Source organism: Homo sapiens, chromosome 15 (assembly GCF_000001405.40).
Source record: "Homo sapiens chromosome 15, GRCh38.p14 Primary Assembly".
Taxonomy (NCBI): domain Eukaryota; kingdom Metazoa; phylum Chordata; class Mammalia; order Primates; family Hominidae; genus Homo; species Homo sapiens.
The window spans coordinates 90,143,239-91,087,104 of record NC_000015.10 but is presented as its reverse complement, the minus strand read 5'-3'; the positions used below and the strand labels follow the sequence as shown (position 1 = coordinate 91,087,104).

The window sequence follows — 943,866 nt, the reverse complement described above, 5'->3', positions numbered from 1 at the left end:
AAACCCCGTCTCTACTAAAAATACAAAAATTAGCCGGGCACGGTGGTGGGTGCCTGTAATCCCAGCTACTCAGGAGGTTGAGGTAGAGGAATTAATTGAACCCAGGAAACAGAATTTGCAGTGAGCTGAGACACGCCACTGCACTCCAGCCTGGGTGACAGAGCGAGACCTAGTCTCAAAAAAAAAAAGAGAGAGAAGGTGGTAAGAGGTGTTCATCCCCATCCCCTTTATTATGCATATGAGTAAAATTTTGAGGAGGAAAATGTCTGAGAGAGAAAAGGGGGATCCAGAAGGAGATGGGGAAGAGAATGAAATAGAAAAAGTCATTGGATAGGTGTTGAGAGGGGCATTTGATTGGGGAGCAGTTGCAAAGTGTGAAAGAGACAGGTAGAAATTGAAAGAAATATAAGTTATGAATTGAATCCACTTTAATGTTAATCAATTGTCAAGTAAAGATTGGAATTACTTTTAATGACCTTCAGTTGTGTTTCTGAGACACCTTTCTTGAAATACACCACCATGCAAAGATGGGACCATATGGGACTCAGTATACATAAGTTACACAGGTTTACATTGCATGAAACTTATAATGTTTAACACATTTGAAAGTGATTTTAAAATATTTTTGCTCATTGATTTTTTTTTTAGTATTTTGCTCTGACGTATACTAAGTACCAACTCCTGCAAAGAAAATTAAATAGATGGCAATTTAGGTATGAATTGAATAAGCATCGTGATCAGAGTCTCAGCAGATAGAATGTAGTTTAGAAATTAATTTAGCTAAGTTTGGACTTCTCACATTCATCATTTCATAATTCATATTTTTTAATTTGTACAGTTCAGTGCACAAGCCCATTTTCTTTTCCTGAAAGAAGAGGTTTGGTTCTTAAGGAACCCTGTGGTTTAATAAGGAAAAGTGTGTGAAGTAAAGTATAAACAACATGTGATTCTGAAGGCAAGTTTTTGTGGCTGGGTTTGCCTCTTTTCCAGACTCAGTGGAATGATGAAGTAGAAGCAAAACTGGATGACCAGTTGGGCAGGGAGCACTGGATGACCTCCTTGTTCAAAAATATTGGGGACAACAAATTCTGCCTTTCAAATGCAGGTGCACTCAGAGTGTGAACTCCATCACACCTCTGTGTGAACACAGTGGTGCCTCAGTTATTGAAGACAGGGGGCAATGGAGCACTAACAAACAACAGTAGGGGAAGTCCTAAAGACCTAGATTCAGGGAACCTGGGTTCTGGCCACATCTCTGCTACTATCCATGTGGCTCTAAGAAAGTCACATTACTTCAATAAATGGTATTGAGAAAACTGAATGTCTGCATGCAAAAGAATAAAGTTCAACCCTTACCTTACTGTATACAAAGAGGAACTCAAAATAGATCAAAGATCTAAACATAAGAGCTAAAACTATAAAACTCTTAGAGAAAACAATGGAAAACGCTTCATGATATTAAATTTCACAATGATTCCTCGTATATATAACACCAAAAGCACAGGCAACAAAATAAAGATAAATTGCTCTACATCAAAATTAAAAGCTTCTGTTCATCAAAATACACAATCAACACAGTGAACAGGCATCTCACTAAATGAGAGAAAATATTTTCAAACTATATATCTCATGAAGGGTCAATAGAAGAACTATATAAAGAACTCCTACAACAACAACAAAAAAAAACAGGCAAAGGGTTTAAATAGACATTTTTCCAAAGAAGATATACAAATGCCAATAAGCCCATGAAAAGATGCTCCACATCACTAATGATTAGAGAGATGAAAATCAAAACCAAAGTGAGATAGCACCTCACATCTATTAGGATAGCTGCTTATTAAAAAAAAAAAAAGCACAAATATGCACAGAAAATAACAAGTGCTGGCAAGGATTTGGAGAAACTGGAGCTTGTATGCATACTTGGTAAGAAGCTTTGTATACTGTTGTTTGGTAAATGGTGCAGCCACTGCGGAAAACAGTGTAGTGGATCCTCAAAAAACTACAATTAGAATTATCATACGATCCGTTATCTACATGATATGCTTATAGGTATGTAAAAAAATTGGAAGAAGGGACTTGAGATATTTTTAGATTCGTATTTATAGCAGCATTATTCTCAATAACAAACAGGTAGAAGTGTCCAAGTTTTCATCAACAGAGGAAGAGATAAACAAAATGTGGTATATGGTATATACATATAGTATATATATACACATACATATATATATACATATGATGGGATATTACTCAGCTTTAGAAAGAAAGAAAATTCTCACAGAGGCTACAACATGAAAGAACATTAAAGACATTAAGCAAAGTGAAATGTCAGTCACAAAAGGGCAAATACTATATGATTCCACCTATATAAGGTACCTAGTGTAGTTGAATTCAGAGACAAAAAGAAGAATGTTGGTAGCCAGGGGCTAATGGGAGGGAGAAAGAGGTTATTGCTTAATGGGTACAGAGTTTCAGTTTTGCAAAACCAAAAGAACTGTGGAAATAGATGATGGTGGTCCCACAACAATGTGAGTGTGCTTAATGCCACTGAACTGTGTACCTGAGAATAATTAGTGTAGTAAATTTTATGTCATATGTAGTTTACAATTAATTTTTTTTTTTTTTGAGACAGAGTCTTGCTCTGTCTCCCAGGCTGGAGTGCAATGGTGCAATCTCGGCTCACTGCAACCTCCGCCCCCCGGGTTCAAGCCATTCTCCTGCCTCAGCCTCCCAAGTAGCTGGGATTACAGGCGCCTGCCACCATGCCCAGCTAATTTTTGTATTTTTTAGTAGAGATGGGGTTTCACCATGTTGGCCAGGCTGGTCTCGAACTCCTGACGTCAGGTGATCCACCCGCCTCGGCCTCCCAAAGTGCTGGGATTACAGGTGTGAGCCACCATGCCCAGCCTACAATTAAAATTTTTTTTTTTAGATGAAGTCTCGCTCTTGCCCCCCAGGCTGGAGTGCAATGGTGCCATCTCGGCTCTTTGCAACCTCTGCTTCCCAGGTTCAAGTGATTCTGCTGCCTCAGCCTCCCCAGTAGCTGGGATTACAGGCATCTGCCACCATGCCCAGGTAATTTTTATATTTTAAGTAGAGATGGGGTTTCAGCATGTTGGCCAGGCTGGTCTTGAACTGCTGACCTCAGGTGATCCGCCCGCCTCGGCCTCCCAAATTGCTGGTATTACAGGCGTGAGCCACCACACCGGGCCAGTTAAAATTTTTTAAGATAATAAATAGAAAATGCATTCACAGTGTAGGATACACAAAAAGTATTCCAAAAGTAATGAACTTTATATTTGTTATTATTTTACTACGTTTTCATGAATGGAGGACCAAGATGTTCCTATTATGTTGAGTTCCTCTCTAGGCAAAAAAACACATCATGGGATAAAATCATCAGAATTTTTAGAAATGCCTGAGAAATTATTCAGTCCCACTACCCTGGGAAATTTACAATCCCTTGCCAACTCTTTGAGGGCCATGTCTAAAATCCAAGGTTTGGATGTTTCAGTTAAATCTGTCAGTACTTTCACCCCTCATAGTCCTCCAATCTACTTCAATAGTTTGTAAATTACATACTGCAATTTTAGGTTCTTCAGGCAAAGGGGCATGCTGAGTGGTTTGAGCTCTGGATGCTTCTGTACACACACACACACACACACACACACACACACACACACACACACCTTCCTTCAAGCAGAGGTGCTACACTTATTTTTGTTTTACATACTTGATTGTGTTCAAGATTTACTTTTTTTTTAAAGTCCTTCTAATAGAAAAATTGAAAGCTATATTTCTTTTTTATAAAGCCAAGTAAGTGAATTTTTCGGGTAAATAACGTTTACCCCCTTTAAGTCACAAAACTTATTTTAAATTCTCACTATGTTTGATACAAAGCCTACACAAGCTGACTCTGTCTTTTTTTCTAAAATAGGATTTCTTGAGCACAGTCCAATTAGTAAGGCTTGGCTTTGCCAGAGATTGGCATGTGATGGACTCTATACTACATGTATAAGTTTCTGTTTGCTATTCAAGAAAAATACGATACTTTGAGACCAAAATGAATCTAATAACTAAGAAGTAGGTTGGTCCCTCCTATCAAACAGCTTTTGGGTTTTCCTATGTCAATGCACCTGAATCTTCATTTGCCACCCAGTATCAATTCAGGTTCCACACCACCAGCTCCACACACGTTGTTACCTCTATTTAGGACACCTGCTCTTCCTTTCCTACACCGAGTCTTCATCTGGCCGAATTCTTGTCATTGCTAAAAACTCAGCCCAGCTCTTGCCACCTAAAAAGCCACCAAAGCTGGGTAAAATGCTTCTCCTCTCATCTCCCAAACACTCTGTCCATATGTATACCATGTACATGCATGTACCCCATAGCACTTCCCAACTCTTATTATTATTGTCTATTTGTCAGTCTTTTTCTTATGTAGGTATATGCCCCTCAAGCCAAAGTCTGCATTCTATTTATCTCTGTAACCACAATGCAGGTGACAGGGCTGGAGTACTTAATATGTATTATTTAACTGAACTAAAATAATTTTATGTCAACTTAAAGGTTCACAGATGATCAACACTTTTTTAATTACCAACTTCTCTTGACTTCACAGGTAGTATTCTGCTATACTTCGTCTCTTAGTTATATCAGATAATTTGAATATCAACTGCTGTTAACAAGATTATTTAATGACATAGAAAAATACAAATGGAAATTAAGACAAAAATCTAAATACAAAGCTGTGCAAACTTAATCAAAATTTTACGAAAGCAACTACAAGACCGGATGCGGTGGCTCACGCCTATAATCCCAGCACTTTGGGAGGCTGAGGCGGGTGGATCACAAGGTCAGGAGATCAAGACCATCCTGGCTAACATGGTGAAACCCCCGTCTCTACTAAAAATACAAAAAATTAGCCAGGCGTGGTGGCAGGCACCTGTAGTCCCAGCTACTCGGGAGGCTGAGGAAGGAGAATGGCGTGAACCCAGGAGGTAAAGCTTGCAGTGAGCCGAGATCCTGCCACTGCGCTCCAGCCTGGGAGAAAGAGCAAGACTCTGTCTCAAAAAAAAAAAAAAGCAACTACATATATTGTATTTATATGTATGTAGGACATACTTGCATACACTGTATACATATATGTATATTACTGTGTATGCAAATAAGTCCTACATACATATAAAAAACTATAATATATATCTGCTTTCATATATAGATGCACATGGAAATGCACTGAAATAGTTAATAGCATCTAAATCTTTTAGGGATGTCTACAGGCATTTTTAAAAATATCTCTTAAAAAATTCCAGTCTGACATATGTTTGGAAGTTGCCACTTCATCCTAACAATAAGAAAAAACCTGAACAAACTGAAAAATCAACAACTCTTTTTAGGTGAATCAGAGAAGTGAGGTCACAGAGCAAACCATTGACCCCAAAATTGGAGAGATGAACAGGCAGATATGGAGAATCATAACATACTGGAGCAGAAAACCCCATGGGAACCAGTACTCGGGTAGAAAAACCCGACTTGGCCGGGCACAGTGGCCATGCCTATAATCCCAGCACTTTGGGAGGCCGAGGTGAGAGCATCACTTGAGGTCAGGAGTTCAAGACCAGCCTGGCAAACATGGTGAAACCCGTCTCTACTAAAAATATAAAAATTAGCTGGGCATGGTGGCTTGCACCTGTAGTCCCAGCTACTCAGGAGGCTGAGGCAGGAGAATCACTTGAACCCAGGAGGTGGAGGTTGCCGAGATCACACCACTGCACTCCAGCTTGGGCAACAGAGTGAAACCCTGTCAAGATAGAAAGAAAGAGAGAGAGAGAAAGGAAGGAAGGAAGGAAGGAAGTAGGGAAGGAGGGAGGGAGGGAAGGAAGGAAGGAAGGAAGGAAGGAAGGAAGGAAGGAAGGAAGGAAGGAGGGAGGGAGGCAGGGAGGGAGGGTGGGAGGGAAGGAAGGAAGGGAGGGAGGGAGTGCAGGAAGGAAGGAAGGAAGGAAGGAAGGAAGGGAGGGAAGGAAGGAAGGAAAAGAAAGGGACCTAACCTATAAATGACAAATTGCTGGAGGCTCAGTATGAACAAGTCTGTCACACCAAAACTCCAGGGAGATGTAGTTATTGAGGGGCTTTCGTTAGTTTTAAGTCCAGGAGCTCAACCAGGTTCCCACAATGAAGACTGAAGAAAAATCTTATGTTTCCAGCAGGGGAAAGAGAAGAGAGGAAAAGTGGTTACTCTGAAGTACACCAAAGCATTATTTTCTTCTGAACAAGGTCTGCCTTCAAAAGAAACTATTAATATTTTAGGGTCACACCTGTAATCCCCACACTTGGGAGGCTGAGACAGGAGGACTCCTTGAGCCTGGGCAAGAAAGCGAGACCCTCATTTCTATTTTTAAAAAAAATTAAAAATTCATCAGGTTTGGCTGGGCACAGTGGCTCATGCCTGTAATCCAAACACTTTGAGAGGTCAAGGTGGGAAGTTTGCTTGAAACCAGGAGTTCAAGGCCAACCTGTCCAATATAGTGAGATTCTGTCTCATAAAGTGAGAGAGAGAGAGAGAGCAAGAGAGAGAGAGAGCAATACTATTTTACCAGAGCATAATTTATTGGGGTTTTGTCAGAGCCTAACCAACCTAGGGGAAGTGATATATCTGACTCCAGTCCCTTCCACCCATCCTGTCCTACCTAAAGCAGGGTGGAGCGGGAGGGGGGGAATTTAAAGGCACCTGTGAAGTGCATAGTCAAGGGACACAAGCTCACTAAAACCCCTCATCATAGGACTATAGAATGTTTCCCCTCCCCTACTCCTTATCACCGCATCACTAAACGTCTATTTACCAGAGTTCCTTTCTACAGTACATAATGTCTAGCTTTTAACAAAAAGTGAAAGGCATACTGAAAGAAAAATAACAGTTTGAAGAAATAGAGCTGAGATGCCGGAATTATCAGATCATGAATTTAAAACAACTATAATTAACACGGTAAGGACTCCAGTGGAAAAAAGTAAACATGCAAGAACAGATGGGCAATGTAAGTAGAGAGATGAAAATTCTAAGGTCAAAAAGAAATGCAATATATCAAAAAACACTGTAAGAGAAATGAAGAAAGCCTTTGGATGGGCTCATTAGATTAGACATGGCTGGGGAAATTATCTCCAAGCTTGAGGATATGTCCATAGAAACATCTAAAACTAAAAAGCAAAGAGAAAAAATACTGAAAAATAGAATAGAATATCCAAGAACTGTGAGACAAATACAGAAGGTGTAACATAAATATTGTGAATATCAGGAAAAGAAGAAATAGAGAAAAAAACAGAAGAAATATTTAAAGCAATAATAACAGAATTTCCCAAAAAATAAATGTGAGACACCAAATCGCAGATCCACGAGATTTAAAGAACACCAGGAAGAATAAATACAAAAAAATTACACTGAAGCATATTATTTTCAAACTACAGAAAATCAAAAATAAAGAAAAAATTCTGGAAAAAAAATACAGGACAAAAATACCTTACCTGTAGAGGAGCAAAGATAAGAATTACATCTGAATTCTCAGAAACATTGTAGGCAAGAGGAAAATAGAGTGGAATATTTAAAGTGTTTAGAGAAAAAAGCCTCAACTAGAATTCTTTATCCTGTGAAAGTATATTTCAAAAGTGGAGAAATAATTTCTTAGACAAACAAACATTGAGGGAATTTATTGCCAGTAGACCTTCCTTTCAAGGAATATTTTTAAAAACTTCTTCAGAGAGAAGAAAATTGATAAAGTCCAGAAACTCAAATCTACATAAAGAAAGGAAGAACATTTGAAAAGGAATAAGTAAAAGAAAATAAAAACTTTTATGTTTCTTATTCCTGATTGGTATAACAGAGAATGGTTTGTTCAAAATAACAATAGCAATAATATATTTGATTATGTATGTTCATGTGCATGTAAATATATACAGACTGTCCATGATGTCTGATGGTTCAACTTATAACTTTTTTGACTTTACAATGGTATGAAAGGAATGCACATTCAGTAGAAACTGTACCTCTAGTACCCATCCAATCGTTGTTTTTCACTTTCAGTACAGTTTTTAACAAATTATATGAGATATTCAACACTTTATTATAAAACAGACTTTCTGTTAGATGATTTTGCCTATATGTAGGCTAATGTAAGTGTTCTGAGCACATAGGCTAGGCTAAGCTATGATGTTTGTCAGCCTAGGTATATTAAATCCATCTTTCCCTTGTGATATTTTCAATTTATTAGGCTGTAACCCCAATGTAAGTTGAAGAGCATCCATATACACTTACGTGTGCTTATGTATATATGAAATGAATAATAGCAATGATATAAGGGGTGAGAAGAAGGAATTAGGCTTATTTGTTTTTATAAGGTATTTGCACTACTTGTGAAGTGGTATGGTATTATTTGAAGGTAGATTGAATTAGTTGTAACTGTATATTGCAAATTGTATCTAGAACAACCACTAAAAAGTTTTAAAAGTATACTTGATATGCTAAGAAAGAAGAAAAAATTGAGAAAATTTATATAATGGTCAATTAAAACCACAAATGGCCTAAAAAGAGTGGAAGGCAAAAGTGAAATAAAGAAAAAGGCAACAATAGAAAACAGTAATAAGTATGATAGATATCAACACAACTAAATTAATAATCACTTTAGACATTAATGGCCTAAATCTACCACTTAAAAGACAAATTGTCAGCGTGGACCAAAAAACAAGAGCCAACCATATATTTCCCACAAGAAACTCACTTTAAACATAAACATATATATTAAAAGTAAAGGGATGAAGCCAAGCACAGTGGCTAACGCCTGTAATCCCAACACTTCAGTAGGCCAAGATGGGCAGATCACCTGAGGTCAGGAGTTCGAGACCAGCCTGGCCAATATGGTGAAACCCCGTCTCTACTAAAAATACAAAAAGTAGCCAGGCGTGGTGGCAGGCGCCTGTAATCCCAGCCATTCAGGAAGCTGAGGCAGGAGAATCACTTGAACCCAGGAGGCGGAGGTTGCAGTGAGCCGAGATCGTGCCATTGCACTCCAGGCTGGGTGACAAGAGTGAGACTCCATCTCAAAAAAAAAAGTAAAAGGATGAATAGGCAAAGCACAGAGTTTTTAGGGTAACAAAACTATTCTGTTATGATATTATAGTGGTAGACACATGTCATTATACATTTTCAAAACCCTTAGAAAGTACAACACCAAAAGTGAACTCTAATGAAAACCATGGAGTTGGTAGATAACTAGGTATCAACGTAGTATTAAATAAAATTTCTTTTTGCTTTTTCTTGGTTTTTTTTTTTTTTTTTTTGAGACGGAGTCTTGCTCTGTCGCCAGGGCTGGAGTGCAATGGCGCAATCTCTGGCTCACTGCAATTCCTCTACCTCCTGGGTTCCAGCAATTCTCCTGCCCCAGCCTCCCAAGTAGCTGGGACTACAGGCATGCGCCACCACACCCAGCTAATTTTTGTATTTTTAGTAGAGACAGGGTTTCACCACGATAGCCAGGCTTGTCTCAAACTCTCTACCTCAGGCAATCCGCCCGCCTCAGCCTCCCAAAGTGCTGGGATTACAGGCATGAGCCACCGTGCCCAGCCGTGTTAAATAAAATTTCTAAGAGGCCATTGATGGAGATCCTGCACAGGCCCCAGCAGGACAACCTGAAAGGGAGTCACTCATGCTAAGTTTTCATATTACCAAACTAAAACATAAGCTGTTTACTTTTAAGATCTGGCCTTCTGAGAAATCAGGAGAGATGTGATAGCCAAATCCCCAAACAGGCAAGTTTTAGCCAGCATAAGTAAGCTACCTCTGCATTAACTCATACAAGGAAAGTAGCCTGAAGTAACCTGATGTTAACCAATCTGCTTTTTGCACTGTGCTACTTCCTTGTTCCTGCTCAACCTACCTTGCAAAAACCATGCCATGTCTAGCCTAGTGCCTTTCTATTTCATAAATGAGATGCTGCACAATTCATGAATCACAAATAAAAGCCAATTCAATCATTAAACTCAATTTGTTGAAATTTTGTTTTTTAACAGTAACTTCATTGACTGTAACAAATATACCATCCTCATGTGAAATATTGATAGTGGAGGAGGCTGTGCATGTGTAGGGGGAGGGGGCATGTGGGAACTTTTCACTCAATTTTTCTATGAACCTAAAACTATGCTTTAAAATAATGTCTATTCAGGCCAGGCACAGTGGCTCACACCTATAATCTCAGGTGTTTCAGAAAGCTGAGGCAGGAAGATTGTCAATAATTGAAGACCAGCCTGGACTACATAGCAAGACCTCATCTCTGTGAAAAACAAAAATTAGCTGGGCATGATGACACACACCTCAAGTCCCAGCTACTCAAGAAGCTAAGGTGGGAGGATCAGTTGAGCCCAGGAGTTCAAGGCTGCAGTGAGCCAAGATTATAATACTGCACTCCAGCCTGGGTGACAGAGCAAGACCCTGTCTCAAAAAATAAATATAAAAACAGAAATAAAATAAAAATAATATTAAAATTAAATGGGAAATTTTAAATTTAATCTTTCTACATTCTCCAAATTTTTTAGAATAAATATGTATTCCTTCTAGGTAAGCAGAGACAAAATGTGTTAAAATTTTACCATTTCCCTCTCCCTACTGCCAAAGAGGGAGATAAATCAAAGTAATCTATTGGGCTACTTCAAACATTATACTTCCAAATCTTGAGTTGTTGGATGAATAAGACACTCTCTTTCTCTGGAACCAATTGAATTTGTTCTACAGTAAATATATAGAGAAGGGATTGTGACCATCTCTGATTAGCATCTTCCTCAGGTATCTGCTCCTAGTCCCCCCACCACTGTAACCCAAAGGATAGTAAGTGTGACTTTGTGGCACTGCTATGCATAATTTACAGGATATTGATTAGGAAGGGACTGATGCTTACTAAATGTTTGCAGCAGAGTCACTAACAAGGCATTAATATTTCATGGTTTTTCTGTTCATGTGTGAGGACAACTCAGACTGGACTTCCTGTCTGAGGCAGAAGAGGAAGGACAAAGGCTCCTGGGAACTGCAGTCTCCTCTGAAATGCTGAGCTCAAAGCAGGACCTCATTTCATATATGCAAGTCATCATAGACTCTGAGATATGGGTTAGATACCAAGATGTGTATTTAGCCAGGAAGCATGTTTCCATGGCAATTTTATATTCCTATGTTTGCCTTTCTTTCTCCAACCAGTGTGTTAATTCGATTCAGAGCCTCTGCAGGCCTTGCCCATCTGCAAAGCAGGTGGGGCCTCAGCTGCTTCAACAGCTGCCAATAATCCTAGAAAATTAAGCCAAAACCCAGACAATCATGATCACCATGGTTATCTTGTGATCGCCTGCCATATTTTAAGCATTTTTTTTTTAATTCAGAGACAGTCACAAAGATTTAGGACAATGAAGGTCATTGTTGCATTATTAGTAGCAGCAAAATACTAGAAATCATTTTAAAGTCCAACAAGAGGGGATTTTTAAAGTAAATCATGGTACCTTTCACGTGATGGGATATTCTGAAACCATTAAAATCACTCTGGGAGACTATTTCATCATGAGGGTAAAGTACATGATAGAATATAAAGTGGAAAAACAGGGTCTCCAAATAGGCCATACAGTATGATCCCAATTTGGAATGTCTAAAAGGTGAGGTGTGTGCTCCAGAGAGCTGATTTCACACAGTTCCACCAAAGTACCAAAGCTGGCTCTTTCCTTGTGACCTCACCACTGCCCATCCAGGTAGTGTATGGGCTCACAAGTGTACTTGACCTTTCAAGAGAGGCACTGGCCACACAAAGTAATTTGCAGCAGCATCTCAGGGAACGGAGGGCCAACACTTGTGTCAGTTGGTCCATGTGCCAGAGACTCACTGGCTGGCCTCCATGGGCACTCCTAGCACAGTGGCAGGGAGGGAACTGCAGACTTAGTTCCCCAGCACCAGTAATACAAACGCTTACCTACACTGGGCAAGCGGGCAATGGGGCCTGTGGCAGCTCCCCTGGGGCTCTCATTGCCAGCAACAGATGGTGCTCACTCAGTCAGAGGCAACTCAGTACTGGTCCCCTCAGGTGGGTCTACATAGTTCCCCTTAAACCCACCAATTTCTTTCTCTAGGCAAGTGTTCTGTGCCTTCCATTCCCCCCACATGACTTTCCCCATAAGGAGATTCTTCATCTCCCCTAGGAGATGGGGACCTGGCTCCACTTTCCTTCTTGTTTTGTTTTGGTTTCGTTTGGTTTCTTGTTTTTGTTTTGTTGTTGTTGTTGTTGTCGTTGTTGTTTTTGAGACAGAGCCTTGCTCTTGTTGCCCAGGCTGTAGTGCAGTGGCGTGATCTCAGCTCTCTGCAATGTCCACCTCCAAGGTTCAAGTGATTCTCACACCTCAGCCTCATGAGTAGCTGGGACTACAGGCACGCGCCACCACACTCGGCTAAGTTTTTTTGTATTTTTAGTAGAGACAGAGTTTCACCATGTTGGTCAGGCTGGTCTCAAACTCCTGACCTCAAGCGATCCACCCACCTCGGCCTCCCAAAGTGCTGGGATTACAGGCGTAAGCCACCGCGCCTGGCCTTCCCTTCTTGTTTACCTCATTCAATTTTATGCACTTAATTATTCAGGACATGGACTTTCAGAATATTCACATCCCAGAGCTTGACTTTCAACGCTTTTAATTCTGATATAAGCACCAAAAGGCAATGTTGAACCTTTAAGAAGTGATGGGGTGGGCCTACGGGTGGGACTGTTAGAAATGCCACAGGACAGAGCACAAGGGAATGAGGTAGGGGGCGAGGACCTAGGATAGGATCTCAAAGTTGTATCCTACCACATAAATATTTGCATAGAATTAAGTATTGAAGAGACATACACCCTTAATAATCATTACAATTATCTCCATATAGAGGGATGAGGGATGACTTTTATCTTCTGCTATATTTTTTCAAATTTTCTGCTATGAACATATATTACAATAGAAATGTATTTTATGCCAGGATTCATTTCCAATGACAGTTTGTAATGTGAAAAATTATGTATAGTCAATGTCAAATTCATTTAATTGTCTACTATATATGGTACTCAGACACATATTTAATCAACCCAACCAGTAATTCCTGTTGCACTGGAACAGATAGCTGTTTCTTTAGCTAAGCACTAGATGAGGTAGTCAGCTTGCATTTAAAGTTCATGCTGTATGAAAAATAAGCATCTTTAAACCCTGGAATCACATACATTTAGCTGACTTTGCTTACGTTGAGTACATTTATAATGCAATTGCCCTGTACCCATAAAATCAGAAAAAGAAGCTATATTAAAAATGCATTACACAAAAAAAAACTATTGAAGGAAATAACTTCAATACCCAACAACAAAAAAGACCCTGGGTCTTTCAGAGTGGCTCATGCCTATAATCCTGCACTTTGGGAGGCCAAGGCGGGAGGACCACTTGAGTCCAGGAGTTCGAGGCTGCAGTAAGCCCTGATCATGATCATGACACTACTCTCCACCTTGGATGACAGAGCAAAACCTGTCAAAAAAAACCAAAAACAAAACAAAAAAACACAACAACAGAAAAAAAACCTGATTACTCAAGAAGCTATGTAATCCTTTTTAATTCCCAAAAAATAATGCCCTGCTATTTGCCAACTATGACACTTACTAGATATAAATCAAATAAATCATTCTCCTGATCTGCAGGGCATAACTGGACAGAGTAAATACTCAATGAATACTATTCACAGTTAGTCTGGATGTACAGGGACTTACTGGAACTGGCCAGCCTGGCTAGGATGGAACTAGTCAGATAACCATGCAGAGCATATGTAAATATCAGATCACAGAATTTCAGCGATGGACAAGACAAGACAGAGAGGATCTGAGCCAAGCCCTTGTTTAACAGATGCAGACTCAGAGGGTTAGAGAAGCAATGCATTTGGGCTAACAAGTTCACAGAGCTGCCTAGGAAAGTGGAAACCAGAACTCGGGTCTCCTGACTGTCCATCCTGAGGGCATCCTGAAGCTCCCTTTTTTTCAGAAAGGAGAAAACAGAAACAGAGAAAGCGGGTGATTTGAAAATATGTGGTGGGGAAACATCCTTAGACACAGAGCATACAAGCAAACTGGTATGCAGTGGAACTCACCGAACATTGATTGAATAACATTCACGATATGCTAATGACCTTTTTTTAAATTTGAATTTTTAAATGAAACATGATACATGCATATAATATAAATAAATAAATAAATAAATAAATGCTAAATTTTACAAAGAAAAAAATTAAAACTCTACCCCCTCATTCCCCCCATCTGAGGTAACCACCATTAACCATTATTGACAATTTGAAGACTGACTTTCCAAATTTTTTTTGTACAGATATAAATAATTATTATACAAAAGTTGATTCATAATACATGCTATTCTGCACCTTCTTTTACTTCATATGAGAGACATTTTTCTATGTCAGTACATGTGGATTGCCTTATGTGTTATAACGTTTGAATATTATTCATCCAGTAGTCTCATAATAACATCTCCCTTGAAGAACAGAGTGCGAAAAATGTTTAAAGCACTGTGGGGAAAAACATGGGCATTTTATAAATGGTGTTGGGAATTTGGATAGTCATCCGGGAAAATGCAAAATTAGATCTATTCTTCATGCCATACACTAGAATAAATTTCAAATGTAAATATGAAATCATACAGAAGAAAACATGAGTGAAGTTACGCAATCTGGGAATGGGGAACTCTTACTTCTAACCATTACACCAAATCCGGAAGCAATAAAGCAAAAATGGATAAGCTTGACTACATAAATGTTTTTCCCATTGATCAGGCAAGAGAAAGAAAAAGAGAGGGTAAGAGAACCTAGATTTAAAAGACACTTAAGAGCTAAATCAATCAAATTCAGTGTATGAACCTTATTTGCATCCTTACTCCAACAAGCCAAGTATAAGCACACACACACTCAGACATGTGTATAAGACAATTGGGGAAATTTGAACACTGACCAAATATTTGAGATTAGAGAGTAGTAATTTCTTAAGTAGTTTAATGATATTGTAGGTTATATTTTTTTAAACAGCACGTATCTTTTAGAGATCCATACTGATAATATTTACGGATGGAATAGTAAGTTTTGGATTTGCTTTAAAATAATCCAGGGAGTGGGGCAGGAAGAAGTAGTTGGCACACAGATGAAATAAAAATGGCCACAGATTTAATAATTGATGCTGCTGTGTAAAAGTAAACGGTAGCTCATCATACTATTTTCTTCTTTTTGGATATGCTTAAAATTTTCCAAATTAAACACTAAAATTATAAAATATCACTGACACAGTGCCACAGTCAAGGAAACCTGCCCTGACTTTAGTTCTGCCACTTAATTTATTGAGCAATCACAGTCAAATACAAATTTCCTTGTATAATTACAATTTATACACTGCCTTATCATTCTGCTAATTTATGTATATGTTCATCTCCCAGTTAAACTCCAAACCTTGACTATCAGGAATAACATGTTTTGCTCATCTTTTTTTCCCCAGTGCCTATCTTGGTGTAGGATTAGATGGGGTTATGTTTCTCAAATTTTTCCATGGGTGGAGAGGTAAGTGCTTGCTCAACACAAATGTGGTCTGCTGGCTTTAAATAAATTAGATAAAAATTAGTATTAATTTTTAAGTATGTTGATTAAAAATATTAACGTTCAGAGTAATCACATTTTATCAATGACAGTAAAAATTGACAGAGAATAAGTGGTTATCAGAAGTGGGAGGTAGTGGGGGTGGGGGTGGAAGACATAGGTCAAAGGGTACAAGGTTGTAGTTAGGTGGGATAAATAAATCCGGACATCTAAAGTACAGCATGAGGACAAAACAAAACTATTTTTGTTTTGTTTTTTGAAGACAGGGTCTCACTCTGTCGTCCCCCAGGCTGGAGTACAGTGGCACGATTTCAGCTCACTGCAACCTCTGTCTCCCTGGCTCAAGACATCTTCCCACCTCAGCCACCAGGGTAGCTGGGACTACAGGCATGCACCAGCACGCCCAGCTAATTTTTGCGTTTTTTGTAAAGACGGGGTTTTGCCATGTTACCCAGGCTGACCTTGAACTCCTGAGCTCAGCCTCCCAAAGTGCTGGGATTACAGGCGTCAGCCACCATGCCTGGCTGAAGACTGTAGTTAATAATATCGTATTGTATACTGGAGATTAGCTAAAAGAGTAGATTTTGGGTGCTCTTACCACACACACAAAAAAGGTAACTATGTGAGATGTGAAATAATGGATATCTTAAGTTGCTTAACTGTAGAAATCATTTACTATGTATATCAAAACATCATGTTGTAGCCCTTAAGTTTATAAAATGCAATCATAAATGAAAATAAATTTTTAAAAATAGAATTGGTAGACAATAAGTGATAAAATATTTAAAATTATATTTTAAAATTATAAAAATAAAATAATTAATATTAATAGACATTTTATCAGCTGTAGAAATATCCTTTGTAATCTTTCACCAGGGTTGCTGTATCTGGCTTAGTGTTCTATAGCTTGAGCTATAGGTTAGGTTCTATATCCTTCCTCCTGTTAAAGTTTATTTTCCTCCTCTGTATTTTTACTAAATTAGAAAATTTCATCTCAGAGTTCAGGTCATCGGGAACGTCAGTGAATGTTTGGTGTCTCTTTTACACAAATTTGGGAAATCGAATGGAAAATAAAAGTGTTTCTTACTGAATACAACTTTCTCCACCCTGTCGGACGCTACATTGACAGAAATCATATCTAAAAGACAAGGGGCAAATGTTTCTGTTCCGGGACGACTTTGAAGACAGACTTTCTCACTCTTTCATTGACTGTGGCTCTAGAAAGTATTGTTTCGTGTTCTGTTGCAGTACTTGGATGCAGATGTGGATTTTTAAATATGCAACACTGTTACAGAAGGTAGCGACCCAGACATGAGCAGGGCAGGAGAGCCCCCCCTGACCTCCCTGCACCAGGCGACCACCAGGTGATAGTCTGGCAGTTGTTGAGCTCTCTCTCCAAAACAATAATTGGATGCAGCCGGGATCAGGGAAAGGCAGTCTCCCAATAGGCAGAAACACCCAGAACTAAGATCTCAGGAGTTGGATGAGTGGGCTCACGCAGGGGCACTAAGAGGCAAACCAGCAGAGTTTCACAGGTATATGACCTTCTGAGAGCATTCTACTGGTGAGGGAACAATGCTTCAAGGGAGCATGTGTACAACTCCAGGAAACACACGTGCATGCGTACAGCCCACCCCAAGGGAAGAATGCGGGGGCAGGGGAGGGACGCAACAGCCTGGAAGCGTGCCAGTGTATAAAACCCCAAGTCAAAGGTCAAACAGCACACTTGATCTCTCAAGGCATCCGCTTGGCCCTCTTCCAAGTGCACTTCTTTCGCTCCTGCTCTAAAGATTTTTAATAAACTTTTACTCCTGCTCTAAAACTTGCCTCAGTCTCTCCTTCTGCCTTATGTCCCTCGGTCAAATTCTTTCTTCTGAGGAGGCAAGAATTGAGTTTTCTGCAGATCCATATGAATTCGCCACGGCTAACAGCATTACATCTTGGTTTTCTTAATTTCCTTCTCTAGCAAATGAAAAAAAACAAAAACAAAAAACATTAACTATTGGTAATCTATCAAATTCCCAGAAATCAAATTCTTTGCACCATCATTTAGCCTACTGAAGAAATTCTGATATCGTCTCCTGAGCATATGGGGTATTCTGTCCCTAATGTGAGAGCTTAGACCCCTAGATTACACCATTCAAGATACTAAGATTCCTGAATTAAGGTTAAAAGCAGCATTATGAAAAACATGTATGTTAATTTCATTCCTTATTTAAAGACAAGAGTGTACCATTCCCACCCACAACAACGCCCTCCACTGGGGAAAAGCAGGCTGTTGCTCTAACTGCCTGTTTCTCCAGTCGGCATGCCAAAAAAATATGCACATAGAGGCCACCGTTTGTTCTTACAATTTGCAGTATTTCTGTCAATGCTAAATCAAGATTAGGAAGCATATAGTTAAGTGCCAATTATTCTTTGTGAGAAAGCATTTTGTGATTTGACACTCAAGAGCTCAGGAGTTTGAGAGCAGCCTGGGCAACATAGGCAGACCCCACCTCTACAAAAAAAAAAAAACTTTAAAATTAGCCAGGTGTGGTGGCAAACACCTGTTGTCCCAACTACTAGGGAGGCTGAGGCCAGAGGCTCATTTGAGTCCAGGAGGTCAAGGCTGCAGTGAGCTGTGATCACACCACTACACTCCAGCCTAGGTGATAAAGCAAGACCCTGTCTCAGAAAAAAAAAGAAGGCAAACTTTTTCATCTACACATGCACTATCAGACATGAACAACAGTGTTCACGCAGCATGATCTGTAAAAGTAAACCAACTGGAAACAAGCCAATTAGAATGACCACAGACAACATATGAGTTAACTGCAGTCTAGTCATAAGTTCATTCTATTGTATGAACATGTTCAGCAGTGAAAATAAATGAATCAGAGCTAAGTACAGCAACATGGGTGAATCTCAAAAACATATTGAACAAAAGAAGCAAGTCACGGGAAAACATATGTGATTTCATTTATAGAAAGCAAAAAAAAGGTAAAAGTAAACAATAAGTTATTTGGTGATACATACGCAGGTGGTAAAGCTAGAATGAAAAGAAAGGGAATTAAAGATAGGAAAGTTAAGAACACGGTAACGGAGGGAGATAAGGAAGAGAGAGGGGCGCCGCTGCGAAAAGTGGATGTGGGGGCCTGTAAAGTACTGGCAATGTTCTAGTTCTCCCAGGTGTTCGTTACACAACTACTCATTTTACTGACTTTTGTTTTGTTTTTTGGGGGACTGAATCTCGCTCTGTCACCCAGGCTGGAGTGCAGTGGCACGACCTCAGCTCACGGCAACCTCCACCTCCCAGGTTCAAGCGATTCTCATGTCTCAGGCTCCCAAGTAGCTGGGATTACAGGAATGTACCACCACACCTGGCTAATTTTTATATTTTCAGTAGAGATGGTGTTTCGCCATGTTGACCAGGCTGGTCTCAAACTCCTGGCTCAAGTAATCTAAGCGCCTCGGCCTCCCAAAGTGCTGAGATTACAGGCATGAGCCACAGTGCCTGGCCATTTTTCTGTTTTTCTTAAACGTGTAAATATAAGTTTATAGCTTATATTAAGATATAATACCACCTCTCTGAATATATTATATCACACAGCCACACACAAAACTATCTGAGTCATTGATGCATTCACGTGACTTATGTCAACAAAATAATACAGTAACTATAGATTAACAAAAACATATGCAAATGATATAGAAATATTCATTAAAACAATATTAGTTACAACTCGGCCTGGCACAGTAGTTCACGCCTGTAATCCAAGCACTTTGGGAGGCCGAGATGGGCAGATCACTTGACGTCAAAAGTTCAAGACTAGCCTGGTGAACATGGTGAAACCCTGTCTCTCAAAAAATACAAAATTAGCCAGGCGTGCTGGCATGCACCTGTAGCCCCAGCTACTCTGGAGGCTGAGGCATGAGAATTGAACCCAGGAGGTGGAGGTTGCAGTGAGCCAGGATAGTGCTACTGCACTCCAACCTGGGCAACAGAGTAAGACCCTGTCTCAATTAAATAAAATAATAAAATAAAACAACATTAGTTATAACTGAATGTTAGCTGAGACTGACCAACACAATCCTTTGATTGCAGAAAGTAGCTTCCAGCTGTGCCTCCACACCTTCAGCAGGATGAATCACTTTCCTCTGACCTGCTCTCTTTCATCATTTCCCTTGTCTTCATAAGTCTTTCTTAATACAATGAACCAAAAGTTGATCGGATTTATGCCTTGGGAGGAGGCTGACGTAGTCAGTGAGTCAGGGCACAAGCTCTGGGGAGAGATCTGGTACATTGACATCTCACCACTGTTAGCTATGTGATTTTGCTTCTGTGGCTTACTTTCCTATTCTGTAAAATAGGCATAAGAATAGTGCCTCACAGTGTGGTTGAGTTAATACACATACACCTGCATTGACTCCAGTGCCCACTGTGTGGGAAGTGCTCCCACAAATGTTGACAGTTCTTTTTCAAAATTGCAGTCACATCCAGTGGTCCCACCTCCTTCAAACTGTACCCTAATAACCTTAGTAATGAAGATGGTGTTATTGGTAACAACCTTTTACTCATTACCTGCGATGCACCAGCATTGTCCAAGGTGCTTTGGATATAATACCTCATTTACTTGTTTCAATAAATTCTCTACTGTCCACTTGATTGGAGTTTGGGGTGTCCTCTAACTCTTTGCTCAAATATTTACACACAAATAATCTTATGATTTATTCCACAGATAGCTAATCCCATCCAGCATGTACTTTCCTATTCCATTTTCTGACTACAACCTCATTCCCTTTATTTCCTAATTTACAGGTTGGGCGGCTACCTTAGTGCAAGCCCCCTTGAAATCGCTTAGGGAATAGAGAAGAAAACAAGCAAGAGAAAGAGAGTGTGTGTATCAGAATGAGCCTTCAGAAACAAATTAATTTTCTTGAAAAAGGTCCATTTTCCTAGAAGAGAGTGAAACTGCTTGTGCGTGGAGCCCCCAAGTTGTAAGCAAGCTAAGAATTTTGAAGATTAAAAATAGAAATCCTTGGCAACACCCTCATCAATCAAGCAATGAAGCCTCTCCGGCAAGTGCCATGACACTGAGCATCAGATTGAAATTTGTCCATTGAAGACGGCTTTGTCAGTTCCCCAGATTTAAGATCCAGACCCACAACTTCCCTCTGCACATTGTAGTTAAATGATCAAGGAAGAAAAGTAGCCTAAAGGCCCCTTCATGTGTTTTCTGTTTACTTGTCACAGATGCTGACCCATTCTCTAGATTTCCAGAGTTACCGACCCATAGGAGAGCTTGACTTTCACAGAATCTGCACCAGCTCAGAGCCCTACTTACAGATCAAGACACCTGGGAAAATGCTACTGAGTAAAAGAGCCACAGAGGGGCGAGCAGATAATAGGCACTGCAGTGTCCCGTGACAAGTCCTAATGGGCTAAATTGGAAGGCCTGGTCCCTGCTTTGAAGAAATATTGGGGAAGCCAATAAAATTAAAATAAAATGTAATTAACATAGCCTTTAAAAGCATTTCCCAGTACAGTCTTCTTCTGTCCTTCCCCAGGACTCTTGGAAGCAGATACTATTTTTCCTATTTTACAAAAGAGGTCCCCGAGGCTCTGTCCAGGGTGACAGGGCAGTTACTGTGGCAGCTGGGGTCTGAGTCAGACTGAATGTCTCTGAAACTTCCCCTGTTACTGCAGTGTGCTCCAGTGCATTCTGTACACAGAGTGCATTCCAGCTATCTGCCAGGTATTGTGCTAGGTGCTGGGAGAAAGTAGAGACAGGACAGAGTCCCCGAGAGCACAGTCCTCTGATAGATACTGACAAATACACAAGCACATCAAGTCCTGGGCAGTGACTGCCACATCTTGGCACAGAGAAGAGGCACCTCCACCATGGGGCCTGAGAGATAACCAGGAATTGGTCAGACAAAGGAGAATGTTCCATGAAGCCCTTGTTCCCGGGACCCACCTTGAGCAATCTTCAATTTGTCAGCCAAAACCACAGTGTTCTTCCACTCTTTAGGGCTCACGGAATTCATGTACTTCACATTTTTATACTGTCAGGCAAATATTTTTAAAAGAACCATCTACTCTAGAAAAAAAATGGATATATAATACACACATATTTTGTATACGTATTTTGTATACATACATGGATACATATTTTGTATACATATTTTGTATATATACATGTATCCATGTATGTATGTATGTATGTATTACATTGGCACAAAAGTAATTGCAGTTCTTGCCATTAAAAGTAATGGCAAAAAACGCAATTACTTTTGCATCAGTCTAATATATATATACACACAAACACACACAGAGATAGATTTAGATAATTACATACAGGACAAAAATTCATTAAATTCATTGAGCATCATTTTTCCTTGTATAATGTTACCTAATCAGCCAGTTGTTTCAGTTATTCATTTATTCAATTATTTGTTTAAGAGACACTTTAAAAGTACTTACTGGGTCTAGATATGCCTCACATAGTGTTAGTCACTGACACAAGGCCCCTACCCTCATGGCACTCACATTCTACTGGGGGAGGCAGACACAAGTAAATCTAAATAAATGAGATATTTGCAGACTGAAATAAGTCTTACAAAGTAAATACAGTAATGAAAAAGAGGGAGACAGGAGAGGTCACTTTAGATAGGAACATCAGAGCAGTCTGTTCTGAGGAAGGGATATCTGAGCTGAGGCCTGGCAATTTCAAGAGCTGGGAATAGCATTCCAAGTGAGCGGACGTGAAAAACAAAGGCCTAGAGGCAGTAAGAGCTTGTGGTGTCTGACCTGGTTCTCAACCTTGGCTGTCCATTACATTAACCTGCCACCCTCCTGGCACATCAATATGTATCACCAACCAGGGAAGCTCACCTGAGCCCTGGTGTCCAGAGTTTTTACTGGAGTTTCATTGTGTAGGCATGACTGACTGAATCATTGACCACAAAATTGAACTCAACTTCCAGTTCCCTTCCCCTCTCCATCGTTCAGTTTGATATCACCCAGCTCAAAGCCCCAGTCCTCTAATCACATAGTTGGTCGTTCTGTCATGGTAGGCCTCTGTCCTGAGTCATCTCGTTAGCGGAAACTCAGATGTGATCCGAGGGGCCCACCATGAATGGTAAAGACACTCCTATCACTTGGGAAATCCCAACAGTGTAGTGATTCCCTCCCAAGAACTAGAGACAAGGACAATTCTTCAAGGCTAGTGACTGAGCTGGAGGAGGGCAGGCTTGATGAAGGTTGAGGCTATAATCAGGAGTGTGGTTTTGGATGTGTGAAGTTTGGATCACCTCTTAGACAGCCAAGTGGAGATGTCAAGTAGACAGTTGGGTGGACCTGACTGGCCTCTCGGGGGAGGTCTGGGCTGCTGATACAAATCTGAGAACCATCAGCAAGTTAACGGCATTCAAAACCAGCAGACAGGATGAGATCCCTTAGCAAGCTGACAGTAAAAGAGAAAATAAATGATCCAGGCCTAAGCCCCAAAGCAAACCATCATTTGGAATTATTATGACCTACAACTCTGATTTTCCTGCTCTTTCATCTTTATCTGCTCAGGCAGCAAAAAATGAAAGGTTGTCCCAGTTGAGGTAAGTCCCATCTTTTAATATGCATAAACCTCCTCAAAAATCATGTTTTTGAACATGAAGCAAAGCCAGGAGCTTCCCACAGTGGATAACAGATTCAATCCGGGGAGGACACATACTGTTTATTATCTTCTAACACAGACAGTAATATAGAACAAGAAAAAGGCAGAAAGCCAGAACATTTGAAATAACACTCGGGTTATACAAAGACATATTCTTTTCACCAATGTAAAACTATAAAAGGATAAAAATGATGTATTTTTCATTTCAACAGCAGTTTCCCCTTATTTATAATGTTCAGTTTCCCTACAGTAAATGTAGCACAAATGATATTGTTTGAATTTTTTAAAAAAAAGAAAAGAAAAGCTTTAGACATGGTAGCCCCAGCTACTCAGGGGGCTGAGATGGGAAAATCACTTGAGGCCAGGAATTCAAGTCCATGCTGGGCAACACAGGGAGACCTCATCTCTAAAAATAAAAAAGAACTTGTTCATTCCTTATTGCAAACAAAATTTACTTATTCAGCTTCTTTTTTTTTTCTTTCTTTTTTTTTTTGGTGGGGGGATGGAGTCTTGCTCTGTCACCCAGGCTGGAGGGTAGTGGCACCATCTTGGCTCACTGCAACCTCCACCTCCGGGGCTCAAGTGATTCTCCTGCCTCTGCCTTCTGACTAGCTGGTATTATAGGCACGCACCACCATGCCCAACTAATTTTTGTATTTTTCGTAGAGACGGGCTTTCGCCATGTTGGCCAGGCTGATCTCAAACTCCTGACCTCAAGTGATCCACCCACCTCAGCCTCCCAAAATGCTGGAATTACAGACATGAGCCACCGTGCCCAGCCTACTCGTTCAGCTTCTAAGAGTTAATGCAGAACTACTGTAAGTCCAATACAGGAACTATCCTTAAGAGCACTGCCACTTCAGTCCAAGATTATTAGGGAGATATTCAATAAGAACTTCATCCACAGCCATCCCAAGGGTAATGATAATATTTAATAATAAAAAGAGCATTTAACATTCACGGAGCTCTTAGGATATGCTAGCCCTCAGCTAAGTGCTTCAGAGACATTATTGTTATATAGTAATATATTTAATATTTATTTAATAGATGCATTTAATTTTTATTTAATAATAAGCAATAACACTGAAAAACAGATATGATTTCTATCCCTAATATACAAATGAGAAAACTAGGGCTTACAGAGATCAAGTAACTTGCTTCTCGACAAGCCACAAGACATTTAACCTAGATAACAGAGCCACCAAGTTAGGAAGCAACAAAGCCACGATACTAACCCAGTTCTGTCTGAAGCTGAAGCAGTAAGAGGCCCAGGAGTTAAAGGAGAGATCGTCACTGGTGCCCTTAAAATACGTCTGGGATGCATGAGTGCTTCACTGATGGAGTTTTTTTCTGCTAGAAGTAATTTAGTTCAATGTGCAGGTCCTGTGAGGTTCCTGTGCTTTCTTGGCCAGCAGGAGTGAGAAGAGGCAAGACAGTCTTTCTGCGGCACTGAGGTGGCTGCTGGGTGAGGGGAGTTCAACAGTGGAGTCAGGCATTCCGTTGTTCAGCTTCAGGTTAATTGACTTTCAGGCTTTTCTTATTTCTCCCCTTTCAATCATGGAGGCTGTCTGGATTAGAGGCACTCTCCCTCCTCTATTCTAGGCCAGAAACTCACCACAGCTGTCTGTGAATGGGGGCGGGAACTTGCCTCCCCAGGTCAGGCCACTGGGATTGTGCCAATTACCTTTTACCTGCCAAGTGGCAAGGTATCAGAACGTCTAGACCTCAGGACACCAGATTATCGATAACAACTATTATTTATTAATCATTTGCTCATTACTACATATATTATAAGTATAATATAGTTCATATTTTTATTATGAATATGAGGTTGTTTATATTTTTATTATAAATATAAAGTTGTTTATATTTTTATCATTATATAAATATAGTTGTTTATATTTTTATCATTATATAAATATAAAGTTGTTCATATTTTTATCATTATGTAAATATAAAGTTGTTTATATTTTTATCATTGTATAAATATAAAGTTGTTTTTATTATTAAAGTTGTTTATATTATTATGTTTATAAATTATTTATCACTTACTATAGTAATAAGAGCCATTAATTATTAAGTGCCTTCTATGCATCAGGCATTTAACAAATATTTTTATTTTGTCTTCATAGCACTCAGCATGGAAGATAATATAATCCCCTATAGAGACTCAGAAGATTTCAAATTTGCCCAAAGTCACACAGTGGCAGAGCCGGGACTGGACCCAGGTGTCTAGGACTCCTAAATGCATGTACTTTGCCACATAAATTCTGCCTCTAATACACTGGATTGCAGTCCCTTAGCTCCAGGCAGAAGTCAGAGGTATCTGTTTATCAAGGATGTCAGTGTCTGCTAGACTCAGCCCTATGGGGCTGCAGGTAATAAAAATCTCCCATCTATTTTATGAAACTGAATATATTAACATTATTCAGACAGCCATTACTACTCAGTGCCCTGATATGGCAATAGCCTCAGGGGTTATTGACACGCATGGAGTTCTTTCCCTCCATGCCAATGGTGCCACACTGATGTGCTTTTGTAAATTTAATTTTTTAATTCATACGTTTGTTGTTATAACTTTTTCTCCCTCCTACCTCACTATTAGGTTGTAAGCTACCACGTACGTTTCACTGATGTCCTTGTGACTGCTAGGGTGTCTTACTAGGGTGGCACACTGTTGACCTTTGGGCTGGATAGTTCTTTGTTGGGTAGGGGTCATCCTGTGCATTATAGAATATTTATCAGCAGCCCTGGCCTCTACCTTCTAGATGTGAGTTGTAACTCTCCCTTCCTCCCCAGGCATGCCTATCGAAGATGTCTCTGGACGTTGCCAAATGTCCCCTATTGTGGAGGGGCAAAATCACCCCCATTTAAGAACAATTGTTCTAGGTGAGCACACACCCACACAAATGCACACAGACACATTTCTTTTTTTTTTTTTATACTTTAAGTTCTAGGGTACGTGTGCACAACGTGCAGGTTTGTTACATATATACACATGTACCATGTTGGTGTGCTTCACCCATTAACTTGTTATTTACATTAGGTATATCTCTCCTAATGCTATCCCTCCCCCCTCCCCCCCCCACCCCACGACAGGCCCCGGTGTGTGATGTTCCCCACCCTGTGTCGAAGCGTTCTCATTGTTCAATTCCCACCTATCAGTGAGAACATGCGGTGTTTGGTTTTTTGTCCTTGCAATAGTTTGCTGAGAATGATGGTTTCCAGTTTCATCCATGTCCCTACAAAGGACATGAACTCATCCTTTTTATGGCTGCATAGTATTCCATGGTGTATATGTGCCACATTTTCTTAATCCAGTCTATCATTGATGGACATTTGGGTTGGTTCCAGGTCTTTGCTATTGTCAATAGTGCCACAATAAACATACCTGTGCTTGTGTCTTTATAGCAGCATGATTTATAATCCTTTGGGTACATACCCAGTAATGGGATGGCTGGGTCAAATGGTATTTCTAGTTCTAGATCCTTGAGGAATCACCACTCTGTCTTCCACAATGGTTGAACTAGTTTACAGTCCCGCCAACAGAGTAAGAGTGTTCCTATTTCTCCACATCCTCTCCAGCACTTGTTGTTTCCTGACTTTTTAATGATTGCCACTCTAATTGGTGTGAGATGGTATCTCATTGTGGTTTTGTTTTGCATTTTTCTGATGGCCAGTGATGATGAGCATTTTTTCATGCACACAGACACATTTCTAATATGCTACATCTTACAGTGCTGCTCAAAGGAGGAAAGAGCTAGCCAGGCTTATCAGACAAAAACATAAGAAAATAAATAGAAAATAAGCTTGGCGTGATATTTTGAGGAAATCTCACAGAAGCCTTCATAAGTTCAGCTCATAATGTCTGTGACATATTTCTGTTGCTCAGAAGCCTATTTTATTTTCTATACGTTTGTACTTCTGAAGAGGGAAAGTTCTCAGATAAGTGACAATATAAAACAAAATTTGCTACATCTGCCACGATGGTGACCCCCTGTGTTCCTATCATGTCACTCAAATAGCCAGTCTGAGAAGCAAAATATTACCTACAAATCTCCACTTTTCCTACAACAGATACATTCTACAACATTTCCATTCTACTTGAATCAATACTTCTGTTGATAAAAATATATAGATACTGGTTAAAATATCACTGTAAAGTTGATTCCTTCTCATGTTTTCCATCCCATGAGACTACGTGAGATAGTACTGCATTGATTCTTCTTTGCACAGATACCTTTACCTGATCAAATTCTGACTTTTGAATAGACTTGCTCAGAGAATGTCCGTGAGGCAAACAGCGTGATGGTCTCCATCATTTAGAACTTGCTGCCAATGTGCATGTTCAGCTACTGATAGCAGCATGCTGGAAGAATTTATTTCTCTCTCATAAGAACTTGGTCGATTTTTTCCTGCTCTTAAGATATCATCTTGTCAAAAAAATGAAACCACTCGGAGTCATTCATACACGCAGTTGTTTGCATTATTTGGTCATCCAGGGTTGCTGATTGGGAAAAAAAAAATCCTTATCAATGGTACAGATGGAATTGCTGGGTCATAGGATGCCTCCATTTTCAACTCTAAGATATGATGCCAGTGTGTTCTCTCAATGGCTAAACCAATTAAAAATTCCACCAGCAGCATATTAAAAGTATAGCTACTTCTCACACAAATGGGTGTCCAATTACACTAACAATATTTGGAAACATATATTACATTTGCGTTACTACAATCCATTGAGGAATTTTACCTTTTTAAAGAATTTGTTGACAGATAGATATGCTTCTGCCTGCTCTCTGACCAACCTGCTGAGGAGATACTGGGTCTGGAGATAGTTTGCTTGTGCAAATACAAACAGGAAGCTCCAGAACGCCTGATCTGAATCTCGACCTTCTCTCTGAGTGGACTCCAAATGACCTCTCTTTCTTGCCATTTTCACTGCTGAAGTTGGAAAGTGACTTTGAGGACATTAAAAATTACATTTTTCCAGAATCGTTGATTTGAGTCATGAGTATACCCGTGTAGAAACGATTGGCTGACCATCAAAGATAACTGATCCCTTCCACCGTGCACAGTCGTTGTGGGAAGGGGCTGCCCAGCCCCAGTTCTAGGCAGGACTAGCTCTCACCAAGGGAATGATGCTGTGCTGTTGTCTCCTGCAGGTCAAAATGACTAAGAAACATACGTGTCTTCCACACAGTCACTCTCCCTGACCCATCTGCTGAATGAAAATAACTCTGGGAACTTAGCAGAGGGCAGAGCCACAGGATGAAGGCACCTGGGCTCTGAGTAGCCAATCAGTATGGACCAGGAAACTAAGAGAGAAATATGTTTGTTCGTGTTAATCCTTGAGAAGTGGTGTTAATCTACTATAGCAGCTAACATCACCCAATTAATACAGAAAACATATGCAGCTAAAATAGACTTGAATATATATTTGGAAAAATTTGAATTCTTCCCTTCCATAAAGAAGTATACATATTTGCAGTTCCCAAGTTCACAGATGCAGGATCCAAGGGTCAAGTGTCTTCAAAAGCCAACAGCTTTGAATTTGCTCTTAACCCCTCTTGGACATAGGCTTCTGCGCCATAAAGGCAGTAAAGTCACTGGCCCAGTGCTCAGTACCAGTTGATATTCATTAAATGTCAATTTCCTTCATCTCTTCAGTTTTTAATCTCTAACTAAATAGAGAGATGCTGCTCAGACGCTCTACATTGTGGAGGCATAATCAAATATAAACCACTTGATCAAAAGTAAAAACAGAAGAAGGAAGCCTACATGAAAAGAAAGCACAGAAATCTTTCTTGGCCACAAGTACATAGAAACACCATTTGCTCTTGCCTGATTCTGCTGTTGTCCTTAGTGTATGGTTACTGTTAGACCTTGATACTGGTGTTTTCTTTTGTTTTGTTTTGTGTTGTTTTGTTTTGTTTTGTTCGAGACAGGGTCTTGCCTGTCACTCAGGCTAGAGTGCAGTGGCACAATCTCAGCTCACTGCAGCCTCGACATGCCAGGCTTCAAGCGCTCCTCCTGCCTCAGCCTCCTGAGTAGCTGAGATTACAGGCACACACTACCATGCCCAGCTAGTTTTTTTATTTTTTGTAGAGATGGGGTCCCACTGTGTTGCCCAGGCTGTTCTCAAACTTCTGGGCTCAAGCAATCCTCCCACCTCAGCCTCCCAACGTGCTGGGATTACAGGCGTGAGCCACTATGCCTGTTCCTTGAAATTGTTTTGATCTCTTCAGAAATCATTTTAAGGAAGCAAAGGCCAGCTCACAATATGCTTTTATATTACCTTATCAATTTTGTTTTGTGCTGATTTAAAAGATAATTTTGTCCCAGCTACTATGGAGGCTGAGGTAGGAGAATTGCTTGAACCTAAGAGGAGGAGTTTGCAGTGAGCCGAGATCGTGCCACTGCACTTCATCCAGCCTGGGTGACAGAGTGAGACTGCAGAAAGAAGGAAAAGAAAGGATAGGGAAGGGAACAGAAGGATAGGGAAGGGAAGGGAAAGATAGGGAAGAGAAGGGGAGGGGAGGGGAGGAGAGGAGAGGGGAAGGAAGAGGAGAAGAGAAAGAAAGGAAAGAAAGAAAGAGAAAGAAAGAAAGAAAGAAAGAAAGAAAGAAAGAAAGAAAGAAAGAAAGAAAGAAGGAAAGGAGGGAGGGAGGGAGAGAGAAAGAGAGAAAGAAAGAAAAAGAAAGAGAAAGAAAGAAAAGAAAGAGAGAGAAAGAAAGGAAGGAAGGAAGAAAGAAAGAATCTTTTAAAATTTGATTCTGGGTCATATATCACTAGAAAAAATAATTTTGATGATTTTTCAATTTTTCCAAAAGCAATACTGATAAAGACCCCACATTATCCCCCTACTTTTTTCTTTCAGTTGAAGCCTCTATTTCCAACCAACTTGCTGGCAGAATAGGGTGGTTTTTTAAATCTTTGTCATGTTTTCCTATATGTAAAACTAATTCATACACTTTGTAAAATACATTAAATTCAGACAATAGAGAAGTGCAAAAGAAAAAACAGGGAAATGGGATCATGTTATACATCTAGTTTGCCAATTTGTTTTCTCGATTAAACCATTTATCTTGGGTATCTCTTCATGCCCCTCCTTCCCATGGCAAACACCCTCAATGCATTTAAAGTCCTGAGATTTGGTTAAAAGGTGAAAGTGGACGAGTGATGTTTACGCCAACATTCCTTCAGCGCTGACAGCTAATTCCAGACCAGGTTTCATGAGTGTGGGCAGAAACATGCAGGTCCAAGGAACTCATCTGGGCAGAGATGTGCCCAGGGAGGTGTGAGTTTTCCAAGCTTTATTCAGAGCTGGTTCCCTACAAGGGCGTCTTTGTGGCAGGAACCTGCACGTGAATACTGCCAGAGAGGAGAATGCGAATTACTTGAGTATGACGGTAGCTGTCTGCATGGAGAGAAATCACTTATCATGGAGCTTCTGGATGTGTCAACTCAAAGCTCAGAGCAATTAAACAAGGAAGTGGGACTGAGTCTCAGACACGGGCGGGTACACCAGGGTGAGGATCCCTCCTGCACACACAATAGGCTTGCAGGTCTGTTTCCATCACAAGCCGTACTTAAATAAAAGTGATCTCTCCACAAGGCTGAGATGGGCTGTAGCAGCTGCTGCCGGATCTCTATATTCCACGCAGGTGCCTGCCTGGTTCCCTAAGATCCCTGGGCATTGTACCGGGAGGATGGCACCCAATGGCAAGATTGCCTGTTTCAACAGTGCCATCGTGTGTTAGGACAAGCAACAACAGCCAAAACTCTGGGACACCCTTGTCTTCCGGTTTTCTCTGCTGGAGGAGACAGCATCCAAGAATCAAGGAATATCCCTGAGGGAGGAGAGACGTTGGAGTTATCACAGAAGAAAGGATAGCAGGGGAAAAATACATTCTCACTACAAATGGTATGGGATAATAAAGTGAGCTAAGTTAAATATTAAGATAAATATGTGTCTCAAGGTGATGAATAATAAGAATAAAACGAGCTATCTTTTGTTATGTGCTCTCTATGACTCAGGCATATGAGATGCTTTGCTCATTGACTCTTCACAGCAGAACCTATTAGGCATTTATTTATTTTCCTTATTTGAGGAAACTGAAGATCAGAAACATTAAGGAACTTGCCCAAGTTCCACTTGCAAAGTCATGGTAAAGTGGCCGCTCAAATGTAAAACTGTCTACTCTCAAATCCAGGTTCTTTTCATGATTCCAGAGAATATGGGGGAAATAAAGGAATGAATGTCCGCAGAAGGGAAGGGTCCCTCATTACACTCTCTGGCCCATGTAGGTGTGGAGGGGTCAGGAAAGATCTGAGATTCCTCAAACCCAAGGATAGCATTCCTACCAATTGAGAATTCCAGGTTCCAACATCACCATCTCCAGCCTAAACCTTACAAAATATCTACTCGTTTTCACCTCCAATTTTTTATTATATGTGTTAAAAAAAAATTATGGCAAAGTGTGTCCATCGAGAATATCCTTCTTGTTAAATGTCACACTGATTTCCTGGGCATAATGCCGATCTTGGTTTAATTGATCTTTGTTAATGAAGACAGAGCCTTGTAAAGTACAGTAGTTACATTAAATTGATGTGACCTATCCATCTGCTACTAGCACAAATGTTTGTGACAATAGAAAGAGTTGTCAGAGAGGAAACATCCCAGGGTTTTATTACCGCAGCTAACAACCCAACATAACTCAATGCAAATAAGTCTCATCCTGCCGTTCTGTCTTACTGCTGCTGACATTTTGGTCCCCAGGAGCTTTGATGGGACTGAGGGTATACTAATCTGGGATGATTTGGTTGCAAGGAAGGAAAACACACTAAACTAGTTAATGGGAAATTGTGGGTTTTCTCTGAAAGAATCTTTTGTCAATTTTCCTCCATGGAAACCTTATGGACTCAGAAAGCACCAGGTGTCCAAAAATTCTGTTACAAAGCAAAATGTTAATTAAATCAGACGTCTCTGTGTAAAAGCTAAGATGTAGCTGACAAAAATCAGCTGTTGGAATTTCCTGATGGAAATCAGCTGTTGGAATTTCCTGATGAAATCAGGAAAGTGGTGAGTGGAGGTGGAAGGAAGAGGAGTGAAAATAAACTTATGATACAAAATGGGGAGAGAAGAGATACCATCAATAATTAATGGAATGAGAAAGGTCAAACTGGTAACAACTGAGGAACAAAAATGATGATATAACTGGAGAAGGAAGAGGGGGGCTGGGAAGGTAGATTGTGGTATGTATTGGTTAGCTACTGCTGCATCACAAAGTACCCAAAAATTCAGTGGCTTGATACAACAGTCATTTATGATTGTTCATCCATCTGCAGACATACTATAATTCAACTGATCTACGCTGGGTCTGGCCAGATTGCTTTGCTTCTGTATATGAGTCTATAAGTGACTGGGATGGTGTTGCCCTACATTTTCTATGCTCCTCCCAAGACCAGCAGGCTAGCCAGATGATGACAGAGGTACAACAGAACAGACCCTACTGCACAAGCACTTTTCTTTTTTCTCTCTCTCTTTTGTTTTTGAGACAGGGTCTCACTCTTTCACACAGTTGCCCAGGCTGGAGTGCAGCGGCGCAATCATGGCTCACTGCAACCTCTGCCTTTCGGGTCCAGGTGATTCTCCTGCCTCAGCCTCCCAAGTAGCTGGGATTACAGGCATGTGCCACCATGCCCGGCTAATTTTTATATGTTTAGTAGAGACAGGGTTTCACCATGTTGGCCAGGCTGGCCTTGAACTCCTTGTCTCAAGTGATCCACCTGCCTCGGCCTTCCAAAGTGCTAGGATTACAGGCATGAGCCACCGCACCTGGCCCACAAGCACTTTTCTAACCCCTACTTACATCATACCTGAGAACATCCCATTATCTAAAGCATATCACGTGGCTAAGCCCAAAGTCAAAATCTGGGGATACACAAGTGGGCAGGGCTGCAAAGTCACATGGCAGTGGGCCTGGGGTTAGGGAGGGGTGAAGGCTTGGAACCAGTTGGAGCAGGAAAGGTGGGTGGTGGTACAGGTGAACTAAATTCTCATCAACCACAGCAGAAACCAGTAGATAAAGCCCTACAGGGTTGGTGGTGTAGTAGTACAACTTTACTACTTAGAGAAGCTAATTAACACTCAGAGTCAGAGGACTAAAAATTGAAACAGAGGTGTTTCCTTCTGAAGAGCAGTACTAAGACTAGGAGGGGGAAGTTAAGGTTTATAAACCTTTTATTTGTTTGACTTTTTTTAACTGTATATAATTATTAAAATTTGGTGATTTTTTTGTGTGTGTTTTTTTGTTTTTGTTTTTGTTTAGACAGAGTTTCACTCTGTCGCCCAGGCTGGAGTGCAGTGGCACGGTCTCGGCTCACTGCAACCTCCACCTGCTGGGTTCAAGCGATTCTCCTTACCTCAGCATCCCGATTAGCTGTGATTACAGGCGTGCACCACTATACCCGGCTAATTTTTGTATTTTTAGTAGAGACAGGGTTTCACCATGTTGGCCAGTCTGGTCTTGAAGTCCTGGCTTCAAGTGATCTGCCTGTCTCAGCCTCCCAAAGTGCTGGGATTATAGGGGTGAACAACCACGCCCGGCCATTAAAGATGTTGTTTAAATTAACTTAAAATTTGAAAACAGACACTGTTCACTATGTACAATACAGCAGATCAAAGACAAAGCACAATCTTCTCCCTCAAGGGGTTCACAGTCTCATGAGGAAGATGGACTCTAAACAAAAGCAGCAACACTGCACCTGAAGAGAACACAGTGGACCCGCAGTGAAAAGGAGACGGGCACTCAGTCACTAGGGATTGGTCAGGGAAGACAACAGAGACAGGGACATTTGAACTGAGTCTTACAGTCCAGGAGTCTGAGAACAGACTCTTTACCCTGCCCAAAATCTTTAGAAATGGAGAACCATTTATTTAAGCCTATAGCTATCCTAGAAAGGAAAAAGGAGTGCCCTTGGTGGGTGAGTGTATTAATCGGTTCTCACACTGTGATAAAGAAATACCTGAGTCTGGGTAATTTATAAAGAAAAGAGGTTTAATTGGTTCGTGGTTCTGCAGGCTGTACAGCAAGCATACTGGCTTCTGTTTCTGGGAAGGCTTCAGGAAGCTTCCAATCGTGGCGGAAGGTGAAGGGAGACAGAGGCACTTCAAACAGCCTCTGGAAGAACAGAGATGGGGTGGGGGACGGGGGTGCTACTTACTTTTAAACCACCAGATCTCGTGAGAACTCTATCACCAATACAGCACCAAAAGGGTGGTGCTAAACCATTTATGGTACAAAATGGGGAAAGAAGTGATAGCGTCAATAATTAACGAAATGAGAAAGGTTAAGCTGGTAACAACTGAGGAACAAAAATGGTGATATAACTGGAGAAGGACTGATATAACTGGATATAACCCACCTGCATGATCCAATCACCTCCCACCAGGCCCCGCCTCAAACACTGGGGATTACTATTTGGCGTGAGATTTGTGCAGGAACATTCAGTCCAAACCACATCAGTAGGTAACCATGGTAAGTAGCCAAAATGCAAGGGGTATTCAAATGAAGAAAACACCCACAGCCTGAAATGTACTCAGGAAGCTGCTGCAGCACTTATGGGCATATACCCCAAAGAATGGAAAGAAGGAATTCAAAGAGATACTTGTACACCTATGTTCATGGCAGCCTTACTCACAATAGCCCACAGGATGGAAGCAAACTAAGTGTCCACCAACAGGAGAATGGATAAACCAAATGTGGTACATGCATACAATGGAATATTATTCAACTTGAAAAAAGAAGGAAATCCTGGCACAGGCTACCACATGGATGAGCCTTCAAGACATGATGCTGAGTGAAATAAGCCAGTCACAAAAGGACAAATGCTGTGTGATTTTACTTACATGAAGCACCTAGAGTAGTCGAGTTCATAAGACAGAAAGTAGAAGGTGGTTTCCAGAGGCCTGGAGAGGGGAACGGGGAGTTATCGTTTAATGGGAATGGAGTTTCAGTTGAGGAAGATGAAAAAGTTCCAGAGATGAACAATGGTAATGGTAGCACAACAATGTCAATGTACTTAATACTACTGAACTGTACACTTTAAAATAGTTAAAATGGCAAATTTTTTGTTATATTTATCCTGCCACAATATTTTAAAAAGCGGCAGGCGCGGGTAGAAGCAAGCTATGAAGAAGCTGGGCCAGAGCTGTGGGGACCTGGCAGCTGGGGGGCATGGCATGGGAGCAGGAGGGCACTGAGGACGTCTGTTCTCAGGGGATAACGTGGAACTTCCCAGGAGCGGCCCTGGACAAGTCAAAGCGTACCTCCCACTGAGTCAGGGGAGTGTGGGCCGCTCAGAGGGAGAGGCAGGACAGTACAGCAAGATCCCATTCATGTAAGGGAGATAAAACACTAAACAAGACTCTATGCTCCCATAGGAACACTCATATTTCCTAGAAGATCTGGAAGCATACTCCTGACTGTGGTTTTCATTGAGAAAAGGCTTGGAACTTGCAGTAAAGGAAAAGTTTAGCATTACCTGAATGTTTGATTTTTTAACACCAAGACTATATTTGGGTATTCATATCAAAATAACTTAAGTTTAAATGAGAAAAATTGGCTAGGTGCGGTGGCTCACACCTATAATCCCAGTGCTTTGGGAGGCCAAGGCAGGAGGATTCCTCGGGCAACATAGTGAGACCTCGTCTCTACAAAAATAAAAAATAATCAGCCAGAGCTGTGATCTCACCACTGCACTCCAGCCTGGGTGACAGAGTGAGACCCTGTCTCAAAAAAAAAAAAAAAAAAAAGAGAGAGAGGTAGAAAGAGAAAAGGATGGTGCAATAGTTTCTTAGTCTTAACCAGACTCATTAACAAAAATAGTAGGGTCTATTTTGTTTGACAACATCCACCAAAGGTTCAAGTTCTATTAGTTTTCATATACTTAAAAAAAAATCCCTCAGAAACATCCCCTTGACACATCTTTGGGGAACATGGAATGTGGAGAATTGTTTCTGTTCCTCTCCCACACCCCACCCCACCCCACCCCACCGCACCCCACCCCACCCCATGCCAACATTCTGCATCTCTGTACATCAGGGAGCCACTGGCCTTGTCAGCCTTCACACTAGGCCCACCCTGTCTCTGCTGCGGATCAGCAGCCAGTCTCCGCCTGTTGGAACTGTCTCTTGTTGTGTTTCAGATGTTAAGACGTTGTGAGAAAAGTGTGGAACTAGGAGTCAAGGAAGCTTCAGTCCTGGCTCGGCCACTTACTTATTGTTCAAAGTTGGCTTTTTATTTAAATCTCTGTGTTTCTGTTTTCTTGCTTAGAAATTGTTACAATCTATGGCTATCATAAGGTTGATAGGAGAATACAGATATTTAAGGTAGTCTGCATAGGCCAGGAATAGTGGCTCGCGCCTGTAATCTCAACACTTTGGGGAGCCGAGGTGGGAGGCTCTCTTGAGCCCAGGAGGCCAAGGCTACACTGAGCCGTGTTTGTGCCACTACACTCCAGCCTGGAGCCTGGGTGACAGAGCCAGACCTTATCTCAAAAAAAAAAAAAAGAAAAAAGACATTTTGTCTTTGGGAAATAAACACTGAAGATTAGCTTCAAATGGACAGTGGTATGGATGTGACACTTGCTTCTCCAACTAAGTTATAAGCTTATCCAAGGCATTGTCCACTGTGGCTCCCGTAGTTTTTAGACTTGTCTTCCTTGGTGATCTTGCTTTGATGTGCTATGAAAGGCTGTCCCAGCAGATGGCAGAAGAGAACTGAGTCAGGAAAAACCAGCCTGGGTGTTTGAGTGTGCACTGTGAACTGGGTAAAGCTTCTGCACCTTAATGTCCCTGCTGCAGTAGCGCTCCATATCGACTTAACCATCACTACCGAACTTCCCTAATAAAGGTGGGTCAGCAAAGGCGTGAGGGTTACCACTCAATCAAAACACCATGTCACTGAGACTCACTTAGGAAGAACTTTCATTTCCTGAGCACTTCCGTAGTGCTGGAAACAGGGATGAATACAAAATAGTCCCTGTCCCCCGAGTTCACAGTCCAGCTGAGATCAAACGAGGACAGAACAATTTGCATTTTGCCGGGCCGTCCTATAACGACAATAATTTCCTGGATGTTTTCAGGTTGCCTGCTTTAGCCATATGTTCTACACTGCCCGCTTCTCTCCAGCCCCAGTCTCAAGTCCAACTCATCATCTCTGGCCTGGGCCACAGCAACAACCTCCTAAGGGAGCTGCCTCTGCTCTTATCCACCTCCAGTTTATTCTTACCATATAGACAAGGTAATCTTTTAAAAATGCAAATGCAATTACACTGCATACCACCTACTCAAAAGATCTAATGGCTTTGTATTGACCTCATAATAATAACCCTACCCTTAATCTTACTTACAAGGCTTTTTGTGATCCGATCCCTGTTTTTCTTCTTCTAACTTTTCTGACCCTCTCCTCTTGCAATCAACTCAAGAGACTGACTTTCAGTTTCCCAAATGATTTTTATCCCCTACTGGATTTGCCCAAATTGCTTTTCTCTCTACCTAGAATGCCTTAAAACTTAAACTTACTCCCTCCCACCTACCCATCTTCCTTAACTTGGCTAACTAGTATTTATTCTTCAGCTCTCAGGTTAGATGTCCTTTCTTTTGGGAAACTATCCCTGACAGTACAAGGCTGGGAGGCATAACTCTCCTGGGTACTCCAGAGCACCCTCTGCTTCCATTCCCGTCGCATTTACCGTATTTCTTCATAATGGGTTTGTGTGTCTTCCCCTGTCTACTGTAAGCTCCTGGCACATGAGGACTTCCTCTCGCACAACAGTGTATCCCCATTTCTTGACACACATCTTGGTACAGAGCAGCACTCGATCAAAACTTATCGAGTAAATGAATAAATACATCATAAAACACAATTGATACCATCCAAGAAGTCATAAAATTCTTGGGGTACAAGATCTTAGGAGAGTAGATCATTCTGTGTGTATCAGCCATATCCCTTTTTTTTTTTTTTTTTTTTTTTTTTGAGACAGAGTCTCACTTTGTCACCCAGGCTGGAGTGCAGTGGCACAATCACGGCTCACTGCAACCTTTGCCTCCCAGGCTCAAGTGATCCTCCTGCCTCAGCCTCCCAAATATCTGGGACTACAGATGCATGCCATCATGCCAAGCTAATTTTTGTATTTTTAGTAGAAATGGAGTTTTGCTCTATTGCCCATGCTGGTCTTGAACTCCTGGAATCAAGCAAGCCACCCACCGCCCCCTTGGCCTCCCAAAGTGTTGGGATTACAGGTGTAAGCCACTGTGCCCAGCCCTCCAAAAAAAATTAATTAGCTGGGCTTGGTGTTGCACACCTCTAGTCCCAGCTACTCCAGAGGCTGAGGAAGGAGGATGGCTTGAGTCCAGGCTACAGTGAGCCGAGAATGCACCACTGTACTCCAGCCTGGGTGACAGAGCGAGACCCTGTCTTAAAAAGAAAGAGAAGAAGAAGAAGAAGAAGAAGAAGAAGAAGAAGAAGAAGAAGAAGAAGAAGAAGAAGAAGAAGAAGAAGAAGAAGAAGAAGAAGAAGAAGAAGGAGGGGGAGGGGGAGGGGGAGGGGGAGGGGGAGGGGGAGGGGGGAGGGGGAGGGGGAGGGGGAGGGGGAGAGGGAGAGGGAGAAGGAGAAGAGGGAAAAGAGGAGGAGGAGGAGGAGAAGGAAGAGGAGGAGGAGAAGAAGGAAGATGAGGAGGAGGAGGAGGAAAAAGGAGGGGGAGGAAGAGGAGGAGATGCAACTAAAACAATAAGAGGAGGAGGAGGGTAAGGGGGGGAGAAGTGGGGGGAGAAGGGGAGGGGAGAAGCGGAGGGGGGAAGGAAGAGGAGAAGGAGAAAATGCAACAGGAGGAAATGCAATTAAAACCACATGAGGAAGGAGGAGGAGTAGGGAGGACGGAGGGGAAGGAAATCCAACTAAAACCACAGGAGGAGGAAGAAGGAGGAGGAGGAAGCAAAGAGGAGGAGGAGGAAGGAGGAGGAGGAAATGCAACTAAAACCACAGGAGGAGGGAGGAGGAAGGTGAAGGGGGAGGAGGGAGGAGGAGAAGAATAAGAAATGCAACTAAAACCACAAGATACCTCTTTTTGCCTGCTGAATCGGCAGAGATCAGAAAGATACGGTAATAATGACAGCTGGACAGGGGAGAGTTTAAGTAAACAGACACTCATCCACTGCTGGGGCTGTAAATTGGAACAACTGTTCTGTAGGGCTACAGCCCTAAAAATGTCCCATGTGTTTCCACCAGAAATTTTATTTCTAGAAATGGATCCTGAAGAAATAATCCAATGTGCAAAATGAATGCATCAATATGCATTGCAGTGGCACTCATACATGGAATATGGAAATTGCCTAAAAGTTCACCCATGAATCCAAACAACTTTCCTCTTGCTCACCCATCAGTCACCTAAGTCCTTCAGGCAAGTGTTAAAAAACAAAGCACCTCTCTGATGGCCAGTGATGATGAGCATGTTTTCATGTGTCTGTTGGCTGCATAAATGTCTTCTTTTGAGAAGTGTCTGTTCATATCCTTCGCCCACTTGTTGATGAGGTTGTTTGTTTTTTTCTTGTAAATTTGTTTGAGTTCTTTGTAGATTCTGGATATTAGCCCTTTGTCAGATGAGTAGATTGCAAAAATTTTCTCCCATTTTGTAGGTTGCCTCTTCACTCTGACGGTAGTTTCTTTTGCTGTGCAGAAGCTCTTTCGTTTAATTAGATCCCATTTGTCAATTTTGGCTTTTGTTACCATCGCTTTTGGTGTTTTAGTCATGAAGTCCTTGCCCATGCCTATGTTCTGAATGGTATTGCCTAGGTTTTCTTCTAGGATTTTTATGGTTTTAGGTCTAACATTTAAGTCTTTAATCCATCTTGAATTAATTTTTGTATAAGGTGTAAGGAAGGGATCCAGTTTCAGCTTTCTCCATATGGCTAGCCAGTTTTCCCAGCACCATTTATTAAATAGGGAATCCTTTCCCCATTTCTTGTTTTTGTCAGGTTTGTCAAAGATCAGATGGTTGTAGATGTGTGTAGATTGTAGATGGTTATAGATTATTTCTGAGGGCTCTGTTCTGTTCCATTGGTCTATATCTCTGTTTTGGTACCAGTACCATGCTGTTTTGGTTACTGTAGCCTTGTAGTATAGTTTGAAGTCAGGTAGCGTGATGCCTCCAGCTTTGTTTTTTTGGCTTAGGATTGACTTGGCAATGTGGGCTCTTTTTTGGTTCCATATGAAATTTGAAGTAGTTTCCAGTGTGGTGATTCCTCAAGGATCTAGAACTAGAAATACAATTTGACCCAGCCATCCCATTACTGGGTATGTACCCAAAGGATTATAAATCATGCTGCTATAAAGACACATGCATACATATGTTTATTGCAGCACTATTCACAATAGCAAAGACTTGGAACCAACCCAAATATCCATCAATGATAGACTGGATTAAGAAAATATGGCACATATACAGCATGGAATACTATGCAGCCATAAAAAAGGATGACTTCATGTCCTTTGTAGGGACATGGATGAAGCTGGAAACCATCATTCTCAGCAAACTATTGCAAGGACAAAAAAAACCAAACACCACATGTTGTCACTCATAGGTGGGAATTGAACAATGAGAACACCTGGACACAGGAAGGGGAACATCACATACCAGGGCCTGTTGTGGGGTGGGGAGGGCAGGGAGGGATAGCATTAGGAGATATACCTAATGTAAATGATGAGTTAATGGATGAAGCACACCAACATGGTGCATGTATACATATGTAACAAACCTGCACGTTGTGCACCTGGACCCTAGAACTTAAAGTATAATAATAATAATAAAAAGAATGGCTAAAAAAACAAACAAACAAACAAACAAATAAAGCACCTGTGATTTAGCCTAAGGAGCCCATCCCAGCCTTTCCCGGGCTTAAGCCTTGCTTTGCCCCATTGTGCTGCACAGGCAGGGCCAGATTGAGCTCTTCGCAGTGGAGCAGCGTGTCCCATCCAGGACCAGAGAAGTGAGCACCTGCTAAGGATGTAACTTGTGCTTTGTTTCTTTGTGTCCAGGAGGAATAGAAAGCATTTTCTGTCTCCCCAGGGACCTGTTTTTTCCTCTAAAATCTGGCTTCTTACCACTCTTGGACACTCAGAGCCTGACATGGTTGGCTCCACCCCTCACCTCCTCACCACCTAGGAAGCCTCTTTTGAGTTGCAGCCACTCAGGCCTTCTTTCAACTCCTCAAACTCTTCATGCCTCCTCTGGCCACACAGTCTTTGCAGATGCAAAGTCTTTGCCCAAAACACTCCTCCCTTCCTCTCCTGCCTGGTTACTTCTGAGCTTGGACGTTTCTGTCTCAGGAAGCTCTTCCTTGGCCTGAGTTTTTACAGACAACCTTGTGCTCTGCATTCCATTTGCAATTTTACATTAATTTATGCAACTGTTTGGTTTCCATCTCTCTCTCCCAAGATTCTTAGCACCACGTGGCAGGAACATGTGTCAGTTGTAGCCCCAGTGTCCTCATGGTGTGTGACGCATGGCTCCAGCCTGGGGTGACACAGCTGAAAGGGGTGGAGTGGTGCTGGCCTGAGTTCCTCCACCATCTTCCTTGGTCCTCCTGCTCTCCAAACCCAGGGGCAGGTCCCCTGTCTCTTACCTTTGTCTCTGTCCACTCTGAACTCTGGGATCCCAGGAGTTGGTTCTCTATTCACCTGTGATCAACATGTTCCTCTCTGACTCTCATCTCCTCAACTGTAGTTTGGAGAGAATAGGAACCACCTCACATGGTTGTGGTGACAATTAAATGAGTTAATATGTTAAGGGCTTATCATGGTGCCTGGCACGTAGTAAGCACTCAATTAATGTTATCTGTTAGTATTGCTGTTGCTGTTATTGTTACTACAAAGCAGGAACAAACAACAGAGTATGGCTGACAATGTAGGGGCACGCGGTAATGCAGTGGTATATGTTATGAGTTGAACGGTGGCCCCCAAAAAGATATGTCCATTTCCTAACCCCGATACCCTGTGAATCTGCCATTATTGTAGATGTAATCAAGGATCTCAAGATGAGATCATCTGAGTGGGGCCTGAATCCAGTAAGTGTCTTTATAGGAGACAGAAAAAAAGACCCCTGAAGACAGAGGCAGAGGTGGGAGTGATGCAGCTGTGAGCCAAGGAATGTCTGAGGCCTGCACGAACTGGAAGAGGCAAGGAGGGACTCTGCCATAGAGCATTTCGAGGAAACGTGGCCCTACCAGCACCTTGATGTCAGACTTCTGGCCTCTAGAACTGTGAGCAAATTTCTGGCATTTTAAGCCAACCAGTTGTTTCAATTTGTTCCTGCAGCCACAGGAAAGCCACCTTCAGAGCAAAATGTTGCTGGCTAAAAATATCCCTGGACCAGGACAGTTGACCTATTAGCCGCACCTTAGGGAAGGGGGGAAGGGCAGGGGGTAGTGGCCCAGCACTGCCTTGTGTTGGTGCTACAGGGGAGCTCAGGCCTGAGGACCTTCTGGAGGCCAGGCGCTGGAGGTGCCCTCTTCACTGTGGAGGCCTCAGCAAGTTCCTTCCCCTCTGTAGGCCTCACCCCCACCCCCCACTTGGTGTTTTGCGTGTCTCTGTGAGTCTCAGGGATACAACACCCCCATGTGACCAAATCCTCTGAGGTCAGGTCTGGCAAAGCCAGGAGCAGCCTCTGGGGTGAAGCAGATGCTCACCTGCCGCTCCCTGCGCTGCCCAGGACTTCCCGGCCCAGACCTCCGGAGCTAACGGCTAACAGCTAATGTAGCCAGAAAATGAGCCCTCTCACTCTGCGTTCCCCTCTCCCCAGATAGACTTGAGGAGAATGGGATCTAGTGGCTTCCTTTCTGTGGGGTATTTCCAAAGCTTCCCTGCGGTCAGCTGAGGGGCACCAGGCAGAAGCATGTGTCTGGGCAACAGGTCCCTGTCTGTTGCCAGGCAAGCCTAAGGGGGTCCATGGAGGGCTTTGTGTCCAGGACCTCTGGGTGGCAACACCAGCAGGGCCAGCAGTTTCTGAAGGGGCTGCCCTCCCACACCTCCTCATTCCCACTCTAACCACATGTATGTGGTTATGGGCATGTGTGTGAGCAGGGCTGGGGAGGCAGGAGCAGCTGCTTGAGTGACACCAAGAACAACTTTGTGAACATGGACACGCCAGCTGAAAGGAAACCCAGGTTCATTAAGTCCAGTACTCTCATTATACAGCCAGAAAACTGAGGCCTGGAGAGAGGAGGGACTAAGGTTATACCTTGATCACCAGCTAAGCTGAGCCGGGAATCCAGGCTCCCTGTCCGCCCCTGGGAAGTGTGCGTTTACAATGCGCATGCTTGGGATAAGGCTGCCCTATGTGTAGGTTGAAGGGTTGCCGTGAGCCTATCCATGCAACAGTCCGTGCCTGACAGCGCTGGGTGTTCATTTGGGTTCACCCTGTGGGGACTATGTTTAACCTGATGGTTAAACCTTGAGAGCTGAGGAGGAGGAGGAGGAAGAGGAACAGGAGGGGTGGGCGAGGAGGGAGTTCGCAGCTGAGCAGGATCAGGAGAGGACCCTGGAGGACTGTTCTTCAGTAGATGGGCAAGCTCTGTTCTCTCGTGGGGACTTTCAGTTCTTCCCCTTGGGAAATTATTCTAGGCTCCTAACATGCCTCAGACCACAGATCTAAGACATACCTACAAGAGCACTCCAAGGAGAGTAGCGCCAACTCCCTCCCACCCCGGTGAGCACCGCCGGGTCAGCACTGTGGGGCGAGTGCTCAGAGCCCCAGACCAGATGAAGGACCAGCATCTGCTGGACGATGGACTCAAGTGTGCAGAATACAGTGCTAGGCCCTACAAGGAGTTCAGTAAAGGGAGTAAAGAAAACATAATTTACCATTTCTTTTTAATTTTTTTATTTTCTTTTTTTTTCTTTTTTTTTTTTTTTTTGAGAAGAAGCCTTGCTCTGTCACCCAGGCTGCAGTGCGGTGGCATGATCTCGGCTCAGGGCAACCTCCACCTCCTCAGTTCAAGCAATTCTGCCTCAGCCTCCCGAGTAGCTGGGATTACAGGTGCGCACCATGCCTGGCTAATTTTTGTATTTTTCATAGAGATGCAGTTTCACCATGTTGGCCAGGCTGGTCTCGAACTCCTGACCTTGGCCTCCCAAAGTGCTGGGATTACAGGCATGAACCACTGCACCCAGCATAATTTACCATTTCAATGCGTTGAGACTCCAACCCCGTGGGAAACTGCCTGATATGAAAGCCTTTTCAGAAAGCTGGTAAATGTATACAGAGCTTCATGGCCTAAGTAATTTTCTGATAAGGGGTGAAAACACAGCGAGTGGTTTGGGTGAGGAAGGAGGAGGCAGGCTTGAAGCAGGACCTTCAGGAAGGGGAGGGGGAATGCCTGACCTTAAAGAGAGGGAGGGTTGTGCCTGGAAAGTACAGTGGTGAGTGCCAGGGGCCCAGGCCCTGGAGCCCCCAGCCTGCTCCACAGTCTGTGATCTCCCTTGGAGCTGCGAAAGCCTTTACTGGTCTCTACTGCGAGCCAGTTTTTTAAAAGGGACACATTGTCATTGTACATATTGTATGTACAAATTGTACCTACTGTATGTACAATTTGTACCTACTGTATGTACAAATTGTACATACAATATGTACAAAGTGTACATATTGTATGTACAAAGTGTACATAGGGTACAATTTGATGTTTCAATACAGATATGCTTCGTAATGATCAAATCAGGGAGGTAGCACATCCATCCCCTTATGCATGGGTCATTTCTTATAGGCAATGAAGTACTATTCAGCCATAAAAAGGACAAAATCCTGTCATCTGGAACCACATGGATGAACCTGGAGGACACCATGTTAAGTGAAATAAGCCAGGCACACATAGACAAATAGCCCATGATCTCACTCATATGTGGAGTCTTTAAAAAAAGTGAACTCAGGGCCGGGCGAGGTGGCTCACACCTGTAATCCCAGCACTTTGGGAGGCCGAGACAGGAGGATCACTTGAGGTCAGGAGCTCAAGACCAGCCTGGCCAACATGGCGAAACAGCATCTCTACTAAAAATACAAAATTAGCTGGGCGTGGTGGCGTGCACCTGTAATCCCAGCTACTCAGGAGGCTGAGGCGGGAGAATCACTTGAACCCGGAGGCAGAAATTGCAGTGAGCTGAGATCATGCCACTGCACTCCAGCCTGGGCAACAGACCCCATCTCAAAAAAAATAAATAAATAAAAATAATTTTTAAAATGTGAAGTCAGGAACCACCGGAGCATTCAGTGGTACCCCGTGGAGTAAAGCAGCTGTCACAGACCCTCCCCTGTGGCTTGACCTGTGCTGCCTCCCCTATTCCAGGATGTTTTTCCAGAAACAACTCCTTTTATCATTTGGTTCTGTCTTGTTTCTTGGGATGCTGTCCTGGAGTGGATTCTCAGTCACTCTCTACACTGCGTGTAGCTCCCCTCTTAGACTGGGTGAAGGAGGCACAGAGAGAGAAGGAAAGAAGCAAAACAGACTCCCAGCAGTGAGACCTTTTTCTATACAGGTTTTATGTATTTGAGTCCGGGAGCTTTCTTTTTTAATTGTGGTGAAATACATGAAACATAAAACTTACCACTTCAACCATTTTCAAGTGTATGATTCAGCGGCATTAAGTACACTCACAGTGCTGTGTAACCATCACCACTAATCACTGCAGAACCTCTTCATCCCTCCAAAAGAAACCCCGTACCCACGAAGCAGTCACTTCCAATTCCGCACCTTCCCCAGGCGCCGGTTGCCACTCATCTGCTTTCTGTCTCCGTGGATTTGCCTGTGTGTCAAGATGTTTTGATCTTTATGTTCCACTTAAAATGCAAATAACCATAGGAGAACCCACAATCTACACTTTCAATTCCATTAATTTCGACAATACCCACCCTTACCCACCTCCATAGTTTAGAAATTACTATTATTATCGTTTTAGAGACACGGTCTTGCTCTGTCACCCAGGCTGGACTGCAGTGGCTCAATCACAGCTCACTGCAGCCTCGAAGTCCTGGGCTCAAACAATCCCCCTGCCTCAGCCTCCCAAGTAGCTGAGACTACAGATGTGTACCACCACGCCTGGCTAATTTTTTGATGTTTTATAGAGACAGGGTCTCAAACTGCTGCCCAGGCTTGTCTCAAGCTCCTGGTCTCAAACAATCCTCCCACTTCAGCCTCTAAAAGTGTTTGGATTACAGGCATGAGCCAATGAGCCCAGCTAGAAATGATGGAATCCCTATGTGTTATGGGGAAAACACTAGCGTGGAAGTTCAGAGACCAGGGTTCTAGCTCATTCTGTCCAAAATTATGTGCTCTTTTGTGGATGAGGGTCCCTGACTCGCTTTAGGCCTTAACATCCCCATCCTGAGGCATGGGAGGTGGACTTGGCTAATCAATTCCAGGGCCCTCTGCGGCTCTGACCCTCTAATGCCATAGCAGCAGTCCCCTGACCTGGCAGAGCACAGGGTGGGTGGGACCTGCAGGACTGGGTGCCAGAGGAAGCCAGGCCTGGGGATGGGGGCAGCACTGGGGAGGGCTCAGACTTGACCTGCCTCCCCCACCACTAGGCCCGGGGCCAGCCCTGTCCACATGAGCTTCCTGGCTGGTTCAAAGCCCCAGGCAGACTCTGCAGGTGGGATGTGGGAGTCCCCATCATAATGCCTGCTCTGGGGTGAGCCTCCTGGGGGCCTCAAGCAGAGGCCTTCCTGGGCAGGCTGAGGCAGGACAGGGCAGAGCAGGCCTGGGGGCACAGGAAGGAAGGGACAGAGGTTGGGACAGGGCAGCTGCAGAGTGGGGTGCAAGATCCTCAACCCAGAGGCTCCCTAGGCCCCACTTGCCCCAGCTCTTGAAAGCCTGGTTCTGAGCTCTGCCAGGACTGGGGCTCAGCACTGCCCATGGAAACAGGCATGGCAGCGAAGAAAATCATAACCAAATATTTGTAGTCACCTCTCTCCTCCCTTCTGGAAAGGGAGGGTCCCTGGTTTGTGGGCTCTTGGCCTCCTGGACATTATTCTGTAGTGAAGGGAGAAAGGTTGAGATGCAGAGTTGGAGAAACTAACAGAGGCCAAACTGGTCCATTTGAGGAAAGATGGGGGATCCCAGGAGGGGAGGAGGGGACACCCTGGGGAACCGGGGGCCTTCTCAGGTGGTCCAAGTAGGGGAGGGCAGGACACAGAAAGTCAGAACATGGTTTTGAGTTTTGGAGACAAGAGAAAAGAGGGAGTGATTTGGACAACTGGAGAAGATCAGGCTGGGGAGAGAAATGTTTAGAGATTTGGAAGATAGTGTGTCGTGCGATGTATTGTGAAAACCCCTTCTTCATATCCGTAAAAAACCACCACTGATGATGCGTGATACAATTCAGTGCTTTTGCAGACGGACTGGTGCCTTTTTAAAATAATAAGAATGCATTGGCTTGGCTCCATCTGAATTAGTAGAGACAGACATCTTGAGCAGGTTTTATCAGTGTTCCATTAGCTAAATATTGGGTTTCCTATTTTGTGGCTTGGCTTAAACCACTTTGTAGGCCCTTCTGCACTGGAAGGCACCTCAAAAATCACCTCTTTGGCCTGCAGCTCCATGTCCCCAAACTCTTGGCTTTCCTAAATGAGTGGCCTCATTCAGAAGATAATACAGCATCCCTCATCTGAAAATCAAAATCCAAAACTGTTTGAGTGCCGACATGATGTTCGAAGGCCAGGTTCAAAGGAAATGCTCATTGGAGCATTTTCGATTTCAGATTTTCGAATTCCAAAATCTGAAAAAATCCGAAATCCAAAATACTTCTGTAATTGTAACCTGTAATAGCCATTGGGTCCTGACCTTCCAGCTGAGGCAGCCAGCAGTCAACAGAGGCTCACCATGCACCCATCCTGCCCCTCACCCTCCCACGGGCTTGTGCCTCACCCCCCAGCCTCCCTTGCATCTGCTGGGAAGGGGACACAATGCTTCTGCCCTGCCTTCTTGGATCTCAGACCACTGTGACAATTGCAGGATTCCAGCCAGGGAAAGTGCTACAGGTAGAGGTACTTAGTACTCTCCATAGAAAAGGTTCCAGCAATGGCACAGCAGCCCCGGAAGGGTCTGTGACAGTCTCCACTCCTCCAGCTCTGGTCCCTGCCTCTTAGGGAGCTTCTCAGCACTGCCCTCAGAGTCGGAGGGGGAGGTCCAAACCTCAGACTGAGGTACCTGCTTCTCCTCCTCCCCCATGACCTCCCTGTGGCCTCTGACCCCGCTGTGAAATGAGGGTGGTAATGTCTCCTTCAGTGGGCTGTTGGGAGGTCAGAGAGAATGGATACAAAGTGCTGCACACAAAACCCAGCACTGGGAGGTGCCCCATCCATGACACCGTGAATCCCTGTCCACAATGCAGTGCATGAGAAATTTCATCCTAAAGTCCTTGATTTTAAATGCAACACTTGAGTTTCTGAATTCAAGGTCCCTTTCCTGGGCAGTCAGCTGTGCCTCAGTGCTCTGGTTCTATGTGAAGTCAGGGGATTGGGATGCAGAGAGACACCTCGTCCTCAGTCATCCTTCCACCTTGATCACCACTGAGATATCCATCTTTTCTAGCCATTGTTTCTGTTCTGTGGCAGGCCTGGGATCACCCAGACACACCACACTGTTGCTGCGGGTGGCAGGAAATGTCATGGGAGAGGGTCAGGGTCCCCCTGGTGCCCACCATCTCCTCCCTCCCTCCTTCCCCTCTACTACTTGCTCCCCAGCAGCAGTGAAGTTTGGAGCTGCTGCTGGCTACAATGATGGGGAAGGGCAGGGAGGAGAAAAAAAGGGACAGCATTAGGAGATATACGTGATGTTAAATGATGAGTTAATGGGTGCAGCACACCAACATGGCACAGGTACACATATGTAACAGACCTACACATTGTGCACATGTACCCTAAAACTTAAAGTATAATGGAAAAAAAAAAAAAACCTCTCAGCTGGACGTGGTGGCTCACGCCTGTAATACCAGCACTTTGGGAGGGCTAGGCAGATGGATCACCTGAGCTCAGGAGTTCATGACCAGCCTGGCCAACATGGTGAAACCCCGTCACTACTAAAAATAAAAAAAAATTGCCAGGCATGGTGGCGGGCATCTGTCATCCCAGCTACTAGGGAGGCTGAGGCAGGAGAATCGCTTGAACCTGGGAGGTGGAGGTTGCAGTGAGCCGAGATCATGCCACTGCACTCCAGCCTGGGCAACAGAGCGAGACTCCGTCTCAAAACAAAAAATAAATAAATAAAATAAAAATGAAAAATAAAAGGAAGATGGGGCAGCTTTGTGTACTGCACGTCCCGAAAATGGGCAGACTGACCTCAAGAGGCAGAGATTCAAGCTCTCTAGCCTACGTGGAAAACATACAGGAGAAAAAAGAAGAAAAAGAAAAAATATATAAATATAAATAAATGAAAATAACACTTCTCCCTGATTATAAAGGAAATCACATTCCTTTTGTAATAATTTGGATGACAAAATATAAAGAAAAATTTTTAATTTTGCCACTCAAAACATTCTGGTGTGTTGCTTTTTACACTTTTGTGTGCACATAAACATTTTAAAAAGTAGAATCATAATATATAGCCTTTTGTCACTTACTATATTTTGGGCATGTCTCTATGGCAGAAATATATCCTGGCATCATCATTTTTAATAGCTGGCTGTTAATTCCTGGTGAATAGCTGGTGAAATTCCTTCTATATACATTTTTAATAGACTTGAGCAAGCATTTTTGGACTGAATTCATAGAAGAAGAATTTCTGGAGGAAAATAACATAAAACAGTTTTAGGGTTTTTAATAGAAATGTTCAAATTATCCTGTAGGAAAATTGGTTCAGTTTATAATCCCACCAACAGAGACAGAGCTCCAGGTTCCCCTTCTATTTGTCATCTTTGCTGGTCTTTAAGCAGAAAATCTCATTGTTTTCATGACATTTCTTTGATTTCTAGTGCTTTTTAATCTTTTTCATATGCTCATTGGCCATTTTTATTCTTGTGAGAAGTTCCCGCGTCTCCATTGCCCACTTTCTGTTAGAAATCATTCCTTTTTTCTGAGTAATTTTTTTTTTTTTTTTTTTTTTTTGAGGCAGAGTTTTGCTCTTGTTGCCCAGGCTGGAGTGCAATGGCGCCATCTCAGCTCACCACAACCTCCGCTTCCCAGGTTCAAGGTGGAAAAAACTCAAAACTTAAATTTCCTGTTGAATGCAATTTGAAAATATAGCCAATGATTCCACTTTTCTTCTCTAGTAAGGTTGGACATTCTGATCTACTTGGTGTTTTATTATAGAACTCCTAGTGTGCCTGAGTCTTACATTGTGAAGATACTTTTCTGAAACTTTACATGTAAGAGAATATATATGATATTGGATGAGATCAGGCTGGATGAGAACTGATACCTGTAGATATACTTTTTAGACAAAATCTCCGATTGCCACTCGTTTTCTTATTTAACTCATAAAAATAAAACACATTGGATGGAGGGTAGGAGTAGGAAGGATATTTATATGTTTTAATTGCAAGTCATTGTTTCATATCAATACAGAACATATGGTATCCCTGGCTTTGGACCTACAGAAGGAAACACATTTTTCTACCTGGCGTATGCCAGAGGTTCTTGAACACCTGGAGGGATTACTGCAGCCCTGGGGTGGTGAGAGCCCCATCCAGCTGGGGCCATGGCCTAGGGATCATGCCGGGTATGGGGAGGCTCCAGCCAAGAGCCGAAAAATTTGAGTCCTTGTTCTTCTCCTGCCATAGAATCCTCTAGAGACTGCTAAAAATCTACAAATTGAGGCCCTGCCATGGACCTGGGGAATCAGAATCTGAAGGTTAGGGCTTAAAATTTTTTTTCATAAAGCATCATGGATGAAAACCATTATTTTATAGATTACATTTATATGGCTAGCTCATGAGTCTGTTTATTTCCTTCTGAGGTTCAAGCCAACACTTTCACTATTTCCTGGTAATAGAGTTGTGATCTTTTTTTTTTCTTTTTTTGAGGTGAGGTCTCGCTCTGTGACCCAGGCTGGAGTGCGGTGGTGCTATCTCAGCTCACTGCAACCTCCACCTCCCAGGCTCAAGCTATTCTCCTGCCTCAGGCTCTCAAGTAGCTGGGACTACAGGTGCGTGCCACTGCACCTGGCTAATTTTTGTATTTGTAGAGACGGGGCTTCGCCATGTTGCCCAGGCTGGTCTGGAACTCCTGAGCTCAAGGAATCCACCCGCCTCAGCCTCCCAAAATTTTGGGATTACAGGCATGAGCCACCATGCCCAGCCTGAGATCTCTTTAAAATTATTCAATTTTTTGTATCTAAAGCAAAGCAACTTGACAGAGACCTTATTGACTGAGTTGTACATTGAGCCTAGCCCTAGCCCTTTTAAAGGCGCTGTGTGGAACAGTCCGGGCTCCCCAGATAGAAATGTCTCCTGTTTCACCATCCAGTTGTCTAGATGCTGCAAAGCCCTGGATGCTAACCAGCAGTTACAGCAGGCCATGGAGGAGCGGGCACAGCTGGAAGCATACCTGGGGCACGTGAGGCTTTGCAGAGGGAGGGACGTGGAAGGAAGATGACCCCAGGTGGCCAGGAGTATGTGAGGACCAGTGACAGCCCTTCCTAACTTCTGTGTCAATTCTCGCAGGTGATGGAGTGGCTGCAGTATCTACAAATGGAGAGACGAGTACGCTGAGTATCTCCATGGAGAGCATGCCGCGTGTGGCAGAGGATGCAGGAGATGTTGGAGCAGGTGAGACCTGACGCTTCAGTCCCCGCCTTGGAGAGGTCGCTTGATCGTTCTGACCATCTGTGCAATGGGAAGAGCACAGCCAGAGGTGGTCATCGGTCTGGGCTTTGTGGAGGTGGGGGCAGAGAGGGAGATGGTAGCCTGTCCAGCCACCAGCCCCTCTCTCCAGGGCCCTTTCCCCCTGTATTTTGGGCAGGTTCACACATTGAAGGAGGAGAAGAAGCATGACATGCGTCAGGTAGAGGAACTGGAGACAAGCTCAGCTCCACTGCTCACCACTGAACGAAGAACCAGATGGGTGAGCTGGGGCTGGGGTGACCTCGAAGCAGGACTGGCATCAGAGGGCTGTGGGGGTGGCTTAGAATGCCCCAGGGAGGTGGGTAAATGGAAGGGCTTTGAGGCACAGGGAAAGAGGTGGGGACATGGCAAGTCTTGTCATCTCCATGAGCCTCAGTGTCCCCATCAGCAAAGAGGGAGGAGTGCTGATTGTCAGCCACCCACAGTGCTATCTAAAAGTGGCTTGGAAGATTGGCTACCACCCGGGTGCAAGGAATCATTAGCAGGGAGGCCAAGTTTGGGGAGCCTGAGAGGAGCTGTGCACCAAGAGGAGGGTTTTTTGAGAATCCAGAGGCCCTTATTGTCTGCTTCCTTTCTCAGCTGAACCCCTACACCTGGAGCCCCCAGCAGGACCCTTGGAGGTGGAGCAGCAGCTACAAGCGGAGATCAAGCACCTGCGGAAGACGCTGGAGAGTCTGGCAGGACAGCTCCAAGCCCAAGTGGAAGCCAATGAGGGCTCGAGTCACCTGAACCGGCAGCAGGACGAGAGGCTGCGGGAGTGGAAAGCAGAGCTCTGGGAGGAGCAGGGGGAGACGGGCAGGTCCTCCGTGCAGAAAGACCGCACCACCATCAGCCACGCGCTCTCCCAGAATCACCAGCTCGAGGAGCAGCTGGCCAAGGTGAAGCAGATGGTAACCCCCGCCCCATCGAAGAAGGGCTAGGAGGCGGGCACCAGTCTCTGGGGAAGGGAGGTGCGAGGCCAGAGGCAGCTCTAGCCTGGGGGACAGGTGACCCCAGCACCCTCCAGGGCAGTGCTGTGATTGTTTCTTGCTTCCTGCCCTCTGACTTTTAGAGGTGGGTAGCCCTGGGCTCCTCCCAGGTCTGGACGTCATCATCCCAGCTAGAGGCATGGAGCCCCCCAGTCATAGGGAAAGAGGCAATGGTATAAGAGCCTCCTTAGATTCAAACTGAATTCTGGCCTCGGATCCACTGCTCACCATTGAACTACTTTGCATCTCTAAGTCTCAGTTTATTTCACTTCAAAAGGAAGTGAGCTTTTTCTTCGCAGAGGTGCTGAGGGTTAAATTAGATAATACGTGGAAACATTAGGCATGTAGCACACTTAGCAGATGGTGGTTGGCTCCCTCTGCTTTTCCTCCAGTCTGTGGCCTGCAGTTTAAATGGTGAGAAAAGGGTGTGAGATTTGAGGCTGGGGAAGGAGGCATGGGGCTCTAGGCAAGTAGGGGCAGTCACTTAGGCCTGGAGCAAGGGGCCAGGGACCTGGGCAGGTGACAGAGCCCCACAGTGCCCTCTCTACCCTATTAATGGGCCCAGAATCTGGAAGCCAGCCACCAGCTGCCCTCATGCCCAGGGACTTCCTGCAGGTGGAGCTGGAGAGCCAACAGGCTCAGAGTCTGCAGCGGCCTCGAGGCCAGTACCTGGGTCACCTGCAGCAGTACGTGGCCACTTAGCAGCAGCAGGTGGCAGCCTATCAGCAGCTGACCTCTGAGAAGGAGGCGCTGCACAGGCAGTTACTGCTGCAGACCCAGCTCATGGACCAGCTGCAGCAGCAGGAAGCTCAGGGCAAAGCAGTGGCCGAGATGGCCCACCAAGAGCTCAAGGAAACTCAGGCAAGGGAGTTACTGAGGGCGGGGCCCCGAGGGGGACGACCTGCCAACCTCTGTGCCTTCTCATTCTCTTTCCTGGCCCCTTAGGAGCGCCTGGAAGCTACCAGCCAGCAGAACCAGCAGCTACAGTCCCAGATGAGCCTCATGGCTCTCCCTGGGGAAGGTACGGGACACCACTCAGAGGAAGAGGAGAGAGCCCCAGGAGGAAAGGGGGACTGTTAGCACTGTAGGATTGAGGAGTTGGAAGAGACCTTTAAGACAGCTGGTCATTATGCTGACCGGGTGTCTGCACTAAGTTTGGCATCAATATGGTGACCTCCTGGGAGCGGGGACCACCAGGTTGCCTAAGGATGGGATCCAGGTCAGAAAGGGAGCAGGTCAGAACTCCCGCACCGATGGCTAGTGGGACTGTGCCTGGGCAACATAGCGAGACATTGGCTCTTAGAAAAAAAAAATGAAAATAGAGAACAGCTGCTCATTCCTCTCTGGGAAGGGGCCGGCCCAGGGTTACACAGTGAGGGTGGGGACAGAGATGGCCCACTGTACCTCCCTTGTTGAGTTGTCCGAGGACCCCTCTGGCCACCCCTCACAGGCGATGAACTGGGCAGTAAGGAGGAGGAGGAGGCGCCTCAGCCCATGCCGAGCATCTTGGAGGACCTGAAGAGCCGGGAGGCCATGGTGAGCCTGACTCCCACTGCCCCACCTTTGCTGCCTCCCTCTGTGGTCCCTCCCAGACCCCCTTTTGCTCTTTGTTTCCTGCCCTCTGATTTCTCTGGACCCTCGTGCCTTCCCTGGGAGCCAGTGATCAGACATCATTTCACCTGTGACCCACAGGTGCACCCTCTGAGGCCCCAAAGGAAGACCTCCTCTCCCCCTCCCTGCCGCGTTTGTCCTGTGTATCCCCCTACAAGAATGCATATGTCTTGCCTGCAGGTGGCCTTTTTAAACTCAGCTTTAGTCAGTGCCGAGGAGGAGCAGCAGGCACAGCTACATGGGCAGCTGAAGGAGCAAAGGGTGTGTTGCCAGCACCTGGCTCACCCAGTGGCCTTGGCCCAGAAGGAGCCAGAGGCGGCAGCCCCAACCCCAAGGACCGGGGGCGATTCCGCGTGTGGGGAGACCCACCGGGCTTTCTCCATGTTGGCCAGGCTGGTCTTGAACTCCTGACCTCAAGTGATCTGCCCTCTTCGGCCTCCCAAAGTGCTGGGATTACAGGCCTAAATCACCACACCCAGTCCAATGAAGACTTTTTTACAATTTGCAGTTCAGGCTGTGGAAAATTTGAGCTACAAATTAGCAAGAGTTTACTCTTCACATGAATGTTGTCAGATTCATCTTTTAATAATTGGTGTTTATATTTTCATTTAATGTCATCCACTTTTCTACAGGGTATGGACAGTGGATTTGCAGGTGGAGAAGACAAAATTTATAATGTTTACGATCAAGCCTGGAGAGGTGGTAAATAAAGATATGGCCCAGAGTATTTATAGGTCTGGTAAAAACCTGGACAAGGATATGTATGGTCATGACCTAGAAGCCAGAAGAAAGACCAACAGGTATCAAGCCATACAACTCTGTTTCAGTGTTTACACCAGTGAAAATAAAGTAGTTCATAGTCTTTTCTCTTGTTCCCTAGATTTGTTCCCAACAAGGAGTTTTTCAGACCATAGACAGAGAAGCCGAGAGGCTGAGAAGGACCAGTTCAGTTTGAGGAAGATTCTTTTGATTTGGACACATTTTTGGAAGAAGCCAGACAGCATGGTGGCCCTCAAAGACCCTCAGCAGCTGCCCCAGAGAACATGAGCATGAAGGCAAGAAGAGGAGGAAGGAGCAGACACACGTCTCTTCAAAGCAAATGAACTGTGATCATCCATAACCCTAATGATGCAAGTGCTGTGGCACGACACTTTGTGAATGGTCAGGATACAAACCAAATCTGGATTCTACTTTTTATTATTGGAGAAGGCAAGGGTGGGGAGGGGGCGGGGATAGAAAATTTTACTTTGAATTATTTAGTTTTTTTAAAGAGTGGGTTGTATTTGTGCTTCTCCCACCTTTCAGCATTTGTAGAACATGCTGGCCCACATACACAATCAAGACCACTTCCTTCTGTGTGACACTAGCAGTTCGGGTTAATATTTTGTGTAAGAACAGCTGCTTATGAGTCAAGTCACCCCAACGGCAGTGAGGAGGAGGATGTTCACATATTGGTACTGTCCTGCCAAATAAATGTGGCCCCTGTTGCGCTGTGTTTTAATTCGGAGTGGGGAAAAGAAGCTCTTGCTTTGTTTCAAATGAAAACCTTTAGACAAAATTCTCGGTTATGTTTCCTTTATGTAATAGGCTGGGAGAGTCTCAAAAATCTTCCTCTTCACCAGATGTTTGCAAAACTTTAGGCCTTTGAGCTTGAACCTGGAGCTGGAAAAAAATAAGCACTGTAAGGAAGGAAAGGCAATGTCTGCAAAAACATTCGATCTGAAAATCGCCTTTTTATGAGGGAGTCAGTGAAAAGAACTCAGGCAGTTTTTATGTGCACCTTGTTCTTTTATTTGTTTTCTCCTCAAACTCCCTTTACCATCTTTGTTGTTCCTATGACTCCCTCACCCTCCATTAAAAATTGTAAATTGGGCAAGTCACAGTGGCTCAGTCCTATAACCCCAGCACTGTGGGAGGCTGAGGCAAGAGGACAGCTTGAGGCTAGGAGTTCAAAACTAACCTGCAGCATAGAAAGGCCCAGTCTCAACGAAAACAAATAAATTAAAAAATAAAATATAAATCAATCTGGCCCAAGATCGCATAATAAGCAGGAAAGGCAAGATTTCAGCCCCAGCTTACCTGACTTGAGAAGTGCGCTGCTGTGTGCACTGTGTTCTGTATATCTTGCTAACAATTACAGGTCTTCTTGTACTTCTCCTTTAAAACTGGGAACTCTTCCACCCCAGCATTCTAACAAGCATGAAGGCAGCTTCAGTTACAAATCTCTCAAAGTCCCCATCGTTCCACATTTATGATCTATTTAATTGATACATAATCAGATAGTAGCTGCATGTATATCATAGATGTATCTGGTATACAAACAGATTGACTTGACTCCATCTAGAATATGATTTTCCTGTTGTAGTGCATTCTGAAGTTCTTCTGAAGAAAACTGAACCCAACCCGAACCTCTGTGAAAGCCAGTCTCCTTGTCCTAGAACTTCAAAATATGGGAAAAGATTAATCATGAACTTGAGAAAGTTTCCATGAGCTCCAAATCAAACTGCCAAATTTTTCATCGGCCACAATCGGGTTGATTATTTATTGTTTGAGACAGCGTCTCGCTCTGTGACCCAGGCTGGACTGCAGTGGTGTGAACATGACTCACTGCAGCCTCAACTTCCTGGGTTCAAGGGATCCTCCCACCTCAGCCTCTTCAGTAGCTGGGATCATAGGTGCGCACCACCATGCCTGGCTGATGTTTTGTATTTTTTGCAGAGATGGTGTCTTGCCATGTTGCCCAGGCTGGTTTCAAACTGCTGGGCTTGAGCAATCCTCCCACCTGGGCCTCCCAAAGTGCTGGAATTACAGGTATAAGCCACTGTGCCCAGCCTCAAATCAGATTCCAGACATTTAGAAATGTCAGCAACCTTGCTTCATACCCTTCCTCGTTACCCAAGGCTAAATCCCTATGTTCATGAACTTACTCTGTTTTCCTCACTGCCATAGAAAAGATATGGGTAATGAGTTTCTGTGTCATTCTAGATGCAAACCATATTAACAGTAATAGCCAAGGGAGATTTTGATCAGAACTCTTGTTTCTAACCTCATTTCTAGAAACTAGAAAATTAGGCCTCAAAACCTAGGCGCACCTATGATCATTTCTGAGCCCAGTCACCCTCAACACCAGCACTACCATCATCACATGTTCCTAATGATAAACAAGAAACGACAACATTTAGCCCTTACTTAACCTCGTTACAGACTTCTGGTTAATTTAAACAATTTTTTACTTTCCCTTTGTGCAAACGGAAGACTTCTTTGCTTTTCTGAGATGGAGTCTCGCTCTGTTGCCAGGATGGAGTGCAGTGGCGCGATCTTGGCTCACTGCAACCTCCAACTCCCTGATTCAAGCTATTCTCCTGCCTCAGCCTCCTGAGTAACTGGGATTACAGGCATGCACCACCATGCCCAGTTAATTTTTGTATTTTTAGTAGAGACGGGGGTTTCACAATGTTGGCCAGGCTGGTCTCGAACTCTTGGCCTCAAGTGATCTACCTGCCTTGGCCTCCCAGAGTGCTAGGATTACAGGTGTGAGCCATCGCTCCCAGCCTTCATTACCACAGCCCTTACAGTGCCGCAAAGAAAAAAACAGTTTCAGTGAGGTATGTGTAAACTCTGTGTACTCACATCCCACCCTAGAAAGCCCACAAAAAAATACAGCCCAGGATAAATGTATAGACTGACTTCTAAACCCTCACAAGAAAGCTAAGGAAATGTAATTAATGTAAAAATAATGTTTCATTAGTTATCAATCTAAAAAAGGTACTCAATGAAGATAAAACTGAAAATATTCTCTGCTGATTATTAGACATCTATTAGAGATCATTAGCATACTATAGTAGGCAGAATTCTAAAGTGGGTCCCGTGATCTCCACACATTCCCCATGTTACACCTTATACACTCCCCTCGTTTTGAGTGTAGGCAAGACCTGACTTGTTTCTTGTTGTTGTTGTTGTTGAGATGGAATCTCACTTTGTCACCCAGGCTGGAGTGCAGTGGCGCGATCTCAGTTCACTGCAGCCTCCACCTCCCGGGTTCAAGTGATTATCCTGCCTCAGCCTCCCTAGTAGCTGGGATTACAGTTGGTGGGATTAGCCACCACGCCTGGCTAATTTTTTTTGTACATGTTTAGTAGAGATGGGGTTTCACCATGTTGGCCAGGCTAGTCTCAAACGGTTGACCTCAAGTGATCTGTCTGCCTCGGCCTCCCAAAGTGCTGGGATGGGAGACCTGACTTGTTTCTAACCAAAAGAATATAGCAAAAGTGATGGGATGTCACTCCTGTGTTATGTTCTATATAAGATACCATCTTAGCAGACTGGAGAAGCCCTTGCTGGCTTTAAAGAAGCAAGCTGCCATGTTGTAAGACAGTCTACAGATAAGCCAGGCAACAAGGAGCTTCAGGCAGTCCCTAGGTGAGAGCAGCTCCCAACTCAGAGCCAAAGGTCATCAAGGAAACAGACTTCAGTCCTACAGTTAAAGATGAATTCTGCCAAACACGCTGAAGGAGCTTGGAAGTCAGTCTTTTTCCCCAGTTGGCCCTTTGATGAGACACACTACAGCCCCAGCTGACACCTGGATTATAGTGCTGTGAAACCCTAAGAAGAGGACCCAGCTCAACTGTGCCCAGCTGTGAGATATGTGTTATTTTCAGCCATTATGCTTGCGGTATTTTGTTATACAACAATAAAAAAGCTAACACAAATACCTATAAAACTTTTTTATTTTTTAATAAGTATCACTCAAAATGTTATCAATAGACTTTAGACCACACACAGTAGCTCACGCCTGTAATCCCAGCACGTTGGGAGGCCAAAGCTGGAAGATTGCTTGAAGCCAGCAGTTCAAGACCAGCCTTGGCAACATGGCAAGACCCCCCCCATCTCTATAAAAATAGGCCAGGCACAGTGGCTCACAGTTGTAATGCCAGCAGTTTGGGAGGCCAAGGTGGGTGGATCACTTGAGTCCAGGAGTCTGAGACCAGCCTGGGCAACACAGTGAGACCCTGTCTCTATAAAAATAGGCCAGGCATGGGCCAGGTGCAGTGGCTAGTGCCTGTAATCCCAGCACTTTGGGAGGCCGAGGTGGGCGGATCACGAGGTCAGGAGATCGAGACCATCCTGGCTAACATGGTGAAACCCCGTCTCTATTAAAAAATATAAAAAATTAGCCAGGCACGGTGGCGGGCACCTGTAGTCCCAGCTACTGGGGAGGCTGAGGCAGGAGAATGGCATGAACCCAGGAGGCCGAGCTTGCAGTGAGCCGAGATAGCGCCACTGCAGTCTGGCCTGGGCAAAAGAGTGAGACTCCATCTCTAAAAAAAAAAAAAAAAAAAAAGATTGCAATATATGATAATCATTTTTAAAGTATTTGATTAAACCTGATAGGTTTTCCGGAAATGGAAAAAAAAATCCATTTTAAAACCAAGCTGATTTTTAGAAAATTTCAAAATGTAAATCAGCCCTATCCAGAATATAATTTATTTAAAACTTTATCTTAAGGAGTCATTTTATAATAGTATAACTATTAAAAAAGTAACTGTTATTTTAATGTTTTGAAATAAAACATTTTAAAATATGAATACTGTAGCTTAAAAGAAAGAAACTGGAGAAGGAAAAGTAGAGAAAGAAATGCCAATTCCAGTCCAAAGTTTTATTTGTCAAGTTTTCTTAGAATAACTTTTACCTATTTACGAATTCTTGTAAATAGAATTTATAATGGAAATACTGAAAGACTTTTGCCTAAAGTGTCATTATCGAATACTGCTGTGATGTTACTGTAATGTAATAAGTTATTGTTGCAAAGTGCTGTTTTTGACTTAAAATTTTATTTTGTGTGTCTTGAAAACCATAGTATTAAAGGTATCGAGATTGTGCAAGTGCTGGGCACACTTGGCATGGGATAATGTTTTTATTTTTACAAAATTGTAATATAACTATGCAAGTGTTTATTAAAAGAACACAAACTGAAAAGGTTATGGGATTAAAAAAAGTAATGGGATTAAAAAAGTTATGAGATGTTCTGCACGGTGGCCCACGCCTGTAATCCCAACACTTTGGGAGGCCGAGGCGGGCAGATCACCAGGTCAGGAGATCAACACCATCCTGGCTAACACAGTGAAACCCGTCTCTGCTAAAAATATAAAAAATTAGCCAGGCATGGTGGCACACCCCTGTAGTCCCAGCTACTTGGGAGGTTCAGGCAGGAGAACTGCTGGAACCCAGAAGGTGGAGGTTGCAGTGACCCGATATCGCACCACTGCACTCCAGCCTCGGCAACAGAGTCAGACTCCGTCTCAAAAAAAAAAAAAAAAAAAAAAAAAGTTATGAGATTAAAAAGTTATGGGATTTTTAAAAAGTTACATTATGGGATAAAAAATGTTATGAAAAAAGACTGAGGAAAAAAATTGTGGGAAAAAAGTTGTGGAAAAAGTTATGAAAAAAAATTATTCCAAAAAAAGTTTTATGAAAAGCTATGGGATTAAAAAAAAAGTCATGTGATAAAAATTAAATAAAAGCAGGCCACTGTCAGCAAAACCTGGGGAAGTGTCCAATGGGGGAAACAGGTGCAGATGAGATGAAGATTACTGTCATCCAAAAGCAGGGAACTAGGCCCGGCGTGGTGGCTCGCTCCTGTAAGCCCAGAATTTTGGGAGGCCGAGGTGAGCGGATCACCTGAGGTCAGGAGTTCGAAACCAGCCTGGCCAACATGGCAAAACCCTGTCTCTACTAAAAATACAAAAAATTAGCTGGGCATGGTGGTGCGTGCCTGTAGTCCCAGCTACTCAGGAGGCTGAGGCAGCAGAATTGCTTGAACCCGGGAGGTGGAGGTTGTAGTGAGCCCAGATGCACCATTGCACTCCAGCCTGGGTGACAGAGCAAGACTCCATCTCAAAAAAAAAAAAAAAGTTATGGAAAAAACTTAGGAAGAAAAAGTTATGGGATAAAAAAAGTCATGGGATAAAAATAAAAATAAGGCTGGGCGCGGTGGCTCACGCCTGTAAGCCCAGCACTTTGGGAGGCTGAGGCAGGTGGATCACCTGAGGTCAGGATTCGAGACCAGCCTGGCCAACATGGAGAAACCTCATCTCTACCAAAACTACAAAAATTAGCTGGGAGTGCTGGCGCATGCCTGTAACTCCAGCTGCTCCAGAGTCTGAGGCAGGAGAATCGCATGAGCCTGGGAGGCGGAGGTTGCAGTTAGCCAAGACAGCACCACTGCCCTTCAGCCTGGGCAACAGAGTGAGATTCCGGGGGGGAAAAGAAGGAGTGTAATGTAATGCCTCACTCATCTTCTTTAAGCAGCAGTGGGAGTAAATCCCACCACTTTAGGGCAACCTCCATCTCCCACTGCAGCCAAGATTCAATCTAAGGGCGTTAGTGGGAAGAAAGGCTCAGCATAAAATACCATATGAGCTCTCAAAGTCCAGTGTGAGCATAGCGTGTTTTTTGTTTTTTGCTTAACCTTGTATTATACAGCTTTTCAAACATAGAAACGTAGGGAGAAGTTCAGCAAAGTGGCATGTGCCTGTATTCCAGCTATCTGGGGGGCTGAGGTGGGAGGATCACTTGAGCCCAGGAGCTCAAAGCTGCTGTGAGCTATGACTATACCTCTGCACTCCAACCTGGGCAACAGAGCAACACTCCATCTCTAAATAAAGACGTAGAATACTAAAATGCAATAAACCCCCATGTACCCATCAGCTTTAACAATTAACAAATGGCCAATCATTTTTTAATTTTTTTATAGACATGGGGGTCTTACTGTGTTGCCTAGGCTGGTCTTGAACTCCTGGGCTCAAGCAATCCACCTGCCTCGGTCTGGGTTCACAGGCGTGAGCCACCGTGCCTGGCCCAATCTTTTTCCTGAATGTTCCTACATCTCCCCCTGGGTTATTTTAAAGCAAATCCCAAACATATTTTAGTTTTTTTTTTTATTTTTTAAGAGACAGATCGGGCCAGGCATGGCGGCTCATGCCTACAATCCCAGCATTTTGGGAGACTGAGGCGGGAAGATCACCTGAGGTCAGGAGTTCAAGACCAGCCTGACCAACATGGAGAAACTCTGTCTCTACTAAAAATACAAAATTAGCTGGGTGCGTGGCACATGCCTGTAATCCCAGCTACTCAGGAGGCTGCAGCAGGAGAAACGCTTGAACCTGGGAGGTGGAGGTTGCAGTGAGCTGAGATCGTGCCATTGCACTCCAGCCTGAGCAACAAGAGCGAAACTCCATCTCAAAAAAAAAAGAGACAGAACATATCACTGCACTCCAGCCTGGGTGATAGATAAAGCCAGACCTTGTCTCAAAAAAAAAAAAAGAAAAGAAAAAACAAACGGTGTCTCACTCTGTTGCCCAGGCTGGGGTGCTGTAGCATGATCGTAGCGCACTGCAGCCTCAAACTCCTGGGCTCAAGTGATCCTCCTGCCTCAGCCTCCCAAGTATCGAGATTAAAGGTGCCCACCACCATGCCTGGCTATTTTTTATGTGTTGTAGTTGACCAATCTTATCTCAAACTCCTGGCCTCAAGCAACCCCCCGACCCCGACCTGGACCTCCCAAAGTGGTGGGAATTAGAGACATGAACCATTACTCCTGGCCAAATTATTTCACCTGTAAAAACTTCAGTATGTATCTCAAAGAGATAAGGACTTGTTTTTAACAGAAATACAAGCCTGTATGACATAGAAATACAAAAAATAATAATAACATAGAAATACAATACCTGGCCCAACGTTGTGGCTCACGCCTGTAATCCCAGCACTTTGGGAGGCCAAGGCAGGCGGATCACTTGAGGTCAGGAGTTCGAGATCAGCCTGGCCAACATAATGAAACCCCGTCTCTACCAAAAATACAAAAATTAGCCGGGCATGGTGGCACTCGCCTGTAATCCCAGTCTACTCGGGAGACTGAGGCAGGAGAATCTCTTGAACCTGGGGCGGCAGGGGGGTTGTGGCGCGGAGCTTGCAGTGAGCCGAGCTCCTCCACTAGGCAAAAGGGCGAGACTCTGTCAGGAAAAAAAAGAGAAGAAAAGAAATACAATACCCGAAAAGTTTTAGTAATTCCTTAAATCAGTTATCTTTGAATTATTATCCAAAAAAGATCCACACATTGAAACATTTTGTTGATACATCTCTTAAATCTCTTTTATTCTGAAGTGTTTTCCCCTCCCACATTTCCCACTTTGCCATTTTTTTGAAGACGACAGATCATTTGTCCCATATAATTTCCTACATTTTGGATATGGTTGATTTCATACCTTTGGTGTCTTAACATATTCCTGCTAATCTCTATATAGCCTATAAACTGGTAGTTAGATCTTGAGGCTTGATTAGGTTCAATTTTTGGCAATAGGTGATGCTCTGTATTTCCTATGCATCTCACCAGGAAATGATATGATGGTATGATTGATCAGAGTTGAGGTATTGTTAGCTAGCCTGATGCATTCATTATGTCTTTTTTTTTTTTTTTTTTTTTTTTTTTGAGGCAAGGTCTAGCTTTGTTGCCCAGGCTGGGGTGCAGTAGCGCGATCGCAGTTCACTGCAACCTCCGCCTCCCTGACTCGAGCGATTCTCCCACCTCAGCCTCTGGAGTGCTGCGACCCCAGGCGCCGCCACCTAATTAATAGACGCGTTGCCTCCGTTTTTCAAATGTCCCTTTCAGGACGCCGTCCCCTTCCTGGTACGCGAAGCGCTGGGAGCGAAAGGGACTTCCGGGAGATCTAGGAAGTCGCTTCTTTTTCTGGTAGAAGGCGGGGTTCTCCTCGTACGCTGCGGAGTCTCTGCGGGGTGTAGACCGGAATCCTGCTGACGGGCAGAGTGGATCAGGGAGGGAGGGTCGAGACACGGTGGCTGCAGGTCTGAGACAAGGCTGCTCCGAGGTAGTAGCTCTCTTGCCTGGAGGTGGCCATTCATTCCTGGAGTGCTGCTGAGGAGCGAGGGCCCATCTGGGGTCTCTGGAAGTCGGTGCCCAGGCCTGAAGGATAGCCCCCCTTGCGCTTCCCTGGGCTGCGGCCGGCCTTCTCAGAACGAAGGGCGTCCTTCCACCCCGCGGCGCAGGTGACCGCTGCCATGGCTTTTCCCCATCGGCCGGACGCCCCTGAGCTGCCTGACTTCTCCATGCTGAAGAGGCTGGCTCGAGACCAGCTCATCTATCTGCTGGAGCAGGTCAGTGCTTGCCTGACGCCTTTATCGCATCTACAGTTTAGCACTCATTGGATGCACATTTCTTCCTTGCCGTGCCCCTTTGATCTTGTTCTTGGCCCCTGGTATTGTCCTTGGCGCTTCCCCAGCAGGTCCAGAATGAATCCAGGGAGTAGTAAGAGCTGTTTGGAACCTGGCCAGAGAGTTAATGGAAATCACCCCCCAACCCCGCATACAGGCAAGGGAGACACCATTAGTGCCAGGCATCCCTAGGGACGGAAAGATGGTTAAGACATCTTTGCCATTAGGGATCTTACCACTCCAGTAGGAGCTGTATGAAGCACAAATTATCACACACAGGTGGTAAATGAGTGATAGAGCTAGTGTACCCGAAGAGTTCACAGTAAGTGATCATTTCTAGTTGGGGTGATGATCTAGGAGCTTCAAGGAAGTGAGTGTGAGTAATAAGCATATTTTCTTTGGAGACTAAGCATGCTCCAGGCAGATAGATTGGTAGGAGCAAAGTTGGCAAACCAGGGAAAGACAAGGCATGTAAGGGAAGACACCCATCAGCAGTTACACAGTAGCCACTGAAAAAAATTTTTTTTCCATTTGTGGCATGAGACAATACTTGATGATTCTAATAGTGATGTGTGTGGTGGCGTAAATGGGCAACAAGAAGGCCAGTTAGGAGACCGTAGATCAGACAAGAAATAAAGGCCCACACAAAATTGGTAGCAGTGGGAATGAAGGAAAGTGATGGATTTTTAAGTTATGGTGAAAGAAAACTCAAAGACTTACTGATTGGTTATAAATGTTGAAGGAGAAGCAAAAATGAGTGAGATTTTTAACCTGGGTTATTAGGAAAATAATACTGCCACTGTGATTTTAATGGATTACTTGTGTAATCATTTAGTTATTCATTTTATGTCTGTATTCCTCATTAGACTGGAAGGTGGGCAGGGATCATGTTTGTTTTGTTCAACACTACCTAGTGAGTACCTAGCTTAGAGTCAAGCACACACCATGTGCTTAATAAATATTTGTTGTATTAACATTGAATAGAAATGAGAAAAATAATTAGAAAAAGGAACAGGTTTGATGGGGGAAGTTGATTTGTTTGGGTTTGGATGGGGGAAGTTAAGATGCCCGTAAGAAATATAGCTTGTAACATCCAGCAGATAGAAATGTAGAACTGCAGCTGCATTGTGAGGACTGGAAGGAAGATGGATCAAGATGAGAACTGCAGGGCATCTTAGACCAGATTTTATTTCTATTTTATTTTATTTATTTTTTTGAGACACAGTCTCACTCCGTTGCCCAGGCTGGAGTGCAGTGGCGCGATCTTGGCTAACTGCAACCTCCACCTCCCGGGTTCAGGCGATTCTTCTGCCTCAGCCTCCCCAGTAGTTGGGATTACAGGCGCACGCTAGCCCACCTGGCTAATGTTTGTATTTTTAGTAGAGATAGGGTTTCACCATGTTGGCCAGGCTGGTCTCAAACTCCTGACCTCAGGTAATCTGCCCGTCCCAGCCTCCCAAAGTGCTGGGATTATAGGCTTGAGCTACCACTCCCGGCTTCTTTCTCTTTAATACTTAGTGCTTGCACAGTGACATGCACATAAAAGACTTGCAACAATGTCTGAAGAATTTAAAAGAGGTGCTAGTTAAAGCCACTAGTTCAGGTGAGATCAAGTAGAGGAGACCAAGAAGAGAAACTTGAGCCCACTGGGTGATTCAGCATGGCCAAAGTGGATTTCCAGGCAATAACGTCCTCTCCTAACTAACTTCTGACTTAATTTTTGTTAATGTGCACTGCTATTCAGCTTGAAATATCAGAATCATCTTTGCCTCTCCTTCACCCTGATACTTAACTGAACCAGTTGCTGAGTTCCATGGATACTTCTTTACACATAACTTTTTTATGGTGATTATAAAATAACACTTGCACATTATAGAAAATGTAAGAAGATTAAGGAAAGTAAAAAGGAAAAGAAAACTACTTATAGCCCTACCATAAGTTATAAACACTACTAACACTGTTAATTTCTTTCAAGTATTAAAAAAAATATTAGGCTGGGTGCGGTGGCTCATGCCTGTAATCCCAGCACTTTGGGAGGCCAAGGCAGGCAGATCACCTGAGGTTGGGAGTTCGAGACCAGCCTGACCAACATGGAGAAACCCCATCTCTATTAAAAATACAAAATTAGCTGGGCATAGTGGCCCATGCTTGTAATCCCAGCTACTCAAGAGGCTGAGGCAGGAGAATTGCTTGAACCCAGGAGGTGGAGGTTGCGGTGAGCCGAGATCGCGTCATTGCACTCCAGCCTGGGCAACAAAAGCGATACTCCATCTCAAAAAAAAAAAAATTATATTACACATTCCATGTATCTCTTAATCTATGTTTGCTCACACCACCACCAGCCTAAATCAGGCCTCTTTCATTGCCACATGCTTGCGCTCTGTGGATGGTTTTATTAACTCCCTAAGTGGACTCCCTGCCTCCTGTTTCTCTGGTCTTCAGATTCCTCTAACATTTCCAGCTGATTGGAATGCTTCAATACACAAAAGCTTTATTTTTCCCTGTTAATTAGAGGATCAAGGCCACACTCCCCTAAGCTGGCATTTGGAGCCCTTCCTGCTCAATTCTAACCAACTATTTTGGTCTATTTTTCACCATTCACCTACCTCAAGATTTCCTACCCTCTGTTGACCATTTTGAGTTTGGGAAACTAAAAAATAAATAAACATTTAAAAAGGCCAAACGTGGTGGCTCACACCTATAATCCCAACAGTTTGGGAGGCTGAGGCAGGTGGATCACCTGAGGAGGTCAGGGGTTCGAGAACACCCTGGCCAACATGGCGAAATTCCATGTCTACTAAAAATACAAAAATTAGCCAGGTGTGGTGGCATGCGCCTATAATCCCAGCTACTCGGGAGGCTGAGACAGGAGAATTGCTTGACCCTGGGAGGCAGAGGTTGCAGTGAGCTGAGGTCGTGCCACTCCAGCCTGGGCGACAGAGTAAGACTCTATCTTTAAAAAAAAAAAAAAAAAAAAAAAAACAGGCCAGGAGCAGTGGCTCACACCTGTAATCCCAGCACTTTGGGAGGCCGAGGCAGGTGGATCATGAGGTCAGGAGTTCAAGACCAGCCTGGCCAAGATGGTGAAACACCGTCTCTACTAAAAATACAAAAATTAGCCAGGTGTGGTGGCAGGCACCTGTAATCTCAGCTACTCGGGAGGCTGAGGCAGAGAATTGCTTGAATCCGGGAGGCGGAGGTTGCAGTGAGCCGAGATCACGCCACTGCACTCCAGCCTGGGTGTCAGAGGGAGACTTCATCTCAAAAAACAAACAAACAAAACAAAACAACAAATAAGATTTAAAAAAAAAGATTTCCTGCTCTCTATACTGTTGACTTTTTGGGCTGGATCATTCTTTGTGGTGGGGGCTGGCCTGTGCATTGTTGGATGTCTAGCAGCACCCCTGGCCTCTACCCACAAGATGCCAGTAAAACCCCTACCCTGAGTCAGATAACCAAAAATGTGTCTGGACATTGCCAAATGTCCCTCGGAGGGCAAAATCGTCCCCTTACTACACAGCCTATGCTCTCTTTCTGATCTTTGCTGGACTGTCCTCTTCATCCATCCATGTCAACACCCTACTCATTTGTGAAGGCCTGGGTGAGAGGAAACTCCCAGTGACTTTCCCCTCCCTGTCACTAACTGTGACCTCTCCTTCCTCTGAACAGACATTGAGATCGGTGTCAGGAGTGGTGGTGCAGGAATCGTATGACAGGGATTGTGGGGTGGGGGAGTGGAAGGGTGATGGGGTGAGGACTGTCCTGGGTTTGCTAAGTTTTCTGCAGTGAACGTGTGCTATTTTATTTTGTACTTAGGAGAAAAATGCAAGGTGGGGTTCTGTTGTGTTTGGCTTTGTTCAGCAGGAGACCAGGGGTGGTTAGGAGCCAGAGTGGAGGAGGCAGCAGAGAAGGGGAGTGAGGTGCAGACCAAGGTCACAGGTGAGCAGAAGGGTTGAGTGACAAGGAGTTAACCTGAGAAAGAAGGTGGGATGTCTTCTTCCCACTGGTACAGAAAACGAGAAGGCAAAATAGGTAAATATACAGAGAAGTGTCAACTGTGGATACAGATAATAAATAAGGTGACGGGCTAGACGATACTTAGTGCCCTCCCACCTCAGAGACTGTTTCTGTTAGATGGGTGGCTGGGCCACTTCTCAGCTGCGGAAGCTCATGTGACCTGTGAGTGACCCAACATATTGTGTCTCCTTCAGCTTCCTGGAAAAAAGGATTTATTCATTGAGGCAGATCTCATGAGCCCTTTGGATCGAATTGCCAATGTCTCCATCCTGAAGGTACTGTCCCTTTCCCCTGGGGGCCATGCCCCTCTTTAAGCAGTTTTTCTTTTGATGAACAATACAAACTACTGAAGAGTGACTACTCTTGTAGGGCAAATATAGGGTAGCTTAATTGGGTAGAAAAGGGAGATTGATGCTGTTCGTATTTTTTTGTTTTGTGTTTTTTTGCGGCGGGAGACGGAGTCTCTCTCTGTTGCCCAGGCTGGAATACAGTGTAGTGACACAATCACAGCTCACTGCAGCCTTGACCTCCTGGACTCAGGTGATCCTCCTGCCTCAGCTTCCCAAGTAGCTGGGACCACAGGCATGTGCCACCACACCTGGTTAATTTTTAAATTTAAATTTATTATTTATTTTTCTGAGTCTGTTTACTACAGAATATATATATATATATATATATATATATATATATATATATATATATATATATATATTTAATTTTGTAGAGATGGAGTCTTGTTATGTTACCCAGGCTGATCTCAAACTCCTGGGTTCAAGTGATCCTCCTACCTTGGCCTCCCAACGTGCTGGGATTACAGGCATGAGCCACCACACCTGGCCCATACTGTTTTTATATTGTTTTATTTTAGGTTTTTCTATTGACAGTTTGAGGAAAATTCAGTGGGATGGTCGTCAGGGGAGCATAATTAGCATAATTAGGAAGCCCTCAATAATTAGCATAATTAGGAAGCCCTCAAGAAGTCCCCTATCTTCGTGTCACACTTTGTGCTTTTCAGGCACTCTTATGTCCATTGTCTTATTGGATTCTCTCTGTAGCAACACGAAGTAGACAAGCTATACAAGGTGGAGAACAAGCCAGCCCTCAGCTCCAATGAACAGTGAGTGTCTGGGAGAGTCTGTCCCTACTCCAAGCTGGAAGAGGTCCCTAGGGGCACGTCTGCCTTTCATCTGTCCTTGGCTGAGATATATGGTTCACCTCCCTGAACTTTACAATTTCATGGCTAGGTTAATCTTCTGTTGTTTTGTTTTGTTTTCTGTAGTTTCCTTTCTGTGGTTTCTTGTCCTCTTCCCTCTCTAATTTATAATACAGTCTATAACCAGATTGACTAATCTTTCAAAATTATTTTCATCGTGCTTTTCTCAAGAACCTGCAAGGCAGCTGGGTGCGGCGGCTCATGCCTGTAATCCCAGCACTTTGGGAGGCCGAGGCGGGCGGATCTTCTGAGGTCAGGAGATAGAGACCAGCCTAGCTATCATGGTGAAACCCCATCTCTACTAAAAATACGAAAATTAGCCAGGTGTGGTGGCGTGTGCCTGTAATCCCAGCTACTCAGGAGGCTGAGCCAGGCGAATCGCTTGAACCCGGGAGGCGATGAGTTGCAGTGAGCCAAGATCGCGCCACTGCAGTCCAGCCTGGGTGACAGAGCAAGACTCCATCTCAAAAAAAAAAAAAAAAAAAAAAAAAGAAGAATCTGCAAGGCCTCTTATTACTTGCTGAAGATTGTCCACATTATTTGTCATAGACTTCAAGGCTGTCTGCAGCGTGGCCTCCCACGTTACCTTTCCAGCCTTGTCTCGTGTGTCCCCTTCAAGCCTCTGTTGACATGTGCTTCCACCTGCCTCTCAGCCTGTGCCTTCACCCTTTTCATCACTCCATTCGCTCTGCCTGAAATTCTCTCCTGTCCTCACTGCTCCTATAAAGAATGTCCATCCTTCAGAGCCCGGCCACCTCCTCCATGAAGCTCTCTGTTGCCCTTCCAGTCTAGAGTGATTTTCTCCTCTGGATTTCCATGGCATTTTGTATTTGTCCTGTTCGCTCGGCATGTAGTCATGTACAGCTGTTGTCTTGATTTTAAAGTATTTCTGAAACTTAATTAATGTACATGCTTTCTTAGAAGAAAAAATTCTCCTGGATACATGGAGAATATATCCATGTACCCCAGTTTGAAAAAAAATATTTTCTATTACTTTCTTATATTTAAATTTTTTTAATTAAATTTATTTATTTTCAGAGACAGGGTCTCACTCTGTTGCACAGGCTGGAGTGCAGTGGTGCAATCATAGCTCACTGCAGCCTTGAGCTCCTGGCTCAAGGGATCCTCCTACCTCAGTCTCCTGAGTAACTGGGATTACAAGTGTGCAGCACTGCATCCGCCTATAGTTTTATTTTATTTTATTTTTTTGAGTAGGAGTCTAACTCTGTCACCCAGGTTGGAGTGCAGTGGCGGGATCTGCCTCCCAGGTTCAAGCAATTCTTCTTAGCCTCCCAAGTAGCTGTGATTACAGGCGCCTGCCACCTTGCCCAGCTAATTTTTGTATTTTTAGTAGAGATGGAGTTTCTCTATGTTGGCCAGGCTGGTCTTGAACTCTTGACCTCAGGTGATCCGCACTCCTTGGCCTCCCAAAATGCTGGGATTATAGGCATGCACCACCTCGCCAGGCCTTATAGTTCTTTTATTTTACTATTATTATTTATTATTATTTTATTTTATTTTATTTTTTTTGAGACGGAGTTTAGCTCTTGTCATCCAGGCTGGAGAGCAATGGCGCGATCTGGGCTCACTGTAACCTCCACCTCCTGGGTTCAAGCGATTCTCCTGCCTCAGCCTCCTGCGTAGCTGGGATTACAGACATGCGCCACCATGCCCAGCCAATTTTTGTATTTTTAGTAGAGACGGGGTTTCACCATGTTGGCTGGGCTGGTCTCAAACTCCTGACCTCAGGTGATCCACCCGCCTCTGCCTCCCAAAGTGCTGGGATTACAGGTGTGAGCCACCATGCCCAGCCAATGTTTGTATTTTTAGTAGAGACGGGGTTTCACCATGTTGGCTGGGCTGGTCTCAAACTCCTGACCTCAGGTGATCCACGCGCCTCTGCCTCCCAAAGTGCTGGGATTACAGCACTATTATTATTTTTAATAGAGATGAGGTCTCACTGTGTTGCTGAGGCTAGTTTCGAACTCCTGAGCTCAAGCAATCTTCTCACCTTGGCTTCCCGGAGTGTTAAGATTACAGGTGTGAGCCACCATGCCCAGCCTTTATTTTTAACTGACAGATAATAATTGTATATTTTTATGGGGTATTCTTATATTGTTTTTCAGCACTGATTGTTAATATACTCCATATCTGCATCTTTTTTTGCCCACTGGATTGTAAATTATTTGAGAACAGGAACTTTTGGGTCCACCATAGGGCCAGTAATGTACCCAGCTCATCACATTATACCCATTGTGTTGAGAGGTATCTTCTGTGGTTGGTATATGGTGGACCAAGAGAATAGCATAGCTTTGGCTAGGATGAGACCTGTAGGGCAAATGGCAAAAGAGTTGGTATTGTTTCAGTTTCTTCTAAGTTGCTATCCAACTTGATAATTCTTCTTCACTGTTTTTTTTTCTTTCTCTCTCATAGATTGTGCTTCTTGGTCAGACCCCGCATCAAGAATATGCGATACATTGCCAGTGAGTGTGCCATGGTACTATGTGTAACTGTGGGAAAGGGCGGGCAAAATCTAAGGGCCTTGGCCATAAGGACCCTCTAATAAGAAAATAATTGTTTGAGTTGGCCGTAGCACTTGTGGAGGATGTCTGCTTCCCCGCTTCTTTTTTTTTTTTTTTTTTTTTTTGAGACGGAGTTTCACTCTTGTTGCCCAGTCTGGAGTGCAATGGCACGATCTCGGCTCACTGCAACCTCCGCCTCCTGGGTTCAAGCGATTCTCTTGCCTTAGCCTCCCAAGTAGCTGGGATTACAGGTGCCCACCACCAGATCGGGCTAATTTTTTGTGTTTTTAGTAGAGACAGAGTTTCACCATGTTGGCCAGGCTGGTCGCAAACTCCTGACCTCAGGTGATCCACCCGCCTCAGCCTCCCAAGTGCTGGGATTACAGGCGTGAACCACTGTGCCCGGCAGCTTCCCTGTTTCTAGCATAACAGATGGCCCATGACTTGCTGGGCTGCATTCCTTCTCTCTGTAGGTCTTGTCAATGCTGACAAATTGGCTGGCCGAACTCGCAAATACAAAGTGATCTTCAGCCCTCAAAAGGTGAGTTTGGATCCTGGAGGAAGTGGGATAAGGTAGAACAGGACTGAGGACCGGGCAGGGGTAAGGGGCCAACAGCACTACCTCCCTGTCTCCGTTCGTTTTCTGTTGCTGTAACAGAATACCTGAGACTAGGTAATTTATAATGAACAGAAATTTATTTAGCTCATGGTCTGGGGAGGTTGTGAAATCCAAGACTGTGGGGCTGGCATCTGGCGAGGGTCATCCCATGGCAGAAGGGTGGAAGGTGGAAGCCAGCACATGAGACCAAGAGACACCCAGGGGCTGGACTCGCCTTATAGCAACCCACTCCTGCCATAAGGACATTAATCCATTCATGAGGACTCCTCCCTCATAACCCAATCACCTGTTATTAGGCTGCACCTCCCAACACTGTTGCACTGCAGATTCAGTTTCCAACAGATGAACTTTTGGGAGACACATTCAAACCATAGCACTCCCTCAAAGCAAATTATGTGTGATTGAACCTAATACCTGTCACTAACGCATCCTCAATTCATTAACATATCCTCATTTGTTTAGCAGAGGGTCTGTCATCATACTGTCCCAAATAAAGTATTGTGGAATTGTGCGAAGAGGCCTCTACGTAGATTTTTTTAAATGAAAAGCTTCACGCTTGCGAGGTAGAACCTGCTCTGTATCCCTAACACAAACTCTAGTATAGTAATGGTGCACAATGTTACGGCTTTCCAGTGACTTTCTCCCTGTATCCCTTTAAGAATAAATACGATAAATCATCACCCTCCCTCTTCCCATCCGCTATGCTTATAAGGATGTGGCTGGGCTGCCCCTGGGTTACTAGAACCATGCCACCATATATTGGAAAAGCCTTTTCTTGCACAGGAAAGGAACCTTAGAGACTGTTTTACTCCACCCCAACTTTGAGCAGCTGAGGGAACTGAAGCCCATGCTCACACAGTGAGTTAGCACAGCCAGAGTAGAGCTCTTCCATCTTTAACTCAATAATTGCAGTACATATTTGGAGGTCCATCATAGTCTGTCCATTTCTTGATTCCATTGAGCTCCCCTCTCACCTCCACATCAGCTACGTGCATCCTCAATCCCAGTGATTGGGAGGAATGACGTTCCAGGCCTTTACCTTGCCAACCATAGGCCTCTAAAGCTACAGCAAGTAGTGCATGCATACTTACAGAAGGTAGAAGCTAGACTAGGAAGAACAGGGATTTATTCCTTTTCAATCTTTCTAAGAAAATTCTAGAGAAAATAGAGGCAGTAACTAAGGACTGAAGCCTCTGAAACCAGGCTGTCTGGATAAAATCCACCCTTGAGGCCTTATTACCTGTGTGGTCTTGGGTTAGGTACTGAGCTGCTCCGTGTCTCGGTTTTCTCATCTGGAAGATAGAGTTGATAATAGTACTTATCTTTTAATTTAAGTGAGATGACTTTGAGTCTCTGTTGAAATAAGAAATCAAGTGGGACCCTAGGCTTATATTGTTTTCTCCTTCTGTAAAAGGAATAAGAGGAAAGAGCCAGTGACCTTCCTTTGAATGTCACCTGAACATTGATAGCACAATCTTACAAATATTTATCTTAGGATAATATGCTTAGGAATACAAACGTGAAGTATTATTACCAGGGCAAGAAATTATTGAGTAGGACAACCACTCAGAATTATAGGTACTTTTGAATGTTACTAAAGGAGTCATGGCAATAATTTCTAGTTCTTGGACTCTTACAAACCTTTTTTTTTTTTTTCTTTTCAAATTATGCTTCCAAGGACAGCTTTGGTGTTTTGTCTTGTCTTGTTTTGTTTTGTTTTGTTTTGTTTTGTTTTTGGAGACAGTGCATTGCTCTGTCACCCAGACTGGAGTGCAGTGCCGCAATCTCGACTCACTGCAACCTCCGCCTCCCAGGTTCAAGCAATTCTCCTGCCTCAGCTTCCCGAGTAGCTGGGACTACAGATGTGCACCACCGTGCGTGGCTAATTTTTTATATTTTTAAAAGAGGTGGGGTTTTGCCATATTGCCCAAGCTGGTCTCAAATTCCTGAGCTCAGGCAATCTGCCCACCTCTGCCTCCCAGAGTGCTAGGATTACAGGCATGAGCCACTGCGCCTGGCCAAGGACAGATTTGTATTAACAGGGAATAATCCTACAAGTTAAAATAATCCTACAAGCCTCTCTATTACACAGAAAAACAAAATAGTTATTTTTATGAGTGTTCTCCACTTAACACCTTATCTAATCAAATTCTTTGACCTAATTTTATATTAGGAGGCATCTCTCTCTCTTCTTTGAGACTCCTTTGTTAATTATGAAGATTGGCAGTTTTCAGACCTGGCTCTGGAATTCCATTACTTAGCATTAAAAGTTAAAAGCAGGCCTGAAGATTTCAGTTTTCCTGGCAGAAATGAGTGAGGGAGGAATAGGATTCTTCTGTGTAACAGTAAAATAAGGAGCACGTAGCATTGATCTACATCTCACAGAGCTAGTATGAAGATGAAGACAAGTGATTCCTGTAAAACACTAAGAACAATGCCTAAACCATTTTAAGGGCTTACAACATTAGCTGTTAATAATGTCAACTCATTATCAGATGTGAGTGCCCTCAGCATTCTTTCTCATTACTTTAAAATATTCACCCTTTCCCCACTTACCTCAAAGGAGGAAGAGATCGTGGCCTTTTCCCTCCTAAGATGAGCTGTTCCATGCCAGTTCTTGGCCCCATTTCTGCTTTCCTTCTCCATTATCTTGCTTTACCAGGTAGACTTTCTCTTCTGCCTTCACCCATGTCTATGCCTTCTAAACAATGTCTCCCATTTCATCTCTTTTCCCTTTCAGAGCTCCCCCTTCTTTCAGGGCCAGGCTTCTGTGAAGAATGTTCTATTGTCACTGCTTCTGCTTCCTCATCTCCACCTTCATCGTTTCATCTAGTCTCCCTCAGGTCTCCGTTGTCAAATCCACTGGTGTCTATTTAATGTTAATCCTACTTAACTTCCCTGGCATTTGACACTGTTGCCCACCCTTCCTTGCAACTCTCACCTTTCCTGCCTTGACTGTTGCTGTTTTCTCCTGCCCCTGCTTCTCTGAGTATTCTTTCTCAGTCTTCCCTGCCAGGTCCTGTACTCTGGCCCCCTTTCATCTTGTGTTCCCTAGAGTCCTGTCCTTAGCTCTCCTCTGCGTGTTCTTTTCTCTTGGACAGACCATCTACTTTATTTATTTATTTGAGACAGGGCCTCACTCTGTTGCCCAGGCTGGAGTGCAGTGGCACAATCTCAGCTCAGTGCAGCCTTGACCTCCTGGGCTCAAGTGATCCTCCCACCTCAGCCTCCTGAGTAACTGGACTACAGGCACACACCACCATGCCCAGCTAATTTTTGCATTGTTTTGTAGAGATGGGGTGTCACTATGTTGCCCAGACTGGTCTAGAACTTCTGGGCTCAAGCGATTCACCTGCCTCGGCCTTCCAAAGTTCTGGGATTATAGGAGTGAGCCAGTGCACCCAGCCACATCATCCACTTTAAATACAGCATATATGCTACTTAATCCCAAGTCCTTGTCTGTGTCTCCCAAGGTCCCGTGGGCATGTCCTAAACAGAACTCACTCTCCCTTGTACAGATCTTTTCCTCCCATCTGCTCCTCCACAATTTCCAGAGCACTTCATGCCATTGCTCTCATCTCTGTCTGTACAACTTACCTTTTGAAGACAGCTGAACTCCTTCTCCTTTGTAAACCTCTTCCATTCTCTCAGGGAGATAAGAAGCAATTTACTCAAACATAAATTAAATGGATGAGAAAGAACTGAAGTGCTGGGCTGAATGATTCTAATGGTTCTTTCTAGATCTTAAGAGTCTGGGTTCTCTTGTCTTTCACTGGGTTCGGCAATTATTGTCCTCATCAGTGACCACAGAGGAACTCCAGAGAAATGGAGAGAACAGAGAAGAAGGTAGTTACTAATCAATTTCCTTTTCTCTTTCAGTTCTATGCGTGTGAGATGGTGCTTGAGGAAGAGGGAATCTATGGAGGTGAGAGGAGATGAATGTGAGTGGAAAGGGAAAGAGAACATACAGAAGAAAAAACTGTTGTTGTTCTCCAACCCCCCCACCCCACCCCCACCACCAGCTCCTTCTTTTCCTGGTCTTATTCCTGTTAGTGTAGCAGGAGGAGAGGTTCCTGAGAATGGGAATGGGAATAGGACCACGAATTAGAACACTACTGGGGGCTGGGCGCAGTGGCTCATGCCTGTAATCCCAGCACTTTGGGAGGCCGAGGGGGTGGATCACCTGAGGTCAGGAGTTTGAGTCCAGCCTGGGCAACATGGTGAAACCCCATCTCTACTAAAAATACAATAATTAGCTGGGCGTGATGGCGCACGCTTGTAATCCCAGCTACTCGGGAGGCTGAGGCAGAAGAATTGCTTGAACCCGGGAGGCAGAGGTTGCAGTGAGCCGAGATCACGCCATTGCACTCCAGCCTGGGCAACAAGAGTGAGACTCAGAGAAAGGAAGGAAGGAAGAAAGAAAGAGAGAGAGAAAGAAAATAAAAGAAAAGAGAGAAAGAGAGAGAGGGAGGGAGGGAAAAGAAAGGATAAGAAAAGAACACTCCTGGGGTAGTATGAAAGGAACACCAGGGCTTAGAGTTGGAAATGACCAGCCACTCTTTTCTCACCTTCCAAGGCTCCCACAGGAAAAACTGGGCCTCCCCTCTGTGTATTCCTCCGCTATTCTCCACACAACCCAAACCTGATCACAGCCCTCCCTGCTGGAAATAGCAGCGGCTCAATATAAAGCCCAGAATCCCCAACATGCCTCCTATCCCTTGCACAGTCTGGCCCCTCCTGTCCCATTAGCCTCATCGTGTGCTGCTTCCTTCTCCTGACTCGCCACCCTCCAGCCAGAGAGACTTTACCCATGCTTTTCCAGGTACCCAGAACGTTCTCCACCCTATAGCTTTTTGCCTTCCCGAGTCTTACCCAAATTCTAAGCTTGATTTTCTCTTCTTGAGGGAAGTCTTTCCTATACCCCCAGTTGTGGTTACATCCCTTTAATATATGTGCTCACAGCTTGCTGTTTGACCTCTTTGGAGCACAACCGTGATTTAATAGTTTGTGTCATAATTTGTCTGGTGTGTCTCCCTCACTAGACTGTAAGCTCCAGAAGGTTGGGAGCATGTCCATTTTGCTCACTGCTGTATCTCTGGTGTTCATACAGTCCTACATGTAGGCAGCTTTCAGTAAATATATGCTGAATAATGAATGAGTGAGCTGGGCGTGGTGGCTCACACCTGTAATCCCAGCACTTTGAGAGGCCAAGGCAGGCAGATCACCAGAGGTCAGAAGTTTGAGACAAGCCTGGCCAACATGGCAAAACCCCGTCTCTGCCAAAAATACAAAAATTAGCTGGGCATGGTGGCGTGCACCTGTAATCCCAGCTACTTGGGAGGCTGAGGCAGGAGAATTGCTTGAACCCAGGAGGCGGAGGTTGCAGTGAGCCGAGACTGCACCATTGCACTCCAGCCTGGATGAAAATTGCTAAACTCCATCTCTAAATAAATAAATAAATAATGAATGAATGAATGTTTTCTCGGCACTTTTGGTCAGCCCTCTAGTAAAAACCCACCACTTATCACATTGTATTACAGGCTGCTGTGGACACATCTCCTTTCCTTATCAGACTGTGAGCTCCTTAAGGGCAGGGACTGTGTCTTATTCTTCTTTGAGCCTCCATTGCTTAATGCAGTACTGGCATGTGGCAGGCACTCATATATTTGTTGCACGCACTCAAATATTTGTGGCGGACCTTCCCTCTTAACGTGGAGCTAAGTACCTTCTGCAGGGAGGCTGATGCTCTCTGTCCCCACAGATGTGAGCTGTGATGAATGGGCCTTCTCTTTGCTGCCTCTTGATGTGGATCTGCTGAGCATGGAACTACCAGAATTTTTCAGGGATTACTTTCTGGTAAATGCAGAGGCCCTTGTGTCTTGGCATCAGGGGATGGGGACAAATGTGGGATGCAGAGGGCTAGAAATACCAATATAACCTTTGTCCAACGCAAGTAATTTATCACAAGTGATAGTGATGTGGTGATTGAGTGCTACAGATTGGTCTCTGTGGGACTTCCTGTGGAGCCAATGAAAACCTTTCAAGCATCCCCCAGGCCCTGCCACCCTGCTCCAGGGCTTCTAGGGCTAGCCACTTTCCAGGTGGTCCTACTGGGTTGATTCATATCTTTGTGGCTTGTGTGGTCCCTGCAGGAAGGAGATCAGCGTTGGATCAACACTGTAGCTCAGGCCTTACACCTTCTCAGCACTCTCTATGGACCCTTTCCAAACTGCTATGGAATTGGCAGGTGCGCCAAGGTAAGAGCACTAGCAGTACTGTTGTCCCAGCAGACGCTGTTTTCCCTGTTCTGTACCCTCCTGGGGTTATCCAAGGGCACCTGTGATATGAGGTGTATTCTTTACTTTGCTTTCATTGTTCTGGAATAGATCCTCAGAGAGGAGAACTTGTGTGGCTAACAGAGAAGCAAAAGCCAGGATCTCCTGGGTAGCATTCCTAAATCTCTTTTTATTTTGGGGACAGAGTAACACATCTTCTCATCAGTAGGAAGAGTGTTGGGGAAAGATAGACACAGACGGGAGTAGATAGGGCCATATTGTGAATAATTAGCTCCTGTCTCGGGGACAAGAGGAAGTATCACGTGGAAAGGGCTGACTTCTGTAGGTATGGGGCTGCAGTAGGGACCTGGACACAAGACTGAGAATGTCTTGGGCCCTGGCAGATGGCATATGAATTGTGGAGGAACCTGGAGGAGGAGGAGGATGGCGAAACCAAGGGCCGAAGGCCAGAGATTGGACATATCTTTCTCTTGGACAGAGGTAAATTATGCCCAGCGTTCCTGTCATCTTTCAGCCCTAGAAGACACGGGAATATGGAAGGCGTGGTGGCAAAGTTAAAATCCTAAAGTTAGGGCTGTGAATCCCAGCTTTGAGGAGCGTGGGTCCTTGGCCCTATGGAAAGTATCAAAGCTGCCCTTGGACATGCTGTGTAGAAGGCTGGGTCAGGGAGAACCTTCATGGTCAGGGATCTCTGTTTCAGATGTGGACTTTGTGACAGCACTTTGCTCCCAAGTGGTTTATGAGGGCCTAGTAGATGACACCTTCCGCATCAAGTGTGGTAAGTGCTATGGTCCTCTGCATCTTGGCAAGATGGACGGGTCATCAGCCTTGGCACCTCCCACGTGGGGCAGGGTTTGTGGGAGAGACCCAGACCCTGAATGAACTGCTGGCTTCCAAATAGTTTGAGGACCTTTATGGCAGTTCAGGGAATGGTAGGAGAAGTCCTCATTGGAGATCCTAATAGCTGTCCCTCTGCTCTCAAAGGGAGTGTCGACTTTGGCCCAGAAGTCACATCCTCTGACAAGAGCCTGAAGGTGCTACTCAATGCCGAGGACAAGGTGAGGGTGTGGGTGCTAGCAATGGGCCCACCTAGGGCCACTGCTTATACCAGGCTGTGGGCCCCCTGCTTATACCAGGCTGTGGGCCCCAGCTCTGAGAGGGGAGGCTGAGTCTATGGGAGAGAGGGTTTCCCCACCAGTTCAGAGCATCTCCTAGAACACGGTGTAGGCATTTGATATGGACTTACAGATCCCAGCTCAGCTTTCTTTGTATTTCTGCCAGAACACCTGAGTACCCTTCCTGTACTGTCATTCTACTGCTAAGTTATGGTTCTGACAGAGTAAGCTGTTCTTGTCTTACTGTCCTCACAGGTGTTTAATGAGATTCGGAACGAGCACTTCTCCAATGTCTTTGGCTTCTTGAGCCAGAAGGCCCGGAACTTGCAGGCCCAGTATGATGTGAGGCTCCAAGCCCTGCTCCTCTGTTTTGTTGCCTCAGTGGCTTCCCAAGGCTGCTGCCCTTGGGCTCCCCTTCTAATACTATGACAGGTTCCCTGTCCTTTCTCATGGATGGATGGCAACTGAGGGAGGGTGGTGGTTTCTCGTGTCTGAGGTTGGGGGGTTCACCTTTGGGAATTTTCCCACAGCGCCGGAGAGGCATGGACATTAAGCAGATGAAGAATTTCGTGTCCCAGGAGCTCAAGGGCCTGAAACAGGAGCACCGCCTGCTGAGTCTCCGTAGGTTTCAGCTTGAGGGGCGTGAGGGGAAGTGACTGTGTCCCTCTGGGGAAAGCTCCAGAGGACCATTACTCCCGAGGAGGAGATCCCTGTTCATCTGATGCATATGGTCTTACTTGGTGTAAAGTGGGAAGAAGTGCTTTCGGATTTTGCCTTAGGAGGTTTTTTATTCTTCCGGACAATAAAGGGACATCTTTCTAGAACCAGGAGTATGTCAGCTCCCTTTGTCCAACCTGCAGATATTGGGGCCTGTGAATCCATCATGAAGAAGAAAACCAAGCAGGATTTCCAGGAGCTAATCAAGACTGAGCATGGTAACTGCCGCAGCCTTGCTGTGCTACTGCCCACGCTTCTACTTCCCCAGCTCCCAGCCCCGTCCCACCCTTAAAAGATGTTCTCTGGCTCTTTCCAGCTGACACTGGCTATGTGGAATGCTGGTTCCTGCTAGAAGTCCTGGGGGTCCCTTAACCCACCCCAAGGATGGAGAAAGAGATGGGGAGACAGACACCTGTTAGCATAGATGGCAGCAGCTGAGCTGGCCCCCAGTAACAGGCTCTCCTCTGATTACTCACAGCACTGCTAGAGGGGTTCAACATCCGGGAGAGCACCAGCTACATTGAGGAACACATAGACCGGCAGGTGCGCAGGTGGAGGGCTGGGGGTGCCAAGAATGGCATTTAGAGGTGGGGTCGGCCTTAAGCAGAAGGAAAAGAACACGTGTTGTGAAGCTTCAATTCTCCTTGATTCTTTCTTCCTATGCAGGTGTCGCCTATAGAAAGCCTGCGCCTCATGTGCCTTTTGTCCATCACTGAGAATGGTGAGCCCAAAAGACTGAAGATGAGAATGTCAGATTGAGAAACTATGCCTTAGGGACAGAAGAAGTGATTTTGAAAGGCTAAGGCAAATGTCTTAGCAAACAGAATGTTTCCCTGTAATTTAATGGATTCTTTTTTGTTTGGGGTGAATTATCACCAGGACACAGGGTAATTTATTGCTTTAGCCCTCAGCGGGACCACATCCAGGCCACCCTAGAGCCTTGTCATATCTTAGGACTGCAGGGGTGCAGAGCTGAGTGGCATTTCTCTCATCACTCCATCTGTCCTTATTTTCAATAAGATAAAGATACATTCCAGGAAAAAGGGACAGCAAGTTAATTTCATGAACATTTATTTTATTTATTTATTTTTTTGAGACAAGAGTCTCGCTCTGTCACCCATGCTGGAGTACAGTGGTGCGATCTCGGCTCACCACAACCCCCACCTCCTGGGTTCAAGTGATTCTCCTGCCTCAGCCTCCTGAGTAGCTGGGACTACAGGTGTGCACCACCACGCCCAGCTAGTTTTCATGAACATTTCTAAAATTCCAGATTGTGCAACCTTCATGGCAACTTGTTTTTACTGTTGAAGTCTTCTAGTTGGTGAATATTCTTGAAGGTTGCCTTCTTTTTCTTTTTCTTCTTTTTTTTTTTTTTAAGACAGAGTCTTGCTCTGTTGCCTAGGCTGGAGTGCAATGGCACGATCTCGGCTCACTGCAACCTCCACCTCCCAGGTTGAAGCGATTTCTCACCTCAGCCTCTCAAGTAGCTGTGACTACAGATGCACGCTATCATACCCAGCTAATTTTTGTATTTTTAATAGAGACAGGGTTTTGTTATGTTGGCCAGGCTGGTCTGGAACTCCTGACCTCAGGTGATCCACCTGCCTCGGCTTCCCTAAGTTCTGGGATTACAGGAGTGAGCTACTGTGCCCGGCCAAAGGTTGCTTTCTACTCAGAGAAGTATTTGCTTATTCTAAATCTCATTTACTGCAGTTAGAATCCCAGTTATTATTACCTCTATGGAGAAAAACATATAAGACCGTGCTTTTGGAACTCATTTGAACACTTTTCCTATTTCTCAATAGTTGTGAAGCAGTTCCTAGTAGAACTGCCCCTTAGCCAGAAAGAAATGCATGAGTCTGCCAGGTGCGGTGGCTCATGCCTGTAATCCTAGCACTTTGGGAGGCCAAGGCAGGCGGATCTTGAGATCAGGAGTTGGAGACCAGCCTGACCAACATAGTGAAACCCTGTCTCTACTAAAAATACAAAAATTAGCCAGGTGTGGTGGCGCATGCCTGTAATCCCAGCTACTCAGGAGGCTGAGGCAGGAGAATGGCTTGAACCCGGGAGGCGGAGGTTGCAGTGAGCCAAGATCGCACCACTGCACTCCAGCCTGAGTGACAGAGCAAGACTCCATCTCTAAATAAATAAATAAATAAATGCATGAGTCGTCACTTCTCCTCCCTCCTGCTGCATCCTCCCCACATCCCACTACGATCACCGTTAGTTCCAGTGTCCCCTCCTCAGCACCCTTATGTTTCACAGCTCTTCTTGGGAGCTCCCAGACCAAGGCTTTATCTTTCAATAAGCAAGCTTAAATTTAGAACCAAATGTATACTCTGCAGGGTTAACATTTACTGAATCCTTCCTCCTGAAGAAGGCGTTCGTTGCTGGTTGATCTGTACATTTTAGGGTGCCTCTGCCGGCCTCTTTCTCATGCACCTGTCTTATTTTCTTCACTCTTAGGTTTGATCCCCAAGGATTACCGATCTCTGAAAACACAGTATCTGCAGGTAAGGCCTGGAGAATGTATTCTTGAGGGAACTTGATGGAGGGCAGTTATTGGGCATTTTTGAAAGAGGCAAGAGAAGTGGCCCCTTTCCTGCCTCCATTACCCTCCTGTTTCCATTCAGGCCTCCCTCTTAGAGCTACTAGGGAGAGTCACCTTTCAGCACGCCTCTCTGCCCTCTACCCTTGTTTCACCCCACACACTGACGGCGCATGGCCAGTGCTGAGAATTAAACATTTCAGTGCTGGCCCCAGTGTGAGTTCTTTCTCCTGGGAGTCTCCCTCATTTTAGCACCGTGTGAGGCATTGATTCAGCTTTCCTTCCTGGTACTTCTCAAGTCTTACTTCATCCAGGAAGCCTTTCCCATACATCCATGGGTCTCTAAAGTCTCATGCTGCTTTTTATTCTTCTTTGTTTGGTGCTAATTATTTCTTTTCTTTTTTTTTTTTTTTTTATTTCGAGACGATGTCTCGCTCTGTTGCCCAAGCTAGAGTGCAGTGGCGCGATCTCCACTCACTGCAGCCTCTGCCTCCTAGGTTCAAGCATTTCTGTGCCTCAGCCTCCTGAGGAGCTGAGACTACAGGCACGAGCCACCATGCCCATCTAATTTTTGTATTTTTAGTAGAGATGGGGTTTCACCATGTTGGCCAGGCTGGTCTCAAACTCCTGACCTCAAGTGATCTGCCTGCCCTGGCCTCCCAAACCCAAAGTGCTGGGATTACAGGCATGAGCCACCGCTCCCAGCCCTGTTTGGTTATTTCTGATGTGAAAATTTATCTCAACAAAGTGTGAGCTCCTTCACACTGCAGCAGAGGCTTCATAGTCCTTCTGCTCAACTCTGTAGTACCTGACAGTACTAGATGCTCTTTGGACACTCAGTAAATAGTCTAATTGCATCTTCTTCAGAGCTATGGCCCTGAGCACCTGCTAACCTTCTCCAATCTGCGAAGAGCTGGGCTCCTAACGGAGCAGGCCCCCGGGGACACCCTCACAGCCGTGGAGAGTAAAGTGAGCAAGCTGGTGACCGACAAGGCTGCAGGTAAGCAGGGAGCACAAGTGACCCCTGCTCCAGCTGTTGTCCTGACTTCTCTCAACACGCAGCATGCTGGGAGGGACAGAATGAATTGGAGAAGGTGGACTGATTCCTTCCTATTAATGTCATTACTATTATTACTACTACTTCTGCTAGTAAGAGCAGTTTCCACATAGTAAACACTTACCATGTGCTGAGCCCTTTAGTTTCTCATTTAATCTCACAAAGACTGTGAGATAAATTTTCTCATCCTCATTTTATGATGAAACTGAGGCTTAGAGAATTAAGTGATTTGTCCAAGGTCCCTTAGTTAGTAAGTTAGGTCGGTTTAACTCCCAAAGCACATACCAATAAACTCGGGTTACCCTGTGGATTGCATTTAGTAGAGAGCTGGTACCCCGTAGGAGGGGGAAGACTGTGGGTGGGGAGAAGGGTGGGGAGTATATCTTGATTAGTTCCAGGGAATTATAGTTGAACAGCTTCCGAGAGTTTTTGGATGTGATTGGTGCTGTCGTGTCCTGAATGGTGTTATCTGTGGCAGTGTCATGAATCCATAGACCTTAGGTGAAACCTGACACAGATTTCTTCCCCAGGAAAGATTACTGATGCCTTCAGTTCTCTGGCCAAGAGGAGCAATTTTCGTGCCATCAGCAAAAAGCTGAATTTGGTATGTGGAACAGGGATGGTTAGGGGAGACAGTGGGTTCATTCCATTGTGGAGTACTTTTCTTTTTTTTTTTTTTTTTTGAGATGGAATCTTGCTCTGTTGCCCAGGCTGGAGTGCAGTGGCACAATCTCAGCTCACTGCAACCTCTGCCTCCCAGGTTCAAGTGATTCTCCTGCCTCAGCCTCCCAAGGGATTACAGGCATGTGCCACCACGCCCAGCTAATTTTTGTATTTTTAGTAGAGACAAGGTTTCCCCATGTTGGCCAGGCTGGTCTTGAACTTCTGACCTCAGGTGATCCGCCCACCTCGGCCTCCCAAAGTGCTGGGATTACAGGCATGAGCCACTGCGCCCAGCCCATTGTGGAGTACTTTGAATCCACAAAAACCTTTTTGTCATTTCATGTGTATAAAGATTCTTTTGTTTGGTAGTCTTATAGCATGGTAGATTCATTCATTTAATCAACATGTAACAAGCACCTGCCAATGCCAGAGAATATTCTAAGTGCTGCTTCAGTGACAACCATATCCTGTGTCACTTAAGGGTAGGGAAAGGAGAAGCCATCCCTCCAGCCCCTTTACATTATTCAATAATGGCGCATGGGAACTCATTCCAGAGAACTGGCAGTTACTGAACAAAAACTGCCATCTTCCGTTATGGATTCTCTTTTCAGGGCTATTGCTGGTTCTCCCTTTAGTTGAAATAAGAATTGTTCCTTGGGCCATGCCACTTTATCTGACCCTTTAAAGGGTTAGGGAGCTGAGCTGTCACTTGCCTAATGAAGTCCCTTTGTCTTACAGATCCCACGTGTGGACGGCGAGTATGATCTGAAAGTGCCCCGAGACATGGCTTACGTCTTCGGTGGTGCTTATGTGCCCCTGAGCTGCCGAATCATTGAGCAGGTGAGAGCATGTAATTCTTGCTCCCATTCATATTTCATTCTCTCTGCTTTCTCTTGGTCCCTGGCGTGTCTCAATGTTTTTTTTTTTTTATTTGAGATGGAGTCTTGCTCTGTCACCCAGGCTGGAGTGCGGTGGCACGATCTTGGCTCACTGCAACCTCCACCTCCCAGATTCAAGTGATTCTCCTGCCTCAGCTTCCGAAGTAGCTGGGACTACAGGCATGTGCCACTGCACCCAGCTAATTTTTGTATTTTTAGTAGAGATGGGGTTTCATATAGACAGGGCCAACTATATGTTGACCAGGCTGGTCTCGAACTCCTGACCTCAGGTGATCCCCCCGCCTCAAACTCCTAAAGTGTTGGAATTACAGGCGTGAGCCACCACACCTGGCCCTGTCTCAACTTTTTGCTACTTGAGTAATGAGCAAGAAATGTGACAGTCTGGCTGCTGTGCCCTTCCTTTCCTAAGCCTGATACTGTCTGTAGCCTTAAAAACAGTGCTTACACCTTCCCAGGTGCTAGAGCGGCGAAGCTGGCAGGGCCTTGATGAGGTGGTACGGCTGCTCAACTGCAGTGACTTTGCATTCACAGGTATGTGGCATTAACAGTGGGGTAGGCTGGCAGTGAGAGGTGGGCTGGATGCACCACTCAGGACTAGCATGTCAGGGAAGGGCTGAATCTGGTCTGATCCTCACAGATATGACTAAGGAAGACAAGGCTTCCAGTGAGTCCCTGCGCCTCATCTTGGTGGTGTTCTTGGGTGGTTGTACATTCTCTGAGATCTCAGCCCTCCGGTTCCTGGGCAGAGAGAAAGGTAAGAGAGAGCAGAAAGGTGAGAATTGGCCTGCATTGTATCTGGGTAACAAAGTGTCAGCTGGGCACGGTGGTTCATACCTGTAATCTCAGCACTTTGGGAGGCGGAGGCGGGCAGATCACCTGAGGTCAGGAGTTAGAGCCTAGCCTGACCAACATGGTGAAACCCCATCTCTACGAAAAATACAAAAATTAGCCAGGCATGGTGGCCGGTGCCTGTAATGCTAACTACTCGGGAGGCTGAGGCAGGAGAATTGCTTGAACCCGGGAGGTGGAGGTTGCAGTGAGCTGAGATTGCACCATTGCACTCCAGCCTGGGCAACAATAGCAAAACTCCATCTCAAGAGAAAAAAAAAAAACACGCAAAGTGTCCTGCACAGGAATATTTTTCTCCTGGCCTCAGAATACAACTTGCCATAGCCTTAACTCTGGGCTGCCACAGCAGGGAGCCCAGTTATACCAGTCATAGAAAGCAGTGGTGCCCAAGAGCATGGCACTCACGTCTCTGTCTATAAACTGGTGCTGTGATCCCGTGGGGACTGTGGAACTGGAGAGGCTCTATGGGTTGCCGTTGGGGCCTAAGATCTGTGCTGTCTCTTCTGCTGCTGCATTTGACTCCTTAGGCTACAGGTTCATTTTCCTGACGACAGCAGTCACAAACAGCGCTCGCCTTATGGAGGCCATGAGTGAGGTGAAAGCCTGATGTTTTTCCCGGCCAGTGTTGACATCTTCCCTGAACACATTCCTCAGTGAGATGCAGGCATCTGGCACCCAGCTGCTATAACCAAGTGTCCACCAACTACCTGCTAAGAGCCGGGAGCATGGAACGTGTTGGGATTTAGAGAACATTATCTGAGAAAAGAGTTCACTTCCTGCTCCCAGGATATTTCTCTTTTCTGTTTATGAAGTACAACCCATGCTGCTAAGATGCGAGCAGGAAGAGGCATCCTTTGCTAAATCCTGTTTGAATGTCATTGTAAATAAAGCCTCTGCTCTCAGATGTAATACGTTGGTCGTTCTGGACACGCACTTCCATCTTTATTAGTGAAAGCCCATTGGAGCTTGCTACAGGGGCTTCCTGTGCTTCTTGGCCTGGACTTTGTAGTGGCTCCAGGCCTGGTCTGGTTCTTCCCTGTAAAAATCACTCTACCACTCTGTACCTGAGTTTCCTCTACCATAAAATGAGGGAGATGGCTGAGGTGACCAGCAAGCACGTTTCCAGTTCTAAAATGTTGTGATTCATTACATTTTTGAGAAAATGACTTTGTTGTTTTAATTTAAGGAGGCACTTCAATTTTAAGCGTTTGTTTCTTATTGCAGAATGAAAGATTGTGTGCCATTAGAGCCATTTCAGGCATCAGCAAACAGTGCTCCTATAAATGTGCCAGCACCCTCCTCATTACTGATGCTAGTAGCCTTTCTCTCTCTCTTTACCTTTTAAAAATGATGAAATATAGGCCAGGTGCTGTGGCTCATGCCTGTAATCACTGCACTTTTGGAGGCCGAGGCAAGAGGAACGCTTGAACCCCGGAGTTTGAGACCAGCCTGGATAACATGGGAAGACCCCGTCTCTACAAAAAATAAAAAAATTAGCCGAGGGTGGTGGCACACACCTGTATTCCTAGCTACTGGGGAGGCTGAGGTGGGAGGATCCTTTGAGCCCAGGAGGTCGAGGCTGCAGTAAGCTGTGACCTTGTCTCAAAAAAAAAAAAAAAAAGAAGGAATTACAACCACCTATATTAGTGGCCTCTTTTCAGGCCTCTTCCAACTTGATCTCACTGATGACTATGCTTTCCTTGAAATTGTCTTATTCAGCTTCCATAATACCCTTTCTTTGTCCTCCCACAGTCTCTTAGGTTGTTCTTTGATTACTCCTCTCTGCTCATCCCATTTGCTGACATCTCCCCTCTCTCTGTCCTTTGTTGTCATCCACTTCCAGATCTCAAGCCTTCATCTCACTCCTTAGCGCCACACAAGTATTTCCTACCTGGTCATTCCACAGGCACTTCAAACTCAGCATGTACAAAATAAACTCATGAGTGGAAGCTCCTGTCCCTACTTGAATCCTTTAATCTGCTCTTCTTCCTGTATTCCCAAACTTTGTTCAAATGAGCAAAAAATTGTATTCTTGACCTCAGATTTTTTCTTTCTATGCCCCACCTTCAGCTGGTTCCCTTGTGCTATTGGTTCTTATTTCTAAATGTCTCTAGTTCATCTTCTCCTCACCATCCCTACGACAGAGGTCTTTATTGTCTCTTGCCTGGGTTTTTGCAAGAGTGTGCCTCCCAGCTGCTCATTCTTCCATCTGTTCCCCATTCCACAGTGCTGCCACTTACTAAAAGGAAGAAAGAAAATCAAAACCTGAGTTACTGGATCATCAAAAGTATTCTTCCTATAGAATAATGATCATTCTGGGCCCCGCACGGTGGCTCACACCTGTAATCCTAGCACTTTGGGAGGCCGAGGCAGGCAAATCACTTGAGGTCAGGAGTTTGAGACCAGCTTGGCCAGCATGGTGAAACTCTGTCTCTACTAAAATATAAAAATTAGCCAGCTGTGGAGGCGCGCACCTGTAGTCCCAGCTACTCATGAGGCTGAGGTGGGAGAATCGCTTGAACCCAGGAGGCAGAGGCTGCAGTGAACCGAGATCATGCCACTGGACTCCAGCCTGGGCAACAGAGCAAGACTCTGTCTCAAAAAATAAATAAATAAATAAGAATAATGATAATTCTGTATAAGAATATATTCCAAGGAAAAGGCATTCCTCAAGCATCTAGCTAGAATTTTGAGTGTTATGTCAAGCTAGTGTGCAAGACCAAAGACACTGCCAACAGGGCTGTTAATTCACAGAAAGAATAGGTGGCATCAGAAAAAGATTAAACAGTGGCAAAACATTGCACTTCCATCCAGTAGAAATATATGACCCTGTAATAGGATTTTTTTTTTTTTTTTTTTTTTTTTTTGAGAAAGGGTCTTGCTTTGTCGTCTAGGCTGGAGTGCAGTGGCGTGACCATGCCTCACTGCAGCCTTGACCTCCTGGGCTCAAGTGATCCTCCCACCTCAGCCTCCCAAGTAGCTGGAACTACAGGCTCATACCACCACACCTGGCTAATTTTTGTATTTTTTATAGAGACAGGGTTTTGCCACAGTGCCCAGGCTAAGGTCATATATTATAAACGCGTATTACACAGTGTTTTACATGCTGCGTTTATGCTCTGAATGGATATCTTTGCATCAGTTCTATGACTTTGTTAGCCTCAGCACCTCAGTGTAAAGGACAAGAGAGAAAAAATTGCCTTTTCTTTGGATACTTCATAATGCTGGTGCTAAGAACAAGTATGAAGATCACAAATTTGTGAAGCTTTCTGAAAAGCTCTCCTGTTAATTTAATCAACAAAGAATGCAAGTAAATTTTAAAAGTAGTGCTACCATCTACTCTATTAGTGGTGTCAATGTTAATCACAGAGTGCAAGGAAATTGAAAAAGTGGTGCCTGTCGCCCACTGTGTTGGTGCTGTGAATGTTTGGCATGCTGCTGACAAGTTAAAAAGAACATGGAAGCCGGGCGCGTTGGCTCACGCCTGTAATCCCAACACTTTGGGAGGCCGAGGCAGGCGGATCACCTGAGGTCAGGAGTTCAAGACCAGCCTGGCCAACATGGCAAAACCCCGTCTCTATTAAAAATACAAAAAAAAAAAGTATCCAGGCATGGTGGTGCGTGCCTGTAGTCCCAGCTACTCGGGAAGCTGAGGCACAAGAATTGCTTGAACCCAGGTAGCGGAGGTTGCAGTGAGCTGAGATTGGGCCACTGCACTACAGCCTGGGTGACAGAGCGAGACTCCGTCTCAATTAAAAAAAGTAAAAAGAACATTGAAAGCACTAATGAAGTTTTTCTGAAAATAAGAAAAATATGGTTCTGAAGGTGAAGCAAACAAGCATCCTTTACCTTTAGGGAAAAGGCATATGAAGAGGATTCACTTAAGTTACAGTTGGCCAATAAACACGAAAAATGTGCAATTTCAATTATAATCAAGTGCCAAACAAGGAAATGCCAGTATTATTATTTTACCTACAAAATGAGCAAAGATGTTTAGAAGTACAATAGAATTCAGCCCTGCTGAGGGTAACAAAAGGAGGGTACTTTTCCGGTGAGGCTTTGTGCAGAAGGCAAATTAATAAAGGGAGCATTCAGTAATTACACCTCTAGGAATCAGCCGTACGAAAATGCAGGATGCATTTATAAATACATACATACACAAAGATTTATGTATGAAGATATTCAGCCCAGCCTTATCTTTTAAATTATCATCTAAATATCAATAGCAGAATGGGCGAGATATCTACACACCAGGATTCATGCCACCATGCCACCATGAATCACTGGGAAAAAACGGTGATATATAAGCATTTAGGGATGTAACATGTTCATCGAGGAAAGGAGGCTACAAAAGTAATGTCTATTTTGAGTTTTAAATTTTTCATGTAACGATTTAGAAACTCATCTAATTTGATAACGTGACTTAGGCAAATCATTCAAATCTTTTTGCGTTTCCTCTGCAATGGCGATTGTGGAGGTTAAATGGGATAACTGGCGTTGAAACGTTCCAGGCCCATGAGCAGGACTCAATGTTCCTTCCCTTCCCCTTTAGTGTATGGCTTCTTACATCTGGGGAAGAGTCCCACCAAAGATCGATTCCAAGCTTCGCTTCTTGGATGAGCGAGGGAAACTAGGCGCTAACTTACCTATTCACCCCCGCGCCCGTTCCCGGCAGCCGGGACTCAGGGAAGCCAGGTAGCCGCGGTGCTCTCAACTCCCTCCCCGCCCGCGCACTTCGAATCCAAACTGCGCGGGGCGAGGCGGGGCGGCGCTCCGATGAGGTAGCTGGCTTGGGAGAGGAGTCCCTTGAGGCTGCCGCCAAGCCAGGGAAGCGGGAGGCGCAGGCCACGCCCGGCCACTCACAGACAGTGACGTCATCCCCCGCCGCCACTCCGGCGCTTCCCAGGCCCTGCTCGCGAGTCCCCACCCCGATTGCGCACCCGCGACTTCAGCCCGAGGGGCGGGGATTTTCTTGGAGCGACGGGACGCGACGCCAATCGCGACGAGGCTTCGCCCCGTGGCGCGGTTTGAAATTTTGCGGGGCTCAACGGCTCGCGGAGCGGCTACGCGGAGTGACATCGCCGGTGTTTGCGGGTGGTTGTTGCTCTCGGGGCCGTGTGGAGTAGGTCTGGACCTGGACTCACGGCTGCTTGGAGCGTCCGCCATGAGGAGAAGGTGCGGGTTGCGGGGAAATCGAGGGGACGCGGGAGGGAGCGACGCTCGTTTCGGCTGCGGGGCCTGTTCAGGGGTGCGGGACCCGTGCGGGGTCCCGGGCCTAGATCGTCACGGCAGTCGGCGCCGAGGGAGGCCGGGGGCGCTGAGGGGCAGGGTCTGGAGGCGGCGAGCCAGTGCGAGGGCCGCGGCGGTGAGACCTGACGCGCTGTCCGCCGGCGGCCGCAGGTGCCCGCAGGCTCAGACGCCCGGGTGGGAGCCGAGCGCCGGTGCCCGGACGCGGCAGGGTAGTCGAGGCCCGGGGCCCGGGGCGGCCTCCACCCAGGCGGTCAGCGCTGGCGCTCGGACCCCACCCTCCCCGCCCGCAGCGTCTCAGGTGCCGCTGCTTGGCGCAGATGACTCGTTGTAAACCTTCTGTGGTCGTGGCTTTTCTTTAAAGCTGTTAAGTTTATTTATCGTTGTTTTTCTTTGTTTTATTCTTTTTTTTTATTTTTGTGGAAACGCGGTCTATGTTGGCCAGGCTGGTCTCGAACTCCTGGCTTCAAGTAATCCTGCCACCTCGGCCTCCCAAAGTGTTGGGATTACAGGCGTGAGCCACCGTGCCCGGCCCGTTGTTTTTCTTTATATCTGGCCAGCGGTGTTAACGTTTTGTTTGAATTGGAAAGATAGCTTTGTTTCTTTGCAAGTTAAGAAACGGATTATGGAATTCTTTTCCGGTCGTTTTAATAACTTCCTAGGCGGTGTTGGGGAGGGACTGTCCGACTTGAAATCGGGACCAGACGGTGACACTGCCACTTACCAACCTTGTGACTTCCAAATATTAACTTTATTTTCTAAAAGTTGTGGATGCAGTTTTCTGATGATACAGCGTTAAATAATGTGTAGTTTTTGGTGGAACTGATTGTTCTAAGGCTTTGTAAGATTCTTCATTTCATGATCACTAATTCTGATCAGTCTTTTTAAAATGCTTGCCCTCAGAATAATGAGAATTGAGTGCCAACATGGTAAAACCTTGTCTTAACTAAAAATACAAAAATTATCTGGCCCTGGTGGCGCGCCTGTACCCCCAGCTTTTCAGGAGGCTGAGGCAGGAGAATCGCTTCAGCCTAGGAGGCAGAGGTTGCATGAGCCGACATCTCGACACTGCACTCCAGCCTAGGCGACAGAGTGAGACTACGTCTCAAAAAAAAAAAAAAAAGTCCATTAACAGTTTATGAATTATGTAGGCATCTCCTCTATCAAGGGATTGAATGAAGCAGGAGAAAACTTACCCTTTAATGTTGGTTCCAGGCTAATGGATATAATTAACTTTTTTTTTTTTTTTTTTTTTTTTTTTTTTGAGACGGGGTCTCACTCTGTCGCCCAGGCTGGAGTGTAGTGGCGAGATTGCTCACTGCAGCTTTGACCTCTGAGGCTCAAACGAAACTCTGGCCAGAATTAATTATGGTTATCGATCCCCGAAACAGGTTGAACTGGAGATCAACAAAGCTCCTTCTCTGGAATGCTAAGAAAAAATAGGGCAGTGGATCAGTGAAGGCTGCCTGAAGGTAGAAAATAATTTAAGGACCACTGTGAGATACCTTCCAGTCCAGTGATTTATGTTCAAGACTGGAAAAACTGACTCATTTTACAACCTTTTTGTCCTTGAGTGGTAGTCTTTGTATGCACTCTTGATTTTTTTCAGTGAATCTAAAAAAAAAACTCAGACTTGCTGCTTTTAGGGGATTATCTGAAACAATTTAGCCAGGGAGTATTTAAGTGTATCATGATAATTGTTCATAATGATTGCTCTGAAGCATCTTAAGATCATACAACTTTTTTGAAATGTCACGTTATTCATTCAAAAAGACTTCTTGGGCCTGGCACAGTGGCTCACACCTGTAATCCCAGCACTTTGGGAGGCCAAGGTGGGAGGATGACTTGAGCCCAGGAGTTCAAGACCAGCCTGGGCAACATAGCAAGACCCTGTCTCTATTTAAAAAATAATAATTTATACTAAAAAAGAAAAGAAAAATACTTCTTGAATGTTTGTTATATACAAGGAACCATTGCAAGTGTTGGGGATATAGCAGTGAGCAAAAGTGACATCCCTGCCCTCACAGAGTTTATATTCTAATAGCAAAAGAGGAGTGTAATAAATAAGTTAGTCTTAAATGGTGGTAAGTGCTATGTAGAGAAATCAAGAGGTTAAGAAGTACTGAAGGTGTAGGAAGGGGGGTTGTGGTTTTAAAGAGATGGGTCAGGAAAGGCCTCCCTGAGAAGGTGATCTCTGAGCAAAGACCTAAGAAGGAAAAGGGTGAAGCCATGCAGCATGGGGGAAAAGAGATCTAGGTAGAGGAATCAGCAAATCCAAGTGCCCTAAGGGGAGATAGCGCCTGGTATGTTCCAGAAAGAGCAAGGAGGTCGCTGTGACAGGAATAGAATGAGCACTGAGGTCAAAAGAAATGGCTTTCAGATGGAATGGGGCTCCATAGGTCTTTGGAAAGTCAGAGGCTTTTCCTTAGAGTGAGATGGCAAGTCGTTGGAGGGTTCTGAGTAGAAGATTAGGACTTGGGGCTCCTGTGTTGACAATGGACTTAAGGAGGCCAGCTTCGAAGCCGGGAGACCAGTTAAGAGGCCCCTGCCATACAGCAAGAAGTTGGTGGTGGTGACCTGGACCAGGGTGGGGGTGGTAGTGGTAGCAGCAGAGGTCAGGAGGAGTGAGATTCTGCCTGTCTTGTGTAGATAATGCTAATGGCGGGCATATAAGAAAGAAGTGTCAAGGATGATACAAGATTTAAGTTTAAAAAAAAAATTAAGTTCAGTACAATTTGAATGTTAGGAAGAGTGAGAAATGTTAGTTTTTAATTTGAAAATGATCCTCTTACAGGAAGTGTCTCTAACTAGAATAATAATAATGGGTGTTTGGTAATTCCAAACACCCATTTCCAACAGGCCAAATAAAATACGTTATATATTAGTAAAATTTTTATTTCTTTTTTTTTTTGGAGACAGTCTTGCTCTGTTGCCCAGGCTGGAGTGCAATGGCATGATCTCAGCTCACTGCAACCTCCGCCTCCTGGGTTCACCGGGTTCAAGTGATTCTCCTGCCTCAGCCTCCTGAGTATCTGGGATTACAGGCACCCACTACCACGCCCAGCTAATTTTTGTATTTCTAGTAGAGATGGGGTTTCACCATGTTGGCCAGGCTGGTCTCGAGCTCCTGATCTCAGGTGATCCGCCCGCCTTGGCCTCCCAAAGTGCTGGGATTGCACACGAGCCACCGCGCCCGGCCATAGTAAAAATCTGTAAGTTTTTCAATTAAGTCACAAATCAAAAACATTTCAGATTATGGGCCGGGCACAGTGGCTCACGCCTGTAATCCCAGCACTTTGGGAGGCCGAGGCGGTCGGATCACGAGGTCAGGAGTTTGAGACCAGCCTGACCAACATGGTGAAACCCCGTCTCTACTAAAAATACAAAAATTAGCCGGGCGTGGTGCCGTGTGCCTGTAGTCCCAGCTACTCAGGAGGCTGAGGCAGGAGAATCGCTTGATCCCAGAAGGCAGAGGTTGCAGTGAGCTGAGATCACACCATTGCACTCCGGCCTGGGTGCCAGACTGAGACTCTGTCTCAAAAAAAGAAAAAAAAAAGAAACCAAAAATGTTTTAGATTATGTGCCAAGATGTTTTTAATAACAGCTTTGAGGTATAATCCACATACCATACAATGTACTTAAATTGTATATTATAATTCAGTGATTTTTAGAATATTCAGAGTTGTGCAATCATCACTGCAATCAATTTTAGAACATTTTTATCACCCCTTTAAAATCCCATTAGCAGTCAATCCCCTTTCACCCCATGGTCCAAATTCTCCCCAGCCGCAACTACAAATCTACTTTTCGGCTAGGCAAGGTGGCGCACACCTATAATTCCAGCACTTTGGGAGCCCAAGGTGGGAGGACTACTTGAGCCCAGGAGTTCAAGAACAGCTTGGGCAACATAGAGAGACTCTACCTCTTAAAAAAAAAAAAAAAATTATTTATTTATTTATTTATTTATTTTATTTTTTATTTTATTTTATTTTATTTTTTGAGATGGAGTCTCACTCTGTCACCCAGGCTGGAGTGCAGTGACGTGATCTCAGGTCACTGCAACCTCCACCTCCCGGATTCAAGCAATTCTCCTGCCTCAGCCTCCCGAGTAGCTGAGATTACAGGTGCCCACCACCACACCCAGCTAATTTTTGTATTTTTAGTAGAGACGGGGTTTCACCATATTGGCCAGGCTGGTCTCAAACTCCTGACCTCGTGATCCGCCGGTCTTGGCACCCAAAGTGCTGGGATTACAGGAGTGATCCACCGCACCCGGCCTAAAAAAAAATTTTATTGTTTAAGTTAGCTGGGTGTGGTGGCTCACATCTGTAGTCCCAGCTACTCCGGAGGCTCAGGTGGGAGGATCACCTGAGCCTAGGAAGTTGGGGCTGCAGTGAGCCATGATCATGTTACTGCACTCCAGCCTAGGTGAAAGAGGGAGACCCTGTCTCAAAAAACCATACAAACCCCAAATCTACTTTTTACCTATTCTGGATATTTCATAAAAACGGAACCGTAGCTCTGGTCTTTTGTGACTTGCTTCTTTGACTTAACATAATGTTTTCAAGGTTTATTGCCAAATAATATTCCATTGTATGCCTATATACTACATTTTATTTACCCATTCATAAGTTGATGGCCATTTGTATTTTTTTTTTCACTTTTTGGCTATTATAAGTAATGCTGCTATAAACAGTTGTGTAGTTTTTGTATAAATGTGTTTTCATTTCTTTTGGGCAAATACCCAGTAATAAAATTGCTGAGTTGTATGAACTCTGTTAAACTGAGGGGCCGGGTGCAGTGGCTCATGTCTGTTATCCCAACACTTTGGGAGGCCGAGGTGGGAGGATTGCTTGGGCCCAGGAGTTCAAGACCAGCCTGAGCAACATGGCAAACCTTAAAAAAAAAAAAAAAAAAAAAAATTAGCCAAGCACGATGGCACGTCTATGGTCCCAGCTACTTGGGAGACTAAGGTAGGAGAATTGCTTGAGCCCAGGGCGTTGAGGCTGCGTTGAGCTATGATCACACCACTGCACTCCAGCCCAGGTGACAGTGAGGCCCTGTCTCAAAAAACAAAAAATCAATTGAGGAACTACCAGACTATTTTCCAAAGAGGCTGTACCGTCTTGCATGCCCACAAGCAGTGTCTGAGGGTTCTAGTTCCTCTAGATTCTCACCAATACTTTTTGCTATATATTTTTTTTTATTATACCATCCTGTTGGCTATGAAGTGGTTTTGATTTGCATTTCCCTAATGACTAATATTGAGCATCTTTTCATGTGCTTATTGGCCATTTTTATATCTTCTTTGGAGAAATGTCTATTCAGATTCTTTGCCCATTGTGCTAGATTTTTTTACTCAGAAAAACGATCACTTTACCTTCTAGATGTGTTACAGAGATAGGCAGCCCTGCTTGTAAACCTTCGTCAGGATCCAGAGTGCATAATACCTCTATTAGGTTAGGTAGGTTAGGAGCATAGGACCCTTTGGGAGGAATTCAGGGCCATTCATTTTATATCTATTGAACAACTACTGTGAGTTAGGGTGTGGTAAAATGAAGATGAATAAGATGTGGTGGTCCTTGCCCTTGAGTTTATGGTCTACTAGGGGGCTTGGGGGGAATGGTGAGTGACAAGTCCACAGCTCTCCAGAGGAGGTGGTGGCATATAGACGGAACTGAATGTACAAAGCGCGGTGGCATCAGAAAATGAGAGTTGCATGTGGTTTATTGAGGGGCATTGTTCAGGAAATGCCCGGGAAGTTCAGCTGGCCAGAGACCTGGGGAGTGTCAAGTGGGAGAGATTAGCAGACAGACTCGGAGAGAGGTTTTAGAAGGCCTTTCTACAGAAGGTGGTTGAACTATTTCCTGAGGGCAGTGGAGCCTTTGAAGGGGAGTAGTTAAGCGGGGATCTGATGGGATTTATTATGAACAACTAGCTGTTATGTGGAGATTGGCTGGGCAGGGGTAGGTCTGTCAGACTGAGGAGACTGGGATACTTAAGTAATGACCTTCAGAGCAGTGCCCCTGGCTGGCCTGTCTGGAAGCCAGGGTTTTGCATCCAGATCGAATATTGGCCACAGATTGGATCTTAAAAGTTATTTTTAATAAAATGGTAATATTAGGATTTTAACTTGTGCATTCTTTTGTCTTCAAAATGAAGTGCAAAAGGAGTGTTTGCCTGGGGAAGCTCTTTAGTTGGACTTTAGTTGAGATTATGTTAAATAAATGCCTTACTTACTGTTAACATTTCTCTTTTTTTCCTTTAAGTTCTGTTGGACTTGAACTGTTAACATTTCTAAAGTGAAGGGAGTACCGTAAATTCTTTTAAACGTTTGTCAGTATTTGGGTATTGGTATGGCCATCTGGTATAGGCAACAGGTATTTGTGTAGAAATGTTTCTTCAACAAGGACGGGCAACCTCTAAACTAGGATTTCGTGGCTGGAGATATTTTGGATGTGAATGTATTAACAGCTTTGGAGAGACACATTGTTAGAGATCCAGGCTGGTGACTTGTAGAACCACCGAAAGCTCTGAGACAGAAAGGGGCTAATGAAAGTCTCTAGTTGCAGTTGGGTGTGGATGGCACACAAAGACCTTAAGTGTTTAGGTGATTTGCTGCAGGCTTCTCGGCCGACTGGAAGCAGAGCACATCTAGATTGTAGTTTCTCTGGTGCCAGGGCAGTCTTAGTTGTCCTGTTATACCTAAGAAAAGGGAGAAAAATTTCTATTCTTTAAATGTTCTGTAAAGCAGACTAATTGTGATAATTTTTAAAGTAAGCTGTTCTTAAAAGATAAGATACAGAAGCCAGTTAAATTTGTATTTTAGATAAATAATTTTTTGTTAAAATAAGCTTTTGGTAATTGAAGAATAACATACATTCAGAAACGTACAGAAATCAAGTGTAAACTCAGTGAATTGTTCACAGTTGATGCACCTGTGTAAGCAGCAACCCAGAAGCCCTCTACCAGTCACTGCCTCCCCTGAGCCAAAAGAACTACTATCCTGACTTCTGAAAGCATTGATTAGTTTGGCCTGGTTTTGTTTTTGCTTTTTTTGTTTTCGTTTTTGAGATAGGGTGTTGCTTTGGAGTGCAGTGATCATAGCTCACTGCAGCCTCATCCTCTCAGGCTCAAGCAATCCTCCCACCTCAGCCTCCTGAGTAGCTGGGACTATAGGCATACGTCACCGTGCCCGGCTAATTTTTTTTTTTTTTTTTTTTTTAAGACGCAGAGTCTCACTATGTTGCCCAGAATGATCTGAAACTCCTGGGCTCAAACAGTTTTCCTGCCTCGGCCTTGCAAGGTGCTAGGAATACAGGCGTGAACTACCGTGCCTGGCCAGTTTTGCCTGTTTTTGAACTCTCTGTCAACGGAATCACATAGTGATACACATTTGCATATCTAGTGGCATTTGCTCAGCCTAAAGTGTTTTTTTTTTCCTTCCTCTTCCCCTTACAACTATTTTTTAGTTGTTTATTTTACTTCATTAAAAAAATGAAAAGATTTGAGGTATAATTCATACACAGTAAAACAGACTCGCTTTACAGGTAGTTTCAATTGTATACTGTTGTATAATCGCCATCAAGATCTAGAACTATTTCATCACCCCAAAAAAGTAAAATAAATAAATAAATAAAATAGAAATATAATAATTTGAGCTTTATCCATATCATGTGTAGTGTGTTCATTTTCTTTTTTGACAGTTTCGCTCTGTCGCCCAAGCTGGAGTACAGTGGTACAATCTTGGCTCACTGCAACCTTGGCTCACTGCAAACCCTGCCTCCCGGGTTCAAGCGATTCTCCTGCCTCAGCCGCCCCAGTAGCTGGGATTACAGGCGCACCACCACACCCAGCTAATTTTTTGTGTTTTTAGTAGAGACAGGGTTTCCCCATGTTGGCCAGGCTGGTCTCCTGACCTCAAGTGATCTGCTCCCCTCGGCCTCCCAGAGTCCTGGAATTACAGGTGTGAGCCACTGCACCCAGCCAGTTTGTTCATTTTCATTGCTGCATTAGTGCATTGTAGGAATGTACTATTCATTCTGTTGATAGACATCTAGGCTGTTTCTGTTTCCCTGCTATTATGAGTAGTGCTTCTCTAACCATTCTCATATATGTCTTTGGTGAACGTATGTGTTCATTTCTGCTAGGTATGTATGTAGAGGTAGAACTGCTGGGTTCAGCTTTAGTAGATAGACTGCCAACAGTTTTTAAAATAGTTGTACCAATTTACACCATGCCAGCAGCATATGAAAGTTCTCACTTTTCTATATACTCACCAACACTTAATGCTGTCTTTTTAACTTTAGCCATTCTTTGAGCTGCTAGTTGTAATTTAAGAAGAATAGGCCAGGCATGGTAGCTCACGCCTGTAATCCCAGCAATTTGGGAGGCCGAGGCAGGTGGATCACTTGAGGTCAGGAGTTCGAGACCAGCGTGGCCAACGTAGTGAAACCCCATCTCAATGGCTTTTTAACTTTAGCCATTCTTTGAGCTGCCGGTTGCAATTTAAGAATACTAGGCCCGGGCGCAGTGGCTCATGCCTGTAATCCCAGCACTTTGGGAGGCCGAGGTGGGTGGATTTTTGTGTTTTTGTAAAAATACAAAAATTAGCTGGGTGTGGTGGCACACACCTGTAATCTGAGCTACTTGGGAGGCTGAAGCAGGAGAATCACTTGAACCTGGGAGGCGGAGGTTGCAGTGAGCTGAGATCTCACCACTGCACTCCAGCCAGGGCAACGGAGCGAGACTCTGTCTCAAAAAAAAAAAAGAAAATAAAAATAAATAAATTAATTAAATAAAATGGCAAGGCACAGTGGCTCACATATGTAATCCTAGCACTTTGGGAGGCCGAGGAGGGCGGATCACTTGAGGCCGGGAATTCAAGACCCACCTGGCTAACATGGCGAAACCCCAACTCTACTAAAAATACAAAAATTAGCTGGGTGTGGTAGCACCTGCCTATAGTCCCACCTACTCGGGAGGCTGAGTCAGGAGAATCATTTGAACGCAAAAGGTAGAGGTTGCAGTGAGCCAAAATTGCACCACTGCACTCCAGCCTGGGCGACAGAGCAAGATGCTGTCTCAAAAAAAAAGAAAAAACAAAAAAAAAACACCAAAAAAATAGTAATAAATTGCCAAACATTTTGCAGGAGTTTCTCACCAGCAAGTTCTTGTGTTAGTTTATTTTACCAACATCTTTTGTCCGGTTTTTCTTTAGTAAAAGTATTTATAATTCTGTATTATACTTCCATAGGTAGATCATTGTTGAAAGTCCAGAAGGTTGAGCTTCCATGATGTAATATGATATGAAATCTTGTATTGCTAGTGGCATTTGGTAGGAAAAGGGATGGGGAGTGGTTAAAGGTGAATTAAGCTGAATGCTTGTTTTCAATTTGTTTTTTTCTCGAGGCCACTGAGAAGCTAGTCTTTTTAGTTCTCGAAAATAGTGCTTTTAGTCCAGAGGCTGTGACTGATGTAACTAACAGGCCTTAGTTTTTGGTTTTCAGTGAGGTGCTGGCGGAGGAGTCCATAGTATGTCTGCAGAAAGCCCTAAATCACCTTCGGGAAATATGGGAGCTAATTGGGATTCCAGAGGACCAGCGGTTACAAAGAACTGAGGTGGTAAAGAAGCATATCAAGGTGGGTTGAATAGTACTGGTCTCTGCATTGGACCAGGGTAAGGATGTTGGTGTCTCACCCGAGATAGCATACAGAAGGGACATGTGATCATCGGCATTAGGATAGCACAGGCTCTTCCTGTTTGGTTTGGTTTGGTTTTGAAGTCCCTTCTTGAAATTTGAGGAGGCTGGGTGCGGTGGCTCATGCCTGTAATCCCAGCACTTTGGGAGGCCGAGGCGCATGGATTGCTTGAGGTCAGGAGTTCAAGACCAGCCTGATCAACATGGTGAACCTCCGTCTCTACTAAAAATAAAAAAATTAGCCGGGCATGGTGGTGAGCACCTGTAATCCCAGCTACTCAAGAGGCTGAGACAGGAGAATCTATTGAACCCGGAAGGTAGAGGTTGCAGTGAGCCGAAAGCACGCCATTGCACTCCAGCCTGGGCAACAGAGCGAGACTCCATCTCAAAGAAAAAAAGAAAAAGAAAAAAGAAATTTGAGGAGTTTGGTATTGGTGTTGGGAGTTTTTTTCCTCCATTGCCCCAAACTTATGGACTGTTTTCCCTCTTGTAGGAACTCCTGGATATGATGATTGCTGAAGAGGAAAGCCTGAAGGAAAGACTCATCAAAAGCATATCCGTCTGTCAGAAAGAGCTGAACACTCTGTGCAGCGAGTTACATGTTGAGCCATTTCAGGTCCGTGGCAGCCCACAGGGTCTCTGGTGATCTGTCTGGGGCCTGAGACTTAGAAAGCAACGTTGACTTGGGCCTGCAGATGGAAGGCTTCCTCGTAGGGATGGAGCTAGACGTAAGAAGTGGGGAAAACATGCTGTGTAGTTAATTAGGCCCAGCAGAGTAATTCTCACCTCTGTAGAGAGTTGCCCTGGTAAGAGGTGAAGCAACTAATAGATGATCAAAAAGAAGCTGCTGCTTACCATAGTTTTGCTTTGTAGGGAATATGAATTTTTTTTTATAAACGCTGAGAAAAAGGTAGGCATAGATGGTGCTGCAGTGTTCTTTCTCTGAAAGAAAATGAAAACAGGAACAAAAGTAACTAATGATTAAAAGGAATACTATGAAAACACCAACCTTTGTGGGTTTTATCATACCCAGAAGCTGCATACCACTGAACCAGCCAAAATGGCTTCTTCAGAAGAAATGTCTCAAAAGCTGGAATACTGGGAGTGCATAGTCCATTTCAGAGCATGCCATGACATCCATCTGGGTATGGAGCTGAGAAGTGGCTATATTGTGGTCCACTGCAAGTCAGGGACTTGAGTGAGGACACAGCAAGGATGAAATGAATAACAGATGGGGTCCTGAAAATCTCTGCTTAGAACCAGTAAAAATAGTGCCAGGATCATAAAAATTAGGACAGATGTGGAGCTTGGAAAGACAATGAGTACACCCATAAGGTTCTCAGGTCCCTCTTCCTGTTACAGGAAGACCTGCCTGGATATCTATTTGGAGTTAGCTTAGGAGGGAGATCACCTTTAAAGGGCAAAGGATAATTCATACTTGGTAGCCAAGAGCAATCAGGCAGAAGAGAACATGAAGTGGAGCTTCCTGGAGTCAACATAAATGTCATAAATATAATTGATTTTGGACATAGTTTCTCTTTCTTTTTTCACATTCCATGTGAAATTGGGCGAGAAGTGAGGTGTACAACGATCATCTCCCTTAAGTTACCTGATGTTCCTAGTTCACAATGTTAAATGAAATTGTGTAAATGTATAGGACATTTAAGAAAAATGTATATGTCCTATAAAAAAATGCCACTTTTTTTTTTCTTGTTAACCAGTTAGGAGTAGAGCAGGGACTACCAGATGGGTTTTTGTTGCTAAGGTGAGACGATGTTCATAGGATTAGCAGGATGAGTATTTAGATATGAGCTAGGCATGCCACCCTATAGCTAACCCAAAGCAAGCTTTCCAGCCAATTTACACTGTTATTTCTTTATTTATTTAGAGACAGAGTCTCGCTGTGTTGTCCAGGCAGGAGTGCAATGGTGTGGTCTCGGCTCACTGCAACCTCCGCCTCCCGGGTTCAAGCGATTTTCCTGCCGTAGCCTCCCGAGTAGCTGGGATTACAGGTGTCCGCCACCATGCCTGGCTAATTTTTCTATTTTTAGTAAAGACGGGGTTTCACCATGTTGGCCAGGTTGGTCTCAAACTGCTGACCTCGTGATCTGCCCACCTTGGCCTCCCGAAGTGCTGGGATTATAGGCGTGAGCCACCGTGCCTGGCTGCCAATTTACACATTCTATAAAAGTGCCTGGTGCCTGGAGTAGTCTAATCATAGAGACAAAAGGTAGAATGGTGGTTGCCAGGCTTGGAGAAGGGAAAAAATGGGGACTTATTTGTTTGAGTATGAAGTTTCACTTTTGCAAGAGGAAATGAGTTTTGGAGGTGATGGTTATGATTGCACAACAATATGACTGTACTTAATACCAATGAACTGTACACGTAATGGTTAAGATGGTAAATTTTATGTTATATGTGTTCTACCACAAGTTTTAAAATTGGGGGGAAAAGTACCCTGGTACTTACTCACTTTTCCTCACTGGGACCTTCCTTAGGAGACCCTCTTTGTGCCATATTCTGTTGACCATGAGTTGACTTACTTGTTAGTTTAACTGAAAGTCTGTCATCCACGCCTTCTTATGTTGTCCTTCTCTTCCTCTGAAGGAATTCACTTGGAATCTTATAACAGTGGTACGTTGTCTTATTCAGGAAGAAGGAGAGACGACCATCTTGCAACTAGAAAAAGATTTGCGCACCCAAGTGGAATTGATGCGAAAACAGAAAAAGGAGAGAAAACAGGAACTGAAGCTACTTCAAGAGCAAGATCAAGAACTGTGCGAAATTCTTTGTATGCCCCACTATGATATTGACAGTGCCTCAGTGCCCAGCTTAGAAGAGCTGAACCAGTTCAGGCAACATGTGACAACTTTGAGGGAAACAAAGGTACACTGCCTACATTTGTTCTTCCTAAAAGTCACTTTGGTTTTCCTCTAGGTATCTTGTAATTGCTTTGTTTTAAAGGCTTCTAGGCGTGAGGAGTTTGTCAGTATAAAGAGACAGATCATACTGTGTATGGAAGCATTAGACCACACCCCAGACACAAGCTTTGAAAGAGATGTGGTGTGTGAAGACGAAGATGCCTTTTGTTTGTCTTTGGAGAATATTGCAACACTACAAAAGTTGCTACGGCAGGTACTGTCTTCTCAAATTATGCCCTAGGATCTCCGTAGTATATAGCAGTTTGAACAAAACTGACAGCTGTTTCTTCAGTCTTAAATAAGGAGACAATGTAAGGTAAGAGAATGAGGGAAGCTAAGGATAGTAATATATGATATACAACCTTGATTTTTGTTTAACAGTTAAAAAACCTTTATATGGCTCCAAGAAAATGAAATTATAGATGAAATAATATTAGTCATTTGAATTAGACTAGTGTTTAATTAAAATTTTTTTCAGTTCTAAATTTGAATGCTAATTCTTGGGGTCTGAGATCCCGACAGCCTTACAGCTCGTGTTTAGGAGGCATGAAAACATGCTACTTTGAACTCTCATGAAAGTGCCTCCTCCTCTACTCCAGACATTTCTTTGCGGGAGGCTAGAGGGCTAGCCTCTGTGCTGCTGCTTTGCCGTGAGTGACACTGGCTTTCTATGCTGTAGCTGGAAATGCAGAAATCACAAAATGAAGCAGTGTGTGAGGGGCTGCGTACTCAAATCCGAGAGCTCTGGGACAGGTTGCAAATACCTGAAGAAGAAAGAGAAGCTGTGGCCACCATTATGTCTGGGTCAAAGGCCAAGGTCCGGAAAGCGGTAAGAAACCCAGTGGGTACTGGGTCAGCAGTCTTCTCTTAGCACTTCTGTGTTAGTCATAAAGACTGTTGTTGATTTGGCCAGGCTCAGTGGTTCATGCCTCTAATCCCAGCACTTTGGGAGGCCGAGGCAGGTGAATCATTTGAGGTCAGGAGTTCGAGACCAGCCTGGACAACATGGCGAAACCCTGTATATACTAGCCAGGTGGTAGTGGCGTGCGCCTGTAATCCCAGCTACTTGGGAGGCTGAGACAGGAGAATCGCTTGAGCCTGGGAGGTGGAGGGTTGCAGTGAGCCAGAATCGCGCCACTGCACTCCTGTCTGGGCGAGAGAGTGAGACCCTGTCTCAAAAAAAAAAAAAAAAAAAAAAAAGTGTTGATTTATAATACCTTTGTGGCTTTGCATTATAATTTTACTTAAAAGGGGGGGATCTTTTGCAAACCTGAGTGAATATAAAACTATGGCAGCCACCCTTAACAAGTTTCTTTCTTTCAGCTGCAATTAGAAGTGGATCGGTTGGAAGAACTGAAAATGCAAAACATGAAGAAAGTGATTGAGGCAATTCGAGTGGAGCTGGTTCAGTACTGGGACCAGTGCTTTTATAGCCAGGAGCAGAGACAAGCTTTTGCCCCTTTCTGTGCTGGTTAGTACAAGAGTGAGGTCTTTGGTTTGTTTGTTTGGAGACAGGTCTTACTCTGTTGCCCAGCCTAGTCTCAAGTTCCTAGGCTCAAACAATCCTCCCAACTTGGCCTCCCAAAGTGTTGGGCCACCACACCCAGCCAAAAGTGGGGTCTTCATGTGGCCTGCTCACTAGTTTTTAAGACATCCAGACATTCAACAGGAAGTATATCCTTTTCTGAACAGATAAAGCCACCTTTTCAAGACATTTAGCATAATTGCCATTCCTGTATGAAAAAGCATTTGCAAATTTTATTGGGAAATATTGGTCTCTTGCTTTCTGAAGCAATATGTCACTGTAGCCTCTAGCTGTGAAGCTTAAGTTTTTATCAGGTGCTTACTTTTTGCCAGGTGCAGTGTCAAACCCTTAATATTATTTCACATCCTCATGTCAAGAGGTGAGGATACTAAAGCACATAAATGCTGAGTCATTTAACCCAGAGACATATAATGGTAAATGCCAGAGCCTACGTTTGAGCCAAAAGGAGCTTGACTCCTGGAGTCCAGTTGAATGCTAGTCTGAACTGCACTGAATATAAAGATGGAGCTACCCCAACTAAATTCAACAGATGTTTTTGCACATTTTCTGTGATCCACCCCTCTACTGGCTGGGCAAGACAGAAAAGCAGAATATGAAAGAAACCGAAGACAAGGCAAGAGATGATGCAGATTTTTGACAACATTATTTTAGTCTCTATCCTAGTCTCTTAGGCCCTACTCCCCCAGGCTGATTGTGACAAAGCTGGTTTTTATTAACCACTATATATCTATTACACACACACACACGCCTCTTCCTGTATCAGTTTACTATAAGGAAAGAATCTATTTCCATTTTAGGGAATCGGGGATTCGTAAAATTGGATACTAAATACTAGAGGAATTGTTTTAAACTACTGGGCCTATATTTTGCAGAGGACTACACAGAAAGTCTGCTCCAGCTCCACGATGCTGAGATTGTGCGGTTAAAAAACTACTATGAAGTTCACAAGGAACTCTTTGAAGGTGTCCAGAAGTGGGAAGAAACCTGGAGGCTTTTCTTAGAGTTTGAGGTATTGTCCTAGTTTTTGTGTTTTTAACTGTTAAGAAAGCATGCCATGTACGGAATCAATCCAGTTAGCTTTGTTCTTTGCCAGGCTTTTGATACCCCATCTTTATCATTAAGTCTCTCTGAATTTCTGCTGACCGCCTCTGTTTGATAAGCTTATCTACAGGGTCTTTTAAGAGAAAAGCCCAAAATTAATGGCTTAAATAAGGTAGGCATTTCTTGCATGAATGAGGTTCAGAGGTGGGCAGTGTGGGGCAGGCATGGCAGATCTGCACAGTGAGCAGGACCCCAGGCTTCTCCGGCTCAGGGCGCTCCCCCACCACTAAGGGTGGACCTCATCTTCAGGGCCAGGATGGCTGCTAGAGCTCCCACCCTGATGGCACTTTTTTTTTTTTTTTTTTTTTTTTTGAGGTGGAGTTTCGCTCTTGTTGCCCAGGCTGGAGTGCAATGGTGCGATCTTGGCTCACCACAACCTCCACCTCACAGGTTGAAGTGATTCTCCTACCTCAGCCTCCCAAGTAGCTGGGATTACAGGCATGCACCACCACACCCGGCTAATTTTTTGTATTTTTAGTAGAGATGGGGTTTCACCATGTTGGCCAGGCTGGTCTCAAACTCCTGACTTCAGCTGATCTGCCCACCTCGGCCTCCCACAGTGCTGGGATCACAGGCGTGAGCCACCACGCCTGGCCTGATGGCACATGTCATACAGTGTGGTGGAGGAAGGAACAAAGAAGGCATTGCCCCTCACTCCTTCAAGAGCTCTTCCCGGCTCTCTTCACAGCACCGTGGCTCACATGCTCTGTCACCTGCTGGTGAGGCTGGGTGAATTGCTGCCCCAGGTAAATTCTGGTTCTGTTAAACTAAGGAAGGAGAGAAGAATGGATGTTGGGGCAGGCAACTAACATTCTCTACCATTCCAACTTTTGCTATACTTAGAATATTGCATGGGTATTGATTCCTTTTCTTCTGATAGGCAACATGGTGGGTTCCTTCAGAGCATTTTAGAGCTCAGGGACTGTGGTAAAGCAAGTGAGGTGTGTAGGGCACAGATGGAAGGAGACCTTGTTCTCGGGTTCATGCTGGCCCTGTTAGAGCTCAGAGGGCCTTCAGAGAATCTGAATTCAACTCCTTCAAGTTTACAGGCAGCAAACTAGGACTCAGAAGTGGAGAGAACTATGGGATATCTTACAGCTGCTTAAGAACAGATGTCTTTGTCCTCAGTTATTCTTTACTTCTGGTTACAACAAGAAGAGTAAACATAAATAAGGAGGCCAGGTGTGTGTGGTGGCTCACGCCTGTAATCCCAGCACTTTGGAAGGCCGAGGCAGGCAGATCAGGAGGTCAAGAGATCGAGACCATCTTGGCTAACACAGTGAAACCCCGTCTCTACTAAAAAAATACAAAAAAATTAGCCGGGCATGGTGGCGGGCACTTGTAGTCCCAGCTACTCGGGAGGCTGAGGCAGGAGAATGGCGTGAACCCGGGAGGCAGAGCTTGCAGTGAGCCAAGATCGCACCACTGCACTCCAGCCTGGGCGACAGAGCGAGACTCTGTCTCAGAAAAAAAAAAAAAAAAAAAAAAACGTAAATAAGGAGCTAAGGCAGCAACCTTTGTTGACATGCCAATATTTAAGAAGAAAACAAGAAATGAATTACCTACCATCCTCTCTAGTAACTATTGGCTGTCACCAATCAAGCAGTATGGAAGGGAAACAATTTAATTTTCTAGAATATCTTCTAAATTTTTCTGCCTGTGTGCCCCTATTTTTGAGTATACACACCTAATTTATAATTACAAGCTATATACTTGCATTACTGTTCTGATATACCTTATATGTTCTAAAAGAAAACACATGCTGGTCCGAGTGTAGTGGTGTTTATAAGTCAGTGATCACAGCCAGTTACAGATTTGTTCCTCTCCCACTCCCACTGCATTACTTGACTAGAAAGAAGACAGTAAAAAACAGAAAAGTTAACAAAAAGAAAAGTTAAAAAGAATGAGAAGCTTTAACAATTGACTTTTTTTTTTTTTTTTTTTTTGAGCGTCTCGCTCATTGCTCGGGGTGGAGCACGGTGGCGCAGTCTCGGCTCACTGCACGCCACCCAGGTTCAAGTGATTCTCCTGTCTCAGCCTCCTGAGTAGCTGGGACTGCACGTGCGCACCGTCATGCTCGCTAATTTTTTTATTATTAGTAGAGATGGGGTTTCGCCATGTTGGCCAGGTTGGTCTGGAACTGTCGACCTCAGGTGATCCACTCGCCTCGGCCTCCCAAAGTGCTGGGATTACAGGTGTGAGTCACCACGCCTGGCGAGAACAAAGAATCTTAGCAGAAGTTATTGGTCTCATGGTGCCAGGTTTTCCACTAATTAAAAATGTATTTTTCACAGAGAAAAGCTTCAGATCCAAATCGATTTACAAACCGAGGAGGAAATCTTCTAAAAGAAGAAAAACAACGAGCCAAGCTCCAGAAAATGCTGCCCAAGGTAATAATGTTGCTAAGGGTTTTTGATGCTTGGTTACAAAGATACCTCACTATTTGTATGTCTTTTTCTTTCTATTGTTTAGCCCCAAAACTATTTTCTTCAAAGCTTAGGCAGAGATAATAAGTTATATATTTAGTATAAGCAACTCCATATCAAGGTGTATTCGTTTGCTAGGACTGCCATAATAAAGCACTACAGGCCAGGTGTAGTGGCTCACGCCTGTAATCCCAGCACTTTGGGAGGCCTAGGCAGGCATATCGCGAGGTCAGGAGTTCAAGACCAGCCTGGTCTTGATCATGAGGTCAGGAGTTCAAGACCAGCCTGGTCTTGATCATGAGGTCAGGAGTTCAAGACCAGCCTGGTCTTGATCATGAGGTCAGGAGTTCAAGACCAGCCTGGTCTCTACTAAAAATACAAAAATTAGCCAGGCATGGTGGCGGGCACCTGTAATCCCAGCTACTCAGGAGGCTGAGGCAGGAGAATCACTTGAACCCAGGAGGCAGAGGTTGCAGTGAGCCAAGACCGCGCCACTGCACTCCAGCCTGGGCAACAGAGTGAGACTCCATCTCAGAGAGAAAAACAAACAAAAAAACAAAACACTACGGACTGGGCAGTTTCGACAACAGCAACTTATTTTCTCACAACTCTAGAAGCTGTAAATCTGAGATCAACATGTCGTTGGCAGAGTTGGTTTCTTCTGAGGCCTTTCTCCTTGGCTTTGTAAATGGTTGTCGTCTTCTCCGTGTGTTCACATGGTTTTCCCACAATATGTGTGGCCTAAACACTCCCAGTCGTATGAGATTAGGGCCCACCTAATGACCTCATTTTAACTTAATTCTTTCTTTTTTCCCCCCGCAAGAGATGGGGTCTCGCTGTGTTGACCAGGCTGGTCTTGGACTCCTGGCCTCAAGCATTCCTCCCATCTCGGTCTCAGGAATGCTAGGGTTACAGGAATGAGCCACCATACCTGGCCTTAATTCTCTTTTTAAAGACGCTGTCTCCAAATACAGTCACATTCTGAGGTACTGGGGGTTAAGGCTTCAACATTTGAATTTGGGGGAAACACAATTCAGTCAGTTACATGAGGAAAGCTTTTGAGAGAGAGTCCTGTGGGCTCCATTACCATTTTCCACTTTGATAATAATAATACCATTTTTTGAGTTAAGTCAGGGATATCATTTCAAAACGCTCTCATTTAGTGATTCGTCTAATCCTTACAACATCCTTATGAGGTCGGTATTCTTTCCATTTTTACAGACGAGGAAACTGAGGTACTAAGAAATTAGGTAAATCTGGCCGGGCGTGGTGTCTCACTCCTGTAATCCCAGGGCTTTGGGAGGCCGAGGCAGTTCGAGACCAGCCTGGCCAACATGACGAAACCCCATCTCTACTAAAAAATACAAAAATTAACCAGGTGTGGCGTATGCCTGTAATCCCAGCTACTCGGGAGGCTGAGGCACAAGAATCGCTTGAACCCGGGAGGTGGAGGTTGCAGTGAGCTGAGATCGTGCCACTGCACTCTAGCCTGGGCGACAGAGTGAGACTGTCTCAAAAAAAATGTAAATTTGCTCACTGCTTCACAGCCAGTAAAGAGGGTGATTCCAGATTGAACCCCATTAAGTCTGATTTCAGAGTCCTGCTCCTAATGTTCACCGCCTATTTCATATTGCTGATCTTCCCTGTGCTGCCTCCAACTTCAGGCACCAAAACCTTAGTGGTCAAACTTTGGGTTCTTGCCATTTTCCACTCTTGTGTGTTGTGTGAATGAAATGTCTCCGGGCTTTGATTTCTGGTCACTCTGACCTGTACCCATGTGGGCCCAGCTACCTGAAATGAGGCTAATGATGCTCTGGGGAGGAGGAGTCACTCTCTAGGGAAATCATTTCATTTGGGCTTTGCACTAAAGAGTTGAAGTAATTAACATGTCCTTGTTTCTGGTCTCAGCTGGAAGAAGAGTTGAAGGCACGAATTGAATTGTGGGAACAGGAACATTCAAAGGCATTTATGGTGAATGGGCAGAAATTCATGGAGTATGTGGCAGAACAATGGGAGATGCATCGATTGGAGAAAGAGAGAGCCAAGCAGGAAAGAGTAAGTGTGAACGTGAACGCAAATTGGGAAAAGACGAAGAAAGTAATCTGAGCAGCCCATAGTCTCTGCCGGGGACCAGGGTTTGTGGAACAGGGAGCCGGGGACCGGGGCTTGTGGAACGGGAAGCCGGGGACCGGGGCTTGTGGAACGGGGAGCCGGGGACCGGGGCTTGTGGAACGGGGAGCCGGGGACCGGGGCTTGTGGAACGGGGAGCCCGCGGCAGCTCTTTAGCTCTGGCTGTAGAGACACGGGCCTAGATTCCCGGCCCTGCTGCTGTTGCCATCCCAGACCCGCTCTCTTCCTGAGATTTATCACTGTTGCTTCTGACTTTCACACAGCAACTGAAGAACAAAAAACAGACAGAGACAGAGATGCTGTATGGCAGCGCTCCTCGAACACCTAGCAAGCGGCGAGGACTGGCTCCCAATACACCGGGCAAAGCACGTAAGGTAAACACAAGGCTTAGGGAAACACTGATTTCAAGGGAGTGGGTGAGGGTAGTCCCAGCCACCTCTTTGAAGGGGGCCAGCCCCTCCACACCTGTGGGTATTTCTCATCAGGTGGGACAAGAGACAGAGAAAAGAAATAAGACACAAAGTATAGAGAAAGAACAGTGGGCCCAGGGGACCAGCACTCAGCATACAGAGGACCTGCACCAGCACCGGTCTCTTGAGTTCCCTCAGTATTTATTGATTACTATTTTCACTATCTTGGCAAGGGGAATGCGGCAGGAGGACAGGGTGATAGTGGGGAGAAGGTCAGCAGGAAAACGTGAGCAAAGGAATCTGTGTCACAAATAAGTTCAAGGGAAGGTACTGTGCCTAGATGTGCACGTAGGCCAGATTTATGCTTCTCCCCACCCAAACATCTCAGTGTAGTAAAGAGTAACAGAGCAGCATTGCCGCCAGCGTATCTCGCCTCCAGCCACAGGGCAGTTTTCTCCTATCTAAGAATAGAACGAACATAGGTACGTACGATCGGGTTTTACACCGAGATATTCCGTTCCCAGGGGCATGCAGGAGACGGAGGCCTTCCTCTTTTACGAATCCTCCTGAGCACAGACGACGGGTGTCGGGCTGGGGGATGGTCAGGTCTTTCCCTTCCCACGAGGCCATATCTCAGGCTGTCTCAGTGCGGGGAAATACCTGGACAATACCCAGGCTTTCTTGGGCAGAGGTCCCTGCGGCTTTCCGCAGTGCATCGTGCCCCTGGTTAATCGAGAATGGAGAATGCAGATGACTTTTACCGAGCATACTGCCTGTAAACATATTGTTAACAAGGCACATGCTGCACAGCCCTAGATCCCTTGAACCTTGATTCCATACAGCACATGTTTCTGTGAGCACAGGGTTGGGGCTAAAGTTGCAGATTAACAGCATCTCAAGGCAAAACAATTTTTCTTAGTACAGATCAAAATGGAGTTTATGTCTTCCTTTTCTACATAGACACAGTAACACTCTGATCTTTCTTTTCCCTACCTCTTGCCCTCTGTCCTGCAGAGATGGGAAAGGGTTTTTCTGTCCCTGCATGTCGAGTCCACTTGAGTGGATGGAAGGCTGAGTAGCGGCCTATAGTGACAGTCACGGAGTGGCCAGCTTTGGTGTCTGTGCTTGTTGCGTCCTTGCATTAAATTCGGGGTGCGGTGGGGGAATGATTGCCAACATTCTGGTAACGATGAAAAGAAAGCTTCAGCAGTTTTCCTGAAAACCTGTAATGCCATTTTCCCTGTAAGACCAAGAGATGGCCTTGTGGTACCATGTGAAAAACAACGTTCACGCTTACTAAATGGAAGATGTAATAATTCTTCATCTCTACAGCACAGTCAGAGAGGACTTTTTTTTTTTTTGAGATGGAGTTTCGCTCTTGTTGCCTAGGCTGGAGTGCAATGGGTGATCTCAGCTCACTACAGCCTCTGCCTCCTGGTTTCAAGCAATTCTCCTGCCTCAGCCTCCCAAGTAGCTGGGATTACAGGCATGTGCCACCACACCCGGCTAATATTGTATTTTTAGTAGAGACAGGGTTTCTCCATGTTGGCTAGGGTCTTGAATTCCTGACCTCAGGTGATCCACCCACCTTGACTTCCAAAGTGCTGGGATTACAGGCGTGAGCCACTGTGCCTGGCCTACTTTTTTCTTTTTGATAAATAAAAGAGTATTATTTCTTCTCTCTACTGCTATTTTATAACATTAAATTTATTATTTTTAGACAGTGTCTTGCTCTATCACCCACACCGGAGTGCAGTGGCGCCATCATGGCTCACTGCAGCTCAGCCTCCTGGGCTCAAGTGATTCTCTAACCTCAGCCTCCCATGTAGCTGAGACTTACGGGCACATGCCACCATACCCGGCTAATTTTGGGGTTTTTTTTTTTGTTGGTGGTGTTTTTTTTTTTTTTTTTTTGAGTTTCAGTAGAGATGAGGTCTCACTAAGTTGTCCAGGCTGGTCTCAAACTCCTGAGCTCAAGTGATCCTCCTGCCTCAGCCTCCCAAAGTGCTGGGATTACAGGCATGAGCCACTGTGCCTGGCCTAAAATGTGTTTTTTTTGGTTTTGTTTTTTTGAGACGGAGTCTCGCTCTGTTGCCCAGGCTGGAGTGCAGTGGCGCAATCTCAGCTCACTGCAACCTACACCTCCTGGGTTCAAGTGATTCTCGTGCCTCAGCCTCCTGAGTAGCTGGGACTACAGGCCCGCGCCACTATGCCCACCTAATTTTTGTATTTTTAGTAGAGATGGGGTTTCACTTTGTTGGCCAGGATGGTCTCAATCTCTTGACCTCAGAAGATCTGCCCGCCCCAGCCTCCCAAAGTGCTGGGATTACAGGCGTGAACCTCCACCTCCCGAGTAGCTGGGATTACAGGCATGTGCTACCACACCTAATTTTGTATTTTTAGTAGAGACGGGGTTTCTCCATGTTGGTCAGGCTGGTCTCATACTCCCGACCTCAGATGAGCCACCGTGCCCGGCCCCCTAGAATTTTTTTAATTAAAAAAAAAAAAAAAAAGTGTTGGCTGGGTACAGTGGCTCAAGCCTGTAATCCCACTACTTCGGGAAGCCAAGGTAGGGGGATTGCTTGAACTCAGGAGTTGGGAGACTAGGAAACATGTTGAAGCCCCATCTCTACTACAAATACAAAAATTAGCTGGTTGTGGTGGCACACGCCTGTGGTCCCAGCTACTCAGGAGGCTGGGGTGGGAGGATTGCTTGAGCCCAGGAGGTCGAGGCTGCAGTGAACCAAGATTGTACCACTGTACTCCAGCCTGGGTGACAGAGTGAGACCCCATCTCAAAAACATTTACAGCTCTTATCATTAGCATATAATAAGTTTTGACATATGTAGGTTTATACAATGAAACTGTCACCATAATTTAGATAATGAACATTTCATGGTCCCCAAAGTTTCCTAGTGCCTCTTTGTATTACCTCCCTCCTTCCCTGGCTCCTAGTTTGCCCCCAGCCTCTAGCTGTGGCGAGTAGGGATTTAGTCTTTAACTAACTATAGATTAGTTTTCATTTTGAAACATTTTACATAGAATCCCGCAGTACATATTCTTTTTTGTCTGGCTTCTTTCATTTAGTGTAGATTCATCTCTGTTGCTGTATGTATCAAAAGGTCACTCCTTTTTATTGTAGATCAATATTCATTCCACTGTATGAATTTACCACAGTTTGCTTGTCCACTTACCTGCTGATGGGTATTTGGCTGTTGCCAGCTTTTGGCTGCTGCAGGGAGCTGTTGTGAACATTTACGTCTAAGTCTTTGTATGGATCTATGCTTTCATTTCGTTTGGGTAGAAACATCTAAGAGTGGAATGGCTGGGTCATATGCTAGATGTCTTGTGCCACAGTGGTTGTACCATTGTACACTTCCATTTGCTGGATAGCAATAGGCTTTGAAAATTTTTCACAAGTTACTTCAAATCTATGCAGTATTAGACACAGCAGGCCCTTCACCATGTAAACCCGTCTTCCCTAGACTGCCTCCTCCCATAGTCATTTCTCTGTAGGGTAGACAGGTTGCTAGAAATGCTGAGGATGTTACTGCACATCAGTTACCCACGTGCTCTTCTCCCTAGCTGAACACTACCACCATGTCCAATGCTACGGCCAATAGTAGCATTCGGCCTATCTTTGGAGGGACAGTCTACCACTCCCCCGTGTCTCGACTTCCTCCTTCTGGCAGCAAGGTTAGTATGCCCTGTGTCTAAGCACATCCTCACATGCGTCCCTAGCCTGTTCACCCAGAGGCCCCACCTACTTGTTCTAGATTCTAAGATCCCTGGATTTGGTTCTTATTGAGATGCTGAGAGTTGACAGATATAAGCTAGCTCACCATTAAATAATGGTCCAAAACTAACGTGCAAAAAAAGAGAACAGTCACTCTGAGCCCCACTGGTACCATGGGAAGCACTGGGATGTGTCTGGGAAACTGAAGATCAGGCAGGGTCGCTGTAGACTCAATTCCAAGCCCAGTCCTCAGCTGGTATGGAGATAGGTCCCCTACATGTGGGTTCTAGCCCAGTGAAACCAGATCACTAGACATGCCAGGTACTCAGTAGAGATGTGGAAAGTATGTGGCAAAACACATTCAGTCTTTCAAATATTTTATTAGACTATGCTCAAGATAGGTGTTCTGTAAATCAAGAATTCATATTTAAAAAAAATTTTTTTCTAGAGACAGTGTTTTGCTATGTTGCCCAGGCTGGTCTCGAACATGTCGCCTCAAGCAATCCTCCTGCCTTGGCCTCCCAAAGTGTTGGGATTATAGGCATGAGCCACACCCAGCCCCATATATATATATATATATATATATATATATATATATATGTTTTTTTTTTAACTAAAAAGTATAGGATTATAGACATGAATATAAAGATAGTCTCAGCCTTTGACCAGTGCAGGTATTGTGTGTGCGTGTGCACGTTCATTAGAAGGATGATACATGGATCTCTTTCCTTTCTCTGCAGCCAGTCGCTGCTTCCACCTGTTCAGGGAAGAAAACACCCCGTACTGGCAGGCATGGAGCCAACAAGGAGAACCTGGAGCTCAACGGCAGCATCCTGAGTGGTGGGTACCCTGGCTCGGCCCCCCTCCAGCGCAACTTCAGCATTAATTCTGTTGCCAGCACCTATTCTGAGTTTGCGGTAATTCACCTTTTCTAATATCTACCAGTCTCTGGGGAGCACACAGTTGGGGCAGAGTGGGTATCTTCCCAGGGGCACCCAGGCTATTAGCTAGGGCAGCTACCTTGGAGGCTGAGAATCCCTTTCCTGCTTTGACCATGGCAGGGTGGGTGTGATTTAAGGGGGGGTTGTGTAGGAAGGAAGTTGGCAGCAGCAACTAGACATTTAACCTGGATCCTTCTGCTTAATACATACCATTCCCTGGCTGCAGGAGGCAACCCCTCTATCACTGTCCTGGTGCTCTCTTGGTGGAGTTCTTGGTAATTGTCTTAATTCTTTGTTCTTAGAAGGATCCGTCCCTCTCTGACAGTTCCACTGTTGGGCTTCAGGTCTGTATGGCAATCCCTGCATGTCCCTTTTCCAAACTGATCTGTCATCTGCTGGCTTCATTCATCTGGGCACAGGGCTACACTAACTAATAATCTCAGCAGTGTTACAAAGGAAGCAGGAATTCCTATCATGGACTCAAAAAAACACATCTGATTTACATTCACAACAGATTAATTAATAAAATTTGTTCAGACTTGAATTGGATTCTCAGCCCCTAAAGTCAGGCACAGTTTTAAATCACGTTTAACAGAAAACCTTGACCCTCCCCAATTGTGACATCAAAGGCCTGCAATAGCTGGAAAGAATAGAGGCCCCCAATCACATGGGGAAGGGAGCCCCAGCTGTGTGCTGCCTACAATGAGGCTCTTGGCCTGTGTGCTGATTATTTCCTGGAGTATATGCCTTCCTAACCCCTCAGGGCTTAACCGCCAGCTCTATTCTCAGCTAGCTAATGCTGATTTCCTCACCTTTGCCTCTTTCCATACATTGAGCTACTGAAGCATAGATGAAGCACTGGAAGCAAGTTTTTCCAGAATGCTCTTCACTTCCTAGTATCCTACTCTATATTTGCTAACACCTAACTACACTGCCTTTTACTTAATCTGTGATTTCTTCTCTCAATATTTTACTAGCAAGAGGAGAGGATGTTCCTCACCCTTGAGGGGATATTGAGTTAAACCCCTAGCCTGCCTCCCCTCTTAATTGCTGCAGGGATAGAGAATGGAACAGTTGGCCAAGGCTGCAGCTAGTTTTGATCACTGAAACTGGCTTCCTACTCCAGCATGTTTTTCAAATTACGTGGCTGGTGGTGCTTCTACCTTTAAAAGTGGGTGTGTGTCACTCTGGCTGATTGCTGGACAGAGGTCCAGCTTTCTCTTTTTCGCTTGTTCAACCAAGGCCCATTTTATCTGAGGCTTAAATGTACCTGCCTATCTGTGTGGCTAGTCCTAGGTAGGTTCGTCTGGTTTGGGTTGCTATGGCTGATAGACTCCACCAGGCAGCACCAAAGCCGGTAAACTAACCTCTGCTAATATCTGTCTTTCTCAATAGCCATTCATGCTTTATCTTTTGCTGCTCTACCATGTGCTCCAGCATGAGATCAAATCACCAGCAGGTTACAAGGCCTCAGCCCCAGGGATTGGTAGATATATGTTCTGGCCCATTGTTTTATAAAGGGCTCAAGAGACCAAAGCTTGTTGCCTACTTACCTTGACAACTCTAAAGTAGCTCTGTGAAGTAGAGTCATGCCTCGCTTAATGACAGGGATATGTTCTGAGAATGTGGGGCAATTTCATTGTGCACATATCAGAGTGTACTTAACAGTCCTAGACAGAACAGCCTACACACCTAAACTATATGGTATGGCGTTTTCCTCCTAGGCTACAAACCTGGGCAGCATGTTACAGAAAGAATACTGTAGGCAATTGTGGGTTTTTTTGATTCAGGCTATTCCTGGGATACTGTAGGCAATTGTAACGCAATGGTAAGTATTTGTGTATCTAAACATAGAAAAGGTACAGTAAAAATATGGTATAATCTTATGGGACCACCATAGTGTATGTGGCCTGTCGTTAACTGAAACATCATTATGCAGTGCATGACTGTATGAAGGATTTCTCTTCTGTGAGGTGTAACAGAATGGACTGGCTGAGGAAAAAGGGGTCACGGGCATGCGTGCACATGCACTCTGTCTGTGACTAATAGAATGGTGCTCAGAGTTCCTCACCTTTTACTCCTAACGCAGCCTATTGCAGGCTAGGGATCTCAGAGAAACTACCTTCAAGGGACCTTTTGCTGACACTTAACCAAACTTAGAAGGGTGGGCCATGTGTAAGAGAGGCAGTATGGCCACTGATGTTATTTATTTTTCAACAGCGAGAACTTTCAAAGGCTTCCAAATCTGATGCTACTTCTGGAATCCTCAATTCAACCAACATCCAGTCCTGAGAAGCCCTGATCAGTCAACCAGCTGTGGCTTCCTGTGCCTAGACTGGACCTAATTATATGGGGGTGACTTTAGTTTTTCTTCAGCTTAGGCGTGCTTGAAACCTTGGCCAGGTTCCATGACCATGGGCCTAACTTAAAGATGTGAATGAGTGTTACAGTTGAAAGCCCATCATAGGTTTAGTGGTCCTAGGAGACTTGGTTTTGACTTATATACATGAAAAGTTTATGGCAAGAAGTGCAAATTTTAGCATATGGGGCCTGACTTCTCTACCACATAATTCTACTTGCTGAAGCATGATCAAAGCTTGTTTTATTTCACCACTGTAGGAAAATGATTGACTATGCCCATCCCTGGGGGTAATTTTGGCATGTATACCTGTAACTAGTAATTAACATCTTTTTTGTTTAGGCATGTTCAATTAATGCTGTAGCTATCATAGCTTTGCTCTTACCTGAAGCCTTGTCCCCACCACACAGGACAGCCTTCCTCCTGAAGAGAATGTCTTTGTGTGTCCGAAGTTGAGATGGCCTGCCCTACTGCCAAAGAGGTGACAGGAAGGCTGGGAGCAGCTTTGTTAAATTGTGTTCAGTTCTGTTACACAGTGCATTGCCCTTTGTTGGGGGTATGCATGTATGAACACACATGCTTGTCGGAACGCTTTCTCGGCGTTTGTCCCTTGGCTCTCATCTCCCCCATTCCTGTGCCTACTTTGCCTGAGTTCTTCTACCCCCGCAGTTGCCAGCCACATTGGGAGTCTGTTTGTTCCAATGGGTTGAGCTGTCTTTGTCGTGGAGATCTGGAACTTTGCACATGTCACTACTGGGGAGGTGTTCCTGCTCTAGCTTCCACGATGAGGCGCCCTCTTTACCTATCCTCTCAATCACTACTCTTCTTGAAGCACTATTATTTATTCTTCCGCTGTCTGCCTGCAGCAGTACTACTGTCAACATAGTGTAAATGGTTCTCAAAAGCTTACCAGTGTGGACTTGGTGTTAGCCACGCTGTTTACTCATACAGTACGTGTCCTGTTTTTAAAATATACAATTATTCTTAAAAATAAATTAAAATCTGTATACTTACATTTCAAAAAGATATAGTGTGGTGTTTCCTTTTTTTCCCCAGTCACTTTTTAGTTGGTTGGTCTGTGTGTGAAAAACAAACACAAAAAACTAAAAGGACCTCCTGGAAATTTTTAGTCAGGAGTGTGATTTTTTTTTTTGAGTCTCACTCTGTCGCCCAGGCTGGAGTACAGTGGCACTATCTTGGTTCAGTGCAACTTCCACCTCCCAGGTTCAAGCGATTCTCCTGCCTCAGCCTCCCGATTTGCTGGGATTACAGGCACGCACCATCACACCTGGCTAATTTTTGTATTTTTAGTAGAGACAGGCTTTCACCATGTTGGCCAGGCTGGTCTTGAACTCCTGACCTCAGATGATCTGCCTGCCTCCCAAAGTGCTGGGATGACAGGCATGAGCCACAGCACCCGGCCGAGTGTGATTTTTAAAATATTCTCTGGTACATTTCTAAATTAAGAATATCTCTTACTCTAATTTTTTGGTGAGAAATATAAAACCTAACCCCTGATGTGTAGAGAGCAAAGGGAGTCCTAGGATGCTTCTGGCTTCAATGCCGTTTGTCTCAATATGGGGAGGCTGCCCAACTTCAACAGCGTTACTGAAGGAGGATGGACATAAACTGCACACATGTGAAGCGTAAGAGAAAAACCATCGCCACAGTCCAGTTAACCAAGTCTCTCTACCCCAGCAGTTCTTCCCACCCCTTTCTCACTCCTCCTTCCCAGCCTCACCCTGCCGAGCAACCACTGATTTTTTTTTTTTTTTTTTTTTTTTTTTTTGAGATGGAGTCTCGCTCTTGCCAGGCTGGAGTGCAGTGGCACAATCTCAGCTCACTGCAATCTCTGCCTCCCAGGTTCAAGGGATTCTCCTGCCTCAGCCTCCCGCGTAGCTGGGACTGCAGGCACGTGCCATCACGCCTGGTAAATTTTTGTATTTTTGGTACAGACAGACAGGGTTTCACTGTATTAGCTAGGATGGTCTCGATCTCCTGACCTCATGATCCGCCCACCTCGGCCTCCCAAAGTGCTAGGACTACAGGCATGAGCCACTGTACCTGGCCCACCGATTTGTTACTACAGATTAGTTTGCGTTTTCTACAGTTCGATGTAAGTAGAATCATACAGTATATATTTTTTTGGTCTGGTTCTTTCACTACTTTCAGATTTACCCATATTGTTGCTTATATCCATAATTCTTTTTTTTTTTTTTTTTTTTTTTTTTTTTTTTTTTTGCTTAGTATTCCATGGTGTTGATATACCAGTTTATTCGCCTGTTAGGTTTATTTTTCACATTTGGCTTTTCTCCAGTTTTTGGCTATTAAAAACAAGGCTGTTATAAACATTCATGTACAAGTCTTTGTATGGATATATTTTTTTTTCTGGATAAATACCTAGGAGTGAAATGGCTGGATCACATCTATGGTATGTGTACACTTAACTTTTTAAGAAATGCCAAACTGGGCCGGGCATGGTGGCTCACGCCTGTAATCCCAGCACTTTGGGAGGCTAAGGTGGGCAGATCACGAGGTCAGGAGTTCGAGACCAGCCTGGCCAACATGGTGAAACCCCATCTCTACTAAAAATACAAAAATTAGCTGGCTGTGGTGGCACACACCTGTAATCTCAGCTATTCAGGAGGCTGAGGAAGGAGAATTCCTTGAACTCAGGAGGCGGAAGTGGCAGTGAGCTGAGATTGCACCACTGCACTCTAGCCTGGGCAACAGAGCAAGACTCCATCTTAAAAAAGAAGAAATGCCAAACTGTTTTCCAAAGCAGTTGTACCATTTTACATTCCTACCAGTAATGTATGAAGGTTCCAGTTTCTCCACATCTTCACCAACAGTTGGTATGTTCAGCCTTTATGTAATTCTAGTTATTCTGTGTATGGAGTGGTGTCTCACTATGGTTTTCATTTACAACTCCCTAATGACTAATGATGTAGAGCATCTTCTCATATGCTCACTTGCTATCCTTCTGTCGTCTTTGTTGACTTTTGTCCATTTTAAAAAATGGCTTGGCCAGGCATGATGGCTCATGCCTATAATCCTAGTACTTTGGGAGGCTAAGGCAAGTGGATCGCTTCAGCCCAGCAGTTTGAGACCAGCCTGGGCAATATGCAACAACCCCATCTCTACTAAAAATACAAAAAACTAGCCAGATGTGGTGGCACGTGCCTGTAGCCCCAGCTACCCGGGAGGATGGCTTAAGCCCAGAAGGTGGAGGCTGTACTCCAGCCTGGACAACAGAGAGACCCTGTCCAAAAAAAAAAAAAAAAACCCACAATGAAATACCACTTCACACCCATTAGGATGGCTGTTAACCAGAAATAGAAAACAAGTGTGGACGCGGATGTGGAGAAATTAGGATTTGTGTGCACTTCCAGTGGGGATGTAAAATGATGCAGCCTCTGTGGGAAACAGGGCAGTTCCTCAAAAAAATTTAGAATTACCACACAATCCAGCAATTCCACTCTGGGTATATATCCAAAAGAACTGAAAGCAGAGACTCAAGAGAGTTGTACACCCATGTTCCCAGCAACATTATTGACTGTAGTGAACAACTCAGATATCCACCAATGCACGGATGAATAAAACGCAGTGTATACATACAACAGAATCTTAGCCTTTAAAAGGCAGGAAGTCTAGATACATAAGCTACATCATGGATGAACTTGGAGGACATGCTGCTAAGTGAGATAAGCCAGTCATAAAAAGACAAATACTATGGGATTTCACTTACATGAGGCACTTACAGTATCATAGGAACAGAAGGTTAGGACTGTGGTTGCCTGGGGCTGGGGAAGGGGAGACTGACGAGTTAAGTGTTTAATGCACAGAGTTTCAGCATAGAATGATGAAAAAGTTCTGGAAATGCATAGGGGTGACGGTTGCACAACAGTGAATGCATATAATGTCACTGAACTATGTACTTAAAATGGTTAAAAACAATTTTTGTTTTTTATTGAACATAAATTTTATGTTCAGTATATTTTACCACAATAAAAAAGACCCCATGGGTGGGAAACATTTGCTAAACCACAGACACACACATGCACAAATAGAATTTAACTATAAAGAAAACTACTGATAAGCTTATTTTATCAAAATAAGTTGATACTTGTAAAGCACTTTGAGCCTTACCTGGCATGGAGTAAGCATCACCTAAGTATTAAAATTGGTAATACCAAGAGAGACTGAAACAAACTACATTGTAGCAGAAGATACTCTGAATACTAACTCTCAAAAGACTTGTATCTGAAATATCCAAAAGAAAAATCACTAAGGAAAATACAGAACATTTTAAAAGGCCAGAAAACTTGAACAGGCACTTGACAACAGAAAAACTCCAAGTGGCCAATAAACATATGAACTCTTCGCCTCAAGCAATCTCCCTGCTTAGCCTCCCAAAGTGCTGGGACTACAGGTGTGAGCCACCATGCCCAGCCATCCAAAACAAATGAAAAGCTACTCAACCTCATCAGTATCCAGGGAAATGCCAATTAAAACCAGTGTGCATCTACCTGACATTTTAGCCACAGTAGACCCCACCCTGCTGGGGGCAACAGTTATCTAGTAAAATTAAAGGTATCTCCTGACTTAGCAATTCAACTCAATGTTCTGCAAAGGAACTTGTGCACATGTGCAGAAGACTGCACAAAGAATTATGTGGAATGACCAAAATCAGAAACAATAAAAATGACCATCAACAAGGCTGTATCACTTGAGGTATTATTCATACAACAGAACACCATATAGCATTAAAAATGAACTCCAGGACCCAACAAGGATGGATTATACAATGCTGAGTGACAAAAACGACACAAAAGCACATACACAGGATTCCATTTATCTAACACTCAAAAGCAAACACAACTATGTCGTATAAGGCTGCATACAAGAATGGTAAAATTCAAACGAAAGCAGGGAAATGACTGACAGAAGACGATGACCTGGAATGTGCCCCAATCTCAGCTGCACATCAAATGTACCTGGGATGAGGTGGGTGGAGCTTTGAATCTACCACTATCCAGGCCACACACCTAGAAGCTCTGGTTTCATTGTTTCATTGATTTCATTGTTTTGATTGATGCTGACCTTAGGCAGCAGAGTTTTCAATGCTCTCCAGGTGTTTCTAAAGTGCAGACAAGTTTAGGACCGTGCTTGAGGGTGAAGGGCAGGACTGTGATGGGGAGGGGCAAATATGGGGCCCTTGGGGTGCAGGCAATGGTTTTCCTTGACCTGAATGGGGGTCTCACAGGTGTTGCATATACATATACGTACACATGTCAGCTCTTCCCTTTCTCCACAGCATACACGTAGGTGTTCCACGGCCCACAGGTGACAGCCTTTACTTGGAGTTGCTTATCTACAAAGTATTCCACACGGCGAGGCCGATCCAAGCTGGTGGTGTCCTCGTGGCCCAGCTGTCCATATTTACCTAAAGTGAAATCAGCCCCTTTGCCATCGTCTCCACTGGGTCTTGCTGCTGCTTTCCCTCCAGGAAGGGGCCCAGACTATCAAATGAAGTGCTGGGATTATGCCCCACTGCTCTGTGAATCCAAGAGACCCAGAGCCAGGCAACCTTGGGGATCCCCAAGAGGCTAGTGGCGACCAGCCACTCCAGGCAAGACGCTCCTCCAGACTTCCCTGCTATCCAAGCTAAGATGTTCAGAGCACACACTTCCATCGAATCTTTTTCTCCACCCAGTGTCACATCCACAAAAAGCTGCTTTGTAAGTGCTGGTTGGATACTCCCTTAAGACAGTCTTTCAGAGAGGTAGGCGGGTGGTACCGATATCCTCTCCATGTCTCCCCTGTCTGGCCTCGGACTGAGCGCGCCTATGTCTGTTCCAACCCCAGGGAGGGAGCAGTCCTGTTCCTCCCAGTGACCTGGCCGAGGCCCCTGCTTCCTCCAGTCTTGTTGGCTTTGTCACCTGCCCTGTACTCCCAGGTCTTTCTTCTCCTTGGTTTCAGGGTCACAAAAACAATCCTTTTACTTACCCCAGCCCCAGGTGTAGAGCTCCCCTGTTCCTGAAAGCAAAAGGACAATCGATAGTTGTCACTACGGTTCTTTGGCAAGGCATCTGTCCAGCCCAGCTTGGCACAGCCCACAGCTAGCATATTACAATCCTCATGAGATCTGCCTGGCATGGAACAACATATTCTCTTAACAACTGGCTGATCACACGTGGCATGGCAGAGGATCCCGAGGGAAAAAGTGGCGGATCTTCCTGTGTGCCATGCTACCGAGCGCCGCAGTCTTCCATGCCAGACTGGACAGTCCCTGCTGTCAGAGGCGGCGGCGGGCAGGGAATGTGTCTGTGGCCGTGCAGGGAGGACAGAAAGCATCAGCCTCCCACCAGAAGGAAGAAACTTCTGGGCCTGACAGGCTGGGGAACTACTGTGAAACAACAAGGGGGTTGGGGCTTATCCACTGAGCAAGGTAGCTGCTCTGTATGAGCCACAGAAGCCTTAAGACAGAAGTTTTTCCGTCGACCACACCCCCTTCCGTAGGCACCAGCTCGAGTGGAGCAGAGTGCCTCCCAGCCCCACTCACGTGTCACCACAGCTGTGTGCCGGGATCCACAGCTGGCCTTGACTGCATCTGAGCCCATGGGGAGATCCAGTAATGCCGGGAAGGGCTGGACAGCTATGAAGGGGGCAGGGGCTCCATCCTCAGCCCCACCCGTTCTCTTCACCTGAGAACCATCTTCATTCAGTTCTGTGGCTTCAGAATGATAATAATGATGTGAACACCAACTGAGCCCTGAGCTAAATCTTATTCATGCAGTCACTTATTGCCACAACAGCTCTGAGGTACACGACTGCCTAGCTCCAAAGCTGGTGCTCCCAACCCCTACATTCTGCAGGCAGGGCTGGCACTGCTGCACAAGTGTGTTGTGCCAAGACCGGCATCAGCCTTGCCAATGCTCCCTCCCATAAGGGGCTCACATGCTCCATCTGAGCAGTGTAGCTCTGAGGCCAGCATACAGCCAGGAGTTAGGAATGACAGCCACATCCTGGGGAGACGGCTGTGGGAGCCGAGATGACCCTCACCTTCCCTTGCGACAGTCTCTCCATCCTCTGCCAGGTTCCTGGTGGGCAGGGCCAGCTGCCCTGATTCATTCCAGCCCCAGATATAAATATCCCCAGTCTCTGAAAGAGATCAAGGGGACACATGAAACAGACTGTGAAGCCCCTGCATCCATCCAAACTCTCCTCCCCATCGCATCCGCTCCTGGGGACAACTAAAGCCTGCCCTGCCCAAGGTAGCACTCCAGGCCAAGGCGCTTCCCCTCGGGCCCCAGGGGCTTGTCTTAGGTTCACATCCCCTCAATGCCTTCAGATCACCCTTTAAGTCCCTTACTGGACCTTCTACTTCCATTCTTATGCTGCCAAATAGCCCCTCATTTCAGAAATGTATCCCTAGAAGTACCGCAGTGGTCTCCCTTTCAAAACCACTGGGCCAGGGCCAGGTGCATTGGTTCATGCCTGTAACCCAGCACTTTGGGAGGCTGAGATGGGTAGATCACTTGAGCTCAAAAGTTCGAGACTAGCCTCAGCAATATGGCAAAATCCCTGTCTCTAAATAAGTAAATAAAACAACCACTGGGCCGGCCTGTGCCCCTTTTTCAACTGCACCCACAGCCGGTCCTGATGAAAGCCACGTGCAGCTCTCCCCTTCCTGGCCTCCCACAACACTGGAGCTTTTTGGTTGGAACAGCTGCCTAATTCTAAAAATTTCTAACAATAGCTGCTTTATGAAGTGCTTAATCCATGCTGATGTTTCACATGCTTTTCAAATATAATCACTTAATTCTCACAATAGCCCTACAGGTGGTTTTATGACAATATCACCATTTACGCAGGATCCCTATTTTATTCACAACTGAGGCACAGAGGGGGTTAAGTACCAGGCCCGAGGTCCCAGGGCCCGAGCAATGATCTGAAACTAGGAAGTCTGGTGGGATGTGTCCGTGCTTCAGCCTCTACACTAAACTTAAGGCCTCAAACTCCTTCTGGACCTTGAGTGCAGGGCGTCCCACTGGGCTGTTTCCAGCCCTCTGGTCTCTCCAGCCCAAGGTTGGGGTTTTTTTTTTTTGTTTTTTTTTTTTTTTTAGACAGACAGAGTCTCACTCTGTCACTCAGACTGGAGTGCAGTGGTGTGATCTTGGCTCACTGCAACCTCCACTCACGCGTGGCTCAAGTGATCCTCCAGCCTCAGCCTCCCGAGTAGCTGGGACCACAGGCACGAGCCGCCACGCCCAGCTCATTTTTATATTTTTTGTACAAAGACGAGGTTTTGCCACGTTGGCGAGGCTCAGCCCAGGGTTTCCTGAGCTTGGCAACCAGCCCAGGCCCATTCCATGAGAATATGGTGTGGAGGAAGGCACTGGTAGCTTTTCTTTTTTTTTTTTTTTTTTTTTTGAGACTGAGTCTCGCTCTGTCGCCCAGGCTGGAGTGCAGTGGCACGATCTCGGCTCACTGCAACCTCTGCTTCTCAGGTTCAAACGATTCTCCTGCCTCAGCCTCCCGAGTAGCCAGGACTACAGGCGCACACCACTGCACCCAGCTAATTTTTGTATTTTTTTTTAGAGACGGGGTTTCACCATGTTGGTCAGGCTGATCTCGAACTCCTGACCTCGTGATCCACTCACCTCGGCCTCCCAAAGTGCTGGGATTACAGGCATGAGCCACTACGCCCGGCCCCCTGGCATTGGTAATTTTTTAAGCTTCCAGGTGATCTACGTAGCAGCCAGAATGAGAGCCCCAGACACAGACAAAGATCATCTGTTCCCAGCCTCACCCTCTCTGCATGGGCTCTAACAGCCTAGGAAGGAGCTACACCTGGATCACCAAGTGAAACTCCTCACTCTGGCCAGCTGTGGCACCACCACAGGGACACACTCATCACCATCCTGGTGCCTGGTGGGCACCCCAGTGTCCACCCTGTGCCACACATCATGGCCCCCTAGGCAACTGCAGCGTTTCTGCGTTTTCCTTGGCTCAGCTGCCCCCTCACACTCCATACTCCCTCGGCAGCACTGTTAAGAGACAGTCCTGGCTGGGAGCAGGTGGGGAGAGGAGGGGAGGGGCAGTGAGACCAGTAACAGAGAAGCTAGGAACAAATGCCAGAGTCCAGGCGTGAGTGGGCCATGGTGCAGGCAGAGGAGGCCGAGGGTGAGAGGCATTTAGGAGTCATAACTGACTGGGCGATGGATGGATGAATTTGGAAGGAGGCCTGGGTAGGCCCCCACCCAAACTGGAAAACGAGGAGGAAGGTTTGCACAAGATCATGAGCTCGTCTGGAGAAGCACTAAGTCACTCACCACTCACACACACAGAATGCCAGCCCCCCGCGGCCACCTCAGCCATGACTAGGCCCTGCAACGCCTCCAACAGCCGTGGCTCCAGCTCTGCCTCCAGGGTCCCATGGCCCAGCTGTCCATGCCTGAGCAAGGGAGACCGTCGTCAGCTACAGTCGCATTAAGGGGTCCCGCTCCGCTTGCTTCTCCAATCAGCAGCCCTCACCTGCCCCCGCCTCCGCTCACCTGCCCCCGCCCCAGGAGAACACCTGGCCAGCAGCGTCCAGCAGCAACGCGTGCTCGGCGCCCAGCTCCAGCTGGCGTGCCCGCAGCTCCGGAGCCAGAGGCCGGTAGAAGGGCGCCCGCGGGCTCACGTAGGCACGGGCGCAGGGCAGCAGGGGTAGCCTCCCAGCCTGGGCCTCACCGGCCGGATCGTCTTCCCCTTCGGCCTCGGGCACCACATTCTGGGCCCACAATGGCTCCCCACGCAGCGCCGATTCGGCCGCCCAGACCTGCAGTAACGCCTCCGGCCCCGGCCCGGCGCGCAGCACCGCGAGGAGCCCCTCCGAGGCCCACGCGTCCTTGCAGCGGCCCGCCGCGCCGCTGGCTGAGCCCGACAGCTCCAAGCGGCCTCCACCTGCGGGGCGGATTGGAGCAGGGTGGCCAGAATGGAGGCGGCGGGGATGGGGGGAGCGGGGTGTTCCTGGGAAGGGGTCGAATTGGGGACCAACCCAGAATGTGGGGCTGGCGGCCTGAACGGGGGAGACAAACTGGACTGGCCACAGCGGTGCGGGGAGGCGACTGGGGAGCGCGGCTGGAATAAGTGGGGACGGGGCGGGGAGTGCTCACGGGTCACGAAAGCGGTGTAGCTCCAGCTCGCGCTCACGCGGCAGATGTCGACGCCCGCCCGCAGCGGACTGGGGCTGTGCACCTGGCGCCCGCGTCCGGAGCCCAGCTCCTGCCCGAAGCCGCAGAAACCGAAGCCGAACCAGGCCCCCGGCCGCTCCTCCGCCATGCCCGAGCAGCGCCCTCTGCCGGCCGCCGCCTGGCTGCGGCGGGCCCGGGGGGATTCTTGCGAAGAGCCCGCTAGTGGGACACTGGCAAGTCTCTGGCCTTCCAGGGGCTGGAGCTGCCTTATCTGTAAAATGGAGAAACTATCATTCTCCCGACCACAAAGGCAGAGTCCGTGCCACGAAGGTTCGCTGAGCAGGCGCCCTGACTAATGCCCTACCGGATTTACAAAGATGCTCAAATATTTAGAGGCACTTTCCCTGTCCTCCCTTTTGGCTCAAGCTCAGCGTGCCACAAAGTGGGTACGAAGTGGCCTGTCCTTTAGGCATTGGACTAGGATCCGAGCGCCCCCGACACCCCCACCCCGTCCCGCAGCTTCCCAGCATCTGGCACTTTATCCCATGTAATCTTGGGAACCAAAATGGTCGTTTTACAGAGGAGATTCTGAGACAAAGTAACCCTTACACACTCATACAGCCAGACAGAGAGGGGCAGAGCGCTGAAATCAGGTCCCACCAACTCCACACACAGTGCTCTGCCCCTCTCCCCACAGCGGAACGCAGAAGAGCGTTTGGGAGGCAGTGCCTCTGCAACTCAGCGGGGCCTTGGGACCGCAGCCAATCCACCTGAGTCCAACTGCGTTTCTTCAGTTTACAAAGGGAGGTGGGGGCGGTGCTGTTTGAACCTTCCTCACAGAATTGTAATAAATGCAAATAAAGGGTTTGGTGCGAGTACATGCCATGATAAACACACAGTATTAGCTTACTGAATCCAGTATTTAGTGTTGACAAAAAAATTATCCCTGGACATCTTACTGGTTTTGAGAAACTTATACAGACAGAATTTCAACTGTACCTTATCTAGCCATTTATTCGTCCAGCGAGCATTTACTGAGCGCTCCTCCTCTGCCAGTGAGGACAGCTGTCTGCTCCCAAGGAGCTAACCGTTAAATGGGGAGACAAACAGTCTGGTGGTTACAACAGCAACGCCAACTTCAAGCAGATTCGGCTGGAGCGGGTTTGTTTTTTTTTTTTTTTAATATAATAGAGACAGGGGTCTCGCTATGCTGCCCAGGCTGGTCTCAAATTCCTGGGCTCGAGTGATCCGCCCGCCTCGGCCTCCCAAAGCGTTGGGATTACAGGCGTGAGCCGCTGCACCCGGGCTGAAGCAGAATTGCATGGGCATTTTCAGGCCTCTTAAGTCAGATCCTGGGTCTCTCCTGAGACCCCAGTTCCTGGGCTCCTAACCCCTTCCGTGTCCTCTCCCAACCCAAGGGGGCCTCTGACCTTGATCTTGACCCTATGCCCTCTACCCTCTCGGGCAGGTCCTTCTGGTGGGCAGCCTTGGAGGAAACGCCGAGGCGCAGAGCGGCCGCCTCCGGAAAGGCCTCCCGCCCAGCGGGCGCCGACAGCCACGGGGAGAAAAGGTTTGAAGGGCGCGCGGCGCGAGGCGGCCAATCACCAGCAAGGGCGGTGACGTCGCCGCCCGGGGCGCGGCGGCCGCAGCCCTGTTCAACTCCCCTTGAGGGCCTCTCCGGTCCCGAGGCCTACGCCGGGGCCCTGCGGCCCGGTCTGTGAAATGGGCTGAAACCTCCGAGGGGCGTTGGACCAAGGCCCTGGAGGAAACCGGGGGCGTTGGACCAAGGCAGAGGTTGGGCCAGGTGGTCCCGCCCCTGCAGGAACCCGTGGGGCTGGAGCTCGGATTAGAACCACAGAGAGGACATTCATTAAGACTTGAGCTAAAGGTTTGGCGAGGAGTGACGCCCAAGACGGGCGGACCCCGCCACCCACCTCAGTCCCGGGACCGCGGCAGCTCAAAACCCGACACGCGCCGGACTCATGCCCCAACAGGAAGCAGCTTTTACCTTCCACGGATTGGCTCAGGACCCGTCACGTGCCTCTGTCGAGCCAACGAGCCTCACGCTGGGCTTAGCCCTCCTCGAACGTGCTGGGGTGGTGGGCGGGGCCCAAGCCGCCCTTCAACCAGGCTCAGCTGGCCACCAACCCCAACCCCCGCCCCAGCGCCCTCAGCGGAGGCCACAGAGGACTCCCAATATAAAGACAAACGTACTGAAGGCCCAGCATATGGGAGTCTCTACCCTAAACGACTTATTTCTTGGGATAGTTTAATATTTTTTGAGATAGGGTCTCGCTGTGTCGCCCAGGCGACACTTTGGGAGGCTGCGCTCTGGGCTCACTGCAACCTTCGCCTACCGAGTAGCTGGGATTACAGGTGCATGCCGCCACACTCTGCTCTTTTTTTTTTTTTTTTTTTTTTTTTGGTATTTTTATAGAGAAAGAGTTTTGCTTGTTGCCCAGGCTGGTCTCGAACCCCTGACTTCAAGTGATCCACCTGCCTCAGCCTCCCAAAGCGCTGGGATTACAAGCTTGAGGCACCGCACCTGGTGAGTTTCTTATTGATTAGCTTCCTAGGCTTACCCTTTGTCCCTCCAGTAGGATTAAGAAGCAACTCAGTGGGCCCTGGTTGGGGAATCCATTGGATTCCTTCCATGGAGGTGGGTCTGCCACTGTGAAGCTCCGTTGCACACTCACCCACGCCCAGCTCACACCCATACTCACCCACACTCACCCACTCAGAGACTCCCACTCACAGCAGCCCTCCCTGCCCAAGGACAGGGCACACAGTGGAGTTCTACACACTTTTATTGGAGGGGCAGGCCTGATAGCAGGCTCACAGCTGGTGAGGCTGCTGATGTGTGCGCCCTTCCAGATGCCCCAGGATCCACAGGCTGTGTTGGGATGCACCTTCCCCATTCCCAGCTGACTACAGTAGTACAGAAAAAGGGCCCCTCTGAGTGAGGCTGCAGGCAGTGCTGGCCAAGCAGGGCTGTGTGACTGAACGTGGCCGCTGACTCAGAACAGAGGACATCCTAGGGCAGCAAGCGAGGATGGGCAAGAGTATTGGGCATGCCAGCCACCACCAGCCAAAGCTGCTTCCGTCCTTACTCTCCGTGCCACAATAGGTAGCGTGTGCATGAGCCTTGGGCCCAGGGACAACCCCCTCACTCTCCATCTTGGTTGGGTTGGATAAGCCCATATTCCACTGCTTTGTCCAGGCAGGCTGCAGCAGCCCTTGTGACAGGGCTGTGGTCACCCTTAGCTAGCACTGACAAGATCTCCATCATCTCACTCTCCATCAGGGTGCTGGCAATCTCCCTCGAGGCCTCCACCATGTTCAGCACCACCACAGCACCCCGGTGCTGCAGCTCCTGGTTGGAGCTCAGAAGCAGGGCCTGCAGGATCTCCAGCCAGTGTGTGGTCTGTGAGAAAAACAGGGTAGATATGACCCCTGGGCAACAGGCTCAACCTTGGCAAGGGACACACCCACACACCCTAGGACTGCCCCCTTCAGCTGCTGCTGGGAGTTCCTGGTCCGTCCCTCCTCCCCCACTGAGAAGAGGCACTGACCACTTGGGGAATGCGGCTGCAGAGCGTGGGCCGCATGGAGGTAAGCATGGCCAAGCCCCCGGCAGCTGCCCGCTGTAGCAGCTCATCATCCTCTCCACTGTACAGCACCAGCAGCTTCAGTCGGTCATTGCCCTGGGCTTCGAAGAGGTCCTGCACCTGTGGCCAGATGTGAGGAGTGGACCAAGTCAGTTGGGTGTAAAGCCCAGCCAGGGCACAGGTACCTCTGCATCCCCGCCTGTCATGAGCACCCAGACCAACCCTCACCTCCTTGCTCATGGCCAAGTTACACATGCACTCCGTGGCTGCCCGGCGGATCATCTCATGCTCCTCAAACATGTAGCCTTCTATCATGGGCACAGCCTTCTCCTTCAGGATCTTCTGCCTGCAGGGCCACAGGAGGAAGCAGCAGGGATACGGTTTGGATGTTTTCCCTTCTAACCCTCATGTTGAACTATAATCCCCAATGTTGGAGGTAGGGCCTGGTGGGAGGTGACTGGGTCATGGGATGGGTCCCTCATGGCTTGGTGCTATCCTCGTGATAGTAAGTTCTCGTGAGATCTGGTTATTTAAAAGTGCGTGGCATCTCGGCCGGGCGTGGAGGCTCACGCCTGTAATCCCAGCACTCTGGAAGGCCGAGGCAGGCAGATGACTTGAGGTCAAGAGTTCGAGACCAGCCTGGCCAACATGGTGAAACCTTGTCTCTACTAAAAAGACAAAAAAAAATTAGCTGGGTATGCTGGTGCGCGCCTGTAGTCCCAGCTACTCAGGGAGGCTGAGGCAGGAGAAGCGATTGAACCCAGGAGGTGAAGGTTGCAGTGAGCCAAGATTGCGCCACTGCACTCCAGCCTGGGCAACAGAGGGAGACTCCATTTCAAAAAAAAAAAAAGTGTGTGGCACCTCCCCCGACTGTCTCTTGCTCCTACTTTCACCATGTGATGTGCCTGCTCCTGCTTTGCCTTCTACTATGAGTAAAAGCTCTCTGAGGCCTCCCCAGAAGCTGAGCAAATGCCAATGCCATGCTTACACAGCCTGTAGAGCCAGGAAGCAATTAAATCTCTTTTCTTTATAAATTACCCAGTCTCAGGTATTCCTTTACAGCAATGCAAGAACAGACTAACACCGGCAGCATCATCAGAGTTTCTACATCTGCTCCACCCCTGCACCCACACCCTCATGCAATCAAGTCCTGGGCTGAGGATTTCCCTTGGCAATGTCCAAGGACCCTCTTGCACCAGGTATGAACTACAGTGCTTCTTAGCCTTCTAACCAGGCCTAGGAAATAGCATAGGATTGTGGGAAATGCTCAAAATTAGGATGTAGAAGACCAGGGTGGTCGTGATGGTGAGGCTAACACCTAACATTTGAGGGTTTTTGTTTCTGTGTTTTTTTGAGGCAGGATCTCACTCTGTCACCTAGGCTGGAGTAAAGTGGCATGATCACAGCTCACTGCTGTAGCCTTGACCCCCCCAGGCTCAAGTGATCCTCCTGCCTCAGCCTCTCGAGTAGCTGGGACTACAGGTGCACGCCACCACACCTTGCAAATTTTTTTTCCAACTGTTAAGTTCAGGGGTACATGTGCAGGACGTGCAGGTTTGTTACACAGGTAACCATGTGCCGTTGTGGTTTACCGCACAGATCATCCCATCACCCAGGTATTAAGCCCAGCATGCATTAGCTATTCTTCCTGATATTCTCTTTAATTTCTTTTTTAAATAGGGACGAGGTATTGCTACACTGCTCAGGCTGGCCTGAACTTCTGGGCTCCAGTGATCCTCCTGCCTCATCCTCCCAAATTGCCAGGATTACAGGTGTGAGCCACCACGCCCGGCCTCATTTGAGTATTTACCCTGACCAGGCACCTGGATCATCTTACTTAATTCTCACCATGGCCCTATACTAAAGGTGCAAGTGTGATCATCATCACTACTGTTTTGCAGAATAGGAAACGGGCTAAGTAATGAGTAATATGTTCAAAGTCACAGTTAGTAATAAAACTAAAACATGCTGGCCAGCTGCAGTGGCTCACACCTGTAATCCCAGCACTTTGGGAGGCTGAGGTGGGCGGATCACGAGGTCAGGAGATCTAGACCAGCCTGACCAACATGGTAAAGCGCCATCTCTACAAAAATACAAAAATTAGCCAGGCGCGGTAGCACGTGCCTATAATCCCAGCTACTCAGGAGGCTGAGGCAGGAGAATCGCTTGAACCTGGGAGGCAGAGGTTGCGGTGAGCTGAGATCATGCCACTGCCCTCTAGGCTGGGTGACAGAGCAAGACTCCGTCTCAAAGAAAAAAAAAAACTAAAATATACTGATATGGCACAATGCTAGGGGCCAGGTACCCATGTAGTAAGTACTTTTAGGTGTATTTTCTCATTTTATTCTCCTCATCACTATGCCATGAGGTAGGTACTATAATCATCCCATTTCACAGAGGGAGAAACTGAGACAGAGCAGTTAAGTAACTTGCTTGAGGTTGCCCATTTGCAATCAGGGAAGCGAGGCAGTCTGACTCTAGAGTCTGCCGTGCCGTGCTGCCTCTTGGCCTGTCGCCTCCTCTCTAATGATGCGGAGCAGTCACTGTGAGGCTCACAGAAGCCCATGACCAAGGAGTGTTTCCCAATGTGTAAACTGCTGTGGGGGATATTCCGAATCCCGATGCCTGGTCCAGGCCCCGCAATCCCAAGGGACCTTACCGGAGCCTCTCGCTGATCCCAGCCAGGTTTGTTAGGGCCATGAGCGCCTCGAAGTTCTGCAGGCCTGAGCAGTTGAGGTGCAACAGGGAGACGAGGGGCCGGACCACCTCATAGATCTGCAATGTGCACCCCACCTGTCAGGGGTACTTGCCGCAGCCCCCACAAGCCCCACCAACCCTGCAGGGAGAAGCCCACCCCCAAGAGAGTACTGCTGTCTCAGGCTGTCCTCCCTGCCCCAGGCCTTGACAAAGCTGAAACTTCCTGCTGGTCCCAAAGGGGAGCTACAGCCCAGCCCACAGGCCATCAGGGACAGAGGGAGTGGAAAGGCCGGGGCAGGAAGACACGTACCCGCTCGCCAGGGAAGGTCATCTCCGGGTTGGAGGTGATGGTGAGCTTGGCAAGGGCCTGGGCTGCCTTTGTCTGCCCCACGTCCGTGCCTTCCAGGGCCAGCGGGATCAGCGCCTGTAGGAACAAGCCCGTCACTGCTCAGGACATCCCTGGGAGTAAGACCCCGACCATCGGGCTCCCCAGCCCTGACCGTGCCACCCTCACCTTCCTCCCTCTCCCCAGGCTTGACTCCCTGTGCAGACCCTCTGCATCCAAACACTTCCTGAAACACCTAATAAGGGCTGGACATGGATTGTGCTGAGCACCAGGGCCATGGGGGTAAATGAGACAAAGGAACAGTAGAGCCTAGGACCTTCACAGGCACCAGTGTGGAGGGGCCAAGGAGCTTGCCTGCTTCCGCGTCACTCTCTCAGCGGGACGGTGTTCCTCTGGCCATTAATGTTTTTCTGTTCCATATCTAACACCCAGCTCTGGCGTGGCAGCTGCTGAGTCATGTTTTATAGGCTGATGGCTCAGCCATCAGGAAGGGGTGTGTAAACCAGCTTACCCTGCCGCCTCCCTGGGCAACCACAGTGCCTCGGTCCTCTACCTCTTCCACTAAAGCCAAGAAGACCCTGTGGGGAGAAGGCGGTGGTGGGCAGGCAGCTCTGGGACTCTGGCAGGCAGACGCTGCACTCCTAGGCTCAGCAAAGACGGCAGCCACGCAGGCAGCCCCCGTCGCTCTAAGAGGCCCACAGCACTGGAACCTGCACCCTCTGGAGCCACATCTGCAGCCCTGAGGCTCAGGAGTTGGGAAAGGTTGGCTCCTACCAAGGCTGGCTCACCTGGAGAGCAGCTCTCTGCAGGAACTGGTCAGCACAGGGCTCTCCGTCTTCACCATGCACACCATGGCCGACACCACACCCGCTGCCAGCAGCTTCTTCACCCGAGCCCGCACGAAGCTTGGCTTGTCCTGGGGGAGGAGGCAGCTTAGGAGAGGGGCCTAGGCTGACTCACAGAGAAAGGGGGACCCTTCTCACAGCAGTAATTGAGGAACTGGGAAATAAAACAGCCAGACAAAAGGAAACAAACTGGCTTAAAAGGGAGGCTGTTGGCTGGGCACGGTGGCTCACACCTGTAATCCCAGCACTTTGGGAGGCTGAGGCAGGCGGATCACGAGGTCAGGAGATCGAGATCATCCTGGCTAACACGGTGAAACACTGTCTCCACTAAAAATACAAAAAATTAGCCAGGCATGGTGGCGGGCACCTGTAGTCCCAGCTACTCGGGAGGCTGAGGCAGGAGAATGGCATGAACCCGGGAGGCGGAGCTTGCAGTGAGCCGAGATCGCATCACTGCACTCCAGCCTGGGAGACAGTGAGACTCCATCTCAAAAAAAAAAAAAAAAAAAAAGGGAGGTTGTTCTGCTGTGGATGCCCTGGGTTAGCTGTCCCCATGGTGGGGAACCCTCTAGCCCCTCTGGCGGCCCCTCACCTTGGGGTGCTGCTCGGGCACATGCTGCTTGGCATACTTGGCCAGCTCCACCATCTTGGGGTCGGGCTCCTCGTAGTCATAGCTGTTGGTGCAGTTCACCAGCGCTGAGGCCACCGCAAAGAGCACTGACCTCTCCTCCAACTGCCAGGACACAGAGGAATTCACATGGGCATCCCGGGGCAGAGCAGTACTCAGATAAATGCTGCCCAGGCCCAGGCCCCCAATTCCACCCTCAGCTGGGACCCTTGGGTACAGGATGAATTCGGGAAACTCCCAGGCCCCAGACTTTGGGAGCTTACAAACTTGACCTCCCCAGCTCCTCCAAGAAGAACGTCCTTGCTAACACCACTGGTGCTGGCCAACATGCCCACACTACACAGAGCAGCCACTCAGCCACCAGCCCTCTTCCCTGGGGTCAAAAGACCCCATTGGCCAAGCCCTGCCGAGAAAGCCTGGTAAGGTCTAATCCTAGACAGTGTCCCCAGGCTGACGGCAGGAACCACAGAGCTACCCTGCTGAGCTGGAACAGAGCTTTCAGAGCAGCCGCATCCTCCACAAACTCTTCCTTCACGTCGGCATCAAAGGTCAGGTAAGCCAGGCCCTCCACTGCCCAGCGCCGAGTGCCTGCGTCGATCTGGTCATTGCACAGCCACCTGGGGACACGCAGGATAGTGGACGACCCTCAGGATTGGGGGTACGGAGGGGTACACCAAGGCCAAGGGGGAAAAACCAAGGGTTTGGGCATCCCCTCAATGTACAGAAGCAGTTCACGTACCAGGATCCAGACTGCAGCCCCTGCCTGAGCCAGAGAGCAGGACGGAGGAGGCCCCAACCCCCACCCAGACCCCTGTGTCTTGAGATCTACCCCACAGGTGGGGAACCACAGCAAGGCCAGATGACTCACTTTCGACACTGCTTAGCCAGTTTGAGAGTGGAGCCTTCAGCAAACTGCTTCATGCTGAAGTCAGTCCCTCCAGCCGAACCGAGCTTACAGAGTCCCTGGAGGAAGAGGGCAAGACCAGTTGGCCTCTGGGGAAGGAGGCAGGAGCTGAGCTCCTCCACACCTGGCTTGGACTCCCTCCCTGGCACTCTGCCATGGCCCCCTGGAAGCTACACAGACAAATCAGCACCCTCTCCCTCCAGACCACCACCTAGAGCATGTGGCAAGAAAATCAGCTACTGGGGTGGCCGCATGACACAGCATCTGCAGACACTGATGCGCTGGCCGCTGGACAGTCGTGGGCCCCACCCCTTCCCAGGCCACACTGAGAATGGCTCTGTTTCCTTCCATGTCGCACAAAGAAGCCCTCTGCAGGTGGAGTTGAGAGGCATGTGGGGAGAGGACAGGTGCTTCAGCCACAGCCAAATCCTTATGGGATGGAGAAATCCAGGACTGAGTGCCCCAGGGAGGAAGACCAGCTTCCACAGGGTGCACAGCCACAACAGGCTCATGGAGGGCCAGGTAGTCCCCAAACCCCCAAACCACCAGCTCCCAGGAACACTGCATGACCCCTGCAGGCCCAGTCTTAAGCCCCATGGAGGGAGGAGCCATGCCGATGTCTCTCACCACAAGAAAGCCCAGAATCTCGTTCATTCATCCATTTATTTTAGAGAGGGTCTTGCTGTGTTGCCCAGGCAGGAGTGCAGTGACATGCGTGACTCACCACAGCCTCAACCTCCTGAGCTCAAGTGATCCTCCTGCCTCAGCCTCCCAAGTAGCTGGACCTATAGGCATGCACCACCAAGCCTAGCTAATTTTTTTGGCATTACAGTATTCCTTATTTTCATCTGGAGTGTGCTGGGGCCACACCCTGCAACACCGGCTGGACCAGGACCCCTGCCTGGCTGCCTGCCCACCCACCCCAGGCCCACCGTCTCACCACTAGCGCCCGGATGCGGATGCTGTCCTTCTCGCTGCACTTATATAGGTCCTTCAGCAGCGAGACACCATTGGCAGTGATGAATGAGGCCCGCTTAGCCTTGCCGGCTGCATGGATCAGAGCCTCCACGGCCACCAGCTGCTCCTCCTCCTGCTCAGAGGCACACAGAGCAATCACACTCTCCATGACACCGCTCAGCTCCAAGGCCCGGTTGCCAGCGTCACATGGGCCCTGCAGGAGGCAGGACACCGTCTGGATGGCCCGTAGCTTCCCGGCCAGCCCTTGGCCCTCAAACCAGCTCCTGAGGGGCACAGGGTGACAGCCGTCACACCAAGGCCAACATAAAGGGACTCTTCTTCCCTCCCTTCCCCTCCACTGGCCAGGCACCTGCACTACTTGGGCAGAAACAGCAGGAAAGCTGCCAATGGGAGGACTAGGACGTTTCCACCTGGACAATAATGGCTGATTTTCTTTATCGACTTTCACTCAAGCCTTCCCTGACATAGTATCTAATACAGGTTACTCCCATACCACCAGTGATGTCCCTTCCTGGACTTAAGCTCTGAAATGATTCGGCTTATTTCATAATTTATCATCAGTTTTCTCCCCAACAGCTGTAAGCTCCTTTAATTTTTTTTCTTTCTTTTTTTTTTTTTTTTTTGAGACAGAGTCTCACTCTGTCCCCAAGGCTGGAGTGCAATGGCGTGATCTCGGCTCACTGCAACCTCCACCTCCTGGATTCAAGCGATTCTCCTGCCTCAGCCTCCCAAGTAGCTGGGATTACAGGCACCCACCACCACACCTGGCTAATTTTCTGTATTTTTAGTAGAGATGGGGTTTCACCATGTTGGCCAGGCTGGTCTCGAACTCCTGACCTAAGGTGATCACCCACCTGCCTCCACCTCCCAAAGTGCTGGGATTACAGGTGTAAGCCACCACACCTGGCCTATAATCTCCTTTAAGAACAAGGACTGTCGCCTGGACGCGGTCCTCATGCCTGTAATCCCAGCACTTTAGGAGGCCAAGGCGGGCAGATCACCTCAGGTGTGAGGTCAGGAGTTCGAGACCAGCCTGGCCAACATGGTGAAACCCCATCTCTACTAAAAATACAAAAATTAGCCAGGCGTGGTGGTGGGTGCCTATTATCCCAGCTACTTGGGAAGCTGAGGCAGGAGAATTGCTTGAACCTGGGAGGGTGGAGGTTGCAATGAGCCAAGATCATACCATTGTACTCCAGCCTGGGCAACAAGAGCGAAACTCCATCTCAAAAAAAAAAAAAAAATCCCAGCACTTTGGGAAGCCAAGGCAGGCGGATCACCTGAGGTCGGGAGTTCGAGACCAGCCTGACCAATATGGAGAAACCCCGTCTCTACTAAAAATACAAAATTAGCTGGGTGTGGTGGTGCATGCCTGTGATCCCAGCTACTCAGGAGGCTGAAGCAGGAGAATCGCTTGAACCCTAGAGGCGAAGGTTGTGGTGACCTGAGATCATGCCATTGCACTCCAGCCTGAGCAACAAGAGTGAAACTCTGTCTCAAGAAAAAAAAAAAAAGGACTGTCATGTTTCATCTGTGTGGGAACAGAAGCGTAGGAAGTGTTTGGTAAACCCAGTACGTGCTTGATGGCGTTTGTTGCATTATTGGAACATTGACTTGAGAAAGAACCTCCCTGCGGAGGCCACTTTGGAGCAGGAAGTGGGCCTTGGGGCCACTTTCCCTTTGTTCAGCCTCCAACTAGTCCTCCCCAAGATTACTGTTTCTGCTGGAAACCTTTCATTTCTGCCCCTCCTCAAGGAGTCAGAACTTTTTCGCTAGAATCCCTGGCAACGGGAGGTGAAACAGACTTCCTTACTTGATGTAGTTTTCACAAAGTCTGTGGAAATTCTCCCTCTCCGCATCACACTTGAGGTCATCAAAGAGCTTGCTGAGGAGAATAGAGGCGCTCATGCGGCTGTTTGCGGTCACTGCGAGCTCCCCAGGAGGGTCCTGTAGAGAGCCCCCCACTTCCAAAATCTTTTTCAGACCTGTAAAGACACCCCGCTTAGACAGTAGAACACTAGTTCCAACCCCTACAAGTAAAAGAAACAGGCTTCCTAGGAGATGTGGAGAAAAGCAAGACAAGAAGGCTACAGAGTTCTGACAACTGTGTCCAGGGCAGCCCGGAGAATCTGCTTAGCTGATCTGCTACCTAAGGGAGGCGGCTGTAGGATCGGGAAGGACCTCAGAAGTGAGGCCTGCATGCCAGCCCTGCCCCTGGGGCCAAACGCTCTGGAGCTTTTGAGGTTCCTCATCTGTAAAACTAAGGGGAAAAGAATATCCACACCTCATAGGACCATTGTGAACACGATACCCACACCTCGTAGGACCACTGTGAACACAATAGACACACCTCGTGGGACCACTGTGAACACGATACCCACACCTCGTGGGACCACTGTGAACACGATATCCACACCTCATAGGACCATTGTGAAAGGCCCTGCTCATGCAAGGCCTTTGCAAAGCTTTTCTTATTTATCTTTTTTTTTTTTAAGACAGAGTCGCCCTGTTGCCCAGGCTGGAGAGCAATGGCGCGATCTCGGCTCACTGCAGCCTCCGCCTCCTGAGTTCAAGTGATTCTCCTGCCTCAGCCTCCAGAATAGCTGGGATTACAGGTGCATGCCAGCATGCCTGGCTAATTTTTTGTATCTTTTAGTAGAGACGGGGTTTCACCATGTCGGCCAGGCTGGTCTCAAACTCCTGATCTTGTGGTCTGCCCACCTCGGCCTCCCAAAGTGCTGGGATTATAGGCGTGAGGCACCACGCCCAGCTCTTATTTATCTTTTAGGGGAAAAGAGAGATGAATTGATATATCTACCGTTATTTTTTCCTCTGAGTATAGAAGTAATACATGCTCACTCAAACAAAAAAAAAAAAAAAAAAAAAAAAACAGGGCACAATGGCTCATGACGGTAATCCCAACACTTTGGGAGACCAAGGTGGGTGCATTGTTTGAGGTCAGGAGTTCGAGACCAGCCTGGCCAACATGGTGAGATTCTATCTCTACTACAACTACAAGAATTAGCCGGGCATACTGATGCGTGCCTATAATCCCAGCTACTCGGGAGGCTAAAGCAGGAGATTTGCTTGAACCCGGGAAACGGAGGCTGCAGTGAGCTGAGATCGCGCCACTGCACTCCAGCCTGGGCGACAGAGTGAGACTCTGTCTCAAAAAAAAAAAAATACAGAAAGCTAATCCAGCCTCTCTGCTAACCTGCTTGCAGGCCCGCTCAATGTGCATGTATGTGCACACGCATATGATAGAAGAGTCTAACTTTGAGCCCCCTAAGGGTAGCTCTTGTGTCTAGAAGGTGTTGTAAGAGCTGAATCCCATTGCTCTGGAAGATCTTCTCAGCTCCAGCATCCTCCTGGGCCACAGGACGCACTTCAGTGCAGACACGTGGCTGGAGATAATCACAACTTTTCTTTCTTTTTTTTTTTTTTTTTTTTGAGACAGTCTCCCTCTGTTGCCCAGTCTGTAGTGCAGTGGTACAATCACAGCTCACTGAAGACTTGACTTCCCAGGGTTAAGTAATTCTCCCACCTCAGCCTCTGGAGTAGCTAGGACTGCCGATGCACACCACCATGCCCAGCTAATTTTTTTTAATTTTTCATAGAGACAGGGTCTCGCTATGTTGCCCAGGCTGATCTCAAACTCCCGGCTTCAAGTGACCCCCTGCCTCTCAAAGTGTGTCATCCACCATGCCTGGCCCCACTCACAACTTTTCTTATTACTCCTAAGAATAAACAAACTTCAGCTGCTGAAGCAAGTTTTTGTGAACTATATCACCTACCTTGGTCGATGACCCAGAGGGTGAGGCTGTTGTTGGGGTCCTTGAGAGACTTCCGGGGCACCGCTTTAATCAGGAGGGTCAGGGCATTGTCTCGGCCTTGGCCAGAGACCCCCACCTCTGTCAGCAGATCTAAGAGGTTACTGATGAGGACCTTCAGCTCCCGGGCAGGATCTGGCAACAACAAGAAGACATCAGTGGGCTCCACAGCAGCCCAGCCCAGTTTGACCCTTCAACTTCTCCAACAAACCAGGGAGACACAGGGAAGGGGGGATCCGCATCCCAGGCTCCAGACTGAGCTCCAGCTTTGTCCTGAGGCACCTTGGTTGCTGAGAATCTAGAGTAAAATAATGTCACCAAACCGTATTCCAAACAACCTGCAGCTGCAAGTCTGGTCCCCAAAAAACTGGCCTGGCTGGCTCAGCCCCATCCCTTCCATGACAGTAACGTCCAAAAGACCCCAGACCTGCTTCCACTCACCCACAATGATGGCACCTTCTTTGCCTCGGAAGCCTTTTTTGACACCTTCCTTGAGGGCATCAAACATAACCTGCAGCAGGTGGCAGGCAGCCAGGGACACAGCCTGGCTTTCCACGCCCAGGATGGAGACTACTCGCCGAGTTCCCAGTATGCTCAGGGTTGCCACTGTCTGGGGTGGGAGAGGTAAACAGAAGGAAGCTTCCAGTTGTTGAAGGGCAGCCACAGAGATCCCTAACTGTGAGTTAGAGGATACGGCCAGAAGGAGAGAATTGGGTGGAAGGCCCAGCTCCAGGTGAAAACAACACAGAATGGATGGCATGACCCAGGGTAATGGCAGGATAATTTTGTTAGAAAGATTTCCTAAAGGAGACATTACACGGCAATGCCCTACTACCTCTCCTTGGTGCCAGAGAAGACATAGTATACTGCAGCCCTGGGAGCAGCTGCCTTAGCTCATGCCTCCCCAAGAAAAAGACCTATACCTAGACGAAGCTACCTGACCACCAGGCTTAATGGTCTAGTTCTTCCCCAGTCTAAACCCTGAGGTTCTTTCCACACCCTGGGGATGTGGACGTCACGTACACGGAATGGGCCCGTGAGACCTCTCCACCCAGTTTCTTTCTTTTTTCTTTTTTTTTTTTTTTTTTGAGACGGAGTCTTGCTCTGTCGCCCAGGCTGGAGTGCAGTAGCGCGATCTGGGCTCACTGCAAGCTCCACCTCCCAGGTTCACGCCATTTCCCTGCCTCAGCCTCCTGAGTAACTGGGATTACAGGCGCCCGCCACCGCACCCGGCTAATTTTTTGTATTTTTAGTAGAGACGGGGTTTCACCGTGTTAGCCAGGATTGTCTCAATCTCCTGACCTCGTGATCTGCCCGCCTCGGCCTTCCAAAGTGCTGGGATTACAGGCATGAGCCACCGCGCCGGGCCCTCTCCACCCTGTTTCTAAGCTGGAGAACCCTAGAAGGCCTGCTTGGTCCACTGAGCCCAAATCCTGACTGCTTCCACTTAGCAGCTAAGTGTCCTTGGCCAAGACTGTGAACTGGAATGGACCGGAAGGCAGGAGGGAACAGAATGCACATGCTTTTAACAGTCTTAGCCTTGGGAGACCCAGAATGCAGCCCAAGCTTAGCCTAAAGAGATTTCATTGACTATTTCACAGTTTCACCCCTATCTAGGAATTGTGGGCTCCTCTAAAAGCAACCAAGGGCCTAGTCTTTGGTCCCCTCTCCCCTGGAGCAAGCCAGCTCAGGTAAGAGCTGGGGGCATGGACTTCACCACACTGGCCCAGGAGCAGGACTGTTATTGCTGCACTGTCCATGCTGGGCCACCACCATCCATGCTGAGAATCATGTCGGGATCAAGCCCTACGTGTCCGGTCACTGTCTCGATGGTAGATGCTGTGGTGGCCAGGCACATTCTGGGCCATGAGCTTGCTTGTGCCATATGGACATTGAAGGAGTCAGTGACCAATGTGTTTTTGTGAGTTGGCTGCAGGAAAGCTGGGGCTCACACTTGTAAGCCCCCTACAAAGCAAGTGCTTGGGGTACCCCAAGGCTGTTTTTGCTCTTTCTACCCCACTTCATCCTAATTTATGTTGGTCTTTTTCACGCCATTTTTATTTTTTCTCTCTTGTTACATGTATCTCCTTGTACTCTGCCTTTTCTTTTTTTGTTGTTTTGTTTTGTTTTGTTTCTGAGATAGTCTCGCTCTGTCACCCAGGCTGGAGTGCAGTGGCGCGATCTCAGCTCACCACAACCTCCACCTCCTGGGTTCAAGCAAGTCTCGTGCCTCAGCCTCCTGAGTAGCTGGGATTACAGGCGTGCACTACCATGCCCGGCTAATTTTTTTATTTTTAGTAGAGACAGGGTTTCGCCTTGTTGGCCAGGCTGGTCTTGAACTCCTGACCTCAAGTGATCCACCTGCCTCAGCCCCCCAAAGTGCTGGGATTACAGGTGTGAGGCACCATAACCTACCTAAGTTCTTTTTAGAATAAGGTAAGGGGTAGAGGGTGGAAGAGTGGATGGATGGATGGACGGGCAGATGGGCGGATGGACAGATGGGTGGATGGAGGAATGGATGGACAGACAGACAAAGGGACTGAAGCTGTAACCAGCCTCTCCACTCCACCTACCCGTGACTGATGCTCAGAGCAAATGCCAACCAGCGTACGCAGAGCCGCCAGCATGAGGTCAGTCTCTCCCATGTCCAGTAAACGTTGCAAGAGCTGAACCCCATTACTCCGGAAGATCTTCTCCGCTCCAGCATCCTCCCTGGCCAGCACCACCAGGTTCTGAGAAGCCTGCGTCAAAGGAAGCACATTATAATGTTGACACTGCACACGGCATAGGATGCAGCACTGGTGAGCAGGGGCCCCGAGCCCTGGACCTCTCTGCTTCCACTTCACAGTTGAGTGACCACGGCCAAAAAATAACCTCTTTGAAGTTTAGCTTCCTCTGTAAATAGAGGGAAGAGCCTTCTCTCGGGATTGATGGTTAGAGCAAATGAGTCCCCAGCAGAGCCTGAGGGGCTGGGACAGTGCCTCAGTTACCTCTGTACACCCAGTTCCTGGCACAGGGCGTGGCCAACAAGGTACTCTGTGAACACTGGTTCTCTTTCCTTGGTTCACGCTAAAGCCCCAGACCCTCAGAGCTCCCATCCAGGCCCCGTGAGCCCAGCTGCACGATTGGAGGAGCGGCAGAGCAAGGCAGCAGTGGCTTCGGGGGCCTATGGATGGGTGGCTCTAGTGGGAGCTCACTCACTGACTCAGCCCAGGGCCTATACCTTTTGCTTTTTCTCAGTGCCCTTCTCTTCTGGGTCCAACAGTATCTGAAACATCTGTTCCACTTTGGCATCCGTCGAGGACATGTATCGCACCTAGACAAACCAACAAAGCATGGAACAAATCACGGCTCTTGGCCAGAGACATCACACTCCCTATTCATTTGTCTCCAGCTCCTCACTCTGGGAGGCACAGTAAAGATGTCCAGGCTCAGGGCTAGCACCTAGCTACCCTGGGCAGGAAGAGACTTGCCTGGCAGTGCCTCCTAAATTTCCCGCACCTGTTTTTCTTTCTGAGCTATTTCCTGCTTGGGCAGCAGGGGCTGCGCCGATGCTGGAGTGCCTTTTCGGAGGGGAGGTATCCTGTCAGCTACGAGGCAACCCACTCCCAGTGGTGCCATCTACATTGTGGCAGCGTGAATGGGCTTCCCATGGCACTGAACTCAGCATTTATACCTCCTGCCAGGGAGCTGGCAGATCGTGAGGTAGTTGCTAACACTTCCTTTAGCTCCAGAATTCTCTTTTCACTGTTTTAAAAATAATCTGAGCTGGGCGCAGTGGCTCCCGCCTGTAATCCCAAAACTTTAGGAGGCCAAGGCAGGTGGATCACCTGAGGTCAGGAGTTCAAGACTAGCCTGGCCAACAAGGTGAAACCCCATCTCTACTAAAAATACAAAAAATTAGCCGGGCGTGGTGGCAGATGCCGGTAATCCCAGCTACTCGGGAGGCTGAGGCAGGAGAATCACTTGAACCCAAGATGCGGAAGTTGCAGTGAGCCGAGATCACGCCACTGCACTCTAACCTGGGCAATAACTGTGAAACTCTGTCTCAAAAAAATAAATAAATAAAATCTGAAGCCAGGCACGGTGGCTCACGCCTGTAATCCCAACACTTTGGGAGGCCGAGGTGGGCAGATCACCTGAGGTCAGGAGTTTGAGACCAGCCTGGCCAACATGGTGAAACCCCGTCTCTACTAAAAATATAAAAATTAGCCAGGTGTGGTGGCGGGTGCCTGTAATCCCAGCTACTCGGGAGGCTGAAGCAGGAGAATCGCTTGAATCTGGGAGGTGGAGGTTGCAGTCAGCAGAGATCCACTGCACTCCAGCCTGGGTGACAGGATAAGACTGTCTCAAAACAAACAAATAAATAAATAAATAAATAATCTGAATGGGGAAGATCATCCTAGGCCTACTCCCCCACCCCCCAGAGTCCTGGGCATAGATGGTGGCACAAGCCTAGCATGTGGACCACCCGCCTTCCTCTCTTGCATCCATGGCAGCCATGACTAACCAGTCATGGCACGTTCCCCTGCTTGGCTCAGGCAATCTGCTTCCTAATTCTTCTCAACATAGGACTCTGGGCAGCCACTGCCAATCAGAGTTGGCATTGAGAGAGGAAACCTATTTGCTTTCCCAGGCTTCAACATTTCAGTGAGGTGTCTGCCATCATGTTATCTGCTTCCACTGTGTCAGCATTTTAACGTCAAATTATCTGGCGAATTTGAGCTTGGTTGTAGCTCATAATGGTCTTTAGATTCTTTTCTCCTAATTTAAAAATATACGTATTTTACACAATTTCTCTTTATTAAAAAAATATGAACAGGTGATGCAGTCTCCTTTGGAAAGCCCTCTCAATCCCATTCCTTTCCCCAGGGGTCACCGTGTTATCATTTTGATGTATATCTTTTAAAATATTTTCCTGAAAAAATAAAGAAACAAAAATGCATATTTGGCCCAGTGCCATGGCTCACGCCTGTTATCCCAGCCAGTTGGGAGGCTGAGGTGAGTAGATCCCTTGAGCCTAGGAGTTCAAGACCAGCCACCTGGGCAACACAGTAAAACCCTGTCTCTACAAAAAATATAAAAATTAGGCGAGCGTGGTGACATGCATTTGTCCCAGCTACTTGGGAGGCTGAAGTGGGAGGACTGCTTGAGCCCGGGAGGAAGAGGTTGTACTCCAGCATGGGTGACAGAGTGAGACCCCGTCTCAAAATACATAAATAAATAAAAATAAAAATAAATTTAAAAAATAAAATATTTTCGGCTGGGTGCAGTGGCTCACACATGTAATCCCAGCACTTTGGGAGGCCGAGGCAGGCAGATCACAAGGTCAGGAGCTCCAGACCATCCTGGCCAACACAGTGAAACCGCATCTCTACTAAAAATACAAAAAATTAGCCGGGCGTGGTGGCAGGCCCCTGTAGTCCCAGCTACCTGGGGGACTGAGGCAGGAGACTCACTTGAACCTGGGAGGCAGAGGTTGCAGTGAGCCAAGTTCGCACCACTGCACTCCAGTGTGGGCGACAGAGCAAGACTCCGTCTCAAAAAAAAAAAAAACAATTATTTTCCTTTGTATTTACATACCCAAGTGTACCCACAGAAAAAATATAGCATTGTTTTGCTATGTAGGGGATCATTAACATAAATGATATTATACTATATGTGTTATTGTATATTTTTCTTCTTCTTTTCTTTTTTGAAAGAGACAGGGCCTCACTCTGTCAGCCAGGCTGGAGTGCAGTGGCACGATCATAGCTCACTGTAACTGCAAAATCCAGGGCTCAAAGGACTCTCCTGCCTCAGCCTCACAGGTAGCTGGGACTACAAGGGTGTGCCACCACACCCAGCTAACTTTTTAGGTTTTGGTAGCAACAGGGTCTCACTATGTTGCCCAGGCTGGTCTCAAACTCCTGGCCTCCAGTGATCATCCCATCTTGGCCTCCAAAAGCACTGGGATTACAGGCATGAACCACCATGCCCTGCCTATTTTGCTTTGTTCATTCAACAAGTGTCCCAGAGCTTCCCATTTCAATATGTGTGTATCTACCTATTCTCAGTAACTATATAAGAGTCTGTAGTAAGGACATTACCCATTTATTCAGCCATTCCTCTATGGCTGGGCATTCAGGCAAGTTCCAAGTTTTTCTTACTACAAAAAAGGCTGAAATAAACATACACATGTCTACTTGTGCACGTGGACAAGGTTTCTCTGAGAGAAACAGCAAGAAGTAAACATATGGGATCACAAGATACGCTCATTTGAAATTGAATAGATATGCTAAAGTACTCTCGAAAAGAGCTGTACCAATTTATACCCCTCCAGCAGTCATCAGAGAGCCCTTGGCCCCCAGCCTCACCACTGATGTGTCTGCCTCTCTCCTTCTCGAAAAGTGTACAAACTTTTAAATATCTGCCAGACAGACCTCCAAATCAACAGTAATGTGCTGTCATCTTAATTTGCTTTTCCCTGGCCACAGGCAAGGTTCACTTGCCACCGGGATCTCGTCTGGAGAACTGTGTCTACACCCCTGGCCCAGACCCCTTCACCACCAGTCAATGCTTCCACCTCTCTGGGTCACTCACATACCTTCTCCTGAATCTGGCCCCCGATGTTCCGCAAGGCCTCCTGGAAAACTTTGTTCTTGGGCTCCAAGCTCACACATCTCTGCAGGTCAAGGACAGCCTGGTCCAGGCGGCCCAGCTTCTCTAGGGCTTGGCTCCGCCGGTAGAGTGCTTTGACATCCCCACCATCCTTTTCAATGGCTGAGCACAAACAGGAGCGCTGTCAGCACCCATGAGGCCACTGTCTCCAGGCAAGAGCAGTAGGGAAAGATCTCGAGGAAAGGCCAGAAGAAGGTGGGGGGGACGAATGTGGGGCTCGGTGCTTCAGCCTCAGAAAAGGTGAGGGTAGCTGCAGAAAAGGAAAGGCCCGAGGCAGTGGGAAAGAAAGAAGGCAGATGTGTCTCTGGGGCCAAAGGAGGAGAATGTGACGGTGCAGCGGTCCCAGAGTCCTTGCCCACCACAGAAGCCCTACAGCTCCACACCAGGGCCCACCATTCCCCTACCTTTGGATGCCTCTGTTTCTGCTTTGTCGTAATCTTCCTGTAAGAGAAAGACAGGAGCCTGAAGGAATGGTCATCTCCCTCTCGGGGCACTAACCAGGCAGCAGGGGTACTCTCGCTCTCCAAGGTCACCCGATCCCCCACCACCCTGAGGTGCAAAAAACATCTGGCAAGCGGGGATGGCCTGGGAGCGTGAATGTCCAGCTGGGGCCCAAGCATCAGCTTAGATGGGCGAACCGGGGCCCGGGCGGGCGAGGGGAAGAGCGCCAGGCTCCCTCACCAGCTTGAGGTGGCAGGCGGCCCGGTTCCGGTGCAGAACGGCCTGGTCCTGGGGCGTCGCGTCCAGACCCAGGGCCTGAGTGTAGGCCGCCAGGGCGCCCCCGTAGTCTCCACATTTGAACAGCTCATTGCCCTCCTTCCGCAGCTGCTCCACTGAGCTGGCCTGTAGAGAGAAAGGGGGCGGAAACGTCGGAGGGGGTTCGGGGCAGAGCCCGGGAGCTAAGGGGAGAGGAGAGGAGGGATCGGGGCGAGCCTCATGGATGGGGAGAAGGAGGCCAGGGATGGTCAGGGCGGGTGCGAAGGGGTGATGGCGCGGGGGTTGGGTACGCACCCCGGGGGTGGCCGGCCGGGGCTCGGGGGTCCCTGGACCACTCACAGTCATCGCGGAGAGGTTGTCTCGTGCCCGCGCAGGCGCAGTCTCTGGGGCGGGGCGAGTCTGGGTTCGGGACGCCACCGGCAGCTGCCCCGCCCCACTCTTGCGTCGGAGGTGGGGTCAGAGAGGGGCAGGGCTAAGGAGGGAGCGCGCCCGGGCAGGGGCGGGGCGCTTGGCTCTGGATCGCAGGTGCAGGCAAGCTCCGGGCGCACCTAAGCTGTCCCCGCAGAGACCTGCAGGGAGCTCGCGGCGGAGGACCCAGAGGGAGGCCTGCGGTGGCTCCAGCCCAGACTCCGGCCCCGACCGCAGCAGAAGTGCACGAGGTCTACGGTCATCAGGGTCACAACCAGTAGGTTGTAGAGGCCCAGCACTAGGAGCGGGCCTGGGCCCCTGCGGGAGAGAAAAAGTATCTGGATCCCGGCCCCGACCGCGCTCTCGCTGCTGCGCTCTGTGGGGGGTACAGAATCCCTGGGAGTCCGGAGAAAGCTCAGGACTCCCTCCCCAAATAAGTGTCGTCTTACATACACACATTTGCATACGAATTTAGGAGCTCATCCTAGAGCCACCCATGGGCAGATTCAGGATGGCTCCCCATTACCAGCTTGCACAGCCCCCTGAACTTCTCCTTTGTAATTGTAATCATGATCTACATGATTTTCTGTTGCGGTCTGTCCCTTCACTAGTCTGTAAGTTACAAGCCTACCACCCCATAATTTAGGAACAGAGCCCCAGATACTGGAACACCCTGTCGATGTTCCAGTGGCTCTGGGGTTGGAGATCTCACCTGAGGATGGGCGGGGGCGGAAGAGCGGACAGATTGACTTGGTACAGGGCCTCAAATTCAGCCCGGGTGCAGCAGGAGCCCCCTGCAGCCTGCAGGTGGCAGCAGTAGGCTTCCTCTGGAGAATCAGACAGACGAGGGCAAAAGAAACCAGGGTAGTGACGGCCATGGACATCCCGGGTGGTCTGGCACAAGTGAGGGTGGTGGACCAGAGCTGAAGAGAGAGGTGGGGGTGCTAGAGACAAGCAGGAGGGGCCTTTCCACAGCTCACTCCACCCCTACTGGAGAGTAAAAGAGATCAGCCCCTACCAGAAGAAAAGATGCCCTTCCACCCATCCCCATCAGTTCCAGTTCCCAGGAATAGCCCATAGCACCAGAGGCAGGTGGGCCACAGGGGTAAGTGCTGTACCTGAGAGAGAGGTTGGCTGGACAAGGGTCACCCAGCTGAAGAGCAGCAGTAGCCCCACAGATAGGCCTGTCAGCAAGGGGCCTGACCTTCTCTGGATGCCCATGAGAGTTCACTACCACCTCTGTCCTGGTCCTGGGAACCCCAACATCTCTCTTTCTAGGCCGTGACTGCAGACAATAAGGAAATAAAAGTCAAAGCCCCAAGGCCCTTGGGCACCATTAATACGAGCCTGAAGCTTCTCTATCACAGGCTTTTAGAGAGAGATGACAGGGACTGGGTTTCTGTCTCCTGTTGGAAAACGTGGGGCCTGCATTGCCAAACTGCTGAAGGAGAGAAGGCTCAAAGGACTAGAGGACAGAATGAGGGATGAGAGAGCAGCTGAGCCATTAGTATGAAGAACAAACAAGCATTTACAGCCAAATATGTTTCTACCCATTCTCCAACTTCCAGGCTGCCATGGAAGCTCTGGGAATTCTGACCCTCCTATTTCAGGTCCCAGAGACCTCAGTTCCAGCATGTGGGGCTTCCCTCCCTAACCTCTGCTACGTGGCAACCACCAAGACTAGCTGAAAACCAAGGGTGACTCCTTTCATTAGCCTTTCCCCTGAGCCTTATCTGCCCCAGCTACCAGCCAGAACACAAAAGCTACATGTCTGATTAGAGTATACTTAGCTAATAGGGAACCCCCTCTCACAGAGAAGTTCTATGGGGATCACCAGGTCTCTCTTACCCCTCAGCTGCCCCTAAGGCAGGGAATTTCTCCAGAAGGCCACCAGCCAGCAGAATTAAGTGTTATTCCAGTGCCTACCCAGGCCTGACAACATCATGCTCCCAGGACAGCAGTGACAACACTCATCACCCCAGGGGCCCACAGAAGATGCCTAGAGACTGAAATAGGAGCTCTCATAGCATAAGAAGACAAGGCAAATTTCATCTGCAACACTGAGGACAAACAAAGGCAGTTCCTGCAGAAACGTCACAGCTACCTGGGAGCCTAAGTCTGAAGCAATTAGGCAGGGCTCCCAGGGAAGGCTCTGATTTTTCAGGTCAGGCCCTAGGGTCTCCTGGAGGGTCCAAAGGTAGACTCCCCTGCCCACAGAACCTGGCCCATCCCTACAGGGAGAACTATTTTTAGAACACTTGGAGAATTTTCAGAGCTTTTACAGGTTGAAGATGGTTCTTGGGGGGAGCTTCTGGGAGAAGCTGTCTCTGACTCTGAGGGTGTGGGGATTGTTCTTTCTTCCCGCTCCCATAGTCCCCTGAGCCTTGGCCACCCTGGATTCAGAGCACTGTGAGGCCACTGCCTTATTTCTTGTCTGTCTTCCTCTTTTCCACAGACTGTGGGCTCCCAAAGAGCCAGGCTTATGTTCTTCTTGCACCCCCAACAGAGCACACTGAGCTGGGGGCTGCGATGCTGAAGGCAGCTGTCCACATCACTTGCTCTCTGCGCGGGCCGGTCAGCTCCAGAGGAATTCATCTGGGGCAGGCCCAACTCGGCCCGCTGAATTAGCCTCCACGATCCCCGGGCCTCCCCGGCGCCAGGGGGCGCTGTAAACGTTCCGTCCCTGCCCCTGCGGCCGCAGTCGTCGGCCCCATCCGCGCGATGGGCTCTGAGGCGGCGCAGCTGCTGGAGGCTGCCGACTTCGCGGCTCGCAAGCACCGGCAGCAGCGGCGGAAGGACCCCGAGGGGACCCCCTACATCAACCACCCCATCGGTGGGCGCGTCGGCCGCGGAGCGCCGGCTGCGGCACCTGGGTGGTGGGGACTGGGAAGGAAACGTGGGGGGCGTGCACCTCATTGAGCACCTGTTTTGTCCCAAGCTTAGTGCGATATACCGTTTAAGCCTCATAACAATTGGAACGGTAGGCATGATCGTTCCCTTTGTCGGTTGGCTCCCAGAGGGTAAGGTACTTGACCAAGGTCACCCAGCTAGTCAGAGTCCACAAGGGGCCACATCTGGCTCTCCAAAACCCACAACACACCGCCTTGGGACTACCTCCGACCTGACTTCCTGCTTTGCCCCTCCCCGTCAGGTGTGGCACGGATCCTGACCCACGAGGCGGGAATCACTGACATTGTGGTGTTACAGGTAACTTTCCCCCTTCTCTGCCAGGAGCCTGGGATGGGGATTAGGGGCCCCATTCAGCAATGGGCAACCCTTGGCTGACATCTCAGGGCTGAGTGGGAACTTGTCCCCAGGCGGCCCTGCTCCATGACACGGTGGAGGACACAGACACCACCCTGGATGAGGTGGAGCTACACTTTGGGGCACAAGTGCGGCGCCTGGTGGAGGAGGTAACAGATGACAAGACTCTGCCCAAGCTGGAGAGAAAGAGGCTGCAGGTGGAGCAAGCGCCCCACAGTAGCCCCGGGGCCAAACTGGTGAAGCTGGCAGACAAGCTGTACAATCTGAGGGACCTGAATCGCTGCACCCCAGAGGGTACGCTTTCGTATGGGCTGTAAGGGAAAAGGGAGGGGGATGCCGCCTTCTGAAGACACATGTTGGTCAGTTCCCCTGAAAAACCCTGGGCATTCTTAATTCCCAAATTAATCCTACTGGACCACTCTTTGATCTTCTTTCATACAGTAAAAATACAATAGCTGGGCCAAGGGGAAGTTTTCAGGACAGCTCATTCCATCAGGAACTCATGGCCTTGAACCAAGCTTGCCAGGAAGTGGGGAAAAGGCAGTGCTTTCCTTGACATCACGCTAGCAAGTTTCTGTCGACTCTTATGCAGGATGGTCAGAACATCGAGTCCAGGAATACTTCGAGTGGGCAGCGCAGGTGGTGAAGGGGCTTCAGGGAACAAACCGGCAACTGGAAGAGGCTCTAAAGCATCTGTTCAAGCAGCGGGGGCTGACAATCTGATCAGTGCTTGAAGCTATCCAGAGGCACAACTCCAGCCTCGTTCAGGCCGGACAGGATTCATACGCCATCTTTTCTGTGTCTCCTGAGCTCCCTCCATCCTTCCCAGATATTAGAGGCCAAAAAAAGACTTGCATTTTTTCTCAGTCTGAAGGTCTCCTGCTAACTAAGCTGAGCCCCGCGTGGTGGGAATCAGATGTACCCATCCATTTCTGATGCACTCACCGCCTCTCCCCAAGTCTTGGGTCTGTTTGCTATTTTGCATGGTGGGATCTCTGGCCCCTCAGGGACTTGAGATTATTTAAGTACTAGTTCCTAACACGTTCTGGAAAATAAAAATAACTCTGGGTTAAGGTTTAAGCTGCTGCTGCTCCTTCTCCAGCCTCCGACTGGTGGGCTGCATATCTTTCCTTCAGCAAAGCAGGACTAATTGTGTGTCCCGGAGTCACCTCCCTCAGGTTGCGGGCCTCAACCCCTCCGAACCTGGCTTCCTTGTCAGTGACATGGGTTGTGTAATTATCAGGTTAGACTGTGACGTGCCTGATGGAGCCTGACACATAGGTGCTCAAGAAATGGTAGCAGCCTTTCCCGTTAAGAAAGTTGGAAGGGGGCCAGGCGCGGTGTCTCTCGCCTGTAATCCCAGCACTCTGGGAGACCGAGGCGGGCGGATCACTTGAGGTCAGGAGTTCAAGACCAGCCTGGCCAGCATGGCGAGGCCCCGTCTCTACTAAAAATACAAAAAAAAATTAGCCGGGCGCAGTGGCTCGCGCCTGTAATCCCAGCTACTCAGGAGGCTGAGGCAGGAGACTCGCTTGAACCCGGGAGGCGGAGTTTGTACTGAGCCGAGATCGCGCCACTGCACTCCAGCTTGGGTGACACAGCGAGACTCCGTCTCAAAAATGAAAAAAGAAAAGACGTATCGGAAGGGAGTGCCGCCCGCTTACTGACAACCACTGCTGGGCACCGGAGAGACCCCAGCAGCAACATGATTGGGCCGGTGGGGGATTCCGGTTCCCCAGTACCTCAAGCCGCGCGGGAAACTCGGTGACTCGCAATCCCCTCGCCCTTCCGCATTGCGGGTTACTTCGGTTGTTAAGTGACAGGGACTTCCGGGAAGGCCCGGAAGTGGCCCGGGGCTGTCCGACCCCGGGAGCCCGGCGGTCGGCGTAGGGGAGGCGGTGGAACTTTGCTCGGTGGCCATGGGGAGGGATTGCCCGGTGGTGGTTTTTCAGTCGTTGCTGAGCAGCTGAGGTTTATTTTTATGTATTTTATTCTGCATCCAGTCATCCATTAAAGCCAAAGTTTATTAAGTTGTCTGGAAAAGCGATCATCTTGGGTACGAGGAAATTGTTAGGTCAAAGCTGTTCGACTACGATAGTTGTTTGCCCAAGTGAAGGCCCCAGCGGAGGGCTCTGCGAAAAAGTAGGTGAAAGGCAACCAAAAAAGCCGAATTAAAAGAAAACAAATGAACAAAGTTCAGAGTAATCCCCAGGGTATGGTACATTTTGGAGAACTTTGAACTTAATTTTTTTAAATAGTTTTGCGGGAGTAAGATAACGAGATTTTTTTAAGAAAAGATGACTTTGTTGTAGTCCACTTTATATATTTTGTTGCCTGTGTTTTTAGTGTCATATCTAAGAAATCGTTGCCAAATCTAATGCCATGAAGCTTTTCCTGTTTTCTTCTAGGAGCTTTCGTTTTAGCTTTTTTTTTTGAGACGGAGTTTCACTCTTGTTGCCCAGGCTGGAGTGCAATGGTGCCATCTCTGCTCACCATAACCTCCGCTTCCCGGGTTCAAGCTATTCTCCTGCCTCAGTCTCCCGAGTAGCTGGGATAACAGGCGTGCGCCACCACGCATGGCTAATTGTTGTATTTTTAGTAGTGACGGGATTTATCCTTGCTGCCCAGGCTGGTCTTTAACTCCTGACTTCAGGTGATCCACCCGCCTTGGCCTCCCAAAGTTATCGTTTTAGCTCTTACAAGTAAAGTTTTTGATCCATTTTGGGTTAAATTTCTTTTTAAATCAATTTAATTTGGTATAAGGTATACATGATGTTATGAGGCTACATACAGGTAGTAAAAAGGTTACTATAGTGAAGCAAATTAACACATCCATCATTTCACGTAGTTACCCAATTTTTTGTTGTTTTTGTGGCAAGAACATTTTGGGTTAATTTTTGTATATGGTGTAATTTTTTTGTATATACACCATATACAAAATATATGATGTATGGTTTTGCTTGTGGATGTCCAGTTTTCCTAGCACCATTTGATGCAAGGTCTGTCCTCTTAGTACCTGTTTTTGGATTTTTTTATTTTTTATTTTTTAGTAGAGATGGCGTTCCACTAAGTTGGCCACACTGGTCTCGAACTCCTGACCTCAGGTGATCTGCCCACCTCAGCCTCCCAAAGTGCTGGGATTACAGGCGTGAGCCACTGTGCCCAGCCTTGAATAACTCTTCACAATATTGCTTTCTAGAATTTTAGTTCCTGCCTCTTTTTAAACTATAAACTAGTATTACATTTATAGCCAGTATTTAGGTGTACCCTCCCTCTCATTAGTTTATGCCCCTAGACAAATTCTCTTTTTGCTTAAGTACACCTACTTTCTTCCACTAAAGTTTTGTACATTGCAAACTGTTGAGTCTTTGCATGTCTGAAAATGTCTTCATTTCCCCCGTGCTCTTGAATGGTGTAGCTGATAGCAAATTCAAGGCTGAGTTTTCTCTAGGTTTGAATGGACTCCAGGTGTCTACTGTAGCTAACTAGATGTCTGCTATCACTGTGATTGTCTTTCCTTTGTAAGACTTTTCTATTTTTTTTTTTTTGAACAGCATCTCCAATTTGCATTCATAAAATTATTAATCCAAATTGCGAAAGTAGACTTTTACAGAGTCACAGGTCAGTAACAAAACAGGAAATGAAATGTTCCAGAGCCTTTTTTTTTTTTTAAGATGGATTCTCGCTCTGTCACCCAGGCTGGAGTACAGTGGCGCAATCTCGGCTCACTGCAACCTCTGCCTCCTGGGTTCAAGCGATTCTTATGCCACAGCCTCCCTAGTAGCTGGGATTACAGATGTGTGCCACCACGCCCGGCTAATTTTTGTATTTCTAGTAGAGACAGGGTTTCACCATGCTGGCCAGGCTGGTCTCAAACTCCTGACCTCAAGTTATCCGCCTGCCTTGGCCTCCCAAAGTGCTGGGATTACAGGCATGAAGCCATCGTGCCCGGCCTCCAGAGACATTTTGATAAGTTCCAAAGAAACACACTAGGCAGGCTGGGTGCAGAGGCTCACGCCTGTAATCCCAGCAATTTGGGAGGCCCAGGCGGGTGGATCACGAAGTCAGGAGATCGAGACCATCCTGGCTAACATGGTGAAACCCCGTCTCTACTAAAAATACAAAAAAATTAGCCGGGCATGGTGGCGGGCACCTGTAGTCCCAGCTACTCGGGAGGCTGAGGCAGGAGAATCACTTGAACCCAGGAGGCGGAGGTTGCAGTGAGCCAAGGTCATGCCACTGCACTCCAGCCTGGGAGACAGAGCAAGACTCCGTCTCAAAAAAAAAAAAAAAAAAAAAGGCCAGTGTGGTGGCTCACGCCTGTAATCCCAACACTTTGGGAGGCCGAGGCGGGTGGATCATGAGGTCAGGAGATCAAGACCATCCTGGCTAACACGGTGAAACCCTGTCTCTACTAAAACTACAAAAAATTAGCCAGGCGTGGTGGCGGGCGCCTTTAGTCCCAGCTACTTGGGAGGCTGAGGCAGGAGAATCACTTGAACCTGGGAGGCAGAGGTTGCAGTGAGCCGAGATCACGCCACTGCACTCCAGCTTGGGCGACAGAGCTAGACTCCGTCTCAAAAAAAAAAAAAAAAAAAAAAAAGCTAGGCTAAAAATCTACAGTTAAACCATGGTTGTACAACAGGTTATATTCATTCCTGCAGTTTCTCAATAAGTTCTTATATTTGCCTTTCTCTTTTGAGAGTGAATCCCACTCACTCTATTGCCAAGGCTGGAGTGCAGTGGCATGATCTCAGCTAACTGCAACCTCCACCTCCCTGGTTTAAGCTATTCTTCTGCCTCAGCCTCCTGAGTAGCTTTGACTACAGGCGCATGCCACCAGCCCAGCTAATTTTTGTATTTTTAGTACAGACAGGGTTTTGCCATGTGGGCCAGGCCGATCTCAAACTCCTGACCTCAGGTGATCCACCCACCTTGGCCTCCCAAAGTGCTGGAATTACAGGCGTGAGCCACCGTGCCTGGCCTTTAGGTTTTATCTTACGTAATTTGCAATATATCTACACGAGGTTTTTTAAATTGTTTTAATTTTTTTGAGACGGAGTCGTGCTCTGTCGCTCAGGATGAAGTGCAGTGGCATGATCTTGGCTATTTGCAACCTCCATCTCCCAGGTTCAAGCGATTCTTCTGCCTCAGCCTTCCAAGTAGCTGGGATTACAGGCTATAGGCACACACCAGCATGCCCCGCTACATTTTGATTTTTCTGGTTTTTGGGTTTTTTTGTATTTTTAGTAGAGACAGGGTTTCACCACGTTGGCCAGGCTAGTCTCAAACTCCTGACCTCAAGTGATCTGCCCACGTTGGCCTCCCAAAGTACTGGGATTATAGACATGAGCCACTGCACCTGGCCTGTTTATTTATTTATTTGTTTGTTTGTTGTTGTTGTTGTTGTTTTGAGACGGAGTCTCACTCTGTCGCCCAGGCTGGAGTGCAGTGGCGCGATCTCGGCTCACTAAAACCTCTGCCTCCGGGTTCATGCCATTCTCCTGCCTCAGCCTCCCAAGTAGCTGAGACTACAGGCGCCCGCCACCATGCCCGGCTAATTTTTTGTACTTTTAGTAGAGACAAGGTTTCACCATGTTAGCCAGGATGGTCTCGATCTCCTGACCCCATGATCCGCCCGCCTCGGCCTCCCAAAGTGCTGGGATTACAGGGGTGAGCCACCGCGCCCAGCTATCTATTTTTTTTGAGATGGAGTCTTGCTCTGTCACCCAGGCTGGAGTGCAGTGGTGCGATCTCGGCTCACTGCAACCTCTGCCTCCTGGGTTCTCGCCATTCTCCTGCCTCAGCCTCCTGAGTAGCTGGGACTACAGGCGCCTGCCACCTGGCCCAGCTAATTTTTTTGTATTTTTTTAGTAGTGACGGGATCTCACCATGTTAGCCAGGATGGTCTCGATCTCCTGACCTCATGTTCCACCCGCCTCGGCCTCCCAAAGTGCTGGGATTACAGGCATGAGCCACCGCACCCGGCCTGGCCTTTTTTTTTAAATGTACCTTTCTTGGAACTTAATGAGCTCTTTGATTCTGAGATCTCACATCTTTCTTCAGTTCTGAAAAATTCACCGTCTTTGTTTTCTCATCCCTGTATTCTCACTAGTCTTTTTTTCTAAAACTGCTATGAAACATTATGCCAAAGCTTCTCAGTCTATCCTCCATCTGTCTTAGCTTCTTTTTTATATTTCTTTTATCACTGTGGTGCATTCTGGGTGATTCCTCAGTTGTTTTCCAGACCTGCTAAATTTTTATGTCATCTGCCTCCAGTCTAGGGCTTATACCATACATAGAGTATATTTCAATAATTGTATTTTTACATTTCCAGCATGTATAATTTGTAAAATCTTATTTGCTTCTTTTCAGTCAGTTTCTCATTGCAAGACTGAATATCTTTAGCTCTTTGGTGATTGCACATATATATTTTTTAAAGTATTTTTTTAGATTGCTTGCATGTCATCCTGTTTTTGTTTGCAACTTACATTTTTCCTGCCTGTGTACCTCTCAGAGTCTGGTTCTGGTCCCTTGACGTTCCTAGGTTACACTTGGTTACCTGTCCCACGTGGACTTTGAAGTCCCAGCACCTACCATCCTGAACTAGTCTCTACTTCTCTCAAGCTGTATAGCCTCAGCCTCTGCTAATGGCTGTATTATTCTCTCCATTCTTTGTCAAAGAAGATTTCCTTTATTTTGAGTTTGACAGTTTTTGCTTTCTTTTTTTTTTTTTTTTTTTTTTTTTTGAGATGGAGTCTTGCTCTGTTGCCCAGGCTGGAGTGCAATGGCAAGATCTCAGCTCACTGCAACCTCTGCCTCCTGGGTTCAAGTGATTCTCGTGCCTCAGCCTCCCAAGTAGCTGGGATTACAGGCGCCCACCACCACACCCGGCTAATTTTTGTATTTTTTAGTAGAGATGGGGTTTCGCCATGGTGGTCTGGCTGGTCTGGAACTCCTGACCTCAGGTGATCTGCCTGCCTCGGCCTCCCAAAGTGCTGGGCTGTGCCCGGCCTGTTTTTACATTTTTAGTATTTATTTAGCAATCTCTGGCATTAGGAGTTGAGAGGGCAGAATTATAGGTGTGCTTGCGCCTCTAGTTGGAATGCAAGTCTCTAGGTATGTTAGTCTGTGCTGTTATGACAAAAATACCTGAGACTGGGTAATTTATAAAGAACAGAAATTCGTTTTCTCACAGTTCTAGAAGCAGGAAGTCCAAGATGAAGGTGCTGGCAGGTTCGGTGTCTAGCGAGGGCTGCTTTTTGCTTCCAAGGTGGTCACTGCATCCTCACACAGTAAAAAAGGCAGGCTGTGTGAAGCCTCTTTCATTAGGGCCTTAATCCTATTCACGAGGGAGAAGCTCTCATGACCTAATCACCTTCTAAAGGCCCCACCTCTTAATATGCTGCATTGGAGGTTAAGTTTCAGTATGAATTTGAGAGGGACACAAATATTCAAACTTGCGGGAGGCATGCTGACTGGGAAACCCCAGTCCTTCCTACTCCACTGAGGGGCCTTCTCTAGGTCTCCACACTCAATGCTGTGTCTCAAATCTTCAACTCTGTCACATTCAGAATGACAGAGTCCGCATCTCCAACCCCACTTTGGTTTCCTGTGCCCAGACTACCTAACTACATGGATTTTTAGTTCAGGTTTATTCTCAACTAGGGAGGTCCAAAGTCAGGAGCCAGAATGTCAGGAGTCAGGAGCCAACTGCAGACCCAGCTGGTCCTGGGTACTGTTACCATCTGAATTGATTTCTCACTGACCCTAAGTAAAATTGAGGGTTGTTGCGAAGGATCTGGTCTCTGTCTTATCTCTTCTCACTATGAGAATGAGAATGAGAATGAGCCCTTGAAGTGTTTGTCCTTCACACACTTTTTTGTTAGGGAAGAACAAAGATTTTGTTCAGAGATCTCTATTGTGGATGGTAAGCCTCATTCCCACCATCCTAGACTGATTTTCCCCCTCCGTGAGTGCACAGATGCCCCAGTGACAGAGCAAGGTAAGCAAGTCAGGTTCAGGTCAAATTAAAGATGCTGCTCTCTCTGCACAAGTGGTCGAGGTTTTATGTTTTACCTACCCTGAGGCAAGCCATATGAGGACACTGTCTGGGCTGGCTCGCCCTGCATGGGAGGACCAGCTCTTAAGTGGTTCAACTGGAGCCTTTCTCTCTGTGGTTCCAACTGGCCATACAGCCCTTCCTTCTTCATGAAAGCTGGATGGTTCCAAGTAAATGTAGGAATAGAATCCGATCCGTCTCCAGTGGTTGAAATGGCTTCTGTCATGTCCTGGTTCATTTTGATGGTAACCCTCAGAACTGTGAGGCTGGCCGGGCGCAGTGGCTCACGCCTGTAATCCCAGCACTTTGGGAGGCCGAGACAGGCGGATCACTTGAGGTCAGGAGTTCAAGACCAGTCTGGCCAACATGGTGAAAACCTGTCTCTACTAAAAATACAAAAATTAGCCAGGCATGGTGGTGCACGCCTATAGTCCCAGCTACTTGGGAGGCTGAGGCATGAGAATTGCTTGAACCCAGGAGGCGGAGGTTGCAGTGAGCCGAGATTGTGCCACTGCACTCTATCCTGGGCAACAAGGCAAGACTCTGTCTCAAAAAAAAAAAAAACAAACAAACAAACCGTGAGGCCTCAGTACCACAGCTCTGTGGTAAAGGGTTGCTGCTTGCTTTAAAAGTTGGGCCATTTCCAAATTATGCATGCACAAGAATCACCTGGGAGCTTGTTAAAAATGCAAATTATTTGGCCTCTACTCCCAGAAACCAGTTCAAAGGTTGTACCCAGGAATCTGCCTTTATCCCCCTGTGCACTGAAGTCAGCTTTTGTTTCTTGCTCCTATCTCCTATGACACAGCAGTCTCAGGGCAGCTGTGGCTCTGCCCTACGCATCTGCACTGCAGCCTCCAGGCTGAAGAAGCCCTAGTCAGAACAGAAACCTGTACTTTCAATGGCAGTTCTGGTGATTCTGAATCACACCTTGAGCCATGCTGCCTTAAGTCATTTTATGTTTTTTTTTTTTGTTTTTTTGTTTTTGAGACAGAGTCTCGCTCTGTCACCCAGGCTGGAGTACAATGGCGCAATCTTGGCTCACAGCAACCTCTGCCTCCTAGGTTCAAGTGATTCTCCTGCCTCAGCCTACCGAGTAGCTGGGATTACAGGCACACACCACCACGCCCGGCTCATTTTTGTATTTTTTTGGTAGAGATGGGGTTTCGCCATGTTGTCCAGGCTGGTCTCCAACTCCTGAGCTCAGGTGGTCCACCCACCTTGGCCTCCCAAGGTGCTGGGATTACAGTCATGAGCCACCGTGCCCGGACTGCCTTAAGTCATTTTAAAGGCTTAAGTAAATAGAATTCAGCATTCGTTTCTGTCAGACAAATAATTTCATTGCACATCTAAGACTTCCAAAGATAATATCCTTTATTCTGCTCATTTTCTAGGCGTTCACAGATTCCCCTCCTATTGTTTGATTACAAATTCTACTAGCAAATGACACCTGCCACAGTGGAACTGCTTAGCATCCTTTACTAGTAGGATTATAGCTCACATTTGTGGAGCTCTCGTATATACCAGGCACCATGCTAAGCAGTTCACATTGATAATCCTATTTCTTCTGCTATGATATAAATGGGGTTCCACTGTGTGGCCTAATACGGGCAGCAACAACTCTGATGACCTGGAAGAACTCAGCCCTCTCACTCTTGTCTTTAGGTGGCAGCTTGGCAGGCCCCAGTGACTTTCTCTAAGGACCCTGAAGCAAGCTTTTCTCCTAAAGTAATTGTACTCGTTGATTTTTTTATGTGCTGCAAATATTTTCTTCCATATCTGTCATTTGTGTTTTAACCTTGATGTTTTCCATCACACAGAGACTTTCGATATTTTTTGGTTGCGAAATCTGCTTATCTTTTCCCTTATTATATCTTTTAAGTCTCATGTTAAAGTTTAGAAAAGACCGTCCCACACCAGAGGTATAAAAATTTTTGAGTAATTTTGTGGTATATCTTCCCTCTGGAACTAATTTGTATGGACACTGTGAGGTAGAGATCTAACTTAGTGGTTTTTTTTTTGGCTGTGTCACCCAGGCTGGAGTGCAGTGGCATGGTGGCATGATCTAAGCTCACTGCAACCTCCGCCTCCCAGGTTGATGTGATTCTCCTGCCTCAGCCTCCTAAGTAACTGGGATTACAGGCGCGCGCCACCATTCCTGGCTAGTTTTTGTATTTTTAGTAGACACAGGGTTTCGCCATCTTGGCCAGGCTGGTCTCGAACTCCTGACCTCAAGTGATCCACCCACCTTGGCCTCCCAAAGTGCCGGGATTACAGGCGTGAGCCATCGCACCCAGCTGAGATCTAGCTTTGATAGCTAGTTGTCTAAAAGTGCTGTTTATTAAATAATCCACCTTTTTCCCCACTTAAAACATCCCTCTTACCATATACTAAATTCCTGTAGCCCTGGGTCTGTTTCTGGACTCTCCCGTCTGTCTGACCCCCTCCAGGTCACACTGAGTGAGGTAATGGTGGCGTGAGAATCCTCTGGGAATCTGGCAGGATCACCCCCGAGCAGTCCACCCCCCAACTCATTATCATCGTTCAGAGTGGTCTTAGTGTTCTCACACATTCACTCTCCCAAATGCACTTTAGAACTGTCAATTCCAAAGTTTCAATCTCATTGGAATTACACTGAATTTATCAGCTGATTTGGGGAAAACCAGTATGTGGACAGGAACATGATGTGTATCATTGGGTTGACTTACAGAATACTCTTAACAGGTCTTCAGTTGATTCTTAGGTTTTACAGGTAGGCAGTTTTATTGTCTACAAATAATGACAATTATAATTCTTCCTTATGTTCCTCATCTGGCTTGTTGCAGGGGTTAGTAGTGCCGGGACACTGCTGAATAATAGCTTGCCCTTGGCTAGTTTCTGACTTTAATGGGAATGCCTGTGGCGTCTGACTCTTTAGAATGCCATCACTGTTGGTTTCTGAAACAGACCTTTATCTAGATTAGGGTGTTTCTTTCCAGACTTAATTTACTAAGAGTTTTAATAAGGGATGGATTTTAAATCTTACGAAATACCTTTTCAGCATCTATAGAGCTATCATAAATTCTTCCCTATTAATTGAAGCTGAAATGAAGGCTCCTGCACAGCCATACTGCCTCCTCATATACTCTACATGCCCCTAGTCCCCTGTGCCAGGAACTGAATACCTCTGCAGATAGACTAAAGGTGAGGCTTCAAGGTCTGCCTGCTAGGCGTGGTGCTGAACGCCTTCTCAAGCTGCCCAAGCACATGGAGTCTTGGAGGCTTTCCTTTCCAGAGAAAGAAAGTAGGACCAATCCCCACTCCCTGCCATAATAAGAAAGAGCCCTTGGGGACAGCAGCATACAGAGCACAGAAGCCAAAGAGAATTCAGGCAGGGTGAAGGACCCCACACCCCTGCCACCATCCCACAAATCAGTACATAGGCCAAGTGCCCAGTTTGCCAGGGGTCTTGCTACCTGAAGTGACCTATGATCTCTGGCCATGACAATCTCTAGCGAGTCCTTCCTGCCATTCTGCAGCCTGTTAGCCAATGCATGCAGGCCAGGCGGCACTTACTGCAAAGCCATCACAGAAAGCAGCGAGGCCTTCAGACTCCTAGGAGAAACAGTGATTCCTTCTACTGCTCCATCCCCACTGCTAACTCTGGGTCCCCACCCCTGTCCTCCCAGAGTCACTCTGATCCTGCTCATCACACCAGGACATGGAGTCTCTACATAACCACAGGATTCCCCTAGAGCCTGCTGTTGCCACAGTGACCCTGATGCTGGGCTGTTACCCACTTAGCCTCCCTTACCTCTTCTGTCTGCTTCCACCACTTCTATATCCCTGTTTGGAAAAAGGATGGGTGCCTGAGCCTGTGCCCAGTTGGGTGTCCACTCACAACCCAAAGCAGAGCCTGGCACTGCCCACTCTGACCAAGGGCCTTCTCTCCCTGATCTCACTGGCGTCTGCCCTATTTACCCATCACTGGGTTTGTGGGTTGCGCCGAAAACACAGCAGCAGCAATAAACAGAAAATGAGGGCAGAGCCCAGTGTGTCACAGTTCTGGGAGGCAGATCGGGATGGGATACCCGTGTGGCTTGTCCAATGATCTTCATGTTAAGAGGCAGTCTCTGTGAATGAACTTTCTCTTCAGGCCACAAGAAGCCCTAACCCAAGCGGAGGCGAAAGGTAGCAATCTCCATGGGCTCCAAATAGACGTCAGTGCTGTTGGACGGGGAGGCCAGAGGGTACAGTAACGTCAAGGAGGTTGGCTGAAGGAATACCACATCCAGGCCATGGAAAAGGCTGCCCAGGGCTACCTGTGGAGAGCAGAGAAGGGGCAGGGTTGTGCTAGGTGCCGAGACACTAAAGAATGTGGCTGTTCATCTACAATTTGGTACCTCTTTAAGAATCTCAGCCAGGGGCAGTGGCTCACACCTGTAATCCCAGCACTTTGGGAGGCCAAGGCGGGTGGATCACCTGAGGTCAGGAGTTCGAGACCAGCCTGGCCAACATGGCGAAACCCCGTCTCTACTAACAATATAAAAATTAGCTGGGCGTGGGGGCAGGCGCCTGTAATCCCAGCTACTCGGGAGGCTGAGGCAGGAGGATCACTTGAACCAGGAGGCGGGGGTTGCAGTGAGCTGCGATCACGCCACTGCACTCCAGTTCCGGCTGGCCCCTCTCAGCAACACCATGCCTTCTTACACATGAGTGTGCATCCAGTCTCACGGGCTTGCTGAGATTTGCTCAACCCTAAAGCCTGCCTACAGATCTCTGGGTAAGAACCGTTCCACTGAGCTGTGAGCTCTGTGAAAACAGTGACCATGTCTTGGTTCACTTCTGAAACACTGGAGCCCAGCAGAGGACCTGGCACCCGGGGACATTTATCAGTGCCGGCTGATATGAGCTTACAAAGTAACAACAGGATGGGTTCTGGTTTTCTATTTCTGGTGTTTTCCACTTTGCTTGATAGAGGTCCCTGCTCAGGGAACAAAAGTTCTCAAGCGATCTACCTTGTCTGGAACTCCCCCTGCCAGGCCTCCGGAGCTCTGAAAACATGTCTACAGCTTCCCCCCTTCTCTCCAGAAAGCCCTGGAGTGACACTTTCTTCTCCCAGCCTGTCACCGAATCTCAGCCCAGTCTTACCAAGCTCATGCCTGCCATTCCTAGGTGCTCTGTTTCCCCACCCTACTCACCTTGCCTTGGCTTGTGGTGCAGTTGAAGCCCAAGTTCTTGGCCTCCAGGCCGCAGTCAAAACCCTTGCGGTGTAAGATGAGTGCGGTCTCCGCCGAGGGTAGGGTGTCCTCCTGGATGACAGACAGTGCCCAGGGAAGTGGGCGCAGGGCTTTCAGAGATCGGAGATGCAGCAGCGCCTCTGCCCAGAGGCAGTGCTGGCACAGGGAGGCGTGTGGGTAAGGAAAGGCCAAAACCTGGTCCTGGAGGTTTGGAGCCGAATACCTGCTAAGGGGTCTGGACCTCATCCTGGAGGCTAAGGAAGGAGCTGAGCAGGGAGGGACACCATCAGAACTCTGCTCTCAGCATGTCACGCTGAGGGACACTCACCTCAGCCTGGAGCGTACGTAGGTTGAGCAGGTGGAAGTCACAGGGCAGTGAGGAAGCCAGAGGATGAAATGAGCGCAGACCAGGGCCTGGGAGCTGCATCCTGGCTACAGGCAGAGCGAGCGCCGGGGCGTTCAGGTACATGGAGGTCAGGTGGCTGAGGAGGGATGGGTAGCTGGTAGAGTGGCTATCTTGGACCTGCAAAATTGACCCGAGATATTGGTGAGGGACCAAAGCCAGGCTGAGGGGAGAGGACGAGGCAGGATAAAAGCACACCCAGGTCAGTTGTTTTGGAAAGACCTTTCCTGGTGTGCCTGGACTCAAGGGCACGCCTGGCTCCAGGCGAGGTTCCGCTAACCCTTCAAGTGTGGACATTTGCCGTCTCCCCTAACGCAGAGGGCTACTTCACTAAGCTGTTTCTTCTCTACTTTTTAGTTCCTTGCTCACATAACACTATCATGAGCAACCCACTCCCATCAGCCATGTCTCCCCTCACACATGGATCCACAGTGCAGGGAGGATGGCAGCCAGGCAGACGCAGGCCTCACCATGGAGCACGGACCTCCAATCCAGAGTGCTCTGGGTAATCTGCGGCTTCACGAGCGATGCCACATCCACAGTGCCAGCCTGGCTCTCAGGCCCAGCGCGGCCGGGGCTCTGCCAGCAGGGCTACTCCTTAGCAGCTCACCTGGACGTCAGACTCACAGGCCTGGGCTGAATATTCTGGACTTCTGTCCCTGGCATCCCCCTTCTTCCAAGCGCCCAGCATCTCTCACTTCCCTCTGCATTCCCAGGTAATGCTAAACCCTCTTCCGTCGCACCTGGGCAGTGTCCTCATAGCCACCGGCAACTTCTCCAGCCTCTGGCCTAGTTCAAGCAGCCAGCATGTCCTGCCTGAACAGCCTCCCGCTGTCACCCTCCTCCAGTCTCCCTTCCCACAGATCCAACCTGCTCCGTACTGTCAGCGTGACATGCTGAGACCAGAGTTCTGACGGTGTCCCTCCTTGCTCAGCTCTTTCCTTAGCCTGGACCTTTCCTAGCCAGGATAAAGTCCAGATCCCTTAGCAGGCACTCAAGGTGCTCTGCCGTCTGCCCTGATCTCCCCCTAGCACTCTAGCCCAGCACCAGCCAAGAGGGCATTCTGCAAGGATGGAAATATCCGACACCACATGGTCTAATACGGCAGCCACTTAGCCACTTGAGTACTTGAAGTGTGGTCAGTAGGAATAAGAAAGCAAATTTTTTACTTGATTTAGTTGTAATTTAAATAGCCATATAGGGCTACTGGCCACCGTACTGGATAGCATAGCTCCAGCATAACTAAGGAACTCACTGCTATTCCCCAGCCTGTTGTCTTTCCTGCCTCCTATCCTGTGCCCTGGTTCATATCTTCAAATCACACCCCATTCATCAAAGCCACACCTGGGTGACACCTCCTTGACCTCGATCTCCTTAGCCCACATTATTACCTTGCTCCTCAGGATCAGTGAGACAAAGCCCTTTCTACCTTGCATTTTTACACACATGGCTTCTCTGCCACCCCTACTCACGAGTAAACTCCTGGGAGAGTCAGCACTGTCTGCACTTATGTCCCTCTGGGTCCTCACAGTAAAGCAGGTGCTCAATATCTATCTGATGCACGAGTGACTGAGTGGCGGGCTCTGTCACCTGGGCTCTGGCGCAGCTACACCTTGCTCGTACTAGTTCCCCGCTCCCAGAGCCGACCCTTACCTCTCGGTTACCGCTCCTGCTGCTGTGAAAGATCAAGCCCCTAAACATGGCTGCCAGTTTGGAGAAAAAGTCAGGCTGGTGGGGCAAAGAAAGCCATGAGATGAGCGGGGTTGGAGCACAGGCTTAGAGAATGCTGGGACAGGGCAGAGGAGGGCAGCACAGAGGAAAGTGGGAGACGAACATGAGGGGCACAGGTGACAGAGCGCTGCTGGGAGAGGAAGGTGCCAGGCTGCGTGAGATGGGACACAAAACGCCAGACTGCCTCCCCCCACCCCAGGAATTCAGCCCTACTCTCTCTCTCTTGCCCACCTCCAACTACGCTCCTCGAGCCCTAGGCTGGACCCCCCGGCCACCCCCAGGGACTAGCCAGACCTGGCTCCCTGGGCGTCAGCCCCAGATGTTACCTCACTGCCCACGGTTCGCCGCTCTAGCAGGAGGCGGAAACGGTTGCAGGTTCTCTTGTTGTCCTTGAGCCCTTGGCCTAGGCCCCGGTTGTCATCCTGCATCAGCCGCCGGTCCAAGATCACCTCCAGCTGGCCTGGGGAAGCAAACAGTGAGTGCTGGCCCGCCCCCACCCCCAAGCAGGCACTGACCTTTCAAAGGAGAATCCCAAGCCACAGGCCCTGACGGAAAAGCGCAGCTCGAGAGACAGAAGCTGAGTCACTCAGGAGAGGTCACGGGTTCCCACGGCTGGGAGGGAACCTGATGAGGGGCTCGTCCTGGGCCGTTATTTTGCAGATGAGGAAGCATGAGGTCCAGAAAGGGGAAGGCTGGCCCTGGCAGTTTACCCCCCACGCTCTGGGACTCAGGAGTAGGGAACGGGCCTAGGGGCCCAGGCAGGAAACCGAATCAGGACGGGTTACATACAACAAAATAAACCAGAAATGAAAAACTTAGATCAACAGCCATCGGTAGTGTTGCTGCACACCTCCGTAATCTGGGGCAGGTTTGCTCAGGTTGGGCAGGTTGTGACTAAAACACAGGCTCTCCTGCCCTTGTTCTACACTGGACAGCCAGACAGCCCCAGCAGGTCAGACTCAAGCTCTGACTGTCTGTGTGTTAAAAGTAGGGCTCTGGAAAGGACAGCCAGATGGCAAGTCAGGCAGAGGCTCATATTAAGTGTCATCTGGGTTGCCCTGGAAAAAAGATATGGCAAGTGACCACCTTTGCTCTGTTTTCTAGAGTATGCTTGGAGCAGGGGCTCGGTGCATGGCTGATGTGTTGGGGACAGAGGCCCCAGTGTGTGCAGGTGTTGGAGGTGGGTGCAGCTGTTCTTGTACAAGATCTCGAGGGAAACCACACCAGCTGCCCCTACATTCCACCGGGACAGATGGCCTTATTCTCCCTTTCACCTCTCCAGTCCTTACTGACTTGTGTAGTTGCTCAGTCTTTTAACCCAGAACAACCACAGAAAGATGTCTGAAAACCCTAAAACGGATCCCTTGTATAGAAGACAGTCATTTTTTCAAATACCATATCCCAGAGGGGGAGAGGAGAAGATCCAGTGAGGGATATTGGGCTGCAGTTAGGAGTCATGACACAGATGGACCAGGGGCTGCTCCTGGCAGAGAAAGGCACACTCCTCCCAGCAGGGAGTCAGGCCCCCGAACTTGCCAGCCATTGGGCCACGCCTAGCCTTGACTGGGTGCTCTCGGCTCAGCCCTTCACAAGGGCTCTTCCCAGAGACAGATCTCAAGGGCCTCAGATGCCACCAAGTGCAAACTGTTCGTTTTGCCCTGAGGATATGGGGGCCACACAGAGCTGCCAGCGTGACCAGCTACCCGGGTCTGACTCCAGGCCAGTGCTCCCCATGCCCGTCTTGATTCTTAAGAACGTCAGTCTTGGCCGGGCGTGTTGGCTCACACCTATAATCCCAGCACTTTGGGAGACCGAGGCAGGCAGATCACAAGGTCAGGAGTTCCAGACCAGCCTGGCCAACATGGTGAAACCCCATCTCTACTAAAAATAGAAAAACTAGCTGCGCATGGTGGCGGGCGCCTGTAATCCCAGCTACTCAGGAGGCTGAAGCAAGAGAATCGCTTCAAATCGGAAGGCGGAGGTTGCAGTGAGCGGAGATTGCACCACTGCACTCCAGCCTGGGCGAAAGAGTGAAACTCCGTCTCAAAACAAAAAAACAAAAAAAAAGAACGTCAGTCTGTCTTTTAATGATCACTGGAAGGAAAACAGTATGTAATTTTCTCATTTCCTTAATATTTCATAACACTGAGTGCACTTTACAAGCTGTCCCTACTCTCAGCCCCGCCCAGAAGAGGGTTGCACACCTCAGCTGAGAACCACTGTTCAATACCCTGATGCTTCTTGCCTTTTTTTTCAGACTGGGTCTTGCTCTGTCACCAGGCTGTAGTGCAGTGGCACAGTCTTGGCTTACTGCAGCCTCCAGCTCCTGGGCTCAAGCAATCCTCCCATCTCAGTCTCCTGAGTAGCTGGGACTATAGGCACGTGCCACCAAATCCAGCTAATTTTTAAATCTTTTTGTAGAGCCTGGGTCTCGCTTTGTTGCCCAGGCTGGTCTCAAACTCCTGGCCTTCTGCCTTGGCCTCCCAACAGTGCTGGGATTACAGGAGTGAACCACTGTGCCTAGCTTTGCTTTTTGACATTTTTTTTCCTTTCTTTGGCCCCAAGAGTTGTAACCCTGACGGTTCTTCAGGGCATCCAGTAGGACACTCCACCCAGTTGCCTACACTGCTGCCTCCACCAGGGGATGGGGACAGCAGATGCCTGCCTCCTGTGCCAAGAGCTCTGAATGGCTTGCCCCCTCTCCAAGCATGGAGGTGATGCAGTCCAGAAAGAGGCAAGGGAGGCCAACAGAGCGGGGAGCCCTTGAGGGTGGGGACGGGCTTCTTTTTGTCTGATACCCTCTGCAGAACTCCTGGGCCCTACTCACCATCTTTGAGGCTAGAGACACCCAGGGCCTGGGCAGTGTGCAGCGTGAGGCGCTTCTGTGCGTCCTGGATATAGGCCATGACTGGCATGGGGTAGAAGTTGGCCTGGAGGGGGAGCTTCTTCAGATACCGTCGGGGCTGCACCTGTGGGGGCAAGGCCAGCAGATCAAGGGCACCCGGGCACCATGTGGGCCCAAGCGGTCCCCAGACTGAAGGAGTCCCCGATAACTCTTCGCCTCTCATTCATCTTTCTCCATCAGGGCAGATCATCCCCCAGGGCCTGTGACAGGGGCAAAAGCAGAGTCCAAGTTCTACTCTGTGGGGTCTCCGAGACCCAGGCCCAGGAGTCACCTGAAAGCCATTGAGGTCTGTGAAGAAGATACCCTGGCTGTCGATGTCTGTATGGATGTGCAGGGCCAGCTCCTTGTTGACGTAGTCCCGGATGTCCACCAGGGATGATATGTCCAGAGACAGCCCCTCCACCCCTGGGTACAGGAACAAAGTGGGGGCATGGACAGGTGTGAGGCTGAAGCACAGCTAAGAGGCTGGGCTGGGGGATCAGAGCCGAGCTGGGGAGAGGCTCTGTCCAACCTCCCAAGAAATCCCCAGGGCATTTCTGGATGACTTTTTCTCCAAGAGAATGGAGCATCCCTGTCTCAAATGATACGGAACAGAGGTATGAACAGAGAAGCAGCAGAAGGAAGAATACGCCACAGTTGTGGAGCCCACACCTCCTTCCAGACCCTTCCTCATATGCAGGGCTCACCTGGCAGATTGTAAAGCCGGACCGCCTGGTGAATGTGCTCATAGTACGCAACCACCTCTGAGAAGAAAGGGCCTTCAGTGACACGCAGCACGGGGGGCTCCTTGGGGACGTAGGGCTAGAGAAAGAGCAGATTGCTGTTGAAACTACAGCACAGAGGGCAAAGCAGGAAGGTGCCAGCCCAGGGCTGGGCAAGAGAGCACCTATTCCCAGACACCCCTGGGCTGAACAGGAAAGACAAGGCCCCTGGCAGGCAGCAATAAACCTGTGGGAAGGCCTGTGCCCCCTCCTGCCCTCCCTGCCAGGTTGTTCAAGGCATCTTTAGGATACCTTGGCCTCGCCATCGGGCAGGAAGAGGTAGGCTCCACTCTTGTCTTTGGACGTACGGGTGCCATAGACAAGGACCTGCATGTCCACCTGCTGCTCGTGCTCCTCATCCACCCTTCGGATGCTCTGCCAAAAAACACAGCCCTGACCCCTGGCCCCACACCAGCATGTCAGGCCTGCCTCCTGGGAGGACACGGAATAGCTTCCCCAAGGAGCCGTGCCCTGCTTCCCCATGCTGTCAGGCTGGAGCTGAGATGGCCCAGGCCCCGGTCCACTGTGGGTCAGGTGGCAGAATGCTCACAGGGCCGGGAGGCCGCTCTGCACAGTGCCACCACCACACACGCCCTACTCTGGCCCCTGGCCCTTCCCCACCACCCTGGCCTTTTACCTTGAGGAGCCCAGTAAGGCCTGAGAACCAGACCTGCATGTAGCGGTTGCTGAGGGCGAAGTCGCTGGTGCCAGAGTCAATGACACGGAGAGGAAACGCTTCGTGCCTGCTGACGGACAGCTGCCGGCCGTGCAGGTAGATGCGCACAGAGGAGGGCAGCGTGCGGTGCCCATCCAGGCCCAGCTGTAGCTGCAGCACGCCCAGGCCCAGGGCTGGCAGGCGGACAGGCACAGACACCTGTGGGCACAGGAGGGGTGAGGAAGTGGGGGCACGGCTTTCGCCACAGGGGTGCTGAGGCATCCGCTTACTAACAGAGGGCTTGAGCAAGCCCCTGCACCCGCTGGGCCTCTGCCCCTCCTCCAAAGTGGAGGTGATCTGATTTGCCCTTTCTTCCTCATCAGACTTTATGATTCTCAAGTGATATTTGAAAAAGTATGAAGCGGTAACAACACATTAAGCTTTCGATAAACATTGAATGACTGAATGATGGGGCATTATAACTGCTATTTTTACCATTACTATTACCATACCAACCTTCCCCTTCTTTTCAAGGACACGCTCAAATCCCAAGAGTGCCTGTCTTCTGGACAACCCCCTCCCCAGGACACTTGTCCTCAGCCTGGAGAGTAGCAGGGCCACAAGCAGGAGGGTGGGAGGCTGGCGTCGCCGGGCGGGGAGGGGCCCACGACGGGCAGAGGGCCAGGCCCACCTGACAAGCCCACACCTCACCTGGTAGACGTCAGGGACCGCCTCGGTGGCAGAGCTCCAGTGTGCGCTGATCTGCACGGCCAGGGGCTGACCCTCCTCCGAAAGGACACGCACGCGGGGAGAGTTGACCAGCAGGGACACCATGCTGAATCGCTCCTGTTCCAGTGGGTTGAATAGGACCACAAACCTGTGCGTAGAAGGTGGGCTGACCCAGGAGGCTGCTGCTTCCGACCAGGGCAAGCGCCCTGCACTGGTTCAGCACATGCTGGGGCAGAGGGGCCTGAGAGCCAGGGAATGGCTCTGCCTCTCTGCACATGGCGTAGTCCAGGTTACCTGGGCGAGGAATCCAGCTGGATCACCGTGCGCTCTGGGAGGGCGTCGTGACTTAAGCGAGTGTCATCCTGGAATTCAGTGAGCCGGAAGGGAAGAACCATCATGGGCTCAGCCTCCTCCCACCCCACCTGTCCCAGGTGTGGACCAGCGGCTGCACTGGGCACAGAACTCATCCGGATGGGGAAGGAAAAAGAGAAGCGGCACCCCCATCCAGCAGCTCTTGGGATGGGACCTGCACACACCAGAGGGTCCCCATGCAGACCCAGGAGGGGCTCACCACTTGGAGGAAGGGCGCCTCAGGGTCAAAGTGGTAGGTCTCCTTGTCCCCCAGCACCAGATAGTGGGCTGCATGAATGATGACCTGCTTCAGGTTGACAAGGGAGCGCAGAAGCCTGTGGGTGGCGCAGGAGAGGGAAGGAGAGAAGATGACCATAGGGAAGCTGTCTGCCTTGTCAGCAGGACAAGCCCTAGGCCGGCCTACCCCCTGACCACCCAATGTCCTTTCTTTGGGACAGTGAGCAGGGGAGCTTACAAGGGAAAAGAGAAGGCTCCCACCTGACCCCATAGTCCACCACCACAGCCTCCTTGGCCGTGCCAGTGATGGCATCGTGATGCTGGAAGAGCCCCAATGTGCGCCGAGCTTCCGTCAGGAGGGTGAAATCAGACAGTGGGTACCGGCCAGCCAGACCAGAGCGGCGAGCGTGAGCTGCAGCCAGGCTGTACAGAACCTCTGCCCCCCTGCCCAGAGAGAGAAGTTAGCTGCCAGCCTGCACCACTAGCCAGGGCCCACCCACACTCTGCCAGTGCAGCCTCCTTCCTTCCCACCCCTCCTCTACCTGCCCTGGCCTCTGGGCCTATCTATTCCCTTCTGAGCCAATCCAGCCCCTCCTTAAACCCCAAAGGCTGACTCTCCCCCTCCAGCCTGGAAGCGGGGACAGGGTCTCACCGCAGGTGGGCTTCCAGGACTCGGTCTAAGCTCTTGTAGAAGGGCCGGGAAGTGTAATAGCCTGTCCAGTAATGATCCTCCCGGTCCGCATAGGAGAAGAAATCCCCGCTCAGCACAGGAAACCCTGGAGGCCGGGCCCCTGGCTCCACCCCTGTCCTCTTGTACAGGGCATCAAAATAGTCAGAAAGAGTGCCAAACTGGGCCTGTGGGAACCCCAAAAACCCACTCCCATCAGTTCTAGAGCCTCCTGCAAATTGTGGCCACAGTGCTGCAGTTGGGGGTGAGGCAGGGGCTCTGGCCTCAGAAGCAGGAACTGTACATCCTGCCATTCTAGACTTAACAGAAGTAGGGGAGCCTGGGAATTAATTCTGACATAAAAGGGGCACCTTCGGCTGGGCGCGGTGGCTCACGCCTGTAATCCCAGCACTTTGGGAGGCCGAGGCGAGTGGATCACGAAGTCAGGAGATCGAGACCACCCTGGCTAACACAGTGAAACCCCATCTCTACTAAAACTACAAAAAATTAGCTGGGTGTGATGGCAGGCACCTGTAGTCCCAGCTACTTGGGCAGCTGAGGCAGGAGACTGGCGTGAACCCGGGAGGCGGAGCTGGCAGTGAGCCAAGATCGCGCCACTGAACTCCAGCCTGGGCAACAGAGTGAGACTCCATCTCAAAAAAAAAAAAAAAAGGGGGGCACCCTGCCCGAGTTGGGAACCCAGGGCACGGTCTCACGGGAAGGGATGGGCTGCAGCACTGTGAGGCCCCTCCCCAGTCAAGTGCCCCTCACACCTGCACATGGAGGTTAGGCCTGCTGTTGAAGAAGTCAAAGAGCCGTTGGTAGTTGAAGAACTGGGCATCCCACTCCTGGGGCTTGTCATATCGGAAGTCATCTCCAAGAGGCACCAGGAGGACGTTGCTTCGGAACAGCTGGGACTTCTTCCGGTATTGGTCCAGAAGCAGGGCTGCCCTGGGGCAGGAAAAAAAACATGGGCCCACCACGAAGTCTCATCAGTAAAAGAGCACCACGCACAGCCATCCCGCCAGCAAGCCCCTAGAAGACATCCCATCCACCAAGGAGTGGTTCAGCGCAAACAGACACCTCCTGCACATGAATCCCAGCCCCAGGGGAGTCCGGTGCTCTCTGGGCAGTTCTGACAGCTGACATGTTATTTTTTATGCTAGGCTGTTGAGATCTTTTGGGATCCTGGTTCTGACACTCCCGCCTCATTTTGCCCACCAGTTAGCGATGCAGCACCAAAGTGAAGGGTCTGGACCCCGGAGCCATATCACACCAGCTCCACAAGTACTAGCTCAGTGACTGTGGGCAAGTAACCTCTCTGAGCCTCCATTTCTAGCAAAATAAGGATAACATCCGTAGGTACCCATATAATGTTATGAGAATTAAAATGGATTGAATGGGCCGAGCGCAGTGGCTCACACCTGTAATCCCAGCACTTTGGGAGACCGGGGCAGGCAGATCACCTGAGGTCAGGAATTCAAGACCAGCCTGGCCAATATGGTGAAACCCTGTCTCTACTAAAAATACAAAAATTAGCCGGGTGTGGTGGTGCACATCTGTAATCCCAGCTACTCAGGAGGCTGAGGCAGGATAATCACTTGAACCCAGGAGGCGGAGGTTGCGGTGAGCCGAAATTGCACCACCGCACTCCAGCCTGGGTGACAGACTCCATCTCAAAAAAAAAAAAAAATTAAATTAAATAAATAAAATAAAATCAATGAATGAATATTTGTTAAACACTTAGAATAGTGCCTGGTACATAATGGGAACTATATATAAACATTTCTTTTCTTTTCATCCAAATTATTGGCAAAATCAGTAGAAAAACAGCCCTGTGGCACATCAGCAGAAGCCCTTTCCTACTTTAATTGGCATGTTATAAATATCACAGTCCAAAGAGTCAACTAATCTACTTAGCGGCGCTGGCCCAGCTTGTACTTTTCTACTCTGTTCTCATGAGAGGATTCCTCAAATACCACTTTCCCCTAACTTATCAGTCTAGTAAGCCTTTCAAAGGAGAAAATGGTTACCTTTCAGGGCCTGTTCTTGTAAACCTAGGCCAGCCTCACTGATCACAACTGCTGCTTTAAGAAAAGTCACGCCCTCATAGCCCTAGATTCTTGCCTGGAATCGCCATTTAGACTTCTGGAAACAAAAGACCACTTTATTTCCCTTTTGGTCACGTTTCAACTCTTGGACATCAGGGAGAAATCAGAGCATTGCAACATAAAAACCAATCCAACTTGTCGTATTCTTAAGGTTCTGACTAAATTGCTGTTTGGATCAACTCTTACCTAACACTTTCCCCCGGGGCCTGATTTCAGCAAGAGTGCTATCTTTAGGGGTCCCTAAATTCTCTCAAAAGGGACAGGTCTGTTTTCTCAGAGGCTGGAGGCTATCTCGTGGGACTGAATGTGGATCTGAACAGGATTCTCGTGGTTGACTTAAAGCCAAGTCAGAACACTGGCACTAAGTGAAGGCACATGAGCCTGAAGTTTGTAACATACATCTAACCTGGGAATCCTTCACCTCTAAGTTGTCAGCTGGCCCTGGCAGTTTGTTAGGGCATCAAGAAGTACTCATGTGAGAACCTAAAAGCATTCTGTGAAAGGTGGTTGCAAGAGCCATTCCAGTTTTTCAGGAGACTTAGTAAGGAGCTGCTGCTGCAGAGGCTAGGAGCCTCAACTCACCACCTGAGCCCACCCTCCACGTGGCACGGCCCAGACCAGAGCCAGGCCTCCCGATTCCTCTGTGAAGTGAAAGGGCTGGAAGCAGATACCTCTCTGCCACGTTGGCCTCTGTGATGGCCCGGGGTGGCACCTTCCAAGGGCAGTTGATGCGCCCACCAGGCAGGCGTTTGAAATCAAATTGGCAGCAGATCTTGGGATCTGGGCCACAGGTATGGGGGACGTCATAGCTGTAGAAGGGCATCATGTGACAGAAGATGTCTGTGCTGGAGTCCGAGTCTGCAGGAGACACACCACGTGGTCACCACCAGCAGGCAGCCTCTGGACGCCAGGGGGGCAAGGATCTGTTCAGGCTAAAGGCAGCCCTGATAGACCGCGAGGCTGTAACTGGACCTAGGGCTGGAGAGAGTGTGTAGGCCAGGGAGAAAGACATGAGGGGCTCCCTCAGGGGACGGGCACACAGGGCACGCTGAAGCCCTTGGGACAGCAGGCCCTGTAGAGGCCAGAGGTCAATATGGCCCTCCCCTAACCAGAGGGTGCGACCATTTCTGGCAGTCCACACCAGTGCCTGCAGGTCTGCTCTGAAGAACAGTGGGGGTCTTAGTTCTGATATCCCTGCTGTTCCCCAGTGAAGACTATGCTGCAGTAACCCCCTCTACCCTACCCGGCCTTACCCCATGTCTGCCTCCACATGAACTCTAGGCTGTGGGTGGCAGCAAAGTGCTTCTTGATGGCATAGTGCACTCTCTGAATCAGCATGCTGGTGAGGTTGGCACGGCGCAGCAGGTAAGGCATGGTGGAGCTGTATCCAAAGGGGTCCACTGCCCAGCCAGAGCGGGGGGTTGCACCTGGGCAGGGCATGGAAGCCAGAGAGGCCCTGAACACACCTCAGGGGCTGGCCCCCCGGCCTTCCAGGTGCTGGGACCCCAGCTCTTGTCCTGGTAGTGAGTGGAGAGATGATATCACACCAGGCCCACATGGTGGGATCTGCCTAGAAAGGAACCACCCCCTGCCGATCCCTGTGCCTTACAGCCCCTGCCTGTGCCTTACAGCCCAGGGGGCAGACCCCCATGCCTGGGCCTGGACTTACCAAGATTTCTCTCCAGCCACTGGTGTCCTTCGATGAGCTGGTCAATCAATGCAAAGTAGTGGGAATTGGCCTCATCTGGCATCACCCAGCCTCCTGTCGCAATCTCCAGCTGCCCGTTTCCCACCAGCCTATAGTTAAGGACTCACACTCAGGACGGAGCAGGACACTCTGCCCAGTCCTGCCAACCAGCAAATGTCAGGGCCTGTGTGCACTGGCCTCACTGGACCAGTTCTCCCAATCCCAGGACCAAGAGAACACACACTTGCCCTCCTTTCCTTACAGCCAACCTCCAGGCTATCCTGGCCCCGCTTATCTCGGAACCTATCTGTTTTTGCCTTCCCTCCCTCCACCATCACTCATCTCTTCCACAGCTCTCTGGGCCTCTCCCTGCCACCTTGGCACCCATAGCTTAAGGTAAGACCCGTCCACCCAGCCTGGGGCTCAGACAATGCCCTCCCATGCCTCCCCGCCTGGTACTGGCCTTCGGACTGCCGCTCTCTTTTGGACATTGATGTTGTCCCACCACTTGGCGAAGAAGGAGACCTCTGCCCAGAGGAAGCGCCGCCGGGGGTCCTCCTGCAGCTTAGACACCATGCTATTGAGGATGTGTTGGGTCTGCTCTGTGTAGTACTTGTCAAAGGTCTTGATCCAGCCTAGGGAGCCAATGTAGGGTCCCCTGAGGATGCCACCATCTTCTTCGACGTCCCTCCCTTGTATTGGCCATCAGAAATCCCACTCCACACTCCAGCTCCCAGGAGTCTGCAGGGCCCTCACCTGGGTCATTGTGAGAGTGGGGCACCACAAACACCTGCAGGTCTTCAGCATCCCAGTCGTGCGGGTCGTAGGAGATGTCGAAGCCTTGCCTCCACACACCACCATCCACGTTGTCAAACGGCAGCTCCTCCGACACAGTGAGCATCTGCCAGGTGAACTGCAGCTCAGTACCCCAGTCGTGGCCACTGTACGTCCCTGCCAGCTCTGACTCTTACCTGCAGCTCTGGCTTCTGACCCCGGCCCCCCAAAGCAAACTGGCAGTCCTGCGGGGAGATGGAGAAGAAGCTGGGCCGGGGCTCCGGTGGCACCACCCAGGAGCCATTGACCGTGTAGTAGGGCAGCATGGCGGGCGGGCCCTCTGCGTTGGCTGTCAGCTCCAGCACGGAGTCCTTGATATGGCTGATAATCTCATGGTTCTCCTCCAAAAGCTGCTCCAGCTGCTCAATGCGGTTCTGCAGCACAGAAATTTGGCTCTGCCAAAAAACCAGAAAGCAATCACACACAGCTCCTTATGCCACAGGGAGGGTCTCTGCTTGGGGTCTACCAGCTGAGGCCTGAGTACAATTCTTCCCTCATCAGTCAAAGCCAGACCATGAGCCTAGAGGGATAGATGACACCGTTCAGATAAAGGGAGCTGTGCAGATCACCACTGAGGACTACACTCCACTTGGGTTGGGAGAACCATCACTCTCTAGCTCAGGGATGGCAAAGATTTCCTTTCACCTACCTATTCTCAACAATCGGTGTTGCCTGTGCTGAGGATTTCAGCGGGGCTTAATGGCAAAGAATGCTGCAATCAATTAGCAATGTCTGCCAAGAATTCAGGAGGGGCTGGGCGCGGTGGCCCACACCTGTAATCCCAGCACTTTGGGAGGCCAAGGTGGGTGGATCACCTGAGGTCAGGAGTTCAAGACCAGCCTGGCCAACATGGCGATACCTCGTCTCGTCTCTACTAAAAATACAAAAATTAGTCGGGCATGGTGGCAGGCTCCTGTAGTCCCAGCTACTTGGGAGGCTGAGGCAGGAGAATTGCTTGAACCTGGGAGGCGGAGGTTGCAGTGAGCCAAGATCGCGCCACTGCACTCAAGGCTGGGCGACAGAGCGAGACTCTGTCTCAAAAAAAAAAAAAAGAAAGAAAAGAATTCAGGAGAACAGAGTGACAATACTCATTGCCATTGACATTTTTTCTTCCTTCCTTCTTTTCGCCATCACTGTTTTTAGCTGAGGGTTTCTACAAAACCTGACTATTGGGAAGGAAGGCTCCTGTCCTGTACTGACATTACCCTCCAGCGGGGGGTGGGAGGGGAGGCGGCGGGGTGGGAGGTGCATACCCTGAGCCCAGGTGACTTGTATACAAAGAAATTAGCAACCAGGCACGACTCACCCGGGGGAAGTTCCCACCATTCTGGTGTCGGGTGGGATCGTGTTGCACTCGGTCCAGCATGAGGTAGAGCGAGAAGACTGCCACACAGAAGATGGCAGCCCCACACACTGTCACCTGCTTTTTCAGCTTCATACTGGCCTCCACACACACCTGGCAGGAAGGACACCATCTGTAGCTCCAACATGCAAAATGCCCGTGGCAGTCTTTCCACCAAATACCCCAGTGAGTTCCTGAGGGCTGTTCCAAAGGAACACCCATTTGCCTGGCTCCAAGTAGCACAAGCAGCACATCTGAGGCTGGCCCACCTGGTCCTGGTAGCAGCTCTGCCGCTAGGGTGGAGAGGACGCTCTCCTTTGGCTGGTGCTATGAAAAACGGGCCCAGGATAAGAGTCCCAGCTCCGACTGGAGCGCACCACACAAGCTCCTGATTACACAGCTTCCCTGCCTAGATAGGAGGTGCCTGTTCAGGCTCCTCGGCCATGTGCTTCTAGTTTCAGGTGAATAAGCTAGTCTCTATTTTGTTTGATTTAAAAGTTTAGCCAGAACCCAAAGAGACTGATAGGAAAGCCTTTCTCAGTGCCCTTTCGGGTCAAACTGGCACTCACCAGAAACAGTGCCTGGCACGATCCTTTCTCAGAAACACAGAATGAGTTTCTTTCTAATAAAGAAGAAAGATGCTTGTGTTTCTAGCATAAAGCAAGCCCTGTGTGTTCTCCCTGTTTCTCTACTGTTCACTGCAGTGGGAAACTTCCAGCCGCGGTTTGCAGAGCACTTAGGGGACCCCTAGGAAGCCTGCAGTGACGCCGAAGGCCCCCTGGGAAGGGAGAGACGGGGCCCAGTGCTCAGCTGCGAGGCAACTTCAGGGGACCCGTGCCCCCCGCCGCCACCGCCCTCGGGCTCCGCTTGCCTGCTCAGGAGGAAGGAGGACGCTAACTGCGGAGCCGAGCGTGGGCGGGACCGCGCTCCGGAGTCTGCTCCGCGGGCCCTGGGGCCGAGGAGCTTTGTCGCCTCTGCGTTGTGCCCTACTTAGCGCGATCTGATTCTGCTCGGGAGCTTCCGGGCAATATTTTCAGCCCTTAGAGACTGGGTCTAGGCCAATGTGGGTGGAGCTGGGGAGAGAGTTGGATCACAGAGGGCAGGCACCTGCCGCCAGGTCTCTGGCCGCCCGCCCGGCTCCCTCCCCACCCGCTCCGACTTCGTCGGCCCCGGGGACCGCAGAGACAGGCGCCAGGTACGGGCCTCAGGCAGCCTCCTGTCCCTTCCTGGCCCCTCTGACGCCGCAGTGGCGCTCGCACTCCCGCCGCCCGAGCCCGGCCTCTGTCGGGGCAGCCGGAGCCCTCCCGCGCGCGCACCCGGCCCGTTACCGTCAGCGCCCGGCCTCCGCGCCGCTCCGGGCCCAGTCGGCCGAGCTGCCGGCTCTCACACGCCCGGGGACGGCGGCCCGCGTGCAGGCAGCGACGCAGGCGAAGGCGGGCGCCCGCCCACCCGTAGCCCCCTGCTCCGCGCGCCGCTGCCGCGCTCCCGCTGGGCCCCGGGCCGCCGGCGCGCTCCGCTGCGCCGGCCCCGCGCGGGTCCGCCAGCCTCTGAAGCTGCCGGGCCCAGCAGCGTGCGGGGCGGGGACAGCCGCGCCGCCCGCCCCGGCCTGCGTGTGCCCGGCGGAGCTGACAGGAGCTCTGGCCGCCGCGGTCCCCGCCCGGCTCCTCCCGGGCCCGCTCCGCTGGGCTGCAGTGCGCAGCCGCACCAGCCCGGGCCGGGCCTGGCCAGCTGCGGAACCTCAGGAGGGACGCGCGACTGAATTTTTTCGGAATCCTACTTGAGTAAGCGCATGATCGGGCAGTGGTCGAAACGCCCGCCTCCGTCTCGGCAGACGCGTAGCGGGGTGCGTTCTCCGCGGCCTCACCCGGCTCCGGCCCAGGTAGCCTTAGGTCTCTGTCGTTGCGCCCCTCGGGCAAAGGGGTGCTGCCTCCTGTCGGTACAGCGCATTCCTCGAGTCCCTTTCCTTTCCGTGCCTGCTCTATGTTTCCTGCCAGCGAGTGAACAAGACACAGACTTTTCTTGGCTGTTTCCCTTTTACTGGGCATCTAGGTTGTTTACAGTTTTTCAGTGTAATCCATACTGCAATGAACATCTCCATGAATTCCACATTTTTGTTCTTTTTAAGTTATATATAACATTATCTGAATGTGACCCCCCAAATTCATGTTCAAATCCTAATCCCTCAAGGTGATGATGGTATTAGGAGATGGGCCTTTGGGGGTGAACAGAGTTTGAAGGGAGAGCTCTCATGAATGGGATTAGTGCCGGTATCAAATGACCCCGAGAGTCGGCCCCTTCAACCACGTGAGAACACAGCTAGAAGGCACTATCTGTGCACCACAGGCAGGCCCTCACCCGACACTGAATCCGCTTATGCCTTATCATGGACTTTCCAGCCTCCAGAACTGTGAGAAAATACATTTCTGTTGTTGATAAACTACCTACTTTATGGTATTTTGTCCTAACAGCCCGAACAGATTAAGACGTTATTTTATGATGAATTTGCAACAGTGAAGTTACCCGGGCAAAAGATAAGGACAGAGATGACTGATGACACTATCGCTCCCCCAAAAGACTGTACCAGTTTACACCATCAATAACAAACTGCTGGATATTGCTTAAACAATGTTTTAGCTGATTAATGAGATATATAATGCCATCTCATTTTTAAAAATTTTCCTTTAAGTTCTGGGATACATGTGCAGAACATGCAGATTTGTTACATAGGTATACATGTGCCATGGTGGTTTGCTGCACCCATCAACCCATCATCTAGGTTTTAAGCCCCACATACATTAGGTGCTCTCCCTCACCTTGCCCCCAACCCCCGACAGGCCCCGGTGTGTGATGTTCCCCTCTCTGTGTCCATGTGTTTTCATTGTTAACTCCCACTTATTAGTGAGAACATGCGGTGTTTGGTTTTCTGTTCCTGTGTTAGTTTGCTGAGAATGATCAATGCTATCTCTTATTTAACGACCATTTCTTTTTTTTGAGACAATATCTCACTGTTTCCCAGGCTGGAGTGCAGTGGCACCATCTCAGCTCACTGCATCTTTGACCTTCCAGACTCAAGCCATCCTCCCACTTCAGCCTCCTGAGTAGCTGAGCCTTACAGGTATGTGCCACTACACCCAGCTAATTTTTTTATTTTTTAATTTTTTTATTTTTATTTTTTGAGACGGAGTTTCGTTCTTGTTGCCCAGGCTGGAGTGCAATGGCGCGATCTTGGCTCACTGCAACCTCCGCCTCCCAGGTTCAAGCGATTCTCCTGCCTCAGCCTCCCAAATAGCTGGGACTACAGGCACGTGCCACCATACCTGGCTAATTTTGTGTTTTTAGTAGAGATGGGGTTTTACCATGTTGTCCAGGCTGGTCTCGAACTCCTGACCTCAGGTGATCCACCTGCCTCAGCCTCCCAAAGTGCTGGGATTACAGGCGTGAGTCACTGTGCCCGGCCCTAATTTTTTTATTTTTTGTGGTGGGTGGGAGGGTCTCACTGTGTTGCCCAGGCTGTTCTCCAACTCCTGGGCTCAAGCGATCCCCCCACTTTGGCCTTCCAAAGTTCCAGGATTACAGATATGAGCCATAGTGCCCAGCTCTTTTTATTTTTTTATTGTTTTTGACAAGCTCTTGTCTGTCACCCAGGCTGGAGTGCAGTGGTGTGATCATGGTTCACTGCAGCCTCGAACTCCTGGCCTTGATCCTCCTGCCTCAGCTTCCCAAAGTGCTGTGATTACAGGGATAAGCCACTGCACTCGACTGCCACTTCTTTTATCACCATCAGGAACAGCTTTCCAGGTTTGTTTACTCACTGGAATGCCTGTTATTAGGGTGTTAGACCTAGACTGGGCTCATCATCCTCTTTGTCTTTTCATATTTTGCCTTGTGTTCTGGGAGATTTATTTTCCAGCCCTTCTATTGAATTTTCCATTTTGGTAATTTTTTTTTTTTTTTTTTTTTTTTTGAGACAAAGTCTCACTCTGTCGCTCAGGCTGAAGAGTGGTGGCGTGATCTCAGCTCACTGCAACCTCTGCTTCCCAGGTTCAAGTGATTCTTGTGCTTCAGCCTCCCGAGTAGCTGGGATTAGAAGCGCGCACCACCATGCCCAGCTAATTTTTGTATTTTTAGTAGAGATGGGGTTTCACCATGTTGGCCAGGCTGGTCTTGAACTCCTGACCTCAGGTGATTTGCCCACCTCGGCCTCCCAAAGTGTTGGGATTACAGGCGTGAGCCACCGTGCTCAGCCTCATTTTGGTGATAATCTTCTTTTTTCCTTCGTTTTGAGAGGGAGTTCTGCTCTTGTTGCCCAGGCTGGAGTGCAATGGCGTGATCTCCACTCACCACAACCTCTGCCTCTGGATTCGAGTGATTCTCTTGCCTCAGCCTCCTGAGTAGCTGGGATTACAGGCATCTGCCACCACGCCTGGCTAATTTGGTATTTTTAGTAGGGATAGGGTTTCTCCATGTTGGTTGGACTCGTCTCGAACTCCCAACCTCAGGTGATCTGCCCACCTCAGCCTCCCAAAGTGCTGGGATTACAGGCATGAGCCACCGCGCCCAGCCTGATAATCTCAATTTTCAAGAATTCTTGTTTGTTGTCTGGTGGTTCTTTTTTAAAAATTTAGGTACAGTTTACACTGTGTGGCACAAATCTTAAGTGTACAGCTTGATGGGTTTTGATAAATACATACACAAGCATAATCACCACCCAGATCAAAATGCAGGACATTCCCATCTACCCAAAATGTTCCCGTGTTAAGTGGCCAAGCAGTCCCTAAGCACACCATAGTGGCTGTCAGACTGTGGTCCAGCCTTGCCTATGTGGCCCATGTAGAGACACACATGGTTGTAAGGGCACCATGGTGAACCTTTTCCCCTCCATCTTCACACGCCTTTCCATCAGGACCCTCCAGACATAAGCACTGCTTTGACTTCTCTGTAACTTAGTTTTGCCTGTTCTTGAACTTCATAAAATAGAATCATAAGTATGAACTCTTTTCATGTCTGGCTTCTTTACTCAGTATGACTTTTTTTTTTTTTTTTTGAGACAGTCTTGCTGTCACCCAAGCTGGAGTGCAGTGGTGCGATCTCAGTTTACTGCAACCTCCGCCTCCTGGGTTCAAGTGATTCTCATGCCTTGGCCTCCTGAGTAGCTGGGACTACAGGCATGTGCCACCACACCCATCTAATTTTTGTATTTTTAGTAGAGACGGGGTTTCACCATGTTGGCCAGGCTGGTCAACTCTTGGCATCAAGTGATTTGCCCACCTTGGCCTCCCAAAGTGCTGGGGTTACAGGCATGAGCCACTGTGCCCAACCACGTCTTTGACATTCATCAATGTCGGTGCATATATTAGTGGTGTTTTGTTTGTTTGTTTTTATTGCTGTATATACGTTTGGGTCATTTTCCAGTTGTTCTGGACCTAATTTCTCTCTCCACTTCTTCTGTAACTTGAATTATTCATATAGTCCCATGTTTCTTAGCTTCCATTCTCTTTTTTCCTCTCTGTACTTCAGTTTAGGTACCTCCTTTTAACCTATTAAGTTCACTAATTCTGTTTTCTGATATGACTTAATTTCTAAATTCGATTGTGATTTTATCCTTTACTTCTATCAATGTTTATGAAATCCATCCAATGAGTTTGTAATTTCAGGGGTATTTTTCAGTTCAATAGCCTCCTTTCATCCTCTTTTAATAGATTCCAACTCTGTTGACATTCTCTACATTTGCTTCTTTTTTGTCCATCTTCTTCTCTATTTGACATATTAACCAAGTTATTTAAAAATCTTTGCCAGTTCCAATGCCTGGATCACATGTGGGTCTGCTTTTATTTATTTTTTCTTTTATGTATTAGCCCCACATTTCTCCATTTTTTGCATGGTTTATGATTTTTAATTGTATGTCACATATTGGGTATAAAAGAAGGATAGGGGCTTCAAATCTTGTTATTCCCTACAGGAGCTAGTCACTTCGATGCAATTACGTACTGAACTGGGTTGGGGCAGTGTTGGAATTGCAGTAAAATTCAATCCCCTCCTGGTTGTCCTTGTTCCTTAGGAATGGCCCTCTTGGATTTTGGATTGAAAGCCTAGTCAGTCTCTGTCTCTCTCAGATCTTAAAGTTCTGCTCTTCAGAGATTTAAAGGGAGCTCTTTAGCTTCCCAACCCACACAGGCGCAAAACCTGGCAAATACCTTATGTTGGGGAGACCAGCTATTTGTTCACTCCAGGCCTCCTCTCTAAACACTGCAAGACTGTGGGACTTGCCTTCTCAGTCTCCTGCACTGCCTCAGAACTCAGCAAATGTCCCATGGGGAAAACACTCTGCATTTTGTGCTCCTCTAGGTCCTAATCCATAGCAAGTCCTTGCAACTACCAAAAACTGTTCCTTTCTCTCTTCCCCAGTAGAGTCTCTCTGCTTGGGCCAAGTCTGATCCTCATGTCCCAAATGGGCAAATGTTTCAGGGAAGAAAATAGCTGCCTATCACTAGTTCAACTCGGAAGGGCTCTTCCCTCCTTGAAATTTTAGTCCATTCAGTCTTTATTTCTGTGACCACTCTTCATTCTTTTTAAAAATAAGACATTTCGGCCAGGCGTGGTGGCTCATCCCTGTAATCCCAACACTTTGGGAGGCCGAGGTGGGCGGGTCACTTGAGGTCAGGAGTTTGAGACCAGCCTGACCAACATGTTGAAACCCCGTCTCTACTAAAATTACAAAAATTAGCCGCTCGTAGTGATGCGTGCCTGTAATCCCAGCTACTCAGGAGGCTGAGGCAGGAGAATCGCTTGAACCCGAGAGGCAGAGGTTGCAGTGAACTGAGATCGCGCCACTGCACTCCAGCCTGTGCAACAGCGCGAGACTCCATCTCAAAAAAAAAAAAAAAAGAAAAAAAAAGACATTTTCATCTTAGCTGTTTTTTCCCTAGCGGTTGCAATGGGAGTGGTGGCGTGCAGAGACCTACCATATCCTACCTAGCAGAAGTTTTTCAGTTCTGCTTTCTACCATTTCCATTGGAGGTATTATTTCACTTCCTAGTATTTTCATTTAATTACACGACAACACAACTTCCTTTTGTTTAAACAAGTTATATGGCTCACTCTCATCTCTTTCAAAATAGATTTTTGTTTGCTGTGTTTTGTTTTTTTGAGACATAGTTTTGTTCTTCGCTCTTGTTGCCCAGGCTGGAGTGCAATGGCGCGGTCTCTGCTCACTCCAACCTTCATCTCCCCGGTTCAAGGAATTCTCCCTTCTCAGCCTCCAGAGTAGCTGGGATTACAGGTGCACACCACCACGCCTGGCTAATTTTTTTTGTATTTTTAGCAGAGACGGAGTTTCACTATGTTGGCCAGACTGGTCTCGAGCTCCTGACCTCAGGTGATCCACCTGCCTCAGCCTTCCAAAGTGCTGGGATTATAGGTGTGAGCCACTGCACCCAGCTGATGTTAACTATTTCCTGAACTTTCTTGAGGGATGGCCATTTTACTTCAAGGTTTTCATTGCCCTGTTCTGTATTACAAATGTTTCCCACTTTGTTTTTTAGTTATGTTCATACTTCCTTATCTTCTCAAACTTCGCTTTTGGTGATGTTAATATTTCAGATGACTTTTTAGGTTTCACTGGGACTTAGGGGAGGAGGTGAAGGCTCCCCAGTCTGCCATCTTATTCCTCAATAAATTCATCTTGAGAAACAACTCCCTCAAAAGCATTTTCTTCCTCATCAGCCACATCAGTCTTCTTTGAGTGGAACTCTCTTCTCATCTCCTCCTGAATTTTATGCGAGTGTTATACGCATCCATAGTGTCAGCTACTCTCTAATATTCATAAGCCAATGATTCACACATCTATTGCCAGCCTTCATCTCCATCTGGGCTTCCAGACCTATTCATCTACATTTTAAATTAATTATTTATTATTTTTATTTACTTATTTTTGAGACAGGGCCTCGCTTTGTTGCCCAGGCTGGAATGCAGTGGTGTGATCACAGCTCACTGCAGCCTCGACCTCCGAGGCTCAATTGATCCTCCTACCTCAGCCTTCTGAGTAGCTGGGACTATAGGTGTGTGCCACCACGCCTGGCTAATTTTCTTGGTTTTTTGTTTTTTGTTTTTTGTTTTTGTAAAGATGGAGTTTTGCCATGTTGCCCAGGCTGGTCTCAAACTAGGCTCAAGCAATCCACATGCCTTGGCCTCCCAAGTACCTGGGACTACAGGTGTCTACCACCACACCTGGCTTCACCCACACTTTTATCTCCAATAAAATGCAACATCTCTAAACTCAACATCCTCCTCGAAGCTCTGATCCTCTTCCTATAATCCTATTTCAGGGGATGACACCGCCATCTGGCCATAGCCTGTATATCATCCTGATCTCTCCCCCGCCTTCCGCATGTCTCACATCCAGCTGCTACTAAATCATGTCAGCTCTGCCCCATGCATACTGCCTGTCCTCCTCCTTCCCCAAGGCCACCATACCGGCACTTGTGCCTTCTGAGACCTGCCTTCCAGAGGAGTGCACATGCCAGGAGTGTTCAGTGGGCACAAGTGGTTTTATTGTTTCTGCCCGGAAGAGGAAGCCCTGGCAGCAGCAGGGACACAGAGAGGACACGGCGCTGCATCCTGCCGGCAGTGTGGATGCTGGTGGCAGGAGTCCAGGACTGTGAAGAGCTGTCAGCATATGAGCTGGAGCCGCTGAGGAGCTGCACCTAGGCCTGCAGAGGCCACCAGCTTGAGAAGGGGGTCCCAGCCTCACCGATGCCGCTTTCGGATGCTCTGCAGCTCCTGGTAGATGGTGCTGAAGCTGGGCCGCTGCCCAGGCTCATAGGCCCAGCACTGCTCCATGAGCCTGAACACGGCATCAGGACACAGCTCTGGGCAGGGCAGACGGCCCCCTGTGAGGAGAGGCACAGCACACCAGGCATGAGGAGGGAGTTTGAGGGTCCTCGGCAGACTCTGGGGGATACCATGAGCCATAGGAGCTGCTTAAGATGCACTGTTCTGAAGGATGCACTGTTCTCCACCAAGGGCCCAAAGGACAAAGAGGCCTGGCTTCTGATCCTAATCCTACCACGTGCTAGCTGTGTCCCCTCTGCCAGCCTGTTTTTCCATCTGAGAAAGGGACATATTAATCCCTACCACACATGTAGTGATGAGCAAATGAAATAACATGTGACCTAGCACAGACCAGGTGCTCACTCAGTAGTAGCTACAGGGATATTCTATTTTTTTTTTTCTTTTTCTGAGATGGAGTCTTGCTCTGTCACCCACGCTGGAATGCAGTGGTGTGATCTCAGCTCACTGCAACCTCCACCTCCCAGGTTCAAGCGATTCTTGTGCCTCAGCCTCCCAAGTAGCTGGGATTACAGGCTTGCACCACTACACCTCGCTAATTTTTTGTATTTTTAGTAGAGACAGGTTTTGCCATGTTGGCCAGGCTAGTGTCAAACTCCTAGACTCAAGTGATCCACCTTCCTCAGCCTCCCAAAATGTTGAAATTACAGGCGTGAGCCACTGCGCCCAGGTTTTTTTCTTTTTCGAGTCAAGGTCTCTCTCTCTCTCTGTCACCCAGGTTGGGGTGCAGTGGCATGATCTCAGCTCACTGCAACCTCCACCTCCCGGGCTCCAGTGATCCTCCCACCTCAGCCTCCCGAGTAGCAGGGACTACAGGCGCATGTCACCACACCCAGCTAATTTTTGTATTTTTTGTTTTTTGGTTTTTTTTGAGATGGAGTTTCACTCTTGTCGCCCAGGCTGGAGTGCAGTGGCACAATCTCGGCTCACTGCAGCCTCCGCCTCCTGGGTTCAAGCAATTCTCCCACCTCAGCCTCCCAAGTAGCTGGGATTACAGGCACGTGCCACCATGCCTGGCTAATTTTTGTATTTTTAGTAGAGATGGGGTTTCACCATGTTGGTCTGGCTGGTCTCAAACTCCTGACCACAGGTGATCCACCTGCCTCGGCCTCCCAAAGTGCTGGGATTACAGGTGTGAGCCACCGTGCCCAGTCTATTTTTGTATTTTTTGTACAGATGGAGTTTCACTGTGTTGTCCAAGCTGATCTTGAACTCCTGGGCTCAAGTGATCCACCCAGCTCAGCCTCCCAAAGTGCTGGGATGACAGGCGTGAGCAACTGGCCAGGTTATTCTTATTCTGCCTGGTGGGAAGGTTGGCATTAAGGGAGTTAGAAGAGTCCGGCTGGAGCATCTGGAAGAGGGTGCAGCCTGAGGCTGCTGTCATCACAGGGTGCTTACCCTTCTCCACAAACTCCCGTGTCTGCTGATTGCTGAGGTTGGGATAGGGGGAGGCCCCCAGGCTGAAGGTCTCCCAGAGCAAGATGCCAAAGCTCCACACGTCGCTTTCGGAGGAGTAGCGGCCTGCAGAGGAGGCGAGGAGGTGAGGCAGCGTGAGTGCACCCTCCCTGGGGCCAGGGCGAGGCAGCCGGCAGGACCCAGGCCTGGCCTCTGGCCATGGAGTCCAGGGTAGACAGGGACTAGGTACCGTAGTTAAGGGCCTCAGGTGCGGTCCACTTCACGGGGACTTGTCTGAGGCCCCCTGAGGCTGCATAGACCCCATCGGCTTCCTCTCGGGACATCCCAAAGTCACTGATCTTCAGGACATTCTTCTCTGTCACCAGGCAGTTCCGAGCAGCCAGGTCCCTGGGTGAGACAGGGCAGGGGCTCATTTGGCCAACAGTCGCCTGCCCAGCCCTGGCTGAACACTCTAGGAAAGCCAAGGACAAAAGCTGCTCCCGGCCCTGGGCACCCCTGTCTACCACAGAGGCCAACTCCCCCTCTGGAGCTGATGCCTGATGGTCCAGCGGGGGGCCCTAGGGGTATAGGTACCTCTTGACTCTGGTCGGGGGTGTTGGCAGGGCCCGTGGCCACCGCCCACTCACCGGTGGATGCAGCACTTGCTCTCCAGGTACTCCATGCCAGCAGCTGCATCCCCCACCATCTGCAGCAGAGTCTTCACCCGCAGGCGGGCCCCCTCCGTGCGGAGGAAGGTCAGGAAGTCGCCCCCTGCAGGTGGGGAGGACCCCTGCTGAGCCTCCTGAGGTAAGGCTGCCACCTGACCAGGCTGCGCGCCCTACCTGGAGCTCAGCGCCCCGCGCTCACCCTGCACAAGCTCCATGACGATGTAGATGGGCTGCTTCTGGGTGCAGACACCAATGAGACGCACGATGTTGGGGTGGCTGTACTGCTTCAGGATCCTGGAGGGCACTGCTGCTCAGGATCTACGTGGCCAGGCCCGCCTCCCCAGGGCCCCCCAGGGATGATGGGAGAAGAGCTTGGCCTCCAAGGCCAGCAGACCCGGACGTGTGACCTGGGGCAGCCTCTACCCTTCGGCACTATAAGGGGGTACTACCCGCAATGGGGGGCCTCGAGGACTAAACACCACCACGGTGGTCAAGCACTTCACACTGTGCCATGCAGTGTAACCTCTGTGTATGCGGGACCCGTGGTGATCATTAGTTTATCACCCACCTCGCTTCCTGTAGAAACTTGGCCTTGAGGTCAGGTGGGAGCGTCTCTCGACAAGACTTCACCGCCACCAGGGTGTTGTCGGCTCGCAGGCGTCCGCTGAACACTTCGCCAAAGTTCCCCTGAAACGGTCTTGGGCTCCTACCACGGCCTTCCCAGTCCCGCAGTTCTCTTCTCCGCTTCCTACCCATTCTGCTTCCTACCCCTGGGTGAGGGGCCCCCGTGTTCGGACCCCTCACCCAGGCTCTCTGGGAGTTTGACCCTCGCTGGGGAACCTAGAGAGCACATGGGGCAGGCAGGGAAAGTTGCCTCCGATGTGCCACCCTTCCTGAGAGAAGTGACATGGAAATCCAAAAATCACTCTCCCTTGGGTTTGAAAAGCATTCTGATTTTTAGGACAGTGACTTCTTCCCTAAACAGGTATCTTATGGCTTACAGTAACAGGGTGTCTCCCTGCGTGCACACAAGAGCTCGATGGGGGCGGCCTGGGTGGGGGTGATGAGGTCAGGGTGCTGGCAGAGCTGTCTGCTGGGAGTTTTCAGGGTAGGTACTGTCCCGTTTCCTGGAGGATGGTGTGTGGTGGGGGCTGGGCAGGGAGTCGGGGTACAAGTGGGGAATCAGATGGGGCAGGGAGGTCTCTGGGTGGTAGGGCAGGGGGCCCAGGCGCGACTCAGGAGAAGTCGCCAGCGACAAGGAGGCCAGCAGAGGCGCACTCACCCGTCCAATCTGCTCACCCAACACCAGGTCCTCATGGTTCAGCACCCACTTGTCCTGGGGAAGAGAGGAGACAGGGGATCAGAAGTCTGAAGAAAAGGGGTGCTGGGCCCTTAGAAGGGCTGTGTCCTCCATTTTTTGGCGCCTCCATATGTGACCAGGGGTGGGACCACGTGGGGAGCACACTGAGATGACTACGGGGTCCAGGCAGGTGCCCTGACCAGGTAAGCACCAACCTGGTGTGTACAGCCCATGGCATAGGAGTGGCCCTGACATTCCAAACCTAGAGCAAGGCTGGCCCTGAGGGTCACTCACTCTGCATCTTGTATGTAGACGGAGGGCCTGGAAAGCCCTTTCTGCTCAGACGCTGGGTGGGCCTGACCCACACTCCCCAAGCCCTGCCACAGGTGGCATGGGCCAGGCTGGGTGCAGGCTCACCTTGGGCACAGCCCTGTGCAGGACAACACCACTCTTCTTGGTGAGGGGCTGCTGGGTGCTCAGTAGGTGGTCGATGAGCAAAGGAATGCTAGGAAAGCCTTCCCCTTCCAGTCGGTACAGGTTCTGCAGGGCAGGGGACCCGGGGTCAGCAGCCTCCATTCTGAGGGGGCGTGAGCCCTGGGAGGGGGAAAGGGAGAGCAGCAGGGGAGAAAGGGCCTGCCCAGGACCAGGGGCAGAGAGACCTCCAGAAAAGATGCCATCTGATGGCACATGACATCCTGCTGCCCCACCAGGGGAGGACTCACACTTAAGCCTCTATTTTGTTGCAGGGACAGGGTGGTCTCTGTGGCCCCTTCCAGCCAGCCCTGCTAGGGAGGCATCCAAGACCTGGCAGCTACCCCCTACCCTGAAAGGCCATTTCCCTTGGGGAAGGGAAGGGAGGGGAAGAGTGAGGCCTGGAAGGCTCGGGTCCCAGCCCCACTCACATCCAAGGACTGGATGATGAAGTGCCGGGGCAGACCATCCCACAGCACCGACAGCACGTACTCCTGCTTGCCCTGGCTCTCCCGCACCAGGAAGTCCCCAGAGTGCACCAGCAGCTCAGCCACCTCTGCCCTCGGGATGGCCCCGTGGTACCACAGCTGCTCATGCAGGGGCTTCTGCACCTCCGGAATGAGCTGCAGCGGTGGAGGGAGCTGGGCAAGGGAGGATCGAGGAGGAGTCACTTAACCACCTTGTTGAAGAGGCCGTGGGGGCAGCCGGGGGTCTCTCTCTCCCCCCTATATGCCCTCAGCCCTTACAACCATGGAGTGGCATGCAGAGCCATCCACAGGCCCCTGGAGTGGGCACTGGACTGGCCCAGGCTCACGCTGGGCAGAGCTGGGAAGGGAAGCCCAGGCAGGAAGACCCCAAACCAAGCTGGTGCCTCCTCCTCCAGGCCACAGGCCCCCAACCCGCTCCTGAAGCAGGGAGAGCCATGGAATAGTCGAGGTTGCTGGTCCCTTTAGCACACTGGGGCGATGGAAAGGGAGGGGTCACAGGGGCAGGGTCTGGGGACATCTGCAGCCTGGAATCCCAGGGAAGAGAGGAACTTCCCAATACAAGCAGCCTGGGCAGAGCCTCCTCTCTAGGACATCCCAGTGATTAAACTCGAAACACAACAGTAGGGGGGCCCAGGCTGGGCGCCACTCACCGAGAACTTGGGGCGGAAGATTCCTGAGATGTGGCTCTTAAGGATCTCCAGCGTGGGTGTCCTTCCCCCCTCTCGCTCCTGCTCCTGAGGCCAGGGACAGACGTCAGCGGGTGGCCAGGCTTAGGGAGGGGGAGGGCGAAAATGAGGAGCGCAGCCCCAGGTGGGCAGGCCGGTGGCGGGCAGCGGCCGCGGATGGGGCAGCTCACCGAGGACGACGTGGAGTGGCGGTCATCCTGCAGGAGCAGCACAGGCGGGGGCTCGCCGGGGCCCAGGTGCTCCAGCTTGGTCTGCAGCAACTCCTGCTGGGCCTGCAGCTTGGCCTGGCTGCACAGCGCTACCTGCAGCCCCTGCAGTGCTTCTTGCAGCACTTGCCTCTTGCCCAGCAGCTGCACCCTGCAGGCAGGGGCGGGTGGGAGGGTGGATGAGAATAAGGGCTCGGTCTGCGGCGGGTAGCCAGCAGCAGTTAGGGTAGGTAGGAGGGAGGGAGGCCCAGGAGGCTGCTGCAGGCAGGGGCCCACTCACCGCTCCCGGGGGTGGGTGTTCTCCTCTTCATTCCGGAGCTCCTGTTGCAGCTGCGTAACCATCTCCTGCCGCCTGAACACCATCTCGGTGGCCACAGCCAGCTCATCTGTCACTGAGGTCAGCCTGCACCCAAGAGAAGGGCAGCATTAGAACCGAGCCCTCCTGCCCCCTCAACCCAGGTCCAGTGCATCCCTGTAGAGCCAAGCAAGCCCGGCCACCTGGTGACAGCTCTGTGTGGACAGTCTCCACGACCTAGCCCTGCCTACATAAACACTCGTGGTCTGCTGGGAGCCCCGCCGCAGCCCAGGTGCAAAGCCACCACCCACGTGTGCTGCACGCTCTCCACAGTCAGCTCGTTCAGCTGGAGCTCCCCAGGCTCCAGCGGTTCACCCTCCTCAAGCAGTGACTCATCGAACGTGACACAGGGTGGGACGTCAGGTGCGGACCTGTGGGGGACAGCGCCCCGTCAGTGGACAGGCCAGCAGCCCTGGGCCCAGCAGGAGCAAGGACGGGGCTTACCCATACTGTCGCAGGAAGCCTTGGTACTCAGCCTCAGGCTGGATGCGGGCAGCAGCTGCAGCCATCTCCCGGTGAATGGCCACCACCTCATCCTGCACCAGGCTGCTAATCTCCAGGTATTCCTGCAGGATCTCCTTCCTGCCCCCGAGACGGGATCCCCAGTCAGGGGAGCCTCAGGCTGGGCAAGGCTGGGCAGTTCAGGCCTAGGACCCTGGGTTTGGAGTCAGGGCTGGGGTTGACCCCTGCCTCACTTCGAGCTAGCCATGCCACTCTAGGCAAATTATTTAACCTCTCCCTAATCTTCTATTTCCTGATATATATAAGAGGGACACTGGCAGTTGTAATAAGGATCCAGTGGGCCAGGCACAGTGGCTCACGCCTATAATACCAACACTGGGAGGTCGAGGCGGGTGGATTGCCTGAGGTCAGTTCGAGACCAGCCTGGCTAACGTGGTGAAACCCCATCTCTACTGAAAAAGCAAATACAAAAATTAGCCAGGCATGGTGGCACATGCCTGTAGTCCCAGCTACTTGGCTACTCGGGAGGCTGAGGCAAGAGAATCGCTTGAGCCTGGGAGGTGGAGGTTGCAGTGAGCCAAGATCGCGCCACTGCACTCCAGCCTGGCGAAAGAATGAGACTACATCTCTAAATAAATAAATAAATAAATAAATAAATAAATAAATAAATAAATAAATGAACTGCTATCCTTGTCTCCTAAACCTCTTCTTCCCACAGCCTTCCCTACATAAGTTAACAGCCACTCCATCTTCCAGCTGCTCCAGGCCAAATCCCCAGAGTGACCCCTGACTCCTCTATTTCACGCCCCACTTCCAATCCATAGGGAAATCCCACTGGCTTCACCTTCCAGGACCTGACCGCGCCTCACCTCCATTGCTACCTCCCCGTCCTAGTGGCCAAAAGCTTGGATCTGGATTATGGCAAGAGCCTGCTCTCTGGCCTCCCAGCTTCTGTCCTTGCTCCCTGAAGTCTATTTGCAGCACAGCAGCCAGAGTGGCCTTATTAAAACAGAGGTCAGGGCTGGGCATGGTGGCTCATGCCTGTAATCCCGGCACTTTGGGAGGCAGAGGCAGGCAAATCGCTTTGAGCCCAGGAATTAGAGACTAGCCTGGGCAACATGGTGAAACCCCATCTCTACTAAAAATACAAAAATTAGCTGGGTGTGGTGGCGCATGCCCGTAGTTCCAGCTACTCGGGAGGCTGAGGCAGGGGAATCACTTGAACCTGGGAGGCGGAGGTTGCAGTAAGCCGAGATCATGCCACTGCACTCTAGCCTGGGCGGCAGAGCGAGACTCTGACTCAAAAAAAGTTAAAACAAAATGAAACAAAAAAACAGAGGTCAGATCATGCCATTCTTGTTCACCCAGAGCCAAAGTCCTCACCATGGCCCTGCTAGACCCTCTATCACCCAGTAGCCCTTGACGCCTGCCTCCTCCAGCCTCGTGTATGACTCTCCCCCTCCCTCACTCTCAGAGGCACCACTGGTTCCTGGCTATTAGTCCCTGGTACTCTCCTACCTCAAGGCCTGTGTAATTGCTGTCCTCCTTTCTGGAATGGTCTTTCTCCAAATAGCCCCATGATTCACTCCCGTACCCCTCTCAGGGGCCTCTTTGAATGTCACCTCTCAAGAGGCTTTCCCAGATCACTCTATGGACAACTGTCACCTCCTCCCTTGCCTCCGTGCTCCCAGGTCCCGATCCACTTCTCTTGCTTTATTTTTCTCCATGGCTCTTAGTGCTCCTCACATCCTCACTCCACTAACACGAAAGATCCCTGAGGACAGATGTTTTTGTCTACCATCGTTCTCTGGTATAATCCAGAGCCCAGAACAGTGCTCAATGAATGTAATAAAACCCTGGAATAATGAGACCCTGGAATAGTGTAATTCAGAGGTAAGTTGCCTGTTTCCAATCCTTGGCCCAGGTCCCGTTCTCATGTGGTTACATGGCCAGCACCTTCCCAGCAATGGATTTTCTGGGTCCTGCCTCTGGGCCTGATGGCTGGGCTTAGGGCTGCTCAAGGGTGGGGGCCAGGGGACGGGGCTGCGGGCTTACAGGATGCAAGCCATCTCCTCGTGCAGGTCCTGCAGTGACCGCAGCAGGCCGGGCAGCAGGAGCTGGTGGTGGTGCTGGTGGTGTAGCTGCGCAGCCCGCACGCCCAGCACATAGCGGTTGTGGTGAGCAAAGAGCTTCCACAGGCTGCGCACATACTTGTCCTTAGCCTTGTCACGGTCCTTGTCTGCCAGAAGGGGGGCAAGGGGTATAGATGACAGCATGGAGGCCCAGGCAGCCCCCACTCTCTGGGTACCCAAGGACAGGTCAGCACTGGCTTCGGATTCCCTCCCTGCCAGCAAGGGAAGCCACGAACCTTTGCTGGCCTCCTGGTACTTGCGCTTGGCTTGGGCACTGTCCCGTGCCAGAGCTCGGTACTGGCTCTTCAGCTTCTCAATGTCCTGGCTGTGGGTCTAGGGAGAGAGGAGAGGCCAGTGTGGGGCAGCAGGTCCCCAGTTGTGGAAGATTCTTGCCTGGGGTGAAGCCCTGGAAAGGTCCTGTCGTCAGGCAAGGAGCACCTGGAGACTTCTGGGAAAGCTGGCTGCTGACGTGAGAGTCAAAGATCAGAGAGCCTGTTAAAGACAGACCCCTTGGGGAGGCAAAGAGGTAGACTACAGGCTACAATGGTCCCTCCTTGGACTGACAGTGGTAGCCTGGTGGCAGGCAGGGCCAGTTGCAGGTGTGCACGGCCTGTGCAGTCACACGGGGCTCCACATGTAGAAGGGCCCTGTGCTTGGTTTCATTCTCCATTATTGCCACCTGGAAATTCCTAGCAATCTTTTAACAAAGACCCCCACAATTTCACTTTGCACTGGGTCCTGCAAATTATGTTCTTGGCAGTAGGAATAGATGACAGCCCGAGATCAGTGTTCTCGTCCCAGTTCTCCTGTTTATGTGCTGGGATATGTTGGGCAAGCGCCCAACCTCAGTTTCCCCATCTGTAACTGAGCTAGATTCCTCGACTAGATCAGTCTTTTTCTTAAAGGGCCAGATAGTAAATAAATATTTTACGCTTGTAGGCCATAGAGCCTCTGTCACAATTACTCAACTCTGTCATTGTAGTCACAGACAATATGAAAACAAAAGGGCATAGCTGTGTTCCAGCAAAACTTTATAAAAATGGGCCCACCCTTGAATCAGATGATCTTTTGGGGCGAGGAATGGGGCCAGGGTGGCCACCAGGGGCCGCTGTGGGTCCATGGCAAGGCTGGGCTCTGCACTTGAGGAAGGGGTGTGGTGCAGGGAGGGTGACCAGCACACTGAATGGGGGCACTAGGCTCCCAGATAAATAGTTCCAAATCACACAGCCTCTAGACTGAGGAGCTGGGTGGGATTCAAACCTAGGCAGGCTGACTTCACGGCCCGAATCCTCGACCTTCGGGGGGCCATGCTGCTGCCCAGTCTCTGGGGCCCTGAGAGGAGGCTGCCTAGGTCGAAGGCAAACAGACTGACCCTCATTCCTCTCCCTGACTCTCAGAACCCAGAGCCAGATGGCACAGTGTGGAGGCGAGTACCGATTCTGAGCTTCTCCCAGGCACGTGACCGGTCACTCATCCTTACACTCCCAGCACTTTGCCCAGGCACAGAAAAAGCACAGAGAGGCCTTGCTGCAAGCCAGCTCAACGTAGGGGAAGGAAGAGAGGAAGCTGCATCAAGGTTAGAGCAAGCCAGGCCTGCGGTCAGGGACTTACACTTCCCCAGTGAATCCAGGGCCTCTTGTGCAAAACAACCCCTTCGAGGCTCAAAATTTAGACAGAAATGACCGAAGCCCCAGTGCTGCCCGCTCACCTTGGTGAGCTCCTGCTGCAGCTGCTGCCACTGCTCGCTGTAGGTCTTGCGAAGCTGCTGCCGTTCCCGGATGAGCAGGCTCAGCTTGCTCAGGGGCCCTGAGTTCAGATCCTCTGCGTGCTGCCGCAGCAAGCGGCTCAGGCCCTCAGTTTGGCTGGTGATCTCAGCCCAGGACTATACAGCACAGATGGGGGAGGCAGGGAGGGGGGCACAATGGCTCCCAAGCATTGGCCTGCCAGATCTCCAGCCACTGCCCCAGAGGGCCCCCAGGAGAGGAAGGAGAAGGCAGATACAGCCAGCACCCACCAGAGTCCCATAGAGACCCACCTGACTGATGGGGCTGTCAGGGCTGATGGCCCGGCTCTGGCCCCCACTGTCCTGCAGGGACATGTGGTGAAGCAGTCCTGCATACTCCCTGTCACTCTTGACCCGCTGGGCCATCCACTTTCTCATGCCCTCCAGTAGACGAAGCTCGGCCTCCTGCATTTGCTGCAGGACCCCGTGGCCCTGGGGGCTGCACAGCTCGGAAGAGAAGCCCATAGTGCTGTTCTGGGGACAGAAAAGGGGCCATCCCTGGAGGCAAGGCAGCAGCTGGAGACGGAGGCATGGGACGAGGAGACTGGGGACTGTAGGGTCAGGATGGACTGCAGACGGGGAGGAGGTGGGGTCCTGCCTCGCTCACACGCAGCCATGGGTACCCAGCAGCAGCCTGGCCTGGGGACTGGCCCTCATTGCTTCCTTAGCGTCAGGGTCTCCTCCGCACGTTCGGGAACAGGAGCCAACCTGGAGCCTCCCTCCCCAGGCCCTTCCACCCACCACCCCTTACAGGGACACCCTTGCCCAGGTCCTCGACAGGCCAAGCCTGCCCCAGCTGAAGCCTCAGGCGCCCACAGCCTGAGCCCTGCCCCTGCGGCCATCCCCGCCCTTCCGCGGCCCCTACCCCCACCTGGGTGGGTCTCTGGCCCTCGGAACGCCTGCTCTGCCCCTGCCTGCCGCGCCCCCAGCTCCCACCGCTCCTCCAGGCCCCGGGGCTAGAGGTACCCGCACGGGCAGCTGCTCCTGGGACGGCCTCGGACCGACTCAGGCCCGGTGCGGACCCCGGCCAGTTCCTGATTCCGCGCTTCCTCCTCCCGCGGTTTCAGTTGGCCCAGGCCCCGGGGCGGGCCTGTGGAGGGGAAGGGGCGGGCGGGACCGGCCCGACCGCCCCGACGCCTGCCAGCCCCCCTGCTCCGCGCTGGGCCGCAGCCTCTAGCCGGCCGCACGGCCACGGAAACGGAAGGGAGGAGGGGGCCGGGAAAGAATGGCCCAGCCAAGAGCCGCCCGCGCCCCGCAGGCCCCAGGGCCCGGCAGCGCCCCGGGAACACCGGGAAGGGGCGCAAGGTGGGGGTCAGGAGGGGGAGCCCAGGGCGAGGCCCCAGGCAGATGCTGGGCCCAGGGAAGCCCAGGGTGTCCGCGGGTACTGAGGGGAGGCGCGCAGTCCTAGCACCAGGCCAGGGCCACCGCAGAAGAGAAAGAGGGAACCCTGGTCCCAGCCCTCCCCACCTCACGGAATTCCCTAAGGAGAGGCTCAGGCGCCAGCTTCCATTTGAATAAAATTTCCAAGTAAATATCCCGAACAGAGACTGCTTCTCGGATACAGATCCTAGTGGTTTTGTCCCCATCCTCCTACCCCCAGGCAGGGGCTTCCTGTCCCAAGGGAGACCTGGGGAAATCAAGGGGCAGGGGTTGGGGAGCGGACAGGCGTGGAGTTTTCCATTTGGGACTCAGGCTCCCCACAAGAAGTCATCTTGATTCAGTCAGGCCTCCCTCCACCTTAGGCCTCAGCCCTATAGCCTGTGGCGACCAGATCACTTCAGCCCAGGAAGACACAATAGGCCCAGTTCTTCACACTGCTGGAAACCAGGACTTTGGGAGTTTAGTGCTCAGCTCCTGAGGACCAGGGGTCACCAGCCCCACCCCAGGGGCACCAGCTCCTCCACTAGGGGCTGGCGCATCCTCCCGCCCCTTGGAGGACTTTGGCCTTCTGACTTGGGCCCACATCCAGGCAGGCAGGCCACTGTGTAGGCCTAACTGGCCCCCTATCCTCAGCTGCGATGCAGGAGCAACGGTACCACACTGGAGACTGGGCCTGGTTTGCATAGTCTGCACGTTTAATCACTTTAAAACCTCTAACATTATCTCATGTCCATTAAATAGAACCAGCAATGCTGGGCCTGTTTAAATTACAAGAAAAAAATCACTGTGCACCAACCCAGCATCTTACAAAACCAGCCGGGCTGGCCACGAGGGCAGGGGGATGGGAGAGGAGGGGGCACCCCTGGGCAGATGGCTGGGTACCAGGAATGGCTAGGGTAGAAAAGAAAAGGGGACTCCCAGATGGGAGGGGACTGATTGTCCTAATGGGAGGGGTGCAAAAGGCACGTCAGAAGAGGAGGTTTGAGGGGGGCATGACAGGTCAGTGCTTTCTCCACCAGGGCACAGTGTTGGGGGGGCTCAGTGCCACCACCTGCCCACCTCTGGCACTTGGAGAGCCAGTGACCTATGAACCCCCGGCATGGCGAGCCCCACTTGAAACACAGATGTCAGCCTGCCCCTCCCACTGGGACCCCCTTTCCTTGAGCCCGCCTGGCTGGCCCGCCTCTTCAGGACTTGGGGCTCAACTATTCCTCACTCCTCAGCAACATGCTGCAGCCCCCACACCTCAGGGCCAGGGCAGCCAGGGAGGAGCAGGGCGGACGGTGGGTGTGAGAACGTGGGTAGTCCAGCTGCTACCCCCATTAAAAATACAAAAACAAATCATCAGCATCTAAAGTGAAATAATCACAAAGTGAAAATATATCCTCAAACAGCCCCTGAGATCCCCACAGGGGAAAGCAGCATCGGGTGGGAGGCCAGAGAGGCCGGCTGGGCCAGCGCCCCTCCCCACCACCCACCCAGGGGCTCCAGGTCTGTGAGTGCCAACAGCCCAGGCAGCCCGGGCTCAGAAAACAGGGACTTGGGCCCTGACGGGAGAGGCGGGTGCAAGAGAGGGGAGGGTGGTCAGGACACCAGCACAGGGTTCAGCCAGAGCTTCGGCCTTGGCTGCGCCAGCCTGGTGGCCAGTGGTGGTGGAGGCACGGAGCACAGGGGTGGGTCATGGGACACAGGCCACAGGCCACATGCCACGTGCACACCTGGAGGCACCTGCCTTGCCTTGGTCCCTTCCTATGATGGCTGCTGCCGCCAAGACTCACCAGAGCTGGGGGACAGGGTGGAGGGTGCAGAAGCCCTTGGAGAGGTGGCCTCCTCCCTCAGATATCTCCTAGGCCAGCCCCCGACTGCCTGGATGGGACCATTATTGCTTTAGAGGGACAGGGAAGGGCAAGAGCTGCGGCCTGGGTCAGGAATCCCAACAAGCAAGGGCTGCCCCTCTTCACTCCGCAGGAACTCTGGCTGGGGCCGGGGCCGGGGCAAGCTGCCCTAAAGGTTTCACTCCTTTCTCCACATGGAAGGGGTGCTGAGGGTGGGGTACGGCCCTCCCCACGCCCCAGCTGGTCCTGGGCCCACCTCAGGTGGCCAGGTGGGCCCGAGGGTAGGATGGGAAGCAGTCTCCACCCCTCTTGCCTCCCAGCTGGGGTCCAAACCCAGTCCCAAGATAAAAAAATACTTTGGTGAATTAAAAAGTGCCCAAGGAGGGGATTGGCTTGAGGGGGTGGGCAGTGGGCTCATCAGAGGGCGCTCTGGTCTTTGATAAAGGCGGTCCTCTCGCCCCGGCCCTCGTCCTCTTCTGAGTCAGACGGGCACTCCTCCTGCCAGGCTTCAGGGGGCAGCCCCTTGTAGGAGATGAGGCCACGGTCCATGGTGTACACCTTCACCCCCCGAAAACTAAAGCCAGAGCGCAGCTGCAGGACCAGGAAGACAGTGACGAAGACCAGCACGATGAAGGCGCAGCTGAGGCCGGCCACCACCTCAGGCAGGTGTGAGGGCAGCAGCCCTGCCCGCAGCCGTTGCCCCGCCTCCACCTCCGGGGGCAGCCGAGGTGGCTGCTGCTGTGGCGGGGACTCTCGGCTGCTCTGGCTTTGCCGGGAGCAAGTCTGCTCCACAGGGTCCAAGGAGGCGTGGCTGGGGCAGCTGAGGCAGTCTGTCAGGGCCGGCCCCTGGCATGTGGCACATGAGGCGTGGCAGGGGGCGCAGACGCTGGCCCGGATGGTCTCCACGTCATTCTCGGTGCTATAGTGCGTATCGAGGACTTGGGGGGCGAACCCTGGAGGGCAGTGCTGGACACAGCTCTTCTGGTGCAGGGAGAAGCCTTCCTCGCACACTGCCGGCGTGGGAGAGAGGGCAAGTGTGTGTCAGCTAAACAGACTGTAGCCCCAGGACCACAGCAGCCCCAAGCCAAGTCACCACATCCCCAGGATCCTCCAGCCCCAGGACTGTGGTCATCCCAAGAGCCCCAGGGGCCCTAGGTCTCTTGAGACTTTTTTCTGTTAGAGCTGGGCTTCAGGACAGGCACCCGCCTTACCCCCAGACTCAGGCCCCCAAAGCCCAACAGCACCCACTACTGACCCACACAGGCCTGACTGGACGTGAGGGTCTTGCAGCCACTGCTTTCTGGAGGTACGGGCAGCCCCTCAGGGGCGGTGCCATAGAGTACGAGGGTGAACTTGGTCAGCGTCCCTGTTCCAGAGCGGGGAGGAGGCAAGAGTTAAGACAGTGCTGGCACCACACCCAGTGCTCGAGATCCTGCCAGCCCTCCACCTCGTACCCCTACCCCTCAAGTGCCCCCAGTACCATAGTTGTTGGCTTCGCTGGTGTTTTCAATCTCTAGGACCCACTCGCCAGAGGGATCCTCATCCCAGGAATGAGTTGTCATGAAGGCCCAGTCATTAAACCCATCTGCGGAGTAGTCATGTGGCCTGGGGAGGGGAGTGCACACAGCCCTGAGGCCTCTGCGGGACCCCAAGCCAGGGACATCTAACCCACAGCACATGGGCCACACACCCTTCCCCCACGCAGACCAACCCCATGGGGCCAGAAGTGCCTGCTGGCTTGGCTGTTTCTCAGTGAGCCAGACGTGCTCAACTGGGGGATTCTAGAAAGGTACACAGGCACCGCACAAGGTGGGGCACACTACTGACATTAAATGGTTGCAAGCCAGGGATTCCTGCAACATGGGACAGTCCCACAGGACAAAATTGTCCCTCCCAAAATGCCAAGAGTGCCCCACTGAGTAGCACTCAGTGCCCCCTGGGCCGTGTGAGCGAGCAAAGGCAAGCACGCGGGCTGTGAGAGGCGGCGGCGCTGGGCAGGGCGGGCAGGGACAGAGCAAGCACCTGGCTGCCAGCAGGGTGGAGCGGGTGCCCATGGGGCTGACCAGGTGGATGGCCAGGTCGCCACGGCGATTATAGGACAGGGTGAGCCGCGCCTGAGCGTGCTCCAGCCGAGTGATGTGGTTGGGCTCGCCCAGGCACGCGGTCACGGTCTTCCGCACCTCGAGCCGTTTCCCGATGTCTCTGTGCAGGAGAGCACCATGATGGTCAGCCTGGCCCAGAGGGACCAGCGGGCACCCCCTGCGACTCTCAGGTCCCACTGGCCCCCTCCCAGCCTGGGTCCAGCCCTCACTTGGGCTCGGTGAGGATGTCGATGATGCACTTCCGCTGGGGGGCCACTGTGGTCCAATTCTGGGCCAGGGCCACCATGGCGCCTGCGTCCAAAAGCCCGTAGCCATATGAGTGGCTCACTGTGGGGACAGGGAAGGTAGGGTCAGCTGTCAGGCACAGAGTGCCTTCTACCTAACTCCACATCCAGCCTGCCGGGCCAGCCTGCCCTCACCTTTCCGGCCCACACCATTGGTGGCCCAGTCGTTGGCATTGAGGTGGGCTGGCTTCGAGGTCTGTACCACCAGGTGTTGCATGTCCCGCCATGTGAGGTTCTTACTGCAAAGAAGGAAGGGAGAGGCTGGGGATCAGTCTTTTTTGGGAGCAGCTCTCCAGCTGCCCTAAGGGCTGCCCTACAGAGAGTGCTGGTAGGGACAGGGTTGCCGCTGGCCCCCACCCACTTACTTGGCCTCCAGGGTGAGAGCAATGATGCCGGCTGCTAAGGGGGCAGAGGCTGAGGTGCCCGTGTGAGACTCCGTGCACTTCTGCCGCAAGTCAGTCGTCACCTGCCAGGAAGAGAATCATATTGGGGCCTGTGATGGGTGGAGGGGGCTAGAGGAGCCACCTGCCTACCCTCCCTCTGCATACAGGCCCTGGGCACCACAGATGGTATGGGGAGCCAGGGCCAAGAACCCCAGGTCCCAGCTGCTGCCTTGCTAACTTGCCGTGGACATGCTAATGACGAGCCCCTCCTGGGCCTCATTTTCCAAAGGAATAAGGGGGTTCAACTAGAGGGTGGAGATGAATAAGAACAAAGTATGTTTTTAGAGAGAGTCTAGGCTTTTCAAAGTCTTCAGAGATGGCTCCATGGCCTCCAAGAACCTACAGAGCCCCAGAGTTCATGTTGCATGATGCCTGAGCCACTATCACCCAGCCACATGGGGGTGGAGGCAGACAGCCTCCAAAAGAGGGTGCTGGACAGAGCCAGCCAGCAGCCCCATCTCCCCAGCCCCCACCCCCAGGTAAGACTCACGATCTGCTTCTCATTCTGGTTGCCACTGCTGTAGGTCGTGGCCAGTGTGGACGAGCAGGCCTCGCTGTACCACGGCACGTTGCCAAACTGCGTGGCGCTGCTGATGGACAGCGTGTAGATACTGTTGGTGTAGCCGTCGCAGTTGCAGCTGTCATGTTCCCGGCCCCCGTTCCCCGAGGCCCAGACAAAGATGGAGCCCAGCCCCCCTCGGCCCTGTGGACAGAGTGGGCTGGGGTCATTCAAGATTGGGACTTGAGGGAGGGCTGGCAGGAGGACACTGCTGGAAAACTGGGAAGGCTGGAGCCTCATTCTCTGGGAACCTCCTGTCCCCTGTGAGATCCCTGGTGGATCAAGTATGTATCCAAATATGTCTATCTAGGCACACAAAAAATCAGACCAAGAGGCCAAGGCGGGAGGATCGCTTGAGGCCAGGAGTTTGAGACCAGCCTGGGTAACACAGCAAGACCTCATTTCTAAAAAAAATGTGTTTTTTAATTAGGCAAGTCCAAGTGGTATATGCACTCTACTCTTCTTCTGTCCCTTAATGTTTCAATAAACATGCTTTGTGTAAAGTTAAACATGAGAATAAATAAAACAAACCAAAAAACACAAGATAGGTACGGAAGACAGCACCCAACCTGCCCGCAGGGGCTGGACAGATCCCCACCTCACCTGGCTAACCCCACGGAAGAAGGCCTCCTCGGCGAGGCGGGCTGGCCCATCCACTGTCTTGCCGTCATCCTCGGGGCCCCAGCTGGCACTGTAGATGTGGATGTGGTTGGGGTTCAGGCCCAGCGAGCGTGCCTCCACTGCATCTGTCACCTCGCCATCCAGCATGCGCACCCCTGGCCGTGAAGGGGGGGCACGAAGAGGGATGCTGCATGGGTCCAGCTGTCAGGGCCCCCACCCCAAGGAGCACACCCAGCCCTGCACCCCAGGGGATGAGTAAGGGAAGGGTGGAGGCTGATGCTGAGAAACCCTGAACCCCCAACTACCTGTTTGCCTCTGCCTTTCAAAGACAAGACCCAGAGAAGGAAAAAGAGAACACCTCCTGCCCCCAACCACACATTCAGGACTAGAAAGAGTCTCTGGTTCCCAAAAGAGCCTGGTGATCAAGGATCTGCCACGTGAGGACTCACAGTGGGTCGTGAGGATTTCAGGAGACTCCTGCTAGGAAACCCTCACTCCACAGGGGTCCAGCTCTTTCAGTCTTTGACCCTTTGGGAACCCTCCATGGAACAGCCACGTGATCAAAGGATCCACAGTGGGAAAGTGGCAGGCATTGGCCAGATGGGAAGTGGGCGGGAAAAATTCCACTGAAGGGCCCTCCTGAAGACAGGGTGGCCCAGGCCCACACTCACCTCCAATGCGGGCGTTGTAGGCCACACCTACACCACAGACACCGTTGTTGGCCACCGCAGCCACTTCCCCCGCACACCGTGTGCCGTGCCTGCCAGGGCCAAGCACGTAGCATGAGTAGAACAAATGGGGTGAACAGGGCCCGGCAGATGTGGCCTGAGGAGCACGAGGGATCCGCACATCCGACACCCATCATCCCCTGAGTACCCAGCCCCCATCTCCCACACTCCACTGGGCCTGTGGCCATCTCCACTCTGACCGAGCCCTCCCTCAGAGCCCCAGGTGGGCCAGGACTGTGGGAAAAGCCTCAGCCTTTTAGGCAAGGCACATCTCACCCAGGCTCAGCCCTGTTCCTTAGTGGAAGAAAGGAGAAGGGAGGCAGAGACCGGGGCCTGCCACTTCTTACCTGTTGTCATTCATCTGTGTGTACCGAGGCTGGGGGTCAGGGTCCTGGTCATTGACATCAAAACTGGCCCCAGGATCCTAAGAAGGATTTGGCCACCATCAGGAGAAGGCTGACCTCACTGATAGAACAAGACAGCCTCTAGACACACCTCAGCAGGGATCACGGCCTCCCTCCCCGACTTCCTCACATAATTGCCTGCCAAGTCCGGGTGGTTCTTCTCGATGCCATCGTCCAGAATGGAGACCACAATGCCGTGCCCTGTGTAGCCCTGCGCCCAGGCCGCCTTCACATTCAGGTCCCGCTGAGTGACACCAGACTGTGGAGACACCCACCCCATCACTTATGAGACATGATTGGTTTTGTGAGGCTAGGAGCATCTTGAAGAATCCCTTTGCCCCCGTAAAACCTCCTCCTGTACCATCCCTGCTCCTGAAAGGCCGCCACTGGCTGTCTGGACTCCATGGGAATGTAGAGGACTCTGGGAGGGCCACCCCCAGGCTTGCTTATTAGGATGGGCCAAGGAGAGACTGCCCAGCAGGAGGAAAGGAAACGAATCAGAGGAGGCCTCGAAGACAGCCTCCTCCATCCAAGAGCTCATAGTGGGTGGATGGTGCATCTGGGGAGGAGGTCCCAGCAGCGAAGAAGGCCACGTACCAGGTACCACTGCTGAGGAAACTTGGGGTCTGTGGGCTCCTGGTACACGTCCCGTTTAGTCCGTCGCTTTGCCACCTGCTGTTCCAGCCACTGTACCTGTGGGGGAGTGAGGGAGAGATGGTGTGGGTGGAGCAGGAGGCGAGAGGGGCTCCTGAGAGCAGGAGGGGGAGGGTGGCAGCAGGAGGGGGCTGGGGCCACACTCACTTGAGGCTCCCTCTGCAGCCGGCTGTGCCGCGGGCGGTGAGGCGACAGGGACCGCTTCGTCACTCCTCGATGCCAGAAGTGGTAATAGTCCCCGAAGATCTGCAATAGAGCAGGGAGACTGAGCTGGGCTTTCCATCTGTCAGTCCCCGGGAGGCGGGGGACGGGGGTGGACAACGGCTTCATGGGAGGCTCGCCACGGTCGGGGGTGCGGGGCATCTGCTCCCTGTCCGGGACCCAGCAAAATGCGGGGACCATGAGGACTCACTCTCACTGGGATATGCTGCTTGCCTGAACCACCTGTGCTTTGCTCATGGCCACCCAGAACATGCCGGCTACCCAGATGCCCCTGAGCAAACAAGGCCAACAGCTCCTGCTCCCAGAATCCCTGTCTTCTCTGGTCCCACCCCCTGGCAGTGTCCTGTGGGGGAACACCTACCTGGCCCAGGTTGAGGAACCCATGCTTCCGTGCCACACTGTTGGCCACCGCTGGGCCTCCAGGGATGCGCACAGCCCACGTGTTGGTGAAGACCTTCTGGCCCTGAGCATCAGCTGCTAGCAGGACCAAGGTTCCTGTTGCTGCTACCACCCATAGCAACCAGGGCCTCAGCTCCATGGGGGGGACAGGTGGCTGGGACCCTGGAGCGCCCGTCTCCTTGGCCTGGTCACAGGGCCTCGGCTCCCAGGTGCCTGCTCACTGCCTGTGGCCCGGGGCTGACTGGTGGGGGCATGGGGCCGAGACGGGCAGGGCTCGGGAGGGTGAAGAGTGCCGACCCTGAGAGGAACAAGAGGGGAAAAGGGGAGAGAGGGTCAGTTCCTCCCCTGCTACGCACTAAAGCTGCCCTGCCCACCCCAAGTTTCAATTGGGGCCTGAAATGAGATCTGGGGGAGAAGGGTAAAAAAATTAGTCCTCCCCAGAAGAAATCTAGCCCCCAAGGCCAGCCACATAGATGGACAGATGGATGCCCTCACAATCCCCCCCAATCCTTTCTCCATGCAAGAATATAAGAAATGTAACAGAAGGGCCAGGCATGGTGGCTCACTTCTGTCATCCAGCACTTTGGGAGGCTGAGGCGGGTGGATCACCTGAGGTCAGGAGTTCGAGGCCAGCCTGGCCAACATGGTGCAACCTCGTCTCTACTAAAAATACAAACATGAGCCAAGTGTGGTGGCGGGTGCTTGTAGTGCCAGCGACTTGGGAGGCTGAGGCACAAGAATTGCTTGAGCCCAGGAGGTGGAGGTTGCAGTGAGCCAAGATCGCGCCACTGCATTCCCAGTCTGTGCGACAGAACGATACTCCCTCTCAAAAAAAAAAAAAAAAAAAAAAGTGTAACAGAAGAAGCAGGATGAAGACTATCAAGCCCTGAGTCACTCAAAATCAGAAACAACAAATGAATAAATGTTCACCATGATCAAGGTAAAGAAGATGCATTATAAAGCAGTATGTACACATAATCCCATTTTATTTTTTAAAAACTATTTATACATGTATATTTATACAAACTAAAGCGAAATCTGGAAGGATACACACGCTAAAAAATGTTAACGGTGGTTCTCTCAAGATGGTGAGAATTACAAGTAATTGTTATTTTCTTCTTTGTGTCACTGTATTCTCCAAATCACCTAGGTATGTTTTACATGGGAATAAGATGTTGGCTTTTCAAGGTTCTTAAATGAATGGCATCTATACAACTCACTAGGGTTTCCTAGTTCAGCAAAGCAGATTCAGCCATAGGGAGTTATTCGCAAAGCCCCACAGCTCCTAGGAAGAAAATGGGTGACCCTAAATGGGATGGTGCTTTTAGGGGCCATGTCCTGAGGGGGTGCGGGGGTGGAGATCACAGAGGCTTCACCTCCCTCTATGGCTGAGATGGCCGCTATCAGCAAAGTCAGGGCCCCAGACTCGTTTTTACAGTTTCCTGGGGAACGCTGGGGCCGCCAAGCCCTGCCCTGCCTGGGCCTGGAGGCCCCCAGCTGCCCCCTTGCTTGCTCCACGCCCACCAGCCTTGCGTAATCCGAGCCCAGGCAGCCAGGGCAAACACTGGCTGCTGAGCCAGGAGCGCCAAGGTGAGACTGAATCAATAGTCCGAGTGTTGTTTTTCCTCCTTCAGCAAACAGACGGCGGGACCTCTCTCTGCCCGGGGCCACATAACTGTCCCCACATAGTGCCCCTGACTAGCCAGAAGCCAAGGCCCTGGAGGAAGGGGGGGAAGCTAGGGGAGGTCCCAGCAGTGCTGCTGGGGGTATCCCATATCAGTGCCAAGCTCCCTGAGCAGCAGCAGGGCCCTGGATGCCCTTAGCACTTCCATAGCCAAGGCCACTCTGCCGGATACCAAAAGGAAGGCACCCCAGCTCACGTAGGCCCTGGGGAGCTAGAGAGGCAGGCTCACCACAGAAAACTCCTTGCTTCTCCAGAAGCTGCCCTTAGACACAACCGGCCTCCCTGACTGCTGCAGTCCCACCCTGCAGGCTGGGGGTACTCCACACACAATTCCTGGAGTATTTTCAGTTTGGACCAAAATAACCTGACAGCTGATGGCAGGAGACATCTACAATACAGCTCCTGCACATCCCTGCGGGCAGACTCCACAGGACTTCCAGGGCAGGCCTCGGAACCACAGCCCCATGGTGCTTTGGGTGGTTGGTTCCAGAAAGCTGGCCTGATCAATGGCTGGGCAGCTAGGCGCCCCAGCCCTAGGGGATGGAAGGACCGCCCCCCCCACCCCAAGTCCCTCATTTAACAGAGGATGTGGGACCCTGGGAGCAGAGCCATATAGGAACGGGGCCTCATCTCTCTCCTCTCTCTTGCTGCCACAACAGCTGCCTCTTGGGTCCAGATGTCATGCAACCACCCCCCTGCCCCCACCACCACCAACCACCGTGCTGTGAGTCCTGCTGGAGCCCCCAAATCGAGGCTGGGTTCATCTGGGTCTAGCCCAGATTCCAGCACACTGTAGATGGAGCCGCAGCTGTTTGGCGTTAAAAGTGATTAACCAACTATTTAATTACCTTGCAGCACTCGGAAAGAAAGCAGGCGTCAGGCGCAACTGAACAGTCCCCCCAAAGAAAGAGGGCCAGCCTCCCTCTATCCAACAACCCCAGCCATGGTGAGGGGTGGGGATGGCTTCCAGAAAATGAGACCCCCACAGACGGCTCTGCCACAGCATGTGGGACAAGGGAGGATCCCCGAAAAGAGTAAGAACTGAAAACAATGAATGAATGGGTTTCTCCCCACCCCCATCCCAGACTCTGACTCACCCTCTAGTCCCAGTTTGTCTCAAACCTGGAGGCTTGCTGTATTTCTCATGGTCTTGTTTCACATGGGACTCTGTTCCAGGCTGTGGCCAGAGAGAGCTGTGGGTGCTCTTCCTGGCTGTGTTCTTGGGCAAAGCCCTTTTCTCCAGCACCAGAACCTCCTGACACAGAGAGCCACTCTGGGCCACTCAAATTGCGCCTCACCCCAGGACCGACTGCTGTTTCCCAGACACTGGGGGTCTGGCTCTGACACAGCCACAGAGCAGGCCACGGGAGGGCCACTCGGACACCCAATCAGTCTCTCCCTCTAGCAGAGACACCACGCGGGGTCCTGTTACCAGCCCTGGGAGGCTCCCGTGAATTTATCGCTCCCAGTCCCTGCCCACTATTTGCTGGATGATCTTAACAAGTCACTTCCTCTCCCTGGGCCTCAGTTTCCTTGGTGGTAAAAACTGCTGGACCAGCGGCTTTCAAACTTTTTAAAAAGCCACAGAATCCTTTTTAAAAATCAAATGCTCCGTAGAAGCCCAATATAGGAAATAGTAAAACGAGGGCTGCCCTGCTTGAGAAGAGGTCAGGCTTGGCTAATCTCCTATGCTGTGTCCACACCTGCTCAGCACCCGCCCTCACCAGGCCATATCACCCGGGTTCTCCTCGCACTTCCCAAGTCAGAATAGGAATCCCAACACTCTCCGGTGGATGAGGGTCTGCACCCCAGGGGCCAGGGGGTAGAGGATGATGGGAAAGCGGGTTCTGACCAGACAAGTGACTGCCGTCAGACCTGTCTGGCAAGCAGGCCGCCCCTTGGTCCAGCCACACAGCGGGGGCACAGGGGCCTCGGCCAGGCCGCGGCAGAAGGCAGCCCAGGGACCTACCTGCGCCGGCCGCCGGCGCCCGCGGATCCCGCACCCGAGTCCTGGCCGCACAGGTGTGCGGGCGGGGGCGAGGCCCAAGCGAAGGAGCCCCCGCCTCGCCCCCGGCCGCTCCTCCCCTCCCCGGGCGGAACGCAGGCCCTCCTCGGCCGCGGAGTGGGCGAGCCGGCGGCAGCCCCGGTGGCGGCGGGGAGGCTGGAGCACCCGGCGCCTGCGGAATTTTCTCCCCATCCCGCCCCCAGCAGGGGCCCCGCAGGCGCTTCCTGAGGTCAGAGGGCTCGCCCTGGCCCCACGCGGAAAAGTACCAGCCACGGCCGGGGGGCCGAGACGGGCCCGGCGCGCTCAGGTGGGCTGCGGAGCGCCCTGTCTGCTCCCGGCAGCTCCACCCTCGGGGCCGGCCCCGGGGCCAGTTCCGGAAAGCCGGCGGGCAGCCGGGCCCCGGGGGACCCGGGTCAGGGCTGCACCGGCGCCAGTGCCCCGACCCTCCCCGGCCCGAGCACCCGGGCCGCGGAGCCCGCTCCTGGGGCAGAGCTCCACGGCCCGGCCCGGCCGGCTCCCCTCGGGCCCGGCTCCCAGACGCGCTTGCCTTCCCCGGGCCCCGGGCCCCGCGCCCTCGCTACTTACCCTGGGGAGCCCTGGCGGGGAAACTTTTCCAGGCGACCGCCGCGGCGGCTCGGGCGCCCCTCGGCCGCCCATGCCGCCCGGGCCCGACTGCGGGCCCGCGTTCCCAGCGCCGTGGGCCCCAGCGCGTCCGGCCCCGCGCGGCGGCCCTGCGGGGCCTTCTGGGGCGCCCGCTGCCTCCGGCTCCTGGTAGGGGCAGGTAGGAAGTGGGGCAGGCGATCCCAAAGTCCTCGCGGCCGCCCGGCGCGTCCCTCAGGCCCCGCTGCCGTGCCCCCGCCCCCGGGCTCGGCTCTTCGCCCCGCGAGCTCCCCGGGAAGACGGCCGCGGAGACCCGAACTCGGAACCAAAGGGAAAGGCTTGGGGGAGGCACTCCGAGCCCTGCCTCAGCCGGACTCTTGGGGGACTGGCCCTCTCCGTCCCCCGCTTCCCCACTCCTGGGCGACGAATTTGAGCCTGACCGGGTTAAGTGCCCAGGGACGGCGGACCTGGGGTCCTCCACTCCCAGGTCGAGGGAGGACTGCACGGCGGCAGGACCAGCCTCCTCTTGGCCTACTGTTAGAGGAGTCACGACTTCGTCTGCATTTGTATAGACAGGTGGATATATGAGCAGAAGTAGCCCACCTCCTTTTAATATTTTTAGCTTTTTTTTCTTTTTAGACACCAACCGCTTGCCAGGCACCAGGCCAGTCACTTTACATTATCTCCTTCTTATGTACATGATTTAATCCACATAATCCTTTCAGGCTGAGATTATTAATCCCATTTTACAGATAAGGAAACTGAGGCGCACAACGTTTAAATAATTTGCGCAAAGTCCCACAACCAGCAGACCTCAGATCCTGCAAGAGACTGGGGTGTTTGGCAGAGCCTGAATCCAAGCTACTTGCAATATACCAGCCGGAGCCTCTCCCTCCCTGGGCCCTAGAAAACGTTTGTGCTACTTGGCTGAGGCCGACGCTGCTTGAGCTGAGAAAGAAAAGAAGGAAAATGTGGCCAGGAGCTTCCCAGGCTGGGTTATTCCAAGGTCGCAGAGTAGCCTGTGCCCATCTCTTCTCGCTCCCTGTGAGATAACCTGGCTGCACAGGATCAGCCTGTGGCCTCCTTAACACAGGTTCCCGGGTAATGGGAAAAAAAAAATCCACTGAGTGTTTTCTATGAGCCAGGCACCATTGAGAGCTCTTTTCCTGTGTCAACCCGTTTTATCCTCACCACATGCCCCATGAGGTGGGTACAGTACATTTTCCTTTAAGTACCTTTGATGTATCACTGTCTGCATTTTATAGAGGAGGAAACTGAGGCCCAGAGAGGTTAAATCATGATAATTCTTAAGGCAACTGGTGAAAAATCAATCAGCAAACCGGTTCAAATCCCTGGGGCACTATTTTTTGCTGGGACACCTTAGACAAGTTAATTTCTCAGGGACTTCCTCAATTTACCCCTCTATAAAATGGAGATAATATTTAGTGAATGGGATCAGGTACGATTCGGGCACCTTTACAAACACTGCAAGAACTGGAAACTGGAGGAACAATGCTGGGTCCTCAAAGTTGAGCGGGAAGATAAGTCCAGTTGGCCTTGTCCCAAAGTGGGGACTTCCCCTCCGCCAAGGAACTAAGACTTGTAGGGGCCACACTGGGTAGCGCCAGCCACAGTTGGGAGAACAATACTCCAGCAGTCAGACTGAGGCAGGAAGTGACTCACGCTTCTTCCTTAGGCTGTGAGCAAGAGAACTCCATTGAGGGGAAACAGGGACAGGGCTGGCCCCACCTACCCACTTGTCCTCAGGCCTAGAAGAAAGGTCAGCCCAGAAAAATAGCAATACTTGCTGCTTCAGGTGCCCCACCCATCCTGGAGACTGGCCCCAGGGGAGCCCGCAGTGGGTCTTTGGAGGGGGAGGGGCTAGCCTAGGCTCAGATGACTGCCACCCAGGCAGAGGCGGTGGGAAGTGGAGCTTCCCAGTTTCTTCCAGCCAGCTTGCCTCTTCAATCTGCATAAGGCAAAATTCTTTAAAGTGGGTTCTCAGAGGTGCCTCCCTGAGAGGGAGGAATGAGGACAGGATTGGGCAGTTGAGCACCTCTCTCTGCTTCACCCAGAGTGTCTCACATTTTAGGGTTTCACATGAGATTGTATTTTACAACAATTCTGCTGCTAAAAAGAATTTGAAAGCCACTCTCTGTGAGACTTCTCTGGAAAAAAATCCCATTTGACCACAACTGGTGACTTCTGCCTTTATCTCATTGCAACAAGTCCTGTGGGCAGGTATTGTTCTCTTTATCACTCTCAACTGGCCCTGGAGCCCAGGTCTCCTGACCTGGGGCCCTAGGGGCCCAAGGTCCTCTGGATCCCACCTTACCAGTTTTACACAGCAGTTAGCAGGACTTGGGCATGTGACAGAAGTCTGGAGATGAGTGAGAGGAGCAGGGCCTGATGGGTAAGTGGGGGCTGTAAAGGGGCTCCATTTTCCCAGCAGGGCTCTGGGAGGAAGAGTCCAGCTAGGCCTCTCTTTATCCTTGATTTGGGGCTAATCCAGAGAGGCTCCTGAGAATCACATAGTCCTAAATCCACCCAGTCATCCTGACTCCAAGCACTCCTGTTGTCTCCTTGGGGTGCTCTGGGAGTCTTCTCTGAAATCTCTGGTCCACCTCAGGCACAGCAAATAAAGCCTTCGGCAGCAGCACCCACACCTAGTTGTAAGCAGAATGTCTACACAACATTCAGACGTGCATAGAAGGGTGCACAACAAAATTCCATTGGTGTTCTCTCCGAATGAAAGGGTCACATTTGCGATCTTTGTTTTCTTCTTTTTGCCTACCTGCATTTTTCAGGAATGTCTACAAGAACTCCTAAAATAATTAAACCTTTAAGTCAATGCAAAATCGAATAAAGCATGTCCATACTTCACCATCCAGCTCCAGAGCACCTGGGATTCATCCTGGCCGCTGCTGCTTCCCCGCCACTCACTGCAGCTGCAACAGTCAGGCTCCTATCCCTTCACAGGGCGGGGCCCTTCCAGTTCTGGCTAAACCACTTTGGGAAAACCTTCTTTATATGACAGGCAAACAGGGTGTCTGTGGGTGGGGGGAGGAGCTAAAAGTGATGTGGTGGTGACATATCTGGTCGCACTGGAACTGGATCCTAACATGGCCAGCCAGCCCTTCTCATTTTCCTCATTTATTGGGGTGGGTCTGCACTTACCTTCTGCCTGGCTTTGCTGCATCCCAGCCACTGGCTGACTTAATGACTTCCTTCCGCCAGCTCCAGCTCCTTGTGTTCTGCCTTGCCTTCCATGGCCAGCCAGTGCTGCCACAATTATGTACCTAATAAATGCTTTGGGTGCAGTCTCGCCTGGCAGACATTCATTGAGCAGCTGCTGAACGCTGGGCTCTGGTGCCCCATAGCTGGGTCCCTTAGAGCTTGTCCATAGGAAGCCAGAGACCACCTCTCTAGTAGGGTTGCATGGAGGTACCTGGGACACACCAGGGTCTTCCTCAGTCTGCGACCTCCCTGGCCTTCCAGCTTCAACAAGCCTGCTGCCCATCCTTCTCTCTCTCGATTCAGAAATGTGAATCACTCAATCCTCATAGTTTTTTTTGTTTGTTTGTTTTATGGGTTTGTTTTTTTTTTTTCTAGACAAGAGTCTCGCTCTGTTGCCCAGGCTGGAATGCAATGGCCTGATCACAGCTCACTGCAACCTCTGCCTTCTGGGTTCAGGCGATTCTCATGCTTCAGCCTCCCAAGTAGCTGGGATTACAGGCTTACGCCACTCGTATTTTTTTTTTTTTTTTTTGTATTTTTAGTAGAGATGGGGTTTTGCCATGTTGGCCAGGCTGGTCTCGCACTCCTGACCTTAAGTGATACACCCACCTCGGCCTCCCTAAGTGCTGGGATTATTAGGCGTGAGCCACCACGCCCGGTCCCCTTGTTGAGTTTTCAATCAGTTTGTCATCCTGAACAGGGTTTCTCAACCTTGGCATTATCAACATCTTGGGTCGGATAATTCTCTGTAGGGGACACTGCACTCTACATTGCAGGATGTTCAGTCGCATCCCTAGTCACTAAACATTAGCTGCTAGTAGCATTCCCGCTCCCATGATGACAACCAAAAAGATCTCCAGGTATTGCCAAATGTCCCTTGGGAGACAAAAATCTCTCCCAGCAAAGAACCACTGTCGCAGAATGAGGAGTGGGAACGTCACAGGATGGTGGTTAGTGTGCCAGGGTTCGAGGCAGCAAGAGTTGTCTGCTGGGAACTAAGCTCTGAGACAGCTAGCAGTGAGGGAGAAAACTCCCAAACTTGAAACTGCCCAGTATGCCAGCACAACAATGGGCCGTTTAGTGATCAGGGCAAACAATCATGCATCCTCATGACATCTGAGATCACTTTCCATCGTGTTGGTGATAATGCTGAATCAAGGAAAGGATCAATCATGTTGATCATACTCCATTTTCTAAGGTGGGGAGGTGTGTGAGCCCTTGTAGCATTAAAGACGTATTTGGAAAACAGATCAGTGCTTGCTTGGGGAAGGGGGCAGGGAGGGGCGGGAGGAAACTTTTGGGAATGATGGACATGTTCATTATCTTGATTGTGGTGATGGTTTCATGGGTGTGTCCATATATCAAAACATATCAAGTTGTACACTTTAAATCCATGCCGTTTATAGTGTGTCAGTTATACCTCAGCAAAGCTGTTTTGAAGATGTGTTGTTTAAAGTTTTAGTGCTTGAAGGGCATTATTTTGAAAATTCACTACTGTGGAGTAGTCCATTTCTTTGCTGAATAAATAAGGGGTCACTGTAGTACTTAAAAAGAAAACAGGAAGAAAAAACAAACAGAAGAAGAAGAAGAAAAGCGATCATGGGCTGTAAGGTCGTCCTAGGCAGGGAAGGAAAGGAATGGCGTGAAGAGTTGGCTCAGTCGCCCCTGAGTGTGGCCCGGAGAGCCTGTCCTCTGGCCTACGGCAGGCCCCAGAGAGTCTTTCCGTTGACTGATGCCATCAAATCAACATGTCTGGAACGGTATTATCAGGGACTTGGGAAAAATAGAATGACAAATGTGCTGGCTGCCAGGAAAGGAACAGATGAGTCTGGAAATTATAGGCTCCTCCACAAACTTTAATCCCTAAAACAAACATTGCTGGGGAAAAAGTCAGTTAATACCTGGAGGAGTGTGAGTGCTGTCCTTCAATGGGGCACGGCACACCTGGGAGCAGAGAGCATTTACAGAAGCCAGACACCGTGTGCCAACCTGTGTCAACAGGCTCATGCTCAAGGGGCTGCACGTGGCAGCAGGGAGCACTGCGAGCGGCAGTGAGGGGCCCTCTCTGACGGTGCAGATGCTTTTTGGCTGATGGAGACCTCTACGGAGGTTCTCAGGAGCCCCTCAGCGAGGCGGGTGAGCAAGGAGAGGGGCTGTGATAGCGATGAGTTATATGTGAAAAGAAAAACTGCTTTTGTGGAGGTTGATTGTGCACTGGGCATTTCATTCACTCATTCCTCAGATACTCATTGAGTGCCTGCTGGGTGCAGGACCTCTTCCAGTGCTTCAGTTATAGCGAGGGAAGCAGGCAGTTCACAGGTGAATAAGCCAGTTTATGAGAGAAGTTCAGATCATCCTAAGAGCTCTGGAAGAAAATGATAAAGAAGGTAATGTGGGAGTGCCTGGGGAAGCGGGAGGGCTGCTATCCCTGGGGTGGTCAGGGAAGACCTCTGGGAGGAGGTGATGTTTGAGCTGAGGCTGAAAAAAGAGGCAAAAGTGTAAAGATCTGGAGGAAGAGTGTCCCAGGCAGAGGGAGAGGCAAGGACATGGGCCTGGGGGCATGAGCTTATGCACTTGGGGAGCAGACACTTCTTGGAGCATGGCCGAGAGATGAGATGAGAGGTAGGTAACGGGCTGGATCACAGAGCACTTGCCAAGCTGGGTCCAGATGTTGAATTTAATTATCAGAGCAATGGGCTCTGGATTCTCAAAATTCTTTTGGAAATTTGACTGATTTACCCTTTAATAAAAATTATTTATTTATTTATTTAGAGATGGAGTCTTGCTCTGTCGTCCAGGCTGGAGTGCAGTGGCGCAATCTCGGCTCACTGCAACCTCCACCTCCCTGGCTCAAGCAATTCCCCTGCCTCAGCCTCCCGAGTAGCTGGGATTACAGGCACACACCACCACACCCGGCTAATTTTTTTGTATTTTTAGTAGAGACAGGGTTTCACCATGTTGGCCAGACTGGTCTCGAACTCCTGACCTCAGTCAGTCCACCTGCCTCAGCCTCCCAAAGTGCTGGGATTACAGGCGTGAGCCACCGCGCCCAGCCATTTTATTTTTATATTTTTAAATTTAATTTAAAAGATGGGCTCTCACTCTGTTGCCCAGACTGGCCTCAAGCAATCCTCCTGCCTCCCCCTCCAGAGGTGCTGGGATTACAGGCGTGAGCCACCGTGCCCGGCAAATTTACCCTTTTTAAAGGCTCCTCTGACTACCATGGGGAGTAGAGATATGGGGGTTCGTGTGGGAACCCACCACAGCCCGACGCAGGAGGCACCATAGGTGACCCTCCTGATGTGAAATGTAGGGGACTGGCTTGGGGGAGTCCAGTGACTTTTTTTTTTTTTGAGACAGTGTCACTCTTGTCACCCAGGCTGGAGTGCAGTGGTGCGGTCTCAGCTCACTGCAGCCTCTGCCTCAGCCTCCCCGAGTAGCTGGGATTAGAGGCATGTGCTACCACGCCCAGCTAATTTTTTGTATTTTTAGTAGAGACGGGTTTTCATTTGCTACGTTGGCCAGGCTGGTCTCAAACTCCTGACTTCAAGTGAACCACCTGCCTCGGCCTCCCAGAGTGCTGGGATTACAGGTGTGAGTCACCGCCTTGAGTGACTCTATAAGCGCCCAGCCCCTGAATGACTTACAAACCAGTGAGCAGGTGGTAGGCTCCTGCGCAGGCCTGGGAAGGCTGGACAGGAGGTGAACCACACATCTGACCTGCGAAGTGGGGGCCTCTGCAGGACAAGAGCTGGCGGAGCAGCCAGGCGGGATCCCCCAACCCAACTGCTTAGGTGGGTTCAGGTGCTTCTCTCTAGACCATAGCCCTTGGGCATCTTTAGCCAGCGACTTGGCAACAAAAAGCTGCTTTGAGTTAACAGCTGAAACTCACAGTGAGTTTACGGGCTCATACTCTCAGGCTCTGTGCTCAATGCCTTATAATGATTGCTTCATATATTGCTCACAACAACCCTTGAGGCAGGTGCTGTTATGATCCCTGTTTCACAGATTAGGAAACTGAGGCCTGGACTCGCAGTCACTAAGGAAAATAAAGACCCAGGATTTGAACCTGGGACATAAGAATAGAAAGCCTACACACACTTCAACCGCTCTGCTTTCTGCCTCTACAAGAGAGCTGAACTGTGGCTAAATCAGACACAGATTCACTCAGCCATCGTGATGTGGGTGGCTCAGCTGTGATTCACATTTGACTTTTTCTTGGACAAGAATTGTTCACCTATGTTCTCACAGTAGTACATGCTGATTTTTCTGGTTTCTTTTGTTTTTGTCTGAAACAGTATTGTTCTGTTGCCCAGGCTGGAGTGCAGCAGCTCTTCACAGGTGCCATCAGATCATACTACGGCCTTGAATTCCTGGTCTCAAGGAATCCACCCACCTCAGCTTCCCGAGTAGCTGGGACTACAAGCACATGCCACCATGCCTCCTGAAATTTTTTATTCTTTCGTAAAGACAAGGTCTCACCATGTTGTCTAGGCTGGTCTAGAACTCCTGGTGTCAAATGACCCCTCCCTCCTCAGCCTCCCAAAGTGCTGGGATTACAGGCATGAGCCACTGCGCCTGCCCTGATTTTTTTTTTGTAATATTCATGCTACTGAAGTGCTGAACTGCCCTTCCCCTCTGCAAACTTGTTGGGAGGCTGCAGTGTTGGTGATCAGCCCAGCCCTCGATTCAGATTCAGCTCTGAAATGCTCTTGTATGTCCCTAGGCAAATTACTCAACCTCCCAGGGCCTGAGTTTCCTCCTCTGTAAAATTGGGTAAGAGCAGTACCCCATCATCAGTGACAGCTGTGCCAACCAGCAACAAGGGCTGCTGGGGTTGTGTTCTACCCTCCCTCCTCCTGAAGCAGGAATGCTCTCCCGGTTGGCTGGCCTGCAAGGCTTTTCTGACCCTTCTCTGTTGGCTTAGTTTCATGGCTGAGCCTCTGCTCTGATGGCAGCTTGGTGCTAGCAGGTGATTTTTCTCTTGGGAGAGAGCTGCCAGTCCCCTTGCATGGCTGTGTACTTTCAGTGCAGCCTTTGGTGTGGCCTGGTTCCTGGGTGGCCCACGAGGTGCCCTTGTACCCATTTTGTAAGATTCCTGCTCCTTTGACCTCTTGCCCTGAGGTCAGAGGTCAGCAAACAGTCCTCTGAGGCCAGTACTTCCCAACTTGTTCACATGATGCCACACAGACTACATGGGCAACCCCCTGGGGCACATGGACCAGGCTGACTGAGGCTGGCAGGGCCTTGCTGGCATTGGTCGCCCTGGGACCTGGTGCCTGCTTGGGGGAGGAGAGGATCTATAGCCCATTTCAGGCACACTAGTGGGCAGTGCTCTCTAAGGGGCCTTGGTGGCCTGGCCACATGGGGGACAGGTGGGAACACTGCTTCCCTGCGACAGCCACCTCACTGGGCTTGCTAAGTTCTCTCCTCAAGATATCCTGGCAGGGCCGATCTCCCTGATCTTGTCAGCTTTAGAGAGAAGGAATAATTTCTAAGTAGTGCTCTAGGAAGATTATTTTCCTGAGAACCAACAGGGCTCTATCTGGCTGAGGCAGTCAGCCCCCAACTCGAGCCATGTACGTTCTTTACGGGAAAGAGACTCCTGCAGCTCCCCACCCCTACTCCCGCCCCAATATGCTGATGTCAGTTATTTTTGTGACGTCAGGTATACATTCTCCTTATAGCCCCTATGCAAACATCAATCCAAGATGAATAGGCAATATATGACTTGAAGGTCAAAACTACATGGAAAAATACACGTAAGACAATCTTTCTTCTACCTCCATTCCTTCTGTGTAATCCCTCTCCATAACCAAGTACCAATTTTTATTGGATCTGATTGATCCCTCTGTTATTTCTTTTTGCCAAAAGAAAAAAATATATAGACACATACATATACACACATATACATTTATCTGTATTTTCATACTCCTTATTTTATTTTTGAGATAGAGTCTTACTCTGTCACCTGGGCTGGAGTGCAGTGGCACGATCTCGGCTCACTGCAACCTTCATCTCCCAGGTTCAAGCGATCCTTCTGCCTCAGCCTCCTAAGTAGCTGGGATTAGAAGCGTGCACCACCAAGCTCAGCTAATTTTTGTATTTTTAGTAGAGACGGGGTTTCACCATGTTGGCCAGACTGGTCTCGAACTCCTGACCTCAGGTCATCCACCCGCCTCAGCCTCCCAAAGTTCTGGGATTACAGGCATGAGCCACCACGCCCAGCCTATACTCGCTCATTCTTTTTTTTTTTTTTTTTTTTTTTTTTTGAGACAGAGTCTCCCTGTGTCACCCAGGCTGGAGTGCAGTGGCAAGATCTCAGCTCACTGCAACCTCCACCTCCCGGGTTCAAGCAATTCTCCTGCCTCAGCCTCCCAAGTAGCCGGAACTACAGGTGCGTGCCACCACACCAGGCTAATTTTTTGTATTTTCAGTAGAGACAGGGTTTCACAGTGTTAGCCAGGATGGTCTTGATCTCCTGACCTCGTGATCCCGCCCACCTTGGCCTCCCAAAGTGCTGGGATTACAGGCATGAGCCACCACGGCTGGCCTATACTCCCCTTTTTAATCAAAAGGCAGCATACTACAATTTCTTTTTTACTTAGCAGTACATCTACATCGGAGAAACGTACCTAGTAAATATAAACAAAACTGCAAACCCAATAAAATTTAAAGTAACAATATCTGTTTAATGAGAAGGATGATGTTGTTTGCCTGAAACCACATTGCTACTTTTAGCGATATGGGACTGACCACTCAGAGCGGATCTGCTTTTGAGCTTGACATGTATACAGATGCTGCCATGCTCTGGGGAATGACTCAATTCTCCCCAACCTTTCTCTATTTGAATTACTGCAATACTTTTGTTTGCACAGCGGGCTGTTACATCATTTGGCCTTCACTTGGCTTCAACGCATCATTTACGCATTAAATCCGCCTCTGTTCTTTTCTTGTTAGCCAGCAGCAATTAAACAGGACTACTCGATGCCAGCACAATCATAAACACAAATGCAAACTTGGGCAGTGAAATCCTGTGTCAACAATAAATTGTAAGGTGGTCAAGCCGACGATGATGCGAATGAAAATAATCGTAATGGCCAACTTGCTATGCGCTGGCACCATGCTAAATGTTTTAAGTGCAAGGTTTTATTTAATTCTCCCAGCAACTCTATAATAAAATAAGCACTACCCATTTCACAGATAAGAACATTTAGTCTTAGCGGGATTAAATAACTTGCTCAAGGTCACATGTATCGGAAGTGGTAGAGGCAGCATTTGAACCCATGTCTGTCTGACCCCAGGGATCAGTAAGGGTTTGTGATGGGAGCATGGACCTCACTAAGCTTTTTGCCATCAGTTCCTGGCCATAATTGCCCACCTTGGCCAGGCCTGCTGGGCTGGGCAAGGAAGGTATGTGGAGCCTGGGGCAGAGAGTGGAAAGGGAGTGTGGTGGTCACAGTCCCTGTTGAGACCTGGACTCCTAAGGGCCCCTCTCCCTGAAGTCCTGGGAGAAATTGCACCAAACCTGGCCTTATGACCCTGATTCCTCTCACCCAATATCAAAGTGAATAAATACACACACGCCAAAAATACCACTTGGAAGATAACGATCTATGTCCAGGACTGTAACAATGCCACTCTGTCAGGTCTTGGCGAAGGACTAAGAGTTCCGCATGTTCCTGCGGTGTCCCTGGCTGGTCACCCTAGGCTGGAGCTGGGCAGTGTTCAAGATGAAAGCACAGGGCCAGGCATGGTGGCTTCTGCCTGTAATCCCTGTGCTTTGGGAGGCCGAAGCAGGAGGATGACTTGAGGTCAGGATTTCAAAACCAGCCTGGGCAAGAAAGCATGATAATGACTCCTCTATAAAAAATTTTTTTAAAAAGATGAAAGCACATGCCGGGCGCGGTGGCTCACACCTGTAATCCCAGCACTACAGGAGGCCGAGGCAGGCAGATCACCTGAGGTCAGGAGTTGGAGACCAGCCTGGCCAACACGGCAAAACCCCGTCTCCACTAAAAATACAAAAATTAGCCTGGCGTGATGGCATGTGCCTGTGATCCCAGCTACTCGGGAGGCTGAGGCAGGTGAATCACTTGAACCCAGGAGGCGGAGGTTGCAGTGAGCTGAGATGGAGCCACTGCACTCCAGTCTGGGCAAGAGAGTGAGACTCCATCTCAAAAAAAATAAAAATAAAAAAAAAGAAAAGATGAAAGTGCAGACTTGTGGCCAGTATCTCCCTCTGGCCTTTCACCCTCCTCCCATCCTGTCCTGTCTTACTTCATCTCCCACTTCCTCTCCTGTCACTGCCGTTTGTTCTTTCCCTGTCCTGGGCCTGTCGTTAATCCCCGTTGGAGCTGGAATCTGCAGCTCCAACTTTGTTTAATGAGAAGGGTGAGATAGGGCGGCCAGGAAGGCCTGGAGTCAGAGGCTCAGCCCAAGCTTAGTTACCAAGTCATGGAACAGGTCTGAGCTTCCCATACTGCTGGGGCAACAGATGTGTTAAGTGTACCAGCCCCAAAACGATGACCCGGGGTGTCCTGTGGGGACCTGGCTGCCACCCTCCTTAACAACAGCTCCAGGGTGGGAGTCTGGCCCTCAAAGATCAGGGCAGCTGAGGCCAACCAGGCTCCTGGGGACTGACTCACACTAAGGCATTTACACAACAAATGCCCAAACCCTCTCTAATGCACAGGTACTTCCAGGCCTGCCAAAGCCCCTGTCTTGGTAAGGGTCCCCAGAGAAGGTACACAGAGACCCAAGCCAGCAGCCAGGGATGGTGCCATTGCATCTCTGCACCCACTTCCTCAGATCCAGGCCTGAGAACACAAGCACCCTTCCTCCTCCCCACCAGGACCAGATAGCCCAGCACTTTCCGGTAAGCCTCTTGCCCCACATAGTAATTTGGTTTCAGTTTTCCTAGATCAATACAATTGATTGTGAAAACCCAGTTCCCCTGTCCGTTTGGCTCTAGGTGCCAGGAACTGTTAGAGCTCCAGCTGTGTGCTGCCATCATGCGGCTCCCAGGATGGCCTTCACTTGGCTCCCTATGATTGGATTTGGGTATTCGCAATCTTTTTATCTGGGTTTCAGCTTCTACTAGAATTCAACCCTTCCCTATTACAAAAAAAAAAAATCTAGTTTCTTACATTATGAAAGACATTTCTTTTTTTTTTTTTTTTTTTTTTTTGAGACGGAATCTCGCTCTGTCGCCCAGGCTGGAGTGCAGTGGCGCGATCTCGGCTCACTGCAAGCTCCGCCTCCCGGGTTCACGCCATTCTCCTGCCTCAGCCTCCCGAGTAGCTGGGACTACAGGCACCCGCTACCACGCCCGGCTAATTTTTTGTATTTTTAGTAGAGACGGGGTTTCACCGTGTTAGCCAGGATGGTCTCGATCTCCTGACCTCGTGATCCGCCCGCCTCGGCCTCCCAAAGTGCTGGGATTACAGGCGTGAGCCACCGCGCCCGGCCTATGAAAGACATTTCTATCTTTCTTTTTTTGGAGTCTCACTCTGTTGCCCAGGCTGGAGTGCAGTGGCACGATCTCAGCTGACTGCAACCTCCACCTCCCAGGTTCAAGCGATCCTCCTGCCTCAGCCTCCCAAGTAGCTGGGATTACAGGCATGTGCCACCAAGCCTGGATAATTTGTTTTTTGGTTTTTTTGAGACAGAGTCTTACTCTGTCACCCAGGCTGGAGTGCAGTGGCACGATCTCAGCCCACTGCAGCTCTGCCTCATGGGTTCAAGCGATTCTCCTGCCTCAGCCTCCTGAGTAGCTGGGATTACAGGCAAGTGCCACCAAGCCCAGCTAATTTTTGTATTTTTAGTAGAGATGGGGTTTCACCATGTTGGCCAGGCTGGTCTCGAACTCCTGACCTAGTGATCTGCCTGCCTCAGCCTCCCAAAATGCTGGGATTACAGGCATGAGCCACCATACCCAGGCAAAATCCAGTTTCTTGTGTTATGAAAGACATTTCTAGGTAAGCTCCATCGGCCTTCATTATACATTCCCACGGTCCACCACCTGGCACATCCAGCTCAGCCACACTGGCCTTCCTGCTGTTTCCCCCTCCCTCCCACTACGCTCCTGCCACAGGGCCTTTGCACTGGCCACCCCTCTGCCTGGACCTCTCTTCCATGACACCTGCTTGTCCCAGCTCCCTCATCTCTTTTGGGACTTTTCTCAACTATCACCTTTGCTGACTGCAGGATGTTGAAATGCAAACATAGCACTCCCCGTCCCTCATCCTCACGTCATTTCTCTACGTAGCACTTTTTGCCACAGGACGTCCTCAGTACTCTCACTTGTTTATTGCCTTTCTTCCCCCATGGGAATGTCAGGCCTATGTGGTGGGCAGGGATTTCTGTGTTTTTCTCACTGCTATATCTCTGATGGCTAGACAGTGCCTGGAACCTAGTCGGTGCTCCATCAACAGTTGTGGAATGAATGATTTCACTTTGGAAAACTTGAGTTTACATAATAACACGAAGAAACACACAATATCTATAACCTCCATCCTTTCCAACTGAGCTCCCCGTCTCTGGAGGCATTCAAGTGGAAGCTGGCGAGCCATTTGGTGAGGGGCTGTGGAAAGGATATGTGCACTGGGCAGAGGTGGGATTACGGGACCTCCAATTTTCCTGCTTTCAGGAAAATTCTGGGATCCTGAGGAATACTTTTTGTCTTCCCCCGCAGCCATTGTCTGGGAGTTTTGGAACCACTGACTGACTCTTCGAGCACCAGGCTTTTCCCTTGGTCCTCAGCACTGGGTGGGGAGCCCTACATCCCAGAAGTCTTGGGAAACAGGGTGGAGCGGAATCGCCTATCACAGCCAAACAAGACTCTCCAGGAGGAAATACAGCAGAGACCTGCTCAGGGCTTAGCAAACAGTGACAAAGGTGAGGTGAAGCCAGTCTGGACGCACACCAGTTCGGGATGATCTGAGGAATGTCAGGCAGTCCCTATATCCTCAGATGTGTCCCCATCCACCTGGCACATGTCTGGAACTTCGCCATTACAGAGACTTCAGTGTCTGCTTTTTTTTTTTATTTTTAAATTAATTAATTATTTATTTATTTTTAAAATAGAGATGGGGTCTTGATAAGTTGCTCAGGCGGGTCTCGAATTCCTGGGCTCAAGCGATTCGCCCACCTCAGCCTCCCAAAATGCTGGGATTACAGGCGTGAGCCACCGCACCCAGCCCAGTGTCTGCTTTTAAGATGCACTGTTTGGAAAGTCAGGTGATTCAACATTGCAGCCACATAAACCAGGTCTGAGTTTGCATGTCACCCCTGACTGGGTCAAGAGTGGGTGTGTTTTGGTAATGGGGGCATTTAGAAGCAGGGGCACTGCCAGGAAAGGAGGCAGCCTGAGAACGCTGTTCTATGTGACAGGAATCCTCAGGATCAAAGGCCTTAAGACAACAGTTGTGACCTCACAGATAAACCCCAGAGCAGACACTGGGGCCAGGTATCTGGGACAGGAAGTGGCTGTGAGAAGCAGGAACCAATGTAAAACCCCTCAACAGCCTCAGCATTTCCAAGGGCTCAGTCTTCATAGAAATGGGTTACTAGGACATATCACCTATGGGTAGCATTTGGGGAAATCCTTCAGGGTCCATGTGGACAGGATGTTTGGGGGTTCACATTTATAGCAAACACACAGCACAGAAGCCACTACTGCTGCCTCCTAGCCCATGGCAGACACTGACATTGCCAATCTATCACCATACCGCTGCGGAGCCCTTCTCCCCACAGTGATCCAAAAAGTCACTGCCAATCTATCAGAATTAGCACGAGGCCAGGTGCCATGGCTCATGCCTGTAATCCCAGCACTTTGGGAGGCTGAGGCGGGCAGATCACTTGAGGTCAGGAGTTCAAGACCAGCCTGGCCAACGTGATGAAACCCCATCTCTACTGAAAATACAAAAAGGAGCTGGGCGTGGTGGCACATGCCCATGATCCCAGCTACTCAGGAGGCTGAGGCAGGAGAATCCCTTGAACATGACGGGAGTCAGAGGTTGTAGTGCGCTGAGATCGCACCACTGCACTCCCCTCCCACCTGGGCAACAGAGTGAGACTCCGTCTCAAAAAAAAAAAAAAAAATTAGCACAAGAGGTGAAATGGTGTGGTGGCATGCACCTGATGCCCCTGTAGTCCCAGCTACTCAGGAGGCTGAGGCGGGAGGATGGCTTGAGCCCAGGGGTTCTGGGCTATAATGCACTATGCTGGTCCACACTAACTTCAGCATCAATATGGTGACCTCCCAGGAATGGGGACCACCAGGTTTTCTAAGGAAGGGTAAACTGGCTCAGGTAGGAAACAGAGTAGGTCAAAACTCTTATATTGATCAGTAGTGGGATGGTGCTGTGAATAGCCACTGTACTCCAGCCTGTGCAACATAGCCAGATTCTCCTTTTTTTTTTCTTTTGAGAGAGTCTCTCTTTGTCACCCAGGCTGGAGTACAGTGGCACGATCTCGGCTCACTGCAACCTCCGTCTCCCGGGTTCTAGTGATTCTCCTGTCTCAATCTCTCAAGTAGCTGGGACTACAGGTGCCTGCCACCACACCTGGCTGATTTTTGTATTTTTAGTAGAGACACAGTTTCACCATGTTGGTCAGGCTGGTCTCAAACTCCTGACCTCAGGTGACCCACCTGCTTCAGCCTCCCCAAGTGCTGGGATTATAGGCATGAGCCACCACGCCCGGCCGCCAGATCTTCTCTCTTAAAAAGAAAAAGAAAAGAAAGAAATGTGTCTTTACTGTCCCTCCCCTTCAGGAATCACAGGGTTAGGATTCCACAGAAGAGAAGAACAACTGGGACTCAGGGAGGGAGTGAGACCGGGTCCAGGTCACACAGGGCATCAGTGGGGAAGGCAGGTCTGGAGCTCTGAACTTGCCACAGACCCAGATGCTGTCGCCTGTGACTGGACAGTTGGGCCGGGAGACAGAGCACATGTGTCCATTCCCACGCCCACATACACGCCCAGTGGAAGAAGCCATTCCAGCCCCACATGTCAGCCAGCGCAGAGTGCGAAGTCCCAGGGCGCTTGGGGTGACCTTCTACAGTTTGGACTTTCTGGACTCCAGGAGTCAGCTGGGTGCATTGGGAAGATGTTGGGGAGGCCTAGAGCCCAGGATCTGGCAGCTGACTCGACATGTCCATGTGAGCCTTTGCCCCTAGCCTGTGTCCAGGGCAAACTCCCCAGTGCCCTCTGAGAGAGGCAGCCGGGCCTGGCCCAGCAGGATAAACCTTGCCTTGCGCTGGTCCCCAGTCTGGACAGGCCATGTCCACTCTCTTGGCTTCAGATGCTTGATCCATCCATGAGGAAGTTGGCCTGTGGCTTAATTTTGCAGGGCCTCCATTTCTTCATCCATTAAATGGGGGTACTGATACCTCCCCTGCTGAGGTGTCACAAGAATGGGATGAACTAATTCATAAAATGTTTGGCATGGCATCCTGCACACAGCAGGTGCTCAGGGAGGACACCTGGGATTCTGACTTGGCCTAGGGACTTTCCCAGTACTAAGAGCCCAGCCTGTGACCCACACCTTCCCATGGGAACCATCCACCCCACACCAGCTCTGTCGTCACTGGAATTGAAATTTCTTGGCTGAGCTTGGAAGGTGAGAAACTTGATTTCTGCTGATTCTGGAGAAGGACAAGGAAGATGAGAGTGCTCTCTTTATCTGAGAAGCAGCTCAGAAATTTTCAAACAGTTGCCCACGGTGCCCATGTTCTCTCTGTGGTCTCCGTGTGTGTGTGTGTGTGTGTGTGTGTGTGTGTGTGTGTGTGTGATAGAGGCTCCTCCCGTTCATGGAGGGGATTCCCAGTGTGGTTGGGGACCCGGGGTGGGTAGATCAGTGAGTCTCCTGCTTGGAAATGTGTACCCGTGCCCATTCTGGCTTCCCAAGGGTCATTCCATGAGTCCTCAGCCTCGCTGTGTGCCCCCCCACTCCCCATCACACAGGTGATGTGGGGAAACAGGCAGAGGGAGCACTGCATGGGAGGAGGAAGAGTTGAGTTTGCTTGGTCTACAGTGGTTTTTGTTTTTGTTTGTTCTTTTGAGATGCAGTCTTGCTCTGTCGCCCAGGCTGGAGTGCAGTGGCACAATCTCAGCTCGCTGCAAGCTCCACCTCCCGGGTTCAAGCGATTCTCATGCCTCAGCCTCCCAAGTAGCTGGGATTACAGGCGTGTGCCACCACACCCGGCTAATTTTTGTATTTTTAGTAGAGACAGGGTTTCGCCATGTTGGCCAGGCTGGTCTTGAGCTCCTGACCTCAGGTGATCCACCTACCTTGGCCTGCCGAAGTGCTGGGATTACAGGCATGAGCCACTGTGCCCAGCCTGTGTTTTTTTTTGTTTGTTTGTTTGTTTGTTTTTGAGACAGGGTCTCACTCTTGTCACCCAGGCTGGAGTGTGATGGCATGATCATGGCTCACTGTAGCCTCGACCTCTCTGGGCTCAGGTGATCCTCCCATCTCAGCCTCCCAAGTTGCAGGGACTACAGGTGCATGGAACCATGCCTGGCTAATTTTTTTATTTTTGGTAGAGACATGGTTTTGCCATGTTGCCCAGGCTGGTCTTGAATTCCTGGGCTCAAGTGATCTGCCCACCTCAGCCTCCAAAAGTGCTGGGATTACCGGTTTGAGCCACCACACTTGGCTGGTCTACAGTGTTTTAAAACAAAAAACAGCCCATCATTTAGAATTAAAAGAAAAAAAGCAGCTGGCTATAAAATAATATATATAAATAAAGTTTATATACATACACTGAAAAAAAGACTGGAGGGAAATACACCAGCCAACTAGAGTGATTGTTCCTGGGTGACAGGCTTGAGGCTGGATTCTTATTTTCCTTTTTTTTTTTGTTTTTTGAGACGGAGTCTCGCTCTGTTGCCAGGCTAGAGTGTAGTGGTGCAATCTTGGGGCTCACAGCAACCTCTGCCTCCCGGGTTCAAGCGATTCTCTTGCCTCAGCCTCCCAAGTAGTTGGAACTACAGGTGCACGCCACCATGCCCATCTAATTTTTGTATTTTTAGTAGAGATGGGGTTTCACCATGTTGGACAGGATGGTCTCGATCTCTTGACCTTGTGATCCGCCTGCCTCGGCCTCCCAAAATGCTGGGAATACAAGTGTGAGCCACCGTGCCCGGCCGCCTTTCAAACTTTTTGATAGTGAATATGACTTGCTTTTACCATCAGATGCAACAATAGCAAACATTGTCTTTATCAAGGGGAAATGAAACCTGTGGTTTGGGCTCCAGCGGTGAGCAAGGCCAACTTTTCTCACTTGTCCCGCCATGGGTGGTGACCCGCAGGCTGGGGTGGGGCCAGGTCCATCTTTCCTGTTCCCCAATCTTAGAGGTGGCAGAGGCCCTTCGAGTCACCTTGCTGGCCCACTGAGGAGCTGTGGCTGAGGAATACACCCATCAGGGCCGACTCCTTGCTGGGAACTTGGTGAGGCAGATGGACGTGGTGATGAGCCACAGTGAGGTTTCCCCCACATCCTTTTGCCTGCCCTGCTGCGTCTGCTGCTGAGTCAGAATCCATCTGGGGAGCCACCGTGGGATGTACTATGATGCACTGGGCAGCCTCCGAGGGCCAGGCAGGCTTTGAAGAGAGGCAAGAAGGTCAGAGGAAAATCAGAGGCACTCTGTTTCCACCTGCATCCACTGCTCAGTCCCCGGGGTCATTCTTTGCCAGTCTCAGACCTTGCCACAGTGCTCTGGCCAAAGCGCCCCTTAGGCACGCCTTGGGGACCCCAACATGTGCTCATGCCAGGCGCTGGCCTGGGCACATCCCCATGCTCCCTGGCACAGCCCTACAAGCTGGATGTGGCAGGAGTGAGGGCTGGTGCCTGACCTGCATCTGTCTCAGCCCTTCCCTACTCACTGCCTCCACTTACGGAGGCTGGAGCTTTTCAGTGGGGCACAGACATTTTGGCATTTGGGTGGGACATTTTTTTTTCTTCTAGGGCAGGACAATTCTTCATATAAGACTGTTCTATGCATTGCAGCTAAATCATTGTGACAACCCAAAATGACTCCACACATTTCCAAACATCCCTTAGAGGTGTGAGTTTGACCCAGGCTGAGACCCACAGAGCAAATGTTGGATCCGTGCAACCGGCAGCCTGGTTGCAAGGCTTCCCTTTGGCAGTGACATTGAGGGGAAGTCTTCAGGTAAACAGGTTTTTCTAAGAAAAAAGACAAAGATGATGAATCCTCTCTCTGACCTCCTGAACCAAAACCAGCAACCGCACATGGCTGAGCTTTTCAAGATGAAATGAACAAAGCTGCTGTTTTGCGGGAGGTTGGAGCTCTGCAGTTACCTGCAGCCAAATGCATTCCTAACTGCTACAGGTGAGGAAACAGGCACAGAGTGGTCAAGCCACTCGCCCAAGGTTGCTTCACTGGAAAGGAGGGAAGCCAGGATTCACACCCAGACATTCTATGATTCTGCCCTGACTCATTCCAGCTTTTCTTTCTTTCTTTTCTTTCTTTCTTTCTTTTTCTTTCTTTCTTTCTATTTCTCTTCCTTCCTTTCTTTTTTTTTTTTTTTTTTTTTGACAGAGTCTCACTCTGTCACTCAGCTCTGTAATCCCAGCACTTTGGGAGTCTCAGATGGGCAGATCACCTGAGGTCGGGAGTTTGACACCAGACTAGCCAACATGGTGAAACCCCATCTCTACTAAAAATACACAAATTAGCCAGGCGTGGTGGTGGGTGCTTGTAATCCCAGCTACTTGGGAGGCTGAGACAGAAGAATTGCTTGAACTCCCACAGGCAGAGGTTGCAGTGAGCTGAGATCACAGTACTGCACTCCAGCCTGAGCAACAGAGCAAGACTCTGTCTTAAAAAAATAAATAAAAATAAAAATGGCCACAGAAACATTTCCAGTCCCATGTGTTACTCCAGAACCTTACCACTCTCCCATAGGGGAGAGTGTCCCACGGTGGCTCCCCAGATGGATCCTGACTCAGCAGCAGACGCAGCAGGGCAGGTGAAAGGATGTGGGGGAAACCTCACTGTTGCTCGTCACCACGTCCATCCACCTGACCCAGTTCCCAGCAAGGAGTCAGCCCTGATGGGCGTGTGCCTCGGCCACAGCTCCTCAGTGGGCCAGCAAGGTGCCTCAAAGGTCCTCTGCCACCTTCAAGATTGGGCAACAGGAGAGGTGGACCTGGCCCCACCCTGGCCCTGCTTGGTGTATCTTATGATAATTCACTTTGATGTTGTTTCTTTCATTTGTCCGGCCATTTTCCATTGTATGAGTGTATCATACCTTGTGTATCTCCTTGATGACGTTTCCAATTTCTTCCTCCTGGGATGCTCATAGAGCTTCTGTAGAGTCTCTGCCTGGAAGAGGAATGCTCACAGATGTTCTCACCTTCACCCTGATCTTGACCTGACCTTCAAGCTGCCATTTTGTGTCACTTCCAAGTGGCTTTACCAATCTTCTCCAGAGCTGGTGGGTTTTTATTTGTTTGTCTGTTTGTTTGAGACGAAGTCTTGCTCTTTTGCCCAGCCTGGAGTGCAATGATGTGATTTTGGCTCACTGCAACCTCTGCCTCTGCGGTTTAAGTGATTCTCCTGCCTCAGCCTCCCGAGTAGCTGGGACTACAGGTGCGTGCCACCATGCTGGGCTAATTTTTTGTAGTTTTAGGAGAGATGTGGTTTCACGGTGTTAGCCAGGATGGTCTCCATCTCCTGACCTCGTGATCCACCCATATCGGCCTCCCAAAGTGTTGGGATTACAGGCATGAGCCGCCGCGCCCAGCCCAGAGCTGGTGTTTTTAAGGAGTCTCATTTGGGTCTACATTTAATAATATCAGCTTTTATGTTTTCTTCCATTTTAAATTATCTGATGGGTGAGACATAATATCTCCTTGTTGTTTTAATTTACCTTTCTCAGCCAGGCGCAGTGGCTCACGCCTGTAATCCCAGCACTTTGGGAGGCTAATGTGGGTGGATCACTTGAGGTCAGGAGTTCGAGACCAGCCTGGCCAACATGGCAAAACCTCGTCTCTACTAAAAATACAAAAATTAGCCAGGCGTGGTGGTGCACACCTGTAATCCCAGCTACTTGGGAGGCTGAGGCAGGAGAATTGCTTGAACCCAGGAGGTGGAGGTTGCAGTGAGCTGAGACTGCACCAGTACACTCCAGCCTGGGCAACAGGGTGAGACTATCTCAAAAAAAAATTTACATGTCTCTGATACTATTGAGACAGAGACTTTTTCTGTTTTTGAGGCAGGGTCTCACTCTGCTGCCCAAGCTGGAATGCAGTGGCATGATCATAGGTCACTGTAGCCTCCATCTGCTGGATTCAATCCATCCCCCTGCTTTAGCCTCCAGAGTAGCTGGGACTACAGGCATGCACCATCATGCCCGGCTAATTATTTTGTTTTCTGTAGAGACGAGGTCTCACTTTGCTGCCCAGTCTGTTCTCCAGCTCCTGGACTCAAGTGATCCTCCCACCTTGGCCTCCCAAATTGCTGGGATTATTGACATGAACCACCATGCCCAGCCCAGAGCCTCTTTTTCATATGATTATTGGCCATCTAGGCTTTTTTTTCCTATAAGGTTCATAACCTGTGCCAAATTTTCTGTTGGGTTGGTTGTCTCTCTTCTTGATTTGCAGAAGACCTTTACATATTCTGGATACCAATTTGCTGATTATATTGCAGATATTTCCTCCATATTGTGCATATCTGTTATTTATTTATTTATTTATTTATTTATTTATTTATTTTTGAGACAGGGTCTTGCTCTGTCACTCAGGCTGGAGTGCAGTGGCCCAGTCTCAGCTCACTGCAACCTCTGCCTCCCAGGTTCCAGTGATTCTCCCACCTCAGCCTTCCAAGTAACTGGGACTACAGGCATACGCCACCACACCTGGCTAATTTTTGTATTTTTTGTAGAGACAGAGTTTTGCCATGTTGCCCAGGCTGGTCTCAAACTCCTCAGCTCAAGTAATCTGCCTGCCTCAGTCTCCCAAAATGCTGGGATTACAGATACGAGTCATGGTGCTCAGCTGTACGTATCCTTTAATCTTGTGGCATTTTTTTTTGTTGAACTTAAGATTTAAATGTCAATATCATCAGACTCATCAATTTTTTTCCATTGTAGCTGATACCTTTTGTGCCTAAGATACTCTTTCCTGTCAAAAGGCATGAGGAGCTGGGTGCCGTGGCTCACACCTGTAATCTCAGCACTCTGGGAGGCTGAGGCAGGTGGATCACTTGATGTCAGGAGTTCAAGACCAGCCTGGCCAACATGGTGAAACCCTGTCTCTACTAAAAATACAAAAATTATCTGGGCGTGGTAGAACACACCTGTAATCCCAGCTACTTGGGAGACTGAGACAGGAGAATCGCTTGAATCCGGGAGGTAGAGGTTGTAGTGAGCTGAGATCACGCCATTGCATTGCACTCCAGCCTGGGCAACAGAGTGAGACTCCATCTCAAAAAAAAGAAAAGAAAAGAAAAAAAAGGCTGGGCACGGTGGCTCACGCCTGTAATCCCAACACTATGGGAGGCTGAGGCGGGAGGATCACCTGGCATCGGGAGTTTGAGACCAGCCTGACCAACATGGAGAAACCCTGTCTCTACTAAAGAAAAAAAAAAAAAATTAGCCGAGTGTGGTGGCGGATGCCTGTAATCCCAGCTACTGGGGAGGCTGAGGCAGGAGAATCACTTGAACCCAGGAAGGGGAGGCTGCGGTGAGCCGAGACCGTGCCATTGCACTCCAACCTGGGCAACAAGAGCAAAACTCCGTCTCAAAAAAAAAAAAAAAAAAAAAAAAAGAAGGCTGAGTGTGGTGGCTCACACCTGCAATCCCAGCATTTTGGGAGGCTGAGGCGGGTGGATCATGAGGTCAGGAGATCGAGACCATCCTGGCCAACTGGTGAAACCCCGTCTCTACTAAAAATAAAAAAAGAATTAGCCAGGAATGGTGGTGTGTGCCTGTAGTCCCAGCTACTCAGGAGGCTGAGGCAGGAGAGTTGCTTGAATCCAGGAGGCGGAGGTTTCAGTGAGCCGAGATCATGCCACTGCACTCCAGCCTGGGCAACAGAGCAAGACTCCGTCTCAAACAAAAAAAAAAAAGAAAGAAAAAAAGAGGCACGTGGGGGCTTTGGAAGGCACTGGCTATGTCCCATTTGTTGTTGTGTTTTTTATTTTTATTTTTTTTAGACGGATTCTCGCCCTTTCGCCAGGCTGGAGTGCAGTGGCACGATCTCGGGTTACTGCAAACTCCGCCTCCAGGGTTCAAGCGATTCTTCTGCCACAGCCTCCCAAGTAGCTGGGACTACAGGTGTGTGCCACCATGCCGGGCTAATTTTTGTATTTTTAGTTGAGACGGGGTTTCACCATATTGGCCAGGCTGGTCTCAAACTCCTGACCTTCTGATCCGCCCTCCTCGGCCTCCCAAAGTGTTGGGATTACAGGAGTGAGCCACCGTGCCTGGCCTTACATCCCGCTTGTTGATCTGGATGCTGGCTACACAGCTGGGGTCACTGTGAAATTTCATCAAGCGGCACCCTTATGACTTGTACACTATGCATGTTGTAATCAAACAAAAAGTTTATTTAAAAAAGAAATTGTTCCTTACCCTGAGGTCATAAAAATATTCTTCTATATTTTCTTCTAAATGTGTTAAAATTTTGTTATTCACATGTAAGTCCTGAATCCACCTGGAGTTGTGTGTGTGGTGTTAGGTGGGGATCTAATTTTACTTTCCCATATGGATCACCACTTGTCCCAACGCCATTTATAAAAGAGTCTATCTTTTCCCCACTGGTTGGTGATGCTTCTCTGTCATACGGCAAATTCTCATTTATGCAAGGTTCTGTCTCCGGGACTCCTGTTCTGTCCTTTTTTTTCCCTTTATTTTTCATTTTTAAATGGGCTCTCACTCTGTCACCCAGGCCGGAGTGCAGTGGCATGATCTCAGCTCACCGCGGCCTCAACCTCCCAGGCTCAAGTGATCCTGCCACCTCAGTCTCCCAAGTAGCTAGGACTACAGGCATGTGCCGCCACACCCAGCTAATTTTGTTTTTGTAAAGACAGGGTCTCTCTGTGTTGCCCAGGCTGGTCTCGAACTCCTGGGCTCAAGGGACCCTCCCACCTTGGCCTCCCAAAGTTCTGGGTTTACAAGCATGAGCCACCGCACTCGGCCCCCCCTACCCTTTTTTTTTAATAGCCAGATGCCAAAGCCATTCTGTCTTAATTTCTTTAAAAATTGTTAATATCTGATAGGACCCTTTTGAGGACTTTAAGATGAGAAATGGTCAGAATGATGCTGGGATGAGGTCACTCTGATGAGAGGAGAATGGGTTTTAGAGACCAAGGCCAAAGGGTCAGGAGGAGCTGGTGGTAGCTATGGTGACCTGGCAGAAGGTTAGCAGCCCAGCGTGGGAGGTGGCTGGGAAGTGCACTGAGCGCACTGATGATGTGCCGAGGTAAAGCAGACGGGACTCGCCGAAAGATTGGATGTGGGGGTGAAGCAAAAATTGGGATCCAAGATGACTCTGTGGTTTTTGGCCAAAGTAGCTAGAGGAGAGTGGAGCCACGGGCTGAGATGGGAAAGCCTGGGGTGACGCTGACAGGTGGGCACTTAGAAAGTGCTCGATTTGGCAGGGCACGGTGGCTCACATCTGTAATCCCAGCACTTTGGGAGGCCAAGGTGGGTGGATCATGAGGTTAGGAGATCGAGACCATCTTGGCTAACACGGTGAAACCCTGTCTCTACTAAAATACAAAAAATTAGCCGGGCGTGATGGCGCGTGCCTGTAATCCCAGCTACTTGGAGGCTGAGGCAGGATAATCGCTTGAACCTGGGAGGTGGAGGTTGCAGTGAGCTGAGATTGGGCCACTGCACTCCAGCCTGGTGACAGAGCAAGACCCGGTCTCAAAAAAAAAAAAAGAAAGTGCTCAATTTGCCAGGCGCAGTGGCCCACGCCTGTAATCCTAACACTTTGGGAGGCCGAGGCGGATGGATCACCTGAGGTCAGGAGTTCAAGAACAGCCTGGCCAACATGGTAAAACCCCATCTCTACTAAAAATACAAAACTAGCCGGGCGTGGTGGTGGGTGCCTGTAATCCCAGCTACTTGGGAGACTGAGGCAGGAGAATCACTTGAACCCGGGAGGCAGAAGTTGCAGTGAGCCGAGGTCATGCCACTGCACTCCAGCCTGGATGACAGAGTGAGACTCCATCTCAAAAAAAAAAAAAAAAAAAAGAAAAAGAAAGAAAGTGCTCAATTCACCAGGCGTGGGCCACGCCTGTAATCCCAATACTTTGAGAGGCCGAGGCAGGAGGATCGGTTGAGCCTGGGAGGATGAGGCTGTAGTGAGCTGAGATCATGCCACTGCACTTCAGCCTGAGCGACAGAGCAAAACCCTGTCTTTAAAAGAAAAAAAAAGAAAATACTCAATCCACGCTTGTCTGAATGAATGAGCAAATGGGTGGGTGGGCATGAGTGAGAGGCAAGGCTACCCCACTGCCTGCAGCCCACCTGTCTGAGTCCTCAGGGAGGATTAAGTGAACCCCCCTTGCTCACAGGGTTCTGTGTCTCAGTGAGTCTGTACCACGTCCCCCCAGCGGGACTGTCATTGCTGGCAGCACTCCCCGCTCCCCACCAGGCACATCACTAGGCCCCCCATGCTCTTGGTCCCAGGCCACAGGTTCATGGAAGGCTCCCAGGCCCAAGGGAGCTAGGGAGGGCACAGCCAGGCCCTTGAGGCTGCAGGTCTGGCCCTGTCACTCATCTGCCTCCTCAGTTAAGGAGCCTCCAGGTCATTTTGGGGGCCTGTGCTATTTGCCAGCACAAAGCAGCACCAGTGTGGAGAAGCCACAGCCTCAGAGGCCCTGCTTGTGGGTGGGGGCTGAGACCTGAGTGTTCAGGACCAGATCACCGCTCTGTTTATAGCCCGCCTCTGGCTCATCATCACCAGCTGTTATGAAAGCACCTTCAGTCCATAAAACGTGGAAGTTGCATCTGAGTGCTCAGGCTGAGTCATTTCTCTGAGAAAGCCTTCAGCTGGAGCAGCATTTTTTTCGACCAGGCCTGGAGTGGGGCTCCGTGTGGGTCTGTGTTTACCCTGTGGGCAGCCCCAGGGGGCCTGGCAGGCCCTGGGCACAGGCTTCATTTACTCACTCATTGAATCAAGACCATTTTTAGGCTGGGCACGGTGGCTCATGCCTTTAATCCCAGCACTTTGGGAGGCCAAGGCAGGAGGATGGCTTGAGCCCAGGAGATTGAGACCAGCTTGGGCAACATAGTGAGACTCCATCCCTACAAAAAAAAAAAAAAAATTTGGCCAGGCATGGTGGCACGTGCCTGTGGTGCCAGCTACTCAGGAGGCTGTAGGGGAAGATCGCTTGAGCCCAGGAGGTCAAGGCTGCAGTGGGCAGTGTTTGTGCCATTGCACTGCAGCCCGGGGGACAGGACAAGGCACTGTCTCAAAAAAAAAAAAAAGGAACCAGTTTTAGCCAGGCGTGGTGGTATGCGCCTGTGGTCCCAGCTACTCAGGAGTCTGAGGCTGGAGAATTGCTTGAGCCCAGAAGTTCAAGGTTACAGTGAACTATGATGACATCCAGCCTGGGTGATGGAGTGAGACCCTGTCTCTAAAAAAGAGTTTTAAAGAATTATTTTTTCTTTTTTTTCTTTCTTTTTTTTTTTTTTTTTTGAGACAGAGTTTCACTCTTGTTGCCCAGGCTGGAGTACAATGGCATGATCTCGGCTCACTGCAACCTCCGCCTCCTGGGTTCAAGCGATTCTCCTGCCTCAGCCTCCCGAAGAGCTGCACCACCACGCTCAGCTAATTTTGTATTTTTAGTAGAGACGGGGTTTCTCCATGTTGATCAGGCTGGTCTTGAACTCCCAACCTCAGGTGATCCGCCTGTCTTGGCCTCCCAAAGAGCTGGGATTACAGGCGTGAGCCACTGTGCCCAGCAAAAAAATTATTTTTTCAAAGGATCATTTTAAAGCCCCTTTTGTGTGTTGAGAGTCAAGCACTATCACCAGGATGGACAAGGAGAAGTAATAAGGGAGGGAACCCTGAGTTCTTACATCCCCAAATAACGCGGGGGTGTGCAGAGAGGCCAGGTGCAGGTTCAGGAAGACTGGGAAGAGAAAGGGGAGGGAGGAGCTGAACTGCAGGGTGGAAAGATTGGGCTCAGCCTGGGTCTGCTCTGTACATCCACCTGGGGGTCCTTGGCCTGGAGCTCTGTCTGCCCTGCCAGAACCTCTGGGCTGAATGGGAAGGAGGGAGGAGGGAGGCATGGTAGAAACCAGTCTTTTTTTTTTTTTTTTTTTTTTTTTTTTTGAGACAGTCTTGCTCTGTTGCCCCGGCTGGAGTGCAGTGGTGCGATCTTGGCTCATTGCAAAGTCTACCTCCCAGGTTCAAGCTATTCTCCTGCCTCAGCCTCCCGAGTAGCTGGGATTACAGGCACGCGCCACCACACCCGACTAATCTTTTTGTATTTTTAGTAGAGACAGGGATTAGCCGTGTTGCCCAGGCTGGTCTGGAACTCCTGGGCTCAAGTGATCCTCCTGCTTCAGCCTCCCAAAGTGCTGAGATTACAGGCATGAGCCACTGCGCCTGGCTAAAACCAATCTTTATTAAGCACCTACTTCATGCCAAGCCCTGGGCTAGCTTGTTCTCTTAAGGCCTCACACCTGGTCCAAGAATTCTGACCACTTGCCGGCTGCAAGGATTTGGGTTAGTGACTTCACCTCCTACGTGTTATATCCTCTTCATCCCCTGCCTCATCTTCCTCACCTGGCCTTATGGCTTTGCCAGTCAAGCGAGATGACACAAGAAAGGCATTTACTCCATAAATGCAGCTGGTGCCTTTATAAAGAATCATGCTATGGCTGGCGTTTATGAAGCACACACGATACCAGGCACGATGCTGAGTGTCTTCCTCACAGTAACTCCATGAATCCATCGTCTCTGGTCCATTAAAAAAATTGTTTTATAGTCAGATAAGGAAAACATGGAAACATTGCATTCTCCCTCCTGGGGTACTTTAATATATTAAAGGCTGTTAGCCTGGGCACAGTGGCTCACGCCTGTAATCCCGGCACTTTGGGAGGATGAGGCAGGAGGATCGCTTGAACCCAGGAGTTCGAGACTAGCCTGTGCAACATAGAGAGACCCTGTCTCAACAAAAAATACAAAAATTAGCCAGGCATGGTGGCGTGTGTCTGTGGTCCCAGCTACTCGGGAGGCTGAGGTGGGAGGATTGCTTGTGCCCAGGAGTTTGAGACCAGCTTGGGCAACATAGTGAGATCTTGTCTCTTAAAAGAATTTTTTAAAAATTAGCTGGGTGTGGTGGTGCACACCTGTAGTCGCAGCTACTCAGGAGCCTGAAGCAGGAGGATGGCTCGAGCCCAGGAGTTCGAGGCTGCAGTGAGCTGTGATTGTGCCACTGCACTCCAGCCTGGGCAACAGAGCAAGACTCTTTACTATATATTACAAGGACTCAGGAGTCCTATGGTTAAAAGGAAATAAAAGCAAAACCCACCTGTTTGTGTTTAGCCATCATTTCCCATGTTTGTTTGCTTCCTGAGCTTCATTTCTGAGGAGCCCTTATTAAGATTGAGATTGAAGCCTGTCTGTGTTCACAGGTACACATGCAGACCTTCAACAGCTGTCTCGTCAGTCTTTTACGGGTTTATGGGGGCCCTGTGGACCACTTTGGCTTAGGACCCTGTATTGTTCATTTTTTCTCTCATTCATTCATTCATTCATTCAACCACGTGTCCCTTGATTCTCAAAGGCACAGTGAGAGGTGGGTAAGACACAGCTTCTGTTTTAAGGATCTCATAGATCAGGCCAGGCACAGTGGCTCACACCTGTAATCCCAGCACTTTGGGAGGCCGAGGCAGGCAAATTGCTTGAGCCCAGGAGTTCGAGACCAGCCTGGGTAACAAAGCAAGACCTTGTCTTGACAACTTAAAAATTAGCTGGGCATGGTGGCATACACTTGTAGTCCCAGCTACTGGGGAGGCTAAAGATCCCTTGAGCCCAGGAGTTTGAGGCTGTAGTGAGCTATGACTGTGCCACTGCACTCCAGCCTGGGTGACACAGTGAGACTCTGTCTTAAAAAAAAAAAAAATCTCATAGATCTGATGAGGGAGACGGAACAGTGTGATCAGAAATTCAAGGCACTGAGGGAGCCCAGGGGCTGGCACTTAACCCAGTCTTGGGCATCAGGGATGGCTTCCTGGAGGAGGTGTGGGTTAAGTTGGCCAGGTGAAGGACATCAGTGGTCAGAGTTGTACATATTTGTACATCTTTGAAAACAGTTGTACATCTTTGAAAAACTGTGCATTATCTAGACTCTCCAGGACCTCCCTTGGATTATCTGACTCCATTCTATGAAGACTACTTACAACTCTTTAACTTGTAGGTTAGTGATAGCAATGCAAAATTTTGCTTCTCTACAGACCTGCAGATTCCAAACTCCAGTAGGAGACCAGTTGACTCTCCCCTCCCTAGCTTTGCCCCCATTTGCGTGTTTTTGTTGTTGTTGTTGTTGTTTTTTGAGATGGAGTTTTGCTTTTGTTGCCTAGGCTGGAATGCAATAGTGCAATCTTGGCTCACTGCAACCTCCACCTCCCAGGCTCAAGCGATTCTCCTGCCTCAGCCTACTGAGTAGCTGGGATTACAGGCATGTGCCACCATGCCCAGCTAATTTTTTTTTTTTTTTTTTTTTTTTTGGTGGAGACGGGGTTTTACCATGTTGGCCAGGCTGGTCTCGAACTCCTGACCTCAGGTGATCCACCCACCTCGGCCTCCCAAAGTGCTGGAATTACAGGCATGAGCCGCTGTGCCCAGCTCCCATTTGCATGTTCTTTTCCATATTCCTGATTATTAAATGTGTCTGTTCTTAGGATTTCATTTGAACCAGTTGTAACATCTGCCTGGTTTCCTTAAATTGGTTTAGGAGTAGAATAAAATATTTGACACATATTCTTTTTTTAATATATGTATGGAAGGCATGATTTTGCCTCTTTTTGAAGTGTCTTTTAGAAGGACGATAGTGAGAGGCTCACCGGGCAGAAGGCACGCGTGCAGAGGCCTGGAGGCTTGCTCTTCTCGGCTGCTGAGTAGCCAGTAGCCTGACGCAAATCCTTATCAGAGCAGACCACATTTTCCAGCCCCCGTTCATGAAGGGTGGAGGGAGCTGGAGAAAAATGAAAACATGCTAGTGACCAGTGGCTAGGCACTGATGAGTCTGCACAACCAGGGATTTCAGGACTTGTGTCACCTTCCAGTTATGTTTGCATTTGAGTTAAATGCACTTCTGCGGTGGAATCCATTGCATCTGGGTCAGTGCAATTGAAGTGGTCATTGTAGGGAGCCAGCACTGGGCAGGGGCCACTGCTGTGTTTAATGAATTCACCTCGTTCACAAACACAAGCAAAACTCACCAAGAACAGAAGTGAGTTGGGACATTCACAGCCTTGGTCTGAAACCAGGGAGATTCCGCAAAAGCTTATTAGGATTGCTATTCCTAGGCACATGAGCCCTTCAGTCAATTAGCTTAAAAAATTCCTGAAGTGCATACACAAAAAAAGCAAAAGAAACTGGACTTTCCATCTAAGAATGCTGGGTAATATATGCAGCATTGGAAGGAAACTGGCTTTGGGCTCTTCCAGGCTGGCCTGGAGCATGAGGCCCAGCACGGCCTGCATTAGCCTCAGGCTCTGGCGGGAAGGATCTCACTTCTCTCCCCCGTCTTTCTTGTCCATTTTGTTGGCTGGCCTAACAGCAAAACCCCCGTTCCGTCATCCTCAAGAACAAGTCCGAGCCAGGCACGGTGGCTCACACCTGTAATTCCAGCACTTTGGGAGGCCAAGGTGGGTGGATCACCTGAGGTCAGGAGTTTGAGACTTGCCTGGCCAACATGTGAAGCCGTCTCTACTAAAAATACAAAAATTAGTCGGGCATGGTGGTGCACGCCTATAATCGCAACTACTCAGGAGGCTGAGGCAGGAGAATCATTTGAACCCAGGAGGTGGAGGTTGCAGTGAGCCGAGATTGCGCCACTGCAATCTGGGCTGGGTAACGAGTGAGACTCCGTCTCAAACAAAAGAACAGGCCCTGCGTGGGTGCCTCAGCCAGGCACCACTTTGTTCCCTGAGGCCTAGCTCCCCGTGGATGTGGTGCTGTCAGGGGAGTTCGTTGGTGTAGGAGCACGGGGCATCTATGATGTGCCAGGCACTGTGCCGGGCACTGGGGAGACAACAGTGACCTGGGCACACCCTGCTCTCATGGAGCTCACGGCTAAGGAGACAATACAGTGTGGAGGGGGCTGGGCTGAGAGGAGGCGCCCAATGGGGCATGGGCACAGAGACGCCCCAGGGGACGTCCCTGCAGTGGGGGGAGGGGGGCACAGTGGTAAAGGGAAGGAAAATGGCCATCGCGTCACAGTACCTGTTGGGACCGGTTCTGAGCTCCCATCAGATCCTCTGGAGAACTCCTAGGAATGCAGGAGGTGGAGCTGAGGGGCAGAGGCCAGAGCTGGACTCCTTTCCCTGCACTGGATGGTCAGCGGGCCCTTTCCTGAACGCCAGGCCTCTTGCAGGGCCTACGTAGGGGCTCCTACTGCGGCTTCTTCCCTGGCAGAGCCCAGCAGGAGCTCCTCGGCTCCCCTAGCTCTGCTTCCTCTTTTGATTTGCATAACAATCTGCCCAGACGAGCTTTGTACCTCTGCATCAGGGCTGGAGCCCAGCGCTGTGCTCTGCCAAAGGAGGAAAAAAAAAAAAAAGCTCTTACAATAAGAAAGCCCGACGGACGGTGGTTCCTGGGCAGGCTTCCCAGGGAATCAGCTCTGGATGACCTGCTGGCTTTGGTGTGGGTTTGGGTCAGACCCAGGTGAGGGGCCCTCTTTGAATCTTCCCCCTCCTGGCATAAGGCCCAGAGTCCTGTTCGTGGGGCCTGCTGGAGCCTGGTGCCCAGAACATTTATCCTACACACACCCACATGCCAAGGGATGTAGGATAGTGTAGTCATCACAACACTGCTTGTCTTAGCAAAAGACTAGAAATAACCTGCATGTCCAACAGTAGGGGATTGGTGATTCTGGACGTCCATACAAAGAATGACCCCATAAAAAGAATGAGGTTTGGGGCTGGGTGCAGTGGCTCATGTCTGTAATCCCAGCACTTGGGGAAGCTGAGGCAGGCAGATCACCTGAGGTCAAGAGTTTGAGACCAGCCTGGCCAACACGGAGAAACCCCATCTCTACGAAAAATACAAAAATTAGCTGGGCGTGGTGGTGCATGCCTGTAATCCCAGCTACCTGGGAGGCTGAGGCAGGAGAATCGCTTGGACCCAGGAGGCGGAGGTTGCAGTGAGCCAAGATCATGCCACTGCACTCCAGCCTGGGTAACAAAGTGAGGCTCTGTCTCAAAAAAAGAACGAGGTTCCATGGGGTGTACTCACAAAGTGGGGGGTGGGGGCATCAGTTCTTGCACCCCCATGTGGGCACTTTGCCTATTCCATGCCCCTAGAGGCTGCAACAAATGCGTCAGCTGGGGATGCCCCAAACGCCCCAGGGACTCAGCGTCCCTGCTTTCCATGGCTCTAGTCCTTGCCTGGCACTGGGGCTGAGGAGTCCGCTGACGACAATGGGCCTGCCAGTCCCCGCTCCGTGGCCACGAGTGGCCCCTTCTGCACGCCCTGCCTCCGCTCCCTCATCTGTAAGATGGGGACAATCCACCGACCTTGTATGTGTGATGAGCCCCTGGCGTACAGAGCGGCTGTGCAATAAAGGTGATTCTGACCGAAGTTTGGCCCCGTGGGAACTGTAGGGTGGGGGAGCGTGCAGAGCAGGGAGAGCAGGAACACAGTCCCAGAGATGCCCTGATAGGTCTTCAGGGAGGAGCGGGGACTCCAGTGCTTGGGCCCTACCTGTCACCTGCTATGTGTGTGTTGGGGGCCTGAGCCGCCTTCACAGCAGACAGCGCTCTGGAGGGGAAGAGTTCACCTCACAATTTCCTGAGCTGGGGAGGAGGGTGCGTCAGGCAACACCGCGGTGACAGCCCCCGCCCTCGCCCCCGCCTGCTCCGAGATTTACCCAGCCCTGCTGGCAGCGGCGGGTGACCTCAGCTCACCCACCAGTCTCAGGAAGGGGTGAGGTTGTGCTGGGGGATTGCCCTGAAGCTGCTTTTGCTGCGGTGCCTAGAGGGTATGATTTGGGGGTGCTTTCGTAGGAGCTGGTGGAGTTGGTGTGGGGTGACACTTCCCAAGGCTCTGCAGGGGCAGGGGGGCCTGAGCTGAAAGAGAAGGGGGCTGAACCGGGCGCGGTGGCTCATGCCTGCAATCCCAGCACTTTGGGAGGCCGAGGCGGGCAGATCACCTGAGGTCAGGAGTTCAAGACCAGCCTGACCAACATGGTGAAACCCCATCTCTACTAAAAATACAAAAATTAGCCGGGCGTGGTGGCACATGCCTGTAGTCCTGGCTATTTGGGAGGCTGAGGCAGGAGAAGCGCTTGAACCTGGGAGGTGGAGGTTGTAGTGAGCCGAGATTGTGCCATTGCACTCCAGCCTGGGTGACAGAGTGAGACTCCGTCTCAAAGGAAAAAAAAAGAGAGAAGGGGGCTGAGAAGGGAGGTCCCACTGGGCCTGGAGGCCTGGACCCAGCCCTGTCCAGCATCTCCCACAGTGTCTGACGGTGCCCCCATGACCCCCACAGACCCTCAACTGGCTCCACAAGGAGCCTCCGTCCTCCCAGAAAAGTTAGGTTTTTTAAATTTCCATTTAAGCTTTTTATCACATTCTTCCCTTACTGACTTGATTTCCCCCTTTCATTCCCCCTTCCTGTAAGCTCGTCTCATTGTCATTCTTTCCAACAAACCTGAAACTAAAAATAGCTAACATTTCACACGTTATCTTCTTGATTCCTATCAAGCAGCTCATGATGCCCCTATCTTTCCGATGAGGAAAGAGAGTCATCCAGGGCAAAGGACTTGGCCAAGGTCACCCAGTAGGCAGGGCCCGTGTGCCTTCCTGCCTCCCGGGTGCAAGGCCCCAAGGCTTCGCCGGCTCTGAGCCTCTGAGTCACTGGAACAAGGCAGAGCCAGGTGGTCTGGACTGTCACGGAAGCCTTCCAGAAAAGGAGGCCTCGAAGCCTAGGGGCGAGGAGGAGATTCTGGTGGAGGTAAAAGCACCTGCAAAAGCCAAGCAGTGGTCGGCTGGGTGTGGTGGCTCACGCCTGTAACTCAGCATTCTGTGAGGCCGAGGCGGCAGATCACTTGAGGTCAGGAGTTCGAGACCAGCATGGCCAACATGGTGAAGCCCCGTCTGTACTAAAATACAAAAATTAGCCAGGCATGGTGGCACACACCTATAGTCCCAGTTACTCGGAAGGCTGAGGCAGGAGAATCACTTGAACTTGGGAGGCAGAGGTTGCAGTGAGCAGAGATCGTGCCACTGCACTCCAGCCTAGGTGACAGGGTGAGACTCTGTCTCAAAAAAAAAAAAAAAATAGGCAGTGGGCAGGCCTGTGTGGCCAGAGTGAGGGCACAGTGGACGGGGCAGGAGTCAGGGCCCTGCTTAAGAGATAGGTGGGTGATGAGGGGGAGGAAGTGGATGGGGCTTACGGGGCTCACCAATGCCAACGAGGCAGGGGCTTAGGATCAGGACTGGGACAAGCATCTCTGGCAAGAGCGCCTCATGAGATAGCCTGGATGGTTGTTCCTTCCAAGAGAGCCTAAAAACCCAGGGGAACCAGCTTCCCTTTTCAGCTCTTCCCAGGGTCAGCTGCTCCGCAGGGAATCTTATCTTTAGCTGGGACCTCCAGAGACTCTGGGTCCCCACGCTGTCTTCCTGAAAACCCTGTTTACACAAGAGTGTCAATGACTCATCCAGCTTCAAATGTAGTGCTTCCCAACTCCAGCTGTTCAGAAGAATCATCCTCCGTGGATGTGTTTTATGTGTGTGTGAAGGTAAATTGTTTTCTTTTTTCTTTTTTTTTTTTTTTTTTGAGATGGAATCTTGTTCCATCACCCAGGCTGGAGTGCCATGGCATGATGTCGGCTCACTGCAACCTCCTACACCTCCTGGGTTCAAGTGATTCTCCTGCCTCAGCTTCCCAAGTAGTTGGGATTACAGGCGCCCACCACCACGCCTGGTTAATTTTTGTATTTTTAGTAGAGACAGGGTTTCCTCACGTTGGTCAGGCTGGTCTCAAACTCCTGACTTCAGGTGATCCACCTGCCTAGGCCTCCCAAAGTGCTGGGATTACAGGCAGGAGCCACCGCGCCCGGCCTTTGTTTTTATAAAAATGATATATGGCCTGGCACGGTGGCGCATGCTGTCTCTACTAAAAATGCAAAAATCAGCCAGGCATGGTGGCGCGTGCCTATAATCTCAGCTACTTGGGAGGCTGAGGCAGGAGAATTGCTTGAACCCAGGAGGCGGAGGTTACAGTGAGCCAAGATCACACCACTGCACTCCAGCCTGGGCGACAGAGTAAGAGTCCATCTCAGGAAAAGAAAAAAAAAGATGTATGCTGGCTGGGTGCAGTGGCTCACGCCTGTAATCCTAGCACTTTGGGAGACCGAGGCAGGTGGATCACTTGAGGTCAGGAGTTTGAAACCAGCCTGGCCAACATGATGAAACCCTGTCTCTACTAAAAATACACACACAAAAAAATTGTCTAGGCGTGGTGGCGTGCACCTGTAATCCCAGCTACTCAGGCACCTGAGGCAGGAGAATTGCTTGAACCTGGGAGGTGGAGGTTGCAGTGAGCCGAGATCATGCCACCACACTCCAGCCTGGGCGACAGAGAGAGACTCTGTCTCAAAAAAAAAAAAAAAAAAAGATATATGCTAACTCTCAAACAAAACAAGCAATTCAGAAAAGTACAAAGAAGGAAGTAACAAACTCCTCCCATTAGAATGATATCTTCAGGCCGGGTGCATTGGCTTGCACCTGTAATCCCAGCACTTTGGGAGGCTGAGGAGGGTGGATCATAAGGTCAGGAGTTCAAGCCCAGCCTGGCCAAGATGGTGAAACCCCGTCTCTACTAAAAATACAAAAATTAGCTGGGCGTGGTGGCGGGTGCCTGTAATCCCAGCTACTCGGGAGGCTGAGGCAGAGAATTGCTTGAACCCAGGAGGTGGAGGTTGCAATGAGCCGAGATCGTGCCACTGCACTCCAGCCTGGGCGACAGAGTGAGACTCCGTCTCAAAAAAAAAAAAAGAAAGAAAGAAAGAAAAAGAATGATATCTTCATGAAGGCAGGGGTTTCATCGGCTCTGTTCTCTGCTGCACCTAAAACTTCTGGTGCTCAGTACATGCTTACTATAGCCCGTTATTCGTGTTAACCTTGGGGAATGCCACCTACACAGAGAAGTTTGGAGAGATGAAGAGGGATAGGAAGGTTGGGGCTCAGAAAGTGATACCCCAGACTGGGGCTCTGACATGCTGAGGACTGCAAAGCTGCCTAACCTTGTCTTGTACCCTCCCTACCCCCGAGTGGAGGGAGGGACTCTTCCTGGAATTCCTTATCTGACTAAGAAAGTTTCTTTCCAAAAGAATTGCAAAACCAGGTACAGCAGCATGCACCTATAATCCCAGCTATTTAGGAGGTTGAGACTGGAGGATCACTTGAGCCCAGGAGTTTGAGACCAGACCAGGCAACATAGGGAGACTCCGATCTCAAAAAACAACAACAATAAAAGAATTGTGGTTGTCTCGGCCGGGCGCAGTGGCTCATGCCTGTAATCCCAGCACTTTGGGAGGCCGAGGCGAGTGGATCACCTGAGGTAAAGAGTGTTTGAGACAAGCCTGGCCAACATGGTGAAACCCCATCTCTACTGAAAATACAAAAAATTAGCCGAGAATGGTGGCACGTGCCTGTAGTTCCAGCTACTCGGGAGGCTGAGGCAAGAGAATTGCTTGAACCTGGGAGGCGGAGGTTGCAGTGAGCCGAGATCGCACCATTGCACTCCAGCCTGGGCAACAAGAGTGAAACTCTGTCTCAGAACGAACAAACAAACAAACAAATCCAACTTTTGTTCCTTTGCAGTTCCGCCCTCACCTTCCCATAACTTGTCCCACTCAGCTCCCAGTCATTTGCTAACCACTGTCTGAGCACTGAGCCTATTCATTTCTCCATTTTTCCTCTCCTCAACCTTCTGGCCCCTCTTTGAGTTCATATTTTGCATGTCTCATGTGCATGTAATAAGCCTGTTCTTTTTTCTCTTGTTAACTTGATTTTTGTAATAGAGGTGCCGGTCATGACCCTTTACATGGGGAGAAAAGGGATCACCCTCCTTCTGCCCCTGCAGTTCAGAGAAAGGTAAGTCCAAACAATTTTAGATTAGATTGCACCGTACCAGTTCTATTTTAAACTAAATATATTCTATTTTACTTGAGTTTAACAGAAAAAAAAAAAAAGGCAGATCAGGTGCTATGGTTCACACCTGTAATCCCAGCACTTTGGGAGAACAAGGTGAGAGGATCCCAGGAGCTTGAGACCAGCCTGGGCAACATAGTGAGACCCCTGTCTCTACAAAAAAATTTTTAAAAACTAGCTGGGTGTCAGCTGCGTGTGGTGGTTCACACCTGTAATCCCGGCACTTTGGGAGGCCGAGCCAGGCAGATCACGAGGTCGGGAGTTCGAGACCAGCCTGGCCAATATGGTGAAACCCCGTCTCCACTAAAAATACAAAAAATTAGCTGGGCATGGTGGTGCGCACCTGTAGTCCCAGCTACTCAGGAGGCTGAAGCAGAAGAATCGCTTGAACCCGGGAGGCGGAGGTTGCGGTGAGCCGAGATTGTGCCACTGGACTCCAGCCTGGGTGACAGAGCCAGACTCCATCTCGAAACAAACAAACAAACAAACAAACAAACAGACAAACTAGCTGGGTGTGGGAACATGTGCCGCCTGTAATCCTAGCTACTCAGGAGGCTGAGGCGGAAGGATCACTTAAGCCCAGAAGTTCAGAGCTGCAGTGAGCCATGATTGTGCCACTGCACTCCAATCTGGGCAACAGAGTGAGACCCTGTATCTGAAAAAAAAAAAAAAAAAAGGCAAAAAAACCCAGAAAACTTGCTGAATCTTAGATAAATATTTACTTTCCACAAGAGCTATTACTTCATAATGAATTCCTCATGGTTAAGAAAAAAGATTATGAAATTAATTAAGACATTGGAGTCTTGGGGTAAAAACTCAGATGTTTCACTTTGAGCAAGATCAGTCATTTCTTGCGATAAAAAAGGCGACCACTCCCCTCAAACATCCTCCCTCTTCCTCTTGCCCACCCCAGCTCTGATTTTGATGCTGATATTTTTACTTTGTCAAGGTTTATTTATTTTTATTTTTATTTTATTTTATTTATTTATTTTTGAGACAGAGTCTAGCTCTGTCACCCAGGCTGGAGTGCAGTGGCGTGATCTCAGCTCACTGCAACCTCTGCCTCCCAGGTTCAGTCTGGTCTCAAACTCCTGACCTCAGGTGATCCACCTGCCTTGGCCTCCCAAAGTGCTGGGATTACAGGTGTGAGCCACCACGCTCAGATTTTGTCAAGGTTTGTAACACTTTTACTTTAAAACCATAATTCTCCCAGTATTTAGTCTTTTTTTTTTTCTTTTTTGAGAAGGAGTTTCACTCTTTCTGCCTGCAACTTCTGCCTCCCGGGTTCAAGTGATTCTCTTGCTTCAGCCTCCTGAGTAGCTGAGATTACAGGCGCACGCCACCACGCCCAGCTAATTTTGTATTTTTAGTAGAGATGGGGTTTCACCATGTTGGCCAGGCTGGTCTTGAACTCCTGACCTCCAGTAATCCACCCACCTCAGCCTCCCAAAGTGCTGGAATTATAGGCGTGAGCCACCATGTCTGGCCGCCTTTTTTTTTTTTTTTTTTTTGAGATGGGGTCTTGCTCTGTCGCTCAGGCTGGAGTGCAATGGTGTGATCTCAGCTTACTCTAACCTCTGCCTCCCGGATTCAAGTGATTCTCCCTACTCAACCACCCCAGTAGCTGGGATTACAGGCACTGGCCATCATGCCTGGCTAATTTTTGTATTTTTGTACACAGAGTTTCGCCATGTTGTCCAGGCTGGTCTCAAACTCCTGAGCTCAAGTGATCCACCCATCCTGGCCTCTCAAAATGTTGGGATTACAGGCATGAGCCACCATGCCTGGCTATCAGCATTTAGCCTTATAATGAAATTGAAATAGATTCCATTCCATTCTTTTTTTTTTTTTTTTTTTTTGAAGCAGAGTTTTGCTCTTGTTGCCCAGCCTGGAGTGCAGTGGTGTGATCTTGGTTCACTGCAACCTCTGCCTCCCGGGTTCAAGTGATTCTCCTGCCTCAGCCTCCCAAGTAGCTGGAATTACAGGCATGCACCACCACGCCTGGATAATTTTTGTATTTTTATTTTTAATGTATTTATTTATTTTTGAGATGGAGTTTTGCTCTTCTTGCCCAGGCTGGAGTGCAATGGCGCGATCTCCGCTCACGGCAACCCCTGCCTCTGGGGTTCAAGCGATTCTCCTGCCTCAGCCTCCTCAGTAGCTAGGATTACAGGCATGCGCCACCACGCCCGGCTAATTTTGCATTTTTAGTAGAGAGGGGGTTTCTCCATGTTGGTCAGGCTGGTCTTGAACTCCTGACCTCAGGTGATCTGCCCGCCTCAACCTCCCAAAGTGCTGGGATTACAGGCTTAAGCCACCACACCCGGCCTTCCATTCCATTCTTTAATGACATTTTGTCCAGGTGCCTGAAGAGTTTTTTCTTTATCCTTAAAGTTCAGTAACTTGGCCGGGCGCAGTGGCACATGCCTGTAATCCTAGCACTTTGGGAGGCCGAGGCGGGCTGATCACCTGAGGTCGGGAGTTCGAAACCTGCCTGACCAACATGGAGAAACCCTGTCTCTGCTAAAAATACAAAAATAGCTGGGCATGGTGGCACATGCTTGTAATCCCAGCTACTCGGGAGGCTGAGGCAGGAGAATCGCTTGAATCGGGGAGGCAGAGGTGGTGGTGAGCTGAGATCTTGCCATTGCACTCCAGCCTGGCAACAAGAGCGAAACTCTGTCTTGAAAAAAAAAAAAAAAAAAGTTCACTAACTCAGCCAGTATGTTCCTATGTTGGTCATTGTGAATTTGCTTCCCTGGAGTAGTCATGCCCTCGCAGTCTGTAGAGTTGGTTCTTCGTTTCAGGAAGACTTTCTCTAAATAGCTTTTTGTTTCAGTTGTTGGATAATCTACTTCAGGGAGTGCAGTCACCCTGATGTTGGAAGGTCTGGGACCCATAATGGTCATTTTCTCTCTAATTGTTTTAATTTGTCTTTTTCTCTAAATTCACTGCAATTATTTCAAGTTTCTCTCCCACACTATTCCCTTGCTTTTCAGATGCATGTACTATGTTGTAACTCTGTTTTTAGATGTGTCATGGTCCTGTTTTGGTTAATGCGTTTCCTCCCCTCTGCAGTTTCTTTGCATTTCCTGATATATATATTTTTTTTGTCATCTCTCCTTTTTTTCTTTTCTTTGAGACAGAGTCTCGCTCTGTCACCAAGGCTGGAGTGCAGTGGTGCAATCTTGGCTCACTGCAACCTCTGCCTCCTGGGTTCACACCATTCTCCTGCCTCAGCCTCCTGAGTAGCTGGGATTACAGGCGCCCGCCACCACACCCGCCTAATTTTTGTATTTTTAGTAGAAACAGGGTTTCACCATGTTGGCCAGGATGGTCTCAAACTCCTGGCCTCAGGTGATCTGTCCGCCTTGGCCTCCCAAAGTGTTGGGATTACAGGCGTGAGCCACCGTGCCTGGCCTGTCATCTCTTCTTTGTGCTCTTTTCATTCAACTTTTTTTTTTTTTTTTAAGAAATGGGGCTTCACAAGGTTGCCCAGGCTGGTCTCAAACCCCTGGGCTCAAGTGATCCTCCCACTTGGCCCCCCTAGCAGGTGGGCCTGACAGGCGCGCACCACTGCACCCGGCTCGTGCTTTTTATACCTGGTTCATATTCTCATTCACTTTTGTCTAGCGCGAAGCTATCAGTTCCAAGAAAGCCACTCAGGTCCTTGGCTCTGCTGGCTTTCAGCTGTGCCCCTGTGTGATTTCCTTCCCTTTCCTGGCACTTGCGTGTAGGGAGGCGTTGCAAGTTTTTTTCATCTTGCTCGGTTAGCTAACTCCTGACGTTTTACTTGTTCTGCTACGGGAACCTTCCTGTCTTCCCCGAAGAAGGGCAGTTTTGAGGCTGCATTGTTTTCAGTTGGGTAGCCTGAGTGCGCAGAGGTGGGTGGGAAAGTCCCCCCGGCTGAGGCCACCCTGCTGGGGGCCACAGGTCTTCTCTGTCCTGTCATCCCCTAAACATCCTGTGCCCAGCCTTCTGCCCTACTCCTCACCCCAGCAGCTGAACACGATAGCCTTGGAGGTCCCTTCTCACTCTGTCACCCAGACTGGAGTGCAGTGGCAAGATCTCGGCTCACTGCAACCTCCGCCTCCTGGGTGCAAGCAATTCTCCTGCCTCAGCCTCCTGAGTAGCTGGGACCACAAGCGTACCATCACAGCCAGCTCATTTTTGTATTTTTAGTAGAGATGGGGTTTCACCATGTTTGCCAGGATGGTCTTGGATTCCTGACCTCAGGTGATCCACCCACCTTGGCCTGTTGGCTCACTCTTTTCCCAAAAATTTGTCATTGTTGTGCATGTGGTCAGGTATTGGGGTTGGGGAGTTCGCCCCTCATTCTGCCTTCTAAAGTCTGAACTCCCCTCCTCAGGAGGCTCTGCAAAATGCCAATCTCCAGGGCCTGTCCACCCCAAGAGCAGAGGTCCGTGGGTCTGGGTGGGACCTCTCCCTCCCGCCCAAGTGATGCACCTGAGCAGGCTTGGGGTTGAGAAGTGCAGACTCATCCACCAGGAGCATTTGCATTTTACTCAAATTAAAGAAATGCAGCCCTGCTTATGTAAGTCTATATGGCACTGAAATTGAACAGTCCTGGAATGTCCAAGTGGGTGGGCGGACTTGATTATCAGCTTCCAGTGAGGGTCATTCTATTGGTGAGGCCTCGAGGCACAGAGAGGCGAAGTGACTTGCCCAAGGTCACCCAGCATGTCGGCAACAGGCAGGTTTGAAGAACTGGAAATGGTGACTCCAGACCTGGGGGCTGGGATCAGGGTGGCCCACTTCAGGGAGCAGGAAGGTCTTAAAAATTTAATTTTAATTTTTTTTTTTTTAAGACGGAGTCTTGCTCTGTCGCCCAGGCTGGAGTGCAGTGGCGCAATCTCAGCTCACTGCAACCTCCACCTTCTGGGTTCAAGTGATTCTCCTGCCTCAGTTTCCCAAGTAGCTGGGACTACAGGCATGTGCCACAACACCCTGCTAATTTTTTCTATTTTTAGTAGAGAAAGGGTTTCACCATGTTAGCAAGAATGTTCTCGATCCCCTGACCTCGTGATCTGCCCACCTCGGCCTCCCAAAGTGCTGAGATTATAGGCATAAGCCACTGCACCAGGCTAAATTTTAATATTTTTTTTTGAGACAGAGTTCACTCTGTCCCCCAGGCTGGAGTGCAGTGGCATGATCTCGGTTTGCTGCAACCTCCACTTCCTGGGTTCAAGCAATTCGCGTGCCTCAGCCTCTCGAGTAGCTGGGACTACAGGCATGTACCACCACGCTCGGCTAATTTTGTATTTTTAGTAGAGATAAGGTTTCACCATGTTGGCCAGGCTGGTCTCTAACTCCTGATCTCTAGTGATCCGCCGGCCTCGGCCTCCCCAAGTGCTGGGATTATAGGCGCGAGCCGCCGCACCTGGCCAGGAAAGTCTTTTAGTATGAGGAACCCATTATCATTTCCGGGCCTCACAGAAGAAATGGTTGTGGCCTTCCCATGGGAACTTTTGATCTTGAACCTCACGGAGGGAGAATGGCCAGACCAACGGCTCACTGCCACTCCCAGCCCTCCCAGGAGCAGTGACCTCTCCACCTCCCCTCGTCCCCGCCCCGCCCCCATCCACGCACGGTCCAGGCAGCAGTGTCCCAGCAGAGCTGAGCCCAGTGGTGAGTGTGGGCCGGGCAGCGGGTGGAGAGGTCCAGGTAAGGAAGCAGTATCAGAAAAGGTGGGGAGACTGGGATTAGGTCGGGTCAGGCCTTTCTGGGAGGATCCCACATCCATCCGGGGAAGAAGCTACAGGCTACTTGGGCCATGACTAGCAGCAAAGCTTGGCCCTCTGACCGGGACCCTGGAGGGCAGTTGGGCCAGGATGTCCTGCTGGGGCGCCCTGGGTGTCATCAACCCCTGGCGCTGTTCTCATCTTGCCCCACTTTGCAGTGATCTGGAGGGGCCAGCCTGGTGAACATCAGGCAGATCCTCATTCGTTTCATGGCCTTGGTGATTCAGCTGCTTTGGCTGTGAAAAGGGAAAAATTACTGGACCCCTCCGAATCCCCTGCGGTTGTGAGGATGAATTCGTGTGAAGAGCTGAGCTGAGATACAAAAATCGCAAGGCCGGGCGCGGTGGCTCACACCTGTAATCCCAGCACTTTAGGAGGCCTAGCTGGGTGGATCATTTGAGGCCAGGAGTTTGAGACCAGCCTGGACAACACAGTGAAACCCCCACCTCTACTAAAAATACAAAAATCAGCCAGGCGTGGTGGCGTGCACCTGTAATCCCAGCTACTTGAGAGGCTGAGGCAGGAGAATCACTTGAACCCGGGAGGCGGAGGTTGCAGTGAGCCGATATCATGCCACTGCACTCCAGCCTGGGACGACAGAGCGAGACTCCATCTCAAAAAAAAAAATGACTTGAACCCGGAAGGCAGAGCCTGGTGCACTCTAAACACAGGAGCTCAGGAACCGCGAGAGAGCTCAAAATAGATCCATGACACAAGGTGACAAAGATAGTATTGGAATTTTTTGGTGAGGATATGGGAAAAAGGATCCAGCTGTTCACCACAAAACTGAAATTTAATTTCTCTGGGACGTTTCTGCTCTTTCCTTGCTAAACTTCCCTCCTTCTCCTTTCCCGCCTCCCACCCGGCCCCAACATCCCCTCTATTGTCCAGCCCCAGCCTTCTGCTGGCACAGCCCTGACCAAAAGCGGGGTGTGGGGGGTTGCCCACAGCGGCCCCCAAGTGTCCCTGGGACGCGTGAATCACGACAAGGGTTACAGCTTGCCAGGCTCCCACTGCACACGAAGCACATTTGGACATTGCAGACTCTGCATCTCTGTGGCAAGGACTGCCACAACCCCCTTGGACCCAGGAACCCCCAGGAGGAAGCGCTAGTACCGGGTGTCAATGTGGCTACCCAGCGCCCGCTGCTTCTGAAGCTAACCTCGAATGCGTCGCCCACATCCATGGCTTCTCTTCTGGGCGCTTCACAGTAACCGTGGAGTAAGGTGGGTAAGTTACCGCTACTCATTTTCCTTGAAATCCCATTTCTCAGGTGAGAGAGAAAAGCTCAGAGAGGCCAAGGGCTCGGGGCAGCTGTGGTGCCACGCCCAGCCCTTTGGTCTGAACTGCCCCATAGACTGCATACAGGTCCCATTGTGTCCGGACTTGGTGGGTTCTTGGTCTCACTGACTTCAAGAATGAAATCGCAGACCTTCACGGTGAGTGCTGTAGCGAGTTCTACAGTTCTTAAAGGCGGCGTGGCCGGAGTTTGTTCCTGACGTTCGGATGTGTTCGGAGTTTCTTCCTTCTGATAGGTTCGTGGTGCGGCTGGCTCAGGAGTGAAGCTGCAGACCTTCGCCGTGAGTGTTACAGCTCCTAAGGCGGCGCGTACTGGAGTTGTTTGTTCCTCCCGGTGGGTTTTTAATCTCACTGGCTTCAAGAGTAAAGCTACAAACCTTCATGGTGAGTGCTACAGCTCATAAAGTCAGTGTGGACCCAAAGAGCAAGCAGCAGCCAGTTTTACTGCAAACAGCAAAGCTTGCATAGTGTGTAAGGCAACCACGGCTGGCTTCGGCAGCCCGCTTTTATTCTTTTATCTGGCCCCACCCGCATCCTGCTGATTGGTCCATTTTACAGAGAGCTGATTGGTCCGTTTTGACAGGGTGCTGATTGGTGCGTTTACAATCCCTGAGCTAGACACAAAAGTTCTCCACGTCCCCACTAGATTAGCTAGATACAGAGTGTCCATTGGTGTATTTACAAACCCTGAGCTAGATATAGAGTGCTGATTGGTGCATTTACAAACCTTGAGCTAGATACAGAGTGCCAATTGGTGCATTCACAATCCCTTAGCTAGACATAAAGATTCTCCAAGTCCCCACCAGATTAACTAGATACAGAGTGCCGACTGGTGCATTCACAAACCCTGAGCTAGGCAGAGGGTGCCGATTGGTGTGTTTACAAACCTTCAGCTAGATACAGAGTGCTGATTGGTGCATTTACAACCCCTTAGCTAGACATAAAGATTCTCCAAGTCCCCACCAGACTCAGGAGCCCAGCTGGCTTCACCCAGTGGATCCCCCACGGGGCCTCAGGTGGAGCTGCTTGCCAGTCCCGCGCTGTACGCCCACACTCCTCAGCCCTTGGGCGGTCAATGGGACTGGGCGCCATGGAGCAGGGAGCAGCGCTCGTCTGGGAGGCTCGGGCCTCGCAGGAGCCCACGGTGGGGAGGGGGAGGAGGCTCAGGCATGGCGGGCTGCAGGTCCCAAGCCCTGCCCTGCGGGGAAGCAGCTAAGGCCTGGCGAGAAATCGAGCACAGCAAATGCTGGCCCAGGTGCTAAGCCCCTCACTGCCCCGGGCTTGCGGGCTGGCCGGCCGGCCTCTCCGAGTGCTGGGCCAGCCGAGTCCACGCCCACCAGGAACTTGCGTTGGCCCGCAAGCGCCGCGCGCAGCCCGCACCTCTCCCTCCACACCTCCCAGCAAGCTGAGGGAGCCGGCTCCGGCCTTGGCCAGCCCAGAAAGGGGCTCCCACAGTGCAGCGGTGGGCTGAAGGGCTCCTCAAGCACGGCCAGAGTGGGCGCCAAGGCCGAGGAGGCACCGAGAGCGAGCGAGGGCTGCAAGGGCTGCCAGCACGCTGTCACCTCTCACCATGTCCTGTCCGCTGCCGACCGGCCGCCTCCTGAACCCCTTGCTGTCTGTGATGACGCAGAACCACTGTGCGTCCTAAGATCATAGGCAGCCTGTCGTCACGGCTAATTGTAATGATGCTTCCTCGCCAGGGTTTCATGCTTCTGAGTGTGCACTGCCGTCCGATTTTGTTGTTTTCTCTTGGCTTTGGAGAGGGCTTGGCTCTCAGCAAAGGAGATGTGGAGTGAGCCACTCTCATCTTTGCCCCAGTGCTTTGGTGCCTGGGGTGCCCGGGGTGTCCCTGGGAGTGTCTGTGCTGTTGAGGGCACCTGCTGAGGCCTGCATCATCTTCCCTGAGGCAGAATCTTACAACTTTCGGGGGTTGCTGGCTCCTTTGACAACCTGAGAAAGATGGTGGTCCCTTTCCCAGAAATCTGCAGAGACACACAAGAATAATACATGCACTTGAGGGGTTTAGATACCCTCTGACATCTATTTCAGGATTTTCCAGGGGTTCCTAGAGCCTGGATTGAGACCTATATTATGGGGTGTTGTCTACCTGTTCTGCCAATTTCTAGAGCTCCAAAACCTGGATGCTTACATTATGATTGGATAGCTGGGTGTAGCCATGCCTGAAGAAGGCTTCTTTTTTTGAGACTGATTCCATAAAAGGATTAGTTTGAGAATGGCTGAGACCCACTGAGTGAAAACGATGTCCTGTTTATTCACCAATCAACTTCTGCACAAATATATGCGGCAAACAATGAGTACATATAGTGTCTACGTATTACAGTACAATAACCTTCACTGAGATCCAGACACTCCGTTATGGGCTGAGCAGGCATTATCCTATTAGTCTTCATAATCCCCCAGTCGACCCTGTGGGGGATCTGTCAGAGTGGTGGGAAAAACTATAGGGAAAGGATGCAAACCTTCCGAAAGGTCAGAAGGTTTTGCAGAGCCCTGGGGGAGAATAACTGAAGGCAGCTGTTCTATAACCCTGAGGCAGAGGGCAAGGAGTAGGTACAAGGGAGTGTGGGGGAATTTATCTTAAAAGGCTTGTTTGTTTATGTTGTCCAGGAACTGACCTTTGATCATGCGGGTGTGAGGTTCCCTGAAAGGGGAACAATACCTTTTTTTTTTTTTTGAGATAGAGTCTCACTCTGTCACCCAGGCTTAAGTGCAGTATCACTGTCTCTGCTCACTGCAACCTCTACCCCGGCAGGATTCAAGCAATTCTCCTGCCTCAGCCTCCCGAGTAGCTGGGATTACAGGTGCGTGCCACCACTCCCAGCTAATTTTTGTATTTTTGGTAGAGACGGGGTTTCACCATCTTGGCCAGGCTGGTCTTGAACTCCTGACCTCATGATCCACCTGCCTTGACCTTCCAAAGTGCTGGGATTAGAGGCGTGAGCCACCGTGCCTGGCCACAGTAATTGTCAGTTACCTGCAGGTCGTGTCGGCTCCAGGTTTTCCACATTGTGCCTGCACTGAATAAAAGCAAGCAGCTCCAGCTTCTTGGGGCTGCTCTCTGGCCACTTGAGCCAGGCAGTCACCCAGCTGCTCTTATGCTGTATGCCTGTGTCTGAGAACTCATTTCATCCGTTGGCCAGGGTCTATGAGACAGATCTGGCACCACCCCACAGTATAGTGCTGTTATGAGCTCCCTGAGGCACAGAGAAGTTAAATAACTTGCTCAAGGGCTGAAGGTCACACAGCAGGTGGTAAAAGTGGCCTTTGACCCCAAGCAATCTGACTCCAGGGCCATTCAATAGTCTAAGAAATTGCAGGCCTGGCATGGTGGCTCATGCTTGTAATCCCAGCACTTTGGGATGCTGAGGCGGGCAGATCACCTGAGGTGAGGAGTTCAAGACCAGCCTGGCCAACATGGTGAAACTCTGTCGCTACTAAAAATACAAAAATTAGCTGGGCGTGGTGGCTGGCACCTGTAGTCCCAGCTACTTGGAAGGCTGAGGTACATGAATCGCTTGAACCCAGGAGGCAGGGGTTGCAGTGAGCCAAGGTCGCGCCATTGCACTCCAGCCTGGGTGACAGAGCGAAAGCCTGTCTCCAAAAAAAAAAAAAAAAAAAAAGAATGGAAAGGAAATTGGTAGGTGAGGCTGTCCCCCATCCTGTTCTGGGACTTGAATCTGTTCCCCGCTCAGGCCACTGGATCCTGCTGGGGCCCAGGCAAGAAAAGCGGGCTCTAGACCAACCCTGCAATTGCATTTTTCTAGAAAGCCTTCATCACACGTTGCAGCTTAAGGTCCCAGTCTAGGGGTTCTCAACGGACTGTATCTTGAAGTGGCATTTGCCTGGCCCGGCAGGGAGACAGGACTCTGTTCTCAGGCAGATTTGGGTGGTAACATGACCTCATTTGACTCCCAGGCTGGCAGGGCCTGGGAAATATCAGTTTATGCTTGTTTCCAGAGTTTTAAAGGAGGTTTCCTTTGCCTCTCATACACTGCAAAATGCCTGCTTGGAGTGATGCTTTGCTACTTGCTTCCTGGTTGCCGAGTCTCCCTTTAAGTTCTGAGTCTCTCTCTAAGAGGCCCTTTGGTGTTGGAAGGGGCTTAGAACCCTGGCTTTGTCATGAGTCCCTTTCCTGAAAACAGCTCCCGTGCAAGGCTGTTCCACTTCCACATTCTCAAACACCCTCCCTCCCACAGATCCCCAGCCCACCCCGACAGTCTTGTCCAACTTGAGGATGGAGGTGACAGCCATCACGGAGTCTAATGCCCTCACTTTTTTTTTTTGAGACAGGGTCTCACTCTGTTGCCCAAGCTGGCGTGCAGTGGTATGGTCATGGCTTACGGCTCACAGCAGCCTCAACTTCCCCAGGCTCAAGAGATCCTCCTGCCTCAGCCTCCTGAGTAGCTGGGACTATAGAAGCACATTACCAGCTGGGCTAATTTTTAAATTTTTTTGTAGAGACCGGGGTCTTGCTATGTTGCCCAGGCTGGTGTCAGACTCCTAGGCTCAGGTGATCCTCCCACCTTGGCCTCCCAAAGTGCTGAGATTACAGGTGTGAGCCACTGCACCCTACTCCCTCACTTTTGCAGATGGGAAACCAAGGATGAAGGAGAGGAGAATGCCTTGCCCAAGACCTCAGTGCTAAAATTCTCGGCAGCTGTGGTTTGTATTCACCTGGGGCTGGCAGCATCGGGACCACCAGGAGACCCGGTGGAAATGCACACCTCTGGGGCGCACTCCAGACTTGCTGCATCGGAAGCCATGGCACAACCAGCTCTCCAGGTGACTGAGGCTAACACAAGTTTGAGAACTACTGCCCTGGCCCTTGCTTTCTCGGCTGGGACTGACGTTCTGCACAGGTAGGACCCAGTGACAAACTTTCACCTCCCAACTGCTCCATGTACCTTGGTCCCCACAAAAGCCTTCCTCACACACAAGTAAACTCCAGAAACAAAGGATAGGAAAGAGCTAGAAGCAGACACTGGTGGTTATGAACATCTTCACATGATAGACAATGCAGCTCCAAAGTGAGGAAAACTGGCTTGCTATTTCAGCACAAACAAGACGCCAACCAGCCAAAAACATTGGTACACAAGCAAAAGAAAACCTAGGCCAGGCACGGTGGCTCACACCTGTAATCCCAGCACTTGGGGAGGCCGAGGCGGGTGGATCACCTGAGAGGTCAGGAGTTCAAGACCAGCCTGGCCAACATGGTGAAAACCCATCTCTACTAAAAATACAAAAAATTAGCCGGGTGTGGTGGCCCGCGCCTGTAGTCCCAGCTACTCGAGAGGCTGAGGCAGGAGAATTGCTTGAACCCAGGAGGCGGGGGTTGCAGTGAGCCAGAATCCCACCATTGCACTCCAGCTTGGGCCACAGAGCAAGACTATCTCAAACAACAACAACAGCAACGAAAATAAAAAACAGAAAGGAAAAGAAAACCTAGGCTGGGCATGGTGACTCCCGTCTGTAATCCCAGCACTTTGGGAGGCTGAGGCGGGCAGATCACCTGAGGTGGGGAGTGTGAGACCAGCCTGGCCCCCATGGTGAAACCCTGTCTCTACTAAAAATACAAAAATTAGCCAGATGTGGTGGTGCACGCCTGTAATCCCAGCTACCTGGCAGGAGAATCACTTGAACCCAGGAGGCGGAGGTTGCAGTGAGCCAAGATCATGCCACCACGCCACTGCATTCTGGCCTGGGTGACAGAGTGAGACTCTGTCTCAAAAAAAAAAAAAAAAAAGAAGAAAATCTAAGTGAAAACTGCTGAAGCCAGCTGGAAAGCGGCTTCTGTTTGTCCAGATGAAGCCAGCAGAAGTAACAAGGGAGCCTTCAGTGACCTGGGGCTCCGTCCCCACTGCCTGGTGCTGGCCGTGGGGCTGCAGGATTTTAAGGCCCTGCCAGCCTGAGGCCCCGTCTCCTCCTCCTATCTTATCCTCCCATGAGAAGGCAATGAGACAGATGTCTTCGCAGCGCCCCTTCACCCACTCACCCGCCCATCCGCTCATCTATCCATCCAACAAGCTGTTATTAGGCACCGGCTGTGTGCCAAGTCCCTGGGGCTGGAACCCAGATCTGGGGCAAAGGTACAGACCCTAAGCTGAGGCCTGTGGAGGGAGTGGCAGGCCCTGTGGGGCAGGGGTCCTGGCAGGTGTGCTGGGGTCATCCCCATTGTGCCGCTCGCTGGGCTGGGGCTCATACAGCCAGGTGGCCCAGCCTAGAGTGTGCATATCCTCACAGTGAGGCGGTGGCCAGGCTGGCACAGGGCACTTTCTGCTCAGGAAAGGGGTCCCGCGGGTGGGTGCTGTGTCCTTTCTGCTCTTCCTAGGTGAGGAGGGACCACAAAGGAGAGCACAGGGTGGCTTCAGCGGGGGTGGCTGGACACTGGGATGGTCAGCCTGGAGGTCACTTGGCCGTTTCAGCCTCCTGGGCACCCTCCCCAACTCCTGCTGGCCCAGGTGCCCTGGGGTCTTCACCCTCACCCCACTTACTCCAACACTGCTCTCTCCTTCCCCCGGGGCGTTTCCCTCCCTGCCTGTGCCCTGGTTGAAGGCTGAACCATGCCTGGAGCTCTGCTCTGGTTAAGAAATGTTTGTGGAATATCTGACCAAAAGGATGCTGCAGCAGCCCCGGAGGCCAGGACCAAGTGGCATGTTGATGGTGCAGATGAGACACTGGGACTCTGAGAGGCCACAGAACTTGCCAAGGGCACTCCATGGCTGAGGAAGGGGCCAGGTCCCGCCCATTCCAGACTGGCTCTCACTGGGTGCAAGGGACCTGGTGGCGACGGTGGCCGCACGGGTCTCTGTCCTTATATGCACATCCAGCCATGCAGGCGGGTGTCTGTGGTGGGGCTGGCGTGGGCTGACCTCCGATCTCCCTGGTGCTGACTGCTGAGTTCATCTTTGAGGTTAGCAGTGTTAACTGCCTCCCTGTCACAGCGTCTCAACGCTCCCACAGTGGTGGGGGCCACAGCGCAGGGGGCCACCCCTCTCTGAGCCCGAGCAGGGCTCTGGGCAGAAGTCCAGGAGTCTCTCAGTGTCTCTGATGTCCTTCCTTCTAGGCGGGGGTTTCAGATCTGGTAGTGGTGGCTCTTCAGACCCTTACTCCGCATCAGCAGTTCCCGGGGCACCATTGCCACCTCCCACCCCAAGAGTCCCTGCTCCAGGTTCTATCCTACCAAGGAAAGTCTTCCCTACAGGAAGCAGGGACCTGAGCTCTCTGCTCCACTCCTGGCCCAGGCATAGTGCCAGGGCCTGACCTTCATGGGGCCTTGTGGCTCCTGGCAGGGACTGAGTAGATGGGGCCAGGACAGGCAGATGCCTGTGGCCTGTGTGTGTGACAGGCCCTGTGTGTGGGACCCATGGGGACAGACAGGCTCTCTGGGGTGAACTCCCACATCCTGAATAGATCTGAGCCTAGAGACCATCAGAGTGCCATCCTGGCACCTTCCCAGGCGTCACCGAACCCTCTGTGGGGCCGTGGATCCCGGCACCTTCCCAGGCGTCACCGAACCCTCTGTGGGGCCGTGGAACCCGGCACCTTCCCAGGCGTCACCGAACCCTCTGTGGGGCCGTGGATCCCGGCACCTTCCCAGGCGTCACCGAACCCTCTGTGGGGCCGTGGAACCCGGCACCTTCCCAGGCGTCACCGAACCCTCTGTGGGGCCGTGGAACCACACAGTTGAGGTGTGGCGATGCCAAAACCTCGACCTTGACCTTGGCTAGCTGCAGGGACAGCCTCAGGCCTGTGCGGGGACGCCTCACCATGGCTGGGGCTTTCTGGACTCTACTTCGGGCTTCTGTCTACCTTCTTGTCCTGTCCTTCTTCCCAGTGGTGACCCTGTGGGGCAGGGTACACAGCCCACCCCAACCAGGGAGGGTTTTCTCCCTTCCTCCTTCGTCTCCTGCCAACAGGGAGCGTGGGCCAGCCGAGAAGCCTTTCCGAGAAGCAGAGTGAGTGCGTTTTGGAAAGCAGGAGCCTACTGCATGCCGAGGGGCTTGTCCCCGAAGTCCTGGGTCTGCCCTGCACAGCTGCAGAGTTGAGCCCCTGCCTCCTAGTGGTTGCTGCACTCATGAACTGGAGCACCTAGCAGGGTCTGGGCCAGGCTCGGGGCCCCTGGGTGCGCCCCACCAGCTGGCTTCTCTGAGCCCTGGCTTTGAGGACACACGGGGCTGTGCCAGCTGCACGGAGGGAGAAGTGGCTGCTGGAGCCCCTGGGGATTCCTCCCCAGCTGCCACAGAAGACCCATCGCCCATTGTCTCTGCCCAGAGGCCTCTGCCAGCGGCGGGTCCCAGGCTGGGGGAGGTTGACAGCTGCTGCCTGCTGCTCCCCACCCAGGCAGCAGCTCCCAGCCAGAGAAAGAGCCGGGCTGGGACTCTGGGAGCCTCCAAAGGACAGGGTGGGCCTCGGGGCCTCAGAGCAGTTCCAGACGGCTGCAGGAGTGGGAGAAGCAGCAGTTTCTCAAGAAGAGCGAGAAGGCTTGGACCACAGCCTCCGCTTCCTCTTCTGGAGAAAAGCCACAGCTCAGCGATGCTGGCTGATAATTCTGCAGCCTCTGTCCCTGGAGCCTGCAGCAGAGGCTGGGAGTTTCGAACAGGTGACAGCAGGTGGCCCCTGAGGCTCTGGGTGGAAAGCGGGGTTGGGAGAAGAGGTTGGATAGTTCAGGGAAAGAGCTCAGATTCTTGATGCCACTGAACTTGTTGTCTGAACTGGAGCACTTTTGAGAATGAAAATAAACTGTGTTAATTATCACACCAGGACAATGGATGTAAACTGGGACTCCAGGGCAAATCGAGATGTGTGTTACCCTACTTACTACCACCTCCCAGCTGCGTGGATTTGGGCAAGTTACATAACCTCTCTGAATTCTGGTTTCTGCATAAAAAAGGCCAACATCATGTGCCTGCCTCCCAGGGCTGCGGGAGGGATGGAAGAAGTGAATTACCTGAGTTCCCAAAACAGCCCTTGGCATGGAGCCGGTGGGGTGAGGGGCTCTCCGTGCTTGTTCTTTTCCTCTGAGAGTAGTGGGTTCTCTGTCCCTGGAGGTGAGCAAGGGCCTGCCTGCCAGCGTTCTGTAGTGTGAGGGCCTCAGCAGGGCATATGTGCAGCTACAGAGCCAGATTCCAATCCTGCCTGTGCCCTCCAGAAGGATGGCAAGTGAGTGTGGGAGAGTCAGGCCTTCGTGTACCTAGGGGAGGATGGGCCCGTGATGGGTCCCAGGCTGGCACTCCTTGGTGGACTTGTGCCCTCTCCTATCCCAGGTGGTGGCGATTTGTGCCATGGAGGGCCACCAGCAGGGCCCAGCCCAGAGCAGCTTTGCTGTATCATGGACCGGTCTTTGGCTTCAAAGCCTTGGCATCAGTTCAGGGAAAGTTTGCCTGCTCCTGCCCTCCTGGGGTTGCGCTGGGCGAATGCAGAGCTTCCCTGGGGGTCTGAGAGGACTGGAAGATGAGCTGGAGGAAGGAGGCCGCTTGCATTTTCTGTGCCTGCTCCCGGGTCCTGAGAAACTGAGCAGAGCCTGTTCCAACCTAGAATGTTTTCAAGAGTTGGGTGTGGGGCCTGGCTCTGCCACCTGTGGTCATTTGAGCTTAGGCAAATCAGAGGTCTCTAGGCCTCAGGTTCCTTGCTGGGAGGCAGGGGTGGGTCAACCTATCATCTTCCCAGGACATGGGGAAGGGCTGTAGGTAGTGTGGGCCCCACATGGCTCTGCTCTCCACCTTCAGGCCCCATGCACGTTATTTTCATCTGTTCCCCCACAGCCCTGGGAGCTCCTGGAGGCACAGCCTGCGACCCTGAGGGATAAGCTCCATCTCCAGAAGGAACGAGTGGATGAGGTCAGAGCCCAGCAGTGACCTGTCTGTGCCAGAGTCCACCCCCACCACCAAGGCCAGAGCTGCTGCAGCAGGTGGAACGGACATGCCTCCTGCCAGATGCCTTGGCTGGATCAGCAACTCTCCAAGGTGGCCTCATGCTGGGGACATTACCCCAGGGGTATCAACTTCTGGCTACTTTGTCTCCTTTCCACTTCTCATGCACAGAGAAGGTTCTTCTGGCCAGAAGGATGACCTCTGAAAATGTCAGATCCGGAACGCATCCGTGCTAATGGCACTCAGCCCTCAGCAAACTCGCCTGGCCAGTCCCCCCCATTAAACACGGAGCCAAAAGCCCACAGGCGGCAGTTGGGGCTCACAGGCAGCCGAGGAGGCAGGAAGTCAGTGTGCTACCACAAGGGTGGGTCCTCAGGGTGGGTGCAGGGTCCCTCTCAGGACTGAGTCCCCAGGCAGAGGCCACACGGCTTCCCATCAACCCCCTCTTCACACCTTTGGCTTTGGCACAGGCAGGGTCTCCCCAGCTACACTCTCCTGAGTAACGTCACAGGTAACACCACACAAAGGGCAGGCCGAGGTGTGTGTTTTGTCTTATGCCACTTCCTCGCTGTGTGGCACCCAGACAAAGGTGACCTACAGCTGAGAAACGCATGTCTCCGAAAATGGGGCCACTGGAGTTCAGGCAAGAGAGGCCAAAATCCTACCAAAGATGCTGGGGCCAATTGGCCCATTATGGAGCATCCTGAAAAACGAGGCCACCACAATACCAAAGGACTACAGCAACTGCCACACACGTCCACCCAAACAATCTGCCAATCTTTCTCGCTGACCCCAAATACTGGGATATTATCCAGTGTTGATAATTTGTAGGCAAAAGAATGGTCTCACATGGTTTTATCATATTTTTATTCATGGAGATTGACCTTTTTCACATATTTGCAGAGCATGTATATTTCTTTTTTTTTTTTTTTTTTTGAGACGGAGTCTTGCTCTGTCACCCAGGCTGGAGTGCAGTGGCACGATCTCGGCTCACTGCAACCTCCGCCTCCTGGGTTCAAGCGATTCTCTTGCCTCAGCCTCCTGAGTAGCTGGGACTACAGGCGTGCCTGTACACCACGCCTGGCTAATTTTTGTATTTTTAGTAGAGACGGGGTTTCACCATGTTGGGCAGGCTGGTCTCAAACTCCTGACCTCGTGATCCACCTGCCTCGGCCTCCCAAAGTGCTGGGATCCCAGGCGTGAGCCACAGTGCCGGGCCATGAGCATGTGTATTTCTTCTTCTGAGACTAGCCTGTTCACATCCTTGGTCCACCTGCCCCCTGGGATGTTTCTGACTGGTTCACGGGTATTTGGTATGATGGATACTAATCCTTTGTAATATATTTTCTCCTCTTTTCCCCGTCATTTGTCTTTAAATTTTGTTTGTGTTGTCTTACACGAAAAGCTTTAGTTTCACAAGGGCCCACGCGTGGCTCTTCCTTTGGCTTCTGGGTTTCGTGTTATGCTCAGAAGCTCTTGCACTGAGATGATTCAGCTGCTGCCTCAGACGTTCTGAGAAACAACGGCCACAACACTTGCAGCGGCAGCAAAACATGCTTATTCAAAAGAAAATGTTTATTTTAAAAAGAAGAACTATCACCCCCCAGCATTTATTTAAATATTAATAGAGACGAGTAAAAACTTCAAATGGTATAACAAGAATAACAGCTTTATAGTCACAGATGGTCAGATGCTGACAAACAAGAAAGAGGGTCTATGTACATTGAGATTCGGTTGTTATGAGAATGCATATGAAGGCTTAAGAAACGGTCTATTTATAGGCTTCGGTGGAGCCATAATCCCCAATTTGCTATTGGCTCCTGATGTCGCTTGAGAAGTATGTGAGGCTGAACTGGATCCAATGATGCTGGAGGATTTCGTTTTGGAAGATATCTTTCTACATGTGGCAGACCCCCTGAAATGTGACAAAGAAAAAAATCAAAATGTTAAATGAAACCAAAAATGAATGACCTTCCTCTCAACCTGCACAGAGCTACAATACCACTTCCCTGGGCCTAATGTGTCCTTGTGCATTTTCTGCCTACGAGCCCCCTAGGTAAGGTAAGTTTCCTTTACTACTTATGGAATAAAGGACCGCGGCCCTTCATATAAATTTGTTCTGGATTTGTCTTTCTGAAATGTGCAGGACTGTTTCTTAATTTTCTGACTTGTGACCAACCCACCGCCCCTCTCTCCACCCACACCTTCGGCAGCCTACAACCAGAGCCTGCAAGAGGAGCTGAGGTCCACATGTCCTCATCTATTCTGACCAAATAAAAGAAGTGAAACACCTTGCTGTAAGGCCCCAGCTCCCTGCTGACAGGCACCCCGGAATGACTGGACTTGCACAGTCCAGAGCAAGGCAGCTGTGGGGTGAGCATGCATGGGGTGGAGCTGGGTGGCCAGGAGTGGCAAAGCTGGGCGTCTTCCTGGCCAGCCCCAGGAAGCCCCAGGAAGGCTGCAGATGCGGCCTTCTGTTAGGACCGTGTCCAGCAGCTCCCTGGCTCACCTGCCTACACCCAGAGATCTGCCAGCTCTCCCTCCCACTCGCTGCCTTCTAAAGCCAAGGAAGAAGCCGCCAGAGCCGATTACCAAGTCCTTCCAGCATCTCACTTTCCTTGCAGACCTTAAGATAACAGCTCCCTTCCCACCCTTAAGTAAAATAAAAACAAACAAAACCATGGGGCCGGCATGTTTACAGTGATGGCTGTGGGCAGCATTACCCGCAGAAGCCTTTCCTGCTGCTCTGTAACCGGCTGATGTCAGGCCCCACACTAATTCCACGGCACCAGGGCATACAAGTAGCCTCCCGTCTGAATTGAGGGTATAGGGCCACAGCCTGTGGGTAATGACATTCTGATGGAGCTCCATGACTTAAACTCTGGCTCCAAGGCAGTTTTACTGCAGAACTGGCAGAGATCTGCTAGACTGGCAGAGATGCAGCCTGAAGTTTCCCTATGCTGATTTCCTGCTGAGAAATTAAGCCCAGAGAGAAAACCTGCTGTTTATGTTGATTTACAGAATGAATCGGCCAACAGCAGCCTCCATTTCACCTGGGCCATCCATTTACTCCCACTCAGAGAGCCCAGAACACAACTGGTTCATTGTGTGTTGTTCTGAAGATGTGAAACTCTGAGGGTAGGGTGGGGAGGTGAGGTTGCTGGCAGAGAGCCACATTTATTCTTTCACTGCACAGGGACTCTCAATCCGGGGAGCACACTGGGTCGGTGGAAAGGAGAGTGGAGCAAAAAGAGGCTGCTCCAAGGGTAACACAAAGTCACACAGTGCACTGGCTTTAGCTGGTAGGGCTTAAAAAAGAATCCCATCTTGGCTGGGCACAGTGGCTCACGCCTGTCATCCCAGCACTTTGGGAGCCAAGGTGGGTAGATCACCTGGGGTCAGGAGTTCGAGACCAGCCTGGCCAACATGGTGAAACCCCATCTAAAAATACAAAAATTAGCCCAGCGTGGTGGCGTGCACCCATAATCCCAGCTACTTGGGAGGCTGAGGCAGGAGAATAGCTTGAACCCGGGAGGCAGAGGCTGCAGTGAGCCAAGATGGTGCCACTGCACTCCAGCCTGGGTGACAAGAGCAAAACTCCATAACGACAACAACAACAACAAATCCCATCTTAAACACCCAGGCTCACTGAAAACAAGCATGGAAATGGGTACAAGTGTGAGCTTTACTGCTTCTTATCAGATTAGGTTCCAGATGATGCTGCAAAGTGCTTCACTCTTACAAACAAAAGTTGTGAAAATTAAATAAGGGAGCCAATAGCAATATGGTTTGCTTTGTTCTAATACATAAAGATGAGATGGAAGACCATGCGTGTTTTTTAGGAGTCTCCACAGGCAACATGCAGAAGTGAACGTGCTCTGGGCAGGTGTGGGCAGGCCAGTGTCCGCTTCTACCTTTGAAATCGAGACCAGGCAGGGTTGTCCTCCGATAAGCCCTCCCCAGGCCAGGCCTAAGCTTCCTCTTCAAAAACCCTGGGTGTTGAGCCAGATGCCTTTTAAGGTCTCCGGCTCTGTGTGAGTTACTGAGGAAATGAGTATTTCCCAAAGTGGAGGAATAAATGATGGAAATAAGAAAATGTTCTCACTGAAGAGCACTTACTGATCACTTGCGCACTCAAAACCACAAAATTAAACTAACGTTTTCTAATGCCTTTAATTTCGGTACTCTGGCAGGAGGATTAGCACATACAAGATTTTGTTTATGGACTTAACAAGAAAATGACAATTTGGTAATGTCTGCCTTCCTTTCTCTTTCCCCACTCAGTTCTTGTTTTTTATTACTCAGAAGGACAAGAGGTAGAAAAACTGCAAAAGAAAACACAACAGCTTGCAAAAGTTGACTGTGGACTTTTTTTTGGTTTCTTTTTTCTGCAAGCAACTCTGTTACAATATACAGTTACTTTGGGGTCAAGTTCTCAAGACTGATGGAATGGTCTCCCTCCTGCCAGGCCTAACCTACTAGCCAGAAGGCAGAGGGTGCCCTGGCAGAAAATCAAAAAGCGGCTGTCAGAAACAATGCAATTATGAAGAAAGAAGGAAACTGCCAAGATCATCACACATATCAGACCATGCTGTCTTTGTTGTTCCCCTGGTGTGCAGAAAGCGCCCAGAACAGACATGTCCCAGACGAGCGGCCCAGGAAAACATGGGAAGGGGAAGACAGAAGCCATTTACGCAACCCCTAAAGAGGCCTGGCTTGACTGAACTTTTGGTTTCTCTGTTGTGGCTTCTTCTTGCTACCCCTGCAAAGGCTGGGAGGTCGATTCTCCCAGGTGTTAATGAAAGGCAGGGAGTGTGCACGTGCTTCAAGGTGGAGATCCATGGGATTCTGCAGCAATAAAAGCAGCGGAGCAAGTACTGACAGAATAGTAAAAGCCACGAGGACACAAAACCCTTTGTTATTTATTCAGCTAGTGTATGATTTATAGTATTGTAGGTGGAAAAGTCTCTTAAGAAGAACAATCATCCCAAACAGGCAAACAAATATCTAAGGGAAGATCAACATGGAAGACATCTTTGCAAACAAGAAACATTAGTCAGGCTGAGTGCGGTGGCTCACGTCTGTAATCCAGCACTTTGGGGAGACCAAAGTGGGCTGATCACTTGAGCTCAGGAGTTTGAGACCAGCCTGGGCAACATGGGGAAACTCCATCTGTACAAAAAATACAAAAATTAGCCAGGAGTGATGGTATACACCTGGAGTCCCAGCTACTCAGGAGGCTGAGGTGGGAGGATCACTTGAGTACAGGAGGCAGAGGTTGCAGTGAGCCGAGATTGTGCCACTGCACTCTAGCCTGGGCAACAGAGTCAGACTTTGTCCTCAAATTAAAAAAAGAAAGAAAACTTTAGTCATAACTATTAGTCAGTAGATGTTTTAAACATCTGAAGCAAATATTTTTTGTTGTTTCTTGAAGCAAATATTTTTGTTTTGGATCAAACCTTAATTGTCACTCCATTAACAACTGTCATTCCATTAGCAATATTTAATAATGGCTTATTTTAATAAATCCTTCAAAGCAAGGCAGAGCTGTTGCACTTTTGTCCTTTCTTCCCTTGTTCCCTATATTGAAAAAGATGTCACAAAACATACCCCTTTGCCTTGGAACCACTGGAAGCAGTTTTTCTCCTCTTAGACCTTTGGGAGGCTGGCATCTTTTTCCTCTTCCTTTCATTTCTGGTTTTACTTGCAAAGTAGTGGGAAGATACGGGTATTTCCTCGTCGAGCTCCTCAGCGGCACTTCTTCCGGGGCCTCTGCTGCTGGACAGGCTTATCCCTGGGGAACTGTCTTCAGCTACAAATGGAAAATGCAGATGTTTACAGGTGATGTCGCACTGGTCCACGTGTTTTTAGTGTATATGAAGAGACACGCTGCAGGGGCCCATTTTAGCAGATACCTAGCTGCTTCCCTGCCATATGGATTCAACAATTCAGCAAGAACCAAACCTTTTTTTACTGCACAAAGCCCCAAAGTGTTCAATGGCAATTCATTTTTAACAAAAGAGAATCAGAATTCATTAAAAAAATTTGTGATAGTCTTGAAGTTAACTAGAGACATGAGGTTTAGCTCATACTGTCGCATATGGCCTGTGTTCCTGTTGTTGATTGGGCAGTTAGTTCTGGTAGGCAATTCAAAAAGTATCAACTGCTATAAAGATGGCAGGCAATTTTACTTATTTTAAATGTGCTGAAAAAATCAGCTCAATATAAGGGAAACAAACGGTCCTGTATCTCATCTTTGAACAATAGTTTCTTAGTAAATGAACATAAGAAAATTCTAGATCCTATTTTACTCTTTACAGACAAAAAAACTTGTCTTTGCACAATATGGCTGAACATGTCACATATTATGCGGGAGGTGAGACCGCATGAAAGCACACATTTGCAAAGAAGATGGTAATTTCCATAAGTATTTGCATCCCAAGGCACCCAAAAAGCATGAAACCTCCCTATAGATAGCTCACACGGGGACCCAGTCTCCATTTCCTGGCTGGTCTGCCTTGTCCTACAGGCCACCCTACAGGAGCAGCATGGAGGGCACAGGACTCCACCATGGCTGCTCCAACCCTGGCTCACTGTCAAAATGTATTCGGAACAAGGCTTTTAATGGACTAATTACCATATAGAAGAATTTAGGAGAACCTGACCAGGTGTGGTGGCTCATGCCTGTAACCCCAGCACTTCAGGAGGCTGAGGCAGGTGGATCACTTGAGGTCGTAAGTTCAAGACCAGCCTGGCCAACATAGTGAAACCCCAACTCTACCAAAAAAATACAAAAATAAGTCAGGTGTGGTGGTGCATGCCTGTAGTCTCAGCTACTGGGGAGGCTGAGGTGGGATAATTGCTTGAATCTGGGAGGCATAGTGAGCCAAGATTGTGCCACTGAACTCCAGCCTGGAGTGAGACTCTGTCAAAAAAAAAAAAAGCGACTAGGTAAAGAGAGAACTTGAACTATCTCATCCTGCTCATCATTTCCATCATCCTTGGGAAGACCCCCACACTGCCTGTCTGGAAGCAGGAAGAACACTGAACCGGGCCTGTCTGTTGTGTCCTATTACGTGGTGATGTTATCAGAGGGCAGAAGACTTCTGTGCTCTCAATATTTCCTACAACAAAATGCTTTGTTGTTCTCATTTCCCCCAGGTCAATGATTTCTAAAGCTGTAATGATGATGAAGCTCATGATTAGAAGTGCCACAGGACAGGCCTAACGTGACTCCGGGAACGTCTGATAATGATGCACTCAGGCAGGTTCTATCAATGACTAACAATAATAACATTCTAGCTGCATGCTCATTTCTCCAAAACATTTAAACACTAGTCTTAAATTTTATCTTTAGACATGTTTGTCAGATAACATGTTCCTTCCTTGGTGGAGGAACCTGATTCACAAAGAGGCTATTGGTGGCCTGCTAGAGACCACACAGCATGACGTGGTGGCAGATCTGGAACTGGTACCCAGGGCTCTGATCCCTTGAGCACTTGCATTACGGGAACCAGCAACCCCTGGGCCCAAAGGTCCCCTTTTGGATCCTATGAGTAAGTTCAGAACTGGCACTCACAGGGGGCATAAGCACTAGTGTCCTCTCAGAGGTGACTGGCACACCACTGGGGGCTGACTTGGATGTCAGTGTGACGAGGTGTAGGAAGCATTCACACAACTGCATCCTTCTAATTCAGTGAGACGCGTCGCTTCACATTAAACAGGCTTTTAGAGAACACACATGGCTGTGTACTAACCTGGCGATGTCCATTCAGAGTATTTCTGTAATACTGAAATCACTTCCGCACCATATTTTTCCAGTTTGTCTTCAGTAACACCATCAATTTGAAGCAAAACCTCAGGATCAGAAGATAAAGATTCTGTGCAAAGGCATAAAATTAGGAATTTAAATTATCACCCATAGAAAACCCACTGAATTCAGGCTCATTCACGCATTCAGCACACGTCTGCTAAGTGCCAACTAACTGCAGGGTACTGGGAACACAGGCCAATTTTGTAAAAGGCAAAGTTAGCACCTCAGAGGCAGCAGACAGGCACAGAGGGCAGGAACCCACCATCCAATTCCAGCGGCATAGGCCAGGGCAGAGCAAGGGCAAGAGCCAGGGCAGGAGGAAGCTGAGGGTGGGACCTGTGCCATGTGCGTGGAGTGGAGCAGATCTGCTCTTGCCCACTGTTCCCATGGCCAGTACTCATCTAGCTGAGACTGGTGTGCCCTCTCTTTACTGAGAACGCTGCATTTCTATTTCCAGCTCCAGCCTCTTCTCTGCACTCCAGACTTGTACACCCCACCCTAGACGGCATAACCAAATTGTTACTTCCTCCAGCACAAACTTTTCTTCCTCCACTCTTTCCCCATGTGGGTTGAGGCAACAAGCAGCCAGCTGAGTCCTCTGCATAGAGGTCGCATATCAGTCTTGCAGCTAGACAAGCCTGTCATTTAAAGGCCACCCTGGCTGCTGTTTAAGAACTTGACTGTAAAGGAAAGAGTAGAATCCGGGAGCCTGGTGGAAGCCATTGCAGGAGCGAGTGAGGATGGAGTGAACTGGAATGCAGTAGTGGAGACACAGTGAAGCAAGCTTGGGTGAGTTTTGGAGGCTGGCTCTGTAGGACTGACTGATGCACTGGCTCTGGGTAGTGAGGGAGTAACCATTCCTATGTATTTGAGCTGAGCAAAGAGTGGATTTCAAATCCTTTCCCATCTGTGATTTTCACATCATTCCCATGTTTAGAGGAAAAGCAAGAGACTGTGGACAGAACAGAAGGTTTATGAAGGGGGTTTAATGAAAGATAAAGTAGGAGAGGCAGGAAGAAATGTAGACCCTTGATAAAATGTATACTTTATCTGGGAAGCTGTTGTAGTTTTACTAGGTTTTGAAAGATTAAAATGTACATCACATTCACAGCTGGAGGTAAGGAGGACAGTTAAGAAACTACACTAATCGCCTAGAAATAACATATCATAAAATACCAAATTTCATCAATTCTAAGACACACACCTTTTCACAATTTAGCATTCCTGAGGTCAAGATATGTCTTAGAACTGCTGATGGCTAAATGGCAGCTGCCTTGCGGTTGTTACTGCTCATGCTTGTGAGAACTTAGTCATAGCTATTAGTACTGTCAGCATGTCAACAAAGTCACTGCACTGTTTGTACCTCATGTATTGAGTCTAACTGCCATGACATGTCTTCAAAAAGACTATACTGTGATTAGCATTAAAAAAGTGATTGTGAATGCAGAAAAGTTCTGAAACAGAGTAGCAGGGAATACATTTGGTATTAAGAAAAGCACTATCTGGCTGAGCGTGGTAGCTCATGCCTGTAATCCCAATACTTTGGGAGGCTGAGACAGGGCGGATTGCTTCAGCCTAAGAGTATGAGACCAGTCTGGGTAACAGTGAGGCCCTGTCTCTGCAAAAAAATAAAAAAGCTAGCCAAGCATGGTGGTACATGCCTGTAGTTCCAGCTACTCAGGAAGCTGGGGTAGGAGGATCACTTGAGCCCAGGAGGTCTAGGCTGCAGTGAGCTGTGTTCAACCACTGCACCCAGCCTGGGCGACAGAATAAGATCTTATCTCCAAAAAAACAAAACAAAGCAAAACAAAAAAAACCCAGGCACTATTTGTCTCTGAGGACACAGGCCCCCAATTCCATAGTTTCTCGCAAGTACAACCAAGTGCTTTACGTGACCTAAGAAAGAAGATGCCCAAAGTAGATGAGGCCGCACTACATTTTTGTTACTGAGAGATGTACAACCTTCTGTTGACACCTTCTGGTATCATCAAGAAACCACCACCTTCAAAACAGAACTGATAACAGAGATTTCGATTAAATCCTGGGGAAAATAGTGGAACACTCTGGAAATGCCTTATGGCTAATGAGAATGTTAGTGATGACATAGGGAAAAACAAAGACATGGACGACTCAGTCAAAAAGTGACTCAGAAGAGTCAGGCTTTGAATGTGAACTTTTATAAGTACCTACGGTAATTTGATTATATGTATTTTTCATACAGGCACACAGCTGTGGATAATAAAAATCAATGTCTAAATCAGTAAAACACAATTTTTTCAATAAAAGCACTGTGTCATAGTTTAATTAGCAGAATTTTTTCTTCCTTAATAGTCCATAAAGTAACAGTATCTTAATATAGTTGGCATCTTAGAGTCAGTGAAATATTGTAATGACCGATTATCGTAGGAGAGGGAATGAAGAAGAGAGAAGGTGATGATTATGAGATTTTATGAAGAAGAATATGGAAGGTAATATAGCCCAGCTGGCCAACTATATGAAGACGTTGTTTTCCAGGAACTCTACTACTGAAATTCTGGGTTGGGCTATCTGCCCATGGAAATAACTCAGACCAGTAAGTATTTATTAACTAAAGACATAGCAGTGTGCTAGATCCAGATTCAAAGAAGCATAAAACATAATCTCTTCATAAGGAAACTAGCTCTTCATTGCAGACTTTTTTTTTTTTTTTTTTTGAGATGGAGTCTCGCTCTGTCGCCCAGGCTGGAGGGCAGTGGCACGATCTTGGCTCACTGCAACCTCCACCTCCTGGGTTCAACCAATTCTCCTGCCTCAGGTTCCCAAGTAGCCGGGATTACAAGCGCCCGCCACCACGCCTGGCTAATTTTTGTATTCTTAGTAGAGACGGGGTTTTACCATGTTGGCCAGGCTAGTCTCGAACTCCTGACCTCAGGCAATCCGTCCACCTCAGCCTCCCAAAGTGCAGGGATTACAGGCGTGAGCCACGGCCCCCAGCCCATTACAATATTACAATTGGTCATTACAATATTTCATTGGATCTAAGATGCCAACTATATTAAGATACTGTTATTTTATGGACTATTAAGGAAGAAAAAATTCTGCTAATTAAACTATGACACAGTGCTTTTATTGAAAGAATTTTTTTTACTGATTTGGACATTGATTTTTATTATCCACAGCTCTGTGCCTATATGAAAAATACATATAATCAAAGTAAATGGTGGGCGCATGCCTGTAATCCCAGCTACTCGGGAGGTTGAGGCAGGAGAATCGTTTGAACCCAGGAGGCGGAGGTTGCAGATATTTGTACATAACACAGCTAAACACTACAAAGCAGGCAAATAATCAGCACAAATAATGAAGTAATGTCTCGTTTTAGAAATTACAATAATCCGGCCGGATGCGGTGGCTCATGCCTGTAATCCCAGCACTTTGGGAGGCTGAGGCAGGGGGATAACCTGAGGTCAGGAGTTCGAGACTAGCCTGGCCAACATGGTGAAACCCTGCCTCGCGGGTTCAAGTGATTCTCCTGCCTCAGTCTCCCAAGTAGCTGGGATTACAGGCACCCACCACCACACCTGGCTGATTTTTTGTATTTTTAGTAGAGACGGGTTTTGCCATCTTGGGCAGGCTGGTCTTGAACTCCTGACCTCATGATCCACCTGCCTTGGCCTCCCAAAGTGCTGTGATTACAGGCGTGAGCCACCGTGTCCGGCCAGATCATTGTAATTTCTAAAACCAGACATCACTTCATTATTTGTGCCGATTATTTGCCTGCCTTATAGTGTTTAGCTGTGTTATATACAAATATCTGCAACTTCTGCCTCCTGGGTTCAGGCTACTTTCCTGCCTCAACCTCCCGAGTAGCTGGGATTACAGGCATGCACCCACCATTTACTTTGATTATATGTATTTTTCATATAGGCACAGAGCTATAATTAAAATTATACCATATATAACATACATAGGGTACCATTATACCATATATAACAAAGTACTATATATATGTTAAAGAACATATTTTATCTTAAGAATGAGTTTAATATTCAATGGTCTTCAGATGTCCTTAAAAAAAAAAGAATAAGTTTCGGCCGCGCATGGTGGCTCACGCCTATAATCCCAGCACTTTGGGAGGCCGAGGTGGGTGGATCACCTGAGGTTGGGAGTTTGAGACCAGCCTGACCAACGTGGAGAAACCCTGTCTCTACTAAAAATACACAATTAGCCGGGCGTGGTGGCACATGCCTGTAATCCCAGCTACTTGGGAGGCTGAGGCAGAAGAATCGCTTGAACCTGGGAGGCGGAGGTTGTGATGAGCTGAGATCGCGCCACTGCACTCCAGCCTGGGCAATAAGAGTGAAACTCCGTCTCAAAAACAAACAAAAAAAGAATAAGTTTCAATTGTTTCTCTGAGATTTTAATCCAGAGATTAAATAAAAATAATTAAAACAACTGAGGCCAGGCTCAGTGGCTCATGCTTATCTGTAATCCCAGCACTCTGGCAGGCTAAGGCAGGAGGATTGCTTGAAGCCAAGAGTTCGAGACCAGACTGGGCAACATGGTGAAACTCTGTCTCTACGAAAAAATACAAAAATTAGCTGGGCATGCTGGTGTGTACCTGTAGTCCCAGCTACTTGGGAAATTGAGGTGGGAAGATCACTTGAGCCCAGGAGGTTGAGGCTGCAGTGAGTCATGATCATGCCACAGCACTCCAGCCCGGGTGACACAGCGAGACCCCGTCTCAAAACAAACCCCAAAAAGAAACAAACCACTGAGATATATTTATCACTTAAGGAGTTCCCTAGCAAGATTAACTTTCGGCCTATTAATCTGTGCCACGTAACAAAGGATACATGTGTACCCACCTGCAAGCTTCTTGAGAGTGACGGTATTAAAAATATTGAAGTAATGGACACCAAAAACTTTCCCCAGAGATTTGCAGACTTCTGTAAGTTCTCCAAGACATTTTTTAACCATCTCTTCCCTCTGAGACACTTTTGCTACTAACGCTTTTTGTTTTTTCACACTGCTGGAATTTTCTGTTTCCATAAAGTCTACCTTTATGAGAGAGAAACAAATCATAGGAGTGGGTATATGTGCACTTGTACCCATACAGGGGCTTTATTTAATGCTTAATTGCATTTTTGGGGGGCAATTCTATTCTGTCATGCAGATAGTGAGCCCACTGGGAACAGGGGCTGTGCATTCTCCATCTTTGTATCTCCAGTGTCAAGCATAGAATAGCCTCTTGATAAATGCTTCTTTAATGAATATATAAAGATTTAGTGACCTGATAACCCATTAAATTACTTTTGACAGGTGTCATATTACTTGGGTTGAATTTTAAGATCTCTTTCCAATTTAAGAAAAACAGAATATGTTCGTATAGAACAGTATATATAAATTCAGTATCTATAAGCTTGGACAAAGACACTATACTTCACAATAATATATTTTGGTTCACTCATTGTGAGATAATAAAATAAACATGAAAAATACTATACCTTTAAATTGCCATTTAGTACAGTTTGGGCTTTATTTCCGAGCATCACATAAGCGATCGCCTGGTCATTGGCATTGATATATAAGTCTTCATCCAAAATCTTGTCAAGTATCAGCTTTTTAAAAAGTCTTTCGGCATTGTGTCGTGAATAAGCAGATCCTTTTCCAAATATACCTGACTGGATTTTTGCACTCTTACTCCCTGATAAGAAGATACAGGAAGTAAGATGAGTAAATGTACGTATATCATCACCCTCAAATAGAAGAGGCTAAAAAGTCATTTATGGACAGGTTTGGACAGATGGAATAGATCACAAACCCCGGCACAGACACTCATTTCTGTTAAATGAGAGTATTTGAGTAGAACGCTAAAATTTCTATGGTTGTATGTACTTTTCCTTATCTTTTTACAATACACATGGACAAAAAACAGCAGCAAAATTATATTGGAGCAAATAAATCAAAGAAAGAGTTTACATAAACCATAATAGCTTCCTATCACTGTGCTATGTATTAGGATAACTGTGCATTACTTATCTACATTTTTTTTTTTTTTTTTAGAGACAGGGTCTCACTCTATTGTGGAGGTTGGAGTGCAGTGGTGCAATCATGGTTCACTGCAGCCTCAAACTCCTGGGCTCAAGTGATCCTCCTGCCTCAGCCTCCTGACTAGCTGAGATAACAGGTGCAGGCCATCACACCCACCTAATTTAAAAATTTTAAATATTTAAGTGCATCTAGTATTTATTAATTTTTAAATTTTTGTGGGTACATAGTAGGTGTATATATTTGTGTAGTACATGAGATATTTTGATACAGGCATACAGTGTGAAGTAAGCACATCATGGAGAATGGGCCATCCATTCCCTCAGGTATTTATCCATTGAGTTGCAAACAATCCAATGACACTCTTTACATTATTTTATAATATTTAATTTTTTTGTAGAGACGAGGGTCTCACTACATTGCTCAGGCTGGTCTCTAACTCCTGGCCTCAAGCAGTCCTCCCACCCTGGCTTCTCACAGTATTGGGATTACAGGCATGAGCCACTGAGCCTGGCTACAAACAATTTTTGACAGTCAGTTTTCTAAATATGATCCCTGGCCCTGGTTATCAAAACTGCTACTAGTTTATAATCCAAGTATTTAAGTCTATTCTTTTTGTCACCCTCACTAATGAAGCCTATTCAAATTCTAAAAGAAAAGCACAACACCCTATAAGATGCTCAAGGGGAGAGATGAAGACAGGAATATGTACACACACTTCCCTCTTTCTCTTACTAGCCGAGAGCCACAGTTGGCTGGATCCTTTGTTTCATTCATAAGCTGCTGTGACTGCTAATGTCTTCATTATAAACACAACTTTATTGTAACAATCTACTTAAGAGACCTTGTGACATTTATAAAAATCAGAATTAATGGTTATTACGTAAAGCTTTAGCTCTGTTTTAAAGAGTTCCAAATAATTATATTATTGTCCATTTCAAATGGCTTCTGGCCATATATCCTGAATTATTCAAAATTTTCTTTAAGTAATTTGTATCCCTGAAAGGCCACATTATAGAAACAGAACTACCGTTCTGCTAATGATAGGCTGAATGGTATGGACCAACCTTACTGCTGAGGACAACTACGAAAGCTGGCTGAAATACAATTTTTTTTTTTTGAGTCAGGGTCTTGCTCTGTTGCCCAGGCTGGGGGTGCAGTGGCGGGATCACAGCTCACTGCCACCTCGATCTCATGGGCGCAGGTGATCCTCCCACATCAGCCTCTGGAGTAGCTGGCACTACAGGTGCGTGCTACCATGCCTGATTAATTTTTGTATTTTTGGTAGAGACAGGGTTTCGCCAGGTTGCTCAGGCTGATCTTGAACTCCTGGGCTCAAGCAATCCGTCTGTCTTGGCCTCCCAAAGTGCTGGAATTACAGACATGGGCCACTGTACCCAGACAGAAAGGTTTATAATTAAAAGCAACATTCCCCTGACTCATCCTTCCCTTCCCCAAGGGAATCGCTTTTTAAACAGTTTTTGTTTTCAGCTCTTCAGGTGGCTACCTACACACAGAAGGACCTGAAATCTTGCCTTCTGTCCAAAAGCCTGACATTTATCTATTGTCCTTGCCCCTTTATTATGAAAGATGAGGTTTTATCTCATTCATACCACCCCCACTTTGTTTTATTCTTCTCTGAATTTTGCTAGTTATATGATACTGTTGGGTCATGTACTAATTATGTTTCTAACTTTCAATAGAACTTCTGACCACTACCCCTTCCCACATGTGAGATGTCATTAGTACCCAAGCCTTCCCTGTATGCCTTCTTTTACTTTTAGCGATTGTACTTTTACTTTTATATCATCAATATTAACATTTACATCTTGTTCTGTCCTGTAACCTTGTTTAGGTCTGTATGTTGATTTCAATCGTTGTTTACATGATGACAAATTTCCTTCCCTAATTGGAACAATGTCATGACTCTTATGGAACCAAAAGGAGAATGTTTACCCATCATGTCAAATGGATGACTTTTTTGTACATTTTACCAACTTTTTTTTTTTTTACAACTTTTTTTTTTTTGAGATGGAGTCTTGCTCTGTCACCCAGGCTGGAGTGCAGTGGTGCGATCTTAGCTCACTGCAACCTCCGCCTCCCAGATTCAAGTGATTCTTCTGCCTCGGCCTCCTGCGTAGCTGGGATTACAGGTGCACAACATCAGTCCCGGCTAATTTTTGTATTTTTTTGTAGAGATGAGGTTTTGCCATGTTGGCCAGGCTGGTCTCAAACTCCTGACCTCAAGTGAACCACCCACTTTGGCCTCCCAAAGTACTGGGATTACAGGCATGAGCCACTGTGCCTGGCCACAACTTCCTTTGTTTTATATTTGATCTTGCTCTCTTGTATAATCTTTTCCCTGGAGTTTCTAAGGGCCTCTCTCCTTTTTTTTGGTTGAGAAGTAACATTTGCATTCTTCACTGTTATCAATAAAACCATTCCTTTCTTACTCTCTCTCTACGTTGGGTGGGCCCTGTTCCTTCTTTTTTTTTTGAGATGGAGTTTCACTCTTGTTGCCCACGCTGGAGTGCAATGGCACGATCTTGGCTCACTGCAACCTCTGCCTCCCGGGTTCAAGCAATTCTCCTGCCTCAGCCTCCCGACTAGCTGGGATTACTGGTGTGTGCCACCACGCCCAGCTTATTTTGTATTTTTAGTAGAGACGGAGTTTCTCCATGTTGGTCAGGCTGGCCTCGAACTCCTGACCTTGTGATCCGCCCGCCTCAGCCTCCCAAAGTGCTGGGATTACAGGCGTGAGCCACCGTGCCCAGCCTCCTCCTGACTTTTGTTAGTCTGCATAGATTGCTTACTGGCCCTGCTGCCTGACTGTGACTATGGGTTTTCTTCACTGGACCCATGGGTGGGTTCCACCACTTATCAAATCACGACCTGTGCTCACTTTCTTTGCCTGCTAGTCTCCAGGATTGCTGATATTAAGCTGATGTCAGTCTGGTTTGGGTTCCTGTTTTCTTTCCAGAGCTTTCAGAATTGTCTCTGAAGGGGTCCAGAATATGCCACTGTGGCATAAAAATTATTTTGAGCAGAAGGCATCTGAAATCTCTTATCTGCCAAAAAGCAGGGCCTCCCAAAAGAACTCAGTTGTCATAAATTGCCTCCCTGGGAAAAACCAGGGAAGGCTGACCCTTTTAAACAGAGATAAGACTTCACACCACACTTAAACAGACATTGTCATAAAAACTTTGTATCTCCCATCTGGTCTCCTAACAGTCCATCTGTCTTTCCTAACAGTCATTTGTTTTTCCATAAGTGCCCCCCTCCTTCTCCCCTTCCTCTATTAAGATGGTATATAAGCCCCACATTCTAACTGCCCCTTTGAACCACATTTTTCTGTGAACTCCTATCCACACATGACTAAATCTGTCTTTTCCCTTGCTAATCTGTTTTTTGTTGGTTTAATTTGCAGGCCCCATCACTGAACCTAAGAGGGTTGAGGAAAAGTTTTTCCTCTTTGACATGTCTTTAACTCTTAGTATTCTCAAATCTCGTGGCCATATGTCTTAATTTTTTTTTTTTTTTTTTTTTTTTTACAGGCATCTTATTTGGCATTCAGTGAGCATTTTAATCCAAAACTTTTATCTCTTCCACTCTAGGAAGTTTTCCTAGATCATTGGTTTGATAATTCCCTTTATTTTCTATTTCCAAAATTTTTGTCAGATTTTACATCTACTGAGGATTAATCCTTTCTATGCTTTCTCTATTTTCCATATATCATTTTGATCAGTTCCTAAATTTTCTTGACTTTATTTTCCAACCTCTCCACTAAATTTACTTTGTCAATCATTTAAAATTGACAGCTCTTTCTCATTTTTATTTCTTTTCCATTATTCAATTATTATTTAAGTATTTATTTTAAAAACTCTTTAAGACGATACTAAGGAGTCTTCTCTCCCCTCTCTCCCAAACTACTATTTTCAATTATTTCTATCACCCAGGGTCAAATATTCTATTTATTTGGTCTTCCTCTTTACTGTCCATTTCTTTCTTTTTTTGAGATGGAGTCTCACTCTGTTGCCAGGCTGGAGTGCAGTGGCGTGACCTCGGCTCACTGCAACCTCCACCTCCCAGGTTCAAGCGATTCTCCTGCCTCAGCCTCCCGAGTAGCTGGGATTACAGGTGCCCACCACCACACCTGGCTAATTTTTGTGTGTGTTTGTTTATTTATTATTTTTGAGACACAGTTTCACTCTTGTTGCCCAGGCTGGAGTGCAATGGTGCGATCTCAGCTCACTGCAGTCTTCACTTCCCGGGTTCTAGCGATTCTCCTGCCTCAGCCTCCCGAGTAGCTGGGATTACAGGTGCATGCCACCATGCCTGGCTAATTTTTTGTATTTTTAGTAGAGACAGGGTTTCACCATGTTGGCCAGGCTGATCTCAAACTCCTGATCTCAGGTGATCCGCCCGCCTCGGCCTCCCAAAGTGCTGGGATTACAGGTGTGAGCCACTGTGCTCAGCCCCTGAGAGATTTTTAAGGCACTAATCTGATAATAGTCTCTCTCCTATTCTCTATGCTGTTATGGGTCTAATCCTCATTTTATTTCCTTACTGACATTTTAATAGTTACATTCCACCCACTCAGATGAACTCGCATAAGCTTTATTATTTTCTTCTTTGTATGTGAAACCATCTCAACTTAGTGACATATACATTATATAAAACAGTATAATAATTGACTTTCTTTTGTTACTTAAAAGTTTTATTCAGAAACTCAAGTTTTATAAGAAAATAGACAAAAAGTTTTTCTATGTACTTGTAATAAATTCTTTAGATGTTCAATTTCAATTGAAGTAACTCAAACATTCAAAACAGATGACTTACCCAAGAAAATGTCGACCAGCATATTCATAGTAAATCTTCCAGAAGGACCTACATGTTTTATATTTCTCATTCCTTGTGATGAACTATGTTCTTGAACAAATCTTACAATACTTTTCACATCGTCAGTCACATCTCTTGTTTTATAATCCTATGAATAAAAAGAGAATACTTTCTGCTATAATTAAGGTAACAATGCCTAGATTACTAGGGTTTAATATTAACTATAGTAGATTCATCATAACCCATTTCCAGACCAATACCGAGACCAAAACCTACGGAAATTTCAAATGTTCATTCTTATCTAAGTTCTAGAACAACTACCACTCGATGTTGTTACTGTTTCACAGAGATACGTCTTGTCTTTCAACTACCTGATAGCACTCTGTGGGTAGAAACACATATATAACACACAGACACACACACAAACACACAATTTAAATCCTCCATGCCTCCTAGAATAGTGCTCTGTTACATACTGGGTGGGAACCTGTGGGGTGCCACGTAAATCCACGGATTCTAACCCCTCTGGGGTCTTTGGTGCCATAGTCAACGCTCTTTTCATCATCTCCTGCTAGTTTCCTTTCTCATTTCCTTCAGCTATCCCCAAACTTTGCCCACTTTTTAGAGTCCCCGTTACTAGATGACTTTTTGCCTTTCTCTCCCCTAGTTCTCTCTACCATCAATACTGACCACTCACAGGTGTAAAAAGCTGCATCATGCTTGGTGCTTCTGTGTATGCAGCCCTCCCTACCTTCTAATCCTTGTCATTTGCACACACCAATAACCTGGAGATGAACAGGTTTCTGGTCTTACACTAACAACTGCAAGTGATTCTGAGGCCCTATCTAGAGTCATCAAGAAAAAGTGCCCTGTCACTCCATTCCTATCTTAATTTTTTTTTTTTTTTTTTTTTTTTTTTTTTTGAGATGGAGTTTCGCTCGTCGCCCAGGCTGGAGTGCGATGGCGCAATCTTGGCTCCCTGCAACCTCCACCTCCCAGGTTCAAGCGATTCTCCTGCCTCAGCCTCCTGAGTAGCTGGGGTTACAGGCACCTGCCACCATGCCCGACTAATTTGTCTGTATTTTTAGTAGAGATGGGGTTTCACCACGTTGGCCAGGCTAGTCTTTAACTCCTGACCTCAGGTGATCCGCCGGCCTCAGCCTCCCAAAGTGCTGGGATTACAGGTGTGAGCCACTGCACCTGGCCATCTACCTTAATTCTTGGTGATTAGGTATACAGAGCTGATCCTCTTACTTTGGTCTTTTGGTTCTTGATCTCCTCTGCTCCAATGATCCTGTCCTCCACATACATCAGCCGCTCACACTTCCTACCTTAAGCTTACTAATAATGGCAACTCCTCCATTCTCAGACCACCACATCCTATCTTTCCAACTCATACCATGTGGTATTCTGACTCCAACAATCCCCTGGGAATGCCCATCTGCTGATCCTCAACCTCAGATGTCCTCCTAACTCAGCTGAAATTCCAGTCGATCATTATAATCACTACCTCTCATAGACCCTCAGCTCTCTTGCCCTTAGATCACTTCAACATATTACCTGGCAAAACATAATGGATCCAATTCTCCATCTCCATAGGTCCCTGTACCTATGTGGCTGAACTTGGCATTTTCACTGTCACTACGTGGCCACAAAGCTCGAATGGACTGTTAATGCTGTAGGCAATCATTATCTTTATACTTCCCTAGCCTATCATTCCTCCATTCTCTCACAACAGAAGTCAGCAAACTATGGCCCAGGAGCTGGATGCCTGTTTTTGTGCATAAAGTTTTATTGGAACACAGCCATGGAAGATGACTAGAAAATTGGTGTATTTATTATTTATGTCTGCATTTAGACTACAATGGCAAAGCTGTGAGTCGTTGTGACAGAGACTATGGCTGCGAAGTGTACAATATTTATGCTGTGGCCCTTTAAAAGCAAGTTTACTGACCCCTGTCCTAGACAACTATTTCATACTTTCTCCTTTCTCTTCCGTCCCTTCTCTTATCCCGACTGTCAGCTGATGGCCATGCTTTAAATATCACCCATGTGCCACCAGTCTGTTTTCAGAATTTTTGAATCTTAATATGTAATTCAATATTAGATTCCCAATTTAGGTAACCCAAACCAAACTCCTGATCTTCTCTGCCAACCAGCCTTCTGCATCTTAGCCAAGGATAACTCCATCCTTCCAGTTACTCAGGCCTCCAGTTACTCTGGGACTCTAGCCCTCAACTGACTGCTCTGGCTCTCCATCACCTCTTCCCCTCACTGGCTCTTAATCCTGCTCAGCCACATGGGCTCCCTTGCCATCTCTCGAACACACCAGGCACACCCCCACCTTAGGGCCTTTGCTCTAGCCAAAGCTTCTTGCAGGAAAGCTCACATCCAGGGAGCTGCCAGCTAACTCCCTTCTTCAAGATTTTCCTCAGCTCCCATCTTCTCAGTTAGACTTCCAAGGACCACCCCGTCTAATACTGCATCCTGCACTCTACCCATTCCTCCTGTCTTTTTACTCTGCTGTGCCATTCACCACAGCTCTTATCCTTTCATGTATATTTATTGTGTATATTGTTTGTAACTGGCCTCCCTCTGCTAGAGTGTAAGCTCCACAAGGGCAGGGATTTTCATTTTGTTTAGTGATGTATCCCAAATTCCTACAACAGTGCCTGTTACACAGCCCAACAAATATCTGTTGAATGAGGGAACTGATAGCAATGTTTAAGGGATGGGGTGGGGTGGGAGGAGATGGCATGAATTTGCCAGTTCCACACTGAGAGAGACTACCCTCTGTTCTGCCCTGTGCTCTGTATTTTTTAACTATACTTACTGAGAGTACTAAACTTTTTTTTTTTTGATGGAGTTTCGCTCTTGTTGCCCAGGCTGGAGTGCAATGGCATGATCTTGGCTCACTGCAGCCTCCACCTACCAGGTTCAAGCGATTCTCCTGCCTCAGCTTCCCAAGTAGCTGGGATTACAGGCATGGGCCACCACAGCCGACCAATTTTGTATTTTTTTAGTAGAGACAAGGTTTCACCATGTTGGTCAAGCTGGTCTTGAACTCTTGACCTCAGGTGATCCTCCTGCCTCGGCCTCCCAAAGTGCTGGGATTACAGGCATGAGCCACTGCGCCAAGCCAGAGTGTTAAACTTCTATGAACACATGTATGTCGGTCTCCACTCCAGTCTATGAATTGGTCCATACCATGGTCACTTGTGGCTCTCCAGCATCTTGCACATATAAGTCTAATACTCCCAGATAGGTAAATAATACACCAAACGTGAAAATGCTCAGTAAGCAGTAGGTTACAGTAGACATTAAAATGTAGAATTACCAAGATAGGTAAAATAAGTACCTAATGACTGAATTTAACAACCTTCCAAGGGTATTTTAGGACAGATAATAGTGAATTTATCCACAAGCAGTTACTGTTATTCTTTATAGTTAAAAAAAAAGAGTAATGTAATTGATTTGAATTCAAACATACGGTACACTAGTTATTACTCTTTTGAGAATGAGATTTTTAGTATATTAATTAAATATTTAAAATATTAAATATTAATACGTCAATTTTAATATATTTAATTTAATCAATTAAATTTTTAATATAATGTATTATATTAATAACATTAATATATTAAATTTAAAATATTCTACCTGCCCATGTTGGATCTTTTTGGATGTTTGCATATTAATATTTCTAAAATATTCTGTAATCATCAGTGCACATATATAAACTCAATATTCTGGATATGCTGATGTCCATTATATTTTTTAACAGGGTTCTAATTATAAAGAAAAGATACCGCATGAAATTACTTTTTAAATGTTTCCATTCCAAATTACTACTGGAAGGAAGCTGTCTTTCCCCTGTTAATCTGTCGGAGACCACCTTTTGCAATCTAATTTGTATCTACATTTTTAAAGTAAGAGAAAAAAAATTTAATTATAAAGAATTTTAAAACTTCTTTTTTTACCTTTGTTTTACAGCAATTATCACAAGAAACATCTGGGTGTTTCTTACAAAAATCAGGATTAAATCCATTTTCACCAAAGTAGGCCAAAAGCTGTATTCTCCTGCATTCCGTTATATTTTCACAGTAATGTACCATGCTATACAAATTATTGAAGTGAGTTTCTCTTGTATGATGGTTTCCATCTTTTTCCACTAAAAGAGATGAAGACTATAGTAAGACATACTTATAGGGGAAAAATAGAGCATATCATAGAAATATTTAGAATAGATTCATATAACTTTAAATATTAAATAAGAAAATTACTGTTAACAGCATTGTCAACATGGCATTCTATATTATAATTAACTGAGTATTAATGTTCATCCTCAAGATTTTAGTACTATAGGAATAAATGTTAGGTTTTTTTTTTTCAAATCTTCATTATCCCCAATGATGATGGTTTGACTTATATTTGCTGTATTTATCAGTCGAGCATCCACCGAACTGAACATCCTGAGGAAGCAGAGCCTGAGATTACGGCAGTGGCCATGCACTTCTCTGAGTATCTGAGGTCAAAGTAGTTACACCAGTGGTTCCAAAATTGTGTGCCAACAAGCCCGGGGGTGCTGTGGTGAACTCACAGAGACAGAATATTTTACATGAAGGGAAACACAGCAATGCCTAACATCTGTTGAACATCACCCAAATTATTAGCTTGAGGTAGTTAATGGTATTAACATTAGATTGTGCTACATTCCTATTAGCAATATCTCATCTTTGCAAAGCTGGGTTTTTCGCAGTTGCTATGATAAAAAGAAGTATCTCAAGAAAATCAATGTGAAACAGGAAATGAGGGTGGCAGTGTCGGATTTGATTCCAATGTGTGAGAACAGCAGTGGCATACTTTCCATCAGTAAGCAACTGTTGTTACTTAAGAATTTTAACACCAGGTACGGTGGCTCACGCCTGTAATCCTAGCACTTTGGGAGGCCAAGGTGGGCGGATCACCTGAGGTCGGGAGCTTGAGACCAGCCTGGCCAACATGGCAAAACCCTGTCTCTGCTAAGAATACAAAAATTAGCTGGGTGTGGTGGTGCGAGCCTGTAATCCCTGCTAGTCGGGAGGCTGAGGCTGAGAATCGCTTGAACCCAGGAGGTGGAGGTTGTAGTGAGCTGAGATCGTGCCATCACACTCCAGCCTGGGTGACAAAAGCGCAACTCCGTCTCAAAAAAAAAAAAAAGAAAATAATTTTTAAAAAATATTATTTTTTTCTTCCAGTTTATGAGTATTTTTCCCCCAAATAGTTGCTGCTATCAGGACTTAAATATCTATTAAATTGTTTGGGCCTAAATTTTTTTTTTTTTTGGCCTCGGCCTCCCAAAGTGCTGGGATTACAGGTGTGAGCCACCATGCCTGGCCATGTTTGGGCCTAGCTTTAATATAGATTTTAAAAAAAACACAAATGGGCAAACCAAGTGTAAATATTTAATTTTCTTCACTGAGAATCACTTTGGTATAGTGCAAGGAACATGGACTTTGGAATCAGACGAACTTGGGTTCTGTCAGGGCTCTACCATTTACTAGTTCTGCATTTCATTTTCCTCCTCTGTAAAATGAGGAAAGCAAAGGTTTTATCTCTGAGGGTTATTGTGAAGATGAAATTAGTTGATGATACATGTAAGGCATTTAGAATGGCACATAGGAAGGGCTAAATAAACACTTATCTATAATAATTACCATTGTTATACTACTACTACAACGACTCTTATTGCTCCTGCCATATCAGTGATCCTGGGGAAAAGTTACAAAACCTTTCCGAAGCTCACTTTTTATGGGAGTACCTCTACATCACAAGTTAGTTGTTTTGAACAAATAAGGTAATGAGGTGATATATGCAGTGTTGGGCACAGTGCTTGGTAAGTGCCATTTCCTATGCACTGTACTTCTGCCAGAGTTAATTTAAAAGTGGTCTCGGCTGGGCATAGTGGCTCACGCCTGTAATCCCAGAACTTTGGGAGGCTGAGGCGGACAGATCACTGGAGGTCAGGAGTTCAAGACCAGCCTGGCCAACATGGTGAAACCCTGTCTCTACTAAAAATACAAAAATTAGCTGGGTGTGGTGGTGGGAGCCTGTAATCCCAGCTACTCAGGAGGCTGAGGCAGGAGAACTGCTTGCATCTGGGAGGCAGAGGTTGCAGTGGGCCGAGATCGTGCCATTGCATTCCAGCCTTTGCACTTCAGCCTAGGCAACAAGAGCGAGACTCCGTCTCAAAAAAAAAAAAAAGAAAAAAAAAAGTGGTCTCAGAAGAAATACATATATTTAGGAAATATATTTAACTCTCACAACCCAGGAGAAAAATGAGCAAAGAATGTAATAAAATTCTAAAATATGTATTCACTTTCACCCAGCAAGTTTAACTCTAGAAATTTATCCTATAAGGCCGGGCGTGGTGGCTCACACCTGTAATCCCAACACTTTGGGAGGCTGAGGTGGGCGGATCACCTGAGGTCAGGAGTTTGAGACCAGCCTGGACACCATGGTGAAATCCCTGTCTCTACTAAAAATACAAAAATTAGTTGGGCATGGTAGCACATGCCTGTAGTCCCAGCTACTCTGGAAGCTGAAGTGAGAAAATCGCTTGAACCCGGGAGGCGGAGGTTGCAGTGAGCCAAGATTCTGCCACTGCACTGCAGCCTGGGTGACAGAGTGAGACTCGGTCTTGAAAAAAAAAAAATCTTATATAAGTAACTGCAAAAATGCCCAAAGATATTTGTATAGGGAGGGATGTTCAATACTGCATTGTTGATAACAGTGAAAAACAATAAACAAGATCTAGTAAGAGGGGATTAGTTTAATAACCATGGAATAACCATACTACGGAATTCTAGGTAGTCAGGCTGTATGTATTCATTGGAATGATAATTACATCCTACTGTTGACTGAAAAAAATCGGGTCATTATATATATAAAGTATGTATAATATAATCCCATTTACATTTTAAAATATGTGCATTTGGAAAAGGTACATACCAAATACAAGATATTTGCCTGCCTCTAATGGGAGAGGACGGATGAGACAAGAGAGGCTATGGGGTGGTGGGGAGGGGTTCAGCTCGATTGATTGTGTTTTATTTCTTAATCCAGATGGTAGTATATGACAGCTCATTATTTTCTCCTTTTTATCTTCCTGCATGTTTGAAATATGTGTTACATGCAAGAATGCATGCAGAAATAGGGTCTGAAAGGATACAAAGGAAACCAATAACTAGAGTTATTTTGGGGGCAAAACTACAAGGCATGGTTTGTAAATTTTCTGCCTTGTACACATCTGTATCATTTGAGTTTTACAAAATAAGCACTTACCACTTTTATAATAAAAATGAACTAAAATAAAATTGCCAATCTGTATAAACTCCTCTATTTTTCTACGATTATTTAAGGAAAACTGGACCAGAAGTACCACAATAGCAGGAGTAGACTACTATCATGAGGCTGAAGATGACAGAATGTCTCTACAATGGAGCCCAGCTTACTCATTATAAGTCTTTTCAGTCTGGTCACATCATGATAGGTATAGAAAAGCAGGCAGTGAGATATTTCCCCATCTCTTCCAGCTCTGCCAGATTCTTGGTAGTAACCCTCCACAGATTTAGGGAGAGATGCATGAATCACAAATCGCACGTCCGGTTTGTCAATCCCCATTCCAAATGCAATTGTAGCACAGATAACCTGATATAAAAGCAAAAGCTTATTAGATTCATAAGGCACAGACTTGAAGGAACATTTTCATAATAGATGCTTCTAAAAGCTCTATCATTTGTTTTACTTTAAAATGCACACTACATAACAACCTAATATCTTAACTTGGTCCAACTATTTAGTATAACTAATATGAGTTTTTATACTGATAACTTGCAATGCCATTAAAACCCAAGAAGGTAAAGAGAAGCTCAGCATGGCAGGCACTTTCTTGTATGACTTGGCATTCTCATGTAAGAGAGCCAGAATCAACTGCAGTCAGCCCACGATGTGCTGCCACTGTTCTCTGTTTTTGCTACTGAGGTGTGGGGGGTGTTGCTCACACAGTCATGATATCCAGGTCAGTGATCACAAGCAACGTGTTGCTCAGGAGCTCCAGGGTGTTCCCAGGGCTCCTCAGAGGTCACTGCTGCTAGTTCCTCCAATGGTTCAGGAACAATACGTTCTTACCTGCTCCACTGCTTATCATCAGTTTTCCCAATAGCACCAGCTGATCACACATCAACTCCTTCTATTCATCAGCTGATTTAAAGTCAAAGCTTGTACAATTTTAATGGAAACTCATGTGGGTAAAAGTCTGAGAGCTACTTATACCAAAAAAAAAAAAAAAAAAAAAAAAAAAAAAAAAAAACACCAGGGACTGCGGATCTTAGACCTTACAAATTACTTAGTGGAAGCAAGGTGATAGTTCACTCTCAGGAGCTTGATAAATCAGTTTTCAAGGATATCCATTTCAGTTGAGAATTTAGGAGCTATTTAACCCAGACCAAAATGTTATATCTCCAGGCAAAATTACACTTCACAAATAAAACTGCAAGTTTTTTTTTAGCACTTAAAAAAATGAATTGCTACTGCAAGAACAGTATTTCAAAGGCATCTGAAATATCTGGCAGGCAGACTGAGACTAATGACATGATTTCAGTAACTGTGAGTACCAGCGGAAGGAACTGCAAGCTCTGGAGTATGTGGACAGTAAAGGGGTACATTTATCAACACCAGGAATGGCGGTGAGTGGCCTGCGCTCTCGGTTAGTCATCCATCTACATTTATGGCACTCTGATCAAAGGCAAATCTCCTTGGAAACAGAAAGACTATTGTAGCTTCTAGTGATGGAGAGCAGGTGGAGAAGCTGCACAGCAAGATGTGTCAGCCGACAGGTCCGGAAGCATGACCCACAGGGTTCCATGAAGTCCAGGTGCATCTCCCAGTATCAGGGCGGGCACAGGGCTGTGAGGCACCGCCTGCAGCCTCCAGATGAGGATGCAAGGCTGCCAACTCTTTCTGAAAGCTCTTATTTCTTGAAATTGGGAAAAGTGGCTTTGTTTAATTGTGATTTCCTTCTTTATTTCTGCGCTTTTAAAACTTCAAGCCACAATCATTCTTTGTGAAGAATAATGGCCAAGTTTTATTCTATCTCATGAATCTAACGAGATCAAGTCTGTCGAGCTGGTGTAGGCTAATATTACATGCTGACTGTAAGGATTAATTAGTCTGAGAGCAGAAATAATTAGGTTTTTATAAACCCCTATTGTTTAACCATATTTTTTATCAAAGTTATATATATATATATATATATCTCCATTGTAGATTATTTATACTATACATAACCATTTAAAGCACTTGAAAAAAATCATTTTTTTTTTTTTTTGAGACAGTCTCGGTCTGTTGCCCAGGCTGGAATGCAGTGGCGTGATTTTGGCTCACTGCAACCTCCACCTCCAGGGTTCAAGCTATTCTCCTGCCTCAGACTCCCGAGAAGCTGGGACTACAGGTGTGCACCAGCATGCCAGGCTAATTTTTGTATTTTTTGTAGAGATGGGGTTTCGCCATGTTGCCTGGGCTGGTCTTGAACTCCTAGGCTCAAGTGATCTTCCCACCTTGGCCTCCCAAAGTGCTGGGATTACAGGTGTGAACCACCATGCCTGGCCCTTTCATGCAAACTTTTTCCTTATCATGTATTGTTTTTACATGTTTTCCTGTTCCACTGATCTGCCTATAATGTACTGCAAACTAGTGTTCCTGTATTATTAGGTTTTTTGCCAAACTCTCTTAGTTATTTTCACTTGAATATTCTTCCAGGCAAACTTTAGAAAAAGTTTATCAAAGGGAAAAGAACAAAAAACCAAAAAAAAAAAAAAAAAAAAAAACAAAACACTGGCATTTGGGTTAAATATATAAACTAATTTGGGAAGACTAAAATCAGTATTTCAGTGAAGACAAATGAGTGATGTATTTCTAAACTTTTTGCATATCTGAAAATGACCTTTTGTTGGTTTCAACATAAATGACAGTGAGCTGGGTACGAAATTCTTCAGTCCCAGTCTTCCTTCTTCCAATTCTGAAGACAGTCTTCTATTATTTTTGTTATATATTTGTTATGTATTTATTTATAACACACTTATCTGTTTCAATTATCCTGCTTTCTTGCTTGGGTACACTTACTATTCTTAGGCTGAATCCTTACCTCCTTTTGTCAACAAAGATAATTTCCACCCCACCCCATTTTAATCTCTTTTTTCCCTTGCATTCTCAAGCTACTCACTACATCACTGATTCTATTGTCTCCACTGAGACTGAGTCATTCCATTTGTGTCTTAATATATAATTCTGCTCTTAGTTTTGTTTTTCTTACTTGGATAAGCTGAATTTTTCTTTCTTTTTTTTTTTTTGACATAGAGTCTTGTTCTGTTTCCCAGGCTGGAGTACAGTGGCACGATCTCGGCTCACTGCAACCTTCGGCTCCCAGGTTCAAGTGATTCCCCTGCCTCAGCCTCCTGAGTAGCTGGGACTACAGATGCCCATCACCACGTCCGGCTAATTTTTGTATTTTTAGTAGAGACAGGGTTTCACCATATTGGCCAGGCTGGTCTCAAACTCCTTGATCTCAGGTGATCCGTCCACATCGGCCTCTCAAAGTGGTGGGATTACAGGGGTGAGCCACTGCACCTGGCCATAAACTGGATTTTTATTTCTCCCTTCATCTCACCCTGTGATCTTATGGAAGTTGTTACTAGTTCACGTATATTAAGTCTTCTTATATCTTTCTCGGGATACTAAACTGATATCCTCTAAAATTTTCTGTTTTCCCAGAGAAAACAATTTTGAGAGATATTTTTCCTCTGAATCTTCAAAGTAAATACTTTTTCCTGAGCTGAAACTTTTCATTGGCTCCAAGTAATTATTAGTTGTTTTGCTGAAATTCATCCTTTCATTTAGAGGGATCTATCCAAGGCTGGCATTTACCACAATAAGAGATGCCTAAAGTAGGCTGGGTGCGGTGGCTCACGCCTGTAATCCCAGCATTTTGGGAGGCCGAGGCGGGCGGATCACGAGGTCAGGAGATCGAGACCCTCCTGGCTAACGTGGTGAAACCCTCGTCTCTACTAAACATACAAAAAAAAATTAGCCGGGCGTGGTGGCGGGTGCCTATAGTCCCAGCTACTCGGGAGGCTGAGGCAGGAGAATGGCGTGAACCCGAGAGGCGGAGCTTGCAGTGAGCTGAGATCGCGCCACTGCACTCCAGCCTGGGCGACAGAGTGAGACTCCCGTCTCAAAAAAAAAAAAAAAAAAAAAAAAAAAAAAGAGATGCCTAAAGTATTTTCAGCTTTCCTCCCCACCCACCTGGGTGACGGCAAATTTCTCATCTCGGAAACAGATGCCCAATATTGTTAGTTACTAGGGAAATGCAAATCAAAACCACAAAGAGGGCCAGGCGTGGTGGCTCACACCTGTCATCCCAGCACTTTGGGGGGCTGAGGTGGGCGGATCATGAGGTCAGGAGTTCACGACCAGCCTGGCCAATATGGTGAAACCCTGTCTCTACTAAAAATACAAAAATAAGCTGGGTGTGGTGGCATGTGCCTATAGTCCCGGCTACTTGGGAGGCTGAGGCAGGAGAATTGCTTGAACCAGGAGGCGGAAGTTCCAGTGAGCCAAGATTGCGCCACTGCACTCCAGCCTGGGTGACGTGAATTCCTTGCTTGAATTATTCACGTGTGTGGTCTTCCATGTAAATAAAAAAAAACCCACAAAGAGATACCATTTCCCACACACAAGGATGAATACATTAAAAAAGCTGGACAATAAAAAATATTGGTGAAGACGTGGAGACACTGGCACCTCATACATTGCTGGTGAGAATGCAGAACTGCAGAGCCACTTTGAAAAGCAGTTTCACAGTTCCTCTAAAAGTTAAACAAAGAGTTGCCATTTGACCCAGCAAGTCCACTCCCAGGTGTCTACCCAAGAGAACTGAAAACATATGTCCGTGGAAAAACTTGTACGTGAATGCTCACAAAGCCATTATTCATAGTAGCCAAGAAGTAGAAACACATCGGGGATGGTGGCTCACACCTATAATCGCAGGAATTTGGTAGGTTGAGGCAGGATTATCACTTGAGCCCAGGAGTTCAAGACCAGGCTGGGCAACACAGGGAGACCTCGTCTATACAAAAAATAAAAAAATTAGCCAGGCATAGTGGTGCGCCTGTCGTCCTAGCTACTTGGGAAGTGGGAGGATTGTTTGAGGTACGGTCTGCAGTGAGCAGAGATCATGCCATTGCACTCTAGCCTGAATGAAAGAGTAAGACCCTGTCTCAAAAAAAAAAAAAAAAAAAAAAAGAAAGAAACGAAACAAGCCAAATGTCTAACCAGCTGATGAGTAGATAAACAAACTGTGTTATATCCATATAACAGAATATTATCTGACCATAAAAAGGTATGAAGTACTCATATATCCTAAAATATGGATAAATCTTGAAAAAATTATGCTAAATAAAAGCAAACAGGCCAGGCGAGGTGGCTCATGCCTATAATCCCAGCACTTTGGGAGGCTGAGGCAGGTGGATCACTTGAGGCCAGGAGTTCGAGACCAGTTTGAGTCTCCACTAAAAATATTAAATACAAAAATCAGCTGGCCATGGTGGCGCACATCTGTAATCCCATCTACTCAGGAGGCTGAGGCAGGAGAATCACTTGAACCTGGGAGGCGGAGGTTGCAGTAAGCGAAGATCTCTCTACTGCACTGTAGTCTGGGCGACAGAGTGAGACTCTGTCTCCGGAAAAAAAAAAAAAAAAGAAAAGTCACAAAGACCACATACTGTATGATTCTATTTACATGCAATGTACAGAGTAATAAACTCTAGAAACAGGTTAGCAGTAGTTAGTAGATTTGTGGTTTCCAGGCATTAGGGGGTGGGGGAAGTGACTGGGTATGAGGTTTCTTTTTATGGTGATCAAAAATTCTGGAATTAGATAGAGATGATTATTGTACAACTTTGCAAATAAACTAAAAAGTACTAACTTGTTTGCTTTGAAAGGATAAATTTTATGATATGTGAATTATATCTCAAGCAGATTTTTTTTATGAAAGAAAAAGCAACTTTAGAAGTCTCAAAGAAAATCTGTTTTTTAAATTTCAGTCTTATTTTGATGTTTACTACCTTCAAGGTAAAAACAGTTTGCATTCTACATGTGCATGTTTGGTTATATGCTATAAAAGATTATTTCTATTATTTGTTTATCTTTAAAAATGTTACCTGACAGCCATCCTGATTAATCCACTTCTGCTGCACTTCATCTCTGGCAGAATCACTGAGGCCAGCATGGTAAGCAAGAGCAGCGAGCCCATCTCTCTGTAACGTGTCAGCCATGGTGTCACATTCTCGCCTGGAGAGGCAGTAAATTATCCCTGAATCATCTGCCAAGAAACCAAGAGTACTGAGAAACAAGAATTTTTAACATAAACAAAAACACAATTTACACTACATTTTCAGAAATATATGAACCATAAATAGATCTCCCGTAGTGTTCTTATACTGCTGGAAGACCACACACGTGAATAATTCAAGCAAGGAATTCATGTGTGCTGGAAATGAGATGTGGCTTTTAATCCTGTCGCTGCTAATGACTCGTGAGGTGGACCTGGATGAACTCTGGGCTCTACTTCACACTAGATACATGTGGGTATAAAAAAGCCATCCTTGGCCGGGCGCGGTGGCTCATGCCTGTAATCCCAGCACTTTGGGAGGCCAAGGAGGGCAGATCATTTGAGGTCGGGAGTTCGAGACCAGCCTGGACATCATGGTGAAAAGCTATCTTCACTAAAAATACAAAAAAAATCAGCCAGGTGTGGTGGTGGGCACCTGTAATCCCAGCTAGTCAGGAGGCTGAGGCAGGAGAATCACTTTAACCCAGGAGGTAGAGGTTGCAGTGAGCCGAGATCGCACCACCGCACTCCTGCCTGGAGATAGAGTGAGACTCAGCCTCAAAAAAAAAAAAAAAAAAAAAAAAGAAAAGCCATTCTTGCACAAACTTTGTCAAAAGCATATGGCAGTATGTATCAAGAGTCTTAGAAATACCTTTGACTCAGTTTCTTTCTGGGAAATTAGGAAATAAAGTGATACAAGGACATAAACAAAAGTTTTACTTCAAACTTTAAAAATTACAAAGATTTTACTGAGCAACATTAGGGAAACAAATACAGGGAACTGTGAAATAAAATATACTATAACTATCAAAAGTGTTTTCTAAGTTTTTAAAAGACATGGGAAAATGCTCATGATATATAAAGTAGATTAACGGTAGAAACGTATATAGTATGCTAGTAGAAAAAAATGCATAGAAAAATACTAGAAATTAATAATAACATAACAGTGATTTTGCTCATTGAGTGATGTTTGTCTTTTGTTTCTTCTTTTTGTTGCTTTCTAAATTTTCTTTTTTGTTTTTTGAGACAGTCTTGCTCTGTCGCCCAGGCCGGAGTGCAGTGGCACGATCTCAACTCACTGCAACCTCTGCCTCCCGGGTTCAAGCAGTTCTTCTGCCTCAGCCTCCAGAATAGCTGGAATTACAGGTGCGTGCCACCACGTCTGGATAATTTTTGTAGAGATGGGGTTTCACCGTTTTGGCCAGGCTGGTCTTGAAATCCTGACCTCAAGTGATTCACCCACCTCGGCCTCCCAAAATGCTGAGATTACAGGCGTGAACCACAGTGCCTGGCCATATAAATTTTCTTTAATGAGCATATATTATATTTATTATTATGTGTGTTATTTTTAGAAATGGAAATTAAAAGATATTAAAGGAAAAGTCATCTCTCTGTGACTGAGCCAAAGGTCTAGATATACACATGAAGCTATTGACATTAGCTGCCTGGGGGAGGTGAGTCTGAGCGGGGAAATCACTGACTTTTTCTTGGTAGATCTCTACTGACTGATTTGTCCACACAAATATGTATACTAATTTCTAAAAAATAAAATAGAAATACCAAAAATATTCTCCATGGAAAAGTGGAAAGGGGGTTACATGGAAAACTACTATGAATTTCAGAATCTCATTTTAGTTAACATAATGCAAAGGCAGACAGGCTTGGGACAAGGCACTAAAACAAAAAGCTGTATAATTCAAACACTGATAGAAGCCTGAGGAAAGACATTGAAACCAAAAGTTATAATATACGTGTGTAGGAGGGAGTATTTAATATATTTTTGTTAGAATTTATTGTTATTAAACCAAATGAGATTTTATAATTTCCAGAATTGAGAGAGTTGCAATAGTCTGCTCTATAAAGAGCAAGTTAGTGCTGTCATAATGCAAAAAGGAATGTTTAATATGCAATTTTATATATCTTATTGTGGTACTAAAAAGACATTTGTTACTTCTAGACAGCTAATCACATGGCTGTACTCACATGGGTGGTGCTTTCTGATCCATTCTAGGCAATCAAATGCCACCTTTTTAGGCTTTTTCGGTAATACATAGTATTTCAGATTATGTCTGTTAAAGCTCATGCTAAACCTAAAAAAGTCCCAAACATAAAATTTAGTTATTATGAGAAAATATGACTTTAGGTATTGTTATAGACTACATGTGTCCCCCCTAAAATCCTAACCCCCAGTGTGATGGTATTAGGAGTTGGAGCCTCCGGGAGATAATTAGGTCATGAGGGGTGGAGTTATGAATGAGATAAGTGCTCAAAAATAAGTAGAGACCTTGCTGGCTCTCCCCACCCGCATATGTCAGTATGCAAAGAGAATACTACCACTTGCAAACCAGGAAGAGGGACTTCATCTGACTTGGGATCTGCCAGCATCTTGATCTTGGACTTCCTGGCTTTCAGAACCAAGAGAAATAAATTTCTGTTGTTTAAGCCACCCAGTCTACAGTATTCTGTCATAGCAGCCCAAGCTAATATCAAGTAGTTTTTGTTTTGTTTTGTTTTGTTTTTTTTTGAGACAGAGTCTCACTCTGTCGCCCAGGCTGGAGTGCAGTGGCACAATCTTGGCTCACTACAACCTCTGCCTGCTGGGTTCAAGCCATTCTCCTGCCTCAGCCTCCCAAGTAGCTGGGATTATGGATGCCCACCATCGCGCCCAGCTAATTTTTGTATTTTTAGTAGAGACAGAGTTTCACCATGTTGGCCAGGCTGGTCTCGAACTCCTGACCTCAAGCAATCCACTTGCCTTGGCCTCCCAAAGTGCTGGGATTACAGGCATGAGCCACCGGGCCCAGCCTACCAAGTAGTCTTAAGTTGAATATTGTCGCTAGCAGCTTACACAATAGAACACTGAAATGGAAGTAAGGCTAAGGGTTAAAGAAAAGAATGGTGATAAAGAGGGAATGTTTATGGGACTAGATGACAAAAAATTAGGATTGTGGAAGAGAAAACATATAGAAAGACAAAGTAAGTCAGGAGCCCAGTCTCTTGACTCCAAGATGAGGCTGACTAAAAGCAGAGATGGTTAGAACATTATTTAAAATATTAAGGAAATCACACAGGAAATATACGTATTTTTAGGCCATCAATGTTCCCAAATTTTGACCAGGTACTCAAGCTCATCCAACCCGCAGCCCACGGGCCACATGCAGCCCAGGATGGTTTTGAATGTGGTCCAACACAAATTCATAAGCTCTCTTAAAACAGTGAGATTTTTTATGATTCTTTTATAAAGCTCATCAGCTATTGTTACTGTTAGTGTATTATTATTTTTTTGAGAGGGAGTCTCGCGCTTGTCACCCAGGCTGGAGTGCAAGGGTGCGATCTTGGCTCACTGCAACCTCTACCTCCTGGGTTCAAGCAATTCTCCTGCCTCAGCCTCCTGAATAGCTGGAATTACAGGTGCCCGCCACCACACCCAGCTCATTTTTGTTATTTTTAGTAGAGATGGGGTTTCACCATGTTGGCCAGGCTGGTCTCAAACTCCTGACCTCAGGTGATCTGCCCACCTTGGCCTCTCAAAGTGCTGGGATTACAGGTGTGAGCCACCATACCCGGCCAGTTAGTGTATTTTATGTGTGGTCCAAGACAATCGTTCTTCTTCTAGTATGGCCCAGGGAAGCCAAAAGATTGGACACCCCAGGATACATAAAAAGCTAACTGCAGGACAGCAGAAGGAGTTAAAGCCCTACTGATTACAGTCACTTTATTTTTGTTCTTGGCCCCAAATAAAATGTGGCTGACTCTGAGACAGATGTGCTCCTCCTCTTCCTCTGGTCTACTATTCTTGCCCCATTTCCTCCCGCCCACTTCCTCAGTGAGCTTGTTCTCTCCATTATCTCCTCTCTTGTCTTTTCAGTCTGTTCTGTGAATCTTAAACAAATTCAGACCCTCAATTTTCACATCCCTTGGTTTCCCATGGGGGATTGGTTCTAGGGCCTCCTCGGATACCTAAATCCAAGGATGCTCAAGTCCCTGATATAAAATGGTGTAGTATATGTATATAACCTATGCACATCCTCCTGCACACTTTAAACCATCTCTAGATTACTTATAATACTCAATACAATGTATTAAATAAATGCCATGTAAATAGTTGCTACACTGTACTGTCAGTAACTATGTGACATTTTTCTTCTGTCCTGGCGGGAGGATACAGCAGAGTATGCCTACACATCACTTCATTCATGTGGACACAGCATAGCGCTTGGTGCTCAGCAAATTCAAATCTTGCTTTTTGAAACTTTCAGAAACTATTTTTCTTTCAAATGTTTTTGATATACAGTTGGGTGAATCTGCAGATGCAGAAACTGCAGATAGGAAGGGCTGGCTGTCCTTTTTCATAAGACTGATCTGAGAATGCTCCCACAGACAAGAAATTCTGGCCAGGGGTGGTGGCTCACATCAATAATCTCAACATTTTGGAAGGCCAAGGCAGGAGGATCACTTGAGCCCAGGAATTCAAGACCAGTTGGGCAACAAAGTGAGACCCTCGTCTCTAATTAGAAAAAAGACATCCTGGACGGGCGCGGTGGCTCACGCCTGTAATCCCAGCACTTTGGGAGGCCAAGGCGGGCAGATCATGAGATCTGGAGTTTGAAACCAGCCTAACCAACATGGTGAAACCCTGTCTCTACTAAAAATACAAAAACTAGCCAGGCATGGTGGCACGTGCCTGTAATTCCAGCTACTCAGGAGGCTGAGGCAGGAGAATCGCTTGAACCTGAGAGGCGGAGGTTGCAGTGAGCCGACATCACACCACTGCACTCCAGCCTGGGCGAAGAGTGAGACTCTGTCTAAAAAGAAAAAAAAAAAAAAAAAGACATCCTGCTTGTTTCGCCTTTCCCATTTTTCCCTTTTACGATTGCCTCACTTCCTGAAAACAAACAAACCAATCCTACTTTTCATCCATTCTGAATTTTACCACTGTGCACTGTTCCAGGATGTAAAAACCTCCAGGACACCAAACAAAGCAAACTGAAAAATAGTATGAGTGTAGGTGAAATTTTCTTTAATTAAAGCACTAGAAATCCTTGGTAGGAGGGCCTCATATCTTTCGGTGTTTTACTTATTTCTGTTAAGGGTGAAGAATAACTAGGAACAAAGTATTTTGGTCCTTATTAGGATGTTCTGATTTCAGATATACTGAGAATAAGGTGGTGGGAATGAAGATGACCTTCACTTTATGATGTTGTTTCTTTCATCTCTATAATCACAGAATGCATTACCCTGAAAGTCTTTGAGACTACCGTTAAACAATACTTTGATACCACCACTCTTATGACAGCATTTCTTTGCAAAAAACTCCTAGAGTCCTTTTAGTGCTTGAAAAGGCAGAATGTGTAGCAGATTGTGGCAAAAAAGGTAGTAGATTAAAGAATTGTCTAGGAATACAAATGATGAAGAAAATCTTAAAATGCATTTGAGTTGATTTGGGCTTAAGTTGGAAACGGTGCATGAGTCTCTCCACCGATAGGAATGCTATGGTGACTGGGCATAACAATGGCCTTATTGCTTTTTCCCACATTAAAAAAATATATTTATTTTCAGAAAAGTGTTTTATTAATTTAAAAAAATCTTTGGGTCAAAAAGAGAGACAAAAACAAGTGTTGGTGAGGATATGAAAAAATTAGAACCCTCATACATCGCTAGTGAAAATGTAAAATGGCACAGCCACTTTGGAAAACAGTGCGACAGTTCTTTAAAACGTTAAACATAGGCTGGGCACGGTGGCTCATGCCTGTAATTCCAGCACTTTGGGAGGCTGAGTTGGGCGGATCATGAGGTCAGGAGTTCAAGACCAGCCTGGCCAATATGGGGAAACCCCCATCTCTACTAAAAATACGAAAATTAGCTGGGCGTGGTGGCGCACACCTGTAGTCTCAGCTACTCAGGAAGCTGAGGCAGAAGAATCACTTGAACCTGGGAGGTGGAGGTTGCAGTGAGCCAAGATCGCACCACTGCACTCCAGCCTGGGCTACAGAGTGAGACTCCGTCTCAAAAAAAAAAAAAAGAAAGGGTTAAACATAGAGTTTCTATATGACCCAATAATTTCACTCCTGGGCATATACCTAAGAGAAATGAAAACATATGTCCACACAAAAATTTATACATGTATGATTATACCAGCATTATTCATAATAGTAAAAAATAAAAATGGAAACAACCCAATATCAACTGATGAATAAAATGTCGTAGACGTCTACAATGGAATATTATTCACCAATAAACCGTGAAAACATTATGCTAAGTAGACAGTCACAAAAAAGATCACATATTGGATGATTCTATTTACACGAGATACCCAGAGTAGGCAAATCTATACATAGAAAGCAGATTAGTGGTTGCCTAGGGCTGGCAGGATGGGGATGTGAGGGGAAAAGGAGATTGAACTGCAATGGGCATGGGTGTTTTTGGAGGGTGATGAAATGTTCTAAAACTCTGGCAATGGTTGTACAATTCTGAATATACTAAAAACTTTGAATTGTACTTTTTAAATATGGGAATTGTATGGTATGTGGATTATACCGCAACAAAGCTGTTACTAAAAACATCTGGCACATAATCTGAATTTCTTAAAATTTGTAGACACAATTGAAAAAGCTCAGAACTGTTTACCAGTTAATTTAGTCAAACAAATTACTTTTACTAAAAATAATAAAAATGACATGAGATTAGAACATAAAGTTGTAGATCATGAATCCAATTAAAACCAAGACAACTATCTCTACTGCAAAAGGACTGTGGGTAACTAACTGAAAGCAATATTTACACAATTTGTTATAATGAAAAAGTTAATAGACCCTTGGAGTTTATTACATGTAACAAATCTTACTCTGCCTGTTGGAAAATAAGATGTTTGGAATTACCAAATACCTAGTTACAGACAGTTCCCATCAATTGATAAATGGATAAATAAAATGCAAAATACTGATACACTGCAATATTATTCAGCTATAAAAATGAATGAAGTACTTACTGACCAATGCTACAACATGGATGACCCTTGAAAACTACGCTCAGTGAAAGAAGCCGGGCACAAACAAGAGGGAGAAGATGCGGAGCAGCTGCTAATGGGTACCAGGTTTCTCGCTGGGGTGATAAAAATGCTGTAAACTTAGATATTGGGGATGGTTGTACAATTCTGTGAAAATACAGAAAAAAAGCAACCCACTAAATTGTACCCTTTAAATGGATGAATTTTATAGTGTGTGAATTACATTTTAATAAAGTTTTCTTAAAAGTTAGATTCTACTGTTTCTTGTCTAAGGTTCTGCTGGATATTACCATTAAAATGGTAAATATTATCCTGTTTGGGGTGTCAAACTCATGTCTTTTCAAAGTGTTGTGTGAGGAAACAAAGTCAATTAGAGCTCAGCTTGTTGCTTTTGGAATTGACAATAGTTGTCATGGGATGTGTACTAAATAGTTTATGTGAATTGAAAAATGAGGCCAGGTGCAGTGGCTCACGCCTCTAATCCCAGCACTTTCAGAGGCCGAGGCGGGCAGATCACCTGAGGTCAGGAGTTTAAGACCAGCCTGCGCAATATGGTGAAACCCTGTCTCTACCAGAAATACAAAAAATTAGCTGGGCATGGTGGCGGGCGCCTGTAATCCCAGCTACTTGGGAGGCTGAGGCAGGAGAATCACTTGAATCCCGGAGGTGGAGGTTGCGGTGAGCTACTGTACTCCAGCCTGGGCAACAAGAGTGAAACTCCATTCCCCCCACCCCCCTCAAAAAAGAAAAGGAAAATGAAGCCAGCCAGGCATGGTAGTATGTGCCTGTAGTCCCAGCTACTCAGGAGGCTAGGGCAGGAACATCACTTAAGCCCAGGAGTTCAAGACCAGCCTGGGCAACATAGTGAGAGTAAGACCCCATCTCCAAAACAAAAACAAAAACAAAACAAAACAAAACAAAACCCACAAAGAAAAGAAGTCTAATTTAGCAATAAAGACTGGCTTTACCAATTAGGTTATATGGTGGTCATTTCCCATTTTTGGAAAGAGCTAATCTATAGCCACAGTTTTGACAAAACTCTATTTAAAAGTATGTCACACAATATGGTTGGGAATGGTGGCTCACGCCTGTAATCCCAGCACTTTGGGAGGCCGGGGCAGGCAGATCCTTTGAGCTCAGGAGTTCGAGACCAGTCTGGGCAACATGGTGAAACTCCGTCTCTACGAAAAAAACAACACAAACAAAAAACATAAAAATTAGCCAGGCATGGTGGTGCACGCCTGTAGTCCTGGCTACTTGGCGGGTTGAGGCAGGAGGATAAATTGAGCCTGGGAGGCAGAGGTTGCAGTGAGCCGAGATCGCACCACTGTACTTATTCCATCCTGGGTGAAAGATTGGGACTCTGTCTCAAAAAACAACAACAAAAAAGTTATTAGAAAAGCGTATCACACAATAAAAGTATTTTGTCAAAAATATCATATTGGAAAGGTATACTGAAACTAACAGTATTTTGATTTCCCCAACTCTTCCATACATATTGGATACAGGGAACAAGATTCTTGTTGAAAGAATAATAAGACTACTTAATAGTCATTAGGTAAGTATTGGTAAAGCTTTTTTTTAGGGTATTTTTCCTAGAAAAAGTAAAGTGAATAACGATTGATCTTGCTTATTTTCCCAGAGAGTTTCCAATTCTTTGCTTACCACAAATTTGAAAGACCTAATTGAGTTGTCAATTGACAGATAATTAAAAATAATTTTTGATGACTGATCATTACGTAATCTTGGCATATACATCAGAAGGAATTCAAATAATTGTTACAGCTACAAAAAATGCCTTCCATTCCCATCTACATGTTTATGTGAGCAATATTTCTTAGTGCTTACATCCATAAAAATAAGAAATATAAATGGACCCAATTCATCCAGATATGTCAACTAAGTGAACAACAAAAGTCCTAGCTGGGTGTGGACCTGTAGTCCACACTATTTAGAAGATTAAGGTGGGAGGATCACTTGAGGCCAGGAATTCCAGACTAACCCGAACAATATAACGAGACCTCATCTCTTAAACAAACAAACAAACAAAAGGCCTATCTCATTAAGAGATACATTCTCAATCAAAATGTATGCTTATGGCCGGGCGTGGTGGCTCAAGTAATCCCAGAACTTTGGGAGGCTGGGGCGGGTGGATCACCTGAGGTTAGGAGTTTGAGACCAGCCTGGCCAACATGGTGAAACCCCGTCTCTACTAAAAATAGAAAAATTAGCCGGGCATGGCGGCAAGTGCCTGTAGTCCCAGCTACTCAGGAGGCTGAGGCGGGAGAATCACTTGAACTCGGGAGGTGGAGATTGCAGAGATCGTGTCATTGCACTCCAGCCTGGGCGACAAGAGTGAAACTTGGTCTAAAATACACACACACACACACACACATATATATATAAAAAATAAAAACACACATATATATAAAATACATATATATTATATATATATTTAAAACATATATGTATATATGCAGGAGGTACATAGTTTTCCAGGATTTTTTCAGGAGGTACATGTGACCAAAGAAGGTATGAAGATGGCTATCGTGGTCATCCACTCATCCCTTAAACATCCCAGGCATCATGCATCTAAAATCAAATTTATTACTCATCTTCCTTCCTCCATTCCATTTATGGTCAATGGTTCTAGGCACCTGCCCCAGGAACTAGTATAAACTTCAACCGTATCCACTCTTCTCATTCCATTTAGTTACCATTCCTGCCCTCTCTCTTGACTCTGTTTCTTCCTTCCACTTCTGCTGTTTCCACCAGCATCATCTCTCCTCAATGACTGCAATAGGCAATAAGTTCCTGAAGGGCTGCTCTACCTCTAACTTTCTGTTCTCTCACTCATCCTCTCCTCTATTCTCTTGCCAGGGTTATCATTCATCCACACAGTTCAGATCAAGCCACTTCCCAGGTTAAAGTGCCAAAAGAATAAAGTCCAAACATTTTACCATCGTTATATGCAAGATCCTCCATGATCTGGCGTCAAGCCACCTTGTCAGGGTCATCCCTTCTCTATGTTTCTCCACTTATCCAATGGATTATTCACCATTCCTTGGGCCTGACCTGTACTTTTTTTTTTTTTTTTTGGCTGGAGTGTAGTGGCATGATCTCGGCTCACTGCAACCTCCACTTTCTGGTTTCAAGCAATTCTCCTGTCTCAGCCTCCCGAGTAGCTGCGACTATAGGTGCATGCCACCACGCCCGGCTAATTTTTGTATTTTTAGTAGAGATGGGGTTTCACCATGTTGGCCAGGCTGGTCTCCAACTCCTGACCTCAGGTGATCCACCCGCCTCGGCCACCCAAAGTGCTGGGATTACAGGCATGAGCCACCGAGCCTGGCCTGACCTGTACTTTTATAACAGAAACTTCAGCCCTGAATTTTCACTCTTTGCCTGCTAAAATGCCGTTCACCTACCACTTCATATAGCTGTAATAAAAAAAGACAGTAACAAGTGTTGATAAGCATGTGGAAAAACTGCAACCCCCACACACTGCTGAAGGTAATATAAAATGATGGAGGCGGTCGGGTGCAGTGGCTCACACCTATAAGCCCAGCACTTTGGGAGGTCGAGATGGGTGGATCACCTGAGGTCAGGAGTTTGAGAACAGCCTGGCCAACATGGTGAAACCCCATCTCTACTAAAAATACAAAATTAGAAAAATACAAAAATACAAAAATAGTCCCAGCTACTTGGGAGGCTGAGGCAGGAGAATCGCTTGAACCCAGGAGGTGGAGGTTGTAGTGAGCCGAGATTGCACCACTGCACTCCAGCCTGGGTGACAGAGTGAGACTCCGCCTCAAAAAAAAAAAAAAAAAAAAAAAAAAGACGGAGGCACTTTGAAAACTAGTTTAGTAGTCCTTGAATTGAAAAGGTTAATCATACAGTTACCACAGACCCAGCAACCCAAGAGAAATAAAACTGATGACCACAGAACAACTTCTACACAAATGTTCACAGCAGCATTATTCAAAAAAACCAAAACACTGAAACAGCTTGAACATCCATCAAATGATGAATGGGCAAATAAAACAGAAAGTAGGATCCATAAAATGGAATATTATCTGAAAATAGAAAGGAATGAAATACTGAAAACAGGCTACAACATGGAGGAACCTTAAAAACATGCTCAGTGAAAGAAGTCAGTCACAAAAGGCCACATGTTATGTGATTCCATTTATATGAAATGTCCAGAATAGGCGCAAACCTACAGAGACAGAAAGTAGATGAGGGGTTGCCTAAGAATGGGGAAAGTGAGAAAGTAGGAATTGACTGCTAATGGGTATACTCTCCCTTTCAACAGAGACAAAAATGTTCTAAAATTAGATAATGGTGATGGCTGCACAACCTTATAAACTAAAAAAAAAAAAAAAAAAAAAAAAGGCCATTGAAGTGTCAACTTTAGGTGAATTTTATGGTATGTAAATTTTATTTCAATACAGCTGTTTAAGCCTTTTTTTGTTTGTTTGTTTTTCAGATGGAGTCTCGCTCTATCACCCAGGCTGGAGTGCAGTCGTATGATCTTGGATCACTGCAACCTCCGCCTCCCAGGTACAACCAATTTTCCTGTCTCAGCCTTTCAAGTAGCTGGTATTACAGGCGCCCACCACCACACCTGGTTAATTTTTATATTTTTAGTAGAGATGGGGTTTCAACATGTTGGCCAGGCTGGTCTTCAACTCCTGACCTCAGGTGATCCGTCTCCCTTGGCCTCCCAAAGTGCTGGGATTACAGCTGTGAGCCACTGCGCTCGGCTGCTGTCTACGCTTTTATCTTTTTTTTTTTTTTTTTTTTTTTTGAGACAGTCTCGCTCTTGTTGCCCAGGCTGGGGTGCAGTGGTGCAATCTCGGCTCCCTGCAACCTCCGCCTCCCGGGTTCAAGTGATTCTCCTGCCTCAGCTTCCCCAGTAGCTGGGATTACAGGTATGCACCACCAGGCCCGGCTAGTTTTGTATTTTTAGTAGAGACGGGGTTTCTCCTTGTTGGTCAGTCTGGTCTTGAACTCGTGACCTCAGGTGATCCGCCCACCTTGGCCTCCCAAAGTGCTGGGATTACAGGCGTGAGTCACCATGCCCAACCTATGCTTTTAAATAAACTACTCCTCCTACAATGCCCAGTGCCTTTACAAAACTTGATCTGACCCCTCCTTGTAACAGCTGTTACTGGGGGTTCTAGCTTATCTTGTCTTCTTCAGTTCCTGCAGCTGTAATTTACATCTCAAATCACTGCTTTCTTCTTTCTGCAATTTGACCTAGTATTTAAAGGATTCTGAAACCAGCTATCTGGTGTTTTAAGTTCTCACTCCAACCCTTGCTAGGCATATGAAGTTATATAATCTCTTTGTGTCTCAATTTCCTCACCTGTAGAATGAGGAAAATAGGAGTACCTACCTTGCTTTTGTGTGGACAAGGAGGTAAATACACTTAAAATGACAACAGTGCCTGGCACACTGAGTAGGCTGGATATGTAAGTGTTAGCTATTATTATTGTTCTATTATAGTTAACTCTATGTGCCTGTCTCTTTGCTCTCTTCCAGTTCATATTTTAAGGCCCTAAGGAAATGGAATAAAGCCTTTTTTGTGTGCCTTATATTTCCCAAAGAGGAAGAATATTATTACAGACTGGCGGGAGGAGAGCAGCACAGGGGCTGTGGCTTCAACCTTAGGAATACCTGACTTCGCCAGGGCCACGACATAGCAGCAGTTGAGCAAATTTAATCCAAACCAGGGCCTACTGGCAGAAAAGATCAGGAAACAGAGTCCCAGAAAGTATTCCTTAAAATTTCCTACTTCCAAATGCAGAGAAGTGCCAAACACATTAAGGAGTCAACAGACATGCCTACATTTTTACATTTACCCAAATTCCTTCACATTTTTCATTTATTGATTATTACTGAGTGCCAATTATGTACCAAGTGCTGGAGACTGGAAATCCACAACCTTGCTTTCCCAGGCAGATCTCTTCCCCACAGTACTAAGAAAACAGATTCAAGGTGCCTGCCTCTAAATAAATAAATAAATATGTACACTGTTTACTCAAACATAAATCACAAATCCTATACTTACAAAAAGTCATTCAAAAGGAAAAGAAATTTTTTTTATCATTTAACTATAGGCATTTGCCATTGATGTAACTGATCTAAAAGAACAGTAGATTGCATCCGGCGTAAGAGGACAGAAGAATCTCAGCACTTAGGAAGGCTGAGATGGGAGGACTGTTTAAGCCCAGGAGTTCGAGACCAGCTTGGGTAACATGGCAACATGGTAAGACCTGTCTCCAAAAAAAAAAAAAAAAAAAAATTATAGATCAATGTAGTACTTACAGAAGTACTTACTTGCAAATAGGTTATTTATTAGAATCTAAAGTATAATATGACATCTTTTTTTTTGTTTTTTGTTTTTTGTTTTTGAGACAGGGCCTTACTCTGTTGCCCAGGCTGGAGTACAGTGGCGTGATCTTGGCTCACTGCAACCTCCGCCTCCTGGGTTCAAGCAATTCTCCTGCCTCAGCCTCCTGAGTAGCAGCGATTACAGGCGCACGCCAGTAGGCCTGGCTAATTTTTGTATTTTTAGTAGAGATGGGGTATCGCCACGTTGGCCAGGCTGGTCTCGAACTCCTGACCTTAGGCGATCCACCTGCCTCGGCCTCCCAAAGTGCTGGGATTACAGGCATGAGCCACTGCACCCAGCCTAATACGACATCTTAAATATAGCATTATAATGCATATCAATTATAGACGCAAAATATTTTTCCCCAAATTTAATACAAATACTCCTCTGCAAGTGAGATTAAATTACAATATTCCATTCCAAACTTTGTGATCACACACACAAAATTCTGAGGACTCTAAAATCCTTGCACTTGAGTATGGTCATTTGTGCTATATAACAGTGCTACTAGCAATAAAATAATTCTAGGCTGGAACCAAACAACTTAAAGGCTGGAAGAAACCCAAAATGCTTGAATTCCTTGATTTAGATCAGATAATTTAGAAGCTGCCAGTTTAACCTGCAAAAGCTTTTGTAGCTATCTTAATCACATGACCCATTCATATCCTTCATAAGGAACCTTCAGTTCTTCTCATAACCCTCTAAGAGATACTGTTGCTATTCTTACTGCTTATAATATTTATAGCACCAGCTTGTCTTTATTTTCAAATGAACAAAAGCCGTGCTTTAAAAATTCACCTCAATATCCAATTCAGTCATTACTCCTTCAGGCATACCATGTTAATGTTTACATCTGAAACTAAAGTGCACACTAATAAATCAGAAGAAAAAAATACTTTAAACTCGGCACACAACAGTTGTTAAATAAATATTTGCTGAGTGAATAAACCTACCAAAGAATCCATATCTCTACAAACTCAGGTAGAAGTATAAAATAATCCAGTACAGCCTAGATAAATATGTGGGGATTGGCCGGGCACGGTGGCTCACGCCTGTAATCCCAGCACTTTGGGAGGCCAAGGCGGGCGGATCACGAGGTCAGGAGATCGAGACCCTCCTGGCTAAGACAGTGACACCCCGTCTCTACTAAAAATACAAAAAAAATTAGCCTGGCGTGGTGGCGGGCGCCTACAGTCCCAGCTACTCGGGAGGCTAAGGTGGGAGAATGGCGTGAACCCCGGGAGGCAGAACTCGGAGTGAGCCGAGATCAGGCCACTGCACTCCAGCCTGGGCGACAGAGCGAGACTCCATCTCAAAAAAAAAAAAAAGGGGGGGGGGATTTCTTTTATAGTAGATTTTGTTACTGAAGAATTATGGATTTGGTGGCAACAAGAAGCATTTTGTTGTTGAGAAGAAAACAAAGTAAAAAAGCTATTCGACATAGTATCTGGACTATTTTCAACATCCTGGATTCAACTGGGACCTTAGGGGGAAATGACAAAGCAGGGTCATCTTTCATTTCAAGAAGTATACTCTAGGATATATGGAAGCCAAAATTAGATAAGTAAAAATTAATTTATTACTGGGACTATACCAGGGATGATAGATATGGCATGCAATTTATCCCTACTTCTAAAGTAGGTACTGAAAAGGAGTTTTAATTTCAGTAAGTGAAGAAAAGCCCTAGGACTCTGGTTCCCAAACTCTGCTGCACATTGTAATCACTTGGGGATTTTTAAAAAAATACTGGCTCTCAGCCCCAAACGTTCTGATTTAGCTGCCATCGGGTTACAACTTGGGCATGGGGGTGGGGTGGGGGTGGGGTGGTGGCGTTAAAGCGCCACAGGTGATTCTAACATGTAGCAGCTCTGGCAGTCACTGCCCCAGGGTTCTCAAATACGTGACGTGCAACAACTTACACCTGAGGTCTGAGAATCTTCAGCTGAGTCAGGATGTCCTTCTGTACCCTGGGATTAGCTGTGGCCGTAAGAGCCATCACCGGAACAGAAGGAAACTTCTGGCGAAGCATATTCATTCTTTTGTAATCTTGACGAAAATCATGTCCCCACTAGTTGGAAAAAAAAATACTGCTTTTCAGACTACTTGGAGCTTCCTTCTATAAAAAGCCAACACTGCTCAATGTATTAAGAACTACCTTATTCTTCAGTAAAATAGGAGACTCGTTCACTCAGTGTGGGTTTTTATTCAGTAAATACATATATTGTTGGTAGTATGTATTTATCGGTATTTCCGGATATAAAAAACAGTATTTACCTGACTGACACAATGTGCTTCATCAATAACAAAACGTGCCAAGAGCTTCCTCTCATAGAGATTCTCCAGAGTAGAAATGAGTCTGTTACTTGCACAGATCTAGGCCAGAAATACATTAGACATGTAAAAACACTGAAACACATCACCTCATGATTCTGTGGTCTTCAAATTCCATCACAACTTAAGCTGTATTAAAACCTCTATAAGGCCGGGTGCGGTGGCTCACGCCTGTAATCCCAGCACTTTGGGAAGCCGAGGTGGGTGGATCATCCGAGGTCGGGAGTTTGTGACCAGCCTAACCAACATGGTGAAACCCCACCTTTACTAAAAATACAAAATTAGCCGGGCGTGGTGGTGCATGCCTGTAATCCCAGCTACTCAGGAAGGCTGAGGCAGGAGAATCGCTTGAACTCGGGAGGTGGAGGTTGCAGTGAGCCAAGATCGTGCCACTGCACTCCAGCCTGGTAACAATACCGAAACTCGGTCTCGAAAAAACAAAAACAAAAACAAAAACACCTCCATATAAAATTGGTTCTTATTTCAATCTATGAAGAGAACAGCAGAAGTAATAGAAAATAGCAGATCAAATTTTAGAATGTTCACCAACATTAAGCAAACAGCTTATTTAGCAGGTTAGTGGTTCTCAAACTTTTGTCTGCTTCAAGACATCTGAGGGCCACCATACATTTACATTGGCAACAGGGTTACATATCTGGGTTATATGGATGCGTGTTGGCTGGGGGAAAAATTATATATTTTATAGCTCTCTTCATAACAGGGCCTAGAAGCAATGACATCTCAGTAGCAACGAGCACATGTAGCACTCACATCTTGACCGGGACATGTCAAAAGGACAGAGAAGCCAGCTTGAGAGAGATGTCTCACTGGTCACATGTAGGACAATTAGAACATCAAAATACTTGATAATTGAATGTAACTCATTGAATAAATTAAGAAGTCGAGTTCATGCTAGTATCAATAAATATGTGGGCTGGGCACAGTGGCTCACGCTTGTAATCCCAGCACTTTGGGAGGCCGAGGTGGGCAGATCGCCTGAGGTCAGGAGTTTGAGACCAGCCTGGCCAAGATGGTGAAACCCCATCTCTACTAAAAATACAAAAATTAGCCAGGTATCATGGCACACACCTGTATTCCTAGCTACTTGGGAGGCTGAGGCAGGAGAATCACTTGAACCCAGGTTGCAGTGAGCCGAGATTGCAGTGAGCCGAGCACTCCCACCTGGGTGACAGAGTGAGACTCTACCTCAAAAAAAAAAAAAGAAAAAAAAAGTGTAACCAACAGGAAAACTCTTCCTTATGGCAAAACACCAACTACATTTAAAAAATAATTTTATATCTATCATAGTAATAACTGATTTGGGGAAGAATCATCAATGGATACTAAAACTTGTGGGTAAAATTCTGATCACTAGCAGGGTATTTACGTAGTCTCAAAGCATCCCACAACAGGATATCTACTAATTACAAAGGCCAAAAAGAAATGAGTAACTTTACAGCGGAGAAGTCTATCAGACACTACCATAACCAAGCGATCAGTTAACTAACATTGTCAGTAATGGGACGAATCGACATCAAGTGCCTCCTGACAGTGGGCATGAGAACATATCACTGTTTCTGTGATATTCAAGGAGTAACAGGAATCTAAGCAGGAGGAAGCAAGATAAACTCAAATTGAGGGACAATTCCGAAAACGACTGGCCTTCAAAAACTTCAAAATCACGAAAGATATTAAGAGAGAGAAACTGTTTACAAGATTACAGAGAAGCACAACGGAATGCATGCATGATCTGGGATTTTCTTTTGCTATAAAGGACATTATTGGGACAACTAGTGAAACCAGAATAAGGTTTACAGATTAAGTAATAGTACTGCATCAATGTACATCTCCTAATTTTGATCATTGTACTGAGGTTATATGAGAGAATACGTTGTTTTTAGGAAATGTACAGTGAAGTACTTAGGGCTTAAAAGGATACCATGTCTGCAATTTTCAATCAAATGTGTCAGGAAAATATATGCAGAGAGAGAATACAAAGCAATTATAGTAAAATGTTACCATTTGGGGTTTCTGGATGAAAGTTGTACAAAAATTCTTTGCACTACGTATACAAAATTTTGTTAAAATCTTAAAAATATATGTATTCTAGTGGTCTTTAATATATTTTAAAATAATGATATAAATACAAACCTTTTCTGGAGTGACATATAGAAGTTTTATGATTGGGTCTTTTTTTGATAACTGGAGGTAAATATTTGTAGCTTCTGAGTCAGTCTTATCACCTGTCAGATATGTAGCTGGAATCTAAGTATAAAAGTAGTAAACAATTTCAATTTTATACATTAACCTGACAAAATTACATTTGTCCTTAGGTTTTATAAATATTTTATTAGTCACATATCAAACCTATCAAAGGAAATACATATCTCAACATAACAAGTATGTAAGTACATACATTTTAAAAAACCCTTATTAAGCATAACTCAGGCAGGGCGTGGTGGCTCACGCCTGTAATTTCAGCATTTTGGGAGGCTGAGGCAGGTGGATCACTTGGGGTCAGGAGTTCAAGACTAGCATGGCCAACACGGAGAAACCCCATCTCTACTGAAAATACAAAAATTAGCCTGGCGTGGTGGCAGGTGCCTGTAATTCCAGCTACTCAGGAGGCTAAGGCAGGAAAATTGCTGGAGCTTGGGAGGCAGAGGTTGCAGTGAGCCAAGGTTGCACCACCGCACTCCAGCCTGGGCAACAGAACAAGACTGTCTTAAAACAAAACAAAACAAAACAAAAAAAAGCATAACACAAAATGGTCTTCTCATTATTTATTTCCTTTTCTTGCTTTATTTTTCATCTTTGTAAATAAGATAAATATGAATTTGGTATACAAGATATTCCAGTCCTACTGTATGGCATCTTTTTTTTAGATAAATGTATTTCAGGGTTTTAAAGATTAATGACAATGAAGGGGCCATAATATGACAAATGGTTGAACAATGGCTACCACCACTGCACTAAGACATTCTTTGGAAGAAAACCAAACTAGTGGTCTTATTGAGGGGTGGTGACTCATAACTCTTAAAACAGTTCTTTTTAATCACAATGTGATTGAGTCGGGGTCTCGCTTTCACCAAGGCTAGATTGTAGTGGCATGATCATGACCCACTGCAGCCTCAAACTCCTGGGCTCTAGCGACCCTCTTCCCTCAGCTTCCTAAGCAGCTGGGACCACAGGTTTTCACCACCATGTCCAGCTTATTTTATTTTTCTGTAGAGAAAGTCTTGCTGTGTTGCCCAGGCTGGTCTTGAATTCTTGGCCTCAAGCAATCCTCCCACCTTTGCCTTCCAAGTCACTGGGATTACAGGCATGAGCCACCACCCCCAACTACATTGTGAAGAGTTAAGTAGAATGCATTCATTTACTTCCTTAAACTCAGCCATGAGAAAAAAAGATATATGTGTGCAGGCATGCATGTGTGTATGCACTTTAAGATATAAGGGAAAGAGAACTATGCCGACCTGGCAGTACTGAAAAAAGAAATGATTTTCTATTCGTTAAAAAAATTTACATCAGCAAAAAATAGCATTGGTTAAAAGTTCTTACTAAGATACATTCTTGTAGAATAAAAACAGATTGAACTAGAGGTTATCTGTATCAAATTTTCAGACTTCTGTTCAACTGCAAATTTAACTGCTGTGCTTTATTTTTTACAAATCACGAACTATTTAATAAAAAGGTTATCCAGAGGACTGAAATTTAATTGTTTCTAAGGCGTGTTTTTATTAGTATTTTTATAACTTACATCCAAGGAAGTCAGCTTTTGGACTTGATCTACGATAAGTGATCTCAAGGGAGAAATGACAACAGTGACCCCAGGAGAAACACAGGCAGGGAGCTGGTAACACAAACTCTTACCACCTCCTGAAAGAGAACAATGAAAAAATATCTGTCAGGTTCTGTCTTCAGAGCATGAATGTAAAAGTTACAAAAGAAATCATATCATTAATAGGACACCAAGGCATATTGTCCCTGGTGCCAACAATTTGCCATACTCAAATGACTCAAACTATTATATTTAGGCAATTTAAATAATGTGTAAAAATGATCTTTAAAAAAAAAGTGTTTTTTTTGTTTTTGTTTTTGTCTTTGAGACAGAGTCTCATTCTGTTGCCCAGGCTGGAGTGCAGTGGTGCCATCTGAGCTCACTACAATCTCCACCTCCCAGGTTCAAGCAATTGTCATGCCTTACCCTCCCCAGTAGCTAGGACTATAGGCATGCACCACCACATCCTGCTAATTTTTGTATTTTTAGTAGAGACATTGGCCAGGCTGGTCTTGAACTCCTGACCTCAGGTAATCCACCTGCCTCAGCCTCCCAAAGTGCTGGGATTATAGGCACAAGCCACTGCGCCCGGCCTAGGACATCTTATATAGACATATATAATAGCAAAGGCAAGAATTAGGGCAGGAAACTTAAAATGTAGTGGAATACAGTAAAGTTTTTATTTCTAGTAGTAGAAGAGTCTCTAAAAATGACACTAGGATTAAAATAATTACTTTCTATATAATGTTTATTTACTTTTATTATTTATAAATCCCATCACTTTGGGAGCCTGAGGCAGGTGGACTGCTTGAGCCCAGGGAATTTGAGATCAACTTGGGCAACACAGTGAGATCCCATCTCTACAAAAAATTTAAAAATTAGCCAGGTGTGGTGGCACATGCCTGTAGCCCCAGCTTCTTGGGAGGCTAAGGTGGGGGGGATTGTTTGAACCCAGTTGAAGCTGCAGTGAGCTGTGATAGCACCACTGTATTCCAGCATGGGTGACAGATCAAGAGACCCTGTCTCAAAAATAATAAGAAATAAAAATAAAATAAACCTTATTTGGAATATTTACACACACACTATATATTATAATTATATATAATAGACATATTATATACAATACAATATACATATTATATATAATTATATATTATATATATCTCTCTCTCACAAGTGGTTGAAATTGGGGTGGAAGGACCTTAAAAATGCCGTCTTGAAACCCTAAAGGACAATGGGAAGCCCTGGAAAAAAAAAATCAATGGATTAGATCATTGCCAAGGTTTTTTCCAGCGTTAGAGTTCTGAAACACCAAAATAGGGTTGAAAGGAAGGCACAGAGTGATTAATAAATTAATAAAAATTGAAATGCTGATTATTAAGCCAAGGCTATCTAAATCTAAAAACCAGGATGAAAAAGTTCAGATGCCCAGTCAACATTATACAATAATGACAGCACTAGCTAACTTGCTAAAGGTCACAAGTCAGGTGATAGACAGAGGGAGGACTACACATAGGTACTGAAACTGCAAATTCTCCTTGCGCTCTGCCCTGTTGATTTAATATTCTCATGTGAATGACTATAAATCATTGAACAGCTGTCATAAGCTTTAACAGCACAATGAATGTCCTAGACTCTTTAAAGTGGGGCCAACACAATATCGTGCTAAATGATTTTCATTTAATCCTCATGCCACTCTGTGAACCAGGTACTTTACTGCTATCACCATTGCACACATGAGAAAATGGGCCCAGGGAGTAAAGTGCCTTGCATGTGGCCACACTGCTGTGAGCAGCAGAGCTGTTCTTTAAGTCCAGGCCTTTGGTCCATAGCTGATGGACCACTATGCATATATGCATATATGATTTAACCACTATGCAACACCAGATTGTTGCAAATAAACTGCCAGAAATGGTCATGGTCTCTGACAGCGATTTTTCTGTTTGATTTCCAAAACTGCTTAGACTAGAAAAAAGAAAAATTCCCAAAGAAAAATTCTAGATCAGTTCAACACAATGAGCTTCGAGTTGAAAATCTTACAGGGCTATAAACTTCATGATGTCAACAACCAGAACAAAGGATATAAAGTAATATGCTTTCTCACTATGGTACAGGAGGTTTAAGAGGTCCCTAAATGATAGAAATACTGTGTAGGTGGTCTTTTTATTTCTATTAAAGAGCTTTCATTTAACATCTGCCAATGGATTCCTGCCAATTCACTTCTAAAAATACATACCAGTCGGCATCAGGATAAAACAGTCTTCACCAAGCAGTGCAGCATTGATCGCCTCTAGCTGATTAGTTCTAAAATTATGCAGGCCAAATTTTTTATGAAAAATCTTCATCATTTCCTTTGTATGAGGAAAACTAAGACTTTGGAAACGCTCATGTTTCAGATTTCTGGATGCTAAATTTTGTGCTGACTTGTCTAGGAAAATAATCAACGTTAAGAAAAATCAGTACATGAATACAGTGAAAGTACAGCTTTAGCATTTCCCTTGCCCTGCAGAATCACTGGCACACGTTTCCCTGCAGCACAGTTCTTAAACTCTTTACTGGCTTTCCTTCCCTACAAGTCTCAAAGCCACCAAAAACTTGCCAAAGTCCCAAATCAAGTATTTCCTTGACTTTTTCTACAGCACCTACCACTACTTTTATTCTTTCCTTCCTCTTCTCCCTTCCTCCAACCATGACCACCAAGACAATCATGGTTTTCTACTCATTTTAAATTCCCTTTCCTGGCTCTACTACCTCCATCTGCCCCATAAATAGGGGAGGGAGTCTTTCAGATATTTGGGACTGGGCTCTGTAGACATTCTTTTTTGGAGCTTTCCTAGTCCTATGATCTTAAACATGACCCGTGTGCAGCAAATGCCTACACCTCTCTTAAGACCCAACTGACACCCTCCTAAGTTCCAGTCCTGCACACAGCTCCCGTTGTCTGCAAGACATTGGTACCTGAATGACTTACCAGCACTTTAACCTCTAGACTTAAACTAGCCCTTCTCAGCTTTTCTCCAAATCTGACTCCGCCTCCTGACTCCCCTGTTTGTGTTACTGGTGTCACAGTTTTCCCAGTCATCAGTGTCTGAAACCTTGGAGTCATCTGAGCTTCCTCAGGCTCTTCTTTCATAACATCTCTCACACGTGCCCCTGCTCTGCAGCCTGGCTGTCGCAACTCTGGTTCAGCACAGAGAACAAGAGGTACTCACGGAGCTCTGGCAGTTACGCTAACCCCAACACTCAACTGTCTCAAGATAATTGCAAACATCAAGTATGACACATTCTAACATGATACAAAAATAAATCCATTAATCGTTGTTTTAAAGGTCAGCAGCGTAACTGTAAGAAAAACCTCCGTGGTATTAAGTCATCAATGGCAAAAATAGGGAGGGCTGTACTTTATAAACTTATTTCAGCTAAAAAATACTTTTGATAACTTTATAGGGTTGATGTAAGGTTTTAAAATTATTTTTGGCTTTTCTCTGGAGCCTTCAGTGGCTAATTTCATTCCTCTCAAAACTTCTCTCTCACTAAGCTGTGAGCTCCAGGAGGGCAGGAACTACTTAGTATTTGTTATTCATCTTTAAATGATCGGCGCCCAACATAGCACATGGCATGCAGTGAGCCCTTAGACCCAAAGAAGTAGTTTGACTGATTTAAGACACTCCTGACTTCATATCCTTTATAGACTACCCTATATTTTAACATTTTAACACATAAAACATGCTTCTCTACTTTGTATTAATCGATTCTCATCAGTACAGAATTCTAAAATACATTTTTAGCATGCGAATCCATTTTTGCTTTTGCCCATCCCAAAATCATTAAAAACTTGGCCCTCATGAGTTTGTTTTAGGAACTAAAAAATGTTAATTCAAAGGCACATCACATTTGTAATGACTTTAGAGCCGTACTACAATAGGTTATAATTACACATTTTATAAAACTACAGCTGCTATAGAGACAAAAGAGCAACTTGCTTTTGAAATTGTGATTTGTAATTCATATCATCAGTAGAAATTTGCATAGCAACAATGTTTTCAGGCAATGATGATTTGCTATGGTTTTTCTTATATAATTCCTATTTTGGGACAGTTTTGTTTTCATATAAGCATTCAATTTATTTTAAACTTACCAGTATAATTCTGAATTGACTCTGAGAAGTTTATATTTTGAGCAGTAGATGACACTGGAAGACAGTCTGTCTTGGCTGAGGAAAGTCTTTCTGATACTGATTTAATTGGCCGACCTTCCTTGATGGGTTGATAGGCAGCTGTGGAAGATTTGCTGGCTGCTAAATTATGCATTATGTCTTCCCAGTCATCATCATCATCAAAGTCATCTATGTCAAAATTATCAATATCATAGGAAGGTTGGGTTTCTCTTTCTAAGTCATTTATTGAAGCAGTATGTTTATTCTGATCTTTCACAGCAGTGCTTGTGAGAACATTTCCTGGGAAATAAGAGCTTTCATTTTTTTTTCCTAGTCTTGGTGTTTCAGCCCAGTTGCTACTTACAAAGGACTTCTGTAAATGGGTATTGAATAAAGGCCTTTCAAAAAGATTCTTCCTGGTGGCAGAGAATCCTGTCTTTCCTAGGGTGGTAGTCAGTAAACAGTCCCCAGGAGAAACAGAATTTGAGGGAAGGTGTGAAAAATTTAACTCCTTCATAGAATTCCCTGTAGGGCAGGAATCACCCTCCATAGGGCCATCAAGTGAATCAGGCCTGTATCTCCACAATGAGCCAAGAAGACTGGCATCACTTTTATTAAAATCTACTTCCGTTAGAAGTTTCCTTCTGAAGAGAGAAAAGAGAACAACGTATTAAATATAAGTAGTTTACTCTGGTAGGCCACAAAAGCAAATCTGTAGTTTTCATACCAAATAGAAATTGTAGCAAAATATATTCGCTTTTTTCCCAATCTTAAAAACATGAATACGAATGTTAAAGGAGTGGTTTGAAAAGTAAACAAATCAAAAACATAGTGGCATGATGATCATCCTTATGCCATTTCCAGGCCAGAAAGCCTGAACATTTTGCCCTGTCCATTTTTCACTTAGAGTGGTAGAAATATAATCAGATATATTCCAGAAGGGGGAAAATTAAGATACCTTATGTTCCGCTGCTGAAGCAGTTCGTTCCCACAATCCAAAAGTTTCAGTTTATCATCAGGAATAGTATCAATTAATTTACAGATGTGCTCCATCACATGAATAAGCTGCTGCTGTAAACTTATCTGTCTAGCTATAAAATAATTATGTTGTTAATATTTTTCTTTGAGGGAAAAAAAAAAAAGTCTTGGCTAGGCATGGTGGCTCATGACTGTAATCCCAGCCCTTTGGGGAGGCCAAGGCAGGAGGATTGCTTAAGTCCAGGAGTTCAAGACCAGCCTGGGCAACACAGTGAGACCCTGTCACTAAAAAAAAAAAAAAAAGTCTTAAGATCTTGATTTCTTTTTCTTTTTTTTTTTTTTTTTTAAAGTGGGGCTGGGCACGGTGGCTCACGCCTGTAATCCCAACACTTTGGGAGGCCAAGAAGGGTAGATCACCTGAGGTCAGGAGTTCGAGACCAGCCTGGCCAATGTGGTGAAACCCCGTCTTTACTAATAATATAAAAATTAGCCGGGCATGGTGGTGCGTGTCTGTAATCCCAGCTACTCGGGAGGCTGAGGCAGGAGAATCGCTTGAACCTGGGAGGTGGAGGTTGCAGTGAGCTGAGATCGTGCCATTGCACTCCAGCCTGGGGGACAAAAGTGAGACTTTGTCTCACAAAAAAAAGAAAGAAAGAAAGAAAGAAAGAAAGGGGGTCTGGCTCTGTTGCCCAGGTTAAACTGCAGTGGTGCAATCACTGCTCACTGAACCCTCAAACTCTTGGGCTCAAGAGATCCTCCTGCCTCAGCCTCCCCAAGTAGGTGAGACTACAGGCCTATGCCACTGTGCCCAGCAACACAACACATCTTCTTCTTTTTTTTTTTTTTAATTAATTATTTTTTGTAGAGACAGGGTCTTGCCATGTTGCCCAGGCTGGTCTCAAACTCCTGGGCTCAAGTGATCCTCCCGCCTTGGCCTCCTAAAGTGCTAGGATTACAGGTGTGAGCCACTGTGCCCAGTCAAGTCTTAAGATTTTGAAAGTCACATATGTAAAATATGAAGCAGTGTAAAAACAAGATCATAAACAACCATATATTGTCCTATTATCTTCCTGTGAATTAACTTGAAATTGGGTTGTCTCTACGCTTTATCATAAGAGCTCATAACTGTTTTCATTTAATTTCATAATATTTAATAAATAATATTTCTTGGGGTAAGCAAGGTCATTGGCTGGAACAAAGGTTTATCAGTTAACTATGATTTTATTTTTAACTAACTTCATGTGCAAAGCTCACTGTGCCAACACAAAGTGTATTGTTAAGCGTTGGACAGGCAAGAGCCCTACCTGTTGTTTTGATCTGCCTGGAATCCAGGCTTCCCTTTAATGGTAACATATACTGTTACCAAGATTTCCTATTAGACCTACCCTTCCCACTCCCTCAGTAGGCATCTGACACAAGGCAGCCCAGTGAAAATTAACTCTGGAAATACTTAGGGCTGACTGGGAAAAAGTACCTCCCTTTTTCCAAGCTTAATATGATTCTGGTGGCCATTTCTGTCACCTTATAAAGAAAGACAGATTTCAAATAAGATTGATACAAAGGAAAAGTAGAAAGCACATAGAAAGAAATGGAGGTTTGACCCGGAGAGATGGGACAGAAGAGAGGAGAGAGAAGGGAAGTGAGAGACAGAGCAACTCCTGATATGATGTTTGAACAACTGAATCCTGCCAGCCCACTCCCATTTTAAAAATTAAGCCATAACTAATAAATAGAATTTCAAAGCAGTAGAGGTTTTATTTTATTTTATTTTTTGAGACAGATTCTTGCTCTGTCTTCCAGGCTGGAGTGCAGTGGTGCAATGTCGGCTTACTGCAACCTCCGTTTCCCCGGTTCAAGTGATTCTCCTGCCTCAGCCTCCTGAGTGCCTGGGACTACAAGCACACGCTACCACGCTCGGCTTTTTTGTATTTTTATTAGAGATGGGGATTTGCCACATTGGGCAGGCTGGACTCGAACTCCTAAACCTCAAATGATCCACTCACCTCGGTCTCCCAAAGTGCTGGGATTACAGGCGTGAGCCACCGTGCCAGCCCTTTCCTTCATCTAAAACCTCAGCTGCGCCTGGGTATGGTGGCTCACGCCTGTAATCCCAGCACTTTGGAAGGCTGAGGCTGGAGGATCACCTGAGATCAGGAGTTTGACACCAGCCTGGTCAACGTGGCGAAACCCTGTCTCTAATAAAAATACAAAAAAGCTGGGCATAGTGGTGCATGCCTGTAGTCCCAGCTACTCAGGAGGCTGAGGCAGGAGAATCACTTGAACCTGGGAGGCAGAGGTTGCAGTGAGCAGAGATTGCGCCAGTGCACTTTAGCCTGGGTGACAGAGCGAGAAAAAAAAAAAAAGATGAAAAAAAGGAAAAAAAATGGCAATAGGAAGCAAGGACAACAGATGCCTTTGCCACCTCTCAGGCCTAAAGTCTGTGAGAGTAAAAAACAGTTTAGGTGGGCTGCAGGGGAAACAGTACATATCCTCAGAAAACAATTAGAGAAAGAAGGGGAAGAAAATGATCAGAGAAGCGGATGAGGCTACAGGGACATTGCTGACAGAGCAGTCAGTTAAATGGTTTACAAGCCAGGAAGGACAGGAAGTGAGGACAGAACAGGGAGTGAAGATGGCAGGGTGAGGAGGGGCATCTGCACAAGAATGGCCTGGGAAATTTGGACTTCTGGTGACTGAGAGAAATGTGAGGTATGAGATGTAAAATGGAATTGCTGAATTCCTATCTTACTTCTGTTTTCTCTGCAAGGAAAACAAGCATCAGATTGGAAAGAGAATACACAATGGTCGGATGGAACTGAAAGCCAAGACAGGCTCAGAGGGAGATAAAAGGGGGTACCTAGCTATCAGAGACTAGCCCAAGACTCCTTGTCTAGACAGATTATACCTCAGAGTACAAAGGAAACCTGCAAACAGGATCTCAGAGCCCCTGTCACTGACACGTGTGTGAGGCATCTAGTGAATAAGAGAACTGATGGAAAGTGAGGACAGACAAACATTGTTCTAATTTTCAAAAAATTTGAAAGTGATTGCCAAAAACTACAGGCTGGTGATTTGATGTAAATTCAAAGCAAAATTCTAGAGCCTGTTATCAAATAGCTGCTTTGTGAGCTCTAAGGGGGAGGAAACAATAATAGAGTTAGCAAAAGTTCATAAAAACAAACCATCCGTCTTAATGTATTTCCTTTTTTAAAAGGATTACTAGACTGGCAGATAACAATAGTTATCATTTATGAAAGGCCTGCAGTGTACTAGGCACTTTATCTTGAATCCTGACAACTACCCAGCAAGGTAGATATCATTCTCCTCATTTTATAGAAGAAAAAACTGAAGTCCAGAGAAGTTTAACTATTTGCCATAGTCACATAGTCAAGAGTAGGAGGAGACAGGTTTCTATTACAGGTCTGTAGGACTCTAGAGTCAATGTCCCACCCATTCCTTCTTGCTGCCTCACACCTCTAACTTTTTGGAGTCACATAGTCAAGTCTTTTGTGTCTCCATGGATAAAGAACAGAAACATGGTCTGAAGACAGATATGTAACTAGCTGAACAAGAAGTGGTGATGAATGGACTGTTGTAAGCCAAGAGGGAAGCCTCTATTGACATGCTGTAGAACTCTGTCCTTGCCCCTGTTCTAGCTAACCATTTTATTAGTGAAACTTAATGATACAGAGACAGTATAATGCAGTTGTTATCAATGAAAACTCAAAAGCCTCAAGACTGCTGTGTTCAGATCCTAGCTCTGAGGCTAATTCTATGACGGTGTGTAACTATTTAACGCTCCTGTACCTTAGTTTCATTATCTGTTAAATGGGGATAACAGAAACTACCTTAAAGTGGGCCAGGCGCGGTGGCTCACGCCTGTAATCCCAGCACTTTGGGGGGCCGAGGTGGGCGGATCACAAGGTCAGGAGATCAAGACCATCCTGGCTAAAATGGTGAAACCCTGTCTCTATTAGAAATACAAAAAATTAGCCAGATATGGTGGTACACACCTGTAATCCCAGCTAATCAGGAGGCTGAGGCAGGAGAATCACTTGATCCTGGAAGGCGGAGGCTGCAGTGAGCTGAGGTTGTGCCACTGCACTCCAGCCTGGGTGACAGAGCGAGACTCCGTCTCAAAAAAAAAAAAAAGGAAACTACCTTAAAGTTTGAGGTAGTTTATGGTGATGACTGAATTAGTTAATATTGTAAGGCACTTTATAAGAGCGCCCAGCACATCAGTCACCTCCTGAATATCTCTAAAATAAATTGAGTCCAAAATAAACCACAAAAAAACTGGAGGAAACAAAAACAACACACAGAGAACACTACACACATGACCCGCACATGCATGCAGACGTCGCTAAAAAAGCCCAGCAGCCCTCAGACTCGAATGCACGACAGAGATATCCAGAGAACAAAGAAGAGCTCTCGGAAATTGCCTTGATAGAAATTTAAAAATTCCACAGAAGAGTTAAAGATAAAATCAAGGAAATATCCTAAAAAGTAGAAAATCAAGAGATGAAAAATAGAAAAGATAATTAATGGAAGTCTAACATGCAAATCATAGAAGTTCCAGGAAGAGTGAAAAAGAGAAAAAGAAGGTAAAAAGAAATAATGCCAGAAAAATGTCTACAAGAGGATGTATATTTTCAGACTGAAGGTGCCTCTGAGCAGCAGACACCAAGAGTGGGAAGGGGGACTGTCGTTTATCAAAGTCTTGCACTGCTATCTGATTATTTACACTAGATATTTAATAAAAAATAAAAAATGAATTAGAAACAAAACAAGCAAACAAGTATTTAGCTTTAAATGAACATCAAGACCCAGACCTAGACTCAGAGTATATACAAGGGAGAACCGGAGGATGAAAGGTCAAGAAAGCAATTTCTAGCAAGGAGAGTTAAAAGACCTAATAATATTTAGTCAAGGAGGGGGAGGGAAACTCTATTATGATGAGATTACGCTCTGTGGTCCGTGTTTCTGAAACACAGGATTTTGTGGAAGTTCTCATTTGTAAATAAAAATTTAAAAACCTCCTAGAATTAAAGTTGCAGATCTTGGCTCAGTATGAGAGATGATTTCTAACAAGTAGCATTTTCAAAATGGGGAATGAACGCCCTTGTGAGAGCATGAGTTCATGAGTTGTTCAGGCAAATGCTGGCTAACCAGTAAACAAGGTTATGACATTAGAAGAAAAGAAACTACAAATCTGCCATTTTATAACATACAGCCACAGGTTCAAAACACAATCTTTGTGTTACGTTGTTTTCAAAAGTAAGTAGTTGAAATACATGGTATGTCTAAAATATTGCTTGTACCGTCACAGTCTGTGCTGGTTTCTGGATTCAGCTCCTGCATACTCATTTTCTCAGGTTTTGACAAAAGATCTTTTGATGTGCTAAGAACATCCTCTTTTCTGTCAGAGGTGTCAAGGTCCTTTAACGTACTGCAAATAAAAAAAATGTTAAGCCAATCATACTATAGGCTAGACTCAATAAATGTATAATTTTGAAACCCTTAATATTTTTCTACCACTGATCAGACAATATATAACAGAAAAGAGAAGTAGTTTTTTAAATTTCCTCAATTATAAAACTTCTTTAGCTGGTCCTCAAAGTTGTCCAGAAAGAGCCCTTTTCAACATTATCTCCGATTATGTCCTTTCAGTAACACAAATCTTCAGTCATACTGTACCACTTACATTCTTCATATAAGCCCTGCATTGCCTATTTTGGGGATTTTGCCACTGATCCTCTCAATTTGGAAAACCTGCCATTCCAATCTCTTCGTACCCAAATCACACCTGTTCTTCTAGCCCCAGCCAAAGCATTACTTCTCCAGCAAGTGATTATTAATGTCTCTTTTTTCTGAGATTTCAAAGCACTTTTTCTGGACTTCTCTTATTATGCAAATATATGTACATGTGTTTTTGTGTGTCTGCATATATAATTACCTCACCACACAGATTATACAAAAACATATTAACATATAAACCTGGTCAGTCTGATTACATAGAAAAAATACTTTACAAATAACAAAATAAATTAGTACTGAATGAGTGTTAAAGAGAGGATACTGTGGAAATCCAAAGAAAGGTAACATTTTTTGGAACTTTAGAAGGCTTTGCCAAGGAGATAAGATTTAAGCAAACTGAATGACAAGTATGGGGAAAGTGTCAGACTATGAAAGAAAGATTTTAAAAAGGACATTTCTATTTGCTTGACATCTGGGAATCAACTGTATTTTCCTAAAGAATAATTTTGGAATGCAACTTTCTAACTAAATCAAAACAGTGTAACTTTTTAATATTATTTTTTAAACAATAACATTATAATTAAAGAAAATGATATGCTTTCTAGATTGTTGGTTTGACTCATTAAAACCACTGGGTTATTGCAAGGGCATAAGTGGAGATAAAGCTGAAAAAGGTAAATTGTGGCCAGAAGATGGAGAATCTTGAGGGCCAGCTACAGAGGTTTTGGAAAAGAGGAGTTTGAAAAACAGGTCTCTCTTCTCTGTTATATACTGTCTGACCACTTGACTTCTGAAATTCAGAGGTTACAACCAGTATTTTTTAAAACTGAAATAAAATGTAGCATAGAATTTAAGCTGTGCATTGCACAAAAAATATTGTGAAAATTCTATTTCAGTTTTATAATATATACACATATGTATACTAAGTTACAATGGGAAATGTACAAAGAGAGTCTACCTTGGAAATACTTTGTAAAACAAGCTTTTTTAATTGCTAAGACTCTAGGTAAATTTATTTATGATATGACAATTTGATAAATTATGTAGCCATTAAAAGGAATTAAATATGTAGCAATTGGAAAATGATTTAGAAATAATGCTAAGAGAAATAAAGTAGAATATAAAATTATAATTACATGTTGATTACAACAATGCAGAAATCAAACACACATGTATCAAAACTGAAGATGGATAAAGAAAACAGTCAGAATTGTGGGACTACTAGTATTCCTTCTCTCTCTCTTTTTAATTTTTTAGAGATGAGGGTCTCGCTATGTTGCCCAGGCTGGAGTGCAATGGTTACTCACAGGCATAATCACAGCATACTACAGCCTTGAACTCCTGGGCTTAAGGGATCCTCCTGCCTCAGCCTCCTGAGTAGATGGGACTACAGGCCACTACCATGCCACCGCACCCAGCAGTGCTCCTTCCTTCTTATTTAGAATCCTTGTTAAAATGATTATATTATTTGCGTAACACACATTTTTAATGAGTAAAGAAAAAAGCCAGGCATTCAACAAGGAATCAGTATGACACCAGGGAAGGCACTACACTGGATCTGAGTCCATTTGTCATTCATTGTATCAACCTGGGCAATTCCTTGCTCCTCCCTGGGCCTCAGCTGTTTCACCTGGTAAATGAGAATGCTGGTTTAGAATTGAGACTCTATATAAACTTTTGCTCAGTTTAGTATATACTATACTCTACCACTCAACTGGTCTGAGAGTGAGACTGGGATGAGGACGAAGGTAACATTGACACTTAGCAATTTAAGCTGTTGATGAGTCGTGTGGAGTATCTATTTTTCTCGTAATACTACCAATTAACAATAATCATGTCACCAATTTGCTAAAATTGAGTGAATAACAAATACAATGGCCAATTCTATCCTGTAGGATTTTTTTAAAAAGTACTAATGTCCTAATTCACTTCCCATATAATGGGTTAGCTTTGTGTCATTTCAGGTCAGGTTTGGAAATATAATATTTTTAGAAATATATTCCTTATGTCAAAATCAACTATATAAGGCCAGGCAAGGTGGCTTATGCCTGTAATCCTAGCACTTTGGGAGGCCAAGGCGGGCGGATTGCCTGAGCTCAGGGGTTCAAGACTAGCCTGGGCAACATGGCAAAACCTCGTCTCTACTGAAAATACAAAAAATTAGCCAGGCATGGTGGTGTGCACCTGTAGTTCCAGCTACCTGGGAGGCTGAGGCACAAGAATCACTTGAACCCGGGAGGTGGAGGCTGCAGTGAGCCAAGATCATACCACTTCACTCCAGCCTGGGTGACAGAGCGAGACTGTCTCAAAAAAAAAAAAAAATCAGCTACCTAAAATTGTTTGAAGTTTCATGTAATTAATCATAATGGGACTTCATCTTTAGAATGCAACCAATTAAATGTATAAACAGGGTTTTTTTTTGAGGCTTTCACTTGAATGTAAAATAATTGTAGAAAGCACAAAATACTTTTATATAGAAATGATATTATAAACTAAATTAAACAATTTAAAGTATCCCAGAAACAAATAATAATGCTAATTATTTAGCTAGTTTACCTAAGGCATTTTGAAGAGGAAGAAGAAGCAGAAATAATTTCTTCTGGAGAAGGTGGAACAAAATCCGTATCATAATCATCATCATCAAATTCAATACATGGAACTTTCTCAGTTGAATGTAATTCAGCTTCTTCCAAATTCTTCTTCTTTTCGCTATTATCTACAGTAAAACAGTTGATAAACATAGATTTGTTAACCACTAATGAGACAGAAAGAACAGGGCATGAGCGATTAAGAATGAGTGCTTCTGGCAAGTCACAAACAATCACACCACTTTGTATGGATCCTCTCCCTTTACATGCTAATGCTGGCTTATTTATTCATAAATGATTACTATTGAGTCAAGTGGATTAAGTCCAGTGAATGCTCGACTGAGGCCGAAGATTTGCTTAGGGATTTTCATGTCTGTCTCTGGTTAATTACGAAACACGTATTTGCTATTGACGTTTCTAGTTTTTAACTTTTCACTCATATTTAAATAAGGGTAAAGTGCAACAGATAAGTCTGATAATAACACAAACACGGCTGCTTGTACAAATCATCTTTAACACAAAGTTTCCCAGTTATTTAAGTCTCTCTTTTGGACTATGTGGGAAAACACAACCCAAATTGTTGCTGTCTATCTTTTAACAAATTTTCCCTTCAGAAACAGAGGCATCATTGATGAGACTATAGTTTTGCTTATCGTCAATCACTTTTCAGTGCTCTCTCACCCTAGAGTAACCTTAATGGGATTCAGGGGTTTAAAAATTTTACTCTCATATTTGCAACTGCTTCATAAGGTGAGTTACTTCCCCATGTGGGTAATCTCAGTTACTCAATTTTGGACATTAAATAATTACAAGATCTAGCCAGGAAAAACTTTGAATGTAATTTATAATACTTTAATAGTGCAATTAGAGCACATTATACATCAATATTAGGTGGCAACAAGCCATAAAGGAATTACAGTAGAAAGGCTTAGTTTCATTTTCCAATTTACCACTAACCACCATTTTAACCTCTATGGATCTTACGGCAGCAACCCCCTTATCTTCAGGAAATATGTGACAAGACCCCGGTGGATGCCTGAAATCTCGGATAGTATCAAACCCGATAAGTACTATGTGTTTTCCTATACATACATACCTATGATAGAGTTTAATTTATTAATTAAGCACAGCAAAAGGTGAACAACTAATGAAATAGCACAATTATAACAATATTCTGCAATAAAAGTTATTTGACTGTGGTCTCCCTTGCTCAAAATATCTTACTCTACTCACCCTTCCTTTGTAAAGATATAAGATGATAAAAAATGCCTATATGATGAGATGAAGAGAGGTGAATGATGTAGGCATTGTGATGTAAATGGAAAATCCCAGAAATAAATTAATTCATAAGTGTTCAGTTTCAAGCTGTTTTGAGTATAGTGTGATAAAATCTTGCCCCGACCTGATCTGTCCACCTGGGTTGCTGTTAATCACTTAGTAGTGGTCTCAGTTATCAGATTGACTGTCGCGGTATTGCAGGGCTTGTGTTTTCTTAATAATGGTCCCAAAGCGCAAGAGAAGTGATGCAATATTTTCAGACCTCAGCCGGCTGCGGGTAACTGAAACCTCAGAGAATGCAAAGCTGTGGACAAGGGGAAACTCCTGTATTTTCTTCATGTATAAAATCACAGAGCTATCCTGGAAACTATATTAGCAGACTAAAACCTTCCATTTCATCAGTACGTCCTGCCTCAAAAATGTGGCCAACAGATTATTCAAAAAGCACCACTAAAGACCCTAACAACCTTAAGGACAAAAGCTCTATATATTCATGACTATTCCCAATGGCTAGCTTTGAATAAAAAAGTACAATGAACATACTAAAATGAAGATAAAATAATTGTTACCTCTTTCATCTTCCAAATGAGTTTTCAGAGAGTCACTTTCCTGAGCATCTTCATTTATATGCACTTCAGCAATGGGGCCATCATCGATGCAAATCACATCGCTGCTTAACCATTCTGAGTCATCCTTCTGTTCCTCAGTCAAATCTATTTGCTCGCTTTCAGAGGAGGGTGGAGGCAAATCAGTCTTTACTGTGTTTGTTGTATAAAGCTGTGCTTTAAAAAAGTTTCTCTTACCCTTTTTTGATTTCTGAGCAGTGCTTACTCTTACAAAGTGACTTTGGGGTGGTGTAACAAATGATTTTGAAGTCTCAGAAGTATCAAAGTCATCCATATCATCCCAATCATTGATGGTACTTAAAGAATCTGGTGAAGAACTAAATTCTAATTTCTTGAGAGCAGTATCCCGGGATTTCTTTACAGTTGGTGTGTTTTGGGTAGTGCATACAACTTCCTTCGGAGTCTGCAAGAAATCTGGCAATAATGATTTTGATCCACCTCTCTGTGTTTCCTGTCCTGCTGGAGCATTTTTAAAGAAGTCCTTGACCCTTTGCTGATTTGTGGTGTTGGGTAGAGGTTCACTGAAGGAAAAGTCTTCGGTAACATTAACATCTTTATTTCTTAATACAGGTGTTTTTGCTACTGACACATTAGTTACAGATACATTGTTATCTGAAGATGTTTTCTTTTTAAAAGTGAAACCTCTGAAAAATAATGGAAAAACTAGATTAGATGGATCCATTTTAAGAAACCCCCCAACTCTACAAAACTAATTTTTTAAACTAATTCACACAGGTTACATTAATTGTATCCCAACTGAGCAAAGAATCCATCTCTCTCGATTTTAAATTTATCAGGTAACTTAAATTGTATTCGTTCTCTGGTCCTTCCCATTCAGAGGCTAATTATTTGGCTTTGAGAGGTCATTCCCACTACTTTATTTCTCAGGCTAGTAGTCCTTAGTTAATAGCATCTCCAGAGCGGGGTGACAGCATAAATGAAAAAGGGAAGAGGCCGGGTGCAGTGGCTCATGCCTGTAATCCCAGCACTTTGGGAGGCCGAGGCAGGTGGAATGCTTGAGGTCAGGAGTTCGAGACCAGCCTGGCCAACATGGTGAAACCCCACCTCTAATAAAAACACAAAAAATTAGCCGGGCATAGTGGTGTATGCCTGAAGCCCTAGCTAGTCAGAAGGCTGAGGCAGGAGAATAGCTTGAACCCAGGAGGTGGAGGTTACAGTGAGCCGAGACTATACTGCCGCACTCCAGCCTGGGTGACAGAGCGAGACTGTCTCAAAAAAAAAAAAAGAAAAAAGAAAAACGGAAGAGATTCAAATATGGCTACTTTTTGCTACTCTGATAAGAACTTAAAGGGGAAAAAGAGTTAAAAACTGCTAACTCTGTTAAAATCTGCAGGACAAGTAAAAGACGCAGGAATCGTGGCTATCTGCTGGATTTAATGATCTCAAAGTCAGTGGTGACTTCAAAGCCAGGCACCCAGAACAAAGTCTACAACCTGGTAAAAGCATCACTTATAATATAAATTATTATTAGATATCATTAGAAGGAGTCTGGAGTATAGCTTAGAGGAGAGGCAGAACTGGAGAGCTGTAGTTTCCTTATAAACTGTTCTTCGAAAGTATATAAAATTATATTAAAATAATTGGCCGGGCGTGGTGGCTCACGCCTGTAATCCCAGCACTTTGGGAGGCCAAGGTGGGCGGATCACTTGAGGTCAGGAGTTTGAGACCAGTCTGCCCAACATGGACAAATCCTGTCTCTACTAAAAATACAAAATTAGCCAGGCATGGTGGTGCATGCCTGTAATCCCAGCTACTTGGGAGGCTGAGGCAGGAGAATCACTTGAACCCGGAAGACGGAGGTTGCGGTGAGCTAAGATTGTGCCATGGCACTCCAGCCTGGGCAAGAAGAGCGAAACTCCGTCTCAAAAAAGAAAAAAAAAAAAAGGCTGGGCACGGTGGCTCATGCATGTAATCCCAGCACTTTGGGAGGCCGAGGCAGGTGGATCATGAGGTCAGGAGATCGAGACCATCCTGGCTAACAAGGTGAAACCGTCTCTAAAAAATACAAAAAAAAATTAGCCAGGCGTGGTGGCAGGTGCCTGTAGTCCCAGCTACTCGGGAGGCTGAGGCAGGAGAATGGCGTGAACCCAGGAGGCGGAGCTTGCAGTGAGCCAAGATCGCGCCACTGCACTCCAGCCTGTGCGACAGAGCGAGACTCCGTCTCAAAAGAAAAAACAAAACAAAACAAAACAAACAAAAAAACCCCCCAAAACTTAAAAAACACTTATTTGCCCAAATTTACAAGATCAATTATTCATTTACTCAACAAATCTTTATTGAGCAAATATTATGTGCCAGGAACCATGCAAAGATGAGACACAATCTCACCTGGTGCTGCTAAAACATACTCTACCATTAATTGGCAAAGTGGGAAAATCAATGAATCTCTCAGCTTCATTTCCTCATCTGTACAATGGGGGAGTTTAAAGAGAAGATATCTCATGTGTACAATGTGGTAAGTTAGTGCCTATGTGACAGCAAACCAGTCAAAACACTTACGAAAATTTTGGTTTTGAAAGACTTAATTTATTATTAAGTGTTCTGGCTGAGTGACGTTCTAGTTGCTCCTGTAGATTATTTTGAGGAACAGCAGCCATAATCCTAAAAAGTGAGGGAAAAAGAAATCAGTGGAGTTAGGTACTTTGCATTAATCACAATGTTTTTTGAGGGGAGGAAGGACTTGATTCAAACAGGCATTGTTCCAACTGTGCCCAGAGTAATAGGACTTTTTTTTTTTTTTTTTTTTTTTTTTGGTCAATAGACTGTTTTGACATTTACAACTAGTGACACTTGAAATATATAATCTTCAACTAACTGAAGGCTCACTTGAATAACAGAATAACCAGGTTCCCCCTCTCTTCCTCCACAATGCTAAAATAAGTACAAAAGACATTAGGGAGGGGATTATTAGGAAAGGGCTTTTAGAAAAATGGGACCTGGCCTGGAAGGATAAATGAAAGCTGGAAGGGAGCGAGGTGGGAGGAAATGATCAAAGCACACGGAAAGCCCAAAGAACAAATGAATAACTGAATTCTGCACAAGGGCAGAACTGGGGAAAGGAGGAACACCACCACCAATGAGAGCAAAGGTTTACCAGCAAGATACTATGCTTCATAATCATCTAGTTTCAACCTGAAAGAATACGTTTACCAAGCACATTTATATCTCTGTGTAACAAGCTGTGGTAACGCTGAGCTATAGCCCAGGATAACAAACAGCTTAAACCACCTTAAAATTACTGGGGCTAAAGGAAGATCCTAGCTGTAATCCATGCATAGTTAAAAAAATCCTCACTTTAGCTGATAGTTATAACCCCATAAACCCTTTTCCCTACCTTTACTAGACATCTATTTTTATTTTATAGCATATATCTTAGGAGGCAGGGTTAACACTAGATGATATTTCTAGAAATATGAAGTTTCGCATAAGCCGTGTTCCACTCATTAACCCATATCTATCAACCATCTTGACTTTAGATAACAGTGAAAATCAGAATTTAGAAGAAACTAAGTTACATCCAATTGAGAAATCTTCATGTTTATAAGCATGATCATAATACAGCTTTTGTCCCACTTTCTCCAGAAGGAATTATTTCTGCTTCTTTTCCCTCTTTAACATGCTTTAGGTAATATAGCTAGTTATTTAATAAACATTGAATAATTCACACTGGCATGTGAATTATATCTTAATTATTACCCCCAAAAAAGTAGATGGAAGGAATGAATCCCTACATACCTATCACCCAGATTCAACAATTATCAACTCATCCAATATTGTTTCAGCTATACATACACCCTGAGGTCCTTACTCCACCATTTTGGAAGTCCACCTCCAAAATGGTGACATTTCGATTCTGTTATTACTTCTTTCACTCATTAGCAGGAATACTTTTTGTTTGTTTGTTTTCTTTCTGAGACAGGGTCTTGATCTGTTGCCCAGGCTGGAGTACACTGGCTCAATCACAGCTCACTGCAGCCTCGACCTCTTGGGCTCAAGTGATCCTCCCACCTCAGCTTCCTGAGTTATCTGGGACTACAGGTGTACACTACCACAACCCAGCTAATTTTTAAATGTTTGGTAAAGACAGGGTCTCACCATGTTGACTAGGCTGGTCTCGAACTCCTGAGCTCAAGTCATTCTCCCACCTCAGCCTGCCAAAGTGCTAGGATTACAGGTGTGAGCCATGCGTAGCCAGCTGTAAGACTTTTATCGTAAGTTTCAAAATAATGATGCAGTACACTAAAAGCCCATACTTCACTACTATACAGTATATTCACGTGGCTGGCAGCAGTGGCTCATGCCCATAGACCCAGCACTTTAGGAGGCTGAGGTGAGCGGATCGCTTGAGCCCAGGAGTTTGAGACCAGGCTGGGCAACATGGCAAAACCCTGTCTCTAAAGAACTATAAAAAAATTAGCCTGGCATGGTGGTGCGGGCCTGTGGTCCCTGCTACTCAGGAGGCTGAGGTGGGAGGACTGCTTGAGCCTAGGAGGCAGATATTGCAGTGAGCTGAGATTGTGCCACTGCACTCCAGCCTGGGCAACAGAGCAAGACCCTGTTTCAAAAAACAACAAAAAAGAAGTCTACACTTGTATCCCTTACATACATTAACAATAATAAATAAAAAATGATATTCATTCTTTCACCACCTTCAAATAGTGATGAATTTTTTTTCAGTATCATTATGAACTCATGGATTAAACATATTAGGTGTGTTTCAATCCAATACAGTGATCATCCTTATTGATTCTCAAATTGATTCATGTTTGGCCAGTGGGAGTCTTTTCAGGCGGGCTCTTCAGTCCTTATGACTTAACCTTATGAGTCATTGAGAGCTTCTTTCCTCTCAAAAGATGTTCCAGGCATACCTTATGCATTTTTTTGCACCAGATTTGGAATCGGCCATTTCGTCAAGCATCCCTAATTCTTGTTTTCTTTTTCTTTTTTGAGACAGGGTCTCACTTTGTTGCCCAGGCTGGAGTGCAGTGGTGACTCACTGCAGCCTCCGCCTCCCCAGCTCAAGTGTTCCTCCCACCTCACCCTCCCACACAGCTGGACCACAGGTGCACACCACCATGCCCCACTAATTTTTTTGTATTTTTGGTAGAGATGGGGTTTCACCATGTTTCCCAGGCTGGCCTCGAACTCCTGTGCTCAAGGGATCCTCCTGCCTCCGCCTCCCAAAGTGCTGGGATTGCAGGTGTGAGCCACCGCGCCCAGCCTCCCTGATTCTTTTTAATGGAGAATATTTTAAGACCTTAATCTCTGCATTTCCTAGGGCACTTCACCATTTGGAATCCAGTTTAAAAGTATTGATCTTGGCTGGGCACGGTGGCTCACGCCTGTAATCCCAGCACTTTGGAAGGCCGAGGTGGGCGGATCATGAGGTCAGGAGATCAAGACCAACCTGGCCAATATGGTGAATCCCTGTCTCTACTAAAAATACAAAATTAGCTGGGCATGGTGGCATGTGCCTGTAATCCCAGTTACTTGGGAAGCTGAGGCAGGATAATTGCTTGAACCCGGGAGGCAGAGGTTGCAGTGAACCGAGATTGTGCCACTGCACTCCAGCCTGGTGACAGAGCTAGACTCTGTCTCAAAAAATAAATAAATAAATAAAAAATAAAAGCCTTGATCTTTTGTTGAGGCGTCCCCTCTTCAAGGTCCTGTACAATGTGGGAGTCTTTCCCACATGAATAAATACGAAGTGATAAAGAGTGAAGTCAGACTATTGCCCTCTAAGAATTTCAACATCAACAAAGTAGACTACTGACAAGGAGGCAGAGGTACACAGATCTTCAGTCTTAATGACACTAAGCAGAACAAAGTGGTCTATGGCATCATTACTTACCCTTTTCCCACATTCCTTCCATAACTTACTTATTTTTGGATCAAAACTAGCCATGATATTTTAATAAGAGATTTCCTACATTACTCCACAGCATGGTTTTATATGTCTACTTAGCCATCCCAGGAGTACAATTGTTTGATTAACTATTTTATAACTGTAGTGATTACACTATGGATTCACAGCTAGCATGCAGTCAACCTTAACTCCAGGGGACCTCTTCCTGCTTTTAAAATGCACTGCTCTTTGGTTATTCCTCACGAGGTAGCACCCTCCAGCCAGAATCATATTCTGAAGTATGGTAATGAGTACATAATTTTCTTACTCAAAATCCTCAGTGGGAATGCTTTCAGGAAGTTGGTGAGTACTAAGAACCATAAGGGTGTCTCTTCTGTACATACTCCATCAAAATATCGATACAATTGTTGGACACAAAAAGAAAATTGTTCACCAACATGCCTGTAGTCTCAGCTACTCAGGAGGCTGAGGCAGGAGGATTGCATGAGCCCAGGAGTTCAGGGCTGTAGTGCACTATGATCACACCTGTAAACAGCCACTGCACTATAGCCTGGGCAACACTGTGAGACCCCATCTCTTAAAAAAAATTGTTCATCCACAATAACAAAGACCAGTGATAAAGGAGAAAAATTAACTGAAAACAAATAAATTGAGGCTAGTGAAGTTTCACAATATTAAAAAAAGGAACAATTTCTGGGTGCAATGAGCAACCAGAAACTAAAAAAATAAACCTATGAATTAGAATGACCACAAGAATCACAAGTTCAATCTGGAAAATGATTAAAATTTTCTCCTACATATATGAAAGAAGTTATCATGCCATTACAAAAGAATATAAATAAGCAGGCCAGGAGCGGTGGCTCACGCCTATAATCCCAGCACTTTGGGAGGCTGAGGCAGGGGGATGGCTTGAGCCCAGGAGTTTGAGACTAGCCTGGGCAACACAGGGAGATCCCATCTTTAGCCAGGCATGGTGGCACACACCTACAGTCCCAACTACTCAGGGAGGCTGAGGTGGGAGTATCCCTTGAGCCCAGGAGTTCGAGGCTGCAGTGAGCAATTCTGTGCCACTGCTCCAGCTGGGGTGACAGTGAGACCCTGTGTTTAAAAAAAAAAAAAAAAAAAGTCACAGGAAATGTAAGCTTCAAGCATTACCTTTAAAACTGGCTATTAAGAATTTTTCAAATAGGCTGGGCACGGCGGCTCACACTTGTAATACTAGCACTTTGGGAAGCCAAAGCGGGAGGATCGCTTGAGCCCAGGAGCTGCAGAGCAGCCTGGGCAACAAAGTACGACCTGTCTCTACAAAAAAACACAAAAATTAGCTGAGTGAGGTGGCACATGCCTGTAGTCCCAGTTACTCAGGAGGCTGAGGTGGGAAGGATCATTTGAGCCCGGGAGGTCGAGGTTTCAGTGAGCCATGATCACCCCACTGCACTCCAGCCTGGGCAACAGAGACCCTGTCTCAAAAATAAAAAAAGAATAAAAGTAAACACAATAAACCTTTAAAAAAAAAAGAGAGAGAGAGAGAGACATGGGATGGAGAAAAACACAGCAGAAAAAAAGAGTGCCTTTTCTTTGAAATAAGTGACACTAAAGTTACTGGTTGGGGATCTATCAAAATTAAGACTAGGTCAAACCTTACTTTTTATTCATTTTGTTGTCAAAGATGGCTATTTCAGTCTATCAAGGGATAGACTGCCAAAAAGACTACTCCAAGACATTCAGTGCCAAGTAACATTTAGATGTTTCTGTTTCCAGTCTTCTGCTAAAAGTGGAGATTTTAGGGGGTGGTTCCTGAAAAACAGAGCGTCGCTCTGTAAGCCTCACTCAGTGACTGTTCAAAGGGGAGGAGTTACTTTCCCTGGGGCAAAGGTGGTGAGCCTAACTAAGAACGATCAAAAAATCTACTTTTTGTATTTTTTTAAGTTGAGGTATTTATGAACCTCAGCTTTACCTTAACTGGGGCACTGGGGCAAGCAACTTTCTGTTCTCTGATAAAATTAAACATCAAACACAATTTCTAGACAAAGAGAGATTTTTGACAGAATTTTATGTCATATGTTCTCTTCGTTCATGGTTTCTTAAACTTCTTGATTCATATATATAGAATCACACAGTATGTATTATCAATGCATTTTTGAAAAGGCACCTAATAAAACTCAAACCATGTCTAACAAACACATTAAAACACAAAATTACAAGTGTTTAAAATCTAGAACCAACAAATACCATATATTTTACACTAGGGGTGAATCCATTAAAAACAACAGCAAAAACAATATTGTTCTCTCATTTTCACTCCCATATTGGATGCTCTTGCCAATGCAAAAATATTCGAAAAAGGAAATACTAGAAGAGATGAGATTATCATTATATGTAGACAACTTGATAATATACCAATACAACCCAAAGAAAATCAGTCATAACAATAGATAATTAGAACTTCAGAAAAGTGGCTAAAGATAAATATAGCTATAAATGTAGGGTAAAATCTCAGACCCTTCATAGTTTTTGACTTAATAGATGCACACACAGAGAGATAGAGAAAACAGATGGAAAATATGAGAAGTTAGGAGACATGGAAGACAGAGTAGAAAGTCTAACATAAATCTAGCCAGAGTTCCAGAAAGAAGAGAAAATAGGGAAGAATTAATATTTGAAAAGATAACAGCTGGGACTTTTCCAGGACTAATTAAAGACACTAACCTTCAGATTTGAGAAAGCCAAAAAATTCCAAGCAGAGATAAAAAGAAATCCACACCCAAATATATCAGTGTACCATATGGACAAAAAATTGATTTCTCTTTAGCAAAAATGAAAATCAAAAGACAGTGGAATGATATCTTCGATGTGCTGATAGAAATTAACCCAGAATTCTTTTCCCAGAAAAAATATCTTTCACAAATCAAGGGCAGTGAATTGTACACTAGGTTTTTAAAGGTGAATTTCATGGTATATGAATTATATCTCAATAAAGCTGTTATTTTTAAAAAGTAGCTATAATAAAAGCAACAGATAAGTGTTGGCAACAATGTGGGGAAATCAGAACCCTCATACACTGCTGGTAGGACTCTAAAATGGCACAGCCACTTTGGAAAACAGTCAAGCAGTACCTCAAAAAACGAAACATAGTCACCACGTGTTCTAGTCCATTTTCATACTGCTATGAAGAAACACCTGAGAGTGGGTAATTTATAAAGAAAAAGAGGTTTAATGGACTCAGTTCCACATGGCTGGGGAGGCCTCACAATCATGGCAGAAGGCAAAGGAGGGGCAAAGGCACATCTTATATGGTGGCAGGCAAGAAAGTGTGTGCAGGGGAACTGCCTTTTATAAAACCATCAGCTCTCGTGAGACTTATTCACTCTCACAAGAACAGCATGGGAAAAACCCATGATTCAATTACCTCCCACGAGGTCCCTCCCATGACACATGGGGATTATGGGAGCCACAGTTCAAGATGAGATTTCAATGGGGACACAGGCAAACCATATCACCATGTAACCCAGCAATTTCACTCCTAGCTATATATGCGAAAGAGTGAAAAATGGGTACTCAAAATAAATACTTGTACACAAATTGTTCACAGGAGCATTATTCACAATAGCCAAATTCAGAAACCACTCAAATGTCCATCAAGTGATGAATGGATAAATAAAATGTGTATATCCATTCAACAAAATGTTATTTGGCCACACAAAAAAATATAGTACTGATAAATGCTACAGTAATGACGAGCCTTGAAACCATTATGTTAAGTGAAAGAATCCAGCCACAAAAGATGAACTAGTGTATGATTCCATTTATATGAAATGTATAAGAATAGACATATCCATGGATACAGTGTAGACTACTGATTGCCTAGGGTTGGGAAAGATGAGAGGATTTGGGGATGATGGCAAGGGGTATGCAAATTTCTCTGTGGGCTGATGAAAATGTTCCAACATTGATTGCGGTGATGGTTGCATAACTGTGAATATACTCAAAGCCATTGGATTGTACAGTTTAATGGGTGAATTTTATATGTGTAATGTATTTCAATAGACCTGTCATTCAGGCCAGACACAGTAGCTCATGCCTGTAATCCCAGCCCTTTGGAAGGCTGAGGCGGGGGGATCGCTTGAGCCCAGGAGTTGGAGACCAGCCTGGGCAATATGGTGAAACCCCATCTCTACAAAAAATACAAAAGATTAGCCAGGAATGATGGTGCATGCCTGTTGTCCCAGCTACTTGGGAAGCTGAGGTGGGAGGACTGCTCAACCAGGAAGTCGAGGCTGCAGTGAGCTGTGATTGCACCACTGCACTCTAACCTGGGCAACAGAGCAAGACCCTGTCTCAAAAAAATAAACAAATAATAATTTAAAAACAATACAGCTGTTATTTAAAATGCCACAAGAAATAGAGACACTTCCAGATTATCAAAAAAACAATAGTTTGTCATCAGCAGACTCATACAGTATGGGAATCATAATGTATTCACACTGTAAGTGGAATCATACAGTATTTGCCTTTTCGGGACTGGCTTATTTCACTCAGCACAGTGTTCTCAAGCTTTATCTATGTTGTGAGACATGTGTCAGAATTTCCTGTGTGCAGAGCTCGCTGCAGCCTCAATCTCCTGAGCTCTAATGATCCTCCCACCTCTGCCTCCGGAGTAGCTGGGATTACAGGTATGAGTCACCATGCCAGGCTCCTTCCTTTATTATTATTAATATTTTTTGAGATGGAGTCTTGCTCTGTTGCCCAGGCTGGGGTGCAGTGGCGCAATCTCAGCTCACTGCAACCTCTGCCTCCCGGGTTCAAGTGATTCTCCTGCCCGAGCCTCCTGAGTAGCTGGGATTACAGGTGCGTGCCATCAAGCCCAGCTAATTTTTCTGTTTTGTATTTTTAGTAGAGACGGGGTTTCACCATGTTGGCCAGGCTGGTCTTGAACCTGTGACCTTGTGATCTGCCTGTCTCAGCCTCCCAAAGGGCTGGGATTACAAGTGTGAGCCACCGCGCCTGGCCGCTCCTTCCTTTTTAAGGCTGAATAATATCTAACTGTAGATACATACCACATTTTCTTATCCATTCAAGGACGTTAGGGTTGCTTCCACCTTTTGGCTATTGTGAATAATGCTGTTATGAACATGGGTGTACAAATATCTTTTTGAGAATTGCTGAATCATATGGTAATTTATGTTTAATTTTTAAGGAACCACCACACTGTTCTCCACAGTGGTTGCACCATTTCACATTGCTATAAATAATGCACAGGGCTTCCCATTTTTCCACATCCTAATTTCTCCACATCCTCAGCAACACTTGTTATTTTCTGGTTGTTGTTTTGTTTTATAACAGGCATTCTAACAGGTGTGAGGTCTTATCTCCTGGTTTTGATTTGCCTTTCTCTAATGATTAGTGATAATAGGCATCTTTTCATTTGCTTATTGGCCATTTGTATATCTTCTTTGGTGAAGTGTCTATTCGAGTCCTTTCTCTATTTTCTAAATGGGTTATTTGTTGAGCTGTATGAGTTTTTGTTTTGTTTTGTTTTGTTTTGTTTTGTTTTGTTTTTTGAAACAGGGTTTCACTCTGTCACCCAGGCTGGAGTGCAACAGCTCACGGCTGCCTCGACCTCCCGGGCTCAAGTGGTCCTCCCACCTCAGCCTACGGAGTAGCTGGGACCACAGCAAAGTACCATCACACCTGGCAAATTTTTAAATTTTTTGTAGAGCCAGGGTTTCACCATGTTGCCTAGGCTGGTCTCCAACTCCTAGGCTCAAGAAATTCTCCCGTCCCGGCAGCCTCCCAAAGTGCTGAGGAGTTCTTTATATATCCTGGGTATTAACCCTTTATCAAATATATCATTAATTGGAAGAGCTTGAGGAAAATTGGACTTAATTCTTCTTTAAATATTGGTTAGAAATGACCAGTGAGGCCATCTGGCCCTGAGCTTTTCTTTGTTGGGTGATACCTGATTACTAACTCAATCTCCTTACTAGTTATAGGTCTGTTCAGATTTTCTGTTTCTTCATGATTCTGTCTTGGTGGTTATGTGTTTTGAGGAATTTATCCATTTCATTTATGTTATCAAATTTGTTGGCATACATTTGCTCACAATATTCTCTTATAAATCTTTTTACTTCTGTAAATCAGTTATAATGTCCCCTTGTTCACTTCTGATTTTAGTAATTTGTCTTATTTTTTCTTAGTCCATCTGGCTAAAGTTTTATCAATTTTTTTATCATTTCAAAGAATCAATTCTGTTTTGTCAATTTCTCTACTGCTTTTCTAGTCCCTGTTTTGTTTATCTCTGCCCTAATATTTATTATTTCCTTGTTTCTGTAGCTTTGGGTTTGGTTTGTTCTTTTTACTGTTCCTTTAAGTGTGAAGTTAAATTGTTGATTTCAGATCTTTCTTTTTTAATGTAAGCATTTGTAGCTATAAATTTCCTTTCTAGTACTGCTTTCACTGTATTCCATGAGTTTTGGCATGTTGTGTTTTCGTTTTCATTGTCTCAAGATATACTCTAATGTCTCTTGTTTTCTTCTTTAATCCATTGGTTCCTCTGTCCTTTAAAGTGTTCCCATCAGGCACTTTCTTATTACCTGGCACAACATTCATGGTCTTCATTTACTTTTCCTGCTTCAGCCATAGAATCACCATTTCCTCAAACAGCCTTCATTTATTTTAATGAGGAAAAATCTTTAAAATCTAAGACCTGGCCATTAGATATGATCTGCTACTTGCATATCATTGCTCCTAGGCCCTTTTAGTAGACAGATCTAGGAAATATAAACACTTCTATCTATTTCTGTATCTACAGCTATACATCCATTGATCTATCCATCTATCTTAAAATTCATAGAAAAAACCATCATATATTTATTCATTTATTCAATCTGAAACTATAGGAAGTAATTTCAAATTGCTACACTCCTGTCACTAAAAAAAAAAAACCTACTAAGAAGAGTTCAAAATTCAGTTGCATTTCTTTCTTCAGATTAAGGGTACATAATTAAAGTACTATATTCAAAAGTTACTTGATTGGTCAGTCCCACCTCACCTTCAGGGTGATTACATTCATCATTTGAATTAGATTAGTTTGTGTTTGTACTGTTCTTGTGGATTTGATTTTTGAATATATAAAACATTTACATAGTTCTAAAAGTTAAAACTACATAAAAGACTGTTTTTCCCCACAGAGAAGTGTTCTTCCCTCTCCATCCTTTGCCATCTACTTCCTGTGGGTTATCAATTTCAATAATTTCTGATTTATCTTTCCTGTTTTTCTTTTTGCAAAATAAGCAGACATTAGAGTCTCATATTTTCCCTTCTTTCTTACATAAAAAATAGCACACTGTATGTACGCTTTCCATTCATGTTAGAAATCACTCTACACCCGTTTGCAAAGATTTTCCTCATTCTTCTTTACAGCTGTACAGTACTCCATTGTGTAGATATTTACCAACAAATTTCCTGTATGGACATTTAAGGTATTCCCTGATATTTTACAATTACAAATAATGCTGCAACAAATAACTTTGTGCATTCATATTTCCCTACTGTTGAAAACGTAAGGCCGGGCACGGTGGCTCACACCTGTCATCCCAGCAATTTGGGAGGCAGAGACAGGATTGCTTGAGTCCAGGAGTTCAAGACCAGCCTGGGCAACATGGTGAGACTCCGTCTCTATAAAAAAAATTTTTAAATTAGTAAGGCGTGGTGGCATGCACTTGTGGTCCCAGCTACTCCAGAGGCCAAGGTGGGATCAATTGAGCCTGGGAGTTTGAGCTGCAGTGAGCCAAGATCACACTACTGCACTTCAGCCTGGGCAACAAGCAAGACCCTGTCTCAAAAAAAAAGGAAAGAAAGAAAAGAAAATGTATCTTTAGGGAATATTTCTACAAGTGGAATGGCTGGGTCAAAGGGCAAATGCATGTGTAGTCTGCTGGATTGCCAACTTCTCCCTCAAAGGAGGTTTTACAAGTTTGCATTCCTCACAGCCTCACCAATGGGGCTTCTTGTGAAGCTTTCTAATTAGTGCAGAGCTGATAGGTGAGAAACGGTATTTCAGTGCAGCTTTAAATTTACACTTCCTGTTTAGGTGAAATTGAATATTTTCTTCACATATTTAAGGATGGTTTTTGAATCTTTTTAAAAAATTGTATCTGCTCATGTATTCTGCCTTTTTAACCAAATTTTAGTATTTTTTTCTCTCAATTTAGACTAGGGATAGTAGGTCTTTAAAATGTATTTTGCAGATTTTTTTCCTGGTTTCTCATCTATCTTTTAAATTTGCTTATGGTGTTTTTCATTTTTGTAATCAAGAATTTGCTTTTCAATGTAGCCAATTTTTCCCCCTCTTTTATTGCCCTTCTCCACATCCAGGTTACAGAAAACTCATCTATGTATTCTTCTAGTAGGTAATTTAAAAAAAATTAGATTTCTGGTTCATTTGGAGTTTATTCCTGTGTCTGATATAAAGTATAGATATAATTTTGTTTTTTCAAGTGGCTAACAAGTTGTCCCAGCACTATTTATAAAGAGTCCATCTCTGCCCTAATAATTTCAGAACTACCTTTATCATACACTAAATTCTTCATGTGTTTAGGAGACTAATTATTGACTTTCCATTCTATACCATTGGTCTATACCACAATATTATCATGATAGAAGCTTTGCAACATGTTACAATATCTGGAAGTCTACTTTCTCTTTGTAGCTCTTCTGTTTTCCTATTCTTATATGTTTATTTTTCTATATGAACTTTAGAATCAACTTGTCTAGTGCCAGAACTCTGTTGATATTTATATTGAGATTGCATTAAATTTATATATTAACTTAGGTATATGTATTAACTTAAATATATATATATATATATATATATATATATATATATTAACTTAGGCACTTTTATGATGTTGTTGTCCTGTCCTAGAACAAAAGATTTCATTTGTTTAAGGCTATTTTTGTTATTCAGAAGTGTTTTAAAGATTTCTTCACCTAGGTTTTACATGTTTTTAAATTCCTAAATATTTTCTCTTTTTCTTGTTGCTGTAAATGGGATTTTACCCTTCATTATATATTCAAACTTGTTGTGTATATGAAGACTACTGATTTTTGCATATTCTTATAAAATTCCTTTTCTGTTTAGTTAGTTTCATTATTGATTTTCTGCAGTATTCCAGACACACTACCATATCACCTGCAAGTAGGGACAATATTACTTTTTATTTTCCAAATCTTGTGCCTCTAATTGATTTATCTAACTGCATTGGCTAAGCCCCCAGTACAATGTTAAATACAAGTGGAGTTGGTGAGTATCTCTATATTTTTCTCAATCTTAGTAAAAATGCCTCTAGTATTTTCCTATTAGATAAAATACAGGATTTAGGAATAAAGTCTCTCTCTCTCTCTCTCTCTCTCTCTCTCTCTCTCTGCGTGTGTGTGTGTGTGTGTGCGTGCGTGCGCGCGTGTGTGTGTATGTGTGCGTGAGAGACAGAGACAGAGAGAGAGAGAGAGAATACCATCATTAAGAAGTATTGATTGGCCAGGCATGGTGGCTCACATCTGTAATCCCAGCATTTTGGGAGGCCGAGGTGGGCAGATCACCTGAGGTCAGGACTTTGAGACCAGCCTGGCCAAGATGGTGAAACCGCATCTCTACTAAAAATACAAAAATTAGCCAGGTGTGGTGGTGGGCGCCTGTAATCCCAGCGACTTGGGAGGCTGAGGCAGGAGAATGGCTTGAACCTGGGAGGTGGAGGTTGCAGTGAGCTGAGGTCATGCTACTGTACTTCAGCCTGGGCGACAGGGTGAGACTCCATCTCAAAAAAAAAAAAAGAAGTATTGATTACAATATAATTTCTTAAGAGTTTTTACTATATATTGGTGTTGAATCTTGTCAAAGGCTTTTTCAGCATATATAAAAGTAAATATATGACTGTTCTCCTTAGGTTAATTAATATGGTGAATTACATTGATGATTCTAATGTTAAACCATCTTTGCATTCCTGGTATACATCTTGGTGATGAGCTAATAGTTTTGTAATAGAGTGCTGGATTCTGTTCTGTTTGGTAGTATTTTATTTAGAACTTTTACATAATTTTTATACATAATATTCATCTGTAATTTTCTTTGTGCTACCTTTAATTTTTATGTTAAATATTTGTTTTATACTTGCTTCATAAAAACCGATATAAAATAATTATGCTGTGTAAAAGAAGTGAGATACAAAAGAATACACACTGTATTATAACATTTATTAAAAGTCCTAGAACATGCTAATTATTCTACAGTGACAGAAACCAGATAAGTGGTTGACCGGCAAGAAGAGAGCAAGAAGGCAGAATTAAGGGGGATGAGGAAACTTTTGAGAGTGATGGATATGTTCATTAACTGAATTATGGTGATGATGTGTGTATGTCAAAACTGAACAAATTGTATACTTTAAATACGTGCAGTCTATATCAATAAAGCTACTTTAAAAAAGAGGGTCTAAGAACTAAAAAGTGTTTTAAGATGTTTTACTTTATTTCACTTCAGCCCTTCAACAACTGGAGACAGACAACTAAATCAGCATTTACAATACCAAGCCATTTGGAAAATAAAGAATTTGGAAGTTTTCCTTCTTTTCTACGTTCTAAAACAATTTATTTAGCATTAGGATTATTTGGACTCCATAAATGTAGTAGAATTTTCCTGTTAAACCATTTGGACCTCATGTTTTTTATTTTTCAGTGAGACAGTTATTTCATAACTTTAAAAACTTATTCAATGGAAATTGAGCTATTTAACTTCCAACATCTACTTGAGTCAATTTTGGTAAACTAGATTTTCACACATAATTATCCATTTCATTTTAGTTTTCAAATTTGTTTACGTAAAGGTACATAAATTAATCCTGTTATAAAAACTATCCTGTGTCAGTGGTTACTTACCACTTACCATTTCTTATTCTGTATATTTGTAATTTCTATTAGGCTAATTTATTTGCTTCATTAAACAATTCAAGATACACATCTTTTTTTTTTAATTTTTTTGAGACATAGTCTCACTCTGTCACCCAGGCTGCAGTGCAGTGGCACGATCTCGGCTCACTGCAAACTCTGCCTTCCAGGTTCAAGCAATTCTCCTGCCTCAGCATCCCGAGTAGCTGGGATTACAGGTGCATGCCACCACGCCTGGCTAAGTTTTTGTATTTAGTAGAGACGGGGTTTCACCGTGTTGGACAGGATAGTCTTGATCTCCTGACCTCGTGATCTGCCTGCTTCGGCCTCCCAAAGTGCTGGGATTACTGGCATGAGCCACTGCGCCCAGCCAAGATAAAAATCTTAATTTTTGAATCAGATGTTTTCCTGTTCTCTTACTAATTTCTCTTTTTATCTTTATTATTTATTCTCTTGTGCTTTCGATTTACTTGTTTTTCTTTTCCTAACTTTCTAAGTTTGGAATTTATTTCATTATTTCCCTTTCTTCATTTATAATATGTACTGAAGATTATAAATTTTCCCCTGACTAGTGCCTTACCTTTTTTTTTTTTTTAAGAATCTGATATGCTGTGTTTTCATTTCGTTAATTTTCAGAAATCCTTTATTTCAGTTTCTGTTTTCCTTACATCCAATAGTTGTTTTCAATTTTCCAGATGGAAGGGCCTTTCTGCTTTTTTATAAATTTCATTTTTAATTTCTAGTTTTGTTGCATGGTGATCAGAATTATAATATTTCTACTTTATGAAATTACTAATGTTTTCCTTGTTACCTAATATATGAACTATTTTTATGAATGTAAATTGTTTACTTGGGAAGATGATATACTGCACTAATTCTTCAACTTTTCTGTAGGTTTTCTTTTCTGTAGATTTTTAAAATTTCAAAATAAAGAAAATGAGATCTAGAAAATCCCTTTGTATTGAAAATCAAGAAATATACTTGTGAATAAGCCATCAGTCAAGTAAGATATCATAGTGAGTATTCAAATATACTTTAAACTGAATAATGGAAATCTACACATAAAAATATCTAATATGCAACTAAAGAAGTAGTTACAAGAAAATGGATGACCCTAATTATTAGAAAAGAAACTGAAAAAATAAGCCTGATGAAAATAGAAGGGAGGCAGTTTTAAAGAGAAGAGGGTCAGACGCATTGGCTCATGCCTGTAATCCCAGCACTTTGGGAAGCCAAGGCAGGTGGATCACTTGAGGCCAGGAGTTCAAGACCAGCCTTGGCAACATGGTGAAACCTCATCTCTACCAAAAATACAAAAATTAGCCAGTTTCATAAACCGGTCTCAAAATAAATAAATAAATAGATTTTTAAAAAAATTTTTAAGAGTAAAAAATAATAGATATATAATAGAGAGGATCAATAAACCAAGTTTGTTCTGTAAAAAGACAAAAAAGAAGAGATTGAAAGACGAGATTTAATTACATATGCTATAGACATTAAAAGATAACATTAGGCTGTTATGAACAACTTTGCATCAATAAATTTTAAAATTTAGATGAGATGGACACATTCCTTAAAAATTAACTTATCAAAACTCACTCAAAAATAAACAGAAAACCTAATAGCCTTATAACCATTAAAGAAGTCCTATTGATGGTCAAAAATCTACCCACAAAGATAGCATCAAGACCAGAGTGGCGCAGGTGAGTTCTTCTAAGCACTTATGGCAGTAAAATATTCCAGTTTTACATAAACGATTCCAAAATATAGAAAGAACCAACTCCCCAGCTCATTCTGTGAGGCTAGCATAACTCTGATACTAAGTCCTGTAAGGGCAACTCCTCAGTGAAAAACTCCAGGCTAATTCTTTTTCATAAATGTAGATGCAAAAGTCCCAAACAATATGTTAGCAAAGTAAATCTAGCCATGTATAAAATACACCAAGAGCCACGGGCATGATGACTCACACCTATAATCCCAGCGCTTTTGGAGGCCAAGGCAGGAGGATTGCTTGAGCCCAGGATTGAGACCAGCCTGGGCAGTGTGATTAAATCTCATCTCCACAAAAATTTATAAAAATTAACTGGGCATGGTGACACTTGCCTATAGTCCCAGCTACTTGGGAAGCTGAGATGGGAGGATGACTTGGGAGATCAAGGCTGCAGTGAGCTGAAGTCACACCACTGCACTCCAGCCTGGGTAACAGAGTGAGACCCTGTCTAAAAGGATAAATAAATAAATAAAATAAAAAATACCGAGACCAAGTTGTGTTGTCTAAAAAATGACTCAGAAGTGGTTCAACATTTAAAAATCAATTAATATAATTCACCACAACATTAAAGCTGAACAACCATATCGTCTCAAGACTTCTAGAATAAGCATATGATAAAATCAAACATCCATTCACAGTGAAATCCATTCATAATGAAAACTCTTATCACGCCGGGCATGGTGGCTCATACCTGTAATCCCAGCACTTTGGGAGGCTGAGACGGGCAGATCACAAGGTCAGGAGTTCGAGACCAGTCTGGCCAATATGGTGAAACCCTGTCTCTACCTAAAATACAAAAATTAGCTGGGCGCAGTGACGCAGCCTCTAGTCTCAGCTACTTGGGAGGCTGAGACAGGAGAATCACTTGAACCGGGAGGCGGAAGTTGCAGTGGGCCAAGATTGCGCCACTGCACTCCAGCCTGGGTGGCAGAGCAAGACTCCACCTCAAAAATAAACAACAAAAAAAAACACAACTCTTATCAAACAGGAATAGAAAGGAACTTCTATAACCTGACAGAGAGAATACAGTAAGGTGAAGTTTAGGAAACTTTTCTTTTTAGATCAGGAACAATTCCAGAATGCCCACTATCAATACTTTTATCAGATATATACTGGAAGTCCAAGCCAGAGCAGTAGATCATGAACAATAAATAAAAGGCGTGTTAACTGGAAAGATGTAAAATCATTAATATTCACAAAGGCTATAATTTTGTGTGTGGAACATCTAAAAGAATCTTCAGATTAAATTATTAAAATTCTTGGCTGGATGCAGTGGCTCAAGCCTGTAATCCCAGCACTTTGGGAGGCCGAGGTGGGTGGATCACGAGGTCAGGAGTTCGAGATCAGCCTGGCCAACATAGTGAAACCCTGTCTCTACTAAAAATAAAAAATAAGAAAAAAATTAGGTGGTCATGGTGGCGCGTACCTGTAATCCCAGCTACTTGGGAGGTTGAGGCAGGAGAATCGCTTGAACCCGGGAGGCGGAGGTTGCAGTGAGCCGAGATCACGCCACTGCACTCCAGCCTGGGCGATAGAGCGAGACTTCGTCTCAAAAATAAAAATAAAAATAAAAATAAAAATCTTAAGTGAATGCAGGAGGCAAAATAATGTGACCACCACCACTATCCCCATCTCCCATACCCATCCAAAGATGTCTATATCCTGATCCTTGGATGTTGTGAATATGCTTGGTTACATGACAAAGGTGAATTACTGTCATACGGAATTAAGACTGCTAATAAGCTGACCTTAAAATAGGAAGATTATCCTGGACTAACCAGATGGACCCAATGCAATCACAAGTGTCTTTTTAAGTGGAAGAGGAAATAAGATGACAGACCAGAAAGATGGCAACTTCAGGAGGACTCAAAGTTGCTGGCTTTGATAATGGAGGAGGAAAGCCAAGAGTCAAGGAATACGAATAGTCTCTAAAAGCTGAAAAGGGGAAGGAAATGGATTCTGCCCTTGAGCCTCCAGAAGGGAACTCAGCCTGCCAACACCTTGACTTTAGCCCAATGAAACCCATTCAGACTTCTGAACTACAGAACTATAAGATAATAAATCTATGTTGTTGTTGTTTTTATTTATTTTATTTATTTATTTTGAAACTGAGTTTCTCTCTTGTTGCCCAGGCTGGAGTACAGTGGCGCGATCTCGGCAAACTGCAACCTCTGTCTCCTGGGCTCAAGCAATTCTCCTACCTCAGCCTCCTGAGTAGCTGGGATTACAAGCGCGTACCACCATGCCTGGCTAATTTTTGTATTTTTAGTAGAGATGGAGTTTCGCCACGTTGGCCAGGCTAGTCTCAAACTCCCGACCTCAGGTGACCTGCCCGCCTCGGCCTCTCAAAGTGCTGGGATTACAGGTGTGAGCTACCGTGTGTTATTGTTATTTTTAAACAGAGACAGGGACTCACCGTGTTGCCCAGACTGGTCTCGAATTTCTGGGCTCCCGCGATACTCCCACCTTGGCCTCCCAAACTGCTGAGATTACAGGCATGAGCCAATGTTCCCGGCCTCTATGTTGTTTTAAGCCACTAAGTTTATGGTAATTTATTACAGCAGCTATAGAAAACTAAGACAGTGTGTTTAGGAAGACTGCTGGAGACAAGGTCAATATACAAAAATAAATTGTTTTTCTATATCATCAATAAACAAAAAATAAAATGTCAGAAAACTTTTTAAGATGACATCAAAAATTTAAATACCCGGCCGGGTGCAGTGGCTCATGCCTGTAATCTCAGCACTTTGGGAGGCCAAGGTGGGTGGATCATTTGAGGTCAGGAGTTCGAGACCAGCCTGGCCAACATGGTGAAACCCCGTCTCTACTAAATATATAAAAATTAGCTGAACGTGGTGGCAGTAGTGGCACGTGCCTATAATCCCAGCTACCCGGGAGGCTGAGGCAGGAATATTGCTTGAGCCTGGAAGGCGGTGGTTGCGGTGAGCTGAGATCACGCCACTGCACTTCAGTCTGGGTGACAGAGTGAGACCCTGTCTCAAAAAAAATTTAAAGAAAATAATATATACCTAAAAATACATCTAACAAATTATGTCCTTGATATCTATTCAGAAAATTGGGCTGGGCACAGTGGCTCATGCCTATAATCCCAGCACTTTGGGAGGCCAAGGTGGGCAGATCACTTGAGCCCAGGAGTTTGAGAGCAGCCTGGGCAACACAGCAAAACCCTGTCTCTACAAAAATACAAATATTTGTTGGTCATGGTGGCATGTGCCTATGGTCCCAGCTACTTAGGAGGCTGAGGTGGGAGGATCACCTGAGCCCAGGAGGTTGAGGCTGCAGTAAGCTGTGATTGCACCACTTGCTCTAGCCTGGGTGAGAGAGCAAGACCCTGTCTCAAAAAAAGAAAAGAAAATTGAAAGTCGTTAAGAGAAGTCAAGGAGGGAGGAAACAATCATATGAACCACATTCACATTGGAAGACGATATGGAGATGCTAATTCTCCTCAAATTCATCTATAACTTGATGCATTTCTAATCAAAATTCCAGCTTTTTTTTTTTCTGGAGGAACTTAACAGCTAAGTTCAATATTTTGCTGGAAGAACTCATGGGACTCAGTGTACAGTTGTACTCACAGCTAACATTTATTATATCATCAACACTTTAAGGATACACAACCAGATCAGCAAGGGAAAAAAAAACACATCAGGTAGTGTCTGTAGGAATTCACGTGCAGGCTTCCAATGCTCTCTAACCCCTGAGAAAGTGCATGTTCTCTCAGTGAAAATGCAGCTATGTGTGTGCAATGTTTCTGCCCAAAAGAAGCTGGTTAGAGACTCTGAATCTAGGGGTTTTATTGAGGGCTGGTCACTTAGGCACCTTCCTCCCACCAAAATTTCAGACTCTCAGAAGGAAAACAGGTATTAGTAAAACAACCTGATCAGTGTAGGAAAGGTTTCAAAAGCCAAGTTCTCAGACACAGCCAGGGACCAATTTTGCAAGCAGGCTTTTCTGAAGGTAACAGTTTCAGGCCTACTATATTAGCTCATTCACGTACAAGTTATATCTATGAAATATAACATACAATAATTCACAATAAAAGATGTTAAAAAAAATAGTGCAAATCAAAACCACAATTAGGGCCAGGCACAGTGGCTCATGCCTTGAATCCTAGCACTTTAGGAGGCTGAGGCGGGAGGATTGCTTGAGGCTAGGAGTTCAGGACCAGCTTGGGCAACACAGCAAGACTCCGTCTCTACAAAAAATTTTAAAAATTAAAAAAACAAAAACAAAAACACAATGAAGTATCATCCTACCCCAGTTAAGAAAGCTATTATCAAAAAGACAGAAAATAACAAATGCTGGTGAGGATGCAGAGAAAAGAGAACTCTTACACTTCCACTGATGGTGAGAATATAAACTAGTACAGCCACTATGGAGAACAGTATGGAAGTTCCTCAAATAACTACAAATAGACCTACCATATGATTCAGCAAACCCACTACTGAACACTTATCCAAAGGAAAAGATGTCAGTATATCAAAGAGACATCTGCACCCCCATGCTTACTGCAGCACTATTCACAATAGCCAAGATACGGAATCAACCAAGGTGTTCAACAAGCGATGAATGAATAAAAAAATTATAGTACATTTATACAACAGAATACTATTCAGCCATAAAAAAGAATAAAATCCTGTTATTCACAGCAACATGGAACCTGAGGACATTGTGTTAAGTGGAATAAAGAACAGAAAGTTAAACACCATATGTTCTCACTCATATGTGGAACCTAAAAATCGTTGCTCTCATAGAAGTAAAATCTAGAACAGAGGACACTGGAGGCTGGGAAGGGTAGGGGCAGATTTGTTAAAGAATACAAAATTGGCTGGGTGTGGTGGCTCATGCCTGTAATCCCAGCACTTTGGGAGGCCGAGGTGGGTGGATCACCTGAGGTCAGGAGTTTGAGATCAGCCTGACCAACATGGAGAAACCCCGTCTCTACTAAAAATGCAAAATTAGCCAGGCATGGTGGCGCATGCCTGTAATCCTAGCTACTTGGGAGGCTGAGGCAGGAGAATTGCTTGAACCCAGGAGGCAGAGGTTGCAGTGAGCCAAGATTGTGCCATTGCACTCCAGCCTGGGCAACAAGAGTGAAACTTCATCTCAAAAAAAGGAAAGAAAAGAATATAAAATTACAGCTAGATGGGAAGAATAAGTTCTGGTGTTCTGTAGCACTACAGGATGACTACAGTTAACAATAATGTACTATACAGTTTCAAATAGCTAGAAGGAGGATATTGAATGCTCCCAACACAAAGAAATGATAAATGTTTTAAGATGATAGATATGCTAATTACCCTGATCTGATCATTATACAGTATATGTATCAAAATATCACTATGTACCCCATAAATTGTTGGGGTACAATTATGTCACTTTAAAGAAATGTAAAAATAAAAAAAGTCATTGACTAAAATTATGTTAAATCCACTTAAAAAGCCAAAGTAGAAGATATCTGCTACACCTATGTAAATGTGTATGTACGTATATATAAAAATGTAGATAACTATATATAAATATGTTTATATGTACATAAAACAGAGACAACTTAATAGAGAAGACAGAAAAAAAGGGACTGTAGGCTGGGCGCGGTGGCTCACGCCTGTAATCCCAGCACTTTGGGAGGCCGAGGCGGGTGGATCACGAGGTCAGGAGATTGAGACCACCCTGGCTAACACAGTGAAACCCCGTCTCTACTAAAACAATCCAAAAAAAAAAAAAAATTAGCCGGGCATGGTGGCGGGCGCCTGTAGTCCCAGCTACTTGGGACTTGGGAGGCTGAGGCAGGTGAATGGCGTGAACCCGGGAGGCGGAGCTTGCAGTGAGCCGAGATGGTGCCACTGCACTCCAGCCTGGGCAACAGAGTGAGACTCCGCCTCAAAAAAAAAAAAAGGGACTGTAAAAAAGAGGAAATAGCCCATAAACACATCAGGGTACTCATCTTCACTAATAATCAGAGAAATGAATGCTACCAGAAAATACTACTATACATGAATATACCAGATTGGAAAATAAAAATGTAAATATAAAGTATTAGCCAGCATGCAGAGCAACGGAAAATCTAATACATTGGTGGGAGTGCAAGCACTTTTGAAAACAATTTAGTATTACATAGTAAGGTAAAACATACACACTCTTTGACCTATCAGTTTGTAATTAATTCAATAAAACCTTCCTCTGGGGGCCGGGCGTGGTGGCTTATGCCTGTAATCCCAGCACTTTGGGAGGCCGAGACGGGCAGATCACCTGAGGTCAGGAGTTTGAGACCATCCTGGACAACATGGCAAAACGCTCTCTCTACTAAAAATACAAAAATTAGCCAGGCATGATGGTGCACACCTATAACCCCAGCTATTCAGTAGGCTGAGACATGAGAATCTCTTGAACCCAGCTGGTAGAGGTTGCAGTGAGCCAAGATCATACCACTGCACTCCAGCCTGGGCGACAGAGTGAGACTCCTTCTCAAAAAACAAAACAAAACTTCCTCTGGGTAGGACAAAGGGGCTGGGGAGTGACTTAATCACCAATGGCCAATTATTTAATCAATCATGTCTAGGTAAGGAGGCCTACGTAAAAACCCAGAAGGATAGGGCTCAGGGAGCTTCTAGGTTGGTGAGAACATGTAGAGATGGTGGGAGGCTGGTGTGCCTGGAGAGGGCATGGAAGTGCCACACCCCTTCCCACATACCTTGTCCTGTGTATTTCTTCCAGCTGGCTGCTTCTGAGTTGTTTATAATAAGCTGATAATCTAGTAAGGAAACTGTTCTGTGACTGAATGTGGAGGACTTACCACTTGTGCTTGTAGTCTGAAGTGGGGGGTCTGGAATGCGGGTGGACAGGGAGGACTTAACATTTGGGGTCTGCACTAACACCTGGCAGTTAGTGTCAGACCTGAGCTAAATGTAGGACACCCAGTGTCTGCTAAAGAACTGAACTATTGTGGGGAAAAAAAACACCACACATTTGGTGACAGAAGTGAGGAATTATTATATGGGTACAGAGTAGAGAGGAAATGGAGTTTTCTTTACAGTGGTATACGCATAGAATGAAATATTCAGCCTTTAAAAAGAAAAAAATTGACTAGATGAAGTGGCTCATGCTTGTAATCCCAGCACTTTGGGAGGCCAAGGCAGGAGTATCGCTTGAGCCCAGGAGTTTGAGACCAGCCTAGGCAACAAAGCAAGACCCAGTATCTACAAAAAATAAAAAAGTTAGCCAAGCATGGTGGTACACTCCTGTAGTCTCACCTTCTCGGGAGGCTGAGGCAGAAGGATCATCTGAGCCCAGGAGTTAGAGGCTGCAGTGAGCAACGATCATTCTACTGCACTCCAGCCTGGATAGCTGAGCAAGACCCTGTCTGAAAAATAATAAAATACAATACAATTAAGTTAAATAATAAAAAATTAAAAAAAAAATCCTGCAACATGAGATGACACAGATGAACCTTGAAGCCATTAAGCAAAGTGAAGTAAGCCAGTCACAGGACAAATACTACATGATTCCACTGCAACGAGGTATCTAAAATAGGCAAACTCATAGAAGCAAAGAGGGGCACAGTGGTTGCCAGGGTAGGGGCTTTCAGGAAATGGGGAGTTGTTAATCAAAAAGTATAAAGTTTCAGTAATGCAAAATGAACGCATTCTAGAGATCTGCCATACAACATTGTGGCTGTGTGGTACTATACATGTAAAACTCTGTTAAGAGGTTAAGAAAAACAATTTAAAAAAATTTTTTTTTAGAGACAAGGTCTTGCTCTGTCACTCAGGCTAGAGCGCAGTGGCACAATCATAGTTCACTGCAGCCTCAGACTCCTAAGCTCAAGTGATCCTCCTGCCTCAGCCTCTGGAGAATCTGGAACTACAGGTGCATGACATCATGCTCAACTAATTTTTTAAATTTTTTATAGAGACAAGTCTCCCATTGTTGCCAGACTGGTCTTGAACTCCTGGCCTCAAGAGATCTTGCTTCCTCAGCCTCCCAAAGTGCTGGGATTACAGAAGTGAGCTACCATGCCCAGCCAAAATTACTATTAAAAAAAAAAAAAAAGAAAAGAAAAACTATATCTACAACGTGGAAGAATCTCACAAACATAATAACGCAAACTAGAAAGACTCAGTAGAATGCATATAGTATTATCCCATTTACAGAGCTCAAAACCAGGCAAAACTGAGCTATATTATTTATAGATGTATAGATCAGGGCAAACTATGAAGACAAGAAAAGCATTATCACAAAAATTGGGACAATAGGGCCAGGAGCGGTGGCTCATGCCTGTAATCCCAGCACTTTGGGAGGCCGAGGCAGGCAGATTACCTGAGGTCAGGAGTTTAAGACCAGCCTGGCCAACATGATGTAACCCCGTCTCTACTAAAAATAGAAAAAATTAGCCAGCCATGGTGGCAGGCGCCTGTAATCCAAGCTACTTGGGAGGCTGAGGCAGGAGAATTGCTTGAACCCAGGAAGCAGAGGTTGCAGTGAGCCGAGATCGCGCCACTGCACTCCAGAATGGGCAACAAGAGCAAAACTCCGTCTCAAAATAAATAAATACATAATTGGGACAATAGTTATCCCTAACATAGGGAGGAGGTATCAGAAAGATACACTTCTGGGGTCCTGGGATCCTGGTAATATTCTATTTCTTTCTTGATCTAGATGATAGTTATGTGTAACTATAATTTTATAATGAGTCTTCAATTTACCATGAATACAATATAATTTTTATGCATAACTAAACTTTGTAATTTCTTTGTAACTATTCTTTAAATTATGTAACTTTTTTTAAATTATTTTATTTTTTTGAGACAGAGTCTCATTCTGTTGCCCAGGCTGGAGTGCAATGGCGTGATCCTGATCTAGGCTCACTGCAACCTCCGCTGCCCAGGTTCAAGTGATTCTCCTGCCTCAGCTTCACAAGTAGCTGGGATTACAGACATGGGCCACCATGGCCAGCTAATTTTTGTATTTTAGTAGAGATGGGCTTTTTGCTGGGCACGGCGGCTCATGCCTGTAATCCCAGCACTTTGGGAGGCCGAGGTGGGTGGATCATGAGGTCAGGAGATCGAGACCATCCTGGCTAACACAGTGAAACCCGGTCTCTACTAAAAATACAAAAAATTAGCCGGGCCTGGTGGCAGGTGCCTGTAGTCCCAGCTACTTGGGAGGCTGAGGCAGGAGAATGGCATGAAGCTGGGAGGCGGAGCTTTCAGTGAGCCAAGATTGCGCCACTGCACTCCAGACTGGGAGAGAGAGTGAGACTCTGTCTCAAAAAAAAAGAGATGGGGTTTCACCCTGTTGGCCAGGCTGGTCTCGAACTCCTGCCCTTAAGTGATCCACCTGCCTCAGCCTCCTAAAGTGCTGGGATTACAGGCGTGAGCCACTTTAACTCTTGGTTTCCAGCGAAATTATGTATATTTTTACAAATGTATCTTGGTTGTCATAATAAAGAAAATTTTTTTTTTTTTGAGATGCAGTCTTGCTCTGTCGCCAGGCTGGAGTGGAGTGGTGTGATCTCGGCTCACTGCAATCTCTGCCTCCTGGGTTCAAGTGATTCTCCTGCCTCAGCCTCCCAAGTAGCTGGGATTACAGGCATGTGCCACCATGCTCAGCTGATTTTTGTATTTTTAGTAGACACAGGGTTTCATCATGTTGGCCACACTGGTCTCGAACTCCTGACCTCATGATCCGCCCACCTAGGCCTCCCAAAGTGCTGGGATTACAGGCGCGAGCCACTGTGCCCGGCCAATAAAAATATTTTTAAAAGAAAAATTAGGCTGGATGCAGTGGCTCACACCTGTAATCCCAGCACTTTGGGAAGCCAAAGTGGGTAGATCACCTAAGGTCAGGAGTTTGAGACCAGCCTGACATGGTGAAACCCCATCTGTACCAAAAATACAAAAATTAGCCGGGCGTGGTGGCGGGTGCCTGTAATCCCAGCTACCCAGGAGGCTGAGGCAGGAGAATGGATTGAACTCGGGAGACGGAGGTTACAGTGAGCTGAGATCACGCCACTGCACTTCAGCCTCAGCAACAGGATGAGACTCCATCTCAAAAAAAGAAAAAAGAAAAGAAAAATTAGCAACAAATAACAGATAAATGATTAATATTAAAAACACATAAAGAACATCCAGTTCCAGTGAACAAATGTTCAGGGAATATAAACACAACAGCTCACCAGAATATACAGACACTAAGTAAATTTATGAAAAAATTGTGAAATTTTTCTAATAATAACATGGAGCATCATTTCATACCTATTAAACCAAAGAGAGAGGAATATTGCGAAAATTTATAAGACAAATGACAAGCATAAAGACTGATTCACTAAAATAAATAATTTATTTAGATTTTTATTTTATTTTTTGGTAGAGACGGGGTTTTGCCATGTTGCCCAGGCTGGTCTTGAACTCCCAGGCTCAAGCAATCCCCAACCTTGGCTTCCCAAAGTGCTGGGATCATAGGCATGTGCTACCGCGCCCAGCCAGGAAATAATTTAATATTGAAAAAAGCAGGCCAGGTGCGGTGGGCTCAAACCTGTAGTCCCAGCACTCCGTGGGCAAACTGCTTGAGCCTACGAGTTCGAGATCAGCCTGAACAACACGGCGAGACCCTATCTCTACAAAAAATCAAAAGCCCATCTCTACAACAAATACAAGAATTAGCCAGGCATGGTGGTACACCCCTGTACTCCCAGCTGAGGTGGGAGGATCACTTGAGCCCGGGAGGCTGGAGCTGCAGTGAGCCCTATCTCAAAAAAAAAGAAAAGAAAAAAAAAATTCCTCAAGTGTCAGGTTTAAAAAGAAAGAAAAAAGAAAAACACTAAGTTATGAATACATTAAGGCTACAGCTACCTAAGAAATCTGTATAGCTAAATCTGTATAACTAATTTTATAGCTGAAATTTGGAAAGGACTCATGGAAAATAAAAATAGTTCAAGTGTTTGAAAGATAGGATTATGACTGGAATATTTTTCTTGACATTGAGAATATGTTTCAATAAAATACGGGAATTTTTAAAGAAAGTAAACTCAATAGTTCCCTGTCATTCCAGAGAACAAAGTCCATATGTCATAACTCCAAGAACTTTCACTCTCTGTCTTCAACTTGTATTTTTCATTCAGCTAATATCTACAGTGACTACTCTGTGCCAGGCATCATGGTAGGCACTGAAGTACAGAGATGGGAAAGACATTATTACTGCCTTCAAGGAGCTTATAGACTAGCAGAAAATAGACATGTCAACAAATAATTACAATGCAACGAGATAAGTCTGACAATCAAGTCTTTTCTTAAAAGACTATGGCTTCCCAGATTAAGGAAAAACAGGCAAATGATAGAGAAGCTTTTCAAAGAACACTGAATTGGATATTGAAGGACAAGTGGAACTTTACAGACAGGACTGAGGTTGTGAAGAAGAGTAGTCTATGAACTAGTGGTACAAAGGCTGAGGTAGAATAGTATGTGTTAGCGATACAGAATGCTCAAAAGCCTCTGGTATCATGCCAAGGAGTTTAGATTTTATCCTACAGGTAGTGGAGACCCTTAGGGGCTTTCAGCACTGAAGTCCTAGGATTATTCTACGATTATCTTGGACCTCTTTATTCTATCCATTTTTCTCTTAGAAAAAAACACATATATATGTAAATTAAAATATATATGTATATCTTTTAATTTTTAATATTTCTTACATAAAGATACAGAAAATAGAATTACACCCATGTACCCACCAACCAAATTTAAAAAGTTAAACTCGGCCCTATTCTCTCTCTTTTAAAGGCATAAAACATTTCAGGTAGATTGACTGACGGACTCTCACTCTGTCACCCAGGCTGGAGTGCAGTGGTGCAATCTTGACTAACTGCAGCCTCCTGGGTTCAAGCGATTCTCGTGCCTCAGCCTCCCCAGTAGCTAGAACCACAGGCGCACACCACCACGCCCAGATAATTTTGTATTTACTATAGAGAGGGAGTTTCGCCATGTTGGTGAGGCAAGTCTCGAACTCCTGGCCTCAGGTGATTCGCCCGCCTCATCCTCCCAAAGTGCTGGGATTATGGGTGTGAGCCACTGTGCCTGGCCTCATTTCAGATATATTTAAAATCTCACTCATGGCCGGGCGCGGTGGCTCGCCTGTAATCCCAGCACCTTGGGAGGCGGAGGCAGGCGGATCACGAGGTCAGGAGATCGAGACCATCCTGGCTAACACAGTGAAACCCCGTCTCTACTAAAAATACAAAAAATTAGCTGGGCGTGGTGGTGGGTGCCTGTAGTCCCAGCTATTTGGGAGGCTGAGGCAGGAGAATGGCATGAACCCGGGAGGCGGAGCTTGCAGTGAGCCAAGATCGCGCCACTGCACTCCAGCCTGGGCGACAGAGCGAGACTCCATCCCCCAAAAACAAAAACAAAAACAAACTCACTCATTCCAGGAATGACTATGAAAAAGGAAAAAACAGATAAAAATTTAAAAATCAAAACAATAAACTATCACTCATTCCCCTTACCTTTTTCCCTTCCCTTCCTGCTCATAGGTAATACCACCTGTCCTGAAGCGGATGTGTAGAACTTCCCAGCATGATGATGTTCTACTGCACATCTAACACTTTTCCTGATTTTTTAACTCTTGGTTTCCTCAGTAAAACGAAGGAAATAACTACTTCTCCAGGTTACTGATAGGACTGTAAACTATACTTATAAGGTACCTGTCATGGTGAGTGGCATTGAAAGTGACACAGGACCCAGAAATTTCATTTCTTCCCAGTAGATTATAAGCTACTGTCTGACAGTATAAGCAGCCCAGCTAACAAAATGTTGATTTAATTAATTCTATTTACTATTCCCCAAACAGAATACTTTTGCCTACCCGCTTCTTCATCTTCTGATCTCTCATGCAGTCTCTCGAATTCCTGTCCCTTAATCTTGACAGTGACACACCAGTGTTATTTATCTGCATGGGTGGCACAAGGAGCTGTCAGTCACCTGCTCCATCTCACGCCATGAGGTACCTAAAGTTCTGTGTGACCTAAGGACAGGTGAGGGCTATAGGAGAAAGCCTAATGTTGTGGGACATACTTTAAAATCAGGCGCTTAGTTCAAATCCTGTATCTCTAGCACTTAATCACCAAATGCTCTTTCTGTACGGAGACAACCTCTTTGTACTTCAGATTCTCCATGTCTAAAATGGGGACAATTTCATCCGCTTCTCTGGGTAATGATAACAGAACCCTTACTGTGTACTATGTAACAGGTAGCCTTCGAAGCATTTATTATTGCATATATTAAGTCGTTTAATCCTAACAAAAACGCCAGGAAGTAGAAGAGACCATTTCCCCCATATGACAGACGAAAACCAAGACACTTAGTGTTTCAGTAACGTGCAGTAGACACAGAGCTAAATGTGAAGGAGCCAGAATTCGAACCCAAGCAATCTGATGCAGTATTCTTAAGCACTTCGCTTTGCTGGGATATCGTAAAGCTACAGTTGTAAGATCAAGGGTGCCAGGAACATGGCACACAGTAGACACTCAAAAACAAGAGTAGCCCAGCTCGTGATTATGGAAGGCCACAGAAAAAGTACAAAGTGTTTTCGTTGTTCCTCAGGAGGGACACGGAGGTAGTAGTGCCAGAGGTCTGGGCTGGGATTACTCTGTGCAGGGCATCATGTTACGCACTGGAGTATATGGGCAACAACATGCCAGGTCCTAGCCCATGCTCGGCCTCCGACGCCCCGGGAGACCTTGGCAGAGTTCGCCCCCGCCCCGGGCCTCTGTTTCCCCATTTGGGAACGTATTTATGTATCTGCTGTCCTCCCAGGATGTTGGCCAGACTAGAGGACTCAGCGGGCCGAGGCGAACCAGTGCAGGAAACGGAAGAACCCGAGCGGCCTCCAGCTCCGGGCCGGGCCGCCAGAGCAGGGCTAGATCAATGCGGACCGACCCGTAGTTACGCGCGCGGTACTCACCTCGCACGCAGACTCCTAGCGGACGGAACCAGGATCCAAACTTCCCGCGCCGCAACCACGGCCGCCGCGCCAAGCCCTGGCTCACTTCCCGCCGGAAGCTTGCCTATTCCGATTGGCTGCTTCCTGGGGAAGCCGACCAATACTGTCGCACTCGGACATCTGTTCCCGCCCCCTCAGGCTGCTGGGGCGGGGTCGCCGTACAGCGCCGGGAGGGACGCGTATCTCCAAAGCCCAATCAGAGTCCGGACGGGAGGGTCAGATGACTACGGTTACATCTCGGGCTTCCGGAGCTAGTTGGGTCTTTGTTTTTGGTGTTTTAGAGTCGGTGAAGGCTTTAAAGGAAGTAGGCAGCTGGAACCCGGCTGTGGCGGGTTGAAAAGCCCGGGCGTTTGAGAGCTGAGACTTGCCAGTTCCCACAGGCCAAGCCAGGCGTCTGCACCCCATTCTCTTGGTTCCGACGGTGTGTCTCTGCGATGTTTTGGCGGTCTCTCCTCTCCATCCCCTTAATAATACTGGTCTCTGTTTCACCCGTACCCCTCTACACGAGCAGGTGCAAATTGTCATTGAACCGGGAAAGTGGGCACACACTCAGATGCCTCCATGGACACGTGAGAAACCATGCTTCTGTTTCAGCCTATTGCTGACACGCGGGAATGTGGGCCCTGTGATGCCAGATCTTACTTTCTTTCCTTTCTTCCTCTCTTCTCCCCTCTCTACTTCCTTCCCTCTCTCCTTCCCTCCCGCCCTCCCTCCTCTTTGTGTGTGTGATAAAATCTATCTAACATAAAATTCACCATTTTTAAGTGTACAGTTCACTGGCATTAAGTACATTCACATTGTTGTGAAACCATCACCACTATCCATCTCCAGAACTTTTTCATTATCCCAAATAGAAAATCTGCCTGTTACACAGTAACTCCCCGTTACCCGTTTCTCACAACCCCTTATAGCCGATATTGCACTTTCTGTCTGTAAGTGCGAGGTACCGCATATAAATTGAATCATACAATAATTGCTCTTTTCTGATTGGCTTATTTCACTTAGCATAATGTCTTCAAGGAGCATCTATGTTGTAGCATGTATCAGAATTTCTTCCTTCTTGAGGCTAAATAATATTCCATTATACATGTATACTACATTTTGTTTATCCATTCATCCATATAAATGGATGCTTGGTTATTCCCACCTTTTGGCTATTGTGAATAATGCTGCTATGAACTTTGGTATACAAATAATCATTCTCCACATAATACGCAGAAAGAGTTTTCTAAAATGTAAAAATCTGTTCAAGTTACCTCCCTCCTGAAAATCTTCTATGGTAAATTGAAACCAAAATATGATACTATTAAACACTCCATAGAATAGCTGAAATGAAAAGACTGACAATTCCCTTAGTTGCAAAGATGCAGAAATGGGACTCTCATACAGTGTTGATGGGAGTGTAAAATGGTACAACCACTTTGGAAACATCAGTCTCTACTGAAATCAAATTTACCCCTACCCTATACCCCAGAAATCCCATTTCTAGATATTTACCCCAAAAAATGAATGCCTTTATTCACCAAAAGACTCATAGCAGCTTTATTCATAATAGCCAAAGGGAAAAAACCCAGATGTCCACCAATAGATGAATAGATAAATTGCAGCTTATTCATATAACTGTATACTACTGTTGAAGAATAATTTTAATATCAAATATAATACAGATATAAAATAAATGTTAGAGATTTTATTTAACTCATTAATGAATGAGATATCCAGAAAGATTACAACTGCTTCAATGGAAAATTCAAAGTACCACACACATAGTCAAATGAGGAATAATGAAATAACTACAAATATATACAAAAACTGGCAGAACTGATGAAATCCACAGCTTAGTAATCAATTGCATTCTACTGAAAACAATTTGCATTTCTTTTTTTTTTTTTTTTTTTGAGACGGAGTCTCACTCAGCCGCCCAGGCTGGAGTGCAGTGGCGCAAGCTCGGCTCACCGCAACCACCATCTCCCAGGTTCAATAGAGTCTCCCGTCTCAGCCTCCCGAGTAGCTGGGATTACAGGCACCCGCCATCATGCCCAGCTAGCTTTTTGTATTTTAGTAGAGACAGGGTTTCACCGTGTTGGCCAGGCTGGTCTCGAACTCCTGACCTCAGGTGATCCGCCTGTCTTGGCCTCCCAAAGTGTTAGGATTACAGGCATGAGCCACCGTGCCCGGCCACAATTTGCATTTCTATAGACAAGAAGTGTCTATAGTTTGTATAGTTGTTCTGTAGCTCAAAGACAGTGAAAGGTTTAGAGTCTTCATAGAATCAGACATCCTAGAAAAGTAAGCTGGACAGCTGGGCACCTTGTTTTTCAATGACACCCAGTAATCATTTTTTTGTTGTTTGTCTTAGATGGAGTCTTGCTCTGTCACCCAGACTGGAGTACAGTGGTGTGATCTCAGCTCACTGCAACCTCCACTTCCCAGGTTCAAGCGATTTTCCTGCCCCAGCTTCCCGAGCAGCTGGGACTACAGGTACGTGCCACCACGCCTGGCTAATTTATTGTATTTTTAGTAGAGATGGGGTTTCACCATGTGGTCCAGGCTGGTCATGAACTTCTGACCTCAGGTGATCTGCCTGCCTTGGCCTCCCAAAGTACTGGGATTACAGGCTTGAGCCACCATGCCTGGCCCCAGTAATCTGTTTTAGACCATTTCAAAGCTTTTCTCAGTTTTTTTCTGTATTACAAAGTAATAGGAGGATGAACTACTGGTACATACAATATAGATGAAGCTCAGACACTATGCTGAGCACAAAAAGAGGTAGATAAAAGAGTATATAGGGCCGGGCGCAGTGGCTCACGCCTGTAATCCCAGCACTTTGGGAGGCCGAGGTGGGTGGATCACGAGGTCAGGAGATTTGAGACCATCCTGGCTAACACGGTGAAACCCTGTCTCTACTAAAAAATACAAAAAAATCAGTCAGGCATGGTGGCGGACGCCTGTAGTCCCAGCTACTCAGGAGGCTGAGGCAGGAGAATGGTGTGAACCTGGGAGGCGGAGCTTGCAGTGAGCCGAGATCACGCCACTGCACTCCAGCCTGGGCGACAGAGCAAGACTCCATCTCAAAAAAAAAAGAGAAAAAGAGTATATAGTGCATACCAGGTTACCCCTGGAGGCAGAGGTAGATGAGGAAGCTCCCAAGGAAATCTTATGGAGTGCTGGAAATTACATATCTGTCTTATATAGACATTTAATATAGATAAAGTAATATATAAATCATTTATATATAAAATCATTATATACATACAATCATTGAGATATGTATTTTTTCAATTTTTTAAAATTTATTTTTATTTTTTGAGACAGGGTCTGCCTCTGTTGCCCAGACTGGAATGCAGTGGTGCCATCTTGGCTCAGTGCAACCTCCACCTCCCAGGCTCAAGTAATTCACCCACCTCAGCCTCCTGAGTAGCTAGGACCACAGGCACATGCCACCACGCCTGGGTAATTTTTGTATTTTTAGTAGAAATGGGGTTTTGCCATGTTGCCCAGGCTGGTCTCAAACTCCTGGCCTTAGGCGATCTGCCAGCCTCAGCCTCCAAAAGTGCTGGGATTACAGCCGTGAGCCTCCTTGCCTGGCCAAGGTATATATTTAAGATTAAGATGAGTGCACAAGCCTTTCACCACCCTACGCTAACATCTACCTTCCAGGTGGGAGGTAAAGGTTGCAGTGAGCTGAGATCACACCACTGCACTCCACCCTGGGCAGCAGTGAGAATCTGTCTCAAAAAAAAAAAAAACACAGAATCCTTCCAGCAGCTCCCATTTGCCTTCAAGGTGAATACCAAACTCCGATTGAGTCCCTGCTTCCTCTCATATGTCATCTGTCCCTCATCCCCATTTTCCTGTCATTTCCTCAAGGTGTTTTATAGTCTTTCCAGTTTCCTGGCCTTTGCCTCCAAATCATACCTCTCATTCATCTCTCAGGTCTCAGGACAACTTCTCTGCAAGTTGTTGGAGAAGTTGGGAAGTTGGAAAGCCTTACCTAATCCTCCAAATCTGCCTGTGTATCCCTCCTAGGTTTTCCCATAACAGCAGTCAGCATTTGTATTGGTTGTGTTGATACTATTAGTGTGCCTGTCTTCCTCTACAGAATATGCTCTCCATGAGGGTGTTCTTCAGGGCCTACCACAATGGCTGGCACTAGAGAAGGGCACAAAATTGAAGAACAGTGAAGACAAAAGCAATAAGATGATTAAGGCCATGTGAGACAGCAACAATATCAGGTGAATGTCACCCTTTATCGAGTTGTGAGTATCCAGCCTCTCACTTTGGGGGATACTGTTTGAGCCTAAGTAACATTAGTGGCTTTATTCATTTGGTAGATTGTTTGTATCTTTGCGTTGTCTCTATCCTGCTTTTTCCTTGGCCATTTTGCTATTAAAAATCTGTTGATTTACTCTGCATTTTCCCATAGAGAAGGGTAGCCTGAGGAGTTATTTAACAATGATGTGTTTTGGCCAGGCGCGGTGGCTCATGCCTGTAATCCCAGCACTTTGGGAGGCCGAGGCAGGCAGATCACGAGGTCAGGACATTGAGACCATCGTGGCTAACATGGTGAAACGCCGTCTCTACTAAAAATACAAAAATTAGCCAGGTGTCATGGCACACGCCTGTAGTCCCAGCTACTCGGGAGGCTGAGGCAGGAGAATGGCATGAACCTGGGAGGTGGAGCTTGCAGTGAGCCGAGATCGCGCCACTGCACTCCAGCCTGGGGCACAGAGCGAGACTCCGTCTCAAAAAAAAAAAAAAAAAAAAAAGGTGTGTTTTGTTTTTGCAACAAGTAAAAATTGACATATTTCACCCACATGTTCATTAACAGATGAATGAATAAACAAAATGTGGTATATCTAATAAGCTGGGCACAGTGGCCCACACCTGTAATCCCAGCAGTTTGGGAGGCTGAGGTGGGTGGATCACTTGAAGTCAGGAGTTCCAGACCAGCCTGGCCAACATAGTGAAACCCTGTCTCTACTAAAAATACAAAAAAGTTAGCCGGGCATGGTGGCGTGTTCCTGTAACCCCAGCTACTCGGGAGGCTGAGGCAGGAGAATTGCTTGAACCTGGCAGGTGGAGGTTGTAGTGAGCCAAGATCGTGCCACTGCACTCCAGCCTGGGCAACAGAGCGAGGCTCCATCTCAAAAAAAAAAAAAAAAAAAGTAGTATATCCATACAGTGGAGTATCATTCGGCCATGAAAAGGAGTGAAGCTCTGACACATGCTACAACATTCTGAGTCAAATATGCCAACACAAAAAAACAAATACGATCTGACTCCATTTATATGAAAGATTTTGAATAGGCAAATTCATAGAGACAGAAAGTAGATTAGAGGTTTCAGGAACTGAGAGTAGGAAGGAGGGAAGAATGAGGAATTATTGCTTACTGGGTTCATAGTTTCCATTTGGGGGGATGAAAAAGTTTAGAAATTGTGGCAATGGCTGTACAGCATTTTGAATGTAATTAATGCCATTGAGTTCTACTCATAAAAAGGTTAAAATGGCAGTTTATTTCATACATATTTTACCACACACACAAAAAGCAGTTGCTGTGGAAAAAAAAAACACACACACAACATATTTTACACACACACAAAAGCTCCAATCAAAACAGAAATAGATTTTCAGTTTTTCTTAAAAAAGAGGAAAGAAGAAAGGGAGGGAGGGTGTGAGGGAAGGAGAGAAGGAGGGAAGGAAGGAGAGAGGGAAGAAGAGAGGAAGGTACAGAAAGAAAAGAAAGATCTAGCATCATCACAGGGCCCACATTCCCTCAAGAGAACAATAGGCTGAAACAAGTGTGGCTTCTCACGTGTCCCTGGAGGCATCTGAGTTTGTTTCATGTTTCCCCCATCAGTGACAATTTGCACCTGCTCGTGTAGAGAGGTACCTGTGAAACAGAGGCCAGCATTAATAAGGGGGTGGAGAGGAGAGACTGCCAAAGCCTTGCAGAGACAGAAAAAAAAAGTGTGGTTTTCCAGGACTGAAAACTCAGTCGCAGCAGCCCCTCTCTCAGTTGTACCTGTAGGATTTTAATTTATAGAAGCGACTGACTGATGACAGAGAGACTAGTGGCTTTGAAGGAATAATTTATCCACATTTCCTGAGAGGAGGGACACACCACGCCATGCAGGGCCACATGGAGAAGAAGCACCAGGTTTGGTCAGGAGGCAGAAGGGAGTGAAGGGAAAGCTTAAACGAGAACCTTTATTAGCGTTTCAGCAGGGAAGGCAAGGCAGTGCAGGGAAAGTTTGGGACTGGGTGGTCTGAATAATTCTGGTGGGTTTTGGAGATTAGCGGTATCTCTAGGGGTTCTGTAGTACCTAGCCTTGGGTTAATTTAGGGCAGGGGAAATATTGGCTTTGTGTTAGAAAAAGGGGGTAGTTAGAGGTATGGACTTGGGACTAGTTGGAGGGTTTGTAATATAATTTTTTGGGCGCCCACAAAAACAAGATCATAGGAAAGATGTAAACAACTTTGGCTTTTCGTTTGGTCCTGTATGGCCTGAGCCACAGATGCGTTTGGCATAATAGCAGCTTCCTGGCATGAAAGAGCCAAAAAAAAAGACATCAAAAACACTGCCTTTTGCAGTAGACATCTGTAATCTTTGCCTGGGGAAAATCATCCACTTACAGCAGCCTGACACGGCTTTGGAGAGCCACTTTTCTCAATTCAGCCAGGAAACTCATGCCAATGTGGGACTGACTTCTCAAGCCTGGAACACCAGGGGTGGCCCTGCCACGTCAGCCTGGCCAATCAGTATATCCTACTGGCTTGGCCTGATGACTCCAGCTGGGCCAATGAGAGCCCTCCACAGGACTTTGGCTAGAATCTACCGGGAATGTGGTAATAGGTGTGCCCTTTCTGTTGGAGTTCCCAAACTGTTAAGGTGTCATCCTGGATGTGGGACTAGGAGGGGAGCCTGCCTGAGGATGCAGCCACCGGAGAGGAGAGTGCAGGCAAGAGAAGGAGAGAAGCTGGGTTTTGGTGGAATTAATTGTCTGAGGCCCTGGATCCTGCTGTACTGGCAGCCACGTCCTGGACTTTGCAGTCATATAAGCCAATTAATTCCCGTTTATACTTAAAAAAAAAAAGGCGAACTGCAAAACAGTAGCCATAGGATGCTATGTTTATTTAGAGAATGGGGGAAAATGATTCGGATATGTGTCAGCTAGCATATTCATTTAAACTTTTCTAATAAATAAGAAGCTAATAATCATGAATACCTGTTGGGAGTGGGAACTGGGTAGATGGAGGAATGAGTCATAGAAATACTTCACTGTGGCCAGGCGTGATGGCTCACACCTGTAATCCCAACATTTTGGGAGGCCGAGGCCGGCGGATCACTTGGGGCCAGGAGTTCGAGAGCAGTCTGGCCAACATGACAAAACCCCATCTCTACTAAAAATACAAAATTTAGCTGGGCATGGTGGCATGCGCCTCTAGTCCAAGGCTGAGGTGGGAGAGTTGCTTGAACCCAGGAGGCAGAGGTTGCAGTGAGCCAAGATGGTGTCATTGCACTCCACCCTGGGTGACAGTGAGACTCTGTCTCAAAAAAAAAGAAATACTTCACTGTATACCCTTTCATATTTTTTGACATTTGAACATGTGAGAATGTTACCTATCAATAATATTAAATACAGACATTTTATTTTTATTTTTTGTAGAGACAGTCCTGCTGTTGTCCAGGTTGGTCTTGAACTCCTGGCCTCAAGCAATCCTCCTGACTCAGCCTCCCCAAGTGCTGGGATTACAAGTGTGAGCCACTGTGCCCAGCTCAGACTTTTAAAAATACAAAAAACTCGAGGTTTATTTTATAAAGCCCTTAGGAAGAACAAATCCTATTATAGCAAATACATTGAATTTTCAATGTACTGTGCTAGTAAGATATTTACACTCCTAACCACTCAGGAGCAAAGTAAACAAAGAACACTGTTAAGAGACCAGGTAGGTGGAGAAAGATCTCAATTAAACTTAAAGTTATACATAGTCTGCCTTTTGTTATGTTTTCTAAGAATATGTTAGAAGCAGTCTGAGATATTCAGTGGTAAGAACAACGCTCTTCTGAGAATATACGTTGTTATTCACAAGGAAGGATGTAGTAGGTATCAGTAGGTTGTCACTCCTGCTACAACAACCAGAAAAACAAAAACGCACACATACAAAAAAAGGATAAATTATACAAATCACACACACATGTGTATATATTTATAGACAATCTCACTCTTGTCACCTAGGCTGGAGTGCAGTGGCGCCATCTCAGCTCACTGCAACCTCTGCCTCCTGAGTTCAAGTGACTCTCCCACCTCACCCTCCCGACTAGCTGGGACTACAGGTGTGTGCCACCATGCCCAGCTAAATTTTGTATTTTTAGTAGAGATGGGGTTTCACCATGTTGGCCAGGCTGGTCTTGAACTGCCTTGGCCTCCCAAAGTTCTGGGATTCAGGTGTGAGCCACTGCGCCTGGCCCAAGTCCTATTTTTAAAGACATAAGAACATCAGAGAGCAGTGGGATCAGAGAAAGAAGAGCCCATTGCTAGGTGAACTGGGATTGCTGGTCATTTTTCTCCCTGGGTGCATTTGTCAAAGCTGAAGATTGAGTGTGGTTTACACTGAACTTTTGATGGCCTCTCAGGCTATTGTTAACAGATTAGAGTCTAAAGGAGCCTAGATAAGAGGCTTTTTTTCCCATGGGATATTTGCTGAGTGCTGGGGTAGACTGGGGGCCAAGAGCTGCTAAGCTCGAGACCTAGGCTGGAAAGGCAGAGTAAGATCTGCAGTCTCTTAGTTTGGAATGTGGAGTCCCTCTGAAGGGAGGGGCCTGCAAAAAATACATGACAGGTCTCACTCTCTCAAGATAATTAAAAACAGAGGTGGACCACATCTAAGTAAAGCCGTAACTCTTCCAAAATCAGCTCAATTTCTGATTGGATAGAATTATCATTCTTTTGAGGTACATGGGCCAACAGAAAATAGAGTCAACCATTCAGAGAAAAATATTATTAACTTCGACCTTTAAGGTTATTTTATACACAGTATTTGGCATACAATAAAAAAGTATTAGTCGGCAGGGCACAGTGGCTCATACCTGTAATCCCAGCACTTTGGGAGGCTGAGGCAGGTGGATCACTTGAGGTCAGGAGTTCGAGACCAGCCTGGGAAACATAGTGAAACCCCATCTCTAATAAAAATACAAGAATTAGTCAGGTGTGGTGGCGCATGCCTATATTCCCAGCTACTCAGGAGGCTGAGGCAAAAGAATCGCTTGAACCCAGGAGGTGGAGTTTGCAGTGAGCGGAGATCGCACTACCGCACTCCAGCCTGGGTGACAGAGCGAGACTCTTGTCTCAAAAAAAAGAAAGAAAATGTCTGTAAGTACAGAAAGATAAAACAGAAAGAACAATGTTAACTACAAAGTTCTTGTTTAATGTCTCCCTAGAATACAATATTTAGCCGAGAAGTTTACTCACATAATCTTAGCATGTTTGTTGTAGAAAATAAAAGGGAATTTTGTTTATTTAAATTATAAATAAACTCATTTTGTAATCATATTATATAAATTCCTGTTAGAATCTTGGATCTAGTTTTTTCTTCACAGATTGCAAGTAACATAAAATAAAGCTTCCACCAGATTTGAATCTAAATACCACACTCACTTTACAATTCTGAATTTTGGTTTCTACATTTGTAAAATAGAAATAGTAATACATGTCTCATAAGTTTAGTATGAAGATTAAGTGACGTAAGGCCCTCGGTATAATGCCTGGTATAGAGTAAATATACATTATTATTGCTGTTATTACTTTTGGAGACAGGGTCTCATTCTGTCACCCAGGCTGGAGTGCAGTGGTACATTCATGGCTCACAGTAGTCTTGAACTCCTAGGCTCAAGTGATCCTCCTGCCTCAGCCTCTTGTTTAGCTGGGAGTACAAGCACATGCCACCATGTCCAGCTAATTTAAAAAAATTGTTTTTCCAGAGACAGGTTCTCGCTATGTTGCCAGGGCTGGTCTTGAACTCCTGGCCTCAAGCGATCCTCCTGCCTTGGCCTCCCAAAGTGCTGGGTTTATAGATGTGAGCCACTGCACCCAGCTATGAAAAATTAATTTTTCCTCAGGCATGCATATCTACCATGTTACAGGAATCATCACAGGGAGTATGAGGGAATAGACTCCCATTAAATGAGATGAGATTAAATGAGACAGTGGATGTAACTCAGTAAAGTCCTTCTAAATGGTGACCTTTATTATTATAATAACATAATCTCAGTCTGCCAAATCAGGTGTGCAACAAACTATTTTAACGTAATGACTTCACGTGTGTTTTGAGTTCCCAGTCTGCTAGATAACAGCAAATTAATCTTAGATATGTGAGGTTTGTTTGTTTGTAGAGGTCTCACTGTGTTGCCCAGGCAGGTCTCAAATTCCTGGCCTGAAGCTGTCCTCCCGCCTCAGCCTCCCAAAGGGTTGGGATGACAGGCGTAAGCCACCATGCCTGGCCCAAAATTTGGAGTTTTCTTTCCTTCCTGCTGGATGGTGCGTGAGTTCTAGGGTCTTACCTTGTGCCAAGATGTGAGTTGGAGGGCAATTTTTCCTTATAATCATCTTTCCTCATAGGTCACACAGAAGTGGCCTGTTCTTGTGCCTATGCCTTCTTCAAATCTGGGGCATCCTCCCTCCACTTCTATTTACAGCCTGGGGGCCATGGGAATCTTTCTGTTGCTTCAGTGTCAAACAAGGGCATGGACATCTTAGAGTGCCTGTGGCGTTGCCAACCAAAACACCCTATACGCAGTGCCATCTCTGGGGTCCTGCTGTTCCCTGGCATGCAGCCCAGGAATCAGGGCCTCAGGCCTTTCTTCCTTGGAGCCACCTTGTCACTGCTCTCTCATATCAGTGCCTCACTTCTGTCTCCCACTGCTTAAGGGTCTTTTAATCTGGTCTCCCTAAAGAACTTTACCTATTATTACCTATTATTAAGAATAGGTTTAGTTTCTTTCAGAAACTATTGTTTCGGAGTGTTTTCCACTTTTGTTACCATTTCATCTCTCATCTGAGCCAATAGACACATAGATTGCTTAAATGGCTGAAGGCGGGGGGAAGGGAGGATACTAGAAGAAAATAAAAACAAGGCCGGCGCAGTGGCTCATGGCTGTAATCTTGGCACTTTGGGAGCCCAAGGCAGGCAGATCACTTGAGCCCAGGAGTTCAAGACCAGCCGGGGAAACGTAGGGAGACCCTGTCTCTACAAAAAATAAAAAATTAGCCAGGCATGGTGGTGTGCACCTGTTAGTCCCAGCTACTCCAGAGGCTGAGGTTGGAGGATTGCTTGAGCCCAGGAGGTCAAGGCTGTGGTGAGCCAAGCTCATGCCACTGCACTCTAGCCTGGGCCACAGAGCAAGACCCTGTCTCAAAAAGGGAAAAGAAAGAAAGAAAGAAAAGAAAAACATATCAGGTAAGGGTTCCAACTGTAATACAATTTTCTTTCTTTTTTTTTTCTTTTTGAGACAGCATCTCACTCTGTTGTCCAGGCTGGAGTTCAGTGGCGCCATCTCGACTTACTGCAGCCTTGACCTCCTGGGTTCAAGTGATCCTTCCACTTAAGCCTCCCAAGTAGCTGGGACCACAGGCATGTGCCACCACGCCCAGCTAATTTTTGTATTTTTTGTAGAGACGGGCTTTCACCATGTTGCGCAGGCTGGTCCTGAGCTCCTGGTCTCAAGCAATCCTCCTGCCTCAGCCTCCCGAAGTGCTGGGATTACAGACGTGAGCCATCAGGCCCAGCCTATAATGGAATTCTTATTATCAGATTAGCCTTTCTGCCTTAAACAACCATGAAACTGCCCAAAAGCTATGAGCAACCATTTTCAAACAATAGACAACAGGCAGTGCATGACAGTAATCCCCAAGATCACTGATGAGATGTTTCCCACAATTTCTCTGTCTCTCTGCTGGCGACAGCTTTCCAATTGCAGCATAGCAAGCTGGAATTCTGGCAGAGTAGGGATGCCCTGCTGTGTTGAGAAGAGATCAGAGTGAAGGGCTGCCGAAACCGCTGCAGTCCATAAGTCGTGGCCCTGGAGAGAATGGAGCTGCTTATGTGGGAGGCAGAGATCCACACCATGGCTTTCTCATGAGTTCTTAGCTGAAAACTGGGCTGTACATGTGTAGGGAAGACTACCTGAGGGTTACCAGAGAGAGGCTGCTACCCAGTTGAGAGCAAAGCAGATAATAGAGGTCAGGCAGATAACAGAATCCAGAGCCTCTACAATGTATCATCCAGTGTCCTTGACACAATCTACAATTCCTAAACATACAAGGAAACAGAAAAATATGACCCATAGCAAAAACAACAATCAATAGAAGCTGACCACAAGGTGGTCCAGATGCTGGACTTAGCAAAGACTTTAAGGAAATTATTATATGTTCAAAATTCTAAAGGAAAGTGTGTTTAAAGAATTAAAGGAAAATATGTTTAAATAATTAGGCCAGGCGCGGTGGCTCAAGCCTCTAATCCCAGCACTTTGGGAGGCTGAGGTGGGTGGATCACCTGAGGTCAGGAGTTCGAGACCAGCCTGACCAACATGGTGAAACCCCATCTCTACTAAAAATACAAAAAATTAGCCAGGCTTGTTGGTGCGTGCTTGTAATCCCAGCTACTCGGGAGGCTGAGGCAGGAGAATCTCTTGAACCTGGGAGGCGGAGGTTGCAGTGAGCCGAGATCGCGCCATTGTACTCCAACTTGGGCAACAAGAGTGAAATTCCGTCTAAAAAAAGAAAAGGAAAATATGTTTAAATAATTAAAGGAAAATATGGTCTTTTTTTCTTTTTTTAAGAGACGGTGTCTCACTGCATTGCCTAGGCTGAACTTGAACTCCTGGGCTGAAGAGATCCTCTTGCTTCAGCCTCCCAAGTAGCTGAGACTACAGCCATGTGCCCCCACACCCAGCAGGAAAGGTGTTTTCTTTTGAGGCAGGTTCTAACTCTGACACCCAGGCTGGAGTACAAGTGGCATGATCTTGGTTCACTGCAGCCTCAACCTCCAGGGCTCAAGTGATCCTCCCACCTCAGCCTCCCAAGTAGCTGGGACTACAGGTGCACACCACCATGCCCAGCTAATTTTTGGTTTTTTTTTTTTTTTTTTTTTTTGGCAGAGACAGGTTTCACCCTGTTGCCCAGGCTGGTCTCAAACTCCTGGGTTCCAGCAGTCCACCCACCTCGGCCTCCCAAAGTGTTGGAATTACAGGCATGAGCCACCACACCCAGCCAGGAAAGATCTTAATGAGTGAATGAATAGAAAACCAAGCAGACAAGCTGGTGGCTCCTGCCTGTAATCCTAGCACTTGGGAGGCCAAGGCGGGTAGATCACTTGAGGTCAGGAGTTTGAGAACAGCCTGGCCAACATGGTGAAACCTCCTCTCTACTAAAAATACAAAAATTAGCCGGGCATGGTGGCGCATACCTGTAATCCCAGCTACTGAAGCTGAGGCAGGAGAATCTCTTCAACCTGGGAGGTAGAGGTTGCAGTGAGCCGGTATTGCACCACTGCACTCCAGCACAGGCGACAGGACAAGACTCTTTCTCAAAAAAAAAAAGAAAAAAAAAAAAAAACCACCAAGCAGATAAATGTCAATTATAGCAAAGTACCATCTAGAAATTCTAGAACTGAAAAGTATAATAACTGAAACAAAAAGTATTTAAGATGGACTTGACTTCTTATAGAGAAGGCCGAAGACAAAGATAGGCAACTTAAAGACAGATCAAGAAAAATGATCCAGTCTGAAAAACAGAGAGAAAAAGGACTGAAGAAAAATACGGCAAGCCTCAGAGATCCGTGGAACAATATCAAATATCTGGATATATTTGCTTGTCTTATCATTATAAGAGAGGGACTAAAGACCAATGGGAATTTGGGTAGGGCTTACGAATTGTGCTTGTCACTATCATGTGCCCTGGGGAGGCCCTATGTTGGGATACCTCCAGGATCACTTTATTTAGGTGTTTCAGGCCGCTTGGATTCCCCAGAGAAGCCTCTTTAAATGTTCCAATCTCCTGGTAATGCTCAGGGAGCCCAGTGGGAGAATAGAGCTGGACTCAGCATCTAACATTCAATAGCAGTAGTCACTTAAACCCTTATTTTTGGTACAGTACTCACATCCTCAACTATGCCTGGTTTCCTCAGTCCACAGACCTTTATTTTACCATCTGTAGGTACTAATGCCTCTTCTTGGAGACAAGGGAGGGGCAGTTGCTAATAAGTATGGAGTGGGTGAGGGGATCTCAGGATCTAGCTGCATCTCAAACTGCTTTCACCCAGTTCTCATTATTTTGGACCTCCTTTCACTCCCAATTCCAGAGATGCCTGGGTTCTGTCAGTTTCTGTGCCTTTTTAGGATACTGTGATGGTTAATATGTGTCAAATTGACTGGGCCAAGTGCCCAGATATTTGGACAAACATTATTCTGGGTGTTTCTGTGAGGGTGTTTTTGGATGAAATTAGCATTTAGGTGGGATCTGGTGGTTCATGCCTGTAATCCCAGCATTTTGGGAGGCCATGGTGGGAGGATTACTTGAGGCCCGGGTTTTGAGACCAACCTGGGCAACACTGCAAGACCCTGTCTCTACAAAAACAAAATAAAAAAGAAATTCGCATTTAAATCAGTAGACTTGAGTGAAGTCAATTGCTCTCTGTCTCGGTCTGCTCAGCCTACTATAATAAAATACCATACACATGCTGGTTAAACAACAGAAACATTTCTCACAGTTCTGGGGGCTGGAACGTCCAAGGTCAAGGTGCTAGGCAGTTTACCTTCTGGTGAGGAGCCTCTTGCTGGCTTGCAGATGGCTGCCTTCTCACTGTGTCTTCCTCACGTGGTGCAGAGAGAGATCTCTTGTGTCTCTTCTTACAAAGCCACTAATCCCATAATGAGGGCTCCCATATGCCCTTGTTGCTCCCAAAGGCCCCATCTCCAAATACCATCACCCTGAGGGTTAGGGCTTTAATGTGATTTGGGGGGGACACAAGTGTTCAGTTCATAACATTCCCCATAGTGTGGGTGGTCTCATCCAGTTAGTTGGAGGCCTGAATAAAGACTGACCTTTTGCCCCAGCAAGAGGTATTTTACAGCTGACTTACTTGGTCTGCTGAAAAATACCTCTTCATCCACACTACAGATTTTGGATTTACCAGCCAAATAATCATGCGAGCCAATTCCTTTTCTCTCTCACTGTCTTTGTCTTTTTCTTTCTGTCTCTCCTACATATGCGCTCGCACACACACACGCGCACACACACACACACACGCACACCCCTTATTGCCTCCTATTGTTTCTCTGGAGAACCCTGCCCACTACTGGCCCAAGAATGGTTCCTTCTTAGGTCAGCTAAGACAGTCACCACTCTTCTGCTTTCTAGGTTCCAAAAGCTTGCTGCTGTTGTCTCTCTCTCTCTTTTTGTTTGTTTGTTTGTTTGTTTTTCTTTTTTGAGACAGGGTTTTGTTCTGCCTGCCAGGCTGGCGTGCAGTGGCATCATCTTGGCTCACGGCAACCTCCGTCTCCCAGGCTCAAGTGATCCTCCCATCTTAGCCTCCCGAGTAGCTGGGACCACAGGCATGTGCCACCAAGCTTGGCTAATCTTTTTTTCTTTTTCTTTTTTTTTTGTTTTTGTTTGTTTGTTTTTGAGACAGTCTCCCTCTGTGGCCCAGCCTGGAGTGCAGTGGTGCAATCTCGGATCATTGCAACCTCTGCCTCCCAGGTTCAAGCAATTTTCCTGTCTCAGCCTTCCAAGTAGCTGGGATTATAAGTGTGTGCCACCATGCCTGGCTACTTTTTTTTTGGCATTTTTAGTAGAGACAAGGTTTCAACGTGTTGGCCAGGCCGGTTTGAACTCCTGGGCTCAAGTGATCCACCCGGTTTGGCCTTCCAAAGTGCAGGGATTATAGGCGTGAGCCACCACGCCTGACCTGCTGTCATCTGTTCTGTTCTCATTGTTGTAGACTTATTGTAGTTTTTACTATATATACAGTCACTTTACTATAGTAGGTTTTTGGGGGAATGGATCTAGATGTGCATGTTTAATCTGCAATTTCAGCCCAGAGCTCCTGGACTTCCTAATTCTTAAGAGTGATTTAAATAACAGAACGTTTCCTGGAAATTGTGTTCTTATGCAATATGTTAGCAGCCTTCTGTTGGTCTCCCCCTCATTAAAGGGCCTCAAAAGAGATTTCTTCTTTTTTTTTTTTGGCAGGGCCTTGCTCTGTTACCCATGCTGGAGTACAGTGATGCCATTATGGCTCACTGCAGTCTTGACCTCCAGGGCTCAAGCCATCCTCCCACCTCAGCCTCCTGAGTAGCTGGGACTACAGACATGCAACACCATGCCCAGCTAATGTTTAATTATTTTTTAATAGAGACCCAGTCTCATTTTGTCGCCCAGGCTGGTCCTGAACTCTTGGGCTCAAGCAATCTTCCCACCTCCCAAAATGCTGGTATCACAGGCTTGAGCCACCATACCCTGCCCTCAAAAGAGAGAAATTAATTAATTAATGTATTTATTTTTGAGACAGAGTCTCACTCTGTCGCCCAGGCTGGAGTACAGTGGTGTATCTTGGCTCACTGCAACCTCTGCCTCCTGGGTTCAAGCAATTCTGCTGCTTCAGCCTCCTGAGTAGCTGGGATTACAAGTGCACGCCACCATGCTCAGCTAATTTTTGTATTTTTAGTAGACACTGGGTTTCTCCATGTTGGCCAGGCTAGTCTTGAACTCCTGACCTCAAGTCATTCACCCACTTCGGCCTCCCAAAGTGCTGGGCTACATGCGTGAGCCACTGTGGCTGGCCAAAAGAGATTTCTTAATCTACCTTCCTTCTTGTGTACAAAAGGGCCACAAAGCTATTAAAATAAATCATAATTATGTCTGTTCCAAGTCCATTACTTGAACATGACAAATCAGTAAGAGACACTCATTTTCTTCTAGAGAAGTAGGTATCTTCAAGGGCCCTGGGCTCACCACAAGTTCACAAATGCATAGCTTCTTGGACATGTCTGGCCTTAGCTGACAGTAAATACTAAAATATACTTCAGATACAAAACATCTACTACATCTAACTCAAGCTAGCAATGTCAAATGATTACCTTGGTCTTAACATCTAAAAGGCTTTTTCTTCCCTTAAATGAGTCCTAGCATTAGGTATCCCTGATTACAGTAAGCAGTTCACTCTTCCATTAAAAAAAACAACCTTCATTATACAAACACAGACTAATGGAGACAACGCCCTAGTGCCTGTGATCATTCTTCTTACGCTGGAAAATACCTGCTTTGCCTCCAGCCTGTGTTCTGTGGCCAGGACAGCTGTCTTGGTAGAGGCTTCTTGTGTTTTCATCCTGGTGTCCCTCTTTATGGGGCTGCTCCACCTCAGCACTCCTTCTAAAAACCAAAATGCAATTCCTATCAACTGTCGAATATGTAAATATTACATTTTACTCATCTCTGCTGGTCATATTACCCTTATGCTTTGCCTCCCAGTAAACCCAGCATCTTTTTTTTTTTTTTTTTTTTTTTTTTTTTTTTTTGGAGATAGGGTCCTGCTCTGTCACCCAGGCTGGAGTGCAGTGACGCAGTCACAGCTCACTGCAGCGTCAACCTCCCAGGCTCAAGCTTTCCTCCCACTTCGGCCTCCTGAGTAGTTGGAACTAGAGGTGCACTTCACCATCCTGGTAATTTTTTTTTTTTTGAGACAGAGTCTCCCTCTGTTGCCCAGGCTGGGGTGCAGTGGCGCGATGTCAGCTCACTGCAACCTGTGCTTCCCAGATTCAAGCAATTCTCCTTCCTCAGCCTCCTGAACAGCTGGGATTACAGGTGCCTGCCACCACGCCCGGCTAATTTTGTATTTTTAGTAGAGACGGGGTTTTGCCATGTTGGCCAGGCTGGTCTTAAGCTCCTGACCTCAAGTGATCCACCCACCTCCAAAAGTGCTGGGATTACAGGTGTGAGCCATCATGCCTGCTTGTATTTTTTTTTTTTTTTTTTTGAGACGGAGTTTCGCTCTGTGGCCCAGGCTGGAGTGCAATGGCACGATCTCGGCTCACTGCAAGCTCGGCCTCCCGGGTTCACGCCATTCTCCTGCCTCAGCCTCCCGAGTAGCTGGGACTACAGGCGCCCGCCACCACGCCCGGCTAATTTTTTGTATTTTTAGTAGAGATGGGGTTTCACCATGTTAGCCAGGATGTTCTCGATCTCCTGACCTCATGATCCACCCACCTCGGCCTTCCAAAGTGCTGGGATTACAGGTGTGAGCCACGGCGCCTGGCTGCCTGCTTGTATTTTTTTGTAGAGATGGAGTCTATGTTGCCCAGGCTGGTCTCTGAACTCCTGGCCTCAAGCAATCCTACCACCTCAGCCTCCCAAAGTGTTGGGACTACAGACACGAGCCTCTGTGCCCAGCCTCCAACATCTTTATTCTACCTCCAGTCTACTAAAAACCTCACAATTGTCTTGCAGTCTTTTTCATACACCTTTGCCTTCACAAAGCCTTTCTTCCCTCTTTTCCGTTAGCAGAATCTTGGTTTTTGTAGGCACATCTATGCTCCCCTCCGCCAACCAACACCTTCCCCAGCTCAGGGGCAAATCTTGATTAGCTGGGTACCTTTTCCCTGGATGAGGATTGGCCCAGCATGGACATGTGATACAGTTCTGGCCCATGAGACAGATTTCATGGGGAGGCTTCCAAGAAGTTTCCTCATTCTTTAAAAGAGACCCCCAGGAAGACTCATTCTCTTTTGCTAATCCTTGCTGAGGCTGACTGTGGCATCTGGAGCTGCAGCAGCCTTCTTGTGATCAGGATGGAATGAAGAGAAAGACAGAAAGACTGAGGGCCCTTCACAACGTCAGCAAATCCACCAACCATGGGGCTTAGCTGCCCTACTTCAGGAAATGTTGTTTAATGAAATAATAAAATGCCCTAACTTTTTTTTTTTTTTTTTTTGAGATGGAGTCTCACTCTGTCGCCCAGGCTGGAGTGCAGTGGCGTGATCTCAGCTCACTGCAAGCTCCACCTCCCAGGTTCACGCCATTCTCCTGCCTCAGCCTCCTGAGTAGCTGGAACTACCAGCGCCTGCCACCACACCTGGCTAATTTTTTGTATTTTTAGTAGAGACGGGGTTTCTCTGTGTTAGCCAGGATGGTCTCGATCTCTTTACCTCATGATCCACCCGCCTCGGCCTTCCAAAGTGCTGGGATTACAGGCGTGAGCCACTGCACCCGGACTAACTTTTTTTTTTTTTTTTCAGAAACAGTGTCTCACTCTGTTGCCCAGGATAGAGTACAGTGGCCGCATCATGGCTTGCTCCAGCCTCAACTCCTGGGCTCAAGGGGGAGCCCGACTAATTTTGTATGTTTTGTTGTGTTTTGTTTTGTTTTGAGACAGGGTCTCACTCTGTCACCCAGGCTGGAGCTCACTGCAGCCTCCACCTCCCCAGGCTCATGTGATCCTCACACGTCAGCTTCCAGAGTAGCTGGAACCACACGTATGTGTTGCCTGGCTAATTTTTGATTTTTTTTTTCTTTTTAAGTTTTGTATTTTTTGTAGAGATGGGGTTTCACCGTGTTGCCCAGGCAGGTCTCAAAATGCTAGACTCAAGTGATCCTCCTTCCTTGGCCTCTTTAAAGTGTTGGGATTACAGACTTGATAGCCACCATGCGAGGCTTTTTTTTTTTTTTTTTTTTTGAGATGGTGTTGTGCTCTGTCACCCAGCCTGGAGTGCAGTGGTGCCATCATAGCTTACTGCAGCCTCAACCTCCGGGTCTCAAACCATCCTCCCACCTCAGCCTCCCGAAGCTCTGGGATGACAGTCATGAGCCACCATGCCCAGCCAAAATGCCCTAACTTTTTAAAGCCAAATTGAAGTTGGATGTACTAGATCTTTTTCTGATTGGTCCTTCAGACTCATTTCTCTCTGTCAATCAGGAGGCTGGGTTTGGCCTGTGACATGTATCAACAGATCAAAGGGTGGGAGTACAGAGCCAGGTCCTGGTTCACTGGTGGCTGCATCCTTTGCCCAAGGTCATAACCCCTGTCAGGTGGCTTTTGTGCTGTAGCTATACATCAGATTTCAAGAACCTCTCCTTCCTTTTGCCCTCTCAACTAAAAAGTGTGGTGGTGGTTTCCTTCTGTTGCTAGTTTCATTCTTTGTGGTTCCCTGAACCCTACCTATACTTTAGTAAGTAATTGCTTCATTAGCATCTCTTAAATATCCTCTTTTGGCTGGGCGCAGTGGCTCACACCTGTAATCCCAGCACTTTGGGAGGCCGAGGCAGGCGGATCACGAGGTCAGGAGATCAAGACCATCCTGGCTAACACGGTGAAATCCTGTCTCTACTAAAAATACAAAAAATTTTTGTAGTCCCAGCTACTCGGGAGGCTGAGGCAGGAGAATTGGCGTGAACCCGGGAGGCAGAGGTTGCAGTGAGCCGAGATTGCGCCACTGCACTCCAGCCTGGGTGGCAGAGCGAGACTCCGTCTCATAAAAAAAAAAAAAAAAAAAATTCTCTCTTGCGTTTGCCAACTCTTTTCCGCCAGGACCCTGACTAATACTTGGGTTTGCAACTGTTGCAATTACTGCCCACCTGAATGAACCCTTACTATCCTTAAAGACATTTTACTATCATCTTTCATGTAGATGAGTCTGTTCATTGGTTTTAGAGCATGAAGTGGTGTAATGTGCCCATTTTGATTTTTGTCTGACGTTCTGATAGGTGATTAATTGATTGTTTTTATCAAAACGTCTACTCTCCTAATAAATCTGTCAATTTTTTTTATTCCACCTATAACTTTTGTTTTTTATTTTTATTTTTTTGAGACGGAGTCTAGCTCTATCGCCTAGGCTGGAGTGCAGTGGTGCGATCTTGGCTCACTGCAACCTCTGCCTCCAGGGTCCAAGCAATTCTCCTGCCTCAGCCTCCTGAGTAGCTGGGATTACAGGCATGCGCCATGACACCTGGCTAATTTTTGTATTTTTAGTAGCGACGGGGTTTCGCAGTGTTGGCCAGGCTGGTCTCGAACTCCTGACCTTAAGTGATCTGCCTTCCTTGGCCTCCCAAAGTGCTGGGATTACAGGCGTGAACCACTGCTCCTGGCCCATCTATAACTTTTGGGTTGTTCACATTTATGGGAAAACAATGAGGAGAAATAAATTTCCAAATGTTTTTAGATTAATGACTTTTACATGCCTTCCAAGTATCTTCTAAAGAAGTGTTATGAGATGTTCCAGCCGGGCACGGTGGCTTACGCCTGTAATCCCAGTACTTTTGGAGGTGGGCAGGTCACCTGAGGTCAGGAGTTAGAGACCAGTCTGGGCAACATGGTGAAACCCTGTCTCTACTAAAAATACAAAAATTAGCCAGGCATGGTGGCGCATGCCTATAATCCCAGCTACTCAGATAGCTGAAGCAGGAGAGTTGCTTGAACCTGGGAGGTGGAGGTTGCAGTTAGTCGGTGATGACTGTTGAGATGTAACACCAGCAGCATGATCCGTGACAGAATTAATAAGGTGGACTTTATTAAAATTAAAATTTTCTGCTTTACAAAAGACACTCTTAAGAGAACAAAAAGACAAGACAGACTAGAAGAAAATGTTTGCAAAAGATATATCTGATAATGGACCATTATCCAAAATATACAAAGAATTCTCAAAACTTAACAATAAGAAAACAAACAACCTGATTAAAAAATGAGTCAAAGGCCTGGCATGGTGGCTCGTACCTATAATCCTAACACTTTGGGAGGCTGAGGCAGTAAGATTGCCTGAACCCAGAAATTCAATACCAGCCTGGGCAATATAGTGAGACCTCGTCTCTACAAAAAATATAAAAATTAGCTGGGTGTCGTGGTGCAGGCCTGTTGTCCCACCTACTTGCTAGGCTGAAATGGGAGGATGGCTTGAGCCCAGGAGGCGGAGGTTGCAGTGAGCCATGATTGTGCCACTGCACTCCAGTCTGGGCAATAGAGCAAGACTCTGTCTCAAAAAACAAAAGCAAACCCAAAAATATGCCAAAGACCTTAACAGACACCTTACCAAAGCAGATAAACAGATGGCAAATAAGCATATGAAAAGATGCTCCACATTTCCCTTTCATCAGGGAAAAGCAAAATAAAACAACAATAAGATGTCATTGCATACCTATTAGAATGGCCAAAGTCCAGAACACTTACAACATCAAATGCTGGCAAGCATGTGGAGCAACAGGAACTCTCATTGCTGATGGGAATGCAGAATGGCATAGCCACTTTGGAAGACAGTATGGTAGTTTCTTACAAAACTAAACCTACTCTTGCCATATGATCCAATGTTGGCTTTGAAAACTTATGTCCATACAAAACCCTGCACAGGTATTTATAGCAGCTTTATTCATAACTGCCAAAACTTGGAAGTAACTAAAATGTCCTTCAGTAGGTGAATGGATAAATTGTGATACATTCAAACAATGGAATATTATCCAGCATTAAAAAGAAATGAGCTACCAAGCCGTAAAGAGACATGAGGAAAACTTAATTCCATAATGCTAAGTGAAAGAAGCCAGTCTGAAAAGGCTACACACTGTATTATTCCAACAATATGGCATTCTGGAAAAGACAAAACTGTGGAGATGGTAAAAAGATCAGTGGTTGCCAGGGGCTGAGGGCAGGAAGGGATGAATAGGCAGAGAATAGAGGAGTTTTAGGGCAGTGAAAATACTCTGTATGATACTATAATGGTGGACACATGTCCTATATATTTTTCCATTTGTCCATAGATTGTACAACAACAAGAATGAACCTTAATATAAACTATACACTTTGAGTGATGATGTGTCAATGTAGGTTCATCAGTTGTAATAAATGTAGCACTCTGGTGGGGGATGTTGTTAATGGGGGGGATTGTGCATGTGTTGGGGGGGCATATGAGATATCTCAGTGCCTTCCTCTTAATTTTGCTATGAACCTAAAACTGCTCTCAAAAAAATAAAGTCTGGCCGGGTACAGTGGCTCACACCTGTAATCTCAGCACTTTGGGAAGCCAAGGCAGGTGGATCACCTGAGGTCAGGAGTTCGAGATCAGCCTGGCTGACATGATGAAACCCTGTCTCTACTAAAATTACAAAAATTAGCTGGGTGTGGTGGCGCGCGCCTGTTATCCCAGGTACTCGGAAGGCTGAGGCAGGAGAATCGCTTGAACCCAGGAGGCGGAGCTTGCAGTGAGCCGAGATTGCACCACTGCACTCCAGCCTGGGTGACAGAGTGAGACTCTATCTCAAAAAAAATAATAAAATAAAATAAAGTCTTTAAAAAAATAATCTTTGGCTACTTCAGCCATTTTCTCCCTTCTCAGGCCATGGCTTTGGTTTCATCCTCAACCTCCAACTAGGTTCCTCTGACAACTTTTTTTTTTTTTTTAACATTTCTCTGCTCCAAAACCAGACCCCAAATTCAGGGAGGAAATTATGTAGAGGCTGATGGTCTTACACCCAGATCACCTGTGGTTTTCCCCAAATGGCCACTTGATGGCACTCAAGAATCTTCTTCTTGTTCACATGATTCCTGGAATGGCTCATGTGAAATAAAGGGGGTATGATGAATGAAGGACTTTTGATAAAAGTCATTAGATGCTATGGATATGTTCCAGTGTGTTCCATTGTAGACCACAGTACTATCATGTCTGCCTTTTTTTTTTTTTTTTTGGTAGAGATGGGGGTCTCACTATGTTGCCCTGGCTGGTCTTGAACTCTTGGGCTCAAGCAGTCCTTTTGCCTCAGCCTCCCAAAGTGTTGGGATTATAGGTATGAGCCACTGCACCTGGCCTGTCTCTGCCATTTTTTGACAGATAATGGAACGGCATGATTCACAACAGTATTATTCTGTTAATTTCATCCAGATGAAAAAATACTGATCACATAAATAGAAATATATGTTTAGAGATGTGTAGAACTATCACCATATACAAAATATACTACACTGTCATCATCAAAGAGTTGTTAAAAGTTTTCCTACTCAAATTTGAAATATCTGCCAGGCATGGTGGCTCACACCTGTAATTCCAGCAATTTGGGAGGCTGAGGCAAGCAGATAACTGGAGCTCAGCAGTTCGAGACCAGCCTTGGCAACATAGCAAAACCGCGTCTCTACTAAAAAATTAAAAAATTAGCCGGGCATGGTGGCGTGCACCTGTAATACCAGCTACTCAAGAGACTGAGGTGGGAGGATGGCTTGAGCCCGGGAGGTTGAGGTTGCAATGAGTCAGGATCGTGCCACTCACTCCAGCCTGGGCAACAGAGCAAGAGTCTATCTCTAAAAAAAAAAAAAAGAAGAAGAGGTCGGGCGTGGTGGCTCACGCCTGTAATCCCAGCACTTTGGGAGGCCAAAGCATGTGGATCACTTGAGGTCAGGAGTTCTAGACTAGCCTGGCCAACATGGTAAAATCCCGTCTCTTCTAAAAATACAAAAATTAGCTGGGCGTGGTGGCAGGCACCTGTAATCCCAGCGGGGCCGAGGCAGGAGAATCACTTGAACCCGGGAGGTGGAGGTTGCAGTGAGCCGAGATCGCACCATTGCACTCCAGCCTGGGGGACAAGAGCGAGACTTCGTCTCAAAAAAAAAAAAAAAAAGAGAGAAATATCCTTGTCCTTTAATACAATGAGACACAAACCTCATAGGTCAAATGGGAAAGGAAGTCTGTGAAGGCTTTCAGATGCAACAAGACTTTGACTACTGACTTTCACTATAGAATCAGCGGGTGGGGGGGTATAAAATGACAAAATAGAATTTCAGAAACTAAATTGGTCAAGATGTGTGCAGAAACCTGATTCAAATGGCCTAGATAGTTCCCAGAGTTCTTGCAAGTATAAGATGCACAGCTGTCAAAGAGACATTCTCATCTTGAAATATTAATGGGTTGGCCCATGACACGTCCCTCTATACTCCCAGGGGAACCCACTTAAAAGCAATAATATATTAAATGATATCCTCCTAAATTAGTACAAAGCATTCTATAAAAAGCGTGTCAAGGCCTTCTTTTCACATGTCCTACCGTGGCAGATGCTGTTGGTGCTTCACCTGTATCCCCCTGGATCCCTTTTACCATTTCTGTCCTGTTATCCTCCACTTTCTGTGACCTTTGTTTCCAGTGGCTTGTACCTGAGGGCATCACACCTGGTCTGCTGGGGTTGCTGTGCACACCAGCATATAAAGGGAGTGAGAATGGCCTGAGAGTTTATGTGTCCTTCCTACCTGTGTTCATAACCACTGACTGGTGCAGGAAAGCCTGCACTTTCACTGATGTGAAAGCCCAGCTCCCTCACTGCAGTGGAACAAAACTATAAAGTGTAATTTCCCCTTCAGAACTCACCTCTGCATCAGGCTGAGGCTGGGACATGGCCAGCATCAAAGCCTTGCTTGGCATCTTCCTCTTCCTTTACTTCTTTTCTGCATTCCTTTAATTGTTTCTCCTGGGAGCACTTCCTTAATAAATCATTTGCACATTGCTTCTGTCTCAAAATTTGTTTTCGGGAACCCAACCTAAGAAACCAACCATCCCTGATAAACCATGCTGCCATGTGCAGCCTAAAATTGGGATACACATCCTAAAATTGGGATACACATCCTAAAATTGGGATACACACCAGAAAAAAAACTTCGTTGAAACATTGCTAATAGGGGCCTTTGGCCTTGAATCCATGACTGCAAAAATACTTCTCTAATGTGGGCAGGGAGGGGAATGAAGAGACAGAGCAATGCTGCTTAGAGCTTTGCCCTTGACACAAAAACAGGAGCTGCCAGGGAAACAACCACTGCAATCATTTGTGCTTCATGAGGAGCAGCCACCAGGGGCTGTTGGTTGTGATTCTGTTCTTCTTGCTATGGAATGATCCTGGATCTCTGTTTGTTTGTTTGTTTTTTGTTTGTTTGTTTTTAAGAGTCTTGTGCTGTCGCCCAGACTGGAGTGCAGTGGCGGGATCTCAGCTCACTGCAACCCCTGCCTCCTGGGTTCAAGCGATTCTCCTGCCTCAGCCTCCCGAGTAGCTGGAATTACAGGCGCCCACCACCATGCCTGGCTAATTTTTGTATTTTTAGTAGAGACAGGGTTCGCCATGTTGGCCAGGCTGGTCTCGAACTTCTGACCTCAAGCGATCTGCCCACCTCGGCCTCCCAAAGTGCTGAGATTACAGGCTTGAGCGCCCGGCTTTGGATGTCTGTTTTAACTTCCTCTTCAGTTGAAGGAGATTGGCAATCCCAAAACAAAGATACTTCACCAATCCAAACAAGTTTGTAAAAACCCACTGCCTCCTGAAGTCTTTGGCACTCACTTGGCTATAACTATAATTTTCTCATTCATCATCTCACCAGACTAAGAAAACAATGCTATTCTTTGACCCAGCAACATGCTAAGAACTTGTGTGTCTTTTCTTGTCAGTTATGCTCACATGGGACTCACAGTTACTGGAAGACATAACATGAAATATAGACAATTTCAGATGAGCAAAAGCTGAGAGAATTCATTTTCATCAGATTTGCACTACAATAAGCACTAAAGATTGTTCATCAGGCTGAAAGGCAAAGATATCCAGTGACGGCACTCCTTGGTATTTACCCAAAGGAGTTGAAAACGTATGTCCACATAAAACCCTGCACAGATATTTATAGCAGTTTTATTCATAACTGCCAAAACTTGGAAGCAACCAAGATGTCCTTCAGTAGGTGAATGGATAAATAAATTATGGTACATTCTACAGAAAGGAATGAAGAACATCTTATATGGGCTAATATAAAAGCCTATATTTTTTTAATTTTAAAAATAATTTCTTTAAAAAACAACTGACCAAACAAAAACAATAATAATTTATTGTAAGATTTAAAACATGTAAGGCCAGGCACAGTGGCTCATGCCTGTAATCTCAGCACTTTGGGAGTTTGAGGCAGAAGAATCACTTGAGCCTAGGAATTTGAGACCAGTCTGGGCAACGTGGTTAGACTCCCTCTCTACAAAAAATACAAACAAATTAGACTGGCATGGTGATGTGTACCTGTAGTCTCAGCTACCTAGGAGGCTGAGGTGGGAGAATCACCTGAGCCTGGGAAGTTGAGGCTGCAGTGAGCCGTGATTGTACCATTGCACACCAGCCTGGGCAATAAAATGAGACTCTATCTCAAAAATAAATAAAAATAAAACATGTAAAAGTAAAATATATGACAATAATAGCAGAAGGACAGGTAGGGTAAATGAAATTATTCTCTCTTTAGGTTATACATTTTATGGATAAATTAATTCTAAGCAAAATGTAATAAATTAAGAATGTAGGCCGGGCACAGTGGCTTATGCCTGTAATCCCAGCACTTTGGGAGGCCGAGGCGGGCAGATCACGAGGTCAAGAGATCAAGACCATCCTGGCCAACATGGTGAAACCCCGTCTCTACTAAAAATACAAAAAATTAGCTGGACGTGGTGGTGTGCACCTGTAGTCCCAGCTACTTGGGAGGCTGAGGCGGGAGAATCACTTGAACCCAGGACATGGAGGTTGCAGTGAGCAGAGATTGCATCACTGCACTCTAGCCTGGTGACAGAGCGAGACTCTGTCTCAAATAAGTAAATAAATAAATAAATAAATAAATAAATAAATAAAAATGCATACTGTAATCACCTAGAGCTAAACTGAAAATACTATATAAAGAGGTAGAGCTAGAAACCAATAGAAGAAATAAAATGGACTAATAAAAATATTTGATTAATTGAAGGCAGGCAAAGAGAACAGAATGAAAAATAGGTGGCACAAATAGAAAACAAATAGCAATATAGTAGATTTAAACACAATCATTGCAATCATTACATTAAATATAAATGGACTAAACACTTCAATGAAAAGGCAAAGATTATTAAACAGAATAAAAAACGACCCGAATCTATGCTGGATTTTATTTTGTTTTGTTTTGGCTTCGGGGATTTTTTTTTTTTTTTTTTTTTTTTTTGTGACAGGGTCACATTCTGTGGCCCAGGCTGGAATGCAGTGGCATGATCACAGCTCACTGCAACCTCTGCTTCCTGGACTCAAGTGATCCTCCTGCCTCAGCCTCCCAAGTAGCTGGGATGACAAGCACGTACCACCACGTCTGGCTAATTTTTTTATTTTTTTGTAGAGGTGGGGTTTTACCATGTCACTCAGACTGGTCTCAAACTCCTGGACTCAAGCAATCTGCCTGTCTTGGCCTCCCAAAGTGCTGGGATTACAGGCATGCGCCACCACACCTGGCTATGCTGTCTTAAGAGACACACTTTGAATATATAGAGACCAAAAAAGTGAAAATAAAAGGATAGAGAAATATATATTTAATACAGATAAGAAGGTGAAATATAAACAAGAATAAGAACAAACAAGAAAGCTGATGTGGTTGTATTCATATCAAACAAAGTAGGCATCAAGATAAGGAGTACTAGTAGATACAAGAAGAAAAACTTTATAGAAGAATCAATTCATCAAGAATACTTAACAATCCTAAATGTGTGCACTTAGTAACTATTAGTTTGCTAGGGTTGCCATAGAAAGCCACCACAGACTGATGGTGTCAATAACCAAAATTTATTTTCTCACAGTTCTGGAGGTTAAACATCCAAGACATTGGTGTCGACAGGGTTGATTCCTTCTGAGGGCCATCTTCTCCCTTTGTCTACATATTATCTTCCCTCTTTCTGTGTCTGTGTCAGAATTTCCTCTTCTTATAAGAACACCAGTCATATTGGATTAGGGCCTACCCTAATGACCTCATTTTAACTTAATTATCTCTGTAAAGACCCTAGCTCCAATTACAGTCATGTTCTGAGGTACTCAGAGTTAAGACTTACACATACAAATTTTGGGGGAGGACACAATTCAGTCCATAACAGTAATGGGGCTTCAAAATACATGAAGGAAAAGCTAATAGAACTAAAGCAATAACTAGGCAAATCCACAGTTATGATTAGAGATTTTAATATCTCTCTGTCAGTCACTGATAGACCAAGAAAACAAAAATCACTAAGTATGTGATTTTATTGAATGACACAATTAACCAACCTTGCCTAACTGACATTTATAAAACACTGTGCCAAATAACTACAGAATACACTTTTTTTTTTCAAGGACACATAAAAAATTCCCCATGATAGACCATATGCTGGACTATAAGTAGGTCAATAAATACTAAGAGGCTGATATCTTATAGATGATGTTCTCTGACCACAATGGAATTATATTAGATAGAATAACAAAAACAAATCTAGAAAATCCCCCAGTAATTGGAAATTAAACAACATACTACTAAGTAACTCATGGGTCAAAGAATAAATCACAAAGGAAATTTAAAGATATGTTAGGCGAGGCATGGTGGCTCATGCCTGTAATCCCAGCACTTTGGGAGGCCGAGGCAGGCAGATTGCTTGAGATCAAGAGTCCAAGACAAGCCTGGGCAACATGGTGAAACTGTCTCTACAAAAAAATACAAAAATTAGGTGGGCATGGTGGTGCATGCCTGTAGTCCTGGCTACTCGGGAGGCTGAGGTGGGAGGTGACCCTGGGAGGTAGAGGCTACAGTTAACCCATGATTGTGCCACTGCACTCCAGCCTGGGTGACAGAATGAGACCCTGTTTCAAAAAGCCCACAAAATTTCATTCTTTGAAAATATTAATAAAATTGATAAACTCCAGCACTTAGAAAGAAAGAGAGAAAAAAAATGGGGCCAGAGTAAAAGTTATAGCGTTTCTTATACTGTGCTTATGGGATTTCTCTATGTTTGAACTTAACAGTCAGCCCTCCATATCCATGGGTTCTGCATCTGTGGACTCAACCAACCTTGAATCAAAAGAAATGTTTTTATTTTCTGTAGTGAACATGTGCAGACTTTTTTTTCTTGTCCTTGTTCCCTAAATAATACAATATAACAACTATTTACATAGTATTTATACTTTATTAGGTATTATAAGTAATCTAGAGATGATTTAACATTCTGTATATGGGAAAATGTGCATAGGTTATATGCAAATACAACCCCATTTTATATCAGAGACTTGAGCATCCATGGATTTTGGTGTCTGAGGGAGGTCCTGGAACCGATCCACTATGGATATCCAGGGATGACTGTATATCAAAATAAAAATTTAAACAAGGTGGGTGAAATGTGCCAAATGCTACTATTGTAGGCCTCATATTTTGGTCAAGAGAGATTGTCTTTTTCTGCTGAAATGAAGACAGTAGTGGGAGAGGTGTGGAAAGGAATAAAAGTTATGGTTGAAGGAATGGGAGGGCTGAGTCAGTCCTTAGATGGAATATGACAATGGCCTTTACAAATTAGGCTCCTGTGCACCTGCCCTTCTGACCTGGATGCCTACATAAGCTGTGTGGTATCTTTGTCATATGGAGTTTTCTGAGCCACATGAGGTTTCCAAACTAGTTTTCATTCTCTCAGTGTTTCTTGTAATCAGCACTTAAGCTCCTCTTACAGATCTAACCTAAACAGCATGTAAAGCCAAGTTTTTTTTTCTCCTTCAATGTTATGGGGAAAGAGGATTATGTTTTATAGGGGGAGAAGACAGGTGTTTGAATTTAGACCTCATGGATGAAAACAAGCCTCATGTTGCATCTGAATCAGAAACAAGGCAGAGTCATTTCTTTATTCTAAAAGCCAACGGCTGCTCAGAGACAAGCAGATTGAACCACTTCCTCCCTGCACAGAAATTCTCAGGGTATACACACGCACACATTTACACACACATATGGTTAGAAGAACAAAGAAAAGAAGCAAAAAGAAAACTAATTCACTAATGATGTCATTTGCAACTACAGGGCATAGTTATATGTCTCATATCACCTAATTTCCTCCAAAAAGCGTGTTTCATGAGTCCAAGCAATTCTCTCATAGCAGTAAGTTTAAGAGTTACATTGTAGACAAGCACTAATCAAGTAGCCAAGACAGGCTAAAAGAAAAGAAAAAAAGAGACATTGTTTCCTTTTAGATTTTTATTATGAAAAATTTCAATATGCACAAAAGAGAAGTGTAATGAAGTCTTCATATACCCATCACTCAGACTCAGCAATCCAATTACAATGAGTTGGCAAAAACTATAAAAGAGGAAGCATGCAATTTGGAATCTAGAGCAGGCCACAGTTAAATTTAGCTTTACTGGGACCTTGTTTCAACATGATTAATCAACTAATCAAAGCTCGTTTGACTTCGGTTTCCTTATCGGCATAAAGAAAGGCTAGTCTCAGCCCACCATCTGCGTCAAGTGTATAGGTTCAGGTGGAAGGCTCAGGCTCTGTTCAAGATTCTGTGTCTTCGTTGATTTATTTTTAATCAAGTTTTTGGGGACAAAAAGGCTTTAGCTTATTTTTAATTTAATTTTTTTTAAGAGACAGAATCTTACTCTGTTTCCCAGCCTGGAGTACAGGGTGTGACCATAGCTCCACGCGGCCTTAAAACTCCTGGGCTCAAGCGATCCTCCTGCCTCAGGCTCCCAAGCGGCTGGAACTACAGGTGCATGCCACCACACCTGGCTGCTTTATGTTACTTTCTACATTTTCTCAGCGAAAGTGAGACTTAACATTTTCTAACTCTACAATCTGCTGTGTTTAAGATAGTGAGCAGGGTATCTGTGTGAAGATGATCACTGGGCAAGGAGATCTCTGAACCTGGGTCTCAGGGGAGAGTTCTGGGACTGGAGATCTGTTAGAAGTGACAGTCTAATGTGGGAGACGATGTCAAGAAAAAGAGTTGGGAAGGGGAGTAAGGCCTGGGTAGAGCTCTGTAGAACATTCACATTCAGGTCAGAGGAGGCACATGCAAGAGCTCGGGCATGACAGAGTCCTGGGAGAAAGAGAAATAAAAGGGTCGACCACATCAAGGGAGTGGAGGATGCTAAAGTCCTTCAGAGTGAGGCAGGAGAAAGGCTTGGCACAAAGGCTGAGGGGCAGAGAGAAAAACCTAATTTCAGCCGGGCACAGTGGCTCACGCCTGTAATCCCAACACTTTGGGAGGCTGAGGCGGGCGGATCACCTGAGTTCAGGAGTTCAAGACCAGCCTGGCCACCATGGTGAGACCTTGTTTCTACTAAAAGTACAAATAAATTAGTTGGGCATAGTGGTGCACACCTGTAGTCCCAGATACTCAGGAGGCTGAGGCAGGAGGATTGCTTGAACCCCAGACGTGGAGGTTGCAGTGAGTGTAGATTGTGCCACTGCGCTCCAGCCGGGGTGACAGAGCAAGACTCCATCTCAAAAAGAAGAGAAAAATAATTTCTGTCCAGCTCTCCCCACCCCTCCCTACTTGCTTCCTCCTGGTCCTTTTCAATTCTGGAATCCCTGGCTTCTTTGTCCCCAAGAGACACCTTTCCCCCAGTCTTCTATCATCTCTTTCTCCCCATTCCTCCCGGACTAGCTAATTCCTACTCATTGGTCAGATCCCAGCCTGAAAATCTCTTCTTGACCTTTCAGGCTAGATCTGATCCCACAGTAATACACTCTGTACTTCTCCATCAAGCATCTCGGTCGTCTTTGTGTATTTTCATGACTCTGACCAATGCCCAGGCAGTTAGCTCCATGAGGGTAGAGACCAAGTTTATAACAGGTGCCTACCTCAGGGTCTGGCCCAAGTGTGCTCAGTAAAGAGTTATTGAATGGATGAATGAATCAATGAAGGTAAGTAGGTGTTGGCATAGCCTCAGGACTCAAGGCCAGATATTCTTTCTGGAACTGCACAGAAGTTCTAGTTTATCGTCTGCAGTTGACATTGACAACCCTGGGTAACACCAACCACTGTGTACCCTACTGCTGCTCCCATGGCCAAGGTCCTGCCCGGGCCAGGCCAGCTTACTGCTCTCCAGGCTCAGCCTGGCGGTCTGAGCATCGCTGACCATCTTAGGGAGAGATGCTTCTGGGGACTGATGAGGGGGGAAGCCAGACTGGAATGCGTGGGAGGTGAGGAAAGGGAGATTGTGGATGCAGACAGCTTTTTCACAAGTTTGGCTTTGAAAGGGAGGAGAGAATTAGGAGGTAGCTGCAAGGAGATTTGGGGTTTTCAAAGCAGTTTTTTGTTTGTTTTTTTAATTTCAGGAGAGATTTAAATATGTCTAAATGTCAGTGGGCAGGTTCTAGTTAGGAGGGAGAGGTTGAGTAAATAGGAATGGGAAAGAATCCTGAGGCGAGGAGAAGAGGGGCCTCGAATGAGCACCTGGATGGTAGTTAGCAGGCTCCTTCTGCCTCAGGCTTGGCTGAGGCCCCAGACAGGCAGGGCAGCCCCTCCCAATCCCAGCATGGGATGCTAGACCACCTATGCAGGGCTGGGAGGGAAATGTCTGAGAACTGGTAGTTCTGAGTCACTGTATTGACCACCCACATCCAACTTATAAAGCGGTTGGACAGGCCGAGAGAGAGGAGCCAGAGACTAGGAAGCAGGTTTATTTTTTATTTTTTTAATTTTTTATTATTTTTATTATTATTTTATTTTTGAGACAGAGTTTTGCTCTTGTCACCCAGGCTGGAGTGCAGTGGCATGATCTCAGCTCACTGCAACATCTGCCTCTTGGATTCAAGCGATTCTTCTGCCTCAGCCTCCTGAGTAGCTGGGATTACAGGCATGTGCCACCACGCCTGGCTAATTTTGTATTTTTAGTAGAGACAGGGTTTCACCGTGTTGGTCAGGCTGGTCTCAAACTCCTGACCTCAGGTGATCCAGCCGCCTCAGCCTCCCAGAGTGCTGGCGTTACAGGTGTGAGCCACCTGCCCGGTGGAAGCAGATTTCTTTAGCAGAGGCTTGTACTGTGGAGCCCGCCCCCAGCCACACCCATGGGGGAGGGGTGAGTGCGTCCTGCTTTCCTCAGATCAACTGAGGGGGACACTGGAACCAGGGAGACACAGAGGTGTCCGAATCACACCTCGAAATCTACAGGGGCGTGTGTATGTATGTTGTCTGCCTGTCAGTCCACTGGGCTTTGGGGTTTTTTTAGTTATTATTATTTTTAATTAAAAAAAATTGAGATGGGTCATCTTGCTGCGTTGCCCAGGCCGGTCTAGAACTCCTGGGCTCAAGCGATCCTCCCACCTTGGCCTCCCAAAGTGCTGGGATAACAGGCGTGAGCCACCCGCCTGGTGTATGTACTCTTCCCTCAGCATTATGTTTTTGGGATTCACCTATGTTTCATGTATCAGTAGTTCATAATATTACACTATTAACTTTTCTTTTTTTTCTTTTTTGAGACGGAGTCTTGCCCTATTGCCCAGGCTGGAGTGCAGTGGCGTAATCACAGCTCACTGCAGCCTCCACCTCCTGGGTTCAAGCAGTTCTCCTGCCTCAGACTCCTGAGTAGCTGGGATTACAGGTGCCTGCCACCATGCTCAGCTTATTTTATATTACACTATTAACTTAAAGCTTATGATAAATATTGTTAAATTCCCCTCCAGAAAAATGTGATCAAGTTTTTTTAATTTTTTTTTTTTTTATTTTTTAAGAGATGAGGTCTTGCCATATTGCCGAGGCTGTTCTTGAACTCCCAGGCTCAAGCAATCCTCCTATCTCAGCCTCCTGAGTAGCTGGGACCACCTGTGCATACCACCACACCCGGCTAATTTTTGTATTTTTTGTGGAGATGGGGTTTCACCATGTTGCCTAGGCTGGTCTCAAACTTCTGAGCTCAAACAACCCTCCCGGCTTGGCCTCCAAAAGTGCTGGGATTACAGGCGTGCGCCACCATGCCCAGCCATGCTGGGCTTTGAAAAAGGGCTGCATCAAGAGACAGATGAAGGTCAGTCAAATGTGTGCATTCCAGATGTGGGTCACAAGCATGAGAGAGAGCGGCTGGCTGTTGGTCTAGATCAGTGGTTCTCACTGAGGGTGATTTTCCACCTGAGGGGATGTTTGGCAACGTCTGGAGACATTTTTGATTGTCACAACTAAGGGGTATTACTAGTGGGGGTCCTCTAGTGGGCAGAGGCCAGAGGTGAGGGGGGGATAGGAGGGCCTTGGAAGTTTGAGAGAGTGAAGAATTGAAGTAGTCATCCCATAAGTAGGGGAGCTAGGTGACACACAGTAGGTTGCCAAGTGTGGTGATGGCTACAGGCAAGATGTAAGAAAATGAAGGTTCCAGAGGTGGAGCCAGGACAGATTCCTGGAGGCCATTCGGGGGAGGGGGCTTCGATAGGATCCCCTAGTAGAGCCTGTGTACACTGGGGTCCATGACCCCGGCCCCTCAGCAGAGCTTCGCTGAAACCTGGAGTGGCACTGAGGATCTCTGGGAACAGTTCCTTCTTTTTTTTTTTTTGAGATGGAGTCTTGTTCTGTTGCCCAGGCTGGAGTGCAGTGGTGCAATCTCAGCTCACTGCAACCTCTGTCTCCCAGGTTCAAGCAATTCTCCTGGTTCAGCCTCTGGAGTAGCTGGGATTACAGGCACGTGCCATCACACTCAGCCAATTTTTGTATTTTTAGTAGAGACAAGGTTTCACCATGTTGGCCAGGCTGGTCTTGAACTCCTGACCTCAGGTGATCCTCCCACCTCAGCCTCCCAAAGTTCTGGGATTACAAGTATGAGCCGCCGTGCCCAGCCAGTTCCATTTTCTCTATTGCTGAAGGTCCTAGTGGTCACTCGTCCAACCTCCACATTCCTCAATGGCCCACATCAGATGAGTCAGTTCCTTCATCAGTGATGGCAGTGATTGCAGGGAACGCTCAGCCTCCTTGGCTCTGATTCTGCCTTACCAGAAGGGAGCCCTTCTGACTTGACCTCGTGGGTGCCATCGAGTGTGGTTCCAGCTCCGCATGTTCCTGACTACTCCTGCACAAGTCTGGGAGGTGAGGGATGTGGGAGGCGCAGCTCTCAGAGCCTCTTACAGAAACAACCAGCCTGGTGCTGCGGTGGCAAGAAACAGACACTGACCCCCGACCCCAAGGGAAATTCACAAGAAGGCTATGGAGTCCCTCACAACATGGAAGGGGAAATTGAAGAGCCTGGTCTGGAAAAGACAGAAAACAGGGAGGCCGTGGGGACCTAGAAGCTGGAACCAACTGAGAGTCTCATCTGGCCACACTGTAAAGATGTGTCAGCCCCAACCTCTTCTTGGCTTTTGCTTCCTCCATTCAAGGGTCAGAGTCTGAGTGCCTAGGTGGGCCCAGAGCCTTCCCTCTCCAGCCTCCCTGCTGCCCCAGAGAGGACAAACACCATTTCTGACTCCCCTACATACTCAGAGTGCATTCTCAGGATCACAGTAGAGGAAGGACTGAGAAAATAAGTGCTCATGAGGCTGATGGGCTGCCTTAGCTTTATCAGCAGCAGAAGAATTCTGGGATGCTCACCTCCCAGAAGACCCTCCACAGTTCCCAAGAGCCTCTTCATCCATAATGAGGGTGACAAAACTTCTCTGAGTCACAGACAGCTTTGAGACTGGGATGGAAACAGAGGATTGCATAAGTTTCAGGGGGCTGCTGGACCCCCATTCCTGAATCCTAACTCTGGGACACCTTCTCCAGCCCGTGTCTGCCTGGCTTAGCTGCAGGCCTCATACACTGTCTCCCTAGGACCTGCAGTTGAACCATTCCATGCTCACGGACACGTGGATTACATGAGCAGGGCCCTAGGCCTCCTCCTAACCTCAGATTTTTTTTTTTTTTTTTCTAAAAGGGCAAGGCACTATTTTAGTCACTGTTTTGCAGGGAGAAAAAAATCCTGTTTATCCTTATGATTCATTTTGGTGGTTTTTGGATAATGTTGTATTGATTCATGACGACTCACTCAGCATCTGGTATGAATTAAATGAGACTTTCTCTTTTTGACAGTAAAATGAAAGATCTTAAACAACGCTAACATTAAAAAGAGGCCTGGAGGGAATACAAGAGTTGGAGCAATCCTGGGGACTTGAGTCAGTTCAGTGGGATGCCCTACCACCTTGGCAAAGCCAGCACAGTGCCATGCAGTTCCAGGGCAGTGCTGCTTGTGACCTTATGTCTGCTCCTCATGAGTACCACGATGACTCCTTGCAGGTCCCATTGCTTCCCACCATATGCTGTTTTATCTTGTAGTCATGATCCCAACTGGACAAATGGGGAAACAGAGGCAGGAAGCTGGCATGGATGTGACATCAGGAGTCAGATTTTCTCTGGTTTGTTCCAGGAAGTTTTCCGTAGAATCCCAGAGGACATCCAGTGATTCTTAACGGGGGATGATTTTGGCACCCCCAGGGGTATTGGGCAATGTCTGGAGGCATTTTGGTTGCCACAACTAGGGAGGTGCTACTGGCATCTACCTGCAGTGTCAGAACAGCCTCCAAAGAACAAAATGATCCAGCCCACATGTCAATAGTGCCGAAGTTGAGAAACCCTGCTCTAACCCAAAGGGACTCCAAATCCCAAGTGATGTGGTGGTTGTCAGGGCATTAGCAGACTTAATGCAAAGGCCTCTCAATATGGCAAAACAGATTGTCTGAAAAATTATGTAATTTTTGTGTTTAAAAAGAGTAGAACCTGGGCAACATAGCAAGACCTTGTCTACAAACATATTCAGGCTGAGAAAATGAAAAATAAAAAAAGACCCTGTCTTGGCCGGGTACGGTGGCTCACGCCTGTAATCCCAGCACTTTGGGAGACGGAGGCAGGTGGATCACAAGGTCAGGAGTTCAAGACCAGCCTGGCCAGTATGGTGAAACCCTGTCTCTACTAAAAATACAAAAATTAGCTGGGCGTGGTGGCACGTGCCTGTAGTCCCAGCTACTCAGGAGGCTGAGGCAGGAGAATCACTTGAACCTGAGAGGCGGAGGTTGCAATGAGCCGAGATCGTGCCACTGCACTCCAGCCTGGGCAACAGAGTGAGATCTGTCTCAAAACAAAAGACCCTGTCTTTACGAAAACAAACAAACAAACAACAACAAATATATATAGAGAGAGACAGAGAGAGAGTGTCAGGTATGGTGGTATGTGCCTGTGGTCCCAGCTGCTCAGGTGACTGAAGCTAGTGGATCCCTTGAGCCCAGGAGTTCAAGGCTGTTGTAAGTCGTGACTGCCATGCACTCCAGCCAAGGAGACAGTGAGATCCTGTCTCAAAAAAAAAAAAAAAAAAAAAAAGTATATATCTTGCCTAGATCATGGTCTCTGTATGTCATTCTCTGCTAAAAGAAACTAGGGCTCCTGCCAAATGGCCAGTCCAAGGTTGGGGCAGCTGAACAAGGAAGGTATCATCACTATGGAGTCTGATTAAAAGGACACAGGGGTTCATGTGAAAAGGCTCTCTCTGACCAAATACAGGATGATTTGAGCAACAAAAAGAACAATGCAAGTATGTTAAAATTCGTATTTGTAAGTTGAAAGAGGAGCTTGTGATCAAAAGATGAAAATGTTCCTTGGCCGGGCATGGTGGCTCACACCTGTAATCCCAGCACTTTGGGAGGCCGAGTCGGGTGGATCACCTGAGGTCAGGAGTTTGAGACCAGCCTGGCCAACATGGTGAAACCCCATCTCTACTAAAAAATACAAAAAATTAGCCAGGTGTGGTGGTGGATGCCTGTAATCCCAGCTACTCAGGAGGCTGAGGCAGGAGAATCGCTTGAACCTGGGAGGTGGAGGTTGCAGTGAGCCGAGATTGTGCCACCGCACTCCAGCCTGGGCAACAAGACCAAAACTCCGTCTCAAAAAAAAAGAAAAGAAAAAAGAAAAGGTACCGCCAAATCATGTGACTTCTAGAGGTTTCCTTTATGAAAAAAAAAAAGTGGTGCTTCCATTACCTCTTAAACCCAGATGTTCTCATTTCCTTTAGTGTCAACAGTGGCGGAAAGGGAAGTTTGTATCACCTGTGTTAATGCTGCTCTGGAAAGGGAGCCAGAATGAGAGTGCACAGTGATCACACAGTCACCATCAAATAAACCATGACTACGCACATACTCTGGGATGGCTGCATCTCTCCTGTGGGAAAGAGAGAGATAGAAAGAGAGAGCAACATGTCATCCGATGACTGCAGCCTAGATGGATATGGCTGTGATAGAGTGCTTCAATTGGAATCTGCCTCTTGTAACTGAAAATTACTTTAAACAATAAAAAGAAGTTATTGACTCATAGTCAAGAAAGCTTGACAGTGCTGCAGTGCAGTCCTTGGACTACAGTGGTCCACAAACTGTTATTGGTCCACGATAAGATATCTATGTGGCTGCAAGATCCACGTGCATGACCCTTCTTTCCTACCTTGTTGATGATGCTACAGGATAACGAGAACACCTGGGTTTAAGAGGCATAGAAGAACCACTTTTTATAAAGGATACCTCCAGTGGATGAAGCTATATGATTCATCTTTATTGTGTGTTACAAAAGTATCAGTCAATAAAATAACAATAAAACTGAAAATGAAACGGAAAACTGCTGTTATTACAGACAGTTCGAAAAACAGTGGCCTAGAGTGGTGATTCCCAGTCCTGGCTGCTCAACAGAACTACCTGGTGAGCTTTGACAACTCCCAGTAATGAGGTTCATTCCCAGGGATTTTCATTTAATTGGCCTGGGGTGGGGCCAAAGCATGGCTAGTTTTAGAAGCTTGCCAGGTAGTTCTAATGTGTAGTGAGCGTTGAAAACTAGTGGTTTGGATTCAGGTTGGCCTCAGCTGAGGCTTTATCCAGTGGTCAGGAATGTCACCAAGGCCTGGTGGTCTCATAGCACTAAATGGTCATATTAGAAAAGGAGAAAGAACTCAAATCAATGACCTCAGCTTCTACCTCAAGAAACTAGAAAATGTTCAAGTTCTTCTGCTCTGACCTAAAAGGTGTAAAAAAATAAATGTAGGGGCCGGGCGCGGTGGCTCAGGCCTGTAATCCCAGCACTTTGGGAGGCCGAGGCAGGCGGATCACCTGAGGTCAGGAGTTTGAGACCAGCCTGGCAAACATGGAGAAACCCCGTCTCTACTAAAAATACAAAATTAGCCAGGCGTGGTGGCGCATGCCTGTAATCCCAGCTACTCTAGAGGCTGAGGCAGGAGAATCACTTGAACCTGGGAGGCAGAGGTTGTGATGAGCTGAGATCACGCCATTGCACTCTAGCCTGGGCAACAAGAGCAAAAACTCAGTCTCAAAAAAAAATTAAAAAAAAAAATTTTAAAGAAACTAGAAAAATAGAGCAAATTCATTCCAAAGTAAGCAAATAAAAGGAAATAATAAAGATCAAAGGGGAGAAATTAATGAAATGGAAAACACAAGAACAATAGAAAAAGTCAATGAAACTGAAAGCTGGTTCTTTGAAAATATCAATAAAATTGATAACTTCTAGCCTGACCGATTATGAAAAAAACAAAACAAAACAAAATACAAATTGCTGATATCAGAAATGAGAGAGGAGACATCACTACAGATTCCATAGATATTGAAAGGATAACAAGGGAACATTATAAACAACTTTATGCCAACAGATTCAATAACTTAGATGAAATGGATAAATTCTTGAAAAACTTAAGAGCTTACTCATGAAGAAATAGGTCATTTGAATAGCCTAATGTTAATTAAAGAAATTGAATTTATAGTTAAAAACCTTGTCACAGGCTGGGCATGGTGGCTTACACCTGTAATCCCAGCACTTTGGGAGGCCAAGGTGGATGGATCACTCAAGGTCAGGAGTTCAAGACCAGCCTGGCCAACATGGTGAAACCCTGTGTCTACTAAAAATACAAAAAATAATTAGCTAAGTATGGTGGCCTTTGCCTGTAGTCCCAGTTACTTGGGAGGCTGAGGCAGGAGAATTGCTTGAATCCAGGAGGCAGAGGTTGCAGTGAGCTGAGATTATGCCACTGCACTCCTGGGCAACAGAGTGAGACTCTGTCTCAAAAAAGAAAACAACAACAACCTTGTCACAAAGAAAACTCCAGGCCCACAATCTAAGACAGTAAACTGTGCCCAGCACAGGGTGGGAGGAGAGTGCTAGCAGCACAGCTTGGAAGGCAGGCAGCTCCTCTGGCTATGAAGTCGAGTTCACTTCCAGGCTAACTTGGACATATTGCAAAGAGATGTTTGATAAATTTGAAACTACAGTTAAATGGCAGCTAACAGCCTCTCACCCATCTTTCCCTAAGGAAGTACTTCAAGATGTCCAACAATCCAGTAGGGCTTTCATTTTATTTTCTTGACTCAAATGTGAGCCTGGTGGGTAGACGCATCTGAGCATTGACTTGTTAAGAAAAACTAACCTGGCCGGGCGCGGTGGCTGATGCCTGTAATCCCAGCACTTTGGGAGGCCGAGGCAGGCAGATCATGAGGTCAGGATATCGAGACCATCCTGGCTAACACAGTGAAACTCCGACTCTACTAAAAATATTAAAAAAAAAAAAAATAGCCAGGCATGGTGGTGGGTGCCTGTAGTCCCAGCTACTTGGGAGGTTGAGGCAGGAGAATGGCGTGAACCCAGGAGGCAGACTTGCAGTGAGCCGAGATCGCGCCACTGCACTCCAGCCTGGGAGACAGAGCGAGACTCCATCTCAAAAAAAAAAAAAAAAAAAAGAAAGAAAGAAAAAAGAGAAACTAACCCACACGGTAAAATAGACTTCTGCAGCTCACCAGCCAGCTAATACCAAACCTGATAACAACACACTGGTGTGGCCACAACTTTACTCCCGTTTTAAATGGCAATCCCTCCTCACCTGAATATTGGTGAAACCTTGGCTAGGAACAGCTTGGAGGCGTCAGTCCTAGTCCAGGCCCCTTTGTCATTATCCTGTGGTTTGTTCACTGACAGGTTTCTGTGTCCTAAGATAGCCACCCATTGGACTTGTCACCGTGTCTACGCTAACATATTAATGACCTAAGCTTTTGGTCTCGGTCTCTGCAATTGCTTGTATTTGTATCTCTAAAGTACAGTTCTCATCTCTCTTTTGTTGCTTTCATGATTTCTCTATTTGTTACTGCAATGTTGCAGTGCAGCCTGTTCACCCACCTGCAATGCACTGCACCACGGAACGCCCTCCTCTCTGGGCCAGCATGGTGGGAGGCGTGGGAAGGAAAGATCCCAGACTCAAGGGAGCAGGGAGCAGGTACTTAAGGGCAGGGAGAAGGGATGCAGTCAGAGATGAATGCTCTTAGTAATGTTTTCTTTAAACTAGATGATAGGGACATGGGTGTTTTGCATTATTTATGCCTTTTTGTATATTATATTTAATAATCACTTTTTTTTTTTGAGACGGAGTTTCGCTCTTGTTTGCCCAGGCTGGAGTGCAATGGCGCGATCTTGGCTCACCACAACCTCTGCCTCCCAGGTTCAAGTGATTCTCCTGCCTCAGCCTCCCGAGTAGCTGAGATTATAGGCATGCACCACTACGCCCGGCTAATTTTGTATTTTTGGTAGAGACGGGGTTTCTCCATGTTGGTCAGGCTGGTCTCAAACTCCCGACTTCAGGTGATCCGCCCGCCTCGGCCTCCCAAAGTGCTGGGATTACAGGCGTGAGCCACCGAGCCCAGCCCACTTTTTTAATAAAAAGAAAAGTCAGTATACATGAATATTAAAAACATAGTGCTGGGCAAAATTCACACCATCCTGTAGTGCAGAGCCCCCCTCTCCTTCCAGGGTAGCCATGAGATGAATAGTGACACCTTAGACTGGGCCCTTCACTGCTGCTGGACTCTTTTTGCAAATGGGGTCAGAGTCCTGGGAAATGCAGCCTTGGTGCAGAGAATAACGCTTGGGCATTTTGTGTGTATTCTCAGGTTGCAGATACCACAGACTCTGTCAAGAAGTGTGTTGGGGGCCAGGCGTGGTGACTCATGCCTGTAATCCCAGCACTTTGGGAGGCTGAGGTGGGAGAATTGCTTGATCCCAGAGGTCAAGTCTGTATAAGCCATGATCATGCCGGTACTCCAGCCTTGGAGACAGAGTGAGACCCTCTCTCAGAAGAAAAAAAAAAAGAAGTATGTTGAGGCTTCTCATTGCTCTGAAAAGGGAGTTCATGATAAACATGTTTGGGCTGGGGAAAAAAAAAAACAAGCACATAAACAAAATAAAAAACCCAACCCTTGTCCCTTGGTCTTTGAGTGACCAGTGATATTCCATCGCCGTGGAAGAAGAGAAGATGAATACTGGGGGAACACCCACAGTGCCTGTGACGCTTCCTACCAGCCTGCTCTACCTCCCTGGCCGGCTCTTTCTCCCTTCCTCCTACCAGCTTTTCTAAACCTTCTGTCAGCTCAGCATCCCTCCCATCCCTCTGCCATCACTAACCCCTCTCTTCCTATTGCACAGAACAAAGAGAATCCATCAGATGAGAGTTCCTTCAACTTCCTGATCTCTCCCTCCCAGCCCTCACCAGACACCCTGCTTGAATGCTCACCCCTTTCTCTCGAAGGCCAGTCCCTGCTCCTGGGCTCTCAATCCCACCCCTCCTATTGGCCTAGAACCGCAAAACCAGGTCTCTCCCACTGTCTCCAGACTCTCTGCCCACAGTGTGTCAGCATTTAAATATGCTCGTCTTTTCCATGAAAGGTGTTCCCTGGGGCCAGGCGCGGTGGCTCACACCTGTAATCCCTGCACTTTGGGAGGCCGAGGTGGGCGGATCTCTTGAGGTCAGGAGTTCGAGACCAGCCTGGCCAATGTGGTGAAACCCCATCTCTACTAACAATACAAAAATTAGGTGTGGTGGCACACGCCCGTAGTCCCAGTTACTAGGGAGTCTGAGGCGGGAGAATCGCTTGAACCCGCGAGGTGGAGGTTGCAGTGAGCTGAGATCATACCACTGCACTCCAGCTTTGGCGGCAGAGCAAGACTCTGAAGAAAGAGGGAGGGAGGGAAGGAAGGAAGGAGGGAAGGAAGGAAGGAGGGAAGGAAGGAAGGAAGGAAGGAAGGAAGGAAGGAAGGAAGGAAGGAAGGAAGGGCGGGCTCCCTGGACTCCATCTCCCCCTCCTGCCACCTGTCTCTCCGCTCTCCTTCGGCGTAAGCCAGGAAGCGCTCCCTTCTCTATGTCCACCACTTTTTCAGTTTCTTTAAAATAAGAAATGTGGTGGAAATGTCAAGACACCAAGAAACCTATACACCAGTCCTAAGGGTTCATTCTACTTTCCTTTTTCTCTCTACAACATCATACAGCCCTGGTTATTTCTACAGTGGCTTTAGTCCTCTCCTTTGGTGTACTTTACAAAAATATATCCAGGGAGAACTGGATTCTCCATCCTCTTGGGGAACCGACAGAGTATCCACAACCAGTCTATTTCAAAGGGAGGGGGTTGGGCTTGATGAGGTGGCTCACTCCTGTAATCCCAGCACTTTGGGAGGCTGAGGCGGGAAGATCCATTGAGCCCAGGAGTTCAAGACCAGCCTGGGGAACATGGCGAAATCCCATCTCTACAAAAAAATACACAAATTAGCCAGGTGTGATGGCGTGCACTTGTAGTCCCAGCTACTCAGGAGGCTGAGGAGGGAGGATCACCTAAGCCTGGGAGTTCGAGGTTGCAGGGAGTTAAGCCATGATCGTGCCACTGCGCTCCAGCCTGTCTGAGACACTGTCTCAACAAACAAGCAAACAAATGAAACAAAAGGAAGGAACCTGAACCTCTTTACATCTTCTTTTGGGAGCAGCGATAATCAGCAATGACGTGTTCCAATCATAATTCCATTTCCTCATTTAAGGCAGAACCCTCTCTGTTCAGTAATTGGCACAATTTGAGGACAAGAGTTATCCTAGGAACTTTCAGAAAAAGAACCCATATTAATTTTGTAACAAAGATGTAAAATGTGTCTTTGTGAGAAAGGGGCATACAGATTTTGGTGGGACTTTGAATCATACGCAGTCATAATTTGTTTTATCCTTTTTTCCAGAAAAATATGCAAAACAAAATAGCTGTGTGATGGTACTACAGGGTCTTTGGGCTTTTGGAGGAGAATATAACCAAAGGGCTCCCAGGACAGCGTCATGTTCAAGTGTCTAGAAAGTTTCATATGCACTCTGTGCTTTACTTTCTCATCACCTATTTTAGTCCATTCAGGTTGCTTTAGACTCCCATAGGCTTATAAACAACAGAAATGCACTTTCTCACATTCTGGAGTCTGGAATGAGATTGTGGTGCCAGCATGGTTGAGTTCTGGCAAGGGATGTCTTCTGGGTTGCAGATGGCCGAATTTTCTTTGTATCCTCATGTGATGGGGAGAGAGAGACAGAGTGAACTCTCTGGGGTCCTTTCATGGGGTAGTAATCTCACTGCTGGGGGCTCTTAGCTCATGACCTAATCACCTTCTAAAGGCTCACCTCCTAATACCATCACCTTGGGGGTTAGGATTTCAACAGATGAATCTGGGGAGGGGATACACATATTCAATCCACGGCACCTGTTCACTCTTCCCCCATCTGCAGTCCGACATCTGCCATCTTCCTTGTCACTAGACCCAGTGGACTCCCCATCATACTTGGCTTCCCAGCACCACCTGGCGTTTGGGGCCTCTTCTTCCTTGAAATCTCCCTTTACCCCACGTCTGTGACCCACACTTCCCAGGCAGCTCACACCCAGGCCTTAGCGGGGGTAGGCCCTCTTCCCTTCTCCCTCCACCCCAGTGTGGGACTTCATTCACTCCGTCATCTTTTTGGACAGTTCAATTAGGGGCTCCCAAGCCACTGGAAATCCAGGTGAGCCATGGATCTTGGAATTCCAAGGCCTCCCTGGGGTTTTGCTGTGATTCCCAGGGACTCTGGCCTCGTCTCCTCTTGGGATCTGACTTCCTGTGTGCTGCCTCTCTGTCTACTCCAGGTTCTGAAGGAAAACTCAACTTTGTCTTTGGTTCCCCCACAACATTTAATCACACCCCACTGTGGGGTCATTAGACTTTGCCAGAGGTCTTGGGGGCTGTCTAGGCAGGGGTCTTACCAGGACTGGCACAGCCTCTGCCATCTTGCTTCTTGCCTCCACCTCAGCTCCTCTCCCACTTTACCTTTCATTTTACTGCTGCAACTCCAAAGTCCTCCCTATTGTCTGAAGCATCTTCCCTCCTCTGAATCTTGAGATCGGCTGACACCCCGGCCCTCCAGAAGTGGGCGTTTCACCTTCCAAAGCAAGCTCTTAGCACGATTTTTTTCCCACACAAAGCCAATTTTTTAACAGAAATTTTACAGCCATAAAAAATTATATTTTTTTAATACAATTTAAAAAATATATATTTCTCCACCTTGTTCCTGGCCTTTTTCTCCTAAGCTTCAGCCCCACAGCTCCCACAGGCATCTGAAACTCGACGTGCCCAGATGAGAACTCATCTTTCTCCCTTCTAAGCTGGGCTGTTCTTTTTTTTTTTTACACAGAGTTTTGCTCTTGTTGCCCAGAGCTGGAGTGCAATGGGGCTATCTCACCTTACCACAGCCTATGCCTCCCAGGTTCAAGCGATTCTCCTGTCTCAGCCTCCTGAGTAGCTGGGATTACAGGCATGCGCCACCACGCCGGGCTAATTTTGTATTTTTAGTAGAGACAGGGTTTCTCCATGTTGGTCAGGCTGGTCTTGAACTCCCGACCTCAGGTGATCCACCCGCTTCAGCCTCCCAAAGTGCATGGATTACAGACGTAAGCCACTGCTCCCGGCCTGAGCTGTTCTTTACTCTCATGGTTGGCATCCCCATCCAACCAGGTCCCTGGGTGGCCTCTGACTTCTGACAAGTGACACTTCTTGCCAGAGGACTACCCCGAACTCACTGGTAGCTCACTCATGAGGCTCAGCTGGGGTAGGCCCAGCTGTACCTCCAGTCACCCCTGTGTCCATGTTCATCAGGCACCACACAGGCATGTTCCTCAATGCAAATCTGATCTGACACTGCTCTGCACTGAACTCCTTGGCGTCTCCCCCTGCTCCCCACCCCTCCAGCCCCTCCCATTGAGCGCCTCTCAGTTTCCCTCATGCCTCCAATTCCCCAAATGTCTTTCCACCCAAGCTCCCCGTCTCCTTGCTACCCTAGGCGTGTTCTTCAAGTCTCACTTTATCTGTTAACTTCTGGAAATCTGTGCCCGATCTCACACTTGGAGTTAGGCATTCTTCCTATCATGGGCAGGGTGAATAGTACCTTCTACAGTCATCATGATATAAACACTTATGAGGGCCGGCCGCGGTGGCTCACACCTGTAATCCCAGCACTTTGGGAGGCTGAGGTGGGTGGATCACGAGGTCAGGAGTTCGAGACCATCCTGGCCAAGATGGTGAAACCCCGTCTCTACTAAAAATACAAAAAATTAGCTGGGTGCGGTGGCGGATGCCTGTAATCCCAGCTGCTCGGGAGGGTGAGGCAGGACAATCACTTGAACCTGGGAGGTGGAGGTTGCAGTGAGCTGAGATCACGCCTTTGCACTCCAGCCTGGGCGACAGTGCAAGACTCTGTCTCAACAAATAAACAAACAAACACTTTTGATTTCTTTGAACATTGTGATGTAACTCTCTGGGGAAGATCAGCAGGGGGAAATGGTGTGTTTGTGTATAGGTGTTGAGGGGTATGGTCAGAGAGCTTAGTCTCCATTTTTCAGAGTAGGAAGTTTGAAGTCAGTAGATGGTGGTTCAAATTGAAAAAATCAATAGACATATAAGCTTTATTATTTAGAATTAGAAATGTAAATATTTTTAAAAACCCAAGAGTTTGACAACTACAGGGCTGGATTAGGGGGCTGTTGCTATATAACTGATGTTTAATGTATAACTAATCAAACAACAACTACATTAGGAAAATAAGTAAAACAGATCAAATCAGAGCTGCTCTGTGTGGGGTAGGAGGGCAGCTCCAGCCCATCCCTGGGACTCTCAGAGCACAATTTGAAACTAGACGCAGGCCAGGTCTGGTGGCTCATGCCTGTAATCCCAGCACTTTGGGAGGCCAAGCCCAGAGGATCTCATGAGGCCAGGAGTTCAAGACCAGCCCGGGCAACACAGTGACACCCCATCTCTACAAAAAAGTTAAAAAGTTAGCCAGGCACAGTGGCATGTGCCTATATTCCCATCTACTCAAGAGGCTGAGGCAGGAGGATCGCTTGAGCCCAGGAGTTCAAGGCTGCAGTGAGCCATGATTGTGCCCTGCACTCCAGCCTGCACGACAGAGCAGGACCCCGTCTCTTAGAAAGCAAACCCACAAACAACAACAACAACAACAAAAAACAGAAGCCAGGCAAACCATGGTTTCACGAAACTCCCTGGAAATGAGAGAACTGTCTAACACCTTGGATGAGAAATAGCCATTTGAACAATTAATTTGTGATTCAGGATGGGAGAATTTTGCCACATTTAGTTTCTACAAAGAAGCAAATGCTGCCATTTCTCTTTTGAGGTTTATTCAACATTTAGAAAGCCTGGGCAATATGGTGAAACCACGTCTCTACAAAAAAGTTTTAAAAAAAATTAGCCGGGTGTGGTGGCATGCACCTGTAGTCCCAGCTACTTGGGAGGCTGAGGTGGGAGGATCACTTGAGCCCAGGAGGCATAGGTTGCAATGAGCCAAGATCTTGCCACTGCACTCCAGCCTGGGAGACAGAGCCAGAACATGTCTCAAAAAAAAAAAAAAAAGAATCTAGAAGAATAAATCTACCAATCATCACTGGCCCCACATCTAAGCAACTGTGTCTTTCAGAGATGGTCTCTCTTGGCTGGTGAGGTACCTTCCTGGTCCTTCACTGAGATTCAAAGGGGGTGTCTTGAGAAAGAGCGACAGAAAAAGCTCTGTTCCCAGAGCTATCTCTGAAAACATGTAGAATTTTTTTGGCAAAATCTTGGCCATATTAAATCAAGGAAACTGCATATTTTAATTAGGTTCTTCCTGGGCCAAGTTTTTACATAGATTTTCAGCAATGTTAATGCATGATATATAAGCATAGAACCTTGATGTCAGGAAGAGGCTGTATGAAGATACTAATGCAACATACTGCATTTAGAAAGCCTTTCACCCTGAATCATATAGAACAGAAACATCTTTTTACGATCTCATTTCACAGTCACATGTGAAATTTATCTTTAAGCCTTAGGAATGTACATATATTTCTATATATTTGTAAAATCTGCAGAAGGGAGCACAAGGCATTAGGAGAGTTACATTCAGGCTTTTCTGCAGGATTTCCAGGAGCACCTCTTTTTGTGGGGTTTCCTTAACATAGAAGCGTTTTATTTTCTTTTTCCCCTTTAAGAAAAATTTAATTTTTTGTTTTGTTTTGTTTTGTTTTGTTTTGAGATGGAGTTTCGCTCTTGTTGCTCAGGCTGGAGTGCAATGGTGCGATCTCAGTTCACTTCAACCATCCGCCTCCTGGGTTTAAGTGATTCTCCTGCCTCAGCCACCCAAGTAGCTGGGATTGCAGGCACACACTGCCATGCTTGGCTAATTTCTGTATTTTTAGTAGAGACGGGGTTTCACTATGTTGGTCAGGTAGGTCTCAAACTCCTGAACTCAGGTGATCCATCCACCTCGGCCTTCCAAAGTGCTGGGATTAAAGGTGTGAGCCACTGCTCTTGGTCCTTGATTTTTTTTTTTTTTTTTTTTTTTTAAGACAAGGTCTTCCCTGTTGCCCAGGCTGGAGTGTGAGTGGTGTGATCATAGCCCACTGTAGCCTTGACCTTCTGGACTCAAGCCTCCCGAGTAGCTGGGACTACAGTGTGTGCCACCATGCCTGGCTAATTTTTTAATGAAATGGGGGTCTCACTTTGTTGCCCAGGCTGATCTTCAACTCCTGGGCTCAAGCGACCCACCCCCTTCAGCCTCCCAAAGTGCTAGGATTACAGGCATGAGTCACTGCACCCAGCTAAAATTTTTTTTTAAGACTTAATTTTTTTTAGACCAGGTTTATGTTCACAGCAAAAAGGAAGGTACAGAGAGTTCCGGTGTACTCCCTGCCAGCCTCCCCGATGATTAACATCCCCTCAGAGCAGTCCATTTTTTACAATCCATGAACCTACACATCATCATTGCCCAGAGTCCACAGCGTACATTAGGGTTCACTCTGCTGTTGAACATGCTGTGGGTTTGGACAAATGTACAATGACATGCATCCATACAGAGTATGGATGTATCATACAGAGTAGTTTCACTGCCCTAAATAGAAGCCTTTTTTTTGAGGTGTGTCCCCAGGTTTTGCCCTTTAGCTGAGAACTCTCACACTCACTGCCACTCCCAAGAGTGGACTGTGTCCCCATTCCAACCCCACGTGCTCACACAACCACAGGGCAGAGGGGGCAGCTGCCCCGTGGGGAAGTGCCCCAGAGACTGAGCCCATTGCTCAGTCTGCCCTGGGGATCTGGATGGGGACATCCAGAGACAGGGTCAGTTAGTGTAATCACCAAACTTGTTTGGATCATGGAAAGACCCACGTGTTTCAGCAGAGGTGAGGGAGCAGCTCTGCACAGCGGGGAGAGGGGAAAAGTAGGTGAGCTGGGGAAACAGGGAGAAGAGATTTCTGTCCTGAGGCAGGGACAGTTGGAGACAGAGTCAAACAGGATTCAAGTGATGGCAAGATGGAAAGACAGAAACAGGGACACAGTCGAAAAAAGATGCCACCGAGCAACAGAGGCGCAGACAGAAAGGAAGGCAAGCTGGGCCTGCTTTGGCTCCCCCTGGACATCCCTGCCCCCAGGCCTGGCTGCTCCTCAGCGCAGATTCCCAGGAGCTGCCTGGCCACCCTCAGATAAACCCCCCTAAAACCACGTGTTTCTTCTCCTTCCTCGTCTCCTTTTTTTTTTTCTAGACAGGGTCTCACTCTGTTGCCCAGTCTGGAGTGCAGTGGCACCATCTCGGCTCACTGCAACCTCCGCCTCCCAGGTTCAAGCAATTCTTCTGCCTCAGGTGCCACCATGCCCGGCAAATTTTTTTGTGTTTTTAGTTAAGACGGGGTTTCACCATGTTGGCCGGGCTGGTCTTGAACTCCTGACCTTAAGTGATTCGTCTACCTCAGCCTCCGAAAGTGCTGGGATAACAGGCATGAGCCATAGTGCCCAGACCCCCTTTTCTTCTTCACCTGGTGGAAGGGGCTCTTCTTTGCATCCACGAAATGCCAGGTGAGTCAGTCAGCAAACTGCTTGGGAATGATGGGAGCTAGGGCTGCTGTTTTGGGTCTGTTTTGCTCACTTATTTTTATCATTTTGAGGGGTTTCGGGGGTGAGGAGTAAGTGCTCCGCCCCCCACGCCCCACAAGGGATGGGAATTAGGCATGTCAGTCAGTATAACACAATTTTCTAAGTATGTCTCTTTGTTCAGACACCAGTATTTTTTTTTATTTTTTTTTATTTTTCTATCTCCAGTTATTAAGTCACTGCTGCTGTAGGAGTGCCACTTAAGTGCCTGGGTTTTTATTTTTGTCCCCAAGGTACAAAAAGTACTACCAGCCGCGCACAGTGGCTCACGCCTGTAATCTCATCACTTTGGGAGGCCAAGGCGGGAGGATCGCTTGAGCTCAGGAGCTCAAGACCAGCCTGAGCAACGTAGTGAGACCCCATCTTTACAAAAAGTTTAAAAATTAGCCGGGCGTGGTGGCGTGCGCCCGTAGTCCCACCTACTCGGAAGGATGGCTTCAGCCCGGAAGTTCGAGGCTGTGGTGAGCCGAGATCGCTCCACTGCACTCCAGCCTGGGCGACAAAGCGAGACCCTGTCTCAGAATAAGAATAAAAATAAAAGTACTGCCTACTTTCTGAACGCGCTCAGGCGGTGCCGCCTCAGGCGCTGTGGTGGGGCCGCGCACAGGCTGCCTGGGTGATCTCAGGAGGGCGAAGCCCCACGACGCAGGTTTGGGGCGGTCCTGTCCAACCCCCTGCGCATCCCGGGTGTCCAGAAACGCAGGCTGAACGCTGGAGCCCGGGGCGTCCTCGGTGCCGGAAGCGGCCGTGCGGCCGGAGCTCCGGGGAGGGACAGCCGGGCAGAGGAGCCGGGCTTTGGGGTCTCAGCCGTTTGCAGGGGTCCCCGGGCCCCCGTCCTTCCACGCGGAGGGCGTGAAGCGGCGGGGACGCGGCTGGGGAGCCCCCCCCGCGGCGGTGAGGACGCGGCGCCGCTCCCTTCCGGTGCTGCTCACCTGGAAGCCGGAGGCCGCTGGGGGTTTGGGGCGGCTGCACGCTCCGGGGTGGGGGGATGCGGGAGCCCGGTCAGGCCCAGCCGCCTTTCCCGGTGGTGAGGAGCGCTGTGCCGGGCTCCGGGGGTCTTACGCTTTCAGCTGCCGGGCCTGCCCCCGGCCACAACAAGGCCCTGACCCAGCTCTGTCGGGGGACGCTACCCGGCCCTGTCCCACTCCGGCCCAACGCTGTGATCCTAGGGTTCTCAGGCAACGGCCAGGCCGAGGGGCCTGCCATGTCCAGCTCGGGGCTGGGCTGTCACCGCCAAGTTAGATCCGGGCCAGCGCTGTGCTCGCGTTGCTTCACTCATTTGCTCACCCATGCATTGACTGACCGACTCCCCCACCAGGACCTAAGGGTCCGCTGCACCGGGCCAGGGGGCCCATCACCGTCAGCGGATTGATGAATTGCGCTCCCTTTTCAGGGCTCCGTTAGTTTTTGTTTTGTTTTATTTTTAAGACAATCTTGCTCTGTGGCCCAGGCTGGAGTGCAGTGGCGTGATCTTGGTTCGCTGAAGCCTCGACCTCCCAGGCTCAAGCGATCTCCCCGCCTAGGCCTCCAGGGTAGCTGGGACCACAGGCACGTGCCACCACACCTGGCTATTTTTCTGTTTGTTTTGTTTTGTATTGTTTTGTTTTGTTTTGTAGAGACAGGGTTTTGCCATGTTGCCCAGAATGGTCTCTAACTCCTGAGCTCAAGGGATCCTCCTGTCTGGGCCTCCCAAAGTGCTGGGATTACAGGCGTGAGCCACCACACCTGGCCTTTTTTTTTTTTTTTCTCTCAAAATCGCATCACACGCAGCACAGGGGTCCCTTAGTCTCTGCATTTCACCGAAGGTCGGAGATTTTCCTTGATTGTCTTTTCCCGTGGCCAACATCAGGGCTGGTGGCTTTAAGAGTCCTGGGGGACACTTTTCTCTTAAGGATCTGGTAGCTTTCACTCCATTGTCTCAGGCATTGACGGTTGCATGAGAAGTTCACGGTTGTCCTGATTATTAAGATCTTCGGAAATCATCTAAGTTTGAATTTTTTCTGCATGAAATTTGGGAGAAGTCTTTATTTATTTATTTATTTTTGAGACGGAGTTTCACTCTTGTTGCCCAGGCTGGAGTGGCCATCTTGGCTCCCTTCAACCTCTCACTCCCGGATTCAAGTAATTCTTGTGCCTCAGCCTCCCGAGTAGGTGAGATTACAGGCATGCGCCACCACACCCAGCTAATTTTTGTATTTTTAGTAGAGACTGGGTTTCACTATGTTGGCCAGGCTGGTCTTGAACTCCCGACCTCAGGTGATCCACACGCCTCGGCCTCCCAAAGTGCTGGGATTACAGGTGTGAGCCACCACGCCTGGCCAGAAGTCTTTATTTTTGTACCAAGTTTAAGAGTTTCGCCAAGAGATAGCTTAGGGTCAGTAGTCTCGTTTTAATTGGTACAAGATGACCCATCTCAGTTCATTTTAAAGTCTTGCATTCATTTATTTGACAAATATTTATTGAGTGCTTACTATATGCTAGGTAGGCACTGTTTTAAGTTCTGGGGAGAGAGCAGTGAAGAAAATAGACAAGCTCTTTGTCCTTAAGGATTTTACAATGGGGTGTGTGTGTGTGTGTGTGTGTGTGTGTGTGTGGTGTGAGTGAGAGAGAGAACAAGTTTTTGATTATTGATTTCCTTCCACCTGATTTATTTTATCCAGAAACTTAAAGTGTTTTTCCCTCATACTATATCTTCACACTTTATCCTAAATGCCTGGCATTTTCCCTTGTTTTCTTTTCATCTCTCCATTAATTTCCCTCACTTGCCACATAGGTTTCTCTTGTTGATCTTCTGCTTAATAATCCAATTTCCTGTAAGCCTATTTATTTCCGCTTCCAGGGACAATCTGATATGATGAAGCACCCAGTTCCCCCTGCACTGTCCCTGTCTAATCTCCCTCAGAATAGGTAATAGCTGTTTTCTAAAATCTCCTTACATTTCATATGAGAGATCTATTTCAGGAAATAGGATTATCAATACAATTTTGCTGCTTTCTTCTTTTACATCTGTGCTCAGGGCTTTCTCACTGGGATCAGATTAATTTTCTTCCTCTTATATTCAGACCTCCATGCAATTCATGTGTAAATCCAACAAGAGCAAGTGGATGTTTAAACCCTTGTAGCATGTATGTGTAAATAAAGAGAAGAAAGGAAGGAGGAATGGAGCGGAGGGGAGAGGACAATTTAAATAGTGCCAGCGAGTCTACCTATCATTCTACTCAGAGTGTGTGCCCAGAATAAGCAGAGATAGATGCGATGGGAGCCTGTTACTCTCTCAGTGGGTCTCACAAATGCCTCTTACACTGTGAGCATCTCATTATGAGGACTGTGACTTTCATGTCTAAAGATGTGTATTTTTTGGCCAGGCACGGTGGCTCACGCCTGTAATCCCAGCAATTTGGGAGGCTGAGGTGGGCGGATCCTCTGAAGTCAGGAGTTCAGGACCAGCCTGGCCAACATGCTGAATCCCCGTCTTTACTAAAAATACCAAAAAAAAATTAGCCAGGCATGGTGGTGCATGCCTGTAATCCCAACTACCCGGGAGGCTGAGGCAGGAAAATCACTTGAATCCGGGAGGCAGAGATTGCAGTGATCGCGAGATCACTCCAGCCTGGGCAACAGGGCGAGACTCTGTCTCAAAAAAAAAAATAAAATAAAATAAATAAATAAATAAATAAATAAATGTATGGGTAATTTAAGGGATTTTCATGAGTAACTCTGTATGGGATAAAGTCTTACGTAGAGATTTTAGAATCACTCCTCCGATAAGATGTGACCCTATCATACTAGACTTGTCAACCACAGTGTCTGAGCGGCCATGGGACTTCTAATTGACTAAGGTAGGCAGACACATCTCCCTGAAGCTTCCAATTTATAGGCCACCTGGCAATCTATGGCATGGCTTGGTACAGACAGATAAGATGAGCCAATCATATTCCCCTTCTCTGGAATCTGAAATTGGGAATAACCAAAGGAAGAGGCACTTAGCCATGGAAACTGAGGCTTCATGAAATGCACTGTCATTTTTGCAATACCCTATTGGCTACACAGGTCAGCTCTATTCAATATAGGAAGGAACTTCATGGCACAATTCATTAATTTAACATTTGTTGAGCACCTATGATGTGCCAGGCACTGTTCTAGGTCCTGAGGATATGGTGATGAACAAGATCCCCACTCTCATAGCTTACCCAGCAGATGCCCTAGGCAGGCAATGAATAAATATATGAGCAAGATGAAAAGAGAATGCCAGAAAGCCCTGAAGTTTTGGAGCAAAGCCATGAACTCTTTTCACAACTATTTCCTTTTTGAAAAACATCTCTCCACTTGCTGTTGGGTTCTGTTGTTTGTGAGTGCAAGGATGGAAGAAGGCAGATGACGATGTTAAGCAGCCAAAGGGGTGGACTGTTCAGGCCATGGAGTTAGTGTAGCAGGAGATTAACAATAATAACTAAGGCTGGGCGCAGTGGCTCACGCCTGTAATTCCAGCACTTTGGGAGGCTGAGACAGGCAGATCATCTGAGGTCAGGAGTTTGAGACCAGCCTGGCCAACATGGTGAAATCCTGTCTCTACTAAAAATGCAAAAATTAGCCAGGCACAGTGGTGGGTGCCTGTGATCCCAGTACTTGGGAGGCTGAGGCAGAAGAATTGCTTGAACCCAAGAGGCGGAGGTTGCAGTGAGCCAAGATTGCACCACTGCACTCCAGCCTGGGCGACAGAGTGAGACTCCATCTCAAAAATAATAATAATAACTGATAATAATATAGAACAATTCTAACAATATACTGTGATAAAACTGATGTGAATGTGGTTTCTCTCTCTCTCTCTCTCTCTCTGTCTCTCTCAAAATGCCTTATTGTACTGCACTCACCTATTTTTAGATGGTGGTTGACCGCAGGTAACTGAAACCACAGAAAGCAAAACTGCAATGTGGGGGGGCTGCTTGCATGCTCCTTTCAGACCTGTTTGTGAGAGAGTTTTAACTGGAGGGTATCTAAATAATCAGAGAGTGGGAAGAGAAAGGGGTACTCACTTTTTATAGTTTTGTATTGTTTGTGAATGTTTTCTATTTCATATGTTTTGTAATTAAAGCCAAAAAGGGTAATGACAAAAAGGAAAAAAAATGCTATGTGTCTGGCTTTTGGGAAGTTATTAGAGGGAGTGGAAATTCTACCACCTCCTATTGCTAAATCTCATTAAAGTGCCCTTGAAATCAACCCAAACCAACTCTCAGGCACGGCCAGAACAACGGAGGCAGAGCAGAGCTCAGGATCCTGAATCCACACCCCCCGGCCACTCCTGGTGGGAAGAGAAGAAGGGGGCTCGTTTCCTGTGGTTCCCACCCTACCTGGCTGGAGAGGCTGATGTGGGGCGAGGTGTGACCACCAGTGCATGTAGGAGGCGGAGAAGGCAGTTTCTCCCACTGGCCGGTGCCCTGGGCCCAGCCCAGGACGGGGAACTAGGACAAGAGCCCAGCCCTCCAGCATCAGGTCTGGCGTGGCTCTGGGAGGAAGGAGGAAGAAAACTCACCCATGTCACCCCAAGTCATGGGGCATTTCCAGTGAGCACATACAGACTTAGGAACCCGGGAGAAAGCCTGGAGGCTAGAAAAGCTGAGACCACAGTCAGCTGGGCTGCAGATCTTTGCTCCGCCTTCCTCCAGACAGCACAAGTGACTCAGCCCTCCCCAGGGTGCTGCTTCTCGCTCTGACACCACGATTTGGCCTCCTCTCACTCACAACTCTATCTCCTCTCTGTGTCATTCCTCCTACTCAGGGCCGATAGTCAAAATATCAAACCACTAATAAAGCATGGGCACCTGCCAGTCAGACTACACACCAGCTGGGAACAATGGCTAGAGGTAGCAAATTGCCCCAAAACTTAGTGGCATGAAACAACAAACATTTGTTACATAACACACTAATGGGTCAGGAGTTTGGGTGGTTCTGGCTCAGGGCCTCTCATGAAGTTGTCAGCATGTCAGAGTTGGAACCATTTGAAAGCTTGGCTGGGGCTGGAGGATCCTCTTTCAAGGTGTCTCATTCACAAGGCTGTCGGCAGAAAGCCGCAGTGCCTCCCCAGTGTGTGGGCCTCTCCATAGGGCTGCTTGAGTATCTTCACAACATGGTGGCTGGCTTCCCCAGAGGGAGACATTTGAGAGACCAAGGCAGAGTCACAATGTCTTTTATGACCTATCCTTGAAAGTTATATACCGTCACATTGCAGCATCCTATTGGGTCAGCCCTAGTCAATGTGAGAGGGGCTACACAAGAGTGTAAATACAAGGATGCAAGGATCACTGGAGGATGTTTTGGAGGCTGGCTACCCCAGGTACTATATTATGTCCTGTTTAAAACTCTCTAATGGCTTCCCACTAACCTCAGAATAAAATCCAAATGTCTTACCATGATCTGCAAGGCCTGGCATGAACTGACTCCTACCTACTTTCCAATCTCATTATGTTCCTCTTTATTCACCTGCACTAAACTCCAAACACATCAACCCTCCCTACATCCATCAACATCTGAAGCTCATCCTTTACATTTTCTGCTCCCCGTGTCTAGAAGTCTCCTCGCCCAGATCTTTCTATGGCTAGTTCCTTCTCATTGTTTGGGTCTCAGCCTAACGTCACCTCCTCAGAGAGGCTTCACTGACCCCTTATCAAGTGTAGCCCTCACCCCACCTGTCACTCTGTCTTACATCACCTTGTGCTGACCTCCTCCTAGCACTGATCTCTATCTGAAAGTAATTTATTTGATTATTGCTTTTCTCCCTTCGTGTACTGGTAGGAGTCCTTAATTACAAGCAACAGACTGCTCTTTAGCTGCTTTTAAGCTACAGAGGAACCTATTAAAGGATAGGAGGTGCCTCATAAAATCTTAGCGAAATCAGAGAACCAGGCTCAAAGGCCATTTACCTGCACTGGTTCTTTCTGCTGCTGCCTCTGGGATCTGCTGTCATCCTGACAGAAAGGACTCCAGTCATCTGCTTCTCAGTGTCACTTAGCCTCATGCAGGAGCAGCCAACGGGTGGTGTCTTAAGTTGTATGCTGTGCCCAATCTTCAAGAGAGATGGGGAAAGGTTCTGGCTTCCATCATAAGCAGGTGTGAGTTCATAAGGTAGGAAATTCGCAAAATAGGAAGACTGTTCCATGGGCTGGGGAAGCCAAAGAGAGCTGATGCTATTTGGCCTCGACAGTCCACGCCTTTAGCTGCTTAATGTCATCAGCCAGCCTTCCTCCATCCTTACGCTTACTAACAGCAGAACCCAACAGCAAGCTGAGAGATGCTTCTCAATAAGAAAATAATTGGGAAAAGAGTTCATGGCTTTCGGGCCGGGCGCGGTGGCTCACGCCTGTAATTCCAACACTTTGGCAGGCTGAGGCTGGTGGATCACGAGGTCAGGAGTTCGAGACCAGCCTGACCAACACGGTGAAACCCCATCTCTACTAAAAATAGAAAAATTAGCTGGGTGTGGTGGCACGTGCCTATAATCCCAGCCACTCGGGAGGCTGAGGCAGGAGAATCGCTTGAATCCGGGAGGCAGACGTTGTGGTGAGCCGAGATCGCACCACTGCACTCCAGCCTGGGTGACAGAGCAAGACTCTGTCTCAAAAAAAAAAAAAAAAAAAAAGAGTTCATGGCTTTACTCCAAAACTTTAGTGCCTTCTGCTATTCTCTTGTCATCTTGCTCACATATTTATTTATTGCCTGCTTAGGGCACCCACTGGGTAACCTATGAGAGCAGGGATCTTGTTCATCACCATATCCTCAGGACCTAGAACAGTGCCTGGCACATCATAGGTGCTCAATAAATGTTAATGAATTGTGTACATGAAGTCCCCTCTGTGGACTGATGGCCAAACCTCGCCCCACATCAGCCTCTCCAGCCAGGTGGGATGGGGATGGTGGGAAGCGAGCTCTCCTCTTCTTCTCTTCCCACCAGGAGTGGCCGGGGGGTGTGGATTCAGGATCCTGAGCTCTGCTCTGCCTCCGTTGTTCTGGCTGTGCCTGAGAGTTGGTTTGGGTTGATTTCAAGGGCATTTTAATGAGATTTAGCAATAGGAGGTGGTAGAATTTCCACTCCCTCTAATAAATTCCCGAAAGTCAGACACATAGCATTTTTTTTCCTTTTTGTCATTACCCTTTTTGGCTTTAATTACAAAACATATGAAATAGAAAACATTCACAAACAATACAAAACTATAAAAAGTGAGTACCCCTTTCTCTTCCCACTCTCTGATTATTTAGATGCCCTCCAGTTAAAACTCTCTCACAAACAGGTCTGAAAGGAGCATGCAGGCAGCCCCCCCCCATCGCAGTTTTGCTTTCTGTGGTTTCAGTTACCTGCGGTCAACCACCATCTAAAAATAGGTGAGTGCAGTACAATAAGGCATTTTGAGAGAGAGAGAGACCGCATTCACATCAGTTTTACCACAGTATATTGTTATAATTGTTCTATTTTATTATTAGTTGTTAATCTCTTACTGTGCCTAATTTATAAATTAAACTTTATCATAGGTATGCATGTATAAGAACAAACATAGTCTACATAGCGTTCAGTCCTATTAGCTGTTTCAGGCATCCCCTGGAGGTCTTGCAACGTATCCCCTGAGGATAAGGGGGGTGCCTATTGTACTCGTTCATGTCCATGTAGGGTTGAGCTGGCATTTCCAAAGGACAGATTCCTAGAAGTTTATCTGCACATTTGCAGTGTTGATAGGTTCTTCCAAATGGCCCTTCAAAAGATTCTACAGCATATAGTGCCCACAGTTTACGGAGCACTACTTTCCCTTTGCCAACTCTAGATATTATCTGTTTTAAAATTTGCATTTATCTCATCCCCAGGGAGCATCAAGGTCATTTCTCAACTCCAGGCTATCTGAATTTCTTCTCTTGCAAGTTGCCTGTTCTTATCCATTGACCATTTATATATTGGAATATAAAGTTTTATCCTCTGATATGAAGGGGCTGTTTGCATTTTAGTGCTATTTTGCATGTTGCACATATTGTCTATTATTTGTCTTTTATATTTGTCATAGTCTCTAGCCCTACAGTTTTACATTTTTATGAGGTCAAATCTGTTCATTTTTTCCTTTAGGGCTTCTGGATTTTGTGTCTTGCTTAGGTTTTTCCCTTCTCCAAGAATATAGAAATATTTTATCATATTTTCTTCTAGGATCTTAGTAATTCTGTTTGAGGCTGGGTGCAGTGGCTCACACCTGTAATCCCAGCACTTTGGGAGGCTGAGGCGAGTGGATCACTTGAGCCCAAGAGCTGGAGACCAGCCTGGGCAACATGGTGAAACTCTGTCTCTACAAACACTACAAAAATTAGCCAGGCGTTGTGGTGGGCCCCTGTGGTTCCAGCTACGCAGGAGGCTGAGGTGGGAGAATCACTTGAACCCAGGAGGCAGAGGTTGCAGTGAGCAGAGATAGAGCCAGTGGACTCCAACCTGGGCGACAAAGTGAGACCTTGTCTCAAAATAATAACAGTAATTCCCAGCTACTCGGGAGGCTGAGGCAGGAGAATGGCGTGAACCCGGGAGGTGGAGCTTGCAGTGAGCTGAGATCGCGCCACTGCACTCCAGCCTAGGCGACAGAGCGAGACTCCGTCTCAAAAAAAATAATAAAATAAAAATAAAAATAGTAATTCTGTTTGACAGCTAATGCCAAATTGTCCTCTAGAAAGGTTGTTCCAATTTACATCCCGTCAGCTGGAAGAACCCTATTTCCCCAACACCCTCCTCAGCCCTGAAAATTAGCAATCTTTAAAAAGTTTTGCCAGTGGTGAATATGTATTGTTCAGCGTTGTTGATGTTTTAATTAGCATTAATTTTGAGTGAGATCCAAAATCTTTTCATGATATTAGTTACTTGTGTTTCTCTGTGAACCGCAGGATCCTCTCCTTGCCCCTCTTTTCTCTGTTGGGCTGTTGGGCTTTATCTTATTGATAAAGGGCTGTTTATGAAGGAAATGAGCCCCCGTGTCCTCATCTGTAGGGTAAATAATTTCCCCAGTAGGTCTCTCTGCCACCTCCTGGCAGTAGGGGCGGAGCAAGTCCTTGCCACACCCACCGGTCGCCTACAGCTGCCTCCTCCCCTGGACTCAGCACATCTCTAAGTTCTTAAGCTGGCCCTGGACTCAGCACATCCCTAAGTCCTTAAGCTGGCCCTTCCCTTCCTTCCCTTCACAGGTGTTCTCTTCTGCTTTTTTTTTTTTTTTTTTTTTTTTGAGATGGAGTCTCACTCTTGTTGCCCAGGCTGGAGTGCAATGGCACGATCTCAGCTCACCGCAACCTCCACCTCCTGGGTTCAAGCAATTCTCCTGCTTCAGCCTCCCGAGTAGCTGGGATTACAGGCATGCACCACCACGCCTGGCTAATTTTTTGTATTTTTAGTAGAGACGGGGTTTCTCCATGTTGGTCAGGCTGGTCTCGAACTCCTGACCTCAGGTGATCTGCCCTTCTCGTCCTCCCAAAGTGCTGGGATTACAGGCGTGAGCCACTGCGCCCGGCCTTCGGGTGTTCTCTTCTGAACACATCTTATGGCTAGAGTTTTCACATTCAATTCGGTCCTCACAACTTCTGATAATGAGGACATCCCTTTGTAGTTTCTATTCTTATTGCAGATTTTAAAATACATGTTGTTTCAGTCATGTTTAGAAACTTGGGTTGGGACAGGGAAGCTGGAACAAGTGCTCGGGCTGCCATATCTCCAGTGTTAAAATCTTTTTTTTTTTTTTTGAAACAGGTCTGGCTCCGTTGCCCAGGCTGGAGTGCAGTGGTATGATCTCGGCTCACTGCAAACTCCACCTACCAGGTTCTAGTGATTCTCCTGCCTCAGCCTCCTGAGTAGCTGGGATTACAGGCACCTACCACCACACTGGCTAATTTTTGTATTTTTAGTAGAGATGGAGTTTCACCATGTTGGTCAGGCTAGTCTCAAACTCCTGACCTCAAGAGATCTGCCTGCCTCGGCCTCCCAAAATGTTGGGATTATAGGCGTGAGCCACTGCGCCTGTCCATGGATCCTTTCAAAGTCTTTAAATCTCTCCCACATCCTGGCTTCATCCTCCCCTGCCTGTCTCCATGCCTTTCCGGTGTGCCCCACAGAACACCAGCCCCATGAGATGTTCCAGACAAAAGATTCAGGGGACAGTTTGAGAAGTGCTGACTACCACGCCGACCTCTTGGAAATGGGCTGGCGTTTCAAAGATTTGAAGAAGTCCTTCAGTGCAGACATGTCTTCACTGTTTCTCCAGTAGCCAGTGCCCCAGGCTGGTCTGAACACTGAGGTGTGCACCCCTTCTCAGCATTATGCAGAATCAGCGCTTTCCATGCCTTGCTGGGGGGCATGCTGGCTTTCAGGAAAGGGCATCACTTTCAGGGAAGCGATGAGAGGGTATTGTCTACAGTGGCTAGAGATGCATGAAGGGGTCACGGTCACATAGGAAGCTCCTCAGAGCTGGGCCAGGGACAGGAAGTGACACATTTCACCAGCCCCCACTGCTACCACCCGCTCCAAAAGAGAAGGCAGAGCCAGCACTAGGAGCCTGGATGGGAGGCCAAGAGCCTGGATTCCAGGCCAGGATCCCAGATGGGAGTCCAGGAGCCCTGATGGGAGGCCAGGAGCCCAGATGTGAGGCCAGGGGCCCAGATTCAAGGCCAGGAGCCTGGATGGGAGGCCAGGAGCCCAGATGTGAGGCCAGGAGCCTGGCTGGGAGCCCAGGAGCCCAGGTGGGAGGCCAGGAGCCCAGATGTGAGGCCAGGAGCCCTCATGGGAGGCCAGGAGCCCAGATGTGAGGCCAGGAGCCCAGCTGGGAGCCCAGGAGCCCAGCTGGGAGCCCAGGAGCCCAGATGTGAGGCCAGGAGCCCTCATGGGAGGCCAGGAGCCCAGATGGAAGCCCAGGAGCCCGGCTGGGAGCTCAGGAGCCCGGGTGGGAGGCCAGGAGCCCGGGTGGGAGGCCAGGAGCCCAGATGCGAGGCCAGGAGCTCGGATTTGAGGTCAGGAGCCCGAATGGAAGGCCAGGAGCCCTGATGGGAGGCCAGGAGCCTTGATGGGCGGCCAGGAGCCTTGATGGGAGGCCAGGAGCCCGGATGGAAGTCCAGGAGCCTGGATGTGAGCCCAGGAGCTTTTACCTGGGAGCACCAGGGAGAACAGTGGCCACTTTCCTGGCCAAGCTAGTACATGACAACAGGGAGAAGAACCTCGCAAGTACAGGTAGGGGTTGGCGTCAGGGAGAAAAACGAGCTCTTTGTCAAAATATAAACAAAGAGCCCTGGAGTAACGGAAATCCTGGAGGTCTGCTCTGGGAAGTGCCCAGGTATCCAGGGTCAACCAGGGCTGCCTCATTAACACAGTGTGGAACTGCCCCGGGAGAGTGAGCCCTGAATGCCAGAATTCTGGGACAGTGAGGGACAGCTGTCAGCTGGGTTTCCCAAACTCTGCCCACCAACATCTTGCTATGATAATGTAGGCTCTACCTAGCCTTAAAATTTGTCAGCCAAACAAGACCCTTTTGAAGACCACTTGAGCCCAGGAGGCAGAGACTGCAGTGAGCTAAGATCGCGCCACTGCACTCCAGCCTGGGTGCAGCGACCAGGGTGCAGAGCGAGACCCCGTCTCAAAAAAACAAAACAAAAACAAACAAATGAACAAACAAAAAACACCTCAAACCAGGACCCTTTTGAGGATGAAAGGAGGCACCATTAATAATCGTGCCAGGACAACAGACAATCAACAGGGACACAGGGCCGTGTGCATAGGAACGAGGCCTAGAGGCAGTGCTACTTAAGAGCCAAGTGCATGGGCCCTGGAGTTACAGAGACCTGGGTTCAAATGTGATCTCCACCCTTCCTAGCTGTGACGATGGGGCAAGGCAGTGGCCTCTCTGTGCCTCAGTCTCCTTATCTATCAAATGGGAATGGTGGTGCCTATCTCATGGGGTGTGCTTGCCCCTTGGAAGCAGTTCCTAAATGTTAGCTATCATTTTCCTTACTGTTCTTTCTATAAAATGGGTTCTTTATTGCTAGAAATCATAAATAAAACAAGCAGGTTTGTTGAGAAGGACAAAGCCCATACTCTGAAAGGGGCATTGAACAGTTTTCTGAACACAGAGGGTTCCTGCCCAGGCCTCCGCCCCCCTCTCTGATGGGTCTGGCCAGGGCACCAACACCCATCCTCAATCTTCTCAGGACACCAGCTCTGCAGCCCAGGAGTCCCCAGGACTAACCTGATATGATTCCTATCCTCACCTGCTCAAAGCCTGGCTTGTTTAAAGTACGGGATCCTCCTCAGCTGGCTTCTATATAAGCGCTGCTTCCCTCTAACAACCTCTGCAACCTCCCAGAGACCGTCTTACTGGCTGCAAACGAAGCCACGCAAGCTGTGGCTGCCGGGCCCCTCTCCTTCCAAAAGCCAGGCCAGTGTAACCCGGTCCCCATGTCATGCTGGCTGGGTCAGTGTTCTCTCCTAGGAATCTGAAGCTTGAATGGGGGAGAAACAGGAGTCCAGGAGTCGCTGCAAATGAGCCATATGGACAGTCATGGGAACCAAAGCTCAGGGCTTTTGAACTTTCTTGCCCAAACTTGCAGGTAAGTCCTGGAAACAGAGACCTTTGCCTCTCCATCCAGACTGGGCCTTCCGGAAACAGAGACCTTTGCCTCTCCACCCGGACTGGGCTGTCCTGGAAAGGTACAGATGGAAAGGATGAAAAGAATGGCATTGGCCGGGTGTGGTGGCTCACACCTGTAATCACTTTGGGAGGCCAAGGCGGGCAGATTACTTGAGGCCGGGAAGTCAAGCCTGGCCAACAGGGCGAAACCCTGACTCTACTAAAAATACAAAAATTAGCTGGGTGTTGGGGTACGTGCTGGTAATTCCAGTTACTTGGGAAGCAGAGGTTGCAGTGAGCCAAGATCATGCCACTGCATTCCAGCCTGGGCAGCAGAGCAAGACCTTGTTTCCAAAAAAAAGAATGACATTGGCTGCCATTTAATTGGGTGCTGGGGAGTCAGAATCGAATCAGACGTAGTCCTTATGTCACGTTTCTTATAGACCAGTGGGAAGGCAAACGCTCTACCACAAAATCAGCTCTACAGTTAAAACAGTAAAGCTGGCCAGGCATGGTGGCTCACGCCTGTAATCCCAGCACTTTGGGAGGCCGAGGTGGGTGGATCACGAGGTCAGGAGATTGAGACCATCCTGGCTAACATGGTGAAACCCTGTCTCTACTAAAAGTACCAAAAAAAAAAAAAAAAAATTAGCCAGGCGTGGTGGCGGGCGCCTGTAGTCCCAGCTACTCGGGAGGCTGAGGAAGGAGAATGGCGTGAACCTGGGAGGTGGAACTTGCGGTGAGCTGAGATTGCACTACTGCACTCCAGCCTGGGTGGCAGAGCGAGACTCAGTCTCAAAAAAAAAAAAAAAAAAAAAAAAAGTAAAGCCGTGGAAATCAAGTGCAACTCAAGCACAAAGGGAAATGAACAGAGGTGGTGTATCAGTCAACTGTTGTCACATATATGCTGTGTAACAAATGGCCATAATTCAGTGGCTTACTACTCTCAGCGTTTATCTTTGGCTCACGTGTCTGTAGATTTCTGGGGCAGCCCTGCCGATTTCAGCCGGACCTGGCTAGATGGCTCCTGGGCATGGGTTTGGTTAAGGTCTGTCCTGTCTCTCATTCTTCTGGGACCAATGGGCTACCCAGGGAGTAGCTGTGCTAGTGGCAATGGCAGAAGCACAAGAGGGTGAGCCGTGTCACCGAGCCCATGTCAAGGTGCAAGGGCCTGAACCCAGTGGGCCGGGCTCCAAGGCCTCCTGACCCCATGTCAAGGCTTTGCTGTTTGGTCGTATCTCCAGCATGTCACCGGCCAAAGCAAATCACGTAGCCGAGCCCGAGGGCAAAGGGGCTTGGGGGCAGCTGGCAAGGCCTGCCATTAGGTCTGCGGGTGCCTGTTTTCTGGGCTTGGGGGTCAAGTAGATGGGAGACACCTAGACGGATGGGAAATCTTTTTAAAAATGGGGGGGTAGAGCCTAGAGATCCCACAGTAGGAGGGGAGGGAAGTAAATATTTGCAAATGAGAATCCAAACCTCACAGAAGGCTTCACAGAGGAGGTGTCACTTGACCTAGGCCTGGAAGGAGAAGTTAGATTTTTCTAAGTGAAGATGGGTGTTGCACGGTGAGCAGGTGTATGCAAACCTAATCCCAAAGGCCGAGGGAGCTGAGAGGCTGAACACAGAGGCTGACAAATCCAGTTGCTTAGGAACATTTAATAGGGACTTAGAAACAAAAGCCATGTCTCGGGCAGCCAGGAGATGGTGGATCCCCACATTGTTGCCCCCCCGAGACCCAGGGCATATATACCATAGGGTTATGATAACATATTTATAGTGTTTACAGCACCACAGTTTTATGATACAGATTTACAGTGTTTATAATAACATATTTACAGTAAGTGTGTGCTCTTAACAGTAGATAAAAGTAGAAATCTTAAAGGCATTCCTGGAAGTGGGGTTAATCAGAAGTCAACATGACGCATTAGCACCCAGGAGGGAGTTGCTTTGGCCTCCAAGGTGGGATAGGGCACAGCTGTCAAAGGGTTGATGGGGAGGAGGCATTGAGGTCCCGCAGCCTGGCATGTCCTTTCCTTGAACACAGTACTTGGGACCCCACCCCAGTCATTTTATTTCCAAATTCTAAAACTTCAACTCTGTGTCACCAGATACAAGTTCAAGACACAGTGGTTTTTAGCAAGTCATCGTAATGGAGGGTACAGTGCTTTGTCCCTTTCCTGTAAATTCCATCGAGCCTGAGTCAGTTATATAGCCCACTCACTCCCATTTCAGAGTTCAGTCTCCAACCTTGCAGTCCAGCAGTGACATCCCTGTGACTGTGACCAACTCAGACCTTGAAAAGACTCCTTGATGACAAAGTCAAGGTAGCCATGAGGTGAAGGAAAATAACCCAAGAATGGAAAAACCCATTCTAGAAGGACAGGCGGTGGAACAGGGAATCCATACACACACAACAGGCCAAACAATGGTGGGAACGATGGTTACAGGACAGGATGTAAGTAGTATAAACCTTGACAATGTAAAAACACGAACTCACAAAATTTGGGAGGGGGAAGGAGCTAGGAAGTGGTGGTGAGCTCATTTCCTTATCCTAAATCGTAGGTTGTCAAGAGATGCCATCTATAGTTGAAACATGCTGAAAGAATGAATCCAGCTGCTTAATATTTTTCTTTCCTTTAGAGAAATAATTTAGAACCAGAAGAAGCAGCGTCATTATTTGCAGCTTGGTAATTTCTTTAGTTACATTTAAGTTGCCTTTTGTTCTGTTAAATTTAAGTATGGCACTTTTTCTAAAAAGAGTATGTATTGTATGAGCCCATTTTGGTTAAAAAAACTCCTTTGAATATGTGCGTAGAGAGATGTCTCCATCCATGTTTCCTGGGTGTCAGCCATGATTATTTCTGGGGTGCTGGATTTCCGGACCACTTGAAATTTTTGTTTTTGGTACTCTTCGGTGTTACTTGAATTTCTTATAATGAGCATGCACTATTTTTATCAGAGCAAAGCTTTTTTAAAAAATTAAAATACATGTCTGGAAAAGAGAGAGAGAAAAAAAAAACACGTGTTCCTTTGCCAGGCTTCTATCTCACTGGGATCCGTGGGGACCCTTCCCAGAGGGGCTGCTCAGAGCCCACCTCTGCAGGGTGAAGGGTGCGATTCATTTCCGCACCCCTCACCCTGGTGATGGGCGTAGTCGGGGGCCGGGGGTGCACAGGGGAGGGAAACTTGTGAGCAGATCCTGAAGGATGCACTTTGGAGCCCTGGGTTCTGGGCTGGTGAGGTCAGGAGGCCTTGATGTGAGGCCCACTGGGTCCAGGCTTTGTGCCTTCACTGTTTAGTTGGGTGACAGAGCCTCTATGGGCCTGTTTCCTCTTCTGTAAACTCAAGAAGTCATCCTTGGCTAGGGGCAGTGGTTCACGCCTGTAATCCCGGCACTTTGGGAGGCCGAGGCAGGTGGATCACCCGAGGTCAAGAGTTTGAGACCAGCCTGGCCAACATGGTGAAACGCTATCTCTACGAAAAATACAAAAATCAGCCAGGTGTGCTGGCACATGCCTGTAATCCCAGCTACTCGGGAGGCTGAGGCAGGAGAATCACTTGAACGCGGGAGGCGGAGGTTGCAGTGAGCGAAGATCACACCACTGCACTCCAGCCTGGGCGACGGAACGAGACTCTGTCTCGGAAAAAAAAAAAAAAAAAAAAAAGAAGTCCTCCATGCCCTGCCTCGTTTTCAGGTTGATGTGAGGGATGTGTGTGGTGCTGTCACAGGGTTCAGCCTGGGAGGCCACATGGATTCCTGGCTTCATGCAGGAATTCAAAAGTAAGCTGACAAAGTGATAGCAAGTTTATTAAGAAAGTAAATGAATAAAAAAGGGGCTACCCCAGCAGCACGGGCTGCTCGACTCAGTAGACTTATGGTTATTTCTTGATCATACGGTAAATAAGGAGTGGATTATTTATGAGTTTTCCAGGAATGGGGTGGGAATTTCCTGGAACTGAGGGTTCCTCTTCCTTTTCGACCATATAGGGTAATTTCCGTACGTTGCCATGGCACTTGTGAACTGTCACGCGCTGCTGGGAGTGTCTTTTAGCAACTAATGTATTATAGTTAGTGAATAATGAACAGTGAGGACAACCAGAGGTCACTTTCGTCATCATCTTGGTTTTGGCGGGTTCTGGCAGTTTCTTTATTGCATCCTGTTTTATCAGTGTGATCTTTGTGATCTGTATCTTGTGCCTATCTCCTGTCTCCTCCTGTGACTTTGAATGCCTAACCTCCGGGGAATGCAGCCCAGCAGGTCTCAGCCTCATTTTACCCACAGCCCCTGTTCAAGATGGAGTCACTCTGGTTTGAATGCTTCTGACGGTGCAGTGTCTGGTAGTCTGGGTGGTCACTAAGGATACTTATTACTCCATATCATACAATTCAATTCTAGCCAACACCACTGCCAGCCCAGTTCAAGGGCTAAAGTTGAGGGGGTCCGGGGCTCTCTGTCCTGTTCTGGGTCCTAAGAGCCACTCTTATAGTTGCAGCTCCACCTAGTGTCCACATGAGGACATAGCAGCATATAGCTGGTTTATTGTAAACCCCAATTTCCATACCTGCCTACCATACAGCTTTATTAGGTAAAATGGACCAAAAAGATCTTTTTTTATTTTTATTTTTAATTTTTTTTGAGACAGAGTCTCGCTCTGTCACCCAGGTTGGAGTGCAGTGGTGTGATCTCTGCTCACTGCAACCTCTGCCTGCTGGGTTCAAGCAATTCTCCTGCCTCAGCCTCCCCAGTAGCTGGAATGACAGACGCCCACCCGGATAATTTTTGTATTTTTGGTAGAGATGGGGTTTCACCATGTTGTCTAGGCTGGTCTCGAACTCCTGACCTCAGGTGATCCTCCGGCTTCAGCCTCCCAAAGTGCTGGGATTACAGTCATGAGCCACTGTGCCTGGCCCAAAATAAGATCTAAAATCATTCCTTCCAGATCGAAAATTTAGTATTTCAAAACAAGTATACAAATTCAGTACTTTTCAAGATTAAAGTATCCTGTGTTTGAAAAGATGGCACAGGAGGAGGGGTGAGGAGAAGGAGGGGTGTGGAGGAGGAGGGGTGAGGAGGAGGAGGGGTGAGGAGGAGGGGTGTGGAGGATGAGGAGGGGTGTGAAGGGGGAGGGGGAGGGGTGTGAAGGGGGAGGGATGTGGAGCAGGAGGGTTGAGGAGGAGGGATGTGGAGAGGAGAAGGGGTGAGGAGGAGGGGGGTGAGGCGGAGGAGGGGTGTGGAGGATGAGGAGGGGTGTGGAGGAGGAGGGGTGAGGGAGGTGTGAGGCGGAGGAGGGGTGTGGAGGAGGAGGGGTGTGGTGGAGGAGAAGGGGTGAGGGGGAGGGGTGTGGAGGAGGATTGTGGAGGAGGAGGGGTGTGGAGGAGGATTGAGGAGGAGGGGTGTGGAGGAGGATTGTGGAGGAGGAGGGGTGTGGAGGAGGATTGTGGAGGAGGAGGGGTGTGGAGGAGGATTGAGGAGGAGGGGTGTGGAGGAGGATTGAGGAGGAGGGGTGTGGAGGAGGATTGTGGAGGAGGAGGGGTGTGGAGGAGGATTGTGGAGGAGCAGTGGGTGTAGAGGTGGAGGAGGGCTGTGGAATTTGGAGGGGTGTGGAGGAGAAGGAGGGCTTTGGAGGAGGGGTTGGAGGAGGAGGGGTGTGGAATAAGAGGAGGATTGTGGAGGAGGAGGGGTGAGGAGGAGGGTTGAGGAGGAGGAGGATTGTAGAGGGGGAGTGGGTGTGGAGGAGTTGGGGTGTGCAGGAGGAGGAGAGGTGAGGAAGAGGAGGTGTTTGGAGGACACCTGGTCTCCAGCTCCATGGCGGTGATGGGGGCTGAGCTCCAAGAGAAGGAAGCTGCTGTCAACAGTTCGGAAGAATTTGCGGATTTTTCGAGCCCCTACTGTGTGCCAGGTGCTGGGGAAGTGGCATACAAGTAAACATGCCCCTGTGCTTGCAGAGTTTGGAGCCCTGTGGGGAAGCTGGATGTCAATTGCAGGTGGACCCGGATCTCCAGAAAACAAGGGGTGGGGTGGGCATGAGCACTGGCTGATAGGCAGGTGGGGAGAGGGCTAAGTATGAGGGTCGTCTGCTTGGAGGGCTGGAGAAGTTGGTTTGGGAGGTCGATGGAAAGAAGATGATGGTGGAGGGGGAGGATGATAGGAGACAGGCATGGCCTGGGTGGTAGAATATGCAGAAAAGCCTTACTGGAGCCAGAGAGGATTTCGGAGGGGAGAGAGTGGCCAAAGGGTCAGGATGCGGCTGACATCAGAGGGCCTTGGACAGAGGCAGGAGAGTAGGGAATCCTGGAGGGCTCCCTGGGGCTGCGGGCAGAAGGAGGCTGAGCAGGAGTGCTCCTCCAGGAGAGGCAGGACACAGGGCTGTGGCATGAGGGGTAGCCGGCGGGGAAAGGAGAGTTTTCTGTTTGTTCTGAGGAAGGAGACTGGGCATCTTCACAGGCTGATGGGGAGGTGCCATCAGAGAGGGCTAAGTAGAAGGCCCTAGAACATCAGCAAGTCCTTGCGGAAGGTCAGGTTGACGTGGAAACAGGACCTCGTAAGGCATAGGGACGCTGGGGAAGGCGCGACGGGCCATGGGACGGAATGGGGAGCAGCTGGGACACGGCGGGAGCTGGCCCAGGTGGCCTGGATGGGAGGCAAGAAGGCCTCATGTGGTCTGATGAGCCTTGAGGAGAGGAGGGCGTGGGTGCCCCACGTGGCAGGAGAGGGCTGGGTCAGCACAGCCTGGAAGTGCTGGTTCTTCCCGCAGGGCTCCCAGCAACAGAAAGCTCAGCCCGAGTGACGTGGTGGCAGGTCTTGAGGAGGAAGAGTGGCGTGGTGGCAGGAGAAGGGGCCTGGGGGTGCCACGGAGGCCACGAGCCAGGTGGGCCCGGGCAGAAGCAAGGGAAGCTAGGAGAGGACGGGCAGGCTGAGAAGAGGGGACACGGAAGAATTCTCAGTGCGGTCAAAGAACAGGGTGTGTGTAGACCAGAGTGGAAATGGGGGCTCAGGAAGTTAAAGTCAGAAACAGGATTTCCAGGTAGGATTTCAGGAGACAGTCACCTTTATGACAAGTGCTAGATGTGGCTGTTCGCGTTGAACCCTGCTGGGATGGGGGTCTGGGGAAGGGACAGGGCTAGAGGCCAACCCAGGACAGAGTATCTGGTGGAGGAAGGGCCGTGGGCAGGGGTGTGGAGCGGGTGCTGGCTGTGGGGGCAGGAGACCCAGCTGCCTCCAGCTAAGGGAACTGAGTGCCCCTTCACGTATCACAAGAAGGCCTGACCCACAGCTGGTACAGGGCCTGCCTTGCCAAGGCTCCAAATCCTAGCTGCAGGCTGAGCCGTGCAGGAGGCGGTGAGATTAAGGCTCCCCACCAACCCCTCACCCAAGTGAAGAAAAACACCACCAAATGCAGAGACAACCTCATTGTGATGCTTTTAATTACAAAAGATGTAAAATGATGCATTATAAAACTTGGAAGCAACTTTATACAAATTCCAATTTTTAAATATGGTTGAACAGGGTGCCCTGGGGGTTAGGACACTGGCAGGAAGTCTGATTAGTTGCTGGGATGGTCCCATCCATGAAGCACTGGACACATGCTGGGAACCATCTGTGCATAAATCAGAAGAGCCAACAAGAGTGGGAACAGGAAAGGTCTGCAAATACGCATATGGACTTGAAGATACAACACCAGCTCAGGTAATATACAGCAGGCGGAGGAGAAATGAAACAGGAGAAACAGGACAAAGGAGAATTCATGACATGATCAAGAAACCCCTTCTCCTAACCCCCTATGTCCTAAAACCCACAACCATACAGAAAGAAAAAATGGAAATGCAGACAGGTTTTTAGTTCTATGCTGTTTAACTGCTGTAAGTGAGAGTAGTACAATGGTCGATTTCTTGTGACAAAACTAAATAATGAAAAATAGTTTACTCTGAAGTATGCAGCTGCTTCAAATGCTGAGGACCACAACTGGTTTTGTTACAAAGGCCGCAGTGAGTGCAGGCTCACGTGCTGTGGGCCAGGGCGACCCTGCCCGTGGTGAGTCCTCCACACCTTCTAGGCAGAGTGGGTTGTACGATGCCCAAAACCTTTCACAAGAAAAGATCGGACTCACTCATAGACCTAAGGACAAATTGAATTCAGTGCTAAACCATATTGCCCCCAGTGTACACCCCCAATAAATCACTTCCCCGGAGGTCTGTTTTCACAAGTCACCTGGAGAACGCCTTTGGGGCAGTAGGGTTCACTGTGTAGGTCTTGGGGTCTCTGTTGCCAGGCAGGGTGGCTGCTGTGCAGACAAACTGAACTGGGACCCGGATATGACGATACCCATGGGTAAGGCACTATGTGAAGAGTGACTATGCTGAGACCTCTGTTTTATAAAAACACAATTCTTGAAACATCAGCACCATCGCCTGTTGAGAGTGAGATCAGGTTTGGAAGCCCTTTGACACAGGAGCTGGTTTCTTTTGGCACATGGGGTGCTGGGTAGCATTGCGACTGAAGGCTCTTTAACAAAAAGCCACCCCCTCTGAGATCTTGAGCACAAAGGGATCTGAAAGTGTAACTGGGAACAGGGCAGGCCAGCAGGCCCTTCCTGAGCTGGAAATCAGGCGAGGAGGACTCTGGTTTGATTTCCCAATTCCACAGCAAAGATTTGGGGCAAATGTGAAACAGGAATACTTGGATTCCAGAGGAAGGTGGAGGGGCACCCCATGAGGGTTATTTTAAAGATGAGAGGCAAGGTCAGAAGATAGAAATGGAATGAGGTCGGGAGAGGCTAACCAGCCCAGGGTCTTGTGACCACGACTCCTTTTACATAAGGGACAGGTGTGCCAGATTCAGACCCTCATTGTACAGCCTTGCTCCTCTGGGTGGAACAGTCCAGCAACCCTCAGTACACTCCAGGGTCTCCTGGAAGGGCAATGGCTGTCCAAGCAAAGGTCCTGGCATCTTCCGTCTCTCCTTCAGGGTTCTCCTCCTCTCCACCCTGTCCTCTCACAGCCTAGACCCCCCCCTCCCCCTGCAGTGCTCTGCCCCCTTCAAACCTACTGGCATCACCCAAGTTAGAGGAGGCAGGCGGTGGTGGAAATCTGGCCCATCTATTTTATGAGAAGGTATTGATGACTAATGATGCTTCCATGAATTAGGCCTTCGTTTTACTATAAACTATTTTTTCAACCTCAAAGAATGAATCTCTACTTGAAGCAATTTAGAGCCAAACGTGGATCTGAGAAGGAAGATCTTCCTGGGTGGGGCCCAGCCAGGATGCTCAGGGCACTCACCTGCTCAGCCCTTCCGGATGTACTCAGAAGACAGCTCCCACCCACCCGCGTGGAGCACAGCCCAAGGAGAATGCAGTGCCCGGCTTCACTGTGATTTGGTCACCTAGTGTTAAAAGCATATTAAAGTGCATGCTTCACCATAGGCACGAGTGCTAGAAAAGCTAAAGCTCTGAGAAGATCTGGCAGGGAAGGGGATAGCTACAGGTGAGCCTGCCTTACGGCATGGCGGACGCACTCATTCATCATGCGCTGCACGCACGGTTCTGCAGCACTCACTCCAGCACACGACTGTGCTGCCACGCACGTGTTAGGTGCTACGGGTTCAACAATGATAAGGCACTGTCCCTGCCCTCAAGGAGCTTACGGTCTAGGGGGGTGACATTAGACTCCCAGCCCACAGAGACACAGCTCTGGGGAGGGATGGGGAAGCTCAGTTGCTCGGTGGGTGGGGTTAGGGCCTCACCAGCTCCCTCTGGCTGCTCTTAGTGGGGAGGTCTGTGCTTGTCTGGAGTTTGTCTGGAGGCCACTGAGTATGAGACACCTGCAGTCCCTGTCTTCCTTCCCCAGCCCCCGAGGAGGAGCACAGTTCTCTTCAGGCTCATCAGTGCCAGGGGACTCTTTTCAGTGACTGATAAAATGGTCTTCCTCTTCCTCTGGTCCATAAGGAAAAGGTGTACTTTTCTGAAGCAGCAGAAACCAGCTGGGAGAAAATGAAAATTAGCCTTCAGTCTGCCTAACTCAAGCCTGCCCTCGGGCTTGTGGTAAAAACTTCATGTCGTAATCCAGGCGTGGGAGAGAGCCGTGGGGTCCACTCAGCCTGGGAATGTCCCCCGCTGGAGGGCCTCGCCCTCTGGGTCAGGTCAGAGCAGGCATCGAGGTGCCCTCTCCGGTGCCGCCGCCCCAGGCCGAGCCTCCCACTCCGGGCCCGCCTTCGGTGCGGACGGAGATCAGTGGTTCTGAGCACACTACACAATGCTACGGAGGCCTCCAGTGACACAGTATTTCCTACTCTTACACATCGGCTGACTGGATGGCCAGTAAAAAGATGCAGTGGAGGTGAGCTTTCCAGTTCATGGGAAGCTCCAAGCAGCCTGCCTGCTGCAACACGACTTTGGCCACAGGCGGGAGAGGCAGTACAAAGCTGTGTGATCTGGAGGAAGCCACAGTGTCTGAGATGGGATCTCATCTGAAACCCTGGAGCCGTGGCATTGCTTCCTTCTATGTCAAGATAACGAAAGCCCGTGGTATCAGCTGGCTTCATTCTATTCCATTCTATTTTGGCTGTTGCAGAAAAACATTCTTCTGTTCCACTGCCTTCTGTTCACAGTCTGTCAGCTCGAAACGTCTCTTCAACAGAGGGGTCCAGCAGGCCCATGCTGGAGTCACTTAACATGTTGAGTCCGTCCAGGCTCAGGGGTTCAATCTGCAGCTCCTCTTCCAGTGGAAATGGAGTGTCCACGTTCAGGCTGACCTCAGGCAGGCCTGCCAGCGCACTGTTGAGGTCTTTGAACAGGCTGGTGCTGGAGTCTTCTGAAAGGAGTGGCCAGAGGGGAAAACAGTGCGGTTAGGAGGCGCGAAGGCTCCAGGCTACTAAGCAAACCCAGCTGATGACAGTCCCCTAAACTGCTATCCCACACATCCTGACCACCCCCAGGCCCACAGTTCTTGCCCTGGAATCTACATTCTTGTCAGTCAGTTGCACAACTCCCAATTTTTGCAGGTTTTTTCCTTTTGAACAGTCATCAGTCACCTAAGATGAAATCTTTTTTTTTTTTTGGAGACTGTTGCCCAGGCTGGAGTACAGTGGCACAATCTCGGCTCACTGCAAGCTCCACCTCCTGGGTTGGTGCCATTCTGCCTCAGCCTCCCGAGTAGCTGAGACCACAGGCGCCCGCCGCCATGCCCAGCTAATTTTTTTTGTATTTTTTAGTAGAGACGGGGTTTCGCTGTGTTAGCCAGAATGGTCTCGATCTCCTGACCTGATGATCCGCCCACCTCGGCCTCCCAAAGTGCTGGGATTACAGGCGTGAGCCACCGCACTGGGCCAGATGAAATCTTTCAGAAAAGGCTTTGACTACCAGGCCCACCGCCCTGTGTCACGGTCTCTGAGGCTGGACACCTGCATCTCAAAAAGTCAAGTCGACCCAGGGAACGTTAACTTTTTGCTTTATATAATATTATGTTGTTTAAACTCTCTTATGAAGGTTCCTGAACACACAACAACATAAAAGCAGTAAAGAAGCTGAGGGATAGCTCGCTCACCTGGCAGGATGGTGTTCGGGAGACTCCCGCAGTTGGAATACGGGCTTGGTCTCAAATGAAAAGAGTCCTGCAGTTCTCGGGAACCTTGTTGCACCAGAGGCACCTGGAAGCATCGAAGGTCATGTGAGGAAGGCCACACCTCTGTTTCCAAGGAGGAAGTGAGTATTGCAATGTGCTCCCAGAGCAAAACCTGACTTGCAAACTAATCCATATTCCCTTCTTTCCAGGATCCCAGAGTGCTTTGCTCTTATGGTAATGCATGCACAATATTCTTGTCAGGCAGGCAGACGCTGGGGTGGAGGAGGGGTCCCTGAGGTCCACAGCGTGGTGACTTTTCCCCAGCCCACTACACCATCCCAAGAGACACCAATGCTCATGGTTTCTGTGGCCCCTCAGACATCTGTCCTCAGCCTCACCAAGGCCTTTGCAAACTGCCTTCTGTGGGAACCCTTCAAAGGCTCTGTCTATAACCAAGGAAGTATGGACTCTTCTTCCTTGGTTTCTTTCTTCTTTTTTTTTTTAAAGATAGGGTCTCTGTTGCCCAGGCTGGAGTGCAATGGCGCCATCTCGGCTCACTGAAACCTCCAGCTCCCAGGCTCAAGCAATCCGTCCACCTTAGCCTCCCAAATAGCTGGGACCACATGCCACCATGCCTGGCTAATTTTTGTATTTTTTTTAGAGACAGGGTCTTGCTGTATTTTACCCAGGCTGGTCTCAAACTCCTGAGTTCAAGTAAGCCACTGGCCTTGGCCTCCCAAAGTGCTGGGATTATGGGTGTGAGCCACTGCACCTGGCCTCTTCCCTGGTTTCTAGAAAACTGAGAAAGGGGAAGGCTTTCCTTTTCACACTCAGAAGGAGGAAACTCAGGCAAGCTCCTCCCTATGAGAAAGCCTCTATGAGGACTGGTTATAACCAGTGCCAATTTTAGGTTCCTTTCCTGAAATTAATTTTCTAAGCCATTTTAAAAAAAGTCTCAAAAGAAGTGTCTATCATTTTTCAGGGAGACGGTGATTCCCACCTAGACTAAAATGGCTCTTTGGGAAACAGGGAGGCAAGGAGGATTGGTTCTTGCCACAAAGCTTCATCTGTGGCCTGCTTAGGAAACAGCTATCTTAATTTATTTTATTATTATTATTTTATTTACTTATTTTGAGACAGAGTCTTGCTTTGTTGTCCAGACTGAAGTGCAGTGGTGCGATCTCAGCTCACTGCAAGCTCCGCCTCCCGGCTTCACGCCATTCTCCTGCCTCAGCCTCCCGAGTAGCTGGGACTACAGGTGCCTGCCACCACGCCCAGCTAATTTTTTTGTATTTTTTAGTAGAGACAAGGTTTCACCGTGTTAGCCAGGATGGTCTCGATCTCCTGACCTCATGATCCGCCCGCCTCGGCCTCCCAAACTGCTGGGATTACAGGCGTGAGCCACTATGCCCAGCTATTTTATTAAGTTCTTGGCTGGGCACAGTGGCTCGCACCTGTAATCCCAGCACTTTGGGAGGCCAAGGCGGGTGGATCACTTGAGGTCCGGAGTTCAAGATTAGCCTGGTCAACAAAGTGAAACCCCATCTCTACTAAAAATATAAAATTTAGCCAGGTGTAGGGGTACATGCCTGTAACCCCAATTACTCAGGAGTCTGAGACATGAGAATCACTTGAACCCAGGAGGTGGAGGTTGCAGTAAGCCGAGATCACGCCACTGCACTCCAGCCTAGGCGACAGATTAAGATTCTGTCTCAAAAAAAAAAAAAAAAAAAAGTTCTGGAACCTGTTCAACCCTTCTTCCACTCCTTAATCCATCGGAGGGCCCAGTCCATACTTATTGAATACTATTGAATACTATAAAATCTAGAATATTAAAAATAGTCAATGTTAGGAAAAAACTAAACTGTAAAAGAAAGTGGCCGAGTTGAAAATACCTTACGGAACGCACTCCCCTCACTCCCCAGGACTGAGCTCTCCCCAGGAGGCCCCACGCTGTGCTGGGTGCACCAGCCTGGGTGCAGGCCAAATGCGGCGCCACCTTCTGACTCTGCGGTGGGAGCAGGCGCCACTCTCCCTATGCCTCAGTTTCAACATGAGGGCGCTGAGGAGGCAGGTGCTGTGTCCCTTCCAGTGTTCATGATTTTACAGTTCTACAACGAGAGTGTCATCAAAAGTCTCCTGCCGATTGTTCCAATAGTTCCTCTGCTGAAGCCTGATACTAAATAAGGCAGCCAGAGAAAGCATTTTAGGGCCAAAGAAGATGAAAGGCTCTTCTAGCCACAGAACACAACCAGAACCAGGAAAGTGGCATGTCTGGTCTGCTCAGTTCTGAATTCTACAGAATGAACAACCTAAATGGTACAGTTTATGCACCAAGGGAGGAGAAGGCAGGGGCGATCACCCACCTGTTGAGGAAAGGCAGGGCCTGGCCTCATGGACTGCTGGTCAAAACCCACATCTGGGAAGAAGTTGGTCAAAGATGAGCCCTTCAGGGAATAAGGAGATGATCATTTAGCTTGGAACTCAGAGCAAAACAAGCATTCCCTCTGCACCAACGCTCCTGCCAGAACTCACCTGGGCCGGGAGAAGCTGAAAGTCTGACTGTGGCAGTGAGGAGGCTGCCTGGGGCTGCTGGGCAGGGGCCTCAGGGGCGCGGGGCTGCTGCAGGAGGGGCTGGGTGAGCTCCTGGGGTGCAGGGTAAGGGGGTGGCGGCGACACCTGGGCTTGAGCTTCTGTGGGCAGAAAGGAAAGTTGGCTTCGGTCTGAGGACACCATCTGCAAAACAAACACACAAAGCCACTAATGAGCTTCTGCGTTTCTGGCGTTAAGTCCTTTAGGATTAGGAAATGTCAGAGTGAGAGGAAGCCTGAGATTTTCCTCACCGCGGTGTTCTGTGCAATGCTGTGAGAAGCCCGTTTCTCATCCTTCAAAGTATATCTCAAATTTTACTTCCCCACAAAGCATGTTCCATTCAATGACAAGTTCTATTGTCTTAAAAGAACTAAACAAGAAAACAGCCAATTTAACCAATTTCCTTTCAGTTTTCTCCGTGAAAATCATGTTTTGTTTTGTTTTATAGCCGTGTCTTCTGGTTAAAAGTGGAAAATTGAAAAAGGCCCTTAGCTCTGTCATCCCCAAATCCTGTTAAAACAAGACACTACAACATTAACAAGCAATAAGCATTAATAAAAAACACTAAACAACAGCACAGAACACTAAATGATAACAAACAACACGAGGACAAAGATAACGGGAGAGAAGAAAATGGCAACAAAAGCTGGAAAATGAGCAGCAGATGGCCCGGTGGCAGCTGGCTTAGCAGAGCTGAGAAAACCCGATGCTAGGCTGGCAGTGAGGAAAAACCAGGAGGCAATCTCACTGACAGCACTCAGTCCCCACAGGGCTCTGGGACTGGGGACAGCAGGGAGCAGGCGGTGAAGCTAAAACCAGGAGATTCTGGTCACAGTTTGTGTAAGGGGCAGTTGGACCTGCAGAGCCCTTGCCTTGAGTGTGCTTCTGCGCACTGGCCCCCACCATCCTGCCACCTGCCAGGAGACTGGAAGGTTCTACTTTCGAGATAATAAAACTAAGGGTCTCTGGATATTAGAAGGTGAGGCACTTTACTGAAAACACAGGGTTTAGAAGAAATTTCTTTTTCTTTAATATTTTATTTTTTTAAGTTCTAGGGTACATGTGCACAACATGCAGGTTTGTTACATATGTATACACGTGCCATGTTGGTGTGCTACACCCATTAACTCGTCATTTACGTTAGGTATATCTCCCAATGCTATCCCTCCCCCTTCCCCGCATCCCACAACAGGCCCCGGTGTGTGATGTTCCCCTTCCTGTGTCCATGTGTTCTCATTGTTCAATTCCCACCTATGAGTGAGAATATGTGGTGTTTGGTTTTTTGTCCTTGCGACAGTTTGCTGAGAATGATGGTTTCCAGCTTCATCCATGTCCCTACAAAGGACATGAACTCATCATTTTTTATGGCTGCATAGTATTCCATGGTGTATATGTGCCACATTTTCTTAATCCAGTCTATCGTTGTTGGACATCTGGCTTGGTTCCAAGTCTTTGCTATTGTGAATAGTGCTGCAATAAACATATGTGTGCATGTGTTTTTATAGCAGCATGATTTATAATCCTTTGGGTATATACCCAGTAATGGGATGGCTGGGTCAAATGGTATTTCTAGTTCAAGATCCCTAAGGAATCGCCACACTGACTTCCACAATGGTTGAACTAGTTTACAGTCCCACCAACAGTGTAAAAGTGTTCCTATTTCTCCACATCCTCTCCAGCACCTGTTGTTTCCTGACTTTTTAATGATTGCCATTCTAACTGGTGTGAGATGGTACCTCATTGTGGTTTTGATTTGCATTTCTCTGATGGCCAGTGATGATGAGCATTTTTTCATGTGTCTTTTAGCTGCATAAATGTCTTCTTTTGAAGAGTGTCTGTTCATATCCTTCGCCCACTTTTTGATGGGGTTGTTTGTTTTTTTCTTGTAAATTTGAGTTCTTTGTAGATTCTGGATATTAGCCCTTTGTCAGATGAGTAGATTGCAAAAATTTTCTCCCATTCTGTAGTTTGCCTGTTCACTCTGATGGTAGTTTCTTTTGCTGTGCAGAAGCTCTTTAGTTTAATTAGATCCCATTTGTTAATTTTGGCTTTTGTTGCCATTGCTTTTGGTGTTTTAGACATGAAGTCCTTGCCCATGCCTATGTCCTGAATGGTATTGCCTAGGTTTTCTTCTAGGGTTTTTATGGTTTTAGGTCTAACATTTAAGTCTTTAATCCATCTTGAATTAATTTTTGTATAAGGTGTAAGGAAGGGATCCAGTTTCAGCTTTCTACGTATGGCTAGCCAGTTTTCCCAGCACCATTTATTAAATAGGGAATCCTTTCCCCATTTCTTGTTTTTGTCAGGTTTGTCAAAGATCAGATGGTTGTAGATATGTGGCATTATATCTGAGGGCTCTGTTCTGTTCCATTGGTCTATATCTCTGTTTTGGTACCAGTACCATGCTGTTTTGGTTACTGTAGCCTTGTAGTATAGTTTGAAGTCAGGTAGCATGATGCCTCCAGCTTTGTTCTTTTGGCTTAGGATTGACTTGGCAATGTGGGCTCTTTTTCGGTTCCATATGAACTTTAAAGTAGTTTTTTCCAATTCTGTGAAGAAAGTCATTGGTAGCTTGATGGGGATGGCATTGAATCTATAAATTACCTTGGGCAGTATGGCCATTTTCACAATATTGATTCTTCCTACCCATGAGCATGGAATGTTCTTCCATTTGTTTGTATCCTCTTTTATTTCATTGAGCAGTGGTTTGTAGTTCTCCTTGAAGAGGTCCTTCACATCCCTTATAAGTTGGATTCCTAGGTATTTTATTCTTTAGAAGAAATTTCACGATCGAATCTTAAGATCTCCACCTTTCTTTCCCAACCCGGCTCACAGGATGCCGGAATCCTGATATGCCGAGGTGCGACATTGGAAGAGTGTCCTTTAGGGAACCTGACAAGGCCTGAAGAGAGAAAATCTTTTTTTCTGGAGACAGAGTTTTTCTGGAGACAGAGTCTTGCTCTGTCACCCAAGCTGGAGTGCAGTGGCATGACCTTGGCTCACTGCAACCTCCACCTCCTGGGTTCAAGCAATTCTCCTGCCTCAGTCTCCCGAGTAGCTGAGATTACAGGAGCATGCTAACACGCCTGGCTAATTTTTGTATTTTTAGTAGAGACGGGGTTTCACCATGTTGGCCAGGCTGGTCTCGAACTCCTGACCTCAGGTGATCCACCCGCCTCGGCCTCCCAAAGTGCTGAGATTACAGGTGTGAGCCACCACGCCTGGCCAGAGAAGAATGTAAAACTTATGACACCAGGAGTTTCCCAAGGAAATGACCAAGCTAGATCATTCTACAATGAAGACCACACTCAGCAGGCCTGCCCACATACACAGAGCTGCCAGCCAGCTTCTCAGTGTCCTTTTTTTTTTCTCATTTACATATTTTTATTTGGAAATGTTTATATCAGTACAAGGAAACAATTTTGGAGACACTGGATGTCATTAGTTATCATTAGTTTATTATAAGAAATATGGAAATTATTTACATGATGAAAGATTTCAGAACTTCAGTGGAATGGGCAGCTTCACACTGATGCCATTTCAGTAGTGACTTATTTCAGTCTATGTACTTTCCAAGAATGTCACCATCTCTAAATAGGAAATAATCCTTGTCATCTAGAACTACTTTGGTGCCTCCATATTCTGGGAGAAGAACTTTATCTCCAACTTTCACGCTAACTGGTTGAATCTCTCCAGCCTTACCTTTAGAACCCGATCCAACAGTGACTACTGTTGCTTGCAATACTTTTCCTTGAGATTTTTCTGGAAGCAAAATGCCTCCTTTGGTTACAGTTTTAGCAGCGCTCCTTCCAACCAATACTCAGTCAGAGAGTGGAAAAAACTTTCTACACGCTTGTCCTGCCATGACTCCCTTCGCCTCAGTCTCATACTCCGCTCTAGTGTAGAGCCGCAAGGAGACAGCCCCTCAGTGTCCTGTTCTTAAACATGAGCAGAGCACTGAGGATCACCAGGCCCTGAGGAAACCATCTGCCGTGAAAGTCAGAGGCCAGAGCAGACACACACAATCTTGGAAAGATGTGTGCAGGAAGAAGTAGTTGTGAAAAACCAAAATCAGCATGACAATATTTAGGCTACTAAGAAAATCCTTATCTATTAGAGATACATATTAAAATATCTGCAATTTTTAAAAGCAGGGTATGGATGAAACAAGATAACAAGGCTGGCGTGCTGGCTCACGCCTGTAATCTCAGACTTTGGGAGGCTGAGGTGGGTGGATCACCTGAGGTCAGGAGTTTGAAACCAGCCTGGCCAACATGGTGAAATCCCGTCTCTACTAAAAATTACAAAAATTAGCCAGGTGTGGTGGTGTGCACCTGTAGTCCCAGCTATTCGGGAGGCTGAGGCCAGGAGAATGGTTTGAACCTGGATGGCGGAGGTTACAATGAGCCGAGATCACACCACTGCACTCCAGCCTGGGCAACAGAGCAAGACCCTGTCTCAAAAAAAAAAAATTAATTGTTGAGGGTAAATGATGGGTATAGGAGGACTTATTGTATTATGTTCTCTACTTTTATGCAATTTAGGAAAATTCTATTATAGAAAATAAAGATAAATTCGAAAAAAAAAGACCACTAAAAACCTGAGAGATAAAAGATGATATTGCATCTGTGGAATAAGTATGATGCTATTAAAAAAGAACACTCAGAGAACAAAAAAGAACTCATAGCAATTTAAAAATGAGAGCAGAAATGGAAAACTCAACAGAAGTGTTGGAAGATAAAGCTGAGACAATCTTCCAGAAAGCAAAGCAAAACAAACAAACAAGGAAGCAACCACAGAGAAGCAAAAGAGGAGAGAGAGAAGATAAGGATAATAGAGGAAAAGTCCAGGATAGTCAACATTCGTAGAGTTCCAGAGAGAAAGAACAGAGAAAACTGAAGGGAAGAAATCATTGAAGAAATAAAGAACATTTCCCAGAAATGAAGGCTGTGAGTTTCCAGATTGAAGGAACCCACCAAATATGCAGACTCACGCCAAGCCACATCATCTTGAAGTTTCAGAACACTGGGGACAAAAAGATCTCACAAGCCTGGGGTGGAGCAGGGGGATTCCATGCAAAGTGTTAAGAGTCCGAATGGCACTGGATTTCTCAATGCAACTTACAAATGAATAGGCAATAGATGCCAAGGGAAAATTATTTCAAATTTAGAATTCTATATTCAGCCAAATAATAATTAAATGGCAGATCAAATAAAGACATTTTAAGTCATACAAAGTCACAGGCACTCTTTGCTATAGAGCTACTAGAGAATTTAGTTTTGAATGTGTCGAGAGGAGATCTGCCCAACTCCAAGAGTTGGGGACTGAATTAGTCATACACATAGATACATATAGATAACCAGGCTAATAAAAAAAGTCAGACATTTATTAACTCCCAAGAGGAAAAAAAATTCTCATTTTCTTGTTTCATAGTATACTATATGTCAACTCTGACTACATTGTAACTATAAAAACACTAAATATTGAGTATTGCTCTAACCAAAATTATAATAAATGAGGAGGGTGGGTAGGAAATTGTGTGTGCACATGTGCGCACATATGTGTGTGGTGGAGTCTGTGGGAGAGTGGAAAGAGAATTAAATTCTAATCTTCATTGGTAGGATGTCATTAGATAATGCCTAACACCAAAAATGTAGAACAAAAAAAGCATAAAACAACATGGTTAGGCTGGGTGAGGTGGCTCATGCCTGTAATCCAGCACTTTGGGACGCCGAGGCGGGCAGACTGCCTGAGGTCAGGAGTTCGAAACCAGCCTGGCTAACATGGTAAAACCCTGTATCTACTAAAAATACAAAAAGTAGCCAGGCGTCGTGGCACATGCCTGTAGTCCCAGCTACTTAGGAAGCTGAGGCAGGAAAATCGCTTGAACCTGGGAGGTGGAGGTTTCAGTGAGTTGAGATCGCACCACTACACCCCAGCCTGGGTGACAGAGCAAGACTCTGTCTCAAAATAATAATAACATGGTTATACCAAAGAGATTAGTTAAAATGGTTGACAGCCATCTCTAGGCAGTGAGGAATATGCCTAACGAGAGGGAAAGACAGCTGTTTTTCTATAACAAGCCCTTTAGAACTATTTTACTTTTTAAACTATGTGCATGAATAACATTCACTTTTTAAAATTTCCTTTTTTTAAGAGATAGATAGGGTGTCACTATGTTGCCAAGGCTGGTCTTGAACTCCGGGCCTTAAGCAATCCTCCAGTCTCTGCCTCCTGAGTAGCTGGGATTACAGTCAGAACAACTGTGTCCAGCAACATTCATTTAAAAAAAATCTAAATATTAAACAAATTAAAAACACATCTGAAAGGGGACACTCTGGCCATACAGTCTCCTTAAAATGTAGCTAAAAAGCAAGAATACTTTTAGATCTTATAAAATAATCTTGCAAAATAAAATTAAAGGTAATTCAATAACATAAGAACCACGAAAACAATAATTATGGACTAGCCTGGGCAATATGGTGAAACCCCATCTCTACAAAAAAAAAAAAATACAAAAATTAGTCGGGTGTGATGGTATACACCTGTAGTCCTATGTGCTTGGGAGGTTAAGGTGGGAGGATCACCTGAGCTCAGGGAGTTCAAGGCTGCAGTGAGCTGTGATCGCGCCACTGCACTCGAGCCTGGGTGACAGAGTGAAACGCTGTCTCTAAAAAAAAATAAAAATTATGGCAGGGCACAGTGGCTCATGCCTGGCACAAGGCACACTGGCTAATTCCAGCCCTTTGGGAGGCTGAGGTGCGAGGATCACTTGAGCTCAGGAGTTTAAGACCAGCCTGGAAAACATAGGGAGACCCTATTTCTTTCTTTTCTTTTTTTAATTCTAATTTTTTTTTTTTTTTGAGACAGAGTAACTCTGTCACCCAGGCTGGAGTGCAGTGGTGCAATCCTGGCTCACTGCAAACTTCCACCTCCAGGGTGCAAGCAATTCTCACGTCGCAGCATCCTGAGTAGGTGGGATTACAGGCGTGTGCCACCATGCCCGGTTAATTTTTGTATTTTTAGTAGAGATGGGGTTTCGTCATGTTAACCAGGCTGGACTCAAACTCCTACCCTCAAGTGATCCGTCTGCCTTGGACTCCCAAAGTGCTGGATTACAGGTGTGAGGCACACACCCAGCCCAGGGAGACCCTGTTTCTACAAAAAAATTAAAAAAATTAGCTGGGTGTGGTGACATGGGCCTGTAGTCACATTTACTTGAAGAATCCCAGCTGAGGCAGGAGGATCACTTGGGCCCAGGAATTCAAGGCAAGGGAGCCGCGATCGTGCCATTGTGCTCCAGCTTGGGCGACAGAGTGAGACTTAAAAATTATGAAATGTCCTCTCACCCTCGCCCAAAAGAGATCACTCATACGATCAACACGCCACGGCTAGTAATTGGTAAAGAGTGACCAATAACAAGATCCTCTAACTCTCCGTTGTGTTCTGTCAACTCTTCCTTCTAAATCATTAATTTATGGCGAGGTGGTGAGTAGTTAATGATGCTGTAATAGGCCGGGCGCGGTGGCTCACGCCTGTAATCCCAGCACTTTGGGAGGCCGAGGCGGGTGGATCATGAGGTCAGGAGATCGAGACCATCCTGGCTAACAAGGTGAAACCCCGTCTCTACTAAAAATACAAAAAATTAGCCGGGCACGGTGGCGGGCGCCTGTAGTCCCAGCTACTCGGGAGGCTGAGGCAGGAGAATGGCGTGAACCCGGGAAGCGGAGCTTGCAGTGAGCCGAGATTGCGCCACTGCAGTCCGCAGTCCGACCTGGGCGACAGAGCGAGACTCCGTCTCAAAAAAAAAAAAAAAAAAAAAAAAAAAAAAAATGATGCTGTAATAGACAGAGGATGTGACAAAAGGTTGAAAACACATTCCTCGATGATTATGGTATAAGGAGAACCACCTCTGAGTTTAGAATTTATAGGATGTTTCAACCCCTGTGTTTCTATAATGGGCTTTTCTTTTCTTTTGAGACAGGGTCTCACTCTGTTGCCAGGCTACAGTGCAGTGAGGCTATCTTGGCTCACTGCAGCCTCGACCTCCTGGGCTCAAGTGAGCCTCCCACCTCCGCTCTGGAGTAGCTGGGACTACAGGCGTGTGCCACCACACCCAGCTAATTTTTCCATTTTTTGTATGGGTGGGTGACTTTTAAATGTGCCTCTTTCTCAACAGACTTCTTTTCATCCTTATAAGAGATATAATCCTCAACATACTTAGCATTTCATGAACAATAAAAGTATTGTTTCTCAAATCTGTAGACAATTAGGGAAGAGGTCTAATTCATTATCAAAGCTTCAGGAAGGTATTAAATGTTTTCTTTGGCTTTCCCCTATGGCTTAATGTACTTAGAGAGTCAATGACTGATTTTCCATGCCAACTTTGAAATCCTAACCTGGTTTCCCTCAGTTGCCTTAGACTTACCTGGATGGCATTCTCTATATCCTACCGTTCCTCTCAACCCCAAGTTTGTGAGTTAGTGACTACAGATTGTTCAACATTTGCTTAAAGAGTAATCAACACAGCAAATCTGCTATTATTATAATAAAAAATCATTAATTAGGCTGGGTGCAGTGGCTCATGCCTGTAATCCCAGCACTTTGGGAGGCCACGCTGGGAGGATGGCTTGAGTCCAGGCATTTGAGACCAGCTTGGGCAACATATCGAGAACTTGTCTCTACAAAAAAATCAAAAAATTAGTCAGGTATGGTGGTGCATGCCTGTGGTCCCAGCTACTCCGAAGACTAAGGTGAGAAGATCGCTTGAGCCCGGGAGGTGAGGCTGCAGTGAGCCGCGATTGTGCCACTGCACTCCAGCCTGGGCAACAGAGTGAGACCCTTTCTCAAAAAAAGAAAAGAAAATCATGAATTCATTCTGCATTATTGACACTTCTGCTCTGATTTCACATATAAGAGCGAACAGACTGCACTTGAGACCTCATGGGTGCTTGGTGTAATAATGAGTGTAACCCAAAATAGTAAAGAGGAGGAATGCACTTCCTATATCTTGCAGTCTGTTTCACTGTAGTGGTTGGTCTGTCTGTGTGTGTTTACCTGGGAGGTAGGATATGGGGCCAGTGGGCTGGTTGAAGACAGCTGTCTGCTGAAACCTTGATGTGCTTCAGGGCCAGGAGAAAGCGTGAGAGGGCTGACGGGAGGCTGCCGACGCCGAGACGGGCCGCTCAGGTTTGTGGTGGAAAGAGATGGGTTGCTAAGGGAAAACAGACGGAGCGAAGGGTGAAGAGCAGATGCGTTGGGAACAGATGTCTGTGGGTGGTTATTTAAGGAAGAGGAAAGCACAGTCTTATTGAGCGTGGCTTGGATGGAGGGGTTACTCCGAGAACTCTGGAGACCTGGAAGACAACAAATTCACAAGTTACTTATAATTTCAGACCAAATCTTTTGTATTCCAAAAATGAAAGAAAACTGTCTACTGTCACATGCGATGATGATTCTGTAGGTAAAGGAGCTCCTGGACAGCTCTCCTACAGGGACTGCATCCGATGCACCAATGGCAAGGAAAAGATGCCCCTGCACTAACAGAGATGGGGCCACAAAGATGACAACGATGTTTTCCCATGAGGAGGGAGATCACGTCAACAACCCCTAGGTGAGCAAAACTAGGTAAACCGGGGTAACAGAGGCAAATATTCCAGGTGCTCGGCCCAGACCCAGGGAAAGGACCCTAGGGCTGTACAACAAATTCTGTTTAGAGCCCCGGAAGGTCTCTGTCCCAAGCACACTGCCTGCATCCCCTGCTACCTTTGGAGAACATCCTTCCACGGCGAGTCATGGCCCTTGGGGAGCTGTCTTGGTGGTCTTTAATTACCCTTAGCACACTAGGGAGTCACAGGAAGGGACACTTCCCTGTATCTCCCACCCCAGGGTCCCTCTTTGATTTTCTGGTTCCCAGGAAATTGTTCATCACAGTCTATACCAACTCAGGGAAAAGGAAGTTTTTGCTGGTGCTTTATTTGGGGGACAGGGGTGAATTTGATCATGAGCAAGGAAATTTGGGAGAGAGATCTTTGCAGCATAGGCTGCTAGGGCATGAGCTCCCAGAAACTGGGGATCCTGTCCTATGCCCTGCTGGATCCTCAGCACCTGGCACAGGGCCTGGCATGGAGCAGGTTCGCCCAGTGAATCAATTATTCGGCTGCTGCTGCTGTGTGTATCTCAACTGGCAATACCTACGTTTTAACCTTCAGCCCATCTTTCTTGTACCAGCAGGTGGGGTAAGCAGAACTATGTGTTGTTTCGTGTTGACAAAAAATTTAAGTGTTTGATAAAAGTTACGAAAAGGAAGAAATGACAAAAATCCAGCAGCTGGCAAAATTATTATTATCACTATTATTATTATTATTTTTTTTGAGACAGAGTCTCGCTCTGTCACCCAGGCTGGAGTGCAGTGACATGATCTCAGCTCACTGCAAGCTCCGTCTCCCGGGTTCACGCCATTCTCCTGCCTCAGCCTCCCAAGTAGCTGGGACTACAGGCATGTGCCGCCACGCCTGGTTAATTTTTTGTAATTTTAGTAGAGATGGGGTTTCACCGTGTTAGCCAGGATGGTCTCGATCTCCTGACCTCGTGATCCACTCGCCTCGGCCTCCCAAAGTGCCGGGATTACAGGAGTGAGCCACCGCACCCAGCCTAAAATTCTTAAAAATAATTTTGCCGGCTGGGCGTGGCTCACGCCTGTAATCCCGGCACTTTGGGAGGCCGAGGCGGGTGGATCATGAGGTCAGGAGATCAAGACCATCCTGGCTAACAAGGTGAAACCCCGTCTCTACTAAAAAAATTAGCCGGGCGTGGTGGCAGGTGCCTGTAGTCCCAGCTACTGGGGAGGCTGAGGCAGGAGAATGGCGTGAACCTAGGAGGCAGAGCTTGCAGTGAGCCGAGATGGCGCCACTGCACTCCAGCCTGGGCGACACAGCAAGAGTCTGTCTCAAAAAGAAAAAAAAAAAAGAAAATACAGAAACTGACATTGGTTCTGACATGTTCTGGATAAAATAGTGCTTTTTTGAGAAGACAACCAGTGACTAAACATAAGATCTTCAGCTTGAAGCAAAGTGTCAAAGGCTGTACTGGAAAATGCCAGCTTCCCTGAGACCCAAAGGAGCTATGTGCTGATGCTGCTTTACTTCTGGGACCCTAGATATCTTCATACATTGAGGATTCACCCAAAAGGTGAATTGCCCAGACTCTGAATCTGGGCATAAAGGTTTCGAGAGTTTCTCCTGTGAAGCAAATATCAAATTTCTCCTATGAAGCAAATGTATAAATATCAAAACTGAGACTCAGTCGATGAAAAACCTGCTACTATTAAGGATACTAAAATGACCCAAAAAACAAAAATAAAGGTGTTCTCTGAAATCAATTCTTCAAACCTAAGATTGTGTTGCACCAGGCAGCATCACTGCAATCATTAGAAAAACTTCCAGGTGACCCCCCCTGAAGGGGACCACTCTCATTTGGGTGGTGAGTTCTGATTTGCATGGATGAGTCTCAGAGTGAAAGGCAGCAAACACTGCTTTCACCTGGAGACCATCACTGAGCATCCCTTCCAAATGAAATGCTCCACAACACAATTCTGGGTAGGACTGTTACGGCCAGGGGCTGTACTGCACCACTGGGAGTAAGAGGATTATCACCTGCCCTAGACATTGACAAGGGTATGTCAGTGGTGGCTCACGCCTGTAATCCCAGCACTTTGGGAGGCCAAGGCGGGTGGATCACTTGAGGTCAGGAGTTCGAGACCAGCCTGGCCAACATGGTGAAACCCTGTCTCTACTAAAAATACAAAAACGATTAGCTCGGCATCGTGGCACATGCCTGTAATCCCAGCTACCCTGGAGGCTGAGGCAGAAGAATTGCTTGAACCTGGGAAGCAGAGGTTGCAGCGAGCTGAGATCGTGCCACTGCACTCTAGCCTAGGTGACAGAGTAAGACCCCATCTCAAAAAAAAAAAAAAAAAAGTGTCAGGCTTCAAACAAATGTAGTCATAATTTCAATATGGGGTCTGAGCTGTGGACAATCAAACCCAGAGAGTAACACCCAAGTCCCATTATGGGTAGCATCTTTATATAGCTAATGCTACATCTTTAACTGGAACTGTGGGGGATTTCTACTTCACACACAGATATTAAGTATAAATATTTTCATCATATCCACTGTAAATTTTCTAAAATGCAGAATATTGCCTTTAGAAATCTAATGGAAAATGAAAGGAATCCAGAGAGATGGCCTAAATTATAAATTATCATATGTTGATGACAGCCACTAATACTGTTCAGCCAACACGGAGTGGATGCTTATTTCTTGGCTCCCATATCTTATTCCCCAAGTCCCTGGATAGAGCAGCGAGTGAGGATGATAAGGAATGAGGTTCAGCAGAGCTGCCCCAAATTCATCAACCCAGGAGAAACAGAAACATCCAAGAAAAATGTCCGCAGGGTCAGGAGATACAAGAAGGTACATTATCATCTCTAACTGGGATGCAGTCATTCTCATTCAATGATTCACTGAACAGGCCACATGGGTGGGGACCACCTATGATTAAGCCACCAGGTCACTGCTAAGCAGGAGATACTCACCAGAGGAGCTTCTTATACCCAGGTGGGTCATAGCAGCTGGGATGTTGTTCACACTATTCCCCACACTCATACTGCCAAAGTGGTGGTCGGTGGTGTCCAGGGAGGCTGGCAGGGGTGTCGAGTAGTGGAGGTTGGTTAGATCTGGCAATGACCCTCCAGTGTTCAAGGTCCCCAAGAAGGGTGAGAGGCCTAGGTTTTGACCATTATGTGGAAAAGCACTGAAAAAAGAAAGATTAAGAATGACTTTCTACAATGTATTTGGCTGTTGGGAAACCAAACATGGCTGAAACCTTTTCCTTGTCAAATAAGAGCAGTGGCTACAAAAGACCGAGGTCCTGGTGCGGCCTCTCTGATTCTGAGAACACTGGTGCTCGGCTTAACCTCTCCGAAACACATATCCTCACCCACTACCTGTGCCCACATTACAGGAATACTAGATTAGGGTCTAGAATAATCAAGACCAGATTAGATTATGGATGCAAAAGTATTCTGAAAATTATAAACCACTCTATAAAATGTGAGGCACTGCTATTTATGTAGTTCTTTTTGCTAGATTTTTAAGTTATCTTTGCTACCAGAAAAAGTATCTCTGAGTAACTAGCTACCTTCCAATATACCTTCCAAGATATATTTTTAAAATTACAGTCTTCATAAACTTTAAAGTGACAAAGAGATGTTGCCATTCATTCATCACAATCTATGGGCTAGGCACTGTGTGCCAGGCAGCGGGCCGCATGTTGGCGGCACCATGATGAACAAGCAGGGCGAGTGTGTCCGCCGGGGTCAGGCCTACTCCTGAAATGTACAGGCCTGGAGCAAGAGTATAAAAGAAGGCCCGCATACCATCTGTTTCCATTTTTAAAAGTTATAAATCAAATGAACAAACCCTTACATGAACTTTGTTCTATGTGTCTATCCTGACATATTATACCTTCATAATAGCCTGTGAAGCCAGATTTACATGTAGAATTCTCAGACTTCTTGGAGTTCTGTGCCAGAATGCACAGGGAGACAGCCTGGCCCTCAGTCCACGTCCCCTTCTCTTCCCCCTAGTTCTGTTCTGTACTGCAGTACGCACATAGCTATCCCAGCCTATGCAGCCAAACTCTGTCCACACCCTGCTGACTCTCTAGCCACCCCCCAGGCCTAGTGCGTATACACTGGTGGTACGTTCCCTTTGGGAATGAAGCCCTCTCAAGGGCGGGGCCCCAGGGAGGGGCCTGCTAGCCAGGTCTGAGAGGACCTTGTTTTGGAATTCACAGATGGGCAGGAGAGACAGCCTGGGAAAGCAAGTAACTGCAACGTGGCAGGAAGCGCGCTATGCTGGGTTTGAGAAGGGGTGTGTGTAACCAGTGCATATAAGTGACACCGGGAGCAAAAAAGCAGGAGTTGTCCATGTCAGGATGGGCTGTGGAGGGGACGGGTTTGCCATGGATGTGACACAGTGTGTGCGTGGAATTAAGAGTAGCTGGGCATGGCTGAGGTGTCAGGTGTCAGGGCAGAGGGTGAGGAGGGAGGGTGGCACATGGGGAGGGAGAGGCAGGCGGGAGAGAATGTGCTGTTCTCAGGAGTCTGGATCAGGGACTGTGGAAAGAGGGAGGCCAGGTTAAGCTGGAGAATGGCGTTTCAGAAATGTCACTGTGGTTCCAGTGTGGAGGATGGCCTCAGCAGGCAGAAGGAGAGGCAGGGAGAACCAATTAGAAGGACCACCTGCAGTGGTCCAGGGGTGATATAGGAAAAGAGCAGTGAGGGTGACGCGGAGGAGAATGCGGGAGAAGGTGCCACCAGCCAGGAGCAGAGGGAAGTCACGAATCCTGAGGACACTTCATTCCCTCCTGCACACATCAGCAGAGCACCTCCCAGGGGCCAGCCACTGGCATCAGGGCTTCAAGAGACTGAGCCATAAGGAGCATAACCGGCAACATAATACAATTCAGTAGTGCAGTGATAGAGCCTGGAGGGAGGCCATGTGGAGGGAAGCCCAGCTGACCTGGGGAGGCTTCCTTGGAGGACATCTGAGCTTAGTTTAAAGGCTAAAGAACTCAGGTGATCTAGTCAGGAAAAAGATTTCAGGCAAAGCTCACAGCATGCGCAAAAGCAGGGAGGTGTGAGACCACATGGTGTGCCCTCAGAACTGTGAGGATTCAGACCACGGGAGGTTGAGTTTAGGAGGGCTGGTTAGTGGTGGGAGATGGAAGTGGAAAAGCAGGTAGAGAGCACCCGAGGCTGGGACTGATGAGAGGCTGACACGACGCCAGTGGAAGGCTGGACGCGGGGTGGGCAGTGTGGTGGGGGAGAGGTATCAGCTTTTCTTAGGACAGCGTGGCTAACAGACTTGGGGAAGGGGTCTTGGGGTGCACGGAGCAGGCCTGGAGGTGGAGAGGCCGCTATGACTCTGCTGAACGCTCCAGCAGGAGGCCACGAGCGCAGGGAGGGAGAGGCAGGCTAGACTCTAGAGACAGGGAAGTAGGACTCAAGAACAACTCTGGGGCCTTTAGCCTGGGGACTGGTGGAGCCCCTCACTGAGACAGGGGACACTGAAGATGTGAGCAGATTGGGAATGAGGGCAGGGGTATGGATGAGATCACGAATTCTATTTTGGCTTTGAGTTTCTGCTCACTAGGAAGACATGCAGCAGGGATATTTCTCTCTCAGTTACGTACAGGAGGCAACCGACATTCTCAAGGTTCCACTGAACAGCAGAGGTGGCAGCCAGGGCATGGTGGGCTGATGATGGGTAAGCAGGAAGGAACACCTGAGAGTAAATATGCTTTCAGAAAGCATGGCGGAGAATTCTGGAGATGAGGGACAGTTAACTAGCAGAGAAAGGCCTCCACAAATCCAGCGGGAGGAGGGCCAGGGAGTGGTAAAGTGGCCGGCCTGACTAGGAGGGACCTCGGTGTCCCTAGGACCAGAGAAGGGTGGTGACGGGGGAATCAGTGGCAGAAGAGAGCTGAGCACTCACTCCTGCCAGCCTCGCCTCACTTTTCTTGGTAAAAGTAGGACTGGGCGAACTGTGGAGTTTTGGAAAGAAATGAGGCAGCAGGAGAGGTGTCCAACCGGAGGGTGAGGAAGAAGGCTCATTTTGGTTGTAGAAAAACTGAATATAAATTTTGTCTTTTTATTTTATTTTGTGTTTTTTTGAGACAGAGTCTTGCTCTGTCGCCCAGGCTGGAGTGCAGTGGTGCGATCTTGGCTCACTGCAACCTCTGCCTCCCGGGTTCAAACAATTCTCCTGCCTCAGCCTCCCGAGTAGCTGGGATTACAGGCATGTACTACCATACCCAGCAAATTTTTGTATTTTTAGTAGAGACAGGGTTTCGCCATGTTGGCCAGGCTGGTCTTGAACTCCTGACCTCAAGTGATCGGCCTGCCTCAGCCTCCCAAAGTGCTGCGATTACAGGCATGAGCCACTGCGCCCAGCCTGAATTTTGTCTTAGATGGCTGGAAGTATGGAACTGTTTATAGGGTTAAAGATCAAGGACTAGAAAAATAAAATTGAGACCTCAGAGCCCTCAACGTGACAGCAGATGGGCTTTCTGACTGAGAAGAAAGATCCATGGGTGATCAGGTGGGAGTGAAGGCAGAGAGAGCAGGGGCGCGGCAGGGAGAAGCGTCCAACAGCACAGAGCAAGGATGGAAAAAATGTGACCACTGTGAAACAGGTCATTAGTAACGTTCACACAATTCCTCTGCAGCTGGGAGAAATACAGGTGGTTCCTTTCCAAATATAGTTACTACCTAACGGAGTCACCACTGATCTAAGGAAAGTAATGCGCCCCCCGGTTCAAGACCCTCTAACGACTCCCATCTTCTCTGCGTCAGATCCAAGCAATACAAGCCTCCTTGAACTCCAGGCCCACTCCTGCCTTGGGGTCTTTGCACTTGCTGTTCCTGCTGCCTGGAGCCCTCTCTGCGTCGCTTCACACTATCAGAAAGGTTTCCTCAACGCCCGCTGGTGGCTGCCTGTCCACCTGCCACAGTTGCGTCTCCTTCAGTGCATTTACCCACACATGACTTTTGCTGTGCTTTGCTTATTTGTTTCTGCCCATCTTGCTCTACTAGATTATTAGCTCCTCGAAAGCAGGAACTTGATCTGTTTTGTTCATTGTTTAACCCAGTGCCAAGAATTAGGGGGTCAATAAATATCTGCATGACTAGAAGTCACTGAATGGAATTCTATCTGTAAAGTAAGAGCAAGAAAGCAACTTTCTCTACCTAAGAAACACCTGCTTTAAAACTCTCCAGGTTGGCCAGGCATGGTGGCTCACACCTGTAATCCCAGTGCTTTGGGAGGATCACTTGAGACTAGGAGTTCAAGACCAACCTGGCCAACATAGCAAGGCCCTATCTATCTTTAAAAACAAAACAGGCTGGGCATGGTGGCTCATGCCTGTAATCCTAGCACTTTGGGAGGCCAAAGTGGGTGGATCACCTGAGGTCAGGAGTTCAAGACCAGCCTGGCCAATATGGTGAAACCCTATCTTTTCTATAAATAAAAAAATTAGCCAGGTATGGTGGTGCACGTCTGTAATTCCAGCTACTTGGGAGGCTGAGGTAGGAGAATCGCTTGAACCTGGGAGGCAGAGGTTGCTGTGAGCCAAGAGCATGCCACTGCACTCCAGCCTGAGCGACAGAGCGATACTCCATCTCAAATAAATAAATAAATACAAACAAACTAACTAAACAACAACAACAAAAACCTCTTGAGGGCTAAAGTACTGCAGCCCAATTCTATAATGTTAGGCTTTCAGAGCCTGAAGGTTATCTGATGGTTAAGCCAAAATTGATTCTTGAGGAAAATGTTTGTTTTTGTTTTTGTTTTTGTTTCCAAATTTCCATTTTACCAGGAAGCCCCTGAACCAGACTAGGTTGAGGGAGACTCCCTTGAGGAAAAGCTTGCCCCTTCCATGGGAATGTCCTGCACCTCTCGGCGGCCTGTCTTTTGTTGGGCATGCGTCCTGGCAGGCTTGCCCACTTTCTGAAGCAAACATCAACCCGTGGCGCAGCTCAGCAAATCACCTGAGTTTACGTTTAACCTGCCAGAAAGAATGTCTGAGCTCCAGGTACTCAGTAGAGAGTGCCTTGACTGCGCTGCTGTGAGATACTCACAGGAAGCTCTGTTGGGGGAAATCACATTCAATGACTGCTTGAAGTGGATTTAGTTCACCCACTGACCCACTGGTGATTGTATGTACTAAGTCAGATCATGCAAGAATCCCATTTCCAAACCACATTATTTTGGCCCTGCAGCCTTGCTGTTTCTGAATTGGCTTCAGTTCCAAGTGGTGGGACTGCTCTCACGGACACTATGATAAACAGCCCCAGGAAGCCTCCTTGGGGCTCTCTCAGGACACAGCCCATCGAGTTCCAAGGGGTCCTCTCTGTGAACCTCCCCAGCAGCTGTCTGTACCGTCCCACGCAGCACACCAGCCGGCCCTCCCAAGGCAGTTTCTGTTAAGGCAAGGGCCTCATTATCTCTCTCATCTCCTCGTTCTCTCTTAGACTCAACTTCCTCATGAACTTCCTTTTTCATTTGCTTGTACTATATTTTTGTAAGTTGTCTCAAACCTTTTAGGGAGTGAAGTTGCATACTATTAAATCCACTAACAAATTAATGGTTTCATAGAAACTTTTTTGTATTGCAAATGGAAAATATATTTATCTTCCATTTATGTTTTTAAATTGTTGTAAAATAAATATACCATAAAATTTACCATTTTAACCATTTCTGTGTGTACAGTTCAGTGACATTAAGTACATTCACAGAAACTCTCTTAATTAACTTCTGTGCCATTAAGCTGCCAGGTGAACTGATGCTTCCCTTTTCCCCTGGCCAGGATGTCACCGATGCCCACAGCCTGCCACAGCTCGGGGCTGGTAGGCTCCTCTCGATTCCTGCACGTTTCTGCTTCTGACACTGCTTCTACCCGGAGAGTTGTGTATTTACCAAGAGTCAGTTGTGTGATTCTCAAACATACTTATGTAAGTTTTGTTTGTTATTATAGTCATGTAATTTAATTAGTTTAAACAGATGAAATATGAGTATCAAAAGAGAGTGGCTGTTTTTATGAAAATGCAGTTGACTTTCAATTTATGCATAGCAAGTTACGTTTCTGAGAGTTCTGTAACAAAGCAGCGAGACTTTTGGGAAAAACCTTCAGGATAGTCCCTGAAACACGAACAGAAAGAATATTACTTACTTGCCACCTCCAACATCACAGGATCGAGGGCGTCCTGACAGGGACTGAATCTGAGAAGAGACAATGAAAGCTGGGCTTACTCGCTGTAAAGCCAAATTCAAGTTTTTGAAAAGTGTCTTCGTAAGGACCTTGAGGCTCTAGTGGGCGCAAGTGAGAGCTTGCGTGTCGACAGAGTCCTCACACAGCAGCCTTTTAGGTTTTGGCATGACTTTTTTAAACTCAAACTTCCAGGCCTAAGGGAGGCATAATATTAATACATTTTCCTAATTTGATGCCTTATCAATTTACCTTCTGGATTAACATTAAAAGACCAATGTTTTACACATAGAGCTTTTTACGGAGTTTCACTCTTGTCATCCAGGCTGGAGTGGCAGTGGCACATCTCAGCTCACAGCAACCTCCGCTTCCTGGGTTCAAGCGATTCTCCTGCCTCAGCCTCCCGAGTAGCTGGGATCACAGGCATGCACCACCACACTCGGCTAATTTTTGTATTTTTAGTAGAGACGGGGTTTCACCATGTTGGCCAGGCTGGTCTCAAACTCCCGACCTCAGGTGATCCACCCGCCTCGGCCTCCCAAAGTGCTGGGATTACAGGCATGAGCCACTGGGTCTGGACGACATAGAGCTTTTAAATAAACATTTCTTTTCCAATTGGCTTGAGAGGAAATGAAATAAATAAAAGAAAAAAGCAGGGTGAAAAAAGAAATGAATGTCAGAAGAAACTAAGCTATTTCAACTAGAATATAAGCTCCAGACGGACAGGAATGAGTATTACAAATCCACAAGAACCAAGGGAGATGAACATCTCTTTCCAGAGACCAGTCCCTGGTACTCAGGGAGGAGGGCACACCACTGCCCTCTTTGGTGGAGAAGACATAGTTATCCTCTGATAAAAGCCTCCACAACCACATGTGCCTCTCACAGCCAAAAGACAGTGTGGTTGCTTCTCCTGTGTTTAAATATGTAAATTTTAAATCATATCTCTTTTTTACTTCCCAAATGATTAAACATCAAATACATCTTGCTTTTACAAAAAGCCTTTTAAGACAACTAATGCTAATGGTGACTCTGGTAGACTTGGCAGAAGAAAATGGAACTGGGCCAAAGGGATCCTAAACAGGTGGGGATAGTTAAGTACACAGGCAATACAAACAATTGCAATAGAGCATCCTTAAGGGCTGGAACAGATTAACTGTTTTCTTTCAAAGTCAACACAGCTTCCCTCTGGGAAGAAAGGCCAAGGCAAGTACCGTGGGACCTCCCCTTTCTTCCACAGTGGGTGAGGTTTAGAGAGCCGAGGTGGAGGTCAGCTAGCACAATTTTAGATACAAATTCTCAAAGGCGCATGGAAATCATAGTAAAACAGATGACTTGTCTACTGACTCTTGGAGGACTCAGGTCAAATGCCCTTGAGTTAAAAAGAGCTATCTGGTATACCAGTAATTCTGGACAGAAGCTGGAGACTGGTATAAAGTGCTGGCTAAAAAAACAGAAAAATCTGCCTATGACTTACAACCAGGTTTCAGAGCTTTTAGCAAAACAAATAAGATATGGAGGACTTAGCAGGGTTTTTTTTTTTTTTTTAAATAAGTCAATTCATATGAAAATTAGTAAGCCAAGAGATCAATGTGCTAATTCATTGACACAAGCGCGATAATTTTTACTTGAAACGTCCTTCCCTTGTATATTCTTATCTCTGTTCTCAGACAAATCTTCTCCTTTTCCCCCAGTTCCTCTTGCTTTCACCTCTGCAGGATTTTTCAATGACCTCTAAGTACAAACATTCAGTGACAACAAACATAGCTGAGTACTGTTCACCCACCTCCTTGGTCTCCCACAGTTGTTTTGGCAGTGGCTTCGGAACATTTAACAGATTCTCTTCTTTCAATGGGCCAGGGAAAGATGCTACTAAAGGGAAAAAAAAAGCAGCACAGTCATTGCATGAGAAGGCAGGAATCCAGGCCGGGCACGGTGGCTCACGCCTATAATCCTAGCACTTTATGGGGCTGAGGCAGGAGGATCGCTTGAGCCCAGGAGTTTGAGACAAGCCTGGGCAACATAGTGAGACCCCCGTCTCTACAAAAAATTTAAAAATTAGCTGGGTGTGGCGGCTCACACCTGTAGTCCCAACTACTTGGGAGGCTGAGGTGGGAGGTCTCCTTGAGCCTGAGAGGCTGAGGCTGCACTGAGTCATGACGGTGCCACTGCACTCCAGGCTGGGCAACAGAACAAGACCCTGTCCCAAAAAAACAAAGACAACAACAAAAAGAGAAAGCATCCATCCTACCTACCTTTGGCTGAACAAATTATCTTTGTAAAAACTGATTTAACAAATAAAATGTTTGACTTATTTAACACACAAAAATGACTCATTTATGGACTGTCTACTAGGGAAGCCACTTTGGGCACTACTGTGGGAGTTGCAGAAATGAGTAAGACATGGATTCAACCTTTCACGAATGTGTAATCTAGTCAGTGGATAAGGGCAACACATAAATAACGATCACTGAAGGAAAAAACGAGTGGAAGCCCGAGAGAGCCGAGGGTATGATGCTGCTGAGAGATGAAGTGCAGAAGAGGAAGAGGCCAGGAGGGCTTTGGAGCTGGGCACTGGGGGGAGCCCTTTAGAGACACAGGAGAAGGGAATTCCAAGAGAGGGGAAGGTAAGAGTGGAGCAACTCTTTTCAACTGGAGTGTAGGCTGAGTCAAGGGGATGGTAGGAAGTAAAATGTAGACAATTGAGGCCAGGGCAGGGGGGCTCTGCAGGCTTGGCAAAGGAGAGAATGGAAGAAGAGGGATGAGGAGAGAACCTGCAACAACGATGAAATGGGGAAAGTATTGAGAAGAGGAGTATTAGCTGGAAGACATGGTGGCAGTGAAGCTCCTTGGTTGTGGGATGGAAATGGGGGACAAAGAGGAACCAACAACCAAGAGGATCTGAGGCTGGGCAGCTGCCGGGACGGCTGTTGGCTCTTTAATGCTATGAAACAACCTGTATAAAGGGACCATTCCAGGGCTTTCTGCTTTAACTCTCTCAGTCGTGCCAGGTAAAACAAGAATGCTGGGTCACAGAACAAGTAAATACTTTTTATTCTCAGAAAGAGACCAGAAAACAAGGGCCAGCCCTCAGGAGTTAAGTGATCTGATGTCAGGAAGGGGATTCCAAGTTAGGGACACCAGTGACTACTCAGAACCAGGAATGCTGTTGAGTTCCAGTGGCCACAGAAGCTCCAGTGTGACTGTCATGACTATCCTGTCTTAGCCCCACACAAGATGGCCGGGTACCCAAGAATAATGGACCCCAGAAAGAAGTCACATGACACAGGGCCCAAACTTTCCTAGTAAATTTTGAGAAAAGACTTTGAAACAAAAACTCTAAAATAAGTTTATCTTGTATTTAATAAAACTGATGATATAAATGCAGTTGTGGACTTCTAGAATGAATTAAGTATGGGTAGCGGTCTAACTTATTTGACAGCACGGTAAGGGGAGGATACAATGCTCTTCAGGCAACCTGTCCAGTACCACCAGGGCAGCAGTCATTTCTGCTAAACCAGGCCATGCTTTGTCAGTGTTCCCAGGTGTCTCTCTTAATCCTGATATTTACATCACTCTCTTTTGAAGAGCGTATTTTGTCAACATCCTTGTTGATTCTCTTTTCTTCAAATGTTACCTGACTTAATCATTAATATAATGATAATCATTGAGACCAGCCTGGACAATGCGGCAAAATTCCATCTCTACTAAAAATACAAAAAAAAAAATTAGCTGGGTGTGGTGGTGGGTGCCTGTAGTCCCAGCTACTCGGGAGGCTGAGGCAGGAGAATCGCTTGAACCCAGGAGGCGGAGGTTTGCAGTGAGCCGAGGTCACACCACTGCACTCCAGCCTGGCGACAGAGCGAGACTCCGTCTCCAAAAAAAAAATAAAAATAAAAATAAATAAAAATAAATAAAAATTGCCCTGAAAGGTACTGTCAAATGCTGGGAAAAGTTTGAAGGACTGAGTAAGGTGTCATCACACACAGCTCAAGGCTACTTCTCACAAGAGGTTGGTTATAAGAACATGGTTGGGGCAGACTCCAGTGCCTTAATGGGGACTGTTTTCTTAGAGTTCATTGTTTTTAGTCCCTTTTCATATCCAAGATTTGTTGGGAATTCTTCGAAGCACTGAAGGAATGCAGTCAACCTTGAAGCCATTTATTAATTTCTGTTCTAGTGGATTAGATGTTTATTGATGTTTTACCTTTTTGTGATTTTATTCATGGCCTAAAAGGGCTTGCCCAGAAAAGGAGCTGCAGGATGATGACAGAGAGCTGTGCGTCTTGCAAGATGCTCCTCATTCATCATGTCCCCCCTAGGGTCTCACCTCTGTGACATATAAACCTAATTTAGTTGTTTATTTTTAGATTATAAAAATTAAATTCCAGATTATAAAGATTTAGAGAAAAGAAAACAGTCCCTGGTACTGAGTAAATAAATGAACTGTGTCTGACCCTCATTTGTCAATGGCTTTGAGTGTCATTTCCATAGATCTCCAACAATGTTTTAATTGGCTTTACGAAACTCAGTATCTTATGTAAGGTTTGCATTTTCATTTCATAACCAATTTGCATTTTCCTGGCATTGTTATCTGTCAACGAAGACGTTCTAAATGGGTAGACTACTGGAATAACTAATTGTTTAAGTGATCAATTAATTAATTTATTTATTTATTTATTTATTTATTTTTAGACGGAGTCTCGCTCGGTCGCCAGACTGGAGTGCAGTGGCACAATCTCAACTCACTGTAACCTCCGCCTCCCGTGTTCAAGCGATTCTCCTGCCTCAGCCTCCTGAGTATCTGGGACCACAGGCACGTGCCACCACGCCCGGCTAATTTTTGTATTTTTAGTAGAGACGGGGTTTCACCATGTTGGTCAGGCTGGTCTCGAACTCCTGACTTCAAGTGATCCACCTACCTCAGCCTCCCAAAGTGCTGGGATTACAGGCATGAGCCACTGTGCCAGGCCAATTCATTCATATTTTCATGTGATTACAATTTTTGGTTCCTTGCTCAACCTTGTGACTGTGGGGACCTAGATAAAAAGGAACCTTTGTAATGCAACCACATATTTCCTTTCTCCTGGCCCTGAACATGGCTAGCCTTAATTTTCTAGAGGCTCTCTGAAAAGTAAGCCAATCAGCAGTTGTCAGCATTTGGGGGAGTCCTGAAAACATGAATATTTATTAGTAAAGGTATTGAAAGGTTATGTCCACTAATCAGCATCCCACTCCAATATAGGTAGGTAAAATCAGTTCATACCTTCCCCATGTCCATTATTCTCACCATCACAGAAACCTAGCGGGAAAGGAAAAAGAAAAAAAGAAAACACTTTTATGTGGTACTTTCATTTTCATGAATTTATGAATCAGTAACTCTTTATGATTTGAAATAGAATTTTGAAAATTCTAAGGCACTTTTGATACACTGATTTTCATTTAAGGTGCTTTATCATTTATACTAAAAATAGGTATAGCTAATTTGAAACTAAATTTGGTTCCTTTTTCTTTTCCTTTAAAATTGTCTGTCTGAAATTTTCTTACTGTCACTGTCCTGAGAGGAGAACAATTTTTACAAAGCCTGAGAATCTCTATTCAAACCACAAAGTAAAGAAGTATAGATGGAAATTCTCTTCCAAATGCTTCATCATGGGGTTAAGAGCAGGTAACTCAAAAAGCCTACATCACTGTTTGATACTTACCATGGGTGTCTACAGGAACAAATCCGAAGTTTCATGCTGTAGGATATTATATATATTTCTTATGCAGTGAAGTTATTTTAAGAAGAAGATTTATCTGGAGTCTAAGTTAATTTAAAGGGTACATGAGATAGCTATTCACAAAGTTTTAAAACTTTGACTTGGAATAAATTCTGGCTGAATGAAGTATTTTTAATCCATAAATTATACTGCAGATGACAAAGCATAGTATTTCCTATTGCTCTAAGCTAAAACTAAAGAACCGTGCCAAGAATGTAATATCTTAGCATTCCCTTAAGAGCAATCAAATATACCAAATAAGTTTTCAGTACAGAATCAGGATACATTATTATAAAGTTCTAAGCCTTTAAGTATAGCTTACTTACATTTTAGATGAGTTTTTGGCTAAGGTTAACCTATAGGTTAACCTGATTAGTCTATACAATTTGAATGAAATGTCTAATAACCATTCACTCAACCCATATTTAATAAGTTTCTGCATTAAGTGCTAGGTGGGGCCGGGTGATACAGTGTAGGTGAGAAGACAGATCAGGGTAACACGGTAGCACATTCTATAACACAGGTAGAAGATATAACATTTTAACAGAGCCCAGGGGCAACAGGAAGAGTGCCCAGGAATACGAAGAGGTCGATAAATGAAGCAGACACACAAAGACAGAATTTCTTTCAGGCCCACAGAACCAGACTCTAAGTAAGTGACTGAAAGCTTTATTTTACAGCACATAAAGAGCCCTTGGGTGAGCCTGCTAAAATGCAGATTCTTGGGCCCAACCCTCAAAGATTTTGATTCAGAAGGTGTGAGAGTCGGCCAAGGAATCTACATTTTTTTTTTTTTTTTTTTTTTTTCCCGAGACAGAGTCTCACTTTGTTGCCCAGGCTGGAGTGCGGTGGCGTGACCTTGGCTCACTGCAACCTCCACCTCCTGGGCCTCAGCCTCCCCAGTAGTTGGGATTACAGGCGCGTGCCACCAGGCCCGGCTAATTTTTCTATTTTTTGGTAGAGACGGGGTTTCACCATGATGGCCAGGCTGGTCTTAACCTCCTGACCTCAGGTAATCTGTCTGCCTCAGCCTCCCAAAGTGCTGGGATTACAGGTGTGAGCCACCACGCCCAGCCTACATTTTTAATTGTCGTCTCAGGAGACTCTATTGCAGAAGGTCCTTGGCCCATTCTTACTTATCAGCCATTTAACCCATCAAAAGACAGGCAGTGTGAACAGGTGAACACTGAGGTGCAGAGAGAGAAAAGCTGTGGAAGCTGTGGCTCTACAACCAGCAACGTCAAAAGGACAGGAGTTGCGGATTCCTATTTTGGCTTTCCTGAGACCCTCATATTAAGAAAGGGCAGGGAACTTCATTCTGATTACTAAAAAGTGACTATCCTGTTAAAAACTAAAAACTAGGTTTTATATAGCAATCTGGTATGGCGTGCTGAAGCATCTCTTCATCATCAAGACACCAGTCACTCGAGGTTTAATTATTAAGCCTGACCTGTCCCTGAAACATGAGGACTCAACTGAGGGCTACCATGTGAAACTGCCTGAGTGGCTGGCAGATACCCCATGTGACAGCCCCATTAGTGCATGCTCTCCTCAGACTGGAACAGAAGGAAGGCTTCATGGAGTAGGTGGCACCTGAGGCGCCATTCATTGAAGGATAATGGTGAAGAAGAGGATAACCAACAGCCAACCTGACTGCTCACTTACTATGTGCCAGGCGCTTTACACAGGTGATCTCATGGGATCCCCACAGCAACTCTGCGACGTAGATGCTATTATCATCCCCAAGATCACACTGCTAGTAAGTTCTGGGACTAGAACTCTGGCCCGTGTGTCTTCAGAATGTTCATGTCCCTAACCAATTTGCTGTAGTACCTGGAAGATTTAGACAACCGGAAGCGAAGCTGAAGGGGATGCCCAGTGTGAGGAGGAGGCAGAGGCGGAGGAGGAGGCGGAGGAGGAGGAGGAGGTGGAGGCGGAGGAGGAGGAGGAGGAGGAGGAGGAGGAGTGGGGGGTGGTTGGGGAAGGATAAGAAGGAGAAGGAAGATGGAAGAGTGTGGCTGCAGCACATGGTGGGAGGACTGGGAGATGGGCTGGACCGAAGCAGGCTGCTGGTCATTTGGCAGGATGTAGGGGATGGAAGGTTTCAGTTGGAGAAGTGACATGATCAGAGTTAAGCTTCAGAGACTGCTCTTGCAGCAGAGTAGGAGGTGGATTGAAAGGAGAAAGCCTTAAGGCAGGGAGGCCGACTAGAAAACCAATGCAATAGTCCAAGGCAAACAGGAACCAAGTAGGATACTGGCAGTGAGGACAGAAAACCAGAGGCAGATTTGAGACATACTGCTGGGATAAAATGAACAGGACTCGGCTACTGAATGGGCGTAGGGGCATGGGAATGGGAGTAATCAGATGCAACTCTCAGGGTCTGGGCTGCGGTGACCAGAAGGATGGTGGTGGCAATGACTGATATACTGGCACCAAGCTAACATATCATCAAAATATCCAAGCCTGGATTTTTACTGCTAAATTAAAAACCCACAAGATAGCACTACAAATAAAGGGTTAAAAAGAAAAAGGAATGAGTTGTGACTGGCTCTCTGGAAACAGGACACTAATTTTATCAGTCCCACAGGGATGGGACAGCGATGACCAAGGCTGCAACTGTGTTCCAGGAAACCTCAGAGCCACCGAGGGCCGGTCTCTTCTAACTAAGGGAACCGAGACCATGTTCCTTCTGTGTGCTCCCATGCCTGGCAAATCTAAAATAACTCCCTACACAGCCTTGATTTGCTAAGTAGAAGGGAAGGCAAGGGGAAGACCCCTTAACCATTGTCCTAAAGGAGGCCTCTGGTGTTTCAGCCTCCCCACTCTGGGCCCTCCTGTCCCTGGGTGACACTCTTTTTGCCCCTCTTCAGATCTGGGATGCTTGTACCTGCCACTGTACCCCCGCCCAATCCATGCAATTAACAGGCTTACATCTTTCAAGGTTCTTTGCATTGTAAACCTTCTCCTTAACTCTGCAGGTCAAAGCTTATTGGCAGGTGAAAGGTCACCAGGTCCAAGGCATGCCAAGCCCCCTCCACGCTAAGGAGCTGAGTACTGTGGTCCCCAAAGATGGCAATATTCAGCATCTACAGCCCTGGATGCAGAGAAGACACCTATTACGCACTCTGCTCCCCTTAGCTCTAGACTGTTCCCTGAAAGGAAGAGACCACCCCAGTCCCTCCTCCACATGCCCGATGTCAGGAGGGGTGTTAGGAGACAGTCCTAGGCTATGGGACAGGGCACGTGTCCCACAGAGTCCTGTGCTTCCCTATCTGCATGTAAGTGTGAAATGGTCATTAAGGTGCACATGCTGCCAGGGAAATGGCCAACATTCCCTCTTTATAGATTCTGAATAATTAAACAAAAAGAGAGAAATTATAAAAATCCTGTTTGGTTCCATAAAAATTTATTTCTGTCATTTATACCAACTGCTTATCATTTATGCCTAATTGTCATGGAACTCAATAGCTATTATGAAAATTACTCAACATGTATCAGGCTTTGTCTTCTTGTGACACAAATCTCCACTCATGAATGTATCATAGTTTATTGCTCATGTAGTTAAGCCGTGAGCAGATGCTCTCCTCATGGGCTCACAGCAACAGCAACAACAATAACAAAAAAGTGTGGCTGCATCATTCTGCCTAGGAGAGATTCCCAGGGAAAGAAGAGTTATTATTGCTTCGAACATAGAACCCAGTTCTGGGCTTCAATTATATTTTCCCATCACTGTTTAAATCTTTCTTTGGTTGGTCCTATAAGAAATACCTTTTTGCAAAGCCAGTTGATAGTTTTAAAATCCAAAAGGAAAGAAAATGAAAAACTTTAATGAAACACAGGAGGAAAATACATGAAACTATTTAAAATAGCTCCCACCAACAAATATAATTCTCCAGAAATAATTTCCATCCTTGGAGACTTGAATAATATTTTAAACACTGGCTTTCCCATGTAAACACATCCATATTAGGATGTGTTTCTGAGTTCTGCTATACTTGCAAGGCAACTGCAGGAGCAGGCACACAGTTCAGACATCTGAGTTGGAGGCCAGCCCACCCTCCATGGTTGTCAGATATTGTAGCCCAACAATTTCTAACTGCTGATTTGAAAAGGAGAGACCACCACGATTCTCAAGTCAACGCAGGAACCCTGATCCAGGATTTCTTTCTTTCTTCCTGTTTTTCTCATTGCTCTGTCTACCTGGACCAATGTTTACATTCCTTTGCTTTTCTTATTCCATCCTCACTTACCCCTTCTGACATTTCTCACCTCTTCTCTCAGAGGCTACATCGCTAAGAATGAATACTTCAGCTCAGGTAATTTCTTTCTTCAGTTACTTTCTTTTTCTTAGCATGCAAGCCTCAAAAAATCCTCACTTGAATTACCTGTGATTGCCTTGTTTCTCTAGGCCTTTGGCCCTTTCTAGAGAAGTGTAAACTTTGCAGAGGGTAATGTAAATGAAGGATCGGCAGAGGCAGAAATGCAGGAGCTCCAGGGTAAAAATCTGTCTGTCTAGCTGGCTCCCGGTCCATGGAGATTAGGATCCTGCTGTGCTCACAGGCACCCCCACTGATTACAGCCTCTGCTTTTTTTAGGCTTTGTTTACATATTCCCATCTCTACCTATCCTGAAACTAAACTCATCCCTCTTCCCACACACCCCACTCCTCTAAGCAGTGAGCAGTGCACCCATATCCAATTCCAACATCAATTTCAACATCACTGCCAACTTTCATATTCCCATGTATGGAAGCATGGGTAGATGTCCCTAACCAATTCTGAAAGCTCCCATAGTTTACAAGCAAACAATCATTTAAGCAAATGTAGTCTTCTCTGAATTGCACCAATAGAACAAATATAGCAACAATTATTATTCAGTACTATCCCTGCTATATACAAAGAAATACGATCATAAGTGTTCTCCTGGAAGGAACAGAGGCCATTTAGGCTTTAAATTGTCCAAAAAGCAAAGAAAACCAGAAAAGCTGGTTTCTTGGCTAAAGATTTATTTATTCCTGTTTCAAGAACAAATACACAGCCCTGAAAGTTTCTGGGCAAGAGTCAATCTGCATATGGAATGGATAATTCAAGACCATTGTTCTTTCTAGATTATAAACCCCAGAAAGGTAGGCTTGAAATGTGTCTGAATGACCAGCCTCACTTCATGTACAGGTCAGGTGCCAGCACCGAGAGGGTGTTTTGGCAAATGCCGTGCACATGTGAGCCAGTGTGTGATTCTTCACACTTCTCCATCAGTACGGGCTCCTCTGTGCCGGGCACTGTGCTAGGGGCTGGAGAGAACAAGACCATTAAGATGCTGCCTTCAAGAAATCTACACTGAGCAGAGAAAGAGATGCATGTTCACATAAAAAAGCAGCCAAGCATTGCAGGTGCTAAGAGAGCAGTCTGGGATGTTAGAAGGACACGATAACTCTGAGCTGAGAGGAAGGAAGGTCAAGGATGGCTCCACAGACATGAGGACACACACAAGCTGAGGCTTACGGATGGAGAGGGTGCTGGCCAGGAGTGAGAGAGAGAGGAAGAGACAGGAACAGGAAGAAACACCAGTAGAACCCAAAGTGGTTCGCATGGCTACCTTGGGTGTGAGGCGGGGGAGCAGAGAGAAAAGGGAGAGAGGCAGACAGGAGCCAGGCCTTGGGGCTCATGTCATTCCAAAGAAGATCTGGGCTCTTTCTCCTGAAGGTGAGGGGTGGCACTGAGGATTTTAAGTGGGAGAGCAAGATGATCAGGTTTGGGTTCGCTCTGGAAGCAGAGCTGTGAGATGGCATGAGTGGGCCTCTTCCCCACTCCGGGTTACTCCTGGCCTCTCTCCATCCCCTTACTCACAGTGGCCAGGGGGCAACTGAGCAGGTGATGCACAGTTCCAGCCCGACCTCCTCTTCCCCCATCTCAAGGCAGCAGGCCTCTGCTCCACCCTCCCTCCCCGAGGCTTGCCTGACCCCTCCTCCCAGGGGACCACACTGGCCAGTGCTGCCAGCCACTCAGGGGGAGTCAGCCTCATGCTGGGGTTCAGTCTCAGCAGGCCCACCAACCTACAGAGACAGTCACTTCCTCCAACCTGGTCTTAGTAGTAATAAAGGTGATATCTAGCTCTGACTGTCACTTCTAGTTGTATTTCTCAGTTTGTTCAGATCCTGGGTGGGGAAAGAGGACTCTTGGGGAACTTAACATAAAACTGGATTGAAGGGATGTGAGACTGGAAATCAGGAGACCAGTCAGGAAGTTATTAGAAGATGACGGGTGCCCAGAAGAGGGCCAAGAGACACCAAGAGGGAGAGCGTGCTGTGGAGGAAGCAGGGCAGAGGCAGGGGACGCTGGGAGCTCCATCCATCCTGACTGCATCATGGACACACACGCTTCCCTGCCACGAGCTGCCTCTCTAAGATCACTGAACCGGGAAGCGCAAACACCACTTCAGCTTCTCTCTCCCTTGGTTCCTAGGACAGAATGAGCAAGCACAGCTGCTGTCAGCAGTGGCCTGTGTGTCTTACCCATGTATGGGGCAGGCCAGGCCGACTGGCCCCCTCCTCCATAGGGGTCCTGGGGCTTGGTACTCAGAGCACTCGTGTGAAGAGCAGAATCAGAATTGGTCCTAAGGAGGGGAGGAGAGAGGCTGGCTGAAAATCCGTTTTCCTTAGTGAAAATGCAATAGTCTTTGTTGAATATTACCAACAGGAAAGAAGGCAAGAATAACTGATTTATAATCAACCATCAAATAAGGGGTTAGGACCTACCTGAAGTTCTTTATATCAATTAACAGCCTCTGAGGATCGCCCACACTCCAGAATATTTTAACTTAGACTCATATAGCCTTATATGCTGAAGCTGATGGCATGGCGATCAAGTTCAACAAGGTGGGCCTCGGATTCATGGCTTCCGTCTAAGAGCTTCCTATTCTTCCCAGCTCGGAAGCTGGCTGTGGCCAGTTTAGCCTGTGGCTGCACTAGGTTTTCTCCACCTGAGAGTAGCTGTTTCTAAGTAAAGGATCACTTAGAGCAGTGGTTTGCAAAACCCTTCCAGGGAGAAGGTAAGATCAAGACTATTCTCAAAATGATAGTAAAGTGTCCTCTGTTTTTTCACTCTCGCTCTCTCCCAAGCACGGCGGGCTTCCCCAGCGGCCACGTGAGGTGTGATGCCCCCACCGCTGAGCGCAGGCACAGACCACCCAGCTGCCTTGGAGGGATTTGTAAAAGGTGAACATTGTCACTATTTTCAATACTTTTTTTGTGTTTCTTTTCAAAAAGATATAATTTATGTTAACATGTAATGGGCTTATTATTTTTTTAATTCACTAGTATCTTTAAAAAATCTCTCAGTTTAATTTCTAATATCAATAGATATTCTCACATAAACAAATACTCTTTGAGGGCCTCAATATTTTTTTTATTTTATTTTATTATTTTTTTCTGAGACAGAGTCTCGCTCTGTTGCCCAGGCTGGAGTGCAGTGGTGTGATCTCGGCTCACTGCAACATCTGCCTCCCGTGTTCAAGAAATTCTTCTCCCTCAGCCTCCCGTGTAGCTGGGATTATAGACGTGCGTCACCATGCCCAGCTAACTTTTGTATTTTTAGTAGAGACGGGGTTTCACCATGTTGGCCAGGCTGGTCTCGAACTCCCGACCTCGGGTGATCCACCTGCCTCAGCCTCCCAAAGTGCTGGGATTACAGGCATGAGCCACTGTGCCTGGCCTATTTTATTTTATTTTACTAGTGTTACTTTTTGAGATGGAATTTCACTCTTGTCGCCCAGGCTGCAGTACAGTGGTGTTCACTGCAACCTCTGCCTCCCGGGTTCAAGCGACTCTCTCGCCTCAGCCTCTCAAGTAGCTGGGATTACAGGAACCCGCTACCATGCCTGGCTAATTTCTGTATTTTTAGTAGAGACGGTGTTTCACCATGTTGGCCAGGCTGGTCTTGAACTCCTGACCTCAGGTGATTCGCCCGCCTTGGCCTCCCAAAATGCTGGGATGACAGGCATGAGCCACTGCGCCAGGCCTCCATGTTTTTTAAGGCTGTAAAGTAGTCCTAAAAGAAAATGTGGGAGCCACTAATGTATAGCAAATTTCTGAAATTCTCCCAGATAGCTTCAATGTCTACACAGCTTTGGTTGCAAGAGATGATTATCTATTTATCTCATCATAAGGTCAAACTGTCGGCCATAGAAAGGACTTTACGGTAAGCAACTTCATTAGCCTACAGTGCTTCTTTGTGGTTCATTCCAGTGACAGCCTCAGGTGGCTATGAAGCCACGTGGCTTCAGAGGAGGGAAGAGGCAGACAAGGGCAGAACCCACAGTGCAACAGAAAGAGCGTGGCCGCTGAGATCAGAGAGACCTGGGTTCAGATTCCAGCCTCTTTTTACAGATTCAAAGAGACTCAAGAGAATATCAAACGAATGCAGAGCCAACTGGGAAAATCTAAATACCGACCAGGCATTGAATTATATTAAGGAGTTATTTTTAATTTTGTTAAGTGTAATAGCGGCATTGTGGTTATGTTTTTTAAAAAAGGTTCTCGTCGGCCTTAAACTGCTGGAGACATTTCAAGGTACAATACTATACTAGCCAGTCACGGGACTGAGGTGGGAGGTAGGTTTGGAGAGACTGGCAGAATGCTGATAATGAGTGAAGCTGAGGATGGGCACCACAGGCCTTTTATAACTCTTCTGTTTGAGTATATTTAAAATTTTGCACCATTCATCGGGTTTCTTTTTTATTTTGAGACAGCGTCTCTCTCTTGCCCAGGCTGGAATGCAATGGCGCAAACATGGCTCACTGCAGCCTCAACCTCCTTGGGCTTAGGTGATCCTCCCCACCTCAGCCTCCTGAGTAGCTCGAACCACAGGCACGTGCCACCACGCCTTTTTTTTTTTCATAGAGACAGGGTCTCACCATCTTGCCCAGGCTGGCCTCAAACTGCTGGACTCACACGATCCTCTGGCCTCAGCCTCCCAAAGTGTTGGGACTATAGGCGTGAGCCACCATGCTCAGCTGCATTTTTTCAAATCCTAGTCCTTCACCTATTAGCTAAGGCCCTTAAACAAGTCACTTAACCTTTTAGAATGGAAAATAATACTCATTCTTGTAGGGTGTTGTCAGGATTGAAAAAAAATGGCTGAGGTAGAACTCTTACTCCTGGAGTCTGGCCCAAAGTGATCATGATAATAGCTGATGTTTATTCAGCACATATGCTTCCCAGGTATTATCTTATTCAACCCTCACAACCAACCCATGATCTAGGTAGCATTATCTCCATTTTTCAAATGAGTAAACTGAGGCAATCAGAAGTTTAAAAATCTACTCAAGGTCATACAGCAAGATGCAAACCCTGGGAGTCTCATCCCAGACCTCGTGTGCTCTATACTTTCCCCTGTAGACACTCAAAAAATGGTGGGTTTTGTTTTGAACATGTCATATCAACACAGCTTACATAAACACACTCTGGCAACTGGATGCTATGTAAAAAATATCAGGACAGTTAAATTGCTTTAAAATCTACTCCTACCAGGAAACAACCCATGTACCTGTTAAGTGCAGATGTCAGCCTGAACCCAGGATGCTTTTCGTCTTTCCAAGGAGGCTGCTGCCTTTAAAAACCAGAACAACATAAAAGGAAAAGAAGTCAATCCACAGACAGCAAAGGAGGGCCTCAGCACTTGCATTTGAGAACTGGCTCTTCTACTCACCTCGCTCTGCAAGAGTTACTTAAAAATACCCCACACCTCGCTCATTTTGCTCATCATTGTTAAAATGAGGTAAGACTCCATGATCCTTCCAGTCCTGTGATCTCTGATTTCCAGTATAAAAACTACTACAAACCCATAAGGCACAGGATTAGCTAGCTGGGCAGATGAGGAGTTCAGTGTGCATGTAGGGGGCGCCGTGGCAATCTTGGATGCAAAAATTTTGCATTCCCCTACCAATGGCCATGAAGAGGAATAGAATTGTTACAGTTGCCCAGGGTATGAAAATATTAAGTCTAACCAGTCCTGGTGCTCTGAAAAGCAGAAGACATTTCTTGGATACATAAAAGAAAAATAACAGTTTGGAGATGACTTTTACTGATGTAATAAAATATTGTATTTATTCTACAACCCTGGATCCCAAGATTCTTGAGGGCAGCTGAAAACCTACCTGAGGTGGGGACCCACTGTTACCCATCTTTATTTCCTTTCCCAGATCCAGACTACATTATACACAGTAAGTTCTCAGTCAGTATTTGCCCAGAGAATGGATGGAGAGTAGACTTCAATCCGGAGAGCTAAATATTTTTGATACACACATTTTAAATGTGTCCTAAATCTGACTTGGTGATCTGAAAATGATACTAGGCACACAACAGATGCAGCAGGGGCTTTTTCTCAGTTAATTCTATTTCCTGTTACCCTCTGTATTGGGTACAAAAATACTCAAAGAGACCTTAAATCAAATACACTGTGCAAATTACCATTTTAAGAGTCTTTTGTCCTTTTCAGCAGCTTACTAAGACACTCTGAGAAAAGATGCTTATTTTTCTTTCTTTTTTTTTTGAGATGGAGTCTCGCTCTGTCACCCAGGCTGGAGTGCAGTGGCGTGATCTCGGCTCACTGCAAGCTCCGCCTCCTGGGTTCACGCCATTCTCCTGCCTCAGCCTCCCGAGTAGCTGGGACTACAGGCGCCTGCCACCACGCCCGGCTACTTTTTTGTATTTTTAGTGGAGACGGGGTTTCACCGTGTTAGCGAGGATGGTCTCGATCTCCTGAGCTTGTGATCTGCCCGCCTTGGCCTCCCAAAGTGCTGGGATTACAGGCATGAGCCACCGTGCCTGGCCAAGATGCTTATTTTTCTAAGTCTCAAACATAAGAATGCCATATCTGAGTATTCTGCTGGTAAATATATTCCAAAAGTGTTTCTATTTGGTTTTAAATATGAAGATCTAGATTTCTTTAAATAACTTTTCATTTTAGACTTTCATATTAGCCTATCATTGGAAATGCTTAGGTGTTTGTTTTTGTTTTTTGAGATGGAGTCTCACTCTGTTACCAGGCTGGAGTGCTGTGGCGTGATCTCAGCTCACTGCAACCTCCGACTCTCTGGTTCAAGCAACTCTCCTGCTTCAGCCTCCCAAGTAGCTGGGATTACAGGCATGTGCTGTCATGCCCAGCTAATTTTTGTATTTTTAGTAGAGACGGGGTTTCATGATGTTGGCCAGGATGGTCTCAATCTCCTGACCTTGTGATCTGCCCGCCTCAGCCTCCCAAAGTGCTGGGATTACAGGCATGAGCCACCATGCCCGGCCAATAAGGTGTTTTGTTGTTGTTGTTGTTGTTGTTGTTGTTTTGTTTGTTTGTTTGTTTTTAAGAGATGGCGTCTTGCTATGCTGCCCAGGCTGGAGTGCAGTAGCTATTCACAGGCCCCATCATCGCACACAACAGCCTCAAAACTCCTGGTCTCAAGTGATCCTCCCACTGAAATTAAATGTTATAAGAGAAAACAGGATTCTATGCTTTATATTAGAAATTTCTAAACAACATTCAAAGTGGATAAAGTGAAATTATCTAAAAATAACACATGCCCATCATATCTTTTAAAGTATGTCTTGCTTACCTTGGCCAACTCTCATCCAGAGGCTGTGAGGAATAATTGGCTCCAAAAGCACTACCATCAAAGTAGAATTTTTAATAAAGGAAAAATAAAAATTAATGGAAAGATGAAGCAGAATTAACAAGGTGGACTCACAGAGAGTTAAACAACTGAGTTTTTGGTTCCTTATCCCTGTACCTGACAGCTCTTCCTTCATGCTTTCTCTTATCTCCCTCCTTGAGGACAAGTCTATTCTGCTGTCTTCTAACCGGTGTTTTCTTTGCATGATTTTTTGTGGGGTGTTTATTATTTTTTGCCTGTCCGGCAACTTTTGTTTTCAGGAACTGTCTCCACTCTTGCTCCAAACCTGGTAACACTGCCATTCCCTCTGTGCCACATGTGAGGGACCCAGGCCCAGGATTCTAGTCTAGGTACCTCACCCCCTGGAAACAGTGTTTGGCTCAGGGATCGGCTCACGACGCAAACAGAACCAAGGAGAGTGCTTTTGAGTGGAAAAAAAAGGAGTGCCCCAATAGGGCTGGTAAGCCCAAGGGCCGTCTGAACCTGGGGGTCTTCACCTTGGAGAAAGCCTGTCTGTTATGCCTGAAGTCATCTCAGAAGTGGTACCACAGAGGTAGGTCTCAATGACATTGTATGACCCCTTGGATCTAGCCCTTGGGCTTCCAGTGACATATGCCAATACATTTTCTTTTTTTAAGTTAAGGTGGGTTCCTGGTACTTATTTATTTTTTGAGACGGAGTTTCACTCTTTTTTTTGGCCCAGGCTGGAGTGCAATGGCGCAATCTCGGCTCACTGCAACCTCCACCTCCCAGGTTCAAGCAATTCTCCTGCCTCAGCCTCCCGAGTAGCTGGGATTACAGGCATGCGCCACCACACCCGGCTAATTTTGTATTTTTTTTAATTAGAGACAGGGTTTCTCCACGTTGGCCAGGCTGGTCTTGAACTCCTGACCTCAGGTGATCCACCCACCTCGGCCTCCCAAATTGCTGGGATTAGAGGTGTGAGCCACTGCGCCCGGCGGTTCCTGGTATTTATAACCAAAAAAGAGGCGCATTAGATGTGTGAAGAAAGGTAAACTTTCCAGTGTTGTTGGGGGCACTGTCTTATCAGTCTTGTGTTGTTCACTGGGTCTACCATGCCTTGGAGCATATTCTGGACGCACGGAGACACAAATGGGATGCTGCACTACACACCGAGCAGAGGGGCGCTGTTTTCATTCGTTTAGTTAATTGTTCCCACACAATAGCCTTCTGAAGACACTGTTAATCATATTATTCTGCTAAGAAATCTTCAATGATTTTGTTCAGCCTAAAAGGCAAAATCAAAACTTACTGGCTTAGTAATTGCGGTGATCCACAATTTGGGGACAATGGTCTCTTCTGCTCTTGTCTTCCCTCCAGCTTTCTGAGTTCCACAAACACAGCCTGTATTTTCCTGCCCCTCTGCCTTTGCTAAGGCCATTTCCCCTTTCTCACCTCCTATGTGGAAGGTTGCCTCCTTATCACTCACCCAAACCAAGCCCATTCCTTTTGTCTCCTGGATCACTGATTGGATTAAATATACATTCGGCAGTTACCAATAATACTTTTCATCCCAAACTTTTATTTCTTAAGGTGGAAATAATAAAGAAGATACAAACTACACATTAAGACAGAAATTTGAAAACAGATATCTAAGCACCTACTGTGTGCCAGGCCTGTGCTGAGTTCACACTTTATTTAACCTCAATCCTGAGAGGCAGATATTTTCCCCATTTTATAGCTGAAGAAACTGAGGCTCAGTTCTAGAAGAGCTGAGAAATCCAAGATCAGATAGCACGCCTGGTGGATCAGGGGTCAGACCCACAAATCACTGACACCAAAGCCTGAGAGCTCTCCGCTAAGCTATGCTGCCTCTCAGGAAACAGTGAACTATGCCAAATGCCCCCAGAAAATAGAAAATAGTACCTGGAGTGTTCTGGGAAGGATGGAGGCTATAAGAGAAGGTACCATCTGCTCGGGCTCAGGAGGAAACAGGAGCCTTGATGGAGTGGGGCCCTATCCTGCAGGCCTGGGCTGGGCAGCTCAAATAAATACAGAATCTGGAATTAGGAAAACGGAGGCTCTCATGAGTTCTTAGTGATTTGGTGGGAAATGTCTTCTTTGCCAGGAGAGGCATTAGGATTGCAAGTTTCATCTTCTATGTATTCGTTTTCTTTGACAAGTCTCATTATCTTATTTCTTAATTTGACCTTAAATCAATAAAATAAAACAGATAATTTCCAAAGAGAGACATTTCTTCAACATTCACTATTAGGCTTAAGGTACATGAAGTACAGATGAGGCAAGACCACAGTAGGAGGTAGGAGAGGAAAAGGTGATAAATAGTAAGGCCCGTGACAGACAAAACCTGTCAGTATTTCTGTTGGCAAAGCCATTAGGGAGGAAACACCGAGCCTCAGAACCTACGGTTATCTGCCTTTCTCTTTTCTGCAGATTTGATGAATCTCTGTTCAGAAACGCTTAATTTCAGGAAGTAGAAGTTTACCATTTTTCTCAGTACACTGCCATCTTTAAACTCAGTATCTCTGATCTCATAGTACTGATAATACAAATTAGAATGCAGTGGTGTAATAGTCACGTAATCATCAAACGCTGGTGATTTCAATGTTGAGGTGTAAGTTAGCATTTTAACCTTCCTGATATTAACAACATGAAAATATAGTAAATTCCTGGAAATTTTTAATATAATTAGGTTGAGGCATCAAAAGTTGAAAGATGTGACCTCTGAGCTCTCTTAATTTTCACTCTCATCTAATTTAGTGGATATTTGAAAACCCAAGAGAACCACTCATGTTATACACTTATACTTAATGCAAGGAAAATCTAGAAGAAGTTTATTTGTTCTTTGGAAAACTTCAGAAAACTTCATTCAGGTGGCTTTAAACTACTCCACAACACTGACATGCCCTAAGTAACAACCTCGAGACAAAGGAAACACTCTTATTTATAAACTTGAATTTACCATTTACTCAAGAAACATTTCTGGCATCCCTGCCAGGTGCCAGCGTGCCAGCGGAAGGGCAGCACAGGTCACAGGGCTTTTAACAACCACATCAGCGCCTCCTCCATTGCTTCCTTAGTTAAGCTTAGTGAAGCCTTTGGCTCAAGGAAGATTTCCACATTAAAAAAGGAAGGCAGGGAGGAGGGATGATGAAAAAGATAAACAAAGAAGAGGTGGCTGCAATGGATGGAAACAAAAATTAAAGTTAAAAAAAAAAATCCCCACACTCACATGGATCTTTTCTTATCCCTCTGTGCACTCCTTTCCGCCCCTTTGCCTTCCGTCCTGATGTTCCCTGGGGTCCTGTGGCCTCGCAGCCTCAGGCCACACCTGCCTGCATTGCTCTGAGAGGCAAAGGATGCTCTCAGGATCCCTGGGCACCAGGCAGAGTGTGAGCAGGTGGAGGGGGTGGCGGGAGCCTCCGGGCACAGGAGCTTTAGGAGGCGCTTCCTAAGAGCCTCAGGGCCAGTGCCCGTCTTCCTGGTAGAGAGCCCCTGTCCTCCATGCTCGCCTTGGCCAATCGCATCCTTCCCTCGGCCCCACTGTCACCCACAGTCCAGTAACTCATAAATCGACACCTCCAGCTCCCAACAGTTCTTTTGTGAACTCCAAGTGCATACTTCCAACTGCCTACTCAAGTTCTCTGCCAAAAGTACCCAAGACAGCTCAAATTCTACCAAAAATCCAACCAATCACTGTCCCCTTAATCTGTTCCTCTTCTTATAGTCCATCTCATTTAGTGAGGCCACCGTCCACCAAGACACTCATGTTAGGATCTCAGAGTCATCCCAGTGTGTTCTCTCTCTCCCCAAGCCTCTGCAGTTCTGTGCAGGAAAATCTTCCTCCTCGAGTTACTGCCTCAATCCATCAACACAGGGACTGCTGTTCCTCTCAACCTGTGGAGTGTTAGAGGGAACAGTTCTTACTCTTCACCAAAGGAAGGGGAGCAGCTCTTCTTCTTCTGATAAGAGAGGACATCAGTTGGCCAGTTTACCAGTGGGTGGGGTTACTGAGCCACAGAAGCTGAAAACAAGACCCGCCCTGGCCCTTTCTTTGTGCTGCTTGACCTGCGGCTGGGTGAGCAGGCCCAGGGTTCCCTTCTCTTGGCTTCCCGTCCCTGTGCGGTCAGTGTACCTGGGCAGGGCTCAGGAACTGCCTTGTCGGGGCAGCCTGGAAGCCAGTCATTTCTCTCCTGCTCTGGAACTCTGTGTTCTGCCAGGGACACAGTTTGTGGGGCAGGCCTGAGACCTTCCATGTAGCTGGTGGGGTAAGTGGGCTCGGAGTCTGGTTAACAGAACCCACCTACCAAGACAAGTTTCAGGGTCAGATTTAATATATAAAACTGGCCACAATTTGGCTCCTTCCTGATTGCTCAGCCATGTGTTTATTGTCATTCTACTTCTTTTTGTCCCTTTACCTCTAACTATGTCCCACTAGAAGACATCTTAAAGTGAAACTGTAAGGGAGGATATGAGTGGCATCTTTTTGAGTCCTTGCATTTATAAGAACATCCTGTTTCCCTCAGCAAATGAGAGGCAAACAGGTTGCATGTGGTATTGTGAAGTCAGAATATTTCCCCCTTAAAATTCTAAAGACCAATGTTTCCTTGTCCTTCAAGATAAGACGGGTGTTAGGTAACAGTTGGATTTTGTGATCACTTAAGTTTTGAAATTCTGGGTTAAAGATAAGAAGTTTATTAACTGCAGGACTTTTCAGAGCCCTGATATATACGGTCAGGCTCCAAGAGGTGATACAGAGTATGGTGTTTCTCAAATGTAATAGGCCATGCATCTCAAAGAAACAGTGTCCTATAAACCAATGTCCTAACATTTTCATCTCATTATGATGAAAAGAATCAAAGCAAGGCCCAGCCCAGAGAGGAGAATCATTCCTAACTCTAGTAGGTCTTAGGCATCTCTTCACGACCCTTCACGCTGGTGAACTCTTGACTTCCTTTCAAGGAAGGCATTTCGTGTTTCCTTCTGAGCGTGTCATCCACAAGGCTGAGAAAATATTTTATTTGCTATAAATTTATGTTAATAGTTCAGAAGTTTAGCAATGGTGTTTGGGACACGGCACGTCTGCCAACCTTGATGAGTGAGAGTAAGAAGGGCTGCTACAGACTGCACATCTGCAGAAGGGCAGAAGAGCTTCTCTTCCAAGTGCCCGAGCCCAGGCCCCCAGCCAGGAGCAAGCCCTGGCAGTGCCTCTCCTCCGCCTGTGTGGGGCTAGGCCAGGGCCCAGCTGCAGCTGTGCCTTGGTCTTGTGTGGCCACCCATGCCAAGGGCAAAGCCCACTCCAGAAGGAATCTCCTGTGGCAGAGCTCTGCGTGCTGTGGCTGCCCACTCTGAGAGGAGGCCAGAGTATTTGTTAAACAATGTTCGTTTTATTTGAGATCACCCTATCATAGGAGTGAACCCTTAAAACCCTTGTCTAAGCCAGTGTGTCTTAAATAACACCCAAGCCAAGAAACAGCTATAATAATTCTGATTTTTTCCTTTTGTTCTAACAAAGATTCAAACTAGTGTTTTATACTTTCAAATGAAGAAACTTCATTTAAAAAGTCATAGACAAATGTTCAAGGCCACAATTTTAAGCAGATTATTTCACAACCAACAGAATGCAGGTCGTGAAAGCAAAGACGGAATCACAGCCCTCCTCCTCCAAGTGGAATAGATTAACACCAAAATAAAATCATCCCATTTCACGGACCCTTGATTCCTCAAAAGAGACTGGGCTAAAGAACTTTCTTTGCATCAACCGATGTCCAGTCCCAGGAACCCAATTTAGGAGCTTAGGAGACCACAGAGACATGGCTCATGATCAGTGAATCTGACTCATACTGTCTAATAACTTTAATTTCTCTGCATATTAACTTGGTTTTTGTTTCTCCTTCCTTTAGGAGTTGACTAGCTTTGCTTATGCTCTCAAGTTGATCCATACAGTGCCAGATTATACCCTATCATAAGAGATAGGGTCCCCTGAACACAAGAAGTCATCTCCCCTTCTGGGTAGGACTTTGCACCACATTCTCTTCCCTCTGCCTGGAACATACCTCCCAACTGCTTTACTCTCTTAAATCTCACTCATTACCATCTAAAACCATTTTCCTTTCTTATTGCCTGTTTGCTGTCATCTCCCACAGGACTGTGAACTCAAGAAAGCAGGAAGTATGCCTCCCTTATTCATCACTGGGTCCCCAGTGCTTAGAACAGTGCCTGGCACAGAGACGGGGCTCTGTAAAGATCTGCTGAATGAACACTTTATCCTCTTACTTCTTATCCTTCAAGCCTCAGATGTTCCCCCAGGATGCCTTCTTCGTTTCCCCAGACTAGTTCAAGCTGCACCTCCGACGTGCTCCCACAGCCCCTGAGCTGCCTCCCTGCAGACGCCATACCTGCCGTGGCTGCTTGTTTGCTGAGTAGCCTCTCCCACTGAACCCTGGGCAACTTGAGGTCAGGGACCATGCTGTTTACTGTTACAGTGAATTAAAATGTCTAAAACGGTGTCTGACCACTAGCACATACTTAACAAATAATTTTTATAAGTGAATAAACATTCTCCTCTTTTTTCTTCAATTCCCTTCTCTATTTTGGTTAGTAAAACTATATGCATGCTTATACATTTAGACCGTACTTCAAAAGTATCTGAGATAGCCACATATACATACACACACGTATATATAGCATAATGTTTAATCTAATATATAGAAATGAGAGCACTGACAGGAAAAAGAGGGAACTGAGAACTGAAAAAATATACATTGGTTTTTTTTTTTTTTTTTTGAGACGGAGTCTCGCTCTGTTGCCCAGGCTGGAGTGCAGTGGCGCGATCTCGGTTCACCGCAAGCTCCACCTCCCGGGTTCACACCATTCTCCTGCCTCAGCCTGGGACTATAGGTGCCCACCACCGAGCCTGGCTAATTTTTTGTAATTTTAGTAGAGACGGGGTTTCACCACGTTAGCCAGGATGGTCTCAATCTCCTGACCTCGTGATCTGCCCACCTCGGCCTCCCAAAGTGCTGGGATTACAGGCGTGAGCCACCATGCCCAGCCAAAAAAAATACATTGTTAAATCAATCAAAGAAACACTCCAAGTCTTTTGCCTGAATATTCTTGGCAATTTGGACAACGGTTTGATGTACCACTCCATCCTGACATGTACAAATTTGCTGATGAATTGCCTCCATTTCCTTTTGCCTTTTTCATTCAATGTCAAAGTTATCACACATTCCAGAATAGATTCTCAAGATCATTTATCATCTTTACTTTCCTTGATAACAGCCACATAATATACAAAATCAGAAGTCAGTCCTTCTGTGGACCAAATGTGGTGTGTTCCTGGGGGCGGGAGAAAGGGGAGAGAAAAACATTCCCTGGGGTCATTATCCTTGCCTCCAAATAGACTAAAAACTGCAAGAAGCTTGAAGGCAAGAAAAGTTGGGGTTTCCCTAGAGTGCCCCCACAACTCCTGGCTCCCTTGTACAAGGTCCTCATCACTGCGAATGGTCGCAGGTGGCATAGGGAGGGGAGAGCACAGGCTGGGCCATCAGCGGGGCCTGGTCTGAATCCTGGGTTACTTCACCACACACTCAGTTTCCTCATCAGAAAATGAGGGTTAAAAAAATTAACGACTCAGTGAGTTTTTGAGGACTAAGTGACACATAAATTACCCAGCACAGCGCCTGGCATGGGTAGGTGCTCAGTAAACATGAGTGCCCTGCCCCCACTTCCTGGTTTCTAGGCTTGTGAAGCCAACTCTACCATCACTGCCAGGAATTCAGCTCTCCGCAGCGAGACCCACCCCGCCTTTCTTCTCCTTCCTCCACCCCTGCGCCCGAGTACTGAGAAGAATGAAGTGAGAGCACGGGCCCTCCTGGCACACTTCTGTGTCCTCTCCCAAAAAATCCAGCTCAGTTCTGTTCCCCAAAGCCTTCGGCACAATGCTGGTCACACAGCTGCACCCACCACTGCCGCCCTGTAAACAGGACTGATTAAATGAAACTGTCAGGTGAATTCACCATTTCCTTTCCTTTATTTCTACTTAACAGCAGAGTTTGGTGTGACTGTACATCACTGCATGAGATTTTCCTATATTCTAGGTTTATTTTAGTTATCACTTACTGAGTTTGAAACATCACAAATAGAAAATAATATGAAATTTTGTCTGTAAGTTCCAAAAGCAGGTCAGCAGATCAAAAGAAGTACAAATAAATCACATATCTCTATGTCCATTTTTGCTAAAGAGACTAAGGCTCTCTAACCTGATTCAAAGTCAGGTTTAACTCTAACGTGGCCAATTTCTGGAGAAAATGCTCAGAACACCCTGCAATGGGACCGAATTACAGGTTGTTTTTGTTGTTATTTCATTAAACTGAACTTTATTGATGCTTTCATAAACACCTACAATGATGTTTCCAAATGTTGACTGCAGAGATGTTTCTAGTTTCCAACTCATTTATTTGTATTGCCTCCTTTCATCAGATAAATGAAGATTCTGAGGCCAAAGGAGAATTGCAGGGAAGATAAATCCTGAAAACTTTTCAAACATTTCAGAATGCACACTCCCTTTGAAGAGTAAAAAAGGATATTTGTCGCCCTGGCTTGTCCCCAGACCTTCGGTGGAGGGGGTGGAAGCGGTTCCTGGATGGCCTCTCCACCAGCCCGTGATGGCGGGTTCCCCGAACATTATCAGCTTGGTGAAATGACGGCTGCAGAGAGAAGGGAAGAAGAGTTGGCCTCCAACCATGAAATTGACACTCACCCTCAAGAACAACTGATAACAACAGGAGATGAAAGGACCGATTTTACAGTTTTACTTATTATACATTAGTGGGCCTTGGGTCAAGGTAAATAAAGTAGTATATGGAACTATTTCTTTATAATAACCATAAAATAATGACAAATAATCTGTAGTGTGTTAAGAGGAAAGCTGAAAGAATAATAAAAGTTGTCATGCAATTGGGGGAGGAGAATCAGAAGACGGTGAACTCATATACTAAATCCCAGAAAACTAGAAAGGACACTTTGAAATGTAAAAGAGGTATATTAAAGAAAGAAACTGGCAAGCCACGAGGCACCTATTTGTTCTGCACAGTGTCTTTTAAAATTTTTGATTGAATTCATAATGTTTGAAAATTCAGACTTGAGGATTCTAGGGAAAAGTCAGAATTTTTTTTGTTTGTTTGTTTTTTGAGATGGAGTCTTGCTCTGTTGCCCAGGCTGGAGTGCAATGGCGTGATCTCAGCTCACTGCAACCTCCGCCTCCCAGGTTCAAGTGATTCTCCTGCCTCAGCCTCCCAAGTAGCTGGGATTACAGATGTGCGCCACCACGCCCAGCTAATTTTTGTATTTTTAGTAGAGACGGGGTTGCACCATGTTGGCCAGGCTGGTCTCAAACTCCTGACCTCAGGTGATCAGCCCACCTCAGCCTCCCAAAGTGCTGGGATTACAGGCATGTGAGCCACCGCACCCACCCATAAATCAAAATATCTTGGCCACAATGAGCCGCACTCATCTCAGGCTCAAGTTGAGCATGGCTGCTCCCTGTAGATGGGACACCCACTCTCTTACTATGAATCCTTACACACAAACCATTTCACTGACTCATCATTTTAGACATTCAGAGTGTGTAACCCCTGAGTTAAAGAGGAAAAAAGGAATGCTATGTAAATACAAGTGGAAAACATACAAATCATCAGTCCCTAAATGATACAAATGAAAGCAGAAACAGATTGTAGATAAATTCATGGTCAATAAATCCAAAATCCTTTTTAAAGAGATGCTTGGGGTACGTTCTTAACATTTTTGAGACTGGTATCACAAAGGGCAACCTTTTTGGTTGTCAAAAGCCAAATCCTAGGCTGGGCCAATAAATCTCACATAATGAGGCAATGTGTATACATTGTGCAATAGATGTGCTTGTGAAATATAGAAAACAGATTTTCTTCTCCCATCCCCTCCAGCATTAAGGTGTTACTGACAAAGAAAAATTGTATATATTTACACTGTACAACATGATGTTTTGATATATGTATACATAGCAAAATGATGAAATCAAGTTATTAACATATCCATCACCTCACATACTATTCATTTAAAACAGAGTTTTACGTCAATTGAGTCACATATAAAATTGGTAGCTTACTGTGAAAGGAATCCTGTGACGCAATGTTTTTATAGGGGACTTCCTTCAGCTAAAAACTAATTTTTCTTTGTTAAACATGGATTTTCTCATTTTGGTTTTGAGAATTACTCCTATTTCTCCCAAGTGGACTCATAAAATCTCTGGGCCAAATTAGTCTAACAGTTCCGATCTATTTTTATAATCCAAATCTATAAACTCACAAAATAAAGTTATCTTACCAAGGAAAAACTTCTGGGCTGGAAGAAAAATAGCCACTATGATATAGGGAAGCTAGATTTATCTCAGACAATGGAATACTCTATTCTAGAGAATAATATATTGAAATACCTGAAAAATAATGGGACAAACTGACATCAGGTGCTTCTTGGCAAGATGCAATGAGGACACAGGATCTCTTTTTTTTGAGACAGGGTCTCACTCTGTTGCCCAGGCTGGAGTGCAGTGGCACAATCTTGGCTCAATGCAACCTCCACTTCCCAGGCTCAGCCTCCTGAGTAGCTGGGACTACAGTGCATGCCAACATGCTGGCTACATTTTTATTTTTTTGTAGAGACAAGGTCTCGCCATTTTGGCCAGACTGGTCTTGAACTCCTGACCTCAAGTTATCTACCCACCTTGGCCTCCCAAAGTGTTGGGATTACATGCCTGAGCCACTGCACAATTACTGCCAAACTGGGCTCCTGAAGGCCAGTCCACAAGGTGGGGAGAAGGGTCTTTAGAAGGCGTTCCCAAAAGCAGAGAGTTCCTGAAATGTCTTTTAGACTTCCTATTAAATTTTCTAGCTGGGTGCAGTGGCTCCTGTCTAGAGTCCCAGCACTTTGGGAGGCGGAGGTGGGAGAATTGCTTGAGGCCAGGAGTTTGAGACCAGCCTGGGAAACATAGTGAGACCCTGTCTCTACAAAAGAAAGAAAAATTAGCTCTACAAACAAACAAATTAGCTAGGCATGGTGGTACATGCCTGCAGTCCCAGCACTTTGGGAGCATGAGGTGGGAGGACCACTTGAGGCCAGGAGTTCAAGACCAGCCTGGGTAACACTGCAAGCCCTCACTTCTACAAAAAAAAATTAAAAAAAAAAAAATAGTGGGGCGTGGTGGTGCCCACCTGTAGTCCTAGCTACTGGGGAGGCTGAGGCAGGAGGATCACTTGAACCCAGGTGTTCGAGGCTGCAGTGAACTATGATCACACCACCGCACTCCAGCCTGAGCAACAGAGCAAGACCTTGTCTCTAAAACAAAAAACAAAACAAAAGCTCTTATTTTCGATTTAACAGCTGCCTCTTTTGCATTAACCCTGCTGCTGGCCCAAATCCTGTATTACTGCTGGTATTCAGTTGTGGGGTGTTAATCTCTGCTTACATTTGATATTTTCTTCTCTTCTTCACTGTGGCCTAATCTCAACTCTCTGCCCCTGCAGTATCTGATCTTACTCCAAACTATATTTGGCTTAACCTTCTCAATTACTTCTCAAAGATCTTCCTCATCAAATGAATTAGAGTGGCTGTTCAGTTAGGGAAGCCAGAAACTGAAGGAGCTAAGTCTGGGCCGGGTGCAGTGGCTCAGACCTGTAATCCCAGCACTTTGGGAGGCCGAGGCAGGTGGATCGTCTGAGGTCAAGAATTTGAGATCTGCCTGGGCAACATGGCAAAACCCTGCCTCTACTAAAAATACAAAAATTAGGCATGGTGGCACTAGAATCACTTGAACTCAGGTGGCAGAGGTTGCAGTGAGCCAAGATCATGCCACTGCACTCCAGCCTGGGTGACAAAGAAATACTACGTGCCACTCAAAAGGCCAAGCACTTCACTTTTTCTACTCCTTTTCAAGTTTTATCCATGTAAGTTCTTACATGGTTATATCTGCAGAGTACATACAGTATTTTCTTTTATTTATTTTATTATTATTTTTTTGAGACGGAGTTTTGCTGTGTCACCCAGGCTGGAGTGAAGTGGTATGATCTTGGCTCACTGCAGCCTCCACTTCCTTGGTTCAAGCAATTCCCCTGCCTCAGCCTCCCCAGTAGCTGGGATTACAGGAACATGCCACCACTCCCGGCTAATTTTTTTGTATTTTTAGTAGAGATGGGGATTCACCATGTTGGCCAGACTGGTCTCGAACTCCTGACCTCAGGCAATCCGCCCGCCTCAGCCTCCCAAAGTACTGGGATTACAGGCATGAGCCACTGCACCCAGCCTATTTACTTAATTTTTTTATTTTTTGAGATGGAGTCTCTCTCTGTTGCCCAGGATGGAGTGTGGTGCAATCTTGGCTCACTGCAACCTCTGCCTCCTGGGTTCAAGCGATTCTCCTGCCTTAGTTTCCTGAGTAGCTGGGATTACAGGCACAAGCCACGACACCCGGCCAATTTTTGTATTTTTAGTAGAGACTGGGTTTCACCATGTTGGCCACACTGGTCTTGAACTCCTGACCTCAAGTGATCCACATGCCTCGGCCTCCCAAAGTACTAGGATTACAGGGGTGAGCAACTGCACCCGGCCAGTATTTTAAACATTGCACGTTGCCATTCAAAGAATATATCATTTGGGCTGGTTGTAGTGGCTCACGCCTATAATCCTAGCATTGCGGGAGGCCAAAGGGGAGGGTCACTTGAGGCCAGGAGTTTGAGTCCAGCCTGGACAACACAGTGTGAGACCCTGTCTCTACAAAAATTTTTGTTAAATTAGCTGGTGTGGTGATGTGCACCTGTAGTGCTAGCTACTCAGGAGGCCGAGGTTGAGGCTCAGGATCCCTTGACCCCAGGAATGTCAGGCTACAGTGAACTATGATTGAGCCACTGTACTCCAGCCTGGGTGACAGAACAAGACCCTGTCTCTTAAAAATAACAACAGGCTGGGCGCCATGGCTCACGCCTGTAATCCCAGCACTTTGGGAGGCCTACGCAGGTGGATCATGAGGTCAGGAGTTCAAGACCAGCCTGGTCAACACGGTGAAACCCCATCTCTACTAAAAATAGAAAAATTAGCTGGGCATGGTGGTGCATGCCTGTAATCCTAGCTACTCAGGAGGCTGAGGCAGGAGAATCGCTTGAACCCGGGAGGCGGAGGTTGCAGTGAGCTGAGATCGCGCCACTGCACTCCAGCCTGGGTGACAGAGTAAGACTCTGTCTCAGAAAAAAAATAAAAATAAAAATAACGACGACGACAACAACAAAACCCCAAAAACACATATGATTCGGAGTCAAAGAAACAGTTCAAGTTCAGATGTTCCACTTATTAACAAGTTACTTCATCTTCCTTATCTAAAAAGTGGAAATGATAATAACTTCCACAGGCTTGTTGAGAAGACAAAATGATGTTACATACATAAGAGCTGCTTGTCCCAGGGATACCCGGACATTGGAAAGGAGGATGAGTGTCTGCATGGTGGAACCCTGGGAAGCATCTTGTCAAAGGTGGGGCTGACCTGCAGAGTCCTTTCGTGGTCAGGAGCAGCAGCATCACTATTAGGGACTGCCCCAGCATTCTGAGCCTCCCACGGTGCTCCCCAACGGTCCTACAGCTCAGGCACCATCTGTTGCCATTCCAAGTCACCTCTGACGTCACCCAGCTGCAGCCTGGGATGAATGGCTAAAAAAAGTTGACTGGCCCATGTGACTTGCTTTGGCCAATGGCTTATGAGCAAATGTGATGTTCATATTGTTCAAACAGAAACTCTCATACTCTTTTCCTTCTGCCATGAGACTATCATGTCTTAAGTAGGGGATGCTCCTTCAGCCTCAGTTGCAGATGGAGAAGATACACAGAGGAGAGACGTAGAAGGTATTCCAGCACCACGGACAAGTAATATGAGTGAAAAATAAATGTTTGTTGAGAGTCTGAGTTTTTGGATTGTTACTAAAGCAAAGCTGGCTAATATGGTAGTGATGACAGAGAGAGACTGAATGAAATAGAGAGTCCCATTTTTCTTACTTTTTTTTTTTTTTGAGACAGAGTCGCACTCTGTCACCCAGGCTGCAGTGCAGTGGCGTGATCTCAGCTCACTGTAACCTCTGCCTCCCAAGTTCGAGCAATTCTCCTGCCTCAGCCTCTTGAGTAGCTAGGATTACAGGCATGTGCTACCATGCCTGGCTAATTTTTTAATTTTTTTATTTTTATGTTTAGTAGAGATGGTTTTGCCATGTTGCCCAGGCTGATCTCGATCTCCTGGCCTCAAGTGATCCACCCCCCTCGGCCTCCCAAAGTGCTGGGATCACAGGCATGAGCCATTGTGCCTGGCCCCATTTTCTTGAAGAACAAGGGAGGTGTAAGTCAAAAGAATCTGCAAATGGGAGCCAGGCATAGTGGCTCAGGCCTGTAATCCCAGCACTTTGGGAGGCTGATGTGGGTGGATCATTTGAGCTCACAAGTTTGAGACCAGCCTTGGCAATATGGCAAAACCCCATCTTTACAAAAAATACAAAAATTTGTCAGGTGTGGTGGTTCACGCTTGTAGTCCCAGCTACTTGGGAGGCTGAGGCAGGAGGATCACTTGAGCCTGGGAGGCAGAGGTTGCAGTGAACTGAGATCCTGCCACTACACTCCAGACTGGGTGACAGAGGGGAGACCTTGTCTCTAGTAAATAAATACAGAAAGCAAGCAAGAAAGAAACGAACCTGTAAATAGGACTCTATGTGTTTTAAGGAGGGCCTTAGGCTCAGGATCTGAAAAGCACTCTACTGTTTCAGAACATGGGACCTAGACATCAAATGAGGAAGAGAAGGCTTCTGTGCCTCCATACAGAAATGGTTCTCCACATCAGTGTCTGGGATCCAGTGCTAGATAGACCGGGGAGGGGAGTGACATGGCTAATGCTAACGGCAGAACTCTTTCTGTAATGAAACAGGACGTGTGAATCTTCCAAAAGAAGCAGAGTTGTGGATTTCCAGGTAGAAGTTTAGAGCTAACGGCAGACAGTACCATACTCCCGGAGTACTTCCCCAAGGGACCTAGAGCTCAGTTAGATGAGATATCAGTTACGTGTAGGTGCACACCTACCTATCACATAGCATCTGAAAGCTGCAGCCTGGGATGAATGGCTGAAAAGTTGCAACTAGATTTCGTCACCTAGGGGGGAAATTACTTCCTCTAATTTAGACACTATTGATCTATCAATGTGACCTACATTTGCATTAACTGTTTGGGTAGATGTACTGTACTGTTGGCATATCATTATGTTTGTGGTTAATTAGAAACCCCAGATCTTACTTGACTGGTAAACCATAAGCAGATTCCTACATAAGCCCACGCTAAGTTAGGAAATGAGCTGAAGTCCAAGAATTGGAGAGTTGTTGTTTATTATCAACTAGGAAGATTATCATTATCAAAAGCATATATGGTACAGTATATTCTTTATGTGTGAACAATCAAGACATACATTTTTCTTCTGCAGCTAAGTAGCAAAATAAATCCTAGCTTATAGTTGTATTTTTATACAGTTATTAAAAACAGGAGAAATGTAATTTCCAAATACCTTGAAGTGAAATATGGGTTTCTAAATGCTAATGGTATGACCAAATACATCCTTCCATGTAAGAAGTTCTACAGGGCCAGGCACGGTGGCTCACACCTATAATCCCAGCACTTTGGGAGGCCAAGGTGGGTGATCATGAGGTCAGGAGTTCAAGACCAGCCATGGCCAACAGAAACCCCGTCTCTACTAAAAACACAAAAATTAGCTGGGCATGGTAGTGAGAGTCCGTAGTCCCAGCTACCGGGAGGCTAAGGCAGAAGAATTGCTCGAACCCAGGGGGCAGAGGTTGCAGTGAGCTGAGATTGTGCCACTGCATTCCAGCCTGGACGACAAAGCGAGACTCCATCTCAAAAAAAAAAAAAAAAAAAAAAGAAGTTCTACCAAGTTTTAAAAAATATATTAAAAACATGCAGAAAACCAGGATTAAGCATATAAATGGTTAATACTTTGAAAAAGTATTGATCCAGAATACCACAACCTCAGCATCTGTACAAAGGGGTGCCTAATCGATATTCTCAAACAGAAGCAATTCTACATAAGACAACTCTTAGTAGCTTCAATGACAGACCTCATGATGACTCGTGATCAAGAAAAAAAGTGATAAAACTCCTGCAAGAGCAACACATATTTTCCTGGAATACCATCGTCAACACTGGGAATGGGTACTTGCATGAAGCTTCAATATTACAGAGGACTGCACCGGAATGTGATGTCACCATTATTTTATGCTATGAGGACAATGTGCTAGCTTGAGCCAGGGGTCATTTATGTGGCAATTTCAACCATCTCAGTGGTGAGCCAGAAAGCAAAGAAAGCCCCTAAATAACAAAAATGGATAAGAACCCCAGAGGACAGCAGTTAGAAAGGAACCCCTCCAGTTCTGCATCACACCCCACCCAGGTCTAACAAACTGAGGCATCTCATTTTCCAGCTTGCAGTAGGTGAAAATAAGGTGGGGATAGGCAAAGGAAGGGAACTGGAGTTGCTGGCTTAGCAGAGAAAGCAACACAAGTAAAAGCAAGAGGGAGTGGAATTCTGCTCTTTCCTTCTACAGATGGGAAACCAAGGTACAGAGAGCTGAAGTGATTTTTCTCAAGATTGCAGAGCTAGTTTGTAGCAGCCTAAAAACTAAAACTCAGGATCCCGAGCCTCATTCAGTATTCTCTTTACCTCACCGCTTTGCCTCCTTTGCTATATAGCCTACATAAAATCAATTCTTTTTGAGATTTTACACAGATTTGTACTGATATATACAGAAGTTAAAAAAAAAAATATTAAGGAATTTTCCAGACTGGGCACCATGGCTCATGCCTGTAATCCCAGTACTTTGGGAGCTCATGGTGGGAGGACTGCTTGAGCCCAGGAGTTCGAGACCAGCCTGGGCAGCATAGCCAGACCTTGTCTCTGCTAAGAATTTAAAAACTAGCTAGCCACAGTGGCACACACCTGTAGTCCCAGCTACTTGGGAGGCTGAGGTGGGAAGATCCCTTGAGCACAGGAGGTGGAGGCTGCAGTGAGCTATGATCATACCACCGCACTCCAGCCTGGGGCACAGAGCGAGACCTTGTTGTTTCAAAAAAGAAAAATGAAAAAGAAATTCTCCAGATAAATTGTATTACATTCTTCTAAATCCACTGAAGATTTAAGATTCAATTACAGGTTAACAGTCTTGCTAAGACACCTGACTATGATGCAATACAAACGGCACACCTACAAATTGACGTTGGCTCCAGTAGTCTCATTTGGAGTAAGTATCTAACTTAATATTTATGTAAACGGTTAGCTAAAAGTCACAAAGCTATTCATTGACGATAATGCTTCCTCTGATAGAATTAAAATGCTACCCCAACCCTTCTTAATTCCTCTGTATACTTGGGTTTGTATCTGTTTCCAACAGAGCTTGGGTAGGAGAGGAGACTGGTTGGAAACGTAGCTGGTAGTAGAGACACTAGATAGGGTAGTGTCTATCTACCCTATCTGCCGTTAATGCTTGGCTCTAACGGCATCCTTAAACTCATCACTTAGCTCTACTGGGCCTCCAGCTTGCCCATGATGCTGCTTGGTTCTTCTTTAGTTTACTTCTTTAGTTCTTGACAAATGTGCGACAGATTGGCCACCAGTACTAAATAAATTTCTGTTGGTGTCCACCCTGGACGACATAATGAGACCACAACTCTTTTTTAAAAATTCTGCTGGGGGCCGGGCACGGTGGCTCATGCCTATAATCCCAGTACTTTGGGAGGCTGAGGCGGGAGGATCACCTGAGGTCAGGAGTTCGAGACCAGCCTGACCAACATGGTGAAACCCCATGTCTACTAAAAATACAAGATTAGCCAAGCATGGTGGTACATGCCTGTAATCCCAGCTACTGGGGAGGCTGAGGCAGGAGAATTGTTTGAATCCAGGAGGTGGAGGGTGTAGGGAGCTGAGATCGTGCCACTGCACTCCAGCCTGGGCAACAGGAAAGAAACTCCATCTCAAAAAAAAAAAAAAAAAGCGTTGGTGAAGAGTGGAAATTTATCAAGTTTAGGAAGTAAGGCAGGTTCCTGAAGCTTGCAGGGCTCTTTATTTATATGCAGACTGAAGCTAATGGAAGATGTTATAGCCCCCCTCTTTTAAAAAGGACAAGTCTAAATAACAAAGGAACAACTGTGCCTCTCTTGGGAACCCAGCTGGAGATCATTCTAGGCACTGCCAGCACCTCCTTTGATTCTCATGACAAGTGGGGGAGTCGTGAAGGCCTGTCCACAACAAAGGGGCTGCTATTAATTCACACTGCCTTGGGGTTAAATGGATCATTTAAGTCTACCTTACAAACTAAGCGGAATAAAAAAGGATGTCATACTTGGTTAAATACCCTATTATAACATCATTCAAAAAAAAAAGAAAAGAGAAACTTCAAGAGAAGTTCAAAATGTATAACAAATCTCCAGCGTCAGACCTGCCAGCACCCAGCCAGCCTCTCTGACAGCAGCCCCCAACACTCTTCCTTTGCCCTCTGCAGTGCTTAGGTATGCCAGCAGGCAGGGGCTTCAGTTCACAAAACTCCTGTGAGGCTCCCAGCTGTTCTGGGTTTTGGAAGGCTTTTCCCCCAGCAGCCTGCCAGCACTACACTATCTTTGGGGCTAGTCTATTCCAGTCTCGCAGAAGTGATTAGACTTTCAGAGCCCTTGAACCACCTAGATGGGTTTTTTGTTTGTTTTTAACCTGGAGGCTATGCCTTTTTTGACCAGCTGATCTGGGGATCCAATCTTCTCCAAAGGACCAAATAAGTCTTGCTGTGAGGCATGAAAAGAAGAGATGAAGAGCAGAACAGACCAGAGAAGGCACCAGCACCCAACCTGCTGATTTAGGACCTGGCCTATCACCATGTCTGTGGCCCTTGTGTTGCCCCTTCCTAGTCTGTATTTTTAAATGAAAGATAAAAGGGAAGTAAAGTTAACAGATAAACTAAGTTAAAAGGTGACTCCAGAAAATGATAGAGATAAAACAGTTTTGGGGTTGTTTTGTTTTTAGCAGGTAAAGTCAAAATCAGACCAATCAAAATGATCACAGAGGGCCAGGCAAAATAATTTCTCAAAATAAGAAATAATGGCTGGGTGTGGTGGTGGCTCACACGTGTAATCCCAGCACTTTGGGAGGCCGAGGTGGGAGGATCGCTTGAGCTCAAGAATAGGAGGCCAGCCTGGGCAACATAATGAGACCCCATCTCTAAAAAAAAAGAAGAAGAAATAACGACAATGCATAAAACACGCCCAGAGTTCATGCTGGGGGATCCTGCTCAAGAAAAGGCAGAGAATAAGGTCTATGTCTCAGGCAGAGCTTCTCACCTGGAGAAGATGGATCATGTTCATTCCCTGACCCTGATGGAGCAGGCTGTAAGCAGTGAGACCTCCCCCAGCATCTTCCCTCCAGCATTTGCACAGCGTCAGCCACACAGTGGGCTCCAACACGTGTTTGCTGAATTACATAATGTTTCTAAATGATTTGGCTCCAAAGAGGAATGTGTACCCCCAGGGGATTTACAGGATGGCATAGGGTATGGGGAAAACATTAGAAGTTCTGTTTCCACTTAGCTTTCTATTTTTTTGTATACTTAATATTAACAATACAGTGTTATATGTACATAATTTAAAAAACAAAGAACATACCCAAATTGGGGATATAAAACTCTTTTTACTACTAGGCTGCATAATCAAAAAGTTTAAATGCAAAGTGTTGATCGTTATTAAAAACTGGTGAGGGCTATATGGGAGCTTCTTATTCTACTCCTACTTTTCTGTACAGCTACAAATTTCCACGATAAAATGAAGAATTTCAGCTTCAAGTTCTCAGGGATGGCATAGCAGGGTGAATGCAGACCCAAGCCTCTAAAGGCACTTTACTGTCTTTCCACAGAGCGCCACCCAAGCCTCCACAGAAGTAGAAGTTTTAAACTGCCTGTTCCCATCCCCACCTCCCCACCTGGTGTGATATCTTTGGGTGGTGAGGGAGGCCTTCCGTTGAGTGTAGTTCTCCTTTTAACTTTAATGCTAATAAGACAATGACTAGAGAAATATGTTCTGGGTAAATCAGGTTTGCCCATTTATCTCCTCCAGAGGAAGCTGATTTGCTTCTTATGGTGATAGAAAGGAACTGCAGAAGGGAAGAACTGGCTTTTGATCAACTAAGACTTGAGCAGTGGCAGGAGTCCGGCCTAGTGGCTGGTAAGGCAACTGGCCAAAGGCACCCTTGGAGGCCACAAGGGTCAGGTAGGCACTTCAGGCCAAGCAGGAAAGGAGACAAAGTGCCTGAGCCTCTGTTCATCCCACACCAACCTCTTCCTGCCGTAGGAAATATATGTAAAAGACAGGCACCTGTCAGCCTGCCGACTCCCTCCTTTCACCCCCACTGCATTCTGAATCACACCAGATCCACCGCTGTGATTCAACTTGGTAGGACACTTCACTGAGTTTAGAAGAGATTGTAATTTGGAATTAAAAGAGAAAAAACAAAGGGGAGGGGACAGATGAAACAAGAGTGGCAAAATGTTGAAAAATATTGAATCTGGTGATGAGTCTATGGGGGTTCTTTATTCTACTTTGGGGAAGATTTTACATTTCCAAATAACAAGTTTGATTTTTTAATTAAAGTTATGATACTGTCATAAATTAAAGGTGCCTTTTCAGTTTTAACTCAATAACTTCTACATATATGCCAAAAAAAGAGATGAAGGCTGTGTTTTCTACCATACAGCCAGCCAACAAAACAACTTTTTTTCACACTGTTGATAACTTTAAAGGACAAAATAAGCATACGATGTCACAAAGGAACTAGGAAAGTATAAGAGAAAACATGTCTGGAAAGAATAAAATGCTCTGGAATATTTAGTTAGATAAAGCACATGGTAATTCTAAATAAAGCATATTGAATTTTTAAAAAAACTTACATCCTGTTTTTTATTTAAAAGAGCATAGGGTACTTTTCCTCATCTGGCCACTAGCTCATGAAAAGACACACACAGTGTCCTTGTCCTGTTCTGTCTGGACTCATAAGCCACAGAGTTTGGAATGATCTTCCGGGCCAGCCAATGCAACCAGACAGCATCCTCACCAAAGGCCATCTAGCCGCCACCAGACCCCTCTGAAGATGGGAACGGAGTACTTTCCCAGGCAGGCCACTCCTTTCTCATCCAGCCATGCTTCTGATATGTTCTCCCTTAGGCTGAGCTGTAAAGTGTTCCTAAGCATTCACTATCTCTTGGGAGAATCTGCCCAGATGAGAGGTTGCTAAAAATTCATCATGGTTTAAACAGCAGAAAAATACAAAAATAAATTTTTTTTTTTAATTCATCATGGTAAGAACTTTAGTCTCCATAACGAACCAAGCTACCAAAAATGGAAGAACTGGTCCCTGAAACCAGATTCTCCATTTAATCTCAGTTAAAGCCATAACTGGATCTGGGCGCTTGTTTGGAGACTGAGTTGGTCTGGCATTCCTTTTGTCAAACAAACAGAAAAACCAGTGGGCCGGGTGCAGTGGCTCACGCCTATAATCACAGCACTTTGGGAGGCTGAGACGGGTGGATCACCTGGGGTCAGGAGTTTGAGACCAGCCTGGCCAGATGACGAACCCCATCTCTACTAAAAATATAAAAATTAGCTGGGTGTGGTCATGCACGTGCCTGTAATCCCAACTACTCTGGAATCTAAGGCAGGAGAATCGCTTGAACCCAGGAGGCAGAGGTGCAGTGAGCCAAGATCACGCCACTGCACTCCAGTCTGGGTGACAGAGCGAGCAAGACTCGTCTCAGGAAAAAAAAAAAAAAGAAGAAGAAGAAAAACCAGCGGGACTGACACTAAGGAAGCCTATTCTTCCTATCTGCAAGTCCCCACTTTTGCCTACAGACAGGGGAGGGAAAACTAACCACTCTGTGAGCCTTAGGAGTTACTGAGGAGTAAAGGTCATAATGCTATCCTCTCCTGGCTCCCGGCTTCAGTGCTGAACCTTTGAGAACCCAGACAAGGGAACAGTGATTAACCAGCTTCCTCAGTCTCCAGAAGAATAACATATATAGTTCATTTGAGGATTTATGGGAACTCAGATTAGGCATAGTCCTAACTAAACTGGAGAGTCTCCTTACCTGGTACCCTAAAAAATAAATAAGGAGAAATATTTATTAGTGAATGTGATTATTTTTGTGGGATTTCAAAGTTTTGAAATATTTCCTCTTTTTGTATTTCTTCTGATGTTCCTGAGTGGGGATGTGCAATCAGCATGTAATATAAAACTAGAGATTAAAAGTAAAATACGTGTCTGGGCAGGTGGCTCATGCCTGTAATCCCAGCACTTTGGGAGGCCGAGGCGGGTGGATCACCTGAGGTCAGGAGTTCAAGACCAGCCTGGCAAACATGGTAAAACCCTGTCTCTACTGAAAATACAAAAATTAGCTGGGCATGGTGGCGGGTGCCTGTGCTCCCAGCTACTGGGGAGGCTGATGTAGGAGAATTGCTTAAACCCAGGAGGCAGAGGTTGCAGTGAGCCAAGATTGTGCCATTGCACTCCAGCCTGGGTAACAGAACAAGGCTCTGTCTCAAAAAAAAAAAAAAAAAAAAAAAAAGTGAAATACGTTTACTCCATGTAATCATTCAGACACATGCTCTAAAATCACAATGAAATTTACAGAGAAATGCTAAAGAATTTTTTCCCAGGGGAAGGGGACAGCCAGTGTGAGGCTTTTGCCTATGACACAATAATTACTACCCCATTTCCTCTTTCCTTCCCTATAAACCAGCCTTAGAGCCCACTCGGTCAAGCTATAGTGGATAGGGCCAGGATGTTCCAGGCCATGGTCCTCTTCCTTGACCCAAGAACCAGGACTGTCCACTTCCCCAAGGCTGTCGGTCCCCAGTGGGGAAGAGTGGAGCACAGCTGTCCCTCAGTACGCAGGGGGATTGGTTCCAGGGCCCCCTACAGACACCAAAATCTATGCATACTCAAATCCCTGATATAAAAGGGCACAGTACTTGTATGTAACCTACAAACATCCTTCCATATACTATAAATCACCTCCAAATTATTTATAATACCTAATACAAAGCAAATACTATGTAAATAGTTGTCATACTGTATTGTTTAGGGGATAATGACAAAGAAAAAACATGTTTAGTAAGGATGCAATTTTTTTTCTAATATTTTTGATCTGTAATTGGTTGAATCTACATATGCAAAACCAACCCTCAGATAATGAGATAATGGAGGACCAACTGTACAGGCAAAGATCCACACCTCACAGGCACACAGCAAGATTTAGCTTCTTAGACACAGAACAGACAGATTACAGATGCTTAGAATCATTAGTAAATAAGAAAATTCAGGCCCTGTTGTAATCATTACTTTTAAAGATAACTAAACAGTTTACATCACGTTATTTAAATAAGTAATATATTGGCATTCTCAACAAATACCCTATATAACAGTGGAGAGTGACAAGGCATCCTCAATTCTCGCTCCCCTTCGACCCAGTTCCCACCTCACAATCGATACCAGATTTTTTGCTTCTTGTGAGTCCTTTGAAATACTGATTATGCATGTACAGCAAATAAGAATACATATTACTGCTGCTCTTTATTAAACATATGTGTATAATATAACTCTATACATGCATTTATAATTTACCATCTTTACCTTCTTTTTTTTTTGAGATGGAGTCTCGCTCTGTTGCCCAGCCTGAAGTGCAATGTTGCGATCTCAGCTTACTATACCCTCTGTCTCCCGGGTTCGAGCAATTCTCCTGTCTCAGCCTCCCGAGTAGTTAGTAGCTGGGATTACAGGTGTATGCCACCACGCCTCGCTAATTTTTGTATTTTTAGTAGAGACGGGGTTTTGCTATGTTGGCCAGGCTGGTCTCGAACTCCTAACCTCAGATGATCTGCCCACCTCAGCCTTCCAAAGTGCTGGGATTACAGGGCTGAGCCACTGTGCCCAGCCCATCTTTACCATTTTTAAATGTACAGTTCAGTGGTAATAAATACATTTGGCCAGGTGCGGTGGCTCATGCCTGTAATCCCAGCACTTTGGGAGGCCGAGGCAGGTGGATCACCTGAGGTCAGGAGTTCCAGACCAGCTTGACCAGCATGGTGAAACCTCATCTCTACTAAAAATACAAAAAATTAGCTGGACCTGGTGGCGCACGCCTGTAATCCAAGCTACTAGCTACTCGGGAGGCTGAGACAGGAGAACTGCTGAATCCGGGAGATGGAGGTTGCAGTGAGCCCAGATCGTGCCACTGCACTCCAGTCTGGGCAGCAGAGCGAGACTCCATCTCAAAAATTTAAAAATAAATAAATAAATATCCCTTTTCTTCCTTCATCCCCCTCTCCCTTTCCTGGCCTCTGGTAGCCACCAATCTAACTGTGTGTCATTGTGGTATCTACTTTTTTAGCTCCGACATATGAGTGAGAACATGCGATATTTGTCTTTCTCTTATTTCACTTAACATAAATGGCCTCCAGTTCCATCAGTGTTGCTGTAAATGATAGGATTTCACTCTTTTTTATGGCTGGATGATATTCCATTGTGTATACATAACCTGTTTTCTTTATCCATTCATCTGTTGATGGACAGTTAGGTTGATTCCATATTGTAAATAGTGCTGCAATAAACATGGGAGTGCAGATATCTCCTCCCTTTTTACACAAATGGTAACTTACTGATACACTGTCTGTACCTTACTTTTTAAACTTAATCTTCAACTAAATTTCTAAACCTGAATCCAATTTCTTAGAGGCTCCTTCTCAAAATAGCCAAGCAAAAATATTAGACAGCTCAACAAAATTAAAAGTCAAAACTGTCAGGGAACATATACCAACACTATAATTGACTTACTCTCTGCCAGACTGATTTGGCCAACTTCTCCAACCCCTTATATCCTTCTCAGTATTACTTGGTCCTCAAAGAACAGGATCACAGACTGCTTCCTCCTCTCCTCTATTAGCTCTTTCCATCTGCATTTAAATGTGGGCCAAAGGCTGGGCCTGGTGGCTCCTGCCTGTAATCCCAGCACTTATAATGGTAATGGGGAGATTGAAAGTGGCAAGATTAACTGCCGCTGGGATGTGCCACAGCTGGGAAGAGGAGAGCCAGTGTGAGCCACTGCATGGCAGCCTGAGCAAGAGGGCAATATTCTATCTCAAAAAAACAAAACAAAACAAAACAAAACAAAAAACAAACAAATGGCCCAGCCTCTCCCACGTAAAGCTGGGGAAGGAGGAGACACAAAAGTCGCTAACTTGCTGCATCATCCTATTCCTCCTCCTTGCCCCGGTGTCCCGGTGTCTCTCCTCTTCACAGCCAAGCTTTGTGATGAAGGAGTTGCCTCAACTCCACTTCCTCAACTCCCACAGACCTCAGCCCCCATCCCTCTGCTCCACCGAAATTTCCCAAGATAACCACAGACTTTGCACGCTACTAAATCCAAATGGGCATTTTCAGCTCCTGACCTCTTGGAACACTGGAAATTACTGACAGTTTGCTCTATTGAAAACATTCTTCTCCTGGCTCCTGGGGCTCCATGCCGTCCCATTTTTCTCCTACCTCTCTGAGTGTTTCTTTCCAGTCTTCTTCGCACACTCCTGAACTTCCTGACCATCCTTTAGTGCTGGGGTTCCTCAGGGCTCTGTCATATCACTCCATCTCTCTAGCCCAGATGTCTCTCCAGAGCTTCAGACTTATACATTCAACAGCCCACTGGACCACACTCTTCTAGGACTACCTGCAGGCACCTCAAACTCAATATATTTAGAAGTGAATTTGCCATCTTCCTCCTAAACCAGCCCCTATCTCGTGTGTTTCAAATCGCTGGGAATGGCGCCACTCGACGGCCTAACCCAGAAAGTTTGGGGTCATCCTTGAGTGCTTCCTCCTCATCCCTGCACATCTCAGTCATCACCAAGTCTGGTCATTTTGACCATCTATTTATTTTTATTTATTGTATTGTATTATTTATTTATATTTTAGAGATGGAGTCTCATTGTGTTGCCTAGGCTGGCCTCAATTTCCTGGGCTCAAGTGGTCCTCCCACCTCAGCCTCCTGAGTAGCTGGGACTACAGATGCAGGCCAGTGCACCTGGCCATTTTGACTTTCTAAACACCTCTTGAACCCAATACTATCCTCAACTCCTCATCTATCCATTCTCCCCTGGATTACTGCAACAATCTTGTCATTGGTCTTTTTGTCTCTAATCTTGTTTCCTCCAACCTAGTTCTACCCTGCAGTCAGAATAATCTTCCTAAAACACAAATCTGATCATATCCTTAGCTGCATAAAACCCAATAATAAAAGCATTTTTTAAAAAGACCTCAACAAGCCGATTTTAAAGTTCATTTGGTTGGCAGTAACACTGGTGTAAAGAGAATAAATAAATAAATAAAGTTCATCTGGAAAAATAAACATGCAAGAATAGCCTAGAAAAATCACCGAAAAGCAGCATGAAAGTGAATTAATCTTACCAGGTTTCTAAAATATAATATGAAGCTATAATCATTAATTAAAATAGTGTGATTCTGGTGTATGAATAGACACGCAGATTAATAAAAGAGAATAGGAAGTCTCAAAATCCAATCAAACTATGAGAATTTAGTTTATGATGGAAGTAGCATTTAAACTATCGGAGAAAAGATGATTATTCATAAATAGTGTTGAGACAACTAGCTAGCAAAGTGGAAAAAAAATAAGCCAGATTCACACTGCATACCTTACACTGGCATAAGCACATGATGGATCAAAGATTTTATATTTGAAAATAAAGGTATAAAGTGTTAGCAAAAACAAAAGAAGATAACTTTCTAACTATAACAAAAAACCTGGGAGCAACCAAAAAGGCATTAACTTTTCTTTTTTTTGAGACGGAGTTTCATCCTTCTAGCCCAGTCTAGAGTGCAATGGCACAATCTTGGCTCACTGCAACCTCCGCCTCCCGGGTTCAAGCGATTTTCCCGCCTCAGCCTCTTGAGTAGCTGGAATTGCAGGCACCTGCCACAACGCCCATCTAATTTTTATATTTTTAGCAGAGACGGGGGTTTCACTCAGTTGGCCAGGCTGGTCTCGAACTGCTGACCTCAGGTGATCCACCCACCTCAGCCTCCCAAAGTGCTGGGATTACAGGAGTGAGCCACTGCATCCAGCCAACATTAACTTTTGATACATGAAAAAATTGTAATGTCTGTTAGAAAAAAAATTTCAGTATAAAGAAAGTCAAATGACAAGTGGCAAATGTGGAAAATATTTACATCTCATATCACAGATAAATGGCTAGTTTTTCTAATATATAAAAACTCCTAAAAATCAGTAAGAAAAAGATCAACCACACAAAAGAATTAAAGGCAAAAGATATGAACAGATTGTTCACGGTAAACATAATACAAATGGTTCATAAACAGGAAAAAACACACGTTACTCATAAGAAAAATGCACAAATTAAAACTAAACAGAAACATAATTTTTCTACTATGTAGACTAACAGAGATCAAACAGTTTGACAAAACACTGAGTTGGGGAGGATGTGGGCAAACAGGCACTTTCATATACAGCAGAGAGGAATGTACAACTTCTAGGGAGGGTGAACTGACAATATCTACTAAAACTACACATGCATATGCTTGTGCCCCAGCAACTTCACTTCTAGTCATTTTTCTTGCAGCTATACCTGTATATGTATGAAACTGTATGTGCATAATGTTGTTCATTGAAGCATAGTTTTTTTGTTTTGTTTTGTTTTGAGACAGAGTCTCGCTCTGTCACCAGGCTAGAGTACAGTGGCGCGATCTCGGCTCACTGCAACCTCCGCCTCTCAGGTTCAAGCTATCCTCCTGCCTCAGCCTCCTGAGTAGCTGGGACTACAGGTGCGCACCACCACACCCAGCTAATTTTTTGTATTTTTAGTAGAGACAGGGTTTCACCATGTTGACCAGGATGCTCTCGATCTCTTGACCTCGTGATCTACCAACCTCGGCCTCCCAAAGTGCTGGGATTACAGGTGTGAGCCACCACGCCCGGCCAATAAGTTTATATATTTTTTTAAAATCTGTAAATTACTTAAATGTTCATTAATAGGGAACTAGCTGAATAAATTATGACAAAGTCATATAAAAGAATACTGTGTACTAATTTTTAAAACAGATAAAGGTGTACTTTGTGAACTGACATGGGAAGATCTCCAAGATGTATTATTCACTTAACTTTATTCACTTAACTTCATTCAAGCAAGGTACAGACATGTGTATGGTCAACTATCTTCAGAGAAAAGTGTGGCATGAGGTGGACTATATATTCACATTTGCTGATACATACATAAAATATTCCTGAAGGAATAAATAAACGTGACAACAGTGGTTGCACCTGTGGGGAGTGAACTGGGTGGCTAGGACAGAGATGGAGAGGATACTGTTCACTGCACTTTTTGCTTATCTTTAATCTTAGACCACATGAATGTATGTTCATATGTATCTGCCTAAAAACATAACTAAAAGTAAAATCAAAGAACATATTACAAAGTTACAATAATATACTGATGTGGAAATGGACAGAGGAATAGGTAGCCATATCAATGGGAAAAAAAACAGTAAAAAACAGAACAAGCTATGTAAAAAAGAAATTATTCAAGAATTGAGACAATAGATTAGCTACAGAGGAAAAAAAAAATGGGAACCCTCTCTCAAATCTCACATCAAAATAAATTCCAAAGTAATAATAGCATTAGAATACAATATGGATGAAAAACGGGTGAATGTTTAAGAAATCTTGGCATGATTAAGGCCACTCTAAACATACTAGAAATTGTAACACAGCAGTCACAGAAAGACCAACACATTTAACTCATACAAATTAGAGCATAAAACTCCCAAACAAAAACTACTAGATGGAGAAAATATTTGGAATATACAAGGAAGATTACGGTAGACAGACTCCAAGGTATCCCACAATGATGTCCACCTCCTGGTGTTCACGCCTTTGTGGAATCCCCGCCCTTGAGTAGAGGCAACACCTGTGACTTGTTTCTACCCATTATGCTAAGTGAAATAAGCTGGTACAAAAAGACAAATAGTGTGTAATTTAACTTGTACGAGACACCTAGAATAGTTAAATTCATAGAAACAGAAAGTAGAATGGTGATTCAGGAGCTAGTGGGAGGTGGCATGGGGAGTTGTTAATAGGTACAGAGTTTCTGCTTTGCAAGATGAAAAAGTTCTGGAGATCTGTTTTACACAACAATGTGAATATACTTAACACTAATGAACTGTAAACTTAAAAATAAATCAAGATGTTAAGTTTTAAGTTATGTGTTTTTTAACCACAGTTTTTTTAAAAAATGGATATATTGGCGGGGCATGGTGGCTCACGCCTGTAATCCCAGCACTTTGGGAGGCCAAGGTGGGCAGATCACCTGAGGTCAGGAGTTTAAGACCAGCCTGGCCAACATGGTGAAACCCCGTCTCTACTAAAAATACAAAAATTAGCTGGGTATGGTGACGCACAGCTGTAATCCCAGCTACTCAGGAGGCTGAGGCAGGAGAACTGCTTGAACCCGGGAGGTGGAAGTTACAGTAAGCCAAGATTGCACTACTGCACTCCAGCCTGGGTGACAGAGTGAGACTCCATCTCAAAAAATAGAAATCAAAAAAAGGATATATCCAGTGGGGAAGAGTATATGAAAGAACAGACACTCATATGTTGGTGAGAGTAGAAATTGATATCACCTTAACAGGGAATAATACGGTAATATCTACCTTAATTTTAAATGTACAACCCTTCTTACCCAGCTATTTTACTTCTAGGAACATATCTCACAAATACCCTTATGTAAATATCCAACACGATATCATAACAAGAATGTTCCCTGCAGTTTTCCTCTGTAATAGTGAAAAACTAGACATAATCTAATTGTCTCTCAATAAGAGACTGGTTATATAAATGATGGGATAGCTACATAAATGGCTGTGCTGCTGTCATTAGAAAGAATATATATCTTTAGGTACTGACATAGAAAGATACCTAAGGTGTATCAAGTTCTGCCTTTTTTTTTTTTTTTTTTTTGAGAAAGAATCTCGCTCTGTCAGCCACGCTGGAGTACGATGGCGCAATCTTGGCTCACTGCAACCTCCGCCTCTTGGGCTCAGGCAATTCTCCTGCCTCAGCCTCCCAAGTAGCTGGGATTACAGGCACACACCACCATGCCCAGCTAATTTTTGTATTTTCAGTAGAGATGGGATTTCACCATGTTGGCCAGGCTGGTCTTGAACTCCTGACCTCAGGTAATCCACCTGCCTCGGCCTCCCAAAGTGCTGGGATTACAGGTGTGAGCCACTGCACCCAGTCAAGTTTTGCTTTTAAGATGGGAGTTATTCAGTATAGCATGATTCCATTTGTGTAGAAAGAAAATATGTATATACACACACACGCTTGCATATACTTCCCAGAAAACTGCAGAAAGGGTGCAGATGAAACACTTAGCAATAGGTACCATGGGGATTAGAACTGGGGGGAGGGTGTGAAGTAGAGAAGGGGAGACTTTTACTTTTCATGTTTCATGCTTCCATATTATTTGAGTTTCTACAACAAATTTGGAAGAATAAATAAGTGAGCAAGCAGGCAAGCAAATGAATATCCTTCCAATAGCTTTACACCGCCTTAGGACAAAATCCAAATTCCTTAATAAGAAAGCAAAGTCCTTTGTGATCTGGTTCCTACTTCAAGCTCCAGCCTCATCTCTCACCACTCCCTTCTCATGCTCAATCTATGCTCCAGTGTCACCAAACTTTCAGTTCCTCCAAGCTTTGCCAAATGCAGCTTCTTTTGCTTAGAACACTCCTCACTCCAATCTTCAGTTATATAGCCCTCAGGTCCCAGCTTAGTCACCTCTTCCTCCAGGAAGCCTTTCCTGGGACCTCCTCCCAACCCGTTTGGGTTAGGCACCACTCGGACACAATCCAGCCACTCTCTGAACTCCTCTATTGTGGGTTTGTCACATGGTGTCACAATGACTTGTAAAATCATCTGCCTCTCCCACTGGACTGAAGTTCCGCCAAGCAGTGACTGTGCCTGTCTGGGTCATTGTATCTCCAGCATCAAGCATTGTGTCTGACACGCAGTGTCCAATAAATATTTGTTAAATTGGACTTTTATTATTAAAAAAATATAACCACATTATGGACAATTTAGGAACGTAGAAAAGGGGAGGATTATAATTCTACCTTCCAAATACAACCACTATTTTCATCCAATGTTTTTGTTCCTCGTGTAGTTTTTTTCATAGCTGTATTCCCCCAAGCTGTGCCCTTCAGACACAGTCGTTTTGGTCAGGGAACATTTTGCTGCACTCTGCTGAAGCACGAGCCTTTTGTAAGCCAAAGTAAAGATCACTGTTTTTATCATCAAGTAATGTGTGTAACAGACCACAGACACCCCAGATCCTCTCTCATCACAAACCATCTCTCATTTCTGGGGACTTTGGCTTTGTATTTCATTAATTACTGGCTTGAACTCTTATGAGGATGCATTACTGTTATCCGGACCTCAGGTAATTCACCTGCCTCAGCCTCCCAAAGTGCTGGGATTACAGGTGTGAGCCATGGTTTTTAAAGAACCATGATTTGTTTACAGCCGGCTGGGTTAGCATCTAAAGAATTACTATTCTTTCCCCAAAAAAATCATTATAAAGGAGTGTTATATAACATATGTATTACTGAAGAAATTGTCAGGGATTTCACTGAGGATGTCCCTAACAGTGGTGGAGTCAAGAGTAAGGGCTCATACTGATGCCCACATAACCGACTTTTCTAATGAGGGTCTATAAAGAGAAACTCAAGAATTTGAGAGAAGAAACCCACATGAGATACAAGTGACTTCTTAGACCATCTCCGAGCCCTGCCTCATCCCTCATTGTCCCTCCATCCCTCACACCCACCTGAAATCAGAGGCTGGCAACTGGCAATGAGACTAAGGCACAGAAGTAGAGTCTCTGTTTTGCTCATTACTTGACAATTTTTTAAGCCACATTTTTAAAAAAGTAGTGTCAGAAGCTTTTGGCAATGTCAAAAAGACACTAAAGACAAACAAGTTATGTCCTAGCAACTGTGTGAAAACTTCATATACTCCTATAACCATCAGTCCATATAATTGTATTCCTTTTTAAGTATTTTGTTCAACATAGTAATATATTTTTTCATGTAGCTGAAGTCTTTACATTCATAATTTCAAACTGCACTGAGCTGATAGATCATATTTTACTGAAATCAATTACTCACTATAATAAATAATATTACAACATTATCAGGCTACAGGTTTTCTTTTCAGATATTAAATTACTTTCTTAGGATAGTGTCCCCAAAGTAGAATCTGTCAAATAATATTACTATCTTAACATCCTTTATATATATTCCAAAACTGTTTTTGAAAAGATGTCAGCCTAGGCAATATAGTGAGACTCTGTCTCTACAAAAAATAAAAAATTAGCCAGGCATGGCGGGGTGAACCTACAATCCCAGCTACTTCAGAAGCTAAGATGGGAGGATTGCTTGAATCTTGAAATTTGAGGTTGCAGTGAGCTATGATCACACCTATGCACTCCAGCCTGGGTGACAGAGCAAGATCCTGTTTCTAAAACAAAAAGCAAAAAAGACGTATACCAATTTACAACAGGTATATGTCTCAGGAGTTTGAGACCAGCCTGGCCAACATGGTGAAACCCCATCTCTACTAAAAATACAAAATTAGCCAGGTGTGGTGGCGCATGCCTGTGATCTCAGCTACTTGGGAGGCTGTGGCAGGAGAATCGTTTGAACCAGGGAGGCAGAGGCTGCAGGGAGTCAAGATCACACCACTGCACTTCGGCCTGGGCAACAAGAGCAAAATTCCATCTCAAGAAAAAAAAAAAAAAAAAGGTTTTGTTTACAGGCCATGTATGGTGGCTCATGCCTATAATCCTAGCACTTTGGGAGGCCAAGGCAGGAAGACGGCTTAAAGCCAGGAGTTTGAGACCAGCCTGGGCCAAAAAGAAAAACTCTATCTCTACAAAAAAATTTTTCAAATGAAAATTATTAGCTGGGCATGGTGGCATATGCCTGTAGTTCCAGCTACTCAGGAGGCTGGAATGGGAAGACTGCTTGAGCCCAGGAGTTCAAGGCTACAGTGAGCTATGATTGCACCACTGCACTCTCGCCTGGGTGACCGGGAGAAACTCTGTCTCTTTAAAAAAAAAAAAAAAGTTTCGTTATACTTGTTTACACCATACTGTAGTCTATTAAGTGTGCAATAGCATTATGCATGAAAAATATATACACTTTAATTTAAAAATACTTTATTGCTAAAAAATGCTAAGGATCATTTGAGCCTTCAGTGAGTTGTAATCTTTTTCCTAGTAGAGGGTCTTGCCTCGATGTTGAAGGCCACTGATTGATCAGTGGTGGTTGCTGAACGTTGGGGTGGCTGTGGAAATTTCTTAAAATATGACAACAACGAAGTTGGCTGTATCAACTTCCTTTCACAAAAGATTTCTCTGTACCATGTGATGCTGCTGGGTAACACTTTTACCCACAATAGAACTTGTTTCAAAATTGGAGTCAATAGGTCTGTAATCCCAGCACTTTAAGAGGCCAAGGCAGGTGGAACACTTAAGGCCAGGAGTTCAAGACCAGCCTGGCCAATATGATGAAACCCCATCTCTACTAAAAATACAAAAATTAGCCAGGCATGGTAGCATGTGCCTGTAATCCTAGCTACTCGGGAGGCTGAGGCAGGAGAATCGCTTGAACCCATGAGGCAGAGGTTGCAGTAGGCTGAGATTGCACCACTGCACTCCAGCATGGGTGACAGAGCGAGACTATTTAAAAAAAAAAAATTGGAGTCAATCCTCTCGAACTCTACTTCTGATTTAATAAACTTATGTGGTATTTTAAAATCCTTTGTCATTTTAACAATGGTCACAACATCTTCACCAGGAGTAGATTCCATCTCTAGAAACCACTTTCTTTGCTCATCCACAAGAAGCAATTCCTCATCCATTCAAGTTTTATGAGATTGCAGCAATTCAGTCACATCTTCAGGCTCCACTTCTAATTCTAGATCTCTGGCTATTTCAATCACATCTGCAGTTACTTCTTCCACTGAAGTCTTGAACCCCTCAAAGTCATCCAATAGGGTTAGAAGCAACTTCATCTAAACTCTTGCTCATGTTGATAAGGTTGTGACCTCTTCCTATGAACCATGAATGTTCTTAATGGCATCTAAAAGAGTGAACCCTTTCCAGAAGGTTTTCAGTATGCTTTGTGCCATGATCCATCAGCGGAATCACTATCTATGACAGCTATATATAGCCTTATGAAATGTATTTCTTAAATAATAAGACTTGAAAGTTGAAATTACTTCTTGATCCATGGGCTGCAGAACAGATGTTGTGTTAGAAGGCATAAAAACACTAATCTTCTACATTTCCATCAGAGCTCCTGGATGATTAGGTGCACTGTCAACGAGGAGTGATATTTTATTTATTTATTTATTTATTTATTTTTTGAGACGGAGTTTCACTCTTGTTGCCCTGGCTGGAGTACAATGGCACAATTTTGGCTCACTGCAACCTCTGCCTCCCGGGTTCAAGCAATTCTCCTGCCTCAGCTTCCCGAGTAGCTGGGATTACAGGCATGCGCCACCATGCCCGGCTAATTTTTTCTATTTTTAGTGGAGACAGGGTTTCACCATGTTGGCCAGGCTGTTCTTGAACTGCTGACCTCAGGTGATCCACCTGCCTCGGCCTCCCAAAGTGCTGGGATTATAGATGTGAGCCACCAAGCCCAGCCAGGAGTAATATTTTAGTTGTTTGTTTTTTATCAACCAAGAAAAAGCACTGAATTGAGCAGCAATATTTTGAAAGGAATCTTTTTTTTCTGAGCAGTAGGTCTCAACAGTGGGCTTAAAATGTACAGTAAACCATGCTGCAAACACATGTACCGTCATCCTGGCTTTGTTATTCCACTCATACTGCACAGGCAGGGTATATTTAACATAATTCTTAAGGGCCCTAGGATTTTAGGAATGGTAATAAGCGTTGATTTTGAAACCACTTCAAGTCACCAGCTGCATTAGTCTCTAACAACAGAATCGAAGTGTCCTTTGGAGCTTTGAAGCCAGGAATTAAAGTCCTAGATGGCATCTGCTTCCAAAAGAGACTGTTTCATCTATGTTGAAAATGCAGGCTGGGCACGGTGGCTCACACCTGCAATCCCAGCACTTCAGGAGGCCAAGAAGGGTGAGTTACCTGAGGTCAGGAGTTCGAGACCAGCCTGACCAACATAGTGAAACCCTGTCTCTGCTAAAAATACAAAAATTAGCCAGGTGTGGTGGCGGGCACCTATAATCCCAGCTACTCGGGAGGCTGAAGCAAGAGAATTGCTTGAACTTGGGAGGTGGATGTTGCAGTGAGCTGAGATTGTGTCATTGCACTCCAGCCTGGGCGACAGAGCAAGACTCTGTCTCAAAAAAAAAAAAAAAAGAAAGGAGGAAAGAAAATCTGTGGCTGAGTGCAGCCACATTCAGCAATGACCTCAGCCAGATCTTCTGGATAACTTGCTGCAGCTTCTATAGCAGCAATTCTTGCTTCATCCTGTACTTTTATGTTATGGAGTTGGCTTCTTCTTCCTCTTTTTTTTTTTTAATAGACAGAGTCTTGGTCTGTCACCCAGGCTGGAGCGCAGTGGCATGATCTCGGCTCACTGCAACCTCCGCCTCCTGGGTTCAAGCAATTCTCCTGCCTCAGCCTTCCAAGTAGCTACGACTACAGGCACACGCCACCATGCCCGGCTAATTTTTGTATTTTTAGTAGAGACGGGGTTTCACAATATTGGCCAGGATGGTCTCAAACTCCTGACCTCAAGCGATCCACCCACCTCAGCCTCCCAAAATGCTGGGATTACAGGCATGAGAAACTGCGCCTGGGTGAGATGGCTTCTTTCCTTAAACCTCATGAACCAACCTCTGCTAGCTTCAAACTTTTCTTTTGTAGCTTCCTCAGCTCTCTCAGTCTTCATAGAACAGAAGAGAGTTAGGCTTTGCTCTAGATTAGCCTTTGGCTTAAGGGAATGTGGTGGCTAGTTTGATCTATCCAGACCACTTAAACTTTCTCCTTATGAGCAAATAAGGCTGTTTCACTTTCTTATCATTTGTGTGTTCATCAGAATAGCACTTAATTTCCTTCAAGAATTTGTCCTACCTTGGCTTTCAACATGCTTTCCTCACTAACCTCAATCATTTGCAGCTTTTTATTTAAAGTGAAAGACATGCAACTCTTTCTTTCACTTGAACACTTAGAGGCCTAATTTCAATATTGTTATCTCAGGGAAGAGGGAGGCCCAAGGAGGGGGAGAGACACAGGAATGGCTGATCAATGGAGCAGTCAGAAGACACACAACATTTCTCTTGATTAAGTTCACCAACTTATGTGGGTGATGTTCACGGGACCCCAAAACAATTACAACAGTAATACCAAAGATCACCGATTACAGATCACCATAACAGATATAATAATGAAAAAGTTTGAAATGTTGCAAGATTTACTGAAATGCAACAGAGACATGAAGTGAGCCACATGCCATTGAAAAATGGCACCAATAGACTTGCTCCATGCAGGTTTGCCACAAACCTTCAACTTGTAAAAAGCACAGTATCTGTAAAGCAGAAAAAGCAAACCACAATAAAACAAGGTGTGCCTGTATACAAGAGCACATTGCATTACCCACTCACCAACACTGAATATCACTCAAAAATTTGTCCTAATTTAATGGGTAAAAAGGCTAAGTTATGACTTTGATAATTAGCCTTTATTGGCATTTATATGCTCTAGGTACAGTGTTAGATGCTTCGTATACATTATCTCGTTTAATCCTCACGACACTGTGAAGTGCTACTATTATTATCCCCACCTTACAGATTAAGAAACCGAGACTTAGAAAGCTTACATTGGCCAGGCACGGTGGCTCACACCTGTAATCCCAGTACTTTGGGAGGCTGAGGTGGGTGGATCACATGAGGTCGGGAGTTCAAGACCAGCCTGACCAACATGGAGAAACCCCGTCTCTACTAAAAACTAAAAATACAAAATTAGCCAGCGTGGTCACGCATGTCTGTAATCCCACCTACTCGGGAGGCTGTGGCAGGAGAATCGCTTGAACCCGGGAGGCAGAGGTTGCGGTGAGCCAAGATCGCATCATTGCACTCCAGCCTGGGCAAAAAGAGCGAAACTCCATGAAAGGAAGGAAGGAAGGAAGGAAGGAAGGAAGGAAGGAAGGAAGGAAGGAAGGAAGGTTGGTTAAATTGTTGAACACAAGGCTTGTAATGGGTAGAGACAGGCTTTGAACCCAAGCTGCCTTACTCTTGAGTCCATACTCTATCCATTCCTGCCTATGGTATCTTATTGTTTTAATCTATGTGTCATTGCTTACAGTGACAACAAATACACTCCCAGATGTTTCTTTGCTGGTTAGGTTTCCTATTTTCCTGATTTTTCTAACCATGGCAAATTCGAAGGGTCAGAGGTAGCTTAGAAGGTGGAGTTTTAGAGATAATGGTTTGACCATGGGCAAGACAGAACTGGTAGTAAAAGCAGATGAGAAGCAAGAAAAGAACATCAGTAGTAACTGCAGGGACTAGTCTCGGGGCCTTTGTAGCCTTTACTGGATGGCGGGGATGATAAGTTCCACAAGCTAAAAAGGCCAGACGTAGGGCAGAGAAAATAATAGAGGAGGGTCTAGCTTCTGGTCCTCTGAACAGCTTCAGTAGTTCCTAAGAACTATTTGCACACTTTTTTCTTGTGTGTGAAGGCAAAGGAGCAGCTACTACCAACCCTAATGATGTCATAGGGTTAACAAATAAAGAAATCAGGAAATGGTTTCTTTTTTCTTCAAGAAATACTCTGGTTGAATTTCCTCAACAGGTTTCAACTTCTGCATTCAGAGAAAATAGTTCTGTTTTAGTAATTCAACAAAAGAACAAAACACTGCCAGACGGAGAGCTGGTAGTTACTAGCATGAACTCCAGAATCAAAGAGCCTGGACTTCAAATCTGGCTTTACCATTTTTGGCTGTGTGATGCAGGGAAATTGTTTAATCCTTCTTGGCCTCCACAGTCTTCCCTGTAAATAGAGACAGTAATAGTACCTACTCTGGGGTTACTAGAAAGAGTAAATGATGTATGCAAAGCCTTAGTTAGCCATATTGCCTGATGCACAGCAAAAGTTCAGTACATTTTTGCCAGCAGTGGTCATGATAGAAGTGGTAGAAACACTAATATAAATGGCAGTAATTTTGTTTGAAAAAAAGGAAGGAAGGCGGGAAGAAAGAAGGAAAGAAGGAAATTATTTTTTCTATTTCATTCAAAAACAAAGGGCAAATATGTTGATCAAATGGTATGAAGTGGCTGAAAACCTTCAGACTAAGTAAGCAGAACTTGATTCCTGTACCAGCCACTTACTAGCTGAGTAATGTTGAGCTTATTACCTATTTTTTCTTGCTCTCGGTTGGCTAACCTTAAAGGGGGAGTGTTGCATGAAAAGTGCTGCACAGTCCATTGTGGTTCTAACAGTTCTGATGCCTCTGCCAGGGCAAGTAGTGCAATACAGAAAGATGTCTGTGCCAAGTGAGAGCCATCCGCTCTTAGCAGAAGCTCGGTCAAGGCTATGCTTTGCTCCTCATTAAATGTTTCCCCTTTAATATTCTTCTCTCTGCTTCACTTGAGTTATATTTTAACTCAAGTTTATAAGCTGTTTTAAAACTTTTATTTTTATTTTATTTATTTATTTATTTTTTGATACAGAGTCTCACTCTGTTGCCCAGGCTAGAGTGCAGTGGAGTGATCTCTACTCACTGCAACTTCCGCCTCCTCGGTTCAAGTGACTCTCCTGCCTCAGCCTCCCGAGTAGCTGGGATTACCGGCATTGACCACTCCATCTGGCTAATTTTTGTATTTTTAGTAGAGACAGGGTTTCTCAATGTTTGCCAGGCTGGTCTCAAACTTCTGACCTCAAGTGATCCACCCGCCTCAGTCCCCCAAAGTGCTGGGATCACAAGCATGAGCCATCATGCCCAGCCCGTTTAACTTTTAAATGCTAGTTCTAAATTAATTAATTCTAAATGAACCCCCAAAACTTCTCGGAGACTAAGCAGGCACGGACTGGTAGAAAGCGTCTCTTGAGCAATTTCATGAATGACAAGATGGCAGAGTAAGAGATACTGAGAGAGACAAGCACAGGCATGGCCAGTGCCCAGCAGCCACTGCAAGGGGGAGTCACAGCCTGTGTGGCCTGGTCTGCTCCTGTTGGCCCACCCCATTCTCACTGGCTTTCTGACCTTTTGGCTCCTGCTTGCGGCTGGTCTGGCTTGCCCCCTCCAGTGTCAACTGACCCCCCTCTTCCATCCAGGCTGTTGCCTCCCAACTCTGGCCTTTCTTAACCAAGTTCCAGGGTGAGACTCTCAGTTCAGGCGAGTTAAGACTCACCCAAGGAGAGACTTCCTAGGTAGTCAAGGGAAGGAAAGTTTGATTTGGACTAAAAGTAGTAAAAAGATTTCTCAGGTGGCCGGGGGAGTGAATAAGCAGAATATATTCTAAGACGAGAAACCAAACAAAAGTGGTACTAAACTGGGCATACGATGGTTCCAGGGGACTAGAAAACGGCATCTATCCAGACTGAGAAAAACAAAGCATAAAACACGTTTCCTAGGTAAAAACAAATTGGTTTTGTGTGTCTACACTTGCTTAATTTGCAAAATAAGAGCAAAGGCCCGAGAAAGATAAACCTGGGTTTGAGTCCTGACTGTCACTTGCCACTTGTGTGACCTTGGGCATGTTACTGTTTAAGCATCAGTAAAATGGGGATGATAATGCCTATCTCAGAAGGTTGATGTGGGAACTCAATGATATCAGGTACACAAAGCATAGCTCAGGTACTCAGTAACTGTTCGTGTTCTTCTCCTCACCACTCTTAAACTTCTGTCATATGTCTGTGGGGAAGTGTTTTCCCTTGCACTCAAGAAAACTAGCATAAAAGAAAGTGGTTACCCTGGTGACTTCCTCCAAAGAGGTTACAGGAGAAAATGGGGAGGGGAGAGCTTTCTCAAGTCACATCCCCAAGAGGCTGGCGGTAGAGACAGAAAAGAGCTAAGACATTAGCTATCTGTTGTCGAGGCAGCCAACTGCTTATAGCCAGGGAGTTCCTTGAGGCACTGACTATTGCCTTTGAGCAGGGAAATAATTACAATGTCTGGCATCAAGGCCTGTGTAGAATCTTCCACAGATGTTATTCTGTCTCTTGGAAAATATCCACAGTAATAATAAACAACTAAAGCTTCATTTTAAGTTTAAAGTATAAAAACTAGCTGTTTCATAACATAGGGACCAATTCTAACTCCTGACTATTGTGAAATTTTGTAGGGAATTGGAACAAAACTTTGGCTGGTTCTACAGCCAAAACATGTAGGGACTTAAAATTCTAGTTAGAGATAATCACTACTTTAAATGTAGTGCCTCTTCTCCCTCTTTTGTGAGCTGGCAGTCAGAGGCTGGATTAAGGAGATAGGTAAGAGGATTGCTTCATACTAATATGATTGAATTTAACACAGATTCAAAATGCGAGGGAATATAGAGACCTAGCTTCTTTCCTGGTCCTACACTGCCACCGCCCACATGTGCCTTCTCTGTGGGTATTCTTTCTGCCTCTCTTGAAAGCTGCACTGAGTCAAGGCACTAACATACAGCCTGGTTGACTTCAGGACAGGCCGATTAAGACTTCAGCAAAAGTATTTTTATCTAGTCTGTGAAGAATTAGTAGGATGCAACTAGCCTGTATGACATTTAAGAAGCTTCATATAATGAACAGCAAAAGCTTAGTTCTCTAGGCCTAGGTAGGATACCTGCAAAGAAAGAGGCAAATGGTACCAACAATCTATTGAAGTCAAATTAGAAGGCTGCAACAGGGAGTTTATACTAGGAACTTTGCAATATGTATTGAACAACAACTGTGCTGGGCATTATTCTAAGGATTTACATGCATTACCTAACTTAATCCTCCCAATAGCTCTATCTTAGGTACTATTAGTAGCCACATCTTGCAGATGAGTGAGCTGAGACACAGAGAGACTAACGATCTTGTCTACGATCCAGTGCTAGTTAGTGGTGGAAGTGGTCACCAGATCCCCACTCTAGGGACTGCACTTGTGACCATCAACATGAAAATTTTGTTTATTTTGACATATTGGATGGCAGGTCATAGAGACTTATGACAGAGACTTACTAAATTGCTTGATCAAGAAAAGGGCTTGTATGGTATTAAATTTTGTTGACCAATTTTGTTGAACCCCCCAAGCGGCTTACAAGACAGTTCTTATGTGAGACATCTCCACAAACTAAACCTGAACCTGCAGGGTGCAATCAGGAGCCTTGGTAATTCATTCCAGGACTTTTATTGTTCAGACTCAAACAGGACCTGCAGCTCCAGCAGGCAGCATCTGGGCGCTGCTCTCATTCCCTATTGTTCTGACAGCCAGACCTTTGAGGATCTGCAGAGCTGGTGGCCTGATAGGAAGTCACACGATTTCAGAAGAGCCTGCCAGGTTTTGACCATATGAATTATGTGTCTAGTTTCTGAGGCTGCCTCTGGAGTTAACCCCACAGGGGATATCTGAAGTATTCATCGTCTGCCCCAATCATGCTGCGTAGCTGAGGAGGGTGGAGTAAGCTAAAAGCGAATTCTGCCCACAGGGAAGACAACGGATGCCTGGTAACTTGGAGCTAAGCCCACAAATTCCAGAACTCTTTTGAAATTTCTGATTATGTGGCCAAAGTCTGGGAAATGTTTGGGTCTACTTGGCTCTGAGAAAACACATTCTCTTTCAAGAATCTGGTAGAACCAAGGATGAGAGCCATCATCAGTGACGTAAACTGGAAGTCAGGATTTAGAGGTGTCCTGACTGAATGGACATCCCACAGAGTTCCAGCCCTCAACAAATACTAGCTGAATGAATAAATCCCTATTCTCAAGTATTTGATCAACCACCAAACCTGGAGCGCTAACTAGATGAATAAAAGAAGGTTCCAAAAAACATCATCAAACAACAAATGATGGTATGAGGAAAGCTATTTATAACATATAAGACAACATGTATCTCTAACATTCGAAGAACTCCTACAATTTGATAAGAAAAAAAACTGAGAAAAGGTTATGAACAGGAAATTCACAGAAGAGGAAACCAGAATGGCCGGTAAATACATGAAAAAGGCCAGACATGGTGGCTCACGCCTGTAATCCCAACACTTTGGGAGGCCAAGGCGGATGGATCACTTGCACCCAGGAGTTCGAGACCAACGTGGCCATCAAGGCAAAACCCCATCTCTACCAAAAACATAAAAATGAGCCGGGTAACAAAAATTAGCCGAGTGTGGTGGCATGCGCCGGTGGTGCCAGCTACTTGGGGGGCTGAGGTGGGAGGATCACTTGAGCCCGGGAAGCAGAGGTTGCAGTGAGCCAAGATCACACTATTGCACACCAGCCTGACTGACAGAGTGAGACCTTGCCTCGAAAAACAAACAAACAAACAAACAACCACAAAATGAAAAAATTTCAACTTTTCCAGCAATCAGGAAAATATACATGAAAATAATGCACCCATGATCTCATCTAATTCTTCCAATAACCTGGGAGGTAGAATAATTATTTCATAAGTAAGGATATTAAAGTTTAGAGAGGTTTTAATTCAACCAGTAATTGACAGAGCTGCAACTTGAACATAAATCTGGATAATAATAAAGTCTGTGTTTATTCTAACTTGCTGCTCTAGTGGAATACTTGTGTGGTGGCTCAGGTCCTTTTGGGCAAGTCGCCTAACCTCTTAAGACTCAGTTTTCTCATCTGTAAAATGGGAGTCATAAAAGTACCATCACATAAGGTTACTGTAAGAATTCAATGAGATAATACATACAAAATTCTCAGAATAGTGCTAATACTCAACTATTTGATTCATTCATTCAAGAAATATTTATGGAACTCATACCCTGGCCAGGTACTGCTCTAGACTTTGGAAATACAGCAGTGAACCAAAGCACCCTTGCTCCCAGGGGGCTTGGAGGAGACAGAATATAAAAGAGATAAATAAATAAAAATACATAGTAGGACAGGCGCGGTGGCTCACACCTGCAATCCCAGCACTTTGGGAAGCCAAGGCGGGCGGATCACTTGAGGCCAGGAGATCGAGACCATCCTGGCCAACATGGTGAAATCCTGTCTCTACTAAAAATACAAAAATTAGCCGGGCGTGGTAGCACACGTCTGTAGTCCCAGCTACTCAGGAGGCTGAGGCAGGAGAATGGCTTGAACCCGGGAGGTGGAGGTTGCAGTGAGCCGAGATCACGCCACTGCACGCCAGCCTGGGCGACAGAGCAAGACTCAGTCTCAAAAAAAAATAAATGTGTATATGTATATATATATATAGTATACTGGATCGTGATAAGTGCTGAGGAGAAAAATCAAGCAGGAAAGACGGTGGAGGGAATTTAGATTTTAGAGAGGCAAGGCCTCCCTGACAGGTGATATTTGAGTGAGGAGCTGAGGGAAGTGAGGAAGTAAGCCATTCACATATCTGGAAAAAAAGCATTCCTGGTAGAGAAATCCTAAGCAAGGTTCAAGGAACAGAGAAAAAGGCCAGTGTGGCTGGCATGGAGTGAGTGAGGAGGGTGTTGGAGAGATGTGTGGTAAGCAGCTAAGAGCAGAGATGATGGGGGCCCTACAGGGACTGCCTGCACTTTGCACTTTGCCTTTACCCTGAGAGAAACGGGAAGCCGCTGGAGGACTGTGGGGAGTGAGATAATCTGGCTCATATTTTAAAAGGATCAGTCAGGTGGCAGTGTTGAGAATATACTGAAAGAAGACAGGACTCCTCTGCCAGAAGCCCAGTCAGGAGGCTCTTGCAAGAATCCAGGGACAAAATGATAACGGGTCCGACCAGGGTAGTCAGATTCTAGATACATTTTTAAAACAGAACCAAGAATTTGCTGAAGGCTTAGCTGTGGGATGTGAGACAATGCAAGGAGTTATGGGTGACTCCAAGGTTTTGGCACAAGTAACTGGAAGAACTAAGTTGTCATTTACAGAGAAAAGTGTCCAGAACAGAGGTTTCCTGACTACAGGCACTGCAGAACAACGAGAAATTTAAGGTACTCTGGAATCCAATCAGAAAGGCAAGTGGGGTGGTTGACATCAGGAAAGTGCATTGGTCACTGTGTTTCAGGGCACGATTTCAATCCCTGGGAGGCAGGCTGATAAAAACAAGGCACAGGGAAACGAGGCAGGTTACCATGGGATTCTGGCACGCAGGAGCCAGACAAGAGTCCAGTTATCAGAGCTGAGGCACAAGGCCAGCAATGGTGACTTGAGGCCAAATTACAGAGTGTGAGGCAGCCTCAGTCCCTCTGCCTCAGTTCAGGCTGGGTCCTAGAGATGGGTGAGAGGCTGGCTAGTCAGGTTCAAGTGGCCCCAGGAGACCCAGGGGAAAAGGCTACAGAGCCAGAAACCAGACAGACCCGGCTCTGTCTGTACTCCACCATATTACCAGGGTGATCTCAGCATATTACAGGCTGATTCTATGCCTTTAACAGATCACTATGTGAAAGGTCCAGATGTGCAGATGTACGAGCCCCTCAAAGAGGGGCACCATTTGTACGTGTCTGAGACCTTAGTTGGGGGCTGGGGAAGCCAGGCCCTGAGATAGGAAGGGGGCGTGCTAGTTTGTCACAAGACTGTAAAACAAAAGCAAGAAACGTTCTGGGGACCAGATGGGAGACAAATGCAGCTACCACCACCTCCCTGTCAGCAAAGGGCGAGAAAGCAACCTCAAGGGGAACAGCTCAAAATGTGGGGGAGAGAGAAGCTGCTCCTAGACTGTGAGGGGGTGCTGGCAGTGTAGGCGGTCCTACCTAGAAGTACAAGGTTAAGGAAAGATGCTAAGCTAAACTTGCGATTGTTCTAAGCTAAATTTGCTAAGTTTGTTCTCAGACTCCCAGACACTGATTAAAATTGTTTTCTACACATTTTCTTCCCTAGCTAGAGTATAAGACATTCCTGCCAAAGAGAACTTTTAAAATTAAAGCAAGTAAGGGGCAAACATCTGTAGAAGCTCGGTCTGATAATTTGATTAATGTATTTATTTTTCATATTGTATTATAAAGATATATATATATATATATATATATATATATATATATATATAGCCATGTGGTGATTATAAAGAGAATAATTCCAATGGTTGGCACTAAAAATGAAATTAGATTTATTTTCTAGAAATGACAAGTCAATACATACTATTAAGCAATTAGAAAGTAGTCATTGAAAAGTAGTAGACCGTTGTAAACCTTCTATTTTAATATGAAAGTATCTATATCAACTCTCAGTATTTTCTTGAGTCATATTTCTCTGACGGCTGTAGATTTTCTGTGCATAATTGTATACCATAAATTAATGGCCCTTTTGATTTTCACAAAAGCTGTCCATTTTCAAACAAATTAAGTTTTTAAGTCAATATATAAGACGTATTACACAGAGATCCATGAAGCCCCAATGAAACATTTGCTAGGCAGCCTTGGTCACTCACCAGCCTCTAGGCCCGTGTGATTAAATTTTGTGCTTCAGTAAATATGCAAACTACTTTATGTCATGAACTTTGGAGTCATTCTTGAACAGTCAACATACACTTGGAACGTCAGATCTGAAAAAGCTAAGGATCTCCTATCCTTAAGGTAATAAATATCCAAATCCATCAGTGTCAGAAGTTTTGCTAAGGTAAATATCATTGCCAAAAAGTAATGAAACCACATCTATTAACAACGGTGGCGATATTTCTACCCTTTGGTTTCAGAATTCTACTTGTGGAAATCTATGATCAGAAATATGGATGACTCATACATAAAAGTGTTTATTACCATATTATTCATTAAAAAAATCAGAATCAACTAAAATGTCCGTTGGGGAAATGCTTGTAAATTATAAGTCATATATGATGAAATATTATTTAGCTATTAAAATTATACTTATAAAGTATTTTAATGACATAGGGAAATAATTATTATATAATGGTTGAAAAAGAAAAAAATAATATAAATATGAAGACTGATATCACCTGTATAAAGATACATGAAAAATAAACTTAACATTAAAATGGTAATCTCTAGTTGATGAAAAATGGCTCATTTTTTCTGTTCCTTTTTAATGTTTACATATTTTCCAAATTTTACACAATGAGCACATATTACTTTTATAATGAAAAACAAAGAATTAAGGAACAAGCTATAAACAAATGCAATGTATTTTCCTGAACGTAAAGGTTTAAAAATGGAAGCTAAAAAAGAAAAAGAGGCCAGGCATGGTGGCTCACACCTGAAATCCCAGCACTTTGGGGAGGCCAAGGCAGGCAGATCACTTGAGGTCAGGAGTTTCGGACCAGCCTGCCAACATGGTGACACCCCGTCTCTATTAAAAATACAAAAATTAACTGGGCATGGTGGTGCATGCCTATAATCCCAGCTACTCAGGATGCTGAAGCAGGAGAATCACTTGAACTTGGGAGGCAGAGGTTGCGGTTAGCCAAGATCATGCCACTGCACTCCAGCCTGGGTGACAGAGCAAGACTCCATCTCAAAAATAAAAAATAAAAGAAAAAGAAAAAAGAAAAAGAACACTAGAGTTAACGTCTTTGTGCTATAGTTATTGTATATCCTCCTAGTCTATCATACTTGATTATGAGCTTCTTAAACTGATAGTGTCTGCATTTTCTTCATAAACCAGATAATATCTTACTCATAAAGGCACTCGATAAATACTTATTAATGAATAAATTCAGGGCAAGTTACAGTAGCTGCTTAATATAATAAAAAGTGATTTTAATAGTCAGAACAAATGTTTCCTGGCATCTATATATGTTTAGGCAAGATAAGAACAGTTGGGCTTTGGGGGATAATGATGCTTTGGTCTGGGCAATCAACTAAAAAGGGGGGCTGCCACATGGAAGAGCACGAGTGGTACATTCTGCAGCAGAAATGACAGCACCCTAAGGCCAGCAACTCTCAAATTTGTTTTCTGCCCCCACACAAAGCACTCACCTTTCACATGTGCATCCCCCACCCGCATATCCCAACAGCTGTAGATATAGCCAGAGTATGGCCAATTGTAGAAGGGCAGGGCTGTCTCCTCCAGGCACTCTCCCACTTCTCAAAATAGAAGTGAACAGCAATATTGTCAGGGTGGGGATACCCTTGATTTAACTCTAATTATTTTAAAAAATAATTCCCAACCATTGGTACTTTTAGTAAGAAACATAACTTGTAACCCAACCCATAGTGGAGTACAACACTCTGGTGTGGGAGGATCCCTGGTTGAGAGCTGCTGCAGTAACAACAAAACCATAAGCATTTACTGCACCAGGCGCTTCACACGTATTATCTGATTTCATCCTCACCAGGTCCTGTGAAGTAGGTACTAGTAACACTCCTACTTTACAAATATAGAAATGGGACTTGGACTTAAATAGGTAAGCAGCAGTGCTAGAACTCAAAGCCAGGCTGACGCCCAAGCCTACGCTGTAGTTGTGGCAATAGAGGTGTCAGCGATGGCAGAAGGAATTACAGCAGTGGAAGCAGGAGCAATAGGAACAATTATAAGAGGAAATACCTTGGCTGGTCATGGTGGCTCATGCCTGTAATCCCAGCACTTTGGGAGGCCGAGGCGGGAGGATTACCTGAGGTCAGGAGATCGAGACTAGCCTGGCCAACATGGTGAAACCCCGTCTCTACTAAAAATACAAAAATTAGCTGGGCTTGGTGGCACACACCTGTAATTCCAGCTGCTCGGAAGGCTGAGGCAGAGAACTGCTTGAGCCCAGGAGAGGGAGGTTGCAGTGAGCCAAGATCACGCCACTGCACTCCAGCCTGGGTGACAGAGCAAGACTCTGACTCAAAAAAAAAAAAAAAGAGGAAACACCTCTAATGTGCTTGCCTTGTGCCAACCACTGTTCTAAGGGTGTTATGTATAACAACTCATTTATTCTTCTCCACAAAACTCTGATATTGGCATTAGAACTATGCCCATTTTACAGGTGAGAAAAATGAGGCAAAGACATGCTAAGTGGTTTGCCCAAGGTCACACAGCTAGAAAGTGGCAGAGGCCACATTTGGATTCAGAGTATGACCCTTTTGCCCATCACACTATGCAGCCTCTGTACTGCCCTAAAGCTTCTGCCATAATATTTTAAGGCAAAGTATATGTTGTCACTTTAGTACTTGTCGTATTTCTTTTCAAGTAGATCATTGGTTTTATCCCATGGATAGACTTCTCAGGAAACATTCCCATCTCTTCCAACTTTACTGGCATGAAAATTTTCGATTAATGGAATCTGATTCAGTCTTTTAAAACATTACTTGGAGGGGTATTTTAAAGATCTCAAGTATCCATGCTATTGCTGCCCCTCCACTGCATGAACAATTGAGAGCACGTAGGAGGCAGAATGAAAATGGCAATATTCCAGTTCTCTTGCTCAAGTTCTCATGGGTACAGATGTTCCTAATTCAGTGTGTGGGACCAACGTTTCCCCGCCCCTTCTATAATTTCAAACAAAGGCTTTATCCCAGATGATTAGAGATTCATGAGTTATCTACTTTTCTCTCTCATTCTATAAGTCTTCTATTCAACATGTACGGCTAGATAAAAAGGAAGGGAAAAATGATTCGAATATGGATTAAAAATACGACAACCATATTCTTGGTCACAGCTCCTATTTCGGGACAGATGCACATTCCAAAACTATTAAGTAACCCCCTAACTCTCTGTGCTTCTCACTATTTCCTTAGGCAGAATAGAAGGACATGCTGCTGGAAGTCAAAATCAAAGGCAAACCAGTGAGCACATCACACACAGACACAGTACAAAAATCAGAGTTGCAAAGTGCATGTAGTTCAGGAGGTACGAACTCTTAAAAAGAATTCAGACAAGGTCAGAAAAATGTCAATCTCTGAAAAAGAAAATAAGAAACAACATAAAATAGATGATATTAGTAATCAGTGAACATCTTTCCCGGAAATAATTCATGCTAAAATAATTTATAAATGTGGCCTTCTAAATCTCATGCAGAAGCCCAAGGTCACTGCCCTGCCTCATTACATCTAACAGTATTTGGATAAAAGCAGATTGTCTCAGGGCTGGCAGAGAGCATGCTGTACCAAGAGTAGGGCTGGCTAAGGGAAAAAAATATAACATTATAACCTTGGGAACAAAATTCCCTCTCACATTTAAGTTCTGAGCAAAGAACTATGCCACAAACTATGAAGAATGACTACACATGATCAGAATTTAGTTAGATGCTTGGGAAGGAATCAGTTTTCTTTACACCCCAGTTCCCTTAACACAATCCAGCTCCAAAACCCCCTTGGTCAAGGCCTCATGCCTCCCCTTAGCTCAGTTTATCCTATGGATAATTACTATTATAATCCCCACTTCACATACAAAAAACTAGACTGAGATAGTTGAGGAAATGCCCAAATCATAGATTAAAAGAGTGGCAGAACCAGGACTCAAACCAGGTTTGCCTGCTGCCCGAGTCATCTTTATCACACCACAGCTCATCCTAGGGAGTACGAAAGGAAGCAGAGTTTCCACAAGTCACTGCCCATACTCCAGGAGACAAAAGAACTAGATGAGGGGTGATCAGGAATAATGAGCAGCTGGGAGCTGACCACAGAAACAGAGACAGAATTTCTGAAGACCATTAGATGACACAAGAAGCTACTTTGAGATCTCTGTGGAGACTCTCTGATCTGTGACTCAAGACAGAACCATTTTGGAATAGTCTCTGAGATTCCAAGGTCATTTGTGGCTTAAGGCAGAGCAGCCTTCTTCACCGAGGGGCAGTGGCCAGATGCCGGCTGCTCGGGCCGCAGTACTGGACACAGAGTTGATGGTGTTAAACGAGGACTAACTGGGCTGCTGACTTCTGTGGAAGGGCCAATTTCTTCGTTTCTATGTGTCCTGTGCCTAATACAGACCTGCTGCCACAGCAGGCGCTCGGGAAACATTTGCCAATTCAATTATTTATTAATCAATTAATGAAGAGTGAAAAAGAAAAGTAGTTAACACCACTCTTGGAGTAGGGACGGAGCAGGAGACCACGACACCCAACACCTTCACAGGGTCAGTCTGTTCCTTTAGAAGACATTTGTGTGTGTGTGTGTGTGTGTGTGCGTGTGTGTGTGTGCGTGTGTGTAATGTAATGTAATGTAAGGGCGCGCCTTACCACACACCCTTTCAGAGGAACCGCCACATTTTACAGTGAGAAATTCTACCAAGCGGAGATCTGATTTTGGGGGCATCCTTTTTTGAAATGCTTGTACTCAGAGCAGTTAAGTGGAGGTTCAAAGTTTTTGATATGAACTTAATCAGGGTGCTTTGCTTACCACTAAAAGAAACACTTCAACCAAGGCATAGAAATCTGATTGGCTGATAAAGACGAGCAGGGAAGGGAAGATCACCTTAAAGCCCTGGGCTCTTAAGGGAAGGTGAGGACTTAATCCGGTGCTGAAACTGGGACCTAGAACGCAGCATTAGAATGCCTACCTCCTCCAAGAACTCTCCCACTTCTCAAAATAGGGGGCAGTGCTGTCCAGTTCGGTGGCCACCAGCCACATGTGCCTCCTGAGCACTTGAAATGTGGCTTAATGCAACCAAGGAACTGAATTTTTAATTGTATTTAATCTTAATTAAATACAATTAATTAATGGAAATAGCCACAAATGACTAGTGACTAACATATTGGACAGCAGCGGTGAGGGGGAGACAGTAAGAAGCACAGAAAAAAAGAGGTAGAAAGTGATAAAGACAAACTTCCTACTTCACAATTGTTCCTAAGCACGATTTGTATTACTATACTACTGACTTTTGCTTAGTACTTTAGTTTCCAGAGATATGCATTTATTCCGCATTCATTAGATCCTTATGAACAACTCTATCAAGTAACCGTCATTATCATCACTTCTAGATGAGTCAGAGAATTCTGTGATTTACCTAAGGAGACTCAGTCGGGAGGAGTCTAATTATGTAACCCCAACACTGTCCAGATGGCATGAAGAAACTTCACCTCTTCCTTTCAGAAAAAGGAAGTAGAGGACAGATCGGTGCTTTGTTCATCTCATTGTTCTGCCCTACACAACCTGAAAATATTTAATGAGAATCAGCCTCTCTTGTTTCATTCCGTAAGCTTCTCACCTGCTTGGAATTGAGCTCCTTGGCATTATTAGGAGTGCTCCCTGGGCAACAGGACAGGCAGAGCTCATCCTTCCCTACAAACCCGTTTCTGATCCCCTTTCCCAGGCCTGCATCCTCAGTGAGGGGGCAGGAGCCCTGAGAGGTTGGCTTCCATGGAAAGCAAAGGGGTTCTGGATTATGCATGGTGGTACCTATATGCTACTTTATATTACCTTGAAATAACAAAAAAAAAAGCAGGTTTCGAGATCTGACATGCAAATATGCACACAGAACTGGATTATCTGCATGAGGACAAATGAGATTTCAAAGGCTGCTAAAAGGCTGCTTGAGTATTAAAGGGGACAATAGCAACAGCAAATATACTTCAAATAACTCCATGACAGTGCCATCTGCTTGTTTAACCTTGTACTAAGTTACTAAAACATTTTCCACAATTTTCCATCAAATACATTTTATAGACTCAAAAAAAAAAAAACAGGCAAAGGAAAATAAGGGAAATGATTTTTTTTTTTTGAGACGGAGTTTCACTCTTGTTGCCCAGGCTGGAGTGCAATGGTGCGATCTCAGCACACCGCAACTTCCACCTCCCGGGTTCAAGCCTCCCAAGTAGCTGGAATTACAGCATGCACCACCATGCCCGGCTAATTTTGTATTTTTAGTAGAGACGGGGTTTCTCCATGTTGGTCAGGTTGGTCTCGAACTCCTGACTTCAGGTGATCTGCCCACCTCGGCCTCCCAAAGTGCTGGGATTACAGGCGTGAGCCACCACACTCAGCCAATTTTTAAATATTTAATACAAACTTACAAATGTAAGTCATCCTAGGCCAAGAGTTCTTGACACAGGATCAAAATTTAAGCAAAAATGAGTGTAATCTGTTTGAAATTTTCACTAATAAAACTTTTTTAAAAGAAGTGAATGGGGCCAGGTGTGGTGGCTCACGCCTGTAATCCCAGCACTTTGGGAGGCCAGGGCGGGCAAATCACCTGAGGTCAGGAGTTTAAGACTGGCGTGACCAACATGGTGAAACCCTGTCTCTACTAAAAATACAAAAAATGAGCCGGGCATGGTGGCAGGCGCCTGTAGTCTCAGCTACTCAGGAGGCTGAGGCAGCAGAATCGCTTGAACCTGGGAGGCAGAAGTTGCAGTGAGCTGAGATCACGCTTCTGCACTCCAGCCTGGGTGACAGAGAAAGACCTGTCTCAAAAAAAAAAAAAAAAAGAAAAAGAATAAAATAAAATAAGTGAATAAGAGCATGTATACATATTTACATATTTTCCTCAGGAGGGATCCAAGGCATTCCTCAGATTTTCAAAGTGAAGGCATTCTTCTAGCTCTTCACTATCTTTCTCCAACTCCTGGGCTCAAGCAATCTGCCCGCCTCGGCCTCCTAAAGTGCTAGGATTACAGGCGTGAGCCATGGTACCCAGCCTGCCTGATAGTATATCTAATAGTTATTAAAAAGGCTTTAAAATTTTCAAATAGCTGGATTTTTAAATTTAAATTTAATTATTAATTGCAATTTTATTAATTATGTTCAGATTCAATTTCTCCTTTTTTAATTTACTGAGAATTTATTTGGCCCAGTATGTGATCAATTTACACTACACACACACACATACACACACACACACACACACCATGAACAAAGAGTGAAAACAACCCAAACAATAAGGGGGCAGTGAAACTGTGGCATATCCATGTGACAGAATAGCATGTAGTCACTAGAAATACTGTTTCTGAAAACCATTGAACACATAGAAGGAAAATACAAAACTATACATACATATGAGGCTGATTTTGTTAAAAAATATTTATAGTCACTGCAAAACTACTGAAAGAAAAGGCCAAATGGTGAAAAAAGATGTAACCAGTTTTCTGTAATAAGCAAGTGTTACATTTATAATCAGAAAAAGAAGTATTGCTTTTAAAATGAGTCTAGAAATATCTAGAAAGGTATCTTACCTTTTTAGAGAATAAACTCTAGGGAATAAATTTTGGTATACAGTAATTCTGATTTGTTAATGGTGTAACTCTTTATTATCTTTATTTTGAATATTGGCTCAGTCGTAGTGAATTAAAAATCTAGAATTGTGCTATTGTCGAATTCTCATTTCTTGGAGTTTTTCCTTTTTGCAATTTGTTGCTATGTTGTTTTATCACATAAAAGTCATATAATGCTATGACAATTACCATCTACATAGAGAGCTTAACACAGTGTCTGGCACATAGCACATACTCAATAAATGTCAGCTGTGGTTAGTAGTGGTATTTTGAGATTAATACTGCTACTTAGGTTTTCTTTTGTTTAACTGATGTATCTTTTTGCCAATCTTTTTTTTTCCTTTAAAGAACCTTATGAAAACTTGAAAGGAAATGCAGTAAAGGAAAACCATGGAAATGGAACTGGAAGTCAAAGACATGATTTTTAAGTCCTGGTTCTCTTACTTACTTGCTATGCGAACTCTGGGCCTCATTATACTACTCATATTGGTAGTGGGCCCCAGGAAAACCACCTTGCTGGACCTGGCCCTCCAGGCCTTTGCAAACTGCCTTGGTATAAGGGTTTCTTCCCTTGACCATCAGATTGTTCCCTAAATTAGAACTTAAAAGCCCTCAGTTACACATGACATGATGCAATTTTGTTAAAATGTAGTTAATCAGAGATGTAAAAAGTACAATTAGTTTTTAGTGATATGATTTGAAAGGACTAGGGTAGGTTATATAAAGGATACGAGGCTGGGAGTGGTGGCTCACACCTGTAATCCTACCACTTTGGGAGGCCACGGCGGGTGGATCGCTTGAGCTCAGGAGTTCGAGACCAGCCTGGGCAACATAGTGAAACTCTATCTCTACAAAAATACAAAAACTGGCCGGGTGTGGTGGCTTACGCCTGTACTCCCTGCTACCCTGGGGGGCTGAGACAGGAGGATCCCTTGAGCCCAGGAGGTGGAGGTTGCAGTGAGCCAAGATCACATCATTGCGCTCCAGCTGGGTGACCTTGAGACCTTGTCACAAAAAAAAAAAAAAAAAAAAGGATACGAAAAGCTACAACTATACCTACAAAGCCCTATACAGAGAGAAGCCCTTTGTCCCTCTCTCTACAGCTGCCTGACAAGCCATTCAGTCAACATGTGCCCTAGCTGTTACACAGGCTGGAACATGCTATCCCTCCACTAAGCAGAAGAGACAGCCCTAGCCCTCGCTCTCAGAGAAGAAGATAATGCCCACTTCCTCCTCTCTGCCCTCAGTGTATGTGTGCCAGGCCCTGCCTAGAGACATGAGGGCTATAACCCTAGCTACCCCTTTACTGATGGTCTGCCCCTTGCTAAAGATTATCAGAAGGCAGCCTGAAAAGTTGGCTTTTGTTTACTCATCTGATAAGTCTACGTTCTTTGCATAAGGGCTCATTGGGTTAGAAAAAAAGAATGCACTTTGAGATCCTCCATTAGGATAGAAAATTGGTCTTTAGTATATTAAAATAGTACTACACTTACCAACCAATGTTGTAGTAAGAGGATGAAGTAAAATAACAGATATGAAAGCATTTTGTAAACTCCAAAGTGATTTACAAACATAAAAGGAGTAGACAGGAAGAACAAGTTCAAGATATCTATAGTACATCATGATTGCTAAAGTTAATAACAATGTATCATATATTGCAAATTGCTGAGAGCAGATTCTCACCACAAAAGAAATGATAATGATGTGAGAGGATGCATATGTTTGTCTGATTTAGCCATTCCACAAGGTATACATTTATGAAAATATCGTATCGTATACCATAAATATATACAATTTTGTCAATCAAAAATATATCAATATAATAAAAATAAAAGGAGAATTGTATATAAATGATTATAAGCAACTGAACTTCAATAAAAATCTGTTTTTCTGTACATGGAAGTCTTCTTCGTGGAAGACTCCATATTATAAAGATGTCAATTATCCCCAACCTATCTATAGATTCAATGCAATCCTGTTTAAAATCCTAGCAGGTGTTGGCCGGGCGTTGTGGCTCACGCCTGTAATCCCAGCACTCTGGGAGGCCGAGGCGGGTGGATCACGAGGTCAGGAGATCGAGACCATCCTGGCTAACACAGTGAAACCCCGTCTCTAATACAAATACAGAAAAATTAGCTGGGCGTGGTGGCGGGCACCTGTAGTCCCAGCTACTCAGGAAGCTGAGGCAGGAGAATGGCATGAACCCAGGGGGCAGAGCTTGCAGTGAGTGGAGATCGTGCCACTGCACTCCAGCCTGGGCAACAGAGTGAGACTCCGTCTCAAAAAAATAAAAATAAAATCCTAGCAGGTGTTTTTATAGACATTAACAAGCTGATTCTAAAATGTTATGGAAAAGCAAAGGAATGAAAATAAGCAAAACAGCTTCAAAAAAGAACAAAGACGACTCTCATTACCTAATTCCAAGCCTTCCTATAAAGGTACAGTAATCAAGACAGTGTGGTATTAGCAAAATGATAGACAAAGAAACCAATGACACAGAAGATGGTATTAGCAAAATGATAGACAAAGAAACCAATGACACAGAAGAGTCCGGAAATAGACCCACATGTATATGGTCAATTGATTTTCAACAAAGGTACCAAGGCATTCAATAGGGAAAAGAAAGTCTTCATCAAATGGTTCTAGAACAATTTAACATCCCTATGCAAAATGAGTGAGCCTCAAACCCAAACCCTGTACCACACAAAAAAATTAACTCATAATTTACTTAAGTGTAAAAGACAGAGCTATAAAACTAATAGAGAAACACATAGAAAAAAAACCTTCGGGAACTTGAGTTAGATGAAGAACTCTTATTAATAGATAAGACAAAAGCACAAATCATAAAATAACACAATTGATAAACTAGACTTCAAAACTTAAAACTTCTACTCTTCGAGACTTGAGAAAATGAAAAAACAAGCCACAGACTGGGAGAAAATATTTGCAAAATACATATCTGATAAAGAACTGGTATCCAGAATATATAAACAACTCTCACAACTGATTAAGAAAATTAACAACTCAATTTAAAAACTAGACAAGGCCAGGCGCAGTGGCTCACGCCTGTAATCCCAGCACTTTGGGAGGCCAAGGCGGGCGGATCACAAAGTCAGGAGATGGAGACCATCCTGGCTAACACAGTGAAACCCCGTCTCTACTAAAAATACAAAAAAAATTACCCGGGCGTGGTGGCAGGTGCCTGTAGTCCCAGCTACTTGGGAGGCTGAGGCAGGAGAATTGCTTGAACCCAGGAGGCGGAGGTTGCAGTGAGCCGAGATCGTGCCACTGCACTCCAGCCTGGGCGAAAGAGTGAGACTCCATCTCAAAAGTAAAAAAAAAAAACAAACAAAAATTAGCCAGGTGTGGTGGGGCGCGCCTGTAAACCCAGCTACTCAGGAGGCTCAGGCAGTAGAACTGCTTGAACCTGGGAGGCGGAGGCAGCAGTGAGCTGAGATCACGCCACTACACTCCAGCCTGGGCGACAGAGCGAGATTCAGTCTCAAAAAAAAAAAAAAAAATTAAAACCACAATTGTCATATGATTCAGCAATCCTACTTCTGAGTATGTACCCAAAAGAATGGAAAGCAGAGCCTTGAAGAGATATTTGCACACCCATGTTCATAGCAGCATTATTCACAATAGCCAAGAGGTGGCGGCAACCCAAGTATCCATTAGCGGATGAATGGAACAAAATGTGGCATCCACATACAATGAAATGTTACTCAGCCTTGAAAAGGAAGGAAATCATGTCACAGACTATAACACGGGTGAACCCTGAAGACATTATACTAAGCACAAGCCAGTCACAAAAAAGACAAATAGTATATGATTTCCCTCATATGAGGCACTTAGAATAGTCAAAGTCATAGAGACAGAAAAAACAGTAGTTGCCAGAGGCTGGTGGGAAGGGAACATGGAGAATTCTTATTGAATGGGCATAGAATTTCAGTTTTGTCAGATGAAAAAATTCTGGAGATTGGTTGCACAATATGAATGTATGTAATACCACTGAACTATACATTTAAAAATGGTTTTAGAAGATACCAATAAACTACTTTAAAAAATGGTTAAGATGGTAAATTTTATGTTCTGTTTTTTAACCACCATTTTTTTGAAACTCTGAAATACCAAGTGCTAGAGCAGATACAGGGTCGCTGGAACTCTCATGCACTGCTGGTAAGAATGTGAAACAGTAGAGCCACTTTGGAGAACAGCTTGGCGATTTCTTATAAAGCTAAAGTTAATATACACTTACTGTATGATCTAGCAATTCCACTACTAGCTACTTACATAAAAACTGTATGTGAATGTTTATAGAATATTTATTCATAATTGCCAAAAGGTGGAAACAACCCAAATGCCCATCAACTAACTGATGAATGCATAAATTATCTACATCCATAGAATGGAATTCTACTCAGCAATAAAAAGAAATGAACTACTGATCAATGCAATGTAGTGGGTTAAATTATGGCCACCAAAAGAGATATCTTCAAGTCCTAAGCCCCAGAACCTGTGAATATGACTTTATTTGAAAACAGAATCTTTGCAGATGTAATCAAGCAAAGGTGAGATCATATTGAATTAGGGTAGGCCCTAAATCCAATGACTAGTTCTTTATAAGAAAAAGGAGAGGAAGATTTAAACACAGACACAGACAAACAATGAAGAAAGTCGTGTGATGACAGAGGCAGAGAGTAAGTGATGCAGCTACAAGTTAAGGACTGCCGCAGACCACGGAAGCTAGGAAGAGACAAGGAGGGATTCTTCCCCAGAGCATTCATGGTGCTGCTGACACCATGCTGATTTCCAACTTCTGGACTCAGAACATGAGAACATGAGAAAATAAATTTCTGTTGTTTTAAGGCACTAAGTTTGTGGTACTTTGTTACAGCAGCCCTAGGAAACTAACACACGCAACCACCCAGATGAATCTCAAATGCTAAGTGAGAGAAAAACTCAAAAGACTACGGACATTTGATTCCACTAATAGGACACTGGAAGAGTCAAAACTACAGATGGTGGTTTCCAGAGGCTGGAGGTGGGGGATGGAGAATACTTACAAACAGACACAAGGGAACCTTTTGGGGTAATGGAACTATTCTACATCTTCATTGTGGTGGTGATTATATGGCAAAGAGCTGTATACCTAAAAAAGGTATAAATTATATTGTATTTACATAATACCTCAAAAACATTTACTTAAAAAAAATCTGTGCTCTGGGACTCTCCTCAGTTTTTCAAGAATTTTTCTCAGTTCGGAAGAGGGCTCCCACCAGCCTAATTGGGGAGAATGTGAAGATCAAAATAAAAATAATAGATTAGCTTGCGCTTCAAGCCCACTCTTACTCTGTAGAGCATACTTTTATTTCAATAAATCTGTGCTTTCATTGCTTCAAAAATGAATAAATAAAATAATAGATTATAATAGATTGAATAAAATAGAAAATCATAAAACCATATACCGAGAGATAAAAAATGAATGTATAGATTGAAAGTTTAATGAAGATCAGGATAAAGTATCTCCTCGCAAAATATTTATTCATTACAAAGGGGAAAAGAGTTACTTTAAATGGGGAAGCCTGACAGACAGGCCACCTTTTTTTTTTTTTTTTTTTGAGACAGGGTTTGGCTCTGTCACCCAAGCTGGAGTACTGTGGCCCCATGTGAGCTCACTGAAATCTCTGCTCTCTGGACTCAAGCACTCAATCCTCCCACTTCGGCTTCCCAAGTAGCTGGGACCAGAGGCGTGCACCACCACATCTGGCCTTTTTTTTTTTTTTTCAGTAGAGACAGGGTCTCTCCATGTTGCCCAGGCTGGCTCAAACTCCTGAGCTCAAGCGATCTGCCTGCCTCAGCCTCCCAAAATGCTGGGATTACAGGTGTGAGCCACCATGCCTGGTGGACACCACCTTAATTGATAAAAGAGAACATCATCATTAACAGGACACATCAAAATCATGTCCCTAATGTGATACCATAACAGCCTCACTTCTTCTACGTTATTCCTGCCAAAGATGCATAGTCTGAATCAAATCACAAAGATACATTAGGCAGACCCCAATTGAGGGGTTATATCTACAAAAAAACTGGCCTGTAATCTTCAAATGTGACAGGATCACAAACGTTAAGAGTACTTGAATTAATGTCAAAAATAAAAGGCTGAAAAGCTGTTCCAGACTGAAGGAGACTGCAGGCAATAACTGCATGTGATTCTGAACTGAATCCTTTTGCTACAGAGGACAGCAGGGGGACATTTGGTGAATGCAGTCTGAAGATCAGATTGTAATAATGGATCACTGTTAATTTTCTTATCTTGATGGCTGTATTTTGGTTATATAGAACAACGTCTTTGCTTGTAGGAAAAACACAGTGAAATATTAGGGGGTGATGGGGCATCAGGTCAGGAACTTATTCCCAAGTGAAAAAAAAGTTATGTCAGCAGGGCACAGTAGTTCATGCCTGTAATCCCAGCACTTTGGGAGGACGAGATGGGCGGATCACCTGAGGTCAGGAGTTCGAGACCAGCCTGGCCAACATGGTGAGACACTGTCTCTACTAAAAATACAAAAATTAGCCAGGCGTGGTGACGCACGCCTATGATCCCAGCTACTTGGGAGGCTGAGGCAGAAGAATCTCTTGAACTCAGGAGCTGGAAGTTGCAGTAAGCTGAGATCGCGCTATTGCACTCCAGCCTAGGCGACAGAATGAGACTCGGTCTCAAAAAAAAAAAAAAATTAAGTGGACTATACTTCCAAGTATTGTGTAAGTTTGTGACTGTTGCAAAGAAAAACAAAACAAAACAAAACAAAAACAGTATGAAAAGAATCCTGGGGGCTACGCACGGTGGCTCATGCCTGTAATCCCAGCACTTTGGGAGGCCAAGGTGGGTGGATTACTTGAGGTCAGGAGTTCAAGACCAATTGACCAACATGGTGAAACCCCATCTCTACTAAAAATATAAAAATTAGCTGGGCGTGGTAGTGCACGCCTGTAATCCCAGCTACTCAGGAGGCTGAGGCAGGAGAATGCTTGAACCCAGGTGATGGAGGTTGCAGTGAGCTGAGATTGCACTACTGCACTCCTGCCTGGGCGACAGAGTGAGACTCCATCTCAAAAAAAAAAAAAGAAAAAAAGAATCCTGGGAAGGCCAAGGATTATCATTTTATCCCATTCCCCAATGCAACCGGAGGGGAACATCATAGTAAATTCTATATTCCTCTAAAGTTGACAATAAAGTAGCACAAAATTGGGATCTCAGACACAGCAAACTTGCACAATGCTGTATTTCCTGAAGTATGAAATCCCGCATAAGGCAGAGACCTATGTTATTTGGATACTAAATAACCCAGTGGGTTAATATATAAGGTAGTTTGATATATGAAGGTAGATCTCTAATACAGGCAGTAATATGGTAAAGAGTCCATTGTCATTATATTGAAGACAAGATTCCGGTGCAATAGGGTACAAATATGTTCATGTAGTACTTTTTCTAATCACCATTATATTTGGAGTTCCTATCAGCACTCTCAAATGGAAGTCCCCAACTTAAATAATACATTTGGCTTTATTTGACATCATCAAAAAAGTGAACCCAGTTTCTACCACAAAGAAATAAGACAGTGCTTTTAAAATGGTCAGGCATCCAAACAATCAATTAATGCTTCATCTTAAAGTTTATATCTCAACTTTAACACCGAATCTTAAATTGCATAATTAGAATGACAGGCTCCTAATGTTTCACAGATTGGGATATCTAAGCAGGTCTAATTCAGGTCTTAACAATAGTGCCATATACCATTGTCTGAAACACCAATTCCACATTGGTTTGAACAAGGCTTTCCACTGATGTGAACGATGAAAGCACCCGAGGACACTGCAGTAATCTAAATGCAATACAGACTACTTATCTGTGTCTTACACCTGCACTGAGCCATGTGGTAGCCACCAGCCACATGAAACTAGTGAAATGCGGCTGGTCCAAATTAAAGTATGCTTTGAGTATAAAATACACAACAGATTTCAAAGACATAGTACACAGAAAAGTATGTGAGATTTCTCAGTTTTTTTATGCTGATTGCATGTTAAAATGATCATATTTTGGATATATTGGATTAAATATTTATTTTTTTATTTTTATTTTTTTTTGAGACAGTCTCGCTCTGTCGCCCAGGCTGGAGGGCAGTGGTATGATCTCTGCTCACTGCACCCTCCGCCTCCTGGGTTCAAGCGATTCTCATGCCTCAGCTTCCCAAGTAGCTGGGACTACAGCTGTGAGCCACCACACCTAGCTAATTTTTGTATTTTTAGTAGAGATGGGGTTTCACCATGTTGACCGGGCTGGTCTCGAACTCCTGACCTCAGGTGATCTGCCAGCCTTGGCCTCCCAAAGTGCTAGGATTACAGGTGTGAGCCACCATGCCCAGCCAAACATTTATTTAAGTAATATTAAAATTATAGATGAGAAAGCTGCATTTTGAAAAATATAGATATTAAAATTAACCCCACGTGTTTCTTCTTCTTTAATGTAGCTACTAGAACATTTTAAATTACATATGCTTGTGTTATAATTCTACTTGCCAGTGCTGCCTTCAGCCATTTGTGAAATAACACTATCGTATGCTGTAGAAACTATGAGAGAGAATATTAATGGACTTTCCAAAAGAAGACTGAACTGTACCTAGGCCCAGCTTATCCTTCAAGATCTCATCTTTTTAGTGATAATCTTTGTCTATTTTTTACACTCCATTCAGCTTCAAGAAAGTACATATCTGGAGGTACCTGAAACTCTGACGCACTGCTCCGCAGCTGGCTCACATTTGGTAAGGATCCTCCATGGTACTGTGTAAGGCGCAGTTGCTGAAGCTTCTGAAATTGAACCTGGAAACAAAGTGATTTAAGAACGCTGAGAGGTAACAGCAAAGATCTAAAGAAGCATCAAAGTATAGTATTTTGTAGGGGAACGGTTCAAGAATGAAAGTCTTGTTTCAATTTCTTCTCGACGTAAGTGATCACACCCTCAAGGTTTCCGGTGCTTTCTGGGTTTTGATTACTCTATTTTCGGAAAGAGCTTACCCATGTTCCAAATGTCCCATATACCATGATAGTAACGTCCTCTTGCAAGGTCTTTGAGTGTGTATGTTTGGATACACTGGCATAATCTTTAACAACAATAAAAGAATTTCTGAAAGAAAAACTAAGCTACTATCCACAACCCTAACACATTAGCTGTTTTCCCTTCTTCATGCTCTTTTCCAGCCTCCGTTTACATTTATGGTAAGAACTGCATAGCTGTGATCATAAGATAGGTACAACCTAGCATGCTCATCATAAGCCTTTTCTATGCTATTACAGAGTAATTTTTAGTGGGTATATAACAGTTCTTCTGAATTATTTCCTTAGAACACCTTCCAAAGGGTGATTACTAAATCTCTGGATATGGGCCTTTTGGTGGCTCTCAACGTATACTGCCGAAATGCTTTCCCAAAGAGTTTATAATATACATATGAGAAAAGTTTCACCAAAAAAACTCATTGATATTGGATATTACCATTAATTGGGGTAAGGAAGGAGGTCAATTCAATAGGTATAAAATGGCATCCCACCATTTTAATATGCTTTTCTTTGTAAGTTCTTCCTTACTTCATTTTTCAAAAAGCAATAAACTGGTTACAGTTCTTGTAAATCTCAAAGTGGTCTGATCTGGTCTTTAAGAGTTCTGTTTCTAAAATAATAAATTAGCTCCATGGTTACATAACCCTTGGCACTATAATTCATATAGAGAAGAAAGGGTTATAGACGAGAGCCCTGGGGCAGATTTTTACCCTTCATCACTCTCTGTCTCTAACAATAATAAAACACTACCAGATCTAAGCCCCTAGGATGGGCCAGGTGCTGTTCTCGGACACTTGGCCCACTTCATCCCTAATCCTCCCCACAACCATGCAAATGAGACTGTACTCTCCTGCTGTTACAGACCTGGAGACCCAGACTCGGAAGTTCAGTGACTTGCCACGTGGCTAGCAGGAGGCTGAGCCACGGCTGTCAGCCTCAAAGCCCATATGCCCATTTCTGCCATGCTCTTTTCCTTTGTCCCATCTTTCCCTCGATGATCATACTAATTACAAACTCAAAAAAAAAAAAAAGGTGAAGTTTGGTTTACCAAAAGCATTGTTGAACCTATGAAGCTCTCTGATAATTTCCTTTTTACATTTATTATGAAAGATTTCAAATAGTATATGTGAAATAAAGACAAGTATAATGAAACCCCATCTATCCATCTTCTAGCTTAAAAATTACCAACTTATATACAATCATCTTTCATCTTTACCCTCTCCACTACCCGCAGTGCCTCACTGACAGAAATTTCAGACATGGTATCACTCCATATTTCAATATGTATTCTCAAAAGATAAAGACTTATACTTGTTTGGAAATTTTAAAGGCATACGAAATCCTTCAGTGGCTTTAACTTCCCTTATACCTGCTGTATTTGATTTCTTAAATGTACTGCACAGGGAGACAGTTATAACCTATTAATCAAAACCCAAATCTCAGAGTCAAACATGAGGAGGACGACATGGTGTTTTTTCCATCTAGGAGTGGAGTTATAGGAATAAAGTCTCTCAGCTTTCAATCTTAACATTCTAAAAGTACTTATCAGAAGCATCTGACTATTCTTGAAATTCTCTGGACAAAATTCTCAGCCATCTTGATTTAAAGCCTTTGATTTCTTTTTTGAAGGATCAATTTATCCATTGATTTACTGATACAAAAACTTAACTGTGTGTCAGGTAGTATGCCAGGCACTGGCTTACTAAGATGAATGTATGCTAAAGTTCCTGCCTTCAGAGAGTTCTCACAAAGGCTTCAACTCTTACCCAAAAGCCTTGACACTTCAACCAAACTAAGTTATAAATCCAGATAGGGACCTGCCCTCAACTGAGCTGAAGGCCGTCTCACAATCCCCCATAACTGCTCTCCCTCCCAAAGCACCTATTTCCGAAGCCTTCAAAGACTGTTAAAAAAGAACACGGCTAGCCTGGCCAACACGGTGAAACCCCGTCTCTACTAACTATTAGCCAGCTGTGGTGGTGCATGCCTGCAATCCTAGCTACTTGGGAGGATGAAGCAGAAGAATTGCTTGAACCCAGGAAGCAGAGGTTGCAGTGAGCCAAGATCATGCCACTGTACTACAGCCTGGGTGACACAGTGAGACTCTGTCTCAAAAAAAAGGCCAGGAGCAGTGGCTCATACCTGTAAATCCCAGAACTTTGGGAGGCCGAGGCGGGCGGATCACGAGGTCAGGAGATCGAGACCATCCTGGCTAAGACGGTGAAACCCTGTCTCTACTAAAAGTACAAAAAAATTAGCCAGGCATGGTGGTGGGCGCCTGCAGTCCCAACTACTCAGGAGGCTGAAGCAGGAGAATGGCATGAACCCGGGAGGCGGAGCTTGCCGTGAGCCGAGATGGCGCCATTGCACTCCAGCCTGGGCGACAGAGCGAGACTCTAAAAAAACAAAAAGCACTGGACCTGGAATCGGATGATGTGACTTTGTAACCTGCAACTCCCGTGTGGTTGGGCAAACAACTCTGACGCCTCCTGCACAAGATAAAGTGAGGATTAAATGACACAGACACAAGAGTGGTATGTCAAATGTAAAGCTCTGGTCAACTTAAGATATTATCATTATTGCTGATCTCAGCTACCTCTTCAAACTCTGAGTTATTTTGACATTTTCCTCTTTTGAAATTTAGACTCATTGAGCTAGAAAAAGAACTTTGAGACTGTCTTCAACACCTTCATGTTTACAGATGATGAACATGTGAACCAAAGAATGATTAGCCTAAGGCCGAGGTCACAGACTGGCAGCCCATAGGCCACATTTCACCTAGAGTGTTCTGTTTACCCACCAGATGTTGACCCATTCAGTGTATTAAATTTCAATTGAAAAAATCAGGACACTGCATAAAAATATGGATTTCCAACTTCTCCTGATTGAAAGATCAGACAACACTGAACCCATGTTCTTGCATGGCATCGCTGGATGAAGCTGAGAAGAGGCCACCCCCTTAGATCGTGTTTGCCAAGTCCTCACTGTACCCTATTATCCCTTCACGATGGCCCAGGATCAGCTGCCATGATCATCTCATTCCTGGCCCCTCCATTCATTTTCCTTACCTGCCTCACTTACTGAGTTAGTGACCTTTGGCCTACAGTCACACATCTTAGTGGAATTTTCTTTAATGCCTACAGGAAATGAGATCCAGGCCTCATTAATTCCTTTTTGAGAAAAGTCTCACAATAGCCAACACGATTACAATCCAAAATCCCAGCGGGTCCTTTCAGAGACATTGACAAGATAATTCTAAAATTTATGGATGTGCAAATGACCTAGAATAGTCAGAGCAATTTTTTTTTTTTTTTGAGACAGGGTCTCTGTTGCCCAGGCTGGAGTGCAGTGTCACAATCACAGCTCACTGCAACCTCCACCTCCCAAATACAGGCACGCGCCACCACGCCCAGCTAATTTTCGTTTTTTTTTTTTAGAGACGGATTTCACCATGTTACCTAGGCTGGTCTAGAATTCCTGGGCTCAAGCTATCTACCCGCCTCAGCCTCCCAAAGTGCTGGGATTACAGGCATGAGCCATGGCACCTGGCCAGAGCAATTTTCAAAAAGAGCTAAGTTAGAGGACTTAAATTACCAGGTTTTAAGCCTTATTATAAAGCTATAATATACAGACAGTGTGCTATTGTCAAAAAGACAGATATACAAATCACTGGAACAGAAAAGAGTCTAAAAATAAACCAACACTTATATGGCCAACTGATTGCAACAAAATTGCCACAGCAATTCAATGGGCAAAGAAAAGTCTTTTCAACAAATGATACTGATACCTTACAGCAGGGAGTAAAAGCAGCTGAAGATCCTTATGAGGGAAATTAAAGTAGCTAAGTATACAGACATTCACTGTGATAGCTAGATTCAAACCCTGGCTCTACCACTTACCAGCTCTGCAACCATGCCTCTCTAAGCCTCAGTTTACTCATCCACAAAAATGAGGAAAATTCCAGATATACACACCATAGGCTCATTTTGAGGACTATGTGAGATAACAACATGTGAAAGGGATTACAGTGCCTCGCAAAAGGAAAGTCCTCAATATTTAGCCCAAACCTAATATTTCCATCTTCTCTCTCTCCTCCATCCTGAGAGCTCGCTAATCTATGACATATCTATGTCTTATCATTGGTTTATTTTCACATGAAAATAATGAGTCTGCGCAAATATTCAAGTCCAATCAACACTCCAGGGTGATATGCTGAGTTAGTCCTCTGGTTCCTCAACACAAGTTGCTCTTCACAGCCAAACTTCTGGAATAAGTTTCCAACCCTATCTCCATTCCCCACCCCCGTCCACTCCTCAACGTCTCACAATTAGCCTTTCACCCAGCACCCTGAGAATACAGCATCTCTCACCGAGGTTACTGATGACCTCCTCTGATGACCTCCACATGACTAGACCAAAGGACACATCTTTTGTGTCAGACCAAGTCAGCAGCACTAGGCTCAGCTGGTCGGCATTCCCTCCTCTTCATAAGAGTACTCCTGGCTTTCTCCTGCCCCTCTGGTTGCTCTTCAAGCCTTCTTGGCCAGCTCCTCCACCTCCCTTTCAAATGGTGTAGTTCCTTAGTTCCTTTGGCTTCTCCTAGGCCCTCCTCATGGTTCACTTTCTTTTTTTTTTTTTTTTTTTGAGACGGAGTTTCGCTCTTGTTGCCCAGGTTGGAGTGCAATGGCACAATCTCGGCTCACTGCAACCTCCGCCTCCCAGGTTCAAGCGATTCTCTTGCCTCAGTCTCCTGAGTAGCTGGGATTACAGGCACTCGCCACCATGCCTGGCTAATTTTTTGTATTTTTAGTAGAGACGGGGTTTCTCCATGTTGGTCAGGCTGGTCTCAAACTCCTGACCTTAGGTGATCCGCCTGCCTTGGTCTCCCAAAGTGCTGGGATTACAGGCGTGAGCCACCGCGCCTGGCCTCACAGTTCACCTTCTGACAAGGGTAACAAACTCAAATGCCTACAGCTGCCAAGCAGGGAATCTAAGTGAAGCAGTCTGGGATCACTGCAAAGAATACCTTAGAGGGTGGTAGGGACTGTGGCAAACTGAAGACCACATCCATGGCCTTTCTAATGGGGCAGCCACCATTCAGCTCCAGGCAACTGGTGCCGTCCAGAAATGTCGGGTGAGTGTCGTTGGATTATCTCATTTTTCAAAAGAAACCAAAGTCCAGATTTTACTATAAAATCCCAATATTCATTGTTAGCCCTAATTAAAACCAACCAACCAACCAACTAACCACATTTTGGGCCAAAACCAAAAACATGTTAGAGGGCAAAATACAGAACTTAAGCCACCAGTTTACAATATCTGTTCCATCAATTCTTCCTAGGCAGCCAAATCTACTTCTGTGGCTACATAACAAAAATTCCCCCATTTTTCTCAGTAGCTCAGCCTTCCTTCTCGAGCTGCAAAACCATCTAAACAGCTGCCTGCTGGACCATCTCTACTTATGTGCCTCACAGGCACCTCAAACTCAGCATTTCCGCACAAACCTGCTCCTGCCAGTGTCCACTTAATGAAGAACACCCTGAAATGGTTCCAGCCCTCCCTCTTTCTCACCTTCCTCACCCATTCACAAAATCTGGCCCTTTCCACCTCCTAAGTATCAATCTGCTCACCGCTCTGCCTCCCGACTGCCACCATCTTAGTAAATGCCACTATCACATCTCCTACTAAAATCCTCCTCCTCCTCTCTTCTACCCACCACGCTGGAGCTAGAGGAATCTTTTAAAAAAGCAAATCTCACATAGTTTAACCCCTTCAGTGACTTCCCATTGCCCTTAAGATCAAGTTCCAAATCCTGTCTCTACAACCTGATCCCTATGAATGCCTCCAGCCTCATCTCACATCCCCTCCTCATCCTCTTTTACTGAATCTCTGTTCTCTGTACCTGCAACATATTCCCTCCCTCAACACACAAACCCTCGAATGCCTCCCCCACTCCCCCTGAGCCTTTAGGCCACTGGAAGAGGTGAGAATTCCCTACCATACAGGTCCAGAGCTCCACCTACTTCTGTTTTGGTGATATTCACCAAAATGTGTCCTTACTTATTAAATGAATGTCTTCCTCATTAAATCCTAAAATCCACTGGGACACTGTGTTTTGCTTGCTCATTACTATATACCCAGTGTCCATCCTAACCCCTGGCACACACTAAGGACTCACTCAGTAAGTAAATTTGTGGAACAAATCAGTAAGATCTTTAAAGGACAGCCCCATGTTTTCACTCTTCTCCCTCACAAACACACACCCCATTAACAACAAAGTAGGCACTCAAATACTGACAAATGAATACATTAATAAATGAACAACAGAACAGCCTCTTCCCAGGCATACCTGCAACCACTTTCTTCCCTTTTTTTTTTTTTTTCCTAGGCGGAGTCTCGCTCTGTCGCCCAGGCTGGAGTGCAATGGCGCGATCTCGGCTCACTGCAAGCTCCGCCTTCCGGGTTCACGCCATTCTCCTGCCGCAGCCTCCCTCCTGCCGCAGCCTCCCGAGTAGCTGGGACTACAGGCGCCCGCCACCATGCCCGGCTAATTTTTTTGTAGTTTTAGTAAAGACAGGGTTTCACTGTGTTAGCCAGGATGGTCTCGATCTCCTGACCTCGTGATCTGCCCGCCTCGGCCTTCCAAAGTGCTGGGATTACAGGCGTGACCCACCGCGCCCGGCCTTTTTTTTTTTTTTTTTTTTTTTTTTTTTTTTTTTTTGAGATGAAGTCTTGCTCTGTCGCCCAGGCTGGAGTGCAGCGGTGCGATCCCGGCTCACTGCAACCTCCACCTCCTGGGTTCGAGCGATTCTCCTGCCTCAGCCTCCCGAGTAGCTGGAACTACAGGCGCACGCCACCATGCCAGGCTAATTTTTGTACTTTTAGTAGAAACGGGGTTTCGCCATGTTGGCCAGGATGGTCTCGATCTCTTGACCTCGTGATCTGCCCGCCTCAGCCTCCCAAAGTGCTGGGATTACAGGCGTGAACCACCACGCCCGACCCCACTTTCCTCCCTCTCTTTACCATTCCAGGTACCACCACTCAACTCCTCCTCCTAGTACTCCCTTCTCAAAATTTTCCCACTGCTTCCTGATAATGCCGGACTTCTAAAGCTAGAGAAAATCCTCTACAGTCTAGTCTATCCTACCCACTAGGTGAATAGGATAAGTAACGCCTAGGTGAATAGGTAAGTAAGGCCAACTCTGAAGGATTGCTTTGATCATGTAGAGAAGAACTTGAATCCCAACACAGGCTCAGAGGGGAAAGAGCATCTAGATAGATCAGTAATGTCTGCCCTATCGATTAGCATGTCTGTCATGGGCTAGTAATGAAAAGTCAGGAATTAGCATGTCTGTCATGGGCTAGTAATGAAAAGTCAGTATATCTGCCACCCAGTTACCAATTATGAACTAGGCAGATACTCCTCCAACTGGGATCTTTGGATCCTTAGAGACGCATTCTTCATAGACATGCTGGGAATCTAAGAGTTCTCTATGAGAAGTGTTCTAATTTTGTGATTTCTTCATGAAAATAACCCTTAAGATTTTTAAATAAGCAAACATTAGTAGCCAAATTCAGTGTTATCATTTACAGATGTGTTTATGAACACGGTGGAGCCAAGCAGTGTTACTTTACTGGTAACTGGCCAAGAAGAAAACACGGGCAGAATTAATATGTAAATGATTCCCTGTACCAGGTGAAGGGCAAAATGACACCATAATTTTGTAGTAATTAGAATAAAGTGGTGACTGAATTATCATATGGGCCACAGTTGATTAGGCTTGCTAAATTCAAGAGACCCTGAGCTATAGCAGGGTCTCTAAAGTAAGTAAACACTTTTTTTTTACTTGAAAGTAAGTAAACAGTGAGGATCTGTGAAAAATTTTTGCTTTTAAAAGAGAGTCTGTACATTACTCATGGCCTCACCTGTCAGGGATATTTTAAAGAAGATTCATGAATTGGGTGAAAGATTGGATCCGCCATAGGTATACAGACATATACAGTGCATGTATTTGTACATAAACAATGTACAGTATGTATTTAAAAACACATAACAACACAGGCCCCAACACTAATCCTCAGCTTTCACCCACCCATTCTTTTCAACGTGCTCTGAGCTTATCGAGTTCATCTCTGAATCTAACCAAGGTCACAGATGTAAATGCCAGTGGATGCCAGGCAGGTAAAAAATGAGTGAAGCTGATAGGGTATAAGAAAACATTTTCTTGAAATCTTCAGCTTCTTTCTCTCTATATATATATTTTTTCTCAATGTGAACAGAAATGTAAGTACAGGAAATATTTCACTTTTTCCTTAACTTCACTGAAAGAAAACACCATCATGAGTATAAATGGCAACTGTCACCTAATCTCCCCTTGGGGGACTGTGACAGAGAGTGGACGGTGGCAAACTAGAGTTCTTACTCCATTTGAAAGGGAGCTCAGCTCAGCTCCCTTTCATCATCACCCAGCTCCAGCAGGTCGGTAGCTGTCATGTAGGAATTCAGAATTAGTGTTACCAGGTCTCCCAATTTTTAACATATATAAATAATAATAAATAAATAATACGGAAATTTGGATTTTGTGTGGAAGTCTTCCAATTTAAAAATTCTGGCAACAGATTCAATAATTTTTCCCAAACACTGCGCTGGCCAAAAAATAATGTGTCTGCAACTCAGCTGGTTTGCAACTCTGCTCTCAGCTCTCCTTCAAACTGTCTCCCCCGCCTCAGTCCCCCAGAATCTGCAGATCCTCCCCCATCCTCCCGATGGTCCTCCAAGGTCAGCATTCAGGATCCTCAAGGCCAGCCCCACTCCTGCTGACCCCCCTTCTCTGCAACCCTGCGCGGACACTCCGGTTGGCTCTCCATCCTCCACTGCCTCACTCAGCGGTTACCTAACCTCTCCAGGTGTTTGTCCCGGCTCGCGCCTTACTCATTCCTCCAGGTCCCTCTCCAGTCACCAGCGACGCTTGTCAGTTCTCACTAAATATCCCGGGCCGAACAAAGTAAACTGGACCCGATAAAGCACCTCCAAGGAGTAAAAGGAGCAGAGCCTCACACTCGACACGGAATCCCGTCGTGGTTCCAACAACCCGAGCCACCCCAGGGCCGGGCCCTGGATGGACTTGTGCACAGAGCTCCCCCCACGAGCGCGTGGGACCCTGGGGTGCCCGCGGCCTTCCACGCCGGCAGAACAGCAGGGCTCGATGGTGGGGGATGTTCGGAGCGACCAGAAGCCGCGCCGCGCCACCCGGCCGGCCTCCGAGCTGTTTGCGATTTCCTCTCGGGGCTCCTCGTCCTCCTCCCCCTCAGGCCGCCCTCGCACGGCCGCCCGCCTCCACGGGCTTCACCCCTGCCCATCTTCCCGCACACGGGGCCGGGCGACCCTCCCACCTCAGCCCGGGATCGCGAACGGCTAGCGGGTGTCGCCAGGCGGGGAAACGCCGAGGCCGCGGCCGCTCCGGTCCCCCTCCCAGCCGCCGGTTCCCGGGCGCGGCCCCCGCCCGGCCCCGCCATCGCCTTGGCCCCGCAACCTCTCACCCGCCGCGCGGGTCCCGCCCGCGGCCGTGGCCGCCCCCGCCCGCGCCGGCCCGGGCCCTCACCCGCGACAGGGTGAGGTCGGTCATGAGCTGCTCGAAGGCCCGCGTCTCCTCGGCCTGTCTCTGCGTGTGCAGCGCGATCTTCTCACTGAACTTCCGCGGGTTGGCGCTGCCCGAGCCCGGCGAGGCGGCCATGGCGCGGACTCTGCGCGGGCAGAAGCGGGAGACGGCGGCCGTGGGGCCTGTACCTCGGCCCACCCGTCCGTCCACAGGCCGCCGGGGCCGCCGCCCGAAGCCAGTCGTCCGGCGCGACCCGGCAGAGGAGCCGCCGCGGCCCCGGAGCCAGCGAGCGGCCGGGAGCGCGCCGAGGTCCGCCCCCGTGCGCCCGGCCCCGCCCCACCCTCGGCGGGGCCCGCCCGGCCTCCAGTCTGCCCCGGCCCCACGCTCGCGGGCTGAGGGCTGCTCCCCGCTTCCCGGTCTGGCTCGGGACCCGCCGCCGGCGGCCACCTGGAGGGACCCCCGTCAGCCCGACAAAGTGGCCCCGGCGTACGGGGAACGCTGGGGTGCCACTCCACGGAGACTCTCCGACCCAGGGATGGCCTCTGCGTCTACGCGACGTGGAGAACACAGCCTGTGCCCGCATCCCCCCTCCCCCAGCCAAATTACGAAGATTTTCTTCTCCAGGTGGAACCTGGGCGACCGGACCTCGAGCAGGTCACCTCGGGCCCCCGCAGGGGGTGCGCCCATTTTGCCTGGGGCCTAACGTCTGCCCGCCAGCCCTGCCGCTCCAGGCCCCCGGCCTCCAGCCGCTGGTTTCCTGACCTCTCACACCCACCCCTCCCCGCTCCAGTCAACCAGAGCTGTATCTCGGCTTTAAAAACTGCCTCCTATTCTGCACAAACTACAAACACCATCCAGCCCTGCTGCAGCCTTGGCTCCATAGCCCCGGCCCCCTTTCCAGGTTCTTTCCAAGTCTCCCTACGGCCTCTCCACTCCTGTGGCAGCTTCAGCAGGTGCCAGCCCCACCTTGGGAAACCAGCGCTCAGCCTCAGCGAATTTCCCCTTCTTTTGGGGGAGTGAATGGATGTCTTTCTCTGTCGCCCGGTCTGGAGTGTAGTGGTGCGATCTCGACTCACCGCGGCCTTGACCTCCCGGGCTCAAAAGATCCTCCCACCTCAGCCTCCCGACCAGCTGGGACCACAGGCGGGGGTCACCACGCCCGGCTAGTTTGTAAATGTTTTTGTAGCAATGGGGGGCGGGGGTGGGTCTCGCTATTTTGCCCAGGCTGGTCTCGAACGCCTGGGCTCAAGCGATCTGCCCACCTCAGCCTCCCAAAGTGCTGGGATAACAGGCGTGGGCCACAGTGCCCGGGGAGTTTCCTCTTTGGAGTCCAGAAGCTACTCTCAGCATAAATGTTGATGTGCACAAAGATGTCCCGGGGAGCCCTGAGCGTGTGTCAGTGTTCTGTAAAGAGGGAAATATTAGAGGCCTACGGAAGAGTACGGAAAATAATATTAATACTACCCACGCCCCCCACTATCAAGATTAAACAGACATCAATACATTTTGCTGCATGTACTTGGGATTTATTAAAGACATACAAAATTAGTCATAACGACGGCCCCACTCTCATTTCTTCTTCCGCCCCACAGATAGTCACCGTGCTCAAGTTGGTACATATCATTCCAGTTTGTGTTTTTATACTTTTATTACATATGATGTAGAGATCCAGCAATGCTATATGGAATACCTAATTTTGTTTTTAAACTTTACAAAAATGACACCATACTGAATAATCATTTTGCATCTTTTTTCATTCTCCATTATGTTTTCGAGATATATTTGTGTCAATTCATTTATATGATAATATTCCATTATGTTTTTCACCTGTCTCTCAGACATAGCCTATAACTGGACTTTTTAGAAAATGTATTCTGAAAATATATCTCTGTTAGCTAGAATTTAGCTATTTTTATTAATTATAATTGGATTTTTTTTTCTGTTGTATTTTGTGTTATTTACCATGCTTTTTTTTTGTTGTTGGTTTGTTTTTGAGACGGAGTCTTGCTCTGTTACCCAGGCTGGAGTGCAGTGGCCTGATCTCAGCTCACTGCAAACTCTGCCTCTTGAGTTCAAGTGATTCTTGTGCCTCAGCCTCCCGAGTAACTGGGATTACAGGCTTGCGCCACCATGCCCGGCTAGTTTTTTTTTTTTTTTTTAAGACAGAGTCGCGCTCTGTCGCCCAGGCTGGAGTGCAGTGGTGCAATCTCGGCTCACTGCAATCTCTGCCTCCTGGGTTCAAGCTATTCTCCTGCCTCAGCCTCCTGAGTAGCTGGGATTACAGGTACACGCCACCACGCAGGCTAATTTTTTGTATTTTTTGTAGAGACGAGGTTTCACCATGTTGGTCAGGCTGGTCTCAAACTGCTGATCACAGGTGATCCACCTGTCTCGGCTTCCCAAAATGCTGGGATTGCAGGCGTGAGCCACCGCGCCTAGCATTTTTCTTTACATTTTATTTCTGCTTTTCTGTTACATTGTTTGGGTCAAGTTTCAGAGAACAGAACCATTCTAGATGGTTTAAGTACAAAAGAATATATTACAGGGTATAAAATGACTTCCAGACTTGTTTGGAGGGCTGAAGCAACCGACTCCAGGTTGAACTTTGAGGAATGACTTTGAGAGCTATGCTGCAATACTGAGCCACCAAAGGAGACACTGCCTCTTTTGAAATCAGGAAGCCATCTACTAAATTGGAAAGCTGTCTCTACACTTACCAGCTCTTGAACCATACAGGTATCATCATGATGAGAAGCCACTGCAGAAATATCAAGCATCGGCCAGGTGCAGTGGCTCACGCCTGTAATCCCAGCATTTTGGGAGGCCAAGGCGGGCAGATCGCCTGAGGTCAGGAGTTTGAGACCACCCTGACCAATATGGTGAAACCCTGTCTCTACTAAAAATACAAAAATTAGCCAGGTGTGGTGGCATGTGCCTGTAGTCCCAGCTACTCAGGAGGCTGAGGCAGGAGAATTGCTTAAATCCAGGAGGGGGAGGTTGCAGTCAGCCAAGATCACACCACTGCACTCCAGCCTGGGCCACAGAGGGAGACTCCGTCTCAAAAAAAAAAAAAAAAAAAAAAAAAAAGGCCAGGCTCAGTGGCTCACACCTGTAATCCCAGCACTTTGGGAGGCCGAGGTGTGGGTGGATCACCTGAGGTCAGGAGTTTGAGACCAGTCTGACCAACAAGGTGAAACCCGGTCTCTACTAAAAATATAAAAATTAGCAGGGCGTGGTGGCAGGCGCCTATAGTCCCAGCTACTCAGGAGGCTGAGACAGGAGAATTGCTTGAACCCAGGAGCAGAGGTTGCTGTGAGCCAAGATCACCCGACTGCACTCCAGCCTGGGCGACGAAGCGAGACTCCGTCTCAAAAAAAAAAAAAAAAAATCAAACACCTCCACCACAGCACTCCCCAGCATAAATAGCACACACAGACTTCACTTCACCTCCACCTTATACATCTCATGAGAGGAAATGATTGGAAAAACCAAAATTGTGTCCAAAATCCCTGCCACAAGGTCATCTAGGAAATGTAGATTCGACCTTTCAGCTTGTGCAATGTAGGGAGGACTGTAGAAAGATATTGAGATGAAAGGCTGGGTGCGGTGGTCGTGCCTGTAATCCCAGCACTTTGGGAGGCCAAGGCGGGCAGATCATGAGGTCAGGAGATCGAGACCATCCTGGCTAACACGGTGAAACCCCGTCTCTACTAAAAATACAAAAAAAATTAGCGGGGCGTGGTGGTGGCGGGCACCTGTAGTCCCAGCTACTCGGGAGGCAGAGGCAGGAGAATGGCGTGAGCCCGAGAGGCGGAGCTTGCAGTGAGCCGAGATCGCGCCACTGCACTCCAGCCTGGGTGACAGAGGGAGACTCCGTCTCACAAAAACAAATATATATATATATATATAGAGATGAGATGAGTATTAAGCTAAATCTACCATTATCTGTCCACCAATTCACCAGCATAGGCACCTGTCATAGCTGCACTCTGGTTCCATGTTTCTGGAATCTGATTTGGAGTATATTCATTCTACTTCTGTTCTTATTTGATTAACTTAATCATATTACATTTGGTTTTTTTTTTTTAGAGACAGGGTCTCACTGTGTTGCCCAGGCTGGACCTGAACTCGTGGGCTCAAGCCATCCTCCTGCCTCAGTTTCCTGAGAAGCTGGGATAATTTTCTAATCAAAAAATGTGAATTATTTAAGAAGTGAAATTTATAGGCTTACAATCGTAAAAAGATTTCTCAAGTCCTTTTTTTTTTTTTTTTTTTTTTTTTGAGACAGGGTCTCTTGCTCTGTTACCCAGGCTGGAGTGCAGTGAATGGAAAGATCAGGGCTCACTGCAGCCTCAGACACTCTCACCTCAGCGCCTCCTCAGTAGCTGGGACTACAGGTGCGTGGCACCATCCCTGGCTTGTTGTTTTTTTTTTTTAATTTTAGTAGAGACAAGGTCTTCCTATGTTGCTCAGGCTAGTCTTGAATTCCTGGGCTCAAGTGATCCCCCAAACTCAGCCTCCCAAAGTGCTGGGATTACAGGGATGAGCCACCATACATGGCCCCCAAGTCCTACTTTAAATGAAGTTAATCCTGCTGTTTTATGATATTTTAAAATTTTAGATAGTTAACTGTTCATTTTCTACCATAGAAAATGATGATTTGGCCATTTTATGCCCCAACAAAAATATAATTTTCCCTGACCTCATTCTTTCAATGTAGTTATGTGATCATTCTTGGTAAATCAATATTAAGTGGTTTTTAAATTATTATTGTTATTATTTTGAGACAGGGTCTCACTCTGTCACCCAGGCTGTAGTACAGTGGCATGATCTTGGCTCACTGCAGCTCCGACCTTCTGGGCTCAAGCAATCCTCCCACCTCAGCCTCCTAAGTAGCTGGGACTACAGGCACGCACCACCACACCTGGCTAAGTTTCTTCAGTTTTTGTAGTGATGAAGTCTTACCATGTTGCCCAGGCTGGTCTCGAACCCCTGGGCTCAAGGGATCCTCCCGCCTCGGCCTCCCAAAGTGCTGGGATTACAGGTATGAGCCACTGTGCTTGGCAATATTAAGCGTTCACATAGTGTAGCATAGTTCTATTTTGGTACAAATTTCTTTTTGGAGTTAAAAATTGCCTCTGTTATTGATTTGCTTAGATTTCTCTCAAGCCATTATTCATCCTTTCCCAAACTCCGACAGAGCTATGAAACATATGACTGAATCTATGAATGACTGGTTTTGGGGGAAGCTTCTTTTCTGGAGCGCTGTGCCCTCTGGCTGCATCCTGGGCTGTTCCCCAGCCTGCAGCACTGCTGTGGTGCAGTCCCCCTCACCATCACCCCAAGCTTCCCTCCGCCTCCTGTGTTCTCACCTCCGCTTCCCGGATCCCAGGTTGTCGTCTTGCCATGTGTACACCTTCACTTTGGTGGAGTACATTCTCCAATAGTTTCCTGGAGAGAAAAAGGGTACGTGAAAGATAAAATCTCTGAGACTGTGTGTGAAGATGGTTTTATTTTACCCTCCTGTTTGATTATTAGCTTGGCTAAGAGTAGGGCTTCTCTGGAAATGCTTTTCATTTAGATCTTTGAATGCATTGGGTCACTGTTTTCTCACTTTCAGTGTTGCTACTGAGAAGGCCACTCACATTCGGTTTCCTTTTCCTTTGTAGGTGACCTGTTTTTTTGTTTGTTTGTTTTTGGTTTTTTTTTTTTTGGTTTATTGTTTTTTGTTTTTGAGATGGAGTCTTGCTCTGTCACCTAGGCTGGAGTGCAGTGGCGCAATCTCAGCTCACTGCAACCTCTGCCTCTTGGGTTCAAGCGGTTCTCCTGCCTCAGCCTCCTGAGTACCTGGGATTACAGGCACGCACCACCATGCCTGGCTAACTTTTTTTGTATTTTTAGTGGAGACAGGGTTTCACCATGTTGCCCAGGCTGGTCTCAAACTCCTGGGCTCATGCGATTCACCCTCCTCAGCCTCTGAAAGTGCTGGGATTACAGGCATGAGTCACAGCACCTGGCATCTTTCTGGAACTTTTGTTAGTTAATGGGCCTCCTAGATTGCTCTTCTAATTTTCTTATCTTTTGTCTCCTATTTTCTATTTACTTGTCTTTTGTTATTTTCCTATTTCCTGATATATTTTCTCAGCTTCATTTTCCAATCCTTCTGTTAAACTTTTATTTCTACCATTATCTTTTTTTTTTTTTTTGAGATGGAGTTTCACTCTTCTCGCCCAGGCTGTAGTGCAATGGTGCCATCTCAGCTCACTGCAACCTCTGCCTCCCGAGTTCAAGCAATTCTCCTGCCTCAGCCTCCATAGTAGCTGGGATTACAGGTGCCTGCTACCACGCCCAGCTAATTTTTTTGTATTTTTAGTAGAGACAGGGTTTCACCATGCTGGCCAGGCTGATCTCGAACTCCTGACCTCAAGTGATCCTCCCACCTCGGCCTCCCGAAGTGCTGGGATTACAAGAGCAAGCCACCGTGCCCAGCCTCTACCATTATCTTTCAATTGAAAAGATTAAGGCTGAGCAAGGTAGTGAGACTTCATCTCTATGGAAAAAAAAAAAAGTTAGTCTGCCATGGTGGTATGTGACTGTAGTCACAGCAACTCAGGAGTCTGAGGTGGGAGGATCCCTTGAGTCTGGGAGGTTGAGGTTGCAGTGAGCTGTAATTCTGTCACTGCACTCCAGCCTGGGTGACAGAGCAAGACCCTGTCTCAAAAAAAAAAAAAAAAAAGGATTAATAAGAACTCTCTGTGTTTCCCTAAAATTTCTTTTTTGAATAGCATTCTGTACTCATTTCATGGATGTGATATTAATTTTAGGTTACTTCTGTTTTTACTTTTTTTCTACTTTTTACATTGTCACCTTTTGTTTTGTCTGAATTCATTTTTATTTGTTTGTTCATTTTGATCTTCCTCTGCAGGCTTTCCTCAAACCTCTGGTGATCTTTGACTCTCCATTAGTCAGAGACACTAAATATGTATAGATTGTTTCTGGAAATAAAAGATTTTAAAATATATATGTGTATCTGGCCAGGTGCAGTGGCTCATGCCTGTAATCCCAGCACTTTGGGAGGCCGAGGTGGGTGGATCACTTGAGGTCAGGAGTTCAAGACGAGCCTGGCCGACGTGACAAAACCCTCTCTCTATTAAAAATACAAAAATTAGCCGGGCCTGGTGGCGAGCAGCTGTAGTCCCAGCTACTCAGGAAGCTGAGGCAGGAGAATCGCTTGAATCCTGGAGGAGGAGGTTGCAATGAGTCATGGTTGTGCCACTGCACTCCAACCTGGGCGACAGAGCAGGACTCCATCTCAAATATATGTGTGTGTGTGTGTGTGTGTGTGTGTGTGTGTGTGCTCTGTTTTGTAGCAAAGATCACTGATTGTCTCCCAATATTCATTCTCCCCTTCTTCCTTTTTTTTTTTTGAGACGGATTCTTGCTCTGTCACCCAGGCTGGAGTGCAGTGGCACGATCTTGGCTCACTGCAACCTCTGCCTCCTCAGTTCAAGCGATTCTTCTTCCTCAGCCTCCCTAGTAGCTGGGATTACAGGTGTGCACCACCACACCCAGCCAATTTTTTGTATTTTCAGTAGAGACGGGGTTTCACCATGTTGGCCAGGCTGGTCTCGAACTTCTGACCTCAGGTGATCCACCAGCTTCGGCCTCCCAAAGTGCTGGGATTACAGGTGTGAGCCACTGCACCCGGCCCCTTCTTCCTTTTTTAAAAGAAATCCTGAGCTTTAGCTGAGCACATCTAGGCCCAACTAAAGCCAGCTGAAGACTACATTTCCCATCCTCCCTTGCAAATAGCTATGGTCATGCGACTATGTTCTGCCCAATGGGGTGTGAGCAGAAGTAATATGGACAACTCTGGGATTCTGTCCTTATATGAAAGAAAAAATGGCCTTCTTTTTTCTCTTCTGTCTTCTCACTGACTGCCATGTGGATATTGTGACAGGATTGGGAGCAGCAGCTGGGCACAGTGGCTCACGCCTGTAATCCCAGCACTTTGGGAGACTGAGGCAGGAGGATCACTTGAGCCCAGGAGTTCGGGACCATCCTGGGCAACAAAGAGAGACCCCATCTTTACAAAATAAAAATTAGCCAGGGGTGGTGGCACATACCTGTAGTCCCAGCTACCCAGGAGGCTGGTTTTGGTGAAGACGGTTTTATTTTACCCTCCTATTTGATTGTTAGTTTGGCTAAGAAGAGAGCCTCCCTGGAAATGCTTTCCATTTAGATCTTTGAATGCATTGCTTTGCTGTTTGTGCAATGATGATGGTTTGAGCCTAGGAGTTTGAGGCTGCAGTGAGTTATGATTGTGCCGCTGTATTCTAGCCTGGGTGACAGAGCAAGACCCCATCTCTAAAGACTGACAGACAGAGCAGCCATCTTAGACCATGAGATGAAAACTATGTGTTGAGAATGCCAGCACAATGGTAGCAAAGTAGCCTGGGTCCCCAGCACTGGGGAACCACAATATTAGCTCTGGGCTGCCTCTGGACTGTTACGTGACTGAGAGATAAGCATCAATTTTGTTTAAAGCCCTGTTATTTTAGCCTTTGTTACAGGAACTTAACTCGGACCCATTATACTTAAATAGAAAAATTGTTATAAACATATCAAGATGTGGCTCACAATAGTTGCCTTTGGGAACGTAGGGACTCCTGGGCAACTTTTATCTTCTATTTTATACATTTCTAAATTATTTGCTTTTTTTTTTTTTTTTTTTTGAGGTGGAGTCTCGCTCCGTTACCCAGGATGGAGTGCAGTGGCGTGATCTCAGCTTACCACAACCTCCACCTCCCAGGTTCAAGCGATTCTCCTGCCTCAGCCTCTCGAGCAGCTGGGACCACCGGCGCGTGCCACCATGCCCGGCTAATTTTTGTATTTTTAGTAGAGATGGGTTTCCACCATGTTGGCCAGGCTGGTCTTGAACTCCTGACCTCATGATCTGCCTGCTCTGGCCTCACAAAGTGCTGGGATTACAGGCATGAGCCACTGCGCCCAGCCCTATTTGCACCGTATGTCCCCCAAATATCGGTATCTCTAGGGTTTGGTCTGGGTTTTCTTTTGTTTATATGTGGGTTTTTCTGTTTATTTTTCTCTCAGACAGGTCAATTTTCTTCTGCCTGAAGAATCGTCCATTCTTCTGTCCAGGTATGTAAGCCTGGCTGCTAGTGTTCTGGGAGCTAAATGGGAAGAGAGAAAAGAGAAGCTGCAGGTCTCAGTGTTTGATGTGTAGACTTTCTCTTAATCCCCCTGTTTTCAGATGGTACCTCCATCCCAGCTTTTGCCCTGTCTCACCCTAAGTGCAGAATCTTTCTGGCTCAATTGCCCCAGAGTTCACATCTTGTGTACAGTTAGGGAGAGGAGAAGTAGTCACCTAGCTTTGAGCAGTTGGGGAGTGGATCTGGGCATCTAACTGTTCCTTGCACAGTTTCCATCAATCTTTGTGCTTTCAGCCCTGTCGCTCCCCTCTTTTGGTGCCTCTGGTCCTTCTGAAGTTCTCGAGTGGAAATCAGCTTGCTTCTTATTAGCTTTTCCCCTTCACTTTGGTTCTCAGGCACTTTGGTGTCAGCTTGCTATGTTCTGCTTTGTTGATTACCATTGATCCTTGTGTGGCGGGCCATGGCTAGGCCTGCCCCTGGAAAGCCCCTACCTGGACAGAAGTTAAAAGTCAAGGCAGGCCGGGCACAGTGGCTCAAGCCTATAATCTCAGCACTTTGGGACGCTGAGGCAGGAGGATCACTTGAGGCCAGGAGTTTGAAACCAGCCTGGACCTAGCAAGACCCCATTTCTACAAAATAAAAAATAAACATAATTAGCTGAGTGTGGTGGTGCATGTCTATAGTGCCAGCTACTCGGGGGCTGAGGATGGAGGATTATTGAGCCCAGGAGTTCAAGGTTGCAGTGAACCATGTTCAGGTTCACATTTAACCATTTTTTCTTCTTCACAGACTGTTTTCCCATCTGAAAATTCTATTTAATTCCTTTTCAAATCCGCCTCCTTTTTATTTAGAATGCTTCTCTGTTCTTATTTTTTAATTCTTTTATGCTTTTAGTTATACTAATTTTTATAATTTTCTCTCAGCATCTAGTTCTATTATCTCAGGATTTGGGAGCTCTAAACCTATTTGTTGTATCTGCTGGCTGTTGCTTCTGGTGGATTGTTTTCTAATGTTTTTAACTATGCTTCTATCTTTAAGGGGGCTTAAATTTTTTTTCCTGTGAGAATCCTGGGTAGTAGGAATATGACTCAAGTATAGTTTTGTTTCTGTTTCGTGAGTCACAGGATATCAGTTACTAGACAAAGGAATTTTATTACATGGATCCTATAAATTCATACCTAAAAACCCATTTTTTTAAAAGGTGGAGTCTGTCTGTCACCCAGGCTGGAATGCAGTGGTGTGAACATGGCTCACTGCAGCCTCAACCTTCTGGGATCAAGCAATCCTCCCACCTCAGCCTCCCAAGTAGGTGGGGGCACAGACATGTACCACCACTCTCAATTCATTTATTTTTATTTTTTGTAAAGACAGGATCGTGCCATGCTGCCCAGGCTGGTCTTGAACTCCTGGGCTCAAGCAGTCCCCCCACCTCAGCTTCCCAAAGTGTTGAGATTACAGGTGTGAGCCACCATACACAGCAGATTTTTGATTTCTCAAAGGGCTTTTTATTTTTTTCCCTCCCACAGCCCAGCCAGAGACAGTCAAGCTCCCATGTTAACTTTGCCAGTGGATAGATTTTACCTTTTCGGATCTGGAATTTTACTCTACTTACAAACTAATACATTACCTGTTACTTTTTTTTTTTTTTTTTAGATAGCTATGTCTCTTGCTGTATCACCCAGGCTGAAGTGCAGTGGCACAATGATGGCTCATTGCAGCCTCAACCTCCCAGGCACAACTGATCCTTCCACCTCAGCCTCCCAAGTAGCTGGGACTAGAGGTGCACACCACCATGCCTGGCTAATTTTTGTAGCTTTTTGTAGAGATGGGGTTTCACATGTCACCCAGGCTGGTCTTGAACTCCTGGGCTCAAGCAATCAGCCCCCTCTCAGCCTCCCAAAGTGCTGGGATTATAGGTGTGAGCCACAGCACTTAGCCTACACCTGTTCCTATTTTCATGGATGACTGCAGGAGGCATGATATTCCTGGGTCGGAGACAAAGACTTTATTACTCACTACAAAGTAGCATGAGGATCATTTTTGTGTCAATTCCTCTTGCCCACCAAGTCCCACAGAAATGATACAGATGGATGCCTACACATACAATGGGTTCTGTTCTGTTATGGGAGAGGAATAACCTACTTTTTGTCCCAGAAGAAGACATAACCTCATTACCCAAAGTTGCTCACTGCAAACACAACTCTGATAAATGGCCCAGTGAAGTGTGATCAGAGCTTTGCATTTGTGGATAACTAGCAAGAATGCCCAGGAATTCTCAAGGCCCATAGAGGATTGCCTCCCCAAACACACATTTTCCTTGAGTATAACCTTTTGAGGGTCCTGGCTTGGGTTCCAGGTCTAACTCCCTGACTCATGCAAGTCCATCATCTCCTTTTACCAAGTGGGTGTCAAAAACTGAACTCCAACTGTCACAGCAAAGAGGGGCCTAAGATGACATGATGACTAAATGTAATGTATCCTGAGTGGGATCCTAGAAGAGAAAAAGGTAAAAACTAGGGAAATCTGGACAACGCATGGATTTTAGTCCATTTAAAATGAGCAAACAAGCAAAAACCTAAAGTTCCCGGGTTGTTGGATAGATAACCATATATTTACCATTTGATTTTCAGTCACTTGAGGGTTTCCTTGTGAACTCAACTATGCAGTTTTTTTTTCTTTTGAGACAGAGTTTCACTTTTGTCACCCAGGCTAGAGTACAGTGGCGTGATCTCAGCTCAATGCAACCTCCGCCTCCCAAGTTCAAGTGATTCTCCTGCCTCAGCCTCCCAAGTAGCGGGGATTACAGGCACCCACCGCCACGCCCAGCTAGGTTTTGCTTTTTAGTAGAGACAGGGTTTCACCATGTTGGCCAGGCTGGTCTCAAACTCCTGACCTCAGGTGATCCACCTGCCTCAGCCTCCCAAAGTGCTGGGATTACAGGCGTGAGCCACCACGCCCAGCCTCAACTGTGCATTTCTATTGTGTTGGAACCAGCATTATGTTGGATCCGCATTTCTAGGTGTTTCCTTTTACCTTGGTCTATGACCTTGTTGGAATACAGGTGTTTGTTTAAATTTTGTATTCCTACTTCCCAAACCCAAAGACCGTGATTTACTGATCTAGGGCACAGGATTGTGCCTTTATCACAAATGATTCTGATATAGGTGGTCTATGGGTCAAACATTAGGAAATACTGCTGTTAAGAATGGTATCAGTCAGGCGTGATGGCCCATACCTATAATCTCAACACTTTGGGAGGCCAAGGTGGGTGGATCAACTGAGGTCGGGAGTTTGAGACCAGCCTGACCAACATGGAGAAACTCTGTCTCTACTAAAAATAAATAAAACAAATTAGCCAGCCGTCGTGGTGCATGCCTGTAATCCTAGCTACTCCAGAGGCTGAGGCAGGAGAATCGCTTGAACCTGGGAGGCAGAGGTTGTGGTGAGCCCAGATCATGCCATTGCATTCCAACCTGGGCAACAAGAGCGAGACTCCGTCTCAAAAAAAAAAAAAAAAAAAAAAGGAATCATAGAGGATGGGTGCAGTGGCTCACACCTGTAATCCAAGCTGAGAGGGGTGGATCAACTGAGGTCAGGAGTTTGAGACCAGCCTGGCCAACATGGTGAAACCCCATCTCTACTAAAAATACAAAAATTAGCCAGGCGAGGTGGTGGGCGCCTGTAATCCGAGCTACTTGGGAGGCTGAGGCACGAGAATTGTTTGAACCCTGGAGGCAGAAGTTGCAGTGAGCGGAGATCACGCCACTGCACTCCAGCCTGGGCAACAGAGTGATACTCTGTCTCAAAAAAAAAAAAAAAAAGAAAGAAAAAAGAATGGAATCACAGACTGGGTTAAATAACTAATATGGCCTGTACTTTTGAAATTGAAAATAATCAGCTTCTTGATATGCAAATACTCCCTGTAATCTGTTGCAGCCACCATAAAGACAGACACCACTTCTCAGCCTCACCTCACAGAGTAGGTAGTGTGACCAGCATAGTTATTGAGACTTAGGGGAAAGCCCATTGGAAAGCTTCTAGGAAACTTTTGGTTTTCAGATAAAAGGAGCATATCCGGCCGGGCGTGGTGGCTCACGCCTGTAATCCCAGCACTTTGGGAGGCTGAGGCAGGCAGATCACAAGGTCAGGAGATCGAGACCATTCTGGCTAACATGGTGAAACCCAGTCTCTACTAAAAAATACAAAAAATTAGCCGGACATGGTGGCAGGTGCCTGTAGTCCCAGCTATTCGGGAGGCTGAGGCAGGAGAATGGCATGAACCCGGAAGGCGGAGCTTACAGTGAGCTGAGATCGCGCCACTGCACTCCAGCCTGGGTGACAGAATGAGGCTCCATCTCAAAAAAAAACAAAACAAAACAAAAAAAAGGAACATATCCAGCTGCAACCAGCCCCTTTCTGCTTTCTATCTTGAATGCAAATATGATGCCTGGAGCAATGGAGCCACCTTGCAACCATGAAAAGAGAGAGCATAAAAACATTCAATATTCAGAATGATAGAAAACAAGCTCGATCAGTGTTCACATTTTGAGTAGCTAAATCAACTTGTAACTGTTTTCTTGTAAACTTATTATGTAAAATAAAGGTAACCCTGTTTGTTTAAACTGCTGAGTTTTCCTTTTCTTCTTTCCTTCCTTCCTTCTCTTTCTCTCTCTCTCCCCCACCCCCCTCCCTTTCTCCCCTTCCTCCTTCCTTTCTTCCTTCCTTTTTCTTTCTTTCTGATAGATCTTACTACGTAGCCCAGGCTGGAGAGCAGTGGCTATCCACAGGCACGATCATAGTGCACCACAGCCTTGAACTCCTGGGCTCAAGCAATTGTTCTGCCTCAGCCTCCCAAGTAGCTGGTGTGCATGACCACGCCCCACTGGTTTTTGCATTTCTTGTAGCCAAACTATTCCTGATATGGTTAGGTAAAGATCCTCATTTCTTTTAAAAACTTTTTATTTGGCTGGGCGCAGTCGTTCATGCTTGTAATCCCAGCTCTTTGGGAGGCTGAAGCCGGCAGATCACTTGAGGTCAGGAGATCGACACCAGACTGGCCAACATGATGAAACTCCGTCTCTACTAAAAATACAAAAATAAGCCGGGCTTGGTGGCAGGTGCCTGTAATTCCAGCTACTCGGGAGGCTGAGGCAGGAGAATCACTTGAACCCGGCAGGCAGAGGTTGCAGGGAGCCGAGATTATGCCACTGCACTCCAGCCTGGATGACAGAGCGAGACTCCGTCTCAAAACAAAAACAAAATCAAAAACAAAACTTTTTATTTTTGTGTAATTTCAGACTTAAAGAAAAGTTGCAATAACACAAAGAATTCCTATATACTCTTTACCCAGGTCCTCCAAATGTTAACATTTTACTGTACTAGTTTCATCATTTCTCTCTCTATATGTTCATTTTTTTCTAAACCATTTAAGAGTAAGTTGATACGATGCTCCTTTACTCCTAAATACTTTATTTCATAAAAACAAGAATATTCTCTTACATAATCACAGCATAATTATCAAAGTCAGGAAATTATTAACATTGTATAATACTATTATCTAATTTATAGATATTATTAAAATTTTGGCTCAGTGTCTCAATTCCCAATAATATTCTTTTTTTTTTTTTTTTTTTTTTTGTCTTGAGACGGAGTCTCCGTCACCCAGGCTGGAGTGCAGTGGCACAATCTCAGCTCACTGCAACCTTTGCCTCCTGGATTCAAACAATTCTCCTGCCTCAGCCTCCCGAGTAGCTGGGATTACAGGTGACTGCCACCATGCCCAACTGATTTTTGTATTTTTAGTAGAGACGGGGTGTCACCATGTTGACCAGGCTGGTTTCAAACCCCTAACCTCAAGTGATCTGCCATCCTCAGCCTCCGAAAGTGCTGGGATTACAGGCGTGAGCCACTGTGCCCCACCCCAATAATATTCTTTATGGCAAACGACACTCTAGGACAACTCATCATATTCAGGTATCATGTCTCTTTAGGATACTTTAATCTGGAACAGTTGTTCAGTCTATTTGTCTTTTATGACCAAAAATTTCTGAAGTGACAGGTCAGTTATTTTGTAGAATATTCCTTAATTAGGGTTTGTCTTATGTTTGTTCATGATTCTTTTCAGATTATGCACTTTTGGCAGGAATCACACAGGAGCAACGCTGTGTTCTCACTTTAGCCATATCAGGAGGGACACGATGTCAAGGTGTCCCATTACTGATATTAAACTTGGATCATTTGGTTAAGGTGATGTCTGCCAGGTTTCTCCAATATAGAATTTCTTTCTTTTTTTTTTTTTTTTTTTGAGACAGAGTCTTGGTCTGTCTGTTGCCCAGGCTGGAGCACAGTGGCATGATCTTGGCTCACTGCAACCTCCACCTTCCGGGTTCAAGCAATTCTCCTGCCTCAGCCTCTTGAGTAGCTGGGAATATAGGTGCGTGTCATCACGCCTGGCCAATTTTTTTGTATTTTTAGTAGAGACAGGGTTTCACCGTCTTGGCCAGGCTGGTCTTGAACTCCTGACCTCGTGACCCACCTACCTCGGCCTCTCAAAGTGCTAGGATTAGAGGTGTGAGCCCCCACACCCGGCCCACTATAAAATTTCTATTATTTCTTTTTGTAATCAGTAAGTATCTCGAAGGGGGATAATCTGAGATGATATAAACATCCTGTTATTCGGGCTGAGGCAGGAGGATTGTTTGAGCTCAGCAGTTCAAGACCAGGCTGGGCAAGATGGCAAAACCCCATCTCTACAAAAAATACAAAAATTAGCCAGGCACGGTGGCGTGTGCCTGTGGTCCCAGCTACTGAAGAGGCTGAGGTGGGAGGATTGCTTGAGCCTGGGAGGTGGAGGTTATAGTGAGGTGAGATCACACCACTGCACTCCAGCCTGGGTGACAGAGCTAGATCCTGTCTCAAAAATAAATAAATAAATAAATAAATAAATAAATAAATAAATAAAATTTAAAAATCCTGTTATTCCACAAGCTTGTACCCACTAGTTTTAGTATGCATTGATAATTATTGCCCCTTTCCCATTTATTTGTTTATATCAGAATGGACTCATGAATTCTAATTTTAATGGGTTATAATTCATTACTGGTTGGGGTTCAGTCAGGCTGGTGGGAAAAATTTTAGTTATAATAGCCACAAACCCTCTTGGAAGGCCTGAGAGTTTGCATAATTGTGGTAATAGATCTGGCTGAAGGCAGCCTAGTCCCTTTACCTTTAAATAGATTAAAGTAGATACAAAGAAATGTGGGGGAGTTTATCTAAACTAGCTTGTTTACTCATGTGGTCCTAAGACTAACCTTTGATCTACTGTGGGTGCTTAATTGCTTTCTACTCAGGAGGTTGGCAATGTCAATTACCCTCTAGCTGTGTTGACTCAAGCCTTTGTCAATTAATCTTTACTGAACAAATGTGAGTCTCCCTGGATGGTGGAGGCCACGGCTGCTACTCTTTATAGCACTCTTCTTGGAGTCTGTAAGTGGCCCAGATGCTCAGCTGGACTGGCAAAGCAGAATATCTGTGTCAGTGTACTTTATTCATCTGTTGTTGGGTCTGCGGGACAGACCCCTGCAACTACTGTTATTATTTTAGTACTTAAAATTATCCCAGATTTACTGTCTGCATCCTTTTACCATGTTTCCATTTTTTTTAGTATTTCTTCCTGTCTAGGCACCCAATATTTTAGGCTCATGTTGTACTTTGTCTGCTTGGCCCCAGAATCAGCCATTTCTCCATGGAGCCCTGGTTCCTTTTAGTGGAGAAGGGTGTTTGGACACTGGTTCTCCTTTTTTTCTGGGAGCTAGTTCTGAGTTAGCTTTTTTTTTTTGCTTTGCTTTTTTTTTTTTCTGAGGCGGAGTCTCACTGTCACCCAGGCTGGAGTGCAGTGGCTTGGTCTCGGCTCACTGCAATCTCTCCCTCCCAGGTTCAAGTGATTCTCCTGCCTCAGCCTACGGAGTAGCTAGAACTACAGGCATGCACTGCCACACCAAGCTAAGTTTTTGTATTTTTAGTACAGACAGGGTTTCATTATGTTGGCCAGGCTGGTCTCAAACCCCTGACCTCAGGTGATCCACCTGCCTTGACGTCCCAAAGTGCTGGGATTACAGGTGTGAGCCACCGTGCCTGGCCTCTGAGTTAGCATTAAACAGGAGGAGTTTGACTTTAATTCTCATCACATCATTTTTTCTGTCATGTGCCTTTTCAGCTCCCACCATAAAGGTCTCTGTACCTCCGTCCCCATAGGCATTGGGAATATTTTTCTCCAGAAACAAAAGCCAGTGGCTATGAGCAACTATCATAAGTTTATCAAGTGCACATTCTTATACATCACATCAAAATTATTTTCTAGACAAGTGGGGACAAAATTTACACAGAACAAGTATCTGCAATTTAAGAACAAAAGTTTTAAACAAACTTACCAAAATAGAAATGTAGAATGGAGTCCAAAATTCTTTGACAAATGTGGCATACAAATGCACATTTTTGCTTTTCTGTTTCCTAGGTAATATTTACCATTTGTTGAAAGCTTAAAGTCGGGTTCTGTTCTAGCTTCCTCTTTTCTCCAGGATTTCGAAGAATGTGTTCCATGGAACATGAGTTTCACTGATGGCTAATAGGAGCTTTCTAAAGGGTAAGAGGGAGGGGATTGTGTGGTCAGATACATTTGGGGAAAGCTATGCTACACAAAGCTAAGCAAGTTTCTTGACTGTAGAACTTCTCAGAGCTTTTTTTTTTTTTTTTTTTTGGACAGAGTCTCACTCTGTCGCCCAGGCTGGAGTGCAATGGCACGATCTTGGCTCACTGCAACATCTGCCTCCTGAGTTCAAGAGATTCTCCTACCTCAGCCTCCTGAGTAGCTTAGACTACAGGCACGTGCTACCATGCCCAGCTAATTTTTTGTATTTTTAGTAGAGCCAAGGTCTCACCATGTTGGCCAAGCTGTTCTCAAACTCTTGACCTCAGGTGATCCACTTGCCTCAGCCTCCCAAAGTGTTGGAATTACAGGCGTGAGCCACCATACCCAGCCCTAAGGGCTTTTACATATGTGTTGTGACTTCCAAATATGACAGAATACAACATTTCCCAAACTTCCTTGATCACAGAATACTTCTTCAGGAGTACTTGCCAGCCCTATGCCCCACTATTCCTTCCCCTAATGTTCAGTGAATCCATTCTACTTCCTAAATACCTCTAGAATTCTCCCACCACCTCTTCCATCCTAACAACCACTGTCTAATTCAGGCCACCAAATCCCTCACTAATTGAGGCCTTAATTGGTCCTCTTGTGTCAGGAATTGGTAGGTTCTTGGTCTCACTAACTTCAAGAATGAAGCCGCAGACCCTTGCGGTGAGTGTTACAGCTCTTAAAGTGGCGCGTCTGGAGTTTGTTCTTTCTGATGTTCGGATGTGTTTGGAGTTTCTTCCTTCTGGTGGGTTCGTGGTCTCGCTGGCTTAGGAGTGAAGCTGCAGACCTTCACGGTGAGTGTTACAGCTCTTAAGGTGGCGCATCTGGAGTTGTTCGTTCCTCCTGGTGGGCTCGTGGTCTCGCTGTCTTCAGGAGTGAAGCTGCAGACCTTCGCGGTGAGTGTTACAGCTCATAAAAGCAGTGGGGACCCAAACAGCAAAAGAACAAAGCTTCCACAGTGCGGAAGGAGACCCGAGAGGGTTGCCACTGCTGGCTCCGGCAGCCTGCTTTTATTCTCTTATCTGGCCCCACCCACATCCTGTTGATTGGTAGAGCCCAGTGGTCTGTTTTGCCAGGGCGCTGATTGGTGAGTTTACAATCCCTGAGCTAGACACAAAGGTTCTCCACGTCCCCACTAGATTAGCTAGATACAGAGTGTCTACACGAAGGTTCTCCACGTCCCCACCAGAGTAGCTAGAAACAGAGTGTCGATTGGTGTATTCACAAAGCTGCTGGCCCAGGTTCTAAGCCCCTCACTGCCCGGGGCGGTGGGGCCAGCCGGCCGCTCCAAGCGCAGGGTCCGCGGAGCCCACGCCCACCCGGAACTCACGCTGGCCGGCAAGCACCGCGCGCAGTCCCGGTTCCCGCCAGCGCCTCTACCTCCACACCTCGCCACAAGCTGAGGGAGCCGGCTCCGGCCTTGGCCAGCCCAGAAAGGGGCTCCCACAGTGCAGCGGCAGGCTGAAGGGCTCCTCAAGTGCCGCCAAAGTGGGAGCCCAGGCAGAGGAGGCGCCGAGAGCGAGCAAGGGCTGTGAGGACTGCCAGCACGCTGTCACCTCTCACTCTTGTGTATCAGTCAGGGACCCAGCAGAATACAGGTGGCATAATCCAATTGAGTAATTTGAAGAGAAGTTAATAAAGAGACAGGGCGGGGTTTAGCGATATGGCAGGACCCCCTGAGGCTAGTTACAGCAGGAATCATTAGCTTTCTAGGCCTGAAGGGAATTGGGTGTGGGATTGCTTACTGCAGTGGGGAGAGGTGGTTGTCTGAAGGGAGCTGCCTGACAGGAGCTCTGGTCTTTGGTAGAGAGAGGCAGCTGATTCCTAGTGACCTGGCAGAATTGCTTTCTTCCAGACCTCCGGTCTCCTGGTAGTGCTTCCTGTTGGCCAAACCCACGCAGAAGCTGGAGAGAGACAGCGATGCCGTCCATGTGGCCAGCTTCCCAGGGCACAGGGGAGGGTGAGGGGTGGAGAATGGATCTCAACGAACAAAAAGGAGATATCCAGCACAACCTCGCACCTAGCCTCCCCGCCCTCATCCATCCTGCACATCTCTGACCTCTTCTTGCTCTTCTTCAAATCCATCAATTGCCCCCCTGCCCCACGTCCTTGGAATAAAATTTGGTACTCGGCCAGGCGCGGTGGCTCATGCCTGTAATCTCAGCACTTTGAAAGGCCAAGGCTGGTGGATCACCTGAGTTCAGGAGTTCGAGACCAGCCTGGCCAACATGGTGAAACCCAGTCTCTACTAGAAATACAATAATTAGCTTGGTGTGGTGGCAGTCACCTGTAATTCCAGCTACTCAGGAGGCTGAGGCAGGAGAATCTGTTGAACCTGGGAGGCGGAGGTTGCAGTGAGCCAAGATTGCGCCACTGCACTCCAGCCTGGGTGACAACAGCAAAACTCCATCTCAAAAAAAAAAAAAAAAAAAATTGATACTAGCTCATGGGAGCTGATTGCAAGCGTCTCTTCTCAGCTCTACTTTCTGTGACCAACAACATCAAGTTGGTAGCTTGAAATCAGCTTTGGGGAAGTATTCATACCACAGAATTGGCAAATGCTACTACTCAAGGCACTTTTTCCTTTCACTGAGCTCACATACATTAGGTAAAAGTATTTTATATTAAAAAATTGTTTTGTCATAAACTCACGAAGTGTTTTTCTCTTTTAAAAATTTTCCATTGAAAAAGCTTAGGCTGGATGTGGTGGCTCATGCCTGTAATCCCAGAACTTTAGGAGGCCGAGGAGGGCGGATCACCTGAGGTGGGGAGTTCGAGACCAGCCTGACCAACATGGAGAAACCCCCATCTCTACTAAAAAAAAAAAAAAAAATTAGCCGGCCGTGATGGCGCATGTCTGTAATCCCAGCTACTCGGGATTGCTTGAACCCGGGAGGTGGAGGTTGCTGTGAGTCGAGATCGTGCCATTGCACTCCAGCTGTGGGCAACAAGAGTGAAACTCTGTCTCAAAAATAAATAAATAAATAAATAAATAAATAAATAAAAATTTAAAAAAAGAAGAAAAAGCTAGAGGCCAGGTGCAGTGGCTCACGGCTATAATCCCAGCAATCCCAAGATCATCTGAGGTCAGGAGTTTGAGACCAGCCTGGCCAACATGGTGAAACCCCATCTCTACTAAAAATACAAAATTAGCTGGGCTTGGTGGCACATGCCTGTATCCCAGTTACTCGGGTGGCTGAGGCAGGAGAAATCACCTGAACTTGGGAGGCAGAGGTTGCAGTGAGCTGAGATCGTGCCATTGTACTCCAGCCTGGAAGACAGAGTGAGACTCCATCTCAAGAAAAAAAAGAATTTTTATGAATATGTATATCGATATACATACAGTGGATTGAAAGACATGGAATATATTAAAAAGCCAGGGGTTCATTATGATTTTTGAAAAACAAAGGCTCCCTGGTCATTTAGAGCCCACTAGGGAAGCAGCTTATTCTGAAAACTAGTAAACAAAGGGAGAGAATCAAGCACTCATCATCTGTTCCTGAATGAATGTTCTACAAGGCAACAAAATAGTTGAAGAGAGGAAGTTTTTTTTTTTTTAAGGAGAATTCTGTTAAATAAAGAAGGAATGATATTAATAGCATATCACCATTTTGCAACCCCCAATGAAATAAGAGGCTGGGCATGGTGGTTCACGCCTGTAATCCCAGGACCTTGGGAGGCCAAGGCAGGAGGACCACTTGAGCACAGGAGTCTGAGACTAGCCTGGGCAACATAGTGAGACTTCGTCTCTAAAAAAAGTGAAAAAATACTAAAAAAAATAGGCCAGGTGCAGTGGCTTATGCCTGTAATCCCAGCACTTTGGGAGGCTAAGTCGGGCGGATCATGAGGTCAAGAGATTGAAACCATCCTGGCCAATGTGGTGAAACCCTGTTTCTAATAAAAATACAAAAAATTAGCTGGGCATGGTGGCACGTGCCTGTAGTTCCAGCTACTCAGGAGGCTGAGGCAGGAGGATCACTTGAACCTGCCTCTTAGCTGAGCTCATGCCACTGCACTCCAGCCTGGCAACAGAGCAAGACTTTGTCTCAAAAAAAAAAAAAAAAAAAAAAAAGTAAAATAAATAAATAAATAAATGTAGGCAGCCATTACCAGTGGCTGCTGAATCCATGTGATACGTGGTGAAAGCCGATGGGAAATTATAATGAATGGGTCAAGCTGGCAACATCTGAATCCAAAGATCAGCCTTTACATCATAAAAACATAAGCCCTGACATGATGTAATAGGAAAACCAAAGTATTCTTGCCACAAGATTGAAACTGAGTCTGATCCACAGGATGACATGAGAAACCCAGAATGTGATTCTACAGGATTAGCATCAAATACATTGCAAGGAAAAAAAAAAAAAAGGCTGGGTGCGGTGGCTCACTCCCATAAACCCAACACTTTGGGAGGCTGAGGCAGGGAGATCACTTGAGGTCAGGAGTTTGAGATCAGCCTGGACAACTTAGTGAAACCCCATATCTACTAAAAAATACAAAAATTAGCTGGACATGGCGGCACATGCCTGTATCCCAGCTACTGAGGAGTCTGAGGCAGAGAAACTGCTTGAACCCAAGAGGTGGAAGTAGCAGTGGGCCAAGATCACGCCACTGAACTCCAGCCTGGGTGACAGAACGATACCCTGTCTCTAGAAAAAAAAAAAAAAAAAAAGGACACAATGACCAATCTAACGGTGAGGAACACCCCTAGCACCCACCCAGACTGCATCCTTGAAATACCATTACCCGCTAACAGTAACCAGGGCTCCACAGAAAAATGGTGGATTCCAGGTCTGGGGCTGAGAAATGCAATAAGATGAGCCTGGAACGTCTTATGCTAGAAATCAAGGAAACTATCAAAGATTACTAGGGTCACGTCAAAAGTACTCAACAGTCACTGTGAAGGAAATTTATTGGTCAAAGAGGGGACAATTTGAGCATTCAAAAAATTATATATGGCCGGGCGTGGTGGCTCACACCTGTAAAATCCCAGCACTTTGGGAGGCCGAGGCAGGCGGATCATTTGAGGTCAGGAATTTGAGACCAGCTTGGCCAATATGGCAAAACCCCGTCTGTACTAAAAATAATAAAAAATTAGCCGGGTGTGGTGGCAGTCACCTGTAATCCCAGGTACTCGGGAGGCTGAGGCAGGAGAATCACTTGAACCTGGGAGGCTGAGGTTGCAGTGAGCTGAGATCAAGCCACTGCCCTCCAGCCTGGGCAACAGAGTGAGATTCTGTCTCAAAAAAAAAAAGAAAAGGAAAAGATATTTAAGAGACCTATCAACTAAATGTAATGCATGGATCTTGTCTGGCACCTGATTCAAAAATACAAACTGAACAATGATAAGATGAATGGGGAAATTTAAACGGTGATATTTTAAAATTTAAAAATTTAAATTAAAAATGTAAATGGTGATATTTAAACGGTGTGATATTTTAAAATAATTTGATATTTTAAAATAATTTGTTAGGTGTGATGATGGGATGGGGATTTTTTTTAAGTCCTTATCTGTAAGAGCAGCGTCTCACCCCAGGCATTATTAATATTTGAGGCTGGATCATTCTTGGTTGCAGTGGGCTGTCCTGTTGCACTGAAAGATGTCAAGTGGCATCCCTCACCTCTACCCACTAGATGCCAGTAGCACCTCTTTCGTCAGGCCAATTAAAAATATTTCCAAACAGCCAAATATCTTCTGTGATTAAAAAAAAAAAAAACTGTGTTAGAGACATGTACTGCAGTATTTATGGTTGAAATGATACTATACCTGGGTTTTGTCAAAGTAACCCAAGAGGGTTTGGGCAGAGGTACAGGTGAAATAAGCTTAACTGTGTGTTGATAATTGCTGGGCTGCATGATGGACACATGGGTGCTCATTACATTATTCCCCGTTTATATGTTGAAAGTTCCCTGCAATAAAAGTTAAAAAATTATAGTACCAAAGGAGTATTAAAATATTTCTGTTTTCCCAAGCGTATTAACATATTGGATTAAATAAGCTATCTTTAAGTTAAAGAGTTATGAGTATAGGCTGGCGCCGCGGCTCATGCCTGTAATCCCAGCACTTTGGGAGGCCGAGGCGGGCAGATCACGAGGTCAGGAGATAGAGACCATCCTGGCCAACATGGTGAAACACCATCTCTACTAAAAATACAAAAATTAGCTGGGCGTGGTGGCGGGCATCTGTAATCCCAGCAACTCTGGAGGCTGAGGCAGGAGAATGGCTTGAACCCGGGAGGCAGACATTGCAGTGAGCCGAGATCACGCCACTGCACTCCCGCCTGGCGACAGAGCGAGACTCCATCTCAAAAAAAAAAAAAAGAAAAAAAGAGTTATAATTGGGTTACTTTAAAAGTCTTGGTAAATCCCCTTGTCTACTTCCCAAGTCCTGAGAAAGTGAATAATGTTTGCATGCATAATAAATTCTCCAAATTAGGTAATTATCTTTTTTTAACTTTTGCTTTCAACAAAGTTGGAGAACCTATTCATGTTATAACTTATTATAAATCATTGAGTCTTTTGGATTAGTTACTAAGGAGTCCTGAGAAATGTGTGACACTGCTGTAATGAAACACCCCAATGTTTCTCGGAGCTTACAGTTATAAAAATGAAAAATAGAAATAGAATTGGTCATGAGCCCCATCTCATTCTAGCAAGAATATTTGTCTACCATGTTTTTAAACTTTCATTTTAAAAGACTTTCATTTATCTCATCAATAAATGCATTTCATTAGATACCAATGACAAAATAAAAAAATGCATTTCAAATATCTTTTAGAATTGTCAAGATAAAATATTACATTACTGGGCCGGGTGCGGTGGCTCACACCTGTAATCACAGCACTTTGGGAGGCCGAGGTGGGCGGATCACGAGGTCAGGAGTTCGAGACCAGCCTAGCCAAGAGACCAGCCTGGCCAGTACGGTGAAACCTCATCTCTACTAAAAATACAAAAATTAGCCAGGCGTGGTGGAGGGCTCCTGTAATCCCAGCTACTCGGGTGGCTGAGGCAGGACAATTGCTTGAACCTGGGAGGCGGAGGTTGTGGTGAGCCAAGATTGTACTCCAGCCTGGGCGACAGAGCAAGACTCCAACTCAAAAAAAAAAAAAAAAAAAAAATTACTGCAATCAAATATGCACTAATAACTGTAACTATGCAAAATGTTTTTCTAGATTGGGTTAATAGGCTTATGGTCACGAAAACAAATTTTTATTTTTGTTACAGATGACCAAAAATAAGATGTCCTTTAAAATATTTCACTAGGGTAAAATTCTGAAGGAAGCAGAGTAGAGAAAAAAAACGTTAAATTTGTAAAGATTTAAAATTTCCAGGGGCAGGCATAGTGGTTCACACCTGTAATCCCAGCACTTTGGGAGGCCGAGGTGGGCGGATCACTTGAGGTCAGGAGTTTGAGACCTGCCTAACATGGTGAAATTCCGTCTCTACTAAAAACACAAAAAATTAGCCAGGTGTGGTGGCAGCCGCCTGTAGTCCCAGCTACTCAGGAGGCTGAGGCAGGAGAATCGCTTGAACCTGGGAAGTGGAGGTTGCAGTGAGCCGAGAACACGCCACTGCACTCCAGCCTGGGCGACAGAGCAAGACTTCTGTCTCAAACAAAAATAAATAAAATAAAATAAAAAAGAAATAAAAAAGAAATTTCCAACTAAGAGCTTTGTTCATGTACCTTTAAAAATGAATGAAGGTGGGTTCCATTCGATATTTTTATGGTCATTTTTATATTAAAATTCACATGCTAGCAGGTACTCTTGATTTAAACATTAAAAATGTATTTGTCAAACTTAAAATGTGTGAAGGGATGTATACGTTTTCCCAAATTATTTTCAGGGATACACAGGCAAAAGAATGAGCAGCAGGGCTGTGACAACCCCGTCTCCCTCCCCGTTGGTGCAGTGGCACCACCAGCAGCAGCTGGGACTCCATGGCATTCACTCTGCCATTGCTCTGGGTTCCATCTTACTTTCCTACTTTTTTTTCTTTTTGTTTTTTGTGAGACAGGGTGTTGCTGTTACTCAGGATGGAGTGCAGTGGTGCAATCATGGCTTACCACAAGCCTCAACCTCCTAGGCTCAAGCAATCCTTCCGCCTCAGCCTCTTAAGTAGTTGGGACTACAGGTGCGCACCACCACGCGGGCTAATTTTTGTATCTTTGGTAGAAACAGGGTTTCAACATGTTGGCCAGGCTTGTCTCCAACTTCTGATCTCAAGCGATCCACCCGCCTTGGCTTCCCAAAGCGCTGGGATTACAGGTGTGAGCCACCACGTCCAGCCCCTACTCTGATTTTCCCTCTTATTTTTCTTATTTAATGTTGCTATACCTTGATAAGCTTTTTTTTTTTGAGATGGAGTCTCGCTCTGTTGCCCAGGTTGGAGTGCAGTGGCACGATCTCAGCTTACTGCAAGCTCCACCTCCCGGGTTCATGCCATTCTTCTGCCTCAGCCTCCTGAGTAGCTGCGACTACAGGCACCCATTACCAAGCCCAGCTGATTTTTTGCATTTTTAGTAGAGATGGGGTTTCACCGTGTTACCCAGGATGGTCTCGATCTCTTGACCTCGTGATCTCCCTGCCTCGGCCTCCCAAAGTGCTGGGATTACAGGTGTGAGCCACCGTGCCCGGCCGATAAGCACTTTTCTTTTTTTTTTTTTTTTTTGAGACAGAGTCTCGCTCTGTCCCCCAGGCTGGAGTGCAGTGGCATGATCTCGGCTCACTGCAGCCTCTGTCTCCCAGGTTCAAGCGATTCTCCTGCCTCATTCTCCTGAGTAGCTGGGACTACAGGCATGCGCCACCACGCCCAGCTAATTTTTTTTGTAGTTTTTAGTAGAGACAGGGTTTCACCATCTTGGCCAGGATGGTCTCGATCTCCAGACCTTGTGATCCACCCGCCTTGGCCTCCCAAAGTGCTGGGATTACAGGCATGAGCCACTGCACCCAGTCCTGATAAGCACTTTTCTAACTCCCTTGATTTCTTTGCAGGACAATATAGAGCATATTATTAAAATATTTCAGGTTTCAATAACAAAGCTACCAGACAGCATCCTTTCCATTTCAGAACGAGAAACCTGGGGCTCAGAAGGGTACCTTCCAGAGTCCCACCAGGAGAGCCATGCTCTTCCCCTCACTCTTCCTCAGAGGAGCATGCGGTCATCTCCAACCACTCGTACAAACCATCACCTCCAATTTTTCATTTTCCCTATTTTAGAATTATTCCGTTTCCCCCCTTATTTCAACCTGTCACTAATTTTCCAATATAGTCTGGCCACAGTTTACCAACACAACAGGATGCTTATGTACATGTTTGTATTTTTAAGTAAGGCTGCCCTCTGACAAGGAAGCCTTTTCTTTTCTTTTTGAGATGGAGTCTCGCTCTGTCTCCCAGGCTGGACAGCAGTGGTGTGATCTTGGCTCACTGCAACCTCCGCCTCCAGCTTCAAGTGATTCTCCTACCTCAGCCTCCTGAGTAGCTGGGATTACAGGCGTGTGCCACCACACCCAGCTAATTTTTGTATTTTTAGTAGGGGTTTCGTCATGTTGGCCAGGCTGGTCTTAAAACTCCTGATCTCAGGTGATCCGGCCCGCCTCGGCCTCCTAAAGTGTTGGGATTACAGGTGTGAGCCACTACGCCAGCCCCTTTTCTTCTTTTTTTACTGCTGTGATTTACTTTTTCCACATTCAACATCCCCTAGTCTTTTCTGGTGACTTCCAAGTGACATAGGAACCCCCTAAGGGGCACAGTCTATGTGCTCAACAACAGTATGCTGGTCAAAAAAGGTTAAATGCTGTTGCAATTTTAAACTTTCCACCGTTCGTCAATCAGAATTAAGTGACATATAATGTTTGCTTCCCGCAACACCCTTCTTTTTATGGTGAAGATAACTTAAGCATATTCATTAAAAAGGCTAAAGTCACACGTTCACACATTAAAAGTCACTTTGAGACATTCAATGATCTGATGGTGGACTTACGTTTTCTCCTTTAAAAGGAAGGGGTTGTCTGCTGTTGTGATTTTAACTGATACATCTCACTCTAGTCAAGGTGTTTAGCAGGAACTGTTAACAATGAAACTGAGAAAAACACAAACATGAACAAATGACCTTTTATTTCATACAGAGATACAAAGGCAACTATGTGCAGCAACAATCTGACGGGCAGTCCAAACTCTTGGGAGGAAGTAAATTCATGGTAAATGTCATGATGGCTGGTCGAGGAGAAGGTCAAAGGAGGAGAGAGAGGAGACAGAGAATGCTACAGCTAATAAATAACAGTAATGAGAACTGTGTGGTTTCAACGCCATGAGTTTGTTGGGGCATCCTCTGTGCTACTAAAGCCACAATTCTATATCATCATCATCAACATTCTTGAAGCGCATTTTACACTATTCTGCATTAGCAATTGTGTTGAGGGAACTATAAACCTTAAAATTACTGACACATTTTATTAAAGGAGCTGTAAACTCTGCTCATTATTGCCTGTCTTGGATGTGGCCTTTGGGATTCATAGCCTCTTTTAAGGAAACAGGGTTGACACACTTTGGTTGGTCCCAGTTTTTGAGGCAATGCTAGTTGTAATAGCATCATCTTTTAATCTGAGGAAAATGTTTCTTTAAAAAACCTGTCTTCCAAAATACAACAAAAAACAAGGTCTGGGTAGTGGCGAATCCTTCCATGGCACTCCATGCCTCCCTGTGGGCTGTAACCATGCACCTGAGTAAAGAGTCTCATAAAAATACTTCTCCAATGCATTTATAATAGGGACACACTACATAGTTTGTTATTCATTAAAGCAGTTTATTGGCTTAATGTACATCAGTGAATTTTTAAATGCTAAAAATTTATGATAAAAGAATACTGAATCAAAACATCAAAGAAAGAAAATAGAGGCTCAGCAGCATGATTTCAATATATTTTCCTGGAAAAAGTTTTTTTTTTTTTTAAAGTGTATGACTTTTTATCCAAGAACAAAAGCTTTCTAAATGCAATGTTTAGACTTGATTTTTTTTTTAAACTAAGCCCAGAAAACTGGGGCTCATAAAATAAAGGCACAATGTGGGCAGCAAGAGAAAAAAGGAGAAAAAATGGGGAAAAAATTGGTTTTAATCTCACGTGTAACATAGGTTGGCTGGTTTTGTTTTTGTTTTAGACAATTAAAGGCAGAATTATCTCCCTGAACACTGCAGATAAATCCTAGTGTTTTAGCTATAAGTTTCAAGAGTTCAGATATACAGATAAAGCAATTTAAAAAAAGCTTTTCTTATTCTAAGGCTTTTGATGCATTATATAAATCTTTAAAATTCCTATCACCCACATTTTAAGACATACATCTATACTTTAATAAGGCACTCTTAAGATATAAAACAGTTTTAAAAACAATGACATTCTACATTAGGGCTAACCCATTCCTCTGCCATAGGGATGGAGTGAATTGTCTCTCTGAATCAAGTCAATCTCTGTGCACCAACAAAAACAGGCAGGTGCCTTGACCCATTCTGAATTTATCTGAGTAGCTGAATTTTAGCAATGGGACTCTCCCATCCACTAGTCGGGGAGTTACACAAACAGAATTGCCCAAGTTTGATAATGAAATTTAAAAACATTATCTCCTTTTTTCTAGAAATGCTTCCTTTGAACATGACTGTCACTTCCATTAGCTCCTGTCCATAAAGAAAAACACAATGGAAGATAACCAATGATTCCCCATATCCTTCAGTTTTCCTGATGGGACAGAAATATAAAGGAACTTTATTTTTAAATGACAACCTAATAACTGTTAATAACATGACATTTTAGTTGTGTGTCTTGTATGTATTTATGTCATTGGTGCTAATAGCTTCCACTTCTAAATGACACACATTTGAATCCTACCATCCCTATTGCTAATTAAACAAACACCAAAGCTTACAATATAGTACTGCAACCTCTAAGACTGTAACAACACAGAGAAATTTTAGTGGAGTTTCCACTCTTTCCTAAGTAATGGAAGAAAATGAAGAAACCAGAAAGGTCAGACTAAGCCTGAAACACAATTTCACTATGAAAAAAGGGTAACAAATGTCCCATCAGAGCGAGAGGAGTTAAAAATGTGGCATCGGGAGTGTATCAGATTGAGGTGCTGTTGTTGGCTAGGTCTTTGCTTCCAATGAGGAAAGAAGGACCTAGAAAGGAGCTGTGAGGTGCTTCTTTCCTTCATCCTTCTGGGCTGGCAGCAAACGATCAATTACTTCCCGTAGAACTTTTTGTTGAGAAGGAAGATCAGGAGGTTGACATTTACTTTAGCTCTATCAAATAATTTCATGACTGCAACTCCTTCATACTGTAGCTGCAGCAGGTCCTATTAACAAAACAAAACAAAACAAAACAAAACATTTTGACAGTTAATCAAGTCTGTGGAACAAGGAAAAAGGACACAATGTAGGGAGGGATCCAGATGGACTGAGGCCTGCCTTGTGTGCCAGATGTGAACTGGGGCGAAAGAAAAGTTCCACGCTAGGCAACTACCCACTGCACAACCAGCCTGAGAGCTGGAGCAATAGGGCACATTGGCCAAGGGAGGCTTCTGGTTGATTTGGAGTTAGGAAGTCATGTTGTTCATATCAAAATTCATCATACATGGAAAGAAAAAGAAACATGTTCAATTGCCACACACATCTAAGCTTTTTATTTCAGAAGTCACAATGACATTTTCCCATTTCATCCATGTTATGGGTCACTAGTTTTAATAAATCTGGAAAAGGTGAAGCATTTAAACCTATGATGAAATATACTAAGCACGGGGAAATGAGATAAGGCTAGTAATGTCACCTTAATACTATCTGATAGATTCTTAATTTCTATTCCATATGAGAACACTTTCTATCCCGAAGGCAAGGGGAAAAGAGAGAACTTGATGTTTTATTAGGTGTCTGCCATGTGCTTGGCATTGTGTAAGCACATTACATAGTATCTTTTAAAGTCCTCACAAAAATTTTTATGAGGTGCGATTATTCTAACTTTAAAGATGAGCTACTGAGACTCAGAGATGTTAAATGACTTGCACAACAGGACAGAGATGGAGGCGATAAATCCAGATCTGACTGCAATGCTCCCGCTTTTCCTGCTACTTTCACCATTGTCCTGAACAAGTTTAAGAAATCTGAGTGGTCTCACTTCTGAACTTTATAAGAGTGGTGATGAGAAAGCAAGGGTCAAAAGTCTTGAAAGGACCCCACAAGGCCGGGTGTGGTGGCTCACGCCTGTCATCCCAGCACTTTGGGAGGCCGAGGCAGGCGGATCACGAAGTCACGAGTTAGAGACCAGCCTGGCCAACATGGCGAAACCCTGTTTCTACTAAAAATACAAAAATTAGCTGGGCGTTGGGGCGTGGTGGTGCACGCCTATATTCTCAGCTACTCAGGAGGCTGAGGCAGGAGAATCACTTGAACCCAGGAGGCGGAGGTTGCAGTGAGCCGAGATTGTGCCATTGCACTGCAGCTTGGGCAATAAGAGCGAAACTGTCTCAAAAAAAAAAAAAATTAGCCGGGCGTGATGGTGTGCGCCTGTAATCCCAGCCACTCAGGAGGCTGAGGCAGGAGAATCACTTGAACCCACGAGGTGGAGGTTGCAGTGAATGGAGAACACGCCACTACACTCCAGTCTGGGAGACAGGGCGAGACTCTGCCCCCCCCTCCAAAAAAAGAAAGGACCCCACAAGTTCAATTATCTGTTGGAAAAATCCTAGCAGCTCCATGAGGGCTGCTGGGACCTGTGCCTAACAGAATACCCCACACCTGGCAGTTACCCCACATTTAATGAATTTGTACATAAATTAATAAATTACCACAGGCAGACTGGTTGGCCTAACATGATTTGGTTAAAAAATTTAAAAATAAAAATATGTTCTGATAACTCCACGTAAATAAAAAATTTTAAATTAAAAAAATAATTTGGTGAAACTGAGGGAATAAGAGGTTCCTATTCTTTTTTTTTTTTTGGTGGAAGTACTTTAGTTAGCTGTGTGCATCACAAAATCATTTCACATTTGTTTAGCTAACATGTTTTAATGGTCTACTGGTCATTGAGAAGGAAACGAAGATGACTAAGAAATGCTACCTGTCCTTAAGGAGTTTATGGCTTTAGCGGGGAGAGGGGAAGTAAGTCAACACCTACTGTAAACAGAGGATGTCTGCAAGGGCTACAGAAGCGAAGGGGAAACCACCTATTATGGCTTGGCTGGGGGAGGCACACCCATGGAAGTACTCCATGGAGGAACAAAAGGGGCGGGGTTGGGAGGCAGGGGAGGGGAGGGAGGGCAGCATGAGCAGAAGCCCAAATGTACATTGACAGGAAGGCACCTGCCCGGGCTGGCAGGGCATGGCTGTGTGAAGCAGTGCAAGAAAGGAGAGAGAAGCAGACTAACCGGTGCCACACACACAAAGCTAAAGGAGTCTGGATGTCACCTAGGAATCCTCTCGATGCCCTGTTATTTTTTAACGTGTAAAAATCAGATATTTCAAAATAAAACTTAGGGATCTTTATGCTACAAAAATGAATTACTCCCGAGTTCTTTTTGGATTTAAGATAGAATTCAGTTTACAAACATAAACTTTACACACACCTTGTCAGAATGTATCTAACTTTTAAGTACCTATATCAAATCAAAATGACAAAAAGATTTCAAGCTACTGAGTGGGCTTAGAATTCTGCAGTGTCAGCATGTGTACTTCTGCATTTTGTTCAAGTCCAAGGTGTCAGCTCGATTTAGTGGCAGCACTAAGTGGAAGCTTCAGCTAAATGTTTTCTGAAGAGTGACATCTGCAAAAGCTCTCCAGAGCGCACACACCAAACCAGACATGCTGAAACCCTCAGCTTCTTTCCCCGCAGTGTGGAGCCTAGCTCACTGCTGAATGTAGACAGCTTTCCTCAGATGAGTCTCCTCTTTATCTATTTCTCCTACTTGGACAAGAATCTCATCCAGAAAGTTTTTGGTTCCTGCTGGTGCATACCCACCTGATAATGTAACATAAAAGTCTCCATTTGAACTCCCATGAATTTGGCTTTCACTTCGAAGTCTCCAACTTCTTCTGTTGGACTGATTTCAAATATAACATTTTTAAACCTGTTGAAAGATAACATCGTAAGGGTATGGTTTTTATATTCTCATATAAAAATATTCTGTGAAATGGGGAAAGGAGATGAACCAAGTCTTCAAGAGTGAAAAGGGCTGCAGAAAATACAGGTCAAAAGTACTTCTGCAGCTGAAGCAGCACAGATTGCCAAGCCCAAGTACCATCTGCTCTGGGACTTGGAGAGAGGAATGGCAACCTCTCTCTGCCTGCAGCACTTACATCCTATCAAAGAGGAACCACTGAGGAGTTCCACAAGTGGCGTGTGAAGGGATGACATCATAGGAATTCTCTTCACTTCCACATGGCCAAAAAGGAAACCTAATGATAAAAGGAGAAAACGGAGGACACTGGGGAAGGAGAGGGTGTATGTGTTTGAATACATGCATGTTTGAGGACTGGGAGAAGTAAATAAACAAAAGGGGGTCCGTATAAAAAGCACCAAGGGAGGAGGTTTTCTAGAAAGAGTAGGTGCTGTGTATATAAGCACACTCAGTATTACCAAAGATAAATTGTTATTATTGAACGTATTTAAGTTATCACTCATTCACAATATGTTACGTGCCAGGAAATTTTGGGGGGCCAAAAGGAAAAGGTATTATGCAGCCGGGCACAGTGGCTCACATCTGTAATCCCAGCACTTTGGGAGACCGAGGCGGGCGGATCACGAGGTCAGATCGAGGCCATCCTGGCCAACATGGTGAAACCCTATCTCTATTAAAAATACAAAAATTAGCTGGGCATAGTGGCATGCACCTGCAGTCCCAGCTACTCAGAAGGCTGAGGCAGGAGAATTGATTGAACCCGGGAGGCAGAGGTTGTAGTGAGCTGAGTACCATACCCTATCACCACTGCAGTCCAGTCTGGTGATAGGGCGAGACTCCGTCTCAAAAAAAAAAAAAAAAAAAAAAAAAAAAAGGGATTATGCTGTTCTCTGGATGATCAAAGTATAGCACCCCAGATTTCCAGAACTCAACTATGGAGCTGCCTTACCTATTACGAACAGGGCTGAGAACCATGAAAGATGCAAAAAGGTCACTGAGAGTTAAAGAAGTCACAAAAACCCATGCACTGAAACACACATGCATCTTATTCAACTGGAACGCCTCACGGGTTATTCCTTAAACATATTTATCTTAAGTGATAAATAATTTTACCAGATTTAGTTGGCTATTTAGTTTCTAAGCCCATAGGAGCAAATTAAAAAGAAGACAGAAAGGCAAATAGAGGTAGGCACTTGAACAGTAGTGGAAGATAATGACCTATAATAATAAATAATAATAATAATAATAATAATAACATAATAATAAAGGCCTGTAATCCCAAAGGAGGCTGAGGTGGGTGAATCACATGAGGTCAGGAGTTTGAGATTAGCCTGGCCAACATGGTGAAACCCCATCTCTACTAAAAATACAAAAACTTAGCTGGGTGTGGTGGTGCATGCCTGTAGTCCCACCTAATTGGGAGGCTGAGGTGGGAGAATTGCTTGAACCTGGGAGGCCAAGGCTGCAGTGAGCTGAGATCGCGCCACTGTACTCTTGGGTGACAGAGAGACTCCGTGAAAAAAAAAAAAGAAGAAGAAAAAGAAGAAGAAGAAAAAAATATATATATATGTATTTATATATAAAGTAGTTAAATACATAAGTGGGTGAGTCGTGTATAATCTTTATGTGAATAGAAAAAAATACATTAAAACGATTTCAGTGGTTATCTCTGGCTTGTGGAATTACAGGTGTTTTCTTTTTTATGCTTTACTGTATTTTCAAAGTTTAATAACGAATACATATTATTTTAGAATTAGAAAAATGTAAAAGGTTCTTTTTTTAAAAGTTGTTTTTTTTCCCCCCCTAAACAGACAAAAGAAGAGAAAGATCAGTAGCCTGAGGTCACAGGGCTGACTGAGCAGATGCTCAATAAATGCTTGCTAATGACGCTGGGCCCAGGACCTGTGGGAGGATGACATGTCAGGTCCATGAACCACGTGCAAAGCAAGCTGATACTTCCCAGAAAAGCAAATGAAGATAAGTGCCTGGTTCCTAGCTATAAGTGGAATAAAGCAAACTCCTCTTATTGTTACTCTTAATTTATTCTTGGTTCAGAAACAGAAGAAATCCAAGGAATGGCTTCCTGCTTTAATGAGGAAAAATTAAGATCAGACCCAAATAAGTGAACATGACCTGAGACAAATGTTCTACAAACAAGGAAAAGAAAAACTCTTTTATGACAAATTAACTCTGAGTATGAGGCCTAATTCTACACATAAAAATATATAAATACATAAAAAATACTAAAAGTAACCATCCAGAAAAGAGAAATGAAGACAAAAAGGCAAAGATGTGATAAATGTAGAAATAAAAATCAACTTATAAAACAAAAAGCAAAGACTCACTGATTCACTTGCAGGTCCTCAATTTCCAGAAGAACTCCTTTTTCATGTAGTCTTGCTGCTGTATATTTCAGAGAAATCTTTTTGCTTTTCTTTCCTTTCATTTCCCTAGGCTTTTTGGAGACTCTGTAAAAATCACATCATGTCACTTTCTATAAGTAACCATCTACTCTGAATCTTCATCATTGGTAACTGAAGGAAACATGTCAGAAACCAAACTTCCAGACATAAGCATAAGTAACATACCAACTCTAAAATGGCAAACAAATGTTAGAATTAGCCTAAGCAATATCTCTGCAAAACAGGGGAAATATTACTAAATTGCTTCTATTTTTAGTTTAAATTATATTTGAGAACACTCCCATGAATTTAACAGTGTCTTAATCCTCCCATGTCCTTCTGGGAACTTAAGTACCTAACAAGTAACTAGGAGAGCTTCGTATGCCAGCTGAGGGAATGGTACTGAATCCCAGGAGTGAAGGAGTTACTCTACGCCCCTCAGCTGTGTAGGGAAAAAATTAAAATGTCATCAAATACTTTTTAAAAGCGTTTAAGCCAGCACAGCAATTACAGATGAATGAAAATAAGGAAAAAGAAACAGGTTAGGAGGCTATTAGGATAATCAAGGCAAGAAGTGCTAACTTCAGAAATATGCCCACATTTGCAAAATGACATATGTACAAGAGGTTATTTGCTGCAGAATTTAAAAAATAATAACAAACAACTGGAAACAACTTAAATGTCCATCAATGGAGAACTGCTGAAGTCAACTGTTATATCTATCTGCATAATGGAATAATATGCAGCATTAAAAAAAAATGAGAATCTAGGTCTGTCTGCTTAGAAGGCCTGGAGGCCATGACAAATCTGGCAGTGAACACACCTAGTTCTAGATCTTGGTTTCTAAATACCATTCTTCATTCAAAGAAACCAGGCATGCTTGGAGAAACAGTTCATTCTGGCCCTGGGGAGGGGAAACTACAGGTTGAACATGAAACATCTTGTGTCAGAAAGTCAGGAAGTGCACAAGGAACAATGAAAACACATCAAAAGCTCACAGGAGTCAGATCTGCAAGCAGGGTTAGGTGGGCCTGTTTTTCATCCCTTCCATCACCCATGCCTGACCCCAGAGAGTCTTCCATGGAAAGAGAGAAACAGAGGACATGCAAGAGCCAGGGAAATGGGAAGCAGATATGGCAAAATATTAAAAATGGGTGAATCTAGGTGAAGGGCACATGGGTGCTTATTGTTCTATTCATTCGATCTGAGATTTGAAAACTCTTAAAATAAAAAGTTAGGAATAAATAATAAACTACCCTGCAAGTAAAACCTGCTCTTATCACCCACCTCTCTGGGTTTTCAATTCCCTCCCTGTAACATGGGCATGCTGATAGTTTGTGGCCAGTGCCAAGAAGGCTGGATCAGACTTTCCTCAGCACCCAGGAAAAAAAATCAGAGCCTGTGATCTTGTCCCCAGGAAGTATAGAGAGGAGCAAGGGGACCCAAATTTGTATAATATTCCTTAAGTGATTCTGGGACCAGCAGATGATCTCCTTTCATGATTTTAATTTCTAAGGCCAAGAAGATTTTTTTTTTTTTCCAGAGTCTTGTTCTGTCGCCCAGGCTGGAGTGTAGTGATGCAATCGTGGCTCACTGCAACCTCCATCTCCCAGGTTCAGGTAATTCTCCTGCCTCAGCCTCCCAAGTAGCTGGGACTATAGGTGCGTGCCACCACACCCAGCTAATTTGTATATTTTTAGTAGAGATGGGGTATCACCATGTTGACCAGGCTGGTCTTGAACTCCTGACATCAAGTGACACACCCGCCTCGGCCTCCCAAAGTGCTGGGATGATAGGTGTGAGCCACCTTGACAGGCCCCAAGAAGATATTTTGCAAAAGGAATACTTAGCGATAAGCATCCATGAAATCCCCCACCCACTATTCACATCATACACTTACAAATGGAATTAGGCAATTACACAAATGATTAGAGGTAAAATAAAAGACTAATGCAATAAATAGATCCAGTGTATTTTAAGTAAAAATTTCCAGTGTCATTTCAGTTGCCTCTGCTTTTTCCTCACTCTAATTCTGACATTGATTCTTTAAAAAGAAAAAATACTCACTTGCCCTTGCTGGCTAAGTTATCCAAGCAGGTTTTGATATAGCTTTTATAGTAATCCACCTGCTCCCCATAAAAGGTGGCCTTAGAGTTCAGAGCAGCGTATGTCTGTTGCAGTTTCACTAGTTCGGCCTTTCTCCTCTGTCGGTACCTCCGCTGATTCCGAATATCCTGAGACATAATTATTAAAGTTAGAAAAATAACGACAGTTATCATTATCATTTCACACTACAACCCAGCAATGCTTAACTCTGCCTTAAATATGACTACCTACTTTTTTTTTTTTTTTTTTTTTTAGACACTCTGTTGCCCAGGCTCGAGTGTGCAGTGGTTGACGGCTTCCTGTAGCCTCAGCCTCCCAGGCTAAAATGATCCTCCCACCTCAGCCTCCAGAGTAGCCAGGACTTACAGGCACATGCCACCACATCTGGCTAATTAAAAAACTTTTTTTTGTAGAGATGGGGTCTCAAGCGATCCTCCTGCCTTGGTCTCAGAAAGTGCTGAGATTCCAGATGTGAGCCACGGTGCCTGACCTAACCATACATTCAACAGGCAGTAATTTGTTTTCACAAATTAACAGAGAAATTCAGATCTCAAATTTTCTTCCCCCATTTGTATCTTCTAGCAGGGAAATGTGTTACATTTAGACTTACACATTTTTAGAATTTACTTGCAAAGCTGGTTTGGACCTCTTAAATATTTTGTTGGGAAAGGGAGAAAAAGAGAACTATAATACATCAACTACCAGTTCTCAGGTGTGCATAATATTATCTTAGTGCAACAGCACAGAACACCTAAACTCTTAGTCCTCACCAAAGCCCCTCGCTTGAGATGATTCATACAAATCAACGATTTAATCAGCTTGATGTGAATTTATATTTCACAGTAATCATGAAAAAGATCTGGAAGAATTCTTTAAGGCTGAAGACAAATTCTTTAAGGTCATAGGAGGCTCCAGTTAAGGTCCTCTCCCTAGTAATTTAGGCCATGGAATAAGCCACCTCAGGTCGGGCAAGGCCCTCATGCTGGAGAGTCAGATATGGTTTCTCATAGAGGAGGGCACTAATTTGCCCATGAACTGAAGCTATGCTGTTATGTGAACAGCTACTGTCTCTCGAGCCTCTCAGCTTTGAACAAGGCCGGGTCCCCTCTGTCCCCCGAATGCAGTACCCTGGCAATGTCGTTGATCAGTTCCTGGTATTTGTTCTTTGGGTCCACGGTTCCAAGCTCTGTTAGCTTCTTTAAACCTGTCTGGATCTTCTCTTTCTTCTCTTGAAGAGTGAGGTTGCTGTCTTCCTTTACAGATTTTGACTTTTTCATCTTGTCAGGTGTTTTGGCATCACGGATAGCACGTCTCTGCATGGCTCTCTGATGTTCTGCTTCCTACGGATGGGAAAAAGAAGTTCTTAGCAAGTTTACCACACTAATCCTAAACTTGAATTTATATAGCACATTTGCACCTGAACTTATACAGTTCTTAAACTCCAACCTTGAAACAGAAGGAAACAAATTCTGCCCCCTGCCAAATGATAGATGAAAAATTGCATGAAGCAGAGGCACATCTCTTTCCACCTAGAAGAGATGATATCTACAAAATCACACAACTGGGCTAGGCGCGGTGGCTCATGCCTGTAATCCCAGCACTTTGGGAGGCCAAGGTAGGCGGATCATGAGGTCAGGAGTTCAAGACCATCCTGACTAACACGGTGAAACCGTCTCTACTAAAAGTACAAAAACAAAATTAGCCGAGCATGGGGCGAGTGCCTGTAGTCCCAGCTACTCAGGAGGCTGAGGCAGGAGAATGGCGTGAACCCAGGAGGTGGAGCTTGCAGTGAGCCAAGATCGCGCCACTGCACTCCAGTCTGGGCGACAGAGCGAGACTCCGTCTCAAAAAAACAAAAAACAAGCAAACAAACAAATCACACAACTGCTTAGGTGCTTAGGGCTTCTTTCCTGGACTCCAGGTACAATCACCGAGACTGGACTCTACTGGCTACAAAGTCATTTTTCTCTACCACATTTTGAGACATGGAAGCCATTTAATTTTATTAAAAACATAGCTGTATAAATGTTATAACTATACTAATACAACAAGACCAGTGCTTAGTAAATCCTTGCTAATTCTTTGTGTCACTTTGTCACAAGGTGGAATCATGCTCGAGCCTTGCCTCTGCTTTCAAACATTCTGCAGACACCACAATCTAACAGGGAAACACCTTCCCTTGATACTGCCATCCTTCATAGTCGCCATCCTTCATAGTCACCGTCCATTGTCTGTCCCTGTCCAACATATGATCTACACTCACTGTTTCGTTCTTTCAGCACTTTCTTCTTTACTGCTCTTATCACCAATTACCATTCCCCTGTCCAAAATCCAAAGCCTTTTCTGTCACCTTGCTCATCTTCTCTGCACTGTCTTCTTGCTCTATGCATGGTTTGGTACTTCTATGTGATCTGTGACCATTTCTCTCTGTTTACTCTCAATACTTCATTGACTGCCTCTGTGTTGACAGATCCTAAATCTTTGTGACCATGGCTCTGGTGCCATATTCTGAGCTGTTTGTACTGGGATGTTTACATTCGGGATGGCTCATAGTTCAAACTTGTAATTCCCCCTAACTGGAGCAATTCCCTTTCCCAATAGTCCCCTTTTTTCTAATGTCAAGACTACTCTGCATCACATAATGTAAACAGCATAAGCTTTGGAGGCAGACAGAACTGGATCCACCTCCGGTTCTGTCACTGCAAGCTGATGATCTTAGCCAGTTAACCTGTAAGGGTCTTGGTTTCCTCATCTGCAAAATAAGGATGAAAAGACTCGACTCATGGGAATATTGTAAGGATTAAATTAAAGAACAGAGGTGAGAGCACCAAACACATACTAGGTTCTCAATAAAGACTGGCTCCTCCTTCCTTATTTCAAATTTCTTTCTAGGTTCAACATGTTTCAAGTATTGGTTTACATGTCCTTACTTGCCTTTCACACATATCTAATCAGTAATCAGTCATAGCAACTGACAGCTGAGACTTCATTGAAAACAATGGTTTCCAAATAGTTCTCTGTGCAGCCTCAAGAGTTTGCCAGAGGCATCACAGAGTCCTATAGGGCTGGATTTCAGATGCCCTATTGCTGGCTATCAGAGTAGCTCCAGAGTAGCAGAGTACCTGCTCTATATACTGGGCTTTTAGCTAAGTTGTCATTTAATGAAACAGATTACCATGCTTAAAATTTGAGAATGAATGACTTGACCTACTTTCCTTACTTGACAAATGAGAACAGAGGTCTATGGCCGGGTGCAGTGGCTCACACCTGTAATCCCAGCACTTTGAGAGGCCACAGTGGGTGGGTCATTTGAGGTCAAGAGTTTGAGACCAGCCTGGCCAACATCGTGAAATCCTGTCTCTACTAAAAATACAAAAATTAGCCAGGTGTGGTGGTTCACACCTGTAGTCCAGCTACTCGGGAGGCTGAGGCAGGAGAATCGCTTGAACCCAGGAGGCGGAGGTTGCAGTGAGCCAAGATCACGCCACTGCAGTCCAGCCTGAGTGAGAGTGAGACTCTGTCTCAAATTAAAAAAAAAAAAAAAAAAGAAACAAGGGTCTTAGATATGACATGACTCATCCAACCCTACAAAATGCCAGGACCCAACCATCTGCCCACCCCACTGGACCTTATCACACACCTATATGACTCAACTACATCTGCTCTAATAGCACTGCTGAATTAATTAACTTTTATTAAATGGTCTTCAACCTTACAGAGGCTCTTTATTCCTTATCTCTGCAGTGACAAATTCCCATCTAGTTTGTGAGTTCTAAATAATTTGGTCTCATGTTTTATTTCTCACTACTCACCTCCACCCACAGCTCCATTCTAGACATGTAGTCTAGTCGCATCATGCTCTTCCCTCCTTTGTACCTTTGTTCACATCGCTCTCCTGCCTCGAATGCCCTCTCTTGTCTTACATGCACACCCAAATCCTTTCCACCTTTATACATCTGGCTCCGGTTCCACTTCTTTTAGGAAGCTTCCTAATGCACTGCTTCACTGGCCTCTTTCCTGAAACTTCTCTTATTTTTCAGTCAGTAACATAGTTAATTTTGAAACAGTTCATCACTGTTTCAGGTATATATGTCACATTTCCCCAACAAGACCATGGGTTCACTGAGTTTAGGAGCCACATTCTGTACTTTTCTTCTATCTACCAAGGCATGTAACAGAATTCAAAATATATAATATTCAATAAATTGCAGTGAACCCTACACATTCATGGTTTCAACCAACCCTGAAACTGTTTGAAAAAAAAATACAACAATACAAAATAATACAAATTTTAAAAATACAGTAACAACTATTTACACAGCATTTATATTGTAGTAGGTATTATAAGTAGTCTAGAGATGATTTAAAGTATATGGGAGAACGTAAGTATATGCAAATACTACAACATTTTATTTATTTATTTATTTATTTATTTATTTATTATTATTTTTTGAGACGGAGTCTCGCTCTGTCGCCCAGGCTGGAGTGCAGTGGTGCGATCTTGGCTCAATGCAGGCTCCGCCTCCTGGGTACATGCCATTCTCCTGCCTCAGCCTCCCAAGTAGCTGGGACTACAGGCATCTACCACCTAGCCTGGCTAATTTTTTGTATTTTTAGTAGAGACGGGGTTTCACGTGTTAGCCAGGATGGTCACAATCTCCTGACCTCGTGAACTACCCACCTCAGCCTCCCAAAGTGCTGGGATTACAGGCATGAGCCACCATGCCCGGCCAAATACTACACCATTTTATATAAGGGACTTCAACATCTATGGATTTTGGTATTGGCCGGGGGTGGGGAGAATGGGTGCTGGAAAGAATCGCCTGTGGATACCAAGGGATGGATATACGGGATGGGCACAATGATTCTGCATGCAAGTGCCAGTGAGCTTCCTGTCCAAAGGACATCACCTGGACTCAGGAAGCAAAAACTTTCTCAGACGAGCCATAACTACCACTGTCCCCCAGTTACATTCATGCTCACCCCTAGGCTACCAACTGTTATTTGTGTCTCCCCTCCTTTCTCTGACATGCGCCTATCGGGAGAGCTTATCTACCAAACAAAGGAGTATGTTAGACCCTAAATTTTACCTGTTCACTGGTGGCTGGTGTTTCTAGGATTTCAGTCAAGGTCTCTCCTGGCTGGAACCGGATGACATCCACAATTAAACGTTTTGTACTGAAACGAGATGGGGGAGGCATTTAAATATTACCAGTGTTCTAGTTCCTCTCAAGTGGACCGAAGCAGCAGCAGCAGCAGCAGCACAAACAGTACCTCACAGAAGTCCCAAGCGGCAGCTGCCAGTACACAGTACTCAAGGCACAAGGCTTATTTACCCAGCCATTCCATAAGTAGGTACGAGGGTTAGGATTTCCAAGATTTACATTTCACTGTAGCATATTAGCAAAATAAGGCAGATAAGTCCTGTACCAAGTACAATATGCGAGGTGATTGGTGACTGGGATTATGACAAGTACGAGAGGTCAGGATGGTCATTTCAGGTAGGACCCAGCAGGTTCCTCTCCAAAGGCCAAGAAACCTTCAGATTACATTCATTTCATTCTTCCTTCTTTTGATACTCACTTCAGTAAGATGGTTCGAGCATCCATTTCTGCATTCTCATCTCCAGGCACGTCGAACTTGTTGGTCAGGGTGAGAGACACTTCCGTCTTAGCCAGTGCCTCCTTATTTGGGTCATTTAAATTGCCAGAGCTTTCCCCTGAAGTTTTGGGAGGGTGGAAAGAGTCAGCGTAATAAAGAGAGGAGATATTGGGGGGAAATAATACAAATATAAGATGATGCAAGTCTAAGATAATACTTGAATCACCTAACACATACAGTGTGACGAGAACAACTTTTACTGAGAAATAAAATGTTATGCCAAATGATAAAGGCAAGGGATCCATAATAACTCCATAAATGTTTGAGAAATCATTTCAACACTACAATATCACAATTCTCTCTGAAAACATTCTTTCTGGCTGGGTGCAGTGGCTCAGTCCTGCAATCCCAGCACTTTGGAAGGCTAAAGGAGGAGGATGGCTTGAGGCCAGGAGTTCGAGACCAGCCTGGGCAACATAGTGAGACTCCATCTCTATTAAAAAAAAAAAAAACAACTCAGGAGGATCACTTGAGCCTAGGAATTTGAGGCTGCAGTGAGCTATGACTGCACCACTGTACTTCAGCCTGGGCAACAGAGGGAGACCCTGTCTCATAACAAACAAACAAAAAAATTCTTTCCTTTAGAGGACTTTTAATTTATGTATCTGCAATTTTTTTAAAAAAACACAAGCTGGCAGTATGTATCTGCGTTTAAAATGATCTTTTCCTCTGACTCCAGTTCCTTATAGATATTGATCACATCTGGGCTTTTGTTGTTGTTGTTGTTTTCTCTCTTATGAAACTATCAGGATCACATCTATTTTATTTCTCAATGTATATCCAGAGTTTGGTATAGTGCAAAAAATAGAGGAGGTGACAATTACAACACTTTTCTGTCACATTCCCTTTTGATCTTCCAGGCAAAAGTTAGAACTCTACCTATCAGGGACTCGATGGTGGGCACCTCGCCGAGGTCGTCCAGCAGTTCGTGGATTGGATCATTGTGCTCCGGAGCAATGGCATCCTGGTGATCCAACAGGAGCTGCAAACACCAATGATCAACTCCATTTATACATTCAACTCTTCAGCCCGTCCCTCCCTAGAATGTCTAACAATGATCTGCACAAAGAGGTTCCAACAAAGTTCCTATATTCAAAGAAACAACAAGCAAATCCTCAGCAAACTAACCCAAATAAACAATATGATATATAAGGCACCACACCAGGCTCTGTTGAATGACTTATGTTATGATATAAGAAGAGGAAATACTGGTATTCTCTTAACCTCATGGCCATAAAGGATTCAAATGTGCCCTGTTTGAGAAAGAACACTGGCTGGGTGCAGTGGCTCACGTCTGTAATTCTAGCATTTTGGGAAGCCAAGGCGGGTGGATCACCTGAGGTCAGGCGTTCAAGACCAGCCTGGACAACATGATGAAACCCTGTCTCTACTAAAAATACAAAAATTAGCTGGGCGTGCTGGTGTGTGCCTGTAATCCCAGCTACTAGGGAGGCTGATGCAGAAGAATTGCTTGAACCCAGTAGGTGGAGGTTGCAGTGAGCCAAGATTGCGCCATTGCACTCCAGCCTGAGTGACAGAGCAAGACTCCATCTCAAAAAAACAAAACAAAACAAACAAACACAAAAAACCCACAAAACACTGAAACTCAAAGTTCAATACCCAAAGTCATCAATGTACCCTACTGCCAGTTCAAATAAGTCACGTGCACGCTTTTACTTAATGTTTCCAGTGTATGACATGATTTAATTCAGAGAAAAGTATACCAAATCAATGTTATAATTATTGTAGGGGCACTCAACAAAGTCTTCAAGGTGCCATTATCCCCAGTGATGCCCTCAGAAATGACAGTAACCTGAAATTTCATTTACATTTTAACATATGCCCTTGTTCCTGTTTTACATGTCCATGTCCCCAGAGGGGAAAAAATGATTTGAAAAATCTGAAGAAACATGGAGCTCCAGCTTCCAAGGGAAAAATCCACTCCAAGGCTACACAGAGAAAGCTAGTATTCTAGATCATGTTAGAAAAATAACGCAGAGAGCTAGGGTAAAAAGAAAGAAGAGTAAAAGCACTATTTTATTAAGGCAATAGATAAATTTAGTGGGATTTTGATTCAGTAGGCCTGGGGCGGTGTCCAGGAAACTTCATTTTTAACTATCAGCCCATAGGATTCTGATGCAGGTGGCCTGGGAAGACCTTTTAGAAACTTAGCAGTAGATACTGTTAAGAATAACAAGCAAAAGGCCAGGCGTGGTGGCTCACGCCTGTAATCCCAGCACTTTTGGGGGCCGAGGTGGGCAGATCATGAGGTCAGGATATCGACACCATGCTGGCTAACACAGTGAAACCCCGTCTCTACCAAAAATTCAAAAAATTTAGCCAGGCACGGTGGCGGGTGCCTGTAGTCCCAGCTACTCGGGAGGCTGAGGCAGGAGAATGGTGTGAACCCAGGAGGTGGAGCTTGCAGTGAGCCGAGATCGCGCCACTGCACTCCAGCCTGGGCAACACAGTGAGACTCTGTCTCAAAAAATAAATAAATAAACAAAAAAGAATAACAAGCAAAAAAAGAGACATCAAGGAGATGCATTGTCAGTTAGATTACAGGAAGGTTAGACACCTGGCTACCAGAGATGATAAGCAGCAGCCAGGGATAATAATTAAGGACAATGAAATTAAGTAATTAAAGAAAAATACTTACAGTGTGGGTGTTGATGATTTCACCAATGGAAATGTAGATTACTGGTTTGGTGAGGGTTACTAAATCAGAGTACTCATCCACATTAAATTTATCCTGAAGCTCTGGGACATCACAAGCAGTTTGGAAAAACCGTCTGAAATAAGCACAGGAGGCAGCCCCCCAAAAAGGGACATACACATGAAGTTGGCAAGAGGACATTTCACAAACCTCTCACACAATGAGTGCAAACAGAAGCCAGTCAACAGTTACTTCAAGAGAAAGTGCTGTGTGTTTGCTGTGCTTGACAACCTTGGGATAGTGGTTCGAATAACTTCTTTCTCCACCTAGTTTGTAGTTTTAGTTTTACCCATAAGAACCATTGCACCATGACTTAAAAGTTTCCAGACACCATTAGGAGAACCAATTCTATCTCTAAGACAGTGCTCTGAAGCACTGAATTCAAAACTAGATGTTAATTTACAAAAATTAAAAGCATTCTCCAATTCTTCTCTGATTACAAGGTAACATGTACTAAATGCATAATCATCATTATTTTTATGTTAACTACTATCTATTTCATAAGTGTTAACTACTATCTATTTCATATGAAAATTCTCTTCAAAGTAAATGGATCATCTTCTGGAATCCTGGGCACATCAAACACGTCTTCTACATATGGCAGTCCGGGGAAAGTGAGAGGTGGTTTTTAATCTTATTTTTCCCCTCAACAATAAAAATACATCCACAGACTCTCTTAAGCACTTGTGCCTTTCCCCTTACCTGAATTTCTGGTAGGACTGGGAAAGATATTCATTAATGATGCTTAAGTGGGCATTATCTCCCAGAAACATCTTATTGGAAGCAGCATGCTGAAGCATTTTTGCAATGGAGCCCAGATTTCGGCGTTGGTCTGTGGTAAGCTGGCCTCCTGCTGACAGGTCAATGATGTCAAAGGCATCAGGAGCAACAATGGCTGGATTCATGTATCGATAATAAAGCAAGTTACCAATAATCTGGAACAGACGAAACAGAAAGATGGGTATTAAAAGACATACCACCAAGGAAGCTATAAATGACTTTGCTAGCAAAGAAAAGCAGAAAATGCAGTCCTATGAGGAAAAAATAAATAAAAAATACATATACACACGCATGCATGCACATATACACACTCTCTCTCATGGCCTGGAACTAAATGAAATATCCCTTTGTTCAATACAGGAAAACAATGAGAACAGAACTGAAAACTACTGCCAGTAGTTAATGAAAGAGCAGATTCAGAAGGTAAAAATGACACACTTAAAGTCTGTTATTAAGTATTTCAGGGCATCTTTTGTTCACATATCATGGTAGCAAATAAGGCTGCTGTCACCCACATGCACTTTGTACTTTCATGTAGATGGGCTTTCCTTATAAAAAGCTAACAAACATAGCTAAATTCCTTAACATGACCCAATCAGCATAGAGTAACCCCACCTCCCAACATTCTCATGCTGCAGACTTCAAAGGCCAAGTTCATGCCTCTGAAATTAAATTCACTTAACACACATCTCTTCCACAGAAGAATTCAGGGGCAGTCACAGCATTTCCCCTAGAGTTTCATTCAGAAGAAATAAAATTAATTCACCTGAACAGAAAGTCTAGAATCGAGGCCTCACTGTAGGAAAGCACAGAACTAGGAGAGAGAAGAAAAAAGCATTCAGATTAAAAAAAAAAAGAAAAGAGAAGAGCATAGCTGAGTAAGAAAGAGTTATCAGCAACAGCCTTAGCAGAAACAACTGTGCCTGCTACTATTCGCCAGGTCACCAGCAGAGGGAACAATACTACAGCGAAAAGATAGGACTCAAAGAAACTCATCTGAAAACAGGAAAAATCCATCTTTCTACTTGTTTGATGTTTGTGTGCCAAACTATAGGAAGTGTTTCATCCTAAGAGAGGTACCATTTACCAATTACAATTGCTTTCAAAAGCTCACAATCAATGGTAAGCTACTGCCAGAACCTACACTTAGGCAGTTAGTAATGATCTATGGTCAGCCCTGGTTTTATTGCTTTGTCCTCAAAGGGCAGGAGTCTGCCGGCTATGAGATTCTTACCTTCAGCAGCTCATCCTCACCAGCATCAGGGAACTTCTCATGCAACGAGTCCTTCAGCACTTTGGCAATGAAGCGCATCCCATAACTGCGGGATGGACAAAACTTAGTGAGAAGGGCCAAGGAGCAGAAAGGCACTTAGTGCTGGGTTCTACTGGGGGTCATGACAACTGATGGCACTCACGGGATTTTGTCCACAGAGCTGACAATGGCTGAGAGAAACTTGTCTGTCACAGCCCGCATGTTCCTGATGGAGCTGTCTAGCCGTGTCTTCACTTCTTCATGAGCTAGCGCCTGCTCAGGGGTCACATCATAGGGCAGTTTGCTGGGAAGACAGAAATTATACCCAACTATGTTAGACTAACAGCCAGGAACAGCCTGAAGCAAGTGTCTTATCTTTCATAAACTATAAGACCCAGAAATATTAGATAGCTTAAGCTCATCCTCACGGGGCTGGTAAGTGATAAGTCTAGAATCTGAACGCAGGTTTTTAACTGTGAATCAGGTGCCTGAATTGTGTGCCAGGCACAATAACAGGCACTTGGGAATAAAAGTTATACAAGACATGACACCTTCTCTTCAGTCTTTTACAGTCTGGTGGGAGCGACACACAAACAGATGATTATAAACCTATTGTGCTGTAAATCAGTTCACCAAAAGTGCCACAGGACCATAGGGAAAGGGCTTCAACTCAGAATGGAAAAAGCAAGGAAAGCTTCCAAAACGAAGGGATGCTTGAACTCAGGAAAAAAGGAGAGGAAGAGTCTTCTAGGAAGGAAGGGGAGACAGGAGAAATGACAGTGGAAAAGCAGACAGGGAGCAGGCCATGACAGACCCCGTATATGATACTGACAAATCTGGACTTTGTTAGAAACCAGAAGGAGGTCTTCAAGGATAGGAGTGCTATGCCAGGCACAGCAGCACATGCTAGCATTCCCAGCTACTAGGAAGGCTGAGGTGGGAGGACTGCTTGAGCAAGACCTTGTCTTAAAAAAAAAAAAAAAAAAAAAAAAAAGAGGCAGAGAGAGCTTTGGTACACACAGAAGGGGAAGAGAAGGCAATGTGACCACAAAGGCAGAGGCTGGAACCACACAGCCACAAGTTGAGGGATGTCAACAGTCACCACAAGCTCTAAGAGTCAAGAAACAGAGTTTCCACTAGAGCCTCTGCAGGGAGCGTGGCTCTTCCAGCACCTCGACTTCATGATAATGGTTTCAAATTTCTGGCCTCCACAATTGTGAGACCATGACTTTCGGTTGTTTTAAGCCACCCAATTTGAGGTGATTTGTTATGGCAGCCTTAGAAAATACAAGTAGAGGCCGGGTGTGGTGGCTCACGCCTGTCATCCTAGCACTTTGGGAGGCCGAGGCGGGTGGATCACCTGAGGTCAGGAGTTTGAGACCAGCCTGGCCAACATGGAGAAACCCCATCTTTACTATAAATACAAAAATTAGCCAGGCGTGTGGCGCATGCCTGTAATCCCAGCTATTCGGGAGGCTGAGGCAGCAGAATCGCTTGAACCAGGGAGGCAGAGGTTGCAGTGAGCTGAGATTACACCATTGCACTCCAGCCTGACCAACAGAACGAGACTCTGTCTCAACCACAACAACAAAAAGAAAAATACAAGTAGATAGGGATACCCCTCTTCATTTGTCATAGCATGGCTAAATTAAAATTGGTAGACTATGAACACAAAAATTCTGCAAAAATCAACAGAAACATTCTATGAGAAATAAATAAATACATGGAACTTAACAATAAAGAATATTGTATATTTTATTATTTATATGAGTTTTAAAAGTAGTAACCAGCAAGGGAATCAATATGCTAAAAAACGTTGGTGATAGAACAGAACATTAACTTTGAGATTTTAGGAAAGAACATTCCCAAGAGGTGACAAGATTCCAGTTTGCTACGTGTATGGTGGCTGAAGTAAAAGAAGAAAGCTAAGGGACCTGTGATGCTTACCTGCAGGACAGATCCCCACCACACCACCATCCCTCACAGTCACTGGTATCTTAAAAAGAGTTCAAATCAATTTCCTTTTTTTTTTTTTTTTTTTTTAAGATATGGGGTCTACATTGCCCAGGCAGTGCTCAAACTCCTGGGCTCAAGCGATCTTCCTGTCTTGGCCTCCTGAGCAACTGGGACTACTGGTGCATGCCACCATGCCTGGCTCAATTTCCATTTTATGAAAGGCAAAATAAGACACCAGTTTCTTATAGGTACCCACAAGAAAACCAATCCTGAAATGTCCAGCGGGCTTTGGATCTGAAAATGACTGACTCATGGACCATCAGAGGAAATAACTGAGAAGCCCGGAGCCAGTGTACATGGGGCTATCGGCAAGGAATGCCCTGGGTTGCAGGCAAAACTTCCCAGACAAGTATTGCACTTGGCTGACCACATTCCTGGATGTGGGCCTCAGGTATGCAGGCAAAAAAATTAAAAAGACTTTTGCAATGATCTGAGTCCTGATAACAGACCTACATGGTACTGAGAACCAATCAGATGCCAAATGATTCCTAATAAGGAAACGCCCCTTCTTTCTTTTTTTGTCAACCAGGATGGAGTGCAGTGGCGCCATCAAGGCACACTGCAGCCTCAACCTCCCATGCTCAACCTATCCTCCTGCCTCAGCCTCTGGAATAGCTGGAACTACAGGTGTGCACAACCACACCCAGCTAATTTTTTTTTTTTTTTTTTTTAAGTAGGGACAAGGTATCCCTATGTTACCCAGGCTGGTCTCAAACTCCTGAGCTCAAGCAATCCTCCCACCTCAGCCTCCCAAAGAGCTGGGATTACAGTCGTGAGCTACCATGGCTGGTGAGATAAGCCCTTTCAAGGAGTCAGCAGAATGTTCCGTTCTCCACCCAGCGTAAAACTCCCTGTTTGCCTGGCATCCGGGTACATGGAAAGTAGAATGAAGAATAGTGTTATTCAAAGTGTGGACCAGTGCCAGTCTACAAACTGATCAAAGACAAGATAAAGACAATGAGTCAGAATGTAAATCAATACATTACTTCCTTCATTAAGAAAATCTTGCTATGAAAAAAAAAGTATCAGTTAAACTAAACAGTGTGCACAGATGATTTTCCATTACTGGTGTGCAAACCACACTTTGAATAGCAATGGTGTGGACAGCTGCTACTCCACCTATGCCCAGAGAGCTTCATGCATGATCTAACTCTACTCCACAACAAGAAAAAACCACAACAGACCATGCTGCTCACACCTCCATCTCCCACCCCTCTGGGTCCTCACCCAAGACAAATAAAACCAGAAACGTTTTGGCATTCTGAACTCCCTTTTCCCAGCATTACCAATATTTGATTGGCACACTTTTGCTTTAGATAAATGAATGTTGGTGGTTACGCTATGGCCCTAGCTCAGCTATCTCCTGTAATACGTTAATTTAATTAGCCCAACTCACGATATTTCAGGGAAGCTCACTCCACACCGTTTTCTTTTTCCTTTAATGAAACACAGTGATCTCACCCAATCTATATGAACCTTCTCATTCAACTGTATCCCTAGTTATGCCAGGGTCCATTTAAGTCCTACACCCTCCAGCTTAGAGTGTTCAGACATAAACACTCTGCACCTAGCTCTTAGTAAGGCTGGGTTCATCTTAGCTTTAGGGCCTCAGCTAAATGAAATTTTATCTTCCGGGATAGGCTTTCCCTAACCACCTTATGTTAGCTCCCTCTTATAAAGTCTCCATTAAAGAACCGTACATAAAACTTCATAAAACTTTCTTCAATGTTTAATTATGCTTTTATTTTTATGTACCTGGTTGGTGTCTCTTCCACCCAATGAACTATGAAGAGAGGGCAGGAAGCATGTCTGTTTCACTCATTATTGCATTACTGTACACATCTCTAACACAATGCCTGGCACATAGTTAATACTCAATAAATATTTGCTAAATAAGTGAATTTATTACTAGGTCAACAACTTAGAAAGCACAGTTTTCTAAAGAAAAACTATTTGAGGCTGGGTGTGGTGGCTCACAGCTGTAATCACAGCACTTTGGGAGGCCGAGGCAGATGGATTGCCTGAGGTCAGGAGTTCGAGACCAGTCTGGCCAACATGGTGAAACCCAGTCTTACTAAAAATACAAAAATCAGACAGGTGTGGTAGCGTGCAACTGTAATCCCAGCTACTCGGGAGGCTGGGGCATGAGAATTGCTTAGACCTGGGAGGTGGAGGCTGCAGTGAGCTGAGATTATGCCACTGTACTCCAGCCTGGACGACAAGAGTGAAACTCTGTCTAAAAAAAGAAAAGAAAAGAAAAACTATTTGAACTAATATTAGTTTATAAATAAAGAGAGGGGAAAAAAGAGGGAAAGACTATAACAACATGAAAGAAAAGTGTCATTATGGTTAACATACCTTGCCTCTCCTGTCTGAGACTCCATCTGATTAACCCAAGATTTGTAAATATCCACAGGGTCAGTTTTGATGTTGAGAGATTTGTCATCCATAATTTCCTTCACGACTGGGGCCAAGATCTGTCTCAGGGCATTCTGGCCACGGGCACCACGGTTGAAACTTACAACCATTTTAATAACCGTAGGATTTCCTGTCACAATCTCTTGAATCTGATCTACCTTCGACCTATAAAACATCAGATAAAAATTTAAACTTGTCACAAAACCCATCAACTTAAAAGATCCTTCCTGCTTAAAGATCCTATCTCCCTGAAACAGTTTCTCTCGAAACATTCCCCAGCACTCACAGAATGTTCCTGCAGCTGCACGCTCAATCGTGGTCATGATTGGGTCCGCTACTAGATAAAAATGTGAATTCTTTCTGTTCAGATTACTTTTTGAAATTATACCTTAATACAGAATGTTCCTAAAGTTAATTTATCCCTTCCCTAGAAGCAGCAAGATTTTATATCAGTTATTTAAAAATTAGATGCTTCTTTAGAGTAAGTATTTTTCATAAATTAATTGAGATCAAGAAAAGATCAGGAAGGCATGAATCTCAAACTGGGAGCCCCTCTGATAGTGGGAAGGGGCCTGTGCCCTGAGGAAATCTGTTCATACTTGATTTCCTCTTGGAGTGCTGTCTTAAAGAGCCGCAGGAGCAGGTACTCCTCTCGCTGGTTGGACGCGTAGTTGTAGAGTGTGAAGATTACAGAGTCCATGAACTTGGTGGACTTGTTCTGGGGCATCTGAAAAATGAGCTTGGCCAGATAGGTGGGATTGGTCTGAAATAAAACCAAGGGATAAGTCATTTGTAGGTAATATAAAGGCTGGCAAGATATATTCAATTATTTAAAATTGAAGGACTACAATACATATGAGAAAAAAGATTAATAAATTAACATGTTACAGTGCCCCTCACTCACCCCTCAGTGGAAGTCAAAAATACTTCCAGAGAGATCGATGGTAAGGCTTTCTTGTGGAAAAATAAATTCACTAAATTTTTATAACACTGATTCCAGGAGCCACTTACTTGCAATAAATAAAACAGGTGCTGGTAAGCTTCCAACTTCTCTCTCTTCTCCTTGCTCAAAGCCTTGAGACCTCCCTTCTGTTTATTTATCATCATCATATCAGACAACTGTTCCTTATTTTTTTTGGTAAGTTTTTTACTGTGGGAAACCACATCCTATAAACAAAAACCAATAAATAGATCAGAAAGCTTTCAAAGATGAACCTCTGGGCATTGAGGAAAGGTTTTGCAGCATGTGCAAACTCACATGAAGGTGTACTGCACTGGCAGATTCCCACTGAATATTTAAAAACCACTACACTTTATCCTGTTTTCAGTACACCAGTCAAATCCATTCCTATGTTCCAACAAAGAATCTGAGCCATAAGAATGTCCACTGAATTGGCAAACCAACTTCCAGCAGTCTATTATAAAAATAAGTCTTAAATACAATAAAAGCTACATATATATTGAAACATTAATTGCAATGTTATTTATAATAAACGCTTGGAAAACAACCTAAATGTCAAATACTAGGGGAAAAAGAGGTAAATCATAGTATATCTTCTAAAAATCTAATATGCTACTGTTAAAAATAATATTTATGGCTGGGTGCAGCGGCTCACACCTGTAATCCCAGCACTTTGGGAGGCTGAGGCAGGAGGATCACCTGAGCCCAGGAGTTTTGAGACCAGCCTGGGCAATACAAAGATACCCTATCTCTTATAAAAATATAATTTGCCAGACGTGGTGGCATGCACCTGTCGTCCTAGCTACTTGAGAGGCTGAAGTGGGAGAATCACTTGAGCCTAGGAGGTCGAGGTTGCAGTGAGTCATGATCATGCCACTGCACTCCAGCCTGGGGTACAGAGGGAAACTCTGTTTCAAAAAATAAAATTAAAAAAAAATTATGACTACTTATCATAGGGAAAGAGTCTTATCCTTTAATATGAAGTAAGAATGTAAGATACAAAATGACTGGGGTAGGTGAAATTAGGGGAAGACATTTATCTTCTTTTCTCTATCAAAATTTTGTCAATTAAGTTGTTTTATGTCTTAAATAATTTTTTTTTTTTTTTTTTTTTTGGAGATAGAGTTTCACTCTGTCACCCAGTCCGGAGTGCAGTCATGCAATCTTGGCTCACTGCAACCTCTGCCTCCCAGGTTCAAGCGATTCTTCCACCTCAGCCTCCTGAGTAGCTGAAATTACAGGCATGTACTACCATGTCCAGCTAATTTTTTTTAATTTTTAGTAGAGACAGGGTTTCACCATGTTGGCCTGGCTGGTCTCAAACTCCTGGCTTCAAGTGATCCGCCCTTCTCGGCCTCCCAAAGTGCTGGGATTATAGGTGTGAGCCATCATGCCTGACCTGTCTTACATAACTTTTTTAAAAGCTTATGATGGCCGGGCATGGTGGCTCATGTTTGTAATCCCAGCACTTTGGGAAGCCAAGGTGAGTGGATCAATCACTTGAGGCCAGGAGTTCCAGACCAGCCTGGCCAACATGGTGAAACCCCCGTCTCTACTAAAAATGCAAAAAAGCCGGGTGTCGTGGCTCACGCCTGTAATCCCAGCACTTTGGGAGGCTGAGGCGGGTGGATCACCCGAGGTCAGGACTTCAAGACCAGCCTGGTCAACATGGCGAAACGCCATCTCCAGTAAAAATACAAAAATTACCAGGGTGTAGTGGCATGCGCCTGTAATCCCAGCTACTTGGGAGGCTGAGGCAGGAGAATCGCTGAACCTGCGAGGCAGAGGTTGCAGTGAGCCGAGATCACGCCACTGCACTCCAGCCTGAGCGACGAGAGGGAAACTCCGTCAGCAAAAAAAAAAAAAAAAAAAAAGCCAAAAATCAAAAAACATTAGCCAGGTATAGTGTCACGTGCCTGTAATCCCAGATACTTAGGAGGTTGAGGGAGGAGAATTGCTTGAACCTGGGAGGCAGAGGTTGCAGTGAGCTGAGATCACATCGCACTACAACCTGGGCAACAGAGTGAGACTCAGTCAAAAGAAAAAAAAAAAGCTCTTATGGCAGTAGCTGAGGAGAAAGTCAGCCTCCACCCTCCCCACCAGTCAGAAAGGGGAATGCAGGGGTTACAAAGCAGGATGAACCGTTCCAAGGCCCCCGCTGGCACTGGGCCATACCTGCAACGTAATCTTATTTTTCACTAGCAGTCCAATTTTGATATCCATGAGATTGAGGTCATTCTCCAGCTGCTGGTTAGAACGAATGAGGGTGATAACCTCTTCCCGCATCTTCATAAGGTCAAGCTCCTCCTGAAAATCCTGGTCACTTTGGTCCAGCAGGTGGACAAATTTTCGGACCACAACCATAGGAGGATCCTCAGCATTGACTGACAGAAAGTATGCATCAAAGAATGGAGTTAGCAGAAAAAGTACTACGTCTCAGGAAATAGCATTGTCTTGAAAAAGTAGTCTATTCATAAACATTTAATTTTGAGATGTGCTAAGACAACTATCAGGTGCAGTCTTCTGTGTCAGGCTATTGCTATGTTATGATAAAGGTTAATGCAACAAGCCAACAAGACACCTAGCCACATGTTAGCAAAGGGGCTTATGTCACAGGTCACACCCTCTCCCCCAAGCCTTGCCTTCAGGATAACAAAAGAGGTCTGTGGAGAATACCCTGAACTTGGTGGCTCCCAGCCACTGCCTCAACTCTTCATGCGGAGCCAGTTACTCACTGAGAGTCTTGTAGTCATCCCGAGCTTTGTTTGCCCGAATAAAAGCCTGGATTTTGATAATGTCATTTATCTAAGGAACAAAAAAGAAGAAATTTCTCTGTTCATCTGTCTACCAAAAATATGGCAAAATTGCCCCTAATGGCCTGTATGATCCAAGGGTGCTTACATGGTCCCGGAAGTACTGCAGGCGATCTCGATAGCGCTTTCGAGCTTGGTGCATCCTTGCCAGGGACTGAATCTGTGGAAAAGGGATCCTGGAAATTAGAAGAGTCCTTCATCTCAACACGTGTTATACCTGTGCCCCTCATGGAGAAACCCTGTTCAGGCTACCATACCTTTACAACTTCATCTTTGTGGGAGCGCAGGTAAGCTAACCGATCTTGATATGCCTTCTTCTGCTTGTATCCTCTCCACTGTGACTGAAACAGTCAAATGTTACAGAAGACATATTACTTCCCAAGCATCAATGGAAGTTAAAAAAAAACTTTCATCTTGATACATGATCCAAGTGCAATTTCATGATGAAGTTTTAGGAAGGACCACTTCCAGCAGTGACAGGGGAACAAGGGCACGGGCCATCCCTCCACTGGAAGAACACGATGGCTACATTCTACTTCCCCAACGTCAGCACAGCCCTGCACACCTTTTACAGTGCAGCCATACAGATTCATTTACTGGCTTCTTACAACAAACCAGGTGAGGAAGATAAGATACAATGGGGCATTCCCCTTTTACAGATGGGGACAAAGACTTGGAGATTCACCACTGTCTGGCAGTAGTGCAGCCATCATTCCTAACTCAGAATTCTTTCCAGGACATTGTGCTACCTTATCATTGAAGCCAGACCACAGTTGTTTCCCTCAAGGTTCAAATCTTACAGAAAGGTACAGTCTTAGAAGAAGAGAGGAAGAGGTACCCAAGAACTGCCACTGTGCCAGCATTAAACACCTGTAGGCACACTACAGTTAAATGGTAGTAAAGAGGAGGTACCTGTCAAAGGAAAGAGAAGACTAAGAGTCCAGCACTCAAAAAACACACTCAGACAGTCAATGGTGACAGCTGACCGTTTATTACCCCTGCTCTAGATGCCCGCTTGCTGTCTGTGTGATAGGTTCTGAAATACCTGAATGCAGGTGATGGCAGGGATTTGTTTCTTCAGGAAATTCATCCTGGATCGGAATTCCTGTCGAACTAAGTATCCACGGCAGCGAGCCTGCAGCCTGGTGATCAGGCCTTCATTGGCCAGCCACAGCTGTTCTCGGTTATATGCGGCAGTCACCCCAGAGATAGAACTCTGAAAAAGCAGTGGTCACATTCAAAGACATTCACAGGCAAGAATGGATGCAGGTTTTCACGAAGTATCATCCACAGCACACAAGCTAACACCTCCTGCTTCCTAAGTCTATACTAGATCATTAGCTACATAACAGGAATAAAGCCCTCAGGTCTGTTTTTTAGGACTAGGTTGTTCTCACACACGTCCTCCCACCTAGAAAACACTTCATAAACAAAAACTTGATCTTCTTTTACTTCATATGTCATCTCACTTATCTACCTATCCAACACTGACTAGGCTGGGCACTGTGCTGGCTGATCTGGGGTCACTGTAGACAAGAACAGAGTGACAGGTACCCAACAGGGCTGTGTGCCACGTACCGAGGGACCCCTAGAATGTCACAATGCAGGACATCTCAGGGGGAGAGACCAGAGGTGAGGACTGAAAATTGCTTCTCCAGGCAGATTGCAAATGGTCTTGAAAAGTAGCCTAGAGGGTTTGGACTGTTACTAAAGATACTGGACAGCCAGGAAATTTTGTCAAGCAAAGGAATAAAACAATCAGATGTTTATTATTTACTTTAGAGACAAGGTTTCATTCTGTCATCCAGGCTGGAGTGCAGTGGTACAATCTCAGCTCGCTGCAGCCTCAAACTCCTGGGCTCAAGCAATCCTCCCACCTCACCTCCTGAGTAGCTGGGGCTACAAGTGTACCACCATACCTGGCTAATTTTAATTTTTTAAAAAATATTTTTTGTAGAGGTGAGTCCTCATTATATTGCCCAGGGTGGAGATTATTTTTAGAAAAACAATACTGTTAGGAAAGCAGCTGACAGATTAGAGTGAGAAGAGACTTCAACCAAGTGGGTGAATTACAATGCTGCTATTGTGATCCAAGTGACAGATGGCCTGGGCTTGAACAAGGGCAGCAGCAGTAAGAATGGTTAGGAACATCTAGTTACTTATCCACATCTACCTTCTCCTTTCTCCTTGGTACCAGAGCCTCGATTTTTTTTTTTTTCTGGGCAACACTGTATGCACTTAAAAGACTCCACGAGTGGCCAGGCGTGGTGGCTCACGCCTGTAATCCCAGCACTTTGGGAGGCTGAGGTGGGTGGATCACCTGAGGTCAGGAGTTCGAGACCAGCCTGACCAACATGGAGAAACCCCATCTCTACTAAAAATACAAAAATTAGCCAGGTGTGGTGGCGCATGCCTGTAATCCCAGCTACTGGGGAGGCTGAGGCAGGAGAATCGCTTGAACCTGGGAGGCGGAAGCTGTGGTGAGCCAAGATCGCGCCATTGCATTCCAGCCTGGGCAACAAGAGCGAAACTCCGCTTCAAAAAAAAAAAAAAGACTTCATGAGGTAGAGCGAGGTCATGCGCTGTGAGCAGTAGTAGTATGGCAAGACCTTTGAGAAAGCTCCTTGAGAGAAACAGACAGCTGACAGTACACCTTTTTTGCTCTCCTTCCCCTTCTTCCTACTTCCTGCTTGGACTGCTAACTTGATGGTCAAAGCTCCAAACTGTCATTATAGGTGACAAGGTGACCTTGAGAATGGAAGCCACATGCTAAGAATGACAGAGCACAAAGATGAAGGATCCTGGGACAGATGATACCATGAAGCCACATTTTCCCTGGACTGCTGAACTGCAGAATCATTTCATGTGAGATAAAAATACAACCTTATACACTATTGCAGCCTCTGGTTTTTTCCTGTTAAACTGTGTTTGAGGTGTCTGCTGGACTTCTGGACTGCAAAATGAAGGGCAAAAACCTGGTGGTGGGGAAAAGGGCTAACGTCTGGAGGTACAGATTTAGGAGTCACAAGCACAAGGGTAAGGGCTAGAGCCACAGGCTTGAAAGAGATCACTCAGGAAGAATGTGTAGGAGAAGGCAGCCAATGGACTCTTTGTATAATTCAAGCAGAGGTCGAGAAAGGAAGGTAGCAAGAGAGATTAAGAAGGAACATTTAGAAGCAGGAAAATTAGAAGAGAGTTGGATGGCAGAAGCCAAAGGAATTGAGGGTTTGAGGAAGAGACTTTTGACAAGTCAAATATGATGAGTGCTCAGAATTGAATTTGGCAATTAAAAGGTTATTGATGAATTCTAAAATAAGAGTTTTACTAAGTAAAAGCTGGACAGGAAACCACACTGCTGTGAGCCAAGAAGTGGATGGTAACAGAGAGTGAATTAGTGACGAGTAGACTAACTTTCAAGGCCCTTAGCAAGAGTATGAATGTAGGTGAGGCCAGATCAGGGAAATTCCATGGGCTTTAAAAAAATTTTGTATTATTATTTTTTCAAAGATGTGGGAAATAAAGATGCTTAAGTATGTAGGCTGCTACTTAAAATACAGTCCTTGGGCCAGCAGCATCAACATCACCTGAAAGCTTGTCAGAAACAGATTTTCTCAGACCTCGCACTAGAATCAGAGCCTTCATTTTAACAAGATCCCAGGTGATTCAGACAGACATTAAATCCTGACAAGCACTGGAGGAAGAGCACAAAAAGTACAAGGTCTGCAAGGAACTGGGAGAGGATGAAATCAAGCAGTAAGATCAATAATGAGCTTTAGAAAGGATAGCTGTTTCCTCCAGAGAGAAAATGAAGAAGGAATCAGTGAAAATCCAAGTAAGTTCAAAGTACAGAGTGGTGAGTAGAGTGGGAGGATCTATATGTGATCGCCACTATTGTTGGCAGGAGAGGTAAGAGGTCAGGTCACATGCTGAAAATGAGGTAGCATCCCTTCCCTGTTTAAATTCTTAGGTCCATATATGCAAAACACTATTCAAACATGAGTGTTTCTGTGGAGGTTAATAAGATTCTCAAAGGTGTCCCTGAACTAACAAGAGTTAAAAATCACTCTGCTAGAAGTTGTACCCTGAATTCCTTAGCACAGCACATTAGGCCCTCAAGCTTCAACCTGGGCCTCTTGTCCTGCCACTCCTACCACGTGCCAGGTAATACACCATTCGCCTCTCCTTCAGTGGTCCATGTCCTTTCAGTACTCTGTGCTTTTTCCTTTTCTATTTTCTCTCCTACTTCCTTTTTATAATTTCAGCAAGCTCATCCTTAACTTTCCCTTTCTGTCTAGAACAGCCTTTTCTTTTTTTCCTCAGCTGCTAAAATATTATCTACGCTATGTTACTCCAGGACAAAATGAAAAATTCCCTTAAGACTTCCCTTATTGTGCTGTGATTAGAGCACCACTTCTCTCTGCCTTACATTACAGTACTCGGTTTTGTGTCTGCTGTTTTCACAACACTGTGAAACAATGGAAGGTAGAGACTCTCTGATACATATTTCTGTCTTCTCAATGCCCAGAACAGAGTTCAATGAATTTAAATTTCATCACCTGTGAAATCATTAGCAATGAAGATGAAACACTGGAAGGGTAAGAGACTGTAACCCACCATATAAAGAGAACTTTAACCACAAGGTAGAAATCACCCATCTGATGTTAACTCCTAAATAAAGGGACTATTTCAGTTTTTCCACAGGTGTATTTTTGACTTGTTCCACACACGATTTGGGAAATATTGCCAAAGGGAAGTAAATGACCTTTTGAAAATCTTTTACTGTCGTTTTTCTCTAGGAATCCTGAATGTCTGTTAGTAATATGTCTAACGACCTACAGGAGCTTACTGAGCATCTTCCCCCAGTATATATTCCTCCCCTTTAACATTCATTAAACAACTCTGGTTTAAGTAACAGGAGTGCAGCACCAAGTTAAAACTTAAAAGTCCTCAACAGTCCATCAATGACAATGTAACTTCCCCTTTGAGAAAGTACTGCAAACTTAGCAGCTCACCTTAAAAACTACTAGGGGGCATAGACAAGCACAAATGTCACTAAAATTCGAATCCAAGTACATTAAATTCTGAATGAATACCAAGTTCTTTGGGAGCTTCAAAGGAAGATGAAGGGGGTAAGGAAAGGAAATTTTAAAAAGATTCATAGAGGAGGTGACTTGAGATGGGTGTGCTTGGAGGACTGAATTTTTAAATTAAATATTCCTTTTTTTGAGACAGGGTCTTGCTCTGTTGCCCAGGCTGGAGTGCACTGCTGTGATCATGGCTCGTTACAGCCTTGACCTCCCGGGCTCAAGTGATCCTTCTGCCTCATCCTCCCAAGTAGCTGGAATCACAGACACACACCACTATGCCCAGCTAATTTTTGTATTTTTTGCAGAGATGAGGTTTCACCATGTTGCCCAGGCTTGTCTTGAACTCCTGGGCTCAAGCAGTCTTTTTGCCTTAGCCTCTCAAAGTGCTGGGATTACAGGTGTGAGCCACCATGCCCAGCCTGAATTTTTTTCTTTTATGATACCAACAATCAGTACAAAGGGAAGGAAAGAATTTTGACAGATATAGATGGCAGGGGAGAGACATCTCATGACAGCAGAGACTTTGTTTGGTTCATGACTATATCCCCATTCCTTAGAAGAGTACCTGCTACATTTGAGGTATTCAACAAATAACTGTTGAATGGGCTGGGTGTGCTGGCTCACGCCTGTAATCCCAGTACTTTGGGAGGCTGAGGCGGGTGGACCACTTGAGGCCAGGAGTTCAAGACCAGCCTGGCCAACAGGGCAAAACCTCGTCTCTACTAAAATTACAAAATTAGCCAGGTGTGGTGCATGCCTGTAATCCCAGGTATTCGGGAGGCTGAGGCAGAAGAATCGCTTGAACCCAGGGAGGTGGAGGTTGCAGTGAGCCGAGAATGCACCACTGCACTCCAGCCTAGGTGACACAGTGAGACTCTGTTTCAAAAAAAAAACAAAAAACAAACAAACAAACAAACAAAAACTGTTGAATGGAACAGTATAAGCAAAGACACAAAGACACAGAAGATGAAAAAGTACTTTAAAAGCTCTATGAAAATGCTAACTTTATTTGAAAGTGCAGGTTGTAGCTAATATAATTTGTGGAACAGTTAGAAGAGAGACTGAAAATATAAACTGGGAGAGATTAAAATAGTTGCATTTAATGGAGTTAGCAACTTTTCATTTTTCTTTTATAGATCATCTAACTTTTCTTAGCATATGGTTTATATCACTTAATTCTATAATTCAGATGTTTTACAAATTCAGGCCTCAGTCACTCCCCCAACTACTACAAAAAAATTACCGCAAAACAGCTCATTACATAACCTCAATTTTAGTCTAGGGCTTCTGACCACATGCCCTGTTCCTCTTAATTAATATTATAGCTTGAAAACACTTTCTCTCAGCTTCTTCTTACGTGAAGAAAGGTAACCTACCTGGATCTCCTCCCGAGAAAGCTGCATAGAATTTTGCACAAAATTTGGAGGTTCATCCCATCCTCCTTCCTGGGTCTCCAGATTGTGGTAATAATAATATCCACCTTTTACCCAGTGCTTCACCCACTTGCTGTTATTATCTCCTGGCAGAAAATAAAGGAAAGATAGAAGACATCCAGAGCCACACTCCCCAGCTGTACGTCCAGAACTGCAGGATTATTAGTTAGTCTCACAGTCTAAATGAAGACCACTCCAAAAGCTGCTCCTTGGATCTGTGAGAGTAAAGGGGCATGCTAAGCTCCCATTAAATTATGGCTTTGTAATGACTAATTTAGCTCATTTATGTCTATAAGAAGAAAATACCTATGAAGTCCAATTATGGAATTAACCATGATTAACTTTGTTCACTCCAAAGCCAAAGTTTAAGGCCTGTCTGTCTTAAAAAATGTGCAACCATTCAGCCTCTCCAGTTTTTCAATTTATTATTATTATTTTTTTTTTCAGACAGAGTCTTGCTCTGTTGCCCAGGCTGGAATGCAGTGGCATGATCTTGGCTCACGGCAGCCTCTGCCTCCCGGGTTCAGGCGATTCTCCGGCCCCAGCCTCCCGGGTAGCTGGGATTACAGGCACACGCCACCACACTCAGCTAATTTTTGTATTTTTAGTAGAGACAGGGTTTTACCATGTTGGCCAGGCTAGTCTTGAACTCCTGACCTCAGGCGATCTGCCCGCCTCAGCCTCCCAAAGTGCTGGGATTACAGGCGTGTGCCACCGCACCCGGCCCAGTTTTTTAATTTTTAAAAGTCCATAAAATGGGGTAAGAAATCTTATTTCTTTCCCTCTTTTTACAGACAAACTACTTTTAATTGCCTATAGGCTTAATCAGAGCTACTGCTACTCTGTGAAAGATAAACAGTTAAATATTTTAATCTTTCCCACATTCTCAGAAAATTGGCCTTATTAACACAGCTGTCCACAAGGGGGGGGGGAAGGATATTTTCAAAAATAGGGATTTTATCTCCTTTAAAATGAGCCTAAGTACTGTACATCTATGCTAAAAGGTCTTTCCCTATAGCTTATCCCTTTCCTCTACATCTGTCCCCTCATATACTCAAGGGTTAGCTTCAGGGCACATATGTATTATCCCAGAACTCACCTACTGCCAGTTTTTTCTTCTTGGCTTCAGCAAGATCACTGTGGTAAGTTTCACCACACTCAGGGATGACTCCATACAAGCCAACATCAGGGGAGCGAAGGGCACTCAGTGTTTTGCCAACATCACCACTTTCTACTGCCTCATTAATGGCAAAGATTCCTAAGGCAACTATTTCGGGAAAGAACTGTTACCAGAATAGTTTAGAGAGTGTCTAAATTCACATACTGCTTCACCTAACTATATCTACTGGCAAATTGTTCCCCCATACCTATCTTGGTCAAGCTGTACGGAGCACCTTGTCACCCCAGCCTCCACCAAAACAGAAATAAAACAGGTGATACATACACTTCTGTGCTTCTTGGGTGTCTTTGTTGGACTGCCAGATTCCACCTTGAATTTCATCCAACCATAACACAGCTGACTCATCCTGGATTTCCTACATATCATTAAAAGCAAAATATTAAAGTCATGAAATCAGGGTACATGTAACATACATGTGAAGAAGGGGGCTTCCTAGACTCAATTAAATATGGAAGAACAGGCTTAAAAAATATGAGACACGTGGGTTAGTCAAATGGAAGAAGGAGGCATCAAAAAACTGGTAAAAAGTTGGATGCAGTGACTCACACCTGTAATCCAACACTTTGGGGGCGCTGAGGCAGAAGGAATGCTTGAGCCCAGGAGCTCGAGACCAGCCTGGGCAACATAGTGAGACCCCGTCTCTCTAAAAACAAACAAACAAACAAACAAACAAACAAACAAACATAGCTTGGCCAGGCATGGTGGTGCACGCCTATAGTCCCAGCTACTAGGGAGGCTGAGGCAGGATTGCTTGAGCCCAGGAGGTTAGGCTGCAGTGAGCCATGTTCTTACCACTGCACTCCAGTCAAGAGTATAGACCGGTCTCCAAAAACAAACAAACTGGTAAAGGTCATAAGATAAGGGAAATGGCTCACATGTAGGTGAAGATTATATAAAGATGAATTTAAGTGGTTCAGGAAGTTGTGAACAGCTAGAAGGGGCAAGAGGCCCAGACAGACTGGGAAGGGGTCCAGAGACTTTAACAGGGTGACAAGGGCCAGGGTATATATATGAATATGCAGTACTTATTTGAAAGCCTCCTTTGCCAACAATGTTCAGAGGAAGTTAACGTTCTCTATGACTACTAATGTTTTTAAGACTGTCAAGTCTTACTTTAACCAGAATCTTTGACTCATCACATTTAAAGCCAGAAGTCACTACAGGCAATCTACATTTCTCACTAGCTGATATCCTAAAACTTGAATGTTAAATCAGTTGCTGGGAACTTAAAAGCAAATTTTCACACAGAAATATAATGAATGTTGTGATTACTTTCCTTAGTACAGCTAACAAAAGCCTCACAGCATAGTCTGAGTTGACTATTGTGGATAGAGATGATGTATGATGTAGTGGAGGTGACTTACTTTCCTCTTCCTAAATTCGTTAAGACAAGTTTCTTTTTTAAAGGCGCTTATTGGTGACCATTTGCTCTGAATGGCATTTTAAACAGAATTAGATTAGTAGAAATACCTTCCTCTAATATCTTCCAATTTTTTTTTTTTTTGAGACAGAGTCTCGCTCTGTCACTCAGACTGGAGTGCAGTGGCGTGATCTCGGCTCACTGCAAGCTCTGCCTTCCAGGTTCACGCCATTCTCCTGCCTCAGCCTCCCGAGTAGCTGGGACTACGTGCACCCGCCACCACGCCCAGCTAATTTTTTGTATTTTTTTAGTAGAGACGGGGTTTCACCATGTTAGCCAGGATGGTCTCAATCTCCTGACCTTGTGATCTGCACGTCCTGGCCTCCCATAGTGCTGGGATTACAGGTGTGAGCCACTGCGCCTGGCCGTTATCTTCCAATTTTCAAGAATGTGGCTGCCATATTTCAATTTGGGGAAGTAGCTTATGGATTAGCCCCAGGTAGTCACTACTGTTACTGAGAGTTAGCACAATAGGATTCTACTTCTACCTACTCTCAGTGTGATAGAATCAGAAACCACTGCTGATACCCCATTAGATTTCCATGGTCATACTGAGGTTATGTAGGTTTCAACGATCTCAAAAGAGTGGGGGTTCTTTATTAAGATGCCTGTAAGGTCTTTACAGAGAGCATCAATTCAGCAGATTACTGGGGCAATCTTCTCTAGAAAAGACAAGGCACTTCAGGTTTTAAAGTGGCCAGGTTGTGAGAGTCATGTTTGTGGTGATCTACGCAGACCCAACAAAATTAACATACTCCTGAGGCTTGAGCTAACAGCAGTTGGTATAAATAGCAGCTCAAAAATTCATTTAGATTGCTCGATGTGAATATAATTTGCCAAGGCATGAATGAGGCAGAATAAAGAACTTAGTAAATCACCATAACTATGTGCCTAAATGAGGCAGGGTCTGAGCTTTGAGGCAAAGTGAAACGTTTCACTGCCCAACAGTTGAAGTCACAAAACCTTAGGGAAGGCTTGGCTTTCCTCCTGTTTTATTAGAGAAAGACACAACATTTCACTCCATATAGTGAAGCAGCCACAATCCCTGCAATTTATAAAGAGTGCAGGTGACAGGATAAGGCCAAAGGAAAGCATCTGAAATTGAAAGCAGTGATTTCTCTTAAATGCAGTCTTTTAGAAAGATCATTTAACCTAATTATGGTAGGTGCTGGCCTTACAATTCTAAGAGGCACTGTCCCAATTTTAAGAAGCTCACAGTCTTGGGAAAGGGAAAGAGTAAACAGATAAATAGAATGCAAGAACAAATAAATCACTTAAAAGCTGCAGAACCTAGTACCTTCCTACCACTAGTCGCTTTCTATTACTGAAAATAGAAAATGACCACACACCATCCCCTAGAGTCCTAAGAATAACTACTGGAAATACTAGACAATAGTTCCAATGTGAGACAATACAATGAGTCAGCTGCAGGCTTGTGACAACTTAAATTGTGAAGTCATAAGCGAGAGGGCTGATGGTCTAGTCTCCAAGAGAAGCAGCAGAAAAATCCTCGTATCATAAAAACAGAAGCATTTCCACAGAATCAAGCCATTTTGGGTTCACTTCTGGGATAATCATACAACAGATATCTGAGCAGAATCTGCTGTAAGCAAAGTTGTGAGACTTAGCACAACCTCCCTTGCATTGAGAAAGGTAGAACCTTTCTAAGCATTCAGAATTCTTTCTTCCCTGCCCCATGCAGATTAAAGTAAAACCTTTCATACATACTCCTTAAGAAATAAGCAATAGAGCAATAGTATGAAAGGCAAGAAAAAGTGAATGGATGGGTGTCTCAGGTGTTTCAGGGAAACATTAATACAGAAAAGCCCCTCACCAGAATGAAGAAGGAAAGAGAGACAGCATACACTACACCTCATCCCAGTGTAAGAAGAAAGAACAGGTTCTTTCTGCTCCAATTAGACTGAATAAAATGACAAAACCCAAATCCTTCTGGTAAAATTTGTTTTAAAGAGATTACCTAAAGATTAACTCAAATGACTGAGCAGAGTGTTAAAGCCCAGGCTAGATATTATGGAGAGAAAACAGATTTGCTGTAAAAATGCTATCTAAGATATATTCAAGCACAGCTCCCTAACAACTCTGACACTTAGAAACACGCTGATTGCATTTCAGAAGAGGTAAAGAGATAGGGACCAGAAGTCAGAATTTAAAAAAAGAGTGGGCAATGATTGGAGGTAGAAGAGGTGAAGAAGCCACAAACACAGGAAAAGGGGGAAGAGGCAAAGGAATGACTATGTTATGTACATGTATATATGGAAAGCACACACTCACACACCCCTCTAAAGGGCACTTCTCATCACTCAAAACTTTTTAAAAAGACTTTACTTACTATGTGGCTTGGTTTGCATGTGTGATGATAGACCCAATATTACATATATAAATATATAACCACATATATACCACATACACACATAAACACACATACACAAATCTGTACAACACGTTTATCAACTACACAACATAAGCACTGACCAATCAGGATGGAGCAGAGTCCTTATGGTCACTGCTGGTTTAGTTGCCATATAGTGGGATTTCAATTAGAGTTGGGGAGTGATGGCAAAGATATGGGAGGGTTGGGACAGTAACAATGTACCAAACAAAATAAAAGAATTTCAATGTCCTAACAACTGGTACAGCTGTGCTGGTGTGAACCAGCTGATTACTAGCTACATGTATATAAGCATGTGTGCATAAGTGCATATACACACATGGAGGTCAGAGAGAGATTTAAGTCATTCTTTTTTTTTGAGACAGAGTCTCGCTCTGTCGCCCAGACTGGAGTGCAGTGGCCCGATCTTGGCTCACTGCAAGCTCCACCTCCTGGGTTCATGCCATTCTCCTGCCTCAGCCTCCCGAGTAGCTGGGACTAAAGGCGCAGGCGCCTACCACCATGCCGGGCTAATTTTTTTTTTTTCTTTTTTTTTTTTTTTTGTGTTTTTAGTAGAGATGGGGTTTCACTGTGTTAGCCAAGATGGTCTTGATCTCCTGACCTCGTGATCCACCTGCCTCAGCCTCCCAAAGTACAAAGATTACAGGTGTAAGCCACCGCACCCAGCCGATTTAAGTCATTCTTATTCTTTCTTCCTTTTTGAGATGCAGCTTCGCTGTCACCCAGGCTGGAGTGCAGTGGTATGATCTCAGCTTACTGCAACCTCCTACTCCCGGGTTCAAGCAATCCTCCTGCCTCAGCCTCCTGAGTAGCTGGGACTACAGGGGTGTACACCACACCTGTATTTTTAGTAGAGATGGAGTTTCGCCATGTCAGCCAGGCTGGTCTCAAACTCCTGACCTCAAGTGATCCGCCTGCCTTGACCTCCCAAAGTGCCGGGATTATAGGCGTAAGCCACCACACACGGCCTAAGTCATTCATATTCTTAATTATAAAATGAGTTCTTGAGGAGCCCTGATATCCATGTCTTGCATTCAGACTGTACTACTCACGACTAGTAATCCACTTTTATCAAGAGTCCCACAAACACTAAATTTAATGAAGAGAAACGTGACATTAGTGAAAATGGTAAAGACCTCTGAAAATCCTCTCCACCATGAAAAACAAACAAACAAAAAACATTGGTACACTGGCAAACAATCACCAGCATCAGTTTTTCTTTTTTTGAGACGGAGTTTCACTCTTGTCACCCAAGCTGGAGTGCAGTGGTGCTCATTGCAACCTCCACCTCCTGGGTTCAAGTGATTCTCCTGCCTCAGCCTCCTGGGTAGCTGCGATTACAGGTGCCTGCCACCACGCCTGGCTAATTTTTTGTATTTTTAGTAGAGATGGAGTTTCACCATGTTGGCCAGGCTGGTCTCGAACTCCTGACCACAGGTGATCTGCCCACCTGGGACTCCCAAAGTGCTGGGATTACAGGGATGAGGCACTGCGCCCAGCCCTTTTTTTTTTTTTTTTTTTTTTTTAAAGACAGGGTCTTGCTTTGTCACTCAGGCTGGAGTGCAGTGGTGCAATCTTGGCTCACCGCAACCTCAGCCCCCTAGGCCCAAGTGATCCTTCCATCTCAACCTCCCAAGTGCCTGGGACCACAGGTGCACACCACCGTGTCCAGCTAATATTTTTATTTTTCGTTAAGACAGGGTTTTACCATCTTGCCCAGCCTGGTCTCAAATTCCTGGGCTCAAACTATCCACCCGCCTTGGCATCCCAACGTGCTGGGATTACAAGCATGAGCCACTGCACCCGGCCAGTTTTTTCAATACGGTAGAAATTAACCAAAGGCTTGCAGAAATTGGAGAATGCATTCAAGAAAAACAGCTGAAACTCAGTAAGAACAGTGAGTTCTGTGGTGCTTTAAACTCCCCTATTCCAATCTGCCCCTCCTACCATCCCTTCAAAGCCCCATTCCCAAAGAACTGTCATTAGCTGACCTGTTCAGAGGTCACACTCGCATGGCTGTCTTTATTTGACCTGACCAAGAGCTCATCCACTGCAAACAGCCTTTTCTCCAAAAGCAATTGTCAAAAACATTAAGGATAACAGTTTAGGCAAACAAGAGACTAACTAAAAACCTTATAAGGAAAAGCTGGAGAATGAGATGTTCATGGAGAGCTCTGACAACTTGACATATTCCTGGATGGGATCTAGGAGGCCACAGTGCATGTGTGGGCTGTGCACATGCTCAGAAAAGATCTGATAAAGCTCTTGTTTAGCATATCATCATGAAATATAAAATGGGCAACCAGCGGCCCTCAGGGCTGCTCTGTCTATGGAGAAGCCATTCTTTTATTCCTTTACTTTCTTAATAAACTTGCTTCCACTTCACTCTATGGACTCTCTCTGAATTCTTTCTTGTGTGAGATCCAAGAACCATCTCTTGGGGTCTGCATCGGGACCCCTTTCCTACACAGTACTGCAGCTCAAAACAAAACAAAAAATATCCCCCACACAAAAAACTCCGGACCACGTGGCCTCACTGGTGACTTGTAACAAATGTTTAAAGAACTAGCTAATCCTTTACAAACTCTTTGAAAATATAAAAGGAACACTTCAAGTCATGAGGCCAGTATTACCCTGATACCAAAACCAAACACAAAGATATCAGAAGAAAATAAAACTACAGACCAAATTTAAATTAAGATCTTTTGCTCTCTAAATTTGTAACTCAGTGATAAATATTTTTAAAAACACTCCCAAATGGCTGATGGAGACTTAGATGCTCAGGTGATGCCAAAAACAAAAAACAAAACAAAACAAAACAAAAAACCCAAACCAAAAACAAACAAACAAAAAACAATTCCACCCAATGTGTAGTTCACCCAGCTGGGCCTGGCAATGTTAAGCAATTTTTCCTTTAACTCCCCCGACTTCCTCCGCCTTTGATGAAGTCTGAAAAGTTATTCCACAGCAAAGGAAATGCTTCAAACTCTATAGTCACATCCTCAAAAAGTTTTACTCCGATGACCCAAACAAAACGCACACACAGCCTTTTGAATTATTTACACTTTATCTATTCCTGACTTGATAGACATACTGTTTTTTTCCACTGTGGCTATCAGGAATAATGCTACTATGAAGATAAAGTTGTTAAAGTAATTGTAACATAAACTCATCTTTTAAAATGTTTGTCTTACCCGCTACCTAGTTTGCTGAGGAAATTGACAAGGTTTATGCCTCTTTTTATGCTGTTGCTGTCTAGGAAGTTGCCTTGTATGTAGTAGGCCCTCAAATAATTGTTGATTAAAGCATAATTAACATCTGTTTTCTAATTGTGATTGACCTCCTTTTCAGTGCTTACTAAGTAACAACAACTGGATAGAACCATAGCCTTCAGAAGACTCCTGAAGTGAGGCAGCAAGCGGAAGGGCTAAAAGAAATTTTTAATTCTGAGTAGCCAGACGTATAAAAACAGACCAAGGCTTTAGTGTATTGGAGCTTTTTGCACACTGACACTCGTGTGGGCTCTGTAAGTTTTGGTGAAGGGTAGAGGAGTGGGCAATTTTATATGTTGGTAATATTATGATGTTGACTGATCTCCTTTGATTACATTGGCATGGCAGTAGTTGACATTACCATGTCCTAATCATGTAAGTGTAGTATCTGATAGATACTACCAGGTTTCATTTAAGAGATATAATTATGCAGAATGTCACTTGATGCTGTGGAGAGGGTTGAATCACAACTGCTATTTCATAGCCAGGAAATTGAGATCAACTGATTTTACTTACTCGGATAAGAAGTAGTTGGCTCTAGGGAAGCTAGAAATGGAAGTCTCTGTCTTTGATTCATTTTATTAGATTAGTGTTTCCCAAACTTGGCTGGTCATCAGAACAATGAAAAAGTCATTTTTAAAATACAGATTCCTAAGCTTAAAGTCTAATTCTACTGATTCAGAATCTCTAATGTGTCAGGCTGCAATGATTCTATGTATGCTAGTGGTAGTAATGTTTGTTTTTGCTGCTAAGAAAGTCCAAAGGGAGCCTTATATCTGACTGTCAGAGGAGTGGGGTTTCGGAGAATAAGCTAGGTCGGCTTCCATATCTAAAAAGGGAAGTAGATTGAAGATACAACTTATATAGCTGTCACTCATGCTAAGTGTCTATCAAATCACGAATAAAGTGCAAATAATTCATATGTCATCAACTCATGAATGGATAAATAAAATGTGGTAAAGTGGAAATAATCCATGTGTCATCAACTCATGAATAAATAAATAAAATGTGGTACAGTCATACAATGGAATATTATTCAGCAACAAAAAGAAATGAAGTGCTACTGCTACAGCTTGGATAAACTAAGCTAAAAGAAGCCAGTCACAAACGACCATACATTGCATAACTCCATTTATATGAAATGTTCAGAATAGACAAACCCATAGACAAACCAGCAGTCTGATGGTTGCCCAGGGCTGGGGGAGATTAAGGGAAAATGAGTGACTACTAATGGGTACTGAGTTTCTCTTGGGGTGATGAAATGTTCAAAAATTGACTGTGGTGATGACTGCACAATTCTATCAACGTACTAAAGTCCACTGACGCTGAATTACCTGATACGTGAATTACGTTTCAATTAAGTTGTCACAAAAAACCTTCATGACATTATCTATTAAAGCTTCATATATGTGTTCCCTATGGCCATAACTCCTCTCCAAAATGTATACCTAACAGAAATGCACATATATGTTTTTAACCAAAATTAAAAATTCATAGAAGCACTATTTACAGGCCATGGGCAGTGGCTCATGCCTGTAATTCCCAACACTTTGGGAGGCTGAGGCGGGCAGATCACTTGAGGTCAGGAGTTCGAGACCAAACTGGCCAACATGGTGAAACCCCATCTCTACAAAAAATACAAAAAAAAAAAAAAAAAATTTTAGCCAGGCATGGTGGCTCTCGCCTGTAATCCTAGGTACTGGGGAGGCAGAGGCAGGAGAATTGCTTGAACCTGGGAGGCAGAAGTTGCAGTGAGCTGAGATTGCGTCATTGCACTCTAGCCTGGGTGACAGAGCAAGACTCCGTCTCAAAAAAAAAACAAAGAAGCCCTATTTACAACAGTCTGAAAAAACAAACAAAACAACAAAAAACTTCACCAATAACATATAACCACACAATGAAATAGTACACAACAATGAGAATGAGCAAAGGATGGCTCCATGCAACCACATGGATGCATATCATTAACATTATTTAGGGCAACAGAAGCCAGACACAAAAGAGCACATAAGGTATGATCCCACTTAAATACAGCTCAAAAGTGGACGGAAATGAACTGTGGTGTTATTAATAGAAATCAGAATAGTGCTTACCACCAAATGGAGGGTGGCTAAGGGTGGAAGGGGATATGAGGAAGGTCTCTGTGGTGCTGGTAATGGGTTCTACAATCTGACTGCCAAATACACAGGTGTGCCTCCTTTTGAAAATTTATGCAATTGCATACCCATCTACCTTGTTCATTTTTCTGGATCATATATATATATTTTTTTTTCTGGATCGTATATATGTATATATACGTATATTATATATATACGTATATATATATATACACACACACACACATATATATATATATATATTTTTTTGAGACGGAGTCTTACTCTGTCCCCCAGACTGGAGTGCAGTGGCGCAATCTCGGCTCACTGCAACCTCCACCTCTCAGGCTCAAGTAATTCCTGTGCCTCAGCCTACCAAGTAGCTGGGATTACAGGCATGCACCACCACGCCCAGCTAATTTTTGTATTTTTTTTTTTTTTTTTAGTAGAGATGAGGTTTCACCATGTTGGCCAGGCTGGTCTTGAACTCCTGGCCTCAAGGGATCTGCCTGCCTTGGCCTCTCAAAGTGCTGTGGGATTACAAGGCGTGAGCCACTGCGCCCAGCCCTGGATCTTATATTTCAGTAAAGAATTTACTGAAAGAGACACAAAAGACTGTCAACAACAAACAAAAGAACAAAAACCCAAATGTGTAAAACAGCATGAGCTCCTAGTAGGTGGAGCCTATGTCTCTCACATTTTTGTGTCCCTCCAGTGCTTTGAATCTAAGGGTGCCCAGAAGGCATTCACTGAATGAATCAAGGAAGATATTCCTACCTCTACCTTTGTTCTAGGAGGGCTGAGGTGCTCTGAACATAAAGAACAATTCCGATGCCACTCACCTGGGCTTTCTCTCTCTTCGCTCTAATCAGCGTGTCTTGGTAATGCTGGGCCACTTCTGCAAGGACTCCCTCAAGTTTAGCTGCAGGAATCTGTAGGGCCTGCAGAGTCTTTTGGGCATCACCTTCATCCAGGGCTTCATTAATTAAACCAATGGCTAAAATCCCTAAATATAAAGAGACAGAAAGTTTTTTTTTTCTAATTAAGGAAGTACATAAACAAATCAATCATGGAACATGCTAACTAATCATAAATCCACCTAAGAGTAACCATGATTCAAACTGCAACTTACCATCCGTTAAGCAGCACTGTTTTCATTTTTTAATTAGTATTTATTTCAACTAAACTCACTTGTATTCATATTCCTATTGAATGCTCAAGTCCTTTTGTTTCATTTTTAATTGCTCTAACTTAAAAGCGATGAGGATTTTTATGAAACTGGCCTTACTGTATAGCTTTCAGGTACACTGGAATGTGTAATCAAAAACATTCTTGAGTCACAAAGGATTCACGAAGAGTCTTAAAAAGGTTCAAGGGTTCTTAAAAAGTCATCTAATTCAACACTTTTATAGAAGAAATAACAAGGCTTAGCAATCTCTTCTCCAAGATTACACAGCAAACAAATGGCAGAAGAAAGATCCAAGCGCAGGGCTCCCTAATGCGAAGCAAGGCTCTTCCCACCAAGTCAGTTGAATATTTCTCCCAGGAAATACAAATTAAAATTAGGAACGTTCACTCCCCAGGTATCTTAGGCAGCCGTACTGCTTTTGTAAGGACTCTGCTGTATAATAAAAAGTCTGGCTGGTCTTTGTCTCTGGGGGAGCGTCTAAGACCCTTGGGATATCCTGAGTGATAGGTATGTTTCTGTGATTCATGGTGGGCCCCTCCGCCCACACCTGAATTTATGCCAACCAATGACTCCTGGTTGGCCTCATGAGAGTTTAAGGATGGAGGCTGGCCATGCTGGAAAGATCAACCACTGAGGTATAGAGTCACGTGATACCAGCCTGGCCTCCCATTCTCCAGGGAGCAGAGGCCAAATGAAAATTGAGTTTAATCGCAAAGCCAATACTATCAATCACGCATATGTAACGAACCCAAATAAAAACTCTGGACACCCAAAACTCAGGTGTGTTTCCCTGGTTGGTGATACACGTCAATGTGCCAGGAGAGTGACACATCCTGAGAACACAGAAGCTTCATATTGGGGACTCTCACAGATATTGCCTGATGATTCTCTTCTTTCAGCTGATCCTGATTTACATATTTTGTAATAAAATTTTAATCGTAAGTCTAGCATTTTCTTGAGTTCTGTGAGTCATTCTAGCAAATTATTAAACCTGAGCGGGTAGAAGGGATCCTCCAAATTTGCAGCCAGTTGTTCAGAAGTACAGTGGCCTGGGAACCCTGCAGCTTTCAGCTTGTGTCTGAAGTGAGAGGAGTCTTGTGGAGGACCATGCCTACAACCTGTGCAATTCAACCTAATTCCATGTAGTGTCAGGACTACTTGTTATAACAGCATTTAAAAATAACAGATCATGTTCAATTCACCTCCCCCAAAATTTAGTTCTTACTGGACATATACCTAATTATAGCAATTGCCTGGTGTTCTCAAAACAATATCCAACTTTAGCCTTTTGTGTTATATAGATATTTTCAATCTCTCACCCAAAAATCCTTCTAGGAGTAGTATTTTGAACCACTTCATGGAATCACATCATCATTAATGGTGACATTATTTGGGGAGGACAGGAAGATAACTCACTCTCATGTTCCTCTTGCACCACCAGGTTCACATGGTCCACGCAAGCTTGGATATCATTCCATGTAATGAATTCATTATTCTCTGCATGTGCCTGAGCCTTCAGTTTCATCAACTCATCGAGATACCTGCCCCAGACCCCCAAGTAAAAAGAGCATTAAGCACAGCATGTTTAAATATTCAAGGAACAAAGATTGCTAGGGTATCCCAACCATTTGATATATTCTCAAGACCAGTTTTGGAACTGCACAGTTACTTTAAACAAAGTGCAAAAATGCAACAGAAATCACTTATTCTCAATATCCTGTTACATATTCTAAATTCCATGTTAAGACTAACTCTAGAATTAAAGGCAGCAGTTCAAGCAATTCCTCCATAGACAAGAAAAAAAGGCTACACATGAGCTAATAAATGCAGGAGGAATGACAGAGCAACAAATCATCATTCAGCAACTTTTACTGAAGGTACTGATTTAGGAAAGATTATCAATTGGGTTAAAAATATCACGTGAATGCTTAATGGAAAACTAGATATTTTGACGGTGCAAAAGAGATGATGTTCTAGTGATGAGGGAAAAGCGTAAATACGCAATGGAAGTATAAGTGGTCTCCCTAATCCAGGGATCAATCTTAGTATCTCTAATGGTGGGATGGTGGGAAAAGTGGGTTTTATATGCCTATTGATATGAGGCAATATGAAATACACATCATCAAAAATGTTGAACTGAATCGTGACAAGCCTAGAAATTTAATTTCCAATTTACAGGAATAAGGCAAATATGAGAAAGCAACTAGAACTATCCATAAAATAGGCAATTGGTCCCATCCCTTTAACAAGTCAGTCTCATGAAGAAAGGGACAATTCTAGATTAAAAGATACTCAAGGGACACAACAGCCAGATATAATACATGTTCCTAGGCTAGATCTTGTTTTCAACAAAACAGCTATAAAGGACAGTTTGGGAACAAATGAAGAATGAAAATGAACTAGCTAGGGTTAGATGATATTTAAAAAGTATTATTTAACTTTGTCAGAGATAGTGTTATTTTGACTATGTAACATATTTAAGCCTACTTATATATTTAGGAACGGAATGTCATATTTTTCAGCATAACAAAGAATTAAGTGAATCAAAGTAGAACCAAACAAAAGTATGACCATGATAAAGTAATAATGCCTGCAAAGAAAATCGGAGCACTGACATACAAAAGACAGGGTTAACAGCTACGTAATGGATTTATTCCCTTCACTCTGGACACCCACCTCTGACAGTTTTCTTCCTCAATATTGGTAAGACCAGTAACTGAACTGCTCAATTGCTTCCACACTGTATTCACATCTCCTGATTCCAATGCCCTGTTGATCAGGGCCACCGATGACAACATCTCCACTGCGACAGAGAGCTCTGGGTGGGTGAGATTATGCTGTACAGAAAGGGACAGAAGGGAAAACAGTGAGGAAAGACATTCTCCAAGACCCAGGGAGTTATAAGTTTAATAAAACTGTAAGAAAACCAAGTTTATGCAAAAAAGTTCTACCTAACCACAGGAAGAAGTGGGTATTACACTCACGTCCACCCAACTTTGCTCACAAACAGGACAGGTTTAGTGAACTCACTTCAGGACTTTGTCGCTGCAGGGTAGCCAGCTCCTTCTGATAGAGATCGGCGGCAAATGGATACACCTGGGGCAGCTGGGCTTCGGGATTCATCAGTTCCAAAACAGTCTTCTCAGCAACACCCTTCTGGATTGCAGCATTAATCAGTGCTACTGCTGCCAATCCTGTGTAAAAAACAGGAGTCAGAAACGCAGTGGGCTTAGAGAGCCCTCAGGGGAAGAAGGTGCCAATCTTCATGGGAAAAATATCACATTCTGTGGCTATCAGCCATGAAGTTTGAAGTGGAACTTTCGTCTTTAAAAAAGCAGCCTCCTTTGTCTGAAGAAGGGTGAACTGTACGGTATGTGAACCATGTCTCAATCAAGATGTTTTCTTCAAAAAGCAGCCTCCTAACTGTTCTCCTCATCCCTATTTTCTTCCCGTTCAATTCATCCTATATGCTACCACTACTTCCCATCTAAACCACCTCTTCCTTCTCCTACTGCCTGGCTTCTTAAGCTACCATTCAAAGCTTTCTACAATCTTTCCACCCCTTGATCTTACACAACTCAGCCCAAAACATTTACAAAATTTGTATTCTAACCACCATTCCTCAAAGACATCTTTCACTACCTGTACTTCCGCTCCCACCTCCTTTTTCCCTCATTGTCCTGCACTAGGACGTTCTTTTCTCACCTCTTTCACCATCCAAATCTTAGCGATCCCTTAAGTCTCACCTCCTCCAGATATTTCCCTAACAAATCATGAAGTGTGTGCGAGCCAAAGTGAGGCTATATTGACTCCAGTTCTACCTTTAAAACTGGAGTAACTTGGCCAGGCACGGTGGCTCACGCTTGTAATCCCAGCACTTTGGGAGGCCAAGGCAGGTGGATCACGAGGTCAGGAGATCGAGACCATCCTGGTCAACACGGTGAAACCCCGTCTCTACTAAAAATGCAAAAATGAGCTAGGTGTGGTGGCACGTGCCTGTAATCCCAGCTCCTCAGGAGGCTGAGAGAGGAGAATCGCTTGAACCAGGGAGTCAGAGGTTGCAGTGAGCTGAAATTGTGCCACTGCACTCCAGCCTGGCAACAGAGTGAGACTCCGTCTCAAAAAAAAAAAAAAAGGGCACACAGACCAACAGAACACCATAGAGAACTCAGAAACAAAGCCACACATTTACAGCCATGAGGAGAACATTTTTTGACAAAGACACCAAGAACACACATCAGGGAAAAGACAGTGCTATGGTTTGGATTGGTTTATTTGTCCCTACCAAATCTCACATTGAAATCTGATACCTGACATCACCCTAAGGGTATGAAAAAAAAAAAGAAGAAACTTGATCCCCAGTGTGGTGGTGTTGGGAGGCAGGGCCTAGTAGGAGCTGTGTGGGTCATAGGAGCAAATGTCTCATCAACGGCTTTGTGCCATTCTCATGGTAGTGAGCTCTTGCAAGATTGGATTGGTTCTTGGGGAGAACGGATCAGTTCTCATTAGAATGGGTTGTTATAAAGCCAGGACCCCTACTCACTACCCCGGGGATCAGTCTCTCTTCACATGAGCCCACTTGCCCTTTGATCTTCTCCTTCATATTTTGATGCAGCACAAAAGCCCTCACCAGAAGCTGAGCAGATGCTGGTGCCTTGCTTCTTGCACAGCCTGCAGAGCTGTGAGCTAATAAATTACCCCACTTCAAGTATCCCTTTATAGCCACGTAAAATGGGCTGAGACAGACAGTCTCTTCAATAAATGGTGTTGAGAAAACTGGATAACCATATGCAGAAGAATAAAGCTAGATCCCTATCTCTCATAATATACAAAAATAAATCAAAATAGATTAAAGACTTAAATCTAAGACCTGAAACTATGAAGCGACTGGAAGAAAACATTGGGGAAATGCTTCAGGACACTGGTCTAAGCAAAGCCATTTAGCTAAGACCTTAAAAGCATAAGCAACGAAAGCAAAAATAGACAAACAGGACTATGTCAAGCTAAAAAGCTTCTGCACAGCAAAGGAAACCAACAACAAAGTGAAGAGACAACATATAGAACAGGAGAAAACATTTGCAAACGATCCATCTGAGAAGAGAACAATAACCATAATATATAAGAAATTCAAACAACAGCCAAAAAAAAAAAAACAAAAAAAAACCCCACAAATAATCCAATTTTTACATGGGCAAATAAGCTGAATAGATTTTTATCAAAAGAAGACACACAAATGGCCAACAGGTATATGAAAAAATGCTCAACATCATTAATCATCAGGGAAATACACATCAAAACCACAATGAGATACTTTCTCACCCCAATTAAAATGGCTTTTATCAAAGACAAAAAATAACAAATGCTGGGAAGGCTGCAGAGAAAGGGCTCATACACTGTTGATGGGAATATAAATTACTATAGCCGCTACGGAAAACAGGATGGAGAGTCCTCAAAAAATTAAAATAAAACTACATATGATTCAGCAATCCCATTGCTAGGTATATGGCCAAAAGAAAGGAAATCAGCACTCCCATGTTTACTGCAGCTGTATTCACAATAGCCAAGATATGAAATCAACCTAAGCGTCCATCAATGAATAAATGGTAAAAAAAAAAAAAAAAAAAAAAAAAAAAAAAAAGGTAGTGTATACACATAATGGAATATTATTCAGCCATAAAAACTGAAGGTCATTATGTTAAGTGAAATAAGCCAGACACAGAAAGGCAAATACCTCCTGATCTCACTCATATATGGGAGCTAAAAAAGTGGATCTCACAGAGGTAGAGTTGACTGGTGGTTCCCAGAAGCTGGGAAGGGTAGTGGGGAGGAGGACATAGAGAGGTTGGCTAACGGGTACAAAATTACCATTAGATACAAGGAATAGGTCTAGTGTTAGATAGCACAGTAGGATGATGATAGTTAACAATAATGTATAGTTCAAAACAGAAGAACTGGAATGTTCCCAACATCAACAAAAGATAAATGCGTTAGGTGACAAATATTCCAATTACCCTGATTTGATCATAATACATTGTATGCATGTATCAAAATATCATACGTCAGTGCTTCTTGGTTGGTGTCAGTGCTTCTTGGTTGGTTTAAAAAACAAAACACATGTACCCTCAAAATATGTACAACTATTACACAGCAATTAAAACCACCACAACAACAAACTGGAGGAACCCTCCTGCCACCAAAAGTACCTGGCAGTTGGTTATGGCTAGTAGGCTCAGAGTGGGTGATGACGATGACAGAAGCTAACCTCAGACCCTTCAATAACACAAAGCCACAACTTTCCTCCCATACAATTTCAATGGACTCTTACTTCTCTGATATTGCTGGGCAGCACTGTTTGCAGCATCCACTCCAGACTGCAGCTCCTCCTTCTGCAGGGGGTCAGTCTGACCACTCTGAGCAAAGCAAAGAAAATTATGTAAAGATTACTCATTCCTATGACTCCAGGCCTTAAGGTTCTCATCTCTCAAAAGCAGTCACTAGGGACAGAGAGAGCCATAGTCATAAGTGACAGCTCAGGCTACATGCAGCCAAGGTGGCAGCCCCAGGTAGAGCCAAATGCCTTTGCCAAAGCTGGGGTAGAGTGACTTTACAGATACCAGTACATTCTTAAACATATTACATGAAAAGCCTCAAAAAGTTCTAAGGAAAAAGTGTTTGTAGAATCTTAAGCACGTTAATGCTACTTACTTTGACCAACGTACGCTGGATATTTGTAAAATGTATACTTGCCCTTATTTAGACAAAAAAGAAAGCCCCTCATGTTTGTTCTAAAAAAAAAAAACCCACGAAATACAATCCCACACAAGCTACCCTGACTGCACAGTAAGTACTTTTCCAGCTTTGGCCAGAGCAAACTAATAAGGTGCAGTTTTTTTTTAAAGTGCAAATTCCTGACGTAAGAATGCAAAAATATTCAGGTTTTCCCCAATGTCTTTTAGTTGGAGAGAGAGACAGCTGAAGTGAAGGAGTGATTAGACTGGGGATGGGTGGGTATTGTCTGTTTATCTTAAAAGAGGATTCATAGCTCTAAAAGCAAAAGTGAGCTGAAGACAATGTGTATTTTACCTGAGGATTTTTTTTTAAACTAATTTATATGCAGAGGAAAAAGTCGTATTGGGGGAAAAACAAAGGCAGCATATATATCTTTAAATGACAGCATGGGATTCGAATGGATATATACAAACTCTTGCAGCTTCAATCCAGACTATGTTTACCTGTCTCTTCTGCTGTTTATCACTCAGGAGCTGCTTCAAGTACCAGTCGCTATTCTGTTGCTGCAGTCCTCGAAGCCCCAGGGCTGGTGACTGCAGAGCCCTGAACAAGGCCAGTGCATCTCCTTGTTCTAAAGCCAGGTCGATATTTGCTAATGCAGAAAATGCTGAGGAAAAAAGGCAAAAGCTTGTGAAAGGACTATGTTAACAGAAGAGCCTAGAATAGTTTTCCTTCCCCAAAACCAATCTCAGTTCCAGATAAGGAAATATAACTCAGAGAGCCTTTACTCTGTGATTCTCAGAAGCATAAGATCTTGGGATTGGAAAAGAACCTTAGAGTCATCAAGTCCAGGGGTTCCCAACAAGCTATTCATCAGATTTCATACAGATTCCTGGGCCACACTCCCAGCCTACTTAAAAACTTCCAAATGTAGACAGCTCAGCACCAATATGGAGCCACCAATCCAGACCAACATGACGCTTAAATTCCCTTAAAATGCCAAGTAGTTGTCCAGATTATACTTACAGACTACCAAACAGGAGAAAGTATCTCCCGTGGCCACTTACTACATCTTTGGACAATTTTGTTTCAAAAATATTTTTAAAGCTCCAACCCTAAAGTTCACACTGAATACATTCCACTGCCCCTCCCTATGACAGCAAATGCCTTACTAGCAGCCTTATTTCCTTTAACCATGTCTTACATAGCACCATTTTGAATCCTCTCATTACCCTGATACTTCCTGAACACACTCCACCCACAACAGTCAGTGCCCTGCTATCAAGGGTGGTCCAACCTGTGCAGAGTGAAAGGGGTCATCTTCCCCTTTCCACATTCTCTCTTCTAATCATAGAACCTGAGGTCACACAAGCTCTATAATACAATACATGACAATGAAAACCCAGATGTTCCTTCATCTGAAAATGATAATGAAGATACCTTCCGTCATAGGAATATTTTTAAGATTAAATAAAATCATATACATAAAAGCACTTTATATATTGTAAAAAAAACAAAACAAAACAAAAAGGTATTCTTAGCCTGAAAGACAGAATAAGATAATTTCTGATTTCAGAAATGATAGCCACTAAGGAATCATAATTACTTTTTTACTTTCCGTTTCCTTATTTTTTGAAGAGAAAATGCCTGTCCCTACCACCACTCACAGATAAACATCTGATTTTATCACAGTAGCAAAAAGAAATCAATAAAATACCAAAAATAAAAATATCTGGGGCATAATAGTACTTATCAATTGCAAATGTTTTCATTAGTAAAAAACAAAATAAAATTAATAAGCTGTTATAAAGAAAATCAAAACAGCCCAAGGGAAAATAAAGTCTCAAACTAGAAAATGGGAAGTAGGGGCAATGAGGAGACTAGAACTATTTAAAAAAAGGGCGGAAGAAAAGGTTAAAACATTGGTATGGATGTGAGGTCTCACTGTAGGCTCCTAAGATACTGTTTATTTCTTCCTAATATTCATACCTGCCATTCAACTGAGCACCATACCAAGGTGGTGGCTTCTCAAGTCATGTCTGCAGGTATATGTGGCTGTTAGCCAACTAATCATCCATTCCTTCAATGATATTTACTGAGGATCTGCTATATGTTGCAAATATAATTGTGAAAAAAACAAATATCCTGTCCTCAAGGAGCTTTCATAGTAGCTAGGGACAGAAAATAAAATCAATGTAGATAACAAACTAGACTTTCTCTAGGTATATAGCATAGAGTCTTAGATTATCTATCTACAAAAGCATCTAGTAAATTTTGCTTTTTCTAGAAGTGTACACATACTACTTAAATATGTAAATATTAAATGAATATCTATAAACATTTATATTGCAAACATAATAAAGTGTGGAACATTACTTAAATACTTTCTCTCACTGAACTTTAGTTATATAACTCTAATTTTCCTTAGTCTACTTAACAAAAAATAAAATAAAAACTTTTTCTAATTTTTAACTGCTTGGCCTGCAGCTTTCTCCTGGGGCAGCATCAATGGCCTCATTGCTGTTTCGAATGCTCTAGGCAAAGAATCTTATCTATAATTACATTAATTCCTGGAACCCGAAGTCCCTATATCCTCCTGGCATCTAACTTTCCTTTGCCTCAAGACTTTCTCTACAATTAGGAAAAGACTGTCCTTTTATAGGGAATTCTGCCTTATCCTCACCCTCTTATCTATCCTAAGGATCCCTGTGAAGATCCATGTACACTGAAAACCTGCTCAAACTTCTAAGCAGAAGTCATCATTCCCTTCTTTATTCTATGACTGCACCACATGTGCTCTTGGCATCTTGCTCTAATCAAGCTGCCCTAAAAGTACTCATTTGTATGTCTATCTTCCCCACTATACTGAAAGGTATTTGAGGGAATTTTTATTATTTTGCTCCTCTGACTACATAATAATAATATGAATAGGACATTTTAAGAACATATTATTATTTCCTTACATGTGCTCACAACTGATTCTTATACAATTAGCAAGGTAAAACTATAAAGGTTATAAAATACCAAACAGTAAGGTAGAGAAAAATCCCTCAGTAAAACAAAAAATATTTTATGTACTCTATGCAACAGGAAACATCGTGGACTTTCTTCTCACAGAGAACCAACCATAAGGACACTCCAGTTTATATTTGCTGACTTAAGGATTAATACAGATTCAGCACAAGATACCATCCACACTTGAATGGATTATTCTGCTAGGAAGGTCATTATCCTAAATGAACCAGAAGGTAGCAGAATACAAAGAATGCTGGTCATCCACTCAGGAGGCTGAGGCAGAAGAAATCTCTTGAACCCAGGAGGCAGAGGTTGCAGTGAGCCGAGATCGTGCCACTGCACTCCAGCCTGGGCTCTGTCTCCAAAAAAAAAAAAAACCCAAAAAAAAAGAATGCTGGTCAGGACTTAAAACTCCAATCCTATGCAATTGGTAAAATCTTCTAAATCCTCTCTAGTTATTAGTATTAGTTCAAATGAGAAATTTGGCCCTCCAAATGAACAATGAGAACAATTACTATTATTATTGTTATGAGTATCTTGAGCAAAACAAGATTAAGCCTGACCTAGTTGGTTGAAATCAAACCTTTTAGTTTTTTTGGTGAGTCTAAACCTATGCTAGGAATTAGGAGGACTTCAAAAGAAGCAGAATACGTAATCTCTACTTTAAGGAGTTTACAAAGATGTCAGAAATAAAGATCAAGCAATACAAGACAATATATAATTAAGTGCAAATTTATAGGGATGAGCCTGTGTACGACACAGGAGATTTGAAAGTCAACCATATTGAACTGTGACAGGCACTGAAGTGAAAATTGAACTGGATCTTGAATGATGGGTACAATTTGGATTAGGAAGAGATGAGGCATGAAGGCATTACAGTAGGGAGATTACATGACATAGCGATAATATTAATGTTCATTGAGTACTTACTAAATAGCAGGCAATTTACATACACTATCTCGTATTATATGTCTAACAACGCTACTGCAGGTGCCCAATGTTACACAGCTTTTAACAGAGGAACAAGAGATCAAATACCAGGTCAGTACCACTTCAGAGCCAGATTCTTTTTTAAAAAAAAAAAATTAATTAATTAATTTTTTGAGGCAGGGTCTCACTCTGTTGCCCAGGCTACAGTGCAGTGGTGCGAACACAGCTCACTGTAGCCTCAACCTCCTGGGCTCAAGCAATCCTCCTGCTTCAGCCCCCAAGTAGCTGGGACTACAGGCGCATGTCACCACGTCCAGCTAGTTTTTGTATTTTTTGTAGAGACAGGGTTTCGCCACATTGCCCAGGCTGGTCTCAAACCTAAGCTCAGGCAATCCACCTGCCCTGGCCTTCCAAAATGCTGGAATTGCCTGGCCCAGATTCCTTTTAAGTCATAAAATGTACAGAATGAGTATGGGAGGTAATTAGGCAAATGAGCTTCTACAAAGAGCTGTATGCATGAAATATTGCATAAAGAACTGCACTAGGCTAGGGATCTGCATTTTGTCTGGCAAGTATGAAGTAGTCATGGTGAGTTCTTTAGCAGAGTAGTGACAAAATGATAATTTCAATAAATTAATTTCCCAAAAGTAACACATATATAAAAGTCAATATTAAAAGTATAATCTCATTTTTGTTTAAATATGTTTTGGAGGCTGGGCAAGGTGGCTCATGCCTGTAATCCCAGCAATTTGGGAGGCCAAGGTGGCAGGATCACTTGAGATCAGGAGTTTGACACCAACCTGGGCAACAGAGCGAGACCCTGTCTCTTCAAAAAAATTTTAAAAATCAGCTGGGTGTGGCAGCGCATGACTGTAGTCCTAGCTACTAGAGAATTTGAAACAGAAGGATGGTTTGAGCCCAAGAGTTTGAGGCTGCAGTAAACCATAATCGCAACTGCAGCCTAAACAACAAAGTGTAACTCTGTCTCTTAAAGAAAAAAAAAAATATATATATACACACACACACACACACACACACACACACACACACAGTTTTGAAGGACATACAAAAAAATGCCAGTAATGATTATTCCTAAGTGATGATTATTTCTAAGTGAAGGAGTCTAATTTTTGTGGTTTATTTTTTATTTCTAGACAGCTTGCATTATTCTTTAAAGGAAAAACAAAAATATAATGTTACTTTAAAAAAATAGAAAAATATTTTTTTTTTTTTGAGACAGAGTCTCACTGTTGCCCAGTCTGGAGTACAGTGGCACCATCTCAGCTCACTGCAACCTATGCCTCCCAGGTTCAAGCAATTCTCCTGCCTCAGCCTCCCAAGTAGCTGGGACTACAAGAGCACGCCACCATGCCCGGCTAATTTTTGTATTTTTAGTAGAGATGGGGTTTTACCATATTGGCTAGGCTGGTCTCGAACTTCTGACCTCAGGTGATCCACCCGCCTTAGCCTCCCAAAGTCCTGGGATTACAGATATGTAAGTGCTGGGATTAATCAGCCACTGTGCCTGGCCAGGAAAATAATATTTAAAAGCATGTAATAGGGTGAAAGAGTGAAACTGTAGCCAAACAGACTACTATGATGCTACTGTCAGTGTAGGAACAAGCGGCTGACTGAAGATAAATAATTAAAACGGAGGCATAGAAACACAAAAGATTGTTAACAAGCAATTATTGCTAAACAAATCCACGAATGTCTAAAGTAAGTAAATCAAACTATGTTGTAAGTCCCAGAATAGATCAACATTCACATTATATTATAATATCCCTTTAGGTGCCTGATTCAGGAACATACTTACTATTGACTTTGTTTATATTGCCTTGAATTTCAGCTTGCGTGAGCAGCTCCTCATAAACATCTCTTTCTCTCTCTGAGTTTTCTGTCTGAGGATGAGTAAAAAGCGTAATTAAGTTAGCTTAAGGTGTCTAAGAAGACCACATAAATACACGTGTGCTCCTCCTGCACCATAACACTACCAAGAATATGGGTGTAGCTTAAGACCCTTTATAAAGAACAAAGCAGGCACAGTAACTCATGCCTGTAATCCCAGTGCTTTGGAAGGCCAAGGTGGGAAGATGGCTTGAAGCCAAGAGTTTGAGATCAGCCTGGGCAACATAGCGAGACCCCATCTCTACAAAAAACTTTTTTTTATTAGCCCAATGTGGTGGCACATGCCTGTAGTCCCAGCTACTCAGGAGGCTGTGACAGTAAGATTGCTTTCCCCAGAAGTTCAAGGCTGCAGTGAGTTATGACCGTGCCACTGCACTCCAGCCTAGGTGACTGAGCGAGATTCTGTCTTTTTTTTGAGACAGAGTCTCACTCTGTCACCCAGGCTGCAGTGCAATGGCACCATCTTGGCTCATTAAAAACTCTGCCTCCTGGGTTCACGTGATTCTCTTGCTTCAGCCTCCTGAGTAGCTGGGACTACAGGCGTGCACCATCATGCCCAGTTAATTTTTTTGGTATTTTTAGTAGAGATAGGGTTTCACCATATTGGCCAGGCTGGTCTCAAACTCCTAACCTCAAGTGATCTGCCCGCCTTGGCCTCCCAAAGTGCTGGGATTAGGGGCAGCACATCCTTGCCTCAGATCTGAGCAGAATGGGCACATACAGATCCACAATCCTGGAGTCTCACTGGTGACATAGGCAGAGGCAGGGCAGCAGCTACTTGCCTGCAGGCCAGTTTGGCACCTAACTGGGAAACTGAAATCCCTGCTCTATGATAAGAGATACAAAGAATGTTCTGAGAGCAGGATTGTCTTCGTTTTGTCATCAACCACTAATTTTAACAAGGGGTGGATAAATTTGTGTGAAGTTTTTTTTTTCCCCCCCGAGACGGAGTCTCGCCCTGTCTCCTGGCTGGTGCAGTCTTGGCTCACTGCAGCCTCCACCTCCCAGGTTCAATAGATTCTGCTGCCTCAGCCTCCCAAGTACCTGGGATTACAGGAGCCCAACACAACGCTGGGCTAATTTTTGACTTTTAGTATAGATGGGATTTCGCCATGTTGGCCAGGCTGGTCTCAAACTCCTGACCTCGGGAAATGAGATCCTCAGATTCAGTTTTTTCAAGTCAGAATCATTTAACTAACTTCCACATACCCATAACAACTGTACACAAACATTTTACCCCAGAGAATCTGGGAAAGAGGAAAGACTATGTTAATATTTAGAGATAATCTTTCCAAAGGGCACTATTAATTTTAATGGCTACGCTCTAGAATTTTATTTATATAAAATTCAAGAAGCAGAGGTCAAAATGGAGCCTCACACCAAAAGATTAGATACTGCATCATTCCATTTGTATAAAATTCTTAAAAAGGTCAATGGCAGCAATAGAAAATAGACTGGTAGTTGCCTGGGCTCAGGGGTGTGGGTAAGGTGGAAACTAATTGCAAAAGTGCACTAAGGAACTTTCTGGGAGTGATGGTTAAATGATCACATATACTTTTCAAAACTCAAACTGTACATTTAAAATCCGGTGAATTTTGTTGTATGTAAACTGCATCTCAATAAAACTGATGTTTAAACTGGAGCCATATCAAATGACGGAATAATATAAATTAATTAGAAAGAATAGATGTTGCATTTTTACCCTGTTTTTAGCATTTGTCATTTTGTCCTGCTTAGCCTGGTAAAGTATATCCTGGTAAGTGGATGCCAAGGGCTCTTCAAGATTTACAAGCATGGCATTCGGATTTTTCAAAGCTGCAAATGTGTCGGCTGGAATTCTACGGTCAATAGCTTCATTAATAGCAATAACAGCAGCATGTACTAAAAAAAAAAACAAAAAAACAAACCAACAAAAACACTGAGATTATATAGATTACAGGATGTATATCACAACAGAAAGCAACATTGCACCCCCCATTAGAGACAGAGGCTCCTTTTCACAGAGAAATAACAACTGGGGTTCGAAGACTGGCTCCCTGGGCCAGGCTATGAGCCTAGCCTCTTCCTTACAGTATGCAAAGCCACAGCTCCATCTGTGATCCATGTCTGGGATGGTGAATTTAGAATCTCACAGAGAAACACTCATAAGAGAGCCTTGCAAGGAACACTTGCTCTGGAGATATCTGCCTTAATTACCAAGTAAACACCATAAAACAATAAGAAACTCAATGAGCCACGGAAATGTAGGACTTCCTTTCTTTTTTTTTCTTTTTTTTTTTGAGACAGAGTTTCACTCTTGTTGCCCAGTCTGGAGTGCAATGGCATGATCTCGGCTCACTGCAACCTCTGCCTCTTGGGTTCAAGTGATTCTCCTGCCTCAGCCTCCCGAGTAGCTGGGATTACAGGTGCACACCACCATGCCCGGCTAAATTTTTGTATTTTTAGTAGAGACGGGGTTTCACCATGGCCAGGCTGGTCTTGAACTCCTGACCTCAGGTGATCCACCCGCCTTGGCCTCCCGAAGTGCTGGGATTACAGGCGTGAGCCACCACGCCCAGCCAGGACTTCCTTTCTAAATGCTTTCACTTTAATCAGAATTAATCATGTATTTCCAAATAATAACAGCATGGAAGACTATGTGTTTACAACTACATCTGTGGACTTAAACTTGCTGGCAAGATTCATAATGTCCTAGATCATCACTATAGAATTAATTATTGGAAATAGTGGCAACAATCCCAGTTGAACCCACAAAATTTCTCTCTTCTTACATGCGGCTTCATCCACTGACAGTTCATTAGCCAAGATGCCCCCAATCTTGCTAAAGGCAGGCATCTGGATGCCATACTTCTCCAACTCAGTCTTCATGTTGTTGATTTCTTCTTCTACAGGAGGGAATTAATAATCAGTCAATCAAGCTAAGCACCCTTCCATAACCAAGAGAAGGAAACATATTCCTCAACTATGCAATGGGATAAAATGGCATTTACCTTTTAGGGTTTTATAAGGATATAAAGATACAATGTATGGAAAGCACTTAACACAGTAACTAGTATATAAAATGTAGTCAAACGTTATTATTATCAAGGGCATCAAAAATAACTATAAAGTGAGAAGGTCCTACAGGAAATAGTTTTTCAAAATTGCTACTTATGGCATTTCCTACAATGAACTTATAAATGGAACAGCTTTAACGTGAGCTCAACAATAAGTGAATCACAAACTAAGTCAGTTATCTCAGTCTTTACAATCATTAGCTGCTATTCAACAATTTCATTTCTAAGGCAGAAAGCCAAATGATAAAGAAAACATGTAAGGTCTGGTCCTTTCCCCAGGTCTGGTGAATAACTTCCCTGGAAGGAAAAAATATCATGGACAAAAACTTTCTTACCAATTTTTAAACTTTCAAGCCTACAAAATAATCACCACTTTGAAAGACTTGAATCTATCTTACCCTTAAACAGTATTACCACTGCCCTTTTTCTCCCCAACCCCTCATCTCTTCAAGCATCTGGCTATAGCAAATACACATAGAAACACCCACCCAAATAAGCTTAAATTTTAAAATTACTAAATTGGCATCTTTGTGTCATCTCACTCCCCACTCTCCCTCTTGCTTTGCCCACAACAGATGCTTGCTGGAATGGAAAGGGAAAGATAGTTATAAAGCTTTTTTCAACATACCCGAACATTTAGTGTTATGTGTTAACATTATTATGTTTTATATATGTTAATGTTATCCCCAATTTACATATAAGAAAACTGAGACTCACTAATCATGTTCACATTATTAAGTGAGAGAACAGAGCTTGAAATTTCAAGTTTAGTGTTCTTTACCCCACATTAGAGAAGCAAGTTATTCGTATTTTTTTCACCTCCACTGCCAGTGTATTTTTAAAGCCCTAGGTCTTCAAAATTGGTACTGCTGGCTCTCCAGGCTATTTCCACATAATTCAAGCATTTCCTGCCAAGTATCTAACTCCTTACCTGTGAAGTCAACCTTTCCATATAGGTCTTGAATCTGAGGGGCCAGGCCTAGCTTGAACAGGTACAAACTAGAAGATACAATATGCAAAAGGTTAGGCCTCCCAGCTGTGCCTAGCTGCCACCCTTAAAAGGCGAAAATCAGCATGAAGTATAAAATAGAAGTATTCTGAACACTGAGACTCCCAGTACCTACGACAGTCTCCTTTGTAGTTACAATACGCTATTTACCTCAGTTTTTTTTTTTTAGTTTACATGACAACATTGTCCTAAAAAGTCACATAACACAATGCAAAGAGCACTGGACTGGGAGAAATCAGTAGGCACAAATTAAAGTCCCGGTTCTGGCACAAACTCAATGCATAATTAGATGTTAATGGCCAGGCACAGTGGCTCATGCCTGTAATCCCAGCACTTTGGGAGGCTGAGGTGGGCGGATCACCTGACATCAGGAGCTTGAGACCAGCCTGGCCAACATGACAAAACCCTGTCTCTACTAAAAATACAAAAATTAGCCAGGCGTGGTGGCATGTGCCTGTAATCCCAGCTATTCAGGAGGCTGAGGCAGGAGAATTGCTTGAACCTGGGAGGCAAAGGCTGCAGTGAGCCGAGATCACACCACTGTACTCCAGCCTGGGCAACAGTGTGAGATTCCGTTTCAAAAAAAAAAAAGATGTTAACATTAATGTTAATATAATGTGAAGTGTCTCTTCATTTGTTTGCCTTCCTGTAATCAATAAGTTTTAAATAATAAGACATTTTAGAAAAGCTTCATAAAAATGATTCAGATGGCAAATCTTACTTAAACTGAATTCATATTACTGATGGAAAAGTTTAATCCAGGTAATTTAACAGTTTTAGATAAAGAATATTTCATATATTTTTACTTTTTAATTATCAGGTTGGTGAAAATTATTTTTACTTTTTAAACTTAAAAAAAAATCAACTAGACTCTAAGCTTCATGAAAGCAGGGACAATACAGGGCTCATTCACTAATGTTTACCCAGAGCCTAGCATATATTAATAAACATTAATCAATATTTGACAGATGGATGGACGGATAAATTAATGTCCATAAGCCTGTGTTATTAAGTGGATTCTAAAGCCCTAACTGATCAGAATCAATAAATTAGAAGAGATCAGAAGGGTACTTTACAGATACTGACAAAAGCAAGATATTGACAGTTTAAAGTAAGCAGGGAAATAAGAAATATATAAGAAATAAATCATAGAAACTTAAAGTGGTATACAGTTTTTGTAAATAATCTATAAACCTCAATATCATCTAAATACAAACACGCATCATGTACACTGCAATCACAGAACTGATCAAAATTTAAATTGTATATAATAAACCCAAATGTATAATAGAAAAACAAAAATCAAGTATTCTCAAAACACACTAGAATTTATACATCCACAGAAGCTAAACATTTTCTCAGAGAAGTGCAAGTATAAGTCATGTGTATATGATTAAATGCTTTTCTTTCAGGTAAAAGACTCAAGATGGATATATAAAGCGCCTGTCTCAGAAGATTTTAAATGTATTCAAAAAATTCTCCAGACTGGGTGTAGTGGCTCACACCTGTAATTCCAGTACTTTGAGAAAGAGAGGCAGGAGGATAGCTTGAGGTCAGGAATTCAAAACAGCTTGAGCAACATAGCAAGACTTGTCTCTACAAAAAAAATTTCTTAATTAGCCAGGTATGGTGGTGCATGCCTGTAGTCCTAGCCATTTGGGAGGCTAAGGCAGGAGGATAGCTTGTGCCTGGGAGGTTGTTACAATGAGTCAAGATCACACCTCTGCGTTCCAGCCTAGGCAAAAGAGTAAGACCCTGCCTCTTTAAAAAAGAAATTCCAAAGCAAAATAACTAATAACTTTCTATATATTTTTATACATTTTTATATATTTTTTATATATTTTTCTCACTAATACATCACATCTGCATTCTTAATTAAGAGAATATTTTTCTCCAAGAATTTCTTTCTCATTTATTCCTACTTGGAAATAGCGAACAAGAAATTTTAAGAAAGTTCAAGAATGTTGCTGATATGGTTTGGGTCTGTGTCCCTGTCCAAATCTCATGTCAAATTGTAATCCCCAGGTGGGGGCCTGGTGAGAGGTGATTGGATCAATGGGGGCAGGTTTCCCCCTTGGTGCTGTTCTCCTAACAGTGAGTGAGTTATCGCTAGATTTGGTTTTTTAAAAGTATGTAAGCACCTCCCCACCTCTCTCTTCCTCTTGTTCCTGCCACGTGAGACGTGACTGCTTCCTCTTTGTCTTCTACCATGATTGTAAGTTTCCTGAGGAGGTCTCCCCAGCCATGCTTCTTGTACAGGCTGTGGAACCTTAAGCCAGTTAAACCTCTTTTCTTTATGAATTACCCAGTCTCAGGTATTTCTTTATAGCAGTACAAGAACGGACTAATACAGTTGCTTTCACAGTACCAGGAACACTGACTTAGCTTTTAATGTCTTTCAGTGGTAAATTAAAGGTGCTACAACCGTATCACTGGCTAATATAAAAAGTAGACATGGGCACCATCTTTCTTTTAACTCTCTTTAATTATTACGAGTATTTTATGGAGACACTGGAGCTATGAAAGGATTCAAAACGGCCAGTTAAGTCCTCTTACCCACAATCAAAAGTACTTAGCTTCACACTGAAACTTATAAACCCTAATGGTGAACAGCACTTTCCAATCTTTGCTCCTGCTCTCCCATGCCTACTTCTACAAATATACTGTTAGGCACTATAATGCGTCAGCCTGTAACTGCACTTAGATTTATTTTTCTTATTTCCTACTTAAGCTGTACTTTGTAGCAATGGGCAGAAGGAAGCTATGTTAATCTATCTGGATTCTAATTATCTTTTCTGTGAATGGTGAGTAACCTAGAAGTCACTATGCCAATCTCAAAGATTATTAATAAAGACCCTGAAACACAGCAGGTGATTAGGAAACAGAATCTACTACAGGTCCACAGTCCCTTATCCAAATTCTTGGAGCCAGATATGTCTGAATATTGAATTTCTCAGATATTAGAAAGTGTATTTCTATTTACAGTGTATATGGTATCATAAAGTATCCCCAGCAAGCCCTGGGGCAGCATCCTCAATCCAATCCATTACTTTCTGCAGAGAAACACACAAACATAATCATACTAAGGAGACAAATGAGCTTACACCAAACTTAGTATACAAGTATTTTGAGAATGGAAAACTGGGGTCTTATCTGAGAGTGGAATGTTATCTACAAAAGTAATTTAGTATGATTAAAGTACAGTGACTATCTCTGGAATAATGCCAATCAAGACTTTAGAGGAAAAAAAAAAAAAAAGGCAAGCAGGGAGGAGACAGAGAGGTAGTATTTTTCTGTCACTGTTGATCCAAAGGGAGATGGAGCCTTATCCAATATAGCAAGGTGAGGAACCTGCTTTGAACATGGCTGTGTTTTGTGGTAAAAGAAGGCACTTTCAGCAATTATAAATACTTCCTACATATTATCAAATGTTGCCAATCCACCCTTCAGGAAAAACACCATAAAAAAGAAACCATAAATCACGAAACACACTGCTCTATATATACTTTCTAAGCACAGACTACATATTCAAGAGAAATGGAAAACAATAGCAGACTTCCTCTCTTTCTCATTCTGACTCTACCACTAGGAAGGCATAGTTAATTCTTTAGGCTCTACTACAGAGAATTTGAGGGCCTGGAACCCAGGTTACACTGCAGAGTAGTGGCTACACAACTAGCAGAGAGGAATTCTGCTTCCACGTTCAGATATCCATTGCAGGTAAGGCCTTCACAAGATTATCAACATGGACAAATCTCATGCAACACTAAGCCAAACAAAATACTCAGAATTAATCTGATCTGGACTCAGACACACATATTTGGTAATGTTTTGTTTTGTTTTTTAGAGACAGAGTCTCGCTCTGTCATCCAGGCTGAAGTGCAGTAGCACAATCATAGCTCACTGCAGTCTCAAACTCCTCGGCTTAAGTGATCCTCCCACCTCAGCCTCCAGAGTAGCTAGGACTACAGGTGAATGCCACCATGCCTAGCTAATTTTTTATTTCTTGTAGAAATGGGGTCTCGCTACGTTGCCCAGGATGGTCTCTAACTCCTGGCTTCAAGCAATCCTCCCACCTTGGTCTCCCAAAGCACTGGGATTACAGGTGAGAGCCACTGTACCTACCCAGCCTCAGACACATATTTGAAATTGCTACATTCTCAACACGAGATCCACAAGTTCTCAGCTATATTCATTCTTTCATATGTTTCACACTGATTCCAATGATACCACAGATCTAGTACATGTTTGCTCAAGAAACTGGAGACAATAGTCTTCTTATAGATCAGTATTATATACCTACTCCAATGTAATTAACACTTAGCAAGCACACATAGAGGATGCCATATAAGAAGTGCAGCCCAAGCAAATATCTCACTCATGTCCCACTTGCTCTGCCATCTTCTTCTTTAGTCCTGTGGCCATCAAGTAAATCTGCTAAAATACTACACTACTGTACCACAGGTTGAGTATACCAAATCTGAAAATCCAAAATCCAAAATGCTCCAAAATCTAAAAATTTTTAAGCACCAACATGACCCTCAATGCTATAATTGGAGCATTCTGCATTTCAGATTTGGCATGCTCAACTGGTAAGTATAATGCAAATACTTCAAAATCCAAAACACTTCTGGTCCCAAGCATTTCAGAGAAGGGATATTCAACCTGTATAAGCATCTACTAATATGCCATCCCACCATCCTTCCAGACTTGCATCTTTTCCTTCCTATTTAATTTAGTGTTCTGGGGACCTGAAAATTAAGTCACATTCCAAATTTACCATGACATTATGGGAAAAAAATATATTTTGTATCATTTCTTACTATCATGTTTGTGTTGGTACAAAAATTATTATTATTATTATGATTATTATTATTTTTTTTTAGATGGAGTTTCGTTCTTGTTGCCCAGGCTGGAGTGCAATGGTGCAATCTTGGCTCACTGCAACCTCTGCCTTCCGGGTTCAAGCAATTCTCCTGCCTCAGCCTCCCGAGTAGCTGGGATTACAGGCACCCGCCACCATGCCCAGCTAATTTTTTGTATTTTTAGTAGAGACAGGGTTTCACTATGTTGGCCAGGCTGGTCTTGAACTCCTGACCTCAGGTGATCCACCCGCCTTGGCCTCCCAAAATGCTGGGATTACAGGCGTGAGCCACCGCATCCGGCTTATAAAAATTATTGAATGAATGAACAAATGGCTTAACAATGGCAAGGACCTACCTAACTAAACAAGAGACTGCACCCCAAGTGAATGCATAGTTCACAGAAATACTAGATCAATTATGAAAGATACCATGTTTTTAGAAGAAAATTACCTGCTATTAAATAAATAAATCCCTTCTCCAAACTCCCTAGAAAAACACAGCTGTTTCTCACCATTTTGTTCGGATAATAGTATTTTATCCTATTTGGAACTTTTGAAACTAATCAAAAAACTTTTTCATTCTTACCTCAAGGATAAAAAACTACACACTCAATTCAGATGTTATTCATAATTTCCTTATTTTGCCAAGAAAATTTGACTACCTGAGTGCATGGATACAGTAGATACATCTTGGCATGTTCTTTCGATCATAGATATCTGTAGTTTCTGGGTAAAAAATCTAGGGAGAAATAAAAGAAACAGAGTAAGATATCCATTCACTGTGTTCATCTGACATTCACCAATCATCAATAATCCAAATCAAACTATGGACAGTTAGAAAACATCGGTGGCATTCTTAGAAAACATCGGTGGCATTCAGCAAATAACTTCATTAGGGTGAACAGACATTTCATCATAAGAATTGCAAGGAATAAAGTGCTATAATACAGAATAAAAAGTACTACTTGGAAAATCTCTATTTGGACAACCCACTGAATTTCATTAGGTGTGAGAAGGTGATTTACTTATTTCAGACCCAGACACAGGCATATGAAGACCAAGTTCTAGTCCAGTTTAAATCACTGGACTGATCTGAGTATGAGGCTTTCAGAACTACAATGCTCCTAGTTACTATCTACCATGCCTAGATGGAGAAACAACTCAACAATGAACATTTACTAAGTGCTTTAGTTTGTGCAACCTGCTACATTTAGACATTGAAAAAAACTATAAAATATTAAAATGTGTTTAATGCTTAGGAGAAATGGGAAGCTACACAGATGAAGTAGCTAGAATAGAGCATGTATGAGGGAATTTGGAAGACAAGTACTTTTCCACGGTAGCACTTACCAAAATCGATCATTTGTGTTTATCTGTTTGGCTACTCCAACAGACTATAAGCCACACGAAGGCAGGGCTAGATCTATGTTATTTATTAACTGCCATATCTTTGATATCAAGCCCAGAGCCAGGGTCATGGAAGCTCTACATTCGATGAGTTAGTGAATGAGGTAGGATAGGAACAGAGTAGATTTAGACTGGGAATAGCCTTGAACTTCAAGGCCTATTCTCACAGTCATGTGGCACCATACAATTCAATCTGTAATTTAGGGAAATAAGGGGTGACAGTGGTTCGGAGAAGCAAAAGACTGAATAATGAGGTGAGAAGAATTTGGATAAGCAATAAAGGCCTATATTAAGACTGTGAAATCATAAACTAAAGAAATGAGTGAATCATGATAGAGAGCAAAAGGCCTTCCAAATAAGAGAAATAGCCAGAATAAATAAAGCAAAAATAATCATGATGTGTTTGTGAGACAGTAAGGCAATATACCCTATTGTTTTTTAAAATCTACAGAATACGTTCTAGAAAATAACAGAAAAATAAGGTTGGATAGGTAGGATAAAATCAGATTATTATAAGCAACTTGAAAGTCAGACAAGTCTGAACTTGATAAGCAGGACATAAAGAAGTAGCCTAGCTTTGGAGCTAAGGATAAAAATAGAGCCCTGGGGAGATCTGACTGGAGACAGGACACAGCATATGTTGAATAATGGGAGATGGGAGCTGGGGAGGTATGCTGGGAGGCTGTTGTAACAGTAGATGGATAAAAGAGATATTTCAAATAAATGGAGAAGGCTTAGGGAATGACCAGATTTAGAAGTTCAAGGTATCTCCAAGGTTTTGAGACTGGATGACTGGGAAAATGATGACATGGTACCATTTATTATAGAGGAAGGGAAGTTCAGTTGGGGAAAAGGTAGATTTAGTTTTAGATATGAAAAATTCTAGGTGACAGAAAGCTATCCAAGGAGAAATGTCCAGCAGCCAACTGAAGATACCGTGTTTATCTTATGTCAGCAAGTCTTGAGAATAAATGAAACCATGAAAATGGGAAAATGTATCTAACAAGGATTGCATCTTAAAGTATGTCCATCACTAGGACATGGAAGGTAGAATAATTAAAGAAAACAGGACTAGTTGAGCAGATTAAAAACAATTTTAAAAATCAAACTAAGAAATATCTCAGGGAAAAGGCAGCCAACAGTACCAATTATAATAAAGAGTCAAAAAGGATAAGAACCAAAAAATGACTGCATGAATTTTCTATAATAGGCCAGCATGTACCATATAAAGAGATTAGAAAAGACATCCCAATAAACACCATATACGTATTGTCAATTACGTATTATACATTATATTAAGAACAACAATACATTTTTAGGTTATCATTAGTTCTTATTACTCAGAAGTCTTCTGGGCCTAAACGTAGGGTGGACAATTCAAGGCTTACAGCCATGATTATCAAGTTGTTCCTGAAAGCCTTTAATACATTCTGTGTTTGTTGCAATTGTAGTCCAGGACAATATACTACTGTTAGTAAACCAAAAAAGGTAACAAAATTACATCATTAAAAAAGCATCTCGTAGTAACAACACTACTAGCAATTGCAAATATTAACAAAGCTCTTAGTAACATTCAAATGAGGTTATTGTCATTGCCCACTGGCAATATACTATATAAAAAACAGAAACAGGAAGTTACAGGTGCACAGTGTAATATTTTACACTATATAGCACAGTATTTTATACTATATTAAAAAACAGGGAAAGGAAATTACAGGTGCACAGACAGGCCACGTAGCTGTAAGAACTTGACGTACTGCATTTCCTAACAATTGTGGGGCCTAATTCTCAAACATACCAGTGGCAAGGAAGAGAACTTCAGAACTTTCTCTGAAAAAAAGAGGAGAAAAGCTAGTCTTCTGCAAAGACTCAGTTCTGATTTAACACAATTCCACAGGTATGTATGCAACAATGCATATCTGTTGTATATTGTATACATATCAATATACTATATACGTAATATATAATTACATGTTGTAATATATTGTGTATATATAATATATAATATATTGTATATATGATTATATATTACAATATGTAATTATATATTGTATATTATATAATATTGTAAAATTATATTACAATATATTCTATATTGTAATATATTGTATAAGTCATATATTTATCTATATAATATACATATTTGTATACAATATTTATATATTGCACAAAATACAAAATATAAAATGTATACAATATTTCTATATTGAACAAAATACAAAATATAAAATGGTTTTAGCCACCTTCTGATACCCTACACCTCACTTTTTTAAAATAAATTTTCCTTTGGTTACAAAAATTTGAACTCTACAGGAAAGTACAAGGAAAATAAAAACCACCCTTAATCCCATCACACAGAAATGAAAACCATTTTATCTCCTTACAAATTTTTCCCAAGAACACTCACTTTATTTTTACACAAAAATAGTGATCTGATCTTAGCTAGAACACAAACTCCTATAACCTTCAACCGTTTTTCCCCACTTAATACATCAAAGGCCCTTTACTTGGGTTGATATCCTTTTAAATGGCACTAGTATTTGGCTGTAACACAATTAATACCCCTTGTAAAGAAACATGTACTTTGCTATCAATTTTTTCTATCATAATCAATGCTAAAAAATCCTTCTGTATACATTTTTTTGGTGCTTTCTGATTATTTACTTCGGATAACTTCCCAGAAGCGGAATTCTTACGTCAAAGGATATAAACAGAAAAAAATGAGAACAAAAGAAAGAATGAAATCAATCAATCCATTCATGTCTCTAAGAGTGACCATACAGTGTGGCAGTTATAGATTCAGACAGGACTGGGATGGCAATTTCACTGAAAGCAACACTAAATAAACTCCTGAGCAGAACACCCAGAAGATGTACACTCCAAACAAAACTGCAGCCATGACCAAAAACAGATCCAGGAAGTAAACGTCATTCTACCACCTCTACAATTTAAAATAAAAAATGACCCTTCATACTCCCTACAGATTTCTAAAATATTTCCTTATATTTCCAAAGGTCAAATTTTAATGTTAACAACTTTGTGAATAAATAAAAACCACTGATTTGGTATTCTTTAAAATGGTGAATCTCACAGCATGTGAATTCTATCTAAGGAAAAATAGTAAAATGTAAGTCTACAATTTGATGTAGTAAAAGTAGATATCATCACAGGGAATTTCTCTAGGGTAAGATGAAACAGGTATGAGGATTATAAAAGAAAAAGAACAAAACTATTTCCTAAGTCAAAAAGAAAGACATCTTTTAGTATTTAAAAAAACACCAAAGATTCTGAGAATAATTTTACAGGTAGAATGAGAACAGGTTGTTTGAGGGTTATGCCACAACAGCTGGAACAAAGCCTAAACTATTATCTCAGGTAAGTTACCTTAGGCAATCCAATCTCATCCATGGCATTCAACCACTGAATCACATTATCAGTGTGTCTAAAGTGGAGGCCAGTCGCCTAGAAAAAAAAAAGAAAATTAGGTATTATTGGCTGTATTGAAGCAAATATTAAATAAAAACTCTCTTCGCAAAAGTTTCCTCAAGAGATTTGACAAATTTTCCTTAATTTTGATGTCATTATGCTCACATTCCAATACCAAAAAGCCAAATCCACATCTCAGCTCCTCTCACTTAGCAACTACCTGGAGAGCCTTCTTGTGTATAGTGTGCTCAACAGAACATGTGGTCTTTGGAGTTAAATTATCTTGGATTCAATTACTGGCTTAGTAATCTACTGGTGACACTGGAAAAGCCACTTCATCCTTTAGGGACAGAGTTTTACCATCTAGAACAGCTGCTTTGTATGTATAAAAACTAAGTGAGATAATGCACATGAACAAATTAGTATGGTGTCTGAATACATAGATGTTCACAAAATGCTGTATAAAAATACCACGCTGGGACGGTGGCTCATTCCTGTAATCCCAGCACATTGGCAGGCCGAGGTGGACAGATCACCTGAGGTCAGGAGTTTGAGATCAGCCTGGCCAACATGGTGAAATCCCATCTCTACTAAAAATACAAAAATTAGCCAGGTGTGGTGGTGCACACCTGTAATCCCAGCTACTCGGGAGGCTGAGGCAGGAGAATCGTTGAACCTGGGAGGCAGAGGTTGCAGTGAGAGCCAAGACGGCACCACTGCACTCCAGCCTAGGCGACAGAATGAGACTCTGTCTTAAAAAAAATCAATCAGGGCTTTCATTCTATATATACAGATATCCCCTCTAAACTTCAATGTCTGCTTTTTTTTGAAACAGGGCTCCACTTTGTTGTCCAGGCTGCAGTGCACTGGCACAATCGGCTCACTGGCACAATCGGCTCACTGCAGCCTCACCTCCTGGGCTCAAGCGATATTCTCACCTTTGCCTCCTGAGTAGCTGGGACTACGAGTGCATGTCACCATGCCCATCTAATTGTTTTTCTATTTTTTGTAGAGCGGAGGTTTCACCTTGTTGCCCAGGCTGATCTCAAACTCCTAGACTCAAGTGAGGGCTCCCACCTCAGCCTCCCAAAGTGCTGGGATTACAGGCATGAGCCACTCCTCCCAGCCATTTTTTTTTTATTGTTGCTGCAGAGTCTCCGCTCTCCTTTTACACTATCTTCCCATTCTGCCTACAGAATAGCTCCAGAGTTGTCTTCAGAATAACTGTGTATTCAAAACTGAGCAAAGGGCTGGGCACAGTGGCTCATGCCTGTAATCCTGGCACTTTGAGAGGCCAAGGTGGGAGGATAACTTAAGCCCAGGAGTTGGAGACCAACCTGGGCAACATAGTGAGACCCCCATCTCTACACTAAAATTTGTTTAAATTAGCCTGGTGTAGTAGCATGCTCCCATAGTCCCAACTACTAGGGAGGCTGAGGTGGGAGGATTGCTTGAGCCTAGGGAGGTCAGGGCTGCAGTGAGCCATGATGGCATTACTGCACTCTAGCCTGGGTGACACAGCAAGTCCCTGTCTCAAAACAAAAACCAACCAACCAACCAACAACAAAAAAAACCCACTGAACATATAAGTCTTTTTGTTTAAGGAAAGTTTCTGTTTATGATGTTAATTTTGGCTGAGTACCTATACCGTTCCTTGTTTTCCCTTGAATTTAAACATAAAACATAAAAATTATCTCTTTGACATTGTAGCCTTACTCATTCTGAGTTTGGGCCCAGTTATTACAGCTGACCACCCTTACATTTGGTCTTGGTAATGCAATTCTCCACTATCTTTCATAGTCATCATTTTTCAAATAAGGATTCACAGGTAACCTCTGTAGACAAGAAAATTTGGTCCTTGTCAACATCCCCATTTTTTTTTTGGGAGACAGAGTCTTGCTCTGTTGCCCAGGCTGGAGTGCAGTGGTGCTATCTCAGCTCACTGTAACCCCCGCCTCCTGGGTTCAAGTGATTCTCCTGCCTCAGCCTCCTGAGTGGCTGGGATTACAGGTGTGCGCCACCAAGCCTGGCTAATTTTTATATTTTTAGTAGAGATGGGGTTTCACCAAGTTGGCCGGGTTTGTCTTGAACTCCTGACCTCAAGTGATCCGCCCGCCTCAACCTCCCAAAGTGCTGGGATTACAGGCATGAACTACTGGGCCTGGCCCAACATTCCAACTTAATTAAGCAGTCAGTCTTCTTTTTTATAGCACCTTGAGATACAGGAATCAAACCCTCTCACTTATCTCAATTTTCTGAAACTGAATCACTTTCCCATTGTACCTTGAACTCCAGCAACGCAGGGTGATGTTTTTTCATGAAGTTACTTTTGCATTCAATTTGCCAACAAATCTCAGTGCTTAAAATTCATTTCTTTTTTTAAGAGACAGGTGGGAGTGCAGTGGCGCAATACTAACTCCCTACAGCCTCAACCTCCTAGGCTCAAGCAATCCTCTTGCCTCAGTCTCCCAAGTAGCCAGGACTACAGCATGTGTGACCATGTCTGGCTAATTTTTTTTTTTGTAAGACAGGGTCTCATTATATTGCCCAGGCTACTCTCAAACTCCTGGTCTTAAGTGATCCTACCACCTTGGCCTTCCAAGTACTGGGATTACAGGTGAGAATCAGTGTGCCCAGCCTAAAATTAGGCTTTCTTTTTTTTTTTTTTTTTGAGATGGAGTCTCACTCTGACACCCAGGGCTGGAGTGCAGTGTCATGATCTCGGCTCACTGCAACCTCTGCCTCCCGGGTTCAAGCGATTCTCCTGCCTCAGCCTCCTGAGTAGCTGGGATTACAGGCATGCACCACCACGCCCGGCTAATTTTTGTATTTTTGGTAGAGACGGGGTTTCACCATGTTGGTCAGGCTGGTCTCGAACTCCTGACCTTGTGATCCGCCCACCTCAGCCTCCCAAAGTACTGGGATTACCGGCGTGAGCCACCGCGCCCGGCCCCAAAACTAGATTTAAAGTGGTAATTCCCCTAGTTATTTCTTCTACCTTCTAAAGAATTAAAAAATTCATCTACAACTAGGAAAATTTCTAGATATATAACATCATAAGAATTCTACCAGAAACAAAGACAGCTAAAGTTCTTTTCCTAGTACATATTTTTTTGTGGGGGGACAGGGTAGGGGGGAGGCGGGCTTTCCAGATAAATTCTAAAAGAGATGTAATAATATTTGCCTAGTACATATTGCCTTTGCACAAATTTCTCCATTCTGCCAGGCATTTTAAAGGCTATAATTTGTTGCAACAAACACACCTTACACAGACTTCTCAATAACTCTTACACAAAATAAAACATGCTAACTTTCTCAAGTTGACAGAAATCTAAGCACAAAGCAAGGAAGGACTCACCTTGTATCTGGTCTGTTCTCGATCATAGATTTTTTTCAGGGACACTACTTTGGGAGAGAAGAAGTTCCCCAGTTTGGCAAGGTAGACCCCATTCCTAAGCCCCTCCTCCAGTTCTGTGGTGGGAGGCAGATCTTCCCCTAGGCATGCTTCCATCCACCTGCACCAAAGGAGAGAGGATGCAAAAAAAGAAAGGGAAGGTCAGAACTTTTCCTTAGAGATTTTAAGCTTTATTTCCATTCTCCTTGGAGAAGCTTAAACTGAACATAATAGCACTCTTTTACAATCAGTTCCACACACATCCTTTCCCTGCCTGGCCCAGTCAGATCTCAGAGGCGGGGAACTTAGGAAAATTCCTGAGCATAAATGCCACTTTCTTCTCCACCCCACTTTCCTCTGCTGCAGCAACACAGCCAGCTGGCTCCCCAGATCCTGACTGCTCCCAGAACCTCAGACCCTTTCCCTCAGTCCTTAAGTTGCTCTTTAACAAATCCTAAGAAAAGCCATTGGTAACTGAAGCCACCATTTCAACTGTTCAGAAGCTTTAATTTGTTGCTGACATTCTCTTCCAGTTGCAGAACTCAGAATCCACAGTGAATTTCTAGGTCCAAGTTTTAAGGTTGCTTGGGGGTTATCAAAACAGACTCAATTATTTCAGCTAAAATATTAAAAGAAACTCCTATGGAAGCAGTAAATAATGAATTCTCAGATTTTTGGAGGCAGGGAGGAGGTTGTAAAAAGGATAGGAAAAGAAAACTATTTTCCAAAAAGAAAAAGAATAAAACAAAGAAAAAAAGAAAACTGTATTTTCCCCTTCAAATATCTCTTAGTACATTTCAAGAAAGCCTAAGATAAAACAAAGGAAAGTTTAGTTACATGTATTTTCTACCAACGGAAACATAGGTAACTAAAGATCATTTATGGCAATGGTTTTTTTTTCCTTTTCTTCTTTTTTCTTTTGAGACAAAGTCTCACTCTATTGCCCAGCCTGGAGTGCAGTGGCATGATCTCAGCTCACTGCAACCTCCGCCTCCCGGGTTCAAGCAATTCTCCTGCCTCAGCTTCCTGAGTAGCTGGGACTCCAGGCATGCACCACCATGCCCAGCTAATTTTTGTATTTTTAGTAGAGACGGGGCTTCGTCATATTGACCAGGCTGGTCTCAAACTCCTGACCTCAAGTGATCCGCCCACCTCAGCCTCCCAAAGTGCTGGGATTACAGGTGTGAGCCACTGGACCCGGACCATGGCAACAGTTTTCAACCACTGAGCCACAGAATCCTGTGAATATCGAAGGAAAGCTATAGAACCTTCCCCTGGAAAAATATACATATACTTAAATTTTACATGTAATTTCAGAGACTTCATTGACTCTAGGAACCCTAGATTTAAAACTCCTAATTTAAAATTATTTCACTCAATTTTTTTTTTTTTAAGTTGGAGTCTCACTCTGTTGCCCAGGCTGGAGTGCAATGGTACAATCTCAGCTCACTACAACCTCTGCCTCCTGGGTTCAAGCAATTCTCCTGCCTCAGCCTCCCGAGTTGCTGGGATTACAGGCCTGTGCCACCACACCTGGCTAATTTTTTGGTATTTTTAGTAGAGATGGGGTTTCACCATATTGGTCAGGCTGGTCTTGAACTCCTGACCTCAGGTGATCCACCCACCTCGGCCTTCCAAAGTGCTGGGATTACAGGCGTAAGCCACCGTTCCCAGCTCAGTCTTGCTTTTAAATCTACTCTACCTTTAAATTAGGCAGCGTACTCTCTAACACATGAAGCCTGATGGGTATATGAATGGGCCAGATAATTTTCTGGTTGTTTCCTATACTCGATGATAAGCTTCTCTGCTGTCTTTTCTTTCTTTCAAATAGTAGAACTTAAATTGTCAGAAAGGGGAAAAATGAAACAAATGAGTTTTCCAGAAGAGTTGTCATAATAAATGAGATACCAATTTGAAATGGCTACAAAAATCTAAACTATACCTCTATTCAGCCTAAAGATGCAAAGGGCAATGTGGAAAAGATTGGCAGTTGTCGGTACGGAAAATAGTGTAGTTCAAGGACACATCTCATCTTTTTACTGCTAAAAAGGATGTTGATAAAATCATTCTGGCAAACAACTACTGGCAACTCCAGCTCTCAGGGGACAATCTAACTTGGGTTCTCATTAACAGTGAAAACCTAACAACCTCAGCCTAAGCCAAAAATGGCCCTCAAGCACGTAACAGTACCAAAAAAAAAAAAAGTTACTTATTTTTCTTTTTAAAATGAAGTAAACACACAGGGAAAACTACGGATAAAGAGCACAGTAGATACTTTTGCCTTGAATCAGAGCCAGTTACCAGAGGTATTTAGGTTTTCCTCTTTTCTGAGATTTCTAGACAAAAATAAAAGGAGAGCCCATGGTAACATCTCCCAGCATTCTTTATATTTCCTTTCCCTAGTCCAACTGCTATAAAACAGTCCTGACTTAGATGTTTCCTATAGCTGGGTAGAATGCTCTTTATATAACACAGGTGTCAGGTCAGAGAAGAAAGGCCAACTGTGATTTGGTGAAAGTTATTAAACAGAAAGAATGAGCTAGAATAAACAGGGAGGCAAAATACATTGTTTCTAAACAACTGCTCAAACCTGAAGCTGCCTTCCAAGTCACCTCACCACATATGTGGCTTGCCCACCAATCTGAGCTATTTCACAATGGAGTATCACCTGGTTTGTTTATAAAATAAATCAGGACTAGGTAGGATGCAGTGGCTCACACCTGTAATCCCAGCACTTTGGGAGGCCAAGGCAGGCCGAACACTTGAGGTCAGGAGTTCCAGACCAGCCTGGACAACATGGCGAAACCCCATCTCTACTAAAAATACAAAAATTTGCCAGTGTGGTGGTGTGCACCTATAGTCTCAGATACTTGGGAGGCTAAGACAGGAGGATCACTTTAACCTGGGAGGTAGAAGCTGCAGTGAGTTGAGATGGTGGCACTGCACTCTAACTGGGGTGACAAAGTGAAACCCTGTCACAAACGAACAAATCAGGACCAAACTGCTTTGAAAAGTAAAGTGCCATGTTAACATTTTTAATGTTAGCAGAAGTTTGGATTCTACTCGAATTCCAAGATGACACAACAAACACTTCTTTCAGTCTTTCTCTACAGCTCACATGAGATTTCCCCTTCTTCTACTAAATCACAGAATCAGAAAACCTGAGAGCCAGGAAGCAAATGCACTTCTAGGGAAAATCCCTTTGTTTGTTTTTAATATAATATATATCTAAAAATGGCCAGGCACAGTAGCTCACGCCTGTAATCCCAGCACTTTGGGAGGCCAAGGCAGGAGGATTGCTTGAGCCCAAGAGTTCAGGACCAGCCTGGCAACACAGCCAGACCCTGTCTCTACAAAAAATTTAAAAATTAGCCAGGCGTGGTGGCACATGCCTGTAGTCCTAGCTACTTGAGAGGCTGCAGCAGGAGGACCGTTTGAGCCCAGGAGGTCAAGGCTGCAGTGAGTTATGATCGTGCCACCATACTCCAACCTGGGCAACAGAGCAAAACTCTGTCTCAAAAATTATATATACAAACTCTGTCTCAAAAATTATATATATATATATATATACATATATATATATACATATACATATATATATATACATATATATATATATATGAATGAGACAATTATTAAACATTTCTGAAATGTTTATATTTTCCATGTTATTATATAGTTTCTGAAGACTTTAAGTTTACATAAAAATTTAACCAAGTCCTTAATAAGTCACCTATCTTAGACATTTATGTCATTTCTAAATGTTTTCAACCATTAAATAATAGTGCAAGGAATATCTTTGTGCACGGTGTTCTTCTTTATTTAGAATTAATTCCTTAGTAAAGGTCCTTAGAAGTACAACTCCAAAATTAAAAATATAAACATTGAAAAAGAATCTAACTGGCCACAAGCCTGCTCAGAGGCTAATAATCTATTTGCACTTCCTCCCATTTACAAATAAGAATGAGGCTGATCCAAGGTCATCCAATAGCTAGTGGCAAAGATGGAATAACAAGACTGATTGCTAGGTTTAGAATCCTCCTCACAGTATCACTCTTGCTCTCACTATATCACCTGAAAAGCCAAAAGGGGTTGAGCTCCACAGGCTGTCTAAAAAGGGAAAAATCGCAGAAATACCAAGAAGGAAAAAGGCTGGTATCTCTCCACATTCTGCCTACTTTTTAATAATTAAAGGTATTTTAGCTTAACTAAATCCACCAGTGATTCTCAACTTAGACACAAAACCTTTCTTATAAAACTTAAATATTTAGAACCGGTGCAGTGGTTCACGCCTGTAATCCCAGCACTTTGGGAGGCCAACGCGGGTGGATCACTTGAGGTCAGGAATTGGAGAAAAACCTGGCCAACAGGGTGAGACCCCGTCTCTACAAAAAATACAAAAATTAGCCAAGTGTGGTGGAGTATGCCTGCAATCCCAGCCACTACTTGGAAAACTGAGGCATGAGCTGAGATTGCATCACTGCACTCCAGCCTGGGCAACAGCAGAGCAAGTCTCTGTCTTAAAAGACAAACAAACAAACCTGGCTGAATTCATTCTCCTACTGAATACTGTGTTCCAAGTATGGTCTGACCAGCCTGAAATGGAACAGGACTATCACCTTCTTCATTATGACACTCCATAACCACAAAGCCTCAGCTTAAATTATTTTATTACACTTTTTCAATCAACAGAGACTCCTTTTTTCCCCAAATATAGAGCTGCTAAACCATATCTCTAGCTTTTTTTTTTTTTTTGAAACGGAGTCTCGCTCTGTTGCCCAGGCTGAAGTGCAGTGGCATGATGTCAGCTCACTGCAACCTCCGTCTCCCAAGTTCAAGCAATTCTCCTGCCTCAGCCTCCCAAGTGGCTGGGATTACAGGCTTGTGCCACCACAACCGGCTAATTTTTATATTTTTAGTAGAGATGGGGTTTCACCATGTTGGCCAGGTTGGTCCTGAACTCCTGACCTCAGGTGATCCACCAGCCTCGGCCTCCCAAAGTGCTGGGATTATAGGCATGAGCCACCACGCCCAGCCTCTAGCTTTTTTATAAATTTAGCTTTATGAAGACTTTATTAAAAAAAATTTTTCTTTGAGATGGAGTCTCGCTTTGTCGCCCAGGCTAGAGTGCAATGGCACGATCTCAGCTCATTGCAACCTCTGGCTTCCGGGTTCAAGCAATTCTCCCGTCTCCTCTGGGTAGCTGGGATCAGCACACCCGGCTAGTTTTTGTACATCTTAGTAGAGACGGGGTTTCGCCATGTTGGCCGGGCTGGCCTTGAACTCCTGACCTCAAGTGATCCGCCCACCTTGGCCTCCCAAAGTGCTGGGATTATAGGCGTGAGCCACTGTGCCCGGCCTATAAAGACATTTAAAAATAAAACTATGGCTGAGGTGGGAGGGTTGCCTGAGTCTGAGAGTTTGAGGATGCAGTGAGCAGTGATCATACCACTGCATTCCCAGCCTGGGCGACAGTGAAACTCTTGTCTCAAAATCAATCAATCTATGCACAAAAGAAAAATCACTGGCCAACACAACTTTTCACCAATTCTCATATTTAACCCTGTCCTAGCAATAATCATAGAATCTCAAGGATGGAAGGCTCATTAAAGATCTTTCAGCCCATCTCAATTCCTCCACTCCCCTCACATGTTCTACTCCATCCCCAATTTGATGTTCCCAAAACATCTCAGCCAAATCAGGAAGCAGGCTGAGCCTGAATACTGACAGAGAATCAAACATTCAAGGTAACCTAGTTCATTTCTGGACTCCAGTAGTCAGAAGGTTTTTGCTAAGCCGGCATCAATTCTCTACTGGCACCCTAAGCTGCCTCCTGGAGCAAGAGAACGTAAAAATAAAAGCATAATGTGAGTAGCACTGGCCATGGACTTGGAAAGATCTGGTTCCATGTCCTGTCTCTCGCACTTACCGAGAAAGACAGCAAGCCACTTGACCAGTTCTTTCATTTGTTAAAAAAGGCTAACAGGATCTTCCAAGGTTTGTCATTGAGGATTAAATAAGATTGCAAGTGAAATAGAGCTAGCACAGTGCTTGGCTGGGTATTGAAAAAAATATTTGTGCCTTTCCTCCTATCCCCTCATGATGAGTCACATGCTGACAATTCCATAAGTAAAATGATTCCAGCTCCTTCAAGCACTAGTCATAAAAACAGAATAATAATAGCACCTACCCACAGAATGTTTATGAGGATTAAAGAGATGATAGTACATATAAAATACTAAGAACAGTGCCTGGCACAGAGTAAGTACTCAAAACGTTACCAGGTATTATATTAGCAGTGTTAGACATCATCTCTGCCCCCTCACGTCTTTTGCTCATCTCTGAACTTTCTCCAACTGAACACTGTGTTCCAGGTATGGTCTGACCAGCCTGAAATGGAACAGGAGTATCATCTTTTTCATTCTGACACTGCATAACCACAAAGCCTCAGAATAAATTATTTTATTATGCTTTTTCAATCAACAGAGACTCGTTTTTCCCCGAATATAGAGCTGCTAAACTTTATAATTCCATATTTAAATCATTATTTGCACTAATCTCCACAACATACCTTCATGATAGACTCGACCAAAACCACAAGTAGAGTTCAGTAACAAAACTCTTATATTTTTTATGTTTTTCACAAGAGATGTAACAAGCAGACAACAGGGTTCTTAATCTCTCCTCTCACATGGGATATTAAATATAAATATTCAATATTTTCTCTTCAAGTTTAACCCCAGAACTGCTTTAGCAAATCTCACTCAAATGCAAAATTTTTAAAAAGGTGATGTCAGATCTGAAACACAAGTACTAAACAGGAAAGAAGTAACATAGAATGACTCATTTTCAATATAAATGACACTTAAAAAATAATCTTCACACCATGTGGCAGACATGAAGCCAAATACTTTACATGCATTATTATCTCAATCTTTGCAACAACCTCTGAAGTATTATTGTAATTATTTTACAGATAAACTGTGGGTTCCAAAAAGTATATTCCAAGATTATCTGGCAAGTAAACTCTCACTTGAACCCAAGTTGGTGTGATTCTGAAGCCCATACTCTGGCTTTTTTTTTTTTTTTTCTTTTTTGAGACAGAGTCTATGTAGTGGTGTGATCATGGCTCACTGCAGCCTTGACTTTCAGGGTTCAAGCGATCCTCTGGATCCTCCTACCTAGCCTCTCAAGAAGCTGGGGTCACAAGCATGTGCCACAACACCCGGCTAATTTTTGCCTTTTTTTGTAGAGAAAGGGTTTCACCATGTTACCCAGGGTGGTCCAAACTCCTGGGCTCAAGCCATCCACCTGCCTTACCCTCCCAAAGTGCTGGGATTACAGGCGTGAGCCACGAACCAGTATGAAGCTGATACTCTTAATTGCTACAGGATACTTCCTCCTTCAACAATAACAACAGTTACGACCTACTGAACATTCCCTTACAAATGCTCAAGTTCTGAAATTGGGCTTCCTGAAGTATCCCACACCACAATATATAACCTCATTAACAACCCTTACTTCTATCAAGCACTAAGGGAGAGGCCTAGTATTACACATTGGTGAAGCTGATACAATTAGTACAAAAATGAATGCTTATACAAAAGGCTATCTTTAATTACAGTCTTTTAATTTTTTTTTTGAGACAGTGTCTCGCTCTGCCACCCAGTCTGGAGTTCAGTGGCCCAATCACACGGCTCACTGTGGCCTCAACCTCCTGGGATCAGTGATGCTCCCACCTCAGCCTCCTGAGTAGCTGGGACCACAGGTGTGTACCACCACACGAGGCTAATTTTTAAAATTATTTGTAGAGACAGCAACTCCCTATGTTACTCAGGCTGGTCTCCAACTCCTGGGCTCAAGGGATCCTTCCACCTCAGCCTCCCAAAGTGCAAGGATTATAGGCTTGAGCCACTCTGCTCAGCCTACATAGTAATTCTTATACCTTTTCATATTTATTCTATTTTTTAAAGTTTTTTTCCTAAGTATTTTAAGTCAATTCCTCAAAAAAAAAAAGGTGTCTATTCTGACACCCACGTATTCATTCAGGAAACATTTCGAACTGACTACTGTGTGGAACACTTATCAGTGGTATAACGTTGTGCTGAATACCAGTCAGCACCTTCAAGGGAATTACTCTCTGGTAACAGTTATGCTTTAACAGCTAGCTACAATAGGAGATGATATCTGAACTAGGCTTTGCTCAAATAAATTCTATTTCCAATAGTGAAAAATGGGAAAAGGAGACATGTAACATAAAGGAACAGCATAAAAATACTTAGGAATCCAACTTACAAGGGATGTGAAGGACCTCTTCAAGGAGAACTACAAACCACTGCTCAATGAAATAAAAGAGGATACAAACAAATGGAAGAACATTCCATGCTCATGGATAGGAAGAATCAATATCGTGAAAATGGCCATACTGAGCAAGGTAATTTATAGATTTAATGCCATCCCCATCAAGCTACCAATGACTTTCTTCACAGAATTGGAAAAAACTACTTTAAAGTTCATATGGAACCCAAAAAGAGCCCGCATTGCCAAGACAATCCTAAGCCAAAAGAACAAAGCTGGAAGCATCATGCTACCTGACTTCAAACTATACTACAAGGCTACAATAACCAAAACAGCATGGTATGGTACTGGTACCAAAACAGAGATATAGACCAATGGAACAGAACAGAGCCCTCAGAAATAATACCACATATCCACAACCATCTGATCTTTGACAAACCTGACCAAAACAAGAAATGGGGAAACGATTCCCTATTTAATAAATGGTGCTGGGAAAACTGGCTAGCCATATGTAGAAAGCTGAAACTGGATCCCTTCCTTACACGTTATACAAAAATTAATTCGAGATGGATTAAAGACTTAAATGTTAGACCTAAAACCATAAAAACCCTAGAAGAAAACCTAGGCAATACCATTCAGGACATAGACATGGGCAAGGACTTCATGTCTGAAACACCAAAAGCAATGGCAACAAAAGCCAAAATTGACAAATGGGATCTAATTAAACGAAAGAGCTTCTGCACAGCAAAAGAAACTACCATCAGAGTGAACAGGCAACCTACAGAATGGGAGAAAATTTTTGCAATATACTTATCTGACAAAGGGCTAATATCCAGAATCTACAAAGAACTCAAACAAATTTAAAAGAAACAAACAACCCCATCACAAAGTAGGGGAAGGATATGAACAGACACTTTGCAAAAGAAGACATTTATGCAGCCAACAGACACATGAAAAAATGGTCATCACTGGCCATCAGAGAAATGCAAATCAAAACCACAACGAGATACCATCTCACACCAGTTAGAATAGTGATCATTAAAAAGTTAAGAAACAGGCTGGGCACAGCGGCTCACGTCTGTAATCCCAGCACTTTGGGAGGCCAAGGCAGGTGGATCATGAGGTCAGGAGATCGAGACCATCCTGGCTAACACGGAGAACTCCCATCTCTACTAAAAATACAAAAAATTAGCTGGGCGTGGTGGCGGGCACCTGTAATCCCAGCTACTCGGGAGGCTGAGGCAGGAGAATGGCGTGAACACGGGAGGTGAAGCCTGCAGTGAGCCAAGATTGTGCCACTGCACTCCAGCCTGGGCAACAGAGCAAGACTCCGTCTCAAAAAAAAAAAAAAAAAGTCAGGAAACAACAGGTGCTGGAGAGGATGTGGAGAAATAGGAACACTTTTACACTGCTGGAGGGACTGTAAACTGCTTCAACCATTGGGGAAGACAGTGTGGCAGTTCCTCAAGGATCTAGAACTAGAAATACCATTTGACCCAGCCATCCCATTACTGGGTATGTACCCAAAGGATTATAAATCATGCTGCTATAAAGACACATGCGCACGTATGTTTACTGCAGCACCATTCACAATAGCAAAGACTTGGAACCAACCCAAATGTCCATCAATGATAGAATGGATTAAGAAAATGTGGCACATATACACCATGGAATACTATGAAGCCATAAAAAAGGATGAGTTCATGTCCTTTGTAGGGACATGGGAACATCACACACTGGGGCCTGTTGTGGGGTAGGGGGAGGCGGGAGGGATAGCATTAGGAGACATACCTAATGTAAATGACGAGTTAATGGGTGCAGCACATCAACATGGCACCTGTATACATTATGTAACAAACCTGCACGTTGTGCACATGTACCCTGGAACTTAAAGTATAATAAATAAAAAAATTAAAAAACAAAAAAGGAACAGCATAATACAAAGGACAAAAAAAAAGGCTGAAAACAAATGGCACATTCAGGGAACGGTAAGTCACTGTGGTAGAGAAGTAGGTGTAAAAGTATCTGGATTAGTAATCTAACCTGCAGGAATGGGAGCCATGGGAGGTTTTCAAGTAGACTTAGAAGGAGAACTTGGACAGCAGCATGGACGACAGATTCAAGGGAGAAATATCAGGCAAACATTTCGGTAATCCAGGTGAGTGGTAATACAGTCTTTAACTGGGACAATGGTGGAAAGAGAATGATTAACAATTACAAAGGTAGAATTGACCCCATTTGACAATCTGTTAGATGAGGCACGGGGATTAGAAGGGCAGTGGGAAAGATGTGAAATCTCACAGATGACTGAAAAGGCAGGGGGCATGGAGGGTGGGGAAGCAGTTAGCTCCAGACCTCACGGTTCACAACTAACATTAAACACCAAATGGATTAGAGAATTTTTTAAAAAAGAAAAAATAGTTATATACTCTTAAAATGAGAAAGAAGTTTACAAACACTACTACAGAAGCAGAAATCAGAAAGGAAAAGATAAATTGGCTAGTATTTAAACTTCTGTAAGGCCATTTTTAAAAAACTAAATAAAACTTTAACAGGAAAGGTTACTGGAGGAAAAAAAATCACAACATATAACAAAGAGCTAACAATATTCCATAATCTTTACATGTATATACATTTTAAACACTTGAAATAAAATGGCAAACATTTCCCTAGAAAAATATGCTAGAAACACAAATTTAAAAATTCATAAAATATACATATAGCCAGTAATTTATAAGAAAATTTCTCAATCTTACTACTAACCAAAGAAATACAAAGTAAAGTAACAATATCACCATCTTCAGCTATCAGACTAGCAAAGATTTTTTAAAATAACATTGTTGTCCAGTGTGTCGAGAAGCCCCACATTCTGACACACAATTCTAGGAGAAAATCCGGCACCATATACCATCTACAGCAAACTTACAAACACTTCTATAAAACGAAAAGAGAAGGTTTTTTTCTTATTTTTTAAAAGATGATTTGGTGACTTGCGGCATGGATGACTACATAAAAGATGATGCCATTAAACAAGAATGGGGACACCCACAAAAGCCGGAGAGGATGAGCAATTCACGGTTGAAACATGTTCAGCTTGAAATGTCAACGGGACGTCCAGACAGTGGCATCTTGTAGGCAGTTGGAAACACAGGTCTCAGGAGGGAGACCTGTTGCTGAAGACCTAAATCTGGAAAATGGCACCACAAGAGTAGATAAGCCCACAGAGAAAGAGGCTGTGGAGAAAAATGTAAAAGCTGAAGCACTGTGCCTCAGAGAACACCAACACTTAAGAGGTGAAAGAGACAAAGATAGCGTCTGTGATCAAGTTAAGAACCAGGAGAGAATCACACAATGGCAATCACGGAAGGAAAAAATCAGCAAACTGGTAGAGGTCACCAGCTTTCAATGCTGCAGAGAGGCGGGTGGTGAAGAGAAAAGAATGTGGCACACAAGCAAGGTCATCTTTGGCTCCTGTAAGGGGAGTCTTAGTGGAGTGGTGACACAGGAGTCCATTTAAAATAACTAGAAAAGTAACTAAAAGTAGGAAGGAGAGGCAGCAAATGTAGGCTTCTTTTTCTAATTTTTATTTTATTATTATTACTTTTTTTATAATGGAGACAAGGTTTCACTATGTTGTCCAGGCTGGTATGGAACTCCTGAACTCAAGAGATTCTTGACTTCCAACCCCCAACTCCCTCCCCGCCCCCTTCTCCATCTCCCAAAGTACTGGGATTACAGGCATGAGTCACTGCACCCAGCCAACTTCTTTTTCTAGAAGTGTAAGAAAGGAAGAGGAAAAACTAGGGGGAACGGAGAAGGAGTTAGTCTGAGATGGTGACATGTCCTGGGAAAGTGTCTTTTTATTTTTTTTAAATGATTGTGGAAAAAGCATATTTTTATAGTCTGCAAGAAAAGAACACGTGAAGGAGGGGCTAAAGATACAGGAATAAGAACAAAAGAAAGCAAGGTTCTGAAGAGCAGAGGCGGCAGCCAGCTACAGAAAGGAATATACCCCACTTCCTCCCTGAGATAAGAGGGAAGGACATAAGAAAAACCAAGAATGACATGTTACCCGCTAACTTCTCTGAGCTTCCATTTCCCATATATAAAGCAGGATTAGCAACACACCAAACTTCATAAGGTTGTTGTAAGGATTAAATGAGATGATACATACCAAATACTAGTGATCACCTGGAGTCCACTAAGGAGACCATTCAGAGGCAAAACTTCTTATCTGAGGAATTTAGAAGTAATTAACTTCCCTGTTATCTAAAATCGGCACCTGGTTCCAGCTCTCTTTTCAACCTAAAATTTGTAAGCAACTAGACTTTCTATACATCTCTGGAATGCCATGCCGAAACTCCCTGTGCAACCCTTGCTGACATTACGTCTAAAAATGTAATCATTTATCATGACCTATTGGCTAATATGGTCCAAACTACCCTTAAGCTCCTGCTTTAAGTTCCATAAATACCCTAAGGAAAAATCCACCGCGAGCTCAGTTCTCTCTTGCTGAGGCATTCTTCTGCAGAGTTCCTTCTTTCTAATAAAACTTTCCTTTTTCAAACCTATACTGCTGTCAGTAAATTCTTCCTACCAACCTGTGAGTTGACTACTTTCCAATGCCGGGGCTCTGACACCTCACCCAGCAACTAGTAGTAGGCTCTAAATAATGATAGCTATGTATATGTGTATGTACACATGAGTGTGGGGGTGAAATGGTTAGATCCACAGAAATAAACCTGCTAATGGAGTCTGACACTCCATGATTTACATAATACCTGTCTATCTTGTCTTACTGATAACACTTTTCAAAGGGAGTACATACTTGGCCCTACCCACTCTACACTCAGCAAGACAAATAAATAACTATACTGAGAACTCTACTGTGGTAAACCTTAAAACAAGCCCAGACTAAGAGCATATGCAGAAAAGAATAAGGGTGGAAATCTGAATTAGGGGTCTGTGGAGAGGAAACCAGTTGAACAAGTTCTGCAGAGCACATGACTTCAGTGGTTTCCCAGCTCTGTGCAATACAGAAGGGGAACATACCAATGCCGGAACTGACCACTTCAAGCCACTGAGATTCAGTTCCTCCAGGAACAGCTCCTCTGGTACCACACCCATCTTGCACAGCAAACATCCCTGAATGCCAGGGTTACTCTATGCTAAAAACCTCCCAAATTTGGCTGTCTTTCTCCACAATTAGGATTCTACTAAACCACTAACACTTCTGAGCACCACCTAGGCATTGGAAACAGCCTAGAAATTTCCATATGGTAATGGTAAATCTAAGTCTTGAGAGAAAGGAATGCAGAGTATTCCATAAAGCATTCTTCACCATACGCAGAAAGAGGGGAATCAGGATGACTTCCCAGAGAAAATGGTACTGATTTTATAGGTCTTGAAAGACTTGTGGTATGTGCTGATAAGGGAGAATACGTCAGGCCAAGGGCAGAGAATGTGCAGACCCTTGGAAGGATTTACACAGGAATTAAAGAATAAGATTTAATTCAAAAGACCATTCTGAGCAGTTGTAGGAGAAAGGGCTAGAGAGAAGTGAGGAGACACTAAAGAAAGTATTGCAGTAATCCAGCCAAGGAACAAAAAAGGCTTGTTTTTCAAACCATACAAGCAAAATGAGAAATCTTGATAGTATCTGTTTTAAAGGAAACCTGAGTATAAATTAGGCCAATCTGAAAAGCTATAGGAATAAGTGAAAAACAGGGAAATGTTTTTGCTTCAAGTTATATATTTAACTTCTGTGTGTATTTATATCTAATACAGACCCCTGAGCAAATCACTTCATTCTTAGCATAATCAGATAGAATAGGTCAAGTCTACTTGTCAAAATTACATGTCTAATTGTTTTATTTTAATAGAGTCCCTGGTCTTATTGGAGAAATGGAAACTAGATCATAGTGATGGGTTGCACAACTCAGCAAATTTACTAAATATTATTGAATTGTACATTAAAAAAACAGGTGGATTTTGTGGGATGTGTATTAAACTCCAATAAAGTTTTTCGTTTGTTTAAGTCTCGGCTAATAGATTACTTACTCCTTGATCAAGTCTTCAGATCCAGAGTCTGGTGAAACATTACCATGGTCAGCTGTCTATCTATCCATCCATCCCTAGTTTACCACTTACCATGGAGCATGAAAGACCTTTTAATCTTAAATGAAATGAAATGAAATTCCAAAACTGAGTTAAATCTAGATGATAGCTAAGTCTCAGAAGCTACAGCTTAATCATTACTAACCTGTGAGCAGCTCTACAGCCTAATCATTACTAACCTGTGAGCAGCTCTTGAGAAGAAAACAACAGGTAAGAGTCCTCTACAAAGTAGAAGACAGGCACCTATTTCTCTGTAAAAGCAATCCTCTGCTAGAGCCATATATGTCAAAAATTTAATTTTCACACCTATTATTTAGTAAGAAAATAAGGGAGTGGGGGTTAACTATGATATACATTAAGAACACAGTACTGCCAGGTGAGGTGGCTCACGCCTATAATCCCAGCACTTTGGGAGGCTGAGACAAGGAGGATCATCTGAGCCTGGGGGTGTTGTGGCTGCAGTGAGCCCAGATCACACCACTGCATTCCAGCCTGGGTAACAGAGTGAGACCCTGTCTCCAAAAAAAAAGAAAAGAAAAGAAAAGAAAGAAAGAAAGAACGTAGTACTTGCCTTCTAAGGCTAACAGTGCATTAGGAAAGAGAAAAGTTATAATAAAGATACATGAGAGAGGAACATCTAACTTAGACCTGGGGTAAGGATGGATGGCCAAGTGAGTTTCCCAGAGGAATGCTAACTGATTTTCTTAGATAGGCAATATATTTTTTACACAGGTCAATACTTCAATACACAGTTCGAAATTCAAAAAGCATAAAAAAGATACCCAATTAAAAGGAAGAAAACTCCATGAATTGAACAGGAAAGAGTGACATATGCTGCAGAGATTAAGTACTAGAAAAATTTCCATGGGACATAGCAATTAGGCCATTGGTGATATGAGCAAGAGAAATTTCTTTTTCTTTTTCTTTTTTTTGAGGGGATCTTGGGAATGTTTTTTCTTTTTTTTTTTTTTTATTATACTTTAAGTTCTAGGGTACATGTGCACAACATGCAGGTTTGTTACATATGTATACACGTGCCATGTTGGTGTGCTGCACCCATTAACTCATCATTTAGCATTAGGTATATCTCCTAATGCTGTCCCTCCCCCCTCTCCCCTCCCCCTACCCCACAACAGGCCCCAGTGTGTGATGTTCCCCACCCTGTGTCCATGTGTTTTCATTGTTCAATTCCCACCTATGAGTGAGAACATGCGGTGTTTGGTTTTCTGTCCTTGTGATAGTTTGCTGAGAATGATAGTTTCCAGCTTCATCCATGTCCCTACAAAGGACATGAACTCATCCTTTTTTATGGCTTCATAGTATTCCATGGTGTATATGTGCCACATTTTCTTAATCCAGTCTATCACTGATGGACATTTGGGTTGGTTCCAAGTGTTTGCTATCATGAATAGTGCCGCAGTAAACATACGTGCGCATGTGTCTTTATAGCAGCATGATTTATAATCCTTTGGGTACATACCCAGTAATGGGATGGCTGGGTCAAATGGTATTTCTAGTTCTAGATCCTTGAGGAATTGCCACACTGTCTTCCACAATGGTTGAACTAGGAAATACCATTCAGGACATAGGCATGGGCAAGGACTTCATGTCTAAAACACCAAAAGCAACGGCAACAAAAGCCAAAATTGAGAAATGGGATCTAATTAAACTAGAGCTTCTGCACAGCAAAAGAAACTACCATCACAGTGAACAGGCAACCTACAGAATGGGAGAAAATTTTTGCAATCTGCTCATCTGACAAAGGGCTAATATCCAGAACCTACAAAGAACTCAAATAAATTTACAAGAAAAAAACAAACAACCCTATCAAAAAGTGGGCAAAGGATATGAACAGACACTTCTCAAAAGAAGACATTTATGCAGCCAACAGACACATGAAAAAATGCTCATCATCACTGGTCATCAGAGAAATGCAAATCAAAACCACAATGAGATGCCATCTCACACCAGTTAGAATGTCGCTCATTAAAAAGTCAGGAAACAACAGGTGCTGGAGAGGATGTGGAGAAATAGGAACACTTTTACACTGTTGGTGGAACTAAGCAAGAGAAATTTCAATGGGGAAAAGGAAGGCACAGGAATTACATCCAAATGAGTTAAGTTAAGGAAGTGAATATAGGGGCAGGGCACAGTGGCTCACACTTGCAATCCCAGCATTTTGGGAAGCCAAGGTGAGTAGAACACTTGAGTTCGTAAGTTCGAGGCCAGGCTGGGCAACCCAGTGAAACCCGTTTCTACAAAAAAATGTAAAAATTAAGGCCTGGCGCAGTGGCTCACGTCTGTAATCCCAGCACTTTGGGAGGCCAAGGCGGGTGGATCATTTGAGGTCAGGAGTTCGAGACCAGCCTGGCCAACATGGTAAGACCCCATCTCTACTAAAAATACAAAAATTAGCTGGCTGTTGTGGCGGGCACCCATAATCTCAGCTACTCAGGAGGCTGAGGCAGGAGAATCGCTTGAAGCCGGGAGGTGGAGGTTGCAATGAACCGAGATCGTGCCACTGCACTCCAGCCTGAGTGATAGAGCCAGACCTTATCTAAAAAAAAAAAAAAAAAAAAAGTGAATATAGGAAATTTTCCTTGAAAGAACAAAGAGGGGAAAACAATCAGGGTATCTAGGAGTAAGGAAGTGTATCTTGAATGGGTGAGGATGTTCATGTGCTAAAGAGAAAGAAGCAGCAGGAAAAAAAGTGCAAGTTATAGTTGGGAAAATAATATTGGAATAAGAACCCTAGAAGACAAGAAGGGATAGGATCTAGATCACACATAGAAGGTTAAGTGTTAGGAGAAAAATACGTTTTTCCCACTGCTACAGGGAAAGAGGTCAAGATGGCATGTTAAGCCAGCATGGTGGCATGCATCTGCAGTCCCAGCTACTCACAAGGCTGAGGTCTGGGGATGGCTGGAGCCCAAGAGTTCCCGGCTGCCATGAGCTATGATTGCACCCCTGCACTCCAACCTGGGCAAGAGAGCAAGACCCTTTCTCTAAAAATTAATTAATTAATTTTTTAAGTGATAGCATGTTAAATGAGATGGGGTAAATTTGTTAGGGCCAAAATGTGAAGAAGTTTTGAGAGAAAATAGATGTCATCAAGCCACGATGCAGGAAGGTAGAGACAGGGATGCCCACAAAGAATACAAGGTTTAGTATAACTTTTAGGTGATCAGCCCCACCCATCCCTGCCAATTCAAATGTTACCTTCAAAAGTCACCTCTCCTCCACGAACCTTTTCATGACCTACCATCAGAAATAATCTCTTCTCGTTCCAAACTTCCTCTAAACTTTCTTATGGCACTTTATATCTCTTTATCGCCTAATAGTTATTTATGTACATAAGGGTAGAATCCTTTTCTAATTTATCTTTGAATAAATTAGAAAGACTCTACTGAAAGACACACACTGCTCTTTCTCTCTTGCTTAGGGACCGTATTACTCCTGGTCTCAATTATAACCAAATAATAAAAGAAAAACAAAAACCAAAACAGAAAATTACCCCAAGCTCTTATCACCATAACACTGAAATTCTTTTTCCTACCACAACCCCCACATACCACACAACTCTGTACTCATTCAACTTAACAATATCCCCAAGCACCTACTTTGTAAAAAGCACTGTGGTGAGAGGTGCCATTGGGTACCAGGAAGTGGAAAGAGCTTCAACTCTAAAGGAGCACAGAGAACAAGACAAGTATACATAGTGTTATGCTTTCCCTTGAAAGGGAAACGCCTGACCATACAATGTCAGCTTATCCTGAAAAACCCAGCCATAAAATAATCTTTCCCTGTCTAAACTCTCACACATTAACTATTTGCATCATTTCCTCAGCAATTACATATTGCCTTGTGACACTGAGACCTCTCATTCTCTGATGTTGGGTAACTTTTCAAATGTTTATGCCCTGTCTTCAATTAATCCGTAAGCTCCTAAGGGCAGGACTGTTTTATACTTTCGCATCTTCTTCAGTTCTCCCAGAGTGTCCTGAACAATGGAGGAGCTAAAAACGTGTTTTACTTGCTTTAAAGTAATTATTTTATTGGAGGAATTTTCCCAACTTCTTAGCCATGTTAGAAAAAATGAGCAATGGAATAGTATCAAGTCATTCAAAATAAAAATAGTTTTTAATAACACAGGAAATGAAATAAAAATTGTTTTTAAATAACGAGAAAATACTTAGGTTAGAACATAACAATCTTCCATTAAACTGTTACACAGTCTAAACCTGAAAATCTGCAACACGGGTTTTCCCAAAGCAGCTCAGACACCGTTTGGAAATTTCTTATTGTTATATAAGAAACTATCCTCCTATTAAGCAGATTTCCATTGTCTAGTTCTGTTCCCCTGGCACCACATCTGACAAAATGAACTCCCCTCCCATCTCTCAGGAATTTTTTAGTAAAGTAGGTAAAATGTTAATATAACAGTTGACTGAATTCCTAAACTAGATGAAAGGTTGAGCTTCTGAGATTCTGATTTTATATTTCTTCTAAATCTTGTTTCCATTTTATATAGCCTCAGTATTCCCAATTATTCTTCATAGATCATAATTGGTAGACCCTTTATCATCCTGGTCATACTCATCGAACACGCTCTCATCCCAGAGCAACAACTAAGTCTCAACTAATGGACAACCAACACCCACTGATTGGGAGTGGTTCCTCAGCTTCTACGTTGAAAAGGATTCTGATCTATCAGCAGTGCTTGCTGTGGGTGTAAAATAACCTACCACAAATCTAACATCCTTGCTCTAGACTACGAGATCCATCTTAAAGTATGGCCTCCAGAACTAAACACCAATTTCAGGAAGCCTCTGATTAGTCCAGAGGACAGTGGAACCATCTTTTCCTTGGCTGCATATACCATATATCTACTAATGAGTTAATGAACTTCTCAGGTTTCTTTCATTTTGTTTTCGTTTCCCACCAACGTTATTCCCACTAACGCTACTTCTCTCCCTTATCCTATACACTTTTTGAACTCCAATGTAGGACATCACACTTATTACTATTGAATTTCATTATTAGATTCACGGTACATTGAAAGCAAAATGTGCCTTACAATATATTAACTATCTCTCTAGAAACAAGTAAAATCCTAACTTCACTGACACATCACTGACGCCCTAGTAAGTCCCAATAAAAATGTTTACAAATAACATGCCCTAAAAGTGCTTTCTCTGAACTAAAAATCTGCAGCTCTTTTTGCTGAGATACGATTCGTAACGTAAACTCATTTAAAATATACAATTCAGTTGCTTTTAGAATATTCACAATGTTGTACAACCGTCATCACTATCTAATTCCAGAACACTTTCATCAACCAAAAACAAACCCCGGCCGGGCACGGTGGCTCACGCCTCTAATCCCAGCACTGGGAGGCTGAGGCGGGTGGATCACCAGGTCAGGAGATCAAGACTATCCTGGTTAACACGGTGAAACCCCGTCTCTACTAAAAATACAAAAAATTGCCAGGCGTGTGTTTTTCTCTGATTCACCAATCTGGTGACCCTGTCCAAAAGGAAATGATGTTAATGTGACAGGGCTTTTTTTAGGGAGCCCATGTTGGCTCCCAAGCATCACTTTTCTCGCTAAGTGTTCATAAGTTATGCATCTGACAATGTGCTCTGGAATTTTTCTGGTCCAATGTTTGGCCAGAAACTAGTTTACTAGACCAGAATTTGTCATATTTATCTTTTCCTTTTTAATAATTAGTACATTTGCACCCCTCATTTTTAAAAACCACACTCCCGTCCTTTGCAATGCCTTAAAGATCACTGAGCAATTATACCTATCCAATTAGTACAATTATGGCTTTAATTTAAGCTCTATAAGCCAAGAACAGGATAACTCAACGGAGAATGTAAACTAACTATCATAAAACACAAAATAGCTGAGAAGTGACCATGAACATCTCCCAAATTCTTATTTGAAATAGTCTCTGAAGAAAGTCTTAGAGTCCAAAAATAAAAAATAAAGTAAAAGAAAGAAAAAATAGTCCCTCAAATCCGTAACTGATAGAAAAAAAAGTGTTCGCAAACCAGAAAAAAAAAAAAAACCTGGAACACTATTGATAAAGTAGGTTTGAGGAATATTGCATACACTATCCTTTGCCTTGGAGACTCAGAATTTACAAGTCTATGACAAAGATTCCAAATAATTTGCCACTTGAATAATATTTGGCTTGGTTTAACTCAGTATTTCTGAAGCTTATTTCACCACTAAACCCTTTCTTTAATGTCACAGCACAATATACCTCAAAAAATACTGATCTAGAAAGTCAGCCACACAGTTTTTCAAACTCCAAATTTGCACTCTCCTTTACACAAAGAATAAATTATGTTAGTTTGGCAAGTCTAGTAATCTCTTCACAGTCTTTATGTCAAAGCTGTTAATTCAAAACCTGTTTTCTCAACGCCAACTTTACTACACGATATTAATCTGTTTAGCATTACAATATAACTTGCTTGAAAGCACTCTGGAAAATCCTAACCAAATTCCCTAAAATGATAGTTAAGCCATATGTTTCAAAAAGCTCAACAGTTGAAGCTGCCTTGTTCTGAAAAAAATTAAGATATCAGTTCATAAACTAGAGCACAAGACACCCTCCAGAGCACATTTCCTAAGACACTGCTAAGACTCAAAATGTAAAATACGATTCAAAAGTCAAAAAAGCAGGATCTATCTTACTCCTCACACCAAAATAAATTCCAAATGGATCAAAGAGTTAAATATTAAAACACTTTACATCCTAAACATACTAGAGGAAAACATGGGAGAATGTTTTTATATAATCTCAGTATAGATAAGACTCTTTAAAAATCATGCAAAAAATTCAAAAACTAAAAGTAAAATATTAGTAAGTTCAAATATGTTTTAAAACTTTATTTGAAATACAAAGTCAAAATTTAAAGGACAATGGCCAGGTGAGGTGGCTCTTGGCTGTAATCCCAGCACTTTGGGAGGTCGAGGCAGGTGGATCACCCGAGATCAGGAGTTCAAGACCAGCCTGGCCAACATGGCAAAACCCTGTCTCTACTAAAAAAATACAAAAATTAGCTGAGTGTGGTGATACGCGCCTGTAATCCCAGTTCCTCGGGAGGATGAGGCACAAGAATCGCTTGAACCTGGCCAAGATCGGGCCACTGCACGCCAGGCTGGGCAACAGAATGAGACTTTCTCAAAAAAAAAAAATTAAAGGACAAAGTGGAATGAATATTTATAACACCCACGGTGTACAACGAGCCAATTTCCTCAATATATAAAGAGCTCTTACCACAATGAATAAGAAAAAGATGAATAATCCAATAGAAAAATGAGCAAAGGATTCTACCGAAAAAGTTCACAGAAAAGAACATACAAATGGCTTTTAAACACATGTAAAGATGCTCATCTTCACTCATAATTAGATAATCCAAAATAGCTACAATGAAATACCATTTTCACCTATGAAACTGGCAAATGTAAAAAATCTGTAATACTCTGGGTTGGTAAAATTAAAGCGGAAACAGCCTTCTTATATGTACATTATTGACAGGCAGATGTGCAAACTGGTACAACCTCTTACGAGAGCAAATTGGCAATATTTTTGAGAACTAAATATGCATATTCCCTTTGACCCAGAAATTACACTTTTAGAAATTTATCCTGCAAGAATACTCATACATGCACAATGGCATACCTACAAAGTGACTTTTTATAACAGCAAAAGCTGAGGAGAAAATGTCCGTTGACAGGTTAACTTCAAAACCGAAAACTAAAACTGTGAAGGAAAAAAAGAGGCACTTCATTCCACATTCACTCATATGGAATGAATTTTAAGATGCAAAGCAAAACGGTGGCTCATGTCTGTAAGCCCAACACTTAGGGAGGCCAAGGCGGGCAGATAACCTAAGGTCAGGAGTTCAAGACCAGCCTGGCCAACATGGTGAAACCCTGTCTCTACTAAAAATACAAAAATTAGCCAGGCCTGATGGCGGATTGCCTGTAGTCCCATCTACTTGGGAGGCTGAGGCGGGACAATCGCTTGAACCCTGGAGGTGGAGGTTGTAATGAGCCGAGATCACACCACTGCACTCCAGCCTGGGCAACAGAGCAAGACTCCATCTCAAAAAACAACAACAAAAAGATGTAAAGCAAAATGTACAGTGTGCAACCACTTCTAAACAAATCAAAGTAATTTGTATTTACATGCACAGAATATCTCCGGAAAGAGACACAATCATGATAGCAGTTCCATGTGGGGAAAATAACTGAATAGCTAGAGAAAGAAGACTAAGGATATAGACTTTTTTTCAGTGTTATATACTTGCATAGTCTCTGAATTATGTATCACGTCTGTGTATTACCTATTTCTAAGAAAAAAATGTTTTAAATTTAAAAATTTTAAATTAAGACCAAATCTATCTAAAAAACATTCCTATGGGGATTCTCAAATTTTTAAGGAAAACCCCAAAAGTCAAGCCATTGTCAAACACTACCTTTTTAAACTATCAATTATGAAAAGGTATTGCCCAAACTAATGACATAGCATGTCTTCAGGGAAGAAACACATTTTTGTGCAGCAGTGTGATCGTAGCTCACTGCAGCCTCGAACTCTTGGGCTCAAGTGATCCTTCCACCTCAGCCTCCCGAGTAGCTGGAACTACAGGTGTGTGCCACCACGTTTGGCTTTTTTTTATTTCTTATATTTTGTAGAGACAGGGTCTTAATATGTTGCCCAGGCTGGTCATGAACTCCTGGCCTGATGCTATCCTCCCTCCTCGGCCTCCGTAAGTGTTGGGATTACTGGTGTGAATCACAGGGCCCAGCCCAAAAAAACATTTTGTTATAATAGTCATTTAAATAAAAGACAAATTTTGTTTACTTTTAGCTGTTTTAAAGGTCATCTGAGATGTATGTTACTTACAGTAAAATGACCTGCTGATTAATGCCTACTGCATGCATATCTGTGAGACTTTTTCTATTTAAATGTTATCTTTTTCCTATTTTTAATGATTGTAAGTTTTTTTTCTCTTCTTTTCAACTTTTCCTTTTCTAATTTTGCCCCCACTCCCTCTTGTATTCCTCAATTCATTCTGTTTTTAGGATCACCAGTTAATTCTATTTGAGAAAATATTTTTAGTTTCTTATGTTGCTCATCAATAATCCCAAGCAATAGTCTGACACTTTTTAACCTTATGAATAAATACCTATCAGAGTAATACTATTTCCTTCTGCTGCAGAAACCTCACAGTTCTTAGAGCCCAGTGTGTCTAAATCCCCAAACAGCTGCCCCAACAGAAGCCAAGCCCTAGGCTGGCAGCTGCCTCTCCAATATTCCTTCTGCTTTTTGTTATGATTTCCAATGAGTCAACAGGAAGGTATTCTGAGTAAAGAAGAAATAGAGCTTTTAGACAGGCCTCTCCTCCTCCCACAACCCCAAAAATACAGTTCTTGCCAAATGATCCAAAGCAATTTCCAATCCAATTTGCCACTCCTGTCTGTATGAGGTAACTCTTTAACAAACAAGAAAGTGGTAGGAAGGAACACCTTTCTAAGCTGAATTCAAAGCAGATACCAGGTTATGAAGAAGGGAAGCAATTAGGAAGGGTCCAACAAGCTAGTTAGACACAAAAATACATAAGACAACTGGAGACTTTCCCTCAGGTGGCAGGTGGAAGAGACTCCAAAATAAGTGGCAGGAAATTGATGGAGTTCCCTCACTGACTTGAAAACTACACAAGTTACTTAATGTCTCTGGGCACCAGTTAAAGAGGTTAGACTTAAATGTTGCCACTTCAGCATCTGCAGAAGTTAAGAGCACCAGCTTTGGTGTCACAAACCTGGGCTTGAATTCCAATATATGACCTTGGGAAAAGTGTTATCAACTCTATTTTTTTCCCTCTTTAAAATAAAAATAATGCCTATCTCACAATAATGTAATATGTAAATTTCATCATCATTCTGCTTAATTAACAGTAGTTACTACTGTTGTCATTATTTTTAGAACCAGAAGTATAGCAGCAGCAGACTAACATGGCAGTTAAGAGAAAGGACTTCAGAGTTCTTGCCAAACCTGAAATCTGGATCAACCACTTATTAGATGAATGAGTTAACCTCTCTGAGCTTTGCTTTCTTATCTGTTAAATGTAGATAATAAGCACCTCACAGGGCTTCAAGAATAGCTAATTAGATAAAGCATATAAAGTGCTTAGCACAGTGCCTTGCATGTAGAAAGTATGCAATAAACGGTACTAATCATGACAATGAGGAAGAGGGGGAGAGGCAAGGGGAATACACTGACTTTGGGACAGACAGAAAATATTTTAGATTATGACTGCCTTGCAAATTGCAGGTTTTTGGTTTTTTGTTTTGGGGGATTATTTTGGCTTTCCTTTAGCTGCCTTAAAGTACTGAGGTTTCTAGAATAAAATGCCTTATTGAAATAACTAATTCTTCCCAACATACAACTATTTTTTTAAAAAATTTTAACCCAACATTCAAACTTCAGCAAGTAAACTCTTACTCTTCAAAATAAACCATTAACCAGATCTTTCTTAAACATTAATATGTTTAAGATTTTTTTAATTCACGCACTGTCAAACCACAGAGATCAATCAGATTGCTAGGAGACTTCAGGAGAAAAATTAAGGAGCAGAGCCCTGATTTGATCCGGTAGGCCACAGGCCCTCCAGGTTCCACTGGCACTTCACTCGGCTAACTCAACGATATGGTCTCTAGGCAACCAAGTCCTGAGTTAAGCAAACAACCACAGTAATATGAATCACTTCCGGATGTTCTCACTTTGCCTACCAGCGCTTTCTTACACAAATACTTCTTGTCAAGGGGTTTATTTAGCACCAGCTAGAAACAACCAAGAGTCCATCAGATACCACAAGGCTTAAAAATGTCCAAAACAGGTTCCACTACCAACTGGTATCCCCAGATGTGACACTGTGAAGCAGAAGGAATTGTACAGCAATCAGAGGCAGGTCACCACACTAAGCCGGAAAATGAAATTCCTAGAACATGCCAACTTGGGTCCTCAAATGTATTTTTACTATTTTGTCATTAGGGACATTAAAATATATAAAAACAGTTGCTCTGACCTGTAAGACCAGAAGAAATACATGCCAAATGAGGTCAAACTAACGGGCCACACTTAGCCCAGCCAGATTTTTTCCCCAACCTTGACTGGTGGACAATCCATACACTCAGCTGCCCGATTAACACTGGTTTTTCATGGCCACATCTATTTCAACACCTACGGATTATAAAGGGAAGTGGTAAACTATGTAACCCAACTATCTTGGCTACCTGCTCCTTTTTTTCACCTTGAAAGGATCTTTTGTGCCACACTCTTCTTCATGAACTAAAAAGAGATCATTTAAGCTATTAACAAGAATGGAGACGGAAAAGGAATTAATTAAAAATATAAACTACAATAGGACAAAGCAACTACCATTAACAGAACCAAGGAAAAAATATCAAGACTGTAGAAAATCAAGTCAGTGCAACAAAAGATGTATGTGAGACACATACCTAGAACGCTTATTTAACGTAAACAAAATGAAGAAGAGCCATAAAATAGACTACACAGATCTAACTAATCACCACAGGCATAATGGACAATTTCCTAAAGCTAAAATAAACAAACAAGAGACATTATAAACCAAGAAGAGTCTCCACATTGCAGGCAAAATTGCTAAGCCAATAGCAACCCTAACATGTTAACTGGGGAAATGTTTATACCTCAAGGAACAACAATTCTACAAATTTCAAGTCACGAAAAAAGGAAAAAAAAATCAAGTTACTTGTCATAGAGTTAAAATTAAGCTAGCTTCAGATGTTGTTTCTCAATGATAAGAAGTATAACAAAGTCATATATATTTTTCTCAAAAAAATGAAATATGGTTCACCATAATTTAAAAGTCCAGAACTAGAAATATATATATACATAATATTTGACAAAACAGACATGAATTGCTAATAGGTAATAAACAGCTGGTTTTTAAAGGATATTAGAGGCCTGTAATTCCATCACTTTGGGAGGCTGAGGCAGGAGGATCACCTAAGGCCAGAAGTTCGGGATAAGTTCCCCTTACAATCAACATTACAAGACCCCATCTCTACAAATATATAAAAAGTAAGCCAATCGATTATTAAACTGAAAATTTTGGCAAGGTTTTAGAGAAATTAAACTATCTAGACTTCGAGTTGATAGAAGAAATTACAAATCGAAAGACTGACATTTAAACTCAATAAAATTTAAAACTACAATGAAGAAAACAAATACAATGAAACATCAAGGGAAAATGTTTGTAGCAAATACGAGAGAAAGTCAAGTCCATGTTATAAAAGAGCTCACAAAAGTTAACATCATGACCCTAGAAGCCAGGCACATAACAAAAACAGAAAATTTGCATAAGAAAATAATACTGATAAACAAATATGTAAGAAAATGTTTAAACTCTCCAGCAATCAAAGCAATAGAACTTTAAACAGGAATAAACCTAAATAAATTATGAACATTAGATGGCCACTGAAAATAGTAAATTAAGACAATACAGGCCAGGTGTGGCTGCTCACGCCTGTATCCCAGCACTTTAGCGAAGGATAGCCTGAGCCCCAGGAGATGAAGACCAGCCTGGCAACATAGAGAAACCCCATCTCTACAAAAAAAAAAATTTTTTTTAATTAGTTAGGTGAGGTGAAGTGGGCCTATAGTCCCAGGTACTTGAGAAGCTGAGGTAGGAGTATCTTTGTTTTTTCAAGGAAGATTTCCTATATTCACTTTTTTTTTTTTTTTTTTTTTGAGACAATGTCTGGTTCTATCACCCAGGCTGCAGTACAGTGGCGTGATCTCAGCTCACTGCAACCTCCACCTCCCAGTTCCAGTGATTCTTGTGCCTCAGCTTCCAGAGTAGCTGGGATTACAAGCACACGCCACCATACCCAACTAATGTTTTTTGTATTTTTAGTACAGATGAGGTTTCACCATGTTGGCCAGGCTAGTCTCGAACTCCTGGCATCAAGTGATCCACCTGCCTTGGCCTCCCAAAGTGCTGAGATTACAGGTGTGAGCCACCGCGCCCAGCCAAGATACTTAATACTTTATTGTAATATAGGCTTTGTGCTAGATAATTTTGTCCAACTGTAAGCTAACATCAGTATTCTCAGCACAATTAAGGTGGACTGGGCTATGATACTCAGTAGGTTAGGTGTATTAAATGCATTTTGACTTACAATATTGGGATATAACCCCCTCCTAAATCGAGGAACATCTGTGTAGTAACTTAAAAATCTGAATTTGTGATTATATCTAAAAATTATATACACAGTTTTTCCTTTTACTTAATCCCTTCTTTTCCTTTATTATAAAATTATCACTGTAAAAAGCATTTTAAATATATAGTACAGTATTAAGTAAAAAGGAAATCTCACACCCTCTACCCCCATTCCACTCCCTAGAAGTATCTTCTGTTTCTGGTGTTTTCCTTCAGATAAAAGCTAAGGTCTGAAGTGAAAAAACTAGGGCTACCAACCTTAGGACCTTGAAAGTGCCCAGAAAATTCCTGTCATCTTCACATTAAATCTGCTTTTCCTTTTGCAGATTTAATGTGAAAATTCAGGAGGCCGGGCACAGTGGCTCATGTCTGTAATCCCAGCACTGTAGGAGGCCAAGGCGGGTGGATCACCTGAGGTCAGGAGTTTGAGACCAGCCTGGCCAACATGGTGAAACCCCCGTCTCCACTAAAAAATACAAAAATTAGCTGGGTATGGTGGTAGGCACCTGTAATCCCAGCTACTTGGGAGGCTGAGGCAGGAGAATCGCTTGAACCCAGAAGGCAGAGGTTACAGTGAGCCAACATAGTGCCACTGCACTCCAGCCTGGGCAACAAGAGTGAGACTCCATCTCAAAAAAAAAAAAGAAAAAAAAAAAGAAAAGAAAAAATTCAGGATATCCTTTATCCAGGTGCTTGGATAAAAGTTTATTGAGTTCAGGCCGGGCGTGGTGGCTCACGCCTGTAATCCCAGCACTTTGGGAGGCCGAGGCAGGTGGATCACGAGGTCAGGAGATCGAGACCATCCTGGCTAACACAGTGAAACCCCATCTCTACTAAAAATGTAAAAAATTAGCCAGGTGTGGTGGCAGGCGCCTGTAGTCCCAGCTACTCGGGAGGCTGAGGCAGGAGAATGGTGAGAACCTGGGAGGCGGAGGTTGCAGTGAGCCAAGATTGTACCACTGCACTCCAGCCTGGGCGACAGAGCAAGACTCCGTCTCAAAAAAAAAAAAAAAAAAAAAAAAGTTTGTTGAGTGCCTACTGTATTTCACTGTGCCAAGCAATTAACCATCACAGCAGCTCTGTAAGATGCATAGCGTTCCCATTCTGCAAAGGACAAATTTGGGCTCACTCCCTGACGTTAAGCAACTTGCAAAACCAGAATCAGAACTCACACCTGCCAAAACAGAAAGTCTGATTCTTTTCACTGTGGCAAGATATCTCAACATTCAAGATTTTCAAAGAAATTTTATTCATACTTTTGAATTTCTATTTTACTTAATTATTCGTACTATGAGAATATAGAGCCACATGACTTTTCTTAATAATAATGGGTACTAACTAGTTCAACTCTTTACATTTCTTAATTTTAAATTTTGCTAGGCTGGGTGCAGTGGCTCACGCCTATAATCCCAGCACTTTGCGGGGGCCGAGGCGGGTGGATCACTTGAGGTCAGGAGTTGGAGACCAGCCTGGCCAACATGGTCAAACCCCATCTCTACTAAAAATACAAAAATTAGCCAGGCATGGCAGTGGGCACCTGTAATCCCAGCTACTCGGGAGGGTGAGGAAGGAGAATCGTTTGAACCCGGGAGGCAGAGGTTGTGGTGAGCCCAGATCGCACCACTGCACTCCAGCCTGGGCAACAGAGCGAGACTCCGTCTCCAAAAAAAAAAAAAATTTTTTTTGCTAAATTTTCAGCTACATGGTAGGGTAAAAAGCTTTCGGCAGCCACATTAGGAATGAATACTCCCCATTTGCAACAGTGTTACAATACAGAAAAGCACTCAGCTTCAACCACTTTTAATAAATACACTTTTAAATGCAACCCACTTCTTATGGTGGAGCCTGTCCAAGGCCGTTGCACTAAATTAATATCCGAAAAAAGAATGGAGGTTTATTCTTAAAATAGTGTATGTCACCATTTTAAGAGTTAAGAATAAATCTCACCCCATACTTCCCCTTGGTAATTATAAATAAATGAATGGATCAGCTCCTAGTGCCACCGTGCCATTACGCAGCTACATGCTATGGTCCTTTAGTCACACTGGGTCTCATGAGATAACTAGACTTCTCATCTGTACAAAGAGAGCTTGGGTCACCATCCTAAAAATGATCCCCCTCAAAATTTAAGTGATGCTCCTCATTTTGAGAATTCTAGAAGTGCTGGGCATGATATTCTTCCTAGTCACCTCACCTACCCATTTTGTTTTCTTGCTTCTTAAATGTCTTAACTTCTATTTTCATGATCCCAGGGTGCCAGCCTGGACATATCCCAACATTCATGGAATTCTGAAATCACTTACAGGGAGAGGAGATCTGAAGAGCCCATCCCAGAAAATGCTCTATGCCAACAGTAAAGACATATGCACAAAAAAGACTTTGTTCCCAAGAACTAATTTCTTTCCAAGATACCTTTTCAATTCCTCTAAATTACAGAAAGTGACATACTTCTACTTAGTGCTAAGCTCGACTTATCACCGTGGAGTTGCTGACAGTCTCCAACCAGCCAGCGTTCCTACCTTCCCTTCTACAAGAGGGGTGTGCCCTATTCCTTGAGCTAGGGTACGGGCACTCAGCAGCAGAAAGGTGGCCCATGACAGACTTGAAAGCGCACACCAGGAATTGTCTGAAACTCAGAGAATGCTGGAATTAACTTTCTTCCTGTGACCTTTAACCTAGCTGAATTTTCTTCCATTTCCAGTACTAATCGTACTTTCTTCTCACTTGCAGAATTCCCTGTTCTGTCCTGCCTGACACGTTCTCTTCTTGGTTCTTTTCACCTGAACCTTATTCTGATCTGTTACTTCCTCCTGTCCAAGACCTAAGCACTGAACATACCTCACATATTTAAATGTTACCTCCTTCAACTGAGTGAAACGGTATTCATTGCTCCTATACAACTGCTCTTTAGCCGGCCGGGCGCAGTGGCTCACGCCTGTAATCCCAGCACTGTGGGAGGCCAAGGCGGGCGGATCACGAGGTCAGGAGATCAAGACTATCCTGGCTAACACGGTGAAACCCCGTCTCTACTAAAAATACAAAAAATTAGCCAGGCGTGGTGGTGGGCGCCTGTAGTCCCAGCTACTCGGGAGGCTGAGCCAGGAGAATGGCGTTAACCTGGGAGGCGGAGCTTGCAGTGAGCCGAGATAGCGTCATTGCACTCTGGCCCGGGCGACAGAGCGAGACTCCGTTTCAAAAAAAAACAAAAAAACAAAAAAAACCCCGCTCCTTAGCCTAAACAAATGTAAAACTCAATAAGAACAGGCAAAAGGATAAAAATAAGCTTCAATTTAAGCATAAATAATAATTTAAGATGTATCCTTGATCTATTGTGCAGCCCTTAGCAAAAAGCCTTGAATCGTTAGGTGATATCTCATTAGAACAGCGGCTTAATTTCAATATTGAAGCTGCTCTCCAAACAATGAAGAAAAGCAGAAATCTCTACATTTTCTATTTCTCAACCACTCCCAGTGCTCATTTATAGGAATTACCCCTAAATTTTCCCAGTTAACCTTTCAGGGAAACACAAACCCACAGCCACAGAAAACTTTCGTCTCTCTACACTTATACTCTCTTACTTATACTCACTGCCTCTACACAGTCATATTCACTCTCTACACACTCCTCTCTTTTCCCAAGAAAGAGCTCTGTTACAGGCAGAGGAGAAAATGGAGTGCCCTAGGATACACAATGGGGCCACTGTACTAAAAGGTGGAGCTTTTAGTAGAAGTAGAGGTATTATAAATAGAACTGAAGAGGGGAAGCTTTTCTCCCTCCAATCTCTATGATCTTTATTCCTGGCCTTAGAGTTACTGTAAATCCCAGATATTGGGGCTCCTCCAACTTGGGAGGGGTGGAGGTTATGGAGGAAACAGGATGGAACCAAACCAAAAAGGCAAACTGGGTCTAGCGCTAGAGGGGAAAGAGGGGCCCTCGGAACACACAAGATACAGGCCGGTTCACCAAGGTAGGAGAAAGAACTGGAAGAGGTTAATAGCTCACTAATAACGAAGAGCATGCCATTTGTCCTTGGTGCACTCACAACACTTTTTAGGGGTGGCAGCAGCCACATAGGTGGCTGACAGGGATTCTAGTCCTCTTTTCTCACCATAACATTCCCAGGCTTCTTTCCTTTGTCCTCTCTAGTTTACAATCTAAATAGGTGCTTCCAACCTTGATTTTTTAAAATCAAAGCCTTAAACAACAACAAAAATCACCACACCCAGTTTTATGATTGCCTCCATAAAATAGACCAGGCACCTTTCCATGATGCCAGGCCAATGGGCAGGGTGTGCTAGGGTAATATGCCACTATTATGCCCTCCCTTAAAAAAAAAAAAAAAAACCTGAAGATCATCACAAATGTCTCCACTGCCTTTTTTTTTTTTTTTTTTTTTTGAGACAGAGTTTTACTCTTGATGCCCAGGCTGGAGTGCAATGGCACTGTCTCAGCTTACCGCAAGCTCTGCCTCCCGGGTTCAAGCAATTCTCCTGCCTCAGCCTCCCGAGTAGCTGGGATTACAGGCACCCGCCACCACGCCCGACTAATTTTGTATTTTTAGTAGAGACGGGGGTTTCTCCATGTTGGTCAGGCTGGTCTCGAACTCCCGACCGCCAGGTGATCCGCCCACCTCAGCTTTCCAAAGTGCTGGGATTACAGGCGTGAGCCACCGGGCCAGGTCAGTTACTCCTTAAGTATGCAAAAGCACTCAACAAAAAAACACCTCAGGGGATCATGCCTGCTGGGTGGTCTTTAAAGGAAATGGGCTACTTTCCTATACTGGAAAAAAACACCTGACAGAAAAAAAGACGCTCTAGAGTAGCTGAAAATAAAATGCCTGGCTAATGCAGAACCTGATGAAGAAATAGGATGAAGTGTAACATTCTACTGAGGTCATGATATCCCAGCATAAGGCAGAGTTTTAAATCTTGTTTCTCAACAGGGGGAGGAGTGGGGGCCAAGGAAGGAGCATCGGAATCACTAGAGACATTTAAAATACAGTCGGCCCTCCTTATCCATGGGTTCTGCATCCATGGATTCAACAAACTATGGATCAAAAACAGTCAGAAAAAAATAAAGAAAGATATAAATAAAACAATACAGTGTAACAACTATTTATGTAGCATTTACATTGGATCAGGTATGATAAGTAATCTAGAGATATATCTAGAGTAATCTAGAGGTATGATAAGTAATCTAGAGATGTTTTCAAGTATATATTATGCAATGTGCTAAGGTTATATGCAAATACTATGCCATTTTATATAAGGAAGTTGAGCAACTGTGGATTCTGATATCTGCAGGTGTCCTGGAACCAAACCCCCACAGATACCAAGGGACTACTATGTGTCTGGATCTCCCACCCCGACCTACTGAACCACAATCTCTATGGTAGGGCCCAGATAGGTGTATTTTTTTTTTTTTTTAAGTTCCCCAGGTGATTCTAATGCACACACCTGGTTAACAACCATAGTTAAAAAAATGATGAGGCCAGGCACAGCAGCTCACGTTTGTAATTCCAGCACTTTGGGAGGCTGAGACGGGCGGATCACCTGAGGTCAGGAGTTTGAGACCAGCCTGGCCATTATGGTGAAACCCAGTCTCTACTAAAGATACAAAAATTAGCCAGGCGTAGTGGCGGATGCCTGTAATTCCAGCTACTCAGGAGGCTGAGGCAGGAGAATCGCTTGAACCCGGGAGGTGGAGGTTGCAATGAGCCAAGATTGCGCCACTGCCCTCCAGCCTGGGCAACAGAGCGAGACTGTACAAAAAAAAAAAAAAAAAGATAGAAACATTCTTCAATCAAGAAAACTACAAGTAGACCAAAAAACTCAGGCTTCAGTTTCTTCATTAAATGAGATGGTTGAACTAGATTAGCAGTTGAACTAGTTATTGGTAGTGTTTGGGGGAGGGGAGGTGTTAGCCAAAACACCCTCTGTAACAAGTGAATTTTATTCAAGAAATTCAACAGTAAAACAAAAGCAGAGCTACTTTGGATGGGGGAAGGAAGGTGTGTTGAAGCTCTTCCCTCTCACCCCCAGGTCACCTCAGTGGAATCACCAAAGCTCCACAGAGCACAAGATGGTCTCTCAGAACAGCTGCAGCTTCCAAATTCTTTGACCTTCCAAACCTTGAAATCCACAATTTAAATGGCAGAGATCTTACAGTTTTTGTTTTCTTATAAACTTCATATGAGAAAATGCCCCCTTTTCTAGTGATATAGCATGCCTTGCTATGTCATCTTCTATTATTTAGAAAGACAAGTGTTATCCTCCTCACTTAAGTCATCACTGAAACCCAAGCTCCAGTTTCCTGGAAGTTTTAAGCTCAGAAAAGAAGCCTAGACACAAGAGGGCATGCAAAATACAGGTTAGTGTTTGCCCCAGGAGAAGGAAGAATGGGACCAGAGGGGCACAAAAAAGACTTTAAATGTAGCGATGTTGGTTTTGTTTTGTTTTGTTTTTAGAGGAAAGGGAAATATCTCAAATGTTAACATTTGTTAGTTCTGGAATACAATGATGTTTGTTGTACTGTTCTCTGGACTTTCTTGTAGCATTTTAAGATTTTCAGAATTAAAATACACACATACACACACACTTGTTTATTAGCACCACTTCAAACACCCTTTTTATTAAACGTTAATTACAAATATTTCATTATCCCTCACTTGACTTTTCCACCAAAGCTCACTTATAGAATACATGATCTATAATTACATCTACCCTGGGACTCTGCAAAAGAACACAAGCACCAGAACAAAAGAAATGAATCACTGATAACAAAATGACACTCTAAAATTAAGACCACAAGGTTGTGGGGCATCTGAAAAAGGAAAAGAGCAGCTTTACATTCACTTCACAAAGAATGCAGAGGATGCTGACTCTGAATATTGCCAAACAGATGGACCTACACCAACAGCACCACGCTTCTAAGCCTCCCAAACCAAGCAGCCACTCCGCAGGTCATAGGAGGAGGAGACTCAATTCATATATAAATCAAAATTCATGAAGCATAAGTGAAACATTAAAGCCAATAACTTCAAATCCTAAAAATGCTATTTCCACCCCACAGTTGGTAACGCCCAAAACATGCACAATAAGCATAAGACTGAACAATAGAAACCTGGAAAACCGTTCAGTACACTTAAATGCCCATCACAGTGATTCATGATAAACTCTCATCAAGGCTACTTATTGCCATAAATAAATACCCTACCTATACTTATTCCCTCAACCACCAGCTTCCCAGTTACATCTATAACATACTCAAATAAATCTTTTCTTTTTTTTCCCCCCACCAAAAACAGGAGTTTTGTCACCCAGGCTAGAGCACAGTGGTGAGAGCACGGCTCACTGCTGCCTCGACCTCCCGGACTCAAGTGATCCTCCCTCCTCAGGCTCCCGAGTAGCTAGGACTACTGGCATGCACCACCATGCCTGGCTAATTTTTAAAATTTTTTTGTAGAGATGGGGTGTCACTATGTTGCCCAATCTGGTCTCAAACAGCTGGGTTCAAGTGATTCCCCCCCACCTCGGCCTCCCAACGTGTTGGGATTACAGGCATGGACCACTGTGTTCAGCCTCAAAGCAATCTTTATTTGTATTCACACTATTATCAGTTCCCTTCTCTTAATCTTCTCTCCAGCCAGCCAATCTTTACCTCTTCGCTTCTTCCAAATGACAAAGGTACTCATAAGCCACGTTCTGACGTCTCCTTTCATCCATCTCCTCTGCAGTAAGTCTTTCATTATCCAGGACAGCTACAACATAAAAGAAAGAATGTAAACACCAGGATCTGTAGCCTTCCTGAGTGATAAAAGATTGCCACAGAATCAATTTCCTGCCACTCACCTAGAAAGTCAGGATAACTAATGAGTGTGTAGCCAGCCAGGTGTACTACAATGACTTTCTTAAAAAAAGAACTATGTGGTTTCAACTATAATCATCTTGACCTTTTTAAAAATGTATGATAATATAAATATGTACTAAGTTTCAGTGTAATCTTGAAAAATACTGTCTTGAGATTTTGGCACAAATCTGTCCCTATCTGCCAGAACTCCTTCTAAATACAGATCTGATAATATTGTTTCCCTCTTTTATTAATGACCAAAGCCAGCAGTTATTGAGACATAAGTGGCAGTAATTGTACGAAGCATTTTACACGCATTCTCTCATTGAAACCCCACAACAATCCTGTGATTATCACTCCTATTTTACAGACGAAGAAACTGAGGCTGGGTGAACTCAGCCCCATGGCAAATAAGTGACAGGGCCTGAATCCAAACCTGGAGAGTCTGTCTCCAAAGCCTGAGCTTAACCTTGAAGCAATCTGCTTCCTTCATGGGCACCAGGTGTGGAATAAATTCCTAACTCCTTGGGAAGGCATTCAAGGCCTTTCCCAGTCTGGTCCCAACTATTTTTGGAAACTCTCCTCTTCCCTTCCTCCCACCACTGTGCAGTCTACATCACTCAGTTCCCAACACAGTATCCCTCTACTTTCAATACCTTTGTTTATGCTCTTCCCTCAGGTCCTGTCTCTTGTTCCACATGCCCTATCAAACTTTTTTTTTTTTTTTTTTGAGACAGGGTCTTGTTCTGTCACTCCGGCTCGAGTGCAGTGGCACAATCATGGCTTACTGCAGCCTCGACTTTCTGGGCTCAAATGATCCTCCTACCTCAGCCCCAAGCAGCTGGGACCACAGGCATGGGCCACCACGCCTGGCTAATTTTTTTTTTTTTTTTTAAGAGATGGAGTCTCACTGTGCTGCCCAGGCTGGTCTCAAACTCAAGGCCTCAAACTATCCTCTCACCTCGGACTCCCAAAGTGCTGGGATTACACGCAGGAGTCACTATGCCTGGCCACCTGTCAAACTTTCTACACAGCATTCTTCAAGGCTCTGTTCAAATGTCACCTTCAGGCCAGGTGCAGTGGCTCACACTTTGGGAGGTCGAGGCGTGGGGATCATTTGAGATCAGGAGTTTGAGACCAGCCTGACCAACACAGTGAAACCCTGTCTCTACTAAAAATACAAAAATTAGCCAGTGTGGTGGCCGACGCCTGTACTCGGGAGACTGCAGGAGAATCGCTTGAACCTGGGAGGTGGAGTTTGCAGTGAGCTGAGATTGCACCACTGAACTCCAGGCTGGGCGACCAGAGCAAGACCCCCTGTCTCCAAAAAAAAAAAAAAAAAAGTCACCTCCCGTGCTCATACTGTCTTCCCCAGGCCCCTTCTCCTTACCTACATTACTCTGTATGGCTAGTAAGTTCAGCATCTTTTATCATTATTGCACCTTATAATCATTAGCTTGCACACCTGACTCTCTGATTAAAACGCTCTTTGGAGACAGGGCCTGATCTTACTCATCTTTAATTTCACAAACGTGGCACAATACCTCACGTATAACTGTTGATGCGTGAAATGTTGATCCTTTAAAAAAGAACATTATTCCCACAATATAAAATAAAACCGAAAACCTCAAAATCCCAAAGGGTCCTCCTTTAGCCAATCCTGCCTGCAGTTCAATGACGTCCAGGGCCGACAACAGAAAATGAGGAAGTCAGAGGATTTTCTGCTTCTTTTTTTTTTCTTTATTACTATTTTACTTTTGAAATCTTGAGGAGGGAACTAAGCCCGAGAAAACTGAAGTGACTTGCCCAGGACGGCACCTCGTAGCTAGCCTGGGACCGGACAGGTCTGGACCCTGGTCTATCCCTTGGGTCTACCCCGCAGGCAACACTAGGGCAGCGCCTTTCCACGAAACGGGCAGAGCCCGCGTACCCAGACCCCCAATCCCCGGGACACGCCCTGCGCGGTCATCCTGCCACCTCACTCTAGGCCGTCTTCCCCAATCTCGGCCGAGCCTGGGCGGCGAGAGGCGCTGGGTGGGGCTCCCCCTACCGCGGCCCCAGCTAAGGCGGGAGGCCTCGGGGGTCCTCTCCGCCGCCTCGGACCCCGAGGGGGCGCGAACCAGGGGCCTCCCCGCCCGCCGCCCGCCGCCCCACCGGGACGGCTCTTCCGGGTCCGAGCTGCCGGCAGCCGCCCTGCCCCACCCGCCCGGCCGAGCCCCCAGGAAAATCGCGCCTCGTCTGCAATTAGCCCAGCCCGAAGCCCCCGCGCCGCGGAGCCCCGCACTCACAGCCATAGTGCGGCCGGGCCACGCCCAGCCCGTCAACCTCGTCTGCGGCGGACATGGCGGACGAGCCCGAGTCTCTGCTGAGGAAGCCGTGAAACCTTGGAGGCGCGGACGGCGGTAGCTACAGCTCCTGCCAAGTGCGCGGGCTTGCCGGGGTCCCCGAGGCCCCGCCCCGTGCCGTCAGCCCCACCCCGCAGGCCCCGCCCCAGCGGCACCGCCCCAGCGACACCGCCCTGAGCGGCCGGAAAGAGGCGGGGCCAGAGTCACCGTGCCCCGCCCCTAACTCCGCCCCCTCAGCCCGGCCCCGCCCTGCATCCCGCTATGGTCTCCGTAGGCGGAAGGAAGAAGGTAGAGCCCATCCTCCAATCGGGCTCACGCTGAGCTTGCCCTGCCGGGAATGCCCGCCCAGGTTTATAGCCCCGCCCCCAAGGCCACTGCCCTATCCGCAACTCTAACCGAAAGGCTGCCGGTGTCTGCTGCCTGAAATCAAAATAGTGGGTCATCTCCCTTCTCTTGCCGGCCCAGCTAACCTCTGCACCAATATTTGGAGAAGACACCCTTTGAGGTGACCCAGGTTGTCTTGTTGGACACAAGCAGGCCCCAAACTGCCATGAAAGCCCTCCAACCCCACTCTCCGCAGTTTGGCAACCTGGCCTCAGTCCTCTTAGATTCGGCAGCAGTCACCAGATTACCCAGGTACCCAGGTATTTGAGATGCGGATGCTAAAGCCGAACTCTGTCCAAATTCCCTACCTTTGGATCCCTTGACATTGTTCTTTGCAAGTTCTTTTTAAAATAACTCTTTTCCCGTATCAGGGATGCCTCTGCCCCCTGCACCTTGTGGCTTGCCCTTCAGATATTGGTATTCAACGGTATTCTGTCCGCAGCCCTCTTCTGTTTATTCTTTTTTCTTTTCTTTCTTTCTTTTTTTTTATTTTCTTTTTTTTTTGAGACGGAGTCTCGCTCTGTCGCCCAGGCTGGAGTGCAGTGGCGCGATCCGGGCTCACTGCAAGCTCCGCCTCCCGGGTTCGCGCCATTCTCCTGCCTCAGCCTCCCGAGTAGCTGAGTCTACAGGCACCCGCCACCGCGCCCGGCTAAGTTTTTGTATTTTTAGTAGAGACGGGGTTTCACCGTGTTAGCCAGGATGGTCTCGATCTCCTGACCTCGTGATCCACCCGCCTCGGCCTCCCACAGTGCTGGGATTACAGGCGTGAGCCACCGCGCCCGGCATTTTTTTTTTTTTTTTTTTTTTGAGACGGAGTTTTGCTCAGTCGTTCAGGCTGGAGTGCAGTGGCGCGATCTCGGCTCACTGCAACCTCCGCCTCCCGGGTTCAAGCGACTCTCCCGCCTCAGCCTCCCAAGTAGCTGGGATTATAGGTGCCCGCCACCACGCCCAACTACTTTTTTTGTATTTTTAGTAGAGGCAGGGTTTCACCATGTTGATCAGGCTGGTCTCGAACTCCTGACCTCAGGTAATCCACCCGCTTCTGCTTCCCAAAGTGCTGAGATTACAGGTGTGAGCCACCGCGCCCGGCCCTCTTCCGTTTATTCTTTGCCTACTCAGTAATCTTTTCTACACTCGCCTATAACTGCTGAGGACCCCTCGATATGTATCACCAGACCAGATCGTCTGGAAGTCCCTCAGTATTTTCAGCTAATGAACACTTTCACCTGTGTATAGGGCAGACACTTCAAATCCCACGTGTCAAATACTGACCCTGCTCCTGCTATATTCTCTATTCACAGAAGTACTCAATTCCCAGTGGGAACACCCCAGGCTCCTTGCCTCGCACCCTACATCCAATCTGTGTTTATTTCTGAGATGTCTACTTTTGTCTCCATCCCTGTTGTGATTACACTGTAGTCGCCCTTCTGCCAACTAGATCCTCACAGTTATCAGGGTGTTCTCTCTAAAGTGCAAATGCAATTGTGTTTCTCTTTTTAAATTTTTTTTTCTATTCCTCCCTTCAAGATAATGGGCCAAGTTCAGCATGATTTAGCATGCCAAATCATAGCCTGACTCCAGATGTTTTGCTCCAGCTATTTTCAATGTATTCACTCTTCCTTCAGACTATTAAAGATACTTGAAAACCTGTAAGAACAAAACACCCCTGTAGAAAAGTGGGCAAGGGTTTCATTTATTAAGCCTACAAAGTAAAAAGTTATTTCATTCTTAAGCTTTTAAGTTCACTTTACAAATTGTATTATTCTATTTATAAGTCTAGCACATTTTACCAAACACTTTTCAGAAACTGAATGATTTATTTATTTCGGAGGCGGGGGGGTCACATTTTTATTGGGGGCCACAGGGGACATGGTCTTCTCCATGTCAATGGAAGTGCTTGCAGTTTCTTCAACCACTCCATGCTTGGGCCTTGGGGGTGGCTGGGCATGTCCAGCATGTTCCCATCATCTCGGAGGGGCACTGGGTTGTTGTGGGGCGTGGCCTAGTTGATCCTGGTGGAGTACATGGTATAGGGGCAGACTGGGGTCAGATTTATAGCTAGGCCCCCGATGGTGAGGAACAGGACCAGCACCCGCTCCTTAGGCCAGGCATTCTTGAGAAAGGCAGCCGCAATGGCAACGAGGACATAGAGCATTCTGAAATTTCCTGAAAATTTTTTTTTAAGTCTCACTCAGTTAATTCAACATCTTCAAATATTTAAAATTATGCCTACTAGGGCAGGCACAGTGGCTCACACCTGTAATCCGAGCACTTTGGGAGGTCAAGGTGGGTGGATCACCTTAGGTCAGGAGTTCGAGAGCAGCCTGGCCAACATGGTGAAACCCCCGTCTCTACTAAAATACAAAAAAATTAGCTTAGTATGGTGACACACGCCTGTAGTCCCAGCTACTCGGGAGGCTAAGGCAGGAGAATCACTTGAACCCAGGAGGCAGAGGTTGCAGTGAGCCGAGATTGTGCTCCTGCAATCCAGCCTGGTTGACGGAGCGAGACTGTCTTTTAAAAAATAATAATAATTGCCGGGCACGGTGGCTCACGCCTGTAATCCTAGCACTTTCGGAGGCCGAGGTGGGCGAATCACGAGGTCAGGATATTGAGACCATCCAGGCTAACACGGTGAAACCCCAGCTCTATTAAAAACACAAAAAAAAAAAAAATTAGCCGGGCATGGTGGCGGGCACCTGTATTCCAGCTACTCGGGAGGCTGAGGCAGGAGAATGGCGTGAACCCTGGAGGCGGAGCTTGCAGTGAGCCAAGATCATGCCTCTGCACTCTAGCCTAGGCAATAGAGCGAGACTCCATCTCAAAAAAATAAATAAATAAAAATAAAAAATAATAATAAAGAATAAATTGTGCCTATTATATTGTCTATATTAGATTTCCTATTACATTTTCTTTTTTTTTTTCTTTTGAGATGGAGTTTCACTCTTGTCACCCAGGCTGGAGTGCAATGGTGCAATCTCAGCTCACTGCAACCTCCGCCTCCCGGGTTCAAGGGATTCTTCTGCCTCAGCCTCCCAAGTGGCTGGAATTACAGGCACCCGCCACCACACCTGGCTAATTTTATATATATATATATTTTTTTATTAGAGATGGGGTTTCACTATATTGGCCAGGCTGGTCTCAAACTCCTGACCTTGTGATCCACTGGCCTCGGCCTCCCAAAGTGCTAAGATTACAGGCATGAGCCACCGCACCTGGCCTAGATTTTCTTTTTAGTTCATTCAATCGTATAAAACTTTTTCAAAACTTTTTTTTTTTTTTGAGACGGAGTCTCACTCTGTCGCACAGGCTGGAGTGTAATGGCACAATCTTGGCTCATTGCAACCTCTGCCTCCTGGGCTCAAGCGATTCTCCTGCCTCAGCCTCCTGAGTAGCTGGGATTACAGGCACGCACCACCGCGCCCAGCTAATTTTTGTATTTTTAGTAGAGACGGGATTTCACCATGTTGCCCAGGCTGGTCTTGAACTCCTGACCTCAGGTGATCCACCCACCTCTGCCTCCCAAACTGCTTGGATTACAGGCGTGAACCACTGTGCCCGGCCTAGATTTTCTTTTTAATTCATTCAATTGTTTAAAACTTTTTCAAAACTTAGTAATTCCTATAAATAAACATACAAGCATAACAAAGCTAACATTCTCTTAGATGGCCTGATTCCATGTGTAAACTTAGTAAGCTTTCAACTCAAAAACCTAAGTCTAAAACTAACTCAATTACACATTTAAAATGATTTACAAAAAAGCTGTCATTCAAGTCGGCCAAATTTTCTTAAACATTGCGAATACATAAAATGTGAAATATTTCTTCTTCTTCTTCTTTTTTTTTTTTTTTTTTTGAGACAGAGTTTCACTCTGTCACCCAGGCTGGAGTGCAGTGGCGTGATTTCGGCTCACTGCAACCTCAGCCTCCCAAGTTCAAGTGATTATCCTGCCTCAGCCTCCTGAGTAGCTGGGCTTACAGGCGCACACGACCACACCCGGCTAATTTTTGTATTTTTACTGGAGGTGAGGTTTTGCCATGTTGGCCAGGCTGGTCTCGAACTCTTGACCTCAAGTGATCTGCCCACCTTGGCCTCCCAATGTGCTGGGGTTATAGGCATGAGCCACCATGCCCAGCCGAAATATTTCTTCTTAACTCCAACATATTAATCCAATTGTTCATTCCATAAAGGCTTTCTTTACTTAATTACAAAGTTTGTCTGAGGTGAAAGCCACAGAGATGTTAAGTTACCAACTGCACTGGTACCTTACTATACTAAGTGTTGCACATTTATTTTCTCAGCTGATCCTTGTAATAATCCCATTATGTCCATTTTACACTTGGGAAAATGGAGAACTGGGTTACTTACCTGAAGCCACACAGCAAGAGGCAGAGCTGGAACTCAAACCCAGGCCTGTCTAATGACAAAGCCCAATTCCTAGTCAATAAACTCAAGATTCAGAGAAATAGACATTAAGATAATAACATGCTGGCCAGGCACAACGGCTCACACCTATACCCCCCAGCACTTTGGGAAGCAGAGGAGAGAGGATTGCTTGAGGCCAGGAGTTCAAGACCAGCCTGGGCAAAATGAAAAACCCCGTCTCTACAGAAAATACAAAAAATTAGCCCAGCGTGGTGGCATGCTACCCAAAAGGCTGAGGTGGGAGGATCGCTTGAGCCTGGGAGTTGAGGCTGCAGTGAGCTGTGATCCCGCCACTGTGCTCCTGCCCAGGTAGACAGAGTGAGACCCATCACCAAAAAAAAAAAAAATAGAAAAGATAACATGCCACATATCACTTCTTGCCTATCATATGTAGCAACATTTTGGTTTGTCTTTTTAATTGATATTATTGGCAAGGGGGTGAAAAAGCAACCACTCTTATGCAATGTTAGTAGGCAATAAATTAATATAGTCTTTCTAAAGACCAGCTTATCATTATGCATCTATTCTTCAACCAAAAAACTTCACTTCTTGGAATGTATCATAAGGATATCGTGCTTTTATTAAATGTGCAAAAGTTATCCATGAAGATGCTCCTTGGAAATTACTCAAATGTCCATCAGTAGGTGTTTAAATCAGTGATGGCAGCTATACACAATAGAATGCCATATAGCCATGAACAGTGATGATCTGTGGTCTGGTCAGGCTTGACTGGCTACAGGAAACAGACATGCACAGTTTTACTTCTAGAGGAAAAAAGGCTGGAAGGGAGGCCTTTCTTATACAGACCTATATGGACTGGAACTGCACCAAAAACAAAACTACACTAAACAAAAAAAAACAGGACTAATGAAAGCTTGAAGTCATGGTTTCATTCTCTGGGCATCTCTGCTTTTCCACAGGCTGGCTCTACTCTCCACTCTTTGCTAACCAGCTTACTCCATTTAATTTTTTCTGTTCCCTCACAACTCTTGTTTCTGCTTGCCTTGCCATGGCTTTGACTGAAGGTCATGGTATCCTTACATCATCAGCTCCATTGAGGATCATCTCAATTGCCTAACTCCATAACCCATAGAGTGGCATATGATTGACCCAGCTCAGCTTTCCACCCTGTGGGTAAATCTCTGACCACCCACAGGCAGGCTGCCCTTAGATTGGATGCTGATCCTTTACTTCAATCAACTATGATCAGGAGATACAGATAATTAAGCATAGAGAACTATGAGCTGGGCATAATTTCCTTCAGTGGGAGGCTGGGCAGGCAAAAAATGTACAGGCTGGCAGTACAATATTTTAATATTGTGGTTAAGTTAATATATCAAATTATGACTAATAAATATGATACCATTTTGTTTTAAATGTAGCTAGATAGATAGATACATTGATGGATATGTGCATATGAATAGATAAAGCCTTGAAGTATATACACCAATATATTAACAGTGGCTTCTCCAGGCAGTGCTATTACACTGGATTTGTGTGGGGTTTGCTTGCTTGCTTGTCTGTATTTAAAATGAGCTGCTGGAAATACTATTTTGTCAGCAAATATAAATATGAATAAAATTAGTAAATATGAAATGAATAAACGGCAAAATAATGAGGTAAATGGTCATTTTGGGAGTCAAAATTGGTTAATGACCACAAAGAATTTACAAGCCAGGAGGAGTCAAGCAATATTAACAGGATATCTTGAGATAAGCACCATAATAGAAGTTTCCCTTGCTTGGAATACCTTTTAGCCTATTATCTGCCTGGGAAACTCCTACTGAACCTCCCAGACCCAATTCAAATGTCACCTACTCCCCAGGCAAAATTAATCACTTCCTCATTTATTATATTTCCCAGTAGTACTTTTAGAAACCAGGTATCTTCAGAAATAAGTCTTACTGTCTAGTAAGTACAACATTTTCAAGAAATAAGTCCCAATTTTTTTTATATTTAAATGCCTCTGAAATCAGGATAGGTCTTACAATCAGTGTTAAGAGAAACTAGCCAGCTACCAGGAGAAAAGTAGATGGAGAAGTAACACAATTGTTGACATAGTTTGGATATTGGTCCCCATCCAAATCTCATGTTGAACTATAATCCCCAGTGTTGGAGATGGGGCCTGGTGGGAGGTGATTGGATCATGGGGGCGGTTTTCTCTTGAATGGTTTAGCACCATTCCCTTGCTGCTGTTCTTGTGATAGGGAGTGAGTTTTCATGAGATCTGGTCATTTAAGAGTGTGTGGCACTCTGTCTCTCACTCTTGATTTCACCATGTGATGCGCCTCCTCCCCATTCACCTTCCACCATGATTGGAAGCTTCCTGAGGCCTCCCCAGAAGCAGATGCCACTATGCTTCCTGTACAGTCTTCAGAACCGTGAGCCAATTAAATTTCTTTTCTTATAAATTACCCAGTCTCAGCCAGGCACAGTGGCTCACACCTATAATCCCAGCACTTTGGGAGGCAGAGGTGGGTGGATCACTTGAGGTCAGGAGTTCAAGACCAGCCTGATCAACACAATGAAACCCCATCTCTACTAAAAAAAGAAAAAAAAATAGCAAGGTGTGATGGTGTGTGCCTATAATCCCAGCTACTCCGGAGGCTGAGGCAGGAGGATCACTTGAACCCAGGAAGTGGAAGTTGCAGTGAGCCAAGATTGCACCACTGCACTCCAGCCTGGGTAACAGAGCAAGACTCTGTCTCAGAAAAAGGAAAAGGAATTACCCAGTCTCAGGTATTTCTTTCTAGCAATGCAAAAATGGACCAACACAGAAAATTGGTACCAAGGAGTAGGGCACTGCCATAAAGATACCTGAAAATGTGGAACCGACTTTGCAACTGGGTAACAAGTATAGGTTGGAAGAGTTTGGAGGGCTCAGAAGAAGATAGGAAGGTGAGGGAAAGTTTGGAACTTCTTAGAGACTGGTTAAATAGTTTCAACCAAAATGCTGATAGTGATATGGACAATGAAGGCCAGGCTGACAAGGTCTCAGATGGAAGTGAGAAACTTCTTGAGAACTAAAACAAAGGTCACATTTGTTGTGTCTTAGCAAAGAGCTTGGCTGTGTTCTGTCCACGCCCTAGGGATCTGTGGAACTTTTAACTAAAGGGTGATGATCTAAGTGTCTGACAGAAGAATTTTTTTTTTTTTTTTTTGAGACTGAGTCTCGCTCTGTCACCCAGGCTGGAGTGCAGTGGTGCATCTTGGCTCACTGCAACCTCTGCCTCCCGGGTTCAAGCAATTCTCATGCCTCAGCCTCCTGAGTAGCAGGGATTACAGGCACCCACCACCATGCCCAGCTAATTTTTGTATTTTTAATAGAGATGAGATTTCACCATGTTGACCAGGCTGGTCTCGAACTCCTGACCTCAGGTGATCCGCCCACCTCAGCCTCCCAAAGTGCTGGGATTACAGGCATAAGCCACCACACCTGGCCAGCAGAAGAAATTTCTCAGCAGCAAAGCATTGAAGTTGTGGCATGGCTGCTTCTGACAGCCTAACTTAAATGTGGGAGCAAAGAAATGACTTAAAGTTGGAATTTATATTTAAACAGGAAGCACAGCATAAAAGTTTGAAAAATTTGCAGCCTGGCTATGTGGCAAAGAAAGAAAAAGCTTTTTCAGGAGAGGAATTCAAGCAGGCTGTGGAGAGCCACCATTTGCTAGACAAATTTGCTTGACTAAAAAGGACCCAAGAACTAATTCCAAAGACAATGGGAAAAAGACCTCAAAGGCATTTTAGAGACCTTCATGGCAGCCTCTCCCATTATATGCCCAGTGGCCTAGGAGGGAAGAATGGTTTCCTGGACCAAGCCCAGGGCCCTGCTGCCCTGCACAGCCTTGGGACACTGCTTCCCACATCCAGGCTGCTCCACCTCTACCCACAGCTCAAAGGGGCCCAAGTACAGCTTGGGCTGCAGTTCCAGATGGTGGAAGCCAAAAGCCTTGGTGGCTTCCATGTAGTGTTAAGCCTGCGGTGTACAGAGCACAAGACTTGAGGTTTGCCACCCTCCACCTTGATTTCAGAGGATGTATGGACAAGTCTGGGTGTCCAGGCAGAAGACTGCTGCAGGGGTGGAGCCTTCACAGAGAACCTCTACTAGGTCAATGCCAAGGGGAATTGTAAGGTTGGCACACTGATATGGTTTGGCTGTGTCCCCACACAAATCTCACCTTGATTTGTAACAATCTCCACGTGTCAAAGGTGGGGCCAGGTGGAGATAATTAAATCGTGGCAGTGGTTTCCCTCATACTATTCTAGTGGTAGTGAATAAGTTCCCTGAGATCTGATGGTTTTATAAATGGGAGTTGCACTGCACAAGCTCTCTTGTCTGCTGCCATATAAGATTTGACTTTGCCCCTCATTTGCCTTCTGCCATGGTTGTGAGCCCCACCCCACGGTGGAACTGTGAGTCAATTAAACCCCTTTCCTTTATAAATTACCCAGTCTCGGGTATGTCTTTATTAGCAGTGTGAGAACAGATTAATACACATTCCCCACACAGAGTTCCCAATGGGGCACACTGCCTAGTGGAGCTGTGAGAAGAGGGCCACCATCCTCCAGATCCAAGAATGGTAGATCCAACAGCAGCTTGCACCCTGTGCCTGGCAAAGCCACAGGCACTCAACTCGAGCCCATGAGAGCAGTCATGGGTGATGAATCCTGCAAAGCCACAGGGACAGAGCTGCTCCATGCCTTGGGAGCCCACCCACTGCACCGGTATGCCCAGCATATGGGACATGGAGTCAAAGATTATGTTAGAGCTTTAAGATCTAATGACTGCCCTTCCAGCTTTCAAACTTGCATGGGGCCTGTAGCACCTTTCTTGTTGGCTGATTTCTCCATTCTGAAATGGGAATGTTTATCCAATGCTTGTACTATAACTGTCAGGCCTCACAGGATAGCTTTTCAGGAAATTGTAACCATGCTGTGTAGGCAGAATTCTGAGATGACTGCCCAAGATTCCCAATCCTTGGCTATTCAATCAAACACTAATCTAGGCACTATTTTGAAGGGATTTTGCAGATGCAATTAAGGCACTAAACAGTTGATCTTAAGATGGGGAAATTATCCTGGTCATCACATGAGCCATTTATAAGTAGAGAGATTCCTTTAGCTGGCAAAAGAAGTCAGAGACTCAAAGCATGGGATGGTTCAATGGGCCATTGCTGGTATTGAATATGGAGGGGTCCACATGGAAAGGACTTGAGAGCAGCCTCGAGAAGCTAAGAGTGGCCCCTGACTGATAGTCAGCAAGGAAACAGGGACCTCAGACCTATAACTGCAAGGAACTTGATTCTACCTATAGCCTAAATGAGCTTGGAAGCAGATTCTCCTCACAGTCTCAAGATAAGTCCTTAATCTAGTGGATATTTTAATCTTGACCTTGTAAGACTCTGAGCAAAGAACCCAGTCAAGCTTGCCTGTACTTCAATAGAAAACTAATACATACACTTAAGGAAACTTGAGTGTGTGGGGAGGGGGTTGGGGTGGCTTATAAGTAATGTTACCAAACATGCTAATGGTAAACTTTTGTATAAAAAGGCCTATGAGCTAGCTGGATACCCTGCTTCTCTCTGATAGGACTAACTCCATATAGTTCATGAGTCTTTTGAGCAGATGTAGTTCGTAATAAATCCGATACTCCATTTGGTCTATGTAATTACTGATCTTCTTTGTTTCTCTATACTTTGAACACCTTGGGCAAAGAGATAGAACACCTTGTTCTAGAAATAGAACAAAGGGTCAGTAAACTTCAGAATACCATCAAGTGGCTGTCTGTCAAGTACCAGTTTTCATCTTTGTGAAACTTCAAGTGTTACCTATCACTGCTTAACTCCTTAACCAACTCATTTGAGAGAAACCTATTTCATCTTGTCCTAAAGATATTCAGATATTCCGGATCTTGTGTTTAAGCACAGCTCCTGCCAGATATTCCAACTTCAGCCATTTCTTCAACTCTTGGTTTTTCAGATGGAGGAAAAGTTTTGAACTACCTGTTGGTAGTTGCAGCTATTTACCAACTGCTTACCATGTTCCAGAAAATGCTAGGTGCTTTATTTATATTGTCTCATTTAATCTTCACAATAACCCTATGAGGAAATATAATTATCCTCATTTTACAAATGAGAAAACAGGCACAAAGAGGTTAGATATTTTGCTTAAGGCCATAAGATTCAGAGTTAGGATCAAGCTTCCATCTCTCTGATTCTAAAATCTCTGTCAAATCATCATTCAACACCGTGTCCTAGTTTATGGACAGCATATCAATGAGCAGGTGTTCATTCACTTCTTAAATATGCCTAATTGCCTCTGAAAACCTTTCAACAAACATTTGTGAACACCCATATCCTAGTCTAGGAACAATATATAAAAACAGAGACCCGGAAGTTGTGGGAGGAAGCCAGGAAGTCAGCCCAGAATGGAGTTGGGGCATTGGTTTCCGGGCTGGGGTTAGAATAGGCCACAAGGTTCTACTGCAGTCTCAAGGCCTAAGACAAAGGACAAATCTAAAGATTCATCAAGAGACAGAAATCGCTCATAGGAATCATGAGCTCATTGGAGAGTCAGACCAAAGTATGGGGAAAGAGCGGTAAACGAGGCAGGGAACACCAGACCCCATCACAGGGTCAGAACCTGAGACAAGCCTGCATGGCAGGGTTCCCCACGGCAAACCCCTGAAACATCTACAGGGATGACAATGGGTTACTAGTAACAACAGCTAACTCATAATGAGTGCCCCTTAGGTCCAGTTGTAAGTATTTGATCTCATTTGACCTTCACAACAATCCTATGAGGTAGGAACTACTAGAATTTTCAATTTAAGGATAAGGAAACTGAAATCAGAAAGGTTAACAATGTTCCAAAAATTACACAACTAGTTAGTGACATACTCAGTATTCAAACTGCATTGGACCCAAAGCCCACATATGTGAACGCTATTCTCCACTAATGCACATGAGGACCTAGAGGGCTGAGTTGAAAGATTTGTGAGGCCACATCCACCAAAGAATGTGATGGACATAGACCTGACAAAGCACTCTCAAGAAGCTTTCAGACATCAAGATAGAGATCTAGGAGCACAGATAAGAGAACAGTTGATGGGTCGGGTGCGGTGGCTCAGGCCTGTAATCCTAACACTTTGGGAGGCTGAGGCGGGCAGATCATGAGGTCAAGAGATGGAGACCATCCTCGTTAACACGGTGAAACCCGTCTCTATTAAAAATACACAAATTAGCTGCGCCAGGTAGCAGGTGCCTGTAGTCCCAGCTACTCGGGAGGCTGAGGCGGGAGAATGGCGTGAACCCAGGAGGCGGAGGTTGCAGTGAGCCGAGATCACGCCACTGCACTCCAGCCTGAACGACAGAGCGAGACTCCGTCTCAAAAAAAAAAAAAAAAAAAGACTTTGCAGGGAAGACCTATGAAAAGGGTGAGAAAGGGCACAAGTTGCAGTAACAGTGTAAACAAAGCCAGAAAAATTGCAAAGGTGTGTGCGTGTGTGATCATGCCCTGATTCTTGTATAGTTAATTTCACCCCAGGCTTCTCAAACAGCACAGCCACATGATGTTTCAAAAAGTCCAAGTGGAACCTCTTCGGAAAGATGCCCCACCATTGGCAGAGGCTGTGACCTTTTTCCTCAGGTACCAGGGGTTGCTACATGGGGAATGGGTGGACACTGGGCTGTAAATACTGCGTCTGGAATTTATTCCTTTTGGTGGATGCTTGGTCTCGCTGACTTCAAGAATGAAACCACGGACCTTCACGGTGAGCGTTACAGCTCTTAAAGATGGTGTGTCCGGAGTTTGTTCCTTCAGATGTTCAGATGTGTCCGGAGTTTCTTCCTTCCAGTGGGTTCGTGGTCTCACTGACTTCAGGAGTGAAGCCGCACACCTTCGCAGTGAGTGTTACAGCTCTTAAAGGTGGCTCATCTGGAGTTGTTTGTTCCTCCCGGTGGGTTTGTGGTCTTGCTGACTTCAGGAATGCAGCCGCAGACCCTCGCATTGAGTGTTACAGCTCATGAAGGTAGTGCGGACCCAGAGTGAGCAGCAGCAAGATTTACTGTGAAGAGCGAAAGAACAAAGCTTCCACAGCATGGAAGGGCACCCGAGTGGGTTGCCTGCTGCTGGCTTCGCTGGCCAGCTTTTATTGCCTTATTTGGCCCCACCCACATCCTGCTGATTAGTCCATTTTACAGAGTGCTGACTGGTGCGTTTACAGTCCTTTAGCTAGACACAGAGTGCTGATTGGTGCGTTTTTACAGTGTGCTGATTGGTGCATTTACAATACTTTAGCTAGACAAAGAGTGCTGATTGGTGCGTTTTTAATCCTCTAGCTAGACAGAAAAGTTTTCCAAGTCCCCACCCAACCTAGAAGCCCAGCTGGCTTCACCTCTCAATACCTTCTTTCTTTATCACTCCTCATTTTCTTTACGACTGATATTTGGGTGGTAGAAAGCTCACATCCTTTATGGAAAGTCACCTTCCTATAAGCTCCTCTGGAAGTAGAGTACAGAAAAATCTAACTAGGCCTCTCATGAGATTACAAGCAATGAGTGACATTTCTACTACAACTTATAATGCCAGTGCAGGGCAAGGTAGAAACTGCAAGACTTCAGTCACTATTCAGTTATGTAAAGACTAACACGTGGGCACAGTGGCTCACGCCTGTAATCCTAGCACTTTGGGAGGCCATGGCAGGAAGATTGCTTGAGCCCAGCAGTTGGATACCAGCCTGTGCAACATGGTGAGACACCATCTCTACAAAAAATAAAAAAAATTAGCTGGGCGTAGTGGTGCATGCCTGTGGCCCCAGCTACTGGGGAGGCTGAGGTGGGAAGATCACTTGAGCTGGGGAGGTCGAGGCTGCAGGGAGCTGTGATTGCACCACTGCGTTCCAGCCTGGGAGACAGAGCAAGAACTTGTCTCAAAAGAAAAAAAAAAAAAGAGCTAGACAAGGTGGCTCACTCCTGTAATCTCAGCACTTTGAGAGGCCGAGGCAGGTGGAACCCCTCAGGTCAGGAGGTCCAAACCAGTGTAGCCAACATGGTGAAATTCTGTCTCTACTAAAAATACAAAAATTAGCCAGGCATGGTGGCATGCATCTGTAGTCCCAGCTATTTGGGAAGCTGAGGCAGGAGAATTGCTTGAACCCGGGAGGCGGAGCTTGCAGCGAGCCAAGATCACACCACTGCACTCCAGCCTGGGCAACAGAGCAAGACTCTGTCTCAAAAAAATTTTAAAAAAATTAAAAAAAAAGACTAACACAGGAAAAAACGGGAGAGACATATAGCTATGGAGCAATGTTCCTCCCTAAGACTCCAGTCAGTTCATTGACACATGTCCAGTTTGAATTTTTTTTTTTTTTTAAAAGAAAGGCCAGGTTGTACCACCTTCCTTACAATACAGAAACAAGCTCTCTCAACCACAAGCATCAATGACATTATCCAGTTTCGTGGAATCACTGGCAATGCCCCCATGTATCAGAATGTCTTCTGTGGCTGAATTTACATGTGAAGGTTAATTAAACAAAGCTTTATTTCAGTATCATGGCTTGTTTGCATTTACTCATTCATGTACCAACTGGCATAAGTGATACCTCCTCCAGGGAGCCTTCCTTGACTCTCAAGATAGCCCTTCTCTGGCTGACATATACTTCTTGTATTGAAACTATGTGTCTGGGCCGGGCATGGTGGCTCACACCTGTAATCCCAGCACTTTGGGAGGCCGAGGCAGGCGGATCACCTGAGTTCAGGAGTTTGAGACCAGCCTGGCCAACATGGCAAAAGCCTGTCTCTACTAAAAATACAAAAATTAGGTGGGTGTGGTGGCGCATTACTGTAATCCCAGCTACTGGGGAGTCAGAGGCAGGAGAATCGCTTGAACCCAGGAGGTGGAGGTTGTGGTGAGCTGAGATCACCTCACTGCATTCCGGCCTGAAGGACAGAGTGAGACTCTGTCTCAAAAAAAAAAAAAAAAAGAAAAAAGAAAGAAAGAAACTGTGTGTCTGTATGTCTGTTTCCCACAACCACTCTGTGCTCCTCAAGAGAACTGTCATGTTTATACCTGTATCCCCAGCACCCTCAACTAGGCCTGGATATAAGAGGTAATGAGTGTTTACTGAATTAAATTGAATAAATTAGAGAGATACAATGTGGGGTTCGACGTGTGTCCATATATTCTGTTTGTAACATGCCTCTGACTCTGGAGAGGGAAGACAGGCTATGCTGGCACCTAGACTCAGGCTTAGGTGCTAACATTTAGATGCTTCAGGTTTCCTTCAGTTGAGCCCAAGTCACCTGGATAAGGAAATTTATGTATTTTTAGTACATAAGTGACAGATTCAGGGCAAACTCAGTAATAAAAGCAAGCTTCTGGCTTCAAGATCCCAAGAGATTTTCTCTTAAAGAGTTTGGGCTGGACGCAGTGGCTCAAGCCTGTAATCCCAGCACTTTGGGAGGCCGAGGCGGGCAGATCACGAGGTCAGGAGTTCAAAACCAGCCTGGCCAAAATGGTGAAACCCCACCTCTACTAAAAATACAAAAATTAGACCGGGTGTGGTGGCTCAGACCGGGCGCGGTGGCTCAGACCGGGCGCGGTGGCTCACGCCTGTAATCCCAGCACTTTGGGAGGCCGAGGAGGGCGGATCATCTGAGGTCAGGAGTTCGAGACCAGCCTGGCCAACATGGTGAAACCCCGTCTCTTCTAAAAATACAAAAATTAGCCGGGCATGGTGGCAGTTGCCTATAATCCCAGCTACTCGGGAGGCTGAGGCAGGAGAATTGCCTGAATACAGGAGGCGGAGGTTGCAGTGAGCCAAGATCATGCCACTGCATACCAGCCTGGGCAACAGAGCAAGACTCCATCTCAAAAAAAAAAAAAAAAGAATTTTATAGGCAACTAAAATGGGTGGGACCAACCTGCCATCCCAGCTACAGAGAGAAAAGCCAAACATTAGTGGACTGGGACCTTACTGTGGATGAAGAATCTAGTATCTGGGGCGGAAAGCAAGGTCCTCCCAGGAGAAGAGCAAGAAAGGAAGGTTGATGCTAGAGCCCGTGGAAGGGTCTTAAATTCTACATTAAACGAGATTCTACTTTCGTCTGTAGACAATAGGAAATGATTTAAGATTTTATAAGCAGGGGAGGAGTAGGATTTGATTCAACAAAGATTTATGAAATGTTTACTTTTGTACTAGTATGAACAAGGGCATAAAGTTGAGTTAAACATAGTCACTGCCCTTTAGACAAGTACACAAGTGACTGTAATGCAAGATGAAATAAGAAGTGAGTGAAACCCAAGATGTAGAAAGAAAGGATTATAGAAGTCCAAAGGAAATCCTATCTGCTTGATAGAGGAGATCTGGAAATACTTTATGGAGAGGGAGGTGTTTTAATGGGGCCTTGAAGAATAGGTACTTTATAAACAAAATTCCCTGAAGAGGCAACATGAACAACAATAAACTTGTAAAAGTTGTGTAACTGCTGGGCACGGTGGCACACGCCTGTAATCCCAGTACTTTGGGAGGCCCAGGTGGGAGGATCACCTGAGGTCGGGAGTTCGAGACCAGTCTGCCCAACATGGCGAAACCCCATCTCGACTAAATACAAAAAATTAGCCGGGTATGGTGGCACATGCCTGTAATCCTAGCTACTCGGGAGACTGAGGCAGGAGAATTGCTTGAACCCAGGAGGTGGAGGTTGCGGTGAGACAAGATCGTGCCACTGCATGCCAGCCTGGGAGACAGACTGAGACTCTGTCTAAAAAAAAAAAAAAAAAGTTGGGTAACTTCCCCACTAATCAGGGAGATACTTTTTAACTTAATTTAATTTATTTATTTGAAACAGGATCTGGCTCTGTCATCCAGGCTGGAGTGCAGTGGCATGATCATAGCTCACTGCAGCCTTGACCTCCAGTGCTCAGGTGATCCTCCCACCTCAGCCTCCTGAGTAGCTGGAACTACAGACATCAGCCACCACGCCAGATAATTTTTATTTTTTTTTTTAGAGATGGGGTCTCACTATGCTGTCCAGGCTGGTCTTGAACTCCTGAGCTCAAGAAATCCTCCTGCCTCAGCCTCCCAAAATGTTGGGATTACAGGTGTGACCTACTATGCCCAGCTAAGACGCATATTAACACCACAATGATATATCATTTCATGCTCAAAAACATTTTATAAATAAAAATTTTACATATATAGATATATATGTATATATACATATATTTGCTTTTTTCTATATATATACATATATACATATATGTATAATACATGTATATTTATATAATACATATGCTTCCAATTAACTACTATAAATTTGTATTAGTAAATCCTTTGATTTTCATTAGTTTGTATGAGTATCATTATTGCTTAAGCAATATATTTAGTTTTGCCTGTTTTTTACCTTTACTGTATTTTTTTTTTTCCCCGAGATGGAGTCTCACTCTGTCGCCCAGGCTGGAGTGAGTGGCACAATCTTGGCTCACGGCAACCTCCACCTCCCAGGTTCAGGGGATTTTTCTGCTTCAGCCTCCTGAATAGCTGGGACTACACGCATGAGCCACCACGCCTGGCTAATTTTTGTATTTTTAGTAGAGACATGGTTTCACCATGTTGGTCAAGCTGATCTCAAACTCCTGACCTCGTGATCTGCCCGCCTCGGCCTCCCAAAGTGCTGGGATTACAGGCGTGAGCCACCGCACCTTCCCTGATCTTTACTGTATTTTTGCTCTTACTAAATATATATGTATGTATATATAGAGAGACAGGAAATAAAGCAAGTATATATAAAGGCATAGGAGTGAGAAATGCCAGACTCTTTTCCTAAGCTGTATAGTGGGTACGTGGTTGCTCTTTACACTAATTTTTGTATATTTTAATATTGATTTTTTTAAAAAAAGAGTAGATAGTAGTTCAGCAGGAGGAATTGAAGCAAGAAGCTATTCTAGAGAGAAGAAATTGTACTGGAGAGAGCAGGCTGTGTTCAGGAAACAAAGTGTCATCATTCTGCTTGGCAGAATAAAATACATTTTTTCTTTGTCATAAGAGCAGCAACTTGCATTTGTGCACTTTATAAAATACTTTCATGTGCTCCCACCAGTTAATTATCAACTTGAAGAACAAGTATTCCATTTGATAGATGAGGAAACAGGCTCAGAAAGAATAAGCGATATATTTGTGAATATTTTTGGCAGAGAAAAAGCTTAAAAGGATATACAACAAACGGTAGTGGTTATCTCTGGGAAGTGGAATTTACTCTGTTTGCTTAATTGTATTTTCTGATATTTCTATAAATGAACCTGAAGTAAAAAATAATAAAGCAGAGAGGGGGAAGGAAGACAACAGGAAAACAATGACTTCCTCAAAATCAAATGTTCATGTTTTCAGATTCCCAATCCTGCTCTGAGTTACTCTAATGAAAACAACAGAAGAAATACAAGAAAGATTCTAACATAGAAAAAAATGTTCAACCTCACTGGTAAGCAAAGAAATGCAAATTAAGACAATATGTAAGAATCATGTCTATTAAATTAGCAAAACTTTTTTAAAGATGAGGGTGTGATGAGACTAGTAGCCATTTACTGTTCGGAACACTGTAAATTGATACAATCACTTTAAAAATGATTCCACAGCAGCCAGGCGTGGTGGCTCACACCTGTAATCCTAGCCCTTTGGGAGGCCGAAGTGGGCGGATCACTTGTGGTCAGGAGTTTGAAACCAGCTTGGCCATCATGGTGAAACCCCATCTCTACTAAAAATACAAAAAATTAGCTGGGCATGGTGGTGCGCACCTGTAATCCCAGCTACTCGAGAGGCTGAGGCAGAAGAATTGCTTGAACCTGGGAGGCGGAGGTTGCAGTGAGCCGAGATCGTGCCACTGCACTCCAGCTTGAGTGATAGAGCAAGACCTGTCTCAAAAAAAAAAAAAAAAAAAAAAAAAAGATTCTGCAGCAAGTAAGGGAGGTGTAAAATTGTTCTCACCCTGTGAAAATAATCTAAAATGTGGAAACTTTTTTTCTGGGAAACAACAAAATGTTCACATGAGCATCTTTAATGCAGCAGGGCATCCCCCATTCAGACACCAGGTCCAAGATTGGCTGTTTATAGAAAGATGGCCTATAATCTTCTGGACATTTATCTGCTCTAATTTATATACATAAAGGAGCAGAGGGTGTTTTGGGGTTGGTTGGTGGGGCGGGGGGTTTGCTGAAGGAAATATAAGAAAATGTGTGTTTGTGCGTGTGTGTGCATGTGTTTGAGTGGGAATGAAGGAACTGATCTAGTGTGTCTGTTCAGGGCCCAGGCACTCAGATTACTCTTTTTCCCCCTCAGTATAACTCAATGAGATTTGAGTGAAAAAGATCAATCTCTGGAGAAGTGTTCTGTTTTCTTATTTGCTTTGTTTTATTTTTCTTGTGAAATACATTGTAAATGAAAAGCATATAAGTAATGCATATTAACAATTTAAATAATTATTTTACAAAGAAAACCTGTGTACTCGGCAGCCAACTTAAGAAACAGAAACTTTGATGGCAGAGGTGGGCGGATTACTTAAGACCAGGAGTTCGAGACCAGCCTGGCCAACATGGTGAAACTCCATCTCTACTAAAATTACAAAAATTAGCTGGGTGTGGTGGTGCATGCTTGTAATCCCAGCTACTTGGGAGGCTGAGGCAGAAGAACCACTTGAACCCAGGAGGCTGAGCTTGCAGTGATCTGAGATCCTGCCACTGCACTCCTGCCTTGGCAACAGAATGAGACACTGTCTCAAAACAAAACAAAAAAAGAAATAGAAACTTTGCATCTTTCTCTCCCATTCCAATTAATTACTATACTGAAGTTTGTATTAGTAAATCCTTTGATTTTCATTAGTTTGTGTATCCTTATTGCTTAAGCAATATATTGTTTAGTTTTGCCTCTTTTTTACCTTTACTGTATTTTTACTCTTACTAAATATATATTTCTATGTCTTGCTTTTTACACTCAATATTGTTTGAAGCTTGTCTGTGTTGATGCATGTAACTGTAGTCTGCCCATTTTCCTTGATGGATAGCATTCCGATATGTAAATTACCAACTTGCTCGGAGGTGCAGCCATTAAATCCTCATTTTGAGCAATCACCCCAAGTAAGACTGATGCAGGTGGACTTTTGCTCACACTTCGGGAATTACTGTCTTAGAGGACACAGTCCGAGCTCTTACCTCCCAGTTTCCCAAGTCTCTACATCAGCCTTTTAATTTTAGTAGAACTGTTTGTTTTCCTTTTCCAAAAATATTTTCTCATCATTCTTCGCCTAGATAATTCTTATGCTTTAAGTCTCTCCATTAAGCTATAAACTCCTCCAAACATTGTCATTATTATCATTGTTGTCACTGACATTTATGGAGCAGATACAGTGTACCAGGTAGTTAGTACAAAGAGTTTTACATGGATCATCTCATTAATGCTCGTCCAAACCCATGAAAAAGGTGCTGGGATTAGCATCATTTTACAGATAAGGAAGTAAGGGTCAGAGAGATTAAGTAACTTGCCCAAAGTTAAACAGCTCTGGAATGTGGATCTCTTTAACTATCTTACTTGTCTCTGAACCTCTAGGATCTAGGGTAGGACTTTGGTGTGTGGAAGGCACTTGATTAATGTCTGTTGAGCTGCACTGAAAGGAAAAGCCAAGGAGACCAGATGGAAAACAATCCGTTTAGTTCAGATGATGGCAGTGGGGATGGAAAAGAGGAGCTGGAAATAAGACTTGGCATGACAGACTATTACATAGCTGAATCTGGGGCGTGAGGTTAGGGCAGGGAATGAGGAAGGGACAAGGCATTTCCATTTTTTCACTTTGAGCACTTCTGTATTTTCTGGAAATGTTTACAACAAGCACGTGGTGCTTTAATAATTTTTTTTAAAGAAGAGAAAGTGTAGAGGCAGCAACTACATGACTAGGCACCAGCAAAATATAGAAAAAAAAGGACAAAAAGAAATCCAAGCTGACCAGCAGGCTTCTGGCAAGGCAATGTAGGAGAATGGGGAATTGAAGGCAGAAAGAGAAATGCCTGGGGGAATGCTTCCGGGGGAGATACTGACTGTAATTTGGAGAGTCTGCTTTTGGGAAGCAGCAGGTCATTCTGGGGAGGTCTCCACCAAGTAGCTAGACTTGTAGGTCTGAAATTCAGGAGAGAGGTTGAGCCAGACCCATGCTCTGAGAAATGATGGTTGAAGTCATAAGCTAAATGTGCGGAGCAAAAAAGAAAGAAGAAAGAAGACCTCAACCAAAGTGTTGACAGGGTCAGGCATATCTGAGTGGAAGAAGAAGAGGAGCCAGGCCAGGCGCGGTGGCTCATGCCTAGAATCCCAGCACTTTGGGAGGCCGAGGTGGGCAGATCACCTGAGGCAGGAGTTCAAGACCAGCCTGGTGAAACCCCCATCTCTACCAAAAGTACAAAAATTAGCTGGGCCTGTAGTCCCAGCTACTCTGGAGGCTGAGGCACCAGAATCCCTTGAACCTGGGAGGTGGAGGTTGCAGTGAGCTGGTGAGCCAAGATCCTGCCACTGCACTCCAGCCTGGGCAACAAAGCAAGACTTTGTCTCAAAAACAAAACAAAACAAAACAAAACAAAACAAAAAAATCCAGAGGAGCCAGGGAAGGTACTTGAAGAGGAGCAGCCAGAAATGTAGGAGAATCATCTCTCAACCTCATAGTCACCAATGGAAAAGATAATTTTTTTAAAAAGGCATATGGGCCTGGTGCAGTAGCTCACACCTGTAATCCCAGCGCTTTGGGAGGCCAAGGTGGGAGAGTTGCTTGAGGTCAGGAGTTCAAGACCAGCCTGGGCAACATAGGGGAACCCTGTCTCTAGCAAAGTTATTATTATTATTATTATTATTATTATTGGAGATGGAGTTTCGCTCTTGTCACCTGGGCTGGAGTGCAATGACACGATCTCAGCTCACTGCAACCTCCGCCTCCCAGGTTCAAGTGATTCTCCTGCCTCAGCCTCCCGAGTAGCTGGGATCACAGGCGCCCACGACCACGCCTGGCTAATTTTTGTACTTTTACTAGAGACGGGGTTTCACCATATTAGCCATGCTGGTCTCAAACTCCTGACCTCAGGTGATCCACTCGCCTGGACCTCCCAAAGTGCTGGGATTACAAGCATGAGCCACCACACCTGGCCTCTACCAAAAATTTTAAAAGGCCGGGCTTGGTGGCATGTGCCTGTAGTCCTAGCTGTTACTCAGGAGGCTGAGACAGGAGGATTGCTTGAGTCTGGGAGGTTGAGGCTGCAGTGAGCCATGATCGCACCACTGCTCTCCAGCCTCAGCAAAAGAATGAGACCCCATCTCTAAAAAATAATAAACATATGTAAATGGCATCAAACAGTAAAGAGTTGTTGAATCAGAAGAAGACTAACAAGAGGCCTTCAGATGTGGAAATTAAGTCTTTTTTTTTTTTTAAGAGACAAGTTCTAGCTCTGTCACGCAATCTGGAGTACGGTGGTATGATCACAGCTCACTGCAGCCTTGAACTCCTGGGCTCAGGCAATCCGCAATCCTCCCACCTCAGCCTCCCAAGTACTTGGGATGACAGGCGCACATCACCATGCCTGGCTAATTTGTTGAAACTATTTTTTGTAGAGACAGGGTCTGGCTATGGTGCCCAGGCTGGTCTTGAACCTCTGGGCTCAAGCAGTCCTCTGGCTTCGGCCTCCCAAAATGCTGGCATTACAGGTGTGAGCCACCACACTCAGCCCTAAAAGACCTTTGAGGGTCCAGTTGTAGAAGCATGCTAGGGTAAGTGGCCCTATTAAAAAGGCCTAGGCATGATAACCCTGAGAATATCTACATGTGAGTGGAAGTTTGACAAAAGGGGAAGAGAAGGAATGCGATGATAGGGTCTAGGAGGAATTATTTCGAGGTAAAAGAAGGGTTAGGGATCTTATCTTTTTGTTGTGGTGCCTGCCCTGGTGCTTGGTGATAACGACTCGCTGGAGACCTACTGCGTGCTGGGCACTGTGCTAAGCCCTTTACATCATGGATTGTCTCAAAGCCTTTAGTTTTTTTCTCCGTAATATGACCTACACACAGCGGCCAAATTGACCTTCTCAAGTGCGGATCGCGCCTCTCCTCTCCTATAAAACCACTAGCTACACCCTTTTCTCCAGAGAGTAAGATCCAAACCCTTTAGTTTGGCAGCTAAGAACCTTCTTGGTGTGACCTTCACTCACCTGTCCAGTTTTGTCTCACTCTGCTGCTTTTCCAGCACAATGAGATCCTTGCCCATGAGCATGCACTCATTAATTCATCCAGTAAACACATATTGAGCACCTACCATGTGCCAGGCACTGTTCTAAGTGCTGTGGAAAGAATGGAAACAAGAGAAATGACTCCCACCTTTCGTGGAGTTTACCAAAAACAAATCAATTAATAAGAAATTGCCAGACAGGTGTAAGGACTTTGATGAAAAAAGAGGATAATGTGATGGAGGGTGACTAATTTAGATGGGATAGTTAGGGAAAGTCTTCCTAAGGAGATAGGTTTAGGCTGAAACCTGGTTGACAAATAGGAGGCAACACAAAGGACTGGGCGAGGAACATTCTGGGCAGAGGGAACAGTTAGTACCAAGGGTCTAAAGAGCACACAACCTTGGCATGACCAAGGAGCAGAGAACTCAAGAGTGCTGAGGTGAGGCAAGGGAGAGGGAAGGGGATATCACAAGAGGATGGAGGGGGAGGGGACAAAACCACAAGGGCCTCTTAGGCCTGGGTAAGGATTTGGGTCTTCATTCTAAAAGCAATGGAAAGCTGCTGAGAAGTGATGTGATTCGATTTAGGATTTTAAAAGTTCACTCTGGTTTCTGTGAGTGAAACCAGTTTTTTCAGAGCAAAAATCATATCAGGAAGATCAGTTTGGAGGCTGCTACAGGAATTCAGGTAAGAGACTGGTCATTTGGTACTGAAGGGTGGCAGTGAAGATGGACAGATTTGACAGATAGGTTCGAGAGGAATCTGGGAGGTAAAATTAATGGGGCTTGGTGATGACCTCAATTTTGGAGTGAGAAAGAACGGATGTGTGGAGCATGTTCAAGCAGTGAATCATCTAGTCATGAGGTAGAAACAAAAGAAAACTATAGAAAGGGTTACCTCCACTCTCAGCAATAGCATTGAAATATTCCCTGCTCATGGCTGGCGGGGGAGTGGGGGGGGGTGGGCAGGAAGACAGGGAGGAGGGAGGGGATTGGCAGGGCCACAAAGCAAATCTCACATTGCCCTTCGAGAGCTCACATTTTACCATAGCCAAACAACATGAAAATCAAAGTGATAGGTGGCCAGGTGAGGTGGCTCTCGCCTGTAATCCCAGCACTTTGGGAGGCCAAGGCAGGTGGATCACCTGAGGTCAGGAGGTCAAGACCCGCCTGGCCAACATGGTGAAACCCCGTCTCTACTTAACATATAAAATTAGCTGGGCATGGTGACATGCATCTGTAATCCCAGCTACTCCGGAGGCTGAGGCAGGAGAATCGCTTGAACCTGGGAGGCAGAGGTTGCAGTGAGCCAAGATCATGCCATTGCACTCCAGCATGGGCAACAGAGCAAGACTTCACCTAAAAAAAACAAAAAACAAAAAAACCCTCACATCTTACAATAGCTGAACAACATGAAAAACAAACAAAATGATAGGTGGCCAGGCACGGTGGCTCACACCTGTAATCCCAGCACTTTGGGAGGCTGAGGCAGGCAGATCACCTGAGGTGAGGAGTTCGAGACTAGGTGTGATCTCAGCTCACTGCAGCCTCCATTTCCTGGGTTCAAGTGATTCTCCTGCCTCAGCCTCCCAAATTGGTGGGATTACAGGCACATGCCACCACACCTGGATAATTTTTGTATTTTTAGTATAGGTGGGGTTTTGCCATGTTGGCCAGGCTGGTCTCAAACTCCTGACCTCAGGTGGTCCACCCGCCTCGGCCTCCTAGAGTGCTGGGATTACAGGTGTGAGCCACTGCACCCGGCCTGAATCTGCATTTCTAAAAAGTTCCCAGATAATGCTGATGCTACTGGACTGGGCTCACAGTTTGAGAACCACTGCACTGGATTAACTAAAAAAAATTTTCTGGTCAATTATCTAATGATGCTTTCAAAAACTGAGGTAAGGTTATCAGCTGAGTTCTATCCTTCATGAGCCACAGCACTCAGATGGCATTCCATATAATGGAAGAGAATGAAAGAAAAGAAACCTTTAATCCACCACTTTGCACTCTAAAAAGTGATAACTACCCAGCTCCCTCCTTAACCCCTTGCATTTGCGCTCACTCCTCCACCCCCATTCCACCAGGATCAAGGACCCCAGCACAGGTTCTTGCAAAGCTCCCTACAACTTAGACTACACCCTCCATCATTTCCAAATTCAGACTGGTTTAATGGATATAATATGGGTCCTCCAGTCCTGTAATGTCTCACAGGCACTGTAACAAATCCCAGAGCTGGTCTGTTGTTGCAGAGGAGGACTGCAGGCTGGAAATCTAGTGACTTGCAGCCAAATCTGGCTCTTCTGTTAACTACGTGGCCCATGATGAGTCATGTCATTTAGCATTTTTACGCCCTAATTTTTCAACAGTTTTTTTTTTTTTTAATCCCTCACTATGAGAGAAAAAGGAATACCTAAAGAAATATTAGCCAAAATTTTCTTGGAAAAAAGACATTAGCAACAGAATTATAACATAGAGATATTACATTTATAGTTAACCAACAAAGTGTGTGTGTGTGTGTGTGTGTGTGTGTGTGTGTGTGTATTTTTAGATCCTCACAACAACCTTGTGAGGTAGGTAAAACTTGAGGCTGGGAGAAGATGAAAGTCTGGCCAAATTAAGCGTCAGGGCCAGGACTCAAATACTTTACCTTCTCAATGAAGTCGGTGTTCTTTCCAACACACTTGCCGTCCCTCAATTTATTTCAATTGAATGTAGGAATGTACTAGTGCATAACCTGGATGGCCCTAAAAGGATCAGAGAATTATATTAACCTAAAACTAAATGGCCAATGACCCAGCAAATTAGAAAACAAGAGTTGCTTCCTTCAGCTAAATGCCAGGGAGGATCCCTGTAATATCATTTGACATTCTCAGCAATTTTGCTTCCACAATTTTATAGTCCTCTACCAGGTCCCTCTGGCTTGTTCATTGTAGGATATTTTCTCTGTGTCAGATGACAGCAAACCTCTGGTAGATACACTGCCATACACTGCCATTTAAAAGAGCTTCTGAAATTCTTTCAGCCTCCAAGTCACAAGACCGCAAACATCCTCTACGATAATTTGGCCTTGTCATGGCAGTGAGACCTCTGGTGACTAATGCCTGCACAGCACTGAACTGGCAGTGCATTTCCATTTTATTCAATTTGTGTATTCCAACCCCAAACCTTCTAGTTCCAATCTAATTTCTTTCACGTTCTGAGTTTGGGGCGGGGGGACTACACTAATAAATTTCTAATTGAGTAATAAGACTGATAAAAGCCACCAATCTTGTACTGAGTGTCTTTTAAGGGCCAGGTACTGCATTAAAGCCTTTATATAAGACCTCAACTATTAATCATTAATAATGATGGGACCATTTAGTTATTGAGCATCTATGTTGTGCCAGGCACTGTACTAGGTGGTGAACATGTGATCTCTAGGCCACATTTTTCTCACTTCTCATTTAGTAACTAGGCATCAACTTTTTAATTTTTTTGGAGACAGAGTCTCTCTCTGTTGCCCAGGCTGGAGTGCAGTGGCATGATCTCAACTCACTGCAACCTGCACCTTCTGAGTTCAAATGATTCTTCTGCCTCGGCCTCCCGAGTAGCTGGGACTACAGGCACGTGCCACCATGCCCAGCTAATTTTTGCATTTTTAGTAGAGATGAGGTTTCACCATGCTCACCAGGCTGGTCTCAACTCCTGACCTCAAGTGATCCACCCACCTTGGCCTCCCAAAAGTGCTGGGATTACAGGGGTGAGCCACCACGCCTGGCGGGCATCAACTATTAAACTCACATTTCCCTAAGAGTCAGTCACACACTGAAGGAATGCCTTTTGTATTCGGACCGTTATTTGGACCCTTTAAGTTTATCCTCTCTGTTATAACATAGACAAGAAAGAGGGAGAATAGATCAGGGCCCAAATTGAGCCACTGACGCCCAGGTTTTCTCTATTTGGGGTGCTTGAAGACAGTAGCAATGAAAATGTGCAAGGGAGCAGCTGAACACCAAAGACTACTTCCTAAATCAAATGGGTGTTTTGATGGCATAAAAGATGCGCTTTCTGACGGAAGCTCTTGTTACATTTACTACAGTGGAAAGGTTTTTCTCCTGTATGCGTTCTCTGGTGTGTGAGGAAATGGGAACGCTGATTGAAGGTCTTGCCACACTCAGGACATCGATAGGGCCTGTCTCCTAAGTGGATTCGCTGATGGGTAATAAAGTGGGAGCTCTGATTGAAGCTCTTCCCACACTCTCCACATTTGTAGGGTCTTTCTCCGGTGTGGATTCGTTGGTGCTTAATGAGGGCGGAGCTGTCGGCGAATCCTTTCCCACAGTTTTCGCACTTAAAAGGTCTCTCACCTGTGTGTGTTCTTTGGTGCGTGACCAAATGTGAGCTCTGACTGAAGCTTTTGTGGCAGTCAGGACAACTGAAAGGCCTCTCTCCTGAATGAGTGCTCATGTGAGCTACAAAATGAGAACTATCTCTGAAGCCCTTCCCGCACTCCGGGCATTTGAAGGGCCGTTCTCCCGTGTGGGTTCGTTGGTGCTTAATCAAATCCGAGCTCTGGCTAAAACTCTCCCCACAGTCATTACACCTGTAAGGCTTCACCCCTGTGTGGGTCCTCTGGTGAGTGATGAAATTTGAGCTTCGACTGAAGCTTTTGTGACATTCCAGGCACGCGTAGGGCTTCTCGCCTGTGTGGGTTCTTTGGTGCATTATGAGGTGTGGCTTCCGCCCAAAAGTCTTTCCACACTCTGGGCACTCATAGGGTCTCTCCCCTGTGTGGGTTCTCTGATGTTTGATGAGTGTTGAGCTGTCGCTGAATTTCTTCTCACACCCCTTGCATTGGTAGGGCTTCTCTCCTGTGTGTGTTCTGCGATGGGTGACAAGGTCTGAGCTCTGTTTGAAGCCTTTCCCACACTCAATGCACGTATAGGGCCTCTCGCCAGTGTGGGTTCTTAGGTGTCTTATGAGATAGGAACTCTGGTTAAAGCTTTTCCCGCATTCTGCACACATAGGCTTCTCTCCTACATATCCATCCAGGAGCTTGTTTAAATCCCTCTCCTGTGAAAAGGACTCCAGCTGGCCCTCTCCTGGAAGGGTTCCATGTTGCCCTTCTAATTCTAGGCCTTGCTCCCAGTTTCCTCCCCAACTAAGAGTATGAGAAAGATCTTTATTGGTCCTTTCTGAGGATGTTCCACATTGTTCTGCTGTTTCAGAATTGTCCTGATTGAGCTTTGCCACCTGATGCTCACAGTCTGAAAAATTAATGTAAGTAACAGAGAATAAAGTTATCAGTTATCAGGAAGGAATATCAGAAAGCAGTGACAAAGATTAAAATCCCTGTTTCTGCAGCAGACTGCACTTAATTCAACCGCTCTGTTTTCACTTTGTGAAAAGTTTATTGAGGTTCATTGAGCTGTCAGAACACGTGAATTCCTAAACTTTTTAAATTTTAAGATGGCCAGATGAATCTTGATATCCTTCAAGCGGAGACCACATATTGTCAATATTGTGCGGTTTCTTTAGAAGATATTATAGGTTTAGGCCAGGCGTGGTGGCTCACGCCTATAATCCCAGCACTTCGGGAGGCCGAGGCAGGCAGATCACTTGAGGTTGGGAGTTCGAGACCAACCTGGCCAACGTGGTGAAACTCCATCCCTACTAAAAATATGAAAATTAGCTGGGCGTGGTGGCGGGTGCCTATAGTCCCAGCTACTTGGGAGGCTGAGGCAGGACAATCACTTGAACCCGGGAGGCGGAGGTTGCAGTGAGCAGAGATTGTGTCACTGCACTCCAGGCTGGGAGACAGAGGGAGACTCCATCTCAAAAAAAAACATAGGTTAGACAAAAGTGAAATGCTTAATCAAAATGAAGACTTTATTTAGTCAACTACTGACCATTAAGTCAAATTTAAATGTCTGCTAGTGGCCGGGCGCGGTGGCTCACGCCTGTAATCCCAGCACTTTGGGAGGCCGAGGCGGGTGGATCATGAGGTCAGGAGATCGAGACCATCCTGGCTAACAAGGTGAAACCCCGTCTCTACTAAAAATACAAAAAATTAGCCGGGCGCGGTGGCGGGCGCCTGTAGTCCCAGCTACTCGGGAGGCTGAGGCAGGAGAATGGCGTGAACCCGGGAAGCGGAGCTTGCAGTGAGCCGAGATTGCGCCACTGCAGTCCGCAGTCCGGCCTGGGCGACAGAGCGAGACTCCGTCTCAAAAAAAAAAAAAAAAAAAAAATGTCTGCTAGTAAGAACAAAATTCTAAGGCAGCATTCCAAATTCTTCATCTAAACAAGGCTGAAATGCTAGATTTCCTTCCACTGGGGAGCACTCACATCTCACCTGTGTGGCTTTCCCTCGGGATCTTCCTCGCCTCAAAGTTTTGGAGTGGTAGGACCCATGGCTCTTCTTTCTGCTCCGGCTGGGAGATTACACTAGGCCTGGAAATTCTACACAGGAATGTAAACATAGGATGTGAGTCTGAGCCAATCACACAAGGCCTGAGCAAAATCCAAGCCCTACTCCCTGCCTAGGTATGGAAGAACACCTGGGGAGCTCTAACGTGTATTTGGTGTCATTAAAAAAGTGCAGCCATGGTACAGTGATAAAACACGGTGATTTCCCCAAAATGTTAAGAAAAAAAAGCCCTTTTCCTCCCATAAAGAAAAAAAACCAGACTCAGGTGACAGAAACTCTGAAGTAAATACAATAACCATTTCTGAAGGTACAAGGCTAAAGCTAAATATGGAGAGGATTTTATCAGAAACCAAGCCTCCATGACCTCACCCTTAGAAACAATGAAGGAAGTTAACTATAATGTTGGGCTTTAAAATTTTCCCAGAATGGCAGCAGTCAAAAAAGCCATGAGAAAAAGACAAACAGTTGTTAAGTAGCCTGTAAATATACGAAAAATGTTTAACCTCACTATAATCAAAGAAATTCCATTATAACAATGATACACTGAGGCAATATAGTGTAGAGGTAATGAGTGCAAACTCAAGAGTCACACTGCCTGGGTCTGAGTCATCATCCTGCCTCTTACAAGCTGTGTGGCCTTAAGAAAGTTACTTAAACTCTGTGTCTCAATGTCTTCATCAATAAAATAGGGATAAGAGGCCAGGCTCAGTGGCTCACACCTATAATCCCAGAACTTTGGGAGGCCGAGGCAGGCGGATTACGAGGTCAGGAGTTTGAGACCAGCCTGGCCAACATAGTGAAACCCCGTCTCTACTAAAAATTAGCCGGGCATGGTGGCACAGGCCTGTAGTCCCAGTTACTCGGGAGGCTGAGGCAGGAGAATCGCTTGAACCCAGGAGGCAGAGGTTATGGTGAATCGAGGTCACACCACTGCACTCCAGCCTGGACGACAGAGAGAGACTCCATCTCAAAAAAAAAAAAAAAAATTGGGATAAGAATAAGATCCATTGGCCAGGTGCAGTAGCTCACACCTGTAATCCCAGCACTTTGGGAGACCAAGGCAGTTGGATCACTTGTGAGGCCAGGAGTTTAAGAGCAGCCTGTCCAACATGGAGAAATCCTGTCTCTACTAAAAATACAAAAATTAGCCACGTGTGGTGGTGCACACCTGTAATCCCAGCTACTTGGGAGGCTGAGGCATGGGAATTGCTTGAGCCTGGGAGGCGGACGTTGCAGTGAGCTGAGATTGCACCACTGCATTCCAGCCTGGGCAACACATTGAGACTCCATCTCCAAAAAAAACTTCAATAAATGTTAACTATTATTGCTATTTTTCCCAGACTCTTTTTTTGTGTTTTGTGTGTGTGTTTGTTTGTTTTTGAGACAGGCTCTTGCTCTGTCACCCAGGCTGGAGAGCACTGGTACAATCACAGTTAACTGCATCCTCGAGCTCCTGGCTCAAGCGATTCTCTCACCTCAGCCTCCCAAGTAGCTGGGACCAGAGGCACAAGCCCCTACACCTGGTTAATGTAACTTTTTGTAGAGACAGGGTCTCATTATGTTGCCCAGGCTGGTCTGGAACTCCAGAGCTCAAGTGGTCCTCCTGCCTCAGCCTCCCAAAATGCTGGGATTATAGACATGAGCTGCCACACCCAGGCCCAGACTCTTTAAATTATAATACCCACTGTGAAAGGTAGAATATAAAGAAATGCGCACTTTCATATAATGTTTGTGGGAATAAATCAATTGATTCAATCTTCTTGGAAGGCATTTTGCAAAGTATTAAATACCTTAGAAATGTATCTGTTCTTTGACCCACCAATTCTAATTCTGAGAATTCTAAGAAAATGATAAAATTATACTTCAATAAAAAATACTTTTTAAAAAACGAGCTAAAAGATGTTTATCACAACCTGGTGAAAGTTTAGAAATGACCTAAATGTCCCACAACAAAGGAATAATTATATAGCTCACTGCAGCCTCGAACTCCTGTGCTGAAGGGATCCTCCTGCCTCAGCCTCCCAAGTAGCTCAGGCAATTGCTATTTTTATAGGTTAAAAAAAGGTCAGATATATGGTTCAATCTAATGTTTGACTTCATCAACAAAATAATATTGTATTCCATAAAACAAAATACTAGGTGGTTATTTTAAGTGATGTAAAGAAAGATATACTCACAATACAACATGGAAGAAAGAATGTACAGCTGAATATACAGCATAATCCCAATATTATTCTTTTGTGCTTCTTTTAAAATTGTATATATGCTTAGAAAAATGCTGGTAGGATAGTAACTCTTCATTGGTGGGATTAGGGATGATGTTTGTTTTCATTTTGCTTGACTTTTTATTGAATGAGTATACATTACTTGTATAATAGATGAAGTAGGCCAGGCGCAGTGGCTCACACCTCTAATCTCAGCACTTTGGGAGGCCAAGGCCAGCGGATCACTTGAGGTCAGGAGTTCAAGACCAGCCTGGCCAACATGGTGAAACCTCGACTCCACTAAAAATACAAAAATTAGAGCTGGGCCCACTCCTATAATCCCAGCACTTTGGGAGGCCGAAGTGAGCGGATCACTTGAGGTCAGTAGTTTGAGACCAGCCTGACCACATGGAGATAACCCATCTCTACTAAAAATACAAAAAATTATCCAGGAATCGCTTGAACCTAGGAGGCAGAGGTTGCAGTGAGCCGAGATCATGCCATGGCACTCCAGCCTGGGCGACACAGCGAGACTCTGCCACAAAAAAAAAAAAAGAAAGAAAGAAGTAAAGCAGGAGGAAGGGTAGCCATGATATTTGAGAAAGAGCATTGGAGGTGTTTTTGGTTTTTTTTATTTATTTTTTTTTTTTTGAGATGGAGTCTTGCTCTGTCGCCCAGGATGGAGTGCAGTGGCATGATCTTGGCTCACTGCAAGCTCCGCCTCCCAGTTCACGCTGTTCTCCTGCCTCAGCCTCCCGAGTAGCTGGGACTACAGGTGCCCACCACCATGCCTGGCTAATTTTTTGTATTTTTAGTAAGACGGGGTTTCACCATGTTAGCCAGGATGGTCTCGATCTCCTGACCTTGTGATCTCCCTGCCTTGGCCTCCCAAAGTGCTGGGATTACAGGCATGAGCCACCGCGCCCAGCCTTGTTTTTTTTTTTTTTTTTTTTTTTGAGACAGAGTCTTGCTCTATTGCCCAGGCTGGAGTGCAATGGCGTGGTCTCAGCTCACTGCAACCTCCACCTCCCAGGTTCAAGCAATTCTCCTGCCTCAACCTCCAAAGTAGCTGGGATTACAGGCGCCCGCTATCACACCCAGCTAATTTTTTTATTTTTAGTAGAGACAGGGTTTCATCATGTTGGCCAGGCTGGTCTCGAACTCCTGACCTTATGATCCGCCCACCTCAGCCTACCAAAGTGCTGGGATTACAGGCGTGAGCCACTGCCCCCAGCCTGTTTTTAAGTGACAGAAAAAATTACCTCCTTTTCCACAAAGACCTCAGAAGTCTCAGAAGTTAAGTGGCAGAGGTGAGAGTCCAACCCAGGCTGGAAAAGGGGGATAGTAATACATAAGTCAAAAAGTTATGATGAGATATTAAAAGGACAATAAATAGCAAAGACATTTGCAAACCATAAAATGCATAAGGAAGTAATTGTTTTTCTCCCAAGGAGGCAACAATTAATCTTACAGAGGTCTGGAGCTCTAAGATGCCAACATACCAGAAACTCCTCAGACCTGGGCCCTCTCCAAATATCTAAGTCTCAAATTAAAGGAGAGCAGTGGTCAGGCATGGTGGCGCCCATAATCCTAGCACTTTGGAAGGCGGAGGCCAGTGGATTGCTTGAGCTCAGGAGTTTGAGACCAGCCTGGACAGCATAGTGAGACCAGCCTTGCCAACATAGCAAAATCCTGTCTCTACTAAAAACACAAAAAATTAGCTAGGCATGGTGGCACATGCCTGTGATCGCAGCTACTCAGGAGGTTGAGGTGGGAGAATCGCTTGAGCCCAGGAGGCACAGATTGCAGTGAATCGAGATCGCGCCACTGCACTCCAGCCTGGATGACAGAGCGAGACCCCGTCTCAAAAAAAACAAGATAAATAAATGAAATAAAGGAGAGTAGCATTCTTACCCTTTGAGAGCCCATTCTTCTAACTGTGCTGGGTGGCATTCCTGGAGAGGATTCTCTAAGCAGTGTCCAGGTAACCCACTCTTCCCTGAAGTCCCCAGCCACATTATCAAGCGTCATCAGTTCCTAAAGCAAGAGACCTCAATGTGCATCAGTAGCTCCCTAGATATTCTCACCATTGTCTGAAAGCCAAAAAATGGCCACCAGTGTACACAAACAACCCCCCACACCTGACCAGAATGGTCCTGAGGTAAATTCTGTCAACCACAGAGGGGTGCTTTTCTAAGTCTGTTTTTACATACGTCTTCTCCTGGCCAACTTTCCCATTACTAAGAGAGGCCTAGGCCTCCCAAACACATCGACAGAACCCAGTCTTTTAGACACATTGACTTTTTGAGGAACAAATTGTCCACGATGAACAAGGTAAACAAAGGAGAGAGTTGGCAGGTGTAATTTGATTTCTGGAAAGCTTTTGATTCTCCCCAACTTCATTTTCCTCAGCAAGCAAGGAAATTGTGGCCTTAACTATACTCATATTAGTTATGGGAGCAGCTAACTTCTTGGCTTGCAGATTTGGTGTCAACCTCAAGGGACAGATTATACAGAACCCCAAAGGGAACTGTGTTGGATACCATTCTATTTCAAGATCTTAATGGAGTCAGAAATAAGACTGAAAAAGACATTTTTTTTTTAAAAAAAAGAAGACATGGATAGGTTGTAAAAATAAGTGAAAGTGGGAATAAGCACAAAACACAACTCTTAGGGGCTGAAACCAATCATTAATATATTAATAAATCGACAGCAATATCATGAAAAACATTACTTTTTGGAGGATAGTCAAGAGTGAATTACTGGATGGATCAGTCATTTATTCAACAATTAATATGTTGCCAGGCATAGGAGTCACATAGAAATTAAGATAATGTTTTTTCCCTTAAAAAGTTTCCAATAAACCAGCCTCAGCAACATATTGAGACCTCTTTCTCTACAAAGAACTTTTAAAAATCAGCCAGGCATGGTGGCATGCACTTGTGGTCCCAGCTACTCAGGAGGCTGAAGTGGGAGGATCACTTCAGCCCAGGAGTTCCAGGCTGCAGTGAGCTATGATGGCGCCACTGCACCCCAGCCTAGCAACAGAGTGAGCCCCTGTCTCTCCCTTAAAAAAAAAAAAAATGCAGCCAGCATGACCACCCACTACAAAGAATATTGCATTTCAAGGGAGGAAGGACCAGACTGTGGTGAAGAAGTTTTACTCTTTCACATCTTTTGTCCCACTACAAATCACCTATTTACTACTGGAACACACACACACACACACACACACACACACACACACACACACTTTTGGGGGAAATATTTTTGTATTTACAGACATTATTATTGGTCATTTATAAAGTATTGAGTTTTTAAGGATCTAAAAACCATCTCTCTGGTTTAAAACTTTAACAAACAACAATAATGTAATTAGAAAGTAAAAATTGTAATAAGAGTTTTCAGTATTGGCCAGGTGCTGTGGCTCATGACTGTAATCCCAGCACTTTGGGAAGACGAGACGGGCGGATCACCTGGGGTCAGGAGTTCGAGATCAGCCTGGCCAACATGGTGAAACCCTGTCTCTACTAAGAATACAAAATTAGCCGGGTGTGGTGGCACACGCCTGTAATCCCAACTACTTGGGAGGCTGAGGCAGGAGAATCGCCTGAACCCGGGAGGTGGAGACTGCAGTGAAAGGAGATAGCGCCATTGCATTCCAGCCTGGGCAACAAGAGCGAAATTCCGTCTAAAAAAAAAAAAGAGTTTTGAGTATAATTTTTATTTCTACATTCATTACAAAACACAGCTGCAGGGCCCACTTGCTGGAGACAGCGCCACTGAGGAGGGGAGACGTCTTAGCCACGGTTATAGAAACCCTGTTTCCCAGCCCGTCCCTTTCCCCATGCACAGGTGACCTCAAAGGCCCCACAGCGCTGAGGGGCTGTGACTAAGTGCCACTGTGAGAAGCTCCAGTGCGTTCACCGGGTTTATTAATAGGAACATGACTGCACGCGTGGGGCCGAACCCCGTTCTTCTTCTCGGTGCTCGCGCCCTAACCGGGGTGCGGCGGTCAGAGGGTCACAGATCAGCTGAAACCCTGGGACCACCATCGAGAAGCAAGAAAACTGATTAAGAGAATGACTTATCCCGCCGACGGTATAGAGACCACAGCTACCTCTCCCACAGCCCAGCAAGACCCGGGGGCTCCCAAAGGCCAGCGCGGGAACCCCGCTGAGAAAACGTCTGGGTGGCGGGCAAGCCCCCTCCACGCCCCTCAGCAGCGCGCCGCTGCCGCCGCGGTCTCCCTCCTTGAATCACTCACCGCCCCAGGGCCCAGCCGGGGATGGAGCAGGAAGTGAGTCCTCCACCGCCGAGCCGCACCCGGCCCGCAACCCCGAGGCTGTGCCTCCCAGAACCCGACCGGGATTCGTGACAGGGCTGTGGGGACACAGGTGGGACTCCGGCTTCGACAGCCAGCGGCCGGAAAGTACCGCCCCCATCCTCTTGCTATTGGCTTTTCAGTTTCCATGGCTAGAATTTTTCTCTGTCCATAGGCTGATAGAGCTGTCAATTATCGCCTAGCCTTCTGGGAAACGTAGTCCCGAGCAAGACCTCAAAGGACTCGGAGCCGTGGATGTCCAGTTCCAAGCGTTGGAAAGTGCTAAACCCAATTCCCCAGCTACCGGTCCCCCGGAACCGCCTGTTTGGAGCCGAGGGATCTAAATGCTGTATCCTCACTGTGGCATCTGCAGATGTGAATCTCCTGGCCTCACCCACCTACCGCGGAGCAGCCTGGTGCCCACCATGAGGTCTCCCGCGCTCTGGCACTTCGCCCCTCCCCAGCGCAGAGCAGCTCAGCCCTCGGGCCTTTGCGGCCTCTCTTCTGCCCAGTCTTCCACCTCATCCCCGGCGGCCGGAGCCTGCAGGGTGTTTGCGGAGGCCAGGTCCCAGACCAACTCAAACTGGACATTGGAAAGGCCCAGCAGAAGCCCTTAGTAGAAAACAGACATTCCGCATCCTTCCCTTGGCATCAAACTCCCAGGCACATCCCCTTTCCGTCTGGTTGATAGCCAGAGGAGGCGGGCGAGGGCATCAAGTATTCTGGGAAATGTGATATCGGGCTTCAAACTGGGGAGGCTCCTGGGTCTCATGTGAGAGCCAGTGATCACTTTGGGTCGGCCCCTAGCTAAAAAACAACAAAGTCTTTCCTTAAAGTGAAGAAAATGTGCCTGTCTACTCCGTTTGTTGATTCAGTGCAATTTAGAAAAATAAAAGAACATTTTGTGATGTATTATAAAACGCTTAGAATTACCAGCCATAGAGTTTTTTTTTTTTTTTTTTTTTAGACGGAGTCTCGCTCTGTCGCCCAGGCTAGAGTGCAGTGGCACGATCTCGGCTCACTGCGAGTTCTGCCTCCCAGGTTCACACCATTCTCCTGCCTTAGCCTCCCGAGTAGCTGGGACTACAGGCGCCCGCCACCACACCCGGCTAATTTTTTGTATTTTTAGTAGAGACGGGGTTTCACCATGTTAGCCAGGATGATCTCCATCTCCTGACCTCGTGATCCGCCCGCCTCGGCTTCCTAAAGTGCTGGGATTACAGGCGTGAGCCACCGTGCCCGGCCCGAGTTAATGTTGAAGATCCCTTTGATGCTAATTCCACCATTCCTTCAACAAAAATAAGGTGCATTTTCCAGTGGATATTTATTGGGAACATTCTGTTCTCAAGATCGTTCTGGGGGCAGGGCGTGGTGGCTCACGCCTGTAATCCCAGCACTTTGGGAGGCCGAGGCGGGAGGATCACGAGGTCAGGAGATCGAGACCATCCTGGCTAACATGGTGAAACCCCGTCTCTACTAAATATAGAAAAAATTAGCCGGGCGTGGTGGCGGGCGCCTGTAGTCCCAGCTACTCGGGAGGCTGAGGCAGGAGAATGATGTGAACCCGGGAGGTGGAGCTTGCAGTGAGCCGAGATCGCGCCACTGGACTCCATCCTGAGCGACAGAGCAAGACTCCGTCTCAAAAAAGAAAAAAAGAAAGAAAAAAAAAAAAGATCGTTCTGGGAACTGTGATTACTCGGGAATCATACATAACCATTACCTTCATGAAGTTCACAGGCCAAAAGGGGAAATAAACCATAAAAGGTATCAAAATCCTAAGTAATTTTTTTTTCCATATAGCCAGTGGCATCTTAGTTATTTTGCTACACAATTATAGTCATCTGCAAGGTAACTACATTGCATTTTCGGAAACTCTGTCGACTATGAACAAATGTCTGGTTAGCAGAGGTAGTTAGACGTAGTTAGATTTAGTTAGACGAAATTGAGGAAAATGGAAATCTCAGAGGAGGTCAGTAACAAAGTAACACCCAGGAAACCTAGGGATTGCCAGTCCTCCTGTAACTGGAACAGAGTTCAGGACCTGGAGAACCGAAGGCATCTTCAGACCCCTCGGTAAGTCTTTCTAGCATTTTGCCATTAAGGAGATCATGAAGATTATTCTTCAATCTGGGACTGGAGTGGGGAGATGAATGAAGAGTCACAGAATCTGGCTGGTGGCTATCCCCTGCCGCTCTCTGCAGCTTCTGTTCCTTCTGCCTTACCTTGTTCTCTCGGCGGTTTGTTCACAATGATCAGGTGTGTGGGGAGTAGGGGAAAGGAAGCTTGGTCTCACGAGAAGAGCAGTCAGTACAGGAAACCAATCATGTACCCGCAATGGCCACGTGAAGAGAGGATCATTACCTGTTGAGGGGTTGGGTGCTAAAGGGCGTGGCCGAGAGGAGGCGTAGAAGAGCCAGGAAAAACTGTGAAAGGACTTCAAGGAGCATGAAAAGACAGAAAGACTTCAGCACTTGCTATAACTGAATTTATTTATTTATTTATTTATTTATTTATTTTGAGACAGAGTCTTGCCCTGTCGCCCAGGCTGGAGTGCAATGGCACCATCACAGCTCACTGCAACCTCTGCCTCCTGGCTTCAAGCGATTCTCCTGCCTCAGCCTCCCAAGTAGCTAGGATTACAGGCGTGCACCACCACGCCCGGCTAATTTTTTGTATCTTTAGTAGAGACGGGGGTGTCACCATGTTGGCCAGGCTGGTCTCGAACTCCTGACCTCAGGTGATCCACCCGCCTTGGCCTCCCATAGTGCTGGAACTACAGGCGTGAGCCATCGCACCCTGCCAGAACTGATTTTTTTAAAGAGAGAGTCTATCATTATCTATTGCTGTGTAACAAATTACCCCAAAATTTATTGGTTTAAAAAACCAAATATTTGGTTTTTGTGCTCCCAGCTGTTTGGAAAAGCCGCCGGTATTTCTCCACCTGGCTCTCCTCTACCTCCAGGCAGGCGCACCCGAGGTCCCCCTCCCACCCCACCTTCTGCCCTCCCGCACACTTGGACCAGTGCTGTTGACCCGGAAGCGGACATTTCTGCAGCTATTCTAAGCACACGTCGGCGGAGGGAGCGGGACGTGGCCAGCGGTCAGCGGCGAAGGAGGCAGGCCCTGCGCGGGGATCACGGAAGCCCTGTGATTCACCATGAAGTTCCAGTACAAGGAGGTCCATCCCTTTGAGTATCGGAAAAAGGAAGGAGAAAAGATCCGGAAGAAATATCCGGACAGGGTCCCCTTGATTGTAGAGAAGGCTCCAAAAGCAAGGGTGCCTGATCTGGACAGGAGGAAGTACCTAGTGCCCTCCGACCTTACCGATGGCCAGTTCTACCTTTTAATCCGGAAGAGAATCCACCTGAGACCTGAGGACGCCTTATTCTTCTTTGTCAACAACACTATCCCTCCCACTAGTGCTACCATGGGCCAACTATATGAGGACAGTCATGAGGAAGATGATTTTCTGTATGTGGCCTACAGTAATGAGAGTGTCTATGGGAAATGAGTGGTTGGAAGCCCAGCAGATGGAAGCACCTGGACTTAGGGGTAGGGGAGGGGTGTGTGTGTGACTTGGGGAAAGAGAGGGCGGCTCCCACCGTGAGGAGACAGAAGGTGAAGACATATAGAAACTTTACACCGCACACACCGTCAACGCATTTTCACATGCTCAACTGATATTTTTTGTTGCTTCCTTGGCCCAGGGAGAAAGCATGTCAGGACAGAGCTGTTGGATTGGCTTTGATAGAGGAATGGGGATGATGTAATTTTATGGCATTCCTGAGATTTAATTTTTGTGCAGTTTCATAGAAAGGTCGGTCAGGAGGTGGACAAGTTGGGGTCAGAGATGATGGCAGTCCAGCAGCAACTCCCTGTGCTCCCTTCTCTTTGGGCAGAGATTCTGTTTTTGACAGTTGCACAAGACAGGTAGGGAAAGGGGACTTGTGGTAGTGGGCCATACCTGGGGACGAAAAGAGACCCACTGTAATTGATGCATCGTGGCCCCCGATCTTCCGTATCCCACACTTCTTTTCTCCCATCCCAGTTGCAATCTCACTCACAAACATCACAGTACCACCCCAGGGGCGGCAGTAGACACCAACCCAGAAATTTAGACAGGGATCTCTTATCTTTGGAAAATAGGGGTTAGGCATGAGGGTGGTTATGATTAAGAAGATAATTTTGTTGTTAAATAGCATTAAACTGGAATTGACAGAGTGAGTTGAGCATCTCTGTCTAACCTGCTCTTTCTCTCTGGTGCTCCTCATCTCACCCCTACCTTGGAATTTAATAAGCTTCAGGCATTTCCAATTGCAGACTAAAACCACTTCTACCATCTCCTCTAGTATTTTCCATGTATCAGGACAGAGATGTCTTATGTAGGGAAGGGGCAGGTATGAAGTGAGGTAGATTATCTATACCTCTCACTCATTCAGGATTCTCGCTCCCATGCTGCTGTCCCTTCATTCTCACACTCACAGGAATGCTATGTGATGGCCAGCTGCTTCCCTTCTTGGTTATCCACTGCAGCTGCTAGTTAGAAAGGTTTGCAGGGATGACTTTTAGTAAATCATGGGGATTTTATTGATTTATTATCACTTATAGGATTTTGTGGGGTGGGAGTGGGGAGCAGGAATTGCACTCAGACATGACATTTCAATTCATCTCTGCAAATGAAAAGGGTTCTTCCTCTTGGGGGAAATCTGTGTGTCAGTTCTGTCAGCTGCAAGTTCTTGTGTAATGAAGTCAATGCTGTCAGGCCAAGTGAAGGGAAAAGAGAGATCAGACTGTTACTGTGTCTATGTAGAAAGGAAAGACATAAGAGACTCCATTTTGAAAAAGACCTGTACTTTAAACAATTGCTTTGCTGAGATGTTGTTAATTTGTAGCTTTGCCCCAGCCACTTTGACCCAACCACTGTGACCCAACTTGGAGCTCACAAAAACATGTGTTGTATAAAATCAAGGTTTAAGTGATCCAGGGCTGTGCAGGACGTGCCTTGTTAACAAAATGTTTACAAGCAGTATACTTGGTGAAAGTCATCGCCATTCTCTAGTCTCAATAAGCCATGGGCACAATGTACTGTGGAAAGCTGCAGGGACCTCTGCCCTTGAAAGCGGGGTATTGTCCAAGTTTTCTCCCCGTGTGATAGTCTGAAATATGGCCTCGTGGGATGAGAAAGACCTGACTGTCCCCCAGCCCGACACCCGTAAAGGGTCTGTGCTGAGGTGGATTAGTAAAAGAGGAAAGCCTCTTGCAGTTGAGATAGAGGAAGGCCACTGTCTCCTGTCTGCCCCTGGGAACTGAATGTCTCGGTATAAAACCCGATTGTACATTTGTTCAATTCTGAGATAGGAGAAAAACCGCCCTATGGTGGGAGGCGAGATATGTTTGCAGTAATGCTGCCTTGTTATTCTTTACTCCGCTGAGATGTTTGGGTGGAGAGAAACATAAATCTGGCTTACGTGCACGTCCAGTCATAGTACATTCCCTTGAACTTAATTATGACATAGATTCCTTTGCTCACATGTTTTTTGCTGACCTTCTCCTTATTATCACCCTGCTCTCCTACTACATTCCTTTTTGCTGAAATAATGAAAATAATAATCAATAAAAACTGAGGGAACTCAGAGGCCGGTGCCAGTGCAGGTCCTTGGTGTGTTGAGTGCCGGTCCCCTGGGCCCACTGTTGTTTCTCTATACTTTGTCTCTGTGTCTTATTTGTTTTCTCAGTCTCTTGTCCCACCCGACTAGAAATACCCACAGGTGTGGAGGGGCAGGCCACCCCTTCACCAAGGAAATGAAATAATTGCTTACCTTAAAAAACAAAACAAAACATTTGCCAGGTGCAGTGGCTTATGCCTGTAATCCCAGCACTTTGGGAAGCTGAGGCAGGAGGATTGCTTGAGCCCAGGAGTTCAAGACCAGCCTGGGCAACATGGCAAGGCCTCGTCTCTACTAAAAATAAAAAAATCAGCTGGGTTTGGTGATGCGTACGTGTAGTCTCAGCTACCTGGGAAGCTGAGGTAAGAGGATCACTTGAGCCTGGGGAGATTGAGGCTGCAGTGAGCCAGGATGGCACCACTGCACTCTGGCCTGGAAGACAGAGTGAAACCCTGTCTCAAAAAAAATTATTTTATTTCTGTTGATTAGGAATCTGGAACAGCCTAGGTGAGTATCTCTAATTGAAGGTCTCTCACAAGGTTGCAGTCTAGACACTGGCTGGGACTACAGTTATCTGTAGGATTGACTGGGGCTGGATGATCAGCTTGCTCCCAAGCTCCCTCATGTGACTGTTTCCTCACGTGTAGCTTCTCCTCACAACGTGTCAGCTGGCTTCCCCAGGGTGAGTGATTGAGAGAAAGAAGCAGAAGCTGCAATCTAACCTTGGAAGTGATAGACCATCATTTCTGCCATACTCCTTTGGTCACACAGACCAACCCTGGTACAGTGTGGGAGGGGACTACACAAAGGTATGAATACTTGGAGGCAAGGATCACAGTGAGTGTATTAGTCTGGGTTCTCCAGAGAGAAAGAATCAATAGGATATATAGATATAGAGAACCAGGGAAGCCAGTAGTGTGAGTCAGTTTAAGTTCAAAGGCCCAAGAACTTGAGGGGCTGCTGGTGCAAGTCCTGAAGTCTGAAGGCTGAAGAACCTGGAGTTCTGATGTCTAACATCAGGAGAAGGGTGTCCCAGCTCAGAAGAGAGAGAGAGAAAATTCGCCTTTCCTCTGCCCTTTTGCACTATCTGGGCCCTCAGCTGAGTGGATGCTACCATCCACCCTGGGTGAGGGCAGATCTTCCTTATCAGTCTACTGATTTAAATGCCAGTCTCTTCCAAACACACTTACAGGCATAACTATAAAGCTTTCTCAGCTATCTGGGTATTCCTTAATCTAGTCAAGTTGACACCTGAAACTTTTTTTTTAGAGACAGGGTCTCACTCTCTTACCCAGGCTTCCATGCAGTGGTGTGATCATAGTTCATTGCAGCCTCAAACTCCCAGGTTCAAGTGATCCTTCCACCTCAGCCTCCCAAGCAGCTAGGACTATAGGCATGTGCTACTGCACTTGGCTAATTTTAAAATTTTTTATAGAGAGGGGGTCTTGCTATGTTGCTGAGGCTGGTCTTGAACTCCTGGGCTCAAGTGAGCCCCCTGCCTCAGTCTCCCAAAGTGCTGGGATTACAGGCTTGAACCACCACACCCAGCTGACACCTAAAATTAACCATCATAGTGGGCCACCTTAGAGGCTGACTACCACAGGGACTACAGAGGACTTTAGGACATTGTCCTTGTGATGTACTCCATCATGCTCCTATGACAGCTCTTTAAGGAAACTTACAGTAAAGATCTCTATGTATGGGGAACTGGGGAGACGATCCCATTACTCAAACTAGGAGCCTTAGAGACTTCTGCAACCCTTCATGCTACATAGGATCAAAGTCTTGGGTACTACCTCTTACCTTCTTGCTACTCAATTCAGCTATGACTGCCAGTTCTACTCTGTTGCAACCATAGAATGTTGGCTCCAGAATGCTCTATGGGTCAGTTTCCTTCAACACTTCAAAAAAGAAGTAGGCTACAAGTTCCTTTATTTCAGCTTCCCCTCAACCTCTCTGGGGTTCCTATTATTACCCTTCCCTACCTTTCCCATTGATGTTAATTTCCCTGGCCTACCTTTAATCATGGAAGGCTGTCAAGAAGTGTATTTATTAGGAACTGCACTTGTCCATATGCAAGAGAACCCTGACTACTGTGGTTTATCCAAATCAGGGATTATTTTTCTCATGTATCAAGAAGTCTAAAAAGGCTGGTTGCAGTGGCTCACACCTGTAATCCCAGCAATCTGGGAGGCCGAAGTGGGTGGGTCACTTGAGGCCAGGAGATTGAGACCAGCCTGGCCAACATGGCAAAACCCTGTCTCTACTAAAAATACAAAAAAGTTAGCTGGCCATAGTGGTGCATGCCTGTAATCCCAGCTACTCAGGAGGCTGAGTCAAGAGAATCGCTTGAGCCTGGGAGTTAGAGATTGCAGTGAGCCGAGATTGCACCACTGCACTCCAGTCTGGATGACAGAGAGAGACTCTGTCTCAAAAAAAAAAAAAAAAAAAAAAAAAAAAAAAGTCTAGAGATTGGTAATACTTGGCTAGTAAAGTAACTCCAGGATGCTGTCAAGGACCTGGGTGTTCTCTGTCTTCCTGCTCTGTCAACCCTGATGGGTGGCTCTTGTCCTCATGGTCACTTCCAGTCATCATGGCTGTATTCCGGAATAGAATATTCTGCCAGAGCAATAGAATGCTCTGCCATTAAATGTTATTATCACTGAAATTATGTCATGGAACATAGACAAATGAAAGATGTAACAAAGTGTGTGGCAAAACACATGTGAAATATGATTCCATTTGCATCTGGTGAATATCTGTCACTTGTCTACCAGCACACTATCCTTCTAGGGGAAATAGCAACTGATTTTTCTTTACAGAACAGCACCCCATGCATAGTTCAGATGGGAGCTGCCATCTGCTTACCTGATCCCTCCTCTCCATCACAGGGTCTGGTTTGGAGGTGAGCACTCAACCCAAACTGAGCCTACCGCAGAACTGTGCTATCTTGCCCAAGATGATTTGTCAAGAAGAGCACAGATGACTCATGCTGAGCCTATCAGGGACCTCTCCTGGGACTTTGTAAGCTGGAACCAAAGGAAAAGGACCTGTTGCTTTCCAGAAGTAAAGATGGGAAGACGTGAGTCTGTAGGCCATGGCAGCCATATTTCCTGCCAGCTGGACCGCATTCCGAGAGAATGAGACGAAGGCAGAGAGAGGGAAGCAGAGGGCAGAAGCTGGAAAACTTTTGAGAGCATTTTGAATCCTGGGTCACTGAGGCCAGAAATAACTCTGAATTTTCCTTATGTTTGTTTTATGAGTCAATAAATATTCCCATCTTGCCTAAGATAGTTTGAATGGTAAAGTCCAGGCACTTGCAATTCAAACATTTCCCACTAATGCACCATCATTTCTGTTTCATGCATATGTACACACATATACACATATATGTACATAAATACAGTACAGAAATACATTTTTCTTATCTGTATTTTAAATCTTCCTTAAAGAACACATTAATTTTTAATACCAATTTTTAGAATTACCCATTTAAAATTATTCATTGTAAAGGATCCAGATAATTCACCCAAAAGTGAATAAAATTAGAAACAAAATGAGCAGTTTTCATCTTTGCTAATAATAACAAAGTAGCAAAATTATCTCAAACCCTTTTAAGCTGAACCACTTCCAGGATAGTTAACCAATTCAACTCCTTGGTGGAAATTCACAACAAAGTACTTAATGTCTAGGTCTAAGTGATTTAAAAGGCTGAGGCAGGGATTATCACCAATTGGTTTGATAATGGACAGTTATCTTAAGAGCTCCCTCTTTACAGATAACAAGGGGTCAGCATGCCCACATTTGCAGGAGGGAGGCCTGAGTAGATTTCTGGAGGGACTCCCCATCTATGCCTGCCAAGATCTGGGAACCAACTTCATTTCCTGTTTCTGCAACCCCACATCCTTTATAAAAAGACTGTTCTGTGTGCTGTGAACCGTATGAGGAAGCCTTTGTGACCTTCATACACTAATTTTTGCAAGACAGAAATTCTCTATTTAAAGATGCATGTTGAAGGCTCACGCCTGTAATCCCAGCACTTTGGGAGGCTGAGACAGTTGGATCATTTGAGGTCAGAAGTTCAAGACCAGCCTGACCAACATGGTGAAACCCCATCTCTACTAAAATACAAAAATCAGGACAGGTGCGGTGGCTCACGCTTGTAATCCCAGCACTTTGGGAGAACAAGGCAGGGCGATCACGAGGTGAGGAATTTGAGACCAGCATGGCCAACACAATGAAACCCCGTCTCTACTAAAAATACAAAAATTAGCCAGGCGTGGTGGCAGGTGCCTGTAATCCCAGCTACTCAGGAGGCTGAGGCAAGAGAATCGCTTGAACCTGGGAGGCAGAGGTTGCAGTGAACCAAGATCAGGTCACTGCACTCCAGCCTGGGCGACAGAGCTAGACTTCATCTCAAAACAAAACAAAATTAGCCCGGCGTGGTGGTGGGCTCTCATAATCCCAGGTACTCGGGAGGTTGAGGCAGGAGAATTGCTTGAACCCAGGAGGTGGAGGTTGCAGTGAGCCAGGATAGCGCCACTGCACTCCAGCTTGGGAGACAGAGTGAGACTCCCTCTCAAAAAATAAAAAATAGCCGGACGCGGTGGCTCACGCCTGTAATCCCAGCACTTTGGGAGGCCGAGGCGGGTGGGTCACGAGGTCAGGAGATCGAGACCATCCTGGCTAACATGGTGAAACCCCATCTCTACTAAAAATACAAGAAAAAATTAGCCGGGCATGGTGACAGGCGCCTGTAGTTCCAGCTACTCGGGAGGCTGAGGCGGGAGAATGGCGCGAACCTGGGAGGCGGAGCTTGCGGTGAGCTGGGATCACGCCACTGCACTCCAGCCTGGATGACAGAGCAAGACTCTGTCTCAAAAAATAAATAAATAAATAAATAATAAAATAAAACACATTGCTAAACCCTACCTTCCTCCTAAGTAGGAGGAATTTAAAAAATAAAAATAAAAAAAATAAAGATGCATGTTGAAATCACATATTCCATCACCATGGGGAATTTCTCATTTCCTCTAACAAAACACTTTTCTTTATTTTTATGATTATATAATATACATTCTTTTTTTTTAAAGAAAATTAGAAATATACATAAAGAGAAAATTCCTACCATCCAGTACAAAAACACTATTAATATTTTGTTACGTAACGGCCGGGTGCAGTGGCTCACCCCTGTAATCCCAGCACTTTGGGAGGCTGAGGTGGGCAGATCATTTGAGGTAAGAAGTTCAAGACCAGCCTGGCCGACATGGTGAAACCCCATTTCTACTAAAAACACAAAAAACTTAGCCAAGTGTGATGGTGGGCGCCTGTAATCCCAGCTACTCAGGAGGCCGAGGCTGGAGAATCACTTGAACCTGGGAGGCGGAGGTTGCAGTGGCCGAGATCGTGCCATTGCACTCCAGCCTGGGAGACAGAGTGAGACTCTGTTTCAAGAAAATAGATAAATAAATAAATAAAAATACAAAAATTAGCCTAGTGTGGTGGCACACACCTGTAATCCCAGCTACTCGGGAGGCTGAGGCAAGAGAATTGCTTGAACCCGGCAGATGGAGGTTTGCAGTGAGCTGAGATCTTGCCACTGCATTCCAGCCTGGGCGACAGAGTGAGACTCCATCTCAAGAAAAAAAAAATTGTTACATATCTTTCAAGTCTGTGCAATAGAAAATTTTCTCTGAGCAGAAGCTAGAGTTCAGACATCTCTGGAGAGAGGGAGAGACTCCCTTTCTTTCCCTACTCCATTTGGATCCTCTATGTGTGTTGACATCTGGTGTTTTTTTTCTTTTTAAACTGATCATGGCTCGTTGCAGCCTTCAACTCCCGAGCTCAAGAGATCCTCCTGCCTCGGCCTCCCATAGCACAGGAATTACAGGCATGAACCTGTAATGTAAACCCTTTTATGTTTAAAGAGAGGGGAGATTTTTGGTACAGCGGTGCCTAGGGAGGCAGAGAGGAGGACACTTTGGTGAACAGTCTGGTGTCAGCTGGTTTCTTCTGCCAGCCCATAACAGCAACTGAGAACAAAGGAGTGAGACCTTGGTCCCAGGTGACACCATGTCCTAATCAGTTGCTGACTGTGGTTCCCCATGATAGCGCCACGCCCCTAAGCAGGGCTGCTGCAGTGCAGGCAACCGGGAGGTGGAGGAGGCTGCAGGTGGAGGCTGCAGGGCATGTACTTAATGTGTGAAATAGTGCCACCTGTAGAGATTCCCAAACGAAAAGGGAAGGATTTTCCGAATGAGGGTGAGAAACAACACTGAGGCCATGTAGTTAAGGAGATGGTGTTTCTCAAATTGCTTCTCAAACACCTGGGGAGCTTGCATTTAAAAAAAAACAAAAAACTTTTAAACGCCTTTTATTACTTTGATCATTTTTACTTTTAATGACGTTAGCAGCAGCATTGTATTTGCAGGAAACCTTGTACATTACACTTACATAGGTGATCCAAAATAAATCCACAGTATTTTTGAGTGGCCAGGGAACATTAAATATCATATGGCAATTTTTTGGAATATGATGACTTTCACAGCATTTTCTTTTCCTCCTTTGTGGGAACGAAAGAAAGCAATATGCTATTTTTAAAAGTTTGCAGGCAATGTGCTAAGTTGGTTTTGTTTTTTAATTTTTTTGAGAAAAAATTCACAAGATAAAATTCACATTTTTGAAGTGTACAGTTCAGTGTGTTATTTATTATTATTATTTTTTGAGGTGGAGTCTCACTCCGTCGCCCAGGCTAGAGTGCAATGGCACAATCTCGGCTCACTGCAACCTCTGCCTCCCGGGTTCAAGCCATTCTCCTGCCTCAGCCTCCGGAGTAGCTGGGATTACAGGCAGGTGCCACGATGCCTGGCTAATTTTTGTATTTTTGGTAGAAACAGAGTTTCACCATGTTGGCCAGGCTGGTCTCAAACCCATGACCTCAAGTGATCCACCTGCCTCGGCCTCCCAAAGTGCTGGGATTACAAGCATAAGCCACCACGCCCAGCCCAGTGTCTCTAAATTTATTCCTAATGTTGTGCAATCATCACCAGCATCTAATTCCACAACACTTCCATCACCCCAAAAGGAAACTCTGTACCCATTATCAGTGCCTCCCAATTACCCCCTTCTCCCAGCCCCTGGCAAACACTACTCTACTTTCTGTCTGTATAGTTTTGCCTATTCTGGACATTTTACACAAATGAAATCACACAACATGTGGCCTTTTGTGTCTGGCTTCTTTCACTTAGTGTAATGTTTCAAGGTTTCTCCATGTTGTAGCATCTACAGTTTCAACCTGCAGGGCTCAAGCGATCCTCCCACCTCAACCTCCCAAGTAGCTGGGACTCCAGAGGCACGCGCCACCACACCTGGCTAATTTTTGCATTTTTAAAGTAGAGGTGAGGCCTCACCATGTTGCCCAGACTGGTCTCAAACTTCTGGGGTCAGGCGATCCTCCTGCCTCCATCTCTGGAGTAGCTGGGACCACAGGCATGAGCCACTACATCCAGCTGAATGTACCGTTTTTGTTTATCCATTCGTCAGTTAATGTGGGAGCTTGCATTTTTAAATCCGTATTCCGATTCAGCCGGTCTAGGATGGGGCTTGAGATTGTGCATTTCTAGTAACTTCCCAGGTGTTGCTTGAGATACTGCTGGTTCAAGGACAACACCTTGAGTAGTGAAGATTTAGACACCAAAGTCTACATTTTAGAGCACAGTGATTTAAGATATCAATGTAGACATGAACCTGGAACATACTGGTTAAACACACTCATACATATACACACTTTTTTTTTTCAAACAAGCAATAATGAACTCATGCTGTTGATATTATTTAGTAACTTGCTTCTGTAACTTAACCGTATTTATGAACATAATGATTCATGCAAACAAATCCACAAAAGCATCATGACCCATCAGATCAAAATACAACCAACTGATTCCCAGCCTGGGCTCTGCTGAAACACTCCATTACACTTCCTTTATCAAGACTAATGAGGTATTGATTTTTAGCATTGAATTCTGACCTAACCAAAGCCACTGCTCATCATGAGCACATGAATGAACTTTTGTTTCACAGCCTGGGCTTGACATTAGCAAACATTTCAACACCAATATCTATAAGCAACAAATAGTCATATTAATGGTAATTGTAATGAATGCTTGTTATAGACAACGGGAATGCAACATCCCTGGCTTATGAATTTGCCAATTGCTCTTCCTCATTGTGGGTCTTTCTCATAGAAGATGGGCAGTGCCTCTTTTGTGAGAACATTTCTGGGCCAAGGATATCAAGAGACACGTTGGTACACATCAGCCTAAATACATTACCTTATTTCATCTAGAAGGCCACTTATGTACCACCAAGAAAGGGAACAAAACTGCCGATTAAACTCTGACATTCTGTCAATTGTGAGATAAATCCTGATTTCAATGATGTTAAAAGGTAATAAAATGGCTGGGCATGGTGGCTCATGCCTGTAATCCCAGCACTTTGGGAGGCCGAGATGGGCGGATCACCTGAGTTCAGGAGTTCGAAACCAGCCTGGCTAACATGGTGAAACCCTGCCTCTACTAAAAATACAAAAATTAGCCGGGCATAGTGACGGGCATCTGTAATCCCAGCTATTCAGGAGGCTGAGGGGGGAGAATCCCTTGAACCAGGGAGGCGGAGGTTGCAGTGAGACGAGATCACATGACTGTACTCCAGGCTCAGTGACAGAGCGAGACGCCAACTCAAAAAAAAGGTAATAAAATGTACATCTCAGAATGAGTGCAGTGTGCAAAGTGCCAGTGTTCCCACCTGTACTAGACTGGTTTTTTTTTGTTGTTTTCTGTTTTATTTATTTATTTATTTATTTTGAGACAGGGTCTTGCCCTGTCATCCAGGCTGAAGTGCAAAGGCATGATTATGGCTCACTGCAGCCTCAATGTTTGGGGCTCAAATGATCCTCCCACCTCAGCCCCTAGAGTGGCTGGGGCTACAGATATGCACCACCACACCCAGCTAATTTTTAAAATTTTTTTTTATAAAGACAGGGGTCTCTCTATGTTGCCCAGACTGGTCTCGAACTCCTGGGCTCAAGTGATCCTCCTGCCTCGGCTTCTCAAAGTGCTGGGATTATGGGCATGAGCCATCAAACCTGGCCCTGTACCAGATTCATTTTACATGCCGTTACAAATCCTGCACTTGCCTTGCTTTCTGGCCAGAACTCTAACAATGACTTGCTCTGTGGTAGCTACTCCAGGTTCCTCATGTCACGTAAGGGCATGACACCACAGCACCTGGCCTTGCACCAGCATCTCTGCTCCTATCCTCCTGCCATGTGGGTTTCCTGTTGCTATTGATATGAGAGACCCTGTGGACCATCTCAAATCCCATGGATGCACAGTGGCTTACCCTCCAGGTTGATGCTTGGCCATAGAGGCTGACACTTCTGTCTTGGGTTCTGGCTTTCTCCATGGCTGCTGGAGGAGTTGGGCGGCTCAACTCATAAGCTAAAAGGAGTTGACACCCTGAGGGGCAAACTTCGACCAATAGGAGATGGCAGCCTATAGATAAACGTATTCCCTTCCTTACCCCCTCCCCACCTGGGCCTCTTCCTGTGACTGCACAGAGTGTGGAGAGATGCAGTGGCTTACTCTGGCTTCTCAGAGACTCGCTTCCCCTATGCGAGCTCAGTTGCTTCTTCTAAGAGTGAGGAAGCAATTGTGCTTGCCTAAGTTGTGGTCAGGACCATCATGCATGCTCTTATGTTGACTCGTCCTCGTTGTTTGACTTGTTCCCCTTTTCCCTTCACTCATGCCTCCCTGGGATTCTATACTCTCATAAAGCTTTGCCTCAGGCTCTCTTTTCTAAGGAACCCAGGCTAAGACACCAACTCAACTGACACATTTTGTGGGAATGTGGTCATGTGCCAATGTAAATAGGGAAAAGAGAAGGGGTATGAAAAGAGAGGAGAGGTAGAAGCAGCATTCTGGAATTTTCCAAGATGTCAGTATCAGGACTTAATAATTTTTTACTCACAAAAGGCAGTTGATATAGAAGATCTCTTTATGCTCAGATATAACAGCTACTATTTGCCTTTAGAAGGAAGTAGATCCAACATCTGACTTCTTAGAGATTAATTATAATAATTACAATGAATGGTGATAATAGCTCCTTTGACCTAGCATTTCCACTTCTAAGAATTTATCCTAGAGATACTTCTGAATGTACACAAAGTTGTGTATACAAGATAATATTACATTGTTTGTCATAATGTTTGTAGTAACAAAAGAGTGGAACAGCCAGGCATGGTGGCACACATCTGTAGCCCCAGCTATTCAGAAGGCTGTGATGGAAGAGTCCCTTGAGCCCAGGAGTTCAAGGCTATGGTACACTATGATGTCACCTGTGAATAGCCACTGCACTCCAGCTTGAGTAACATAGTGAGGCCCCCATCTCTAAAAATAATAATAATAATAATAATAAATAGAAACAACCCAAATGTCAATCAGTAGGAGACAGTCTAAATGAATTATGATTCCAAGGCCATGAAACAGTATGTAGCCATTAAAAATAATGAGGTTGGCTGGGTGCGGTGGCTCACGCCTGTAATCCCAGCACTTTGGGAGGCCAAGGTGGGTAGATCGCCTGAGGTCAGGAGTTCGAGACCAGCCTGGCCAACGTGATGAAACCCAGTTTCTACTAAAATTACAAAAAATTAGCTGGGTGTGGTGTTGGGTGCCTGTAATCCCAGCTATTCAGGAGGCCAAGGCAGGAGAATCACTTGAACCTGGGAGGTGGAGGTTGCAGTGAGCCAAGATTGTGCCATTGCACTCTAGCCTGGGCAATGAGACCAAAACTCCATCTCAAAAAAAAAAAAAAAGAAAAAGAAAAAAAAAGATCTGTATATACCTTTCTATAATTCACAGACTATCTGGAATGATACGTAAGAAACTGCTAAGTAGTTACTCTGGAGAAGGGAACTGGGGACCTGTGGCCTGAGCGACAGAGGTGGGAGTGAGTCTTACTTTTCACTGTTTGTTTTGCTTCCAATTTTGAAATTTTATTTTATTGTATTTTATTTTTTGAGATAAAGTCTCATTCCTGACACGCAGGCTGGAGTGCAGTGGCACAATCTCGGCTCACTGCAACCTCCACCTCCCGGGTTCAAGCAATTCTCCTTCCTCAGCCTCCTGAGTTAGCTGGGATTACAGGTGTGCGCCACCATACCCAGCTAATTTTAGTATTTTTAGTAGAGCCAGGGTTTCGCCATGTTGGCCAGGCTGGTCTCGAACTCCTGACCTCAGGTGATCTGCCCGCCTCGGCCTCCCAAAGTGCTAGGATTACAGGTGTGAGCCACCATGCCTGGCCTGAAATTTTACTTCTATTTTTAATTTTTGTGGGTTCATAGTAGGTTTATATATTTATGGGGTACCTGAGATGTTTTGATACAGGCATGCAATGCGTAATAATCACATCATGGAAGATGGGGTATTCATCCCCTCAAAAGCCGTTGTGTTACAGACAATCCAATTATATACTCTTTTAGTTATTTATTATTATTTTCTAAAACTGAGACAGGCTCTCACTATGTTGCCCAGGCTGGTCTCATACTCCTGGGCTCAAGTGATACTCCTGCCTTGGCCTCCCAAAGTGCTGGGATTACAGGCGTGAGCCACTGCACCCAGCCCTCTTTTAGTTATTTTTAAATGTACAATTAAATTATTATTGATTGTAGACAATTTTTTAACCATATATATTATTACTGTAAACCAAAAATAAAATTCTAAGGCCCCCACCAACCATGTACATTCTTGGGTAGGGCTCTTTTAAAATTTAACCTGACGCCGGGTGCGGTGGCTCCTGCCTGAATCCCAGCACTTTGGGAGCCCAAGGCAGGTGGATCACCTGAGGCCAGAAGTTCGAGATCAGCCTGGCCAACATGGTGAAACCCCGTGTCTACTAAAAATACAAAAAATTAGCCAGGCGTTCTGGTGGGTGCCTGTAGTCCCAGCTACTCAGGAGACTAAGGCAGGATAGTCGCTTGAACCTGGGAGGTGGAGGCTGCAGTGAGCTGAGATTGCACCATTGCACTGCAGCCCAGGTGACAAAGCAAGACTTCATCTAAAAAAAAAAAAAAAAAAAAAAAAAAAATTTAACCTGAGAAACTGGTTCAGCCATGAAGGGAAGTGGTGTTCAGACATGCCTCATTATACCTTGCTGGCACTGACATCAACACAGACATGAAGTCTGATAAGAAACATTTTACAACGTATTCTCTCTGAAGGCTTCCTCTACAAATAAGAACTTTGGTCTCTGCAATCCTTTCCAGTCTCCAGAAAAGAAATCCAGGCCTTTTTTTTCTATTGATCCAAGATCTTTAGATAAACTCAACCAATTGTCAAGCAGATAATTTTTAAACCCACCTATAACCTGGAACCCATGCCCCGCTTCCAGTTGTCCCACCTTTCTGAACCGAACCAATGTATTTCTTAAATGTATTTGATTGAAGTCTCACGTCTCCCTAAAATGTATAAAACCAAGCTGCACCTTGACCACCTTGGGTACATGTTCTCAGGACCTCCCGAGGGCTGTGTCATGGGCCATGGTCACTTATATTTGGCTCAGAATAAGTTTCTTCAAATATGTTATAGAGTTTGACTGTTTTCGTCGACATTACCTAATTGCCTAATTTCTACTGAGTGCTCACGGGTGCTTATCTTACTCTGTGATGTGGGAACTATTATTATTCTCATTTTGCAAGGAGAAAACTGAGGTATAAGAGGTAAAGTGACTTGCTCAGGGTCACACAGCTGCAGCAGCTGAGCCAGGATTCATAACTAGATCCAGCTCCAAAATCTAAGGGGACCAACTCATCGTGGTTTGCATGAGACTTTCCTGGTTTTTGCAATGAAAGTCTCACATGCTGGGAAATCTTTAAAAACTGTCCCAATTTTAAAATTGAAAGGCTGGGTCCTTTCAATTTTACATGAAAGGCTGTATCCTTTCAATTTTACAACCTCTTTCAGTCCTAGGCAAACTGGGATGGTTAGTTATCCTACTGAAGTCCCATATCTCGGCCACTTTGCTCTGCTACCTCCCTTATGAACAAATGTGTTCTATCCGATTCAGCATTCACAGGTGCCTGTAAACATGGAACTTGTATAATAGCTGCATCTGTGGATTCCTTTTGAGGCCCCTCCCCAGGCTAAATCCTCCATCTCTCAGAAATGCCCTTTCCTGCTGGAGAGGGTCCCTGGGGCCGGTTTGCGCCAACCATAGGATCCCACTTTCCTCTTGTCCAATGGTTGGATGGGGAGAGGACATTTGATCTAGGTCATAAACTCAGTGGCCACAGTCAGATTCTCTTTCCCAGGAATATGGACGTGGGATTTCGGAGACTCCTACCCAAGTGTGCAGGACTTTTGAGGTCATGGCAACCCTGTGATTGAGGGTGCCATAGGGCCATGTGTAATGAACTAGGAAGTGGGCATACCAAGCAGAAGAATAAACTGCAGAAACAAACAGTAGAAAGCTGACAGGAGAAGACAAGAAGACTGGCTCTGAGGCCACGTGGCTTCCAGCCTTGGGGTTCTTGTTCCTTGTGCGCCTGGTTTCAATTCATGCCCTGGATGCTACAAAACCACCCTATACCTTCCCACCAAATCCCTCTTTTGTTCTGGTGCTATTCTGAGTGAGTTTCCATTCTTTGAAAATCAGCATTCCCCAAATAAGGAAAACATTACTATGAATTTTTTTAAAAAGCAATTTTGAAATATAAACTTTGCGTTTTGAAGGCTTGCAATCCAAAGCAGAGAATTCTAATATTGCCCAACCTAGAGGGCCACAGGACTAATAATGTTTGGTATTCTAATTCAGGGGGCACTTTTCTTCTTTTTAAAGTACATAGGTAGGCCGGGCGCGGTGGCTCATGCCTGTAATCCCAGTACTTTGGGAGTCTGAGGCAGGTGGATCACCTGAGGTCAGGAGTTCAAGACTAGTGTGGCCAACACAGTGAAAACCCGGCTCAACTAAAAATAAAAATAAAAAAAATTAGCTGGGCATCATGGCATGCTCCTGTAATCCCAGCTACTTAGGAGGCAGAGGCAGGAGAATCACTTGAACCCGGGAGGCAGAGGTCGTAGTGAGTCGAGATTGCGCCACTGTACTCCAGCCTGGGCAACAGAGCGAGACTCCATCTCAAAAAAAAAAAAAAAAAGTTAAAGAAAGAAAGTACATAGGTAATAGGTAACTACATTTTCATGTTCAAGGTCACAAACAATACAGAAAAGATAAAGACCTATTCCATACCTTCAGCAACCTCGTTCTTTCTCATCTACCCCAACGTACACATTATTACTGGTTTCATGGGGTGCAGATCATTTTTTGTACCTTTCTATTCATATGTGTATTTTTCTCATAAATTCTACCACACACTGCAGGCCCCAGTCTGCCAGTATGTAGTCCAAATGTAGCCCATAATGGGTTTTGGATTTTTATTTATTCTTATTTTATTTTTAGAGATGAGGATTCACTCTGTCACCCAGGCTGGAGTGCAGTGGTGCAATCATAGCTCACTGCAGCCTGCAACTCCTAAGCCCTCGCCTCAACCACCATCATATATAGTCCCAGCTATGGCAGCCACCAAGCCTGGCTCCATAATGGTTTTTTTTTTGACTCACATGGTATTTTCTTTCCTTCTTTCTTTCTTCTTTCTTTCCTTTCTTTCTTTTCTTTCTCTTTTCTTTCTTTTCTTTCTTTCGATGGAGTTTTGCTCTTGTTGCCCAGGCTGGAGTGCAATGGCGTGATCTGGGCTCACTGCAACCTCTGCTTCCTGGGTTCAAGTGATTCTCCTGCCTCAGCCTCCCGAGTAGCTGTGATTATAGGCATGCGCCACCACACCCAACTAATTTTGTATTTTTAGTAGAGACAGGGTTTCTCCATGTTGGTCAGGCTGGTCTCAAACTCCCGACCTCAGGTGATCCGCCCACCTCAGCCTCCCAAAGTGCTGGGATTACAGGTGTGAGCCACCATGCCCGGCAGTATTTTCTTCTTATATTCTGAATTAGTAGCCAGCTTTTAAAATTGGGATATTTCATGGGAGTCTTGAAAATCTGGAAAATAAGGCATTACTGGGCTTGCCCTGCTGCCTGGGAAGGATTGACTGACACTGAGTGGTGGGTTGCCCTTGGTAGAAGAGTGAGATCCCCTCCTCTCCAGCCCCCACCATTCCCAGGTGTCTTACACTGGCCCACCTTACCATTTTATGTTGCCTGCCTGGCTTTTATAAGTGTTTGCTTTTTTTTTTTTTTTTTTTTTTAACCTTTGTACATGTTGTTCAATGACTTTCTCTCTCTCTCTTTTTGTAGAGACGAGGTCTCTTTATGTTGCCCATGCTGGTCTCAAACTCCTGGGCTCAAGCGATCCTCCCATAGCCTCTCGAGTAGCTGATACCACAGGCACATGCCATCATGACCAGCTTCTTTTATATTATTTTATTTTATTTTATTTTTGAGACAGGTTCTTGCTTTGTCACCCAGGCTAAAGTGCAGTGGCATGATCCTGGCTCATTGAGACCCCTCCGCCTCCTGGGGTCAAGTGATCCTCCCACTTTAGCCTCATGAGTAACTGGGACTACAGGTGTAGCCACCACACCTGGCTAATTTTTGTATTTTTTGTAGAGATGGGTTTTTGCCGTGTTGCCCAGGTTGGTGGCGAACTCCTGGCCTCAAGCGATCTGCCCACCTTGGCCTCCCAAAGTGCTGGGATTATAGATGTGAGCCACCACACCCAGCCTCAGCTTCTTTTTTTGATTGAAAACATATCACAGGCCTCCTTCTATGCAAATACATACTGATCTACTGTATTCTTTTTTTTTTTTTGAGACGAAGTTTCGCTCTTTTTGCCCAGGCTGGAGTGCAATGGTGTGATCTCAGCTTACTGCAACATCTGCCTCCCGGGTTCAAGCAATTCTCCTGCCTCAGCCTCCCAAGTAGCTGGGATTACAGGCGCACACCACCACGTCCAGCTAATTTTGTATTTTCAGCAGAGATGAGGTTTCACCATGTCGGCCAGGCTGTTCTCGAACTCCTGATCTCAGGTGATCCGCCTGCCTCGGCCTCCCAAAGTGCTGGGATTACAGGCTTGAGCCACCACACCCGGCCCATTGTATTATTTTTAATACATATGGTCTATCCTCATTATTTGTGGATTCCATATTTGTGAATTTGCCTACTCATTGCATTTATTTGTAACCCCAAAATCAATATTCATATAGCTTTGGGGATCATTTGTAGACATGTGCAAAGCAGTGAAAAATCTGAGTTGCTTGACGCACACATTCCTAAATGAGGCTGAACAGGGCGACACTGTCTTCTTGCTTCATCTGTCATACAAGTGTTCCTCCTGTGGTCCATTTGGTGCCACTTTTTTTTTTTGAATGTTTATGCTTTTTGCTGTTGATTTTGCTATTTATATTTATGTTTTTTATTTTTTTGAAACGGAGTCTTGCTCTGTCACCCAGGCTGGAGTACAGTGGTGAGGTTTTGGCTCACTGCAACCTCCGTCTCCTGGGTTCAAGCGACTCTCCTGCCTCAGCCTCCTGAGTAGCTGGGACTAGAGGTGTGTGACACCACGCCCAGCTAATTTTTGTATTTTTAGTAGAGATGGGGTACACCATGTTGGCCAGGCTGGTCTTGAACTCCCGACCTCAAATGATCCACCCACCTCAGCCTCCCGAAGTGCTGGGATTAGAGGCGTGAGCCACAGCGCCCAGCCGATTTTGGTTTTTAAATGCAAAAGTGCTGAAGTGCAGTGCAGTGCTGAAGTGTTATCTAGTGTTTGTATGATCAAGAAGGCTGTGATGGGACGTGCCTGGCAGACATGGTTAGATAAGCTTCATTCAGACAGGAGTCATAGTGCTGTGAGTTCCTCAATGAATCAACAACACAACATACCTAGAAAAAGGAAGAGGACATTGGGCAACCTGTACCTGAGGCTGCTCCAGAAAGTGCTAAATAGAGTAATGTCTGTAGTGTATGATGAAGCTGTGGAAAAGATACAAAAGTGGCCAAATTTGTGGATTCAGGAGATGATGACCAATAAAAAAAGAAAAAAGGGCATTAGACAGCTGTTGTGAGGCTGAAAAGCCAAAGAAATTTACAGTCACATTGGGTCAGGAAAATGTTAAACTGGCTTAGCTAGTATTACTGCCTCAAATGTTTCAAAATGTGTTATAACATTAAAAGTGTTATTTTTATAGGCAAGTTCTACAGATCGCGAGGCTGCAGAATAATTTTAAACATACAAGCTAAAGGCCGGGCATGGTGGCTGACACCTGTAATCTTAGCACTTTGGGAGGCTGAGGTGGGCGGATTGCTTGAGTCCAGGAGTTCATAGACCAGCCTGGGCAACATAGGGAGACCCTGTCTCTATTAATAAAAATTAGCTGGGCATGGTTTCTTGAACCTGTAGTCCCAGCTACTCAGGAGGCTGAGGTGGGAGGACCGTTTGAGCCCAGGAGGTCAAGACTACTGTGAGCTGTGATTGAGTCACTGCGCTCCAGCCTGGGCAACAGAGACCCTGTCTCAAAAAAAAAAAAAAAAAGTTATACAAGGCCAGGCATGGTGGCTCACACCTGTAATCCCAACACTTTGGGAGGCCTAAGCAAGCAGATCCCTACTTGAAGTCAGGAGTTCAAGACCAGCCTGCCCAACATGGTAAAACCCCACCTCTACCAAAAAAATATAAAAATTAACTGGGCGTGGCGGTACATGTCTGTAGTCCCAGCTATTCAGGAGGCTGAGGTGGGAGAATTGCTTGAACCTGAGAGGTGGAGGTTGCAGTGAGCTGAGATTGTGCCACTGCACTCTAGCCTGGGCGACAGAGCGAGATCCTGTCTCAAAAAAAAAAAAGCTATACAAACTAAGTGTAATATGGGAAAAGGGTAAGGGTTAGGTAGGAAAGCAGTTTTTCAACTCTGATAAGGCTGGCTTGTTTTAATGAGAACACATGGACACAGGAAGGGGAACATCACACTCTGGGGACTGTTGTGGGGTGGGGGGAGCGGGGAGGGATAGCATTAAGAGATATACCTAATGCTAAATGACGAGTTAATGGGTGCAGCACACCAGCATGGCACATGTATACATATGTAACTAACCTGCACATTGTGCACATGTACCCTAAAACTTAAAGTGTAAAAAAAAAAAAAAAAAAGACTGGCTTGTTTTACAAGGACATTGGCAAATTAACCTATATAATGCAAATAGCCTCCAAACCCCAGGCTTTAAATCTTTGAAGGACTATGCAATCAATCATTTGTAAGAAAGGTACACTGAATAATGTATTTCAAACAGAAGCACACATGATTGATTAATGAAAATATTGTGACCAGAGGCTTACAGGAACCAACCCTGTATTTCCTCTAGGAGCAATGGTTCCATATTTGTGAATTCAGTGTTTGTAATGTGATATTAGAGAACAACTCCCTCAGATAATAAGCATCAACTGTACTTAAAATTAAACACTATGACTCTAACTTAATCAGTTTAACCACTCATTGTTGATCAATATTTAGGTCAATTCAAACCTTTTTACATTACAGCCAGTGTGTGCATGTCTCTATATACACCTATGCAAATATTTCTCTAGGATAGATACCCAAAAGTACAAGTTGATTCAAAGAATGTACTCATTTAAAGTATTGATAGATATTGCTAAACCACATTCTCAAAGGCTCCTTCAATTTATGCTTCTACTAACAGTTTATGAAAGTGCCTCTTTTTCTGCATCTTTATCAAACTGGATATTACCAATATTTTTTACTTATTATATTTTATTTCCTTTTGAGACAGGGTCTTGCTGTATTGCCCAGACTGGTCATGAACTCCTGGGCTCAAGTGATCCTCCCATGTCAGCCTCCTAAGTAGCAAGGACTACAGGTGCGTACCACCACACCCAGCTAATTGTTAACTTTTTGTAGAGATGAGGTCTCGATGTGTTGCCCAGGCTGCTCACGAACTCCTGGGCTCCAGTAATCCTCGTGCCTCAGCCTCCAATGATTTTATTTTTTTAATTTTTTATAAAATTTTGGCAAAATACACAAAACATAAAATTTACCAGCTTAACTGTTTTGAAGTATACAGTTCAGTAAGTACATTCATAATGTTGCACAACCATCACCACCACACATCTGCAGAACTCTTTTCATCTTGTAAAACTGAAACTCTATACCCATTAAGCAATAACTCCCCACTTTCCCCTGTCCCCAGCCCCCGGCAATTATCGTCATATTTTCTGTCTCTATAATGTTTTTATTTTTTATTCTTTTGAAACAGGGTCTCGCTCTGTTGCTCAGGCTGGAATACAATGGTGTGATCATAGCTCACTGCAGCCTTGACCTCCCAGGTTCAAGTTATCCTCCCACCTCAGTTTCTGGAATACCTGGGATTACAAGCGTGTGCCACCATGCCTGACTATTTTATTTTATTTTATTCTATTTTATTTTATTTTTGGAGAGAGAGGGTCTCACTATGTTGCTCAGGCTAGCGTCAAACTGCTGGGCTCAAGCAATCCTCCCACCTCGGCCTCCCAAAGTGCTGGGATTACAGGTGTGAGCCACTATGCCTGGCCTCTAAGATTTTAACTACTCTAAGTACCTCATATAAGCTGACTCGTACAGTATTTGTCTTTGTCTGACTGGCTTATTTCACTTATAATGTTCTCAGATTTCACCTGTCTCAAAAAATAAAATAAAATAATATTGATTGAGACTTAATTTGTAGCCTGACCTACCAACACCTGCCTCACGCACAGCACGCCCATCTAGATTTCAATTGTAGTTGCTATGCGTATGGTGGCTCAGTTCAGCTGGGCTCAATTCCTGGTGCTGATTGTAATGCTACTTTGGGAAGCTAAGGAAGGGGGATTGCTTGAACCCAGGAGTCAAGGCTGTAGTGAGCCATGATTGTGCCACTGCACTCCAGCCTGGGTGACAGAGCAAGACCTTGTTTCAAAAAAAAAAAAAAAGGAAGAAATGATTACAACCATCGATTAGTCATTAGTGCCATGCCTTAGCTGAGAACTTCTTCTCTGGGCCATTCTGCAGCCCTCTGGAATGGCTTTAGGACCTGGCTACCAGGCTCCCCTTATCCCAGTGTCTTGCTCTCATCCTCAGTGGCTTCAGCATACTTATTTATTTTATTATTTTTTTTGGTGGGGGGACGGAGTTTCGCTATTGTCGCCCAGGCTGGAGTCCAATGGCACGATCTCAGCTTGCTGCAACCTCCGTGTCCCGGGTTCAAGTGATTCTCCTGCCTCAGCCCCCTGAGTAGTTGGGATTATAGGTGCCCGCCACACACCCAGCTAATTTTTTGTATTTTTAGTAGAGATGGGGTTTCACCACGTTGGCCAGGCTGGTCTAGAACTCCTGACCTCAAGTGATCCACCTGCCGTGGCCTCCTGAAGTGCTGGGATTACAGGTGTGAGCCACCGTGCCCGGCCTCATCCTTATTAATTACAGCACCACCACCTGTGCTCATGGTCCCTTTACCTCCTCTGCTCCAGTAACCTCGAAAGGCCAGCCACATCACAGAGCTGCTTCCATTTCAGCCTCTCAACTCCATCTCTCCTTTTCCCTTAGAATAACTGGGGCTGCCCATTATCCTTGCCACAGCCTCCTCTGCTTCCTTGCTTATTGTTCCTTTTCTACCTCCTCCCTCAGTCTGGACTCCACGGTCGGCTCTTCAACCATGTTCCTGCTAGTGGCTTACGGTTCCTGTTCTCCAACTTTCTAATCTACCTACTGTGTCATCCCCAAGCAGGGGATTCCCTGCCATCTACTTCTGCAACTCTCAGGCTGGCAGAAGTGGCCTCCATGCTGCCCAGTCAGAAGGGCCTGTGTGGCCAACACAGCTGCCGCCCCAGTTCCATCCTTCATTCTCTTTCCTTCCAGTTGTCCAGGCCTTGCCATCTGACTGGCCTGGAGAGTAGGGAAGAGATGGGGAAAACAAAGGAGGGGTGCAAACATCTGGAGCTCAGTGCCCTGGTCTGCTCAGCCTGGGGGAGATTCTCCTCCCTCCTCTTCCTCCCCTGCTCTGTTCCTTCACCTTCTTCCGCCTTGAGGACTCCCTGATTCCCTTATATATCCATGAAAACTTTTACATCACTAAATAAATTGCCTTTTTTTTTTTAAATGAAGTCTCTCTCTGTTGCCCAGGCTGAAGGGCAGTGGCATGATCTCGGCTCACTGCAACCTCCGCCTCTTGGGTTCAAGTGATTCTCCCACCTCAACCTCCCGAGTAGCTGGGATTACAGGCGTGCGCTACCATGCCTGGTTGACTTTTTTTTTTTTTTTTTTTTTTTGGATTTTTAGTAGAAACAGGGTTTTACCATGTTGGCCAGTCTGGTCTCAAACTCTTGACCTCAAGAGATCTGCCCACCTGGGCCTCCCAAAGTGCTGGGATTACAGGTGTGAGCCACCATGCCCCAGTGAAATTGCTTAATTTCACAAACATTTTGAGAGTCAACTGGGAACTGTCAACCTAGAAGGAAGCTGAAGCAAAATTAATATAAGTAGAGAATTTATCTGGGGCTGGGCATAGTGGTACACTCCTGTAATCGAGGATTCTGGGAGGCTGAGTTGGGAGGATTGCTTGCCAGGAGTTTGAGAACAGCCTGGGCAGCATAGTGAAACCCCATCTGTACAAAAAATTTAAAAATTAGCCAGGCATGGTGGCTCATGTCTGTAGTCCCAGCTACTCAGGAGGCTGAAGCAGGAGGATTGCTTGAGCCCAGGAGTTCGAGGTTATGGTGAGCTAAGATCCTGCCACTGCACTCCAGTCTGGGCAACAGGAGCAAGACCTTTTCTCTTAAAAAAAAATAAATAACAATAGTAAGACAGAGGATCTATTTGGGCCAAGCTAGATATTGCAAACTGGGAGCATAGAGTCAAGTTACCCTCAGTATACATCCTGATTAGCAGCAGTTGTGAGGCAGGAGGCAGGCCTGTACTCCAGGCCAGATTGAAGACTAGCTGAAACAGGGAAGAGGGGAAAGCACCTCTCCATAACACATGCCCACCAGTGCCATGTCAGTTTACCAGTGCCCTGGCAACACCCAGAAGTTACTGCCCCTTTCCATGGCAACAACCTGGGAGTTATACCCTTTTCCTAGAAATTTCTGAAAAACCCATCCCTTAATTTGCATGTAATTAAAAGTGGGTATAAATATGACTGTGGAACTGCCCCTTAGCTGCTACTCTCCACACACTGACTATGGGCTAGCTCTTCCTGCAGGAGCAGTTACAGAGCGGTAACACTGCTGCCTCAATAAAACTGGTTTTGGTGGCGGGGCGTGGTGGCTCACACCTGTAATCCCAGCACTTTGGGAGGCCGAGGTGGGTGAATCACCTGAGGTCAGGAGTTCAAGACAAGCCTGACCAACATGGTGAAAATACAAAATACAAAAATTACTAAATTATTATTATTACTAAAAATAATAGCCTCCCAAGTAGCTGGGATTACAGGCATGCACCACCACCCCCTGCTAATTTTGTCTTTTTAGTAGAGACGGGGATTTCACCATGTTGTCACCTTGGTCTCGAACTCCTGACCTCAAGTTGTCCACCTCACCTTGGCCTCCCAGAGTGCTAGGATTATAGGCGTGAGCCACCGCGCACAGTCAAGAAACCTCTTTTCTACAAATAAATAAATAAAAAATTAGCCAGGTGTTGTGGTGCCCATCTGTAGTCCCAGCTACTCAGAAGGCTGAGGTGGGAGGATCGCTTGAGCCCAGGAGGTCAAGGCTGCACTGGGCTGTGATCATGCCACTGCACTCCAGCCTGGGAAACAAAGCAGGACCCTTTCTTAAAAAAAAAAAAAAAGGATTTGCATTAGTCAGATAAAAATTATTATTTTTTTCATAACTTTTTATTTTAGAAATGAGTGGAAAAAGTGCTCGCCCTTCAGGAACTCCCCAGTAGCTCACTGCCTCCAGTAGTTTTAGGGTCTTGAGAAGGGGCTAAAGTGAGGTGGAGAAAACCACAAATAGACTATAGTGCATGGACCCTACGTTGTTTTATCGGAAATTTGGAAATGTACATGAATATATTTCTTTCTTGTTTTTTTGAGACAGAGTCTCACCCTGTTGCCCAGGCTAGAGTGCAATGGCACGATCTCGGCTCACTGCACCCTCTGCCCCCCGGGTTCAAACGATTCTCCTGCCTCAGCCTCCCGAGTAGCTGGGATTACAGGCGCCCACCACCACACCCAACTAATTTTTGTATTTTTAGTAGGGAAGGGGTTTCACCATGTTGGCCAGGCTGGTCTCGAACTCCTGACCTCGTGATCTGCCTGCCTTGCCCTCTCGAAGTGCTGGGATTACAAAAGTGAGCCACTGCGCCCCGCCCATTCCTTTACTTTCTTAATAAACTTGGTTTCACTTTATGGACTCACCCTGAATTCTTTCTTGAGCGAGATCCAAGAACCCTCTCTTGGGGTCTGGACTGGGACCCCTTTCCGGTAACACTCAACTTGAGGGTTGGTAAGAATTTACTGACAACAGTACAGGTTTTATTACCATAGAAAGAAGGAACGTTGCAGAAAAGTGCAGTGGGGCACGTCAGCAAGAGCACTGAGCCACTGCGGTGGTCTTTTCCTTAGGGATATTTATGGACCTAAAGCAGGAGATGAAGGGTAACTTGCACGATAAATGATTACATTTTTAGACATTTTGTTGCCTTGATGTTAGCAAGGGTTGAACAATGAGTTTCGGCATGCATGCATTCTGGGGATGTACAGAAATCCTAGTTACTCACACATTTTAAGTTGAAAAGAGGCCTGGAACCAAGTGTCTTTAGATAATAGGAAAGTCTAATTACTTCTAAATTCCTCAGATAAGGAGTTTTTGTCTCTGGAGCCTGCTGGATGGTCACCAGGGGATTTTGCTTGCTTTATTTATTTACTGACAGTGTCTTGCTCTGTTGCCAAGGCTGGAGTGCAGTGGCATGATCATAGCTCACTGCAGCCTCTACCTCCTGGGCTCAAGCAATCCTGCCGCCCCAGCCTCCCAAGTGGCTGAGACTACAGGTGCAGAACACCAAGCCTAGCTACTTTTTAAATGTTTTTGTAGAGACAGGGTCCCCGTATGTTGCTCAGGTCGGTGTCGAACTCCTGGGCTCAAGTTATCCACTCACTTCAGCCTCCCAAAATCCTCTACTTGCTTCTTTTTTTTTTTTTTTTTGAGATGGAGTCTCACTTTGTCGCCCAGGCTGGAGTGCAGTGGCACAATCTTGGTTCACTGCAACCTCTGCCTCCCGGGTTCAGGCGATTCTCCTGCCTCAGCCTCCCAAGGAGTTGGGACTACAGGTGCGTGCCACCATGCCCGGCTAATTTTTGTATTTTTACTAGAAATGGGGTTTTGCCATGTTAACAGGCCAGGCTGGTCTTGAACTCCTGATCTCAGGTGATCCACCCGCCTCAGCCTCCCAAAGTGCTGGGATTACAGGCGTGAGCCACTAAGCCCAGCAGTCCTTTACTTTCTTATTAAATGTGCTTTCTCTTCATTCTGTTGGCTTGCTCTTGAATTCCTTCTTGTGCAAAGCCAAGAACCCACGTGGCCTCCCAGGTTGACTGAATCCCAAAATTGGGGGTTCAGCCTGTGACAAAAATATTCATAAAACTATAAATTAAGCAATATATTTATTGAGAAAACACTTATAACAATATAGCAGACAATAGATTGGTATCTTCAATAAATAAAGGGGTCATACAAATGGATTTTAAAATTAAGATCCCAATAAATAAATGAGTAAAAGGGCCAGACATGATGGCTCATGCCTGTAATCCCAGTACTTTGGGAAGCCAAGACAGGAGGACCCCTTGAGCCCAGAAGTTGGAGGCTGCAGTGAGCTATGATTTTGCCACTATGTTCCAGCCTGGGAGCAGAGCAAGACTCCGTCTCTAAGTAAATAAATAAGTAAAAACTGCTAACAATTTATAAAAAACAGAAATACAAATTTTAAAATGTTAATTTATACTAGTAATTAATTGATTTTTTTTTTAAGATGATAATTTTGTTCTTGTTGCCCAGCGTGGAGTGCAATCGCGGGATCTCAGCTCACTGCAGCCTCCACCTCCCAGGTTCAAGTGATTCTCCTGCCTCAGCCTCCCGAGTAGCTGGGATTATAGGCACATGCCATCACGCCCGGCTAATTTTTTTTAATTTTTAGTAGAGACGGGGTTTCACCATGTTGGCCAGGCTGGTCTCGAACTCCAGACCTCAGGTGATCCTCCTACCTTGGCCTCCCCAAGGTGCTGGAATTACAGGCGTGACCCACCACGTCCAGCCTAATTGCAAATTAAAACATCTTTTTTACCAGTGCACTGATAAGAGAGATTTATAAAATTGTTTTCATTACTTTTGATTAGGGTGCAATTAGGTGTGCATTCCTTATGGTACTTGGTGTTGATAGTACACAATGATGCAAGCTTTCTAGGAAGTTTTTTGCAGCATGAATAAAAAGACTTGCAAATGTTTTTGACTCAGTAATTTCAATACTAGGTCTCTTATAAGGAAATAATCAGAAATATATATAAAAATATATAAGAATAGTCAATACAGCAAAAAACAAAATGATCAGTGTCTAAAAATAAGAAAATTATTACAAAATTACAATAGAACCCTATCATGAAAAAAGATCATTCAACCACTGCAAATAATGCTTATGAAGAATTTACAACGACATGGGAAAATACTCAACATACATTGCAGTACATGAAAAATCAGGACATGGACCTATATGTTTTATGTTTGCAACCATATAAAAATATGTGTACAATATATTCATATGTAGCAGATACTCTGCTGAAGATGTAACTTGTGAGTTTTATTTTCACTGCTTTTCCAAAGAATGCCAGAAAGTCTGCCCCCGGGTAGCTGACTCCCCACGGAGCTCCCCTTCCTCTAGGGAAAGTAAAAGGAATTTAGCTGTTTTAAGGGCTGGTCCTCCAACTGGAGACAATCAGGCTCTATTGTCAGAGAAGGTAGGGAACCCTTGACCTACCTTTATGTATGAAAGGCACACCAAGGATGCCTAAAAACCAATTGGAAGTCGCTCTTCGGGGAAGTTTGTAGCTCTATGGTCCGGGAAGGAATTAGAACAAGCCCATTTGGGAATGATAGTAGAGGAGTTAAAATTTTAAAAAGTAAAAATAGAACAAGCCCAGTCTGGTTTAAGGGTTGAAAACACCTGGGCAAGAAAGAAAAAGTTGTTATTGTCTGGAATGGGTGTTCCTCTGAGCCAGTCCTGACATAGTGCTGGGGCTGGCGGCGGGCTTGCGGGGCGAGGCTTTGCGGGGGCCTGAAAGGGCTGGGTACTATGAAGCCCTGGGAACTGGTAAGGACTCTGGATTAGCTAGTGCGGGGACAGAGGAAATTCTTCCTCTCTGGCCAGCAGTTACCGCCTTGGTGGGAACGCGCAGGAGCAGCGAAGAGTGACACCTTGTGGTGGTTAAGAGCAAGGGCAGAAACAGCCACAGACCACCGCTAGGGACTCCTGGGCTCCGCTCCAAAGGGTATGAATGTCCACAGGACTCCTTTGTGCATGACATATGCCTCAGGTTCCTGGGCAATCCCAGAGAAGGAGTAGCTCTAAGAAGGAGGTAATTGGCTAAGTCAGTAGTTAAAGGATAGAGCTAGTTTTTAGAAAAAGTTTTAAATGCATCTTGATTGTTATGGTACAGCTGGCCACTGCTGGGGCTCAGAAAACAATAGCCTAAAATGAGAACCTCAGCAGCAGCTTCGTAAGCAAACGTTTTCCTCTGACTTTCTCTTCCATGCCTTTCTCTCAGTACCATTCTCCCCTGCGGTTACCCATAGAAATCAGAGTCCCTTTTCCCTATAGTCAGCCATAAAACTTAAAAATGCTACTCTAGGCCGGGTGTAGTGGCTCACACCTGTAATCCCAACACTTTCGGGAAGCCGAGGTGGGCAGATGACATGAGGTCAGGAGTTCGAGACCAGCCTGGCCAACGTGGTAAAACCCCATCTCTACTAAAAATACAAAAATTAGCTGAGTGTGGTGGCGTGTGCCTGTAGTCCCAGCTACTTGGGAAGCTGAGGAAGGAGAATCGCTTGAACCCAGGAGACAGAGGTTGCAGTCAGCCGAGATCGCGCCACCGCACTCCAGCCTGGGTGACGGAGTGAGACTCCATCTCAAAAAAACAAAACAAAAAAATGACTCTAATTTCCCCTCCACCTTTCTGTGTCAAACTGCCCATAAAGAAACTAACTGGGCCGGCTACAGTGGCTCAGGCCTATAATACCAGCACTTTGGGAGGCTGAGGCGGGCAGATGACACAAGGTCAGGAGTTTGAGACCAGCCTGGCCAACGTGGTAAAACCCCATCTCTACTAAAAATACAAAAATTAGCCAGCCATGGTGGCGTGTGCCTATAGTCCCAGCTACTCGGGAGGCTGAGGTGGGAGAATGGCTTGAATCTAGGAGGTGGAGGTTGCAATGAGCCGAGACCATGCCACTGCACACTAGCCTGGGTGACAGAGCGAGACTCTGTCTCAAATAAAAACAAAACAAAAAAATTATCTAGGTGGGTGCAGTGGCTCATGCTTGTAATCCCAGCACTTTGGGAGGCAGAGGCAAAGGTTTAATTGAGCTCAGGAGTTCAAGACCAGCCTGGGCAATATAGGGAGACCCCCTGTCTTTACAAAAATAGAAATTAAAAAATTTGCCTGGTGTGGCGGTGCACCCCTGTGGTTCCAGCTACTTGGGAGGCTGAGGTGGGAGGATTACTTTAGCCCAGAAGGCTGAGGCTGCAGTATGCCGTGATCACGACACTGTACTCCAGCCTGGTGACAGAGCAAGACCCAGTCTCAAGAAAAAAAAATTATCTGACTTAACTTGTTTGACTGTAGATCATAAGACCTCCATTCCCGGCAGGTCCCTGCCCCTCACCCAGAAGGAAGGAATGCTGCAGAGAAAGTCCAAGAATCTGGAGAGACAGGCTGGGCTGGGTTTCCCCACTCAGTCTATTAGCAGTAGACCATATTCTTTCTGTCCATATATATATATATTTTATTTTATTTTATTTATTTTTTTATTTTTATTTTTTTTTGAGATGGAGTCTTGCTCTGATGCCCATGCTGGAGTGCAGTGGCACAATCTCAGCTCACTGCAACCTCTGCCTTCCAGGTTCAAGCGATTCTCCTGCCTCAGTCTCCCTAATAGCTGGGATTACAGGCACATGCCACCACACCCAGCTAATTTTTGTATTTTTAGTAGAGATGGAGTTTCGCCATGGATAGAGGTATTTTAACTGGGGTGAGATATATCTCATTGTAGTTTTGCTATGCATTTCCATTATGAGTAATGAGATGGAGGATATTTTCATAACTGTTGGCCATTTGTACGTCTTTTTTTTTTTTTTTTTTTGTCTGAGATGGGGTCTTGCTCTGTCACCCAGGCTGGAGTGCAATGGCATGATCTCAGCTCACTGCAACCTTCGCCTCCCGGGTTCAAGTGATTCTCCTGCCTCAGCATCCCAAGTAGCTGGGATTACGGGTGCCCACTACCATGCCCAGCTAATTTTTTTGTGTTTTTAGTAGAGACAGGGTTTCACCATGTTGGCCAGGCTGGTCTTGAACTCCTGACCTCAGGTGATCCGCCCCCCTCAGCCTCCCAAAGCATTGGGATTACAAGCGTGAGCCACCGCGCCTGGCCCAATCATATTTTTACATGGCTCTCCATACTTTGTTAAACCTAAGCATAAAAATGGACAATTCCACCTGTATCTTTGAATCTTCATTAATTGTATACTTGTTAAATAAATCTGTGTGCTTTTTCTCTTATTAACCTGTCTTTTCCAAGTTGATTTTTCAGGGAAACTTCAGAAGGCCAAGAAGAACTTATCCTCTTGGCCTCTACACCATACGCATATACATTAAAAAAAAAAGGGGCCAGGTGTGGTGGCACATGCCTGTAATCCCAGCACTTTGGGAGGCCGAGGCGGGTGGATCACCTGAGGTCAGGATTTCGAGACCAGCCTGGCCAACATGGCAAAACCCCATCTCTATTAAATTAAAAATACAAAAATTAGCCCTGCTACTCGGGAGGCTGAGGCAGGAGAATTGCTTGAACCCAGGAGGTGGAGGTTACAGTGAGCCGAGATCGTGCCGCTGGACTCCAGCCTGGGCAACAGAGTGAGACTATGTCTCCAGTAAATTAATTAATTAATTAATTAAAGTATGTAGAAATCAACCTCATTTTTTTTAAATGGCTGAATAGAATTCCAAGGTATAGATGTTCCATATGTTTTAAAGCTAGGCCTCTGTCCACAAACATTTAAATAATTTGGTTGTTTTTCTGTTTTTGGTTATAAATATTGCTGTAATAAACATTCTTGTACATATATTGGCATATTTTTGTGATTACATCTACAAGATATATTCCAATTTATACTAAAACCAACAGTGTGAAAGTGAATTATTTTCTTACCAACACCATTGTGAATTATTACACTTAAAAAAATTTGCCCATACCCAATACTATAGGATAAATATTATGTGTGCGTACATATATACATACATATATATATATATATATGCTTTCATTTGCATTTTAAAAATTATTAATGGGCTGGGCGTGGTGGCTCACGCCTGTAATCCTAACACTTTGGGAGGCCGAGGCGGGTGGATCACTTGAGGTCAGGGGTTTGAGATCAGCCTGTCCAACATGGTTAAACCCTGTCTGTACTAAAAAAAAAAAACAAAAAATTAGCCAGGCTTGAGGATTGCTTGCACCCACGAGCTGGAGGTTGCAGTGAGCCGAGATCATGCGACTGCACTCCAGCCTGGGTGACAGAGTGAGGCTCTGTCTCAAAAAAAAAAAAAGATTAATGGCTTGGCATGTGGTGGCTCACACCTGTAATCCTAACATTTTGGGAGGCTGAGGTGGGAGGATCGCTTGAGGCCAGGACTTTAAGACCAGCCTGGGCAACATAGCAAGAACTTGTCTCTACAAAAAATAAAAATATTAGCTGGGTGTAGGGCATGCACCTGTAGTCCCAGCTACTTGAGAGGCTGAGGCTGGAAGATCACTTGTGCCAGGAATTTGAGGTTTCAGTGAGCTGAGATGGCACCACTGCACTCCAGCCTGGGCAACAGAGCAAGACTCCGTCTTGGAAAAAAAAAAAAAATTCAAGTTGCCTGTGTGTATATGAAGCGAATCAAACACACAGTAGTAAAAGCCCACTAAGGGAACAGTAAAAGCCCATTAAGGGAACAGTCTCTGGCACCAGACCATTCCCTGAGGATGTTTCCATCTCCAGGCCATGTGGCTCGGTAAATCTCATAGTTAGTGGCTTTAATATTTGTAATAGGTGTAGCTTGGGAGCAGCAGTCTGGTTTGACAAGCCGGTTAGGGAACTTAAAGCCACTTTTGCTTGCCAAGAGTCACTGCTTTTACTGAAGGTTACAAGATTTTTTTTTCTTTCCAATAGTCAACTAATTATTTTAGGGATAATTTTCTTCCTATAAACCAAACAGCCAGGGGGCTACGAATATATATGCATGTATACATGCGTGTATGTATTTAAATTTTTTCCCTGCCTTGTTTTTCCTTCCAATCTTTATAATTAGTCTTTACTTGTAATAGCTTGGGGGGCATTGAAGATTACAGAGAGAAATCCCCGCTAAAACATACCCTGTCCCAAGCCACCCCAGCACCGCTCTTGTCTCTGTGTCTTGGCAAGGACCACCCCACACTGGGGCTGCCTCTGAGTCATTTTGTGCAGCCTGGAGCACCTCTGTGTCCTCCCACAAGTATTCTTGAATAGTGCAGTTCAGAATAGGGCGTGGGAACTGGCCAGAGGTTGTAAATCCATTCTCCTTCCTCCTCTTGGCAAGAAGGGGCTGGAACAGGGCCTGGGTTATCCAGTCCTGGAGAAGTTCAGGCCAGCACAGGAGAACTAAGAGAAAAGCCAGCATCCACCAAGGAGGAACACAAGGTCCAAAGCCTAAAGCTAAAGGGTCTCCCTCTGTCACACTTAATGCAAACCATTAATACAAATCCCAAGTGATACTGGCCTTGGGGGGATGAAAAAAATCCATTCTAAAAAAAAAAAAATTCCTGCTGTAGCTTTTCTTTTTCCATGGGCATGCGTCATGTGATACTTGATTTCACAATTATTCACTGACACTTTCTTGGACTGAATTTCACTCCTCCCTCTTTTAAGTCAACACTTCCCTGATCCCATTCCCCAGTGTCTCTGTCTGGGCATTTTTTTTTTTTTTTTTTTTTGAGACAGAGTGTCGCTCTGTCACCCAGGCTGGAGTGCAGTGGCGTGATCTCAGCTCACTGCAACCTCTGCCTCCCAGGTTCAAGCAATTCTCCTGCCTCAGTCTCCCAAGTAGCTGGGATTACAGGTGTGCACCACTATGCCCGACAAATTTTTTTTTTTTTTTTTTTTTTTTTTTAAGACAGAGTCTTGCTCTGTCACCCAGGCTGGAGTGCAGTGGCGTGATCTCAGCTCACTGTAAGCTCTGCCTCCCGGGTTCACGCCATTCTCCTGCCTCAGCCTCCCGACTAGCTGGGACTACAGGTGCCTGCCATCATGCCCAGCTAATTTCTTTTGTATTTTTAGTAGAGACGGGGTTTCACCGTGTTAGCCAGGATGGTCTCGATCTCCTGACCTCGTGATCCATCCGCCTTGGCCTCCCAAAGTGCTGGGATTACAGGTGTGAGCCACCGCACCCAGCCATTTTTTTGTATTTTTAGTAGAGATGGGGTTTCACCACATTGGCCAGGCTGGTCTCGAACTCCTGACCTTGTGATCCACCAACCTCGGCCTCCCAAAGTGCTGGGATAACAGGTGTGAGCCATTGTGCCTGGTCTGTTTTTTCGTTTTTTTGTTTTTTTTTTAATTAGAGACGAGGTCTTGCTATGTTGTCCAGGCTGGTCTCAAACGCCTGACTTCAGGTGATCCACCCGCCTCAGCCTCCCAAAGTGCTGGGATTACAGGCATGAGCCACTGTACCCAGCCTGGCATTCTTAAGATGAGCACCCCTTTAGCCTTTTCCTTAGGCCAGTCTTACAATATCCTACAACACTGTCCAATGGTCTTTTCCCAATCATATTTAGTGGCCCTGAGTCTGTGACACAACTAGCAAAAATGAGACACATACCCTGTGTGAGCCCAAAAGAGACTTGTTTCTTATTCTGACATTAGGAAGTAGTTTGGATGAACCAATGATGGAGGTCTTAGGTGGGTGCAGGTACTTCCTGCATCCTCAGGGCCCAAAGGGACTCTCTGCTTCAATGCCTGAGCCTTATCTGCTGGGAAGTGGTGGGGAGTCATTGGCCCTGATCATAACCAGTTGTTATGCAGAGTACCTGAATGGAAAAAACAAACAAACAAAAAAACATGACCCAGTGATATATTGCCTACAAGAAACACACTTCACCTACAAAGACACACATAAACTGAGAAGAAAGGGATGGAAAAAGATGTCCCGTGCCAATGGAAACTGGTAAAGAGCAGGAGTGGCTATGCTTATATCAGACTAAATAGATTTCAAGACAAAAACTATAAGAAGAGGCAAAGAAGGTCATTATATAATGATAAAGGGGTCATTCAGCAAGGGGATATAACAATTTTAAATAGATATGCACCCAAGACTAGAGCACCCAGATATATAAAGCAAACACTAAACAGCTAAAGAGAGAGAGAGACCCCAATACAATAATAACTGGAGACCTCAACAGTCTACTTTCAGCAGTGGACAGATCTTCTGGACAGAAAATCAACAAAGAAACATGGGACTTCATCTGCACTGTTGACCAAATGGAACTAATAGATATTTACAGATTGTTTCATCCAATGGCTACAGAATACACATTCTTTTCCTCAGCACATGGATCATTCTCAAGGACAGACCATATCTTAGGTCTCACAACAAGCCTTAACACATTAAAAAAAAATTGAAGTAATGTCAAGCATCTTCTCTGACCACAATGGAATAAAACTAGAAATTAATAACAAGAGAAATTTTGGAGATATACAAACACATGGAGATTAAATAATATGCTCTGGAATGACCAGTGGGGTCGATGAAGAAATTAAGAAGGAAATGGAAACATTTCTTGAAACAAATGATAATGGAAACACAACATACCAAAACCTATGGGATACAGCAAAAGCAGTGCTAAGAGGGAAGTTTATGGCAATAAACACTTACCTTAAAAAAGTAGAAAAACAGGCCAGGCATGGTGGCTCATGCCTGAATCCCAGCACTTTGGGAGGCTGAGGTGGGCAGATCACCTGAGCTCAGGAGTTCGAGACCAGCCTGACCAACATGGAGAAACTCCGTCTCTACTAAAAATACAAAATTAGCTGGGCGTGGTGGCGCATGCCTGTAGTCCCAGCTACTTGGGAGGCTGAGGCAGGAGAATCGCTTGAACCCGGGAGGCAGAGGTTGCGGTGAGCCGAGATCACACCATTGCACTCCAGCCTGGGCAACAAGAGCGAAACTCCGTCTAAAAAAAAAAAAAGTAGAAAAACATCAAATAAACAACGTAACAGTGCATCTTAAAGAAATAGAAAAGCAAGAGCAATCCAAACCCAAAATTAGTAGAAGAAAAGAATAAAGATCCCAGAGCAGAAATAAGTGAAATTGAAATGAAGAAAACAATAAAAAAATCAATGAAATGAGAAGTTGGTTTTTTGAAAAGATAAACAACCTTGACAACCTTTTAGCCTAAATAAGACTAAGAAAAAAAGAGAGAAGACCCAAATATATAAAATCAGAGATGAAAAAGGAAACATGACAATTGATACCACAAAAATTCAAAGGATCATCAGTCAATATTATAAGGAATTACATGCAAAAAATTGGAAAACTTAGAAAAAAATGGATAAATTCCTAAACACGTCCAGCCTACCAAGATTGAATAACGATGAAATGCAAAACCTGAACAGACCAACAACAAATAATGAGATCAAAGCTGTAATAAAAAGTCTCCCAGCAAAGAAAAGCCTGGGACGTGATGGTTTCACTGCTGACTTTTACCAAACATTTAAAGAGAACTAATACCAACCTTACCCAAACTACTCCAAAAATAGTGGTGGAGGGAATACTTCCAACTCATTCTACAAGGCTAGTATTACCCTGATACCAAAACGAAAGATACATCCAAAAAATAAAACTACAGGCTAATATCACTGATGAATATTGATGCAAAAATTCTCAACAAAATATTAGCAAATTGAATTCAACAACACATTAAAAAGATCATTCATCATGACCAAGTGGGATTTATCCCAGGGATGCAAGGATAATTCAATATACCCAAATCAATCAATGTGATACATCATATCAACAGAATGAAGAACAAAAACTACATGATAATTTCAATGAATGCTGAAAAAGCATTTGATAAAATTCAACATCCCTTCAGGATGAAAGCCCCTTAAAAACTGAAGGCACATACATCAACATAATAAAAGCCATATACAACACACCCACAGCTAGTTTCATACTGAATGGGGGAAAACCAAGAGCCTCTTCTCTAAGATCAAGAACATAACAAAGATGCCCACTTTCACCACTGTTAATCAACATTGTTCAGGAAATTCTAGCTAGACCAATCAGACAAGGGAAATAAATAAAGGGCATCCAAACTGGAAGGGAAGAAGTCAAATTATTCTTATTTGCAGATGGTATAATCGTATTTTGGAAAACTCTAAAGACTACACACACACACACACACACACACACACACACACACACACAAAACTATTAGAACTGATAAATCAATTCAGTAAAGTTGCAGGATACAAAATCAACATACAAAAACCAATGGCATTTCTGTATGTCAACAGCAAACAGTCTGAAAAAGAAATCAAGAAAGCAATTCCATTTACAATAGCTACAAATAAAATAAAATACTTAGAAATTAACCAAAGAAGCCAAAGTTCTCCACAATGAAAACTATACACTGATACAAGAAATTAAAGAGGACACAAATGAAAAGATATTCCGTGTTCATGGATTGGAAGAATCAATATTGTTCAAACATCCATACTACCCAAAGCAATCTACAGACTCAATGCAATCTGTATCAAAATATCGATGACATTCCTCACAGAAATAGAAAAAAAAATCCTAAAATGTATATGGAACTACAAAAGACCCGCCATAGCCAAAACTGTCCTAAACAAAAAGAACAAAACTAGAGTAATCACATTCCCTGACTTCAAATTATACCAGAGAGCTAAGTAGCCAAAGTGACATGGTTACTGGCATAAAAACAGACACATAGACCAATGGAACAGAATAGAGAACCCAGAAATAAATCCATACATCTACAGTGAACTCATTTTTGACAAAGGCGCCAAGAATACACATTGTGGAAAGGACAGTCTCTTCAATAAATGGTGGTGGGAAAATTGGATAACCATATACAGAAGAATGAAACCAAACCCTTCTCTCTCACCACATACAAACATCAAATCAAAATGGATTATACACTTAATTATAAGACCCCAATCTATGAAACTACTGAACAAAAACATTAGGGAAACTCTCCAGGACATTGGAGTGGGCAAAGATCTCTTGAGCAATACCCTACAAGCGCAGGCAACCAAAGCAAAAATGGACAAATGGGATCACATCAAATTAAAAAGCTTCTGTGCAGCAAAGGAGACAATCAATAAACTAAAGAGACACCCTGTAGAATGGGAGAAAATATTTGTAAACTACCTATCTGACAAGGAATTAATAACAGAATATATAAGAAGCTCAAACAATTTAATAGCAAAGATCTAATAATCTAACTGAAAAATGGGCAAAAGATCTGAATAGAGACTTCTCAAAAGAAGACATACAAATGGCAAACAGATACATGAGAAGGGGCTCGACATCATTGATTATCATAGAAATGCAAATCAAAACTACAATGAGACATCATCTCACTTCAGTTAAAATAGCCTTTATTCAAAAGACAGGCCAGGCACAGTGGCTCACGCCTATAATCCTAGCACTTTGGGAGGCTGAGGCGAGTGGATCACTCGAGGCCAGGAGTTTGAGACCAGCCTGGCCAACATGGTGAAACCCCGTCTCTACTAAAAATACAAAAATTAGCCGGGTGCAGTGGCGCATGCCTGTAGTCCCAGCTACTTGGGAGGCTGAGGCAGGAGAATCGCCTGAACCCAGGAGGCGAAGGTTGCAGTGAGCGAAGATTGAGCCAGTGTTGGAGGAGGGGCCGGGTGGAAGGTGATTGAATCATGGAGGCAGACTTCCCCCTTCCTGTTCTCATGATAGAGTTCTCACAGAGCTGGTTGTTGTAAAATGTGCAGTACCTTCCCCTTTGCTCTCTCTTCCTCCTCCTCCAGCCACGTAGGACTGGCTGGCTTCCCTTTGTGCACACGATGCAGTCTCACTCAAGCCTCTCAAAGAGTCCATGGCTTTCGTATTATGCCCATTTCAGAGATGAGTGGACCAAAGCTCAGCGAGATTAGATGATGTGCGTAAGGCTGCAGGGCTGGAAAACAGTGTCATCAGGTCTGTGACCTGGGTCTGCCTCCTGAAGCCTGAGGTCACCCTCCATTCAGCCACATGACAGGTCAGTGGACCTGTGGAGAGTGAGTGTTGGGTGGGTACGAGTGCCATCACTCCTCTCCCATGGGTCCCTACTTGGTGCCAGGTGTGTGGGCAGTATTTGTATTTTTACAATGATTCTTTAATACACGAAAAGCACAATCATCATCATCATCATCCTCCCTCCATATTGTGCACAGGCTCAAGACACCAAGGTTCTCAGAAATCTTTGTTTTGGGTAACAAAAATACTTTTCCTAATGTGAAGCTATTGTTAAACCATGTCTCATCATCATCTGTTAGCCCCAACATCAAAAACGACAACAAAAATAACAGCAAAGCCTCACAATAGATACACAGCACTCTCAGGACTCGCAAGAAAAAAATGTGATGAAAAACTAGGCTGAGACCGTAACACGAGGTCTGGTGATCTCTGTGTAGAGTCTTCATTACAGTGTCCCTTAAAATAGCCGGGCTTGAGCCCTTAGTAGGTTTTGAAATCAATTTAGTGAATCTTAGCCCGTATTAAAAAAATAGACTTTTGAATTAGTCTACATTTTAAGAGTAAGTAGTGTTTTATAAGGCTTCTGTTTCAGTCCTGTAGGTGTATGTGTGTGTATGTGCGTGCATGTGCACGTGTGTGCGTTGGGTGTACACTTCTTGCTGTGGTTATTTATCAGAAAGGCTTAAAGGCCCTGCTGTTGCGAGCATTCATGAATGCCTCTGAGGAGTTAATGAAAAGGTAGCTGGGAATGTTCCCTGATCTTGTGCACCCACAGGGACCACGAATGCCTGCACGTGCGGGATTTATAATCAGGGCCAGTGCTTCACAGGGCTAGAATTAGATATTGAGTCAAATCATGAATGCATGCCACTTTAAAGCAGATGACACCTGGGTATAATTTGGAAGATGAACAGTCAGCTAGGGAGTTGGGCTAGATAGAGCCATTCAGACCAAGTAATTGCAAGAGTGATAAGAGAGTAGGGAATGGCAGGCCCTTAGAACTACTGTGGCCTAACTGCTACCTCACTGTCTTTAGGTACATTGGGAAATAATTTCTCCTACTTCTTATGGACAGTAATTATTTATTACTCCTTTTAAGAATAATTTGAGACACACACATATATATATATTGTTTATATATGTGTGTAAATACATATATGTGTAAATATATATATTTATCTTATGTATCTTAAAAGGAGTAATAATGATAAATAATTATATGTATTTAATTATAAATAATTATCTATAATTAAATAAGTAAATATAATTATAAATAATTGCAATAAATATAATAAACACAATTATATAATATTAATATATTAATAATACTAATAATATATAAGTATATATAATAATTATAATCAATAAATATAATAAATAATAATTATTATTCCTTTTAAAATAGATAAATATATGTATAGATATACATATATAGATATACATCTATATATATATACTTATCTCCAAAATATTAATAAATAGCAGCAGCAGCAATTCCCATGGTTATTGTCTACTGGCTGTCAGGCACCCTATTAGGGGCTCTCCTGCATTATCTTTCATCTTCTCAAACATCTTACAAGGTTGTTCTTGTGGAAGTTTTACACATCAAAGGACAGCGGGTATTGGTTTTGGGGAGTTAAAGGGAAAGATAAGCGGGTGGTCCAAGCACAAGGCTCGTGGGATTCCATGAACTTGGTGACTTGAACCCTCTGTAGCTCTGCAGGTTCAGACACCCACTTTTGTCAACAAGCTGAGAGCTGGTATCTCGGATACGGGTCATGTCATCCAGTGGAGGTGTGGACAACCAGAATGCCTCCTGATTAACCTATGATGACAATAACTGTGACACAGCCTGGACCACTGGAGCCAACCTGACCAGCCCATGTGAACTCATAACCCAGTTAGAATTTTGCCTGGTGAATGTTGATGTAGAAAGGGGGATGGGAGGTGACTATAAAGGTTTAATGTTATCTAGTAAGAATGGCTTGAAGTGAGGCTTACCAATCTTTACCTTTTACCTACATAGTTTCTTGATGAGAAGGAGACCAGACCCAGGGAACTTTCTGGAGATGAGTGTGGTAGGCTGTGCCCCCCAAGCTCCAGCGCTCAGAGCTAGAGACTTCAACTTGGGGTTGAGCCAAAGTACTGGCCTTTGATACCTCACCTAGACTGAAGAGAGGGCAGGGCCAACGTGACTTGCCTGCCTGGATGCACTGTGAGAAGCTGGAGCAGAAGGAAAGCAAAAGGAAGCCAGCTGAGGAGCTGGGGTGCAAGGGCCCTGAGACTGGGCAGGCCAATCAAAGAAGGCAAAAAAGTGTGCCATGCACAAGCAGTGCCCCAACTCCATAATCAACCCCTTCTGACATGTGAGGCCACATGGGTGATATGCTGTCTTGAGTCAGATTAGCTACTCTTATCCTGGGGAGAGAAGAATGAAAGGAGGGAAAGCGAGAGAGTACGTGTCCATCCAAGTGTTCCCTAAAATGGTCTGCAAGTCAGATGGGGAGAAGTTCCCTCATCTATGAGCCTGAGATGGGAATATGGGAAAAAGAATAACAGCGTCTACAAAAACGGCAGGCACTGCTCTTGGCCAGGATACTGGATATCTTTGACGAAGATGCATTTTTTTCTTCTGAGCTGTTCTTAGATGGACCCTGTCAGCCTGCTCTGGAACCCCAAAAAGGCAGGAGTAGAATTTGTTCATGCCCTTAGCACAGTGCTTAGCAGACTCTCAATATATATACAGAATACATGCATTTACTTCTCTCTCCTTTTTCTTCTTTCATGGAATCAAACTCTACCTTAAATTGACTATTATTCCTTTAGCTGTGTTATTATCCTCAATCAGATTGTTCAACATGTTCAACAAGTCAGAATGTTCAACATGATGACTTTGCACATCTCTGCTCCATACAATATGTATTGATCTTGTTGTTTAGCTCTTGGAGGACCATCTCATTTTCCCTCTTATACCAAGTTCTTTAGAAGTGCATTTCCCTGTAGCTGTCAAGAGCTTACTCTCTCATTCCCATTCCACAGTCATTTATGAGCGGAGCCAACGTTAAGATCCAAGGTCACGGGAAGAAAATGTTATTGGATAGACTGAACAACCCCTGTTAGACGTTAGCGTTTCACAGAACTCATCAGAGAAACCCAAGTTTTCACCAAACACTGCATTGATTTCCGCCTCCCACAGCAATTGGTTATTTTGCCCAAGAGAGGAAACTGTTTCCATTTCACACATGGTAAAGGACACCTCCTGATAATTTCCCTTTGGGGCCAGGAATTTAATCTTACTACTGGGTTAATGCTTTTACTTGGGTGGCTTTTTAACCTCAATAAGTGAGCTGTACTTCCTCCCACCATCACTTTCATAATTGCTGTGAAAAGAGGCCCTCGTGTGGGTTGCTGCAGAGACAGCCTGGGGAAAGCCGGTGAAGTTAAATGCGCTGCTTGAAAGCAGAGACACCCACTTCTAGCCCCTCCAGCCCGAGCAAGCCGTTAGATTTGGACCCTAGCAGGGACAAGGTCAATTTCTCTTTGCTTTTTTTCTTCCATTTCCTGTTCTTCCACTTCTTCTATTGCCTTCTCACAGCTATTCCAGGCTCTCTCCTTCTTTTTCTCTTCTCTTTTCGTGTTTTCAAACAACAGGATAACTTTCAAAGCCTTTCCTTTCTTTTTTCACTCTACCCACAACCCCTTGGCTGTTCAAATGCCTAAGTTCACCCTTCAGCTAAAGAGACAGTGCAACTTTTATAGTCAAGAATGTAGGCCAAGAAGCCAGACTTCCTGGGGCTGAATCCAATTTGCCAGGGAGACTTATGGAATCTCTCAGGTCCTCGGTTTCTGCATCTGTCAAGTGGGAATGATACTAATAGTTCTTATCCCAGAAGATTATTATGTGAGTCAAATCAGTTCATATGTGTAAAGTGCTTAGAAAGGTTACGTAACAGACTTAAGAGCATTTGCTGAGAAACAACCACCACAACAACACATCACAAGTGGGTAAGGATGAACAGAAAGTGCAAACGGCCTTAGAACAGAGATCATATTCCACCCTTTGTCCCTCTGATTGAGGAGAGGGGATTGCCTGCATCTGTATTTCTTCCCCTAGCATATCCATATATTCTAGAACTCTGGATATGTTCTTTGTGTAAGGTGAACTTAGTTCAGAAATATTTTCTCAGCTTTTACTCTCTTTTTACAGAGTAAGACTTGATCTCTTTTGTGAAGAGCTATTTCTGGCTAGCTTCAAACTACCATTTCAATTAGTGGCCATTGTTTATGCCCATGATGTATAAGCTGAACTGCCCCTGCATTCTTTATTATTTTTTTTGAGATGGAGTCTTGCTCTGTCGCCCAGGCTGAAGTGCAGTGGCACGATCTCGGCTCACTGCAGCCTCCGCCTCCTGGGTTCAAGAGATTCTCCTGCCTCAGCCTACCGAGTAGTTGGGATTATAGGCACCCGACACCAGGCCCAGCTAATTTTTTTTGTATTTTTAGTAGAGACGGGGCTTTGCGACGTTGGCCAGGCTGGTCTCAAACTCACGACCTCATGATCCACCAGCCTTGGCCTCCCAAAGTGCTGGGATTATAGGCGTGAGCCATCGCTCCTGGCCTGCCCCTGCATTCTATAATCCAGTCCCAAGGAAGGGGAGAAAAATGCCAGGAGAGCGTGGGGAAGAAAAAAGCAATCATCGCCCACCCACCAGAAAATCTCCCTGCTCTCATATTTACTCTTTAATGACAGAACTGGATTTATGTACACACTTAGCTAATGACATGTTTACATGTCTTGTCTCCTCTTGATCCTAAGGTAGTGTCTATTCCCTGCCTATGTCTTCTTGGTGCTCAGAACAGTGCTACATTTACCTATGGGTAGAAAATACAATTTGCTGACAAACTATAAACCAATAGAAATAGACCATGTATGAGACTAGTATTAAAGGTTTTAAAAATAGTCTGTTTTAAAAATACAGTCTGTCAAATTTATAAGCTTTAAATGACCAAAATTAAAGGAAAGAGTTAAAGAAAATGAGAGTGGTTTCTATTTTTTGAATCACATTTTCTGCTTTCATTGCCATATGCCTATAAAAGGAATTAGATATATAGTGGGTGTGAAGCACTTATGTAAGTTGTGTATATATATATATATGGTAGATTTATGTGTGTGAGGTATGTGTGTGTGTATTATGTGTGTGAATTAAGCTGTCAAGTCAGCACACACAAGGAGAAAATCATGTACAGAAGTGCTTCAGAAAATTGCGTATTATCACTTGAGGCTCCATACTTAGAAGCCCAAACACTAAGATTTAGCTTCTTTTGTTTCTATTTACATTCTCTCTGTCATCTCATTCTCTTTGGACCCCTGGAGGCTAGAGTCTAGTTTGAAAGGGAGGATACATGCAACAGGGTAAAAAATGTTTTCTTTACTTGTTTGTGCACTAAGATTTATGAAAATTAAATTCTTTAAAAATGCAACTTCACAGTGTGTGTGTATGTCTGTGGTGCGTGTGTATATATATACATTTGTTTGTTTGTTTGTTTGTTTTGTTTTGTTTTGGGATGAGTTTGGCTCTGTTGCCCAGGATGGGGTGCCTTGGTATGATCTCGGCTCATTGCAACCTCTGTCTCCGGGGTTCAAGTGATTCTCCCACCTCAGCCTCTGGAGTAGCTGGGATTACAGGGGCAAACCACCATGCCTGGCTAATTTTTGTATTTTTAGTAGAGGCGGGGTTTTGCCGTGTTGGCCAGGCTGGTCTCGAACTCCTGACCTCAAGTGATCTGTCTGCCTCAGCCCCTCAAAGTGCTGGGATTACAGCCGAGAGCCACCATGCCCGGCCCGTCTGTAGTATATTATAATCTATACACTTTGATTTTTATTATTTCACATAACTTTTACAACAAATCTGTAAAACACATTTTCCATTTACAGATCAGGAAACTAAGAGCATCAAAGTGATTTTCTCAGTGTAGGTGGTACTGGTAGGTTGGAACTGGGGAAGCAAGCTTACAGTTTGATGTTTACCCACTAGCACTACCTCCTTCGAAGCTGATCACAATCATAACAGTGAGAGAAGCTTTGAAACTCCCTTTTACAGCACTGGAAGGGACCTTAATTAAGACCTTTCTATTTACAGGGAAGGGAACTGAAGCCCAGAGATACCAAGAGTTGGCCCAGGTCACACCTTGGCGATTGTGGAAGGACTAAGAGAACAGGCCTGGCTCTGACACCCCGCCCTTTCTCCATCCCACCTCCTGCCGCCCCAGCCAGGAGGCCAGATCTCACAATGCAGTCAGAAAAATCCTTTGCTAAAAAATATTAAGACTAGAATGCTAAGAAGAAACATTAACAGTTCCATAGGAAAATGACAAAAAGCATGCAAAGGTAATTTATGAAGAAACAAATTTTTTTTTAAAGTTTGACTTATGTTGTCAAGTAAGAAATGCAAATTAAAAGAAAAACCATTTTGACTCAGTTGACAATGACTTTTTTTTTTTTTTAACCCATAGGTGTTGTTTCGAGAGGCAGGCCTTGCTGTATGACTGAAACACACTCTTGTAGCTGGTGGAAGTAAAACTATTACACTCTTTCAAGAAAGCAATTGGGCCGGGCATGGTGGCTCACGCCTGTAATCCCAGCACTTTGGGAGGCCGAGGCGGGTGGATCACGAGGTCAGGAGATCGAGACCATCCTGGCTAACACAGTGAAACCCCGTCTCTACTAAAAATACAAAAAATTAGCCGGGCGTGGTGGCGGGCACCTGTAGTCCCAGCTACTCGGGAGGCTGAGGCAGGAGAATGGCATGAACCGGGGAGGCGGAGCTTGCAGTGAGCCGAAATCACACCACTACACACCAGCCTGGGCGACAGAGCAAGACTCTGTCTCCCCAAAAAAAAAAAAAAAAAAAAAAAAGGAAAGCAATCGAGCATTGTGTATCTAGAACCTGAAAAATATTTAAGGCTTTTGATCTAACAATCTGAATCCTAGGGAAGCTTTCCAAAGATAATCAGGTATGTGACCAAAGAATATTACATGCAACATTATTTATAATGTTGAAAAATTGATCATCTCTTATGTCCCAAGTAGAATGGTTTAATAATGTAAACTGATGTGATGTGATGTGATATGATGTGAGCTGAGGTGAGGCAGCTTTAAAATCATAGCTTGGAATATTATTTGATAAACTGGGAAAAGGTTTGTGATATATTAAGTGAAAAGGAGATTCCAAAACGAAATAACCTGATTTTAAAATTAGTAGTAGTAGTGTATTGAGAAAAGGGTTGGAAGGGAATCAATTCAAGGCTATCATTTCTGGATAGTCAGTCTTGGAACATGCCCTGCTCTTAGTAAGGCATGCACTTTTATTTGTTGCTGGAATAAGCAAATGAATAAATTGTGGGGTTATGGATAAATCTTCTTCTCCATAGGTTTTGGAATTTCCCAAATTTTATACAATGAGAATGTATTTTTATCATAAAAACTAACCATTATGAAAAACATGTAGTATGTTGACACTCACTGAACAAGATAGAAAAAACCCTAGTAATTTTGTTCAATGTCCTTCAGTTTTACCATTTTCCAAAAGTTTAGAATACTGAAACCAACACTGGCTCATTTCCTTTTCATGGAGGGGGCTGGATGGATCCTTTAAAGAAGCCAAATCTTTTGTCATCTCTAGGCTTCAGGTCCCTCCTCCGGAAACAAAAGGAACTTAAGGTCCTTTCTGGCCTTAAAAAAGGGAGCTATAGATTCATTCCTGCTCAGTGGTCCTGGTTGATAGAATTCTTCCTTCATCAACAGCCTCTGCTAAAGAGCACCCTCAAAATTAAAGTCATGGTAAAAACTCTTGCCAGTTTTGCAGACATTTTTGTTTTGCTGCATGACTTTTGGACGAGAACTAGACTTGTGTCATTTCCATGTGAACAGACACGTGTTTTCCAGAGGGCAGACTGTGGTTAGGGCTGTGTCCCTGCGACCTTGTCTCTGCATAACCCAACGGGTCTGCATGAGAATAGGACTTTTCATCTCATTTTCACTGGTTTCATAATTAACCAAAGCACTTCGTATGTGCTAGAGGTCATGGTGGGAACGCTCAGGGTAAGGCTGTGGATGGTGCAGCTCAACCCATTTCTTATTTCTGAAGAACATTTTGAAGCATGCAGCCTATGGCTGGAAGGCAACTGAGTTCTATTCATAGAAAGGCAGCTCGATTTCTTTCCATGATATCCTTTCTTGAAAAAGTAAAAAACAAGCTGCTATGTGTCATCTCCAAGTATGGCAAATTGGTGCAGGAATTGTAAAAGAGCAGATTTCTTTACTGAGACCCATATCTGTTCCCCAACATCCCCCCTCCAAAGTGCGCCACCTCCAGTGGGCCTCCCTGTCATGCCCGGCCTGTGGACAGCCAGCCCCACCATCCCTCCCACCCCCTGCCAAGAATGGGGGGTGCCGTGTGGCCTGACAGTCTCTACCAGTCCTGCTCTCCCTTGGCTGACAAGCAAACCCATTTCTGGATGACGCGGAATGTGTCCTCTGCTCTCTGTGTTGTCTTTGGAGCTCAGGGGAGGGGTAAGGCCAAGCCATTACTAGGGTACTGGGAGCGGTGAAAAGGCCACATCCTTTCCAAGGAACACTTTTCCTGGAAAGCCCCTGGAGCTTAGCTGGCTCTCATCCTGTGAAGCCTGCTCTGGCCACTAGGGGGCAGGGCCATGAACTCAGCCCGGAAGGAGCCTGAGGGGCAGCCGGCACTCTGGAGGGACAGACATGTCGAACAGGCCACCAGGTGCAGACAGGCGAGGGAGGCAGTGGGGCGGAAAGGAAGATGCCTGGGGTGCATGGAAGTCAGTGCCCGTGGGTGCTGGCATCCTGCCTTCCCGGCCACCGCTAGATCAGGCTTCTGAGCCTGTTGGCCGTCAGGGCCGGACTGTGCCCCGTAGGCGCCATGGCAGTCCCTGTGGACTCCCCCACGCGTCACCAGGCAGCATACAGGTAACAGGTCTGGAAGGTCCCCAACAGACCAGCTGGACATGCTCGGACACTCTGGGGCTCCTCGTTCAGTGGCACAAACTCCAGGACCCAGTGGGGGAAGCAGGAACACACCAGGCTAGCAGTATGGCTAAATCCATTTATTCCAAAATAAAAAGCAAAATAAACAGGAGTTGCATCGCCAGGAAGTCACGACCCCATCCCCGCCTCCTTCCTCTGTCCTATGCTATCAAATAAATTCCCCAGCTGCAAATAATTATTAGAACCTCCCCGCCATGTGCCAGCTCCAATCTCCACTAGGTACTATACAGGGGCGGCCCTACCCCCCAGAATATATAAAACGTTACACAGACACAATGTGTACATGGGGGAAGGGGGGCCACCCTCAGCAGCTCATGCCCTTGCCTGGTCTACAGTTAGCCCCACTGTCCCGCCTCAGCTGCCTCTCTGACTAAGAAGACGGGAGCCTGAGGGAAAAATTGCTTTGGTGAAAGTAAGGAGGCCATGAGGCCTCCTCCGAACAAACCAACTCCCATCAGCCTCTGCCTCTTAAATAACAATCATCATCATCCAGAAATTTAAGGACTCAGCCCTGGCCAGGGTGGCAAAGGGTCTGTTTGTCTCTCCCTATTAGACAGGGGTCTTGTCTTGCTACTCTAATGGTAAAGGGGTGACTGGGAAGGGGTGGCAGGGACATGGTGGGGGTGGAGCCTCTGGCCCCACTTCTCCAGGCTTTGCTGACAGGGGCCTGCTTTTGTTTTTATTTTTATCCCATGACTTTTTTTAATCACGTTTTTTCTGTAACTTTTTTTTTTTTTTTTTTTTTGAGATGGAGTCTTGCTCTGTTGCCCAGGCTGGAGTACAGTGGTGCCATCTGGGCTCACTGCAACCTCTGCCTTTCGGGTTCAAGCAATTCTCCTGCCTCAGCCTCCCGAATAGCTGGGATTACAGGCGCCCGCCACCACACCTGGCTAATTTTTTGTATTTTTAGTAGAGACAGGGTTTCACCATGTTGGCCAGGCTGGTCTTGAACTCCTGACCTCAGGTGATCTGCCCGCCTCAGCCTCCCAAAGTACTGGGATCCCAAAGTGGGTGGATCACCTGAGATAGGGAGTTTGAGACCAGCCTGACCAACATGGAGAAACCCATCTCTACTAAAAATACAAAATTAGCCAGGCGTGGTGGTGAATGCCTGTAATCCCAGCTACTTAGGAGGCTGAGGCAGGAGAATCTCTTGAACCTGGGAGGTGGAGGTTCCGGTGAGCTGAGATTGTGCCATTGCACTCCGGCCTGGGCAACAAGAACAAAACTCCGTCTCAAAAAAATAAAAATAAAAAAGTTTTGGAAATAAGTTGTGGGAAAAAAGTTATGGAAAAAGTTATGGAAAAATATTCCAAAAAAAGTTTTACGAAAAAAAGTTATGTGATAAATATTAAATAAATAAAAGCAGGCCACTTTCAGCAAAGCCTGGAGAAGTGTCTGATGGGGGAGACAGGTGAAGATGAGATGAAGATCGCGGTCATCCAAAAGCAGGGAACTAGGCCCAGGGCGGTAGCTCACACCTGTAAGCCCAGTGAGCCACTGACCATAACATTTTTTATCCCGTAACTTTTTTATCCCATAACGTAACTTTATCCCATAACTTTTTAATCTCATAACTTTTTAAATCTCATAACTTTTTTTAATCTCCTAACTTTTTAAAATCCCATAACTATTTTTTCAGTATGTGTTCTTTTGGTAAACACTTGCAGCCGGGCGCGGTGGCTCACGCCTGTAATCCCAGCACTTTGGGAGGCTGAGGTGGGCAGATCACGAGGTCAGGAGTTTGAGACCAGCCTGGCCAACATAGTGAAACCCCCATCTCTACTAAAAATACAAAAATTAGCTGGGCATGGTGGCGTGCACCTGTAGTCCCAGCTACTCGGGAGGCTGAGGCAGGAGAACTGCTTGAAACCAGGAGGTGGAGGTTGCAGTGAGCCGAGATCGTGCCACTGCACTCTGGCCTGGGCAACAGAGTGAAATTCCATCTCAAAATAAATAAATTAATTAATTAGTTAAATGCTTGCATAGTCATATTACAATTTTGTAAAAATAAAAACACTATTTCATGCCAAGCATGCCTGGCATTTGCACAATCTCAATACCTTTAATACTATAGTTTTCAAGACACACAAAATAAAAATTTAAGGCAAAAACAGCACTTTGCAACAATAATTTATTACATACAGTAGCATCACAGCAGTATTCAATAATGCCACTTTAGGCAAAAGTCTTTCAGTATTTCCATTATAGATTCTGTTTACAAGAATTCCTAAATTGGTAAGTCATTATAAGAAAACTTGGCAAATAAAGTTTTGGACTGGAATTGGCATTTCTTTCTTTACTTTTCCTTCCCCTAGTTTCTTTCTTTTAAGCTACAGTATTCATATTTTAAAATGTTTTAATTTATTTCAAAACATTAAAATAGCAGTTACATTTTTTAATAGTTATACTATTGTAAAATGACTAAGAAAGTTTTAGAGAAACTATATTCTGGATAAGGCTGATTTACATTTTCAAATTTTCTAGAAATCAGCTTTGGTTTTAACATTAGTTTTTCAGTTCTGGAAAACCTATTAGTATTAATCAAATACTTCAAAATGATTATCATATACTGCAACCTTTAAATAAACAAGTATTTTGATTCTTTACCTCCTACAGAAATTCAAATTTATTCGGTTGAACTCACATTTTAAAATTCTATGTTTCCATGAACTCTAACCTTCTAATGTTGCCTGCTAAGCAAATTGAAAGCTGTCTTATACTGAATGAGAAAGAGAACAAATATCTGGCTGAATGAGGTATTGCAAAAGACTGCATGCCCTTTGAAGAAAGACTTAAGTTATTATAATATGATTTCCATCCTTGTTAGCTTTTTCTTAAATATATGACAAAAATACCTACACAAAAAGTAGTATCTCAGTTAATATAGTAAATTTATTTCCAGACAGACATTCAGCTTAAGTATGCCGGTATGTGAGTTAATCCAGAGGTACCTGATGAACACATTATTGTCAGATTGATTACAGATGCTAAACGCTATCCGAAGGTCATTCCTAGTCATTTACATTTATCAATGTAAAAGTGAAGTGATTTGAACTATTAAAATACCTTTGAAATAATTTATCAATGTATCAGATAAACCCAGTTTCAGAATGATAAAGAAAAACTGTTAGACCAAATAATGTGGCTAATTGACAGTGGTACGATTTCTAGCCCGAGGGTTTAAAATGGACTTAAAGTAACTGTCTTTAAACTGAACTCAAAGAATGCAAAAGCAGCAAGTTCAGAAAATAAAAGGCAACAACAGGACCTTAAGTCCATTTTAAACCCTCGGGCTAGAAATCGTACCACTGTTAATTAGCCACATTATTTGGTCTAACAGTTTATCATTCTGAAACTAGGTTTATCTAATACATTAATAAATTCATACAATTTGGAAGAGTCAGTTGAAGTCACAAGGACCCAATATTTGCATTTTTTTCCGTGAATCCAGGCAAATCAGTTATTTTGTCTGAAAAATAATACTGCTTTCCTATTAATGTCATATTTATAAAAGTATCATGAGGATGCCAAATGGAGACGGTCTAGTAACTACAAATCCCCACACCAGGGAGCGCACATACATCTCTCCCTACATCCTAATAATGTGATGTATTTTGGAATACAGACATTAGAACTTCATGAGGTTTTAACTGTTGATTCTTTCCCAAGCATCATCAAGTTATGATTTAGGCAACATATGACTGAAATAATTCATTCATAATATATAGGCGCATTCACATAAATATTGCACAAAATATGCCTCTAACTGAAACTGAAAGGTACAAAAACATATTTCACTCTTCGTAAAGAACTTTCGGAGGAAGTAGGACTCTGTGATTGTACAGACACTTTTCCTGATAAGACTTTGACATTCACAAACAGTAGATTGCACTGCAGTTTGTAAACATTTTAAGTCGCATAAACTTCTCCTTGATTTTCAAATATAGAATAATACTGTCTACTAAAACTCCTTTTTCTTTCAACCAAGTACTCTCACATATATTCATTTATAATATTATTTTTAAAGTGTTCTCCATTCAAGGAAAAGAAGTAATTTCCTATGTCAAAGTAGCCAATGTGGTTGAAGAATAGGTATGAGCCAGAGAGGTCTAGATGGTAAAATTAATCTTCTAGCCTCAGAGAAGCTCCGTGAACAGAGAGGAATGCCAGGTGTCACATAGCTTTCCTTCACTCGAATTCATTCCTGACTAGAGCCTGTATGCCTGTTTCAGGGACATCTAAACTCTTAAAGGATTTCTTATGATCTTTACTAAATACATTAAGAAGAATGCCAACCAGTGCCCTTTTGTGTACTGGGACATGTAGTCACGTGATTAAAACAGGGACCATGAACTCTGACTTTAAAATGTGTTATAGATATAAATGCTCTAAGCTAGGAAAGGTTTTCCACATCCACAATCAACGATGGGAGCCTTTCATTCCTCAGAAATAAGCCCTTTTTAGGTCATCAAAAAAGAGTACAACTGCCACAGCTCATGATGCAATATCTTCATAAGCCCAGAACACATACAAATCCTAAGGGAACTACCATAGTACAGTGCTCATTCTTGGCACCAAAACAAATAAAACACACTCTATCCTGCACATACCTGCCAGAGCAGGCCACTTTCCTCTTCTGGGAGATTTAAAAAGCTCCCCAAAATGTTATTACTCCCATCCCCAATACACAGAAAAAGGGGGAAAGGCTGTTTCCAGTGCTCCGCCTTTAAGCAACTGTAAATGTCAGTACTCACAGTGGCATATTACAAAGTAATAGACCGCGCACTTCAGGGCAAACCACATATTGAGCTGATGAAGAGCTCACTGTGATTAGGATTCGATCAAACATAATAGCAGAACATAAGCAAATTTTATCTGAATTCCATAATAAATATACATGCTGCAATAACATTAAAAAAGCATGGCAGCCTATCCCAAACCAGGAAGAATAGTTTTGTGCAAATAGTGGGTCTTTGTGTGTTTGAACACCCACCACATAAGGGCAAACTTGATATGCATGCTAATGACCTACAATTATCAAATTAAAAAAGAAACATGCTAAAGGATGCCAGAGTGAACATGAGGAAAAGACCCACTCTCCTTTAACTTTTTACAAATAAAATTTAAACTATAAATTAGAAACACAAATAAACATGAGTGGCTCTAACATTCAAATGAAGTAAATGAATTGTGTAGGAGATTAACCCCTTAACTTTTTTTTTTTTTTAATTTCTTGACCAGCTCTTAGATGATGGTGGTGTTTATCTCCCTGTTCTCGGCAGCTCGAAAAGAAAGGCATGCAGAGATTGCTGCCCAAGCCTGGGTGCTCCTGGGGAGTCCTGCGTTACAGGAAGCAGCTGCATGATCTGCTGTGCAGTGGGGTTGTCGTGGGGAGAACCCTCCCTGGCCTCTCCTGGTGCGGGCTCCACGCTGTCAGTGAGGCTCACCTCACAAAGATCTTCGGAGAGAGGGAGGAGGGGATCGGAGCGCCATGCGAGCCTCCCCTGCTCCTGCCTGCTCACCCTGCCTGAAGGTTCTACTGGCCATCCTGCTTGTCAGCACACACAAGCTCTTGGGGGGCTGGGGCTCCTAGAGTGGGCTCATCAGCAGGGTTCTGGGCAGTGGCCAGGAACTTGCCATGTCCCTCATTGTGGTCTCTCACAAGCCGCAACACCTGCCCCTGCATCTCCAGCAGGTTCACCTGGAGGGAGGGGTGCTCAGCTGCCATACTGGTGCCGGCACCCACGTTCACCCCCACCCCCGCCCCCACAGAGATGTTGCACACCCTACCTTCATCTCCTCCCGGTCCTGGGCCAGCCTGACGATCTCCTCCTCCTCCCGGTGCCGCATCTTTGGCACTGTCCCCTGGCTCCCATATGGGGTGATGTACTTTCCTGCGGGAGGACATGGCTCAGATGCTGGAGCCCCTCCGACGGCCCTGCAGCTCCCCCTGCCGTGCCCTGGCCTCCCGCTCACTCATGGTGTCTGTCTTTCCCGAGAGGTGGATGAATTGAAGCTTTAGTTTCTCCACCCACTCCCTCAGGTCCACCTTCTCCTTCAGGAGGTCCATAAAGTCGCTCTGGAGCCAAAATAATGGGATCACGTCTCAGGAGCCACCTGCCTTGCCCCACCCCCACCCTTCTTGGCCTATGCCAGGACCTACTCATCTACAACTTCTCCTTGGCCCCCTGCAGGGCCCGGTGGGTCCCCCCACACACAGACTCACCCCCAGTCCCTGGGGCTGGGGCTGCTGCTTCTGGCTTCTTCTGGGACGAGGCCACTGGGTGAGCCAGGGGCTGGCAGCACATCCTTTGCTCCTCCTGGGCACTGGTTCCAGCGGAGTTGAAAAATGCCACCTGAAGGCAAGAGGTGAGTGTTCTTGTAGGGGCATACACAGAACAACTGGGGCAGGGAGGTGGAGCGCAGCCCCTTCCCTTGGGGCCTCAGAGAGTGCACCTGTTGGTCACAGGTGAAATGGTGTCTGATCACTGGCTCCCGGAAGGAGTGAAAGTCCACAGAAATCAGAAAGCGGGGAAACCAAGAACATAAGGGGGTCTGGGAGGGACCACAGAGGAAGGTGGCAAAGTGGGGGCAGGGCAAGTCAGGCTCACCACCGTCTCCCGGCTCTCCAGGTCCCCTGGGATGTTCGGCATGGGCTGAGGCGCCTCCTCCTCCATCTCCTGTGGGGGGGTGGCCAGAGGGGTCCTCAGACAACCCAACAAGGGAGGTACTGTGGGCTCACCTCTGCCCCCACACTCACTGTGTAACCTTGAGCCAGCCCCTCCCCAGAGGGGAATGAGCTGTTCTTTATTTTTACTTTTAAGAACCAAGATCTTGCTATATTGCCCAGGCACAGTCCCACTACCGATTGGTGCAGGAATTCTGACCTGCTCCATTTCTGACCTGGGCCAGTTCTCCCATCCTTAGGCAACCTGGTGGTCCCCCGCTCCCAGGAGGTCACCATATTGATGCCAAACTTAGTGCAGACACCCAGTCAGCATAATGGCCAGCTGTCTTAAAGGTCTCTTCCATCTCCTCAATCCTACAGTGCTAACAGTCCCCCTTTCCTCCTGGGGCTCTCTCCTCTTCCTCTGAGTGGTGTCCCGTACCTTCCCCAGGGAGAGCCATGAGGCTCAACTGGGCCTGTAGTTGCTGGTTCTGCTGGCTGGTAGCTTCCAGGTGCTCCTGAGATGCCAGGAAAGAGGGTGAGAAGGCACAGAGGTTGCCAGGTTGTCCCTCTTGGGGCCCCGTCCTCAGCAACTCCCTCCCCTGGGTCTCCTGCAACTTTTGGCGGGCCATCTTAGCCACTGCTTTGCCCTGAGCTTCCTGCTGCTGCAGCTGGTCCAATGAGCCGGGTCTGCAGCAGTAACTGCCTGTGCAGCGCCTCCTTCTCAGAGGTCAGCTGCTGATAGGCTGCCACCTGCTGCTGATAAGTGGCCACGTACTGCTTCAGGTGACCCAGGTACTGGCCTCGCTGCTGCTGCAGACTCTGAGCCTCTTGGCTCTTCAGCTCCACCTGCTGGAAGTCCCTGGGCATGAGGGCAGCTGGTGGCTGGCTTCCAGATTCCTGGCCCATTAATAGGGTAGTGAGGGCACTGTGGGGCTCTGTGGCCTGCCCAGGCCCCTGGCCCCTTGCTCCAGGCCTAAGAGACTGCCTCCCTTGCCTAGAACCCCATGCCTCCTTCCCCAGCCTCAAATCTCACGTTCTTCTTCCAGCCATTTAAACTGTAGGCCACAGACTGGTGGAAAAGCAGAGGGAGCCAACCACCATCTGCTAAGTGTGCTACATGCCTAATGTTTCCACGTATTATCTCATTTAACCCTCGGCACCTCTGCGAAGAAAAAGCTCACTTCCTTTTGAAGTTAAAGAAACAGAGACTTAGAGATGGAAAGTAGTTGAATGATGACCAGTGGAACCGAGGCCGGAATCCAGTTTGAATCTAAGGAGTCGTTTTGGTTTTTTTCATATTTTGTTTTGGGACAGTGTCACTCTGTGTCCCAGGCTGGAGTGCAGTGGTGCGATCTCAGCTCACTGCAACCTCCACCTCCTGGGCTCAAGTGATTCTCATGTCTCAGCCTCCTGAGTAGCTGGGATTACAGGCATGCACCACCATGCCCGGCTAATTTTTTTTTTTTTTTTTTTTTGTAATTTTGTAGAGATAAGGTTTTGCCATTTTGGCCAGGCTGGTCTCAAACTCCTGATCTCAAGTGATTCTCCTGCCTCAGCCTCCCAAAATGCTGGGATTACAAGTGTGAGCCACTGCACCTGGTATAAGGAGCCTCTTATGCCACTGTCTCTTCCTCTGTGATTGGAGGGCTCCATGCCTCTAGCTGGGATGATGATGTCCAGACCTGGGAGGAGCCAGGGCTACCCACCTCTAAAAGTCAGAGGGCAGGAAGCAAGAAACAGTCATAGGACTGCCCTGGAGGGTGCTGGGGTCACCTGCCCCCAGGCTGCAGCTGCCTCTGGCCTGGCACCTCCCCTCCCCAGAGGCTGGTGCCCGCCTCCCAGACCTTCTTGGACGGGTCGGAGGTTACCGTCCCCTTCAGCTAGCCCAGCTTCTCCTGCAGCTCCTTTACTTGCTGCTCCAACTGCAGTGCGCTCTTGTTCTCGTTCTGGACAGAGAGAAGCAATCAGCAGCCACCCGCTGCAACTGGAGACCCCAGAACTTGGTGTCTGCCTCCCATAGCACTGGGAAGGGTGGAGGGAGGTTAGAAAAATCATCCCCTCTCTCCCACAGCCATCAGAGCAGGGCTCCGGCTCACAGGTGCCTTAGAAGTACCATTTCATGTGAGGGCTACACTGCCCCATTTTACAGGTGGGGAAACAAAGGCCTGGCGGGCTAGGGAGGAGGGCTGGGGTTGGGGGGCCCAGTCCAGTGTGCCTCAGGGGTGGTATGGACTCCGGCAACGGTCTTGTTGTCGGAGGGGATCTGTGGCTGGGTTGGGGGCCATGACCTGGTGCGTTTTACCTTTTTCCTGGCTGCGGCCCATTTGCCCTGTCGTGTTTTTTCTGACATCATGGGGTGTGGAGGGAGGCGGGGTTGGGCCACATCAGTGAAATCCCAGTGAGCACTGATGAATGCCTCCAGTCACCTACCAGGCAGCTGTGCAACTGAGCCAGAAGAGGCATAACCGGGGCCCCACTAGAATGCAGAATAGGGGCGTGGCCTTAATGCTCCAAGCCCATTGGTCAATGAGAAATATGAAAGGGAAAGGAGGCGTGGCCAGGTAGCACCGTGTCCAGAAGGACCTGTGGTTCACAAGGAAAGCTGCCCATGCAACCGCTGTACCCGACCACTCAGAGAGAGGGAGGGGCCGCCCACTCAGAGGGGAGGGGCCGGCTTTTGCTTTAAAACCTTTAAAACTGTAAAAAATAAACTTTAAAAAATGTATGTGTGTATTCTTTATATATATGTGTGTCTGTGTGTGTGTATCTACGTGTTCCTCCAGAGCTGTCTCCATTATCCAGCTTCTATGCAAGGTCTATAATTTTGGCCTATATTTTTCATCTTCAAATGGAGTACAATAATTACCAGTATTACCTTAACTGAGATACAGATCCTATAAAAATGGAAAATCCATAGCATGCTTGATGATTAATGAAGCAGGCTATAGTATCCAACATTCCAATAAGATAAAATAATCACAATGATTTCTCTTTTTTTGGAAAAACGTTTCTTTTATTCTCCTACATTATTAAGATTTTTTTTTTAAAACAAGAAACATGTCAAATATCTTGAAAAACACAAAGCTTTTGGGCTGGGTGCGGTGGCTTACGCCTGTAATCCCAGCACTTCGGGAGGCCAAGGCAGGTGGATCACCTGAGGTCAGGAGTTCGAGAACAGCCTGGCCAACATGAAGAAACCCCGTCTCTACTAAAAATACAAAAGCTAGCCAGGCATGGTGGTGGGTGCCTGTAATCCCAGCCATTTGGGAGGCTGAGGCGGGAGAATCACTTGAACCCAGGAGACGGAGGTTGCAGTGAGCCAAGCTCACGCCACTGCATTCCAGCCTGGGTGACAGAGCAAGACTCCATCTCAAAAGAAATAAAATAAAATACAAAATAAGAATAGAAAGCTTTCAATTTAATAAGCACTTAAAGCTCTTTACTGGTTTAAAACAAATACAAGGCCCATTTTTCTAGAATCACCTGGCTTCTCTAAGCCTTGCAAATGAAACTGAATTTCTCACTTGATGCTTAGCTATGACTTGCAATCATGAAAACCAAGAATTGTGTTATGTCACTGTGTACTGCTTGTTACCTGAATTCCACACTAGGCTGGGATCAAGGGTTGAATGTTTCATGATTTTCTCCATAACCTGTGTGCTTCTTATCCCAGACCAAACTAAGCTTTTTTCTAGAGTTCTACAATTTACAGTTAATAGACAAGAGTGGTTCTCAGTAATGTAGTCTCTGGACTAGCAGCACCAGCAGCACCTGAGAACTTTTTATAAGTGCAAATTATCAGGCCCCACCCTGGACCTGGTGCATCAGAAACTCTGGCTTAGGGCTCAGCAATCTGTGCTGCAGTCATCCCTCAGGGTGTTCAAGAACCTCTGGCATACAGCAGGTAGAAAAATGTGTTTCCTTCTCTAGGTCCAAAGCCAGGGATACTATATGTTCTGTCTTGATATGAAACAATGACATGCAATTAAGACACATGAATCTCCTTTCTACTCCCACCCTCCATCCAATGTGTTTTATTTTTATGAGTTCAATAAGAAAATAAGTGGCAATCAGAGATTTAGTCTAAAATGTATATTTACAAGTGTCAGTTCTCATCCAGCCTGATCTCATACAAAACCATTTACATCCTCTTATATCTCAAGTTTTAAAAAAGTATCTTTACAATGTAACTCTCAGGCACACTAGGAGTTCTATAATAAAACACCAAGTAGATCAGAATGTCCAACCTTACTAGAGAAGAAAAGTGGAATCATTGGCTATATTTTCAAATTGCATTCAACAGGAAATTTAAGTTTTGATTTTTTTTCACTGTCATACTTCCAAGTTAATAGAATTAAACCAGAATATGCCATTCTTTCAAATCCTCCAGCCAGGCAAAATTTTACTGTATTACTTCTTGCTTTCAATGAATATAAAGCAGACTCCTGATAGGCACATTTTGTATACCTGCAAAGATGCAGAACTGAACAGTTCCATCTGTTCAATATTAAAACAAAAGTCCTGTAAACCTCGGATGGTGAGTGTAATACTTCAGCACTAGCACCAAAGCCTCAAATATGAAAGGATACCAAGAACACCACTAGCAAACAAAAGTGAGCTCTTGGCTGGGAGCACTAGTTCATGCCGTAATCCCAGCACATTGGCAAGCCAAGGTGGGAGGATTACTTGAAGTCAGGAGTTCAAGACCAGCCTGGGCAGCATAGCGAATTCACAACTCTACAAAAAATTTTAAAAATTAGCTGGGTGTGGTGGCACACACCTGTAGTCCTATCTACTTGGGAGGCTGATGTAGGAAAATCGCTTGAGCCCAGGAGTTCGAGGCTGCGGTAGCTATGATCATGCCACTGTACTCCAGCCTGGGTGACAGGGCAAGACTTAGACAATTAAAGTCTGTCCTGTTCCTGTTTACATTAAAATCACTAAGTTAAAATGCTTTCAATCAGCAGGATAAAAATTAAGTGAAATATGACTTTGGAGTTTGGCCAGAAAATAGACAATGGAGAAACAGACACTTCCCACAGGAATAAAAATGGCCAATAAGCATGTAAAAAAGATTCAAAAGCACTAGAAGCTAAAGAAATGTAATGAAAACAATGAGATTTTCTGCTTAAAGACTAGCAAAGAGGACAAATGGAAGGGGGAAACTGGAGCTCTGTCTCTGTTGGTGGGAGTATAAACTGAACCAATTTTCCTGCAGTATAATTTGAAAATTTTTATTAAAAACACTAGAACTGTTTTATGTTATTGTCCTCCAGAAATTCTACTTCTATAAATTCAGTCCAAAAATGCTTGCTCGAGTCCATTAAAATGTATATATAAGAAAATTTACTTCTAGGGTGACAATGATTAACTTAATATACATCCAACTATTAAAAATGATGATGCCAAGGATATATTTACTGCCATAGAAATTTACTGCCCAAAACATAGTGACAAAAGACTATATGTTATGATTCTACTTTTAAAAATGTTTATATGCATAAAAAAGTATAAAAAGCAACAAATCAGAATGTTTTGAGTGGCAAAATTAGACTTTTCTTCATATTTTGTCTTCCAAATTATTACAAAACAATGTGACTTTCTTTTTTTTTTTTTTTTTTTGAGACAGAGTCTCGGTCTGTCACCCAGGCTGGGGTGCAGTGGCGCGATCTCAGCTCACTGCAACCTCCACCTCCTGGATTCAAGCAATTCTCCTGCCTCAGCCTCCTGAGTAGCTAGGATTATAGGCATGCACCACCACGCCCGGCTAATTTTCGTATTTTTAGTAGAGACGGGGTTTCACTATAATGGACAGGCTGGTCTCGAACTCCTGACCTCATGATCCACCCACTTCGACCTTCCAAAGTGCTGGGATTACAGGCATGAGCCACCATGCCCGGCCTCTAAGAATGTGATTTTCTTTATGATCAGGGAGAAGTATTATTTTCATTTATTTATATTTAAATTTTTTTATTTTCCCTATTTTTTCTCATGTATGTATCACATGCAGTCTAGAGAGCCGGAATCCCTGCCTCTTGAGGTAAATCAGCCCATTTCTGTCTCTATAAATTTGTCTTTTCTGGACATTTCAAATCAACGGAATTATACAATATGTGGTCTCGTGTCTGGCTTTTTTACTTAGCTAATGTTTTTGAGGTTGATCCATGACACGACATGTTTTGGTAGTTTGTTCCTTTCATTACTGAGTAGAAGACCATTGATGGAAATAGCACATTTTGTCAGCAGAGAGCCTTTGAAACTTGGATTCCAACTTCCTGTGGCCTAAATGAAACCCTCAGAACACAGGACTTACAGGCGAAGCTGCCGTATATGTCAAAGTAACTACTTATCAGAACTAGCTTTGTCATCAGGAGCCTGAATTTTCATCATTTTGCAACTTAACTTTTTTTTTTTTTTTTTGATACGGAGTTTCGCTATTTTTGCCCAGGCTGGAGTGCAATGGCGCTATCTCGGCTCACTGCAACCTCTGCCTCCCAGGTTCAAGTGATTCTCCTGCCTCAGCCTCCCGAGTAGCTGGGATTACAGGCATGTGCCACCATGCCTGGCTAATTTTGTATTTTTTAAGTAGATACAGGGTTTCTCCAGGTTGGCCAGGCTGGTCTCAAACTCCCGACCTCATGTGATCCACCCACCTTGGCCTCCCAAAGTGCTGGGATTACAGGCATGAGACACTGCGCCCGGCCTGCAACTTATTTTTTACAAGCAACTTTTGTGCTACATGTCAGGACTTTGGAAGCATCTGATACATTAATTTAATAAGTATGAGCATGTGGCTGAGTGGACAAGAAAGTGAAACCATCCATGCTACATTGCATATTTTTTCCTCTCCCAGACTGGACCAGGGAATCTCCCAACTTTCTAGAGTATCCTGTCTTCATTTACAAAGCTGAACAGTATTAAAGATCCTGCTGCCTTTGTTAGGCAGATTTGGAGGGGAGGCCCAACAGCAGTGGTGGAGAGGAAAAAGAGAGTGGAGCCTGTGGAACAGGAAGCCCCCCTCCCCGCCCCCCGACACCGGGGTCCGCACAGGGCTCCCAGCTGTTGAGGATGTTGTGGATGGGGAAGTGCTGATAGTGTCACCAGGCAAGCCTAGCACCTCCAATGGGCCCAGAAGGTCTTGACTTTGGACCCTTACCCTTGTTTCACAAGTGTTTAAAAGCTGTTTTTGCTTTTGTTATTTTCCCGAATACTCATTACTTAGTAGGTAGTTATTAATCTTTCTTTGGGAGAGGGACAGGGCTTTAAAACTGAAGAACATAATTTTCATAAAAATATCAAAAATAGAAAAAAAGTTACTTTAGAAACAATTTGCTATATAAACCAAATGGCAGCTGTTGAGAATCTCAATAAAATGTTAAATGCATTTGCTGCTTTTAGAAGAAATAAAGAAAAAAAAATTAGATGAAATAAAGAAAAAAATGCATTTGCTGTCAGTGGTACCCTTTTGCCTAAGGGTGGCACTGTGTCATCATACTGTGGTGGGGGGTGTGTGTGCTGTATATGTGTGAAACTTTTCATCTCAGGATAGATCATAGTCTTAGTTGCAGTTTTCCTTCCAAATAGGGTTACAAAGTAGTAAAACATGGACTTGGAAGTGACAGACCTGAGGGAATCAGTGCAGCTTAAAAAAAAATCCAATAAAACTAACTTTTAATAATCCTTAGATTGGTTTTTGAAACAATAGATATAATTATTTACTCTAAGCATCTGGTTATGATTTTGAAACAATAATACATGCTGTCTCCGCCCTTTTTTTCTTTTCTTTTTTTTTTTTTTTTTCTTATGGAAACAGACGTTTTATCCAGAAAACCCCAGTGACTTTTTTTTTTTTTTTTTTCCAAACATGGTCTTACTCTGTTGCCCAAGCTGGAGTGGAGTGGTGGATCTCAGCTCACTGCAGCCTCAACCTCCCACCTCAGCCTCCCCAGCAGCTGCATCCACAGGCACCACTGTGCCCTGCCAATTTATTATATTTTTTGTACAGATGGGGCTTTTCCATGTTGCCCAGGCTGGTCTCAAACTTCTAGGCTCAAGCGGTTCGCCCACTTCGGCCTCCCAAAGTGATGTGACTACAGGCATAAGCCACTGTGCCCAGCCTGCAGTGACTTTTTAAAACATAAGTTCAAGCATCTCTTCTTAACTCCTTTAATTGGAGGTATCTCTTCTCTCATTGTCCTCATCTTTAGTGTTCCCCCAGAGTTCACTGCTGACTGGATGTACAACACATATTTCTTTCTTTTTTTTTTTTTTTTTTTTTTGAGACAGAGTCTCGCTCTGTTGCCCAGGCTGGAGTGCAATGGCGCGATCGCGGCTCACTGCAAGCTCCGCCTTCCGGGTTCACGCCATTCTCCTGCCTCAGCCTCCCGAGTAGCTGGGACTACAGGCGCCCGCCACCACGCCCGGCTAATTTTTTGTATTTTTTAGTAAAGACAGGGTTTCACCGTGTTAGCCAGGATGGTCTCGATCTCCTGACCTCGTGATCCGCCCGCCTTGGCCTCCCACAGTGCTGGGATTACAGGCGTGAGCCACCGCGCCAGTCCCACAACATATATTTCAAAGTCAAGGCTGAGTGCGGTGGCTCACGCCTATAATCACAGCAATTTGGGAGTCAGGGCAGGCAGATCGCTCGAGTCCAGGAGTTCTAGACCTGCCTGGGCAACATGGCGAAACCCTGTTTGTATTAAAAATACAAAAAATTGGGCGTTTCCGGGAGCGCCCCGTGGAGTTGGTGTCAGCCGCTTTTGGCATGGCGGCCTTTTCCGGCCCGGCTGGGCCAATCCTGTCGCTGAACCCACAGAAAGATGTGGGTTTCAGAAGGAGGTGGCACAGGTTCTGCGCATAACCCAGCGAGAAAAACAAGAACAACTTACTCCTGGAGTGGTCTACGTGTGCCACCTACATAACCTACTGAACGAAACCCAGATTCTTTCATATTCCTCCCAGTGTGGCACTGTTACAAGCTTCAGACTATCCAGACAGAAAAGGACTGGAAATAGCAAAGGCTATGCATGTGTGGAGTATGAGTCTGAGGATGTTGCCAAGATAGTTGCTGAAACAATGAACAACTACCTGTTTGGCGAAAGACTCTGGGAGTGTCATTTTATGACACCTGAAAAAGTACAGAAAGAACTCTTTAAAGACTGGGATATTCCGTTTAAGCAGGCATCATATCCATCAGTGAAACGGTATAATCAGAATCGGCACTTACACAAAAGCTGTGGGTGGAGGGGCGATTTAAAAAGAAAGATTACTCAAGAAGAAATTAGCTTAAAAAGGAATTGATTATGATTTTCCTTCTTTGATTTTACAGAAAACAGAAAGTATTTCAAAAACGAATCATCAGACGTCTACAAAGGGCCAGGTTTGCCGGGCACGGTGGCTCACGCCTGCAATCCCAGCACTTTGGGAGGCCGATGCGGGCGGATCACCTGAGGTCAGGAGTTCGAGACCAGCCTGGCCAACATGGTGAAACCCTGTTTCTACTAAAAAATACAAAAATTAGCCAGGCATGGTGTTGGGCACCTTTAATCCCAGCTACTCGGGAGGCTGAGGCAGGAGAATTGATCGAACCTGGGAGGCAGAGGTTGCAGTGAGCCGAGATCGTGCCATTGCACTCCAGCCTGGGCAACAAGAGCGAAAGTCTATCTGAAAACAAACAAACAAACAAACAAACAAAAAACAAAAGGCCAGGTTTTACATAAGAAGCAGCGAAAGGTTTTAGGCACTCCTGACACTCCTGAGAAGACTGTGGATAGCCAGGGCCCCACACCGGTTTGTACCTCAACATTTTTGGAGAGACGAAAATCTGAAGTGGCTGAAATGAACAATGATGATGAAGATAACAAAATAGTTTTCAAACAGCCCATATCCTGTGTAAAAGAAGAAATACAAGAGACTCAAACACCTACACATTCACAGAAAAAAAGATGAAGAAAAAGCAATTAGTGATTTTCAATGTATTATGTATAATATTTCTTCTGAAAAACATAATATTTTTATGAGAAAAAATACAAAAAATTAGCTAGGCATGGTGGCTCATGCCCATAGTCCCAGCTACTCAGGAGGCTGAAGTGGGAGGATCACCTGAGCCCAGAAGTTGAGGCTGCCGTGAGCCATGATCATGCCGCTGCACTCCAGCCAAGTCAAGTCATTACATTTATCTTAACCTATTCTAGGCTGGCTTAAGAGGGATCTGTATTAAGAATACAATAGGCAATCTCACAGACATCTAAGTACAGAACTCAATATATGACCACACCATGGAAGGACTGTGCTGGGAGGTGATTTTCCTCTCCTGCATGCCTTCACTCTGGACTTCTGCTCCATGCTTGTGCTTTGCTTTGCAGATGGACGTTCGGCACGTGCTCCAGGCTCCTCCAGCCGCTGAGACTTTGGCTTGCCCTGGCAGTACCCCTGGTCCCAGTGTTACTGGACCTTTCCATACAGATGCTCCTCTGCAAAAAATCTATCGAACACTCTCTGTGTCATTTCCAATTAGCAGGATAAAGATTCTGATCTGCCTAGCAGTGGGGGTGGGAGTTCCCTAGTTGTCCCTGGATTTGTAGTGCTGCCCTTTCCAGAGACTCGAGGAGGAGCTGGATATCCAAAAAGAGGGTGTGGGTAGGGAATCAGTAGTACAGTCTACTTCAACAAGAAAGTATAAAGTAGAGGCGGTGGCTCACGCCTGTAATCCCAGCACTTTAGGAGGCCGAGGCAGCCGGATTACTTAAACTCAGGAATTTGAGACCAGACTGGGCAACATGGCAAAACCCCATCTCTACTAAGAATACAAAAAATTAGCGGGGCATGGTGGCACATGCCTGTAGTCCCAGCTACTTAGGAGGTTGAGGTGAGAGGCTTGCTTGAGCCCAAGAAGTTGAGGCTGCAGTCAGTCGAGATCACCATGCCACTGCACTCCAGCCTGGGCGACAGAGCAAGACCCTGTCTCAAAAAAAAAAAAAAAAAAAAAGTTTAAAGTAGAAGCAAGCATCTCTATGCATGACTGAAGTCATGCTTTCCATACATTTTTTTCCAACTTGCCTTTTTTCTCTCTAAAACACTGTATCTTAAGCTTTTCCCTGTTATCAAGTACTCATAAGCATTATCTGAATGGTTGTATCAGAATCCATTATCTGGACTCATTGTCATTTATCCATCTGTAGTTGCTGGGGATACTGCCCTTTCTGCCACACTCAGTCACCCTTCTGACCTTGCTCTGTGTCCAGTTATCTACTAATACACATACTGGTCATTTAGGACTTATAATTAAGAAGAAATAGTTATCATAGTTCCTAACACTTCAAAAAGAATGTAGCTTCCTAAAAATAGAATGGCTTGGTGGTTATGACAATTTTAAAGCGAAACAGACAAATCGATATTTAAGTTAACGTTCTGCTTTCTTCTTGTATCTATTTTTCACTTCTCTGTGATTTTGATGGGTAAAGTTTCATTTGGAAGGATTTTTATTTCAAAATAGAAATAGCATATGCCATGAGAATGGGAACTCTGAAAGGTTCAGCTTTCTAGTCATTAGTTTCCTAAGATTGCCACAAAAGCTACTGATAGTCAATCATGATTGGCCTGTAGGGAAAGTGAGTTAATATTATGTACAACTTAAGCACTTTACTTTCTATCAGATATGGAAAAATAGGTGGTGTGTTTGGAAAAGTATTGGGGTAGGAGTTAGGAAGCTTGACTGTTAGTCCCAACCCTCCTTCTTCAGCTGAGCACCTCTAGGCAATAACTCAGCAGCTATTTCTTAAATACCTAATGAGTTTCAGGCTTTGCTGTTGGGCTGGGAATCTTGACATAGATATTGCTTCACGATTCTCCAAGTCTCCCCTCCTCACCCCAGCTCACAGTGAGCTTTCTTATGCACTGTGTAAATTTCTCTCCTAACAGGCCCAACTCTCTCTCCAACCTGCTTCCCAGGGCAGTTGTGAGGATCAAATGAGAGAGAATATGGATGAAAGCAAATTGTAAATGATTTTAAAATGCAATAAAAATATGACCCATGGAAAATTATTTAAAGATCCTTAGAATTTTAAACAGCACATTAACCTGAGTTCTCTATGATTTTTATTTTAAATAGAGATGAAAGTTTTACAATGGACCACAGATATGGTTGAAAATCTTGGATTGATTATTGTCCGAGAAAATGATACAGTGGTTTGTGTGATGAATTTTCTAAAATTGCCAGCCAAAAAAAAAACAAAACCTTTTTTGAGTTGAGTCAAAGGAACGTTGACTGTGTAATGGAGAAATGTTTTGTGTTCACTAACAGCTTGCCTTTGATTCCAGCTGCAGCATATCATGAGTGATGAGATCTGTGTGCAGGTGACTGACCTTCACCTGGCAGAAAATAATAATGGGGCCACCAGAGGCCAGCCAAACACTCAGAACTCAAGGAGCCTCCTGGAGTCAACGTATCAGCGGAAAGCTGGGCAGCTAATGTCAAATGAGAAATGCTTTAACGTGAGACTTGCTCATATAGTCAAAGACCTTGCTGGTGACAATGTAAGTTGTTAAAATTATCTGAACCAGAAGTTAAAGCAAGGGTACTTTGACCCCATGATTCTACTTCTGCATTTTTTTTTTTTTTTTTTTTTGAGGCAGAGTCTCACTCTCGCCCAGGCTGGAATGCAGTGGCACGATTTTGGCTCACTGCAACCTCTGCCTCCCGGGTTCAAGCGATTCTCCTGCCTCAGCCTCCTGAGTACCTGGGATTACAGGCGCCTGCCACCATGCCTGGGTAATTTTTTGTATTTTTAGTAGAGACAGGGTTTCACCGTGTTAGCCAGGATGGTCTCAATCTCCTGACCTCGTGATCTGCCCACCTCGGCCTCCCAAAGTGCTGGGATTACAGGCATGAGCCACCATGCCCAGCCCTCCTGGAACTTTTTAGAGTTCCTAATGAGTTCACCAGAGAAACACAAAGTGGAAGTAACTATCTTCCTGGACAATCTATACTTTGTTTCTTTTTTGGCTTTAAAAACAAACAAAAAGAAAACTAGTTATATATGATTTTTACAGTTGTGTATTCTTCTTTTTCTCTGAACATTTTTCATAGTATGCTTTGTAAATATTATTGCTAGAAAAATGTTGGTACATGAAATCCATGGTCATGGTCATTACAGAAAAGAAAACGTAGGCCTGGCACACATAGGTCACACTTGTAATCCCAGCACTCTGGGAGGCCAAGGTGGGCGGATCGCTTGAGACCAGCTTGGGCAACATGGCAAAACCCCATCTTTGCAAAAAATACAAGAATGCAAAAATTAGCCAGGTGTGGTGGCTTGCGCCTGTAGTCCCAGCTACTCAGGAGACTGAGGTGGGAGGATGGCTTAAGCCTGGGAGGTCAAGGCTGCAGTGAGCCCTGATCGCATCACTGCACTCCAGCCTGGGTGACACAGCAAGACCCTATCTCAAAAAAATAAAAGAAAAAAAAATGCAGATAACCAAAAAACGTCACCTTAAAATTCTTTCCTGAAATTACCATTGATGACATTTCTAGACTTTTTTTCTATGCTTGAGTATATATTTTGAAAGAGTTTATACTGGACAAATGGTCTTTAAGTTTTTTTTGTCTTGACACAGGGTCAGGCTCTGTTGCCCAGGCTAGAGTGCAGTGACACAGTCTTAGCTCACTGCAACCTCTGACTCCTGGGTTCAGGTGATCATCATGCCTCAGCCACCCTGGTAGCTGGAATTACAGGCATGTGCCACCATACTGGCTAATTTTTGTATTTTTAGTAGAGATGTGTGTCAGATCCCAGGGTCCAGGTCCTGCCCATGCTGAAGTCTGAGGGGAGTGGGTGGGTAAGCAGAAAGAATATTCCGGGTGGGGGGGCTGTAGGCAGGTGAAAGATAGTTTTATTCAGCAGCAGCTCTCATTAACAGCTTTCTTACACTAGCTCTCTTATTAGCAGCTTACTCTTAACACTATTAGCCCTGTCTCAGCTGCTTGAGCCAGCTGCCCCCCAACACAGCTGTGCAGCCGACTCTCCCTTGCCTTCAGGTTAAGCAGCTTAACTCTTTCTCTCTGGGCACGAGCAAGCCCAGCTGTGTCCTGGCTCCCTCCTGTCGGTCTGCAAGATGGACAGCTTTGGCTTTCTCTTTCTCTGGGTGCCAGCACGCCTGCCATGTGTGGCTAGCCATGTGTACTACAATGACTTTCCTAAAAAAACAACTGGCTGGGCATGGTGGCTCATGCCTGTAATCCCAGCACTTTGGGAGGCCAAGGTGGGTGGATCACGAGGTCAGGAGTTCGAAACCAGCCTGGCCAACATGGTGAAACCCCATCTCTACTAAAAATACAAAGATTAGCCAGGTGTGGTGGCACGTGCCTGTAGTCCTAGCTACTTGGGAGGTTGAGGCAGAATAATTGCTTGAACTTGGGAGGCGGAGGTTTCAGTGAGCCAGGACCGTGCCGTTGTACTCCAGCCTAGGCAACAGAGTTAGACTCTGTCTCAAAACAAACAAACAAAAAAAAAGAACTCTGCCGTTTCAATTGTACTCATTTAACCCTTTTAAAAAATGTATTATAATTAGATATGTACCAAGGTTTAGTGTACCCTTGAAAAATACTGGCTTGAGATTTTGGCCCAAATCTGTCCCTATCTGCCAGACTCCTTCTAAATACAGATCTGATAATGTTGTTTCCCTCTTTTATTAATGACCAAAGCCAGCAATTATTGAGAAATAAGTGGCAGTAATTGTACGAAACATTTTACACGCATTCTCTCATTGAAACCCCACAACAATCCTGTGATTATCACTCCTATTTTACAGATGAAGAAACTGAGGCTGGGTGAACTCAGCCCCATGGCAAATAAGTGACAGGGCCTGAATCCAAACCTGGAGAGTCTGTCTCCAAAGCCTGAGCTTAACCTTGAAGCAATCTGCTTCCTTCATGGGCACCAGGTGTGGAATAAATTCCTAACTCCTTGGGAAGGCATTCAAGGCCTTTCCCAGTCTGGTCCCAACTATTTTTTGGAAACTCTCCTCTTCCCTTCCTCCCACCACTGTGCAGTCCACACCACTCAGTTCCCAACACACAGTGTCCCTCTACTCTTCAATACCTTCATTCATGCTCTTCCCTCAGGTCCTGTCTCTTGTTCCACATGCCCTATCAAACTTTTTTTTTCTTTTGAGGCAGGGTCTTGCTCTGTCACTCCGGCTGGAGTGCAGTGGCACAGTCGTGGCTCATTGCAGCCTCAAACCCCTGGCCTCAAGTGATCCTCCCACCTCAGCCTCCCGAGCAGCTGGGGCCACAGGCAAGGGCCACCATGCTGGGCTAATTTTTTTTTTTTTTTTTTTTTTTAAGACGGAGTCTCGCTCTGTCACCTAGGCTGGAGTGCAGTGGCGCGATCTCCGCTCACTGCAAGCTCCGCCTCCTGGGTTCACGCCATTCCCCTGCCTTAGCCTCCCGAGTAACTGGGACCACAGGCGCCCACCACCATGCCCGGCTAATTTTTTGTATTTTTAGTACAGACAGGGTTTCACCATGTTAGCCAGGATGGTCTCGATCTGACCTCGTGATCTGCCCGCCTCAGCCTCCCAAAATGCTGGGATTACAGGCGTGAGGCACCGCGCCCGGCCTAATTTTTTTTTTTTTTTAGGAGACGGGGTCTCACTATGCTGCCCAGGCTGGCCTCAAACTTCTAGCCTCAAGTGATCCTCTCACCTTGGCCTCCCAAAGTGCTGGGATGACAGGCGTGAGCCACTACACCTGGCCACCTGTCAGACTTTCTACACAGCATCTTCAAGGCTCTGTTCAAATGTCACCTCCTGGCAGGGTACAGTGGCTCACGCCTGTCATCCCGGCACTTTGGGAGGCCAAGGTGGGCAGATCACTTGAGGTGAGGAGTCCAAGACCAGCCTGGCCAACATGGTGAAGCCCCATCTCTACTAAAAATACAAAAAATTAGCTGGGCGTGGTGGCAGGTGCCTTTAATCTCAGCTACTTGGGAGGCTGAGGCAGGATAATCACTTGAACCCAGGAGGCGGAGGTTGCAGTGAGCCAAGATCATGCCACTGCCCTCCAGCCTGGGTGACAGAGCGAGACTCTGTCTCAAAAAAAAAAAAAAAAAAAAGAGTATCTATTCTTTGACTCACCAATTCTAATTCTGGGAATTCTAAGGAAATGATAAAGTTATATGTCAATAAAAAAGACAAAAAAGATTCGCTAAAAGAGGTTTATCACAACAGTGGTGAAAATTTAGAAATGACCAAAATGTCCCACAACAAAAGAATAATTATATAGCTCACTGTAGCCTTGAACTCCTGTGCTCAAGGGATTCTCCTGCCTCAGCCTCCTAAGTAGCTGGGACTACAGGTAACTGCTATTTTTATAGGTAAAAAATGGTCAGATATATGGTTCAATCTAATATTTGACTTCATACAACAAAATAATATTATATTCCATAAAACAAAATATGAGGTGGTTATTTTAACTGATGTAAAGATATTTATTGTCAAAATATATTCACCATACATGTAAGAAAGAATGTACAGTATAATCCCAATATTACTTTCATTATTATTTTTATCTTTCGAGGCAGAGTCTCTGTCACCAAGGCCGGAGTGCAGTGGTGTGGCCTCGGCTCACTGAAGCCTCTGCCTCTCAGGTTCAGGTGATTCTCCTGCCTCAGCCTCCCGGGTAGCTGGGATTACAGGCCTGTGCAACCATACCTGGCTAATTCTATTTTTTTTTTTCAAGTTTAGAATTCCTGGTTTATTGGGAAAACTTCATAATGAAAACTTCAATTGCCCTTTTCCATGACTTACAAAATAATAATGTGATATTTAAAATGAATTGTTTTTCATTATGTAAGTGGAAATGGTAAAAAATAGTAATAACCCATTTGATGCATCATATATATGCTATTCAGGGAAACTCAAATCCCTGAATTCTCCTGTGGCATGTTTTACATCAGACATTTTAAATCTGTTTACCAAGAAAGACCAGGATTTTAACTATATGTAGGTTTCTACTTACAGTTGCAATCTATCAGAAGCCTGTCTATATGATTAGAGCCCAGATACATCTGAAGTTTAGAAAAGCAAGCCATTTTTCTCCTTAGGCTGTTTTAGTGGCACTTTTGTGACAGGAAGGGCTCTCCTAATCCTTTAGTACACAACTTAACCAGATCTATCAGTCATGATAAATTAGACTGATATATCTAATCTATCAGTCCATCTTTCAATCCAGTTACTCTGGTTCTGAACCTATAAACACAAAACACTACAGATTTATTAATATAGCATTTTCCAACACCCTAACCCTATACAGAACTTTAAAAGAGAAAATTTCATCTAAATATTTCACACCTAAGAAAGCCTTACTAACCACGGCAACAGGTTTGGACCACAAAACAATACTTTCTTAGATGATATATAGAGTCAACATGAAGCTTAGCAAGAATGAATTATTCAGGGCTGGGCGCGGTGGCTCACGCCTGTAATCCCGGCACTTTGGGAGGCTGAGGTGGGCAGATCACGAGGTCAGGAGATCGAGACCATCATGGCTAACACGGTAAAACCCTGTCTCTACTAAAAATACAAAAAATTAGCCGGGCGTGGTGGTGGACGCCTGTAGTCCCAGCTACTCGGGAGGCTGAGGCGGGAGGATAGCGTGAACCCGAGAGGCAGAGCTTGCAGTGAGCCGAGATCACGCCATCACACTCCAGCCTGGGAGACAGAGTGAGACTCCGTCTCAAAAAAAAAAAAAGAATTATTCAGGATATTAATGAGAAATTCTCACAAACAATATGCATTTAGGAAACTATTTTGCTTCCTTAAATAGTTTGAAGGCTTGAAAAAAAAAGCTTTTTTTTTGGCATTTCTTTTAGAATGTTTGGTCATTGACAATTTTTGTTTGTTTTGAGACAGAGTCTTGCTCTGTTGACCAGGCTGTAGTGCAATGGCACAATCTCGGTTCACTGCAACCTCCACCTCTCTGGTTCAAGCGATTCTCCTGCCTCAGCCTCCCCAGTAGCTGGGACTACAGGCATGTGCCACCAAGCCTGGCTAATTTTTGTATTTTCAGTAGAGACGGCGTTTCACCATGTTTGCCAGGCTGGTCTTGAACTTGTGACCTCAGGTGATTGGCCTGCCTCGGCCTCCCAAAGTGCTGAGATTACAAGCGTGAGCCACCACACCCGGCCAGTCATTGACAATTTTTACCATTACCTTCCTCTTCTCCTTAGCCCTTAACAGACCAAGTCCATTCTATTTGGAAATAACAAGAACTTGATCCAATTATTAAATCTTGGAAACCATCTCATTTTTACCTTATAAAGTGTTAAGTTTCATGTTCATATTCTCTTACAAACATAGCATAAATGTTATGGGTAGATATAAGGAAATATTGGCATAGTATAGGTAATTAGTGAAAAGACACAACTTCACAAAACATAATAAAAGATGAACATGAAACTATAACACTACTTTAAAAATATTTTCTCCCAAATTATTTTAGCATTTTTGACTAGTTTGAGAATATGAACACTGCCAAAAAATAAGTTCGAAGTAGCCTAGAGAAACAGTTTCTTCTTCTGGAGTCCATCTTGGCAGTGGCGATTTTCTCCCACACTCATTCCCAAGTTAGGCGGATGTGTAGAAGTACCTGGGCTTGGTATTGCCCAGGAGGTCATCTTCGCAGCTGGGGAGGCAGCAGCAGAAGAAAGCACAGCCAATGAGGATAATCATGGCTGCCCACCCAAAGCCGCAGGCCCAGTTATAGATGGAAGTGACAGCGGGGCTTGGCATGAAGGTTGAAGGTTGAGTGTACTTCACGGGGTAAATTACCAGGGAGATGATCTGGAACACAGCAGCCAAGGCAAGGAGACCTCCAATCACTCTTAGGAAGACAAGTATCTGGGGTACACACAGGACGAAGAAGGAGAGGATGAAACAGATCACCAGGATGCTGACGCCCCAGAAAAGCATGGCAGCGCTGCTCGACCCCACGCGTACTCCATGAGGCTGTGGCAGCCGTCCTCTTAGGACCCGCTGCCGCCGCCGCCGCCCCTGTGGAAGGAAACATCTCCACCACAGCGAGGACGTCTGGACGCGGTCGCTCGACTGCAGCCAGCCGCGGCCGGCCAGCGCGATGATGTCGAAGGCGATGGCGCTGAGTAGGAGCAGGGTCAGGATCCAGCGGCAGCGCTCGCAGGCCAGGCCGCAGCGGATCATGTCGACCGGCGGTGTGGGGTCGAGAGGAGCCGAGCGGAGCGCGGCGGAGGAGCGCGCGGGCCCGGGCGGCGGCTGGGAGTCGCTAATTCTCGTATTTTTAGTAGAGACGGGGTTTCACCATGTTGGCCAAGCTAATCTCGAAATCCTGGCCTCAAGTGATCCACCCGCCTCGGCCTCCCAAACTGTTGGGACCACAGGCGTGAGCCACCGCGCCTGGCACAGTATTATTCTTTCGTGCTTGTCTTAAAGTTGTACATATGCTTAGAAAAATGTTGGTAGGATAGTAACTCTTCACTGGTGGGATCAGGGATGACTTTTGTTTTCATTTTGCTTGTCTTTTTCTTTAATGAGTATGTATTACTTGTGTAATAGATGAAGTAAAGCAGGAAGAAGGGTAGACATGGTATTTGAGATACAGCATTGGAGGTGTTTGTTTGTTTGAGATGGAGTCTCACTGTCACCCAAGGTGAAGTGCAGTGGCACAATCTCGGCTCACTGCAACCTCTGCCTCCCGGGTTCAAGCAATTCTCCTGCCTCAGCCTTCCCAGTAGCTGGGATTACAGGCATCTGCCACCACACCCAGATAATTTTTGTATTTTTAGTAGAGATGGGGTTTTGCCATGTTGGCCAGGCTGGTCTGAAACTCCTGACCTCAGGTGATCCGCCTGCCTCACGTGGTGGCTCACGTTGTAATCTCAGCATTTTGGGAGGCCGAAGCAGGCAGATCACCTGAGCACAGGAGTTCGAGACCAGCCTGGCCAAGATAGTGAAATCCTATCTCTACTAAAAATAAAAGATTAGCTGGGTGTGGTGGTGCATGCCTGTAGTCCCAGCTACTCGGGAGGCTAAGGAATGAGAATAGTTTGAACCCAGGAGGCAGAGATTGCAGTGAGCTGAGATTGAGCCACTGCACTCCAGCATGGATGACAGAGCAAGACCCTGTCTCAAAAGAAATAAAGGTCAGGCGTGTTGGCTCACGCCTATAATCCCAGCACTTTGGGAGGCCAAGGCAGGTAGATAACTTGAGGTCAGGAGTTTGAGACCAGCTTGGCCAACATGGTGAAATCCTGTCTCTACTAAAAATATAAAAAAAATTAGCTGGGCATGGTGGTGCCCGCCTGTAGTTCCAGCTACTCGGGAGGCTGAAGAATGAGAACCGCTTGAACCTGGGAGGCAGAGGTTGCAGTGAGGCAAGATTGAGCCACTGTACTCCAGTGTGGACGACAAGAGTGAGACCCTGTCTCAAAAGAAAAATAAAGGCCAGGCGTGGTGGCTCACACCTGTAATCCTAGCACTGTAGGAGGCCGAGACAGGCAGATCACTTGAGGTCAGAGTTTGAGACCAGCCTGGCCAACATGGTGAAACCCCATCTCTACTAAAAACACAAAAATTAGCTGGGCACAGTGGCAGACGCCTGTAATCCCAGCTACTCGGGAGGTTGAAGCAGGAGAATCAGTTGAACCTGGGAGGCGGAGGTTGCAGTGAGCTGAGATTGTGCCACTGTACTCCAGCCTGGGCGACAGAGCGAGAGTCCGTGTCAAAAATAAATTAAAAAACAAAGTTTTAAGAACAGCCTTTAGGTTTCTATAGCCCACTGCGAAAAGGGTATGGCATGATCAGATATTTGCAGGAGTGAGAAATGCAAATTTAAACAATCAAACAGCATCTAACACATCTTTAACAATTAAATACCATAAATATAACAAAACCATAAAAATACTGATAAGCTTCTACTATGAACTACATGATAGTGACAGGGCAGTGACAGCAAAGGTCCTATCTGCCCACTGTTGTATTACCAGCATCTGGATCGTAGAATTTTGCTTGGCATGTGACAGGGCTTTGTCATTTATACTGAGAACAGATCCTCAAGTTATCAATAATAATTGATAAAAGCAACAGTAATCAGTATTTTAATTGCTGTAATTGGACATTTGAAATAGCAGTAAGATTCTACAGAGTGGCAATGACTGAGTTGGAATGTAGGTGTTTCCATTAATGTCCTACATATATTTAAATTCGGAGTAGCCATTTTTCCTGGTAAATTGTGAAAGCAGGACATGGTTCTCCAAGGTTCACAGGTAAACCATCCCACCAGAGCACTAATGAGCAGACTGCTACATTTTACTTTATTTTGCTTGTAAGGAAAACAAATTGACTAAGCTGTCCCCGAATTTCTAGTTATAACAGATGTATTTCTAAAACAAGCAGTAAATTAACAAAATTATGGCAGACAGTGCCATATTCCCGGAATTCCAGAAGCCCTGGATTAATGATGAGACCCGAGTTAAGTCCCAGCACTGCCACTTACTGGCAGCCATCTTAAAGTCTATTTCCTTATTTGTAAAAGGGACCTCTTAATCCGGGATTGCCTACACCATGGCACCATTGTAAAAATCTGGTTAAGTAAACTGTATAATGAGACATAATTGAAGATCGATTGATTTTATTTAGAGATGGGGGTCTCACTGTTATCCCAGGCTGGAGTGCAGTGGTGCAATCATAGCTCACTGCAGCCTCAACCTCCGAGGCTCAAGCGATTCTCCCACCTCGGCCTCCCAAGTAACTGGGACTGTAGGCACATTCTGCCATGCCCAGCTCTTAATATAAACTTTAAAATGTGGCTGGAGATTATAAGGGCCCTAAAGCCTTTGCCTGCTTTGTATTTTCTGCCAACCCCTCATTTCCCAATCTCTGCCAGAACCCCAGCAACTAAAAGAAAGGCGTCCAGTTTTCAGTTGTCAGAATCCCTCACTAAGCAGGATGCTCTGCACAGAGCCCTTTGCTGGGAAATTCCTCTGGTTCCATCTCTCTCCCAATGTTTACTGACCAGGGATCCTTCCTTTCTGCCTTTGTCCTTCCCTCTCTCCAAGGTTCACAGGTAAACCATCCCACCCCAAAGAGCACCAAAGAGGCAGACTGCTACATTTTACTTTATTTTGTTGTAAGGAAAACCAATTGACTAAGTTGTCCCCAAAATGTTAGTGTTCACTGATCAAGAAGGAAATGAGGTCAGAAGGCAAACTTTTCACTTCTTCTCAAACATAAATTGCAAGTATCACAGAAAATTGTAACAACACATGCAACACGGGATGGCTTTCAACACACAGAGAGCCTAAGCAAGAAGAGTGAGTACTGAAGGTCTACAGAGGTCAGACTGGGAGCACTACCACAGGAAGTTTGAATCTATCCACGCAGCTCTTTCCTCCCACAGTCCAGGCTCAACACCTCTTCCTATTCCAAGGTGGCTTATCCATATGCAGAAATCCAGGCTGTTCCATATACATTAATACTTGCCCAGCTGTGTTTCACGAGGCATCTCCATAAGCCAAGCCCCGACTCAAATTCTGTACAGGAAGTTCCCGTTGCTGTCAAAGAACTCTCGGCCCCTCTGCACTACTTTGCTGCTGAAGTTATCTGGCTCCTCTGCCTTCAACTCCTCCAGCTTCTGACCACTTGGCAACGCACCACTGCCAGTTCCTCTGGGGCTCTCAGAATCACTGGAGTACTTCTGCAGCTCTCTTGGATGACCTAGGGGTGCAGCAACAGGCACAAAGCTCTCCTCCAGGTCCTGGATTTCTTTATTTCTTCCCTTCCTTCTCCTTGGTGTATTTGTCCTGTGAGTGTCTGACTCTATCACTTTCAAAGCTGTGCTGTGATTTGGGTCTTTAGATGAGGCTTCATGCCCTGGCATAAGCAAAGAGCCTGATACAGAGTGGCCTGCAGGGAGCAGCTTTGAGGTATTTCCAGAGCCCCGGAGGTGCTGCAGCGAGTGGGCAAGCCCAGCTTTCTTAAGGACTTTTTGATCCTGCTTCAGCTTCTGCTCCAATGTGGGTAAAAACTTGCTTTTTAAAACTCTTCGGATCACATCAGTGCTGACATCAAAGCCTTCAGCCAACCTGGGAACTGACCAGGACTCTGGAAATTCCTCATGTAAATACCTACGGGAAGAAGGAGCAGGTTTGCAAGTTGTGAAGAAGTCTCCTATCAGAACATCTAACTCGCAATACCTATGATAAAGAAGAGGGGTTGAGGCCTGGCATGGTGGCTCACACCTGTAATCCCAGAACTCTGAGAGGCCGAGATAGGCGGATCACTTGAGCCCAGGAGTTCGAGACCAGTGATTCTTGTGCCTGAGCCTCCGAAGTAGCTGGGATTACAGGCATGAGCTACCACGTGGCACAAGAATCACTTGAACCTGGGAGGTGAAGGCTGCGGTGAGCCGAGATTGCACCACTGCACCACTGCACTCCAGCCTGGGCAACAGAGTGAGACTCTCCCAAAAAAACAAAAAAAGAGAGCTTGAAAAACCGCAAATGTAGTCCCTATCTTGTGCTAGCTAAATCTTGTGCTAGTCCCTATCTTGTGCTAGTTAAATGGCTGTGTTCCATTTCTGTGTGTCAACAGCAACACCTGACCACTGTCAGTCAGGTCACTTCATTTCACATCAACTCAGCTCCTCTCACTGACATCTAATACCACAATAGATCCTGGGGACGCAGGAGGACTGACCTTCCCATTACATAGTTTGGGAGTGGGGACAGACAAAATAAATGACATTATGGTAAAGGTTATAGCACAGGATGCAAAGACAGCACCCCAGGAGGGAGACCCAGATATAGGGAATAAGAACACTTATAGCCAGGCCCAGGAATTGCTTCATGAAGTCCAAGCTAGAGTTGGTCTGAAAGGATGAAAGGAGTAATAAGCTGGCAGAAGGGAGGAGAGAAGGAGAGATGAAAGATACTGATGATAAAGTGAAGAGCTTGTGAAATGTAAAGCGGCACATCACCTTTGTTGGGAATAACTCAACTGACAGTGAGGGTAAGAAGTAGATCACACTTAGGGGTCTGGAGTTTATCCCAAGGCAACAGCAAGTCAAGGAAAAATTTTAAGCAGTGGAATGCCACAGATAAATTTTCATTTTGAAGTTCAACCTACAGCCTGGCACAATGGCTCACTCCCAGCACTTTGAGAGGCTGAGGCAGGAGGATTGCTTGAGCCCAGGAGTTCGAGACCAGCCTGGGAAACAGGGAGATCCCATCTCTATTAAAAAAAGAAAAAAAGGAATTCAACCTAGTGGTAGTTTTTCAGTGACAAAAGTATAGGCAGAAAGATTGGTCAAGAGGCTTTTACAGTAATCCAGATAGTCTCGAGTGAGACAGTCAATGGAGCATAGGAGGAAAGTGAGTTGAGAAATATTTTAAGAAAGTCAAATAGTACAACTTGGTACTAAGGGACTAAATATTGGGGGAAGCATCATCAAGGCCAAGATGCAGGATTTTAGCTTGGGTAATCAGTAGGTTATAGGAAAAACAGGAACAGAATGAAGTTGTCAGGGAACAACGATGAATTCTATTTTGTACATGCTGAGTTTGAGGAAACTGTGATATCCAAAACAGAGATGTCTGGTACACAGTTGAATATATGCCTTTAGATTTCAGGAAAAAAAACATGAACTGGAGATGACAGATTTGGAAGTCATAAGCCAATAGCAGGGGTGACTGAGTGGCTAGCATCAGGCAGGGAAATATGCAGAGTGAACTAAAATGACAAGGACAGAACTCTATGAAATAACAATATTTAAGATATAGGAGGTAGAAGAGGAGCCCAGGAAGGAAACTGAGAAAAGCAGCCCTAGAAACAAAGAAAAAAAGATCAGAAGGGAATGGTACCCTGGAGTCAAGGGAGAAGAGAATTTTAAGAAAGCAGTTCACCATGGCACATGTACACCTATATAACAAACCTGCACATTCTGCACATGTACCCCAGAACTTAAAGTAAAATTAAAATAATAAAAATAAAAAAAGGCTGGGTATGGTGGCTCACGCCCGCCTGTAATCCCAGCACTTTTGGGAGGCTAAGGCAGGCAGATCACTTGAGGTCAGGAGTTCAAGACCAGCCTGGCCAACACGCTGAACCCAACCTCTACTAAAAATCCAAAAAAAAAAAAAAAAAAAAAAAAATTAGCCAGGTATAGTGGTGTGCACCTGTAATTCCATCTACTTGGAAGGCTGAGGCACGACAATCACTTGAACCCAGGAGGCAGAGGTTGCAGTGAGCCAAGATCATGCCACTGCACTCCAGCCTGGCAGCAGAATGAGACTCCGTCTCAAAAAAAAAAAAAAAAAAAAAAGAGAGAATCAGTGTCAATCAATAAATAAATAATGGGGGGGGGGGGGTGGGAGAAAGCAGTTTCAGCTGGGTGCAGTAGCTCACACCTGTAATCCTAACACTTTGGGAGGCCAAGGCAGGCAGATCGCTTGAGCTCAGAAACTGGAGACCAGGTTGGGCAACATGGCAAAATCCTGTCTTTATTTAAAATATATATATATATTTTAATTTAAAAGGCAGTTTTTACAAGGGCAAATGCTGCTGAATTATTTAGGACGCTAAGGACTACAAAGTGTCTTTTTGAGCCTAGCACTGAGGAAGTCACTGATGGATTTAAGGAGAGCAGTTTTATTGCAGTGATACAAACAAACAAAGGGTAGGCACCCTGGGAACCAGCTGGGAACAAAAGAATGAGAGAGAGCTTTAGGTTGAGGACAGAGGTCCTTGAGTAATCTTATGCAGGGAGAAATATGACCTAAAGCATACAGAGAATTGGTCCCAGACAAGTGAAGGGCTCCCATTTCCTCTGAAATGGGAGTAGAGTATAAGTTTGAGAGTAGTGGGCAAAGAGGAAGACCAGGAAGCTGAAAGTTTTTACTTAATGGACTGTTTTTTTTTTTTCCTCTTAAAAGGACATTTATTGACCACAATAAAGGGAGATAAGTAGGAAGGTGGAAGGTTTGAAAAAGCTATTGTTGAAGACAGGAGATAGAGGCCGGCATGGTGGCTCATGCCTGTAATCCCAGCACTTTGGGAGGCCGAGGTGGGTGGATCACCTGAGGTCAGGGGTTTGAGACCAGCCTGGCCAACATGGTGAAACTCTGTCTCTACTAAAAATACAAAAATTAGCCAGGTGTGGTGGTGCACGCCTGTAATCCCAGCTACTTGGGAGGCTGAGGTCCAAGAATCTCTTGAACCTGGAGGCAGAGGCTGCAGTGAGCTGAGATTTCGCCACTGCACTCTGGCCTGGGCGACAGAGTGAGACTGCCTCAAACAAAAAACAAACAAACAAACGAAAAAAAGAGGAGCTAGACCTGACTGAGGACTCAGAAGGTGCTACAGGCTCACAAAATCTTGAGCAGCTCTACAGAATCCCCTTTATTTTAAATTTCAATTCCAGAGTCATTCTGATGGAAATGAAAAATAGTACATAATCTATGTAGGGCTACTTAGCAATATTTATCAAATTGCAAATGCATTTGTCTTTTGACCTGGCAACCTTACTTCTGGGAATGTATATAACAAATATTCCTGGCAGGTATGCAGAATGATACACATACGTAGTTATTCACTGGGGCACTATTAGTGAGCAACAGAAATGGAAACAACCCAACTAAATGCCCACAATAAAAGACAGGTTAAATAATGCATTCTGGCCAGGCATGGTGGCTTACGCCTCTAATCCCAGCACTTTGGGAGGCCGAGATGGGAAGATCAGTTGAGGCCAGAAGTTTGAGACCAGCCTGGTCATCATAGTGAGACCCCCATCTCTGTCAAATAAATAAATAGGAGAAAAAATTGTTTAAATAAAAATTAAAAACCACTGTCATATACTGCCTCATATACTGCCTCAAAAAAATATAATAACACCATCTATAAAAAAAGAATTGAGGGCCAGGCGCAGTGGCTCACTCAGGGCACAGAGCCTAGTTTTTGGTAGAGAAAAACTATTAAAAATAGTACAGCTGCACACAGTGGCTCATGCCTGTAATCCCAACACTTTAGGAGGCTGAGGTGGGATGATCGCTTGAGCCCTGGGAATTGGAGACTAGCATGGGCAACATGATGAGGCTATCTCTACAAAAAATAAACAAAATTAACCAAGCATGGTGGCATGCACCTGTAGTCCCAGCTACTTGGGAGGACGAAGTGGGAGGATGGCTTGGGCCCAGGAGGTAGAGGCTGCAGTGACCGGTGATCACATCATTGTACTCCAGCCTTGGCGACAGAGTGAGACCCCCAACTACCAAAAAAAAAAAAAAAAAGTACCCACAGGAGAGTGGGTGGGACAAATAATTCTCAATGTGTATACCATGTTATACTGTTAGGTTGAGCCATATGTAATACTTTACCTACTCAAAACAAAAAAACTTAAAAACTCTTTTAAGCTTTCCTAAATTATAGATCCTGTCTTCAGAAAAATGCACCTACCTATGGAAGCACCAGCATCCCTGTACCTTAGGTTGGGAACGTCACAACCTACATTCAAGGGTTAAATGTTGTGATGTCTGCGATTTACTATTTAAAAATTTCAGTAAAAATGAACCAACCACGTCATAACGTTAAAAACTATTAAAACCAGGCGGGGCGCAGTGGCTCATGCCTGTAATCCCAGCACTCTGAGAGGCCGAGGCGGGAGAATCACTTGAGGTCTGGAGTTCGAGGCGATAGCGAAACCCCGTCTCTTTAAAAAACAAAACAAAACACTATTAAATCTAGATAATGACAGGGTTAGGGAAGTTCGTTATATTACTCTACTTTTCTGATAATAAATTTCAACGACAAAAAGTAAACGAAAATATAAAAGCAGTATCAAAAAAGCCAAACCCGTTTCTGGGCTCCAGCATCCTTCACTTCTCATCACAGCGGATACAAACAAGGTATCCTGAGTCTCACCGTATCTGCTCCATGGCTTCCCACGTCAGGGTCCTGGGCGGGGCACCAGGCGCCTCCATTTGCCTCCGAATTTTCTGGAATCGGATTGCTTGTTTCTGTCGTTTCAGGGTGCTGGGGGAAGAGAACCAATGGCAGAAGCCATGCGTGGAAGCAGAATGGATGTTTGAAGAGCCTCAGGCTAAATCATGGAGCGCCCAGCCCTCTTCTCTTTGATCGCAAGGGCAACCGGGCCATGTTGCCGGCTTAGAGCTGCTCCGTACACCCAGAAAGCTAACACCTAGAACAATAACTGCCTGTAAGCATGCCGAACTCTCTAAACTGATGATGAAATACGTCACTAATGAAGGGACCAGTGGTCCCAGGGGAGCTGAACACCTGACGCTGCGCCCCTAACAACGGGTAAGAAGAAACAAGGGCCGCTGCGCAAGCAGCGGCAGGACACCCGGCGCCAAGGGGGCGCGGCCTGGAGCGCCGGGGCACGAGGCCCTGCTTCAAGCTGAGGGCCCGGGGAGAAGCCGGTACCTCTCCACCTCCTGCAGCTCCCGTTCCTCCGGCTCCCAGTCGGAATCGGGGTCCGGCTCCCGGCCAATAGGGCCTGGGCCCGCCACCCCCCGGGTCGCGAACCCACAGCGAGTGACGGCGGCGCAAACGCGCCCGCCCAGCAAGAGACTCAGGGTAACCGCCATGTCGACGCAAACCAGCCTTCAGCAGTCGGCTACGAAACAGCAGCGGAAGTAGCCGGGTAAGACCGGAAGTGGAAGGGGCGGGCCGGAGGCTGGGTAGTAGCAAGTTATTTCCCGCTTCACTTGGTGGGGGTAAGATCTGGGCTCACGCTGCTCAGTGGCCCACCCTTTCTGCCTGTAACTGTGGAGAGGGCTTCCCTGAAACGTGAGGGCCGAAATGAGGTACAGGACGCTCCTGGAAAACTGCATAAACTTTAATTAAAGTACGGATTCCGTTTCCAAGAGCCGTCCCTCCGCCCCAGCGGCTGCCCAGGCCTGCCTGTCTCCGCCACCTCGGTGGGCAGGGCTTCCGCTCGGCAGTCTTCTGACGGCGACAGCCCAGTGCCTTGGGCACTCGGCTTCTCTGGGAAAGGGGCTCATTGTCTCCTGGATGGCCTCCAGCCCCGGGCCGCACCTAGGGTTCAGACCCATCACCTAGCGATAAACCCAGGCTAAGGCTTGATGAGCAGAAATGAGTACATGGCTGGCCTTGGCGCCTCTTCATCTTCTAGTCTTTACCGATCCCCAATTAATCTTAGGGTATTGAGGAATTCTTGGTGTCTTTGTATTTTGCCTTATACAAATGGGGTTCCTGGGCAGGGCTTTTCAAAGTGGAACTTGGTGGCAGTCATTCATTTAGCAAAGATTTAATGCCCTTTGGAAACCTGGGGAGGTTATCCAGGAGAGGTAGAGTGCTTCCCTCCTGCTTTTACCTGAACTGATTGATGTTGAGGAGTGCTCTGGAACGCTGCAGCATGGGTGCAGACGCAGGGCAGAGGGGAACCTTGGCTGCTCTGTGTTCAGAGTTTACCATGGAGGGCAAGGTGCATTCAGTCCATGAGTCAGATGCCACTCTTTCCGGTTGCAGAAAATAGCCCTGCTTTGGGGTTAAAGTGGGTGGCACTGATCCTGCCAGGACTCGGTTTATGGCTTCTAGCCTTCTGCTGGCTTGTCCTTCTGCAGTGGAAACATGGATGTCCCTGAGTTGGTATTCACAGAAGAGATTTGTTCACCTCTTTCCCAACTGTGGCCCAATTACCAACACAGAGGAAGGGCATCTCATGCTTCCCTCCACTGTCTTTCCCACACTGTATTGTAATTGGTATGGTATGTCTTTTTGTCCATGTTCCTATTACCTCTTGAGTGCTGGGACTGTATTTCTGCCATTTCTATCACCAGGGTCTAGTGTACAGAAAGGATTAAATAGGCCTGGTGCGGTGGCTTACACCTGTAATCCTAGCACTTTGGGAGACTGATTCAGGTGGATCAGGAGTTCAAGACCAGCCTGGGCTACGTGGCAAAAACAAAATATACAAAAGTTAGCCGAGCATGGTGGTGTGTGCCTATAGTCCCAGCTACTCAGGAGGCTGAGTCAGGAGAATTACTTGAGCCCGTGAGTGGAGTTTGCAGTGAAGTGAGATCAAGCCATTGTACTTCAGCCTTGGCGACAGAGCGTGACCTTGTCTCAAAAAAAAAGGAGTAAATAAATGGGTACCCTAACTTCCCCATTCTTACACTGGTGGAAGTGCCATATTATATTTTAGGGGCATCCAAGCTCTATGCTTGCTAGTGGGATTTACATATGTCAAAATGACCAAAGCTAGTTTTGCATACTTACGGCTAGTGAGCCTGATTCTGGCACTGGAAAAATAGCACCTCCCAGCCTTCTTCATTGACAATGAACAGGAGTTGATGGCTGCCGGCTCTCCTGTCCAGTTGAAGTTCTTGGGCTGCAGATGGTACCGGGGAACATGTGGGATTGCAGCATTCATGCTTGGCAGTGCCCCTAAGATCCTGGGGATTGATTCATGGGGCAGAACTGGATGCAGGAAATGAGGAGCGCCCTGCTCTGTGGCAGCCCCTCTTAGGAGCACCAGTAGGACCAGACTCATAGATTTCAGTTCTTGACTGCCCAGCCTGTCCTAGCAAAATCTAGGCTAGAGGAGAAGAGCAGCCCCTTACCACATTTTTATGTAAGTTTGGATGGAGCGTTGGAAGAAGGAGGTAACTGAAAAAAATCTCTTCTAGGCCGCGGCCACTATTTAACCAGATACTCCTTTGGGGTTCAACAAAAACAGAAGACCCAACAGGTTTGCTACCAGCCCAGGGAATAGTGAAAGCGGCAGCTCTTTTGTTGGCCCAAATCTGTTTACTTATCTCCCATTAGAGCTGGGGCACTGGCAGTGCTAGGGAGAAAATTATACAGAAGCCACTGAGGGTGGTGGGCTTGTTATTTGTCAGTCATGAGTGTGGGGTTATTTTGGGACAGGAATATAGAGAGCAAGTTTCCTGTAAATGAGAAGGTTTGGAGCTGCAACTTGCTGGATGTCATATCTAAAACAAAGGAGCTTGGGAACAGACGCAAAAGGAATCAACAGACCCTCTCCCAAGGTCCAGCTAGCGCACTCTGCTTTCCCAGGCTCCACTGACAGATACCATCACACAAGCCTCCTTTGTTGAGACCAACACCATGTCCTGGAATGACAGCCCTTGTTCCCTTTTCCTCTGGGAGACTTCACAGGGACCCTCACCCGACTCTCATGAAGTTTTTTCTGGCCCTGGGGGCCAGGGTGCTGCAGACGGGTGAGCTGCTCTACAATACCCAGGCTTCGGATGAGAGTCTCCCTTTGTAGCAGGGCCTTCATCCGCTCCAGCTCCTCCTCTTCCACAATTTCTTGAGGCCTCATGGTGTCCAGCTGTCCCGGCAGCAGCTACAAGGTACATGAGAGATAAATGCAGGATCTCCAAGGATAAGTCCCAAACCATCACCCAGGATGGCTACAGGCCTCCTGCCCACTCTACCCTCATCCCTTCCCTGACCCAGGAAGGTTCCTTTTGCTGTCCATTCTCTCACTTCATCTTCCAAAGGATCGGATTCAATTTACTGATTAGGAACTCCTCTCTCTCTTGTGCATGGGGAGGAGAAGACAGCAGAGATTCATTCCCCTATCTAGTTGTCCCAACCCATTTTCCTGTGGAAAGATAAGAGCTACAAAACCCCTGGCACCTCTTTCTCCCAGTTGCGGTTCCTGTAAGCCAAGTGGGTGGAAAGGCTCTGGAGCCCTGCCCTGGGTCGGCTTTTCTCCCCAGCTGATTCACCCTGGTTCTGGTCCCTGGCCTTTTGCCTCTTAGTGCCCGAGGTCTCCTGCTGTTCCTGCTTAAGGCGGATCTCCTCTAGTTGCTGCCTGACAAGACACAGCAGCTTCAGACAGTAGAGAAATGGTGTTGGGGAGAAGAGGGGTGAGGAAAAATGGGGATGAGGAAAGAGCAGGAAATTACAATCTGTTCTTAGGACTGATGCGAGAGCAATGAGAGGGGAAGATAGGAAACCTACTAAACTGAAAAGAGTCACTAAGAGTCTGATAGGATTTATAGCTCCATTCCTCTTTGCTGGTGTCTGGCTTCCTCTTTCCCTGCTGGGAAGCAATGCAGCTTCAGGACTTGTCCCCACCTAGGTGTGCAGAGGAGAATGTCGGTCAAAGTACCTGGCACACTCCTCTCTGGCCTTGGAAGCAGCAGTCTCTTGGAAGAGGGAGCCATTGTGCTTGAAGAAGCGGGCATACTTCTCTGTGTCAGGCCCAGGGTAGATCCGCCGGTATTTTCCCAGGTGAGAATCCTCATATCGTTCCTGGTCCAGCATTGCCACATGGGATGACTCAGTTTTTTCTTTCCTGTGGAAAGCAAGCTCAGTGAGTCAAGAGTAGGGCTGTGGGAATGTTCAGTAGGGAAAGGAAGACTGACTAAGGTTTGGAGACCCTCCTGCTGGCTTCTTGACCTCCTGGGCCCCTGCCCAAGTAGGGAAAGCTGCCAAGCCCATCTTTGGCTAGCCCCACATGTGGGTAGCCATGAAAATAGGCTTGACTTCCAGAAATCTGATTTGCTTTTCTTTTCTTTTTTGAGACAGGGTCTTGCACTGTTGCCCATGCTGGAGTGCACTGGCACAATCTCTGCTCACTGTAACCTCTGCCTCCCAGGTTTAAGCAGTTCTCCTGCCTCAGCCTCCCAAGTAGCTGGGATTACAGGCATGCACCACCATGCCTGGCCAATTTTTGTATTTTTAGTAGAGACAGGGTTTCACCACGTTGGCAAGGCCGGACCTCAAGTGATCCACCCACCTCGGCCTCCCAAAGTGCTGGGATTATAGGTGTGAGCCACCGTACTCGGCCTGATTTTCATCTTAAGTGGAGAGGGGTCTACTCGTAAGCTAGCAGTCCATTATCATAGTTTTTTAGGTTTCTGATTGTAAAAGTAACATATGTTTTGATATTAGCTTTCCATTTGAAAAAAAAAAAAAAAGTGGCCGGGCATGGTGGCTCACGCCTGTAATGCAAGCACTTTGGGAGGCCAAGGCGGGTGGATCACTTGAGGTTGGGAATTCGAGACCAGCCTGGCCAACATAGCGAAACCCTGTTTCTACTAAAAATACAAAAATTATCTGGGCTTGGTGGCGTGTGCCTGTAGTCCCAGCTACTTGGGAGGCTGAGGCAGGAAAATTTTTTGAACCCAGGAGGTGGAAGTTGCAGTGAGCCAAGATCGTGGCACTGCACTCCAGCCTAGATGACAGAGTGAGACTAGTCTCAAAAAAAAAAAAAAGAAAACAAGAAAAAAAGGTAATATACGTTCATTACAGAAAATTTAGAAGAGCAGAAAGAAGATAAAGCCTTCCATAATCTTACTATGCAATTAGCATGTTGATTATGAGCATGAATCTGAGGCAGGACCTCTTGACTTTGAATCCTGGCTCTGCCACTCACTAGCTTGTGCGTGCATGCGTGTGTCCTTCCTTCCTTCCTTCCTTTCTTTCTCTCTTTTTTTTTTTTTTTTTTGAGACAGAGTCCTGCTCTATCGCCCAGGCTGGAGTGCAGTGGCACAATCTCAGCTCACTGCAACCTCCGCCTCCTGGGTTCAAGCGATTCTCCTGCCTCAGCCTCCTGAGTAGCTGGGATTACAGGCATGCACCACCACGCCCAGCTAATTTTTGTATTTTTAGTAGAGATGGGGTTTCACCATGTTGGCCAGGATGGTCTTGATCTCTTGACCTCCTGATCCGCCCACCTCAGCCTCCCAAAGGGCTGAGATTACAGGCCTGAGTCACTGCACCTGGCCGCTTGCTTGCTTTCTTCAAATGAAAATGAAATAATGCAACAATATTTTTATTTTATTTTTTAATTTAATTTTTTGAAACAAGGTCTCACTCTATCGTCCAGGCTGGAGTGCAGTGATGCAGTCTCAGTTCGCTATAACCTCAGCCTCCCAGGCTGAAGCCATCCTCTCACCTCAGCCTCCTAAGTAGCTGGGACCATAGGCGCGCACCATTACGCTTGGCTAATTTTTGTATTTTTTGTAGAGACAGGGTTTTGCCTGTTGCCCAGGCTGGTCTCAAACTCGTGAGCTCAAGGGATCCACCCACCTCAGCCTCCCAAAATGCTGGGATTACAGGTGTGAGCCACCACACCTGGCCACAACAATATTTTTAAATGGCTGCCTAGTACTCTAGTGTACGATTGTATTTTGTTTATTTAGTCCAGTACTGTTCAACCATTTTTCCTTATTGAAAGACACATTTCATGACCCTCAGGTACACAGTCCAGTCTTGTGGGAATAGCCAGTATATTACAGTTCTACTTCACTCCCATTCATCACGCAGACATCTGAGTGCTTACGGTGTCCCAGGCCCTGTGGCTCTCGTGGGGAATCAAACACACACTGCCCCTGCATATTGGAATGTAAGTGGGAAGAGCAATGTGATCATAGTGATAACTATACATGTACTGAAATTCATTTGTATGTATCATTAACAAATTACAATTTTAGTATCGGTGACCAGTTACCATGTTTGTAACTCATTTTACAAAGAAAACAACAATGGGTGACCAACACGGATGTAAACGATTCTCTATTATTGAATGACTAAACTGTTTTCTGTGTTTCTTTATGACAAAGTTTCTCAGGAACTGGTTTCTAAAGGAGATTTGTTAGAAAAACAAACCAGCTAATCAAACCACAGAAAGTTCCTTATGTGCTAACATGAGAATGGCTCTAAAATACGTTGCTAACCAGGGTGCAGACAGTGTGAAAGTTATGCCTCTGTCTGAGTAGGCAGGGAGAAAAATATTTTGTATAAATACATATATATTAAATGCGTACTATATACATATGATAGTAGGAATGTTGATTGGCTCCAGAGAGGAAAACTGAGTACCTGGAGGAGAAGGGGAGGAGAAAGACTACCCTCTGTATTTTTAAAATTTTGAACTTATCTATGATATATGACTTTTTTTTTTTTTGAAACAGGGTCTCACTCTGTTGCCCAGGCTGGAGTGCAGTGGTGCAAACATGGCTCACTGCAGGCTTGACCTCCTGGGCTCAAGTAACCATCCCACCTCAGCCTCCTGAGTAGCTGGGAATACAGGCATGTCACCATGCCCAGCTAATTTTTTATTTTTTAATTATTATTCCTTTGTTTCTTTTTTGTGTTTTAGGGACAGAGTCTCACATGTTGCCCAGTCTGGTGTTGAACTCTAGGGCTCAAGCAATCCTCCTGCCTCAGCCTCCCAAAGTGCTGGGATTACAGATATGAGCCACCAAGCCTGGTCCTGTGATTTTTTTAATGCAAATATGAACATATTATCTATGCAAAAAGTTGTTTTTGATAGCAAATCAGCCCCAGGCCACATTCTTCATCTAAAGGAGGACTTTTACTCTCAGGAATAATGAAGAACTAAACACATGCCAGACACCTAGCACACCTAGATTCTCGTGGCTGTCGGTAGCACTGGAAAAGCCGTTCCTTGACTCGCCGCTTATCCTCCTCCATCACCTTCCTTTTGTCACAGCCCCGGAGGTTGACAAGGGTCATAGCATCACAGAGAAGTGCATCCTTTACTTCTTGATCAAGGCATGAGTCCGTGGTAAAGCTTGGAGAGTGGTTTACCTGCCAGGAGGAGTCATTATACACCCCTTTCCCAGACCACCTGAGCAGGTGGTGGCCTCTTGCAGGCATTAACTAGAGGGTCTAAGATATTCCTCTCCCATGGCCTCAGCCGGGGAGGCTGGATGCTCTGGCTTCCAAGGCCACAAAACTCTGCCATAGAGATCTCCAATTCACAGACCAGTGAGAGCAAATCAGCTGGCCTGCCTCTCTAGATAGTGTGTCCCTAAAGACTTACATTAGGGCACTGGGGATCCCAAACCTGCATTCCTACGGTAGAGGCCAAAAACCACCAAGATTTGACTCAGCAGGTCAAAAGGGTAGAGATCTTATGCCTTCTGCTCATTCCTGCCCACCCCAGGGCTTTCACATCTCCCATTCTGTGTTCCACCACCTGAGTGTACCCCTGTCCCAGGTGTCCTATTCAAGGAGGCCTCTGGACCTTGGTTTTGCAAAGCCTAGGAGATAATCCTCACCTCTAGCAGCCAGGGCTTCAACTTGTGGTCCAGCAAGATGTCAAAACCAAGGATTTCAAAACAGGCACATGTACCTCCATTCAGATACTGGGGAAAACAGGTTCGGTAGTTGTGGCGTAGAACAGAATGGGCTGAGATGATGGTTTTGATGATGATGTCCTCGATGTCCCCCCACAGCTCTCCAGGGTTGTAGCTGTGCTCTTGCAGCCAGATGTTGAGTGTCGACAGCTTCCTGCGAGGCCCAGTGCTCAGAGGAAGGCCAGTTTCTAGGCCACTGGGCCAGGCTGTAGGCAGGAGGCTCCCTCACACTAACGCTAATTGCATGCCCGGGCTTTGAAGGGCTGCTAGCAGTTTGGAGCAGGGACTAGTTATCAGGGTGAGGTTTGGGGCTGCACTTAGAGCTCCAAAGTGCAGGCACAGGACAGGGTCTATAAAGGCTGAGTTTCCCTGGGCAATTAGCCTCCCAAGAGCCAGCTTGGTTTCATGGGCTACTGGGACTGTGGGGCTAAGGGGCAGAGGAAGCAGGAGAAAACAGAGTAGGGAGTACCTCTTACTGCCCACAGCGCCATCCCGGACAAAATTCTCATTGTGTTTGTTGATAGCATAGTTGGTCAGGTGCATGCAGACATTGTCCTGTGGAAAGAGTGGCCCTGTGGTCTCAGACTGTCTGCATGCGGCCGTCCTCTCCAGCCCTTCATTACCTTGTTGCTCCCCACCCCTCCCGAGGATCTCTCGTCTCCTGTCTCTCTCCACCAGAGGACTGCTATTCTAGATGATCCTGGGGAAGAGTGTGTGCTGGGCTCCTCCGGGTGCTGACCTTTTCTCCTTCACCACCTACCAAACACTTGCCTCCCAGCTAGATGCTGCAGCTCTTGCTGGCTTCATTCCTTGTTCTTTGGTGACAGTGACAAACCTCTCTACCATGTTTCTCTAGAGAACCTCAGCACTTTTGGCAGTGGAAAAGAAGAGTGCTTCCCAGTCCCCTTACCAGGTTGTTATGGCTGGGCTCCATATAGGGCGTGGTGGCAAAACGGGCTAGGCCCTCCTCATATGTGAAGATCCGGAGAGGGTCACAGGATGTGATCAGGACGTAGACTCGCATATCAAACTTGAAGCCATCAATGAGGAGGGGCTGGGAGCATGCAAACCCATGAGGGAATAATAACACTTTTGAAGTGCCTACTATGTGCTGTTCTAAGTGCTTCACACACATAGCTAATTGAATTTCCACAATAACCATGTAAAATAGTTACTGTTATTACTCCCACTTAATAAATGAGGAGAGGCCAGGCATGGTGGCTCATGCCTGTAATCCCAGCGCTTTGAGAGGCTGAGGAGGGTGGATCACGAGTTCAGGAGTTCAAGACCAGCCTGGCCAAGATGGTGAAACCCCGTCTCTACTAAAAATACAAAAGTTAACTGGGCGTGGTGGCAGGTGCCTGTGATCCCAGCTACTCAGGAGGCTGAGGCAGAGAATTGCTTGAACCCGGGAGGCGGAGGTTGCAGGGAGCTGAGATCGTGCCGCTGCACTCCAGCCTGGGCAACACAGAGAGACTCCATCGAAAGAAAGAGAGAGAGAGGTAGAGAGAAAGAAGGAAGAAAGGAAGGGAAGGAAAGGGAGAAAGAAAGAAGGAAGGAAGGAAGGAAGGAAGGAAGGAAGGAAAGAAAGAAAGAAAGAAAGAAAGAAAGAAAGAAAGAAAGAAAGAAAGAAAGAAAGAAAGAAAAAGGAAGGAGACAGAGGCACAGAGAGAGGGTAAGAAACTTGCCCAAGGTCACATATCTGGGAAGTGGAAACTGAGATTCAACCCCAGGCAGGCTGGTTCTGAACCATGGCTGGATACTGCCTCCAGGAAAACGGGGCTAGTGGGAAGGGTAGAAGCCTAAGACCAGCTTCCTCCCTGGCTTTTGGGAGAGATGAGGCAGCCCAGTGCTGGGGACTAGGGAAGGCTGATGGTCCTGAGGCATCCTTCACCTTGGAGATGTATTGCTGGCAGATCATATGCTCTCCTGGCTTGATCTCCCGGGGATTTCGGGTAATGAAGATGCCACGTCCCTGACAGCCACTGTCTGGCTTGCAGATATATGTGCGGGCTTTTCGCTGACGACCGTAGGACTGGAAGTCCCCATAGCTATGTGCAGAGAGGGCCTGGTCAAAAGGTTTCTGTGCATCAAGGCTTTCCCGGGGCCGCATGGAGCTCTTCCTGCTATCTAGTCCATGCTCTTCCTGGAGCACTCAGTCTCAGACCCTCTTTTCTTTGACCAGCTGAAACTTTCTCATTCCACTTCCATCCCTCTGAGACATTCCTAGGTCACAAGACCAGAGCTCTGAGAGCGACCCTTTTCCTCCCCCTGGTATCTCAGCATGGGAAGCCAGACCCACTCACTCTGCGGGGAGGCACCAGGTGCGGGGGAAGATGTTGTACTCAGAGGGATAGAGTTTGTACATGCGGTTGAGGTTCCGAGCCAGCAGATCTTTGCGGCAGATTTCTGTCATGCCAGGGAAGTGGTTGATTTTCTGAAACACAGCCAGTTAGTATGAGCCCCCAGAGTAAGTGGCATTTCCTAGCACCTGGGCATCCCAGGAAGCAGTGGAGGAGGATTGGGAAGGTTAAGGGAGAAGTCACAGTGGAGGTAAGCACTGCACCAAGGACCCCAAGGGCAAACATAGGAAGGTTCCTTAAGGCAGGTGAGAAAACCCTCTGTGACTCCTACCCAACACACACATCCACACTGAGCTCAGCAAATGAGGGGCAGTGAGAAGGAATGTAACTAGCCAAGACTGTGGCTTCCACAGTCCACCTTCTAACACCCCTCAGACCACCAGGCCTAGTCCTCTAACAATAACTAATGCATGATAGCACAAAGCAGACAATGAGACGAAAGCATTCCCCAAAAGACACAAAAGATAAAAGGAAACTAAGAACCAGCCCCAAGGAATGTGATGCCATGGCACCCACTGAGGGCATGGCATCACCCTGGTGCCTGCCAGAAACCCCTGGCTGCTCTGTCCTGCTGGATGGGTGGCAGCATCCGGGATGCCACCAAGTAAAGAACAAATAATGAGATAGGATGTACCCACCAGACACTTCCTTCAGGTAATTCCAGAGACCCAGGAGGAGAATCTTTCCGTTGGAAAAGAATACCCTGGGGATGGTCTTTCCTGTCTGCACAGGGGGACAGCCACAAAGAGTATGCTAAGTGCTCTCCACTGGGTTTCCCCATCACTGGCCGCACTCACTGTATGAACTTAGTATTTCTGACCCTCCATGTCCTAACCAAGGGATATCTGCTGCTCAGGGCTGTTCTTGAGGATTTAATGGGGTAATACTATAAAAGCACTTAACACGGAGTCTGTTGTACAGTAAGCCCTCAGTAAATGCTGCTGATTATTGTTATCCTTATCCTTTTTTTTTCCCCCTTCCCTGAGACAGGGTCTCCCTCTGTCGCCCAGGCTGGAGTGCAGTGGTGTGATCTCAGCTCACTGCGGCCTCTGCCTCCCAGGCTCAAGAGATCCTCCTGCCTCAGCCTCCCAAGTGGCTGGGACTAAAGCATGCACCACTACGCCTGGCTAATATTTTTTTATTTTTGTATTTTTGGTAGAGATGGGGTTTTGCCTGTTGCCCAGGCTGGTCTCAAAGTCCTGAGTTCAAGCAATCTGCCCACCTTGGCTTCCCAAAGGGATTTCAGGCACGAGAGCCACCGTCCACCGTGCCCAGCCTGCATTCCTCATTTTACAAATGCCCCTCCTTTGGAGCGTCCTTTTTTTTTTTTTTTTTTTAGATGGAGTCTCACTCTGTCACCCAGGCTGGAGTGCAATGACACAATCTTGGCTCACTGCAACCTCCGCCTCCTGGGTTCAAGTGATTCTCCTGCCTCAGCCTCCTAAATAGCTGGGATTACAAGTGTGCGCCACCATGCCTGGTTAATTTTTGTATTTTTAGTAGAGATGGGGTTTTACCCTGTTGGTCAGGCTGGTCTTGAACTCCTGACCTCATGATCCGCCCGCCTCGGCCTCCCAAAGAGTTGGGATTACAGGCGTGAGCCACTGTGCCCAGCCTTTTTTTTTTAAAAAAAAAAAAAACAGGGTCTCACTCTGTCACACAGGCTGGAGTGTAGTGGCATGATCTCTGCTCACTGCAACCTCCACCTCCTGGGTTCAAGTGAACTCCTGACCTGAATTGATCCACCTGCCTTGGCCTCCCAAAGTGGTGGGATTACAGGTGTGAGCCACCACACCCAACCTCCTCTGGAGCTTCTTGAGAACTTCTAGCACTTGCTTTCTCTCTTGGGCACCTCTCCCAAGACTAGTTGTGGGACAGGTTTTAATTTCCTCAACTTCCTGCCTGGCTTCCCCAAAGAATAAGCCTGCAGACTCTTTTAAATTATTTTATTGCTGATCACCACAAACGCCCAATTAGAGGATAATAAAAATGTCACAAGGCAGTTCTATTCTTGTGGACCCCGGTGGATCATTCCTGAATTTCTTGCCACCAGGCAGGACCCCGCAGTCTCCTAATGGATGTGGAATGCTAAACTAAGTTGCTTAGAAGGCTGGATCATTCAACTGGCCCTGCTGTTAGCTCTGAAGCTGCCTCCCAGTATTCTCCCTAAGATGTGCTCACCCACCCTGGAGAGGGCCAGCTACACACAGATGCCACCAAGCAAAGTGCAAATCATGAGATAGGATGTGCCCACCAGAAACTTCCTTTGGGTAATTCCAGAAACCCACAATCTCCAAGAGGAGATCTTTCCATTGGAAAAGAAGACCCTGGGGGTGGTCTTTCTTGTCTGCACAAGGGGACAGCCACAAAGAGTAGCAGTCTTGGGTGCCTGGGCAAGGAGGTGGGAATAGTCATTCTGGGGCCCTAGCCCCTGTCGGCTCTCAGGTCAGGAGATGGGTACCTGAAACCTCTTCATGTCCATGACTCGTTCCAGTGAGACAGCGCAGTCTGTCCAGTACAGAGTCCACTCTTCATCCTCCCCCACCTCCTTCAGGCCACACATTTGGGCTGCCCGACGCACTGCAGAGACAGGGAGATCAGTAGTGCCAGCATGGACACCAGCAACAAGCCCTGGAACTGTGTAGCTGGGTCAGGTAAGGTATACACCTGACCCGAGGGCAGGTTGAAGAGGGAGGTAGTTCTTGCCTCAGCCCTGTACTTTAGTTACCACATGACAATTTCAAGTTCTTAGGGGCTGTCAGGGCCCTTCCAAAATACCTAGCAGAGAAAACTAGAACCTGGTTTTTTGTTTGTTTGTTTGTTTGTTTTTTAGAGACGGAGTTTCGCCCTTGTGCTGGAGTGCAGTGGCACGGTCTTGGCTCACTGCAACCTCCGCCTCCCAGGTTCAAGAGATTCTCGTGCCTCAGCGTCCCCAATAGCTGGGACTACAGGCGCCCACCACCACACCTGGGTAATTTTTGTATTTTTAGTAGAGACGGGGTTTTACCATGTTGGCCAGTCTGGTCTCGAACTCCTGACCTCAGGAGATTCGCCTGCCTTGGCCTCCCAAAGTGTTGGGATTACAGGCATGAGCCACCGTGCCCAGCTGCTCCTGTCAGTCTTATCTCTCAATCAGGGATGTTTATGGCTTGGAGAGCTGCCTATAGGTGGGGTCACACTGGCACTTCACACTCCATACTTGTGTGGTTCCTTATAAAGATGCCAGAGGGAATATTAGGGGAAGGACCTAGCTGGAGATTGTTTTTTTTCTTAATCGTTGAAGTCCCTTCAAATCTTCCTTGAAAAAACTGTTTTAAGCTTGTCTCATCTCTGGTAAAATCTGGGAAGGGTCTGGCATGGTGGCTCCTGCCTGTTATCCTAGGCCTTTGAGAAGCTGAAGTGGGAGGATCACTTGAGCCCAGGAGTTCAAGACCAGCCTGGGCAACATAGCAAGACTCTGTCTCTACAAAACATTTAAGAATTAGCTGGGCAGGCTGGGCATGGTGGCTCATGCCTGTAATCCCAGCACTTTGGGAGGCTGAGGTGGGTGGATCACCTGAGGTCAGGAGTTCAAGACCAGCCTGGCCAACATGGAGAAACTCTGTCTACTAAAAGTACAAAATTAGCCAGATGTGGTGGCACATGCCTGTAATCCCAGCTATTTGGGAGGCTGAGGCAGGAGAATCGCTTGAACCTGGGTGGTGGAGGTTGCAGTGAGTCGAGATCACGCCATTGCATTCCAGCCTGGGCAACAAGAGCAAAACTCGGTCTCAAAAAAAAAAAAAGAATTAGGTGAGCATAGTGGTGCAGGCCTGTAGTCCCAGCTACTGGGAAGCTCAGATAGGAAGACGGCTTGAGCTCGGGAGTTCAAGGCTGCATTAAGCTATGATTGCAATACTGCACTCCAGCCTGGATGACAAAGCGAGACTCTGTCTCAAAAATAAATAAATAAAATCTGGGAAGGGTGGGGCAGTAGTGGCTCTTGGACTTTTTTTTTTTTTTTTCTTGTTTACTGTGAGGATACCCTCCCTAACACTGAGACTACCTGGAATGGCAATGTCTCAGCTTCCAGTGTCTGAGGCAGAGGACACCTAGGAAGCTCAGTACAGGTTAGAGGCAAGCCCGCCAGGCCCCAGGGGCTGGAAGCCTGATCGGGGGTCCATTCCAGAGGAAGAACAGCAGCTGTAGGCACCATGTTATGCACCACAGTGTGAGCGACGGGCTGGGTGCTTACCACTCTCATACTTGCAGTTGGTCAGGTTGATGGCCAGTGATCTGGAATGGAGGAATAGCATAAATCAGGAAGAGTGGGAGGGAAGGACAGGTACTCAGATGAAAAGACATCCAACAAATTCACAACACAATTCCTTTTCTCTAGAAGCCACTTAAAAGACAGACCAGGATGGGCTGGGCGCGGTGGCTCATGCCTGTAATCCCAGCACTTTGGGAGGCCGAGGCGGGTGGATCACAAGGTCAGGAGATAGAGACCATCCTGGCTAACACAATGAAACCCTGTCTCTACTAAAAATACAAAAAAAAAAAAAAAAATTTGCCATGCGTGGTGGCAGGTGCCTGTAGTCCCAGCTACTCGGGAGGCTGAGGCAGGAGAATGGCCTGAACCCGGGAGGCGGAGCTTGCCGTGAGCCGAGATCACGCCACTGTACTCCAGCCTGGGCGACAGAGCGAGACTCTGTCTCAAAAAAAAAAAAAAAAAGACAGACCAGGATGACATAAACAGGCTGGGATTCCAAAATGAGCCAGCCTAAATGGTTCTGAATTTTGTTTCTGTTGTATCAAAGGGTTAATGACACTCCAGCATTTCCTGTCCTCTTTTGTAGGCTAAAGGGAAGATCTGAGATCCCAGCTCCTCCAGATGTTGAAGGGAGGCCAATGGGTGACTCCCTGGAGCTGGGCAGTTGAGGGGATCTAGGGAATAGTTACCTGCGTTTCCGCCTTCTCTTCCTCCTCCCAGCTTCTAAGTCGCCTGTGTCAACTGGGGCTATGACTTTCTTCGGAATTTTTGTGGCCATAATGGGTGAGGGAACCCCATTTTTTAATGCCTTATAGTCAGCTTTTAAGAGAGCCTGCTGTGAAGAGTTAGAGGGGTTGGTAACTCCCTCTTTAACACACTTCTCAGATTCCTTTTCCTCAACATAGTCTTCCTCTGATTCCATGGTCCTACAGGTACTCGGCTCCATTCTCTCAGATTCTGAGGGGTTGCGGGGTGGGAATGAAGTGTATATCAGACCTCAGACCTCCCTCAGGCCCTAGAAGGCCTGAAGGAATCCACCAGAACGACCTTCATGCTGTTATAAGGGAAAGTTGCTGCCCCTTCAGGACAAAACTGTTTCACTGAGGAATGGGATGTGTCCAGGTAGGTGGAGGTGCATGGGGGTGGAAGACACCAGTGAGATGTGGATTCCCTGATGACAAGCCCCAATCATCCAGGTTCACACTGGATCATACAACGCACAGGGGTGCCTTCAGGAGTTGGACACAGATGGTATGGGCCATGACCATGGCTCTTTTGTTCCTAATTGGGAAAGAGGATGGCTGTGAGTGCTGGGGGGACCTTCGCTTTAAAATACAGCTGAATCGGCCCAGCACGTTGGGAGGCTGAGGCGGGCAGATCACTTGAGGTCTGGAGTTGGAGAGCAGCCTGGCTAGCACGGTGAAATCCCGTCTCTCCTAAAAATACAAAAATTAGCTGGGTGTGCTGGTGCGTTGCCTGTAATCCCAGCTACTCGGGAGGCTGAGGGAGGAGAATCACTTGAACCTGGGAGGTGGAGGTTGCAGTGAGCCGAGATCACACCACTGCACTCCAGCCTGGGCGACAGAGCAAGAGTCTGTCTCTAAATAAATAAATAAATAAATAAATAAAATAAAATACAGCTGAAGACCAAAAGCCCCCTACGCTGGCCCTTTCCCTCTCCCAGGACTCATTTTCTGCACGTGTACACACTAGGGACAGGCACCCGATGGCTAAGACCCTTTGGGCTGTGACGGTGGAGACTGCCCACCCGTGGTTACGAGGAGAGCTGAGGGGCTGCTGGGTCCGCCCCTAGCCGCCTGGGGATGGACTCAGCTGGCCGCTCATGTCCCCTCTTCCCCCGGCTCCAGGTCTCCCTGGGCGTTTCTGGGCGTCCGGAACCGCCTCCTCGTTTCACAGGACTGGCTGTCCCCACGATCGCGAGGGGGAAGCTGCTCCCCCGCAGGGGTTCACTCCTAGCTCCCGGTGGCCGTGGCTGCGGCTGCCGGGGCAGCGCTTCCTCTAGCAAGCCCGTGGCCGCCGCCGTTGCCATGGACACGAGGGCAGTTCCCATTGGAGAAGCGTCCTGGGGGCGGGGCTTTCCCGCAGCCACACCCACTTGGGCGCGGGCCGAGGCTACCTTGGGTGGGGGAGACAGCGTTTGCCCTTTGGAGCTGGCCGGCCTCGACGCCAGATTCTTCCGGTGTATCATGGGACTTGCAGCCCTCCCGCTTCGAAGCCAGTTCTCGCCGCACTCCCATCTTTCCCTAAACCCCGGGCCAAGGAATTTGGCCAAGCATATAATGAGGACAAATAGCTGTTTGCCTCTCCTCAATTCTCCCTTTTTTTTTTTTTTTTTTTTTTTGAGACGGGGTCTTGCTGTGTCGCCCAGGCTGGAGTGCAGTGGAATGCACCATCATAGCTCACTGCAGCCTGGACCTCCTGGGCTCAAGCAATCCTCCTGCCTCAGCCTCCCCAGTAGCTGTGACTACAGGAGCGTGCCACCACGCCGGGCTCAATTCTTTAGTAACTCTAAGTTTAGCTAGCAAAGCCTATGCATTCAAGAGTGACAGCCATGGTAAGGCCACGTGCCTTTCAAGGCTTTGCCTCTGGTGGACTGAGACAGCTCCATTAAGGAATAACCAAACCGCCTTATCACAGTGCTCCTTCACTGTCACCTTCTCTTCCTGACATCCACCCACTTTGATTTCTGCTCACCACCTCCACCCAACTCAGCTCAACTTGTCACCCTAAAATTATACTGTGTGGCTAAATCTAGAGAACACTTAAAATGTTTCCATCCTTTTAAAAAGACATGGACTTTTTTTTTTTTTTTTTTTTTTTTTTTTTTTTTTTTTTTTGAGACAGGGTCTTGCTTTGTAGCCCAGGCTGGATTGCAGTGGTGTGATCGCAGCTCACTGCAACTTTACTTAGCTTCCCAGGCTCAAGCAATCCTCCCACTTCAGCGTCCCAAGTAGCTGGGGCTACAGGTGCGCACCACCATGCCTGGCTAATTTTTGTATTTTTTGTAGAGATGGGGTTTTGCTGTGTTGGCCAGGCTGATCTTGAACTCCTGACCTCAAGTGACCTGCCCACCTTGGCTTCCCAAAGTGGTGGGATTACAGGCATGAACCACTGAACTCGGCCTAAAAAAGGCATGGACATTCTCTAATTCATAGACTGTTTTTGTTGTTGTTAATTGTCTATAAAGATAAGCTATTTCTTTGCCCACATATTCATGTTTCATAGTTCAGGAACATAGGTTAGTGATAAACTTCTATGTAATGCAACCCAAAGAAACTGTTTATACCAAAATCACTTTGCACTTTGAAAGATACCAGCCTTCCTCATCTCCTCAAAATCTTTCATAGAATCAGCAAGGCTAGGTGGCAGGCCCTGTAGTCCCAGCTACTAGGAAGACTGAGGTGTGAGGATCTCTTGAGCATGGGAGTTAAGAGGATGCCGTGAGCTATGATTATGCCACTGCACTTCAGCTTGGGTGACAGAGTGAGAACTCGTATTTAAAAAAACAAATATCTGGCCGGGTGTGATGGCTCACGCCTGTAATCCCAGCACTTTGGGAGGCCAAGGTGGGCGGATCACCAGGTCACGAGATCAAGACCATCCTGGCTAACACGGTGAAACCCCCTCTCTACTAAAAATAAAAAAATAAAAAAATAAAAATTAGCTGGGCATGGTGGCGGGCGCCTGTAGTCCCAGCTACTTGGAAGGCTGAGGCAGGAGAATGGTGTGAATCCGGAGCTTGCAGTGAACGGAGATCGCGCCACTGCACTCCAGCCTGGGCGACAGAGGGAGTCTCTGTCTCAAAAAAAAAAAGCAAACAAAAAAATCTTTGATGGAATTATAATTTCTCTAGAAATCTGCATATGCCTTCTTTCCCGGTTCAGCCACAGCAAATGTATAGAGTGCTACAACCCTCTATACAGGGATACAGCAATGTGAAACCAGAGGTCATGCATCTGAGGTTTCATCAAAACACTGGAAGCCATGGTAGTTATTGTCCTTGATAGGTATGTCAACCTCAACACCAATGTCCTTCCTGGCTGATGGAGAAATGGGCTGCCCGATTCACAGACTTCTTGATCTTTCCTCAGCATATGATACTCTCATATGAAACTCTCCTCCTGGCTAGGAGTGGCAGCCTACATCGCTAATCCCAGCACCTTGGGAAGCTGAGGCAGGAGGATTACTGGAGGCCAGGAGTTTGAGACCAGGCTGGGCAATACAGCGAGACTCTCTCTCTTAAAAAAAAAAAAAAAAGAAAAAAGAAAAGAAAAGAAAAAAAAGGCCAGTGTGGTGACTCATGGCTGTAATCCCAGCACTTTGGGAGGCTGAGGCAGGTGGATCACGAGGTCAGGAGTTCGAGACCAGCCTGGCCAATATGGTGAAACCCTGTCTCTACTAAAAATACAAAAATTAGCTGGGCATGGTGGCGCACGCCTGTAGTCTCAGCTATTCAGGAGGCCTAGGCAGGAGAATTGCTTGAATCCAGGACGCAGAGGTTGCAGTGAGCCAAGATCGTGCCACTGCACTCCAGCCTGGATGACACAGTGAGACTCCGTCTCAAAAGAAAAAAAAAAAAGGAAAGAAAGAAATGGTCCTCCTGGAAATGTTCTGCAGTCCCTTGACTTCCAGGACACTCATTGCATCAACAAACAATTTAGTGTTCTAGGGACTATTCTAGGACCTCGACCACCATTTCTTGCCTGAATTGCCACAATTCAGCAATTTTTTTTTTTTTTTTTTTTTTTTTTTTTTTTTTTTTTTTTTTGAGACAGAGTCTCACTCTGTTGCCCAGGCTGGAGTGCAATGGCTCAATCTCGGGTCACTGCACCCTCTGCCTCCCGGGTTCAAGTGATTCTCCTGCGTCAGCCTCCTGAGTAGCTGGGATTACAGGCATCTGCCACCACACGGGGCTAATTTTTGTATTTTCAGAGAGATGGGGTTTCACCATGTTGGTCAGGCTGGTCTCAAACTCTTGACCTCAGGTGATCCACCTGCTTGGGTCTCCCAAAGTGCTGCTGGGATTACAGGCGTGAGCCACTACACCTGGCCTCAGCAGTCTGTTAACTGGATTCCCTGATTCTATTCTTCACTCCATCCATCCTCCCCATTACAGCGTAAGTATTCTTCCTCAAATGCAAAGCTGTTACTCAAATGCAAAGCTGTTACCCCACATTAAGTATTCTTCAAGGTTTCCCATTAGATCAAGTCTAAACCCTCTTAGTACATGAGGCCCTGCATGAAGAGTTCTGATTATCGTTTTTTGTTTTGTATTTTTTTTTTGAGATGGAGTCTCGCTCTGTCACCCAGGCTGGAGTGCAATGGCACGATCTTGGCTCACTGCAACCTCTGCCTCCTGGGTTGAAGCGATTCTTCCGCCTCAGCCTCCTGAGTAGCTAGGATTACAGGCGCATGCCACCATGCCCGGTTAATTTTTGTATTTTTGTAGAGACTGGGTTTCACCATGTTGGTTAGGCTGGTCTTGAATTCCTGACCTCCGGTGATCTGCCCGCCTCGGCCTCCCAAAGTGCTGGGATTACAGGAGTGTGCCACCGTGCCCGGCCTCTGCATGAAGAGTTAAGCAAAAACGTGGGGAGGTCCTGGGCTGGGTCAGCACTTCCTACCATACTCAAAGCCCAGGGCTCGGAGTACAAAGGGCCCCTACGTGTTTCCTACTCAGTAGAAAAAGCTGCAGTCCAAATGCTCTTCTTGAAGATTCACAAAGCATATAAATAGCTGAGAAATACCACCAGAAAGAAAACCCATTTTACTTTCCCCTTTTTATATGGAGAAACATATTTGAGTCAGGGAAGGCTTTCCTCTAAACATCAGTCCTACGGAGAAACTGGGAAAATCCTGATATTTGGCTTATCACTTTGAACGCAAAATCCACTTTGCTGTAATGGTCATCCGAACTCCCTTCAGAGAGCAAGCAAGCAAAATTAAGTGTGATACTGGAGCTTATGCATGCAAAAGCTTGCAAAAAGTATTAAGGAAAAATTACTGCAGTTTACCAAAAATATGAGGGTGGTCAACATTTTCTGATAGAATGGTAAACTGTTTTTTTCTTTTTTTTTTTTTTTGAGACAAAGTCTCTCTCTGCCGCCCAGGCTGGAGTGCAGTGGCGCGATCTCGGCTCACTGCCACCTCCGCCTCCCAGGTCCAAGCGATTCTCCTGCCTCAGCCTCCTGAGTAGCTGGGACTATAGATGTGCACCCACACCCAGCTAATTTTTGTGTTTTTAGTAGAGACGGGGTTTCACCATGTTGGCCAGGCTGGTCTTGAACTCCTGACCTTGTGATCTGCCTGCTTCAGCCTCCCAAAGTGCTGGGATTACAGGCGTGAGCCACCGCACCTGGCCTAAACTGTTTTTCTTATAAAATGGGCTATGGACACATATTCTGCTTTATCACAGGGAGACTTTGTAACATCATTTGGGATGTAAAACCTCTAATGAAAACTGGAAACTAAGGCTTTATACAGGCCTAGGTATAGGGAGCCAACGACCTGAAGGCCTAAGCCAGGGCTAGGACCCACAGTTTGGGAGGCAGAGAAATCAAAACCCCTCCTGGGTGAGCCCACTCAGACAGCAGCCAGAACCCACCTGTGTGAGCCCCCTTTCACCCTTACGCTGTGAACAGGGACTCTCATTCCTTCAGGATGTTTGATGAAGGAGTGGTGGCGGTGATAATCTCTGTTGAGAGCTGGACCCAAGACTTTATGTATTTATTTATTTTGAGACTGAGTCTCGCACTATCGCCCAGGCTGGAGTACAGTCGTGCAATCTCAGCTCACTGCAACCTCCGCCTCCTGGGTTCAAGTGATTCTCCTGCCTCAGCCTCCCAAGTAGATGGGATTACAGGTGGCCGCCACAACGCCTAATTTTTGTATTTTTAGTAGAGATGGGGTTTCACCATGTTGGCCAGGCTGGTCTCGAACTCCTGACAAGTGATTTGCCTGCCTCGGCTTCCCAAAGTGCTAGGATTAAAGGTGTGAGCCAACGTGCCCAGCCAACCCAAGACTTCTTTTACTTTTGCTGTATAACATTCAAGGGAGCTAAAAGGAAAATGAGATTTCACACCCACATACTCTCTTAGAATAGTGTCTACTGACTAGTTCCTCTGGAACCAGTGTGAAATGTCTGGAGAAACAGGACAGAACAAAGCAATGAGATAAAAAAAAATTTCCCACATTGACTCAGATGCAGACGGAGGAACAACGACTTAGCTTTGGATTTTGTGTCTACATCAAGAGGAGCTTCTAAAGTGCTTGGGAAAGACCCCAAGAGGGATGGCTGAGGCTCAGGGAGGGCAAACTGTTAAGGACAGTGCTACCCACCATGGGAACCACTGACTGGAGAGGCGGTCACAAGCACACATTGTCCCAGCTCATCTTCTGGTACCTGCCTGTGCTGCAGTCCCGACTCCAGCTGCCTGACCTTGAACAAAGTACAAACTGTCAGTCTCCATCCCGTTTTGAATGGGGGTATTAAGAAGACTCAGGCTGAATTGCTTGAACCCAGGAGGCAGAGACGCAGTGAGCCGAGATCACACCACTGCACTCCAGCCTGGGCAACAGAGTGAAACTCTGATTCAAGAAAAAAAAAAAAAAACTCAGGCCAGGTGCAGTGGCTCATGCCTATAATCTCAGCACTTTGGGAGGCTGAGGTGGGAGGATCTTGAGGCCAGGAGTTCGAGACCAGCCTGGGCAACTTGGCAAGATGCTATCTCTCCAAAAAAATAGCCGGGTGTGGTGGCGCATGCCTGTGGTCCCAGCTACTAGGGAGGCTGAGATGGGAGTATTGTTTGAGCCCAGGAGGTTGAAGCTTGCAGTTAGCTGTCTTCATACCACTGCACTCCAGCCTGGGTGACAGTGACCCTGTGTCAAAAAAAAAAAAAAAAAAAAAAAAAAAAAACCTGCACCAAGGTGTGGTGGCATCTTAGCACTCTGGGAGGCCGAGGTGGGAGGATTTCTTAAGGCCAGGAGTTTGACAGCAACCCGGGCAACATAGCAAGACCCTATCTCTACAAAAAATTTAAAAATTAGCCAGGTGTGATGGTGCACACCTATCGTCCCAGCTACTCAGGGGGCTGAGGTGGGAGGGTGGCTTGAGACCAAGAGTTTGGGTCTGCAGTGAGCTGTGATTGCACCACTGCACCCCAGCCTTACAAAAAAACAAAACAAAAAAAGACGTGCACCCGGAAAGTTGTGACAACACTGTGTTTTTACATCAGATGATGTCAGTGAAGAGCATTCAACTTGGTGTTGGGGGCTAGAGGAAAGCTCAAGGTGGCAGGGAAAGTGAAGGAGTGGGGCATTTGGGTGGAGCAGGGCTAAATGGAAAGAAGGGACAAAGCAATAAAAATAAGTGGTGAGCAAAGGGGAATAAACAGGCTGAGAACAGAAGTGGCAGCTCAATACTGGAGGCACAGGCACTATTACCGTGCTAACATTTGATATCAAAGGAAGACAAAATCTAAATGTAAAGTCAGGAGTGTGTAACTGTCACACACACTCCTTTTTAACACCCCTGGGGCTTGAACAAGAACGGGGAGAGGTAGCAGATACATTCATGATGTCTTACTCAGTAGAATTATTCCAGATTTTCTCCCCTTTAAAGAGACCACTATCAGCTCCCCTTTAAAGAGACCATTATCTTTCTCCCCTTTAAGAGATCATTATCAGCTTTCTTCATCCTTCTTCTTAGGCTGAGACAGGTGAGAAGGCAGCCATGAAAATAAATGTCCAAAGGACTATGATGGACAGTGCTCTGGAAAGGGACTCATCAGGTAGAAAATGAATACATCCTGGCTGGGTGTGGTGGCTCACGCCTGTAATCCCAGCACTTTGGGAGGCCGAGGCGGGCGGATCACCTAAAGTCAGGAGTTCAAGACCAGCCTAGCCAATGTGGTGAAACCCCTTCTCTTTTAAAAATACAAAAAAATTAGCCGGGTTTGGTGGCAGGAGCCTGTATAGTCCCAGCTACTCGGGAGGCTGAGCCAGGAGGATCACTCGAACCCTAGAGGTGGAGGTTGCAGTGAGCCGAGATTGTACCAGTGCACCCCAACCTAGGTGACAGAGCGAGACTATCTCAAAAAAAAAAAAAAAAAAAAAAAAAAAAAAAGAAACAGAAAAGAATCCAGGGGCTCACTCCTGTCATCTCAGTACTTTGGGAGGCCGAGGTGGGAGGACTGCTTCAGCCCAAGAGTTCAAGACCAGCCTGGGCAACATGGTGAAACGCTGTCTATATAAAAAAATACAAAATCACCTAATCGTTAAAAAAAAAAAAAAAAAAAAAAAAAGCCAGGTGTGTGGTGGTGCACGCCTATAGTCTCAGCTACTCAAGAGGCTGAGGTGGGAGGATCACTTCAGCCCCAGAGGTGGAGGCTACAGTGAGCCAGGATCATACCACTACACTCTAGCCTGGGGACAGAGTGAGACCCTATCTCAAAAGAAAAGAAAAAAAGAACATAAATACATCCAGAAGTATTATTGCTCTTCCTGGGACATCAGGGCCACCAGTGCTGCCTGTACGTCTTCTGCCTGGGATGGGGGCAGCCGACAGTCCTGAATGAGGGCCACAGCAGCTGCCTCTGTCAGGCTGCTGAAGTCCTGGGATGTTTTGACAGGGAGGTGCCCAGCCAGCTCACAGAGGGCAACATTGAAAGCTTCACCGTCCTTTATCCCAAAGCTGGACTTCCGGGCCCACAGAATTACTCGGACCCCTGTGAGGGCTGAGGAAGGTGATGTCTTTCCCGGCGGAGCTCCCCGGGTGACAAACAAGTTATGAGCAATCTCATGGTCAGTCAGATAATCAGTGGCCCGACATACCCTGCTTATCAAGGACTCCAAGTCAGGCCCTGGCCCACGAGTGTAAAAGAGGAAGCCAGGAGCTGGGAGGTCCTGGAGCAGATGCAAATGGCCTCCAGGGTCCAGGGGCTCGCTTGGCGCCTGCTCCACGGGCAGTCTGTGGGCCAGGTAATAGCCATGCAGGTGGAGGTGGTTCACCGAGGCCAAGCCTCCCAGGCTGTTGAAGCCGACACGGAAGCCCGGGTGTAAGCTCAGCAGCACAGCCTCAATCCCTGCCCTCAGTGCACCCGGCAGCAGGCGCTGGGGGAGCTGGCGGGCAGGCTCAGGCACCAGCAGCACGTGGCCCCACTCCAGGGGGCTGACGTTGATCACCACCAGGATGTCTTCTTGCAGCAGAGTCCCAGGGAGATCAGGCTCCCGGTGCAAACGGAAGAGGACTTCTCCGGGCCGGATCTTGTTGAAGTTGAACTGTACAGGGTCAAATGCCTGCCTCACACTCTTGATGGTCTGCGGGGGCCTCCTCTGCACACCACGCTCCACATTCAGCTGAGCCACGAAACCCACAGCACCAGGGAGGATTTGGGTCTGTAGCTCCCGTAGACGGTAGCGAAACAGCCCCAGCTCCACCCGCTGCTTCCAGGCAGAGCAGAGTGCAGCATCAAAGGGAGATTGTGGCAGAGCATCTGGGATGCCAGGTGCATTCCTTGGCCACTGAATCCCTTCTGCCATGAGATCCTTCTGCCCATAAACAAAGTCAGGAATGGTTTGCCTGCCCCAGTCCTCATTGTTGGGAGGCAGCAAATAGGAAGTTTCGTTTGAATCATGTGGAAGAGCCATAGAGCTGACCTGAAATAGTCATAAAAGATGAAAACACATGATGGTAACCCACCTCCAGAGATTGTCATTGTATTTATTTATTTATTTTTTTTTTTGAGATGGAGTCTCACTCTGTCACCCAGGCTGGAGTGCAGTGGCAGTGATCTTGGTTCACTGTAACCTCCGCCTCCTGGGTTCAAGCGGTTCTCCCGCCTCAGCCTCCTGGGCAGCTGGGGTTACAGGCAGGCACCACCATGCCCGGGTAATTTTTGTATTTTTAGTAGAGATGGTGTTTCACCATGTTGGCCAGGCTGGTCTTGAACTCCTGACATCGGGTGATCCCTTTGCCTTGGCCTCCCAAAGTGCTGGGATTACAGGCATGAACCAACATGCACAGCTTATTTATTTATTTTTATTTTTTTGAGACAGAGTCTCACTCTGTTGCCCAGGCTAGAGGGCAGTGGCGCGATCTTGGCTCACTGCAACCTCCACCTCCTGGGTTCAAGTGATTCTCATGCCTCAGCCTCCCAAGCAGCTGGAATTACAGGCACCCGCCACCAGGCCCGGCTAATTTTTGTATTTTTAGTAGAGGCAGGGTTTCACCACATTGGCCAGGCCGGTCTTGAACTCCTGACCTCCGGTGACCCTCCCCTCTCGGCTTCCCAAAGTGCTGGGATTACAGGCCTGAGCCACTGCACCTGGCCTATTTATTTATTTATCACTCTGTCACCCAGGCTGGAGTGCAATGGCGCTATCTTGGCTCACTGCAACCTCTACCTCCCAGGTTCAAGCGATTCTCTGGCCTCAGCCTCCCAAGTAGCTGGGATTATAGGAATGTGCCACCACAGCCAGCTAATTTTGTATTTTTGGTAGAGACAGGGTTTCACCATGTTGGTCTGGCTGGTCTTGAACTCCTGACCTCAGGTGATCCACCCACCTCGGCTTCCCAAAGTGCTGGGATTACAGGTGTGAGCCACTGCGCCCAGCCACGGCCTATTTTATTTTGAAACAGGTTCTCACTCTGTCACCCAGGCAGGAGTGCAGTGGTGCATACATGTCTCCCTGAAGCCTTGACCTCCCAGGCTCAAGGGATTCTTTCACCTCAGCATCCCAAGTATCTGGAACTACAGGCATGTGCCACCAGGCACTGCCGAGATCGCACCATTGCAGTCCAGCCTGGACAATAAGAGTGAAACTCTGTCTCAAAAAAATAGATAGATAGATAGATATGGTTTGGCTATGTCTCCACCCAAATTTCATCTTGTGGTTCCTATAATCCCCACTTGTTGTGGGAGGGGCCCGGTGGAAAGTAAATGAATCATGGGGGCGGTCACCTCCATGCTGTTCTCGTGATAGTGAGTTCTCCTGAGATCTGATGGTTTTATAAGAGGCTTTACCTCCCTCTTTGCTCTGCACATCTCCCTGCTGCTGCCATGTGAAGAAGGATGTGTTTGCTTCCCCTTCTGTCATGATTGTAAGTTTCCTGAGGCCTGTCCACCCTTGCAGAACTGTGAGTCAATAAAACCTCTTTCCTTTATAAATTACCCAGTCTTGGGTATTTCTTCACAGCAGTGTGAGAACAGACTAATACACACACACACACACACACACACACACACACACATTTTATGTCTCATATAGATCAACTATTTTTTCTTTCTAAAAATTATATATATCGAGTAAATTTTTTTAATGGAGAAACAATAAAGATAAAATATAACCCTTTGTTATAATGCCTAAGGAAAAATCACAATTTATGTTTAGCTTCATTTTCATACATAGATGGATCTTGACTTTTTAACCAATCTTCAACTGTTTATATAGGTTGTAGCTAGTTTCATTCTATTATACACAATGTGGCAATGAACATCCTATACACTCACACACTCATCATTGAACATGTCATGTTTTTATTTTCCTTTAAAATAAAATCCTGGTATACCACTGGGTCAGAGTAGGTCCATGGCTCAGGTTTTGGTTTTATTTTGTTTTGTTTTGTTTTTGGTAGAGACAGAGCCTTGCTATGCTGTTCAGGTGGTCTCAAATTCCCATGGCTCAGATTTTTTATACACACCATCAAACTGCCCTCCAGAAAATCATACCTGAGTTCCAGTGCATGAGAGTGCTCAGGGTTTCAAAGATGACCACTTCTTTTGTGGGAAAAGCTTTTCCATGTTCCATAGTGATTCCAATTGGTCATGCATAGAAACATTTGGGTGAGGATGGCACTGATGTGTGGGTAAGTGTCCAGGGCCAACCTTTCAAGGGGGAAATTAGTGCCTGTCTTCATCTTCCCCTGGCTGCCTGGAGCCCTGGACCCAGCACTGTCAGGGAGAGGGGTCTGCCACTGGCCCAGATAGGATGTCAAAAGGAGGCATTACCTTAGTAGAGTCACTTCAGTCCAAGTTTGGGTTCCTTCAGCTCTGCTGCTCCAGAAACTTCATGTTAATAAAACAGAAAGGAAACAAAACATATAAAAAATTACATATCAAAAGTCAAGCTAAGTTTAATGAGTATTGAGGCTTAGTTTGCAAGATGAAAACGTCCTGGAGATTTGCCGCACAACATCGTGAATGTGCTTAACACGACTATACACTTAGAAATGGTTCAGATGGTCAATTTTTTTTTTAAAGACAGAATCTCACTCTGTCAGCCAGGCTGCAGTGCAGTGGCACGATCTTGGCTCACTGCAACCTCCACCACCCAGGTTCAAGTGATTTTCATGCCTCAGCCTCCTGAGTAGCTGGGACTACAGGTGTGTGTCACCACGCCCGGCTAATGTTTGTATTTTTAGGAAAGACCAGGTTTCACCATGTTGGCCAGGCTGGTCTCGAACTCCTGACCTCAGGTGATCCACCTGCGTTGGCCTCCCAAAGTGCTGGGATTACAGGCGTGAGCCACCGCACCTGGCCAAAAATGTTTAAAAGTGAAGCTAATCCTTTGAGCTGGAGCTGCAAGGTAAAAGACAACAACAACAAAAAAGTGAAGCTAAGCATAATTTTGATGATCAAATGTAGTATCTTATTCTCACCTTACTGCAATGTCTGCCTCCCAGACTCAAGCAATCCATCCACCTCAGCCTCCCAAGTAGCTGGGACCACAGGCACTTGCACCAGGCCTGACTAATGTAGTATCTTATTCTAATAAAAGAGAATCTTATCTGACAGGCGAAAAAATTTAAAATGAGATAATAAAAATAATACAAAACCAAAAAAAGGAGAAAAAAAAGAGATAATCTTAGACATTTTTTCAAATAAGATATAAAGATGGCCAACAAGCACATTTGGGATGTTTAACGTCATTAATCAATAAGAAAAGGCAAATCAAAATCACAATGAGGGGCTGGGTGCGGTGGCTCACACCTGTAATCCCTGGACCAGCACATTGGGAGGCTGACGCAGGTGAATCACGAGGTCAAGATACCGAGACCATCCTGGCCAACATGGTGAAACCCTGTGTCTACTAAAAATACAAAAATTAGCTGGGCGTGGTGGTGGGCACACACCTGTAGTCCCAGCTACTTGGGAGGCTGAGGCAGGAGAATCACTTGAACCTGGGAGGTGGAGGTTGTGGTGAACTGAGGTGGTGCCACTGCATTCCAGCCTGGTGACAGAGCAAGACTCCATCTCAAAAAAAAAAAAAAAAAGGGAAAAAAAGAAAATTACAATAAAGTCCGGGCACGGTGGCTCACGCCTGTAATCCCAGCACTCTGGGGGGCCAAGGTGGGTGGATCACGAGGTCAGGAGTTCGAGACCAGCCTGGCCAATATGGTGAAACCCTGTCTCTACTAAAAATACAAAAAAATTAGCCAGGTGTGGTAGTGGGCGTCTGTAATCTCAGCTACTCGGGAGGCTAAGGCAGGAGAATCGCTTGAATCTGGGAGGCAGAGGTTGCAGTGAGCTAAGATCGCACCACTGCACTCCAGCCTGGTGACAGAGTGAGACTCTGTCTCAAAAAAATAAATAAAATAAAAAATAAAAGTATATCAGCAGCTCGGTTTTATCACTGTACCAAGAGTTGATCAGGTACAGGAGGGACAATATGCTAACCAGATTCACCGAGGACTACCAAATGATTCAGACTGCCCATTTAATAATCTACCATGAGAGGCCGGGCGTGGTGGCTCAGCACTTTGGGAGGCTGAGGGAGGCGGATCAAGAGATCAGGAGATCGAGACCATCCTGGCCGACATGGTGAAACCCCGTCTCTACTAAAAAAAAATACAAAAATTAGCTGGGCGTGGTGGTGCACTCCTGTAATCCCAGCTACTCAGGAGGCTGAGGCATGAGAATCAGGTGAACCTGGGAGGCAGAGGTTGCAGTAAGCCAAGATCATACCACTGTACTCCAGCCTGGTGACAGAGTGAGACTCCATCTCACAAATAAAAATAATTTACAATGAGAAATATGCCAAATGGCACAAAAGGTTCTTGCTGGCTGGTCAGTGTACAAAATGAATCAGGAAGCAAAATGAAAACCAAAGGTTGTTCCATGAAGGGTTCAGAGCCAAGTGAAGTGACTGAGAGATCTAGATCACAGCTGGTCACCAGGCACAAAGCTGACTCTCATGTCTTCACTATAAAGAGATACTTATGGCTGGGTGCAGTGGCGCACGCCTGTAATCCTAGCACTTTGGGAGGCCAAGACAGGCGATCACCTGAGGTTGGGAGTTCGAGACAAGCCTGACCAACATGGAGAAACCCCGTCTCTACTAAAAATACAAAACTAGCTGGGTGTGGTGGCACATGCCTGTAATCCGAGCTATTCAGGAGGCTGAGGCAGGAGAACTGCTTGAACTCAGGAGGCGGAGGTTGCGGTGAGCTGAGATCATGCCATTGCACTCCAGCCTGGGCAACAGGAGTGAAACTCTGTCTCAAAAAAAAAGAAGACAGATACTTATTACCATGCAGTCCAGGTATTCGCCTTGGCTTGTAAGAGGCAAACAAGGTCTATTTAGTACAGGAGACATAATGACAGCTTCTTGCTTTTTGCCTAAGCTTTTACTAACAGAAGACTAACTCTTTCTCGGACAGAAAGAGCCTGCTATTAAGAGAAAAATGATCGGCCGGGCACGGTGGGTCACGCCTGTAATCCCAGCACTTTGAGAGGCCGAGGTGGGCGAATCACGAGGTCAGGAGATCCAGACCATCCTGGCTAACAGGGTGAAACCCCGTCTCTACCAAAAATACAAAAAAATTAGCCGGGTGTGGTGGCGGGTGCCTGTAGTCCCAGCTGCTGGGGAGGCTAAGGTAGAAGAATGGCGTGAACCCAGGAGGCGGAGCTTGCAGTGAGCCAAGATCATGCCACTGCACTCCAGCCTAGGCGACACAGCGAGACTCTGTCTCAAAAAAAAAGAGAAAAATGATCAGGTTGGGATGGGCCTATACCCTAGTTATTTTTTTTTATTTTTATTTTTTGAGACAGAGTCTCACTCTGTTGCCCAGGCTGGACTGCAGTGGCACAATCTCCGCTCACTGCAACCTCCAGCTCCCAGGTTTAACCATGTCTGGCTAATTTTTGTATTTTTAGTAGAGATGGGGTTTTGCCATGTTGGCCATGCTGGTCTTGAACTCCTGGCCTCAAATGATCCGCCTGCTTCAGCCTCCCAAAGTGCTGAGATTACAGGCATGAGCCACCGCGCCTGGCCTTGAATATTTCTACAATGATGGAATGTACCTGTTAATACAGTGTGTCTTATCAAACACATGCTGCCAAGGAGAGCACTGGGTATTCTTCCAGTGTAAAGTAGATTCCTAGGCAGTCTAGGGAGTCAGGAAAGGCTTCCCTGAGGATGAGATGGAAGAGGGACTGAGGGCCCAAAGTGGCTGAAAGACAGAGAGCCAATAGGAGGAAGTCCAGTTACAGAGGGCCAGGATTTGGGTTTTTAACCATTTAATGGTTATAAACTGAGACTAACATACTCAGATTTAGACTTTACAAAGATCAGCAAGTATAATGGATTGGAAGGATCAAGAATTAATCCCAGCCTGACCAACACAACCTCCACTTCCTCCTCCCAGCAGTTTGGAATCCTTACCTTTTGCAATAGTATACGTTCATTCATTTATTATGCATTCGATAATATTTACTGAGAGCCTACTATGTGCCAAACATTATCCTAGAGGTTAAGAGGGGACAAGAGCAAAGGGTCAGCAGTCTAGGGGTGAGATGGAGTCAAAAGGACGGCAGGTCAGCTGGAATGATGAGAACAGCAGTGGAGAGCCTTTAAAAGTGCCTTGGACTGGACCGATTACCTTCTAAATGCCGGCGCCCGGAAAAATCACTAACACCCTTTGGACTTACGTATTTCCATCTTTGTAAAATGGGAACCTACCTCGCAAGGGATGTTGCAACAATCGAAGAAAACTATGCACAATGCTTGACATCCAGTGGGTCCTCAGTAAATAGCCTAAGAAGGAAGCAAGGTTATGGTTACTTCTGGAAGAGGTGGCTTGGGGGCTGCGACAGGTGCAGCGATTGCCTGATGATAACATCTAGAAAAGCCCTTGCTGGGCAGAGGGGCAGCCGACGACCCCCGCCACTCAGCGAGTCTCCAGGTTTCCCGGAAACGCTAGCTCCAGTGACTTCTCAGATGCCCCTATGGGACCCCACCCAGGGCTGCCGCCGCCACCACCTACTGCAGCCGAAGCGGATGCACCTCGCGACTTTCCCCGCAGCCGCTGCCGGGGCCACAGCGAGGTCATGACGCCCGTGACGCATACGCAGCCAGCACGCACGCGCGCGGCGTGGCCCGCCCCCCCCTCCCACCCCGGAGGCGGGGCCGTGAGTCCCGGGCTCCGCCCCGGAGCGTCGGGCCCCTCCCCGGGCCCCGCCTCCAGCTCGCCTAGGACCGCTTGGAGCCGGCAGCTCGCCTGCCAAACCCGGCTGGGAACGCCTGGCAGCTTTTAGGAGGGGGCGGGCCCGGGGGTGGTGGCCCCAGGAGCGGTTGCCGCGGGGACCGGGCAGTGACGCGGCCCAAGGGCGGAAGTGAGAAAGTTGTCTGCGTCTCGAGGCGAGTTGGCGGAGCTGTGCGCGCGGCGGGGCGATGGGGGGCTCGGGCAGTCGCCTGTCCAAGGAGCTGCTGGCCGAGTACCAGGTGCGCGGGACGCCTGGCCCTGGGGAGCTCGCGTGCGGGCCTCTTCTCGGGAGCAGGGTCCGGGAGCTGGCTGCGGGGCGGCCGCGGCCTCCCAGCGGTCCGCTAATCCCCGCTCTGGCTTTGCCTTCCAGGACTTGACGTTCCTGACGAAGCAGGAGATCCTCCTGTAAGTGCTGCCTTGAACCCTGCCTCCGACCCCGGGATCCTCTAGAGACAGCTTCGGGGGCGCTGTCCCGAGGGAGGGGCGGGGGCTGGCCTGAGGTCTGCAGAGGAGCGGGAGCTGGAGGCCGGGAGACCTAGCCCGGGCTGCGCCCTCCTCCCGGCACGCCCTCCCCGCCCTCGCCTGAGGCCCCAGCGTGGCACCGCGGAGCCACCTTACAGCCTCCAGGAAAAGTTAGGCGCTCTTTGACCCTGGGCTCCACTAGCTTCAGCACTGCCGAACTTCCTGCCCCAGTCCGGCAGGGGCCGACCTTGCCCAGTGGCTAAACCACAGAAGCCTTGGGGAGCCCGGCTCCTTCTCCCAACTTTACCTGAATAATACAGTAACCGTTATCGCTTTCTGAGCACTCACCATGTGCCAGGGACTGTGCTAAATGGTTGCCTGCGTTACCTAATTTAATCTTTAGGAGAGAGGTACTGGACAATGAAACAGGTTCAGAAAGGTTTGGTAACTGCTTAAGACAACACTCTGAGTAAGTAGATTTGAACTTGGGCTGGAAGCCCTTTTGCCGGATTTATGCAGGCCAGGTTCCTGTGGCAAAGATAAGCTCATGGGAAGGAGGTGGAGGCCGAGGAGGACAGTTCAGTGTGGTTGCTAAAAAGGAGGCTTTGAGGGTAAGAGATCCCTGGAGTGAAGGTGAGAATGAGATTTTTGGTTTTGCTCTTTTCTCCGTTTTTTTTTTTTTGAGACAGCGTCTCGCTCTGTCGCCCAGGCTGGAGTGCTGGGGCACGATCTTGGCTCACTGCAGGCTCTGCCTCCGGGTTCAAGTGATTCTCCTGCCTCCGGGTTCAAGTGATTCTCCTGCCTCAGCCTCCTGAGTAGCTGGGATTATAGGCACCCGCCACCATGCCCGGCTAATTTTTGTATTTTTAGTAGAGAAGGGGTTCACCATGTTGCTCAGACTGGTCTCAGACGCCTGACCTCCAAAGCTCCGCCCGCCTTGGCCTCCCAAAGTGCTGGGATTACAGGTGTGAGCCACCGTGCCTGGCCAATTCTTTAGGGCCAACTTCTGGCTCCTTTCCCAACTTCTTCATCCCTTGGGGATCTCTAGAATCAGTGCCAAGCACATAGTAAATGCTCAGTAAATACTCATTGCAAGAATAGACTCCTAGGCTGTACTGCCTTGTGACATGTCCTTTTGCTTACCGTTGCCTGATGACTCGGAAGTTCTGTGTACGTGGTTTTAGCTCCTCACCTGGTTGACAATGAGCAGCAGGCAAGGAGTGGGAATGAACACACAGGGAGACCGATCGCTGAGAACACCGACAGTTCCCCTCTCTCTACCAGAGCCCACAGGCGGTTTTGTGAGCTGCTTCCCCAGGAGCAGCGGAGCGTGGAGTCGTCACTTCGGGCACAAGTGCCCTTCGAGCAGATTCTCAGCCTTCCAGAGCTCAAGGTGCAAGCGCTCCCCTCCTTTGACACCTCTCCCACCACTCCCTCCCTGCTAGACCCCCTAACTCCATCTGCCACTAGCTTTGGGATCATGGGGTCACTGGTCCCCACTCTGGTCATTTTTCTGCTTAGTTCTGATTTTCTAGGGGCAAGGACTTTACCAAAATCACCTGGCAGAATTATCTAGAATGGTGCTTTTCAAATGGGGATTCTAGAACATAATCTTGGAAGTTCAAAGAAGTTTTGTCCCTTAAGAGGAGTTGAGGTACCTCATTAGAGTTTGAGGAACCGTGTTCTAGAGGCTGATTGCCACTCCGTAAGGCTGCTGCAAAATTTCTGTGCAAAGGGCCTGGCCCGGTGCCTGTAACACAATAGCTGTTCAAGTAAATATTTGTGTTTTAAAATAACCAGCCCATCTCGTTCCCTTTGTTTAGGATGACTTCTTCTTCCCTCTCTGCCCACACTTACGTTGTATGTGACCTGCCTTTGGGTTAAACACTTGACTCCCAGGAAGCCATCTCAGTCCCTTCCCCAGCTGGGTCAGTTTGCTTTCCTGTGCCCCCACTGCCCTCCATGTTGGCCCCAAAGCACTGACTGTTCACCCCCACGAGGCTGAGCTCGCTGGTGCTGGTCCTGTGACCTGCTCTCTCAAGTTTCTGGTAGGCTTTAATGAGCGTGTGACCTGGGCCACGTCCTGTGGCGTTTGTTCTCCTAGGCCAACCCCTTCAAGGAGCGAATCTGCAGGGTCTTCTCCACATCCCCAGCCAAAGACAGCCTTAGCTTTGAGGACTTCCTGGATCTCCTCAGTGTGTTCAGTGACACAGCCACGCCAGACATCAAGTCCCATTATGCCTTCCGCATCTTTGGTGAGAACCAGGAGCAGCCCGGCAGGACACCACCCCTTCCCACGTGGGCTTTGTGGTGGCCCTGCTTGGGAAATGGGCGCCGTTTGGGGAACCTCAGAGCCCCTCCCAACCGTGTCTTTTGGCTTCCTGTGTCTGCTCTCTAGACTTTGATGATGACGGAACCTTGAACAGAGAAGACCTGAGCCGGCTGGTGAACTGCCTCACGGGAGAGGGCGAGGACACACGGCTTAGTGCGTCTGAGATGAAGCAGCTCATCGACAACGTGAGCAGCTGAGCAGGCCTGGGAGCGGGAGGGAGCAGTTGGGGCTCTGGCCTGAAACTCTCCCTTTCCCAGATCCTGGAGGAGTCTGACATTGACAGGGATGGAACCATCAACCTCTCTGAGTTCCAGCACGTCATCTCCCGTTCTCCAGACTTTGCCAGGTATGACAGTGGTCCCCCTTCATTCTGGGTACCTGCAGGTTCCGACCTGCTGCCTCTGGGCCTAGGGCATGGCTACAGGAGGTGGTGCCAGGGTGAGAGAAAGCCCCAGTCCCCACACACAGGGCCGGCTAAGCTGGCAGTCTCGCCCCGGGCAGGGGCAGCCCTCCTTGTCAAGACCTCTCCCCTTCCCACTGCCATTGTCATTGCTCTGTGTTTGTACTCATTAGTAATAAAGGTTTAGAAGCTCTGACCCAGTGTGTGGGTCCAGAAAGCTCCCTCTGGATGTCTCGGGGAGTTCTTGCAGAGGGGGCTGACACACGGAACATAGCCCGTTCCAAAGAAGGGTCTAAAGGGAGAAGGGGGCAAGTTCGGGTTTAGTCCCTGCCCTCCTCTTCCAGCAGAAAACCCACCGCTTTTCTCTTGTTCAGCTCCTTTAAGATTGTCCTGTGACAGCAGCCCCAGCGTGTGTCCTGGCACCCTGTCCAAGAACCTTTCTACTGCTGAGCTGTGGCCAAGGTCAAGCCTGTGTTGCCAGTGCGGGCCAAGCTGGCCCAGCCTGGAGCTGGCGCTGTGCAGCCTCACCCCGGGCAGGGGCGGCCCTCGTTGTCAGGGCCTCTCCTCACTGCTGTTGTCATTGCTCCGTTTGTGTTTGTACTAATCAGTAATAAAGGTTTAGAAGTTTGACCCTATGTGTGACATGAGATACACTGGTATGAGGAAGGACTGGACTTCTCTTCTAAGAGCCTTCAATCATCCTAGGAATAAGCAGCATATCGAGCAGAGGCCAGCGGGAAGTCAAGCCGCACCCACGCTGGCTGTCCCCGTGGGAGGGTGTGAGGATGAAGGGGCAGCAGGAGGTGTGGGACTCGCCTGTATCCTGATTGGGGTGGTGGTTAGATGAGTCTCTGCATGCATCAAAATGTAAAGAACCGTACATCAGTAAAGTCTATTTTACTGCATGATCTGAAGAATTAAAAACTTTAATACAGGGCCCCCATCCCATCCCATCCCTTCCCTTGTGTCCCTACCCTTGCTAAACTGAATTGGGGATGCAGAATGAAGGGGTTGAGGTAAACGCAATGAACCCCCTGCCTCCGCCTATCAGTGCGTTAAGCTCCCCACCTCAGAGCCGCCCCACAGGGAGACGTTGCTGACCAGGCTAGGCTGACTCTGGCTCACTTGAGCCTGCAAAGAAGAGGTTCAGAACCTCTCAGAACTCAGAAGACTAGACCTACCTCAAAAAGCAACTGTCCTTGAAGAGGAAGAGCCAGGATTAAACAGTAATTCTTCAGACTTTATTAAAAAATGACATAAAGTGCATCTTATTAAAAAATGTATAAAAACCACATAAATTCAGGGCCCCTGTGCTGGGCAGTGTTGATATCCCTTAGAGTGGAGGAAGGTGAGGGATGGAGGGTGAACTGGGGACTGGGGAGAGGACCAGGGTGCAGTTAGTTCCTCGTGTTTGAGTTCAAAGATGGAGCGAGGGTGGATATGGTGGGAAGGGGCACACGGGTTCTCACGCAACAACGGAGGAAGGCAGGCGACAGTCTCTTCCCTGAATTCTGAGGGAAAGGCGTACATTGTCACGAAATCTCTCCTGAGCTCGCGCTGTCCTCTCGTGTGGCCACAGCCTGATACAGGCTGGAAAGGTCCAGGAGTTGGGTCCGAGCCCAGGACCTGGTGAGGGCCGCAGTGCCAACCTAGCCCTCTGGTCCCTGAGGTGGTGGGACGACGGCAGCAACAACTACATCCTCGGCTGACTGGCAAGGCAGAACGCACGCAGCCCAAGCTGGTCCTGAATCTGCAGTGAGACAGGGCAGCCGGTGGCAGCGGGATAATGTGGAAGGTGAAGAGGCCAGTTGGTGAGGGTTTCCAACTCTGTCTCAGACAACCACTTTGGATGCATCCCCAGCACCCCTGGGAGGCCATGAACTGGAGCAGCCGTGTGTGCTGCATGCCATGCTATCTCTTCCCTCTCATTCTAGTTTCACATTTGGAATTGTTTTTTAAACAAAGGGCTCAGTTTACATAAGGAGCACTGTTCCACCAACCTAGGCAGGCCCCCATATTTGGCCAGGACCTCTGGGGCCACGGCTGTTTGGGTGTCTGGGTGGTAGGAGCTTCGCTACTTGACTGGAGAGCAGCAGGCCAGCTGGCCCCAAGGCTCCCAAGGGCCGGGCACCACGGTCGTGTTCCACGAAGAGCAGAGCGGAGGGGAGGTCCAGTTGACCCTCTCCGAGCATTCACAGCCCCTGAAGCCAGGGCAGCGTCCTCTGGAAGTCAGCTCTCACACCACAGAGTCACGGATCTCCGAGCCAAGGCGGACCCGGGGCCGGGGGCACACTGGGGATACCTCCACGAAGCTGTCTTGGATGCTGAGTGGCCTCTTCTCTGACTCAGTGAAGACTCGGGACCCCGGGGGGCTGTCTGACAGGGACTGGTACCCTCGGTGATCGAGCGGGGTGCTAGGGGGCCCTAGGCCGTTGAGTGGGCGGGTCTCAGGGGGCAGCACCACAGGGCAGGTCTTGGGGTGCACGCTGGCACATTCCCCCTGCTTCAGGAAGACTTTCATGCTGTTCCGGTGCCGGTAGAGCAAGAATAAAACTGGGAGCAGCACGGCCAGCACAAAGAGCGTGCACATCACCAGGAACTCCTTCCAGTAGGACCTGTCTGCACCCCAGCTGGCCTTGCCACCAGCTGGTGCACTCACACGCGATGTGCTGATAATGACGGGTACACTGCCACCCTCATCTGTTTGGTCTGCCACCCCGTCCTCCACCACCTCTGGGCAGTAGCTGGCTACCAGCTGCTGGAAGCCCTCCTCTAGTGACCAGCACTGGAACTCCCCCAGCTGTTGGGTGCCCACCAGCAGCAGGTCCCCAGTGGGTAGCACGTGGCAGGAGGCCGAGGCATTGACGGGGGCCCCGTTGCGTAGCCAGAGTCGGGTCGCCAGGTTGGAGAGGAGCGGGCAGGCCAAAGTGTTCACTGTGTTGGGCTGGAACTGGACTTGCTCACATGGCTTCTCCCCTGTAGGCAGAAAAGGCATGGGGTAGGGGGGTGCCAGCGTCCACAGTAGCTCCAAGCTCCCCTGCCTCCCTCTGGGCTATGCCCCTGGTGCCACGATGGGCAACTCCGGGGACCCCTGGGACTGAGTCTTCCTGGGGACCTGCTTACAGGGGTAGGGGGCAAGGAAGTGAGGAAAGGCATTTACAACATCTGTGCCTGGGGGAGCCTTCCAAGCACACTTGTCCCCACCTCTCTCCTCCACCTTTTGAGGGGGCACCTCACCTGTTGGTACAAAAGACGGGGACACAACCGAAGACGCGCTGCAAAGGTCCTTGGCGCTGGCTCCCTCGATGTCCTGGATCCACGGCCTGAGGGCCAGAGAGAATTCTGGGATTGGCCAGGAAGTCCCCTGAGCTCACATTCCCTCACCCCTCACTGCAGACTTGGGCCTGGGCAAGGGCCTTTCCTGAGCTGATTCCCCACCCACAGGAGTCAGCATCTCCTCTGTCTACACATTATTTCAAGTCAAAGCTAAGATAACACTTCCCTTAATTACATAAACAGTATGTACCCTCAGTGGCCAGGCATGGTGGCCCACGCCTGTAATCCCAGCACTTTGGGAGGCCAAGGCCGGTAGATCGCTTGAGCCCAGGAATTCAAGACAACCTGGGCAACATAGCGAGACCCCATCTCTACAAAAAATAGAAAAATTAGCCAGGCATGGTGGCGCACGCCTGTGGTTCCACCTGCTCAGGAGGCTGAGGTTGGAGGATCGATTGCTTGAGCCCAGGAGGCCAAGGCTGCAGTGAGCTGTAATCACACCACTACACTCCAGCCTGAGCAACACAGAGAGACCCTGTCTCAAAAAATAATAATAAAAAATAGTATGTACCCTCAGAAAAAGATTAGAAGGACAGCTGGGATCTGTATGTATAGATCTCTCTTTTTCTTTTTTTTAATTAAAATTTTTTTTGATGTGTTCTCATCTTTTTTTTTAAACAGTGCACATGCATACATCTGTGTAATAAAAAATAAAGGACAGTAATTCTGGATACACTCAGGAGACAGATAAGTCAACCAGGCACGAAGGATGAAAACACTACAAAAATCACAGCATCTACCAGCCAGTGATCATGACAGTTAACATTCTGGGGTGTCCCTCCTGGCATACGCACCAAAACTCACTTGGTTTTTGTAAAAACTGACACCAGGTGTATCCATATGTGAAGCAAGAACACTACAAACAGGACAGTTGCCAATGTTATATAAAATATATGAATGTTTGGCCAGACGCGGTGGCTCATGGCTGTAATCCCGGCACTCTGGGAGCCCAAGGTGGGTGGATCATCTGAGGTCAGAAGTTCGAGACCAGCCTGGCCAACATGGTGAAACCCTGCCTCCACTATAAATACAAAAATTAGCTGGGCATGGTGGCGGGCACCTGTAATCCCTGCTACTTGGGAGGCTGAGGCAGGAGAATCGCTTGAACCCAGGACGTGGAGGTTGCAGTGAACCGAGATTGTGCCACTGCACTCCAGCCTGGGCGACAGAGCGAGTCTCCAAACAAGATAAATGAAATGAAATGAAATAAAATAAAAGGATTTTTGTTATCTATACACATATGTAGTAAAACCTGAGAGGATAATATATCAAAATCTCACTGCGATTCTCTCTAGGTGGTGGGATGAGGGGTAGTTTTGCTTTGTGTTCATCCCTATTTTCTAAATGAACATTTTATAATCCAAATAGGTTATTCTGAAACCAATTTTTACTGGGTTTGTTAATGGACTGTTTCCTAGCCCTACTATTACTAAAGCACGTTCACACGCTAATCCACATTTTCCTGCAAGGCTTTTCAAAGCTGTGCTATTTCATACTTTACCAAATCATGTCCTCGTTTTACAGGTAGCCAAGATAAACACACAATTTCCTGTCTGAATTGCACTTGAGAGGAAGCAGGAGAGCTAATTAATAATTATGCTGAGACAGTGGACATAAACGAGGCTGTGTGGCGGTCCCAAGGAGGGCCCAGGATGGTGCTCCGAGGTCACCTGTGCAGGGCTGGACAGATGGGAAGGGGCCTTTGGGAGTGCTCACCTGGTGGCCAGCTGAGGCTGGTAGAGGCTGACGTGCTTGCAGCTGGAGCCGCTCCAAGCACAGTAGGGGTCCCGGGCGAGGAGGCAGTCCCCACAGCTCCTGTACAGGCTGCAGTTGGCCATGGGCACCTGGACTACGCCCGAGTGTGAGGCCGCATACAGCAGCCCCTGCACAGCCAGACACGGGGATGAGAAGCGGGCATGGGCAGCCAGGGCCATCACCCATGGCCACCCGGCTTGTATGCCTCCCAGAGCCACCCCCAAGAGGCCTGTTACGTAACAGGCGACCCCACTTTCTAATAGTTCATGACTGGATCCTTTATCTTTCCATCCTCCTGAGGCAAGGGAGGAGAAGCTGGGTGGGGACTGCTTGGTGCTAATGGAGGGCACCCCCCAAGTACCCTGCCAGGATTCCTCGTTGGCCTGCTCACCCTGTGGGTGTCCAGGAGCAGATTCTGCACGGGCTGTCCCGATGAGAAGATCTGCAGCTCCTCAATGATGTGCACCCGGGGGCCCACGCTCACTGCCTTGTGGAGCCGGCCGTCACCTGGGGTGTGGACAGGACTCAGGCCCTGGGTGGAGCCCACTGCCCATGACCCACCAGCCACGTGCACCCCTTCCCCTGAGCCTGCTGGGCTGCAGACACTTACCAGTGCCCAGGAAGAGGACATCGTAGGTGTGGTGCAGGCCAGGGACGCGGTGTACAGCCACGCGCTGGTAGCGAGCCTGGGGCTGCAGCAGCAGCATGCGGCTTCGGACCTGCCCGTCCATCAGGAAGTGGTCCTTGAGGAAGTTCAGCACGCGGTCTGGGAGCTGCAGGGATGAGTTGATCTTCCTTTCCCGGGCACTGTTGGTGATGCACTGGAGGAGAAAGCAGCAGTGTGAGGCCAGCCACACCTCGGGGTGGCAGGCAGGATGCGGGCCCTGCTTCCCCAGTGGACAGTAGCGGTGTCTGTCCCCCCGCCCGGAGCCAGGGCACATCCCTGGCAGTGCTCTACAGAGCCAGTGTGCACATCTGAGGGAGCAAGGACAAAGCCCAGGGTGCGGGGAAACCGAGTGCTTGGAGGGCTTCCTTGCTGTGCCTCCTCCCTGCCCACCACCCCAGCCTCATATGCCCAGGGGCCTCAAGAACCAGGACCACACTCCCTGCTCCTCTGCACCCTTCACCAGTGCTCTCAGGAAGCCCTGGCCGGGCAGAGCGTCCCAGTGCAGTCGGCAGTTCTTTCCTGCCCCGCCTGAGGCTTCCTGAAATTCTGAGAGGTGCTCCACACCATCTGTCAGGGGCTCCAGCAGGACCCAGCTCCAGCTGCCCACAGCAACAACAGCGTGCTGACACACCCTCTTTTGGTTTCCCTCCCTCCTCCTCTCAACCTTCCTATTCCTTCATGCTGCTTCCTGGCATCACCTCCCTAATAAACTATTTGGCACGTATATCCTTGTCTCAAGGTCTGCTATCAGGGTAGCCCGTTAGGCTAGAAGGGAGGAAGAAAGGATTATTTCCCCACAGCTTGCCCATTCAGTCACTTGATAATTAAATAAGGAGCTTGCAGCTGAGTAGGGGAGAGGACCAAATGAAGAGATGATTGTAACAGCCTGCAGCAAGTGCCCTGATGGGGACACACTTGTATCCTGAAACAGAACTGAAGATATTCTGACATTCATACTTATATCTAACCCAGTACACAAGCAGGCCTGGGCCTATATCCCCATATTAAAGATGAGAAAAGAGATTCAGAGAAGCCAAGTGATCTGCCCGAGGCTAGGCAGCCTTGCTCCCAGCATGGTGTGGGGACCCACATCTTCCCGGCACCCCTTCTGGGTGCAGGGAGCCAGTACCCACCGCTCCAGGCCGGGGTGTGGGCACCGGGTGGGTCACGGTGTACCACTGCTGTGTCTCACGGTTCACCTCCTTGTAGAGGCCGCTGAAGACTCTCTGCACATCCTTCATTGTGAAGACACAGACGGCAGAGCCTTCTGTAGTTCCCCTGTGCCTGCAGAGGAAATAACCAGATTAACCCAGGAGCCCTGGGGGCCCCAGTCCCAGCCACCCTTCACCCTTCCATCTCCAGCGAGGTCTGGAGGCCCTACCACTGGGAAGTGAAGACCCCATAGAAAAGGGTGTCACGCCAGTCCTGGGGGCTGGGGCTCAGCGTGAAGACATCCTGCAGCACGTTGAAGGGGAAGCCATCGTCGGGCCGTGAGCACAGCAGCTGGGCCTTGAGGAAGGAGGTCCAGCGCTGCTGTAGCACCCGCTCTCCACCCTCATCGCCCTGGAGGGAGAGTCGGATGGGCTGGGCTTAGGCACATGCTGAGCCATGACGGGGATGCACGGCACAGGACTGCCTCAATGGACCCACCCCAGACACCAGGACTGAAGGGCAGGAGAAGGCCAGGACCAAGTTCCATCTAAAGTCAGGAAGAGCAGTGTACGCATCCATCAGGAGGATGGTCCTTACTGTAACTAAGCAGAGCCTTCCTAAATATGGACGCGATTCACTGCTGAGCAAACAAGGAAGCCAAAGGACCCCAATATAGCCTAATGCCATGTTCCTGAGTGAGTTAATAATATAAGTACAAGGTCGGGATGGTACTTATATTATTAATGCCTATAATTCCAGCACTTTGGGAGGCCAAGGCGGGTGGATCACTTGAGCTCAGGAGTTTGAGACCCTGTCTCTGCTAAAAATACAAAAAAATTAGCTGGGCATGGTGGTGCATGCTGGTAGTCCCAGCTACATGAGGGGCTGAGGTGAGAGGATTGCTTGAGATTGGGCAGCGGAGGTTGCAGTGAAATCTCACCGCTGCACACCAGCCTGGATGACAAAGTGAGACCCTGTCTCAAAAAGGAAAAAAAAAAATGTATATATATATATACACAGAGTTACACATATGCCAAAAAAAAAAAAAAAGATTTGGAGGGGGCATTCTAAAATGATACCAGTGACTCCTTCTTGTGCTGGGGTGGTGGGGTAATAACATTCATAGTTCACATTTAGTCACTGCCCACCACATTTCTAAGAGCTTTGCGTGGATTAATAATTCACATAACAACTCTGAGGTCAGTGTTATTCTTCCTATTTAACAGAAGAGGAAACTGTTAACCGAGGGGGTGAGGGACTTGCCCAAGATCCTAGGCCAGCAGGGTTTGAACTTGGGCAGTTGGCCTCCAGGGTCTGTGCTCTCCAGCTGATGCTACAGTGCCTCTTTAACTTGTAAGTGATTTTTGTGTGTACAGTTTTCTATTTTCACATTTTTTTTTTTGAGACAGTCTTGCTCTGTCACCCAGGCTGGAGTGCAGTGGCACCATCTCGGCTCACTGCAACCTCCACCTCCCAGGTTCAAGCGATTCTCTTGCCACAGCCTCCTGAGTAGCTAGGATTACAGGCGTGCACCACCACGCCCAGCTAACTTTTGTATTATTAGTAGAGATGGGGTTTTACCATGTTGGCCAGGTTGGTCTCAAACTCCTGACCTCAGGTGATCCACCCACCTTGGCCTCCCAAAGTGCTGGGATTACAGGCGTGAGCCACCATGCCCGGCTATTTTCACATTTTTTAAGTAAAAAAAAAAAAAAGAAAAGAAAAAAAATGGCTGGGTGCAGTGGCTCATGCCTGTAATCCCAGCACTTTGGGAAGCCGAGGTGGGTGGATTGTTTGAGCCCAGGAGTTTGAGACCAGCCCAGGCAACGTGGTAAAACCCCATCTCTACAAAAAATACAAAAATTAGCTGGGCATGGGGGCGCACACCTGTAGTCTCAGCTACTCGGGAGGCTGAGGTAGGAGAACTGCTTGAGCCCAGGAGGTCGAGGCTGCAGTGAACCGTGATCGTGCCACTGCACTCCAGCCTGGGTGACAGAGCAAAGATCCTGTCTAAAAATAAAAAGAAAAAAAAAAAAGAAAAAAGTAGTAAGATATTTTAATTTAAAAGGTGAGAGAGAAAAGCTGTTAGCCAAGCTGTACTCCTTGGCGGGATGGGAAAGGCCATGCATGGATGTGGGTGATCTTGCAGCTGTGGAGGCTTTGAGGTCCCTGGGGTGGCCACCCTGTCAGCCCGTTCCCCTCACCTTGCAGATGCGGGCAATGCGGGACACAATGGTGTTCTCAAAGAACTCAAATTCCTGGCCAGTCTCGCTGAAGAAAAAGTAGATCTTGTCATCATCGCCTTGCAAGCTGCCCAGGCTCTCAGGAATGTAGGCTGAGGCCACAAAAGCTGGGTCTGTAGGGACCAGGTCAGGAGCTCAGAGTCAGCCCAGGAACCCTGGAGACAGGCCAAGCTGGGGGAAAGTGCCCCCTTCTAGGGCTGGGTGAACAGGATCCCTGCCCTCTGGGTGGTGGCAAGAGGACTTCACCTTGCAGCCAGTTGAGGGAGCTCTCGGTCTTGGTGGGGCGAAGGCTTTGGCTCCGCGAGATGGCCGGGTCATTCCCTTGGAAGCTGCTGACTGTTCCAGTGTAGAGCTCGCCATCTGCCAAGAAAACATTCCCATGGGAATGGGCTCCTCAGCACGGCCCCTTCTCCCTGCTCAGGGCCCAGAGTGACCCCAGCACTGCCCGTTTTGCCTGTGGTGGGCAGAGAAGGAAGCTGGAACTTGGAAAAACCAAACCCAAGGCAAGCCCCTGGCCATTCTGTCCCCTTGGAAATAAGCATGGCATGGACTCAGCCTGTCCAAAGCTAGCCCTCTAGCCCTGTGTGCCCCTACATGGAACCTCAATGAAGCCATCCTGCCCTCAACACTCACCAACCACCAGGGCAGTGGACTTGAAATTCGGGTCGAAGGGACAACGGCCCTTGCCATCTTCCAGGAGGACATTCCCCTTCTCGTCCCTTGCCAGGGTGAAGTTCTCCATGTTCTGCAGGAGGGTGGACACATGGGCTCAGGGGCACTCCAGGGAATGAGGAGCAGGCTTGGTGAGAAAGAGAGAGGCGTGCAGGAGAAGGCAACTCTGCAGGCAGGTGAGGTGTGTGGGACAGAAGGGGTCAGGTGTCAGGGACGCCGTCCTCCTCAGCCAGGACACGGTGCCGAAGGGTTTGAACCTGGACAGTCGGCCTCAGGAGAGGCCTCACCCAGACACAGTGCCACACTGCCTCACAGTGACCCGACGCGGGACACATTATCAGACCCACCTGGCGGAGGAGGTGAGGCTTAGAAAATGATGTGAGCCTGGCCGGGCGCGGTGGCTCACACCTGTAATCCCAGCACTCTGGGAGGCCGAGGCGGGTGGATCACGAGGTCAGGAGATCAAGACCATCCTGGCTAACACGGTGAAACCCCCCTCTCTACCGAAAAATAGAAAAAATTAGCCAGGCGTGGTGGCGGGCACCTGTAGTCCCAGCTACTCGGGAGGCTGAGGCAGGAGAATGGCGTGAACCCAGGAGGCAGAGCTTGCAGTGAGCCGAGATCGTGCCACTGCACTCCAGCCTGGGCGACAGAGCGAGACTCCATCTCAAAAAAAAAAAAAAAAAAGAAAAGAAAAAGAAAAAAGAAATAAAATGATGTGAGCCTGGAAGGGGCAGCAATGTGATTCAAACCCAGGTGTGTCTGACCCCAAAGCTGGGCTCCAACCCACAGCATCAAATGCCACCCTCTGCTAGGGGTGTGTGCTGAGGAGGGGGTGTACAAGATAAGACAAGAGAATCAAGCAAAGGAGAGGGAGAGATGCTGGAAGAAGCAGAAGAGGGCAGCAAGGCCTGGGTGGCACAGGATCTTCATGGGTAAGTGACCGCATGTGCCCCCGCCTCCCCGCACAGGGAGACATGGCTGTCAGGGCTGCGCTTTGTGCCAGGGTGTGGGACCTCAGGGCTCTTGGAGGCCAGTGGTACCTAGAAACCTCCCTCTGGGCCCTGCCTTTCCTCAGGGGTCTATGCTACAGAACAGGATCCCTGGGGCAGAAAGAGGGGCAGTTCCCAGGTCAGCCTCAGGGCTGAGGACAGGTCACTCACGATGTAGGTACACATGGGGCTGAAGGCTGCTGTGCCACAGGTGAACAGGTGACTGCCGCTGAGCGGCAGGAGGATCTTGATGTAGTTTTGACAGTCGCGCTGGGGGGAAGGAGCGAGGGGATATCAGTCCCACGCCCAAGCATGCCACCAGGGGGCACCGCCGAGCCCCCCCTTCCACACCCAGGCCCGGCCTCTGCTCCCAGGACTGGGGATGGGGCACTCAAGTCTAGGAACAAAGAACCCACGGGTTTTCTGGGGCACAGTGGAGCGTGCACAGAGTGTGTGTGCTGCAGGGAGCCCAGGGGCTCAGCTAGTTTTGTGACTGGCAAACTTTCCTTCGGCCTAGGGGTGAGGGCACAGAATCCTACCCCTTTGAGTTGTACTATTCCCCAGCAGCATCCTCTTCAGAAGCCACAGGCCCCTCCCAACCAAGCTGGGAGCTGATGAAGCCACAGCCCAGAGCAGGAGGACTGCTCAGCCCTGAACCCTGAACCCCAGATTCATGCATCACCTTCAAATGGGGTATCTAACTGGCACCTGCAACCAAGCTTCTTTCTGGTCCTCCCTAAAACACATGCTTCCCCCCGAGATCTTGCCACTTTCATTAATTCTGTCTTTTCAGTCGCTGAGGCCCCAAACCCAGTCAGCCTTGACTCTTCTTGTCGGTCATACCCCATAATTTCCCACCCAGAAATCCTGGTGGCTCCATCTTCAAAATGCATCCGGAATCTGAGCATTTCTCACTGGTCCGAGCCACCATCATCACTCGCCCCTCACTGCTCTCCCTCCTCCTGTCCTTCCCCATGGAGGCTTCTCTACCACAGTAGCCAGAGTGACCCTCTTAGTACACAGGTGAGACCATGTCACATCTCTGCTCAGCCTTCCCCTGGCCTCCCAAATACCTCCCTCAGAGTGAAATCAAAAGTCCTGCCCCTCCTCCAGATATGCCACTGTCAGCTCCTCACTCTCTCCTGATCTTGGCTCAAATGTCACTTTTTTAATGAAATGTTACCTGACCACCTCATTCCATCCCACGCCCCGCCAATAACATTTGTAAACTGACTACTTTTTCTTTTGAAACACAGTCTCATTCTGTCATCCAGGCTGGAGTGCAGTGGCGAGATCTCGGCTCACTGCAACCTCTGCCTCCCAGGTTCAAGCGATTCTCCTGCTTCAGCCTCCCAGGTAGCTGGGGCTACAGGCGCCTGCCACCATGCCTGGCTAATGTTTTTTGTATTTTTAGTAGAGACGGAGTTTCACTATGTTGGCCTGGCTGGTCTCGAACTCCTGAGACACTCAGGAGACCATGAGGTGGAGACCTTGTGATCCACCTGCCTCAGCCTCCCGAAGTGCTGGGATTACAGGCGTGAGCCACTGTGCCAAGCCTGCTTTTTCACAATTAAATCTCCAGTACCTAAAAGTACATGGACACAGAGTGCATGCTTCATCAATGTTAGCTGAATAACAGAATGGCAGCCAGGACTTGAACCTGTGTCTTGATCCCAAGTCCAGCACTCGTTTGCCCTCACCTTACCCAGCACCTGCTGCACTTAGGAGCAGGAGCAGGAGGCCTCTAGGGATGATGATGAGTCCTCCAGGAGAACCTGGGTTGAACCAGATTTCATCCTGTGCTTTGGCCAAAACCACACCAGAATCTGTCAGATGTGCTACATCAGGAACCATCTGCAGAGGGACACAACTCTCACCCCACCCAATCTCTGTTCACGCTGGAAGCTGACTTGTTAGGTCTTGTATCTATGAGCCAGGTGCCTTACACCTATTAGCTTCCTGAATCCTCACTGTAAGCCCAGTGAGACCGGATCATTATCCCCATTTTACAGGTGGGCCCACTAAGGCTTAGACAGGTGAATCTACTTGTCGAAGGTCGTAGCGATGTAAGTGTAGTGCTGGGATTCAAACCCAGGCCGGGTAATCTCAGAAGCTTATGCCCTTCCCACCATACCTGGCTGTATCTGCTCCCACCTCCCGCCTCTGGCCTGGATGGAAGTCCACCACCCTCCATCCCTCCTGCAGCTCAGCTCCCTTCCAGGTGTGGGCTCACCTGTGGGTCCTTGCCCTTGAAGCTGCACTGCTGTTTCTTCTCTGCGTCTGCACCCCAAAGCAGCTGGGGAATGAGAAAGGGGAAGGTAGTGGACAAAATGGAGGGTTTGCTGAGCCTCCCTCCTCTCCCATAGGCATCATCCTTGGACCCAGAAGGTCAAGCTTCCCGTCCATCTTCCCTCTGTGGTCCTCTGCCCAGCCTAGCCAGCTCCAGGCAACATCTCTCACCTCCTGGTACTCCCCGCCTGGCAGGAAGCTGAGGTTGCTACTGAGTGCAAAGAGGGCCTCTCGAGCACCCACGTACAGGGTCCTGCCATCCCTGCTCAGCAGAAGGGCTGTGTAGTTGGAGATGTGTTCAGCTTCGAATCTGAGGAATGGCCGCTCTTCAGAGCCTGGGGAGAGGAAGATGGGTATTACCTGGGGCCACCCCTCCCATGGGAAGCCTCTTAACACCAACCTTTAGATGGACTGGTTTAAAGGAAGGTAATCAGCAAGGCAAAGGGTGGCAATGGCAAGGGGCTGGGGGCAGGGGGATCAGGTTTGATGGGCGAGCAGCATTCCTGGACTCTCAAACATTACATAAGAAATGATGCAGAGATGTATGTACAAGGATACTTACTACGGCACCCTTCACATTAATAAAAAACTGAAAACCAAAGAGTCCGTCCAACCAGAGGGGACCTTGTCAAAATAAATTATGATGCCTCAATCCAACTGAATACTATACAGCTGGGAAAAAAAATGATGTATTAGAAGCTCCAGAAAAACAGGCAAGAAAGGCATGGTCAAAATATCAAGCAAACTAAAATATAAAGTGATGAGTTTTGAGCACATAATAGAATATTAAGAAAGGAAAATACATTTAACACTTTCCTTTGAGTGACATTAGACCCAAAGAGAAGGAAATGTTAAGTGGGCCCTGCAGTGAATGCTATTTGCATTGACAGAGTAATGCAAATGTTGAGCATGGGCTTTTCTTTTTTTTTTGAGACGAAGTCTCGCTCTGTTGCCCAGGCTGGAGTGCAGTGGCATGATCTTGGCTCACTGCAACCTCCACCTCCTAGGTTCAAGTGATTCTCCTGCCTCGGCCTCCCAAGTAGCTGGTATTACAGGCATGCACCATCACACCCAGCTAATTTTTGTATTTTTAGTAGAGACGGGGTTTCACCATGTTGGCCAGGCTGGTCTCAAACTCCTGAACTCAAGTGATCTGCCCGCGTCAGCCTCCCAAAAAAGCACTGGTCTTTGAGACTGATGGTTATTACACAGAATGGGAGTGTTTTCAATTTTGACCTCAGAAACCAGAACTGATGACAGACAGACATCATAATATGGTAGCAGGGTTGTCACAAGCTGCTGCCAATGGCTAATGGAATAATAAATACAGGTCAAGTGTACTGTTTTATATTGCAAAGGTAACCAATAAAGGAAGTGAATACAGTACGGTGACAGAATATGTTGGGGGGAGGAATGGAAGGGAGATGTAAGTGAGGGAAAGTTAGGAATTCAAATAAGCCAAGAAATAGTGGTGTAAGTATTTTACTTAAAAATATGGAGGAAATGGGCTGGGCGTGGTGGCTCACACCTATAATCCCAGCACTTTGGTGTGGATCACCTGAGTTCGAGACCAGCCTGACCAACATGGAGAGATCCCGTCTCTACTAAAAATATAAAATTAGCCAGGCGTAGTAGCACATGCCTGTAATCCCAGCTACTCGGGAGGCTGAGGCAGGAGAATCGCTTGAACCTGGGATGCAGAGGTTGCGGTGAGCTGAGATCACACCATTGCACTCCAGCCTGGGCAACAAGAGTGAAACTCCATCTCAAAAAGAAAAAAAAAAAATGGAGGAAATAATGGTAGAACAAGAACCCTAAGAACCCTAAATGATTAAAAGTCCCTTTTAAATTGGCCTGGGGTGAGGGAGGACAGACGTTTTTGCTTTTTATAATAAGCCCTTCTATACTTAAAAATATATATATACGTGCATGTATCCTTGATACAAATTTTATTTATTTTTTGAGACTGAGTCTCACTCTGTTGCCCAGGCAGGAGTGCACTGGCATGATCTCGGCTCACCGCAACCTCCGCCTTCCAGGTTCGAGCAATTCTTCTGCCTCAGCCTCCCGAGTAGCTGGGATTACAGGCATGTGCCACCATGCCCGGCTAACTTTTGTATTTTTAGTAGAGACAGGGTTTTGCCATGTTGGCCAGGCTGGTCTCGAACTCCTGGCTTCAAGCAATCCGCCTGCCTCAGCCTCCCGAAGTGCTGGGATTACAGGTGTGGGCCACTGCGCCCAGACCTTGGTACACATTTTAAGTAGCTTTTGTTTTTGCAGAATAACAACAAGGAAAGACACGAATTATCTACCATGAAGTGAAAATTCAGGTTATATTTAGTATGTATGGTCAAATTCTATTTTTTGTGGGAAAAATATAAGCATAGGAAAAAAATCCAGAAGGATGTATCACAAAACACTAAAACATGGGCTCCCTGGTAGAATTACAGGTAGCTTTCTTTTCTTTTTTACTTGTTATCATTTTTAGATTCTCTAATAAGCAGGTTATCCTTATATAATGTGAAATATATAAATCAAAGAAAAAAAAAAAGAAACACACACACACTTACCCACCAGGGTACTGTTTATGCTTTGGGTAACTAAAGGGTTTGGAGAGAAATTATTTTTAAAATTCTAAGCAGCTGATGAGAACACAAAAACAAGCAAAGAGCAGCACCCTGACCACCCTCAGGCACGTTGTAGCGGACCAGTGGGTTATGACCACACAAACAGTCTCACGAAGCTGAGGAAGCAAAAAGTGCAACACGCCCAATCAAGCAGCTGTGAAGATGACTTCATGTGTGTTTACCTGTGGAGTGTTTTTACATACCCCCAGCCTGGTTCCATAAAGGGTGGGGAGACATGAAGAAAAGAAAGTAGTGAAATATAAACATTAAAATCAGGAGCAGAGAAAACCCAAATCTGAAGAAAAACATCTCCATCAGCAAGGAAGTAAAAATTCACGAGTAGGTCAATGAGTCTTCGCACAGCTGGTAGAGAAGGGCTGAGCCTTTAGTGCTGGGCCTCCTGGTGGCCAAAGAAAAATGGGAAATGAAGCTACTCCATCCTCAATGTCCATAAGGAGGAACACATATCAGCCATTTGGGGGAAGCTCAGCCTTTTTTTTTTTTTTTTTTTTTGAGATGGTGTTTTGCTGTTGTTGCCCAGGCTGGAGTGCAATAGCACAATCTTGGCTCACCGCAACCTCCGCCTCCCAGGTTCAAGCGATTCTCCTGCCTCAGCCTCCTGAGTAGCTGGGATTACAGGCATATGTCACCACGCCCGGCAAAGTATTTTTAGTAGAGACGGGGTTTCTCCATGTTGGTCAGGCTGGTCTTGAACTCCTGACCTCATGTGATCCACCCGCCTCGGCCTCCCAAAGTGCTGGGATTACAGGCGTGAGCCACCACGCCCAGCAGCTCAGCCCTTTTTTTTTTTTTTTTTTGAGACGGAGTTTCTCTCTTGTTGTCCAGGCTGGAGTGCAATGGTGCAACCTACACCTCTCAGGTTCAAGCGATTCTCCTGCCTCAGCCTCCCAAGAAGCTGGGATTACAGGTGCCTGCCACCATGCCCAGCTAATTTTTGTATTTTCAGTAAAGTCAGGGTTTCATCATGTTGGCCAGGCTGGTCTCTCGTACTCCTGACTTCAGGTGATCCGCCTGCCTCAGCCTCCCAAAGTGCTGGGATTATAGGCCTGAGCCACCGCGCCCAGCCGAAGCTCAGCTTTACACCTGGCAGCAAATGGGGAAGGAAGCCCTCGGGTGGGGGTGACACTAGTTAACAGGATGACGGGGGTCAGGTGGCTGAGCCACCGAGCCCGGCCCTCAAGTAGGCCCTTCTGTCAGGCAGCAGAGACATCGTCTCAATGAGCTGCAGTTTCTCATACATGTCACGGGAGGAATGAGACATATAAAGATCACAGGAGTCTCAAGAGGAGTGAGACCAAGACAGACACTGCGGTCCCTTCTTATCTTTTGGATTTTTCCATAGTTCTCTGGAAGCAAGGGCTGGTTCAGATAAGCTGGTTGCCCGTGCTTATCTACCTGCAAAAGAGCGTTTCCACCTGGGCAGGCCCTGTAAGTCTGGGCAGCAGACCGCCCTTGGAATCTGTCCAGACAAAGAAATGCCAAGAGTCAGAGATAAGCCTCAGTCCCAGGTGGCAACTCAATCCCACTTACGCCTGGGAGAAGGGGTGGAAACCTGCCTCGGGCACTACAGAGTGCAGCCGGCTGGAGGGGAAACCTATAGACCAGCCAGTCCCTGGTTCAGCCCAGGCCTCCAAACGAGCCAGCCACAAGCCCTCCAGCCATGCTGGGAGTAGAGTGAATGAAACGACAAAGGGACAGAAAGGGGAATGTGCCTTGGAGAGGGGGGTGAAGGGCCCCTTAACCAGGCTTTCCCCTTCTGGGGCTTCCCTTCCACACTTGCCTCATCTCTCTGCCCTGAGAGTCAGACTGAAAGCCATGGTGTGCAGAGTAGAGTTAGAGACCTGGGTTCAAAGCCATCCTCTACCACTTACTGGCTGTGTGCCACCAGGACACGCCACTTAACCTCTCAAAGCCCCGTTTTCCTTATCTGTAAAATGGGGAAAATAATAACACTTTGCCTCATGGGGTTGTTATTAGAAAAAATGAGATTACGTATGTAAATAATAATATACATAATAACCCACATTTACTGAGACAGCTTTGCTAAAACAACGTTGCACATGGTTTGCAGTGTGGCATGGTGTCTGGCACGCGACCAACACTCAATGAGTGACTCAAAAACAAAATCCAAAAGCCCCGCAGGAAAATCCGGCCCGGTGAGAGCTGGCAGAAGGGCAGGGCTCCTTGCGGGAGTCGGGCCTCCCTCATCCAGGGGGTTCACGAACTTAGCCTGGGCGATTCTAACTTAGGCACGCACCTGGTCACACGAGGGTCTCATGGCCAAAGCCAGACGGCATCAGCTCAGAAACAGAGACTTGCGTGTCACAGGCTCGTGTTGTGGGCGCGAGCTGGTCTGTGCTCGGTGTGAGTGGTGTTACTGTCTAAGGGCCCAGGTGCTTGGGTCACCTCCAGAGTGACTGCAGACGTCTGTGAAGGACCCTGCCTGAGCTTGCCTGTGGTGTGTGTGTGTGTGTGTGTGTGTACACGGTACCGCAGGGCTTGTCCACGCTTGCGCACTCACTCCTAGGTGCTCTTTGTGCAGGGGTGGAGGTGTTTCTGCACTTTACTTCCTGCGAGGGGCTGGCGCACCTTGGGGTCAGTCTTAAGCTTTTATGCTCTCCCTTGTGTCAAAGAGTGTCTCGCTCGCTCTCCTGGGCTGCCTGTGCTGCTCGGACATCCTCTAAATCCATCTATCCAGTGGGTTAGTCCAGTATGAAGAAAGCAGGGCACGCCGAGGCTGCGGCCGGTTTTCCCATTCAGGGTGAACCCTCTCCCTCCACCCCGACAGGCTTCAGCCAGGGGCTTCACCAAGGCCAGTGCATCCCACTAGGCAGATCATCCTTCAAAAAGGCAGACCGGGGCTGGTCTGGGGCTGCCCTGTCCCTCCCTGGAGGGAGACGGCACATGGAATGGGCACATAAGAGTCACCTGCAGGGTCCCCACTCCCCACCCCAGGAAGTGGGGTTCTGAGTAGGAAGTGGGGTTCTGAGTAGGAAGTGATGTGGGAATACTCAGCCCTCAGCCCCATGTAAGGGTCCTCCTTCCCTGTGACTCAGCCGGAAGCCTGGAGCTCTCTGGGGTGAGACAGGAATAGGGCTCAGCACCATCCCCACCCTGGTTAGTCCCCACCCCAGGCCAGCCAGCTAGCTGCAGCAGCGCTGTGACTCAGAACCCCACCCCACCTTTCTCTCTACTGTGGCTCCGGGCACGGCAGCAAGACGCTGACCTGGCCCTAACATCCCACCCTCTACAGGCCCCAGCAGGATCAGGCCAGAAAACACCAGCTTCCCTGTGGAGTCGGTGGGGAAGGGGCCTCCAATGCAAGGAGGCAGCCAGTGGCCTCCCCCACTCTCAGAGAGGGGTCTGGGCGGGACAAGTCCCCAGAGAGCCTCCTGAAAGGCTGTTGTAGCCCTTCGTCCCCAGGGATGTCACGATAAGTCACCAGAACCTTGGACCCACTTACCCCAGCAGCAGCCCCACCTCCAGGGCAGGAGTGCTGACGGGGCCACAGTCAGCAGGAAACTGGGACACACTGCCAACCTGGGTGCACTTCCTTCCTCCACACGGCCCGTGTTGGGCAGGGCAGCCACTTCTTCCTCATGGAGCATGGAGGAGGGGGCCACATTCTGCTGACACCAGCCCAGTGCCAGAGTCGAGTCCCTGACCAGGGACTCTGGGCAGAGGTTGGGGGTATTGTGTGCCAAGGGTCCTCCCATGGACTGAGGTCACCAAGAAAGTGGCAACGAGGGCAAGGGAACCTGGCCTCACAGCATCTGTGCTCCTGGGGCATGCCCCGGAAAGCCATTGCTACAGCCCCAAGTGGGCAGACGAAGAGCCTCTGCCAGAACCCCCAGGCAGTCCCAGTCCCGACCTAGGGCCTGTGCCATGGGTGCACAGACCACTGCCGTCACCTTAGGAGCCTGCCTGCCGCCTGCCTGCTCACAGGTCTACACAGGGACACGCTCAGTCCCTCTGCTCAGGGGCTGGCTCCCCTCTAACAACCCGGCTTCTAGGGCCTCTGCCCTGGGTCTGCCTTCCTGCTTTTATAGATGTCTCCACTTCTTCCAAGGAAATCGGGGTCATCAGGCATAAACAACCTCAACTTCCCACCCCATCTCCTCAGAGACCAAATCCTATGTCACCAACTCTACCTGTCAGAAAGCAGTTTTTGTTCCAATGTCCATTCTAGAAACTTTTGTGCCTCCCTCCACCTGCCTTAGACAAGCTCCCAAAGAGAACAGCCACCCCATGCCATCTCTGCCTCTCACCTTCCACTCACTCCTCCACAGAAGTTGGGCCTCAGCCAGCCCCACGTTCAGCAGTGCCAGCCCTGCCAAGAGCCCAGGGATCGCCTCGCTGACAGACCCCAGACACGGGCCACGCCACCCCGTCCTCTAGGTACCTGTGCCCCCAGTCTCAAGCATCACTCCGTGTCTCCCTCACATGCCTTCTGGGCCTCTAGCCCTCAAAGAGCTAAAGTATGTGAGCACTTTCTCAGCCCTTTAAACGGATTAAGTCATGTCATCCTCACAAGGCTGCTGTGTTTTATTACCTCTGTTTCAGGTGCAAGTCATCCCCGGGAGGAGTGGTGGGGATGCCGCCCGACCCTGGGCCACCTGGCTGCAGCATCTGTGTTGATGACCACCCTCCTGCCTCAGGCTTTGCTCCTGAATGTTCTTGCTCTCTAGGTCTGTCTGCTCCTGGCCCTGCTCTTCTTAACTCCGTTCAAGCCCCTGGGTCACACGTCCATGCTCATCACTTCAATGACGCGGATGCTGGCGATCCCCAAATCTCCTCATCCAAGTGCAGATCTTCCTCCAACACACCAGACCCCACAGTGCAGAAGGGCCTCTGTGGGTGCCTCCCACCACCTCACCGCCCCCTTCCAGTCCCACTCCCTGGCTTGGCATTTTGTGTTTGTGTGTGGCACCACTCACCTGGGTGTCTCACCATCCTCCTTCCTCAGAAGTCCAGTCTATAATCAAATCCTGCCAATTTTCTCTCAATATTTTCCAAATCCATTCCCCTCACCATCCCCACTACCGCAGTCCTGAGCCTGGCACCATCCTCTCTCACCTAGGCCACCATCACAGCAGCCTCCCAACCAGCCTCCCATCTCCAGGCCAGCTGCTATGCTGCAGCCAGAGGGCTCTCTGGGAGCCGTCACTGTTCTGCCTAAAAACTTCAATAGCACCCCGTCGTCCAAGCTCCTAACTTGCTAGTGCTTGCCACCCACCCACCTCTTGGTTCGACCAAGTGACATGGAACTGCAACTCAAGGGCCCAATTCTCTCATCTCCGGTCTGTTCAGGAAGTCCCCTCCACCCAGAAGGCTTTCCTTTTGACTAACTCACACTCATCCTTTGAGACTTGGCTCAGTTCCACCTCCTCCAGGAGGCCTTCCTGGATCCCCGGCTGGGCAAGGGCCCTTCTCCGTATGCCCATCATTTCCTGTTCACACGTCTTGTAGTGCACTGGTGACACTGTCGGATGATGGCAATGTTTGATGTTTGATGATGATGAGGAGGGTCTTTCTGCGCTCTTCTCTCTTTTTTTTTTAAGACAGTCTTGCTCTGTCGCCCAGGCTAGAGTGCAATGGCATGATCTTGGCTCACTGCAACCTTGAACCTTGGGTTCAAGCGATTCTTCCGCCTCAGCCTCAGCCTCCTGAGTAGCCGGAATTACAGGCACCCGCCATCATGCCCGGCTAATTTTTGTATATATATATATATTTTTTTAGTAGAGATGGGGTTTCACCATGTTGGCCAGGCTGGTCTTGAACTCCTGACCTCAGCTGATCCGCCTGCCTCGGCCTCCCAAAGTGTTGGGATTACAGGTGTGAGCCACCGCGCCCGGTCTTTGTGCTCTTCTTTTCCACCAAGCTGACAGCATCTTCAAGATCAAGACCATGTCTTATTCATATTTGTATCAACTGGTCAGGTGAGCTCCCAGCAGTTGTTCCATAAATGTTTGTTGACTAAACAAATGAATGACACAGTCCCAGTGAGAGTGCTCCAGCCCAGAGAGGGGCCCCAGATAAAAATGGGGCAACGTGGAGGTCCTGAAGCATCACACTCACAAAAGTGTGTCTGAGAAGCACTGCTACCACTCTGACCCCTCCCAAAAGCACTGAACACATAGAAGTATAACAGCTGACAGGAGCTCGAGACCAGCCTGGGCAACATGATGAAACCCTGTCTCTACCAAGAATGCAAAAATTAGCTGGGCATGGTGGCATATGCCTGAGGTCCCAGCTACTCAGGAGGCTGAGGTGGGAAGATCGCTTAAGCCTGGGAGGTGGAGGTTGCAGTGAGCCAAGATCTCACCACTGCAGCCTGGGTGACAGAGTGAGACCCCATCTCAAAAAAAAAAAAGAAAAAGAAAAAAAGAATTAAGTATGACAGGTGGAAGTATGACAGCTGAAAGTATGGTAGGGAGACAAGAAACAAGCTTCACGGACTGGAAGGGGCACAAGACATGTGTGTGAATCCTCACTTGATCACTGACCCACTGTGCAACCCCGAACAAATTCTCAGTCCTGAGAGGGCTGCCTTGCAGGATTGCTGAGAAGACTAAATAAACACAGTACGTGGCAGTGCAAAGCTCTGCAAAGATTAGGGGTCAGTGACCATCAATAATCAAGATGGGTTCTCCCCATGCTCCCTACTCCTCCCCTTGCTTCTTGCCTTCTACTTTTACTCTAGCCCTTTTTCACACGCAAGACTTAGGCCCCAGACACGTGCTGCTACACGGAATGGGGGTCCAACCTTACCAGACCTTCAGAAAAGCTGGAAACCTAGATTTTTATGTAAAATTTCCTAAGTTTTAAATATCAGCAACTAATTAAAATTTTTCTTTCTTTTTTTTTTTTTGAGATGGAGTTTTGCTCTTGTCTTCCAGGCTGGAGTGCAATGGCATGATCTCGGCTCACTGCAACCCCTGTCTCCCAGGTTCAAGTGATTCTCCTCCCTTAGCCTCCTGAGTAGCTGGGATTACAGGTGCCTGCCACCATGCCCAGTTAATTTTTCTATTTTTAGTAGAGATGGGGTTTCACCACGTTGGCCAGGCTGGTCTCGAAACTCCTGACCTCAAGTGGTCCACCCGCCTCGGCCTCCCAAAGTGCTGGGATTATAGGCGTGAGCCACCGCACCTGGCCTAATTAAAATTTTTCTAAAGAACTTGGAAGTCAAACAAAATGTATCTCCAGGCTGGCTGTGGCCCACTACCCTTCAGTTTGCAAACTTCTGTCTGAGATGTGTGCCTCAGTCTCCTGTGTGCCACATGTCTGCCAGCTCTGCCCTCTTCCCAACTATGGCCATGCAACCAGGGGCCTCGGCTGGATCCCCTGCCCCGTCCAGAGACTGACCTCAACAGATTTCTTTAACAGATGGAAAAATATAACCTGCAATTATTCAAGGGCTGAGCCGGGTCATCTTGCTGCTTTTGTACGATTCACAGGTGAAGCAGGAGGCAGCTGTTCTAATGGAAAGAATGTGGTTGCTGAATCGAGAACTGTGGCCCAAGGCTTGGTCCCAAACTCTTCTATAGCTGCATGACCTTGATAATGAGTTAGCTTCACTGAGCTTTGGTTTCCTCATCTGCATGAGATAAAGCAATGCACTTCCACATCCAACAGCAGTGCCTGGCACACAGGGAGTGCACCGCAATGGCCGCTTTTATTTGCTCTTCCAGTTGGCCCCCTTCCTAGAGGATGGGCCAAAAGATGCCAAAAAAGAGGACACGAGTTGGCTAATTTGGCTCCTCTTTAGGAGTATGGTAAAATGATGGCTTCTGTCTCCTACCTACCATCCCCACTGAAACCCCCTCGCCACAGGCCCCCCACCTCTCGGAAGCCTGTTAAGACTACAGGATGGGCTTCCAGATGGATCCAGGAGTGCAGAATAGAGCTTCCATGCACAACAAGTCAGATCACAGGCCTGGGAGGCAGAACTCTAGCAGCTGGACAGAACACTCCACCTCTGTGTATCACTCTGTAGCCACTCTACTCTTCTGTGACCATCTCTGCCACAGGGCAGGAGCCACCCCTTAGTGTTCCAGTATTCAGTGCCCAGAAGAGGGTCGATGGTGAGCTAATAAGTATAGAGCCGCTGTGGGCACCAGGCTTTTTTTGTTTTTTTTGTGAGCCAAAGATATTTTCTTCATTTCTTGCATTAGAAGTTCTCTCTGATGACATGCTTGGCCTGAGACTCCTTGCCATAGTCCTTAACTACTATACAACTGCAACCAACCACTTTACGGGGTTTCCCCTCTCTGTCAATTTGACAGAGACCTACCCATTCCCCCAGTTTCTTTTGTCATCAACCTTAATTAGGTTGATTTGGTGCTCAGCACAAAGGGCTTCCACCAACTTGACATACACAGTCTCATCACCGTTGGATGCAAGCACACAAAGATGGGCTTGGCGCTTGTCTAAGGCTTTGGTAGCTTTGCGAATTCCATGTGCTAGGCCATCGTGGATGAGGGCTGTCTTCAACAGCTCTTGTAAAGCAGCATTAATGTCCATTACCCCTCCAGCAGCAATGCCTTCCTCGGCCATGGCAGTGGGTTACGGGTGAAGCCGAATCTTGAACGCAACTGAGCCTGAGCCTCCGTCTCTGCATGACTTGGTGGCAGCAGGGAAAGAGCCACCAGGCTTTTAATTATCTTATCTTACAGACAGGATAGCTGTCCCACATCCAGCACAGGGAGGTCAGAATGTGAAGAGGAGGGGCAGGGAAACCAGCTGGGGAAAAGCATGGAGAATGCAGTCCAAGGGAGCAGACTTCCCAAAAAGCTAATCTGAGGGAAGGCAGGCCTCGACCACAGGAGTCTCGCGTTGTGTTGTTCCTGTTGCCCCGATCCCCAGGGAGGGCCACATCAGAGGCCCCCTGAGTCCTGCGCCAGCCTGAGCACCCATGGGGGTGGAGTGAGAGGCAACAGGCTCTAAGAAGATAAAGGAAGGAGTGATTGATGACATGACCCGAGTCTAGCCTTTTCTCCAGGCCCCGTGCCACCCTCTGTCTCTTGCCTAGAGGATGAACATGCTGGTATATCCAGATATGCCCCAAAAGTTGTGCAAGTTTAGCGCTCTCCTGGGTTGGCACAGAGGTATTTCAACACCAGCTGGATGTGGGTTGTGCTGAAGGCAGAGCAGAACCAGTGAAGGGCAGGCAGGGAGAGGCATGGTCCAGCCCCATGCAGAGGAGGTTCTTCAGGCAAAGGAGGACTTTGAAAAGGCTGAATCAGGAGCACTTAATAACTGGGCTATAATTAAGCAGGACCCCTGGTAATGACCTCCAATCAGCTCCTGGGGGCCTTGCTTTGTCTTTTCTACCAGGGCAGGCACTAAGCCTGACAAGGCTTGGCACCTAGCAGAGGGCCTGCATACCACCAGTGTGCACAAAAATGGATGCAAATAACCTCACCAAGCAAGGCTGGCAGGGGGTTTCTAGCACACCAGAGCAGAAGCTACCTTTTTACTACGGATGCAGCATGTGCCAGGCACCATGCCAAACACTTTACATACATTATTTCATGTAATCCTCTCAGAACACTGTGAAGATGGCCATTATTCCTCTCTTGCTAATGTGAAAATGGGCCTGGAGAAGGCCAGGAGCTTGCCCAAGGTTGTGCAGTTAGTAAGGGTGGCAAGCTACTTTACAAAGCCAGGCTCTGAGCATCCGCAGTTAGAGCGCCTTCCACTCACCTCTGCAGAGCCAAAGAGATGCTGGCCCATAGGACAGAGCTGGGGACAAAGGCTCATGTCCAGTTGAGACCATGTCAAGGAGGGAAGCCAGTAACCGGGCTGAGGGCTCAACAAGCGACCAGCATCAGGGCTTCCCAGGGCAGCCTTGACCCTGGCTGCCTCCTCCAGGGCCAGAGGGCAAGCAGCTGATTTGTGCCAAATGCTCCATTCTCTCTGCTCAATGGCGTTTTGTTGACTGCAGTTTGCAGGCCTGCAGATTTCTGTCCAATCTGCTTCAGAAATACTGCGTCCAGAGCTTTCCCGCCCGGCACTTCTGGGGCAGGAGGGAATTAATAACTCCCTTTAAGGCCGGATGTGGTGGCTCATGCCTGTAATCCCAGCACTTTGGGAGGCCAAGATGGGCAGATCACCTAAGGTCAGAAGTTCGAGACCAGCCTGGACAACATGGTGAAATCCCATCTCTACAAAAATACAAAAATTAGCTAAGCATGGTGGCGGGCACCTGTAGTCTCAGCTGCTCGAGAGGCTGAGGCAGGAGAATCACTTGAACTTGGGAGGTGGAGGCTGCAGTGAGCGGAGATGGCATCACTGTACTCCAGCCTGGGAGACAGAGCGAAACTCCATCTCAAAATAACAATAATAATAACTCCCATTAAGTGTCCAAATAAGGTGGCCCAAAAAGACTTTGGAGGGCCATGAGAGGAGGCGTGTTTTGTTTCTCCCCACGTGGCCAGGCTGGGAAGCACTGGGCGCCATTGTTTCTACTCAGCACCACTCCTGCTCCTGACCGAGGCTTTGGTCCTGGAGCTCTGCATGGTAGTTCCAACGCAAGAGAACCCAAATTCCACACACTTCTTTGAAGTGTTCCTTTCAGAGATTTCCAGCTGACTGTGGAGCCCCCAGTGGCTGTCCCCTCATCCTCCTCTCCCTACTGGCCACTGGGCGAGGCCACAAATCGGCTCCCTGCATCTTAAGCACCCCAGGAATGTGCTGTTCATCAACAATAATTAGGGTTCCCTATGAAGGACCCCAGATGCAGGGCAAGCTGGACGCTCCACTTCAAGGGATTTTGTTTTAAACCACAGACATAGCCCCACTGTCCCTAGGCATCTGGGTCCTTACGGGGCATGGGTGGGAATTCAGTAGAGGAGTGAGTGGCAGGAGGAAAGAGGGGTGTGTAATATCCAGTTCCATGACTCTTTCTCCTAAGATGCATGCAAGGGAGGGCACTAGGGCCCTGGGCCCGGCGTCCCATGGTCACCACGAGCCTGCCCAGGATGGGCACACTGCCAGGAACATCTAATGAGCCCCCTGGGATGAGGCAGGAAACCGCCTTAGGCCACACTCAAGGGTGAGCCTGTTCAGTTACCAGGGCATTCCCCTCTCGGACTCCCAGCCAGCCCTAGGACCTGCACGTAGGTAAGAGTAGGAGGTGGGTATGAGGGCCAGGAGGAAGCCCAGAGAGGGGGCACTCCAGGGTATAGTGGCAACTCAGTCGACTATAGATACGTGCTCACAAGTTCAGGTAGCTAGGTGCCACTACACTATTCCAGGGCTTTGGTGGGACTGGAAAAATGGGCCACTCCGGGCAGACCTAGCCCCAAGAACATAGCAGAAGGGGTCTTTTGCTCCAGGACTCTTAGGTTGGAGAGCTGAGTGTGGACTGCATTTCAGGTCCTCTCAACCCTCAGCTGGGCACCTTGGTACAATGCACAAAATGCAAGCCCACCTACGGCAGCCCTGACAGGTGAATGCTGGTGCGTGACAGAAGCCTGGGAACAGTCACGGGCTTGTAGAAGTGGACCAGGTCCTGCAGCTGCATTGGTAATAATAACCAAGTATTCTAGCTGCTCCTCGGGAAGCAGGTCCCCTCGATTCCCCTCGCTGCTCTCCAGTTTTGCCTTCTAGCTACCCTGTGATTGTCCCATCCAGTTCCAGAGTTGGACATGAAACCTACCGTCTTTTGACATGGTCCCATGAGCTGGCCCAGCTTTCCCAAGGCCATAAGTGGAGTCCATTGGAGCATCTGCCCCCATCTCACCCTGCCTTCTCCCAAAAATGAGAGGGTCTGAGGGCAAAGGGAGTTGTGGCCACAACAGAAGTAGCAAGACAGCAGGCCTGGGGCTGGTTACACCTGTTCATCCTGACTTCACAAGCTGAAGCACCCAAGGGGCTACAGTCAAACTAACACCCCAACCCTGTCCTAACCCCAGGCAGAATCACCCCAGATCTGGGCAAGATGTACAGAAGTAAACTCTGAGCTGAGTAACACTCATTCAGCGGTTCCCGTACCAGGCCCTGTCCTAACGACTTTTCAAACACGAGCTGATTTAATCCTCACTACCTTGAGGTAGGTTCTGTTATTATACCTGTTTTACAGATGAAGAAATCAAGACCCAGAAACTTTAAGTAGCCTGCTCAAGGTCACATGGTTACTAAGTGGCTGAGGTAGCATTTGAACCCAGGTCATCTGCAGTATTTCAGACAGGGGTTCAGGTAGGGTTACTTGAAGCCGCTAGGGCCCTGCCTTAATTTAAGTGCTGATTCTACTATTTCCCTTTGTAAACAGGATGCTTTTAGAGGTGGGGATGCTGTGAGGAGATGGAAGTCTGGGACAGTTTCAGTCTGTAACCTCTAATTCATACATGCTTTATTCCAAGTCATACAATATGACAACCAACAAGTTAAAGGGCTTGCGGATACATCTGTTGGGCACTTATAAACTTCATACCCGAGTAACACACCTTGCAAGGCACCTACGACTGCCTATTTTGCAGATGAGAAAGGTGGGGCACTGGGAGCAGAAGGCACTTACTTGCCCAGTGGAAGAAATGGGCTTGGGATCCAGGACCCTCTGAATCTAAAGCCCAAGTGCCCCAAGAAGAGCTGGAGAAGCAACCGGATGGAAGGGAAAAGGAGAGGGAAGGGCGGAGGGCTGAAACAGGAGGTGGCCACAGAAGCAGATGTGAGGACCAGGAAAGGAACCCAGCCAACCAGGATGCTACTCCCAGGTCACTCTGAGGAGGGGTCGCGCCCAGGACTTGGGAATGTCAGCGCCCAGAGCTGCCCCCATCCGCAGTCTGTTCGCTCCCAGGACTTGGGAATGTCAGCGCCCAGAGCTGCCCCCATCCGCAGTCTGGTCGCTCCCAGGGCCTGGAGGTCTCTCCATGCTGGGGCTTGGGGCTGCACTGGCAAGCCAGGGATGGAGGGGCGGAGAGGGAGGATCGGGCGCCTGCCCGCCCACCACAGCTCCCGGCCCTGCTGCGACTTGCTGGGAATACCAGAACCCCAGTGTTTATAGGACTGCAAGCAGTGGCCTCCCTCTACCCCGAGCCGCCCTCGGGGGCGGCACCGCGGTCGGCTCTGGTCAGCATCAAAGACAAGTAGATGGGCAGGCGGACCCCGCCGAAAGTGCATCCTCCTAAGGGAACTAGGGGGGACGACAGAGCGGGCTAGACCCCATCCCTACGCAGAAAGAAAACTGAAGAAAGGGGCCAGCGGCCCCACAGCTCCCCTCTCCTCTCCCTCCCTCCGCGCAGCGCCTTGAAAAAAGAAGGGGTCCTAATGGATCCCGTGCCTCCGACAGGTCCCCTCCTTGGTCCTTTGTCACGGCCACCTCCGCACGAGGCACGTCCCCGGCAGCCTTCCTTCCCCCGGCCCGCGTCCCCGGGTCCCCGGCACTCACCCAGAGGCAGGCTGATCCGGGGGCTGAGCGCCCAGGTCGGAGGCGGCGGCTGCAGCAGGAGCAGCAGCAGCAGGAGCAGCAGCAGCGGTGGCCGAGGCGGCAGCGCGCCCCATGGGGCGGCGAGCCAGCTCCTCAGGCCCATCGCGGTGCGCAGCATTCGGAGAGCAGGAGCGACGGTGTCCCGCGGCTCGGGCTCAGGTGGCTCGGCCGGACTCACGGGCGGCAGCTCCGCCCCGCGGTCCGCCCCCGAGTCGCCCCGGGGGCCCCCGCCTCCGGACCTGGGGGGCGGGAGGTGGGAAACAGGGTCAAGTGGGCCCTGGCAAACTCAGCCCCTCCGCGGGGCACCGCAGTCCTCCCGCCGGCGCCGGCCCCGCAGCCTCGGCTTGGGCAGAGCTCACCCGCAAGCGGCGGAGGGCGGGGCTGAAGGAGGAAGTCGGCCGTGAGCCCGGCCGGCCCGCCCCCTTCCCCCTTCCTCCTTCCCGGGCGCTGGCAGCGCGAGGGGCGGCAGCTCGGGGCGCTGCCGCAGGGGCCAAGCCCGGGATCAGTAGCCCCGGCGGCCGCCGGAGCGCTGGGACGCGGACGAAAGCCGACCCCCAGCTCCCCGCCCCCACTGCTCAGACCCTCCCACCGCCGCCCAGGCCCTGGCCCCTTCCGGCTCCTCTGGGACCCTCTGCTAGTGGCGTTGGTTTGGGGACACGCTGCGTCCCCGCTATGCGCCTAGGGAGTTAGGGGGCGGATGGTGATTAGGCCTTGGTCTCCTCCCTTTAGGCGCCCCCTCCGCTCTTGCTCCTGGCGACCCCCTTGTTCCTGCGACCAAATGAACTCGGCCGAGCTCGTGCTGACACTGGGGCTAGCAGCTTGAGAGTCCAATTTTTGCACAGGTCAATCCACTGCAAGTCATGGCTGGGCATTCACTACAAGCTCAGCACTTAGTCTAGGCACCCTGCGGGCTTGTCCGCTTAATATTCTGTCCACGCGAAGCCCTCGGGTGGGGGAAGGGCAAGATTAGCTTAAGTGGGATAATAGGATTTAATGTACTGCTGAGGAGGTAAAACCTTCACAACCTGCACGTGACCCGGCAGGGGAAGGGAACCCCTAAGACTGGAGTGGAAGCCCAGAGGCACCCACCCCTAATCCTCCTGGCTCCTAACATCTCCACGGGTGGAGTTCAGCTCTGCTGAGACCAGGGGTTTCCAACTGCAGCCTGGACCATTAGCAGATTCTGAAATCAATTTAGTGGATCCCAACAGCATTAAGAAACAAACAAAACATAGAAACTATCTAAGCAATAATCTCAAAGGATAAGTAATTTTGGGAAAGCTACTTCAACTTTTCCTAAGTGTGCACAGGATTACAGAAAAATGTAGTAGTTCCTCCTGTAGTTAAGAGTCCAAAAGAGTGAAAGCCTCTGCTAGTTATTTCCATGGCAGTAGAGACCATCGCTCCATAAATTTGCTGCAATTGCAGGAAAGCTCCTCTTCACCCCCAGCCAAAATCAGCCTCCTCAGAGCACCTCTTTTCCTCTCCTCCCGACTTTCAGGGTCTGCCACATCTGCTCCCACAACAGGGATGCTGTCAAGAGGGTGGGCACAGCACCCACATGGTCCCAGGTCTCCTTTCTTACAGCTAAGTTTCCTCATGCTGCATGATTTCTGTACCTCCATCACCTTCTGTGGACATGGTGCAGGCTAGCAGCATCCCTTTTAAAGGGGCTCCCAGAACTGGACACAGAATTCCACATGGGATATGGACAGCACCAAGCACCCACAGTGCTACTATTGCCCAGGTTTGGATGCTTACTCTAAATGGGTTCAATCCACCTACAGCCAGTGATACCCAAACCCCTATCTGCCGCCTAGTCCAGCCCTGCTCAGCCCTTAACTCCAAAAGGCCTCAACTTTTTTTTTTTTGAGACAGAGTCTTGCTCTTTTGCCCAGGCTGGAGTGCAATGGTGCAATCTCCACTCACTGCAACCTCTGCCTTCTGGGTTCAAGTGATTCTCCTGCCTCAGCCTCCCGAGTAGCTGAGATTACAGGTTTATGCCACCACACCCCGCTAATTTTTTGTATTTTTAATAGAGACAGGGTTTCACAATGTTGGCCAGGCTGGTCTTGAACTCCTGACCTCGTGATCCACCTGCCTTGGCCTCCCAAAGTGCTGGGATTTCAGGCGTGAGCCACCACACCTGACCCGGCCTCAATATTTCTACTTGGCTGTCTGAAAACCATCTCGAGCCCAACATGTCCCAAACTAAGCTCCTGATCTCTCCCCCTTCTCAAAAATGTGCTCCACCTACAGCCTTCCCCATTTCATTTAATGGCAATTCCATCTTTAAATTGCTCAGGCCAAAACCCTCAGCTCCTCTCATTATCTCACTCCTCACATCCAGTCCATTAGAAAATCTATAATCTGACCACTTCCCAGCTCCCTAGGGCCCAGGCACCACCCTCTTTCTCCTGGTTACTGCAAGGGCCTCCTAACTGTTCTCCCCGTTTCCTCCTTGGTTCCCCTACAATCTATTCTCAACACAGCAGCTGGAGTGAGTCTTTAAAACACAAGCCAGGACAGGGGTGGTGGCTCACGCCTGTAATCCCAGCACTTTGGTGGGCCGAGGCGGGCAGATCACTTGAGGTCAGGAGTTCAAGACCAGCCTGGCCAACATGGTGAATCCCCATCTCTACTAAGAACACAAAAATTAGCTGGGCATGGTGGTGTGTGCCTGTAATCCCAGCTACTCGGGAGGCTGAGGCAGGAGAATTGCTTGAACCGGGGCCTGGGAGGCGGAGGTTGCAGTGAGCTGAGATTGTGCTACTGCACTCCAGCCTGGGCTACAGAGCAAGACTCCATCTTAAACAAAACAACACACAACACAAGCCAGATCAGGGCTTTCCTCTGCTCAAAACCCTCCAAGGGTTCCCCCATCTCATTCACAATGACCTTACTTGGAGTGGTCTGCAAAGCCCTCCATGTCATCCTCACCACCAGTACCACTGCATCCTCTACTACTTTTCCCCTCACTCATCCACACCAGGTACATATATAGTAGCCCGAACCAGCAGGGCCTTTGACCTGGCTGCTCCCTCACCTGGCACACTCTCCCCCTAGATAACCACAGGACTGAGTCCCTTGCTTCCTTTTGCTCATTTATCACCTTGAAGAATCTGAACTTCCTCCTAATATGCCCCTTATCTCCTTAAAAATACCTTGAGATATTTTTTCAGAGCACTCATCACTGAATAACATACGATATATTAGTTATGGTTTTTCTTTATTGTCTGACATCCCATCTCCCCCAGAATGCTGACTGAGAGGGCAGAGATTTTTGCTTATTTGGTTTGTTAAGTAATGTATCTCAAGCCTCTAGAATAGTGCTTGGCACATGGTAAGCAGGACTTCAGTAAGTACTGGATGAATGAATGAATGAATGCAACTTGAGTCACAGAATACTGCTGACTCATGTCAGCTGACAACCAGAACTATTTTTTTTATATCAACTTTGGTCCAATAAAGAGTTTTACCAGCCAGGCGCGGTGGCTCACGCCTGTAATCCCAGCACTTTAGGAGGCCGAGGCAGGCGGATCACGAGGTCAGGAGATCGAGACCATGGTGAAACCCCGTCTCTAATAAAAATACAAAAAAAAATTAGCCGGGCACAGTGGTGGGTGCCTGTAGTCCCAGCTACTCAGGAGGCTGAGGCAGGAGAATGGCGCGAACCCGGGAGGTGGAGCTTGCAGTGAGCCGAGATCACGCCACTGCACTCCAGCCTGGGCCACAGAGCGAGACTCCATCTCAAAAAAAAAAAAAATTAATTAATTAATTAATAATAAAATAAATAAATCTAGTGGTTCTGGCTCAGATGTCATCCCACTGAAGTCATGTTGAAAACTGATTCTATTATCATACATTTGGCTTCCCCTTCCAGTATGGGGTCATCTGTAAACATGATAACCATTCCTTATGCCTTTATTCAAGCTATTGATAAAAATATTGGGTGAGCAGGGCCGGGCATGGTGGCTCACGCCTGTAATCCCAGCACTTTGGGAGGCCGAGGTGCGCGGATCATGAGGTCAGGAGCTCGAGACCATCCTGGCTAACACAGTAAAACCCCATCTCTACTAAAAATACAAAAAATTAGCCGGGCGTGGTGGCGGGCGCCTGTAGTCCCAGCTACTCGGGAGGCTGAGGCAGGAGAATGGCGTGAACCCGGGAGGCGGAGCTTGCAGTGAGCCGAGATCGCGCCACTGCACTCCAGCCTGGGGGACAGAGCGAGACTCCGTCCCAAAAAAACAAAAATTGGGTGAGCAGATCTAGCACCTAAATCTTCGTTTACTTTTTTCTTTTTTATTGAGAGAGGGTCTCACTCTGTCACCCAGGCTGGAGTACAGTGGCAAGATCTCAGCTCACTACAACCTCCACCTCTCAGGCTCAAGCAATCCTTCCACCTGAGCCTCCTGAGTAGCTGGGACTACAGGCATGCACCACCACACTCGGATAATTTTTGTAATTTTTTTGTAGAGAAAGGGGTTTCACCACGTTGCCCAGGCTGGTCTCAAACTCCTGGACTCAAGCGATCTGCCCACCTCGGCCTCCCAAAGTGCTGGGATTACAGGCATGAACCACTGTACCTGGCCAATCTTGGTTTCCTAATCCTACTCTCTAATAAGAGAACCAAGATTCTTTGGGTGAATGTAAGGGAAAGTACGACATAAACATGAGACATTTTGTTGGGCCAGAAAGCAATGATCAGAAACTAATGAGGCCATGTCCAAAGGACATCGGAACCAGCTTGATGACCAATCTGAGCATTAAAACATAATGAAGTAATGGATTAATACATTAAATTTAAAAACAATCCATTAGTCCACAGTGAAACCCAGAGAGAGAGAAAAAATAAGGGGTGAAAAGGAAGCTTTTCTTTACCAAAAAATGCTGGTTAATAATGTAGAAGAGGCCGGGTGCAGTGGCTCACGCCTGTAATCCCAGCACTTTGGGAGGCTGAGGCGGGCGGATCACGAGGTCAGGAGATCGAGACCATCCTGGCTAACATGGTGAAACCCCGTCTCTATTAAAAATACAAAAAAATTAGCTGGGCGTGGTGGCACGCACCTGTAGTCCCAGCTACTCGGGAGGCTGAGGCAGGAGAATCTCTTGAACTCAAGAGGCGGAGGTTGCAGTGATCCGAGATCACGCCACTGCACTCCAGCCTGACCGACAGCGAGACTCTGTCTCAAAAAAAAAGTAGAAGAAATGGTGATAGAATTAGAAAATCTAGATTCAAGTAAGAATCATCAGTGGATGGGAAACCATTGGGTGGAAGATTGTTACGAAACTATATGTTAACAAGGTCTGTCCCACAGATGACTTACTAATTACCAAAGGGAACATTTATCTCTAAGGGAGAGATCTCGGGGCCTCAATCTTAACCAATTAGACAAAAGTAGCATCATAGTAATGGGACTATTTGACGTAATTTTCCTCCTGATATGATGCAATAAGAAGTACAAAACAGGCTAAGCCCAGCAGCTCACGCCTGGAATCCCAGCACTTTGGGAGGCCGAGGCGGGCGGATCACGAGGTCAGGAGATCGAGACCATCCTGGCTAACACGGTGAAACCCCGTCTCTACTAAAAATACAAAAAAAAAAAAAAATTAGCCAGGCATGGTGGCGGGCGCCTGTAGTCCCAGCTACTTGGGAGGCTGAGGCAGGAGAATGTCGTGAACCCAGGAGGCAGAGCTCGCAGTGAGCCGAGATCGCGCCACTGCACTCCAGCCTGGTGACAGAGCGAGACTCCGTCTCGAAAAAAAAAAAAAGAGAAGTACAAAACAGGCTGGGCCCAGCAGCTCACGCCTGGAATCCTAGCATTTTGGGATGCCGAGGCAGGCAGACTGCCTGAGCTCAGGGGTTCGGGACCAACCTGGGCAACACGGCAAAACTCCGTCTCTACAAAAATTACAAAAATTAGCCAGGTATGGTGGCGCATGCCTGTAGTCCCAGCTACTTCGGGGGGTGAGGCAGGAGGACTGCTTGAACCTAGGAGGTCAAGGGTGCAGTGAGCTGAGATCACGCCACTGCTCTCCAGCCTGGGTGACAAAGTGAGACCCTGTCTCAAAAAAAGAAAAAACAACAAGTACAAAACATCATCAATGTTTGCAGCATTCTTCTCAAAGGTGTGTTGTAACCCAGATCTAACAATGAAAACACAATCAGACCCATCCAGCATGAGTAGTATTCTACAAGACAACTAGCCTGGACTCTTCAGAAAGGGCAATCTAGTGAGAGGCAAAACAGACAGGGGTGGGGCTGTTTTAGGTTAAGGGACTAAAAAGACATAATAATCAAATGCAGCGAGGCGAGGTGGCTGACACCTGTAATCCCAGCACTTCGGGAGGCCAAGGCAGGTGGATCACTTGAGCCCAGAAGTTCAAGACCATCCTGGGCAACAGGGTGAAACTGGTCTCTACAAAAAATACAAAATTACTCAGGCATGGTGGTGCGCACCTGTAGTCCCAGCTACTTGAAAGGCTGAGGTGGGAGGATCACCTAAGCCCAGGAGGTCAAAGCTGCAGGGAGCCATGCTGTTGCACTCCAGCCTAAGAGACAGAATGAGACCCTGTCTAAAAAAAAACAAACAAAATCAATAGCAACGTGTGAACCTTGATTGAAGATTGAATGTTGGAAAAAAAAAAAAAGCCATGGAGCAATTGGGGAAATTTTAATATGGACTGTGTATTAGATGATATTATGGCATTCTTCATTTTTTTAGCTATGATAATGGCATTTCTCAGATGTGATTAAGTCCTGGTCTTTCAGAGACACCTGCTGAAGCTTTACAGTTGAAATGTCACGATGTCTACAACTTACTTTCAAATGATTCAGCAAAAACAAATGTGCATATATATGTATGTGCATGTACTAGAGAGAAAGAACATGAATGTGACTGGCAAAAACTGGTCAATATAGGTGAAGAGTTATTGGGTGTTTTTGTACTAATCTTTCCATTTAAAATTTTGAGTGATTAAACAAAAATGGGTGACAGCCAGGCACGGTGGCTCACACCTATAATCCCAGCACTTTGGGAGCCTGAAAATAAGTAAGTAAATAAATAAATGGGTGAGACAGAGTCACAAACGGAGCCCAATGGCACGCCACTAGAGACCTCCATCAAGGTTAGAACAGATCAATATGTTTTTTGTTTTTTTTTTGAGATGGTGTTTCACTCTTGTTGCCCAGGCTGGAGTGCAATGGCATGATATCAGCTCACTGCAACCTCTGCCTCGTGGGTTCAAGCGATTCTCCTGCCTCAGCCTCCCGAGTAGCTGGGATTACAAACATGCGCCACCACGCCCGGCTAATTTTGTATTTTTAGTAGAGACGAGGTTTCACCATGTTGGTCACGGCTGGTCTCGAACTTTTGACCTCAGGTGAGCCACCTGCCTTGGCCTCCCAAAGTACTGGGATTACAGGTGTGAGCCACCACGCCTGGCCTGATCAATATCTTTTATAGGCTGAACAACTAGCTATGTGTCCTCCTAACTGCACTGTTCAGCCCACATTTCTCCATATTATCCATAAGACTATTATGGGCTGAAAGCAGTGGCTCATTGCCCGTAATCTGAGCACTTTAGGAGGCTGAGGTGGGCGCATCACCTGAGGTCAGGAGTTCGAAACCAGCCTGGCCAACATGATGAAACGCTGTCTCTACTAAAAATATGAAAATTAGCCGGGCGTGGTGGTGCACACCTATAATCCCAGCTACTCAGGAGGCTGAGGCAGGAGAATCGCTTGAACCCGGGAGACAGAGGTTGTAGTGAGCCAAGATGGCGCCACTGTGCTCCAGCCTGGGCACAAGAGTGAAACTCCGTCCCCCCGACCAACCCAAAAAAAAAAAAAGAATATTATGAAAAAGATTGCAAGAAATCTTGTCAAAGTCAAGGTACTAGCTACATTTCCTTCTTCTACCTTCTGCCTACTGCACTCACCTAGAACAGTACCTGATGTTGGCCACATGCTCAATCACTATTTGTTGAGTCCCTGAATCTCCACATCAAGCAGATCCTAAAATGGCAGTGGGGCTGCTTTGCCCTGGTGTCTTGGCAACACATGAGTTGTGTGACTGCTGTGCTCATCTCAGAGCAGAGGAGACAGGGGCTGATGCGGCCTCACTAAGCGGATAATCATATCCTGCTCAAATGCTTCCAATATGTCTTATGTCGACTGGGCAGCAAGTCCTTTGAGGACAGTGACAGGACTTCCATCTTCCAAATCCCCACTGCCTTGCATGGCACTCTAGTAGGAACTCCACAGGGCTGACAAAATGAGGGTCCCAGCTGTCAGCCTGGAGAAGAGCCCTCGAATCCACGCCCCCAGCACAGCAGCTTTGGTCTTTGCGGGCTCCCCTTTCTTCCGTTAGTGTGCTGATGTGTTCTCCCCAGACTAGAAACCACACGAGGACACTGACAGAGAAAAATCTCCTGTGAGCAGACTTCCTGCGAGCGGGAGCGGTTCCCAAGCCAACGATGTGTCTCCTGTTCCCCTTTGCCACTCTTGGATGTTGGCGAGTCTTTCTCAGCCAGAATGCCAGTGTTTATAAAGAGCTCAGGAGGCAGCTTGGAAAGGGAGTACCAAAATAAGAGACGAAGAGAAAAGCACTGCTTCCTCCGTGCCTTGGCCAGCAAAATGAAGTCATCATCAAAGCTGGCCTCTTCTCCATCCACACTCACACGCTCTGGCACCTCCTCCCCATGGACCTTCCTCATTTTTCTCTCTCTCATACACACACACATACATACACAAGGACAGAAGCACAAGAATGTGTATAGGAATCCATTATAAAGAGGCCGAAACGAGGCCAGGCGCAGTGGCTCATGCCTGTAACCCCAGCACTTTGGGAGGCCAAGGCGGGAGGATCACAAGGTCAGGAGTTTGAGACCAGCCTGGCCAATATGGCAAAACCCCATCTCTACTAAAAGTACAAAAATTAGCCAGGCATGGTGGCGTGAGGCTGTAATCCCTGCTACTCGGGAGGCTGAGGCAGGAGAATTGCTTGAACCCAGGAGGCGGAGGCTGCAGTGAGCCAAGATCGTGCCACTGCACTCCAGCCTGGGTGACAAGAGCAAGATTCCATCTCAAAAAAAAAAAAAAAAAAAAAGCTACAAGGGAAAGAAAATAAAGGGAAGCATGGCTAAAAGTAAAAAGCAAATGAACACACATCCCTGCTGCTTCTCTACCCTGCCCAGTACAAAGGGAACAGATGCAGGGCAAGTGCCAGCAGTGTCCAGGCTACATCTGGCCTCCCAAGTGATCAATACCCATTAATCATCCATGGGTACAGCCTCTGCCCAGCTGCATGCAGGCCATGTCCTTGGGCATGGATGGTCCCTGCCAGGCGGCTCCTGGCCAGGTCTGCCTGCTCTAATTCCCACCCAGGGGAACCTGGCTCTGGAGCTCCCACAGTTCTACTCTGGGAGTTGTTGCTTTGTTTGCTGGCTGTGGGGGAGGGGCCTCCTGCCAAGCCCAGTGGAGCTTGAACCCAAAGGTCCCACCCGCCCCCTCCTGGGGTAGCACTCAAGCTCCTCCCCATTCTCGGGTGCTGACTGGCAGGCTGCCCAGCAAGGCCTCGCAGACATACACTGGCTGCAGCCCAGCTCTCCAGGCCTTGGCCCCCCACCACCATCCCCTTGTAGCCCTGAGCTCTCCTCTTATGCCAACCTGCAGCTGCAGCTCTCCACCCTGCCCTGGCTGGGCATGCTGCTGGTGTCTTCTCCCCAGGGGCTGGGCAGCAGCTCAGCTGCAGCATCAGTACATGTTGAAGAGGAAGCGACACCAGCTGGCACACCCTGTGTATTCTTTCAAATCAGCCAATGGCTGCCAAGTCCTCAGGGCTGGGAGCTTCCTTGGGGCAGCGCCTTCTGCAGCAGAGGGCATCCACCCCGGGTCAGCACTTACACTGCCTTCAAAACTCACTGGCAGCTTTTACCCAGGGTCTGGCAACAGATGTAAATAAATGGCTTCATCTCCGTTCCCCAAACCATTTTCCCCGCTACCGGCCTCTTGTTTTTCTTGCTCCTGGAAGTGGTAGAATCCAGTGGTTGAGCACACAGGTTCTTCTGTCAGAAGAATTCACTACCTTCCATATTTTGTGGACTTTTAGCAAGCCACACAATCACTCTGAACCTCAGCTTCTTCATCTAGGACGGAGTGCTATGAACAGCACTTCATGGGTGGCTGGAGAGAGTACATATAAAGCCACGGGCAACACTGGCATGTAGTGAATGCTCAGTGAGCAAGGCCATGCCTGCTATGTTATTGGTTCACCTCCCCATGAAAGTTGCCCCATGGCGTCAACAACTCTGAAGTATCTTAGATGCCCATCTCTGAGGACCCCCTTCTGGGTACTCCCTCAAGTTCAGCCACCTCCTGCAAAGCTGGTGCTGAGGCTGCAACTCTCATGGGGAGAAAGAACCGGCCCGCCCAGCCCAAGTCCCAGGTGCGTCCGCTGTGGTGAGGAGCCTGACACCCAGCACCACCCCCACTGGGGCCTGTTGGGGCCTGAGCTGGCCACTCCCTGGGAGGGGATCCCTCCGCCCCACAGGGCTGTGGGGCAATCAGCAGGGCTCAACCTGTCCCTGCCCTGACAGGGTAGAACATGAAGTTGCCACTGTCACTCCTCTGCTCCCCCAATATGAGTTCAGGAGGCGCTGTCTGCCTCTGCTTTTGCACCCACTCGCCTGTCCAGGGGAGACCAGATGGGCAACATAGGAAGACCCGGTCTCTACAAAAAATAAATTAAAAATTAGCCAGGTGTGGTGGTGTGCTCCTGTGGTCCCAGCTACTTGGAAGGTTGAGGTGCAAGGATCACTTGAACCTGAGAGGTAGAGGCTGCAATGAGTCACGATGGTACCTCCAGCTTGGGTGACAGAGCAAGACACTGACACACACACATACACACACATGCACACAGAGCAAGACACTGACACAGACACAGAGCAAGACACACACAGACACACACAGACACACACCCTGGTTCCAAAGATCCCATGAAGTGAGGAATCTACCTCCCCATTTGCTATCGAGTTATTCCCTCTAAAATCCCAGTCTGAGCACCAGACCCCTGTGAGGGGAAAAAGGAACAGGCCAGGGCCCTCCCTCCACCTCAGGAAACCAACCTTCCTTCCCAAAGGCCCAAGGCTCTCCCCTCTGCCTCTTCCTTCCCAGGGAGGAGGAGCTCTCTGACCCTGGAGTTTCCCCATCACCTCAGGTCACCTGGTGGCTGCCACTCTTACTCCCAGACAGAGCCTTGCTCTTGGTTCTGATGCTGATCCCAGAGAGTGGGCAGGAACAGGTATGCCTAGGTGGGTAGCGGGGATGCACAGACGGGTTGCCACGGATCTCCTAAGGCTCTGTAGGCTGTACTCTCACCCTGCTTTGCCAGGGTGGAGGTTCTGAGGAATGCACCACCTGTGGCAGTGTGCCCACTTGCCACCCTAAAGCAGTGGTATTAGGAGACAACACTCACAGAAAGCTGATGTGAGGGTGGCACCAAAGATCCATGCCTGGATAGGAATCTCACACAGCAGCCACCCTGCAGCACCATTTATGCACTGTGAATGAGGGTCCGGCTGGTGGGCACCACACCAGGGACTCTGGAGCCCACAAGGTTCTGAGTGAGCCCCAGCTTGGCCCTAGCAGGAGAGTGGGCTCTAAGAGGACGCACCCACGGGGCCACATGTGCTTATCTCTAGCCGTCTCATCTTTTGGTTTCCACAAACCCCTTGAAAGACGGCTGACCCTGCTTGCTCCTCCCAGCCACCTCTTCTATGAATGCTGCCTGAGTTCTTTCACTATAGCCTGTGAGCAGTGCAGCAGAGCAGGGACCCCCTTCACCACACGGGTGGGCTTCAGGGAGCTGTGAACGCCAAGAATGAGATGCCATTTCAGGAGAGAGGGAATCAGAGCTTTCATTTAATTTCAAAAGCTCCTTGCTACCAGCCCCCACTCCCCGCCAAAAAAAGTAAAGAACCATTTCTCTAAGGTGCGTTAGTCTGCAGACACAAGGAACTTTCAAAATTAGCCTTTATCAGAAAAAAAGAAATTATACCTCAGTTTGGAATAGTTATATAACCTTGACATGAAATATTTGGCAAATTCTTTCCAGCTACATCAAAGTTGACATTTATATAGCTAATTAATATTTATTGAGCACCTACTATAAGTGAGGATTGTGCCAAATTTTTACATTCAATCATTTACTTAATTCTCACTACAGGGTGAGATATCAGTTATTATTGCCATTTCAGAAGTGAGAAATTGGGGCATAGAGAGGTTCCAGGACTTACTAAGGTCACACAAGTGACAAGTCAGGACTAGGACCACAACTCAGATCTGCTGACTCCAGAACCCATATGGATATTCAACCTATAGTCAGAAATCAACCACGTTTTGTCTCAAGTTATAGCCATCCACCTCTTCTGATAATATAAGCCAATGTTTATCCTTCCTTCTTTCCTTCCCTCCCTCCTTCCTACCTTTTCTTCCTTCCTTCACTTCTCTCCTCTCCCTTCCTTCCCTTTTCTTCCTGCCCTCGCTCACTTCCTCCTTTTCCTTCCTCCCCCCCACTTCCTTCTTTCATTCATGCAACACATATTTCTTGTGCACTTGCTGCCTTCTAAGTATTGCTCAAGTTTAAGGAAACTGACGTGGTTGCTGCCTTCACAGAGCTTAGTTTATCAGGATCCTTTAAACTGTTCTTTCAGAGAATATTCATCCTGGCTGGGCGCGGTGGCTCATGCCTATAATCCCAGCACTTTGGGAGGCTGAGGCGGGCGGATCACGAGGTCAGGAGATCGTAGACCATCCTGGCTAACATGGTGAAACCCCGTCTCTACTAAAAATACAAAAAAATTAGCCGGGCGTGGTGGTGGGTGCCTGTAGTCCCAGCTACTCGGGAGGCTGAGGCAGAAGAATGGCATGAATCCGGGGGGCGGAGCTTGCAGTGAGCCGAGATAGCGCCACTGCACCCAGAGTGAGCGAGACTCTGTCTCAAAAAACAAACAAAAAAAGACAATACGTATCCTGATCTACATTTATTTTTATTTATTTATTTATTTTGAGACGGAGTCTTGTTCTGTCGTCCAGGCTGGAGTGCAGTGGTGCGATCTCGGCTCACTGCAGCCTCCGCCTCCCAGGTTCCAGCAACTCTCCTGCTTCAGCCTCCCGGGTAGCTGGGATTACAGGCATGCGCCACCATGCCTGGCTAATTTTTGTATTTTTAGTAGAGACAGGGTTTCACCATGTTGGCCAGCCTGGTCTTGAACCCCTGACCTCAGGTGATCCGCCCACCTCGGCCTCCCAAAATGCTAGGATTACAGGCATAAGCCACCTCGCCTGGCTACTTTTATTTTATTTTATTTTTGAGACAGTGTCTCACTGTGCCACCCAAGCTGGAATGCAGTGGCAGGATGATTGATGGCTCACTGAAGCCTCAACCTCCCTTGGCTCAGGTGATCCTTCTACCTCAGCGCCCTGGATAGCTGACACTACAGGCATGGGCCACCATGCTCGGCTAATTTTTGTATTTTTTGTAGAGACTGAGTTTCACCATGTTGCCCAGGCTGGTCTCGAACTCCTGGACTCAAGCGATCCACCCACCTTGGCCTCCCAAAGTGCTGGGATTACAGGCATGAGCCACCATGCCTGACCCACGTTTCTTTTCTTTCTTTTTTTTTTTTTTTGAGATGGAGTCTCATTCTGTCACCCAGGCTGGAGTGCAATGGCATGATCTCAGCTCACTGCAACCTCCGCCTCCTGGGTTCAAGCGATTCTCTTGCCTCAGCCTCCTGAGTAGCTGGGATTACAGGCATGCACCACCATGCCCGGCTAATTTTTGTATTTTTAGTAGAGACAAGATTTCACCATATTGGTCAGGCTGGTCTCAATCTCCTGACCTCGTGATCTGCCTGCCTCGGCCTCCCAAAATGCTGGGATTACAGGCGTGGGTCACTGCACCCAGCCCCCACCTTTCTTTAGACACTTTCACTCCCTTATGCTTTGTTTCCAACAAAGGTAGTGGCCACGGCCAACTTGGCAGAGTTCTAGAAGTGCTCCCAGGCTAGAATCCTGCTGTTTTCAACTAATTTCCAGAGTTGCTCCTGCGAGTTCCCTCTGCACTCTGCTCAGATTCTTATTAGGACCTCATTATGCTGCAGTGAAATACTCACTTACACATCACATCCCTCTCTTCCCTTCTCTTCTACAAGCTCCTTGAATGCAGGGACAAGGCCTGCCTAACTCAGCTTTTTCATCTCCAGCCCCAGGACAGAACATGGAAACAGCAGGTACCCAGCAAATGTCTTCTGCTCTAGCTGTCTCAAATCATTTCCAAAGGATTCATTCACGTTTTCCTTCCTGGATCTTTTCCCCCACTTTTCTGTTATCCCTTTCAAAGGAAACAGCACCACACGGATAGAGGCAGGACTAGAGTCCCATTTCCCTGCTTTAGGGAAGCTAAACAGTTTTCTTGCTTAGCTCCAGGCTCACCAGCTTTGCTGGCTTCAGAAGAGATGGTATTTTGGAGAGTGGCTGAATGCTTGGCTCCCAGGGACTTACTTTGGACCATCCTGTCCAATGTAGTCAGATACTACATTAAAGCAAGAGCCTCAAGGCACAAGACCCATGCAGCGGGGAGACTCAGCTCTCCCCAAGGCACAAGTCTCCGTTTCCCATCTTTAGTTCAACTGTTGCCAATGTCCCCAATCTTTATTTATTTTATTTTTATTTTTTTGTTTTTTATTATTATTATTTTTTGAGACGGAGTCTTGCTCTGTCGCCCAGGCTGGAGTGCAGTGGTGCAATCTCGGCTCACTGCAAGCTCCGCCTCGCGGGTTCACACCATTCTTCTGTCTCAGCCTCGCGAGTAGCTGGGACTACAGGCGCCCACCACCACGTCTGGCTAATTTTTTGTATTTTTAGTAGAGACGGGGTTTCACTGTGTTAGCCAGGATGGTCTTGATCTCCTGACCTCTCCGCCCATCTCGGCCTCCCAAAGTGCTGGGATTACAGGCGTGAGCCACCGTGCCTGGCCTTTATTTTTATTATTTTATTTTTTGTTTGCTTTTTGAGATGGAGTTTCACTCTTGTTGTCCAGGCTGGAATGCAATCACAATCTCGGCTGGCTCAGGGAACCTCCGCCTCCCAGATTCAAGCGATTCTCCTGCCTCAGCCTCCCAAGTCGCTGCGATTACAGGCATGCGCCACCATGCCCAGCTAATTTTGTGTTTTTACTAGAGACGAGGTTTCACCACATTGACCAGGCTGGTTTCAAACTCCTGAGCTCAGGTGATCCGCCTGCCTCGACCTCCCAAAGTGCTGGGATTACAGGCGTGAGCCACCATGCCTGGCCAATGTCCCCATATGGAGATTACCTGTCACCAACAGTTTGAGCCCCAGGTGCAAGGAGACATATCCTAGATTTTCCTGAGCTTCAGAAGGTATAATCTCCAAAAAGGCCAGGCGTGGTGGCTCAAGCCTATAAACCAGGCACATTGGGAGGCCAAAGTGGGCGGATCACTTGAGCTCAGGAGTTGGAGACCAGCCTAGCCAACATGGTGAAACCCTGTCTCTACTAAAAATACAAAAATTAGCTTGGCATGGTGGCACACGCCTGTAGTCCCAGCTACTCAGGAGGCTGAGGCAGAAGAGTCACTTGAGCCAGGGAGGTGGAGGTTGCGGTGAGCCAAGATCGCGCTACTGCACTGTAGCCTGGAGGATAGAGCAAGACTCCGTCTCAAAAAAAAAAAAAAAAAAAAAAAAAAATCACCAAAAGAAACGGCCATGGCCTGAGTTCAAATCCTGACCTTCCCACTAACTCACTGTCATCTTGGGAAGCGATTTAATCTCTCTGGCTTCAGTTTTCCTTATGAAAATGAGGGGGGATGGGCCAAGGTGATTTCTACATCTTTTCCAGTTCTAAGGCATTATGGGGAAAAAAACTTTTTAAAAGTTTGTATGCTTCCCGCACAAAATTTTAAGGCATTTCAACCTTTAGAGGAATCCTGTGTTTAACTCAAATAACATACCCATATTACAGGTGAGGAAATGTGGGCAGAGATTTGATGACCTTCCCGAGATGACCCAGGGCTCCTTCGCCTTTCTGCTAGACCAGAATAACTCCCGAGTAGCCGCAACTGCAGCTTCATGCCCAGAACCTCAACTTCCTTCTCCTTCTAGCCTTCTCCTTCTAGCACCTTGGTGCTCAGTGAGAAGAAAGAAGCCATGACAAAGGGCCTAACTCGGAGGTCATATCCACGACCATTCCGCAGGGGCCCAGGCCTTTTCCGAATTCCAAATGACTTCCCCCCAGGACCAGGTCCCGGGTTTAGGAGTAGGGGTGGTGCACTGGCGCGATGTGAACGCTGCTCAAAGGCCCCCGGTGGCCATGGGAACGCGGGCCCAGCCTCCTGCGCTGCCATGGCAACAGGCTCCCCGGGCGGCGGGCCCCAGTGCCCATCAGAGCGTGCAGGTGGCGCCTTCTGGGGAGAGGGGCCGGGCGGGAGGTGCGGGTGCAAGGGTGGGGGCAGCGGCTGCGCGGCGGTTTTCGCCTGGTCCGCCACCTCCCGGGCAGCGGCTCCCACCTCGCCAGGCACCCCCCGCGCCTACCTGGAGTGAGTCAGGGTCAGCGCACGGTCATCGCCCCCCGCGGGGCCGCTCTTCCTGGAGTGTCCACTGACTCGTCCCCCTTGCCAGGCCGGCCCGGCGCAGCCCCTGGGGACCCGGAGTCTCGGGCGCACAGCCTCAGTCCGGCGCGGCGTCCCCGGAAATGCTGGGCCCCCGCCAAGCCCCGCCCAGCCCCGCCCCGCTCTGCCCGTGTTTACGGGAATTGTCCAGAGGGCGCCTCCGGGATTTGCCTGATGCGGGCCGTGCCCCCCGCCCCACCACCGCCACCGGCCCCCGGCCATTTGCACCAACGATGGACTCGATGCCACGACCACCCTGGCCTGTCGGGTCCGCCTCCCCACGACCGCTGGTCGGCCCAAGTTAGCCGTGGAGCCCAAGGGACTGTGCGGTCCTTCACCTTGGGAGACTCGGCCTCGCTGGACCTGGGCCACAGGGGGCGGCCTCACTAGCTGGAGTCTGGGCTGGCCCGGGTTGAAATCCTAGATCCACTCTTACCTAACTGGCTGTGTTACGTAGGACGAGTTCCTTAACCTCTCTGAGCCTGGAGTTTTTCATCTGTAAAGTGGGCATCAGAACACTAGAGATCTCACAAGGCTGTGATGGGAAATGCAATGGTGGAGGCACACACCTGGCACATGGTCAGCTCTCAAGAATGGTAATATTGTTTACAGAAGGAGGCAAGTGAGAGAGAGGAGGGCAGATCCACACTCTGTGAAACCACCCACGTCTCCACCCGAGATAAATGCTGCTCACTGCTCCCTTAACATGCAGTGGGCGGGCGTGCTCAGAGAGTAAAACGAAACGGAGATCTGCAGGAGGGGTGAAAGATAGGGTTATAAATATCCCGCATTTATGAGGTGACCTTGGCTCCTCCCTCTCCACTCTTGCGTCCCGGTGCTATCTTCCAGGAAAGCAACGGCAGCTTTCAGGGCGGTTACTGAAACAACCAGTTCTGGACTTGTAAGTGGCTGAGCTGGCCTGAACTGACGGGTCAAGGGACTGCAGAAACCAGAGGCCAAGTGGCAGCCCGTTCCAGGGCCGGGCAGGCCTGGCCTAAGTGTACATTGTCCTTCTGCAGCCTCTCCTCTCCGGGAATTGCTGCCTAGCTCCTCCAGAAAAAGAAAAAAGTGGTTACTTTTGTTACCTCTCTATAAAAGTAAACACATATTTAGTACAAGAAAGTTAGACAACAGAAAAACACAATTAAAAATAATATCACTCATAATTTCATTTTACCTACACATTGGCATCAACCTTGTTAATTTTTTTTTTTCCGAGACGGAGTCTTGCTCTGTCACCCAGGCTGGAGTGCAGTGGCTCGATCTCAGCTCACTGCAACCTCTGCCTCCCGGGTTCAAGCAATTCTCCTGCCTCAGCCTCCCAAGTAGCTGGGATTACAGGTGTCCGCCACTGCACCTGACTAATTTTTGTATTTTTAGTAGAGACAGGGTTTCACAATATTGGACAGGCTGGTCTCGAACTCCTGACCTCGTGACCCACCCGCCTTGGCCCCCCAAAGTGCTGGGATTACAGGCGTGAGCCACCACACCCGGCCGTCAGCGTTAATATTTTTTAAAACTTTTTAAAAATTAAGATTAATTTGCATGTAGTAAACTGCACAAATCTTAGGTATACTGGTGTTAATATTTTGGTGAATATCTTCCTGTGTGTTTCCTATGCATAATTATACACTTACATCTTTTAGAAAAAAGATTATTCAATACATACTGTTTTCTAACTTTTACTTAGGACAGCATTCTATTATGTTTTTCTTTTCTTGTTTTTGAGATGGAGTCTCTCTCTTGTTGCACGGGCTGGAGTGCAGCGGTGCGATTTCGGCTCACTGTAACCTCCACCTCCCAGATTCAAGCGATTCTCCTGCCTCAGTCTCCCAAGTAGGTGGGATTACAGGCACCCACCACCACACCCAGATAATTTTTGTATTTTTAATAGAGACGGGGTTTCACCACGTTGGCCAGGCTGGTCTCGAACTTCTGACCTCAAGTGATCTGCCTGCCTTGCCTCCCAAAGTGCTGGGATTACAGGTGTGAGCCACAGCACCCGGCCTATATCGCATTTTTCTATAACATTAAAAATTCTTGCCGGGTGCAGTGGCTCACGCCTGTAATCCCAACTCTTTAGGAGGCTGAGGTGGGCGGATCACAAGGTCAGGAGTTCAAGATCAACCTGACCAACCCCGTCTCTACTGAAAATACATGGGGTATTCAGTAGAGATGGGGTGAAGCCCCGTCTCTACTTAAAATACAAAAATTAGCAGGGCATGGTGGTGGGCACCTGTAATCCCAGCTACTCAGGAGGCTGAAGCAGGAGAATCGCTTGAACCCGGGAAGCAGAGGTTGCAGTGAGCTGAGATCACACCACTGCACTCCAGCGTGGGCAACAGAGTGAGAGTCCGTCTCAAAATAAATAAATAAATAAATAAATAAATAAATAAATAAATAAATGTAAGAATTCTTGCATACTTTCATTTTAATGTATTCTATCACACGAATGTACCGTACATTTTTAACCAAGTGGATATTTAAGTTGTTTCTAATTGTTTATTATCTTAAGTAATGTTGAGATGAGCATCCTTGTCAATAAACCTTTATGCACTTCCTGAATTGTTTCCTTTTGCCCCTTATATTCTTTCTTCCTCCTTATAGTCATCCAATTAGTAGCAATATGTACTGCGTTTATAACTAAGGCCATGAACTTGTGCAAACGGCTTTTAAAATCCTCTCAATCCTCTTATGAGCTCTGCCTTTCAAACAGTGCTGGGGTGGGGACACTCCTTGCTAAGGATATGGAAAGCACAGCTAAATTAGGGGTCTTGCCTTAGGTCACCCAGCACCTGCAAGCTGTGCCTTGCAAGAGGCGATGTTAAAAATCAGCACTTCTTTCTCCATAACACCCTCTAGAAAAAATATTAACATAATTAAAACAGATTTAATAAAAATTAAAATCAGCACTTCCAATTTTCCAGCACACAGAGCACCTTGGGAGCACCACTGCTCAGAGAAGCACCTGGAAACTAGGACTCCCCCGTGGGGCCTCAGAGCTCCTCAGGGATTCAGCTAGTGGTCCCCAGACCAGAAGAGTACTTTCCACTGCCCACTCCGGCACCTTCTCCCTCCTCCCTTTTCCTGCTCCTTCTCCTCCTCCAACCTCCTCCAGTCTTCTATTGAACAAAGGGAAAAATCTTTAAATAAAGATTTTTGAATCTTTATTTGAAATAAAGCCCTGTCTTTAATGTTATTGATCCCCCCTTCTCTCATCTCCTCCCCCGACCCCCAACACACATACCCTTTCCTCTCTGCAGGACCTCAGGTGCAGAGAAGTTTGACTTAATACCTTTTCGGTTCACAGCACATTATTATCATTTGTCTGCACAGGGACCCTTGATTAATGTAGCTGTTTATTTCATTCCTCCTCCCGCTCCCTCTCCTGATAGAAAACCATTAAGGTGTTTAATATACATGTTTTTGTTCTTACATGTTCTTTAAAATGTGTAATTTTAGAATTAGATACATGTTTTTGTTAACTTTTTTTTTTTTTTTTTTGAGACGGAGTCTTGCTCTGCAGCCAGGCTGGAGTGCAGGGGCACCATCTCGGCTCACTGCAACCTCTGCCTCCTGGGTTCAAGCGATTCTCCTGCCTCAGCCTCCCAAGTAGCTGGGACTACAGGGACCCGCCACCATGTCTGGCTAATTTTTTTTGTATTTTTAGTAGAGACAGCGTTTCACCATGTTGGCCAGGATGGTCTCGATCTCCTCACCTCGTGATCTGCCCGCCTCAGCTTCCCAAAGTGCTGGGATTACAGGTGTGAGCCGCCGGGCCTGGCCTGTTAACTTTTTAATTTTGAAATAATTATGGATTCAGAGGAAGTTGCAAAATAGTACATAGTGTCCCATGAACACTTCACCAGCTTTCCCCAGTGATGAACTTATATAATTGTAGTAGAATAGCAAAATCAAGAAATTGACATTGGTCAATGCTGTAAATAGACTGCAGACCTTATCGTTCAGTTTTTGCATGCACTTATTTGTGCCTGCACATATATATGTGCGTTTAGTTTTATGTAACTTGAACCCATGAATGCATTTGTGTACCGACCACCACCATCAAGAACTGTTCCATCCCTGTGGGGTACTCCTTCACGGTACCTCTTTATAGTCACACTCCTGTCACTGTCCTCTCACAACCATTAATCTCTTCTCCATCTGTATAGTTTTGTTATTTCAAGAATGTTATGTAAATATAGTGCATAACCTTTTGAGATTGGCTTTTTTCTTTTTATTTTTTTATTATTTTTTTTAAGACAACGTCTCTCTCTGTCATCCAGCCTGGAGTGCAGAGATTGGCTTTTTTCGATAACCATAATGCCTCTGAGATATATCCAACCAAGTCACTGTGTGTATCAATAGTTCTTTCCTTTTTATTACTGAGTAGTATCCCATGGAATGCATGTACTAGAGTTTAACTTTTTATTTTTTTGTACAGATGGGGGTCTCCCTATGTTGCCTAGGCTGGTCTTCAACTCCTGGGCTCAAGCAATCCTCCCACCTCAGTCTCTCAAAGTACTGGGATTACAGGCATAAGCCACCATATCTAGCTCAAGTTTATTCACCCATTGAATTGAAGGCTATTTGGGTTGTTTCCAGTTTTGGGCTATTACAAATGAAGCAACTCTAAACATTTGTGTACAGGTTTTTATATGAATGTAAGTTTTCATTTCTCTGAGATATATGTCCAAAGAATGCCATTGCTGTGTCTTATGGTAAGTGCATATCTAGTCTTATAAATTGCCATGATTTTTTGCAGAATGGCTGTACCATTTACATTTCCACCAGGAATGTGGAGAGAGATCCATTTTCTCCACACTCTTGCCAGCATTTCCTGTTATCACTGTTTTTTATTTTAGCTGCTCTTATAGGTGCATAGTAATATCTCATTGTGATTTTTTTATTGTAATTTTTTTTTTTTTTTTTGAGAGGGAGTTTTGCTCTCGTTGCCCAGACTGGAGTGCAATAGTGCAATCTCGGTTCACTGCAACTACCACCTCCCGGGTTCAAGCGATTCTCCTGCCTCAGCCTCCCAAGTAGCTGGGATTCCAGGCATGTGCCACTGCGCCCAGCTAATTTTGTATTTATAGTAGAGACAAGGTTTTACCATGTTGGCCATGGCTGGTCTCAAACTCTCAACCTCAGGTGATCCACCCACCTCGGCCTCCCAAAGTGCTGGGATTACAGGTGTGAGCCTGCCTCATTGACTCATTGACTCATTGACTTTTTTCTCTACATTACTGGCATCCTCCAGAACCCCTGTCTTTCCTTGCTTCTGCTCCATCCTGCATCTCTCCCCTATCTTCCTCTCCTTCCCCAGGACCTGAGGCATCCCCATGCCCCTCTTGAATGATTGTCTTCCCTCCTCTGATAAAAACCCTGAGGCTATAACAAACTGCTGGAAGAAAAAAAAAAAAAGCCCTGAGGCTGGCCACCCACCTCTGGCCACTTCCTTGTCACTAGAGACTTCGCATGTGGCTCCCAGTTCTTCACCTAAAGCTCCAGTCACTGTCTTGGTGACAAGTCCTGCATCTACTTTCTTACATCTCTGGTGACTTCCCTGACCCCACTTCAACCGCCACTCCAATTTTACCAGCAGTCACAGCTCCATCAGCAAGATCCCAAATTCAGGCATCCCAGTCTCTAACTCCCTTCTCTTTTCCTTCCTACTTCCTGGTTTAACACACTCGCTCAGACCTTCCTTGGACCTCAGCAGCCTCTCCAGGTCACTGATGTCCCACCTTCTCCTGATCCACTAGCCTTTCTCCCTCCCCATTCCCTTCTTACCCACTTAGATCCACCATTCCAACAACCTATTGCCTCAATTCTCTAACATCCCTTGTGGTCATTTTCACCACGTGGGAAAGCTCCAGATGTTAGCCAGGCAGGGCAGCACGCACCTGTAGTCCCAGCTACTAGGGAGGCTGAGGCAGGAGAATGGCTTGAACCCGGGAGGTGGAGGTTGCAGTGAGCTGAGATTGCACCACTGCACTCTGCACTCCAGTCTCCAGTCTGGGCGACAGAGTGAGACTCCATCTCAAAAAAAAAGAAAGAAAGAAAGAAAGAAAGCTCTAGATGAGCTCTGTGACCCACTTTCTCAGTACCTCTTCCTCAACAGTGGCTGGAGAGAGTCACTTAGGGTGGAGGGTTCCATTGCAAATCTAGGTTATCAGCTTCAGACCCTCAGCACCACCTGGGCTGTCCTTTCTCTGGCCACCTCTCTACATTGCTCTCTGGACCAACTCTCTTAAACATTTTCCCTTCTGTCCTTTACTTCACATACAAAACAGAAGTGAAGATCTCTGGCCTGAGATTGCAAAAACCACAACAACCAAAAACCAAAATAGAAGTCATGATGGGCGTGGTGGCTCACACGTGTAATTCCATCACTTTGGGAGGCCAAGGTGGGCAGATCACTTGAGCCCAGGAGTTCAAGACCTGCCTGGGCAACATAGCGACACTGCCCCATCTCGACAAAAAATTTTAAAAACTAGTCAAGTGTGGTGGCACACATCTGTAGTCCCAGCTATCTGGGAGGCTGAGGTGGAAGGATCACCCGAGCCTGAGAGGTTGAGGCTGCAGTGAGCTATGATCGTGCCACTGCACTCCAGTCTGGGCAACAGAGTGAGACCCTGTCTCAAACAAACAAACAAACAAAATTAAAGTCATCAGATGGGGTCTTCCTTATTTTTTTCCATCTGCATTGAGAGAGACCCAGTCTACTTTCATGAAAAGGGTGGTGGTCTTGGTATAGATGGATGGATAGATTGCTGTTTACAAGAAATGCAGTTATTTTACGTGTTTAGACACAACAAAACAGTGCTCTTTAACACACGCAAGTACAATGGCTATAGGTGCAAATACATTTTGCAATAACATACAAAGTCTAAATCTGAAGCTCTTTCTGAATTGGGAACCTAGGTAAATGGGCCCTCCTTGGTACCTAACAGGCTTCATCCACTTCCAAGCTACTCCCTGCAAGCCCCCCACCGCCCTGCCCCTCCTACCCTTCTTCTCACCAAAGTAATTGTTCTACACCCTGGCTGCGCATTGGAATCGCTTGGAGGAGCTGGCCAATTCTGCATATCATTTCAATCAGATTCTCTGGGGGTGAATCCAGGCTTCAGTTGTGTTTTTTTTTTTTTGACAGAGTGTCACTCCGTCACCAAGGCTGGAGTGCAATGGCACAATCTTGGCTCACCGCAACCTCTACCTGTTGGGTTCAAGCGATTCTCCTGCCTCAGCCTCCTGAGTAGCTGGGACTACAGGCGTGTGCCACCAGGCCCAGCTAATTTTTGTATTTTTAGTAGAGACGGGGTTTCACCACATTGGCCAGGCTGGCCTCGATCTCCTGACCTCAGGTGATCTGTCTGCCTTGGCCCCGCAAAGTGCTGGAATTACAGGCATGAGCCACCGCGCCCAACCAACATCAGTATTTATTTATTTGTTTTTTTGAGATTGATTCTTGCACTGTTGCCCAGGCTGGAATGCAAGGGTGCAATCTCGGCTCACCGCAACTTCTGCCTCCCGGGTTCAAGTGATTCTCATGCCTCAGCCTCCAGAATAGCTGAGATTACAGGCACCCGCCAACATGCCCAGCTAATTTTTGTATTTTTAATAGAGATGGGGTTTCACCACGTTAGCTAGGCTGGTCTCGAAGTTCTGACCTCAAGTGATCCGCCTGCCTCTGCCTCCTAAAGTGCTGGAATTATGGGCACCAGCCACTTCGCCCAGCCAAACACATGTAAATTTTCAAATTCTGTAGGTGATTCGAGCCAGCAGCAGAGGTTGGGGGTTGGGAAGCCAGTCCTACAGAAACTGCCCCTCCTCCTATCTACCCTTCCACTGTACTTTGTCTCCCACTCCCTCCCTCTCAACTGGTTTACTTCTAAAGACTTTTCTTTTTTTTTTTTTTCTGAGATGGAGTCTCGCTCTGTCACCCAGGCAGGAGTGCAGTGGCGCGATCTCAGCTCACTGCAACCTCCGCCTCCCAGATTCAAGTGATTCTCCTGCCTCCCAAGTAACTGGGACTACAGGTGTGTGCCACCAAGCCTGGCTAATTTTTGTATTTTTAGTAGAGATGGGGTTTCACCATGTTGGCCAGGCTGGCCTCGAACTCCTGACCTCAAGTGATCCCCCTGCCTCGGCCTCCCAAAGTGCTGGGATTACAGGCTGAGCCCCCGCACATGGCCTAAAGACTTTTCAACATGATCAAGTCTCTCCCACTTACGGAAAAAAGAAAAATTGCAAATACCCACAAATATTCCTTGACTTTCACATGCTGCTCCAAGCTCCTTCCCATCCCAGGGCTCTTAGCTAGAATGCTCTCCTCTGGTTCCAAGCTACACCCAGACTGGTAACTTAGTTACACCCTTAGCCTTGTTTCTCAAACCCTAATATGTATGCTGCTGTGCACCTGGGAGATCTTGTTAAAAAGCACATTTAGGCCTGGCGCAGTGGCAAATGCCTGTAATCTCAGTACTTTGGGAGGCCGATGGGAGGCCAAGGTGGGTGGATCACCTGAGGTCTGGAGTTTGAGACCAGCCTGGCCAACACAGTGAAACCCCGTCTCTACTAAAAATACAAAAATTAGCCGGGTGTGGTGGCGAGTGCCTGTAATCCCAGCTGCTCGGGAAACTGAGGTAGGAGAATCTCTTGAACCCGGGAGGCAGAGGTTGCAATGAGCTGAGATAGCGCCACTGCACTCCAGCCTGGGCAACAAGAGTGAGATTCCATCTCAAAAAAAAAATAAAAATAAAAAATAAAAATAAATAGCACATTTAGAAACTGTAGATCTGGGGGGGGGCTGAAGATTCTTCATTTTAACACAGTTCAATATGAGGGCGATGCTGTGCATTATCTTCAAGCAGTAAAGTTTTAAGTCTCTGCTCAACAGGCTCCTTGGGAAAGCAACCCCGACTTTCCTACGTTAAAGCCTCCTTCACAGCACTTAAGGCTTTTTTGATATTTCTGCTCGTCCTCCCAGTTTACTCCTCCATAAAATGGGCATTCCGGCCGGGTGCGGTGGCTCACGTCTGTAATCCTAGCACTTTGGGAGGCCGAGGCAGGCAGATTGCCTGAGCTCAGGAGTTCAAGACCAGCCTGGGCAACAAGGTGAAACCCCGTCTCTACTAAAATACAAAAAATTAGCTGGGCGTGGCAGCGTGTGCCTGTAGTCCTAGCTACTCGGGAGACTGAGGCAGGAGAATTGCTTGAACCCGGGAGGCGGAGGTTGCAGTGAGCCAAGATCGCACCACTGCAGTCCAGCCTGGGTGACAGAGCGACTCCGTCTCAAAAAAAAAAAAAAAAAAAAAAGGGGGCACTCCACAAAGGCATGAGACATGTCTGTCTGAGATTGCTTGCTGTCATGTCACCAGTGCCTCACATAGTGTCTGGCACATAGGAGGTGCGCTACAAACATTTGCAGGATAAAGTACATTGCTCACTACGTCAGAGAAGTAGTCCCTGCTCTAGTGAGCCAAACTCTTGTCTTCAGTAGAGCCTCTGCTCTGGGCAGAGGGAGCTGCCTCCTTTCAGCCCCTCCCCTTCCTCCAGGACTTCCATCTCACCCACCCCCTCCCCCTCACTCCCCAGGGAGCCACAGCCTCCAGTCCCAGAAACAGGGGATCAGAAAAAAACTACACAGGAGGTCCCTGGGCTCAATGTCTCTTCCCTGCTCCCAGACATGACCTACCTCCCCAGCCAACAAAATAGGACAAACAGGCCGGGCACGGTGGCTCACGCTTGTAATCCCAGCACTTTGGGAGGCCGAGGCAGGCGGATCTTGAGGTTAGGAGATTGAGACCATCCTGATCAACATGGTGAAACCCCGTCTCTACTAAAAATACAGAAATGAGCTGGGCATGGTGGCATGTGCCTGTAGTCCCAGCTACTCAGGAGGCTGAGGCAGGAGAATCGCTTGAACCTGGGAGGCGGAGGTTTCAGTGAGCCGAGATTAAGCCACTGCACTCAAGCATGACGACAGAGCGAGACCCTGTCCCCCCCGCCCCCCCTCCAAAAAAAATAGGACAAACAAACCTTTCTAGTTCCCTGGAAATTGATCTCTTCTTTTTATTGTTAGGGGTTTTGTAGGAAGGGTTAAACCGTTTACAGAAAGTGAGAAGCCTCCCTCCAGCCCTCCCTGACAACTCTTGAGATGCTCTGCAAAAGGTCAGATGTTTCCAGAAACTCAACAGACAGCCAGTGTCTGTTTAAATGGAAAGACAACGAGTTCCCGGCAGCCAGCCAGCTTTCATGGGCAGTTCTTGCCTGGTTCTGCAGGCACCCGGCCAGATGCCCAACCATAGAGCACCCCCACCCTCCCCCTTTTGTGGCCATGGGGCCGGCTGGAGTTCTCTTAACCCAGCCTGAAATCCCGCCGGCCAGGGAATTATCGGCCCCATCCGATAAATGGGGCACATACACCAACTGTTCCGGCCTGTAGACGTGCCAGGAGTGATGGGGGAGGGGGAAAAGTTCCTGCGGACACTGAATATTTTCAGCTGGAAGGGACTGTATCCTGACCCTGCTGTTTTAGAGATGAGGCTCAGAAAAGGGTACCTCTGGTGTAGTGGAGAAAATCCTTAACCAGAATCAGGAAACCTGGGTTCAAAATCCAGCCCTGGGGCTGGGCGCGGTGGCTCACGCCTATAATCGCAGCACTTTGGGAGGCCGAGGCGGGCGGATCACCTGAAGTCAGGAGTACGAGACCAGCCTGGCCAACATGGTGAAAGCCTGTCTTTACTAAAAATACAAAAATTAGCCGGGCATGGTGGCGGGCACCTGTAATCCCAGCTGCTCGGGAGGCTGAGGCAGGAGAATCGCTTGAACCCGGGAAGTGGAGGTTTCAGTGAGCCGAGATCACGCCACTGCACCCCAGCCTGGGCGACAGAATGAGACTCTATCTCAAAAAACCAAAACACGTCCAGGCGCGGTGGCTCATGCCAGCACTTCGGGAGGCCGAGGAGGGCGGATCACCTGAGGTCAGTAGTTCGAGACCAGTCTGGCCAACATGGTGAAACCCCGTCTCTACTAAAAATACAAAAAAAAAAAAAAAAAATTAGCCGGGCGCTGTGGCAGGCGCCTGTAATTCCAGCTACTTGGGAGGCTGAGGCAGGAGAATAGCTTGAACCCGGGAGGCAGAGGTTGCAGTGAGCCGAGATCCCGCCATTGCACTCCAGCCTGGGGGACAAGAGAGAGACTTCGTCTCAAAAAAAAAAAAAAAAAAAAAGAAAAGAAAAACAAAACAAAACAAAAAAAGAAAAAGACAGAAAAAAATCCAGCTCTGGCACTAAGAACTGTGGGATCTTGAGCACAGCATGAGTCCTCTCTGCACATCAGTTATCTATCTGTAAAACGCGGATGCAAATACCTCCCCGTCAGGTGGCTTGCCCAAGGTCACACACAGCACAAAACAAGGCTTCCAGATCCCAGCCTCAAGCCCAGTCACCTCTGCCCGCGGATTACCTTGAGCATCGATATTACAGAAAATAAGAAGTGGCTGAAGCTGGGCGTGGTGGCTCACACCAGTAATCCCAACACCTTGGGAGGGCAAAGGGGAGGATGGCTTAAGTCCAGGAGTTCAAGAGCAGCCTGGGCAACACAGTGAGAGCTCATCTCTACAAAAATTTAAAAAATTAGCTGGGCACGGTGGCACGTTCCTGTAGTCCCAGCTACTCAGGAGGCTGAGGTGGGAGGATGGCTCGAGCCTGCGAGGTTGAGGCGGCAGTCCACCACTGCCGCCACTGCACCACTGCAATCCAGCCTGGGCAACAAAGCAAGACCCTGTCTCAAAAAAATAAAAGTGACTGAAGACATACTTAAATAATTTGTGTCTTTTATTACTTAATCATGTTCTTTGTAGAAAAATTAGAAAATTCTGACAAGGAATGGTGGCTCAGGCCTGTGGTCCTGATACTTTGGGAGGCTGAGATGGATGGATCATTTGATTCCAGGAGTTCAAGACCAGCCTGGGGGACATGGTGAAACCCTTTTTCTACAAAAAAGTACAAAAATTAGCTGGGCATGGTGGCGCACACCTGTAGTCCTAGCTATTCAGGAGGCTAAGGTGAGAGTATCATCCGAGCCCAGAGAGGTTGAGGGTGCAGTGAGCTGTAATTGGATCACTGCACTCCAGCCTGGGTGACAGAGTGAGACCCCATCTCAAAAAAAAAAAAAAAATTAAAAAAAGAAAAGAAAATTCTGATAAGCACATAGAGAAATAAATTTATATTCCCATCCCCTGGAGTTAATAACTGTTAAAATTCTGGTGTTTAACCTTTCATAGTTTCAAGGTGTGTATTTACAAACTTTTTTTGAAGATGGACCATAGGATACATATGCTTTTACATTCCTGTTGCTCTCTTTTGTTTTTTTTTTTTTTTTTTTGCCTAACCCTGCCATGAACTAGCTCTTTTTGTTTCTATTTAACATTTCAATGGATAATTTACATCCATTAACGTCTACCTATAGTTAGATAAGTAAAGCATTCTATAGTTTGTCTAATCTCCTATAGCTAGATATTTAGGTTTTCAATATTTACATTATTATGAGCAAGATAAACTCATCTTTATTCATTTCTTTTATTTTCTTAGAATAAACTATGCTTTGTGGACTGCTGGATCAAAGGGTCTGTGTATGTGTATGTGTGTGTATATACGGGTCTCACTCTGTCACTCAGCCTGGAGTGCAGTGGCGCGATCTCTACCCACTGCAACTTCTGCCTCCTGGGTTCAAGCAATCCTCCCACCTCACCCTCCCGAGTAGCCGGTAATACAGGTGCTTGCCACCCTGCCAGGCTAATTTTTGTATTTTTTGTAGAGATGGGATTTCATCATGTTGCCCACTTTGGTGTTGAATTCCTGGGCTCCAGCGATCCTCCCACCTTGGCCTCCCATAGTGCTGGGATTACAGGCGTGAGCCACCGCGCCCAGCCAATATGTGCAAATATATTTTTTAATTTAAATTTTTGTCTATTTTTTTACACATATATTTTTAAAGAGACAAAGTCTTGCTGTGTTGCCCAGTTAGACTCAAACTTCTAGGCTTAAGTGATCCACCTCAGTCTCCCAAATGGCTGGGACTACAGGTGGTGCCTGGCTTGGATCTCTATATTTTTTAAAGGCTTCTGATACACTGTCAGATTGTTCTTGAGAAATGTTGTGAAAACGGTCATTTCTTAATATATTTCAACATATTTCTATATGAAGACTTGTCCTTTTTTCTTTCTTTTCTTCTTCTTCTTTTTTTTTTTTTTTTTGACAAAGGGTTTGGCTCTGTTGTCCAAGCTAGAGTACCATGGTGTGATCATGGCTCATTGCTCACTGCAGCCTCAACTTCCTGGGCTCAAGTGATCCTCCCACCTCAGTCTCCTGAGTAGCTGGGACTATAGGTGTGTGTCACCAGGCCTGGATAATTTATTTTGTTTATTTATTTTTCTTTCTGAAGATTCCAGAAGTATAATTTTTTATTTTTTGTAGAGACAGGGGTCTCTCCATGTGGCCCAGGTTAGTCTCCAATTCTTGCCCTGAAGCTATCCTCCCGCCTTGGCCTCCCACAGTGCTGGGATTCCAGGTATAAGGCACCGGTCCTGGCCAGTCCTTCTTTACCTGGAAAGCTGCTCTTTTCAACACAACACTCAGCCTTGGGAAACCCGAGGGTGTAGGAAGGAGAGCCCAGATAGGATGAAGGGGTACTGGTCCATGGACAGAGAGCAGGGTTGAGCAGGGGTTTTTTTTGTTTTGTTTTTGTTTTTTGTACCTGACTCACTCCTCCATGTGCCCAGGCATTAAGACGCCATTAAGGCGCAGTGGCTCACACCTTAATCCCAGCACTTTGGGAGGCTGTGGCAGGCAGATCACGAGGTCAGGAGATCAAGACCATCCTGGCCAACATGGTGAAACCCTGTCTCTCAGGAGAATCGCTTGAACCTGGGAGGTGGAGGTTGCAGTGAGCCGAGATCGTGCCATTGCACTCTAGCCTGAGTGACAGAGAGAGACTCTGTCTCAAAAAAAAAAAAAAGAAAGAAACCCTGTCTCTACTAAAACTACAAAAATTAGCTGGGCGTGGTGGCACATGCCTGTAGTCCCAGCTACTCAGGAGGCTGATGCAGGAGAATTGCTTGAACCCGGGAGGCCGAGATCACGCCCACTGCACTCCAGCCTGGAGACAGAGCAAGACTGTCTCAAGAAAACAAAACAAAACAAAAAAAGATAAGACCTGGCCAGTAAGATGTCCACGTCCCTTTCTCCTACCCCACATCACAACAAGGGCTACGGGATACGAGAGAAACTGGTCCAGATATTGACCTAGAAAACTCTGATGGATGGATTTTTTGTTGTTGCATGTGTTTTTGCATATCCTCCTTCCAGCCCTCTAAACAGTCACTTTCAAAAACTCTTCATTTCCAAGTTAGACATCACTATTACAACTTCTGTAAGCGGCTGTAGTTTTAGTAGAGACGGGGTTTCACCGTGTTAGCCAGGATGGTCTCGATCTCCTGACCTCGTGATCCACCTGCCTCGGCCTCCCAAAGTGCTGGGATTACAGGCGTGAGCCACCGCGCCCGGCCGACAGGGTTTTACTATGTCGCCCAGCCATGGTCATGGCTCACTGCAGCCTTGACCGCCTGTGGTCAATGGACCCTCCCACCTCAGTCTCCCTAGTAGCTGGGACTACTGGCATGCACCCATGCCTGGCTAATATCTTCTTCTTCTTCTTCTTCTTCTTTTTTTTTTTTTTTTTGAGACAGAGTCTTCCTCTGTCACCCAGGCTGGAGTGCAGTGGTGTGATCTCGACTCACTGCAACCTCCACCTCCCAAGTTCAGGCGATTCTTGTGCCTCAGCCTCCCAAGTAGCGAGGACTACAGGTGCATGCCACCACACCCGGCTAATGTTTGCATTTTTATTTAATTAATTAATTTATTTTTTGAGACGGAGTTTCGCTCTCATTGCCCAGGCTGGAGTGCAATGGCATGATCTCAGCTCTCTGCAACCTCCATCTCCCGGGTTCAAGTGATTCTCCTGCCTCAGCCTCCCATGCAGCTGGGATTACAGGCATGTGCCACCATGCCCAGCTAATTTTTGTATTTTTAGTAGAGACAGGGTTTCACCATGTTAGTTAGGCTGGTCTCGAACTCTTGACCTCAGGTGATCCACCCGCCCCGGCCTCCCAAAGTGCTGGGATTACATGCATGAGCCACTGTACCCAGCTATTTTTCTATTTTTTTTTTTTAAATAGAGTTGGGGGTCTCACTATGTTGCCTAGGCTGGTATATTTTTATTTTATTTTATTTTTTATGAGACTAAGTCTTGCTCTGTTGCCCAAGCTAGACTGCAGTGGCAAAATCTTGGCTCAGTGCAACCTCCATTTCCCAGGTTTAAGTGATTCTCATGCCTCAGCCTCCTGAATAGCTGGAATTACAGGTGCTCACCACCATGCCCGGCTAATTTTTGTATTTTTAGTAGAGATGGGGTTTCACCATATCGGCCAGGCTGGTCTCAAACTCCTGACCTCAGGTGATCCACCCACCTTGGCCTCCCGAAGTGCTAGGATTAGAGGCATAAGCCACTGTGCCCAGCCAGATATATTTTAAATTTATTGTAAACTATTAATGTATGTCAAAACTATATACAGGCAAACTTCGTTTATATTGCTCTTTGAAGATATCACGTTTCGTAGATACTGCATTTTTTTATGAATTGAAGGTTTGTGGCAAGGTCAAGCAAGTCTATGAGCACAGCTTCTCCAACAGCATGTGCTCACTTAGTGTCTGTGTCACATCTTGCTGATTCTTTCAACGTTTCAAACTTTTTCATTATTAATATATCTGTTATGGTGATCTGTGATTGGTGATCTTTGATGTTACTATTTAATTGTTTTGGGGTACCATGAACCGGGCCCATACAAGATGGCAAACTTAATTGATAAACTTTTTTTCTTTTTTTTCTTTTTGAGGCAGAGTTTCACTTGCTCAGGCTGGAGCTCAGTGGTGTGATCTTGGCTCACCGCAATCTCTGCCTCTGGGGTTCAAGCGATTCTCCTGCCTCAGCCTCCGGAGTAGCTTGGATTACAGGAGTGCGCCACCACGCCCGGGTAATTTTTGTGTTATTAGTAGAGATGGGGTTTTACCATATTGGCCAGGCGGGTCTCGAACTCCTGACCTCAGGTGATCCACCCGCCTCGGCCTCCCAAAGTGCTGGGATTACAGGTGTGAGCCACTGTGCTCAGCCACAATTGATAAACGTTTTGCTTGTTCTGGCTGCTCCATCAAACGGCCACCAACGGGTCATTCTCCCTCCCTTCTGTCTCCCTCTTCTGGAGCCTCCCTATTCCCTGAGACACAAAGATGTTGCAATTAGGCCAATTAATAACCCTATGATGGCCTCTAAGTCCTCTGTTCACACAAAAGCAAGAGTTCCACATCTCTAGGTACAAAGGATTAAGCTTAGTGAGGAAGGCATGTTGAAAGCCAAAACAGGCTGAAAAACTAGTCTTCTTGAGCCAATTAGCCAAGTTTAAAAGACAAAGGAAAATTAAAGGCACTATGACAGTGAACACACAAACAGGAAGTACGCAAAACAGGCTGGGCGTGGTGGCTTGCACTTATAATCCCAGCAATTGTGGTGCCCAGGCAGGCAGATTGCTTGAGCCCAGGAGTTCGAGACCAGCCTGGCCAACATGGGCAAACCCAGTCTCTACAAGACATATAAAAGTTAGCAAGGTATGGTGGTGCACGCCTGTGGTCCCAGCTACTTGGGAGGCTGAGGTAGGAGGATCGCTTGAGCCTAGGAGGTCAAGGCTGCAGTGAGCCATGACTGTGCCACTGCACTCCCATCTGGGTGACAGAGTGGAACCCTGTCTCAAAAAAATTTTTAAATTAAAAAAAAAAATTAAAAAGATATATCCTTTTTTTTGTTTTCAGACAGAGTCTGGCTCTATCACCCAGGCTGGAGTGCAATGGCATGATCTTGGCTGACTGCAACCTCCGCCTCCTGGGTTCAAGCGATTCTCCTGCCCCAGCCTCCCAAGTAGCTGGGATTATAGGCACCCGCCACTATGCCTGGCTAATTTCTGTGGTATCTGCATATTTTTTAGAGATAATATGATGGCTTACTTAATAGACTACAGGATAGTATGAACATAACTTTTATATGCACTGGGAAACCAAAAAAAATTCATGTGACTTGCTTTACTGCAGTGGTCTGGAACTGAACCTGCAGTATTTCCAAGGTATGCCTATATATCAAAAAGGCCTGGAGGGATTCAGCAGCAACATGTTAACTCCCCTCTGGGAAGGAGGGTGGTTTGGGATGGGGTGGTAGACATTACCAAGGTGAATCAATATTTCCAGCTCTCTTCCTGTGTCCAGGGGAAGGTTATACTTTCACACTGTCTTGAAGTTAGGTGTATCCTTGTGATTTGCTTGTGAAATGTGAGGAAAAGTGTCAAGTATCCCTTCCAGGGGAGGCATTTGAGATCCTGTGTTGGTTCTCATGCTTTCTTCCTCTATAATGGTGAACTGTGAAGTATCACGTTGGGATGGTGGCATCATATGTTGGTGGCACTGTGACTATGGTGCGGACTACAATGAGCTGAATCTCTGTGTCCATGTTAGGAATAAAGCATGGGCAAGAAAAAAATCTTTGTTGTTTTAAGCCATTGACATTTTTAGAGATGTTTGTTACCACAGCATAGCCTAGCCTGTCCTGACTGATGCAAGGGGTGATGAGAGAGTTTCGTGTCTTCTGCTAGCCTTTTCTGTATTTTTATCCTTTTACAATGAGAAAATGCCATTTATAATTTTTAAAAATAAAAATAAGATGCCTGTCATGGTGGCTCATACCTGTAACCCCAGCACTTTGGGAGGCTGAGGCGGGAGGATCTCTTGATCCCAGCAGTTTGAGAACAGCCTAGGCAACATGGTGAAACCCCAAAAATTAGCTGTGCGTGGTAGCATGAGCCTGTAGTCCCAGCTACTTGGTAGGCTGAGGTGGGAGAATCACCTGAGCCTGGGAGGTCGACGCTGCAGTGAGCCGAGATTGTGCCACTGTATTCCAGCCTGGGTGACAGAGTGAGCAAAATAATTTAAAAAATAAGAATAATTGACATGCACACAAATAGGAGCATAATATATACACTGCTATCCAATGTTCCTCTTATTCTTAAAACTGACCTTACGTTTTTGTTTTTGGTTTTTGGGTTTTTTTAGGGACTGGATCTCACTCTGTCACTCAGGCTGGAGTGCAGTGGTGTGATCATAGCTCACTGCAGCCTGGAACCCCTGGGCTCAATGATCCTCCTGCCTCGGCCTCCCAAAGTGTTAGGATTACAGGTGTGAGCCACCGTGCCCGGCCAAACTGACCCTTTCTATGTCAACTTACATAGCTCTACCTCGTTCTTTTAAATAGCTGCATGGTAATCTGTTCTCTGGATACACTACAATGTATTTTATACAAACACACACATTTTTTTAGAGACAGAGTCTTGCTAAGTTGCGCAGTCTGGAGTGCAGTGGCTATTCACAGAACCATCCTGCTACTGATCAGCACCAGAGTTCTGACCTGCTCTGTTTCGGACTTGGGCTGGTTCATCTCTCCTTAGACAACCTGGTGGTCCCCCAGCTCCCAGTAGGTCGCCATATTGATGCCCAACTTAGTGTGGACACACTATAAGCATAGAGCACTACAGCCCAGAACTTCTGGACTCAAGTGATCCTTCCACCTCAACCTCCTGAGTAGCTGATTACAAGGTGCCCACCACCACAATGTATCATAATGGATCACTATTGACAGACGTATAGGTTATTCACATATAGATTATTCACATCCGGTTATTCACAAAACAAATGCTCTAAATCACAGCTAGACTACAGCTGACTATTGCAAAATTTATGGGAGAGTGCTGATATTTATTTTCCCTCTTTTGTTTCATTCTGGCAGTTTACAGCCTGATCTTAGCACTCAGGTAGGGCTGTGCAAACTTCCTGTGGATGGATGACTAAGCCAGGCATGCTTGCACCCTTTCCAGGATATACGGATGAGGAGGCTGGTAAGTGCCTGCAGGGGTGCATGCGTGAAGGCTTGGGGGCGGGCCAGAAGAGCAGGGCCGGGAAGCACGTACACATTGCAGCTCTGGGCTGACTGACCCTGACTCATGAGTTCAGGCAGAGAAGTTAACGGCCTGGAAACTCCAGAGCGCTGAACGAGGTCTGACTCACTGACAATTATCCAGAAACGAGTAATATCACTTCTCGGTTTTCCTCCAGAGCCACCACACAATCTTTGGGAAGGGCCTGTGACATGAATCATTAAGATCCTGAGAAAGATGAGAGTTGTTCAAAGAGACTGCCAAGAGGTTTATAATTTCTGTGTCATTCATTGGAAGATGTCTACTTAGTCCTCATTACCTTCATATTTTGAATGCCCCCCAAGTAAAGGGTCCATTCATGGGTGACACAGATTCCACCTGCATCCCTAGAGGGATCTGACTGAAAACATGAGACACATGTATCAGGACTTCTTCCCATTCTTTTATTTCTATTCAGTGGTCTTCCTTCCTTCCTATTTCATAAGATAGGGTCTCACTGTGTTGCCCAGGCTGGAGTGTGGTGGCTATTCACATACATAATCATGGCTTACTGCAGCCTCCAGTCCCTGGCCTCAAGTGATCCTCCTGCCACAGCCTCCTGTGTTGCTGGGACTACAGGCCCATGTCACCATGCTTGGCCTATTCAGTAGCTTTTTTCAATTCTTTTTCAGAATGAAAATGGCTTTATTGGCTGGGTGCAGCGGCTTATGCCTGTAATCCAAGCATTTTGGGAGGGTGAGGCAGGTGGATTACCTGAGGTCACGAGTTCAAGACTAGCCTGATCAACATGGTGAAACCCCATTTCCACCAAAAATACAAAAAAATTAGCTGGGCTTGGTGGTGCACACCTGTAATCGCAGCTACTCGGGAGGCTGAGGCAGGAGAATCACTTGCACCCAGGAGGCAGAGGTTGCAGTGACCTGAGATCACGCCATTGCACTCTAGCCTGGGCAACGAGAGTAAAACTCCATCTCAAAAAAAAAAAAAAAAAAAAAAGCCTGATTATAAAGGAAATACTTGCCCATTATAAAATAAAACTTCAGACAAGTATATAGAAGGGAGTGAAATCACCCATAAGGTGATTCCCAGAGATGCTGCTATTAGCATTCTGGAGCACATCCTTCCAGACTTTCTGTATGTGTGTCTGCATACAACGGAGACACATATTTGCAAAGTTACCAATAAGTATAGATTTCTGCCCTCATTTGGAGGAGCTGCCCCATATTCCATCACAAGGGTGCCTCTCGTCTCCTCCCTCTCCTGCTGCAGATCTAACAGAAGGCCATGGCAAGGACTTAAAAAGCTTTCTTTTCTTTTTCTTTTTTTTTGAGACAGGGTCTGTCTCTGTTGCCCAGGCTGGAGTGCAGTGATGTTATTTTGGCTCACTGCAGCCTCAACTTCCCAGGCTCAAATCATCCTCCCACCTCAGCCTCCCGAGTAGCTGGGACTACAGCGACATACCACCATACTGCTGATCTTTGTTTGTTTTTTTTTTTGAGACAGAGTCTTGCTCTGTTGCCCAGGCTGAAGTGCAATGGCATGATCTCGGCTCACTGCAACCTTCACCTCCCAGGTTCAAGAGATTCTCCTGCCTCAGCCTCCTGAGTAGCTGGGATCACAGGTGTGTGCCACCATGCCTGGCTAATTTTTGTATTTTTGGTAGAGATGGGGTTTTGCCATGTTGCCTAGGCTGGTTCAAACTCCTGGGCTCAAGCCATCCTCCCACTTTGGCCTCTCAAAGTGCTGAGATTACAAACATGAGCCAACATGGCTGGCCTCCCGGCCGATAAGCTTTTTTTTTTTTTTTTTAAATTGAGATGGAGTCTTACTCTGTCACCCAGGCTGGAGTGCAATGACGTGATCTTGGCTCACTGCAGCCTCCACCTCCTGGGTTCAAGTGATTCTCCTGCCTCAGCCTCCCGAGTAACTGGGATTACAGGCATGTGCTACCACACCTGGCTAAGTTTTGTATTTTTAGTAGAGATGGGGTTTCACCATGTTGGCCAGGGTTGTCTTGAACTCCTGACCTCAGGTGATCCACCTGCCTCGGCCTCCCAAAGTGCTGGGATTATAGGCGTGAGCCACTGCGCCCGGCCCAGATAAGCTTGTAATGAGCCTAATAAAGGCATCTAAAGATGGCATTTTGGTTTTAACAATTTAGCCGTGAAGAACTCCATCTTCCATGCAACTGGAAGGGAATTTACATGCATATGGTCATGGGGGGAGGAACACTGTGCTTAGAGTCAGACCAGCTGAGTTCTAGAATTCCCTTTGCCATTTTCCTATGTGGGCAAGTCCCTTCACCTCTCTGAACCTCATCTGCAGTTGAATATATGTGAAACCGGCTGTTAAGTACTATGTGCTATGTACTCTGTAGAGGCATTACTGGGATTCTGTGGCAGAATAGGGCAGAGACTTTGACTTCTCAGTCCAGGAAGAAGGCAAGAATTTTAGTTTCCCTGGAAGAGACCTAAAGGTAAGTCTCATCACATATATCCAAGAGCCCTAGAAAAATTTAGAGCTCAAAAGCATTTCAGAGATCAGAATAGTACCCCCTCATTGCAGTAATTCTCAACATGTGTACATGGATAACATGACCTAATGGAGAAATGCGATCGATATGTGGATCTTCGGCATTCTATGTCTGGCTGGAGCTTCCTGAGACTAATAGTTCTCTTCCTGGTTCTGCACCAAATGAGGGATATTACCTTAGGCAAGTTCCTGTAAGCCTCTGGACGCGTCGATTTTCTGATTTATGAAATGGAGTTTATGATCCTGCTCTACCTGTCTCACAGAGTTATTGGGAGGTGCAAATGAGGCACCACAGGTGAAAGTATTTTGGAAATGGACAGTGTTTCACGCTCACAAAGCTGCCTCATTGCGGTGCCAGGGCCACTGCCCCAGATCACAGAGAAACGATGGGCACAGGCAGCCCAGACCCTACTTCAAGGTGGGTCTTACAGAATGGGTAGTCTACAGAGTCCCTGAGTGCCTACTCTGCCAGGCACTGCTCTGGGCACTTCTGGGGAGATAAAGGGAGAAAGGACAGACAGGTTCCCTGTCTTCACGGAGCTTAGCTTCTGGTGGAGGGAGGTAGACAATAAAAAAGGGAGACACGGCAAGTGTGATGGCTCACGCCTGTAATCCCAGCACTTTGGGAGGCCAAGGCGGGCAGATCACGAGGTCAGGAGTTTGAGACCAGCCTGACCAACATAGTGAAACACCATCTGTACTAAAAAATACAAAAAATTAGCCGGCTGTGGTGGCGTATAACTGTAATCCCAGCTACTTGGGAGGCTGAGGCAGGAGAATTGCGTGAACCCGGGAGGCGGAGGTTGCAGTGAGCCAAGATTGCGCCATTGTATTCCAGCCCAGATGACAGTACGAGACTCTGTCTCAAAAAAAAAAAAAAAAAAAAAAAAGGGAGATAAATACAAAAAGGATAATTTCAGAGACAGGTATGCTCTGGATATAAAACTGGATGATGTTGGTTGAGAGGGACAAGGCAGGGGTGACAGAAGAAGACTGCTCTGAGGAGGTTACACCTAAGCACAAGACCTGAGTGATAAAGACAGCAACCGAAAGACCTGAAGCTCAGAGTGTTTCAGGACAAAGGGACAGCGAGTGCAAAAGCCCTAAGGCAGGAACAAAGTCCTATTCAAGGAACTTAAAGAAGCCTGGTGACTGGGAGCTACAGCAGAAGTTGGAAGGGAGCAGGCCAGGGCTTGTGGCAGGTTTTGAGGAGAAGTGAGACATAGTCTAGTTTGTGTTATGCAAAGATTACCCTCTGCTGGGTTTGAAGTTTCATTTCCTAAGCTGAGTGCAGTGGCTTACCCCTGTAATTTCAACATTGTGGGAGGCCAAGGTGGGTGGGTCACCTGAGGTCAGGAGTTCAAGACCAGCCTGGCCAACGTGGTGAAACCCCATCTGTACTAAAAATACAAAAATTAGCCGGGTGTGGTGGTGTGTGTCTGTAATCCCAGCTACTCGGGAGGCTGAGGCGGGAGAATTGCTTGAACCCGGGAGGCAGAGGTTGCAGTGAGCCGAGATCGCGCCACTGCACTCCAGCTTGGGCAACAGAGACCCCGTCTGAAAAAATAAAATTAAGTTCATCTCCATAGGCGGTGTTGGGGACAGCAGTGAATTTTAAGGGCTTGCAAGGGCTTTATGCATGAACCAGCACAACCTCCTGAACCTTCATAGTACAAAATTGAGACACGGAGAGAGCTGGCTTGCCTAAGGTCTCTCCAGTGCCCCATCCTGGGCTGGCATTCAAACCCAGCTCTCAGATCCCAGGTGCCGCCTCTACACCCAAGACCACCCCTCCAGGAGAGGTTGGGAGGGGGCTCACTGAGGCCACACTGTGGAATGAGGACCCAGAATAGGTCTCTCTCAGTGCCCCAAGGTTTCCTGGTTTAGCCAGTGAGATCCCATCACTGGGTTCCAGAAAGGAAGTACGTTGCCCATGCTGGGCCCTGTTTGGTGTCACCAGACTTAGCCCTCAGCCCTCAGTTGGCAGGGACAGGGAGGAGGGGTCAGCTCCATGAACCCAGACAGCCAAGAGCAACCTGATCCAGCAGGAAGCTGGCCTCCAGCCAGACAAAGCATCCACAGGCACCTGGAGCCTTTGTTCCCTTTACTCCTGTTGCAAACTTTCCCAGCACCTGCACTGAGCCTCAGGAGCACCTGGGCCACGAAGGGGCTCCCACGGGATCTGGTTCTCCTGCAACAGGGAGTGGCCAACTCCTGACCAGAGGGAGACCTCGTGTTAACATTATAATGATAACAACAATAGTGTCCACTTACGGCGCTCACTACGGGCCAGGTGTGTCATTCCATTTAACTCCCACAACAAACCCAGAGGCATGTACTATTATTATTCCCATTTCACAGATTAGGAAGTGCAAGCATAGAGAGGTAAGTTGACCTGAAGTGAAAATAGCACGGGCTTTCGAATCAGCAAATCCCAACCTTGTTTGCCTCTGTGACCTTGGGCAAGATATGTAAACTTCACAGGACCTGTCGTCTGATTCTGACCCCAGAAGACTGCAGTGCGGATTGAATAACTGGATGTAAGCAAAGCCTCTGGCACCAGGATCTGAATCCACAGGTCTTGTCTTCGTCCCTCCCTCCCACCATAGTTCTGTGACCTTGGGCTTGTTACTACCACTGAGGTCAGTTTCCTCAAGTAAACAGGTATAATAATATTACCTAATAAGGCTGTTGAAGGCCTGCAGCTCTTTGGAGAGGAATACTTCTTTAGAGAAGGCTGTGATCCTGAGACCATCCAAGGAAGATGCCGTTTAACGTATTGCCCTCTTTGCTTTCTACCAAAATAAACAAAGAAACACAAATAGAAAAACCGGTCTTAGAGCCATTTCCCATTTGAGACAAAAAGCCAATATTACTCATACAGCTGAGCGCAGAAGATTTTCTCAGAAGGAAAACCAGAAGTGACCGCTCAAGTCATAACATGGTTACCAGGATTCTATTTCCACACCCTCAGACAGGACAAATGACCCCACCCACAGCAGTGGTGACAAGAGGACAAGATGGACTGTTGTAGGCTCCTATAAAGTCTAGGGAAAGGCCGGGTGTGGTGGCTCACGCCTGTAATCCCAGCACTTTGGGAGGCCGAGGTGGGTGGATTACTTGAGGTCAGAAGTTTGAGACCAGCCTGGCCAACATGCCGAAACCCCGTCTGTACTAAAAATATGATAATTAGTGAGGTGTGGTGGTGGGTGCCTGTAATCCCAGCTACTCAGGAGGCTGAGGCAGGAGAATCGCTTGAACCTGGGAGGTGGAGGTTGCCGTGAGCTCAGATCATGCGACAGCACTCCAGCCTGGGCGACAGAGTGAGATGCCGTCTCAAACCACCCACCCCCGCAAAAAAACAAACAAACAATAAATAAAATAGGTCCGGTGTAGTGGCTCATGCCTGTAATCCCACACTTTGGGAAGCCAAGGTGGCAGATTGCCTGAGCTCAGGAGTTCGAGACCAGCCTGGGTAACATAGTGAGACCCCCCCCAACCCCCCGTCCCTACAAAAAATTAAAAAAATTAGCCAGGCATGTTGGCACACACATGTAGTTCCAGCTACTTGGGAGGCTGAGGTAGAAGGATCACTTGAGCCTGGGAGGTCGAGGCTGCAGTAAGCTATAATTGTGCCACTGCACTCCAGCCTGGGCAACAGGGTGAGACTTGTCTCAAAAAGAAAAAAAAAAAAAGGTAATTGGAGGGGAAAATCCTATTCTTCTTGGATTGCTAAGCTGGTAGGATGTGAATCCTGACCGGTTGATAGCCATTTTCTGGGTGGCGAAAGGCTTTCTGCAGTAGTGGGGGATGAAGACATCAATGAAAGAAGCCAGTGTGAGTGGCAGTGTCCTGACGTTGTATTCCCAGACCCCTATGGTTCCTGCTACCCCTCCCATGGTGTGGTTCAATGAACCAATAAATTCCTTTCTGTTCCTGGCAAATCCAGAGCCCTGCCTAACCCAACCACCCAGCACTGAGTAGTAATAAACACAAGAGTTCAGTAGGAGAAATGCCATGGGCAGGACTGGAAGTGAAAGTTCTAGGCAACAGGGTTGTGAAGTCAGAGAGGGACAAGACTGCCTCATTCATTCTGTCAATATTTTTGAGTGCTTGCTTGTACCAGGCACCTGTTAGTCACTCAGGATATAACAGTGAATGAGAAGGGCCTGGTCCCTTTTCTCACTTTGGAATAATCAGAGAGGGGACCCTGGAGTTGGTGAGGCATGAGGAGGTCACTGAAAGATGGTAAAATCTGGCCAGGCAGAGAGGGATGAGGAGAATTTTCCACAAATAGAAAAACATGAATAAAGATTCAAAGGCATAAAACTGTAGTGCCTATGCGCCGGGCGCGGTGGCTCATGCCTGTAATCCCAGCACTTTGGGAGGCCGAGGCGGGCGGATCACTTGAGGTCGGGAGTTCAAAACCAGTCCGGCAAACATGGTGAATCCCCATCTCCACTAAAGATTCAAAAATTAGCCTGGCATGGTGGTGCGTGCCTGTAGTCCCAGCTACTTGAGAGGCTGAAGCAGAAAAGCCAGAGGGGTGGAGGCTGCAGTGAGCGGAGATCACACCACTGCACCCCAGCCTGGGCAACAGAGTGAGACTCTGTTAAACAAACAAACAAACAAACAAAAACTATAGTGTCTATGAAGTCACAGACAAGGTCCTGTATTTCCACAGTGCCTGGCTACCATATGTGCTCAATAAGTGTTTGCTGTGTGTCGAAGTAAGTGCAAAAATGAATCAATGAAGCAAAGTTTAAGTCATTTTCTGGAAGAGCAGGTCATTAGCTGGGCTGGAGAAGAGGTCCTTTTGGAAAAGGTAACGCGGAGGGAGGGAGATTGAAGCCAGACTTCAGACGACCTTGCTGAAAAGCATGGTCTTTGCCTTGATCACACCACACAATCCCAGCGCTGGCAGGGCTGGGAGCAGCTGGCCAGTCAGAGCGGCTCCCACAAGCTTTGTGTGGCCCCATCTGTACTGTGGCTGCCCCGCCCATGCTCTCCAGCCTCGCCAGCCAGGCTCCACCCAGCACCCTAACCAGCACCACAGCCACCCAAGGTCATGCCCCAGACACCACCCGCCCTGCTGGCTCCTGGGCAAAGCTGCTTGCACAGCACTCCTGCTCAGTCTGTAATTTAAACATGACCTCCTCTTCAGCCTAGAGCGCTCGTGGCTTTCTACACCCCAGACATACACTCTGCTGCGGGGAGTTGCTAGTACAGGAAAAGAGGTCTGGAGTCTCCTGGAACTCCTGGACCTTGGCCAAGAGGGCATTCCTCCCAACTCCACTAGGCTGAGGCTGGACACAGCTAGGGTCCCCATCGTTGGTTCCTTAGCCTAGGACTAGGGAGACCATGCCCCCTCGTGGCCAGGAGCCACGCAGCACGTTGGCCTTTTTGGAGAATTTGCACCATTTCTTTCTTTTTTTCTTTCTTTTTTTCTTTCTTTCTTTCTTTCTTTCTTTCTTTCTTTCTTTCTTTCTTTCTCTTTCTTTTCTTTCTTTCTTTCTTTCTTTCTTTCTTTCTTTCTTTCTTTCTTTCTTTCTTTCTTTCCTTCTTTCCTTCTTTCTTTCCTTCCTTCCTTCCTTTCTTTTTCTTTCTTTCTCCTTCCTTCCTTCCTTCCTTCCTTCCTTCCTTCCTTCTTTCAAGAAAATACATTTCTGAAAAGCTGAGAATATCAATAGGTCATTTAAGTTACACAGGTTGATATCTCAAAGAATCTCATAGTAAAGAATTTTTGAAAAAGCTGTTTTGGGCCTGGTGCGGTGGCTCACGCCTGTAATCCCAACACTTTGGCAGGCTGAGGTGGGTGGATCACGAGGTCAGGAGTTCAAGACCAGCCTGGCCACGACGTCGGGAGTTCAAGACCACTAAAAATACAAAAATTAGCCAGGCACGGTGGCAGTTGCCTGTAATCCCAGCTACTCGGGAGGCTGACCCAGGAGAATTGCTTGAACTCAGGTGGCAGTGGTTGCAGTGAGCCGAGATCGCGCCACTGCAATCCAGCCTGGGCGATAGAGTGAGACTCCATCTCAAAAAAAAAAAAAAAAAGGAAAGAAAGAAAAAGAAAAAGCTGTTTTGGATTTGCCAAAACCAAAGCAAATGTTTCTGACTCTAATTTCTTTTATTTTTATTTATTTATTTTTTGAGACAGAGTTTCACTCTTGTTGCCCAGGCTGGAGTGCAATGGCACGATCTCAGCTCACTGCAACCTCTGCCTCCTGAGTTCAAGCGATTCTCCTACCTCAGTCTCCCAAGTAGCTAGGACTACAGGCGTGCACACACCTGGCTAATTTTTGTATTTTTAGTAGAGACGGGGTTTCACCATGTTGGCCAGGCTGGTCTCAAACTCCTGACCTCAATTGATCCTCTTGCCTAGGCCTCCCAAAGTGCTGGGATTACAGGCAAGAGCCACCACGTCCCGCCTCTAATTTCTCTCCTCTTCTCTCCTTTCCTTTCCTTTCCTCTCCTCTCCTTTCCTTTCCTCTTCTCTTCTTGTTTTTTTCTTTTCTTCCCTCCCTCCCTCCCTCCCTCCTTCCTTCCTTCCTTCCTTCCTTCCTTCCTTCCTTCCTTTTTGAGACAGAGTTTTGTTCTGTCACCCAGACCTGAGTGCAATGGGCACAATTTTGGCTCACTGCAACCTCCATCTCCCCGGTTCAAGTGATTCTTCTGCCTCAGCCTCCCGAATAGCTGGAACTACAGGCACCTGCCACCATGCCCAGCTAATTTTTTGTATTTTCAGTAGAGATGGGGTTTCACCATGTTGGCCAGGCTGCTCTCGAACGCCTGACCTCAGGTGATCCACCTGCCTCAGCCTTCCAAAATGCTGGGATTACAGGCATGAGCCACCGCACCCGGCTTAATTTCTTTCTTTTTTTTTTTTTTCTTTTCTTTTTTTTTTGAGATGGATTCTTGCTCTGTTGTCCAGGCTGGAGTGCAGTGGCGCAATCTCAGCTCACCGTAACCTCTGCCTCCCAGGTTCAAGCGATTCTTCTGCCTCAGCCTCCCAAGTAGCTGGGACTACAGGCGTGCACTACCATGCCCGGCTAATTTTTGTATTTTTAGTAGAGATGGGGTTTCACTATGTTGGCCAGGCTGGTCTCGAACTCCTGACCTCGTGATCTGCCCGCCTCAGCCTCCCAAAGTGCTTGGATTACAGGCATGAGCCACTGCGCCTGGCCTGGCCTAATTTCTTTTTTTTTTTTTTTTGAGACGGAGTCTCGCTCTGTCGCCCAGGCTGGAGTGCAGTGGCATGATCTCGGCTCACTGCAAGCTCCGCCTCCCGGGTTCATGCCATTCTCCTGCCTTAGCCTCCAGAGTAGCTGGGACTACAGGCGCCCGCCACCACGCCCGGCTAATTTTTTTGTATTTTTAGTAGAGACGGGGTTTCACTGTGTTAGCCAGGATGGTCTTGATCTCCTGACCTCATGATCCGCCTGCCTCGGCCTCCCAAAGTGCTGGGATTACAGGCGTGAGCCACTGCGCCCCGCCAACCTAATTTCTTTTAACACTTAACTGTGAAGTTGGTAGGATGGGATGTCTGAAAATTGTTTTAATTATTTGCCAGCTCTGGCCAGGCGCGGTGGCTCATGCCTGTAATCCCAGCTGTTTGGGAGGCTGAGGCGGGTGGATCACCTGAGGTCAGGAGTTTGAGATTAGCCTGGCTAACATGGTGAAACCCGTCTCTACTAAAAATACAAAAATTAGCCAGGAGTGTTGGTGTGGCCTGTGGTCCCAGCTACTCCAGAGGCTGAGACAGGAGAATTGCTTGCTCGAACCCAGGAGACGGAGGTTGCAGTGAGCCAAGATCGTGCCATTGCACTCCAGCCTGGGCGACAGAGTGAGAATCTGTCTAAAAAAAAAAAAAAAAAAAAAGATTTGCCAACTCCATGAACAATCTTCCCAGCTGAATATGTTCTGTGAGGTTGCGGAACATGCCTTCTGCTTTTTTTTCCTTATTCTAAGAGCCCTGTGAGGGCAAGTAGATCCCTAGTCTGTTGAATGAACTGCAAAGGTAGAGGGCTCCTCTCTCCATGTTCCTGAGCCTTGGAAACAAAGCCTTTCACCTCTACAGTGTTTGTTTACAGTGGGGGCAAACTTCTGAGTGTCTGTGACATGAACTCATTTACAAGCATTTTTGTCCGCATTACGTAATGCCCTGTGTTCGGTGCCAGTTATTGGTGGTGGTGGTGGTTGTGGAGGAGGACGATGATTCGAGAAAACTAGATCCTGATCTCAGAGGCCTCTATCCACTTTAGACACAACATACACATATGACACAACTTGCAAACAATTACAAAACAGCAGCACAGTGTAAACGAAACATACATGCGCTGAGAGCCAGTAATCAGCGTGGGAGTAAGGCTGATGGCAGGGTGCTTGCTGGAAACATGGTTTGAAGGGAGTCTGGAAGAATGCCAGGCCCACCGACGGAGGCATTTGGGGGACTGGATTGATGTTAAATAGGAAGTCAGCATCTACTCATCTCTGGAGATACAACCATTACGTCCCCCAAGGCACTGTGGCCCATCTGGCACTTACTCTCACTGGTTTGCCTTTGCAAAGGTTCCGCGGTCCTCTCCACCTTCTTGCTCTCACCATTTGGCTGCCACAAATAGAAACCACTGCTAGGGATACCTGGCCCACCTGCACACGTCTTTCAACTCCTGCAGACTTCAGACTGTACCGGGGGGCATCAGAGTACACCTCACTAGCATAACTGCTTATGCCCTGGTCCTGCCCCTGCCTCTATCTTCCAAGGGAGAAATCAAGTCCTTTGGATGCCCAGAGCCACAAGGGTCCCCACCTCACGAAGCCAGGTATGCTGCTCACTCTCTGCAGAGAACACTTGAGCAGGGTTGGTGCAGGCCCTACTCATTGATAGGGCTGTGGCCAACTACAGGTGACAGCTGTCCACTCTGACTGTGACTGCCCTGGAAGCTTGTCCTGGCCACGAGGTTCAGTATAGAGGGCATGGATTATGAAGCGCAATACCTGAAGCAGTGTAGCTTGAGGGCAGATGGCACTATTTTTAACCACCTCTCAGGCCAGGAAGGTCATTAGTGAGGAATGTTGCATGGGGGAGATTGAGGGATTCCGTTGGGCCTGTCCAGTCGTTACTTGTAATTTTTCAAAACACAAACAGAAGGCCAGTTGATTCATTTACAGTGGAAAATGCAATTGGCACACAATTTGGAAATATTCAAAGGACGTACAAAGCTGTTCAGTGAATAAGAAACTCAACTAAAGACAATCAGATGGACCAAATAGCTAAAGACATCAGGTCAAGAAAGCCCAAGGCAGCCATGTTACCATGCCGAGTTCCAACTCCTTAGCATCATTCATCCTTACATCTGGATTTCATCAGGACTTTTAAACACTCAGGATGCAGCCCCCTCCCATGGCCACGAGGACTGAATATAGCCCTGGGCAGTTGCCCACCCACTGCCTCCGGAATGGCTCATCACCAATTCTCTGGGAGAGATTCTGCTGTCAGCGATGATCTCAGCTTTTGGACTTGTACCTGTTTGGATTTGGCTAGTCACTGGATGACCCATTTAGATTCTGTAATCTGGCTTCTGAACAGAACAACTAGGGCCAGGTAGGGTAGTTCACACCTGTAATCCCAGCGCTCTGGGGGGCCAAGGCAGGAGGATCACTTGAGATCAGGAGATTGAGGCCTAGGCAACATGGCGAGACCCTGTCTCTACAAAACAAAAACAAAAACAAAAACAAAAACAAAAACAAACTAACCAGGCATAATGGTACATGCCTGTAATCCCTGTGGATTAGCAGGCCAAGGTGGGAGAATTATTTGAGCCCAGGCATTCAAGACCAGCCTGGGCACACAGTGAGACTCCATCTCTAAAAAAAATTTAAAAATTAGTCAGGTGTGGCCAGGCATGGTGGCTCACGCCTATAATCCCAGCACTTTGGGAGGCTGAGGCAGGCGGATCACGAGATCAGGAGATCAAGACCATCCTGGCTAACATGGTGAAACCCCGTCTCTACTAAAAATACAAAAAAATTAGCTGGGCGTGGTGGCGGGTGCCTGTAGTCCCAGCTACTTGAGAGGCTGAGGTAGGAGAGTGGTGTGAACCTGGGAGGCGGAGGTTGCAGTGAGCCGAGACTGCGCCACTGCACTCCAGCCTGGGGGACAGAGCGAGACTCCCTCTCAAAAAAAAAAAAAAATTAGTCAGGTGTGATGGTGCCTGTAGTCCCAGCTACTCAGGAGGGTGAAGTGGGAGGATCCCTTGAACCCAGAGGCTGAGGCTGAAGTGATCAGTTACCATGCCACTGCACTCCAACCTGGGCAACAAGGCGAACAGAGCCTTTTGACATGGACTTAGAGACCTGCCTCACCTTGGCATCAGTCCACTGATTTGGGGGCTGTCATTTGACCTGACCGTTCTAGTGTCTACTCCATATTTCTCCATCTTGGCTGCAAACAATAATAAGTCTGTTAGGAGACCTGCTGAATCTAGGATCTCTGTGCCTCACATCACGAGCTGAGGTTGGTCTGGGGCTGCAGTTGATGACCCATTCCAGCTCCCATGAATTGTCACATCCTTTTCTACGGGGTCCTGAGTCACCCTTTAATCTTGCTTAGCCCTCTGCCCCAATGTTTGAAGTTTCTGTTGCCTTCCTTTCAGGAAAGGGAATGGCGTTTTGACCCTCTCCAATCTTTCAGCGCATCTTCCATTGTCGTTTTTCAAAGACCAGTGGCAGGGACTCAGCATCCCGTTTCTCAGTAGCCTGGGATAGAACTAGTCTGGGCCAAAGGACCTAAACTTTTTTTGAGTAGCCAGGCACTTGTTTACAAACTCTTCGGCCTATCTTGGACCAGCTAAGAGCTACCTCCCTCCCTGGCAAAGCTCATGCACACAGTTCCCTCCCAGGTCTGAAAGGCAGAGACTGCCCCGCCCCCACCACACTGGCCACAGGTCCCACCTTCCATTTCAGCCTCTGCCAGAAATCCCCCTGCCCCATCCGCTGTCTGTCCCCTGCAGCTACTAGCAGCAGGCCTGCCCTTTCTGAACAGAACCAAAAGTTCCTTTCAATTGTCTTCTCTGGCAGCATTCTATTACAGTTGTTTATTTCCTCCATTACAAAAAGTAGCACAAGCTCATGAAAGAAAATGTAGAAAATCCAGCTAGGTAGCAAGACAAAGGAAGGAAAAACAACTTCCTGCCCCATTACCTAAGATCAAGCACGGTTAACATTTCAGTACCAGTACCGTAGGGAGGCTATCCTAACAGGCTCCTGTGTCTTTTTTTTTTGTTTTGTTTTTTTTGAGACAGAGTCTTGCTCTTGCCGCCCAGGTTGGAGTGCAATGGCACAATCTCGGCTCACTGCAACCTCCGCCTCCTGGGTTCAAGCGCTTCTCCTGCCTCAGCCTCTGGAGTAGCTGGGATTACAGGTGTCCACCACCACGCCCGGCTAATTTTTGTATTTTTAGTAGAGATGGGGTTTTGCCATTTTGGCCAGGTTGGTCTCAAACTCCTGACCTTGTGATCCACCCCCCTCAGCCTCCCAAAGTGCTGGGATTACAGACATGAGCCACCGTGCCTGGCCAGGTCTCCTGTATCTTTACATGCCTTCTTTTAAAATTTCCTTTTAGGCCGGGCGCGGTGAGACTCTGTCTCAAAAAAAAAAAAAAAAAAATTCTTTTAAATCTGAGCTCTAATTATGAACATTTTGTATACCCTTTGACAAAACAATTCCACTTCTGCAGAATCCCTGTGACTGTGCCCAAAGATTTGATCCACCAGCAACCCCGGCACAAGGGGCCTGTTCTCCAGAGCACCAGCAGGAACAGGTGTAGCTGGAGGGCAAGGATGTTACTGGAAGCAGTTTGGACAAACCCAAAAAAGGTCCCTCACTATCACAGCAGTGTTCTTTGGGGAAGAAGGTAGAAATGAGGAATGAAGGGTATATTTTCACTTTTACTTTATACACTTAAAAAAAAAAAAAAAAACAGGGCCAGGTGCGGTGGCTCATGCTTGTAATCCCAGCACATTGGGAGGCCGAGGTGTGAGGCTTGCTTGAGCTCAGGAGCTCAAGACCAGCCTGGGAAACATAGTGAGACTCTGTCTCTACAAAAAAATTTTAAAAATTAGCTAGGCATGGTGCATGGTGGTGCACACCTGTAGTCCAGGTACTTGGAGGCTGAGGCCAAAGAATTGTCTGAGCCCAGGAGCTTAAGGCTTCCATGAGCTGTGACTGTGCCACTGCACTCCAGTCTGGGTGGCAGAGTAGGTCTTGTCTCAAAACAAAAATAATCAAAATAAATAAATATAAATAAAAACAAAAAAACAAGATTTTTGCAGAGATTCTTGTCTTAGTTTTTCCATTTCTGATGTTCCCATATTTTCTACAGGGAGCATATGTTGCTTTTGTAATCACAGAAGTGTAAGATAGTGGTATGGACTGAATTATGTTCACCAAGAAGTTCTAGCTTCATATGTATTTGTAGGTAAAGTCTTTAAAGAGGTAATTAAGTTAAAATGAGGTCCTTAGGGTGGGCCCTAATCCAGTAGGATGGCTGTCCTTATAAGAAGAGAAGATTAGGCAGGGCCAGGCACGGTGGCTCATGCCTGTAATCCCAGGACTTTGGGAGGCTGAGGCGGGCGGATCACTTGAGATCAGGAGTTGAGACCAGACTGACCACCTGGTGAAACCCCGTCTCTATTAAAAATTCAAAATTAGCCGGGTGTAGTGGTGCATGCCTGTAATCCCAGCTACTTGGGAGACTAAGGGAGGAGAATCGCTTGAACCCGGGAGGCAGAGGTTGCAGTGCGCCGAGATCACGCCATTACACTCCAGCCTGGGCAACAAGAGCAAAACTCTGCCTCAAAAAAATAAAAGGGAAGAGAAGATTAGGACACAGACATGCAAGAGGGAAAAATGTGAGGACACAAGGAGAAAATGGCCATCTGCAAGCCAAAGAGAGACACCTCAGAATAAATCAGCTCTGCAGACACCTTGATTGTGAACTTCTGGACTCTAGAATTGTAAGAAGCTAAATGTCTACGGTTTAAGCCACCCAGTCTGTGGAACTTTTGTTATGGCAGCCTACCAAATTTGTTTGCAAATTACATTGCAAACAAATGCAATGGTCAGGAGTTTGGGACCAGCCTGGCCAACATGGTGAAACGCCCGCCTCGGCCTCCCAAAGTGCTGGGATTATAGGCACGAGCCACCGCGCCCGGCTGTCGGTCACTTTTTGGTGCGTGGCTAGAATTTGAGCTTCAGTCTGTGAGTCAGGGACCAAGCAGAGGATCCCACAAAGCAAAGAGTGAGGTGTCTCTCCTGCAAGCTGCCACCACCGCAGTCACACCAACAGGCTCAGAAAGCCCTGAGAGCAGTTCTCAGTGAGGAGTGGTGCCCAATAGAAAGCCTATATCCCCTGTTGGTGACAGTGGGGAAGAGAAAGGCCGGAGTCAGGGAAGTGGTGGCTCTTGGCCAGAAGAATATTCCAAAGAGCAGACGGCAGAACGTTCCATTTGGTGGCCCCTTGGGGCCCACCATATACCCAGGTGTTCTGACCCTGTTGTGGGTTCCAGACCCCTTTGGAAATCCAATGAGAATAAGGAACCACCCCCTAGAAAGACACAAACACACACACACACACACACACACACACATAGATTTGGACACTAATTCAGGGAGTTTGTGTCCTCCTTGAGCCAACATTCAGGTTCTCTAATTTCAAACCTCTGCTCTACTGAGAACCATAAAAAAGCAGTTTATGGAACTGTTCGACCTGGCTCCTGCCAGTGCAAAAACTGTTCACTGAGCAGAAGACGAGATGGGACTGAAAGGTAAACAGTCAGATGTAAACAAAGAGAAAGCCAGGAACCTTTACACAAACATTCCCGCAAAGCAGGAGGCTGCAGGCTCCATGTGGCTCTGAACACAGCTTTTCTGATAGCAGAGACTGAATTGGGCACAGAACATCTGCTTTGCGTAATGTGCTCTTTGCAGAGGCAGGCAACAGAACCTGTGGCCCCAGAAATGTTTCCCCTTGAGCTGAAGCTTATCAGAGAACAGAAAGATAGGTGGAACCACGTTCCAGTGTAGATGAAACTGACCAATATGATAAGAAAATGAAACTGTGAACATGTATGAGTAAGCCCCAGGGTTTTGTGTGGCCATCTTCAGGGACTCTTGTAGGCAGTGACGACATGGTAGGCTTGGGAAGCTCTCTGGGCTCACTCCTACATTCTCTGAACACTAGACTGTAAGTAGTAGAGAAGTAAGGGCTCTTGCCTATATATTGGATTATTGTTTTCTTTCTTTCTTTCTTCCCTCCTTCCTTCCTTCCTTCCTCTCTCTCTCTTTCTTTCTTTCTTTCTTTTTGAGATAGAGTCTTGCTCTGTCACCCAGGCTGGAGTGCAGTGGCGCAATCTTGGCTTGCTGCAACCTCCGCCTCCAGGGTTCAAGCAGATTCTCCTGCTTCAGCCTCCCAAGTAGCTGAGACTACAGGCACGCACCACCACACCTGGCTAATTTTTGTATTTTTAGTAGAGATGGGGTTTCACCATGTTGGCCAGGCTGGTCTTGAACTCCTGACCTCAAGTGGTCTGCCTGCCTCGGCCTCCCAAAGTGCCGGGATTACAGGTGTGAGCCACTGCACCCAGCTGCAAGCAGCTTTTTGATGACCTCCTATGGGAGATGAGATTTGTGAAGCTGACAGCATAGCACAGTTGTTAGGACACCAGACTGTGGACCCTCAGTTGGCTGACCTTGGTGGCTCAGATTCCAGCTCAGCCCTTTTCTTTCTGGGTAGCAATGGGCAAAGTGCTGAAGCACTTTCTGTGTAAATTTTCTCATCTGTAAAATGAGGATAACAAAAGCACAGTTGTGAGGACTAACACAGCTAAAGCACTTAGACAGCTGCATCTAATAGTGTAGCCATCAGCCACAGTACCTACTGAGCACTTGAAATGTGGCTTGTCTATCCCAGCTACTTGGGAGGCTGAGGCAAGGAGAATTGCTTGAACCTGGGAGGCGGAGGTTGCAGTGAGCTGAGATCGTAACAATGCGAGACTCCATCTCAAAAAAAAAAAAGAAAAAGTAAAACAAAAAGAAAACGTGGTTTGTCTAAACTGAGATGTACCCTGCGTGGTGCTCGCGCCTGTAATCCCAACACTTTGGGAGGCTGAGTCGGGAGGCCAGGCACAGTGGCTCACACCTGTAATCCCAACAGTTTGAGAAGCTGAGGCGGGAGGATCGCTTGAGCCCAGGAGTTTGTGACCAGCCTGGACAACATGGTGAGACCCTGTCTCTACAAAAAAAAAAAAAAAAATTTAAAAATTAGCCTGGTGTGGTGGCATGTGCCTGTAGTCTCAGCTACTCGGGAGGCTGAGGAAGGAGGACTGCTTGAGTTTAGAAGGTCAAAGCTGCAGTGAGCCATGATTGTGCCACTGCACTCCAGCCAGGGTGACAGAGTGAGACCCTGTCTCAAAAAAACAAAACAAACAAAAAAACCCTGAAATGTGATGTATGCATAAATTCACATCGGATTTTGAAGACTTCATACAAAAAAGGCCAGGTGCAATAGCTCATACCTGTAATCCCAGCACTTTGGGAGGCTGAGGTGGGTGGATTGTTTGAGTCCAGGAGTTTGAGACCAGCCTGGGCAACATCGTGAAACCCCATCTTTACAAAAAATACAAAACATTATCAGGGCCTGGTGGTACGCGCCTATAGTCCCAACTACTCGGGAGGCTGAGGTGGAAGGATCACCTGAGCCTAGGGGAGGTCAAGGATGTAGTGAGTTGTGATCGTGCCACACTCCAGTCTAGGCAACAGAGTGAGACCCTGTCTCAAAAAAAAGTAAAATAACTCCCTAATTATTGATTATATTGGGTTACATAGAATATATTGTAATACATAGAATATATTATTTGTTTGTTTGTTTTTGAGATGGAGTCTCACTCTGTTGCCCAGGCTGGAGTGTAGTGGCACCATCTCGGCTCACTGCAACCTCCACCTCCAGGCTGGAGTGTAGTGGCACCATCTCGGCTCACTGCAACCTCCACCTCCAGGCTTCAACCGGTTCTTCTGCCTCAGCCTCCTGAGTAGCTGGGATTACAGGCGTATGCCATCACGCCTGGCTAATTTTTGTATTTTTGGTAGAGACGGGCTTTCCCCATATTGGCCAGGCTGGTCTTGAACTTCTGACCTCAAGTGATCTGCCTGCCTCAGCCTCCCAAACTGCTGGGAGGACAGGAGTGAGCCACCACACTCAGTCTAAATAGAATATATTATTACAATTAATTTCACCAGTGGGTTTTTTGTTTTTACTTTTAAAAATGCAGCTACTAGAGTTTTTAAAACTACGCTCTTTTCTGCCATGGTGAAAAGTAAATTAATAAATTAAAAAACAACTACTAGGCCAGGCGCAGTGGCTCACGCCTGTAATCCTAGCACTTTGGGAGGCCGAGGCGGGCGGATCACCTGAGGTCTGGAGTTTGAGACCAGCCTGACCAACATGGAGAAACCCCATCTCCACTAAAAATACAAAATTAGCCGGGCATGGTGGCACATGCCTGTAATCCCAGCTACTCGGGAGGCTGAGGCAGGAGAGTCACTTGAACCCGGGAGGCGGAGGTTGCGGTGAGCCAAGATCACACTATTGCACTCCAGCCTGGGCAACAAGAGTGAAACTCCATCTCAAAAAAAACCCAAAAACAAACATTAACAACAACAACAAAACTACCTATGTGGCTTGCATTATGTGTTTATTGGACAGCAGCTGCTTAGAACAAGCCTGGTGTGGAGTAAGTCAGTGTAATTGTTAGCTGCTGTCAGTGTTCAGTGCCTGACACGTGGTAAGGGCTTATTGAAGAGCAGTTTTTTGGTTTTTGTTTTGTTTTGAAATGGAGTCTAGTTCTTTCACCCAGGCTGGAGTGCGGTGGTGCGATCTCAGCTCACTGCAACCTCCGCCTCCCAGGTTCAAGTGATTCTCATGCCTCAGCCTCCTGAGTAGCTGGGATTACAGGTGCTCCCCACCATGCCTGGCTAATTTTTGTATTTTTAGTAGAGACCGGGTTTCACCATGTTGGCCAGGCTGGTCTCAAACTACTGAACTCAGGCAATCTGCCTGCCTTAAACTCCCAAAGTGCTAGGATTATGAGCATGAGCAACCATGCCTGGCCTGTTTTTTTTTTTTTTCTTTTTTTGTGACAGGGTCTCACTTTGTCGTCCAGGCTGAATGAGTGTAGTGGTGTGATGTCAGCTCACTGCAGCCTAGATGTTCTGGGCTCACACAGTCCTCTCACCTCAGCCTTCTGAATAGCTCTGACTATAGGCATACACCACCATGTCCTGCTAAGTTTTCTACTTTTTTAGAGACGGGGTCTTGCTATGTTGCCCAGGCTGGTCGCAAACTCCTAGGCTCAAGCGATCCTCCTGCCTCAACTTCCCAAAGTGTTGGGATTACAGGTGGAGAGCCACTGTGCCTGGCCTTGAATGGCAGTTTTGAAGACTTCTCTCCATCCCCTCTCTTGCCTCTCTGCCTTGGCAATCCAACCTGGAAAGCATTGTCTGTTTCCTTCCCAGCTTGTCCTATTCACCGGCAGTGAGAGCCCTGTCTTTCCTTTGATCCTCCCAACTCCCAGTGCCTCTCCAGGGGTGCTGAGCCCCCCAGTGGATTTCCATGCTGGTGGGACTTTCTGGGTGTCCAGTTTCCCATCACCTCCCCTCTCCCACCAGCTCTGGGCCCGAGTACCTCTGCGTTCCCCCGGAGTCCACCCACCTGGGGTGTTGTGATCACTCTTTGCCATCGTCACTCTCGGGTTTTCTCCTTAGGCCCTGCTCTTCTGAGGCTTGATCTGTGATGCCGGGAGAGGTGGGACGCTGCCAGAAGGGGCTACTGGCAGGCTGCCAAGAGGCTGCCCACAGAGGCCTTTGCCCTGACAAATTCACCCCTGGGGCCCTGGGTCTGCCCTCCGCCTGGCAGCTGGTGGAGAGGAGAGCCAGGTCCCAGCTGTGGACTCAGACTAATCAATTGCTCAGGAGGCCAATATATACACCAGGTGGTAAGTTTCCAATGCATTTAGCAGGGTGAGACCGGTTTTTGTTTAGGAAAATATCTTGATAGCCACTTTTGTTGAGGAAGGGGAGGTGCTAAGGACATAGTTGAAGGAAGATGTTTAAACACAGGAGGAATCAAACGGCTTTACAGAGAACGTTAACCGGAACTTGGGGGCGAGGGACCCCAAAAGAGAAGAAGAAATGGAAAGATGGTCATAGAAATGAAGGGTGAAGGAGGGAGGAGGGAGGGAGAAAACAAAATGGCAAGGGCAGAGCCTGGGAGGTATGTGTCCACTGAGAATTTCACAGTGGCGGGGAGACCAAAGGGCTTTTTTTTTTTTTTTGAGACTCTTGTTGCCCAGGCTGGAGTGCAATGGCGTGATCTCAGCTCACTGCAACCTCCGCCTCTGGGTTCAAGTGATTCTCCTACCTCAGCCTCCCGAGTAGCTCGGATTACGGGCATGTGCTGCCACACCCAGCTAATTTTGTATTTTTAGTAAGATGGAGTTTCTCGATGTTGGTCATGTTGGTCTTGAACTCCCAACCTCAGGTGATCCGCCCGCCTCAGCCTCCCAAAGTGTTGGGATCACAGGAGTGAGCCACTGCACCCAGCCTCGAAGGACTTTTTTTTTTTCTTTTCTTTTTTTTTTTTTGGTGATGGAGTCTTGCTCTGTGGCCCAGGCTGGAGTACAGTGGTGCGATCTCAGCTCACTACAGCTTCTGCCTCCCAGGTTCAAGCAATTCTCCTGCCTCAGCCTCCTGAGTAGCTGGGACTACGGGCGCATGCCACCACCCCCGGCTAATTCTTTAATTTTTAGTAAAGACGGGGTTTCACCATGTTGGCCAGGCTGGTCTCGAACTCTTGTCCTTGTGATCTGCCTGTCTTGGCCTCCCAAAGTGTTGGGATTACAGGCATGAGCCACCATGCCAGACCTCAAAGGACTTTTAAGAACAGGATCTGTACTATTCTTTTTGAAATGGTTTGTTTTCCTACTAAGTACACCCCAGTACACCCCTCTATTGCCCAAGCCTTCAGTAAAAGCTGTAGCTCATGTGACAAGAAAGCATAGAAAGGCCGGGCACGGTGGCTCACACCTGTAATCCCAGCACTTTCACTTTGGGAGGCTGAGGCGGGTGGGTCACCTGAGGTCAGGAGTTTGAGACCAGCCTGGCCAACATGGTGAAACCGCATCTCCATTAAAAATACGAAAAAGCCGGGCGTTGTGGCTCACGCCTGTAATCCCAGCACTTTGGGAGGCCAAGGTGGGTGGATCACGAGGTCAAAAGTTCAAGACCAGCCTGATCAACATGGTGAAACCCCATCTCTACCAGAAATACAAAAATTAGCCGGGTGTGGTGGCGGGTGTCTGTAGTCCCAGCTACTCGGGAGGCTGAGACAGGAGAATCGCTTGAACCTGGGAGGCAGAGGTTACAGTGAGCTGAGATCACGTCACTGCACTCCAGTCTGGGTGACAGAAAAAGACTGTCTCATTAAAAAAAAAAAAGAAAGAAAGAAAAGAAAGAAAAAAGAAAGCATAGAAAGAGGGCTTTTTTTTTTTTTTTTTCTAGGATGGGCACAGAGCAGAGGGACATCACCGGGAAGTGAGAGGCAGGGACTCAGGAGGTCAACACTGCAGGACTGGGGCCAGGGGCACTGGAAAGCCCTCTAGAATCCTGGAAGCAGTGAGGAGAATGTCCGGGGCCCGACTGCCATGGGCTAGGAGTAGGAGGAGACTCGATTTAGAGCTCGAAGGCTAGGGCCACCCAAGCTGTGCAACTGGGCCCAGCCTGGGCAGCTGTCATGCTCGGGCACTTTGTCCCTATCCAGCCTTACCTCATGGCCAGACCAGCATAAAAAACAGGCCTGCGGGGAGGGCCTGGCGGGACTGAGTCTTGTCAAGGAGTAATCTGGGGCTGCACACAGCTGGCCCTGGCTGTGGTGTGATAAAGGACTCGCCCCAGCCAGGGGCTCAGCCCACTGCCCCTCCCCAGGTAGACACTGCCACCTTCTGGCTGTTCGTCAACTGGCTGCCGGCCCCCGCCTCCTCCACACCTCCTTCAAGACAGGCTTTCTCCTCACCAAGAAACAGAAT

At 46.0% G+C, this 943,866-nt stretch overlaps 17 protein-coding genes, 10 long non-coding RNA genes, 1 other non-coding gene and 11 pseudogenes across 152 annotated transcripts, besides 131 other annotated features; 12 read left to right on the top strand and 27 right to left on the bottom strand.

Moving 5' to 3' along the window:
* Positions 43,287–43,788: an enhancer, noted in NCBI's record as "H3K4me1 hESC enhancer chr15:91586547-91587048 (GRCh37/hg19 assembly coordinates)". NCBI's record gives its function as "activates a minimal SCP1, AML or CMV promoter by ChIP-STARR-seq in naive H9 embryonic stem cells {active_cell/tissue: H9 hESC(naive)}" and the evidence as "EXISTENCE:reporter gene assay evidence [ECO:0000049][PMID:30033119]".
* Positions 51,810–55,158, top strand: LOC390638 (golgin A2 pseudogene; annotated as a pseudogene).
* On the bottom strand, positions 55,966–64,483 carry VPS33B-DT (VPS33B divergent transcript). Its single transcript, NR_110104.1, has 4 exons — positions 64,365–64,483; positions 63,134–63,792; positions 56,864–57,224; positions 55,966–56,446 (listed from the first exon to the last, which is right to left on the bottom strand). It is a non-coding gene; the product is annotated as a VPS33B divergent transcript (long non-coding RNA).
* Positions 64,484–88,689, top strand: VPS33B (VPS33B late endosome and lysosome associated). 7 transcript variants are annotated; one of them, NM_018668.5, is made up of 23 exons: positions 64,511–64,951; positions 69,220–69,300; positions 70,081–70,142; positions 72,672–72,721; positions 73,234–73,301; positions 77,259–77,304; positions 79,141–79,235; positions 79,532–79,636; positions 80,059–80,155; positions 80,376–80,453; positions 80,660–80,733; positions 81,046–81,132; positions 81,321–81,411; positions 81,651–81,725; positions 81,986–82,050; positions 82,174–82,228; positions 83,974–84,020; positions 84,923–85,055; positions 85,643–85,716; positions 86,514–86,615; positions 87,130–87,205; positions 87,312–87,428; positions 88,051–88,432. In NM_018668.5, the coding sequence occupies exons 1-23, from the start codon at positions 64,856–64,858 to the stop codon at positions 88,128–88,130; spliced, it is 1,854 nt and encodes a 617-aa protein (NP_061138.3). In that variant the 5' UTR covers positions 64,511–64,855; the 3' UTR covers positions 88,131–88,432. The 7 variants fall into 7 exon arrangements, with proteins under 7 accessions (NP_001276077.1, NP_001276078.1, XP_005254944.1 ...); NM_001289148.1 differs by lacking the exon at positions 69,220–69,300 and having other exon boundaries at positions 64,484–64,951; positions 88,051–88,689; NM_001289149.1 differs by lacking the exon at positions 70,081–70,142 and having other exon boundaries at positions 64,484–64,951; positions 88,051–88,689.
* Positions 64,547–64,956: an enhancer, noted in NCBI's record as "active region_10107". NCBI's record gives its function as "activates an Ori minimal core promoter by ATAC-STARR-seq in GM12878 lymphoblastoid cells {active_cell/tissue: GM12878}" and the evidence as "EXISTENCE:reporter gene assay evidence [ECO:0000049][PMID:35858748]".
* Positions 64,547–65,427: a biological region, named in NCBI's record as "H3K27ac hESC enhancer GRCh37_chr15:91564908-91565524".
* Positions 64,811–65,427: an enhancer, noted in NCBI's record as "H3K27ac hESC enhancer chr15:91564908-91565524 (GRCh37/hg19 assembly coordinates)". NCBI's record gives its function as "activates a minimal SCP1, AML or CMV promoter by ChIP-STARR-seq in naive H9 embryonic stem cells {active_cell/tissue: H9 hESC(naive)}" and the evidence as "EXISTENCE:reporter gene assay evidence [ECO:0000049][PMID:30033119]".
* Positions 73,435–76,551, bottom strand: LOC105370970 (uncharacterized). The gene is made up of 2 exons (XR_932611.3): positions 75,936–76,551; positions 73,435–74,671 (listed from the first exon to the last, which is right to left on the bottom strand). It is a non-coding gene; the product is annotated as an uncharacterized LOC105370970 (long non-coding RNA).
* Positions 82,361–82,523: a silencer, noted in NCBI's record as "fragment chr15:91547812-91547974 (GRCh37/hg19 assembly coordinates)". NCBI's record gives its function as "represses an EF-1alpha promoter that drives an FKBP-Casp9 reporter gene in an ReSE screen in HepG2 liver carcinoma cells {active_cell/tissue: HepG2}" and the evidence as "EXISTENCE:reporter gene assay evidence [ECO:0000049][PMID:32094911]".
* Positions 89,480–92,326, bottom strand: LOC124903556 (uncharacterized). Its single transcript, XR_007064759.1, has 2 exons — positions 92,170–92,326; positions 89,480–89,762 (listed from the first exon to the last, which is right to left on the bottom strand). It is a non-coding gene; the product is annotated as an uncharacterized LOC124903556 (long non-coding RNA).
* Positions 91,530–92,396: an enhancer, noted in NCBI's record as "NANOG-H3K27ac-H3K4me1 hESC enhancer chr15:91537939-91538805 (GRCh37/hg19 assembly coordinates)". NCBI's record gives its function as "activates a minimal SCP1, AML or CMV promoter by ChIP-STARR-seq in naive H9 embryonic stem cells {active_cell/tissue: H9 hESC(naive)}" and the evidence as "EXISTENCE:reporter gene assay evidence [ECO:0000049][PMID:30033119]".
* Positions 92,397–93,264: an enhancer, noted in NCBI's record as "NANOG-H3K27ac-H3K4me1 hESC enhancer chr15:91537071-91537938 (GRCh37/hg19 assembly coordinates)". NCBI's record gives its function as "activates a minimal SCP1, AML or CMV promoter by ChIP-STARR-seq in naive H9 embryonic stem cells {active_cell/tissue: H9 hESC(naive)}" and the evidence as "EXISTENCE:reporter gene assay evidence [ECO:0000049][PMID:30033119]".
* PRC1 (protein regulator of cytokinesis 1) lies at positions 92,570–121,065 on the top strand. Of its 33 annotated transcripts, none has more exons than XM_006720759.3 (15): positions 92,570–92,698; positions 102,280–102,412; positions 102,965–103,087; positions 105,124–105,357; positions 105,436–105,606; positions 106,072–106,221; positions 106,716–106,863; positions 107,811–107,947; positions 110,334–110,429; positions 112,374–112,520; positions 112,859–112,969; positions 116,591–116,701; positions 117,482–117,581; positions 117,985–118,026; positions 119,903–121,065. In XM_006720759.3, the coding sequence occupies exons 1-14, from the start codon at positions 92,688–92,690 to the stop codon at positions 118,002–118,004; spliced, it is 1,692 nt and encodes a 563-aa protein (XP_006720822.1). In that variant the 5' UTR covers positions 92,570–92,687; the 3' UTR covers positions 118,005–118,026; positions 119,903–121,065. The 33 variants fall into 33 exon arrangements, with proteins under 33 accessions (XP_006720822.1, XP_011520489.1, NP_003972.2 ...); XM_011522187.3 differs by having other exon boundaries at positions 117,482–117,658; positions 120,452–121,065; NM_003981.4 differs by having other exon boundaries at positions 117,482–117,658.
* Positions 92,814–93,033: a silencer, noted in NCBI's record as "silent region_6837". NCBI's record gives its function as "represses an Ori minimal core promoter by ATAC-STARR-seq in GM12878 lymphoblastoid cells {active_cell/tissue: GM12878}" and the evidence as "EXISTENCE:reporter gene assay evidence [ECO:0000049][PMID:35858748]".
* On the bottom strand, positions 98,481–120,736 carry PRC1-AS1 (PRC1 antisense RNA 1). Its single transcript, NR_051984.1, has 4 exons — positions 120,427–120,736; positions 105,015–105,150; positions 103,327–103,413; positions 98,481–99,475 (listed from the first exon to the last, which is right to left on the bottom strand). It is a non-coding gene; the product is annotated as a PRC1 antisense RNA 1 (long non-coding RNA).
* Positions 102,544–103,743: an enhancer, noted in NCBI's record as "BRD4-independent group 4 enhancer chr15:91526592-91527791 (GRCh37/hg19 assembly coordinates)". NCBI's record gives its function as "activates an origin of replication core promoter dependent on BRD2, P300/CBP, MED14 and CDK7 cofactors, and independent of BRD4, by STARR-seq in HCT116 cells {active_cell/tissue: HCT116}" and the evidence as "EXISTENCE:reporter gene assay evidence [ECO:0000049][PMID:35650434]".
* On the bottom strand, positions 123,980–132,221 carry RCCD1 (RCC1 domain containing 1). Of its 5 annotated transcripts, none has more exons than XM_047433317.1 (9): positions 131,653–132,221; positions 131,222–131,305; positions 130,205–130,493; positions 129,602–129,992; positions 129,380–129,501; positions 127,107–127,205; positions 126,607–126,777; positions 126,051–126,080; positions 123,980–125,487 (listed from the first exon to the last, which is right to left on the bottom strand). In XM_047433317.1, exons 3-9 carry the CDS (start codon positions 130,368–130,370, stop codon positions 125,336–125,338), a joined length of 1,131 nt encoding a protein of 376 aa, XP_047289273.1. In that variant the 5' UTR covers positions 130,371–130,493; positions 131,222–131,305; positions 131,653–132,221; the 3' UTR covers positions 123,980–125,335. The 5 variants fall into 5 exon arrangements, with proteins under 5 accessions (XP_047289273.1, NP_291022.2, XP_047289272.1 ...); NM_033544.3 differs by having other exon boundaries at positions 132,157–132,221; XM_047433316.1 differs by lacking the exon at positions 131,222–131,305.
* Positions 130,095–130,144: a silencer, noted in NCBI's record as "silent region_6836". NCBI's record gives its function as "represses an Ori minimal core promoter by ATAC-STARR-seq in GM12878 lymphoblastoid cells {active_cell/tissue: GM12878}" and the evidence as "EXISTENCE:reporter gene assay evidence [ECO:0000049][PMID:35858748]".
* Positions 130,265–130,494: a silencer, noted in NCBI's record as "silent region_6835". NCBI's record gives its function as "represses an Ori minimal core promoter by ATAC-STARR-seq in GM12878 lymphoblastoid cells {active_cell/tissue: GM12878}" and the evidence as "EXISTENCE:reporter gene assay evidence [ECO:0000049][PMID:35858748]".
* Positions 131,725–131,854: a silencer, noted in NCBI's record as "silent region_6834". NCBI's record gives its function as "represses an Ori minimal core promoter by ATAC-STARR-seq in GM12878 lymphoblastoid cells {active_cell/tissue: GM12878}" and the evidence as "EXISTENCE:reporter gene assay evidence [ECO:0000049][PMID:35858748]".
* Positions 131,985–132,539: an enhancer, noted in NCBI's record as "H3K27ac hESC enhancer chr15:91497796-91498350 (GRCh37/hg19 assembly coordinates)". NCBI's record gives its function as "activates a minimal SCP1, AML or CMV promoter by ChIP-STARR-seq in naive H9 embryonic stem cells {active_cell/tissue: H9 hESC(naive)}" and the evidence as "EXISTENCE:reporter gene assay evidence [ECO:0000049][PMID:30033119]".
* Positions 132,075–132,184: an enhancer, noted in NCBI's record as "active region_10106". NCBI's record gives its function as "activates an Ori minimal core promoter by ATAC-STARR-seq in GM12878 lymphoblastoid cells {active_cell/tissue: GM12878}" and the evidence as "EXISTENCE:reporter gene assay evidence [ECO:0000049][PMID:35858748]".
* On the top strand, positions 132,612–134,867 carry RCCD1-AS1 (RCCD1 and UNC45A antisense RNA 1). Its single transcript, NR_170325.1, has 2 exons — positions 132,612–132,770; positions 133,900–134,867. It is a non-coding gene; the product is annotated as an RCCD1 and UNC45A antisense RNA 1 (long non-coding RNA).
* On the bottom strand, positions 133,012–156,925 carry UNC45A (unc-45 myosin chaperone A). Of its 7 annotated transcripts, none has more exons than XM_047432844.1 (23): positions 156,850–156,925; positions 152,962–153,128; positions 152,556–152,766; positions 151,730–152,161; positions 151,400–151,561; positions 151,123–151,159; positions 150,645–150,820; positions 147,282–147,374; positions 146,632–146,799; positions 144,500–144,668; positions 144,023–144,193; positions 142,042–142,213; positions 140,191–140,491; positions 139,215–139,309; positions 138,822–138,963; positions 138,311–138,451; positions 137,662–137,789; positions 137,385–137,451; positions 136,838–136,951; positions 136,490–136,605; positions 134,059–134,176; positions 133,795–133,950; positions 133,012–133,646 (listed from the first exon to the last, which is right to left on the bottom strand). In XM_047432844.1, the coding sequence occupies exons 4-23, from the start codon at positions 151,778–151,780 to the stop codon at positions 133,389–133,391; spliced, it is 2,835 nt and encodes a 944-aa protein (XP_047288800.1). In that variant the 5' UTR covers positions 151,781–152,161; positions 152,556–152,766; positions 152,962–153,128; positions 156,850–156,925; the 3' UTR covers positions 133,012–133,388. The 7 variants fall into 7 exon arrangements, with proteins under 7 accessions (XP_047288800.1, NP_001034764.1, NP_001310548.1 ...); NM_001039675.2 differs by having other exon boundaries at positions 151,775–152,161; NM_001323619.1 differs by lacking the exons at positions 152,556–152,766; positions 152,962–153,128; positions 156,850–156,925 and adding an exon at positions 152,475–152,485 and having other exon boundaries at positions 151,730–151,818.
* Positions 133,364–133,864: an enhancer, noted in NCBI's record as "H3K4me1 hESC enhancer chr15:91496471-91496971 (GRCh37/hg19 assembly coordinates)". NCBI's record gives its function as "activates a minimal SCP1, AML or CMV promoter by ChIP-STARR-seq in primed H9 embryonic stem cells {active_cell/tissue: H9 hESC(primed)}" and the evidence as "EXISTENCE:reporter gene assay evidence [ECO:0000049][PMID:30033119]".
* Positions 151,605–152,004: a silencer, noted in NCBI's record as "silent region_6833". NCBI's record gives its function as "represses an Ori minimal core promoter by ATAC-STARR-seq in GM12878 lymphoblastoid cells {active_cell/tissue: GM12878}" and the evidence as "EXISTENCE:reporter gene assay evidence [ECO:0000049][PMID:35858748]".
* Positions 152,635–152,734: an enhancer, noted in NCBI's record as "active region_10105". NCBI's record gives its function as "activates an Ori minimal core promoter by ATAC-STARR-seq in GM12878 lymphoblastoid cells {active_cell/tissue: GM12878}" and the evidence as "EXISTENCE:reporter gene assay evidence [ECO:0000049][PMID:35858748]".
* Positions 154,359–154,408: an enhancer, noted in NCBI's record as "active region_10104". NCBI's record gives its function as "activates an Ori minimal core promoter by ATAC-STARR-seq in GM12878 lymphoblastoid cells {active_cell/tissue: GM12878}" and the evidence as "EXISTENCE:reporter gene assay evidence [ECO:0000049][PMID:35858748]".
* Positions 154,536–157,137, top strand: HDDC3 (HD domain containing 3). 3 transcript variants are annotated; one of them, NM_198527.4, is made up of 4 exons: positions 154,536–154,676; positions 154,995–155,050; positions 155,161–155,401; positions 155,549–156,184. In NM_198527.4, the coding sequence occupies exons 1-4, from the start codon at positions 154,565–154,567 to the stop codon at positions 155,560–155,562; spliced, it is 423 nt and encodes a 140-aa protein (NP_940929.1). In that variant the 5' UTR covers positions 154,536–154,564; the 3' UTR covers positions 155,563–156,184. The 3 variants fall into 3 exon arrangements, 2 of the variants coding, with proteins under 2 accessions (NP_940929.1, NP_001273380.1); NR_104447.2 differs by having other exon boundaries at positions 154,556–154,719; positions 155,700–157,137; NM_001286451.2 differs by having other exon boundaries at positions 154,556–154,676; positions 155,700–157,137.
* Positions 155,159–155,388: an enhancer, noted in NCBI's record as "active region_10103". NCBI's record gives its function as "activates an Ori minimal core promoter by ATAC-STARR-seq in GM12878 lymphoblastoid cells {active_cell/tissue: GM12878}" and the evidence as "EXISTENCE:reporter gene assay evidence [ECO:0000049][PMID:35858748]".
* Positions 157,019–157,248: an enhancer, noted in NCBI's record as "active region_10102". NCBI's record gives its function as "activates an Ori minimal core promoter by ATAC-STARR-seq in GM12878 lymphoblastoid cells {active_cell/tissue: GM12878}" and the evidence as "EXISTENCE:reporter gene assay evidence [ECO:0000049][PMID:35858748]".
* MAN2A2 (mannosidase alpha class 2A member 2) lies at positions 164,520–184,723 on the bottom strand. 23 transcript variants are annotated; one of them, XM_047432507.1, is made up of 26 exons: positions 184,579–184,723; positions 183,673–183,874; positions 183,371–183,579; positions 182,766–182,915; positions 181,597–181,854; positions 181,382–181,526; positions 181,089–181,260; positions 180,608–180,735; positions 180,192–180,365; positions 179,610–179,796; positions 177,601–177,778; positions 176,813–177,015; positions 176,422–176,604; positions 176,144–176,258; positions 175,867–175,934; positions 175,555–175,720; positions 174,826–175,062; positions 174,441–174,563; positions 174,114–174,228; positions 173,699–173,832; positions 173,350–173,491; positions 170,849–170,982; positions 170,445–170,519; positions 168,717–168,911; positions 168,350–168,460; positions 164,520–167,470 (listed from the first exon to the last, which is right to left on the bottom strand). In XM_047432507.1, exons 4-26 carry the CDS (start codon positions 182,895–182,897, stop codon positions 167,318–167,320), a joined length of 3,528 nt encoding a protein of 1,175 aa, XP_047288463.1. In that variant the 5' UTR covers positions 182,898–182,915; positions 183,371–183,579; positions 183,673–183,874; positions 184,579–184,723; the 3' UTR covers positions 164,520–167,317. The 23 variants fall into 23 exon arrangements, 20 of the variants coding, with proteins under 20 accessions (XP_047288463.1, XP_047288464.1, XP_047288466.1 ...); XM_047432508.1 differs by lacking the exon at positions 170,445–170,519; XM_047432510.1 differs by lacking the exon at positions 170,445–170,519 and having other exon boundaries at positions 183,371–183,423.
* Positions 182,813–182,872: an enhancer, noted in NCBI's record as "active region_10101". NCBI's record gives its function as "activates an Ori minimal core promoter by ATAC-STARR-seq in GM12878 lymphoblastoid cells {active_cell/tissue: GM12878}" and the evidence as "EXISTENCE:reporter gene assay evidence [ECO:0000049][PMID:35858748]".
* Positions 183,823–184,252: a silencer, noted in NCBI's record as "silent region_6832". NCBI's record gives its function as "represses an Ori minimal core promoter by ATAC-STARR-seq in GM12878 lymphoblastoid cells {active_cell/tissue: GM12878}" and the evidence as "EXISTENCE:reporter gene assay evidence [ECO:0000049][PMID:35858748]".
* Positions 184,273–184,542: a silencer, noted in NCBI's record as "silent region_6831". NCBI's record gives its function as "represses an Ori minimal core promoter by ATAC-STARR-seq in GM12878 lymphoblastoid cells {active_cell/tissue: GM12878}" and the evidence as "EXISTENCE:reporter gene assay evidence [ECO:0000049][PMID:35858748]".
* Positions 184,713–184,762: an enhancer, noted in NCBI's record as "active region_10100". NCBI's record gives its function as "activates an Ori minimal core promoter by ATAC-STARR-seq in GM12878 lymphoblastoid cells {active_cell/tissue: GM12878}" and the evidence as "EXISTENCE:reporter gene assay evidence [ECO:0000049][PMID:35858748]".
* On the bottom strand, positions 191,329–202,601 carry FES (FES proto-oncogene, tyrosine kinase). 19 transcript variants are annotated; one of them, XM_017022009.3, is made up of 19 exons: positions 202,466–202,601; positions 201,847–202,068; positions 201,520–201,693; positions 200,048–200,144; positions 199,735–199,918; positions 197,662–197,799; positions 197,469–197,588; positions 197,143–197,265; positions 196,827–197,013; positions 196,621–196,704; positions 195,914–196,123; positions 195,429–195,551; positions 194,994–195,047; positions 194,280–194,398; positions 193,911–194,005; positions 193,691–193,814; positions 193,294–193,451; positions 193,047–193,169; positions 191,329–191,689 (listed from the first exon to the last, which is right to left on the bottom strand). In XM_017022009.3, the coding sequence occupies exons 2-19, from the start codon at positions 202,057–202,059 to the stop codon at positions 191,547–191,549; spliced, it is 2,469 nt and encodes an 822-aa protein (XP_016877498.1). In that variant the 5' UTR covers positions 202,060–202,068; positions 202,466–202,601; the 3' UTR covers positions 191,329–191,546. The 19 variants fall into 19 exon arrangements, with proteins under 19 accessions (XP_016877498.1, XP_047288189.1, NP_001996.1 ...); XM_047432233.1 differs by having other exon boundaries at positions 201,847–202,063; NM_002005.4 differs by having other exon boundaries at positions 202,561–202,601.
* Positions 201,456–201,885: an enhancer, noted in NCBI's record as "active region_10099". NCBI's record gives its function as "activates an Ori minimal core promoter by ATAC-STARR-seq in GM12878 lymphoblastoid cells {active_cell/tissue: GM12878}" and the evidence as "EXISTENCE:reporter gene assay evidence [ECO:0000049][PMID:35858748]".
* Positions 202,516–203,025: a silencer, noted in NCBI's record as "silent region_6830". NCBI's record gives its function as "represses an Ori minimal core promoter by ATAC-STARR-seq in GM12878 lymphoblastoid cells {active_cell/tissue: GM12878}" and the evidence as "EXISTENCE:reporter gene assay evidence [ECO:0000049][PMID:35858748]".
* Positions 203,423–203,552: an enhancer, noted in NCBI's record as "active region_10098". NCBI's record gives its function as "activates an Ori minimal core promoter by ATAC-STARR-seq in GM12878 lymphoblastoid cells {active_cell/tissue: GM12878}" and the evidence as "EXISTENCE:reporter gene assay evidence [ECO:0000049][PMID:35858748]".
* On the bottom strand, positions 203,648–218,517 carry FURIN (furin, paired basic amino acid cleaving enzyme). Of its 8 annotated transcripts, none has more exons than NR_168464.1 (16): positions 215,500–215,565; positions 211,188–211,523; positions 210,752–210,850; positions 210,548–210,643; positions 210,081–210,209; positions 209,894–209,970; positions 209,490–209,578; positions 208,801–208,973; positions 208,129–208,341; positions 207,561–207,661; positions 207,331–207,434; positions 207,121–207,238; positions 206,832–207,009; positions 206,290–206,414; positions 206,065–206,175; positions 203,648–205,819 (listed from the first exon to the last, which is right to left on the bottom strand). NR_168464.1 is itself a non-coding variant. In NM_002569.4 (16 exons), exons 2-16 carry the CDS (start codon positions 211,362–211,364, stop codon positions 205,227–205,229), a joined length of 2,385 nt encoding a protein of 794 aa, NP_002560.1. In that variant the 5' UTR covers positions 211,365–211,523; positions 218,394–218,517; the 3' UTR covers positions 203,648–205,226. The 8 variants fall into 8 exon arrangements, 7 of the variants coding, with proteins under 7 accessions (NP_002560.1, NP_001369551.1, NP_001369548.1 ...); NM_002569.4 differs by lacking the exon at positions 215,500–215,565 and adding an exon at positions 218,394–218,517 and having other exon boundaries at positions 206,832–207,011; NM_001382622.1 differs by lacking the exon at positions 215,500–215,565 and adding an exon at positions 218,394–218,517 and having other exon boundaries at positions 206,069–206,175; positions 206,832–207,011.
* Positions 214,286–214,335: an enhancer, noted in NCBI's record as "active region_10097". NCBI's record gives its function as "activates an Ori minimal core promoter by ATAC-STARR-seq in GM12878 lymphoblastoid cells {active_cell/tissue: GM12878}" and the evidence as "EXISTENCE:reporter gene assay evidence [ECO:0000049][PMID:35858748]".
* Positions 214,596–214,785: an enhancer, noted in NCBI's record as "active region_10096". NCBI's record gives its function as "activates an Ori minimal core promoter by ATAC-STARR-seq in GM12878 lymphoblastoid cells {active_cell/tissue: GM12878}" and the evidence as "EXISTENCE:reporter gene assay evidence [ECO:0000049][PMID:35858748]".
* Positions 214,886–215,525: a silencer, noted in NCBI's record as "silent region_6829". NCBI's record gives its function as "represses an Ori minimal core promoter by ATAC-STARR-seq in GM12878 lymphoblastoid cells {active_cell/tissue: GM12878}" and the evidence as "EXISTENCE:reporter gene assay evidence [ECO:0000049][PMID:35858748]".
* Positions 215,566–215,775: a silencer, noted in NCBI's record as "silent region_6828". NCBI's record gives its function as "represses an Ori minimal core promoter by ATAC-STARR-seq in GM12878 lymphoblastoid cells {active_cell/tissue: GM12878}" and the evidence as "EXISTENCE:reporter gene assay evidence [ECO:0000049][PMID:35858748]".
* Positions 216,786–217,985: an enhancer, noted in NCBI's record as "CDK7 strongly-dependent group 2 enhancer chr15:91412350-91413549 (GRCh37/hg19 assembly coordinates)". NCBI's record gives its function as "activates an origin of replication core promoter dependent on BRD2, BRD4, P300/CBP, MED14 and CDK7 cofactors, with strong dependence on CDK7, by STARR-seq in HCT116 cells {active_cell/tissue: HCT116}" and the evidence as "EXISTENCE:reporter gene assay evidence [ECO:0000049][PMID:35650434]".
* Positions 217,052–217,346: an enhancer, noted in NCBI's record as "tiled region #3826; HepG2 Activating DNase matched - State 20:ReprD, and K562 Activating DNase unmatched - State 1:Tss". NCBI's record gives its function as "activates a minimal TATA promoter and a strong SV40 promoter by Sharpr-MPRA in HepG2 and K562 cells {active_cell/tissue: HepG2 | K562}" and the evidence as "EXISTENCE:reporter gene assay evidence [ECO:0000049][PMID:27701403]".
* Positions 217,132–217,426: an enhancer, noted in NCBI's record as "tiled region #8172; HepG2 Activating non-DNase unmatched - State 20:ReprD, and K562 Activating DNase unmatched - State 1:Tss". NCBI's record gives its function as "activates a minimal TATA promoter and a strong SV40 promoter by Sharpr-MPRA in HepG2 and K562 cells {active_cell/tissue: HepG2 | K562}" and the evidence as "EXISTENCE:reporter gene assay evidence [ECO:0000049][PMID:27701403]".
* Positions 217,284–217,393: an enhancer, noted in NCBI's record as "active region_10095". NCBI's record gives its function as "activates an Ori minimal core promoter by ATAC-STARR-seq in GM12878 lymphoblastoid cells {active_cell/tissue: GM12878}" and the evidence as "EXISTENCE:reporter gene assay evidence [ECO:0000049][PMID:35858748]".
* Positions 217,494–217,543: an enhancer, noted in NCBI's record as "active region_10094". NCBI's record gives its function as "activates an Ori minimal core promoter by ATAC-STARR-seq in GM12878 lymphoblastoid cells {active_cell/tissue: GM12878}" and the evidence as "EXISTENCE:reporter gene assay evidence [ECO:0000049][PMID:35858748]".
* RN7SL363P (RNA, 7SL, cytoplasmic 363, pseudogene) lies at positions 230,898–231,170 on the top strand (annotated as a pseudogene).
* LOC105370969 (uncharacterized) lies at positions 233,476–247,379 on the bottom strand. 3 transcript variants are annotated; one of them, XR_932610.3, is made up of 3 exons: positions 247,205–247,379; positions 245,821–245,951; positions 233,476–234,363 (listed from the first exon to the last, which is right to left on the bottom strand). It is a non-coding gene; the product is annotated as an uncharacterized LOC105370969 (long non-coding RNA). The 3 variants fall into 3 exon arrangements; XR_932609.3 differs by lacking the exon at positions 233,476–234,363 and adding an exon at positions 243,329–243,712; XR_001751655.2 differs by lacking the exon at positions 233,476–234,363 and having other exon boundaries at positions 245,725–245,951.
* Positions 234,209–234,258: an enhancer, noted in NCBI's record as "active region_10093". NCBI's record gives its function as "activates an Ori minimal core promoter by ATAC-STARR-seq in GM12878 lymphoblastoid cells {active_cell/tissue: GM12878}" and the evidence as "EXISTENCE:reporter gene assay evidence [ECO:0000049][PMID:35858748]".
* Positions 234,269–234,358: an enhancer, noted in NCBI's record as "active region_10092". NCBI's record gives its function as "activates an Ori minimal core promoter by ATAC-STARR-seq in GM12878 lymphoblastoid cells {active_cell/tissue: GM12878}" and the evidence as "EXISTENCE:reporter gene assay evidence [ECO:0000049][PMID:35858748]".
* Positions 241,650–242,266: an enhancer, noted in NCBI's record as "H3K27ac-H3K4me1 hESC enhancer chr15:91388069-91388685 (GRCh37/hg19 assembly coordinates)". NCBI's record gives its function as "activates a minimal SCP1, AML or CMV promoter by ChIP-STARR-seq in naive H9 embryonic stem cells {active_cell/tissue: H9 hESC(naive)}" and the evidence as "EXISTENCE:reporter gene assay evidence [ECO:0000049][PMID:30033119]".
* Positions 241,773–241,892: an enhancer, noted in NCBI's record as "active region_10091". NCBI's record gives its function as "activates an Ori minimal core promoter by ATAC-STARR-seq in GM12878 lymphoblastoid cells {active_cell/tissue: GM12878}" and the evidence as "EXISTENCE:reporter gene assay evidence [ECO:0000049][PMID:35858748]".
* Positions 245,792–246,086: an enhancer, noted in NCBI's record as "tiled region #4312; K562 Activating DNase matched - State 5:Enh". NCBI's record gives its function as "activates a minimal TATA promoter and a strong SV40 promoter by Sharpr-MPRA in K562 cells {active_cell/tissue: K562}" and the evidence as "EXISTENCE:reporter gene assay evidence [ECO:0000049][PMID:27701403]".
* Positions 246,112–246,766: an enhancer, noted in NCBI's record as "H3K27ac-H3K4me1 hESC enhancer chr15:91383569-91384223 (GRCh37/hg19 assembly coordinates)". NCBI's record gives its function as "activates a minimal SCP1, AML or CMV promoter by ChIP-STARR-seq in primed H9 embryonic stem cells {active_cell/tissue: H9 hESC(primed)}" and the evidence as "EXISTENCE:reporter gene assay evidence [ECO:0000049][PMID:30033119]".
* Positions 256,926–257,015: an enhancer, noted in NCBI's record as "active region_10090". NCBI's record gives its function as "activates an Ori minimal core promoter by ATAC-STARR-seq in GM12878 lymphoblastoid cells {active_cell/tissue: GM12878}" and the evidence as "EXISTENCE:reporter gene assay evidence [ECO:0000049][PMID:35858748]".
* Positions 260,921–261,520: an enhancer, noted in NCBI's record as "H3K27ac-H3K4me1 hESC enhancer chr15:91368815-91369414 (GRCh37/hg19 assembly coordinates)". NCBI's record gives its function as "activates a minimal SCP1, AML or CMV promoter by ChIP-STARR-seq in primed H9 embryonic stem cells {active_cell/tissue: H9 hESC(primed)}" and the evidence as "EXISTENCE:reporter gene assay evidence [ECO:0000049][PMID:30033119]".
* Positions 269,043–269,872: an enhancer, noted in NCBI's record as "H3K4me1 hESC enhancer chr15:91360463-91361292 (GRCh37/hg19 assembly coordinates)". NCBI's record gives its function as "activates a minimal SCP1, AML or CMV promoter by ChIP-STARR-seq in naive H9 embryonic stem cells {active_cell/tissue: H9 hESC(naive)}" and the evidence as "EXISTENCE:reporter gene assay evidence [ECO:0000049][PMID:30033119]".
* Positions 269,873–270,704: an enhancer, noted in NCBI's record as "H3K4me1 hESC enhancer chr15:91359631-91360462 (GRCh37/hg19 assembly coordinates)". NCBI's record gives its function as "activates a minimal SCP1, AML or CMV promoter by ChIP-STARR-seq in naive H9 embryonic stem cells {active_cell/tissue: H9 hESC(naive)}" and the evidence as "EXISTENCE:reporter gene assay evidence [ECO:0000049][PMID:30033119]".
* On the bottom strand, positions 270,939–369,759 carry BLM (BLM RecQ like helicase). Of its 7 annotated transcripts, NM_001287246.2 has the most exons (23): positions 369,665–369,759; positions 362,962–363,071; positions 339,615–339,716; positions 337,038–337,738; positions 335,159–335,318; positions 332,167–332,294; positions 326,826–326,958; positions 325,850–326,511; positions 323,948–324,139; positions 321,691–321,809; positions 320,082–320,195; positions 317,874–317,972; positions 317,519–317,667; positions 304,177–304,283; positions 302,024–302,184; positions 296,261–296,456; positions 292,748–292,938; positions 288,768–288,915; positions 283,385–283,584; positions 282,746–282,938; positions 277,846–277,968; positions 275,699–275,900; positions 270,939–272,003 (listed from the first exon to the last, which is right to left on the bottom strand). In NM_001287246.2, exons 3-23 carry the CDS (start codon positions 339,710–339,712, stop codon positions 271,826–271,828), a joined length of 4,254 nt encoding a protein of 1,417 aa, NP_001274175.1. In that variant the 5' UTR covers positions 339,713–339,716; positions 362,962–363,071; positions 369,665–369,759; the 3' UTR covers positions 270,939–271,825. The 7 variants fall into 7 exon arrangements, with proteins under 7 accessions (NP_001274175.1, NP_001274177.1, NP_000048.1 ...); NM_001287248.2 differs by lacking the exon at positions 362,962–363,071 and having other exon boundaries at positions 326,826–327,124; NM_000057.4 differs by lacking the exon at positions 362,962–363,071.
* Positions 272,319–272,428: a silencer, noted in NCBI's record as "silent region_6827". NCBI's record gives its function as "represses an Ori minimal core promoter by ATAC-STARR-seq in GM12878 lymphoblastoid cells {active_cell/tissue: GM12878}" and the evidence as "EXISTENCE:reporter gene assay evidence [ECO:0000049][PMID:35858748]".
* Positions 331,793–331,862, top strand: LOC124903590 (small nucleolar RNA SNORD18). Its single transcript, XR_007064807.1, has one exon. It is a non-coding gene; the product is annotated as a small nucleolar RNA SNORD18 (small nucleolar RNA).
* CRTC3-AS1 (CRTC3 antisense RNA 1) lies at positions 369,965–467,096 on the top strand. Its single transcript, NR_120372.1, has 4 exons — positions 369,965–370,124; positions 373,806–373,938; positions 445,848–446,063; positions 466,952–467,096. It is a non-coding gene; the product is annotated as a CRTC3 antisense RNA 1 (long non-coding RNA).
* Positions 403,548–404,048: an enhancer, noted in NCBI's record as "H3K4me1 hESC enhancer chr15:91226288-91226788 (GRCh37/hg19 assembly coordinates)". NCBI's record gives its function as "activates a minimal SCP1, AML or CMV promoter by ChIP-STARR-seq in primed H9 embryonic stem cells {active_cell/tissue: H9 hESC(primed)}" and the evidence as "EXISTENCE:reporter gene assay evidence [ECO:0000049][PMID:30033119]".
* Positions 408,965–409,024: an enhancer, noted in NCBI's record as "active region_10089". NCBI's record gives its function as "activates an Ori minimal core promoter by ATAC-STARR-seq in GM12878 lymphoblastoid cells {active_cell/tissue: GM12878}" and the evidence as "EXISTENCE:reporter gene assay evidence [ECO:0000049][PMID:35858748]".
* Positions 421,438–421,817: a silencer, noted in NCBI's record as "silent region_6826". NCBI's record gives its function as "represses an Ori minimal core promoter by ATAC-STARR-seq in GM12878 lymphoblastoid cells {active_cell/tissue: GM12878}" and the evidence as "EXISTENCE:reporter gene assay evidence [ECO:0000049][PMID:35858748]".
* Positions 421,998–422,257: an enhancer, noted in NCBI's record as "active region_10088". NCBI's record gives its function as "activates an Ori minimal core promoter by ATAC-STARR-seq in GM12878 lymphoblastoid cells {active_cell/tissue: GM12878}" and the evidence as "EXISTENCE:reporter gene assay evidence [ECO:0000049][PMID:35858748]".
* On the bottom strand, positions 422,151–426,871 carry LINC01585 (long intergenic non-protein coding RNA 1585). The gene is made up of 3 exons (NR_120371.1): positions 426,281–426,871; positions 425,622–425,712; positions 422,151–422,750 (listed from the first exon to the last, which is right to left on the bottom strand). It is a non-coding gene; the product is annotated as a long intergenic non-protein coding RNA 1585 (long non-coding RNA).
* Positions 422,298–422,347: an enhancer, noted in NCBI's record as "active region_10087". NCBI's record gives its function as "activates an Ori minimal core promoter by ATAC-STARR-seq in GM12878 lymphoblastoid cells {active_cell/tissue: GM12878}" and the evidence as "EXISTENCE:reporter gene assay evidence [ECO:0000049][PMID:35858748]".
* Positions 423,954–424,003: a silencer, noted in NCBI's record as "silent region_6825". NCBI's record gives its function as "represses an Ori minimal core promoter by ATAC-STARR-seq in GM12878 lymphoblastoid cells {active_cell/tissue: GM12878}" and the evidence as "EXISTENCE:reporter gene assay evidence [ECO:0000049][PMID:35858748]".
* Positions 425,005–425,064: an enhancer, noted in NCBI's record as "active region_10086". NCBI's record gives its function as "activates an Ori minimal core promoter by ATAC-STARR-seq in GM12878 lymphoblastoid cells {active_cell/tissue: GM12878}" and the evidence as "EXISTENCE:reporter gene assay evidence [ECO:0000049][PMID:35858748]".
* Positions 425,725–425,774: an enhancer, noted in NCBI's record as "active region_10085". NCBI's record gives its function as "activates an Ori minimal core promoter by ATAC-STARR-seq in GM12878 lymphoblastoid cells {active_cell/tissue: GM12878}" and the evidence as "EXISTENCE:reporter gene assay evidence [ECO:0000049][PMID:35858748]".
* Positions 425,915–425,964: an enhancer, noted in NCBI's record as "active region_10084". NCBI's record gives its function as "activates an Ori minimal core promoter by ATAC-STARR-seq in GM12878 lymphoblastoid cells {active_cell/tissue: GM12878}" and the evidence as "EXISTENCE:reporter gene assay evidence [ECO:0000049][PMID:35858748]".
* Positions 426,187–426,715: an enhancer, noted in NCBI's record as "H3K4me1 hESC enhancer chr15:91203621-91204149 (GRCh37/hg19 assembly coordinates)". NCBI's record gives its function as "activates a minimal SCP1, AML or CMV promoter by ChIP-STARR-seq in primed H9 embryonic stem cells {active_cell/tissue: H9 hESC(primed)}" and the evidence as "EXISTENCE:reporter gene assay evidence [ECO:0000049][PMID:30033119]".
* Positions 431,815–432,044: an enhancer, noted in NCBI's record as "active region_10083". NCBI's record gives its function as "activates an Ori minimal core promoter by ATAC-STARR-seq in GM12878 lymphoblastoid cells {active_cell/tissue: GM12878}" and the evidence as "EXISTENCE:reporter gene assay evidence [ECO:0000049][PMID:35858748]".
* Positions 432,305–432,504: an enhancer, noted in NCBI's record as "active region_10082". NCBI's record gives its function as "activates an Ori minimal core promoter by ATAC-STARR-seq in GM12878 lymphoblastoid cells {active_cell/tissue: GM12878}" and the evidence as "EXISTENCE:reporter gene assay evidence [ECO:0000049][PMID:35858748]".
* Positions 440,318–440,501: a silencer, noted in NCBI's record as "fragment chr15:91189835-91190018 (GRCh37/hg19 assembly coordinates)". NCBI's record gives its function as "represses an EF-1alpha promoter that drives an FKBP-Casp9 reporter gene in an ReSE screen in K562 erythroleukemia cells {active_cell/tissue: K562}" and the evidence as "EXISTENCE:reporter gene assay evidence [ECO:0000049][PMID:32094911]".
* On the bottom strand, positions 441,760–557,182 carry CRTC3 (CREB regulated transcription coactivator 3). Of its 2 annotated transcripts, none has more exons than NM_022769.5 (15): positions 556,902–557,182; positions 546,968–547,066; positions 493,350–493,469; positions 484,720–484,781; positions 482,658–482,720; positions 479,627–479,727; positions 472,617–472,652; positions 469,137–469,222; positions 467,315–467,364; positions 461,112–461,329; positions 457,573–457,871; positions 448,459–448,659; positions 448,290–448,370; positions 445,906–446,008; positions 441,760–445,173 (listed from the first exon to the last, which is right to left on the bottom strand). In NM_022769.5, the coding sequence occupies exons 1-15, from the start codon at positions 557,031–557,033 to the stop codon at positions 444,965–444,967; spliced, it is 1,860 nt and encodes a 619-aa protein (NP_073606.3). In that variant the 5' UTR covers positions 557,034–557,182; the 3' UTR covers positions 441,760–444,964. The 2 variants fall into 2 exon arrangements, with proteins under 2 accessions (NP_073606.3, NP_001036039.1); NM_001042574.3 differs by having other exon boundaries at positions 441,760–445,170.
* Positions 445,182–446,381: an enhancer, noted in NCBI's record as "P300/CBP strongly-dependent group 1 enhancer chr15:91183956-91185155 (GRCh37/hg19 assembly coordinates)". NCBI's record gives its function as "activates an origin of replication core promoter dependent on BRD2, BRD4, P300/CBP, MED14 and CDK7 cofactors, with strong dependence on P300/CBP, by STARR-seq in HCT116 cells {active_cell/tissue: HCT116}" and the evidence as "EXISTENCE:reporter gene assay evidence [ECO:0000049][PMID:35650434]".
* Positions 451,886–452,434, bottom strand: HSPE1P3 (heat shock protein family E (Hsp10) member 1 pseudogene 3; annotated as a pseudogene).
* Positions 466,250–466,299: an enhancer, noted in NCBI's record as "active region_10081". NCBI's record gives its function as "activates an Ori minimal core promoter by ATAC-STARR-seq in GM12878 lymphoblastoid cells {active_cell/tissue: GM12878}" and the evidence as "EXISTENCE:reporter gene assay evidence [ECO:0000049][PMID:35858748]".
* LOC124903554 (uncharacterized) lies at positions 486,300–488,078 on the bottom strand. Its single transcript, XR_007064756.1, has 2 exons — positions 487,991–488,078; positions 486,300–486,797 (listed from the first exon to the last, which is right to left on the bottom strand). It is a non-coding gene; the product is annotated as an uncharacterized LOC124903554 (long non-coding RNA).
* Positions 488,614–488,908: an enhancer, noted in NCBI's record as "tiled region #4613; K562 Activating DNase matched - State 5:Enh". NCBI's record gives its function as "activates a minimal TATA promoter and a strong SV40 promoter by Sharpr-MPRA in K562 cells {active_cell/tissue: K562}" and the evidence as "EXISTENCE:reporter gene assay evidence [ECO:0000049][PMID:27701403]".
* Positions 491,076–491,145: an enhancer, noted in NCBI's record as "active region_10080". NCBI's record gives its function as "activates an Ori minimal core promoter by ATAC-STARR-seq in GM12878 lymphoblastoid cells {active_cell/tissue: GM12878}" and the evidence as "EXISTENCE:reporter gene assay evidence [ECO:0000049][PMID:35858748]".
* LOC124903555 (uncharacterized) lies at positions 491,127–493,745 on the top strand. Of its 2 annotated transcripts, none has more exons than XR_007064758.1 (2): positions 491,127–491,214; positions 493,243–493,745. It is a non-coding gene; the product is annotated as an uncharacterized LOC124903555 (long non-coding RNA). The 2 variants fall into 2 exon arrangements; XR_007064757.1 differs by lacking the exon at positions 491,127–491,214 and adding an exon at positions 492,685–492,769.
* Positions 492,541–493,041: an enhancer, noted in NCBI's record as "H3K4me1 hESC enhancer chr15:91137296-91137796 (GRCh37/hg19 assembly coordinates)". NCBI's record gives its function as "activates a minimal SCP1, AML or CMV promoter by ChIP-STARR-seq in naive H9 embryonic stem cells {active_cell/tissue: H9 hESC(naive)}" and the evidence as "EXISTENCE:reporter gene assay evidence [ECO:0000049][PMID:30033119]".
* Positions 502,757–503,268: an enhancer, noted in NCBI's record as "OCT4-NANOG hESC enhancer chr15:91127069-91127580 (GRCh37/hg19 assembly coordinates)". NCBI's record gives its function as "activates a minimal SCP1, AML or CMV promoter by ChIP-STARR-seq in naive H9 embryonic stem cells {active_cell/tissue: H9 hESC(naive)}" and the evidence as "EXISTENCE:reporter gene assay evidence [ECO:0000049][PMID:30033119]".
* Positions 503,269–503,780: an enhancer, noted in NCBI's record as "OCT4-NANOG hESC enhancer chr15:91126557-91127068 (GRCh37/hg19 assembly coordinates)". NCBI's record gives its function as "activates a minimal SCP1, AML or CMV promoter by ChIP-STARR-seq in naive H9 embryonic stem cells {active_cell/tissue: H9 hESC(naive)}" and the evidence as "EXISTENCE:reporter gene assay evidence [ECO:0000049][PMID:30033119]".
* Positions 523,323–523,452: a silencer, noted in NCBI's record as "silent region_6824". NCBI's record gives its function as "represses an Ori minimal core promoter by ATAC-STARR-seq in GM12878 lymphoblastoid cells {active_cell/tissue: GM12878}" and the evidence as "EXISTENCE:reporter gene assay evidence [ECO:0000049][PMID:35858748]".
* Positions 523,724–524,224: an enhancer, noted in NCBI's record as "H3K4me1 hESC enhancer chr15:91106113-91106613 (GRCh37/hg19 assembly coordinates)". NCBI's record gives its function as "activates a minimal SCP1, AML or CMV promoter by ChIP-STARR-seq in naive H9 embryonic stem cells {active_cell/tissue: H9 hESC(naive)}" and the evidence as "EXISTENCE:reporter gene assay evidence [ECO:0000049][PMID:30033119]".
* Positions 556,079–556,238: an enhancer, noted in NCBI's record as "active region_10079". NCBI's record gives its function as "activates an Ori minimal core promoter by ATAC-STARR-seq in GM12878 lymphoblastoid cells {active_cell/tissue: GM12878}" and the evidence as "EXISTENCE:reporter gene assay evidence [ECO:0000049][PMID:35858748]".
* Positions 556,629–556,808: a silencer, noted in NCBI's record as "silent region_6823". NCBI's record gives its function as "represses an Ori minimal core promoter by ATAC-STARR-seq in GM12878 lymphoblastoid cells {active_cell/tissue: GM12878}" and the evidence as "EXISTENCE:reporter gene assay evidence [ECO:0000049][PMID:35858748]".
* Positions 556,829–557,578: a silencer, noted in NCBI's record as "silent region_6822". NCBI's record gives its function as "represses an Ori minimal core promoter by ATAC-STARR-seq in GM12878 lymphoblastoid cells {active_cell/tissue: GM12878}" and the evidence as "EXISTENCE:reporter gene assay evidence [ECO:0000049][PMID:35858748]".
* Positions 557,679–557,728: a silencer, noted in NCBI's record as "silent region_6821". NCBI's record gives its function as "represses an Ori minimal core promoter by ATAC-STARR-seq in GM12878 lymphoblastoid cells {active_cell/tissue: GM12878}" and the evidence as "EXISTENCE:reporter gene assay evidence [ECO:0000049][PMID:35858748]".
* Positions 573,382–573,582: a silencer, noted in NCBI's record as "peak2422 fragment used in MPRA reporter construct". NCBI's record gives its function as "represses an SCP1 promoter by STARR-seq MPRAs in K562 erythroleukemia cells {active_cell/tissue: K562}" and the evidence as "EXISTENCE:reporter gene assay evidence [ECO:0000049][PMID:32103011]".
* Positions 574,602–574,802: a silencer, noted in NCBI's record as "peak2421 fragment used in MPRA reporter construct". NCBI's record gives its function as "represses an SCP1 promoter by STARR-seq MPRAs in K562 erythroleukemia cells {active_cell/tissue: K562}" and the evidence as "EXISTENCE:reporter gene assay evidence [ECO:0000049][PMID:32103011]".
* Positions 575,605–576,104: an enhancer, noted in NCBI's record as "H3K27ac hESC enhancer chr15:91054233-91054732 (GRCh37/hg19 assembly coordinates)". NCBI's record gives its function as "activates a minimal SCP1, AML or CMV promoter by ChIP-STARR-seq in naive H9 embryonic stem cells {active_cell/tissue: H9 hESC(naive)}" and the evidence as "EXISTENCE:reporter gene assay evidence [ECO:0000049][PMID:30033119]".
* Positions 584,866–698,863, bottom strand: IQGAP1 (IQ motif containing GTPase activating protein 1). Of its 2 annotated transcripts, NM_003870.4 has the most exons (38): positions 698,709–698,863; positions 696,232–696,331; positions 660,839–660,995; positions 657,439–657,516; positions 653,310–653,386; positions 647,706–647,773; positions 646,490–646,603; positions 645,421–645,599; positions 643,627–643,711; positions 638,369–638,532; positions 637,462–637,546; positions 634,167–634,330; positions 633,813–633,973; positions 632,553–632,677; positions 630,790–630,953; positions 621,014–621,104; positions 620,669–620,836; positions 619,513–619,655; positions 614,095–614,265; positions 613,307–613,390; positions 613,138–613,209; positions 612,972–613,041; positions 612,412–612,620; positions 610,287–610,442; positions 609,875–610,038; positions 609,216–609,440; positions 605,005–605,145; positions 604,824–604,908; positions 603,512–603,744; positions 602,753–602,885; positions 600,973–601,075; positions 600,016–600,151; positions 599,523–599,610; positions 595,560–595,772; positions 594,394–594,560; positions 592,270–592,392; positions 589,765–589,873; positions 584,866–587,110 (listed from the first exon to the last, which is right to left on the bottom strand). In NM_003870.4, exons 1-38 carry the CDS (start codon positions 698,761–698,763, stop codon positions 586,997–586,999), a joined length of 4,974 nt encoding a protein of 1,657 aa, NP_003861.1. In that variant the 5' UTR covers positions 698,764–698,863; the 3' UTR covers positions 584,866–586,996. The 2 variants fall into 2 exon arrangements, with proteins under 2 accessions (NP_003861.1, XP_047289160.1); XM_047433204.1 differs by lacking the exons at positions 584,866–587,110; positions 589,765–589,873; positions 592,270–592,392; ... (4 more) ...; positions 600,973–601,075; positions 602,753–602,885 and adding an exon at positions 604,356–604,403 and having other exon boundaries at positions 603,701–603,744.
* Positions 623,423–623,512: an enhancer, noted in NCBI's record as "active region_10078". NCBI's record gives its function as "activates an Ori minimal core promoter by ATAC-STARR-seq in GM12878 lymphoblastoid cells {active_cell/tissue: GM12878}" and the evidence as "EXISTENCE:reporter gene assay evidence [ECO:0000049][PMID:35858748]".
* Positions 630,443–630,954: an enhancer, noted in NCBI's record as "NANOG hESC enhancer chr15:90999383-90999894 (GRCh37/hg19 assembly coordinates)". NCBI's record gives its function as "activates a minimal SCP1, AML or CMV promoter by ChIP-STARR-seq in primed H9 embryonic stem cells {active_cell/tissue: H9 hESC(primed)}" and the evidence as "EXISTENCE:reporter gene assay evidence [ECO:0000049][PMID:30033119]".
* Positions 649,841–650,041: a silencer, noted in NCBI's record as "peak2420 fragment used in MPRA reporter construct". NCBI's record gives its function as "represses an SCP1 promoter by STARR-seq MPRAs in K562 erythroleukemia cells {active_cell/tissue: K562}" and the evidence as "EXISTENCE:reporter gene assay evidence [ECO:0000049][PMID:32103011]".
* Positions 667,287–667,336: an enhancer, noted in NCBI's record as "active region_10077". NCBI's record gives its function as "activates an Ori minimal core promoter by ATAC-STARR-seq in GM12878 lymphoblastoid cells {active_cell/tissue: GM12878}" and the evidence as "EXISTENCE:reporter gene assay evidence [ECO:0000049][PMID:35858748]".
* Positions 671,545–672,744: an enhancer, noted in NCBI's record as "MED14-independent group 3 enhancer chr15:90957593-90958792 (GRCh37/hg19 assembly coordinates)". NCBI's record gives its function as "activates an origin of replication core promoter dependent on BRD2, BRD4, P300/CBP and CDK7 cofactors, and independent of MED14, by STARR-seq in HCT116 cells {active_cell/tissue: HCT116}" and the evidence as "EXISTENCE:reporter gene assay evidence [ECO:0000049][PMID:35650434]".
* Positions 674,043–674,774: an enhancer, noted in NCBI's record as "NANOG-H3K27ac hESC enhancer chr15:90955563-90956294 (GRCh37/hg19 assembly coordinates)". NCBI's record gives its function as "activates a minimal SCP1, AML or CMV promoter by ChIP-STARR-seq in naive H9 embryonic stem cells {active_cell/tissue: H9 hESC(naive)}" and the evidence as "EXISTENCE:reporter gene assay evidence [ECO:0000049][PMID:30033119]".
* Positions 678,990–679,039: a silencer, noted in NCBI's record as "silent region_6820". NCBI's record gives its function as "represses an Ori minimal core promoter by ATAC-STARR-seq in GM12878 lymphoblastoid cells {active_cell/tissue: GM12878}" and the evidence as "EXISTENCE:reporter gene assay evidence [ECO:0000049][PMID:35858748]".
* Positions 691,075–691,574: an enhancer, noted in NCBI's record as "H3K4me1 hESC enhancer chr15:90938763-90939262 (GRCh37/hg19 assembly coordinates)". NCBI's record gives its function as "activates a minimal SCP1, AML or CMV promoter by ChIP-STARR-seq in naive H9 embryonic stem cells {active_cell/tissue: H9 hESC(naive)}" and the evidence as "EXISTENCE:reporter gene assay evidence [ECO:0000049][PMID:30033119]".
* Positions 691,575–692,076: an enhancer, noted in NCBI's record as "H3K4me1 hESC enhancer chr15:90938261-90938762 (GRCh37/hg19 assembly coordinates)". NCBI's record gives its function as "activates a minimal SCP1, AML or CMV promoter by ChIP-STARR-seq in naive H9 embryonic stem cells {active_cell/tissue: H9 hESC(naive)}" and the evidence as "EXISTENCE:reporter gene assay evidence [ECO:0000049][PMID:30033119]".
* Positions 698,360–699,139: a silencer, noted in NCBI's record as "silent region_6819". NCBI's record gives its function as "represses an Ori minimal core promoter by ATAC-STARR-seq in GM12878 lymphoblastoid cells {active_cell/tissue: GM12878}" and the evidence as "EXISTENCE:reporter gene assay evidence [ECO:0000049][PMID:35858748]".
* NDUFA3P4 (NADH:ubiquinone oxidoreductase subunit A3 pseudogene 4) lies at positions 701,042–701,291 on the bottom strand (annotated as a pseudogene).
* Positions 723,934–724,228: a silencer, noted in NCBI's record as "tiled region #12979; HepG2 Repressive non-DNase unmatched - State 10:DNaseD". NCBI's record gives its function as "represses a minimal TATA promoter and a strong SV40 promoter by Sharpr-MPRA in HepG2 cells {active_cell/tissue: HepG2}" and the evidence as "EXISTENCE:reporter gene assay evidence [ECO:0000049][PMID:27701403]".
* Positions 724,258–734,821, bottom strand: ZNF774 (zinc finger protein 774). Its single transcript, NM_001004309.3, has 4 exons — positions 734,694–734,821; positions 732,341–732,463; positions 728,148–728,254; positions 724,258–727,062 (listed from the first exon to the last, which is right to left on the bottom strand). Exons 2-4 carry the CDS (start codon positions 732,442–732,444, stop codon positions 725,822–725,824), a joined length of 1,452 nt encoding a protein of 483 aa, NP_001004309.2. The 5' UTR covers positions 732,445–732,463; positions 734,694–734,821; the 3' UTR covers positions 724,258–725,821.
* Positions 734,822–737,657: 2,836 nt separating this feature from the next.
* On the top strand, positions 737,658–740,578 carry GABARAPL3 (GABA type A receptor associated protein like 3 (pseudogene); annotated as a pseudogene). Its single transcript, NR_028287.1, has 2 exons — positions 737,658–739,517; positions 740,550–740,578. The product of NR_028287.1 is annotated as a GABA type A receptor associated protein like 3 (pseudogene) (transcript).
* Positions 766,942–767,051: an enhancer, noted in NCBI's record as "active region_10076". NCBI's record gives its function as "activates an Ori minimal core promoter by ATAC-STARR-seq in GM12878 lymphoblastoid cells {active_cell/tissue: GM12878}" and the evidence as "EXISTENCE:reporter gene assay evidence [ECO:0000049][PMID:35858748]".
* Positions 780,511–780,560: an enhancer, noted in NCBI's record as "active region_10075". NCBI's record gives its function as "activates an Ori minimal core promoter by ATAC-STARR-seq in GM12878 lymphoblastoid cells {active_cell/tissue: GM12878}" and the evidence as "EXISTENCE:reporter gene assay evidence [ECO:0000049][PMID:35858748]".
* Positions 783,479–783,528: an enhancer, noted in NCBI's record as "active region_10074". NCBI's record gives its function as "activates an Ori minimal core promoter by ATAC-STARR-seq in GM12878 lymphoblastoid cells {active_cell/tissue: GM12878}" and the evidence as "EXISTENCE:reporter gene assay evidence [ECO:0000049][PMID:35858748]".
* Positions 785,687–786,447: an enhancer, noted in NCBI's record as "H3K27ac-H3K4me1 hESC enhancer chr15:90843890-90844650 (GRCh37/hg19 assembly coordinates)". NCBI's record gives its function as "activates a minimal SCP1, AML or CMV promoter by ChIP-STARR-seq in primed H9 embryonic stem cells {active_cell/tissue: H9 hESC(primed)}" and the evidence as "EXISTENCE:reporter gene assay evidence [ECO:0000049][PMID:30033119]".
* GOLGA2P8 (GOLGA2 pseudogene 8) lies at positions 786,130–793,605 on the bottom strand (annotated as a pseudogene).
* Positions 786,792–786,984: a silencer, noted in NCBI's record as "fragment chr15:90843353-90843545 (GRCh37/hg19 assembly coordinates)". NCBI's record gives its function as "represses an EF-1alpha promoter that drives an FKBP-Casp9 reporter gene in an ReSE screen in K562 erythroleukemia cells {active_cell/tissue: K562}" and the evidence as "EXISTENCE:reporter gene assay evidence [ECO:0000049][PMID:32094911]".
* Positions 792,888–793,388: an enhancer, noted in NCBI's record as "H3K4me1 hESC enhancer chr15:90836949-90837449 (GRCh37/hg19 assembly coordinates)". NCBI's record gives its function as "activates a minimal SCP1, AML or CMV promoter by ChIP-STARR-seq in naive H9 embryonic stem cells {active_cell/tissue: H9 hESC(naive)}" and the evidence as "EXISTENCE:reporter gene assay evidence [ECO:0000049][PMID:30033119]".
* On the bottom strand, positions 792,898–793,166 carry RN7SL736P (RNA, 7SL, cytoplasmic 736, pseudogene; annotated as a pseudogene).
* Positions 793,389–793,889: an enhancer, noted in NCBI's record as "H3K4me1 hESC enhancer chr15:90836448-90836948 (GRCh37/hg19 assembly coordinates)". NCBI's record gives its function as "activates a minimal SCP1, AML or CMV promoter by ChIP-STARR-seq in naive H9 embryonic stem cells {active_cell/tissue: H9 hESC(naive)}" and the evidence as "EXISTENCE:reporter gene assay evidence [ECO:0000049][PMID:30033119]".
* Positions 793,389–793,892: a biological region, named in NCBI's record as "H3K4me1 hESC enhancer GRCh37_chr15:90836448-90836948".
* Positions 793,733–793,892: an enhancer, noted in NCBI's record as "active region_10073". NCBI's record gives its function as "activates an Ori minimal core promoter by ATAC-STARR-seq in GM12878 lymphoblastoid cells {active_cell/tissue: GM12878}" and the evidence as "EXISTENCE:reporter gene assay evidence [ECO:0000049][PMID:35858748]".
* Positions 799,377–799,941: an enhancer, noted in NCBI's record as "NANOG-H3K27ac hESC enhancer chr15:90830396-90830960 (GRCh37/hg19 assembly coordinates)". NCBI's record gives its function as "activates a minimal SCP1, AML or CMV promoter by ChIP-STARR-seq in naive H9 embryonic stem cells {active_cell/tissue: H9 hESC(naive)}" and the evidence as "EXISTENCE:reporter gene assay evidence [ECO:0000049][PMID:30033119]".
* Positions 801,504–802,782, top strand: NIFKP5 (NIFK pseudogene 5; annotated as a pseudogene).
* Positions 809,228–812,477, bottom strand: PERPP2 (PERP pseudogene 2; annotated as a pseudogene). Its single transcript, XR_007064755.1, has one exon. The product of XR_007064755.1 is annotated as a PERP pseudogene 2 (transcript).
* Positions 811,337–811,890: an enhancer, noted in NCBI's record as "H3K27ac-H3K4me1 hESC enhancer chr15:90818447-90819000 (GRCh37/hg19 assembly coordinates)". NCBI's record gives its function as "activates a minimal SCP1, AML or CMV promoter by ChIP-STARR-seq in naive H9 embryonic stem cells {active_cell/tissue: H9 hESC(naive)}" and the evidence as "EXISTENCE:reporter gene assay evidence [ECO:0000049][PMID:30033119]".
* Positions 812,478–814,893: 2,416 nt separating the features above from the next.
* NGRN (neugrin, neurite outgrowth associated) lies at positions 814,894–821,442 on the bottom strand. 2 transcript variants are annotated; one of them, NM_001033088.3, is made up of 3 exons: positions 821,229–821,433; positions 820,707–820,817; positions 814,894–815,917 (listed from the first exon to the last, which is right to left on the bottom strand). In NM_001033088.3, the coding sequence occupies exons 1-3, from the start codon at positions 821,390–821,392 to the stop codon at positions 815,317–815,319; spliced, it is 876 nt and encodes a 291-aa protein (NP_001028260.2). In that variant the 5' UTR covers positions 821,393–821,433; the 3' UTR covers positions 814,894–815,316. The 2 variants fall into 2 exon arrangements, 1 of the variants encoding a protein (NP_001028260.2); NR_028052.1 differs by having other exon boundaries at positions 820,707–821,442.
* Positions 820,479–821,449: an enhancer, noted in NCBI's record as "H3K27ac hESC enhancer chr15:90808888-90809858 (GRCh37/hg19 assembly coordinates)". NCBI's record gives its function as "activates a minimal SCP1, AML or CMV promoter by ChIP-STARR-seq in primed H9 embryonic stem cells {active_cell/tissue: H9 hESC(primed)}" and the evidence as "EXISTENCE:reporter gene assay evidence [ECO:0000049][PMID:30033119]".
* Positions 820,479–821,472: a biological region, named in NCBI's record as "H3K27ac hESC enhancer GRCh37_chr15:90808888-90809858".
* Positions 821,243–821,472: an enhancer, noted in NCBI's record as "active region_10072". NCBI's record gives its function as "activates an Ori minimal core promoter by ATAC-STARR-seq in GM12878 lymphoblastoid cells {active_cell/tissue: GM12878}" and the evidence as "EXISTENCE:reporter gene assay evidence [ECO:0000049][PMID:35858748]".
* Positions 821,346–857,130, top strand: CIB1 (calcium and integrin binding 1). Of its 5 annotated transcripts, none has more exons than NR_102428.1 (7): positions 821,346–821,448; positions 853,402–853,436; positions 854,778–854,886; positions 855,598–855,748; positions 855,892–856,010; positions 856,083–856,171; positions 856,600–856,860. NR_102428.1 is itself a non-coding variant. In NM_006384.4 (7 exons), exons 1-7 carry the CDS (start codon positions 853,220–853,222, stop codon positions 856,619–856,621), a joined length of 576 nt encoding a protein of 191 aa, NP_006375.2. In that variant the 5' UTR covers positions 853,164–853,219; the 3' UTR covers positions 856,622–857,130. The 5 variants fall into 5 exon arrangements, 3 of the variants coding, with proteins under 3 accessions (NP_006375.2, NP_001264693.1, XP_006720438.1); NR_102427.1 differs by lacking the exon at positions 821,346–821,448 and adding an exon at positions 852,950–853,186; NM_006384.4 differs by lacking the exon at positions 821,346–821,448 and adding an exon at positions 853,164–853,270 and having other exon boundaries at positions 856,600–857,130.
* Positions 821,450–822,421: an enhancer, noted in NCBI's record as "H3K27ac hESC enhancer chr15:90807916-90808887 (GRCh37/hg19 assembly coordinates)". NCBI's record gives its function as "activates a minimal SCP1, AML or CMV promoter by ChIP-STARR-seq in primed H9 embryonic stem cells {active_cell/tissue: H9 hESC(primed)}" and the evidence as "EXISTENCE:reporter gene assay evidence [ECO:0000049][PMID:30033119]".
* On the bottom strand, positions 821,628–837,549 carry TTLL13 (tubulin tyrosine ligase like 13). The gene is made up of 15 exons (NM_001396017.1): positions 837,297–837,549; positions 836,218–836,485; positions 835,511–835,551; positions 833,738–833,856; positions 831,220–831,350; positions 830,808–830,964; positions 829,824–829,967; positions 829,383–829,468; positions 828,836–829,067; positions 828,178–828,362; positions 824,914–825,099; positions 824,436–824,613; positions 823,960–824,139; positions 823,047–823,158; positions 821,628–822,385 (listed from the first exon to the last, which is right to left on the bottom strand). The coding sequence occupies exons 2-15, from the start codon at positions 836,472–836,474 to the stop codon at positions 822,138–822,140; spliced, it is 2,256 nt and encodes a 751-aa protein (NP_001382946.1). The 5' UTR covers positions 836,475–836,485; positions 837,297–837,549; the 3' UTR covers positions 821,628–822,137.
* Positions 821,833–821,962: an enhancer, noted in NCBI's record as "active region_10071". NCBI's record gives its function as "activates an Ori minimal core promoter by ATAC-STARR-seq in GM12878 lymphoblastoid cells {active_cell/tissue: GM12878}" and the evidence as "EXISTENCE:reporter gene assay evidence [ECO:0000049][PMID:35858748]".
* Positions 827,267–827,496: an enhancer, noted in NCBI's record as "active region_10070". NCBI's record gives its function as "activates an Ori minimal core promoter by ATAC-STARR-seq in GM12878 lymphoblastoid cells {active_cell/tissue: GM12878}" and the evidence as "EXISTENCE:reporter gene assay evidence [ECO:0000049][PMID:35858748]".
* Positions 827,517–827,566: an enhancer, noted in NCBI's record as "active region_10069". NCBI's record gives its function as "activates an Ori minimal core promoter by ATAC-STARR-seq in GM12878 lymphoblastoid cells {active_cell/tissue: GM12878}" and the evidence as "EXISTENCE:reporter gene assay evidence [ECO:0000049][PMID:35858748]".
* GDPGP1 (GDP-D-glucose phosphorylase 1) lies at positions 841,294–852,896 on the bottom strand. Of its 2 annotated transcripts, NM_001322811.2 has the most exons (5): positions 852,813–852,896; positions 852,509–852,583; positions 850,924–851,042; positions 848,557–848,613; positions 841,294–846,205 (listed from the first exon to the last, which is right to left on the bottom strand). In NM_001322811.2, exon 5 carries the CDS (start codon positions 846,194–846,196, stop codon positions 845,039–845,041), a length of 1,158 nt encoding a protein of 385 aa, NP_001309740.1. In that variant the 5' UTR covers positions 846,197–846,205; positions 848,557–848,613; positions 850,924–851,042; positions 852,509–852,583; positions 852,813–852,896; the 3' UTR covers positions 841,294–845,038. The 2 variants fall into 2 exon arrangements, with proteins under 2 accessions (NP_001309740.1, NP_001013679.2); NM_001013657.3 differs by lacking the exon at positions 850,924–851,042.
* Positions 852,762–853,201: a silencer, noted in NCBI's record as "silent region_6818". NCBI's record gives its function as "represses an Ori minimal core promoter by ATAC-STARR-seq in GM12878 lymphoblastoid cells {active_cell/tissue: GM12878}" and the evidence as "EXISTENCE:reporter gene assay evidence [ECO:0000049][PMID:35858748]".
* Positions 853,222–853,671: a silencer, noted in NCBI's record as "silent region_6817". NCBI's record gives its function as "represses an Ori minimal core promoter by ATAC-STARR-seq in GM12878 lymphoblastoid cells {active_cell/tissue: GM12878}" and the evidence as "EXISTENCE:reporter gene assay evidence [ECO:0000049][PMID:35858748]".
* A 313-nt stretch (positions 857,131–857,443) lies between the features above and the next one.
* Positions 857,444–902,185, bottom strand: SEMA4B (semaphorin 4B). 9 transcript variants are annotated; one of them, NM_001324031.4, is made up of 15 exons: positions 895,079–895,184; positions 885,370–885,647; positions 869,503–869,666; positions 869,276–869,338; positions 867,214–867,312; positions 866,012–866,123; positions 865,625–865,738; positions 865,340–865,491; positions 863,365–863,546; positions 863,117–863,267; positions 861,927–862,137; positions 861,708–861,823; positions 861,278–861,444; positions 859,463–859,548; positions 857,444–859,201 (listed from the first exon to the last, which is right to left on the bottom strand). In NM_001324031.4, exons 2-15 carry the CDS (start codon positions 885,524–885,526, stop codon positions 858,462–858,464), a joined length of 2,514 nt encoding a protein of 837 aa, NP_001310960.2. In that variant the 5' UTR covers positions 885,527–885,647; positions 895,079–895,184; the 3' UTR covers positions 857,444–858,461. The 9 variants fall into 9 exon arrangements, 8 of the variants coding, with proteins under 8 accessions (NP_001310960.2, NP_001380845.1, NP_064595.2 ...); NR_172049.1 differs by lacking the exon at positions 895,079–895,184 and adding an exon at positions 872,141–872,168 and having other exon boundaries at positions 857,445–859,201; positions 885,370–885,775; NM_001393916.1 differs by lacking the exon at positions 895,079–895,184 and adding an exon at positions 902,024–902,185 and having other exon boundaries at positions 857,445–859,201; positions 859,463–859,567.
* Positions 864,904–865,742: an enhancer, noted in NCBI's record as "H3K4me1 hESC enhancer chr15:90764595-90765433 (GRCh37/hg19 assembly coordinates)". NCBI's record gives its function as "activates a minimal SCP1, AML or CMV promoter by ChIP-STARR-seq in primed H9 embryonic stem cells {active_cell/tissue: H9 hESC(primed)}" and the evidence as "EXISTENCE:reporter gene assay evidence [ECO:0000049][PMID:30033119]".
* Positions 872,174–872,468: a silencer, noted in NCBI's record as "tiled region #13535; K562 Repressive DNase matched - State 14:Gen5'". NCBI's record gives its function as "represses a minimal TATA promoter and a strong SV40 promoter by Sharpr-MPRA in K562 cells {active_cell/tissue: K562}" and the evidence as "EXISTENCE:reporter gene assay evidence [ECO:0000049][PMID:27701403]".
* Positions 874,413–874,587: a silencer, noted in NCBI's record as "fragment chr15:90755750-90755924 (GRCh37/hg19 assembly coordinates)". NCBI's record gives its function as "represses an EF-1alpha promoter that drives an FKBP-Casp9 reporter gene in an ReSE screen in phorbol 12-myristate 13-acetate-treated (for megakaryocytic differentiation) K562 erythroleukemia cells {active_cell/tissue: K562(+PMA)}" and the evidence as "EXISTENCE:reporter gene assay evidence [ECO:0000049][PMID:32094911]".
* Positions 874,651–875,850: an enhancer, noted in NCBI's record as "P300/CBP strongly-dependent group 1 enhancer chr15:90754487-90755686 (GRCh37/hg19 assembly coordinates)". NCBI's record gives its function as "activates an origin of replication core promoter dependent on BRD2, BRD4, P300/CBP, MED14 and CDK7 cofactors, with strong dependence on P300/CBP, by STARR-seq in HCT116 cells {active_cell/tissue: HCT116}" and the evidence as "EXISTENCE:reporter gene assay evidence [ECO:0000049][PMID:35650434]".
* Positions 877,386–877,435: an enhancer, noted in NCBI's record as "active region_10068". NCBI's record gives its function as "activates an Ori minimal core promoter by ATAC-STARR-seq in GM12878 lymphoblastoid cells {active_cell/tissue: GM12878}" and the evidence as "EXISTENCE:reporter gene assay evidence [ECO:0000049][PMID:35858748]".
* On the bottom strand, positions 880,117–880,623 carry RPS12P26 (ribosomal protein S12 pseudogene 26; annotated as a pseudogene).
* Positions 885,256–886,227: an enhancer, noted in NCBI's record as "H3K27ac-H3K4me1 hESC enhancer chr15:90744110-90745081 (GRCh37/hg19 assembly coordinates)". NCBI's record gives its function as "activates a minimal SCP1, AML or CMV promoter by ChIP-STARR-seq in naive and primed H9 embryonic stem cells {active_cell/tissue: H9 hESC(naive and primed)}" and the evidence as "EXISTENCE:reporter gene assay evidence [ECO:0000049][PMID:30033119]".
* Positions 885,324–886,083: a silencer, noted in NCBI's record as "silent region_6816". NCBI's record gives its function as "represses an Ori minimal core promoter by ATAC-STARR-seq in GM12878 lymphoblastoid cells {active_cell/tissue: GM12878}" and the evidence as "EXISTENCE:reporter gene assay evidence [ECO:0000049][PMID:35858748]".
* Positions 894,774–894,873: an enhancer, noted in NCBI's record as "active region_10067". NCBI's record gives its function as "activates an Ori minimal core promoter by ATAC-STARR-seq in GM12878 lymphoblastoid cells {active_cell/tissue: GM12878}" and the evidence as "EXISTENCE:reporter gene assay evidence [ECO:0000049][PMID:35858748]".
* Positions 895,174–895,473: an enhancer, noted in NCBI's record as "active region_10066". NCBI's record gives its function as "activates an Ori minimal core promoter by ATAC-STARR-seq in GM12878 lymphoblastoid cells {active_cell/tissue: GM12878}" and the evidence as "EXISTENCE:reporter gene assay evidence [ECO:0000049][PMID:35858748]".
* Positions 895,674–895,763: an enhancer, noted in NCBI's record as "active region_10065". NCBI's record gives its function as "activates an Ori minimal core promoter by ATAC-STARR-seq in GM12878 lymphoblastoid cells {active_cell/tissue: GM12878}" and the evidence as "EXISTENCE:reporter gene assay evidence [ECO:0000049][PMID:35858748]".
* Positions 901,772–901,861: a silencer, noted in NCBI's record as "silent region_6815". NCBI's record gives its function as "represses an Ori minimal core promoter by ATAC-STARR-seq in GM12878 lymphoblastoid cells {active_cell/tissue: GM12878}" and the evidence as "EXISTENCE:reporter gene assay evidence [ECO:0000049][PMID:35858748]".
* Positions 901,872–902,271: a silencer, noted in NCBI's record as "silent region_6814". NCBI's record gives its function as "represses an Ori minimal core promoter by ATAC-STARR-seq in GM12878 lymphoblastoid cells {active_cell/tissue: GM12878}" and the evidence as "EXISTENCE:reporter gene assay evidence [ECO:0000049][PMID:35858748]".
* Positions 901,872–902,875: a biological region, named in NCBI's record as "H3K27ac hESC enhancer GRCh37_chr15:90727462-90728195".
* Positions 902,142–902,875: an enhancer, noted in NCBI's record as "H3K27ac hESC enhancer chr15:90727462-90728195 (GRCh37/hg19 assembly coordinates)". NCBI's record gives its function as "activates a minimal SCP1, AML or CMV promoter by ChIP-STARR-seq in primed H9 embryonic stem cells {active_cell/tissue: H9 hESC(primed)}" and the evidence as "EXISTENCE:reporter gene assay evidence [ECO:0000049][PMID:30033119]".
* Positions 902,452–902,531: an enhancer, noted in NCBI's record as "active region_10064". NCBI's record gives its function as "activates an Ori minimal core promoter by ATAC-STARR-seq in GM12878 lymphoblastoid cells {active_cell/tissue: GM12878}" and the evidence as "EXISTENCE:reporter gene assay evidence [ECO:0000049][PMID:35858748]".
* Positions 908,137–909,042: an enhancer, noted in NCBI's record as "H3K27ac-H3K4me1 hESC enhancer chr15:90721295-90722200 (GRCh37/hg19 assembly coordinates)". NCBI's record gives its function as "activates a minimal SCP1, AML or CMV promoter by ChIP-STARR-seq in primed H9 embryonic stem cells {active_cell/tissue: H9 hESC(primed)}" and the evidence as "EXISTENCE:reporter gene assay evidence [ECO:0000049][PMID:30033119]".
* Positions 912,170–912,670: an enhancer, noted in NCBI's record as "H3K4me1 hESC enhancer chr15:90717667-90718167 (GRCh37/hg19 assembly coordinates)". NCBI's record gives its function as "activates a minimal SCP1, AML or CMV promoter by ChIP-STARR-seq in primed H9 embryonic stem cells {active_cell/tissue: H9 hESC(primed)}" and the evidence as "EXISTENCE:reporter gene assay evidence [ECO:0000049][PMID:30033119]".
* Positions 920,579–920,872, bottom strand: RN7SL346P (RNA, 7SL, cytoplasmic 346, pseudogene; annotated as a pseudogene).
* Positions 923,143–923,298: a silencer, noted in NCBI's record as "fragment chr15:90707039-90707194 (GRCh37/hg19 assembly coordinates)". NCBI's record gives its function as "represses an EF-1alpha promoter that drives an FKBP-Casp9 reporter gene in an ReSE screen in K562 erythroleukemia cells {active_cell/tissue: K562}" and the evidence as "EXISTENCE:reporter gene assay evidence [ECO:0000049][PMID:32094911]".
* Positions 925,010–925,602: an enhancer, noted in NCBI's record as "H3K27ac-H3K4me1 hESC enhancer chr15:90704735-90705327 (GRCh37/hg19 assembly coordinates)". NCBI's record gives its function as "activates a minimal SCP1, AML or CMV promoter by ChIP-STARR-seq in primed H9 embryonic stem cells {active_cell/tissue: H9 hESC(primed)}" and the evidence as "EXISTENCE:reporter gene assay evidence [ECO:0000049][PMID:30033119]".
* Positions 925,603–926,195: an enhancer, noted in NCBI's record as "H3K27ac-H3K4me1 hESC enhancer chr15:90704142-90704734 (GRCh37/hg19 assembly coordinates)". NCBI's record gives its function as "activates a minimal SCP1, AML or CMV promoter by ChIP-STARR-seq in naive H9 embryonic stem cells {active_cell/tissue: H9 hESC(naive)}" and the evidence as "EXISTENCE:reporter gene assay evidence [ECO:0000049][PMID:30033119]".
* Positions 928,209–928,725: an enhancer, noted in NCBI's record as "H3K4me1 hESC enhancer chr15:90701612-90702128 (GRCh37/hg19 assembly coordinates)". NCBI's record gives its function as "activates a minimal SCP1, AML or CMV promoter by ChIP-STARR-seq in naive H9 embryonic stem cells {active_cell/tissue: H9 hESC(naive)}" and the evidence as "EXISTENCE:reporter gene assay evidence [ECO:0000049][PMID:30033119]".
* Positions 928,726–929,243: an enhancer, noted in NCBI's record as "H3K4me1 hESC enhancer chr15:90701094-90701611 (GRCh37/hg19 assembly coordinates)". NCBI's record gives its function as "activates a minimal SCP1, AML or CMV promoter by ChIP-STARR-seq in naive H9 embryonic stem cells {active_cell/tissue: H9 hESC(naive)}" and the evidence as "EXISTENCE:reporter gene assay evidence [ECO:0000049][PMID:30033119]".
* Positions 937,707–937,916: an enhancer, noted in NCBI's record as "active region_10063". NCBI's record gives its function as "activates an Ori minimal core promoter by ATAC-STARR-seq in GM12878 lymphoblastoid cells {active_cell/tissue: GM12878}" and the evidence as "EXISTENCE:reporter gene assay evidence [ECO:0000049][PMID:35858748]".
* Positions 943,030–943,564: an enhancer, noted in NCBI's record as "H3K27ac-H3K4me1 hESC enhancer chr15:90686773-90687307 (GRCh37/hg19 assembly coordinates)". NCBI's record gives its function as "activates a minimal SCP1, AML or CMV promoter by ChIP-STARR-seq in naive H9 embryonic stem cells {active_cell/tissue: H9 hESC(naive)}" and the evidence as "EXISTENCE:reporter gene assay evidence [ECO:0000049][PMID:30033119]".

Excerpts from the sequence above, each read along its gene's own strand:
- VPS33B (NM_018668.5), top strand. The coding sequence starts at position 64,856 with ATGGCTTTTCCCCATCGGCCGGACGCCCCTGAGCTGCCTGACTTCTCC. Across the intron at positions 81,412-81,650 it reads GCACCGCCTGCTGAGTCTCC|ATATTGGGGCCTGTGAATCC; the intron begins GTAGGTTTCAGC and ends TCCAACCTGCAG. Across the intron at positions 87,429-88,050 it reads GTTCCTGGGCAGAGAGAAAG|GCTACAGGTTCATTTTCCTG; the intron begins GTAAGAGAGAGC and ends TTGACTCCTTAG.
- PRC1 (XM_011522187.3), top strand. Across the intron at positions 102,413-102,964 it reads TGGTAAAGAAGCATATCAAG|GAACTCCTGGATATGATGAT; the intron begins GTGGGTTGAATA and ends TCCCTCTTGTAG. Across the intron at positions 117,659-117,984 it reads GCACCTATTCTGAGTTTGCG|AAGGATCCGTCCCTCTCTGA; the intron begins GTAATTCACCTT and ends CTTTGTTCTTAG.
- RCCD1 (XM_047433317.1), bottom strand. The coding sequence starts at position 130,370 with ATGGCGGAGGAGCGGCCGGGGGCCTGGTTCGGCTTCGGTTTCTGCGGC. Across the intron at positions 129,502-129,601 it reads TTCTCCTGGGGCGGGGGCAG|GCATGGACAGCTGGGCCATG; the intron begins GTGAGCGGAGGC and ends TCCCTTGCTCAG. Across the intron at positions 126,778-127,106 it reads AGAGACTGTCGCAAGGGAAG|CCACAGAACTGAATGAAGAT; the intron begins GTGAGGGTCATC and ends ATCATTCTGAAG.
- UNC45A (XM_047432844.1), bottom strand. The coding sequence starts at position 151,780 with ATGACTGTGAGTGGTCCAGGGACCCCCGAGCCCCGGCCGGCCACCCCC. Across the intron at positions 151,160-151,399 it reads CCGCCTGCCACCTCAAGCTG|GAAGATTACGACAAAGCAGA; the intron begins GTGAGGGAGCCT and ends TTTCTCTTACAG. Across the intron at positions 150,821-151,122 it reads AGAAACAGAGGCATCCAAAG|CCATTGAAAAGGATGGTGGG; the intron begins GTAGGGGAATGG and ends GTTTGTGCTCAG.
- HDDC3 (NM_001286451.2), top strand. The coding sequence starts at position 154,565 with ATGGGCTCTGAGGCGGCGCAGCTGCTGGAGGCTGCCGACTTCGCGGCT. Across the intron at positions 154,677-154,994 it reads CTACATCAACCACCCCATCG|GTGTGGCACGGATCCTGACC; the intron begins GTGGGCGCGTCG and ends CCTCCCCGTCAG. Across the intron at positions 155,051-155,160 it reads CTGACATTGTGGTGTTACAG|GCGGCCCTGCTCCATGACAC; the intron begins GTAACTTTCCCC and ends ACTTGTCCCCAG.
- MAN2A2 (XM_047432507.1), bottom strand. The coding sequence starts at position 182,897 with ATGAAGCTGAAAAAGCAGGTGACAGTGTGTGGGGCTGCCATCTTCTGT. Across the intron at positions 175,935-176,143 it reads AGGCGCCCTTCCTCCAAGTG|GATGACACTCGCTTAAGTCA; the intron begins GTGAGCCCCTCC and ends ACTGAATTCCAG. Across the intron at positions 174,229-174,440 it reads TGCCCGATGGCGAGGCCAAG|CCCTACGTCCCCAAGGAGCC; the intron begins GTATCCTAAAGA and ends CTCTTTCTCTAG.
- FES (XM_017022009.3), bottom strand. The coding sequence starts at position 202,059 with ATGGGCTTCTCTTCCGAGCTGTGCAGCCCCCAGGGCCACGGGGTCCTG. Across the intron at positions 197,589-197,661 it reads GGCTTCCTGCGACAGTATGG|GTCCGCACCTGACGTCCCAC; the intron begins GTAAGCCCCGTC and ends TGTCCCCCACAG. Across the intron at positions 193,452-193,690 it reads AGCAAGTGCTGCATCCACCG|GGACCTGGCTGCTCGGAACT; the intron begins GTGAGTGGGCGG and ends TGTCTCACCCAG.
- FURIN (NM_002569.4), bottom strand. The coding sequence starts at position 211,364 with ATGGAGCTGAGGCCCTGGTTGCTATGGGTGGTAGCAGCAACAGGAACC. Across the intron at positions 210,851-211,187 it reads GGTTCCTCAACCTGGGCCAG|ATCTTCGGGGACTATTACCA; the intron begins GTAGGTGTTCCC and ends GCTCTATTGCAG. Across the intron at positions 208,342-208,800 it reads TCTTCCGTGGGGTTAGCCAG|GGCCGAGGGGGGCTGGGCTC; the intron begins GTGAGGTGGGGA and ends CTCTGTCCACAG.
- BLM (NM_001287246.2), bottom strand. The coding sequence starts at position 339,712 with ATGGCTGCTGTTCCTCAAAATAATCTACAGGAGCAACTAGAACGTCAC. Across the intron at positions 292,939-296,260 it reads ACTGAAAAGACTTATAATGA|TGGAAAAAGATGGAAACCAT; the intron begins GTAAGCTGGGCT and ends CATCTCTTTTAG. Across the intron at positions 277,969-282,745 it reads CACTCTCAAGAAGCTTGCAG|AATCTTTATCTTCTGATCCT; the intron begins GTGGGTACACAT and ends GCCTTTGCACAG.
- CRTC3 (NM_022769.5), bottom strand. The coding sequence starts at position 557,033 with ATGGCCGCCTCGCCGGGCTCGGGCAGCGCCAACCCGCGGAAGTTCAGT. Across the intron at positions 547,067-556,901 it reads CCGACCTCACCCTGTCGCGG|GTTCAATTTCAGAAGCTTCA; the intron begins GTGAGGGCCCGG and ends CTTTGTTTCCAG. Across the intron at positions 467,365-469,136 it reads AACTGTGGGAGACCAAGGAG|ATTCAGTCCCTGTCAGGACG; the intron begins GTGGGTGAACAG and ends GTCTCTTCTCAG.
- IQGAP1 (NM_003870.4), bottom strand. The coding sequence starts at position 698,763 with ATGTCCGCCGCAGACGAGGTTGACGGGCTGGGCGTGGCCCGGCCGCAC. Across the intron at positions 696,332-698,708 it reads GGCCCGGCCGCACTATGGCT|CTGTCCTGGATAATGAAAGA; the intron begins GTGAGTGCGGGG and ends TTTATGTTGTAG. Across the intron at positions 660,996-696,231 it reads CATTTGGAAGAAGCGAAGAG|GTGGATGGAAGCATGCCTAG; the intron begins GTAAAGATTGGC and ends CCTTTGGTGCAG.
- ZNF774 (NM_001004309.3), bottom strand. The coding sequence starts at position 732,444 with ATGTGGCTGGGGACTTCAGGGAAGAGTGGGTTACCTGGACACTGCTTA. Across the intron at positions 728,255-732,340 it reads GAAGAATGGGCTCTCAAAGG|AATTTCCAGGCCTAGTGTAA; the intron begins GTAAGAATGCTA and ends ATTCCTGTGTAG. Across the intron at positions 727,063-728,147 it reads CCCGAGGGAAAGCCACACAG|ACTGTGAGCATCAGGTGGCA; the intron begins GTGAGATGTGAG and ends TTAATTTTTCAG.
- NGRN (NM_001033088.3), bottom strand. The coding sequence starts at position 821,392 with ATGGCGGTTACCCTGAGTCTCTTGCTGGGCGGGCGCGTTTGCGCCGCC. Across the intron at positions 820,818-821,228 it reads GAGCTGCAGGAGGTGGAGAG|CACCCTGAAACGACAGAAAC; the intron begins GTACCGGCTTCT and ends CTCTTCCCCCAG. Across the intron at positions 815,918-820,706 it reads GAAGCCATGGAGCAGATACG|GTATTTACATGAGGAATTTC; the intron begins GTGAGACTCAGG and ends TTCTTCCCGTAG.
- TTLL13 (NM_001396017.1), bottom strand. The coding sequence starts at position 836,474 with ATGGAGCCGAGTACCTGTAGGACCATGGAATCAGAGGAAGACTATGTT. Across the intron at positions 833,857-835,510 it reads CAACTGCAAGTATGAGAGTG|TGCGTCGGGCAGCCCAAATG; the intron begins GTAAGCACCCAG and ends CTGTCTCTGCAG. Across the intron at positions 828,363-828,835 it reads TGAAGCCCTGGCTGCTAGAG|GTAAACCACTCTCCAAGCTT; the intron begins GTGAGGATTATC and ends TCCTCCTGGCAG.
- GDPGP1 (NM_001322811.2), bottom strand. The coding sequence starts at position 846,196 with ATGGCTCTTCCACATGATTCAAACGAAACTTCCTATTTGCTGCCTCCC.
- CIB1 (XM_006720375.3), top strand. The coding sequence starts at position 853,220 with ATGGGGGGCTCGGGCAGTCGCCTGTCCAAGGAGCTGCTGGCCGAGTAC. Across the intron at positions 853,437-854,777 it reads ACGAAGCAGGAGATCCTCCT|AGCCCACAGGCGGTTTTGTG; the intron begins GTAAGTGCTGCC and ends TCTCTCTACCAG. Across the intron at positions 855,749-855,891 it reads TTATGCCTTCCGCATCTTTG|ACTTTGATGATGACGGAACC; the intron begins GTGAGAACCAGG and ends TCTGCTCTCTAG.
- SEMA4B (NM_001324034.3), bottom strand. The coding sequence starts at position 885,526 with ATGCTGCGCACCGCGATGGGCCTGAGGAGCTGGCTCGCCGCCCCATGG. Across the intron at positions 869,339-869,502 it reads CAGGCGGGGAGTACCAGGAG|CTGCTTTGGGGTGCAGACGC; the intron begins GTGAGAGATGTT and ends CTCATTCCCCAG. Across the intron at positions 862,138-863,116 it reads CCACACCCCGGCCTGGAGCG|TGCATCACCAACAGTGCCCG; the intron begins GTGGGTACTGGC and ends TTTCTCCTCCAG.